Source organism: Podarcis melisellensis, assembly GCF_964234715.1.
Source record: "Podarcis melisellensis genome assembly, chromosome: 1".
Classification (NCBI taxonomy): Eukaryota; Metazoa; Chordata; class Lepidosauria; order Squamata; family Lacertidae; genus Podarcis; species Podarcis melisellensis.
This window is the reverse complement of record NC_138528.1, coordinates 95,753,759-96,907,191: the sequence shown is the minus strand read 5'-3', so window position 1 is coordinate 96,907,191 and position 1,153,433 is coordinate 95,753,759. Positions and strand designations below refer to the sequence as shown.

At 41.6% G+C, this 1,153,433-nt stretch overlaps 11 protein-coding genes and 3 long non-coding RNA genes across 41 annotated transcripts; 8 read left to right on the top strand and 6 right to left on the bottom strand.

The window, feature by feature from the left end:
• The first annotated feature begins 4,099 nt into the window (after positions 1-4,099).
• NXPH2 (neurexophilin 2) lies at positions 4,100-29,094 on the top strand. The gene is made up of 2 exons (XM_081929995.1): positions 4,100-4,574; positions 27,187-29,094. The coding sequence occupies exons 1-2, from the start codon at positions 4,515-4,517 to the stop codon at positions 27,928-27,930; spliced, it is 804 nt and encodes a 267-aa protein (XP_081786121.1). The 5' UTR covers positions 4,100-4,514; the 3' UTR covers positions 27,931-29,094.
• Positions 29,095-47,078: 17,984 nt separating this feature from the next.
• SPOPL (speckle type BTB/POZ protein like) lies at positions 47,079-78,565 on the bottom strand. Its single transcript, XM_081929808.1, has 11 exons — positions 78,137-78,565; positions 64,317-64,454; positions 63,096-63,217; positions 62,042-62,193; positions 59,541-59,668; positions 55,043-55,220; positions 54,902-54,957; positions 53,958-54,080; positions 53,093-53,235; positions 52,944-52,997; positions 47,079-51,694 (listed from the first exon to the last, which is right to left on the bottom strand). The coding sequence occupies exons 2-11, from the start codon at positions 64,392-64,394 to the stop codon at positions 51,550-51,552; spliced, it is 1,179 nt and encodes a 392-aa protein (XP_081785934.1). The 5' UTR covers positions 64,395-64,454; positions 78,137-78,565; the 3' UTR covers positions 47,079-51,549.
• A 127,202-nt stretch (positions 78,566-205,767) lies between these two features.
• LOC309380327 lies at positions 205,768-313,519 on the top strand. Of its 2 annotated transcripts, XR_014172834.1 has the most exons (5): positions 205,768-205,871; positions 209,308-212,504; positions 217,674-217,792; positions 311,381-311,466; positions 313,446-313,519. It is a non-coding gene; the product is annotated as an uncharacterized lncRNA (long non-coding RNA). The 2 variants fall into 2 exon arrangements; XR_014172835.1 differs by lacking the exon at positions 205,768-205,871 and having other exon boundaries at positions 208,383-212,504.
• On the bottom strand, positions 205,857-230,121 carry LOC309380125 (histamine N-methyltransferase-like). Of its 2 annotated transcripts, none has more exons than XM_081929962.1 (7): positions 229,997-230,121; positions 227,075-227,219; positions 226,285-226,337; positions 223,004-223,111; positions 218,928-219,058; positions 216,717-216,810; positions 205,857-208,365 (listed from the first exon to the last, which is right to left on the bottom strand). In XM_081929962.1, the coding sequence occupies exons 2-7, from the start codon at positions 227,203-227,205 to the stop codon at positions 208,010-208,012; spliced, it is 873 nt and encodes a 290-aa protein (XP_081786088.1). In that variant the 5' UTR covers positions 227,206-227,219; positions 229,997-230,121; the 3' UTR covers positions 205,857-208,009. The 2 variants fall into 2 exon arrangements, with proteins under 2 accessions (XP_081786088.1, XP_081786087.1); XM_081929961.1 differs by lacking the exon at positions 229,997-230,121 and adding an exon at positions 227,409-227,442.
• LOC309380066 (carnosine N-methyltransferase 2-like) lies at positions 263,111-279,159 on the bottom strand. Of its 10 annotated transcripts, XM_081929831.1 has the most exons (12): positions 278,476-278,824; positions 278,093-278,170; positions 276,728-276,816; positions 272,741-272,960; positions 271,198-271,335; positions 271,015-271,073; positions 267,922-268,060; positions 266,931-266,983; positions 266,054-266,161; positions 265,834-265,964; positions 265,245-265,338; positions 263,111-264,129 (listed from the first exon to the last, which is right to left on the bottom strand). In XM_081929831.1, exons 4-12 carry the CDS (start codon positions 272,764-272,766, stop codon positions 263,774-263,776), a joined length of 1,104 nt encoding a protein of 367 aa, XP_081785957.1. In that variant the 5' UTR covers positions 272,767-272,960; positions 276,728-276,816; positions 278,093-278,170; positions 278,476-278,824; the 3' UTR covers positions 263,111-263,773. The 10 variants fall into 10 exon arrangements, with proteins under 10 accessions (XP_081785957.1, XP_081785953.1, XP_081785954.1 ...); XM_081929827.1 differs by lacking the exons at positions 276,728-276,816; positions 278,093-278,170 and adding an exon at positions 278,939-279,159 and having other exon boundaries at positions 278,476-278,782; XM_081929828.1 differs by lacking the exon at positions 276,728-276,816 and having other exon boundaries at positions 278,093-278,237.
• A 560-nt stretch (positions 313,520-314,079) lies between the features above and the next one.
• Positions 314,080-842,313, bottom strand: THSD7B (thrombospondin type 1 domain containing 7B). 10 transcript variants are annotated; one of them, XM_081928485.1, is made up of 34 exons: positions 748,394-748,467; positions 746,979-747,108; positions 736,734-736,834; positions 731,038-731,140; positions 690,616-690,737; positions 689,828-689,992; positions 687,836-687,887; positions 620,452-620,626; positions 541,356-542,193; positions 538,629-538,880; positions 532,181-532,347; positions 522,909-523,064; positions 520,274-520,471; positions 474,632-474,826; positions 471,365-471,599; positions 467,625-467,740; positions 461,789-461,921; positions 458,927-459,030; positions 421,290-421,484; positions 413,801-414,064; positions 402,237-402,415; positions 354,629-354,762; positions 353,949-354,102; positions 338,473-338,614; positions 336,585-336,700; positions 335,436-335,553; positions 326,878-327,023; positions 325,456-325,615; positions 323,662-323,835; positions 322,861-322,956; positions 321,191-321,273; positions 318,788-318,980; positions 317,836-317,923; positions 314,080-315,234 (listed from the first exon to the last, which is right to left on the bottom strand). In XM_081928485.1, the coding sequence occupies exons 8-34, from the start codon at positions 620,588-620,590 to the stop codon at positions 315,153-315,155; spliced, it is 4,857 nt and encodes a 1,618-aa protein (XP_081784611.1). In that variant the 5' UTR covers positions 620,591-620,626; positions 687,836-687,887; positions 689,828-689,992; positions 690,616-690,737; positions 731,038-731,140; positions 736,734-736,834; positions 746,979-747,108; positions 748,394-748,467; the 3' UTR covers positions 314,080-315,152. The 10 variants fall into 10 exon arrangements, with proteins under 10 accessions (XP_081784611.1, XP_081784607.1, XP_081784612.1 ...); XM_081928481.1 differs by having other exon boundaries at positions 746,979-747,046; positions 748,394-748,460; XM_081928486.1 differs by lacking the exons at positions 746,979-747,108; positions 748,394-748,467 and adding an exon at positions 765,159-765,214.
• A 14,335-nt stretch (positions 842,314-856,648) lies between these two features.
• On the top strand, positions 856,649-862,196 carry LOC309367751. The gene is made up of 3 exons (XR_014167319.1): positions 856,649-856,765; positions 860,386-860,525; positions 861,823-862,196. It is a non-coding gene; the product is annotated as an uncharacterized lncRNA (long non-coding RNA).
• A 52,653-nt stretch (positions 862,197-914,849) lies between these two features.
• On the top strand, positions 914,850-920,411 carry CXCR4 (C-X-C motif chemokine receptor 4). The gene is made up of 2 exons (XM_081923082.1): positions 914,850-915,066; positions 918,709-920,411. Exons 1-2 carry the CDS (start codon positions 915,049-915,051, stop codon positions 919,780-919,782), a joined length of 1,092 nt encoding a protein of 363 aa, XP_081779208.1. The 5' UTR covers positions 914,850-915,048; the 3' UTR covers positions 919,783-920,411.
• Positions 920,412-967,840: 47,429 nt separating this feature from the next.
• DARS1 (aspartyl-tRNA synthetase 1) lies at positions 967,841-1,017,345 on the top strand. The gene is made up of 16 exons (XM_081929209.1): positions 967,841-968,124; positions 971,570-971,627; positions 976,012-976,104; positions 983,196-983,298; positions 992,918-993,020; positions 995,301-995,381; positions 996,401-996,460; positions 1,005,282-1,005,393; positions 1,006,836-1,006,970; positions 1,008,304-1,008,451; positions 1,011,082-1,011,228; positions 1,012,843-1,012,885; positions 1,013,220-1,013,300; positions 1,013,762-1,013,873; positions 1,014,813-1,014,884; positions 1,016,791-1,017,345. The coding sequence occupies exons 1-16, from the start codon at positions 968,053-968,055 to the stop codon at positions 1,016,880-1,016,882; spliced, it is 1,512 nt and encodes a 503-aa protein (XP_081785335.1). The 5' UTR covers positions 967,841-968,052; the 3' UTR covers positions 1,016,883-1,017,345.
• A 3,217-nt stretch (positions 1,017,346-1,020,562) lies between these two features.
• MCM6 (minichromosome maintenance complex component 6) lies at positions 1,020,563-1,038,849 on the top strand. The gene is made up of 17 exons (XM_081921699.1): positions 1,020,563-1,020,747; positions 1,022,212-1,022,358; positions 1,022,891-1,023,001; positions 1,023,856-1,024,105; positions 1,026,466-1,026,631; positions 1,027,305-1,027,450; positions 1,028,191-1,028,341; positions 1,029,218-1,029,359; positions 1,030,405-1,030,546; positions 1,030,647-1,030,754; positions 1,031,758-1,031,913; positions 1,033,368-1,033,496; positions 1,034,307-1,034,468; positions 1,035,156-1,035,291; positions 1,036,696-1,036,860; positions 1,037,409-1,037,548; positions 1,038,358-1,038,849. Exons 1-17 carry the CDS (start codon positions 1,020,629-1,020,631, stop codon positions 1,038,472-1,038,474), a joined length of 2,487 nt encoding a protein of 828 aa, XP_081777825.1. The 5' UTR covers positions 1,020,563-1,020,628; the 3' UTR covers positions 1,038,475-1,038,849.
• A 130-nt stretch (positions 1,038,850-1,038,979) lies between these two features.
• Positions 1,038,980-1,059,970, top strand: LCT (lactase). The gene is made up of 17 exons (XM_081921557.1): positions 1,038,980-1,040,480; positions 1,041,434-1,041,510; positions 1,042,724-1,042,807; positions 1,042,944-1,043,049; positions 1,043,596-1,043,674; positions 1,044,899-1,045,607; positions 1,047,976-1,048,624; positions 1,050,225-1,051,787; positions 1,052,920-1,053,188; positions 1,054,018-1,054,308; positions 1,055,197-1,055,395; positions 1,055,672-1,055,874; positions 1,056,816-1,056,913; positions 1,057,536-1,057,670; positions 1,058,011-1,058,234; positions 1,058,846-1,059,082; positions 1,059,428-1,059,970. The coding sequence occupies exons 1-17, from the start codon at positions 1,039,823-1,039,825 to the stop codon at positions 1,059,637-1,059,639; spliced, it is 5,793 nt and encodes a 1,930-aa protein (XP_081777683.1). The 5' UTR covers positions 1,038,980-1,039,822; the 3' UTR covers positions 1,059,640-1,059,970.
• Positions 1,059,971-1,060,030: 60 nt separating this feature from the next.
• UBXN4 (UBX domain protein 4) lies at positions 1,060,031-1,078,616 on the bottom strand. Of its 3 annotated transcripts, none has more exons than XM_081921844.1 (13): positions 1,078,351-1,078,616; positions 1,071,599-1,071,722; positions 1,070,786-1,070,814; positions 1,068,741-1,068,859; positions 1,067,154-1,067,292; positions 1,066,419-1,066,506; positions 1,065,309-1,065,363; positions 1,064,478-1,064,639; positions 1,063,573-1,063,700; positions 1,063,083-1,063,185; positions 1,062,237-1,062,368; positions 1,061,868-1,062,073; positions 1,060,031-1,060,624 (listed from the first exon to the last, which is right to left on the bottom strand). In XM_081921844.1, exons 1-13 carry the CDS (start codon positions 1,078,430-1,078,432, stop codon positions 1,060,486-1,060,488), a joined length of 1,506 nt encoding a protein of 501 aa, XP_081777970.1. In that variant the 5' UTR covers positions 1,078,433-1,078,616; the 3' UTR covers positions 1,060,031-1,060,485. The 3 variants fall into 3 exon arrangements, with proteins under 3 accessions (XP_081777970.1, XP_081777969.1, XP_081777971.1); XM_081921843.1 differs by having other exon boundaries at positions 1,064,478-1,064,642; positions 1,078,351-1,078,613; XM_081921845.1 differs by having other exon boundaries at positions 1,064,478-1,064,642; positions 1,071,599-1,071,701; positions 1,078,351-1,078,611.
• Positions 1,078,617-1,081,151: 2,535 nt separating this feature from the next.
• On the bottom strand, positions 1,081,152-1,128,814 carry R3HDM1 (R3H domain containing 1). 6 transcript variants are annotated; one of them, XM_081921569.1, is made up of 26 exons: positions 1,128,676-1,128,814; positions 1,127,362-1,127,572; positions 1,120,111-1,120,152; positions 1,119,579-1,119,668; positions 1,113,603-1,113,717; positions 1,112,636-1,112,714; positions 1,111,537-1,111,596; positions 1,111,308-1,111,448; positions 1,108,404-1,108,512; positions 1,108,223-1,108,318; positions 1,107,152-1,107,189; positions 1,107,016-1,107,066; positions 1,106,669-1,106,895; positions 1,102,086-1,102,340; positions 1,101,075-1,101,229; positions 1,100,495-1,100,596; positions 1,098,635-1,098,910; positions 1,097,509-1,097,632; positions 1,091,178-1,091,332; positions 1,090,058-1,090,206; positions 1,086,895-1,086,998; positions 1,085,546-1,085,715; positions 1,084,792-1,084,942; positions 1,084,459-1,084,541; positions 1,083,737-1,083,821; positions 1,081,152-1,082,586 (listed from the first exon to the last, which is right to left on the bottom strand). In XM_081921569.1, the coding sequence occupies exons 2-26, from the start codon at positions 1,127,530-1,127,532 to the stop codon at positions 1,082,222-1,082,224; spliced, it is 3,393 nt and encodes a 1,130-aa protein (XP_081777695.1). In that variant the 5' UTR covers positions 1,127,533-1,127,572; positions 1,128,676-1,128,814; the 3' UTR covers positions 1,081,152-1,082,221. The 6 variants fall into 6 exon arrangements, with proteins under 6 accessions (XP_081777695.1, XP_081777697.1, XP_081777699.1 ...); XM_081921571.1 differs by lacking the exon at positions 1,100,495-1,100,596; XM_081921573.1 differs by lacking the exon at positions 1,102,086-1,102,340.
• LOC309376105 lies at positions 1,085,722-1,087,914 on the top strand. Its single transcript, XR_014171065.1, has 2 exons — positions 1,085,722-1,086,436; positions 1,087,178-1,087,914. It is a non-coding gene; the product is annotated as an uncharacterized lncRNA (long non-coding RNA).
• Positions 1,128,815-1,153,433: the final 24,619 nt, after the last annotated feature.

The window sequence follows — 1,153,433 nt, the reverse complement described above, 5'->3', positions numbered from 1 at the left end:
ACTGGCTACTAAGAAAGTGATCTTCTTAGCAGAGATGTACTGCGGAAAACATATACAGAGACTTGCCTAGTGCCTACTTTGATTTAATTTTTTTCGCCATGCAAAGAAATAATTCCCCCCCCCCATGCATTTTAACTTTTAATTTAGGCTGCAATCCAATGTATACTTACTTGGGAGTAAGCACCATTGATCAGAATGGGCATTTCTTCTAACTGAACAATCCTAAACATACGATTGCAATGTGAATTAATTTTCGCTCTGGTGATGATGTTATGCTTCTCTGTTACTTTTAGAATTGGATGCCTTTTATGTTTTGATTGCTGCTTTTTAAAATGTTGGTCTTGCATTATAAGCAGTAATGGAAATTATGTGAATAGTGGATTAAACATTCCTCTAGATAAATAAATTTCCCAGAAGCATCCAGCTGTCCAAAGTTGGGAAAAAATGCTGCCCTAGGTGGATTATGGTGCAATCTGGGAAGGGTATTAAATTTTAAGTGTGAAGCTTTATTTTCTGCACCAGTGCAACATCAGTAATATGTATTCTTTTGGACAATCTAAATTTATATATATATAAAATATAAAAATATATGTTTATATATAAAAAATATAAAATTTATATATATATATATATATCCCTGTTATATAAGGATTCCTACGGTCCATAAACATTCTAAATGAGGAAAAACTCATTGATGCTTTTATTACTAGTACTTAATAAATGCATTAATGGTTACAAGGTAAAGCAAGTAAACTAGGACTTAGGAGGAATAAATATGTACAATTGGTTTTAGGCAATGCAGCCACCAGACTAGACACAAGTAATTAAATTGGCAAGACGTAACATTGATCTATTTAAAGAAGGTCCTGTCCAAATGAATGTTCTGCACAGTTACATCAGACTCACTCATATTCTTTGCCCATCATTCCTTGTCTCTGATGTCCTGACAGGTGGCTGCACATCACAATGCAAACTTACAGATCCCATTTTTCTTGAAAGATTCTGTTCAGGGCTGTCTTCCCTTCTTGTTTTATTAATGTACTTGCACATACTTCTTAAGGCAAAACTAACTCCTGCTTAATCTAGTCCCATATTAATTCACTTGTCTTCTACTGAGGTAATACGTTTCCTTGCAGAAACAATTTGTGTATATGATTTCCCTCTGATTTTCTCCTTGTCTGCGCCAACACTGGAAAGGTATTTAAGTGTTCTTGAAAAAATGCTTTAGAGACCAAAAATACATTCTTGATTAGAGAGAACACAAATAATTTACCTTAGGTGTCAGCTATTTTTTTTTTGTTTAGGATACCTCCAGAGTCTAATTGAAGCAGGGCAACTTGTGGACTGCCCTGGTCTAGGAATATTCTTCATTCTACATAACAGACTTAAAATAAAGAAGGTATCTGTGAAAGCACATGATAAGATACTGGTCCAATTCACTTGCCCTATACATATATATATATATATATATATATGCTTTCGTAGATTTTCACGGGTACAGGAATGCAGGTTTTGGTGTCCTCGGGTGTCTTCCCGTGTAAAAGTTGGGGTGTCTAGGCGACGTTTCGACGAGGTCTCACTCGTCATCTTCAGGCTGGTGCTTTCGGCTTCTTGTTACTGGAACAGAGCAGGATCTCAGTGTTTGAGTTCCTATAAATACTGTTGAGGGGGTGTGGTGTATAGCCTCCAATGTTCTGGGCAGAGAGGAAGTTCCCAGGCTAGTGTGCCTTTTCTTCTTTTGTTCCTTAATTACTTGAGGGATATCTTGAGTGATTTCTTGGGTGATATCCTGAGTACCACTTAGGTGGGTCATTAGGTGTGGATTAGTTGCTAAAGTCTTTGTGTCTTGACCTCTTGAACTTTGTGAAGAGTTTTTCTGAGAAGATGGCTGTACTGCACTTAGTTGTGCTCTGGCTTGGCTTCGTGTATAGGGGCGAGCTGTGGTTTTGTGGCCTGTGTCAGCCAGATCTGTGTAGGGATTGCAGGGGGGTGCAGCATCCGGAGGTGCCACCATGGTTTGGCTACTGGATGGTGTCTGTAATTTATCTGTGGAGAGGGTCTGGGTTTGGGTCTGGTGTGGTTGATTGGTGATGGCAGAGGCACACAGAACGCCATCACCAATCAACCACACCAGACCCAAACCCAGACCCTCTCCACAGATAAATTACAGACACCATCCAGTAGCCAAACCATGGTGGCACCTCCGGATGCTGCACCCCCCTGCAATCCCTACACAGATCTGGCTGACACAGGCCACAAAACCACAGCTCGCCCCTATACACGAAGCCAAGCCAGAGCACAACTAAGTGCAGTACAGCCATCTTCTCAGAAAAACTCTTCACAAAGTTCAAGAGGTCAAGACACAAAGACTTTAGCAACTAATCCACACCTAATGACCCACCTAAGTGGTACTCAGGATATCACCCAAGAAATCACTCAAGATATCCCTCAAGTAATTAAGGAACAAAAGAAGAAAAGGCACACTAGCCTGGGAACTTCCTCTCTGCCCAGAACATTGGAGGCTATACACCACACCCCCTCAACAGTATTTATAGGAACTCAAACACTGAGATCCTGCTCTGTTCCAGTAACAAGAAGCCGAAAGCACCAGCCTGAAGATGACGAGTGAGACCTCGTCGAAACGTCGCCTAGACACCCCAACTTTTACACGGGAAGACACCCGAGGACACCAAAACCTGCATATATATATATATATATATATATATATATATATATATATATATATGATTCCTCTGAGAAACAGATGTAGAAAAGGTTAGATTCTAACTGAAAATCCACAAGGATGCTGAGCTTAGATATGAGTTGGCAAATATGCTGTTCATGAAACTTTTCTAGAAAATCTATGCAGATTCTGGATTGCACCCAACTCATTCATTCTCAGAGTAGACCCAATGAAATCAATAGATTGAAGTTAGTCATGCCCATTTATTCCAATGGGTTTGTCTCAAGCTCCACAGAGGAACTTAGCTTCTTCTGCAGAGCAACAGCAGTCGGACATGTCTCCGCTTTCTCACGGGCAAGTTCAGGATCAGAGGCAGACACCTCTCTTTCCGCCTTCCTCTGCCTCATTGGTTGGCATAGTGGGGAGAAGTGAAGCCGGCAAAGTTGCTCTACACAAGAGCTGTGACTTCCATCAGCTTGCCCTTCCTCTCGCCCTCTGGGCTCCACATGTGGAGAACTGGGTACCATGGCATTGCCTGGGCAGGCAGAGAGACAGAGGTTGAAAGATGCCTCTGTTCCCTTGGTGGTCATCCACCCCTTCTCATGATGGTACATTCAACTACCACCAGCACAGTGCCCAAAGGGGGGAAAGGAGGTGTATAAAGGGAAGCTGATACATCCTCTTGCTCACTAGCGCTGCCTCTGCATGGAAGGCACTGGGGTGAGAACTGCATCCAATTCTGCCTAACTTTCTTGCCCAAAGAGAGCCAGCAGGCAGACCATCGCAGAGCCAAAGAGGCTGGCAGGCTGGTGATGAGAAGAAGCAACACCTGAACACCGGAAGCTGCCTTATGCTGAGTCAGCACCATTGGTTCAATATTGCCTAGTACTGACCGAAAGCTCTGCAGGGTTTCAGGCAGGAACTCTTCCACTGAACTGCTGCCTTGCCCACTTCAGCTGACTCCCGCGCTCTCTCCCTCCCTGGGCTGGAAAACGGGCAGAGTTGGCTGCCCCCTTCTTTCTCCGGGCAGCGCCCTTCTGCTCCTTCCTGGGGGGAGACGAGGTGGGACCACCCACCTGGCACACCTCAGGCATCCCTCTGCCCCTTGCTGGGAAGGTTTTCTTCCGTCTGCAAGGGAGCTCGTCCAAAGGCGTGTTACCACAAGGGGTCCCCATAAGAACCAAAAACCGCCGCCCCTCCCCCCCCCGGCCGCCTCACACACTTCCCACCCTGCTCCCAACTGCGTTCATTAATACGCCCCGGGCTGAGCCACGCCCCTCCCCGCTCCGTCGCCTCAGAGCGCTTTCCCGCCAAGCGCGAACAAAGCGCCTTCCTCCTGTTCCCTCGCCCGCTCCGGGCAGCCGGGGAGGCGGCGCCGCGTTGCTTGACGCGCGCCGCCGCATCTCTTCGCGGGGCGTGTGTGAAAATGCCCTCACTCTCGCCCGCCCCTCCCACCTCTCCCAGGGACCCCTCGACGTTCCGCCGTTGATTCCGGCCACTTGCGCGGCTCTTTCCCGCCTCGCCGCCAGCCATGAGCGGCGCCCCCCGCGCGAAAGGGGACCCCAAGAGGCGCCTGCGCGAGTGAGCGCCGGAGGATTTGCCTCGGGGTCTTCGCGGGGGCTCTTCTTCTTCTTCTCTGCCCGTCCGCTCTGACGGGCGCGCGCGTGTATGTCTGTCGTGTGGCAGTTTCTGGAGGCAGAAGAAGACGGCGACGAAGCCGCCGCCGCCGCCGCCGCGCCGTGCTATGTCCCTGGACTCAGTCCTGCCCCCTAAAGTGGAGATGAGCCAGACCCGAGGAAAGGAGAGCATCTCTTAAGACTCCCCAGCCAGGATGGCGCACCTGCGGCAGCCCCTGCCTCTCCTGGTGGTGATGCACAGCTTCCTCCCGCTTGTAAGTCTCCCGCCTTGCCTGGGCGCAAACGGAGTGCGCTCTTCGGCTTTGCCTCCCTATTTCTCTGCAAGATTTAGGAACGCTGGAGAAGTTCGTAACGAACCGGGGTGGCTTTAGCATGAGGTCTTTCCTTTCTCTTTTTCGTCTTTTCTCCCCTCTTCTCCATCTCTTCTCCCACCCTTGCTCTCTTTTTTTGGGGGGGGGGAGTGGACCATCCATCTCAGCGATGCCAGGGAATGAATGGGGCGCGCACCTGCCTCCGCCGCCAACACTTCGCGCGGCTCGGTGGCGAGATCTCTCACTAGCTAGCCGCGCCTGGTGTGGCTTTGGTTTGCGAAGGAGGAGGGTGAGCGTTTCGATTCGATCGCTTGGGCTCGGATGCTGGGTGGAAACTTTTCCCTTTTCTAAGCAGCCAAAGAAACCTAAGGAGCTCCTGGGCGCACCTTGCGTCTCTTCCGATGCTGTCGTTTCGACGGGGAACACGCAACTGTTCGCTTTCGGAGGGGAAAGAATTCGATTGAGTTAGAACAGCCCATTAAAGCCCAAGGCGGGATTGCTTAACAATATCGTCTTGTTTTTTTCAGTTTTCAACTGGGATTCCCGTAAGGCCTGTGTCCAACATGTTGAATATTGTCGGCTTTGGACTGAGGTTTTCGGATCTTCCATTTATGTGCTGTTAGTGTAACCGAAGTAAGGCTGCAACTCTAAACACAGCTACGCAGGAGTAGGTGCCCCTGAACTCAGAGGGACTTTCCTCTGAGTAGACATGCCTAGGGTTGCACTGCAGTAAGCCCTTTGGAAATCTTGGATAATAAAGAACTGGCTTTTTACAATCATCTCCATATCTGGTGCCTCTAGAGAAAGTTAGTTACATTGTTGCTTCATACAGTTTTCTAATTTACAAGAAATCATGTGCCTGTTGAGCAGATTTGGTTTTTTGTTTCCTCAATAGTACGAACCTGAAGCGATGTTATTAAACAGGATGTTGTGTGGTGCAACTATGAAGCAACTTTTTACTTAAAAGTCTTGCATACTTATTTAATTTATTTAATTTAATCAGCATCACCTTGTGTAGCCTTGTGGTACATTGAAGACTAACAGTTGTGTTATGGCACAAGCTTTCGTGGACTAGAGTCCACTTTGGTTGATCCTAAGCAATTTGCAAATAAGTTTATTTTAATTTATAATTAATATTTTATTTTGTTTTATCTGAGAATATTTACCTGTAAATAAGAATCTTGTTTTATCTGAGAATCTTGTACTGTTGACAGCCACTCACTCAAACAATAAACTACTTATGCAATTATCTGGTGCTCATGCAGCTGGACTCTGTGCATGTTTACTACTCTGGAGCAAATGTTTTCAGTGGTACTTGATTTTCATGTAACTGCATAGGATTGCAGCTTAAATTAAATTTCTTTGCTTTTCGTAGTTTCAAAATTAGTTTTACATCTCCTATAGATGATGTAAAAGTACAATACTGCTGTCTATTCTCTTGTGGTATCTTATGGCTTTGGGGTGGACTACAGCTCAGTTGTAAATACCTTTACTGTACTTAGCCGTAAACTCTGCAGAATATAATGGGAGTAAACTGAAGATTGCAGTCAGAAGCAAATGGCAAAAGCTGGTTTGCTGAAGTTGTGGAGAACTCCAAGCGAGACACTGCTACTAATCAGAGTGTAGAGAATACTGTTGTAAATAGTTGTAACAAACTTACTTGAATAACTAACTTGGGGCATTAAATATATGGAGTAAGGCAGCAAAAGGAGCTAAATCAAACAAAAATAGCATTGCAATCGTATTTCATCATACTCCATTTCCGGAAGATGTTAATTGTTTGCACACAACAGGATACAAAGTTTTGTTTTTCTCCTCATGGCTGCATTCTGGCTGAAAGTTTGTGTGTGTGTGACTACAGTCAACAAGGGGATGTGTAATAAACCTTGAAGGGATTAGACAGCCTCCTTAAGAGCTGGATTCTAATATTACAGCATGAGTTGATTGATTAGTTTTTGAGGAAGCTTATGTCAAATTCTAATCCGGTTTTGGATTGTGCTTGTCTTGTAATGTTGTGGGGCTGTTTTCCTTTTCCCTTTTTTTTGCTGTGGCACTTTATCATAGCAGTGAAGTGCGGAGCTGCAGCTCTGCGATAAGACACTCATATTTGCTTTCACACTGCTTTGCTTTTTTGAACAATAAAAGGCTGTTTATATTCTTAGAGCAGAGTTTCCAGCTAAACACCACACAGGGGTTAGGAATGTGAATGGAAAGCAGTTAATGGATTACAAAGTTGCTGGTCAGGAAAGAGGTAAATTGAAATACCCCAACCCATTTTTATTTTTGTTATTTTAAATCAACCAGATAATCAAAGGAACCGATTAAAACTTCTGACGGACATTGGTTTTATTTCACATTTTATTGGATAGTGTCAACTTTTTTGCTGTGGCTTTACAACAATTGCTTTGTGTTGATTACTTTAAATGATCAAAAGCTGTTTTCTTGTAAGGGGGGGGGACACACACAAGGGAGTACCTGTTTTCAGCTGATAGCCTAACAGTTCCATGGGGAGTAGCTCGTTTTCTGTGCTTTTAGAGAAATCTCCATCAGTGGTGTAATGAAACACTTTTATCATATAATTCTTAAGAGGGAAGTAGTCCTAAAGTTAAAAAAATAATCCAAGTAACCCTGCAACCCTATAATTTTATTTATTTCGATTTCTATCACGCTCCCCCTTCCCATAGAAGCCCTTGGGATGGGAGTAAGCCCTATGGGACTCTATAACATATGCTAATTACAAATACAAAGCTGTGCTTAACATTTTGTTGCATATCATAGACACAGTATTACCATGTTGTCTACTATTTAGTTGTGTACATGTACTTTTAAATGACCAGTGCCTTCCAGGTGTACAATTTGTAGAGTCAGATGACATGGACAATCAAAGATAGACATGGACAATATCCGTAAACAGTAACAAGCATTTTTGCCAATGAGAGAAAGAAACATTTTTTAAAAATAAAATAACCAGAACTTATTTTTTTATGTGGTGAAATTTACTATAGAGTACAAAACTTTAAAAACACAAACATTGGGGGGGCAGTATCTTATGGCAACTATAATGAACTGGCAAGTCTCCCTGCGCAGAGAAATTCAAAAGGCCTATTTAATTTTGCTGTACTCATTTTGATTCCTTGTATTTTAAGTTGAAGTTTTACAAAATCACCCTCTTGTTAATGATTCAATGAGTTTCCCTTCACTACAAATAAATTAGTCTCTCTGTTGTTGAAAAAATTTACTGCAACTGATAGGATGTCCTTGGTATACCACCTTGTAGGTTATACCTATTTCCCCGCCCCCAAGCTGCAGCCCCCGCAAACACTTACTTAAAAGTAAGTCCCACTGTATTCAACTGGGCTCACTCTCAGGTAAGTGTATATATGACTGCAGCCTTAGTGTAGGCAAAAATTAATAACTAAACATTTAATTGTAGACATATCTACACAAAGGTAAGCTACACTGTGTTCAATGGGGCTTCCTTCCATTGTTTATTTATTTAGTTTATTTATTTATACACACATTTATAAGGCTGGGTTGTTAGTAAATACAGGTTATGTAGACAGTAAAAAGTGCTGTTGGTGGTAAAAAAAATTGCACACCATCCATTTCCCCTGCAAACTAGATAGTAGCTAATCAAAGATAATTAAACTCACCATAATTCACCATTCGTTTAACATTATGGTAGTCAATATATGTAAAACAATATTGCTGTTTCCAGTCAATAATAATCTGGGTAGTTATTGGCTAAATAGTAAAAAGGAAAAAAATGCTTTGTCCAGTACGTATTAAGGTCACAGCATACCATTTCTTTAAATCTAATGTTAATGGCCATTCAGCTGTTTTGTTGCTACAAATTATTCAGTGTCATGTTAATAATTAGCTTAGAGGAGCCGTGCAATCTTAGGCACTAGCAGTAGAAAAGTGCCTTGTATAAGAGGATTTTACAGCCCATTCCCTAAGGCACTGATGTTAACAATCAAGCCTATTTAACAGATTCCTGCAAACAAATCCTGGTATATTATTTTTGTCATATCTATTACAATTTTCATTGGTGGTGCTTGCAAATGAAAAATAAAACTAAGCCAAAGATGTCAAATATATATTTCAAAACAGTCTTTTAAGAATCAGCTCCCAAATGAACAAAATTTAAGGTTAAAAAAAAAACCAACGGAAATTTAAATAAAAATTGTATAGTGTTGCTGTCAAAACCTAGCTGCAGTGCTTTGCTGTTTTATACTCCACATTTTAAATCCATACAATAAATGAGTCACAGTGCAGGCTTATAATAAAAGGGAAGTCCTCAGACTATGAACTGGTTCTGCAAATGGTGCATTAAGCTTTGCATTGCCTATGGATACAGAAAAGGGTTTCAAAAGCACTTGATGATGTTTATAGCTAACAGAAGTGCTGATGTATCTTTAATGCTTATTTGTAACTTGATCAAATGTGCTGCTATTTTGTTTAAAAGTCTTTTCCATAGTATGAGGGAAGGGTTTTTCCTTAAATTCAAATGGTGTGATAAAACAAAAACAAAAAACCTCGTGCAATATAAGATTTCTTTTTAAGTTGTTAAGTATGCAGTTTGTTGCTCTCTATTATTTATATTTAATTTGATATCTTTTGGTTAAAACTTATCTGTGTTTTAGCTTTTGGGTGGGTGTGGGTGTGGGCGTATATTGCAGAGTTAGCTGCCTTGATGTTTTCTTTTTTAAAATAGAATTATTTTTCAGTATAGATTAAGAATAAACTTCTTGATGATTGAGGTGCTTCTCATACAAGCATGGACTATACAGTAAAACAGTATTATTATTATTATTATTATTTTAAAAGTAAATTAAGTGTCTTGCATAAGAGTTTTTTCCTATTGCCAACCAAAGTTGTGGGGTTTTTTAAGTGTGAGATTCATACTGCTCCCCTCCATCCTGGGATAGCCTACTTTAAATATGTGCAAAATTATGTCACAATGCTAGGCATCTTTGTGTGATGTACCATTTTTGGTAAAATGTTGAAGGTACGGGATGTGACTGTGTTTAAAGAGAAAATTGACCAGACTTCTACATAAAACCCAGATTGTGGTTATCTACCTCCAGCTCCTCCCTTCTGAGCCCACGCCCATCTCCCTGTTACCACACACTGCTCCTCTCCTCACAATTCACCTTTCACTACCATTCTACCCTGGTCTCCCAGATAACAAGAAGGAAACCAGGAGGGCAGAAGCCATCAGCATTGCACAGTGCTTTTCCCGCAGTGCTAGCAAACGTGGTTCTCTATCTTATATGCAAACATCGAAACATTTAAACAGGCTTCATTCTAGATACTCCACACGGAGCTTTTTTCTGTCATTCTTCCTTCAGGTTCTGGAATCTGAAGGAAGGAAAGAGAATACATTGTACAAAACACAGTCTCATGTTAAAACAGGGTTGCTTTCTGGAGGCATCACCTAGGGCTGCCTTTGTGTCTTACCTAAGCAAGGAGACAGGAGCTCTAGAAAGACAGAGATTCCCCCTTAAAAAAACAATCAACTAGAGTTGGGCATTGGACTAGGCAAGGCTTATCAAATAATGTTCCATTATTTAAAGCATGGATTGATTAGTACCAGAACAAAAAAGAGGGAGATATTACAAAAATAAACAAATGGCAATAAGTGAGGGCAGTGACATTAAATTTAGGTCAGCTGTATTATTTATTACTAATAATGAACTACGGTGTGTGGAAGGTGGCAACCAAGGAGCCCTTTCTCCCATGGATATCTCCTCAACACCTTGAGGCAATTAAAAAAAAGTTAGCTGCATTTTTGCCTTGCCTTTTATGACATGATGTCATCCGTTGTGGAAGTTTGGGCCATTTTTAGCACAGGCACATAATAGGCAGTCAATTGACCGATGTTACAACCCTGCACAATGGATTATTTTTATTTGCCATTGCCACTTACGAACAAGTGGATCACTGCAAGTCTGGTTAAAATGTGGAAGTAGATACAGCAAAAACATTCCTATGATTTCCAAGAGTTAAAGTGATGCTAGAAGCCTACAGTATGAGGAGAGTCATACACTTTAAATGTATGGTGTGTACATAAGAACATAATAAGAGCTGGCTGAATCAGGCTACTGGCCCATCCAGGCCAACATCCTGTTCTCTCGGTGGCTGACCAGATGCCTGTGAGAAAACTACAAGCAGGATTTGAGCACAAAAGCATTCTCCCCTCCTGTGGTTACAAGCAACTGGTATTCATGCAACCCTGAGCTGTTTAACATCTACATGAAACCATTCAATGGGGTTATCTGGAATTTTGGAGTCCATTGTCAGCAATATGCTGATGACACACAGCTCTACTTCTTCCCTACATCTGCAGGTATGGCAGTGGATATGCTGGGCCATTGTCTTGCCTTGGTAGTGGACTGGATGAGAGCCAACAAACTGAAGCTCCGTCTGGATAAGACTGAAGCACTGTTAGCTCCCTAGACTGAATGGATGGGAGATGGTCTGCTCTTGATGGAGTTATACTCCCTCTGAATGAGCAGGTACATAGTTTGGTGACACTGCTGGATCCTGGCTATCATTTGAGGCTTAGTAGCCTCAGTGGTGCTGAGTGTCCAGCTGCACCCCTATCTGGACAGGGATAGCCTAACTTCTGTTGTTTATTCTCTCGTAACCTCTAGGTTAGATTGCTGCAATGTATGCAGTGTTTTAGGACACTTGACAAGCATCGCTGATTTTATAAATACTTTCAGGATTTGGAGAGAGATTAATCCTTTGAATCTTGTGCAATAGTTAGTTGTGAGAAGTACATTTTAGTTCATAAGTGCTTCGGTTATTTATATCAGCCATTGCCTACTCTTTAAAGACTTTAGGCAGTTTGCAATCTGTATATAGTTTATTTAAAGCAGAAGTAGAATTGTTATGGAACATTTTCCTCCTACAGGAATCTCAGATTCTATATAAAATGCTTGTTTTAAAACTTTATATTTTCCCTTATGGTAAATTTATAGTCAGCTGTACTGATGTACTTTTACTGTAATTTTAGCATAAGACTGGGGTTTTGGTATTTTTTTTATAAAATATGTGATTGTATAATGAGAGGAATATGCTAAATTGTATGTGTATCAGGATTGCTATGTTAATTGAGGTGGGATGGATTGAGTTGCCTATAATTCAGCAAAGGGACTTGATTTTTAATTGGAGTTAATAAAGCTGATAAACGCTCATGCAATTTTTAAGCATGTAACCAGTGTCCACAAACTTGAATGTAGCTGTAGTGTTCAGTTTCTTTGTTGAAGGAGATCATATGTAATACAGCATAAGACTTAACTAGACTTCTGAGGTGTGATATAAGCTCTCTCTCTGTATATAGACAAAGTATAGTTAGTGTCACAGGAAATAATACTGGTAAAATAGCTACTGGTAATGCTCTAGTGGTGACAGGAATTTTTATATCTGGGTATAACAGTGATAAATGTCTAAGCTCATATCACTGGAAGACAGTCCAGAACACAAACGAGAATTGATATGCAGCATTTATAACTGAATTAACATACAGTGGTACCTCTAGTTATGAACTTCATTCATTCCGCAGGTCCGTTCTTAACCTTAAACTGTTCTTAACTAGAGGCGTGCTTTTGCTAATGGGGCCTTTCGCTGCCACTGTGCTGCCAGCACACGATTTCTGTTCTCATCCTGGGGCAAAGTTCTCAACTCGGGGTAACTCTTCTAGGTTAGCAGAGTTTGGCACCTGAAGCATTTGTAACCTGCGGTGTTTGTAACTCTGTATATACCACTGTATATGAATCTCCCCTCACTCTTAAAAGGCTTAGAATTTTACAGGTCCATAGGTGAGTGTAGCTCTAGGGACCCTACACCTAGATGGTGTTCAGATGAAAGCTACCAGAAAGGCTGAGGGGTTGGCTATCCAAGTCCTGTGCCTGGAGACGATTATAGGGAAGCATGGGAGCAGCTTTCAAATACCTGAAAGGCTGTCACAAAGAAGATAGGGTGGACCTGTTCTCTGTTACTTCAGAGGACAAGACTAGAACTGATGTGTAGAGATGGTAAAGAAACTCATTTCAGCTAAACATTAGGAAAAACTTCATAAAGAATCTTCTGGTCCAACAGTTTGTTACCCTGGGACTGTAGAACTAAAGGAAAGCATGTTCCGGCTCCACCCACCAGTCAACAGCTTGAAGCTGTGTGTGCATACAGAGGACAAGATGGTTGGATAGTGTTTTCGAGGCTACCAGCATGAGTTTGACCAAACTGCGGGAGGCAGTAGAGGACAGAGGTGCCTGGCGTTCTCTGGTCCATGGGGTCACGAAGAGTCGGACACGACCAAACGACTAAACAACAACAATAAATCTTTAAAATAAGTAAGTAAATAATATGGCACCACCCACATGCAAAAAAGCATTCTGGAGGAGCTGGCCACTGAAGCTGCACCACGCTCGGCCTCCTCAGCCCCCTCAAACGTTTAGGGGGGCAAAAATGCGTCAGCTCCATAGAGTTGGTGTGTCAGAATCTCACTTTTGCCATCAGAACAGGTTTCTTTAAAACCTAGATGTTCACTGCTGTGACTTATTAGCATTTTAATATACAATTATTATTATTTTCATTTCCTTCATTGCCCCCAGCCATACAGCAAACCATACTACACACAACATTTGATGAAGGCAGGTGAAGAGCAGGTAGGCTCTTCTGCAGTAAGAACCACCTAGATGAATGTAAATATTGTGGAATTATATAAATACTACCATTATGCAACCTCTAGATCCTTTTAGAGCTGGGATAATCAATGTGGTACCCTCCACATTGCTGGACTACAATTCCCATCAGCCCAAATCACCATGCCCAATGTTCAGGGATGATGGGAGTTGTAGTAGAGAAACTTCTGGAGAGCACTGTGTTGGCCTCCTCTGTTTTGGAGGACTGAAAAGTCCCAAGGCCCAGAAGTGTAAGAGATTCCAATTAATGCTTCTCTGTGGACTTACTGGAAGATCTAACTGCATCTTGCTCAGAGCATGCTTCAGAAACCTCATTACATTTGTGTCCTTTTACTTCTAAAAATAATGTTGCTTGATCCATAAAATTGCACTCTAAAAGAACAGTCCTGTGCTGTCAGTCTTTTGGGTGCAAGAGTTATTTACCATAATACTGAAAGCCCCAGATATATGCACATCTATGTGCTCCAAAACAGTCTGGCTGACTTCTGAAATCAGAAGTGGGGATGTTTGTGCATCCCCATTAAGTTGGTTACACAACTATCTAGCTTATATTACATTTTCCTACTTACTGTGTGACTTCTTGCTAGTTTTTAAGGACCCATGTTTTGACAGATGGTAGTTCTTCCCCAGTCTTGACATTCTGGTGCTTATTCAGGCAGAGGAGTCACAGCTGACAGAGAACGTTGCCCTCCCTCTAAACCAAAGTGCAATTACTATTTGTGCTGTGATATTCCAAGCCTAACAACTGCAAGCTCAGAAGTGAACCCTGTTCAGCTTGCAAGACCAACTTCTTCAGAATACTTTTGAATTCTAGTTTTTACTTCTGTGTTTTTTGGAGTGGAATTTATTGTGTCAGGTTTCTCTTAGCGCTCAGGCAGTGTTTGCTATAATAGTTTTATAGCATAAGAAGTCTTTAGGATGCAATCATGTGCATACGTTCCTGGGAGTAAGTTCCACAGAGCTAAATGGGCCTGACTTCTGATGAGACATTTACAGGACTGAGTTGTTAACATTGTGTGTGCATAATTATATATATAGTGATAATAAATCGACAGTGAACTGAGCGAGAGCGGGATATAGCTACTTTATTCTCTCTACTTTTCTTTTATGCATCTGAGTTACATTACATTGAAATAAGAATTAACTTATTTGGTTTTATTAAAAAAAACAATCACACATGAATGGGTTGTTTCTTTGAAATTTTTTTAGATGAAATAAATTAAAGCTTTTGCTTTGGAGCATCTGGCGGCCTTAGAACCTAGTACATGTAATTACTACTGTTTATTAGGAAAAAAATTATGTAACTGTATGGTTGATTTACTCTGATGTGACTGGCTTAGCAACTTAATTGGACTATACAACAAACCAGAGCAAACTAGAAAAAAATTAATTAGCAGATTCATTTGAGGATGACTACAAGCCCTTTGTGTTATGCTTCACTTCACTGAAGGTGTACAATTGCAGGGTTCTGCTATGCGAATTCACACTGAAATCACCAGATTTGGGGAACTGCCAACACCAGATGAAATGGAAACCTAGGAATAAACAGCTAAGGTTGCAATCCTATACATACTTACTTCAGACTTAATGGAACTCATTTCTGACTATATTTGTATAGCAGTACAGGCCTACCATGGATTTAAAATGCCTTGGCACCGGAGCAATCAAAACCCGGAAGTGAGTTTTCTGGTTTTTGAATGATTTTCAGAAGCCAAACGGCCGGCGTTTCCCATCCAGCTTCTGATTGGCTGAAGGACGCTTCTGCAGCCAATCAGAAGCCGCGCCTTGGTTTTTGAATGGTTCTGGGAGTCGAACAGATTCCCGGAACACATTCTGTTCAAGAACCAATGTATGACTGCACACTGTAAACCATGTTAGAGTTAAATGGAGATATATATTTATCAGTGGAATTAGTAAGTGAATCAAGTAGGGTTAACAGTACCTTTACTTCCATAGAAGAAAGAAGCTACAGTATCTTTAAAAGAAGGCACTCATATCTCAGTTGTTGTTCCATTAAAGGCTTGTTCATCACATTGTTTCAAACTTTGCCACAAAGACTCCACACCTTGAGTTGCAATAGGAATGGAGGGAGACATGGCTTCCCAGGTGAGGTAGAGCTAAGATTCTAGGTTCCTGGAAGGGAGAGTGGTGTGGTGGTTCAAATACACAAGCAGGAGTGTTGGATTGGCTCCACTGATATGTTTGCACACACCCCTGACCTCACCTCTCCCTGCCATTAAGCAACAGTGACGTACCTGCTGGAAAGCTAGCATAGCATCTCCACCCCACCTAGTGACCTATTTCAAATCCACCTTTTTAAGTGAATCAACCTAATTCACACTTCCTGGATTCATAAACAGATCAGGATTTTTTTGCAATTCTCTGAATGTTATGAAATAGGTCTCAGCTCAAAACACACACACATCAAAACACATTTTAACATGTGGGCAAAAGACATATTTTTAAAATAAACATTTTGCACTAAAATATGTATTTAAGCAGGGACGTGGGTGGCGCTGTGGGTTAAACCACGGAGCCTAGGACTTGCTGATCAGAAGGTCTGCGGTTTGAATCCCCACAACGGGGTGAGCTCCCGTTGCTCGGTCCCAGATCCTGCCAACCTAGCAGTTCGAAAACACGTCGAAGTGCAAGTAGATAAATAGGTACCACTCTGGCAGAAAGGTAAACGGCGTTTCCGTGTGCTGCTCTGGTTCGCCAGAAGCGGCTTAGTCATGCTGGCCACATGACCTGGAAGCTGTACGCCAGCTCCCTCAGCCAGTAAAGCGAGATGAGCGCCGCAACCCCAGAGTCGGCCACGACTGGACCTAATGGTCAGGGGTCCCTTTACCTTTATGTATTTAAGTAGATATTTAATACTGGATTCCCATACATTTTCTGGTGAGGGTAGAGAATTGCAGATTAATGCAGAATTAAAATGGAGTGTACTTTTGGTTATGGAGGAACACATGGATGGGAAATATCCTGATCCGTCTATTTGTAAACATCCCGGAGTGCATCGGGATGAAGAACTTTGTAAAGCAATGTTGAATCTTGATCTCTGTGTAGCTGGAACATTGAGAATATTATAACATTGGAGCTTTGACAAGCATTGCAGACTTGCTGATCCAATCTACCAAGAAGCCAGTTCATGGTGACTCTAGGACAAAACTAGGTGTCATGTCATTCCCAAAATTCACAATTTTAATCAAATAGCATGCATGGGGTGTAGGTTATCTGGATTGGGACTGTGGCCTGAAAGGGGCTTTAATCCTTTGCTGTCACTGCAGCTTTGATCTGAATTGCGTGTCTGTTTGTATAACAGCTTTCTAAAAAAAAAAATAAAAAAAAAATCTCAGTTGTATTTCTGTCAAGTTAACAGTGTTATCATCTTCACTTCCAAACTCTCTTCAGTTTTGTCAAATTGTTTCTTATTCGGTATATGTTTATTTTGTGTTTTCTGTGGTTCTAGTCATAGGACTCCAGTATTGCAAGCGTATACCTTCTGTATCATGTCCAGGGCAAAAACTGCTTCCATCAAACAGGATTTTCTTCTCTATAACCGCTATTGGTTATCCTTCATAGATCATGGGCAAGAGTTCAGAAGGACTAAACTGGACATGAGGGGCGGAATTCAGCTTGGTGCTATTATAGTCGTTCTGTCAATGCAAGCGTTTTTGCTTTTCAGATAGAAGGATCTCCTATTTCATTCCCCTGTATGCTGTTCTGGGGGTTCTCCTCACCCTCTAGAGTGGATTTGGGGAAGCACAGAGGAAATAGTTCTGCTTGTCCACCAGATAGCTGAATCCAGCCCTTAATATGCATGGTTTGGGGTTTTAAAAATAATGAACAGCAGGTAGAAAGGGAAATTAACTCTTTCCTTCCTTGCTGCAGTCCTGGGGAAAATCCATTGTCTCATAACAGCATTTGCATTGAGAGGAAATTCTCCACAAGAACCAGAGTATCTTTGGGCAGAATCATATTTTAAGAATAATTTCCAGTTCATCAACAGTTAGCCCGGACACTGAGGTCCAGCGCCGAGGGCCTTCTGGTGGTTCCCTCACTGTGAGCAGCAAAGTTACAGGGAACCAGGCAGAGGGCCTTCTTGGTAGTGGCACCTGCCCTGAAGGAACACCCTCCCGTCAGATGTCAAGGAAATAAACAACTATCTGACTTTTTGAAGAAATCTGAAGGCAGCCCTGTTTAGGGAAGTTTTTAATGACTGATGTTTTAATGTATTTTTAATATTAGATTTGAGGCCGCCCATAGATGCATATAAACACACTAGATCATACATCCACATAAAAAGCTGAGAAGAAACATGGCAGCAGAGACAACATTAAGTCTCTATTTCAGTATTAATGTCACTTCTAGTTGACCCTGAGTGATTTCTGAGAAGTGGAGATTACAGCATATACAGCATATTGTTTTACTGCATATTATATTGTGCCCCACCTCAGTATTTTATTTGAAGTGGCAAGTATACAAATACTTTTATAAATAATAAATAAAAGAAATGTTGCAAAGTTTGAAGGGGAGAGATATCTTAACTAATTTATATGAGGCCAAAGTTCTGTGGTTGGAGCTTCCAACATAATTTTGCTTTTTAAAGAAATTTATTGCTAAAAGAAATATGTAGGACAATATAAATACAGAAGCAAAAAGTGCAACAGCTAAAGCAAGCCCACGTTGCACCCAGTCAGGACAGTATTTCAGTATCCACTGGGATGTCATGGACACAGTACTCTGCATGGTGTCAGCATTGTCAGCCCGCCTGTCGTATCTGACATTGTCACTGACATGCCTGACCGAAAGGTTCCCTAGGTGCCACTTCTGCTACTTTTTGACAATCTCGCCCATCTCACTTGGCACATAAAGCATTGGAGTGAATGGGTTCTCAACACATCAGTCATTTTTAGCAATGTGTTATGAGATTGCCCCCCACCCATTTTTATTTTTATTTTTTTTACAAAGAAAATGAAATGACATATACCCTGTTTCAGTAATGATATTCATTGCATTTTAAAACAACTGCCCAACTTAAAACAGGCTTAATTAAAATGTGTATGGGAAATGAAGTGCACTTACTTCATGTATCCATAGCACCAGAAATGAAATTCAGTCTCTGTTTCCTCTGTGTGTGTGTGTGTGATAGTTTTACTGGGTTTTGTTTGGTTTTTTTTTGAACTGCCAAGTTTGATGCAAGTGCACCGATTGCTGGATTTCTTTCCCACTACCGTTTGTGCTTTGCAAACCAATTTGATCTGCATTCTAACAGAATCCAGGGAACCTAGAAGTAGACTGGTACAACACCTTTGTCTTTTAGAGGTCTTCTGGGGCTTGTTATTTTAATCCTAGTGTAGACTGATTTATCACTTCAAGCATCTGTCAGCTGCGCTTTGTCTAGAAATTGATAGTGATAGTGTTGCTGATTTTTCAGGAGCAGCTGTTAGAGGTTCATTAGTTACACTCTCAAAGGGTGCAGATAACTGTAATATTTTCCTTTGTTAATTATCTCTTATGTGTTACAATAATAGAGGTTCTGGAATTCACTCAGCTTCCTGCCTACCAGAGCTATAAGGTATACCTTTAGCTTTAATTAAATAGTTCTAAACTCTTATTCCCTAGTTTAAAAGATGAGAGGCAGACAAAAAAAAAGTAGGAAACAAAAGAGAACATTTGCTGTAAGAACTTTGTGCCTGCTATGGGAAGTAGTTTGTGACAAATTTGTGGTAGTAAGATCATGTCTTAGCCAGGACATTAATTATTATACTGGACTTGTCTCAAATTATTGGAAGTATTCGGTGAAGGAGGAGCAGAGCAGATATCAAACAACCCCATTTATTTATTTATTTATTTATTTATTTATTTATTCACACACTTGTTCTGTACACATATAAAGCAAAGATTGAAATTATTATTATTTTACATGAGTGCACAGGAGATGGGAGATGTAAATCTCCAGTGAAGAAGTGGTCCCAAACTAGAGTCACTGATATTTTAAATGCCTATTCCAGCAGAACTCTGGGAAACCCTGTAGGCTCTATGGGTAAAGGGCTCCCTCTGGACTTCAGTACTATACTGTCAGCTGTCTCCCACAGGCCAATCAGGACTCCCTAGGTCCTATAGTACCTGAGCCTCCTTTGGCTAGGCAATAGCTTAAGGTTCACTGACACCTCTGGCCATGCCACACTTTGACCCTCATTGTGTGCTTGCCCTGGAGCCACCAGCCCATCTTAGACAGTGCCATCTACCTCTCTCCCTTTGGACCCAACTGGCCCTAGCCCTGGATCCCGTGCCTCACATGAGTGAAATCTTCCCCTCTTCTCTGCCTTTGCTCTATAGCTCCAACCAATTTCCTCCCATCCTGGAACCAAGCCAGACAGGGAATTTTTTTTCAAACAAACAAACAAACACTGACACACAGCAAGGCAAAGAATTTGACTTCCCCTGCACATGCAAAATAAAATTAAAAATGGGGCTGTCACATATTGTTTGGATCTAAGAAAAAAATGTACTCTATTACTGTCTTTTCTTATCAGCCAGTATTAGATGTGGCAGCACACCCTGTGAAAAAAAAGATAAGGGGTTGGAGTTTCTTTTGGACCTTACTTTAAAAACACAAGAACAGACCTCTGTTGGATCAGGACAAGGGCCCATCTCATCCTGCGCTCTGTTCTCGCAATTGCCAGCCAGATTCCCATGAAAAGCCTGCAAAGCAGAACCTGTTTGCGATTCCAAGAAACTGCCTTCAGTGATGGAGGTGAATCAGGAGGACCCTTGTCCTCCATGATTTTGTATAGCTATCTTTTAAAGCCACCCAAACTGGTCGCCCCTTGCTGCCTTTTGTGGAAGTGAATTCTTTAATTTAGTTATGCACTTTGTGAAGAAGTTTTGGGATTTTTTTAAAAAAGCTGTCCTAAACTTAGACATAAAAATGCAAAGCACCCATCCCAGTATTTTGAACAGGTGAGTTATTACCTTTTTCTGCAAAGGAATTTGTCTCCCAAAATCCTGCTCACCAATGAAAACTAAAATCCTGCTCACCAATTAGTAATATTCTAACCTAATAAAATATATACCCTATTGTAACCTTTGGGTTGTTTCTAAGGAGCCAACACCAACTATAATGTCTTAGGTTTGAGTTTCTTTAAGCAGATGGAACTGGTGGGAGCTGGTAGGATAGAGGGGTGCTGATACCTTATTTGAAACTCATAAATGTTCTATTTTAACTCTCTGTAGCAACACATTGACCAAAGTGTTTAAGTTATCAACAGGGTCCTTTTTGATCAGTAGTGTTACCTGTTGTTTAGCCAGATGGTCAGGATTTATGAACCTCTCAAAGTCTTGAAGGAAATAGTTGCAAGGACAGTTTGTTCAGACTTTCTGCTTTTTTAAAAAATTAAAGGGTTTGTTGTGCATAAAGGAAAACCAGGTGGCATTTTCATAAGAGGTCAGTTTATTAAGATCGCACTGACTTTTGTTACTGTGTTTCTCCCACTGCCTACCCCTCTGACTCTTCCTGATATATTCATTTGGGGTGCAAATGCTTGACTCTTAAAAGCACATTTCCTAAATCTCTTTCAAGACTGTCTCTGAGCACAGTGGAGCCTCCTGGGGACTGGAACATCTGTGAACTTTTCTGCAGTTGGGAGTATATCAGCACTATAGCTTGTTCAACCAGCAGAGCTAACCAACAGATAATTACAGTTTGAAATTAGTATTTTAATGAACTGATTTTAGCAAAGGTAAAATGAAATCTCCCAGGCATTAAAAAAAGTATGCAGGAGGGAAGAATCATTAAACTCTAAAGTTCAGCAGATGGGTGGTCAGCAGGTGCTTGTTGAAAATGAGTGCTAGCTGTGCTTGTTTCAATCAGCAACCCACAAAAAACTAATTTGGGTGCTGTCCAGAGAGGTGTTGGAGCATCTGCATGCGCATTGTAATTTCTTGGGGAAATGGGAATCATTTATACTTCTTGGGGAGCAAGTATTTAAATGGTAAATTGAAAATGTCCTCTAACATGCAGTTAACTAAGGGTTGACGCACATCAAAAATGATGTTCCCATTTTTGGGGAACACAGGTATAATCATCCTCGATCACCATTTTTACCTATAGAGTAGAGTTGAGGAACCTCTGGCCCTCCAGATATTGCGGAACTACAGTTCCCATAATCCCTGACAATCGGCTGTGTTGATTAGGGCTGGCGGAAGCCATAACAGCTGGAGGGCACAGGTTCTCCAACCCTGCTGTAGAAGAATGAAGCAGATGCCCCAGTAATGTAAAGATAGGAAGCAGTAGCTAGGGAGCCCCTTTCCTAAATTGCATTGCATTTTTATCGCATCTGCCATCCTAGGAGTTCAGGGCAACATATAAGAGCATGGGTAGGCAAACTAAGGCCCGGGAGCCAGATCCGGCCCAATTGCCTTCTCAATCCAGCCCGTGGACAGTCTGGGAATCAGCATGTTTTTACATGAGTAGAATGTGTGCTTTTATTTAAAATGCATCTCTGGGTTATTTTGGGGGCATAGGAATTCATTCATTCCCCCTCCAAATATAGTTTGGCCCCCCACAAGGTCTGAGGGACAGTGGACTGGTCCCCTGCTGAAAAAGTTTGCTGACCCCTGTATAAGAGCAAGCTCTCCCCCAGTTTCCGTACACATAAATCTACTATGTATGAGTATATTTGCTTGTATTTAGCTTAAAAGTAACAAATCTTTGGCCATTGCTGGACTATTTATTGATTTCATAAAATTTATATACCCCTTGATTGCAAACAAACAAAGGGTTCCACAGCTCACATTATCACTAATCATTTGTCATGCTGGCTAGGGCTGATGGGAGTTCACACCACAAGTTAGCTACCCCTTGATTTAAGTTTTTTTAAAAAAAACAACAACAAAAAACTGAAAATAGATTCCCAAACTAAAACTTTCAATTGTGCTGGTCATGCATACACAGGTAGCGTTATGACACTATTTAGCCAGGTGGCTGCAGTATTAAGTAGCAGAATCTAGAATATGGAGACAGCAAGCTGGTGGATGATTGCTGCAGGGAAGACACGTAAAGCAACTAATCAGAGGTCCAGCATCCCTTCAGGAGCCTAGACAGTTTCAGACTACTGTACTGTACTTAAATTTCCCTCCTAAGTGAGGCTCTTTGTGCCTCACAGTTAGTTGATTCCATGCAGTGGCATTCCGCCTCCATCTCATGATAAACACACACACACACAGCTTTATTGCGGTGCATAAACCCAAAATACACAGTACAACAATAGTATATATCAACAGTTGTTAAGATCAGAGGAGCTTTAACCTGTACATACTGATTTCTGATAATGATAAACTGTCTGTTCCAAAAACAGGATGGCAGCAGTTACTGCTGCTTTCTTACCCAACATATTACTCTAGCATGAGTTGCTAGTTCATCACTATTTAGAATGTGGAGGTGTGAACTTAATATTTCCCCTATGTTTTCAGCTTTTCCCATTTTATCTGTTAGCCACCTTGAGTCTCAGTCTGGGGAGTAGGTGGGATATAAATGAATAAATATAATAACAACAACAAAATAAGATTATTCAAGCAGTGCTAGATAACAGGGACAAAACTACAACTGAGTTAAAATGGATGCAGTTGAATATAAACCATGCTCAGGCAAGACCAATTAGTTTCAAAGGTTCTACTCTTAAGTATGATTTAGTTGGATATCGCTCTTTGCAAGGCAAAGAGTTTCCTTGCTGAATGTGGCAAGTTTTTCCCCTCTTGTCAATTGAACAAGTTTTGGGTAGTATTTTCTAAAAAGTTTTTTAAAAAGAAAAAAGTTAAAGCTTTGGGCAAGCCAAGGAAAGTTTGCAATTATCTCCCTTCTTCCTTTGTCGAGTTTTGTTCCAGGCTTCTATTAGTATTTATCAGCACTAGCAGCTTTTCAGAAAATGATATATTACACGGGAAAATATTAATATCTTCAATTAGTATTCTGATATATAGTTCACTTCTGTCATTCCTCATCTACTTTCTGTCATTTTCCTATTATGCTTCTTTGACAATTCCCTAAAGATTCAGAAGAGATATGGCTTTGGGGGGAGTTGCACCACTAATCATGGATAGCCGTGTTTTGTGCAGCTGGATCTGCTTTCCAGTTTTGTCAGCAGAGACGTTGGTGTGCTTGTACCTCTACAGGGAGGATAGTTCTTTATAAGATTCATTTACAAGCAGAAAATTTAATGGGCTGCAAGATTTGATCATGAGAGGGTTTTTTTAAAAAAATAAAATCATTATTTCCTGCTGAAGCAGCTTGTCATTTTAGTTAACTACAGGAGACAGGACAGAATTGTAAAAGCAATCCAATTATATATGTTATTGAACAAGGGAATTCTGGCCACTTTTCATTAACATAGTAAAACTGTAATAACAGAAGGTGCTTTACCAGTTGCTTGGGTGGGAAGCAGAATTTGTACATTCCTAATGTGATAGCGACTCAACCTGATCTTCAATCCCACCCCAGAACTGTTTGTGAAAGTCTGTTTTCCTCTTAACCCTATGATATACTACTGGGGATTGGGACGGAGAGGGGATCAGACATTGTTCGGCCTTCAATAGCTTTCTTTGAAAGCTGCGTCTTTGCTGATTTGACTCAATGGATGGCTACGCAAATGATATTTTAAAACTGCAAACACAGAAATTCACTCTTCGATTATTACTTCTATGGTGGGGCTGGGGGTGGGATAGGTACAGTCACATATTGTGTGATGGCTATTTTAAAAGATCCAAGTGTAAAGATGAAATCCACAGTTAACATTGGACTACAATGTGGATACTTAAAAAACCCCAAACAAGTCTCCAAATACAGTGTGGGAGGAACCATTCTGCAGTGGAAGATGGCGATGGGGGGGTGGGATTTGTTTTAGTTTGCATTTAATGGCAAACCTATCTCGTTCACCCCTTCTGAAACAATATGCAAACCAAGGGCAGGATCCAGCTAATGAGTCCTACTAGCAGAAGCCTCAAGGCATATTTTCATCAGGATTTAACTCTGTTCCTATTCTGTAAAACAAATGAACTGTTCTGCTGCATAAGGTTGAATACAGTGGTGCCTCGGTTTAAGAACAGTCCGTTTTAAGAATGATTTGGTTTACAAACTCCGCAAAACTGTAAATAGTGTCCCGCTTTGAGAACTTTACCTCGGTCTAAGAACGGAATCCGAATGGTGGAAGGGCACTGGCTGCGGGAGGCCTCATTAGGGAAAGCGCACCTCGGATTAAGAACGGTTTTGGTTAAGAATGGGACTTCTGGAACGGATGAAGTTCGTAAACCGAGGTACCACTGTACTGCAGTTTCAAGACAGGGATAAGGGATTAGCACCACAAGAGTTCCACATGAAGGGGAGTTTTGGAGCCGCCACTCACAGCTCCTTGTGCCCATTTCCTCCTTCCTCATAGCATCAATGCAAATGTAACAGGAGCAAAATGCTTTAGCAACAGGGGGTGGGGGAATTAGGGGGGTATTAGAACTGTAGGTTAGTACCACAAGCATAGGTACAAAATACATTCCAGAAAATGAATATGGTATGGATTTTCAGTATAGTGTAGCTAATAAGTACATGCTACTTAAATCCTTAATGCCTTACAGCAATCACATATGCTGCTACAAAACCTATCACAGCCTTTGCCTTTAGGAAAAGCACATTTAATTATCAGTAAGGTCCAGGCTCTGCTTATTATGTTGAATTATTAGAGTCTGTTATAATTTTCTTACAATAGGAGAATTGTAATGGAATATAATGTGATCAGTTTAGGATTGCATTTTTTTAGTGTAATTGACGGCAGTTGGAGACTTCATTATTCTTGCCAGCCTTGAGTGTAAGATGCTGAAAACTTGTATGATATTGCATGACTCTAATGTGCATGCACTTGCAGAATTGGTAAGCTTTGTCAAGTCATGAGTTATGTAAACGTTTACTTTGTTCTAGCATTCAAGTTAGTTTGTATTGTTAAAGCAATATATGAGCAAAAAGAAAAGGAAAAGGAAAGAAGTCTAGACCATGGAGTAGTTAACCAATTTGAGGCTGCATATGAGATTTTCCTTTTGTTGTGATTTAAATGGTTTCTTCACAGCTCTTTCTTTCTTAACATTAATGCCTGAGATCCTATTTAAACCATTACCTGGGCCCTTCTGCATGTGAAGGCATGTGCCCTGCCACTAAGCAATAGCCATTTCCAGGGAATATATTGTTACTCACCACCACAGTCTCCATGAGCGGTGCGAGATTCCAAGGGTGCACCAGGGTCTGTGGAGACCATTAGCCAGAGCTCAGGGTGGGGGCACGTTCAAGCCCTGGATTCTTCATGTAGGATTGGGGAAAACCTGTGTCAGAAACCCTGGAGAGCCACTGCCTTTCATTGTAGACAATACCAAGCTAGATGATCAGGTGCCTTAGTATAAGGCAGATGAAAACCTTGAACTAGGATATATATCCCTGATATCCACATAACAGAGAAAGCAACGAATGTTCTGTGAAAGCTTCTGCCCCATATCTTGGATAACATTAGGGTTAATCTCTCCCTGCACCAATAATTTAGTATTAAGAAAATGCAATATTTGTTGTTGTTGTTACTCATGATTGTTGCACTGTTGTATTTGTGCAACCGTTATAATTATGTTTTATGTATGTAGCTGAACATTTTAAATGCTTTTTGTAAAGGCTTAGATTTCACACACCATTTGAGAAGATGTTTGTACTTTACATTGTGGGATTTTGTTGACCCCAATAACTTACGGACAACTATTTTGTTTTACTAGAAAGGAGGAGGTCTAAGTAAAGACATGTTTTGTTTTACATGCAAATGGTGTCATGCTTACTAACTTCTACCAGGTATTTTATTTGGATTGCTTTGTTGGGGTACATTTGCTGGTGGGGGTTAAGTAGAAGCCTATAGACTTCATATGTCATATATGATTTGTATAAAAATTAGATTTTCTAAAATACAGAAATAAATATCTTATAACGCTAAACCACTATCACAGAATGAGTTTTCTGCCCAAGGTCCAGTATGTATCAGTTTCTATTTTAAGCAAATACAATCTTCTGTAAAAAAAAAAGAGAGATAATTAAAGATGATTTTTCAAAGTGATTTATATTAAGAGGAAGATTAGCAAAGAACTGCAGTGCACTTTCCGCATAAAACTGGTATTTAAGAATAAGATTTTAATCTTTTTATATTCATGTGTGAATAATTCAAAAAGGTTACTGCTCATTAAGTACTTTCAACCTAGTTATTAACTAATTTTATTTTACCATTCTTTTAAGTACTTAGAATGTAGTGTGTTGTTGTTGTTGTTTTAAAAATACACATTTCTCTGTGGCTCCTTACAGATAAAAAGGGAGGGGAATGACCAAAAGAATCCATTGCCCTACTGAAACCATTTCTGTGAGAGAAAAGGATGAGACCTGCTGGTAGTGATTATTTTGAGGATCAGAGAGATGGGCAGAAGCATCTAGGAAGCTTCTCACTAACTGAGGATGGCAGGAGAAAGATGGCAGGGCTATGGCACTGGAGATTTTAGGAGGTTCAGAATCTTGTCCTACAGAGAAGTCTCCACTCTCTCTTCAGATGCAGTCAGGTGTGATCACCACTCATTCAGGCACATCTAAAAGGGCAGAGCATGTATCTAGAACCTAGCAGAACTGAGCCCAGTTAACAAAAGAGTCACTCAATATTGCAATACAGATATAAGCTGTCTTGAGTGTTTTCACAGTAAAGTCTGGGCAAGAATCTTTCAACTTAATTTAATATCACATGTTAGTTTTTAATATTTATCTTCTTCTCTCTCTCTCTCTTTTGAAACAGATCTTTTGTGATGCTAAGCAGATCATCCATGCCACAGACTTACTAAACTGGGAAGACAAAGATCCTGCAGACACACTAGTTGATAATGTAGTCAATTCGAGGATCATCAACCCTTTACGCCTCTTTGTTAAGCCATCCCCAGCACTGAAACATGGACAGATGTCATATTCAGACAGCATAGACAACTTTTGGGATTGGTTATCCAACATCACTGAGGTTCAGGAATCTCTTGCACGAACTAAACGCAGACCAATTGTAAAAACTGGGAAATTCAAGAAAATGTTTGGGTGGGGTGACTTCCATTCTAACATCAAAACTGTGAAGCTGAATCTTCTCATAACAGGGAAAATCGTTGACCATGGCAATGGAACCTTCAGTGTTTATTTCCGGCACAATTCCACAGGCCTTGGAAATGTTTCTGTGAGCTTGGTGCCACCTTCTAAGGTGGTGGAGTTTGAATCCTCACCACAGTCAACGCTAGAGACCAAGGAGTCCAAGTCTTTCAACTGTCGAATTGAATACGAGAAAACGGATAGGGCTAAGAAAACTGCATTGTGTAATTTTGACCCTTCGAAGATCTGCTACCAAGAGCAGACACAAAGCCATGTGTCCTGGCTGTGTTCTAAACCATTTAAAGTCATCTGTATTTACATTGCTTTTTACAGCGTTGATTACAAACTGGTGCAAAAAGTCTGTCCTGATTACAACTACCACAGTGAAACACCGTATTTGTCATCTGGATGATATAATCCATTCTCTCCCCACCCCCCCCAATGACTGATAAATCATTGTATTGATAAGCTGTCTAAAATTCCACTTTAAGCTTCTTTTGGACAGGGATTCCTAATCAGGTTATAGCAACAAAAATCTCTCTCCCAAGAGAAAATAATCCTCTCTCGGTGGGCTGGTTCACCTGTGCATGTTCTTCACTTGATGGCTACAACATCAAGTGGCAATTTGCATGTGTCAGTGAACACCCTCAAAGATCAAACACCATAAATGGCACTTTCATAGCACTTGGAAGTCTTTCATTTCTGCTGCAAGTTCAACATAATGTCTAAGCAAGTGATGTTCATGAGTATGTGAACTGGCCCTAAGTTTAAGCTGTTGCCATACATATTTAGGCATTCAGATACCAAAATGTCATTTCAAAAAATGAATAATCATTTGTTATTGTGTCTGTTCCCATCAGTTGTAGAGGAAACACCAGACACTGCCACTATATGGACAAGCAGAAACAACAGACCCCATGCAAACAATGTACACATTATCTGTCTTCTCTAGGAGTTGCTGCAATAGCAGATTAATATTTAGAATGGGGGGAGCACACTTCATTGGTGTTAGAGGAAAGTCATAACACAACTGCCAATAAACACGTCAGGGTAAACATTTAGGTTCAAGTAGAGATGCCATTAAGATGAGCATCTATAGAAATTTTGAGGGATGTCAGACATTTCCAAAAGATTTGGATGGGAGAACTATTATAGGGAGGGGCTTGCCCAACACTAGAGTTCCTATGAATTTTGCCTAAAGCTTTGGCAAATGTTCTCTAGGAATTGAATATTTTAAAGAATTTCTATGAGATTTGTATAAACTGTCTTCATGAATGAATCATTCACAAGAGCTGTCACTGACTTGCCATTGAGCTTGAATACAGCAGAACTGAGCCCAGTTAATGCAAGTGAGGGTGGGTCAGTTGCTCACCTCTGAAGCCATGCTTAAAAGCCATGTTTTAGAATGACACCTTCCATTTTCATAGTAGTTAGTGACTGAGAACCCACTAATGAGCAAAAAAAAAAAAAGTGTGTTCTGGATTTACTGCCCAGCTCTAGGCTGTGTCCTCCCTCTTCAGATGTGTGGCTAGTATCTTTTTGGTGCCAGATTAAAATTTATCTTTTAGCCCAGGCATTTTAAGGGTGTAGTGAGTTCATTGGTTTTAGTTCAGTCTGCCCTTGCTTTATCTGCTCCTGTTACCTGTTGACGTATTTTATGGGTTTATTTCATTGTACTGTACTGCTTGTTTCGTTTTTGCTCATTCTAAATGTGAGACCCCCCCCCAACATGTGTATAGACGAAGCTGTTTAAAAGTGCTTTTGACAAATGAATAAAATCAGCCAAGTACAGGAAACGGAGGGAGCTTGCCTCCCATGTCAGTGGTCAGAACATACAGAAGTATATTGATAGAGCCACATAATACAAAAAATATTTAAAATATGGTTGCTGTGCTTAAGCAGGCGAACACATACAGTCTGTCAATAGTACAATGCAATCACAGTTCTTCTAGGGCAGGGGTGGGGGGCCTCAGGGCAGGGCAAATATGACCCCTTTGGCCACTCTGTCTGGCCCTCAGGACTCTTCAGAGGCCACACTCATCATTCACTGTTCTGCCCTATTGGAATGTATCCCTGAACTCAGATAATGCTTCCTGGTTACCTGGGTAAAGGATAAAAAGGTGTGTGTAGAAAGTAGCCTACTGTACAAAGGTCAAATGTACATTTGCTGCTCCACCAACTTTTCTTATGGCCCCACCCAAAAATGGCATGAAACCCTCAGTATCAGACTACCTTCTGACCAGAATATGATCTGGGGGCTGTTAGCAGAGATGAGCCCTGCTGGTGTATTGCCTAATTTTCATGAATTTGGGAGACAGCAATGCATTCTTACTTCTTGTCTGGAAAGCAGGCAGGAGGGGATAAGCAGAGATAAGGAATGAGCAGGAGGGGCTGTCTCTGCTTTGTAAGAGAGAGTTACAGGAAAGTGGAAGGTTGTTGGGAAGACAAGTAGCTGCAAAAGCACAACAGAAGGAAAATTCCAGAAGCAATTCATTGATTTGTCAGAAGGAGCAATAGATAGTCCTCAACCCTGCCCTGGGATGAACTGGGGCTCCATGGTCAAAGAGCAAAGTGTGGTTCTGAGCCCTATCTTGTGATGTAAGATATGATCACACAGAGGTTCTAGTCTAGTGGAGAAAACACCCCCCCATGACTTTCAGTGAGAAACTCCAATTCAGATTAAATAATGGACAAGCAGCACATACACTGGATCTCCCAGTCATCTATACATCTGCTCATACATCTAAATCATATTGTCCATTCTCTTCTCCCGTGTAGTAAAATCTCCACCCCCAAATCCTTTTTATTAAAGAGAACTTATTAGAAGGTAGCAGCTTAGAAATGTGGGTTTTATTTGGCTGGTCATAAACCTGAGCAGTTCCCTGCTACTGCCCCCCCCCCCCGGTTGAAAACTGGTTTTTTGCATTAAGTTCCCTTTCAGTTGTTCCGTTCTACCAAGATAATGAACCACTAAAATTCTAGTTCACATTTGTGTTGTGTGTCCTAGATTTAGCTGTATATAAGCTAGGTTTTGTTGCTGAGATTTATGAGTTCAATTTCGGGTGCTTTTGTAATTTAGTCGTAAGCCATTATTTTTTGAACATGTATTTTTACCCAAGTTTAGGCGGTTTAAAATACAAGCTAAAAGTTATTTATTGTAGAGTATGTGGAAATTATACATGTATATATACTTAGAAATGTATGTGTACAAGTACAGAACACATGTGTACACATCTTTCTATGTAAATAAAGAGAGTTTGTTAAATCTGTCATTTGTTAGGTCAGATTTCCTTTTGAAATTTATTTTTCTCAGCGCAACAGCAAAATGTCATGTTTTATGATGACGCTTTATCAAAATTCATCAGGACTCCAACTTACCGGTACATCCACCTAGCTGGAATAATCCCCCATTAAACTCAATAAGGCATTTTACTGGCACAGTGCAATACTATGCATGCCTACTCTAAAGTAAATCCTATTAAGTTAAATGGGACTTACTCGCAGACAAAACAGCATAGTATCACAGCCTTTGTCTGTTAGGTTTATCCTGCTGTTAACTGGTGAGTCCACTAATTCATTCAATACTGTATTGTTGTATCTGTGAAGCACATCAAAAGTGATAACAGGGAAGTCTTGTTTTCACACTGGAATTTCCAACTTGGAACAGGAATGACAGCGGATACAAGAAAGGGAAATTTCAACACTGCAACATCTTCATGTTACCATGCTCCTTCATGGAACACACTCTAGTGTATGAAGTTGTGTGGAAATTCACATAAACATAACATACAGCATCTTACATGCGAGTTTTCAGCATGTGTACAGTGTCCAAATCACAGCTAGGTAATCTAAGTTGCAAATGTTCCACAACAAGAAGCCTCGTGATGAAGATCAGGGTTAAAGAAAATATCTTGGGAGGAATTCAACATAGCACTCTGACATCAATCAGTCCGCCATTGAAAGCATTTGCGCTTACCAGAAAGATTTCTCCTTCCTCTCTTCTACCTATGCACTTCTCTGGCAGTTCTCCCAAACCTGACACCCTTAGCCAATTTGAGGGAAACGGGGGAAACCCTGTTGCACTAGTAGAAGTTCTTGCACAGGCTTCTTCTAGTGGGACTCGGTTGAATCCAGCCCTTGAATATTAGAAAAATTATTTATTGCAATAAAACAATTTTCATATACAGTAACCCTGCAACTAACACTGGGGTTACTTTCCAGGGATAGCGCCTAAAGCCCAAATCATGTATGATCAAAACACATTGGGTGCAATGGTGGGTGGGCTTGCCAAAGTTTTTTTCCTGGACTCTCGTCCCATTTCCACCCCTTTTTATTTTTAAATTGCCAAGGACATAAAGTTGAATACACACAAGTTAAATGTGTATACAAATGTTGCAATAATGCATCATTAGTAGGCCAAATGGTGTGCAGTGTACCTCCATATATGCCAAACATATTTCAGCCCAAAGGTCTTAATTGGTATACTAATATAAGATGAAAACCATGAAAAAAAGTTAACTGTTAAGAACGTCCAGCACTTCTAGAATAATAATAAAATAGACACAAGTAAACAAGTGGGACTCGACAATAAGCTTTGATGCAAAGCTTCAGAGGAAGAGGGCCAAACAATTCATTTAAAACTTCCATTGTGAACTACTGTCCTGGATAAACAACCCATTTGCCATGATCCCCAATTCCAATCATATAAACGTCTGCGTTGACAAATCCCAAGTTTCAAAATTAACCTCAGGGCTTACTAAATAATTATTCATTTAAATGACTCTTAATACAAACTTTCCCAGGTTATTTTAATATAATCTTTGACTTATTAAGCGTTTACTACTGGAATGCTTCTATATAATAGTATAATTATTATTTTTGTAATAAAGATACTTTGTAAATATTTCCTCCTTAGCTAGAGTTTAGGTTGCGCAAAAAGCAGCTTTACCGCACATACGCAGTCAGCGAGAAACCTGGTTGTCCAATAGCCATTTCCATGTGCAAATAACTTGCAGAGTTCCTTAGTGCGTTACACGCCTATTATTATTGCCTTTATACTATTGGAGATTCATTCTATCTATTTAGTACTGTATTGATTTCTACAAAAATGTTGCATCTTATATACTAATAATATATGGTCTTAATTTTTCAAGGACATCAGTACGTAAGTCCTAGCACTGACTCTGAGATGCTTTATCTTGGGGGTGGGGAGTTACCAGCAACATCCCCAGCTTTTCACCAGGTAGCCACTGAACACCACTGTTTATACGTGTGATAAACAGTTAACAATCCTATCTATGGATTGGCTGGCATTCAGAAATGGTATTCTGCAAAGCGAAGGGCTCCAGCTGCTCATGAGAAAGTCCCATCGATCCAGTGTAGGCTTCCACTGCCACACTATTTCAGAGAGTCCTCCAAACCTGCAAAGGGGCTGCAAAGAAAAGGATGAAAATATCCGCAAAGAATTGCTAGATCCAGGCCTCAAAAATCTGCAAGCTGCTATTTGCTTTCTGTAAACGGTGCTTGAGAAATACCGTCTGCCTTCAATAACACTCTAGAAACTAATAATAATAATAATAATAAATAATGATTAATAATAAATTTTATTTATACCCCGCCCTCCCCAGCCAAAACCAGGCTCAGGGCGGCTAAGAACCAATAATAAAAAGAAGTTGATTAAAACACAACTTAAAAAACAAGATTAAAATACAACATTGAAACATTAAGATGCAGCCTCTAGTACGATGATACCTCTGGTTGAGGACAGGATCTTTTCCGGAGGTCTGGTCAGATCCTGAAGTTTTTGCAACCGGAGGACCACTTCTGCGCATGTGTGTGTGGCAAAACCCAGTAAAATACTTCCGGGTTTGACGCTTTCGCAACCCAAAGGTTACCCAAGGGTAACGTAAGCCAAGGTGCTACTGTACTCAGCTTAGCATCCATTTTTAACAGGAGTTGAAAAGCTGGCAACATTTAACTTTTTTAAGGGATATATTTTGTCCGCCTTTCTGCAAGCTCAGGGTGTATACAGTGAAGCAGTATAAAAACATAGTAACATCCCAGCAACAATATTAAAACAAGAAAGCAATCAACAGCTAATCCACCATTTAATCACCAAATGCCTGGGGCAAACTGCCATGTTTTCAGCTAGTGGCAAAAGAGTCAGTACCAACAAGGGCATGCTACAGATGGGCCCCTTCCTTTCAGAAGGGAGGCACTGCATACTAGATCACATTCAGCTGTGAAACAGATCTGAACTCACATGCATGTCAGTCTGGGAGGAGGTGCTCCATTACATCTAGCCCCAATTATATCATTAATTGGAAACAAAGAGTACTGTTTAATAATATGATGGTTGGAAAAAGATAACCCATGTTATTAACTAACTCATTCTTATGCTCTGTTATATTTTTGGACGCAGCCGCATTTATTTAGGTGAACTGCCAACGCCCACTCTCCCACACACAAAGCTGCACACAGGATCCCACAGATCATAAATCCACCACTGGTCCAGCAACAGTAACTTGGAGCGCCACAGATCAGCCACTCCTGGTCCAAACTGACCTTATCTGACCTGGCAAGGTAGTTACATCTTTTGGCACTGTGATGTTTTCCAAACTTCCTCATGAATACCTTTCCTTTTATGTCAGAATAAAAACATTGCCGTATCTCCATTATGAACCAGGTTGGCAGCACCAGAAGTTCCAAATCAATTTATGGTTGTGTCCTCAATTCAAGTCTCCTCATTTGTCCTTGTGGCTTTTACTCCCAATTTGATAACCTTAGATGCAAATCCAATTTATACTGCACACACATTCTCTCGCTTCGTTCCTAGCCACAAGACAGCACTCGTTCTTTCATCATAAGTAAAGGCAATTAAGCTTTGGTTACCTTATCTTAGCAATTCCACATAAGTCGGTGATCTCCCTGAAAGGTGATATGTTGTAATTGGTTTCAGATTGGAAATCAGGTATTTAGAACAGAAGAGATGGGGAGGGGGGGCTATTTGTAGTTCCTCTGAGATTTTATTTGAAGCAGGAAGTGTGGAGGAAGAGAAACATGTAAAGAAATTAACCGACAGCATGCTAAAATGAGAACTATTTAGCACAAAAATTGGTAGCCTGTGGCCTTCCTGATAATGTTGGACTACAATTCCCATCATACCTATTCGTTGGCCATGCTGGCTGGGGCTGATGGGAGTTGGAGTCTCACAACACTTACCGAGTGAGAGAATCCCCATCCTTGGCTTAGTTGCTTAGCGAGCACTCGGGGAAAACCCTCTTTGAGACTATGTTTGCTATAGTTGTCAGCGATTATGATCTGCAGAACCAGGGTATATTCGAGTGTTTACACAGCAAGCACTTTCTTTATCGCTTTCACTGCTGGATTTAAAACTTTCACAGCCACCTTCAGGGAAAGCACATTTCTGCATTTCATTTCTTCCTCCAGAAGGTTCTCAGATTTGGGTTTTGACTGGTCTTGGAAGAAAAGATGCTTCAGAGTTCATGGCCAGCTAAGAATATGTCATAACAAAAGACAAGTCCTGCTGGAACACACAGGGGCCACTGTGCACACCACCAAGACACACACAAGTGGGCATTCCCCCATTCTGCCTTTGCCACATTCTGCCCCCATCCTGCCCCCTTTTGACGTCGGACTGGAGGCCTATCTAGTTCAGCGGTTACCTGACACAAGGTGTTGAGCCGAGGGGACCCAAAATTGAGAAGATTCATGACCGAGAAATCCATTTTGGGGTGTCAAATTTTGACCTCGCACAGGGCGCCATATTACAAAAGATTGCCCAAGTCCTCCTTGCTCACAGCATCCATATGGGAAGCACACAAGCAGTAACTTTACCACTCATGATCTCCATACTGCCTCTTGATACTGGAGGCAATAACCTGGTAGCAATTGATAGCATTGTCCTCCCTGAATTTGCCTAATTCTCCAAGTTGGTGGCCAACGTCTTATGAGCATACCCTGCATGAACTACTTCCTTCTGTCCGTCCTGAACCTTCCAGCATTCAGCTTCATTGGAAGACCCCTGATTGTGAAAGGAGGAGGGCAAACATAGAATTACAGAATCATAGAATTGTAAGGTTGGAAGGGTCCCGAGGGTCATCCAGTCCAACCCCCTTCAATCCAGGAATCTCAACTAAAGTATCCATGACAGATGGCCATCCAACATCTGCTTAAAAATCTCCAAAGAAGGAGAGAGTAAAACCTTCCAAGGGAGCCCGTTCCACTGTCCAACAGCTACTACTGTGAGAAAGCTCTTCCTGGTGGTTGAACTCTCCTTTCTTAAAACTTGAATTCATTAATTTGGGTCCTAGCCTCTAGAGCAGGAGAAAAGAAGCTTGCTCCACCCTCTATGCACCAGCGCAGAATTTTCAATGCATTTTGTTTATGCATTTTCCCCCCATTGAACCTCACACTCAAAAGCAGCATTGGCATGTTTTTAGTAAGAACAATCCGAATGGTTTAACAGTCAATCCCTTTTCTCAGGGAACTCTGAGAATTGTAGGTCTGTTAGGGGAGTAGGGGTCTCCTAATTATTCTCAGCAGCCTTAATAAACTACGATTCCCATAAATCCTGGGGAGAAGTAACGACTTTTTAAAGTGCTGGTGCTTTAAGTGCATAGTGCAGATGGGAGCCTTTATTTTTTATTTTTAAAGTTGCTCCATATGCGGTTTGTCAATGTCTTTCCACACTGCTTTAAAAAGTAGCGTATTAAGACACAGTGAAGAACCTCATATAGATACCTGAGACTATTCATTGCCAGTGAATTACCATGAAATGTGGTAGCCAGCAAAATGTTGACAACTGTCAGGAAACATGCAAGCCAATGACTCTGTGTAAGAAAATGGTGACCAAAGCAAACTAATACTAAGTTGATATTTTAAATTATGGTTAAAACACTTGATATTTAACCAACACTCATCACATCCTGTTGCTAAATTTTGATTAACATTTATAGTTGGAAGAAATAACTCAGAATCTCATTTCACTTGGCTTTCTGTTCCCTCCTGCATTAAGTTTAACACCAATCACATTTAAATTTTATGACTTGGATTTGCATAGTTATCATTTACCAATGTACTATCTTTAATTACATAACACAGATCCTCTGCACTGCATTATTAACAAAAGTGGTTTAATTAAACAGCCCTTGGAATATTATTCTATCATTAATTCCGCCTGCTTTCGCCTCTGGATATTCAGATCCCTTTCTCATAGTCTGAGGCTTGCTTTCCCCCTGGTGGGGTGGCAGAATTCCGAAGTTGGAGTTTTAGCGAAGAGGGGGCAGGGAACCATTATGAGTGTTGAAATTGCCCTCACAGCAGCTGGCACTCAAGTCCCTCCTCCCTTTTACTTTGTATTATTACCCTTCAGCTGATTTGCCTTAATTTTTAGGATCATTGAATCTTTGGGATCAGGGCTTCAGAGGTTTGTCTCCCGTGAGGCAGGATGAAACCCAAACTCATCACGAGATGCGCTCACTCAACCTATTCAGAGCTTCCACTGTTGAAAGTCTAACAATTGCTGGTAGTATTCTGTAATCCTGTTTTCTCTTTCACCTAACCACAAGCACCATACTGTATCTATTCTTAGGGTCACTTCAAGCATTTAATTGTTCTGCATAAAAAGTAGTACTAATAATTATCACAATTCTCCAAGTGATATAAAGCAGCTCCACTTAAGAATGTCACAACCACAGAGAGTCACTATTACTGATACTGGGCATAATGGCCTGATTCAGACAGGGCATCTTCACATACTAAAAAATCCTTCTTAGCCTGGGATGGACCTAAAATATTTTTGAACCATTTCTGTAAGTGGTTTTATTTTTCTTTATTTGTAAGATTTTTACCCCACTCATCCCCCCTTAAGGACACAGGATGCCTTGCAACGATGTGATTGTGTACAACCTTTAAAATAGTTCAGATCATAACAATTATTTAATAGAACAAAGGTAAAAGTAAAGGTAAAGGACCCCTGGTCAGTTAAGTCCAGTCAAAGGTGACTATGGGATTGCTGCGCTCATCTTGCTTTCAGGCCAAGGGAGCTGGCATTTGTCCACAGACAGCTTTCCGGGTTATGTGGCCAGCATACTACCGGTAAACCGCTTCTGGCGCAACAGATCACTGTGATGGAAACCAGAGCGCACAGAAACGCCATTTACCTTCCTGCCGCAGCGGTACCTATTTATCTACTTTCACCGGTGTGCTTTCGAACTGCTAGGTTGGCAGGAGCTGGGACAGAGCAACAGGAGCTCGCTCCATCGCGGGGATTCGAACCGCTGACCTTACGATTGGCAAGCCCAAGAGGCTCAATGGTTTAGACCACAGCTCTAGTCTTCAAATGTCATTTCAATGACTCAGCTGTGGAGGCAAACCCACATGTTCCCTGAAAATGAGGTGCTGCCACAGAAAATGCTTGCTTTTGTGTCTCCTGCCTCCTCACCTCTGTCAAGGATGGGACAGCGATTTCCTGGAGCCTACAGTGGCTTTTTCAAACTCTCCTTGATCTCATCTATCAAAATAGGGCATACTTTAAACACGTCTCATTGTCTTTGTAGCAAGGTTACATGTGACAAACGCTTGCCCGTTTCATTTTTAAAGATAACTGTAGTACTTGTTTGTCACCATTTATCTCCGCAATCTTGCTTTGGCAACTACCGTAGGAGGTTCTTCCTGGGAATACTTATCCCAGCCCATTGAAGGCCATGTGCTGAATTTGCTATGCTACATTCCCAAGCTCAAGAATGAGTAGAAAAGTGTCCCTGTATTCGGTTTGCCTCATTATAAATGGATAAGTACCTTTGTCTCCTTTCGTCAGGGTTGAGAAAGTGAGAGAAATGGCAGCTGCCTCTTGCTGTAGGAACTGCCATATGGGAACAATCGCAAGAATGCCCGTGAAATGCATTCCGGACTTTTGAGTCTAAGGGGCGCTTCCAGTCTGTGACTGGTTTGGGGTGGTATTCACTCGTACTAGCAATTTCAGGTCGCACAATTATAGTTCAATGAGAGATCTTGAGCAACAAACTAGACTTTTTGAGACTAGATGGAGAAATGCGCACATTACTGTGCAGGTTAACACTTGCTTTGGCGCAATATCATCGAATGGTTCTACAAACAAATCAACAAACAGGTCATCTAGAAGCGCCCTGATTATGGGCTGTATTGATTATGGGCTGTATCAAGTGTCTGAAATACAGTTTGAGAGAGTTCCTTCTTGCCACAGATACCTAATCAGGCAGTGGTAGTTGGGCTAGGTCTTCCTTCTGAATGGAGAAAAAGCTCTTACTAGATTTAGTAAGCCTGTTGGTAAGCTTCATACTCCCTTAATTTTCATATACATATATATGAAAATTGTCCATTGTTGAACTGTTAGTGCTGCAACAGTTTTAATTGTCTATTGCGGCTATTGTATTTTTTTATTTAGACCGTTAGGTGTTGTAAACTGCTTTGAGCACAGATCTGTGGAAAATGGGGTATACAAATGATCTGACTATGACTAACTTTTAAAAATGCCACCAAATGCTGAAATCTGACAGTGCTGAGCATTATTGCAAAATGTGCCTCTTCACTTTCAGCCCAGCCCTCAGTTCGTCCCAGAAGAAAAATACCTTGTGCTTCTGTACAGCACAACTAATTACAATATGAGCTCCTACTCCAAGCCCTTAATGTCTACATAAAACATCAGGCCATAATGAAGATAATTGAAAGTATGACTTTCATCAATATTTAATTAGCATTTGGCGCTAACTCATTATTTCGGGACAAATTTGACATCTCGCTGTGCCGCCTCACACATATTTCATTCCACACGGCTCTTTTTATTGGTGGGGCAGAAACAAACCTAGACATGCGCGCCCCTTCCCTGAGGCTTAGAGGACACACTATATGAACTAGGGAAAAGATGATTGACATTTTAATCTGCTGCAGAATATGAAAGCACAATGTACGGAGTACTGGAAAAATACATTCCGTTTCACGACAGAAGGAACACATTAAATGAAAGAAATATCCTCCAAACACACATTTGCACCTTTGTGATTATCATGCTTGATTAGCTATTCAAACTACTGATTATTTATACAGGTTTGGATAACTTAGCAAATTGTGAGATAAAGACACTTGATAGGCACTGCAATCAATAAAAGGGACCATGTTCCCAGCCAAATTCAGCTTTAATGATGGCTGCCGGAAGAGCAGCAAAATTTTCCATGGTAGAAAAGGTATCACACAAAGTGGAATGGGAGAATATTGTTTGAATGGAGTTTATAAAAGCAATGGGGGGCAGAGAGAGAGGCGGGCTTAGACATATACTCGGGGTATGCAATGACCAAAACATTAATCTTGTATCCATTGGAAGCAGAGCAATCTGTTTTAGAGCCATTCTGTTATACCAATTAGATTGACATTGTGGTCCAGATATGATCTGTGTTAAATCTGAAGTTCTGCTTCGTACGCATTGATAATAATGTGAAGTCTAAAAATGGCCAACTTTTTTCACACGTGGATGAAATTTTCAGGCAAAGGAACCCCTGAAGTGGATTAAGACCACTAATTTTCAGGCTAATTTTTCCAATAAGAAATTCCTAACTTTTTTTATTTTCTGTCAGAATTGGATGCAAGTTGCTAGCTTGGTTGCCTCTTCTGAGGGGGCAAAATGTGACAATTTCCCAAAAGACAGGTACAACTGGTCTCTTGCAACAACATACTTTACTGCTTGAGGGTTGGAAAATAGAAATCACAACCCCTCTTTTTAGGGGCAATTAGTTTGAAAAATGGGAACATGAGTGAAGCCCCTGGGTAGCTTCCCTATTAAAAAGATAACTCAGTTACAAAAAACATTTTTTTCTCACCATCAACCTCCACCTTCATGAAAGTACCTTCTGTGAGGTAGGGGAAGAGGGCAATGTTTTTAAATTGTGTATTAGGACAAAGTATAGTTTGGGAAAGAAGCAGGCCACCCCAAGAGTCTAACTGCACTGCTTACACACTGCTCTCACAACCAAAACTCAGAAGAGAATGACAACTCATTTAAAGAGCAGCTCTGTTTATTTTTACTTCAACACCCCTCCCCCAAAATCACTGTGACTGGGAGTGTGCCAGGGAAATTGCAAAGATGCACCCCCCCGACCATCTCTCTACCCCCTTCCCCTCTTGAGTTCTGGGATTTCCCTTAGTTTGATTTACAGTGGTACCTCGGGTTACATACGCTTCAGGTTACATACGCTTCAGGTTACAGACTCTGCTAACCCAGAAATATTACTTTGGGTTAAGAACTTTGCTTCAGGATGAGAACAGAAATCATGCTCCGGTGGCACGGCAGCAGCAGGAGGCCCCATTAGCTAAAGTGGTGCTTCAGGTTAAGAACAGCTTCAGGTTAAGAACGGACCTCCAGAACGAATTAAGTACTTAACCCGAGGTACCATTGTAGTTTCTTAGAAAAGAAAAAATGTAGGAGGGGGGAGGCTTGTGAGGAGAGGAAAGAGGCATTTTTTGGGGGGGGGGGAATGAGGCAACTCAGAAGTTTGAGGACTCCCTACTCCATTTACAACCCCAAATAAAAAGGTTATAGCATTTGTAACACAACATGGCTTTCAGCCACATAACTGTAAACACAAATAGCTATAGACTAGGCACCCCCAAAATTGGCCCTCCAGCTGTTTTGGGACTACAACTCCCATCATCCCTAGCTAACAGGACCAGTGGCCAGGGATGATGGGAACTGTAGTCCCAAAACATCTAGAGGGCCGAGTTTGGGGGTGCCTGCTATAGATCAACTTTGGGATACAAAATTACGTGTGTGCATACATGGAACTTTCCACAGCATGATCCCTCCCACCAAAATAAAAATGCATGTCCATCAACCTGCAGTCTGTAAACCATGGACCTCACTCCATAGAAAAGGTGGTGACCGTATATCCCACTGAAACCAGTGAGATAACTTAGTCATTATTTAGTCCATTATTTAGTGCATTATTAGTCCATTATTTCAATAGGACTTAAGATCAATAAACTTTCTATGCTGAACACAGCTGGGGCATTTTTGTGCAAAAAGGACTTTCTACTTGATCTTTTCTCCTTGTTAAACTTACACCTCATTTCCTAATGCCTAGTCCAGTCACAGATTGTACTGTACCTAATTTTACATTCTCACAGCAAAACTCAGATTGCAAAAAGTGGGGGGAGGGATTGGGGGTAGAGTGTTGATTTTTTAGAATTACTGTGCAAAAGTGATTTCATGCTCTATTTACAGTTCACAAGTGATCAGTGGAGTGTTCCATTTGCATTCTCCCCAACACACATCACAAATAAATTTGATTATTGCTCTGTTTAGAAGCATGAAGTCAGGTAGCATTAGCAAAATTGCTCACATTGGCTCTCATAATTGCTCCCTTTGTCAGGTAATGGCAAAGTCTGCCCAAATAAAGCTGATAACACTCCTATTGTTGGCACAGATTCCTGAATCAAAGGCCACTTCGGGCAGATGGAAGTTATTACTTTCCCTGTCCACTCACAAGCCATATCCTCTTCTTCTTTTTTGGTCTTCCGTATAAAAAAGAAAATGTAACCAATCTATATTAAATAGGATGTGTTCTAAATGCAGTGCAAGAGTATAAAGCTCTCTCCAATATTTGTCTAGAATAAGTTTTTATTTTAAAAATTAGCTGCCTATCCATCTTCAAGCCAACATCTGGCATGAGAAGTTTTTTCTCCGTTCAAAAGACCTAGTCAAACTACCACGGGCCGATTAGATATCTGTGGCAAGAAGGAACTCTCTCAAACTGTTTCAAACACTTGAGAATATTTCAATACAGCCCAGAGTGAAAAGGTGTCAAGGGTGCAATGAGGAGAACCTGAAGCCCTCCAGATGTTGGATTCTCAATTCCTACCAACCTCAGCCACCTTAGCCAATGGTCAAGGTTGAAAGGAGTTCCCCACTCTAGGCCCTGCTAAACTGGGGCTTGTTTTGTGTGATATAGTCATGTGTTAATTCACCCTATACACTGACTATCACCATGTGATGGACTTTTCACATCCTGCAGCTGCACATCTAGAATGATGACATACACACACAAGTAAACAGCTTTTCACAGTGATGTGGAGTAAATTGCTTTGTGAAAGCCACAAACAAGGGATGCAGATTTTAAGCCTACTATATGTGGGAAGTGTGGGAGAAGCTTGTGTCACTGTTATTTATTATGAGCGAGACTGTTTTGAAGGGGAGTTTATTGTACCCACAATGCTTTTAAATTTAAGATAATATTTTTGTTTTACTGTTAACTGTGCTGCTTTAAATATGTCTTTTATATTTGACCTTTGTATGCAGTATTTGTTTTGTAAAGCCTTATTTGATGCTTTAAATTAGGTTGTGAACCACTTGCGAGTTAATAAATAAATAAATAAAGGAATTATTTAAATAATTAAATAAGTATTATGTATATACTGTACTGGCAAAATGCTACCATCGTGATAAGTTTCAGACTTTGATTGTTGAAGCTGGTAGGACCAGGCAGCAATATGTATCATAAACACCCAAGGAAAATAAATAAATAAATAACCCATCCATCCATCCATCCATCCAAAAAACACCCCTTAATAGTGACAACAACATAACTCTGTAATTGACAATGTTGCCTTTTAATCATACCTCTAAAATTGCTTGAACGTCACCTCAGCCTGGCTGAGGAAGTTTGGCTCTGCTTCTTGTCAAGAAACACTGCTCCCTTTAGGGATCCTACAAATTCTGCTACAGGCAGCGACCATTTCAGGCATGTCCAATTGATGTGTGACTGCCAACGTATGGGTCCTTTCGACCTGGAGGAATGGGGGCAGGGCAGGCTTATGCGTGTTCCCCCAATGTGTGTAGGGGCCAGGAACGGAAACCCTACCAAAAATGGTAACCTCCTGTACAGAATTACAGCTATGGAGTGGAAAGTTTAGGTTTCTACCATACTTCTTTGCCCGAAAAATAGTGGAAGTTACTTTTACCATCGGATTCAGAGGAGGACACGCCATTAAGATGGCTTTGAAACCTACAAGCTGGACCCACCCGCTTGATATGCAGAATTCTTAGTGATTACACTTGGGAATCCTGAAAGTACTGGCTTGGATAGCAAGATCTGGGTGCTGGTTTTTGGATTTGTAAGTTGGATAAATTGAAAAATACATATGGTAAAATAAAAGGAGAATTCCCTGGATGCCTAGATCTAGGTTTGGGGCAAGTACAGGCACACCCCGCCCCCCACTTATGAGCATTATATTTGTGCGCAAGTTCATCATGCGAGAGGTTGGGCTGGATGAATCCCAAGCAGGAATTAAGATTGCCGGAAGAAAAATCAACAACCTCAGATATGCAGATGACACAACCTTGATGGCAGAAAGTGAGGAGGAATTAAAGAACGTTTTAATGAGGGTGAAAAAGGATAGTGCAAAATATGGTCTGAAGCTCAACATTAAAAAAAAAACCTAAGATCATGGCCACTGGTCCCATCACCTCCTAGCAAATAGAAGGGGAAGAAATGGAGGCAGTGAGAGATTTTACTTTCTTGGGCGCCATGATCACTTGAGGGCAGAAGAAGAAGGGGATGACAGAGGACGAGATGGTTGGACAGTGTTCTTGAAGCTACCAGCATGAGTTTGACCAAACTGCGGGAGGCGGTGGAAGACAGAAGTGCCTGGTGTGCTCTGGTCCATGGGGTCACGAAGAGTCGGACACGACTAAACAACTAAACAACAACAACATTTATGCATGGTGCCGAGAAACAAACAAATAGAATCATATGAGGAAATGGTGGAAGAGAGCTGGAGAGTCCTTGTGGCTTGTGAGGAGACCCTCTCCGGAGCCCAAAGAGGATGTCAGTGTGGGCAGAGGAAGTCTTAAAGAAATCTGAGCTGCATCGGGACTGTGTTTAGGCTGCTCAGCTTCCCCACTTAACAACTGAAGTGCTGTGTAGCACAGCAGCAGCAGGTGCTTTCTGTTAGCTTCTAGATGGTCCCAGAGCCTCAACTCTAGATATTTTGGTCTGGATTGGAGAGCGGGAGAGAGCTGAAGAGCAGGGGAAAATAGGCATTTAGTGGTGTGTTTATTTTAACACAATTTCACTTACATGTGCAGCACCCGGAACATAAGCCCGCATAAGTGGGGGGATGCCTGTATAGAGAAATGGAGACTGCTGTCTAGCTCACTTAACAGGATCTAGTTAAAGTATGCTAATTAAGATTTTGTGCTTTAGGAAGGGGAAAAGGTTGTACTTTAAAATCTGGGGGGCTCATCCGTGTAGTGTGCATTTACGACGTTTCTTTACCTCTGCAGAAATTCTGACTTGCCCTCACAACAAATCTGCATGTTTTAGACATGCTCGAGCTTGAATATGCAAATTGAAAAGAATGTATTAATTATCATTAGACATTCCTTCACAAAAGACTAGAACTAATTGGAGAAATAATTTGGGGAAATTGAGCTACATGACAGAAAACATTAAGATTCATCAAGTTTCAATTCTCTAATTCTGTCAGCTTGTCAAAAGTAGGAGTCTGCTATTAATATCTAAATGACTGGAGAGCATTTTTTCTCTCCACACCCACCTCACCCTCCAACAAATAGTACAGTTTACGGCCTCTTAAATGTTTCCTTTCAAATTAACCAGACCTGACCAGAGTGCCCCCCCCCCCCCGGGTTGAAGGTTATTGACAAAGAAGTTTTAAGAAAAACTTTGGGGGTTATCCCAGTTATTGAAGTTTGTATTTCAGTATGTCTATTCAGCATGGCTAACATTACATATTACCCTTAAACTGGATACATAGCTTGATTTGTGACATAAGCCTTTGGTGAACTATGGCTAGAAATCCAAAGTTGTATAAAAATACATTTTCAAAAACTCACCTCCTAAACAATATGGCCTCCTAAACAATATGGGATGAAGTGCTGCTGGGAAGCGGAGGGACTCAGTCCCAAACTGGACATCAATCTTTGCATTACCTCACAACCCAGCCTGCTTTGGAAAGGGAGCAGTTTTATTTTTCAAGCCATTATTTCACAATACTCCCTTCCCTCCTCAGTCCTTTGCCTACACTTTGGGTGAAGCCATCTACCCCAGGATGACCGTCGCTGAAAAGTTTTGTGCTAAAATGCTGACTGGAATTCAAATTGCTAACCATCTGCTTCAAACCAATAGTTTGAAATGCAGATAGTTCTGTTATGAATATTTGCCTCTTAAACTATTGGTTCGGAGCAGATGCTTTTAATAATGAAGCAATTAAACAGCCAAGGCATCTCTTAAGTTGGAAGTCAGCAATCAAAGTACTTGTGTGGTGAAAATACCTAGAGATCCTGCAGAGTATGATATAAACAATACTTATAAATCATCACTCAACGTTTTGCATTTTTGTGAAACTAAAACAAGAATACTGAAAAAGTCTTAGTAATACAAGGACTAATATCCAGAGTGGCACAGAACAGAATTCCAATAACTCTTGCAAATACCGTGTTCCCCTTCCCAAAAAGAAAAATCTGCTTCAATGGGTTGGAAGGGGTCTGGCATATATCACTTCCCTGTCTACCTGAGGGGGCACCCAGTTCATGGGAGCTTCTGCTGGATTCAAGACATTTCTGTTAGCAGAAAGAGTCCTTCTATTTGTAGGATAACAGGTCTGGCCCCAACTCATTGCCAACAAATGTAAAAATGGCCAAAGTTAACAAATGTGATTTCTGCCAAAGACCTTCCAAAGTATTTTAAAGAAGGCAAGGAAAAGAAGGCAAAATATGATTTTCTAGGAAGAGAATTCTGTAGCTCAGGTGCCACAACAGAGAAAGCCCTGCTTTAGGTAGATCGAAAGTCAGGATTTGAAATCAGGCCCCAGACTGGCAACCTATGCTGGTGGCTTGAAAACATATTAATATATTCTCACCAGCTCATTCCGTTCCATAGATGGACAGCAACCTTTTGTACCACCTAAAGTTTCCAAGTCATCTTCAAGGGGATGTGCTTTGGAGCTCATTACATTCGTCTGATCTGGACCTCACGGATGACAAATAGCTGTTTTTATCTTCCAACATTTGCAAACTGGCAAATTAGTTAGTAAAAGGTATTCCAGACAGACCAGAGATATTGTTGTGGGCAGCACACATGCCACAACTCTCCCCTCCCCAACTGTAACCCCCAAAATGAGATTTGAAATAACCTTCTATTGGCTATGAAAGATTTCTTCAAATGAAAATTGAGTAGGAAGCGGTCAGTGCCCTAGCTCAGTCCAGATGTACCCATAGATGCCACTCCAAATTTTGAATATGTTTCTTTATGACACTTCCTATAATGTGGCAGCCTATGTGCTTCTCTAAAATCAGCATTGATATAGTGTGTGTGTGTGTGTGTGTGTGTGTGAAGTTGTAAAGCTGTGTTTAAAAGGGATCTGTTTTCTATTCATTTCTGAATAAAAAATTGTCAAGACGGTGAAGATCGTTGTGATCATCGTTGACGTTGCTGTATGTCAAGGGAAACGTAGCAAAGTCAGTGTCTCAAAGACAACACGGTACACAGAAGATTTCTGTATAAGTAACAACTTTATTGTAACTTGATGTCCTGAAATGCAAAAATATTTTCAGCAACAAGGTACAAAAAGTATTTCACTGTTAACATCAGGCGGATATAAAAGGCTGGATGGTTTGATGCAAGTGTTTAACATGATAGGTAATGTGAATAACTCCCAGCTAAGACCCAGATTTAAAGTCCTTCCAATGTTTAGATTCTAAAACAGAACTAAAGAGAAACCTTCATTCTGACATATCAAAATCCAGGATTAACTAGATTACAGAGTATGATTAACGCAAACCACAGCAAACACTGACAAAAATAATGAGTGTCCATTTCAGGGGAAGTCCATTTGCTGCAAGCAGGAAACAAGCAATTCAATGTACTTGTGTTGTAAAACAAACCAGTACCTAACAGTTTGTAGGAAGTGTTAAGAAAATCCAATCAACCCAGCCAATAAGAATTAAAACTTGGGACAAACATCAATTCGTTTAAAAAAATCATATGTTATAGCCTAAAAACAAAGCATCTCCCACTGTTTAACCTCGCAATTTCTATAGGAACTTTACTAGCACAATTATTTAGACTTGACCTTGAAGGAACAGCCTCTTCATAAGGGGACAAACACAGATACTGTATTCTGTGTTACTCTTAGAAGGCAGATGTCATCAAAAACTCATTGAAATTCCATACTTAAATAATGAAACCGTGCCAACAAAAAACACACACAACCCCAACACAAATCATCTTAAGCCTTTCTTCTATCAATAACCTCATTTTAGAATTCAGAGTTTACTAAGCACAGAGAAAATATGCATCTGAAAAATATTTTGCATCTGTAGCTTCTGAAGATAGACAAACTGTTGTACATATACCCACTCTATTCTGCATTCATGTATTCCTCATACATCAGTACTCCTCTATACCTTTTCCAAGAATTTTCAAAAACAAATTCATCCCATTATATTTCAAAAAGGCACTATGCATTCATACTTCAGCATGCAGTAAATGGACTGTCGAAATCTGGATGGGTTACTGAAGTACATTGTCACATACTTCAATTAAGTGAAACCTCTGCCACTTTTAACAGCAAACAGAGTCCTATTTTTCTGAAAAATAAATCTTTGTTAAAAACTCACACCCCATTACACAACACATGCAGGGTGCTCCCTTGGGGGGGCCGAGGTTGATGGTGATGGCCGGTGGGTATTGAAGGGACAGAGTTGGCAAGCCAAACATGGCACTTGGGTAACTGTGCTGAAAATCCCAATGAGTAGACTGTTACTATTCTCACCAAATGTCAAGTATTCAGCCATAAAAAGCATGTGCAAACAGACCTTTTCTCCTGCAGCACTAGGGGGAGGATTAAGGCTGAACCAAATCAATAGGGCCCTCCAGTGGAGAAAGGGGTGATTGCTACCAATTTCCCCCTGCTCCCTTAGCCCCATGCATCCCCCCCCCTCAAAGCTGCTCTATGGGGTCAGGTGGCCCTGCAGGACAGCTGGGAGATAGAGCGCTGGGGCTGAAGGAGGAAGGAAGTGAAATAAACCTTTCTCACCTTTTCCCACTGAGAACCTCTAATGGACTTTAGATCTCTTCTCTCTAGTTCCAATCAGGATTTTTTCATATGGAACAAGAGGAAATGTAATCAGACTGCAGCAAGACAGAGAAAATTGTTCTTGCCAGCACTATTGGAAGAGTGAGAACACTGCATGTGGTTCACTAAAGGGGGCAGGGGGTGGGATGTGCATTTGTTTAACCCTTTTTGTGTATTTTTAATAGCAAATGCATGGAACAATATACACACAGCTCCTGCTTTCAGAACACAATGCATTTCCAGGAAATCATTTGATAGGCAAGTGTTCACATAACAAGCTGATGGTTTCCAATGTTTCCTATGGGAATATTTCTAATCCATGATTTGTCTGATCTCCCTGTCTGGTTTCTGCCTGAAATGGCTGCTGCAGACCAGCAAACCACAAACATGTAAGGAAGTGGGTAAACACTGGCTATTCAGATATCTGAATCAGCCATTTGTGTAGTGAGGTTTGGGTATAATTCTTTGTGTACAGATAACTGAAATTCCAGATAAAAACAGTGTTCCATAGTGGGACCTGTGTGTATATCAGTTATCATGATTGGCTGCTAAGTGTACCATGTGACATACATTTTGTTAATTTGACAAGTGGACTTTTCATAGAGTTGTAAAAATTCTTACAGCACAGTGTTATAATTATTATTTTTTGGTACAAAGTGTGCTATTATGCTTTTAAAAAACTTGTAAACAAAATGCTTAAGATCTTCCATCTGATTGCTCTATCTAGCAGTTTCTGAATAAGCTGAAATGGACAATTATGGTATTAAATAGTCAAGTCACTCTGTATATTATAGCTGCAACTTTCACGTTGCGAGGCTGTTCATTATGATAATTTCTTACACTGCAGCAGAAGTTTCTCTGCAATGGAGGGACACAGCTTACCTGATAAAACACCTACAAGACCTTAGTTTGGATTAGGAGAAACTGCCAATAAATGTTATAAGCTATGATGCATCTCTGTATCGGTTTGGTTCACTGAGTAATATTGAGGCCCACTGAAACCACCAGGAGTGCAATTAAAATGGCCTTTAACTGTGCCTGAAGGATGATAATTCAAATACTGCATTCAAGTCACCCTAAAGAGTGAGTTTAGCCAGAAAGTGGGTAAGTTTCACATTTTAGCACTGTGCTGGCTTGGGAGCACTCTGCTTGCCCCAACTGATCTTTAATAAATGTTTACTCAAATTAATAAACATGCTCGAGAACTTTAAACATGTCAATGCTCCTCACTGAAAACAGAAAGGAGGCATGTTTTGAGAAGGTAAAAAAACCTTAATAGAGTAAGCATGTGAATCAAACGGGTCAATTAAAATATTTAGTTAAAAATTCAGAGCAATTCCCTTTTCCTATGGTTAAATACAACTTTTACCACGCAACAGATCTAGCACATCACCAGGTTTAAAGTAAAATTCACTGTCAATCATTCAAGAAGCGTTTACAAATGTGCACTGCTGCAGACAAATCCTCCCAACTGTAAACAAAGCTAGCAAAAACACTGGAAGTGGTGGCATTAAAGCGAAGGTTTGTATAGAAAAACTGGCCCTATACTGGCCCTTTACAAGCAGTTTACAGGTTGTTATATCCTTTTCACATTATGCAGAATTTCAATACCATCCACAATGCTAGTACAATAGCAAATGCTAAAAACAGCAAGTCAGTGCTTATAAATACTGACGTTTCAGACTCCTATTCTTCCTGTTAAGTGTGTGTCTGTGCAACTTCCACTAGTGTGAACAGGCTTGTGCATACACACACTAAAGGAACATAGCTAAGCCTGCCCAAAGTGTGAAAATAGAATGGATTCTAACATGAACACTTGAGATAGTCACTTTGAATCAACATCTCTAAAGTCATGCTTTCCTTGTTTGCAGTAACAAAACTAAATCCCATGTGGCTGTGGGCATCTTAATGTATTTCAAAAGTTAGGCCACAATTGCTGTACCATATTTATCAAAACCAAAATATATATGTACCACACAACATACAAAAGTTACACATTAAAAGTGCATACTGAGAATCCATAATTTGGCCCATTTCTGAAATTTACATTTGGTCATTCTTATGCATCCTTGACCTTCCATGTATCCCATGTGAGAAATAACCACTTCCTCCCCAGCATATATCACTTGTTCTCTCTCCATATTAGCTTTCGCTCTGGTTCAGTACAATGTAAATGTAAAATAGCAACGAATCGTAAAGGAACGCAGGCCAAAAAGGGTTACTGTGTGTTTCTTTTAACATCTGATGGAGACACTCACATTTTTAGAAATTCTATCAAAATACATTTCTGGGCCAAGACATTGCATATTTCTCTCACTCACCTGAACCAATGAAAAATAAATTATATTCAGAGTAGTATATTGCCACAGCATGCCTGGCAGCACCCTCTGAAGGTAGACAAATGCACCCTAAATACAGTACTTTGACTGGAGTGCTTGCTGCCCCTCAACTCAAGCGCTTTTAATAAGAGGCTAGTTGAAACCTTCCAGTTACCACAAGACCAAATTATACTCTTCATTTTGGGTTCTGTTTTGTTTTTTTAAAAAAGGAAGATCCCTTTCAAGAACGGTCTTCATTTATCAGCATTACTGCATTATGGAGCTAGTGCAATCCTACATAGCCGAGTCAAAAAGACGAGGCACAATTTAAAAAGAAAAAGGAAAAAGAAAACCACAAATGAACTAGAGTAACTGACGTTAAGGCCTTTCAGTGAACTGGAGAGTTATCAGTCTAAATTAAAGCTGATTATTAAACCATATATTATTATCCACTCTTAAAAGCTTTCTGTTCTGTGGACAGGGGGGTAGCAAATTCTGGCAGATGGTCTGTGGAAACCCCTCTGGACAGGGATGAGGAGTCTTATATTCTCTATAGTTCATGGAAGATTTCATGACTGTTTTAGTCGTTTGCGTGGAATGCCAAACTGTGGACACTGTGCAGATGCTAACGCTCGAAAGGCCTCAGCTACTAAGTGGGGGTGGGAGTGGATCATTGACTTCCAGCCGGCCGTTTCCATGATGTCCGTGGCTTGGCTGTCAATAAAAGAATTACAAGAATCAGGTTCAGGAGACAATGCAATCCTATGTATGTCCACTTTGAAGTTACTACAGTAAGTTCAATGGGACATGCTCCTGGGTAAATCAGCTTGCTAGTATATCTAAGCCATGGAGTAGAAGAGTGCCTGCGATCCTCTGCATACTTTTCTGGAAGCAAGCCCCATTAACTCAATGGGAGTTGCTTCTGAGTAAGCACGCATAGCATTGTACTATTAAGGAGAATTTTTTCAGCTGTTTTAGAAATTGTGCACTTGGCTGCAAAGGACAATCTAGCTTTTGGAGAATCTGCAGCAAACTTGTTTTTCAATTTTAAGCCAAATTTTTAATTATTTGTACCCCACCCATCCCGTTGGGTCACCCCAGCCACCCTGCTACCAAAGCAGAATTTAAAAACTTGCAGTCAGTACAACATTGCCTTCTCTGAATCACATGATTAAGTTTGACCATGACTACAAAAGCTGTCTTTCAGATCCTGGATCAACATGGGAAGCTTGTTTAAGGTTTCAGCACAGGCCCTATACTGTTTCAGATGGATAGTACAATAATATCTTCTGTGACTTAAGACGCTATACTTGTGGTATGAGAACAGTAGAAGATATTCTCTGTCAATTTCAGTACCCTATGCACAAGGAAAGAATTGCTAGCCCGGATTCAACTAACTCAAGTGTGCTAGCAGAAACCAGGGGGAAGGGCTCCCATTATTGAAACATGGTTTTCCCCCCCTCCCCCAAATTTGCTCTAGGGAATGAGGAAAACCCTGAGAAGAGCACATTTGGGGCGGGGGAAGGAGAAGAGGGACTGCTCCATCTGGCAAGCAGAAATGCTTGCGCTGATGGAACAATCAGAAGAGTGTGACCTGGAATTCCACCCATAGTCTCAGTTTCAACTCTGCTTAAGTCTACAGAAAATGGAGATACAGGAAAAAAGTGGTAACAGAAAGTGGCTTCATTTCTTTCGCAAGAGGAAGTTGGGAACAAATCTATATGGATACTGGTATTCTAATTATTTGTTTCTGGTATACATTGTTTATTCTGCTATGATAGAATTTAATATAAAGACTACAAAAACTGATTGGGTTGTAGTCAACCACGTTTTACTCAGAGTATAACCAATTAATGACCCTCAGTCACATCTATTAGCTTTGATAAGTCTACTCTTATTACAGGACTTGTGCCAAATACCACACACTGTTTAGAGACGGCTTTGAAGCGTAGCCAGTACGTACTTGCTGTTCCAGTTTTTTGCATCTTTACAACCAAGTTGCCTAAGAACACTGCACCTGTGGCATGAGAGAATATCCAGATATTAATTTTTCAGGAGATTTCACTTCACGGGATGCAAATTCTTTTTAAAGGAAGGAAGTCAAGTACATACCTGTTAATAAACTCTATTGCTTGTGCTTTCAACTGCTCCGCACTGTGCAAATCTGCGAGGATGAGGATGTCTGCAACATTTTCTACTGAGAGGTTACTACACAGAGCTTCTTCACACATGATCTTTAGCCGTTCCAGGGCATACTAAAGGAAGAGGGGGAAAGCCCGTTGTTGTTCACATTTGTTCTTTCCTACCTTAATCTAAAAAGCAGACATTTCTAATAGGTATATTCTTTCTAGTAACTGTGAAGTAATTGGCCCCTCAAAGAATTGCCAACTGTGTTAATGTAAGGAAATACACAGACTCCCTTCAAACACACATTCAGTAGCTGTGTGAGGTGGAATGGGACTGTGCTGGCTGGTTATGTTACCTGGCAGCTATATCTCTGGCAGAAGAAGACCTACGTATATATACAGCTTAAATACAATTTGTCCACCATTAGCTAGAAAAGCCTGCTGCTGTCATCTCAAGCTTTAAACAAATGTTAAGGGTTTTCATCTGAAGCTCACCCTCTGTATCAGTGACACTGTGATAATGTCTGGACACAGCGTAACGGGCAATAGGTCTGAATTAGTCCTCTATCAGTTGTCTTTGCATATTTACTCTTCGTAAACAAATCCATTCAATTCGCACAACAGCATACGAAGGCAGATGTTCCTCAAGTTCTCTCTAAAGACACCCGGAACACCTGAGAGGAAGCATTTAGCTAAACTACATAGGATCTTATGTCTTCTAATACATTTCTACTGCTAATAATCCAGTTCCTTACTGTGCTTTTCTTAACTATATAAAAATCTCCCAAAACAAACACTTTTTGGGTTTCATTCAAATGACCTATAAAGCCCTTATATAGGCAATTACTTACTTTGTCTGCTGCTGCCAACAAGCTGTCGGCCATTTTGTCAAGATTTGGAGCTTTCCCAGTATAAATGAACCTCATCATCTCTTTAAAAACGTCAGGGTCTACATCATTTATTTCTACACGATTCTGTTACGTGAAACAGAAAAAAAACTTGTCATGGTTCCAACTTAAAATATTACAATCCATCTACACTGAGTAATTCCTAATAGCTTACTATTTCATATCCAAAGTGTCCTGATTTAACGTGACAAGAGATGTTTAGCTCCTGCTGTAGTTGCTTAGAATCCTATTCTAAGTGGTGGGCACATTCAAATCCTATTCAAAAGTTAAAAATCGGAGACTCTTAACTCTTACCATCTTAGTTTCATGGGTCTCTACATACATTTCAGACAGGTTTCTAGAGCATAAGACTGCACTTGCTGAAATCTGTCTAGCTCTTCTAATCTTAAGGGCCAGGTATGTTAATTCTATGCTTCTCATACAATTACTCCCTCCATTTCCATTTCTGAGGGAAAGTTCCAATTTGAATGCAATGCCAGTTTTATTTGAATGCTCCTCAATATTAAATCCTTGCAACTATATCCTTTGCCCCTCAATTTGTTTGGTAACAAAGACTGTTACAGGAGCAACTAGGCCATATTGTGCCATGCATTAGTCTTGTTAAAAATGCAGCCCACCCCCTGACCCCGGGAGAGCATGAAGGCAAAATGCCCCATCTAATGTGGCACTACTGCCCATAGTTTTTCTGCACTATAAATAATTGCCATTTTAAACAATGTTCAATTCTCAATCACCTTTTAAGCTAATTGTAAGGTTTTTTAAAAAATCAGTTAACCTAATCCAGTTACCCAGCTACTGCATTCTTGATCTACACCAAAAGCTTACAGTTTTCTGTAAAAACAAACAAAACCTCCTTTACAAATCATATGACGATAACATTCACTCACCTTTTTGCTTTCCTCCATTTCGTGTTCAAACATTGCATTAAAAACAGGAGAACGAGCTGTCGCAAGAGATAAAAGCATTAGTACCATACCAAGGTCGAAATAATTTTATCAAACAAATTATAATACAGAAGGAGGAGGTACCTGCAAGAACAGATTTATGAGCTTTGAACTCTTCTCCACCTACATAAAAGCTACAATCTGTAAATCTTGTTGTTTCCCAGAGATTTCCTAGATCTTCTGCTAGCCGGCATTCAGGTACCTTTAATGTGTTTGTACTGGACTGTCCTGATATATTCACTGAGTCTTGGACCACGCTCACCTAGCAAAAAACAGTAATTTTATGCATTTCACAATGTTACAACTCCTATGGTTAACCTAGATTTAAGAATACAAACAAATAGATAGTTCTTCAGTCCTCAAGCAGTGACAATTCATTTTAGTTGGGATATCCCGATATCCCAATATAAGCTGGAAGAAGAAAATGAAGCACAGAAGCAGCTATCCCTAAAACCTCACACTCAACTGGAACAGTTCTTTATACAACCAGCACAGAAGAAATAAAAAAATAAGGGGTGGACATTTCTTTGAAATCCACCACCAACAAAATCAGCAACACACAGTACTACTGTTCCAACTTGCAACCCAAATAGATCCTACCCTGAAGGTGAGATTCAAGAATACAGCAGACTTGAAGAGAGTTTGCACTGCTAATATCTTTAGAAACTAAGCAGAAGAATATTAATTTTGTAACACTCAGGAATGCTTTCATAGGTCAGAAAAGGTTCTGCTAGCTAACATTTTATAGTACCATGTAGAGATAAAGCAAGTTTTTTAAAACAAACAAACAATCAATAAAACAACACAGAATGCAGGTGGCCCAACCAAGGTCAGAAGGAAGTGGCACTGATGTAGAAAATGACCTCTCCTGGCTGAAGTTCACATTGGAGAAGGACTGCAAAAGGGCCAGGGTTCAATCCCTGGAAATTCCAATTTATTTGCTTTTATTTTTAACATTTTTTTTAAAAAAAATCAGGTAGAAGAGAATGTGAAACCCATGCCCAACAAATAGCCTGATCTGGAATAAGACTGCATCATATAGATACTGTAGTATCCAACTTCTTGCGCTGGGAACAAAATTATGGCTTCACAAGGTGAAACTATTAGATCACATACTGTGTTCCTATGATAACTCTTGAGCAGCAAGCAAGATCAGCCTTAGCAAATTCATGGATGGGTAGCGTTCAAAGCCAATATGCAAAGCTAATGCTTCAAGACTTGCTTTGCTCTACAAAGCAGTAACTGAGCACTCCCTGAAAGAAGTTGTGAAAACAAGGGACAAGGTTTGATTCCCCCCCAAGTCAAACCACTGCAATGCAAAATATTTCATCTTTTACAGAAACCCCTGACCTCTTAGTCAATATTCACCTATAAAACTACTTTGATCTACAGCAAAAACTATTTGAACCAGAAATATTTTATGGAGTAAGGATCCTTTTCAGACCTAGACATGTGTTACATCCACTTACCAACTGAATAATTGTATTCATAACAAATTCATCACACAGCTAATTTAGCCTGTCTATCTAAATAAAATAAGATGCAGTATATTTGCACTATTTAGTCTCAGGGGCCACATTTCAATTATTCTTCCTACACAGCATAATGACACATAATTAAGTTGTAATCTTGCCAAGTTTTTTTTGTACACATTTCTTGTAAATACACAGATCAAAGCAAACTTATTAGCAGTTAGAGCATCTATCATCCTCCTAAGCCACTAATCAGTCCAGGGCAGTAGTGATAACCTGCCAATGTATATTTAACATTCAGTGCACTGGGATCATAACCTTCCATTTTTAAGTATCATAAGCAGTCTTACTGGATTTTACTAAGACTGTTTAGGTTTCCGGCATAATTTATAGCTATTTACATATATTCCTCCCTGAGGCTAAAGATCTATTCCACCAGAGAATCTATATCCACTGGATTTTTCAATTAATCTAAGTAAAATGCACTTGCTTAAACACTCATGTGTAGTAGGGGTTGCCAATATTTTGTAATGTTGTGTTAACAGGCTTAAGTCTGAAGGGTACCATAATAAATTTGCTTCTAAATATCTAATGCTATCAAGGGATCGTTGCTGTAGAAACCTTATCACTATATGGAAAGTTACAATCGCTTTTAAGAATCCCCAGTCCTGTTGTGTTGGATGTGTTTCAATCAGGAAGGCTCAAGGATGTGGACAAGATGCTTGGATCATTCAGGGTAACCGCTTGTACTCTGGAGCCCTGCCCCTCTTGACTGTAAAAAAAACCCAACTAGCAGGGAGGAGACAGCTGTTTGGGGCAGGGACTTGATCAATGCCCGCCTGCAAGGTGGTCCCTCAAAAAACTCTCCCTGAATTCAGAAAATCTAAGTAACTACCAGCAGTTGCTAGTCTCCCCTTCTTGGGCAAGGTTCTTGAGCAGGTAGTCACAGACTAAATCCAGGCGCTCTTGGAGGAAACTGACTTTCCAGATCCATTTTAATCGGGGTTTAGGCCCGGTTTTGGCACAGAAACTGCTTTGGTCGCCCTGTATGATGACCTCTGTCGGGAGAAAGAAAGGGGAAATGTGTCTCTGTTAATTCTCCTCAACCTCTCACTGGCTTTTGATACCATCAACCATGGTATACTTCTGGAGCAACTGTCTGAATCAGAGGTGGGTGACATTGCTTCCTTGGATGGACGTTTCCAGAGGGGGATGCTTGGAGAGTGCTCTTCAGCCCCATGGAACCTTCAATGTGGGGTTCTTCAGTGTTCGATTTTATCCCCTATGTATGCTATTTAAAATCTACATGACACCACTGAGTGGGGTTATCCAGAGGTTTGGAGTTCATTGTAATAATCTGCTAATGACACACAGCTCTGCAGGTGAGGCAGTGAATGTGATGGACCATTGTTTTACCTCAGTCATAGACTGGATGGGAGCCAACAAACTGAAGCTCAATCCAGATAAGACTGAGGCACTATTAGTGGGCAGTTCCCTAGACTGGAAGGCTGGGAGGTTGCCTGCCTTTGATGGAGTTAACCTCCCTCTGAAGGAGCAGGTATGTAGCTTGGGGGTACTTCTGGATCCTTTACTGTTGCTTGAGGCTCAGGTGGCCTCAGTGGCCTGAAGTGCCTTCCATCAGCTTCGGCTGGTAGCCCAGCTGCGCCCCTATCTGGACAGGGATAGCCTAACTACTGTTGAAATAAAAATAGATGATAGATGAGAGAGAGAGAGAGAGAGAGAGAGAGAGAGAGAGAGAGAGAGAGAGAAATGTCCAGTAGCACCTTAAAGACCAACTAAGTTTGTTCTGGGTAGAAGCTTTTGTGTGCATGCACATGAAAGCTTATACCCAGAACAAACTTAGTTGGTCTCTAAGGTGCTACTGGACATTTTTTAAAATTTTCCTATTTATTTAGACTGTGTCAGACCAACACGGCTACCTACCTGAATCTAACTACTGTTGTCCATGCTCTGGTAACCTCGAGGTTAGACATAGGGCTGGCGAACCAACTTCAGCTGGTGTAGAATTCGGCAGCCAGGTTCCTCACCAGGGCAAGATGGTTTGAGAATACTACACCAAACCTGGCTCAACTGCAGAGGCTGCCATTTACTTTTTGGGCCTAATTCAAAGTGCTGGTTTTGACCTATAAAGCCTTAAATGGCTTAGGACCGGAATACCTCAAGGACCCCCTCTTTCCATATGAACCTGGATCCTGAGGTCATCATCTGAGGCCGTTCTTCATGTGCCTTCTCAATAGGAGGTCCGAAGGGCAGTAACATGAGAACGGGTCTTTTCTGCAGTGACTCCCTGTTTGAGGAATGCTGTCCCAGGGAGCTTTGGCTGGCACCTTCATTATACACCTTTAGGAACAAGGCGAAAATGTTCCTTTTCAAAAACGCCTTTGGCTGATTAACACCCTATACCATTTTAAATGTGTTTGTGGTAGGAGGTGGGGGGGGTTATTGGTTTGTTTTTGTTTTTATTTTGTATTTTGTGTTCCCGTTTTATATTTCTATGTTGTGAACTTCCTTGCGATCTTTGGATTAAGAGTGGTATACTACTACTACTACTACTAATAATAATGTCCAGATGACTGAGATTTTACTAACACTTGTATGTTAAATTCAGCCCTACATTTGACAGTCAGGGGCATAAAAATCCTGTTCTTCACTTGTCACTGGCCAATTTAAATACAGACATAATATTAATTTAAATCATAGGAAGAGGGAGTTCACTTCCTCTCAAAGACAAACCAACTGTGGCTTCTCTGTAGCTCCACAATGACCATCATAGAGAACCAACCTAGGAAACCGATCCCACAACCCTGCCTTATGTTACACCTTTTTCCACCCCACAAGACTACTGCAGTTTTTATTTATTCTACAGCTTTCCTTTCACTACATGCCAAGCAGGAATTCTCCCAATGGCTCCCAATTATTTTTAGAAAAATCTTGCATCAAATACTTAAAAAACAACAACCATTATGCTAAAACATTTTATCAGGGCATTTCTGTAACACAGAGGGATAAACATAACATTTGAAAATATTCTTCATTCATAGCCATGGAAACCAATATTCTATTTTAAAAAGCACTGGTTGATTACCTACCTCACAAAATAACGTAAGCTTATCATCTGGTAAAAGACCATTAGCTTCATCAAGTAAGAAGTCTCTTCGAATGAATTTTTTAAAACCCCAATCTTTGCCTTGAACAAATCGATATGCTCTTTGGCTTTCTAAGTAAAATAGATTAAGTACGTTCAATTAAAACAGTTTTAATATACATACACAATAAGTGAAATCCAAGAGCCAAATCAAACCTAATAAGATAACAATTGTACTAAAGACTAATGCAAAATATGAGCTGTATCCAGATTAGCACCTTCATTGAGAGAAAGACTCATTTTGTTTACACCTGGGCATGGAAGCGGTGGTCCTCCAGGTGTTAATGGACTGCAGCTTCCATCATCCCTGGTCATGCTGGCTGGGGCTGATGGGAATTGGAATACACCACCAGCTGGACAGCCACAGGTTCCCCACCACTATGTTTGGAGATGGAATTAGTTCCAGTACAGGTTTCCCCCACATCCCCAGGTAGCACACCCCATGTCATTCTGTAGGGTCCTCCAGCCCTCCAGTGCAGTTTTCAGGGGCTGCAGTGGGAAGGAAGAATCAGTACAAATCACCTCCTAAGTGCAAATGAAATGTCACTGAATGCACATCTGGATTCAACTCTATATTTTAAAATTAAGCTTGGTGGTGTGGGGAAGGTTTGCATATGATGTTCACATTCAAAACCCAAAGCACTGTAGACATAACTTCAGAAAGTCAAAAGAGGTTTGAGACACAGCACAAGGACTTCATGTGGGCAAGAGCCCATGCATTTAACTCATGGGATTCTTTTTAATGTTTGATATGTTACTGTTTTATATACGCTGTAAGCCACCCAGAGTGGCTGGGGAAACCCAGCCAAATGGGTGGGATATAATAAATAAATAAATAAATAAATAAATAAATAAATAAATAAATAAATAATAATAATAATAATCTGACTACTGTGTTCACTTTCGTGGAATTACCACTTTCTTTTCTGAGATGCCTTTTAGTACAGGAGATTAGTGCAAGAGTAGAATTTCAGCCACACGTTTCAGCTGAAAGTACAAAAATCACCCCCAAAATCTCTCATAAGCTCAGATGAAGCAGAGGAACCACTGATGTCAGAGACACTGCAGATGGCTAAGTTCATATAATTCCATTTATTCCTCCCTCTCCCCCTTCCCCACATGATTCCAACCTCCAACTTCACCTCTACGCCCACTTACCACAAATTTTCTGGGAGCTACAGTGGGGATGTGAAATTCCCATAGCACTAAAGGCAGCACACGGTACCCCCCCCCCATTATTCTGGTTCTAAGTTAATGCAGTATTACTTTTTAAAAACAAATGCTAGCAGCAATTGGACCATTAAAGACAATGGATTTTTTTCTGCAATTAGCTGCTGATGTTACATTTTAGGAGCATTTTAGTGCTTTGCACAATTTACAAACCTTATCCCATTAAGGGCAGAATATATTTTTCCATAATTGAATGATACAGAGTTAAGCAAAAGCCGATTTCCTCACTTTCTTCAGTAAGTTTATAATGAAAAGGCTCTGAACCAGTCTATTATTGAATCATATACTCAAGGCCACATCATATACTAGAGGACACATGTTTAATTCCAGATGTGGTGACACACAAGACCAGCTCCAATACATACTCTTTTTCAGTATGGCTGAGAACACGCACACACGGACACACAGTGTCCAAATTGCACGGCAGGTCCTGTTTTCTTGCTATTATAATAGTTCGTTAGCAAGATATAATTTAGGACAAAATTAAACTTCAGAAAGTGGGATTCGAAAAACTGAAGTCAGTTTCATTCAGGATATGTAAAACAGAACAACTGGTTTTTAACGACAAAACACACTTGGTAGTCTCATTAACCCCTGCTGGCTAAAATGCAAACATGATTTGTAGATAAAAGGTAATATCCCACATTCCCCCCTTCTGAAAGAAAGTATCCACCAGCAGTACAGGGGAGGGAAGCATTCTGGATTATTCCTCCTCCCCTCTGTCTCCACCTCATGTGCTCCAGTTGCCCCCCCATCCCTATGGAGCAGGTTTTATTTTTAAAGAACTTGTCAAACAGTGAATAGTCCCTCTTTGTTCTGTTTTCCCCAGGCAACAGCTGGATATTTGTCATGGCAACTTGAAAAATTATATCATAAATAAATATACCACAAAACATTAGGAAAGCTTATGTAATCATGTTTGAATAGGAAATGCATACAAAAAAAAAGACAGTCAAATCTCATTTAGATTTAAATAACTGAATTGCCTCTGAATTGCCAACTATACCATTCTCCAAACTATACCATTGACCAAAACCAGAGGAAGCGATTACACTGTGACTGAACTTGTACAGACACAAAATAATAAATCTGAGTTTACAAGCAAATAAATAAATAAATAAATAAATAAATAAATAAATATCTCATTTGACAGACCTTTTACTCCTTAAACTGAAAACTACCTATTGTTCTTGAAGCATTTTAAAATCCACTTACCCATTGCTTTCGTTTCTTCTCTTTTTGCATTTAAAAGAGAAAATTTAAATTTTGCTCTCACTTCACTTTTTGGACAACTAACTAGAAGTAAATACAGTGAAAGGTAATCTTTGCTTTCATCATCCAGTCCTTTGGGGTTTACTCTCAGGCACCTGAAATAAAGAACATAAGAAGCAAGTCTTAGAAACATCAACTTGTTCTCCAATCCATAAAGGCCTAACTTGCTAAGATACTTAAAAATTGGAGTACTGTTGTGATATGATTTTTTACACATACACAATAAGTCCCCTGGGTTCCGGAGATCAGTTTTTTAAACTTACATATGTATTCAACACCCATGACCTCCAGTTGCTCATATCTATATATCCCTATTGCTCTTCTCCTGCTGTCACACCTTTCAATACTCCAAGGAGCGACCATATATACAGTGGTGTTCTCCTGAAATGCTTCTTCAGAAGGGTGGGGCCCTCTTGAACAAAATGAGATTATTATTATTATTTATTACATTTCTATACCACCCTTCATCCAAGGATCACCGGGCAGTTTACAAATAGGGAACCCTGCTAGTGCCACACGGATGTGAGCTGAGCCATAATTTGCTTCCTCCACACAAGTCCACAAGGCAGCAAGTCATTCAACTAACCTTGGCTCCCGTGGCTTTGCTCACAGCACTGTGGCAGGAGCTGCAATGAAAGACCAGCAAAGCTGCAGCAATCTTTCTTCCGCGAACTTGGCTTGGCAATTGCTCTCAGTAACCTCACAAATGGAGATTTGAACCCAATGTCTCTCTGGCCCTAATCCAACACATTACATCATCTTGCCTTATTTTGCCACAAACTATATAGTATTTCAAACCATTAGCTGTTCGGATCTCTGTAATGTAGCAGAAAATCAGTGATAGTTTGCCCCACTTTCAACAATAAAAACAGTTTTAAGACTGGAGGATAAACCACCATACATGTCATTTTATTTATGACATATTCACAGATTCTCAAGAGACCGTATGCTTAAAGAAAAGAAAGTGAGAAGCCACTGACAAGTGACTAATACCTACCATTTCATTTTGTCATTTGGCCCTGATGAAAAAGTAGAACTCTTTAAAACTTCCCCCATTTCTTCTCGGCAGAAGCTGAAGTTATTAATGGTCCACATATAAGAAAATTTTACAACTTTAACCTGAATAAGAGATGAAGACAATCACGTAAATTCACCAGATTCACTTTTCTTCAGCTTAATTTTTTTAAAAGCAGTTATTGAAGAAATAACCTCAACTGGTTTAAACTGGTTTTTTGGGGGGAGGAATATCTCATAGAATTAAGGAGTCACTGCAGCTTATACTGTGCACTTGTTAAAAAAGCCAGTTTCAGAATAGGATTCCATAAGCTACCAATGTATGACATTTGAGCAAGATTCATTCCTTAGGGGCCCCTTATTTGATCAGTTATCCACCAGCAACTGCAGGCTTTTTCAGAGCCACAGGTTGAATTATTGTGGACTTTAAGTGGTTAATTCATTTGTCCTACATCTCAGCAACCTTCGGTTGTATTCAATAGCTGCACAAATAGAAGGAAGCTTGCACAATGAATGTTTCTCAATGGATGTCCTCACCTCTGCAAATCCTCCCAATCACTGGATACAACCTTCAGTATTTGATTTCTTGCCTATTATATTGCTGATCTCACCCGTCACCATATTTTTATCATTATTTTTGCACATAGTATACATTTTCTTTTTGAATTATGGTGCTGGAGGTGACTCTTGAGAGTCCCATGGACTGCAAAAAGATCAAACCTATCCATTCTTAAGGAAATCAGCCCTGAATGCTCACTGGAAGGACAGATCCTGAAGCTGAGGCTCCAATACTTTGGCCACCTCATGAGAAAAGAAGACTCCCTGGAAAAGACCCTGATGTTGGGAAAGATTGAGGGCATAAGGAGAAGGGGACGACAGAGGACAAGATGGTTGGATTGTGTTCTCGAAGCTACCAGCGTGAGTTTGACCAAACTGTGGGAGGCAGTGGAAGACAGGAGTGCCTGGCATCCTCTGGTCCATGGGGTCAAGAAGAGTCAGACACGACTAAACAATAACAAATACATTTTCTGATTGGTTCTCTTTATTATATTACTTTTTTTGCCTTCTTATTCCATTTACTTGGAACCAGAATTCTGGGTATCACATTGCATTACTGCTGGAAGCTATATCTGAAAGTGTCCTACTATTAAACATGCCATTAACAAAACCTGGACACACACATACATACAGGTATGTGGCTTACCTGTGTGTAACACCAGCTTTCAGCTATAGGACCACTGGACATCTCTCCAGGTGGTGGAGGAGTGGAGACTCTTGACATCCCCACTTTATTGCAATTTTTTACAGTATAAAGGCAGCAATTCAATTGTCAGTATTCTTCCTACAGAAATTAAGATAAAACAATGCATTAGTATTTAGAAAAAGTACAGCCAAGTACTCACTATTAAGGTATTACTTTAACTACTTACGGTAGACGTTAGATAAATTACTGAAAAAATATCAAGGGTAATTGTAAGACAAGTCTATTGACCAGATATCAATGACCAACAAAAGTTTGTGTTCCACCCATGTAAATGAAAGATATATTGTGCTTTAGTACCCCAGGAAGGACATCCCTCAATTTTCAGATGGGACACAGTCAAAGTGCGATTGTCTAAACATCAGTAAACCTGCATTACTCTTGGGGATGTGTGAAATCAGTGGGAGGCTGATTAAGTTATATGTGTGCTATAGAAGAATAAATTCTTCTCAGCTAGAAATCTGTGAAGACTATCTTTTGAAAAGCAGGTGGCTTTTACAGCAGCTGAATCAGAGTAGATATTTCTATCTGAAGTCATTCATGCATTATGTCTATCCAAAAGTTCTTCTCTACTCTGTCCTTGACTGAAAAGTACCCTTTAGTTCAGAGGCTCTGGTATGTGCAATTGCCTTTACTTTTTATTATAGGATGGCTGCCATGTCTATACATGGCACAATCCCAAATTGAAAGCAAGGTAATTTGCTATTGTCTTAAAGCAAAAAAGCAAAATCTATACACTCCAACCAGTACTCCAATTCTTCATGAATAACCTTCCTGTCCCAATTTACAATAATAGTAAGAGCACACCAGTTGTTTTGATTATTTAAAAGCTGCCTCCTAGGACTTCACACCTTCCAAGAAGTTTTATAGAACACCACACTACATAATATGGAGAGTCTACCTCTTATTAAATTGCAAATGATTGGTTAGTTCAGGCTCCTGGGCACTCGTAACCTGGCTACTGTGATGCTCAACTGTGTTATTTATTCCTCCATTCTGCTAAACTAGTCTTGTATTTAACAACTTGCCTGGTAGTCATAAGAGACCAGAATTCCATGGGTATAAGGATATGAAATTCCATGAAGACAAGTGAGCAGACTGCCAGAGGAAGGAAAAATTGACTCAACCCTTTTCTGCCAATGTGCTTAGTAGAAGATCTTTTAAACAGCCTTCTAAGAGGCTAGTAGCTTGGAGGAGAGGGGTTGGCCTCCTCTGTGGCCAGGATGAAAACACAAAATACTAGCTTGTTTCCAAACTAGTAAAAAAAGGCTGGTAACTTTTGAGGGCATATTTACAAGTTGCCCTAAATTGTGTTACTGTTCAAAGATGTCTGCACATGCTCATTAAAAGCTAAGCTAAATGCGAAGAAAGGATACAATTTCCCTGAAGAGGTCATGACTCCTCTAGGGCTGGGGAGCAAGAAGCTTCCACTCCTGCTATTACTATCAAATAACCCCATAAAAAGATTTGGTGGCAATCATACAAGTGTGTTCTAGACTTCATTTAGTAGAAAACTGTTAGTTGATCAATCAAATAAGGCAAAAATGAAATGAACGGCATATCAGCCCTATAATTGCTTCTTCAAACACTATCCTCTGCTTACTACGTCTCTGCCATATTTCTGCATGCTGCCTTGTGATGATTACTGTTCCTATAAATGAATATTCCATGCGGAAAATGGGGTTGTAAGCCCACTCAGGATGACTTTTCAGTATAGAAGTTACACAAAAGTAGACCCACAAAGTAGTTTAATTTATTGTCAACTATATTGAAGTTTCAGCCACTTATCATTTATAGTTTTCTTTCTGTAAATAAAAAGCGGCTGAAGCAAAACACATCCCAAGAAGAGCAAATAAAACTTACAAATGGGCTATCCCCGTGAATTTTTTCAAACAAAACTCAACCAAATGTAGTGCTATTTTGGGACATTTTTTCACCCTTATATACAATCACCTTGGGATATAAAAATACTCCCTAATACTCTTAATTTTTGTTTATGAATTAACATCTTGGCTAAAAAAAGATGGCCATGTGATTTCTCAAGTGAAAATCAATCCAGGGAAGCTTAGGGGGAAAAATGTCCTTTTCCTGACGCAACACATAGCTTTGCTTGGGATACCCTACTCCAAAATACATTGGAAGAAAGTGTCAGTGTAGTGTAGTGTAGTGTAGTGTTTACGACTAGGACCTAGGAGACCAGGGTTCAAATCCCCACTCAGCCATAAAGCTCAATGGGTAACTTTGGGCCAGTCACCATCTCTTTTAAGGAAGGTCAATAATACTTATAACAATACACAGCAGCACATATTTTGACAACTTTTAAGAGTCAAATATTATCAAAATTTTGGCCATTCAATTTGGTAGTAATACAAATATCTGTGCTTTAAGAATCTGAGCCCATTGGCTCCTAGTTGTTTATATATTTTGGAAACCAATGATGCTGCAAACCATATAGCTTGTGTTACAAGCAAAATAGATACCATAACCTTTGCATTAATAATTATAGTTTTAAAATAATTTCTACTCTATCCTTGCCCATGAAGAAACAATAGTGCCATCTACTTCAGAAATATATTTTTTAAAAGCTTAATACAATAGGCACAACCCAGCCAAGTTAAACAATTTATAACATCCTCTTAAACATGTTTACTCAACAGAAAGTTCCACTGCATTCCATGAATCTCGCTCCTAATAAAGGATTGCAGCTTAAATCTCACTGATTTCTATAGAGCATTCAAGTACACATTGAGCATCTTCCATTTAAATAAATGGGATCTAAAAGTGCTTAACTTTGGCTGGATTGTGCCCAGTGTGGATTTATGACAGTGTGGATTATCAGAAAGAATGAGAGAGAACAGCTTTAAACTGAAGCTTTGGCAATATGTGTACGAACATCTAAAATCACTATGGGAATTCTGTTGGTAGTTACAGGCTATGCTTTTTAATGTTCTGCTTGCAGAAGTTATCAAAAAGTAATTGTAGATATGTAATCAGTGGAACTCCTAAAGCATAGGTTCAGTATGGGTTGCTCATTTCACAAAACAAAAATAAATCTAGCCACTTCTGTTTGCAGCAAACAGCCCAGAGCCTCAAAGATGAAGCTGAATTGTCCTCAAGTGGTCTCTTACCTTAATTCTTAAATTTGTGCTAGCATTATTAATGCTTCGCGGTCCCATTGTGCTATGTGTTGTACATGACTGACGTCTTCTCCACTCAAGATCAAAGACAATATACACCAGAAGTGCAAAACACATAGACAAGGTAACAGTAAGATTAAGATGAATAACTGTCAGAGCACTTCACAATTGTCTACTGTCAAGCTTTCTTTCATGGTTCACAGGACAGCACAGGGAAGCTGTTAAAGATAGATCTGATCTGAGGAGGTACATAACATCCGCTTTTTATATGTTTACAATGAAGTACTTCAATGCATTTGGTGCCCTGGGAACAGGAAGAAACTTCTTGTAAAGTTTGATCAAATGGGCATCCCTGGAAGCCCACAGCTGCAAACATCTCAGTGCTCAAGATAAAGCAGACAAATGCAGGTGGAAAGATGCAGAATTGCACATAAAACTCAACAGTATCATTAGGACAGCAGCTAGCATCTTACCACCAGATCCTGTTTCCTAAATTTCGCTAAACACCAATATAAAATATTGTGCTCTTCTTTTAACACATTTAATGGTTAAAAAAATTATAATGCTTTATTTAAAATATATTTAAAAAGAATAACAAATTAAGAATCAGCTTTATTGTTTTAGACCTCTGGCTAAAGATGCAGCATTTGCTGAATTATGTAATTAGTTGTATAATAAAGAAGACTCCTTAGTATTAAGGCCAAACTTTTGTTCTACAAGCAAAACCAAACTGGGATACAGTCACTCAGCAATGAAGTGATCTAGTCTTGTTAGCAAGAAAATAGTTTGCTCAAGATGACCAGCTGTAGCTGGAAAACCGAGGGGGTGCGTGCACACAGATTTCTCATATGATATTAATCACCAGGACTTCTACTAAAATTAGTTCCTTCTTACCTTTGCACTAATATTGTATTATGCTACCTTCCTTAAAAACAAACCTTTCTAATATACTCAACTCAACATTTTCTCCAGGTATCTCATGCCCACAAGGAACAATTTGAGAGGTTCAAGGAAGAATAAAAGCAATAGCACAATCTTAAACTTGGTTTACAAAATGTCAACTTTAGCCAAACATCTGTCTATAAGATATTCATCCATATTCTATCCTATTTCTGAAACCCAGGAACAAATGCACTAACCACTAGCACACTTCTAAAATTAGGAAACTGTAGGTATAGATATACAGTAGTAGAGTCTTCTGCATGCACAGAATTGGGAGGGAAGCACTTGGCTGTATCACTGTGCCTTGTAGCAGCTGTCAGAAGAACCCTTCCAAATTTCCAAGAGGGGAGAGAAGAGTCCAAGGGCATCTGCTCCCACCCCAGACCTATCACAAGGGCACATTTCCAGAACTAATCTAATTTAATAACCACAAGTAGCAACAGGTAAGAGTAATACTGATGGTGCAGCCACTTAACGCTCCCATTCTGCTAAACCAGATGATCAAGTACTTATTCTTGGATTTGGTGGGAGGCACTGGTTAACTGTTAGGCTAGCACACTACAAATAGAAATAATAATAAATGTTATCATTTAAAAGAAATATCATTTAAAAGTCCTAAATATTGATCACTGATCTCCACCTGCACCCTTTTATGTGCATACCTTGAGAAATATGATACCTGCTTCTAATGGTTAAGCTGTTCCAACAGGTTAACTGCAAGTTTATACATGCAAAATGGAACAGGCATGTTTATTTTAATTGAAAGAGTGAGAAGTACAAACTTCTGAACCTTATTTACGTTCTATTTCAATAGATCAATCTTTTAAATACAGATAAAGAGATCTAGCCAAGTCTACAAGCCTCATCTTACACAGTTAACTCCATGAACACTACAGCAAGTTACTGCACATAATTATACAGATCATGAAATCCAATTTAAAGGCATTATGAATTGCATATCAAACTAAAATATTTAGTCTGTTTCAGAAATGTATGAGCAAAAGATGTATTAATCACAAACAGCTCTACTTTATTAGCTTTAGGATTTTACCAAAGCCAAGAGGATCATAGTTGGATTGTTTTTAGTAAGTCAAGTTCAGATTTGTGCTGGGTTATGAACTCTAGAGACACAGACATATCTCTTGGTGTAAAAAACGTAAAGGTGCTAACTGACAAATGAAGTTAGTACAAATTCAAGTCAATTGTCAAAGAATGGGTCTACACTTTTGAGTCATATTTCTTTTCTTAGGATTTTTGCTTATGCCTCGTCGTCGTCATCATCATCATACCACAAAATAAATTGATAACCTGAGTTCATCTTGCTTTCTGAAACCACCCAGACAGTGGTTTATAATAATAATAATAATAATAATAATTTTTATTTATACCCTGCCCTCCCCAGCCAAGGCTGGGCTCAGAGCGGCCACCAAATATCATTACACAAGTTTATACTTACCAAAACCAAACAGCATTAGCAGCTGTCTTCCATAATTCTTATTGCCTTGGTGAGCGTACCACCACCTCAGGCAGGTGTGATGAGCCCCAGCTGTCTCAACTGGAAGCTACAGCAGTGGTTGGGAAGTAGCCTGGCAGCTGCAGAGCAATCCCTATCTCTTTCCCAGCTCTAAGGGTTATTTGGTCATGGCACTGTAAAGGGGGCCAGAGCCCCTTGGCCCTAGACAACCAAACCAAGCAGGCTTTACACCTCCTTTTACACATAATGCAAAACACTTGTTTGGCTGTTTGTGCTGGAACTTTGGGCATACACTTTGCACCCTCCTCATATCCTTCAATTCTCTCACTTTAGAATTTAAATATTCATGCCAAAGCCTTGAACTTATGCACTTCCCTGTCCCTTCTGTGGGCAAATTCCCTTTTTCACTTTCTGACTTGATGAGGCCACATTTTGCCTAATTTGGACACAACAGCCAACTATGTTTTGATCAAACCAGGAAATGAGAGCTGGAACAGGTGCATCCAGGGCAGGGAGAAGAAGCACAGGAGCCCAAGGTTGCACATGAATATTCAAACCATAGTTCCCCACTGCAGGTGAATGGATCCAGTATTGAAAAGCAACCGCTTTTATGCAGTTACATTTTGGCAATGAATTTTAGCTGGCCAATAAGAATTTATGGAGTGGTGTCAATGTAAGAAATAACTCTGTAGCATCATCAAGAACTTAGGATCCAGGAAGGCAAAGTAAGAAAGGCTGCTCCATTAGCCAGATGAATATGATATAATCATGCACCTTAATTGCAAATTTGCGTTTTGCCATCCATCATCCGAAGACAAAAATAATATGGTGTGCTTCCATGGTGTGCCAGTATCTAGAAAAAGCTTCACCCAACTTAGCACTTGCTAAATTACAGGTGCTTAGGAATTAACATACACAGCTTCTTACAGTCTTAACTCAGGGGCCTTCGTTGGGTAGTGGAGTGTGCTGTGCTTTTCCAACTCCTCATAACTGTAGGAGTGAACTAGGACTACACAACACAAATGAAGTACTAATAAGCAGATTCCCTCACCAAACTACAAAGGAATAACCTTGTAAGCAAAAAACCCCAAAAACAAATTACCTTGAGAAAACATTTATAACACTGAGCCCCGAGATCAATGAAGTGACACTGCCATACTGTTTTAGTCACATGACAGTACTTTTCCCCTCGTCCAATGTTTAAAGGTCTATATTACAATGCCACATAAGATCAACAATTAGTTGGAACCAAACTACCTGCAGGGGGGAGGAAGGGTATATTCATACCAATTTCTCATTCCCTCTGCATTTCCATAAAAGCAGTTCTCTGAGGGTCTGAGGGGCTTCCAAAACATTACAGGAAGTGGAGCCAGGGGCATCAGTTAAAATCATCCCCTCCTCTAGCAACAGCCTCTGCTGGATCTCAGCCTCTTCCATGAATGGAAGAAGTCCTTCCATTTGTGGATGGTGATGTCTAGATCTAACCCAATAAAAACTGTTGAGATTATCACAGAACAACACAGAACTCCTAGTGCTGCATGTAGCAAACAGAAAACTCACCTCAGCAGTTTGCATTCCCTTTTTTTTATCCATGCAATCATAATACACATACAGGAAAGGGAGAGCAAGTGGATTACTGCACTTCTAAATGTCTACCTCTTTCACAGAAATGCTGCCCTGGAGACCTTCTACAAAGAGTGGAGGGTTACAATCCAATCCCTACTCCTCTCTTTAATGAGTGTACAACAAACAGCTGTGTGCAGAATACATTGTCCTGAATGTTTCTTCAAGGCAGTCAAACCGCAGTTCGGTTTGTGCTCAGAACAAAGAGAAATGCTACGGTGCCAAAGCAACTGAGCAGATAACAGTACCAAGCTACCAAATTAGACAAGATTTATTTAAACTGGATTTTGTATATCATTCTCAGGTTATATATATATATGTGTGTGTGTGTGTGTGTGTGTGTGTGTCCTATCTTCCAAACACTGAAGGCAGCTTATATGGGTTTTTGTCATCTGACCTTTATACCAACTCCATGAGACCGAGAAGCAAATCAAGTTTTATTTTCATAGTAGCAGCTAATTCACATAATTATCTTCCTTCTTATAATTTTTAGATTATGTCAAGTATGAATAGGACAAACCTGTGTGTGCAGCATATACAGGTGCACTTCCCAAAATTATATGACTGAAGATGCTTGAAGTTTACCAAAAAGTAATCCTGAGTACAGAATTAATTTGGACAGATCAAGCATGAGAACCACCACTTAGTCTGAGGACAGGAGAAACCCTGCTTTGAATGCTGCTGTCTTCAAGGGAACTCAGTTTTTATCAGCAGCAGGTCTCTCCTTTGATGAGCTTTCTTTGCACCTTGCTTGGAATTCCAAACCATCAGCTGATTTTTGGCACTTCAAAGCACTGTCACCCAATTCCATTGGCACATCAGGTGACTGACAGGTGGATGGCCTTGTCTAGCTGTCAAATTTGGGGGCTAAGATAGATAAGAATCAAGCCCACTGGCCAGATCCAGTCCCCACCCTTCATGTAATAAATTCCGTTCAAATGATGCCTGCTATGCTCGATCCTTCCAGGTTTTGCGGTATACAGTTGTACCTTGGTTCTCAAACACCTTATGACTTGAACATTTTGGCTCCCAAATGCCACAAACCTGGAAGTGAGTGTTCCGGTTTGCAAACGTTTTCTGGAAGTTGAACCTCCAACGCAGCTTCCAATTGAGTGCAGGAAGCCGCATCTTGGTTTTCAAATGTTTTCGGAAGTCAAACAGACTTTCAGAACGGATTCTGTTTGAGAACCAAGGTATGATTGTATAGCAAAAACCTTTCAATAAATATATGAGCTGTAAATGGTTTTAGTCTAAAATTTTAGAGAAATACATGTCTATGCCTTTTTTTTACCAAATTTTGGATTTATTATAGTCCTGTAAATTTGTCTCTAAGCTGCTATGTGTGTCTTATTAAATGAAGAAGTTCATATTTATTGTTGTTGTTGTTGTTTTCTTATATGCCGTTCTTCCTTCTGAAAGTTCCCAGGGAGGCTAACATTTCTAATAAAACCATGCTAACAGAAAGTCTTAAAAATCACATTTAAAACTACAAATACACAATGAATATATTGCAACAGGTATAACACAGCAATTTAGGCAGGTGATGCAGGTAACATCCATTTCCCTTATAGATTAATACTTTACTCAGGATTTTTTCGTGTTAACTTCAAGTGTCTTCAATCTGTAGGACCTGTAGGAATAAACAAGTTTTTACCTGACACCTAAACAAAACTAGTGTAGGTGCCAACCTGATTTCTAAATGGACAAATTTCCATAAGCAGGGTACCATCACTGAGAATGCACTGCTTCATGTGATTGCCCCAAGAACACATCAATGGCACTAGTACCAAAGCCTCTCCCCACTTCACATCTTAAACTCTAGTTGGCTGGTACTGGGAGGCATGACCCTTTATATACTTAGAGCCTGAGCTGTTTAGGGCTTTATATGTTAGTACCAACCCCTTGAATTCGGCTTGGCATATCTCACTGACATTGCCCCTGACAACACACAGGTAGTGGCTTTCTATGTCAGTTGCAGCTTCCAAACCATCTTCAAGGTTAACATTGCTAATAAAGCAAACCTGTTAAGCAATCTACATTAGGAGGTGGCAATTGGCAATCCCTTCACAAACATAAAGCCAGATGCAGATGCACTAAGAATTTACATACTTACATACCAATTTTGGAGGGAGAATTTTATTTCCAAAATGACACAAACTTTCCCTTTATGTTGAGAGTACAAAGCAATGCAATGCAATCTGAAATACTTAGTGGATATAAAAAGCATTTATTAGAATAATCCACTGAGAGATCCAGGCCTCCATGCCAGAAAGGTAGAGACACATAATTTGTAGTAAACAATAGTGATTCATTTACTACAGCATGACTACAGTGGTGTAAGCAGCCAATAGCAATAGGAATTCATTTCCTGTGTAGGAGAGGAAGGTCAAAACAGATTAATTTGAGCCACACATTTTCCTTTGGGCTGGGCTCCATTGCAGGAAGGGCAAGATATAAATTTAATAAATAATAATGTTTCAAGCTCCAAACAAACTGCACTGAAGTTCCAGCTGAACAATGTAACTGGTTTCCTGAAAAATGCATTTAGGACTAGGGGTGCTTAAAGATAATTGCTAAAACTGACATTAGACTACTTCAAACTACTCAGTAACATAATCCAATGTCTGGTTAAATACATTCCAAATCCATACCCACAGTCAAAGCTGGCCCATCCATGAGGCAAGGTGGGCAACTGCCTCTGACAGCAGGACCCATAGGGGCAGCAGATCCCAATATAGATCTTTATCCCCACCCCACCCCCTGCTCATGATGTAGATCTGCATTTACTTCTTCCCTGGTGGGGAGGAAGTTACTATTGTGTGGTTTTCCTCAGTTGCCAAAATGTCTTGGGCCAGCCCTACCCACTCCACTCTCAAGGAGTTACATAGCAAACACAACAGTCCACTTCAAAGCAATGAAAAAGGAAAAGGGTCTGAAAATATTTTTAACAAAATGCAATCCATGTCTTGTGTGAGCAATGTGTATCTGAGCACTGTACAACTTTGTACTGTTAAACATAGACTCTGCAAATGAAGTTTGGGATTCCTGACATACAGCATCTCTCACATACAAACCAAGTCTCTCTAATAGTGCAAAATGAACTAAAATTGTTTGGTTGATATCTGGTGTTAGTCATACTCAAATTGTGCTCACTGAATTCACTAGACTACCAATTTCAATAGACTTATACCAATTTCAATAGGTGTACTCTAAGAAAAATTTAAGTTAGATATCACCCTTCATTTTTGTACCAGTTAGAGCTGAATTTTAATATAACTAGAAGATACACATTTCTTAAAATCAGATCAGTTTTGTATTCCTATATTATTCTGGGATCAAATTATCTTCAAAATTATTGTATTTACTTGGAGCACTGTAATATCCCACTTTCATTAGTAGCATCACAGTGGTAGGCGAGTGAAGGTGCACCAGTTTTACAGATAGAGAGCTGCAGTTTCAGGCTCATGCCTTTAATTCTGCTGAAATCACTGGAACCAAACTGATTTAAAGCCAAGCATTCATCTTAACCATTTTATGCATCATTTTAATTCTGACAGATTTAGTCAACAGTCCTCTGGAATAAAAGGCTATTTCAAATGTTGTTCTCAGTCTTTCATTTATTCTTAAATGCATGAGCCACAGAACTCAAAGCAGGCCTAATGTCAGAGAATGTCTCCTGATCACTGCTTAAAATGTTTGAAAGAATAAAAGACTTCTGTAAAAAATCAAGCATTTTTAAAAGAACGATAATGAGAAAAGGCAAGGATGCCAGTGAGGTGGAGAGGTATCCATGGGGGTTGGGGAATTTATTATAAAAAACAGTTTTAAAGTAACTAAATTATTACAACAATTTAGGAAGTTCAAAAGTTGCCATTAACATTTTTGTTGTTGACTGTCCTTCATGAAACAGATACAATGTACCATTCTTTAAGCATGCTAATAGTATTACATCTTCTGTTTATGTCTTCAAAACTTTCCATAAAATGTAAATAATTCCCAGATTTGTAAACACTGTGAAACCACAGCTTCAAATACAAATAAACTATAGGTTAACATGTATGAGTGCTTTTGCTTCCCTACTCCTGTCTTTGGGACAAAGGGAGAGAAATAAGCAAGAGTCAAACTTGTCTTGAGAGGTGTTTGTTTGTGCAAATGAGTGCTCATGGCTATTTCTCTCCAAACAAACACAAAGGTAGAAATGCCAGCTTTGCCCATTATGACAAGCCAGAATGAGGCTTGTTTCCTCGCTTACATGGGGACAGTCAGCAGAAAGGGAAGAGCTAAGTGTTCATACACTATGGTTAAGCACTGCATGCAAACAAGGCCAGAATAAGGGAAATATATTATTCCTAATCAAATATTTTAATTGATCTAATTTTAGTTACCGAGGGGGAAAACCTCAAGACATTTGTATAGCATGTGCAACATTAACATAATGGGTTTTGTTTACTAAATTACAAGTCATAGATTCTAAATTAGATTCTAACCAATAGAGCCACCAGAACATTGTTCAGAAAATCCATATTCCTGAGATATGCACAACGAAGAATTATGAGCTGAACTACCACAGACAATTTTTTATTTAAGTACTTTAAACAACTGGGCCCTGAAACTAAAACATATACAGATTGTCAGCTGGCTAACTGTAAAATTACTAGTACATACACAGAAAGCAGGAATGGGTGAGGAACTGGTCTTTCAGTTTCCCCCCTACATGTTCAAAGGAAGACCTGTTCAACTAACCACTTATTTACCAGGAAAATGTCATTACCAAACTGGAGGGGAAAGCGGGAGAGAAGGTGGAAGAGAGCGGGGTGGGGGTGGGAGAGAGAGAGAGAGAGAGAGCAACAGTGTATCTACCATATCATTGAGAAGAACATCAATAGTACTTTATGGAAGAATAAACTAGGCTGATGTGTGTAGTACTGTACTTTGAGACTGAAGATTTCTCCAAGGCCTCAAATGGGGAAAAAGTCTTCTTTGCCCACATACATTTTCAAGGGGAGCTTCCTTCAAAAATGGATGCATGCGCTCAAATTATGATAATGAAACTGTATCAGGCAATATTCTAAAGGACTTCTGCTTTAAAAACACATAGTCAAAACACAGTGACTAGTTAAATATGTCCATCTGAAATACAGGATGGTCAAGTGAAGGCTGGTCATCAAAAGAAACAAATACGAAAAGTTAACACCAGAGACCAATGTGAATTTAAATTTATAACAAGTCAGGATTTGAAATAATGTGCGGGTAAAAATTCACAGCAAAATACCTTGGTAAATCCAAGAATACCTGCCAATACTGTATTGTACCAAGAATGGAGAATGGCAAGATATAAAAGAACAAATAATCCTAAAGCACCTTCAAGACTGACATACTGTAGCGTATGCCTTCAAATAATATAAGAAAAAACCTTAAAAATCCACATTTGGGCAGTACCTTTTTTGAGACGAACCAAAATTTCACAGAAGCATGACACGTTTTTGAGTTCTACAGAACATCCTGCCTGATGACAAGCTCCAGAACACCTAAAAACTTGTTACACTTTTGTAACATTATGGTTGGTCCCAATAAAGGCATTGCCAAAGTGTGGATTTTGGGGGGAGTCATCTGTGAGATCTGTAGGCCTCAACTCCTTAACCAATGAGACTCTTGCAGCACCTGGGGTCTAGATTTTTCTGACACATGTTCTCAGACCACAAAAGATTATGCTAAGGCACATTTGTTAGCCTTTAAGGTGTCACAAGATCACCGGATATTTTTCACAACTACTCTTCTTCAACAGAATTAGGACTGTCCTGTAATTAAAACCGTGCGGAAGTTGGCCACAAAACACCTACAATGACATCTGGCCACGAAACACCTACAATGATATCTTGACCCTGCCTCTAAGGCTGCAATCTTACAGGGGGAGTAAGTCCTGCTGATATTTAGTTTCTGAACAAACATGAAGAGGAGAGCAAAACACCACAGGAAGAAGGTTGGTGGGGGGGGGTGAGAGAAAGAGAGATAAACAGAGGCAGAAATTGAGAGGAAGACTCATAGAGTAGCAAGTAGAGAAAGCCCTTGTCCAACGAATCACATTCCAAAGAGATTTGAATTAGACATAAAATGACAGCACTGCATCAAAAGGAAGCTTGTGTGTGTCTGTTTACCAGAAAGCATAGGATAAAAGAAAAGTGTATAAATATGCAAAGGCATCTGGGATTTCCTTCAAAAAAAAAAAAAGAGTATCCGGAAAACAAGGTGCAGAAACATCCCAGGCTGCCCCTGGGGTTAGCAAGGCGAGAGGCCCTGCTTAGAAGAGGGCTCCCCCCACCCGCGCACCCACCTCTCTTGGGCACCAACCTCTTTCTTTTGGGTGGGGGGGCCAGAATCATCAGTAACAATTTCATGGGGAGGAAGTAAGAGGAGCTTCCCGTGAGAAGTGCGTGTGTGCATATTGTGTGTATGTGAGAGAGCGAGAGCGAGGGCTGTGTGTGAAGTGTGTTACCCGAGTGCCAATGCAGCCCCCGCCCACAGAGAGGAGAGAAGGGCTGCCCCATAACCGACCCAGACTGAATCATCACCCCCCTGGATCCTTTTACCGGAGTTCGGCGCTGGCGGGGGGTCTCGGCCGGCCTCATACTGACGGGACTGGAAGAGGGGGCTCCGCTAGTCCGTGGCCCCCGCTGACGATGGCGTGAGGGGAAGAGGGCGAGGAGGGAGGAGGAGGAGGAGACGGCGGAGGAGGGGGCTGTGGCGGAAGCGTCGCGTCCGGGCAGAGCTGCTGGCGGCGGAGCCGCATTTCCCCCTCTCTCTCTCCTCCCGTCACAAGCCTCCTCGGCCACCCCTCAGGTGGGGAAGCGAGAGCGAGGAGCCCGGCCGGCCCACCTTCGCGCACGGGCGCGGGGCCCCTCTCGGCTCCCGTACACAGGGAAGAAAAAGAGGGGGGAGGGAAACGGGGGTGGGGGGGGGGAGAGAGCAAGCGAGAGAGAGAAACCCTCACAGAGGCGGCGGCGGCGGCCGTAGGCAGCTGCTTGTTGCTATTACTGCTGCCGCCGCCGCTTCCTCACTTCCGGGAGCGACGCGGCGTGTGTGTGACGTCATGACGCAGCCGGGGCACTGGCGCGTGTGGGGGATGGTTCCCCCCGCCAAAAAAAGAGCTGTGCCGGAGGGCTTATTTGAAGAGGAAGAAAAGTATAATATTTTTACTTTTTTAAAAAAACGACCCGAACGCCTCCATCCGGGTACTTGCAAGGGAAGCTCCGGTTCTGCTGAGGAAAGAACGTAGGTGCCTGTATGAGTCCGTGCCCAAGTCCATATTACTGTATAGGAACTTGCCTTTGGGCGCAAATACAGCCCTGTGTGTGTATCACATATATACATACATATATACATATATATGTGTGTGTGTGTTTAGATCTATCTATCTATATATATATACAAACACACACACAAATTAAGCGTTTACACATACACAGAGAATATATGTACAGTATATTATTATTATGCAAACCACCAAGTGAGAGTTATATTTCATCTGATGAACTGGGCTCTAGTTGACAAATGCTTTTAGGCCATGATAAAATTTAGTCTTTTAGGCTTCACAAACCTTTACTGTGGCTGATCACAGAATTTTCTTGCCCTGGGCAACATGAAGGGCAGATTTGGTCTCATGTGGCTCAACTGTCCATGACCACTCAGTGGGCAGAGGGAAGGAGGGTATACAATGCAAGTGTGTGCAACGCCATCTCTCGCTCTCTCTTTTTGGCACGGTAATGGACACTGAGCATAGCGGCAAGCACAGACTTGTAAAATCCGTTACCAACTAGCAGGTAGGGGAGGGGCTGAGCAGAGGGGACAGGCTTCCTTCCTCCACAGCCAATATGGAAATCAAACATGCTTCGTCTACCAACAGCCCACCCACCTAAATATAATTCCTATTGCTACCAGGCAACGAGTGTATTTGTAGACCACTCTTCATGATTGCCCATCGTGATCTTGGAGCAATTTCCGAGATAAATTACATTGAAATACGAAACTTAAAACAAGTCATTAATAAAATACAGCTGTGCAGAAATAAAACCGAAAAGTGTTAGGCAGGCTGCATGACTTCATTTCCTCCAAAGGCCCTATAGAACAGGTATGTTTTTACTTGGCGACAAGCCTTTCAGAATTGTTCCCATCCCTTGTTAAATACAAGCCTAGACAAGCCCAGTTCTGCACTTCACAGAGATTGGCAGAGCCCAGCCAAGTACAGGCAGTGGCAGCTTCTGCTCATTCTGGCTGGCCTGCTGGACCCAAAGAGAACAGGTAGAGCAGCCTTTGACAACCTGGTGCCCTTCAAATGTTTGGGAGTGCAACTCCCATTAGCAGCAGCCAGCAGAGGGAGGTAGCAAAAGGCAGAATAGTGGTTGCTCCTTGCAACTCACTGGTCCAGCCCTATCTACCATGCTACCTGGAGATGCACCTGCTGGATCATCACCTTGTCATGGTGAGTGGGCTTGCATGTTCCTATGACCCTTGTGAACAAAGCTGTCAGGAATCTCATACTCCCAGCAGGGTCACCCAAGGTGGTAAGGTCAAAGGGTTCCATCAACGGTGTCTCTGAAGAATTTTACACATCACTTGGGAAGACAGGCGAACTAATTCCAGTGTACTGGAAGAAGCAAAGATCACCAGTGTCAAAGCAATGATTCTTCAACATCTATTTTGGACTATTCATGTTGTTCAGATGGCTGATTATCATCTTCCAAAGCAACTACTCTATTCCGAACTTAAAAATGGAAAGCGTAATGCTGGTGGTCAACAAAAGAGGTTTAAAGACTCTCTCAAGGTAAATCTAAAAAAAGTAGGATAAACACCAACAATTGGAAAACATTGGCCTGCAGTTCTCCAACTGAAGAAAAACCTTTACTGAAGGACTTTGAAGATGCTTGAACTCAGGACGCAAGGAAGAAACACGCTAAGAGGAAGGCACGTTTAGCAAACCTTCACCTTGATCAACTCCTGCCCGGAAACCTATGTCCCCACTGTGGAAGGATGTGTGGCTCCAGAATTGGCCTCCACAGTCACGTACAGACTCACTGTTAAGACCGTGTTCATGGAAGACGATTTTACTCGGCTATGAGTGATCGCCAAAGATCTAGAAATAGAAGGTTAGAATCCTTTTTCCTTGAACAAATTATTTTCATATCTGGCATAAGTGTCTGCATAATAGGTTTTTTTAATCGGGGTGGAGTATCTTTATAATGGCAGTTGTATTGGGGGTAAGATGAAATATGGTATCAAAGGCAGTGAAAATCCAAAGTAGACCTTCTCATTCCTTTCCCCTCCTTTCATCTCCAGGGGGAAAAATGCAGTTTATAGAAACAACTAAAAAGTTGTTTTATTTTAGTTGAATATCTAAATATGCTTTTTGAAGACATTGTTATGAATTTGGGGCATGCAGCCTACTCCCCATCCCTATTCTAATTCCTAGATCAATTTCTGGAATAGCCAGGCCAGCCTGCTATGTATGGGTCTTTAAGGTAACAAAGGAAGTGGCTCTGTGCCAGATGTCAAATGTGTGGACCTCCCTCCTTCAACTGTCTCTCAGCTAGAAAGACAAAAGACCAGAGTGGAGAGTTGAGTTATGTGAGCCAGAAGCTGGAAGAAAAGCTGCAGGCTGGCCAGGCAAAGAGAGAGAGCAATGACTGATTTCTTTTTTAACCCAAGGCTGTGGCTATGGGAGAAACAAGACCCTTTGGGGGTGTTAATGGTGTGAACCCCTCCACTGCAGGCTCAAGTTATATATGTGTGTGTAAATAAACCGTATATTACATTCTCAAAGGAAACATGAACCCTGGGTGCCTGGAACACTGCTTGGAGATTGGAGTGGCATGCAACAATATCCTTCCAGAGTTATAGATGAGCTTTCCACTTTCCTAACTGAATGCCGTGTCTGATCACTTCTAGGGTGGGGGTTGCAGAAACATCCTTGCCATGTTCTTCCCTTTGTAGTCATTCAAAATGATAGGATACAGGAACTCAAGAGCTTCCAAGCTTTATACAGGCATTACTATTTTGTCTTGCAAGCACAAACAATTTTCCATGCTTTCGTAAGTTAATGATATTTTCTCCTTCCCCTGCATTTACATGAGTTTAAGGGTATTTGTTTGCATGGGACATGAAACGCTGGGTTGTGGAGCTGAATAATGTGTGAAATGGGGAGCCAGAGAAGGAGTTTGCTGTAAAATGCATAATTTACAAAAGAGAAATGTAAACTTTGTAAAAAGAAAACAGCAGCGAATAAGTTCCGTCTGGGTTCCTAACTTGTCATGAAAGCAAGAGAATTGTAGCACATCTTAGGCCTGAGCTTCATGGGCAGCAGCATGGGGTTCTTCTGCTTTGAACCACTGCTTCTGCAGCAAAGGGATTCTGACCCAAGGTAAGAGTTCACGTTTCGGCAGGCAGAGGAAGGCAGGACAAAGTAGGTCAAAGATGAGGCAAGGCAAGGATTTCAGGATTCAAGTGATACCACAGACACTACCTAGCTGATATCACCCCTTTAAGACTGGTTTATGGGAATGGGTTAGAACCTCAGAAATAAAGAGATTACATACGACAGTCTCCTGTTAAGACTTCAAGGCCAGTGTCACAGTGAAATTGGGTGGAAGGGGTGAACGCCCGTGGTCTAAGTTCCCATATAACCTGGATTGGTGGGAGCTCTCGGCAGCCAGCCAGCGTCTGAATGGGCTTTTGACAGCATCTTGTTCCGTTGCTCAGCCTACTCAGATTTAAGTGTAAGTTTTTGTGTTATTTAGCTGGATTAATTAGTGTTTGTTGCTTTCTTACCTTCTGAGTTATTTTAATCTGTGTAATTATTTGGAGTTTTTCAGTTTTGTAGAGTTTTTTTTAGTAAAGTCTGTGTATGATTTTATGAAATTTGGTCTGGTCTGGGTTCCTGAACCTTTTAATTTTGACCACACTTTGCTTTTCGGAGGAAGGGTCATCTGCCACAGGCACTCTCTGCAGCTGTCTTTTCTGCTGGTTAAATGGATTGTGGTGCAACTCTTCCTCTACTGCTGCTGTAGTCAAGGCTTGGCTACTGAAGCAGCAGTCCTTTCATGTGAGCATCCCAGCTTCCCTGGTCAATTTCAGGGGTTCTCTAAGTGCTCACTGTTCGCCATGTCTGGGCTCTCTGAAAATATGGCACAAACTCTGAAGGCTGTAATTGTAAACACAAACCAGGGAGTAAACCCCATTGCACACAGTGAGAGTTACTTATTACTTACAGCCACATTATCTAAACAATGGCCCACCAAGTAAGGAAGCAACACCAGTTAAAGAGAGGCAATCACTTAAGTAATCACTTAAGACACATTACTTACCCAATAAGTGTTCATGTGACTTCAGTTAAGGCTGCTCTGGCTGCTACTCCAACCACAATATAAGACCAGCAAAAAGAAGGTGAGCGGGGTGGGTTGGGGGAATTTCCCTGGCACTTTGTTTATGTCTGCAGTAACACCCTTGAGCTTTCCTTCTTCCCATTTTCTTTTGCTTTGGTTTGACTGTCAGTTTCCTCTTGATGCATTTCCTCTCTGCAGGTGCTTCCTCCTCTCAGGACTATGAGCTTTATTTCTTCTTTTTCTTTTTGAGCCGTATCGCATAGACACCTGTGCACCTTCACACTCCATTACCCCATAACAAATGCTAAACAGAAGAAGGAAGAAAACACCATATGCGTGAGATTCGAATGAAGTTAGGACTGTGCAGTGTTAGGGGGAAATGACCAAGACACAGGGTAGTAAGAACGGGTGAATCGTTGGTGGGGAAGTCTGGGAGAAGTGATGGTGGAGGAGGAATCCCAGGGAAATAGCTAAGGTGAAGGGCGCTGTAGGATAACCTGAGAGAAAAATACAAGGATTGCAGCACAAAACCTTAATTGTGATAGGGCCTGGGGTGAGGAACAGATCTCACAAACTGTCCAGTGTACATCCAGGTGCATATTTCTGTGAAAAGGACCCCCTTCAGTCTGAAATCTCAAGACAGGTTTATGCTGAAAGAAGTTGTACTTAACATCAAGAGGATGCATTTTAAATAATAATAAACACATTTCCATTCCACCTTTCTTCCAAGGAGTTCACAGTGGCATATATAATTCTCCCCTTTCCCCATTTTATCCTAATCATAACCTTGTGAGGTAGGATAGGCTGAGAGACAGCGACTGGCCCAAGGTCACCCAGTGAGCTTTCTGGCTGAGGAGATTTATTCCTGCTCCTCCCAAGCTCTAGTCCAGGACTCTAACCCCTACACTACATTGGCTCTCTATTAGAGCGAAGGGTGTCTAAGGTGAGTTTTCAGGGTGGGGTAGCTTATTTTCTAGAAGCAGAAGTATTTCACATTAATTATAAAAATATTTACATGCACCTGTATCATTAAAAATATATCACAGCGGTCTACAGCAATATATAAACATAAAAACATGCAGTAAAATAATAAAATTTAAAAGCAAATTAAAAGCAAAAGAATTGAAAACAAACACCATTAGGCCATTGTGTGTGGTATACTCTACGTAATTCCCTGCCCAGAATGGAAAAGGTGTGAGGTGGTGTTTAAAAGTTGGCACAGAAGGGGCCTGCTGAATCTCTCTTGGCCGGATGCCCCACAGGACTGGGTCGAGAACACTAAAAGCTCTGTTTCTCCTAGTCATCAAAGGAGTCTCCCCAACTGGAGAAAGACCAGAGACGCTCCTACAGGTTATCTCAAGGGTGATAGAGATGACATAGAAAGGTTCAGGTAATCCCTGAGTTTTCCTGGACCTAAGTTGCTCAGGGCTCTTGTAAATTAATGAAAGAACATTGAACCTGGCTTGGTAGTAGATGGGCAGCCCATGGAGATGCTTTGACAGTGATGTCACATGTTCTTGACCAGAAGCTTCCATCAGCAATCTGACTGCAGCATTCTGCACCAGCTGGAGCTTGTGAACCAGATCCAGGGGCCAAATCATGATTTGGAAAGTTCAGCAGGCTTATAAAGTCATACGTTGTGTTGCATCCACTTTTTGTTGCGTCTTTTCGCGTTATGGGTTACTTCCAGGTTTTGTCACTCGCACCTGCGCAGATGCAGCACTTCGAGTTGCGGATCCGGAACAGATCCGGTCCATAACACGAGGTGCCACTGTAATCACGCTTTCAGGCTCTAAAGAAAATATTGTACTTTTGGACTGTTGAAAGCAGGTGCCCATACACACTATACCCTTAAAACATATTTGAAGCACAATTTTCTCCTCAAATAATTCTGGGCACTGTAGTTTATCCCTCACAGAGTTAGAATTACCAGCAACCCTTCATATACTGGTGTGCCCAGAATTCTTTGAGGGCCAGAATGTGCTTTGAATGTGCTTTTATGGTGTAGTATATATAAACCCTAAAAACGGCACTGAAACAGACTGTATTGAATGCGATTTGCTGCATGTATCTTTCTCAGGTTGCAAGCTACTCTTGAAACACTTCTTCACTATTCTTGTTACACACTTACTTTAGGAATTCTATCTTCAGTGATTAACGTATGACTCATTCTTCCTTTCATTTATGGCTTCTTGTTTTTCGCACTTTTGGGAAACCACACAGTTTTTTTGACTGTTTCCCTCTGCTTGCTTCCTCAAATCAGTAACATGGTTTAACACTGTTCTTTTAATTTCTAATCCTTGAGGATTCTTTAACCAATTTCTAGATTCCTTTCCTCATCAAAATAAAGCTGAAGCAAAGACTCGTTATTTCAACAGCTCCACCAGCTTTCAAATAACAGATTTGTAACCCTTATCAACATAAGCAGTTTGCCGTTATTAGAGGAGGCATTTAGGACACTTCCAGGCTGTTGCTGTTTCAGAGTGGAATTCAGTGACATGCCGGCAAATTCATATTGCACAATCATTGTTGATTGGGATGTCTTGCAAAACATGCCCACTTCGCCAAAATATTGGATATTATTATTATTATTATTATTATTATTATTATTATTATTATTATTGCAATAAGGAAAGTGATGGGGAGATGCATTGGAAAGTTGCACGATAACATTCACTTTAACACAATGCCATTTAACCTCCCAGCAAACAAATCAGGACAAATGTTCAATAAACAGGTTATCTGGAATCACCTTTATTTTATTGTGGTGACCATGAAGACACTAGCTTCATCTACTATCTCAAAACCAATGAGAAACATGGGATTGCTGAACAGCAAACTCACAGTATGCAGTTTATGGGGTGCAATTATAAGACAAAGAAGTTCCGGGACACATTCGACACTATTGATTCCCTGAACCGCTGAAAAATTCAGCCCTAAGAGGCAGGGCCTGCAAATTGGGAGAGGAAGGGACTGTTACACAGGCCGCTTGCCATGTGGACTTGTATGGACTGGCCTGGTTTTCTTTTGGCAAGGAACAGATGCAATAAATTATCGTATCTGAGCTATGGGAGGTGGGGGGGAAGGAGGAACCCTGCCAAATGGATAAGGAATACATATAAACCACATTAAACTTGAAGGAGCTTCATCGGTTCGGTGCCTGTACAGGCTTTCATTTGTAACTGCTAACATCCCGTTTCCATTGTGGCACTTTCCACATCTGATTCAGCAGACCTTTTGTATAAGCTGTGTCTGCTAATGAGCATAACTTTTAGGAAAGTATCCCTTCAGATTCCAATTCCTTCGGTTCCCACTAAAAGTCGATGCTATTTCCTGTGAGAGAGGGGTTTTTTTTAAAAAAAAAATCATCATCATCATAATTTGAAACTATTCAAAGCTCAAGAGGAGGAAGGAGTAATTTAAAGTATTGATTATTCAATATAAAACTGAATAGTTTAATTTCCATGACTAACAATAAAGTTGGGATGAGCTGGAAACTTATAAGGAAAGCTTCCTTGAAATGATGTGACATAAAAAATATTCACCAAAGAATTTCTCACAGGGTTTTACTGAGCTCTGGAGGGGCTCTCTGCAGGCTGGTTTTGAATCTGGAATTACTAGAGCATATTTATTTCATTAGGCAGACTTGGGTGGAATCTACATATGTATAAATGTTCTGAAAATGCTTTTTTTTTAAAAGCGTTTTAAAAAATACATTGAATTTTCCTTAAGGCTCACCATCACGTCTAGTGTCACGTTGGATATTGCACTTAAAACACACTTAAAATGTTTTATTTGCAGCTGTATAGCTGAGTCCTTATACACATTTAAGCACTTTTATTTTATTCAGTTTTATTCTGTTTCATTCTGTATGAAAGACAAACATACAGTAAGAAGTAATAGCGACAAACACGTGTATCTGGCATAGTTCAATCTCTCCCGTTAACTACAATGGAAGGAGGCAGGGAAAGAAAGAAGGAAGAACAGAACTCGGCTCTCTTCCATCCTGGCCATAGTGAGCTGGCAGAGCTTCAGAAGTGATGTTAGCTCCATCACAGATTCACCACCACCACCCCAAGGCAGCTCTGCAAGAGTGTAACTAGATGAAGATTTCATTTTAGTTATTTTTCTCTCAAGTGTGTCACCAAACCTTCTGAATGCTCCTAATGCTAATTAGTTGGGGAAAATTTATACAGCATGCTTTCAATCTTGTAGTGCTCCAGTAATGTCAAGTGCGTTTTAATCACAGGCATAAATAATGAGAATATAATGTTTTGAAAGCTTCCATGAACAGTGCTGATGTGGAGGAAGGGAAGAAACCTGCAATAATAAAGCGCTAGATTTTCTTGAATGCGAGTCGGGGGGGGGGGAGTAGGGACGGCTTGTATGTATTCTTCTTAACAAGTAAGCCCACTTTATTTTGCATGTGCAGTAGCAGCTGGCAGGGTGGTTGTAGAGGGCAACATTGCTTACCTGGCTTCTCAAAGCCATGCATTGCTGCTACTCACCAAAAATGAGAGGGCAAAAGTGGCTGGAAGTCCTGGTTTGGGCCCCAGATCAGAGGGGACCACACACAACCCTAACATATACAGTATATATCTTTCTTTTTGGGAGAAAGTGTAACATCTGCCTAAAAGCAATAAAAAAATCTTATGCCATCTGCGCTTTTGGGCTTCAGTTTGTCAGAACTTAAAAATGTGAAGCATAGTTTGAGCCTAAGATGTGAATTGGAAGATGTGTAAACTTTTATAAAATAATAATAATAATATAGGACAATCAGGATTGCATATCTGGTCATTGGGTATGGATTCTTTTGTTGCAATTCCTGCATTTCAGGTGGTTGGACTAGATGACCCTTACAATCCCTTCTGACTCTACCAGCTGAAAACTGGTTTGCACACACATGCATTGTTGTTCTGTTACACACACACACACACACACACACACACACACACTTGAAAGATTGGGTATTTAATAAGTGAAACTGAATGAAGAAGCCCCCAAACAAATTACAGTAGAATTAACAAGGATGTTACAATGTTGAAAAATATGATGTTGTATAAGCTTTTTACAGGACCTTAGAATGTGAACCCATTCCAGTGACTTTTCCCAGGTTTCTATGTCCTTCACCAGATGTCAATAAAAACTATAGTTTTGGCCACCTTCTAAAGTTAAACTCACAGCTGGGCTCTTGAGGAGCTCTTGAGGCAGCAGTACTTGATAATTCTCCTATTGACTCAACAGAACTGTCTGATTCATATTCTGAATATATGAAAATTGCACCTGTAACGCAGCTCTAGCCTGGGCGGAGCAGGTGTAAATAGCCAGGCAGGAAATGCTACCAAACCACCAAAGATTGGCAAAATGTGTTCAACACTACACTGCTGTCTTTGTGCTTCGGCTAACAAAGTTGTACACAGATATGCACATACGTACAGCCCTGTTCTCACTGACTGACTGGGGTAGTAAGATTATGCTGGCTGGCCCTGCTTCACTCTCTGCATTCCCACTGCCTTGAACCCAGATCACTGAACCTCCAGACAAAGTGAGAATAGGCTCTTCACACATACAACCCATCCAGAGCCTCTGTGGCTCAAACCGGAAACTATTACACCTATACCTGCCCAATGAGGTGACGCACCGTACTGTGTATTGCATCAACTGTAAAGGCAGTTTAGTAGCCTCAGGGCCTGGGCTGAGCCCACCTACCCACAGTGGTCTTTATATCCTTCTGGAGAAGAAGGATAAGAGAGCTTCCTGTTCTAGTGAAGCCTGCCTTGATCAACAAGGCCTTCCTTAGCTCCTGGGTATCCCTGTATCCTTTGTTCCCAGCTTGCTTCTCAGTATCTCTTGATTTATGCTTTGTCCTCAAGTCCTGGCTTTATCCTAGTGCATCTGAAACTGTTGCCCATAGCCTAGCCCTCACAGCAGTTAGGTGTGAACTATGCGCATATTCAGGCAAGATTAAATTAAAAAATGTGCAAACCCCATCACCACAGACAAATTTCAGGAATAGGTCTAAGAGAATAGTGATAGTTTTAAGGGAGATGTGTGGATAAGGTGGTTTGAAGGATCCATATACAGGTTTAAGAGGGGTCATGGGCAAAGTGGTCTCTCGTGAACAACCCTTGTTCCCTGGAGGCTTACTGCCAGTCAGCTGGGCCTGGACACCATTTTCATTTAGCCCAATACCTCTTATGTAGCATTGTTTGGGGCCATTATGGAAAGTTAATGTGGAGCCCAGACCCAACCTCCAGATGCTTCTCAGGATACAAGGCTGGGGGAAAGCATTTTTAAGGGTTCAGGAGCTCAGTGGGTCAGTGCATCTGGCTGTTAACCTGAAGGTTGGTGGTTCAAGCCCACCCAGGGTCAGCTGTGGGCAGAATTCCTGCATTGCAAGGGGTTGGACTAGATGACCCTCTGGGTCCCTTCCAACTCTACAATTCCATGATTCTCAGTTCTCCAGGGATGCGAGGTGCTGATGACAGGCCTGTCTTTACAGTGCTGCTGCAATTACCTACACTTCAGTTGCAATGTATTTTGAGAAACATAACTGCCAGTGACACTTACAGAAATGAAACTAAAAACTGTTAACATGAAAGAAAGAAAATGTTTTGTTAATCCAAACTGTGCTTGATAGAAAACTTCTGATTTGATATGTAGGTTTCATCCAAGCAGTGATCAAAAGAAGAAATACCTCCATCCTGGAAAACAAATTAGGAGAACTAGTTTTAAAGCTTTTATAAGTAGTAGCTGAGTGCGCTTCTGAAATTAATATTTTTCTCTCTCTTAAAAAATTAAAATATTATTCCTTCGGTATGACTCCTCATTAATTGTGTTCATTACAAATGGGCTGGTTGTGAGAGTGCATCCATAAGGGTTGTTTGGAGCCACAAAAATATGGCTGGCTATCATTTCAATAGATCTGGAGCCATTCAAACAATTTCTACACAGGCAATGTAATCTTCCTCCAAGGTTTGGTCCCTGCCAAGTTTACTCTGATGTCAGACACAATCACATCTAGATAAGCAGCAACATCTTTGCATGTCCAGGCTCACTGAGACATAAGACCCAAGAAGCCATTCATTGCTGGCCAGTGCTAAAAAACCACTTGATCTGACAGTAGCCAGACGATATACCACATTAGGTTTATCCGTCTAATGCAGAGCCAGTGTGGTTTAGTGGTTAAGAGTGGTAGACTCGTAATCTGGTGAACCCTTGGGCTAGTCACACTTCTCTGAAGTCTCTCAGCCCTACTCACCTGTGTTTGTTGTCAGGGAGGAAGGGAAAGGAGAATGTTAGCCGCTTTGAGACTCCTTCGGATAGTGATAAAGCGGGATATCAAATCCAGACTCCTCCTTCTCCTCCTCCTCTTCTTCTTCTTCTTCTTCTTCTTCGGAAAGGCTTGTCGCAACCAGCTCTTCACTCATTCTTGTAGAGAAAGTGAACTAATCTATGTGGAAATTAAACTTGGTGGCAGATCTTGCTAGCCATTTTACATGACTAGCCAAATGGCAAATCTGTCCATTCACAAGATGCCATAATTGCTGATATCCCAGAAGCATGATGTGGTTTGGCCCAACCCTAGTAACTATGTGCCTGACTAAAATAAGGGTTATCTATAGTAGCACTGAATTGATTACAGGAGTATTAAAGTTATGCAGGCTTTAGTATTGCGTTGCTGTTCTGTTATGACATAGCTCACAGCTATGTAACAGAACGGGCAATTATAATCGTAGCTTGGCAAACATTAAAACTATATAAATAAAATGCTCTTAGCTTCACAGTGGGGGTAAAAAGGAAAAGCTAAGGCCGTGTTATTCGCTTTGTTTGAAAAATGTAAGCAGGCATCTTTCAGGGTCACATTCATAAGACAAATTGCACATGAGATTTTCAATATGTCATAGAAAAAGAATAGATCCCAATACCTTAAAGAGAAGCTTTTGAATGGATTGTATGATCTGAGAATTTATAACCCTGCTAATAGAATCTTCTCCACACAGTAATGGAAACACATTGCTCAAACAGGAAGAAGTATTTGTTTTCAAACTTTCTAAGCACGCCACCAAACCTGAAGTAGCATCACTTCTCATGCTTTCAAAGTAGGATATTAATACATGCAGCAAAAGATTTGTCCAGAAAAACCAGCGCCCATCCAGTCTGAATGCTCTTCTCCCTGCAATCCTTGGAGTGTAGGGACTTGGTAGTTAATAAGTGATAATGAAAATGCACTCTGCATCTCCTCAGGAGCACTCTTGTTTACTGTGCTCCATATCTGAGTCCTACAATAAGTTCTGCTCTACCAACGTGGAATTGCATCTATACTGTATATTTAAGGCAAGTGGCTTCCCCAAAGAATCCTGAGAGCTGCAGCTTGTAATGGGTGGTGGGAAATGTAGCTTTGTGAGCTGCAAACTAGAGTTCCCAAAATTCTTTAGGGGGAAACCATGTGCTTTTAATGCATGGTGTGGATGTGCTGAGAGTTGAAACGGATCTGAAAGAAACGCCAGTCCAACTCGCTCCCCTGGCTCAGTGCAGGACACAGTCCTTGACAGATGGCAGTCCCGCCTCTGTTTGAATGCCTCCAGTCATTAAACGCACCCTGTATCTGTAAGACTGATGAGACAGTATGCTGCTAGATACACACACTCACTTTTCCCATGCAGTTGAAATGTGCTTGAGATGGAGGGGGAAAGACTTATAAATGGCGGGCCAGGATGGGTGTGTAGCCACTTACTTTTGCATAAGTACATATGGCAGAAATGGGCTAATAATGATTATGCTAATATTAGTACATTTTATCTCATTTATGCATACACAGAAGCACCAGGGGAAAGTATCAGCCCCTATAAAATAGCCATGAAGAATTGAAGTTGCTTCTCTTAAATGCTTTAAAAAAAAAAACCCCAAACCCCCACTTCTTGTTCTCCGTAATATATTGGCACCGTTACAATTAATAGTCTGTTTGAATCTCCATTAAACCTTCCAGAGGTTTACAACTCAGGCATAAAATTTCACTCTGGGCTGAAACTTGTTATCTAAAGTCTCAGCCCAGAAGCTATGCTTTTTTAAAACAATTTGTTTCATTAAACAATTTGCCTTTAACTGGAAGCCTTTCATTTTCAATTAATTTCAAACCGTGTGATGTGTATTCCCTCAATCTGGCACAGCACACACACACACACACAAATCAATTTGAAAGCAAGTGGAATAGCACATATGGGTTGGGGGGGCAGTGTTGGGTGTTGGCTTGGAAAAGGCTATGGAAGGCAGCTCAAAGGAAATGGTGTATTAGCCATGTGCTGGAAGGAACCTCTTGTTGGATTGCCCTAAAAACCACAAGGATTCTCCGGCCAAAGTTCAACACTGTGGAATCCCCTTTATTTCAACATAAGCGAGTTAACGGATGCACCATTTGTTCACTGACGTCAGAAGGACAAGTGCCGAACTTTGGCTGGTTAATGTCCAGGAAAGCATGTTCTAGATGTCATACAGAAGTTGCCCAGAAACTGGCAACTAGAGTAACAAGCACAGAGGCTGCACATGTAAAAAAGGAAAGAGCTTCTGCTCTGGTGTCAGGGCTGGAGTGTTGGACTAGGACCAGTCAGGGACCAGTTTCTAATCCTTGCTCCATCACAAAACTTACCCTTGGATGACCACTCTCATCAGGGTGTTGTGAGGATGAAATTGGTGGGAGTGGGGAGAACCAGGTATACTGTCCTGAGCTCCTTGGAGGAAGGGTGGGGGAAATATGTAATCAATGCAATAACAGAAAAGATAATCCAGATGGGCAAAAGGGCCTTGCTGAGTTCAGTTCCAGCCCCTGTAAGTAGCTGATCACTGCCACATAGGCTCAGGAATGTGCTAGTTAGACTTTCCATCCATGTGAGCATCTGAAACCCCACCTGCTCCTTCCCATACCAGCATTTAGAATGGCACAATGGCCTCCCCATACGCTGTTCACCCCACCTCCATTACTGTTTTTCACATGAGATGTGATTGGTTTGCAAACCCAGCTTATCAGACACTTGATCCCCAATTCCAAGTTTTAAAAGAACTCAGCCCTGAATGTTTAATATCGTGTAACAAGAAGAGCAGCGAGACTTGGTGGTGTTTCACCAGTACTCTATTACAATTTTTAAAAATAAAATAAATGTTTTCTTTCCTTAATAAATCATCCCTTATTTCTTTTCTTTCAAGCAGTCGGAGGTGATGGGATTTATTGTGTCATTGGATATAGTAGCGTCAGTCTCTCATTTCACCACAGTAAATAGAATTTTTGATTACATCGCTGCAGGAGTTCATTCTTGTCATTGAACCTAAGTAGCAATATGTATAGGAGGCAGAAACAACAGGCAGTTCCCCACCTCCTCTCATTTTTAAGAGAGAGTGAGAAATTCTCTCTTGGGATAGGATATTCTACTTCTGCGGGGAACTTTCCACTAACCGCTTCTGAAATATGCATTTCAGTTTGTAGGTGTTCAGAAATCATCAATGCACAACAATATTATAACGATTACCGTAAATGCAAGCTGTACTGTATGTGCAAACATCATTTTTTGGTGCTTACCTGTGTTTTGCCTTCCACAATATTGCTCTCTGATAGAAATGCCCCATCTCTTGATTATCTCTAGTTGCTGGTGGTGGTGGCAGAGAAAATGAGAGATGGGTAGTAATTGAATAGAATGCTTGCATGAGATTTGACGGGTTAAAAGCAGGTAAGTAAAAAATGAAGGCAGCCTTTTAAGTGTGAAAGTGAAGAGCAGAGAAGGCTCTGCTTAACAGAATACAACAGCTGCCTTAACCCAGGTCAGGTTAGTCATCTATTCAGACCAGCACTGTCCAGCATTGTCTTTCAAGGTATTTAGGCAGAGTTTGTTTCCGTCAACTGTTATGTGATATTTTCAACTGGAGATCCCATGGATCGAATCAAGGACTTGTTCCATTTAACTTCTCCTCATTCATACTCAGGGGTGCCAACTTGAATAAAATATGGGGGGCGGGGAGGTGAGCTCTGCCCCGCACAGTCAGTCACATGATACAGTGTGCGCACACAGCTTGAATGGCAATGCTCATCAGCTTTAGGGCTCTAGCCCCCTCTAATGTTTTATGGGGTGGCGGTGAAGGGACTTTGGCCCCTAGGAGTTGGCTCCTATGTCCATACTACAATATGTACAGTAATAATTAGCTACCAGTAAGTGTAGCTTACTGTAAGTGTAAGTGCTAGTATTGGAACGCAACACCCTATACGGCTTGCCAGGATAGCTAAAAGACTGCTTCATCTTCTACTTATCATTGTCATTATCTCCTACTTATCCAACCAATCACTGCATTCTGCAAGAGAGGGAATCTTGCAGCTATCAGGCGGTCCATTCCACACAGTGCTGGAATCAGGCCTTTACTGTGGTGGCACCTCCCTTTTGAAACTCCTTCTCATTGCATATCAGACAGGTGTGTTCTCCATTGTCTTTTCAGCATCTGCTGAAGTCATTCCTCTTTCAGCAACTATAGTCTTTATCCCAGTTGGAAACTGTCCTGGGTCTGAATTTAATTTATGTATGTGCTGCTTTTTAAAACTGTTTTTAATAATTGTTTTATTTCATTCCATTGTTTTTATATGTGCAGTTGTTTTAGCCACTTTTATATATGTAATTGCTATTGTCAGTTGCTTCGGGATGCTGCATGGAAAGCGGATAATGAATGAAATAAATAAATAATAATCAATACAATGATATTTAATTTGTTAATATAAAGTCACCCAACATACAATTATAAAATACTGTTAAAACACAATATTATAAAATAACTACTTGCAGCTTGTATTTCGTTCTGGTTCAACAAGACAAGAGACCCTCTGGGATACACTTGCTTGCTTACTTGGAAGTAACTTTCCTGCCCCATGTTCAGTAAGGTTTCCTCCTTAGTAAGTATATTTCAGATTGCAGCCTTAGGTAGTGGATATTTTTCTCATCTACTTTCTCATCTATTCCATACAGATGGAGCAAATGGAAAATGCAAACAACATAAAGGTTAATAGAAACAGTGACAGCCCCTTAATTGTAGCAGAGTAAACACCTCTCTGCAATTATAGTTAATGCTTATCTTTGTTTTTCATGCAATGATCAACCAATGAGGCATGCCTCCAGCATGAGATGAAAAGTGGGCATCTGGATCTGTTTGTATAGTTATCAGACTAATGCAGAAATGATGCCCAGCTCATTTTCTGAACATACTCAGTTCAGTCTCTGCATAACTCACCTGGAAAATGCAAAAATCTAGGCTGCCAGCAAAACCCGCCCAAATAATACACATGCCTAATACAGCATTGTGGCTTATTTCTGACCTCCTAATTTGCACTGGAGAAGGCCTTGAGTACCTATCTCTGCTGTTACCATTTGGCAAATCACATACAGTGCTTACCTCATAATGGCATTAGCAATTTACTTTCAAATATATTTTTGCTACTTTGGGGGGGGTAAGCACTCCCCTTCGTTTTATCCATTGGACCAAATCTTCCTAGATGAAAGGTTTCCTTTAGGATTGCCAGGACACAATCTGGGGAATATTTAGATATCTTTACTTCCACCATAGGAGACATGATAGCCGCAGCTTTCCCTTGGGAGCAGAAGTGGCTAAATAAAGCAGGCTGAATCCAGAAAGGAAGGAGCTTGGCAAACTTTACTTGAGTTATAAACAGGTAGGCAGAACAAAACTGGAGCAGTGAAGCTGCTGCAAATAAGTGTACCAAACATAGTTAGCTAGTCAGACAGCGAGCTGAGCAAGGCTTCTAACTAGAGGTGTCGTCTTTTCTAGGTGAGGGTGCCTGATATGACTGTCCGGACGTTGTGCATGTGAAGACATGAGGAGCCAAGGGACAGAGCTGAACACCCTCTGAGCATTGAGGTGGCCTGGCCCCCTCACAAAAAGAACATTGGGGGAGGACTGAAACTGCCTCAGCCCCAAGGAGACAGTGCCTATGCATCTAACAGAATGAAAATAGTACTGCAGGTTAGCATATACAGTGGTGCCCCGCTAGACGAATGCCTCGCAAGACGAAAAACCCGCAAGACGAAAGGGTTTTTCGGTTTTTGCGACGCTTCGCTAGACGATTTTCCCTATGGGCTTACATCGCAAGACGAAAGCCCATAGGGAAATCTCGGGGACCTTTTTTTAAATGCTGGCGGTGGGGAGCAAAGCCTTCCCCCCCCTCCGGACTTCAGAAGAGGTCCAGGAAGGCCGGCGGGGGCAAAAGGCTTTGCTCCCCACCGCCAGCATTTTAAAAGCGGTCCGGGATAGCAGGGAAGCGCTTCCCGCTATCCCGGACGGCTTTTGAAGGCAGGCAGGGGGGGCAAAGACTTTTGCCCCCCCTGCCTGCCTAACCGGGGGCTTTTAAATCGCCCCGGGACTGTCCGGGGCGATTTAAAAGCCCCCGGACGGCTTTTGAAGCCTCCCCCCCCGCCCGGCTTCGGGGCATCATCCCGATGCCGGGCGGTGGGGCAGAAACGCCTCCCCCAGCCGCCCGGCTTCGGGGCATCGTCCCGATGCCGGGCGGTGGGGCAGGAACGCCTCCCCCAGCCGCCCGGCATCGGAACGATGTCCCGAAGCCGGGCGGCCGGGCGGGAAAGCCTCCCCCCCCGCCCGGCTTCGGGGCATCATCCCGATGCCGGGCGGTGGGGCAGGAAAGCCTCCCCCAGCCGCCCGGCATCGGAACGATGTCCCGATGCCGGGCGGTGGGGCAGGAAAGCCTCCCCCCCCGCCCGGCTTCGGGGCATCGTCCCGATGCCGGGCGGTGGGGCAGGAAAGCCTCCCCCAGCCGCCCGGCATCGGGGCATCGTCCCGATGCCGGGCGGTGGGGCAGGAACGCCTCCCCCAGCCGCCCGGCTTCGGGGCATCGTCCCGATGCCGGGCGGTGGGGCAGGAACGCCTCCCCCAGCCGCCCGGCATCGGGGCATCGTCCCGATGCCGGGCGGTGGGGCAGGAAAGCCTCCCCCAGCCGCCCGGCATCGGAACGATGTCCCGAAGCCGGGCGGCCGGGCGGGAAAGCCTTTGTCCCCCCTGCCTGCCTTCCCAGGGGCTTTTAAATCGCCCCGGACAGCGGAGAAGTCCTCCGCTGTTCCGGGTGATTTTAAAATGCCGCCCGCCAGAAGAGGTCGGGGGAAGGCTTTTTCCATAGGAACGCATTAATTGATTTTCAATGCATTCCTATGGAAAACCGTGCATCGCAAGACGAAAAACTCGCAAGACGAAGAGACTTGCGGAACGAATTAATTTCGTCTTGCGAGGCACCACTGTACTGAACATGCTAGCCTTGCTAAAAGCCCCAGGCTGAAGGAAACATCCTTGGCTCCACCCACTTGCCAAGCAATCCCTTCCTTTGTGAGCCCAGTTTGCAACCAGGTCTCTCTGGACAGGACCAAGGCAGCTCAAGTCACCCTGAGTGACCCTTGCTCCTGCACCTACTAGCAGTTTTTGAACTCTAAGAACAAATTAACCATTGGCTTGCACTTTTTTGATGCGGTCCCCTACCATTGCTATTCTGCTGTGCTCCTTTCTCAGGTTTGTTCCTGCCTCTCCCCCCCCCTTCCTCTGATGCAAGGTCATTTGCAAATCACAACAGATGGGTTTGGTGGCAAAGGATAGGCCCCATGCCTACTCAAATCTTTTTCCACCCCAAAGTGATATGATCATGTTCTGGCACCCCTAAATACATTTCATAGATTTCCTTTGGCTTACTTCCACCTCTGATTTACTTTGTATAATTTAGTAATGCATGTGTGCAGGGTGCTGCCCGATTGCAGGATCTGCTCACACTTTCACCCCCCCCCCCCATTGATGCACTCCTGGCTGCTGTGCACAGCACCACTGAGTGATGGTGCTTCACTTGTTCGATGGTGGTCATGCCATGATGCATGTACCCTTCCCCAGCCAACTGGCTGAGCCAAAAGGCTATTGGAGTGGGGTTTAGGTGAGGATCAGAAGGAAACCTCTCCTCTCTGGTGTATGTTGCCACATAGAGGCTCAGCCTGGATGCTGGTCAGCTCCTTCCTTTCCTGTCATATCCTGGAGGCTTAAGAGACCCCTTATTCACCTTTATCCAGCGATCAATTGCCTTTTTGTGTGCTATATATACTCATGTGCTGACAATAATTGCAGAAACATTATTAACATGGCAGCACAAAATTGCTTCTGGTTTATAATTTCACCGAAGAGGGAGAACGTACAGAGATCCTTATACAACTCAACTAAACTGGTCAATAATGTATTTAATGGTTCAGAAACCACAAATGAATGAGCCTACACATGGCCCACATTGCAGTTTCAGCATGTAGTGTAGCAGTGTGCTCATTTTAAGCTTTCTTCAATCCTTTTTTTTTATTGTACAGTTGGGAGGGACCCCAAGGGTCATCTAGTTCAACCCCTGCAATGTCTATATATAACAGAAACATATAAAAATACTATACAGTTGTAACTTGGTATTCAAATGCCTTGGGAGTCGAACGTTTTGGCTCCTGAATGATTGAAAACCGAAAGTGATTGTTCCAGTTTTCAAATGTTCTTTGGAACCCAAACGTCCAACACAACTTCTGTGGCTTCTGATTGGCTGCAGGAGCTTCCTGCAGCCAATCAGAAGCCACACCTTGGTTTTTGAACATTTTGGAAGTCAAATGGACTTCCAGAATGGATTTCGTTCGACTTCCAAGGTACCACAGTATATAGAAGTCATATTTAGTTTGGTTGGTTTGGTATACAATACTACCTTTTGTATTATTATTCTTATTTTCACACTACATAAAGAGAATGTGGGGAGCAATGCGTTGTTTCAGCTCAGCTTATGAAGCCTTTCCAGGAAAGCTGTAGCGAAGCTGCTGTTGAGCTCCCAGTTTCACTTGTTCTTCATCACAGAATGAACGTGTACCACTTTCTTGTTTCTTCCTATAACCTGCCTGCCTGCTACTATAGCATTGCTAACATCTCATTAGATGGTGCATCTGAATTTTGGTGAGCAAATATATTTAAAAGTGTCAGGGAAAATATCATTCCTGCTGTTGCCCTGTTGTTCTGAGCCCAATATGCATTGCTCCCTATGGGAGAAGGCAAGATGCATTGAGACTGATGGTCCTTTTCCTTGTGTCTATTTTTATTAATTCCATTTGTCCTTATCTACCTCTGAAGAACTTTTGATACAAATAATAAAATTATTATTACTACTTGTAACAGTAATAAAACACAAAAAGAAAATTAAATATATAGCAAACATATCAATTTAAAACAATGACTTGCATCCACTCTAGTGCTAAGCAACTGCCTCCTCTGCACAGTAAATTGGACAATGTACCCAGCACCCTCTCTAAATCTGCTCTGGAGGGTTGTGGGGACCCACAGAACAGATTTAGGGGAGGAGGGTGGGAAGTCTCGCTGTACACATGAAAATCCTTGCACAGATGGGATAGTTACTTAGCCCTACACTGGACATGAGAGAGTCCAACACTGTAAAAATGTTCATCCACAATCAATTACAAAAATATATTCCCCTTTCTAATAACAGGATGAAACCTAGATCCTATCAGAATGGCCACAAAATGCATTAATATTCAGTGCAATTTTTCTAGAAAAAGAGATGCCTGAACTCACCACGAACGCTTTCCTTGTTCTCTTACAATGGCAATTGGGCTCACCTGAGAGGTGCCGGAACTGAGTTCCAGGGAGTTCCAGCTGGGGGGAAAAGCCCTGATATTAAGTCCCAAATGCCTGGAAGAATAAAAGCATCCAAAAGGATGACAATAGTGGCACCAGGAGAACTTCCTAGCTGAATAGGCAGCAAGGAAGAGGACAAGCAAGGTCAGAGCCCTCCGAGGGTTTTCAGGGGACCTTCACAATGACAGTGTCACCCCCTGATTCTCTTGCATAGATAGTGATCGTTTATCTCTAGCATGAATGAATATATATAGAGAAAGAGAGAGAGAGAGATAGTGGGGCCCCTCCGACATAGCACCCTAAGTGTTGTGGATTTGGGGAGACCTCAAACATGGTGCCCTCAGTGAGCCCCTATAGCCCGGAAGAATCAGGACATGCCAATTGAGAATTCTGCTAGGCTGCAGCTGGTCTCCAGTACAGAATGGAAACGGTAGTGCTATTGAGCAGTAGCTCCTCTGCAGGTCTAGGGACCTTTGCAAATGCCCCATCTTACCACACTCTAGAGCTGGCCCTGCATGTAGAGAAAGATAGGATGCAAAGGTACCAAAATAATTGGCATCTATTGTGAATAAACAATCATTATTCATACTTGCCCAAATCTCTGAATAATTTACTTCCTTTGTGCTTTTTAGTTTTTAATGGCTTGTGCTGCAGGATGCTTCTAACAGATTTTAGCTAATAAGGGAGCTGTAATTGATATGACGCATCTTCACAGCCGCAAGCCACTCAAGAAAGGCAGTAAGGGAATGGGGTAGCTGTTGCAATTAAAAACGAAGGTAGTTTTTTTTTTAAAAAAATGACAACCTTCTCAGCAGATACTCAACACAAAAACTTACAAGGGAGCAATATCATTGCTAGCGGAACTAGTTTTTGAATTACTAACGGCAGCCCACACCAAAGAAAAGATGTTGTCATCTCTAGAAATAAGGATACCTTAAAAGAAAAAAAAAGACAGCAAACGTCTGCATTAAAGCAGTGGATTAGATGCTAACAGTATTGATGAGGGGGTGCTTAGGTTAACTTGAGGCAAAGTGTAACACGTTAGTCCTAAAGATGAGCTTTCATCGTCTGCAGATTTGCAGTGGATCTAGGTAGGTACACTTCATTCAGCAAAATCTTAGTACGATGAGAAGCAAGTGTGTATATTCCAGAAGGCTGGCCCTCCTTGATGATGCTAGCTGCCTCTGAACCTCAAAAAATACTCTAGTAAGATATTTCACTGTCTCATCTGATCAGCAATAGTCATTTTAGATGCTATCAGGCCTAGCTAATATGGACTAGAGCTGAATGGATTTAGGGAACAATATAAGTGTATGTTAATCTTCTCCTGGAATTTCCCCATCTCTCCCCAAATCCCCTCTCCATCTTTTAGATTTTTTTCATTTCTCACCACCACCCTCTTAATATTAGTAGTAAAATAATAAAATTATTTTTATCCTTTTCAAAACTGATTCTAATTCATTGAGAAACAATGACCGGAGAGGAGGGATCAGGGGAGAAGAGCCTCATAAACCAGACATTAACATGGATATCATTTTTTTGACTCTGTACCTTGTTCATTTAGCTGCTAATTTCAATAAACGCAACATATAAACCATCATTTATTGTTCTGAACTTGATAATGGTTAATCTTTGGTATCACGCTGAAAAGTCATTGCATGCCAGCAGTACTGAAGACCTGCCAAATTGTCCAACACTGCACAGCAGTGGGTCTAATTCTTCTTCTCTCCTCCTCTCAGGGCAAAATGTTCCCTCAGATGCCCCTGTGGTGGCAGTTGCAGGGTATGGAGGAAGTCGGGAGCCAGATGGTGACAGTTCTTCAAGCTTATTTCTCCTCTTCTCCCTAAGGGAATGGGGAGGAAGGGAATGGAAAGTTGTCTGGTAAGCAAGCAAACTTCTACTCATGCAACTCTCAGTCCAAGTCAGTGTAAATTCACAGGCAATATATCTATTTGTAGCTGTGGCTGCTAGCCATAGATACACGATAGCTGCAAAATAGCTTCTATGCTCAGACAGCACAGCTCCAGCTATAATATGCTAGGGATAAATAGCACGGAAATGGCATTTATATCCTGTTTTGTCTGCAAGGGGATTGGTTGGGATTTTTTAAGAAGAAAGAGTGGTGAACATGACCCACGATGGGAAATTTCGGGTGATTATTGTTGTATAATAACAATTTCAACATCTGTCATATTACTGATACAGCTATAACCACAACATGCTCAAGTGGTACAATTATTCTACCTTGCCCCAAAATGCATAGGGTATCAACACAACTTGTGGACAACATGGAAAAGGTACACAATATAACAGAAGAATGAAGAGCAAATATTGCAAGACATAGCTTTTCAGAACAAATGTCCCTATAAATCCCATTTAACTCCAGATTTGTATGTGCATGTAGTAGAAGCTACACTGAGTCATTCCCCCCATTCCCTTTTCTGCTCTCTTCCATGCTTCTTCCAGAAGTTTTTAAGTATCTGCCAACTGCAGTATGACCAAAGATGAGTTCAATGTCATCCAGCAAAGCTGACAGCTGGATGTTGTTCAGTGGGTCTTCCAAGGCTGTGTTCTCCAATATTATTTCTTGGGGGCTTTGTATCTTCCTTACTGTTGCCTCTCTTTTCCATGATCTGCCTTGTTCTGGAGTTATTAAGGCAGGGTAGGTCAATCGGCACTGCTGTGGAGCCTTTGCGTAATTGTTCACAATATTTCTTGGAACCATATGAAGAAATATTATTTTTTTGCCAGCATCTCCAGAATGAAACAATAGGCAACTGATGCCACATGTTGTGTTTGAAATATTCTATTCTCAGCTGAAATGTACGAGCAGGATAGCTTCCTCCTTTCTTTCTGGGATAATACTGGAAACCTTCAAAGAAGTAGTGAGTTGAGAGGAAATTTTGCTGACAGTGTTTAGCCAGCTTGCAGAAAGATCTGATCATTTTGACGGTGATTCTGATTGGGAGAGCCCACCCATGAGACAAGGTGAAGAGATTGCCTCAGGTGGCAGATTTCCCTAGAGAACTACATTATTCAGTAATATACTGTCATGACCTGGCAGGACAATGGGGAGGGGAAGAGGATCCTGGGAAGAGGTGTAGCTGGGACTGGGACACAACGAGGTAAGCTGGGGGTGGGGAAGGAGAAGTTAATGTAGGAAGTACTCACGGGATGACAGAATGACAAGGGGTTAAGGGTCAGGGCATAGGAACCAGAGCAGCAGGATCTATCATCACCAGAGGGGCCCCTATCTCCACGAACATGACAAACTCTGAGGTGTAGGGAGCGGTGGGAGTAGTGCTCCCAGAGGCTGAGGAAAGCAAGGGCCCATAGCCCAGCTCCCTAGCTGGCCAGGTGGGGCTCGCTATGTCTGGGAGGAGGTGTGTGATTCCTCAGCTGGAGTGGGCTTGGAGCAGGTGAGGGTCACATGCCTCATCAAGCCCAGATGCTGCAATCAGCAGGCAAGGTATAAAAGGGAAGCAGAGCTGATATGCTATGACTGCTCAGCTGTCCATGTTGATGGACCTTAGTTTGGATGCTCCAGGATCTCTGCGGGACTGTGCTTCGGTTTGGACTTTGGACATGTGGAGTGACCCTGCCCTGGGGACTTGACATACTGACTTGCCACCAGGTAGGCCATGGGTTCAAGTCATAAACATTTCCTGCACTGACCATACCATTCTAAAATAATTTTGTTTGGAAGTTCAGGCAACCACCCCAGTGTCAGGTACCTTGGTATGTGAAATCAACACCAAGGAAAGTAAGCTGCTTTAGTGTATGTCTCCTCTTAAACCATTCAAAGTAAAATGGATATAGTCGGGTTCATGTTTACATGTGTATGTGACAGAGAGGCAGCAAAAAGTTTCAAAGTATGTTTCTGCACTTCAATTGCTCTCTTGTTTGGTGGGTAAAAATGCAGACCTTTTAATCTAGAAGCTGAAAACAAATTATATTAGTCACTTCAGTCCACAAACAAACTGGCTATGAAAAGGATGAATAAGTTCCACATGCCGCAGTTGAGATAAGCAACCAAACCCACATTTATCTGGTTGTGGTATAACTCATGTACAACTTTAAATGTAATTGCTTTTACTTTTTGTGGCCAGCTGGATTCTTGTGCAGCAGCAGAAACAGCTGCACTGCTCAGAAAAAGTACTCCCTAAGCATATGAAATTTTCAGAATTCCATGATACCATTCATTCAGGATGAGCTTTGAAAATAGGGTATTATTTACACTCCAGCTAGATATAGGGGTGTGGGTGTGCTTGTGTGCACATACACTATATATCTATATATCTATATATCTATATATGCAGGTTTTGGTGTCCTCGGGTGTCTTCCCGTGTAAAAGTTGGGGTGTCTAGGCGACGTTTCGACGAGGTCTCACTCGTCATCTTCAGGCTGGTGCTTTCGGCTTCTTGTTACTGGAACAGAGCAGGATCTCAGTGTTTGAGTTCCTATAAATACTGTTGAGGGGGTGTGGTGTATAGCCTCCAATGTTCTGGGCAGAGAGGAAGTTCCCAGGCTAGTGTGCCTTTTCTTCTTTTGTTCCTTAATTACTTGAGGGATATCTTGAGTGATTTCTTGAGTGATATCCTGAGTACCACTTAGGTGGGTCATTAGGTGTGGATTAGTTGCTAAAGTCTTTGTGTCTTGACCTCTTGAACTTTGTGAAGAGTTTTTCTGAGAAGATGGCTGTACTGCACTTAGTTGTGCTCTGGCTTGGCTTCGTGTATAGGGGCGAGCTGTGGTTTTGTGGCCTGTGTCAGCCAGATCTGTGTAGGGATTGCAATCCCCCTGCAATCCCTACACAGATCTGGCTGACACAGGCCACAAAACCAAAGCTCGCCCCTATACACGAAGCCAAGCCAGAGCACAACTAAGTGCAGTACAGCCATCTTCTCAGAAAAACTCTTCACAAAGTTCAAGAGGTCAAGACACAAAGACTTTAGCAACTAATCCACACCTAATGACCCACCTAAGTGGTACTCAGGATATCACTCAAGAAATCACTCAAGATATCCCTCAAGTAATTAAGGAACAAAAGAAGAAAAGGCACACTAGCCTGGGAACTTCCTCTCTGCCCAGAACATTGGAGGCTATACACCACACCCCCTCAACAGTATTTATAGGAACTCAAACACTGAGATCCTGCTCTGTTCCAGTAACAAGAAGCCGAAAGCACCAGCCTGAAGATGACGAGTGAGACCTCGTCGAAACGTCGCCTAGACACCCCAACTTTTACACGGGAAGACACCCGAGGACACCAAAACCTGCATTCCTGTACCCGTGAAAATCTACGAAAGCAAATATCTATATATCTATATATCTATATATCTATATCTATATCTAGAGAGAGAAAGAGAGAGTGTCCTTTGATTTCATGCTTAGCAACACTGGAGAATGAATAGGGGCTCATTCTCTGCACTTTTATAAGGTGGAGAGTCGATCATCTTGAAGTCTATAATTAATCTGTTCAGAATTGTGTCCTTCTGTCTGGAGGTAACGAAGTGTGCAAATGCTCTGCCTAATTCAAGGATCTCGTGTCCCACTGCTGCAGGAAAAGGTGTTGCTACATATCTGCAAGCACCTGGTTACAAAAAGATGAGCGTTCTGCAAAATAACTGATAGGGAGGGAGCAAACTAGCCAGGGGAGTGGGAGGGGAGAGCAAATAAGTGTTTCAATTTAAATTGAGCTGCAAAAATCAGTGCTGAAAGCATTGATCAATTAAACTGTGTGATTAATGGACTAATGCTTGGTCTTGACCATAGATTAAAAAGAGAGCAATAATTAACTGGAGCCGGCTATCTGGACTATCCTACTAACTGTGCTTGAGACAGTTTCTCTGCAGCTCAATGATGGTGCTGTATTCTACTGCTGTATCTCCTTGCTGGATGACTTTGCTGTTACTAAATGCATCCTAGTCTGCAAACTGTCCAAGGCCAGAGATAGCCAATCTGCTGCCCTCCGGATGCTGTTGGACTCCAACTCCCATCAGCCCCAGTCAGCATGGCCAGTGGTAAGGGATGATGGTAGTTGTAATCCACAACATGTGGAGGAAAGTGGGTTGGCTACCCCTGGCCTAGACCTATCAACCTTCCTTTAGTACAAGGATGGTGAACAACTGACTCTCTAGATGCTCTTGGACAGCAATCTCCATAATTTCTGACAACGGGCTATGCTGTTTGAGGTTGGTGGGAGTCTAAACACATCTGGAGGTCATTGTGTTGGTGACCCCAAATCTAAGATCAACACTGAGTGGCTCTCAATAAGAATGAAAGCAAGGCTAGGGTGGTGTGAGAGAAGCTATGCTTAAGAACCAGCATTTCAGGTGATGTGGTAAATGGCATGTTGAACAGGTAATGTGGAGCTGTCTTACACCTGAAGGAAAGTGCAGAAAGGGAAATAAAGAAGAAAGGTTTGCATGGTGGCACAATGGACCTAAGATGATTAAGATGGAGGTAAAGAGAGGTCAGGTAAAATGAAGGGCAGATAAACTGTGTGTTATGTGTTTCATATTAGCTCATGCGCAGAAGCCAGTACTATTGTTTTGAAAACTCAGCTGCTGCTGAGATAGTTTATTGGACATAAAATGGTGCAGCATTTTTACAGACCAGTATAGACTTCACTTTGATGCAGAAGTGCTAATTTCAGTGAGTATCCCCCATTCTGCTCCTTCCTTTCCCTCTATAAAAACAGTTCATAACTCTGGTGGGGTGGGGTGGGGGTGGGGAACCCAGTTACTACCTTATTTCGGGTTTCAAACATATAGTAAAAATAAGTTCCCAGATGAATCTGTGACTGAGTTGAGTGAATCTACACATTTGCATAGAGAAATCTCTTTGCAGAGAGAAACTACTAGCACACTGTAGTATTGCGGAAATTATAAACAGGTAGAAGACAACAATTCATGAGTGACATTAATTGGGCAGGAAATCCAGTCATTACTTATTTCACTGTTCTTTTTATTAATATTAATCGTGTCTGTATTCAACACTTTAGGTCCTCAGCTCAAACCACTTTAAAAACAGTGTTCCATTGTCCCCCAAGAAGTGAATTCCATGCAAAGTGACAGAAAATAAAACTGCCAGCCTCATTTGTAAGAGAGGTCAAATGCAGCCCACAGGCCTCTGTGTCTGGCCCTTGGACTCTCCTCAACCAGGCCACTCCCCTTTCTCCCGGGCCACTCCCCTCACTGGCCTTGCTTCACACCCTCCTTGAGTGTTCTTGACCATGTATCTTGTGTGCCTGGGTAGAGAGGGGTGTTGGAGCATGTGCAGAAACTAGCCTCCTGCACAAAATTTCATATTCATTGGGCCAGTCACTATCTTAGCCTAACCTACCTCACAGGGCTGTTGCAAGGATAAAATAGGGAGAGGGAGAACCCTGGTTGCCACCTTGAGCTCCATTGAGGAAAGGTGGGATATAACTTTAACAAGAAATAAAAAACCAAGTGTTCATAAGGTGCTCCTTCAAGTAATCACCCCAAGCTGTATATGTATATTTTATGTAATCACTCAAAGACTTGCAGCTGAGTTGAATTGGATGAATGAAAAACAAAACAAAAACAAAGCAGTGATCTGAAGCTCGCAAACAGAAGCTGAGCACAGAAGCACTCACCCCATTTGCAATTCCCAGCAACTGGTATTCAGAGGCATATGGCCTTTGACAGTGGAGGTAAAAAGGTAAAGGGACCCCTCTCCATTAGGTCCAGTCGTGACCGACTCTGGGGTGGCGGCGCTCATCTCGCTTTATTGGCCAGTGGCGTAGTGTAGGGGGTGCAAGGAGGCTGGCCGCACCGGGCGCAACATCTGGGGGTTAGGGTTAGGGGGCGCAAATCCATGGGTTAGGGGGCGCAAATCCATGGGTTAGGGGGCGCAAATTACTTGCCTTGCCCCGGGTGCTGACAACCCACGCTACGCCACTGTTATTGGCCGAGGGAGCCGGCGTTTGTCTGCAGACAGCTTCCGGGTCATGTGGCCAGCATAACTAAGCCGCTTCTGGTGAACCAGAGCAGCGCATGGAAACGCCATTTACCTTCCCGCCATTTACCTTATCTACTTGTACTTTGAAGTGCTTTTGAACTGCTAGGTTGGCAGGAGCAGGGACCGAGCAATGGGATTCAAACCGCCGACCGTCTGATCAGCAGGTCCTAGGCTCTGTGGTTTAACCCACTGCGCCACTCGCGTCCCTTGACAGTGGAGGTAGAACATAGCATAATGTTTATCATGGAAAGGGGACTGGGAAGAAACTGTTGAGAATATCTACAAATTTACTGGGTGATTTGAGTTAGTGCTACTTGTTTATATGCATAGTGGCATCTGAATCATTAATATTCAAGCTCTTCTGATCTTGTAACGTATCTGACGCCTGAAGCCTCCAGGCTGAGCACAAAGCTGAAATACTGTAAAATCATTATGCTTTCACCTTTGATGTAAATACCTGCCATTGATGAGAAAAGGTATCGGAAAAGCCAACCCCAATCAGCAGCATTCAAGGGAAGGTTTAGAAAATCCCTTAACTACCCTGTGACTGATGGGTCCTCGAGAGAAAAAGGAAAATATATTTTTTGATGCATTTTGAAAAGATAGTGATTTTTTTTTTTTGGAGAGGTTTTTTTTGGGGGGGAGGGGGAGTTTTGAAATATAGTGTAGCAAAAAGGATTAACGAAGACCCAGTGCACATATTGTGGCTGCCTCATGGAAGCGATTTTTCAATGTTTCACTTGTAGAAAGGCGAGCAGGAGTTAGCAGGAGCTCCCTCCAAGTATTTCCTGCTATTCCATTTGCTTCCCAAGCTTTCAGTCACATATATAATGGCAGAACAAAATCGTTCTACGTCATAATATTGGTCCTTAACATCCTTTTTGTCCCTGCAAAGGGGGCGATGGGAAAATACGCGAACTGAAGCACAACCATCTTTTGAAATTTGTGCTTCTCCAAATTTTGCAGTACCATGTTTAAAAAGGGCCTATATTAGTGGAAATCACAAAAATGCATTATATTAGGGGAAGTTGCTTTGCAAAATTGTGTGCACCAGAAAACATTACATACAAAAATGTATTTATTGGGAATTTACACTAAAATGCTGATTTATTTATTTTTTAAATCAAACTGATGCAAAAATGTGGAGAACTGAATTCGAGATTGGAAAAATGAGAAATTGAAAGAAATCAAAATTGATGCCCCCCCATCCCTAAATGGCTATTATGTCATGGGTTGATATTCTTTGGCCTCACTTTTTGACCTCGTCATGATGAGCTCCTGCACTTCAACATTTACTCTATACCACTGCAGTCAGAGTTTCATTTGTGTGTGATGGTGGTTCATGTAAATCGTGAAGCATTTGCTGCAAATGACTGAAAAGAGACTGAGGACTCAGCTAGATTGGTAAAGAAAAAGTGTTTTATATACGTTGTATATGTGATATAACACTGTGACACCAGATGGCGGTGTGGAGTCCCGTCTTTCCCTTTGAGTTTGCTACGCGTTTAACTGAATTGCTTCTTTGATCCAGGCTGAGTTAGTGTGGAGAAAACTTTCCTTTCTGTGTAGTATTTAATGGTACAATACCACATTGTGACAACTATTAAGTTTAGTAATTTAAAATACTCTCCATGTATACACAAACCTTGGTCGCTTTCTTTGCCCTACAGAATAAAAAGCAACGAGTAAGTGAAGCCATGACTTTGGTACCTCATTATTTAGAAGATAGAAAAATGTCTAGTCATTTAGTTTTATATTTCAAAGCTGATTCCCCTTTCTGCTAATTGTTAATTTCCCACTACCTTTTTTTAGCAGAGTCAGTTTGCAATCTATTTAACACAGGCCACATTCACATGGTACACTTAAAGCACTATGATACCACTTTAAACCCTCAAGGCTTCCCCCAAAAGATCCAAGAGGCTACAGTTTAAGAGTGCTGATAGTTATTTGGAGACCCTTAGGGCCGGATTTGGATTTGATGAGGCCCTAAGCTACTGATTGTAATGGGGCCCTTTATATGTCCAGCTGTCCTTTGTCAGCAACAAATTCTCGCTGTTTTTTGTGTGTTGAAAATATGCTATATGGTAATTTATGGACCTAATAGGTATCTAAAGCCATTTGCACATGACAAAATATGTGTTTTATCAAAGTAATTGTTGAACTGAAATACAATTAAGTATATTAATAGTGAAATGCAATCTTTTAGGGGTTGTTTTTCAAAGTCTGGAACGGATTAATCCATTTTGTATGACTTCATGTGGGAAAGCGCACCTTGGTTTTGGAACAGACTTCCAGAACAGATTAAGTTTGAGAACCAAGGTACCACTGGATATAGAAATGAGCAAACCAGTGATATTTTAGGGAGCAGGCTAGCAGGCAGGGTCCATTACTTACATCATAGGTGCCTACAGAGCACAAAACACTGTTGCTGTATGTAGTTTTTTTATTTGTTTTTTTTCTTATATTTTGGAAGTGTACATCCAGTTGGTTTTTTAATTTAATTTTTTGGGGGGGCCCCAAGAGAGGGGGGCCCTAAGCTATAGGAGACCCTCTATTCCCATCCAAGAGCTGCAATTCTCAGAGTGGTTTAGCAATCAACCCCTCCCTGGGAACTCTGGGAATTGCTGCTCAGGGTGGGAAGTTAGGGAATCTTCTGAAAACTCCATAGTTCCGGGATTCTTTGTGGGCAGAAATGCATGATTAAAATGGCATCATGCTGCTTTAAATATATGATGTGAATGTGGCCATAGGTAAAGATAAAGGGACCCCTGACCATTAGGTGCAGTCGTGACCGACTCTGGGGTTGTGGCGCTCATCTCGCTTTATTGGCCGAGGGAGCCTGCGTACAGCTGCTGGGTCATGTGGCCAGCATGACTAAGCCACTTCTGGCGAACTAGAGCAGCGCACGGAAACGCTGTTTACCTTACCTTACCTTACCTATTGATCTACCTGCACTTGACATGCTTTCGAACTGCTAGGTTGGCAGGAGCAGGGACCGAGCAACGGGAGCTCACCCCGTCGTGGGGATTCAAACTGCCAACCTTCTGATCGGCAAGTCCTAGGCTCTGTGGTTTAACCCACAGCGCCACCCGCATCCCGAATGTGACCATAGTCTCATTTAAAACCTTCCTGCTTGTTGAAATTTTATTCCAAATACTATACAACTTTACAGTATGAACATTTGTTGGGCATATTTTTCTCATATTTTTGAAAATGCTAAAAAAAGGGGGGGAGGACACAACAGCCCTGAAATGGATGAAGGAATGTAGAGCTTATTTCTGCCCTGCCAGCATAAGCCTGCCTTAGAATGCAAGCCTGTTCAAGAATCTGGAAGCAAGTTCCCATTAAATGCACAGGGGCTTACTTCTGAGTAGACATGTGTAGGGTGGTTCTGTGTACGTATTGGACAGCTGTGTATAGCTCAAATTGTGGCTTTGGATTTTTAAAACAGTAGTCTATTGCTAGATAAGTCATCACTTTCACAGGATCAACAATTACTCTTGTGGCACTGAGGCAAACATATGATTTTTGAAACATAAAAAAACTGCTGCTCTTGACAGTTTTTTGCAGCAAAATAAAATTGCAGCCTGCTCATATCCTGTCATCGTTTAATGCTTTAGTTTTAATGAGCTGCAAAAACTAGGTTTATCTAAAGCTGCAAAAACTAGGTTTATCTAAATCTATCAAGAGATTTAATTGAATGGCAAATTTACCACAAATAATGGGTTTTTCTTTTCTTTTAAAAAATGTTGAAGGCAGAGAAATTAACCATGGACATTAGAAAGAAAAGCAAAAACTTTTATGGTTATGATCCAGTGGTTCAAAAAGCAGTGTCTTGAATCAATGGCAGCGACTGGGCACTAGATGGGGCTGAGTAGGCTTGCTCTGAACATGGTTGCTGTAACTTTGTTCTCATTATAATGCTCATTGTCCACTCCCATATGCTAAAGCCTGAAATAAGGACCTTAGGAATATATCTCTGTGCATCACTGGTGTAATGAAGTATTAAAATAACTCAAATTATAAAACCACAATACTGAAGAACCTAGAGAATCTCAAGAGGTGTTTCATGCAACCCTGTATGTACCCTCCATTCTTTGCAGAAAACCTATTTTGTTGAAAGAATTCAGAAAATGAGTTTAGTATAATTGGCATGTAAAGTGAGAGCACTCTTCTATAGACAGACAGGGAAGAGATTTCATAGCATAGTTAAATTCGTTCCTTAAACCATTTCACAGGAGAAAAATGTATAAGGTGAGCGTATTTCCTGGTATTCTCAGATTTAGTTGGTGGGCCTTATGGAAAGGCCTGCCTGTCAATTGAGGGAAAGGAAGAACCCAAGGAGAGAGAGTAAATATGTTTAATGTGAAATGGTTTTGTTTTATTAAATATGTTTTGGTCAATGAGCCTGATTGCCTTCCTCCAACTCCTGTGGCTTTATGGAGTGATATTCTAGGCTGACTGAGTTAATTTCTTCTTCTCTTTATGCTTGACTAGTTCATTACTTATATGATGGTTCCCTGATTGCTTCACTTGGTTTTTATTTGTTTGTGTGTTATGGATTGATATTTGTGGGAGATTTTCTGCTGTATACTAGTTTTGCCCTTGCCTAAAATATAGGTGTATTATATGCTCCAAGTAATTCTTTCTTTACTTTTTTCTCTTTGATATGGGAAGTCTCAATAAACTTTTTTTTAAAAAAAAATGTGTGGGCTACCAAAGTTGGCAACCAATATACTGTTGATATGCCTGAGCTCCTTTGTCCCCTTCCTCCCTCTCTTTTCTTTAACAAGAATAGTCTGTCTTCTCTCAAATTATAAAATAGGAAGGTCCCCCTATGGTCAGGCCAAAGGTATGTCCAGTCCAACAACCTATTTCCCACAGTGCTCAACCAGATGCCTATAAGAAACCTACAAGCAGGGCATGAGGGCAATAACCAGGGCTTTTTTTCCCGGCTGAAACTCACTGGAGCTCAGTTCCAGCACCTCTCAGGTGGGTGCCATTGCCAATATAAAAGAACAAGGGAGGCGTTCAAGGTGAATTCTGTCACCTCTTTCTCTAGAAAAATAGCACTGGCAATAAATGGGATCCTCTTAACAGAGGGTCCCGATTGCGCTTGGGACCCAAAAGCTCACCTGACAGGGTTAAAATGGGGGGGGGGAGGAGGAGGAAATCCTGGCCATTCCCCTGGGATCATGCCAGGCTGTTTTAGCCAATAGCCAGTAGGTGGTGTGATGCAAGTTGGGCACTTGCATTTGCACGGCTGAACACCCGCCCACCCTCCCTGGTTTAGGTAGAGTCGCTTGCCTTGCTTTGGTTTGGGTCGCCTGTTTTGGAACAGGGGCTGGGTAGGAATTTTTTCCATTTGGCAAATTGGCTTTTAGCAATTTGGTTTTCGCCTACCCCCTTAGCAAATCATCACAACTTGTAAGGTGGTGGTTAGGCATTGGCTCAGTTGGATTGTGGGAAGGGGAGGTGTGACCATCACCTGCCCCTCCATGAATAAGGGTATTCCAGTAAAGGAATCTGGGGTCCTGGATCTCGTCCGAAGTCCGCTTGAGGGGCTAGGGCCATGCCAGGACCACAGGAACCCCGGGGTGAGCTTAGGTTGGTCCTCATCGATCTAGCTCCCTCATTTGGTTTACCCCATTGAACGATCACCCTGAGAGGTGGAGTCAGTTATAGTGGGGAGTCAATGCCTAAGACAATATCGCACACATGATAAAGTTGTGGCCAAAATTTGCCCCAAAACTTAAACTAATATAAGTGTCTGTGTGTATTTATTTTGGGGGTGGGTCTTGGGGCCTTGAGACGCAACCTTCTTGTGTTGTTGCTCCCCAGTGGCTGTATTCAAATACATGGTGCATCTGATCCTAGAAGCAGCCATTGGTAGCCTTATCCTCCCTGAATTTGTCTAATCTCCTTTTTGCAACCTAACCTACCTTCACAGGGTTGTTGTAGGGATTAAATGAAGATGGGAAAACCATGTATGCATCTTGAGCTTCTTGGAGGAAAAAGGTGGGATATAAGTGCAGCAAATAAATGCAATAACTAAATATTGAAATAATTAGCATAGCACCAGACTGGTGACTGGGAGCAGTCGCCGAGACCACATAATACCAGTCTTGAAAGACCTACATTGCCTCCCAGTACGTTTCCAAGCACAATTCAAAGTGTTGGTGCTGACATTTAAAGCCCTAAGTGGCCTCGGTCCAGTAGACCTGAAGGAGCATCTCCACCCCCATCGTTCTGAGATCCAGCGCTGAGGGCCTTCTGGTGGTTCCCTCACTGCGAGAAGCCAAGTTACAGGGAACCAGGCAGAGGGCCTTCTTAGCAGTGGCACCCGCCCTGTGGAACGCCCTCCCACCAGATGTCAAAGAGAAAAACTACTACCAGACTTTTAGAAGACATCTGAAGGCAGCCCTGTTTAGGGAAGCTTTTAATGTTTAACAGACTATTGTATTTTAATATTTTGTTGGAAGCTGCCCAGAGTGTCTGGGGAAACACAGCCAGATGGGTGGGGTATAAATAATAAATTATTATTATATTTATTTATTTCTACCCATCCTGATCCCTTGGCATGGAGTGGGCTGCATCCATTCAACCATGCCTATTTTGTTATATACAGCGGGGCTTAAATATCAGTGTTTTGTTCTTTTCTCCTGTTTTCTTAAAGTGACAGCTCAGTGAGTCATACCAGTGACAAGGTAGTTTCTGCTGTGTTCCTGTTGCGGTCTTTTGGGTGGGATGTTCCCGGGGTGGGGGGAATAAATACTCTTGGAAGCTACTATAAGATGCAACACAGTTTTCTATATGAAAAATGTAAAAAATTCTGCTGACCATGCCTTGTCTATTTTGGCTATGGAAAAGAAAAAGGTGCCACAGATCGATCTAATTCGAGCTTCCCATTTGTGCATAGATTAGGCTTATTTGTTGAGGAATAAGAACTCTGCAGTATCAGGAATTGATAGACTACCTAAGCATCTGATTATGTATGAGTTCATTCGAATGGGTAACAACAACAACACACACACACATTCTCACTTGATTACACTACAAAAGATTACATTTCAGTTTTTTAACAGTTCAAATAAATATACGGGTCTGGAGACTGTAACAGTATCTTCTCACAGGTATAGCAGAAGCACAAAAACTGAAGACAAAAATCAAGAGACAGAGAATGCTATCTGCTTGTCAGATTTATTTGCACCCATAACTTAAAAAAAATCCCAGACCTGTCGATAATCATAACATTAATGTTTCCTACAAGAACCTTAGCATGTCCAAGTCTTGTTTTCCGTTGATCTCACAAGCACTATAAATTAGGCAGGAAGACTGAATATAAGTGCTGCCTGTTGGATAGCAGTCTCTGTTAGTGAGAAAAGAAAGAAGGTGAGCAGATAGCATTCTGGGAATTCCACACTGACTCATAAAACAGGGAGCATTGCAAACTGAAAATACTGAGGGATTGTTACATAAGAAAGACCAGAGCTATAAAAGAGTGACAATAGGGTCTTCCAGATGTGATTGATTTAGCAGTACAAAGTCATTGCAGATCTGCATTAAGCTGAACATGGAATAGTGCTGTTGATCAACCCTAGGCAGGTGCTTCAAGATAGGTGTTCATTGTGGGATCGATGCATGTTTTTTGCAGCACCCACATGATGTCATTGACATTAAGATGCTTGTCTGTATCCTTCCCCTTTAACCCACATTTACCATTTCCAAGTGACATCCCCCTCTACCCCCCTCTATTGCCACTCAATTAAATATTTGTACAGTTCTGTATAGTTCTGTACGCAGTGTTGACAAATATACACATTTTTGCAATCCTAATACAATTCACTTTGCATGCAGTTTCCCAGCAACATATGTCTTTAATATGCACACTTGATCCTAGTTCATGCATTTTTGTACACATTACTTGGTTGGAAAACAGCACCTCAAAATTAATAGCAATGTGAGTTTTGAAGAATGGTTCTGTTTTTGTTCATTTATTGCTTCGGAAAGTATGGATTAGGTGAGTTTGTCTTTACATATTAAGTGAATCAGATTTCTCCTCCACCCTTACCTTAGTGACCTGCATTGTGACATGTGCTATAGCGGTGTTCACTGTGGAATAAGCTAGACTCTAGCTGCTAGAGGATGCTTAACAACTGGCAGCACGATAGGGATAGTGCCTTGCAGATATCAGACATCTTTTGCAAGTCAAGCAGAATGTCACCATAACACCTATTCCTGCTCGGGACTGGATCATACTTTTAAAACAATGCACAGTGATAGAGGTTAAATGGGGGAAATTGTTTTATTTCTGTTCTTTAAAGTTTTCTGCTGCAAACCGCATATGAAAAGTTGCAGATATATTGTTCCCTTGCTTCTTTTGGTTTGTTATCAAACTACAGGATAATTTTCTCTCTGAGTGTGTGTGTTTAGATACAAACATTGTAATTTATTAATGTTGAGCAACTATGGCTTTTTAAACTTGACTTTGAAAGTCTGCCCTTTCCAGGTGTTTTCTTTTTTTAAAAAAGGAGTGGGCACTGGTTTATTGATCTGTATCTACAAGATGTTTTGGCAGTTGAAGGAGATTAATGATTTAGGCACAGATCATAGTGACTTTTTAAAAACCGGAGGAAATAGCTATACATGTAATATTTATGAGAAAAGGGGGGGGGGTGTTGGCATTTGGGTTGGGAAACCATTCATAAAATTTCAGTGCAGCACAATATAAAGCAAGGTGGAGAATTACCAGAAGGATAAGCAGTAAAACAGGCAGGTACTTGGATCACAGAATTTTAGGCAAATGAGGATTTCTAAGTCAATGGTGGTGAAGTTCCCTAGCAATAATTATGAGCAAGCACATAATTTTCTCAACTTTGTAAAAAGAAAGTGCCTTTGGGCTGCTTGACATTTCTGAGTCTGGTTCTAAATCCCTTGTCATAGGGTCTACCAAGAAGGAAACTGAAATAAAATGATCAGTCTTTGATTCCTATCTGGCATATATAGCAACAGAATTAGATATGAAACTAGTGTTCTTATTAAGCTACTGAAAATCCCAAATAAATGGAAATGAAATACACTGGATTAGTGTTAAGGAACAGGCAAACCTGTGCAAAATCCAGACACATTTTCATTCTCTAGATGAATGCATCAAATGAAGGGTAGCTATAGAAATAACCAGAAACCTATCCCCAAATTAGCCATAAAAATAAACGGGGACTTCAATTACAAATGTTTGTTCTAGAAAAGGAGTTTTTAAGTTTATACTTTAAAACAGCAGTAGGGAATGTTTGGCCCACTTGTTGCTGGACTACAACTCCCATCAACCCCACCCAGCATGATGGGAGTTGTAGTCCAGCAAGGTTTGTTTTTGTTACGTATTTTGTATTTGTATGTTGTGAACCGCCCTGTGATCTTTGGATGAAAGGTCCTGTATAAATTTATTTTGGTTATTTTAAAGCATTTGTAAGGTGCTTAATATGTTTGTTAAAATAATCTCTAAGCAATGTAGAAAAACAGCATAACCCAACAAGAGTATAATAAAACCAGTATAGATATGTATAAGGGATATGGGGGTGGGGAACCCACCAGAACAGAATTCAGAAATAACAGAATCCAATCTTCTGGGTTAAAAAAACCTGGACAAAATAGTGTGTGCATCACAAGACATCTGAAGTTATTAATATGTTTTCTGTTTGGCAGAGGGAAGGGCATTCCACTGTGCAGGGCAATGGCAGAAAATGCCAATTTTCAGGTTATCCCTGTGATATTCTGTAGGGTCTGGTTCTATCTAGATGATCTAAGTGATGTTACTGGCTTGTACAGGGACATGCAGTCTTCTGGGCAAACTATATATTTTTTTGAGAATTGGTAATGTCCTTGGCCCAAGACCTCTGAGTGGCTTTCAGTTCTAGCTCAGTGATGTGTGTGGTACGTGCATCTTGCATTTTAGTATGATGATGAATGATGACTTCCCACTTCACATGTCCAATTTCACTTAAAGCTTATTTCATGAATATTTGAGGATTACTTTTAAAGAAGCTTATTTTAATCTGGTTTGTATAATGAGTGCCTTATAGGCATCTAAATATCAAAGTAGTTATTTTTAGTGCTGATGTTGTATTTCATGTCATGAGAAATGAAATGGACATATGAATGTATGTATGTTTGCAGCATTTCTGTGCTTGATGGGAAGTGGCTGAATTAATATAATATTAAATGAATGTCAAAGCTATGTTTTCTTCCACACATGATTCATGGAGGAAGACATTAAATTGCTCACTGGTCCAATTTCAAATTTAAATATAAATTAGCTTAATTTTCTTTGCAATCAGGTAAATTAATGAGAGAGGATAAAAACAATATGCAGTAATTGCATTTTTGAAATTATTCCTTCCTTCCTTAAGACCGTTCTCTTCATTTAAGATGTTGAAATTTGGTATCTAAATATAAAGTGCGGTAACATCTGGTTCTAATTGCTGGTTTAAATAATATAGACAGACCTTAGAGTTCTTCATCCTTTTGAAAGGAGGCTTTTAGTGGGAGGTTCTGAGTCAGAGGTTGTGGAAATCTCATGCCACTAAAAATAGCTAACATTTCTAGTACATTTTATGTCTCTATAAATATATATATATATTCTGAATAAGATGCTGAAATAAAAGACTGGATTTATTTATTTATTTTTATTAAAGAGTTTCTTGATTTACAAAAGTGTGTGCAATGTCCCTCTCTCGTATCCCCCCCCCCCATGTAACATTTTTACAAATCAGTTTCATTTGTTGAGACATTAGGAAGAAAAGGGGGAATGAGGTGGTGGGGGTGGGGTCGGATGGCGATGTTTCTATTTTACTTAATATGTGTAGGGTTTGGTGTCAGCGTTGCTTGTGCAGGCTCTCTGCTGTTCACTTGTGTTTCTTTGGTGGTGAGAGAGGTTGGGATTGGCCTAGGGTGTGGTTGGCTGTGGTGGTCTTTGTTTTCATGTGTGAGTGGGGGTGGGTGGGTGTTTTGGATCAGGTGAGCCATATTGATTTGTATTCTGCTGGTGGATTTTTGTCATTGTCTGGTTGGGCTGTGTGTGTGATAAAGGGGAGCCATACCGGGGTGAAGGCATCTTCTATTTGTCCCCGTGTCAGTTTCAGTTTATTGAAAAGACTGGATTTTTGAAGCCGTTTGATTCAATGGTATTCATGGAACTTATTAGCCAAGATGTATAAGATAAGCATCTAGTTACAGAACAAATGTTTGATAATTGCCAAGTTTCAAGGATTTGATTACAAAATCTTTTTCTTCAACAACAACAAATGCCAAAAATTTGGTATTTAGTAATTCCCTTTCAGGCAAAATATATTCCAAAAACCATTGGTTCAAAATATTAATAAGACATTTTATGCATATGTATTAAGATGTGCGGGGGAGGGGGATCAGAAATAAGATTATCCTTTTGGTGTCAAAGAACTACACATGAACTATAAATAAACAGGGAGGAATAACCTTTTCATCTCACAGGTGCTGCACTCACCAATCTCCTTAGCTGTCAGTATGGCTGAGGCATTTCCTCAGTGGGGGCTCTCCCCCACACACACTTCAAAAAGTGTGTCATACTTCAAACCTTTTCTTTTCTGCTCTTGCATGTTGTTACTCTAGTACACAGAGACTCAAAAAAAAAAAAGTTAAGCATAATACATAAAATCTCCCTTCCCTTCTCCATTTATTACATGGAAATCAACTGGAGGCCATGTGAAAAGGGGTAGCAAAACACAAAGCAATGAACTTAAAGATGCTTCAATTCCATTCATCCAAATTTCTCCCAGGGTTATGGAGTTCAGAATCTAATGATGTTGGATCTAGACTTGCCCTTCTCTGAACAGAAGGGACCTTTCCATTTGTGGAAGAGCTCAAGGTGAGTAAAGGGCGAGGGCTGGGCAATATTAATGCATGGGATGGGAAAAGTACATAGAGGTTTTCCTCCCTCAAAACACTGGAGCCTGGGTTCCTCCAATTAAGGTTAATGTGGAAAGTTTCAAGGCTGATAAAGAGAAGCATTTTTCACACAAAACATTGTAGAATTTGCTACAACAAGATGTGCTGATGGCCACCATCTTAAAACACATTTAAAGGGAGATGATTCATGGAGGATAAGACTGTGGCTAGATGCGGGTGGCACTGTGGTCTAAACCACAGAGCCTAGGACTTGCCGATCAGAATTTCGGCGGTTTGAATCCCCATGACGCGGTGAGCTCCCATTGCTCGGTCCTGCTCCTGCAAACCTAGCAGTTCGAAAGCATGCCAAAAGCACGCCAAAAGTGCAAAAGAGCGGTAAATAGGTACCGCTCCAGCGGGAAGGTAAATGGCGTTTCCGTGCGCTGCTCTGGTTTGCCAGAAGTGGCTTAGTCATGCTGGCCACATGACCCGGAAGCTGTACACTGGCTCCCTCGGCCAGTAAAGCCAGATGAGCACCGCAACCCCAGAGTCGTTTGCGACTGGACCTAACGGTCAGGGGTCCCTTTACCTTTTTACTAGTCGAAATTACTCTATATCAGCTCCTGTATCAGGTAGTATGCCTCTGAATACCAATTGCTGAGGAACATGAAATGGGGAAGAGGAGTGCTGTTGCACTCATGCCTTGTTTGTGGGCTTCCCATAGGCATCCAGTTGACCATATTTGGGGCACAGGATGCTGAACTAGGTAGGCCTTTGTTCTGTTCCAGCAGGGGGGTTCGTAAGTTCATGCATGGAATGCAACCTTTGGACATACCAGATGAATGACGGGTGAAAACACATGCAGCATGACCTTGTAAAGCATAGAAATTAAATAATTATAATGCATATAAAAGCATGCAGATGGAGCAGAAAACATTGCAGAAAGCATTGCTTTCTTTATTCCTTTATCTAATTTCTGATCAGATATTCTGAAAAAAGCAGGAGTGAACATTAGTCTCTGGCAGAGGCAACTGCTGCTGTAAAAGGAAAACCCTCCCTTGTCTGGGAGGGGGTTGGTGAGAGAGAGTTCTTCCACACTGTGGTTTGGGTCCCAGGGCTGAACTACCAAGTCCCATCACACTGGTGAGGGTTGGAAGTTGGAGTCCCACAATAGTTGGAGCACCACAGGTCCCCAATTCCTGATTTACCCAGACTTCCAAAGTTGCTTCAAATCATCCCAGCACATGGCAATATCAGTCAATCATTCATACACACACACACACACACACACACACACAACACATTCAGTTTTATTTTGAAATAAAGCTGAATTGCTTCTAAGGAAGTCATGCTAATTAGAAAGTAATGATTGCTCCTCCTCATTTTAAACCGTTCCTAATGGATCAAAGTTTCCTGTTTTGTTTGTTTAACTTTTTCATTTAATCTGATTTTTAAAAAACCCAACAAAACTTGTTTTGTAACTGCCATAAGAACTTTGTATCCGGCACTCACAACAGCAGTGCAAATATAGATTCTGAATGCTGATTCTGAACTCCACTAGAATTCACAAATGCTTGATTTGCCTAGAACGGCCAACTGAGCTCCATTTTTTAATCCCTATTTGTTGTCTTATTTGAAGTGTAAAGTAGACTTTTTCAGAGCTAATAAAGAATAGGATTATATATCCCCTGTTGCTGATCTTGTATGATAGGCCAAGAGTTCATTTGGCATCTAGAAAGATAAGAGGGCTATTTTAATTAGAAGCTACTAATTTGGTGTGGGTTTTTTGTTTTGTTTTGTTTAAAAAAGAGAAGCTTAAAAAGCATGTCATTTCAAATGGATCAAACACGCCTATTTATTGTTTTTATGCCTACTTTTGCATAAGCAGGATTACTCCATACTATTTCTATGTGTCATTAATTATCTCGCCATCATTCATGCTGAATGCATTAGTTTACTTTTCCCATTTTTATTTTTAATGCCTCATGTGCTGCTCCAACACTGTAGGATTTCAATAATTGGATTTTTCCCCTACCTCTATTTGATCCCAGGGAATACAGATTATTGTGTTGCTCTGTTGGATGCTAGATGGGTCTATCTTTTATGATTACTCCAAACCTATGTTCAGGGTGAGAAATGGCAATATATATTTCATGATAGTAACTTTATTCAGGCTGTTGTAATGATTTTGGCTTTGAATGGTCTGATGAATGTGATAATTTCACTGCTGCAACAAAAACAAATCACAGAACATTCAAAAACAGCAACTGAAGAAGACAACCTTGTATTTTACAGGATAAGGGCACACAAAGGTTGTTTCCAAAGTTGTTAATGTGGGTTTCTATTACGAAGTCACTGATTGCGTGCTGTTTTGTTCAATTGAGCAGGGATGGAATGATGTTTTAGCCATCCTTTCCTGGTTATTATTTTGTTTGTGAGCAGGTCACCGCTAGATGTTTTCTGTGGCCTCTTTTCCTCTCTGCCTACTTAAGGTGCTTTTGTTTTGTTTCTTTTCTTACTAATACATTGAGGTGAAAACAGAGGCAAGGAAAGAACTCCTGATTAATCAGGACAGTGTTCATTTCTCTCACTTCAGATTTACGCCTCCTCAAAGTAAGCAAATCCATGATTGAAGCAACTGTGGAAAAAGCGATTATGAACATGCTACTAAGAAAGGGTTCTATACTTTAGGAACATAGCAGTGGACATGATCGGGCTTCCCCTTCCATGCCTCCTTTGTCCCCTATCTGACCCCATTTGCTCTAGGCAGCACCCTTCAGGGGGTGCATAGGAAGCTTCAGAGAGAAGGGGACATTTTGTTTGAGCAAATGGAAATCCATTGAATTATGGGGACACAAGTGTACAATGTTATTATTTCTAGAACTGTATCTAGTGCCATTACATGATACATTTGGCTTGTTCCTGTTTGGACTTCCAAAATTAGGGTTACTGTGTGCCATTTCTGTCTACACGAGGATCTTTTTTCTTCTTTTGAAAATATCACCAGGAGGAAGACATGTAGGTTGCCTTTTGAACTAAGGTCACGTTCAAAATATTCAAGTCACAATAACAGAGTATTGTGGCACCTGAAAGGCGAACAAATTTATGATGGCACGATGCATGATAAAGTCACATTATAGGTCTTTTGCTTCCTGCTGAACACTGCAAGGACTCAAGGAACAATTCCCTGAAGTTAAAGTGTTATAGTATGTGTGAACAGAGATTAGATTCTCACCGTTGATGAGAGATGGGATGAGGAAATCAGAGCATGAATCTCATTTCTTAGTCTCATCATCTGCATTTGTGTTGCTTTTATTTATTTGTGTACTTCACACCAAAGTACACATTTGAAAGAATCAGATTACCTTGAAAGCTGATTAGAAATATGGGTCAAATGGCAAATGGTATTCCCTTAATTAAAGGAATCCAGTGGTCTAAGTCTTAGTCACTATTGTGGGGACTGTTATTTTAAAGAAACAAGTTATTGGTTCTGATGCACACTATGTTCATTTTAGATGCAGGCTGGTTACAATGCATTATGTTGAATGTTTTCTCTCTCAGATCAACAAAATGTCGGGTCTCATAATAACATGTAGTTTTATCCAAACTAGCTTCACAGGAAGATAGACCACTTGCAGCATTTAGTCGGCCCTTGCAGACTATGGATGTTTCTGCAGTAGGTTATCACAATACATGGGCTGAGTTTATTTAGCGTTCGTTCCATGAAGGGTGATTTATCTTTTCTTGTCTGGAATCACGTGGTGCTTTTTACCTGTAGTCACATGACAATGGCCATTGTGTACACTGTTGCAGCTTAGTTTTGAAGCTGGTTTCCTGAGTGTCAGCCATATTAGCTTAATACCACCCGCCTTCTCTCAGTATTATCAAAGCATTGTGAAGCTTTTCTACTGTATTTAGAGTGATTTTATTTTTTTATAAAGCATTTATCATCTTCAGACTAATGTGTGTATTGAGACTGAACGACATCTATGAGTTGAATCCAAACCAAGTTTAACTTTCTTCCTACTGAAATCAGTGGGACTTAAGTCTTAACTAATTTGTTCACTGATTTCAGTGGAGCCTAATTCAAATGATTTAGGCTGCAATCCCAGCCTCACTTACTTGGGAATAAGTCTCATCGAATTCAGTAGAAATTATTTCTGAATAGATAGGATTGTTCTGCTGGTCTGGCTCCAACACTAAATAATCAGGGACCTTCAGTGCTTTTGGTTACTTCAAATAGTAATTGAGGCAGTGGCACTGACGCAGTGCCAATATTAGGTTCAAATATTTTATTGTAAACTACCCAGCTTGAAGACTGGGTATAAATCTTAGTGATAGAAATATATAGCCAAAACTGAAGATTGACAGATTGAAGTGGCCATAATTGAGGAGTGACACAACTGTAAACACTATTTAAACTCAGTTATTGTAGAACATTACCATTTTGTTTCAATTCTATTATAGTTTGTGTGTTAAAGTTCCCAAACTGCCCTTGAAATAATTCACAATAGACACGGAATTATGGTTTAAGGTTTTTGGCATAATTTTGACCACAACTTTATTGATTATAGCATGTGAATGGTGGCTCAGGTGTTGGTTCTCGACTAGCTGCACCTGACCTTGGCAGGGCAGCACTGACGCCTGGACTCCAGCAGACGTCAGTAAGGGAAAACAATCTGGGGGAAGTCTGAACTGAACACCAGTCTCTAACCTCACCCCCAAATTCTCCCAGGGGCTCTGACGTGGCCCTAGCCCCTCGACAGGGGTTCGGACAACAGCAAAGCGAGCCCCTGGATTCCTTTAATGGAATACCGTTGCAGCAGCAACTTGAAGGGGCAGGCACAGCCAACCACATCCCCTCGACCAGCCAACTGAACCAATGCCTTAACAGCCAACCTTACAAAGTTGTGATGATTTGCTACGCAGTAGGCAAAAACCAAAAGGCACCAGCCAATCAGCCTATGACAAAATTCCTACCAGGCCTTCTCCAAAGCAGATGACCCCATGACAGGCATAGCAAGGTCAATAAAGCCCCTAAATATAGGGAGGAAGGGTGGGTGATCCTGTGCACACAGCGAAAAGAGGAAGGTCAATGACACATGCAGGGTTATAAATAGCCCCTCGGTTGCCAATCACGAGCTCCCTAAGCCAAATTCCCTCCGCAGCAACCAAGGGGTGACCAATCGGGAGTTGAGGCCATCCAATCGTACCCGCCCCAGCAGCAGCAGGGCAGTTGGGTTGACCTCACCGCAACACATGCTTTCTGTGATGGAGGACACGGTATTCAGTTTTGAGGCAAGGTAATGATCTGCTTGTTTAAAAAGCACAAACTGCATGTCAAAGGCATCTACCTCTATACTTCTAACACAAAAAAGGTGGGTGGTGGGTTTTGGTATGATTAGCTCTTGTTGACACATTGTCAGAAATGTGATTTCAAGGCCTTGTCTGTCAACTTAATGGGAATTAGGGGGAGAGATGCCTCCAGTTGCCTTTGTTCATTAAACCATGCCTCTGCAGATGTCCATGTTTTCTTATTTTCTTCATTTCAAAGCATCCATATTTTCCATTACTAATTAGCAATACACAACTTTTTTAAAAAAATCAAATGCAAAGGAGTCTACAGACTGATGTCTTATGCAAAAAAATACATATCTTTTTGGCCAAGTGATATAAGGCCTTTGGTTTAATTTAAGTTCCAAAGTTTTTGTTGTAAATGCATTCTGTCTCTTGAACATTAAGTTGTAACTATGGAGATTAGTCTACTTGTTTTGGAATAATTGTGCCTTTAAAGTTTTAAAACTGGCCATATCCCTCTACCCATGTGCAGCTGCTCCAGAGTTTCTTTTCATTTCTTACCCCACTCCTTTTGTCTTTTTGCAGTCATGTCTATTTGATTTTGTGTCTGTGGCCCTGTTTTTTCTTTTCATAGGTGCACACCTTGCATTTAATGAATGAAATTGTGAGCAGTGACCAAATAAACATTGTTATGTACTGAAGTTTATCCACTATTTTATTGGTTGGGAACTTAAGTTTATAACAATAGGTGGCACCACAGAGGGTAGTACACAATAAAACATCAGCAAATAATAATTAAACAGAAATTCACTCTTAGCAATTACAATACATAATTACTAAACTAGGATAAATAAAAAAGTAACTGCAAGTCACAGTGCATAAAATACCACAATACATACAAAACCATGCAATGGAGCAAGCTTGTTTCTTCCTGCTCTGGAGGGTAGGACCTGAACCAATGGCTTCAAGTTACAAGAAAGGAGATTCTAGCTAAACCTCAGGGAGAGCATTCTGATAAGAGCTGTTGAACAGGTGAACAGACTCCATCAAAAGGTGGTGGACTCTCCTTTCTTGGAGGTTTTTAAGTAGAGGTTGGATGGTCATCTGTCATGAATGCTTTAGCTGAGATTTCTGCATTGCAGGGGGGTTGGATTAGATGGCCCTTGGGGTCCCTTCAAATTCTATGATTTTAATATTCTATTATTCTTCATCAAGCAATTGTTATCGCACAATTTTCAGTGCATCCCCCCCCCTTACCTTAAAATTATGATTCTATGATTACTATACTGAGAAGAAGAGCTATGGTGACAAGTCCTGTGTACACTAAGGAGCTATTTAGGGTTGTCATGGACTGAGGCTATAATTGCATTTCTGTAAAACATGAAAATTTCCTGAGAGACTGCATCTGTTCTTGGCAGCTTGAAAAAAATGCCTTAAAGGATGAGAAGTGTTAAGACTATAAGGTCTTGGATCAATGATTTCTCTGATTAATGAATCTAAAGCTCTGTGAGGGGCTGAAAATGTTTGTTGCCCTCTGGGCAAATTTAGAATTTTGAGAAAGTGTCATGGGTTCAAGTCACAAAATGGGAGTGTGGCGTAGTACAAAATGGTTGCCGGGCAGTGAGTGAATGACATAATACAAAATGGCTGCAACTTCTAAAAATGTGTAAAAAGATAACGGACCACAAAATCCTGTGGCCCACCTACCCCATCAGCCACCGGCACTCTCTCTCAGAGAGAAGCTTCTCACACTTTTCTCTTCAGAATGGAAGAGAGGGAGGGTGAGTGTCCAATACTGGCATTCAAAGAAAGGTGGGTATGTTTAAGGAGTTTTTTCCTAATCCGATTAAGGCTGCCCCGATTTGAATAGGAACTGAGCAGGAAGAGCAAACTGCCACTTGTGCACTGTGGATTTTTGAAAGAATATCTACTAATACATTTTGGAGGCACCACTGAAGGCACTGGAAAGCACATTGGCACCTGTGGGCACCATGTTGAAGGCCACACTAAATAATAGCAAGTGTAACTCTCTGTACTAAGAAATATATGGAGTTTCCTCCTCTAATAGTTAACTCAAGATGGTTGGGTACTGATTACTTTGGTAGCACAAAACAAAGGCAGTGGTTTCTACATACTGAGGGATCTTTCTATATATTCAGAAATATTTGTTTGCATATAACTGTTAGCGGTCCAGCTGTAGGGAATACTGTGGTGCCAGTTAAGTGGTGGTGGTGGTGGGGGGACAACTGGGAAAGATGAAGAATTGGCTTCTAGTGCCGCTAAAAGCTTGTGCATGAGTGGATTAGGGTTGGGAAAGTATGTGCCATGAGGTTATGAAATTTCCCTCATTGTGCAAGGATGTTTCAGGGAGAACAAAAAGGTAACATGGCACCTTTTCCTCATCAGACCAAGCCCACCCATCCACCTTCCAGGCTGGGCTATATCTATAAAACGACCACATCCAAGGCTATTAACACCAATCCTGAGCCTTACCAGCACAGGAGCACTGAAAGATGCCTTATATCATACCAGACTAATTATCCATCTAGGACAGCATTGTCCACGCCAACTGGCAGCAGCTTTGCAGGATATCAGGCATATAAGCGTCATTCACATCGCCTGGTACATGATCCTTTTAGCACAGAAGGAGATGGCCTCAGGTTAAGGGAAGTGGGTGGGCGAAGTATCATTTTCCTATTCTTTTTCCTGATATCCACAGCCCACCCCACACACCTAACTTTTGCAGATCCAAAATCAGGATGTGCATCTTCCAGGACATGCTCTTGGGCAAGTTACATGACCCACATAGTGATCTTGCCCAAGAAAAAGTGGTTTTTTCCAGGGCGGAAGCACAGCACCAGATGTCGCTTTTTACTGGGACACTTGGTGGGTATGACTCCATGAGGCCAGATAAGGACCACAAGACTCCTGTTCGAGGTTGGCTGGACAGGAGTATGGATTTATTTGGGGCTGGGAATACACGACACCATTTTGTTGTAGATCACAAATCTCAAGTATATTGGCATCGAAGACTTTGCCATGCAAATCTGTAATTCCAAGCCATGCCTATATATCAAATATATTAAGGCTAGCTTACAGAGTGAAGAAAGTGAAATATCTTAAGACTGGTGGATAGAATGTTGGGGTAGGACATTTATCATGGGTCTCTTGAAATTCCCTCCTCAGAATCCTTACCAGGACAGTATCAGCATAACAACTTAGAAATCTTGTAAAAAACTTTGCCTGCTTGCCAAGTCTTTGGGGGCTGATGTAACAGTTGACTTTTCACAGCTCCATTGCTGTCCACTTCTTTTTGTTCACTGTTTTTATGGGTTTTATAGTGTGAGGGAGAGAACACATGCACACATTTGCTATTTTTAAGTTACATTTTTGTGGGTTTGCGTTGTGAACTGCATTGACAGCCTTAGTGGCCAGGAAATACATAATTTAAATTACACATATCAGAAGAATATGTAATTTAAATAACATATGTCACTGGAACATAAATAAAATCGGCCTGGCCTGCTGTTAAATGCAGCTGTGCATTGCAATTTCTTGAGTGCTTCTGTGTATTGAACCAAATGTTTCCTAATCAGCTGCACTGATACAGAGGGGAAATGTATTTTACCTGTGTGAGACTCAGAGCAATTTTCACAGGAATTCTGCCAAACTACATTAACAGCAGAAAGCTTCCTGAAACCAAGGGCTTCTAAGGACCTTTCCACATGATTTCCCCCTCACATAATAAATGCAAAATTATGACTCATTTGTTGTGTAAGATAAGGCTTCCCCCCTCAAAGTACAGCTTGTGGGGGTATCACAAACAGCGGCTGATGTCCAATGTTAGTCATACTCATTAAGCCCACTGACACTATTAGCATGGAGTATAAAATAATTTGATATCGCCTACTTGCTCTTTAAATCTCTTGTGTGGAATGTTTGTTTATGAATATCATTGAATAATGCTGCTAAACATTACCTAGTGACAAGGGGTGGGAGGAAACAATATAGTGTTGCATGCCACCCCAGTCTCCAAGTGGTGTGAGATTCCAGAAGTTCTAGGTGCATACTCAGGTTCAGTTTCCTTGGAATGAAGGACAGAGGAGACTGGGGTGTCTTTCTAATCTATGATTTATTTACACATATATAGAACCTATGGTGGAAGGTCTCACAGCATTAACACCCTAGAAGGTCTAGCTTCTCCCATGGTCACAGCCTGAGATTCCAGCAGAATTCAGGCATGACTCTCTCTCAGGCTTCTGCCTCCTCCTAGAGCATCTCTCTCACACTACTCTGCGTATTGTCCTTCTCACTACCAGTCTTAGGGTATAACAAAGGCCCTTTCAACAACTGAATCCTCCATTAGATTCTAACCCTTGCTGGATCCAGGGGATTAGAAGAGACTTGTTCCTCATACAGCCTAATGCCCTACAGTTCACAATACAGTGGTACCTCGGGTTACATACGCTTCAGGTTACAGACTCCGCTAACCCAGAAATAGTGCTTCAGGTTAAGAACTTTGCTTCAGGATGAGAACAGAAATCGTGCTCCTGCGGTGCAGCGGCAGCAGGAAGCCCCATTAGTTAAAGTGGTGCTTCAGGTTAAGAACAGTTTCAGGTTAAGTACGGACCTCTGGAATGAATTAAGTACTTAACCTGAGGTACTACTGTACCATTTTATAAGGGCTTTGTTAGGTGTATATATGTGAGCTACCTGGAACTGACTGCCCTATTTAGATATGTCTGGAAATAAAACACTTGAAATTACTTCCTCAAAAAGTGGTGGGATATTAAATGCTGATACTTTAAAATTCAAGACTTTTTAAACTGGAACATTTTGATGTTGAACTCGGGACATGAAGTTCACCTCACAGTACAGGCCCATATTCCAGTATGTTGGGCTATGGGGATCCTGCTGTTTCTTCACTATATGGAATCAAGCTGAAGGTGAAGGTCCAGTTATTAATATTATTAATAAGAAAATTTTCATTTTTCATTTTTTAGTAAAATAGTTCAATGAAGTAAGCTTGGTGAATATGTCAACCCAGTGTGTGGCATCTATGAAAAAAGCCAATTTCCTACTAGGGATCATTAGGAAAGTGATTGAAAATAAAACGGTTGTGATCATAATGCCATTATTAAAAAAAAAAAAGACCATGGTACAATCACAATTGGAATTCTGGGTTCAGTTCTGGTCACCTCACTTAAAAAACGATATTGTAACTCTAGAAAAGGGTGACTAAAATGATCAAGGGAATTGAGTAGCTTACCTATGAGGAAACATTTGGGGCGTTTTTATAACATTTGGAGCTTTTTAATGTTGAGAAAAAGCAAGTAAGTTGGGCCCATCTAATGAAGCTCAATGTTGGAAGGTTAAAAATAGAGGGGGGGGATGTCCTTTTCCACAAAGCAAGTAGTTAAACTATGGAGTGCTCCCACAAGAAGTAATGAAAATTCTGAAAATGAAATATTTTTACATCTGGCATTTCCAGTACTTATTTCTGAAAGATAGTTACCCAAATATTTTTTTGTCTATGTGATGGAAACATGGTGTGGATTAAGACTAGGCAGGAACAATTTTTTACACATGCAGACATCTGCTAGTGATAACATTTTTGTAATATGTTTCCTGGACGCAACAGGCGGGTTAGGAAGCTAGCAAGCAATATTATTTCAGTGTGTGTTTCGCTAATCTAAACCAAATTATACACCCCAACATCAAGGGTGTTAGGCACTTCAATTTGACTTTCATATGACTTAATTAAGTTGGTTTCCATGTTACTAGAAATGTCATGCAATATTGTACCAACCATTCATTATGGGAATTCTGAAGTTTCAGCATAACAAGTAATGAGCAGCTGTGTATATTAATTATAATAGGCTTTTAGTAAAAGATTGTAAATTCAATATGGAAGAAGGAGACTATATTAAATATAAGTGAAGAACATTGAACTAATTCAGATAGTTGGTACTGTAATATCGTTCCTCAATTAAATGCTCGCTCCAATTGTATTATATTAATGCTAATTATTATTTGAAAACATTGTACTTGCTAGAAGAGAGTCAGGAAATACACGTCTGAAGAAGCAATAGCATGTCAGCCAGCTGAGAAAGGTCATTTTTAAACATCCATACCTTTCAAAAAAAAATCTTTTATTGGGATATTTTTTTTAATTGATTTCAGCATTTTCTTTCAATTTTTTTTTGATGTGTTGCATAGTACACAATATAGGATACAAAAACAACAGAAACACCAGGTAACAGTGCACATCAATTGTTCAAAGAAGTGTAAGGAATCGCACCCACAGGATCACATCCATATATAAAGCCCATGAGAATAATTTAATCATGAAGATGTATAGGTAATATGTCCAGCCAAAAGGCTTTTTAAAGTAGTTGCGGGGAATTATAATGCCTCCCTGGACAGATATGTATTGTAAATATCTGCAGATTAATCACATTTACTTTCACCCCTCAAAACATGTTATTTTGAGGTCAATTCCCCCCCCCCCCTGTAAGGGCAATAGACCACCGTCCTTGAATATTTAAGTGCATTGAGTATTTCCATTGATGGACAATTTCCATTCTAGCTGTTGTGAAGAGACAAATGATCAGGTCCTTATATATGAAGCCATTCACTGACTCTGGAAAAACGAATACAGGGGCCAGTCCTGGACCCATAACGATTTGATTAAGACTGCCACCACATGTGAAACATCATGTCGATCTGAATTCATCCCCTCCAACAGTTCATGATAATGCTCCAACTTTGGGTATGTGACAAAATTCTTTGCAATTAACATGTTATAGACGGTTAAGCCTAACATTGTTATGGGGTGTGGGTGTGGAAGTGCCACAAAAGTTGCTATAGGATAATTTAGGTTGGAAAGTTTGGGATAATTCTGGTGTACTGATGGAGCAGGTGAAAGTATAGTTTGGCATTCCAGCATAAGAACATAGATGGAATGAACCTTCTAGTCCAGCATCCTGTTCTCATAGTGGCTGAACAGTTGACTGTGGGAAACCAGCAAGCAGGACCTGAGCACAAGAACAGTGCACAGACACTTTGAATTGAACTTGTAAATGGAGAGGAAGCCTTTGTAAAAAATAAAAAAAGCCTTATAGCATATCAAGACATGTTGGCTACAGTAAGCGCTGTAAATATTATTGTGACATGGTGCAGCATGGAAGAAAAGAAATCTGTGAAGTTCCTAGCTGTGGGCTTTGATAGTCTGTTAAATCACCTCTGGTGTTCATCATTTCTTTTAATGTCCTCACTTTCCCCACCCTCTTTCTGCAATTATGAATTGGCTCTTGTCAGCAGTGGCAAAGACTATGCTATATGACTTGATATGGGTTTTATGAACCACATACTTTATTTCATTTTCACTTTGCTCAATAATTCCCTAAACCCAATCTTTTTATTTTATTTTATTTTCACGAGTTTGAAATGTCCTCCTGCCACCATTTTATAGCACAGCCCTAACCATATTTATTCAGAAGTATCATTGAATACAGGAAGCGGGTGGCGCTATGGGTTAAACCACAGAGCCTAGGGCTTGCCGATCAGAAGGTCGGCGGTTTGAATCCCTGCGACGGCGTGAGCTCCTGTTGCTCAGTCCCTGCTCCTGCCAATCTAGCACGTCAAAAGCATGTCAAAGTGCAAGTAGATAAATAGGTACTGCTCCGGCGGGAAGGTAAATGGTGTTTCCGTGTGCTGCTCTGGTTCTCTAGAAGCGGCTTAGTCATGCTGGCCACATGACCCGGAAGCTGTATGCCAGCTCCCTCGGCCAATAAAGCGAGATGAGCACCGCAACCCCAGAGTCGGTCATGACTGGACCTAATGGTCAGGGGTCCCTTTACCTTTATCATTTAATACAGTGGTGCTTACTCCTAGGTAAGTGGGGTAAGGATTCCAGCTACAGTTAACTTTCAGGAAAAAGGGTATTTGGAATTGTAAAGGATGGTACTACTGATATCACAGTATTGATACCAAATAATTATTATTGATTATCAGACTACCACCAGCATTTCCCCCCCACTTTTCTATAAGAAGGGCAAATCTATGTACATAGATATTTTTCCTTTCTGTTCAATACAAGAAAATGTGCCCCCAGTAAAATTCACGATAATCACTGTACTTTGTTACTATTACTGAAGAGCAAAATAATCAACACTATTGATGATAAAACCTTCCACTTGAGAAAGTTGTGCACAGCTGAGTCCAGTGTGGGACACAGGTAACTTTAAACTTGTTGGGGTTGTGTGGTTGGAGAGGCTCACAAAGTGTGCTACAAAGGATTTCTTCTTTTAAAGAAAAGAAATGAGCTCCATCTTGGTAAGGAATGATAAAACTCCTTATCTCTTAATTAACAGAGTCCCTTTTCCTTTAGCCTTCCTCTTTTTACTTCACACACTCATTGGGGGTTTATTTTTTATCTGTTCTCGGCTTTCGGGAACAAGGAAGAATTGCATCTAAAATGCGTTGTGTAACTTTCCTGGTTATAATATTTATTATTTTAATGATAACTAAAACTAGAGGCTTCCCAAAGATAACGTAAAGAACCATGGAGTTGAAAAGATCAAAAGGCCATCTACGCTTGACAAAGCCAGCGGCATCTATTGTTAGTACCTTGTAACTTATTTTACTATGTAGTTGTTCTGTAAATCAAAATATGCAGAACAGAGAACTTCCAAATGACATTTCAGGTAAACTCTAAGTGACAGACAGGATGTGCGTCGCCACTCCAGATGGTTGCTCGATGGATACTTGCTCCTGACAGTATGTTCTGGAACTTAGCCCCTATGTACAGCAGATAGGCACCCTTGTGTTATCAATCTCTCTTAATGTTGCCTGCCAGTGGTGCTGAATGACATCTACTGTAGATAGCACTGAGGTGAGACTGTAAGTCTGTGGGAAGTTTTATTGGTTGTCAGATGCAATTTGTTGTATCTATAATATCAGAGGGTAAAATACAAACACTGGAGCCTATTAAAAAGTAGTTGACAGCGATCTAAAACTTCAGCAAATAAAAAATGGCCGATGAGAGGCCATCCACAATGAAAACTTGCCAAACTAATAAACTTGGGGAAGAAAGAGAGGGGGGGAAAACAGATTTACTATGTGCAAGGGAGAACTCAAAACTCAAGGTTTTCTGTTAGACTGCTGAGTCAAAACACTGTAGCTTTTTACCCTCTGCATTTGTTAACTATGCATTGGATTCTGAGTAAATAACAAGCTGAGCTGCCTCCCATTAGATCAAGTGACCATTGATCTATGCAGTGCTGCTGTCTTTGAACAGAACAGCGTATCTTTTAATGGGCAGATACTTTCAGGTTTACCAAAAAAAAGGCTGCTTCCCTGCTGCACACCATTAAATTAAAAAAGAGGTAACACTGGTTATTCAAAAATTTCTCCAGACTATTCAGGCATTCTGCTTTTCTCATGGGATGCAGGAGAGCTGAGACAAAAACATTAGCTCTGCTCTACTGTCCCCATGCCATCATTCCCCTTGCATTGGAGGAGTAACTTTTGAAGCAGGCAGCCTGCTGTATTTATGTGTGCACATTTTTGAATCCTAGGAAATTTGGGTTCTAAATAATTTCAGGGAATCTGCATGAGTAGATTCTTCCTGCTGCTGAGGAAGATGAAGTGGTGCGGATCTGGTAAGCTGTATGTCCTCGCTGTCCCTCCTCACGTGAAGGATTTAGGGCTACAGCTGACAAATAAAAATGATTAAAAACTAATCAAAGGGTATAGTTCAGACCATTAGTCCAGCCATAATATGGTTTGATGTCATGCTAATTGCAAAAGATACCAACCCTGTTTGGGGCTTTTTAATTATCACAGGCAATATGTGATATCAAACATTTATAATATGTGATATCAAACATTTATAAACTTGGGGGGTTATAGTGTAGAGTGATGGGTGAATAATCTGAGGGCTCCTCACTCTGCCACAACCCCCACCTTAATTGCAAAATAAAAACAATGAAACACACACATATACAGTGATTAAATATTTAAAAAATGACAAGTGGTGTAATAACTTTCTTGATCTTTTGTTAGAATTCAAGTAGTTAAAAGGACAAGTATGTGATTATATGCAATGGCCAGCCCTAAACAGAACTGTTCACTTAATATTATAATGGTTCAAAAGAAGGAAAAGCGAGGAGAAGAAATATGAATGTGTAAGAAGCAGAAAAGAGGTGGGAATGATGTATTCTTCACTTTTTTTCAAGATTGTGCTCATAATGGCCAGTCAAGGAATGAATGTTATCCATTCCACTGGTAAAAAAAATCTGACTCATGATCTACTTATCACAATTTCTTTGTTACCCAGGACATTACTCAAATGTATATGTTCTTCTTTTAATCAAGAGCTAAGCAAGAAAGACTACACTCTTGGAATAACCTTCCCTTTTTCTTTTTTCTTTTTAAAAACCTGTCACAGAAACAGCATGTCGAATCTGGTCTTTGTGCAGGCAAAATGTAAGTCGGTGCATGACTGTTAAGGATGTGGGATGGTAGGCAGCTGCAATGCCATTTAAATTTGACAAACAAGACAGAAATCTAGTAATAGGGTATATGCTGATGATATAAAAACTTCTCAGGTAGAATTGCAGCAGCTGAAGAGCTCTTAAAAGAAACTTCATTGCACACATGGAGTTACATTTACTGTACTGTATTGGAATTCTTTGACTTTCACTTGATAATGACAGCACATTGATATAATTGGCTGTGCAAAGGAAACACTCCTGGCAAAATGACCACCTCACACAGAAGTAATCTTCTATATATAATAAAGCCATTCTGGGGGAAACTGTCAGCATTTAAGTTTCACAGAACTGGCAGAGAACACAATAATACTCATTCGAGGGGGAAGGGTAAAAGGGTTACATGGCCACATGAAGTGAGTATTGAGTTGGTATTGGAATAATAATAGTATAAAAACATAAAATTCAAGGGTCTTCAACTTTCAAGATCTAAGCTCTATAATGCCAAATGTTCCATTTTTAAAATAAAAAATGATATGAGACCACTTTTAATATTTTTGAATGTTTTGTCATTAGACACACTCTTTCAGTTTCTTATTTCTGATCTTTCCATTTCTTCCTCTGTTTGCCTTTCTCAGTCCTTTCTTTTCTCTCTCTCTCCAAAAGGCAGTGCTCAAAGTAGAGTAGGTTTGGGCAAACAGCTACTTGTGCTTGTTTCCTTTTGGTGTGTGAAAGATTCCTGATTGGATAAGACTGCTCAAAAGCATCTTCAGCACCTCTGCAAAACCTGAGAGAGCTGAGGATGCGTACACACAATACAACCTTACAGTTAAAGCACTTTTAGAACACTTTTGAAGCACATTACTTTCCCACGAAGAATCCTGGGAACTGTATTTTCGTAAGGGTGCTGGGAGATGTAGCTGCATGAGGAAAAGCTATACAGCTGCAAATAAAACGTTTTAAGTGCAATATGCAATGTGACACTAGATGGTGGTGGAGAGCCTTATGGAAAATTCAATGTATTTTTAAAAATAATAATAATAAGCATTTCCAGAACGGTTTTCATATGTGTCTAGGTTCCATCATTGTAGGCTGTCAGTAAGGGGTGTTCATGTGAACGTTTTGAAATAAAGTTGAAGGTGGCCCTATCCTCACTTTCCTCCATCATACTCCACTTACACCCGCACATAGAAACTCTTAGAATGAGCTGGAGGCATGTACAGTAATATGTGAGTAGAACATATTCTAACATAGGTGGGGCAGCATGTTCATGCTGGGTGTTTCCCACATGGCCTGGTTCATGCCTTTCAATATGTGGAGGGAGTCTTCTGAATGAATCCCTTTCGTTTCAGTTGAGGGGTGGGTGTGAGGGGCTCATTCACCCTCACTTCCCATATCCAGCTGCCATGCTGTGGGTTTCCCTTCCCAGAGTAAGTTTGGGAAAGGAGAAGAGCCGGTGAATAGGGCAGGATGTGAGCTTCCTAAACGTGGTCCCTCTTAGTTTCTCAAAAAGACCTTGAAAAGACCTCAAGTTTTGGTTTTTGGAGAAATCTCAACCATCACTACCCCTCCCAAACCCCAAATCAATAATGAGGAAAGACGAGAGTAGCTCATCCAGCACTAAAGCAAACTCACATGCACTATAATCCTCACTTCTGCATTGCTCTACTAGTTTCTGTCCAGTTACTCTGCTGTTTAAATAGATTTGTTAGTACTTTTTTGCCCCTTGTAATGTATTTCAAGATGTACTTGTGTGTTTTAAGATTAGGCTGCAAATTTACACCCACTTACCTGAAAGCAGTAGTAGCTGGGGAGGTTATTGATGCAGAGAGAGAGAGAGAGAGAGGAGTAGCTTGGCATGTGTGATGCATGGCAATGGAGCCAGTCCAAACCCCCTGCCATGCTAAGCTCCTTGTGCCATGCCTTGCCCTTCCCCTCTTCCTCTTGGTAGGTGCCAGTGGCCAACTGTGTCGGCAAACTGGGATATCACTGTTACCCCATCTGTCTCGACAAACCAGCTCTTGCTGCTTGAAAGCAGGAAGCACAATGAGTTGTAAGCAACTTGCATTCAGAATTGGCTCCAGGGGCGGGTGGTCAGTGGCTAGGGGGGACTAGGCTAGTTCTTTAAATGTTGCTGATAAATTAAAGTATTAAAGCTTGGTGCCTCCTTCCCAAAGCCAGGGAAGCTTCTGTCTGGCTTAGGGAGGCGTGGTGCTCAAGCACATGATGTCACCCACCCCATTGCCCTTGCAAGCTGGTGCCTCTGGCCCTAACTGTTCCCCTATGAAAAATGTCATCGCCCACCACTGATTGGCTGATTGAAATGAACAGAGCTCATTCATACCCATCAATTCTGATGTACAGAATAGGAACACCATTGGCTAGAGCCCATTGAATTGAATTGGATTTACTTCTGAATAGGCATGCATGGGATTGCACTGCTACTGCAGCAGTAGTGGATGGTTGCTATTCTTGTTCACACACCATTGCCTGTAGAGGAGCTGGCCAAGGAAAGTCTCTGCAGAAATGTTGCTTCTTTTGCTTTTAAAGGTCAGCTTCTTCTTGGCTGAGTGTCAAGCTGAATTCACTGTTTCATGGCTTACTTCTCTCGAGGCAGCAATGTTATTTCACTGTAGAAATCCATGGCACAGATTCAGGATCAGTGCTGTATTCCCCCCCCCCCCGAGGCATAAAATGATGCAGCACCCTGTATTTCACTTTTCAATATACCGAATTCAGCGAAGCAACCATTTGTCATTCCATTTCCAGTGTACTATAATCTGTCACTTGGGGAGATTTTCTATATACTTATGAGTAGTTGTTGCTGTTGTAAATTTTGTATCATTTCAATTTACGTTTTCCTCAAAAAAGGCTGGTAGGTGGACAGAGGCCTGCATTTCTGGCCTGATATTGTGTGTTATGCTAGATGTGGGAAGGGTACACCAGAATGTAGATGTATATTTGGCCCAAATCTTTAAATTGTATAGATTTTTTGTAGTCCCATGAATGAAAGCAGTTGCACTGATGAATGGTATATCTAGAGTTGTTTTAGCATCATTATCAGATCAGTTTCTGGCCACAGATATGTGCAGTGCAGCAAATGCTCTAGTAAGGGTACATTGGAGCTGATGCCGTCTCTAGGTACATATGAAGGCATTTGGGCCAATTCCAGGGTTAGGACCTGTGAGAGGGAATTGTTTTGACTGTTTTAAATACACAAGATCTCCTTAAAATGTTCTCCTTGCACCTGTTATCTCATAGGAAGCTATTTGCTTGCAACACTTCATACCATGGTTGGAGTACTTTTATCTATGTCAGAACAAACTTTTCCTTTTCAATGTTTGCCTGGGGTGAAGAAAGCTTCCTGATCTTTACAGTGAGCCTCAGCAAACAAATGGATCATCGTGCAATGACAGCCACCATGTGGACAGAGTTAAAAGCAGCCCCCAGGTGGTGACTGACTTAAATTAATACAAGGTACTAATCTGCATTAGCCCACCTTCGTTATCCAACGCTTCTAATTATTCAGGCTCACTATGTGCTCTCCACATAATGATTTAATGCTAAACGAATTGCTGAGCCTATCATTTCTAATTGTATGATGCTCTGAATGATCGCTGTCTGCACTGTCACCTGTGCAAATGACGCTCCACTTGAATTTGGCTGCTCATGGTAACAATCCATTGTTTGACGAATTTGAAAGTTTCCTGTGAATATCCATTTCTCCGATTTCTCCTAAGATGATTTGTTTCCTAACCTAGAAGAAAACTGACTTGGACCTACACAATAATCTGGGGCAGGCCAACGTCAGGGAAGGCTGTAGCTCAGTGGTAGGTCATCTGCTTTGCATGCAGAAGGTTCAATCTTTGGCATCTCCTCGTAGGGAAAAGATCCTGGTCTGAATTCCTGGGTAGGTTCTGCCAATGTGGTCAACACTGAGCCAGATGGACCAATTGTCTGACTCAGTGGAAGGCAGCTCCCTTTGTTCCTATGATGCTGGAGCACAGCCCTTATCACCCCTAAGTACAGTATTGGTCATGCTCGCTGGGGCTGATGAGAGTTGCAGTCCCACAGCATTTGAAGGGCACTACCTGGACGTTGGCAGTCCTTGGTATGTAGACAGCTCCTTGCTATGCATATGGCCTGTCTACCCCCAAAAAGAACAGACAAGAAAGCCAACAAGCTACTATAAATATTCTTATTTCAGAGCTGGCCTTGTAATCTTTTTTTATATGGTACATCTAAACCATTCATGAGCCAGGCTGACACGCACTATAAGGGGAAGACATATTAGCTACTTGTCATGATGCATATCTTAATATTTAGTGTTGATTGTAACATTGAGTCTGACATTGAAAACAAAACACCAGGAGCTCCTTTGCTCGTTTAACCTTGTAAGTTATGTGGTGCTTTAAAAAGAGCCCTTTACGTTTTGCCTCAAATGGTCATGTCACATTTATATTAATCCTATTAATTATGTTTTTAATCTTTCTTGCATTAGCTTGGCCACTGGTGATTATCAGAGACGGCAACATGTATCATGCAATTAATTTTAAAGTTATTTCCCCTTTCTTTTTGTTTAATAACAACTTCCATGACATTGTTTCTTTAGGCCTTGCTAAAGGCATCCTTTTATCTTTGCAAGTGAAAATATGAATACCATACTTCCAATATATAAAAGAATACAGCAGTATCTGATGTAACTTACACCAGTCTGTTTTCCCCCAGTGCCTTTGAATTACAAATAATTAACGCACTTCCCTTTTAAACAAAAGCAGAGGATAAATGATCACATTTCTTCTCTTTCTTCTGAAAGGACTGGATAGATGTAAGATACCTCTTGCTACAGCAAAGTGCCAGAGGTATGATTAATGGCATCATCATTGCAGTGTAATTTACTTAGAAGGACTTACACAACTGATAAAAGTGTCATGTGCTTTTACTAAACGGCAGCCTAAGTGAACTGTATTTCAGGTTTTTATATCCTCATTTTGGTCTTACCGTAAGACCCACAGAGGTTGCCTTCCTAGACATGCAGGATGGCTGATGCAAGTTAAATTAGCTCTCTTTTTTGCATGAAAAATAGCTTCTGTCTGCATTTAAAAAAAAAAAAAACCATGGCGAAGAGGAAGAAATTAGGTCACAAAATAAAATGTATTTACAGACTAATGCACATTTCATGTGGTTGGAGGAAAGTTTGATTCTTAAAAAGAAGAAGCTTGCCCTTGAAAAAGGCAATGAGGAACTAAGCAAGAGGACAAACAGGCTTCCTGCCTCCCAGCACCCCACCTCCTAACAAAGCCCTTCAGTCTCTGGAATAAGAGCCACTTTACACATCAGCCCATTCCTACATAGAGGTTCAATAGCTGCACTGTTTTGTTTTTGCCAAAAAGTGGGATATGATAGATAAAGTAGCAGTCAAGTGCAACATTCCTTGTTTTCCTAGAGTGGACATGCAGGGGAATGTTTGGTCCAGCCAGTCAAAAACTTCCTGTTTCATCCTGGCTAGGATATACTTCCTTTGCACGTGACTAGAGGTGGGCGTGACCTTACCTGTCCAGGTAACACAAAAGGACAAGGCATGCTGCCACACTCTCTTCCATCTTTCTTTCATCATGTGAACTGCAGTGATTGCTAGCTAGCAGTCACTGGGATTATTCCCCCATATGGGGTAGATCCACATGCATATATTACTTGTAACTAAGTCTGCCTTCAGGGATCCAACTGTGAACTGATGATGGGAATAAACTTCTTTTATTGACTTTAAATAAGGTTGCCGTGTGTTTATTCTTGTAAGAGGGATATAAGGGAACTTACCAGGAACCTAATAGCGAGAGGCTTACACAAGCCTGCAACCAGTTATCCGCTGTGTGTTCAAAAGGGGAATGTGAAACTCTGCTAAGGAAAAGGAACTTGCTAGCACAAGTTAGGAAGGATATTAATAAACAATATATCCTCTCCTGCCTCCCTAAACATTCCCACAAAAATGCTGTTTGGGCAGCCACTGCCAACAGCTCCGTGAAGAAGAAATAACAGCACCCATGTTATACTTCAAATCGAATGGAACAGTTTGGTCTTTCCCCTACATTAAGATTTTAAAATCAAAATGCTATGAGCCCCTTATTCTGTCAGAATAAACTTTTTTTTTTAAAAAAAAAAAAAAGGACAGGCAGGATTGCCTCTTTTGTTTCTTGTTTGTCCACTCCCACCCCACACTTTCCTTCTAAATATGACTGTAATGCGACTGTTCTGAGAATTCAGCAAGGCCCACTAGTCATGATGGTGATTTATTACCCCCAGTTTCAAAGGCAGCATGCTTGTGAATACTAACCAGTTGGTGGGAAACAAAGGGTAGGAGGGCGCTGCTGCATTGCTGCCCTGCTTGTGGGCTCCCTATAGTCATCTTGGCTGGCCAATGTGTGACTAGCTTGCTTGACTAGATGGGCCTCTCTTGCTTGGTTCAGGAGGGCTCCCCTTGATGTTCCTTGAGATGGCACTGTTGCAAGTTCTGATTGTCCTCTGGCTGCCAAGCACAAGATGTTGTGTAACACATTTACATAGTCTTTCTTGTGGACCCAGGAGAAGCTGTATGGAATATGGAAAGTAACATGAGGTGAAAATTAAAGACATTACATGGTGGGAGTATTAATGAAGGCTATAGCTCATAAATTATCATCACCAAGTTATCTCAGTAGGAAAGGTGACTTGACGTTTCCCAGACTGCGAAGGATTTTACATTCACATTTGGAAATAATGATGGAGAGTTTAATCATCAACTTACATTAGGTCTGTAATTCACAAGGGGGCGGTTCCATTCTTCTTGATATGGATCATTGGCCTCTAGCCCAACATCTCCTCTGACTTTTATCTTGAGTTCCTACATTTTTCTAATACTCTTTCTTGTTAGGGAGATAATTTAAAATCAGTTGGGCGTAAAAAACAACCAGTGTTCTTATTTCCTTTCAGATTTTTGAGGGTAGGACAATCAGTGTGGCTTTCCCTGAGGCAATGCCGGATTAGCATCTCTGATCTGACAAGAGTATGGATAGCCCCTTATGTTCTGGTGATGTGTCTCCATGGGAGGTAAGAAGTGATGATCAGAAGAGTTGACCCCTTTTGAATTCTCCTCCTAGACAGGTGTAGGGGACAAGGTGTCTTCACCTGAAAAGGACTATAGGTTGAAGTTTGAGCAAGGAAGAGTAAGAGTACTGAGTTTGGGCTCTGCAAGCATCTTATTTGGGCTGTTTCTACAGTGAGAGATGTCTGTTGGCTGCTCAACTTGTGCCTCCACCTGTGTATGTTTGTTAATAAAGACATGTATTACAAAATACCAAGAATCCCTCAGTGACATCCTTTCAAATGGAACAAAGTCTATACAACCGCTAAGCCCCTGGAACTTCTCACTGCCCAGAGAACTAGGGGGGAAATTGGGGAAAAAACTTAGGGGAACACATCTTTAAGCAGGACTGGGGGGTGAGGTGGAAAGATACGTGATTTATCTTATGGTTTAAAATTATTAAGATAATTAATTTTATTTTGAGATAGGCATGCAGCTAACATGGATTTCAGAAAGCATACTGACCACAAGTGATTTAGACCACCAAGGAAAAGTGTTTAGCTCTCCTACCGTGGTTCAGCTGAAATTATTGTTCAGGCAACCTTACATTGTTGTGTTGATCTTTGCTACTGAGGACAAATCCCATTATTGGTGTTTTCCACATTGATTTCCCAAGAATATATCCAGCAGTTTCTTTTGAGATTACTGAAGAAGGAGCTACATATTTTGGCTGTGTAATTGGTTGGAAGACCAGAAATAGAAGCAAGTGGTAAAAATGAGTTAAAGTATCCCATGAGGGAAAATGGACCAACAGTTATTTCAGTGTAACAGAGGAAACAGCAAAGAACAGGGAAAAAAATGCTGTTATTAGATAACTGTTATTAGATAAAGTGGAGACAAAAGATTAGTGAAATATACTCAAGGTGAGTAAAAGTAACAAAACCAAACAATTAAAGTAAAACATGATTAAATTACAATAAAACTTAAAATATTGCAGTACTGTATAATGAAAAGCAGAATTAAAAAGTAGCAGTAATAGGCAGTACCTAAACAAGCTTGCTAGAAAATATGGCCTTTCAGTACAGTCCTAGGCATGTCTACTTGAAGGTAAACACTTATTGAGTTCAGTGAGTCTTCCTTCCAGGAAAGTGTCTGTAGACTTGCAACCTTAGTTGCCCTCTGAAAGGTGAGCAGTGATGGGACCAGGACAACATTTGGGGGGGGCAATAGCTGCATCTGCAGTAGTGATTTTTCTGTGAAGCTACGAAGACTCTATTCAGAAGGAGGAAGTGATCTGCTTAGAGACAGAGAGCTCAGGAACTGTCTACTTGCTGTCTGAACAATTTTTGATTTGCCAGCTGTCTGCCACTGCACTTGGAAGTGTAATGTCTATAATTGAGCAGATTATGAAGTCATTCATTATCTATCATGGTGCAAGTTCTGAGTTTATGTGTTTCATGCGCATAATCCTCTCTCACAGTCTATCTTGAAATCAGTCACACTCCAGCATGATGACCAAGTTACAAATCAAAACGGGTTTGTGCAGAAGAAGAGTTCAGGCTTGGTTTTCAACAGATCAAACTGTTAGAGGAAAGGAATATGTTTGCATCCCAATGACTTCCCCAAGTGCAACCTATCACATAAATGGCTAATACCCATTCATTTATAAAGGGAAAGAGAAAGGACACTTGTAGCGGGGGCAAAAGGTGCCTTCCATCCACCATTGCCATTGGATGGTTTGGCATTCATTGGCTAAGATTCCATAAATAAATCCATAGGACTCCACGATTCCATAAAGAGGGGCAATGTGTCTCTTTGAGCAGAGCATGCAGAGATACTGCACACCCTTTAGAGCCCTTGCAATACGCCCAGCCCAGCCTCATGCCTGTCATAATTATGGTCATTTTGCTACTGAATGCATAAAAACCAAAGAGATGCATAAAAATGTAATATGAAGTTTTCTTCTGGTTTGCTGCTTCCTTGCCCTTCTTGGTATCAGGATCACTGTCTGCCTTTGTATTTAAAAAGGGACTTGTGCTTTTTGATAGTAATACAGCAGAAATCCAGGAAACAATAATGGCAATAATAACAGCATAGTAATGCAGACAGTAAACCTGAAACAGTAACCACTGCTGGAAGAGTGGTAGTGAGTGATGGCCGTGTTTAGGCAGACTGCTGATGCAGGAATATAGAAACTGGAAAGATATCAACCAGCCTGATTTAAGACCAGAGGAGAGAGAACAGCACGGAGAGATTGATCATCCTTTTGGTTGAGGTCCACGGCCCGCATCAGAGCTTTTGGGATTGATGTCACGCAGTGCCATCAATCTCCAAGAGGCAAATGGGACTACTATTCTATATGAAGAATGGGTCATATTAAATACCTTGACACTGACTAGATTGAGAACTGCAAAATGACTATGGAAGAGTATATGTTTGTAGAGATAAATACAGTACTGATTCTCTATACAGTTTGTTGAACAACGACAGTAATAACATAAAAGAGAGAGTCTGTTTCCTAGCTGAACTTCAGGAATGGGCAGGTCAGAAAGAAAGGAGGAATATGAGCCATGCAATATATCGCTAAAAGAATCTTTAAACACTTCATTCATTACAGCGTATTTTTCACAGACAAAAATACGCAGCCTCCCGCTTGAACTTATAGATAATAGGTAGAGGTAAAAGTTAGAATGGAAAATGAATGTAGGTAGCTGCAGTTTTGCATACTCAAGATTTAGTTATGCTAAACAATGAAGACAGACAAAAGAAGGCATTTGAAGGGAGGGACAGGCAGGGTTGACATCCAGGGTCATCATGCTCAGTTATCTTCCAAGGGCCTGCACTCCAGCAGGTGACCTACTTGACAAGAATTCCCTGGGCTTGTTCCCATTGCAACTTGGTGGTTCACTTGCCTCTGGCCTCTGGTCCAGACAACAGTGGTGGTGAGAAGGAGGAGCAGTAGGTGCAATTCTTGTAGACTTCAGGGAGATACATGAAGAGGTTGTGGCCAAGGGACCAGCAAAACCTAGACTCTGCACCAGGAAGAGAGATCCACATGTCCAGAGGGGGGTTTCCATGCATAGGGGGCAGCAAAGGAAAATGGGAGGTAAAACCTGTGCCTCTCTAGATCTTGTTAGAACTCTCATCAGTTCCAGCCAGTATGGCCATAATCTGGGATTATGGATGTTGTAGTCTAGCAGTGGGGCTCACAGCTACCCTATTCCTCCTGGACATGCTCAGACAGTTTTTTTTAAAAAAAATATTATTTCACATATTTCAAGCCTCAGCCCTGATACTGAAAACACCTCCTAGGTGTGAAAATGTATTAAGCCTTGCTAGACATTTAAAGGGTCTATGTGAAAATATGTTGATGGTTTAAGAAGAAATGGATAAGAAGTAGATCTCAGCAACTGTCTCCCTAAAAAGATTAAGCACATAGTCTTATTGCTGCTTTTTATCAGCCCCAGCTCAATAGAGAAGTAAATTTGTACATTTTATTGGACGATTTATTTTGATTTATTTTTTCCACTAAATTTTTCCACTGCAGAATATTTTCTAGATTAAAGTCAATCACCTACTTTGCATCTTGACCATGAAAATAAAATAGCAGCTGTGAACTCCAGATCATAGGATGGTCAGCTCCAAACTCTGCTCAGTGCTCACATTCCTCTTCTAAATCAGTTTGTACATTAAGCAGCTGAGCCAAATAGGGAATGTTCAGAGCTCTAAATGAAGTGTCCACTTATTGCTTTAGACCAATGAATGGACCCTCTTCCATGTGCACTATAGACTAACAAACTCAAAAGGGAAAATGATGATCCTAAGGTCTTCATAGCAGAGTGTCCCTAACAATAGGAAAACAATTCTAATGGATAAGTCCTTTTCGGGTGACATGCATCACGGGGCTGTGCCATTAGACTAAGCACAGGACAAAAAGCACACAAATAATACTTATTTATACTGGTAACACAGCTAGCTGCCCATAAGCAGCCAGCTAAGCAACTAACTGACTGTAAATACACTTCAGCCAAAATGAAGCACTTTTAATAAATTGTTGACAGCTATCTGCCTTGAAAGACAGTGTGCTTCTGGGGGTGACGTCAAACCAATGGAGAATAACAGCATCCACTGTGACTGCAGAGACCTGTAACTCCTAACTGCTGCCTCCTGCATTGTTTTTGCTGCCTTAGCAGCACTGAAGTGACCTCTCTGGGGTGCAAGCTGGGGCAGTGTGTATGGAGGTCCTGGGCTACCCAGATGACAATGCTCCTCTCTCAGCCTCACTGATGTGGTCCAAAGGGAAGCAGAACAAGTTCTTTGGCACCAGCTTAGCTGCAGGAGTTGAAGGAAGGAGGTGTACAAGGCGCTACCCAACCATCCTAGGGAGTCCACTCTGGATTAGCCTTTTCTTCTCCCAAAGATACCTTGCAAGGTAATGGAGGTTTAGGTTCAGAGTTTTCCTTCTCCTAGATGGGTGACGTTCCCAGCTTGATGGGCCCCATCTGCTCCTCATTCCCCTCTACAGAACGTGCAGAAACTGTCTTCGTGACCATTGGATCCACTATTGTTCTTGTTCCCTCAATCCCCCAGAGCCTGGTTTTTTGGGGGATGGATTTTATGTGTGCCTAAATAGATTTTCCTTAATAAATAATAATATAATGCTGATACATTTAGAAACATGTAGAAATTATTATCAGCTGCAGCAGCAACTGTAGGAGAGGATGTTGAGTTGGGTTGAAGCAACGTAAGAAGTGAAAGCAACAGAAACCTCAGAGTACGTTACTGCTTGCCTGTCAGGTTTTGCTGCCATCTTTAAATCTTGCTATCCGGCTTTGGCATTTTAAAAGAATGGGGTTCATTGCTGTCCGTTGTCAGCAGTTTCATTTTGGAGACAGGATTTTTTTTTCCAAATTGAAATTGCCTTTGCTGTCTGGTTCATTCACAATGATTGAGGCAAATGGCACTGAGGAGCTCATAGAAGTAAGCTCAGAATAGCGCCAGAACACAAAGATGCTTGGTGCTTTATGAGAGGCATTTGAAGGAGAAGTTATAATTAACAAAGCTGGACCAGAAAGCATCAGCAGTGGTGTTCTTATTGTACTTTTTATTGTATACCCCTTAGAAATTTTAAATTCTATTAAGTGGTATATTTTAAATAAATACAGGAGCCATCCTGCCAACTAGGTTTAAGTAGAAAGAACTTAATGGGGTGGTTTAGGAGGGATAGCAAAAGCACTGCCATCTGAATTCCACCTTAGAATTTTTGGTCTGTCTTAGCCATGAATAGCAATGGAGAGTTTTGTTCCTTTCCCAAGGACATACGGTACTTGACTAACTAGCGCCCACCCCTAAGGAATTCAGTTCTACTTCCTTGTTGAGCTACAATCTTGCAATTATTCAGCAAATAGCTGCCAGAAACCTGACTGTACCAGTGGAATCATACTACATGGAATCTGCCTAAAAGACATTTGTCCAGATGTGGAAAACTGCAAATGCAGCAATGCTGTCAGCTCTGCAGTAATGGCTACCTATGATTGTGGTTGGGAAGCTCCTAAAACACAGCAGCCTACATTCGCTCAGCTCAGGAACGCACAACTCTTCAGATACATGTTATGAAAGGAGAGGAACCATGGAGCAAGCCTCACAAACCACTGACATTCATCATCTTCTTTTCCAATGCAGACAAGTTCCCTTTCAGCATACCACAATGATGAAGATATTTATTTCATAAAATTCATACACTGCTTGATTGTAAAATAAAAACACAAAGCGGTTTGTATTGATCACATGGTATTATATCAACATTGTTAGTAAAAAAAAAATCCCTTAACGAGGAAGAGGTATTTTGTTAAAGGATATCATGAAACAGGCTGCACAGATCAGAGTACTGATATAAGTACCTATCGACTTTGATAGATTACTGATGCAGGTTGAATTTCTTGGGGAGACCAGGGAAATTGGCTCAATAAAACACCGAGTGGCATTTAAAATGTCAGTCTAATAGCAAGAACCAGTAAGGCTTTTAATTACCTTCTGTGCAAGCTTCTTAATTGCTTTGATGGTTACAGCGCTTAGCGAGTTCCTGACAGAGTTGTAGCTACTGACTTAATTTAAAAACTGTTTATGAAACTTAAACTAGACGTGGTGGTAGAAGATCCCTGTAATTAAACACGGATTCTCTATCACGTAAGAAAGCAATGGGTGGGGGCATAATTTTGATAGTCGAGGGAGGAATACAGAGGCTTCTGCTTACCTGCTCATTAATCCCCAGGCTCCCCCCCCCAAAGTTGAGATCACTTCTGAGATTGTAGTATGGCTAGGAAGTCAAGCTTTTTCATTCAGTTAATTAGTACTTGTGGCAATATTTAAGATTACATGGATAATCAACACACATACAGTGGTACCTCAGGTTACATACGCTTCAGGTTACATACTCCGTTAACCCAGAAATAGTGCTTCAGGTTAAGAACTTTGCTTCAGGTTGAGAACAGAAATCGTGCTCTGGCGGCGCGGCAGCAGCAGGAGGCCTCATTAACTAAAGTGGTGCTTCAGGTTAAGAACAGTTTCAGGTTAAGTATGGACCTCCAGAACGAATTAAGTACTTAACTTGAGTTACCACTGTATACCATACTACTTCTTGTTTGTTCTCCACTGTTCCTAAAATAATTAGAGGATTGTTTGCTTGCTGATTTGTAAAGTAGTCACCTTGGGCAGACATACAATTCATGTAACAAATGAGTACATAGCAGGGAGAGGGGGTCGAGGTTGTGTCCAGTGATTTTCCGCCACTTTGTGTTCCAAGTCGCCATTCATACAAACGCCTAAACATGTACCTTGAAATGTATATAGGTTTTCTACAGACAGACTCCTGAGTGACGTGTTACTAGCTACATAAGCATTGTGTCACTAGGCAGGGTTAAAATTTTAAAAAAGATGTTTTACAGATGGTGTTTAACACCAAGCAAAATATTCAAAATGTATAAAACAAAATAAAAAATGTGTTGGAGGTGGAACCAAGTAGAGGGGACACTACTACATATGTGGTGGACCTGTGACAAAATTAAGGGCTTCTGGGATATGATATATGAAGAGCTAAAGAAAATATTTAAACACACTTTTGTTTAAAAAAAGAAGAAGCTTTTTTTATTGGGTATACTAGATTCAGATATCGCTAGGGAAAACAAGAAAATATTCCTTTACACAACAGTGGCAGTGAAAACCCTAATTGGAAAAAATTGGAAAAATGAGACAGCACCAACAAAAAAAGAATGGCAAGAAAAATTATTTGATTACATTGAATTGGCTAGAATGACAGATGCAATTAGGGATCAGTCTAAACAAAAATTTCAAAAAGAATGGGGAAAATACAAAGATTACCTTAAAAAGCAGTGCCCTCAAATTAATACCTGGACTTGTTTTGATTAATTTTTGCAAAACAAATTATGGTGTAAAAGCTTAAAATAGAAAGAAAAGGGGGGGGGGAACGACGACGTGAGAAGGAAACAGTTTACTAAATATGAAAGCAGAACCGTGTTGAGGACGAAGGAAGTCAACCAGAAGAAAAGAAGAATTGAAATATGGTTACATATTCATTGTTCATTATTTGTTTCGTATTGGTTTTTGTATTTTAGGTTTTCTTTTTCTTTTCTTTTTTATTAGTGTTATGTGTGTTTGTGTTGCAAAATAAAATAAATATGATTAAAGTTATTTTTAAAATTATATATCCATATTTTTGCCCCACACTTCAGCTAAAAAGGCTCCCAGAGCGGCTTACAGATCAATTGTAGAAGAGTCTCTGTCCATAGGTTTACAATATAAAAGACATGGCAGAAAAAGGGAAAGTGATGGCGATGGAGGAGGCAAAACAAACAAAGTCAGGCACCAGTTCTTAAGTTACAGAGTTTTTATAATGGCTAGCTGAGATGAAAAAAGTACAGGGGAAAGAGAGTCAAAAGGTGCCAGTCTCTTAGCTGAGGTGACAAAACTGCCCTGCTTGCCATCTGCTTCTTTCCATCAGGCTGCAGCACAGAGAGAGCATGACTGCTGCAAGGTGACAGCTGAAGGAGAGGAAGAGCCAAAGGCGTCTGGCTTCTCATTAGGGCCTGCTTCTATTCTGTGTGTTCGCTCTGTAGCCTGATGGAATGGTACTTTTCCCTTCTGCTCAGCAACCTGCTGGAATCGTTGCTGCTTGGTGATAGCTGAGGAAGGGCCAAATACCTCTTCAGCAGAGCTGATGGAATAGCTCGAGTTTCCTTTCCTCCCCTTTGCTGTGCAATCTTACAATTTAAAAACTAGTTTCATTTTTACCTCAGCATGGTGTCCAGACTTCCTTCATAGTAACTCAAAGTAGGGACTAAATGGAGCCGCAATAAGATACAGAAAACCTGACAAGACAAGACAGGAAGATGCCTGGAAACACCAGGAGCACTTTGAGGCTTAACTGCTGCAGCCACAGTGAGAGAGGCCTAGACTTGGGGGAACTTAGGTTTCAGGAAACAGAGACCTTAGGTCCAGCACCAGGCTCAGGAACCCTGACCCACATAGGAAGCTTCCTTATACCAAGCCATACCAGTGGTCCATCTAGTTCAGTATTGCCTATACTGACTTGCAGCAGCTGGGTCATTCCCAGTCCTACCAGCAGATGGCAGGGATTCAAATTGGGACTTTCTGTATTCAAAGAAGATGTTCTATAACTGAGCTATGGTCCTTCTGAAGGACTGGGCTGCCTGTATGCACAGGCCAAATAGCTAGCTTAGGCTTCCTCAACCTTGGCCCTCCAGATGTTTTGGGACTACAATTCCCATCATCCCTGACCACTGGTCCTGTTAGCTAGGGATCATGGGAGGCCAAAAAACATCTGGAGGGCTGAGGTTGAGGAAGCCTGGGCTAGTTTATATCATCAGGTGGGTAGACAGCACCCTCTGTCCAGTTGTGAAGGTCCTGGAAACAGTTGTGAAGTTGTGAAAACAGACCTGGAAATCACAAAGCATTCCTGAAGCTTACTTAGAAGACACCTGCTGAGCTGGAGCTGTTCTGGAGTCTAGGGCACCCTATGACCAATCTCATTTTTGATGCATCTTGAAATGGCCTAAAATGAAGGATCGTGTCACTTTATCTGGGCAAGAGAGGAATGCTTCTGCCTAACTAATCTCATAGTGTGCAAAATATTAAGCTATTGTTCTTTTATTCCTCTTTGTAGTAATTCACTACATATTCTAAGAAGAACATAAGTTTGCCACCATGCTAACAAGGCTACCCAGATAATTTTGTTGCATGTTTCCTCAAAAGTTCATAAAGCCCAGAATGCCAAGAGGAATTTAAATCATTGGCAGGGGCAAACAGGATGGTGTCAGGCCATGAGGCCATTATTGTATTTGGAGTTTGAAATGTCCAAATTGTGAAGACTCTGGTGACAGTACAGCAATTATGGCAGATCAAACACTGCACAGGTTTGTATCGAGAGTGTTATTCTTATGCAAATGAAACAGAGAGCTTAAAACACTACAAAGGGGGTAAGAAGCCCTTCACTGAGAGAGTCAAAGATTTTATTTGATTTCTCCCACTAGTGATATTTTCAAGTCCATATCGTGTATGTGTTTTCATGTGACTTCCTACCCTTAGGACTCTCTGGAGTTGCTAGATATTGACAGGAATGCAATAAATTCAGAAAACATTTTAATTAAGAAACAAAAACCTATGAGGTAGTTAATTTTAATTGTGAAACACCCCCAAACTGTTAAGAGCCACAGCTTCACTGTTTGGATGGAAATGTAAAGTTATAAGCTCATTTGCTGATGTGTAATGTAATTTGTGATTAAGGTTATCTGTAATATCTACCCTTTTGGTAAATGTCAGCCACATAATGACTGCTAGCTTTATCTTCGCAGATCTCACATGGCACAAGGTTCTGTCTGACCACAAGAATCTAGTTAATAAGCCTCTAATGGGAAATGACCAACATTGGAATAGGACAGATTAAAAGTGACAATGCTAATTGACTGCAAAGGTATCTACATGAAGAGGGACCAGAAAAATAATTTAAGTCTAAATGAAATTGGACTGATTTGATATTTGAAAAAGCGTTCCTTTTCCCTTGTGTTTGGCAGGGTGAATTAATTGCTTCATGTTTCACAGAGAATAGGCTCCTAGGTGACAACGGCAATGGTGGCTGGGGGTGGAAGGGAGGGGTGAGGATGATGAACTTCTGGAGGTTTTTGCAGCTGGAATAAATTTCCTGCAAATGCAGATTGTTTTAAAGATAGTAAAAATACACATAGAATTCTGTAACAATACCTGTGAGCATTTTATGTGTTATGAAGACAAATTGTGACCCATTTTAAGCATGCATACACTGAAGAGTGGGAATATCTTAATGTCAGAGAGTATGATCTGGGGGACATGACATGCCTGCAATAGTAGCTAGTGGCAAACAGCAAATTGCTTTATATACCCCCACAACAAAATCTGCTTTAATAATGTTGCTAGTTGGTGCTGTAAATGATTAGCACAAAAACCAAGAAAAAAGGAAGTACACAGATGAGTTCTGTGATCTGTTCAGAAGCAAATTGATAATAGGCTGATTGTGGTTCAAGGACCCGATCTCCGCATAGTGGAATGAAAACACACGGACACGTGATATAAGGTTAATGGGCAAGAAAAAGGCCACAATTTTATTGATTACAGCAAGTGAAAAGGTATTGGCTTAGGCATTGGATTACGTCAGCTGACTCCACCCACTCGGAGAGGGGTGAGTCTAAAACAGGGGGGTTTGTTCACCAGTAGGTGGAGCCTGTTGATGCTAATCCAACTATAAGCTCTCCCCTGATGTCACCGAGGGTCGTGCCATGGACTCCCGCCACGCAGGCATCGGACAGAATACACAACCACCAGATTCCTTTAACGGAATACCCCAAAATTGAAGGCGTAGGTGATGGCCACACCTAGCCCTTCCACACGCCACAACACACTATTCCAATGCCTAACCTACCCACCAATACCACAAAAGTTGTGACGATTGCTACGAGGTAGGCGAAAAAACCAAAAAGCCTAATGCCAAATGGAAAAATTCCTACCAGCCCCCCCCCCCCGAACAACCAGGGTGACCAACCTAAGGTCCATAGCAAGGCCAAAAGAAAACTGAGACCCTGAGCTCTAAGAGTGGAGAGTGGGTGACTCGCGACGGGACGACGCAGAGTGAGGCCGGGAGGCTGGCACCGCAGCAATTTAGGCTGCTGTACACGCCCCCTCGAAGGCACCTGGTTGGGTGCCTGTCAGTGGGCGTGGGCACCAGCCAGGTGAGTGGGAGGCAGGGGGCTAACGCCCCCTGCTTGAGGTGGAAACCGACTCCCGCCCATAACCACTCCCCTCTTTTGCCAGAGGAGAGTCTTTCTCACACACTTGCACTTATCTTCACGGTGTGCAGGTGAACACTGACCTCTTCCTCAGATGTAATGCATGGTGATCACTGGGGAAGTAGCAGCAGTTACCAGAACATCCTCAGACAGGACCTTGGACAGCTCCCAGTGGTCCCTGCTGGCTGAGCTATTAAAGATGTTGTCCCAGCAAAGAACTAGTGTCACCTGAAGGTTTAAGACTGACTGTGCCTTCCCAGGGAGTTTGCTCCCCAAGTAAGGTGTCTACATTCCTGAAAGGGCTTGTAGCCGATTCTGCAATCACAATCTCCTGTGGGGCTATTGAGGAGGAGAAGCTATAGGGCAGTCAACCCAGAGTCTGGTAATGGGAGAGCCACATCCTTAGACTGGGATGGCATAGAAGGGGGAGATGTTTCCACACATCACCTCTTAAATTACGAAGCTTTCTGATGGTTGCTGCATTTTGTTTATTTTTAAAGACACTCTTACTACAAAACATGTTTTTAGGAAAATGGTAATTGCAATCATATCATTCAAAAAAGAGGAAAAGGAGTGTGACATTCCTAAATGAATTATTCAGTGTGGAATTATAAAATGCAAGACCCGTCACAACAGAAAGTCAATGAGGCCCTTTGTGTTCAGTAGACTGCATTTAAAAAATAATCTGCCATATACAGTCACTGAAGTATTTTTGGAGCTGATACATACTTGTTTTCCTCTGCCTACAAAGTAAAATTTTGCTTTCAAAGTGCTGGGAGATCCGCAAGGAATCAGGCCATGGGAGGACCCAATATGTATTCAGCAAATGCAGTTTGGTCAAAACACTCTGGTGCCACTCATATAAGAATATTGTACCTATATAACCCTGTTCTTACTAGTGGCTACAGCTAAATGGGTGTATTTCAGGTGGGCCAAAGGCAATTATCTACAATATGTTGGAAAAGAACAGGATTTCAAAATACATAAATAATCTGGAAATTTAAAACAGTCCTTCCCGTACTAAATCAATTGTTGATGTGCTGTTGTCAATTCTGCTTAGTAATCTAAAGCAAGAATTGCCATCGTTGTGCTTTCCATATGTTGTTGGACTTCAACAACTGGAGGGTACTGCATTGTCTATCCTTGATCTAATGTAGTAATCTATCTAAGCTTATCTACTATAGCAGCATGAAAAAAATATTTTAGATAGACTATTCAAATAGTATCACAGTATTCAGTTTTACACTATGCAATATATATACAAAGTCTAAAGGCAGGATATCAATAACCCTCCCTTTAATATCACACATCAAAACCAGTAAAAATAGTAATTCCATTAAAACTCATCCGTATTTCACCCATCTCTATTTTTATATATGAAAAATGCATTTATCCATTGAAAATGTTGTTTACTTTCCACTTTTTAAAAAATGCCAATAACATGCCAAATCATTTTTAACCTCACTGCAGAATCCATCACTGTCCCTAGATGTAAAAAACGGTCTTAGTTTTTTCCCCTCCCCACCGACTTACCATTTTGACATGTAAAGAAGAGTCATTTTGTAAAATTCTAAACTTTTACAAAGGTAAGAAATGGCAAAATAATAACAACATTTGTCTTCTGTCAAAAAATATTGACATGGTATTACCACAGCAAAATTGGTTTGTGTTGTGAAGTGTGTCTCATAGATAAATCAGATTTCAGACTTTTAAAAACACACAGACCTAAATACATGGTTCTTTAGAGCTAATATCTATAAAAATGTATACAGAAACATAAGTGGGGTCTTAAATTTCATTACAGTATTTTATACAAGAATGTTCGGTGTAGAATAGAGTTTTCTTCTACTCTTATCTGCCTTTGATATTATTCAGATCTCTGTGCAAGCCAATAAGCTATATCACAGAGAGACACTGTATATAGACGCTAAACAGACACAGGATAATTTCAAATTCCTTTTGCATACATATCTGTACTAAAATACAAATGCTATCTTCAATACAAGCCCAAGGAACCACATGATACCTAAAGGAAATGAATGAAGAATAATTTTGCATGAAAGAAGAACCATTTTTACATGCTGATGATGTGGGAGCTGGCAGCTCCTTTGGCACAGTGACTGATATTTTCAATGCTGCAACATGTGTTCTCTTTGAAAAACCTACCTATCAGTATAGTTCTGAGAAACTGACAGAAAGGACTAAGGGTTTGGGGCAGTGGCAGATCGGTATATTCTGAAGTGCAGCCAGTCTTCATGACAACCTCCATAGCCATGCTGCTACGGCTACATCGTTTCTAAGGTAATACAACAAAAATGAACTTTTGACCAGGGCAGACATTGCAGCTTCTTTACCAAGACAGCTTTGCCTAGTATCCAACCAAATGAAAAGTTCAGTTGGGCTCGAAATCTTGCTTGCTCTTTTGGTTGGTCATGTTAAAGGAATTGGGGGGGGGGGGAGGGATTTACCCCCAAAAGAAAAATGATATTTTAACCCATAGACATGCAGCCAAAACTCTTCTTCTGCTTAACTTATTTAATGGACGTCTCTCTGAGAACAGCTTATCTGATTGTCCTATGGAATATTGGCAAATAGCAATGCCAGAGATAATTTGTTTGCTTGTTTACTGCATTTATAGCAAGGAGCTCAAGTACATGGTTCTCTTTCTCTCCATTTTATCCTCATTACAACCCTGTCAAGTAGGTTAGGCTGGGAGACTGTGATTGGCCCAGGGTTATCCACTGAGTTTCATGGCTGAACAGAGATTTGAATCCAACACTAACCATTACACCATGCTGGCTCTCAAAGTGTCACCTCACTGACATCATAAACAACCCAGCTGTGAGTAGAAAAGCAAGTGTGTGAAGCAAGGAGTTATTGATTTTTTATGTGATTTGGGTGGGTAGGTATAGAGGGTCCTGAAGGCTGCTTGGAGATGAATTCTGCTGAGAAACCAGTGTCTTTTGTTTTTTTTTTTAATATAATTTTTATTAGGTTTGTAATATTCAAAATTCAAATTGCAAATACATGTTTCCATAAATCTAATGGACTCCCCCCATCTTCCGATCACTGCATTCTCTGTAAATCCAAAACCTCAGCAATTTGTTGACTTATTTTAAACATAGTAATATATCTTCCATTTTATCGTGATATCTGGTCTCTAAACATTTCAATCCAAATCCATTAATTTTTAGTTTCAACACAATAAAATTATTTCATTACACCACTTCTGTCTTGTTGTGCCTTATTTACCAATTCAAAAATTTACCGATACTGAAGCTGTACTTTCCTAGAAAGGAGCATTTTTTAACATTCATACAACTTATAATGCTTTTTCAAATAGTCCTTAAATTTTTCCCAAACTTCCTCCGTTTCTTCTTCTCCCGAGTCTCGAATTCTGCCAGTCATTTCAGCCAGTTCCATATAGTCCATCAGCTGCGTCTGCCATTCTTCCAATGTGGGTAGATTTTGTGTCTTCCAGTGCTTTGCCATCAAGATCCTTGCTGCTGTAGTAGCGTACATAAAGAAAGTTCTATCTTTCTTGGCCACCCTCTGGTCTACCATGCCCAGGAGGAAGGCCTCCGGTTTCTTGGGTACGGTAAATCTAAGCACCTTTTTTAGTTCATTATGTATCATCTCCCAGAAGGCCTTTACCTTCGGGCAGGTCCACCAGAGGTGTAGAAATGTCCCTTCCTCTTCTTTACATTTCCAACATTTATTATCAGACAGGTGATATATCTTTGCAAGCTTGACTGGGGTCATGTACCACCGGTATGTCATTTTCATAATATTTTCCTTCAAGGCACTACATGCCGTAAATTTCAGTGTCTTTTGGCTCCTCTTCTCCATGGACAATTTCCATCATAGTTAGTTACTCTGAGGACCTTGTAACTTTAGTAACTGGTACCTGCATTTGCTTGTTTTCCTCTTCCCTCCGCATTCTCATTTCCTTTTGTGTCATGTATTTTGGATTGTTTTATTCTTATTAATCTGTAAGCCATTCTGACTGAAGAACAGAGTAAAAATGCTACAAACAAACAAATATTTGAGGTCCTGAATGCTTTAGCAAATGCTAGTTCAGGGCAGCTGTGTGAGTCCCTTGATCCAGCTTGCAAATGGTGGGTTTGCTGCATACAGAATTCTGTGTATTTTCACACAGTTTTTTAAGACCGCCTGGCTAAACCAGCTGGAATATTTCATATACCCATTCTATTTGTGTAAGGAAACGATCATTTGAAAGTCCTGGCAGAGAACAGGACACAAACGGAGATCTTGGAAATGAAACAAAAAGTCATGCTTTACTAGCATCTGTTAAAATAGCATCTGTGTATTTTGGTTTCCTTTCTGTTTGTTTATTTGAAAGGCCTTTTACATTTTCGCATGAGACACTCAGCTGCCATTCTCAATGCACAGTTTCAGTTGCTTTCCCATGGCCTAACCCTGTAATACACCAAAGTTGTTTTTCCCTCCATGAATGGGAAAGAAGCATCTGCAAACAAGCAGCCCTTTCTTTAATAGTGCCTGATAATTCATCTGCCACTGCAGCAAATTTGTCATCCTATATTAGCTGTGCCATCAGCAAGCGGCCTTTTCCAAGAAAGTTCGGTTTACACAATATTTATTCATTTATTTATAACAGTATTGGTGTACCTGCCTCTTGTAAAACATCAGGGCAGTGTACAGCAATGTAGGGGGGGGGGACTTTAAAAGCAGTACAGAACAATCATTAAAATGACTACTCATAAAAATTTCAAACAACTGCATAGGGTTGTCAGCATAAAAAGTGCTCAAAAGACACCTGAAAGTCAAAAGTGAGATAAATTGTCTGCAAATATAGGACCTAATGCAGTGTAAAGGCAGGCACAGAACGCCTGAACACAGAGTATTCACACAGAGCTCAACTAAAGCATAAGAGGGGTTCACAATGTTTCCCCACCACCTGCATAACCAAGGTGTGGAAGGGGAGCTCACCTGCCCCATGGGGGGAAGTACAGCCTAGTCACATACAGCTCAAAGTGCATTCAGAATGTTCTGAATTCCAAACTGGCTGACTCTTGGGTTATTTTATTATGAATAATAATAATTTGCATTTGTCTCCTACCCTTCTTCCGCATAGGAGCCCAGAGGAGTTATGCAACACCAGCTCAGTTGGTTAGATCGTGGTGCTCATAACTCCAAGGTTGTTACAGGTTTGATTCCCATATGGGGTAGCTGCATATTCCTGCATTACAGGGGGTTGGACTAGATGGCCCCTGGGGTACCTTCTAGCCCTATATATTTATGATTCTATTACAGTGCTACCTTGGGTTACATACACTTCAGGTTACAGACTCCGCTAACCCAGAAATAGTGCTTCAGGTTAAGAACTTTGCTTCAGGATGGGAACAGAAATCGTGCTCCAGCGGCACAGCAGCAGCAGCAAACCCCATTAGCTAAAGTGGTGCTTCAGGTTAAGAACAGTTTCAGGTTAAGAATGGACCTCCAGAACGAATTAATTACTTAACCCAAGGTACAACTGGCCAGAGCACGATTTCTGTTTCATCCTGAAGCAAGCTTCTTAACCCGAGGTACTATTTCTGGGTTAGTGTAGTCTGTAACCTGAAGCGTATGTAACCCGAGGTACCACTGTATATCTCTAAAATATAACAACATTACCAACAACAACAAGCTCCACTCTTAAGTCTCAGGGTTATGGGTTGAAGCCCATTGTTGGGCAAAAGATTCTGTTTTGCAGGGACTAGTTGACACCCCCCATGGTCCCTTCCAACTCTACAGTTCTATGATTCTTTGGTGTCTTTAGTTTAAGTCTAAATAATATGCCGATATACCTTTTCTAAAACAAGCCGTGGCATTTTGATTATTTACTCCATGCTGTCCCAATAGACTCAATGTTGGAAAATAGTCTGACCAAACCATATCCATCCACAAGGAAATCTTAGCCTGATATCAAAGAAAGGATGAAAACCTCCTCACCCCTAAGGCATGTTTACCTCACCTGTCTCCTTTTCCGTTGGAAGTTAGGAGGGCAAAAGGAGACACATCAGAGGAGCAGCCACACTTTCTGGGGCGCGGCTCCATCTCCTCTGCTCCCATCACACTGGTTTTGCAACTAGCCTTCTTTTCTTGCTTCTTTCCAGGGTGCAGAAAGTACCAGGGAATTGCTTTCATTGTGTAGACTCCTCTTCCATATATTTCATCACAGTGGATGTTGGCTAAACGCAGTAAGACTGAAATCTTATGCTTACTTACCTAAACTCAGTGAGACATACCTCCAAAACTACCCACAGTGATAATTTTCATTTGTCTTTCAGATGGGGTACATTTCCAGGCATACCTGGTGATGCTAGGGGCTAACCTAGAATCATAGAATCATAGAGTTGGAAGAGACCACAAGGGCCATCGAGTCCAACCCCCTGCCAAGCAGGAAACACCATGAGAGCATTCCTGACATATGGTTGTCAAGCCTCTGCTTAAAGACCTCCAAAGAAGGAGACTCCACTACACTCCTGGGCAGCAAATTCCACTGTCGAACAGCTCTTACCTAGCTCCACCACTGAGCAATGACCCTTCCCCCTGAAGCTTAGATGATTAAAGCCATGGTATATTAACAATATTTAACAGTAGAATTCCACAGAAACAGTCCTGATTCCCAAAGGAATGGTACTAGAGGTGTTTCCATAAGTGCTATTCACTTTTCTAGATGGCCGTAAACTTAGTATATAGTATATAACTATTAATGGAGATTATTTTTCACCAATTAAAAAAGTTATAAACCAATGTCTCTCTGTCTGTCCACCCCCCCCCCAACAAAACTGACTATTCACTATAAGGTGGCTAAATGCCAGTTTCCTACATCATCTGCTGTGAACAAAGCTGGGTTTCGGAGGGCTTCCATTTCAATTCGATAACCTGGCAGCTCTCCAATTAAGCAAAATATTCAAAGCATCAAGCCTGCATGTGGTTGCTGGCCAGTGTGCTCATAGGAAGGCTTGTCGTGCTCTAAAAACACTTCTAGGTTGGGCTGACCCTGTGTGGATTCCACCCTTCCTGCCAATTTCGTGTGAATCTTGAACCATGAATATTTTAAGTCAGCAACACTGCTGGCCCTGTTAGGCTCCTTCACTGTTCTATAAGGGCACTTATAGCTGATCTATTTTAGGTATCTTATATTAAGTGATGACCTTTATTTCCACAGCCACCTTTTCTCTGAATGAGAATGAGCCCCACCAATTAATTTCTGCTTCAAACGTGTATGGGCCAATATTGACATCCATTACATATGCCATGCGAGCGTGTGAATCTCTGGAGACAAGATTGTTACTGCCTTGCTTCTTGTCCAGTACTCCAACTGCTCTGATCCTGGGCTCGTGATTTGTCTCGCTTCAGACAAGCCACAAGTTGTAACCAAGGATTGTTCTTTGTTTACAGCTTGTGGCTTTTCCAGGGACGACAAGCCATTAAGTCAAACCATGGCTTAGCTCATAGCAGTGCAAGAGCAGCAAAACTGGAGGATAAGCAATACAGCCATGATATCCTCTCCAGGAATGTGCCTGCTTGCTCATTTGAGTTGCTAAGCCACTGTTTGGCTTAGCATTATACGCAAATGGAGCCAGAGTGTGAACAAAATCCAAGTTTTGTAGAGAAAATTACCTGTCTCAATAATTTCTCAAATTTATACATTATAAAATTATCTACTCTCACATTTCTCCATGGTGTCACCCTGTGTGTGGAATGCCTGCTTCTTACACCAGGTGCCCCCGTTTTTCTCATTTTGGTACCAAATGAAGATTTACCTATTTACTCAGACTTTTGTTCTAAAGGAGTGACTGCTGTTCTGTTTAGCTGTTTTTAGAAACTTACTTTATTGGTGTTTTTAAGAATTGGGTTTTTCCTGTTCTTGTAATTTTATTGTGTATTCTGTATCCTTCTCTGGTATCAGTGGATAAAAGGTAGACCATGAATCTATGAAATAATACATTTCCTTTTTTTACAGATATTGAACACCTCGTGTATATTGTTTTGCAAAATATGAGCTAGAATTAAGTTACCTGTTTAATTGATTCCCATTTTGCATTTACTAAAGAGTAAATGTTAAAAGAAGCACTTTCTTAGACTAGCAAGGAAACCTTGATACATTTTGCCAGGCTATGAATTATAATGTATTGTCATCATCAATGTAAGCTGTTATAATTTACCTCTGACATTCAGATTTGGCTGTTGGGCATATTGTTGGAAATGTATCCTATTCACTTCCCTGCCTTCTAAATGCCCTTCATGTTTCGGTAAAACAATCCAATCAAAACTAAAGACCAAAAGCACTGTAAAACAAATCAAGCATACAAACCGTTCCTAAGCATTCCTGTTATACTCTTTCCTTTTTTGGCCTGAGGCTTTTAATTTTCTTAAGCTGTGCACTAGTATAACTAAACTTTCCACAGAAAATATCTGTACATGGTATTATTTTCCCCTGTGATTTGGGCCAGGCTTTTTAAGAAACAAAACACAAAAAGCACACACATAGAAAGCTCTACCAGGGACTTGAGAGACCTTCATATTTGAATTACGAGGACCTGCATATCTTTTGGCTTTCTAAAACAATATTGTATTGGAACAGATTGATGAAACTGTTTCAGAGTTTAAGATGAAACAGACTGATAGGTATTCCTGCTTTTGTATGTATGATATTATTGCATATTATGATATGATTATGTATATCTATGCTTCTCTTCTACCTTTTGTTGTCCTTTCTCTGAAGCCTGATTTTCCCCTTGGTCAAGTGACAGTGCTGAAAAAATTCATAAAACATTTCTGACTGCATTCTACCATGCTCCAAGAATTATTCAGCTGCAAGTTACAATTCAGTTACCTAATGTAACGTATTGTGTGTGTGAATATCTGAATTGTTTCAGGACTCGCCCCTTAACCTTAGTGAAACACAGAAGTTTTCCTATTGCAATTTTGGGGGCCCAAATAATAGAATTTTAGAGTTGGAAGGGACCGTGAGGGTCATCTAGGAAGTCCACCACCTTCCAAGGGAGTTTCGTTCCACTGTTGAGCAGCTCTTACTGTCAGAAAGTTCTTCCTGATATTTAGTCAGAATCTCTTTTCTTGTCAGTTGAATCCATTGGTTCAGCTCCCGGCTTCTGAAGCAGGAGAAAACAGGCTTGCTCCACCCTCCATGTGGCAGCGCTTCAGCTATTTGAAGATGGCTGTCATATCTCCTCTCAGGCTCCTCTTTACCAGGCTAAACATACCCAGCTCCCTCAACCATTCCTTATAAGGCTTGGTTTCCAGACCTAACTATATGGAGAGAATTATAAAAGCATCAAACACATGGCTGGCCTACCTATGAACTGTAGTGAGGCAGTCACCTCAGGCGGCAGATCCAGGTCAGAGGAGCATGATGCTCGCTGCAGTCACTGCTGTGCTGCTTATTTTGCCATTATTATGGCTGTGTGCTGTAACTGGAGGCTTCCCTGGGTAGACTCCAGGCAGTATCAGCAGTGGAGGAGGTGTGTGTGCTTTGTGCGGATGCCAAAGGGTTGTTCATTGTATCCCACCAAATATCAGAATATGTTTTCACTTACGATAGTTTTACGTATATTTACTTTTAATTGGTCTGTGGATTTTAGCTGTGTTTTATCTATCATTTTATTTGTACGGGCATTGGAGAGTTTTTTGATCACATGGTTAATAAATTTTCTACATAGATAAATAAAATGTTACTCCACATGGTACTTTTCAGGGACTGCCACTATAAGATGATAGACAAATCATTCTATATACAAAGCACATATTTATCTATGGCTACCTAACTTGACTAAAACTCTGAGAAACTGATATGAGTATCTGTCAGTTTAGCTTCAAGTAAAGGGCTAGCATAAATAATTCACTATAAAACACTTTAATATTGGCCTCTTCAAATTGAAGACACTCACATTTCTCTTACCTTATGCTAATAACTCTTGACATGATTAGATTCATATTTAAAGCTGAATTCAGAAATTAAGGACTGAATGAATTTGATAAAACAGACAAGACTTTATAGCAGGCCAAATGAAAGTTTCAGTTCACTGTACATACAGAACCAAAATTGCATTTAAATAATGTGCAAAGTAGAATGTAAAATTAAACTGAAACTTATCATAAAGGTCCTTTGCTGAACCATGGCTTCTTCTATGACTTAAAGTAGATTAGAAGAGAAGACTGAAATGCCAGTCTTACATTTTGGAATTTGTTAATCAAGTATCTTCAATGAAACTTCATATGACTGTCATAACTGCAGACATTTCCAAGCAGACAACGGTTTTGTCTTATTATTGCTATAGGAGCTGACATACGAAATCAATGCTACAACACTTTAAAATAATTTACACATGGAATTTGCTACTTTCCCCCAATTAGAAGAATTTATTTCCTGGATTAGATGAAAAACTTCTTTGGTCCAGCACATTTTTACCTCTAGGATGCTCACAAAGCATGATGACTATCTTCCCAAGTCTGCCCCTTGTCTTAGCTATCTGACTTTCTATATATCTGCCCTAATGGTCTTCACATTATGCTGTTGCAGCAAATTCTAGAATGCTCAAATTACAGGGGCGGAGATATAAGTGGCATTAATTGGCACCAATTTCACCCAAATCAAGCTCCCCATAGCCTTCTAAACACACTAGCTAAAGGGACCAAGTTAAGGGGGCATGCATCTTCCAGTGTCCCCCCCACCCCCCGCTAATATCCACCATCTAAGTCAGGTGCAAAATAGTGTCTCAAGTGGTCAGAAATAAGCTAAGAATTAAAAGATTAATCCTTTTAATTTTATATAATCTTACCTTGGATAAATTTCTTGATACGAAATGCATTGACTTTTATAATGTTTAGAAATCAAGGATAATCTACTCTCTTGCCATAACTAAGTGTTCCAAAGCAAAATAAATTATTTTTCCGCTTTCTCATGACCCGGGTCATTTTGGCTGCAGTTGAAGTCAAATCATTGTGATTACTGTTTCTACATATGCTATCCAACTACTTTATTTTTCCATTTCAAGATCCCTGTCAGAATTTGTTCAGGTGGTCAGCTATATATTTGTATCACTGCTTTTTCCTTTCCTTTCCTTTTCACCTGAAATTTCTATGTTATTATTATTATTATTTCTTCATTTATTAAATTTGTATAACTATATATTGCATAGTAGTATCGTTTTTTGTATGTCATATTTGGCCCTGCCCACCACTGGAATGTGGCCCTTAGAAGGTTCACCATGAAGAAATGTGGCCCTCAGGCTGAAAGAGACCTCGTCCAGAATGTTTATTAGAACAACACTTTATCACAAACTTTATGCTCCATAGCATTCTCCCAGAAATGCATTTAAAAACAATGACAGTGCACTGTCTGTGTGAGACTTGAGAAGAATATGGTGGGTTAAGTCTTTATGGAGCACAGCCTGCATTGGATTTCTATAGCAAAATCCAATGTTGTTTTTGTAAAACCTCAAAATAGTTTAGATTGAACATACCTGCAAAATTATTTATTCCTCTGGGTTCCACCATATGATTTTTATTGCTTATAATGGCTTCTTGGTTTTTGCATCCATCATCAAAATCAATAGGTGAATATCATGAAGAAAGATATTCTTGGTGATCACTCCCTAAGCTTTGGATCTTCTTTTCTCCAGATGTTTAAAACAAACAGAACAAGACCAACCTTGATTATTTTTCAAGATCAGTGTAATGAATGATGAGAGAAGGGGAAAGGGCTTAATTGTGTTCTTTTAAGGACTCTTAATTTAAAGTCTATTTATTTAATGTGGCTTCACTTTCTGTTCCTAGATAGCACTTTCTTTCAGCTGGATAAAGCAGAGCTTGCTAAAAAAATAATAATAAGTGTATATAAATGCACCTTGTAATGCCATCTTGCTATTTCTGTTTGATTTCACCTTCTCTGCCCATATACTCATATGCATGCTACTAGATCTCTAACTTCCTCAGTACTGGAATATTTTGCTTGATAGTGTATTACTCCCATCTCAGGGGTGGACTTTAGTCAGATTTCGGTGGTGTCCTGTGTGAGGCCCAAATGTGGCACCTCCTGCCTCTTGCCTTCCATTCTGCTCAATTCAGTGCAGTGGTTTTCAGCCAGTGTGCCGTGGCACCCTGGGGTGCCTTGAATGACAGTTAGGGGTGCCACAGGCAACACTGGCCTCTGTCCCTCTTTCCTTCCCTCCCTCCTCTGATACTCTCTCACATCTCTGTCTCCCAAGGACTTGCACTGCTGTTCATTGCAGCAGCCAAGGTTACAAGATCCCCCGGTGAATGGTGTCACGGCTAAAATGGCCGCTGTTTCTTTAATGCGAATAAAGCTGGGTCAGCATGACTCAGCGGCTTGCAGCAAGTTGTATATATAAGTGAGAAATGTTAGTTTGTTGCTGAGGCTGGTGTTTGGGTTGGTTGGTTGGTTAGTGCTGGTGTGTATAGTTATTCAGTCATGTTTTGCACAAAGACTTTGCTTTTTACAAATACTGACAAATGGTGCCTCTGGGCTGGCCAGGGGGTGCTGGTTGCCAGGAGCTGAAGCAGCCTCAGAGTAAGCAAGCAAGTGGGTGAGGAAGCCCAGCCAGCCAATCCGCCAACCCTTGCTGTTGGGAATGGACAGGCAAGTCCCAGGCCCCTGTGAGAGGAGGCATCTCTCTTTGGGACAGGGAGGCAGGTCAGAGACAAGGGGCAGTGGCAGCGACTGCCCAGAGGACTCCCAAGGAGAGGGGAGAGGAGGCTGAGGGAACCCTCCACAACGGAGGGTATTCAAGAAAGCGTGAGAAGCTGCCAGCTCTGCAGGAAAGGGGTGACATAGCTGGGCTCCTGAGCCCCTCAGGGGTGCTACAGAAAGAATGTGGCTGATCAAGGGAGCCATGGACTCAAAAAGGTTGAAAACCTCTGCACTGTGTCATCATTGCCGTGCCCTACGTCGCACCCTAGGCTTCGCGCCCAGTGCAGCAGGACTCGTTGCACTGCCCTGAATCTGCCTCTGCCCATCTCATTAGCATAACTTGATTATCTACATTTTCTTTTCTCTCTTCTCCTGCCCCAAGTCAAAAAACCATAAAAAGAGTGTCCACTACAGTATCATTCCACAAGGAGACGGGGGGGGGAGATTAAAGATTCACCTCACATTCTCTTTTCTTTCTTCTGTAATCACAATGCAGGCACTATCAGTGAACATAGAATCTTTGTATTATTTCCAAGTTTCCCCTATTGTCAGTCATTGTGACAAAGAGCAGGACAACCTGACACAATGATGAATCACTTCAGACATTGAGTTTTCACATGGCTGTCAAACGATCTCAGTAGGCTGTGGCACCTGAAAAAGCCACAGGTCTGAAGCACTGTTTTGCTTTAGAACGCAGCCCAAGTTTCCTATTAAGCAGGCAGGCCGTTTTATCACATAGGAGAAATACAATTATGGAAACTTCTGGAGGCTGATGCTGATCTATTTTGCATTTAGTGAAATGACATCAGCAGGATCACACCAACTGGCACCAAATATTTAATAAATGTCAAATATATACAACGAAAACTCCCACTATCAAATCTCATAATCCTTGGCCTTCAATAGAAATTAAATTTCTTTGATATTTCCTTTGAGGCAAAGGGATGTAGGTCTTTTTAACACCATGTGGGCTTGCCAGAAGTAGATTATGTGTTGGACTTGGTGGCATCCATCTGTCTTCTTTGGGAGTGAAGTCAAACTGTTGGGGAGTTACAGCGCCTGCTGTGGCTGTAGAGGCCTATATGGGAGAGGCGTGTTTTGTTGCAGCTGGGGCAGATGAAGGCATCCAGTTCTGCTGGTGAAGATGTACCATGGTATTTCTTCTTTCTGTGTTCCTCCCTGCAGTCATTCTTCCTCCGGTCACTGTTGTGAATACACAGCCTGTTTTTCTGTCTCCATGCACTGCCATCCTCTGCAAGGAATTCCCAAGCAACAGGGTTAATGGTGCCAGCCTACATGTCACATTTGCAGGCATCTTTGTAACACAGAGTTGGTCTGCCAACAGGCCTGGTGCCTGAAACCAGCTCCTTGTAGAGCACGTCCTTAGGAATTTTTTCCATTCTGTGGACATGACCAAGCCAGCATAGACATTGCTGAGACAGGAATGTGGGACATGTTGAGAACGTGGGCTTGGGAGAGCATATCTTCATTTGAGACTCTGTCCTGCCATGTGATGCCCAGAATCTTCCTGACCCAGCACATGTGGAAGGCATTGAGGCATCACTCCTGGTGGTTGTAAGCTGCCCATGACTGACTTTCATAAAGCAGTGTGCTCAACATGCAAGCCTGGAAGAACCTCATCTTGATATTGGACGTTAGCACCACATTCTCCCATACCCTTTTGGAGAGGCCGTTGCTGTAGCTGCCTTGCCAATATGCTCGTCCAGCTTAACGTGAATGGAGAGGTTGCTGGTTATGGTGGAGCTCAGGTAGACAAAATGGTCTACCACCTGCTGGTATTTTTCAGGCTTATGGTGAGGCCAAACTATCTGCAGGCTTGGGCAAAATGGTTCAAAAAGCTCTGTAGAGCATTCTTGGAGTGTGATGTGAAGGCTGCATCACCTGCAAACAACAAGTATTGGACTTAAGCACAATTAATACAGCTGGCTAGAAGGCTGAATTGTGGCTACAAATTCTAGTGACACGAGCAGGCCAATGATGTCTTTAAGAGCCTCAGACTCTGGCCAGACTCCGAAGACCTCATTGCATTTATGGAAATCCAGCTACTCTCAGACTGGCCGTTCCCCCATGTCCTAAATCCATGACCGTATGTGATGCTTCTTTGGTTGTATCCAATGCTAGTCATACTCAGACTTATTGAAATTGATGGGCATGACTAACTTAGACTGATTTATTTAAACAGAACTCCTCTGAGTAGAACGTAGTTGGATGCAATCAGGGTTTTTTAGTCAAAAAACTATAGATAGAGTCCCCATTGTAATACCACTTCACAAGAAGGCAAAAGATTTAGATTCACCTCACATTCACATGTTCATCCCAGAGCAGAGATAAACAGAAAAAAAAGCTTGTGGGCTGCAAAATGGAACTATTGCAATACAGATGTTTGGTACCAATTTAGAAGTAGGCACTCAAGACTGGCCGCTAGGTGAGCTCATGGCCAGCAGCTTGCAAACTCGGTGGCTGCAGCTCAGCATCTCCCATGGTTTGACCTAGGATTCTGGCACAATACCGACAGTCTGTGGTTTAATCCTAGGAATAGCACCGGAGCTTCTGGCATTGCCAGCAATAATAATTCATTCCTTTGTTTATGCACTTCAGATAATGCTTGTGGTCCTTTGCACTTCATCTTTTACCATTGTAGCACTCGACAATGGTATCATGCACATTTTTGTTACATTCCCCCATTTTCAGTTCAGTAATCAAAAATACCCTTGAAGGCAGACCACCCTAGTGGTTGAAATACATAGGAAAACCATATATACAATTAATGGAGAAACATACTAGAGCACCACTGTTCTGCTATGTAGTACCTGTGCAGACCAGCTTGCTTTCTCAATTTATGACATCTACATTTAGTCTCACATCATATTGAATCTCTCCGTTTTCAAGAAGTCTGCATGTTTTGGATATTCTCCCAAATACCCCAACACAGAGACATGCTTCACTGTGTCTTATATGTTCACACACACACACACACACACACAATCAAAAGCTTTTCTTCTAGCATTTGTTCCTTCATATGCTAAAATGCCAACAACTGCTCCCATCCTGCCCCTTAAGATGATGTGTTACTAGTAATATTATCATTTCCCCAATGGAAAAGCAAGGAAACAGAAATAACACCAGGTCACCACTTATTAAAATGTAGCAATGCTTGTTTCGGTGCATTCATTTAGATTTCCCTTTCCACACAACTCTGTCTTCAGTCTATTTTCTTCACAAAAAAAGTGCTCCCCTGGATTGTTATTCGCAAAGGCAGCTTTCTGAGTTATTTCTCTTCCTGCACAATATTCATGATAGCAATTTGATACCTTAGCAGTTTCAAGGTTATCAAGTGATTGAAAATCCTACTGCTTACTTCAAGGTGTAGCATATAAAACTCAGTTGCCATCCATTATAGTACTATAATAGTTTTTCTTAATGCCTTTCATGAAGTGCTGATTTAAAAGTGTAAGCTAACTTCAGAAAGGGCTTATCTGTTACGGACTTTGTAGACTCTGCTTCGCAGGAGAACGCAGAATCTTGGTATAGTATCACTGGCTGTGCCATTTAAGAAAGCACACTTTAATCTGTTTCATATCTCTTGGTAAATCAAAGGATAGAATAGAGACAATAAGATATCTATAATGAAAACCAATGTATCACTTTGGAACATACTCCCTCTGGAAATCAGGATGGTGCCAACAATTTGTTCCCTTTGGCTCCTCAATTCTTTTTTATTCAGCCAGGCTTTTTCAGGGTAGCATTGCTGGATATTGTTCCTTTTGGTTTTACATATGAATTTCATGTATTTTTGTATTGTTTGACTAATTATTCTGCTCTTTGTTTTTATTTATTTGAGTTTTGAATGAATATTTTTGAATGGTGAGTGGTTTATAAATTCTATAGCTTACTAACTAAATCATCTTCTTCTGGGTCTGTCTCCATCCAAGAAGTGCAAGCTACATACAGGCTTATAGCTGCCATGTGATCACGTTTGGAAGTATGTAGAGCTGTGGCTTAGGGTTAACTGGGAGGATGTGGTGACATCATGCATTTGACCTGGCACTACTACATGGGAAATGGATTTATGGCCACTTCAACTCATGTGATGGCAGAAGCATTTTTTTCAGTTGCTATGATGTTGGTACTTGCAAAGGTGCTTTTTCATATTAATTTTAGATCATACAACATTGCGAATACTCTATACAATATTTTACAGAAAGCTGAAACATAAATTTAGATATTTTTTCCTATAAGATTTTATCAAGGTGTTTTCATAATACAATAAGATAGAAAAAACTAATCTAAATAAAAACAGAAACAGAGAAGGAAAGAGAAAAGAAAACACAGAGTCCTCTCTCAAAGGTCTCTCTTAACTCGTCTCACAGAGAAAGTGGTGAACCTCCCAGCTCTCACCTGTAGGCTTTCCTTTCTTCCCCCAGCCTTACTCCGGGAGGTCTTCCCTTCTTTGCCTTTCATTCAGGGTCCTTCCACCAACCAACCACCACCTTCATGTATGTGTAATCCTTAGACTCCAATAACAGCCCAAAGCAGAGGACATCAAAGAGGAATAAGAAGAAAAAAATATAAAAAGAAGGGGATAACAGAAGAAAAGCAAGGAAGAAAGAGAAGAAAAGGGACTTCTGATTTTCTGTCAGTCAGTTACATAAAGACATTATTCAAAACACTCACTCTTGGATGACATCCAATGATTCTACTTTCTGTTAAGCAATATTTTCCCAGTCTCTCAGCTGTGATCATATATTGAGATATTATTCCATAGTTCTTGTTATATATCCATTAATTCACACGCAGTTCAGTTCACATTTCCTGTTATGATTCTTGTGGTTTTCCATGATCTGAAAATACAAAATCCCTTCCATTTACACTTCTTCCATTCTTCTTCCAAGAAAAGCACCGGGGATTTGCTAGTTCTTTCCTCTGATTTCAAGTGAGAGCCCTTTCCCTATAGAGGCCATCTCTCCATCCATGGCTTCATTCCACTCTTCCAGCATCACAATTCCACCATGAAGCCATGGAGCCAATGTCTTGCTAAAGCTAAGCTGGTCTGGATTTGGCCCTTGTTTGGATGGGAGACTTGGGAACCACACACATGCTATCTTGGGCTTCATGATGGAAGGAAGGTGGAATAGGAATGTTAGACAAGAAGATATGAATGTTACTTTTACCAAGTGCTGCTGGGGATATGAGACAGTTATTACTATGCACCATCCATTAAAGCTACAGTCCTAAAGGGGAGTACAATCTCCTCCTGGGCATGAACTGGCAGGGTGGCAGTGAAGGCCAAGGAATGGCTTTTCTGTTTCTGGCAAGATATAATTTGAATTAGGGAGGGAGGAGAGAAATGGGGAATGGTAATAAGATGCAACACTAGCCTTTCATGTTGATTCCAAGAGTTTGCCAAGTTGGAAAAGGCAACTGTTAAAACTGGATAATGAAACTTTGAAGGGAAGTCTATCATCTCTCAAGCTCTTTTCAGGACTCCCAGTCACCTATTGGATGTAGTTTCAGAGGCCATTTGGGTAGTCTCTGATTGGTGAATAGTCTTGCTTGACTGAGTTTACATGGTGGCATCTGCTAAAGTAACAGATGTCTGTGCCACTAAGGTGCTATGTTCTCACTTTTTATAGAAGGCGAAATGGCTTCTGCAAGGGTTTTTATTGTCTTTATGCAAATGGAAATGCACTATTCTGATCCTTTAAGGAGTTTCATTATAACCAAAATCTTAAACAATCATAAATACATATGCAGCTTCATAAAACTCTTTGCTGCTTTGGATATCAGGGAAGATCTTATGCACTGTCAATTGAGCGTGAAATTAGATCTTATTTTAATTACCAATATAAAGGTACTTACAGTTATTCAGTGAGGGCCCATTCATTTTCTAAATAAAGAGCACATAATAGCACTGTGTGTTACAGCATTTCTAGTAAGAACTTCATTTTCAACTTATTACAGAGCATTAATGGTGAAAAGCAGCTGCCTAGTATTCTCAGAAAATTCTGTGTCTATGGTTTTGTTTCCTATGCAGCTGAAACTAATAATCCAGGAAAACTTAAAATTCAGTTTGCCAAAGTTAAGTTGCACAGTCCTGTTCAGCATTGGCCATATCAATCAAAGCCTGTTATTTAAATGACAGGGATCTTGGGAGCCATAGTCTAGCTGTGGTCTTGAGATCAGAATGTTAGCCATACCGATATAAAATCTTTTTCCCCCCCAAAAAAACCACACACCACTTTCCACCTTAGAATTTACATGTTTCACATTAATGGAGGTTCCCTGAGTTCCATAAATAATCTGTTTCTATAAAGCAACAACAATGTTCTGGTCCATCTGTGATATTCTGTGTGGTTCTGCTAGTTTGGTTTGAGGTAACAGAAGCTGTGAGTCAATGAGTAAGAGGGAGCTTTCAAAATATCTCTGTGAAACTTGTTCAGTATATACAAAAAAACACTGAGTTGTCACTGGGAATAAAAGGGAATAAATTAAAATAATCACCTGGGAACTGAAAATGAGAAGTCCAGGCTACAGCAATTAAAGCAATTTCAAGCTTAAATTATAACAGCAGAAGTGTGAAAATCCCCAAACACGTTCATCGTATACGTTCTGCCATGAGAGCGGGAATCAATAAACATGTTCAAGAAAATACAAAACTAGAAGATCTGGTTAATATAAAAAGGTCCTTGTAAAAAAGAGCTGGATTTTGAATGCCAGAGCCTACACTGGTTCAAGACGGGGGGGGGGGGGGGAGAGGACTTTCAAGACTGAAATTGTGAGCCCTTTGGGGCCTAGAAGCCTACCATAAGCCCACAATATTTATATCTGAGTAAACATTCATTGTTCTCAGTTCTACACCACTACAGACAATGCCAATCTTCCATAGCAGTCTCCAGTTTTGGAGCAGTGGTGTATTCCAATCCCTATGAAAATGGCAGGGAATAAAGAATTAAATGTCTCCTCTCATTGTGTCACCCCCTTCCCCACAACCAGGGGTAAGGAATTTCTGGCCTGTAGGCCAGTCTTGGCCTGACAGGGGGTGCAATGTGACCTGTGAGGCTGTTTTCCACAACTCTCTCCCACCCACCTATCTGCTGACATCATGACATCAACTGATGGGCAAGAGGACAAGGTTTAACTCTGCATTGGATGTGTGACCCTGATCCAGCTGAGCAAGGATGAAAGCCCTGTGCAAATGCACCCTTTGAAGCAGTTCTCATATGCCAGCTACTTCAAAGGGGCTTTTGCAAAGGCTTTAAGGAAGCTCCTGCTCAAACTTTGCTCCAGTGGGAGCGCAGGACTGTCTTGAAGCAAATCTTCCCTTCCCCCTTTAAGTCCCCTATCTTGGAAATTTATAAAAGAAGTGTGGGAAAACACGGAAGAGGCATTGTGAGTTTCGTCTTGCGTCCCTGTTAAGTCTTCAAGACTGTGGACTTAAAGGGGAAAGGGAGTGGAGATTCACAAAACCTTTTGCAAGCCTCCTTCCACTTCCTTTTCAGTTCTTTAAGATTGGGGACTTAAAGTGGGAAGGGGAGAGCCTCACACAGCCTGTCAGTGCCTAAAGGAATTCAAGCATGTGTACCATTTGCTATGGGGCACATTTATCCGGTCACAGGTTGCGAAGGGAAGCATGCCTTATGCAAAGAACTAACAGCTGGCAGTCACATAGTTTAGCTCCAGGTAGCATAATCAACTCAATATCTGCTTCTCCTCATTTGCATGATTAATTGACATCTTGTTAACTGCTCTTCTGGGACAACGAAAATCATTGCATTACAAAACAAACACATTCTGGCTGAAGGGAGAGCTCTTATTGCAAATTAGGTTTCGAACACACACTTCAAGAAGCCATGTTTATTGCACATGAGGAAAATTAATCCCCTTGTCTCCAATGGGGTCAAAGAGAAAGAGTTAGGTTTATGCCATGGACATGAGGGAAGGAAGGTGTGCAGCAGCCCATTATCACTAAGAGCACCTTCTGCAACCCAGCTAGTCTGTAACTCACACAGTGCCAACCTTGTCATAAACCATTGTTATATGGCCACTCCTAGAGGGTGCCTTGAGGGTGCTTTCAGCAAGACTAGCCATTGCCTGCTGTGGTGAAGCTTGAAGGAAATATATATTGTGCTCTCATGGTTCCTGGAGGGCATGTTGCTGTCTCCCTGTTGTTAGTGTCAGCCCAAGACGGTGCTATTTAATGTTGAGCCCCAAATACCCCCTCCCCCAATTTAAGGCCAACACGTGTGTTTTTTTACTCCCAGTATAATACAGCCACCATTTCTCACCTCCTCTTGTCTGCCTGCATTCTGTTGCCTGAAGCAACCTGCTCCACCTTATTAACTGGAAAGGCAGAGGTACTTATTTTCAACTTGCCCCCTGTGCTGCTTAATTTAGATCTTCTGAGCGAGGTGACACCAACAGTCAATTCCTGGGCATATGTGGAAACAGAAGAGTTAAATAAATGGCCAGTGTGACTCACTCAGAGCTGTTTTGGCATTGGTATGTCCAAATCATAAAAAAGGGCAAAAATATCTGCTGCCTGTAGCCTCAGGGAAATTAGCTGATCTCTTGCTAAATCTTACTTCTCCACTGGTGTGATGGAGATAATAGTATTCCCTACATCCCAAAACTATATTGCCTGCAAGGATAAAAACAGGGGAGGTTCTGGTGAGGATAGATACTGCAGGAATGATAGATGTATATCCTTCCTTGCAGAGAAATCAGCGTGAATACAAAGGACACATTTTGCTTCCAAATGCAGCATAACGGTATGAAAGATATCCTACAATACAATTTATTTTCTTTATGTTACCCTCAGCAGCAGTGACATTGCTGATTCCCCCCCCCTTCTTGTTGCAAACTGGCAATTTTAACGGAAACTCTGGGCTAAAATGGCATTTTCATTCCATGCATCGGAGAGTAATGTAATTTGTTTTCACTCCTGCTTCCATAGCATCACTGCAATGGGACAGGTGACATCTGAGAAGGAATGATCAAGGTGGGGAGGGGTAAAAGAAAAAGAGTGGCCACACAAGTAATTCCCCCCTCCCTCTTTATTTATGATGATTCCCTGTAGCAAAATACAAAAATAGATTTTGGCAGATGACAGTTTTGTTGCTTTTGGATCTCAAGATGGCACTTCAGAGTTCACTTCACTCGCATCCGTGAGGCACTATGCTTCAGTAGCCAGAGATCACACAGAGGACAGGATTCATCGAACAGGCCGAATCTAAAGAAAACAAAAGCTACAGACATAATCCCCGCTTTATTTCACTTGAAGGAAATAGGGAGGGCAAATCCTCTCTTTCTACATGGAAGTCAAAAGGACAACACTTGTGAGTGATGAGAGGGTTAGCTAGAGACTAAGGTGTATATCCCCAAAGCAGGCAATGTAGATGTTTGTCTCACACAGCAAAGCCTACAAGATAAGGTCATGTGCGTGAAGGCAGGGTAGTGTGAATTTTTATTATGTATTTATTAATGCAAAATAACAACATGCTCCAAACCTTTGAATTTACAATCACTAATGTATCTTATTGGAAATCCCCCACCTATAACCAAACATTGAAAAAGATTAATATATCCATCTCTCCCCTATCTGGATTACCAATTCAACAAAGTAGTTAGGGGACATTAAAGCTGCTATCCTATACTCACTTACCCGGAAGTAAACCCCACTGAATTCAGTGGGACTTCCTTCTGAATAGACATGTTGAGGATTACACTGTAATAGATTAATTTATCAGTGTTTAGTGATCTTGAATAAAGACACTCGATTTTCAGTCCCAAACGTAGACCAAGGCTGATTGGAGGCAATAGAATTAACTTTCAAGTGAACAAACATAGGATTATGCTGTCAGCAAGATAAATGCTAATTTCCAACTATTAAAGGTTAGGGAAAGTTTGGATGAGCAAGAAAACGTGAGAGTTCAGGCTTTACTTACACCTTCCTTGAGGACATTTGGCCAGTGAAACTTTGAATGGAGCTGCACAATGCCTTGTGGTGTAGTGGTTAAGAGCGGTAGTCTCGTAATCTGGTGAACCGGGTTCGCATCTCCGCTCCTCCACATGCAGCTGCTGGGTGACCTTGGGCTAGTCACACTTCTTTGAAGTCTCTCAGCCTCACTCACCTCACAGAGTGTTTGTTGTGGGGGAGGAAGGGAAAGGAGAATGTTAGCCGCTTTGAGACTCCTTAGGGCAGTGATAAAGCGGGATATCAAATCCAAACTACTACTACTCTTCTTCTTCTTCTTCTTCTTCTTCTTCTTCTTCTTCTTCTTCTTCTTCTTCTTCCAGTGTGGACACTGCTGTGCATAAGCACTGCTACCCCAAATGGCAAATAAGGTTCAGAACATTACAACAATGTCCTGCTTGCCATAGATCTGCAATAAAACAATCCATGCAGTATTCACATCACAGAGCCGCCAGCGAGGTGGAGGCAGGAAGCAGTTGCATGCAAGAGGTTGTTGCAAGAGAGTCAGAGCCAATATAATAAGATGAATGGGTCCAATCACTATGAGTGACGTGGTGCGGCTCACAGATGGATGAATCACACAGTGAGGCCATGTCTGAACCACGTGATTGCCATACACCCACTGCATGGTTTGTCAGAGATGCAGAATGGGAATGAAGAAACTTATAACAAATCTGCTTCAATAACACTTTTGACTGCTTCCAAAAGTGTGGACACTGAAAAGGTAACAGAGAAGGCCTGTTAGGTAATGGGAAGGAGTTCCAAAGCGTAGGTGAAATCACACTAAAAGCCCAAGTCTGACATAAATTGGGATGGATTGCCAGATAAGAGGGTATCTGCAGGATGCCCTCTCCTGCAGATTGCAGTGATTGGTTGGGGAGATAATGGATGAGATGAACTGTGAGGTACCCTGAACCCAGTCTCTGCAGGACTGTGTATTCCAATACCAACACAATGAATTTAGCCTGGTAGCTAGAAGCAGCAAACAGGGCAATTCTTTCAACAGCAGCACAACATCATGGTAATATTCTGCCCCAGTGAGCAGTCAAGTGGTCACATTTTGCACTAGCTGCAGCTTCCAGGTCAACCTCAACAGCAGCCCCACATAGAGAATATTGCAGTAATCCAATCTGGAAGTTTCCAGCAGACTATGGCCAGTGTTTTCTGCAGGCAACTGTGCCCCACATGGCTGTTGTGGGATGGAGTTGTGATGTCAGAGATTGGTTAATGCACATTCCTGCTCTACGGTCAACATAGCTATGCCCTACACGTGAGTAATGTGTGAATAAGGCTATAGAACGCAATTAAATAGCAATCACTTGCTATTCACTAACTAGCATAGTTACAAGTTAGCAAATAATAATAATAATAATAATAATAATAATAATAATAATAATAAATAAAGTGTGTGAATATGTCTTGTTCACACTGCTGTTGGGACTTCCTTAAATCCCTGTTTTCTTTTAACACAGCAGGCACAACAGAAAGATTGCCAAGCTTGGCTAAACTTCTGATATTCTCTGGGGAAGGCTAAGGAAGTGACTTTGATGGATCACAGTCACATTTGAAACAGAGCCAGGGAAGATTAGTGTGTTTCGGGAAAAGAGAGTTGACATACCTGATTTTTTTCAAAATATTTTTTTTTTTGGTTGTTTCAATGAGATAATTTTTCTAATTAACCTTGATAACATGTCTCAAATACACAGGCTTTATCTGCATATCAATGGAAATATACTTTCCAGAGCGGTGTTCTAAATCTTTACTGAGAATACCAAGTACTGGATATTAACGCCTTGTGTGCCAGTTGTATGTACCAGGGAACTGAATATATGAATACACAGCCCAGTGGGTCCCAACATTCAAGTTCTCTGGGTGTGCATTCATCTTATATAGCCACTGCCACTGATCGTGCAAAAGCGGTGATCCAGAGCCCAAGGCCTGCACATTAGGTTTCCATTGCTACTTGTGGGTGACTGAAAGCATGCTGTCCTGAAAGCACACTGCCATAGCCAAAAGTGAGAAAGCATCCCACAGCACTCTAGGTCACACCCAATCTGTTGGGGAACAAATTACATTTGGGAAGGAAATAAGCATTAACCTTCACAGAAACTACTATATCCTTGTTCTCTCAAAAAGGCTTAAAGAAAAATCTTTTTAAGATCTACACTGGTACCTCGGGTTAAGAACTTAATTCGTTCTGGAGGTCGTTCTTAACCTGAAACTGTTCTTAACCTGAAGCACCACTTTAGCTAATGGGGCCACTTTTGCTAATTGCCGCCGTGCAATTTCTGTTCTCATCCTGAAGCAAAGTTCTTAACCTGAGGTACTATTTCTGGGTTAGCGGAGTCTGTAACCTGAAGTGTCTTTAACCTGAAGTGTCTGTAACCCGAGGTACCACTGTACTTCTGAATTGAAATGCATGCTTAAGTTTCAGGTAATGAGAAATAAATTTCTAGTGCAGGAGTAGATCCTGGGAGAAGACCTAATTTCTTGGTCAGGTCCATTCCCAGGGCATAAGAGAAACCCCTGGCTTTATTATTTATTATTATTATTATCTCTCCACCTTTGAAATGAAGACTAGAATGCCTTTCAAAAGAACAGATCTGTTCAGGGTTTCTTATAACATGGACTTAAAGGATGCAAGAAATGAAAGATGGGGATTTATCATTTAAATTAATTGCATCATTGGGTAGCACTTGCTGAGAAATGTTTGCTAGCTGAGTCAGCTTAAAAACCATGCTAGCAAACTATAGTCCATAAGAGAAATGATAAAAATGATGCCTATCAAAGAGAGATGCAAAAAGTTTGTATAAGCAGCTATCTTCAACCTGCTTCATCAGAACTCATCTTCTTTCTTTCAGTGCTATTAACTCCATACAGCACTTTGAAATGCAAACTGTCAGTTTCCAATATCCCATGGGAAAGATTCATATTGACCTCAATAGCTTCTGGATCAGGCAGATATTGACTGGCTTCAGTTACCTTTATTTGGAAGGGATTTCATGCAATTATGGCTGCAAAACATCAAGTGGTATTGAAATATTGTCTGTAAGGAGATAATGAAATAAAATACGTTTCATGTCTGACCATGGTTAAAAACAACTAAATCAATTATGTAGAATCCTTGTTAATTCTAAATGTCAATATCTGATGGATGATGAGTATTTTGCTGAAAACCAGAACAATGAAATAGGCAATTTCAAAGAGCCTGCCAAGCATCTTACTAAGGGGAACCATTAACAATTTTGTTATCTTTGTTCTAGATCCATCTGTTCGTCCTGCCTTTGATCTTGGAATCGTCCTGCCCTAGCTCCATGTGTGCTCATGTCAGATTTCATCAAATATGTCAGTCTTGCATGTATTGAATCCAAGTCAAAACCCATGCCAAACCATCCACTGGGATGTGTACAAACAAAGGAATGTCAGATGCTGATGATGAAATCGGTAAGAGGAAGAGAGCTTTACATAAAAGAACCAAGAATGGCTGTTTTGCATTATTATGAACATTATATTCTTTATCAAAAGCCCACTTTTCCTTCAAAGAGTTCAGAGTGGGATACATGCCCCACATGCCCCCAAAAATATTTCCCTCCATGACAACAACTCTGTGTAGACTGAGAGATAGTGATTGGCCCATGTCACCTAGTGGCCTTCATGGCCAAGTATGGATTTGAACTTGAGTCTCCCCCATCCTAGCATGGCAATCCAATCACTACCACCAACTTCCATTTCTGTTTGCTTATGGAAATAAACATGTCTCAACAGACAACCCAACACAGGTCTCCAAGCTACAAAGAGGCTTGATGGACTTTCTCTCTTCCCACAACTTGCCATCCTAAAGTCTCCAGGGGTAACCACTGTGGTCACCTGCAGATACTGATGGACTCCATCAGCCTCAGTTAGCATTGCCAATGAGGTTGTAGTCCAACAACATCTAGGGGGCACTATGTTGCCTGTCTCTGCTGTAGGCAATTGCTCCAACCACCTTCTCCCTTTCTGACTTCAATATGAAGTGAATCTGGAAGGGAGAAAAGTGACGGGAGCAGGTGTTACTTTAGAAAAGTAAAGATCCTCCAGCCCCTTCTTTATGGACACTGGCAGATGACCTGCTTATTGAGCATACATTCTAATTTGCTTGCAGAGATGTTTGATGACATTGCATCCGGTGTTATCCCACACTTGCCAGGGAATCTCCACCTCACCTTCCTTATTGCAAAAACTGTGGGTGGCATTCACCTATCATGCACTGTGCACTGTTGACAGAGACCCTGTGCAAGGACTTCTGCTTGCACATCAGGACTTTCCCTCTCCCACTTCCACACATCTTCTGAAATTCGCTTGGGAAGATGGGGAAAACCCCTGAACAGCAAATGGGCAGAGGAGAGGCGGAGTCCTTCCATCTGGCAAGCTGCAATGAAAGTTCCTAATAGCATGGGTTTGTTGTGCAAGATCTCCCAGTCAAGTATAACTGTGTGGCCTGAATTTGCCAGGATATCATTGAATTGCACCCCAAATACTGACAGTCTGGAAGTGCCCTATATGTGAGAATGGGACAGAGATGTGAAAAGTAATAATGATGGTGGTGGTCGTGGGGATGTTGTTGATGATAATAATTTATTTATACCCTGCCCATCTGGCTGGGTTCCCCGAGCCACCTTGGGCGGCTCCCAAAGAATACCAACAACAATAAAAAAGTGATAAAATATCCAATGTTAAAAACTTCCCTAAACAGTCAGATAGTTGTTTATTTCCTTGACATCTGATGGGAGGGCATTCCACAGGGCGGGTGCCACTACCGAGAAGGCCCTCTGCCTGGTAACACCCATCAACATCATGTCTGGCCTTAAAGCACAGGTGAAAGGTATGTGTTGCCTTTCCCATCCCCCATACTTTTCAAAAGAAAGCTTATAGCAGATTATCTGTTGCTTTTGACCATGAGATATACCAGTTCATGGAACAGGAGTAAAGAACACAGAGGGTTAAGAAAAATGCAATGATTCAAGCTACAGAGAGAGATTAGATTTGGGGTCTAGAGGTTTCAGGGGAAAAGAAAAATGAAAACAGGAATAATAAATAGGGCACAGATGAAATATCTGTCTTGTTTAACTTGTCTTTTTGAATCACAATTATAATACGTCTATTGGTGTAATTTCCTGGAATCACATTTGGAATGGAGGCAAAGCAAGGCTTTACTGTAAGTCTGAATTGCATTTGTTAGACATGAATTGGGTGATCTGATCCTCTGCCTGTTTTCCCAGAAGTAAGAAACCAAAAGTTCAGTGGGTCGTTCTCCCAAGTAAGCATGCAGAAGATTGGATAAGTTAGGAAGCGCCTGAGGACGCTCACAAGACCTGTTAAAATGAACAATGAAACATGCTGGGGAAACAGGGCTAAAGAACATGAAAAGCACATCTCCCAAAATGATCCTTCTGATAGGATTTAAACTGCCTATGGGATTCAGAAAGCTTAATCGGCAAAAGCAGCTTATATTGTCACTGTGGTAAACAGGGATGGAAAAGGAAGTGCCAGAGAAAAGCATATTAGAAAACAATTTCTCCCAAAGAAAATCTCAAGTTGTCGGCTCCATCTGTGTAAAATTTAAGAACACAAAATTACTTCTCAGGATGGACTGAGGGAATCAACTTTGGTGGCGGGGTGTGTGCATTTGTGGAATAATTCATAGCTTCAAATACCATTTTGAAAACTGATGTCAAGATAAGTTCCACTATTCTTGCAGTCTGGGCCAGCGAAAGGGAATAGACCTGACCTGGGCCATAATCGCCATTGCCTTCTGTCCAACAGCTCTGAGCAGCCAATGGCTATACTTTGATACATATCATGTAGCTATTGCAAGTCCTCGATTATGGCCTGCTATGTGTATGTGTGTTATACATTAAACCATTATTGACTGTCTCCCTGTAATATCACTGTAATATCAAATTTGTAACTAAGATGCTGCTGATAAACCACCAATGTTGAGATTTCTTGTCTTGTCCCCCTGTTTCCCCCTTTCCAATATACTCACCACTGGATAGTGGGTAGTGGCACTAGGCACACAGAAATAAGTACAGGAAAAAGTGGAGAGAGGGTAGAACTGGAAAAGGCTACAAATAGCCAAGGTATAAGCTGATAATGTTCCAGATCACTCTGAGGACAGCTCCGGGTATCTTTACAAAATCTACACGTCCTAATGGCTCTGCCTAGCCAGATGGTGTTCTCTTCATTGCTCAAAAGGTTGAGGACGTTGAAATCCACAGCTCTTCATACAAGTGACTGACTCTCTGATCAACCAGAACCTCATTTGGCTCCAGTTTATTTTGAGCTATCCAAGACTCTGAAATGAGCATTTTTAATTATTTTTTTTACTTTAAAAGGGATAGTTGTCAGAAATAATCTAACCAGGCAGAAATGACTGTTAGCATCTGAGTTCTTTTGTTTGCTGTTATACTTTCATTTTAGTGGCATTTGCTGTTTTTGTGTGTGTATGTTTATATATGTAACTGATTATTCTGAAACTTACCAATGTGCCACCCAATCAATAAATTGCATATTACCCTGATCTACTTTAGAAAGTGGGAAGATTTTTTTCCTGACCACTATAAAATAAGTCCAGTATAAAATATAACTCCACAGATGTATGTAATGTATACATATATATACCTCTAAAGCAATTTGTTGTTCTCAAGGAATGTTGGAAACAACATAACCAACGTCAGTATTTGCCCCCACTGATTTCAGTGGGAGAATTAAGCATGCAGTTGGATCTTATTCATTGTATCAATAGAACCTGATGAGTGTGGACCTTGAAATCAAGGGAACAAAGTGCTTTATTTTGTCTGAATCATGCCTGATCTTATTGTGGCAACAAGGTTGCCCTCAATCTTCAATTGATTCAGTTACTATGGAGAATCCGACACTGTAGTTTTCTATGCTATCCTCTCATCTTTTTCACAATCCTACTGATGACAATTTTTTAATCCACAGCCTGTGTGGATTAGCAAAGCTTTGTTGATACCCCTGGTACACTGGAACATAGGGTGTTGCCTCATACTGAGCAAGATCATTGGTTCATCTAGCTCCAGAATGTCTACACTGGCAGGGGATCATTTTCAGTCAGAGGGGCACATTCCCCTCAGAGCCCATGGTTGCAAAAGTAGGCAGAGCAACAGATGTAAATTTTACCTTCGTACAGACAATCACACCCCACTCTCCTTCTCCATTCAGACAGACATGAGGCATTGATGGATTTAAAGGGCATATTCCAACGAGTCCAAACGACTTAGGTTGCGAAACAGAGTCAGTGTGGAGTTTGTAGACTTGGCGGGCTACATTTGGACCCTGGTCCTGAGGCTCCAAATGAGGCTTCGAAACCCTGGTCTGCAATAACTGACAGGAGCTTTCCAGGGTTTCAGACAAACAACATTCCCAGCCCTATCTGAAGATGCCAGTTATTGAATTTGGTTCTTTCTGCTTGCAGAAAGGGCTTGCTTTTCCAGTTTAACTTGTCAGGTACAGATTGAGCCACTCATTGTCTTTCAAACCATCTGCTTGACCATTAGCCTAGACAGCAGGTTGAAAGACACTTTACTGTGACATCATAAAAAGAGGACAATGATTCTCTCTCCCCCCCCTTTCCCCCCTCTCTCTTCAAAAGAGTTCAACAGCAAACATATATTTCAGCATTTTTAGCATTCTCATAAAAGCCTTCCCACTATTGTAAAACTGGCACACAAATTAACTCCATACCTATATTTCAGACGTTGTGAGACAGATTAATGGATAATCTTGTTTGCTGGATCTCAGACAAATGTGTCCAAATTGATCTGGCATAGTTCCACCAAAGGAGAAAATAGAATGCTAATACAATTAAATAGCATTTGGCACAATATTTTATTCAACACAACCTTCATTCATCTCAACTGGGCTTGGGATAAGGTACTGAACGTGACTTGTACATTTTTGCCATAACAGTACTTGATGGATAGAGATGCAGGATTCACTCTAACCCCATGGAACTATTTACCTTTGACTTTAGGGAGCAATTAATTGCAGGAATGCCACTTAGAGCAAGGGGACAATGCATATAGGTAAGCAGATGTGGTTACAGGGTTAGCCCAAGACATTTTGCCATCTGAGGCAAACTCTCACTCCTTCCGAAAACTGGATGAATGCCACGTTGTCACATGCACCCAAGCACACAGAGAGAAAAGCCAGTGGTGCATGTGCTTACTTGGTTTATTTATTTGCAGTTTAGGAGAATGCACCACCAGCTCCACACACAGGTCCAGATTTAGGTTTGATGCGCTAAGCTACAAGGTAATGGGGGCCTTTCTATGTCCAGCTGTCCTTTGTCAACAACAGATTGTCGCTGCTTTTTGTGTTGAATATATGCTGTATGGTTATTTATGGACCTAATAGGTATCTAAAGCCATTTGCACATAACAAAATTTGTATTTTATCAAAGTAATTGTTGAACTGAAATACAATTAAGAAGAAGTCTATTAATAGTGAAATAATTATTAAGCACTAACTTAAAATGATTTTTTATTCACAGCAAACTTAATAATGCAAACACTTTTTTCCTTTACATTTTTTGGGGGGTGGGGCAAGAGAGTGGGACCCTAAGCTATAGCTTGTTTAGCTTATACGTAAATCCGGCACAGTCCACACACACACTCCAAGCCAGAAATGCTCTTTCGGTTGACTGACATTTATGGCATGGCTGTCAGGAAGATCTGGATCTGTAGATACCACATAGTGCACATGGTACATATGCATGCAATGTCATCTGGCAGGACTTGCAACCTGGGCAAGCTGGGTTTCCCACTTCCTGATCCCATGCCTTAGTTGGAGAGGAATGAAACAAGACCATGTGTAGGCTGTAGGCTCAAATGCCTTGATAGTACAGCTTGGGGGAAATGATCTGGGTCAACTAAAGTGGCTAGACCTGACCTTGGCCATAATCAAGGACTTGCGAAAGCTACATAATATGTATCCAAGTATGGCCATTGGCTGGTTGGAACTGCTGGAGAGAAGGCATTTGTGAGATATCCCCCACTTGGTGGGACTAAACCACGCCCAGAAAAAAGTTAGCAGAGCTGTGGGGCGGAAGGTATATCTTCTTCATGGTTGGATGAATCGGAACACCTCAGTAACCTTTGATCAAGATGCATCATTTAGGCCTGATGGTGTGCATTTATCGGCAGATGGAAATGACATTTGGTTGGAAGATCTCCTCGAGGGCTTGAAGTGCTGGCTGCAGATGTGAGGGGTTTGTCGGTGAACTTTGGTTAGCTGAGTTGGCGGTTTAGGCATTGGGCAAGCCCTTGGTCTTAGATGGAGGGGATGTTGTAGCTCTGTCTGCAAGGGATCCAGAAGAGAGGGATGGGGCAGTCTTGTTTGTAGATCTGCTTCAGGAGACAGTGCACAGTAAATTCATCACAACTCTGCTTACAATAATAGAAAACATGGAAAGGTGGAGAGTTGCTACTGGGAAGTGCTTCTAGAAAAAGTGACAGACTTCTGGAGAGTTTGCCAGTTTTTTTCAAGCAGCTTTGGTGTGGCGAAACTTTGGTGGTCTTCTTAGTGCTCCAAGAAATGGGCAAAGATAGGGGCTCACCACACCTTTTTATATCTACATTTTTATATTGAAATATAGGGTTGTCCCCACCCAGTGCTTTTTTTCCAGGGGTGCTCAAGGGTATGCAGTACTGACACCTCTTTTTGTGTTAAAAAATGTGGCATGAAGTTCTTACAGTAACTTCATGGTGAGTACTGGCACCTCTTTTTCCTAGAAAAAAAAGCACTGGTTGTCCCCTTTAAGGATTCCTTAGCCTGCTAAAAGTCTCATGCTCCATTACAGAGAACCATTCATGGCAGATATGCCCCACTCTTTTCCCTTTAATCCACAGGATCTGTCTAGTTCCAGCATAAGGGAAGCAGCACCCTGATTCTCAATTCTGGGTAAGCACCCACAGTTGCCCTGGGCAGGTAAGGTAGCCAGATGAAAAAGAGGACAAGGTTTCTGAAGCTTGAACTGTTCCATGGCACAGTCATGCTTTTCAAGGTTCCCAAGAAATAGTGAGTACAAAATAAAATGGTAATAATTTGGTGGGTAAGACTCTGGCTTATTCTTGCTACTTTATATGCCACTGCAGGGGAGAACAAGATTGCTTCAAAGAGATGTATAGGCAGGAAGACGTGATTCAAAACACTACGCTGCCGTTGTTTAATTCCAATCCATGTTGAGTTTAAAAACTTCTCCAGGATGAACACATGATGTATACTTAACATCCAGTACCATTAATTTCCTATCCTATTTGCTACATTGGCAGGTATTGCAAACACTTTCGAGGGCTGGCTATGATTCAGGGCAATCTCACGAACTAGGCAGACAGCTACTGACTGAAAGTCAAGGAGGATAAATGTTAAGTGTTAAGCATGGTGACGGGGGGCAAAGGCACAAATTATGAGATGGAGGATAAATGGCTACAGAGCAACACTTCCCCCAAAAGATTTACAGGCTGTGGAGAATAGCATTTAAAAAAACAACAACACAGGGCTGTGTGGCACCAGTGACCAGTGTGCCATTTTAGGCTGCATTCAGAGGAGCACAAGCTTGAATTACTGGCGGGATCCACTGATCCACTTTCTCCCATGGAGAACCATCATTTATAGCACCCTTAACAAACTACAGTTCTGAGGATTCTTTGAGGGACATCATGCCTTACATGTGCATCGAATATGCTTTAAATGTCTAGTGTTACACTTTTATCATTTGTTTGTTTGTTGAATTATATACCGTCCCATACCCGGAGGTCTCAGGGCAGTTCACAGAACACAGGTAAGTCCTCCTTTGGTCTGCTTTCTTAAGTTGCATGGATCACTGTTCAAAAAGATTTGTTAGCAAGTTGGAATCATATTCAGAAGATTTAAACAAAACTAATTAAGGTTCCAGAAACCCCACTGATATAAAATACATCAGAATGTGGTAAGAATGCCTTGTCTAAAACAAAGCTCAAGGAGATACATATACTGAAAGTTTTCACATTTTGCAAGAGTTGTCCTGGAAAACAACGGCATATTTTGTTTGTTTTTTTCCTGGCACTTACAAAAAGGAAATGTGAAGTAGGCCTCAGATGGGGTGCTGAAGGCAGAGTCAGACCCTCCAAGTGTCCCTATTTTCCAGGGACACTTCCAGATTTACAGAAGCCATCCTGGTTTCTGATTTGATTCTAGAATGTCCCACTTTTCCTTAGGATGTCCCTATTTTCATTGGAGAAATGTCAGAGTGTATGCTAGGACATCCCTATTTTCATCAGAGAAGTGTTGGAGGCAATGGAATTATGTGCCACCCAAGCCAATCAATCAATCAAATATTTTTCTTTAAATTGCAAGCAGGATTCTTGAGCAGGAAACAATGCATAGTTCACATGATGAATCTAGCTCAGCCAGTCCTACCATTAGGCAGAATGAGGCAGCTGCCTTAGATGGCAGTTGCTGAGGAGCAAGGAGCAGTGACAAGGTGTTGGAGGACAGAGCTTTGGGTACCACATGGCCTGGTTTTCACTCCAAATTTAGCCTACTGCCCTCAGGTTCCCTGAAGGGTGCTATCTTGCTGCTACTTTTGAAATAAAGACTCAGCAGCTGATCTAGTTGGCTTCTGTTCATGGAATGGCAGGGGATGCCATCTTGCTCTTTGTCTCAGGCAGCAAAATGCCTTGAGCTGGCCCTGAAGAAAGTATAGCAAAAATCCCAGGAATACAGAAAAGCTTTTGCAACTTCAGAATGTGGGAAGGTCTGCAAATAATGCAGTTCTCTGGCATTTCACTTCTCTGATAAGTAATCTCGCCTTTCAACAGTGATAAATAAGCTTGAGAGGGGACAATGGCAGAATATGCCGTGCTTGGAAAATAAGTGGTGAAAACAACATTATTTTTGCCCACATTTTTTCCCTAGCACCCATAGCTCCAAAACCAATAAAGCGAGCTTTTTGTCACAAGGCTGTATTTATTTTTCTCTCCTCATCCCAAAGTGCTTTGTGTGTGAGATTAAAAAGCTTCAAGTCTCGGGCCATCTGGCAAGCCAAATGGATTTAGTGCACAGGATCATTGCCAGATGTAAGCCAGTTGTAAGTTGGATTTTTGAACATTGAAAGTGCCTGGAGCTCTCTGTCAGTTATTTCGAGAAGACCAAGTTCCAGCTTTCCAAATTAATGTAAATATTATTTGAACCTACTGGCCTCCTTCACATGGTTTAAGGGCATTTCTTTAGCCAGTTTGAATGTGGAAGCAAGGCACCTGTATAAATTTTGTGTCAAATTTGAGAACATTGATCAGACTGGGTGCAGAAGTAGATTCTACAGTACTCACTTCAGTTTCTTGAAATTGCTTAAATTAGGAGACTGTATTTCTGTATTTGATATAGCATTCCCCAGGTAAGTTTTCATCTACATTAAAGACATGAACCAGTATTTTTATATTTATCTTAAATGGACCCACAGGGTATTTTGCTAGTTTGCATACTCTTGATCAAGAATCTTAAGTGATGGTACAATCCTATACATCTGTACACAGAAGTGCATCCTGTTGAGCTCAATGGGGCTAACTCCTGGCGGGGTACAATACTGCAGTCTCAGTTTGTATGTACTGAAGGTATAGACCATGAAGATCAGATTCTCTGCAAAGCCTATTCTTATAGGAGCGAGCAAGGAGACATGAGGCACTTCAAAGTAGATTTTTCTGGGTCTTCATAGCAGGAATTCATTAATGAGGTGAAGAAGAGTAGAGAGCAAAATATAAGTGGCAAATTATACTTTGATGATTAAGGCAAAATGAATTAAATCTTGGACGTTAGTCAGCTCCGGAATGAAAACAACAAGGAATTTTAACATTTTGTTAGGTAAAGGTCAGGTAAAGGACCCCTGGATGGTTAAGTCCAGTCAAAGGCGATTATGGGGTTGTGGCGTTCATCTTCCTTTCAGGCTGAGGAAGCTGGCATTTGTCCACAGACAGCTTTCCGGGTCATGTGGCCAGCAGGACTGAACCGCTTCTGGTGCAACAGGACACTGTGACAGAAGCCAGAGTGCACAGAGTGCCGTTTACCCTCCTGCCACAGCGGCACCTATTTATCTACTTGCACTGGTGTGCTTACGAACTGCTAGGTTGGCAGGAGCTGGGACAGAACAATGGGAGCTCACTCCATTGCAGGAATTTGAACCGCCGACCTTCCAATCAGCAAGCCCAAGAGGATCAGTGGTTTAGACCACAGCGCCACCCACATCCCTTTTAACTTTTGTTAGTCCAGTATTGAATCAGTGCAGTGGACTTAATGGTGGCTGCTGCAGTCCCCACTGACCGCCTCCTTTCCTACAGACACTCTCAGGTTACTTCCTAACCACAACTCCACACTGGCTTCACCATATTGGTTAAGAAACTGGGATTCCCATATTTGAAGGAACATTTTTTATATAACCAATTGCTTGATAGCAATTTTGTCTTATAAAATAGTTCTCCATAATAATGGATATAGCAGATACAGCTTCGGTGCAAGTAATGAACACAAAGGTGTAAGGCTTCATTTGCATACTGACCTCAGTGAGGGTGTTAGGACTGCCTAACCTGTGCCCCAGTCCACAAATCCAAATGCTATTCTCAAACTGCTTTGCAATCCAGAAAATGGGGATGCAACACTCAAAGAGCCAGCTCTGTCTGTACAAGCTGTGGCTTTCGGGATGAGCTTGGAGTGCATTTTATGGCAAAATGCACATTTATTGTGCATATTTAAAATATAATTGAAAGGGCTGGCAGACTTCATTCTCATTCAAACTAGGTTTAATTATCATATGCTTTTTTGTTAGCAAAAATGCACAATAACAGCACTTCAGTGCAATGAAGGCAATAAGAGCACAGCAAGAGAATGCAAGATTACACACTGGAAAAAGAAGAAGAAGAGAGAATTAGATGTATTTTGCCTGCCATGCTCCAAGAAGAAACCTTGTGAGAGAGGAGGGTGGCTCTGGCAGTGGCGGGGGGGGGGGGAGGGGGGGAAGGCTATAGTCCTTGAAATTCATTTGTCTGAAGATATTAGCAATTTGCTTCTTATGCAAACCCATTTGGGGGGGAATATGCAGAGGGAATTACACAAATACAAGATCTGAAATAAATGAGGAGCAGCAAATTGAGCAAAAGGTGGATTAGAACTAAATCTTTTGTTCAAAGAGTGATTAAAAAGCATTATGTCGGATGAAGTCAATCGAGAGCTTAGCTGGATGAACTTCCTGCTCAGCCTTCCTTCCACTTGTTTTGTCACAAATGAGGGAAGAGCAGGCAGAGGGTTTTGGCATCTTGGTTCTGATAAGGGGAGGGATGGAGGCTGAATAGCTAAGGTGGCAACACATTTTTTTAGCCCATTCTCCGCATTCTTCCACATGTCCCCTTGCTGTTGCTGCTTTGTCTGTTCCCACACCCTGCCTTCTGAAAAAAAGAAATCTACACCCATCACCCCAACCAAAACTGCAGTAATATGCAAAGGGACAAACTTGAAAATGCAACCAAGAGCAAAATAATAGTGATGCCAAATAATAAGGGCCGTAGCTCATTGGTAGTGCATCTATCTTGCAGGTGGAAGGTCTCAGGTTCCACCCTCAATATATCCTGGCGGAGTTGAGAAGAACCACTGCCTTAAACCTCTTAGTCAGTGTGGACAGTCTTGAGCTAAATCGGGGGGGGGGGGGGGAGGAATTTCCAGGTATTGCTGAACTACAACTCCCATCAGCCCCAACAAGCATGGCCACATCTGCAAGTCCACTGGTTTCTCCCAACCCCGCAGGCTGGATGGAGCAATGTTCTGAGTTGGTTTAAGGTCGATCCCCATCTTCTTGTCCTATGCTTTGCACACCAACTTGTGCTGCTGCTACTTGTTTTTTAAGGTCTGGCCTTGTTTTATGTTCTTTATTGCTTTCAGGGTTTTGTGAAAACGTCGTTTTGAATGTTTGCATTTTTTAAGCCACCTCAAATGCTTTACTAGTTTCCCAGCAGGAAGCATGCCCACACTTTACAAACAAAGCACCAATGTGTCATGGAAGAATGATGCAGGCAGTGCTTTTCTTGGCAGTGGGATAAGGTAATGGGAAAAGATTCAGAAGCAAGATATATTTGCTTATCGGGCTGCTAGCAAAGGTGCACAAGGAGCCAGGGAAAAGGTTGTTTAACTTACTGAGCAATCAGATACATGCCTACTTGGATGCAAATCCCATAAAGTTCAGGTGGACTTACCCCCAGATAAGTGACTGCAGGGTTGCAGCCAAGTTAGTAATGAAGATTTACTGGTGTTGAATACTTTTCCCTCCATACCCTCCAACATTTCTCCAGTGAAAATAGGAAAGTCCCGTTCCAGAATGATAATTTTACTATTTATACCCCACACATCTTACTGGGTTCCCCCACCCCGTTTAATAAAAAATTAAACCTTTTTTTTTTTTAACTGCCCTATACAAGATTAACTTCAGATGGCTAGGGGGCTGGATAACTCTGTACACTTTCTCTGATGAAAATAGGGACATCCTAAGGAAAAATTGGGACATTCTGGAATCAAATCAGAAACCAGAACGGCTTCTCTAAATCAGGGGCATTCCTGGAAAATGGGGACACTTGGAGGGTCTGTTTCTCCTTTGTGCCACAGAGTCCTTTGCCACCTTCTCCTTTCCCAAAGTAAGGCTTTTCTTTCCATAGGGGAAGGGGAAGTGGTACCAGGCTACAAAGAGCTGCATTTTTGTGCTACACTTATAGGAAATTGCCCATTTGAAATGGACACAGTGGCATAAAAGTGCTTTAGGATTTGGAGCAAACTTGGAACAAAGGCCACACATTTCTTACTACAGTGTATTCTCTTGACTGTTAGAAAAGAAGGAAGGCAGTTAGGCAGGATATAAGGGAAAACAAAGATAATATATCTACTTAAACATTTTCTAAATTTAATTATAATTTAACCTGTTGTCTGTGACAGTGTCCTATTAAATAATAATAATTCTAGAATAGTTCCTCATGTTTTTGCAGTTTAATTGGAATTTGTATATAAGCTGTGCTTGTCCATCTATGATTAAACCAATATCAGAAATGGCATTTAGATGAAACTGCCCCTTTAACAAATAAAAATAAAAAAATGCCTAAGGCTTTCTCCCGAATAAGACAGAATAAGGCAAGCAAAAATCATTTAAGCACTGGACATTTCTAAAATATTGCATAAATTGTCTGGCAAAGTGTACACAAGGAATTAAAGAAGGCAGATGCCAGAAACAAGCTTAGAGTCTATTTCCCCAGGGGCAGGGGAAATATTGAAGGAAATCATAATAATTCAGAACATGTGATTAAGAAATTAGATTTTATTTTTTTAAGGCCTTAAGCACCCCAAGGAGTTTATAGAATCCACCTGAGAAATCTGCAAGAAACAGAAGCTGAGATAAAGCTGTCTAGTCAATATATCTAAAGCATAGCTTAGCCTCTTTTTCAACACAGTGTTTTCTATTTTATTTTTATTTATTTTAGCATAATTTGTTTTTATTATGGAAAGACTCAGGATTACAGTATTTAGTATTTTATATAAAACTTCTTATTAAAATAGAGTCACCCTCTTTTTCGCTTTTCATTTTTGCAGAGAAATTGGCATCTCTTTGGAGTCTTAACTTCACCTCTGTCTATGGGCTTGTGCATACTGCATGTGCACTCAATGCTGGATGCAGGCACCTTTCTGGGGTGTTGTACACAAGACATCATACCCACGTTGTCCCTGTCTCACACTATTTGCAAGTCTAATGCATATCTTGCTGGAAAGGCTAGAATCTGTTTTTTGCTGAGAATGCACCTATCAAGTGCTTGCTGCATAAACAGAGCACCTTCTCAGGTCGCCTCCTATATTGGGGCAGGCCTACGGACACTGCAGAGCTGTACAACACCCGCTCTCCAAGTTTAATTTGTCTGTGAACGAAACAGGCAAAATAGGAAGCAGTACAGTAACTTAGCGCCTGATGAATATCCTCTGTATATCAGTATATCAACATACCAGTTTCCAGCCCACCCCTTTCAAAAGACTTCTTTTATTTTAAAGCTAAGTCTGCGGAATCGCTAATTGAGAGGAGGGGAATAGAGAACAGCATACATGCTAGCTTGAGAATATGCCCACTTGTGTGTGCTGACCACACAAATAGTAGCTTTTGCTTCAGATGACATCCTTGCACAAAGGTGTGTACAATTGCAAACTGCTGTGGACAAAGGCCCACGGTGGAAAAATGAGCCCAATGTATTTCAAAGGATTCATGCGTACACAGCCTACACTCACATATCCAAAATCTGCATTATCTACTCCACATGGAACTATTCCATATGGGTGACCATAAGCTCAATACAGTGGTACCTCGGGTTAAGTACTTAATTCGTTCCGGAGGTCCGTTCTTAACCTGAAACTGTTCTTAACTTGAAGCACCACTTTAGCTAATGGGGCCTTCTGCTGCCGACGCGCCACCGGAGCACGATTTCTGTTCTCATCCTGAAGCAAAGTTCTTAAACTGAAGCATTATTTCTGGGTTAGCGGAGTCTGTAACCTGAAGCGTATTTAACCTGAAGCATATGTAACCCGAGGTGCCACTGTACATTGCCAGAGGTACTCACTAACCATTAGATAACAAGCTAAAATGCTGCCTGAGGCCAAGGGGCTGCTTCAGGCACCCCTTCTACAAAAATCTGGGCCATTCACCAACCATCAGGCCATGTTTGTCACATCAATTGTGATTTAAAATAATAATAATAACAATATGACATCAATTGTGGAGGCATCCTTGTTTTCAGTACTCCTACCTTTGAGATAGCAATAAGTAAAAAATCTGTCCCAGAGTCTGTCTCTAAAGCCCAGGAATGTTATCACTGATATTCAGCTTCATGTTGCTGAACTACAATTACCACCGTCCCATTGGCCATGCTTGCTTGGGCTGATGGGAACTGTAGTTCAACAACACCTAGGGGACCAAAGGTTGCCCACACCTGACTTCAAAGGAGCAAGTGAAGCTATGTGGTTGCAGGGATATATTGCAACCCACCAGTGGATGCAGGGCTAGCCTAAGACATTTTGCTGCCTGAGGCAGAGAGTCAAATGACATCTACCTACCCATGTGATGGTGCCAAGTACCCAAGGCCAGCCAAGTTACTTTTGGACCTGAGGCAGCCTCTCCCTGGCAATAAGAACAATAAGTTAAACAAATAAGCATTTGCTGCCCTTTCATGATGATCAAAACCAGCGGCCTGAGACAGCTAGCTCACTCTGCCCAAGGGTAGCACTCGCTCATAGCCAACCTGAAAACAGCAAGATGAGATTACCTAGTCTTTAAAAGCATCAGTGGGTCAGTATGGTGTAATGGTTAAAGTTTTGGACTAGGACCTGGGAGGCTTGAGTTCAAATCCCTACTCAGTCATGAAATTCACTTGGTGACACAGAGATTTTGTTACCCCCTGCATTATTTTAAAGGTTACTGGTGTGTGTGTGTGTGTGTGTGTGTGTGTGTGTATGATATTTGTATTGTGTTTTCAAAATGTTGTTAGCTGTCCTGGGCTCTGGCAAGAGAAAGGGCAAAGTATAAGAACAATCAATAAGTCAACAGTAAGTAGTTCATCTTTACAAGCTGAGTGCCTCAGGCCTACGGGACACAACAACACAGCAAATTCTTAAGTAGACAACTGTCATGTTTGTCATTGGCATAGCTGTCAACGTTTCCCTTTTTTTTAAAGGGAAATTCCCTTATTCTGAATAGGATTCCTCACAAGAAAGGGGGAAGGTTGACAGCTATGGTTATTGGACGTGTAAAGTATATGGCTGTCAATGGTGCTGCTAGGCTTTAGTACTACCAGTGCAGCCGGACAAGGTTACTTTTTGAAACCAGTCCAAGGCTTTATTTTGGAAGCCCCCAAAGCAGCACAATCCCCTTCATTGAAGCAACTAAGTCAAAATAAGGGGAGCAGAAAAAAGGGGAAAGCCATTTTCTTTAGCATGAGAAGAATCTAAAGCTGTCTCTCTCCACCCCCACCCCCGCCAAATTAACTGCCCCCCTTCTACACATGTGCACACAGCTGGGGAGAATGGTTCATTTCTTCCAAGCTCTGATGGATATACCATTAAAACACAGAAATTCCTCACCTATCACGAAAATGTTTCCCAGCAAGTAGCTGCCATGTATCAGATAACTACTGAGCACCTGGGACTATTAAACAGCAACCTGTCTAACTAGGGAACAGCCACTTAGCAGCCACCCTAAGAGGCCTGTTCACTGGGCAGAGGTTTAAACTGTCACTACACACATGCAAGTGTTTGCGTGAAAGAGTGTACATGTGTTCATTTGTACATCTAAACTATTGTGTGTAAGCAGTCTGCATACTTGTCAAATGTTACATGGGTATAACTGTACAAGTGTACAGCTCAACTGTTAGCATACACAGGAAGGCAGATTATAAACCTGAATGTAGTCTCTGAGCACCTCTAAATTCTTCCTCTATTGCTTTATAGGATCTCCTTTTGATTTGCCCATTCACTGAAAATGATGCAAGCTGCAAAGAAACTCCCAAGGTACAGTCTGTACCTTTCACTTATCTCCTTCCCTTGGCTTTCCCTCCCCATTTTAAACTTTTGCTTTCATAAATGGACATCTGCAATTTCCACATTGGCTCCCTTCCTAATGACTGTATTATTAGCTCTATTTTCATCTGTTCTCAGCTGTTTAGCTTGTATGGACTTGTTTTGGCCGCTCTGCATATAGCAAATAAGGCAGCCGAAATGAGTTCACTGGGGCCAAAAAGGAGAGTGCGTCCAACAGCAAATGGTCGGAGTAACAGTGTTAACTCCTTCCCGTCCTGCATCCCTCTGCAGAGATTGTGCCACTGACTTTGAACCTTCCTGCAGATTTACATATGTGCAGCAGGGCAACACTTTAAAAACTGGCCATATGGCTGATAGCAGCTGGGCCATAAGAGAAACCTCTATTAGCAAAAACTAGACACAGAAGGTGTTTACCAAGTAATGTACGGTCCATTCCAGTCTTAATTAAAAGGATACAATGGCAGCCTAAAAGTTATTTGACCGGGTGTCCTTACCATTTGCCATTTTGCAAAAGAATAGGCATACATTTCTACACTTTATTACTATAGGTATTACAGTATCTTTAATATGCCTGTATTGTATTGTACCGATCAGCTGATTTAATTCCAAGGCAGCATGAAAGGCTTCAAAGCAGAAACAAACAAACAACATTACATCATCAGATAGAAAAATGAGCAGGTAAAACAAAATAGCAGTCTCAGCAGAGAAATAGGGTTAGGGTAAATAGACAGTTGTTTATTGTATCAGCTACAGGTAAGTCACTACGTTTAGTACTGGGCAAGCCTTTCTAAGGACGGCATTCTATTGATGAGATGCCACCATCAGAAAGATTTCTTTCCTGGCGATCTCCACCTTCCAGACCTCTTTGTCTTGGCCTCAGGATTATCCCCATTCCACATCCATCCAGGGCCACACCCTTTCTCACCAAGCCACACCCCTCACTGACCCTTTAACTCCTACAATGGTTTTTACTTGGCTGGCTGGAAAACAGAGAGGGATTTGTTTATAGAAGGAAGCCTACTGTGCAAACCTTTCTTGTCCACCCACTTTTGCTTCTGACTCTGTGTGATCAGTGGCCCCGGGAAGGTTGCCTAGAAAAGCATGTAGCCCTCAAACTTGAAAAGGTTCCCCACTGCAGATCTAGAGTTTCTTGTCATCAGTATAATCAGCATCTCCCTGATGCTTGTACAACATTTGACATGCCAAGCCCAGATTTCTTATTCTTGTTTATTCCTTTCTTCTTTCTTTTTTGTAAAGAGGCTTTTAAAGCACTTGGTAAAGTCAATATGCCTAACTTTTGTGGGCCACTAGTAAGCTTGATTTACCTAGAATTAAATGTAGTTTGGATCCTGGTTGTCAAAAAGAAAATATTCAATGGGGCTAATCAGTCTTCCTGATTGCTTTCTTTATATACCTATTGCCAACCATATATTAATTAAGCCCTGTCATCAAAACTAATTATAATTTCCTTGTGACTCATCTATTTTGAGCAAGATGAAAGGAAAGAGAAAACAAAGGGTAGACTCAGAGAACACTGACAAAATGATAAGCTTACCCTGCAAAACTTTTTCTCCCTCTTGACATTAGACAAAGGCCTCTAATGGGCAAAAGCCAATAAGGGATGTGAATTTCAAAAAAGGCTGTTGGGTAATAATAGCAATTACCAGAATGAAGAGAAATTTGTCTAAAATTCACTCGAAAAGGAGGAGCAATTAAAAGTCTGGGGATTATCAGTTTATATGCGTCATCATACTTCAGAGCAAACACCTACCACAAAAATTGAACAAGGGACTGTTCCTTGGAGCACATCTAAACTAAATATAAATTTATATATTGTGATGCTCTAGATCTTATGAAAAAGTAAGGTTTCCGAAATCTCCTTCTGAAATAACTCTCATAGAAGGACTGCTTATTCAAAATATTATGTTTGTAGTGGAAATCCATACGGATCTTGCAGTGAAGAACCAGAAGAATGCTATATCCTGTCCTCCAGTGGCTAGTCATGACAGCTGACCTGAACCCAAGCTCAATGTTTAGAGGCAGTATATCTTTGAGGTCCAAATGCTGCAGACAAAAGTAAAGAAAAAAGGCCAAAACAATCATCCCTTGCTTGTGAGCTTTCAGAAGTATCTAGTTAGAAGCTGATACACCAAGTGTGGAGGACTTCTGGCCTTCCAACTTTTGCTCAACAACTCTCATCACCCTTGACAATTGGCTATGCTAGCTGGGGTTGATGGGCGTTGGATTCCAACAGTCACATGCTCATAGACCTTAGCTGAACCATCAAAGTAACCAATGAATTCTTATGCCCCCAACATGGGTAAGGAAGAAACAGAAATCTGTTGGTTTTTCATTATTAAGAAAACCCCAAACATCATGGAGACGTGATCACCTTATATCATTTCACAGCCCCTGCAATAAGTGCAGGAGGATTGATTTTCTTTTAAAGGGGAAAAAACACCCCACAATAAACCTTCAAGCACATTGATTTGTTCTCAGGAAATACTCCTACAGAATGAAGGTAACCTAACTGAGATTATAGTTACATCTGAGGTTTATATGCTGAGAGGGGCTGCTCTCTTTTAATAACCAGCAATTGAATCGGTTAATGCATTTTCTTTTTAGAGTGCATCAATGTATTTATAGATTTTTTTCTGGAGTACTGTAACTGGCTCAACAGTGCAGAGTAGAGTAATTAGCCAATATTGGAAGGCTTGGTATGTGCAGATGGGATCTCAATGGATTGTAGTTGGTTTGATGTGAGCTTTTATGCTAGTTGGCCTGGAAATCCAAAGTGACCTCACACATCAATAAGACGTTTGAACAGTGAGCCATCGCATCTGTGTCCCTTTGTTTCGTATTTCACTCTCTCCTGAAGTGTCTGACAATGGGTAGGCAAATTTGTCTTAGGGCTGAGGTATTTATGGGAGCACTGTCTAAAATAGAAGTCCAATAGAGGCAATATGGGATATTCCTTTCTGGGTTGTGCAAAACATGACTTGGTTTGCCTCATCTGGTTTCTACATAAGTCCTTCATTGTTTGTGTCGACTCTCGTCATCTCACTGTAAAGTTTTCAGGGAGACCACTGGCACCCAGAGAATGCAGTCTCATGATAAATTTGTCTGCAGCTGGTTAGACAATGCAGGAGAGAGTGAAATAAACGTCAGTTTAGCCAGACAGCCTGAAAAGGCAACTATCCAGAGAAACCCATGCAAAACAGGAAGTACTATCTACATCACCCATCCCCAACCTTGTGCCCTCCATGTGTTATGGATCACAACCCCCAACAGCCCCAGTGAGCCCATGCAGAGGTGTTGTCAAGCTATTGGAGGTGAAGACTGATCTTTGTTGTGCTGTGATAGGTGACAGACTATGTGGGAGTCAAGTCCAGGAATATATGAACAAAACAATACATCAGCAGAGCAGTGGGGTGCAAATGATTTCTGTTTAATGTCAATGTTAGTTATTCACTTGACTTGAGCAATAGCATTTTTCAGATAAGGTTGGACTTGGCTGAGATGGCAAAGTTAACATGTTTAATTAGAGAAAAATCATTATTGGCATTTATTCAGGACTGGAAACTTCTTGTGGACTTTTTGCATGAAAGCAAAAATGAACTTGTAATATTGGGATTTGAAGGCTGAAAAAATACTGGCTTAAATAAGATAGAATTGTTGGATGTTAAAGACTGAATACTATACTGAGCTGCGTGACAGAACCAGAAGTCTTTTAATCTTTCTTTCTTTCTTTCTTTCTTTCTTTCTTTCTTTCTTTCTTTCTTTCTTTCTTTCTTTCTTTCTTTCTTTCTTTCTTTCTCTTTCTCTTCTTTTGCTTTTTCTTCCCTCCTTCCTTCTATTCCTTTTGTGTTTGTTCTTTTTTAGTTTAAGTATTTCAGTGTATTATAGAAAGATACTTTGTGTGTGTATGAATTTTTGTATATCTTCAGGCAAGTACAAATAAAAATACTATTTTTAAAAACGGGGGGGGGGGACATTTTCCAGATAAATCTCATTTCAGTATCCACACAAAATAAACAATAAACTAGGTTGCATAGCCTCCAGCTTGTCTTTCAAGGTAAAGGCCTTCAAAGGTGACTGGTAGAATCTCAGATGAGGGTGATAGATCACTGCCACAATGGACACAAATTCTATTGGGAGTCAGTGTGCTACTGTCTCCACCAAAAAGGTTTCTCAACATTCATCCAAACCAGCCTATATACACATTGAAAGCCAGACCATTAGTCCCTCTAGCTCAGTATTGTCTACACTGACTGCCAGTGGCTCTTCAAGGTTTCAGACAGGAGTCTCTTCTGCAGCCCTACCTGGAGAAGCCAGGGATTGGACTCGTACCTTCTGCATGCAGAATGGAAGCTCTGCCTCCAAGCTATGGCTATTTCACAGTCTGGTGTAGGGCAAGTTTTAGTAGGCTAGTCTAAAAGATACAAAAGCAGCTATGAGGGTGAACAGGATTGAATAAACAATAAAGGATTTCAATCTTCTTACCAAGCAGAGTTGGTAAAAAGCATTCCTGGCCATGCTCCAGCACGGAATGTGATTGTGAATCACTTCCTTCGCTTATTCATAGGCAACGTTCCAGAATATTCCAATGTTGAGTAGGGTGAGCTTCATTTATTTCTTTTGATGGTCCACATAAAGCACCAGGCACACCAGATGTACAGTTATTTCCTGGATTTCTCAGTCAAAAACATGAAGCGCAGAATCGTTTTCATTTTTAAAAAATACTGGCGTTGTGCATGAGTGAAAGATGTGTGAAGAGATCATGCTTATCCACAAACCTTTTCAATTAAAATCTTATTAGGGAGGCTCTCTCATACTGGACATGCCCACGGCAATCATGTTTTAATACATTTCAGCTGTTCTATTTACAATGGCATGCTCTAAACAAATAATACTTGTTCTCCTAATCACTTACTATAAATAGGGTGATTTGTGTAGTTGCTCAGGACCCACACATATGCCTCCTCTCTTGTTTACCCTTCTCCTTCTTTCCAGTTTAGCATTTCCTGGGTCCCACATGTGTGGCAGCACCCTCATGTAAAGTGGTAGCAGAATATCACAGCTGACACCACCACAGCCCTCAGTCCCTTCCTTAGTCTATTTGTCTGTTTTCCTGCAAGCTAGAGTTGTAGTCCAAAAAAAGCTGGAGACCCTAGTTTGGGAAACACTGGCTTAATTGGATGAGTTGTGTTTGTGAACACTGACTGAACTATCTTAGACCTTCAGTAATAGTAGAATTGACACCCGCTGAAGTTCCCCTTCCAGCAGAGTTACTGAAAAGCAGAAAGTCTGCCATTTTGATCTTCTGCTCACCTGCACACAGTATAAGGCTTTTTGCCAAAGTGCAAGACAGAAAATGATCCTGGAGATGTTGTCCATGGTACCACGAGATACCTCAGCCAACAGGAACTCCTCCAGAGAGATAGATAAGCATTTTGTTTCCAGAGTATATGTTCCGAGCAGCAAAGCTTGAGTTTCTAAATAATTACAGTTGCTTTTGCTAATTTTTTTCATTTTCAGCTACCGTTTTCTGTTCTACTTCCTGCCATAAATTGTTAGGTAATGGCGCTGGGGGCCATTAAACAGGTGTTAGATGGCCCTCCTGAGATTTCAGCACCTCAGTAGAAAGTGAAGCAGTTTTCACATTAAAAGACTGCAAAGTGTTCAGGGACAATTGGAGATGAGAAATGCTACATATATTCAAGATTCTTATATTACAAGCTGGAAAAAATATATTATGCAACTAGTGAAAACATCTGCTGTATTTTGAGAGTCAATGCACTTTATAGACATAAGCTCAAGAAATAATTCCGTTTTAGCCAGTGAGGAAATTTCTTACAACACACACACACACACACACACACACTTCTAGTTTTCAATCAGGATTGAAAATGAATGGCTGAGGAAATATTAATTTTGTTATTTAAATGGCTTCCTAGAAATGGGCAAGAAAATTAAAATAATATTTTTTAAAAAAATTCAAAATTGTCAAGAATAAACAAAATTACCAACATAGCTTTAGAGAAACAAGTTTGTGCCAGTCCACACTAATAGCTGTTCCACAATGAGAAAAATAAAGGAAGCAAATACATACGGAAATATCTCCTGCCCCTCACAACAGATTCAAAACTCTTTGAGTCTTGTTAAATGTCACATCAGAACCAGCTTCATGAGTTCAGAATTGCCTAAGAATCTTGTATTTATGAAACTATCTTGGCTCACCTTATCCAGTTGTTTTACACTTGTATTCTTGTATTGGATAATGTATTATTATTATTATCTTCATAATGTACGTGGCAGGGAGAGAGAGAGAGAGAGAGAGAGAGAGAGAGAGAGAGAGAGAGGAAAATTATACTGGTTGTTGTCAGACTACAACCTGGAGACCAGGGTTCAAACACCCATTCAACCATGAAGCTTACTGGATGACCTTGGGCCAGTCACAACCTACTTCACAGGGTTGCTGTGAGATAATATGAAGAATGCCAGGAGAATCACGTATGCCACCTTGAGTTCTTTGGTAGTAAAGTGGCATATATACCTAATAATGAATAAATAAGCTTGCATAAGACTACACATTAAGCTGATAGCAACGGTGATATTCAAACCAGCGACTTTCTGATGCATTGTACAGACTTCATAGTGTTCCAGCATCGCACGGCCCCTGCAATCTGCCTAAGAACCCTGCAAAGTAGGTCAGCATTGCTATCTCGTATCACAGGTAGGCAGTGGTGGTGCAGGGGCTGAGAGGTGGTATAATTCATCATGAAGACAAGATCTGAACTGGATTATTTCAGGCTCCTACTGCTATAACGTTCCTAATCTCTGATCCAAACCTATTGGTTGTCAAGGGGAAAGGTGAAGAAGTGCCTAAAAGGAGTGCAACATTGTGTTCTTCCTGCTCTTTGTTGTCCCCCCTCCCCCCATTACAACCATAGCAATTTGAGCTAAGGGTTACGTTTACACCAATCCTAACCACAATTAATGCTAACCAGAGTTCTGAATTTGAAATGAACCTGTAAACCCTGGTTAACATGGAAACACTTTAGCATTAACTATTGCTTAGGGCAGTACAAACTTAAGACTGTGTGTGTGTGTGTGTGTGTTTATACTGGAAGAAAACTTGGAAAAGAGGGACATAGGGAACCGCAGTCACATACTGAGACAATCTATTGGTCCATCTAGCTCAGTAAAGTATTGCCTGCACTGGCTAGCAGAGAATCTCCAGGTTTTTAGAAAGTGATCTCTCCCAGCCCACCCCAGAGATGTTGAGGATTGAACCTGTTCACAAAGCCGACTGAGCTACAGGCCTTTTCCTATAAATTGCACCATTTCATGGCCAGTTACCAATCTCCTAACTGTTGCTAAAGGACCGGGAGTATTACATTTGTTCTGGCCCTTAGCCATTACATTGCAATAGTGGCACTTAGCTACTAATCAAATACTCTGTTTTAAAAGAGAATAAATTAGGAGGGTAAGCAAATACAAAAGAAACAGCTTCCCATTTGATTACTAGGCTTCCATTTGTATATAATTTGACTGGGAGTGAACCCAGCCTTTCAATTTTTATTCTTATTTTTAGCCTCTTGGGCCAAGGACCTTGTAAGCCAAATTTTTCGCAGGCTGCAGATTTTTACGGCCGAGTTATAACTCACTGAAAAACAGGGGGCTTAAAATGGAAGGGCTGACAAAACTTTAAACTACAGCGTTGCAAATGGCACCACAATAATTTATAATCTGCAGGCAGCTCTTGGGTTTATTATCACAATGACAAATGCACTGTCATTGTTAATAGGATATTTCCCAGCAAGGACTTCTTGTTATGCAAGCCAGGTTCAGTATGTCATGCAGCATGATAGCAATAAAGCCTACAAGAATTGGTAATGAACTTCAATTACTAATAGATTATGGTTAATGGGAAATATGTGCAGTAAAGATATGGGTTTTTATATGCGCCTTCTGCTACTCTACAAGGCAAAGATTTATGCTACAATTTATGTTAACATTCTCCAGACTGGGAGGGGGGCAGGAGACTAAATTGGTGGAAAGCTGTTTCATCCATAACAAATATTTAAGATAATTTTGGCACATCATGCAAATGAAGATGTAAAATTAGATATTAATCCTTTTCATTTGAACATTTATACTTTTATTAAAAATGAAGATTCTGCCCAACAACTTATTATTTTTTCCCTGGAAAAAGAAAAGAAAAACCCTGTTCCCCACCTGCCAGCATAAAAGAGGTGCTGCTGTTAAAATGAAAGAAATGTGGAGGGAACGATGATAGCTTCTGAGAGGTCAATTAATTTGTTCAATTTACTGGTAGTCATTATACAGTCAATAATAATAACAACAACAATAATAATAATAGACATGACACATCAACGTTTAGCCTGACCACCTGAAGGGTTCTCAACAGAGCCAGTATGGAGAGAAAGCTATTGGACACAACTGGGGACCCTGGGACCAGTTAAATAGCTTGGTAGCTAACAGAAGGTGGTCAGAAGTTTGCAGTTCATGGACCTTGGACACAGATACATTTCAGATATCATGACATCTTAGTTAACTGAAGTCCAAGAGGGACATGGATGATAGGACTTTGCCTTGCCTTGATTATTTTGAGTGGGTCTGTCACTGAGAATTTGCTCTCAAGGGATGCCTCATTGGTGGCTTAGGTCTGATTATAGGCTTGTAATATTGTGTTGTAGTGGTTAGAATGTCGGACAAGGACCTGGGAGACCAGGGCTCAAATCCCCATGCAGCCATGAAGCTCACCGGGTGACCTTGGGCCAGCTACTGCCTCTCAGCCTAACCTACCTCCCAGGGTTATTGCAGGGACTAAATGATATGGGGCAGAACCAGGTAGAATGCCTTGAGCTCCCAGGATAATAAATACTACTGTATAAATAAATAACTGCTCTGGATCGTTCCCTAAATTGGTAGGATGCAGTCAGAGGAAAAATGCTGGTGAGAGTAACTCCTTTCAGGTTTTCAGAGAACACATGGGGAAATAAAATGAGGAGTCTGTGCAGGGCCATGCATCCGAAGCTCATACCCAGTGTCCCCATTGGGAATTCTTCACAAGCTCCAAATACATTGACAATCTCCTGTGTGTGGAAGAGTTAAGACATGCTTACATCAATAGGTACCAGGAGCTCCTTCCAATACTAGCCAAATATGCAGGTGGTGGGGACAGGATTAGCCCACAGAGCCCTGAAACCCACCCAGCGAGGAATTGCCCTGCAGTTCCATGTTAAGCCTAAACTTGATTTATTCATACTGATTGTGCATTACTATCAGTGCCAAAGGGAGATGTCTATCCCTGTCCGCATTAGATGCACCCAGCAAGCTCAAATGAGTTTTGCAATGCATACCATGTTGTGCATTAGCATCAACTATGGAGTAGGAAATCTCCCTTTCAGCTTTAAATTAAGTACTGTACAACAATATGGTCTTTCAACTGTGAACCCAATTCTGTAGAGGTACCAAAATTCCTTTGAAAATATTGTTCCTTTTGGACGATACATTCATCTTTGCTGGTAACCATAAAAAATATAGCAAAATAAGTGTGTCAACTACAAATGTAAATACCTTCTGTGTAGATTTTTTAGGGATGAACCACACAAGCACTGAGTCTCCATTCTGCGCCTCTGGACAGACCTTGCAGAATCCCAAGCAGTTCATAACCTTCTCTTCTCTTTTCAAAAATCCTTACTGATAAATCTGTGCTAGAGTTAGGGTTGGCCTCATCCATCAGTGTGTAACACAGAAGAATGAACAGTAAAGAACATTTAAAAACAGGTATTTTATTTATTTTATTTGAGCACAGACTTGTGGAATTGTATCCATGTTGTAACCATCAATACAAAAAGCAACATATCTAAGGCATAAATGCAGAGCGCACCTTAAAAAAACCACAGATTGTTCAGAAACACGTATATGTTGGCTCATACATTAATCCGCTCCTTCCGACATTTGGGAAGCTGACATGAAGCGCTAATGTCATTTTGCCTGTGCGAAAACTGTGAATGTCACTGCTAAGGGATCATCTTAAATCACATCCTTTTGCTACAGTGATCTAAGCAACGTATGTTTCATTTTGAGGAATGGAATAGATGAGCCGTAGCTTTTAACTACCCTACATTAGTCAATCAGGTGACTACAGAGAAGGCACCAGCCTGCCTAAAAATCCCTTTTAGGAGGATTTTAAAGTTGCTGGGAAAATAATGCATGCAAATCTTGATCAGGCACAAGATGAGGCTGTGAGACAGCAAAACAGGAGGCGTCTGCCTTTCTCTGTTTCTATACTCCCCACTTGAGCACAGGGTTACATGGAAAGATGGGGGACAACCACATGGCTGAGTCTTCTGTAATAACTTGCAGGGGAAATGCCAGGAATGAAGCCTTTCCAGAACATGAATGCTCCAGCTTTGAAGCCATATCCCTAGTCCTCAATGCATGGGGACAGACTGGGGTGATTCTGTGGCAAAAGTAGCTTCACATTTCTTTGGGAGCTTTACATTGGGGCAACATTCAACTAGATGCCCATGAGTTCTGGTGTTATGAGAGGGTCAGAAACACTTTTCTCTATTCACTTCTCTCCATGCCATGCATGATTTTATCAACTTCCACCATATCACCTCTTACTCACACTTTTTTTTCTAAACTAAAAACGCTGCAACAATTCCTCATTGGGGAGTTCCTCCATCCCTTACCAAGGAACATAGGAAGCTGCCCTAATCTAGCTGCACATATTTATCAATATAGCCCAACATCAGAAAGAGGGGCTTTGCCATTCACCTGCTACATGATCCTTTTGTGAAGTTGATATGGCAGGGATCTTCTACATGCAAGGCAGGTGCTCAACACTGAGGTTGTAATCTGCCTCCAGCCCTGCTTCAGCTCTTCTTCTTTCTTCAAGCTTCTTCACACTCGTAATCCCCCTGATGACGTATCTGAACGATAAGGGAAGAAGCCTAGGACAGGCATCCACCATTGTTGTTCTTCCATGGCTCAGTGCCAGTGGGAATTCATAGGTGCTTGGTGCCTGGTCTGAAATGCCTGTGAAGCTCAAACATGTTCACCTCTCAAAAAGGCCACTTCACACTGCTAGCAAGCTCTAAATGTTCTGAGTGATGGGACAGTAGGTGTGTGCAGGCATGCTCATGTATCCTATAATGTATGCAGTAGCAGATATATGCACAGGGCCACTGATTCACCAAACACAAGATATTCCTGATATCAGTAACAGAGCTGTATACAATGACCTTGACTGGAGGTCCCCTTTCACTTAGATTTTTCCACTTCCACCAGAACCATTAAACACGCGCAAATGCCCAGCCATTCTGTTCTTCCCATCTCTAAACCTGCATCTTAAGGTTCTTCTCCTCTTCTCCCCAGCCTATCACTACATATTACTTTTTAAACAGTGTTAAACCAAAGAGAAAAACATTAAAGAGCTAAGAGCAGAACTGACTGTGGGCTCTAAAATTTAAAGGTTTGAAATATGTGCTGCAATAACTGTAAAGGCAGCGATAAAGTTCTATTTAAAAATGTTTTTCCTTTTTCTGTTTTCTTCATAAAGGATTCATCTTTTCAAGGTCATTACAACACCTTTTCCATCAATCAAGAGGCACACAGGCCTGCAATTTTTCAAGTTTTGATTAATGATCTCAGCACACGATAGCCAACAACAGAACCACTGCGCAAGGATAATGATGTACAACTCTGCAAGCTATGTTTTAATCTGTTAGCAAAGTCTTAATATGTAGCATTGTAAACACCTAACAATATTGTTATGCAGCTGTAACAGTGGCAAAAAAGTTAGATCCTGTGGATATATGTGCATTTAACTCAAGCATCACATACTTACCAAACTAATAAAGTATTTAACAAATAATAAATATTCAACTGAGTGGCTGCTTCACAGCTAAACACTTTTAGGGCTCAATCACTATTGCACTCAGATTGTTATTAAAAAAATACTTGTCACCCCTCTTTTCACTGTATTCAGGCTTTTTAAGGTCTCTGATAACTTCATTTTTTAATTCAGTGGGGGCAGTTTTACTAAAATTACAGGTTTCGGTCAAAAAATCAAGCAGCAACTCCCCATTTCTGTTTCCATCAGTGAAGCAATCAGTTATGTCCATATGAGATGGAAGCTCATAGGACTTGTACTTTAGACCAGCCCCATCAAGTATCTCTTCAATGTGAGCAGATGAAACATACAAGCAGAGATCATTCAGAGGCAGGCGAGAACCATATTTCTCCCAGAGCCTGGCCCAGCCACTGGTTCCTGCCAAATAAATCATATTGCAGTTTTATTTTCATCATTACTATTATTGCTGATTTATTAATCACCTTGTAAAGTACTTTCTCTCGAGGCAATTTACACATACAATAATTATAAACAGTTAAAAACAGAAAAACAACAAATACATTTAAAACAATACTAAAACCCTTAACAAGCAGACACTTCTGGCAAAGGCCTATTTATGCAGCTTGGGAAAGCCTGACAGAACAAAAATGTCTTCTATTGTTTCTGGAAAGTCCAAATAGTGGTCACCTGTTGTTTCTTGTCACGAATGGTACTCCACAGGGCAGGGGCAGCCACACTAAAAGTCTTGGTCTAGGTTAATGTGGAGGGGGCTTCTGAGCTCCCTGGAACTTGCAGTTTGGAAAGCTCCGTTCTACGGCCTTTTATATGTGTTTGTGGGAGGGGGCTTATTGCTTTGTTTTTATTCTTGTTTTCATTAGGTATTATGGGTTCTTGTTTTGTATTTTTATGTTCTGAACCACTCTGTGATCTTTGGATGAAGGGTGGTATATATATTTATTAAAACATAATAATAGCCAATCGCTGATTATAGAGGGAGCTGCATGGAAGTCTGTGCTAAGCCCTTCCTTTGGCCCATCATGGCAAATTAGACCAAGGCTGATAACTTTCCTAAACATCCAGAGAGAGGGAAAGAGGCTTAATAGTGGTCATAGACCAGAGCCACTTTTGATGTTCTTGAACAGCAGAGATGGATTATTGTCTTGTCACATGGTGCTGCAAGAGTAAACAATGAAACTACCATAGCTTCCCTACACATCACTGAAGGGACAGAACTTTCATAGGGTGGGATAGAGGTGGAGAGGAGAAAGCATTTAGAATGTCCTCTCATTATCTCATCTCTAGTCAGAAAGCAAGTCTTTGATTTTAGCAGGTTATTGACTTTCGTTTAACTCTTTTCAGCTTTTGATTCATCCTCTGAATCTGCAATCAAATCAGAAGTTGAAGTAAGGAGGCGTTATTCAAGCTTAACTGATTATGTAAACAAGCCCTTAGATTTTTGCCTCTTCCTCGATATCTCATCAAGATATGTATGGTTGTCCATATGAGGAGAGGAATTTTTACAAATGTCAGCCATTTAGGGGTCCAGTATGAATAAGTGAGTGCATGAACAAATTCAGGAGAGGACACACTGGATGCCAAGCTTGCAATCCTATGAAAATGTACTTCACAAAAATCCTCATTAAATACTACAGGGTTTGTTTCTGAGTAAACATAACTGCTGGTAGTAGCTTTTACCCGCTAAGGCAAAGCTGGGACCTCCACCATGGAGAAGCTCCCATCCCCCATCTGCACTTCTCTCTGCCAGCAGAAGTGCCATCCTAACAGCACCTGAAACCATCAGTGGTGCTGATAGGATTGTTTTCAAGTACAAACCATGGTTATACATTACAAGATAACTTTTCCCAAATTCTTGATCTTAATGAGGATATGGTTTGCTTGAACTACTGGTTAGTACAGGCATAGGCAAACTAGGCCCTCTGGATGTTTTGGGACTACAGTTCCCAGCATCCCTGACCACTGGTCCTATTAGCTAGGGATCATGGGAGTTGTAGTCCCAAAACATCCAGAGGACCAAGTTTGGGGATGCCTGCGTTAGTGGATTCCAAAGTCACTGTAATATACCTACGGTAATAGCACTGTGTGAATTCCTCCCCCCTATAATGCCAACAGAGATGAACTATTGAGAAATTATTAGACATTAGACTCTAATGTCTAATTAGAGGCAAAGCTAAAGTGGCTGATACATGAGTAGAACTCACTCATCAGTTTCAGCATTGACGATTATCTGCTCTGTTCTGGTTGCAAATTTAATCCTGATATGATACTAGGCTAGCTCCCAGATGATCTGTTTATGAAGCATTCATCCTAATATAGTTGAACAAAGTTTGTGGAGAGGCGATACATCATATGTTTATTGAGCAATTGTACTGGTTTGTTTGTGGGGAATTTATATGGCATCATGTCACAGGGAAGGAGTTAGCAGCCAGCAGCAGTTCTGTTTAGCTTTTTGCAGCCTCTGGGAGCCCATGACCAGGAGCTCATTAATAGGACTTGTAAACAGGGGTGTTTTTGAGGGCATCTAGCAGGGGAGTTGGAAAGAGAGGCCCAGAGTGATGTCTCATGGTGTGCCTAGGGCCAAGAGACATGGACGGCGAGGGAACTGCTGCAGTGACTGCAACACCTGTGCCATGTTTCTCTTCCTGCCTGTGAACATGCAGAACTACACCTCTAGCAAGTGCAAGCTGGTTGCCTTGCTGGAAGACAAGGTACAGCCACTTGAGGCCCGCCTGTCCACACTTTGAGCTACTGGGCAAGAAGAGGAATTTCTCAGTAGAGAAGAGAGGACTATCCCGGCACAGCAATGCAGGTGGGGTGCCCTTATGGAAGAGGGAAATCACCCATTGCTGGAGACAAACTCCTGGAGGAACATGGCACAAAGAAGGAGGACTGTCAGGAGCCATACTGTGTCACTGGAGTTGCAAAATGGATTCCATGCCCTCACCTCAGACACTGGTTCCAGGCCAGAGGAGCAAGAGGTGTCTTGAGTGAGTGTCTTGACAAGAGTGCCAAATCTACCTTAATTGTGCAACCTGCTTGGATCTCATCTGCAAAACAGTAAGAGCCTAGAAGCTCCCTGCTTTTTGATGAATTGTTTTATTATCATTTAGAAATACTTTCTGGGGGCTTGAAGAGTGGGGTAGAAATGTTATAAACAAACCAACAAACTTTTTATGTCACAGCTCTCAAATTACTCATGCATTAAGCCTATTTAAAGTAAAGAAATAGAACATTCCGCCAGATCCCATGCCTGCTTAATAGGAAATAAATCTCACCTGTGCAAGTCCATGCAGGATTATTATCTGAGTCATGCTGACCAATTAAAACCCCATTCATTTTCATGGGATTTTGTCAAGACTCAGAGAACTTGCCCAATGTATGCACATTTAAAAGAAGCCACTGCCTAGTGTTGAGGCTAAGCTGCAAGGAAATGCCAGACCACTGACAAACAATTACACCGATTTAAAGCAGGCCAAAGAGAAGCAAGCAGCCCAAGACATCAAAGAGCTTTGGTGTCTATTCCAAGAAGTATGAAATGACAAGATTCTCTGATAAGGGACATCCATTATGTTCTGCTCATCTGTGAAGTTCTGGAATAGGGGATATCTCAAAATATAAAGAACATTTGGCAACCTTAGGCCAGTCAGATTGCATCCTACTGTGACAAGGGAGCTATTATTATAGAAATCTACTAAAAACTAGCATAAGGGACACAGATAAGATCCTGCGGATGGATATATATATATATATCCACATGCAGGAACAGTGGGAAGTGAATTCAGGCTAATCCATTTATTTGGTACCCTTGGTGGCATGATTCAGCATTTCTGATGTGAATCATTTATAAAAGGCCAAAGCCACCAGCCCCATTGGGTAGGAAAGCAATAAATTCAAGACTAATGAGGGCTTGCTGAGAGGTATGACTGCAAATCCCCATTGCTAATAAAGCCATTTGCCAGCCTTTTTGGAAAGCAGTATATCTTTAAACAGTTTCTTTCTGAAACATAAACACTCTGGCGGTTTAGAATCGATGCCGCACAACAAATTTGTGTATATTTCCCCCCACCTCCCTTCTCCACCTGGCGGAAAATGAATGCAGAGCACTAATTGCAGGAAATGTGCTGGTGTCAGTGTTCTGTGACTCAACACCATTTCTGAACGGAGCAATTATACACTACCTGACTGGCACATTAAAATAATCACTCCCTGTAGATGCAACATATGGCACTAGTTTTGTTTTTCAATACTTTGTTGAGAACTGAATGTGTAGGGAGACTATTATCTTAAAAACAACACTACATAACTCTTCAGAGCTGCCTCGGTCTTGTTGACAAGCAGAATGTAGGAGGATCTGAAGCCTTCAAACCGTGTCCTTACCATTTTGCTCTTTTTAGCCTCTACTCCCAGTTTCTCATGAATATCCCCTATTACTTCTGTAGGGGAAAGTTTACACCGAGAAGAATCTGCTAAGAACTCCTACATGGACAAGCTCCGCTGAAAAGCACAGGAGTTGCCAAAGAACAGCAAGTCTTTCACAGGTGTCACATTGGTGAACTGCAGAAATTGCTTTTATGTATTATTTAAGTGGGAGTATTATTTCAAAGATGGTTTCTTCTGTTGCTGTTTTTCCTATTTCACCTGGTCTAGTGCTTTTATTCCCTTGCCTCTCTTCCACTTAACCCCATGGTTTCCTTGATAGCCTTCCCCCTTCCCCATTGCACCTATCTTACCATTCATGTCTATCCATATCTCCTCTCCTGATTATTACTAGTATCTGGGCCACAAACCTACCCTGCTGCCCTTCTATATCTCCTTTGCCAAACTTACCCTAGGCAAAGGGACCTGGTGGGTTTACAGCCCAAACTGAGACTTGGGCGTTCTCTGGCACCAGTGGACACTGACTCAAGCATACTTTTTTTATCAGTAAACCACAGAGCCTAGGACTTGCTGATCAGAAGGTTGGCGGTTCGAATCCCCGCAACGGGGTGAGCTCCCGTTGCTCGGTCCCTGCTCCTGCCAACCAAGCAGTTCAAAAGCATGTCAAAGTGCAAGTAGATAAATAGGTACCACTCCAGCGGGAAGGTAAACAGCACTTCCGTGCACTGCTCTGCTTTGCCAGAAGCATCTTAGTCATGCTGGCCACATGACCGGGAAGCTGTACGTCGGCTCCCTCAGCCAATAAAGCGAGATGAGCGCCGCAACCCCAGAGGTGGCCACGACTGGACCTAATGGTCAGGGGTCCCTTTACCTTTACCTAAGCTTCATTAGGGCTTATTGTTTCACTGGAGGTTGTCACAAGCCCTCCCTGTTACCCCCTCCCTTGCTTCAGCATCCTGTACCAACATGACCCTTGAGGTCTTCCCTTGGTGCTCGGAAATCCCCTGAATGCTTTGGGACTGATTTTAGGGACAGAAGAAAGGGGGTGCGACTATTATGCGGTGGTGAGACCATTATGCAGTGAAATACAGTACCTCAGCCTCTTCCAGAATGTAGATTAAACTTTTCAAATTTCTCTTGGAGTTGATTTTAAGTTTACTTTTGTATCTGGGTACATAGAGACAATTACTTTTGAAATACAGAACTGCAACATCTCTTGATTTTGAAATGGCTGTGGGAATTGGTTTGCTAGGTGGGGCTTCTCCCTGGCATGCTCGTATTCTACGTGTGAGGATTTAGGGGAGACAACATGCAAACATGTCATCTTTGATGTGCCATCAGGAAAAAATGCAGTCTGGGAACAGTTTAACCATGCTCAATGTAATGAGATGTATGTATGACTCTTAGTTACATTTCCCTGTAATTCACACAACTGTGTGCTGCTGTGTTCCTGGTTTGTTTGTTTGTTTGTTTTGTTTTTGTATTCCAATGATAGAAAGGCAGCCATTTATATAAACGCTACCCAATTTATTATTTTATTCACACAGTGAGCTTTATGGAGGAGAAGCAGCCCCCAGTTTAGAGGCCCAGTTTTAAGAGCAAAGTGCGGCCACAGCTGCACCAAACATTTGTGAAGAATTCTATCCTCCCCTTTTTAAAATTTGTACTATTAAACAGATACACATTATCAAAATGAGAGATAAAATTAGGCATGCATTTGAAGAACTCATAACAAAATCATATCTGTTATGCCTAGTAAAAAATATGCCACTGTTGTAACTGAATAGGACACTTCAGGCACAAACTAGGCTATTCAATCACTTGCTAGGTCCATTGAATTTAATGGAAGAGTTTTTCATACATGTTTAACTCGCCCATTGAAATCAGTGGAACTTGAAAACAGTTAACTTTGGCTGGTTGTACTCATAAGATGCCCATTAGGCACTGAAACCTGCTGTGTGTAATCTGTTCAATTTGCTCTGCTGCCTCAGTACTATATCCACATGAACATATAAATGCCACTTCCTCTGGTATTCTATTTTGCAATTGACTTGATCACAACTTTCTTATTCAGGTGTCAAATATAACCAGCTGAAGATGGGATTCTTTTTCTTTCTTTTTTTACACTGTATCGCAATATTAAACAAAATGGGCAGTAAACATGGGCAATGAGCCAGCCAAATAGCACAACAGAGCTCCATTGTAGAGATTTACTTAATGCCACTTGCAGTCAGGTGTTACGACATGTGCTATTCTGAAAAATCTGCAGCAGATTAATGGATTCATTAAGAACAATTGGGTTTCTTGCATGAGTTGAGATTTCAGACTTAGTGCCTATTCTGTTTGCAACATTTGTTGTGACATTTGTGTGCAGTTAGGGGAGGGGAAACGGGGACATTCTGCAATTAATGGAACATTTTGGGCTGTTGTTGTCTGCTATGAACTTTATAAAGCTATTTTATAACTCTGTGCATTCTTCTAATGTTTATATAATTAACTCGTATCTCTGTGATAGACAACTCCATTACATTCCATGACATCCAAAGAATCAGGGACCTTCTAATGAGGGCAACACACAAACCAGTGCATGTTTACTCAGAATAAACATCCACTGCATTGAATGGGCCTTACTTCCTCTGTAGTGCTTAAGCGACAGTCTTAATTAACTCAATGGCTCGGTGCAATTCAGGGATAAAAAGTAAGCTCTTCCTTCCCCATTCCTAGCTGAATAAACTGATAATTCCCCATCACTCTTCTAGATTGTAACTGACTCATACACAATGCAACAGTTTTGCAGAGGTTCAACATGTGTAGCTTCTGTGCCTGGAATCTAGAAATCCTGCTTTGAGTTCCATTCTTGAAAAAAGGGTTATCTTACCTCAGTTTTATATTATAACGTATTATCGATGCTTTTTTCTTGGGGGGGGGATGCAGGGGTATGCATACCCCTAAACATTTTGTGAATCTACGTTTGGCCTCATTGAGGGGCAGAATTTCAATATGATTAGGAAAAGGAGAGTACCCCTAAACATTTTTTTTTAGAAAAAAAGCACTGCATATTATAACTGTAATAAATAAATAAATGTGTTTGTAAGAGATACGCCTTGTTTAGAAGATAGAAAAAGACACACCTCCCCCACATCATGAGAATAGGTATCTCCCCACAAAGGAGATTAACTTCCACTTTAGCTGCTAATTAAGTGGTACCAATACCAGAAGAAATATTGCATAGATTTCTCAAACTCATTGCATATCATTAATCTATGAAGCTGTTCATGATGCTACAGAATAGACATGCTAATTCTATGCACCATTAAACTCCAAGTAAGCTCCATTAAGCTCAGTGGGACTTATATCCAAGAAAACATGCACAGGAGGAGGCTGAAAGGGCAGATTAACACAAGTATTTTAAAATCCTTTTTTAAAAAAGTAGAGTTTGGGTGTGTACAATTGATACACATGTATAATAGTCTATTTATATGGTCAAAAGTGTGTTGAAGACTGGGACAGGGGTGCATAAATAGATAAGATTGTTTAAATCAGAATGTTTTTATGGTGCATTTAATATGAGAATTTTTTATATAACTTGTATGCTAATTTAATTTTTGTATTTTTTAATCTCTGAGAAATAGATTTGTATAAGCAGCTGGGTCTTGGTGTTCCATTATGAAAACAGACACATTCATAGGAAATCACATAGAAGTCTAAATTACAACCTTGAAGTGTGTAAGAAATGTACTTGGCAGTATTTATTTATTTAACAAAATTTATACACCACTTGATTGTAATAATACACCCAAGCAGTTTACAAGTAATATTGACATTCAACAAAAAACACTTAAAGCATTTAAAGATAATTAACAGTAAAAGGGGGGTGGGAGGGAATGTAAGCATCTAAATGTCTGGATAGCCATGCCTAAATGAAAATGTTTTAAGCAGTTGCCAAAAAGACTGCAGTGAAGGCAACTGCCTGATATCAATAGGTAGTGAGTTCTAAAGTGTAGGCACTGCCGCACTAAAAGGTTGATTTCTTAAAACTGCAGAATGAGTATTATGTGGAACAGCGCCAGTTTTGCAGATCAAAGCGGTCGGGTATGGGATAAGGTGATCCCACAAGTAAACTGGTTCCAAGCCTTTAGAGCTTTATATACCTGTACTTACGCCTTGAACTTGGCCTGGTAAGAAAATGGCAATCAGTGTGTATCTCTGAGCGTGTTATAGGCTGAGTGGGCCTCACTCCTGTCAGCAACCGCACTGCAGCATTCTGTGCTAACTGCACTTTCTGGAAGCAGAAAGTAAGCTCTGCATAGAGCGCATTGCAGAAATTCAATCTTGAGATAAGCAGTGCCTGAACTACTGAGATCAGTACTTACCTGAAACAAGAATAATAAGGAGCTTGGCCCCAGGTTCCAAGAGGCTGTGGAAAAACCTGATAGTAGCTGGGATGTCTTTTACATAATACAGCATCTAGAAAATATAAGAATCACTTTAATGTAGAATGAGCTCACTGAAACTTTTCCATGAATCCTCCCATTTTTGTGTGAAATGACTCAAATATACCCAAACCAAAAATGTATTTGTGATGTGTGTCTAAATGATACTGCGTACACATTAGAGCAACTACAGTAAAGTAGTATATGGTAGTATGTATTGTGCTAAATGTGTAGGCAAGTAGCATCATGAACCGGCAGGACAATGGAGAAGAGGGAGGGGATCCTGGCGAGGGGTGTAGCCAGAACTGGAACACACTGGGACAAAGTGGGGAGGGGCAAGGAGAAGTAGGTGTAGGAAGTATTCACAGGGTTACAGAGGATGGGGTTGGGATGGGGGTCAGTGCACAGGAACCAGAGCAGCAGGACCTATCACCACAGCCAGAGGAGCCCCTGTCTCCATGAACACAGCAGGCTCTAAGGCAGTGATGGGTAAACTCGGCGCTGCACCTGTTTTGGGACTACAACTCCCATCATCCCTAGCTAACAGGACGAGTGGTCAGGCATGATGGGAATTTTAGTCCCAAAACAGCTGGAGGGCCGAGTTTGGCCATCAGTGCTCTAAGGTATAGAGAGCTGCAGGAGGCTGAGGCAGGCAAGGGCCCATAGCTGGCCAGGTGGAGCTCATTAGCTCTGGGATGTGTGATTCCTCAGTTGGAGTGGGCTTGGAACAGGTGAGGGTCACATGCCTCATCAAGCCCAGATGCTGCAATCAGCAGGCAAGGTAGAAAAGGGAAGCTGAGGCATTGTTTCTGCTCAACTCCCCATGTTGCTGGGTCTTGACTTGCATGTTCCTGCACTGTGATTTGGGTGTGACTCTGAACTGTATTCTGACTACAGCACTTCAGACTTGGCTACTTGGATTGGCACTGGACTGCATTTCCTGAGCTTTCAAATTTGCTTGTGTGGCTCGGTCCCTGGACTTGGACTTTGGACTTGACATACTGACTTGCTGCCAGGTAGGCCGGGGGTTCAGGACAGTACATGGATTCGGGTCAGTGTTGCATTGGGAGGGGAATGGGGTGTGCTTGTAATATTGGAAGTGAGTAGTGTTCAGGTGGGACTTCAAATACTGGTGGGAGAAGGTTGTAGATTTAATAGCAATAATAATAATCTGTTACTTATACCCTAGCCTTTTGCCTGGGTTGCCCCGGCCACCCTGGGTGACTTCCAGCATAATAAAAGCACAGCAAAACATCAAACATTAAAAATTTCCCAATACATGGCTGCCTTCATATGTCTCCAGAAAGTTTGTGTTTGGCATATGATGAGAGGGTGTTGCACAGGGCAGGTTCCACTACCAAGAAGGCCCTTCGCCTGGTTCCTTGCAACTTCTCTTCTTACCCTGAGGTCCCTCAGAAGGTCCTCAGAACTGGATGGATAGTGTTGGGTAGATTGTGATGGATTTAGCAATTAGGGACAGCATTTGGGATAGATGGGGAGGGTGGATTTTGCTTAGGTACATTTAGAAGCATGGAGTTAAGTAGAGGTGTTTCTATGGATTAAAGCAGCATCTAAGAAAGTATGTAACTGAAACCGCATGCTTCTGAGCACTGAATAATTCTGCAATATTTTATTCTGTTATTGATGATATTGTTGTATCATACACACTTGCCTCTTGACTGGCTATGCTAGAGCTGGCAATTATTCTCGTACCTGGTGGTGGCAGCAAAAATAAAGAGGGTTTAAAATATCTAGCAGAAATCCAGCCCAGGGTGGTAGACCTCAGAGAGAGGTGAAGCAGGGAAGCTGGGGGTGGAACGGAGTTTTGTGCCAGAGAACCGCATAGCTGAGGGGAAAGGGGTGCAGCAATATTAAGCTCTACTCACTTTTTATTCAGATGCGCTAGCTAATGCAAAGCAGAGTTTTGTCCTAATTATTCTACAGCAAGTTTTGCATGCATTCTTTGTTTTCTTTGGGCTTGATTGTTTGGAACAAATATATTATTGCTTGTGAACAGAACAAACTTATAGAATACAAGGGACTGGAGCACTGCTTTGACATTCAAGTGGTATTATCGCACACAAAAGGTAGCATGAGGAAAATGGTTGTCCCAGCAACCACAACTGCCCCACAATTGAGGCCTCCCTTTACCTGGATCATGTGGATGAAGTTCCATTTCTTCACCTCTTTGCTTGCCTTCATTCGACTTTCATATTCCAGCGAAGTCTCCTTGTGCCAAGAAAACTTTATGTTCTCAAGGTTTTCTGTCTTTGCTACTCGTTCTAAAATATGATAGCTCCACAGTTTATCTCAATTGCAAATACAGAATAAATTTCCATTTCAAATTTTAAAGCGGCTGAAAGCCATATATTTTAAAAAACACAACGCGCCTGGTGTCACCAGTCTTGAGGTGCCAAGTGCCACCTTCCATTCACTCACTTCCACAGAGCAAAGCAAAGTGGAAGGAACACTTTGGAGCAGCATAAATCATACGGCTGTTTCAGAATCTGTCCCCAGTTCCATCCTCTCAAGTAGTTTGATGAATCCAATCAGGAGGAAAATATGTTCTTATATATACTTGCTATTTTATATCTAGAACTCAGATTCCAGGGTCACTTTTTAGATTTACAGGACAATGTAGAAGAAATATCTTAAGGCAGGGGCTGGATTGTAGAGTAAAGCTATCTGGACAAAGTGAAACAGCATAAAATGTTACTTGGTTCCGTGGGAGAAATTGAAGCAGATAAGCCCAATGGCAGCTACTTTTGATATCCACTGATAACATTGGCTAGATTGTGTATAAGGTATTTTCACATATTATGCAATTGGCTTTTGATCCCCCAGAATCCATAGGAAACTTAACCCCATTGTGCCTCATTTTAACTCCTCATGAAATCAGTTCTGAATTAAGCATAGTTGTGAGCACTGAATGACAGAGGTGGTTGCTGTGCTTTCCTGATTTGCAGAAAATACTTGCTATTTCTCTAGCATCCCAGGCTGAAAGCATGACATATTGCATGCTCCTTTCTTGGTGCCCCAAAAGTTATCAGAAATAAAGAAAACCAGGAACCTGTTTCACAGCTACTTGAACCCTGTTCCAAGATTTGATTCCACTGTTTCGTGGCAGAAAGTCCCCCAATAGCTCTAAGGGCCATTTCCATTTATAGTAGTATAGTGGCTTTGTTTTCTGGACTTTTTCTTTTTTGCATACTCTCTGTCACATGATGTCATCATTATTCAGTTAGCATGCCAGAATACTGTACTTAAAAAAAGAAAATCTACCACAAGAAATCTGACTTTTGTGAAAAAACTGGAATGGATCCTCAATATATCCATTTGTGTGACTAATAATAATAATAGCATGTGTGCAAGAATTGCCCTGGTTTCTATGTAGAGGGGATGGCTGCTGAGTGGTTTGGGAGATGTTTGTTTCATGCTGCTTCCCTCTGGCCAGTGCAAACTGTGAATTTGTGAGCTATTCAGAGGAGAGAGATGGCAGATAGGAATGATGGTGCTGAGTCAAAGTACTGCCTGTGAAAGCAATCATTAGCTTCAGACAAAATTTCATCACAATAACCAGGTTCACCATAGCTCAGGTTGACCCATAGTTCGTCTTCTAATTTCCTGTACTCCCACAATAATAGAATTCAGGAATACTAGACACTAAACACACACAAAAAAAAGCTACAAAATTGCTATCCCCATTTTCAGCTCTGACATTTAATGGCTGGAGGAGCACAAGGATGCACAAGGGGTGTGACTACAGCCAAAAAACCTTTCACACAGAAACAACCATTAGTGTGCATAGGAAAGCCCCACCCTCACTCTCTAATGTGACCAAAGGTGCAAACAATCAGCTACAAATTCAGTTTTTACATTGGATCAAACAGCAACTATAGCAGCACTATAAACAGAGTGTGGAAAGGCCCTTGTGTTCAGGGAGATTAGGTGGCATTGGTTATTTGTTGGAGAGATTATTTGGCATCAAAGCAAGTGTTATTCCCTCACTTTCTAATGCAATTCCCTGTCACTTTCCTTATAGCAAAAAGTCCAATGGGGGGGGGAGCAGGGTTTGCTGCACAAGACCTCCCAATCAGCTGTAATTATACAACCTGAATTTGCCAGAATATAATTGAATCCCACCTGAAAAAAATGACAGTCTGGAGGTGCTCTAAGGGCTTTGTATACACATAGCATTCAAACACATTGTGCTTTGGTACAGCTTTAACTTAGCACATCAAATCAAAGTCTTACATTTTTCGGGGCTCCGATTAGGATACATCCCTGTGAAATAGATGAGAAATGTTCCACCTGCACTTATCTCTCTTCCTTTGCATTCCTTCTTGGACATGGGCTACCACTTCTGAATGCTGCGGCTGTTGCTCAGTCCTCTCTTCCATTTATCAGTCTCTAGCCTATACGACCACAGTTCAAATCTAATTTGCTATTTTAAACTCGGAGATCATTGAGCAGTAATCCATATCAGCACTGAAAATAATCTGACTCAGTCTGCTTCTATTTAATCACTAGACAGTCTGTGAGGAGACATCAGGAAATGAAGAGTAGGGAAAGAAAGCTAATGCCTGTCAATGTGGCTTCCCTATGCCAAAAATCAGAATTGGGCTAATGACCAAATACGTTTAGAAAGTCCACAAGACAATGGCCCTTTTCAGGTGTTCAGCCTGACCATGGGAGGGCAAAAACATGTAGCTTCTTCCACTAGTGGTATAGTAGGGAGTGGAGGGCTGCAGGGGCAGTTGTCCCAGGTGCAAAAATGTTAGGGGGCACAAAATTTCAACACCCGGCGCTGCCTCAATACAGCTGTGCACTTCCATCACTGGGCTGCATTGAAAAAAGCTTCTCTAGGAAGGTGACCTCTCCAGACTATGGAACAAGTCTTCTTTTCTTATCTCTGTGGCTGCGATCTCCTGGGTGACATGGATACTGTTAGGCAGTTGAATGTACTCCATCCATTTCTATCCGCACCCCACCCCTCTGCACAGCCCCGGGCACTTGGCAACCCAGGCTATGCCACTGACACCCGCAGCCCTGTCTCCAGCTTTCCCTTGAGTGCTGGTTCTGTCCCACTCCTCCAAAAGTCAGGAGTAGAAGTGGGGCTAGCACACACAGGGACACTGGGGGTCAGGGATGGCCTGCATGCTCCCATCCCACAACTCTCCTTTGGCGCTTATGTGGTCAGGCTGAACATCTGAAGAGAGCTAGTATCTCTCAGGTCCACTTCACATGGAATGGAATTACGGCTACTTTGCCAAGTATACAACAAATTAGCTTCCCATTATGAACACACGTGTCAAAACAGACATGTGCTTTCATCAGAACTGGCAACATACATATTGTGTGCGTTTATATCCATCTAGGAAAATAATATGAAGTAGCCCTTCGGAGTGAGTTCAAACCTAACTTTTCAGGCAGTTGCAGTCTATTCCTCTTAGTTTCAGCAGCAAGTGTCTTCGCTTGTACTGTTTCCACTTCTGCTTCAGAAGGGATTAAGCTATTGTTGCTCTCCTCTGGATCACCGCCATGCTATCAAACGATAGCTATCCCATTCCCTTGCGAGAGAATTGTGATGAATGAATGCTCCCTGGAAGTGTTACTTCTCGGGATGAGAATGATACAACAGATAGGACAAATTACCGTATTTTTTGCACCATAACACTCACTTTTTTCCTCCTAAAAAGTAAGGGGAAATGTCTGTGCGTGTTATGGAGGGAATGCCTACGGGTGGCATGCCTACGGATTTTCCTCCTCTAAAAACTATGTGTGTGTTATGGTCGGGTGCGTGTTATAGAGCGAAAAATGCGGTATCTGCCAAATTATTTTGTACTCTGCTTTTTAAGAAATGAAACCTGTCCTGATCATCCCTCCAAGGTTATATTTATATTTATAATCTTTCAATTTGGCTGGTCTATTCACTTAACTGACCTGGAACAATCTATTAGAGAAAAGGCCGCCGCCCATGGGACAGAGGGTCATGGATGAATGATAATCCAGCTTCTACCTAGGGTTTTAATAGGTCATAAGATTTTAGGGTAACTATATTCGTAATGTATTTTTGTCGGTGTTTGTCCTTTGATGCTATGGCCTGTCGGCTACGCAAATAAAGTCTATTCGTTCGTTCAAAATGAAACCAAGAAAGCATAAAAGGTAAAGGGACAACTGACCATTAGGTCCAGTCATGACCGACTCTGGGGTTGCGGCGCTCATACCTTTGTAGGCGCTTATTTGTTCATCACTTGGTTCTACCACATCGTTACAAATGACGACTCCAGGATATTTAGCCCGTACTTCTACAAGAATCTGAAGGTCAACTTCTCCTAGGACACAAGAAAGAAAAGGGGGGGGAGAAGAATGAGAGGGAGAGCTGCCAGTATTTGTAACAGGACTCAACATATATTACTTGGTTTAGCAATGTAGATGGGTTGGCAGAAGGCTGATCTGGTAGATCTCAGGGTGATTTGTGGCATATTGACCAGTGTATCTGACTCCCAATGGTTTAACAATAACAGCAACAAAAGGCTCCCCCCCCCAAAAAAAAAGATTGTTGAAATGAATATTTGGGGGTAGAGGGGAAACCAGGAGCGGGGGGGTGTGTGTATTAACAATGAGAACATTTCTGATCTTGGTGCTCAGAAGCACACTGGTCCTTAATTCTAAGCATACAGAAGTTCCTGTGCCTTCTGTACAAATACTATTCTTTCCTTTAAAAAAAATCAAACTCTGTACTGATATAAAAACCCGTTCCTCCAAATTTTAAAAAGTCACATTTCTATTGTATCGTTCCCCATTCACAAGTAATCAAATCACCACCCCTACCAGGTTATTATAAACCACCCCTTCCCCCAACCCCTTTGATTTGTAGCTTAATCTACGACCTTAATTGAGTTCAGTTAGTTGTTTATATGCAAACAAGTGCTTTGGGGGATTCAAGAGCTGAATATGCGGCAGCCTGCGCTATCAACAACTTTCAAATTAAGCTATAGGAATTATTTAAGCTCTCCAATACAATTACCTTAAAAAGGCTATCACTATGTTCACCATTAAGATTCCAATTAAACTTTTCAAGGAAATGGATTGTTTATGGCACATTTGCTGTTTTATAGCACAGCAAATGCCTTTTGTGATTGGAGGGTGTGAGTTGGCAACATTAATAAGATAAAGGGTGAAAACAAGGCGTACTTTCTTTATGGACTGGCATAACACATTCTCACTATTAGTTATTGCCACTTATAGTGAGACTGTCTAAAAGACGCTGCTTTTACGCATTTTACTATTGGGTGCTTCTCATACCAAGAGTCGGTGATAACGCTGCACTAAGACGGATGAATAGCTGCCTTTTGGTAGCACACCTGAGTTTGTTTGTTTTTTAAGATTAGTTATAATAATGGAGAACGAGCCTATCTATGGCTAACAGTCATGGCAGACAGATACAGGACTCCATAGAACCTGCTGCCACACTGTGGTGAGTAGAGCTGTTTCCCAGAACAAGTGGGGCTCTCTGTCAGGGTTGTTCAGTCACTAAACTAGTGACTGTGTAGTAGCAAAAACCTTGATATGTGCAGATATCCATGTACTTTTTAATTATGGCTCTGTAGCATGGGTATTAATAGCAGGGTGACAAAAGTGGATTTTGTGAGCCTTCCCTCACCAATACATTTCTACTTCAAGCCTGTAAGGACGATCACCCACCTTCTGTTTCACAGTGGTCTGAGGACCTTGCTGCCCCTGCTAAATTTGAGCACATTTCTTATAAACACTAACTTTGTGTGAATACCTGTTAGGACATTTGGATGTTCTGTACTAATTTATGTGTTTAATAGGTAAAGTAAAGGTAAAGGTACCCCTGCCCGTACAGGCCAGTCTTGACAGATTCTAGGGTTGTGCGCTCATCTCACTCTAGAGGCCGGGAGCCAGTGCTGTCCGCAGACACTTCCGGGTCACGTGGCCAGTGTGACGAAGCTGCTCTGGCGAACCACCAGAGCAGCACACGGAAACGCCGTTTACCTTCCCGCTGTAAAGCGGTCCCTATTTATCTACTTGCACTTAAGGGTGCTTTCGAACTGCTAGGTGGGCAGGAGCTGGGACCGAATGACAGGAGCTCACCCCGCCGCGGGGATTCGAACCGCCGACCATGCGATCGGCAAGTCCTAGACGCTGAGGTTTTACCCACAACGCCACCCATGTGTTTAATGCTCCACCTCAATCACTGAGATCCTCTGATGTGGCACTTCTTGTGGTTCCTCGTGCCCCCAGAGGTTTTGGTTGGCCTTTACTAGGGAGTGAGTCTTTACTACTATGCCCTACTAGCAGAGGTTCAGCAGGAATCATTCCTGCCTTCTTACAAATCCACCTTATAATTGTGTTTAGACTGGCCTCTAAAATGCACACTTTCTTTTGGCCAACCTGTATTTATCGATGGTTTTTAAAAAATGATTTTTTGTATCATTTTAACTTTCATATGGTGTACGCTACCTCATATTTTTAAAAAACAAAAGTGCAGTTTATAAATATTTAGATAAAATAAAGATGGATGTATTAATAGTAATTGTATTTTTAATGTGAGCTGGTGGGTTTTTTTTTCTTTCCCCTCTAGTTTTCTTTCTTTTTCTTCTTTGCTAAATTCAGTATTTTTTTTAAAAAAAAACAACCATTGAAAAAAGCTTGCACAGTCCTGCAGCAAATGAGTATGACCACCATGAAGGATAGTGTGATCTGATATCTTGTTGGTTATCACCAGAAAACAAAATAGTGTATTAAACGGTTCACTTATCTGTCTCTTCCCCATGTTTGCTTATTCTCTTTGCCCTCGCCACTCACACTACTTATAAGACAATAATGGCACAAGTTGATTAATTTACAAAGTAAGCTGTTTTAAGATCGTAGTCACAGTGCGACAAACAACAATTTTTAGTGGAGGATGCTCAGTCGGTCCTTTTCATATCCCCTCTGTGTTCTGGACATTTGGTCAACTAGTATAATATTTGGTAATGGAAAAGAAGATTGAATCCAAAGTCAGATATGATGTACACCATCATGGTTCCTACCTATCGCCCCAATCCAATGCAGAATTAGGTACATCAAACCCATTGATTTCAGTGGATTCAACAATGCCCAGCTCTTACTAATATTATATATATATATATATATATATATATATATATATATATATGTGTGTGTGTGTGTGTATATACATATATACATATATATATACATATATACATACATCTATATATCCCACTTTTCACCATCTAGGTCTCAACATACAAAATGTAAAACCTCAAAACTGTAAATATACAAAGGATTAGACTGGATGTCATTCTGTGTCTTTTTCCTCCATACAACATATTGTAGAGATAATCCTATTGCTTCTGGTTTTATTGACAGCTACCTGGGAAACTAAACTGTAAATTAAATGAATTATAATCTGTTATATACATAATATAAACCTGTAGTTCAAATAATTAAATGCATGTCTTCATACTTTACTTACCTGCCCCGCCACCAACACTTAGAATATTGATTGTAGATTTCCCACTGCCTATACTGAGGAGGTAAAGAGTGCATCTTTTTAAAACAGTAAGAGATCAGTAGGTATTCAAAAAGTTCAATGACATTCATTTTCAGAAATTTTCAATCAGCTCAGTTTGGCAGAACCCAGAAATGGTCTTGGTCTAGTTTAGCAGAACCCAGGATGGGCCTATATAAATGAAAAGGTGGAGTTATGAAGACAGGAGCAGGTTTGGGTCTCAGTGGTTTGTTCCAAAGTGCACACTTTTATGGGGCTTCCATATACTAGAATCCTATGCTTAGACAAACTCTTGTGGTTAGAGCATTCAGGTCCCCTAAGCCAATATGCCACATGTGTTTATTTAGCTTCCACACATGAATCATCAATGAGGTTAATTTTTTTTATTAGGGTTTTTGGTTTTGTTTTGCAAAGGAAAGTACATCCTGATAAATCGTGATTGCTGTTCATTATTGTATGTGCACACGTGGAAGTTGAGCTATATTTACATGAGAGCAAACAATGAAATCTCTGTCTTCTGCTAGGCAAACCCTATCACAAAGAAAAGCTTTCTACTGGGATGTCTGAAGTAAAACATTATTAAAGATCTAGAGAAGGAGGGGGAGGGAGGAAAGGACAGGAAGGACAGAAACAGCAGTCTGATACTCTCCAGCAGTTCTTGCAAACCTGGCTCTGTTGCACACACAAACATCCATCATGTATGCCAGAGCGTGTCAATAGTTTGTCCTTCTGATAAGATGCCTGATGCTTTTACCTTGATAATATGCCTGGCAGCTTCTTCTGAATGAATTCCAGCATGCATTGATGCTCCGTCGAATTCTCAAGGAACAGACGAAAGGATTCAACATAGTGGCTATGGTCAGAAAGCAAGCTTCTCATAGCCATGGCAGAATACCAACCTAATTTTTTAAAAAAGAAGATATATACAGCAAAAGCAGAGTTATTTAGCTGCAATCTGAGTAGGGTGAGGCACAAAGAAAAGCAAAAGCAAGGCTACAGAGCAGAGTCGGCAGTTCTCCCACGTCAAGGACTGCTTAGAAATGTATAGCTGCCAAGTATTACGCAAGTAAGTAGACGAAAGCACTTACTAAAGCAGCATATCGGCATTTTTATCGGACTTTGAACAGAGACCTTGACCGCAGCAAATAGCTATTTTTCCCCTAGCCTGTACAGAGCTGTGCAGTACAGCTCCTTTGTAAACGTAGCCACTGCTGTAAGTCTGAGCAATAAGTGATTTCTATCAGGAATCATTTCCGTGGCTTGGTTTGCTGAATCTCCAAGGTGACATCTAAGAATTGGTGGGTTTTGTTTTGATTTTTTTTGTTTACTGCCTAGCTAGAAAATATGTTTTATTTTAAAATTGAATTAAAGTCTTTCCCCTAAAGATCTGGAACCTATTAAAATAATGCCTAGGTAAGCATTTACTCTGAGTTTTAATTATGCTCACACAGCCATAAAACACTCAGCATTTGGTATGTTTTCAGCAAATGATAAAAGACCTGTAACCAAACACTGGTTGATTAGTTGAAATCAATGCAACAAATTGCACTCTAGTTGCTCTTGCTTAGATTCCCTGGCACCCTCCACTGCTACAGTCATCCCCTTTCCCTCTACTCTCTACCACACACAGTCCCTTTTATTCAAGAAACTTCTCTAAGCCCTCTTTTGATTGCCTTCATCACATCAAGTTCATGTCTCCTATATCCCCCATTCTCAATTTTCTAGTCATTATTTCCCCCTGTGCTGTTCCATGCTACAACCTTCTTTCTTGACCATACAGTGTTACCTTGGGTTACAGATGCTTCAGGTTACAGACTCTGCTAACCCAGGAATAGTACCTCAGGTTAAGAACTTTGCTTCAGGATGAGAACAGAAATCGTGTGGCGGCAGTGCAGCAGCAGCAGCGGGAGGCCCCATTAGCTAAAGTGGTACCTCAGGTTAAGAACGGACCTCCAGAACGAATTAAGTTCTTAACCCGAGGTACCACTGTACTTTGACTTGGCTTCCCAGCTTCATGCAAATGAACTAAGGCAGGGGTAGTCAACCTTTTTATACCTACTGCCCCTAATGCATCTTTCTTGAGCCCACCAGTGCTCAGTGGAAGGAGGATTCAGCTTGTGCTGTAGAACCCCCTACCGCCCACCTTGAATCATGAAGTGACCACTAGTGGGTGGTAGGGACCAGGTTGACAACCCCTGAACTAAGGGATGGTTGGGGAACCAAGTGGGGTTCAGGAAAGTATTAACTTACTACCAAACGATCCACTTGCTGTGTATTTTGTGTGTTCAAAATGACATTTTCCACTGCTATTTTTCTAGCCCTGGAAAGAGGTGCCAGAACTCACCATGAATGCCTCCCTTGTTCCCTTATAATGGCAATTGTTCCCACCTAAGTGGTGCTGGAACTGAGTTCTGGTGAGTTCCAGCTGAAGAAAAGCACTGACATTTACAGTGTACAAATGTATATACACAGCTGGCCCACATAGCTAATCTTTCCTCCCTGTGTTCGGCCCCAACATACGATGAGGCAAACCAAGAAATACACAGACACAATAGCACTAGTTCCCATTACCCATTGGAAAAAGTACTGTTCCCACAACAGAAATCTACTGTGAAAAAATTCTCGGTACCACTAATTCATATGGTATTCTGTGTAGGGGCAGGCCTGTACAGATTGCAGCCTACCAAGCCAAACACAAACTGAGAGCAAAATTTTAGAGTTTTTTTTTGCCAAGCATATAAAGCTGAATATACACAAGTTCAATGTGGGCTTACTGTACATGACACATTGCCCTGCGTTATCAAAGAGCAATTCTGCCCATGTTTATGCAGTCTTATGCTAACCAGCCTCTTCTGTCTTTTAGAGGAAGTTGGGAAGAACTACGTGGCATTTCAAATGTTTTACAACTACTGTATGTGCTTTAATTTCCACAAAATAATAAAAAAAAACTTCACTCTTTCGAAAATTCACATATTAAAGGTTGGTCTGTATCCTCCCTTAGATTACACTCCTATGTATATTTACTGTGGAGTAACTTGAGTAAATTATTTCTGGATTCCGCCTGCACATATAGCAGCAGTTGTAATTTTATTTATAGGTTTGATTAAGTTGGCTCTAACTACAATGAAACATGCAAAATTGGTTCCTGTGTGAAATCATGTATTGGAGTTCTTCACCAGCATTCATTATGACAAGGATGGTGATTTAATTTGTTATTCTTCAAAATGCATATGCTGTGACGTTTTGCACAGCCTTCTCCTATACAAATTTGCTCAGAAGAAAGCCTCTCTGAGTTCAGTAAGATTTACTTCAAAGTAAGCATGCACAAAATTGCAGCATTTTTGTTGTTTTTTGCCACACTCTCTCATAAATCAGAGGCCTGGTTTAAAGCAGTTTTGCATCAGTAGTTATAAAGCGGAACTGTTTACATTTCCCCATTCCAGAATTTAGACTGTCAAATAGTCAAACAGCAAAACCCCATAAACACTGCGGATTAAAAAAAAAAATCTGATTTCAAAACAAGCCCTACTTGAGGAACTTTAGAACAATTGCAACAGGAAAAAAAAAGTTTTAAGATAATGTTCTTTTGGTTTTGAGTAGAAAAACACAGTTTCTTTCAGCTTTTACTTTCAAGGACATTAAGGACGGTGTTTGAAAATATCAATACAGTACTTACATGTAAAAGTCTCTGCCTTAAGGAAGTGCTAGTTTCTATTTGTGGGTGTGTTGCAATATTGTAGTTAGCAGGAAATGGATTCTGTTACAGAGCAAGCATATTTTACAAGCTGACTCTATCTCCACCCACAAAATCAGTGTCTTGGCAAGCAGGGTATTCCTGCTGAGGAAAGAAGCAGGAGCAGTTCTGAGTAGGACTGAAAACTCAAGTGCTTTCATTTTCACTAATGTAAATTTGAAAATATCACATTTTTATATTACTGTATGAAGAGAATTCAGCTGCAGGCATTTAATTTTAAAAAAACAAAATGTGCTTACTTTCATAACAGAATATGATTCCCCACCACCTTGTAAAATTCTGCTGCCCAGGCAGAATTTTTTGAACACATCAGAATATTTAAGCAGTTATAGGAACTTTACAGAAATCTCCAAGGATCCAGCTAGAAAGAGACTTTGTTTACATTTAGCAAAATTCCCCACCAGCAGTTACCCGAGGAACTAAATTGCGGACACACTCATGTGGATGCCACTTCATATGAGTTGCTCCTCATGTGGTGCGTTTTCACAGTTTTGAATCACCATCTTTACTATGCTCCTTCCCGAAGTTGATGGCAACATGCTGAGGACAACTTTGTGGGTCCCATGCCCATTCAAGAATTGCAGGAATGTTCAAAATGACGGTTTTAAAAACCGTTTCCTGAATTTGCCAGATCCGTTGCTATTCTTTAAATCAGGGATGTGGAACCTCAGGCCTGAGGAGGCACCAGCTTCTGGAAGTATGGTGACAGCCATGGTGGCAGCAGCAAAGGCCGTGGCCACAGTGGTGTCGAGGCAGAGGCCACAGTGGCAGCAGAGGGGGGACAGTGTTGCCATTGAGATTAGCCATGCAGGTAGGCCTCAGGTTGCCATGGCCCGATGAAGTGAAGGCCCAAGACAGGTGTTGATCATCATGTGAGCTGCGCACAGGTGGGCTGAAGCGAGCTGCTGCCATTCCTGTGGAGCCTCTTTTTATTGAGACAAATATGCAAGCTAGGCAGATACATTTTGGGCTGTGACCTTTACACATCTTCCGTCCTGAGATCGTGGGGTGGTACAAAGCTATTTTGGCACCTGTTTCCACAGCGATATCCCTACATCCCGAGCCACAGAAACTAAGGCTGTGGGGGACAGGGCAGGGCGCATGGTGCAGGGTGTGTGCGCCCTGATTTACCCTCCCGAAAAGTTGGAGGGTATGCTGTTACAGTAAGTAGATTGTGACCTCACATCAAAATCTTCTAATCTATGCTGACTCTGACATGGATGTGTTCTTCTCTTTGTGTCAGAGGGTCACTAATGCAGCTGCTGATAAAAATGGGAGCTTAAACACACAGATTCCTCCCCCCCCCCCCCAGGAGTCCTGTTGAAGTAGACATCTAGTTTGGTCCTTGGAATGGTTCAAATGTTAGATGTGAGAAGCAGAAGCACAAAGAGTCACGTGCTTGCTTGTTTGCTTGCTTCCACTTGTAAATGTGAAGCGAGATTTGTAAGCACCACTTCATATGTTACTGTAGAAACAGGGGAAGCAAAAGTACAAGGCACTCAACCTTTTCTTTCAGTTTCTTGAATCAGCTCTGAGAGAAAAGCAGCAGACAGAAGTAGAAGAGGGCGCAATTTTATGGAAAGTAAGAGTCAGGTCTCTCTCTCCACAACCCCAGTAACTATAGTAGAGGTTTTCATTTGGCCATAGATGCTTGTGTAATATTGGTCAATAGAGCAAGTAAAGCCATCCATTTTCAGAACCTCCATCCAACTGAATGGGGTGTAAAACTGGGAAGCTGGCATAAATTCTTGCCACATTTGAGCTCCATCACCACTTGTTTCTTGACCAATTCATTTGGTCTCTCAACTCTGAGGACTCACAGTGGAAACTGCTTCCATTAAAAAAAAAATCATGATTTTTTAAACACACTCATTTCAGCTGTGCATGTCTATCAACATACAAAATGTATTTATAGATGGTGTGCTACTTCAGGGTACGAAATATGTGCTTGCATTGTCTCCCAGGGCTACCAAAATTCTCATGCCCTGGGCGCTCTAGCAGTCTGTTGCCCATCTGCACTGTCTTTTCCCCCTTTATCTTCTATTTCTCAGAAGTGAGTAAGCATCAGTGACTTTTACAAGCAAGGCTTTATAGGCCAAATGTGAAGGGGGTAAAGTAAAAACAAATGAAAGTCGCAAACAAAAATAAATAAGCTTCATAAAATCATAACCACTAAAATTGTATTAAAATGATTTTTTAAAAACCATACACGGAGCACATAGGGCAGGATCCACCTAGGGAGCCCTACAAGCACCTCTGCTTGTACAACAGGGCATCCTCCCTCTTCCCTCCCAGTGCCCCACAAAATTGGCTTGGAGGGTTGGGAAGAGCACTCACACACCTCCTGCCAAGCAGTGCACAGGGACAGAGCGTGATCATTCCATCTGGAAAGCTGCACATTTGCACAAGTAGAACATTTGTAATAGGGTGACACCCAATTTCATGTTTTTATCATATCCTATTATGTTATGTTGGAAACCCAAGCATTTCAGCATTTTCTTAAGAACGTAAGAATAGGCCTGCTAGACTGACCAGTGACCCATCTAGTCCAGCATCCTGTTCTTTTGGTGGCCAATGAGATGCTTATGTAGGGTTCCCATACGTCCGAAACTTCACAGACATAGCCAGAATTTGGCCATCAGAAACAGTGTATGGGTAGAAATCGCTGAAATGTCTGGGGAAATCCAGACATATGGCAACCCATGTTGGCAGTGTGGATTTGGGTGCATTCCATTTTTTAAAAGAGCTCAAAAAGCTCTTTTTTAAAGATTTGGCAAAAAAAAGCTCAACTTTTGTGTTCAGATTTCCCCTTTTTTCAAATATGGCAACCCTAGCTTATGAGAAGCCCATAAGCAGGACATGCCGCAACAACACATTTTCCATTACTGCAGCTTCCAAAAATTCAGGGTGTTTACATGCTACAGCAGTGGTAACCAATATGGTGTCCTTCAGACATCATTGGACAGCAACTCCCATCATCCTTGAACATTATCCACGTTTGTTGGGGCTGATGGGAGTTGGAGTTTAGCTTATTTCATGTTTCTGCATGTTTCTGTGTACCACCCTGAGATCTTATGATGAATGGTGCTATATAAATCTAACAAATAGATAAAATAAATAAATACATTGAGAACAAGTGTAAATTAAATAGCAGGCATCAAAGGCAGTATCCTCATGAGAATAGAACCCTCATGTATGAAAGTCAGTTATACAGTATACTCTTATATATCTTGACTTTAACTCCCCTTCCACTCTTTCCCTGGTTCCCTATCTGATATCTTTTCAAACTGTGTTTTCTTACTCTACTAAATTGTTTTCCATACCATACACTATCCCACTTTGTCATGTCAACTGCTAATTATTTTTTCAGTCTGTTACTTGTTTTTTTGTTATAGTATTTTTCCATATAACCTATATATAATGTCCAGTCTTCTTTTAGTTTATCGTCTTTATTTCTTAATCTGTTTGTCATGCTGGCAAGTTCTACATACTCTAATATTTTAAGATGCCATTCTTCTTGTAATGGTACTGTGTCTGTTCTCCACTTTTGTGCTACCAGAGTTTGGGCTGCTGTAGTCACATCCATCCCTAATGCAGAATGATTTTTTGGGATTTCCATTGTTATTATTCCCAGAAGGAAAGCTTCTGGGTTTTTAGGAAACGTTCTCTTAAACACTTTCTTAAGTTCGTTATGAACCATCTCCCATAATCCTTTAATTATTCTGCAAGACCACTATGAATGATAAAATGTGCCAATTGTTTCTTTACTTTTCCAGCATAGGTCACTTTTAGATCTAAACATTTTAGCTAGTTCATTTGGAGTCAAGTACCACCTGTGGATCATTTTTCAACAGTTCTCTTTTAATGTGTAATCTGCTCTTATTAACATGTGAACAATGTCTGTAGCATCCATTATCAGCAGGTGCTGAAATGACCAATTAAAGCTTCAGTCTAATAAGAAAAAGTTACTTGGCACTGAAACAAAGTAATTTCAGGTATTGAATAGTACTTAATTATCACACCATTTTTGTAAAATGTTCAGTTTGCATTGTGAGATCTTCGGCTTCTCTTACACATTTGTTTTTCACTCTTACGCCAAAGTCAAGACATATGGACATGTGTTTCTTTCTATACTGTTGCCTGTTAGGATATGAACTTGAATAAAAGTGAAAAATCTGATGGGAAAAAGATGATTGAGAAAGTATTGCCAGAAAATGCAGCACAAATAAAATAAAGCTGCCTTGACATGGAATGATAAGGGGTTGAATATTAAATATAAGACCTTAGACACACTCCCAAATCAATACTCCCCCCCCCCCGATTTATATTCCATCTTTCCTGGTTTTCCTCTTCACAATTTTATCCTCATAACAGTCCTGTGATGTAGGTCAGGCTGAGAGAAGGTGACTGGCCCAGGATCATGAGGTGAGCTTCATGGGTGAGTGGCAATTTGAACATGGATTCACAATTGCCATCTAGTAGATTGTGTTGCTTCCAGATGACCTCCTTATTGAGTATTCATTGTGATTTGTCTGTGTAAAGCTTGCAGAGAGGTTATACAATGTCATGTCAAGCAATGGTTACCCCATACTTTCTCGTGTATTTTCTAGTGTATCACTTTCCTTACTAGAAAAAGCCCATTAGTTTTGGAAGGGGGCTGGTTGTGCAAGAGTTCCAAATCTGGATTAATTGTGTGACCTGAATTTGCTTTTATAGAAACCAATGCATGAAATAGTGGCAGTCTGGGAGCACCCCCAGTTTGTTCTGTCTTATGATTGCATGGTTTGGTTAATGTGCCAGAAATATTTATTTGCAAAGCTTGCGCTTCATCCATAGTGTTATGTACTGAGCTTGGATCCTAGAACAATAGGCAAGTAGGATCCTAGAAGATAGCATCCTTACTGGTCTGCAGGAGCCGCCCAATCTGGCTCCAGGAGGAAGTGAATCAGCAACCTGATTGGCCTGCAGCAGCAGCCCAATCCGGCTCCAGGAGGGGAGTTGAATCAGCTGATCATGTGGGACCCATTGTGTAAATAATGTATATATAGCCAGAGGTTTTTGGGAAGGCTCTCTCCCTGTTTGCCATGAGCTGAAATAAAGAGCATGAAATCAACACTCAACTCCGAGTATATTTCACATAGAGATAAGAGATTCCAAGGAAAGAGCAAGAGTGATGAATGAACTTGCTTAGGCACCTCCTTAGAAAAACAAAAAGGCTATGCTTACCACCACAACACTAGTTCTATACAGGTGGCGGCCATTTTAGATGTGTCCAATTGATGTGCAATCACTGACATACGGGTCCTTTTGGGCCTGGAAGGGGACAGAATGGAGGCGAAAAGGGAAGTGCCTGTATTTAGGAATACTAAAGCCTCTCTCTTCCAAATTTTCTGTTTATTAAGCATCCCAATTTGCTTGCAGAGAGGCTCGACAATGTGGTACCAAAGCATGGGTTATCCCACACTTTCCACTGCATTTTCCTATGACTTTCCTTATTGCAAAAAGTCTGATCTTTTGAGAAAGTGGGTTTGTTGCATAAGAGCTCCATATCTTTTCTTTCTTTTCTTTTTTGCCAGTATGTTATTAAATCCCATCCCAAAATGATGACTGTCTGGAAGCACCCTAAAGATTAAGGAGTTATTCCTTGATAGGAGGAATAGGTGGTAAGTCAATTGAAAGCCGCCTACTCTTTCTGCCCCACACTGGAGACCCACAAGTGCTACTAATATGGTTTTCCTCATAACCTTTATGTTACTCATTTCAATCTACTTCTGTGCCACTGTGGGCACTCTCCATGTATCATTACTTAATTCAAGCGCCATAGCCTCCTCTAAGAAATACCTGAACTATTTCATCTGTTGAAGCACTCCTTTGGGTCACCTTGGAATTGCAAAAAACAAGCTGCTGTTTGTTTGTTTGTTCATTTTATTAAATAAACCATAGACTAGTGACTTCAAAGTTACAACTGTCCACTGTTGTTTGCCTCCTCAGCTTCCTATTCATCCTGAATTTTAATTGAAGCATCTATGTTTGTGCCTTCTTTTAATGAGATGCAGTAATCTTCACTATCCTTGTGTTCAGATATATTTTTCTCTTTTTGACCATGACCTTTCTTTAACACGGAAAGTCTGAAAGAGGCAAACATTTAGGGTGTTTGTTCTTTTAACCTATTAGCACACCTATACAAGGGTAGAAGCTAAATTTAAAGACTTTATTAATTATGAGTTAATAGTTCTAGCACTTTAAAATAGAGAACAACTACAAAAGAGGTTCCAGGGAAGAACCATGCATCAGATTAATTGCATTCAATTTGCATCCTTTTATTTGTGTTGTAGTCTGTGTGAAACATTTTTATATTCGCTTTTAACAGAGTTATTACTCGGGGGCAACAAAGGTGGTATTTGCACTGTCCTAGCCTCTTATGAAAGTGGATGGATATTTATTAAATCAGTTTTTAAAAATGAAAAGAATGAAAAGAAATGCAGGATGGAAAACAGTGCCATGACGATTCCTTTCCAGAGATGATGAATGCACATTTCCTCAGTTCAAGACTACTCAGATATAGATCCATTGGGAGAATTCCATACAAGTACAGGATTTTATAAAATGGTTTGAAAAGGAATAATTTTACAGAAAGGTTCAATTTGATCACATCAAGGAGTGAATTCAAAGGAGATCCCTGGAGGGTCTGACTATCTCATTAGCATCCTCTTCTCCCCAGTTCTCTTTATGGTATATATTACCTGTTGTCAATGGTATTTTATTCCTTGCTGGAGGGAAATGCCTCCATTCTGTCATGCTCTTGTTTGAATTGGAGATGTGCTGAACACTTGCAATCATGAAAAATGGAAGGGAATCCCAAAATGATCGGGGGGGGGGGATGCATGGTTCCTGATCTTCATTGGCTTCACTGCTTTGCCAGCTATGAATGTAAGAAATGCCATGCAAGATCCTTCTAGTTCAGCATTCTTTCTCCAACAGCTCCCAGTAAGATGTGCCTCAGAAACTCTCAATCAACGTGTGGTGGAGAGAGAAGTCTCCTGCTGTTCACCCCCAAGTTGATCTGTGAGCCAAAAGCTGCACTGCATCTGAATATGGGTGTTCTAGTTTAGGTGTCATGGCTAATTGGAGAAAAAGTAAATTTTCCATATTTGTAGCTTTGTGTGCATGCCTAGATGAATTTAGGTGTTCAACTAACCATGCCAAAAGTTATTAGCCCAAATCGTATTATTCCCAGTTGTTTGTTTCATAATTAATAATCCTTCTGCAAAGAACTGCCCTCCCCCCAATTCCTCTTGGCAGTGTAGAACACCTTTCAAACACCCCTCCCACTTTCTCACTCAGCCTTCTCTTAAAGCAGATGTTAGGCCAAGGAATCTCATTTTGCTGCTATCCTCCAAGCTCAAAGATTTGTGCATTGCTACTAAAACACTTTCCACATAAATATAATAAGCTACCAAATATACCGATGACTTTGTATCTTAATCCAATAAAAATATCTCAAGATGTATCGCAATGATGCGGTTTTAAGTCTCCTTTAAATGGTCCAGTAACCATGGAGGCGAGGACTAACATTTGGAGAAATAGGGCTATCAGCGGCTACTAGCCATGATGCTTCTGCTCTACTTGTACAATCAAAGGCAGCAAAGCTTCCAAAATACCCGTGATGCTGAAAACCACAGGAGAGAGTGCTGTCTGCTCATGTCTGCTCCCTGGTTTCCCACAGACATTTGGTTGGCCGCTGTAAGAAAAAGGATGCTAAGCTAGATGGGCCATTGACCTGATCCAGCAGGCTATTTTCCTTATGTTAAAGGTAAAGGGACCCCTGACCATTAGGTCCAGTCATGACCGACTCTGGGGTTGCGGCACTCATCTCGCTTTATTGGCCGAGGGAGCCGGCGTACAGCTTCCGGGTCATGTGGCCAGCATGACTAAGCCCCTTCTGGCAAACCAGAGCAGCACACGGAAAAGTCGTTTACCTTCCCACCGGAGCGGTACCTATTTATCTACTTGTACTTTGAGTTGGTTTCAAACTGCTAGGTTGGCAGGAGCAGGGACCGAGCAACGGGAGCTCACCCTGTCGCGGGGATTCGAACCGCCGACCTTCTGATTGGCAAGTCCTAGGCTCTGTGGTTTAACCCACAGCACCACCTGCGTCCCTCATTCCTTATGTAAACCTATCTTAATCCATAGAAATCGTATTTCTCAAGCATTTGTATTCAAAAGAGCATAAAAAGAGCTCTTTGGCTGCAGTCCTAAGCAAGAGAAGAAATACTATTGAAAAAAGCATGGCTTCCTTCTGAGTATGCAAGCAGTTTATGAGATGGCATGACCTAAGCAGGCAACAGTATCATCCTCTTGTCCATTGTGTACCATCATGCCAAATCACTGCATAATTGAAAACTGAATATAATTGATCTGTACAAAGGTTAAGGAAGTACAAGTCAAAAGTCTGGTATAAGTGTCAAAAAACTGAAGGCAGCAGTTTTGGTATTGGTGAAAGAATACCAATTCTTGTCTGCTTGGGGATATTCTAGATAATCCTCTTATAATTTTGCCATAGATACTGCACTGTAGAAGAAAGGCTAAGATTCTTGGAGGAGACTAGGTTTGGAGGAGGAGGAGGGGTATGGCTGTATGCAAATTGCAAACACTATTGCATGTCTGCAGGGTAAGAATTATCTCAAGAAATCCCTAAAAGGGGTTATTACATTGTGCTCTAGTGGTGTAAAACATAGTGATTTGTGTATGTGCCTAGCCACGCATTTCCTTTTCACAGTATTTCCCACTGTGCATTCTGCACAGAACAGCTTTGGATACTGTCCAGGCGCGGGAAAACTGGCCTGACATATGTTGCTGGACTACAACTGCCGGGGCTGATGGGAACTGGGACACAAGAAGCATTTCAAGGGCTACAGGTTCTCCACCTTTAACATAGACTAGTAGTGGCGCTGTGGGTTAAACCACAGAGCCTAGGACTTGCTGATCAGAAGGTCGGCGGTTCAAATCCCCATGATGGGGTGAGCTCCTGTTGTTTGGTCCCACCTCCTGCCAACCTAGCAGTTCAAAAGCACGTCAAAGTGCAAGTAGATAAATAGGTACCGCTCCAGCGGGAAGGTAAACAGCATTTCTGTGTGCTGCTCTGGCTTGCCAGAAGCAGCTTAGTCATGCTGGCCGCATGACCCGGAAGCTGTACACTGGCTCCCTTGGCCAATAAAGCGAGATGAGTGCCGCAACCCCAGTGTCGGCCACAACTGGACCTAATGGTCAGGGGTCCCTTTACCTTTAAGTGTGTGTCTTATCAAACATGGCTTCACTTGGTGGATCCCAAAAGTCTGAAGTCTGCTAGCCCATGTCATAGAGATTTTAAAACCAGTGTCCAAAACCACTGTAAGAGAGCAGTAGAATTTTTTCTCTTGGTTGCTGCCTACTGCACAACAGTGTCTTTTGTAGCAGATGATCCTCATAGGTTAACTCCCCTGCACAAGCCATGACAAAGATGTTGACAGGAGAAACAAAACCATAAAGTAAATATTTCCCAGGTAGACAGCCAAGCTCTCTTGATACAATCCTGATCCATAAAAATTAATGGGAGTTTTACTCCCTGTCTTCAATAGGATGCACACGGTATTGTTAGGTTTGTTGAAAAAGTGAAGGTAGCAGTTAGAAGATTAAGCGAAATTGCCTTTTCTCTGCCTCTGATCTCTGGCTCCGTCTTGTATTTGTGTAGGATGTGCCAGAACTATTGAAAGAAGCAGCCTGTCAAGTGTCATAATGTTAGATGTTTAATTTTCCTAAAAATGAACCTTGAAAATGTCTATAATTACATGTCTCCTTCTTTAGCTTTCCAGCTTTCATGATGGAGTGAGAGACAGACGCCTGGTACTTATGGGTATTGATTATTTAAAGTAATGGGCTGAGACTGATTTAATCTAGCCCTGCTAGGATGGGACTTCTAAATGGTATTTCTCTTCAGTGTGGAAAGAAATTCAAAGTAGAGCTCTATCCCCTAGGTACCCTGCATGCCACTGTGTACCCACAATGTCACACAGACTCTGAGCTATTTGTAACCCTTTGCATACAGAACAACAGCCATACCTTTGAAAAAGACTCATTGTTTCCCTAACATCATAATCGAAATCACTTAAGGTGGCATATTTGCAATGGCTTCAGTAGCCACATTCCATCAAAAGTTTTCATTGAAAGTAATGAGATGATAAGGTTACGGTTCCTAACCCTGTCTACATTGCACCCTGTTAAATTCAGTAGGACTTACTTCTGAGTAGACATGGATAGGATTGCCTTGCACACCACTGTTCTTCCACTCATTAAGACACATTGGCCTCTTTCCAGTGAAAGTTAGTCATGGCTAACATTCCATTAAACATCAATGGCACAAGTTAATTATATCTTAACAGTGCAATCCAACCTCAGTTGTATTACTTCTGGAATCACACCAAGATGCTATCAAGTAGTGAGTAGATAAATTTTCAAAGCTGGGGAACAATCGCCAAAGCTGCTTCTTCAAACAAACACCCTTTCCATTTGTTCTTGAGAACTACAGGGAATTCAACAAAAGTATAGCATAAGTAAATAGACATTGGGTATGTAATCTTTATATGGTTTGTAGATTGCACCCTAAAATTCTTAGTATCTTACTACCTGATGTTACAAGGCACTATTAATAGATGTAAGTGTATGAAGCAAGAAAATTATTTCTTAAGGAAGTTCAAATGGACTTACTTTGCTTTCATAATCACAGGCTAAGGCCCCATCAGCACTATGCATTTAAAGCTGCCCATTTCTCAGTCTACATCCCAATCCCAAAGAAGGGCAGTGCCAAAGAATGCTCCAACTACCGCACAATTGCACTCATTTCACACGCTAGCAAGGTTATGCTTAAAATTCTACAAGGAAGGCTCAAGCAGTATGTGGACCAAGAACTCCCAGAAGTGCAAGCTGGATTTAGAAGAGGCAGAGGAACCAGAGACCAAATTGCAAACATGCGCTGGATTATGGAGAAAGCTAGAGAGTTCCAGAAAGACATCTACTTCTGCTTCATTGACTATGCAAAAGCCTTTGACTGTGTCGACCACGGCAAACTATGGCAAGTTCTTAAAGAAATGGGAGTGCCAGATCACCTCATCTGTCTCCTGAGAAATCTCTATGTGGGACAAGAAGCTACAGTTAGAACTGGATATGGAACAACTGATTGGTTCAAAATTGGGAAAGGAGTACGACAAGGCTGTATTTTGTCTCCCTGCTTATTTAACTTATATGCAGAATTCATCATGCGAAAGGCTGGGCTGGATGAATCCCTAGCCGGAATTAAGATTGCCGGAAGAAATATCAACAACCTCAGATATGCAGATGACACAACCTTGATGGCAGAAAGTGAGGAGGAATGAAAGAACCTTTTAATGAGGGTGAAAGAGGAGAGCGCAAAATATGGTCTGAAGCTCAACATCAAAAAAACGAAGATCATGGCCACTGGTCCCATCACCTCCTGGCAAATAGAAGGGGAAGAAATGGAGGTAGTGAGAGATTTTACTTTCTTGGGCTCAATGATCACTGCAGATGGTGACAGCAGCCACGAAATTAAAAGACGCCTGCTTCTTGGCAGAAGGGCAATGACAGGCCTAGACAGCATCTTGAGAAGTAGAGACATCACCTTGCCAACAAAGGTTCGTATAGTTAAAGCTATGGTTTTCCCAGTAGTGATGTATGGAAGTGAGAGCTGGACCATAAAGAAGGCTGATCGCCGAAGAATTGATGCTTTTGAATTATGGTGCTGGAGGAGACTCTTGAGAGTCCCATGGACTGCAAGAAGATCAAACCTCTCCATACTGAAGGAAATCAACCCTGAGTGCTCACTGGAAGGACAGATTGTGAAGCTGAGGCTCCAGTACTTTGGCCACCTCATGAGAAGAGAAGACTCCCTGGAGAAGACCCTGATGTTGGGAAAGATGGAGGGCACAAGGAGAAGGGGGCGACAAAGGACGAGATGGTTGGATAGTGTTTTCGAGGCTACCAGCATGAGTTTGACCAAACTGCGGGAGGCAGTAGAGGACAGAGGTGCCTGGCGTTCTCTGGTCCATGGGGTCACGAAGAGTCGGACACGACTAAACGACTAAACAACAACAACAACAAATTTCTATATTTGTATTAGGAGCTGGTTATGCTTATGGATAAGTACTTATGGGTGTGGGTTGCCTTTGCGAATTGTAACAATGAAGCATCTTGCTAGTTTCTATTTGTGCACAGGTGCTTCAGTCTGGAGAAGTAATTTCACTTGCTGTCTGGTGCTTGCTAAGTCCCCCAAATAAGCAAGGCCATATATGTATTTATAGAGTAATTGTGTCTATTGTATTGATGTCTGTGGCACACAATTGTCTCCAGTAAACATCCCCCTGGTAATTCTGTGGATTCTTATCTAAGACATAAGTTCATGTGTATGGATACATGCGCAGATCTGAAAACATTGATCAGATTTTTTTGCTTACCTTAGTTCTTGTAAGGTGTAGGCAACAGACATGGTGATTAATATCCTTTCTCTACTATAGTCAGTGCTTTTTGGTGATGGTACTCAACTGCTCAAGATATAAGCAGTGCTATTTCTAGAAAAAGAGGTGCCGGAGCTCACCATAAACTTCTCCCTGGTTCTCTTAGAATGGCAATGGCGCCCACCTGAGAGGTGCCTGAGTTGAGCTCTGGATGAAAAAAGCTCTGGATATGAGTACTTTTATCTCCCCCCCCCCCCGGCTGAGTATAATGTGGACACACAACCCTCTGGCTGCAGAGACACCATACATTTAAACCACATGAATTTCCCTAAAGACTCCTGTGAACGGTTTAAGTTTGCCAGGAATAGTTGTTCTGTGAGGGGAAAACTACCAGGATTGGGGGGGGGGGGTGTCAGTTGCTTTAAATGTGTTTTAAATGTACAGTGTACATGCAGCCTCAGTTGTGGGTTCAGAGAGTATACGTTCCCTGTGTCATGAATCACAAAAGCACTTGAGAGCCCTGTGAAGACAAACTAGCTTTATAATAAGGCAGTTTAGCCTTGCTGACAGGTGAAGAGCAAAGGAAGGGCTTGGCCAGGAAGAGGAAGTGGGCGATGGCATTCTCTCCTGAAGCCACTGGCACACACACCTCAACCCTGTGCCCATCTTTGCTCTGCTGCATTACGTATCTGAATAGCTTGTGGAAGTAGTTCAAAGCGGAGTGAGATTTTAAACCTGTCTACATAGGACTGCCTGCACAAGAAAGTTCAAACCTCAGAGGAGAAAATCACTGTGTAATTATTCCTGCCTGTCAGAAATGGTTATGAAAACTCACCCCAGGGACTTCACTCGCTCCCTGCCACAGTGAAGCGGCAGCTGCGGGAAGTGCAAAAAGAGCTTTTCATGTCCTGTCTTGCCTTCACCCCTTATTATGTCTGCCTGCCTGTATCCACAGTGACCTGGGAGTATTGCCTTATTTACTTGGGACTTCTAAAGAGGCATCATTTTCTCCTTTGAAACCCTGCCCTTTTCGAAGGCTGCAGTTAGTGTGTTCTGCCAAGCCAGGTTTGGGAGACTTCTGTACATTCTGGTCCTCATTTGTCTTTGGCCAGATGGACTTTTAACAGTCGCCAGCCATGCACACTCAATTTCAGTGCTAATTAAACAAAGTCTCTCATTTGTTTGCAGTCCTTTCCATTAACGTACGCCAGGAAGGCACACTTCTCTAACGCACAGTTTGAACAAGCCGTACCGTTTTTGGAACATTTAAATAAAAATGTGACAAATAATTGCTTCCTTTTTGCAGTTTGCAGTTTCACGTCAGCAAGATATACTTTCCCAGCTCCGCTACAACTAAATTCAAATGCTACTTTTGTTAAGCGGTATCTAAAGGAAAGGTTTGGCTGTGCACAGCTAAGATACAAGAACAAGATAGAAATGATTGTATTTTATTAGTTGGTTTATACTGGAACTGCCTTGAATGCTCTTTGAAAAGATAAGTTGTTGGGTTCTTGTTTTTGTTTAAAATCTAAATTAAAACAAGATTGTGATATAAGCAGCAGTGTTTCTGCATGAACAGACTTTGTAAAGGTATGCTGGGAGACCTGAATGGAGACCTCCACTGATTCATGGAGTTGTTACCAGGCCTACCTGGAAATGCATGGGTTTGAATCTGGGACCTTCAACACAGATCCCTGCTTGGAAGGCAGTGGGTTCTCTATCATTAGAGGTTTTCAAGCAGTGGCGGCATGGCTGCCTATTTGGGATGCTGTCATGATAGCATTTCTGCATTGGTTGGGAGTGGACAATATGGCCTGTACAGTCACCTCCAACTCTTTGGTTCTATGTGAGCAGGACCCAGATATGTAGAGATGTGTCCTAGGCACTGGCGGAGGAAGAGGAGTGTGGGGGGAGCGCACCGCCCCCTGCAGCGCAATCCCAGTGGGGTGCCATCATAGCTGTCTCCAAACCCGCACTGGGTGCCCCGCCCCCAGGACGCATGCCAGCCCCTCCCTGCCTGCTCTCCACCCCCTGGTGCCGGAGCATGAAGCTCCGCCACTGGTCCTAGGTCTATAAGCATAATATACAGGAACTGCCTATCGAACAGATATATATTTTTAAAATGCCCATCTTGCTTTGAAAATTGTCTGCTGGTTTTCTCTCTGTGTTCACTGATCATCAACACCGAAAGTGCTGCAATAAACAGGCTTATGAAGTGCTGTGTCAATATCGGTGAACCCCCTCCCTCCCCCCAAAAAGTTGAGGGTAAGTGAAAAGTGAAATAAACAGAAGTATCATTTAGTGGCAAGACTGGGTTCTTAAATGCATGGCCACCCTCTGGAGATGTGACTAGAATATTTACAGCGGTGCCTTCAGCAAACATGCTTCCCTAGTGAGCATCATTGATTAAAAATCCACATTTGTAATCTGCATTTAAAGAATTAATCCATATAATCGCATTAGTTAATCTTATAGCTTTCTGCCTTTGCTTCTTTGTGGCTTGTTTTTTTATATATATAGCAGTAAACAGAAATGTGCCTTTGTTGGCCAGAATATAACTTTTACTGCTGACGATACTATGTAGTTTCATGCCAGAATGGTGCGTCTGAAAAGCATGAAGACTGAAAAGAGCTGAAGTGAAAAGCATCTTAAGGCGCCTTCATGCAGGTTTCCCTGAGATTTGGGGGTCACACCAGAGTGTCAGGGCTGGAGTCAGGCAGTAGGCTAGCACAACACAATGAATCACTCGATTCAGTTAACTCTTTATTCAAGGAAATCTACAGCACTGGCCTAGTGGCCTCAGTGACTCTTTAAAGGAGGACCAGTTGCGAAGACTGAAGGTCTCCCAGTGTCCTTCACAGTGACATGAAGATGAAACTTTCCCAGCGTCCACCAGGATTCCTCATCTCCAGGGTCTTTCCCACGCAGTGTCAGGCTGCATCTGTGCACAACCTCCCTCTTCTCTGTCCTCCTTATTTATCAGCATGTTCTAGGAGACCAGGGGAGGAGGGGAGCCAGTCACAGCAGGAAGGAGAGATTCCCTGGCTTCTTCCACAGCCAGCCCCTCTGCCTCTTTGCCCCACTCCTCCCCAGCCCCTGCTTCTGCCTTGGACTCTGCCATAACCTCTTCCTGTTCACTACTTCTGCTTCTGCCATCTCCTCCTCCCGGTCTAGTCCTTCTCCCTTTGACCACTTATCGTCATCCCACCACCCTCTCCTGGCTTCAAGCCTTTTTCCTTTGGGAACAAGAGATTGGTACCACCAGAAGTCAGGTTCCAAGGCTTCAGGCAGCACAAGTAAGCACCCCTCCTACTGCATGATTTAGCTAAAATGCTGTATGCATGGCCAGCTCCTGGTGGGAGTTTTACCCCAAACCCCTCGAATGCACCATACTGGTTAATGGTGCATTAAACTTCACACTTACAGCTTCCTTTCAGGAATTTTTGTCTGAGTGTTGTCAGAAATTTCTAGAAATAACCTCATTTCATGGGTGGCACCTGTATATGTGGCCAAGCTGGGAGAGAAATATCGACACTTTTGCTATTTTTCTCATTATCCTCAAGGCATATGTGAATTCACCCTGAGCTTCCCTCTGAAGAGGGTGAACTTCTTTTAAAAATGGATTATCCATTTCAAGTTTTATATAAGTACCAAGCCAGCTGATTATGGATCTTCAGCAGATTGCACTCATCTTGTGTACTAAGCTAGTGAGATGGATCAGAAAATGATACTTCCTATTTCTCCATCTGAAAGAACCCAGACTATATTGTAGGTTGTTTGTTTGTTTTAATGAACAGAACAAGGCTGACCTCTGGTGTCTAACAGTGAAACTGCTATGTGGTCCATTTGGAGGGAAAGAATACCGGCATGTAACAATTGGCTCAGTGGGTCAGCAATTCAGTGAAAAAGTTTAAGAGCATGAAAAGACATCAGTAAGACCTGTTACTCACATAGCATGATTTTAAAGCGGTAGCAAATGCCAAGGTTATATATAGAAAAAGAAGCAGACTTCTGAGTTCCCAATATCTATTATTTCAGGCAAGCAAACTTAGTTCTACTTCAAGAATTCCAAATTTGAAAAGCAATAGCAAAGCAATGCTCAGATTATGGGGAAAATATTGGGTCTCAATGAAAGGTGAAAGGTCTGTCTCCTGACCCTCACCAATTTGAGCCATATCATTGCCTTCCCTTATGTAGTTTTATTGAATTAATAATATCACTCAATCACTTACAGCAAAAAGAAATCTCAAAGCAGTTTCCAACAATAAAAATACAAATTAAAACAGAAAAACAAAATAATGGATGATAGAATAGAAGGACACAGTGCTAAGTGTAAGAATGAACAAATAATTCATTACTGGTTCATCACGGGTTTCATTTTCCCAACCTTAGATTGGTTCTTCACATTTATACATCAGTTTGCAAAAATAAAGTTCTCACAAAATAATATACATTTTTTGTATGCCATTTTCTGTGTTATATTTTTGCCAAATTAATTTCCTCTAACAGAATTATGGATTATTTTCAAATATCTGGACATTTTTCCTACATGTTATTTGGCCGGATAACTGAAATGCAAAGTTCAAAGAAGTGCAATTTTCAAAGAATGGCCGCGTTTCAGTTCTCATATTGTTTCTGAAATTGTGAATTCGGTATACTCACCTTTAGATGCTTATTGAATCAAATTTCTCTCCCTAGCTATAGGTCAGGGAACAGCCAAGCAAACAGACAGGTTTTTATACTCAGCAGGCCATGTCTGCCAAATAAGGGGGAGGGGCGATTCCAGAGGGTAAGGACCACCATGGAAAGCCTCCTCTGGTTATCTTAATGATCCAATGGGCCTCTGTCAGTATATGCCTGTTTTCAGTGTCCTCTGCTCTGGTTAGCCAACCATTATCTGAAAAGGTTTTCCTTTAGCCTTCTTAAAACCATAGCTAAGGAGACCATCTAAAAACATTAGGCAGTCACCTTGTGAAATCCAAGTACTGTTGCACAGCCACTAAAGAGAACATGAGGACAGGGGTCCAATTTTAAAATGGGCATCAAGAAAATTGGGCATGGCAAGCATAGCAATAGATGGTGGAGGGCTGTATGAATCAGAAATAGAACACTGTTTCCTTAACGCAGAGGAAGTATGGAACACATGGCGACTTAGTAGATCTCTTTAATTTTCTCACGATACTCCTATAAGCATTCTAGAAGCAGTAGAGATGGGCAAGGCTGTTTGGAAGAATCAGGGGGTTTGATTGCTCTGCCCATCTCTCCCTCTCTGCCTTGTTTCCAGTGGGGGAAAACTAAATATAATTTAAGCAGAAACAGAAGAATGCAAAAGCATTCCTTTACTCTCTCTCTCACCCTGAGGGCCTGAGTCTGGCATGCTGTAGGGTGGGAAGGTCAAACACATACTTTAACAGTGCAAACCTGAAAGGTGATTGCTTTTGTTTGGATATTGCCCTAACTTTAGGACTTAAGAGTTAAATACAGTGGTACCTCTGGTTGCGAACGGGATCCATTCTGGATACCTGTTTGCAACATGAAAAGAGCGCAACCTGAAGCGCTGTATCTGCGCAGGTGTGCGGTGCGATTTGGCACTCATGCACGAAGCAAGATTTAGCGCTTCTGTGCATGTGCGAGTGGCGAAACCTGGAAGTAACCCTTTCCAGTACTTCCGGCTCGCTGTGGGACGTAACCTGAAAGAACGTAACATGAAGCAAACGTAACATGAGGTATGACTGTAAATGCTTGAAATTACGGTACTGGTAGTGATTCTGACAGCAATAGCCACTAGACAAACACTTATATAAATTATTCTTGTTCCAGGGAGGCTCACCTGACACCTTCACTGAATATTTTTAGGCACCAGGCAAAAACATTCCTCTTCACTCAAACCTCGGGCTGTTTAAACAATCTGGTTTTAAAAATGTTTCAGTTGGCAGGGGGCAGGTTATTGGTGTTGTTATGTTATGTATTTTGTGTTTTTATACTGTGAACCACCCTGGGATCTTCGGATGAAGGGCAGTATATAAATTCAATAAAGGATAATAAGGCTATGGTCCTAAACAGTTACTAAATCCCATTGATTTCAGTTACTTCTGTGTAAACTGAGCATTCATTGCTTAGACTGAACTGCAGCTAAGTAAAGTGAACAGACCCAAAATATAAAGTAAGTTTAACCCACTGTTCAATCAAATCTCATCTCCAACTGCATGGTTTGTTGTTTGTCCTCCATTAGATGAAGAATTAATTAGATGAATCTTCACGTAGTCAGTGATCAGAAACAACGTTGCGGCTGACTGGGATGAAAGCAGTCTGTTGTGGGATGTTTATTTCTTCCTACCACACCAGCTAATTCATCTGCAGTAATTGGCTTGTGCTCGTCAGAGCAGTGAGGCATAAGCCAGCGTTTTCACACCGATCTGTAGCAATGCTTCCCATGATAACAAAAAATTAATGGTCTCTGCTATTGGCTGCTTTTATTTACATCCAGAGTCTGATAATTAGTGGACTCATTCAGTCATCATCAGTCTCATTTCAAGCCAAACAGGAGAACCTGGTGGTTATAAAATGAGATCAAGGAGGTCACCAAACTGCTGTTGATTACGAAGAAAAAATGAAACACGTTTTTTCTCTCCTAAACTTGCAGCCATAGGAATCCTGCCCTGTACTTGAGCTACTATGTACCCCTAACTATCGTCTCTATTTTAAGTTGTTTTAAACTGATTTTAATATTGTGTTTTAATGTTGCAGTCCACCCAGAAAATCTAGGGTGAAGGGCAGATAATAAATTAATAATAATAATAATAATAATAATAATAAGAAGAAGAAGAAGAAGAAGAAGAAGAAGAAGAAGAAGAAGAAGAAGAAGAGGAGGAGTTTGGATTTGATATCCCGCCTTTCACTCCCTTTAAGGAGTCTCAAAGCGGCTAACATTCTCCTTTTCCCTTCCTCCCCCACAACAAACACTCTTGCCACTTTAAAAACTATATTTCTCATCAGTCTTGCATTATAAAATTGAAATAAATGAAGCTATTATTTATTCTTAACCACCCATTTTCTTGGGAGGTGTTTTTTTAACTGATAGCAGTTCCAAAGTTCTTGCTTGTGCATTGGAATTTCAAATCATTTTCCTCTAATAAGTCATTAATATTTAACATTAAAAGCAAATTGTTTTGTTCTTTTACATATCCACACACCACCTACCACTAACACAAAATTCTAATAAGTTAGTTAATGCCAGAACTCTTTTAGGCAGATAGTCAAATTGTGTTCAAGGTGTGTGGATTTTCAGTCGATACGAAGCATGCTGCATTACTTTTTTTAAAATAAGATATGCCATTTTAACATATTACTATTCCAGTTGTTAACTACTATAGTCAAGATGTTTCAGTTCATGCTTCTTGCTTTCATCTATGGGAGAGTTCCTGAAACTAACTTTCCCCTCAAAACTTGTTTTTATGCTTGAGTGTCAATTTAAGCAGAGTTTGTCTTTTCTAAGAGTTTTGAAAATAATAACCACTTCCCATCAGGGTTCCTCTAAAATACCTGAAATAGAGAAAACGGGCTTTGATTTGGCTGCGTTACAAGAGGTGTTGCAAATCAAGAAGTTAGGAAGTGCAGACCACTTCATCAAGCTCACAGAAGCATGTTTACCCAAGGAAGGGGCTGGTATCAAGTAATCAGGCAGATTTGTGGAGGGCAAGGCTGCCCATGGTTACAAGCCACAAATGCAACATGCTTCCTCTAAGGTCAAGTCAGTGTGCCTCTGAACAGTGTGCATTGGCAGCAAAGGCCTATTGTCTCCCTGACCTGCTATTAGGCTTCTCATATGCATCTGGATGGCCACTAGGAGAACAGGGTGGGCCATTGGCCTGATCCAGCCAGGCTCTTCTTGTGTTTTAGTGCAGACACGCACCAAAGCAGAGGACTTTGATGGATCTTTTGCAGTGATGCAGGGTAAGAGAGCATGGTTGCAGCTGCTCTATTTTGATACTATTGTTTAGTGTAGTCTTTGTGGTGTGCAAGGTGTCATGTAAACCCTGCAAGAGAGTTGGTTTCTGGACTCACAACGCAGCTGTAACATGGACAGAGCAGAGGAGTGGACAAAACTAGTTGGCAGCAGATTATGGCCAAGAGGTGAATTTATAACAATTGAGAAGTGTTCATAGCTAAGCTGAGATTTGTAGACTTTAAGTTCATGTATTTTGACTCATGGCTGTACAAGCTAAAACCCACTAAGTTTCTTTGACCATGCAGATATTTGACTAAACATAAATTCAGATGAATGGAAACCCATAGGATTGAGTTGCCATATGTCTAGAATTTCCCAGACACATGTGGAATACGGGTGCCCCTAGCAGTGTCCAGGTGGAAATCGGTTTAAAATATCTGGATGTATGGCAGCCTATGTTTGCAGTGCTGTTTTTGCTGATTTTCCATAAAAATAGCTCAAAAATGGTGGTGGTTGCAATTTTGCCAAAGAAAGGCCAACAACTTTTCTATCTGAATTTTTATTGTCTGAAATATGACAAACCCTACTGCCAGGTATAATTTGAAAGGGGGCAGCAATTAAATGAAGTACCGAAATTATGGAAACCAGACATTTCAGATAAAAGCCAGTGATCATATAAACACACACCCATACATTTTATAACCAAGATTTCAAAATATGATTTATGAAAAAAATGGTATGATATAAAATCAAAGATGTCTCATTCAACAATGACTTTACCTGGAATATTCCAGTTAAAGCGTTTTTCACAGTCTAAGAGCACAATTCAATCACAAAAGCAGTTAATGGCACAAAGCCACTAAGGCTATACAAGGGATAGCACAAAGTCTCCAATATGCACCGTCATTTCACAATTCAATGGCATGGTGATTGCTACTTTAAAAGGTGGCTGAAGCTTCTTTTCCCCACGCAAAAGAGATGAAAGGCAACATATGGGGCGGGGGAGGAAAAAGAGGCCCTACTTCTGTTGAGGTACAATAATGACCACAGTAGGGTGTGTATGCTTGAAGAGAGCATTTAAGATAACTAGATATATCTCCTTTCTTTTAAATCAAAGGGCACCTATCCTTAGAGATCAAGCTTCTTCTGAAGTTATTCCTTCCATCACCACCAAAATCGTGGCAACTGCATAAAAATGCCTGCCTTCTCTTTGTTCCCCTGGCTAGCACTCATTCATGATTTGTATGGATTGTGTACATTTGGAGAAAGAGTCCTCGTTAGATTAATGCTATGAGTTGTAGCTCCGCCCAAAGAACAGAATCCCAATGGAACCCAATGGTTCTGTATTCTAAAATATTAGAACTGTAGAGTTGGATGGACCCCAAGGGTCATCTAGTCCAACCCCCTGCAATGCAGGGATGAATCACAGGAAAAGCATCCTGAGGTTATGGAGCTTACACTCTTCAGAACATATGCCTTTAAAAATTAAGTGTCGGTGTTTAAGCAATACTAGGGAAAAGCAAAGCTATTCACAGGGGTTTTCTTGCATATATATTCAGCAGTGCTGAAAACCACCGTCCCTTTTCCATGCTTTTCTGGGGCAAAAGTGTTCCCCTCATCGTTTACATCATCCCCATTTGCTATCACTTCCACTTGCATTCCCTTGCACTTGGTGATTGCTTTTGGTACCAAACAGGAACTTAAATTGTTCAATAACATTTTCTGCAATTGTCGACCTCAAAATCAAGAGAATGCTCAGCACACCCCTAAAGAAGACGCTAACATCTCCATTCTAACAGTTCAGTAATTACTGTATCTGTTTTTACAGTGACTAAGTCAAGAATGAAATTAAAGAGCCTTTCTAGTCTAGTTTTATCTTGACAGTCAGAAGCAGAGAATTCTAAGAGCTAGATTAGCAGCCCACCTTCAACTGGCATGTGGCATTTCTCTGAATGGTTCCAAAAGGGCCATTCTGCATGCCTCTACAAGGGGCACACCATAGTCTGGTGGTGCAGCAGCGCCCAGGATGTCAGGTAGCCAGGGATTAGCCTTTCTGCTGTGCTCCTGTGAGATCCCACAAAAGGCTGAGGCAAAAGTGCCAACTTGAACAAAATATTGGGGGACCCAGGTGAGCCCAGCCCCACATAACTGATCACATGACATGGCACACATCGACCATTTGAATGGCAATGCCCTTCAATTTGGGGGGAGGTAGCCATATAGTTAAAGCTATGGTTTTCCCAGTAGTGATGTATGGAAGTGAGAGCTGGACCCTAAAGAAGGCTGATCACTGAAGAATTGATGCTTTTGAATTATAGTGCTGGAGGAGACACTTGAGAGTCCCATGGACTGCAAGAAGATCAATCCTTTCCATTCTTAAGGAAATCAGCCCTGAGTGCTCACTGGAAGGACAGATCGTGAAGCTGAGGCTCCAGTACTTTGGCCACCTCATGAGAAGAGAAGACTCCCTGGAAAAGACCCTGATGCTGGGAAAGATTGAGGGCACAAGGAGAAGGGGACGACAGAGGATGAGATGGTTGGACAGTGTTCTTGAAGCTACCAGCATGAGTTTGGCCAACTGCGGGAGGCAGTGGAAGACAGGAGTGCCTGGCGTGCTCTGGTCCAGGGGGTCACGAAGAGTCGGACACGGCTAAACGACTAAACAAAAAAAGCCCCCTCAAAAAATTTGTTGCAGAGACAAAGGGACCTCAGCCACTAGGAATTGGCTCCTTTGGCTGACGGATCTTGTGGGGATCCTATGAGGAAACAGGTGGCCAAGGGCCATTTTGCCCCACGAGCTTCGCCACCTACCTTTCCTCAGTGCTAGTGCCTCACTGGGTTGCTTGGGTCACTGGGAAACGGAACCTGAAAAGGAATTTTATTCCCAACCTCTGGGTTGCAAGTCTCTTGCCTTTCCCTTTGTGTGTGCATCTATATTGTCAAGTGCTCTCATGCTCTTGTCACAGCTATGCGCAGAAATAGCATGAGGCAGGATCAAAAAAGGAGGGCCCTGGGAGAAGCTATGATGCAGGCATGCCCCTAGCTTAATTGAGGCCCAACCTTGTCTAAAACCTTCCCTGTTTTGCCAGCAGGATCTTGGATATTTGATCTGCACCATGGAGGGACCCAACACTGGTCAACTCCCATGGGTGGCTGAGGTGTATCCCAACCAACAGGAGGAATGGCACTCCAACAAGGCCTGGTTGAAATGAAGGCATGATTCCCACCCTACTGCCATGCCAACCCCACTTACCTGCGGCATAATGAATAAAATTGTGGCAAGTTTTCACCCAAGACAGTTGCCTGGTGTGCATCATTCCCACTATACCCACGAGCTGCAAATCTGTGATTATCCCACGTTTGGAAAAAGGGACATAGCATCAAAATAAAATGGGTGAAAGCCTAGCTTCATTTGGTGAGCATATGCACCAGTGGGTTAAAAGTTCCCTGGAGAATCAAGCCAGCCCTCAATTCAGGTATTTTTAAATATAACTTCCAGTACAGCGTGGGGCTGCTTATTCTACTCTGTGCAGAGCGACACCAACTGCGGCAGCTTCTAAAGAATTCTCAATCCACTCATAAAATTAAAATGTAAATTAGAATACGAACACTATAAATAACAGTCCTGCAATGGTGGAAAATGCAAACAAACAGATTTGCCAGATGTTAGCGAGAAACATTTTCAATGTCATATTGAAGAGATTGGATTTGCCTTCCCTACAGAATTAAAACTTGCCGTAAAATGAACTCTGGATGACTTTTCCCTAGCTTTGTACATATCCCCAAGCAGCGCAAACTCGAAGTCTATGTGGAAATAGAATGGTGATTAATCTAGTGTTCTTTATTCTGCATGAAGAGTTACTTAGAAATACATTTGAAATACTTGGAAATCAGTCCTTCCAGAGGCTGTCAGGATTCTAGGAGGACAAAAAGTGTGTGTGCTGATGAAAACAATGATGAAAATATCCCAAAGGTGGAGACAAGCCCCACCATCTGTCAATTATCTAACATCATAATGACATCAAGTGATTGACAGCTGTCACTGGTGGCCCACGGGAGAGGGGGAGGTAGTTCGAAAGGCTTGCTCAGTTCTGTAGGAAGCATTGCACACAGGGCAGAGCAAGCTTTGCAAGCCCTGTGAATGATACTTGGGGAAAGACTAAGCACAGTGGTTGCCAAGCCTTTTCTGCAGTACTTTGCATGAACCCATTAATCCATTGCCAGGAGCCTGGGAATCACTGCAAACGCCTTTCAGCCAAGCCCTGCCTTTGCCTTCTCCACAACTTGGCCTACCTGACTGCTTTGTTATGTGGAACAGGCAGTGTTACAGGTGCCAAACAATATTCATGCTGCACTGTAAGAAATCAATGTTTTCATGCAACAGCACCTAACACTTTGGAACTCGTTGCCAATCAACATCAGGCAATTGCCTTTGCTGCAATCTTTTTGGTCCTGCTTAAAACATGTTTGCTTAGGCAAGCCATAGAAGTTGGTGCGTTTTAACCTCTTTTTAGTTTACTGCTGATATGAATGGCTTTTAATGAACTGTTTTTACTGGTAATTTCAGTATTTCATATAAACCTCTTAGCAGTTTCATTACAACCAAGAGTTATATAAATTTTGTTAAATAAAATTTAACAATTCCCTCAGGTGGGCATGGCTTGAATGAAATGGCCTCAAGGACCAAAGCTGGCCTGCAGGCCGGTGGTTCCACATCCCTGCTTTTAGCCCTCTTCAGGGGCTAATATTTGGCAGACAAATCAACACACGAGAAAGTGGACTGGAGGCCACCAGTTTCTCCACCTCACCCCTTTCATGACTTGGACAGCAATTGACTGCAGTCGGGAACCATTCTGTACAGATGGAGGCTCCCTCCATGTTTTAGGAACCTGATGAAACCTGTAACTGCCCATGTGTACACACTGACCAAAACTGGGAAAGAACTCATTGCCAATGTCTTCTTGACAAATAGTGACAATCTTACCATAAGATATGGACCCTCACTGGTAAATAGGAACAGTTGAGGGTGTATACTAATATTCCCTTAAAGGATGGATAAAGAACCTGCAGCCCCCTCACAGGCTGTTGGACTCCAACTCCCATCAGCCCTAAGCAGCAGAACCAATGGCCAGGGATGACTGGAGTTGTAGTCCAGCAACTACTGGAGCACCAAAGCTTCCCCATTTGGAATATGTGATAGAAAATATGAGGGAGCCCTTTCCTCCCTGTTCTGCTCTCCCACTTCTTTCCCCCTAACTTGTGACTTTATTATTGAACACGTATGAAAAACCATTGTAAAATATACACATATTAAAAGGGAGCAGCTGGGACTGTTCGCAATATATTGGCAGAGGAACTAGTGTGATGGAATAAGTATTGTTGACATACAAATGGCCTCATTTATATTTGGCACTTCTTGGCGACTGTTTTCCAGGCCTCTGAGTTTTGTTCTAAACAACTGAACCAGAAGTGGGAAATTCCTCTGCAAATGCGTTCTAAGCAAATAATATGCACAATTTAGTCACAGCTGAGCACTCTGTGGTTTTATTGTTTCCAGGGATGCAGCACTTAATTCTGTTGGTGAGCAACACACACACACCTTGCGCAAGACTTGTATTTTATTGCAGGTATATTTGGCAACATGTTGTTGACACAATATCAGGGCATTAGTGGTGGATTTATTCTGCATTAGTTAGTTCTGATGTCATTGCCCCAGTGCTACCACATTATTGCTGTCCGAAGGGAAGCAACAAAGGTGGAAGAAAAATAAACCAAAATGTCTGAGGTATAAAAAGTTCCAGGATTTCAACAGGAAGTTACAGGATATGCACTGATGGGAAATGAAGCAGAGTGACTGCCCCAAAACATTTGCAGGTGCAAATGTTTTTGAAAATGGGATTGCTGTGAATGATAGTTTGTGCTCACGATGCTATCAGGGCTATCACAAGTGTGCAATAAAAAGGATGTCTGGAGAGGTGTCCTTTTTATGGAATAAATACATATCTGATAACAATATGCAGTTCTGGTAAAAAAAAACCAACAACCCCAAAAAACATGTAGCTTGGCCCCTGTCAGGAGTTCAGCCTACACTCGAGTAGGACCCTGGCAGAGACACATGCCCGACTGGCATTTTCTCTCCCTCCTGGTCTTTCATTCAGGAGCTTCAAAAGGTTTCTTCAACCAAACATCACAGTGACTGATGCCAACCGACACCAGCACACTTAGGGATCCGCAGAGTCTTCGCAGCTCATGCGTGGCAGACCTCAGCAACTCAGCATTTTGGTTAATCTACTTTATTTACATATAAACACACTCGGAGCACTGCAACATGGCTCCTTCTCTCTCTAGCATCAGACATCAAAGAGAAAAAGGACAATAGTCCCACTTCACAGAACACAGTAACACAAACATCCTGTCCCCGTCACTTCCCACTCTGTGGAGTCATAACATATACTGTCAGGTGAAATAAAACAATCCCATGACTGCAATCGTGGATCAGGAATTCTAACACACAAACACCCCTTTGAATGTTTCACAAAGCAAAACAAAAATCCTTTTTAGGTGTTTAGGTTGTTTAACACATAAAAGGTGCCTCATGGGGAAAAGTGCATGAGCTCCACCACCATCTTCATCTCCATCAACATTTCTCTGGCAGGGAAGTGGGAGGCTGGCTCTACTCTTGCAGGTTCCTCAGACGTTGATTTTTCCAGGATTCTAAAAGGAATGGAGAGCATCTGCCTCTTGTACTTTTCTAAAAAACCATTTTAGCTAAAGGCTCAACAAAAAATGTACATAAGAGTAAACACCAAAATTAATAAATGCATATTAATTCCTCATTTTTCACACTGAGTAGGTTCCCCCCAAAAAGCCCCACTCTCCTGTTTCCAATATATTTTTGGTGTGGGGTTGGTTTTTGTTTTTGGAGAAAAAACTCTAATTAAGATGTGAATAACTTGTCACCTTAATTTCATTGGGACTTAGCAATGTGATTAGGAGTTGGATGCTAACTAAACCTGAACAAACCTGTTGGGAGTTAAGGCAGGCTATGTTGGCACTTTAAATATAAGTGAAACCAGCACCAGCATCTTTTACAAAGATGACAAAACATATGCTTCTTCCCTGAAGTTGTTCATGAGTCATACTGAAGTTTATATCAGGCTATCGAGAACCAAATAGAGGAGATGAAAATCCCATTACAACGTGTTCTGTCACTTCTCAAAGATTGTTTTAAAAAAATGTTCCACAGGGATCCAACTATCTCTCTCTCATATATATATATATATATATATATATATATATATATATATATCCATTAACTTCAGAAGCATGCCCGTAGCTTAGTCGTGCTTTTTAACCGAGATTGTCTTTGCTGCCTAAGACGAAAGGGGAATAGGAGCGGCAGGATCTGGACAAGAAAATTGTATCAGCTGCTGTCTTATATTTGCCAGTGACCTTGGCTAATGAATGGTGGCATGGATGACTTGGTATCTCCTCCTTCTGGAATTGCCATTATATAAGACAGTGCTGTTATCCCCAGATTCCTTTGCAGAGTTCCATAAATACTTTAAGTTCAGTGAGCTGAGCTAGCCCTTGAATCAATTTTGTATCGCTGAGTCTTTTAAGGTCCAGGTAGAAAAAGCCATTGAAGCAAATAAACAGATTGATTTGGTAGCCCTTAGAAAACAGGAGTTTAATGCGGGCAGACTGGTGGGGAGGGATAGGAGAAGGGTTGCTTTGTCTTTCGAAATGGAGTCTACAGATAAGTAGCTGTCTCAGCAAAAAACAAAAAACAAAGCCCATTTCTCCTTTCTGCTGGCTGATCAGATTGACCCTACTGTTAGGCAAATGGAGGTGACTGCCTCAGATAGCAGATGCTAGGGGGCAGTGGTGGTGGCAGCTGCCCAACCATTCCTCCTGAGCCCAGTGTGAGAGGTCTCCCTAGGCTTGCAGATAGCAGGCTGTTCTCGGGGCTGGGGTCAGGGGAAGCTCGGGCTTCCCCCGCGCCAGCCCCGCGCCTGGGGGGGAAATAAATTTTTTTTCTTTATTCCCCCCCCCAAAAAAAAACCTAGGTGTGTCCTATGGGACGGTGCGCCCTATGGGGTGAAAAATACAGTAACTAACATACATTTAAAATCCAACATTGGCACGCATCCAGCCTATACATTTAAAGCACTCTTATACCATACTAATCTCTTGAGGACATTGTGTTACGGAGACTCCTAGTAAAGCAGTATACTGGAAGTTCAAGTTGTTTCACAAACTTCCAAATGGCTATAAGCAAAACAAATAAAGTGTAAAACCTAAGGTGTGATTTTGCAGCATGCCAAGTGGAAGCTATAAAGAAGATAAAACATAAATAGCACTGTAACTCACTTCCAGTCCAAGAAAGATTGAAGTATATGATGCCTTTCCCCCCTTACTTATTTACTCTTCTTAAAAATCATAAACATTCAATTTGTGTACAGCATCTACTTTGGGACGGTGCCTTGGGCACGGCTTCTTTTAAGTACAGCTACAAATCTGTCTATAACAATGGCTATATGTATCCTTTTTTAAAGTGTACCTTGCAACACTGCAGATAAAAGTAGCATTTAGGATGCAATCCTATCTACACTTGCAGTAAATCCCTTTCAACCCTGGTGGGACTTTGCTTCTAAGTAACATGCAAAGGATTGTGGCTGCGGGTGAGTTACAGCAGGCACTGCCAGCTGACCAGGGAAGGGGAGAAGAATGCATGGATCATGCCATGCATCTACACTTTGCAAGCTGCCTTGAACATTTCCTGATGGAAATGCAGAGGGAGGCTTTTAATAGTTTATTAAATAACATTAGCTGAATATGAAACAATATTAATGCAATTGCCTTTCAGTTATAACAGCAAAGGCAACAGGATATTTCCCTGCTCCTTGGAGAGGTTGTGGGATCCCCTCCCCCCAAAGGCCACACTGGAAAGAATTCGGCTACTTCCCCCTTCCTCACCCAGATAAACCAGTGAGGCCAAGGCTCCTACCCACCTGTCACTACCCTATCTTCCCCCTCTTTCTCCCACCCCCAGGTACTTTCTCTTCCTTACAGAACAGTAAGCATCAGGTTGGAGAGACATCTCTGGCCCTACCACATATGGGTTTCAATTTCTGGATCGGTTTGACATATGATCCCATTCTAATACCTGCCTTCGTATTCCCCTCCCTTTAAATTGAGGGTGGGTTGTGTGGGTGGGAATGCCTTATTAAAATCATGAGGATCTGCACCTTGGATCAATGTTTTTAGTGCCATGGTGGCACTGACAACTGCTAGGTATGCGATTTCCCCTCCGCACAGTTCATGGATTCAAGATTTCTACAAGGCAGGTCCTCCAAAGCACATATCACATTTGGGGCCCCATATCTGTTATGTGGTTTTGGAGGAGGGGAAATTCTGTGCAAAAACCATTATGATCCCTTGCGCACAGGAAGGAAGACCTCTTTTAAGCTGCATGCATAACATACGTACATTGAGAACACATTTAAGGCACCCTCTTCCCAAAAAGAACCCTGGGAGCTACAGTTTGTTAAGGGAATTGAAGCCTTGTGAAGGTAAACTACAGTTCTCTGGATTCTTGGGGTGGGGCTGAATGTGTTTTAAATGTACATATGTACACAGACTAAGATTAGGACTTCCCCACCACACAGCTGCGTCCTGTGTCCTGTTCCCAGTTGATTAACAATTGGGCTTTGTTTTGTTTTGTTTTGTTTGTAGTATTTATATCCCGCCTTCCTCCCAAGGAGCTCTAAGTGGCATTCATAGTTCTCTTCCACCCTATTTTATTCTCACAACAACCCTGTGAGGTAGGTTAGGCTGAGAGACAGTGACTGGCCCAAGTTTGCCCAGTGAACTTCACTGCTTAATGTGGATTTGAACCCAGGTGTCCCAGGTCCTTTTTCAACCCTCTAAACACTACACCATACTGGACTTAGTATACAATAACTGATCAGTAGCATGCAGCTCATTTATTTCTCTACGGTTTCTTTAAATAGATGACACCCTTGCCTCCCAATGATTCCCTGGCATCGAAAGATTCCAGTTTGAATTTTAGCTCCCAGTTCCTGGCAGACAAACAAAGGGAACATCCGCATAGTGGTCTGACAGCCTGCGGTAAGAATGATCAAGGCAACAACCGGACTTTGAAATAGGTCAGATTCCCCCCCCCGCCCCCCCGCCACCGCTCTTCTGAGCGGCAGATGCCACAGTGCCCTGATCCAGCAAAACGAAGCCCAGAGCAAACCCTTGCAGCAAGCTTCATGTTTCTGTTAAAACTTAACACAGCTTTGAAATGGAGATGATCAAAAGTGTTGAGTTACATAGCCCTCTAGTGGCCACACTAATTCCACTGTGCTTGAGCAGTGTGTGTGTTGATATTGATTTGATGGTGGGGGGGGGGGGCAGGGGAAGCAAGCTATATGAAGGCTAGATACTGAAGGAAAGTTTATGTTACTGGCAAAGACACAATAAGAAGAGGAGTTTGGATTTGATATCCTGCTTTATCACTACTCTAAGGAGTCTCAAAGCAGCTAACATTCTCCTTTCCCCTCCTCCCCCACAACAAACACTCTGTGAGGTGAGTGAGGCTGAGAGGCTTGAGAGAAGTGCGACTAGCCCAAGGTCACCCAGCAGCTGCATGTGGAGGAGCGGGGATGCGAACCCGGTTCACCAGATTACGAGTCCACTGCTCTTAACGATAGCAAAATAAAGGGCACGATGCAAGGTTTCTCATAATTAAACAATATGCAGGAATCACATTTTATGTAAATGATGTGTACATGACTTGGAGTATGGAAGACCAATTGAGAAGATATGGGGGGAATTCTAGGAGAGGGAAACAACAGTGACCTTACTGTGGGTGTCTGTTATAGACATCCAAACCAGACTGAAGACTGGGATGATGTCTCCCTAGAACAGATTACCAAACATTCAAAAAGGAGAACTGTACAGTGCTACCTCGGGTTACATACACTTCAGTTTACACACTCCGCTAACCCAGAAATAGTGCTTCAGGTTAAGAACTTTGCTTCAGGATCAGAACAGAAATCAGGCTCCAGCGGCACGGCAGCAGCAGGAGGCCCCATTAGCTAAAGTGGTCTTCAGGTTAAGAACAGTTTCAGGTTAAGAACGGACCTCCAGAACGAATTAAGTACTTAACCTGAGGTACCACTGCAGTTGTAGTCATGGGAGATTTCAACTTCCTCAAACTCTGCCAAGAATTTAAGGTCCAACAAAATTCTCCATTACCTCACTGATAATTTGATTTCCCAGAAGGCAGAAGCAGGAACTGGGGGTCATCTAGTCCTCATTCGGGAGGACTTGTAGACCCTCCTTCACTGGAGTTTTTTAAGCAGAGGTTGGATGGCCTTCTGTCGTGTATGATTTATCTGAGATTCCTGCATTTCAGGGGTTGGACTTGATGATCCCTAGGGGTGCCTTCCAACTCTACCATTCTGTAATTCTGACAAATTTCCTTTTTTGTTAAATGATCGTTAAAACATGTGAAGAAAAAAAAAAGTGTACAGTATTCACATTTTGGGTTTCAGCTTAGAGTTTCCTAACCGATTTTAATTGCTTTGCCTCCTTGGAGAATTACCTGTTAATTAATGGTAGATATTTAATTTTCTCCCCACAACCATAATTTAACTGCTTCTTTTCTTGAATCCTCTGTGACCTCTTCCTTACCAACAGAAGTCCTAAAATAACTGGTGATTGGTAACAGGCAAACTGATCCTACACACCAGTTATAGATGGGACAGAGATGCACCATCACTGTGCTAGTGGAGCAGGTTATATACCATATCCATCTGGGAGGCAACGGGAACAGTACAGAACCAACAAAGACAGGGATATAGCAGTTCAGGGTTGGAGGGGGAGGGGGTTGTTGACCCATTACTATTTCTTCAGCAGGTTCCCTGTCTCCAGTGTTTTAGAACCATCCAGTCAGCACAAAAGGGAAGCATTTTAGCCAGTGTTGCTAAACGCTCCAAAGGCAAGCGTTTAGGAACAATGAAAACATAAGGCAAGTCCATTTCAAGAGAATGGGGTGCAAATTCTGGTACATCCATCAAACTCCCTGCCTGCTCCTCCTCCTCCCCTCTCCCTCCCTCCCCCCCCCTCTCTCTCTCTCTCTCTCTATATATATATATATATTACTGTGGTACCTTGAGTTACAGACACTTCAGGTTACAGACGCTTCAGGTTACAGACTCCACTAACCCAAAAATAGTACCTTGGGTTAAGAACTTTGCTTCAAGATAAGAACAGAAATTGTACTGTGGTGGCGCGACAGCAGTGGGGGCCCCATTATCTAAACTGGTGCCTCAGGTTAAGAAAAGTTTCAGGTTAAGAATGGACCTCCGGAATGAATTAAGTTCTTAACCCGAGGTACCAGTGTGTGTGTGTGTGTGTGTGTGTGTGAGAGAGAGAGAGAGAGAGATGTATGTTTTCTCAACTCCAGCTAGATGCTTTTTCCTTTGGAGAAACTATACCATGTGTCTGATGACAGAAGAAAACATTAACTCTCTGTGTGAAACAATTTATTTTAAAAAGGAAGGACACAGTATGAAAGTACAAAAATTACAGCGGCAGGCTTGCCATATTACTTTGGGGCTGATGTACATAAACATACTCATGCTGATGGTGTGCCAGTGTTGAATACAGTACTTCTCAAATCTTAAAGGTACTAAAGTCCTCAGGGCCTCTAACTGTTGATTGTAAGGAGCTCCTATTATCCAAAATTCATATTACGATGCAAAGTAATAAAGAGAGAAATGCACCACAGGACAGAATATTTGCTGGGCTAAATACCTAAGGATCATGTAATGTGTACACAATTAGGCTACTGAGCTTTCTTAAATATATACAATACATTAAATATTAGTCCCCCGTACCTGTTTTCTGCTATGTGAACATAATTTAAAGTTTGCTGATATACTCAAATTATCACGCTCTATGTTGCAACACTTTCCTGCGCCTCAGAGGCAGTGTGTATCCATGAAAACTAACGTCAATCTCCTGCTATGATAAACAAGATATATACCATTTTAATCACAAAAGATCCACTAATACGTTCGCTTCCAGTTCTTAATGTTTATAAGTTTCCCCCATTTGTGCCCCTCTCTTCTCCAGTATTGAGCAAGTTCTCTTCACAACAGAGAACTGATTCTGCTTGCTCAGTACCTAACCAAACACAAACTAAAATGGTGTCTACTATTTTGACTGGCATTAGGAATTTATGACAAACATACTCAAATCATTTCCAAACATAACCCTTCCATCCTTCTTGGTGCTGCATTCTGGCTGGCCCAAAGCCTGTAGAAGACTCTGCTTCAGATCCTGAGGTGCTGAATTCATAAAGTCTTTAGTTCCTGTCAGAAAGTCCATTGTTTGACCTCCAGTGGCATCTCCTTCAATGAAGCATTCAGTTATATCCCAATAAGAAGGGAAATTGTATACTTGGTATGTAACTCCCATTCCTTCCAAGACAACTTTGATGTCATCAGCTGTGATGTAGTGGCCGCTGTCGGTTGGGGGAAGACAGTGTCTGTAATTTTTCCATATGGAGGCCCACCCACTCTTACCTATGGGAAGGGAATTGTGAGTTTCACTGAGCCATTGTGCAGAATTAAGGCGACATAAACCAAAGCTAATATTGTAGGCACACTTACTACATAAAAATCACACCCACACACCCTGTATATGAGTATACTGCAGTTAATAAATAGTAATTTTCCTTGATAGGTTGTAGAATCTCTTGATCAAGAGCCTCCAAAACCACACCTACTGTCTAAATAAATAAATAAATGGGCAAGCCCCCATTTCACGCATTAGACCTGAGGTCTGATCTTACGTGGGTGGACAAAGCCTGAAAGAGAGAGGAGGCAAAGCTGAAATGAGAAATAAAACTAAGAGATAGAGGAGTGGAAGATGGGTTAGGAAGCCCTCTGCAAGCAAACAATTCAGATATCTCACAACAGCTATCTGCTCCTTCCCTGGCAAGGAAGGGAAAGGGAGGCAGATACATATAAAGGTAAAGGTAAAGGGTCCCCTGACCATTAGGTCCAGTCGTGACCGACTCTGGGGTTGTGGCGCTCATCTCGCTTTATTGGCTGAGGGAGCTGGTGTACAGCTTCCGGGTCATGTGGCCAGCATGACTAAGCTGCTTCTGGGGAACCAGAGCAGCACATGGAAACGCCGTTTACCTTCCCGCCGGAGTGGTACCTATTTATCTACTTGCATTCTGACGTGCTTTCAAACTGCTAGGTTGGCAGGAGCAGGGACCGAGCAACGGGAGCTCACCCCGTCGTGGGGATTCAAACTGCTGACCTTCTGATCAGCAAGTCCTAGGCTCTGTGGTTTAACCCACAGCGCCACCCACGTCCCTTATATACAGAACAGAGGATGGCAAATAAGGAGAAGTCTGACTGTATAGGGCACTTGCCTAGGTTTCTATGAACATGCTTAGAAACCCCCTTCTGCCCATCTTGCTCAATGTGGAAAGGTCAAGGGTGAACATAGAGTGCACAGGAATGGGCGCATTGAAGGCAGGCAAGCAGGCTGGCACACATCCACACAGCACTGTTCACATTGGCAGTCCCTGGCTGGTGCCTGAACTGGGCCCCCATTAATTCCAGGAGAATCTTACTCAAGTTGGGGAATCAGTACTTCAAAAACAAAAACAAAAAAACCAACTCACCTGATAAGATTATAATCAGAAGCTTAGCATAACAATCTAGGCAGCTGTGAAAAAATCGGATAGTGCTTGCAATATCCTCCACACGGTACAGCATCTAAAAGGTATAATGCCAGAAACATTTTGTTGTTAATATATCATTATAAACTTTATAGAGGGCTTCTGCACATGGAAACTAATAAATGCCCCATAGCTTTTATTCTCCATTAAAAAAACACACATTAATTCTAATTTTACAGATTGGGACAATACAAGGTTGTATCTGTATGGGCAGTCCCATGGGAAGAAGAGTGCTCCCCTTCCTTCCTTAACCCTCGCTTTTTTGTCAGATTTTACGTGCACAAAATATGGCTTTAGTCTGCATCCCAGACATGTATTGCTGCTCACACAAAACTAAGCAAATCCTATGTAAAGGCTAAAGTATAATTTGTCAGGAAATATCAACATCACATCCATTTCCTTTCCATTCCGATGAACTGGTGAAATATGGCCTGTCATATACCAGGACACCGAAGTGTTGTTGATTATATTGAAGAAAGAATGTGAGCTAACACAAAAACAGAGAATGTCATATGATCGGTCCTTAATTTACCTGGATCAGGTGTATGAAGTCGTATTTCTTTTGAATGTTCTGCTCTTTTGCCTGCTTCTCATATTCCATGGATGTCAACTGGTGCCAGCTGAATGAGACATTCTTTAGGTCAGTTGAATTTCTTACAGCCTCTGTTTATGAAATAATCGATAAAGTGAACTTCATGTGGATCACAACATAAGCTCAGTTATCCTGATAGAGAAAGAATGCAATGCTGTACCTTTATACGCCAAAATGTGTTGAGGGTTGGGCTCTATGACTTCATTTTTGATAAAGATTCCTGGATGCACAGCCTGAATTATCCTAATCATTTTCAAGTCTTGCTCACCTATAAGATAAGTTCAAAGCAAATTCATTCATTAAAATCAGTCGGTCCTTAAGGTTGAAATCATGTGCATATTTATCTAGAATTTATTTCCATTGAACTCAGTGTGGCTGATCTCAAAGTAAACATGCTGAGGATCATGCTGTATTTCAGGCATACCTCAGAGAAGCTTCAGATGCTTTAAACAAGTGCTACTAGCAATTTCCCCAGCATTGGCATAGGACGCTGCCTGATTGGGACTCAGACTGGTTGTCCATTTAGCCCAGTATTGTTGACATTGATGGACAATGGCCCTTCAACGATCCTTCCTAGCCCTACCCAGAGATGCCAGGAATCAATTGTGGGCCCTTCTGCTTGGAAAACAGGGGCTTTAACTAGTGAGCTACACCCATTCCTTCTATAGTCTATGCAAAAAAAAAAAAAAATCCTACAAAAAAATCCTCTCAGACATTATACAGAAACAGTACCAGACACTGAAGCCTTATGACACTTGGAACTGTACTCCAAGTGAAATAATGGACACTGAAAGAAAATAATCCAACTTCATTGCACTTATATAAATCCAGATTCAGGAAAATGTGCACAGGGAATGAGCCACATATTATTTATAATTTTGACCAATGGATGCCTTAGCCTGAAAGCAAAATAGGCTCTGTGTCTATATTAAAAGAAAGGAAAAATCAACAACAAAGCATTGGCAGCTGCCACCATGAGTGTCCCCCTCAAAGCAGATACATAACTGAATAATTATTTTTAGATTTTTGTTCCTTACCTGTGCCACTTCCCACACCTAGCACATTGATAGTAGATTTTCCATTTCCAAGGCTAAAAGGATAAGCATACATTATACAGCATTAAAATACAGGAGTTTTGATATTTATTTAGGGTTGTTATATTTCAAACAGTAAAAACTGGGACACCCCAAAAGATTACAAAAACGCAAAAAACCCCATTATTTTTCTATTGACTTGCCTAAGATCCAGGGCAAAGCGCCACCTTTCAGAAATTCCCCCACATGTCAATTCCAGCTTTGAAATCCCAGTTTCAACTGGGAAAATCGGACGTATGGCAGCCCTACGTTTATTTTGCTAAACCGTATGCTACTGTCACTAATGCATTGCCAAAACTTTCTCACAGCAAGATGTGGTTTGAGCAATATATATCACAATATATGCTTCCCCCCGCTTCCATAGATATTTCTAGAAGATTTTTGTTCCAGTCATTTTTGTCCAATAAATTTATGTGTTCACACCAATGACCATAATGAACTCAGGCTAGCATTTCTGTGTCATATAACAGTGCAGTTCTTGAGCACTAGAGTCACTAGTTCAAACTGCCCTGAATTAAGCAACATCAGTGATGCTCTGTGAAGCTGTAACTGTTTAAATTAAGATTGATTGCCTTGAATTAAGAGTTTTCCATCCAAATAATGTAGCTTGGGGAAGCCAAATGGGCAAATAATGCACAAAACAAAGGAGTTCCCATCTAGAGTTCCCATATGGAGTTTCACCAAGAGTTGGATCACAGTCCTTTGCACTTAAGTAAGAGTAAACCCTACTGACCTCAGGATTGGTTGCAAGGCATCCCATGAGATTTGATTGCACGTTGCACGTCCATTATCATAGAATGGACATAAATGAAAAATAAATAAATATTCCTTGAGACCTTTAGAGAAGGATGAGCATTAGAGTGCAGGAAGCTATGGACATTTGACCATTTCCCAAAATTCATATTTTTAAGCATTCTGATTTTTTTCTTCTTACCTGGCTATTATACCTGGCAGCTCCTCCTTATTGAACTGGCCCATGCATTGGTGCTCAGTTGAATGGTCTAAGAATGACTTAAAGGCTTTTGCGTATTCATCCACTGTAAGGCTTCTCATGGGCTGGGTCACACAAAGCTCTTTGGAATGTAAAGCCAAATTGGTGTTAAGAGCTAGAAATAAATGCCACTGTACCTCATAGAAAACTTCAGAGGTGCATTGAATAGCAATAGTAAATAACTTCATTGCACCAAAGATTAGTTTATGACAGATTCCGCTGAAAGCAATAAGACTAGGCTGTGCACACACACTACGGTATAGTGTATAGTGGCTATACATTTAACATACATGACTCATCCTCAAAGAATGCGAGAGGTATGACACAAGTAGGGGGGAGAATTAAGGCCACTATATATATATCTTTTGATATGCCTTTTATGAAGCTTGCCAACCATAATCTTGATCCAGAGCACATTCAGAGCACTTGGACAACTGTCCCATTCACTTCACTGGAGCCAGCAGAGTGGGGTACACAAAGGAACACTCATATAAGCATCTTGCTTCCATTGATATGAATGGAGAAACCCTTGCAGTTACAGGAGTGTCAATAAAATGCTAGATAAGGACCTCCATCTTTGGCAGACTGCTAACACATGTGATTTTCCATGTCTTACCACCTGCCCCTGTTAGACCAAGACTTGGGTGTCTTTAAAGATGTACATCTGACAGCAAATGTATACTCAGCTGACATTTCATAGAGCATGTAGCTTTATTTAGCCAATGGTGCCTAGCAACTGACAAATTCTGAATGCTTTACTTGGGAGTTATACTGGTTGGATGGGTAGAGGAGTGCTCCCAATTCCCCCTACCAAACACAATTCTAGTTGGGGCCAATGGCCAACGTAATGGCATTCTTACACTAGCATAAATTTTAGCAGGAAATTTGCTGTCATAAAAAAGGGCAGAGATGGGGGCACAGTATGTAAGCAGCAGGGACTTGGCTAATACGGCCTTACCTAAAGTTATGCAGCAGAATAGCTGCTGTAACTAAATATGTAGCTGTTGATGAACTCGAGATTGCTGCCAAACATATAATCCACCCAGCCTCCTGGGCATGTAGATAGTCAGGATTCTGTCTCTGTAGCTAATCATGACACAGCATTAGGACTGTACAATTGTGACTCCTCTGAAGACATCCATGATTAGACAGGAATATAGGGGATTAAGTGGTCCTTGAGGTATCCTGCACTCAGATTGCTATGGGTCTTTTAAATTAATCCAAGAGCCTTGAACCTGGCTAAGTAGTGCATTGAAGCCACTGCAACTCATAATAATAATAATAGTAATAATAATAATAATAATAATAATAATAATAATAATAATAATAATTTTTATTTATACCCCGCCCTCCCCAGCCAAGGCCAGTCTCAGGGTGTCTAACAAGCAATAATAAAAACAAGTTGAATGAATACAACTTAAAAACAACATTAAAAAACAACATTAAAATATTGAAACATTAAAATCTTAAAATGCAGCCTCATCACAGGAGGAGAAAGAAAAAAGAGAGAGGGGGAGGGAATTAAATTGGCTTCAAGCCAAAGGCCAGGAGGAACAACTCTGTCTTACAGGCCCTGCGGAATGAAATCAGATCTGCAGGGCCCTGGTCTCATGAGGCAGAGTGTTCCACCAGGCCGGAGCCAGTGTTGAAAAGGCCCTGGCTCTGGTTGAGGCTAATCTAACTAATCTAACTTCCTTAGGGCCCGGGACCACTAGGGTGTTTATGGATCTTGAGGCTCTCTGTGGGGCATACCAGGAGAGGCGGTCCCATAGGTACGAGGGTCCTAGGCCGTGAAGGGCCTTGAGCACCAAAGCTATGTACCGGCAATAATCTGTCTCCAACAAAAGTCATAGTGTTTTGCACCAGATGGAGCCCCAAGACCAGGCACAAGGGAAGCGCCACATAAAGTGTATTGCATTGATAGAGTCTTGAGGTTGGGGAGGAGACAGGAATTGCTAGATGGGATTAAAAGGACTGGGCTAATGAAAAACATCCTGTATGAATGAGTCAGATACTGTTTCTATCTGATCATTCTGCCTATTATATGCCATTGTCTCAAGAATGTGCATGTATTTTAAGCTCTTCCAAATCTCATGCTCTCAAGGCAAGGAATGGGGAACTGGTGGCCTTCCAGATGTTGCTGGACTACAACTCCCATCATCCCCAAAGATTGGCCTTACCATCTGGAACTGAGAAGAGTTGTAGCTGGAGACAACAGCATCTGGAGGGTCACAAGTACCCATTCCTCTTCAATACCATAGTTAGGGATCAAACTTCTTGTGTAGGAAGCTTGTGCTGTTCCACTGAAGGCCCTTTTTGCTACTGGTCTAGTCTAGATGACTGTCATGTTATGGTGTAGATCCCATCATTAACCTCTTTTCTGTTTGATCTTCTGGTTAGATGCTAGAAGTCCTGTCCTCTGAAATCAGAGGACCAGAACCCAGATTTCTGCCTTTTCTATCTAAAATAATTGTTGCTAGCAGAATCCACAAAGATGTTCTGTGGATACACACCTATATTCAGTAGGATGCAAACACACACACACACACCCTACACCTTCCTACTGAACTACCAACTAATGACCTACTCTTGTAGTATCCACTCTTCTTTGTCTCTGTGGCTGCTCCAGTGCCCTCTTTCAAAATAACATGGTCTCCTCACACAGACACAACTATGTCCAGCTCCAGTCACATTGCCAGTAAATAATCCATGGTGTGACAGTGGGACATGTACCCTTCTCCAGGTAGCAGATGGGCATGGAGCTGCTGTTGCTTATGGCTTCTCATGCAGGATTTAATTTTATCATCTTCGTCTTATTATCGCATGTTGAGAACACCTCCCATTCTTGCCTTTTTCACTGCTTTTGATTCTGCAACTGAGGCAAGGTAAGATTCCAACTTAGGCTGGTGTGAGCTCAGATGTAGAAGCAGTGGGCTTAATTGGACTCTAGGTTTTCCTGCCTTGCCATGGCACCATTTTGCCAAGTAGCCACAATAATATATATCTGTCTTGCAACTTGCTAAGCTTCAAAATTACCTGAATTGTTTGCAGATGTCACCAATATCTCTTTCTCAAAATTGGCATCTTGTGTTTTCCTGCAGCAAAGAAAATATGGTATTTATTTAGCAATTTGAGCAATCCCTCACGTGTCAGCTGGGCAGTAATTTCACAGTTACTCTCCCAACCCCGAGACATGGGCTTTGGTGCTCCCTGGCGTACCTTTTTCCATACTCTTCTTCATCATCTATGGCTCTAACCACAGGCAGCTTGGCACCATTCATGGAGCAAAATCCATTGGAAAACACGCCATTTTGGAAGCAGCCATCTGCACTTTTGCTTTGCTTTGTTTTGGAGACTCTGCATTGGTGATGATAAAAAATATTGCTTATGGCTAACTGCACCAGAATGACCCAGCCCCTTCCTGGCCTAAGTAGCACAGCCATACATGCCTACCCCCTGGAAGTAACTGATAGCCAATCAGGTTCAAGGAGTCATCACTACAGCACAGCATTGTGGGAGTGCATATTTGTGATGTGTGTCTGTTCCATTCTAGGCCACAATCTTGAAATGCCACACCTCTCTGGCGATATATGTTTATATGTGTATGTGTGTTTGCAACACGCAGGCTTAGTGAGACATAAAAAATGTACACAGGGAGAACTTGCAGAAGCATTTGGAATTTATTTCAGCAAAAAAAGATTTTAGGTTGAATACAAATGCAGAACTATCTTATGCCAGCTTCATGTTTTATTGCTTAAGAGCAAAGCTTGGAAATTATGGACTTATCCTTAGTGGTCTGCATACAGAGCAGCATTATGCTGAGTTAGACCATCATATTAATTAGTTCCCTATTTCTGTGATGCAGTCTATCAAAACACCCACTGAGCTCCACTATTTAATTTCTAAGCATCACTAAACTTATGTATCTGGGTGAAGTCAAGCCTTTCCTACACCTTATTTGTTTGTTTGTTTTGTCTACCACCCTTCATCCTTGCATCTCAGGGCAGTTCACAGCATCTGTGGCGTTCTTGCTGGAGACGGACAACAAAGTTCTTGTCAAGGTCCCTGACTGATGTGACCTCTAAGGCTAGGCTTCTACCCCACATACTATATCTACACAAACTCACAGCGCCACCCCCACACCAGTTTGGACTTCATTTGCTTCTCTTGCAGAGGGACACAGAAGTCTTTAGGACACTGAATCCCTGCCCCATGGTGGCACAAAATCCTACACAGTCTTGGGCTAGTTTTTGCTTCTTATCATTATCATTTATAAAAATTGCATACCGCCTTTCATCTATACATCCCAGGGTGGTTCACAACACAAAAACATAAGATAAAAAAAAACCATTTCATGAACTGCTCTCCACATTTTAAAACCATAAGGACTAGTAACTAAATTAAATATTTTAAACACTGGGTTTTTATTTGTGGGTGGGGCATATTCAGTGTTGTGTCCCAAACATATGATAGAGAGGGGGTTTTGGGGGGGAACCTTGAAGGTCATCTAATCCAAACATGAGCATAAATATTTAAGTTCCTCTGCTCTGATTGAATGGTACTGGAAAAATCACTGTCTCTAAACCTCAGTCTGCAATAACGGTCCTGATCCTGATAACTTCTCAACATTACAGTAAACTGTAAGAATGGGTGTAAATATATATTATACTGTAAAAATGGATGTATATATAATATAAAATCCTTCTGAATAGAGATGTCTATCTTCTTATACAGTCAGAGTGGCTCTTCACATCATTCTTACCTTTTCACCTTGGCTTTTGGCTCCATGTCTTCTATAGGCCTTCTCCAGTCTCTCTCTTCTTTAAGGACCCGTTCTTGCTCTCTTTTGGCTTATATACTCCAGATGGACTCCAGTGTGTTGAAGTACAGAAGGCAGGCACAGCTGGTCTTCAGTCTCTACTGGTACTTTCCTATACCCCCCTCATCCATTTCAAAGTGATATGCATTTTGGCTCAGCAGTGCTAAAGGTTAGAGACAGATTTGACTCTTAGTTGATATTTCCATCTGTTACTGTCACTGTATGTCAGTCTCCTGGCCCACTGAGGAGCTTTCTATGACCTGTAGTATCTCAGAATGTCCTTCCTCACACCTGTTATCACCCTCCCCCCAGTCGCTTGAATTAGTATGCTCTAAGAAGATACCTTATCCTGAAGACCATAGATAACATATGAAGTCATAATGTTACCCCTTTAGGGAGTGCACAAGAAACTTGGCATACAAAGTGTATGGGAAAAGGGTGATATTTAAATAGGTCAAGAAGCATGCCCCTTCTCAGTTCAGCAGCTAGCATTGTATAGCTATGAAACATACAATTTGCCATACTAAATTTTACAATATACTCAATATTTATTGACCTCGTTCACACATAGCATTCACCCATAGTTTATTAAACTCTGATTTATCGAACCATGGTTTAGCATCAAGTCTAAAACCTGCTCAATCTATGGCTTGTTTATTGCCAACAAACCATGATCTAAGTCATGGTTGATTGTTAGCTTATGAGCCTTGGTTTGTTTTAACAATAGTTTGGTGTTGCATGTGAACTCAGTGCCCTTCCTTAAAAACAGTTTGCTGGACCACAACATACTACCCCAAACATTCACCAAGTCACAAAGTATGAGACAAAAAGTAGCAAGTATTATTGACCAAGTACTTGGTTCCAAAGCTTAGCCAAGCCAAGAGGCAGTTTCTTTCTGGACAAGGTGACTTTAGAATCTCACTTCTCCTACCCTGTATAAAGGTTCTGCTCATTTGTCCTTGCTCTCTACTGTATGAACACATGTAACAAAACACAGAAACATTTTCAAATAAAAGCAGCTTTGAGGGCTGGGAATCCGGAACACAGAAACAGTGATGGGATGGGTGCTTTTTCTGCCTGCAGCTTCAGGCAGAACTCCAAATCCCTTTTCCGTGATGTGTTTCCCATTGAAGAATTGCAAACATGTGAGACAAACCTTATGCTAGCAATTTCTCCCCAAGCAGGTAAAACTGTTTTATTCACTGACATAAGTGTTAGACAGCAGTTGGATGGCTGCAGGTTCTGGTATCATGAGGGCTGTAGGGAATTTCTCTCTATCCACTTTCTTTACACGATGCGTAAGTTTACAATCTCCATCTTGTAACCTTTCTTGGTAAGGAAGTTGTTCCAATCATCTGATCATGTTTAATATCCTTTCATTTTCTAGCTTGACAACGTTCTTTTCAAGTTGTGCCAACTGGAACTATACCCCGTATTCCAAGTGTGGCTTCACAGCAGACTTATAAAGAGATTTAGTTTTGAACATTTCCCTACAGATTCCTAACTCAATTTGCTTTTTCCCAGAGCTGCTAGATTCTGGGTCATGTTTTCACCATGCTTGGCCAGTCACTCGTGACACTCCTGGAAAAAGCCCAGGAGTGAAACTTTGGGAGTCTGAAAGTTGTTGTCTCAGGGTTAAATGGCCCTCTTGTATAAGACTTTCCTGTGAAGTAGCCACAAAAGTCACTTCACAATGTAAGAAATATATGTTTAAAGGCACCCTTTCTGCCTGAATTGTCTTAAGTCAGTGAAAATATTTACAGTCATGGTTGTTATCAGTCATTCTTGTTGACATTTCCCTCTTTATATTTATATTTCCTTAGCAGGAACGATAAAGGCTTTCCCCTCTTTATATTGCTCAAGAACAAGGTCTATTGTTCCCTCTGCTGGCCAAATGTATACCAACCAAATGTACACCAACCATCAATAAAACTTTATATAACTTTAGTTCAAGACAGATGACTGCTTGGCATTATCCAGCTACAAAACTAGGCACACTGTGAACACCGTGAAAGCATCTTTCAACTAAACATGCATAGGGCTGTGCTGCAAGGCTGCATAGTTAGCAAAGTAAGTGAAAATTAGTGCTGCGCTGAATTTTCATGAGCTTAGGGTCCCCCCCTTCTTTTTAAATAATCTTTATTAGTTTCAGTTAAAAAAAGAAGTCTGTCTATACAACAGTATCCCATACAAAAGGTGGAACAAAGAAGAAGAAAAATAAGGAAAAAGAAGTACATAATTTTATACAAATCTTCTGTACGAATATAATAAATTGACCTTTATGTTCATACAAATACAATTTCATAAAAAGAAGGGGGAAAGGGGGGAAAGATTTCAATAAATAAACTTTAAAAAGACTTCCAAAATTTTCGTTTACTGTGTCTATTCTTTCCTGTACTGTATAACGCGCAGCCTCATATTACATTCAATTATCTTCATATGTCCTAACCTAACATAATATTATTTACACTTTTTGTTTTACAAGAATCAGTCTAGTTCTGCCAAGAGAATTTCACTCTTATAATGATTTTTTAAGTATTCTTTAAATATTCTCCATTCCTTATAGACACTCTGTTTCATGTCATTTCTTACTCTTCCTGATAACTTTGCCAACTGAAGGTATTCTATCATTAGAGCTTGGTTTTCAGTGTGAAAGTTGCTGTTTCATGAAGTATGAAAATGTTTGTGGAAACTGCTGCTTTATACTCTTTTATAGCTTTTTCATGCCTATTTGCGACCATTGTTACCTTGATTTTGGACAGTTTTAAATGATTTGGAAAAGCTTCTTAACTGAGTCACTATAGCCAACGAATCAGTGAACATGCTAACATCACTGCTGCCATTTAAATGATCCGAAAGAGCTTCTTTCTTGCAAGATTCTAGCCAATCATAGGATCATAGATAACTTAGGGAACATTAGCATAAGTGTTGCCATTGAACTAATCAGATTTGGCTACATGACAACATTGTTAAGGGCAAACTATACCTTCTCGATTATCTTCAGTGGGAACCAGAGAGAAGAAGTAGTACTACTGTTCAGGAAACTTTGTGGATGCTACCAGCGTTGCCACTCTGCTGCAGTTTCAGTACTCCATAGCAAGAGTTATGCTCCATTGCAGTTCTAAAAAAGAGCAGTTATGCATTCCAAGTTGGGGCAGAACATGGATGGGGGAGCCCGCTCAGATGGGCTTCAAAATACACATCTCATTGAGAAAAGAGAGCTGCAGGTGGGTAGCACCTGAATTCAGTTGTCCCCCATATGCAAATGTCACCTACTCTTGCTGCGCTACTTCCAAATGGGTGTGCATTTCCAAATGCAACTCTAAATGCACATATCCATTACTTTTCCTTCTTTATTGAGGAGTTACAGAAGTACTCACTCACACCCTGCTCTGTCTATCCAGTGATATCTCATCTGCAACGTTAAGAAAGGAGGGTAGCCTTACCTTTGGTGGAAGCAAGGATTTAAAACATGTAAATTCTAGGAGTGCTTCCAACAGTCTTTTCATCAATCTTTTTACAGTAGTACCCCTGGTTAAGAACTTAATTCATTCCAGAGGTCCATTCTTAACCTGAAACTGTTCTTAACTTGAGGTACCACTTTAACTAATGGGGCCTCCTGCTGCCACCGCCGCCGTGCGATTTCTGTTCTCATCCTGAAGCACAGTAACCTGAGGTACTATTTCTAGGTTAGTGGAGTCTGTAACCTGAAGCATCTGTAACCTGAAGCGTCTGTTACCCGAGGTACCCCTGTATTATGGTCAATGGTCAGAATTCAGGGTATTATCAGCTGATCTTCTCCATGAATCTTGGAATGCCAAATTACCTGGTCTTGTTTCAGATACTAAACCTGATATGTTAGGAAGCCTTTACCACTCATTTGTTTTATTACTGCGTTTTCCATCCATATAGTTAGATCTTTTACTTAACCTCATGCCCTTGGGGAAAATCAGATAGAGATGTCTTTGGCTTGGCACTCCTGGGGCAGCAGAGGGCAGCAGGATCTCTCAGCAGGTTTTCTGAATGGGAAGGGAATAGGGGAGGAAACAGGCTGTCATCCCATTATGAGGACAGTTGCTCAGGAACTGACCTGGGAAGAATGTTTCAGTTGAGAGAATTTGCCCGAGGGCAATTAAGGACCAGCAACTGGTAAAATATATCCTGCGTTTTTGTAAGCACAAGTTACCAGTGACCCTGTGGACTAAGGACAACCATTGGAAATATAATGATAGGCTGGAGAATTTCAGACGGCAGATTAAATTTGCTCAACTTGGCTGGGCCACCTAAACAAAACCAGCAGCCATGGTACCCTCAGATTAGGTTTTCAGCTGCAGTGCTATATTACACTTACTTACTTGGAAGTAAGCCCAATAGAGCGCAGCAGGGATAGCCTTCTAAGTATACATACATAAAGTCCAAACCAAGTGCAAGCCTTTTGAAACACACCACAATTGAATATCATGCTTACGGTTTAAAATAAAACTTAAGAATTTGGTGGAAGCATTTCTAAGCAAAATAATTTAGATGTTAGGCAGAAGGTGTCCAGGATTTCAGACCGCTGTGTTTTTACTTAAACATGGCATGAACTAGTAAATACGAGTCCTGCGTTTAACATTGCCAGTATGTCAGTGTCAACAATAATGAGCTGGATGCAGCAGTAGTCTGACTCTGTATGGTTCCTGGGTTCGATAGAAGGTTAATGGAAAGGAAGCAGAAAGACTGGCTGAGCCCAATTCTCCCAGAGGTGGTAAATCTATGCCTGAGCTATATGACTTCAGACTGCAGGAAGAGGCTCACACGCCCGAGTATTACGAATACAAAACCCTCCATGTTGACAATGGGTGGAATATCCTGACCTAGTCTTTCCCTTACATGCTCATTTTCATCGCATAAGCCTCCATTTCCATTCCGAAGCCATACAGACCAGAGATTTACCACCTCTGGATGGATGAGGCTAACGGAAGTCTATAAAGCTGTACTAACCGATGCCCTGATACAAATGTGGGGAAAGTTTGACCCACAAGATGTTGCTGAACTACAACTCCCATCACCTCCAGCAAGTGTAGCCAATGAATTGTAGGCATGACAGGATTTGTAGTGCAGCACAGGTTCTCCACACCTGCCTTACTGAGACCTTACAAAATGTATTAGATTCTCCTAGCGCAAAATAATTTTAAGAAAAGAGTGGTGGACTAAACTATTCGGCCCAGCCTTTTCAGCATTTCATGAAGTTAGGGCAAACCTGCTCCTTAAGATCAATTGGGGGAGGGAAGTTATTTGGGGTGGAGTTCTTACCTTTTAAATAGAAACAGCTAAGGTTTTCTTTAGCTTGTTTACCTTCACAAAAACTTTTCTGCCCCTTCTAGATGTTTCCTGAACAGAATGACCCATAGGAAAGAATAGAGTAACGCCAGGGAAAGACTCAGAACCCTGTTATACCCTGAATATCAAAGTAATGGGATACCCACAGAATATTTTAGAATTTTGCCACACACACCCTCAGGAAAGTTGTCTAACGTATACTTTCTCTGGGGACAAATGATCCCTTAAAGGAGGATGCGGCTATTGGTCCCCAACCCCCTTCTCTAAATGGTCACATTTAGTGGGACTAAATGGTGGAAAAGCAAGCCTCAAAGGGGTAGGTTTGCAATATTTATTTATATTTCTAGGTGGCTTACCTCCTTTATTTTAAGGTCTCTCGTTTCGCTCTCCATTGGACTAAGTCTTTCAATTCACTGAGTTTAATCAGCTGAAAAGCAGGTTGCAAACAGCGAGGTGGTGGCAGTAGCAGTTGTGCATGAGAAGGTGCCAATTCCTTTCCTCCGGTTTTAAGGAGGCAGAAGCAAGATCCCCAATGCAAGTTCCTGGTATAACTATTCCTGCACAAGTGGTATGCCCAAGCAAGTCTGTTTGGCCTCCCGTGGGAGGTGAACTGTCTCTTTAATGAGCTCAGTTATTGGACCACTTGCCGCATTCTCTGCCTGCCTACAAAGGGAGCAATGATGCATGAGTCATATTCGTGACAGTTTTATCCTGTTTATAACAACAGCTGACTGTATATTGGGCTCTAGCACAAAGCTGCTTCTACAAAAGTTGCTGGATTTATGTCATCAATCCCATTGTGATGAATTTGCTACTTACTTTGCACACAAAGAAACTTGTATTCGGTGCCTTTGGGGAAATGCAAGTTCAAGCGCAGGGGCAGGATCTCAGGTACACGTGGACCAGATGGGTGAAAAGCAGCCAAGCTCTGGAGAAAGTCCGTTAATTGCTGGATAGGGTCTTACCAGTTGCGTCAGAAATGCAAGATGGCCTCACATCCCTGGTCAACTATTTAAAATCTAATCTAGACACTCCATCCAAGCAGAAATTATCGTTTCTTAGGGTCAAAATGACCAAGTAGCTCTGGGGTTGGGAGTTTCTTATCGTGTGTCTTTGCCTATCTGCCAATAGAGAAAAGTGAGAGGAAATGGTGTCCATGTGGTCAGGTGGTTTCCAAACTGTTCTAGGTTTGCACTAGCAGCATCATGCAACAGGTCTGCAACATTGACCAATAGGAGGAGGAGGCACAAAACAGCCAATGTTTAGTGCACATGTTGCCATCATGACCCCTATGGTCACACATGTTCCCCCAGAGGCATTCCTTGATGCCACTTCTTTTCCTGGAAAGCTCAGCTGACCAGCTATTCAGCTTTGTTGAAGGTGAATTGGGGATAAGCAGAAACATGATCCATCTTGGCCATTTGAATCAGCCTTCATTAGCATAAAGAACTGAAACATATTTTATTGTATGTTTATTTTCCTGGTTGGCTCTCCACAAGCCCTACTGATTATAACACTCTAATCGGTCCGTATAAGCAGAGAATGAGCCTTATTTTCCCCAGTCCTGATGGGTTTAGATTTTAAGGGGTGGGGGCAGACACAAGTATCTCTTGCTTTCCTTCTTTTCAAGGTTTGAATATATATATATACACATGGCACAACTGGAGCTGCTCCAGAGCCTGGAAACCATGTGGATGAAGGAATACTGGACATTTTGAAAGGGCTTAAAAACAAAGGGCACCTGGAAACTGTATGCTGTTGGGTTCTGCATGATACCTAAGACCTTAGCCAAGGCGGGGGGAGGGGGTAGACTGCCTTAAGGAGTTTGAATTTTGCTTTCTTTTAATTCAAACTTCACTAAATCATGTGTAGATTTACACCTTTTCTCCCTACCTATGCTTAAAGAGTGTCTTGTACAACATGCTACAGTTAAGTGGATATTTTTGTTTTATTGAGAAACTGAACACCCCTAAGAAAAGGATTAATTATGAAGGAACAATTATCAAAAGCTTGTTTGGGCAGCTGGTAATTATCATTCTATTTTTTAGGACCCACCTTCTTTTGTAATCCTAAAGTCATTTTAAACTGTTTTTAATATTGTGTAGTATTGTTTCAATATTATCATTGTGTCCACACTGGGACCTTAGGGTGAAGGACTGGTAGTAAGTTGTAATAGTCATAATTTGAGGGGGCGGGTTTGGAAATAAACCAGGGAATTAACTGAGATTGTAAGTCTCATAGGATTGTGAAAACCTCTGCTTGACTACAGGTCTTTCACACCTACTTTAATTTTTAAGTATATTTACATATTTTGTTCCAATACTTTACAGCTTTGGGTACCTTCAGGGTTTCTCGTGGTTTCCCAAGGGTCCTTCAATCTGGGATACGGCTGTTTCAGCATCTCTGGCCAGCAAAATAAGTATAGAAATGTCACAGAATACCAGTTCTGGTCTGACCGTCAAGCTGGTTCAGCCACTGGAGTTTCCTGGAACTTGGGAAGTGGGGTTGGTCAAGATTCACTTGGTAAATTGGTAACGATACAAGAGACTTCACTGTACTATCACTGAAATTGTTATTGAGTGGGGGAAATGGCCATCCTTTCTTCAGTAGCATAGTGGCAAATTCTAAGATTATACGTTAATCTTAAAACTATTCAATAATAATAATAATTTGGGTTGTACTACAACAATCACTGCAGACATCTCTGGGTAGCCTTTCAGCTAGATCTACTCTCTTCAGTGTACATACATGGGCAAATGATCTGGCACGATCCAATATCATCTTTCAGAGTGACTTAAGTTGTGTTTTCCATGAAGTTCCATTGTATGGAACAGAACCGGTATATCTTTCTTTTCAAACTGAAGCACCTTATGATTTTAGTTGTCCCAAATGCTTCAGAGCATACAAAAAGCTCTCCTTTCATGCTAATTGGAAGGACCTTGCTGCAGAAATAGTAATAGGTCTTTGACACCCCCAATGACCCCAGACCACCACCCCATGGCCTTTCTGCACTGATATTATTACCCAGGTATTTCTGACTTGGTACACAGCGTAGATCTGATTAGCTTCATCATTTATGCAGCTCTACTGGGAATTATTTTATACTATGTTCCTGTGATTAGACAGGTTAAGCATAAACTAACCAATACTCCTCACCTTTTTAGTTAATGCAGATCTAGTTTCCTTATTAAGGGCCAACTTAGATGTGACATTAAATGTATATTTGTGTTTAATATGCAGATTGCTCCTGGAAGTGAGAGGGTGATAATTATGGGGATTGTAACAGGTGATCCTCTGTTGTGATGCTGACAAACATGGCTTCTTTGCAGCTCAGATATACACTGGAAATAAATGCCCCCAATGGCACCCTTAAGCCACTTCTAAAAATAGCATTTGCAATGCTGCCAATCATGTGCTAGAGTATGCTTTAAGGAAAGGGAGGCTGTCTGGGCTGCAGGAAGGGTATATCTAATGCACATTAAAGAAGAAAGGGGGTTAAGAAAAGAAAAACTACAATACAGGGAATAAATAATCTTAACCATACAAAAATTAGATGGTAGCTTTACAATGTAGCATCTACAGTTTCAGGTATAACTGTGCACTGTGGTTTCTTGGATGCCTGCACCCTGGTCTGGCTTCTTCCTGAATTGCTCCCTCTCACACAATAAGAACATAAGAAAAGATTGCTCGTCTAGTCTGGCATCCTGCTTTCACAGTGGCAACCCAGATGCCTATGGGAAAACCACAAGAAGGACTTCGTCACAAGGGCATTCTCTCCTCTTGTGGATCCCATGACTGCCCCTGATCATGGAGGCAGGGCATAGCCGTCATGGCTAGTAGCTGCCATTAGCTTTTTATCATCCAAGCATTTATCCAACCTTCTTCTAAAGCTGTCCATGTCGGTGTGGTCACTACTGCCTCCTCCTCCTCCACTACCGAGCAAGTTCCAAAGTTTAACTATTCAGTGTGTGAAGAAGTACTTCCTCCTCCTCCTCCTTCTTATCTCCCCTGAATCTTCCAGCATTTGGCTTCATTGTATGGCCACAAGTTTTAGCATTATGAAAGAAAAACTTTTCTCCATCCAACTTTCTCCATTCAGTGCATGATTTTATAAACTTCTGTCATGCCACTTCTTGTGCACCTCTTTTCTAAGTAAAGAATCCCAAACAACTGCAAAATTTCCTCACCGGATCTGTATATATTTCCTCATAAAATCTATCCGATTTGCCTATTCCATCTTAGCATCAAATCCAGTGTCCCTCAAGAGCATGCAGTGAGGGAGTCTAAATGACTGCTTCTCTTTCCCCAAAGTGTGAGCAGCTTCTCTTTGGATTGACTTTTGGTGGCTAGGCTGACTTGGGTTCATTTTAATTTCATATAGGCACTTAAAATATTACATTTTAAAGTCTCGTTACATGTTTGAAGACCCTAGTTTGGTGTCTTGGGGATGAGATTTGGAAACCTAAATAAATATCAAGGACTACGTGGCTGAGGCCTAACTCACCCTTGTTGGCCTGGTCTTGCCCTGTGGAGCATCGTTCTCCCAAGATCAGAAACAAGCAATAATACAAGGTTGGGAGGAAGACCTCATATAGCTGAGGAAAATGTGGCCTCCAGCACCACAGGATCATGGCAGAAGGAGGCTAATTCTACAGCTGCAGCCAATGGGGCTTTAAAATGAGTCCTGGGTGGAGCTGTGAGGGCAGGGAGAACAGATCAACAGCTCAATGGCATAGCAGTGGCTCTGCGTGCAGAAGGTGTCAGGTTCAAGCCCAAATAAGGCTGTGTGAAATCCTAGAGAGCAGCTGCCACTCACAGAAGACAATGCCAATGGCCTGACTTGATGAAAGACAACTTCCTGTGTTCCTCAAATGGGAATAGGCTGCCAAGCAACAGGGAGATAACTAGACTAAGGCCCCTCGTTCCTGGAAGTTTGGCAGCTAGGGTTCAGACTGGGAAGCCAGCCAGAAATCCCTTGGTCTTCTGACCAAGGCAAGGCTCTGCTGAGTGAGCTAACCAGTACTTAAGTGGGGAGGTAGTAGCAACATGGATGGGTTAGCATGGGGAAGGCCTTGAAGAGAGCATAAAGCCAGTGCTACAAACTAGCCTTGGGGAAAATATTCTCCAGAGAAGCGACTGGTTACTGACAAGGCAGGACTTTGGGGCCAATGTCCAGATCCCCACTGAGCAGGAAGAGTAGGAGCATCCCCAAGTGCAGCTAGACTGGCTTGCCACATTTTGCCATCTGTAACACTAGTAGGTCCAAAGTCTAAAATCACGCAATTGCATCACTGCTCTGCTTGGGCTTTTCTATGCCTACAAGGGTTGCCATCATGGTGCCCCCTAGATGCTGTGGACTCCAACTCTCAACAGCCCCAGCCGGTATGGCCAATGATCAGAGATGAAGGGAATTGTAGTCTGAAAAATCTGGAGGTCACCACAATGACTACCCCATGACAGGTGAGCATGGCAGGACAAGGAGCTGGCAGGACAGAGTAGACCTGTCATGAACTGGCAGGACAACAGAAAAGAGGAAGAGGATCCTGGCGAGGGCTGTAGCCAGGAGTGGGACACACCACGTGAGATAGGGGTGGGGAGGGAGAGGTTGGTGCAGGAAGTACTCATGAGGTGATGGAGGATTGGATGGGGGTGGGGGTTAGTGCAGCAAGACCCATCACCAGAGCAAGAGGGGCTCCTGTCTCCTTGAACACAGTGGGCTCTGGGGTGTAGGGAGCAATGGAAGTAGCACTCTGGGAGGCTGAGGCAGGCAAGGGTCCACAGCTGGCCAGGTGGGGCTCACTGGCTCCAGGAGGAGGTGTGTGATTCCTCAGCTGGAGTAGGCTTGGAGCAGGTGAGAGTCGCATGCCTCATCAAGCCCAGATGCTGCAATCAGCAGGCAAGGGAAAGCAGAGCTGAGGTGCTATGACTGCTCAACTACCCATGATGATGGATCTCAGCTTGGGTGCTCCAGGATCTCCATGGGACTGTGCTTTGGTTTGGACTTTGGACACATAGATTGATCCTGGAGTGGGGACTTGACATGCTGACTTGCTGCCAGGTAGGCCGGGGTTCAGGGCGAGACCTGTGTCATGAAATCTGAAGATGGGCAGAAGGGAAAGAGCAGAGCACATAGGTCTTCATCATCCTCTGCTCTGAATTTATTATATTTTGTCTGCATCTTTTTGAATTGTGGTGCCCAGGATGAACCCAGTATTTTCTATGTTGATTAGAACCATTCTATTAATTCCTAAGTTTAGGACATGTATGTTCCAGAGGTTTTTTTGGACATTAGGTTACAATGTGGTACTCTCCAGATCTTGTTAGACTATATCTTGCACCATCTGTGAACATTGGCTATTCTGGCTGGGCTGATGAGAATTGGAGGTCACCATGTTGACTGTCTCTGTTCTGGGAACACCTAACATGGTGTATCACAGTGTGCCATTAGTGACTCTTCGTTATCTTGCTATGTGCTAGAGCAGCCGTACCCAACCTGGTGCCCTCCAGATGTTGTTGGACTACAACTCTAATCATCCCCAACTATGGGGCTGCTGGGATTTGTAGTTGAACATCATCTGGGCATACCAGCTGCTCAGGGAAGGCTGCTCTACAGCCTCCAAGTCTTTCATGGCATTTCTGCTGCCTAGCTATGCTGGCACACAGACTCGTTTCTATCCCTCTAGTCCTCTAGAGTATTAAGATGCCTGAACTCTTTACAGTCCAATCCTAGCCTGGTTTATTCAGAAATAAATCTACCGAATTGAAATGGGGCTTTGTTCAATAAATATGCTCAAGACTGCCCTGTTAAGCACAGCCGATACGATACCTTGGGGACTGCGGCTTCCAAAAACACATTTGTGCATAGCCGAGGTCCCAGATTGTCGCCATAACCCTTCAGATATGCATACTCTCTGTTTTCTGCATTACGTCGGTCAAATAAGCAAATCAGAGTACCTTCCACGGTAGGCTGAAGGTGAAAAAGGAAACCCAGACACAGTTTGTTCCTCCAGCAGAGGGAGTCTGGGTGAATTCCCAGCCAAGGTTGGATAAGGTTATTAAGATGCCACATTCTCTCAGACAAGCACGATCTTCTCCCTCCCACCCTTGCCCTAATGCCAGCACGTAGCCTAACTGTACTGTTGACGTAAGGCCTATTGAAGTCCTACCTCCCCTAAGCTGGATCAGTTGCCAAATCATGCAGCTGACCAAACACTGACCGGAACAGATATAGGTTGTGTGTGTTGCCCTTGAATTTTGCAGTGGTTTCGGTACAGAACTTACCACCCCAGCACCACAATTCTTAGATGAAACACTGATATAGTCATTGGCCGTCGTCATTGAAACACAGTCCTATACCTGGGAAGCCAGACCAAAGAAACCTCCCCCCCATCTCTTCCCTCATTTTCAAGTGAGACAGGAGTACTTTTGCATCAGCCTCTGTAGCTCCTAATTGCTTAGATTTCCCACAAATTCCTCTACAGCCTCAGAATACTAACTACTTTCCTAACTCTAAATTTTAGCATAACTTCTCTTTTGTTCGTCTTCCTTTTTTTTTTTTTTGCTGTGGATTAGCATTTTTCTTTGCAAGTCTGCTTGAATTATAGTTCATATTCACTTTCAAAGGAGTACAGAGTACAGCCTCCAGAATCTGAAATGGTTCACTGAGAGGTAAAAGGGTTAGAACAAGAGAGGATTTAGATAATGAAATGAGAAGTGCAGTGGGATAATTACAGCAAAGTGGTGGAATAAGTAACACACACCGGGATGGCTAAGATTTTTAGGAAAGGGTTTCCAGTGCAAATGGTGCAGATTAGCAGGCCCATATCTCACAGGAGAGTCAATGAATCTTTTTCTTGCCTGGACGTGTGCTTGTGTTTCAGGAACAAGTTCGGGTCAAAGCCTGTTTTTGTATGCACTAAGTAGGTCCTTCCTTTTCATCTGTTAATGCCTTGCTAAGCTATGCAGTAATATACGCCTTGTTTTCTACAGTAATCTATCCCCCTTCTCTGGGGGATGGATTTGTGGGTGGCCATCTGGGACCTCACTGTGACCTGACAGGGGCAGAGTGATGCCACCCACATAATTGGGACTCCGAGCCACATCACGCCCCCCAGCTGACCAATCGGGTTAGGGGGGGCGCTGCTGCCATTTAAATCACAGCATGGCTGGGGGCGACCTCCTTTCAAGGTGTCCGAGACTGCTAATCCATTGTGCTCTGCACGCATGGGTTTGGATCACTGGTCACGAGGTGTGGCATGAAGTGGGAGGAGTTATGGCAATTGTGATGGCCAGGCTGCCTTGCATGGCCCCCCTGATGCTTTGATTGTTCAACCAGGAGAGAACAACTTGGTTCTAAGGAAGGGTATTGACCTGACTGGGAACATCAAAGAGGACTTTGATAGGCTGCTGGCCTTGTATCCGGACTTGACGTTAATCTGGTCCCAACTGTTGGAGAGGCGTTGTTGGCAAGATTGCCCCTACCCTGTGGCTATCAACAGGGCCAGGAAAATTGCTAACTGTGCAATTCTTGAATGGTCAGGTGATACAGCACCCCAGCATTACTTTTGACCAGGAGGCCTTTTTTCGTACTGATGGTGTTCATCTTTCCAAAATGGGAAATGATATTTGGCTGGCTGATATCGTTGAGGGCATTATGTGTTGGTTGCAGGTGTGAAGGTGTTGGTGGTGAGTCATTTGGCTCAAGTGGCAGTTAGGCATTGGGTAAGCCTCGTTCATGGGAGGGGAGGTGGTTGCCTTTGCCTTAACGAGATCCCTCTCGTTAAAGGGATCTGGGGGCATGGTTCCTGTCCGAAGACTGGGCATGGGCTAGGGCCATGACACGACCCCATCTGGAACCCTGGACGTGCTCTTAATTGATGTCTATCATAGGGTTCCACCTACCAGTGGTTGACCCTTCAGAGACTTCCTGCAGACAGGCAGGAGTCATGACATAGCCGGTTTCACCCAATGCTTAAGCCAAACCACTCACATCTGTAACCAATAAAGTTGTGGTCTTATTTATCCCATTAATTCAAAATATTTGTGCCCATGTGTTTATTCCCAAAGGGGAACTTTGGGCCCCAGGGCCTCGCTACACAATTATGTTACAGCTAATGTGCAAGCAAATAAACATTTCAATCAAGTTAGTTAAAACAAACACTTCCAAGAACAGCACCATCACTCTGCAGACGCAGAATGAAAATAGACTGTCAGTTACTTTGTTTTTAAATATACAGTGGTTTAAATAATGGGATATTAATTAGCTACTTAGTAATCTTTTATAATAGCCCCTTTACTTGCGGTGGAATACTATGAGGGTGTTCTTGATGGGAAAGGGAACAGGACTCTTGCACTTTAATAGTTGTGAATATGAGGTCATTTCAGCAGTTGTAGCTTGCATGATCATGAATATAGGTGGAAGAGTCCTCTCCCCTTTTTTCACCATCACACTGCTATACCTATGGCGGGAAGGAAAGCGGCCTCTCTGTGCACTCTGGCTTCTGTCACGATGTCCCATTGTGTCAGAAGTGGTTCGGTCATGCTGGCCACATGACCTGGAGAACTGCTCGTGGGCAAACGTCAGCTCCCTCGGCCTGAAGCAAGATGAGCGTCGCACCCCATAATCGCCTTTGACTCGACTTAACCATCCAGGGGTCCTTTACCATTTACCTTTTTACCTTATAGCTGGGGTACCAGAGTCTGTTATGGAATGGTGGGAATCAATAAGCAGCAGTACAGTATTTAGATAACATTTGGAGTACAGAATGGAAGATTTCAGGCCAGTGGAAAACTACAGGCTAAGCTAGGCCCTTACCTGGAATAGAGGCTGTTTACATGACAAAATGTGTTGATGGCCCATCAAAGAGAAATCCTTGGGGGTGTGCAAAACAGAATTGCCATAGTTACCAGGGTGGAGAAAGGTTTAGGATTGAAAAGAAGAGAGGGGGCAGGGTGTGCTCAGAGGAAAAATGTGCCTTTTAAAAACTGGGCTGGAATAACAGCTGGGTGGGGAGGGGTTGCTTGGAGCAGGGTTTTTTGGGAGCAATAAAGGAAGTAGGTAATAAACCATGTGGTGGGGCTGAAGGCAGAGACCATTAGAGCTGCCTGGGAAGCCAGGAACAAAGGGATGGTGTTTAGGATGGCTCTTGAGATGACAATGATGTAAGATCTGCACCCCTTTCACCTAAACTCAGGTGTAAATATGTGTAGTTAAACCATATTAGAGCCTCTGCTGCATCTTGCTTCTCAGTGGGAACATGACTCTGGGTGAGTGCCTGGAATCTTGAGCACAGACTAGGGGTAGAACACAACCTTTGTAACAACGCATTCTACCTGGTCATGTGAAATGGCTTCTTTTCTAATATCCCAGCAACATAACTGAGGATTATGGCAGGGTGGGCATGTTTTCTAGCAAACAATGAAAGAAACCATAATAGCCAGCAGATGGTCTGTGGCTGACAATTCCAACCTGCTTCCATTGACTGTCGACAGGCCCTGTGCAAAACACTTCTGTGAGAATCGGCCCCGAATTCCATGTAAAACAGCGGGGAAGGTTGTGAAGTCTGTTCAACAAAGGAAAGCGCAGTTGTTGCACCCTGGCCCTAAGGAATGTGCAGTCTTTGGCTGCTTAATACAAGGGATTAACTTCCTTCAGTAGCTTGAATAGCTGCGAGGCTGTTTGTGCCTTTGTGATTTTGTTCATAATCCTCTCACACTAAATTGCTTTCCCCGCATAAGCAGATAGATCTGAGTGCAGGGGTCCGTGGAATGGCTTTAGTTACCTCAGGATACATCTTTTTACACACACGCGGCAAAGGAAAATGGCCAGAAATTGGCATCTGTTATGCAGGTCATGTGATGTTGCCAAGGAAACTTGGCAGAAGAGGGGGAAAGAGGCACAAAGGAACTTAATCATTTCATAACTGGGAGGGGGGGTTGTACCAGAGAGAAAAAGCAGGGCCTCCAACATTACACAAGCGACAGGTGACACTCCTACCTTCATATTAAAGATCTATAACCTGGACCCATGATCAGTGCCTGGCATTTTCAAGCAACTGCTAGGGCCTCAGGAGTCCCACCACTAGGACTTTCCACACTGGACAGCTGGGCCTGCCTCCATTTTAATTTTCCCAGTGGCCTGGAGTCAGTACTGGATGGGCTGGTGGAGCAGTGCTATTCACCTGACCTCTGGTTAGCTACATTGCTGCTGCTTAACAGGAGATAGATGGGGGAAGGTGCAAGATGGCAGCAAGGTCAGCGGGGTACAAACACAGTGGCTGAGCCAAACCAGTGGCATTGCTGGTGTGTTTGCACCAAGCCAACTTATCCAAAACATGGTACTTCCCCCTCTGCCTTCCAGTAAAAAGCTGCAACACAACTGGGCAATGATCAGAGGAGTATCTAACCCTCCTTCTTCAGTCAGTGGAGTTAAAGCTTATTCGCTCCGCTATTGTATCAGGCAATTCAGTAGATGCGATTATGGAACACTTTAAATTACTTTTGGAAAGATTGAAACCCCATTTAACAACAGTGATACATAGCTCCGCTACAAAGAGGGCAAAGGACGGAGCTAGCTGGTTTGACCTGGAGTGCAGGCAAACAAGGAGACAAACGAGAACAGCCTACCAGAGATACAGGAAATCAGGGACTGCCCTCCTACTTAATGCTTATATTTATCTGAGACGGTCTTACAAACAATTACTAAGGAGAAAGAAACTGGAAGCTGAAAGAGCCGCATGGCACAGTTTGGTTAAGGCATCGCACGAGAAAGATACTACTTGCTTTTGGCGAACCATATCTGGTCTACTGGACCAGGAGCGTACTAATTCCATCTGTACAGTGGAACCAATGGAGTGGTTGCGCCATTTTCAATCTTTGTTCTATGACCAGGAAGCCCAACATTACAAACTATGCATTCAATTGGAGGACCTACCTCATTGGCCACCAGTAACTGCAAAGGAAGTTGAGAACTTAATCGCACAATTAAAGAACAACAAGGCCCCAGGGAATGATTACATCCCTGCCGAACTTCTGAAGTCCAACATTGGCTGGTGGGCCCCCCTGCTGGCGTCTTTTTTTTCTTGGATCGACTCAACGGGTTTACTCCCAGATGGTTGGACTGAGGCAATAATTATCCCAATCTATAAAAAAGGACCCATGACAGACCCGGCGAGTTATAGACCAATCAGCCTTCTGCCTATACCCAGCAAACTATATGCCAAACATCTTTATATCAAGCTAACTAGCTGGCTGGAAACTGAAGCTATTCTAGCGGAAGAGCAAGCGGGTTTCAGGCAAGGCAGATCCACCATAGACCATTGCTTCACCCTAGCCTATTTAATTGACAAATATGCCAAAAAATCCCGTGGGGTGTTATATGCAGCCTTTATCGATCTAAAGGCTGCTTTCGATTCAATTCCACGTGTAAGACTCTGGGATAAATTGAGCACATCAAGTATAGACAAAAGACTATTATTTCTGATCAGCTGTTTATATAAAGACACGGTGCTGCATGTAAGAACTTCGTTAAATGGCCATCTTATAGGACCAGTTCCTGTCAGTAAGGGGGTCAAGCAAGGTTGCATCCTGGCCCCAGTTCTATTCAACATCTACATCAATGATATGGTTAACTGTTTGTCATCTCCGGACTTCCACGCCCCCAAACTGGCTGACAAATCAATATCAGTGCTTTTGTATGCTGATGATGCGATACTCCTATCTCGAACAAGAATAGGCTTAAATAGGCTCATAGGTGAATTTTCAGCATACTGTAGGAGAGAGCAACTTGCAATAAACTATCAGAAAACCAAAATTATGGTTTTTGCAAGGAAACACAGACAGTACAGCTGGAGGATGGATAACCAGACAATTGAACAGGTTAAAGCCTTCAAATATCTGGGTATCGTTTTCCAGTCGACCGGGTCCTGGGATGTCCATCAAAAATGTGCCAAAGAAAAAGCAGCTCAAAGTATCAAGATGCTGTCCCGCTTCTTTTACACGAAGGGGGGCAGATACATCCCAGCAGCCCTTGAAGTTTTTCAAGCAAAACCTCTGGCGCAGTTACTGTACGGGGCACAAATCTGGACGGGGAACCACTGCTCCAGTCTTGAAACTGTGCAGTCTAAATTTCTAAGGCAGATATTCGGCGTCCCCTCCTGTGTTCCAAACGCAGCATTACGACTCGAGGCCTGCCTTCCATCTGTGGAAACTCGGACCTGGCAGAGAACATTCAACTATTGGCTTCGTCTTAATCTGAATCCACCTGGTCTACTGCCTCTAGTAATGCAAGACCCTCACAAAAGCAAGTGGTTCAAAACTGTGCATCAAAAACTCCTTACATGCGGTCTGCATTCACAGTCCCTACTATCAATGGGCCTCATTAAAGCAAAGAGTCTAATAGGCCAGCGCCTGAAAGACATTGAACGACAAAACAACCTGATTATCTTAAAGAAACTGTGCCCATGGTATACCTACTTTCCCCCTTCTCATTTTGACTCTCCAGCTTCATATTTGATTAAACTAACCATCCCAAAATACAGACGTGCCTTTACATTGGCTAGATGGGATGTTCTTCCCTCTGCTGTACTCGAAGGTCGTTACCAAAAGACTCCATTTGAAAAACGACTTTGCCCATGTGGAGATGGTAACACGGAAACAGTGTCCCACGTCCTTCTATCTTGCCCCCTTTACAAAGACCTAAGGAATGAGATTATTACTCCACTCATTCTCTCCAACCCCGTCCGTTCACCAGACATTACACTGTATTTTCTATTATCTGATACGGATAGTCAGATAACAGAGAAGGTCGCGAGGTACATCGAGAGAGCTGCGAAATTGAGGGCCACCATCTGAGTGACAGACTTGTTCATCTGACGGACCTCCTTTTGCTTGTTCTTTTCTTCCTTTTATCCCTATTTTCACTTTTAACTCTTGTATAGCTGTGGCCTGTTGGCTTTGCTAATAAAGTTTTGATTTGATTGAGTAGCACCTGTCTGCTACTAGAATGACACCACAGTGAGTGCTCAGGTGCACTGTGAGAAATTTAAACAGTATGTACCAACTACACTGAGATGAAAGTCCAGGGAAACTCATCAACATTTCACCTAGACCCTGTCTCAAGAGTTTGTGGCCCTCTTTCTGCAAACCTCTCTTTTGTACCTGGTTCTGATTTCTGGATCCTTGGGTTCTGCAGAAAAAGAAAACCCCACAAGCCTGAAGTTTGCTCTCCCCTTCTGTGAAATATCAGTATGATGCAGCAGCAAGAAAAAGCTATTGCTATTCTAGGCTTCAGATCATGGGAAGTAATAGCAGCACTCTATTCTGCCTTGGTCAGACCACACCTACAGTAGAATACTATGTCCAGTTCTGGGCATCACAATTTAAGGAGGACATTGACAAGCTGGGATGTGTGCAGAGGAGGGCAACCAAGAAGGGTCTGGAAAGCAAGCCTTATGAGGAACAGTTGAGGGAGTTGGGTATGTTTAGCCTGAGGAGACTGAAAGGAGATATGATAAAGGTAAAGGGACCCCTGACAGTTAAGTCCAGTTGCAAATGACTCTGGGGTTGCGGTGTTCATCTCGCTTTACAGGCCAAGGGAGCCGGTGTTTGTCCGCTGTGCAGACAGTTTTTCTGGGTCATGTGGCCAGCATGACTAATGATAGCCGTCTTCAAATATCTTAAGGGCTGCCACATGGAAGATGTAACAAGCTTGTTTCCTCCTGCTCAGGAAGGTAGAACTTGGACCAATGGCTTCAAGTTACAAGAAAAGATATTCCGACTAAACATCAGAATAACTTTCTGACAGTAAGAGCTGTTAGACAGTGGAACAGACTCGCTCGGGAGGTTGTGGACTCTACTTCATCAGAGTTTGCAAACAGAGCTTGGATGGTCATCTGTCATGGATGCTTTAGCTGAGATTCCTGCATTGCAGGGGGTTGGACTAGATGACCTTTGGATCCATTTCCAACTCTACAATTCTATGATTATTAAAAACAAATGATACAATGGGTTAAGATATGGGAATTTTTAGATATTCTGGAGCCTGAAACGTGACTAATATGCAATAGTGAACAATGCTCACAACGTCCCCAGTAGAGTGCCAGATTCCATACCCGGGACAGCCCAAAGATAGTTTGCTGCCTGTGGTGGAAGAGAAGGTAGCACTCCATTTGTTTCCATGCACAGAAACTGTACAGGTAAGGTAAAGGGACCCCTGACCATTAGGTCCAGTCGTGGCCGACTCTGGGGTTGCGGCGCTCATCTCGCTTTACTGGCCAAGGGAGCCGGCGTACAGCTTCCGGGTCATGTGGCCGGCATGACTAAGCCGCTTCTGGTGAACCAGAGCAGCGCACGGAAACACTGTTTACCTTCCCGCCAGAGAGGTACCTATTTATCTACTTGCACTTTTATGTGCTTTCGAACTGCTAGGTTGGTAGGAGCAGGGACTGAGCAACGGGAGCTCACCCCGTCGCGGGGATTCAAACCGCCATCCTTCTGATTGGCAAGCCCTAGGCTCTGTGGTATAACCCACAGCGCCACCTTCGAAAGTGTACAGACTTCCAGCTAAATCTTACTTTTACATAGGCTGCCTTGGCTGCACCTGAGGGCATCAGGCTAGCTTAGGGAGGCTGCATAGCAAACACACAGCTCTTCCCCGCCTCTCTGCCCCTCCCTGCCCTCAAGCATCGGCTGCCTGAGGCGCCAGATCTCATCCTGCCTACACCAAACCCCAATTCAATGCAGTTAAAATAAAAGTCCCACTTGGCGAGCCTCTGCTTGAAGGCGTTTAACAACATTTCTCCACCAGATGGCGCTACAAGGCAAAAGTTTTGAGGTTGATAACTTTATCTCTCTCTCTCTCTCTCTCTCTCTCTCTCTCTCTCTCTCTCTCTCTCTCCTGTTATTATTCTGCTTATGAAATGCTCTCCCTCTCACCCCACCTCCAGCTTACCCTAAACAACCCGAAAAGCTGGGATTCTGGATTAGCCTCTAATTCTCTGTTGTTTTTGTTTCCTAATAAGACAGAGTTCAGAGCTGGGGTAAAACTGCGCAGGCAGGGAGCTTTTGCTGAATTAGTTGGGAAAGGGCCATAACATAGCGATCGAGCATCTGCTTTGCATGCAAGGTCTCAGGGACCCCCCAGGGTTATCTAGTCCAACCCCCTGCAATGCAGGAATAGGGCCGTGAATATCCCCTGCCTGAAACCCTGGAGAGCTGCTGCCAGTCAGTGTAGACAATACTGAGTGAGATGGAGCAATGATCTGCCTTGCTCTTACGCTGCTTCCCAGGTTCCTATGAATTACCTAATCTAAGGGCAGATAGAAGGGCAAGTCCCATGTCTCCCACCACTCTGTGTATCTCTCCTTAAAGCTCACAAATTCCACACTGATAAACCCAGGCTAAATAGATGGAGTCCCTTCTCATCTTCCTTGTCCAGCTCAGGCAGCACAACATAGAATGGGACAGGCTGCAACTACTGGGGAACGTTGGTTAGGATCATAGACGGGATCCCTCATAAGCAGTGGGATTTTTCATACATTTGTGTTCTCCAGGGACCCAAAAGGCCTCCCCAACCTTTCAGCCTCACAAAAGCTTTCCATTTATGGTAAGCTGTGAGGTAGTGCCGTGCTCATGGCTGAGTAGGTATTTGGACCCAGGTCTCCCACACTCAAACAAACAGAATGTGCTGTGTTTCTGTAGGACTTGGGAGGGCGGGTGTGGGGAGCCAGTGGCCCTCTGGACGTTGTTGGGCTTCCTTCAGCCCCAGCCAGGATGGTGCATGGTCATGGATGCTGAGAACTGCAGTCCAGCAAAACCTGATTATCAAATTTTGATTGGCTTCCTAATCTCATTCAGCAATTGGTAACAAGGAGCTGTCACCTCATTGGATGCCTGATCTCCCTCCCCCCCCAAAAAAAATTATATTTCTTTTTCCATTCCATGATTCTTATGAGAATTGCTAAGACAGAAGGCAGCCCCCAAACCATATCGTTTCACAGACTGAAACAGACAGTTTTCCAAATTTGGAAAATCAATACCAATTGGCAAAAATTAATAAAAAAAGAGAGAATTGTAATAAGAAGCCCGCTGCTCTCGATATGGTATTTGTCTGGAGTTGAAACACAACCAATTCATTTCATGTTACTAGCAATAGCAAATCTCCATTATTCTAATTGATGCAAGTTGTGACTCCCAGTCAGTGTGACCTATGATTGCTTGTCTCGGCATGGGAAGTTGATTTTGTGGTCCTGCTGCAAAAATTATGGGTATATGTCAAGTTGATAACTGCTTTCAGAGAGCTGCTGAGACTACCTGAGGTACAGCTTGCCCACAGCAAGAGCTGTGTCCCTACATTCACACCATAGAGCAGCCAAATAGATGTTTCCTGGGAGGTGGAACATTAAAGGCAAGCCAGCATGGTGTAGTGGTTGAAGTAGAAGCTGGTTGCTCAGGGTTCAAATCCCCACTCAGCCATGAAGCTTGCTAGGTGACCTTGGATTAGTTACTATCGCTAATATGAAAACAGGAAACTGCCTTATACAGATTCAGACCATTGGTCCACCCCACTCAATGACTGGAAGATGCTATCCAGTGTTTCAGACATAGTACAGGAGCCATGCTACCAAAAATGGTGAATTTCATGGATGGGGTTCACCTAACCAGTGCCATCAGGGGAAGCCCATACAAGGATTTGCCCTTGTGCAATGAGGTTTTCCCCATTCTTCTTCCCCCGCATGCCCCCAAAAAACTGACTTGGGGGCATAATTTTGTCTGGCTTACGAAGATGGAACAACTGGAAGATGTTGAATTCCAACCCACACATTCAAAGCACATTATTTTCCCCCAGAGAATTCTGGGAATTGTAGTTTACCTGCCACAGAGCTGCCATTCCCAGCACCCTAAGACACCCACAGTTCCCAGGATTCTTTGGGAGAAGTCATGCACTTTAAATGCAGGGGGTGGAATTCAATGTAGTGTAGGCAACTACTCGGGTATATGAGCTAACACTTGTTCATGAAATGACTTGTTGGATAGTCCATTGCTCTGCGTCATGAACAAACAATCTTCCTAGCAAAGGAATGGCTGGCCAGTAGCTGTAACAAAGTCAATATTTTTAAAAAGATGGCGGCAAGGGTGCCAGTCACATTTTCTTGCTGTGCAGTCCTCCTAAGCGTTTTTATTCCTTGTTTATTACATTTATACTCCAAGCCGCTCAAGGTGGCGTAAATGGTTCCTCCCTCTCCAGTTTGTCTCACTGCAAACCCCACAAGGTATATTAGGCTTAACAGAATATCTGCTTTGCAGTCCCAGATTCAGTTCTTGGGGAAATGGAGCAAACTGCTGTTTGCCTGCTGCCATCATGTGGTGGGAGGTTCTAATGTTTGCTGTAAATCATCTAAATGAGCAGAGGCGATCCCTTGCTGTTTGCATCCCCTCCCTACTTCCACCTGCATCTGCCGACTCTGGGGGGTGGCCTCTCTTTCATGCTGATGCCATCCATTATTTTCTGCTCCCTGCCAGCATCTCACTCCACACCTGAACAAGTTACCTGTTCCGAATACCAAGTGGCAAAGATCATTGCAGGTGCTGCCACCTCTCCCCCCAAACTGTTGTTTGACTGCACCGTGTTACTTCACACAGAAGGTGGGGGGGTCCTGGCGTTGGCAGCAAGAGGAGTCAACTTCACCACTGGAGTTGGCTCCTTGCAGTGCAACTTTCACACTGCTGCCAAAGTATCTCCAAAGGGAAAGAGCTCAGACAACGAGTTCCCTTCTGCCAGGAAAGCAGAATCGGGAACTGCCACATCAGATGAGTGCTGTTGCGGCTGTTCTTCCCAAAATGATTGAAAACAATTAAAGCTCGCAGCCTTCCTCTGCAGTTCACAGCTGCTGCAGGTGATCAAATACCACTAGGAACATAAGTGCTGCCTCTCTGCTGATGTGAAAAGTAGAAGTGCGCATGAGAGTCTCATTGAAAGCAGCAGAAATCAAGGGTTCCTCAGCGTGTGCGGGACCTCACTGCGGAGCGGTGCTCAGAGTGAGACGCATGGTGCGGCATCTAATTACAAGGCAACCGTGCTTCATCCAGAGCTGAACAGCTAATCTTGCGAGCTCTGTTTGCTGGCAGGAGGAAATGTCACAAGAAGAAGTTAGGGTGACTTTCCTTGAACAGAAAGGTTTGCTAACACAGGAACCGCTTTGTTCTCCAAGCAGTGAGAGACTTCAGGGGTGCCATTGCATACCTCGAATTTGCTTTCCTTAAGATGAAGGTCACTGGACACTGCAGTGTTTTTGTGATATAGGGTGGAATTCAACTTAGCACTGTGATGTCTTAGCGCTGATGGCTAATGATGTTTGTTCACGGAGGACATTCTCCTTGATGTTTGGGAATCAATCTCTCTCTTTCCCTTTCTCTCTTCTGCTTTTGGAAGAGGGAGTGGGAGTTCAGAGAAACAGTTTTAGAGGCACTCTCACAGTTTTGAGTTTGGAGATTATAAATAGAGAAGCACATAGAGAAGTTCTGCCTGGAGTTATTTAGAGATGTAGTACAGCCTTCGTGTCAGCTGAAACAATTGTTTTTCTGGTAACCTGATGCAGGATCAGCTGTTTTGCTACCTGCTGCAAGAATGGTTGTTTTTCATCTTGCATGTTGTAAATAAAACACATATGGGAGGGGAAATCCTTAAAAGCAAAATCCTAATTCCTCCACCCTGATGCTGGTGACTGAGAAGGTTGTGGGCATGCTCCTCCCTCCACTGGCCCACTAGTGGGAACAGGGCAAAAAGACCTACCACTGGCAGTTCTCATGCCTGTAGTAGAAATAAGAAAGCCCTGAAATGGAGGGTTGGGAGCAGGGTGCTGGGGTTTTGGATCTGCTGGATCCATAGCCTCATGGATCCCAGAAGGGCCCAACCCTTAGACCCTTAGCTGTGAAAAATTGTGAAGAGCCTACCCACAGACACACACAACACAAGGACTTGGAATGCGAAAGTAGATCCACAGTGTTGCTTGCCCTGAGTTTGCTTTGTATGGCTCCAGTACTTCCTGTCTCTATTGAATATATTAAACTGTTTCTATTGAATATATTAAACTGCTTGTGGGCTTTTCTCCACTCAGAGAAGTGGGGCGTCTGTAGCAATATGTTGCAGGAGGGTAGGGAACCTCAAGCCTGGGGGCCAAATGCTGCCCTTGAGGCCTCTCTCCGTGTCCTTTCAGACTCTCCTCCGGCCACATCCCTCAACAGCCCTGCTTCACACTCCCCCCCCCCCGCGGTGTTTTTGCCTGGCTGGAATGTGCCCTTGAAACCTGATAACACTTCTTGCTTCCGTGGACAGAGGGGTAAGTGTCTGTAGAAATTAGCCTACTGTACAAAGCTAAAATTCCTTGCTCCACACACATTGCCTCCCAATGGCATGTGGCTCCACAGAAGATTAAAGAGAAGGAAATGTGGCCCTCAGACTGCAGAAAGGTTCCCATCACTGTCTTTGCAGGACTGATTTAGTGATGGTCAGCCATGCCACATGGATAAGTTGAGGGTAGAACTGGTGCTCGTTTTTATCATGTTGGAAAAGTTTTTGTGTGTTGTGTTATATTTAGGGGGTTTTTTTGCTAGTTGTGTCTTATTGTGGTTTTAGTGTAGTACGGTTCTGTTGTTGTTGTTGTTCTCATTTTATTTGTACAGTGTCTGGGAGATTTATTTTATGAGGCATATTATAATCATAATAAATAAAAGACAGGTGACCAGACAACAGGGAGCGAAGGCAAGGCATGTGTATATCTGCTATTTGGCAGATCTGTTTCAATGGAACTGGGATGCAGCAGCGCTTAAAAAATTAGCATCTGCTAACTTGTACCATATGTTTTTGCTATGCAAACCTCCTGTCCTAAGTATACCGGAGCTGAATGTCATTGACATCAATATGTCTGAGGAAGTGCTGACATTTTATTGGCAAACACCGCAGTTATGAAAATGCTGTTCTCTTTGGCAATGAACCACAGGCTATTTCCTAACAATACTGTCGGCTTGATGTATTAAAAACAAACAGTGTTTGGGGATGATGGACAGTGTTTGGATCCACGGCCCCCATTTGAAACTCGCCTATAAGCAGATGGGCTAAACAGACTTTTGCTGTCACATGACATAAAGAGCAGTCTGTTGATACTATGCAAGGAATTTTTTTTTGCAGCATTTCCGTGACTTTTAAAAACAAAAACAAAGCAGCATTTTCAAACTGTTTCATTCCCAAGCGGCTGATAAAAAAGATCTGTTAGTAGCAGACGCCTTCCTGAAGCTTGGAAGCAAGAGTTGGCATCAGATCAGATAGACCCAGACTGTCCTATAAAACTGGTGAACAATCTAGCTTATTTTTGCACTGATCTAACAGGCAAGACAACCATGCCTTACTGACTGAGTGGGATGCGTGTTTTGAGTCAGACAGGAATGGTGAAGTCTACTCACCGACCAAGAATATGATGATGATGATGATGATGATCTTCCTGCCCCTAAATCGAGGAGTGAAGGCATCTTGCAGAACCTTCTTTTATCCAGGAAGAACAGGCACACATTAAAAACAAAGCAAAACAAACACACCCACACCCAAAACCGAGCACCTTGAACAAGACAGGTATAAGAAGGATTTGTCAGCCCAAACAATTGCCTTCACTTCTCAGCAACCTTCCCATAGCCCCATGCCAGGGGTGGGCAGAGACAAAAGTGGGCAGAGCAATGCACAGAGTTTTTACTATTATACAGTAGATTGCTTTCGACACACACACACACACACACACACACACACACACTCCTCTCTGTCCTTCCTCCAGAAAAAGCAAGCGTAATCATGCACTCAGTTTGCAAAACAGGACCAACGGGGAGTGTGGTCTGGGGAGACTTCTGAGGACCAGAGACAGAGGCCAGGAGTGGTTGTGCCTAAGGTTCTCCACGCCAGGAGACTAACTAGCCAGAAGTGGATAAAGGAAGAAGCCACACGCATGTAAGGAGGAAGGAGAACTGCTCTTACAATCCAAGCCTGCTCTTAAAGAGCATACCCTCCAACATTTCTCCGATTAAAAGGGGGATGTCCTATTCAGTAATAATAATAATATTTATACCCCACCCATCTGACTGCTTTGCCCCAGCCACTCTGGGCAGCTTCCAAGATATATAAAAGCATAATAGTGCATTAAATATTTAAAAATATTTTTTAAATTTCCGAAGGTTCACGTATCACCTTGGCTCAGGGGTTGCATAACTCCATACCCTCCAACAGTTCTCCAATGAAAACATGGCCTAAGGAAAAACAGGGCATTCCAAGATCAAATCAGAAACCAGGATGGCTTCTGGAAATCTGGGACTGTCCCTGGAAAATAGGGGCACTTGGAGGGTCTGAAAGAGAGACCTCAAACATGTGAAGCTTTTCACGTAGGGCAGCATAAGAACATAAGACCCCTGCTGGATCAGGCCAGTGCTCCATCTAGTCCAGCATCCTGTTCTCACAGTGACCAACCAGATTTATGGGGGAAGCTCCCAAGCAGGGTCTGAGTGTGCTGGGACACTCTCCCCACTCGTGATGCCCAGAATCTGGTATTCTGAGGGATACTTTCTACAACAGTGGAAAGGGACCATATGGCTAGTAAGGTAAAGGTAAAGGTACCCCTGCCCGTACGGGCCAGTCTTGACAGACTCTAGGGTTGTGCGCTCATCTCACTGGGAGCCAGCGCTGTCCTCAGACACTTCCGGGTCACGCTGCCAGAGTGACAAGCTGCATCTGGCGAGCCAGCGCAGCACACGGAACGCCGTTTACCTTCCCGCTGGTAAGCGGTCCCTATTTATCTACTTGCACCTGGAGGTGTTTTCGAACTGCTAGGTTGGCAGGCGCTGGGACCGAACGACGGGAGCGAACCGCCGACCATGCGATTGGCAAGTCCTGGGCGCTGAGGTTTTACCCACAGCGCCACCCGCGTCCCTCTCATGGCTAGTAGACATGGTGAAAGGTGCTGAAAATCCCTCTTCGACCAGGTTTTAAAGGCCCTGTCATCTTTTCCATCCCATCCCCCTAGATAATGTACAAAGTGGGGCCTTAAGCCATCTCTTCCTTCAGGGCAAAAGGACACCCAGAAACTCTGCTTCTTCTTGGGAGAAGAAGACAAGAGTTCTTCCTCTGCCTCTTTGTCTTGCAGCACAGAAGCATCCGCTGCTGGCAACATGCTTGGTGGCTCATATTATTAAGTAACTCTGTTGCTCCCAAAGGGCGACGAGTACAAAACAGGACACACACATTCCTATTTCTAGCAGTCAGTACATTGCTTCAGAACCAGTTGAGCAGAAACAGCCGCACCACACATTCATGGGTGATTAGTTGCCGCAACAGAAGTCATTGTTCAGAGTGGTGTGGGGGATTGCATTCAATACTGGACAAATTGAACCTGCTAGGGAAGGTGCCGCTATAATTGCCCAAGGGACCCCAGCACTTCTCTAAGCAGTTAATTCATTATTTTTTGCAATATATAAAACAGCTTTGGCAGGGCGGATGGATTACAGTTCCTTTGCCCCAGGGAACAGCGTATCTCAGGTTCTGATAAACATTTTGCACCATCTGTGTAGTGAGATTGTCACAAAGCATTTCAGATCATTAGTATTGTTCCCACTACAGAGGCAGGTGTGTGTGTGTGTGTGTGTGTGTGTGTGTGTGTGTGTGTGAGAGAGAGAGAGAGAGAGAGAGAGAGAGAGAGAGAGAGACCACATCTCATAGCAGAATCAAAATCTCGTGTGTGGATTCATTATTCTGAACATTGCCACCACCCATGAATTCATGATAGTCTACTTCATCCTGTTCAGAAACCGCTGGGCAGTTTTGAGGTGTGCAGTCTAGTGTCAACTGCATCCCTGCTGCTCTGTCCATTTGCAAATCAGGGTTGTGCTCTTTTCTCAAGCGGCCAGGCGTGAGGGTATGCTCACAAACAAATGCCAACATCTCTTGCTTCCCTTCATCATTTTATTCGAAAGGCTAGGTCTTGGGAGACTTCTCTGGTTGTTGCATTGTCCTGGATAGGTTCCCACTGTCTATTCCACTGTATCTAATGAGAGTGATAGTTCAGTTGATAAAGCACGACACTGATAATCTCAGAGTCGTGGGTTCAAGCCTGACATTGGGCAAGAGGGTTGCATTGCAGGGGGTTGGACTAGATGACCCTTGTGGTCCCTTCCAACTCTACAATTCTATGATTCTGTGATTACTAGGGTATGGTCTAGAGTTTGTTCCCAAGATAGCTGAAAAGCAGGATACTAATGTAAGAAAATTAATAAATATGTTTAATCCATTGCAATAAAATTACAAAACCTGTGGCAATTTCAAGGTTATCAGATACTTTGTTCTGGGTTTTCTATTGATTTTCTGTCGACTGGACTATCAGTCTGGGTTATGTCCTATGGGTGATACCTGATCAGAGTCTTGGGCTTGACGAAGGAGGGATATACTGGAATATTCAAGTGGTCTGTGTCCAGGGATAGGGAGCATATATTTTTCCCCGGCTGAGTGTGATGACATCTACCTCTGTGCGTGTCTCTGTCACTCCCCATGAGTTGGAGAGCAAACTTCTGGAGTGGGGAATACCCATGGAGGCTCCCCATGTGATTTAGAACCCTGACCTTCTGGGGTTTCGAATCAGGCATGGAGCCTCCAGTTGTACAGTAAACATTGGAAACTAGCTAGATGCATAGAGAAGGTTAAATGAGGATGTATTAATCCTCACACACACAGCGCACAATAACTTTCTGGTTGATCGTTACCATTGTAGTGCACTAGATGGTGCTACAGCTCTCATTTAGAGAGAATAATCAAGGGTGACTCTTTGAGGTGAACTCAAAGGTAAGGGAGTCCAGGACCGCTTGGGATTAAATCTGATGCAAAGTTTAATATATGATGCCAATTGTTTTCTGGTGGGTAGTTGCTTGTGGAAATATGTTTCCCCACCAGCTTTTTCTGCTTGGTTCATCTTTTACGATTTAGATTGCTTTGACTTGTGCATTCAATCTATATCTTATTGTTAAACCCCTTCGAGCTTGACTTCCCGCAGACTCAAAGGCATTATTTGGGTCTATATCTAAAGTATTTAAATGTGTTTAGGAACAGCATATTTAAACTTTCCAAGCTTCTTTGATCAGCAGGAACAGAAGCAGAAGCCTAAGATACAGTACGTAACAGCATGTACACCTCTGTGGCACCTCACACTTATCACAACAGCTACAAGGGGGAGACCTGGGACAGAATAACACAGGAACAAAGCCCCTTCTGCAGCTGAAAGGAGGAGGAAGTGATGATCATAGAATCATAGAGTTGTAGCGCTGGAAGGAACCCCTGAGGGTCATCAAGCCCAACACCCCTGCAGTGCAGGAATTTCAACCAAAGCACCCATGGTAGTTCTCCTCTTGCTAGTGATGGGGGCAATGTCAAAAGTGCACAGATGAACATTTGTAGTGCAAAAAGGAAGTTTTCAGGGGCTGAAACATTCCTTCAAACACACACACACACTTCACTGCATTTTGGTCCCTGATTTGCGCCACCTTGCCTCCAATCTGCCCATATAAAACAAGTTGTTGTCAATAATTATGTTCCTAGTCAACTGGGCATTATGTTGTGGATGTCATGGTGTGAGATCACATAGCTAAGTAGCTAAATGATGCCATCTCAAAGCCAGTTCAGAGTGAGGGAAATGCTTCCTGCTCTCACTCTGAATAGGCATACTCTCCCCCGCATTTGGAAGCTGCTTTTTCAGCATAGAAATGGGACACTATTTTGATTGCTTGTTTGTTTTTTGAACACACACTCCCACAGATTTATTAGAGACTATGGGAGAGAAAGACAATATAGACAAATATAAAGGGCCAGCTACTATAAGACCATTGCTTGACGGTGCTTTGCAGTTTCCTTAAACACGTTATTTAAATCCCCCAGAAAGCAATTTTCCTGCAGTCCTACAAAGCCCTCAAATGGAAGTTGAGATATACATTCAGTGCTTTTTTCTTAAAAAAAAAAAAAAAAGTTTAGTGGTACTCTCATTTTGACTCAAGAAAATCATCATTTTATAGTTCAGATGGGGGGGGGAAATATAGTAAATGGACAAAAGTACAAAGATTCACAAAATGTTTAGTAGTATGCGTACTCCTGTGCCCCCCTAGAAAAAAGCACTGTATACATATATACATATACAATTTTATTTGTATGATGTCTTTCCACAATTCAAACCATGCTCAAGGTGGCTTACAATATGAAAAAATACAACATAACCAAAGTAGCTATAAAACCATAAACAAAAGGTTAAAAAGACACAAGCAAACTTAGCAATTTCCCTGTAAATCACAAGAGCTAAAATAAAGATACAAAAACCCAACAGCAGCAACCCTCTCTCCAACAAAAACTCCCTCCAAACAATGCCCCAGCCCAGGAGTCAGTTCAGCAGCTTAAGCTTTTGTAGCTGGAGTCAGTCAGGGCCCTTCCCAGGCCATAGGTGATATGTGGTAAGGTCTTCCAGGACTCACAATTTTTTTTAAAAAAAAAACCCCCACACATTTCTGACTTTATACGAGTACTTAGATCAGCGCTTTCCAAACTGTGGGTCGCAACATGTTAGTGTGTCGGCTGCAGTGTGTCACGCAAACCCTCCCCACACTCCTCCCGGGGCTGGAAAGGTGTTAGTTTAACCTCCGGTTTTGCTAGTAAAACTGAATTACCATGTTGCAAAATGATGCATGTCTAAGAAGTGTGTCACCAACATGACAAGTTTGGAAAGCTCTTACTTAGATTAATTTGCTCCCTCTGGCCGTGCTGTGCTGTGACAGTGAATAACATCGTGGCCAGCCAGGGAGGAAGACGGGGCATTGCAGTGGTAGGCATGTGTTCACACACTGGTGTCTGCATGTGTGGAGCTTTGTGTGGCTGTGTAATTTATAAAATCATACCATGCCTACAGAGGACTCTTCAGCTTTTCTGCATCTTCTTAGTCCATTCTCTGTTCAAGTGCAGGCTTTGGAACTAAGTTTGTTGTTGTAGTTGTTGTTGCTGTTGTTTCTACTTTGCTTTCCCCATTCTGCTTGGCCCACTCTGTACTGGATGCAGAAGGTGGTACGTCTCTTGGGATGGGTACAGTTAACTAGATGAGTTTGGTCACATTGTCTAGCAGGAAGGTGAGGGGGAAATTTGTTACATAAGGGAAAAGTTTATGTTAGATAAGGGAACATAAGCACCTTCGGAGTTGAAAGATGTTTCTGGAGGCCAGCTGCTCTGAGTTTGGGGGCCCATAGCTTGGATATGGAATGTTTTTGAGGCTACCCTGCCACACCTAGCCAGAGTTGTGGGGCTTCATGGGGGTTTGTGGGGCTGCATGAGGAAGGCCTTCCGACTCGCTTTAAGGTGGGGCCCTGGCTTTGGGGCTATGCCTAATGCTCTTGGGTGTGGTCAGAATTCAGCTCACCTAAGGTTGAGGTTGCAGTTAGCTTCTCACAATTCTCATTCCCCCTGCTGATGCCATTAATAAAATGTGACCCTAGTTCATGTGTCGGCCTTGTTCCTGCATTTTGACAAAAATCTGGTTATGGTACACAACCTGTAAAAGATAAAACTTGGTGAATGATCTTATCTCTTTGAAAGACAAAAAAGACCAATCTTATCCCTGTAACTGTGTCAGTGTTGATTACAAACAGCTAAGCTACAGTCCCATTCTTTTAAAATAGTTGTGGGGGCTTGGTAATAAGTTATAGGAAGGCTTTTCCTCTCTCTCTCTCTCTCTCTCTCTCTCTCTCTCTCTCTCTCTCTCTCTCTCTCTCTCTGTGTGTGTGTGTGTGTGTGTGTGTGTGTAAGAGAGACAGAAAGGCACACAGAGAGTGTGTGTCAGTCAATCAGTCAGCCAGCCAGCCATCCAGCCAGACATATGCAATATTTACAAGTTTAAAAGCGGAGATCCTGAGCCTGTTGTGTGTTTCTTTAAACTGTATTAAGAGTCAAACAATCTTCTGACAACATCCCAGTTACAAAGGGATGCAATGTTCAGTCCTACACTTGAAATTGCTGTCAACAATTCATAGGCGAGTGGACTTCTGTAGTTAAGAAGAAGTCCCAAACACACACACACACACACACACACTTTATGGAGGCGTGTTATAGCAGAAAGTTGCATATAAAAACCTTATAGGGTCAAGAGAGAATAAAGGAAAAGTAACTTATTGAGTATTTTTTTAAGAAATCAACTATAAAAGTTTTTAACCTTGTCTGAGGCCAATGAAAAGGAAGGCTTTGATTCTTTGAAATAGGAGGGTTCTGCATTGTGTGTGGATTCAGTGTTTCCACCCCTTTCCACATCACAAAGAGGCCAGTTGAAGACCAAGATTTGTCCAGTGGAATATTGTCTGCTGATGCGGTTTCTAGGTGTGATGAATGAAGGTGCCTGTGGAAGTGTAAAAGAAGGAAGTCCTTTCTATATATTTCTTTTGTATCCATGGATCTAAGAGAGGAATGAATTTCTTAGAATTCCTTTTAAACACAAAAAAGAAACACATTTTTGCCTTCCGTGATTTTTACATTTCTAACCAGAGCCTACCCTTTTCTCTTTCTTGTAAAGGAATACATATAATTCATGTTATTCCCAGGGGAGGAGTGCACTGACCCTCCCAACATCCACCTTATTTCTTTACAGTGGTACCTCGGGTTACATACGCTTCAGGTTATAGACTCCGCTAACCCAGAAATAGTGCTTCAGGTTAAGAACTTTGCTTCAGGATGAGAACAGAAATTGTGCTCTGGCGGCATGGCGGCAGCAGGAGGCCCCATTAGTTAAAGTGGTGGTTCAGGTTAAGAACAGTTTCAGGTTAAGAACGGACCTCTGGAACGAATTAAGTACTTAACCCGAGGTACCACTGTATCTGTGTTTTTTTGAAAAAAACCTTACTTGTTTCTGATTTGCTACATACACTCTCCACTTTTATCACTAATTTGTGTTCTCAGCCACTCTGTATACAGTGGTACCTCGGGTTAAGAACTTAATTCGTTCTGGAGGTCTGTTCTTAACCTGAGGTACCACTTTAGCTAATAGGGTCTCCCGCTGCTTCCGTGCCACCGGCGTGCAATTTCTGTTCTCATCCTGAAACAAAGTTCCTAACCCGAGGTACTATTTCTGGGTTAGCGGAGTCTATAACCTGAAGCGTCTGTAACCCAAGGTGGCACTGTAATATGAAGCTCTGTGTCCCTCCATTCACTATAATTAGGAATCTAAAAATGACTATAACTCTAACCCTTTTCGCCAAAGTGGATGAAATGTACAGGCCTTGGAGAGCCCTCCAGAGTGCATTAAGCCTCCCAAATTGCAGACAAATGGGTCCAGGTCACTTTTGCAGGGGAAGTTCCATAATCCATCGCAGGCATGTCCAACAGGTAGATCGTGATCTGCTGGTAGATCACGGAGTGCTCCTGGTAGATCCTGGTTGGCCTCTGGCCCCTCAGCGAGCTCCTTACAAAAAAGCAAAAAAAAGCAAAAAAAAAAAAAAGCAAAAAAGGAACCCCCCCCCCAACTGTGGCTTTCTAAAAAAAGCTCAAGCGCCACAACTTTGGTTTCCTAAAAAAAGCTCCACAACTTTGGGTAGATCACTGCCAGTTTTTTTATACTGTGAGTAGATCGCAGTCTATTGAGAGTTGGACGTCCCTGCATTACAGCAAAGGGAGAGCAGGGGTTTGTCTCTCTCCCTCCTTAAAATAATTAAGAGGTGGCTAAATGGTGTGTATTATTGGCTGTACATTTTTTTAAAACCTTGCAGCTTCACAGTGTTTTTTCCAGTGCTTGTTTCTGTCCTACAACAGGCCTTACAATATGATGATGTTTAGAACACAGAGTGGAGTTCTGAAGAGCTCTGGGTTTTGTTGTCAAAGCAGAGAGATGTAGGATTTTAAAAAGAAGCTTTTAACTTCTTCTTTTTTAAAACATCCACAACTGTGCTTTAACAGATAAATAAATCTAGTCTTTTTCAGTCGTCCACAGGCAACTTTTGGATGACCTCACTGCTTGAAAAGCCCATGGACCCGAAGGAACATAGAGATATAGAAAAGCATGCAAAGCTTTCTATAAGGTACAGAAAAGTACTGAAAGGACAAAGCAACACAAGGCTTTGTAGCAGCCCTGATCCAACTGGGGGGAAGTTATTGACATTGTGCTTTGACACAGAAGAGGAAGACCCACACCCTCAAAAATAAACCACCCCACCTCAATACACCTCACTATTCATGTGCATAACCAATGCACACCCCTCGTTGTTGCATTCTAGCATTGCTTACATGCCTAATGTTAATAATATAGGGTGTTGCACAATCTACATATGCTGAAAATCCCTCTTTATGACTGTTAAAGGGAGTTCTGATGTACAGCAATGGCCCCCTTGTCTGCATTGTAGGGAAGCCTAGGAGAACTTGGGACATCAGACTAAGATTGGAGATTTGGGAGAAAGAGTTGGAGTAGTCAAAAAGGTATATATCTGATATATACTTTCATTTGCTTCTTCAGGAGCAACAACAAATCAATAGACATTCTCGCATCTAGCCATCATAGAACTGTCAATATAATCTCTCTCCAGTCCAGGTGCATAGACTATGCCATTTTTGAAAGGCATTGACAAAAATAAAACTTTCAGCTCTTCATTGAATGGAAGAAGTCACAACGAAGTTACTCTTTATCCCAGCTCCCAAATTTCAGCAACGTTCTGATCTTTAAACACATAGTTTGATGGTTAAGAAACAGCATTTCAGTACAGTGGTACCTCGGGTTAAGTACTTAATTCGTTCCGGAGGTCCGTACTTAACCTGAAACTGTTCTTAACCTGAAGCACCACTTTAGCTAATGGGGACTCCTGCTGCTGCTGCGCCGCCGGAGAATGATTTCTGTTCTCATCATGAAGCAAAGTTCTTAATCTGAAGCACTATTTCTGGGTTAGCAGAGTCTGTAACCTGAAGCGTATGTAAACCGAGGTACCACTGTAATGCAAATTATCTCCAAATCTCCTGCATTTCATATACACATGCCAATGTCTGTGGGTTAACATGGTGGGAAGGCTTTGCAGGGCATGCAGTATGAATGCCTGGTTGAGGATTTTCAATCTTTAGTTCCCTTGAACTCACTCTGCATTCCTTTCTGAGCACTCCATTGTGGAGCTGGCTGTGTGTGGTCTGATGCAGGAATCTGAAATGAAGGCTTGGTTCCATGGTCAGTCTCAGATCTAAATTTACAAGGCCCACTTCCACATCCCTCTTGGGTATCTGCAAATATGTCTCCCTGCCTCCCCCCAGCTTTGCTTTTGTGTGGAAATCTGCCCTGGCACTTTCCCCTACAGTTGGCGTTTTTGCTCTCCCAGGGATCTATAAGTCATCCATCATCGCTTGTCTTAACTGATTCAGCCACCTCTTAAACAAAGAAAGGTGGAAAATGGCAAATCCAAATTACTTAATTATTTAAGTTGTATTACTTACCGACTGCGCAGAGGTGTTTGGAGGATTGATTAGCTAACACGGCTGCGAGGAGCTCTGAAGACAAAAAACTGCAACTGAGCAATAAATTGCAGGTCACCAAGCCCTGAGTCAGCTCTTCTGAAATCAATGGAAGCCATTTAATGGCTTGAGCGAACAGAGGCTCAAAATGCCAAATGAACACATTGGCCTTTGCTGTTAGTGTGCTGGCTGCCAATAGGCATTAGCTACACACGTGTAAACTCCCCTTGGTGTAGATTCAAACTTCTTTGAACTCCTGTGACACGCATTAAGAAAACACTGTGGCTATTTTACTAATAGAATGCAGGGGCTGGGTTGAAATGGAAGATCTTTCCTATAAATTGGGCTCTTTAGGAGATGTGCCTACAAACCATCGATTGCACATCGCACACAAGTGGGATGGAATGCCAGTATCCTAGCAGTGCCTTTAAGAGCAATTTGAAAAAGTGAAAAGCATTCCCTTTCTACTATCCTTTGGACATCCCATCTGCCTGAACTAATGGCTGATTAAAGCATAATGAATTTGTATTAAATGGTTCTCCCCTCACAAGTGAAATGCCTGCATTAGGAATAAACTTTAAAGAATTCTCTCTCACTCACGTTCAGAGGAAAATTATTACTCTACTGGGATAAGTAGGAGTTTTGCCATTGTATTAAATTCAGAAATAATTGTACCTCTTTGCTTGAAGTTATTGTATTTACCAGGAGGGGGAAAAACAGTAACATTGATTTTTGCTTCCTAGTCCGTGCAAATAGCTTTTCCAAATGGATAGTCATCCTGTAAACTTTTAACCCACATTTTTGCCCAAGCCAGTTTTGCATTCTTCTGTAACTGAGTGTGTTAACTGGAAAAACTAAGTACATTTATCAAAGTGGAAATATTTGCTTGTAGCCATTTCTTCAGTGGAATTCATTATTCAAGATACAGGAGCAGCCGTATTTTTTAAACGAGAGTATAATGCATTTGGCTGAAATATAATTGTAGGCATTAAAATACATAGGAAAACTAAATAAGAACTGTGATAATCACTAATAACTACTCAAAACTGAGATTTCATATATGCCATTTCTTATCCACATTCAAGAGGCCATTAGTAACAAGGGGTGGTTACAGGACTTGTCTACACATGCAACAGAATGAGCTGAGGTGATGGAGGTGGACCACTCTATTTCATACCCATTTTTGAATGTTTCCCTATTTTAAAAACTGGAATTTTTTTTAAAGCACAGGCCTGGACTTGGGCTATAATCTTCCCCCCTTTCTACTTGCAGGGACATTATTTATTCTTATTGTGGTGATATTACTAGATGTTTTACATTTCGTGCGTGCATGGTATCAAATATGTACATGTGCAATGAAATCTTTAGCTTAGAGTCTTGTTTGCCTTGGGGATATTATACTGCATACTAGGAAATGAGTATTTAGAGGACAAACCAAGGTTCAGAATCAAGACAGACAGACAGAAAGACAGACAGGTTGATTGATTTTGGATTAATAGGAGGCTTGTTACAGAATGAAAGAGGGCAAATGGAGGTAGGAAATCTCACATGCCAAATATGGAGAAAAATGTATGGCGAGAGATGCCAGACAGACAAGTGGGCACCCAATTGTTAAAAATGAGAGGAGTTGGAGAAGAGCGGGTCACTGGAACCAGTGTAGCTAAGCTTAGAAACAGAAAAGTTAGAGAGAGAATTGAGGCTTAGTTGTACGAGGCTGGGCATCACATAGTGATGTGTTTGTTCCCTAGGCTCCTCAATGGAACTGAGTTCAGAACAGCAGCAAAAATGGGGAAAGGAAATGAGTACCAGGAGGCAGGAGAGGAATGGAGCCCAGGTAACTAACTACATGCCATAGAAAAGCAGGGTTTTGATGGGCAACGAAAAATTGCATGGGCTGGAAGGTTCCTATATTAAAGGCTGCCAAGGAGCTGGTTGGCGGTGGTGGTGGCACTTCCATACAACAAGGCTCTAAGAAGGAGCAAATTTGGGGTGTGCTCTTGAATGGTTGGATAGCCCAGTTGGTTAGAGTGTGGTGCTGATAATGCCAAGGTTGCAGGTTCGTTCCCTGTATGGACCCAGCTGCATATTCCTGCATTGCAGGGGGTTGTAGTAGAATACTAGATGATTCTCAGGGTCCCTTCCAACTCTGTGATTCTGTGCTTAAGTTATGAACTGAGTGAGAGAGAGCCATTTGCACAAGAAGTCTTCTTAAGCAGATATACCTAATACATAATGAGACAATATCATTAATTGCTACAAATTAAGGTCAGCCAATACAATTATTGCCCCAACTGTCCATAAGCCCAACCAAAGTTGCTGACCTTTTTTTTTTAGGATTTCCCCCCCAAAGTTGCGGAGCTATTTTTAGGGTTGTTGTTGGGCTTATTTTAGGTTTGTAATTTGTGAGGTTTTTTGATGTTTTTAACCAAGAAATAAACTGCCACAGGGGCTGGATTAAACCGACCGGTGGGCTGGATTGGGCCTCCAAAATGGACTTTGGACATGCCTGGCTTAGATGGAAGCCCTAGCACCTTGGCTCAGCAAGACAAAGCAGCTTGAGAGCAGTGGGAACAAACAAAAGTGGCATTTCTCCCAATTTGAAGTTGCCTGTTCTACACTACCACCTTGAGAAATTATAATACTCACCTGCAGTGTAAAGTTGAGCACTCTGTTCTACCACTTCAATATTCTCCCATCTTATTCTGCCTGCAGGTGTAGACCCAATGTAATAAGCATGCACTTTTTTATTGAATGCATGAAGATTAGAATGGTATTATAATTTAGGTGGCTGGGAAGAAGGTTGAGTTCATGGTAATGATTTCATTGGAATAAGTGCTAAAGAAAAGTCAAATACCACTCCACTGAAAGACTGTATTCAAAAGTGATCACTTAGACTCTCAACTGACTTGGAACAAAAATTGTCCACATTGTGCGGAAGCTTAATCCATTCTGATGGGTAACAACTTTAATACATCCAAAAAGTCGGGTTGTGAATATCTGATATACTGCCTTGCCGTTTAGAATAGAATGACATTGCTTTTAAAATAATCTGCCCCTTCACTCACATATGGTAATAAAATTACGTTCCGGGGAAATTAACGTCAGTCTTGTAGAACTTGGTTAAATATTTAGCAAAGCTTGCACTAACTATAAATGGGCCAATCTTTCCTTTCTTTCAGAACAATAGAGATGTCAATTTAGCTAATGGTAATTGTCTTCCCACGAGCCCGTTATGGACAAAAGGAAATTCTTTGCTATCTTTTAAGGATTATATTATGATGAATTTCATTCTGCCTTTGTCAGAGCAGTCACTGTGGCATGGGTTGAAGCTCAAGAGTGGAATAAAACCTAAGATGAGGGCAGCCATGCCATTTACTCCCCATCTAGTTGTGTGGGGCTGGTCGCTTCTGCTCTGGTGAGAAGCCAGGCAGCAAACTGACCTTTCAACCATCTTAGTGCTAAATTAGGTGTCACTGTAGGCAGGGACCTTGTCAGAATGTGGCCAACAGGCTTTTGAGATGGGTATGAGATCTCCTGCCCTTTCTCTTCCCCTACCCATTAAAAAAAGAAAAGGAGGGGGGGATTCAACAAACTAATCCTAGTCACAGAAGCCTACATAAGGACTTCTGCTAGCACAGTGGGGCTTTTGTCCCTGCACTCCCCTACATACCCTTTAAATTGGCTTGAGCGGGGACAGGAGAATTCCCAGAACAGCTTGCTGGTGAGGTCATTTTAACCACCTAACAACATCCCTGCTTGTAGTGCTCTGGCCTTAAGGGAGAAAATTCATATCTATCTATGGCTTCTTTTCAGATGGAAATCACCAAAACTCAGAACTCTCAGATGGGCACCATTACCATTATAAGAGAACAAGAGAGGCATTCATGGTGAGTTCTGACACCTCTTTTTCCAGAGAAATGGCACCAAAATCTCCAAAACTATTCAGGATGGTGGCTGGACTATTTTTAACTTAGTTAGTAATGACAGCTAGATTATTTTCTGTTGGCTGCTTATTTATTTATTGGCCAATGCCCTAGCTGTCAACTTTTCCCTTTTCTTGTGAGGAATCCTATTCAGAATAAGGGAATTTCCCATTAAAAAAAGGGAAAAGTTGACAGGTATGGCCAATGCAGGGGGAAGAGTAGCTTTCAATTGTGGATATACCTGCTATAGTAGAGAGATACATGCAGCTCTTTTGAGAACATCTAAAGACAAGTTCTTCATTCAGAGAAACAGACCTGTAATGGAGAACATCTTCACCTCTTGAGACTTACTGAATCTGGTTTTTCATACATAATTGCAACATGACCCCATTTTGAATCCCTCTCTCATACATTTGGCTCATGAATGTGGTATGATTAGGCTATCGGGAGATTTTCATTCTGTTGGACCAAAAAGAAAACCTTTTACTGACAGAGATTGCAGTGTGTCTGGATCAACATTCCCACACTCTTTAGCTTTTTATTTGCTTATAAATACATGTCAATACCACAAGATGGCACTTCCTTACTTGCAACATATACTATTACAAACACGTATCTTCTTCAGGATGTTCAGAATGTAGACTTGGAAACCTTTTTAAAACGCAAGGCCTTCTACAAACAGTACTTTTTGTGTGTGTTAAGATGTATAATAAATAAGGTCAAGAATAAACTTTAAAAAAAAAGAATTTACAAATATTCCAGATAATAAAGTTTAAAATACAAAAGCAGAATTCATATTAAACAAACTGAATTACAGTTTTCAATGGTTAAAAATGTATCTAAATGGCTTAATACTAATTTAAAATATATATTTGAGCACTTTCATTTTCCTAGTCATCAAAACATCTGCCAGTTTGTTTTTTCTTCTTCTTCCTCTTCAAAAAAACCAGGTTTATAAAGCGATCTGGGTCTTGTGCTGCGAAATTTTTCCCAGTGCTTGTTATCCTGCTCCTCTGATCTCAATCTGAAGGGAAATCAGATTGTTTTCCCATCTAAGAAATTCAAGAACTTAGAAAACGAAGGGAATTCCAGACATTTTTGAGAAACGTATGAATCAGTTTCACAGTCCAAATGTAACTCAAATGTAAACACTAGAAAACTCATTGCTGAAAGAGGTGAAGAATAAAGAAGCTTGCACTAATATAGTGCGTAATGATGCCATGTCGAACTTGTCCTTTACAGTAAATGTCACCTTTCCTCCCCCCAGGATTGTCATGCTTTTAAAGGTAAAAATCAGTAGTAGCCTGCAGATTGACTTGTCCATCCTTATTCCCATTGATAAACAGGAAAGATGCATTTCTCAGGTCCCCCTTGGGAAAAGTGTTGCCAAGTTATAGAAGGTCCTTGAGTGCCATGTTCTTCAGATAAACCAAAAGGCAAAACTGCTACATTTGCAAACTGTATTCTGCCCATGTGTATCAGCAATTGAGAGATGCTTCCAAAAAACATAAATAAGATCCAAACCGAGAAAGGGAAAAAATGGTGGGCGGGGAAGCAGTTAAGGCAGTTGATGTCTACATTTGGATTTCGGTCCACGTCACATGTCAACATCTCCATCGTAGGCTAGGGTCAGACACTTCGGTTGTGGAGGAGCATGTTGCTGCTGCTTTGGCTTTTTGCTAAAAGGGGGGAGAAAACATCTCTTTAGAAAACTTAAAATATGAATTAAATATAATGCAGTGGGTTTCCAGGTCAGCTCTGCCTTAATGGAGGCAGCCCCTATGACAGCGGGAGATAGTTGGTGAAGGAAGAACAAGGATAATTGAGGGTAATCATCCTTGTAAATTCCCCCCAGGGACCAGAGAAACGGGCTTCACTCGCAGTTCATCTTGGTACCTAGTTCTTGCTCTGGCATGCAATATGGGAGCTGGGCAAGGAGGCGCTGAGTGCAAAAGCACTTAGCCTGCCGAAAACCCTCCAACGCCGCCATTAAGAAGTAGAGGTTCTCTTGTTAATTAGAGCTTAATTGGACTAAAGTAAAATAATACAATGGGCATGATCCAGCCAAAGTTAAACACTATTGATTGTGATGGGTGATTTAAGCACATGGCTAAAGCTTTTTGCACTGAAATCAATTGGACTTAAAAGTGGCTGGGTCATGCAAAACTGGAATGCTATATTGCAGCTATAGCTAGCTGTTTCCCCCATGCAGTTAAAATATGGAAAATCTGACAACTCTACAAGTGTGTCTGCAAATTCCAGAGCAAAGAATGTTCAGCTGTTAGTTGACAGAAAATATAAATTCTAAGGACACAATCTAAAGTTGCATTAAAAAGCTTTAAATTTGTTTGTTAAATGACAATTCAAAATGTAAATTAGGAAATTTGTGAGATCTTATGCACTCTACAAGATCTCATCAAATCTCGCCAGAACTCACCATTGCTGCTGCACAACCCAGGTAAGGGAGGGGCAGGGGGAGGGAGGCTCTGACAGTGGAGGCAAAACATGGCTGACTCTACCATTAGGCAGCAGCCTCAGGTGGCAGATTCTGAGAGCCAGGGAATGAACAGAACTATGTGTTCCTGCTCTATACCCCCTAAGCTAGTCTGCTGTCTTCAAGTGCAGTGGAAGGCACTCTCTATTTGTCAGCAATGAATTAACACCAACTACCAGTCTTTTGTAGGGATGCGGGTGGCACTGTGGGTTAAACCACAGAGTCTAAGGCTTGCCGATCAGAAGGTCAACAGTTCGAATCCCCACGACAGGGTGAGCTCCCATTGCTCGGTCCCTGCTCCTGCCAACCTAGCAGTTCGAAAGCACGCAGTGCAAGTAGATAAATAGGTACTGCTCCGGCGGGAAGGTAAACGACATTTTTGTGTGCTGCTCTGGTTGGCCAGAAGCAGCTTAGTCATGATGGCCACATGACCCAGAAGCTGTACGCCGGCTCCCTTGGCCAATAAAGTGAGATGAGCCCCGCAACCCCAGAGGCGGCCACGACCTAATGGTCAGGGGTCCCTTTATCTTTACCTTACCAGTCTTTTGTACTGTGAGGAGATGCCATTTTACCCTCTGCCTCAGGCAGCAAAATGTCTTGGGGCTTCCCTGAGACAGAGCATAGGTATTCTGGCTAGTAGGCACTGCTAACCTTTCCTCCATGAATCTCCTCCATGCTTTAAAGTTTAAGCCATTTCCTTCCACTTTTCTTAACAACTAGTCTGTTGGGCTCAAAAGCTCGCTCACAATTTTGTGGCATTTCAGTGGGTCATCACCAACAGGGACTGCAAAAAATACCAGCTATAAAAGTGACTGTTGAACCCCTCTCAATATGCATGAGGTCATATCCTACCTCTTCTGCTTTGCTTATTTTGTGAAATTCTTTCTGGGGTTGGGCAGAAGTGTATTAATTTGGCATGCAGAGGACTGGCAAACAGCACTCCATTGTGTTCCCTGCTATGGGATAAGTGACAGCACTTTGCTCCTGCCTGCTCTGCTCCTCCACTGGTGCTCATCCTCGGCAATCCACCTTCTGTTTCTTACACTATCCCCTTTTTATTTTCAGCTCATCCTGCTTTTTAAAAGTGCCTTCCATTTTTCCTTTCTGTTCGGAATTGTATGTGATTAAACCTCCCAGTAACAGTTTTGGTAAGAGCTACTCAATATCGGGACAGACTCCCTCAGAAGGCGGTGGGCTCTTGAGGTTTTTCAACAAGGGATGGATGGCCATCTGTTGGGGATTCTTAGCTGTGATTCCTGCAAAGTCTAGATTCCTAAAAGACTAGATGACTTCCAGCTCCGTTCCTGTGGGTGTAGTGACAACATAAAATGAAGCTCTGAAAGTACACATGGTTCTCTCTTGTACATACATATTATTTTGTGCTTCATCCTAAGAAAAAGTGACAATGTTCTCAAATACCACATTGTTTCCTAATTACATCCAGCAGAAAACAATGTGACATTGGAGTGTTGTCCTTGCAAGTTATTTATCATTTTGATTTATATTAACTTGATTTGAGTTCATCCATCCTGGTTCTAGTGAAGTGTCTGAAATTGAGATAAAAACCTATAAAATAAGGAGCCAGTGTGGTCTAGTGGCTAGAATGTCATGAAGCTCCCTGGGTGACATTAGGCCGGTCCCTGCCTCCTAGCCTAACCTACCTCACAAGGTTGTTGTGGGGAAAGCCTGAGAAAAGGGGGGAGGCATTTATACCACCTTGGGATATAAATGCAATAAGTACAATAAAAATAAAACAAAGAAAAGAATAAGTAGACAGAATACTTACCAAACAAGGTATGAGGTGAATATTAGGGAAACTATCATGAGAAACCCACCCGCTGATACTCCATAGACCCATATTTTAAGTTTTCCATCTGGATCAGAAAAGGGAAGAAAACAAAACGAGGCAAATTGTAACTTTTAAACATTGAAATGAAGTGATTATCTAGCTATGAATATAGTAAAAGGAAGCATATACACAGAAATCCATGTAGCATGCAATGGTGAGATAACAAATGCTGATCAGTTGCTCCTATGAGAGATGTCAATCTAGATACAAAAATAAGCTTCTCTATGCACATCAACTTCACCAAATTCTGGTCTGTGGGTGTGAGACTGCATTCAGCACCATGGGTGGACCTGTACCTAACACATAATCAATGCTGCCCGAATCATCTACTTCTTAAGTAAATAAGAGCAGAAGACTATGCTGAATCCTCCTGTTTGCCTGGCAGGTGATCAGCACTGTCAGCGCTCACAGTGACAAGCAATCTTGGGATAAAGGGCATCTTCATCAGCCCAGCAGCAGGTGTGCAGCCGTCTGCTTGATTCCCAGTTCCCTGGATTGGGACCACTGTGATTAGAGCCCAAAGCAACATGGAGGTGACTGACAGATGCAATTAAGAGTTTTGCAGAAAATTTTAATCTAGGAATTAGACTAGTTTTTTTCCTCATTGTATGGCAGCCTCATCTACTAAAGACAACTGTACCTTTCTTGGTTAATTATGTAAGAATTATAAAAATGGCATTGGCTGTAACACTGCAAATATTGCAGTGATGTTTTGGCACAATTTTACAATGTAATGTAAATGGAATTCAATGCATTTAATTAACTTGCAAATGAGAGTTTGCATATCCTGCAGCAAGGTTTCTAATTGCATGATCCACTGCACTAATTTTATTTTTATAGTGTGTGGATTAAAAAAAATATCTCTCACCATATTTTATCTTTTTTTTACCTGGATTAAAAGGCTGAATGGACCATCCTTTGAAAATATCATGCATTTTTGAGTTGATGGGTTTATGTTTTGCAGCATTCGTTTTGACATCAGCTTTCTTATCTTCTAAACCAGGTATCTTCATGCAGTAATCCAGGAAGCCATTTGATCTCATTATTTCTGTATAGCCTCTCTCGCAACCGCAGGTTCCACTCTAGGTAATAAGAACGTATTCAGCACTGAAATCAGCCCATAGAAACTCAACCACAAAAGATGTTTCTGCTGAGAGGTTGCTGGCTTTTCACAGGTTAACCTGATGCCAAATGGTTTATGTATTTGTTTAAGTTTAAAGCCCAACCTATCCCAAAGGCTTAGGACAGATTGCCAGTATTGTACAAACTGATAAAAGGGTTTCTTTTATCATAGTAAAGCAATGGGGGATCTGCCCCTTTTTTGCTTGGTTTGGATAAAAGCATTGTAACAGAAACACGGATCACAAAATCTATCTTTGTAAAAAAAAAGTTCACGCCAGTGAAAATCCTGCAACGTTAGACAGGCTAAGTTAGTAAAAAATACCTAAGGCTAGGCAGACTGACATGGGAGCAACCCCCTTTGCATTCAATTGGACTTATTTCAGATAGGCATGCATGAACTCACACATATGCAGTGCTGCTGTTGCTTGTCTATATCATTTCATATTGTAGCTGGAAGATCAAAGATACAAATGCTAACCTTCCCAACCTGCGGGGTTTGTAAGTGTAGGGATGTACAAACATACCCCGCTGCATGTGGAGTCTGAAAAAAACTCAGCCAAACAGCAGGTACATCATGGCTCCCAGTCATGGTTGCTATCACTCTATAGGCATTGATATTCAACATGTTAACTTTTCAAGGTGTAACATCTACCTGACTACTTGTACCAGACCTATCCTACATTTTCATTACACTTTAAAGGTAAAGGTAAAGGTACCCCTGACCGTTAGGTCCAGTTGCAGACGACTCTGGCGTTGCGCGCTCATCTCGCACTATAGGCCGAGGTAGCTGGCATACAGCTTCCGGGTCATGTGGCCAGCATGACTAAACTGCTTCTGGCAAACCAGAGCAGCACACGGAAACACCACCGGAGCGGTACCTATTTATCTACTTGCACTTTGACGTGCTTTCAAACTGCTAGGTTGGCAGGAGCAGGGACCAAGCAACGGGAGCTCACCTCGTCCTGGGGATTCAAACCACTTTCTGATTGGCAAGCCCTAGGCTCTGTGGTTTAGACCACAGCGCCACCCCACAAATAACCCACTGCCTGGTATTCCTTGTGGAATATATAAATGGGTCCAAATGTGTGGCAAAATTCTCCTCGCCATATGAGTGAATGTCATGGACTGGTTCTAGCTGGCATCCCTCCTGTGAGAGAAGGCTGACTGATCTAGGGGAGGCTTCCATCAGCAAAATGGAAACGCAATTTTCAGTGATTCCTCCTTCCACTGTAGATTTGAGGAAGGGGCTGAGGGTGTGAGAGAAAATTGCCAAAGGTTGCAGTGCATTGTCACACACCTTGCAAGCTTCCAACAGGTGAACAGGAAGCTGGATGAGACTGACCATTGGCCTGATTCAGCAGGTTTGTCTTATGTTCTTAACCCAGAGCCTTCTGCCAGCAGGGGGACACCGCCTGAATATAAGCCATGGTTACCGCCCTGTGGTGGAATGCCACTCGGTCACCTGTATGCACTTTTCTTTGGTGGAGAAAATCACAACCATTAGGCACAATGACCTGGCTTACACATTGTGTTAAACCAAACTATGGCTTAGCACAAAGGAGCAAACCTGTGGGTTCCTGGAGCAAAGACTGCAGCTGTGCCACCCAGAGCAAAGTCATGATTTGGCTTAGCAGTCGATACAATCCTGTCCTGATCCAGAGACACCATTAGCTGTGTTGAAGTTTTGTTTTTGGCTTACTCCTCATAGGTTGTTGTGGATGTTATTATCTGTGCTAAGTAACTGGGCAAATAATTCTGGAGGAGGAGGAAGAATAACACAGCTTCTGAACAGAGAGGGGACCAGGCTGCTGATGGCACATGAACTGAATATTCTTTCTGGTGGACAGGGATAATTTTTTTTTAGGGGGGGCTCACAGCCTTATATTTAAAATTACAATCAACTTTCCCTGGACATGTGAATGAAAATAAGAAGAAACAAAGTTAACTAGGCTTGGCAAACCACAATAAACCACCATGCATATACATTCTGCATTATTTTTCCACGTGCCTATATATCTAATTAAATTATTGGATTATCTCACTAGGTGGTGTCCTACACATACTAAACAATGCCTCTAGGCTGTGGGTGGGTGTTGCAAAGTCTAAGCACAATGTATTAGCTGTAAACAAATGTTAATTTTGACTATGTAAAGTACACAATCTGGATTACCTGCGTGCAGTAAGAAAAGGGCTTCCGACAGGCTGGGCTGCAATGCCTGGTTGTAGCTGGCTGCATCTGAACGGAACAACCCCCTGTAAGAGCAAATGTCAAGAGGTACATTTCAAAAAGAGTTAGTGATATCTGTGGGGGAAACTTTACTTTGCTGCAACACTGCCTTTGGCAAAGAAAGAAACAAATGCCAGTGTGTTCATTTTTCTGTAATTCCTAGAAGATCTGCTCCCTGCACTGCAGGCCTTTTCCCACCTGGCCTGGGAGGGCAGGGCCCTGACTGACTCCAGCTACAAAAGCCAAGGCTGCTGAACGGACTCTTGGGTGCAGTGTTATTTCGGGGGCGTTGTTGGGTGAGGGCTGTTGCTGTTGTTGAGGTTACTTTTTTTGGTATCTTGTTATTTATGTGTAATTTGTTCAGTACGCCTGTGTACTTTGTAGTTGCGTACTTTTGTATACGTTGTAAGCTTTCACTTTGGAAAGGCAGCATACAAATAAAATGAGTTATTGTTTGATATTACTCCTGAGATGCATTAGCCTTTAAATGAAATGAACTGAAGTGACTTTATCCCCCATTGCTCACTAATGGCATTCCCACTTGGTTATAAAGAGATCATGTTGAGTCTGCCGGCAAATGTGATTCAGCCCTTCGTGAATTTGGTGATAATTCAAACCAATTCACTATCCATACTGAATCTGAATGCCCCAAGCATTTCTAAGAGGAACAAGGGGGAAGGCTCTAGGGAATGAAGGAATGAATGATACAGAGATGAAGAAATGGAGAATTAGCTATTCCTACTTGTAGATTCTCATTTTGTCTCTGACATTCATTGTGTTGTCAGTGTAAATGGATATTCCAACTTAAGCGCTTATCCTTCAGTTCTGTTGCAATGATTATTATTTGAAACCTGATCTCTGTACAATATTTGTTAAATGCACATTCCATTAACAGGGAAATCAAGTGGGCAGATTAATGGCAGAGTCAGCCAGAGCTAATTGCTTGCTGGCAACTTTCTGCCATGTATGTACCTGCTCTCAAATCATTCTTTATTTGGATGGGCTGATCCCTCCATGTCGTAGTCATTGTGTGTGCATATTCCTGCCTGCACTAGGTGGCTGAACTATTATTTTATGTAAGATATTTATAATCTGATTCAATCAACAGGGATTCATGAAGCGGCTGAAAATAAAAAGTGAATCACAATCAAACAATAGGAACAACAGCAACTAAAATAAAAATATGACAACTGCCTTATCAGCTCAGTCTTGTATATACTGAATTGAAGTGGCTCTTAAGGGTTCCAAACTGAACCTGGAATCGCTGGTATTGAAAATACTTGCTCTACCGCTGAGCTATGGCCTGTCAGCAACAATGAGTCCTATTTTTAAAAAGCTGAAGTAAATGGCCATTGTTTTAATCTATTTCTAAAATACAGCAGGGGTGAAACTAGGTGAACAAATGAGAGAAGGACATTTCAGGTTAAATAGATACTGTGTTCCTCCAAATTCTGGTTCTCAAGAGACCACTAAAATAGCCCTCAAAGAGAATCCCACGCACAGGAACATTTCCCTTTCCTCTTAAACAACATCGTCATCATTATCATCACTGTATAAGTCATAGTTCTGGAACATTTCTAGACTGTGTGCAGTAGACTCGAGGATGTCCCTACCTGTGACATTCATCCCATCAGAACGCTGGCACCACACTGTGCGTTCATTATCTCGCCAAAGACTCGTTTTCCATACATAATTATAGCACTTCCCTCCTATAGTCCAAACAACAGGGCAACATTAATCAGTTTGCAAGGTAGCATGTATGCACGCATTTACAATGTATCCTGTTTTTCTTTCAGATGAAATTCAAAATTTCCTAATAGGCAAACAGTTAAGGCTGTAATTCTATATACACTTAGCTGGGAGTAAGCCCCACAATTGGCTTATTTCAAAACAGAGGTTTATGGGATTGCACTGTAAATAAATTATACCAAAACATGCAAAGAGGACACTCATGAGGGCATTTGGCTGTGCTCATTGTTTCCCCATTTTGTCCACCCCATTCCCCCCTCTGCCATTCACCTGCTATGGCCCTTGAAATTTTTTGGTCATTTTGGGGTGAGAAAAAAGAATGTTTAAAGTCTAATTTCAAGGCATGATTAAACACCAAATACGCAAGAATAAGGAGATGGTCTCTTTTTAGGCTGAGTGAGGTGGTCACCTAAGGCAGCTAATTCTGGGTCTCATGAAAGGGCAGGGAATTTTTATTTTTCTTGTCAAGGAGGGTGAGATATTCTGCCTCATGTGTAAACAACCTGACTGGCATTGAGTATTATGCACCTTGACTTGGGGAGGTGTCATTTTCTGTTCTGCCTCAGGCAGCAAAGCGTCTTGGGCTGGCCTTGACAGCAATAACAAAGTAGTGCGAACGCTTCTGTAAAATACAGCGAAAAGGCTGAGCAAGAAACATTCCCTACCGGAGCATGGCCGTGTCTCCAATTCTTGTTCAGGGCAGCTGTCTTGGTTTTCAAAAGACTGAATTATAAACGTTCTTGACCGAGACTGACGACCCATAGTCTCAAAGCTCCTGCCATCTATACACGTTAATTCACAAGAGCTCCACTCTGACCATTCTGTCAAATGACAATCACCTGTGTGTAAGAAGAAGGGGGAAAGAGGGAACTTCTATAGCTCTATTACTTATGTCTCTGAAGGTTTGAACTTGAAATCACGGCAATGCCAGTTGAAACTTAATAAGTAACACTACTTGTTCTGCTATCTCTTATCATTCAAAATCAGATTCTTAAAAGGTTTAGACCATTCATGGTAATGACTTTTTTAAGGTCCAGAGAGACATTTTTCCAATTAATACATGTTAGGCTGACATCTTGACTATTTTTCTTCTTCTTCTTCTTTCCTGATAGAGGATAATATAACTTGCTTGCTTGAATTCATCTACATGGTGTTTTAGTTAACATTTTACTGCATAGATCTGATATTTGCATCTAGCAAAGTGGCATGAGCATTAAAATTATTAAAGTGCCAGGGTCATTGCTGTTGCAGGATGATAGAGAAAGGTTCTGTTTGGATGCTTAGATCTGGGCTTTACCCAATGTGTTCATCCCTGCCACTGCATTCCCTTATTGGCCTCGCCACCATCTATTCCTTTGGGTTGGGTTGAAGATGGTTCAGTCCCCCATGACTGATGACTCTCATATTCAACTGTTGAGGAACATGCCCTCCTCACAGAAGTGAAAATCACAACGCCAAGCAGCAAGTATTGGATTGGGAAGCCCCTCTAGACCCAGGATTGTGGAAAACTACGTCTGATTTGCAATGCAGCTATCAGGAAGGAAGGGCAATTTGTCACTGAAGCAGAGTAAGAGCTTAATCAAATTCTAAGCATGTGCTAAAACCCTCACATGTGAAAAGTTGTAACATCAGCTTGAAATAAGTCTCATTAGACATAAGTGCAGGGTCACAGTTTGGGAGTATGTACACACAACTTGTTATGAAAACAATGTGTAGTGATAATTCATATGATGTATCCATTATTTATAAATCTTATCATCACTACTAGTGATAGAATCATAGAATTGTAAAGCTGGAAGGGATCCCAAGGGTCATCTAGTCCAAGCCCCTGCAATGCAGGAATCTCTGCTAAAGCATACCATGGCAGAAGACCATCCAACCTAGTCATTCTAGATATGTATGCCCATATGGCTCACTTGTATGCTATGCACACATTCAGTAAAGCTGAACCATGTAGAACGAAGGTGTGCATGTTCCTAATAGAAGCCTGGGAAGAATCACAGAGAGAACTACAATATTGCTCTAGCTTTGCATAGAATTCTTAAGAACTGCAGGATTGTGAATGCCTTTCTTAATGTGATGGGACTCTAATTAGAAGAGGTTTTACAGTATATTATAAATGGGAGAGCATCAATTATGAAAGGGCAATATGTGAAATCAAGAATATTTACTTTGGCTTAAAGGCCAGTCTCTTAAGGGACTAAGACTGCAATCTTATGCACACTTAACTGGGAACAATCCCCATTGAACACAATGAGATTGTCTTGGAAGTCAAAATGGACTCTGTGTGACTTGCTCCAGAGGAGTCTTGTTTAGGATTGGAGATCAAGGAAGGCTGCAGATAACCATATTATTAGGCTGCAAATGTGAATCAAATTATAGTGTCATATTGTCTTGCAGAATATGACTGTGTGCGCGCAATGTCACAAGGGCAAAACAAAGTCCTCCACAGAGTTTACCTGGGCAAGGCACAGAACACGGAAGCTGCAATGCACCATCTTTAGATGGAAGCTCTCCACACAACGAACTTTCCGCTTGTTTAGATGTTGCCGATAAAGAGCCATCATGTATCATACATGTGAGGTCCCGTACTTGGAATCCGTCCCCGCACTGTCCACCCTAAGAGAAAAAATGGAAGTTTATGGTACTAAAATAGCTCTTACTACATTAATAATGAATGCTAAGTATACTGTATAGATCCTGTCTCCTGGAAGCTTCCCAGAGCATTTGTAAAGTGAGCAGATTATGTCCAGATGGAAGATGTGGCCTTTCCTATTTCCAGCATTTGCCTGCAGTCCGCACAACTGAGAGAAATTTGTTAGGTTACCAAAGAATGCGTATCCAGTGCACTCTGAGCATCAGATCTTCAGAAAGTGTCACTTCACTGGAGGCAAAAACAAAGACAAGTACTCTTTGAACTTCTGGAAGACCTAGATGAACTAAAAACCTAGCTCCATACATTGCTCTATGAGCTAATAAAATTATATGCGAGAGGAAGGGGCTTTGTTCATTTCTCAGAAGAGATGTTAATGGTGACAATTTTATACGTGTCTTTTAAGCATATATCACAACTTTCTCTCTGCCATAGTTTTCCCCTGTGCATCATCCAATTATTTTGACATGAAGAAAGCAAAGCAGACCCCATCCTCTCCCACATGAAAAAAGTTGAGTGTGGAAAATCAGTTTAAAGTTAAGGCAATATATTGGATCAAATGTTTCAGAAGAAGCAGGATCTAAGAGGTATAAATGGGGAGAGGGGTGGAGAAACACATGAGGCAAGTCAGTGGAAGCTGAATGTGGCATGAAGGCAGAGAGGGCATGCAGGCTGCTGGTGCTGACAAAGCAGAGGTATATATTTTTGAGGCTCTACAACTCACGTCAGCGTTTACATTTTCAGACCATTAAAAAAAAAATAATCACCCCAAGGAGAAAAGTCACACTCAGCACTTCATGCAATGGCTTTAAACTATACTGTTTCAAGGCCTTTTGAGGTACTGAGACAGACTACATAGTGTTCTTAGTGCAAAAGTCAATTTCCTTCGTGGCAGAATTCACTGAAATTAAATCATGCTTTGATCTAGGGTTGCTGCTATAAAAAAGATCTATGACACTCATCCCAGTGCTATTAGAAATGTATGTTCCTTTGGCATTTGCTATTAAATTAGTTTTTAATCAGCTGCTTACTAGCATTTATGATGAATTCGCCACAATTTGATAGGAATTTCCTCCTGTTTTCAGGAATATTAAAATGGCATAGCTCTCTAACCTTAAAAGCATATATTCAGTTGTCTTATAGTTTTGCAGTATGTGGAGAACAGCTATGCACTTTTTCTACCGGCAATGCTAGGAGATCTTCCTATAAGCCAGCACGCAACAGATACCTTGACTTTGCACGGGGACCACTCGCCAATAACCCAGCTGTAGCAGGGCTTTACAACACAGCTTCTGTACTGGGTGAGCTCAGTTGGGCAGGGTCTTCCTTCTCCTTGTGCTTGTAGAATTATATATCTGGTACGTAGCATCTGACCTAAACAAGAAGAGAGGGTTATTCTTAAACTGATCATACACTGTATTAGAGAAGTTCTCAGAGTTGCCTGCAGTGGCTCAAATCACATAGGAACTCTGTCCCTTGCAACCTCTGTTGCTGGGAGAATTACTGGGGAAGCAAAGGGGCTTACAAAATTCTCTCCCCGACTCACCACTCCTAAGAGGTTCCAGCTGCCACTCTGCCTATGAATCACCATGTAAGGGCTGGCTTTTTCATCCTCTAACAGAGAATAAGAAGCCTTACTGCACATCAAGCTATGGATCATGCATGTCCCAATGTCATACTCGAGAGTATTTAGCACAACACACACACACACACACACACACACACACACACAATTCCTTATGCACTTTAATGGAAGTGAAACCTCTGCATTTGGACTAGATGATCCTTGTGGTCCGTTCCAACTCTACAGTTCTATTTTCTATGGGCATTTCCTTTGGGGCAGAAGGATGGAAGAGCCCCCCCTCCCTCCAAGCTAATGGGGAACCACTGCAAGAAGGCAAAGTCCTGGGCCTGCAGAACATTGCTGGAGCTATAATACCAATGGTGTTGTTATACTAATGAGAGCATATGAACATTCAGTGTCTGAAGACTGTAATAGGATGTTTCTTGCATACGTCTCTGGCAGTTCTGCCCTCTCCTTCCCTTAATGAGAGCCTCTGTTGGTTACTCAACTTGATAAAGACAGAAAGCCTGCCAGTTTAACACAGCCTTCTGAATTACACGGCTACCATTCAGGAAACTCTTTCCATTTCAATAACAAGCTGTCTTCTAATTGGAATAGTGTAAGAGAAAACATTTCTTCTCTGGGTCGTCTTCTGTGCCTGGGCAGCAGAGGATTAAAAAATGAGATAGCTGATACTTTAATGAATGGCATTCAGCACTATTATTCCAGAAATGGTAACCTAATTTCTTTTTCTATTCACCGAGTTAGGGATATTTCGCTGAAAATAAATAGGTTCTTAATGGAAATTGTAAAAGTGGTTATGGACAGTAATGGCCATTACAATGCTTGCAATTTTTCAGCAACAATAAATGTAATTTGGTCGTAAAACTCAAACTTCATCTGGAGGAGGGAAAGAGGCAGTGGAAACATATGGCAATTGTTACTGTGAAACTCAGCACTGCCATAATTATTAATTTTGGGGAATATTCCCCTCTACATCATGATTTTGAGATTTAATGAAGTCTATCACATATACAAAGAAATATTCACCAGAAAGTATGTTAAGATATGTTTTAAAATAAATATATGATTAACCTAAAATATAAACAAGGGGGTGACTAAACAACAGCACTACTTTATATTCTGCATTTATATACTTTGCAAGCCATCGTTTTCATTAAGGTTAATTATGAAAGGGGAAATGAGCTTAATAATAAGGATTTTTTGCTTCTGCAATACTTCATTATGATCCACCTTATCTTTATTGATTAACTTGCCATAGAAGAACATGAAAGCAGCACAATATGCTAGTTTGTCATCAGTTCTATTAAGCCTTTGCCTAAAGAGATGGAACTTAAAAATGAGTTTAATTAAGGAAACAGCGAAGCATTTCTATCAGCTGCTACTAATTAACAACACATAGCAGGCATGCTTGGGTGAAGAAAACATGTATCTACCACTATTAAAAACAGATTCATTTATATTGCAAACTGCCCTGTGATCCTCGAATGAAGGGTGGTATATAGAAATCTAATAATTAGCAGCAGCAGCAACTGCATAGGTAATAACTCAGACAACAGACAACCACTGGCAGTCATCCTTGAGAATTCCTGGAGAACAGGCGAAGTCCCGGCAGACTGGAGGAGGGCAAATGTTGTCCCTATTTTCAAAAAGGGGAAAAGAGAGGACCCAAATAATTACTGCCCAGTCAGTCTGACATCAATACCAGGGAAGATTCTGGAGCAGATCATTAAGCAAACAGTCTGTGAGCACCTAGAAAGGAATGCTGTGATCACCTCACCAATAGTCAGCATGGATTTCTGAAAAATAAGTCATGTCAGACTAACCTGATCTCATTTTTTGACAGAATTACAAGCCTGGTAGATTAAGGGAACGCAGTGGATGTAGCCTACCTTGATTTCAGCAAGGCATTTGACAAGGTGCCCCATGATATTCTTGTAAAGAAGCTGGTAAAATGCGGTCTTGACTATGCTACCACTCAGTGGATTTGTAACTGGCTGACTGACCGAACCCAAATGGTGCTCATCAATGGTTCCTCTTCATCCTGGAGAAGAGTGACTAGTGGGGTGCCACAGGGTTCTGTCTTGGGCCCGGTCTTATTCAACATCTTTATCAACGACTTGGATGATGGACTCAAGGGCATCAAACTGGGAGAGGTGGCTAACACCCCAGAGGACAGGATCACACTTCAAAACGACTTTGACAGATTAGAGAACTGGGCCAAAACAAACAAGATGAATTTTAACAGGGAGAAATGTAAAGTATTGCACTTGGGCAAAAAAAATGAGAGGCACAAATACAAGATGGGTGACACCTGGCTTGAGAGCAGTTCATGTGAAAAGGATCTAGGAGTCTTGGTTGACCACAAACTTGACATGAGCCAACAGTGTGACGCGGCAGCTAAAAAAGCCAATGCAATTCTGGGCTGCATCAATAGGAGTATAGCATCTAGATCAAGGGAAGTAATAGTGCCACTGTATTCTGCTCTGGTCAGACCTCACCTGGAGTACTGTGTCCAGTTCTGGGCACCACAGTTCAAGAAGGACACTGACAAACTGGAACGTGTCCAGAGGAGGGCAACCAAAATGGTCAAAGGCCTGGAAACGATGCCTTATGAGGAACGGCTAAGGGAGCTGGGCATGTTTAGCCAGGAGAAGAGGAGGTTAAGGGGTGATATGATAGCCATGCTCAAATATATAAAAGGATGTCACATAGAGGAGGGAGAAAGGTTGTTTTCTGCTGCTCCAGAGAAGCGGTCACGGAGCAATGGATCCAAACTACAAGAAAGAAGATTCCACCTAAACATTAGGAAGAACTTCCTGACAGTAAGAGCTGTTCGACAGTGGAATTTGCTGCCAAGACTCCTGGTGGAGTCTCCTTCTTTGGAGGTCTTTAAGCAGAGGCTTGACAACCATATGTCAGGAGTGCTCTGATGGTGTTTCCTGCTTGGCAGGGGGTTGGACTCAATGGCCCTTGTGGTCTATTCCAACTCTATGATTCTAAAATTCTATGAACAGGGCATTTCATTATGTGCATTCTGATATAGCTTGAAGTCCATGGTTTCCCATTTCCATTTCTTTTCCCTTTTATTAGTGTGATTTCACGACTCATTCTTTTAAAAGTCTGCAAATTATTTTTATTTAAAAAGTCATTTTAATTGGATTCTTCTGGGAAATTGCATGTGGAGTTTGAATGGAAATGCTGCCACAGAACTCAACAAGTTAAGTGGCAGTTTTCAATCTTTGGTAAAGGATTCTTTCTAATGATGGTTACAATTTTGCATATTACTTGGCTTCAGTGGAATTTATGCAGCCTAACCATACATGGGATAAAAGCCAATATTATTATTTTACTCATAGGTTTAGAGTTTTCTCAGGGGCCTTGGTGTTCCACCAGTTTCCTTAGAAATTGACAAAGAACCCCAGCATTTTATACTCAGAACTGTCTTTTAAGTTAAGTCTATTGAGGCAAGATATTGAAAAACTGTTTGAAAGTAATGAAGTCCTTTGCTTTTATCCACACTGTTATTTGCATATCCTATTGGCAAATTGGGAAAAAATACATAGTTCTTAAATTGTAAATGTTCACTTCCGGGGGGGGGAAAACACTCTTCTAACAACAGCTGCAACCATCCTATTTGCTAATATGCTAGGGACGCCCTTCTGTCAATCATATTCAAAGTCCATCTTGCCTAGTATTCTGCCTACAGTAGTGGAGAGCTGGCTGTCCTGGGAAGATCATATTTGGAACATTAAGAATCAATTTGTAGCTACCATGGAAAATAGACAATGACTGATCAGCCGTCCCACATGAACTTGCCTTATCCATTACTAAAACCATTTAAACTACTTGACGTCACCACATCTTGTAAATATGAATTCTACAACTTAAGTTATGTGTTGAGTAAAACATTCCTCATCGCAGTAATTTGGTTCCATCTGCAAACACCTCTGATTTTGCATAAGTTGTGAATGAGCAAGTTAAACAGCACAAGCAGCATCCTTCAAGCAGGAAAACAATAACTCCACTGCCCAAATGCCTTTTGGGATGGTGGTGACCCCTCATTCCCATTGCACGGTCAGAAGTAAAAGACACAGTAGTAGAATTCTGCCATTCCATCAACAGGAACTACTGCCAGTGGCTGAACACCAACAGCCCAAGAAGGAAAAATGGGTTCAAGGAATGGTGGGGAAGACTGGTTCTTAGCTGGAACTCTATTCTTGCACGGAGATCAGATTTGCTACTGATGTTGCCATAACGTTACACTTGCAAAAGAGGTAGCATTTTAGAACACCTTCAGTGAGATCAATAGAGTGCCCCAAATAAATGCCCCACCACCATTGCCTTCACTGTCCCCTCCAAAAGGATTCTGGCCACCACAGTATACAATCAAGGTACAGAATGTGGAGTATAGAAATACTGAAATAAGGAAGTTAGATCTCATATATCAATATATGTGTCACTGGGTTGTATCCAATGCATAGGGGCTCATCCATACTTCTGCTTGTCCCATGCCTAGAAAGCACATCCAAGTGGTTTCCTGCTCTTTAGCTCTAAATCAGAACAAACAGCAATTTGCAGGGGGGGGGGATGAATTGCTGTTTGTTCCAACTGAGCACTAAAGAGTGGTTTTCTCCAGGGGAAAACAGTGGGACAAGGGAAGTTGTCACTTAATTAAAGTTATTGAGGGGCATTCCTGCACTGGCAGAATATTGTTGCGCAATACAGTGGTACCTTGGGCTAAGAACTTAATTCGTTCTGAAGGTCCATTCTTAACCTGAAACTGTTCTTAACCTGAGGTACCACTTTAGTTAATGGGGCATTCCGCTGCTGCCATGCTGCGCTGCACGATTTCTGTTCTCATCCTGAAGCAAAGTTCTTAACCCAAGGTACTATTTCTGGGTTAGCGGAATCTGTAACCTGTAACTTGAAGTGTCTGTAACCCGAGGTACCACTGTACAACAAGAACCAGCATCTGCTGGTGTAACTGTTGCACTGGATTTCTTTGTTGTGGGATTCTTAAACTCTGCCAGCACAAGGCCTCTTGCCCTGTGATGCCATGTCTGTGATGGCATAGTGGGCCCATGCGATCACCTTGTGTGCCAAAGGCTTTTGGGATACCTAGCTGCACCACCACCTGAAATATTTCCCTAAGAGCTATTTTTGATCAGGAAAAAAACTCACAGGTTCACCCTGTTCTTCTTGGGTTTGTCTCTTCTCTGCCATCATCTTTCTGTACATACCATAAATAAATCATTACACAATGAAAGCAGTGAGTGACTCAGGTTTAAAAGGAGTTTTCTGAAAGAGACAGCCTCCCATGGGATTATCTGTGTATGTGGAATCTTTAAGTTCAGTTTATGTTCACCACTACTCTGCTGCTCTTCCTATATTCTAGTAACATCTAGTGGCAGCAAGAATGGGGGGGGGGGGATGTTTTCCTTCTTTCTGACTATTGCCAGCACTGAAATCTGTTGCCTCAACCTTGGTTTGAAATAAAGGCTCTCTTTGGACCCATCACCAGCACTAGAAATGTGGAGCAATTGTAAATACTCTAAACTACTATGTCCTAAATACTGAACTTTGAAAATTGTAGTTTTGTGTTGGAGGGAGAAATTGCAAATAATTTTTTTAAAAAGAATCACAATATGTGGAGGTGGGGAGCCCTAATATTTGAACTGGTTTAAGTGCCCAGTGTAGCTGCACTTCCTGCTTTTATATTAGATAAGCAAACTATACCAAAAACATGGGCACATTTGGGACATTATATCAGGGCATTATCGACCTGCAAGATTTAGATTCAGATGCATCAAGAATCTGGAGGATGTTTTCATATATTCAAACATAGAAACTAGTAATATTGATATGGGCAAGTATTTTTCTTCCTGTGCCCAAGAAGCAAATTAGGCTTCTTGCTACCAGTAGTATGGTGTATATTATTGTATGCCTCAAGAAATTGCCACATACAGGAATGAAAAGACCATCATGCCATTGAGAATTATTTATAGTTTGTTTATTGCATTTATATCCCATCTTATCTCCAAGGAGATCAAGGTGGTGTGCATGGTCCTCTTCCTTCTCCTATAAAACCACAACAACCCTGTGAGGTAGGTGATGCTGAGAGGCAGTGACTGGCCCAAAGTCAGCCAGTGAGCTTCATGGCTGAGTGGGGGTTTGAATCTTGGTCTCCCAGGCCCTAGTCCAACAATCTGTTGCAGAACAAAATAATATGATTGCTGAAGTTCTACATGTAAACTCCTAACTATGCATAGAAATTAATCTCCTCGGAAACCCACATGGAACTATAATGCTTGTCTGTGGTTAAAAAATGCCAATCCAGAACAACCTGCATTTACACCTAGAAAGTCTACATCTCTTATCTTCCACAGCTGAAGTCAAAAAGTTTTTGGTGTTTTAAAGGCAGCAGTAGTTTGAGGGTCTTGCTGATTTCTCCTCAAATGGAACAATTGAGCATCCCTCAGTATTCCTGTGGAATTCCTGTGGACCTTTTCAACAATGTTTTAATTTTGAGTTAATTACCTTATAGTCATTTGAAATATGCACATTTTGCATTTGCATTGTTAAAACATTGGGCTACATGTAGTGCTAAGGAGATTGTTCCATCAGCACAAGCTGTTTTGCATTCCCAGTGAATGATTCCCCCCTTCTATTCTGAGGGTTCTCCCAACCCTCCAAAGCAGATTTTGGGGGTGAGCTATGAAGGAGAGGACAGGAGGAAGTCACATTGCACCATAGCTGCCAACTTTTCCCATTTTTAAGGGAAATTCCCTTATTCCAAATAGGATTCCTGACAAGAAAAGGGAAAAGTTGACAGCTACGCATTGCGCAGTGTGAATTGCTGAACTGCCTTTTACATCAATGCTTATATAAATAAATATTCACTGAGAGCTAATGGTATCCACAGAACAATGTACAGCTACAGAAACACCTCATATTTTACTTTAAATGGGCTGCATAGAACTGGGCTGGATACACACACACACACACACACACACACACACACAATTCTGTTGATCGAAAGCTATAGAAAGAAATCAAAACGTTTTACCACCAGTCACGGAAAACACCTCCCACCTGTAGTGCAGCAACAGCAGCAAACCATATTTTGTGTACTGTTCCACAACATAAAGCCTGAACTGAAAACAACTGGAGCAGTCCCATGGGCCACTAAAATATATCACCATGATATAAACTTTATACCATAGTTTGTGAAATGATGTATATGGCAGAGGTGCTGTGGGCATTGGTATTGATAACAGAAACTGAATATGGCTATCTTTCATTTTCCAAAAGTGCTTATTCCAATTTATTTCCATTGTGCTTCTTGAAGAGGAACAAAAAAGTCTCACACCAAGTCTGATTTGGGCAACAGACTTGCAGATGTAATGAAAAATCCCAGCTTCACATCTGCAGCAAGACTCAATTATATATTGCCCCCGCTTAAAGAGGGGACACATGATATCAAATGCATCACTGCCTATATTACAGTGGTACCTCGGGTTAAGTACTTAATTTGTTCCGGAGGTCCGTTCTTAACCTGAAACTGTTCTTAACCTGAAGTACCACTTTAGCTAATGGGGCCTCCCGCTGCCGCCGCACCACCAGAGCATGATTTCTGTTCTCATCCTGAAGCAAAGTTCTTAACCCAAGGTACTATTTCTGGGTTAGTGGAGTCTGTAACCTGAAGCGTATGTAACCTGAAACGTATGTAACCCGAGGTACCACTGTATTATGCACAAGATATGGGAGCTCTTCCTTTCTGTATTGGCAGCATCTGAATATCCTTATGACTTTTGGACAGAAGATGAGGAAGTCTGTCCATTGTCTGCCTCAGAGTAACGTCCACCTGGATGAGTGAGGCTACTGCTAAGGTCATCTAACTTTGTAGCTGGCATGCTGTATTCCGGGAATCACCCTCCAGTAAGCTCTAGAGACCTCACCACAGATAAGGTCTGCAGTCCCTTACTTCACACCCTCTGCAGGAAAAGGGCTGTCACTAAGAGAGTACATGTGGAGGAAAATCACCTTCCCTTCAGCCCCTTCTTCCAGCCTGTCTCTGGATCTAAGCCTATGTAATTTCATAACCTTGTGATCAGAAACGGAGCATTTATTATTGATGGTGTGCTTTATACTATATTTCTATTCTAAGAAACGTAGATAGAACATTGACGGATGGTTACCTGCAAGGCCACACGTATGTGAACATTCTGACCAGGCAGACCACTCAGAGAACTGGCAGCTGACGACGCATTCCACAAGGCAGTCAACAACCATTTGTGCAGGGGTTTCCAAATTTAGCTGTAAGCAAACAGAGAATGAGTTACTCGTCACCGGTGGCTGGGAAGGAATGAAAAATGCTTCTAGCTTTTAGCAAGCCAACACCCATCTAAATGAATTAAGGTGGGCTTGCTTGGGTACGCCACCTCCCTCATAGGTGTTCCAGTTATGCCACTAACTGCACCTGGACTGTGTGGTCACAATGTAGAAACACGCTTGCTGTGCAATCCTATACATGTCTACTCAGAAGTAAGCCCCATGGCCTTCTAATGGGGCCATTCCCAGGTGGTCACAGCAGGATTATAGAATTGTAGATTTGGAAAGGGGCCACCAGGGTCATCTAGCCCCTCCCCCCAGGACAGGAAACGTTCCCAACATGGGGCTCAAACCCTGAGATTAAGAGTCTCATGCTCTATCGACTGAGCTACTAGGAGTGGGAAAAATGTGGCCTTCCAGATGCTGTTGGGCTTTGGTTCTCATCTATCCCAGCCAATATGGTTAATGAACAGTGATGAGGAGAGTTGCAGTCGAGCAACATCCCCTATCCTGGCTTTATAGCCTTGTACTGTATAACTCATGTGTGTGTTGCATCCACCTTGCACATTGCTTTCAAAGACAAGGACAAAAACAGTGGGAAAACCTTTGAAAGACCACCTGCTAGTTACTCCTGCATCCAAAGAAAAGAAAAAGAAAAAAAGCCAATTGTGTAACACGGGTGTAGGCCTAAAAAAATTTCAGGTTTTGCCCTAAATGTGTCTTTCTTGGGTTTTGGATCCTGAATTCTTCATTGCAACACAGGCTGCAAATGAAGATCCTAGGACTGCAATGAAACCATATCTAGAAGATTCAGAATACCAAGCTGCATGGTAACCAGACAGCAGCAAGAGGAATAAATAATTACAAAGAAATTTTCAACTCATTTAATGAGACAGATGAGATTTTTTAAAAACCAAGCTTTGCTGGAAAGCCAGATTCTGTCCTACATGGCACAAGTCCTACATGGCACATCCTACTGATGCACACCTGCACTAGTGGTATACATGAAACCTCACCTGCTCACAGTAGGTCATAGCCACGACTTTCCCATCACTCCGAACACAGTTCAGAAGGCGATTCCTAATCCCTTGTCCACAGGTTGCATTTTCATTTAGCTGGCATGTGCTCCAGTCTATAAGAAACATCAGCATTTAGTTATGCCATCAACTGTTAATTTCTAAGCTTGATGAAACTATATTTGCTTGATAGGAGCATATAGAAGTCAAGGAAAGATGTTATTATTATTATTATTAAATTATGCCTAGTCACCTATGGGCAATCTGAAGTGCCCCTGAAAAATAACATTCCCCCTGAGTATACTGCAAATTGTCCAGTGGTGATAAAATGTAGGATTTAAAAGCAGTCCATGCATTATCAAGTTCTAGACTGTCCCCTGGATAATAAAGTTATAACCATTTTCTGAAGTGTTACTGCTTCAAAGCAAAGCTTGTCACAACCTCCAATTGAATTTTGTCTGACAAAGCAAGCCATGTTTCATTCTAAAAAATAAAGTGCTTTTGAAACATTAATGTCTTCTTCAAGCCAGTGTAAACAATTTAAAGAGGCTGTTGATCTTCACTGTATCATTCTGCAAAGGTAATGTTGAAAATGACTATAAATCATAAGTAATTGGAAGTCTCTTCCATCTTCAAAGTGTAAGTAAAAAGATTATTCACCAAGGTGTTGTGCTTTTGCCTCTCAATGCTCTTTAAAATGTTCAGTTTGTATGGATGGATGTGTTTTCCATGCTGGTTACCAGAATATGAAAATCAAGACATATTCTTTCCTATTGACTTTTGAAGAATTTTCTAAACATACACACAACTTCATAGCTAACTTCATACCAAATTAGATGTAAAACTCTTGCATATGTGGCGTTCCCCATTCATTTCAATGGAGGAAAGTTGTCTATATACACCTTATTTTGCATGCACAGAGATTACCCAATGTTACAATGAATGGAAAAAATCTAGTACTGGCTTTTGATTCTGCACTCTATGCATGGGAGTGGGTTTTGCACTAGGACATCAAGTTTTGCTTCTGCTGAATTTATCAAGAGGTGATGGTTTCATTTGCTTCTATGCTGTTACATGCCTATCTCTATGGAGAGAGTGCACCAAAATGATACACAGCAATGATCCTAAGGTAAATGCTACTGAAATATAATGTTTTGTAAAAGCCCTAATGGAACACTTACCCCATTTTTTTTTAATCACCAGCAACATCCTTATTTAATGGTCAAAGTTGGACATTTGAATTTTGCCTCTGCATGAACCTTTACAACCCACTTAGGACTCCCCCCCCCCCCAAGAAAGAAAACTTAACAAAAATACTCCTATTTTATTTTGTCTGCAGTTCTTACTTCAGGACAAAAACTTGACAAGCTTTGTGGGGACTTAGCTTGCTATTTCCACCCATACCATGGTCTTGAACCACATCAATGCCCTTGACAGTTGCACATACAAATATACATAATATGTTAACATAATATGTTATTTTGAACTCAGTAGGACTTATCTTTAAGTAAACATGCATGACATTGGGCTGTAAGGAGACAGTAACTGAAAACACAGGTAATAACAGAATTGTAGCTAACGACTTTTAAATGCAGGCAAGCTTCTAAATGTTTCCTGGACACATGCATATATTTTTAATTGGGTTTTTTTCCCCCATAAAGTGTGTGTCAGGGTCCAAAGTACTTTGTTTTCCCAAAGCTTCAAAAAACTAACATCTAAATAAAGATGGTAGACAATCTATATGCCTCATCAAAAGGCAAGGACTTGGCCTAAGTCACCTAACAAGCCTTAGGGTCTCTAATGCTCAACCACTTTGCCATCACCTCTCTCCACTTCACATACAGGCATAGCACTAAATTCTGTTCCAGCAAAAGTGAAGGGTTCTTACCTGTTAAATTGTAGTGAAACTGAAAACAATTTTGATTCAGGACACACGGTCGCATTTGTGAACCATCAGGGCAGGTCTTGGGATTTAAAGGAGACCTCAGTACATGCCGAGTCCGTGTTTGCATTATATTGGGGTCACATGGCTGGGGGGGGAAGAGTTAAGATAAAGATTACCTATATGTTAAAAGATGTGTATTTGATTTTTTGTTAGCAGATCTTGAGTGATATCCTAAGTAGAGGGAAAGGACTGTGTTATACCTGCTTGTGAACAGAAATAGTCAATGGGATATTCTCTTGTATTCCCCATCAAATCTGCTCATCAAATTCTCTAGCAATGGGGGAAAATGCTACATCTGTTCTCTTTCATCAACTTTCCATGCTATACTAGAGAAGGACTGGGATTCCTGATGGTATTAGATCAGGCACCCCCAATCTTGACCCTCCACATGTTTTGGGGGCTACAACTCCCATCATCCCTAGCTAACAGGACCATAGGTCAGAGATTATGGAAATTGTAGTCCCAAAACATCTGGAGGGCCAAGTTTGGGGATGCCTGTATTAGATGGTGTCTGCCTCAGAAAACATCTCCCATCATTCTCAAAAATCAGTAAGAAGTCACATTTCTATAAAAGTCAGACAGCAATAGAACACACACATTTTTTTAAAAAAGAAGTAACAGCCTTTTAGTGTAAAAGAAAATTGGATGTAGATTTATTGAAAAGTAATGTGTGTTAGAAGTTGCAAATATGTTCCAACCCAATCAGCAGGAAGACGATAGACTCAAATCAAGTTCCATTGACCACTGACCCTGTTAAACAAATCAAATTCATTCTCTCAGTGCATGTGTCTACTTTTTCTAGTAATGAATAAATGTAAGCAAAGAACCATTAGATTGGAAGGAGCCAGAACTCTAGCTATTACAACCATTACCATTAAAATGATACAATTTTCCTACTAAGTAAATGAGGAACTAGTAAACCTCCCCAGTTAAGGCTTTCTTCAGGAGATGAACCAAGAAAGAGAAACTGAGACATGAAAGTTTCACATGGCTGTGGGTTGGGGGAAGGCTGGCAGACTGAACATGTCATACTGTTACTGATTTAATGTACATAAAGTTCAATTAATATTTTCTTAAACTCATAAATAGATGAATATTGCAAGCAGTATTGGGTGTCAGACCATATGTGGCACCCTTGGGATTGTGGCTTGGATGAAATAGGAATAATCCAGTTCTTTTCGTCACCTTGTGGGGAAGGTGTAAATGCTACAAATGTTTCTTAGCCAGCCACATCGGAGGAAGGCCAGCTAAAGTTCCCTGATGTGGTTTAACGACCAGCTACTTTGCAGATTCAGAACAGGTGTAGTGCACCTACCTAAGACTAACCTATCTCATTATATGGCACTCTCTTCAACAAAAGCAGCAACCCTAACACACTGAAAAGGAAGTTAAGATGCATCAAACACAGTCAGAATTGCTTCCAAGCAACCTGTACAGAATTGCTGCTTCCTGCTGCTGCTATTGTAATCAAACATGCCAAGAAATGGAGAATTATTCAACTTCGTTATTCTTGTATACAAAATATTAAGCTGATTGTCCTGTTAAACATGGTTATGCCTCAGAGTACCTTGTTGTAGGATGAGACATTTTGCAGATGACGCCTTGACTGGCCATGAGAGATCCTGCCCGTCGGCTGGGGTAAGAAGATGAGGAATGCAACATGTCCCTGTCTGCCCCAGGACACAATTGCATGGGGACCTCTGAGCAACGGCCAAGTGAATAGGCAGCAACTCCAGCAGTTCAATAGCTTTTCGGAAGCTCATAAAGGGCAATTATGTCAGCATACACTTGTAAGTGTCTTAACCCACTACACTCCATCATGATGGTAGTGACACTGGGGCTAATGGGGGTTACTTAAGTGATTAAGAATGGCAGAATTATGCCATAAAATAGTGGCAAATTCTAGACCGTTTGACATCAGTAGCAGCACAGTTATTGATTCCAAGTGAAGTGAAATGAGACAAGCGATGAAGAGTAGAGCAGGGGAGAGATGCTTCTAAATACTGAAATAAAATCCACATAAAAAGTTTAGTTAGATAGCCTTGATTATATTTAACTGATGGTAATGAGCTTGTGCCTACTCACTGGGTGAGGAGAAAAGAAATCAAAGGACTTTTTTTTTTAAGTGCCATGAGCTGGGCAAGTACTGTAACAAGAACAACACAAATCCTCTCTCCCCCACCCCCCAAATATTGAGGATTCTTTCAGCAACGTCCTTCCATAAATCACATTGAGGGTTCTATTTTTCCTATTTAAAAGCTCATTAACTACAGAGGCAGAAGTGTTATTTTTATTTTTTTAAAAGAGAGCGCATGCTTTTATTGCCTTGTAGCTGTCATCGAAGGCAGAACTTGAGAAGAGACAGGCAGAGTCAGAGGATGAGAACAGACTCATTTTTCCTCCTGAATATTCAGCTGAAGGCTTGAGCCATTACAGCTCAGAAGTTAAATTCTGCTGTGGCTTTAGCCCAATATTCTTCTGGCACACCTCCAGCTGACTGCAGTGCATATATTTCTGCACCCTACCCTATAAGAAAAGCGAGACAGACAACAGAGGCTGGTTCCAAGTGTTGGATAGCTCTTGGAGAGCTGCCAGGGGAGATACAGCCCCCCCCCCCCGTTCTCCCAGTTAAGCAAATGCCATCAGGCGCTTACAGTTATCTATCACCTTGTGGTATAATTTCACACAGAAAGTAACCTTATTGAAACCCCTGCTGCTACCTGGGGTATGGTCACCCAGATACATCTAAGGTAAGCCATTACTCTTAATTACCTGAAAACTAATCCCATTGCAAAGTGTTTACGAATCGTTTATTACCTTTCATGCAATTAATCTGATTGTTTGTCCTTGCAGGCAAGAACTGTAGCATAAATGATTTGCCAATAAAAATCAAAGAGAAGTATCTCGCTAGGTGCTCCCAATTAAAGCTCTACTGCATTTGCTTTGCTTTGTTAAAATCAATCATCGTGCTGCAGGAAGGAGAGAGGGCCCAGCTGCTGAATGACCACTTCTGACTTCTATAGCATGAAAACATGCACTGACAACCGTTCCATGGAGAAATACAAAATTCAATGAAAAAGAGCAAATCAGAAAAAATGGAGACAACAAAATCTCAACATTTAAAACTGAAAAATAGAAAGACTAAAAGCCCAATACATCCATGTTCCTGACAGAAGGCAAAGGGCACTCCCCACAAAAGTGTGTTTGAGTGTGTGTGAGAGAGAAAACATACATAGGGAACAGCTGCTCCTTCTGAAGACCCCAAGGTGGGGCAGGACAGGTGAAAAACACCTTGACAGTGAGGCATAGTCACTAATGGTTTGCAAGGTGAGTGCCGCCTTTGAACAAAGTTGCTTTCCTGCTCTTTAGGTGTGTTTGGTGGTAGCTTATTACCATCAGACACCGGAAGTGGGGGGAAATTAAAACACAGTAACAATGCAACACTTTTGAATACCATCACTAAAATAAACAACACTGGCATTCTTACTAGGCCTGTTACTGGGGTTGCAGGAAGAATTATGGAACCTCAAAAAAATTCACCTGCACACCTGCATTTATGCTAGAGAGCCAAACATCTTGAAGTAACCTTCAAAGAAGTGAGAGAGCTTGTGGGAAATCTCCAAGTGCTACTTCAAATGTGGATTTTGATATACATTTGGATCGCATGCTTGAGCATACAGTGACTAGTTTTAATATCCCAGTTTGTTTTGGGGTGCAAGTAACTGAGCAGAAAGATTGGGGGGAAGCCCTATTCATTCAAACATGGAACATGCCATGTTTGTTTAACTGTAGGGTGGTAGTGGTCACAGGGCTATGTGAGTGAGTCTCATCACCAATGTGCTTAACAGGTGTGCTCCCACCACCTGTGCATTCGGCACATGTCTAAAGGGACTCTCTGTGCGTGCCAATGCATTGTTTGTTGTTACCTTACATTCATATCCCACTTTTATTCTATCATAGAGAGGCACAGTACGTGTGACTCACAGGTGCTCACTCATCCAGACACTGACCAGATCCAGACCTGTTTACTCATGAGTTTTGAGACCACACACTGGAGCCACATGCATTGCAGCTCCTCTGCAGAAGAGGACTTCCCTGGCCCTATCAAAGCCACCATATTGAGTAGCTCCACATTGGTACATGCAATGATCACCTTTTCATGCATGAACATGATGTGTTGCCAGCTGCCCCAATTATTTAGTCATGTTTTACCACACACACACTGCAAGATTTAACACAGAAATATGTTTGGGGACCAAATAGAGAAAACACCAGAAGTACATTTGTGAGGAAAGAGATCTACCTAAAAATGCTCTTTAGGTACTGATGTGTTGTGTACAGTACTATCTAAATACCTTCTCTGTGAGCAATCTGTAATTCTTCTCTGTCTAGTTTTTCACAAAGCCCTCTCAACTGCTGGCTACAAAGGTTGTAGAACGCTCACTGTCCCTGCAATTTATTGGAATGCTTGCATATGGAACCAGGAACATGATGTTTAACAAGCTATTCATAATGAAATGTGCAAGTCAAGGCTTGTGCTGCAGAAAATGCTTTTGCAGAGAAGGGATTTGACCACTTCTAACTGCTTAATGAACCATACAAAACAATCTGCATGCAGATGTGAACACCCAGTGTAACAATTTCATAAGCTATTTACAACATGAGCTCTGGTTTTTAACAAACAAATAAATAAATAAAAATAGATCCACAGTCAAATCTATAATGGCATTTTGAACTTTCCCGGGTCCCAGCAAAAAGCAAATCTTACCCAAAGGACAGGTATATATGTGTGAGACAGAAAATCTATTCATATTCAAGCTTTTCAGTGTTACTATATAACATTTATTAATATTGTGTTTGGCCAAGAGTGGACTAATATTAATACTTTTGCAATCTTCATGACAAAAATTGTGCTTTATTACATGTCAATTGCAGTTACAGTCACTTACACGGAAGTAGCTTCCACTGAAATGAATGAAACATATTTCTATTCAATTGCCCAAATCCACAGAGCTCTGCCTGGGTGGAGATCACCCAATATTTTTCTGTTGTAAGAAAGGCTCCACCATTAGGAATGGGACCAATGTGAAGCACTTTGGGTATACTGAAATTGCATGGAGCTTTGGATAGTGTCTGTTTTGCTTGCTTATTGTTGTTCTTTCAATTTGTATATTTGCACACCAGAAATTATTCCCTGGGGAGCTTACAAAAATGTAGTAACAAAAATGCAATATATCATGATTAAAATAAAATAAAAAAACACGTAGAATTCAATACCAAACTCTCCCAATTGTTCTTTCTGCACAGACATTGCAACTTGCTAGATCAAACAACCCTATCCCTGCTTCCTCCACACACTGTTCTGGGGGTTCTCCTGACCCTCCCCTGGGACCAATTTCAGGGGCTGTTTGGAATAAGTTGGGGAAAGCCCCACTATTAAGATTTAGGTAGGTATACATATGACAGGAGGCGATCTTTCATGTAATCTGGTCCCAGGATGTCAGGGAACTGACATCTAAAGCGCCGCAGGTGCAAAGGCTCCCTGAGGTTGAGAGAGCAGTAGCAGCGGAAGAGGGAACCAGTAGAGGGCGAGCAAGAACTCCAAGGGAAAGTGAGTCGGAGGGATGGCTCAGAGACGCTTCAAGCGAAACCAGTGGGGAGGTCTCAGGACCTCCTATAGGGACACCCACACCTCGACGGAAACTGTCACGCCGAGAGGCCAGACGACGTGTTTCCGTTAAGGAGCTTTTATGTTGGAAACGTTTCCGAAAGCAGCCACTTTCGGATTCTACTAGTGATTGACGCAGCCATGCTGGAGGGGCTCCGTCACAGGCAGAGGTTTGAAAACCTGATCAAACTCTGAGGGACTTGCATTTTACGCACAAGCAGCTCATCGTCCCATCACAGCAATCCGAAAGTCACCGAAAGCCAGCTTGTGCAGAGAGAAGCATCATGAGCAACCCAGCCGGAACCGGGGGTGCAGGAGCAGCTGGAGGGGGTCCAAGCCTGGAAGAAAGGTACAGAGCGTTGGAGATCCAGTTGGCGCTGCAAACGGCGAGGCTTGAGGAGAGGAGGGCTCAGGATGCAGAAAAGGGAAAGGAGAAAACCACCCCGCTCGCCAGAAAGGTACCAGGATTGGTGCAGAAATTCGGGGGGGATCCCAGGAACTATCATGCCTTTAGAACAGAGATGCAATACGCTCTAAACTTGCAGTTTGATGACTTCCCCGACGAGGAATCGCGAGTGGCGTATGTGATTGGCCATCTCGAATCCGGGGCGAAAGATTGGGTTAGACCCCTGATGGCAGCGAATAATGAGATCTTAAAGGACACGAGGAAGTTTTTTCGTGCCATGGACCTGATGTTTTCCAGCGATATTGAGCAGGGGGTGGTGCGAAGGCAGTTAATGGCTTGCCAGCAAGGAAGCAGATCTGTCCGTGAGTACTGGACTGAATTTACTATGCTGATTCATAAATTGGGGTGGGACCTATCGGCGGAGCCCATCCAAATGCTTTTCGAAGAGGGGCTTTCTTCAGCCGTCAAAGATGAGCTTTCCCGGGGGCCCAGGGCGGAGTCTATGGACCAATTAACCAAATCTGCGCTGGCCATAGGAGCGCGCCAGGAGGCGAGGGCTTTGGAAAGGCGGGAAGGGAAAGGAGACCGTTGGAGGGAGTTCCGCATTCCAGACATTCCAGAGCCATCTTTCCCGCCGGCAGAGCCGATGGAAGTTGGAACAGCGCGGGCGCGCGCAGTTTCAAATCCCAGTGAAGGGCGGAAGAAGGAGGGAAAGAGCGCCAAGAGATGTTATCTCTGCCAACAGCCAGGGCACTTTGCCAGAGTCTGCCCACAAAGAAAGGAATGGCAAGGGATGGCAGGAGCTGTTGGGGGAAAGGAAGAGGAAAGCAAGGAGCAAGTAAAAGCCAACGCCTGGCTGCCACCGTCGGGGCACAGCAGCCAGGCCAAAGAGCAATGAAAGTGCCCATGCCAGAACCTCCCAGACCTGCTTTAGTGATAGAGGTGTTACTAGAACTGCCAAACGGACACCCACTAAAGGTCAAGGCGCTTTTGGATTCAGGCAGCTCCTGTAATTTCATGAGTAAGGAGTTTGCAGCTGAGCACCAGATACAGACCATCCCTTTAAGTAACCCCTTGCAGGTGACTACGATTGACGGCAGAGAGCTGTTGGGGGGAGAAGTTAGCCAACAGACTGTCCCGATGATAATGAGAGTGGCAAGGCACACCGAACAGATAGCGTTTAATGTGGCCATCCTGGGAGGAGCGCCCATCATTTTGGGGATGAGCTGGCTGGCGCTACACGATCCGCTAGTGGGCTGGCATCAGAGGGTGGTCTCCTTTGGGTCAGCGCATTGCCTAGAACACTGCAAGGAGGGGAAGGTCTCGGGAGGAGACAGAGTCACCCTAGCGGGGATGGAAGTGATGGGCAAAGGGAAGGTGCCCCCGCAATACGCAGATCTGAGCAACGTATTCAGCGAAAGGGAAGCAGACAAACTGCCACCGCATAGACCCTTTGACTGTCAAATCAACCTACTCCCAGGGGCCCAACTCCCAGTAGGCAAGCTGTACGCCATGTCAGACAGGGAGATGCAGGAGCTGAGGGAGTTCATTGACAAAAACTTGAAGCGAGGTTTCATCAGAGAGTCCCGAGCGGTGGGGGGCAGCCCAGTGTTTTTTGTGGACAAAAAGAACACAGACAAACCGAGACTGGTGTGTGACTTTAGGGCCCTCAATGCAGTGTCGGAGCCCCTGGCTTTCCCTATGCCCCGAATTGACGACATTTTGACCAGAGTAAGGAAGGGAAAGATTTTTACAAAACTGGACCTGCGGGGGGCGTACAATCTGATACGCATAAGGAAGGGAGATGAATGGAAGACCACCATGTTTACCCCTTTGGGAGCCTTTGAATACCTCGTTATGCCCTTCGGTCTACAAGGGGGCTCCGCCTGTTTTCAAGCTTTTATAAACCACGTTCTGGGACCTTTGCTCTACAAGAACTGTGTGGCCTTTTTAGACGACGTGTTGGTGTATTCGGAAGATGAGGAACAGCATGTGAGGGACGTTCGAGAAGTGTTGGGCAGGCTGCAAGCCAACCAGCTGTGGGTGAAACTGGAGAAGTGCCAGTTTCATACCAAGGAGGTGGAATTCCTGGGGTACCGCTTGTCAGACAAGGGATTGGCCATGGATCCAGGCAAGGTTCAAGCGGTACTGGAATGGAAGACACCGAAGACCAAGAAGGACGTGCAAAGATTCTTGGGGTTTGGGAACTTTTATCGGAAGTTCATCAAGAACTTTGCCCACTTGACGGCGCCCATCACCGACTGCCTCAGCAGCAAGAAGAAATTTGTTTGGACGGTGGAGGCGGATCGAGCCTTTGAAGAACTGAAAAGGGCTTTCGCCTCGGAAGAACAACTTCTGCATGTGGATTTACAAAAACCCATGAGAGTGGAAACAGATGCATCCGACCGGGCTATAGGGGCGGTCCTTCTTCAACCGGGGAGGAGTGCGTCGGAGTGGAGACCGTGTGCATTCTTCTCGCGGAAACTGAATAAGTCCGAGAGGAATTACACGGTGTATGACAGGGAACTACTTGCCATTCACGAAGCATTCCGGAGGTGGAGACATTTATTAATTGGGGCACAACACAAGGTGCAAGTGTGCACCGACCACAAAAATTTAGAGTATTGGAGAACAGCTCGAGTGCTCAACCAACGACAAGTGAGATGGGCACAGGAATTCTCCAAATTTAACTTTGAGATTTGTTATGTGCCAGGCCCAGAAAACGTCAGGGCGGATGCGCTCTCACGCAAACCAGAATATTGGGAAGGGGAGGAGGTGATCGAAGAGAGACATGTCATCCCGGAGGACCGCTGGGTGTGTGGGGCAGCGCTGGTGGGGCAACGGGAACTGGTGGAGGAAACGGAAAATGATGAATATGCCCAGGATAAGCTCAGAGGTCTCAGGGGGGAGGGCGAGAGCCCCGGAGGTTTTGAGGAAAGAAATGGGGCATTGTATTACAAAGGGGCACTGTATATACCCGAAGGTGAATTGAGGGGGAGAGTACTCAAGCAGTTGCATGATAGCCCCACGGCGGGACATTTTGGGCAACACAAAACCATGTGGTTGGTTACCAGGGAATTTTGGTGGCCTAAGGTGAGGGAAGATGTAAGGGAGTATGTAAGAGGGTGTGACCAATGTCAGCGAGCCAAAGGGGAAAGAAGGGCGCCGGCAGGGTTATTAGAACCTTTACCCACACCAGAACGGCCTTGGGAAGCGATATCAATAGATTTTATGACGGATCTGCCAAGGTCCAAGGGGAAAACAGCCATCATGGTAGTAGTAGACCTGTTAACTAAGATGTGCCATTTTGTAGCATGCTCACATGCAGTCACAGCGGAAGAAACGGCGAAGTTGTTTGTGGAACATATCTTTAGGTTGCACGGGGCTCCCTCGAGGGTGATCTCAGATCGAGGCAAACAATTTACTTCCAGGTTCTGGAGGAAGCTCATGAGCTTGCTACACGTGGAAGTTAATTTTTCAACTGCCCGGCACCCTGAAACCAACGGGCAGGCGGAAAGGGCAAATGGCATTCTTCAACAATATCTTAGGTGTTATGTCAATGACAGAGAGAACGATTGGGTCGAAAAGTTGGCGTTGGCAGAATTTGCCTACAATAATGCGGAGAATGTGTCCACAGGGATGAGTCCCTTTTTGGCTAATTACGGGTGTCACCCCAGGGCATTTCCAGGGGAAGGAGGGGAGAGATGGAGCGTTCCAGCGGCTGAACATTTTGTAGAAGAGATGGAAGCCATCCATCAGCAGCTCCAGCTCAACTTAGAAAGGGCCAAGGCACAATATAAGAAGCAGGCAGACAAGAACAGAAGGGAAGGTGAAACCATAAGGGTGGGGGATCAAGTGTGGTTGTCAACCCAAGGGTTGCCGTTCAAAGGAGGTTGTAAGAAACTGAGGCCCAGAAGATTGGGACCCTTTGAGGTGATTCAGCAGGTCAACCCGGTAGCTTTCAAACTCCGATTACCCAACCACATGAAATTGCACCCAGTGTTCCACAGGTCGTTACTGTCACCATACAGGGGGGGACGTGAAGGGGAGCACGTCAGGGGACCAGCCTTGGAAGAGAGGGAACGCCGCAACCATGTAGCGGAAATCCTCGATTCCAGGTGGAAGGGTAATCAGGTGGAGTATTTGGTGGCGTGGGAAGGGGAACCGGAGTCAGAAAACACCTGGGTAAGTGCAGAGGAAGTCAATGACGAGGTTTTAACAGAAACGTTCCACCAAAGGTTCCCGAGGAAACCTCAGCCTATAGCAAGGTTTAGGAGGGAGTATTTCGGCACCACCGATGAGGAAGAGGAAATGGAAGGGTTCACGGAGTCGGAGTTGGAAGATGGAGTGGACTCTGATGACGAAGAGTACCTAGAGAGTAGGAACAGCAACAAGTGGAAGGAAGTGTTCGCGACGTCGGAAGATGAGGGAGGTTCTTTCAGGGGTTTTACCTCCTCACCGCCAGTAGGAGAGGAGACGGGAGGGGGTGAAGGGGGCCCTGGAGGGGAGGTGGATGTCAGGGAACTGACATCTAAAGCGCCGCAGGTGCAAAGGCTCCCTGAGGTTGAGAGAGCAGTAGCAGCGGAAGAGGGAACCAGTAGAGGGCGAGCAAGAACTCCAAGGGAAAGTGAGTCGGAGGGATGGCTCAGAGACGCTTCAAGCGAAACCAGTGGGGAGGTCTCAGGACCTCCTATAGGGACACCCACACCTCGACGGAAACTGTCACGCCGAGAGGCCAGACGACGTGTTTCCGTTAAGGAGCTTTTATGTTGGAAACGTTTCCGAAAGCAGCCACTTTCGGATTCTACTAGTGATTGACGCAGCCATGCTGGAGGGGCTCCGTCACAGGCAGAGGTTTGAAAACCTGATCAAACTCTGAGGGACTTGCATTTTACGCACAAGCAGCTCATCGTCCCATCACACAGGACAATCACATTTTATAGGATTGTGGCACATGCATATGCAGCTTGTGTTGAAGAAGTACCTAGATGTGTGGTAAATGTCTTACAAAATACTTCTAATAGTACACACAAACATACACACACACACACACATACACACACAGCCCTCTGAGGCAGTGAAAGAACTCTAGAAATACATTACAGCAATCTTTCCTTTTGGATCAATGCTAGGTTTTATCCTCAGTGCAAGAACCCCAAAGCTATTGGTTAGCATGATGCTGCATTTTCTTCAGGGAAAGAGAAAAGGCTGGAATAATAGATCTTTGGGGATTATAAGAGCCATAGAGACCATGCTGCAGCCTTTCCCAAGCTGGCTGGGGTTGATGGGAGCTGTAGTCCCAAATCTCTGCAGGCCACCAACCTAGGGAAGGCTGCCATAAGGTGTGACTGCCATAACTGAGCATGAGAGAGGCATAGAGGTTTCCTGGGAAATGTTTCCAAGAACAGGATCATATTGCAGCATAAGTGTCGCATCAGTTCCTGCAGCAAACCTAGAATCACAGAATTTTAAAGTTGGATGTACCTCGAGGGTCATCTTGTGCAACCCTTTGCAGTGCAGGAATATTTTGCCCAAGGTGGGGTTTGAACCCATGACCTTGAGATTAAGAGTCTTATGCCCTCCTGAGTACAGTGGTACCTCAGGTTAAGTACTTAATTCGTTCTGGAGGTTTGTACTTAACCTGAAACTGTTCTTAACCTGAAGCACCACTTTAGCTAATGGGGCCTCATGCTGCTGCTGCTGCGCTGCCGGAGCACGATTTCTGTTCTCATCCTGAAGCAAAGTTCTAACCTGAAGCACTATTTCTGGGTTAGCGGAGTGTGTAACCTGAAGCGTATGTAACCCGAGGTACCACTGTATACTATTTTTGCTGTTTGTTTGTCAGTTCCAGTGCTACAGCCATTCAAGTGGCTCTGTAAAAGTGATATTTAAGAAAACGAATTAAGCTACTAATCTCATTTCAGTTTGGAAAAATTCAGATTTATGACCCAAAATACCCAGGGGATGCAGTAAAAAAACCAAAATCAAACCACTGACATGTGAACCTGTGTCTTTCTTCTGTTTTCAGAGTCATCCATCAAATAATTCAGGAACTTATATCTGATTTATGAAAATCTAAACCTACTTGATATGCATATAAGTCCACGAAGCTGCGGCTGATCCACAAGGAACAGTAGCATTTCTTCTTTCATTCTGTTCCTTGTGCTATAAATTTACATAATTAAATGAACTGTTATCAAACCCTCCTGAATTAACTACTGTAAATGTTAACAGTTGCTGAGAACAAGGAGGCCACTCAGATCTGCTATTGGGGTTATCAATTGTTGCAAGCAAGAAAGCTGACAGTTGATGCAATATATCTGAGATAATTATTTCAGGGACTTGTAGCGCAACTTGCATATTAAGCTCAGTTTAAGAATGCTTTGACGAATTCAACTGAAGTCAATTAATTACATTTCCAAGTCAGATGAAGACGGAGTCAGGACACGACAGGTACTGCTATGTTACTTCAATGGTGAATATTTAAGGGGAGATGATAGCCTTTCAGTTGTTTGTGAAGAAGAAGCAATCAAGTGATGATGTGTGAGCACACCGTTGTCACTGGAATTAATATGAAGCCTCTGAAGAAAAAGGTTCTTCGCTTTAATTTGCCAATGTTTATTGAAACAGACAAGATGTGCATCCAGTCTGGATAGAAGAATTCCCCAGCTGATCCTTTGGTAGGAAGAAGGAAATGGAATATTTGACTTGATTATAAATAATACAAGAAACAACTATACTAATGTGGCATAGGTAGGGCCAAGATGGATGATATGTTAAATGTGTGTATGAATTTGATGCATCTGATTTTTATTATTTAAATAGCAAGAGTGTAAGGCCCTGATAGGGCTGTAATTGGTCACATGAGGAAAGGGAAGTTATCCCTTTCTCCACATGACCCAATCTTTAACCATCAGAGTCCCAGACCTTCCGCACCACCCTAAATACTAAAATTCTGCAACTGAGCAGTTGTAGAGAAGAAAAGCTGCAACCTGATTAGCAGATTGTACATGTAGCACCACATAGCAAATCTCATATACTGTCAGCTTTAACAAACTCAGCCAATTTATTGCTGGCACATTCAAAACATTTTTGTTTAAAACAGTTTTTCCCCAGACCAATACATGGCTATTTTTGCCTTTGCTGAAGTATGTTTATATCAACAATGTGTTTTTTTTCCTCATTAGACTTGCACAATGTCATATCCATGATATTGGTACTACACAGAGATTTACAATGATTGGTTTCCCTCACCCTCCCAGTCATTGAAAAAAAGACCATTCTGGGGTGGAGGAAGCCAAAAAAATAAAATAATGCCCAATACAGTGAGAAAGAGAGCTTGCCAAGTACATACTTATTATAGTTCACAGGCCCACGAGGGGGCAGAATTCCACTCAAGTTGAAATGATTGCCTTGGGTGGTCCTGGCTAGAGATAATAAAAAGGCCAGGGTCTGGTCAAAAGATAGGGAGTTACTGACAGAGGCTGCCTCTCATCTGGTAGCTGGACTCATACGGTGGAAATAGAAGGACTTAAAGAAGTGGCTCAGAGAGGCTTATTGAAGCCTGAGAGGAGATGAGAGCAGACATCACTGGCTAGAGCTGAAGGAGGTTTGTTCAACTCCAAGGGCAGCCTTCAGAAGAGTTCTGCAGCTAAGTGCCAGTGGGATTGCTGAAAACCTGGGGCAGAGGGAAGACTGCAGCAGATGTCCTAAGAGAGGCCTGAGAGACTACGGAGGGAAGAAGTTGTGGACCTGACTGAAGACTGCAAGCATAGTCCGCAGTGACTGGTTGCTGAGTGTTAACTGAGGTGGGTTGATACAGGGAAATTGGATAGAGGAAGGAATGGAAACTCACATAACTATTGTCTTAAGGACCCCTTGATTGTATTTACTATAGTGACAGTAACCATGCAGTGTAAACATTCTTATTTAAAGCAACTATAACAAAAAGGAGTTAGTAATCTAATTATGAAGCACCTGTGCATACAAACAGTATATATTTATATTCATAACTGTTATAAATAAAATAAATCTACTTTGTATTTCATATTCAGATCTTTGCACTGTTTTGTCCTATGCTTATCCATAAGTACTGGTGGTTAAACTGAAATAGAAAACAGACGGTAATAGTACGTGGTGGCAGCTGTAACAAAGGAATAAGAAAAAAATAAGAAATAGGTTATAGATAAGGAGGGGAAACTAATTTGCAAAACACCTCTCCATAATAATTAATAAAGGAGTAGCTACTGAACCTACCAAATGCTAGCTAATTCCTAAATGTTCTTTATGACAATCCTCATCAAATTGTCAATATGTGTGTCTTCACACTTTAATCCTTTGGCCAATGAGTATGCCACAGGAGAGTACCTGCATCACTAATTAGTACTTCTACCAATTTACCCTTTAGAGATGCCTGGATTCTCAGCTCATTCATTAGCTTGGGCTCTGAGGAAATATGATTATTATATTCATCAAACAAGACTGGTGGAACAGCTGAAAACTCATTTCCAAACAAAGGTTGCATTTATGATAATGTTTTTATATGTGTGGCAGTGCTCATGCGTAAACCAAATCACTGTTGTAGATATCTGCCTTCACATTGTTTCCAGATGACTACATTATATTTAACAGCAGCATACAAAACTCTTCCAGGTGGGAGATTTCAAAATACTTCAGTGGGCCAAGTTTAATGGCAAGAACATAACAACCACTGGGTATATTAATTGTACTGTACGCGGTGGCGCTGCGCTCTAAACCACAGAGCCTAGGGCTTGCTGATCAGAAGGTCGGCGGTTCAAATCCCCGCGATGGGGTGAGCTCCCTTTGCTCAGTCCCAGCTCCTGCCAACCTAGCAGTTCAAAAGCATGCCAAAGTGCAAGTAGATAAATAGGTACCACTGTGGCGGGAAGGTAAGGGGTCCCTTTACCTTTACCCTCAAATGGTAACATGGAGAGAGTTTGTTCTCTTGTTCAATTTGCAACACACATTCTGTCTCAGCTGCAACAACCTCTTTGTATTTCTTTGCACCAAGCTTTGTATCCACCTAGCCATCTTGTCACACACATTAAGTGACAATCTTTTTCTCTTTTTTTTAAGCAAAACAAAAATCTCCAAAGCAGCATCTTTGCTTCTAGGCTTTAATGAGTATCCTATAATGACATTTTTATCAGAGAAAATAAGTAATCAGTGTTTTTCTCCTAGAAGATCTCCTTGTATCTTTCCACTTAGTATTATTTCAGCAGGTTTCCTGTCTGAACAGCAAAAGGTAAGTTCCTAATACTTTATCCTGACATACATGTAATTTAGAAAATAGCCAAGAGTTTGAAATACAGAGAACTAATTTACCTTTGGGCACTGGCTCCAGCGACCCCACTCAGACACAACACACTCACTGGGACAGTAGAGGGTACACTTTTGTCTTTCAAGGGGGATTTCGGACTGATTACAGAGCATGTTGGCTACAGACTCGCCACTGCCGTCTTCGGTGGTATTTATACATCTACAGAGGGGAAAAATGTGAAGTGAGCATCCCGTCAAGAACAAAGAGATTAAATCAGTCTTTTTTAAAAAACCAAACAAACTATTTTATGTAGTGCTGTAAGTGGTCTGTGTATACATTTATATTCATTACACAGAATTTCTGACTGCTTTATCATTTCATTACCTCTCAGAATATTTGTTTTTTGCCATATGCCTCTTGTACAGAAGCAGAAAAGGTGAAAGGCAATATTAAGCACACTGTGTAGAAATGCTGCAATTAATTGAATAAAGTCCTGCTACTGAAAGTAGAGATGTGTTCACCCCATTTGGGACAGGGTTCTCGCCCTACAGACCAGCATTATTTCATGCATCTCTTCTACAATATGGACCAGAAAGGCTATTCCAGAACTCTAGAGATGGCTGTAGAAAGATGGAAGGCACGTTTCTTGTCACATAGAAAAGCATTACAAAGGCTGGTTGTGGGTCTATAGTGTTCAGTTTCTTAATGTTTCTGTTCAAAACCTACTGTTTTTATATCTACTCACCTTATTTTTCTAGTTTGCATTCCTTCACCACAGTGCAGGGAGTTTAGCTCACTGTTGATTTCGCAAGGAGACCATGGTTCTGCTATCCAGGAATACTGATTGCATTCACTGTAACATGGGACTGCCTCATACACCTTCCAGGGAAAACATGCAAAATTATACATAATCAATCATCCAAGTGAACAGCTCTGCAGAAATACTTCAGTAAAACAACAATTTTTTCCAAAAAAGCAAAAATCAAAGCACACACACATATTACTAAGGAACATGCTGGATTTCATCCACTGTTCTGAGAGTATTGTAGTGTTTAAATTCATTGATTCATTACGGACTTGCCAAAAGATGTGCAGAAAATGTAATATGTATGCAGCTACACAAGAATTCCATTACAGTGTCATTTCCTCCAATACCTCACATAACATCTATCAAATCCTCCCTCCTAAAATTATACAACACATTGTGGTTTTTTCCTAAAACCATGCATATTTTTCTAAAACTTATTTATGGCAAAAAAAATCTTCTATTTTGTGTGCTCCTAAGGCTAAAGCAAAGGAAATAACCTTTATGGGGAAAATGTATTTAATAGGCATATAAAAAGCCATTGTTGTTGTTAATGATGATGATAGTTCCTTACGTTTAATAAGTCTCAAGGGCACAAATTGTGCTTTCACTTCAACTATATTTTCCAATATATGAAATAAAGAATGCAGCAGAAACCGTCAGTTCACAGCCCATTTGTCTCAAAAACATATTTAAAATTGCATTATTCTGCTTGAAAATCATGAATGTGTAAAGTTGTATTCTCTAGGAAGGATTTAAAAAAATCAGTCTATTTATTTAACTTATATTGAATATCAGAATGAGGATAATAAATTAAGGCTGCCTGCTTGCTTAAAGCTGAGCTCCAGAGACCATCCTCTGTCGCTCAATGTAAAACATGTACTGTGTGAAGAGAACATAATTTTAAGACAACTATGTTATTGGACAAATAACTGGAAATGTTTAAAATTATGAGGTCTGCTGGGTTATTGCTTTACCAAATATTGAACAGCCTGAGTTTTCTCAGCTTGTAGCTTTTTTTTGATGTGGCATGCTTTGGTTTGGATTTCTTGTATTAGTCTCTATGGGCTTGCCAACACATGTGGCACAAAGTGGGGTGGACGAATGTTGAAGTAGCAGAACAGACGACACTACGTACTTGAGGATACAGTTAGGGCAGGGTTAGCCAATGTGGTGCACTTCAGATGTTACAGCTCCCTTCAGCCCCAGCTACAATGGCTAATGGTCAGGGATGGTGGGAGTCGCAACCCAGCAACTTCTAGAAGACACCACATTGGCTATCCGTGAGGTAGGGGGTTACATTTTTGGAATGCTCTTCCACATAAATATTCCCCACTGAAACGAAGCAAAACCAGTGCATCAGAAGAAAACATTCCATCTTAGCCTGCATGTAACTGTACCAGTTTTCTATCTGCTGAGAGAGTTTTTTTTCCCCTAGAGAAGCATTCAAAATGTGGTCCTTCACCTGCACTCTGAAATCATACCATCCATTCTACCAGCATAGGCCTCTACACTTCATTCTGTTGCATCTGTGGAGTTAGAAAAAAGTAGGAGGCTCCTAAAGAGGAAGGCCCGTTAGACTGAATGATTCTAACCCTAATTCTTTCCAGCTCCATCATTCTGTGAAAATCTCATTGCAAGGACTGGGGATTTTCACACACACTGCACATATAACTAGTTTGTTGCTAAATCCATGAGAATTTACCAGCAGAACACCTCTGGCTAATATTTTGAGAGTATGTATAAGGGGAAAGGAATTGGTATAATATTTACTCCTTCATCAATTTAACTGGAACTATGGCCATCTTGGTAGTGCTGAGGAAGTTAGTATTCTTCTTCAGTCTCCTTACACCCCTTATGCCAATGTGGCAACCTCTTCCACATTGGCTAGACAGAAGTTTGAACATGCTAATCCCAGATCGCATGCAGACAGGGATATACTGAAACAGATGTCGGAGATGCTATTTAGCATTTCATAGATGAAAAATTAACACTTCACTTTGCATCACTTAGTGTGCTCTGCCACTTTCAGTATGACATACCAATGAAGGCTCTAACATACATTGCTTATATGCTGTATTTGTTTACTGTGCAATAGAAGAGTGATTCTTTATTTGGATAAATATATAAAAGAAAAACATAGTTGTCCCTATACCTTAACCTGAGTCAGACCATTGGTTCATATAGCTCCCTGTTAGGTAAAGGTAAAGGTACCCCTGCCCATACGGGCCAGTCTTGACAGACTCTGGGGTTGTGCGCCCATCTCACTTAAGAGGCCAGGGGCCAGCGCTGTCCGGAGACACTTCCGGGTCACGTGGCCAGCGTGACATCGCTGCTCTGGCGAGCCAGAGCCGCACACGGAAACGCCGTTTACCTTCCCGCTGGTAAGCGGTCCCTATTTATCTATTTATATTTCATATAATGGTGCTCTTCTATGCTAAGGGTATCTGTGTTGGGAGGAGGAGTGAATCACACATGCATTGGTTTCCCCAGGTTCAAACATGCTCGCTGGAGTGCATTAAATGGGTCATCTAAAAGTGATCTTGCTACTGAACTCAGTATTTTGCACAGTGCATACAGGGAAATAAGATTCAGATGGAAAGAATCGGGTGAAATTTAAAATGAGATGGCACCTGGAAGATAGAATTGGAGAGGGAGAAAAGAAGAATTAACTAATAATGAGAGATTCAGAGTTTTATTGTACCAATAAAACTGAAATGAAGGAGAATAAATGCAAAGCAGCCAATTGTCCTTTAACAGTTAGAGCTATGGAGTCAAAATTATTCGAGCTTGTGAACATGCTGCTTTTCCTTACACTAAATTATTCAGTTCTAAATATTTCAAGGGAAACATGGTGTTAGGTGTTCCTTCTTCCCACTTGCTGATTTACTCATTCAAGTCTTCCTCCCCACTAACACCGCCCACCTGCCCCCATACAACTGCTTTTTTAAAAAAAGATATTTATTAAAATTTTCAAGAAAATCCAGAAAAAAGAAAAAGAAAAAAAGAATTAAAAAGACTCAACGTTTACAATCCTTATTTTCAATAACCTGTTTCCACGACTTCCCCGCGCCTCCCCTTCTTGTATTCCATTTCCAACTGTTAGTTCAACAAGTTCTTATCCCCAATTTTAACCTTATTATATTTAATTCATTATTAAATTTAATTCATTTTATATATCCAATTTTAACTTATATACATTAATCTTTGTACGTCAGTACTCCTTCTTAAAACCTTTTTCTAAGGTCGACCCAAATTCCCTTCCACGAATTCCCCATTTTTATTCTAATAACAAAACAAAATAAGAAAAATCAGAATATAATTGTACACCCTTTGGATTCCCAAACCCCACCCTCCCTTTCCCGGTTTCGATCCCCAAACCAATGTCCATCAGTCCATCTGCTATCAGCCTGGAGACCTCACGTCCGAGGCTCTTAATTCTCTCTCAATTCCTCTCTGCCAGTTTTTTTTATAGTCCTTTGTATTAAACACCAAATCTTGGAGAAGCTCTGTCCCAGTAATGTCCATATTTCTTCCAGCCAGACCTCCGTATTTAAAAGTGGAGCTCAAATCTTGTTTCTTAATCCTTTTAAGTCCAAATGTCCCGAAGGCTCCAACTTCCACCTTGATCAAATTTATAATCCATAGATCTTCAGATCTCCACAAAAGGAGATCTTTCCATTCTTCATTCTTCAATTCAAACCAGATTTTCATCATCCAGTCCTTATTTTCCTTTGTATCCATCTTGACAGGCCTCTGGGTCTCCTTTGCCATCTGCAGCATTGCAGCCCCTCCTTCCTGTTCCTCCTGATCAGCATATAACTCTTTCTCCACTTCCTCAAATTTCTCAGATTTCTTTTCTTGTTCAGTTGCCTGGACTTTTTGAGTCAAGTCCTTATCCAACTCAGTAAGTTTATTTACTGTTGACTTCAAAGTTGTGACACTTGTAGCCAAAACATCACTTTGCTCTTGCAACTTTCCCAAGAGAAAAAAAGCCTTGTCCAGTTCATGCCCCCATACAACTGTTGTGGGGCAAATGTGGGGTTGAAAATCCAGGTTTGCCAAGAAAGAAGGCTTATTTCCATACAAAGTTAGAATCAGTCTTCTTTGGCCTTCCAGACAGTATCCTGATCCTTATCACTGTGGCTTATAGGAGAACACCAAAGGAGTAAAAGTGCAGCTGAACATATTTTGTTTTATAATAATGTTTTTATTTGCTTTTTTCCAAGGTCAGATACATCGTCAGTTATTCAACAAAGGCAGTTTTACAGAAAGAAAAGGAAAAAGGTTATAAGCAAAAAAGAGATCTTACTTTACAAAACAATTTTTCATGATCTACTGGACTTCCCCACATCTTCCATCCCCTGCATCTTTTTCAATAAAATAAAGTTACAGCAAATTAATACCTTGTTTCCTGTGTTTTGTACTTTCCTCAATTGTATATTAGGTTTAGGGGAAATATTGTTAGTTCACAATTCCAACAGTCCTCAATATAGAAACTTTACCCTAGACTTTAGTCATTTCATCATCAGAACTTAAATTCAGCAATATCAAAAATTTGAGATCTGAAGCTTGTTGTCTAAAAACTTAACAAATTCTCAACATTCACATAACTTATAATGTTTTTGTAAATAGTCCTTAACAGCTGAACATATTTTGGAAGCAAGTGTGGTGAACTGGTTAAGAATGTGAGCTGTAATTTCTGTGGTGGTTCCCTGCTTGTGGAGTGCTCTCCTCAGGGAGGCTCACTTGGCACCTTCATTGCATATTTTTAGGTGCCAGGCCTCTTTTCCTAGGGGTCTGGCTAATTAAGCAATCTTTGGAACTATAAACTAACTCTCTCTCTCTCTCTCTCTCTCTCTCTCTCTCTCTCTCTCTCTGTGTGTGTGTGTGTGTGTGTGCGCAATTGTTTGTTACTGTGTTATGTATTTTTGTGATTTTATATTGTAATCCACCCTGTGGTCCTCAGATGAAGGGTGATATAGAAATTTAATAAATAATAAATAATAATAAGCCAGGCCCTGATCAATCAAATATAACAATGGGGATCACCACATAGACTTAGGTAAGACATCATTTGTCATCCTCAAATCTACAACACTGCAGCCATAACAATGATTTTAAAAGGATTACAGAGATACTGTATGTGAAGCACCTTGAACACCAATAAAAAACACTGCGAAGATGCTAAGCTTCCTTGAAGCAATAATTGCATACTGCATACTCTCCGAACACACAAGGTCCCCCTCCCCCAAGATATGCCCCCAAAACTTGCAACTATTGAGCCAATGGCCAAATCGTTCTAGAAACCTTCTGGAGACTTTTTGGAGCTGGTGGCAAAAGCGATTAAAGTGAAGGTAACATACTGAGCATCATCAGCGCCTGCCACTGAAGTCCTTATGATATTGCTTATCGTCTGAGGTCAGGCAGCTGATGGCTGGATAAATGGTATCCAATTATTGAATGCTTTTCCCAGGGCTGCTCACCTGGCATGGTTTCTGTTAAGTTTTAGGCACCAAGTTAACAATTTTTTTTTTTATGCCCTGGCTTTCAATTGAGCATTTTTAGTGCTATTTTAGTCTGCAGTGCTAAGATTTTTACATAAGAAACCTACAAGATATATTCAGTGGAAGCAAGTTATGAGACATACAGAAGCAGCCAGATGGAAATTCAGTTAAGTAGTATTTTTATAAACTGGGCCAGATCCCAGAGTTCATACTCATTCCGATCCTCTGGGGACACATCTGCATTGCAGTTTCCCGTGCTCATAGCTCAGTGCTTTAGCACTAAATCTGACGAGTGGGAAGTGAAGAAGGCAGGCTCCGGTGAGTTGCAGAGGCTAGGTGTCCATTAGGTAACCTATCAAATATGGCCAAGCAGATGCACCACTAGACTGCTCGATTTGTACATATTTCATTTATAACCCAGTCAGTACTTTTACAGCACATCATTAATACTAAGACCTAGATGATAATCCCTTGGGCTGGAAGTACATTTACATTAGTAGAGTGTGGTGTCTTTCTGACTGCCTGGAAACGTATTTTTACACAACCACAGCTCATTCCTGTTTGTTTCTTCTTCTGTTGCCAAGGTGAGAAAAGGAGATACAGATCAGACACAAAATCTGGAAAGATTTTATCAGCTAAGCACTGCACTGACAAGAGCATCTTTCTCCTTAGATATCTGTCTGTATCATGGGAAAGAACCAGGGCTTTTGTTCAGCCGGAACTCAGTGGAACTTTCTGGTGGCCTCTCTGGTGGGCCCCATTGCCATTATAAGAGAACAAGGGAGGCATTCATGGTGAGTTCTGGCACCTCTTTTTCTAGAAAAATAGCACTGGAAAGAACTAAATCTCTTTCTGGATGGAAAGGTTCACATTATCCCTGTTAAGTATTTTCTGTGACTGAAGTTTATTCCCATCACAGTTCAGTTTCCCCCCTGGTTTAAGGTGTTACAGCTGCTTGTGGTTGTAAATGCTGATTTCTCTGCTGCCTGTCTTAGAGTCAGCAAGCTCAGGTGCATCTCTTGCTGACATTCTTTGCTTTTCTAAGTCACCTTTTTTTTGTTTTCCTTCTCAGGTTCTTCTACCATCACCGTTAAGGTCCTAGTCCAGCTCTCTGGCTACTACACCACACTGCCTAGTTCTTTCTCTGTGTAATCTAAAACAGAGTTCATGTCCTGCTGAACTCTCACCTGCACTAGAGCAGCTGCCTTCATGGGGCTCTTCTTCAATTCAGTAACTCCAGAATGACCAGGCAACTTATTTGTTCTCTCTTATTCATTCTCACCCACTCACCCACCCTCTCTCTCACACACTCACAAATTTTCCTTCTGCAGTTTCAATGCCTACTTATTACCACTGTGATCTCTACCCACTCTTTCAGCCCATTTTATTGAGCAAGCAGCTGTTTCAGACTAAGTTATGAGGACACTTTGGTCTGGGAAACCAAAGTTTCCAAAGTTAAAAAGGTCCTAGGTCTCTCACACACATATTTATATTTTTAGCTCCCAGCTAAAGGAAATTACAGTGCTAAACAGTGCAGAAATAAGGAAGGACACCCACCAAAATGAAAATTCATCACTACCTCTCAAGTGCCTTATAAGGGCACTACATAGGAACATTATCAATTGAAGTCAATTGAGCAATTTACATCTCTAAGCTATAAAACACTGATTATGAGATGCAGTTTGAAGATCTGTCTGTAATTTTGCATCATCTGATAAGAAATCGATGACAGTCATCAATCTTCAAGTTCCTTCTCCCATCTTCACCCCTCCCACCACAAGCAGGATCCAAAAGCACTGGACTGCTTTTGCCTGCAACCATGGACACTGTTTAGCACGTATCAGTCAGCATGGATAATGCCAGACCCTCAAAGGATTTAGGAATGTCAGCTATTTGTTTCGAGGGAAAATCTTCCCCCCACACCATGGCCTCACATAACATAATGCAATATAGCTGGAGCTATATCTACCTGAAAACAAATAAACCTGCATGTGGATGGAATAGCTTTCTGACTGACAAAGTAAAGGGCTCTGATTTTCAGGCTTGGCATAGTAGCACTGGAAGGTAGCCTGAACAAAGCGAATTCTAAGACAGAACAATGAAGAATGGCAAATACTACAGTCAAAATATGTTCCTTCCACCCTAAACTGTTACACTGTTATTTATCTGTTCAGCTATATAGTTCTTACTATTCACTATCATGTGGTAGCATGATGTTAAGAAGATGATGACAGAAGAATAACTTAGCAGCTTGTACAGAACAAAATGTCAATGTGAAACAGAAACAGAATGGTGAAATCAAACGCTCTTTGACACTTTTGCTGAATCCTGATTAAAACCTCTGTGTGAGGAAATTAGTAGAGCAAGCAACAGCAGTGGCGTAGCGTGGGTTGTCAGCACCCGGGGCAAGGCAAGTAATTTGTGCCCCCTAACCCATGGATTTGCGCCCCCTAACCTGTGGATTTGTGCCCCCTAACCCTAACCCCTAGATGTTGCGCCCGGTGCGGCCGGCCCCCCCCTGCACCCCCACGCTACGCCACTGAGCAACAGATCAATGTTCAAAGGTATTTACAATGTTCATGGGTATGCTTTGAAAGCTACAGTTGTTAGTTACAACATACCCTTAATGGCTGCCAAAACTGGTTCACACAAGAAAATGTTTGCTCAATGGTGCAACTAAATGCAGCGCTTGAGACACAGCTATCACACCGTGAAATCAGCACACGCCACAGGAATAACAGAGATTTTGTAAAGAACAGGACCTCAAGGAAGGGCCCCTCCAGATGTCCTTTTTCACTGCACATTCATGACGATTCATGCTAATGAAGCTATTGGGGCAGTCATATGTAATCTCAGATTCAATACTGTTTCACGCAGCTTTATTTACTGTTTGCATCTGTTATAACGGCCTGTTGAAAGCCCACAACTTATACTACTACTAATGTCCTGATTTAGTTTTGCTTGGCTTTAGTTGTGCTATAAGCCCTCTAGACAGCAACACAGTGGTAGCATTGGAGAAGCATTGCAGAGCAAATTAATGCAGAAAATATCCACCAGCGATGTGTCAAAAACATGTTGCCAAATAAAGCACCATTCTGGAAGGGCCCTAAATAAGGCTAGAACCCACCAGGAAATTTCAGCTCAGTATCAATTTTCATATCTGTGTTCTGGAGAAGATGGAATGTTTTAACTAGGGGATCAGCCATTGCAGAATGTAAGAAGTTCCTAACTTAAATACAATTTGCACAATGGTGTCTTCATATGGTTACTTGCACCTGCATATAAGTATCATTCTGATTAAGAATCATCATGTGCTGATTGAGATGGGTGAATATGGGAATTACAGGGAAGTTCGAAAATTACTGAATCTCAAAGTACTAGATAAGTATGCATAGAGGGGAACCTACTCAGCTGTGTGAGCTGAGAGGTTTTTGAGGATTTCCGCCTTAGAAAGATCATGCTCAGAATAGTTGGTGCTTATGACTAATTAAGGCTAGTTGGAGCAGATGAGTATTAGCTGCAAACTTAAGAGCCCTCTGGTAATGCTCTTTAAGATGGAGGTTGGGGTTTAAACTGATACCTGAAAGCTAGCAGGACCCCCAACCCCATGCAAACCAACTCTAAAGATTTGCATCTTTGTTTTTATGACAGTGCGCACACATATTTGCCATCCAGAAATGAAAGGATTGGCCAATTTCAATTCTCCAGCTTTCTCATTTTTCCAACCTTAAATTCAGTTCTCGATGTTTCTGCAAGAATTTGCAATTAAAAAAAAATGAAAATTCTTGAACACTTTGATGCAAATTTCTCCCAATAAAACCAAATTTTAATGTAGTTTTGACTAATGTGGACATTTTTACAAGCATTTTATCCTGATATAATGCATTATGTACTTTATTTTCATGATCTGGGATAGCTCAGTTGGTAGAGCATGATACTCTTAATCTCAGGGTCATGGGTTCAAGAAAAGATTCCAGCATAGCAGAGGGTTGGACTAGATGACCCTCATGGTACCTTTCAACTGTACAGTTTTATGATTTTATGAATATATTCATTTTAATGCGCACTTTCCTCTGATATATGTGTCTTCGTAAGCATCGTTTGGTTGGACAGCCGCATCACAAAATTCAGATAAATATGAATGCTGAAGAATGGCTGGTTTGGGTTCTCATATTGTTTCAGAAAGTGTGGATTTGATATATTTGGCTTTAAATGCAAACCAAACTGAATTTCTCCTATTGCCATCTGTAAGTTAACATTGTGAGGTTTGTATGGACCTTTGCTACTCTGTTCTATGGTGGCCATTTCAATCATCTATAAATTTATATGTGCATGTGCTTACACAATTAACACTAAAGCTACTTGAAAAGTTTCTGCCACTTAACAGGTTGGTTATCAGTAAGCTTCTGATTGAAGTTGAGTAAGTAGTCTGTGATCCTCTGACCTGTTTCTTCCTTGAATCTAAGTTATTTTACCCAGGCACCATCCCAGCATTCCAAATATTAGATGCTTTCAGCTCTCGTCAGTTGGAATTGGTGTTGCTCAGCACTTCTGAAAATCACACAATGGCTCGATATACCAGTGACTATCAGGACTTATTGTCCCTTGAGTAAAATATTGACTCCAATTTCCCCTCAGCAAATACCTCAGTCTCCAAGTCAGTAAATCTTGATATCCCCCTCAAGAAAAGTCAATATCTTCTTATTATATTAGAAGTAACCGATGACTGAATCAGATGGTTAGCAATGGAACACTGAAGAAAGCTTTTAGACCATTCCTTTCAAAATGGGGATGAATTTAATACTTGACCATTCCTTCTAAGATGATTGTGGCCATATGTGTTAAAGTACCAGGAGAAAAGAAATATAGAGACTAAAGGGAAACCCCACTATAAAATACAGCCATTGCTAAATAATCAAGTTCTTTAGAAGAGCTGGCTGACACACTTTGATTTACTGAAGCACTAGGTCGGGTGGCAAGAAAGTTTAGATATTAAACGCTACTACCAAGACTCTCCAACTGAGGTTTTCACTTTGTAAGATTTGTTATATCCACTTTACTCTTTTCCCCAAGTGTTCAGAGTTCACAATCAGGCAGCTGTTAGCATGAAGTGATTCTGTAATGTCTCTCTTCTTTTGTTACACCAGGGTCCATGTGGAGCTCAGGTGATTTTTTAAAAGAATCTGAACTTGGGTCAGCACAGCTCTCACAGTCAAACTCATACAGCTCAGGCTGCACAGAATTAATAGAGACAGCTGTTTTGATATTTCATGACTTGGGCAGGTGCTGGCTCCCCTTTAGCAAGGAGAGGGGAAGCAAGCTATAAAAATGAAATCCAGACTCATGACTGCAAGGCCACTTCTGTAAAGACTTAGCCAATGATCCTGTACAAGTTAGTTGCCAAGCCTTTGAGGGTGCTACTTCCCCATAGATCAGTGGTGGCCAAACTTGGCCCCACAGCTGTTTTGGGACTATAGTTCCCATCATCCCTGGCCAATGGTCCTGCTAGCTATGAATGATGGGAGTTGTAGTCCAAAAACAGCTGGAGGACCAAGTTTTGCCACCACTGCCCTAGATCCTATCCTTTTAAATAGCTAGATGGACAATGTAGAAAACTTTCTTTCCTAACTAGCACACATCCTGCATTATTAAGCCATATATATATATATATATATATATATATATATATATATATATATATATATATATATATATATATATATATATGCTTTCGTAGATTTTCACGGGTACAGGAATGCAGGTTTTGGTGTCCTCGGGTGTCTTCCCGTGTAAAAGTTGGGGTGTCTAGGCGACGTTTCGACGAGGTCTCACTCGTCATCTTCAGGCTGGTGCTTTCGGCTTCTTGTTGCTGGAACAGAGCAGGATCTCAGTGTTTGAGTTCCTATAAATACTGTTGAGGGGGTGTGGTGTATAGCCTCCAATGTTCTGGGCAGAGAGGAAGTTCCCAGGCTAGTGTGCCTTTTCTTCTTTTGTTCCTTAATTACTTGAGGGATATCTTGAGTGATTTCTTGAGTGATATCCTGAGTACCACTTAGGTGGGTCATTAGGTGTGGATTAGTTGCTAAAGTCAACTAAAGCCAGAGCACAACTAAGTGCAGTACAGCCATCTTCTCAGAAAAACTCTTCACAAAGTTCAAGAGGTCAAGACACAAAGACTTTAGCAACTAATCCACACCTAATGACCCACCTAAGTGGTACTCAGGATATCACTCAAGAAATCACTCAAGATATCCCTCAAGTAATTAAGGAACAAAAGAAGAAAAGGCACACTAGCCTGGGAACTTCCTCTCTGCCCAGAACATTGGAGGCTATACACCACACCCCCTCAACAGTATTTATAGGAACTCAAACACTGAGATCCTGCTCTGTTCCAGCAACAAGAAGCCGAAAGCACCAGCCTGAAGATGACGAGTGAGACCTCGTCGAAACGTCGCCTAGACACCCCAACTTTTACACGGGAAGACACCCGAGGACACCAAAACCTGCATTCCTGTACCCGTGAAAATCTACGAAAGCAAATATATATATATATATATATATGATTTTATATATACATCAATACAAGCAAACCATGCAAACACAAATACAAAAGAGTAATGCAAAAAGTGAGTGTGTTATATTAATGTAAAAAAGGGTTGCCAATTTTGTCAGGCACCCCAATACATTTCAAATAATTTCCACTCAGTTTCAAACCTATTAATACACTCCAGGCTTACACTAATCCAAATAAAACTTGTTAATTGTATTTTCATTTATTTTCAGCATCTGTTCTTGCAGAATGTCTTGGGCTTAATTCACCAAAGCATCACATCCAGAACAAATCCTTAGATTGCAATCCTCTGCATACCTAACTGGGAATAAATTCCATTGACCTCAATCTGGTTTACATGTGAGTTATCAAATGTATAATCAACAGTTAGAAAAGCCCCCCTGCAATATAATACAGGGTTTGGCTTTTTCATGCACTTTCATGAAGCTGAGCTCAGATAACTACAGCATCCCTCCTTGTGAGAAATGACATGGTTTTTAAGCTGACCACTCACTCTCCCCATCCCTTATTATGTTTGTAAAGTTACCAGTCCACATTATGCATTCTTGTTTGGAAGGATTTGCTGTGCCTAATGCATCAGTCACCAAGCTAACAGCAAAGGAGTCAATGCTCAGACACTTTCCCCACTCACAAACCTACCTATCTTTTTATAATATGTACCACAACTGTAAATTAAAATGTACCTCATTTCAGAGCATCTCCGTTTCATCAAACTTACATCTTTGGTTTCCTAAAGCTCCCATTTTGGGCAGTTTATCATTAGGAAAGTGCTGGTTGAAGCATTTACAAAGGCTGTTTCACCTGGGCTGGCTCCAAGCATATTGTGTGAACAGATAACAGAGGTCAGCACAAGTAACTGGGAATATAGCTCTCTGCAAAACATTGCCACAAAGTCCTACACACTTTCAGGTCTTAAAGAAATTTGCAGCTCTCTGTACAGAGTTTTGCTTTATTTCCCTGTCTGAACATCTCACCATTTCTTTAATTTCAAAGTGTTTTGCTCTTGTTTATTCCCCGGCTGAGGGCCTGACCAGCCATAACTTTCCTGCCTAGAAAGTCAACACATTACAGAGGGGCTCAGTGTTAGATTCACACAAACTATCTCCCAACCCTCCTCCCTATGCATAAAGGGGGGGGGGTAGTGACATATCAAGTTTATCTGTATCTCATGATCACCAGGATCCAAGATTCATTCCCTCCCTCTACCCAGACTATCTGATGCATACATTTGCCTACACCTCGAGATGGATTAGGCTGCCAATCAACTTGAATCATGCCCATGTTTACCCTTCCATACATTATAGGCTAGAGCACAGGTGAGCCCTAGATAACTTTAAGCATTTAGATACTTCAAATTTAGGAGATATAATGTATATCCACCAATGAGGGCTATAATGCATTCATTTTCTCTAAGTGGGTGACAGGCTAACGTTGACTAGATGGCGAGAGATGCTAAAATCAAAAGATTAATAATTCTTAGGGGCTTTTTTGTGGGGATGGATTGGTTAGATGTTTTCTAACTTTCTCATGACTACTTATTGTTCCCCAAACCACACAATCCTGGGGAAACTCACCTTCCCCACAAAACATTTTTGCAGCTGGAAACATGCATGATTAATGTGTGGGGTTTTTTTTTTTTTTTTTTTTAAATCTCTTTTCACAGCTCAATAGGTACAAAACACAGAAAGGCACTCAGAAGTATTAATAAGGTCTGTTAAGTTTCTGTAACTGAATCATCAAACATTTAGGTAGGTAGGAGAAACCCTTACAAATTGCTATAGAAGAGAAGTTTATTCTAACTTGTAAGTCCAAAGGCAGAGACCAAACACTAAAGAACCCTATTGTATGAGGCTGCTTGCCAGTCATCTTTCTAGCCTAGTACCGTTTACTATGGCAGTGAATTCTGAGCTCAGAGACAGGTGGAGGTCCTTCCCAGAACCCAGAGCCAAGATGTTTAAATGAGATTGAATCTCAGACTTTCTGCATGCAAGGAAGTTGCTGTCCCTTGGAGCTCCTTCCTTATCCTTTCGGGAGAAGTGTCCTTGGGCAAGTCACAGTCACAATTTCCCTTTGTAAAATGGCTTGAAGATGCCTTGAAGATGCTATAGAAATAATTACATTAAATGAACTCTTATAGTTCTGCTTTTCTTGTTTTCTCTTCCAGCTCATCTGATTTTCTAAATTCTCTTAAGCGACTTGTCTCTAGATATGGTCCAAAGGGCTGTTAAATATTCAGAGATAGGTACCTCTGTTCAAATTGGGAGGTGCAACAAAAAGAAAATGATTTCTTAAAAACATCAAAACACACTGAAACGAGCTCTCTCTCAGTCCCGCCATTCCACTCCAAAGTGAAACCTTCATGACTACAATTCATTCATATTTATAATACTAAACGGTTTTATTTCTTGTAACTCTCATGGTTGTTCTTTTTTTTTTTAATCATCTGCTTACAATGTGTTAAAGCACTGGCATCCTTCCACAGAGTTTAAAATGAGCTGGTGTAATTAAATGTGAAAATATGGGATAAAATATTCTCTGAGTGATTGTTCATTTCAATAAACTCCAGGTCTCTAATTAGTAGCAGCAGGAGTTATGAGACCCTAAAGCTTTGTGTGAACAACAGGCTCCCAGCCTGTAAACCACACTGCTGCTCCAATCTGGTGCAGTGCTAAATGTTTTCAAAGGGTAAATGGTATGAGTGTGTGCGTGTGGGGAGAAAATATGCCTCCCATTAAAGTGCTAGAAAGTAAGCAGCTCACTTCTCGCTGCCACTGAGCAACAATGTTATAGCTGCTGGCACCTTTCTTCCTACTCGGAAGGCAAGAGACACAACCTTTTCCATCACACTCCGTTCCGAGCTTCACTTTCAACACAGCAGAATCTTCCTGAAGGATTCCCTTGGAGACCACACTGCAGACTTCAGCTGCACTTATCAGTTGACTCCAGAGGCTGAATATGAATAGGTTTTTTTTCTAAAATATTGACAGATCACTTATGATTTCTTGTATCTATTATGCGACTGCGAATACTTCCAACAGGAACCAAGGCAAAAAATAGCACTAGAGATTTACTGTAACTAGTGGTTGCATGCTATTTGGTGCTGAGTGAAAGGCACAAAGCATTCTGCACCTTCCAGAGTGGAAGACAGGATCATATCCTGTGTGCAGGCTGATTGCCCTATGTAGAAGAATTAATCTTTGATTATATGGAAGATCTCAAGGCAGCAATGTGGTGTACTTTATACATGCTTTTAAAATGACAAATGACCAACTCTCTAAAACCTTTTTATTTATTTATTTTAAAAAAGAAAGCTAGGTACCTCAGTTTTATTATCAGGAAAAATATTTCATCCAAAGTGGTTTGGGCCTTTGAAATGCACACAGGGGAATGCTATTCTCATCAACGTTTCAGACCCAAAACAAAGTGTTTTGCTGTGCTGCTGCAATTCCTAATCTAAGAAGCAGACTTATTAGTGGGAAATCTGTCAAACATTTATGCATTTCCTGCTGGTTCAAGAATCTTTAGATGCTATCGTTTCTGCTTCCTCACCCACCCCCATCATAAAGGAAGGCAACCATGACAAATTTAAAAGGAGATAAAAAGTTAAAGAGAGATAGATAAAGCTATACTCTGTGATTTTGTACATTTGGCTAAACTTTAAGGATGTGTTCAGCAACAGAAAGTGAAGGAAATAGTGATGATGGTAGAGTTTGGACATCTCTAAGTTATGCAGTAATACGTTTTTGGATTTAAAGAGGGACAACTGGGACATATATAACTATATTCACACTTTCTGATATGAGGCAGCCAGGCAGGCAGCCAGACAACCACATACCCCTTCATTCTGTACCCTCCTACAAGTTTCCTTATTTTCTTTTCCAACTTACACTCAACATTATTCACCTACTGAGCATGCTCAGTCCTCCCTCTCTATATATTAATGTTTCCTTCCCCTGAGAAGGCTTCCCTCTTGTTCCTGGTTTTGGCTACAATCCTGTCAACACTCTCAGCTAAGAGATTACTGTCACGGGTGGGGAGATTGTTTGTGTGAGCGAGGGGTGCTTTGTGGTGAAGAACAACATCAGAGAGACCCTCCTCAACTAAACAATAAATATCAATACAGATTGCATCACCAACCTGAGCCTTTGTAGATGTCCATGTTAGCAAGTCGTGACAAGCAAAAAGGAGAGAAAATTATATATTCATTAGTTTTGTTGTTGCAGGAGAATACTGAAAGAGCACAAACCCCGTTTAAAACTATAGTGTCTATAACACAAGGTTTGTATTTGATTCCTGAAATGCCCTATCTTTGTTCTTTTCTTAAAAAAAAAATATTCTAGATACATATCCAGTGTAAACTATTGTGAATGAAATGACTAAGTAAATGAATGAATTGCATTATTAACCTTTATTATTACAGCATAATAGATAGGTACTGAAAATCAAAGATGCTTTATGGGCAGGACGATGCAGAATACCCTGAAATTGAGGGTTATCAATTACTTCAGATACTGATCCTTGCAGAAACATAAATTTAATCTGGGTATCAGTTCGTGACTGGCATAAATGCATATTTGTGTGCTTGGGTGGCATACATACATACATACTCACACAGCCAGATACATTATGTGTTGGCAACCTCCATCACATGGTACTGAATCTCTATAAATTGCTAAGCAATCATTATAAAGGTAAATTTATGAGGGGGAAATTACTTTAAAATGCTTGTTAAACAACACAAGTGCACGGACACCCATTCTCCAAAGTAGTACAATTACAAGGATTTAATATTTCAAGTATTCTTGAAAGATCATCTTGAACTACATTTGTAAGTCTTCTCAAACTTCTACCACTTGAAGAAAATGTTGGAACAGTGTACAAACATAAACAATGTTTTATTTTTCACTTATTAAGCACATGCAAAGCATTAAATCCCTATTCCAGTTGTCCAAAGCAGTTTCCCAGTGCTTTGTTTCTACAAGACCCTGGGTGTTTCTGAACATCACACCAGCTTTCTGAAGAGCATCCCGAGAAGCACTTTGTGATGTGCTCTAAAGCACATAAACCTCTTTGTAATATTTCTGCACATTAGGAACTTCCTTGACAGAATAGAAGTGGAAGCAGAGGAAGTAAGGAGCTATGAAGGACGCCAAGGACTCAGGAGATAATAGATCTCTAGGAAACGATGGAAGAGGATAGTAGGGAAAGGCAGATGGAGAGCAGGATGAAAAACATGTGAAGCTGGTCAACTCAAGAGTGGCTGAATAAGCGAGGAGGAGAAATGGTGTGAAGGAAAAGCAACGTGAACAAAATATCAGCGATAGAAAGAGGATTTTAAGGCAGAACTAGTGCAATAAAGCTACTGAGGTAAATGCTCAGTGAGAGCTTTCAATTTGAGAGCCATGTTGAAATCTAAGGAAGTGCTACTACAGGAAAGAACACAAGAACAGGAGAGAGGAAAAGGCAGAGCACAGTACCATCCTATTTTAGCATCTTAGGCACATCTTCATGGGGCTTTCTTTGGGAAGCAGATGGGTTTATTCTGTACATCTCTTTCCTGAAGCCCACATATGTTGATTCATTGTTTGTTGGTTAAGCCAACAGGATTGGTAGCACTGTGTTTTCCAAGTACAGGTGTACAGCAGTACTATGGGCTGCCATATTTTTGGGCTGTTGGTGGACTTTTCTTAAATCCTACTTTACTTTTCAATTACTTAATAGGAAACAAGAGTTCCATGCATAGGTGTCCCTGAAAGAGAAAAGCTGCTCTCTTGGAGCCAATTGCTACTGGAGTCCCCTCAATGAACACTCACAATTAATATGTTCCTGTGTTTGTCAGCGACATGCTAAATATCCATTCTCTGGATGCTTAATGCACAGTTTCAGCACATACCCTGGTATCTTACCCACTGGCCAGCTGCTGTTAAGCACCAGCAGTCAAGTAGAAGCACTTTCCTTCCTTCCTAATCTCAAGTGGGGATGGGACAAATGTGCAAGGTTCTTTGTTGTGTAATTACTATGATTAGCTGGTCCATTACCCCAGCTCCTTTAGGTCAAAGGCTCTAACTCCAGAGAAGTACTAAATGCTGTTGATAGTCAGCTTGGGGGATGTTAAAGCAAGAGTGCTTACAAATAGAGGAGTTTGACAAGTTTCAAAGAAAATAGTTTAGTAGTAATCAAATAAAAACATTGTGGGTTAGATAAACCATGGAAGGGTATTATCACAACATTGTGTCAATGTAGCTTGAAGAAATTAGCTCCTTTTTAAACCCACAATTAGATTTGGGGTGCTCCTCCCCCAAGAAGAGTACAGCAAAGTCCCAGTGACATCCATAGGTTGGGATCCAGTGTTTTGGGATGACAAAATAACAACTCTGCATGGTCATGTAGCCAGAATGATAGAATATAAGTACACAAAAATTTTGAAGGGCAATGAATGCCCATCCAAGAGAAAACAAAGCTGATTAGGCCACATATGCCGGTGACTTCAACACATGATGACGCCTCAAACAATAGGTCAAGTAAAATGCTACCTTGGTAATTTCACCAGTACAGCACTTTCTACCCAGGTATTATTAAGAGCATCCTCCTCTCCCCCACCACAGGCCTATAATTGTTAGGAGGAAATACTGCTTCTTTATACTAATAGATTGGTATATCAACCTATATTACTTTCAAGCTAGCAGAATAAAGAATAATTCCAAAAGCTTTAATAGCAGTCTGGTAGCCACAGCATCACATATTCAAGCTGTATTCTGAGGTTGCTGCAATCTGACAAATAATGGGTTCTCTTGGACAGTTCCATTGTTAAGAGAACTCAATGGCACCTGAATGAGAATTAAGCACAAAGAGAGCTTCATTCTACCAACTGTGCTAAGTAGAAGCTGGTTGTGCTTCCTATCTTAAGCCGCTCTGCACAGAACATATTAAACAAAATTTCCCGAAAGAAGGGGGGAGGGCAGAAAAACATCTCCACGTCTTGCAATGCCTATGATTGTAGCATTTTACACATTAAGCTGCGTGTAAGGTTAAGGTTAACAGAGTGTTGGTAGCATTTAGCCCTTGTCTCCTCCAAATTACACCCTCCCTTTTCAGCTGTTCAATAGTGAATGGGGTTTTGAAGCTTGAGTGCAGCCAGCAACACAGGAAGCAGCCTTAGACGAGGCCAGACTATCCGCCTAATCCAGTTTTATCTGCTCCGATTGGCAGCAACTCTCTGGAGTCTTGGGCAAGCATTCCCCCCCCCCCATAACCTCTAGGTACACCTGACATCTGAGATAAAGCAAGTGATATTTGAGATCAGTGGCAGGTAGAGAGAAAATCTCTTCAGTGGTGATACTCAATTTTTATTTATTTTTTTGAATTCTATATGCAGGGAGCCTCACTGGGTGCCAACATTGTGATCAGCCAAATACGTTTGTGTTCTCCCAGTTTAAACACTTTAAAAATGTTGTTATTGTGTTTTTAAAACAACACACTGTTATCTTGTGTATTTTTATCTTGTTTTTAAATTATTCATCTACTGCAAATGTATATTTAAGAAAAAGGAAGTGAAACAACAACAGCAGCAGCAGCAAAAATAAAAAGTGGGGGTTGTAAACAGTCTTGGAAGCTTTGCTGAAGTTCTGTATATGAATCGGAGTTGGATACCATTTTGGGGGAAAGGGCTGCATAACCTGGTGGAGAGCTGCTGGGCCGGGCATATTCCAAAAGTGGGTAAGTGAAACCCACACCCAATGACACATCCTTTATGCACACACTCACCCCCCCCCGCCACTTATAAACAGTTTTTTCCCATGGAAACTGAAGCATATAGTTAATTTTCACCTTTTATTTTCTCCACAAACTTTTTCCTACAAAGTTTGTAGGAGGAAATGGGAGGGGTCACTCTCCAAGCATGCAAACAAAACAAAACCCCACCCTTCTATAATCCCAACAGAAGATTGCTAACAGCACCAGTGGACAGCTAAACTGGAATCCCTGCCTTGAAACGAGTCAAACCCTCAAACGTCAAAGAACCGCACACAAGCAACTGCAAAATGCAGGCACACTTTCTGCACATTTACAAGCACTACGAACCTACCACCCTACTGAGGCATTTTCCTTTTGTATTGATCTGCTTTTCAGAAGATCTTGCACTTTGCACAACGTCAAAGCCCTTTCTCTTCTCAGCTGCTTCCTGCTGAACTGCTAGTGGGTGGGAAAGGACCTCTGGGGTGAATGAAACCCAACGATGGGCCGTGTCTGACCCACAGGCTGAGGGCTCTTCACCCCTCACATAAATATTAGGGGGGCGGACTTTAGACAGATAAAGAAAGTATGGCATTCATAGTGCCTACATCACTGCCCCAGGATTATCTGTATCATACAACTGTCAGGTATTTCAATTTGTCTGTGTCTAAAATACAGATGAAACATTCTGGTCACCCAGGTAAGTAACCCAGATAAGGCTGGAAAGTATATCTTGAGAATTAACTTTGCTAAGAATGATAATTGATATTATGTGCATTCTCCACTACGTGAAGAACCAGATATTGATTTATCATTTCCTCTTTCATTGTTTAATGGCAACAAGCAACCAGAAACACATTAAAGCCAATTTGTTCTTACTATCACAATGTATTTTTTTGTTCAGCTGTAGAGGATGGAGTCAAGCCTCATCAGATTTACATCAAAGCATTTTAGCCTGCAGCTGTACCCATGCAAATTCCATAAACAGGCATATTTTTTTACCGGGTGCTCCAAGACTGAAAAAGTGAATATGATTCATGACAAATGAAACAATCTGTTTCAATATAGACTGCAATAAGAGGGGTTGTACAGGATTTCAAATTTTTTTTATTCATTTACACTGATAAAAGTAGCACAGAGAATTGACTTTTTAACTGGCCATTTAAAATCACGCTCTCGGAAGAAAGACTCTTTAAGTAGTAACAGAAGTTCATTCGCAACACTTTTCATATACTGCTAGGCATAGTTTGTCAATATTTTCCCCCAGATGGATATAGATCAGATGGATATAGAGCTGTGACTGATCCTGCACTGAAGCTGCTGAGCATGCTCAGTGGTATCTAGGATTGCCTGCTCCTGTAGCCCTGAAACATCTGCACTGAAACAAGAGAAAATGGAAATACAGGGGTTCCACTGGGCAGTCTCTCTGCAATCAAGACCACACTGAAAAATATCTGTTTAAAATAAGTTGGGTCCTTAAAGTGGCCCAACTGAACTAAGGGGTGTTTTATTGTATGATTAGGCCACTTGAAATCTAACAATTCATCCAACTGTTGGCCTTGCCCTCACTAGCCAGCCGATCCTGGTCCTCAAAGAATGAAACTTTTTTGGGATTCTGTTTTGAAAGAAGAATATGGGGAAAGCAGGGAGGTCCTCTTGCATCCAAGGAAGAGCTGCTGTGCTGCCATCTCTTGCTTCCCTGTCCTGAACCCCATGGGAAGCTTTTCTCTCCTGGGGACCAGGATGAGCTGGTGGGTGCGGATATAGGACAAGAATCGCTTGTACTCGGGTCCTACACTTTTGTGCTTCCAGCAGCTATCTAGTTGGCCACTATAAGAACATGATGTTGGGCTAGATGGGTGTTTAGTCTGTTGCAGGACTCTTATGTTCTTAATGGGGTATGGACTGTGCTATCCACTGCTTGCAGAAATTGAGCTGGAGAGTGACTTATCTGAACCGGTCAATAGTTTATAGGCAGGCGCATGACTGCTTGGAAGAAATCTGATTATAAGATATTCAAGTGTGTTTGTTTGAACTTATGGTATGAATGGCCTATTAATATTTTTTATATTACAGTGGTACCTTGGTTCTTGAACTTAATCCATTCCGGGAGTCCATTCGACTCCTGGAACCATTCAAAAACCAAGGCGTGGCTTCCGGTTGTCTGCAGGAGCTTCCTGCACTCAAGCAGAAGCTGTATTGGATGTTCGGCTTCCAAGAAACATTCGCAAACCAGAACACTTACTTCCGAGTTTGCAGCATTCAGGAGCCGAGTTGTTCGACAACTAAGCTGTTTGAGAACCAAGGTACCACTGTATAAGCATTTAATGTATAAGCATTAAACAAAGTTGTGGCCAGAACTGGCTCTTACTACTAGGTTATTTCTACCGTTCTGGTAATAAAGGACAATCTCTATTTGAAGACTTCAAATAATGTTGCAACAAAGCAGCTTGGAATTATAGAATGGATGAAACTCTTCAAAAAATTGTTGTTAACATAAAACATTAGCAATTCTTTCATCGCTTGGAAAACTTCCACTACATTTGCACATTCCCAGGGAGCTTCTCTGTACTCTGCAGCACAGGAAAAAGCTTTGGGTACATTTGAATAACTTTCAATCAGACATAAAATAGTGACGAGCAGCTAAAAAAAGTGATGAGCAACTAATGAAGTGCTGCTTACTGTACCAAAAAGGGGTGGGGGGAATTTTCCTGCTTTACATAAAACTGACAGGATAAGAGGGCTTTAACTTTCACTGTGCAACAAAGGAGTAGTAAATAGATAAAGTGAAAGGATCACGGGTAAACACACTGACTGCATTATAGCTGACTTGCAGGGGTGGCTCTACCAGATGCCTTAGGCCAGATGTTTTCAACCCACGACTGAGCCCACGATTCCCTTGATCAACTCCCTTCTTTCTGCAGCACCCCTGTGGGGCTTAGGAGCCCAGTTATGTCACCTGTTGCCTGCAGAGCTGGCAGCCCCTCACCCCTTTCTGAATACCGTTCCTTGTGGAGGGTTCCCTCAGCCTCCTCTTCCCTCTCCTGGGGAGTCTCCTTGGGTGCTGCCTCCTCACACTGCCCCACAGGGGACTGGGAAGCACCCTCAGACCAGCCCCAGACTGGGGAACCATTTGACTGAAGAACTTGCAGCCAGGGCTGCTGCAACAAACAGCTATGCAAACCTTTGGTAGGCAGAGACATGAGAAGGCATCTGAGGAGGGAGGGAAGGAAGGAGGGACAGAGGCCAGTGTTGCCTGTGGCACCCCGCAAGGCACCCCAGGGTGCCTAGCAGGGATTGAAAACCACTGCCTTGGACAGTTGATGCTGGAAGGAGGGAGTGGCAGAGAGATGTTGGAGGGCAGAGCTATATGGGCCGAGTAGTACATAACCTGGGTTCCATAAGCCAGACCGAGGCCATCAGGTGCAGTGGAGGTAGCCCACATTGAAGTAAGACTCACCTGGCAGTCTGACCACCTTCTGTACATGGAATGACAGGAGGTGCCATCTTGTCCTTTGCCTAAGGTAGCAAAATGTCTTGGAGCAGCCTTGATGATTCAGAATCTGATGCAGAGTAAGTATCGCAAAGCCATACTTGCCACTGAAGTTTGTAAAGACAGAGGTAAATCTGAGCTCTTCTGGCAGCCCTTAGAATATCACATTTTAGACATATCTTCTTCTTATGCCTCTTTAGTAGCCATGCCAATAATCTTTGTGGTACATCTGAACTGCAGACAGGGGCATCAATGTTTGTGTGTGCGTGCACGCATGCACACACGCACACACACATTTTTAAAAATTAATGCCAAGGTTGCATTTGGGTAACCTTATGCTACAAATGGGGATATTACCTCAGAGCATTATAAACAACTTCCCCCAGTTTAAGAGGGCGTTGTCATAACTGAACCCTTTGATACTCTAAAAAGATACCTTGGAAGAAGATACCTTGGAAACAGGGCATTTCTTCAGATTGCCAAAGTTATAATCTGAAGGAGCCTACATAGGGCTGTTGAGAACTGTGAACTAATCTAGGGTAGATTGATTTGCTTGCTTTATTTTTTACAATAACTTGTTTGTTAAAACAATGCTGTTACACATCTGAATATATGAGGCCTTGGGTTAAGGATGTTCAGTTATGGAAGTTCATGGGCCTTAGCTATTTGAGGAAATGGACAGATCTCTATTGTAACTCCATAACCACATCTCTTGCATGTGAAATTTGGACCCCCCCCTCCCTGTCACCATATGAACCCCACAACATCTTTCTCCTTTGCAAGTCCTTGTCTAAGATGGAAGGGAGCATTCCTAGGGCCATTAAAAAATGATGTTCTTATAACTTATCACGATCTTCAGGTTACCATGTCAAATGATCTAAGCAACTGCAACAAATGAAGAAGAGACATCAGTCCTTGATTTTATGACAACAGTGTTTTCCAAGTCTGACTGGATTGACAGAACGTCATTTAGCCATTTGCAATCAAATCACCATGTCATCCAATAACTCAGCAATATAATGGGCTCAAAGAAACCAATGAGCACATAAATAAATTTGTGTCTTAAAAAATTTATTCCAATTATTGTCCAGTTGAGCACAGCCTGTTTGGACATGCTGTCTGCTGCATTCAACAAACACAGCACTAGATTAAAGATTAGTAATAAAAAAATTAAATAAATTACTACATTGTGTTCTGAAGAAACAGATGCTAAAAGAGATCAATCATTACCAGGAGAGCAAATCTTATCCAATTTTCATGGTACAAAAACAAAAATCAATTGGTTTCAGATTTATCAGAGTTGACATTTCTTCACAAATCACAAGATTATGCAGTAGGCATTCTGTTCCTAACAGAATTTGGAAATGTTAAAAACCCAGTTTCCTAAATCCAATGGTCCTATTATTTGCTAATCTGGAGCCTGCAGAACCACTGACCACAGAAACTGTTAAGTACACAGTATGGATGGATCAAAAGTTCAACACTGCACCACTTAAGTGCAAGCTGCTTGAAACTTTGTGCTAGATTTCACTGATTGCTATGTGAGAACTTGCCATCTTGAATGAAAATATGATTAGGAGGAAACACCATGATGACAATGTGTGGATGGTGGGTGGTGTGGGTGTGTATGGTAAGGCCAGAGGGGGGACATAACTGCGGAGTCAGGGCCAGTGGGCTCAGCCTTCCCTCTTCTTCCATGCAATGTATATTGCCTGGAGAATTGTTTCCAAGCATGACTAAAAACCAAACCCCTTTCAAGCAAAATGCTATCCATTGATTGCTTATGATAATGCTAGCTCGAGATATTTTGCTATCTGAAGCAGAACCCTAATGGTGCCTTCCAGCAAGGGCAACACTTTTAAAAGTCTCATGGCACCACTCAGGAACCAAATCCTACCATTAACTATATCCAGTAGCTGACCCCCCTCTGAAGTACATCACTTTGCCTTGAGGCAAGGCAGCACTGATCCTTTGTAGAAGTCAACCCTGTTGTCCTGAAACCTTCTTTGGATGGACCTGCCTGTTGCATAACTGCATGCCCTTAACATTTTTCATCCATATGTCTATTTTGTCTATCTGTAACTTTGCTCTTCCATTGTATTTCCCTCTTTTAAAGTTTTTTTTTAAAACTCTTATTTTAAGAATTTTGCAGACTTCTAATAAAAATATATATATATTAAGTGACAGATGCTTTAAAAAAGGGAAAAAAGAAAGGGATTGCTGTAGCTGTCCCTAATCCCTAATTCTGTACCATTAAAAACTGCTCTGAAATGTTTGTCAGTGATTTGATGGGAACTGGTGGTCTCAACCCTAAGAACTCACTTTCTTCTCCAACTTAATTTTTGTCATCTCCAAGCAATCAGAACTGATGAGCAACAATCTACAGAAGGCCACACCAACTAAATCAGAGTAGCAGAGCTACTTTTTTTTGTATTTTCATCATACGCCGGATAAAATCCTAGAAGCAGATCCTTTTCTCTTCTTTAACCTGTTGCTATAGAAACTTTTTATTCATCAAATATCTTGATTGGAAAGAAAACATGCATGGGTGTTGTCAGTCAAAACCAATTTTTAGAAGCCAGGATTTTTTTGCGCCTGTGAGCATAAATATCATCAGGCTGAGAAAAACAAGGCACCAAGCCAATTTGCTGCTTATTGTGAGGCTGAGAAAGACCTCCTCCCTTCAAGAAGTAACTATGAAACTGTAAGGCATTCCTTCACAATTGCTAGGAGCAACTGTTGTGTTTGTAATCATTGCTGATGCTATAGTACCATCCTGCATGGAAAACGCACGTTCTTTTTTCCCCCACAAGAAGTGGATTTAAAGAAAACCAAAACCACAGGCAAGAACACCAACTTCCATCATCCTTGACCATTATCCATGCTGGTTGGGGCTGATTGAATTTGGAACTGTACATTTGGAAGTCCAGTTTCACCATCACTGAATAAAGGGGAAATAAAATTCACTTATAATAGTCCTTAGTTTACAGTGTAGGGCAGTTAGAATAGTGGCAAAATAGAAGTAAAACAGTCTGAGGAGTTGTTCACAAAATATTGAGAGTGTTTAGATGGGTAGATTATGCAGCCCAACTTAGATAGCACATATTTTTGGATACTACCATATCACCAAGGAATAAGGAACATACTATACTAGCACACATTTTAATAAAAAATAAGTTAAAATAAGTGTCTTTGTGTGCTTGAGCTCAGGCACAGATTATCTCAGCAAAAAGATGACTGAAGACCCGGTTCTTTGCCATGCGAGTTTGCTGTGTGCTAGACCTGGCTTTTAAAATGCCATTTGTCCAGTTAGAAGTGATGAACAAGAACTGATCCAAAGCACAAATGTCTAACAATGGCAGTCTAGACTCTAGACATACAAGTGACCTATATTGCCTGGGGGTTAACGGCATGGATTCTGTAGCCAGAACCTACAAAGACTGGCTCCTGACTACATGGCTCAGTCATTTAAAAAAATGTCAGGGAAAATAGGCAGCGCCACCTCAAAACAAATGAAAACTCTCAAAGAAGTGAACCTCACAAGTGCCCAAAAAATTGTGTAGCTTATTCATAGATTGTTCTCCCAAAGGGCAAAGAAACTCCTTCACAGGCGACAATAAATAACTACTGTCCTTCATGAAGACTTGTACTTGAAACACATCCAGCATAATAACAGAAAGTTGCAGCGCTTTTGTAAATAAAATACACTATTTCGATGCTACTTTTGCCTGCCTCTTTTTCAGTTTCTTTTAAATATTATCCCAGCTGTATAGATGTAGTGCTTGGGGGTGAAAGCAGCTCCCATCTGGCAAGGATAACATTTGAATAGCCCCTGATTGTTAGGAGTTCTCCAGGAGCAATGATTGTAATTAGTGTGTTAGATTCAAGAGAGAATCCTAGTCATAGGCTGCAGGTAGTTTGTTTTCCCTCATATTATATCAGCATCCCCAGGTGAGACTAAGGCTTGAAGATGCAGGACTGACCAGCTTCTGCACTTGCTGCTTTCTACACTTGATGCAATATGGATTGCAGCCACTCAGAGAATCCACCTTGAGTTTTATAGTAGCCATCAAAGCTTTTCTGCACTTGGAGAAGTTACTGGAGAGCTCATTAAAACTATAAAGAGGTTAAGAAACTATAAAGAGGTTAGACAAGTAAGATCTGTCTCAGATGTTACAGAAAAGTAAAGAAAAAAGACATACATGTCACCAAGAGCACCCATGTAATGGCAACAGGTTATGCCTTTTATTCTCTGGAAGATGACTTCCTTCTTCAGATGTGGCAGATGAAGCATGAAAAGCAGATGTCCTAAGTCCTAAGTCTTTCTGCAAATGGCTTAGGTAAACACATGAAGAGGGGAGAGACTGCACAACCACACAAAAATCATTTCCCTGTTACTAAACAGCACCTCACCTACAATGCAGGCATGGTGTTTACACCTGGCTGTTCCTCTGGTTTACTAGCAACAGGAAAACTGCACCTCCTCATTTAACCACCCAGCATTTAATATCAGCTTGCAAGTGCCATGCCTTTGTATTTTCATGCCTTGTGTTATACTTGCTTTATCTCCTTGTTTGCCACTTTCCCATTGTTTTGTTGACAACTATTTTGGTAAATAATACATGCTCTTATCCCAAATGCATTATCATCTGACATATTGCCATGAATGTCTCAAAATGCACTGTTTGCATGCTTACTACTGAATAAGAGCAGAGTAAGAGCAGTATGCATAGTGTTGCAGCCCTGTGTATTAACAGAGAGTCATCCTTTCAAAAACAAAGAAAGAAAGAAACCACTGACATCAACAGGCTTAAGTTAACCATGATTTCAATGGGATTTTCCCTCTGAGTGTGACTTAGCCTGATGCAACCCAAAGAGAGCTGTTGCAGAGTAGTGGTTAAGAGAAATTCTCTGGTTCAAACTTCACTTCTGCCATGAAATCACTAGGCTGACCTAAGCAAGCCATGTGCGCGCTCTCTCTCTCTCTCTCTCTCTCTCTCTGTCTCTCTCTCTCTCTCTGTCTCTCCCCAACCTCCAACCTTTAACAAGTTAGGCAGTAGTACTAACTTGGTTTTTTGTTAGGATTGCACTTTGAACATGTGGTCTAAGGGCCAGTGTATCTCCTGGGGAATTTTCTGGGTGCTGCATTTCAATGGTGGGTGGAGCCAGAGGGGAGAGTGGGTGGCCTAGGGAGAGTTTTGAGAGCGAGAGAGGGAGCTAGTCCCGAAGGGCTACATTTGGAACCCGGACCTGATGTTCCTTACTCCTAATTTAAATGTCAGATAAATGTTAATTATCATTATTTACTTAGAAATAAACTCCACTTAATGTGTTGGGATGTAGCTCCAAGTAAGCATGGGCAAGATCACAAATGCAAGTTCTTTGTCTACATTATGTCTATACAATACACATATATAGGCAGGGTTATAGGCAGTGGTACTTATAACTGCAAACAAAATCTTTTAAAGCATATGTGCATTATCTACAACTATTTAACTGCAAAACAATATGTGAGTCTTCAGCAGGTAGTGTGAGTCCTGAGCTTCATTTTTAGCATAGAAAGACCCTAGGGTGAATACACTTAATAACTGTGAAGAAGCCCTTATTTTGTGATTTGTATTATAGTAGTGCCCAAAGGACCTTCCTGCATTGGTTCATCATGCACAGGCACACAATCTGTTCCCCCAAAGAATACCCTGGCTAAATTAAAACAAGCAGGGATGTGTGACAATTTATCATAATAAGAACTATGCCAGAGTAATTTAATCATGCATTTTCATAAGCTAACGCCACAGACAATACATTACTTCCAAATGACTTTAAATGTATCAGCAACTTTCATGTGCCAGACAACCCGACTGTCATGATAGGCAGCTTAAAAAGTAAAATAAAAAGTTTGGTAGAACGAAGTTTGAAGTAGTTCCATTTTATGTATATAGGTTGGTAGCACTGGTTTGGAAGCCACAGTCTGCACCAACTTCCTAATACAACCATCAGTGGTAAAACTGCATGATTTTCATATGTGTACATGGGTGTACACCTCACCCCTGATACCTCTGCGTACTTGCAGAGGGGCAACGGCATGTGTAAAGGAACCCATAATACATTAGAACAGACTTAGCACAGGCTTCCCCCTTGAGTGCTCAGAGACCAAGCAAGGTCCTTCAACTGCTGCATGAGTTCCTCCTTCATCTGCTCAAGCACACGCCTGTGTAATGTACAGAGCTCTTCCAATGGTCAGCATAATCTCAAGGATTATTTTTCAACTACCTAATCTCTCTGCTCTCAGTTCAGTGGTAAAGAAAGTATGTAGGAAGTGATGGGAAAGACCCTTGCACAAGACTCTTGGAGTGCAGGTGATAGTCAAAGAAAGCAATACTTGGCTGGAAAACAATGGTCTGACTTGGGATAAGACCGCTTAGTAATTGCCGCCAAGATTTGGGATCAAACCTGGAATAGGGCTGTAGGGGCAGCAAAATTAGATAGGTTAACAATGAAGTGTTGGGAGCCAGCTCTATTTGTGGTGGCTGCTCTGATACAACTAGAATTCTACTTCAGAAACACATTAGTAGGGCTTATATTGTTTGTAACCTCCATGCGATCTTCAGGTGAAGGGTAGTATACAGATTTAATAAGTAAATAATAATGATGATGATAAGGCCTGATGAGGACCTTTCCTACTTGCTCAAGTAGCAACTGACTGATATCTGAAGGCAGAGGCCTTGTGATGAGGCCCAGAAAGCGGGACTAGGACAGAAGCATTGCATCCCATTGTCAATGTTAAGCTGCTCTTGATCTGCTCAGTGCCAATATAGCAACACTTTTATTAGTCTCTCCCTGGCACCACACAAACTGGTCCCTGCACCTGCTCCACTCACCCCTCTGTGATGGACCCATAGATGAGAAGCCTGTGCTTGAATTTTACTCAGAGTGTAGTTAGGAGCTCAGATGATTGAATGTTTGTCTCCACATAAATGTTAGGGAAAAGGATAAGCCAGCACACCTTTCCTTGACATCTAGTTTTACATATAAAATATAAAAACTCAGCATAATGCATCCAAGATTTACATCTCCATCTGCTGTTTAAGTACTAGTCCACCCACAGTGATTAAGGAACTGCAGCAGACACCCTTGCCCAGACAGTGACTCTGTGTCAGAGCTGAAGCAGGAATTCTGCAGTCTTCTGCATCATCCATAATTATCACCTACCCACATTGGCCTGGATCATTAACCAGTGGTGAAGAGTCTAAGGTGAAATAGCCTAAGATAGAAAAACTTATAAGTGGCTACCCCTGCAAGGAGTGATTAGAGTGAAACCCTCAAACTAAGTGACAGGAGCAGTTTTAAGGTCTTCACTTACATTTGGATGGCAAAAATTAGTATGCGATACAAGTGGCATGCACTGCACCACACTTCACGGCTGATTTTCAATTGTAGAAGGGATCTCAAGTTTTGTTTCTTTAAATCTGAGCTAATATTTATCAACAGTATGGTTTCCAGATTTTCAGAAAACAATTCCTGGGGGGGGGGGTAAATATCCGCAGTGAAGAAAATTACTTGAGTGATATATGTGCCCCTTTTTATATCAATCATTAAAAAGGTGACAATAATATGCCATTGGTGCAACACACAATTTTATAATCACATGGAGCAATGACATCTTTTGTGCCTCTCACCCTCCCTCTAGAAACTCTACCTGTGATCACTTCTATAGGGGCATAATCAACCTTCTCCCCTCTCAAGCACATCCTGACTCATTCACATGGACACCAAAATATCAGAATTTTGAATAAAATGTTCCTGACACAACACACATATTACATTACCACAAATCATGCATCCTGCATAGGTGCCCTTGAATGGTTTTCATGCCCTCATTACCATACCCTGCAAGTATCCCAGAAAAACCAGGACATCCTGTTTTTTCTCATGATAGGATGGCGGCCATTTTGGGCACCATGATCTCGTACGATTTCGCACCACAACCCTCCCTCCCCCAAAAAACTATTTTTTTTCAGGGTGTGAAATGGTGTGAGATCACAATGCCCAAAATGGCTGCCATCCTCTTGTAAGAAAAAAATGGAAAATGGCATCCCAGTTTTTGTCTTTGATGTGTTGGAGGATATGTACTAGGTCATAATTCCCCAGCAATTCTCTCTGTTACCAAAAGGCTTGGTCAGACACATACACACACACTTCCGGTTGCTCCTGCCTCTCACCAAGAATTCAGCCCAATCAGGGAGTCAGAATTACTAAGGGGTGCTGTCCTCGCCCTAGTGTCTCTCAAAGAGACTTCTTAAGGACAAATTCCTTTGGTGTCAACCTATTTGTGGTGACCCTGGCAGTAGCAGGCCTGCCACCTTAGGCAACATTCCTTTTAAGCCCCTGTGGGGCTGATGGTAAAGTCAGACACAGTGTCTGCCATTGGCAATCAGTCTTGGCTGGCTCTTCCTGAAAACAAAGCAAATGAACCACTAATAGAGTGTGCTACTCACTTTTTGCCTGGGTAGATAGTTATAGGCTGTTACAGCAGGGTATGGAATCTAGGGGGCTATCAGTTAAACATTATAGCTCACAAATTCATGATGGAACTCAAGCACAACTACCTTTGATAGTTTAATGGGTCAGATGAAATACATTTCGAGCACCTGTGTATATTTAGCACACAAGCATATTAAACTGTCCCATAAAAAATAGCTTCCATTAAATTTATAATAAGTACCATTTTGCAGAATTAATTAAACATCCAGGTTTGAAAATAAGAAACTAAGTTCCTTGATATTGTCAAAACGGTAAAGGCTGCTCTCCCATCTTCGTGTTTTGCCAGAAATCAGCTCTTTAAAACGTTCAAGGAATAATCCACAAAGCACTAGGGAGTTATGAAATGAATGGTGGTGACAGAGCAAGCTATGTGATTGATGCTGCCCAGAGGGTGCTATCTAGTGCACAATTAGATCCGTTTAAATCTCATCAATGGAACCTTAAATATGCTAGATTGTACTCTTAGGGTTTCAGTCATGTTCAGAGTTATGTGTCCCTAGTTCCCATTGTAATCACTAGGACATTTGTGGCCGCAAGTAGCTGCAGGATGGCAGCTTCTTGCTGCAGTCCTTAACATACTGAGGGAAGACCAGCTGATCTCAGGTGAACATACTTGAATTCTGTGGAACTCTGTGGAATGCAAATATTCAGCAGAACTGAGGACTCTTTCCCCTAATGTGCTTGCATTGCTCACACAAGGAGACTTTGAAGTGGGGCGGCATTCAGGGACATGATTACACACCTACATAATAGCTCAGGTGGTAGAGCCTGAGACTTTTAACCTCAGGGTTGTGGGTTCATGCCCCACATTGGGCAAAAGATACCTACATTGTAGGGGGTGGTCCCTTGCAATGCTACAATTCTATGATGAGTGGTATAGGTAGCAGAGGGCATACTATGTGTCTTGCAGCAATTTTAGATTGGCTCCCAATTTACGAATGTTTAGGTTTTAGAAGTCAAATCCAACAGCAATAATATAAACAGGAAGGGGATGTAGATTAAAAGCTATGAAACCAGAAAAGCATATTTAATGTCAAACTGTATCAATGTCAGAAATAAAAATTATTATATGGCAAATGAATTGAAGTAATTCACAGTTTGAGAACAACCATTGCATATATAAAATATTAGATTCCTGATTCTAAAAATATAGAGTTGATTGCCCTCTTTACTGTCTGCAATGAAAACAGAAATAATGTGGGGGGTTTTGGTGTTGGTATAAAGGCAATTACTCATGTTGACCAACTTAGGTTCATTAGAAATCACTGGCATATATATCACCAGTGGATTTTATAAAACGCATTAAGTAGCATCTTGCAGAAGGCGCATTGTGAACTCAACCCCCCTCAGCTCACCCTATGCTGTGATGACATTGCAGCCGATTGTATCATGAAAAAGATAACAATATTCCAGTGTGAATCTGTAAGCTGTCAAAGTGTCAAAAGGTGTGTGTGTGGGGGGGTGCCCTAAAACCTTTCACTGAAAAGGGAAAAGAATTCCCAAGGTACTAGTAGGAACAAAGATGCATGCCAGTCACTGGAATGCTAGGGAAGCATTTGATGCTTTCCAATTTGTGCAATAAATTATTTTATACGGAAATAGTCACTTAAATAAGTGGCATTCTAATCTGTTGTGCTTTTTTTCCTGGCAACCAGCTTTTGTTGCATTCTTATATTAGCACAGCAGTACTAAACCTACTAATGAGGGAGGAAGTTCTACTGAACTTCATGGCACTTACTTCTGAGTAAGCAGACAAAGGCTCAGAAGGTGCCGGTATGAGTTAACAAGACAACCATTCTATTTCTCACATGTGGGAGATGAAGTGCTAAACAGGAATCTTGACTGCACAACTTCAGGTTATAGGTGGATGACTCACATGGCTGAATGCTTCTCGCTACAAATAAAGATTTCTGGAGAGAATTTTAGACTGAAGTGTGACAGTCTAGGTACAGGTTATACAATAATATAAAGTCAAGTGAGAGGAGCTAACAAAACGACCCCTTTCCATGCCAGCATTGCCTCAGCCATTGGGAAACTGGTGTGGGAAGTAATCACTTTGGCACTGGGATTAGGCAAGCAGGAAACTAGGATGCCCATATGTACAACTTTACAGAGGACAACCCTTGATTTGAATTTCTGCCAGAAGGAATCCAGGCTAAGTCCAGTATTAGACTTCACCCCAGAATTGGCCCTACTAAACATCTTCCAAGACAACAATGCCCATTTACACCACAAAGAACTCATAACCCACCTACTTTCAGCAGCCAGAAACACCATAACCAGACACTGGAGAGACCTGTCAGGAGTAAGCATGGACCAATGGTACCAAATAGTATGGGAAACAGCCCTACTAGAAAAATTAACTAATAAACTGAAACTGACACGGGGACAAACAGAAGAAGACACCTTCACCCCGGTATGGCTCCCCTTTATCACATACACAGCCCAACAGGACAATGACAATAATCCACTAACAGCATACAAATCAATATGGCTAACCTGATCCAAAACACCCACCCACCTCACTCACACACGAAAACAAAGATCACCACAGCCAATCACAAACAAACAATCACACCCTAGGCCAACCCCAACCTCTCTCACCACCAAAGGAACACAAGTGAACAACGCAAGCATGCTGACACCAAACTCTACATACATTAAGCATAATAGAAACACCGCTACCCGACCCCACCCCCATCCATCTCCCCTCCCTCCACCCCCTTTCTTTTTTTCCCTTTTCTTTTTTTCTTTTCTTCTCCCCCAATGCCTCAACAAATGAAACAGATTTGTAAAAATGTTACAGGGGGGGGGGGAAATACGAGGCATTACACTTACCTCTGTAAAACAAGAAAACCCTTAATAAAATATTTTTTAAAAAAATAAAGGCAAAGAAGCATGAGAAAGGTAGAGCAGGGGTTTTGAAGTTGTCCATCAACTATTAGTACTTAGACAGCAGACAGAGCAGGCACACAGGTGCTGTGGTCAATTTGTGGCTCTCGATAGGAATGCACTTCAGCAATAGCACCCAAACGGTTCAATAGGCCTGAACAAAGATGTTCAGATCCACATGCACATTGGCTATCTGGGCAAAGCCCAATTTTCATATGGTAATCTCCCTTGCTGGATCAGGATGCTGATGGTTTCATGCAGCTATGGCATTTCCCAAATAACAATGTCCAATGTCCAAATTTTGCATTATAAAATGCAGGTGAGGGACTTGTGGCCCTCCAGATACTTTTGGATTACAGCTCCCATCAGCCATGTTGGCTTGGGTTGATGGCAAATGAGTCCTATACCAGTTCCCCATCCTGGTTATAGGGCAGCCCTAGGTAACTACTGGGAGGAGGAATCAGTCCTCTTTATAGTCTATATAACAAATATGTCAACGTAATACATGGGTTATCCTTCACTTGTTCTGCCTGTTTGTTCTCTCACTCAATCACAATTAAAGAGGTAGGTTCATAGATGACTTTTTTGGGGGTAAATCCTGCAAAGGAAAGGTGCTCTTTTTGATAAGAAGGATACAGTGAAGTGTAACAATTTGTTTCTTGCTTTTGCCTTTAGCAAAATTAACCAAAACTGTTGTGATTTAGGCAAAGCAGTGCAAGGAGTTTTAAGACAATCTGAAAAAATGTAAATAAATTAGATAATGAAATGGAAATAGTGTACATTGGGAGAAAAGGTATAGCAATTCCTTTAAAAGGGAAAGGGGGAAAGGGGAATCTCCTGCCTCCATCACACATTGCACTATATTGGAAACTGTATAGGAATGAACTGATGGTCTATGGCAACACTGTCAATTTCACATGCCTAAATAAATTATGTGCATCAATAGAGACATCTCAAAGGTGTGTCTTCCTCTGGGACATCGTAGATACCAATAAATGACAATTCAAACATTGAAAGAGCAAGTCTATACACTTTTGTTAAAGTGACATACAAAAAATAACAAAATACTGTTTAATTGTTTAAGGGTCCTGTACTCCTTCATAATAATATCATTTCTTACACCTCATGTAACATCCAGTTTTGTGTCTTCGAGCTATGGTGCTAACCTCTTTTGTGTGAGGATTACTAAAAGTTTTAATTAACTGAATTTAATATGAGGTTGATTGGAAGTGTTAATTGAAGAAACGGTTTTCACCGACTTTAGACCATGTAATTGCAAAAGAACTTTTACTTGTTATTCCCATTAATACCATCTGCCCAAATCTCTATTTTGTTATCTACTCAAGCTCATTTAACAGTTTATTACAAAATCCACATAGGTTATTGATTATAGCATTACGGCCAAGGTATTTCAAGCTAATGCAGCACCTGCTGGGTGAATACAATTATGTTTCAGGAGGCCATAACAGTGGCCTCCTTGGTCCTCCATCAGTATAGCTATCTGGGACAGAACAGAAGAGATTTCAGAAGATTTGGGATTTGCTTAATTATGAAATGGTTTAAGGCTCGTGTTTTCTCATTAAAATAAGCACACTAAGGGAAAACATTTTAAGATACTCTGCTACAATGATTTACACTTGAGTCCAATATGACATTAAATTAGATAACTAGCATAATGTGAATTAATAGGTGCTAATCTAGGTCAGTGGCAGTGTGCATGCATGTGCCACTAGCTTCAGACCCTGCCATCTCCACTGAAATGACTGCAACTTGTGAAAGGTCTTAGCCAGAGAGATTGGAGAGCTGCACTAGTGAACCAACCATTTGATTCATTATAAGGCAGCTTCTTGAGAGTCCCATGGTTTGCAAGAAGATCAAATCTATCCATTCTTAAGGAAATCAGCCCTGAGTGCTCACTGGAAGGACAGATCCTGAAGCTGAGGCTCGAATGCTTTGGCCACCTTATGAGAAGAGAAGACTCCCTGGAAAAGACCCTGATGTTGGGAAAGATGAAGGGCACAAGGAGAAGGGGACAACAGGGGATGAGATGGTTGGACAGTGTTCTCAAAGCTACCAGCATAAGTTTGACCAAACTGCAGAAGGCAGTGGAAGACAGGAGTGCCTGGCGTGCTCTGGTCCATGAGGTCTCAAAGAGTTGGACACGACTAAACAACTAAACAACAACAACAACAAGGCAGCTTCCCGTGTACATATAGCTAAATCAAGTCTGTGTGGCTAAGAGACCCATTAAGTTGAATGCAGCCCATTGACAGCATATGGCAGCCTACCTGGCATCTCATTAAGGCTCTTGATTTTGCTGCCTGCCCTAGTATTACTCCAGAGACTGTGGGGCTTACTGAGAACCTGAGAGGCTGCATGACTGATTGAGCTACATGGTCACAAGCTGTGCAAAGTCTGATCAAAATAGTTACGCCAGCCTCAAGAATTACAATGTTATATTGTTATTTATTGCACTATGAAAGTACGTATCTGCACAGACAGGCCGCTTGGCAGAATCTCAAGGAGGTAAGCATCTACAGCCCGCTGTGTGCATATTATCCTACAATACATTTGAGAGATCTAGGCCATGTTCCAAATGCAAGAGCCTGCAAGAGACTGAGTGTGTGCAGTGGGGCTTAGCTCTCTTTTGATGGTGGAGATGCTTCCAAAGTGTTCATGGTTGAATGGAGTCCCAGAAACCCTGCAGTGGAACACCTTCCACAATGAATTGTCCTGGAGATATCTGCAAACAGCAGCCTATTTCTTTTGAAATTTTGAAGCAGGGTGGTCAGTTATGCATCAGCCAAAAATAAGATGTTAACATTTAAAATATAGAGAAAAACGAAAGGGAAAAAAATAGCATCAAACTTGAATATGGTAACATATGCATGGTCACAATTTGAGCAATAACTACTAAGATACTCAAGGCAACTAACAATCTTCAACATTCTGCATGAAAATCTCTCTCTCTCTCTCTCTCTCTCACACACACACACACATACACACACTATGTAATATATTCGTAAACACAAAAAAAGACTTGCAATTGCCTGCCTAGCTGTGTGATCTAATATTTGGCAAGACAAAATATTACAGTTCACACAAGCATCATAACTAAGCTTTTCAGTTAAGCCAAGCAAGCTAACCCTGCTGCTTTGGGAAAAGCCTTATACAAACTACAATACTGATGGGTTAGATCACAGGTAATAAGAACTTACCTTCTGACACATCAGAGACTGATGTTACTTGACCTAACCTAGTTATGTGCTCAGATTTCAATGGATCTACTCTGTCTAAAACTTAGTTGAAAACCACTCAAAGCCTGAAAGTCATAAAAGCATTTATTTGGGGGGGGGGGAACTAGTATGCCTGTGGTCCACCTTATCAGGGACCTTCTGTTTTTGCCATCTCTCTGGGACTGCAAACAGAACAGTGTGCAAGTCCTGGTGGACCACAAAAATAAATGGTTGGTGGGCTGCATTTGGCTTGATGTCACAATTTGCTCTGGCATGGTAAGAAGTCACTCTGATTAGTAAGATTTTACTCAGGACTGCCAATGTTTTTTTCCAGATCTTCCAACCTTGCTTTGTCATTAAAATGAAGCCAAGAATCTCAGGATTCTAGGCAAAACTATGCTATGTTTGCACTGTTGATTGTCTATCACATCTCCTTCTGTACCTATATATACACACAATGAAACAAACAGAGATGCACATACACTCACACACCAATCCTTAACTGTTGTGTTTATTCTTTTGAAATGGCATAATATTTTCTAGTAAATTCATTTTCTTCAAAATTACACGCAATACAGTCTTATGAAGTGAATTTTCTTTGGCATATTTGCAGACTGGTTGTCTTAATACCTGCTTTTGTATACACAGTTTTTAGACTTTCCCACTGAGATGCTCTGAATTATAGCTAATTCTTCCATTAGGTTTTTCTAATGAATGTCTATTGGTCTTCTTGCTGTTGAAGTAACCATTATCCGATGTTTACTTCCTCTAGGTACATGTTCCAAATTATATAAATCCTCTGTTTGCTGTCCAGATTTAGTAACTGTTATTAGCTGATGGGAAACCATCAAATAAAACAAATAAAACAAATAAAAAACTAATCTGCCTGTGAATAGCATCCCAAAGTAATAATGACTGAGGAGGCATTTGTCAGGTGCTGTATTTACCGCAATCTAGGCCTAGAAACAATAGCAAGTGACATATCCTTTGGAGAGGACTTATGAGATCAAATTATAACATAATTTTATGCCTTTATGTGTGTGTCTGTACAATGTTTGAAATCCATTAAGGCTGGAATCCTCAAGACACTTACCTGGGACTCATTGAACTTTGGAATCGGCATGCATAGGACTGCACCGTAAGTATGTTATAGTGTTATGGATAGGGATGAGATATGTTTCACAGCTATTTGCACTGTGTGGGCAACCTTGATAAGAATGAATATATTCTGGGGAGCTATGACATAAACAGGGACACAACTCTGATCGGCTGCCCAATTTCTAACCTTCGATTTTATGAAAAATGTGTGACGTTTAGTTTTAGTGTTTATACTATTTTTGTAAGTCACTGTGGGCCACTTTAGTAAGGAAAGCAGTTAATAAACAAATTGTCAATCAGATGATTTTTTAAAACCTATTATAGTCTAGATTCTGGCGAGAAAAGGGTTAAGGTCCCCCACACCCTCTCAGTTACGGACAGCCATCCCTGTAGTATCACAGTGTCACACCAAGGTAAGCAGACCTTGAACAGTTCCCTTACACTTAGAAATAGGATGTGTGGGCCCCAATCCAGAAGGGCTTCTTTGTCCCTTCTGGGCATTAAAATGTTCAAGGCACACTGCAGCATATGCAGGCTTTCCCCCTCCTGTTTGAGAAAATACAAAGGCCCTGCATTTTCAAGACAGTGGACAATAGATGTCTTATGCATGTCATCACCTGTCCTTAATTGTAGTCAGAAGAATGCTGGAGAAATAAATGAGGATTCTTCTCTCACCTTGCCACACCCACAAATGATTTTAACTAAAGAGAAAGTTCAGTGCACTGAAAACCTTTAGTGACATTCCATAAGCTCAGGTATGCAGAACAAGAAAAGGCAGTGAAAGGTCTCAATATTATTGAGTGCAATGAATTCCTGGCCATTATGACACCAAATTACCTCTTCTCTTATAGAGAAATTATTTCCTGGACACCTCAGACATGGCTATGACATTTGACAACTACTCTGAGCTATAATTGGGATTGGGCTCTAAACTTTTAATGAGATCCTCTGTCTATTGCTGACAACTTAGAAATATGTCACATTCATATACTCGGCTGCTTGAGGAGCCATGCCTGTTAGTTCTCACTCATCATAGTGTGAGATCTCAAGACAAGGCATAAAGACCACTTAAACTCTGACTTTTATTAGACCATCACCAAAGTGGATTAAGATAAATATATTGGACAGATTGACATGCATGATGCTCCACCTATACATGATTGCTATTGGGTGGGGTTCAGATGCACTCACAGAAGGGCTTTTAGCTCAGCAGAGGCATCCACTAATGCAGGAAAAGGGAAGGACATTCTTGCCAAATCCCCCCTTGCAGCCTTCTAAATCTGCAAAATATGCATTGGCTCCCCTTCCATTGCTGGATATTTTCTATAAGGGCACCAAGTGGATTCACAGAACAGATTTAGCAGTGCCTTAGTGCTGCACTGAATACAGCCCAAAATTTTCTTGTTGATGTCTCCATCATTAAATTGTTATGTCCCCTCCCACCCCCTTTATGCCAGGGATAGCCTACTTCAGCGTACTTTATTTATGGAGAGAAAACATTGCAATGCAGTTTTCACAAAGATGATGGGACACCAGAGTATAGTTATGGATTCCCCACTAATGTTGCCATATGCTCAAAGAGAAAGGAGCTCAGTGTAAAATCACATGGCAGCAGAATCCAAAGCTGGAATTTATTATTATAGATAACACGGCAGAATCTTCAGCAGCACGGCCATGCGTGTCACTATTACCTGCCACATAATAGTGCCTGAGTTTCTCTCCTTCTCTGTTACCTCCCTCCCAGTAAAAGCAAATTAAGTGAAGTTGTGTCTGTACGGAATATCAATACATCACACAAGACTTCAGCAGCAAGACACAAGGCTTAAAGCAAGGCTACCAGTGACTATTTTGAGACATCATATAATGAGCTGAAATACACAGTCCTGTGCACACTCTATATGTGAGTGAGTTCTGCTGAGCACGGTGGGACTTCCTTCCACATACGATCGTCCTTTCAATAAGCATTGACCAAGCTTCTTCATAGCTTCTTCTAATAGCATCAAGATCCATCTCTTAATCAAGCTATACGGGTCTTTTATTTACTCCCACCCCTATCTAGTTCTAACTCTGGGATTGTCTACATTTCCCCTTGTCCTGTGCCTAAAAAGCTTGAGTATGAGCAGTTTTCTGCTTGTCCCATATTTTCTAGGCATGGGCCTCAGTGGTTTTCTGTTTGCCCCATCACTTTTCCCTGGAAAACCACTCTTTAGTGCAAACACCAATCTGAGAAAAACCTGGTTGACATTTGCTCCAATTCAGCAGTAAAGATTGGGTTTTCCTGGGGGAAAGCAGTGGGATAAAACTGGATGAGCTCATGGAGGAGATGTTCCATGGCATTGCTGCCTCTGGCCTCATAAGTGGAAAAGAGCAGGAAGACAGTGAATGGCCATGTGGTAAATGTTTTATGGTAGCAAGTGGACTCCTCACTCTCCCCTTCAGCCTATATACACCATGGCACTGCAATGGCCTGAGGGATGCTGCTTGGCTTGGACAACCTAATGAAGATTGTCTCACTTCCTGAATGTTGTTAGTTTCAGGTGGGATTCAACTGCACACCAGCAAATTCAGGCTGCATAATTATAGCTAAGTAAGTGGCTTGCACAACAGAGCTGCTTCCACACAAAAATTGAAGTTTTTGCCTTGGGAAAGTGTGGGATAGCAATTGCTTTGATGTAACATCATCCAGCCTCCATTAAATGGCCAATGCTGTCTAATCTCTTTGCAAACAAATCAGTATTGATGCTCAATAAGCAAGTCATCTGAAAGTGCCCTAAGCCTGCTCTAGGGATATTTATAGAGGAGAAAAGAGGAAAAGAAGGCATGGAACTTGGGCAACCTGATCCAGCTCAGCTTGTACATCTCACCTCCCCTGTTCCATCATGGGGACAAAGGTGCCTGCATAACAGAGAACTCTGATTAACTCAATGAAATTATAGGACTGGAGTAGCTAATATGGCTTCTGTATGTTATCAGACAACTCCTGTCAGCACTGGACAGCATGATCAATAAGAGTTGTAGCCCAACAACATCTGGAAGTCACTATACTGGCGACCTGTTTATTAGACACTGGGCTGCAGATTTGGGCAGCAGGTCCCCTCCAGTCTCTTCCAGAGAGATTAATTTATGTGAATAAAGACAACCTATTAAAACTTCCCTGGTGGTTCCTCTTTCTCACCTTGAGGGGGGGGGGGGAAGCATGCTGGCACTGCATCGCAAGTGACAATGTAACACCCGGGGAAGCCAGCAAGTACAGCAACGTGAATATTTACAATGGACATGTGGATAATTTAAGAAGTTTCTTAGTATAGTTTGGAAAAGTTAAGGTGGGGGGGAGGGAAGGTTCTAAACCTGCTGCCAAAGGGCAACAAAGGCATCAATCCTACTGTGCTCCTTTGTTCCCTAGACAAAGACGTTAGAATAAGTTCAACCTCAGTGTTAGCTGTTGTCATGCTGATTTATGACACCCAAGCTATGCAAGTCTAGCAACATGCCACACTGTCCACTAGAGATTTGGCAGGGACCAAACTTGTTTATTAAAAATACTGCTCCAAACTAATTGAACTTCAGTGGCTGAGGTGAAATGATTTTTTTTCCCCTTTCAGGCAGTTTGACCCTCTCTAGTTGCCTTTCTAATTTTGTAGAAATTTATTAAAAAATAGAAGAAAATTTCATCCATTATGGAACTGCTTTTTTTTTAAGTGCTGCAGTGCAGAGGGGGAGAAGCAAGTAAGCAACAGACATGGGGATAATTGAATATAGTTGCAGAACCCACAACTAGCACCCAAGAGACTGCTGTTTGTGGAAAGGAGGTGAAGAAGAGAGAGAGAAGGTAAGAGGAGAGACTTCAGTCCTCTCACCACCTACAGCTTCCTTCTCCCTCCTGCTAGCTTTGCACCTGCTGAGCCTTTCACCATCAGGCAAGCCAGCCCTAGCAGCTGAGGGAGGCTGTAGTCTTGTGACATCTGCATCTACAGTCAATCTACAGTAAGCCTTCAGAAAATAAGCTTAAGGGCAGGCTGCATTACAAGTTTTTCTTCTGAATCATGTGGCGATAGCCTCCATGCCAATATAGGCACTACTAGGAATTTGCAACACTATTGCACAAACTCTTCATAAGGGCACATGTTTTAATTAGCGAATGCCAAGTCTACAGTATCCCAAAAAGGAAACATATTTCACTTTTCAAACCTTTAAAAGACATAAAGGGGTTAAATACCGGTAATTGTTTGCTTTCTCTGTTGAGGACAGTAAAGGTAAAGGGACCTCTGACCATTAGTTCCAGTCATGGACGACTCTGGGGTTGCAGTGCTCATCTCGCTTTACTGGCCAAGGGAGCCGGCGTACAGCTTCCGGGTCATGTGGCTAGCATGACTAAGCTGCTTCTGGCGAACCAGAGCAGCGCACAGGAACACAGTTTACCTTCCCTCCGGAGCGGTACCTATTTGACTACTTGCACTATGACGTGCTTTAGAACTGCTAGGTGGGCAGGAGCAGGGACCGAGCAACGGCAGCTCACCCCATCGCAGGGATTCGAACCGCCGACCTTCTGATTGGCAAGCCCTAGGCTCTGTGGTTTAGACCACAGCACCACCCGCGTCCTTGTTGAGGATAGTACTAGAATTAATAAAGTATAGTAGAATACTCTATCTATGTATACATTCTTGATGAATGTGAATGGATTAGGATGCGGTAGCCAATGTGCTGCCTTCCAAAGGGATTCCAACTCCCATCAGCCCCAGCCTGCCCAGCCAGTGGCCAAGACTGATGGGAGCTGCCCAGCCAGTGGCCAAGACTGATGGGTGTCCAACAACACCTGCACAACCTGGCTTTAGCTACCCTGGTCTAAAAGTACCCATCTCTGAAGGAAAGGTGAAGCTAAGGAAGTGTGGAGATCACTAGCATCTTCATATAAGCTGCTCTCAGCTTTCTAAAGGGGTACACAATATAAGTATCAACTCAATTTATAAAATCCAGTTGTCAACATTATTCCTCTGTTGCACTTCAAAGCCAATATGTGCATCCCGACAGAACATAAGAAATGGTATTCATTATGCTATTATGTTTCCTACTCTTAGGGTAGCAATAGAATCTAATGGCAATCTGGAAGATATCAGAATTTGCTATCAATAGGCACGATTCCAAAACAGAAATAAATCTTCATGTGTCTCATTGGTCTAGATGAAGACATACAGAACACTATTGTGTCTGTCTCATAGTTTCCCATGAAGTTTATCTACCATTAAATTTAAGAATTCCATTCAAAGAGGTGCTAAACCAATTTTGAAATTAGAAAGCTGACAAAAAATGTGTTTGAATTTTGACATAAATATTCTGCCATGTTTGTGGATGATGTGCCTTACTATATCTTCCTCAAGCTTATCATCTGTGCATTATTTACAGTGGAGTTTCATTTTACCTGTTAGGTGATCTCCCAGATTTATGAGGGAAAGTACTGAGATATGGGCATTATTTATCTTATTGAGCATCATCATATTTCCTTGGGCTCTGTTTCTATTATACTATTGCTTATGTATGTTAATATGTAAGAAAGCAATAAGAAACTTCAAAACTTTGTCTAAACCTAGCTGTAGAAAATGGAAAGATTGCAGATAACATTAAGGCCAATTTGAATCCAGCTTTTCAAAGCAGAGTTTGAATAACATGTGATGACCGTACCTCACATTATATTCACTTGCAGAGGTGGCCCAATCACAAAGCAATTTCACGCCATTGTTTCAGGCAGCAAGCATGTGTGTTTTGGAGGGATTGGTATCCTATGGGACACTGCTCTCTTGTCTTGCTGCCAGTCAAGGTGGACCTACAGAATCTTTGCATGGATGAGAGGTGTCTGCAGGACTACCACCATTCTCCCCTCCCCATCCTGGTATGCTCTGAGAAAGGATGTGAGCAGCAGGTTAGGCAAAACATTAAAGTTACTTTCAAGTAACTTTACAAGTTTATCTAACTTTAAACAAAGCTTCTAGGTGCTGTGCCCAAGAAGAGGTCACCTAGCCACCTTGCCAGGAATGTCTGCTGTTAGGAATGGCCTTCTCCTTTAGTCCTTTCTCAAAGTGAACCAAGAAAGAATAGAGGAGAAAACCTCATTGGCATTGTGGCCACTGCAGAGGCAAAACCAAACAAATATAAGTGGGCCATGATGTGGGTTGAGGTGCAGCAGTGACAGAAGCAGCAGCTGGGAGGGAAAGAAGAGGGAGACCAGACATGGCAAAGGGAAGGGAGAAAGAAAAGGTGGAGGTGTGACAATGTCTCTCCCCTCACTTTAGGTGGCAGAGAGTTGTGTTCCTGTTCTATTCGCTTGCCACTGAGACAGAAAACTAGTTTTCTAGCTTGGCTGATCATTTAGCTCAGCATTTAGACTGCTAGAGTTGCCTGGACAATTGCCTAAACTGTGCTTCGCTGAGGGTTGGTATTGTACTACCAACTTTACTGTATGCTAGCTATTGTACTACCAATCTTACTATATGCTTGTGAAACATGGCCCACGTGTAAACACCATCTCCATCTCCTCAAAAGATTCCATCAATGGTGCCTCCGAAAAATTTTACATATCACTTGGGAAGACAGGCGAACTTATGTCAGCGTATTAGAAGAAGCAAAGATCACCAGTGTTGAAGCAATAATTCTTCAACATCAACTTCGTTGGACTGCTCATGTTGTTCGGATGCCTGATTATTGTCTTCCAAAGCAACAACTCTATTTCGAACTTAAAAATGGAAAGCGTAATGCTGGTGGTCAACAAAAGAGGTTTAAATACTGTCTCAAGGTAAATCTATAAAAAAATGTAGTATAAACACCAACAATTGGAAAACATTGGCCTGCGAGCACTCCAACTGGAGAATAGAATGAAAGGGAGATATGTGCTAAGAGGAAGGCGCGTTTGGCAAACCCTCACCATGATTAACTCCTGCCCGGAAACCTATGTCCCCACTGTGGAAGGACATGTGGCTCCAGAATTGGCCTCCGCGGTCACCTATGGACACTGTTAAGACTGTGTTCATGGAAGACAATCTTATTTGGGTATGAGTGATCGCCAAAGAAGAAGAAGAAGACATGTTAAAACTAACGAACCTAAATTAGTTAGGGCCATTAACGTCAATGGGTCTGCTCTGAATAGGAGAAGCATTGGATATAACCCTGAATGCAAAAGTGAGCCTCAAATTTGACATACCTTCCCCCAAATTTCTGTGATGAACCAGGGTTCAAAGTATGTTTGTGCATAAAGAACAAGGCCTTGCTTTTATGATCTGCCTGCACCTCTTCCACAATGGACAAATTGTGTGACCAGAACGTATGTGCATAATTCACACCAACAGTTCTCTGCATGGTGGGGGGAGGTCACAAGCGTCAGGTTCACTGTATACAAACTACTGTGGGAAAAATATCAGAATTAAAGCCCCTAACCCAGGGTATTCAGCTTGAATTCCAATAAGTAAGATTCTTCATCATAACTACCTGCCAGGGTGCAGCATGAACCAAGCCTAAGAAATAAAGGCTATTTGAATTGCACCTTGCTTTTAAATAGGTTGTGTAAAAGTGCATCCCATGCAAGCAGCTCTTATTTTGTGCAAAGCATTACCAAAGCGAAACCATGACCAGAGGCAGAATGAACACAGTGCAGTAGTAAGTCACAATGTGTTCCATGTTGCTTATTTCCAGCATCTGTAGGACTGTAATATTAGATCACTTTTCATACTTTCTTTGCTTTCTTAATGTTAAGATAACCTGCACGCTACAGTCAAAGTTCTGCAAGTGACATTCCTGAGTATGCTTGTATTAGAAACAGAAAAGATGAAATGAAGGAAATACTAACACATCTTCTTTAGAAATAACCAGCACAAAGAGTAGGATACTGAGTTTCTTTCAATAGACTTTAAAAGCATTAAACATTTTTAATTGTATGAGTCCATACATTCTCCTGCCTGCATTAACTGCCAAGTTCCTTTATTACATTAAATTGCAACATTAATTGAAAAATATTTTACTCCTAATTTTCCATCTGAATATTCTCATTTATATCTGTGTCTTCTCCTAATAAGAGTATACACTAGAAAATTACCTTGTAATTGTCAGATAGAAACTTATTAGAACAGAGTGGAATTGAATTTGTTGGGGGGAGGGAAATAATGAAGAATAGGTTCAAAGAATCAATCTTCACAGACTATTTTAAGTGAGTCTCGCTGATTGCACTCTGTTATTAGTGATTTGTGAGATACAGCGGAAACATGATATAAATATTTACTCACAGTGCCAAAGAGACTGGAGTATTTTTGAGAATAAGGAAGGAACTCTGAAATAAACATGAAAGGCTGTATCAATATGTATTCCTAGGAAAAAGTATGACCAGGTGAGGGAGTATATTTACTAAAGGGAAGCTGTCTTGTTTATATCATCCAGAGAATGCCCTAAATGTATCTGATACCCTGTAAAAGTGTCCTACTGGTTTCTTGATATACCTCACCTGATTCTTAGGATCCAGTTTTGGACATGGACGTCCTCCATTGTAAGGCTTCTCCTTAAGCCACTTGGACCGGATTTTCACTCCTGTTCCACAAGACGAACTGCAAGGGGCCCAACTAGACCAGTCACTTAATTTGCAATCAAATGGACAAGGTACCATACAAGGCTGTTCAACATAACCTAAAATAAAAATGTAGGAAAGACAGAAAAGTGAAAATTATCTTAACACTGAGATATTTATCTAATTAATAGTCTGAAGGTCATCTGTCTTGGAATGGTGTATTTGGAAAGTTACATGGGAACTAGGAGGGTTAGGCATTTCAAGCAAGTGATTGTTGCTTAGGAGTCCTATATTTCTGTCAACTCATTGGTTCTTCACATTGGTCTGGTCCGTACATAACACTAAACTATGGTTTAAATAAACCTTAAGTTGATAAACTATGGTTTCACATTATGTGCATACTAGGCCTACTGATTTGTTAGTAAAAATAAGCCGTAGCTTACTGACCTTAACTATGATTTAGCATTACGTTTGAACCTGGTAAGTTTTTAAAATCACAGTTTAAGTGTGGTTTATTTGTTTGTCCTTCAAGCCTGAGATGCTAGAGAACAGTGACTGAAAAGTTGAACTACTCTCCATGCTCAACTGCTACCACTAGACATGTCACTGAAGATGACACCACTGCTAAGTCTGTCTGGAGACAGGTACCTTTCCCCACCGTGACTTGCCTTCCTTACACAGCCAGGGCACAGAGTGGAGATGAACATCTGGAGGAAAGTTAAAGAGGCTGTTCTCCACGAGGACTAGCTTTCACTTTAGTTATTTTTAAAATAAAATAAAAGTTTAAAAGCCTGTTGTTAACATTTTACAAGTCATGCCTGTGTACGTGAGCATGGGGCTCCTAAAAATGTTTTAAGAGCAAGACAAATACCTCCACTGAACAGCCAACTTGATAAGTTATTTAAGGTATATGCTGATCCCCCTATCGACAAATTTATCTTAGGTTTCTTCCCCATAAGCAGCCATTTGAGGGATTCTCTCCTCCCTGCCGTGGCTTCAAAGCACCATTTCTGTTGTCTTCACTACTTCCCTCCCCTATCCATATTACATCACAATCCAGTGCATGTTTACTCTGAAGTAAATTCCATTAAGCTTAGTGGGCCCTGTGGCCAGGCTGAATTCTAAGCATGCCAGAAAGCCCCAAAGCTGAATTCTAAACAGTAGAAGGGGAGGGAGAGTTCAAATCATATTGGAAGCCCCAGCTCACGAAAGACAGATAGGAGATGGGGTGAAATAGGTGGTGATGTGATGTTAGCTGGAGCAGCAGCACCTCTACAATAATTTCCCTTGGGACATTCCCTAAACCTATATATATGCACACACACTGTAGTTCAACCCTTCATCTCTTTCCCTCAGGAGACAAGTGTCAAGTTGTGGGGCACAGAATCTCGCCTGTGAAAGAAAACGAGTCTCTCCCCTCTCCATGTTTTTGTTTTTTGCAGTTTGCAATGAAGTTAGATTGTGACTCCCTCCTCCCCGAGATACATTCACATAGGAAGCCTTCACGAAGAAGGGGGGGGGGTGATGTGGGTGCTATAAAACGGGGAAGAAATTATGTTACAGTGCAATGTTAAGAGTGATTGGAGGATAAAGATGAGCAGTGGAAGGAAAGGTTCAAGAAATGCCAAGATCTTGTAGCAACAGCCAGCTGTTGGCAAGAGCTGGCACAGAATGCCAGGAAGATTTCCATACCCTTGATTTTGCAGCTAGTCAATGGGAAGGAGATATGGTGATGCAGTGATGCAGTGATGCAGTGCCAGTGGTAGGATACTGCAAAGGTTTTCATGAAATATGAAAAAGGCAGGAAGTAGACAGGGGGGGGGGGGACACAAGCCAAACTCTCACAAAACAAGCCAGAATGTTTTTTATCGTCTGTGAAATGACCTGTGGTTTAAGTGTGATTTTTAAATAATAATAATAATAATAATAATAATAATAATAATAATAATAATAATCCTGGTTTAATTTTGGCTTGATGCCTGAACTAGCTCACTGAATGACTATTGCTAACAACAATTAGAGGAGGCCTATGCGGTATGCAAGTATGGCAAAGGGACAAACCCCTTCTCACAATAAAAGCTGATAGTTTAGCCCAGCTTTCCCAACTGACATTTTGGATTAGAACTCCCATCATCATCAGCCAGCATAGGCATTGGCTAGGAATGTAGTCTAAAGCATCTGTAGAGTATCTAGGTTTGGTAAGGCTGGTTTAGCCTGCATTGACACAGTTGAGATTATAATAAGAGCTGAAAAGGGAACCCAAATAAACGCTTTTAAAATTCAGTGTATTATTTCAATAAAGTCTTGCACTGAAAGGAACTGCAATCAGCTTCAAGATAAATTCCAGACTGGGTTATTGGGCCAATTAAATGGGCCAATGAAGCTTGATGTATAAGTTTAAAGTGATGCTCACTGGGGTAAGAAAAATAAAATACAAAACCCGAACTTCCAGAATCAGAGGCAATAAGTCTCAGAATACCAGTTGCTGGAGAATCACAGCAGAAGAGGGTTATTGACCTCATGTCATGCCAGTAGGCTTTCCATAGGCCACTGTGAGAAACAGAATGCTGGACTATATGGGCCTTTGGTGTGATCCTGCTGAACTCGTCTTGTGTCCTTAAGTGAGAACCTTTCAACTTTGGTAAGAATCATCCCCATGCTGAAATTTAAGATTTCTGTTTCATCTGGTTATGCTGCTGCTGAGACAAGCTTCTTTCTAGCTCATGACAAAAAGAAAAAGAAAAGTTCCAGGAAAATCCTGACTAACACTGTGCTCATTGTAGGACCACCTGCAAGTAAACTGTTTTCAATCACTGAATCACCATTTTAAAAATATGCTTGAAATCACTTGCTATTTCTCTTGCTGCCAAGACCTGCTTGATTGCCTCGGCTTTATCACTTGATCTGGACGCTGCAACAATTCTGTCTCATGTCACCACTCAAGTTCTTGAGTGCCCCCAATCTCTCAAAATTAAGGGGGGAACCCACAAGCTTCCAAGGTCAACTGAACTAGATTCATCCCCAAATGACAAAATTGATCACACGGCTCTATTAAATCGAATGTAAGAGGCTGAGATCCAGGCTTAAGCTATAAAACCATTTGGCAGTATGATTTGTTGGCTTTTGCATTAAAATTGCTTATAGCAAAGCCAACTTTTCTTATCACAGAACTATATTAGTAAAATACCCACAGCCAGTTGAAACTGCCTGAATAGCTAAGCTGCAATGAAATCAATTTTGCAGACATGGGTAAAAACAATAAATACAAAGATTAGTAGTATCGTTTCCTTTCCTCTTTTTTTGTTTCAAATCTGCATTTTGTTAACCTTTTGCACTGCAGTTTGACAACAGACTGATAGCTTTAACATTTTTTCCATAATAGCTCTTTATTGCAGCTCTTCCCCTAAGCTGTATAATGGTTTAATTTAAAATGTACACTAATTTGGTTTGTTACTTTGCAGACAAATGCTTCATCATAGCCACTTACGTCTCCAAATCCATTTAGATTAGGCAGTATCACTGCTCTCTATTATTTATCAGCAGTTCCCTTACACCCACCATCAGTAGATTCAATCGGATTTCATGTGCACTTTGTGATTATGCATTATAAATAACAGAAGGTCAAAAAAATATCTTGTGTGATTGTCTGCTTTTCAGCTTTCACTGAAGAAAAGTAAGTTAGAATAAATTAAAAGGAAAAAAAGTTTGTTAGGGCCAGCCCTACCATTAGGCAAACTAAGACAGCTGCCTCGGGTGGTAGGTGCTTGGGGGAAGACAGTGCCTGGTGCGCCATGCAGCCTACATTGCTCTGAGCTAGCTTTCTGCCCTCAGGTGTAGTGGAGGGACCTGTTGTATCACTGGTGTTCGAAGTAAGAGTCAACTTCCAGTCTGCATGGAAATGCACCATCTTATCCTTCCCCTCAGGGAGGAACATGTCTTGAGTTAGCAATGGAGCTCTTTATATAAACTCTGGTGCAATATGATTCTTTGGTTTCTTACTGTTTGTGAGCCTGGATAATAGTGGACTTTCCATAGAAATGTAAAATGCCTTCTCTGGGCAGATTAATGGAGGCAAAATCAATTAAGCTTCAGGAAGGATTTAGAAGCTTAGGGTCTTATGGACAACCTACATACAGTGGTACCTCTGGTGACGTACTTAATTCATTCTGGAGGTCCGTTCTTAACCTGAAACTGTTCTTAACCTGAAGCACCACTTTAGCTAATGGGGCCTCCTGCTGCCGCTGCGCCGCCGGATCACGATTTCTGTTCTTATCCTGAAGCAAAGTTCTTAACCTGAAGCACTATTTCTGGGTTAGCGGAGTCTGTAACCTGAAGCATATGTAACCCAAGGTACCACTGTATTGGACAATATGAGAGTTGAGCCAAAAAAATTTCAGAAGACAATTTCTGGGAATGTTTGAGCTTTTTGTTTTCATCCCCCCAGTATAAGGCCACTTTGCAGAATTTTCTTTATACACTCTCTACCATTTGGGGAGGGGGGCAAGTTGGCAGCTGCCATTTTCCACCAGAAAGCTCTGGAGCAGTGGTAGGTCCTGGGCATTGTGGACAGTGCCAACGGCGATCACCCACCCAGGGACTGGCCAACTCAGACCTGCTTAACTCCAAAGGGGCTGCATCATGTACCACCAGACTATGTTCTTGGGACCCTTACTGCCATTTTAAAAAAAATTGCCTATGTCCTTTATTAATGGCATTTGTAGGATGCCCCATAACTGGAAGAGGGCTTTTATCTCTGTAAGTTAAGTAACTATGAAATGTAACTATTTGGATGGTTTCTAGTGCTTCAGTCTGTTCAACTGCAACAGCATTTAGCACACACACTCCATAATATTAGTAGCTCTGTTTGCACCAACTACTTATAATGCAGCAAAGCTAATGTTGGTTCAGGGTCCACAGTGAATCATTGTGTTGATTATTATTTTTTGGGGGGGGGATAGATTTCATAGTTAAGTACTCTCAACCACACACTTATGTTTTGCAGGCAATAAGGTTACTCCCCCCCCAAAAAAAAATTCCTATCTAGGCTTGCATGTTACTCTGTCATCAGTTACTGTGTAGGAATACATCTGTTATCAGCAGATGCACCTAGGCAGATGTACTCTTAAGAGTACAAGTATGTATTGAAAAATCTGAAGAGATTTAGCAGATTTTTTTACATTGCCTTTTATTGATTTTTAGCTGCATTTTATTGTATTTGCATGATTGTTGTTAGCACTGTTGGGTAGAAAAGTAGAGTACAAATTTAGTGGGTGCAAGGAGGGAAAGAAACAACAAGAATGGGGTGAGATTATGTACATAGGACCCAAACTGAGTCAGTCTGTGGTTTTGTGTTTGCATATAAGAGAGGACTGGTTGGGTGCATAGGGTTGTCTCCAACACTATTTTACCCAGAGTCTTTATTAGCTGCTTTTTAAAAGCATTAGCTGCTCAAGTTTATAAAGTAAATGTCTTGTTCAGTATATGAGTAGATAGTTTTCCTACCCATCAGTGCTTTCATTGGACTGTGAAGCCCAAGGCAGAAGAGCAATCAAATACATTAAAAACAAGCACAAACATTTATACTGAACACAGTGAGGGGCTGATGAGTGGCGCAATAGTGCACATGGACACATTATTTCTCCTTTTCAGATACATAAGCCAAAAATAAAGTAAAATCTATGGTTCCAGGCCTAAGAAAAAGATTGAGAAAAACAGCTTTTTGAAGTCAAAGGTGGACTTCTAAGAATGTAATGAATAAAGGTATACAATCTGCATTTTATAGAAACCAGTGGCATTTCTGGAACTGTTTCTTGGCTCATCTTAACTTTGCTTGGTGCATTATATTTGCACAGAATATATGAATCTTAATGCAACTGCGTGAAGGTAGGAGATGGTTTAGGAAACAAAACCTTCTATGCAGGCTGCTTTTGAAGCAGATGCACGTCAAATCTAATTAGTTTTAATCTCATTTGCATCTACTCCTAACATATTTCACCATTTTAATTAACAAACTTTTAACAGCTGTAGTACTTGGAAAGAAAGCCTAAAGGTGCCTCACAGAATTCAAGGTCTTTTGACTGGATTTCTTGTGTCACTCCAGGTGTCAGTGACAATGACAAGGATGATTTCCCTGGAAGCAGACCAAATAAAAACACTGTTTTCTTGAAACAAAACATGAAAGGTGTATAACAATGGAGGCTAGAAAACCCCACCAGATTCATTGGTTTTGCATATGCAAATAATATTTATGTTAATAGGCAACAGAGGCCTTCTGCCCTCAGGACACCAGGGCATGGTTGCAATACAAGAGCTATGGCTATGTGCCAGAATCGTATGAAATTCCCTCTGTCTCAGTGCTTTTCATTTGAACGATATCATGAGACCTGGAATAGCCTTTCTCCAACACGTTATCAAGGCATACATGCAGGATCACTTCTTTTTTCTATCTTGCACTTAGCTTATTGTGATGTGGGAGAAACGCTTGAAGTATAAATAAATAATCAGCACTGATTAATTAACTGATGACACTTTAAAACAGCATTGCACATATGTCAAGTGTATTGACAGTTCTAGTTGACACTGATAGGACAAATACAGCAGCATCTTCTGTGACGTGGTGAATTGGGATTAGGGGTCCCTTTACCTTTACCTTTTTATCAGCAAGATTCCCAAACCTAACAGTGGCAAAGAGGCAATTTGCTAACCACTGAAAGGATCCTTTTTTGAGCGCTGGATTTAGAGGAAGTGCACGACAGGCTCTGCATCCTTCTGGCCAAAGTGTCACTGAATACTAACCCCAGATTCCCAATGACACTAGACACTTTGTATCTGTGACATAATGATGGAGGCAAAGACAAAAGGTGAGCTGCATGCCTGACTGCTGCAGCCACAGAGGACTGCCTAGCTCTCAGTTCCTCTCCCGGCCAGTCACAAAGTGGCTGGAAGGGAGTGGGCGAAGGTTGACCTGGAATGGCTGGTAGGCATACGCTTGCTTATTAGGTGGGGTGGTCCACTCATTAAGTATGCAAGGGTAGGCCTTCCAAAGGCACAAGCATTGTGTTTCTTGCCTATTCAGACCTACCTACCATTTCACATGGTGCTAACTAAGTCTTAAGCTACTATTGTGACTGCTATGGACCCAGATTAGCTCCTGCTTGTCAAGGTAAGGAAGGAATCTTAATCAGGATATAACTGGTCAACTCATTCCTGGGTTGTTGTTTTTACCTTTTCCATAATAATTCTGTTTGGTATGTATGTATACTTATTCTGTTGCATTTGTAGGGCTGTTTATTTATTTGTCACAACCGTTTGACGCACCTTACAACTGGTGCTGGGGCATCTGGCAAGTTTCTTAGTCACATGGGATGGGTCCCCTGAAGGGACTGTGAGGGAAAGGGCCTGGGCCAGCACACCTCAGTGGACAGCGCTATTGCTATGCCCCTGGGTGAAAAATCCTGGAAACAGCACAAGCTGTCAGCATTTGTAGCCTCTGCCTATGTTCTCAGTGTATGCTTCATGCACCTGTACTTAAGCTAGTTTCCAAGGTTAAAAGGGATGAAGCTTGTATTTTGAGGACGTGACCTTGAGGAGGCCTGCATTTCACTGCTTCAGTCCTAAGCAATGTCCCAAGAAATGGATAATTTCTTTAAACCAGAATTACCCAGAGAGCTTGTTTCCAAGCATAAGTCTTCATTCTCTCTGTGTGATGCAGCTGTGTTTAGACACATATCAACAATGCCAGTTATTTCAGTGGCTCAGCAGAGGCCAATTTGTGACATTTTCATTCTGCAGGAGGCAAATTCCCACAATTACAGCAAAAGAAGAAAAGATCTAGAGAAGGGTCCAGAGCAGGGGGCAGGGGAGCACTGCCGGTGTTAATTAAAGTTAATCCTCAAGCAAACAAGCAAGTCGAGAATTTTCTTGGTGAACTTCCTTTTTCCTTTCAAAGTCTCAGTTGGGGACCAACTGTGTTCCTTTATATCTAGACTGACACGTTTCCACCTGTACCTATCTATGGATTGCTTTAACAATGTGATTTGTAACAGCTCAAACAGCTGCTCTGCAGATGTGTGTTCCAGGCAGCTGCATCCCATTGACTGCAACAGCACTTTGCAGGTATGACAAAATGATTGCCATTTCAGAACCTGACACTAACGGGTGGTTATCTCATAGCTTTTTAGGGAAGAATATGCAATTCCAAAATCAAAACCCATGTGGCCAAGCTACATGTGTCCAAAAGCAGAGGTCTCAACTCGCCGCGGAGCGCAACCCAAAAACACTCAGACTGAAGCAACTTTAACCCGAGGTATGACTGTACATATTTAATTTCGATAATGGTGCTGATTTGAGGTGGAATGTAAGGAGAAACTCTTTAGTTAGCTCCTAAGAGCCCAGATGAAAGTCTGCACAACTTGCAATCTGCCAAGTTGAAAACAGACAGCTAAGGGCTCAATAACCCCCCACCCACATGTTGCTGTCTGCTTAGGACTGCAAACCCAGGTGGACTGTCAAGTTTCTGAGAGGCACAGTACACGGCTAGTGGGGTACATTTGAGGTGGTCCAGCGTGTGGGCAACTGTATTTTATTCAAGAGCACCCAAGTTCAAAAATCTCACTTCAGCTAAAGACTCGCCATCTCTCAGACTCATGTCTCTATTTGTCAACCAAAAAATAGCCATGGTGAAATTGTGACAAAGAAGGAGATGGTGAGTGACATAGCACTCTGCACACTGAGATAGTTGCAGCATATATGATTATTGTATAAAGCAGTATTTTCAAGTGTATAAGGGCTAAATAATAATTTCACAAGCAATACTGCTTTTTACTTATTTTTTAATTTGGTTTTTTCAATGAGGCATACTAACAAGAAATCAAAATACGCCATAATTGCCAAAGAGTTTTTACCTGATTAAGATTGTTGCCCATAGGCAAGGAAAGAATGGGGGAAACCCTCCCTGTTAATGAAATAGTTTGCTTGTGCTGCCTTTACTGATAAAAAGTTTGAGAAAGCAAAATCTGGAAAGTGTGCAATGACTCATAAGAAGCTGCCTTCCCTGAATTTACTGTCAGCGCTAGAATGAAACTGTTATACTCCAATGAACTCCTCCATTACAGAATATCTTCATATTGTCTGCTCCTGTTTGGTTTCCCTCCTTGGATTCTCATTACAACCAAATTGATCGGCACAACACCAGCTCTGCTAACAACCCTTTCTCCCCACTGGGGATAGTGGGAGGCAGCGCATGACAAAGCCCAAAATGAGAAAAGCAGAGCAAACTGGGATATGTGCAGAGTATACGGGAAGGAAATGACCAAAACAAAAAGAGTGACAGAAAGTGACAGCAGGCAAAGGGAAGAACTAAAGCAAAAGGCAGCAGCTTGATGGGAGAATAAACTCTTTAGCAGGATAGGGTAACAAATAGTCTGTATCTCCAGCTCATGTTTGCAGGCAAAAGACTACGAGTCCTTTGGCCTGTGTTCAATGTTTTGCTGTACTGACTCCCACCCTTCCCTAAGTCTCCTGCTTCTTTCTCTTTCCATAAATCCTGCCACCTCTGCGCTGTTATTTTTAGGTCATACCTATTGGGTGGGATGCCACACTCAATACCATTGTTTCTCTATAACAAAGTAATTAGAAGACAATTAACCAGCTGTCAGATCTGCAGGGGGGGGGGGAGATATACTGGCTACCATCAAGGGCTTGGCTGCTTCCACTTGTTTTATCCCAGCCCTCAGCTCAAGGAGAATTCAAAATGAAGATGTAAGACATGGAAGGCGGGCTGCCATTAAACTATGTGAAAGGGTATCATCTCACCCTTAGCCCTGCCAAAGGAAGGGAACTCATTCAGAATGCCCCTAGAGTGCATGGGCAGCATGGAGTGTAAGATTGCCACAGGGGGCAGATGGGGCAGGCAACCTTAATGAGATGTGGGTTGCCATTAAAGCGAGATGAGCGCCACAACCCCAGAGTCGTCCGCGCCTGGACCTAATGGTCAGGGGTCCCTTCACCCTTTACCTTTATTGCAGTTTGTTTATGCTTCGTTGATTATAATTGCCTTGGACACAATTTGCTTTGTAGAAAGGCAGCATATAAATTTAAGTTTCTAATCTACAAACCATGGTAATAGCAGTCTACAATTGAAGACTGACACTACACTTATAGAGCAGTGAGGCCGTTCAAGTGCAATCCCTGATATGTCGTATACTTGCCAAATGAATTACGTAATGCATTCTTGTGCATGTTTACAGAATTGTCAGCTCCATTGAACCCTGACTAAATGTGTATAGCCTTGCAGACTTCAGTCTAAAAATACATTTCCACACCTTGGGTTTAGGCAGGGAAAGGGTTCTGTAAATTTGCAGTAGGAACTGATTGTGAACATTGGTAATTAGCTAGCACTTGTGACATCTCCCCACAAATTATAAAAACAACAACTGTGCAACATTTTAAAATTGGCTCGTTTCTTTTTAAACTTAAGGAAATGATAGATGTTATGAATGGATAAGCATTGATATGGCACCTTGACAAACAAATAAAAAGGCAGCTCATCTGAAACGTGGCTGAGAGAGGAGTACGACCAATGACTAAACCAACATTTGATTTGCTGGCACACAGCAAATCCAAAAGAAAGCCATACTGATCTCACAGTCAAAGAACAGGATCAAACAGTGCTATCCAAACTCCAGCAATGGAGTGCAGATGGTAGGGCTGAGACTACACTGCTTCCCCTCCACAGGAGAGATTATTTATTTATTTATTTATTTATTTATTTATTTATTTACACCCTGTCCATCTGGCTGGGCTTCCCCAGCCACTCTGGGCAGCTTCCAACAAAATATTAAAATACAGTAATCCATCAAACATTAAAAGCTTCCCTAAACAGGGTTGCCTTCAGATGTCTTCTAAAAGTCTGGTAGTTGTTCTCTTTGATATCTGGTGGGAGGGCATTCCATAGGGTGGGTGCCACTACCAAGAAGGCCCTTTGCCTGGTTTCCTGTAACTTGGCTTCTCGCAGTGAGGGAACCACCGGAAGGCCCTCAGTGTTGGACCTCAGTGTCGGGGTAGAATTGTGGGGGTGCCGCCCAGGTACAAAGGAGGAAAGGTGTGCAGAAGAAGGAATTTCAGCAGATGTCATTTGTCAGGAAAGGTATTCCTGCTGAAATCCTCCCTTCTGGATAACAAATAAAGAAGCCTCCTACCTCCATCATGAACTAAAGATTGTACCCAGGAGATCAGGACGCTGTTGCTACCACCAGCTTCAACTAAGGGTGTGCATTCAATTCAAACAAATTCCAAACTGAAATGAGTCACTTCAAAGAGGCGGACCTCTTTATAAGCCCACTGACATATTAAGCTTGATTAATGCAACGTTACTTAAATTTTCCTGTCTTCTTTTATCTGGGATTCAGCTAATGTTTGACACAGGAAATAGAAAGGTATCAAACGCTGCATGACCAGTGGTAGACTCTGGGCCTCCATTGTTTATACAGGGCACTCCAACTTACCTGAATGGTTGCAATGAGACGGTTCCACAAGTCTGCCGGTCTTATCGTAGCAGGCCAGGGCTCTGAAGCGCACCCCTTCTCCACATTCCTTGGCATGCCCGTGAAATCTCTGTTCTAGCTGCAGCTCTGTTTTCCCTACGGAAATTATGCATTCCGACCAATTTCCATGGGGCCGGCTGGTAAATATTGTGCAAGGGCATGGTTCCGCTTCAACAAGGGGATACACTTCTGTATTCTGGCACTTGTCTCGCTTTCTGCTTCTCCCTGTTCCGACCGGGAAAATATGCTTGTTAGTGTAGCATCTGCTGCTTTTGATAACAATATGTCGTATTATTTACACTTGAAGGGGTTTGATACAGTTAGAACCAACACAATCCGAAATGTAAATACAGAAGAGCTGGTTCAAAGACATCTGTTAGTTGTTGTTGCCCGTGCTCCAGAGGGCCGAGAAAATGTCGCTGTCTCCAGGGCAACCAGAGAACCTAAAGGAACTTGTGGAGGAGGGGGAATTGTTTGGGATGAAGCACAGAATGATAGAAAGAGAACAACTGTCTGCCTACTCTTATTAGGAAAACACACACCTGAAAAAGCTCTTAATTTGCCCCATAATTATCTTAAGAAAGTAAATTTATTATCTCCCTTCTCTCCCCTCACTTTAAGCCCTGCAACATCACTGGTTGCTTAGGGAAACCCACTAGGTAGATTTAGCTAGCTGCGGCTCTTCCTTCGTAGTTATTTTGCAAATTAGCTGAATACACAACAGGGATATGTACTGGAGGTTCATAAGATCAGGGATAACTTTATGAGTAGACAAGAAATGCTTAAGGCCTGGCAGGGTATTTTGGTCAAGAATGTTTAACACTGTAACACCGCCCATGTTCAACTTGTATATTTGTAAATAAACACAAAGAAATTACACAATGCCAACAAACTTCCAGTGACATCATTCTAAAGGAGCCCAAGTCCAGCCCAGGTAAGCACTACACCACTGAAACTTCTCATCACCTGGAGATTTTGAAGCTCAAAAACTGTTATTTCTTTTAAGGTTTTTCAATGTGTTGTATCACACTTTCAGTTTACCACAAGGTTCTCTACTGAGAGAAGCAAGTACAATTCTTCCCCCCCTTCCCTCTTTCCTGACTTCAGCAAATCTACCAATCTATTCCAGAAGTGGACTTGCCCTGAGAGGACAATCTTTAAACATAACTTTTCTTTATCCCATTGTATCTCGGCATCAAGGGCTTAATTTCACTTTGCATTAACAGGTGACACAATAAGTATGCACACTCAGCAGCTGTCAAGTAATACTTTTGAAAGTGAAAAGTTGCACGTAAGCCAACCATGAGTTCTCTCCACAGATATTGAGATATTAACACAATTTAACTGGATTGCTTGCATCAAAGAATATTCATTCCACTCTATTGTCCAAATGGTTTTTAATTAGCACGTTAACATTCTCAGAGCTGGTTTTAAAAATCATGATCAGAAATTATTTTTAATCAAGACCCAGCAGTCTTAAAGACTTTTTCTAGTTAAATAAAAATGTTTTTTGAACATTAACAAAAAAGTGTTCAGTTTTTTGGGGGCCGGGGCCGGGGAGGACGTCACCCAACAATATTTTGCAATATTTCTCCTTCACACAAAACAGTCAGTTTCAATGCCTGCACATTTGACTGAGTTAATGATTAAAGAAGATAAATATGCCTTTCTCGAACATAAAGCTTTTTTTCAAAAATGTTAGCTGCATAATACAGATTTCAAAGTAGTGTAACCTCAAATTACCTTCTAACCAGCATTTGCTTGGGGATGCTTCTGTAACGAATAATGCTAAATGTAAAGCCCACACATGTATTTAAGCATAAAATAAATCATGCTATTAAATACAAAGTAAGAAGGAAGCTAATCCACGTGCACATTAACATACTCTAAGCAGCAGGATGATTTTCAATAAAAGCCATAAAATTGACCAATTTTCATGATGAATCAGATACATTTATTTGAGAAAAATATTAATACCAGCTACCTCACTTTCCTTTTTAATAAATCTACCAAGGCAGCACTTCTCATAGCCTCAAAATTTAAACTGTTTCCTTCTTTGCTTACTTTCACTTTTTGTGATTTGCTTAAAATGGAGTGTTTGGTGTGTAACTATGCTTTGATTATGGAGGGATGTGGGTATTCTAGAGCAGGCATAGGCAAACTCAGCCCTCCATATGTTTTAGGACTACAGTTCCCATCATCTTTGACCACTGGTTCTGTTAGCTAGGGATCATGGGAGTTGTAGGCCAAAAACATATGGAGGGCCCAGTTTGCCTATGCCTATTCTAGAGGAAATAAGGTCCAGCTGATTCATATATTACAAGAGTGGCGTGGGAACCACCCTTCTGGACGAGTCCCAGGAATAAAGGAATAACACATGAAAGTGGGGGTCATGTGGGATTGGAAAGCTGCCATGTCAACAGCACAGCTTTACAGGCTATGTTGTGGTTGCACCACGTAAGTCGGAGCTAAGCATATAACCTGCTACTGAACTTCTGCAGCGTTGTAGTCTCTCCAACCTTATTCTGCTCAAAATAAAGCAAGAAGACTTGTCAGGCTCCTTTGCTGTATTAAGACTTTAGCGGTCTCTGTTTAGTCCCATGTGTCATGCATTAGGAAATGGGGAGGCCCACACCTGTACTGTGCAGTCCACAGTCTTCAGCTACTCCAATACATGAGACCTAGATGACTTCCATAGGAACAGCAAGGATGGTAAGATGAAGAAGAGTTTGGATTTGATATCCCGCTTTTTCACTACCCTAAGGAGTATCAAAGCGGCTAACAATCTCCTTTACCTTCCTCCCCCACAACAAGCACTCTGTGAGGTGAGTGAGGCTGAGAGACTTCAAAGAAGTGTGATTAGCCCAAGGTCACCGAGCAGCTGCATGCGGAGGAGCGGGGACGCGAACTCGGTTCACCAGATTACGAGTCCACTGTTCTTAACCACTACACCACACCGGCTGTAGGAGTAACATCTCTTATGACCCTGAGCCAAACTCTGTGTCTACTGTCCTATGCTATGATATACCAAATCTGAATGAATAAGAATAAAACACATGAGAAACATTTTGCTGTCACGCTTTGCACTTATAACATTGAATATTTTCGATTTCCACTTAAAAGGAGAATCGGGACACTCTATTAGCCGAGGTGATACATCAAAGGCTTCAACAACAAAGTGGGGAAAGAAATAAACATGACAACTTTAGTAAACATTTCCAGCATAAAGAGGTTCCAGGACTGAATATCAAAAATGCACAGTAGCTATTGCCTTTTTGTTTGTTTGTTTTAAAGTAACATGCAACCAATTAAAGGGTGCTTTGCTACTGTAAGCAAGGCATCATGCAGCTTTTCAATAACATTATTGCATTATCTGTTCACATGAGAATTCATGAGCATGGCTCATTAAAGAACAAGAGTTACTCAGGCATGGGTATTATTATACCATTTTCTGATTATTCTTGCCTGTGTGTGTGTAGAGTTTACACTATAATGGCTTTCACTGTGATGCCTGTATTTAAAAACCAACAGGAATTCTCAGTCTCCCTGAAGCCATGGTTTACCAATATATATAGTTAAATTCTTATCATAAAACACTGAACGGCCATTTTGCAGTAGAGTAACATTTATGGTTCAGCTTTTTTTTACACCTGGTATTATATCCTAAAGTAATTCTCTTGTGAGTTATAACAGTGATATGCTAGAGGCGGCATTTCCACCTTTAATAATATAAAAGCCAAGGTTATATTATTCCTTCAAAAAACCAAAAACATTTTGCCATATAATAGAGAGGGTAAGTGGATTCTCTTTTGCAATTGTTTGATCTTGCTGTATTTACTAGAGCAAAGCAATAAACACTTTAATGTCAAATGGAGAGTCAGATCTGGTAACTGCTGCCTAAGGTTGAAGTGGCAATGGTGCCCAGGCAAAGGATTTAATATTAGCCTGATGCTCTTGAAAGCTCAGGTTTGGTCCTTGACCTGTGTGTGTTTCTACCATGCTCAGAGTAATGTTCTGTGCAAATGCATAGAGGACTGAACTGCATCTTCCTCTTCCTCTTCAGAGAACACCTCCCACACACTATTTGGGTCTCTGTGCATGCATGCATTCACATCAAGTGGTCACTGTAAATAGCTATACTGTACATTGACTAAATGCACAAAGTGAATCTGAGGATTGGCACCAGCATGGAAATATAGGTAACTGAGAGCAATAGACTAAAAGCTCACTCTGAAAATGAACTGGGGCCGCTCAACCAGACCCATCAAAAACTGAAACTCATTGAGCATGGGGTTGTTGTTTAACTAGACTGCTAATGGGCCCCTGGTTTCCCCAAATCTCAGACCTTTGCATCCTTTCTTCCAACTGCTCATGTGATTATATTCCCTCCCCCCCCAAGCTCTTCTAAAAAAGGTAAAGGACCCTGACAGTTAAGTCCAGTCGCAAATGACTCTAGGGTTGCGGCACTCATCTCACTTTACTGGCTGAGGGAGCCGTCGTTTGTCCGCAGAAAGTTTTTCCAGGTCATGTGGCCAGCCTGACTAAGCTGCTTCTGCAAAACCAGAGCAGCACACAAAAATGCTGTTTACCTTCCCACTGGAGTGGTACCTATTTATCTACTTGCACTTTGATGTGCTTTCAAATTGCTAGGTTGGCAGGAGCTGGGACCGAGCAACAGGAGCTCACCCCGTCACGGGGATTCAAACTGCCGACTTTCCGTTTGGCAAGCCCTATGCTCAGTAGTTTAGACCACAGCACCACTCGCGTCCTCCTACCAAGGGTAAAATCTGGCCTTGTGAGATAGCCAGCATGGTGGCTCATCCCTGAGAGCTTCTCCAGACTTCCACCTGTCCCAAGTTTTATATTTCCCCACAGCTTTCTCCTGAAAAACACTCTCTTTACCACTGAATTGGGCAATCAGCAATCCAGAGAAAACCCAATTGCTGTTTGGTCCAATTCAGTGGTAAACTGCGGGTTTCCCTGGGGAAGCTGTGGACAATCCCTGAATGGGATAGGCCTCTCTGGTAGACCTCTCCCATTCAAAAAGTAACTGGCAACAGCCCACAATGTACGCCCCCCCCTTTGAGCAAGGGCTGTGCACAAGCAAAATCCAGGTGGGCAATCCACTCAAGGTGGACTGAATTGACCACTTTGGAGAAAGAAAGAAAGAAAGAAAGAAAGAAAGAAAGAAAGAAAGAAAGAAAGAAAGAAAGAAAGAAAGAAAGAAAGAAAGAAAGAAAGAAAGAAAGAAAGAAAGAGAGAGAACCGACTGGGAAATTTACCTACATGAGTGCCCATATTCAATTTCTCATGACACCCCTAATTGAGAGTCCTGAGATGACTGATGATTCATTTCTCTGTGGAGCTAAACAGAATAGATTCCAATCCTTCCTGGAATATACTCACTTAGAGACCTTGTCAGCCATCTGGGTGAACTACTTAAGCAGTACATTAGACAAGAGGAGTTCAAATGGTGCTACACTTACACCTTCTCTCACTAATTAAAGCAATGATTTTTTCCTTTTTATTAATCAATACTTTAGAGCATTCAGCGGGATGGGACTGCCCACAACAACACAGTAGGGTATGTCAGTATAGTCCTCTTGAGGCATTTAGCCTGAACACACAATGGCAACAAGTATGTGGGGGACTGGAAGTATGTGCGCTGCCCATGTTCCCAACATCTCTGTGTGCCAGCCTAGTCCTCTCCACTCCCTTATGACTTTTAGCATGAGGGACTCAAGGGAACTTGCAAGTATGCTCAGCATGCTGAGTTTTCTAGGTGTGGTCATCTGAATGCACTCGGAAGCCCACTTCAGACCCTCACACTCAACATGGGCTTGGAACAGGGACATCAGGGGAAGGGTGTCGTCAATCCCCTATGTCCCCAGGAGGCACACCTAAAGGATGATGAGGATCCTCACATCAAAATTGGGAAGCTGGGGAAATGGTAGCTAGCCTACAATCCCTCAGTGCCAAATCCACTTTACATGTCTCTTAGGTCTTTGCTTTCTTAATTACAGCCATGCAACAGGGCAGCGTGTAGGAAGGGAAGGCTTATCTCTTCCCTCCCAAATTCAACTGGAACTAAAATACTGCACAACTAGAACACATGGGGGGGACTTGTCATTGGAACTAATGGGCATATTTTTTCCTTTCTTCCTAGGAATGGGGCAGGGCAGATTTTCTTTCTGAGCAAAGAAATAACCCTCCCCCTTCTGACACACTGAATTTTTTGGTAAGGATGCCCTCATACACCTGTAATGAATAAAAGTAGGAAGGGGGAGAGAGAGCGCTACATGCTGCACATTAAAGTTTATGTTTAGTCTGGCCATTAGTGAGTTCATAGCTGTCATGGTATTTGAACTGAGCACTTCCTGTGTCAGGGTGCAGTTAGATATAAACAGATTTCCTGTTCCATTGATTAGCCTTATAATCACTCTAATACCCTAGTTCTCAACAGAGAGCACATTGCAACGACAACAGCTCAATGCTACACTAGCTGTCAAAAAAAGAGTGCATCACAGCAACATAGAAGTGCTGTTCTCCACTGACAAGCTGTTTGTGAAGTGCTGTCCAGCGGATCTTTGCTAAGCGGCCTCTAGGCTGTTTTCTCTGAGAGACAAATATGTTTTAGTTCTGTGCCAGGTATGTCACTTTCCAGACAATCCTTCATATCCCCAAATGATTCATGGAGTCTGACAACAGAGGAATAGTTCAGGCAAGAGGTGTTGCCTATGAATGGACACAGAGAATATGCTTGGAGAGAGAACAGTGACTGGTTGTGACCAGTTAGGCTAGCTGAAGGGTTTGTGCATGAAAAAAAGCAATAAAAGTTGGGGCTACCTGTGGACTGATGGGACATAAGAATATAATAAGAGTGTGGCTGGATCAAACCAAGGGCTTGTTCACTGTTTCCTACAACTAAGATGTGAGGGCAACAGCACACACTTTTCTTGTGTTTTCCAGCAACTGGTATTTGGAGTGATGCTGCCACTCATCCATTTGGCCACATGACTAGTAGCCAGTCATAGTCTGGCTACTATGAAACCTTGTTGATGGGCTACCATTATAAAAAAATGATGATGACTAGAATCCCATTTGGTCTGTCAGTAACAGCCAAGTTTTGTATTTTGCTGTCATTTTGTAACCAAAACCACTGCTTTGATTGTATTAGTTTAAGGGAGCCCGTTCCTGTGTTGACTTTGAAACTGTGGTGGTTGAGATACTCAGTGGCCACTTCTATGTCTCTCCTGGCCAAACTCCTGCAGTGGCACAGTGGTGGAGCACGAATTTCAGTAATCATAACTGTATTGTGCTACTTCAACATAAATGTAAAGCACCTTCTATGAACAATGCCCTAACTGTATCTGACAAATTTTCAAAGTCTACACCAAAGTCATTTTGAAACAAAAGGACTAAAGGATGAAGTATAAAATATTGATACTACCTGTGAGGGTTCGTCTTCTACTTCGCATTGATTCACAGTCTGAAGCACATGCGGAAAATTTAGACCAAGGGGTGAATGTGCAGTCATCTTTGCATGGAATCAGGCAGTCCTGAACAAGGGATGGCATAGGTTCTGCCCACTTCAAGCACTCACTGACATCTACTGAATGGTTGCTTTCCAAAACACATGTAACAACTGGACAAAATAAATGCAGAAAAGAAAACAGTGAGTGCTGCAGAGACATAGGAAAAGTTAAGAAGCAAGTATCTATAGTGTTTTCCTTCCAATCAGTATCTCAAAAGCACTGAACTAATGAAGTCAATAACATTTTTTAAATCTGTATACAGGTTATTTAGAAAGATGCTTGTTTGTTTTTCAGAATTGAAACTACATAGGTCCCTGGAACAAAGAATGCATAGCTTAATGTAGTGATGAAATGATTAATACACATTCTGATGTACTCTGTCCCATGACTCCAGCGACAGAACTTTTGGGGGACACTGGTGTTTCAGTGCAATTATAGAGCACTGCTTCCCATAACAGGTTGTCTTTTCTGAACTGCACAAACACAGTAGAAAGATCTTGGCATTTAAATTATCTGCAACAAGGAAGGAGTCTCAAAGTCTCCATGTGCTTAAAGGACACAGAAACACGAGCATGGCCTATTGGCACTATAAACTCCATATATATATATATATATATATATATATATATATATATATATATATACGCACACACATATAACAACATTTATTTATGTGCATAGAATGCTGTGGATCTGCCTGCAGCAACTAAACTTGCAAGCTACATTACACACCAGTTTTCCTCAGTTGCCTATTAATAATAGCTTCTTGTCCACCAGTTTGTTAGCCAGTTCTATGGCAAAGTAGTACGAAAGGTATATTAAGAATAATTTCCCCCTTATTTCCACGGGCTGTTACTGCTGACAATTTACAGTGCACTCTCACAGAGGTTGCAGTGATATTTGACCCAGTTCACTTTGACCCAAAAATTTTACAGAATTGGGGATTTGGAAGGGACTGCTGGAATTCAAAATGATTTCCAGGTATAAGTGTGCTCCATATGATCATGGACCCAGCTAAAGTGTGTGGTTTTGGTTACTCAAATTTCAACCTGAGTGAATTGATTTTAGGCAATGAAAATTGGGGTTGTTTTTTTAAAAAAAATATTGTAAGCTGATATGTTTTGATTAAAGTAATACTTTAAAAAAATGAGGCTAGATCTTAAGATGGCAAGATTCCTCCAAAGAACGCTGTCCCATATTAATGGCTGGTTCTTTTCTCACACATTACAATTCAGCTCCAGCAATCTAGTTAAGCTCTATGATTTCATGTTAGGCTGATATTTTGTCCTATAAAGCTGTGGAATGATGCAATAATTGGACTGAGATTCTATTACATCTTCAACAAGCTGGCTGCATCATTACGAAGATTACTGATTAATCTACACTTTAATGGCTATCTGTGTTGTTTTCATTGCCTCTGAAGTGGATTGGAATTGCAAAATGAGAAGAAAAGGGAATAAAGTTAAACGCATGTTTATATACACACTTTTTTTATTAAATAAATAAAAAAAGCTGGAATATATTTATTTGGATGAAAGTTATATCAGTGAAGAAAAATAACAACTTGAAAACATTGGTGATTCCGCCCCCCCCCCATGTCAAGACAATACTTTAATCAGTTTGCACAGACCCAGCAGAACCTTAAATCAATATTTTAATAATGACTCCTAAAATGCTAATAGTTAAATTGTGATTGCTTTGTCTCTTAAATTCTCTCTTAACTGGCAGCTCATCCAGCAGTCGACATAAAGGTTACCCTTGTCAGTGAAGAGGGATATCCTCTCTAGAAGATTAAATGTTATAAATGAAGGTACTCATTATCTCTGGGAGTACTAGACCCATATATGCATGCCTTTTCTCTTTTATATGGTCTAAAAATTATGTACTACACATCTGTGTGTTCTGAACAGAGGACAGCAACCCCACCTATTTCTTGTATGTAGAAAGAAGCCACCACATCAGCTCCTGTAGTAAACTAACTCTTCCCCATATATAATACTGATTGTAAGAAGGAATGCCACTTCTAAAAAATCTAGGTAGTTGTATCTCTGGGCTGTATTCAACAATGTCACTACATTAGTGGAACAATTTCCACTCTCACAATGGAACTGCAGTTCTCTTTCCTCACACCATGTACCACTAGTAACCCCCTCCCTCAAAAAATAAAATAAAAATGGATGCACAGAGGGAGGAGAGGGAAAGGAAATCCCACTGTGTGGGCAGAGGTCATTCTGCTCATGGAATGGCTTTGTTGGATCCAGCCCTCTGTATTTATATATTTCATGCTTCTCTCTGAAATCCAGTATTAGTTTACATTAGAAGAATACAAAAGGTCTATATAAATTTTCACAGTCCTGCAACCTGACCATAGATGTGAGCTGTTATTACACTCAACAGAAATTAAAAGAAAAGTAGTGACTGGACCAGCAAACACTTGCTGTCTTAAAGTCACATTTGAAAAAATACACCTAAGCAGTAGGAAACGCATTATGAACCTCATAATGGAATGATTATACCAAATGAATGACAAAGACAGATAAGCACGGAAACGGACTTTCATTAATCTTTCACCCCTTAGCAGCCATCCTCTCAAACCGAACATATTAATCTTAGAACATTTTGCCCCACCAGACACTGCAGAAAAGTAGGAAGCTGCTATTCTTGTGAATTTCTAGGTGTGATTTGAATAGTACAGAATGCTGGATCATTGCAAGGGACTAGGAATTTCAGCAAGCAAGTTAGTGTTTGTGGCCCAGAGTTTTATTTGCATAGCTGTCTCTTTCTCAACATGCGTACCAGACTTGGAATACAGCATCTGTAAGCTCTAAAGTTTAATTACAATTCGTTCTCATCAAATGTAGATTTCAGAGATTTTGCTATAAAACTTTTTATGGTAGAATCGAATGGATTTTATGTATTTGGTATTCTAAAATGCTGAGCAAATCTTTAAACAAGCTTTATTGTAACTTCTAGCTATTGAAATAGTAGGCATTTTTCACACTTTGCATTCATTGCTCCCACAAATTGAACTGAATAAAAATATCCCGTGGATTTTCGTAGTGTTGAGTACATTGCATTCATTGGCCTACATTCTGAATATAATTGAATATCTGAATAGTGCTGAAGAAAGCAACCCTCAAGATTGAGCAAATCTATGTATGCATGCTTTGCTGGTAAAGAATAAGCCAACTATAAGCTTTGGATGTCCACTCCCCCTTCGAAAATCATTTGCAATTTTCAGAAGGCAGAAGGTCATTCCTACAGCTCCCATAGAAATGAATGATTTGGCCTTCACTGAAAACATTTACCAATATCTGTTCAAGGTGCAAGAAGGACACTGAGGCAACTTTGCCTTCAAACTGATGACACAGAAATTTCTATGATTTTGCTATTTTATTTGCACTGGTTTTCCAAGTCCGAGCTACAAAGAGGAAAGTATTGGAGAATTTCCTTTTTTAAGACAGAGCAAACCAAGTCTTGACTGATTTATAGTGCTATAGGTATGGAGAATACACTAGTATTAAAATGTGCAGTAAATCTGCATTAAACCCTTTCATTAGCAGAGCTGCAGTAGCTGGCTCTTATTGATATTATAACAATCTCACAGAATGAAAGGACATTAAAAATGAGCATGCAGAGAGAAATATGTAGAGTGTCATTGGCACAAACAGAATATTTTTCAAAATATTCTGGAGTTCTGAATGCATCGCTATCTGAATACCAAACCAGGTGCAGAGATCGGTTTGAAGAGAATGATTCCTGCAATTCAAAGGACCTTGCGCTGGAAGAATTTCATATTTCCTTCTAAAGTCACACACAAGGTTAGCAGGAGTGCCAGCTTTAGAAAAACCAAGCAAAAAAACAGAATGCGGCCAGATGAAAAGAAACAAACTGGCTTACAGTCACAACCTTCAGCAGCTATAGCTAACAGAAAAATGTTTGACAAATGTGGGGAACGAAAAATTCAGCACAGTATATCTAAGAGGGCTTTACGATCTCCAGAAGACTTCTGATAATTTATCAAAGGAACACTAACACTCACAGACAGACAGATAGATGGAAAAAAGGGGAAAGGGAAAAATAAGTATACTCCATCAGGCAGCCTTTTTACAATACTGACTCTGCATTTAAAAAGGCTAGTGAGAGAAAAGGGGATTGACTGATCGATTGACTGGTAAAGTGAGATGGTAAGAAGTAAATTAAAACATGACGAGTTGGGATAGAAACCAGTAAGTGTTCCTTACTATTTGACATCATTACTAGAACTAGGGGGCATTCAATAAAAACACCAGGGAGCAACTTTGAAATATATGAAAGGAAGAGATTTCTTTCCATACATCTTACAATTTGGCGCAAGGTGTCCTAATGGCAAGTAATAACTGAGTAAAAAAGATAAGAGAGAAAACCGATGGGCATGAAGATATTCAATGGCTATTAACTAAAGCTCACAACCCTTTTGTTGGAGTTGTCTTAAAATGCTGGTATAATGGGGCCACTGAAAGCTTTCACAGTATTAACATGCCTCCAGTTTAAAAAAGACATGCCACTGTTACTGCTGGTGCTTGTATTAGTAGATGGAAATGTCACCTCCAGGGTTATCTGCAGTATGGTACATTTGCAATTTGATGCTGGAGAATGTTACAACAGCTGTTTGTTCCCAATGCAAAGTTTAATGAACTGCAAGAAGAAATTAGACCACCTTTTAACATCTGGTTCTTACAATCACTTTACCATTACAGAAACATGAGAAGCCATCAACTCTGAGGCAGACGTAATTCCCTGCTCCCTGCCTGGTCACTTGCAGAGAGACAGTGCACTGTAGCAGTGGCAGGTCTCGAGGTCTCAAATTTCAGCAGCACCCCATGCAATGCCAAAATTCCAAAAATCAATGCCCCCCAACCTTTCAGTCTATATAATAGTTGTGGCGCCCTCTAGGCTCTGCGCCCAGTGCAACTGAACCAGTTGTGTTGCCCTAAATATGTCTCTGATTGTAATGGTTAGACCATTTCATGAGGACTGTGGAGACTCAGGTTCAAATCCTTACTCAGTGCCAAAGTTCCCTAGGTGACCTTGGAACAGGCCCTATCCCTCAGTCTAGCTTACCTCACTGGATTGTGAAAATAAAACTAGGAGTACAATAAAACCATGTATGCCACTTTGAATGTGCTGGAGGAAAGATGGGACATATATTAAAAACATAACAAAATGTTTTGTTGGATCAGATCAGATACAGAAATAGCTTGCAAGTTAATTATGTTATTTCCTTTAATCAAAGTTTGCTTTTTTTAGAATATGGAATACTCCTAACTGCGAACTGGATTATTCTGATTTGAAGCTGTCACTGGTGAGTAATTATTATTATTATTATTATTATTATTATTATTATTATTATTTATTTGTATCCCGCCCTCCCCTGTTGGAGCTGGGCTCGGAGCGGCTAACATCATATAAAAACACAATATACATGAAAACAAACAAACAATTGATTAAAATGCATCCCAAAATTAATTCAAATAAATTAAAATTAGGCTGGACAAATGGCCATCCTCAAGTTAAAATTGAAAGCAGTTAATACTCACCAGGACCAACTAGTTCCACTGATATTATAAGGACCTGTGAGTGGGCTACATATTATTTCAGGGCAAGTAAAAACCAATGAGCTTTAGTTTTCTCTAGGGACCAACATTTCTCTCAAGCCCCCTGCCACAAATGGTTTAAAGGCAGAGCGAAGACAGCAAACACTTCCCTGCCTGATTTGCACTTCACTGGCAGACCTGAGAGACAGTCACTCAAAACGACTTCAGCTGCATTACTGGAGTATACTTACACGGCCATAATGGATGCCTTTGAAAGTGATGGACAGTTAGCAGCAGATAATTGAGACCTTGTGTTCCAAAAGGTTATTGATTCAAAAAGGCTTCTACTCCTTGATATTATCCACCACTGCTTTAATGCCTAAAGCTTTAAGTAAGCCCCTAAGAAAAAAGTTAAGTTAAAAAAAAAGGAAAAGGCTTTTTGTTCTAATAATAAAAAGTAATAATTTTCTAATGGTATTGAAGGAACAAATAAGCCATGGTATTTTTGTTCAGTTGTTTCATGGTCACAACAATTCCTATAAAATTAGTATCGCACGGATATCAGGCAATTTTCAACTATCCATCACATTGTGCATGCTAACACACAACAAGCTTTCCCATGACAGCATGTCAAGTGAGTTGACTATACTGCTCTTACCTACTCAACCAGAAGAAGTGTGCATGCACACGAAAGCTCATACCAAGAACTAACTTAGTGTATCTGAAGAAGTGTGCATGCACACGAAAGCTCATACCAAGAACTAACTTAGTTGGTCTTTAAGGTGCTACTGGAAGGAATTTTTTTTGTTTTGACTATGGCAGACCAACACGGCTACCTATCTGTAACCCTACTCAACCATTTCATTCTACGTGACAACTTTGAGTGATATCACAGTGCTGTGTTTCATAATAGTGGCTTCAAATCTAGTGCGCTACTACAAGCCATGTTGGCTCACACCAGCAGCGCAAAGGCTGTATTCCTTATTGTCTGGTGCAAAGTTTGTCGCACCAGGTTATATGAATGCAATGACATAAGCCAAATGACTTCATTGTAAAGAAATGTTGGACTTCAAGCTGTTTGATGTCAGGCTTTAAGAGTGTCGCCTAAGCAACCTGAGGCAACAATTCCTGTTTTGTCTGATTCCCAAAACAAAGCCCCCAAAAGACATTTCTCCTTTCTTCTGCCCACGGTAAACTGTTTATCAAGGGAGAACAAAGAAACTTTATAGAATAGGACAATTTCCTAGGGCAGAATATGGGGCAAGTTGTGAGGAAGAGTCCTTGGTCTTGCTGCCATACACTGCACTTCTATATCATTCCAGCAACTATCCCAGGTAACAGATGAACTGTTCCACTCCACAGATGCTAACGATTCCAGAAGGGTGGGTCATGGCTCCCCAGCAGGTCCCAGTAGTCTTGGGTCATCCAGGAATAGTTATGAGAGTCAACATGGCTTGAGGTACCAGATTTCAAGGCTGAAGCTCTGGTTCCTGAATCTTTTATTATTCTTCAGTCCTGACTTTTGGCCTGTTACTTGCTTTGATCTCCTGGCTTGTCCTTTGCTGCTGACTTGCTCCTTGGCAGTGGTGTAGTGAAGAGGAAACACAAGGAAGCACAACTCCAGGACTTTCTTCTTCTTCTTAGCAGGAGCAATGATGTCATGCTATGACAGCCTCTCCTTGTTTTGGAAAGGGAACAAGGTGATAATAAGGCTGGTCTGTCGCAGCACAGATTCAAGTGTTGAAAGGTCAGTAGACTGCTAATCACAGTTCAGGATCCAGTAAGCAAAAGTCAGGTCAAATGGCGGTCAGGTTCCAACAGGTCAAAGTCACATAATTCAGAGGATAGGGCCAGATAAGAAGCATCAGGCAAAACAGATGTAAAGGCAAGTGGGTAAAACAGCTAGCACTCTGGATAGCTCCAAGTGATGCATGGGCTCAAGTTAGACAAGGAAGGCTTGAATGTTACTCTAGCAACCAGAAAGTCCTTATGGAGCCTTAAGCAGGATTCCATCTTGCCCCAACCTTAATGAGTGGAGACTTTTCTCTTAAGAGGCCCAGCTTATTTTAAGAGCCATTGACTCTTAAACATGGCGGGCGGAGAGGTTCTATTATAACCTCTGAGCTGGAGTTGTCAGAGTTTGAAGAAAGTAATCCAGTTCTTCAGAGCAGAGAGAAACTGGTTCCTCGGGTGATGGAGCTTCAGAGAAGGTGGGTACATCAAAGACTGGTTCTGAGGTCCATACCTTTTCCCAGTACAGTATATATCCTCTGCATCCACAGCCTCTTTCCTTGAAGACGGGAAGTTAGAACCCTGGGGAAATCAGACAAACCACTGCACTGCAGAAAAAATGTACACTAGATTTTACCTGACCAGCATCATTTTGGAACCAACTCTTTTTCCGGATTTATGTGAAAATGAAAGCAGGGTGAGGCCACTGACGTGGCAGCAGAAGCTCCTGATGCAGCACACCTCTGTGCACCCTGCCTGTCCTCTGCCAGCGACAGAGAAGCACCACATCCATTGGCACCAATTTTGAGCAAGATCACATCCCACATCTATTTGGGGCAAGATCTCATCCCAAATCAGCACAATCCTGCCCGAGACGGGTGCCAATAGTGGCACCACTTCTCCGCCAATGGAAGATGTGACAGGCAGCAGGCAGGAGTGGCAGCAGCAGGTGTGGTGGTGGTGGTGGCAGCGGTGGCAGGGCAGCACTTGCCATTCCACCTCAAGCAGCAAAATGAGTTGTGCCACCCATGAAAAATGTTATACAGTTGCTTGAGTTGGTTGAAGACAATTTAAAACTAGTTAAATACTGACAGCTACAGTATTTAAAGACATGCTTTGTGTACAAATGAATGGATACATGGGTTTAATCCTATGTTAGTCTGATCTCAGATTACCTTCTGACATACACATCTCAAACTGGTAAACAGCTAAATCTACTCCAAGGAGTAGTAATAAAAATATATTTTATCTTCCATTACATAAAAAAATCAAATACCTTTCTCAGCCATTACAGAACGTTGCCCAGTGTTTGTGAAATGAAAACAAATACTGTGTTGTAAATGGAAGGTCACTCTTAAATGGAAATGTGGGGAAAGAAAGTAAGTGAGGGAAGGAAGGTGATGGTTAAAAGCTTCTGATATAGAACCTTGAAAATATAATGTATACAGAGCTTTGAATATTATTAACAACAAAATCTAGTTGTGATGTGTGGAAGTTTTCTTTTTTTCTTTTTTTAAGGGAATAATACAAGGCTGCATGTGCAAATCTCCATGTTTTAACACATCTGCTTAAGTATTCTTTATCATGGAGCAATGAAATCCTTTACAGAACTGCTGTCTTGAGAGGAAAATAAATCTCCATCACATACAGGCTGGCAAGGGGAAGATGCTGAAAGATCCATTTCCTATATTGTGTTCTAAAACTTTGATCTCCGCCACAAATAAGGAGAGGCATTCTGCTTATCTGTCATGTAAGAATGATCAAGTCCTATAATGCCAGCAGAGGAGTATTGAAAGTGTTATGTCCTAAGGAGAGATGAGCCTGCAATTAGATTTACTGATCCTATGGTAATGTTTGTTGCTGAGGTCATTATCAGTCAAAACACTTTCTTTTCTGTAGTTGTTAGCAGATATGCCACTGTGGCTTCCTTCTTCCATTTCTGTTGCTTTAAAATGAAAAGGAAAGAAGAATGGGAAAATGAATATTACGAAGACTCCATCTGCAGTATGTCACTTGCTCTTTATACTTAGGTTTTCTTCCTTTATATTAGCAAAAAGAAGAAAGAAAGAAAGAAAGAAAGAAAATGAGGGGAAAAGGAGACATCTTAATTATATCTGCAACTCAGGTAGTGTTTGTACTATATTATTAAAACTTAGCAGATATGCGGGTTCTTACTCTGATCGTGTTAAGTTTAATGGCATGTAGATAATGCACATCTCATTACAAAGAACAGCTTAATTCGTTCTTTTAAAGTACAGTAGCTGCTGAAACAAAGATCACTTCATATATGTAGGTTCCAGAAGCAGCACTGGAAGTACCCCAATGATCACCCAACACAACACAATCATCTCTGGTACAGCAAAATGCTACCATCAGGAGTATGTTCACTTTACAGCATATCCTGCCTACTTTTCTTTTAACAACTCCCAGGGAAGATTATTGTGCTATTTGTAGACAGCTGGTAACAACATTTTTATATTTATTTCCCTTGGTTGGAACACAACTAGCTGCATTTCCAGGGAAGATCTGCACTTGTGCTTTTCAAACAGGAGCTGTCCATGTCTTGTGGTGTGTTGCCTTTGAAACAGAAGGAAGCAAAAGCAGGTTCTGAAATGAGATGCACTATTATTTTATCTGGTGTCCAAAGGGGGAAAAAATCAAAAATCTTCTGTGATAACTTTGGTGCACCTAAAGTAGATCTTTGGATCCCTGTATATTTAGGAGAATTATGAAGATGCTACTTGCTAATCCATTGTTTATCCTGACTTCTAAGCTCATGTCTGCAACATCCATTTAAAGCACAATACCTCCCCTCAAAAGATCCTGCTTTCAATGTGTGGTGTGCATTCCTTCATTCTACCGTCCTTATTTCCAGGTAAGAATGTCCAGGACTATAGTCTTCTGTCAACATATCTGACATTTGTTTTTTGTTTCTTTAGACTAAACCCAGGACAGTGTCTTCTGGTTTTCCTCGTAACTTCAGTTGTCGTGTCCTCATTTAAGAAACAGTATTAAGATGTTTTAATATGGAGCATAGCCCTTGCTACATTCGATAAATACCAGCTTTGTTTAGTTGTCTACTCAGGCACTGGATGGCAAAAATTTGATCTGTATGTATAATCTAAGAAAGATGTGCAGATTGCATAGCTAATGTGAGCTGACAGGCCTTTCTCTCTCTCTTCCTTTAGTTAATCTGCATTAAAATGTAAAACTAAAAAATGAAACATGGCCAAGTCACCATGATGCAACCACCTCCTTCTCCTCATGTTGAGGCCAAATGGTCCCCAAGGCACTTGGTGACATAGTGAGCATTGCATTGTTGGCTCTACTTTACCTTTATTTTTTGTGTTACTTGCACTTGACCTTTTACTTTCCTTCTCTTTGCAGCCAAAACAATTGCTTGTTCACATTCTCCAGAATGTGGCCAATCACTTCCTTTGGGGTTTTTTTTTTAAGCATTGGGTTTTTATTTTGAAATTAAGCTTGAAACAAGCAAAACAAAGCACATGATACAACAAGATCACTAATCAAGGGATATGGACAACCTACTGATTACAGTCCTTAGTTTGTGGAATAACTGCAGCATTACAGCCTAAGGAGAGGATTACTCACTAATGGGGGATTTTGGCTGTGTAAATTACATAGCCAATGCACAGTTGGAAACCTGTGGGTGTGTATCCTGGACTACTGACCATGTATTGGTTAATGTGTATAAGCAATTGCTACGGCTGTAAACACAGAATTAGTAAAGGATCAGAAAAGATTGATTACCCTCTTTTGGTGGGCGATTGTTGTAGCTCTGCATGGCTCCTGGGGACAAGGAAGGGAGAGATCAGGCCCCTCTCCTTCATGGCTGCCAGTAGTCCTTGCACCCGGCTAGCTATTGGGGACAACGTGATAGCCTGCCAAGATTTCAAATTTCAAATGAACTGCTGCATCACCCCCCCTCCCAGGTGTGGTATCTCAGGGTATCCCTTTAAAGAGGTCTGGGTGGGAATTCCTGTCCTGAAGAAAAAGAGGTGAGCAGACAGGTCATAAGACTTCTGATTGTGGTCCATGGAGCCAGCTTAGTTGACCTATGTCATCAGGTGCTCCTTAACCTGGGCACAACCCCTTTAAACTTCAGTCATCAGGTGGGAGGTTGATTCAGGATGCATACCCAGTGCCGAGGCCAAAGCCTACCTACATCTGTAATCAATAAAGTTGTGGCCAGTTTTAATTCCAGAACATTGTTGCATCAGTTCTTTCACCTGTTCACCACCTTGCCCCTTCCCATCCCTGGGTACACTGCCCATGGGTCCACAACCAACCATGCCCCCACCAACACCACAATAAAGCGAGGAAGTGTATCACCAACCACCTCACCAACTGCTTCATGGACCATTCTTACAGCTGAATGCACCAATAGCTCTTTGCCAGTCTACACTAGATAGGTTAGTATTGCAACTTTATTCAAAGTCAGAAAAAATCCATCAACCAGATCTCAAAAACAGGAGCACAACTACAAAAATAAATCAGGGTAGTGTAGTGGTTTGACCTTGATATGATGGCAATTCTTTAGAAAACAGCTAGTAGAATTAATCTTGGCCTGAAGAGGGGCAGCTGGTAGCAGATGGCACCCTGAAGCAGAAATGCTTATCTAACCTCCTGACAAGTGCATTGCTGCTGCTTACTAGAGGGGTGAGGGGGTGGCGAGGTCAGCATGGGATAAATGCACCACTGGAGGCAATCTGGTGCTCCTGATGGTATGTTTGCACCACCCCACCCTCCCTTGGTAAGCAATAGCAATTCATCATCCAACAGGTCAGATAAGCATCTCTAGCCCACCATCCCACCCACTACTGGGAGCAGCTCCTATGATCAGCATATTTTTGTCTAACTTATAAAATGCCAATGATACAACGTATTGGTTCTGCTATCATGACCAGTCAATCCTATTGTAGAAGGGTCATTCCTACAGTAGAACCATCAAAAGGATACATGCATCTGCAAGGCATTCTAAAATATGCAAGAGCAAATATCTGGACAGTCCTCATTTCACTGAAAATCAAGTAAATATGTATAAAAAGTATAATTATCTGTTTCATTCTTAAATGGGTTACTTAGGAAATAAAATGTAATAAGAAAACAATTCAAAGCTTTGAGCAGCCATTAGAATTCCTCAAGCATATTCCTCGCTTAAGAGAGCACTGAAGTTTGAAATGTTTAGTGTCAGAGATACAGTAAATAGCAGCTGTTTCCCCAGAAGCATGCACAAAAACAGACTAAAACAAAATACAAATATGCAACATTTGGCAGTTTTATAAATTCTCACTATTTCCCCGATAAAAATATAAATATGTGTTATGGTATTCATTTTTTTGCTTTCATATTTACATGGGAGTCAGAATCAAAGTAAAAAGCTAATCAGTGTTGTTAATTTGCAGGTGTGATTTAGGACTCTTTATGAATGGTAGTTGCCTTCTTCTGGAACACATTCTTTACCATGTCTTCTGTAATTGGTGGGGGGCTAAGGATCCTAAAACCCACTCTTTCAGAGTTTCACAGTCACCCCAAGTTGTTCTCATCCTCCCCATCCCAACCTCAGCATCCTATTTATTTGAACTAACATGCACTTCCCTTTTGCTGTATCATCTGGTACTTTTCTTCTGGTATACTAAAAAGAAGAAGAAAATTTTGAAGCAATGTCTGTGACTCAATGAGCCAATGACTAAATTCAGAAAACAGCACCACAGTATCCCCTTAAGTGCTTACTGCAGAAGTGGAGAACCCATCACCCCCCTCAAGATGTTTTTGGATTGCAACTCCCATCAGCTCCAGCCTCGATGGCCAATGGTCAGGGATAATGGGAGCTGTAGTCTAGCAACATCTGGTGAATGACAATTCCTCATTCCCCTTTGAGTGAGGGTAGCTTTGTAGTTGCTGAAGACACATTAAGCCCATCATTACCACATCTGCAGTCAGGATATAGCTGCTATATTCCAGTCCCCGAAATCCAGGTGGCCTAATTTGCACATTATGCATCTTTTGTTAATTATGCAAATCAAGTGGTAGGGTGGGGAAGCCTTAAGCAACCCAACCCCACTGTTTTCCTACTCCTCTTCGCAGTGTTGCTTTGCAGCAAGGAAACAGCCTTTTCCCTTCTACAAACAAGGGCATGTAATGCATAGCTGAACCCTCTAAGGCTAAATACATAGTCAGCTAATGGCATTGAACAGCAGCCAGAATCAGGGCAAAACCATGAAAAGTAGCCATGAGGCAACTCTGGTTCAGCAACATGGACTGGAATTACTGGAATGATGTGCTCTTTCACTGCATATTCAAAGGCTGAGATGACTGCCCACCATTTACAGACAGAGAGCTGAATCTTAATTGGAAAGAAGGTGGCACATATAATGTGACAAGGGAGAAAGGTAGAAGCCTAGAGTCTTGTGTAGCACCATTTTAGTTCCACATTACTGGCTATTTGTTTCCAATGGTAAAAGCAAAGAGAAAGAGTGTGATTCAGAAAAGTAGGGGGGGGGGGATTTCCAGAGGGTAAGGAAGATTAACAGAGCATTCCTATTCCTCTACCTCTCCTCCCTCTCTTATTCCACCTACTTTTGTCTATTTGTTTTGCTTATTCATTATTGGTGGCAGTGCTAGTGGCATAATCAGGTTGAGAATGGGTAGTGTACTGCTTGACTCTAGTGACAAACTACTCCAGAAATTAAAAATCTTAATTAGGTTTCAGAGAGGTAAAATTGAATCCTCAAAAAGGTGGATAGAGCTACAAAGTTGTTTGCCATCACAGAACTTCTCTCTGACAAATGTCTATGCTTCTCAGGGAAACATGAATGATCTGTGGTTTTTACATTTATGTGAAGTCTGTATGATCAGAGGCAAGGTGCAGCTCACTAATCACACAGAGAAAAAGCAAAGCTAGAGTAAAGTGGGCAAGGATCTGGCAGAGAAGATCAGAAAGATAACCAAAGAGAAATTTCACTGAGCACTTTCTTAGAAACCTAACATTTTAAATGCAAGGTGATCAATTAATGAAGGTCAAGGGCTCTTCTCTCTGTTCTGGATTTTTCAGACAAGCATAACAGCAGCTAAGTGTATGTAGTAGGCCAGTGGACAGGGAGGGGGAGAAAACAGGCAAGAAAACTACTGTGTCATCAAAACACTACACTACAGAAGAATTGCCTCTTTATGGGGCTCAATAAAAGATAATGCATTCTGCAGGTAAAATGTTTTCTAAGGAACTCTCGGCAAATTTATGAACCATGCTTGCTAGATGATTATTGAGGGCAAGTTAAGATTGGGTAGATAATTAAGGTTGAAAACGTGTCTCTGGATCATAAAAACCCACAGAAAATGCCATGAGAAAAGTTTACACAAACACTTGAGGGCACTGTGGGGCTTGGAATATACAAGGTCATGAAGCTGTGGAAGGGATTAACAAATAAAAATCTAGCCACAAGGAACAATTACTGAACAAGTTGAGAGAAAGGTGATGTTTCATCTCATTATTGTTTAGGATTACTTATCTTCAGATGGTTTGCCATTTTTGTTACACAGTGTAAGTAGCCATTATCCCTTTATGATGCCTGAAGCCAAGAAAAACACTAGCTGCTTCAAAAAATGTATTTGTAAATGTACAGCACATCTGAACATAAGTACAGGAGATAAGAGGTTGTGGGTCTGCGTTGGTGGAAGCAGGTGGCCAATGCACTGAAGGGGCGAAAACTCTTCTGCAAGCAAGCAATATAGCTGATGAAACTGCAAGAGTTAATTATATTACCTTGTTGTATATTGGAATGGTTGATCCATAGTGAACTACAGTTCCTACTAGGTAGCCACTTGAGCTATAAATATAACTTTAACTCATCACTTCTAATAAATGGGAATATTGCCATTAAGTTTCAGATGTGACTTGTAGCCTTAGGCCACAATCCAATGGACAATGAAGTCACAGAAGTTCAATAGGCATGTTCAAACTGCTGTTGGACTGTGGCCATAGTGCTTAAAGCATTTTATGCCACTCTAGAAAGGGATCATCAATAAAAAAAAATGTTTTAAATAGTTTCAGCACGCTATAAAAACTAGATTGCTCCCATCAATCAATCCAGAGACATTCTGTAAGTAGAAACAGAAAACCTTTTTAACATGATAAATGCCAACAACATTAGACTATTGGCAAATTATACCTTAAAGCAAAGATTAGCAGAACACACAGGCTTTGCCTACTGGCAACATTTTAGAAAGCAATTATAAAACTTATGAATTAAAGATTTCTGTCCTTAATGTACTGAAACTTATCTAGTCATATCAAATATTTCATTAGTTGCAATGGATTTATTCATGGAAAACATCTTGCAAGTGTTAGGTATGATATCTATAAACAGCAACATCTCTTTGCAAGTCTTTTTTATTCAGATGAAACAAAACACCATCAATTCTTGCCTTTTCAATTTCCATGAAAATTTGTTCTACAGCAAAATGAAAGGCTGGATGGGGGGAACCAACTGATAAATTCAAACTGCAAAGGCAGTAATCAACCAAAAAGGCAAGTTAGATTTTGTGATGGGATAATGAGCTGCTTGTGCGTAAAAGCTTGATCCCTCTGGTGTTTGGCTGGTCAGCCAAACCGAGGCACTAACGGAGCCTCCCAAGGCATGACTCCGTTAGTCGCTGGTAGAATCTGACAGTGGGCGTCTACGAAATTTACGCCAACATAAAAGTTGTTTCACGGACATGCGCCTTCGTGACTCTCTACGTGACAGCTTCCGGCGAAGGGTGGGAGTTGCCAACGGGGGTCTTGTTACCTCTGCACTATTCTCACTAGAAGTATCCCAGAGCCCTCCCTCCTCCGACTCCCCTTTTGCCGGAGCTTCTGCTCTCCCCCTGCTGGTTCCCTCCTCCGCTGCAGAATCTCTCCGAGTCTGCTGGAGCCTCTGCACCAACTCTCTTTCCGATGACAGTTCCCTGACATCCACCTCCCCCTCAGGGCCCCCTTCACCCCCCGCGTCCTCTCCCACTGGCGGTGAGGGCGGAAAGCCCCTAAAGGAACTCTCCTCGTCGTCCAAGGATTCAAACACTTCTAACCATGGCGTACCGTCTCTCTCCCCGTCTTCCTCTTCTTCGTCGGAGTCGGCTTCCTCACCCACCCCTGACTCTGGGAACCCTCCAAACTCTCCTTCCTCATCAGTGGTCCCAAAGTGTTCCCTTCTAAATCGTGCCACGGGTTGCGGTTTTTTTGGGAAACGCCGATGAAATGTTTCTATTAAAATCTCGTCATTGACTACCTCAGCGGGTACCCAAGTGTTTTCCGACTCTACTTCCCCCTCCCATTCTACCAGATATTCCACCTGATCCCCTTTCCACCTGGAATCAATGATTCCTGCCACGTTCATGTCGCGTTCTCTCTCTTCTATCACGGGCGTTCGGGAGACCTCTCTCTCACGCTCCCCCCCCCATTCACGTCCCTCTCGGTACGGCGACAGTAATGACCTGTGAAATACTGGATACAATTTCATGTGACTGGGCAGTCTGAGTTTGAATGCTACTGGGTTCACCTGCTGTATGACCTCAAAGGGTCCCAATCTTTTGGGTTTCAGTTTCTTACAACCCCCCTTGAAAGGTAGTCCCTGGGTGGATAGCCACACCCGGTCTCCCACCCTTATAGTTTCACCTTCCCTCCTATTTTTGTCTGCTTGCTTTTTATATTCTTCCTTGGCTCTCTCTAAGTTAAGTTGTAGCTGACGGTGGATGGCTTCCATCTCTTCAACAAAATGTTCCGCCGCCGGCACACTCCACCTCTCCCCTCCTTCCCCTGGAAATGCCCTGGGATGACACCCATAATTTGCCAGAAAGGGACTCAGCCCTGTGGACACGTTCTCAGCGTTGTTGTAGGCAAATTCTGCCAGAGGTAACTTATCTACCCAATCATTTTCTCGGTCCTTTACATAACACCTCAGGTATTGTTGTAAAATCCCGTTTGCCCTTTCCGCTTGCCCATTTGTTTCCGGGTGCCGGGCAGTGGAGAAATTGATTTCCACGTGCAGTAAGCTCATAAGTTTCCTCCAGAACCTGGAAGTAAACTGTTTCCCTCCGTCGCTGACCACCCTCAAGGGGGCGCCATGCAACCGGAAAATATGCTCTACGAACAACTTGGCGGTTTCCTCCGCTGTGACCGCATGAGAACAGGCTATAAAATGACACATCTTAGTTAATAGATCTACCACTACCATGACCGCCGTTTTGCCCTTGGATTTTGGCAGGTCCGTCATAAAATCTATGGAGACTGCCTCCCATGGCCTTTCTGGTGTGGGTAAGGGTTGTAAGAGCCCCGCTGGCGCCACCCTCTCCCCTTTCGCTCGCTGGCACCTGTCGCAACCCCTGACATATTCCCGTACATCCTCCCTCACCTTGGGCCACCAAAACTCCCTGGTAACCAACCACATGGTTTTGTGCTGTCCAAAATGCCCCGCTGTGGGGCTATCATGCAACTGCTTGAGTACTCTGCCCCTCCAAAGCCGCCCCACACACCCAGCGGTCTTCAGGGATTACGTGCCTTGCTTCCGGCGCCCCCTCCCCCTCTAAATACTCAGGCTTTCTGGAAAGAGCGTCCGCCCTTACATTCTCGGACCCTGGCACGTAACGAATCTCAAAATTGAATTTGGAGAACTCCTGGGCCCATCTCACTTGTCTCTGGTTCAGCACTCGGGCTGTTCTCCAGTACTCCAGATTTTTGTGGTCAGTCCGGACTTGAACCTTGTGCTGCGCCCCAATCAGCAAGTGCCGCCATCTCCGGAATGCTTCATGAATGGCGAGCAGTTCTCGGTCGTATACTGTGTAGTTCCTCTCGGATTTGTTCAACTTCCGCGAGAAGAATGCACACGGTCTCCATTCAGACGCACCTTTCCCCGGCTGGAGAAGCACGGCCCCTACCGCTTGGTCTGACGCGTCCGTCTCCACTCGCATTGGTTGCCGTAGATCCACGTGCAAAAGTTGCTCCTCCGACGCAAACACTGCCTTTAAGCGTTCGAATGCCCCTTGCGCTTCTTCCGTCCAAGCAAATCTTTTCTTGCTGCTAAGACAATCCGTGATGGGCGCTGTTAAATGGGCAAAGTTCTTGATGAACTTCCTATAGAAGTTTCCGAAGCCCAGGAACCTTTGCACGTCCTTCTTGGTCTTTGGTGTTTTCCATTCCAGTACCGCTTGAACCTTGCCGGGATCCATAGCCAACCCCTTGTCAGACAACCGGTACCCCAGGAATTCCACCTCCCTGCTATGAAACTGGCATTTCTCCAGTTTCACCCACAGCCGATTTTCTCGCAGTTTGCTCAGTACTTCTCTAACATCTCGCACATGCTGCTCCTCATTCTCTGAGTACACCAGGACGTCATCTAAGAACGCCACGCAGTTCTTGTAAAGCAATGGCCCCAGGACGTGATTCATGAATGATTGAAAGCAGGCGGAGCCCGCTTGTAATCCAAAAGGCATAACTAGGTACTCAAACGCCCCCAAGGGGGTGAACATAGTGGTTTTCCACTCATCCCCCTTCCTCACACGTATCAAGTTATATGCCCCCCTAAGGTCCAGCTTGGTAAAAATCTTCCCTTTTCTCACCCGTGTCAGAATGTCATCAATTCTGGGCATAGGGAAAGTCACTGGTTCTGACACAGCATTTAGGGCCCTGAAATCGCACACAAGCCTGGGTTTGCCCGTGTTTTTTTTGTCCACAAAGAACACTGGGCTGCCCCCCACCGCTCGTGACTCTCTGATGAAACCTCGCTTGAGGTTCTTGTCAATGAACTCCCTTAACTCCTGCATCTCACGGTCTGACATGGCATACAGCTTGCCCACAGGCAATTGTGCTCCTGGGAGTAAGGTGATTTGACAGTCAAAGGGTCTGTGCGGGGGCAGTTTATCTGCTTCCTTTTCACTGAAGACGTCAACCAAATCAGCGTATTGTGGTGGCACCTTCCCCTTGTCAGTCACTTCCATCCCTGCTAGAGTGGCTCTGGCCCCTGCCTGACCCTCTCCCTCCTTGCAGTGTTCTAGGCAATGTGCTGAACCAAAGGAAACAACCCTCTGATGCCAGCCTACTAGCGGATCGTGTAGTGCCAGCCAGCTCATTCCCAGAATGATGGGAGCTCCTCCCAAGGTGGCTACATGAAACGCTATCAGTTCTGTGTGTCTTGCCACCCTCATAATCATTGGTACAGTTTGTTGGCTCACTTCTCCCCCCAACAGTTCCCTCCCATCAATCGTGGTTACTTGCAAAGGCTTACTTAATGGGAGAGTTTGTATCTGGTGTTCAGCAGCAAACTCCTTACTCATGAAATTACAGGAGCTGCCTGAATCCAATAGCGCTTTTATCTTTAGTGGGTGTCCGTTTGCCAGTTCCAGCAACACCTCTATCACAAGCGCTGGTCTTGGAGGTTCCGGCGTGGGCACATTCACTACTCCCTGGCCTGGCTGCTGTGCCCTGATGTTGGCAACCAGGCGTTGGCTTTTACTTGCTCCTCTATTTCTCCTTCCTCCTTTCCCCCAACAGTTCCCGCCATGCCCTGCCATTCCTTCCTTTGCGGACAAACTCTGGCAAAGTGCCCTGGCTGTTGGCAGAGATAACATCTCTTGGCACTCTTTCCCTCCTTCTTCCGCCCTTCACTGGTGTTTGAAACTGCGCGCGCGCGCGCTGTTCCCAGTTCCATCGGCTCTGCGGGCGGGAAAGACTGCTCCGGAATCTCTGGAATGCGGAAGTCCTTCCAACGTTCCCCCTTTCCTTCCCGCTTTTCCAAAGCTCTTGCTTCTAGGCGCGCTCCTATGGACAGTGCAGATTTAGTCAGCTGGTCCATAGACTCCGCCCTGGGCACCCGGGAAAGTTCACCTTTCACGGTCGGAGAGAGCCCTTCTTCAAATAACATTTGAATAGGTTCACTTGCTAGATCCCACCCCAGTCTATGAATAAGCATAGTGAACTCAGTCCAGTACTCACGTACAGATCGGCTCCCCTGTTTGCACCCCATCAACTGCCTCCGCACCACCCCCTGCTCAATCTCGCTGGAAAACATCAAGTCCATGGCGCGGAAAAACTTCCTCGTGTCCTTTAAGATATCATTATTGGCTGCCATCAGGGGTCGAACCCAGTCCCTCGCCCCTCCCTCTAGATGGCTAATTACGTACGCCACTCTAGAGTTCTCATCGGTGAAGTCATCAAACAGTAGATTGAGAGCATATTGCATCTCCGTTCTAAAGGCTTGATAGTTCCTGGGATCCCCCCCAAATCTCTGCACCAATCCAGGCACCTTTCTGGCAAGTGGGGCGGTTTTCCCCTTATCCGCATCTTGAGCCCTCCTCTCCTCAAGCCTCGCCGTTTGCAGCGCGAGCTGGACCTCCATCGCCCTGTACCTTTCCTCCAGGCTTGGACCTGCGCCCGCTCCCGCTCCTGTGGTTCCGGCTGGTTCGCTCATGATGCCCTCTGCTTGCACAGGCAGCTTACAAAGACTGTCAGATTGCTGTGATGGGATAATGAGCTGCTTGTGCGTAAAAGCTTGATCCCTCTGGTGTTTGGCTGGTCAGCCAAACCGAGGCACTAACGGAGCCTCCCAAGGCATGACTCCGTTAGTCGCTGGTAGAATCTGACAGTGGGCGTCTACGAAATTTACGCCAACATAAAAGTTGTTTCACGGACATGCGCCTTCGTGACTCTCTACGTGACAGCTTCCGGCGAAGGGTGGGAGTTGCCAACGGGGGTCTTGTTACCTCTGCACTATTCTCACTAGAAGTATCCCAGAGCCCTCCCTCCTCCGACTCCCCTTTTGCCGGAGCTTCTGCTCTCCCCCTGCTGGTTCCCTCCTCCGCTGCAGAATCTCTCCGAGTCTGCTGGAGCCTCTGCACCAACTCTCTTTCCGATGACAGTTCCCTGACAGATTTATTTGAGAATGTCTATGATATCCCACTAGAAATAGCAATGCACATTTCCCAAAATGTGGGAAAGTGTTTCCTCATTTCAGTCACATATATCAACCACCTCCCCCCACTATAACAATGGGTTTAGCTCTAGTAGAAAACTTTCTGTAGAAAGACTCGCCAAGGAGGATAGAGTTATAAAAAGGTGCAGTACAAATTCTTCTCAACTGGATTCAAATAAAACACAAGCCAAGGAGCTGTAGACTTAGATATCCTATCAGCACATTTGATTTACTTGTATTCTCCATAGCAAGGAAGGTAATTCCCATATAAAACTTTATTCTCAAGCTGCTACGACCTTGACTTTTACTGCAAGTTCAACTGAAGGGATATTGTTTCAGAGAAGAAGGGAGTTCTCACAGATAAGATAATGAAGTGTCAAATATACCTTATGAAATACAACTATTGTTTCAAAACAAGAGGTTCTGATTTAGTGTTTGTTAACAGACAATTCAAAAATTATGACTTGGTCCGTATATGGAACATACCCGATGACAAACGCTGAATTACTCATTTGTTTATCTCATAAAGTATAGGCTTGTATCACAGAGACACCTTCTGCTTTCTATAAGAGGGAGGAAATCGGGGGGGGGGGGTAGAGTGAAGCTAGAATGTGAATTAAATGCCAAATGGGTAGAAATCCTTTCTGATTTTATATATATATATATATATATATATGCAGGTTTTGGTGTCCTCGGGTGTCTTCCCGTGTAAAAGTTGGGGTGTCTAGGCGACGTTTCGACGAGGTCTCACTCGTCATCTTCAGGCTGGTGCTTTCGGCTTCTTGTTACTGGAACAGAGCAGGATCTCAGTGTTTGAGTTCCTATAAATACTGTTGAGGGGGTGTGGTGTATAGCCTCCAATGTTCTGGGCAGAGAGGAAGTTCCCAGGCTAGTGTGCCTTTTCTTCTTTTGTTCCTTAATTACTTGAGGGATATCTTGAGTGATTTCTTGAGTGATATCCTGAGTACCACTTAGGTGGGTCATTAGGTGTGGATTAGTTGCTAAAGTCTTTGTGTCTTGACCTCTTGAACTTTGTGAAGAGTTTTTCTGAGAAGATGGCTGTACTGCACTTAGTTGTGCTCTGGCTTGGCTTCGTGTATAGGGGCGAGCTGTGGTTTTGTGGCCAAGCGGGATGTGTTAATTGCCAATGGATACCAGCAAAACAGGGTTACGAAGCTAATCCAAAAAGAAACACCCCCCAAAAACCAAGACACAGAAGAAAACAATGGCATGGCCCTCCTTCCTTATATCAAGGGCACTACAGATAAAATTAGCAAAATCCTCCATAAACACAATATCAAAACAGCCTTTTGCACCAACCAAAAAATAGCCAATATCCTCAGAAACCCCAAGGATAAAATCCAGTTGGAAAACCAAGGGGTCTATGAAATACCCTGCAAAGTCTGCCCAGCCACGTACATTGGACAAACAAACAGACGAATAAATGCACGTATCGCAGAACACAAGAATGCCGTCAAAAAAGAAGAAAAAACTTCCTCTCTTTTCCAACACATGAAAGAAACAGGACACGAAATTAATTTTGCAGATTCCAAATTGCTCTTTAACATGGAACATCACCACAAGAGAATAATCATGGAAGCCATCGAGATAGAGAAACACCCTCACAACATGAACAAGCGTGACGACACATCCCGCTTGCCAGACATCTGGAAATTAGCCCTCCCCACAAAAACTGACACCAGATCCAGAGGCACACAGAACGCTATCACCAATCAACCACACCAGACCCAAACCCAGACCCTCTCCACAGATAAATTACAGACACCATCCAGTAGCCAAACCATGGTGGCACCTCCGGATGCTGCACCCCCCTGCAATCCCTACACAGATCTGGCCGACACAGGCCACAAAACCACAGCTCGCCCCTATACACGAAGCCAAGCCAGAGCACAACTAAGTGCAGTACAGCCATCTTCTCAGAAAAACTCTTCACAAAGTTCAAGAGGTCAAGACACAAAGACTTTAGCAACTAATCCACACCTAATGACCCACCTAAGTGGTACTCAGGATATCACTCAAGAAATCACTCAAGATATCCCTCAAGTAATTAAGGAACAAAAGAAGAAAAGGCACACTAGCCTGGGAACTTCCTCTCTGCCCAGAACATTGGAGGCTATACACCACACCCCCTCAACAGTATTTATAGGAACTCAAACACTGAGATCCTGCTCTGTTCCAGTAACAAGAAGCCGAAAGCACCAGCCTGAAGATGACGAGTGAGACCTCGTCGAAACGTCGCCTAGACACCCCAACTTTTACACGGGAAGACACCCGAGGACACCAAAACCTGCATTCCTGTACCCGTGAAAATCTACGAAAGCATATATATATATATATATATATATATATATATATATATATATATATATATATATGGAACTCCTTGTTTCTACCACTGAAAATATGAAGGAACATAATTGCATCAAAGTTTCCGATTCATTCCTAAGTTACTTAAAATGTCTCAAATGGTTACATTTGCGGAGTTGTTTTCCTCATTAAAAACCAGAACCCCCCTGTTAAGCCTGTAATTTTCAAAATATATTTTCCTGGCGGTTTAAAAGGGTATTCAGTGGCAAGGAAAATATTAAGCATCTTTCCCCAGTGGTGTTTGTGACACAAACCAAACAAATGGGGCACTTAACACTCACCTTTCCATTTGCCACTGTTGAGACCCATCTAGCTATATAAAGTACTTTTCATATTTAATTCTGCAGCCAAATAGGATTATTACCTGTCACAGCTGAAACTGTATCGCAAATCATTTGCTAATAGAAGGAAACCAGAATAATGGGATGGAGAGAAGATATATACCTATTTTAAATAACATGCATCCTATGTGTTTTATATTCACGCTGGGCAAAGCCAACAGCTAAGCAAGTGGGTATAGAAGGTTATTTGATTCCCTCAGGGATCACTCTCTTCTCAACTCTGCCTGATATTAAAATAACCATCCTAATCAGAAATCTCAACACATAGTAGCATTTTGCAATACTCCCAGGGAAAGTATATATATATATATATATATATATATATATATGAAAAGTATACACTACTATAAGGTGTAAGATAACATTTTAAGCTAGGTTTGACAACGGCAGGACATGCCCGCTGTTAGGCTTTGCTCATCAGTGCAGATAATCTAAATCTCTTTGCTCTTCTTTTTGTACCGGATGAAGCTATGTACTATTTGAATAAGCTATCAGCCGTTGCAAGCGAGAGATGAAATAGACAACAAAAGCATTTTAAAAGCTGTTTTTATGTGGATACGGTAATTAATCATTCTGAAAATAAATATAAAACCCACCGTTCCACAAAGCCAATGTCATTTTTCTAATCACCTACCACATGAGTTAATTATGATGCACCAAATGTGCTTAGAATAAATCAAATTTTATTTTTTCATGAAACTGAATACTCACTCACAGTACACATTTATAATATAATCATGGATTTTTCTTGGTGGTGGTGGGAAATATAGCTGTTAAGGCATTAACCTGAGCAGGTGAAGGGTTAAACTGGAAGTGGGAAAGAGGCTTGTATGAAAGCCCCACCTCCCAACATCCCCAGGTATGCATGATCATGCAGATCTTTGCATGATTAGGTCTGAAGTCAGTTGTTAAGTGCATTCACTTATAAATTGTCCCTGCAATCAAAAACCTTGATAAGCCAGGGGCTTGCAAGCACTTTTAATTGAACACACTTCAAAAGCTTCTTTGGAACTTCACAGTACTTGCAGAAAGTTCTGAAGAGCAGACCAGGGACACTGGAGAAGTGTTGCATGTGCACTCCATACCCCAGTTTAACCCTTTGAACATTCAGGAAAATACCTGAACACAGCTTAACCCTTTTCTGTATGGAAGAAAGGTCCATGCACAGGGGATGGGCAGATAGTAGAGTGAAGTGTAAGGGCAAAGAAGAAAAAATGGCCTTTACCACCTCAGAATGCAAATTGCATGCATATGTGTGTGCATGTCTTGGAGAGAACCCTCATGCCAATCACTTCTGCATATGAAAAGCTGGCAGATCAGAGAAACATGGCAAAAATATGTTAAGTCTTCCACATAAAAAAGGCTAGGAAAAGAAGGACTGCATTTAAGAATACATTGAAGTGTGCTGTGGAAGAAATCATTTGGGGAAGAGGGCAGAAACCATAGGAGGTTCATGCACTCATAGAATAATTCAAATCAACATCACACTGTCTTAAAATCATGTGAGGAGGGCATTGAACCTAAGGATCTCCTACTTGCAAGAGAAGATATATGTACCCTAGATTGAACCCAAGGAAGTATACACCATAAAGCTTCACCTCTGAAGCCATTTCAGTTTCAGGCCTAGCCTTGAACTTACATGTCACCATGAGCAACTGAAAGGGAAGTTCTTCACTCCCCCTTTCTCTGAAGAAGGGAATATTCGCATTACAACTTTTCTACTTCAGTCGCTTGCTTTATCTCCCTAATTACATGCCCTCTTAAGGGCAGATTTACCCAGCCCTATTTACATCCCAAGCTTGCCTTGCTGCATCTAAGCATCCATGACAGCCTGCCAAATCCCCAGTGCCGTCCTTTCTCCTTATATGGCAAAAGTAGTCTTCCCACCACCCTTGCCTTTGCCTCTCTCCCTCTTCCTCCTTCACAGAAAAAAAAAAAGAATCCAATTAGCTACCAGTCAAGCCATGCTTTTTCTGGTGTGGCCTACTCCTGTATGTTTGCAACTTGTGTTCCCCTACCCCCTGGGATTTCTCTCCCTTTCACTCAATATTTCCAGTCTACAAAATACAATGTCCCCCATGGCATGGCATGTCTTTAAACTTAAATTTAGAAGCCATACTTCTGTTGTTGACACGTGTCATTCATAAAAAGGGTACATATACCAATATCCAGATTTATGGGATACATCTTGATCCTGCCTCTTGGTTTGGACTTTGGTTCTTACTATTGGCTTTAATCCATGGCTTGTGATTCTTCATGTCTCGTTCTCCTCAGAATGCTACCCACAGGCCACAGCTGAATACCAAATACCATACCAAATTCAAATAAGAAGGAGCCAAATTCTGTTCTGACAAAATAATCCTTGTGAAAAGTCTCAACCAGGCCACTGGAATGATACAACCCTTAAACAGAGGAATAGCAGTTTCACTATGAAATAGTGTAAAGTGAATAACAACTAGAAGAAACTCACTTCAGTGTTCAAGAGAGATTGCTGTTCATTTCCTCTCTCATTATGTCTTTCATCCTCTTGAGCAAGTCCCTGAACAGTTTGGATCTCTAAAGACATCTTTCATCTACTATATACTCTTGCTTAGTGCTCTGTTGTCACTTAAAAAAAAAAACAGAAAGAAAAAGAAGGGAGGAATACACTGCCTAAGATGGTCGCTTGAATCAAAGGCACTGCACAGTAGATAAAAGAAATCTAAGGAGGACCAAACTTAATGAAGGAATGATATTTAAAAGGATCCCTGCACTCTCTCATCACCCCTTCACCATTTTCCACATTAAAGTAGGAGCACCTTAAACAAAAGTGGCCTTTATTTTCCCTAAACTATTAAATAAAGCTTCCACACAACCAGCTGTCTGATGATGAGTGAGAAATGCTAATATCGCTTCTGAACTGTGTACATTTAGACCTGACTTTAACAGGCGCATTTATCATTGATCTGGTGGTGGGTCTCTCATCCCTTCCCATTAACGGAGAAAGCCATAGTGTGAAAAGCTTTGATGTCCCTTCAAGTCTTTTGCTCTCATTATTTTTGATTTTGTTAATGTTTCTTGCATAAGGCATTTATCTTGTAATTCAAGTCTTCTGTATTATGCTAGGAGAAAATACCCAGTTTGGATAGAAGTCTGGTGCTCTAAACTTCGGCCTCCCTCGTGGCTTACTTTTCATGTGCAAGTAATATATATAAAAAGCCATCAGAGGGGGAACATTGCCTATTTTTGCACTGAAGTCACGTGTATAATTTTGCCTGACACAATGTTTATCATCTTCCTTTTACTGAAACTCGGCACATTACTAAATTGCCTTTGGTTAAAATGTAACACTGCACATATCACTGTCAGGTCAGATTGCTATAAAGACTTTCCTTGGTTTTCAGAGTGTTGATAGAATGATTTTGGGCTAGAATGCACTTAATTTTAAAGTGAAATTTAGCATTGCAAGAATGAACCACAGTGAGCCTCAGGCCTCTGCACTCGCCACCCCCTGTTCTAGTGCGGTTGTGAGGAGGAGTTCAAACACTTTTGCTTCTAGTTGAGAGGCAGCTTGCAATGTTGGAGTCACCTTTAATATTCCACATGAAAGTCCTAGTGAGACTTACTCCCAACTATACATGTTTAGAATGGGGCTGATAGCATTGACAAGAAAATAAACAAGATGGCTTTGGAAAAGCTCTGCTTCGTCCTTGAATTAGGGGCATGACATGAAACAGGGATCCATCTTCTTAGGAATGTTTTTAAAACAGAGGGACTCTTTGGTCTGCAGGATATAAAAGACACCTTTGAAGAAAGCATTTAATTTGACTCAACATGCACAAGCTGTTATTTTGATGGTTACAAAAAAGGCAATACAGTGGTATCTCGGGTTAAGAACTTAATTCGTTCTGGAGGTCCGTTCGTAACCTGCAACTATTCTTAACCTGAGGTACCACTTTAGCTAATGGGGCCTCCCGCTGCCACTACACGATTTCTGTTCTCATCCTGAAGCAAAGTTCTTAACCTGAAGCACTTAACCTGAAGTTCTTAACCCAAGGTACTATTTCTGGTTTAGCGGAGTTTGTAACCTGAAGCGTCTGTAACCCGAGGTACCACTGTATTTTTACATTTGAGTGCAGATTAATAACATAAAAACAATACTTAACTGGTGTACATGTAATAGGAACTGAAAGCAAAAAAAGATACTAGATAGATATATCCCTTTCCCCAGCCTTCTGACCATATAACCATCCAATTATTTAAATTGCTGTTCTATCTTAAGAACATGAATGAATTTATTATGATAAAAACCCTAGATGAAAAAGTGGATGTGACATAAGACTATAGCAAGCAGTGAATTAGCAAGGTGAAATAAAATTGTGCTGTAATTCAAGCACTTGTCTAATGGATAGTATGCCAATGGCAATCCTTTACAGATTTCCCCAAGGTTAATGTGTACCCAGGACTTCTGCAAAAATAATAATAATCAGGTCATCAATGATAGTTTTGTATGCAGTCATTTAAAGTTAACTGATTAATTTATTGTATACTGGCATGGCCAATTATTTATCCCCCCAGGAGGTTCTCAGATGCAGAAGAAGGTAGAAAAGGGTTCTTTCAGAGACTCTGAGATCTGGAGAGTCTGTCCTGAATTGCTCTGAGAACTCATTTGTTCCCAGTGGATCATTTCCAGAGCTCTACTGTCAAAATTTGTGGCTGCAGATGATGTTGGGGTGACTACAGTTAAGGGGGAGGGAGCCTATGCAGTGGTAACCAGAGCGCTGCTACTAAAATTGCAACTGACACATAAGGAGCTCCAGTTCTCTAACATTCAATAAGGAGAGGATTTAAGCTACCGGTATATACACATGGTCCAACTCTGGGTATAGTCAGGAGGTTTGAGACTGCACCAGGCCATTTTCTTCTCTCCCTAAGTGCATGTATTAGAGACAATGGGTTGCATCCAATGTTGCAAGTGCATAGTTCCACTTGTGCAGTGGGACTTCCTCTCCTCTCTGTGTGCATCCACAGAATCTACTCTAGAGGGTCTACCAACTCTATGAAGCACATTTTGAGAGTGCCTGGGGGTGGAGGCTGCAGGAAATAGGAGAGGAGAGGAAGGTCCATTGCACAAGCAGAATGGCAACCCAGTGTTTGCACAGGAACAGCCAAAATGCAATAATAATAATAATAATAATAATAATAATAATAATAATAATAATAATAAAAAATAATGGCTAGATTCCATTCATACCACTACAAAATCAAGTGCAAATGCCACAAAATAGAGCACCAGGCTTTGTAAGTGTAGGCAGCTACATAAACATGTAACCTAAGAAAAAAATTCCAGGCAGGCTGGTACATTGAGGGGAGTGGGAAAGGGCAGCTCGGCCCCCAATGCTACTGCATGGAGTTTGCACATCAGTACATGAGTCTAGTGTGTCCAACAAAGGACAGGAGCTCTTTCTTTTGGAGTGCTAGTTTCAGAAGCACCACAACTACCGTATATTCTGAATCAGAAAATTGTCTATAAAATCCCCCCCCCCCCGGAATTTCTTACACACACAAAAGTATTTTACGTTAGGGTGCCCCTTTACATGCAAGTCATTCTTTAGAACCCTTAAATAACAGGACAGTGAATCATTTTTTGCCACAAGGTTGCTATAGCGAAACCTTAAATGACTGCTCTACCACTTATCGCCAATCATAAATGTAACCTTAGATGTACATGCTCAATTTTGAAATATTATTTTCAGGAAATGACTCATAATTAGTAAATAAGTTCATGTAACTACCAAGCAAGGATATGTCAAGGATGTTTTAACCTCAAAAGAATTATAATATTGGTAGATAGTGATAATTTCTGCTTACATTAAGTACCTAGTTTATTATCTTGTTGTTTTAGAGTTATTTGTTGGCCATGCACTGGGATGACTGAAAAATATATATCTATATTTATATTTACAGTATATACTGTTGTTGATAAGCAGTGTCCAGTGCACAGCGGAATGATGAGAAGTATGAGCCAACATGCTCTATACTACTTTATTTACAGTTCAAAGCTGGTAAGTTACAGAAAAACATCTTCCCTCTGCCAGAGCAGAGAAAGCGTCATCTCTCCTCTAAGGCACGGAGAGAATCACAAACTGAAACTGCAAAGAGCAGGGAAAAACAGGAAACCAGTATACGTCACATCCAGTCTCCCGTTCCCGTGGGAAAACCTCCAACAGTACAGACTGTGTGGAATGTAAACACCTGTCTTGTGCCAAGCACTTCTGCTGCTCAGTGAGGGAAGCAGAAACCAACATCCTCCCCCTTTCTGTGAACATCACTGGGCAGCGTGTTCGTACAATATTAGTACAAACCCAACTTCTGCACATAGGTACAGTGTTGATCCCTTGATACAATCTTGGACAATACATCAGCAGGAATTTCATTACTTGGCATATAGGACACCGTTACGAGTCCCTTCTGAATACGTTCCCTAGCATGTTGCAACTTCAATTGCAAGTGCTTCGTGCTTTGCTTACAACCTTCAGAATTCAGCAAAGCCAAACATGCTTTGTTGTCCTGGTAAACCTGGATTGGACATTTGACAGGAATTTTCATGTCTTTGCACAATTGTAACAACCATTCACAATCTTTAAGTGAATAAGACAGTGCATTCAGTTCAGCTTCACAAGTACTTAAGCTAACTGTTGTTTGCTTCTTGCATGACCAATCAAATAGACCCTGATTGTACTTATAGCAAACTCCAGACGTACTTTTCCTGTCTGTAGTGTCACTTCCAAAACTTGCATCTGCAAATATCTCAAGACCACCAGACTTCTGATTGTTAAATCTCAGTCTGTAATGCATAGTGCCTTTCAAATACCGCGCTATGCGTTTCAGAGCTTTCCAATCCTTAACAGTAGGATTGTTGACTTGTCTGCTTAGCAAATTACAGCTAACAGCAATGTCTGGTCTTGAACATCTGGCAATGAAGTTTAGCTTGCCTAGCACACTTCTGTACAGTGTAGTGTCAGAAAATGCTTCTTCAGTGTCATCTACCTGATAACCTGTTGTCATCGGTGTGTCTACAGGGTTAGCATCCATCAGGTTTAGCTTGCTTAACACATCAGCAATTTTCCGTGACTGGTGTACTAGAATGTTACCATCTTGATCTCTCTCTATTTCCAGAGATAGGTAGTTGTTTACCTCACCAAGATCTTTCATGTCAAAGTGCTCTTTCAGTTGAGCTAGGGCGTTATTGTACATTGTGACATCTTTCCAAAAGAATAAAAGATCATCAACATAAAACAAACAATACAGTTTCTTTTGCCCCTCCTCTTTGACAAATACACATGGATCAGCTTTCCCTTGCTTAAAACCTAGAGAAAACAATACTTCAGTGAGTTTTGTGTGCCAACACCGTGCACTTTGTTTGAGACCATAAAGGGACTTTTTCAGAGCACAAACAAATCCCTGTTTTACCTGTACGCCATCAGGTGGAAGCATATAAAGTGATTCATTTAGAGATCCGTACAGAAAAGCTGTATTGACATCATGGTGACTAATGTGTAGATTCTCCTCTGCAGCTAGCTTGAGCATAAGCCTAATGCTCTCATACCTCACTGTGGGTGAGTAGGTCTCGTGATAGTCTTCACCTGGTACCTGAGCAAATCCTCTGGCTACCAATCTGGCTTTGTGTCTGACTATCTTGCCATTTTGATCAGTCTTGGCTTTGAAGACCCATTTGCTTCCAAGCAGTTTCATTCCTGGAACTACTGGAACAAGCTCCCATGTTTTGTTCCTTTCCAAGGAATCAAGCTCAGCCTTCATGGCATTTAACCATGGCTCAGCTTCCTTTGAATCCAAATCCTGGATTTCTTGGAAACTTGAAGGTTCAAAAACCTTCTTGGAGCTTTTAACAGCTGTTACTGCTATCTTAGCAAACTCATCAGCAAATCTCTTTGGAGGTCTGCCTTTTGTGGCTCTCTGTGACCTACGAATTAGCCTTAGGTCTTCAACACTCTCCTCTTCCTTCTTAGGAGAAAAGTGACCTATTGTGAACAATGGTTCCTCCAATTCTTGATCAGAGCTTTCAGAGGGTCGCATAGAGGCTTTCGCACTCTTGAAATCCTCTGAATCATCTGATTCAGTTTCAGACTCAGAATCAGAACCTTCATCAGTGGGTGTGGGTTGTTGTGGTTGCTTTTGACTATCCTCAGTCTCATCACTGTCATCAGGATAACATTGGAAAATTCCCACATTCTCCCCCCACTTGGCATTGTACTCAACACTTCTTGTGAGCTTAATTTCCTTAGAGTCAGTCATCATTATTCTGTAAGACCCTTTCTGATAACCTAGAAAGATACCATGCAATCCACGCTTGTCTAACTTGGAGTGTTGTGGTGAGTGAACCCACATGTCCGAACCAAAAATTTTCATGTGTTTGATGTATGGCTTCTTGCCAAACATCTTCTCATAGGGGGTACAACCAATCGCTGAAGATAACCTGCGATTATAACTGTAAGTGAAACATGAGAGAGCTTCGGCCCAATAACTCTCTGGAAGATTTGCATCATGCAGCAAGGTTTTTAACCCTTGAAGCAATGTTTGATTTGCTCGTTCCGCAAGCCCATTCTGCCATGGCGAGCGAGGACTAGACAAATCGTGTTGAATTCCTTTCTCAGCCAGAAAAGCTTCAAACTGCTGAGAAGTGAACTCTCCCCCCCGGTCGGTGAAAAGAATCTTAATCTTCTTACCATGCACATTTCCTAACCAAGCACAGAATTCCTTGAACCTAGGAAAAGCCTCTGATTTCTGCTTGAGATTATACACAAAAATATACCTGGAAAATGCATCAATAAGAACCATGAAGTACCTATTCCCACCCAAAGAGGGCGCTAGTGGTCCGACCAAATCAGCATGAATAATTTGGTATGGTTCTGTAGCTTGCCTACCAGACACCTTACCTTTCGCAGCCATTTTCACCTTGTTTGCTGCGCATGCCTTGCACTTCATGTGGTACCTGCAGGGTTTAATAGTCATACCTTCAACCAAGGCAGGCATTTTAGATACTGCCTCAAAATGCAAATGTCCAAATTTCCTGTGAAAAGCATGAATACAATCTGCATGCAAACTTTTGTTAGAACCTGCAATGCAACAAGTGTCATCCTGCACAACATCATCATAATACAAAACAAACAAACGATCAACAAATTCAGCATACAATTGATAATCATTTTTCTTTGTGATGATGCACTTATTGTTCTTAAAGGAAACGTCTATTTTCCGCTCCATCAGCTGTCCAACGCTAAGCAGATTATGTTTCGCGTCCGGCACATAAAGCACGTCCTGTATCGATAAGTCCAAACTGTGAAGAACAACAGTTCCGTAGCCTTTACTGGGGATCGTGTGGCCATCTGCCTGGTGAATCGCACCTTCCTGCGGTGTAAAAGACACGAACAGTCGCTTATCGTTGCACATGTGATGCGTTGCAGCTGAATCAACAACGAAGAAAGATCTAGACGTCTTCTGGACCTCTGCAACCTCTGCAACCTTTGTAACCTTTGGAGCGAAGCGTGAGACCATTGCCTTGTGCTGCGTTGTCCTGGACACCGGACCTTTGCCTTTGCTCTGGCCTTTTCCACGCGATGAGCTTCCGCTGCGCTGCTCTGTCTTGGCCCTGGGATATTTGCATTCCCTCTTCATATGGCCTAGACGTCCACACGAGTAGCATTTCACTGCCTTCAAAGCTTTGGCGCCATCTGGTGGTTCCACTGCACTATGGGATGACGTCTGTGAAGACTCCCCCTTTCCCATGCAGCTATCACCCCGCCGATCTGCTACATTCTGAATCATGGCAGTATCACAAGCTACTGTGAGTTGAGCATTTGGCTGATGAGTGGTATCAAATTCCCCACTTGCCCCATCCAGCCTTCTGCAGCTAGCCATCATGACTTTGGCATTTGCCTCTTGCGTCATCTATGCTGCTTTAAATCAAGCTGCTGTATACATGCTGCTTCTGTGTACAGCTGCTTCAATCCAAAGGCAATCTCAAAACAGCCTCTGCATGTGAGCCTGTGCCGCTCTTCTGTTTATATGCTTTGTTTATCTGCAGCTGCTTCAAACTGCATTCCAAAAGCAAGTTCAAAAGTGAAAGTCCCCAAGTGCCTTCTCTATGTCCTAATTCCTGCTGCGTCACTGAATTCTGCAGCTGCTTTGAAACAACAGCACTTCTAAAAGTTACTTTCACTTTCCCAGCATAGCGTCCCTTTGAGCCAATTGCCTGTGCCGCGGCAAAACCGGCTATTAAAAGTTCAAAGTCCAGCCATAAAGCCATTAATTAGAAGCTGGCAGGCTGCCCGGAGCAGTAGCACATACCTTCATCAATCATTTTGACGCGCAGAGCAGATACCTTGCGTTCCGTCTCTCTGCTGCTTTCCGATCCTCTGCCGGCACTTCGTCTCTTGCTCCTTTGTTCCTCTGCCAGGAGCCCGACTTCTGAAGCCCATTCTCAAAACACTGCATTTTTCTGGGCCCGAAACCAAATGTTGTTGATAAGCAGTGTCCAGTGCACAGCGGAATGATGAGAAGTATGAGCCAACATGCTCTATACTACTTTATTTACAGTTCAAAGCTGGTAAGTTACAGAAAAACATCTTCCCTCTGCCAGAGCAGAGAAAGCGTCATCTCTCCTCTAAGGCACGGAGAGAATCACAAACTGAAACTGCAAAGAGCAGGGAAAAACAGGAAACCAGTATACGTCACATCCAGTCTCCCGTTCCCGTGGGAAAACCTCCAACAGTACAGACTGTGTGGAATGTAAACACCTGTCTTGTGCCAAGCACTTCTGCTGCTCAGTGAGGGAAGCAGAAACCAACATATACGCCATGCTTCTCACTTCTCTTCCCCCACCTTGCTTACCCAGCAGCCCCTCTGCCATCATTTCTCCCACATCTGGCCAAACCCTCATCTCTTTGCACCTAACCATCTCCTCCTCTCTTTATACCTCACTGACCCCCTTGCACCTATCTCCTCACAGCTTGCTCAGACCTCCACCCTCATCTCACAGCTTGCCCCACCCACAGAGCACCACAACATTTAATGTATTTTGCTTAACTGGTGAGAGTCACATTTATTAGATTTGAGCACCACCCTTCACCCGACAATCCCAGCGCAGTTCACAACATAAAAATACAAGATAAAAAACACGAAATACATAATTAAAAAACCCAAAACAAACAAATAGATATTCTACAAGCAGAGTTCTTAGGTCTCTTGGTTCCAGGAACAATGTAAAATGTGGCCAAGATGAGGAAACTGTACTATTGAGCTACCCATGTTAAATGGACAACGATATCTAATCCCACATCCTAGTACCTTGTCTCTCACATTTCTTATTCTTATCCCTCTGCTGCCCACCTATGAGAATTGTTTTAATTCAATTTGTCTCCCTAATGTGCTGCAGAACCCAAAAGCAATTTGGAAGTTCTTTGTAGTCCATATAATCCGACTCTTTGCATGTTTTCAACTGACTTAAAATGGAGGAGATAATTGGGAACTGTTTGTTTGGTTTTAAAAAAAAAGGTTTCTATAGAACTTGTCCTAATAAATATCCATGACTATTATTTCACAAACATAAACTCAGATTTGCAGAGGGAGATGTTGAACATCAACTTGGAAAGTGTAAGAGTTTTTGTTTTGGAATCTTTTTATCTTTAAAAAACCCCAACAACAAAAACCAACCTAAGTCTTACAAAAGGATTTAAAGTTTTGACAATGAATCCAGACAGCTCACATATCTACTGGGAAAAGAAACCAAGAACAACAAATCATAAAGCAAATAGAAAGAGAAATAAATCTGGAATGGTATTCCAATAGAAGCAACTGCCTTCATACCTCTGAAATGAAAATCCGTGCAGCCAAACCTCCCAGGTAACTTTATTCTCTATTTTTCTAAAACATTTACTTACTTCAATTCCCTGCACAGACTTTTTTTTATTGCTCCCAAATTACAGCTCATCACTAAAAACTGAAATTCTAAACTTTCTAACATATGGTACTGTACATGTGATCATCTTCTACTGGGATAACCTTCCATTAAAGTGTTTTGTTTGTTTTTCCAGCAGGAATGACTAACAACAAGATACCTCAGCCACTGTACTAAAACTGTTATCAAAGGGTGTGCTTAACCTCTCAATAGCACCAGTCTGTTTCAGGTTCCCACATTAGTGCTCTCAAAGTTGCACTTTTATAATTTAATTATCATGCTCCAGGAACTAATACTCATAGAGCCAACAAGTCATACTAAAATATGCAATAACATGCTTTTTTGAAGACAAGTTCTCCTACAGTTTTTGTCATTCCTCAGAAAGCATGGAGTTAATTATTGACAACCATTTCCATTTCCATTGTATCCATTCTTGAGTCAGCAATGGAATACGGTATTTTAGGAAGCGCCTTGACCGACACCTTTGTTGCATGCACTTCTCTTGCATCGTGTATAGACACTTCAGCATCTATATTCCTCTTCCTGCCCGTGTCAATTATTTGTGACTGGATTGTGCATTAAAAATTCTGCATAAATTACTAAATTACTTTACAAACCAGAAGTTCAATAAAATCACCACTCAAAACAAAACAGCAGTCATTAGGTGATTAACATACAAGTTAAAAAGAAACCAACTGATTTATCAGTGGCCAACAAAGGCCTCATAAAATAAATCTTAAATAAAGAGAAGGTAGAAGGATCTTAAATCTCTGATCTTTGCAGTAATCATCACACCACTAAGATTACAAAAGCCCCTTTAAAAAAAAATACATTTTATTATTAAGACTTGAAACAGGAAACAACACTAGTAAATTATAATACAGTAACAGTAACAATACTAAAGAAAAACCAAAACAGTCACTAGAATGGCTTCATAAAAACCCAAGGAAAGTAAAAAGCAGAGTGGGAGGCAATAAATGAGAAGTATAGGTACTCTAGTATAAGCAGCGGGCTTTATCTCCCATCTTAGTGCTGTGCTGATTAGAACTAAGACTGGATCTTTTCTCTCCAACTTTAGCGCTTAGCACCACAGTGGTGCGGTTGGAAATAACCCCATTATTCTCTGAGTAGAAGGCAGCATTCCACCCATATCCCAGCACTGGTACAAGTGGCAGGGGGAAAGATTGCATTTTACTATGCACATAACTTTCCAGCTCTCTCCATCCCAGGGCTGTGATGCTGATTGTGTATACCTCTGAGTGTTTGTGTGTGTGTTTGTGTGTGTGCGCGTGGAATGTTGTATGTGAGAAAGACTGTGTGTGTGCTAAATGTGCATGAATGTGTATGGGTGGTGTGTGAGGGTGTGTGCATGTGTGTGTGTTGTCTGCATGTGCATATGTCTGCTGTTTCTATAGCTTGTATCCATACACACACATATACAATAAGCTATGCCTACTTCTGGCCTTTGGAGGAATGGCTGAATGCCAAAAAAGGTAGCTTCCCACTCCAATGTAAGCCCAAGTGTTAGATGGCATAAGGTGCAGCCGGCTAACAAAAAAAATATTCTGGAAACCAGCATTTCAAAATGTGCATTCTTACCTCTTGACTGCAAACCGTGACCACATGCTTCATTGACTCCTAGCACACCTTGTCTTACAGAATCTGGCACCAACATACACCAGCTCCACTTGTGGATCTTCCAGCTGGAATTGCAACAAAAGAAGAGCTATGATTATATACTCTGATTTACTTATTTGTTTCAGAAAAGAACAATCCATTAATTACAGCTTCTGATTCAGTCTCATTCTCCTGACCCTTTAAACACCAAGTCTCTCCTTCCCTGGACATTGGCTGTGATGATTTGGGACGCAATGCAAAACATTTGGAACGTACCAAGGCTCCTCTGATTGAAGCCTATATTTGCAATAAATGACACCTTATTTATCCCGATACAGTAACCCATCCATCACCCTGCACCTCCAGCCATGCTCACCACTGGCATGCAGACCCTGGAAAAGGGTTCATGATAAAACGTGTCCCTCAGGCTGGAGAAGACTTCTCACTCCTGCTATAGAAGGAGTGAAGGCATTCTCTCATTCACTTAGGTGAAGAACAACATATATTTCTACTGGTTAAATGGGCAGGTTTGGACATGAAAAAGTATGGCTTCATCTGCAGCAAGCCTCCTGCTCATGAAATCCACCTCCTCTCTCCTCATCTGCTGCTGCCATGACCAGATCTGAAGCTTTTGATTAGCTACAGCTCATTCTTTCTTCCAAACCTGACAAAATGCCGTTAATCTTAGCAATTGTGTTTGGTTTTTTATGCCAACTTCAGAACGCGAGTCTGCTTCAGCAAACCACAGTTTAGCTAAACATAAGTATGCTCAGAAAAAAAGCAAAAGCTTCAGATATTCTTATTGTGGCTGCTCTGGAAGAGGAGAGGGGGAGCATGAATCAGCCTTAGGCTCACTGCAACATGTTCTCATCATGATAAACCATGAACCAGCTCAGGGTCATTTATCCATTTGAGCTTCAATCCAACAAAAGCATCCTTATTTGCAAAAGTATACAGATGAATGCACACAGATGAGTGCAAAATTGTGCTTTGGGTTTTAAAGCTCTTGGCACATGCCTAAATTTACACCAGGCTTAACTTAAACAATCATACTTTTACAGATAGGTAGCCGCGTTGGTCTGCCATAGTCAAAACAAAAAAAAATCCTTCCAGTAGCACCTTAAAGACCAACTAAGTTAGTTCTTGGTATGAGCTTTCGTGTGCATGCACACGAAAATGTGTATCTGAAGAAGTGTGCATGCACATGAAAGCTCATACCAAGAACTAACTTAGTTGGTCTTTAAGGTGCTACTGGAAGAAATTTTTTTTGTTTTAATCATACTTTTAAGAGTTATGTGAATCACTTATTAAAATAAACATTTATTTGGAGTGTTCAAACAGGCAATACACATTTTTTCAATGATAAGATAGCTATGATGTCTCAGTAGGTTAAGCAATGTGTCGGTATTTCAAAGCGTGTTCTTTTTTTAAAAAAAACTAATTACATAGTTTGAATTATACTTTAATTATTATTGTGGGGTGGAGCAAGTGGTCACATTGGATAAATTAATGACTATGGCTTTAATCCAGAAATTCTGTGAATGGAGTTTCATCAATGGGACACTCCCACCGCCAGAAAGCAGAGGGGAGGGGAAGAGGTAATTTTGCCAAATCATACTCCTACTGTAGTACCAGTGCCCGTCAAAAGCCTGCTATGGAGGGTTAGGGAATCCCCCAGGACATAAGAATAGGAATGTACCCGGTGCACACCATAGCACAAAGATCATGGGGCCAAACACAGTCTCCCAGTGTAACTCTCTAGACTTGACAATGTAGAACCACTGTAGAACAGTAACCCCAATACCCAACCCATGATCAATGTTATCAAAAACCAGTGAGACATCAAGAAGCAGAATCATAATCCTTTCATCCCTGTATCAATTTAGGTCAGCCATCAGGACAACCACGGCTGATTCAGTCCTGAACTCTGGTACAGTGGTACCTCTGGTTGCGAATGGGATCCGTTCCGGAGCCCTGTTCACAACATGAACAGAACGCAACCTGCGCCTGTGTGTGCGCAGGTCGCAATTTGCCGCTTCTGCGCATGTGCGTGATGTCATTTTGAGCGTCTGCGCATATGCGAGCGGCAATACCCGGAAGTAACCCTTTCCAGTACTTCCGGGTTGCCGCAGGATGCAACCTGAAGAAAACGCTCAACCTGAAGAAAACGCAACACGAGGTATGAATGCAGATGATTTATATCTTCAAGGAACTCCTGCAACTCTCTCCTGTACTACTCTCTCCACCACTTTACCCCAGAAATGTGTATTTGCAGTCAGATGCTAATTGTTATAAACAATAGGATCCAGGTTGGGCTTCTCCAGGAGTGAACACGGTACCACGTGTTTAAGGGTAGCAGACACCACACCACCGCACAAAGTCAGAGGATTGATGTTGGATTCTAGTGCTGGTGCACGCTTTCCAAACTCAACATCAATGCGGTGATTTGCAGAAACCAGGTTAAACTGAACTACTGCCTTGTATCTGAAGATAAAAAGTATACAGAACAAGAATATCTGCCTTTGCAATGGAACCTGCCCCCATCTCCTCCTGTTGACCCCATACGCCCCCTAAAGCTATTATGGGTTTCACCCCAGCCCTCTGGAGCAGATTTGGGAAGGGAAGGAGCACATGGAGGAGTTTCTTGCGCAAGTAGAAATTCCATGTGCTGACAAAAAAGAGTTAGCTGGATACCATCCTATATTTCCAAAAAGATATTAGCCTATTTTCAATGTCCCAATGAAAATCAACAAACATGGATTAAATTTACTGGCCATTTTGTGAATACAGTACTACTACTCTCATATTTAGACATTCTTATATACACACATATATATAAAATACCTGTACACAGCACAAAGAGGGATGTCTTCACATTCCCTTTCTTCAAACAAGGTGTCTGGACATTCCTGTCCTCCATTAACAGCATCATGAATAATAATCCTGTAGCGGGATTGTTTCATTGCAGGAGCATTACCTGAGAACATATTTTAAAATGGTGCAAAATGTTGGTTTTTCTGTCTTTCTTTCACAGTTAGGTAATTTCATGCATTAGTGATTTTGCCTTTGATTTGAAAAGTGTCAAACTTCAAATCCTGCCTTTGGTTACACTGAATCTAGTAAAACATATGACTTTATTTCCATTTGTTACCAAGTTGAAAATTCTAGGTAGAAGAGAGAGTAGAAGAGGGTTAGAGATTAACAAACATGTGGCATCTAAAGCATCATATTCTTACACCAATCCAACAATCTTCTTACATGTGTGGGACCTTGCTCCTGTGGAGGGTTCAAGGAAAGATTCAAAACAAAACAAAACCAGAACTGTGTTTTTTATACATGTGGATAGTAGCTGGTTGTTGTGGATTGCAAGAAACAGAAGGCACTTGCTAGGATAGGGCAGCAGGTCTCCTTGGCCACTGTAATCCCAAAAGTGTTAACCTTGTTATCCTTTTATAGGCAATGATGATGAACCATCACATGATGTCAATGTATATTCATATCTAACATCTGTGCCACTAAGCATGGTGTTCTATACATGCTATTGCTAAACAATGCCATGCTACTTGATATATTTTCTAGACCTAATGAATTAGGATATAATGAACTCATTCTGCATATCCAGGGATTGTGCGATTCAACTGTATGTAGAGGGCCTTCTCGGTAGTGACACCCTCCCTGTGGAAAACCCTCCCTTCAGATGTCAAGGAAATAAACAACAATCAGACTTTTAGAAGACATTTGAAGGCAGCCCTGTATCGGGAAGTTTTTAATGTTTCATGTTTTATTATGTTTTGATATATGCTGTGAACCGCCCAGAGTGGATGGGGAAACCCAGTCAGATGGGTGGGGTATAATAATAATAATAATAATAATAATAATAATAATAATAATAATTCCTGTATGTTCCCATATGGATGGAAAATAGCAGGCAGTCCCTCCTAGTGGCAGGCACCCCCTTCCCATAACTATGACCTCCATGGTCAACTCTAATCCTCTAATTATGTAGATTGTTCCACAACTTGGTGTCCTCCAGATGTTTTCGGTTGCAACTCCTTTCAGCCCCAGGCAATATGGTAAATACTCATAGATAATGGGATTTGTAGCTGAAAATATCTGGAGGGCATCAGGTTTGGGAAGGCTGATCTAGATCATGCCATTTCTTAAAATAAGTTTTTATTATTTATATGGATGTTTACAGAACCTGACATGTCAAAACATTGCAAAAAATTGTACACAACTTTAACCATTTCAGCAATGTCATCAATTCAATCCAATACGAAGAACACTCCAAATTCATATTTTTAAAAAACTCAGTTATATGCGATCTAAACAACTTCAACCACTCACTGAGATCCACTCCAATTATTCTTGCAGATATGGGGAAAATATGTTAAAATTGAAGAATAATTGTCTGACTTCTTTCCCAAATTTTCCAAACATCACTTTATTTAGAATGATGTTATCTATCTTATTCCCAAAATAAGGCAGCATTTATTTATTTTTTGTTGAAGCTCTTTCAAGTTTACTAAGACAAAACAGCAGGTGTTGTGAATCTATGCTTGCATGCATTATTGGGTCCAGCAGGGACCTTAACTTGGCTCATGAGGACATTTTCCTCAAGCGATGCCCAGCTGCCCCATACCTGATGTCATATATGGTGCTTGATTATAATGTTTATGAGAAATATATCTAACAGGAATCTCTGTAGGCTGCTTTCCAATTTAACTTCTGAAGAAGACCTTTAAATACAAGTTGGCCAAAACATGTCAGGCTGCTTTGGAAATAAAATCCATATCCACCCCACCCCACCCCCAGCATCTTGAGGCACATCACTTTGTTTACCATACCTGAAGGAGCGTCTCCACCCTCATCGTTCAGCCCGGACACTGAGATCCAGCGCCAAGGGCCTTCTGGTGGGTCCCTCATTGCGAGAAGCAAAGCTACATGGAACCAGGCAGAGGGCCTTCTCGGTAGTGGCGCCCGCCCTGTGGAACACCCTCCCATCAGATGTCAAGGAAATAAGCAGCTATCTTATTTTTAAAAGACATCTGAAGGCAGCCCTGTTTAGGGACGTTTTAAATATTTAATGCTGTATTGTTTTTAACACTCGATTGGGAGCCGCCCAGAGTGGCTGGGGAAACTCAGCCAGATGGGTGGGGTATAAATAAATTATTATTATTATTATTATTATTATTATTATTATTATTATTATTCCCATTGAGTCAATCACCCACCTCCTACTACGCATCTGAGAAAAATCCCACCACACCCTCCCACTATATATAAGGGTCTGGTGACTTCTGTTTCAGTGTATCTGAAGAAGTGTGCATGCACACAAAAGCTTATACCCAGCACAAACTTAGTTGGTCTCTAATGTGCTGCTGAACAATTTTTTATTTATATCGCTTTGAATGTTCTTCTGTTTTTGTACTTTCCTTCCATTCCCTAGTGATGTCTTGTCCAGACTACAGCAATGCATGTCATGTGAAACTGTCCTTGAAGATGGTCTGGCAGCTAGTGTAGACTGCTGCTGCCAAGTTGGTCAGTAGGCAGCCAAGCGGGGCGATGTGTCACTGCTCCTCAGAGCACTGCGCAGGCTGCCAGTGAACTACTGCACCCAATACAAGGTGGTTGAACTAGCATGAGAAGTTCCAAATGACTTGGGACCCAAGGACCTAATATCAACCACCTTGGGCCTTAGGACTGGAAGAGGAAGCCCTGCTGGTGGTGGTGCCACTGTGTGCTGTGCTGTTGGCAGGACCTCTGCGTTTTGCTCCAAATTCTTGTTGTAAATTATTAGTTTCCACCTCTTTACAGTGGTACCTCAGGTTAAGTACTTAATTCCTTCTGGAGGTTCGTACTTAATCTGAAACTGTCCTTAACCTGAAGCACCACTTTAGCTAATGAGGCCTCCTGCTGCTGCCGCGCCACTAGAGCCCGATTTCTGTTCTCATCCTGAAGCAAAGTTCTTAACCTGAAGCACTATTTCTGGGTTAGCGGAGTCTGTAACCTGAAGCATATGTAACCTGAGGTACTGTACCACTGTATTTCCTTAAGCAAAATATCATCTACGCGCATTCGTGGTGTATGACAACTCTTTGCAGAAAACAGTCTGATGACATTTAGCTGAAGAACAAGCAATAGGTGGGAAAGCTGGACACCAATTCCCCAGTTCAGCTTTTTATATTTTATCTGAGGCAAAGGATTTGCTCCAGTGCCAATATCTGTTCTGTTTGTTTGTTTGTTTGTTTGTTTGAAAGTTGCTTGCCTAGCTGCTTGTTATTTTGGCAGATATTTAATTTAATATCTGATATGCAAAACTGCCTCCTGCTTTGTCTGTGGCTTAGGCATTTAGTTACATATTGTCTTTGTTAAATAATCTCTCCTATTTAATTCATATGCATAGAACATGAACTGATTTCTAAACTTCCAATCATGTTGCATTTTTCATTGTGCAGCACAAATGAAAGAACTTCCAGTATAGCCATCTCAATAGCAAACCAAGTGAGCAACAAAATTCCCACAACTCACTTTTAATTTAGAATCATATTAGAATGATAACTCTGCCAATGAGGTTAAATAATTAATTTGGAGGAGGTTTTTTTATTGTACAGGATTATTTAATAAACAGAGTAATTTAGTAGTTAATTTATTCTCCTTATTCATATACAGTTTGTTGAGAGTACAAAAAGCAAACAACTAATTAAAGCACTATTCATGACAGGAAAAATCTATTGAGAAATACTTACTGTGTGTATTGCAATTTTTGTAGAGGCAGAGAACACAAGAGCAAAGATGATGGGAACAATTATAACTTTCAACAGAATTAGGCATTACTGTACAAAAATCAGGAGAACTTTCTGCATAAAGCATGTATAAGTCTACTTATCTGGAAAAAAATATTATCTGATGTGCAAATCACATTTTAATTTGAGATGGAATGACTTGTATTTTTAAGAAAGGTGATGGTGGAGGGGAGAACAATATTGACACTACCTTTTCCCGAGAGTTGTATCTGACTAAGTCATACTGAGAGTAAACCCACTGAAATCAATTATGATCATCTTAAGTCCATTGATTTCAGTGGCTTTGCTCTGAGTATGACTTAGCTGGACTAAGTATTTCCTGTGCTTTCAGTGCTCACTGAAAACCACATTTCTGATGGCAGTTTTGCTTTGAAATCTCAAGGGGGATGAAATGGCTATGGATTGTTCGATACTCAATACATTACATTTCTAGAATGTTTTGCCACCACCAACTCCACTTAGAATTGAGCTTCTGAGAAAGCCACTGGACACATGGGAAAACTTCCACTAGCCAATGATTTAGCTCAAAGCACAGTTCTGTACTTTAGGAGATGGGAGGGGGAACCTGAATATCCTATCAAATTAGAACAAACAACAAATAGCCCTGTGCTGAAAATGAGCCCATATCTTCAAGGTATACCTGAAGGAACGTCTCCACCCCTATCGTTCTGCCCGGACGCTGAGGTCCAGCGCCGAGGGCCTTCTTGTGGTTCCCTCATTGCGAGAAGCAAAGCTACAGGGAACCAGGCAGAGGGCTTTCTTGGTAGTGGCCCCCGCCCTGTGGAACGCCCTCCCACCAGATGTCAAAGAGATAAGCAACTATCTGACATTCAGAAGACATCTGAAAGCTGAAGGCAGAAGGCATCTGAAGTTGAGGGAAGTTTTTAATGCATGACATCTTATTTTTGGTCTTTGTGGAAGCTGCCCAGAGTGGCTGGGGAAACTCAGCCAGATGGGCGGGGTACAAATAATAATTATTATCATCATCATTATTATTATTATTATTCAAGGTCTTCAAACAGAATTTTCCAACTTTTCCAGATTATTGCTCCATAACATGCACATGACATTGAAGTCTGTGCAAAAGAGTGATGTGTGGCTATGCTGGATTTGGATTGAGCCACAGCCCAATTCAGATTAGGGCAATGGTTATACTACCTTTGCAAGCTGAAAACATTGAAGATTTAATCCAAAGCAGTCCAGCTCTGTCTATCTTATACTTGCCTACTTTTTTGTGTCCTTTGCATTTCAAGGAAAGTCTCCACTACCACAAATGAAAACAGCAGCTTCAGAAAGGCTGTTTTCCATGGGAGGGAGAAAAGAGAGAGTTAGAGTCATTTCTCCACCAGGGATGCAACTTACCATCAGAAGGACAGAAATAGTTCCAAGGCTGCTCTGCTTCTCTGTAGCTATTTACATGTCGGGTTTGTTTGTTTGTTTGTTTAATTAAATCACATGCATGTTAATTTGACCCATAAATTAATATGTCTAGTTTGGCTCTAAACTGTGCATCTGTAGACAGGTCCTTGTGTTCTTAACACATTTTGTGAAGGGTTTAGTAGATTGCAAGTACTGCGGAACTAATGATGAAAATGTAATATTAACAAATCAGAGGCTGGGTTGAGGTTTCTGGCAAGCGGTACAGACCTATGGAGCTCCTATCGGCTTGCAATGCTTTAGCTACAGTAGTGCGCATCAGTACTGCTGCACAAAAGGCCAATTCATAGGATTAAGGTGCTTGGTACATAGTATTGCTCACTACCTGAATCCAAACGAAAACAAAAGCTTATCACTTTATCTTCTGTGTTGATATGATAGGGATTGTTTATTTGTTCTGACCAGAACTTCTTTATCCCTCTTTTAAAGCAGCTTACCACGTTGGCAGGTGGTAGGGCAGTGTGTCCATTCGCTGAAAGGGGTCACCACACAATCCATCTTGCATGGCAGCAAACATGGGCGGACTGTGTCTGGCCGGGTGGATTCTGGGCACCTGAGAACACAATTTTAAGTGTAACGTATGAGAACTGCCTTTAAGAAAGCCCCAAAATTCTTTGGGGGGGGGGAATCTCTGCTGTGCAATAAAACAGAAAACTCTGATAAAGAACTCCACACTATACACACGCACTATACACAAGCCCTTACGTCTAAGTAGACATGTATAGGTTTTCATAGATAATACTAGAAATACATAAGCACAAGACAAGAGAAGCTGGAAAACAAAACACATTTTTTATTTTTTAGAAATAATCTGGAATTTGTTTAGCTGTGTCATACTTGGTGACTTGTTGAACAGATCATGTTTAAAACAAGCCATCACTTAACTTGTCTTAAAGGCAGCATAATCAAATCCAAATCCTCCTGAAAGTGTTCACATTGAATTTAATGCCCCCCTCCTTTTTTGTGTCCCAGCTTTTAACATGAAATCCAGAAAACAGCCATCTCTTGCCGGTTCTTTTATAAAGAGAGGCTTCCAATAGCTGCTAATTTTTTTGATCCCATTCCTCCCATTTATACATCTTTGCCCTAATCTTTATTGCCTAGTAATCCTGGATGGATGGTTTCCTTCCCCCAGCTCTCAATATAAAATACGAATAAAATTCATATGTCAGCAATCCCTAATTTGAATTATGAGAGGGAGGTAAAAGGGGCAGTTCTATATGCTGTGGAAGATCAGCTGTTCTAAATGGGACAGTAAAACAAAGGAGAGGAAAGAATAAGCTTTTCACAGTCTTAATTTCCATGCAGACAGATTGCTTGAGAAACACCCACAAGTGAAATACAACTTCCAAACCAATCAGTACCTTAATCACTGACAGTTTTCAAAGTATGGTAGGAGTTAAACGTAGGCCACAAAGCTGCTATTGTGAAATATTTAATAATATCAAACAAAAAGTTTTTAAAATTAATCCAAGTGAAACAGTGAAATGCATTGTTTTAATAAGTGTGTATATTGTTCTCAAATGAATTCTTGGTATATAATGCATTTTTGTTTCCATTATCTCTTTGAAATTTATTTCTAGGAACTGTTCATTTTTCTATCCACTTGGAGGTCTGTAAAATGGAAAATGAATTTAGCTCCCACCTCCTTCAAAGTAATAGGAGCGAAAATCCACATTTCATAACTTCAGCAAAACCTAAATTGAATATTTATGCAGATACATAAATCTTCTTCTCAAAGTTACCCTGCGGTTAAGCACTTCCCATAGCTTTTAGAGAATCACTGGAAGCTCAAATTTTCATAAATAGTCAAATGCAATATAATAAGCAGGTCTAGTCACAAACAATTTTCCTGCTCATTATTATGATTAAATTCAGAAACCTATACTTTGAAACCACAAGTCTCAGGCAGCCTAATCTTTCAATGAGTTAAGGAGGATAAAGGACATCGAGTTTACTGATGGAGCAAGGGCTAAAAGCCTTATCCTGCAAAGATGTAGATATTTGATATGCAAAAGTCAGCAAATGAACTAGCTAAAGAATCGGTATTTTGTTTGTCAATAAACTTTGCAATTTTCTGTTATAAGTTCTGGGGTATCTCCACTGCGGTCACCCTTCTCTTGTACATGTGTGCACACACATCCCTAACTGTGATCATACAGGGTTGCCCCATCAGCTATGATTCCACTATGTTCTGCTAATACTATTAGTCAAACTGGCTCATGGTGTGACCAGTATAAACCATTTCCCCCCACTGAAGCCATAATAGGTTAAATTTCCAATTTCAGAAATCTCAGTACTTGCAGTAACTTTGTGCTACCTCTTCATTACAAAGCAGATTTGCATTCCTTTAACACTTTCTCTTTTCGAATAAACACTGTTCCGACTTTCAAGACCTACCTGAACACTTCAAAGCAGGGGCAGCCAACAAGATGCCCTCCAGATGCTGTTGGACTCCAATTCCCATCGGTCCAAAGCAAGTATGGTAAACCCAGCAGGAATGATGGGAGTTGTAGTCCATCAACATCTGCAGCGTATCTCCTTGGGCCATCACTGTTTTAGAGTGCCACTGAAGATCACTGTCCCTCACTTAGACTTCTACATAAGGGATGCAGAACAAAATATGCTTGAAAGAGTATATGACAAAGCAAATGGCAAAAAAACCTCATGCTGACAATTTTCCTGGTTATCAACGGGCACTAGACATTTCTTTCCTCAATTAATCTCATTAATCTAAAGAATTTTAATTAACTTTCAACGTACCCTGCTCATTTTTAGCAGAATTGTTCCGAGAGATACAAGGATTAAAACTAGGCTGTCATTCTCCAGACTAATTAACGGTGCAGAAAGTAATTAGCAATGTCTTGATTGTATGTATATATGTATGTATGTATAGGGAAACAAATGTGCTTCTGACTTTTCTGAGCTTCTAAAGCAAAGCAGAAGGTTAAGTCATACACGGGGATCAATATTGTTTAGAATACTATATATATATATATATATTACTATGCTATAAATCAACATAGCAATGAACATTTCACACATACCTTTCTTTTATGGGAGTCAACATATGCTAAATGATTCTCCACCTTTTTGTGTTTGCTGGGATAATTCTGCTAGCAGGGTGTAATCTAGACTAGTATCCAAATGTGCACACATTCTAAAGCTAAGAAAAATGTTTGTTTGTTTTCGGGGGGGGGGATCTCTCTCAGCAGTTGAGCTTAAAGATCCCATCAAACCAAAACAAAAAGAGGTTTGGTACAAGACCTCCTAAAAGGATAACTCTGAAAAAATACCCCATTTAGAGTGGAAGCCATTTCCCTTTCATCAATTCTTCCATCAGAATTTAAAAGGTTTTATTTATTTTTTTAAACCAGTAACTATGGAAGTTACAGCAGTAGATCTGCATTCCTTATAACACCCTCTGACTGCATCTTCCCATATGAAGTGATTTGGGCACTGCAATGATCATCTGAAGCCCTTCTTTGTGTACCGCCTCCACAAGGGGTCCCGAGGGTGGCAAAAATGGCAACAGCCCATTTCTGCGGTGGCTCCCCATCTGTTGATTGCTGTCCCCAGAAAAGACTCGCCTTCGTTACATATATTTAGGCACCAGGAGAAAACATTTCTCTTCAATCAGATGTTTGGCTGATTAACATTCTACGTCTTTTGTGGGACGGGGGTTATTGGTTTGTATTGGTTTTTACCTTATTATGCATTTCCCTTTCTCAATTTGTGTGTTGTAAACCACCCTGGGATCTTTGGACAAAGGGCAGTATACAAATTTAAGAAATAATGGTAATTTATTGTTCTTGAATTATCTATGTGTTTTTCTCAGTAGGAAGGCATTTGAATCTCCCTCCATTTTTAAAAAAGTGCCAGAAAAGGGAACAGATTACATTAGATCAGCAGCCTCTTTAAGTGAAAGAAGTGGATAGAGAGCTCTGTCTGTTTCACCTCTTGCAGCCTAGCTAAGTATTACCTTGTTCACCAAACCCCAGAAGCACCCAACCAGCACAGAAAGAAGGAAGAGTCATGTGGTGGTGGTCTTCATACCATCTTAGCAAGACACTTCTATAATGACATTCTTAGGTCTGAAGGAAATTAAGTTAGAAGAAGACAAACCAAAGACTATGGATATGGTGTGTCTCCAGTGCCATGCATTTCTGAACAATACCTTTTGGCTGGGACCTGGCCAGAATTATTCTTCACACAGAAGACCTTCCTTGTCTGCATGCCCACTCCACAGGTGGGCTCACCATTCCAGTTAATGGTAGCATTCAGAGCTGTTACCAAGATGTTTTCTGAACAGGGACTCCATGTTGATATTTCCCAGTAGATCTGGTTGCAAGCGTGCTCGTTGCATGTACGATATTCTTCTAGTGCATGATTAGGAGGGCATGACTTTCCACCTGTATAGAATAAAAGCAACAGTGTGTAGCAGTCTCTCTCTCTCTCTCTCTCTCTCTCTCTCTGTGTGTGTGTGTGTGTGTGTGTGTGTGTAAAACACTGGTTGCATTCCTGCTGCAATAAAGGATCTTCCAAGAACTAGTACAGGTAACTCCCCATTTGCATGGGGATTGTGTTCTGGGTTACAGTGTGCATTGGTGGGGTGCGTGTAAGCCCGCCCTATTCTGGTGCAAAAAGTGGTGTGCATGTCATCCATCACGTGTGCCTTGAATGTGAACAAAATGAAAGTTGCCTGTATTGCACAATGCTGTGTTCAGTCACACACAAAAGGACAATTTCCCCAACGTATGATACTAGTTTCACGATCCTATGACTTATAATCAAGTATTGCTCAAATAACATAATTGCCCTTTATTTGAGCCATACATTATTATAAGTCTTAAGCATCCACTCTGGAAACCTATGCACATTGACTTAAGCTTCAGAGAAACGTGGCAGTGCTTTCAGTATTCCATGTACAGAGACCCAAAACTGGCTGTCCAACACAGTTTCAGCATACAAGGTAGCAATGAGTAGCAATTAGAACAGTCATGATGCAGCTAAGACTGGGATCTGAACATGTTATCACTACAGTGAGCTGCTGCCCTCAAGTAGCAGCCCTGGGATACAGGACCCGATGCACACTCTGTGGAATACTCACAGGATCTGTTGTTGGTTTTTTTAATCTGTATGCTAAGTTACAAAGAAGCAGAAAGTAGCAGAAAATGGAGCCACACAGATCCAACTCTGAATTTGGTATGAGTTGATAAAACTGAATTCCCTAGCTGGTGATTAATTATAGTTCTATGAAATACCAAACATCAAAGAAACTTGGAGAAAACTATAGATGCACAAGCTTATCTTTATTGCCATTGCTTTCCTGAGGCTGCAGTGTTCAAATGACCATATAAACAATACCACCACCACCACTTACAAAGTGGGGGGGATAGTGAGGCAGAGACAAGCACCAAGTAAATTAAGCGCCTACTGAAACACAACCATCCTTTGTTCTGCATACTTATTGAAAAAAATAGTGATATAATTCCCATTGGAAAACTGTAATTTCCAAGTTCTTAAGCTGTTCTTATGGAGGAGAAAAAAAGTTCAAATTGTTAAATTTCATTCCCTAAGCTGCCCAGCTGATGCCATTTTGCACCAACAAAGCGCAAACTGCATATCTTGTAGACGTGAAGGTACTATGTATGGCCTTTTGCATGAAAATTAGGAAAAAGATGGTCCAGAATGCCACCCAGAAGGCGTTTCCATCCCTAAGAGAAATGCCATAATCCAAAATGATGATAGGCATTCACCTAGGGGTTGTATAAATTTGTAGTCCAGGGTTTAAGAAGCTAGCACCCTCCAGGTGTGGAATTCCAAGTCTCATCAGCCCCAGCCAAGATAGTCAATGACCAGAGAAATGATAATTTCATTTATGGATCACTTCCCATGAGGCATCCTGAAGCAACTCACAATATAAAAACATATAGTTCAGTTGATTAGAGTGTGGTGCTGATAATGCAGGTTCAATCCCCATATGGGACATTTGCATATTCCTGCAATGCAGCGGGTTGGACTAGATGTTCCTCAGGATCCCTTCCAACTCTATAATTCTATGATTCAATCATATAAAATAGTTTCTAGTTTCACATTTTTTAAAAAAAAACAACCAATAAAAGCCCCTGATCTAACTAGCATTGTTCTGTTGGTCCACTTTGTCAATACTTGGCAACACTGCATAAACTGCTTTTCATTGCCTCTTCTAAACCTTCAAAGTCACTGTACTGTTTTCAGACATATTTGGGGCCATTAAAAGCTAGCAAATTCCCCTCCCTAAATCCATAAGTTGGGTAAAGTAGAACAAACAGGTCACCACTGAAGTCAAATGGAATGATCTTGAAATTACATATTCCAGACTTTAATTATCCCATGCCCCTGCAAAGGAATTAACCTATGAAATATTTAATGTGTAATTCAATATTTAAGTATTCCAATATGTGCATTCATTTTTTTAATGATACACTTAAGTTTTCACAGAAAAATATTTGGCCCTAGCTAAACACTGTTTCCTCCACTGTGTCTTTAGCTTGCTTTCTCGGATTTATGGCTCTACAGTTACCATCAATATTATTAGGAACATGCATCATCATTTAATTAATTTTTCTATGTAAATTTATCTGTTTAAAAATCAAATATTCTGATATATTAAAAAGCTTCATTAACTCATGACTTCAATGTTATCAGATACAATTTGGAAACAGAATGGATTAATGAATATTTGTACAGAGCTTTGTAGGTGAAAATTCTTTTCAAGTGATAAAGATTATTAATTACTCTTATTTTACTGGGGCTGGGGACTAATCCAAACAGTTCTCTAGGAAAATGTGGAATTATACATGACCTTGAGGAGGCACAACTCACAATCACTCCTCACCACACCGAAATATACATAATATTTGAATGCTATATTTTTTCTCTTTAAAAAATGTTAATCTAATAATCCTAGGCATGTGCATTCATAACTTTGCTCTTTCCCAATTGCATTTTTGGGGTGTTTTTAACTGATCACAGGGGGCCACTATTCAACTGCCAATGCAGCACCCATCCGCTGCTAAGTTTTGAAGATTTTGATGCTGGTGAGAGAACACGCTATGGTTATATTAAAAATAACACATTTCAACACATACAGCCATGAGGAAAGCTAAAGTATAAGGCAGAGTTTCCAGAACAGCTCTTCAAGTTTTTAACATCCATTCTGGGCCATATCTTAAGCAATGTCATAAAAAAGTAATGTTATTCATTTGCAGTCTGTTACTGGTTCAAGGACTCAAAATAGTTTGAAAGCATATCATTCAAGAGGGAAAGTCTTATCCTCAATGAATAAGGAAGTACCAAAAGAGACTCCCATGGTTCTGGTATATACAGTTCCTAATCTTGCCATGACACAGGAAGTCTGTAAAGAAAACAAAGAAATAGCCATAAGAGATGTGCTGTTCACCTTCTCCTGGTAATGCCAGTATTGACCTCGTTCTGCTTTGCCTGCCTTCAGCATTTTTACTGGTGCATGAGTGAGAACAAGATGACCACTGCGACCATTCAGTCACAACACAGTCCATTCCACATGGTACTTCGCATGTTATGGTCTTGGAAGGCGAAGGGGAGTCTGCACAGAGATCACCTGACACATCCTCACCTAAAATCAACACAAAATGGGAAGAGAAAAAGAAGAAGGCGGTGTTAAGAATATGACCATTTTAAAAAATATGAGTAGTTGTAGCAATATGAAAGCATGGCAGGGAGAAGACTTTGATTGGTTCACAGAAGTACTGCAGAAGGGATGCCAAGGTATGTTTCACGTGTGCACTTCATACCCTCTTCAATTACCAAACCTCATGGGCTTCTTTTGTTCTTTATGATCAGACTTCTGGGATTTGTCCTTATGGAAACACTACCAGTGGGAGTCCTCTGCTGCCTGTTCTAGATTGGAGGACTCTGGGAGAATGTGTGAGAACACATTCTTGTTCACCTTGCATCACATTCACAATAATTAAAACTTTATTATTTTTCATGTGACATTTGGAAAATGAAAAACAGGCCACAGGCAGCCCTATGTCTTAGACCAATCACTCTTCATGATATCTAATGAAACTAACCCTACATTCCAAACATCATTATGCTGCATGATCCTGTGTCATCACTGCACCTAACTTGCTGCTACTGGCATTTCAAGAAAATATACAGCATGTTAAGAAATGTCTTAACCTGCACTAGTTGTTATGAAAGAAGGGAGAAAGTAACTGTTAGGTAGATTTGTAGCTGGTTGACAGGCTGAACTCAAAAGGTGCTCATGAATCGTTCGTCGTGGACCATTCACTGGGGGGAAAGTGACCAGGGTTCTATCCTGGACCTGTTGCTGTTCAACATCTTTATAAACAACTTAGATGAAGGAATGGAGGGGATAATCTTCAAATTTTCAGATGACACCAAACTGGGAGGGGTAGCTAATGCCACAGAAGATGAAATCAAGATTCAGGATGACCTTAACAGATTGGAGAACTGGGCTCAAAGTAACAAAATAGATTTCAATAGGGAGAGGAGATATCAGACATTCAAAGGAGGCCATTTCAGGCTGCACCTGGGCCTCATGGGAAAATAAGAATCTCATAATGACTGAGGCCCTGTCTCTGGAAATGCAACAGCTGTTACTCAGTTCCGCCTCCATCCTGGGGTGAAACAAACAGGGTGCTTTTGTAGGGGGAATAAATACAAACTGGCCATTGTCCTAATTAACAAGTACTATACTTCAGAATTTTTCTCATGGGCAAACATGGCTAACATTACTTCATATATTTCTCCTAATGTTTAGTTCCACCCCAGATGCCCTCTTATTCTCAAACTTCTGTGTTTGCCCTCAGCTCTCCTATGCACACCAGCAGATGGCCTCCTCAGTTTCTTTCCTTCTGTTTTGTATACTTTAGAAAAGATGCTGAAGAATTTCTTCAACATTTTCATAAAAGCTGGATATTCAGTATATAACTGATATTTATGAAGTGTTGAGAAAATCATGTCTAGTGAGCTGCAAGCCTTAAGCAGATATTCAATAAATTCTTTCCTTTTTTAAAAAAATATGTGCTTCAACACTAATAGAAATGCACATATTAATCTGGAAGGGTGACGGAAATACTTGTGGTTTGTCAAACATAACCCTTGCTACACTCTGACACAACAGTACACATTAAGACATGTGCAAATATATAAAAAGGGCAGGGAAAGAGACTTGATCATGGGCTATGGAATCTTGGATGATTCTCATGTTTGAATTCTTTAAAAGCTCAAATCTATAACCCCTTATGAACAACATTCCCACTCTGAATGCTCCTCCTTTTAGGACACCTGCAAAGTGTTCATTATCTTTAATGAACCCAAGACCAAACCAACAAGATCAATCATTTAAACATGGAGGGGGGGCAATAAAACTTAGAACTGCAACTGCAGAAGAAAACCATCTCTTCACTGGAAACTAGAGTTGTGATTATCATGAACCTGCCTGGCAAAGAATTATAAAGTTGAGGGTAAAGGTTTCTATTGCTTTTGTGGGGCAACATGCATATACCAGCTTGCAAATGAGTGGAAGTGGAAGTCAGTGGAAGTGCTTAAAGCTGTCAATTGTGCAGCAGTAATTTCTGCATTCATATTCCTAAATGAGGACAGCCTCTTAGTCCCCGAAGTATGAATATCAAGCACATTATGGGGAGTAATAGAGAGAATTGAGCAGGCAATCCAACTACAAGATATGTTCTATATATATATGCATGCCTCTGCTGATCAGACAAAATTTGACTTGCCTAATCGCTATACTATTATTCTAGCCTGCTGAAAGATGAATTAAGTTTGAAAATCCCTCTCCTACAGGAACGCATCTCATCATGAATGAGTATCAATCTTTTCTGTGACGTGTTTGGAAAGATTCTCTCACTGCATCTACCTCTATTCAATCATTCTCTCTGAATGGCCCATTTCAGTAGCAGCACTCTGTGTGTTCAACACTGAGCTGACAGCTGAGCAAGCTAAGGGTTTGGGGTTGGGGAGAGAAGAGGAACTCTTAAACTGTGCACCAATTATGTGCTTGCCTCTACAAGTCATGCTAGCATTATAGTCCTTGCAAGCATTTTGACATCCTGCCTGTATGGCAGTTGCTACCACATCTCAGAGAACTGGGGTCAAGGTGGAAGCTGTGAGGAGTCCTTCAAGGAAAAGGTAGGATGGGGAGACAGCAATACTTTAAAATAGCTGAACTGTGAAAATCTGTTCTGTTTCACCATCTCTGTTTACAAGTAGTATACAAAATAGTCAGTTCCTGTCAGGTTTATGGTCTACAGCAGACAGAAGACTTACTTCCATCTCTTCTTTTTCACTCATAGTAGAATGAGTTGCCCATATTTAACACTTGGCTCAATCTGTGTGGGTGGTACCTACAAGACAGCGGATAGCTTCTGGCAGAAGAACCTAAGTTGGCCTTGGGGAAAATATATGCTTTTGTTTTTATGTAGGAGAAAGAGATGTGATTGAAAATCTATCACTCTTGAAAACATTTTGAATATTTTGGTATGGAAAAAGGGAAGAAAGACTCTCATCCACAAGGTATATTTAAAACCACCCGAGTGAGACAGGATCCTACTGAAAAAAATATAAGTGGATCTTGGGACTCAAGTGATTTCAAGCAATTCTATTCGTGTGGTGGGAAATAAGTTTCCAGATGTGTAACAAGTGCAGAATGCAAAATTTTCTCAAAAGTTTTGTAAGTCTGGGCCATTCTCCCAATGAATTACAGAAATCTTTTGTTTAAAAAGACTAGAAATACAGTAAGCCTGCAACTTGCACAGGGGCTATATTATGAGGATCATGCCTAAAGTCAAAAGATAGATGGGGGAATTGGGACTCCCACCCCCACCCCATTCTAACAAATGGGTATCCCATAGAAGGGTCCAGTGGTGTGCTTCCCAGATGGGGCTTGGTAAGCCAGGACTCCCCCCCCCCATGGTGATCTGAGAGGGACTGCCCTGATTTGATGTACGTTACGGGATTAACCCTACTCAATAATCAACCAGCAGTCGGGCTGTGTGATTCAGGGTACACACCCAGTGCCTACGCCAAGACCAACTTAAAACTGTAATCAACAACATTGTGGCCTATTTTATCCCAAAATAACTGTCCTGCGATTATTTCATCTTCATGATAGTTCTTGGCCGTTCGCGGCCTTATTACATCCGGCAGCAGTGGTTGCAGCCTGGCATGTGAGGAGGCAGCACTGGGGCAGGGGGTGTGCACCTGTTTCCCACACAGCCTTGGAGGGCATCATTTCCTTCCCCAGCAGTCACATAGGCTTCCAGTGGTTTGTCCGTGATTTTGTCCAATCAGCTTCCCCACCCACCCTTTTTGTTATGCTAAGGTTCTGCTTGAGAGTGAGCAGAACGCCATTAAGACCTTGCTATAGAAGCATCCCCCCTTCATGGATCACTGCCTTGTCATGGTGAAGGGGCTTGAATAACTCAGAGAAGCTATGAGCTATGCTGTGCAGGGCCACCCTAGACAAACAGGTCATAGCTGAGAGTTTAGACTAAATGTGATCCACCTGGAGAAGGAACTGGCAAACCACTTCAGTATTTTGCCAAGAAAACTCAATGGACATAAAAAAGGAGAAGCTTTGAGAAGAAAGTGAGAGTTTCCAAGGCATGCTCTGTTTTCATGATGTCATAGAGTGTTGAACACGACTAAGACGACTAAACAACAAAAATGGAAGCATCGACTTGCCATACTTGGGGTCAAGGTTGAATTTGTCTTCCAGACAAATTGGGCCCATCTGGAGGTTTTGCCTTCCTCATAACAATTGTCATAACTTTGGCAAGTAAGGTATTGGGGTTGTATCCTTAGTCAAGGCGGATGTGTGTGTGGGGGGGGGTTGTGTATAGCCAAAGCACATCATTCAATTGTGGGTAGGATTGCGAAAGTATTTTTTCTTAGACACCTGTCCCTGGTTATTTCTTTGTTGGTTTCTTTGTTTTTCCCCAAGCACATAAAGCTGAATACACATAAATTAAATGTGTCAAAGTTGCAGGCTTACTGTTCCAGTGAGAGGTTTATTGGGTAGTCTTCATTCTCACTTATCATAACATGGTCCTCACCCATTTTCCTATTAATGGGTCATGTAAAAAGACATTACATTATGCCAAACATGTCCAAAGTCTGTTTCAGGGTGCCTGATCCAGCCTGGTCGATTTAATCTGGCCCCCGTGGCAGTATATGTCCTGGGGTAAAATCCTTAAAAAAGTTCAGCAACTGCATGATTATGCCACATTGCTACATACAACACTAATAAGGCATTCATTACTTGCATTTGCTAGTACAGAATCTATTGTCACTTTTAGTCCTGTCTGAAGACAGTCTACATTTTGACAAACAAAGAGACTGAAAGGATAGTAGAAGAAGCAAGGGTAAAAAGGTAAATGTAAAGGGACCCCTGACCATTAAGTCCAGTCGCGGACGACTCTGGGGTTGCGGTGCTCATCTCGCTTTACTGGCCTAGGGAGCCGATGTTTGTTCGCAGACAGCTTCCGGGTCATGTGGCCATCATGACTAAGCTGCTTCTAGCAAACCAGAGCAGCGCACGGAAACGCCATTTACCTTGCCGCCAGAGCAGCACCTATTTATCTACTTGCACTTGAAGTGCTTTCAAATTGCTAGGTGGCAGGAGCAGGGACAGAGCAATGGGTGCTTACTCTGTCATGGGAATTCAAACCGCTGACCTTCTGATCAGCAAGCCCAAGGCTCTGTGGTTTAGACCACAGTGCAATCCCGCATCCAGGGTGTGTAACAGGGGGCAAATGTGCACACAAATTCAGCTACACATACTTAAAACCTCATTACAGTTGTGGACAGGGTCTAGATGGATCAGTCAATTGACAGCCCATTCAAATATGCATTTTATTTAATGTAAATATATTTTATCCAAACAGTTTTTTAAACAATTTTTGAGCTGAGAATTCACAAAATTCAGAGAACTGTGAAATATGAATAATATAATTATGTCCTGATTTGTGTACAAGTCCAAGAGGTGCGAAATAGGTCAGCCCACTTAAAAATGTCGACATGACAAAATCCTCCTTCATTCATAGTTGGGGATGAAGATTTAAGGTTGAACCAAAGGCTTTTTAGCAGAAGCAGGCTTTGAGGAATGTACTGAAGGAAGGAAGATATGGAGGGACCTGCCACTTCCCAGGTGTTCCTAAAGGGCACTCCAAGTATAAAGGGCAGTAAGAGCAAGAGCCTAGCAGCACTTGGATCATTGATAATAAAAGCATATGATATACTTCCTGATCCAGCAGATGAGTCAAGTTATGCTAAGCATATCAAAATATATCTTCTCCAGGATATATATGGCACGTAGATTCTCCTTTGCCCTGTTACACTAGGAAATATTGGACTATATATAATTCTGCAACTAAGCCCTCAAACACAAAAGACCCTAATTTGCACATAAATGACTCACAGAACTTTTTTTTTTGTATCTTCTAATGACATGCTGTCCATCAATATTACTCCTTCTATTCATTCATGTCCTCCATGTAAAATAATGAAACAGTCATTAAAATACTATGCTGCTATAAAATTTTATATCTCATTTAAATCTCTGGAAACAATGCCAATAAACCTTGAGTAACTGCTTGTCTATAACAAAGATGTCAGTAGATAGTAGTAAATTTTAAGAGTGGGGAGGAGATGGGGAAATCAAAGTTGCCATTTGCCTGCTTACTAATAGCAATTTCAAATCTTTCAGCATAAATAGGCTTAACAGGGTAAAAGTATTTCCCCAGACATCTAATTAGCTAATGGAACTGTTACATTTAAACATTTCACAACAACGCCAGAACTGAGGAGTGTAAGATTGATTTGATACAGCCATCTATAAATGTACTCAGCTCTCCGTAATCTCGCCATTGACTTTTTTTCCATGTTGAGACACCAAATCAAACACTAATAAGTCTGAGTACAGATTTATTCCTCTGACTGCACTGCACGGCCAACGGGAAGGTCTATGTCACACTTCACAGAAAATTTCTACCTGGGCGCTGACTTTTGCTAATGCCAATCCATAGTTAAGAACTTCTGTGAGAAGCATTGTCAGTTTGTCAGTGTAACCAGCAGGGTGAGAAGTAAATCTAATTGCTTTGGCCCCATCACTATTCCAGCAACAGAAAGGGAGAATAAAAAAACAATAATAATAGAAAAGCCAAGAAAAGAACAGCCAAGGCAGGAAATGACAAAGCAGAAAACAAGTAGTAAAGACTTAATATGCGACAAAGGGAGAAATAAAACTGCATGCCTGTTTCAGAACACACAGAGAAGAATCGAGGGAACAGGTGATAAACACATGGGATGGAGGAACAGGAACATGGAAGACACCTCTTTCCTCCCCGAAAAGGGCCATGTGAGGAGAGAAGGTGAAGGAATAACCAAAGCCTTTTCCCCTTCCCTCTCCACAGGGCCATATACCACCAGCTGCCTGTTGGAAGGGAACTTTATGACCTGTGACATGTTAATGGAGGTGTGTGTTAAAATGTGCAGCGATGCTAGTTGTAAACTGCCTTGGAAGCATTTGTATCCTGAAAGGTGGCATATAAAGAACGGTGATAAATAAATGGATAAATACCAAAGTAGACTGAGTGCATAGTGTGCAGGTGCCTCCCCCCCCCCCCCGTTTCTCGTTAATTACAGGTACACCCTCTTGCTCTGACTCCAGATTGCTGTTGGGATTACTGCACCAAACGGAAGGTTTATCCCTGTTGTACCATATATACATATATATATATATATATATATGCAGGTTTTGGTGTCCTCGGGTGTCTTCCCGTGTAAAAGTTGGGGTGTCTAGGCGACGTTTCGACGAGGTCTCACTCGTCATCTTCAGGCTGGTGCTTTCGGCTTCTTGTTACTGGAACAGAGCAGGATCTCAGTGTTTGAGTTCCTATAACTCAACACTGAGATCCTGCTCTGTTCCAGTAACAAGAAGCCGAAAGCACCAGCCTGAAGATGACGAGTGAGACCTCGTCGAAACGTCGCCTAGACACCCCAACTTTTACACGGGAAGACACCCGAGGACACCAAAACCTGCATTCCTGTACCCGTGAAAATCTACGAAAGCATATATATATATATATATATATATATATATATATATATATATATATATATATTTCCTGTGGGCCTACAAACTTTGGGGGAAAGTTCCCATTAGTGCCAATAGATTGCCCATCACCACCACCACCACCTCCCGCAGCCTTATACCTTATGTGAAAGGGGGAATAAAGATCTTTCCCCACACACTGCAATCCTGATAACAATCCTTCCTGAGCCTGTAATTAATTAAAGCAAAACGAGAGATGCATTTGCATGCTATTCATTAGGCGCAACATTTACGTCTGGCCCAAAATCAATTTTTGAAAATTGTCAGGGCTTTGTCATTCCACACAATGCAAAATTAATTTTAAAAAACCTGCAGCTGTAATATGTAGTTATGGCCACTAGCTTACATAGTTCCAAAAGGGGGTTATACAAATTTCACGGAGAATATATCTATCAGTGGCTGTTAGCAAAGGTGGCTAGACGGAATCCCAAGTTTAGAGGCATTATACCACCAACTAATTTCTAGAGACATCAGTAGTGCTGGTGGTAGCAATTGTCCTTATGCCTGCCTGGCAATCTTCCCAGAATAATCTAGCAGGGTCCCCGTGGAAAGCTAGATGGGAGTTTTGGTCTACCCAAAGGGCTTGTCTGCTAACTATTAGAACATAAAGCATTTCAATCAAAATCACACAAAACAAAATATAAAGGAAGGAAATAGCTTTCCTAAGTTTTGTTTGTATCAGACCCACTGTATTACTCACTGAACTCCTGCCCAAAGCATATTCTTCATCTTCAGCTGAACAATCTGTGCAAGAGCCTATGAGAGATTTCTATGAAGATGATTTATAGCTACAACATCCACACAAGGGGAATCTCCCCCCAAACGTGTCCAGACACTTGAAAGCCCTTAGAATCTGGTGTGGCAATTGACAAGACACAAAAGGGGGATATTAGCTATACATTGCATCTTGGGATCTTTTTTTTAAAAAAGGGAAAAATAGAGGCTGCCCTGGAAAATCAGCCACAGGAGGAGAAGAGTGAAAACTGGAGACATGCCTTTTTTAAACAAAAAAGACTGGCTCTCCATTTCACTGAATCCACTTTTAACTTAGCTAAGTTTAAATACCTGCACAGAAGTTCCCTCTGTTCCTTTGCCATTCAGTGTATCTTCTGTCCTCATTTGTCATAAATTAGGTGCTTCCATTTTTTGGCACCAATTTGTCACTCACTGATTTTCTGCTTTTTTAGCTCCTATGTTTTATGCTGATTTCAGTTGTTGGCATTTTGCTGGGCTTTTTTGTTTTGTTTTGTGAGTTGTGTATGTGTTTATTGTGAATCGTATCTGCATTTTATTGTTTATGCAAATTACAAAGAGAACTTTGTTGGATGGTGGTATGCAAGTGAAATACCCAATAATAAATAAATTCTCTCCTCTGATCTCTTTCTGTTTTTTGAGGGAGGGTTAGCTTTGGCTTGGTTTAATTCTTCTGTCTCTCATTTTTTCTTTCAAATTCTCCTCAACAGTTCTCTTTATATATATTATCCCTCATGGTTGGTATTTTCAAGATGTCAGTACTTTGCTCTATTTCCCTCCCCAGCTCCTGGTCTTTCACAGTGTAATGCTATGTACATCTACTCAGAAGTAAATCCTGTTGAATTGAATAGGGCTTGCCCCCAGATCAATAAAGTTAGGATGGCAGTCTTAGTCTGTCTTTTTATTAAAAAAAAATTAATTGATGATCTGTCACTTTAACTCTGAATTCCTGCTCTTTAAGCATTGGTGGCTACAGTGGCTAATTGTCTTTTGGCTATTATCACTTCATGGATGTCTGCTCATTTTCTTAAATTAACCTTGATAAAACTGAATTTCTTGTAATTCATCAGCAATAAATCTCTGCCTATCCAACAGTTTCTGAACCTTAATTATCTTATAATCCACCATTCTTTCCAGGCATGTAACCTTGGTGTAAAATTTAGTTCTCTTCATTTTTCACTCCTCAGTTCCAGTCCATGGCTGGATCACATAACATACTAAAACCTTGAAGAAAAAAATCCATTACTAAGGTCTCTCTGCCCTTTATGATCCCCATGAAGCTTTTAGTTAATGTTCATCTGCTTCTATCGTCACAGATAACATCTCTCTTCTGTCCTTGATCCTTTCCACCTTGCAAATTGTACTCAATGTTCAGACAACCCAGCTAACACTGACTGGTTTATACACATAGCATAATGAGGAGGCATAATGGACAGAGCCACTGCAGGCTGCAGCTGGAAGGTGACACTTTTGTATGGGTCCCAAGTTAAGTACACACAAACACATGTGACTACCAGGAAAAGAAAAACCACCGCCAAGCAGCACGTCATGCAGAAAGGCTTTCAGCCCAGCCTGCTCCCTGAAGAGAGAGTTTTCTACCTACAGCCAGTTTTATATTATTTGATTGTGTTTGTGTGTTGCACATCGGAGCATAAAAAATGCAATTCTCTACATGCCTGAAGTGGCACAGCTCACTCTGCCAACTCATTCTGATGCATATGAAAACTAAGATTATTTCCTCAGAGAATTGTTATATATATATATATATTGTGGATTTTGTTGCCAAATGTCTATTGCTTTGATGCAGGATAGTTCTTATTATTTGATGATGCAGATGGTGATAACTGGGCTGAATATTCCCCGACACTTTTGTGGAAACTTGCTCTTTCAGTTGCACTCTTAGGACAAAGTGCACCTGCTACATCACAACATACAAATGACATTCAAGATTGGAAAGTGTGTGTCCTCACTGGCCATGGAGTGGCGGAGCACCTCTAGTCCTGGCATGGTAGTATAGGATTGCTCTGCCCATGTACATAAAATAATTTACCTACTTACAAGGGAGGGAGCAAATCTAATAGGCTTGCAAATATGATTTGAATTGGTAAAGTGTCTGTTTTCCAAAACACTGGATGATAATGATAATGAATGATTATAAACGCATTGTGGATTTTTCAAGGGAATCAACAACCTTTTTCCAAAACACCTGGGAATCTCCAAAATTAAAGGATAAATGGTTGTGGGAACGACAGGAGCTTTTCTACATTGAAAGAACCAGTATATCTAATACTCAGATTTGGCCCAATCCTGCAACTAATCTGGGTCTGGTATGTACTACTTAACCTGGAATAGTTACTCCTTGGCACCTTTTAACAACACATGCTTTACTTATAAGCACAGTGATTAAAAATGGATTAGAAGATTCTAATCCAGATCAGTGGGCGCAGGAAGAGAAAAGAACAGCAACAACCACCATGATGCTCATTGTGTTCAGTGCAGTTTTATTTCAGGTAAGAATGCATAAGGACTACAGCCATAGCCATGCAATTTGAAGGCTATTTGGGGTGAAGCAAGAAGCAACACCCAGCATTGAGATAGTAGCATTAAGATCAAGAAGCATTCTGGGCAGAAAACAGAAATCACCTTAAGTATCCCCAATTTTGCCAGCTATAGGCAGAAGAATGTTCTCATCAATATTCAGAATTTAACCAGAAGTTTCATCTTTGCTTAGTCATGCTGGCCACATGACCCGGAAAAACTGTCTGCAGAGCAGACAAACGCCGGCTCCCTCAGCCTGTAAAGTAAGATGAGCGCCGCAACCCCAGAGTCGTTCGCGACTGGACCTAACGGTCAGGAGTCCCTTTACCTTTTAATGCCTGGCATGGAATCTCTATTCCATAAAATACATGAACCCAAAGTCTACAGTGATGTCAGAAACAAAATTGTATGAAGGCCTTGGCATGCAGAAATTTAAGAATAATTCAAAAAAATAAATTTTAAAATGGAAAAAAATATAGGTGCTTAGTCACCATCTACTGTGAGTAGAAAACCAAGAAAGCAATTTCAGCTAAAGGAATTAACAAGCAGAAACGTGTGACTGGAGTGTACATATGAGATCAATTTGTGCCACTTTTGACAAATTGGGAATGGCTGGCACCCCACGCACAAAGATTTGAATGACAGTGACATTATGTAAAGTAGTTTGCACCTATGCAGGTAAGTTTAATCATGTGCAATACAAACACAGCAACTTGATCCCAGTGTGATGAGAGGCAGCTGCTATCCCATACTATCATCTCCCTGACAAGTACATTACAGGAGGTTTTAGTAAATACTTATAGCTCGCTCACCGGTGTTCACAATTCCTCTGAGATGATTAAATTGTCTAACCCAGATTATCACTGTTATTTAGCAACTCCTCAGCTTGCATTCAATGCTTTGCTTGTTCCACTGAAATAGAAGAAGGAGCCAATTTATGCAGCAGCTCCGTGTGTGTTTCAAAACGCACTGCAACAATTGCTATGCTAACACTGGCCCCACCCATTCCTGTCCTGCCCACCAGTGTTGCTGGGGCAATAAAACCAGTTCAGAGCAATGGCACAAGTGTGTTTCAGTTATGCTTACTTTTGTGCTTCAAGCTTATTTGTAGGATAGGTGATAGGTCCAAAAGTATTTAAATTTAATACTGTCCTCTTTTTCTCACTGAGATCCTTCCTTAGATATATAAAGTGTTTCACTTTTAGCTGAAGACACGCAGACAACACACACACACACACAATTGAGCCACTATACCACAACATAAATGTTATCTTTCTAGTGTGCTTCTATTTTGCCTCTGAGCCTCAAATTTTAATTACATCATTAATAATTATGCCATCATTTACAGCCCATAGCACATGATTCCTAAGGAGGCATTTAAAGAGTATTAAATATCAAAGCAGCTCCATCTTCTATAACCGGTCTACCGGTTATCTTATAACAACTGTCTAATCCTACACACAATTCAGTTATGATGGCATCTATAAAACCATTCATAAGGATAGATCATTTATGATACTATAAAAAGGAAACAGTCCACCTGGGGAAAAATATTGTTTTTCTTTTCCAAACTTAATGATGATAAGGATTCTCAAATTCATTCAAGTCTGCCACTGGCACGAACACTTGCTCCTCTTTCAAAAGATGGAATCATTAGACAATTGAAGTGTCCATTAAAACAATACATTCCAGACCTCTGCAATGAAGAAAAATATATGTCCTAACTCCTCCCCATGGCCAGCAGAGGGGACCAGCGGCAGACATGGCAGCTAGAAAGGAGATCACCCTCAGCATGAAGAGACAGTACTGTCTATACAGGGCCATCTCTTTCCTCTTTGAAGGGGCCCTGCCAGTTCTCCTGCTGTATGAGGGCCACCACTTCACCACCACTGTCTACTGGGCTGCTCTCCTGCGACTAGCTCCATTTCAGGGACATTCTATTGGTTTATTAGGGAAAGCACATGGTAAATACATTACATATTCTTTTGATATTTATTTTTCTATTCTCCCTTTCCAATTTCCAGTATGTGATTTCCCCCACCCCCACCACTCACCATCACCCATCATTTCCATGGATGCCCTCATGGTTGCCATTTGTCCACCATTATCCCTCTTTCCCTTCCTATGCTCGCTTCCTTCCTTAACATGCCACTATGCCACCTGTTCTCAAAAAGCCATGGCTTGACCCATCTTCCTCCCCCCCCCCACCTCACTTCCCTTTTATCCTTCTCTCGCTGCACTCCTGACATCATGCAATTTGGCTTCCACTCTCAGCACTCCACTGAAATTGCCATTTCCAAGATGGTCATTTATCTCCACAAGTCTCTACTCAATTCTCATCCTCTTAGATCTCCTCAGTGCAGTTTGTTACTTTTTTTTTTGCTTGAATCCATTTATTCCTGAGATCTCTGTTATCACCTGGTTTTACTGCAGTGTTTCTATAGGTGGAAAGCTCTTTCTCTAATTTTTTGTCTATCTGTTAGGGTCCCTCACAAATCTGTGCTCTCATCTATTCTTATTCTGCACAACCCATTCAGGCAAATATTTCACCCTTGGGAAAACATCTAAGAGATTCCAAGGAGAGTAAAGTTTAGTAAATCGCTGAATTGCCTACAGCATGGCAAACCAGGACATTTTAAGGAAAGTTCAAGAGTTGGATTTTCAATATGATTCTGCATATTTCTGCAGATGCAGTGTATGTAGTGTATGCAATCCTACATAAACTTACCAGGGAGTAAGCCCCATTGATGGGACTTACCATACTTTTCTGTCTATAAGACGCCCCCTTGTATAAGACTCCTCCACACCATTTTGGGGACTAAATTTTAAGAAAATGAGGGGAGATGGCCCAAAGTTGTTGAGCCTCTCCCCTCACGCAGCTGTGGGCAGGAAACACTCCCTAGATCATTTCCTGTGTGCAGGGGCACCAGCCATCTGGTTTGCAGGAGCGCAACTTCCCCCAATGCCGCCACTCACGGGAAACGATCCCGGGAGTGCTTCCCATGCGCAGTGGCATTGGGTGAATTTGCGCTCCTGCCAAAGAGCTGGCTGGTGGCATGCAGCTTCTCCCCCCAGTGCAGCTGTGGGCAGGAAACACACACACCCCAGATCGTTCCCCGCTTGCTGTGGCATCTGGGGAAGCTACGCTCCCACCAACCGAATGGCTGGCGGCACGCCGCTTCTCCCCCCGCCATTCTACTATCAGTGTATTGGACGACCCCAGTTATTTGACGTGATTTTTGAGTCAAAAAACCTCATTCAATACACGGGAAAATATGGTACTTCTGTGTAGACATGAAAAGACTATGTTGTAACACAGCAAAGTGAAAGAACTGCATGCCCAATAGGACTTTGGGCTTATGTTCTGCAGCCCTCCTCCACCCTCAATTCATGCAAAGAATGGCATACTATTTATTTTTGTATTCCAGCCACATCACATAACAGGTCCTTAGGACTAAAAAAACCCAAACCCAAACCCAAATAAGTTGCAAAGCAACTAACATTTACAAAAAAAAAAACTCTGCCACATTAATGATTAAAACCCATCTAAAAGCCACAAGAACTTGAAGGAATTCCAAAAGGTATGGGTGATATCACATGGAAGGAATGGAATAAACGGGGGCGGGGGTGGGGGAGTCAAAACCAGACATGAAAGAAAATGCTATGGGTATGTCTAAATGACCTCTTTTTAGGTTGTGGACTATGTATTATTACGATATGTATTGTATCCGGGGCGTTCATATTCATTTAGAGACACGTGTTGTGGTACTATAGGAATCTATTAGGGGGCAGTTTGGCAGCCATATTCCTGTCAGGGAATGAGTTAGCAACTCACTGACATAACTAAGTTTCAAAAGATAGGCATAATATCCGAGGCAACACGAGTCACAATCACATGTTTGCATCTTAAATGGTGCCCTTCCATTGGCAGAAAGCTGTTTGATCTAGCAGAGTCTTCCATTCATGGGAAAGTGGTGCGATTTCTTTCTGGCTAATCTGAATGCCCCTGTGCCCCCTGCCATCAGCTTAAGGGGGCTAGGAGATCCTTTGGAGCAGCATGGTAGGTAGACCAGGGGACTGAAGAAGAAGGGTTTTGAGAGAAACAGCTCCGGCTCTCCAATTTTCCTCTGTCTGCATTTGAGCCTTTGGTGCTGTCCCAGAGAGCTTAGGTTTTGGATTATACAAACATTTTCAGTGCTTTTTAAACTTGTCCACACATGTGCTACAGCTGTTTCTAAAAAGTAACCATGTTCCATGGTTATATACTGTGGCACATTAGACCAAGAGGTTTGCTTTGCTTTGAACATGAGTACCGTATTGGCCCGAATATAAGCCGCACCCAAATATAAACCACACCTTTAAAATTCCGCAGGCAGTCACACCCCTTCCGTTTTACCGTGTGTCTGCTTCAGCAGCGATATCATAAAAGCCAATTTTTGTAAGGTTGCAAATTTAAGCTGCACTTAAATTTTCAGTCAGAATTTGGGGGGGAAAGGTGAGGCTTATATTCAGGCCAATACGGTAAATGTGAGAACTTGTGACTGACTATCACAGTACTGAAGAAAACCAATGTTTGGTCAAAGCATGCATGGTGTTGTTGTTTTTTACATCGTTGTTTATCATATACCAGCATTTGTCTGTCTATTTTTCATGTATCGAGGCATTTGTTTTTAATTACTGTAGTTATAAAATGTGATACAATTTAGTTGTATAATATTTGAGGGGGTTTTCTTTAATTGTACTGATTGCATTCACCAATTTGTTTGCTCTTTTGGTCCAGCATCCTGAACAAGGCACACTATTCAAATGTTGCAGTTCCACATGTTATTCTGAGTTAAAACAAACACATAAAATCAATAAAATCAAATAAAAATCAAATGAGTTCTACCATTTTAAGCTCACCATAGTGCTGGTGGTAGAAATTGTGTTGGTTTTCCACAATGGAAGGGGGACATTAAAGGGTGTCTTAAAATGTACCCTAGCCCGCCCCCCACAACACACTAATGAAAAAAGTAATAATCTTTCTATAACTTAAGGGGAGGGAAAAGCCACTTCCACTCATTCAGATATTAAAATGGAGAAGTGTTATTTGATGGCAACTGCTTTCTACAGGATATATTTCCCACTTGCATGTTCAAGAAATGAGAACGTGGGCAGGGAAAAATATTAAAACCTTCAGTATTAATAAATATTTCCCAAGCTAAGTATTTTGTGACAAACCTCCTAATAGATGGTGTTCAAAATTCAGAGCACATCGGCGAGCATGATTACATTACTGTCTCCAATTTATTTCTCTCCTCTCATGCATGACAATAAAATACTACCTTTGAACTTTTATGTAGCATAGCTGAGTGAATTGAGTCCATGCAGGCACAAAAAATATAATAAAGCTTTTACTAATTCTATAAATTATTGAAGCCCTCACACAGCAAATAGAATCTTGCTGTCTTCATGCATTCTTAAACTCTGACTTGGCAATATATATTTATATAGTGTATGTTGTTTGTGCTTCTCTGGGTGTGTTTTTTAACAGGTAGCTCAGATGTGTAGCATTGGAGTCCCAGCTTCTCTCCTAACTCTGAAGCTGGGGGGGGGGTGGCGCGGACGGGGACAAGTCACAAGGCCCAGAGCACCACAAAATTTAGCTTGGCCTTTACTCTGTAAAACAGGGTAACCTCATGTATGAAACCTGACACTTTGGAATAAATTTAGCATAGTATGAGCTCTGGAATCATGCAGATTTGGGTATTTCCCCCAGCCATTGGACTGTTCTATCATACTGTATCACTACTACATTATACATAAGAAACTACAGTCACTACAGGACTGGATTTGTCCTCTCATAGTACAGGGGCGTTTTTTAATATACCTTTCTCATTGCTAAGTTTACTCTTCCTTTGTCGCATCAAGCTAGATTGTTAAGTAATAGGAGCTATGCAGTAATTGGGCGTAAAAACTAATAAACTGACTAGGGAGCTGATGCATATGTACAGAAGAATATAAAATGACTGGACCACATCATGTAGTAGTTAATACAGTCAAAGCAACCATAAATGCAACGTAACAGGAAATGCAGTACTAAACTGCAGATAAGATTACTGGCACAGTCTCCTTTTCCATCCGAAAGGTCACGTAGCACATGAGATTTAGTCTTACTGATTTGGAATGCAAAATAACTCCTACTCTGAGGAACCTCAAAATCATTTACAGAGATGGGTAAGTTAACACAACCATTAGGTTGTGTTCTGATGTTTTGTTTTGTTTGTTTTCTTGTTTGCACTCTGAACACATCACTTAATTTAAAAGAAAAGGTAAGGAACAACTATTTGATTTTGCAAAAATGTTTGATTTCTTATTATACTTAGGACAAATTGCCTCTTCCATGGATCAGGATTAATCTGCATTGAGGATCAAATGGCACTAGCTCTGGGTACATTTTTTTTAAATAAAAAAAAAATCATAGTTGCTATCATGGATTCTCTGAGCACACACTGAATTCATCTAGAACTGTAACATAACCATCCTTCAATGAAGACTGTTAGATGTAAGAGGCTGAATTGACATTGCTGCCCCTTCCTTTCCAAGTGTATATTGGTTAGCAAGTGCAAAACATCTGTATTCTTTCCCAATTTCATTTACTTTTATACTTATTTAAATTGTTCCTTTTGCTTCCTCTTTTGCCTATGCTAATTGTTGTCATTGTTTTCCATTGTGGCACATTCGCCTGCAATTTCCCCTTACCTACTGTCAAGAAATGCATGGCTGATTGGTTGAAAACGCCACACACCATTTTTACACCCTGGCATTATAACGACACCTTCCATCCCACCACAGTTTGAACTGAAGTTCCACAGCAAGAGGCTGCTGGAGGGGGAAATGTACATGTTTTTGTAGATGAGCTCATCGTGGAGGGCTGGGAGTGGCTGTCTCAAGGCCAGACACCATACCCCTGAAGAAGCTGAACTACATATTAGTCACAGAAAAGCCTGCCAACAGCCAATTTCCTGATGAGGTTCCACAAGCAAAGTCCCAGCAGCAGAATCAAAACTATCTGCTCAGGCCCCTTTCCCATTCAGATATCTGTACTTAGAATCGGGCATCAGTGCCTGTATTGCACCTAGCCAAACAGAGCTGATCAATGTAGAAGTTGAAAGGGAGTTCTCTGTTGAACAAAACATATCTGCAGAACTGGCACTAGTTCTAGTTCAAGCTGCATAAATGAGAAGGACTTTAGAGCTGAGAGGAAAACTTCCTTGCTGGGCTCCTATTGTAATGAGAACTCTGCCTTTGTGAATCCAGAATAAATCCTCTCTTAGAAAAGATTTTCAATGATGCCGAAATATGTAATTTAAGACATACTGAAGAACACTAGCTCTCGTGGGCAGCCTTTTATCTGCAGCTCACCTTCATTTGAAGCTTACAGAGGGGATTAAATTAATCAGATGATTATACGGAGCGTTTCACCAACATCACTTTTCATTTCGCTTTCAACCAGCTTTACAATGCACTCATGTATCTTGGAAAAAAAAAAAGTATGGAGACATAAATGTGGAAGCAGAAGGAAAAACAGAGCAGGTTACTGAAAGTTTCAACATACTGACTCAATCCAGTGAATTTGCTTTGGCAAATAGATCTTGAGGAGAGGATTATGTTATGATAGTAGAATCTGTTCAGCACTTGATAGGGTTATTATGAAGCTGGAGGGAAATGCCAATTTGAGTTCCTATGAGAAGGGGTGAGATACAAATGTAATAAAATAATAATCCTCTTTTATCTCCTTCTTTGTATGCCTCATACTGATCGGAGAAATGCTAATCAGCTGAACAGTACTGGGAACTTTAGGTGTCATCAATCCAAGTATACGTAACTTCATGAATGGATAGGCACTGAGTTCAGGTGGGTGTGTTAAGCAGCTGAAATGGATTGTCAAATTGTCTAGGAACTAGATCTTAGGGAGGACCACAGCTCAGAGGCAGAGAACATGGGTATGCATACAAACAGTCCCAGACTCAGTTCATGACACAGAATCATAGAGTTGTAGAGTTGGAAGGGACCCCGAAAATCAACTAGCCCAACCTCTAGCAATAGCAGAAATATGTAGCTGTCCCATACGGGGATCAAACCTGCAAGCTTGGCATTATCAGCACCATGCACTAACCAACTAATTTATCCTGATACAGAACAACTCCAAGCAGGGCTGGCAAAGACTCCTGTCTGAAACCTCAGAGATCTTCTGCCAGCCAGTACAGCCCAGAGGCAGACAAAGTTGTGCCCTTCCAATAGCAGTAACTTATACTCCCATCAGCCTAAGCCAGCATGGCCAATGGTCAGCACTGATGCACGTTATATAGTCCAATATTGTCTAGAGGCCACCATGTTGGCCACCATTGGTCTACACACAATGATAAGCTAGATGGATCAATGGTCTGATTCAGCCTATCCCAATGTTCCTAACTAGAGGAGGCATCATCAGAAACTAGTCCCTCCACTGAAACTCAACGTGATAAAAAAAAAAGTGAGTACTGCAATCCTGAATTAAACTTATATCATTGTAGCCTGAACTGGTCTCTTTGTATTTTATTATTGTAGTATTGCTTTTGTTTACTTGACACAACACAAATTGCAACATATTTCAAAGGAGAGCAGTGCACAAGCACAATCCCCACTTGCCTGCTACCTTGAACATCTGTAGGTTGAGGAAAGACACAGCAACAAAGCCTGCGCAAAACAGGGGAAGGGCTGCCCTCCAGCAAGCACTTAGACCATTTAAATTTCACTGGCTTCAATGGTAGCCTAACTGTGCAGGATGGTTGCCTTTGATTACATGGTATAACCCATACTTAACATGAACACCAGCTTCACATTAAACTCAGCAGCATTTATTTATTTATTTTTAAAAAGTAGGCTGTCAGATGCCAAAGCAGTGCAAGTCTAGTATCTCAACCCTGCACAAGTCTAAACTTCAGACTTACATGCACTACTGGGACATGAAGCCTACAGCCTCCAATGTCAAGGCTCTTCATTATTGCCTACTAAGTTAACTTAGTAAAATACCATGAAACTAAGAAAAGGTATTATACAGACTTAATCACATACCATACTACAAGAGTAAGAAAGTTTTACTTCATCTGTATTGCTAAAATTACTGTTACATGACCTGAGTCAATGAAATGGATCAATAATCATACCTAATACTAACTAGGGATATTAAAAACTGCCTGTCTCATAACTGTAGATTTAGCTGTTTACTAAGCAAGGAAATTAAAGAGATAGTAGTTAGTCCAGCCATTATCCACTACTTTCTTGGGCGGAAGATACTTAATAAAATAAGCAAAATATTCTACTACATATTCCTTTGTGTACTGACTATTACTTTATTTATTTCAAAAAACTTAAATACTGCTTGATCATAAGAGAAAACTCCCAATCAATTTTCCACTTTGATATTATCTGCCTTTCTCTTTCCATTGACTTAGCTTGGTGCTACAGCACAAGCTTTGCAAGCAGAGCAGCTCTAGGGGTTGTAGAAATGCAATCTGTTTTCTCTTCCACTGACACTTTGTGACATTTTCAGATTTAGAAACTGAGATATGTATGCTAGGAGCTAAATGGCACCTTCAACCTAGGTTGTGGGCACAGCAACAGAATGTCTAGGTGCACATTTTTATAAGAAAAATACAAAGCTGAAAACGAATGAGTCCAGTCTTCAGAGAGTAGCTGGAAGTGGAGAGGCAGAAAAAGGTCCTCCTTTCCTTTCCTTCCACTCTGCAGTTTTAATCTGAAATATTAGGCACAGTACTGCACCCAGTGCTCAGAAACTGCTTGTACTAATGAAATTCCCTGTTGCAAAATGAGCCCAGAACAATAGGGTTTTCGAACACTGGTTATTTTATGTATGTATAGCAACACCAAGGAAGTGAGTAGTGGCTGCTAAGGACTTTTTGTGAATGTCAGCACCATTGTGGGAGTCATGGGTTACACATACAGCTGTTGTGCTTTGCACAACTGTAGTGGCCCAAAAGGGGGCAGCTCTGATTGTGTGACTCAGGCTCAACGCATAAGGAAGCAACTGGTTCTCGCAAACAGCATTTCTGTGTGAATGCTGCCTGATTCTGAGCCTAGATCAGTGACTAGATCACAGAGACTTTGGGCTCTCAAATTTCAGTAGCAACCTGTGCGGTGCTAAAATTAGGTGCTATGTTCTACAGCATGGGTAGGCAAACTAAGGCCAGGGGCCGGATCCAGTCCAATCGCCTTCTAAATCCGGCCCGTGGATGGTCCATTCTACATGACTAGAATGTGTCCTTTTATTTAAAATGCATCTCTGGTTATTTGTGGGGCATAGGAATTCGTTCATCCCCCCCCCCCCAAAAAAATATATATAGTCCGGCTCCCCACAAGGTCTGAGGGACAGTGAACCGACCATCTACTTAAAAAGTTTGCTGACCCCTGTTCTACAGTGTTGTTTTAGTGCCCTGCTAGGCGTCAACCAGTATGAACTGCACAGTTCACACCACCCTAAAACCACCTCTGATGTCCAAAACATTCACAATGGGATGGTTGGAAGTGTGGAAGTCTAACAACGCTAATAAAATGAGCTTAAATAAAGCACACAATCCCCATCTTATCCAAGAAGATAAATTTATTACAAGACAACAGACTGCCAGAGAAAGGAACCTCTTACACACCTTAAGGAGCCTTGCCCATCTATCTCAATGTTCCAGACCATGACAAATGCTAGGATAACAACTTTCCCGTCCCCTGTTGTCATCCATCTTTCTGCTGGTCTTATTTTCTCAAATTCCAATGATGAACCTCTGTAGTCACTCATCTGAGCAGCCAGAATGTATTACCTCTACCTGAAAATAAAATTATTCCCTGAGGGAATTGGAATGGACACAAAGGCTAAAGCCAGGTCTGAAAATAAGAGGGAACAAGTCCAGGTCCTTTTATCAGGAATGAATAGCAACCACACATTATAAAATCCCAACACAAAGCTTGCTTTCATGCATATGAATACTCTGATGACTACTAGAAGTTTTATCCTGGAAAGAAGAGTTGCTTTTTTAAAAAGAGAGACTCTCAGCTTCTCCCTTTTCCAAAATAAATAAACGTTGAGATCCCCTGAAAATTCTGAAGAAAAAGCCTACAGTTTGTGTTTTAAGCCAGCCATGTAAATAGGCTCACAAAACCTACTGATTTGCACAAATAAAGTAGAAAAGTTACTAGCCTGTAGAAGAAGGATAAAGAGTTCTATCCATCCAACATAAGTTCACCACATTTCTTTCCTGGGCAAGCAGGAAGTGACTTCCTTCCTTTGGCAGCCCAAATGGTTTCTATGTTGGGTTCAGAATAGAGATGAAGCACTCCCTCCACCTCATCCCTCCTTTGCTAGCCCACTCACTTGCCTGCATGGGATGAGTGCTTAACCCCAAGGCTGCTTTAAGCACCTTGAGCTGCACACAAAGTAACATACTCCAAGAAGACTCACTGAAATCAATGGGCATGGCTTACTTAATGACTAACAATGGGTGTGCAATGAGTAGAACTTAGCTGGCCACAGGCCCCCTTTTTCAAATGCTATAAATGCTCTTATGTGCAACAACAACAATTATTCAAAAGAATTTCAAGCTGCCAAGCTTGTGATGTTCTGTACTGCAAGGAAGAGCCACACATGCTGTCAAGGGACCAAAGCAAAATGGTTTACTGGAACTGAAGTAAAAGAATAAGAAGGGAGCTGGGATGTATCCAGAAGACACAAAAAGAAATGTAAGAAGAGGAAATGGAGCCATGATGTGCCAACACTTTGAATAAGCACTGGCAGATAGGCAATTAGCTTATGTAAAGGCAAGAAGAGTAAGATCATGACCCAGAGAGTCATAGAAGCAAAGAATTGTAAAATTGGAAGGTACCCCAGGGGCCATCTAGTCCAACCCCCGGCAATGCAGGAATATGCAGCTGTCACATATGGGGATTGAACTTGAAACCTTGGCATTATCAGCACCATGCTCTAACCAATTGAGCTGTTCAGGCTGACAATGTGGTTCAGTTCATATCTGATAATAAATGTAGGTTCCTATACCATTTTTAGCAGTGCAGAAGAAGTTACCATCCTATCTGCATGGAGCATGTAACGCAACGCAGCCAGTGTACGGTGAATCAACATGGGAACCTATTTCAAAATAGCAGGTCGTAGTGGGAGCAGGCCATAAAGAAGGCTGATTGCCGAAGAATTAATGCTTTTGAATTATGGTGTTGGAGGAGACTCTTGAGAGTCCCATGGACTGCAAGAAGATCAAATCTATCCATTCTTAAGGAAATCAGCCCTGAGTGCTCACTGGAAGGACAGATCCTGAAGCTGAGGCTCCAATACTTTGGCCACCTCATGAGAAGAGAAGACTCCCTGGAAAAGACCCTGATGTTGGGAAAGATTGAGGGCACAAGGAGAAGGGGATGACAGAGGACAAGATGGTTGGACAGTGTTCTTGAAGCTACCAGCATGAGTTTGACCAAACTGCGGGAGGCAGTGGAAGACAGAAGTGCCTGGAGTGCTCTGGTCCATGGGGTCACGAAGAGTTGGACATGACTAAATGACTAAACAACAACAAAGTGTGAGCAGGTGGGGCTTCTGCTTTTTCTCTTCTTTCCTGAAGCCCCTGATAACCTACCAAGTCTGCTCCTTGGGCATGCAGCAATTGAGTGAGGCACAGGGAGAGAAATCAGAAGTGGATTTCGGTTGCATACATGGGTGGAGTTCGCTGCAAGTCACCCATCACGTGGATCCTTAGAACACATATGAATAGCTTCGCGTAAGAATTTCATTTTAAAACAGGAAGAAATGAGTATCAATAGGGGTCACAAATATAAGCACCCCATTTCAGTTACTGCTTTGAGTGATCTCATATGCCTCCTCTGACATATTCTGTAGTGACTCCTTTGTGTCCATTACAGCAGAGACAAAAAACAGACTCTGTTATGCAGGACCCATCTAGCTGCTGAGGCTACACTACACCCCTCCCCTTTATACCCAAGTGAACAGGGCTTGAGGGAAGCCACAAACAATCAGTAACAGGCTGATGGAGGTCTATGCAAACCTTAGTTACCAGCCGATTATCCACATGAGACCTCACTTCAAAATATTTTATCAATTAAAGTTGATAAACGTTATGTTTTGTAGACATGTCCAGACAGTTCACCCTTAATCGCATGAAGCAAAAAGACACCATCTAAGCAATCTTTTTTATTTTAAGCAGAATGCAATAGCACTAAATTGCATAGCATGGAAAGAACATAAAACACAAAGAAAAGGACAGTCAAAAGAAAATTAATGTTGATTGCTTTTTTAGCCTTTGATTCTTTACTCTTGTCTACTTAAACATAGTTTAAATGTATTACTTCCCATGGACTTTATATTAAAAGAAAACAAGTCTGGTAATATCAGATTTAAAAATTCGTCTTTCTATCCTCTGGCATTTAAGACGATGGTCCGGGGAAAAATTGTAGGCTGTATTATTGTATGAATAAGTTATAGAAGCTATAAAATGTAAAGTAGATGATCTTGCAAAACAAATATATAAAAAACAACAGCAAAGAAATGTATATAATTTTAAGGGTCAACAACGGCCTAAAATTTCAACGTGCTGCTCAATATGCATATGGAATATTTTTGTTAACAAATATGTTGATTTTGGCTGCAATCCTACTCTCTGCAGTTGCTGCTTGGGAGTGGTGCTTGGGTAGCTGGGAGTGGGAGACTGCACTGCAGCTAAGGGTGCATCTGTGGCCATGCAGTCAAGTGCAAATTCCATACACAGGACATTTCAAGGGAGGGACAAGGCATCATACATACATTTTCTACCAACCCGGTTATGGGTTCCATGGTAATGTACCATATTGGGAACAAATTCTTAATGGAATGGGCACTGCCAGCATGGAATGTAAACTCTGACCTTGTGAACAGAAGATATAAGCATAGACCAGAGCAGCATGAGGAGAAGTGTGGAAGAGGTGAAAGCACAGATAATGTACCCAAAATTCAAGATATGCACTCAAGTTCTAACAGAAAATCAGAGTTAGATTCTGATGTATACATTACTTTTTCAGGTAATTTGGCATTATGCAGCTTGGCTTTTGTTAAACAAATACCAGTTATTTTAGGGGTGCGCTGTTGCAGTCCCAATTGGATCTGGGGGCCCAGTGCCTAGTATTTGCAATGGGAGGAAGCAATGGTGTTTAGAAATGTCATATTCTGCAACTGGAATGGATAATTCTATGATTTTGGCAAAAATCTACAAATACTGTAAGAATATTTCATTTCAATGTGCGATGGTGATGATGGTTTTTAATGTCGGGTTTTAGAGCCTGGCTATACATTCAGAGGTGGCACACCAATGAGGTGGGGTGAAACACCTGCCTCAGGTGGGAGTAGTGCAAGTGGTGGCCAGTGATGTGAAAAGTGCCAGGTTCCGATTCTGAAGGTGACTTCCTGACAGCTGAGGCTGCAGGCAAGCTTGGAGGCATTTTTCAGAACATCAGGCTGAGAGAGAAGCAGCCATAGCTGGATGATGGGCTTTTATCTCCAACCAGCTTGCTCAGCTAATTTCCCCTAGCAACTGAGAATCAAGGGAAATTAGCTGAGCAAAAGAACAAGAGATAAAAACTCATGTCAACAGTGCTTCTTCCTCTCTTCTAGGATGACGTCAAAACAAATGCCTTCAAGCTTTTCTCAGGTGTCAACCAGAGAGCATCATCAGAATTTTCAGCAAGCAACGCCTGGTACCTTTTTATTTATTTAATGTAAGATTGTGTGGATTGCCAGAATAAGGCTTGGAAATCTCTGGTCACTGATGGGAAATGATGTTTAGAGGTAGAAGTGTGGAGACAACTGGAACAGTGGTGAAAGAAGGTGCACCATCCCCCAGAAGTCCCATATCTCCTCTACCACTTAATAAACCCTCTGCACAATCTAACTCCAACTCCCATCAGATCCGTCAGTGTGACCATTGGGTTAGGGGTGATGGAAGCTGTAGTCTAGCAACATAAGGAGACTTACAGGTTCCCCATCTCTGTCCTATGTCTGCTATACAATCACAAACAAATGTCAGTGGATGCAGGCGTCAAAGAAGCTACAGAGTGCCAAATAATGTGCTGGATGGATGGGGATATTACTTCAGACACACATAACCCCAAACCATGGTTTGATGCTTTGTAGACATGCTCTGAGATTGCATGCTGCCTTCCACATCTGTGCACGCTGATCCTCTCCCTCGCCTCTGCCTTGGTGGCAACCTATGCTTTGCTTAACATCTGCCGTGGCCAACCTATGGTTTGCCACTAACCTGAAAGTAAAGCAGTGAATAAGAGCAAACAGAGACAAAATAGAAGGTGAAGGGGAGAGGGGACTATGTAAGCACAAGGCTCATTCCAGTAGTGATGAACTTGTGTTATGACTAAACTAACTCAATCTGTCCCCTATTATCTCCCAGAAATTAAAATGTGCTTTAGCTGAAGCAACTTCTCTTACTGTAAATGGCTGGAACACTGAGAGGTTGGAGCCACTGCTGCCAAGTGACCTAGTCATTATTGTACTTGGATCTCTACCACCTTCTCCCTTTTTTGTTGTTGTTGCTGTCAATCAAAGCTGTCATTTGATTTATGATTGGCATTTATCTTTCCAGGATGCTTATCTGGTAGGTTCTGGGGTTAACATGCCACCCGTTTCAGAGTATCAATTGCAACAATAAATCTAACACCCAAACAGGTGGTAAAAATAGACTACAGTTCACAAGAAAGAATCTAACAATTCAACAATAATTCAACACTTGTAGCCCAACTGCCAATCCTTAGCAAGAATCTGATAAAAAGGATAGGAGGAAATGCATGGATATTGAGGGGAATGATGGAGAAAAGATCTACAAAACTGTCACAATGGAGAAATTTGTTCTAACAAAAGAGTAGAGAAAAATGAAATCTGAACACTACATGAATGGCTCAATTTATACAGCAATTTCTCACATGTGTATGCTATATTACAAATGTTTTGTGCAGCCATTTAGAGACTGCCTAAAAATAAATTTTGAAAGGGAGCTGCTAATCTTATCTCCTCGCTTAAATCAATTAAACAAAGGAGCTATCTAGTTTCAGATAATCAGACATCTTCAGACAGACAGAATGAAAAGAAAACATGAAAATAATAGGATTTTAAATTACCTACTATTGTCTTTCTTAAGCTCCAGCTCTGCATGAAAGGTTTAAATGATGCTGAGTTTTAAGCATGAAATTGCATTTTGTTTTAAGATAAAATTATAACTTATGCTTAAAATTGCAATTACGTTTGAAAATTGTTTTACATCACCACACCATCTTCTTCATGCTCAATTAGGATACTAAAATAGATCTCGTAACCTTCGTGACTTAGGCTGCGTCTGACAAAGCGGGAGCAAGCCCACAAAAGGATATGCAATCTTCAGCATACTTGAGTTTTCCTTAACTCAACGGATATATTCCCAAGTGAATTTGCTTATGATTTCAGCCTTTAGGGTTTCTTCTTCTTCCAAGTTATATAGGATTATTTTATTTTTGTTGTGACAGATACAGATAGTTATCTTTCTCAAATATCATCTATAGGACAACCTGACATACCTGCTGTAAGTAAGGACACATAGGTCACTCACATAAAGATTTGTAAAGGGTAAGTTTATATGATGCTCTGTTTCCTTAACCTATTGTATATATTCCCAGGTAAATTTGCATAAACTGTTTCATTGGCAAACAGCTTTTGTTAGCACTCTCCTCCCAGTACCCCTTTGGCTCTGCATCCACCCTCCAGGGATCAAGTGGTAGTGATGGCTTTAAATAGCTTAGGCAAATTCATATAAGACATCCATCAATGGCTACTACCCACAATAGCTACATTCTCCCACTGCCAGAGACAGCATTCCTTTGAACACCAGTTTCTGAGAGTCACAGGTCAATGATGCACCCAGGATCTCCTGGTGGGCTTGCCATCGAATTGACCACTGTGAGATCAGGATGCTGGACTAATGGGGCCTTTGGCCTAATACACCTGTCTTCCCAACACCAAGTGCCGGTGCTGGTTCCTCTCGGGAACTGGCAGTAACACTTGGCATTGGGAAGACAGCTGAATTGCACCACCCTGCCTGCACTGCTTTGCTGCCCACTACCACTGTAGCCTGGAACTGGTTGTGTGTGGACTGCAACTAATTTAGTGCTGAACGAGACACAGTTGTGGGCAGCCTGAGGAAGGTCCACCAGCTTTGGTGTTTGCCCATGAAAGCAAGCCTAGGGAAAGAGACTAGGGTGATGCCAAAAGGTTCTAGGAACTCTCTTCGTAGTGAGATTTCGGGTGTGATCTGTGAGTTTATTTGAGAGAGAGCTCTCAGTGAGAGATGAAGTTGAGAGGTGTTGAATGAGGTGGTATGTCAGAAGGAGAAGAATTTGAGATCAGTACATATGTATTTGTAATTTACCTAAAAAAAAGGTTTATTGTGCTTTTGTAGCATTTGTTTAAATTGATATTTTTATATATATTAAGCAGTACAGAAATTGTCTAAATAAATTAATCTAGATAATTTAATGATTGCAGGTGTATTTTTGTTTGTCAATAGCATCAAAGAAAATAACTGTGAACAGTACAAGGCTTTTATGCTTGAATTAGACAGTGTAATGCTGTTTAAACTTTGGTATAGCTGTAGTAATTTAAAGGGTAGATGGGAAAACAGCCACTGTGTAATATTAGACCAGTGCCTCCTTCAGAGGGAGTGTAACCCCATCAAGAGCATGCAACCTCCTATGCGTCCAGTCACAATCTCCCTGCAACCCTACCTTGATATTTGGATGGGAATCCCCCAACTATTCTTAACTAAGTATCAAAAAATATGTGGAGCATGCTGTCATCTAGTTGTTCTTGTTTCCATTCAGATATCTAGGGAGACTGATGACATGCAGCAACCTGGAAACTAAGCTATATCAAACATCAATAGATTTATATGCTTCTCCCTTTAAATGGGATACATGAAGTTTACCCGAAAATGCTTAAGTTATCATAGACAGCTGAAACCTCATAATAGCTTACATGCTTCCTCATGGTAATGTAAGGCACCAGCTGCCTGGAACTGAGACTTAAATTCTCAGATAGGGAGCAAGGATTAGTAGTGGTGCATAAGGACATTCTCCCTCAGCAGGCAGAAAGGAACTTTGATGTCAGTGGAGAAGATGAATGTATCAGGTGATGCTCTCTTAATAGAGGCCAGCATAGGAAGGAATGCTGAGCTGTGGAAGGTTCAGCTCCCATTTTCACACACTTGAATTAGCCTTGGCACTGTCAGCCAAGAATATGTATGAAGATGCCAGTATGCTTTATTAAAAGAATCTGTGAAGGTCTCACAGATCAGTGGTGGAAGAGTACATGCTTTGTAGCCATAAAATCTTATGGAAACCCCTGACATTTCTAGTTAAAATGATATCAGATGGCAGGGCTGGGGGAATCCTTCTACTTTAGACCTTTGAAAGCTCCTCCCGGTTAGGGCAGAGGTAGATTTGAGGAAGAAGGAATTGCTAATCCCATCATTGCCTCCTAACCTTAATGTGACAAGAGTGGGTCCTTAGCTCTTCTTTCATTCAATTGTCCCTCCAAACTATTTCTTGGCTGGTCCCCCCATCCTTCACTGCTTACAACACCCACCCACACACCCTGCCAGTTCCAAGACCAGAACATAAGGTCAACAGAAGAAAAGAAATTTTGGTGAGAATCAACAGGCAAGGAAAGGGATCTGTGTCTCTTGCAAACACCTCTCTGCCCACATGTTACTATTAACTAGCTACCCATGTGTTTGGGAATTTCCCAGTGAAGAGAATATATGTAGTCAGTGCTGGGCAAGCTTCACCAGTGATCTGACTCGGCAGCTTTATATATCAATAAATACTATTAGTTTAATCTAGGGTAGAGGGTTTTTGTGGATATATATATATATATAGAAACTGCATAAGAAACTGGGGTGCCATTAATCTATTGTTGGATTCCAACCAACACCACCTCCAGCATAGTCAATGGTCACAAATGATGGGAGTTGTCATCCATCAACATGCAGAGCACAATGTTAGCTATTTCTGCTGTACACAGATAAAGGCTCAGTTCCTCTTTGTGCATGTGTGTGCAGCTGCTCCCTCCCGATTCTGTACCTGCACACACATAGCTGGAATAATAAAAAAAAATGGTAATAGCAACCAGCTGTTTGAAAAGGTGGCATGATTTAGTACTGCCACTTTCCACTCTCCCTGAACAACTGACTGGTACTATAGGTAATTATTTGACCTTAGATAGGGGGTATCATGCCATTTATCTCCTTCATATCACTCGTAAGCATCAACCAAAGACCTAATCAGAAAATAAACTGTGTGGAAATACAGATGTGGTGCAGTCTTCAGTTTTTTTGTGTGTTGCATGCTTTACTTCATTGAATGAAACAATAATTACTATTGACATTTACAGATATTACTATCTTCTGATCGGTACTAAGTAAACATGTGAATAACAGGATCTGTAATCTATTTGAAAGTGACAGAAGATCTATTTAATATTGAGTTATTTTTGAACTTTGAATGCTAAAGCTTTTGTAGATTGACCGAGTATCTTCATTCGCCTGGCTTGGAAACTTGGATGATTTTTTTCCTGAATTGGCTTGGAAGCACTCTACTTTTAATAAATGCTAAAGTTGTTCTACATGTGAATTCTACTAAACATATCCACTTCAATGCCATAATGAACACAGTGTTAAGGTGACCTTTATCACCAATACTAAGCTTCCTGGGTCAAGCACTTTTCAGAGAATTTTCAGAGAACACTGCAAAAGGTTATGTCTGACTTCCTGATCTTTGTTAGTTTCATAATGATCAAGCTTTCATCATTTCAAAACACGTTCAAGGAAAAAAGTAAGGGTGGGGAGGAAAAGAAAGGATTTTTCCTGTACTGAAGCAATGTTCTAAAGTGTTTGGCTTTGCAAGTGAGTACCTTCATATTAGGACTATAGGACTATATTTGGAAGCTAACATTTGCAGTGCAGTTTCAGTAGATCCTGTTTTCAATTAAAACAAACAAACAGCATTTTGTTGGTGGATAGGCTCTATCTATGACCTCAGCTAGCCAATCAGGGTGCATGTCATGTAACTGCATCATGCAGGAAGACAAGCACATCACTCTGTATGAATAGACCTTTCAAGGAAAACAAGAGTATCACGCAGAAGACAAAAATATATATTTCCCTATGAAGAAGAGTTACGTTATGCATTGAATGCATCAGGCATGATAAACAATAAATATTTGAGGTTCTCCTCACTTTCTTCATTGACCTTATGAGTCAATGTCTATACCAATGCCACACATCCCCAGTGGCAGCTGTGGCATGACTATCACTGCAAATATAACAGAAATCATATATCCTGCTGTGAAAAGGACTGGGTTAAAGTCTTTTATAGGAGCTATTCATATTTGTGTTGGACTGATGTGCTTGAACACATCAAGCCCAAGATTACGCACCTGACTTTACATTTACAGTGAGGGAAAAAAGTATTTGACCCCCTGCTAAATTTGCCCATTTGCCCTCTGAACGAAGAAATGACCAGTCCATAATTTTAATGGTAGGTTTACTGTAGCTGTGAGAGACAGAATAACAAAAGGAAGGAGGAGGAGGAGGAGGAGGAGGAGGGTTTGGATTTGATATCCTGCTTTATCACTACCCTAAGGAGTCTCAAAGCGGCTAACAATCTCATTTCCCTACCTCCCCTACAAGAAACACTCTGTGAGGTGAGTGAGGCTGAGAGACTTCAAGGAAATGTGACTAGCCCAAGGTCACCCAGCAGCTGCATGTGGAGGAGTGGAGACGCGAACCCGGTTCACCAGATTACGAGACTACCACTCTTAACCACTACACCAGAAACCCAGAAGACAAAAGTCAGAGATTGATGTGCATTATAATGAGTGAAATAAGTATTTGATCCCTTTGCAAAATATGACTTAGTACTTGGTGGCAAAACCCTTGTTGGCAATTACAGAGGTCAGACGTTTCTTGAAGGTAGCCACCAGGTTTGCACACATCTCAGGAGGTATTTTGTCCCACTCCTCTTTGCAGAACCTCTCCAATTCAGTAAGATTTCGAGGCTGATGTGTAGTTACTCGAACCTTCAGCTCCGTCCACAGATTTTCAATGGGATTAAGTTCTGGAGACTGGCTAGGCCACTCCAGGACCTTAATGTGCTTCTTCTTGAACCACTCCTTTGTTGCATTGGCCATGTGTTTTGGGTCATACCCATCCTTGACCCATTTTCAATGCCCTGGCTGAGGGATGGAGGTGCTTACCCAAGATTTGATGATCATGGTCCTATCCATCGATGCGGTGAAGGTGTCCTGTTCCCTTAGAAGAAAAACACCCTCAAAGCATAATATGTCCCCTCTCCATGTTTGACGGTGGGGATGGTATTCTTGGGGTTGTAGGCAGCATTCCTTCTCCAAACACGGTGAGTTGAGTTGATGCCAAAGAGCTCGATTTTGGTCTCATCTGACCACAACTCTTTCACCCAGTTCTCCTCTGAGTCATTCAGATGTGCATTGGCAAACTGCAGACCGGCCTGTACATGTACTGTCTTGAGCAAGAGGACCTTGTGGGCTCTGCGAGATCTCAGTCCTTCACAGCGTAGTGTGTTACCAACTGTTTTCATGGTGACTGTGGTTCCAGTTGCCCTGAGATTATTGACAAGTTCCCTCTGTGTAGTTCTGGGCTGCTTCATCACCGTTCTCCTGATCATTGCAACTCCACGAGATGAGATCTTGCATGGAGCCGCAGACCAAGGGAGGTTGACAGTTAATTTGTGTTTCTTCCATTTGCTAATTATTGCACCAACTGTTGTCCCCTTCTTCCAAGCTGTTTGTAGCCCAGTCCAGCCTTGTGCAGGTCTACAATCTTGTCCCTGACATCCTTGGACAGCTCTTTGGTCTTGATCATGGCAGCTACTTTGGAATCTGCTGGATTGATTGCTTCTGTTGACAGGTGTCTTTTGTACAGGTACTGTAACGAGCAGGGATTACAGGTAAGACCTCTCCCTTACAGCAGGTGCTTCTAATCTCAGCTCGTTACATACAGTGAAGATACCAGGGAGCCTGACATCTGGTTGGTTGATAGGGGATCAAATCCTTATTTCACTCATTATAATGCACATCAATCTCTGACTTTTGTCTTCTGGGTTTCTGGGGAGTTTCCTGTTATTCTGTCTCTCACAGCTACAATAAACCTACCATTAAAATTATGGACCGGTCATTTCTTCGTCAGAGGGCAAACAGACAAATTAAGCAGGGGATCAAATACATTTTCCCCTCACTGTAAATTACCTATTTCTAAGAGATCCCTATCTTATCTTCCAGTGTCACCCACTCAGCCATGAGGCTTACTGGGTGACTTGGCCCCTCCTCCTGTCCCTTTCCTCACAGGAGGATGGTAAAACGGACAGGAAGAAAGAACCCTTAATGTGACTCCAAGCTCCTCAAAGGAAAGGTGGAACAAAGATGCAGTCTATAGAAATACATTTGTGCCATTCCATCACTTTTAGTCGCATGCATGTTAAAAGAGATTGATCTGCTGCTGAAGGGGAGGGGTGAGAGAGACTAGCAAGATCCTTCATGTATTCAAGGCAGTAATATGTGTACACCAGTAAGAAAAAGATGGTGATGCTAATAATTAAAAAGACTGAAAGAACTGACAATATATGTCTTAGAAAAGCTGGATCCTCTAAATCTGATCAGCAGCTTCGAGTCCTAGCAGCAACAACCATTTGACCTAGGAATAAAACTTTCATACTGCTGATGATAACAGACTCAGAAGGTGAGGGATTAATTTTATGTCATGGTGATATTAAGAATGTCAATTATAAACCATCATTCAGTTGTGAGCCATATATTTAATATATTCCTACTGTTGTTAAAAAATTCATGAGCTCATTTCGATCTAAGCTAGGAAGCCACTGGTTCCAATAAATGCAAAGCACCTGTAGAAAGGTTACCAATCAACAATCTATTAGGGAAAGGAATTTGATTATTATTTTTAACAGCACATTTTAAGGGAATTGTTTTGTTGTCGTGTTATGTCTTTTGTGTTTTTATACTGTAAACTGTCCTGTGATATATGTGTGTAAAGAAGAATAAGAATAGTAATAATAATAATAATTTTTGTCCATCTTTGAAAAATGTCAAAATATGGATTTTTCACCTCTAACAGCAAAATGTATGACTTATGTAAACTTCTGATTACAAGAACCCAGCTGGTGTCAATGACAATTTGCAACACAGAGAACACACCTGTCTATCTGTGTGAGAACTATAGTCCCCAAAGAATAAAGGTACAAGACAAAAGAAAACAAAGTCATACAGTTAAACAGCTAAATACATCACAATTAGTATCTGACTGCTAAGGGTCCCCAGCCATCCTGTGATATAAAGCCTCTCTTTCTACTACTGGCAGATCACAGCATCAGACCTTAACAGGATATCACCTTGTTGACTGTGCTTTCCTTCACTTTGTGTTAGAATTGCAACAGGATGCTGAGTGACTGGTCTCTGCAGAACATAAGGCTAACAGCATCCTGAAATTCTTTTCTTTCAGACAGCAAAAAGTCTTAACCTCTGACTAAAGCAGTTTATGAGATTTATTGGCTGCAAAAATCACCTCACAGAATGGGGGGGGGAGAGAGAGAAAGAAAGAGAGAGAGAAAGAAAGAAAGAAAGAAAGAAAGAAAGAAAGAAAGAAAGAAAGAAAGAAAGAAAGAAAGAAAGAAAGAAAGAAAACAATCCAGAGTCAGGTTAAGACATGGGCATTCTATATGGATTCTTGTTGTCTCACTGCTTGTAGCTGCCTAATAGTTACATTAAAATTTCAGGTTTAGGTGCTTGTTTTTAGAATTGGGGGGGGGGGGAGAGACTGTCTCTCGCATAAGAAGCTAGGATGCTGCCTTGTACTATCTAGCTTAGTAGTGTCCATCCAGCTCTGTATATCCTACTACACTGACTGATAGTGACTCTCCAGGATTTCGGACAGGAGTTTTCTATGATATGCAAAGGATGGGACTTGGCCCCTTGTGTTCTAAGTGCACTATGGCCTTCCCTATTACACAGATGTGACAAAAGCTTACAGATCAGCCAAGCAGTCTCTAACTGAATCCAAACGCCTTTAAAAACTAGCTTCAAAAGGTAAAGAAAAGAATCACATAGCCCAAAGTGTCTGAGTTCTCCAAGGTTTAGTTTTAGGCTTTCAGTGGCATTTCCCCTTCCGCAGGGGTGGGGGGAACTATTAGAGAATGTTCTGCCCTCAGAGAGTGATGAATCCAATTGGTTTTGAGATGGTTCGGGGAGATTTTCTGGCTGATATATGGCCGGGGGCCCCCTGGTTGATCTGTGGAATACATGGGTGACCAGGGCCACTGATGCAATCATCCCTGAGTGCCCTCTTGCACTTGATAACAGAGCTCTCAACTGGCTGGGAGGTATGGAGGGGGTGGCCACAAGAGAATGGTGGTAGCTTTCTGGTGGTAGCTCCCTGTCTGTCGAATGCTCTTTGTGGGGATTTTAGGTGTCAAGCTAAGACGTTTCTTTTTAGCCCAGGCAACTGGTTAGTTAATGTTGCTTCCTATGGTGGTGCTCATCTTTTAGTGGGCTGGATAGGACTTGCTCTGGATGAGCACTTTATGTATTTTGGATCCCCACTGCTTTCTCTTTTCCTCGTTTTAAATTGTTTTCATATGTTGTGTTTTCATTTTTGGCAAGCCACTCAGGAATCCTTTACTGTCAAAAGCAACTGTAAAATATTTCTAATAGTAATAATAATGTATACACAGAGACAAAAAAGTTTCAATGAATTCTACCCCAGTAGAGTAATGTTAGAAACGGTCTATCCTACACCAGATTTATTATAGCCTCTCTCAAGGGCCAGATTCAGTAATCCATTTCCTGCAGCAGCACAGCAAACACAGGTGTTCCTCTATGGACTTAAAGTATGTCATATGTGTTTTTCATGCAGTGACTCAGTTTCTGCAATTCTTTCCTCTTCCATTGTCAGTGAGTTCAGGGAGAGGAAGCATTGTACAAACAGAAGTCCTTGCACAGCTTCCACTGAAAGGACTCATTAGTGAATCTTGCCCATCATTTTTAACCTGTTCTAAATGGGACAGAAAACTAGGAAGTAACTTCAGCAGTTGATCAATGTGCTGTAATCTTTTAAATAAAACAAAAACAAAAAGCTAGCATGAAGCCTTAAAAAAAAGGATTAAACTGCAACATTTTTTGTTTGTTTTTGGCTGAGTATGCTTTCTGAATCCATAAGCCTGTCTGAAAACTCCCAACTCTGCCTTTAAACTATTTCTTTTCTTCTCATAATGCCAGTATTTTAATCAGATCAAAGTGAGTCTCTGTTAAAAGGATAATAATGGTTCATTTTTCACACAGCAAGAAACTGGTTTTCATAAATGTTCATTCCTCTTAATACATACCAGTGAGTATCACAGCAGAGGCTCTTTTTGTTGACCTTAAATATAATCACAGCAAAATTTAGGCATTCTGCTTCTTTTATGTAAGCTATTACTGCAATGGGAAGACATTCATAAGCTTGAACTTGTACTTGGCAAAGAGTCATACTCTTACCATCCTTTATTACTAGCTAAGGCACTCATTTGCATTGGCTTCTATGGCTTGTATGAATCTGAAAGAACGTCAAACAAAGAGGCTACAGCGAGGCGTCTCCTTTCTTGCCCTCAATAAACCTACATAGTAATGATGCCATGACAAGGACAGAGCAGAAGTGACAGCACAGACTGCTGTTTAGAGCTGAGAAGCAGAATTGGAATGGGGACCATGGTCTGGCACTAAGGCACCAGATACGGGAAACTATTTTTGGATCCCACAAGTCACAAAACTGCACAATGGCTTATACATTCAAGTGGTTAATAGTTCAGCTATTGTAGTAGAAGTCTCATTATTATAACAAAGCAGATGTTCTCTCACCCTCTCCCCACTCTCTCAAGCACCCCAAGCAGTTCTGCTCTGAAAGTTTTGGTAGAGCTAGAAATTGTTCCATTCCATTTCATCCTAATCCTAAAATGAATTGTGGAATGCAGAATGGGTTCTACAGTAGACTATAAGGATTCTCAGAGAAAGAGACTCACGGCTGCTCTCAAATGTATTGACCACCTGTTCCCTATCCTGACATTTCTCCAAATGTTTTGAAGACTTCAGTTAGCCACAGCTAGCATGGTCCATAGTAAGGGATGATGGAAGTTTTTATTCAAATCATAAGGAGGGTGCCATGTTGGGAAAGGCTGGCCTAGACTGATTGGTTTCAGAATGTCTTCAGAGCCTACTGTTGTTGGCCTGAGAGTTTCATGAGCAAAGGCGCACTGGAAGTCTTCAGAAAGAGACATACATTAGTGAAAACTATTTTAGCATTCTCAACCACTTTTCACAGTCTTGCAATTTTCTTCTAATTTATGCCACAGGACTTATTTTGTCTGATTAGTCATTTAGATTTTTATTGAAGCTGTTTATTATCCCCAAGTAATCTTCTTTGTTCTTAATTTTATTTCTTGCTAGGTAGCACAATATCAAAAAAGCAAATTAGCAAAGGACTGTGAGGGAATTGCAACAAAGCAAAATGCTGACTACAAGGGGCATTGATAGATAAGGCTCTCATTTTTTTAATAAAAAAATCATCACATATAATCAGCTTATGGACACTGTCATTATCTGATTCACTCTAAGGAAACAGTGGGATGGATAAATTATTATTTTTCCCCAAACAATATGTAAGTGTGTAATGAATTGATTGGAATATTTCATGCCTGCTGTATAGTATAATTTTTTTCTAATCTTAAGAAATACGGCAAAACAAAATTAAGATAAACAGTGGTGTGATTTGTAGCATTACCAATTTATCTATGATCCTATTTAGTCTTTGCACAGCGTAACCTAGTACTTTCAAGAGAGGAAAATATCTCTGCTTTGATGACATAATTAACTATGGTTTTATTGTTATGGGAACCTACCAGAGCCATGCATTGATGTGCTGCTTGCTGCTTCCTCCCTCCCATCCTCTGATGAGGATCTGAAACTTTGACTTCTGATTTGAATTAACCACTGTTGAACATTACCTTTGAACCACAGACTATGGTTATTGTTAAATATAGTTTGTTGAAACAAGGGAGCTTCATAATCCATGGTTTGAAGATTATTTGTTTCAAACAAACCATAGTTAAGATTAAGATGAAAACTTTTTAAAAAAACAAACAACCTAGAAACAATTAGAAATAATCACATCAACATGCAAATAGAAAAAATAATCTGTTTTATATTATATAAAACAATACAAATAAACTTACCTAATTTAATTAATTTAATAGATTAAACTAAGCTAAAGAGAGTGGGATGTTACTATGTATTTTGTGCTTTCATCTTGAATTTTTATGTTGTGAACCACCCTGAGATCTGTGAATGTTGGAATGATAATGATAAATAAACAAGAGAGAATAATATAAAATCAAAAGTAGAACAGCTGTATAAGAAACATCACCATGTTCAAGGCAATGCACCCGCATCCCAAAGGTTTGGATCCAAGACTCAAGTCTTCAAATATCCAAGAACATCATCCCATCTCTCATTTGGGATGGGATTCTCCCCTGGCTTTTACCCAGAGATGGCTTATGCCCACCATTACCCTTAGCTCTTACCCCACATGGAAACCAATAACTTTCTGTCTATGCTATCTCACCAAGCAGCATACATTCATTCAGGCTGTGGACCTTCAACAAGGTCTTAGGGGATTAACACCCTTGCCCTTTTGGTGACCCACAAAAAGTTTATCTTCCTTTGGTCTTTCCCCTTCCACGTTGGCTCACCATGCCAGCACAGTATATGCCTTTTAGGATGTTTCACTGAAGGGATACTCCCCACCAAGCCACCCACTGTCTCTGCTGTCCAGCTGGAGCATATTGCAAGAAGCAGTCTCACCAAGCATCAAGAAGGTCCCTCAAAAATGAAAGCATTCCTGCCAGAGAAGGATAGGGGAGGCGATGCACAACTCAGACCACCTGCATGTTTCCTAGCTTGCCACTAGACCACCAGTTCAACACACCCACAGAACAAGAAAGGCTCAAAAGTGAGTTCAGTCTCATGTCAGCAAAATACCCCACAGAAATGGCTTGTTCCATTTGCTACTACAACAACTTATATGCCACATTGGTTCTGTTTCATGTGAAATTATTACTAATCCAGCAATGAGCATTTGAGAAAGAATTGGTTATAAATCTAACTTAATATGCAAAGCTTTTACAACCACGGCTACTTTTCATTTGATCCCTGTGGTAACATATATAGTTTCAATGATAACCCAACAACAACAGGAGAATCCTATTAAAGGCCTATCTAGCCAAATACAATTAGATCAATCTTACTTAAATAATATAGCTAATGTGTAAATTTCTCTTCTCTGCCGAGTATTCTCCTAAATTAGGTTAATCAGGTCCAATTCACTGGATATCTGTAGGCGGCTGGCACATCATTCATTCTCTCTCAATCAATTGCTTCAGTTCTGTTTCATGAGCAGAGCAGATCATTCTTCCAAAGACAATCCACTAGCAAAACTTACACAATGTCTTTAAGGAAAGGTACATCAGTCTTTGAAGCAAAATTAAAACCTCAATATGTATCTCTGAAACAATCCCTCACTACAGCTTGTGTACTAAAATGTATAACCACTTAATGCAGCTATAATAGGATTCAAAGTTTCATTTGACCTGGCAGAGCCAGAGTGCTTTAGAAGAATGCAAGAAAATGCAAAACCACTGCAAATTAAACCACACAGTTGACAATGAATTCTGGAATCAGAAAGTTAAATAACGCTTTGCTATTATTTCCTGACAGAGAAACCATAAGACACAAATGAAGTGCAGGTTAGATAAGCAGACACATCTGGCACTCAGGCAAATATTAGTTCAAGCTTTTGTGGCTTTACCAACATTATCCACTTAAGAGAGTAGCTTTTTAATGTAGCTCAGTATGCATTACTAAAGGAGATTTATTGAGTGATTTTATTTGATAATTTTGAACTAGTACTTTTTATGCTATTGTTAGCCACCATGAACATTCTTGTGAGTGAGATGCAGGGCAGAAAGATACAAACACTATAAATCAATGATACTTCCCTTCAAAATACCTGCACGCAACAGTCTAGAAAGAGGGCAGGTACCCATTTCTCCCATGGGTGGCAGAATAAAAAGAACCAGTCCTTTATTTTAAAGGACCAGCAAATACATGTATCATTCGTATTTCAAATGCTCATGCACATGTGCAAATTGATAATCAAAGATTAATTACCACCAAGAGAGCTTCCATAGCTACTTTGGTCAGCTCACACACGTTTTTCAATTCTTCATACATTTGGCTGTCAATTCCAAAATGTCAGGTGATAAACATGTATGCATTTACCAGCCCTTATTCTCTGCAATTCACAAATGGCTAACCTGCAGCCATCCATATATTGTTGGACTCCAACTCACACCACACCCAGATAGCATGGCCTTAGCAAGAATGATGGGAGTTGCAGTCCTGCACATCTGGAGGACCGCAGGTTCCCCCACCTCTGTTCTAATGTATAAGGAAACCCTCCAGCTCCTTTGAAAAGAGTTGCCACTTCCTGATACTAGCAAGTCCTGCTTCGTAATTCCTAGGGGCCTCCTTTTGGAATGTTTTCAGAATCTCAGAACAGGGATAAGGACTAATTGTAGCTGGGATCAGGACACCCTCCTAGTTACCCATATGCCTAGCTGCTCTTGCTAGCCATAAAGTCTGTAAGCACAGAGGGAGAGAGAGGGAGAGAGAGGCAAGCAGAGCACCCATAATAGTCCCCTTTTTTTAACACTGTTGCTCAAGAAGCATTACATTCACCATGGGATAAGATACTTGCATACAGGCCAGCTAATTTGTTGGGCATATCTTTACTTTATTGGAACTCCTTTATTGGAATTCCTGCATTGCAGGGGGTTGGACTAGACGGCCCTTGGGGTCCCTTCCAACTCTAAGATTCTTGACATAGTCTGTAGTATGTGCTCATAGGCATTTGATGGAAATATGTGACATTTGACGCAACAGAATCGAACAAGGACTCACTGCAGAATACTGTGGCGTGCTCCACACCAGTAGCAAAGATATCAGCCAAGGGCTGTGTCTACCTGGAAGATTTACAGCTGCCTGTGCTAATTATCTTTACATTGCTCTGAAAGAGAGGGAAAGATTATGTTCTCACTCTCTTACATCCACTGTGCACTGAGATTAGTCAGAGGACTAGTAGAGCCAACATCACTGTTGCACAATTAGGATGATAAATTCTGCAATCTTCATCTGCCCTGCTGGTTTCAGCAGGAGCAAGCTGTGTGTGGATTGCCAGGAATGGTCAGAAGTAATTGCTGGTTTTTAAGCATGTCAGCATCTAAGATAAATAAAATCTGAAGAAAGGTCTATCAATTCTAGTAAATTTACTTTTTTAAAAAAGGGGGAAAATCCTTTTCAAGGAGTACCCCAGACTTACATAATAGTTAGCCATGCTGCTGTTTTTAATGAGTCAGTTGAGCTGAGCATGTCCCGAGAAATCTTTCCAAATTTAAACAGGATACACTTAGAAAACAAATGTCCAGCTGCAAAGGAAATGCCAAATTGAATTCAATAGGTCCTTTCCCACAACACTTGGTGCAAAGGAAAAATGGTTTCAATCACAAACTTCTTACTTCCACCATACATTTCTAGCTTTTTGTATCCATTATGCAAAAGAACTATAACATCTTTCTCCCCTCAATGACAGAACTAAGGGAGAAACTGGCAGCATCTTTCACAATTTGTAATGTCAATTAAAGCACAGACTCAGCAGTGAAACTACTTGTTTGAGAGCAGGGATATCAAGCAAACATTGACTACTCAGTCTGCCTTAATAAAGTTTGACTATTCCACAACAGAATATTATGATGAGATAGAGCTTGGCTTTCTAAGTGTTTCAACTCTGAAGAAACTAATTATCACAAGGTGTACAGACCACTATAAAAGTGGGGTCATGCAAAGAGCTGTGTCCAGTGGTTGTGTAAGTGGAACGCAGCTTGTACAACCAATATTTTCCCTTCATTTCCAGTTCCTACACCCACTGAAAATCTTCTACATGTGGTTGGGGGGCACTAATGAAGAATGTGGATCATGCTGCATGGGGCTGCAGTTGAAGAGGGCAGAAAGATTTTACAAGGACTGGAGTAAGGAGATCATTTTCAGGGGATGCAAAGGATTAAGAAAAAGATCAGTTGTGTGTCCTGCCTTCCATTAGTGTAACCAATGGAGGCTGATGGGGGAATACACATTGCTGGATTTGGGGAAATGTTTACATTTCAGCAGAGCTCCCAGGGATCTGAACACTCATCCCCCAACAGCACTTTTGGGACACGGCCCAGGAGGAAGGAGCAGAACCACTGTATAACAGTGCCCACAGCTCCCAGCCCCTCAAGACGGTCCAGAAGGATGTCATGGTCGATGGTATGGAAGGCCACTGACAGATCCAGCAGAACTAGGAAACAGCTCTCACCTTTGGCCCTAGCCCGCTGGAGATCATTGACCAGCACGGCCAAGTCAGTTTCAGTCCCATGATGAGGCCTAATCATGTTCTATCATGCTATTGCTATTTATCGCTTGTAAGCTGCTTTGGGATTCATTTGAATGAAAAGCACCATGGATATATAAAACAAATCAAACTTAATTGCAATCATGTCTAAGTGGTTCCTCCTGCTCTGTCCCTGACCTTTTCCATGCTACACAGAGAATGTCTCCCTAGGGATCCTGCATTCTGGTTGCATTTGCTTGAACCCAAGAATGCTCTGTATGCTTTATCAGGGTCCCTGACTGTGGGAAGAGTTCAGCGATACTTTGAACAACTTGGGGAGGGAGGTTACACAGTAACTGAGCCCAGTCGATAATTAACCTCATTTGTTTCTTCTCAACAGCATTTCTGCTGTGGTATTAACTCCATGTCGTTAACGGCGCTCCTATATTTCAAATATTTGGCAGTTTCTAAAATTATGACACTATTCTATATGTTTAAAGACTGAAGGATAATCTATAATACAATCCTGTGATGGGACTACATTGACCTCATCAGAAAATATGATGCTTTTGGATGCATTTCAACCTGCCAGTAGGAAAACACCACCCACTGTTTGTTTGCACATTTCATATAAAAATGTATGCTTACTAATTATTAACAAGCTGTAAACTGAACACATTCCAGACTTGAAATGTTGCTAAGTAAACACCATATTACTCAACACAATGTTTTCATTTACATATCATCAGAATCATGTAGCATAAATCAGCTGTTGCAAGGCAACAACATATTCCTCAACTACACTTTTTGAAAAGCTGTAGTAAGGGGGGCAGGAAGAGACACAGAGTTCAAAGTTTTCAGAAATGCAAATTCCGTAATTCATATTAAATAGTACTGTTTATTTAAAAAAATTCTACTATACCATTCCACCAACAGGATAACATGAGCAATGGATATAATAGCCCAAGGATGGTTTTTTGCACAGGGAATGCAGTGCATGCTCATTCACTGCCTCCTCCTCTTGCATGGCTGGATTAATATCAAATCACAGTTTGCCATAACTATGGTTTGAGCTCTCATTATAAACCAGGATTGCAAGCAATGCCTTGCTGGCATTCAAGAATGTTCCCTACTTACAGCTTAGTAATTGTGAAACACCCCTTAGGAGCAGAGTACGGTAGTTCCTTTAGTTGTTTTACTTTGCTTGCTGTTTTTTGTAGTTATGTCCAAGCCGGAATGAGAAGTCTATCTTTGGTTCTAATATAGGGCTGTATTTAAATTTGCTTGTCTGACTGAATGATCTCTCTCCTTGTGCATGGTTCTAGCAACTCGTCTAACCCTCTCTGGAGCAGATGTGAGGAAAGTGCTGGGGAGAAGGGTTGGGGGTGGGGAGTCCTGTTGTGTAACTGGAACTCATTCTGCTTGTGCAACTACTTAGTTTAATATAGTGCAAAATTCCAAGCCCTGTTTGGCTGACTAGCTGTGAAATTATTGCAAGAGCATAGTTTGCAATCCTGGTATGTAGGGAACAATCAGTCCATAGTTTCCTTGGTTCAGAGTTTCCAGCAAGCCACAGTTTGACAAACCAGAAAGTACTGTATTAAGCTGGGCATGCAAGGTGAAGGAACATGCCTGCTATTTGGTGTCAAGGAGCCTAAGTGTTGTGTAGTCATTTACTCTGATGAACAAGTATGTACTTTCGGGGGTGGGGACCACTCCACTTTGTAGGACAGGAGCTTGGAACCTATGGCTCACCAGATGATGTTCCCATCATCCCTGATCATTGGCCATTCTGATTGGGCCTAAAGGGACTTGGGAGTGCAAAAACATCTGGAGGGCCACAAGTTCCATCCCTGTTCAGTCAGGAAACAATCCCCTTCTTTAGGCGCACCCTCAAGAGTCTCACTCTCAGACCTAACTATTGGTCATTTTCTGGACTGCAGAACTATGAGCTGACCACATAGCCTAAAGATGCTCATTTGACCTCCCAAACTGATGGAGAGGCACCAGGCCCTCTCTTCTAGGTTAATCCAACAATGCACTGCGTCAAGTAACAACACAGGCTGTCTCCATCCTTGCCTCATCTCTACTCATACCAGCCCTGCTTCATTTCCCCCCATCTCATCTTTTCAAAATGATATCTAAACTACATATCTTTGGCCCTAAGTTTCTGTTTGCCTAATCAAGTATCTGATTTGCAAGAATGCATCCTGCCTCTGGTCTACAGGACAAGTGCTCTGCCTGTGCTGAATTCAGACTCTGTGGCCTATTGCAAGCTAGGCCTCAGGCTGACACTGTGGGGAATAAGACACGGTTTCATAAAATTTTCCACAAGCCCTATTCAGACATTCAATGCAAAATATGGGACACATAAATCATGTTGGGGATGCAGAGCCATATGCAGTTATTCCACACCTATTGTCTCTGACATACGTCATCCCTACTTCTTCTTCTTCCATCACCACATTTCTGGAAGGGGGATCTTAAATGCATTCTAAGGAACATGTTGAAGAGGTTCCCTGTAACAAGAGTTCTCGAATGCAGGGAGAATTCTAAGCACAATGATCCAGAGATAGGATCTCCATTCAGACCTTCTACTGAACGTGTGAGGAACGTTTGAAGCTGTAGTTGATGGAACCATGACATTGGAGGTAGAGCTAGTGTGCACTGCCTCCCTGCCCCCTTAACATGCTTTCAGGGTAGGATGCCCTGTTATGGAAAGTGACTGGAAGCATGAAGTATTTATTTTAAGATCACAGATCTCATTTAAGACCTAAAGCCAGAGTATGATAAAGCCATAAGCTCTGGGGAAATTCATATCTTATTATAAAACTGGAAGCCTTGCATCATGGAGTTTTGCTTAATGCGCAGTTCTGAAATCTCTTAGAATATGCAAAATATATTTAAATAAAGTGCAGTTTGTACCACATACCCTTGTAGTTCTTGCATACAGCATGCTGCACACGATTCCCTTGTCCACATATTCCGTTATAAGGTAAACAGACTCCTTCTGAAATGATCCACTTGTAACACACTGGGTTTTCACATGGAATAGATTCTATCAAGTGCGGGCAATTGCCAGAAGTGCCCGTGGGTTCCACAATGATGTGTCTTTGCCTCATTTTGAAACCTAAGGGGGGGGGAACAAAGGTGATAGCTAGATTTCACCTGATAAGGAAAGAAATTCCGTAAACTGATTGCATATTACAGTCTGCCCAAAGAAAAAACAAATACCCATTTTAAAGTACTATTTATCGTTGTGCTGTTGTGGTTTTCAACATGCGCCAAGCTGCGTCATGAATGCAGCATAACGCCCATGCTTTGGGATTACATGAACGAGCCTTAGGCTCACGCACACCCTCCATCCCTCACATGCTCCGATTCCTGTCACAATTTCTGATCCTAAAACAAGTTTAAGGTATAGGAACGTGAGCTCCCATGTATTCAACAAATTTGGAAGAGGCGTGGGAGTGGATCCACTGCCTACCACTCCCTGTGTGCCGGTGTCACCCCACCCAATGCCAATTCCCTGCTAGTTTCATTTCCAAACTTCATGCTGGGTGTGAAAGTCTATTCAGTGGTACAGTGGTACCTCGGGTTAAGTACTTAATTAATTCCGGTGGTCCATTCTTAACCTAAAACTGTTTTTAACCTGAAGCACCACTTTAGCTAATGGGGCCTCCTGCTGCTGCCATGCCACCGGAGCACGATTTCTGTTCTCATTCTGAAGCAAAGTTCTTAACCCAAGGTACTATTCCTGGGTTAGCGGAGTCTGTAACCTGAAGCGTATGTAACCCGAGGTACCACTGTCGTCTTTCTGAACCAGGAACCCTCTGCAATCTGGGTTCTGCAGAGAGACTTTTGAATATGTTCAGCTGACCATAGATTTAAAAAACAAAAACAAAAAACCATTCAGACCTTCACACTCAACACATGAAGGTCAGCAGTGAAGAGGGAAAGATGAGTCCATTAAGTAGAAGAGAGCATATGCAGTTCTGTGGCCCCTACGTGAGCTTTAGCTCAGGTTCTAAGGAGACCTAAAAGCTTGCCCATGGAAATAATGAATTATTCTGCATTATGAAGCAATGAGGAGCTGATATTCCGCAGTCTTCATATCCGGCCAAACATATTGCTCTGCTTTCCTTTTGAACTGCATCAGCATCTGGACAGCCCAGGACCTCCAAACACAACTGCCTGGGCTTACGTCTCAGGGAGGCCTCTTCAGTGCTGCCAACACAGCAGCTTGACTTCACCCCTGGAGGGGCATTCCATTGTCTCTCAAGACAGATGGGTGCCAGCAATTAAAGCCTGTTGGATGAGGTCAATGGCCCATCTGATCCAGCATCCTGTGGGAAGCCTACAAGCAAGATTTTATTGCAACGGCGCTCTCGTCTCCTGCTGTTTCCAGTAACTGGTTTTCAGAAGCATACTGTCTCCAACAATGGAAGTAAAGCATAGCCATCATGGTGAGCAACCACTGAGCAGCCTTATCCTCCATGAATGGGTCTAATTCTCTTTTAAAGCCATCCAATTGGTGGCCACCACTGACTCTCATTGGAGCAAGTAGCATAGTCTTGAAAGACCTACATTGGCTCCCAGTACATTTCCGAGCACAATTCAAAGTGTTGGTGTTGACCTTTAAAGCCCTAAACGGCCTCGGCCCAGTATACCTGAAGGAGCATCTCCACCCCCATTGTTCTGCCCGGATGCTGAGGTCCAGTGCCAAGGGCCTTCTGGCGGTTCCCTCATTGCGAGAAGCAAAGCTACAGGGAACCAGGCAGAGGGCCTTCTCGGTAGTGGCGCCCTCCCTGTGGAATGCCCTCCCACCAGATGTCAAAGAGAACAACAACTACCTGACATTCAGAAGACATCTTAAGGCAGCCCTATTCAGGGAAGTTTTTAATGTGTCACATCTTAGTGTATTTTTGGTCTTTGTGGAAGCCGCCCAGAGTGGCTGGGGAAACCCAGCCAGATGTGCAGGGTACAAATAATAAATTATGATGATGATGCAGTGTGTTCATTTATTCATCTAGTACAGTATTGTCTATGCCACCAATCACTAGCCTCTCCAGGGTTTCAAACAGGGGATGTTCTCAAACTTGCCTGGAGATGCCATGGTTCTATTAATTTATGTATTTATGTATTTATTTATTTAACAGAGTTTATATACTGCTTTGTTGTGAATAGAACCTGCAAGCAGTTTACAAAAATATTTTTTTTAAAAAAACAGGTATTTAAAAATATTTTTCCCACACAATGCTATGCCACTGAATTACAGTCCTTTGCCTTATGCAGTTTTACATCTTAATATAATGACCCAAATAGTTATAAAATTATTTACATAGTAAAAAAAAAAAATCATGTTACACATTTTGGGCTGAGATGTCCATTGGAATCAATAAGCTGTGGAGAAACTAGCAGTCCCCACCCCACAGGTCTTTAAAAACAGACTAAAAGTGATTAATTATAAATATAAAGTCAGCTTTTATACATTAGATTCATCCAGTTTTGTAATGTAGCAAGGCCCCACTCCTACAAAAGCTGTTAGAAAGTGGTTCAGAACGCACCTTTTTTCCCTTGATTATCTTGGCAGTTTTCATGAATGCAAGGCCCCCATCCCAGCCAGGAAGAAACCAGGCATTCAGGAGGGCATGGGATATTGCACAGTTGGGAAGCTGGGGGAGCAGGAGCCAGACAGAGCTTTTTTTCAACAGGTCTAGCCACTTGAGGAAGAAAAAAGGAAACAAGAGGGAGCAAAAAACACAGAGATTATTCCTTCAAATCGTGGAGTGTTTTGCAATGCAGAACAAATATATTCTCAAGCAACCATCAAAATTATTTCAGAATCCAAGCTAACAACAGTGTAATCAGCACAATAATTAGTGTCCCTGGTGCAGTTTAGCACTGCAGCTAAGAACAATTTGTTTAAAACGGATATAGCGTTCTTTACTTTTTTAAAAGGATCACAGCGAGCTCTGTCTAATCTGGGGGCGTGGAGTGCATTTAGAAGCCCTTACTATATATGTAATCTCTAAAGCAGAAGCTCCTTCTCCTTACTTGTGTGACATTATTAGGCTGGATCTAGACACATCAAAGAAGCGCTTCAGTTTAAAATGTTGTAAATTTAAAGAGGGAAAACGGGTAGAGAAAAGCGGGACTCCATGTTGCCATCTGGTGGCACAATGTTATATCACACATACAATGTGTATAATCACTGTTTCTTTACCAGTCTAGCTGAGTCCCAAGAGTAAAGAGCTTGATAAGGAAATATGATATGGAGTGAGATTGTTTGTTGGTTTTTTTAAAAAGAGCCTCAGTGACTGATGGAGAGAATCAAAATGGACAGAAACTAAAACAAGGCACTCACATAGTCTGAAATGCCCTAATTACTTTAAATACTTATTCACAAACATTGAGATACAAAAAGATATTGGTAGAAATGAATGCAATTAATTTCTAAACTTTGCATCCAGTTATTGCACAATATGGAAAACACTTCTGATTGCATCAGAGACCTGATTTTTTTGCCAAATTTCTCTACCTACTGCAGTCCACCATGCAGCATTCCCCAACCCATAGGAGCACCATTTCAGAGGAAATTAGTGGAAATAAGCTAATTTGCCTTCCAGCAGTCTCCGGTATGGTTTCAAATTGTATAGTGGGCCACATGCTGAGATTCCTGCATTGCAGGGGTTGGACTAGGTGACTCTGGGGCTCCCTTCCAATTCTATGGTCTTTCATGTTACATATTGGGAACATAATGAAACCTATAATTCAATATGAAATCTGGTTTCCAAAGAAATCAAAATCTGACTTCCATGCATGTGAAAAGATAGAGCTGTGTCAAAGCACAATAGTTCAGTTCTTCTGAAAAAAGTTACACATTGCTATAAATGTATGTAATTTTTTTCCTGGTATTTATCAGTCAATTTCAATATTAGTTTTTATTTACCGTGTTAGGGTAAGTTGGGTTTGTAATATTTTTTTATCCTACATTTTTATGTGCTGAGAATTCCATTGCATAGAATTATATGGGGGAAGCTGAAATGCAGAAATGACAAGAATTAACAGGAGTTTTAAAAACTCACAGGAATCGCTCCCCCCCCCCCACCATAAATATCTTGTTCCTCAGGCACTTGCAAGATATTACTTCATAATCAAATGGTAATTACCCAAATTTAATTCAAAAAACTAATGAAAAGTTCTGCTTAAATGAAAAGACTGCTTTCGGAATTATTATTATTATTTTAGAGACAATATTGCCTTTGACATATTCATTTAGGGACTACACCAAGATGGCAGAAATCCAATTCACCTTGCTTCTAAAGCAAATAGCCCTTTTCTACAGGTTCTAAAAGTCAACTGGCAGAAAGTGCAAGATAAATATTAGTCAGTTTTAACCATCAAGCTATTCCCTTTCAAAGAGTCTCATGCATTTCTTAATATGCCTTTCAGCATTAGGCTTTGCAAAATAATTTATCATTTCTGGCATACAAGCCAGCAAATCGGGCTTACTGCATTTTGTCATCAAAAACGGATTCCGTTTCATCTATAAGAAAGCAATACTAGCCATGTTGTTGAAGCCATGTCACTTGTTTTGACACTGTTTTCCAATGCCTTTTGGCAGCAATCCATTTATTTTGGAGCACACCAGCAATATAGACCACACACTATAATAAATAATGCAAGTTATTGGAGTAAGAAAAGTAGGTGAACACTTCACCTTGTGAAAAAAAATTTGCAGAAATGAAATCAAAATGAAAAAAAGAATGAAACACAACAGGTAAGTAATAAACTTTTATTGTAATAATACTGGAGAAATGTTCTTAGTATGAGATGCAAGCATGAGCCAGATCATATCTGTTACTGGCTTGAAGTTTTCAACCATTATCAATTCCAACCACTTGCTGAAAAATACACTGTCCCAGGATGAGTACAGCCTTTCGTGGACACCGGGAAGCTACAGAATGGAAAGAAACACTACAGTAAGGGGTTCTTTGCTTCCCCAAAAGGCCACAATAGAAAAACTCATATTGTGTCTGGGACCAGCTATGTGGGATTACTACCACTAAACCTTATAGTAATCTTTGGATGAACAGGAGTTTCAATATGCTCATAGAATTCAACTGTCTGCAAACATTTATTCAAGAGAAGCAGTGTGGTTTTGTGGGGGGCAGGGTTGGTGGGTTTGTTGTTGTTGTTGTTTTGAAGTGAATGAAGGGACTGGTCTCAGTGAGCAACCTTGGCACAGAGAACACACAAAACCTCTGATTCAGGGGCATGACCAAAACACAACGCGCACAACACTTTAAACATTCCAAATGGGTCAGTCTCAGTGTACCCATTCCTCCTTATCTGTCCTTCAAAGATAGTCATCTTCTGAAACGTCCAAGTATGAATGTATGCTCAACCAATTAATGAACAAGAACGAACATTCCTTTTGCACATGGTCTTAATACCTATCAGATTCTCTGATGAGCAGGCATTTAAGAGTCTGCAAGATGAATGCAAACACAACCATAAGCTTGCTATCAAAATCCTATTATTATTTCCTAGTCTTTGGTGCTCATCTCTCTCTATATATGGGAATATCTAAATATTATAAGGATGGAGTTTCTTCCAGGAGTGCATGGATCTGATCTGCAACCACCCGCTTAAGCACTTTGCCCAAGGAAGAGAGATTAGCAGCTGGCTGGTAGTTACTTAGATCTTCCAAATCTAGGGAGGGTTTTTTGTGGAGTGATTTTACAAGGAGCTTCTTCAAGCATGCAGGACCCCCCACTCAGAAGAAGGCATTAATCACCTCCCTGGTCCAGACAGGGAGTGATATGAAAAAAGCTTTTTCACTCATGGATGAGCAGATCTGTATCCAATCCAATAAACTTTCTTTCCTTCAGGTCACCTGAGTTAATTACCAGCTATTCCTAAACTCAGTAGTTTTTTTTTTAAGTCATTTTTACTTTAATAAACATAACACTGCTGTTAAATGCAATCTGTCATGCCTCTCAGAACATTACACATTGTAGCTTTTATATTCAATCCATCCATTTGTTACATTTACTTTACCCCACAATACTAGTGTTGTGATTGAAAATTCTACAGCACTCTACCTAAGATGATAAATTCAATTAGGGAAAAAAGAGCTGATTTTCTGTAGGCTTGCACTTGAATGCTTGATACAAGAGGAATGAACTCAACAATACTGAACACCAGGTTTTACAAAAAGCAGCTACTTAGTAAAATTAACTGAACTGCCATGCTGGGTCAGTAGGCTTTAACTACTTACATCTTCACACTCTCATGTCGATGGATACAACAACATTAAGCAATTACAGGCCATGCACAAATGGATGCATTCTTTACTGGCAGTAATTAAGTTCTCTCACAGCCATTTGTCACTCTCCTAGGAAATGGATTACCGTATATTTTCTCATGGATCTTTAGCTTTATGCTCCCTACAGACTAAGAAGAAAACAAGCATTTTGAAGAATTCAGAGCTAGGTTGGAGAGCTTTCCAAACACCTACAAATAAATTTGAATGGATGTAAGAAAATGGGAACTTCAGGACAGATTGTCCTTCAAGATGGCTATTGGATTTGACTTCCCTACAGCCAATATTAAACTCTCAGGGCAATGCATCTTGATATCTACCAAAAGTTAAGCCTAATATCCAGCAGAAGCCTATGGAATTGTTACCTGAGTTCAAGATAGGAATAGTGTCTCTTTATTATTATTTTTAAATCTCTTTGTGCATAGGTTACAATCTACAAACAACTTACGCTAATGTCCTTTAGCCATCAATATACCTACTTGTGAATCACATTATTGTGTCCTTTCAGCACTGTTATAAACTGGCTGGGGGAAAATGATGGATCTCGAATTATAATATGAAATATTGTCTCTCAGACAACAAGCACAAATTAGTAAAGAGCTGGCAAATCATGTTTGGCTTAACTGGTATAAATGAACTGATCATTTAAAACAAATGATGGTCCCAATTACAGATGCAAGATTGCAATATTTATTCACCTTTAGCAAGGCAGTGGCATTGATCTTCCAAGAAGATAAGACAAATTAGCATCCCTTTGGACCATTCACCAAGTTTGTAAATGAAAAAAAAATTCCTTACAATATAATCTCAATCAATAGAGCAAGTGCATTCAGGAAAATAAGCTTGGAAAATACCACTGGAGTCTGATAATGAAAGATATGGTATCTCCAAGACCCACTGACTGGAACCATGCATGAAGATACTTCTATGGTTACAGTAATGAATATATCCTAACTACCAATTTGTGGGAGCATGAAATGTTGTGTCAGAAGCAGCTGCAGTTGGCTGCTCAGAGAATGGAGGGGCCTGGGAATTGACTACAATGCAGAGGTGTAAATGTTTAAATAAACATGGTCAAGTTCACCCAACCTTTTCCATCTTGCCTCTTTATTTCTCTGTGTGGTTGCAAAACTTGCAACCTTGGCCCAATTAAGTTGCTATGGGAGGCTTGCAAAAGAAAAATGATGCAGTGAGTGGGAAGTGCCACAGTAGGGTTTGTACAAAGCTGAGCACCAACAAGAGACTACTGCAAATGTTACCATTATTGTAAAGGGCAGTGATGGCCGAACTTGGCCCTCCAGCTGTTTTGGGACTCCCATCATCCCTAGCTAACAGGACCAGTGGTCAGGGATGATGGGAACTGTAGTCCCAAAACAGCTGGAGAGCCAAGTTTGGCCATCACTGGCATAGGGTATTCATTGTAGATAAAGGTGCTTTTGGCTTGTTTCTCATGATAGCTCTAAAAGACTTGCCAGTCCCAAAGGGTAAAGTAAGGAAGGCTCTAGAATCGCTAGAAGAAGCCACATGGGAGCCAGCAATGAGCCACAGAAAAATATTGTGTTTATGATAGAACCAGAAATAATAGACTACAGAAGGAAAGTCAGAAAATGCAGCAAAATGAAGATGGTTATTTGCTCTAAAAACATGCTTATTCAGAGTGGTGCTTTTGGGGGGGTGGGGGGCTTGTTCCTTCTACTTTAAGAAGATCCATAATGATTGAAAACCACTTGTGTGATTACCAATATTTTTCATCCTTTCATGAATTTAAACCCTTCTATTTCTGAATGTGAAGCATTGCAGCTGTACACCCCAAAGATCTGAGAAGAATCCTTTTCTGTCTTGTTTCAAAGGGTCTCCACCAAAGAAGTCAGCTGTTACATATTTATCATCCCATTATGTGGCTTTGATCTTACCAATTTGACTCACAGAAATGTTTGGTGGAGAAGCTACAGATCAATAGATGAACATCTCAACAATGTAAATTTCACACCACCAGGTTAAAATATATTTATTCCCTGCTGTGAAGGTATGTCCTTTATCAAGTAAATTAGGTCATTCAGGAGAAATATTTATTTTGTACCAACCCTTTCCTTTGGGCGGGGGGGGGGGATCAATACAATACAGATCAGTAGCTCTGTATGTTATCCTGTGACAGGCCTGCTCCCTCTCTCTGAGCAAACAAAGGTCTAAAATCTTATTTACTGTATCACCATCTTAAGATTTCTTGAAGTGCCCTTTAGATATACCTCCAGCTGTGTGAAAGCTGCTGTTTTTTGAATCAATCCCATGCGACTATGGGCTGTATCTGAATCACACAGCCACATGTCCAGGGTCCAGTCATGTGGGTCTTTCTCACAGAATCAATATCATACATATGACTCTCATGAAACCAGCTCTGCTGGCATGGTTGCAGCTGTGAGACATAGCCCCAGTCCCATGTGATAAATTCATGAAAGAGCTGCTGCCACACAGCTGGAAATTCACTTCAAGGACACTTGGCTAATTAATACAGTGGACTTGGGTCACACTTTAGCCTACACTGGCTTGTAGCAGTTAAAGTGATCACTGTTTTCTTCTGCTTCTTACATTTGAAAAGAGAGAGAGAGAGAGAGAGAGAGAGAGAGAGAGAGAGAGAGAGAGAGAATATATGAAAAAGAGAAATATACAAAGGAAAGACAGAAAGCCATTTAGTTCAAAATTAAAGGTGGGTCTCTAGCAGATGTCAGCAATGGAACCCACATCTGAAATCACTGAAGGTCCAAAGTAGACATTATAGTTCTAATTTGAGTGTCACTCCTAGAAACTAAACTTATATTTGATCCAGGCAAATTAAGCCCAAAGCCTACAAATTTAAATTGGATAATTAAATAAACATTTAAGCCTCTCTCACCAGAATCAGTAGAATTCAAAAGGGTTTACACAGCTGGTGACAACTTGCCTTCTAAATGAACTAAATTTTAGAAACTTTCCGTACGTTCTTTGTACTCAGCAAGTTACCTGGATCACACGTTAGGTCTTAACTTTTATCCAGGTATGAAAAGCACTCAAAGGAATAGTCCTGCCTTTGGAGAATACAGCCAGTGAGACTGCCCTAACAGAGATGATAAGACTACAACTGTGCAAATGAGAATCAAGTGCTTGCGTTACGCCCCACCCCACACGCTGCTGATGGTCGGTTTTGTTCTGTTACTGTAGTCAAATATTCATACAGCTAATATATGCCAATGTATTGTTTCTATATAATTTGATCAACAGAACAGACAGGTGAGAGTTAAAATCAGAGTTAAGGCTATATCATGGAGGGCTGCAGTGTCTGTTGGGCAGGGTCAGATATACTTGCACAGGTTTCTGTGATTCCAAAAAGCTTAGTGAACCCCATGCTTAACCTCTGCACCTTTTGTATCCCTTAATTAAAGAAATAGGCTTTACACAGAGAATTTGGTATGTGGTTCCCTCTACAGATACTTCAGCACTGGTAGGACCTTGGGCTTTATTTTTCAATCTGGCCGTGCTCTGCACTATCTGCTAGTTCTTTGTTCTCCACAGACTTCCATGAGGCAGGAAAACTCTATTAACTTTTGAACCCTTACTCATGACTTTGCCAAAGCAATGCAGGATTGCGCTCCACAATACACCCGAACAAAGTACATTACAAAAATTGGAAATAAATACAGTATATGATATGCTTTCTTGGGGGGGGGTGAAGGAAGATGTCGATTTTTAGCACCTTTAAATTTGTTGTACCTGTGGCATCTTTTTATATCAGATTGGTTGGAAATATGGCACTCTCATGGAATTAATCAGGAAGATCGTGTACACCAACCTTCAAGCTTCAAATAGCTCAACTGCTGCCATTTTTATAAACCTTTAGAATCTTGAGTCTTGTAATGGTGGAAAGTTGTTTTCCCTGCTTGCCTTGACTACAGGACCACTCTTGTACGCCTGTAATTTTAATATAGTGAAGTGGATGGGTGAACTAGTCTTTATAGTTGCAGGACTCTTAAGTGAAATGGCTATCCAGTATTTCCAATTTAAAAAGAATAAACATTTGATTAAAGTTATTTACCCAGATAAATGCATGGAAATTAACAAATGCCAATACGCCAGGGTTTCATAATTAATTTCCAGCATTCCAGAAGCTGGCTGTTTTGGAACACTTTTAATAGCTTAAAACTGGAAAATACCAAAGCCTTACTTTATGCCTTTGATAAAGCAAATACACCTGGTTTTCCTAGTTTCTTTGTGTCAATCCATCCCCCCCTTACTTTCAAGTGGGTAGTAAGTTTCTGAAAATTTAGGGAAAACAAATAATGTGTCACAAGGGCAGCTATATGTAGAAAAGAAATTGAGGCAAGGGCAATCCAGACAACCCCAAAAGCCATAGAAAGCAACTGATGTTACAGAGAAAGTAACATCACTTAATGAAGATTCCTCTTGCAAATGATCTGCTGTATTTGTGGGAGGCTCAAACAGGTGACAAAAACAAATCCTACTACATAGTGACAGAATGGATATCCTCCTTCAAACTGACGGCTTAGATAATCAGCTTGCAGCAGGTGGACTGCTCAAGAGGGATGATGAGGGCAAACCATCTGCCCTAAAATAGACTTGCTTTGCCTTTGTAAACAAGTCAGTCCTCAGCTGTGATGCCACGCTCTTGCTATCTTACATCTCTGTACAAAGCCATATTTTGCAGGAGCAGTAGGTATAGTGAAGAAAATAGACAAAGATAAATTATTCATCAGGCATCTGTCTATCCACTTGCTTTTCTTCTGAATATAGAAAAATATTTGATTCTTGGACCTACTGCAGAGAGAGAAAGGAAAAGGAAAGGGGATAGGAGAAACAAACCTTTCTGACAATTGTCTATTGTGAGAACTGTTTGAAAGTGGGGTCTCCAATTTTCCCTTTACAATTTATCTATCTATCTGTTATGAAAACCAGGGTATACACATCTTTATAAATTGGAACTTCACCAGAAATGTTTATGGGCTTCCCCATATTCTAGTCTGACTCTTCCACTGCAGTGAATGGTAAAGCCTTTGAGTACGCCATTAGCTTCTCATTTGTGCATGAAAAGGACAGCCAAATCGTCATCCATTCTGGATTCTTTAGAATCGACAGCATAGATCAGGGGTTGTCAACCTATTTGGTCCATGAGCACATTTGCAAAACAGAAAATAGTTGCAAGCATCACACACACACACCCCAACCAATTCTATTGGCAATAAGAGAATGCCTCTTTCAAGCCTAATTTCAGCAAGGGGAGGAGACCCCCTAGGCACCATGGGCAGCTCCTACAGGCGCATGTGTGCCCATGTGCACCACCTTGGAAACCCCTGACATTAAATGTGCAAGCAAATAATGCTACCTCCAAGGCTCTAAACTTCTAATTGTAGAATCCGGAACCCTATACCCAGCATTTCACTGCAGTACAACCTCAACCTTCTTTTCATCATTTCATACCAATTATTTATTTATAGGTAATACAAGTAATTTCTAGCATACCTTCCTTTAACTTGTGTGTTTCCTCCAGTGTGATCTGGGCACAGTATACTTCCCGGACCTGTACCCCACCTCCACAAAGGGCTGAGTGTTTATGGTGTCGGGGGTCCTGCTGTTCTAGGAGGAGAGTGACATCACATCCTTTCCATTCAGATGTTCTCCATGAATATCTTGCAGAAAATCACAAACATTAATTCATGTAAAAACGTGTTTGTTATAAGTAGCTAACAAATTATTGAGGCTGCAATCCTAAAGACACTTGTTCGGAATAAATCCCATCAAACACAAAAGGACTTACTTTGGATTCCTCTGCACGTCTCGGTATTCCCCAAATCAAAACGCAACTGCCAGAAAAATTGCTAAGGGAATAAAATTCCCACAATACTTATAGTTTATCTGTAAATAAGAAAAGCTATACATTTTTCTTTCTTTTTAAAAATAACTCTGAAGCCTGACGAAAACACTTTAAAGGACTGAATAGAATCCAGCTGGTGCCTTTGTGCTCAAGAAAGGGGCTTTTGATCCAGTGGTTGCTGTCATTAATAGATGAGGGACAATATTTGTCCCTTCGTTCTCCCCTCCGCAGTCTTCAGTACCACCCAAAACAGTTTCATGATATTAGGATACACATTCAGGCATGCTCCATTTCAGGCATGCTCCATTTCAGTGTGAATTAAACAATTATACTTAACATGAATAACATGGGGGACTTTGTCAAAAGCCTTGAAATCAAGAGACACTACGTCCACAGCATTCCCCTGGATCCACTAAGCTTGTAACGCTATCAAAAAAAGAAATGAGATTTGTCTGGCGTGACTTATTTTTGAGAAACCCATGATGGGTTTTAATAATAACAGCAGCCTTTTTTAAGTGCTCACTGATCAACTGTTTAATTATCTGTTCTAGGATCTTTCCTGGTATCAATGTTCACTGGTCAATCAAACTCACTGGTCAGTAGTTACCTAGATCTTCTTTGTTTGCCCACTTTCAGTCCTCAGGGACCTCACCTGTTCTCCAAAAATTCTCAAAGATTATAGGCTCTGAGATTGCACCTGCAAGCTCCTTTAGTACCCCTGGGTGCAGCTCATCTGGCCCTGGAGATCTGAATTCATTTAAAATAGCTAGGTGTTCCCTTACCACCAACAGGCAACCAAAAGCACCAACTCAATTCCACACACTTTCTTCATATCCCAATAAACAGGAAACTACTAGTGCTGCCATTGGTTTCATTTTGCTTCTTCAAAATATTTGCATTCCATAATTTAACTACGGTGGCCTTTATGGCACTTGACAAAGTCAATTTAAAACACTATAATATACCATCAATAAATGGGCTAAAGAGGCAGGGAGTAAGTAATAAGGTACACAGCAATTAAAAAGCAGCAAAATTACCATTAAAAGCTGAGGAAAACAATGCAAACTTAGCCTGAGATTTAAGCAGTAATAGTGTAATAAAATATAACATAAATCTCAGGCTACATAAATATATGTGTGTAAAATGCACACACGCCCTTTTAACAGCCCTGGGTAGTACTAGGTGGACTCAATTCGACCCAGGGTGATCTGAGATTCTTTCAACCAAATCCAGGTAAATTCCAGGTCAACCAGAATCGGTTTGGGATCTGGCTCAATCTGGTGCACACCATTGGTGCTACTATTGATTAATTATTATGAGCACCAGTGTTTCAGACTGTCTTTCATAAAGTAAAATATTCCAACCAATTATTCCAGACTCAAATTATTTACAAAAAAATAATAATGGAAAATAAAGTTGATGCTTACACTTCTCAGCATCAGCTTAAATTATCCAAACTATCAGTGTCTATTTTGAAAGGCCTTTAGAATTCTGTTCTGCATGGAGATGCTTACAAAAATACTGATTGCTTCTAATTCACAGTACTTTTTAGATGAACTGTCATTCTCTCATTTAAATACACACTGTTTTGTGTGCAGTTGGGAAGACAGACAAAATTTATTATTAGGAAAAAGAAAAGAACAAACAAAGGAACAGAATCTCTGCAAGACAGCCTTCTTACATGACAAATATGACATTGTCCTCCCACAATGCATAAAATCAGAATAGGAGGTGTAACTTTTCGTAGGTGTAACTTAAAAAAAAACACCACCCTTCCTTAATGTGGCTTATCTTTTCTTCCATACAGACAATTTCAATTCTGAAGTAGTTAGCTGAACAGCAACAAGGCAAAGTGCTGTGTTTTGTTTCCCATCACATTAATGTCACATTTCTCAGGGCTAAATGGAAACCGATTTATAACACCAAATGCTTAAGGGGAGGTACACACTCTCATTTAGTCACTAACAACTCTTGCTTTAAGTAGATGTGTGTTGATTTAAATTAGTGTTTAGGCAAATAAGCAAAGAATCACTGCAGGTGTGAACCCCATTGAAAATGTTTAGCATTGCTGAAGCACAGACGGAAAGGAGAATCAGGGCTGTGTAGAACATGTCTAAACTAGAAAGAGAAAAACATTAAAATGGTACAACAAAGTTTAGACTGAAATCCTATGGGCCACGGGAGAACATCTCAAGGGGCCTTAAGAGTATGGAGAGTGAACTTTGTGGGTGAAGAAGAAGGTATGCCCACAGAAGCATCCTCTTTTCAGCTGTGGAAACATCTGCAGATGTTTCCTCTCCTCCACTGCCAGTGCTCTGATGAAGGAGACAGTAAAAGGGAGGTGTTCTAGGGACCTGTCTCAAGGTGGATCCATGGAGGCTTCAGATTTGCTGGATGTAAAGCCCTCCCTCTCCTGCAATGTGCTGAAACTCAGGTAGGAGCCATTGCCATTATAAGAAAACAGGGGAGGCATTCATGGTGAGTTCCAACACCTCTTTTTTTAGAAAAATAGCACTGCTGGTGCTGACCAGCAAAGCACAAACAAGGAAGGAAGTCTGGGCATGATTCTTTATGTTTGGTTAGCTGAATTTTCACATAACAAGTGGGTGGATAGTGGGACCTGTGTGTATATGACAAAACTAAGCAGAGAAGCACTTTCTAGTTAACCCACAAGTGCGGAATGTTGATGTAGATCTGTTTCAATTTCTCCATGCCCTTCAACTGGAAAGCAAAAAAAAAAAAAAAAATGCCAGACAAAAAAACCATAGATAGGAGGTTGGAGTGACATATAGAGTGGTTCTGTGTCATACAGAGGATAGTCTTCTGAAGTCATCCTCTAGCTGAAGTGCTGTCTGGCCCAAATATGATGGTGATCATGATTATTCTCTGCTCATCTGACTGGGTTCTTTTTAAAGACTAAATAGCATAAGAAGGGAGAGCAGGTTAGCACTTGGACAGCAGGCTTGGCACCTAATCACAGTCTTGTTTACTCCAGGGCATTTCTATTTATCATAATTATTTATAAAGTGGCATCTACACATATGCACCTTTATGCCAATCTGTACCCTTCTTTTTTAGTGATGTGTTTCATCTTTGGGGTGATGTGCAAGTGGCCACCCATGCAACACATCAGACACAACAAAATACTTCAGCCTTGGACCATTGTTCATGCCTCATATTTTATGTCTCCTGGTATTGATAAAAATTGTAGGAAGATGCGTCAGATACAAATCTCTTTCCTCACTCCTTGGCTGGCGGCTGGAATATTTCAGTCACATGACTGTCATGCGTAACAACGCATTGTGCACAGAGAACAAAATCAGTCATGCAATCTACCCTTTTGTCTTACTGATTGACATGAATTGGGGATGGAAAAGTAAAAATCAGCATACAAGAGCTCCCCCTCACCCTGCAAGATCTAATCAAGCAACAAATGTAAGTGCCCTCTCTCTTCTACTGATAGCAAGACATACATGGATGATGAGCAGGTTGCTGATTTTGAAGTAACACAATTGTATAGTGCACACCACACTCACGATCTCTGCACTGTTTTTCCCCCTCAGAAATATTTCATAAGTATTACACCACCTGCTTCAGAAGAGCCAGGAGCAGATAGCAAAATTCAGGGCTCTTTTCAATACAACAATAATCTAAGTATATGAAACTTTTAAAAGGCACTTGAAACTACAACCACTCAAGAAAAACTTCTACCATTATGATAGAATGAAGACTCTTGAAGCTAAATCACCAGATAGAAATTAAAGAAATGAACTAAATACGAGCACCAAGCTCAACAATCCTAAGGAAATATATCTATGATAGGGTAGCCATACATAGCCAGAATAGGGTAGTGTGAAACAATGTCCGGGCAGAAATTCCCAAAATGTTTGGGAAAATCCAGATGTCTTGCAAAATTAAGAAAAGCCCAACAACTTTGTCCAAAGAAAACCAAAACTAAACTTAATGTGTCTGGATTTTCACTTTTTGAAATATGGCAACCACTAATCTATGATAAGAGCAGAAGTCACTTCTATGACTTCTATGACAAGCTACAAACTTGTCTGCAAAGGATCCAACCCCTTGCCTGCATACAAGACAGTATATGCACAGATGTGCATATTAGAAACTGCAGGGTGGGGTGAGGTGGGGGTGGCAGTATAGAAATCATTTTGAGCATGCTCCTCTCTGCATTTGGCTGTGTAGCTTGGAAAATGACCACACTGTCTTCCTTATACACCTTTGCAAAGCATAGATGCCCAGCATGCTGCTGTAGCAGCTTCCATTCTGTAAACATGAATCTGCATGGCTTCTAAACCCATAAATCTAACATTACTGTCTGAAAACAGTGCAGCTGAACCATCCTGCTACATGACCAGCTGCTATAGGTGACTGCTGTTTGTTTGTTTGTTTGTTTGTTTGTTTGTTTGTTTGTTTGTTTGTTTAACCATGTCAAACTGCATAGCAGGTTTCAATTACCGTAAATACCCCTTTCTGTTTTCCCACTTTCTGCAAACGAGTAGCTAGATTTCTAGCCTACTACACAAACCTTCAATTACATTCAAATCTTAACGTGACTTTCATCTGGACAATCTTCACATTTCCCTGGGGGCACTTTCAGACATAGCAACAAACCATAGTTTGTCATAACAAGAAGGCAATGCAGTCAGTCAAGACTGCACACACCTTCCTGTACACATGGAATATAAAGTTCCTGGTCAACTTCACACCAGGTACCCTGCAGATCTGGAGCTGGATTTTACATGGCCACAACCTCCCCTTTGATGCCTCTGTCCCTTCTGCCCACCTTCTGTGTCACCAATAGGGCTGTCAGGACTGATGCTGCTGGGAACGGGAATAAGAATAAAAGAGGCAGACTGCAGAGAGCAGCTCACCAAAAGCTGTTGACTTCCTGTCCCTATAACACAGGAGCAATGATGTCAGGTGACCTGTTTTTGCCTGCACAGCTTGCTCAGTGTTCTCCTAGATTGACAAGCAGCTAACAGTTGGTTCTTGGTAAGCACTGAGCAAGACGCTTTGCGGGCACCGCCAATCAGCTGACCAATCAGCAAAGCATCTTTCATCCAAAACCCACCTTAACCTGCCATACACCTAATGATTAGGTCTGTGGGCTGGCAGTCCCACCCAGGACCATCTAAGATGGTCTAAGACAAGCAATTTATGTGGCTGTATTTCAAGTCACTCTTGCTCTCGGCGTTGACAGAGGGAATGGAGAGAGTAAAAATAGGGTTCTCTTTAAAAGATACCACAGAGGAAGTCAGAGAGAGTGCACTGTGATGTTAACATATGAGAGTGCTGGAGGTGAAATAGTTAAACAGGTTACCCAATCAGAACCTGGGGGGGGGGGAGTTGGAGGGACTATAAAACCAGCTCTGGGAGAGGCGAAGGGAGGAGTTCGTTGAGAGGTTGGTTGAAGTGGGAATGATTTGGGATAGAGTCTGTGGGTAGGTTGAGTTAGTGTAGTGAAACAAGCTGAGTCAGGAACAGTTAGGAGCTAGGAAGACCAACTGAGAGGTGGTTTAGTGAGTGAGAACAGGTAGCGGAAGTTATAGGTCTGGATAGGCACCCCATGATTGTAATTGACCAATACCGTTTATGAAACCACACGCTTGTTAAACTGCAATAAATAAACAGAAGTTTATGTTCCAATTTAACCCTGACTAGATTCAGTATTGTACCAGGGTGGTGGCAGCGAGAAATAAAGTGGTGGCACAGGGATCAATAGACAGTGAAACGTCCGGGGACCCTGTGTGATTGCCACATGCACATGCATGCACATGTACAGACCTACACACAAATGTACAGACAAATCTGCACTGAGGCATGCCCTCACTCTGCGCTCACTGGGCCACAGGCCAAGCAAGTGGTACCACATGAACAAATGTTACTAAACCATCCAATGTATTTGAGGTTCAGACTCTCTTTGAATAAAGGAAAAAGGAAGGCAATGATGTTTAACAGACCACTGTATTTTAATATTTTGTTGGAAGCCATCAAGAGTGGCTGGGGAAACCCAGCCAGATGGGCGGGGTATAAATAAATTATTATTATTATTATTATTATTATTATGGAATCTACCTTGGGCATGGATGAGCACGATCACCTCCTCCAACATTGCAGGCTTCCCTTTCTTCTGTTTCAGGACATTCTCGGCCGGCTCCTACAGCAACATGCTTTATACTCCGAGTTCTAATTCGGTATCCTGGTGAGAGATCCCCTGAGTGACAAGTCTTTGAACAGGAGCTCCATGAAGACCAATCTGATGTTTCACAGTCTTTAGGCATAACACAGGACTGAAAGGTCAAAGGGATGGTTTCTTGCACACAAAGGCTGTGATAAGAAAGTATTTTGTTAACAACACCACAACAACCCTGAAGCATTCTCTCTTATACCTGGTCTGTGATTAAACAGAAGCAGGAAGACTATGAAGCATTCCGTAATAGCCAGATCTGCAAGTTACATTTTACCAAGCCTCCATTGGGAAGAGAGAAACCCAAGAAATTCCAGGGTCATGGCAAAAGCAACAACTCCATGTCTGGTTAAAATTCACGTTTCTTTAAAATTATGTAAGTCCACAGCTAGCTTGCAAGGGTGCTAGCATTCCCCTTCCACTCTCAACTTCAGGGACACTATTTGCAACTGTTTGCATGGCAAAGCCAAGGCACTGCTTGGAAACTTTAAACAACCTAGGCAAAAGCTGCATGCAAATGCCATATAGAAGACACCTCCACTAATGTGTTTATTCCCCAAATAAATAAATAAAAATCTAAATCATAAATTTCATGAAATGAAAGACAAGCTGAAACGCCCCCTTTCTTCATAATGTCTCATGACGCTACATTTTTAAAACAGGATCATGGTGTTTAATTACCCATAATGTGAGGTTAATTACACTAAATGTAGCATAAAATTGCAAAGGTACTAAAGGGTTGTTTCTGCTTTGCAGATGGAAAACTAATTTAATTGATATTTGGTCCGTGTGAAAATCTGAATAGGATATTTCAGGTATATTATTTGGATACATTATTAGGAGGGGTGCTATTACTAGGTGGTATGAACATGCCAACAGAGGTGACCACAAAAGTGATTGCCCCTGTTTGAGTGCTTGCAGCTTAGTATCAAGGCAAATGGGATGGACAGGTCCCAGCTGAGCTCAGTATAGCAAATCTCACCACTGCTGCTACCTCCCATTCCATTGCTTCAAGGCCTGGTAACTGACCCTGGATCACGCAAAGGAGGCAGAATCAGGGATGGACATGGACAGAACCCAAGTGGAGTGTCTTTTTCTACCAGGGACTGCACTGGGAATGCCAATCCCCAGTAGAAAAATGACACTACTACCATCCATATCTGATCCAAAGAAATAACTTTCCACATTCCTGCTCCCAATGTGGTAAAGGAAAATGGTGTCATTAGCACTTCTCGCCAATTTAAAAAATGTAAACTGGTGAAGCTATTTTAACAGTTTCTCTTCCATCTGTGAACCATGTTGCAAGTTTAACTGGTATATATTGAAGCCAACTACCGAAACTCTTGGTGCAACTGGTGCAAACAAGATTAAGACAAGCTATAGCTTTGAACCCAAGTACTCTTTCTCTAACCAATAAAAAATATCAACTTTTCGCCTAACCAATGCCCCCTTAAAAGATATAGCATAATAAACAGCAGGTCCTTAAAAGGCTATTTCGGTGGTTGAACAAGATGTTCAGCAACATTAATAAAATACATGCACCTCACATGCAATGACCAACCCATTGAGAACTACAGATTATGAGAAAACACTGGGAACAGCCTGAGAAACTTATGAGCACAATTACTTCAAAAACTTTTAATGTTTTTCATATCATAGGCACACACACCAACTTAAGCCAAATATCAGTGCTAATATATTTTACATTTAACTGTTCCAGAAGAACATGGATTTTTTTTTTTCTTCCTCAGGATTTCCTGTTGAGGCATACTCTGCCAAAAATACAGCAGTGTTGCTCCACTCACTCACCATGATGGGAGGATTAATGTGGCCTGTATGGTAATAATGGAAGTACAGTAATGAACCAGAATAATATTTTAGTTAGCTCAGCAAACTACAAATTATTCTCATGGATTGGTCTGACCAGAGATTCAGTAGCATGAAAGGAAGAGTGCCGAACACAGAACATCTCAGAAAGTAGCAGTTTATTCCCAGCAGTATGTATGAGTACAACAGCATGTGTTCCAGCTATTCTGCGTCTGTGAATTGCCACTGAAAGTGGGAGTCATTAACTAGGTTTAAGATGTGCCAACTTGAATAAAATATGTGTGGGGGGGGGGGTTGGTAAGCCCTGCCCTGTATAGTCGATCACATGACGTGATGTTCGCACACCATATGAATGGCAAGCCCTCTCAAATATTTTATTGGAGGTGGTGAAGACCCCTCAGCCCCTAGGCGTTAGCTCCTATGCTGGGCTGCAATTATTTCATCCACAAAGATGTTTCTTCCAGGCTTTGGATGACTTACATATGTCTGAACTGGCTCTCAATAGCCATGGAAGCTCTGGAAACAAATAACTATCTGCTCCCTTTGATGGAAGAAAACTTGAATGCTGGTTGAAAATCAGCAAAACAAAACCTCATTTAAATTGTAGTTTATATGTATACATCACTACCAAAACTGTCTCTTCAACATATGAAAGTTTAGTGCTAAACGAGACTACATGTGAATGAAACCAAAACACTGTACATGGCAAAATGCACATTCAAAACTAGAGAAGTAGATATGTTTAGCAGCCTTTAGCAGCCTTTAAAGAAATGAAGTTGATCTCTTACCTCAGCATAGCATTCTTCCCATCACTTCTCGTACACCTCACCTGCCTTGTTTGATAACCAATTTCTATATCCCAAGGCTTGGAACTGTAGTGTGACCTAGATCTATGAAAATTCTGGAAATTCTCCACCACTTGAAGTTTGAAGGTGCTTCGTTCTGTTGATTCGGAACCAAAATCCAGCATAGTTCTCCCAATCATATTCATTTCCTTAAGGTGAGGCATCCGGCACTTACTCCAGGGTCCAACTTTAAGACTGTACGTATATTCCTCTTCCCCATGAGGACAAGACATCCAAACATCGCAAACCCTCGATTCAGTTAGATTTGGGCATTTGGCTCCGCCATAGAGTGGCGGCGCAATAACAGAACGGGTTCTGTGTTGTAAACTCTTTCCACAGTGTCTGCCACATACGGACCAGGAGGAAAACTCAGACACTACACAATCCCGTGGGCAAGGTATTAGGCAAGCTTGTTCCATAGGTGGCTGAGGGGTAAAATATTCACATATCTCATTCGCAACTACTGTTCTGTTCAACTTCTGTATACATTGTACTTTTCTGTGTTGTAATCCATGCTGGGCTGTTACACATGCCGAAGTTCTTGGTCTGACTTCACCAAGGGCAAAAGGAACAAGAACACACAGGTGCCATTCTGAAACTTCCCACTCAAAGAGTTCAAGATGCCAGTCACATATTTTAAAACAGCTCCTCTGGCTTTCAGGTCTGTCACTTTGTTCACAATTTGAATGATGGGTTGTCCACCCCTCAGAATGAACACACCAGACTACTCGGCTCTGAACACCGCCCGAACCACAATCACCTATACATCGTCCCCAATGTCCTAAAAAAAGGAAAGGAAAGGAAATCTTAAAGAATTTGTTAAAGTTTGCATCTATGAAGGGAATAACTGGCTTGATGTGTAAAATGATTTCTGTCTCTTTAGAAACCCCCGTTTCTCAAATTCACCATCCTTCACTAACAGAAGATGGGGAAACACAATGCAACTACAGACCAGAACAAACAGCTGCAAGCAATGAATTATGCCCAGCAAGACACACCCAATCCAGCCTTCTTGCATTTCAGCGCTGTCTTCTGCACAGTTTTCACAATTTGTGGGAAAAACTTCTTTTTATAAAACCCTATATACCTATTTATTTTTAAATACACACACCTGTAGAATGGGGTGTGGTGGGGGTTGTGTCTGAACCTTGCAATTGATAGATCCTGTTTCTACCAGTTTTGCACTAAATATTAAGACATCGCTCAGTTGGCAGAGCATGAGACTCTTTAATTTCAGGGTTGTAGGTTCAAGCCCCACCTTGAGCATTGCAGGGGGTTGGACTAGATGCCCCTCATGGTCCCTTCAAGCTCTATGATTCTATAAAACCACTATCTGTTTATTTCAGCCCACATTTAAAATACAGTATCTTAAGAGCTTAGACTGGAATTCTGCTGGCTTTGACTCAGCTTTTATTCAAGTCTGTCCAAGTTTCCCCCTGATGTGCATCTACTGAAGTAGGTAGGTCATCCATCTTTGCTGAATAATTATCTCTTGGCAGCTCTTTCATGGAGGCCTGGTCACATTTACTAATAAGGAAGAGGGAAGAAATGCAGAATAGTCATGAGCGCAAAGTGAGAGGGATCCAGGACAAAATGTGAAAGCAAAAGGGAAAGGGGCATTGTTTTGCTTTTGTCATCACTGAGGATTAGTTCTCAATTGGATGCAGAGTGAGCCCAGTGGATTGATTAAACCTATATTCATGCAATACACCCACCTAGGTAATATTTCCACCAGGTTAGATATAAAACTGCCGTCTGTTAGCATACAAAGCCCAAAAGTAAACCCATGAGAAATCTAGAAAACGGTTGAAGACTCTCTTACATTCCAGCAGAATAAATTATCTGTGCACTGTCTTCTTAAACACTTTTGGACTTTGACTCTCTTCCTTTGACCCAGGAGGGTCAGGGTAGGAAATATGAGGCCTAGGGGGTCAAATATGCCCCTTCTGACCTCTCTATCTGGCCTTGAGCTGAGCATTAACACCCATGCCAAAGAGCTGTACAGACCCATTAAAACCATTTAAGTAGCCAACACCTGCATTACGTCAGAAGACACAAACTATCAAATTCTTTTCCCCAAGTGACACGTGGCTGTCTTCCACAAAACACATATCAAAACTCTTTAGCCTTCCTCAAGTTTTGCCCAGATTCTTTTCAGATTTCACTTATGCCAAAATTTCAGGAAAACTCTGCCTACCGGGCAGAGAATGTGTGCATACTTTGGTTGGAAAGTGGTCCTCAGCCAAAGAACATCTATACCACAGCTTTCATGGCTTCTCTTAAAGAATGCTGGGAAATTTTGTCTGATTAACATGATAGCCACACATACATACACACAGTTCCTAGGGTTTTCAGGACTTTGTTAAACCGTCTGAAGTCTCCATTGTAGGTATATCCTCACAGTACATTTTCTAGATGTCCAAGTATTTGAACTGTATAAGCTTCTGATAACAGATTGATCAAAAGATCCGATATACAGAGACTCTGAAGGAAATAATTTGCATAACCTCAAGATGCAATCCTATACTGAGTTGCCTGGGAGTAAGCACCAATGGACTCAAAGGGATAGTTCTCCACTGTCAGTATGTCAGAACAGGATAGCATCAAATTGAGAAGATAAGAAACCCTTGCCGCCCACAACTTTGATTGTGATTCGCTGTTTTTTAGCATTAGAGATATTTGAGGTGAGTTAAACACTAAAAATAAAAGAAATGCAGGCACACATAGAAGTGATGAAAGGTACATTTACTTATTATTCTACCATGAAAAGAAGTTGCATTTAGTACTTCTGCATACAAAAAGAAAATTATCCTCTCTTAAAGGCTAACATATATTAATCAAATTTTCTCTCAGCTTCTTCATATATACCTTCTAGCATCTTCAATTATAAGCAGGAAAATGGGAAATATATACAAAAACTCATTTGAAAAGTAAAAATGGCCTAGAGGCACATGCAGAATTAATATCAATTTATACATAAAAAAGTTTTTTTAATGTGTTGAATGAATTAGAACAAAATTTATAAAGAAATGATATAGTCACAATGTAAAACTCATTTCTGAAAGGTTTAAGAAAACAATTTTTAAACAGGAATAACAAATAAAATGAATAGCTAAAATTGCTGCATCATCAAGACCTCACTTTCTAATCCTTTCAAAGTCAGCTCTTTCCACTTTTGTGAAGCAAAATTCACCAAGCATTGGATTGTTTAACCACTAACAGACCATCATGAGATAGATTTAAGATAGAGACCAGCATGAGATGGCGTTTTAAGGCTTTACAGGTAAAAAAAAAAAAGCACTTTGAATTGGGCCCGGGAACTAATTGACAACCAGAGCATCACCCTCTGCAAATGACCATCCAAGTGGTACAGGAACCAACGCAAAGTGGGACTGCCCACTCCCAGCTTGGACAGCCCTTCCAGAAGGATACCATGGTCAATGGTATTGAAAGCCACCAAGAGGTTGAGGAGAATTATTAAGGACACATTTCCTCTGTCTCTCTCCTGACAGAGCAACATCCGGGCCAAAACCCAGACTGAAATGGATCCGGAAAATCAGTTTCCTTCAACAGAGCCTGATCTGGTCTGCGGACACCCACTCCAAAACCTTGACCAAGAAGGAGACATTGGCAACCGGCCAGTAATTATTTAAAATTTCCAAATCCAGGTTTTCTTGAGGAGTGGTTTTTCCACCGCCTCCTTCAAGGAGGCATTAATCACCTCCCTACTGAACATCTCCTACTGAATATGTACCACAGCAGTTACATAGTGTGTGAATCTGCATTTCTACTTATTGAAGACTGTGGAAGTCAACCGAACTGTTCTATACTATGGATAGCTCAGTTGGTTAGAACTTGGTGATCATATGCCAAGATTGCAGGTTCAATCAATGAGAGGGCCACATGTTCCTGTATTGCAGGGGATTGGACTAGATGCTCCTTAGGGTCCCTTCCAACTCTGCCACTCTATTATTCTATTATTAACTTTTTTATTTCACGGTTGGCTTTGCCTGAGAGGCCTCCTTTGTCCTCGCTCTTTTTGTTTCAGAGGCAAGATTTGTGATTATAATTAGCACACATGTAAACAATGTATATGGGCAGCCACAGTAATTTGCAGAGAAGGGTTGCTGTGACTACACAAGTCTTCATAATCCACATGTCTAGCCCCCTTACAGATGCTCACTTTCTCACATTTCTCCTTTCAGTGGGAGTACAGCACAATCACAAAGGAAGAACTCCTACATATCATTCCCCACCCCAATATGCCATAGTGAACATAAAAATAAGACTCATCAAAGAAGAATTTATAATATAAAAATAGCCAAAATCTGGTTGTGTGTGTCCACGTCACACAGACATCGTATCATGGACTCCAACTCCTGACACATGGACAGGCTGATAGCGCTGAAGCCAAAATGCAAAATGCATACATATGTTCAACTTATTCCTTCTCGCCCCCCCAAAAAACCCTAATCTTTTCTATTCTGTTTTTAAAAGAAACTATAACAAACATATAGAATTTATTCTGATGGGTTCTCAATGCCTCTTGACATTCGCTGTTAAACACAGCAGCAAACTAATCTATGATGCCTCATTGCGCCACCAAATTTCCACTTCCGTAGTTTAAACAGAGTAGAAAGCTCCAGATCTTCCCACTAAATAGTGCTTGGTAATTAGCAATTAATTAGATCCTTTAAAAGGCTGTAATGAGCAGTTTTTCTCCATAAATCCATGATCCATTACCAGAAATAGCTGCAGAGAGTGAACAAGAATGTGCTTACATTTATTAAAAACCAAAAGAAACAGTGGCTTCAAAAAGCCATAATTATGGGCTGGCATTGAAGTGATTCACAAAGACATATAGGCCTTCAGCTCCCAAGTCTGCAACCTGTCCTAATCTAAAAACTCCTGTCAATCACCAGTCTGCATGCTTTCCCTTGGTTTCTTCACAATATAAATACAGCCTCTCATTTTCAACTAATAGAAACATCCAGGATCAGTTTTCTCGTAGGAAGAAATTACTGGAGAGCCATGGTGCCTTTGTAGTCTCTGTATATTCAGAAGCATTGAGGTGTAGCAAGAGGGAAGTAAACACACCCTGCACACACTGGCTGTGTACACACCATTACTTTTAAAGTAGATTTCACCAATGCCACCCCCCAAAATCCTGGGACCTGTAATTTCTGGTCTGCATCACTTATGCATGTGTTTGCTTATTATGTCATTTCTAAAAGAAAGAAAGAAAGAAAGAAAGAAAGAAAGAAAGAAAGAAAGAAAGAAAGAAAGAAAGAAAGAAAGAAAGAAAGAAAGAAAGAAAGAAAGAAAGAATCTGCACAAAAATCTGCATCCATGCTCCAGGATTTGTATTTGCATGGTTACCCAATGGGGGAACACACATTTTTTGAACTACAACGTTCAAACACACGTTGCCTCTGTGTCAACACGTTCGTTCCTTCATTTCAAGCAAACAACTAATGGAGCAAACCACCAGGGTGCTTACAGCATTCAAATAATAGGTTTCCTGGTTATATAGCCTGCTGTTGGGAAAAGATACTGTACATCTGCACCGCTGGATTGATGTCATGTGCTACTGCACGTGAGGCTTCTCATGAGGGCGATTTGTAAACAGTTTGCCCAGAATGTAACAGCCAGACTGCTGATAGCAATAAGCAATAGTCACAAAGAGTGTATAACATCAGTATTGCAGGAATGCCTCCAGTTGGTTTCAGTGCTGTTTTCAAGATGCTGATTCTTCTTGCTTAAAGCGCTATTTAACCTGGGCCCAGTATGTCCGAGGGAGCACTTGCTCCCAGTATGGATGTTTGAGGGATTCCGTCTTTGCAAATTGTGATATGAACTAGCCTGATCCACATTCCCCATCTTAATCTGTGGATCAGGACACAGCTATCCACCAGCTCTTGCATTTCCAAAATGCTCTGGCATAGTCCTCAGGCTCAAAACAGTTACAAAATATTTTATCTCAAAATGTGCTTTTAATGCAGAAGTTTAGGCATGTGCACTTTGAGATAAAATGCATTAAATATACATATTTAAATGCAGATGACTTGCTTTTTATTCAAGAAAAGGCTTCCCCCCCCCCCAAGTCTTCCACAAACTCAGATATTTTGATGCAACTCGCCTGTCTCGGTCTTTGCAGTTTATATACATAATGAAATCTCTCCATTCACCATAGGAAGTGTCTTGTTTGCTTTGCCCTCTAGCTAGTCAGACTTTTTGTGTTATTATTTCAGAGATTATGAGAACCTAGAGTTTATCATACTACATTTCAGTGGTGTATTGGTGCACATTGAGCCTGGTGGGGTGGAATGGGGCCAGAGGCTGACTTGTCAGTAAGAGAGCAGAAAGTGGTGGAGTGGGAAGGCTGAAGTTGATGGCACAGTGCCCTAACTGCCCTAATGCAAAAGTCGCCAACATTTTTGAGATCGTGGGCACATTTTGAACTTTGAGGGAGTCCTGGGGATGCCAATCATAAAATAGCTGCTATCAGGAGAGCCGACTTGGTCCCCAGGTTATGGGTGTCTAGTGCATGTGACATCATGATGTCATGCACACCCACACCCATGCATGTTTGACTGATGATGATGAAGAAGAAGAAGAGTTTGGATTTGATATCCCGCTTTATCACTACCCTAAGGAGTCTCAAATCGACTAACAATCTCCTTTTCCCTTCCTCCCCCACAACAAACACTCTGTGAGGTGAGTGAGGATGAGAGACTTCAAAGAAGTGTGACTAGCCCTAGGTCACCCAGCACTTGCATGTGGAGCGAACCCGGTTCACCATATTACGAGTCCACTGCTCTTAACCACTACACCACACTGATGCACAACCATGTATACACACGGCACTGGGAAATACCGGTAATTAAGTACAATTGATTTAAACTGCAAAAAGATGCAAAAACGGACAGAAAAGAGTGGGGAAATGGCAACTGCAATCTCAAGAGCCTTTGCACTTACCTTTAAGGCCTGTAGAGAGTTGGAGTTTGGGAATGGCGGTTTCAACAGTTTCCAAAGGTTTAGAAGGTGTTTACAGGCTTTTAAGATGGTGCTTCCCACTATACGCAATTCATGTATACTCGTGGTACCTGGGAATGTAACCCTCCCGTGAATGAGGAGGCTCCTGTACTTTAAGACCACCCATCATGAAAAATTCCTTCTCGTCTGGATTACGTTTCAGCCGAAACTGATCCGAAACACCCATTCAAAGGTAAAACCACCATACCTTATTCAGATGGAAAGAAGAAATAGAGTCAAGTGACAATGGCAAGCTGCCAGCAACCCACTTGAAAACACTGGATGAATTCTTCCAGTAGTCTTGTGTATAAGAGAGAGAGCATTGCACATAAAAGCTCAGTGAGGGGGGAAAAACAGGCTACCAGCACCACCTTTGTGGAGAGAAATATAGCACACACAAGGCCCCCAATTCAATCGTTTGTGTCTCGGCAAACAAGCAAGAGAAAGCCCCCTGCCAGAGCCACGAGGCATAATAACTCATTAATCTCTAAGCATCTTTGAGTACCATCAATATCTTTGCATCAATCGTGGGGTTTTTCTTTTGCTTTGATAGCTTTTTATTGTCAGAAAATTAGGAAATATAGCATCATCACAATGCGGAGTAACACTATTCTCTATCTTTTGTTAAAGCTATAATGGCAAATATGAGTGTCTGGCAAACAAACCATCAAACACTTAACAAATGTAGAGGGCTAGAGGCATTAGGTAGAGGTTAGAAGCAGTAGGTATTCATTTAGGGATAATGCAAGGGGAAGAATGCAAACAGTAAGCACGAGCAGAGGAGTAGTAGAAATGTCCCTGACCACAAGAGATACTTGAAACAACAACAAATGATTCTTTTATGCCGGGAAAATCCACAGAAGGGAGCATTCAGCAGCTGTCAGAAATGGTAAATGCTCATGTGAGATTCATTTCTAAAAAGTAAAACAAAACATGAAGCAAAGCCCTCTGGAATTTAACCTGCTGACAAATGAGCCATTTCTAGTGAGAAACTGTGTCTTTGTAACATTAAACCAACAGTCTCTAAACCCTCAGTTTGATCTGTACTGCAGGGAAGCACAAATACCCAGTGATACAAGAATCCTTCTTTCTCCACCTGAAGTGCTAACATAAATCCTTGTGCATTTAAGCATGAGAAGATTAAAAGGCATGATCACAAACCTCACACCCATCAGTGAAGAAGCAACATTATGGGTTGTGGTCAAAACAATTTAAAAAAATGTGGAAGCATTGCACAGAGAGGGCCTTCTGTTAGATGACCTAGGTTTTGAACAATCGTCCCGAAGTAGTCTTGTTTGGGATATTTGACAGTGAATTGAAATGGATTCACACCGTGTTTGAACGCCATGCTTCACAAATCCTTAGGGTTTCTCATTCTCAGGTCAACGGCAGTAGGGCACTTTGAGCAGGACTTTGGGGCAGGCACCCACAATGTTGGCATTGAAAGGTCTAAACAATTTGGGTTGTGCACATGCAAAGGAAAACCTGCTTTGACACAGACATGCCCATTTCTTGAGACTGATTTTGCCGCTGTTGGCTGAGGTGCATTATGCACCAACCTAGGGAAGGTCTTTTCTGTAGTGGTGCTCAACTTGTGGAACTCCCTCCCCTCTGAAATAATCCAGGCTCAAGTTCCAATGAATGAGGGACTTACAGTCATATTCTATACAGTGGTACCTCAGGTTAAAGTACTGAATTCATTCCGGAGGTCCGTTCTTAACCTGAAACTGTTCTTAACCTGAAGCACCACTTTAGCTCATGGGGCCTCCTGCTGCTGCTAGACCACCAGAGCCCAATTTCTGTTCTCATCCTGAAGCAAAGTTCTTAACCTGAAGCACTATTTCTGGGTTAGCGGAGGTTTAACCTGAAGCGTATGTAACCTGAAGCGTATGTAACCCGAGGTACCACTGTACTTGTAGAAGCTTCCAAGACATCTTTGCAGGTAGCCCCATGTGTAATGCATTGCAGTAATCCAACTGGGAAAATATCAGGATGAGATCCCTGTAGGAATTTCCAGTACTTGAGGCTTCTCTCATACCTGCATGATAAACTGTACCTCCAGAAAGTACCTGCTGTATACAACCACTAAAAGACAGAGTAGCCCTGCCCTCCACAGGAACCATTTAAAATGGTTGTTAAGTAACAGCTGCTCCTGAATCCTAATTTGTGCCCAGTCATCATTAGTTTTCCTTCCTATGTTCCCTAGGTAAGGAACTACACCCCATCCATTTCAGAACAGCTTCACATTGCTGATTCATGTGCAGTTTACGCTCTTGCAGCCCCGCCATTTGCCATTATTAGTCAGTAAATTAAAGTAGCTAAAGATCTTCTCAGGTGAAAAGGTGGATGAGATAGGATTTACAAGCCTGTTAACAGAGCACCTTGTAAAAGGAGGGATCAGAGAGGGATCAGAGATTGATTAAGTCACAATAGTATAGGGAAAATAATTCATCACCATAGTATACAGCCCAAAACAAAGGGGTGATGCAGTAAAATGGCAGACTTGGGAAAGAAAGAAAGAAAGAAAGAAAGAAAGAAAGAAAGAAAGAAAGAAAGAAAGAAAGAAAGAAAGAAAGAAAGAAAGAAAGAAAGAAATTGAAATTTTAAAATCGCAAACTAACGTAAGTTTGGCAACATAATAAATAATAAAATCATAGTGTGCCTGGAAAGCTATCATCAGTAGTCCTGAGTTAAAAAGAAATGTGAATGCAGCTATATTTTAAAGCAGTCAATATTTTAATTTGTAAGCTTTTCATTTGATGGGAAAAGTACTATGATGTCAGCCCATATTCCTATCTAATTCAGTTAACCAGCACATAATAGTAGTTACAACTTGCTTTATGTGGTGTAGGCCGAATTGCTTTTCATGCCCGCAGAGTAAAAAAATTATACAATAATTACGCTCACAAGGGCACAATGACATTTGCGCACACTTTTGACATGCAGGGCACATGTACATTGGAAAACAAGCTGTTTGGATAATGATCATATATTAGGGGACAAAATGGCATCATCAGCCCTAAAAATATGTAGTTTAATAAGGATGGCAATTATAATCATGTTTGCAGTTTGACATTTTGTCAACAGCTCACCATTCCACAGTTCATTCAAGTTTGGAAGCCAGTCCCCCCCCCCTCTCTCTGTGTGTGTGTTACTGTATACACACAGTGGTTTGCATCCAATAGGTTTCACTTAGTTTCCACTGAAATCAATGAGATTTAAGTTACACATTACGAACTTAAGTCCCATTCATTTCTGTGGGATACAGATTAAATTATTAATTCAATACCCGGATTCATTTTAGGCAGGTACTGTCTAAGCTGCAACATGCAATTCATACTAGAGACAGAACCCCGGGGGCAAAGGAATGAATACATTGCTTTTGCTGCTAGTTACTAACTGCACTCGTTAGCATTTTATTAAAAGAAATATCTGTTTCTTCACTTCCATCCACCAAAGATGGATCATCCACAAAAAGTAAAAATGCATTACACAGCTCTTGTATGGGATTCAAGTGATATGCCTTTTAAAAGCATGGATTAATTCTTGGAATAGACAGCAACTACCAGACATAATAGCAGCAAATCATGATTTCATTACCGCCAGTCTGGAGAATTACTTTAGGCAGCTGCTATTACTGTTCTTCAAGATCATCCCAGTTCACTTTGGCTGAATATTTGTAGTTGACGTCTAGCATAAGTACTGTTGGCACAACTCCAGCCTCTCTCCATATGATCACGTTCTAGCCTGACAGTCTGACACTTAGAAGAAAGCTCTGAGTTGTTGTGCTTTTATCGTCATGGACAGATGCTGCTGACTCAAAATAAAAAGTCCGTTCTATTTCCAATTTGTCTGGAGGGTATTTTTTAATCAGTAGTTAATGGATAATCAATTCTGAGATGGCTACATAGAACACTGCATTATGAACTTGCTTATAAAATCCCATTAGCTTGTCTAACAATACGAAGGAAGAAACCATAAAATCAAGCCCTCCATTAACTTAAATAATAGCTGAATACATATTAGGATGTTTTGCAAAACACTATTTATAAACATGGGGGGAGGGTTGGATAAAATGGAAACACAGAGCTAATCACTTTCCGTTCACAGGTCCAACCTGCTCATTTTTATCCATTATAAAGATTCTCTCTCTCCCCCTCTCACACAAACCTCTTCTCTAAACTATTTAGATGATGGTTAGGTAACCACAGATAGCAAGAAAGAAAGAACAAAGGAAGTGTTTGCTGGATGTGTCCAAAGACCCATCTAGTCAAGCAATCTGTTCTCACAGTGACCAAGAGCTCTCTCCCCATCTGCAGCTTCTAGCAAGTGGCATTCAGAAGGATTTTCCCTCTAACAGTGGAGTTAAAACCTAGTTATTATGTGGCAATAGAACCTAGCCAGATGCTGAGCACTATCATCATCATCATATTATGGGGGTGGAGAGGTGGTGCCGAAAGCTGACCTTGTTCTCAAGATCTTGGAAACTAATGCTCAGATTACTAGAGCTAACCATATTTGTTTGGATTGGCATGGCCCACAAAACCAAAATCCCATTATGCTCTCAAGCAAGAAGCTTTGCAGGAAATTCAGATTAGGCACAAGATACATGAACCAGTCCCATAAACAAAATTACATGGGATTTACTTTCTACTAAGTGAGGAAACCTGGCCCTTCCCTGTAATAGGTAACATCCTGTTCTCAAACCCAAGTTGACATCATTTTGAGTGAGAGACCTGGAAGCCCTGCTCCCTGGCGTGCAGGGCTTTTTCCACCTGGCCTGGGAGAGCAGGGCCCTCACTGACTCCAACTGCAAAAGCTGAGGGCGCTGAAGATGCCAAAGACTATCTTGGCTGTCTTTGAATGCAGACCCAGGTCACTGAGCCTGAGCTTCTATAGCCACCGCCCACCATGCACCACCATTGGCAGGACTGGCAGCAACAGAAGCTTACATGTTCTGTACATATAATATCTTATTCTTTTCCTACTTATGCTGTTTTAAATGCACATTTAGTATCGAACTTAATTTAGCAATATTTTTATCTGAAACGTTTAAAATAGTTTTTGTTAGTGTTGTTAACTTTGCTGCATTAAATGTTTATGCTGTAGCTGACCTTGTAATGTTTTATTTTGAAATCTTGAAGCTAATATTTTAGTTTCCTGTTAATCATGTTGCTTTGAATGTATACTTTATATTTGACTTTCTTCTCTTAATGTTTTGTTCTGGAGTGTTTCATTTGATGTTTTAATGTGTTGTAAACTTCTTGGAGATTCCACCCCTCTTAAAATTATAAAAGAGGCAACAAAATGAATAAATAATAATAATAGTAATTGTTTACATTAAAATATTTGTAGTAATATTTGGAGCAGTTGTTGCTGATTGAACAAAAACATTCCCCTGTTAAAGGTTTCAAAGCAGTGGGGTCTGGTCAATGCCTGGACGCATTTGTGGCTAGTGTCCATTTGGACTGGCAGGGCAGAAAGCAGAGAGGCCAACAGTAGTCAGAGGCCAAGCTGATAACAGGCAGTGCCAACTAATTCTCATTTTCTCCACCATCCTCCTCCTAAAATGCTACACTAATGGAAAAGTGGAGAAAGCTGACAACCATGGCCACCCTGACCCCCTGGACTGGCTGTAAGTAAGAAGACTGGCTGATGAGGGCTGGCTGAGGACAGACTTGAAACTGGTGAGGTCGTGCTCTTTGCACCCTAATGGTTCAGCCTCCAGTGCATGAGAGAGCCCTTGGGAACCCCATGGAAGCTGCCTTGGGTTCCATGATGGAAGAAAGATGGGGTGTAAATATTAACTGAATACAAATATTAATTCTTCATCTGGTCATGTCACTTGTCTTAATTTTTATTCCAGCCAAGTACTTACAGACTTTGTGGTTTTTGGACCATCACGCACATTCATCAACCTCCTTGGCTCCTTTGGCAATATGGCAGCAACTCAAAATGAGCAAGTGGGCAGTGGTGAGCAAGTGGGCAGTGGTCATGGACACAAGATGCCTTTTGGTATCAAATTTATCGTGTTCCTTCAAATGGTATTAATTTGCTTGCAATTGATAATTTAGCAGGTAGGCTTGCACTCCCTCCATTTCACGGGCTATTCTTCAGCAGCTGTCATATGGTTAACCTTAAGAACTTTTTCAGCAAACATTTTATAATGTCATTACAACAGTAGATAGTAGAACAATGTTGAACTAATAAATTAACCTTGGCTATACACTGTGTTGTTAACTGGTATCTCTATTCACAGCTGTACAAAAGATAATTTTAATCCATACAATGTGAACCCTGATTGTGTTCTATATAATACCTCCTTTTAATTGAGGGTATAATATTACATCACAAATGCCTTTATCAAGCAGACTGTTAATCTCGCCACAAAGGAATAACAGGATGTTTAGCAAAAGCATTTTCAATTAAACCATGTTGACTCACATCAGTTATTTTATTTCTCAGCTAAATGCCCTGGCCAGGATTAGCATCAGGCAGAAAGGTCCCTTGTTCATCTCTTTTAGTACTTTTAATATATTGAGAATGTGAAGCACCATTTTTCACTTCTTCTAAGATTGATTAAGTCAGCAACGCTTTACAGTTACCAGTGCAGAACTCCCATTGATCTCAACAGGGCTTGTAAATTTAGATGCAGCAAGAAAAACCCAAACTGTATTAGCAATTCAATGAATTTACCTATTATAGCCACATGCAAAGGAAGGCAGAGCTCCTATACTTTTAACTGCTATATGGAAGAGGAAATTGTAACAGCTTCCCCTACAAGACAAAACTTGACTGCAAAGTTCCTTCTTCCATTGATTTAATTTCTCTCTCTCTCTCTCTCTCTCTGAGCAACTGTTAAAGGGACAGGAGCCCTTGCCTCTGTGCATCTTGTCACTCTCTCTGCTACTTCCTTTAACAAAGATGTGAAAACCAGAGACTAATGAACTGTGTGTATTCAACCTTACCCCTTTCTTCAATAAGAATGCCATACTCTCATACCTACATACTGCAAAATGGACAATGCTTCCAACTCCACTCCAAATAATGAACAGAAATATCCACTGAACACATCCATATCTAGGAAGCTTTAAACAGGTTTATTCCCTTACAATACCTTTACAGAGCACACACAGAGAAAAAATTATTTATTATATTTATATGCCACTCTTCCACCAAAGAGCAAAGGGGTGCATACATTAATCTATCCTGTCTTATCTTCATAATAATTCTGTAAGGTATGTTAGGCTGTGAGGTACTGACTGGCCCAAGATCACCCAATAAGCTTTCCTTATCTGAACCTGAGTTTCCTGGTCCTTGTCCAACAACCATGCCACACTGACTTTCAATAGTACCACTTACCCACTGAAATAGCTTATTGTAGGATTTGATGGCTAAAATAGCTTGAGGATTTAGATATGAATCCTCTTCCTACTATCAACAAGGGGATGTGTAGCCACAACTCCCTCCAATTATAGGATCCTACAAATATCATTATGAATGAAGGTTGAGAAATATAACAACCCTGGAAGGAACAGATTAAGTCGCATGTAATTTTTCATTCATCCCTGTTCTATTTCAAGAGGAAAACCTCAGGCCCCCAAAGAATCAGCAGGAGTTTTTCAAAAAGATGTTTTCCTTGGTTATACTAGAAGCTGCCTCTGTACTGGAAGCTGCCTTCTGTGTGCTGGAAGCAGCTGTAGATTAAGTTTTGGGAAGCTGCTGTTTGAATGGAATGACAGCCCCTGCTGTGCAAGCCAAAGTGGGAGGGAGCCACTGATGCAAGCATATTGCTCCTACAAGCTGGCTGGCCTACAAAAGGTATTCCCGTCATTCTGTTTAATATCAGCAAATGGGATAACAGCCATGCATGGTGGAGTCCTGTCATTAGTCTTCTAATGCACTTGTATAGCTCTGATGAGGGGTACTGACAGATTTATTAGCACATACCCTTGATGTTCACATTGCTACTAATTAATATTCAATCCATATACAAAGTACACCCAGTCTTGAGGGTCAGCTGCATTAAATCTCATGGGTAGGCATTTCTGAACACTGCATATTATTGGTAGTGTGTACGAAGGCACATTTGTTCTGTTTCTGAGAAATAGAAATAACACATCTATTGCTTACAGAGACATGGGAAGCCTGTCCCTTTGTTTCTACAGTTTTCTGCTTTGTCTCCCTGCTCTTACATATCACCTACAGAAAAGCTGTGGAATGTCTCAGATATCCTTCCTTCGTCAAACTACTTCTGTGGCTGCAGGGTTCTTCAATGTTCTCCATTCCACCCTCCCCCCCCCCCAAAAAACACACACAATTGTACAAAACAATACAGTGAATTTTGTTCCAACTTTAACAAATTGGCATAGTCCAATCAATTAAGTGTTGCAACCTCACCTGTGATCGTTTACAATGAAGGGCAAGATAGAAAATTTGCCAATAAACATGCTATTCATTACAGTGCTAGAACAGATATCTAGATTTATTAACAATGTATCTGATAGATGTCTGCATTTAGATGTGCTTTATCCTGTCCAAGCACAACTTGTAAAATATAATAAATAAAAAATAAAATAAAATAAAAAATAATAGTTTTATTTATATCCCACCCATCTGGCTGGGTTGCCCCAGCCACTCTGGGCAGCTTCCAACACATATAAAAACATAATAAAACATCAAACATTGAAAACCTCCCAATACAGGGCTCCCTTCATATATCTTCTAAAAGTTGTATAGTTATTTATCTCCTTCCCCTAAAGGGAGGGCATTCCACAGGGAGGGCGGCCCTACAGAGAAGGCCCTCTGCCTGGTTCTCTGTAACATGACACTGGTGTCTTCCAGAACCTCACACCAGGTAATTTACAAAGCCAATTCACTCTCCACTATCAAGTACCCAGTACTGTTACACTCCTTGTTTATTAAATGTCCTTCATCTGAGGTTCATAGGTTGACAGTGATAGAGGGCACCAAGCTATGCAACTCCAGACTGATATGCCAGCTATTCAATATACTAACCAGCCCTTGTATCTGAGTGGCTAACAAGAGACTTGCTGAGTAATATATAGAGTTCTTTTAAGATGTCTGTTTCAGATCCTTTATAGTGAAAGAGTTGGTTGAAGTCAGGAGAGTTGTTTTATGACACCATTTACAAACATTTGGAATAAATTCAGAAGTCAAAATCCTATACCGATTTTGCCGTGCTTCAAACACATTGATTCTAATGAGTTCAGGCAAGCCTAATCTGGGTCATGTTGCGGCTGTGACATTTAAAAACCTGTTACCTGCCAGTTGATTCCATGTGCTATTGATGTAATCTTTAACCCAAAAAAATGTTATGGGAAGGTTTTTTTTCAAGATGGGAAATGCACTATTCAGCAAGATTAAAATATTTTTTCCTGCTTCCACAATGATAAATTGATTTCCTATAGAAGTATGCATTTAGACAATCAAAGAACAGCACAATTATTATTTCAGTTATTTCAGATGGGGCAGTCCCCAGCCCCAACCCCAGATGCATGCCTTCAATGGTAGCAGCGTTTTGGGGGGTGGGGTGGGGAGTAGGGAGAACGCTTCATATAGGAATCTTGCATATTTATCTCCTGAAATGCATTCTTTAAGTTGGACAACAGGAATTTGACTTTAACATTATTTTGAATGGCGTGGATGGATTTGTATTATATGTGGATTGGTGATGGCAACAACCCATATGACTTTGAGGCAATCACACTCTACTATTTTATTCACATGGTACCTGACACTTTGGGAGGTTAAAAAGATTTACAGAATAATCTGAAGAGTCAAGCTGGGAAAGATCTGGTCATTTGGGTAATTTTTTTTAGAAACTTTAAACATAGGCGGCAATAAATGGCCCAGAACAACATTTCCCTCTACATGTTCCCAATTAATATGTCTGGTTATGTCTTGCCAGAAGCTCCTGAACTGGTAGTCTCAGCAAAGAGTCACAGAAGAGCAAGTCAACCTTTGCTTCTGCAGTAGAACTTTTTTGGTTCCGTCACCTGCTATATAGCCCACTGTGTCCCCAGAAGCTTCTTCTGATGGTAAGTGGACCCTCCAGAACAGCATTAGATGGGATGCGGGTGGGCTGTAGTGGAGAGAGAAATCAACCAGGTTGCCTTTAACAAGTGGTAGTGCTCTTCTACTCACAAAAGTCACCTTTGAATCCAGTCCTGGAGAAGCAAGTAATGAACAGCAAAAGGAAATTGATGCATTTATCTGTTAAATGGGAATGTGAGGCAAGGAGGAATGCTAGCTAGAACTGAAGAAAAAGAGATGGCTCCCATAGTGATCCACAGGGTCAGCGCATGTTGACAAGGGAGAACATGGGCAAGATTCCTACCCATACCCCCCCCCAACAATTGCAGACGATGGAGATGCAAGGTTAGGGTTTATCACCAAGCAGCAGCTTGAATTTGTAAAGAACTTTCGCAGGGGCCCAAATGAAAACACAAGCGATGTAAATAACAAAGAGCACAGGTACTAGTTGTCATAGGTTAGAGCAATTGAATTCCCCACCACAGAGGTGCAGCATGGTCACAAAGTGTTCTACTAATCTGTGTGTTTGCAAAGGGAACTAGGTTCTTGCTGAAAGAAACTGGTTTGTATTTCTCAGAAAATGCAAACAAGAGTAATTACTTCAATTAAGGCAAAGGTATGCTTGCTGAAGGGAATCTGTTCCTTCTAAGACATAAATCAATAGCAGAATAAGAGCTGTTACCTGCATCAGATATGACCATCAGATACGACACTGATTCCAGAGGATTAATTAGGAATGCATTAATGTGACTCATTTGTCCCTGAGGGGGAATCCTCTGTTCTGCAGTCACTCTGAGATCTATCTTTGGTGGGAACCACTGGGGATTCTCCTGAATAAATGATAGTGGGCTTGTGCTTCCTCCAGTTAAATATGCTAGCACTGTAGCACATTTCACTCAAAGTCTCAGGGTATTGCAGAGTTTCAGTCAACTCAAGCTTTACTGATGACTGCAGAATCAAGTGGTGGTTTGCATGGGAGCCAACTCAGAGAAATCTACCATATTTTTTGCTCTATAAGACGCATCAGACTATAAGACGCACCAAGTTTTTGCAGGAGGAAAACAAGAAAAAAAATATTCTGAATCCCAGAAGCCAGAACAGCAAGAGGGATCTGGCTTCTGATATAGCCTCTTGCTGTTCTGGCTTATGGGACAGCCGCGCTCAGCCTCTCGCGGGCAGCGGGATGAAGGCTCCCCCTGCCTGGAAGAGGCTGCACGCAGCTAAGCCAGAAACCAGGGCAGCAAGCGGGATCGCAGCGCAGGGAGTCCTGAGCAGAGCCTCCAGCCTGCATTCACTCCATAAGACTCACACACATTTCCCCTTACTTTTTAGGAGGGGGAAAGTGCGTCTTATAGAGCGACAAATACGGTAATATCAGCATATCAGCACACGCAATACTTTACAGAAAAGCTCATTCAACAGTCAGCACCAAATGATGAGAAATCAAGTTCATAGAATTGCAGAGTTGGAAGGGATCCCGAGGATCATCTAGTCCAACCCCCCTGCGATGCAGAAATATGCAGCTGTCCCTTACAGGGATCAAACCTGCAACCTTGGCATTATCAGTACCTCGCTCTAACCAACTGAGCTATCTATCCAAAGAACTTGGGTGGTGAAGGTTTACTCAGAGAAGACAAACTGAAATTAATGAACATGACTAAGTCAGCATACAATTCCTGTTTTCACTCTGGGTGGGGTGAAGGCAAGAAAGGGACAAATTCAAAGTTCTACTGCTAAAATGTCTTTCTTCTTTTGGGGGATGGTATGTTTTCTCCTTCAGCCAAGAATTCTCTGTGTGTGTGTAAAGGGCAAAGAGAAGTTGAGAAATGAGGGAAGGCAGGGGGGAAAGGAAAAAGAAAAAGAAAAACTAGGGAGCTGAGACTTCAGGCTCAGTCATAAATTTGTGGCTGTAAATCTCTAAGAGCACAAGAGCAGCAGCTACTGTGGTGGGCAGAATGTTAACTGACAGTTCTCTTCCAGGAGCAGACATGCCTTTCTCTTGGGTTTGCGCAGTACAGCATTTGAACAAAAGGGGAAAAGACTCACTATTGACTTGTCTGCACTTTCAGTTGAAGAACCAAGAGGTCAGTTCACTCATTTACACACCAGGCGATTAAAAACAGTTTAAAAACACACACACAAAAACAGCAAATGCATTTGATACAAGACGAAAACTAGGCATTTGTGACAAAGGCACATTTATCCAGCTGAGAAAGCCTGTTGAAACAAAAACGTCTTCAGGTTTGCCCCCCGGAAAGAGCTGATAGTGGGTGCCTGTCGTAATGCTGTTCCACAGAACAGAGGCAGCCACACTAAAAGTACTGCTCCAAGTTACTGTGGCTTCTGAGATCTCTGCAACTTGTAGGAGAAACTCTCTCTCAAACCACAGCAGGAAGTTAGCATCTGTATTAACTTCAAACACTGAAGTTACAGTTATGCTTTTTAAAAAAAAATTCTCCTTTGATTTATTTGCACATTCTATTGAATTTTTACAGTTGAATTTTTTGAAAAGAACACTGACATAAAACAAAAAATCCCAGCTGACATCCGTGGTACTAAAAAGGGTCAAAAAATGTAGAAGAGTCATTCTGAATTAAGAGAGAGGCACTGTTTTCAATTCTAAGGTTAGTGGTATAAACAGGGGACAACCTTGCGCTGCGAGAATCCCCACCCAGCCATGAAGCCCGCTTGTAGAGCTCACCTATGGCTAGTCTCTTAACCTAACCTACCTCACAGGGCTGTGGCAAGGATGAAATTGAGAGGGAAGAACAAGGTACACCACCTCTAGCTGAGGCAAAACATGGCATATAGATGTGATAAACAAAAATGAGTAACTACAACTGGAAAATGCATTGATGCACTAGTGCTACTTTTAATCCTAGAACACACTTTGCATCAACAGACTGGTGCAGACCTACAAGAGACACAAAAAGACATTGGAACTCCCGTTTCCATGTTCTTATTTTATCTGTAAGCCACCTTGAGCCCCTGTCAGGGTATAAATTATTTAGTGGGGTGTGAATAAATATGTAATAATTATAACAATTCTCAAGGCTGGCTGCTACAAGAGTTTCCAGACCTTTCTTGGCATTTGACAAGTAAGTACAATGATCCTGAAGACAAGGGATGCACAGAATTACTAGAGCCAGGAGACTTGTTAAATCCCTGCCACCCATTCAACTGATGAGCTTATTTAACTGTCAAAAGAAGTTGAAGGATATTCTGTGTTGCCAGTGGCAATTAGATTGGTTCAGAAAACACATGATAAAGAGCTCAGCCCTGTTTGGGTGTTCATGGCTTACATGCAAAGCAAATCATTTAAGAGAGAGAGGGGAGCACAGCCAGGTTCCATGAGCTTGGGCGCATCACCTTTGTCTTGTTTGCATAGCCCCGCCACCTAAGTAGGGTTCCAGTAGGAGAATCCCTGCTTCAGAAATTTGCTTTCCCATTCATAGAGTTGCCAAAAAAAGATTAAGGTTATCAGCACATTTTAATCACATTTAGTTGGTGAATGCCCAGATTCACCCTACAGTTGAGAGGCTAGGCTGGTTTAGTTCTGGTAGTTGCCTGAATAGGACCTGGTGGCGGCTGGTGTGCACTGGGACTGGTAAAGCAGAAGGCAGGGAGATCAACAGTAACTGGAGCCAGAGCCAATGGTAGACAAGGAGAACCATTTCTAGTTTTTGTCCCTGTCCTCCTTTCTGATGCTACGCATAAGGGCAACACTTGACAGATGGCCAGGGCCAACCCCTGGACTGGTTGTAAGCAAGACCAGTCTCCACTGGAAAACACTCCTTGGAAATGCTGGAGGAGCCACTCTGAGCTCTATGGAGGAAAACTGCTACGTAAGTTTTAACTCTATTGTGCGATAGATGGATGATCAATATATATAGAGAGAGAGAGATCCCTCCACCTTTCCTCTCCTTCCTTACTGTTCCATGACCTATCACCTCAGTTTATTGAATAATTATAAAAATGCCCCACTTTCTCAAACACACATGCAATCACCTAGCAGCGTGGGAGCCAATTCACAAACCCTGGACAACAGGGATGTGGTTTTGATAAGTGACAGAAGTGTTTAATGGGAGTCCTGTATATACCAACCCAAGTGCAGACCTTCTATTCTGCACAGGTGAATACCATACAGATCACCCCAGATGCTATCATGTTTGAGGGGAAACAGAGGACACCAGGAATTTACTGTGCTTGTGCAGTCCTCTGTTGGAGATGGTCTCTGGTTGTTTCTCATTTTATCGTCTTAGATGATGCCTTCCTAAAGACAAAACTATGAAGATAACTTCTGCATGTGTTTACAATGCATCATCATCACCTTCTTCTTCTTCTTTCCCCTAATGCACATACTTTTGTCCCCAGAGCCATTCATCTGCTTCCTTTGGCACCACAAAGCCGCAGATGCATTTTCTGCACAGAGCTATCATTTTACACAAGCTGAACAAAAATATTCAAAGGTGGTTTCCTTCATCTCTCGCACACTACAAATACAGGTATTTGCATAAAATTTCAATCGGAAAGAGCTTACTACTGCAGACCCATGTGGTTTTATTGAATAGCTTAATATGAGCACTAATTCCACATATCCATTTCTAAGCAAACCTAAACCTTGCAGAATTGTCATGGCTGCCTCTGAAAGCAACACAAACCACACCTGCATTTCAACAGCATTCCTTTGATAAGAAAGGAACATGCATAAATCTGTAGGCAGTTGTGAATTGAACATCAGCAGCAGTAATCTTTCCATTGCATCTTTGTTCTTCCACGTCACCAACAAATCAAATCAAATGTTTTCAAATACCATTTGGGGAATATGTTCATTTATCATTTTCTGTTGTTGGGCTTTTGGGGTGTGTTTTTTTTTAAACTGGTAAATGATAGATAACTAGCTCTGAATAATAGAGCTCCCACATTATCTTGAACAGTACTGTCAAGAAAATGTAATGGCTATTAACTACACTTCAAGGAACACGGGCAACTTTTCAGATGTTATTTCAAAGAGATTTTTAGAAAGCACGGCATCCTTGTCAGAAGCTGGCATCGGTTTAAACACAATCATTTTCAGGTTCATGCCACAGGACATAATGCACTTCAATCTGCTAAATGCATATAGCGTAACAGTGTGATAGATGCCCAAACACCAGTTTATCTTACATTTAATGCTTAGTGCTCACAGGGGGAGAAGAGAGTAAATCTCAAACTGACATGCATCAGAATGGAGATAGGGTGGATCACGTGACTAGATGTTCCTCCTATCTTCCAATATCTAAAGGGCTGTCACATGGAAGATGGCGCAAGCTTTTTTCTTCTGCTCTGGAGGGTAGGACCCCAACCAATGGCTTCAAGTGCCAAAGAAGGAGACTCAGACTAAACATCAGGAAGAACTTTCTGACTGTAAGATCTGTTCAACAGTGGAATGAACTTCCATGGGAGATGGTGGACTCTCCTTCATTGGAGGTTTTTAAGCAGAGGTTGGTGGTCATTTGTCATGGAGATTCCTTCACTGTGGGGATTTGGACCAGATGACCTTCAGGGTCCCTTCCAACTCTACCATTCTATGATTATATGTCATGGATTAGGCTCAACTAGAGCCCTTCTCTAATATGCTAATGCAGACATCCCCAACCTGCGGCCCTCCAGATGTTTTAGCCTACAACAGGACCAGTGGTCAGGGATGATGGGAATTGTAATTCAAAACATCTGGAGGGCCAAAGTTTGGGGATGCCTATGCTAGGGACCCAGGAACAAAGGGAGCTGCCTTAAACCAAGTCAAACTGTTGGGTCAAGCAACTCAGTAATCTGTACTCTTCTCACTTGTGGCTTGGAAGTTTACTTGAATTTACAGCAATCCCTTTGTTTAATACCTTTTCCCACTTCAACTTGCCCTAAACTGCTGCTAGCCCTACTAACAGCTTCAGGGGCAATTTAGACTAGAGGGAAATAACGTATTAGGAGAGAGATCTAAACAACCCTGTCCCAAAGTCATAGCTCTGATCAAATCTGGAGTTACCACCAAAAACACTGAGAGATCCAATAAGAAATCTTTGTGTCCTAATCCACTTTTGCATGATTCTGCTCTGGCTCACACACGGACCGACAGACTAGACACACAAGCCACTCTTATTATTTTGCTTCTGTAAAGACTCACTTTTCCAAACATCATTTAAAATATATTTACTACTGCATAAATAATGTGAAAGCATTACGAAGTTATAATCTTAAGCATGCTAAAATGTAAGAATCTTTCAAATCCATGATGCTTACTTCTGGGGAAAGATGCTCAGGACCACACAGATAATTTACAGATCAAAATGTTAAATGTGCACCTAACTTTATTCCCTTGTGGTTTTCCAAAGATAAATTGCTGCCACCCTGTATAAATTTCTCTCAATAATCACCGCAGGATAGGGTCTTCTTACTCTAAATATCCTGATTCTAATTCAAACCCATAAAAATAATCTTGGCAGCTCAAAATGAATGACTTCATGCTTTCTTACTTTAATCCTTATCTATGCAAGTGCACGGCATTAATGATTACCTATTCAATCTTTTCATTTATCAAATTTTATATGAAAGTACATAATGGAAGTTGCCCGTGGATGGAGAGAAATGAGTGATTGTCTGGTGCATGCAGTCCTTTTTACAGGAGCTCAAAGCACACTTAGGAATAGAAGACATTGGATTTGAACCAGGAGCTCATGTAAAGACAGAGGGTGTCTGAATAATTATGCCATCAATTGTTAGAAAGTGGCCATGTTCAGCCTTGTTTGGATGCAGACAACAGGAATGGCCCTATCCTTAGGCAGAGTGAGGAGCCTGCCTCAGACAATCAGGTGTGGGAAGGGGGCAGTGGAAACCAACCCCCAGGGTGTTTCTGCTGAGCCCATGATAGAGCTGTGAGTGCCACAGGGCTTGTACTGCACTCTCTAGTCTTCTGCCCTCAAGTGTGCTGCAGCATGCCAACCTACTGCCGGTATTGAAGTGTGGTTTAACTTCCATTCCAGCCAACTTCCATACAAAAAACAGAAGGTGGGGGAGAGACCAACTTGCCTTTGCTTCAGGCAGCAAAATGCCTCAGGCTGGCCCTCAGGGGCAGGGTGCTTGTTTTCTTTTCTCCAGAGAGTGCTGAACACAGAAGGACAGCAGTGCTCTTGCCGGTGATAAACATACTCATCCCACTATCGTTTCTTGTGAACATATTTTGCAGGGATTTGTACTGCTTTGAAAACCGTTTTGGCCACAAAACACGTGGAACAAAATTAATGAATGAACACCATGGGCAGCAAGGACTCTGTTAAAGTACCTTCTACTCTCCCCTAATAACTATTTCCTACAGTCATGAATAATTCTTTCTGGTTTTCTCTCTTGATTTTCTCACCCTCCAGACTTGTTCATACTGTAGTTGGTCTGCTCAGTTTGTGCATTCTTTTCTTTCCATTACACCAGCTCTTGACCCAACACTGCTTCCTAATAAGGCCAGTGTAAATTTCACTAGTTTTTCACTTGCAGAAAGGGTTATTGTTTTCAGCTAGGATGAGCAACCCTTTTGGCTCTCAGGGCCACATGTAGTGGTGGTTGGTGGTCATAGTCAGACATGCCCATGCACAATCATGGATACAAACAAGTATCTCCTATCCCCCCCTCTCTCTCTCACACACACACTGCCTTCCCTCTGCCTCAACACTTCCAGTGAAGCCCAGACTGATGTCTGCAGCAATCTTGGCTGGCTTAGGACTGCTGGAGCCAGCTTCAAGTTTCCCCTGCCAGCACCATGGACTTCCCAAATATTAGGTAGGGGCAAGGATCCCAATGCAATGAGGAAGATATGCAAGTCTCTTGTAGGATTACTGAAAACCTACCCAAGGCCAACACTATATCTCCTCTCAATAATGAAACACTCCTCTCTTCTGCGTAGCCAAGGTAAAGGTCTTCTTAGGCGGGAACCAGGAGGAGGCATGCCCAGGGACAACCTTGCTTTTTATCCCATGAATGCTTTATCCACTGGATTACCAAAGCTCATTTAGGGGTTCTTGGGGCAAATGAAGAAGACTCCATGGTCTTTATGACATTTGCCAGTTACAGGACACTGCTTTAATTCAGAGATGAGGATACTTTTCCCTGTGAAGTGTAAGTGACAGCAACCATAAGGTGAGTGGAGCCAGAGCTGATAGTGGGTGGAGTTTTCAACATTATTGAACTGTATTCCTTCTCTCTCTCCACACACACCTCATCCCCTCCTTTCTCTGTGCTACCCCACTGCATCTTTCTCTCTGCTCTATACCATCTCTGCAAACCACATGAAATTATGGCTGCGTGAAATTAGTCTTAGGGGCACAGATTCCCCACCCTGACTTGTATTTGGATGGAATCCAACTGCTGAGGCAGATGCAGCAACTTCCCAGACATCACAAAACCTGTAGACAAGGCTGAAAGCAAGCAGCAATAGTAAAAGGGAAAGGTGGTTAGGCAAGCACAGCACCACAGCATGCTGGTTTTTATCCCTTAGACCAGGCACCCCCAAACTCGGCCCTCCAGATGTTTTGGGACTACAATTCCCATCATCCCTGACCACTGGTCCTGTTAGCTAGGGATGATGGGAGTTGTAGTCCCCAAACATCTGGAGGGCCGAGTTTGGGGGTGCCTGCTTTAGACAACTTCAGCTATCAACGATTTCCTCAACTTTGAGAATCAAGGGTTGGAAAGAGTTGAGCTAGCAGGCCTCTTTCCAGCTGGCTAGCACCAGGCTTTGTCAGAAAATAGAAGACTGCCCACCAAAGGTTTCTGAGCCATTTCCTGAGAGAAGGTGAGCCTGCCTTATGCATGGCTGATTCTAGCAACACAGTTATCCATACCAATGTAGAAAGGTGCGCTGTACGTGGGTGCCCATCCAGTTGGGTAATCTGATAATCTAATGTTTAGGATAAGCCATACCAGAAACCTATGCACTTTTCCCCCCAGTGCCAGGGCCACATTTCCTGGGGGCTACTTTCTTGAGACATATGGAAGTGGTGGGTGCAGCCAGAAGCAAAGGGCGGCAGAAAAAAAGATGATAACTAATTCTACCTTTATACTGTAGGCTAGTTTCCATGCACAGCCCTCTCTATCCTCCATCAAGGCAAGCAAGAAGCATTTTAGAATGCAAGGACATATTTGAACCAGGCAAAAACATCCATGGAGGGTGCAAAACAGGGCTGGTGGGGTATGGACTGGGACTGGGGTGTGGACCTGAAGGGCTGCATTTTGCCTTCAGCTCTGAGGTTCCACTGCACCTGCTCTATAGGTAATACAAACAGCCTGTACCCCCTGCATTGCAGGGAGTTGGGCTACATAACTCTTGGTATCCCTTTCAACACTATTTATAGTTTTAATGCAATATGAGTAATCCTTTCTTCTGAAAACAATCGTCGTTCAGAAAGCGGAGAGCTACTCTAGACCTGCCAGGAAGCCCATTCCCTTTTCTTTTAAAGACTCTGGAATCTGCTGTCCTTGTAAGACAAAATGCCAGGTACGTTTTCTAATATGCATTCAGTGCCTTGCTTATTCAGGTGGCTCCGTTCCTCAAAGCAGTAAGGCCAGCATATGTAATGCAGCTCGACCTGACAAAAATGACAAGTGTCTTAACACTTGGATTGATATGACAAGTCAGTACGTGTCAATCAAACAAGGTTTAAGGTAAGCATTTCGTCTGATCAGGATTTATGCCTCTTGCCCTTAGAAGGATAGTGGACAGGTGTCATTTCCTGTAGGGCCCTCTGTGTTGCACTTCTTTGGGGAATACAAACTCCAAGCAACTGAATTAGTTTGGCAGCGCTACAGAGCATTTTTACATAAACGCTTCCTGGCTGAAGAACAACAAAAAATGCATTCTGTAAGATTCATACATTACAATCCCTCTCCCCTGACATACACACCTGTCCCTGTCTATTTTGACAAGAAAATTTGACAAGAAAATTCTGCTTTCGCTTACCTTGCTATCACTTACTTCACCGGTGTTAATGGAGTTATTTCTCATTAACACAAATAAAGCTGAAAATACAGTTGGGCTTGGTCTGCGACAAACACATGTAAGCATTTTGCTTTCAGTTGCCTGAGGGCTATTGTTGCTATATGCAGAACATGCACCAGCTAACAAAAATAACTTTTCTTGTACAGTAACTTAAAACGGAAAAATACTACAGGGGCAATAAACCAAGGAACACTTTCTTTCTTTTAAAAAAGTAAGTTGTTTACAATCATTCATATTCATTTTTCCAAGATAAGAGTTTATAGCCTCCTCACAGCAATTACCAGGGGGAAAGAGTTTCCTCTGGAAAGACTAAACAAAGCCAAATCAACTTCCATCCATTCCCTACAATTACACAGGCTACTATTTTAATGTATATAAAGAGGCCCATATGTATATAAAGAAGCCTACAGTCTCTTATCCTTCTCATATACAATCCTGACTGCACATGCAGAGCCCATATCAGTACAGTACATAATACATCAGGCTATAGTATAACAACATGGCGCCAACAAGTTCTGATATTAGAAGACCCAGTGACTCAAGTTAAAAACTTCGATTACATTTCAAAACATGGATTCATGATTCTCTAAGGAAGGTACACTCAGGAAAGCAGGGGGAGCCTCAGGCATCTATCCAAAGTGTGAGAGGGCCAAGCTTGGCGCCCAGTGCCAATGCAACTGCTGGAATGGTTTGGTGTGTGGGTGTGTGAAGGACACACCTGAATGCCATTCATGTTTAGATGTACTTAGGGTGGCAAAATTCCAGACACAAAAAGATGTAGAGCATTTTTAGGGCAATTGCCCGATAGCCCTTCTGCCACCATCGTGCCCAGGGCACCAGAGCCTAGCACACCAAAGCCAGAGCCTGAACCAGAACTGCCCATGCACACATTTTTTTTAAAAAAAAACAACCACCCAAAATCCAGAACATTTGCTTTCAAATATAACACACACACACACCCGCCCCCGGATAGGCATGTAGGAACCCCAAAAGAGGACATGCCCAGGAATTCCCGGACGTATGGCAACCCTACATGCACAGAGCTTTTCCATGCAACTGAGGAACCTAACTGGGGCAGGATCCCCCACAACCCCCTCTCCTTTGTTTCTGTGAGTGAGGGGGTTCAAGGAAAGCATTCTAACTAGGTGCTATTACCATGACATAATAGGACTTGTGATAATGTGGTAAATTATGAATACTTCTCCCTGTCAGGCAAATGGCATGTGCATTTTGAATATAATTGACCTAGTAAAAAGAATTTCAGATCACAGCGGCTTCAAAGGGACAGAGTTAGGCTTGTGCTTCACTTTCCCACAGAAATTGATGTGGAATTAAACAGGCTTAACTTTTATGCTGAAGGCATTTTGCAGCCTAAGGCAGAATAGCCAACTTGCCAGAGTGAAGGTGCGTAATAACCCAACCCAGCCAATTCATTTTGGCACCTGAGGTAGAAAATCCCACACACGTGCTGCTCCTTAGGAGTAAAAATATAATAGTACTAAATTAAATAACCAACAATCTTCTGCACTTTCAATATACTCAAAAGCCACTGCCTAATCACCAGGTCTGTTTATACCATTACCTCCCATCACATGGAGAGAGGGCAGAATTAGCTCCTCCCTGGCATAACTGGCTGACAGCTCGGGGGGGGGGGAGAGAAAAGAATGGCATACATAAGTGACCTGTGTCTTGCAAACAAGAGCACAGCCAGGTTTATGGAAGAAAAGAAAGGAGGAAAAGGGGATTAAACCGAAAGAAGCAATTATCTGGGTGGAAAATACTGAGGATTAAACACAGAACAAGCTATAGCTGCAACTATATGATTGCAGGTGGAATAAAGAGACCCAACCATGAGAGCAATCTAGTGAAATATTTGAATAATAATAATGGCAGAGATAGAGTCGCAAGGTTCTTATAACAGTAGATATGCATTCATTGACTAAAATAGAGTTGAACTCCTATTGTACTTGGCATGAAAATTATCTTGAACTTTCAAAACACTTAATATCTTCACTGTCTTTCAGTAGATCTGGCATAAAAGGCACCACGGGATGAACTTCACCCTCCCTCTAGCATGTCAAATATTTCATATCCTTGCAAATGAAGACTCCAGACAAAGCTTTTATCCACTACTACTTGCTTGCTCCATAAATGCTGACAGCATGCAATTAATTACTTTACCAATGATGTTATTTACCCTAATCATAGCTACAAACAGGAAGCTGCCTTAAGCTATGTCGGAATATCTGTCTAATATAATATGATCTACTCCGCCTGGCAACAACTTTCTGGGGTTTCCATCTGAAGTATTTCCCATCACCTGCTAATTCTTTTTAACTGGACATGTCAGCGATTGAACCTTCTACATAGACAAGAAGGCATCCATGGGAAGCCTGTGCAATCCAAGGTTCCAGGTTGTGTGGATGTCTTCATGTGGGGAACATTTTCCCTTCACTTCTGGCTGTTGATTGTGAACCACCTTGGCATTTTGTTTAGAAACAAAAGGAGGCATATACAGTCTCTTAATAAATGAACTGCTGTGTCTCAAAAAAGAACCTTTCACACAGGCTTGGGTGCAACCATCCAAGGTTGACCATGGGCTCCTCCTGGACGGAAAGACATATAAAGGAACTTCCTGTTACAGACAAGTCTCACTCAAGCACCAAGGTCTACCTGAGCTCTAGCATGTCTGGCTTAAAATCACATCCCCTTCTAATTTGAACCATGGGGCCAATGCACTGCTTTTGGTTTCGAATTTGCATTATTTGCTGCTATCCTTTATTTTTTTGGTAGTGGAGAGGGGCATTTAACATACTGATGTCCAATGCTGGATTTCTCTTGGATTTCTCTCTTCCTCTCTACGGGCAGTTTTTCCTTTTGCCCCTGGAGGTGTTTAACAATACCTTCCCAGTTCGAACCGGGAAATTACCTCTCCAGAAAATGAGAATGTTTCTCTCCATCCTTTTTATATCTCTGTATCTCTTCTGCATCCTCTTGGACAAGGAAGCAGAAGGAGAGAATTGGAGCCAAGAACAACAGCGGAAAAGACGCACAGATTTACCTGCTTACCTACTGGTCTCCTCTGGACCTCTCATCTACCCTTGCCTTCTTTCCCAGCTAACTTTTCCTGCCAGCTGATCCGCCACAAGCTGACATCTCTTGGGCAGCTGCAGCCATGCCTTCCTTTTCTCTCTGACCACTTCCAGGTGATGCCATGTTTCTCTGCACCCTACAGAGATGCAACAGTCTGTGGCTACTGAGTGTGCTCAGTCCTCAGTAGGGTGTCAGAGGCATCCATCCCTCCTTCAGCAGTGGTATCTCACTTCTCAAAACCCTGGAATCCCCTCAGGCCTGCTGACATCTACATCTCGTGCATGAATGCTGTGAGCAGTTTTGACTACAGAAGGCTCATCACTCACATCTGAACTTCAGAAATAGGGGGAATGGTGTTAAATAATACTGCACGGGGTACTGTACACAGGATACTTGTACCTAGCATAAACATCATTAAAACCAAGTATCATGGGATATACAGTACAGCATCTGGGACAGCCCATGTGTGTGTGTGTGCAAGAGTGTGAGAGAGACAGCACTTCTGTGTGTGGTGTAGAGTTGGTGATTTTAACCAAGTACACCTAGGCTTGTAACAGATCAGGGATGGATGACCTATGGCTCTTTTGATCATCATCCTGGCTATGGGGGCAGGGGCTGATGGAAGTAGGAGCTTCTGGAGGATAGCCACCCCAGCAGCAGATTAACACTTCAACATGCTCAGACATATGTAAACACATTACCATAAACATACACTGCAGGAAATCGACCACATAAAGGCTTCAAAATTATTGCTGCTGCCAAGATACCCATTTAGGTATACCATGATTACTGTGACCAGATTTAATTCTGTTATACAAAACGACAAACATCTGCAGCGTTGCTTTTGATGGTTTACTAATTAATGATCAAATATGCATTTGCTTCAATGTAATTGTATGCTTTTATGAGGCTGCTTTACTTGATAATTATCATAGACTGTGGAATTAATTAGAGCCAGTCCTTTGCTAATGCATTTAGAATCCCCAAGCAACAGCATTAAAATGTCTTTCCCCTTCAAATAATTAAATATAATAAAACACATCCAACTATTCTGTTCAGAAATACAAAATTAAAAATGAAGTCTACCAGTCCTGTTATGAGTATTAGCCTGATATATCTTTCTCTGCATAACAGAAAACCTCACTGGCTGTTAAGTTAGCACACAGAAATGTCACCCATGCTGACCACATGAATGAAGCTCACAGACCTCTGGTGGTCGCTTTGGGAACCCCTGTGCTAGATTATAGCAAAGCAGAATTGTACTCAACACATATTTTTACTCCCATGACTGAATACCCAAGTTTGGAGATGTAAATCTGTAGGAAAACGCCTATGAGGCAGCAGAGTATGACCGAAAAAAGTGTCATGTTTTCCTCAATGTCAAAGGGGCAAAGATATTATTGATGCAGAACAAAACCCAGCCAGAGAAGGAATGAGAAGAAAGTATTGACCCACATCCCAACGTTATAGCCCTAAGACATGTTCAGAGTTGTATAAGCTAGTTTAAATTTGTGTGTGGAATTGTTCATCACTTAAAATACATTTAAGGTTAACGCACAAACAATTTCTAATGAATTTTAGCATTAGGTTGTTTTGGATTTTGACACCACCTTCTTGTAGCCCTGTACTAATAAGTAAGAAATGGAATCGTAACAAAACGAACCACAAAAGTGTAACTAAAATCACTAAAATCGGGTTACAGACCCTTCAGGTTACAGACTCCGCTAACCCAGAAATAGTACCTCGGGTTAAGAACTTTGCTTCAGAATGAGAACAGAAATCGTGTAGTGGCAGCGGGAGGCCCCATTAGCTAAAGTGGTACCTCAGGTTAAGAACAGTTTCAGGTTAAGAACGGACCACCATAACGAATTAAGTTCTTATCCTGAGGTACCACTGTATATGGTGTTAAGAACTGCAAGGCATTATGAACCAAATCTAGACCCAAATCAATCGGGGTTCAGGCCAGAATTAGGAACAGGTAAGATTCCCACCACCACCACCATAAAATCCAAGGGCTGAAATTGCCTGTGGGCTGCTATTTTAAAACCAGTTAATGGTCAGATTAATCACAAGACTATTCTACTTTGCCAGTCTCATGTGATGCGTATTTCTTGCCAATACTCCCCCATGTGGTAAAAGATGGTATTTACCATGCCAGGGATGTGACAAGGTCTTACCATGAGCAAGGCCCTTTATCAAACGGAATAAGCAAAAGACATTTTGGCTTTACTAAATTAAATGTGGGCAGGAGATTCAGCTCTCAAGTTACCTAAGTTACAGGGAAAGTGATAAAGAGTATACTCCTTCAAGCTCAGCCACCAACTGAAACCCACTGGTGTTCTGATTACAGTGGTGCCTCGCAAGACGAAATTAATTCGTTCCGCAAGTCTCTTCGTCTTGCGAGTTTTTCGTCTTGCGATGCACGGTTTTCCATAGGAATGCATTGAAAATCAATTAATGCGTTCCTATGGAAAAAGCCTTCCCCCGACCTCTTCTGGCGGGCGGCATTTTAAAATCGCCCGGGACAGCGGAGGACTTCTCCGCTGTCCGGGGCGATTTAAAAGCCCCTGGGAAGGCAGGCAGGGGGGACAAAGGCTTTCCCGCCCGGCCGCCCGGCTTCGGGACATCGTTCCGATGCCGGGCGGCTGGGGGAGGCTTTCCTGCCCCACCGCCCGGCATCGGGACGATGCCCCGATGCCGGGCGGCTGGGGGAGGCGTTCCTGCCCCACCGCCCGGCATAGGGACGATGCCCCGATGCCGGGCGGCTGGGGGAGGCGTTCCTGCCCCACCGCCCGGCATCGGGACGATGCCCCGAAGCCGGGCGGGGGGGGAGGCTTTCCCGCCCGGCCGCCCGGCTTCGGGACATCGTTCCGATGCCGGGCGGCTGGGGGAGGCGTTCCTGCCCCACCGCCCGGCATCGGGACGATGCCCCGAAGCCGGGCGGGGGGGGAGGCTTTCCCGCCCGGCCGCCCGGCTTCGGGACATCGTTCCGATGCCGGGCGGCTGGGGGAGGCTTTCCTGCCCCACCGCCCGGCATCGGGACGATGCCCCGAAGCCGGGCGGCTGGGGGAGGCGTTCCTGCCCCACCGCCCGGCATCGGGATGATGCCCCGAAGCCGGGCGGGGGGGGAGGCTTTCCCGCCCGGCCGCCCGGCTTCGGGACATCGTTCCAAAGCCGGGCGGCTGGGGGAGGCGTTCCTGCCCCACCGCCCGGCATCGGGATGATGCCCCGAAGCCGGGCGGGGGGGAGGCTTCAAAAGCCGTCCGGGGGCTTTTAAATCGCCCCGGACAGTCCCGGGGCGATTTAAAAGCCCCCGGTTAGGCAGGCAGGGGGGGCAAAAGTCTTTGCCCCCCCTGCCTGCCTTCAAAAGCCGTCCGGGATAGCGGGAAGCGCTTCCCTGCTATCCCGGACCGCTTTTAAAATGCTGGCGGTGGGGAGCAAAGCCTTTCGCCCCCGCCGGCCTTCCTGGACCTCTTCTGAAGTCCGGAGGGGGGGGAAGGCTTTCCTCCCCACCGCCAGCATTTAAAAAAAGGTCCCCGAGATTTCCCTATGGGCTTTCGTCTTGCGATGCAAGCCCATAGGGAAAATCGTCTAGCGAAGTGTCGCAAAAACCGAAAAACCCTTTCGTCTTGCGGGTTTTTCGTCTTGCGAGGCATTCGTCTAGCGGGGCACCACTGTATTAAAGATATTTTCTTGCAGGGTGGGTGGAGAGATCACTGATTTGCACCACCTTTTCCCTTCAAATCACTGTCCTCTTACTGTGTCTCACAGATGACAGGGTATCATCGAAGCTGAGTAGATTTCAACCGTATCATTTTCTTCAAGGGAAGGGAGGAGATTTCACAATTGCTATTTCACTTTTCCTTTGCCTACGCAATGCAACACCACACTGATATACTTTTGAAACAGACGCAACTGCCCCTTTCACACACAAAGCCTCTTCCCACACAGGTTACTGTTTTGAATTAAGCACAAAGCTGTGGCTGGATGGTGCACAGCAGGATCTGCCCTTTAATGAGTTCATTCGGGTGCTAGAGGTCTTCTTCCATTGTGATAAGACACTGAGATACTTAAAATTGACTTCCTAAGGATGTCTTGCAAGAGTTTGTATAAAATGCTCAAATATGACAGAGAGCAACATAACCTGCAGTACCATCCAACGGTATGTTCTGTGGCTCAGTATCACAGAATGTCACACCCCTCCCTCCAACACGCCCCAAACTAATGTGCATTACAGCAGCTGCGCACTCAGGGAAGAAAACTGCATCTATCAGGTCTCCATTATCAGGTGCCAGCAGTCAGTCAGGTTGGGCATTGGCTGGGGCCCTGAGGAGTAAGAAGGGTTCCTCACTGCACTGCCAGTCACTGCCCTCCCAGCAGACCCTCGGGTGCCAATTGTAGTTACAGGCACGCAGTGGGGCTGCTTCCATCCACAGGGGAAATGTGCCGTTTTCACTCACCCAAAATGGAACGGTCTGGCCCACAGATCTATGGAATCTATAGATTTCGTACAGCTATAGACTGGTGCTATCTATTTGTGCTGAGACACCGTTCAGCAGCAAGTGCATTGCTGCTGCCACCAATCAGAGCCCTTGGCCAATACATGGCTTCCCACACAAGCCATTACTCAGTGTTAAGCACCATGGGCAAGGTGCAATTTTTTTTCTAAATAATAAAAAGTTACCTTTGTGGCCAAATAGCACTCTCCTAAGCCTCCTCTCCCAGAATGTCTTGCTCTGAGGAAAGCCCACCTTTGCATCCTCAGAGCAAGGTAGAGGGGACAGGGCAAAGAGAGGGTGGCACAATCCCTCCAAGTTAACAGGAGGAAAACATTTAGAAGTAAACAGGGAGCGAGAAGGGGGAGCCATGGCGGAGAAGAGGGAGAGTGGTGACTCCCCTTGGCTCAAACATCGACATGTCTTGCGCTGGCCCTATTATGCATTGCTGTTGAATCATTTTGAAACATTTATGGTTACTACCTGCTGGTTTTGGTTTGTTTTCCAGCCCTTATCATACAAAATGTTATCGCTTTAAATTCTATGAATTGATATTCCCATGCTGAAAACAATCTCTCATCTGCTGTAAGGTTGTCAGGTATCCTGTTTTTTTCCTCCCTACTGAGCCCTTGTCTTTTTTTTCCTTTAAAAAAAGGGGGGGAGATGAAATCATGTGAAGAAGATTCGTATTTGACAAAGACTGTTTAGCAAAGCTTTTTATCTTGGCTGCTAGTAAATGTATTTTTATTGCTATATCAATCAACTAAATGAGTTTTAGATGATGCAAAACTGTGCAACGGCAAGCAGAGCAAGAAAGGCAGTAGGTAACATTTGCTTAATTCTTGGACCCTGCTAGGATTCATGAGACAGTTGAGGCAATTACTGTAATTTTCTATGCAAAAGCTGAGGTGTGGGGTGTGGATTCATGGGCCGAAGGGTGCAGGGCAAGCTGCTTTTCATGCACGGATTTAAACAGAAGCCAAGCTACAATCTGAAGAACATCTGGGCCCTCACTGCGTGAGGGTTCTGAGGCCAGGTAGAGAAGACTGCAGGTTTGGCTCCTGGGCCTGGAGTTCTCCACCCCAATATAACAGAAAAGCTCTGGGGGTTTTTCAGATGGAAATATAGCAACTATTCCCTTAGTTATTCCCCATGACGGGAGTCAAAATCGCCTCCAGCAAACAGATTTCTTTACATAATATTTTAAAAATTGCTCTCAGAAGCAACTATTGATCTTTCCTTACACCTTGCAGTCTGAGGAAGCAATCCAAATCCGAGGTCCACTGGGATGAGCAAATTAAGACCCAGCAGCTCTCTGGCTCAGCAGGCTGCTTGAAAAAAACAAAAAAACCCCCACATCCCAGCTCAGCCAGAGAAATGCCAGTGTAACTCCCTCCCCTGGGCTTAGCCTGGATTTAGCCAGCTGAGCTGAGTCCACTGGATCTTACGCTGGCGTAAGCTCTGAAAAATGGGTGTTCTAGGGGAGCGGAAGGGGCAGGCAGCAACCTGGCAGAACTCACACCAGCAAAAAGGGTAAACCAATTGCTGTTTTAACAGCTTGTTTTCCCTCTGCTGCGCTTAGGCTGGCTAAGCTAGCAGGAACCCTGCTCCTGAAAGGAGTTTGGAACAGGGCTAATTTATGATGTTGGAAATTAAGCTGGCATAAATTGCGCAGGCTTCGTATACTTGGGATTGCTCCATGCCAGAGCCCACCCCATTCAGCAGTGACCTACAGACTGCTGGAGAGAGTTTGGGGGCCACTGGGGGGGGTGAAAGGGAGAAGAAGGGTGGGGGAGCCCATTTCTAACAGGACTTTCCTTTTGACCCAACCAGAAACACAGCACTAAATGTCAAATCAAACTAAGCTGTTTATGGGCATGAGGGACAGTAGGAAGGAATGCTAAGAAGTCGCAATTTTTCTAGACTTCTTTTTTTAAAAGAAACAGACAAAAAAAGACACAAGCAGATAAGATAAATGAGAGGGAAATGAACAAACCCGAGACGTGAAAGATACACATATACAGGAGGAGGGAGAGGGCCTTAGTGATGATTTATGGCTTGCCATAAAACTACTGAGTTGTATAGATTGCTTCTCTCTCTCTCTGATCCTGTGCTAGTGTTTTCTCCCCCTATACATCTGACTGTTCAGTCATATTTAATAGAGGTTTGTGAACAACTACTAAATTAAACTGCAAAGAAATGATGATTTTAAGTTAATCATCCCTGACATTTATTTTGCCCAACTCTCAAGATGTGACATTCCCAAGAGGTGGACTTTTCAGCCTTTGATTTCAACTCAAGAAAAAGGTTGCCTTTAAAATAAATCGTGTGTGATTTGTTTTTTTAATCATTTACATGATATGGAAATACAATTAGGTCTTCATGATTCTATACAGCCACTGTCATTCCCAAATATTATTTTGAAAAATGACTCAAGCTAAGGAAAACAAAAAGCAGCACACACAGCCTAAACAGGACTTTGGTGTGTATGTGTTTTCTGCAAACCATTCCTATTAACATAGACTCACTGAAATGTTGCAGTTCAGAAAAACAGTTTAAAAATGGAAACTCAGGTGCATTTCTTTAATAAACATAATTATGCAAAGCAATGAATTCATGAATGTGCTAACGAAATCACCATTTTCAAGCAGATGGGTCATTATTTACAACTGTTTGATACAGATGGGATGCCAATGCAAAGTATTCACCACATTAGGTAGTGATCAAAACATGCCAGACATAAAACATCTCTCATTTTCCACTATTTTCAATATGCTGCTTTTAGAAAAAGTCAAACATTTCTGCATTTGTGCATTCCTGAACTTAAGAAAGTTGACTGAATTTTTTAGAGAGAGTTAATTCCATAATGCTACTATTTATAATTTCACCTCCCACAGATGCTCACGGCACTTCACGTATAGTAATCCTGGAAAGTAAACCAGTGTCATTAGTCTCACAAGTGATGCCATCAAACTCGTACTTCCAGGCTTGGAATGAGTTAAGTTTCAAGAACCTGAAACATTCTCCTCCACTACAAAGTGAATATTTCAGCCCTCAAATTCTTCCCGGGGTAGAATTTTAATCTGAGCCAGAGTTGCAATACCCATCTCACTGGCCAAACAACACCCTCAGTTCCATTCAATTCTACCTATCATTCATGCTCTGGTTGCCTGGGAAAACAACAAAGAGAGGAGATGAAGATCTCTCTCCCCCCCCTTCCCATATCTAGTGCACCATATATTAGTGTACTAGGCTGCTCATAACTCCTGGGAAATGTAGCTTTTGCAAGGAATACAGACACTGGAATTTGAGGACTGACCAGTTATGTATGGTGTCAGAGTGCTTAAGGAGACAGATTTCCTTCTGCTCCCTACAGTTTGCGAGTACTGATGATTCCATCAGAGCACCCTAGTAAAGTAAGACGGTAGGTAGAAAAGAAAGAGAGATTTGGAGATTTGGGGGTAAAAGTATGAGCTTATTTTGGAGCCAATCCAACATGAGCCAAAGGAGCTCACCCATCACAAATGGTCATATTACAATATGTCGCTTATAAATACTGACTTTCCTCAGGACCTTAATGAATGAGATCATGGCTAAGCTGAGATTCAAAATGCAGACTTGCAGCTCTTACTCTTAAACACTATGCTATATCTGTTCTCTTCTGCGGTTCCACAGACCTCAGTTCTCTAAACCTTTCCCAACTCACCCATAACTTGGTACCTACAAACAACTGCAGGTATGTATTGCTGTTGGGATCCCTTGAGGTCAATAGGAACAACTGTGGTGCGGTATGGGACCAATTCTGGAATATTTCAAACGCAGATCCAGGGTGGGCCAAGAAATTTAACAGGTGTAGAAGAGAGACCCCTGAATGCTAGGTGTGTATTCTGCAGGTGTGTATATGGCCATGCATGCTAGAAATGTAATGATTTTAATTTGTTCTTGCTTTTGTCCAGACACACGCTGTGATCAAGGGAACCTGACAGCTGACAGAAGGAGTGTGGCCACCCCCCACATTAACAGATCAAAATCAAAACCGCCCCCAAGGCTCAAAGCTGTGGGACAGGGGAGAGAGACAAAGTCAAACCCACTGTTTTTGGCAGCTTTTCAGTTTATCAATTTATGAATCCCATCACAGAGCGGAAAGTCCTAAAGTGATTCACAAGGATAAAATGCAGTGATGCAGTATATAAAAAACATATTAAAAACATAATCGGAGTAGAGTACTAACAACTAATCAGTGATGCTCCCTAAGTGCTTCCCAAAATGAAAAAACGTTTTCGTATGGTATCAAAACAATGACAAAGTTGGCATCTAATGGGTCTCCCTGGAAAAAGTATTCCATAGATGGTTCTCAAGAGGGTTATCAAGCACCTGGCAAGTCACAATACAGGGACTGTAGGTAGTGTTCAGCCAGGATGGTCAGGCACCTAGACCTGCATCAATTTTTTACAAAGTGTATCACTCCTTGTTTACAGCACTGCAATGGAATGATGGGTTTGTGTTAACTGAGCAAAGTCAGTTGAAACTGTAACTTGAGCAAAGTTTGCTTTCTTTTTAAAAGTTCTGTAAAATTAATGTATTGCTAGCAACACTTTCTTGGCTGCAGTTCAATAGTAACAGCCACAGAGGGATCAACTGATTGCATCCAACTGATTACATTCGTGCAAGGGTGTGCCCCACCCCCCAACAACAGAACAGATTTGGAGGGCGCATAAGAGGAGGATGGGAAAGGGAAGTCGCATAATCCAAATAGAAGCCCTTGAGTGGAAAGGACAACTTCATTGAATACACAGCCCAATACATTTTTTAAAAAAGCAAACATTGTCCAAAATCCATGTAAAGTCACAACTTAAAATATAGTGTAATTATTCTCAAGTTGGTGGCTCCATGTTTCAACTGAAGTTAGCAATGTAATCCTCTACATGCCTATTCAGCAGTAAGTCCCATTGAGTTTACTGGGGCTCAATCCCAGTAGGGGATCTCAGCCTTACCACAGCATGCTACACACTAACATTGATTTATACTGTGGACAATATAAAATTGATGCCTTCCCCATGCTATGATGGAGAAAATTAGTCAGCTGAAGTCAAACTGCAGACAAGAATATTTGGGCTATTCCAAATATTTAACTAGATAGACTATTTTTTTTATAAAAAAAAGAGTATTCAAAATGATTAATCAGGATTAAGCTGTCCTTTTAAAGCACACACAGAAAGGGACTGAAATAGGAATCAGCATGTAAAATATAGCAGCTAGATAATCCTCTCCCTTTTGCAGGGAGGCTATAATTTACTTGGACAACTCCATCCAACACCAGCCCATCTCATTTGTACTAATCTGTATGCAGGAAGAATAAAGTGCCTGAAATATTTCCTTCCAACGTCTAAAATTTTCCTTCTAATGGTTCTCAAAACTGCTACGAGCCGTTTCTAGAGCTTCCCGTCTAACTCCAGGAGTGTGTCTTACGAAGTTAACTTGAGGGCCTCTTCACGTAAGAGCACAATTTTAGGACTACATCGATTGTTATTGCAAATGCATGCCCCCCCCCAAAAAAAACAGTCTCTGCGATGCCAGCTCTACACTGCAGACACAATTGCCACAGATTCATTAGCATTTCAGTTATGTTCTCCCTATCAAAGTATGGTTCACACACTCACATCTTTAAACACCTGCATAGTATAGATGCACGTCACCCATACTGTGTGCTGCCTGCAGGAAACATCCATGTAACATTACTGTACCTGCAGAGTCATACCTGGCACATGAAGATGGAATTGTTCTGGAGCTGCTAGGTGGGAGTTTGGAAACATATATCATATGTATGTCCTTTAGAAGGCTGGTACTAGTGGCTTTTTGAGGGTACTAAATGCATGAATGAGCTGGCAAGGATAAGCTGGCTAGGCATTCTCACCCCTACAGAGATCCCTATGTGAGTACGTATGGCATCTTCAGACTGAGACTGACAAGACATTGGCCAGAGGGTACAGTCAGAGCACACATTGGCATCTAGAAGGGCAGGCCCCCACATTCACGCTGCTACTTAATTTTTGAACAGGGTTCCTGCTGAAAGAAAAATTGGTAGCAAGGCCAGATGTGCTGCTGCGCATTACTCAATGTGAGCTATAGAAAAGAACGAGTATTTCTACTAGCTTCGAAGATTGTTATTTTTTTTAAATCAGAAATCTCTGGAATAAGCTATAAAAAATTGCTTAAGCTTTGCCACACAGACAGGTACTTGCAAACTTCCTGGCACAATTGGAATAATTTGTTTATGCAGTTATAAAGATGTGAAGTTATCCATGTTCAAATTTGAAACAACGTAAGCAATAAATTTGATGCCTACTAGCAAATGAAAGCCTGTTCTATTATTCTGCACACTCCATTAGCCGCTATACCTAAATAAAAGTCTTGATAATGGTGTGTCTCTCATTCTATGAATTTTTATAGTTGTTGTATATTTCAGCCAATAATAATGTGGTGATTATAAAAGCATTCAATACAAATAAGTGCCAGTGTTGCAAAATACAAGTTAATGAATTTACAAGCAGCTAGCTAACAATTTTAGGTCACAATTCTTGATCACCAGTTTTTGCAAGTGTTCATATCAATTGTCATGCAATTTGTGGAAGCCCTTTCTCAAATATACTCTTACTAAGTTCAAATAGGAGTTTCTGCAAGTTTCCTTCCTGATTTAATAATTTCTTTTCAAATGCATTATTAGACATTTCTTTTCAAACTGTATTTCATCAGGAATGTGCACCCTTCAGTTCTGAAATTATCAGTCTTCACCTTTTTCTGTTTTTTTACAATGAAATTTAAACTTCTATCTTAAAGTAAAACTTGGAAAAATAAGACATGCTCCAGGAAATGCTCCACATTTATAAACTACAATTCAATCTTCATCATCCTAACCTCATGCCTTGGAAGGCAAATGACTTTGAATAACCATGTTCCATGTTGACCCCTTGCTGGTAAAATAATAGCTTCCCATTCATGACATTCCCAGTGCATGAGGAACACAGAAAGTTAGACTAGGCAGGGCATAGGGAATCTTCAAAATTCAAACTAGGGTTTCAAAGAAGCTCATTACCATTTAAACAAGACTGGCAAGATTATATGTGTCATGAACTGGCAGGACAGTGGGGAGGAGGAAGAGGGGTGCAGCCATGACTGGGACAAAAAGGCAGGCTGGGCACTGAGTAGAAGTTGATGTAGAAAATACTCACGGGACAACAGAGGATGATGGTCAGTGCACAGGAACCAGAACAGCAGGACCCATCACCATAGCCAGAGAAGCCCCTGTCTCCTCAAACACAAAGGGCTCTGAGGTGTAAGGGAGTGACACTCTGGGAAGCAAGAGTCCACAGCTGGCCAGGTGGGACTCGTTAGCTCTAGGAGGAGATGTGTGATTCCTCAGCTGGAGTTGGCTTGGAGCAGGTGAGAGTCACATGCCTCATCAAGCCCAGATGCCGCAATCAGCAGGCAAGGGAAAGCAGAGCCGAGGTGCTGTGTTTGCTCAACTGCCCCCGTTAGTTGAAACACAGCTCAGGTGTTCTAGAGAGCTCTTTGGGACTGTGTTTGTGTGAGAATGACCTTCAGGTGCCTTGACCCCTGGATCAACTGCAGAGCCAGGAACCTGAGTTCATGAGGTCTTATGCCCAGGTGTAGTGGTCAGCTCTGGACTTTTATACTAAGTGTAGCTTACTGAGTTTCATTTAAAATGACGGGCACAACCTATGGAGCTGTCAAAACGCACACAACATAGCAGTGGCATATGGCTTTCATCGCTGAGTGGTTTTCAGATGTGGATGGTGACTTCCTTTAATATAGTTAGTGACAGCAATGTCACAGATAGCAATAGTTGAACAGGGCACAATGCCACCTGCGATGGAGACACAGGTTTTATAGCCATCATGAGATATTCAGGCTGCAATGCTATGCACACCCACTGGAGAGTAGATCCCACTGAAATCAATTGGGCATACCTCTAAGTAGACAAGACGTATGGTTGCAGTACTTGCTTTCTGTTTTAAACTCCATTAGTATTTCAGTATGCTAAATAGTCAGATACAAACACCTACTGACCTTTCAGAGTTTAATGTTTCAGAGATTTTACAACTGTGAACCAGTAGTGACAGAACTGGATGGAGTAGCTGGAGAGGGATCTGGGCAATTGGGAGGAATGGAACATTTACTGATTTAAAGAGATCTGTGCCTTTCAGACAAACCAAATAAAACAGAGAAACCATCTGTTTTGCAGACTTAAATGATTAATTTTTGGGTAGTCTTCTAAAAAAAACTATGTTATTTTGGCATACATTTTATTTATAAGATGCTATAACTGGCAGCCCAGCATTTTTCATAACAGGGTTATAACTACATTATCCTGTTATCCATCTGGGCCTTTTTCAATTCAGTGCTTTAATTAAAACTCAATGGTATTATCAATCTGTTGCATTTTTCATTTTGATGGTTATTACATTTGTAGTACAGCAGGAGTGCAAATTAAAAGAAATACCATGATAAATGTACTTCTAAAAAATCATTTCTGTATTTTCAGAAATGTACACTGCTGTTATATTTTCAAAACTTGTTTGGGTTTATATTATTATTTTTCTGCTCTTTCATACTGAAATAAAACAAAGCAAAAAAAAAATAGCTGTGTTCATTATAACTGTATTTTTAATCATTGACTCCATCAATACAACCACTGGTCATGTGCCAAAAGAAAGAGCAAATTTAAAACCATTATTCTCTCTATTTACTCACCCCCCCAAAAAAAGTCTTTCTGGAGACAGTAGAATAATAAGATGAAACACTCCTTGCAGAGAAGGAAGCGTACAAGTATACAGTGGTACCTCAGGTTAAGTACTTAATTCATTCCGGAGGTCTGTTCTTAACCTGAAACCGTTCTTAACCTGAAGCACCACTTTAGCTAATAGGGCCTCCTGCTGCCGCCACAGCGCCAGAGTACGATTTCTGTTCTTATCCTGAAGCAAAGTTCTTAACCTGAAGCACTATTTCTGGGTTAGCGGAGTCTGTAAGCTGAAGCGTATGTAACCTGAAGCGTATGTAACCCAAGGTACCACTGTATTGCATATTGATACAATCAAATAATTGAATGAATTGTGTTAGCTGCAATTGCAACATTTGCTCGGCAAGAATTAAACCCAGCTGAAGAGCCTAAAGAGGGTATAAATAATTTCAAAATGCTGGAGAACTTTTTAAGTGAATGAAAAGGTCAAGAAACTTGCCCAGAGCATTTGGCATGGGACATACAATTTTTACCGGAGCTATGAAATGCCTGTAATCACATAACCAAACAGTAGAGCTCCCGTCTCCATTTGAAACATATGAGGAAGCCTCCACACTGAGGAGATCCATGGGCACATGGTGTTCTGAGTCAAAATGAGTGCCTGGGAGTTAATTTACTCAGTTAGTTAAAACAGAAACAAAAGCAGTTTTACGAAGAGCCTGCATCATTATTAGAAAAATTCAGTAACTACCCAGCTGTAAATAGCTGACAGGCTTCATTTTCTTATTTTAGTTGGATTTCTTTTCCTATATTAACATCCACAGAGTGCAGCAGAATCAGCTTTTACGTGGGGAGTAGGTTCTAAATTCAGCGAATAAAGCGAAAAACACAAATAGTAAAAATCACAGTATGCTTGAAAATTCATCAAAGTACACTCCGCTTATGAATGCCCTGTGCTTGGGGAGGGGACCCTGGGCTATAAGGAGTCTTTTGGTTCACTCTCACTTCCCTGTCTATCCTGAGGGCACCAACTGTTTGTTTACACAGAGGCCATGCCTCCACCTATTCCTCCCTCAGTCACTGTGGCTTCCTGAGGCCAGCAAGCAAGAGCTAGGTGAACTGGTGGACCGGGAGACGGCTCAGGAGCTGGTGGGGCCATGACAGGCAGTGGCTACCACTTGGCAAGCTGGGGGGAAGCCCTGCAGGGATGCCTAAAGGCTGACCTAACCACCACCATATTCTATGGGCAACTGCTGGACCTTCCAGCACTTGGGGGGGGGGGATGTGAATCCTAAAATTGGAGGGTGGGATGCTAGTTAGAGGGAAGGAGAAACAAGGAAAACAAAAGATTCCTAGATGCCTTTGCAGGAACTGTTGCAGTAGGCTTCCTATTGCAGAGCACTTTTTTGCCAAGTACTGTACATATACCTGAATTTGCCTGAGTTAACTGCACGTATGAAGCGACTCTATACACAGCGGAGATTGTGGGTAGTATCTAATTAACACATCATGCCAGCACAAGGATTTGTACTCGTGCAACAGAACATTTCCCCCTCTTCTCTTCCTGTGCACCCCCATACCCTCCCCAAATCTGCTCCAGAAGGTTGGGATAACCTCTAGAACAGGTTTAGGAATCGTGGAGGGCAGAGCAGTGATTTTTTTGCACAAGCACAAATCTTTGCACTTATGGAATGTGTTAGTTGGATGCCTCATGTCAGGGGCTGGCAAGATGCTGATTAGTGTGCACCAGGGGGAAGGGAGGCTAGAGTCTGAATCAAGAGAGGGGGTCAGTGATTTGTAGGGAATGGTACCAGCCAGGAGGCAAGAGTGAGAGGCAAGGGAAGCTTCAGAGCTGGAGGTAGGAGCACAGAACAGGGTCAAAAGATGAGAAAGAGACAGGCCAGGCAAGTGAAGGGTTATATGCTTCCACACCACTGCAGGAGGAGATTGAAGAAAGATGGGTAGAGGGAGCTGTGTGCAAACAGCCCATGTGGGGGGGGGGTACATAAACTGATGGAGGGGAGTGTGGCCCCCCTGTTGCTGCAACTCTTCCATAGAGTGCAGACCTGAGAATAGTTGCCTAGATGCTAGCCTGGGTGAGTATTCAGAGCCATAGAAACTACTGTGTCAGTTTTGACAATAAAGAGTTAACTGTGTGTGCATTCCTTTGGCTGGGAAATGCCCCCGACACTGCCATGGGTATATGCCGCAGCCCAAAAGCATTGATCTGGCACCTGGTTGATTTTATTTCAATCCTAAATATCAAGTGAACTATCTTACAGGCCCAAACAAGTTTTGAAAGTATTACAACACGGCAAATTATGTATCCCACAGCTCATCCTTCAACCTCATTATGGCTAGGAGTTGTGGGAATAACTAACCCTCCTTTTCTTGCCTGCTTAGAGGTAATCGGTTTACAACAGAAAACTACTTCTTGCGGGTTATATGCTCACCCAGGGGCTTGCACACACACTGTGGATTTATTATCCCACCACATTCGAAAGTAGATTGCAAAGCAGCACAGAAGAATTATACCGAGGACTGCCTGGAAATTTGCCTTCACACTTCTCTGATTGTTTATTGAGGAAGGAGAAGGAGACAAAGGGAAGAAAAGGGAGTATGTACTAGAAGCTTCTTAATGTGCCACAGGCCAAGTGGTCTGCTGACTAGATAACAAAGTTGTCAACAATGCATTGCATCTCAACATACTGCTTCCCCCACCCACAAAAAAAAAGTATGGATCTATACAGTGGTACCTCGGGTTAAGTACTTAATTCGTTCCGGAGGTCCGTACTTAACCTGAAACTGTTCTTAACCTGAGGTGCCACTTTAGCTAATGGGGCCTCCTGATGCCGCCATGCCGCCGTAGCACAATTTCTGTTCTCATCCTGAAGCAATGTTCTTAACCTGAAGCACTATTTCTGGGTTAGCAGAGTCTGTAACCTGAAGCGTATGTAACCTGAAGCGTATGTAACCCAAGGTACCACTGTATTTGTTTTTTGATGATATTGGGGAAAATTAAATGTTGAAAGCATAGCTGGTTGCTTTACCAGATGAGATTTGCCAGTGACCTTTTGAGCATCCAGATAAATGCCTGTTCTTAGGTCTGATTCTCTACCCTCTCCATCTCCAGGACAGCACTTGTGTGGAACATTAGAATGACATATATTACTACCTGATTATTTTACTTATGAGAAATTGAAAATGAGACGTTTTGAATTTATCCATTCATTTAAGGAATTCACACACCCCACTTTTCACTATGTCTCAAAATGACTTACAGAAGGGAAGCAACAAAACCACACAATGTGCAAGGTTCAAAACATATGCTAAAACATCAGAAAATAGAAACATTAGAGCAATGTTCAAAATGCAAAGGCCTACTGAAATAAAAACTTCTATACCTGAAACTCAGCAGCCTGATTTCTGATGGGAGGGGATTCAACAGAGTTAGGCCCACTATACACGGAAGTCCGAACTCCTTGTTGATATGAGGTGCGCTTCTGGTTCACTTGTGGTGCTAAAGAATGGGACAAACCTCTGTATCTCTTTGAAATACCACAAAATATTTAAACATTTACAATTGCTATCATTTCAATTTTTCTGTTTCAGTCATTCCATTGTGGAAGAATCTGGCACTATGATTTGAAGACTCAACAATAGCCAAAAGAACATCCCCCCACATCTCAAAAATGCTGCACACACACAAAAACAAACAATTCCAACTTTAATCAAACTACAGCATAAACATGAACTAGATATATCCTCTCTTTTAAATTTTGAAGGTGGAGCGGAATAAGACCATGTACTTGTAAGTGTTCAGCATAGGGAAGGACAAATGCATTTTGCAATTTGCACTTTATGTGTTCAGAAAATGAGCAATCTGTAGTTTATTAAATGTATGATAGCGTAATTATACAGACATCACAGCATTATTGCCTAGGGACTTAATAGAGCTCTTAGAGTATAGTAATGGCCTTGGAAACAAAGATTTTGGTCCAAGACAAAAGAATGAAACTTATAGTGACCAAAAAAAAAAATCGTATGAGAACACGGTGTTCTTAGCAATTAACTGGTTTACTGTGGCATGAATATATTTATGGCCAGAACCCATGTCGCCAGTCGCATCTGATGAAGGTGGCTCTTACTCAAAAGAGCTCATTACACAGAAATGGGAAATGGTACTGAATGCCTTTAAACAACCACTGATTACACCTGTCAGATTTATCAGATCTGGACAATTTCGTGTATAATAACTTAGTACCAAAGAAGAGTGAAAGTTGATTTAATTAATCTGTGTTACTTATTTATTGTCTTAGTTCCAGCCAATTTCCAAAGGCAGAAAGAAATCATCTACTGGAATCACAGGCTCCATGAAGAAGACCAGAATGTACAAGTCACAACTAAAAGAAACCTTGTGGAGGTGACTCGCTGAGTAGTTGAACTGACCCAGTTGAAGTGAATGCAGGAGAAGTAGCAGATTTGCACTCCCAACATCCATTGACTCTCCAAGGCAAAACTGAGGCTGAAAGCCAGATGGGAATGAATGTTAATAATCAGTGTGCTCCAAGAATAAGTAAATGTTTGACCACAATCACATTGGCAGACCTCATTTCCTGCTGGAAATTCATGCAAGCCAGGCAGGGAAAGGCCATAGCTCTGTGGTAGAGCACATGCTGTGCATGCAAAAGGTCCAGGTTCAATCCCTGACATTTCCAGGTACAGCTGGGAAAGGTTCCTGTCAGAAACCCTGGAGAGCCAACTGCCAGTCAATACAGACAATGCCAATATAGATGTGCCAAAGGTCTGATTAGGTCTAGGGCACCTTTACATGTTCCTAATGGTCCCTTGAGCCCATGCCTTTGACAACACACAAATTGGCCCCAGCTGCAGTTAAGGTTTTTCTAGCTATCTCCCAAGTGTACTTTTAAATATATCAAATATCAGAGATTCTGCCATCTCCTTTGGGAAAATGCTCTTCAGCCTAATAGATCTCACTGAAATAAGCCTTTGGCTCTGAAAATGCCAGGTCACAAGGGGATATTCCATGTAATTAAGATTCACTAAGCCAAAGTCAAGAGGGGTTTTTCCTTTCACTTATTTCCCAGCTTTAACTCTACACTATACAGTCAGAATCACATGGAAAACTTCTGTGAAAAAAGCAGAAAAAAGCAGAGCACGATTGCTTCAGGAGACATATACACCACCCACCCAAAAGGGTCTGTTGTTTAAATACAACCACAGCTATTTCCTTACTGAAAGAAGATCCAGATAATCAGTGTTAGGGGTGGCCTGCACAAGAAAGGTATGCCAGAACGCCATCTCTTTAAAAACCTACAAAAGATACTGTCAGGGCCGGCAGAGGCTTGGAGCCAGAGAAATCTCCAATACTGCTATTGGGGAAATGCTGGATCACAGGCTACGCTACTGGGCTTGAGGAATTGAGACTGGATTTGCTGGAACACTCTGGCTCATTTTTCTTTCTTTTTTTCTGGTAAAAAAGCAGTCTCCTTAAAGCCATGGAGGCAGGTAGAAGTGAGTTCTGTGGTATCCCAAGAAGGAATTGCCAGGCACAGTGGGACCTCTTTGCCTGAAGCCTCTGTCTATAACTACACTTCCTCCCATGTTTATCCCATTATCCAATATGAACTATAACTATTCCTGGACAGGAATAGCTTTGACATGGTGATCAATATATCTATAACCTCACAGTTAGACTACTGTCATGTGCTACCCTTGTGCCTGCTTCAGAAGCTTCATAACCCAGTTATTACGATGCTTTGTGGGACACCATACATATATTACACCATGTTGGAAGATTTCACAATCTGCCTATTAGCTACCGACCAGGTTAAACACATCACACAATAGTAACAGAATGTATGGGCAATTGGCTTATCTGAGAAACTGACAAAGAGGGTGCCTGCCTTGAACAACATGTATGATGTAGATGGTTTTATCAAAATATTTATAAAATATCCAAAGGAACACTGTGATGACTGGCAACTACCAACGTTGCAAGTGGGCTTATGGCAAAATCTGGCAGGTTCAACTTCTGTTCCAGAAACAGGGGGATGAAACTGGAAGAAACTTAATGCTCTGTTCATATTTTGTTGAAAAATCAATAAAATCTTTTATTAGAAAGAAAACAACCACCATTGACTGGCAGCACGTCAGGAGTTCTTCCCAACACTACGTGAAGACACAGAGGATAGAAAACAACAATAAAAATAATAACTTGGGGCCTTCTGTATGGAGAGAATGTGCTTTGCTGCTGAGCTACAGCCCTTTCCAGTATAGTTCATTCATAAACACATCTATATTTTGCTTTAACTAAAGGAAAATCTGTTGGAAGCAAGCAGTCATTTAAAATATGCAATACACAATACACAGATGTAAAAATAACAGGATATTTGTATGCCTAGACTCTTCAGGTGGCATTTCCCAACTTATTTACGGTTTAACCTTTAACTCAGTATTTTCTCCAGGTTCTTATTCACTGAAGCTAATCACTTTATAAGAACTATTGATCCATTGGCTTTATTGTTGTACGAGCCAACAGTTGAATGGATTCCAAAAATTATTGTACATGACCAAACCATGTATCACCCAACAATTTTTTTGCTATAATAATTCAGCAGGACCGTTGGGCTGTTTAGGTCAAACTGGCTCCTGATCAACGTGCAAAAAAATTAAAAATACATGTGAATGCTAGATAGCATAAAGGAAATGCTTTTTCATAGCTTGACACTTAGGAAAAAAAGAGAAAATGAGTGGGGGAGGAGTAAAAGCGCAGCAGAATTGGTCCAAAAGAGGATCCTTGACATGTCAGTAACTCAAGCTTCTGAAAGACCTTGCACAACTGCTTGTGCAACTAAAAGAACATATTTGGATTGGGGTTCACTTGTCTCACACAGCTTTCTAGTGCAGGTGTAAACAGCCCTTCAATGTGCAAAAACACCCCCTTCATGTGAATGAGCATTTTTATATCCATCCTCTTGTGTTTAGAAAAACTGGCTTCTGCACATGGGATAAATGTCTCTCTGATAACCTGCACCGGAGATAGTGGGTGGGTGGGGGTGCTCCAGAACATTATGAGAAGTGGTGCTGGAGGCTTGCAGGAAGAAGGTGAACTCAGCAAAAAAATATCATCCCTCCACACAGACACTTTCACCATTGGGAACTGCTGTTGGATCCAACCCTTTCACTTAACAGAGATGGCTTGCTTGCATTCATGGAACAGGACAATTCACAGTATTGTGCTCCGCACTACACAGACCCACAGAAGTTATACATCCCCTGCTCAGTAGCTTTTCAAAAAGGAAGATTATTTTCCATGACCTACTGCCAAACTGAAGTACTCAAACACTGGAGAAAAAACACTTACGAGAAGCAAAAAATAGGAAATAAAATGTAGTGAGAATTGGGATCATGAACTGAACCATAAAACTGCACGTATGTTTTCCAGTAGGGACAGTGTGGTGTGAACAGTGTAAAAGTTAGTGAGGTTTTTTAAAATAAATAAATAAAGGGGCAGAAGGATGAAACACACACACACACACACACAAAAAAAAATATCTTGCTTGTTTCTACCTAAATGAAGGTTTCTGTGGCCAGGATATCTCTGCAGATACAGAATACATTACCTTGTAGAGCTATGGCATCAGTGACACAAATATCAAAGGGAGCAACTACTCAAAGAAGGAAAATCCTTGACAAATAAATCAGTACCTTTAAATGATTCTGTCTTTGACTTTTGGTCTAATATTTAAAGAACTAGTAAAGCGTTATAGACATCTATGGCTTGGATGCGGAGAAGCGCCAGCACAAGGGGGTTGGTGGAATGTCATCTTCTCTCACCATCCCACCCCTGACTGTCCCCCTACCCCTCCAAAAAAGAAACAAACACCCTCTACCTCTACTGTGGATGGAGGGGAGAAGGAAGAAACACCCTCTACCTCTACTGTGGATGGAGGGGAGAAGGAAGAAGCTTCTTTTCCTTAAAGTGCAATCCCACCTTCAAAGTGTGCCTGGCCATAGAAGGAAGCTTGGGGGCTTCTAGAGGGGAAATAATTTTTACCACCCTTCTTCCACCAACATTTCTCTGGCTCTAAGGCTATATGACTTCCTTTAACTAAGGCTACTACAGAATGAGCTTTTGGATTCTAACATTTTAACTATATATTAGTTCCCAATAGCAGTTCCTTCCTAAATTTTAATATCTCTGATTATTTTTGTTCTTATTCTTATGCCCACCTGATGCCACCTGGCACTGACTTTGTCATCTTTTTGATGCCAGATCAAGACGTTTTAGGGATTTGAAGCAATGTTTGCTTTTGTGGCTTTTTAAACTGATCGTCCCTGTTTTGTTTTGTTGTTTGTTTGTTTGCTGGGGTGAGGTGATATTATTATTATTATTATTATTATTATTATTATTATTATTATTAAATTTATTATCTATGTCCCATCCATCTGGGAAATATTGTTAATACTGCTTTGTATCATTTTGTTTCAATTTTGTATACTATAATCTTCTGCAAGACACCTTGGTCTTTTAAAGAAATAGCTGTTTAAGGAATCTAATAAAACAAAATTATGCATGAAAAACATACATACAACCTCAGTATAGTTTTAAGATTGGATGTAACACAGAATGAAGGACAGATGGGGCATCTAAACTTAATTTGTACTTTAATTATATTGCAACTTAATTGGCAGAAAGTCGTGCGAGCCTAGTCACTGACAACACAGATTCTAAGCCAGACACAATTTGAGCATTCACCTGGGAATTATTTGATAAAATAAGGACAGCATCTTCTGCTGAGGTACATATACCTGCCTCATTTGCGGCTCTGGCTGTGTATGCATTCTGGTTTCAGTATCTTTTCCAAGCACCAGAATCAGCAAATGCTACATTTGAGGATACACTTAGTGTACACATTTTCCTTTTCTTTCACGGAATCATAGAACAGCAAGGGAACTTGGATTTCAACTAGCTCACCCCCTGCTCAGTGCAGAATCTGCAATACAGGGTGCAGCTATGGCATCCCTGATGGATGTTGATTTAGTCTCTGCAGAATTGCCTCCAATGCAGGAAAGCCTATCACCTCCCAAGGTGCCCTGTTCTATTACTGGACAACACTCACCACTACTACGTTTGGCTGAAAACTACTTCCCTGCAATTTACACCCATTGGTTCTTGTCTTCCCCTCTGCAGCAAGAGAATAAATCTGTTCAGATCTATAAAGATGGCTACCACACCTCCCCTTAATCTTCTGTTCTTCAAGCTAAACATGCCCAGCTCTTTCAAGCATTTCTCCCAGGCCTTGGTTTTCATACTCCTCACCATTCTGGCCACCCTCCTCTGGATACTTTCCTTTCTTAAAATGTGGAACCCAGAACTGGACACAATACTCCAGATACAGTCTGACACAACAGAATATTAATTTGGGCACTTACTATTGTGATTAAAAGGAACTCCTTCACAGCTATTCCCAGTTGTTAACAGCAAAGAAATTATACAGAAGGTTGGACTGGGTGACTTTGTGGTCTATTCTTACTTTTGGTGACTGGGCAAGAAACCATTGCTGAGAGCACTGGTATACAACTTAATGAATTTTCTGCCTGTTGTAGCAATTGTAATGTGCTGGGCATTGCTGGGGGTTGGACTAGATGAACCTTGGGGTCCCTTCCAACTCTACAATTTCTACAATTCAGCCCCCCTGAATGAACCCCATGAACCACTGGTGGTCTGTGGACCACAATTTGAGAACACCTGCTATAATGAATTCACAGAAGTAAGTGGTTCCCTCCACATGCAGCATATGCCCAACCAAATCTTGTATTTCACTTTTCCTCTTGAAATGACATGGGCATTGCCTAGAGTTACTAAGATTAATAGACTACTCTGTAGGCTTGGCCAGAAAATTAGTATTACAAAAATCCAAAGAAGGTGAAAGAACAAGAAGGGACATTGACAGTTACTTTACTGGCATCTTGAAAGAGGTGTAAAGGACAGTGAATCCTCTTCTTTTATAAGAGTGTAAGGAAACCAGGAATAAGCATAATATACATGTGCACATGTTTAGAAATAATTCTTGTTTTTTCCCAGGTCTTCCGTATGTCACTGGATGACCATGAAAGTTATATGCTAAACAAAGTAAATTTTACTTCTTTGTTTTCACCCCAATAGGTAAATCTGATTTCCTGTTTTTCACCCCAGTAAATTATCTTGACCCGTATCAGAAAAATGGTGTGCTCTTCATACTATTCTCACACAGGTCAATAACTCACTACCATGAGCTAACATCTTCAGTTATTTCTTTACAACCAGCAACTGAAATTACTTCTTTCACAGTACTAAATGAATTGCTGAAAAGGAACATGATGTTTCTCACAACCATTTCCTCCCCATGGCTATTTAGCATCAGAGGGTAATAAGTAAGCCCTATGAGAGTCTTATTCTGAAGGAGGAAAAAAAATCCCTAGGAAGTATCACCTACATGGAACTGAGTCCTTGGGCTATTCTTTGATTATAAACATGAATTACTCGCAGCAGTGCAGCATCATACATCAAAGGCTTGCTAAAGAGCACTTTGTGATCCAGACATTTCATCCAAAAGCTACCCAACTGCACATGTTACCCAGGACAGAAATTACGTGATACGGCCCTCCTTGCCAATTTATTAATTAATATCAATAATTGAGATATCAATATTAAAAAAACAAGCACATCTTTAACGTAACTCTGTCACTGATGAGTACACCAGGAAACACTGTGCAAAAAAGCTCAAGGGTGATACCCAACACCAACAGGATAGAAGCTGTTTGAGGGTCCCCCTTCTTCTCTGGCCAAAGTGCAATTCCAAATTGTCTCCAGAGATTTCGGGATCCTGCAGAGCAGATGGAGGGCAGCTGAAGGAAGGAAAAGGAGAGGAAGTCCTGTCACACAAGGGGACATTCATTTTCATGACATTGGATATCACCCCAAGGGACTTAAAAGCAATAATTAGCAAGTCCTAACAAAGTGATTTCTTGAGCCCGAAAGCGCTGAAAATAAGCTTAGACAGTTTAAGTTATATTAGCCTTAGACTTTTCAGCACATTCAATATTCATGACCAGAAAGCTTCACTTGAGAACGCAGTCAGAGTTACTTGGGAAACGAAGAGGTCACTTTGAGGCATCGTAGTTCACTGCACTTATTTGATCCCCTCCCCAGCTGCTTCTCAGAAGCCCCATCCCCAAAAGACGACAAATCTAATGTGCCTTTTGGAACACCTGGTCTGTAAAACATATTTACAGCTGCAACTGGAATACTCAGCTCCAGCATATGCCTGGAAACTGCAGGCAACAGATTTGCCAAGAGATGGCTTCTGTATTTGGCATTTCTCCAAATCTTGGAAATTGTGGTGTGGAAGGTGGAGAAAGGCCACTTCACAGTGAAAGCACAACACACAGAAAGGCTGGGTATCTTCAGAACTACGTAACCTGAGATCATGTTGTTAGAAGCAGAAATTCTACTGAAAAACATAAATCCGACAGAAGGTTTACATGAGCCTTCCAGCAACAATCAGCCAATGGGACTGCTATGGGGAAATGTATGTCTGATTGTTGAGCTTTCATGCTTTTGTACTTTCTACATTTCTGTGCAGGCAAATCATAGTAATAATGGCACAGAAGTGAAACCTTGTGAAGCCAGAATAAATACTATATAAAGAGGGGTTGGGGGGATTACATTTCTGTATTCTTTCTCAGTTGGACAAATCCTTGATGCTAGCATGCTATTCCAAGGACTAGGCTGAGCACTGTGCACCACTGCATGATAAACAAGCTATAGACATAGGACAGCTGAAATAATTCAATCACTAATTAAGCTGTGCCTACAGGTGCTCCTGAAGGGTGTGGGGGTGCACATATTCCTTTCTGTGGGCTGAAAAATTCACTTCATTCACGATTCTGAAATTGTCTGGAAAAAAGCCAGCACAGAACACTCCAAACTTTTGGTCTTATGAAGAATTTATGGAGAAATCTCCAAATGACCAAAAGGTGGTGACCCCAAAGTACAAATGAATTAATGTGCCTTCAGGCAGGAATGAGAGGGATGCGGGTGGTGCTGTGGGTTAAACCACAGAGCCTAGGACTTGCCGATCAGAAGGTCAGTGGTTCGAATCCCCGTGATGGGGTGAGCTCCCATTGCTCGGTCCCTGCTCCTGCCAACCTAGCAGTTCGAAAGCACGTCAAAGTGCAAGTAGATAAATAGGTACCGCTCCGGCGGGAAGGTAAACGACGTTTCCGTGTGCTGCTCTGGTTTGCCAGAAGTGGCTTAGTCCTGCTGGCCACATGACCCGGAAGCTGTACGCCGGCTCCCTCGGCCAATAAAGCGAGATGAGTGCCACAACCCCAGAGTCGGTCACAACTGGACCTAATGGTCAGGGGTCCCTTTACCTTTACCTTTAAGGCAAGAATGGGGAACAGATGTTGCTAGACTGGAACAACTTCTAGCAGGTCCAGCCAGCATGGCCATTGTTCAGGGATGAAGGGATTTGTACCCCAACAATATCTGGAGGTCCACAAGTTCCCCATCCCTGTCTTAAAGGAATAAATTCTGAAGAGTACAGAGAGTTGCAAATGCTAGGAAGTATACTGTTGTGTTTCTGAAGCCTTGAAGCTGGGATTAAGTCTGCAATTCCATATTCCCTGAGCGGAAGCCTCTTGAATTTACTTGTACTTCTTTCCAAGTAAGTATGCATGGGATTCTGTCATAGGACTGCCAACTTAAAAACACTTATCCAGGAATAAGCCACACTGAACACAATGGAACACAGAAGACTATACCCTGGAACAATCTTGTAAGACTTTGGGGGGGGGCAGAGACACAGAAAAATAAAACAATTACGTTGGTCTTTAGAAAGGATATTTCTTTTCTTAAATTTTTGCTTTGGTATGTGGTGATAAAGAGTTCCATTTAGTCTACAGGACTTGTGAGGCAGCATCAGCTGGTCAGGCAACATTTTTACAGTCTCAAATAGGCTGCTGTCCACTGCAAGTGAGAATGGTTAGCTGCTGGCTTAGCAGCAAGAACCAAGCATAAACTATGTGCTACAAGTGCTAGATGGGCATATCATCCAACTGACCTTCATCCTCTTGAGTCCTCTCACTTTTTCAAGGAAACTCAGCTGCCCAGTGCTTCCCCACAGCTTCCCTGTGTTTGGATATACTTCTACCGTGAGGAGTCTTTTCTGCTCATGGAGCTTCTCTGTGTGATTTGGAGTCCTTGGGGTTCTTCAGATTCAACACAGGATGCTGCCTTCTACCAAGTCAGATCACTGGTCCATATAGCTTGGCATTGTATGCAATGCTCGGGAGCAGCTCTCCTGGGTTTCAGGAGAAGAATACCATATGGAAGCAGAAGAATGACACCAGACGAGAACAAATCCCCACAAACCCTTGAGCAGTGTTTTGATATGTTGCCCTTGTTACATTAAGTACTCCTGAAGAGTGATCATAAATAAGTCGACAGCATCGCATCTCTTGTAAATGGCTCACTAAGAAGGAATATATGAATGCAAATGCACATGCACACAAAAGAAATGCCCATCAAAACTCCCAAGTCTCTCCCACTTTTATTCCAAATCAGAGTGAATTAATGTACTCAGTGACAACCCTTTGGCTTTGCTATTAGCTACTGAGGCAAACTAAAGACTGACAAATCTGTGTTAACACATTTCTAGGCTTGAGGATAAGGGGTACTTATTTAGCAGAGTTTTCTATTCTTCCTGATAGGCAATTACGGAATGTGGTCCTGGGTGATTTACGGTTGAGGCTTCAGCCTTTAGTGTTGCACAGGATTGCACCTCACCCTTATTACATGCTGCTTAACATTTGCATGCACCTGTAGGAAGCTATCAGATTGAGAGATGGTGTTTTGCTGTCATCAGCATGCGTATGTTATGCAACACTGGTTCTCTTTCCCAACGCTATTTAGGGAAAGTTATGAACTGCTGTCTGAGAATGGTAATGGACCAAATGTGGGCTAGCAATCCAAACTCAATCTGGATGACACAGTTCTCTTGGCCAGTATGCATGCTGATAGAAACTTTACCTGTTTGGGACAGGACTGCATTCCCTTTCAAGGGTCAAGTTTACAGGTCAGGGGTGCTCCTACACTTGGCCTTGCTCCTACATTCTCAAATGGTGGCAGTGTTGACCAGGGGTGCTTCTCCCACTTAAAATGGAGCACACAATTCCACCAACTGATGACTTCAGGCTGATTTCCTCTTGTACTGGTATTCTAATTCATGCTGCCTCTTCTTTTATGAATTGTTTTGAAATGAATGTTGGTCACTACTTTGAGGATTCTTCAGGGAGTGAATTGGCTAGTTGATTAAATTAAAAACTAGGTCACATGAACACTGCATATATTTCCCCTTGGGTTTTTCAATGGAAGCTTTCATGCGCTGGTTTCTTGCTTATACACCATATACCAGTGCAAAATTCACCATCTCTGGAAGTCTAAAGCATCTGGTTTAAATTTCAACTGGAGACTGCTAACTGCTGTGCCCAAAGTATCCCTGGAGGAATTCTAGTGAAATGAATGGCAGTTATGGGAGACTCCCACGTTGATGTTAGATGGTCCTTAAATGTGCAGCAACAGCTTGAGGCATACTGGACGTTTCCACACTCTAAACAGACGAGCCCATAGCCATTACCTGTGGCTCCAGTTACACATATCCTGTATCTTCAATAATTGATATGATGTGAGCATTTCAATTCAAAGAACAGACTGCGCTGAAATGAGATCTGTCTCACTCTGTACGCTAATTGGTATTCTAAGACTAGGAAAGGTGGACAGAGCCCATTAGTCAGGAAAAGGTCTCCCAGGGACTTGAAACTTAAGCACTGAACAGCTGTTTGGCCCTATTAAAAATATCTTATACAACAAAGTGTAAGTTGAAGAAGAACCACAAAGATCTCTTCAGCTAATTGACTTTAAAAAAAAACCCAGAACAAATCTACAACCCATGAAAAACTAAGTTGACTAACTGCTGTACTGTATAATTAGCTCAGTACGCAGAGTATACATTAACCAAAGCTTTGTGTACAACTCTGCTAAGACAGGGGCTAAGTCAGTTTTGAGGATTTGTCTCTTGATCACTTGCCATGGTCTTGAACAATTTTTGTAAAAGACTTGCACAGCATCTGTGCACGATTGGTTTAAAATCACATCCATATATAAAAATACAGTTTGTGTTTACACCAATACCTAGCTATGTTATGCAAGGAAACCTTTCCTGAGGGTTAACTGGCATCATTTCTACTCTCCCAGTTGGGGATTTTGCTTGTTTCTTTTATGACATCTAAAGGCAGCCCTGTTTAGGGAAGCTTCTAATGTTTAATAGGTTATTGTATTTTAGTGTTTTGTTGGGAGTTTTGTTGGGTGGGGTATAAATAATAAATTATTATTATTATTATTATTATTATTATTATTATTTTATTATTTATTATTATTATTATTAGACTTCTCATTTGCACACACACACACACACACACACTGTATTTACATTTTAATTGTTTCATTCTTTTTGTAAATTGCCATGTGAATATGATTGAAGGATTGTATAAAGGAAAACTTAGAACAGGTAAATAAAATCTATTTTGCTGATTATTCTAAGATCTGACCTCACATTGTTAGGTAGGATATAACTCATGATTATACCATACAATACACCAGTACAATTTAGAAAACAAAACACCCACAATCGTGAGGAATCGATCATAGCCAAATTTAGAGATTATCAGTTAAAATCATGATGCAAATTTTTCTCCTATCATGCTTTTAGTCTTCAATGCCCATAAAGCTTCAAACTTCCAAAATGCCCTTGTGTATCCATTTTTCTTTCCATTCAGCAGTCCACAGCACATTTTATACTTATTGTGATTTTTCTACAGGCCCTCTTTCCACCCAGACTCCCTTTGTGTGGCAAATTGCTGTCTCCACCAATTGCAGCTTCACTTCTCAGTTTTTCACTCTACACCCCAAGTCTGCACTGTATCTTTCAGTCAAGTCTGATCTGTATTCTTCCCACTCACCTTGCAAAACCTGTCAACCTTGCACTCTACACAATGTTCTGAATCGTCATGCAAATCTAAACCATCATGGATCACACAGGAACACAACTGGATGTGAACACATGTGAGCAAGTATGAATAGACTAAACACTGTGTTGTGTTCCCTCCCTGCCTACTGGAAAACACATTTATAAGACGTAGCATTCTCTTTCCTATCCCACCGTGAAGACCTGATATGAATGTCTTTTGCACTAACATCAACATCCGTCGGCAATCTAGTCCAGGATCAACAGCAAACCAATACATTCAAGGCTTCCATAGATAAAGTTAAGCTACTAAACCATTAAGCATGATATATCATCATACTGCCATTATACTGCTCTTCCCAACTTTCTATATCTGGATCCATGATTGTTTGTACAGATGAAAACATATAGCAACTTAGATTCTCAATAGTGTAAGTAAGTGAATGCCTTAGAGTTATCACATAAAGACAAATAAAATGCTGATTATATGAACAAGGAAGGCACCACACAATACAAAAAGTATCTCAGTAAAACTGCTTTGGATTGAAAGAGGTAAACCAGTTTAGCAATAGAATTGTAATTTTTCCACTCTATCGGCAGGCCACATCACAAACCATTTTAAAAAGTGTCCTAAGTCTCTAAATCATTTTTCCATGTAGCATGAATTAGTATGCTATTCAAGAATAACAAGTCAAAAGTTGCCTTTGCTTCATTGTGAAACTGGCTGTGTAAGATGTTGTTTTCTACTCCTGATCTATAAATCTGAACAGCCACAAAGCTGAAACACAGCCATCACAGAAAGGTTGAGGGATTAAAACCTGTAAAAATACTGTGTCTTAACAGGAAGGTTATTCTCCTGGGTAGATATGTATTTGGATACCCAAGTAAATTGTCCATTCCACAGCATAATCCTAAAAACCAAGCAGCCCTGAAAAGACTCAAACAATACAGCTATGAAATAGGCTCATTCTCATGCTCACTTGTGCTCTCCTTTCAGTTTTTATGCTAAAATTAAAAAGCCAGAGAGAAAGCCATGCAGGCTTTTGCAAATAAATCTTGCTGCTGACCAAAATAATCAGTCCTAAGTACATTTTAATGGGTTGGTCATTACATTTTCCAGAATGGGAGTGTATAATGGGAACACTAAACAGGCCTATAACTGCCATATGCATTGACAGCATTTGTCTCAATGTGTTATTATCACCAAGGCATAATAATACAAAGCTAAAATGGCATCAAAAAGTATAGGATAGATGTAAAACTGAAAGACATACATTCTCTAAATATACACAAATTGTGAGTTTATATTCTGCGCTTTAAGACAATTTCAGATTGTAACCAATATCTGCGTGCAGTGGATGAATGGACGTGGTATACAACAAACCTTATTCTGGCAAAGGAAATTCTGATTACCATTAAATGCTACCTATATAATGGCAGATGCTGCACATGTGAAAGGCATTCTCTTTCTTGTTCTCCACATTCCAAGTTGGCAATGTTCTTGATCTTACAGCTCAATTGCAGAAGGTAGTCTAGCATCTGTCCTTTGATGCCAACATTTCAGCTTTCTATTTGAGGCACCAATAGACAATGGGAGGTTCCCTATTTCTGCTGTGACGGCAATTCAGCTTTTACATGAATAGCAAAAGGCTTTTAAGGATCTGAATGCAATTAATGAGTGCCCACAAATTTACGAAAATGCAGGAGCTTCCTAAGAAGGCTGGAGAATGACTCCCAAACAGAAGATTGATCTGACTCAATAAAACTGAGACCGTGTTTTAAAGGGACTATTTGAACACGTACATATTAAATTCTTAACTTTTTCTTCAAGTTCACTGTTTTCTACTAGTAGAGGTCTCACTTTAGTAGATCAGTAAGGACCCAAGAAGATCACTCCTCAAGCAGAGCAAAGTTTTATCTTGTCCAGCATCCATTTTCACAGAAGGTAGAGAGAGAAAACAACCTCAGGTGCTACTTCTTATAGTAACAAACTTCTTCTAAGGACCAGCTGGGATGGAACACAGCCAAAGGAGAGGAGGAGCCAAAAGTTGCTAACAGTTTGGCCAGTGGAGTGGCCGTTCACTTTCTCCCTTTGATTTCCCTGGAAATAGAGGGACCTGGTGTGGCTGGTTTTTCAGTTAAGTAGTTGAGAAGGGCAAGTCGGGAAGAATTTTTAAATGGCAGCAGGCAAATATAAACTTGATTATAAAACCTAAATAATATTTCTAATCAGCAGCAGAAGTGGAAACATCAATGCTTTTGGATATTATTGCACTGCCATGATCACTGCAATTTGGGCTGGAGTCTAGAGTACATTTGTTTTCTTTGCCTGTTTTGGTAAAGCCAGTGGCATTGACCCGCTCATGATGCCTTTACCTTTCTACCTTTATGGCATCGAGCGATTGCCAGAGTTCCATTTTCATTACTCCCATCTTTCCATGATTGATACTGATGTCAGCAGGAGGTATAGAAGCCCTTAGGGAGGAGAAGGAAAGCATTAAGTCTGGCCTGCTACAAAAGACCTTTAAATAGCACTGGTTATCCCATGCCATCTGCTTTTGTGACATCTGAACAGGACCTGGGATTAATATGCCGTACATGATAGTGTTCTCTGTTTTGTTCACCGCATACGATACGAGACATTTTACAACCCAAATGTGCACAGATAAATCTCAGCTACAGAACTCTGAAATGCTCTGGCAGCTGCAGGGCTGGCTAAGTCTAATGCCTCAAAAAGACAAAACACCTTGCATACAGCAAGGACATGTGGAACTGTTATCAAGCAATAAGTGGATTTTGCGGTTTACAGGCACTTTATAATCTTGCAAACAATGAGACACGTTCCTTCTTCTCCGCCAACTTGGGGGCATCCCAAACCCTGGCTGTTGCCTGTCAAGGCTTTACAGAGTAGCAGGGCCTCAAACAAGTCCAATGCCATCACACAACAGCAGCGGATCCAGCTTGAGATCCAACAGATCCTAGACTACGCAGCCCCTCCTTAGCTCCAGAGCACTATGCTTGGAGTCTTCCAGTGACTGCTGCCAACAGGGATTCCACCCGTGGCACTTCCACCTGCCCTCATCCTAACCTCCCTCATCCCAGCATAGAGGAAAATGAACATTAAACATTCATGGCACACACACAAAAGGCCTGGTCAAAAGACTCAAAATGTGATATATTTGCACAACAGGTGGTCCCCCCACATTTTTATGGAGTCCATAAACTATGTAGTCTGGTTTTCTAGTTGCTTTCATTTTATTTATACAATCCCAGGCAAGCCAACAAGAAAGACTGTTACCAAGCCAAAAGACATGCTTGGTGGCTCACATATAGCATGGAGGCTACAGATTGTGTAAACCTATTATATATGAAAATAGATTTAAGCTGCCTCAAACTTACCCCCCCCACACACACACACCCCGAGGAGCCCAGGAGGCAAACGACATGTGATAAAACAATAAAATCCATCTTAAAAACTATTATAATACCGATAGAGACTAGGAAATGTCCTAACTTAAAAGACAACCAAGATGACAGCTAATATTCAAGGGGAGGGGAATCCCAAAGTTGCTACAACATTAAAGGCCCAATTCCTACACTGTGTGGAACTAGCTACTTGATACGTTGATAGCTGCAGAAGGCCTTCACCTACAGAGTGTGGAGGTTGGTTGGGTATACAGTGGTACCTCGGGTTACATACGCTTCAGGTTACAGACCCCGCTAATCCAGAAATAGTGCTTCAGGTTAAGAACTTTGCTTCAGGATGAGAACAGAAATCGTGCTCCGGCGGCACGGCAGCAGCAGGAGGCCCCATTAACTAAAGTAGTGCTTCAGGTTAGGAACAGTTTCAGGTTAAGAACAGACCTCCGGAATGAATTAAGTACTTAACCCGAGGTACCACTGTATAAGGAGTGAAACCGTCTTTCAGGCACCTTGGTCCCAAGTTGTATAAGGCTTTAAACACCAAAATCAGCACTTTGAAAATAGCCTAGTAGCTAACTGGCACTGCAAATCTTTCAAGAGTGAGGTGATGCATTGGCAATATCCTGCCCCAGTGAGCAGTCCAGCTGCCGCATTTTGCACCAGCTACAGCTTCTGCACCAACCTCAAGGGCAACCCAAAATGCAGCACACCCAAATACAGATGGATGTTACCAAAGCATGGATGACAGCGGTCCAGCTACCCTGGTGCAGATATGGTGGTAGCTGTCTTCCCACCTGTAGCTGGCAGAAGGCTCTCCTAGCCACTGAGGTCATCTGGGTCTCTAGTGATAAAGATGGATCCAGGAGAAGCCCTGGATTATGAACCTGCTCTTTCAAGGGAAGGATGACCCCCTTCCAAAGCAGGAAATTGACCAATTACCTGGACTAGGGAACCACCCACAATCCCACCATTTTGCCAAGATTCAGAGTCAGTTTATTGTCCCCCATCCAGCTCACTGCTGAATTCAGGCACCAGTCCAGAGCTTGCACAGCCTCTCCTGATTCAGATGTTACAGGAAAGCAGAACTGGATATCATCAGCAATTGAGAGCACCTCACCCCATGTTCTTCTACATAGCAAGATTTCTTAATCTGCCTTTTCTACTTTGGATGGCTGTTTCAGGACAGTCGTACAGGCTTGAAAATCCTCCCAATCAGTGCTGTGTGGTGTAACTAATTTCTTAGGATACAACAGAGCAAAATGATCTGTGATTGTCCCCTTTCTTTTCTTTTTTTCATAAAAAGGAAAAAGAAAAGCATGTCTAAACTTCCCATCCTTCTTTTCCTTAATGAAACTGTTATTGATTTTTCATCCCGGCAAATCAGTGCCTTAGAGCAATTTCTTTTAGCTGCAGGTTCTCACATTTAATTTGTAATGTATGCCTTAAAGGAGAGGACATCAATAGCATCTCCAGGGAAGCAATGGAAGGGTGTTTCTTGTATTATTAGAAGTGGATGAAATTGTACATGAAATTTCAGCCATCAGAGTAAAAAAAAAAACCAGATCAAAACAAGTAATTAATTAAAGTAATATTTTCCACATAACCCCCCCACGAATTTGAAGAGAGAATTGGGTCAGATACACACCACACTTTGAAATGCATAGAAATGTTAAAGCAAGCAGAGCATCAAATGATTTCCTCCATCTACATTTTTTGTATAAGATGTCAGTGTATGAAACTGCACAAATGATCAGCATCAAGAATTTAGCAACATACACCAAGAGGGGGAAAACATTCTCTTCCCAAGTTTCTAAGAGCTGCAATCCTAACCCCATTTATTAGGGGGTAGGTCCCCACTTAATTCAATAGGACTTACTTCTGAGTAGACACGGTTAGGCGTGAGCTGTTGCACACTAAAGAAAAAATCCTGTTGACGATTTTTTATGTTCATGTGACAGCTCATCGATAAGGACATGAGATTTATTTAGCCCATGGGACACTGTGAGCCATTTTGCATGAATCAGGAATGGTGAAAAGACAGGGGACTCAGCTAGACTGGTAAAGAAAAAGCGATTTATATGTGTTGTATATGCGATATAACCTTGTGCCACCAGATGGCGATGTGGAGTCCTGCTTTTCTCTACTTGGTTTCCTGTTTAAATTTACAACACTTTAAACTGAAATGCTTCTTTCCAGCCAGGGTTAAAAAAAACAACCACAAAACAAGTTTCTCCATGCTATTACATAGTGGCAGATGAAATTGACTTATTATGTTTCAATTAGAATGTTCTGCTGAGGCTCACATAGTTAACCATGGGTCACTGGTGTTAATACTGAAACTGTCGCTTAAGTTAAAAGTGCTTTTATTTAATTATTCTGTTACTAGTTCTAAATAGAGAGTGCAGTCACTTAGTTCAGCTGACCAGAGAACAAGCTAAGATTTAGGACTTTCAAAAAAAAAAGCAGTACAGGACACAGTGGAGTTCCAACAACCTTGTTGTGAAGGCAAAGGTCAACTGGAAAAAGAAGCATTTTTTAATAATCCTTCCTCTGCCTAGGAGGAGGCAATCTGGATGAGGGGAACCATGCCAGATCTGGAAGGCTCTTCCCTGAGAAGCTGTAGTTACACAGTTCCCCAAAGGGAAAGAAGTCAGTAGATCTTGAGAGCAGTCCTTTTATTTTATTTTCTACCAAGAGGCTTAAGTTATGCAGCTCAAAGCATGGGACATTGAAGAGCTTCTCCTGATACATACATATACACGTGCACAAATAATGTGTAACACAAGTACAAAGAAAATGATTTAGTATTATTGTTTTCATAAAAGATGAAAAGGAAAAGGGGATTGTTTTCTAGTGTCTATGAGTATTTAATTATTGCTATGATACAGCAACGTTTTCATTTTGTAGTATATATTTGCATATGTTTGCATATATTCATATATATACATTCTTATATTGTAGTATATATCTGCATATGTTTGCAGATACAGATACACACACACACACAGAGGTGTATTGCATATATTCTTATATGCAAAACCATGGTTTAGGAAGAAGAAGAAGAAGAAGAAAAAGCCTCGGTGAATCTTCATCTTGCACATGGCACTGTAAGCATATAGCACCTGTGTGCATACAGGTATCTGTGAATAAAGCCCCAGATATTTTGCAGATGAAATAGTGCTTTTACTTTCATTCCTATGATCTTTCAGAGAAGGCCTAGAGGGAATCCCATTAGTAACAGGCCAGTTGGGTGCTATCAGTTATCAGCCACCTCATATGCGCTGCAGCTGTTCACTAGTCCCCCCCCCCCCCGCACACTTATAAATGTACCTCAAATCTGATTTGGGACCTTGTGTGCTGTAATGATTAAATCATTGTGAGGGCTCCAAAAGCTGGTCTACCCCTCCCAGAATCAATCAAGGACAAACTAATGAGAATATCAGCAAAGGTGAAGATATTCACCTGGCAACTTTTTAATTTGCGGTACATACATCCTTTTGCTGTTTCCACAGCAAGTATGAGGATAAATGCTGATGGAGATGACATTAAAAGTAGAAAAATCCCAAGATTAGCTTTTATTATTTATGGTAATAGTGCAAAATTCATGTACAGGTGTGGCAACACCATCCCTTGAGACTTTAAGAAGTACGTACAGATGCTGTTTTTCAGAAAGATCCATTTGCAGGGGACAGCTTTAATCCCTTATCTTCCTCAAAAGCCCAATTTATTCCAGTGTCATAGGCTTGTTATCCTCAAATATCATTCATCCACCGTCTGTGCATTTTCAGAAGGTATTCTAGTAAAGGTCAGCAGTCAAACGCCCATCAATACACACTAAAGAGGTGAAAATGTTAAGTACTGGAGCTACCCTAGTACACCTTCATTGCTAAACTTCCTAAATTGTATTCTGATTTCACATAACTTTCTAGGAGGGCAAAAACTAGGCCCCGCTTGAGAGCCAGCAGGCCAAACATAGGGCACCAACTATTTAGGGTACTAAATAGTTGCATTGGAGGGAGCAAACACAATGAGCCCCACTAGTGCAATGGGATTTCTCTCATCTCCTCCCCTGGTGTGTGTCCCGCCCCTTCCAAATCAGCTGGGGGGGGGGTTCTGAAGAACCCCCAGAGTAGCATGCAGGGTGAGGAGACAGGGACTATCATTCTGTCTGGCGAGCAGAAATGCTTGTGCTGATGGAGCAATCATAACAGCATTATGTTGGATTACACTCCATATATCATCGTCTGACAGATAACCCCCATTTCACTAGTCCCAGGCAGACATTAAAATGGGAGGAAGCCTAAATTTCTGGTGAGACTCATTTCATGGATAGTGGGTTGAAATATGATTGCTGGCTGATTAGTTATGCAGACCTGCAATACAGCAGTGGTAAATGTGGAAAGAACAGAAGTAATCCTGAAGATGCTGACATAATTTGACTAGCTGGGAACCATAGGGGTATATTAAAGCAAGCTCCTCATATTTTTCCCCCCCTCTTCTCTCCCATCACCATGTCCCCCTTTCTGCCCAACCTCTCTCTTTCGCCTACAGTCCAATATCATTACCTCTCTGGCTACATTCTTCCTGCTTTGCTCAATTGTTCACACTCATGCAGTTTTAATCTCCTATTGTGTCTTGGCTGAACCAAAGGTTGTTGTTTTTCCTACTTTTATGGCCTACATTTAGATGCCAAGGGTTTCTCCAGCTGCCATGTCTAAAATTTTTGTTTTGTACCTTCATTCATCCTGCTAATCTACATGAAGCATTTTCTTTTTCTGTTGCAGGTTGAAAGACAGCAGGGTGTGGGATTTTTCTAGTATACTGCCAAGACTGTCACAAGTATGACTCTCTGCCTACTGGACAGAAATTGTAAATTTGTATTCAGTGCAATGAGCTCTTGGGTCATTCCCTCATGGTCAAGGTGGCTGAGAGAGGCAGAGAGGCTGGCAGACAAGACCTCTGGGGGTGTGATAACTGCATTCCAATACAAGGATGATAGTTCCCCTCTTGCCATGAAGTATGAGGGTCTAGAGGGAGGTAGACAGACAGAAGACAAAGAAAGACAGAAATAATCCCTTAGAAGGGGCCCACTACTTGGGAGATGAACAGTTATCCCTTTGCACCTAGAATACTCCTCCTGAGGAAAGGGAAGATCCTTGTAGTGGGTGATTCAATCATTAGCGACTTTGATAGCTAGGTGTGTGGTGGGTGTGCAGCTTGCAGAAGGTCCTGGAGAGCCAGCTAAGTAGGATGTTGAAAGCTAAGATCTTCAACATGACTTTCTCTGAAATGCTACAGTTTCCATGCACAGGGCCACCTAGACAGGTTCCCTGCACAATGCCAACTAGAAAGACTCAGCTGTGTAGTCTGAATGATATAGTAGTGTCGGGAGAAGGGTTTGACTTTGTTAAGACACAGTGGGATGTGGTTAGGCGCTGGGTCTGTACAAAAGGAATGGGCTCCACTTGAGCCAGATGGAACTAGACTGCTTGCCCTTAAAATAAAAAGGTGGAGAGTCAAGCTTCTAAAGAGCCAGCAGGCGATCAGGAGCATGCTGTTCAGAACAATTCAACTCCCAGGGATAAGCAGGGAGATGTTAATGATTGTTCAAAGGAGGGGAGGTAGAATTAAGCACTGAGAGTGCAGGGACATATGTTCGTATTTCAAGGACACCAAAGCACCGTAGGCTAGTCCAGGAATACTGAAGACATTTGAAGAGAGAGATACCATACGTGTTTGTTGGTTAGAGCTAGAAGCCTCAAAGCCAGACTTTCTCAACCTGTGGGTCCCCAGATGTTGTTGAATTACAACTCCCATCACCCCTAGCTAGCAAGACCAGAGCTCAGGGATGATGGGAGTTAGTACAGTCATACCTTGGTTCTTGAACGTAATCTGTTCCAGAAGTCTGTTCAACTTCCAAAAACGTTCAGAAACCAAGGCACAGCTTCCGATTGGCTGCAGGAGCTTCCTGCACTCAATTGGAAGCCATGGAAGTCACGTCGGACATTCAGCTTCCAAAAAAAGTTTGCAAACCGGAACACTCACTTCCAGGTTTGTGGCATTTGAGAGCCAAAACGTTTGAGTCACAAAGTGTTTGAGAACCAAGGTACGGCTGTAGAATAGAAATAACCAGTGTGGCATGTTTCTCTCTACAGGAAGGACAGGGAAGGCTGGAGGTGGCCTTGCTCTGTACATCAAAAGGAGAAACACAGAAATACCCAAGGGAAAAGACTCCCCCTACCTCCCACTGGAAAGTTATTCATGAGGAAATGCAGCCCTAAGGCTGAAAAAGGTTCCCTATCCTTGTTCTAGAAAAAGAAGTCTAAAGCCCCACCAGGGCTTGTTTCATGATTGCATAGGTCCTTTCCCAACCGTGTAGAAGCACTGTTTCACTTTCCCAAGTAGGGTTGAAAACAGTGATAGTGTCTTTTCCCTATTGTGGACTTTAATAATACATTTGTTATAAGATTAAACCCAAATGTTGTTTGTAAAAATGTGGTGCAAAATACTGCGTATCTGACCCTTGAGTTAGGAAATAGACGTAAGATGGATTCAAACCAGTAAGGTGCCTATTACATGTATGCTCTCAAGCCAACAAGGTGCCCCCAATTTTAAGCGCAATCCAACCTTTGTTGCCTTTGGTAGGGCAAATTATACAGTAACCTGGTGAAAATTGCAGCCTGAATAATTTTCTTTTGTTATTTAATTAAGAGCATCTTATATTTAACATTCCCAAAATGTCCCCTTTAGAATAATATATTATATACCTTGACAGATTAATTAGTTAAAAGCAAGACAGTTAATTGATAAAAAATAAACCTTAATCAGTCCCACTGAAAATCAATTTGTGCTCCATCAGCTGCTGCTAAGCGACTGTGGAGAATACAAAGATCCAGAAAAAACCCCACATCTTATCTATGAACCACAGTAGCCCTGCCGCTCAGGCCTCAAATCATATCAATGGAGTTGGAACAGAACAGTTTGAAAATTGACTGGACGGTGTCAAGAACATGAGCTGCTTGGATTTGGAAATGGTACAAATAACAACATGCATTTCGTCATGAGTTCAGAAATTATACACAGGAAAAAAACACCTAAAATGCATTGCTTACCAATTTCTGTGTAATACCACACACCCCAGTAAAGCTTAACAGATGGAAAGCTGGTTAGAATAGTTTTTAAAGATTTTAATTACCTCTATATATTTTTAAATTTTCTGATGGTATTCTGCCATTTTCTAATAGAGCCAACTACTATGGAAAGAAATGTATAATTAATGCACATTACTAATTTAATTATGGAATCTTCCATACGCATAAAATGTCATAACTAAAGACAGTGATGTCTCAGGGCTTCCAAGGGACTAGAAGCAAAAATGATTTGCCCTATTAAGAAGGCATATAAAATGACACATAGAACCATTTCTGAAGGATCAAAAGAGAATGGACTTTAACCTTGTTACTGGTCTGGAATTTAATGTTGCCTGACATTAACTTCACACTGAGGAAAGTTGAGAATGTTTCTTGACTAGGCTAAACTTGGGGAAAATAATAATGGATTTTGGAAACTTATGTGAGGATTATAGTTCCATAATGTATTCCATATAAATGAAATTGTCAGGCAAAATATAGATTAGATTAATAGTAATATATGATAAGCTATCGTGGGAAGATGCAGTTTAACGGCAAGATTATCACCAGCCACTGCTATCTAGATGCCTTAGCTTGCTGAAACTAATCAATTTTTTTCTCATTATGCAAAAATATGACTAATAAAATCTAAAAAGGAAATATGAAAACATACTATTTGAGATGATAATCTAAGACTGTGTGTTATTGTGGTGAGGCAGAAGGGCACAGATGAAGGCAAAGAGCAAAGGCAGTCCAAAGACAGAGAGGGGTCTACTGGTAAGCTCCCAATTTGCTACCTGGTTAGGTTCAAGGTTCCTGTGCTTAATTCTAAACAACTTGGGCCCAAAGTACATTAGCCTGATTGCTTATCATCTATCCTTGATAACTGACATGTCCTTACGGGGCACTTTCAGTGATTCCCCCATGATGTTGAATTGCAGCTGGCCTTCACCAAGAACCAAGCTTTTGGTGTGGCAGGCCCTGCCCTGTGGGGCTCCTTGCCAACAGAAGTCCTTCAGGATTTACTTTCTGCCTCCTTTCAGATACCTTTAAAAATCTGTGCCATTCAGGCAGGCCTTTGGGATGGTTTTTTTTTTAAAGCAATCAGTCTTTATTGATGTCATAGTAGGGGTTTTTTTTAATATGTTGTATACCGCTTGTTTATGAAAGCGCAGTAAATATATACTTAAATACAAAAAGTAATAGGCCATTGAATGATTTGCAAGGGTTTCTTTTTTAAACCAGAAATTTTAAAAAAAATACCGAAAAAAGCAAAAGTGGGTTGTGGAAGAATCTGCAATAACTAAAGCTGAGGTGAGTATCCCTGGCCCCTTTCACAGAACCCGTTTGTTGCCCACAGAAGTTGGCAGGATATTGAGTAAAATTACTGGGCATGGGGACAAATTCTAAGCATTTAGAGGTGGGGCTTACCATTCCAGACCACATAGCTAAGGATTTCTCTTTTAACCCATACACACAAAGCTTAGTTGCTGTGTGAACAGTCCAGCACGTTCCTTCCTACTTCCTACTTCAGGGGTAGTGAACCTTTTTTTACTTCAAGGGCCACATTCCTCCTGGGCAATATTCCAAGGACCATTTGGCAGTGGTGGTGGGAAGGACCAGAGGCAAAAGTGAACAGAGTGACAAATGTTGTTGTTGTTTTTATCTTTGTCCAGTAGCCTATTTTTTTATTCACCCTCACATGCCCCCCCCCTCTGTTCTCCACCCAGATAAGCAAGCAATATCAGAATTCAAGGACACATTCTAGTCATTCAAAAAAGCTGGGTTGCAAAGCAGGACCAACGAAGGAGGTTTCCAAGGGCCAGACAGCTGTTTGAAGGACCATATTTGGGTGGCCCAGGCCTAAGGGGTCCCCCATCTGATTTATTGTACTGTTAAAACTAGAATTTGTGGGAGAAGGTACTGGAGAAAAGCTAGGCTTTACTCTGCCTGGTTCAATGGTACAAGCTGACACAACTAAACTGTAGCACAGGCTGATGCTGGGCTGCCTCCCTCCCTCCAAAACATCATCCTTACAAGAATGCTGATTCACAGGCATTTCAACTGATCTTCAGACACAGCAATATTATTGAGCAATTAGCCTTGGGTTATCCATATAAATCATTCAACAAATATACTTCAATGCTTAGGTCAGCTCTGAAGGCACTCACTCTAGTTTCGCTGGCAGTTTCCAGTACAGCAGAACCTCTATTGTGTTGTGTTGTGTTGTGTGTGTGTGTTTTAGAATGATTCAGCATAAACTCACGAAAAAACTACCATCCAGAAATGAAACCTCTCTCATTGTTGAGTAGGCAAAAGCTAAACGTTTCATATGTTGACTTGATGAATAATATTTGTGTGCGGATCCTTTTCCCGAAAAACAGTCGGGGAGCAAGTTGTGTTAAGCTTTCTTGCTGCAAGGATGTCAGCACCCTTTTCGTGGTGTTCCGATTGGATTCTCTTTGAACATATGCCCTTTCAAGTGAAATTAATCAATCTCTTTATCGCTCCCGCAGCATCTGGAGCTATAATCATTACCCAACTGCTGAGAAAGAAATGAAACCACTAATCGCATAGGGAGTAGGGCTTACTGTTCGGAGCAGGAAAGTTTTTTATTAAGTTCTAATTTGAAAAGTGATTTTTCATGACCAGCCTTCCAAGACACAGGGCATAAAAGGAAACTCTGCTTCAGCAAAGCCTGCGAGTTTCTGCCCAGTATACATATTCCAAACTGTGATAAAGTGAAACACTTTTAATTATGCTTTTTAAAAAAGAAAAAAAATGTACATTTGAATGTAATAATCATACATTATAATCCAGTGAAAGTGAATCATCTTTCTTTCTTTCTTTCTTTCTTTCTTTCTTTCTTTCTTTCTTTCTTGCATCCCATTGAATTCAGTGGGAGAGATTTCAGGGCATTCTTACAAATCAGTTCTATTAAAGTCACAAAGCTTAACTTTGGTTGAATCGCACTGCAGTGGCACACAGAGGGATGCTGAGGAAAATTAGCCCTACTAAAATCACCCATCACTGTTGCTATCTATAATTTTGTTTAAAATGCTAAGCAGGGGTATTTTGAATTGTGGGGTGGGGGGAATGTGTATATGGATCTGTTCAGTTGCAATCAATCTGGACATATTAAGATATTAAGCCATTAATGAATGTCTGTCAGGTGCTGTGCTCTGAATATCTATAACTGTGGAAATATTAAACACACACACACAGTAAAATAAATATCTCAGAGGGTTTTTTTAAAACAACCTCATAAAACCTCACAGTGAAGAATATATTAAGAAGTGCAAAGATGTACCGTTAAGAGCCATGGTGGCTAATGCAGAAGGCTGGAAGACCACCAGTAGGTGGAGACAGGACCAATGACTGACAAAGCTCACACTGTGAGTAGCTGAATGGAAGGCAGCAGCCAGGTGAGGACTAAGTACAGACTGAAGTTGGTGGGACATTGCCTCCATTTGCCCTAATGGACCAGTTTCCAGTGGGTAAGAACATGTTAAGAGCTAGGTAATAGGGTGGGTACAGAATTTCTGTTAGCTGGTGACTTTAGAGGTATGGCAGGAGTGGGTGAGGAACCCGTGGCCTTTCAGATTTTGCCAGACTACAACCCATGGTGGCTGGGGTTGGTGAGATTTGGGGTCCAACAACACCACGTGTTACCCTATCCCTGATGAATGCAATACATTTCGGATGACCAAAACTTGTTGTTGATGTTGTTTTTCTTTTAAGACCATGACCAGATGGTGTTTTGCCCTTTGGAAACTGTATGAATTATAAGACATAATTAACACCAAATGTTGGGTCACAGATAGAAGGGAGAGGACAGCAGTTTCAAGATGTGGCAGATGTGATCATACTAGAAGGAACAAAGGCATGTAACATAAAAGAAAACTATAAACATTGACAATGCTACTTTTATTAATTGATATAACTTTTTTTTTTACCAAAACGATATAACCACACGATCCCATAGTCACTGCAGTAAAACATTATGCTAAATGCTGGGAGAGCATTTCTCACATCAGCTTTGGTGGAAAAACGGAGTAAGTAAATATTTGGTTTAATTTGGCTACCTATATTAGAATTAAATGAGGAAGGCAAGTCATAGCCACACAAAAATGGATAAACAAGGCTCACTCACCATAAATTAATGCATTTATTTAATGATCAGCAAGAAAAATAACACTTCTGTGAGATTTCTAATATTAAATTGATTTTTTTCAACTTTTGGAAATGATGGATTTTAATGTTGACAAAAAAGTGGGAAAATCTGACTAATAAAGCCACATAAGCAATGGATGTAAAAACTATTTAAAAATTGCAATGAAAGTTGCAACAGTATAGACTAAATCAGGTTTTAAAAGCTCCAGAAAATAAAAATTTTGCTGGTATTGTTGTTTTTCCTATTCTTATTTGTATTGTTGTTATTACTGCCTGCTCTTTGACAGGACTTCCACTGGCGGGGCTCATTAGGTGAATCCTTCCCAAAGTATTTATTTTGGCATCGCTCTAAGCAACATGGTGAAGCGCTTGTAATCAGAGACAGCTCCAGCATTATTCAGAGGAAGCTTAACCCCAGTATCATTTATCTAAGGAAAGCCCCAGTGGTTCACACCGAAGATCATCCCCAGAGTGGCTGCTGCATAAGGTAATTTCTCACAATAACTGATATGCATAATGGATCATGTAACTGCAAGTCTAATCAGTCCCTGGAATATGTGCTACATCTACTGCAAGTAGATGTCCTTCTTTCACAGAAATTAAGGCGCAGCCTCCAGCAAACATGTTCTCCTGTAATTGGATTAAGTCTAAATTTATAGTTTCTAGGATAGAACCACTACCTTTCCTGCAGTGGACACTGACTGGCTCAGAGATCTCTTGTGATCCCCCAGCGAAAAAATCCTATTGTGGTGTTTCATGGCAGTTCACTGCCTCTGCCCTTTGCCATGTATTGTCCCTCAACCGGGCCTGTCCTGAATGAGATTACTCTGTGTGTCAGATCCCATGTTCATCAGGAAGCTCTGTGGTCCTCATATGCTGATCCACACCACTCTTTTTATGAATGGCTTCGGGAAAAATATTTCTTTTCCTTAGCTAGATTCCTCACCCTTACCCTGCTTTCACCCTTTCCCTGCTTCTAAACTATATCTAGCTGGGATCCTTGCAGAAAAATGCAAACCATTATCTCCCCAAAATAAAAGCATTTAGTACTCTCAAACTTTATTGGCGATTTCTGAGAAACATATTGGGTGGGTGTGTTTATTATGTATTTTGTGTTTTATTTTGTGTTTTTATGTTGTGAAGTGTGGTATACAAATTTAATACACAATAAAAAATAACAATAACAAAATAACAATTTAAAAAAACCCATGTCACTCTTTGTTGAGCATTTTGTGTAAATAAATATTCAAAGCATAGGAAAATCCTCCAAGCAAGCTTCTGTTAATTTATCCTAAAATAAGGATAGTACTTACAAAATAATTATGTCCAGTACAATAACATTTGTTGCATGCAACCATATCCATTAAAGACCTGCAAAATAATGTCTGTCCTTATTATCTATAATTCAATTATCAGTGAGGAAAAGGAACCAAATGCTATATTCTGTTTTGTTTCCCTTAACATACTTTTCCATGTTTACCCCAATACTTCTTCTATTTAGAAATCAGAAACCGGTATGTTCCTCACAAGTGTTTTGATCACAAATACCACCAACAGAAATAGAGATTAGCTCATTTTCAATGGCATTTTAAGAATCTTTAAAACTTCTGAGGTATTTCATATAATCAATGAAGGCATACCTGCAAAGGTCAAAATATTTCCAGGAGAAGCACCCAAAGAGGGTGTTCACTTTCTTATGAACAACAATGCACATCTCTAAACACTTTCAGTTCACAATAGAAATGTAACAATGAACATGAGAAACTTCACTTACTCTGAAATTATATCTTGAAACATTCCCCCCCAAGCTACTTCATGAGATCAGCACTCCATATCTCTGCTGAATGTGCTATGCTCTGAGAAAAATATGTAACACAGCTATTTTTCTTTCTTAAAATTTTCACTAAGTGAATATAAGTGACAATAATATCTATTTTTAGAATGCTCCAAATTGCATTAGGTGATTTCTTATGTAATCTAATTTCAACATCTTCCAAGTTTTAAAATTTATCACAATGTGCTTACAATGCTTCTGTTTAACTGTGATATAAAGTCAAGGCTACAAACCTAAGCATGCTTACTTATTGCTTGTTGCATTCCAGTGTGCTCATTACAGCCTGAGTCCAAGAAAGCAGCTGCAGAGCCTGAATCTTTGCATTTTCCACAGGGAAAAGGAAACTACCAATTCAAAACCGAGCATGGAAATCAGGAGCCAAATAATAACAATCATGTTAATAATTGTCTCATTCACATGACTGAAAGTGACATTAAGGAAAACAGGCAGATGATTCCTATTTTCTACTGCATATTGCTATATGTATATATTAGAATTGAATCAATTGGCCCACAAGATAGTTAAACTTTGGCCCCATGCATTCTCCTTTCTGTGCAATAAAAATACACGGAGTAAACCTGATTAGGTGGAACTGACCACTCTTCTCAACATAAAAAGGTGATGGTTTGGACTTTCAGCTATGATGCTGCCAAAATGAACTCTGTGATGGGCTTCCCTTGAAGATGTTCTGGAAACTGCAACTGGTGCAGAATATGCAGCCTTTAGAAAATTGACCTGTGTGCACTGGCGGAGGAAGAGGAGTGCGGGGGGGAGTGCACCGCCCCTGGCAGTGCGATCCCGGTGCGGTGCCATCGTGGCTGCTCCCCCCCGCCCGTGCTGGGTGCCACTCCCCTGCAAGCAGCATGTCATGCCCCAGGACATGCGCAATGCCCCCAAGACGCACGCCAGCCCCGCCCTCGCCTGCTCTCCACCCCCTGCCCCCCTGGTGCAGCTCCGCCACTGCCTGTGTGTCTACACAGTCATGTAACGTCTAGTTTGTGGAGCCTGCACTGGCTGTTTCTATGCCACCAGGACAAATTTATGGTGTTGGTATTGACCTCATTGTCTTGAACCCTGGTATTTGACAGAACACTTTCCCCATATCAGCTGACCTGGGCTCTGCGGTCAGAAGAGGGATCTTTCTCACTCTCTGGGTTGCCCCCCCCCCCAGGTAGGGACATGGGGTCAGGAATCCTATGTAATTTGCAGTGTGGAATTCTCCCCCACTCGAGGCAACCAGTGCTCCAAATCTGCAAAGGTTTGGACTCTGGATTAAAACATGCTTGTTGGAATTTCACTTAAGCTAGTCAAGTTTTTTGGGGAGGGTGTTATGTAGGAACTGCTACTATTTGTTGTGATTGTTCTATCATATTTTTATGATTTTAGTGGTATTTTATTCTTGTGTTATTGAGCTGTATCTGATTATGTCATACTCAGAGAAGACATAATTATATATAAACATACCCTTGGGGAAGGCTCAGGCAAAGTTTTCTTCTTCTTCTAAACCAACAAGTGATGAACTTATTGTTTAAACTGTCAGAGGTAAGCAAAGAAAGGTGGCCTTGAGAAATCCCAATAAGACTGCTTTTGCATTTGCTACTTGTTGGACAAGACAGGCAAGGTTAGTGAAATATACGTTATGCCTTTTTTGAATGAAAAAAGAATGAGATGCATAGTCTGTTACACATATTTATCTTTAAGGCATCTTTTAGGTGTGATATAATTTGGGACATCAAGTTAAGATACTACAGTAAAAAAGAATAGTGGTCAGTCTTACATCTCTTTAAGATTTTGTTGGATATATTTGTTCCCCTTGCCTCCAGTCCCTTGAAATTTTTTGAATGAAGTCCCAGGGATGGTGAACATGTGGCACTCCAGATATAACAAGGCATTTGAACCTACAGAAACCCAAACTTGTGGGGTGGAGGGAGAAAGAAACCACCACTTTGTCTTGGCATAAACCCAGAATGACTTTGAAGAGCTATGCTTGATTAACTACTAAAACTCAAATTATGGGCTGATTGCTTCAGGGAATGACCACTTCCCCTTGTACAACTTGCAGATGTAGACTAATTCCTGCTCTGTTCATGTGCAAAAATCGGTCACTCTGCCAAAGAAATGCATGAATTTAAATTTGTCCAAACCTCTCTCCTCTGGTCTTCCTTCAAGTTGTACATAGTAGTCCTTAACTACTGTAGGCCCACCTAGCAGGTTAAATTTGAAAGTTTTTTTATTTTTATCTTATGCATCTTTGAAACTATTCATCTTTTTTCCTCTACAGCTTCAAGTAAAATGTGCAGTACGGCCCCCTGGAATTATACCAGAATACAGGTGGGGAAAATGTGTAGGGGTATCTTCATACTCCCATGCCAATTTTTTTTTAAAAAAAAATGCATGTGGAAAGCTAGTCTATCAAGAAGATGGCATCTAGCCCCACACTTACTAATTTGTTTTTACATGAAGAAAGATTTATACTCAGAGGAGTCAACTTCATCTATGTTCTGAAGAGCTTGAACCACCTGATATTCTGAAAAGGCAGTTTGGCTCAATGTATCTAAGTTAGGGATTCCCAAATCATGATCCACAAGCTTCATTCAGGTGCTCTGCTGCACACCTGTGAAGAACAGCAGGAGCATTGTCACCTGGAAGGTGAAGAGGACAAATTGGAAGTGACAAGAGGAAGAGGTACTTGAAAGCGGAGGAAAGGAGTAGCACCAAAGTTAACCAGGAGCTAAAATTAAGATGTTTGATATTTAAAAAAAACATACAGTACATTATAATTGCTACAACAGATAGGTAAAATCATTAAGTGGACCTCCAACACCCGCAACAATTTTCCAGTGGACCATGGAGGTAAATGTTTGGGGACCACTGGCCTAAACTCACACAGAATCACAGTCACAGTAAGGAAGAATATGCACATCCCTACCTGTTTTCCAGACAAATGGATGCGATTTCCTGCCTTCCAAATCAGATGTGTGTAATAATAAGAGAGCAAGCACAACCAAGCACCTTCTTGTGCTCTGCCATGCCCAGTGAGCGCAAAGCCAGCTATCCCTTAGAACCATACTTCATGAAGTTCAATCCAGATCACTTCACTATTCCTAAAATAAAGAGAAGGGAGGTGGGAAATAGAGAAAGAGTTAGTTAAAGAGGAGCAGAGTCACCGGCTAACCCTTTAAATATGCCACTTGTACAGATTTTATGAAGGAATGTAGCAATCTTGTAGCCTATGGTATGGGTCAGCATAATACTATGTTCATAAGAACATTCACCTCTAAGTGGTGTCTCATATTTTCATACACATATTGCCACTTACACGTCAAAAACAAACATGTGTAGTGGTACCTCAGGTTAAAGACGCTTCAGGTTACAGACGCCGCTAACCCAGAAATGGTACCTCGGGTTAAGAACTTTGCTTCAGGATGAGAACAAAAATCATGCTCCGGCGGCGTGGCAGCAGCAGGAGGCCCCATTAGCTAAAGTGGTGCTTCAGGTTAGGAACAGTTTTCAGGTTAAGAACAGACCTCCAAAACGAATTAAGTACTTAACCCGAGGTACCACTGTATAAGGAGTGAAACCATCTTTCAGGCACCTTGGTCCCAAGTTGTATAAGGCTTTAAACACCAAAATCAGCACTTTGAAAATAGCCTAGTAGCTAACTGGCACTGCAAATCTTTCAACAGTGAGGTGATGCATTGGCAATATCCTGCCCCAGTGAGCAGTCCAGCTGCCGCATTTTGCACCAGCTACAGCTTCTGCACCAACCTCAAGGGCAACCCAAAATGCAGCACACCCAAATACAGATGGATGTTACCAGAGCATGGATGACAGTGGTTATCAGGTTAAGAATGGACCTCCGGAACAAATTAAGTACTTACCGTAACCCGAGGTGCCACTGTATATGATAAGAAGCTGGGATTGTCCGTATATACAACAAGACAAACATGGGTGGCACTCACTGCAGCAGAAAATGTATGTGGTTTCCCCTATGCAGAAGTGACAGCCAACTTGAAGCAGGCCCCAATATTTCACTAAGGTATTTTATACAGAAATAAGTCTTACACTACATGGTTGAACTACTTATTACACACACAAAAGCACATATATCACTGGACCCTGGTAGCCCTTTTCCCTTCAAAGAAAGAGTGTTTTACCGAGGAAGCGACTGGAGAAATGGAAGAGATTCTTATTCCCTGTCTGCTTGCCACTGCCACTCTCCACTTTCACAGAATTTCTGCAAAGGCCCTTTGAGATTTGATACTCTTATTTCTTATTTACCTTACTAGGATATTTAATTTAATCCATCGCTCTAGTGGAGATATACCACTTTGCAATAGCAAAATTAATATGACTTGGGATATGAGGTGGCATCAAATGTCACTTACAGTGACATTTTGAGGAGAATATGAAGATCTCTGCAAAGCAGAAGTGATCCAGGTTGCTAGCAGGGTTTTCTGGGTCCAGTACACTACATGTGCACTTGACCCTCTACCACGTCTACAAAAGAAGACACACACAAACTTACATGACAGCTGTGTATGCTTTGTGCCATTCTCAAAGTTAGGTAAATTTGGGGCAGAGAGCACCAAAATAAATCAGGGTGATGCTTGATAGACAGAATGTCAACAAGTGCAGCTTTCCCCAGATTTACATTTCCTTACAAGATATAGCTAAATCTGTTGAATTTCTGCCTGCCACACAGCTGATAAAGGCACAAGATTCTTCCAGTAGTCTTGTGCCATCCCTAAACCATGTAAAATTTGAGTTTCATGAGCTGCAAACCAGTTGTTTTGCTTTATTTATATTTGCCTAGAAAAGATAACAAAGGAGTATACAACACTAAAAAAATACTATGAGGATAATCTTGCATAGGGATACAGTGGCCATATCCACTAGAGCAATAGCAGCATATCTTCTCTCCCTGTGACAGAATAATTATAGAGTACAGGATTGCTATGTCGGTATGTTAGGACCCATATTTGTAATAGGAAAGCATACTGCCAACTTGCAGGATGTTTCACAAAGCTGAAATACAAATGGTAGCATCTCAAACACCAAAATAAATGCATCAACAAAAGTCAATTGCTTTGTTACCAAGAACAAATTTATAAAACATTGAACTCCCTTTCCCATTCCATGCATTTATTCTGCCTGCCAGGCATTTATCTCAGATTCTAACATTTTACATTTGCTACTGGTCATTTCCCTCATGTTTTGTAGCGTGAAGCTTCATATCTCATAATACGAAGAGTCAAATATTAGGAACAGGTTTCGTTCCACAAAAGGTTAGTTGCATCATTTTTGGTGCTTTTCTTTATAGTTATCAGTTATTAAAAGCTTCTTTCCAAACTATTACATTTGTAACCTTATAAAATGAACTATTATTACTATACACAATACATGGTGTGCAGATAAGGCAAAGATAAGCCTGAAAATACCACACAAAGTAGATGTACATAATATAAAAAAAAACCTTTTTTAAAAAAAGATAGTTTTATTTAAATTACTCTGAAACAGTCTCTATCATGATAAACGTATGCAATTATATTTATCAGATAGAGGCTACCCAAAATGGAAGTGAAATGACATTTTTATCTAACTTCATTCACATATATAGCTTAGCCAATAGCAAATGGCAATAATTTAGAAGCTATAGAGATGGTCTTGCTGGAAAAGAAGCAGCAACGTAAGTTAGTTTAGCTATTCAATGGAGCTTCTCTGTGAAAACAGTAAACACTCATTCAGCTTGAATTAGGGTCCGGGGCCTGTGCTAGGGCAGGGAAATAATTGCTACTATTATTTAAAATCTCTCCTGCACCTCCTGAAGCGGCTACATCACTGGATGGATCATTGAGAACTTTGGAATACTAACGCATTCAGAATTTCCCAGCTAATTACAATCTGAGCCCCAGCCTTACTGCAATTCAGACTCAGCCCGTACTTAGCTCAGCCCTAGTCACCCTCTCCCTTTTCTTACAGATGGTGACAGCTGCAAGTGAAAATGTATCCCAGTGCCCATGATTCTGCTGGAGATGAATATACTACTAAACTGTTCTTCCCTGAGTTGAGCAGGTTCATAAACTGAAAATCCCAGATTTTACTGCAGAACCCAAATCCAGTAAGAACATTTGTATATTGCTTTGTTCTCGTTTCTGCATGTTATTGAAAAACCACACTCATGCTACAATACTGGCATGCCTACTGAACACAGGGGAGGTGGCTTATGAGTAAACTTCCAACAAGCATAAAACACACACACCCGTAGCGCCACAAATCCAACTCAATAGTGTAACATTGGAAAGTGTTGATCGCTTCTCATACCCGGGCGGTTACCTTTCCACAAGGGCCGACATTGATGCCCAAATCCTGAGCTCAGTGAGTGCAGCTTTCTCCCAATTGAAGTGCAATGTTTGGGAAACCAAAATGCTTGTTTGCAAAGCATTTTGTAAAGTACTTCCAACCTTACAGTATGCTTGTGAAACATGGACCACTTATAAACGCCATCTCCAACTCCTCGAAATATTCCATAAATGATGTCTCCGAAAAATTTTACGCATCACTTGGGAATACAGGCGAACTACTGCCAGTGTACTGGAAGAAGCAAAGATCACTAGTGTTGAAGCAATGATTCTCTCAAGGTAAATCTAAAAAAATGTAGTATAAACACCAACAATTGGGAAACACTGGCTTGTGAGTACTCCAATTGTAGAACAACCTTTACCAAAGGTGTCGTGGACTTTGAAGACACTCGAAGTTGGGATGAAAGGGAGAAACGTCCTAAGAGAAAGGCACACTTGGCAAACCCTCACCATGATCAACTACCACCCAGAAACCTATGTCCCCACTGTGGAAAGATGTGGGGATCCAGAATTGGCCTCCACAGTCACTTACAGACTCACTGTTAAGACCGTGTTCATGGAAGACAATGGCTGGAAGGAAATTTGTGTATATTATGAGGCTGTTGCTTCTAAGTCTCAGCATATTGTAATTTCTTAAGAAAGGCAGCAAAAACAGGCTGGCGCTTTCTCTGACATGAATGTAGAGATTATATCAAGTCAGGGAAAACAGGAATAAATTACACCAGGCTGAGCCAGATTCTCATCTCTCATATGCCAGGTTAACTACTTGGTTCCAATAATTTGCACCCAAGTAAAATAGCAAGATCAGAATCACATGCAAGGTTTCCATAACACAATCTGACACACTAAATTTTTTGTCAAGGTGATAAAATAAAAACGTACAGACACCATATGCCAATCCACAGCACCATGAATAAATTGCATTAGGGGGCCTCCAATTTTCAGATTAAAATTAAGTTACTGTGTATCTCAGCTTCCACATGCAGTAGTCTGGCTGATGAAGCAGGGAATGCTTGTGTATTTTCCATTCAGCATTCTGCAGGGGATATATATGACTTAAATGCAAACAGGTAGTATACCCTGCCATTTCAAATTCCTTTCATGCATTCTGCCAATTGATTCACTCCTTTTGCAGATGAAAATCATTAAGAATAAATGAAAATTTTAAGCTGAAACTGTGCTATGGAAACAAATTATTATTAATTATTATTATTATTATTATTACTATTATTATTTCTACTTAACATTTCTTAACTGCAGACTGATTACAGAACAAAAAGAGGCTGGTTTGTGAAGGGCTGAGCTGCTGCAGGAAGGGGGAAAATCAGAAGGGGAAAGGCAAAGATTGCTTCTCTTTTTCTAAAGCCTGTGGATCAGTGGTAGAGCATCTACTTTGCATGCAAAAGGTCCTAGGTTCCATCTCCAGCTAGGACTGGGACAGTCCCTTCCTGAAACCCCAGAGCCCTGCTGCCAGTCAGTGTAGGTAATCCAGAGCTAGGTGGAGCAATGATCTGACTTACTATAAGGCAATTTCCTGTGTTTAGTAGGAAATGCTTGCGAGTTTATGTTGTATCACAAATGGAAGTCCTTTTGGGTACAAAGAGATCACCTAAGGCAAGGGAGTTAAGAGGGCATTTTGACTGTGTAGAGAGTAGGAGCATGCATTTGCTCAGATACTGAAGTGATGCAGCAAACTTTGAAGATATTCAGATGATAGATATAGATAGAGATATAGATAAAGATATATAGTATGTGCTCACAAATAACTGTAGTTCAACATCCATCCCTGGCTTGTATTCCAGCATCTAGGAATACCAACACATTGTGCATCATTCCTCATTATGCAAGAACTATCAGTGTGTGCAGAAAACCTTAAAACAACCATTCCACAATGTGTGTCTGCAATGGATAGTATTAGGTAGATACCATAGCAGGGGTGGGGAGGTCATTTAATGTTGAGATAAATTGCTTTGCAGTCAAAGACCTGACTCATTAAAATCTAGCAAGCAGGTTTTTGAGTCTCTTTCTTTTAGTTTTTAGTAAGATTGTGCCCCCACCTTACATCATTAGTTGACACCACCCCGGCAGAGTTATGAAGAACTCTTTAGCAATGTGATCCTCTACATTTACTTTCAGAAGAAAACCCCAAGGAGTACAAGAAGCCTTGTCTCCAGGTATATAGGGTTGCAACGTACAGAGGAGTGAAGGCTGTTGTAATAAATATATATCTTTCATTCTGTTGATATAATTAGGAAGAGAAAAGAAACCCACACATTTCCTACTTTAGTACCACAAACCTTGATTTTCAGTGTACGACCTGGAAATTTAATGAAGGAAGCTTTGCATTTAGAAGTTTAATTATGAACTCGGTTAAGTGGATTATAATGAAAGATATCTCTAGCAAGGGAGTCCAAACAGATGCATTACGAATACATTAAGGAAAACACCAGAGAATGAACTTTCCATCAGCAAAAAGGTTTTTAATTAAAAGAATCATAGAACAGAACTCTTCTGTGAAGTGATATTACTCTTATACTCCATTCTATCATTAGGTACTTCCAGCACATGCAAAGAAATGACTCCCAAGTTTGGATACTTTCTGAAAGCACTGCATTGTTTTTTCCATATTTCCTGATAGTGTAGATTGAGCAGGTCATTCAGAAAGATGCAAGTGAAGCCAGGCTTGTTTCATCTGTATGCAAATATATCACATTACAGCGCTGCCCATATGCCTGCACTTACATAATAAAACCGTAATCAAAAGATTGGGACAGATTCCTTACACTACAGAAAATTGAAAGGCAGCACGCATAAGTGAAAATATTTGGGGAAGCGTAAATATGATACAAACAATGCTCAGAAATAATGCCTAAATAGCGCTGGAAGTGAAACTGTTCTGCATCTTGTACCTGCTATGCAAATGAGCAGAGAACAGGGAGTAACAAGGAGACAGTGGGAGAAGCATCAATAACATTGTTCGCAATATTATTTATTTTGCGTGTTTAGAGAGTACCCCACCGCTCGACACAAGTGATTGTGTGTCACACTAGCAAAAAAAATACAAGCAGTAAAATAACACTGAAAATAAAATGCAAGTTAAAATTATGGGGAAATGGAAGTAAATGGTTAATAAGTGGCTAAAATAAAAAGCATACACACATACACAAACACATGTCCAATATATAAAAATTAATTTGCAGATTACAAAAGGTTTTTTTTTTCAATTTAATTATCACCAGTGTTTCTATAAAAATACAATCATGTTTAAAATAAAATCTTACGCTTGTATTTAGAGTACGATTGTGGCCTAATCTCTTAAACCTCAGCAACAGATTGGTCTGCTTCAGATGTAATATCAGACTATGGTTCACTGTTCCATGAACGAGCCTCACAGGATCTCCTGGCCAAGCATTTCCAACTTCCAGCAAGCATCACAATGTCTTGCTTCCCTCCTTCATTTAAGGCAAACCACAAATGGCCACATTATCTGAGCTAGCAAGCTCTGACCTTTGAGTCCCCAGCAAACCAAATTCAAAACGACTTCCACACAGTGGTGGAGCTTCATGCTCTGGCTCCGGGGGGGGGGCAGAGAGCAGGCGGGGGCAGGGCTGGCACGCATCCCGGGGGTGTGGTCACGTCCTGGGGGCGTGGTGTGCCGCCCATAGTGGTGTGGTGCCCAGCGCGAGCAGGGGGGCAGCCACAATGGCACTGGCCGGGATCACGCTGTCGGGCGCGGTGCGCTCCCCCTGCATGCCTCTTCCTCTGCCAGTGCTTCCACAATGTGTCTAGTTCTCAAATTATGAATCTTTATGACTGTCAGTCAAACAGCATGGCTACAGTATTTGCTTTCTGTTTTCAGGAACACTACTTTGCCAAGTAACCCTGTTGCTTCTAGACAATTCTAGAAGCATGGATAGGAAGTGTACATCCCAAGTATTTGTTGTTTTTGCTGAAACAGAGTCTTGCAGCACCATAAAGGCAAACAGATTTACTGTGACATAAGCTTTCGTGTAAGCTCTCTAGTCCACGAAATATTTATGCCACCATCAATCTGTTAGTCTTTAACATGCCACAGTACTTTTTGCTGCTTAGCCTTACAGCCTTAGCTTTCACTATGTATCCTTGCTTAGAATCCTTGCATGCAGAGAGAAAGTGTCAAGTGGAAATCAGTCTCTGGGTCTCTAAATAAAGACAGCGTATGAGGGCTGTATGACCAAAGGACAATATGAATTATTTAAATTGCCTTGCTTTAAAAATCAATCCACCACACACACACACACTTCCAAAAGCCAATCTCCCATGTTGTTGGCTCTGTGGTTAGTACTTAAACAAAAAAATGCATTAAGATGGCTTGGAAGAGGTAGGCACCTTTAACCCTTGGATATTAGTAGCAGAGCAATGCCCATCTGTCAGGATATAGCTGGCCACTGATGCCAATGTGGGCATTCAGGTGCATCATCAGGTCTCACAACAGTAACACAAAGCACCGATACAGAGCATTCCTGTTTTAGGGATTTCCATCTCTGAAAGAGAAATATGCTCCCAAAATATTGTTGCCCAGAACAACCAAATGGCTTCCATGTGCAATCAAGTTGGCACCAGATACTCCCATATTATTATTCTTTCATTTGTAAGCAAAATAAAAAATAAAAATGGCTACTTCTGGAAAGCCCCATCCTTTTAAACATGTTTATTGTTTGCTAAATATTCTTGCTTGAAAAGAACTGCTTATTTACCAACAACATGCCTTGTTCTCAAACAATTCAATAATTACTACTGCAAATGAGAAAACAGATCCTATAGTTGTATTGTGCTCACTTACGGTAACAAGCCTTGAAAACAATTGGGTTGTCCTTAAATTCAAGCCCGTGACCACTGCTTTTTGCAACACTTTTACCTTTCACCCTCTACAATGACCGTTTCGGTAGCTTCAGAGTAAAAGCTACCAGCCCATGTGCAAGGCTGACCTTGTTCTTACCAAGATGACTAGTATAACTATGGCACACAAAGAGGAACACTGCAGATTCTCCAAAGAAAACTTTTGCAGAACCATACCCTGGCAAGGGCAATTATCTCTTCACTTTGTAGGAGACCAGAGTTCACGTTATATCATCACTGGTCCTATCATTTTTGACCTTCCCTGCTGTCATACCCATTATAGTTCAATTAACAGAGGAGCCCTGCAGTGGCTTGATGAGCATCTGCTGGCAATACCTGGCAATAATTCAATAAGAACGCACCATAGGAAGAAATAATGAGAAGTCAACTCGGTTGTTTCTTTTCCCCTTGAGAATGCAGAGCAGCTTGGCTTATGGGAAGGAGCACGACCTACAGAAAATGATCCACTCATTTCACATTTCGGATTTTAAACATGCTATTACCACCTGAAAAGATGAAGGCTTTTGTTTATTCTACCTGTACTGAAGTCAAGATGTTCCTTAGTCCTGTGACAAAAAAATCCTGTGACATAAGCATTGCTAGTATATGCTTTGTAAAATGGAAAGCTTAATTCTTAAGAATTTTGCAAGCCTAGCTATACCCATTAAATGACTAGCAGCAGAACTTCTCACTGCAGATAAAATGACCAGGCTCCCTTCACTCAATACACATATGCAGAGCAAAGAGAGCATGTGTATGGATTCCTCATTAGACTTCCATACTCAATGGGTGGATGTCACAGGCAGATTTAGGCTGGGCAAGTGACATGAGGGTAAGGCACAGTCCTGTTCCTTCCTCTATGTGCAGACCTACTTCATGTGTGTCTGATTTTCACTCAATCCCATGAACTGCTCAGGAAAATACAGAGTTAGGTATGAGTGCCTCTACTGGTTGGAACGCAGCAAGATTTGCTAAGCAGACAGGAGACTGCTCCGCCTTTCTTGCTAAGGATAGGTGTTCAACAGCAGTGGCAAAGCTATTATGTAGTGTGTGGAGTCCTAACACAGTAGTAATAGCACTACCTGGAACAGCTTCCATGGCTGTATAGCTGCTTCTTTGGTGATTACTTGTAGCCAAGTAAGATTGTCTTCCATTAACATGGGTTTAACAGTGAGTTTATGACTGTGGAGGCCAATTCTGGATCCACACGTCTTTCCACAGTGGGGACATAGGTTTCCGGGTGGGAGTTGATCATGGTGAGGGTTTGCCAAGCGTGCCTTTTTCTTAGCACATTTCTCCCTGAGTTTGAGCGTCTTCAAAGTCCATGACACCTTTGGTAAAGGTTGTCCTACAACTGGAGTGCTCACAAGCCAGTATTTCCCAATTGCTGGTGTTTATACTACATTTTTTAAGATTTGCCTTGAGAGAGTCTTTAAACCTCTTTTGTTGATCAGCAGCATTACACTTTCCATTTTTAAGTTCAGAATAGAGTAGTTGCTTTGGAAGACAATAATCAGGCATCCAAAAAAGATGACCAGTCCAATGAAGTTGATGTTGAAGAATCTTCACTTCTTCTAGTACACTGGGCATTAGTTCGCCCATCTTCCCAAGTGATATGTAGAATTTTTTGGAGACACTATTGATGGAATCTTTTGAGGAGTTTATAAATGGCTGTATAGCACATCTGACCTCAGCCCACTCACACCCCTCTGCTGCCACAGCCATTCACTTCCCCCATCACTCCGCCCACATGAAACCTCTCCTAAAATCCCTACACTGGTTTCCTCTTCTCATTAGGATGCAACACAGATTCCTTGTCCATTATCTCCAATGCCCTCCACTCTTAGTCCACACTTAAATCCCAGTATACCAATGACTCCTGCTTCTCTAGCTCCATGCCATTCTCAGTTGCCTGAAGGCCTGCTGCTCATGCAGAACAATTCCATCCTTTCTCTCTTGCCATCCCCTCTGCCTGGAAGTGCTATGCAGTTCTTTCCCAGTTGAGCACCATTTCCATTACCCTTTCCCGTTTCTTCCACTATTTTGTCTCTCACATATTAAAATGTTGATTGTAGACTCCTGGCAGCAGCAAGTGGTCATCTTGTGCTTCACAAAATGAATATAGATTGATGGCAATGATTATGAGTCAAAACTCTCCTTCCTTGGAGGTTTCTAAGCAGAGGGTGGATGGCCATCTGTCATTGATGCTTAAGCTGAGTTTCCTACTTACAGGAGGTTTCACTAGAAAGATGGCCCTTGGGTCCCTTCCAGCTCCATGATTCTATGTTTTTCTGCTTCAACAATATTTCATTATGTTCCTATTATTTTATGTAATTGTATTTTGTATAAATTATAAAAATAAAATAAAACATGTTCTATTTTCATGGTTTACATTTAAACAAAACATTTAAATAGCTACCTTTCTACTGGTAGGGTGGGGGGCATGGGCATAGCCAGGATTTTTGTTAGGGGGCAGGCTTTTGTTAGGGTAGCAGAACCTCAGATTTGTATTGATTTCTACTTATTTGGGGGCCCCCTTGGCTATGCCTCTCGAGGACCACAGGAAGGAAACAAGGTTGGAAGGGGACCACGGTCAGGAAAAGTTTGAGAAACACATGATTCTCCCACTCCCCAATTCATTCTCACAGCAACCGTGTGAGGTAAGTCAGCCTGAGAGCTGGTGGCTGGCCCAAGGTCACCCAGTGAGCTTCATGGCTGAGTGGGGACTAGAACCCAAGTTTTCCAGGTCTTAGTCTAACACAGACGAGAAGAAGAAAGATGGCTGTGAAGAATAACTATATGAATTGCCAACACTGCACAGAACTGAAAAATAAGTCCAATAGCCATATAACATTCCAAACACTTTTCTGGTATGATTATTCAACTTGGCCAGTTACTGTTTAATCATTATGTACATTGATACATCGTTGGTGGCGTACTTATTATATTGTCATAATTTAGTGAGATGCTAAAATAATAATTGAAGATGGGAGTTTAGATTTCATTAAATTCACTGGAACAGGGAGTGCATTCTTTAGTTTAATTTGATTTAAATGTATGGCAAATTAATTTCCAATCAATTCTGTAATAGCATTTTAATATTTATAAGAAATGTTCATTCTTGTTTTAAAGGCCAGTTTGATTTTGTCTTATTTAATTTGGCCTATCATCGGAACAAGACATTCAGTTTCCTGCTCCAACGTAAAACCTAGAGTTGATGCAATATGAAGCAATAACAGCACCTGTCATTTACACCATGTTCTAACACAGCTTTTCATCAGCAGGATCCAAAAGTGAACTCATTACAATGAACCTGCAGAACAAAAATCACACAAAACCACAATAGAGAGAAGGATTAAACCTTTCCTTTCCTGCTTTATCAGCCTTCCCATCTGCTCAGAATATCAGACTTCCTTCATCTTCCGACAACATGTGCCCTTTTTTAAAAAGTTCTGCGAGGCTTTTCTACAGCCTGTTTCCATTTGCAAATAGGTTGGTGGAGTTCAGAATTTGTAAGAATTCTCACTTTGAAAATCCCTGCTTGTTGACATTGGCCAGAAACTTTCACTATACTCTTTCCAGCACCTCTTTAAAGCATTTTTGTTTCAGTTAGTCTACCAAGATGCACAGGTGCAGATGTGTTTTTATTTTTTATTCTTAATTTTAATTACCTTTTAAAATGTTTTTAATTATTTCTTTTTAACTGCTTTATATTGATAATTTTTATTATTTCTTGCAAACCACCTAGAGGTTTTATTACTATCAAGCAGTATAGAAGTTTTGCTAAATAAATAAAATAAAAAGACTTCTCCAACTCAGCAAAGCAGCAGCAGGGTCTTCTGCATCCTCCTCCTAATAAAGTGAGGGCCATGTTCATTTTTGAATGCATCCGACTGGGAAACAATGTGTGTGAGTGCACAGCCAGTTCGGAAAGGATAGTAGCAATCTTACATCTGTTAAAGACATTTTTGTTCAAAGCCTCAAAATAGTACGGAATCATATGCTATTGAATGAGTTAGAGCTATATTTGTTACATGATTTTTCTTCAATACATGAACCTCAAAGAGCATTTTAGAAGTGGGCTGCAATTGCTCAGGGTTGAAGGGAGAGAGATTGATTCTTAAGAAATGGCAAATCTATCGCGTCCCACTTTTAAAAGATGAGGATGTCGCCATGCCAGAAATTGCTTCATGTGAGCACCTTATTTGTAAGATTAATGTCCAAACGGAAGATTTTCTCTTACATACAGAGAAGCAGACATGCTGAAGAGGTTTCGCTTGCTTGCCATTCTTCACCTTTCTCCTTTAACAGGAGTCCTTGTGTTCTGTTGCCTTTTCAAAGATTGGGGTTTATACAGAAGTATCAGGTGAAGAAAGAATACTCTTTCTACAGATTCAGATGTTAAACAGTGATGCTTTCCTAACTAGCAGTTTTGAGAGTCTTTGACAGCCAACCATTCCCATCTTCATCTCTTGCCATTAGAGATAGTGGGAAATAGTGTCTATGGGAATGAGCCTCAGCTCAGTGACAGAACTAATGAAGCATCTCTCTCCAAGACCTGGAAAGCCAGTGCCATTCTGAATCACTAATAATGGTCTAAATGGACACAAGGCAAATTTCTGCACTCCCTAAATCAACTAACCTAATTAAATTAAGAGAACTATGTTTTTATAAACACGTTTATAAAACTGTTTTAGCTATGTCTTAGATCAGGGATAGCTAACCCTCCATCCAGATGGACAATGATGCAGATTGCAATCCAATAATATCTGGAGGTTGCCTACAAGCCAGAACAGCAAAAGCACAGTGAAAGCAGCAATCCCTCTTGCTGTTCTGGCTTTGGGATAGCTGCGCAGCCTGCATTTGCACCATAAGATGCACACACATTTCCCTTTACTTTTTAGGAGGGATAAAGTGAGTCTTATAGAGCAAAAAATACGGTAGTTATATGGGGTTTTTTTTTTTAAAAAAAAGTTCAAAATGGTGCTTAAACCTGTTTCATAAGAAATAGAAATGGGGGTTATCTAAAGGTGTTAATGGTATGTACATATGGACCCTTTTTGCCTGGCACTTTGTCCCCCAGGTTTTTTAGACTCATCTACCAATGTATTTGAAACCAAAGGGGCACATTGGTTCCCAGGTGTGAATTTTTTTCAGCTCTCTTACCCCACTACAGCTGCAGTGAAACAGGGGTGGGGAACCTGTGGAATTTCAGTTGTTGTTAGATTCCAACCTCTGTTCCAGCTAGGATGATAATGGGAACAGTCTTCAAAATCATGAATCAGGGATGATGGGACTCCAATAGCATCCAGAGAGCCACAGTTCAGTATGCCTGCAATAGGAGGATACTATCTCATTGCCAGGGTTGGAATAAGATTCAACTGCCACTTGTGTTGGCTTCTGTACAAAGTGTGGAAATCCTGCCTTGACCTTCATCTCAGGCAGCAAAATGTCTTGGGCCAGCCCTGATACTACAGCTACTAACTTTTTATTCACCCCATTTCTGATATGTTATGCAAACCACAATACATTGTGTAACTGCACTGCAAGAAGTCTTCAGCAAGAGTTCACAGATCAGTACAAATATATGCATTTTCTCCTCCTGCTTTCAGTTCTTTAGATCCAAACCATTGTTCCCAGTGCTGCCAACCAAGTGTTGAGGAAGATGTAAGGGCGGGAGATGCCAAAAAAATAGTCTGCTCTATTCTTTCACAGCAGTCTGATCTGCAGAAGTCATCAAGTGAAGGTTTTCAGGGCAAATGAAGGTTTCCATAGCATGGAGATCAGTATTGTTACCTAGAGTCCATAGAATAAGGAACTTTTAAAGACCAAAAAGTGGAATAAGTGAAAAAGGCAGCCCTAACTGTTCCTACTTAAAATGCTTCATGAACAAAGTTGCATTTAGCCAAAGCAAAGCAAGCAACAGAACTCATTATCTGCTCATTAAGTTTGAAGAAGTTGTTCAATTGTTAACTTTCTGAAAAACCAGGCAATACTTACTCATACTAGAATCATTCCTGTACCCACTATTAACTTTGGTGCGTATAACATCAAAAGGGGGGGAAGGTGGGAAACATTTCAGAGAATTGTGTTGCTTTTATTTTATAGCACTTTAAACCTATTCTTTTAATTCTGCTATATTAGATTTTGTTTTTTCATTTTATACCTGAATATTGTTTTTATTCATTTTACATGATGCCTCAAGGCTTGGAGAAGAAAGAATATATAAATAAAAATACACAGCATATCCATTCAGAAAGGTGCATCTGTTAAGCACTGCACATAGGATGGTAAAGCTGCAGAGAGCATTCATATTTTTGCCAAGACCTCCGACTCACAACAGTCAACTTGCTAACATATGAAACTGCTGCACACTCGGTCTATCAAGACTGTTTGGCCTATCAGGTCCTGTACTGCTGCCTAGCTAAAGCTCTCCAAAATCTCGAGAGAGATTTTAATTGGAAGATTTAAACTGAGACCTTCTGCAGTGGTTGCATGTGCTCTACCACTAAGCAATGACCCTAATTTTCCAAGGGTTCACCATGGAGGCACCATGGAGATTTGATGCAACTCAAAAAGCATAAAGCTTCCCTACACATTGTTGGACTAGTTGCATGCAACTAGTGGCCGCAGATGGGGATAGGTCTTGAACTCTGCACTGGGTTCATCAATTACATTCACAGGAGATGGTATAAGCATCACAATGCATATCTACATCAGGAGCACGCATGGATATATTGGTGGATTAGGGTAATAGTCTTTGAAATCATGACGCTTTCAGTGATACAATGAGTGACAGGGGCAGAGAATAAGATTTAAGAGAAGAGCTTCCTTTTCACATTATGTCTCCAATCCATGCACAATATGCATACCCAACAGCCATGCCTGCATACATAGAGCCCTCTTAGAACAATGTTCAGTGACAAAGAGGGGAAAGGGTGTAACCCCATCCTATCTCAACGTCTCTCCTGAATGTCTGTTCAGCATAATTGCTGCTTTTTCTAAGGGAAATTCAGGAACACAGCCCCAGCAGCTAGATTGGAAAGATGAACTTTAAACACTGCCTCTATCCAGCTAGTGTTTTTTTTTTTTAAAAAAAAAGATTACATTTAATAGCCAGTCAGCCCATCTGTCACTATAGTCCAGACAACATATATAAGGCTTCAGCTGGAGTTATGTTCTTGCAGAGCTAAGCAGTTGTAAAGCTAACTCACCAAGACGCTTGGAGCTCTCCAAGGTCCTGCAGTGCTCTGGACGCTCTGAACTCCTGATGGGCTTCTGACTGGCTTCCACTGTAAGCCTAGGATTCTCACAGAACAGGACACCAAGACAACATATCTAGAGTTCCTAGATGATCTCCTATCCATGGCCAAACATCCTTCACTTCAACACGGTTGCTGCATCATATGCTATCAGACCAAGCTACAGGATACATACACAAAAACCCTTCTCCCAAATATTTATCAAGTAAAAACCTATATCTGTATAACAGTTGCTTAAAAACTAACTGACTCCTGGGTTTAAAAAGAAAGAAAAGCACTCTTGCCACAAATGTAAAATAAAAATCTAAAGACACAGCCAGCCACACATAATCTATTATTTAATTATAAACTCGGATAATTACTGGGCAACAACCCTTAAGAATCACTTGATATCCTTTCATGTTTTACAGCAAACATTCTTTTCTCCATCCCAATTTAAGTTCCAAGGCAACTCACACTAGAAGCTTCATCAAATCATTCTGGGACACAAAGCAGCTTTTTCTTCTCCTAGCAGCAACATATCCTGGTAGATATGTTGAGGTTGAAGCACCAGGATTATTAACCCTCAAACAATGGACATATCACATGGGTTTTGTAGGAAAACTCAGCAAGCATTTTTAAAAGTCATGGAGCTCACATTCTACCTTAACCCTTATAAAATGTACTACTATCTCATCAGTGCTTGTGGCAAGATTTTAAGGGGCCCTCAGTGTATCCTTTTAAGCCAGGGGTGAGAAACCTGTTGCCTTCCAAACATTGGTGGACTACATCTCCCATGATTCCTGATGATTGGGCATGGTGGCTGGGGCAGATGGGAGGTGGGACCGAACAACAGAGGGGCCACAGGGGCTCCCCAGCCTTGTTTTAAGCTGAAAGAACTATTCAAAGAAAGAATACTCCCTGGTCTTCTAGGGCGATGCATGCAGTAAAGGAGGCCCTACTGGGGTGGTGCAGGAGCTCATCCAATGGACACCTAATCCCCACCCACCCACCCTGATGAATCCAATCCTTAAGTGCCATGTTTACATTCTAATTTAGATCCTTCCCTCTTCCATGCATGAAGCAGCAAACACTAGTTGCTTCAGACACCTTGTGAAGACTTATCTTTTTGCTCTGGCTCTTCCTAATCCCTGGGATTGGACCATTTTTGCATCTTCTGGATTTCTGTTTGATCTGCCTTCATAACCATTTTATGTGCTTTGTTTTACTGGTTTTAGGTTGTGCTTTTGTTTTAGTGTTTTATGATAGATACCTGCTTGGAGATTTTTGAAATATTAAGTGGCATATAAATGTAAATAAATAAATAACTTCTATATATATTTTTAAAAGAGTAAAGACCATCAAGGTTACCCTCTTGACTCAAGAAAGGACTGGCCTTACATGAACCCATAGCATATCCGATCATCAGTGAGTTGGCATCACCAGTCATGTATTATGGCCTGCCAGTTACTTTTCTCATCTACCCACCCAACCTGTTTTTGCCATCCCAGGCAGGCAACAAAGCAAAACAACAACAACAACAACAACCCTCAAGGCTTGCTAAGCACCTGATAAGACAGAGTATATACGGGGCTTGGTGGATCACTAACTCTTAACAGTTCTAGTTAGAGCAGATTTTGTTGGACTCCCATCAGCCTCCATCAAGCATGCTCGAGTGTCATGGAAGATGGGACTTGTAGTCCAGCAACATCACTCCTGTCAGCCCCAGCTAATGGTCAGGGATGATGGAACTTGGTCCAGCAACATCTGGAGTGCCACAAGCTCCCCATCGCTGTGTTATAGTTACAAAGAGAGAGATGAACTGCAGAGGTGGGTTCTGCAGATGTCTTGAGAAAGCAAACCCAACCACATGCCACAGAGGAGGCTTGGCTTAGCTATAGAGCCACTGCTTTTGATTGTGCATATAAGAGATCAAAATAAAACTCTCAATTCATTTTGTTCCACTTATTTTCAGGAATCTCTGCTGCTTTTGCTGCAAAACAGAACTCTGGGCAGCATTCTGACAGGGCTGACAAGTGGAGTACTCCACTCCGGTGGCGCTCAACCTCCCACCCAGGCTCATGGGGACATAAATCACCTCTTTCCACTGCAGTCCCAGTGGGACTGTACATATGCATCTTTTTCATGTATTTATTATCAGGATGCTGGGGTTATTTATCACTTCAGCCTGAAGACCTGCCCTGAATTGCAGAACTGCTACACATGCCATAAGGTAAGCCATAATGCTGAAAAATGACTGTTAATATTATGGATGGTTCTAGAGCTCTCCCAGTTTTCAGTTTTAATTTCAGTAACACATTTAAGAGGATTCTACTTAAGGGACACAAGTTCTCAAGCTGACACACAAGCCAAAACAAATAAGAGGAAAAAGTTCTCTAGCAGCTCAATTGTTTCCCTTTGAATGGACAGCTGCAAGGGGATGGGGGAATGACTAAGGCAGAAATGCCAATTCCATCCACAACTACATACCATTTGGGGGGGGGGCAAACCCCACACATTTTTTTTTAGCTATTCCAATCAACTGCAGAATTTCGTCCTGGGCATTCTGAAATGCTTGTCCAGGGGAAGGGAAAAATTTATGTGCGCATATATTTCCTTCAGTTCTCCTGATAAGAGCTTGATTGATCCAATGCAGACGGAGGGAGCTTTATTGACAACCTCAGGTCTGGAACTTGCCATGCCATTCATACTGCCATGGAACAGAAGGAGGGAAGAAATCTGACTGATCATCAAGCAAGCCTTCTTAAAAAAAAAAAAATGACACAGAGCAGGCAGCTGACTCAGACAGGTGACTTGAATTATTCTAGCAGATGATGTGGGATGTCAGAAAAGGACAACAAATTGGTCAGCTATTTGATTTATTATTGATGCACTTTGAGGGCAGATTTTCTACTGCTGGTTTCAAAATAATTTGACTTTAGATAGTATGTATCTTGATTGGGGGGGGGCATTTGCTGTTCTGCCAGTCAGCCATGAATTTTTAAAAAGCAAAACAGAAATGTTACCAATGAAAAAATAATCTGCAGGAAACCACTTCCCATTGACTAGCACATCATCAGGGTACAGTCCAAGAGATGATCCTGTAATGATCACCATCTCTCAGACAACAGTTTACAGTTTGCTTAGTTTATTGTCTTGACCATAGGTCGCAGCCTCCCTTCGACGGGGGGAAACACATAAAAACATTTAAAACCACACCACCAGCTATCCATGGCAACCTACGGTATATGCCTTATTGCTGGTTTAATCTGTTAAGTGCAGGAGTTCAACATGACAGCCCTCAGAGCCACATTCCCAGGGAGAGTTCAAAAATGAAGGCCACAGTGTTGATCCATTATTACACTTACACACACACACACACACAGAGAGAGAGAGAGAGAGAGAGAGAGAGAGAGAGAGAGAGTGCAAACAGCAACAGTACATAGCATAATACTCAGTTTATTAATACTGCATGACTACAAGCTTGTGCAGTTATTTGAGGTTAAGCATTACTGAACTCAGTGGTGCTTACTTCTGACTGCATAGGATTAATTTATAAACACACCAAAATTTAGCAAAAGATTAGCTTTTAACTAGAAGTGCAAATAAACTGGTGAATAAGTGTCATACTTAAATTGCCAGCATGAAGTAAGAACCCCATCAAAGGAAAGGAGAGACGTATCCAGCTACTGTTTGAATATTTACCTCCTAGGTCCAGTTTGCACATATCAGTAAGCCAAACTGTGGCTTAGCACGAGCAAACGTGTGGGCTCTAAGGGAGAAGGCCGTTGCTGCTTTGCTCCTCCTGCAGCGCTGCTGGTGTTGAACTGATGTGAGCTAAGCCATGGTTTTGACAGTGTTATGTCCAACCTGGGCTCCTGGTTTATATTCCCCAGACAAGCCATGAGTAGTGAGCCACAGAAGAAACTCTGGCTACAGCTCATTGTTTGGCTGGAGTGAGAAAAACCAAGACCCCAGGTTCAGATGTAATGCAAAGTCAAGCAATACTTACAGTAGTGTGACAGCCAGGATTCTGAGGAGGAGCAAAGACACTCTCAGAGATCTGAGAATAAAAAGAAAACCTACAAAGTTATCCAGTTACAAGCTTTGGGTCAATCCCTTCATTCCCTCCATATCTGCTCAATTCAAGAAGACATATTTAAGACTGTGCTTTGCTGGCCCTACACACTGGTGCAACTGAAACAACTCCCCCTGTTTGTTGCTCACAATTTTGATCACAGTGAGCATGCAAAAGACACACACACACACACACAGCCAAGATGACAAAACAGAAGCTCTACCTGTCCAATTAACCAATGGTCAAGAGAGTTAAAGGGTTGAAACTAATGGTATGCTAGACTTTGATTGCAATCTATTGTCTGGCACATGCTTACTGAGTAACATGTGCAAGTCCTTCAGCCCTCAATTATCCCCTTTGCCGAGAGCATGTATGGGGAAAAAATCTCCCCACAGGATTGCTAAGAGCATGAATGATACACAGCGGAGACTCACCTTTCTCATTAAAGAGTGTGCATCCTTGTGCATCTTATACTTTTGTCAGCTCCCTTTTCTTCTGAGCTTCAGCCCTAACTCAGAACCACTTCCATCCAAAGAGATGCGTATTAAATGTGTTCTAACGATGCATGCAAATGTTACTTGGGAAGGATGTATCACAGCATGTATATTATTATACACATGTATCACAGCAAAGGTACACACATTATATATTGTGGGTGAATTTTACTGAATAAACTTCCGCTGGCTAATTAGAGGCTATGCCCCACCACCTTCTTACTGGGACCAAGCCCAAAGCAGAAAAGTCTTAGAGGATGAAAACCCCTGGGCCTATATGGATTAAAATGAGTACCTCTTGGCTGGCTTATGAGCCACTCAAACCTTTGGAACAGTCCAGAATATGCCACAGAGGACTGCAGTTGTGAAAATTGGGACCTATGCCTTGCACATGCAAAACCACTTTTTGCTAGAGCTAATTTCCCATAAGATACAAGCCAAAGAAACAAAAAGGTAAGCCTAACACCATAACATATTTGAGAAGAGGGATTAGTTGTATTCAGGGTGGAATTTTCCAAAGCCTACAGCTGATACCAAGTTAGACCTCCATAACATTCTGCCATTCAAATCCATTAAGAGGCTAACATTATGTTGCTAGCTTGTATAAAAGCAGAACTTCTCATAAACTTGCAAATGGTCATACAACATTAACTCCAGCAGATGCAACCATATGTTCTGCTGATAAAACAGAACACTACCAACAACCAAATGAAAGAATGCCACCCATTAATTTTATTTTGAGTCACTGGATATTTTCCTGATAAGATTAAACTTCATTTCATAGACTTAGTAGCAAACATCAGCAGTGGATTAAGACAGAGTTCGATATTCTTTCTAATTTATTTATAAAAAACCCTCCCAAAGAGAAGTAGGACATTAAATGTTCTTGTAAAATATATGGGAAAAGGATACTAATCCTTTTGAAAATTGATACAAAGTTAGTTTATTTTTAGTTTCTATTTTTTATAAAGGAAATAATACCGGCGTCAATTCATCTTTCTATCCAGTTATGTTATACAGCACAGTCACTCTTCATATAAAATTATTATAATCCTCCACTAGACACCATGGATTTTTTATTTTTTTTAGATATATAGAAATAATATTGCTGTATATTACAGCATTCTCCAGGATCAAAGATTTTTCTATAAATACATATTGGTTTAATCCTACTTAAACTCTACAGAATCTCTCCCTGTGGATTTGGTCTAGCAATTATATGTGGGAACCGGGTTCATTTTCAGTGGACTCCATTTGCCTCTACAGCAATACACTTAATGGTTTCAATTAAATAAGATCAAAATAGGGTGGTAGCTAGCTAGCAAAGTTTTATTATTTAATGATTTTCCCTTTATATCTTTGAATCTTGGTTGCTATGGAAAGATAATATCTCAAAGTATGATGCAATTTCTTTGTAAACAGGCTACCAAGTATGCAGCAGATGACCTGAAAACCAATAAAAGATTCACCTCTATCACTGAAATCTTCTGATGGGATATTATTGGTGCTTGCATGTGCCCCTTGAGGCATTGCCCTTTAGAGGGGCGAACCCTGTCCTGCTGAACCCCTTGCCAAGAGAGATTTGGCATGAGCCATTCCTGCTTTTTTATTATTTTTTAGGTTGGCCTCATCAGATGATCGAGTTGGATCCACTACAGCAGGCATTCCCAACCTTCAGCCCTCCAGATGTTTTGGACTACAGTTCCCATCATCCCTGACCACTGCTCCTGTTAGCTAGGGATCATGGAAGTTGTAGACTGAAACATCTGGAGGACTGCAGGTTGGGGGTGCCTGCACTACAGCTCAACCATAAAAGTTAATAGTGGATGTGGGGGGGAATGGTGAGCTAAGGGCATTTTAAGACAGTCTGAAAGAAAGGTTACATGATTCCTTCACAACATATCACTTTGAGAGATCATCTAAGGCTTCTGCTCAGCTTTTACTGATTTCCAAAACCAGAATTGTTCAGGTGTACAACAAATTTTTTGCTCAACCATAATTCTTTCATATTTCTGGAGTTGTGCCTTCTTAAAATAAGAAACAAATTGCATACAGCAAAAATCACCAGCAAAAGCATACATCTGCATAAGCTGATTTCCATTCTCCTATTAAAATTAACCTGCATTTGACCCTCCTAATGGGACCAGGTTGATATGGCTAAGATTAATGAGTCAATTATTTTTGGACAAGGTACAAGGCACACAAACTGCTTTACTATTTAATATATAGTAAGTATGCACCTTTTACAGCATTTGACACCCATAAAATAATCTGAGGCTATTTTTCAATAAGACATCATAAGTGGAAGGCTTATCCTGAAAATACAGAAACCACTGAGATGAAAAGGCTAAAGGATAATGGTATAGTTTGAGCAATCCTTAAAATGATTGCTTTTAAAGGTTTTTCCCTGGCAAACTCCAGCATACACTAGTTTATGTGCAACAAGGTATAATAAAAATATTCATGGTGCCATGAGACATGGGGCTCACCTACATGTCTTAATGGCTCTGAGGGACACTCACGATGGCCATAGCCTATAATTTAAAGGAGGGGTGGAATTAAGAAACAACTCCTTAACCAAAACAGATAACATTTCAGAATGCACAGATATTTCAGCGTTGCTCGCCAAGTATTTTTAGCTGCAGCAAAAGAACAGGGCTCTTGTACAGTTCTGGGTCTCAGCAGGCATCCCTCTGAGAGCTCTTAGATCTATCACTGAGCCAGCTGATATAGACAAATAACTGCCTGTGCAAGTTGTCTACTCATATAAACAGTGTGGCAGAGGAGATACTTACATTGCCCATAGCTGTTTCACAGTGATGGTGCCTTGCGATCCCTTTTCAGGAAAGTAGGCAAAAGGGAACATCTGTACTTCTGCTAATGGGGAAGGTGGGGAACCTCAAGCCTAGAAGCCAAATGCTCTCTTTATCCTCCCTAGGCCACAACTGGAACCATCCACATTTGTGCTGTGCTACGCACTCCTCAAATGTCTTTGCCTCATTGGAATGTGTCCTTGAATTGTCATCTTGCCTGGACAGAGAGACAGACACCCCTGACTTTTGCATGGTATAAAGGTAAGAGGCCCATCTGTTGCTCCTCTGATCTTTGCATCTGGTCCCACACACCAGACAGCACCTCCATGATGGGATGCAGTGCTCAGGCTGAAAATGTGCCCCTCCTCAACTGTAATACCACACCATCTGGCAACTTGATTGCGTATTGTTAAGCACCAGGATACATGAAAGGGAATTCAGGCAGCTTGGCCCAAGAAGCTTGCACACCAAAGGCATTACTTTATCTTTCCTACATTGCACTACAAGTCATATAAAGGACAGAGAGCATGCTGCTTCTGATCAGCCCAGCAAGGCCAGGTAACCTAAGAAACCAAGAGGGTAGTGGTGGCTAATATGTGGATCTCCAGTTACTGCAGGACTGCAAGTTCCATAATCCCTGACCAAGTGCCATACTATCTAGGGCTGATAGGAGTTAGAAATCCAATAACATCTGGAGAGTCACAAGTTCCCCACCACAATAGGGGCATGGCTGTCTCCATTGACACAGCTGCTCCAGGACTGGTTCCTCATCTTGTCCCATGGAATATGCCCCCATCTCACCTCACCCTTCTTGCCTACTAGATACAAAACCTGACAGCCTTTATTTGACTGTACTATGTGTCTCTGGCCCTTGATCTGCATGTACGAGAACCAAAGCCCCAATCAGATCAAGGCCTAAGTCTCCCCCTAAGAATCCCGGGAGATGTAGTCTGTTAAGGATACTGAGAGTTGTCAGCAGACCCTTATTCCTCATCAATATTCCCCCAATATTCCAAATCAGCAGCTCTGCATTTACTTACTATAACTGGTTATTGCCATTAAACTTATACAAAATCACAAGCTATCAGATATTTTAAAGCAAATAGTCAAATCAAAAGATTCCCGATACCATTTTTAAAAATATACATATAAGAACATCACTCTTGCTGAACTGGAATAGAAAATAAAAAGCTGGTCTGTAGTGAGTAAGTCTTGCAATAGTGAGTCTTGCAAGCCCCAGGTGTTTTTCCTATTTTTTAATTATTATATTAGGTATACACATAGTCTGTGCTCACTCACCATGTAAATCCAGAATCCCCAAAGGGCAAAGCTCTAATCATTCTCAATCGTCCCAGGAATTCACAGCGCAGACACAACATTTCTATTTTAGCCACTCTTACAACAGGTTTGTTTTAATTAGCTGCTTCTTAAAGAAGAAAAATAAGGTGTTAAAAGTCTGGCAAAATTATTCTGTGAAGCCTTCAACACATTCTGGAAGACAATAAAACAATCTTTCTGCATTTCCAGACTTGTCTTAGATCAGCAGTTTTTAAAAATACACATTTGAGTATGGAAATGGAAAATAAAAAAAATATTACAAACAAAGACCCTGTTAAGCCCTTTTGAACCACTTAACCTATGCTTGAACCTCAATAAATTCACACAGCATAGACTTACTTCAAGAATTCCCTTAATCCTGTTTAAAAAAGAACTAAGCAATGAATCACATAGAAAGAACCAACTTTAACAATAAATAGTGTGATCCTAAGACTTGCTGTGCCAACAGAACATAACAAATTATGTTGGAACTACAGACATGATGCATTAGCATCACAAACCAACACACCAAATACTATGCGTGGGGTCCTTCAGTACACTAGCAGTTCAGGTTGTATTTGTGCATTTATAAATGGTGCCTGCCCTCACTTGGCAAACAAAGAGAATTCGAAACATAACAGTTGTGTGCTTCTTGACTACTGATTTAATCTCTCTGCACCCACTGGTGATATAACAGGTTGCTCTGATAAAGCTCTGGAAGAGAGGCCTGCAGCAAGTGTTTCTCCTGATTCAAGCAAAGAGGGCTGGGGGGGCTGGAGGCTGGCCTGAAGTTAAGGAGAGAGTGCACATTTAATTCATTGTGACACATGACACAATAAGTTCTTTTTCTGCAGGCGATAAGTGTTTGGGGCAAGATCTAAAGGCCCACTTTGAAGATAAGCAAGGTTCGGTCAGCTCACACATGAGAGACTGCTTGGGAACCCTCCACAAACTGACCTGCCCCCAGGAAGATCAATATATTAAATTAAGTCCTCCCTTTGGCATGCAACAAACATGGAACCTTTTGATTTCAACCATTTCCAAAACAACCTTGGTTGCCTCTCCAATTATGTAGCCGGTGTCACATATAAACAGCATAAGCAATAGGTATTCATATGGTTTGGACATTTATGCCACAATAAAACAGATTTTATTAACACTTTTATTGCAGGCTTTTTTAAATTGAACAGATCAGTTTTACAACCTTTACATGCCCCTACAGAACTGGCAGTACTTACTAACGCTTCAAGTATCTTTCGTAATCAGTTACCCTCCAGGTCTACCACATCCAGTTGTTTGACAACATATCCCACAACATGCCCTCGCTGATCCCAAGGCAGAGGTATGGAACTGGCTAGTGAACTTACACACCAGTTCCCTGACAGCTCAAAGCTAAGCAGGCTTGCCTGGATGTAAGCTCTGCTGACTTCAATGTTATTTCTGAATGCATAGGATGATGGTGTTTTTGGCTATCACACGGTTCCAAGAAATCACTGAGCTTGGGTTTTCCTTGTTTTGTGAATTATACTCTATAACCCTTTGAAAGCTGGCGTCAGGAGAGATGGGGCCATCTAGCTCAGTAAAGGCTACCTTGACTGGCAGTGACCCTTCAGGGTTTCACTTAGGAAGTCTCTCCCACCCCTACTTGAAGATGCTAGGGACTGAGCAGGAGACCTTGGCCTGTAAGGCTGATGCTCCACTCTTGAGCTACAGCCCCTCTCTGAGTGCTGACCAGTGTCCAAATGCAACATGACTGTTTGTATGGATTTACTTGACCGTCATTATTTTAATTTATTTTAAATGCTTACCTTGAAGCTTGACATAGCTGTCATTTAACTGAATCTGCACCAACTGGTTTACATACCAAATCTAATTTATCAAATAATAGCATCTGCACAGCCCTTCTCCTCATTTCCAATTTTGTAAGATACCAGATGTTGCTCTTTTTTCTGGGTTTATTAACTTAATATACTGGAAGAGATTGCTGTGCTGTTCCTCTTTGCTTTTTAAACAAAGCTCTGGAAAACTGCAGAGCTTTTGGGAAAACCCACAGTCAGAAACCATTAGGAATAATAACTATCAATGTAATGCTTCAGCAGAAGAACCATTTTCTTCATTTCAATCATCCTTGAGCACTCTTCAGAATATGCAAATTAATGTATGCTGTTATTCTTGCATTTTATGAACTCTCAAATCACTTGCAACACGTCTAAGAAAGCAGGAGCAGAAAACCCCTGAAGAGCACTACACTGGCTTGAATAAACAAAGCTAAACACTTAGAGCTGATTCACATGACAAAGTGGCCACTTGAAATCAGTGTATAGGTTACCTCCTTGTTCATAGCAAACTGGCAAATCCACAAGTGCCACTGTGCATAGGATAGATCTTTTAGCGTAAAGCCTTCCTGTAATGTATGGTGGTGCCCAAGCACAACTGTCACCACACATGGAACCAATGTTTGAGATTATATCAAACTGCCTCCAAGTTCAAGGTGAAACTGGTCACAGAGCTGAAACACTTGAGCAGGAAGATCTCCAATGGTAAGTGCAGCAGTGCCCAAGTATGAAACCTGCTGAAAACCCTAGCTTACAGAAATGGTGTTTTGCCAGTATTGAGGATCCAGAACCATTCTAAAGGCCCTCAGGATTCCACACATCCCCACTCTACTCTGAAAAAAGCATTTGACATAGTACATCCAAAGGTTTCTGCTCTAGGGATGCCAGCGAAAGAACTGTCATCTAGCACAACCTGTAGGGCTGAACAAATGTCTTTGGACCTTCAACGCTAACTACCAGGCCAGAGTACTTAAACATGCAGGGAATTAAACTTGTACATGACCTGACCCAAGGTGTTTTGGTGAAGCAATTCCTGACCAAGGGACAAAATAATACAATCTGTAGATCTCTCAACATCATTTAGAGCCTTGCACCTTCCCTCCACTCCTTCTCTCATATTTGATACCCTCATATTTTTTCTCTTGAAATTTTAACTAGATCAGTCCTAGTACGAAAGGAGAATTTTGACTTATCATGTTCCCAGCTGCAGATGAGCAAAGCCATTTATCTCCTCCATGTTCCTTATACCTAATTTTAAAATTCTCAAGAGTGGCATACTATTTAAAGTGCTTGGGAACAGCAAAACATAAAGATTTACATTGTCTTAACCATAAGCCCTGGAAAAGAGACTTTGAAATATGTTGCCGAAGAAAAAATGTACATCCAATATTAATGTGACAATTTTTTAAGCCGCTGCTGTTGTTTCTGGTTATGATCAAATTTGCATACTGAAAAGCTGATCGTCACTCTCCCTTTGTAACATTGCATTTCAGGAGTCAATCAATCAGAAATAAATGTAAATTCCCCATATCTATTACCGTCATGAAAGATATGGTTAAACAGACACAATCTTCACATTAGGTGAACATAAAACTAGCTACAAGATATACTGACATGCATATCTTGTCAGCGCTTTAGTAAATGGAAGTTTACCATCACCAATAATTCATAGCTGCCTGTTACAGGCAGTCTGTGTGCCTATCACTAAACGTATGGGAAGTTAATGAGATGCTGCATCAAGGATTTAACATGCATCCTACAGCACTGATTTTGCATATGAATCGTGACTGATCCTCATCTCATCTCCTTATCCATTTCGACAGAAATATCTTATCAGAGAAAACAGAAGGGGGACGTATATTAAATATCTTTTTTCCCCCCAATGACTTTTTGCTATCAGCAACGAGACAGGAGGCACTATATTAGAAGTTCCCAAACATAATAAAATAGGTGGCAGGTACCATATGTAATAAGGTGAAAAAATGACTGTTTGGTGCAGCCAGAAGGCTGCTTCATCAGTGCCTTACTGTGCATTAATCAATCTTGATTTTACCTGTGGCATCTTAAATAGGCACAGCTGGGAAATAGGAAAGTCCCTGAGTTATTGTACAAAAACTAGTTTGGTCCAAAATGGGATTTCTTATGTGCTTCAATTTACAGCACAGTTAGAAGTCCCACAGAAACAACCCCCTTGGATGTGATGTCTGAACCATGTGAGCTAGTGATGTCCTCATGACCTCTATTGCTTCCACACTGACTCCATTCATCTATTTCTCCCAGCCCCACATAAACTCATACCTACCCAATTTTGAACTTGGCTCAATCATATAACCCCAACCAAAATATACTAAGGGTGTTTGGGGGAACGGGATATGAGAAAAACCTGGGCCATGTAATGCTGCATAATCTCACTCCAACAGGTATATCACAAAAAAGAAAATGGCTACAACAAGAACCAAGGACTAAACAAATGGTCTTCTAAGGCAAATGTAGTATGGGAAATGTACCGTATTTTTCGCTCTATAACACGTACCCGACCATAACACGCACGTAGTTTTTAGAGGAGGAAAATCCGTAGGCATGCCACCCGTAGGCATTCCCTCCATAACACACACAGACATTTCCCTTTACTTTCTAGGAGGAAAAAAGTGAGTGTTATGGTGCAAAAAATACGGTAATTCAAAGCCACCCAAAAATGGCACCATAAAATTCTTGCAGACAACAATTTACAAAATGATTCCGGTACACAAAGTTGTCAATCACAGAGGAAGAAATTTTCAGAATGAATATTTTTAATCCTCTTTTCCTTTACCAACTAAAATATTGCCTGTTTTTAAAAAAATGTCTATAGTTGGTTGCTTAGCAGATATGGAAAGGTAAGAAGAAAAGGAACAAATAGCTGGATTTGGTCATCCGCCTTTCCCCAAACTGGATAATCAAAATAACTTCTGCAAAATTTGTGTGACTCTTATACAATTAGGGTGTATGTGAGAGACAACATTTAACCTTTTGTTTTAGCTATACTGCCACCTTACTGACTAGTACATCTTCAGGGAAAAAAGGCTACCGTTCCTTAAACTTCATGATCATTATAACCATCCTTTGCTAAAGAAAAACACATGTCCACACCTCTGAGTTTTAATTATTCCTAATTCAGCACCATAGACAGGCTACCACTTCAGTTGTAGGGACGTTTTTCTCTGTGTTGTGTTCTTTATTGTCCCCAATGCCGTTGCCAAACGATGCAAGAAAAGACATACAAGTAGATCTTGTATTTATGTTAGTGTTGTATGTGTAATGCAGTCATCCTTTAAATACATCTATATTCTGAAGCCAAAGATCTTATCAATGCTTGCCATAACTTTCTCAATCTGCCAATACTCTCCTGCCTTAATCGTATAGCAGCTTCTCCATTTTCTTTGCATACACATTAAGAAAACCACAGGGAATTTTGGTGCATGGTGTTAATAATGCAGCTTCTTTGAGGACTTCATTTGAAGTAGTGAGTCTAAAATGAGTAAAGAATGTCTTTTTCCCATTCATTAAACTTTTCTCCATTGATGCATAAACTGAATTCTCCTCTGTACTTTCTTAGAATATATGAAGCTCATCAGAAAAGACACAATACTTTCAACTTACTTTTAAATCCTGCAATTTGCATTTGCCACTGAAGACCTCACCATTTATATTGCAGCATACTAAAGACTTCTGTGATAATTGTCTGGCAACAAGCACATCATGGAATATTCACAAATGTTCAAACAGCTCAGAGAAGGAAGGTGTCAACAACAGGATTATCTTAATCCTTACACTGAGGGAAGGGTAAGTTCCTAGTTTGGCTGAGATGTTAAAAATGGAGAGGGGGGCACTGTGCAGAAAAAGACTAAAGGCCGGAAGTATCTCATAACGTAGGGAAGGTTGGGAACAAAGCATGTAGAGGAAAAAGTCATAGCGGGCAGCATGAGAACTCTGCAATTCTGTGAAAATTGTATGAAACCTGATGGAAATACATGGAAAAAGAGACTCCAGGGAAAAGGCAGCAGGGGGAGGAGAGCAGCAGAGAAAGACCATACATTGGTTAGGAAAATAAGAGGTGATGTGCTGCTGTCAGGAAAGGAGATGAAATGTGTGGGTGGCAGGAATGGCTGGCTGGGATTCAGTGTGGCTGAAGGAAGCAGAAGAATGCAAAAATCCTGTTGACGTGCAAGATCCAAAGGAAGCAATGGTGAAAGCTAGATGGACCCAGCAAACTGCTGTGGTTTCAAATGGGAAATTAAAAGGGAAGAGATTTTCAGCATCACATGCATCTGGTCTTAAATAGAGTAGATCAATTGTTTCCCCCCTCTTGAGGGTTGCATTACACTTCCCACTAAAAGCTCAGCATTCTCCTGACATGGCTAACATGCAGGTGATTCCAGCAGTATTTTAGTCTGACACTAAACAATGGTTGTTTTTTATTTCTAAGTGGGACAGATTGTTTAGATCAGTTTGGCCACTTGACATGCATTTTAAAAATTCTCAGTTTACCATTTAAATAATGGACAGGTAAGAATAATCCTTTAGCATTTCTAAAGTGCATGTCAAGTGTTCAAAGCACTCTGCACAGAGCATTAATTCAATAGAACCATAATTTAAGCTAATCACAACAAAATTACTTAAACGATCTGAAACAGGAAAAAGTAGATTCTGAACTGTTGTGATCAGCTATTATTCACAGATGACAATTTAGGTAAATGAATTAAGTTGCATCAGTGTTACCTGTTGTTCCTGGCTTTTATTTGAAAAAAAATAAGCAGTTACAAAATATAACATGAAAAACTGTTTTAGGCTCAGTCAAATCCTATGTGAATACAGCATGCACATACAAAATGATTCCCTTTTGATTTAAGAAATATTTCTGCCTCTTCTCCTGTAATAAAAAATAATAAGGTAAAGGACTGGTGACTGGTGAGCAACATTCGTCTCACTTCAGGCCGAGGGAGCTGGCATTTGTCCACAGACATCTTTCAGGGTCATGTGGCCAGCATGACTAAACCACTTCTGGTGCAATGGGACACTGTGACGGAAGGTGGAGTGCATGGAAATGCCTTTTACCTTCCCACCACAGTGGTACCTATTTATCTACTTACGCTGGTATGCCTTCGAGCTGCTAGGTTGGCAGAAGCTGAGACAAAGCAACAGGAGCTCACCCCATCATGCAGATTCGAACTGCTGACCTTACGATTGGCAAGCCCAAGAGGCTCAGTGGTTTAGACCACAGTACCTCCCTTCTCCTGTGGCAAACTGGCATATATGGCTACTCAGCACCACAAGATGACTACAGGGTATGAGAAGCTTCTGCAGCATAGAATCTGCACATCTGCCTCATCATTATCGAGCCTCTCTCCTTGATTGTGTTCAAAGGAAATGGGCTTACACCCACACAGTGTGCTTAAAACAAAAAAAAATTCCTTCCAGTAGCACCTTAAAGACCAACTAAGTTAGTTCTTGGTATGAGCTTTCGTGTGCATGCACACTTCTTGTGTATCTGAAGAAGTGTGCATGCACACGAAAGCTCATACCAAGAACTAACTTAGTTGGTCTTTAAGGTGCTACTAGAAGGAATTTTTTTTTGTTTTGACTATGGCAGACCAACACGGCTACCTATCTGTAACAGTGTGCTTAGTTATTCTCTAACAGACCTACATATGGGCATCTGAATACAGGTGCCTCAAATGTAGGGCTGCCATATTTCAAGAGGTAAAAATCCAGACACAAAAAGTTGTTGAGCTCTTTTAGGGCAATCGCCCGACATCTCCTCTGCCACCGCCAAGCCTGAGCAGCCTACACCAGAGCCAGTGCCACCTGCACACAATTATTTTTAAAACAACAACAACCCCAAATCTATGACACTTGCTTTAAAATGTAAAAATCCCCCCGGATGGGCATGTAGGACCCCCAAAAGAGGACATGTCCAGGAATTACTGGAAGTATGGCAACTGTACTCAAATGTAGATATTGGCTCCTATGAAGCCTACACAACTTTGTGCCACTGGCTTATCCGCATGACAAGTAGCTCTTCTTTCTTCCTGCAATAATTGTTTGGAAACCTGTTGCTACATCTGAGGCACTTATCTGCAGCTGCCAATATGCAATTTTCATTCACTGAAATATAAATCACTGATGCATGTTGTACCATTAACAGAATTAATGGACACCTCCCCATGCTTCCACAAGTTTAACATTCCCTAGCTAGCATGGGGGGAAGGAAGGGACAACAGTCCTGAGAACTCTGGGATCAAGAGCAGATATGGATGAGCACCATTTTAATATTTTGATGGGATGCTAAGTGTCATAAGCCTGCACAAATCTCCGTTTTATGTCAAACTGTGGCAATATAAATAATGGCAATGTAAATAACTAAAGTTTTAGAAAGTGACAGAATTTTTATGCATGTATTCTGCTAAGCCCAATTTCCAGCATAATCCACAAAGCTGATGTACACAAAAAGCTAACCACAATAAACATGAATGCAATAATGAAAGCAGCGGTACATGCAAATAAAAAAAAAGTCCCCAAAAGGTACTGGAAAAATTACTGCATATGTCAAAGAGTTTCCTCACCTCCAATTGACATTCAGAACTTAGAAGCTAAAAACCAGAACAGCAGAAATATTAAATGTCAGGAATCAGGTGTACTGGCAGAATCACAGTATGTCAGGAAATTGGCAAAGCACCCTGGAGCAGTCTACTAGCTATTTTCTAAGTTTTAATCCTTTGCATTTATGGACACGGAATCCATACAATTTTTAACAATGCGCTTCTGCTGCATTTCCAGTAAAAGCTGGTCTGTCGCTAAACCCATTTACAAAACAAAATTAACCCCAATAGTACAAAGAAAGGATTTGGTTGGGTTTTTTAAGAACATTTGGACATTTTGAAAACATTTCAGTTCTTCTCTAGAAACATCTCAATGAATAAAGATTCATTTTTATAAGCATGCAGAGTTAGCCATTATTTCCCACCTCCTTTCACTGGTTTCACTGAAAGGCATGGTGAAAATATGAAGCTATTTCAGTAATCAGAAGACAAAAGGCTATTCAAGGAGGGGATGGCTGACCTATGAACTAGTGGCCATTACCAAATTTGCAGCACAATCCTATGCATGTAAGTCTTACTGTGCCAAACCAGCCTAAGTCTCTTAATATAAAAAGGAATATATTAGAAGATGAAATGTGTAAAAAAAATCCGGAAATGTGCCTGTAACAACAGAGGGAACAAATAGTTTCACTGAATTTGAACCAGAATTGGATACATTCACAGATGATACATTGCTATGTTTGTTCTGGTATCTTAATCAAAATTCAGGAAATTCTAAAAGTTAGAATTTTTGCAGTATAATTTTAAGGTCCCATCTCCTCAGTGGTTTTGAGGACTGCAACAATTAGAGACAATGTTGGGCCCAGTGCTGGCTCAAGCTTGCTACTGAGCTCAACTGTCAGAGGCAAATCTGTGTGCATGGTGAAGGTGATCACCCCAGAAACTATGGAAAGAAATGAAACAAACTTTGGTCAATGAGACTTTAGCTAATGGCTTAAGGAGACCTGAATATTTGTCTTAGGGGAAGAACTGTCTCTGCCTGCCTGGACCTTGCTGGGGCATGAGAAATAGAAGGATATGCAATGCTTTAGTCAAGCTACAACCATGCACCAGAGTGAAGAATATACAAGAGTCTTTAGCAGCTCTGAGTGACCTTCATCAGACCTCCTATACCACATTGACCCCTAATACAATGGAAAACTGTTTCTGCAGGTGTTTACCCTTGGACCTATATGGGAAAAAATTAATATGTGAGCAAAGAGGGAATTAATGGAGCCATTCAATGAGCAGGAACAATTTCTGGGATGTGTGGGTTGCTTGACTGAGGCAACTGGGGCTGTTTTCTTGCTACTTGTAATCTGGAATATACTAAGGTATCAGAACAGATATAATAATATATCCTTTGTAACTTTGCTTCTATAGGAATCCTGTAGATAGATATCCTTGCTTGATGGCTAGAGGTAGAACAGGTCAATTGATTAGAATGCAAATCTCTGAAGTATGAAATCTGCTCATTCTACTGCTTAAGCCAAGTTTTCCTTGATATTGTGTCTGGATGGAAACTACCCAAGAACCATGTGGTTTAAGGTCATTTGAGGAGGTGTAACATAATAAAAAATCTAATTGTACTCTGAAACTACCCATGGAAAATTACTGAGCAAGGAGAGTGCCTATACTTGTCTTTCTATACTCTGTTTATTGAAACAGAAGTACTGCTATTCTTTCTGCATTATTTAAGATGTGGAATGGCAATTAATGGAAATTTCCAAGTACATTAAAGAATGCGGAAAACTTACTACTTTTTGGAATGGGAAGCATCTCCAAGAGAATATTTGTATGGCAGGCTCAATCTGTAGCATAGTTTCCAAATTAGTCCTTGGAGAATAACCTATTTGTACATTTAACACTGCCAACATAATGATCAACTATGCCTTGATTGATTTTTCTTATTTTCTTTTTTTCCATGAACTCATTTCCAACTGAGCCTTATAGTTTTTTAAAAAGATCCATTTGTCTTTTATAGGCTGATGTATTAGCAATTTGTATATCGGGAAATATGAATACATTTTTCAATTAAAATAAAGAAAATCTTTAATCCCTCCCCTGCCAACAAATCTTTGAAATGGAAAAGAGAGATCTGAACATAGGTCATGTAATTCTAGATACAGCAGCTTTATAAAAGTCAATTCATGCTGCATGGTGCAAGAGAAGTGAACTGCATTATTATAGTATTTTTAGGCATTTAACTACTGCTTGGTGAAATTAAACTGTTTAGACAAGCTAACACAAACAGAAGCTAAAGACGAATATTATATATTTCATCATTACTCATAATATACCTGGCCAATTAAATATTTATCACACAAAAACCTTTAATATTTAATGAGAGACAACAGAAATTAGTTTTGTCCTTCCTTGGGAGAAAACATGTGTCAGCTGTACATGAATACTAACCAGTACATCCTGGTTGCAATTTAAAATACTAAGAGTATTTATTATTATTTAGTGTCATGACACCTGACCCTAGGGTCTTAAAGGGCACAGGGAGGAAGATGAGGTTCAGAGAGCTGTACCCAATGGGGATCACTGAGGACCCTACTTTATGTCCTCCTGGTCAGAAGGTATAGTAGTGCTAGCCTCATCCTCAGACTCAAAGGATAGGCCAGCAGCTGCACAGACGTCTCCTCAGCTCTGCAGAAGCTTGGAACAAGAAAACAGACCAGGCCCTTCAAACAGTATAGCCAGCTCTTTTCAGAGGGTGAGTCCTGAAACAAAACAGGCTCCAAATCTTCACAGTGGCAACTTCACCCTATGTCCTATTATGAGGGGAAAGTTCCAGGCAGGCCCATTCCAACAGGAGCTTTCCAAGGTGCTGAACAATTTATCTGACCTTGTAAACTCTGTGATTATCCTTGATGAAACTATACCTAAGCAGTAAGGATCCTGAGCAAGAGGATCTAGCCACCTACCTATCATTCAGCTATGATTTGAAATTACTGGACTTCAAAGGAATTATTGAACTTCAAAGGAAATGTAAGTGCCCTTTCCGTTATTCCTTTCTTCCATTGTAGCCCAGCTTGAGTTAAAGACATTTCTACAAAGGAATGCTCTTCCCATGTTCTCCATGTCTCACTCCCACCATCCATTTATACAGCCCAACAGCCCATCCACCCACATACACACAAATAAACCAATTCCATTAACCCTTACAGCAGGATGCTGTGCTGCTCTAGTTGCCATGCTCCATGTTTCACCATATGAATTTGCAGGGTGCACCTGCCAGTCTATCTTCTTGCAGCAGAGCCTGGACCACTGCAGGCTAGATGAGCAAAAAGGAAGCAGGTAATAATAATATAAAATTTATTATTTGTACCCATACCATCTGACTAGGGACGCGGGTGGCGCTGTGGGTTAAACCACAGAGCCTAGGGCTTGCTGATCAGAAGGTCGGCAGTTTGAATACCCCACAACGCGGTGAGCTCCCATTGCTCAGTCTCTTCTCCTGCCAACCTAGCAGTTTGAAAGCATGCCAAGTGCAAGTAGATAAATAGGTACCGCTCAGGCTGGAAGGTAAACGGCGTTTACGTGCACTGCTCCGGTTCACCAGAAGCGGCTTAGTCATGCTGGCCACATGACCCGGAAGCTGTACACCGGGTCCCTCGGCCAATAAAGCAAGATGAGCGCCGCAACCCCAGAGTCGGTCACGACTGGACCTAATGGTCAGGGGTACCTTTAGCTTTACCATCTGACTGGGTTGCCCCAGCCACTGTGGGCAGCTTTCAACATGTTTAAAAACATTTTTTTTTAATTAAACATTTAAAAATTTCCCTATACAGGGCTGCCTTCAGATGTTTTCTAAAGGTTGTATAGTTACTGATCTCCTTGACATCTGATGGGAGGGTGTTTCATGGGGTGAACACCACTACTGAGAAGGCCCTCGTGCCTGGTTCCCTGTAAGCTCATACATGAGCTTAGAGGCTCAGCCATGGAGCGTGGTGGCTAGATTGCCTTTCTGAAGAATACTTTATATCACACTCAATGGATGGACCTCCAAGCTTTTGTGTATGTCTGCCTGTCTGCTTCTGTCTCTCTCTGCCTCACTAAAATGCATAAAATGGGAAGGGACAAGAGGTAACAGGGCCATATCTGACAAGGCAAATAGTCACACACAGGCTACATGCTGACACAACTCTATCTGCCCCAACTCACTGAACAGGATTTACAATTTAAGGATTTACATCAGGCAATTCTCAGATTATAAAACCAACCGAATGCAGTGAAAAATCTCTGTTCATGTTTACAAAAGTCTCTGTTTTTTATCTACTTGCTCCATTGCAAAAATAGTGCAATCACAACAGGTCGTGGCAAACGCACACAGCCATGGCCCTCAGGTCCAGACTAGTAGTCACTGGTGGACTAGAAATCCACTAATCCTGCCTCTGTGGGTAAGTCCCCCATATATTTAAAGGTAAAATTCTAATCATGTCACTAGCAAATTGAACGTTCACTTCTGCTCCTCACAATATGACCCTGTTGTAGGATCTAAAATGACCTATCAGCAATCATCCCTCCAATTAGTAGGTTCTCCCAAGCCTTTACCCTAAAGGGAACCTGGCACAGATATGTTGGGGACTCAGTTGTATTCTGGTACAAATGATCTAACTCCAGTCCAACTTGCATGTGACTAGATATATATATGTAATTTTCTGATGCCTTTAAAAACCATATCCTCTAGTTCAATGAACTTTCTAACAGAGTTAGATATGCACATCTGCATCAAATACATGCTGCTTCTACAAGAAGATCTTAGTCTATTGTTTTTATCTGCAACCAGCATAAAATCGCTGCAATGTAGGTAAAATTCTGCATTTTGCCACCCTGTGGATATGTAAGCTGTTTGTATTCAAGATCTTAAATCATTTTAGCAACAGTGCACTATCACATATTTATAACAATCCTCAAAGATCTTTTCTCTCTCCAAATAATCCTATTTAGAAGGAGGAGACACTGAAGTGTCCACCATTTTGTAATATTTGAAAGACATTTTTCCGCTTTCATCATTTGTCTGCCCTACTTAGAAACCAGAATGCAAGTCTGATCTGCAGCAGCCCAAATTATTCTAAAGGAAAGGATGAAACCACTGTTTAAGATAAAGGACCCTTTACTTCTTTATTTTCCAGGTTTTACAGCATAAATTTAGATGTTGACTCAAACCAGCTGTTAAATTTTATTTTTAATGATGAGAAGCATGGTGTCATGTAAGTTAAGATGCTCAATGCTAAAACTCAGTTCATTTTTTTCTGTTCTATCTAAACATCTTAATAAATAGATACAATAAATATCATACTGAGCCACACAAATGATCTATTTAGCCCAGCTTTAATCTCCAACCGTGGCCAGTAATTAATGTTTCAGAAAGCACAACCATACAATTAGGAAAACATTCAAGTCTAGTTATTCACTCTCAGGAGTGATTAGGGGGCAATATGGCATAACATCATATCCCCTGGTCATCCACAACAGCCTTGCTCTTTGTAATAGCCACCGACAGGCCATTCCTGACTGAATGTCCAAGCTTATTTGTTTTGTTGTAAGATTTAAAGAACAGAGAGCATGTGTCCATACAGTTTTACAGGTACAAATGCCCCTATAAAATGCACACTTCCATGTGTTTTTTTAAAGGGCTATCCTATAAAATCTTTCAAGAATTGCCTCATAAAACATTAAGATGCTTTAAAGTAAAGGGCAGAGGACTTTAAAACACACTTTAATAGTCATTTAATTTTTATAGGATATTTCATTCACAAAAGAGCTGGAAAGATACAACCCCAGTGAAAGCAGAAATAAAGGAAAGGTGATTAGTCCTGGCCACTAAAACCCCTTCTTCTTAAAACATGCAAGAACGGTATATATCAGCTAGATCAAGCGAGAAGATGGGTGACTGCCTCGCTATTCATCTGGCCTGTATTTCAGGTACTGAATGACAGAGGTACTGAAGATGCACTTTAAGTAGCATACAAACCAGCAGTAAAAATGTCTATAGCCTTATGATGATGGCGGTGGCGGCGATGCAAATACAGTATGTGACCATCCCTAATTAAGTGTTTCCATATGGCAACCTCCACAGTACGCAATGTATGGGGCAGCCACATGGTAAGTTCCCATACAACCACCACAGTTGCTGAAAGTTGTATTGCAGGAGTCAACAACTGTTTTGGACACATTTTGGAATTTGAGAGAGCGCTGGGGGTTCTAGTCACAAAATGGCTGCCACAGAGAAGTTGAAGCATAACACAAAATTAAGAGACCCCCCTGACCACCTTATGCTTAGCATGGGAGATCAACTATGTCCTGCTGGTCCCAATTATGGAGATCAAACATGCATGCACACACTGGTGCTATCTAATAACAAAAGCATTCCTCAGTACAAGGAAAAAATATAAAAGGTAGTCACGCCACTCTCACTTCACAGAAATCTCATAGAAGATACCTGCACTTCCAGATCCAGAAGTAACCCCAGAACTATGTACCTGCCAGTGTTAGAAACTGAGATATGAAAGCTAGGAGCTAAATGGCACCTTAAACCTAGGTTATAGGTGCAACAACAGAATGTCTAGGCACACATGCAGCTGAAAATGCAGCTAAAATATTATGTTCATTTTTCACATGGTCTCGTCCTTCCCCTGCCCACCCTCCCAATATTCTTAAGAGGGTCTCTTCTCCAGTCTATGGAGAGTAGCTGGAAGTGGGGAGGCAGAAAAAGGTCCTCCTTTCCTTCCACTCTGCAGTTTTAATCTGAAATCTTAGGTGCAGTACTGCGCCCAGAGCTCAGAAACTGCTTGCGCTAATGAAATTCCCTGTCGCAAAATGCACCTAGAACAATGGGAGTTTCAAACACTGGTACCTGCTTCTTAGAAGGGAATGTAAGAGCAGGCAACCTCCCAACCATCCGGTCTAAGGAACAAAATAAATAAAATAAAATAAAATAAATAAAATAAATAAAATAAATAAAATAAATAATAAAATAAAATAAAATAAAATAATAAAATAAAATAAAATAAATACTGTATTATTTAGTAAACCAGTCCTTCCTGTGTTCTTTCCTTATTTTATTTCCAGTTGGAAGCTACAATTGGAAATACAGTCGTCACACATAAACAGAAACTGTCTGTAATGATAATTCATTCTCCACCCGCAGTAGCCAAAAAAGAAAAAAAAAGTCAACTGAAATGGAGGCACTTTCAAAACAAAAAGAAATCATAGGCCAAGAGGAAGCAAAAAAGATGGGATGAAAGTCTTAGCTTGCATTTGATTTATAATAAGTATCCTTTTAGTGCCATCTGCCTCAAGAAAAAATATTTTTTATCATGCTACAATTATGTTTAATTCCAATCTAACTTTTACAGTTGGACTTTTTTAAAAAAATTAAAAGGTGCTAGCTCTTTAATTTTTTCCTTTTTTATCAAAGTATTATGTTGAAAGGTCTAGTAGCTTCAGAGTCTGGGAATTTACTGTAGCTGCAATCATTTTAATAAACTAGAAACTGTGTAATATGCCAAAATATTGAATATATTAACAGTACATTCTAAATACCTGTGAACTGCATAAACATTTTTTCCACACTCTTTCTAGTATAGAGTTTGGGGGGGGGGGGAGGAATGGACCAATCATTTTTTAAAAGTCCAAATTTAATCCATTGATGACTAGTACTATTTTGCTCATGCAAACCACTCAAACACCTTTTCAATGAAGCCATCATCTGTGCATGGACTGTCATCTGCATATGTGCAGTGGGTCTCTCAAAACCACATATCTCACCTTAACTGCAGCATACATTTTCAAAATGGATAGGAGTTGGTTTGAGGGAAAACTCATCAAACAGCAGTATTTCTTGAGAAACTATAGAATGCGGATGAATTAGTGCCTAACATCATTTGTACTTAGCTTCAAACAACAGCTGTGGGACTGCACTAGAACCAGAATAAGCGATAATGCTTATGCAGCATATATCCAGAGCATGAAGCAGGTTGAGGTTTCTCTAAAACACAGTATCTCTCAGCCCTCTAGAGTGGAAAAAGAGGTACAGAAACGGTAATTTACTTTTTCTTCTGCAAGGTTAATGGCAGATTTTGGAAGATTAAACACAACCTGCTCCAGCACAATTCCGACAATGAAATTAAGTGTCCCCTGTGCCAGTTATAAAAACTGGAAGAGTCATTCATAGATCTCATTCAGTACATGTGCTTTGGCCCCTAGACATTCCCACCCCAAACTAACAGAGCTAGGGGGAGGGTGGGAATTGAGCTAAGGTTAGAAAACAGAAGAAAGTCACAAATGGGCCAGACATGTACAAGTGAGCATGCAGCTGTGTGTTCAATCCACCAGACAACGCTACCTCACATTTAACAAGGAAAGGAAGTTTCAGAATGCTAAAGAACAGAACTGGCCATTGATTGACTGGTGGAGGAAGTAATGATTTATAATGTGTCTCAACCAACCCACAGTAAGTGACAGTCTTGATTGGAACTCAGGAATAAAGGTCAGTGAATCTAAAGATTAAGCTGTGCTTCGAGTACTAGCAGAAGAGAGGTGTTTTCCATAAACAAGAAGGAATTTCTGAAGAAGCTGCAACTCTAGGTCACAGCAGCCAAAAACAAAGAAGAATGACAGAAGAAGCAGTGCATATGGAAACTGATAAACAGCTTTTCAGACATGATTTCTCAAGGGAAAGTTCAGACAAGTCCAGCAAAAATAGTGAAACTTGCTGCAAAATAAGAACCCTCCATTTTCCCCCCTTGTCTAAACCTTGATTTCCAGTCACTGCTGCTTTTAAAAAGTTGGTGGTCATCAGTGGCTTTAAAACTTTCTGAAATCACAAACCTATATTTCTAAAAAGAATCTGAAAACCTTATAAGAGCTTTCGTACAAGAGGAATTTCACTCTCCATTTCAACAGCTTATATATCTACAGCTCTAGGAACAGAATGATCTGTAAAATGATTAATGTGACCTGGGGATAGGAGAGCTTTAACCAAACAAGAATGATGGGCTTGCCTGGTGAGGGCACAGGACCCATTAAAGGGAGGAGGTGTCCCTACAGTTTTCAGCAGTAACCCAATCAGAATCGTATCTCAAGAGCTGTACCTTCTGACCAAAGAGCATGCCAGATACACTTTCTGATCTCCATGACAAAGCTTGGCGAATTTATTAACAGTTATTTTGCATGCAATTTGGCGTTAAAAGAATTTAATTACTGTGAAACAGCCATGCGTCTAACCTCTTGGGGCTATGGAGGAAAGCTTTTTTAAAAAAAAAATGAGAGAGACTTCTAGAGTTTGTTTTGTGTGTGTAATTAAAGATGGAGGGAAGTCTTCCTGTAGGAATCTTCATACCGTTTCGTGATTTACGTATTTGTTCTTGGGGACTTTAAACCCCTGCCTGTATGGTCCACCACTTCCTTCCAAAAAGCAGCCAAGATTGTTATAATAGTACAGTACATATGATTTCGCATTATAAGGAATTCAAGCAAAGTACACAGAGACAAAGGTTGTGGCTTCAGGGAGTGTGGGGCCTGCTGGGAATCAAAGCTTATAATGGTCAGGAGGTGGGTCTCTATATCCCATGTGTATCTTTCTTCCCCACAAAATTTTATTAGGCCCCAGACCTCATTCTGGAATTTCATATCCAATTTAAAGCTGCAATTCTTAGCACCGAATGCAGCAGCATTTACCTTGATGCTAAACAAGACTGCTCTAACGCCAGGCAGGGGAACCAAGTGTTGCCTTCTAAGCCCTCCAGTCCTCTCTACCAGGTCTTCAGGACTGTTGCCACCACCTCTGGCCATGCCCTTCACTGGCCCTGCTTCACAACTGCCTCAAGTGCTTTTGCCTGGCTGTGAAAGTGTTCATGAGCTGCGGTGATGCCTCTTTCTTGCCTAGATGGTGAAGGGAGAGGTAGGTGTGGGTGTGCAGAAAACTCTTGACTTTTGTGAGGCCAGAATGCATGTGAACGGGACAAAAGGTAATAGGCACATCCATTACTTTGTCCACTTTTGCCTCTGGCTTCACCCACTTATCTGAAAATGATTCTCCACCCGCTGCTCCAAATCATCAGGTTGCCTTCTCAAAGGCAGCCATAACCTTTTCACAAAGAGGGATATTGAAGATTGAGCTGCTATTTGACTGGGTTCATCTGTACACCAGGAAGCTGAACCCACGGTGATCTTCCTAGTTTGTGAGTGAATTTTTTGGCTTAGTTTTCCACACCTGCAAAAGTTATTGCTAGCAGATATCTGTCTGATTGCTGCCCATCTTCAACCGTCTTTTGACTCGGCACACTTCTTTCCGTTGTTCGTGCTCCTTGCCTCTGTGTTTGCACCTCTGCCATTTATTTGTGTTATAATAGACGGTTTGAAATTCTAGCTTTGCAGTATAATATTGATTCATTGCTTTACATGTCTGTCATAGCCTTTGACTGAATAACAACAGTTTACCTGGTGAGATTAGCACTCCATCTATTTCCAGTGATCAGGAGGGACTGCCATTGCTGATGTAGACAAACAGAACCACCCATGCACAAGATGGCAATATCAGTAGGTTGCTGGGTGGGGCACAGGGGTCTGAGGTTTTCAGAATACAAAAGTTTTTCAAAGGAGAAAAAAAAACATAAGGAGGAATCACCAAAATTAGACCCAGAGAATGCTGGCTAGCAGATGGAGCGGACAAAGAAGCAGAGAGAAATAATGGAAAGCTGAGAGAGATGGGAAACGGTACTGAGTATTCTGAACTGGAGCACTCCCTTTGTTGCATGTCCCACTTGCAGCTTCTGACTGGTTGTTCTTTCATTAATAGTATATAATAATCTTCTGATGGCAGCTAATGCCTGGGATATCATTGGCACTCTCTCAGTGTTTGAATGAAAGAATAATTGGACTGGTCTCTCTCACACAGAGACACACAGTTAAAGGGTGAGGCTGATGAAACTCTTTTTGTGTGACTTCATAACAGCAATTTTGGCTCAAAGTGAGACAAATGCATAGAAAACTGTGAGTTAACAGTTTGGGGGTACAGGGCCTATTTCTTGTGCTTTGGTGTGGGGCCAACCTGATGTCTTCTAGGGTTGAATCCTTGTGCTAGGGTTTAATGCTTGCAACTTGTATAGTTGCAAGTATATTACAAAAAAGTCTCCAGTGTTCTGTATACAGGAAGGAAACCACTCTCTTCCCAGCAAGCAGGTACCACTCAAAACATCTCATGACTTGGAACACCCTTTAAATACACTTAAATTATTACTCTTTAGCATCCTATGCATCCTCTTTAACATTTTATTTAAGATAATCATTTGACTTCTCAAAAGTCTTCCTGCCATTCTATCATTTCTTTCTTTTATTTCGAGGAGGAGATGCATTTGAATTAGCACCTAGTGAAGGCTCCTAAACATAATCTCAATTAACTTGTGAAAAAATATGTACACGAACTATTCATTTATAGTAATCTGTTTTATAACTTCTGGGCTTCATTATAAGAGCTTATGTAGTTGCCAAGTAACCAGGCTTCCGTTTGAATTGTAAAAACAGCATTCCAAACAGAGGGGGGCAAGATCTGCATGTGCTTGCAGGTCTATTTTTGCCAATTAAAAGTTGATCTAAAAGGCTGGGTTTCAATTAGCAGTTAGAGAACCAAATCTCTCTTTTCCAGTTGCAAGCACTGATAAATGTACTCAAGCCTCCTTCCATGTGAAACATGGTGGCCGCAGGAGCAGATAGGTTTCCAGTACATAAAAAAATATTTAATCCAGGTAAAGCTTGAAATACTAAGCATCTAATTTATTCATCTGTATACAGTATGACCGAATCCTGCTACTGAAGGCTTAGAGGGCAGGCCAGTCAGGAAGCAAACAGTAACTTTCCTGTCTCTTAAAACAAGAAAGACAAGCACACCATGGCACACCTGACTCCACCCAGATATAACTAAGCCCCGTGCCACTGGGGACTCAGCTATACATCTGCAAATAAAATGTTTTAAGTGTATGGTAGAGTGCATTATACAAATGTGACGCTAGTTGGTGATGGTGAGCTATGCCAAATTCAATATTTTTCAAAACTTTTAAAAAAACATTTTCACAGCATTTTTAATATGTGTCTAGATTCCACCCTAGCGTCTGAACTATATGATGGCACTATTCACATAGGCTCAAAGCCAAAATAAACTCTCTCCAGCTAGCATATGTTTCCATTTGCTAAGTTTACTGAAGGGTGAATGCATTCTGTCTTCAGAACATGCACTCATCTGTTCTTAAAACAATAAGCAAAAAGCTAAACAATGCTTTCTAACATTAAGTAACAGGCAATGTGTCATTTTGCAATTCATATGCATGACATCATCGGGTGTGTTTTTTCGCAACACTGATGCAGAAACTCAAACAGCCTCCTCAAAGCACCCAGTTGAAAAATATCAGACAATAGATCTAATTATAGACAATAGTCAATAGGTATAATTACCACCAAGGCCAAGTTAACAACACTGAAGAACCAGATCACTTCTACAGACAGAAAGGCATAACATTCAAGGATTATAGCTATCGTAATCATACATAGAACAAAGGCAGCTCCAACCAATGTCAATACAAAAGGTCAAATTTCTTCTTTTTGATCAAAGAATATGTATGAAATTAACATCTCTACTAGGAAAAATAAGAGATGCTAAGTAATTGACATGGATCAAGGAAATATGCATCATAATTCCAAGCTTTTTGTGAACATCTGAGGCATCAATAAAATGAAGATTATCTAATAAAAATAAGAGGTCATGAGGGATACATGTCTGTGCTGCTCATCAACCCTGACATCTACGTTAGCATACCCTCCAACTGCCTCGAAAATGCTGAGACAGTCGTGAAAACCCTTATCACAGCTTCTCACTTGGCCATGCAGAATCCCAAATTCCCTTGGCCAGCGGACAGGCGCCACAGAAGCAGCTCCTAAGGCGGCAAGGGAGACACTGGAAGGAGACATGAGGGCTCCTGCCCAAAACCTAGTTAGTGCTTACTGGGCTTTGGGAAGAAGGCAAGTGGACTCCGGGACCCTGTCAAAGCCCTCACATCTCCTTCCAGAAGCCAGACCTTTGGCATCCATCACAAGTTCTTCCTCAGGGCTTGCTTTTTGGTTTCATTGCCAGTGTTGGCTGGAAGGCAGCAGAGAACTCTGCCCATTGAGGTTCTTCCACATGGGGCTCCCTCTCAGCCAGGGAAGGAAGGGTGGTTGCCCTCCTTCAGTCCTTTCACCCGGCAAGGCAGGCAGCCTTTGTTCAATGGACTCTGTCCCTCCCAGGGATCCACCCACATTCTCATTCTCTGCTTTGGTGGCACTGTGGGTTAAACCACAGAGCCTAGGACTTGCCGATCAGAAGGTCGGCGGTTTGAATCTCCACGACAGTGAGCTCCCATTGCTTGGTCCCTGCTCCTGCCCACCTAGCAGTTCGAAAGCACATCTAAGTGCAAGTAGATAAATAGGTACCACTCTGGCAGGAAGGTAAACGGCGTTTCCGTGCGCTGCTCTGGTTCGCCAAAAGCGGCTTAGTCATGCTGGCCACATGACCTGGAAACTGTACGCCAGCTCCCTCGGCCAATAAAGCGAGATGAGCGCCGCAACCCCAGAGTCGGTCACGACTGGACCTAATGGTCAGGGGTCCCTTTACCTTTACCCTCATGCAGAAGCATACCGAGGCTCCCTTGGCAAGGAGCTGTATTGACTCCCTTCATCCCATGCCTTTACCCAAGAGAAAATTTCACTAAACGAGGCAGAGCTTACTTATGAGCAGGCATGTATAAGAGTAATGTTATTCGTGGGTTAGGGTTGTGCAGGGCTAGGGAGGTGAAGTAATTACTCCCACCATGCTCACTGAAATCTTATTCAGAGTAATTGTGTGAAGGGTCCTATTGCACCCAAACACCGACATGGGATCAAGTGGCCTTACTTCTGAGGCACTAGGATGCAATCTTCCACATACATGTCATGAGGGCAAGCACTTCTAAACATAATGGGACCTACACTTGAGTAAGTATGCGCTGAATCAGGTTCCTAGCCTGTGACCCACAGAACAGGAACCGCAACTCCATTTGCGCTGACCTAGTCTGGTCAAAATGCAGTGCAATCTTTACATTTGCGTACTCATAAGCAAAAGCCATTAAGTTCATTGATACTCCCAGGGAAATGTATAAAGTACAGGGCTTCAGCCTGAAATATATACGTGGAGGTATCCTGTTTTCCAATACCAGTGGGAGAAATAACTCTCTCACATTAATACATTATTATTTTGCTACGATTATTTTGTTGCTGGGTATATATACACAGAGCAGCACTGGAATAATTAGGTCCCTGCCTGCAGGAATTTACAATCTACTGCACACACCACACATTCAAAAAGTACGTCACAACTGAAGGTGCGATCCTACACATGAGCAATATCCTTAGCACTCTGTGGGGTTTAATTCCAAGGAGATAAACATCCAGGCTTGCACCATGAGAGTAAAAAAAGAGGAGGAGCAATATATGTAGAATGAATGTATGAATTACACACACACACACACACATTATTTAGGCCCCATACACATCTAATGCACAAATCCTGGGTTTCAAGAATAGAAACAGATTTATTGCAACAAAATTAATTTATTGCAACAAAATAAATTGTGCGGAATATTTTGATGCTGTGGGATGAGCTGTAACAATAACAAGGTGGGATGTTTCACCTCCACAGCCTCCTATCATTTGAGCGCTCCAGCTCCCTTTTGCTGTCTTGTAGCAGTGTGGGAAGAAGGGGGGGACCCACTCTTTTCCTTTGGCAGGCATGCAGATGGAAGTACCAGGGGTAACCACACACCCATCTCCTCCCTGCTCACAGCATGCTGGAGGGGTGGGTGGGAGGATGCTGGAGAAGGAGACAGAGGAGAGAATTGGGGACAGAGGGGGTGCCTATTACTTTAAAGTAGTGGTGCCAATGTAGAATAGAATGTCCCAGTTTTCATCTGAAGAATGTTGGAGGCCATAGGTTAGACTATAGATCAGGGGTCAGCAAACTTTTTCAGCAGGGGGCCGGTCCATTGTCCCTCAGACCTTGTGGGGGGCCAGACTATATTTGGAGGGGGAATGAATGAATTCCTATGTCCCACAAATAACCCAGAGATGCATTTTAAATAAAAGCACACATTCTACTCATGTAAAAAAAATGCTGATTCCCATCTGTAGGCCGGATTTAGAAGGCGATTGGGCGGAATCCGGGCCCTGGACCTTAGTTTGCCTACCCATGCTATAGATAATGGCATCTCTAGTAGTCTACATGTGCGGATCCCAACATGATCACTACTTGGACAAGCTCAATAATAGACCTGCCTTTGCTTTACCCCAAAACCAAGACTCAGTGATCAGCAATTTTTTAATGTTGTAGAATAACTTGACTTCAGTGTGGCAATAACCACTGCATTATTAGCTACTGCCTGTGGTTATAGGTATCTAAAGTTCAAAAAGCCTTCTGTTTCCACACCATTAAGTCCTCATTTAAGGAGTGTATTACATTTGGTAGCAAAGAATGGATTGGAATTGCTTATTACCCTTAGTGGTGGGGGGGGGGAGGAAAACAACTCTCTCAGTACCTTCCTGATCATCCAACCAACCCAGCAACTGCAATTAGTGGCATTTATCTTGGGTAGAAGCCACTCTGAAATAATCAAATACTTAACATTATTCCTGGGTTCAAAGTGGAGACAATCACCTGTATTTCTGCCCTGGAATAAACCTAAGGCATTGTTGGTGATATCATTAGAGCATCAAAATATTTTCTCTTCAATGAAATTACCAAACAAATGAAACAGGAGGACTTATGAGATGCCTAACATTGCTGTTATTATACTACTGAAGCTGCAATCCGGTGCATGCTTACCTCTAAGTAAACCTCATTATGTTCAGTGGGGCTTATGGTACTTCTTTTTCTTTTTCCTTTTTTTTAGTGGGGCTTACTTCTGAGTAAATAGACAGGACTCGCTGTAACTTAGGTATTTAATTTTAAGGAAGCATTTGTTATATTGCAATGAGCCTGCTTTCTTTGTTTTTGTTTTTTTCCCTTTAAAAAATTGATGTTTGGAACTCAGTATTCAACATCAACATGTTAACTACATCTCCAATGACTGCACTTTAACTACAGGTAATCTGTTAAACAGCACATTCCCAACTGGGGAGTTTAATTAGGGTGCAAACTGCTATACAATCCGCTTGCCAGATTGATGAAGGAAACCTCTTGCAAGGTGATCCAGAAGGCAGTGTTGGTGCTATTAATCATGTATCTTTTAGAGGGAATAACCTACTCCACCCCCACAAAAAAACCCTTTCATTAAAAGCATTCCTCTATCAAATATTTTTGTGAAAATGCTTTTTCTCCATCCTTCCACAACAACAACAGATAATTAAAAATCAGAATGAATCTGTGATGTTGTTGTTTAATCTAGTTGAGGAAGAATGACTCCTATGTTTAGAGGAAATCCTGTGTAGTACCTTCCACAATGGGTGTCTCATTATAGTTGCCCTAGTCCAGAAAGGCATTTAGCTGAGAAAGAAAGTGCAGCACTCAATTGACTTCAGGGATCAAACAGGTGAACAGCTGCCAGACAGATTCTGTATTGCTTTTTGCCAGGTTGCCACCCTAAAGATCAAATCAACGCATGTCAAAGCTAAACACAGGGGGCTTTATAGTCCAATCTAAAGGTACACACAATCTCGATTATGTCTACAACACTTCCAATACTCTCAGTGTTACTCCATGTAGCATTTCCATGGAGGATAAGGAGTGAGAAACACTAATCATAGAGTCACAGTACCAAGGTGCTGAAAACTTGAAGCAGCTTTCAGTAATAGGGATGGGGAACCTATCTGGGATGGGGAACCTATGACCGTTCAAATCATGAAACCATAGAGTTGGAAAGGGATCCAAGAGTCATCTAGTCCAGCCCCCTGCAATGCAGGAATCTTAGCTAAAGCATCCATGACAGATGGACATCCAACCTCTACTTAAAAACCTCCAAGGATCACACTGTTGACTCATGTTACACTTGTAGTCCAGACCTAGATGAACTAGTCCACCAGGTCCGTCCTCCCCCCCCCCCCAATCTTTATTTGTGCATCTGCTTCTTCCTGCCTAAGTGCAGATCCTTACTTTTTGTTTCTGGACTACAACTCCCTGCACTCCATCCCTGTCCAGCGGCCATTCTGGCTGAAGCTGATGGGAGTTGGAACCCAGCTACACCTGGAAGGCCACAATCTCAATATCCCTGCCCTAGTGTAGACTGGTATTATGCACTTTTCTTCTTTTTCGTGAGCAACACTGATCTGGATTCTTGGTAAGCTAATATGCCAGACAATGCTGTGTTTGAAGATGTTGTGGATTAGTACATAATAAACCCTTCTTGCCTTAGGTCCCAGATTTCAACGCTCTGGTACTTTCCAAAAGGCTTGTTTTAGTCCATCCGATAACCCAAGGCCCTTCACTCATGCTCCCTTTCCTAGTATGAAGTGGTTGCAAAGGAAAGACTCTGCTGTAGTCTTGCTGGACTTTCATTCTCTAAATAAGATGTGCATTGTGGGTAGTGAGGATCCCCTCCCCGCCGAGTGTGGCCTTGCACTTCTCACATTCCAACAGGGTCAAGATAACATAACAGTAATGCGAGCACAACTATAGTTCATATTTAGCTCAGAAGAAAACACCTGAAACATGTGTACAGTATGTTAGTACTATAATGCATTCAAATGACAAGACTCTGGAGGAATAAAATTCATACCAGTGCTCAGCAAGCACTTGGTATAATTCACTTGCTACATTTATTAAGTTCGACCTATTGAGAACAGCTCAGTGTCAGAGCAGATGCACAAGTATAGAGATGCACAAGTTGCTAAATCTTTTTTAATGATTAATAAAGGCATCTTGAGCAGAAATGGTGTCCAGTGGAAGAATTACATGTTTGCCTATCAATGGAAGGCATTTGCAGGAGATAATTAGAAATATTTAATCCAAACATCTCATACATTTAATGTGGGTTTTTAATAATAATAAATAATAATAATAATAGGTTACATGCAAATCTGTCAAATGGGTTAACAAAGTTCTGCATCCTCCAGGGAGACTCAGTAGGTAGCCTTCATTAGCCACAGATTACAAACTGCCTCAGTCTGTCAGTTCACCTCTGACTGTGTAGAAACAGTCCTGTTATGACTTGTGCCCGTATAGGCAGATATCCTCACATCAGGGATTACTTCTTTATGATTCGCCATCACAACATTAAATCATTTGCTGTTTTAAAATTATTCCCATGAGAGCTGTATTTCTGACTTCAGGAAATTCATCTCAAGGGGGCCACTCTGCTTTTACATTGCAAGTTTAGCAGGAAACAGAAAAAGAACATGTCCTTATTAAAAAAAGTAAAATGAAGACCAATCACCCCAATTCTCATATAAATCTACTTGGCACAGAAGTGGTTGCTTGGACCCAGAAACAAACACATATTCTGTACCCTACCAGTCCTCCTCTCTTGCGCTGCCACTTGTGTTTCTGAACATGCAGAGTTTTCCCAAAGCAACAAGAAATATTGTGAAGCAACCACTGGAGGATACTTCCAGCCTCTTGAAGGTAGAGCTTTTCTCCGACAGTGCTTTATTTACCCAAGAAATCGTGGCTAGCTTGATTCTGTTATTTTAGTAAAGCAAAGAAGTTGAAGCAAAGTCTGTAACATGATGCAAGCACCAAGTATGTTTGATGAAGCAGCAGGTGCTCCTGGCCACAAGCCAAGAGGGAGTTAGGATGCTTAAAACCACTGAAATCAAAAGCCTTAAAGCACAGCTATCTCCATGCTGGACTGGGTTGGAGACTTACTGGTTTCTGCTATCCAGCCTATCCTCACTTCCACCTGCCATAACTACACCAAACCTGTAGTTGTTTGCAGATGTAGGAAATCAGGTTGGCATAAAAGGGGTTCCCACATCCACAAAAGGTCAACCCATTCAGATGAATAGAGGCGGTTCTGCACAAAATGAATGGGAGTTTTTGCTGGGGCTCCATGTGCTCCTCAGTGCTCTAGAAAAGAGGCAGCACATTTACATGAATGTGTTCATATTCAGAATCTTTCTTTCTGTTCCAAACTGGCAGCTCATGCCATAGTCTTGCTAACGTCGTATCATAATAAATGTTTCTACTACTTTGTACCTTTTCTGCATGTGCTCTCGATTAAGCTGCCTTACTCATGTTAAAGGTTTGAATACAGAAGAACTGGGTGCACCCAGTAACTTTTTCATTTGCCAAAAGTCACTGCCCCCATTATTTTTCCCTGGGGCGGGTGGGGAAGTGCATTCCAAATCACTCCAGGGGTACAACTGCTGTGTAGGAAGGATTCCTACTGTTACTTGCAAGTCACACACTGACAAGCTGTGCTGAGTCTTATGCATGCAGCAAACTAGCTCCTAACGAAATTCTGTAATGAAACAGAGCCCTCAAACTCTTCAACCTACAGGACCATCTAACCCACAGGTGCTAGGGGTGCAGGGCACCTGGGCACCAGGCTCTCAGATGCGCCAGGCCGAGAGTTTGGGGCCCAAGAGTTGAGTCCAGGGAAGAGCCTGTCCGTTGTTGAAGTGCTGCAGCAGGCTCTTCTGCTGTGGGTGGCTCTGCGCTGCAAGTTCAGGGGCGACTGAGCCAGTGAGATGCTGAGGTGGCCAGCCGGCTCCGCCCTCCTGCGCACCTGGGACTGGGCAACCTGGGGGAGGGGGCACCGGGCAGATCTTTGTACCCCGGCACCGCATATGCTTAAGACAGCCCTGTTTGTAGGAATCCTCCCATCGCAAAAGCCAAACTGTCTGCCATGCCATTTCCTTCCACACCTTCCTTGCAAATTCACACTCCTTTCCTCTCTCTTTCTCCTTATCTCCTATTCAAGTCATGATCCGATTGGCATACACACTCATCTCCCCCCCCCCTCCGCTCATTCTGCTTCAACATCACTTAATACCATGTCTTTTTCTGTGCCTTTTCTTCCACCCTCCTCGTTCATGCATTCACTGTCCCAATCAGTTTGATATTACCTTGCCTCTTTGTTCCACCCCACCCCCCACCGCCTCTCCTGCCTCCCACAACTTCTATTTTCATTCAGCAGAACTCTTTCTTGTCACATATCATTTCTGTTCAGGGTGGCCAGCACCTTTTCCTTTGTCACTCATGCATCTCAGTCTTTGTTCACATACCATACTTCCAATCATCTTTCCCAAGCCTCCCTTCACACATGTGGTTTTTGTTAACTCTCTTAAACGCAGCTCCTTCTTTCTGCTGGACCCATTTCCCTTACAGCTGCTGACCTACAAAAGAGACTCCCCCTCTTTTCTCTACCTGTCTAAGAAGCCTGTTTGGACCCTTTTGCTACAAACCATTCAACAGAAAGGGTTCTGTCAACAGTTTGGCTCGCAAAAACTAAATAGTTTATTAATGTGATCTGATTATCTTTCTCTGCCAGGTTTTTATTATTATTTATTATTATTACATATATACTCTCCTCCCCCCCCCCCCCAGGATCTCAAGGTGGAGAACATGGTTCTCCCTGCACTCCCTCTCAATTTCATTTTAACAACGACCCAGTAAGGTAGGTTAGGCAGACAGACTGCAACTGGCATAGTGAGTTTCCATCACATACCAGAAATGTGGGTTGCACAAATATAGTGGATGGGGAGGTTTTGCATGACAACCCCACTTCCCTCCAAAATTCAGACCTGATGCTGCCTGAATTAATATTACTCATTAGTGTGTCACCCGCACCAATGCCTCTAGGTGATGTGTAATATCTTAAATGGAAAATGCAATTAAAAATCCATAAATACAATTATTTATATTGGGCAATGATGTAACTATCAATAAAGCAATATATAAAAAGCTTCTCCACCCTAAGTACCACCTGGACTCTAATGCAATACAATTTTGGGGTCTTCCTAAAAAAAAAACACCTGAACAACTTTCAGGGTTTCCTGTTTTTTACTTTTTGAAATATGGCAACCCTAGACAACAGTAGCAGGGGGTATATGAATACTATAGTATATATTGAAATACACAGCAACATAAGACTGTTTTGATACTACTGAACTAACCCATTTAAATAATTTTTCCTTAGAAAACCAGATGGCAACAATGTTGGAGGCCACTTAGCTGAAAATAATTACCCAGAAGATTTCATGACCTCATTCTTAGAATAATTTCTCAGGTTATCCAACTAATTATGCTACTGGTCTGCTGGATATCAACTGGGAAACTCGTCTCTCACCACTTCTCAGAACATCTGCCAGTTACAAAGCATTTATAAAACTCTTTCCCACACATGCCCTTCCTTTTTCCCAGTTTACCCTTGTTCTGAAAGAGCTACCCAGGTTTTCTCACTATAGTTATTGCAGTTGATTGCCATTCTTGTTTGCATCTTTCAATAGACCTTACTAAGAAGTGTGAAGATGAGAATCCTCAAATGTGGAAATAGAGAAGATATGCAAATATGAATGCCTAAGGAAGTGCTATGTAAACAGTAAATACATGCAGACACTAGGATATGCAGTTGCTCCTGAAGGAGAAGTGTGAGTGCTTGAATATTTGCAATCACATGCAATGGAATACATGCATACTAATTCATATATATATATTTCTTGCAGAAGATCAGAGGCATATCTGAGTCTCATCATTTGGCCTGGGTTGCCTATGCACAAATCTCTGAGGTGTGTGGCATGCCTGGTCCACAACCTTGTCACAGGATGAGAAGGGCTATGGCTGCAATCTGCCATGCAGAGAAGGAAAACAAATCCTGGCTATGTTTAAGTAGCATGCAAAGAAGGAAAAGGAAGCTGAAATGACAGTTATTATGTAACACTGGCTGGTTCATGAGGAAGCTATATTCCCTACCCCTACTTTAGTGCAGGGGAGGTGAACCTTTTTCAGACTGAAGGCCACATTCACTCCTGGACATGTCAGTGCTAGGTGGGGCCAGAGTGGGTGCAGCAATGAATGTAAATTTTACCTTTGAACAGGAGGCAGGTTTCTACACACACTCACCCAGCCCTCCCTATCCTCCATCCAGGCAAGGAAGGGGCATCATCAGAGTTCAAGGGCACATTCCAACCAGGCAAACACCCTGTGGTCTGGGGAACAAGAGTGTGGCCAAGAAGAATCTCAAGAGCTTCCCACCTGTGCTCTAAAGGGAGATATCATTATTACATCTGTTGCTGCCGATACCTCCAATACTCACCCACCTTCACATCACAAGCTAAACATTAGTCTAATATTTATTTTACACTTTCTAAAATTCTGTCAGTTTCTAAGAACCCTTAAGGAGCATGGGTTGTTCCGTATCATACAATACTTCATGAACTACCATTATCCTTTAGGACAGGGTGGGATAGCCCCAAAGATTAGGCAAAAAGAAGCCCAGACAGTCCTTGAAAAACAACGTAAGTAAAGGACTCCTACATATGCCTCATACAAAGTAGCACGTTGATCAAGAAATCTAGGAAAAAAGTTTCCAGATTTCATATAGCATAACCCAGCACTTCGTATAAGCTGAAGTTGCCAACACAGAAAATATGCTTCACAATGATCTAGGCAGCCTATTGGAAAAAGAAATGCAGCTCAGAAGCCAGAATTAAAAACCAGCCATATAACTTCTTGGAAACAATAGCTACAAGACACAGAGCTTGTTTGAATGTCCTTGCTCAAACAGAAGTAATGAAGTAGGAAGGAACATGACCCTAGGGCACAAGTCAACAGCCTACCATAATGCATACATATGGAGCACAGCAGCTAGCATCTGTCTAGTCCTCTATGTACAGCACAGTGAAAGATGAGCACTAAAATGATATGCCAGAAATACAAACTGAGGTTGCAATCCTGTGCACAACTAAGCCTCTTAAATCCTAGCAGCCCCGATAGGGATTTTAATCAGCCTACAAGCAACACTGCAGCCTGAGTCTACAATCTTAAGGTACTTCGAAAAGGTATTCTTGAATTATCAACACAGTTCCACTTAGGAAGACCCATTTGTCAAAGTTTGCAGTCATACTGCGATGTTTATACACACTTATGTACTTCTGCAATCCTTTACTTGCTTACCTACTTCTGAGCTGACATGTATATATAGGATGGCATTGTCGGAGTACTTTGTTGCACACTGAGAGTATTACAATGCAAACTCTGAAACAAAATTACATAGATGCTCATATTATAACTTCCTTCTTACGTCTTGCACATCCTTCGGTATCAAGGATAAAAGAGAAACTGCAATCAAGTAGAGCACAGTGTCAGCTCCAAAGCCTCCCTGTTTCTGATCAATCTATTATACTTTATTGATTGGGAGCTGCTCTGAGAGTTTTTACTCAAGGGCACGGTATAAATTTTCTAAATAAATAAATAAAAATAGCAACCAGGCTTGAAGACATGTAACAACCTGTCCTAAGAACTTGTGTGTTGCAAACCAGTTCTTCAGCTGGTCGATTACCTCTCCCACTATCATTCAGATGTGGACATTACAGTCTCCACACCACCTGACACACTTCTTCTGTGCAAATATATGGCATATTTCCCATAAGGAGAGTTTATTTTCCCCCTCTTTTTAATGGGGACAGGTGAAATTCAAAAACAGCCAGGACAGAAAGTTCAGCATCCTGAATGCTATCTGCATTCCATATAAAGTCTCCTATATGCAAGTCACACACAAAAATTGTCCTGCTGAGTTGTGTACAGACTAATCAATTAAGAAGTGACCACAACACAACTGACTTGAACAAGTGATGCTAATTTGAACAAAGCATCGCATATTTTATAAAGTGAGCCTAAACTATTTTTAAAGCAGAAATATTGGCATCCTGTTTAACAGATGACTGGAGGTTTCTGAGATTTAGTAATATTCAGTAGTTTCTCATATAGGTTAAAGTCAGTGCGGTATGACTGCCTTTCTCCCACTTTACCAGCAATTTCTATAAAACATCTCATTTAGTATAATCCTAAACACATTTATATGGAAGCATACCTCAATCACTCCAGTTGAAAGTGTCTTCTAAGTAACTTTGGTTGGGTGTGCAGAATTCACATGTAAAATGAACTCATTTCCTGACACCAGCAGAAGCACAGCACAGGCTAACTGAATGCTATACTATTAATTACCATGGTACTTCATGAACACTTTGATATTAAAATCTATTAATATTAGAGGAAGACTCATGTTTGTGCTGGTTTCATCTTTGCAGTGCAATTCTATAGATGTCCACTCAGAAGTAAGCCTCACAGAGTTCAGCTAAGCTTAGTGACTACAAGATGACCGTATTCTTAATTGTGTTAATTGGTTTTATTATTTTTAGGAACATCCAACTTTTTCAAATAGCGTCTACACAATAAGAGAATGATCCTACAGCAAGGGCGGGATTACTCCTGGAGTTTTGAAGTATAAAGGGGGGAAGGGAGACTTGGAATCAAAAAGCTATTGCTGCCAATTGCTCTTTATCAAAGAACAAATTTCTACATGGCTTGACCTTGGTGCATTTATCAGAACACTGGGGGAAGAAACTGAAATGTGAAGATGACCTGATCGACCCCAAGAGTAATGGCTTTTCAATAGCTGACCCAAACCAAAAGGTTATGCAGGTAAGAAGAACAGTGAAATCCATTGACTCAAAGGGTCAATTTCAGTCTTTCAAAGAAAGCAGAAAAGGCAAATAAAAAGGGTTATGATGCAGGTTTAATGTGCAGGAAACAACTTCAGGGGTGAGTGTATTTTACTGGGAGAGAGAAGTGTAGCATTACACAAATAGTATGAAAAATATTTTTTAAAAATGACAGCTCAATAAGAATAAAGTGATAGCTACTTTAAAAAGAGAGAGAAACCTTCAATTTATGCAGAGGGTTTTTTTCTTCCCAAGACTGTATATTTTTTTTGCTACACATGAAAAAATTAATCATATTCACAATGAAGAGCTTGCAGTCTTAATAAAAGGCTTTGCCTTTATTAGAAAGGGGAAAAGTTTCCTACCCCCCTCTTCCATGGAACAACCTTAAAGCAGCTATTAGATTCACGTACCAGAAAGCACAAAAGGGATGTCCCTGAAGATTAGCTGCCTTCTAGTTACCCAACAAACCTGTGCTATCCTTGACACTACATCTGAAACATAAATTCATCATCTTGACATTCAGCAACTGCCTGGAAACACACATACACACACACACCAGGAAACGTTTTACCACACGCCTTGTACCAGGCATGGTTAATAAAACACAGTGAAAATATTGAGGCACACTTAAAGGAAGGAGGGAGGGGGGAAACTACTTGGATTCCCCTCCCCGAAGATTTTAATCATACACAGTATCAAAAAATATAGCATGCATTCAGAAATGCCATGACAGCATCTATCACTTTCCCAATAAAATACATCTCTCTCCCCCCCCCCCCATGAAATACAACCAAGACACATACTAAAGAACAAACCTGCAAGGCATTTTAACCACGTTGATAAGAGACTATCTGTTCCAAGGAAATGATAAGCAACTGATCCCATTCTTAAGATCTCTAGAAAAGTGTTACAAGGAAAATGAATATACTTGAAGCTGTAGCAAGATAGTTGATGGGGTTGTGTGTGTTTTTTAGGTGAGTGTGTTTATAATTCCCAAGATACTGAAACTCCTTTTATACAGCGACATGCTTGAAATTAAGATAGGGAGACAGAATGACTGAACTAAGCAGTTTCACTTTAAAGGCACATTCACACCCAACCTAATCGCGTTACCCAAGAATAAGCCTCACGGAGTTCAGCGGTGATTTACTGCCTAGCAAGCGTGTTTGGGATCAAAGCCCTTCAAACACCCTGGCCAAAAGGTGTGCAACCAAATCCTATGTCTGTCTACTAAGAGTTAAATCCCACTGAATTAAAGGAGGACTTGGTTTCCAATTAATACCTCGGATTGTTCTGTTGCAATCTTGCGCTGGTTTACTGAGCAGTTCCGTGTCATTGGACTCTAGGAACTGCTTCTGGCCAAAACATACCTAAGGACCGCGCTGCCAGTTTCTCCTGATGCTGCAGCGACTCCTTTGCAACTCCCGTTCGCTGTCGTTTTTTCCTGGCCAAAGTGAAGACTACGGAACAGACTACATGATCTCATGTAGGGATCAGCTGCTATCACGTTCCCTTCCGCAGACGCCCGCAAACTTCTTTTCTGTATTGAGGGCTGCAGATCTAAACAATCGCAATGCAGATTGACGGCCGCCCCCGCCCCCCAAAAAAGAGTCAGAAAGCGAAAATGAACGGTCCTGGGAGCTGGCTGGATCACTCCCGAGAGCGCAGCCCTTTGGATCAATTGTGCACGGACAGTTCACTACAAAGGCAATACAGATTTTACACCTTCCCTGAATATTCCGAGGACGCGCGCTGAAAACAAAGCAAAAGAAATGAAAGCAATGATATACCACCCCCCACCCCCTCCAAAAAAGTCAGCAGTACGGGGAGCGCAACCCTCCTCGCAGTTATTAGCATGCAGACGAATAGCGCGATCCTATCTGCCTGCCTACTCCGAAGTAAGTCCTGCCGAGTTCAATGGAGCCTACGCGCAGGTAAGCGAACCCGGACTGCAGCCTCCGGAGGTCCAAGGGCTTGCCCCGCCCGATCCCTTCGCGAACCTAAAGAAAAGGCGGCCGGGAAACTAACAGGTCGAGGGGGAGAGCCCGCGCCCTCCTGCTCCCAAGTTGGCATCCTGCACGGGCGCAGCGAGAGGAGGCGGCGCCGAAGAGGAGGCTGCTGCGGCTGCCTCCCCGCTCGTGGCTGCGAAGCAGCTCCGCACTTACCGGGCTCGCCTGGGTCTGGCCAAGTGGGCGTCGGCGGCGCACTTCCCCGGGCAGAGGAAGATGGTGGCTCGGCAGCAGCGCACCCATAGCCCGGCGCCCGTGTGCAACAGCCGCCCGGCGCTCGGCCGCTTCGCAGGGAACAGCGAGGAGCGAAAGGCGCGCCGGCCCAACGCGCCAGCTGCTCCACGGCGCCGCCACCCGATTGGCTGCGCAGAGGCTCCCGCCGGCAACCAGCCAGCCAACCCAGCCCAGCCCAGCCCGTCCACCTGCCTCCGCCGAGGAAGGGCGAGAGGAATCAATGGCAGGGGGGACGCTCAGCTCAGGAGGAGGGGCGGAGGGAGAGCGGGAAGGCGGGGGCCCCGCAGACAGGGAGGCTGCTGCTGCTGCTGCCCAAGGGAGCTCTTTGGTTTAGCCCCAGAACACAGGCCAAGGGAAGAAAGGGCAAGTTCTGGAACTTTAAGAAAGACTCTCGGGGAGAGGGGGGCCATTTGCCCCGCCCCCCGCAGCGTCACCCCAATGCTCCTCACCTGGAGCTCCGTGAGGGGGGGAGGGGAGCAAATTAGTGGGCTGAGGTAATAAGTTGGGCCCCGGCAGTGCAGTCCCACAGGTGCCACTTGCTCGCCCGCAGCTGCAGAGGCAGCCTTGGGAGCGAGGAGCAACAGCGACCCTTCCTTGAAACCTTTATTTATTTGTTGGTTTATTAAAAAAGAGAGAGAGAAACATTTGTATGCCCCTGTGCATCGAATCCAAAGCAGCAATAAAAAGAAATGAAACCATGCAATGGAAAGCATTAAAAAGCTTAAAGCCATCCTTTTGCCAAAGGAGTCCAAGGAAGACCGGTCCATTAAGGCAAAGGGGCCCTGCCCTACCGACCCTCGGCCAACCTGGGTTCTGACTTACTTCCAAACCAGTTCTGACTTACTTCCAAACCCTGGCTGCCAGCTTTCTCCTCAGTATCCAGGAGGGAGATGAAGCTAGAATGTGCTGGCTCGACCTGTCATTGGCTCTGCAGATTGCTGGCCTCCCTGCCTATGCCCTGCACTACCAGGGGACGAGATATTGTTGCTGGGCACAGCATAGACCAGGTCCCCATCCACCCAACAAGACTGGCTAGCAGTTACTCCAGGGTGTCACTTCCTGACGCCTGCCTGCCTGTATAAAGTCATAATGAGGAGGAAAATAGGGTCTCTGTGCTTGCATATGGCGCACCTGTACTCAGGATGGACCTACACAACAGGGTAAATGAAGTGGTAGAGCTTAGAGGTATGGATTGTACCACAGCAATACTGTAAGTGAGGGGTACCACTTTTTACTTCCCATTGTTTTTTGTTTGTTTGTTTTTTAAAAAATCCTGTTGGAATAAAAGCAACAACACAATAGCATACAAGAATGTTGTAACCCAACTCTTTTCCTGCTGTGCTTTTTTCTATTTAGAAGGAGTACAAACTGTGTCTGAAATGGTATAGTCCATTGTGCCACCTCATTTGTTTGTGTACTCCCAGCTCTGAATAAACCTAGTACCATTAGTTTTCCTCTGTAGCTAATAGAGGCGCTGAATCAGAGAAGTTTTCTGCAATTAAGGGGGGCAATTTTTCAGTCAGCCCCCATGTCAAATTTCTTGATACTTATGTGGGTGATGTGTGGTGATAGACAGGCAGCTGTTTCTTTACTGATATCCACACTTATTATATTTAGGTGGGGGGGTTATGTGTAACGCTGGAACTTGCATAACAGACATTGTTTCTTTTGTTGTCACTTATAGTGAATACAAAAAGAAATTACAGCTGATACTACTGCTTCTAGCTTTTTGCCAAAGCTTGATTCCGGCAATTAGGTGCCTGCTTTGCCGACCTCCATATCTACTTGTGAAAACCTTTTCTCTGCTAATTTATACAGACTGTGCCACTGTTTAAGACACAGCTACATATGCCAGTTGAAAAATTGGCACCCCAACTATCCACTGCAGTTGCTTGCCAGAGATCAACCCAACCAGTTATACCCACATTGTACAACAAAGAGACAGTAGGAGCAGTAGTCAGGTAACATATTTCAGCAGCCCTGAAAAATCTTGGAAAGGATGTCCAGATACACATCCAAAGCATCACAAATGACCAAACAGCTGCAAGCTTGTTGCCCACATGACTTCTCCAATTTGCCTTCTTACAAATGAAACCTTTCCAGTTCAGTCAATAACAGCCCTTCTCTTTCCAAATTTAGTGTTAATGGTGGTTAACAACAGTGTAAAACATCGTGATGATGAGCTTTGTAAAAGCATATGTTTATTAAGATCTTGGAAGGGGAGGAAATGGCCCATACACAGGTACAGTAATAGCAAGCCACACGGTTTGTAAGCAGGAAATGGCAATCTTTATCCCATTGCTTCTATAGATTTCTAACCTCAGCTGTTGCATGCAGTCTTGAGTTGCATCTGTCCATTGGCCAGAAGTACTAATGGCAGAAGTGTCTTGGTGTGCTCTGAAGGGAAGGGTTGACTGATTGTCTGCCTTAGGAGGCATTCTAAAGGAGGGAAGCTGTAGAACACACAGCAAGAGATTCTCACTGTCTTGGCTGTTTGGTTAAGCAAAAAGGAAGACAAATAACCTGCCTTGAGATAAGGAACCTTTGCAAAAGGCCTACCTCTTGTTACTGAGAATTAAGGTCATGTCTTAAGAATAAGAAAAGGTCTTGCTTAAGAGTGCTAAAAACTAAGAAACTATGTGTTCTGACAATACCATGGGTGTACAATCAACTAGATCAGTCGCTTTCCATAGTGATCCTGTTTAAGGGACAGCAGATGATTTATGTATCATATTCAGGAAGATAAACTAGTTGCGTGAATGATGTCATAACTGAGTGTGTCAACACTACACAGGTTAAAGAGTGTTATTACCCACCACCAAGTACGCCTAGCCATATTCATGCAAAACAAACGCATGAGGGTTAAAATCGGGAAAGAGGAGTGGGGGTGCCTCTCCAGGCCAATAAAGGAGGCTTAGAATCATAGAGCTGGAAGGAACCCTGAAGATCATCTAGTTTAAACCCCTGCAATGCAGGAATATGCAGCTGTCTCATATGGGGATCAAACCTGCAACCTGCAATGCAGGAATATGCAGCTGTCTCATATGGGGATCAAACCTGCAACCTTGGTGTTATCAGCACCATGCTCTAACCAACTGAGCTACCCTGGCTTATAAGCACATCCAGCATTATTGGAGTCCTGATCACAAGGAGACTTTGTAAGCACATTTGGCTGAAACTCTTTCAAGTCCCTTTCTGCTCAAACACCCTGTGTACACAAGAACATTAGGAGCAATCAACTCCCATATTCCAGTAGATGCTTGCGGAAGACTGTGACCAGATCCATGCATACAGATTTAATGTCCTATATAACACAGATAAAGCATCCAAGAAGATAATGCATTAAAGTTGTGAAACAGGCAACAGTAGCCATTAAAAACAACACAAAGTACACAAAAGTTTTCAGCTTTTCAATACCTTGCTTTTTATGGCTTTTCCCTTTTTCACAACTTTGATGCATGATTTTCTTGGATGATTTATCCATGTCGTATGTCAGTGCATGGATCTGGTCACAGCCTCTCACATGCATGTCACTCACTGAATGGGCACTGGTGTTGTGCATCCCTCCCCCCATTAAATTAAAAACAAAAGCAATAATTAATACAGCGATGGCCACGTGATGACCAGTATCACCAGCTTTACACCTGAAAATGAACTGTTTTGTACTTTTTGTTCCAGCTGTTAAGAGAACACTCAAGTAGATTATTCATGACAGACACCCTCCCGAAACCAAGCACATACACACACTCGGGTGGCTCCCCCTAAATTTAAGCATGCCTGCCGATTTGCACAGATTATGTTGCTGTTGAAAGACAAGACTGTATTTTTGTTTGTCTGTTTTGTTTTATTCTGAACGGTTGAGAACCCTACTTGGAGAATGTTCAGGTCTCAGGTATTCAGTTATTAAGATAAGTAAGTCACTGATATATCAAGTTGAATATGGTTTGAATTTTATACATTACTCTCTTCCTTTGAAGAATTCTGTTGGCTTCCCCCCACCCTGCTTTTAAAAAATATTTTCTGCTTTCCCATTGTTTGCCTTGTTTTGTACTTTGATTTTGAAGAAGTCATGTTTTCCCCTCAGGTTCCACTTTGTAGTAATTTATGATTATTGTGTTCCAGATGGAGTCAAAACACTTTTTGTTTTTGAAGTCAATGAAGCAAGCAATTTTTCCTTCTCCACTTTTGAATCTTACAGATTGTTAATTGGTGTCTACAAGGTAAAGATGTGGTTGTTCTTTTTTCGTTCTTTTTTTCCTAAGAAGGAAACCAATTTATCTTTCATGGATTATTTTGCGGTTTGTTAAATAATGTAGAAAGAGCTTTGTTGACAGTGGATGTACAACAGTTTATGGAGGCTACTGTCACATTTGCCTCTGAAGTTGTCGGGGTGGAAAGGGCAAGGAGGGTAGTTTGGTGATCACTGTCCCTTTCAGTGTGAATCATCCAAAAGGGACTGTCAACTTTTGAACTGCCCCTGCAGCTTTAATGGCAGGTTGATGTGTAGACATCAGAAGGTGACAATAGAGTTATGATGAATGCCGCTGTCTATTATCTCTTGTTAAGCAAATTACTAGGATGGCTGTTCATGTTTCCTCTGTAGCAGCAAAGGTTGGAGGACCTTACAGAGATAATTGCTGAAATGTGAAACCCTTTTGAACATAGGTAGGCAAACTAAGGCCCGGGGCTGGATCCGGCCCAATCGCCTTCTAAATCTGGCCCACGGACAGTCCAGGAATCAGCATGTTTTTACATGAGTATTTAAAATGCATCTCTGGGTTATTTGTGGGGCATAGATATTCATTCTTTTTTTTTTTTCAAAATATAGTCCGGCCCCCCACAAGGTCTGAGGGACAGTAGACTGGCCCCCTGCTGAAAAAGCTTGCTGACCCCTGACTCATCCTTTCTCACCCATCCTCACTAGCTGCTGTTCCTAGAATTTAATGGTCTGTGCATGGATAAGGGCTGTAGCTAACTAGTAAAGCACCTTATTTGCAAACAGAAGGTCCCTAATTTAATCCCCAGCATCTTGAGGTACGGCTGGGTGAGAACCCACCCAAAATCTCATAGAAAACTACTGCCTGTCAGTGTAGACAATATTGAGCTATATGGAACAAGGATCTGACTCAACATAAGGCAGATTTATATGTTCTTAAGAAACTAGTTTGGAGAAAAGAACAAAGAGGCAAAGAGATAGCTATAGCTCAAAGCATCTGAGGCAAAGGGGTGGCTTGCTGTGGAGAGCTGCATTATGGGCCAGCTTCATAATTGTAACTAACCCAAATATTGAGGGGGGGGAATAATAACGGCTTGATTTTTTTAAAATTCCAGCTGTTGGTATAAATGTTTTGTTAAATAATATAAAATCAGTAAATAAGCCTCTAGTGATCTCTTTTATGAACGAAGACTGGGTAGAGCAGATATTTATGGTTTTAGAAACTTCACCAGCTGCAGATTAAGCTGCTATTAAGAACATCAGAAGCTGCCTTATTCAAGGCCAGTCTGTTTGTTTGTTTATCCACACCAGTAGCGACTACAAGGACTAGCAGCAGCAGCAACATTCCAGTATTTCAGGAAGAAGGTTTTCACATTGCCTACTACCTAACTTGGGGTATGTGTTTTTTTGTAACTAGAGATGCCAGGCAAGATGAAACTAAGCTGCAGTGTGCAACATATTAAAGGAAGGGGTGGTAAGTCAGTGGTAGAGCTCATGGTTTACATGCAAAAGGTGCAATATTCTATTGTCATCACCTCTGGGTGGGAGGCTGGGAAAGAGGCTTGGAAAGCTCTTACCAGTCTGACAATCTAGATGGACCAATTGTCTGACTTGGTTTAAAGGCTTCCTTTATTCCTATGCCTGTCCTACTACAGGCAGCGACAACATCTTTCTTTTGAAAAGCCACTTCACATTTATACCCTTTTGATATGCAAGTTTATACACAAGTGAAATCCAGTCACTATTTATTTCCAAGCAAGTGTGGCTAAGGGTGCACCTAAATGAAGCTATTCCATGTAAATTGTGGGCACCATAGGAGTGGGCTTGGATTGATTAGGGTGATCGCTTTGCAATGTGTTTTGGTGTTCAGCTTCTTTATCTGTATTTGGGGTAGCAGAGATTGACTTGGGGCAATGAATCAACACATCCGCTGAGCACCAGGAACAGTTGGACTGCAGCATCTCCATTTCTTAGCACTGCAGAAGGATCTGTTTGTAAAGCTCTTTGGGGGTTTTTGTTATTGCTGCTTTGCTTTTCCCTTCTCTCCAATGGGATCTCCACAAAGGAGGGTGGGGTGGAACAAGACTCTTAAGAGATATTTTAAAGTATACTACTATTGGAAGATATTGACCTAGGAAATTATTTATTTCTCTTGATACTGACTCCCAAAATAATTTTAAAACTTGGCCATTCTGAAATTATGTAATAAATGTTTGTGTTTGGACTTTTCTGAATCTTGAGCATTGATCATTTATTGTTGGATATATTTTAGTCAGTCTAGCTGGAGTCAGATACCAACAAGTCATGATTTTACAGAAATTTTACTTTAAGATCCTACAAAGTTTGAAAACATTTTTTCCCAGATCTATGTCCATATTTCACTGAGATATGTTGCTAGACATATCTGCATCCCATTTTGATCAATAGATTTGTTGTGATGATTCCAGTTCTGTAATTATTTTATAGATTTCTCCTAAATTTACTTTGGACCTGTCACTTTTTGAAATTAATACTTCAGATCTTATGCTTTTCTGAGGGAACACACTCCTATGTACAAGAAGCTGGCATAAAGTTACATGAGATACAAATGCCATACAGCAGCAGCAGCCCACCAAACCCAAAGCCCAGCAGAAGAAAAGCAAGCATTTAAAACAGCGTTGTACGCTTGGTTGCCAGGTCATATGACTGAGCTGAACAGGATTAAAATCTAGCCCAAGTCCTGCCTCTCTTGTTCCCTGCCACATCCCACTTCCAGTATACCCTGGTTGGGGGACATACACTGCTTGAGCTCTCACTAAACTGGGATGAGCAAGTGACATTGGTGTCTCTTGGAAGATCTGTTGCATCTTAAACTGCTCATCCTGGCAGACTGTACCATTGGATTGCTTTCTTAGTACAGCAAATAATCTTAATAAATCTGTTATGATGTGCTGTATTTGTAAATACTAGTTAATGGGTGCCTGCTCCAGTGGCGAAGCTGCATGCTCCGCTACTGGGGGCAGTGAGCAGGCGGGGGGTGGCTGGCGCCCTCTTGGGGCATGGCGTACATCCTGGGGGTGTGGTATGGCGCCCGCGAGGGCATGGCGCACCACCCGTAGTCCAGGGGGGGCCGCTGCGATGGCACCCTACTGGAATAGGGTGCCGGGGGCAGACCGCTCCCTCTGCACTCCCGTTCCTCCGCCAATGACTGGCTCCTGCCCCATTTCCTACATTACTGTCTTCAAAGACAGCAGTGAATTCAGAAGTTAGTAGCCAGGCCACCTCTGGAGAAGTCACAGCTGGTGCAGCAGTCTAAGCTGATGAGAGGCACACCTTATGAAGCAGGCCTCCTAAACCACAAGTGACAAAGCTGGAGCTAGGATTTTGGGAGGGGGCAACCCCAGATAGAGCAGGACAACCACCATTTTATAAACAAAGCTTTGTTGATCATGATATGCCCTCTTTTGGAAACAGTCTGTTTACCCAGGAAGAGGAAAGGGACCTACTTTCATTCACATTCTGAAGTGGCAGCAATACCTCTGAAGAATGACTCTTTCTTTGAGCTTACCAGCTAGAAGTGACATTAAACCCCGGTGAGCTATGTCTTCCAGAAGAAGAATCTACAAACAAAAAGACAAAAGATTATTCCCTAGCTTTCCTTCTGTGGGCCATCATTTTTCCTTGCTTATTTTTCAGTGGAAAAGCAGCCGAAAGAGGAAGCACTAATTCCCCTAGAAAGCAGTGCTTAACACCTATGTGGTAGGTGATAAATGCTGCAGTCCTGAAGGGATTAGCACACAAGCTCTTGTAAAACTGTAGCAACACAGAAATCTCCAAGGCTGTCACTTCTCTAAAGCCAAATCTAGGCTAATAGGTGTTCCCCTCCTGCTTCTAGCCCACTGTAGACTTCAAACTACATTGCACTTTCAGATTCTCCAAGTAGAGTGAATGACCTGAGTGTCAACTATGCACAAAAAACGAGGCAAGAACAAAGTGAAAAGGTCTAAAAATGTGAACAGCTGCAGCCCCCAGGAGCCGCAATTGAACCCAAATAGTGCCTTGGCTGGGATTCAGAGGATACCTTTCATGAATGGAAGAGCTCCTTCCATTTGCCAAAAGCCTCGTAATCGCACAGAGACTGTTACTGGCAGAGAGAGGAAAGGACATTTTTACCAATGACTGCTTTCCACTGCAGATTCCCATACCATTTCTCCATAAGTCCTCTATCTCTCAGCAAGTTCTGAGTGGCAACTTGCTGATGACTTCCTCCCCTCTCCTTCCAAGGCTAGGAGTTTCCATGAGCACAACTTCACTCACAAGATTCCTGGATTCAACCCAGGTAGTGTGCTGTCCTAAAGCATGCCTGCTTGAGATTTCATTCCTTTAAACTGAACTAACAGGTTTAGGGATCAGACGGCAAACAGGTAAAGTTACCACATGTTACTGGAATAACTTCTGGCAAGAATTTGCCAGGCCAAAGTTTGTGACTTCTTGCCAACCAAAGCTTATCTGATGAAGCTTATCAGTTCTATTTAGCTGATTGCAGCCTCTGGGAGCTTGTGACCAGACTTGTAAACAGGAGCCTTTGTGACAGCATTTTGAAGGGGAGGCCAAGAGTGCTGTCTCACAGCGTACATAGAACCAAGAAACATGGATGGCAAGTGACCTCCAGCACTTGTGCCACATTTGCCTTCCTGCCTGAGAATGTGCAAAACTACACCTGCAGCAAGTAGAAGAGAAGGTACAGTAACTTGAGGCCCGCCTGTACACACTTTGAGCTACTGGGCAAGAGAAGGAAGTTCTAAATACAGCAGAATGGACTGCCCTGGAACAACAACACAGGTGGGGTGCCCCTAAGGAAAGGGAGATTGCCCACTGCAGAAGACGAACCCCTGGAGGAACATGACACTCAGAAGCAGGACTGTCAGAAGTAATGTTGTGTCACTGCAGCTGCAAAATCGATTCCATGCCTCACCTCAGACACCGATTTTGGGCCAGAAGAGCAAGAACAGCAGTTGCAGATCTCAGAATACATTGAGGTGGATGTGGAAGGTACATTGTATAGAACTATCTATTCCTGCCACTGCCCAGAGGAGAAAGACACATGTGGTGGTGGTGGTAGGTGACTCCCTACACAAAACGTCCACCATGTTTACCTAAACTGAGCCATCTGAATAGGCAGACAAGTTTAACAAATTTCCATTTTTTGTACACAATGCCTATGCAACATAAAAACCTGTTGTGTGCATCAGGAAAACCCAGCAAACTCTTTTCACCCAGGAAAAGAGTTTATATGGAATGGTTGTTGTGCAGATTGGATGCCACAAGATGGCAGTGAGAATCTGTATGGATTTGGGGGACGGGGAGGAGCTTGATGGACCACATACTGTTATTGCATCTTCCTGTTCTATGCTATATAATCTACTGATCTACTGTATTTTAAAGATATACTCCTTGAGTAAATATTTAAGATGCGCATTCCTTCCAAAGTTCATCAAAGGCATTTGGGGGATTAGAATTGCAAAGCAGAGTATCAGTGAAAGAAAAAGGAATGTCTAACCTGGTGCAAGCAGTGAGAAGCAGGAGTTTGAACCCACAGGATTCCTCCAGCTATCCTCCTGCCTCATCTAGCATTCAGATGCTTCTTCTTTTCATCGCTGTCCCTGTTGCTTAAATGGATCTTGCAAGTCCTCCTATGTGATGCTCAGGTAAAGGAGGATGGCACCTGGAAGTGAGAATGGAAATGCTAAAAGACGATTCCCTTTCATGGATGAGTAGTGCAAACCTGTATGGGAATAACAAAGCAACGTGAATGACAGCTTGGATCAAATTCATAATGACCTGGTTTGTATAGGCCAGGTGTTATGTAGATTGGAGCTTGTTATTGTGCATCATTTTGGCAACCCTGCTGCTCAACTGATAGTTCCAAGAAAGCTGGGCACAAAGCCATTTGCTCAAGCAAGTCCTATACTAAACCAGGCAGACAAGGGGTGCTCCCTTTTTTTTGCTTGTGTCCCATGGGCATAGAAAGCCTGCTGCTGTATCTTCGGTTCTTTTGAAGAGCCTCTAGGAGAGCACACAAGCTGAATCTCAAAAGGCAAAGGAAGTCTGAATTTAGCACCGTGTATTTAACAAATGTATCACTGTGATGATTCTTCTCACAAAACCCCCTTGGATTATAACAAGCAATATGGAAAGCTCCCATTTTATAACTAATACATAGGGTCACTGTCTTCTTCCTTTTCCTGTCTTAGAAGCAGTCAGCCTGACTCATTACAAATACCAGCTCATTTTGAAAGAAATACTCCTGGTTCATTTCTGGTTGGAAATAATTATTTGCTGACATACCTGGAAAAGTTTGAACAAGCACCTCTTGAGCATGCGGCTGGTTCCTGAAATATTTGCTTTAATTATTTCCTGCTGCATGTTTATTTTGTGGAGTTCATCACCCTAGGCGTACAGAATGGTTTCTGGAGGAGGTCCAATAAATAATAACACATAAACATAGCATTACTGGGATAAGTCTACAATCAAATTTAAAATTAAATCTTTTCCATAAAATTTTAGTACTTGTCTATAGTCTCTTAGGTGGTGATGGGGAGATAACTCTAGAAATGAACAGAAGCTGGTGACACAAAATCCCTCCCCCCAAAAAAATTGTTGAAGGAAGGATCCTTGTCTGCAGTGTATGTTCACTTCATGATTGCCTCTGTTTACAGACTTTGCAGACATTTTGACTACCAGAAAATCCCGCAAAAACATATGGTCAGACACAAGAGTGAGCAAAATAAATATATTTGCATATTCCAGAGGGAACACGTCTCTTTTATGCCATTTCAATTTGCTCCAGAACTGTTGGGTGTGATCCAGTAAACATTATGGACTTTAAAGTCTCATTGATTTCAATACAAGTGGTTTGCTTAATTTTCCCACTGCAATCCATTGGACTTCAAGGTGATTAACTTGATCTGCAAATGCTGCTTTGTTGTTCTCTGGCTGTAGACAATTGCAAAACACTTGGGACTGTGTTTTATGGCAAGAAGACAGGAAGGAACACAACTGACTCTCCTATCTGAAACACATCTAATTAGAAGCAAAATCTTGTTATTCCCATCAGACCTCTGTCTGGATAGGAATGGTTAAGACAATCCTTGAGCCTAAGAGAACACACACCATTATTTATACCGGCATATCTCAACCACAGAAACTCTGTACTCTTTTATTACCTAATTTCTCTTGTGTTAACTATTCTAGTAGTGGAAGCAAACAGCCAAGCAATAATAGGTCTAAAATCCCAAAGGACTATGCAATATAATGGCCCAGATGGTGGTACATGCTACAGAGGGGTCAGCAAGAATGGAGAGGTATCAGCTGGGGGCATGAAACTACTCAAGGAGAGCTGTTGTGCTGGGCATGAAAATACCTACAGAAAGGCCTTGTTTTAAAAGTATTGTTGTGTATTGGTCAACCAGCTGTTTTCTTAGTTATCATAGATATATTTTTAGATCGGAGCTCCTGTGCTGGTTTAGGAGGCCTAGAAAAGGAAAGGAATAAAGAACTCCCCATCTCATCCCTAGGGATGGTTGCTCAGCAGCATCAATGCTAATGAACAGAGAGTAGCAAGGGGAAGCTGGTGTCTCCTCTGCTCTGTCAGTGCCAGAGATTCACAGGGGCCCCTCTGAGTGTTGTCATGTGCAATTAGAAGAGCAGAGGAGATAGGCAGGAAGTCATTCATCCATGGTTTACACAGGGTATTATCTCCTTGCCTGGCAGCTTGAGCACAGATTGATTAACAAAACATTCCATTTAATAATATTCCTGTGTAGTGGGGGAGGAGGAGAGACGCAGAGAGAAACCCCAGCAAAAACAGAATGAAATAATGAAGAAGCAAGAAAGAAAAGAAAGCACCTCATTTTGTGGCAACAACAACTTTTCAAGATAGGATAGGTCAGCAGATCCCCAGAGAATATGAAAAAATGCAGATAGACAGAATATTTAGCTAGACTATTACTAGTGGTGGTGGATCAGATAATGACTGAATGCGGATGCTATGGAGATGTTTCCCAGTCCAATCAGGCTCCTCATTATCTGCAGGTACCACACTGGTTACCAAATAGGTTCTATCGCACCCAAAATATCAGGCAAAGCAAGATTAGGGCATAAAGCTGCTGCTTTTTTTCCACTTCTGTGCAAGTAAACAGAACATTTATTTCACAAGCCAATCGCAGCTACTTTATTTGGGGATGGAAAGACAGAGATACTGAGAGGCAAGTGGTTGTGGAGGTGAATCCCAATGCTATTTCTATTAGGAAGTTTGTTAGAGGAGAAAACTGCAGCCCAAACTTCTGCAAGTGTTATATTACTATACTTCACCGCATATTTGTGTAGGGAGAGAAAATACATTATTTCATAATGATTTCTCTGGCTTAGGAAGATAAAGGCCTCCCCTCCACACACACACACACACTTTTACATGCACTTGGATGAAAACCTAGCTACAGTGCACACAAAGGAACTTCTAAGTAATCTTCCACTATGCCGGTGCTTTGAATACTACCTTGCTCCTCCTATAGCTGATGTAGTAGCTGACTTGCAAAGAATAATGTTAGACGTGGTTGGAAGCAAAGTTGGCCCAAGACTTTTGGTGCCTGAGGCAGCATGGCATCCTTCCCAACTCCATTCTATGAAGAGAAGCTGACTGGACTGGCAGTTAAATCTTAGTTCAGCACTGGTGATGGGACAGTGTCCTCCACCTGGCACACGTTGCTCCAACACCTTGCCACCACTCACTGCATCTGTCACTCAAGGGGGTATCTTTACTCTGCTTCATGTAAGGGCCAGTCCTCATAGAAAGCTAAGTATACATGTTTTCTTGGCTATATATTTAAAGCACAGAAGTATTCTGCCAACTAAACATTATTTACCCATGATATCACACTGGCTTGTCCTTCTACCAGTGGAGGTTGATCCAAATCAGACACAGCCCCACCAGCCTCAGCCAGCTGCCTGCCTGCCTTCCTATCTATGTCCATTCCAAAAGGATGGCATTGTCAGCTTGCTTCTCCTTGGTCTCAGTGTTGCCCTTGCAGAATTCACCAAGGAGGATGACAAGAGCAAAGCTGGATTTAATTGGCTCTGCCTCTCATTGTCTCTGGCTCTGTCTACCATCGACTCTGGCTCCACCTGTTGTTGGCTTTCCACCCTACCATACCACACCTTTACTGGTGGGTGATTTGCCAGTAAAGAGTGTTGACGTAACAAAAAAGGTTGTATTACAAGGTTATGAGTCAAAACTTGAGTTATCAGTGACAAGAGAAGAGAGATAAATATTTGGGAAGCCTATTGCTATGAGTTTGTTTGTTTTTAATATATAGCAAGTATTACAACACTTGAAAAGGACAATTAGAAAGTACAGTGGTCAACACTGTCTCCCTGATGGGCTATGTATCAAAGATGCTGGGGAATGGAGGAAATGAAATATTAGTAAAGTGCAGCCTAAAGCAATGTATTTCCCCTCCCCAATTATTCAACCATTTTAAGAGGGCAGGAATTGTACCTGCCATGCAAAACAAGAGAAGCCTGGCAAAGAAATTCACAAGCTATTAACCTTTCCTGATTGGAGTCTTGAACATACAGCTAGAGAGGGTGGCTGCATGCTACCTGTTGTCAAGCTCAGATTTACTTCTCAAGTATATTCTTCCTCTGATTTATTACTGTTCTGATAAAATGGAATAATATTGCATCATGTAAGCTGCTCCAGGACATTGGTATCCATTGTCAGAAGGGCCAACCACATTCCTGGCCTCTCTCACCAAAGCAATCATTGCTACAGCTTCTTCTGGCTTTTGCAGTTCCACTTCCTCTCCTCATGCTTTCTTATCAATATTGTGCATAAACATGGATGCCTGCAAGTACCACCAGATTTATTTACATCCAGTGATTCATAGTTCATACCATATTTAAGGATGCATGAAGAAGCATTATAAAGTTTGACCACAGTGGTGCTGGCGGTAGGCAAGGGAAGGAAGAGCAATTGGAAGAAAAATTGGAAGTTCCCCGGAGAAGTTCCCTGGAGAAGTTGAACCAGCTTCACATGACCCACAGCTCACCTATTTCAAAGCAGGGCTCCATTATGAATGGAGACAAAATTAAAAATCATTATCAACCTCAGAAACTAGTTTTTGAACCTGACATTGTGCATGGTGCATGATGGAACATTAATGATGTAACTGAAGATCTCTGGAAACTGCTTTATTTTCACCTGCTCTGCATCCACTTTTAGTAGCATCATGCATGGTGGTTTGCTGTTTGGAAAGTCAACTCTGACCCCATAAAAATGTTCCCAGGAATGAAAGAGTTTATTGATTTAACCAAATATAGAGTTGCCATATTTCAAAAAGTGGATGTCTGGACACAAAAGTTGTTGAGCTTTTTTTAGTTTTGCTTCAGGTTTTCCATCCAGACACTGCTTACAACTATGTCCTAGAAATTCTGGATGTATGGCAGCCCAAATAGTCAGGATACTCACCCAACAAAAAGCTGCTTATCTGAGTGATCCTGACATGTATTCACAGCAATTACTGAAAGCTTACTGAAGGCTTAATTGAGAATAAGTGGTTAACATTAAAGAGTATCACCACTCTAATTCTCTTGGTCTAAATGCACATAATCTGTTTTAATATCAGAGAAGATGTGTCTGGGAACATAATAGCTGAGCGTTACGAGCCAAATAAATTAAATTATACATACCAAGCTAATTATGGGTACTGGCAACACCACTAGGGAAAATGAGTTTTGCCATTTGCCAATTCAATGGGAAACTTTGTGGTATAAAATTCAGAATGAGGGGTGCCTGTGATGTTTTGAATCTATGCTCCCAGCCCAGAGAACTTTTTCCAAAGTTTTTAAAAAGATGTTTGAGAGGGTTTGTTTTTCAAAATAACTTTCATTTGCATAAACATGCAAGTGGTGCTTTTAATCAAAAAGAAAAGGCAGGAAACCTCCTTCCTCACAAGCATGGTGGAGTGGCACAACTGAGGATTAGATCAACATTTCAATCAGTGGCAACAGAGTCTGTTGATTGCAGTGCAAAGACAAAGAGGGAAATGAGGTCAACCCTACTTCTTCAAACTGAAAGGGAAAAGGACAGGTGTTTTACAGCCACTCCCTGTGCTGTAAGGGAATCATTGGGATTCCCTGTCTCATCCTTGATGCCTTATGCCTGTTCTGACAAGACTGTCCCTGAAAAGCAAGTTATGGTTCAGGAGAATTTTTTAATTTTTTTTTTACTTCCAAGACATTAGCAGACTTTAAAACCTTCTCCATAAACCAGAAGGTCTAGAAACTTGTTTTCTTTTTCAAAGGCAGTGCAAGATTCCTATATGCATGTACATAAACTTGGTTTCTGGTCACTTGAGTACTCAGCCCTTGATGATTCAACTGGTGTGTCTGAATTAACTAAACAGAAAAAGGTGGGATTCTCATGATGTGAGCTTATATTGAAAATAGAGCTTAATCTGATAGCTCATCCACACATGCCAATCATGTGTATGTGTGAACCAACCCTAAAATTCTAATATAATTCTTCCAAAGAGTTTTCTGCATAGCATTTCATGACCCTGATTATGCAGACTTCTTGACAGCAGTGCAATTTAATCTTTTCTAGTTTTGAAGGCCTTTTGGAGTCTAATACTGAAATTGCCAGCAATTGTATAATTGTAAACCAGGCTCCCTACATGTGCCTTTGTGTGACAATTTTAGATAGAGCAGTCAGAATAACCTTGCATTGAAAACTCAAATCTGTTATGGAAAGAGGGAATGGCTGATATAAGAGGGTAGGCACAGCTGACTTTGGAATTATATGGATCATATAAGAAAATGGTATTTAAAATATTTACATCAGACCTGCACAGTCTGAAACCCATGAAGTCAAGCACAGCACACCAGCCATGCATGACAGCTTCATAAACACCATGTTTCTCCTGCTAGTCTGGGCAGTTCTACTGCTGTTGAACTATATTTATTTGGCTTGATGTCTTGCAGATTGGGCAGGCTTGCCTTTGCATGAATATCTGAGCACTAATACAATAATTTAATAAATAGGGATGCCCAATGCTTCAAAAAGGTTGTTTTTATTTTTTAAAAAAATTAACTAGTATTTCTTAAAAATAGAATCATACACCCATAGAATCGTAGAATTGTAGGGGGGATCCTGAGGGTCATCTAGTCCAGCCACTTGCAATACGGGAATCTCACCACTAATTTAATAACATGTAGAATAAAGCTTTTAGGTTGGGATTCAATGATCGCCTCCTAAGTACATGGATTAAGAGAAAGAACACAGAACGTGTGTTTGGGAGCTGTCCATGGTACTGTGAAGACAAGCATTAATTGTTAGGAAGTCAGGATGATCTTTATGAGGGAAATATGCAAGAGTGGAATTCAAACATCTTTGGATCATTACAGCCAGTGATACTCAAACTGGGGTCTATAGGAGACCTAATGGAGGGCACAAATTACATGGGGAGGGGGAATAAGGTTCTACAGCATGTGGGGACTTGCTTCCCATATCCATCTGACAGAGGACCCTTCCTGATTTCCTTTGAATTAGTGGAGATGACTGCACCTCCAGTGCCCTTATGAACCCAAACTGATTTTGGGTTAAATAATCTCAGGAAGAGCTTTTTTTTTATTCTGCTGATGATTCCTTCCTGATTTGCTATTTTAATAAAGAATCAGATGTGTCCTGTGATCTCTCTCTTCTAATACTCCTCTTGCTGTTTACCTCCAATTTATATGATGCTTGCATGCAGTAGCAGGCTGGATGCAACTGAAGATGAGTATCTCCACATGCTTATTTATGCAGCAGATTACTAATATTAGGTTAGGAGGAGATAAAAAAGGAGCCAAATTCAGAAAGTCTGACCAACGTTGTATAGAAGCCTCAAGGTGCTATGCAAGCCCTCTCCTCTTCTGGCTCTGTGGGGATTAACAGTGCTCAACTTCTCACAAAGGAGTGGTAATTAATAAAGCATTGTTCCTGTGATTAGTAAGACTAAAATCCACTAAAGAATATACACAAAGCTCCACAAATCCTTTTACCAGCTCTTAGATAGCAAGAGACCTCCTCCTTGGATGAACACCTTTTCTTTGAATTCTCTAAGAATTAGAGAATAGGAGTGATCAGACTGCTATCTTACATGATTGCCTTCAGGTTTTAGCTAGAATCCCAAGATCATCAGCCAGGTTTTAGTGAAGCATAGTGGTTCATGGAGCAGGCATAAACTTAGAATTAAGAAATGGATAACTCTGAGCAATGCTTAGCCCAGGGAGTTTGGTTTCAGTAACAGAACACAGCTTGCATTTCTGTCACCCACAAACCCAGACTGGGTTCATCTTCCTAAGCATCCTTAATTTCAACAGCAAAATTTGAGTCGGAGCCCTTTTTCATTTATTGCTATTGTCAAATCATTGGGAGTCAGAAATCTTTGTAAACCTACTGCAAATCACCCAGAGATCTGCCAGTAGAATCTGTTCTACTTTCTGCCCACCTCTGTTATAGATAATATGAGGAAGCACAAGGGTCTGATCTGTCTCTTTACAAATGGAGTCCAAGAAGATCCATGAACCTTCTGCTTGTATTGTGGAAATTAAATGGTGACCAGTCCCTCATCCCACATGATGGCATGGGCACAGTCCTCTGAGAAGGGGCAGGGTTTTTATTCAGCTGCTGTGGTTATTTGAATAAAGCAAGACATGGATAAGTCTCTTTCCCAACTTCGATTCTTGAAAAACCTCCACAGGCATTTAGATCTAAGCAACCAGTTCCTTTCTTACATTCTTGATTTTCTAAGTACTAGAGACCAATCATCTGATATATTTACTAAGCAAATTATACTTCAGTTTTGAATCTGAAGCAAGTGAAATTATTTTAGGCAAAAAATAAAATAAATCACTTTTCCCCCTTGAGGATATAACCAACTGCTGGCAGAGCTCTCTGTTCTTATTAGTCTGTGTTGAAGTGCTGCAGGATTACTTATAATTAACTGTCATTGTGTCATTTCCCCCCTAACTACTCAGATTAATAATTTTATATACATATACATATAAAGATCAGCAGCAAGCATGATTAAAACATCTCTATTCTGTTCTCGTACAGTTCTATTACCTTGGTCTAAAACATTCCCCATCTTGGCTTATTTTTACTTCACAATATACATAACAGTGTTTCTGACAATAACAAACTGTGCAGGGGGATGGGCTATGTTTGAAGATTAACATTCAGAATAAAAATGGCAGCTTCTTTATCTAGTCCTTGAACTTACAGGCTCTCGGTATGTAGTAGCCTAAGGCTTAGCCACTTATTTTTAGAACTGCTAAAGTAGTCAATTGATTAGCTATCTATTTTTTCAAGGTAGCCACTGTCGATTGTATATACAAAAATAATGAAATCCACATTTGTGATGTCACTTATGAAGCTGTAATTCACTAGTTGCGCAAAACCAATTGTACAAAACTCCCTCAGGGTGTTTCATGTGAATCAAGAACGCCTAGGTTTATATAGTGCCGAAGTAGAGCTAATCTTGATCCTATGCCAGAAGTGCAATGTTTTGTTCCCAAACAATGGAAAGAGTTAGGCTTGCAACAAAGAAATTGCATGATAGCTGCTTTTTAACAAGAAGAAGAAGAAGAAGAAGAAGAAGAAGAAGAAGAAGAAGAAGAAGAAGAAGAAGAAGAAGAAGAAGAAGTGTGCATTTACTGCATTTATCTAGTTTTTGCATTTTGCTTCTCTAGATTGTGCATTCAGTTGCACACATTGCACGGGGCTCTATAGTTCTAGAGTCTACAATTACAGAAAGTTGTTCATGCGGGGCTGCATAGCCTGACCCACAAAGGCTAAATGCAGGTAATCAACCATATACTGAGACTTACCAAGAGCTAGATAACCCAGGCAGACAGCAAGGGAGTATGTCAAACCCTGCTAGTCACCACCAGTAGCAGATGGTGTGGTGGTGCAGAGGCAATTACCTGACCATGCAGAAGGTGAGTTACTGCTGCTTAGGCAGTGAGGGTGATACAGTGCAAACACATTGGCAGGAGTGCCAGATTGGTTCTGCTGATACATTTCCACTGCCTCTGCCCCACCATGCCATCTGCAACTGGTGACCATACAAGGTTAATGGGCTGCATTTAGTTTTGTGAGATCTTGTACAATAAAACATTGTGAAAAGATAGCAGACTTGGATGAGCTCATCAGCTTTCTAAAAACCATCTTTAGGTTGCAGTCCTGTTCACACTTGCATAGGAATAGGCCCCAGTGAACACAGCAGTACATATGCATAGGGTTAGACGACCTGCCCACCATCCTGTCGGTTATTTATATATCGCGCCTCACAAACAGATGTATTGTGAAGGGCTTCAAATATTATCCTGCCTCAAACTCAGCTGTGGGTGGAGAAAGTGTTGACTCCCTCTTCCTGCTGCTGCTGTGAGGCAGCCCAGAAGGGCAGCAAAAAACAGCCCTGGCCTCAGCAGAGCCCTGCGCCCAGCCCTAGGCTGCAGCCCCCACCCCATGTACAAGGGATGGAGCACAAAGGCTTTGCTGGAGCAGCGAACCCAGAATGCAGGGGTGCAAAGCTGGGGAAGAGATCCAGAGACCTTCGGGGGAGAAGGACCAAAGAGGCCGTCAAGGAGGGGAGATGACCCCCATCAAAGAGGGGAGATTTCCATCCCCAGAACCCAGAGAGAGAGAGGTGCTCTCTCCCTGCCGAATGCTTTGCCTCACCCATGCCTGCGTTCATCCATCACTCTCTCTTGCCTCCAAAGGCAGTGGCAATATGGTGGGTGGAGCCAGAGCAGTGGGCCAAGCAGACGTGCCAGGAGGCAGAGGACAGGGCCAAAAGGGAAGCAGATAGTGGCTGAAGCAAGACAGAAAGCTTTGGTGGCACACACATACACACAAACAGAAAACCAAAAAATACCTGGGTTTCCATACATGCAGGAAATTCCGGACATCTCTTAAAATTCAAAAATTTCCTGCCAGCCACCATTTTAGACATCTGATTTCCATACATGTCCAGAATTTTTCAGATGTATGGCAAGCCTATGGACTGCAGAACTGAGCAAAATGTTCTTGCTCTTATTTCTTGCTTGTTTCCGCCGCCCCCCAGTGAATTTGTAAAATGAAAAGTTTGGGCTCTATGCCTGTCTGGGTGTCACTCTGATTGATTCTACATCCTTCATCAAACCTTGAAGATATTCTTCCTAATCTCAGACAAAAGAGGTTGATTATGATTACTTCAGTGTGATATACTCTGCACACGAACATATATTATTACATCACATTTTCATGACTGAGCCATGCACTGTAAATACATTCTGATGCGCTCTGATGTGCCCTGGCTCAAATGAAGCAATCATTGTTTACTCTGTTGGTTGGAATACTTGATTCAAATTTAAAGGGTGGAAAATGTTTTGGAAAATGAAAAGTTACATTTACTTTAGGGGCAAGGAAAACTGCAAGCACCTGGAAGCAAGTGTTACTTACTTCTTCTATTTTTAAAGCATTTTGTGCTTGTTTAGCTTTTTTGGCAATGGATGTTAGGTGTAATCAATACAGAAATTGAAAAACATATGCCATATGATATGGCTTGATTTCTAAATAAGAGCTATGGAGTCTGAATATCATACTTGGATCTTCTTAAGCAAAATCTCCTCCTCTGTCCATAGATGTGCAGAGAATGATTGATATTTTGTTTAGTGAGAGGACAATAGAATTCTGCATATGTTTAATGGCACATTTTCCTAAATAAGTGGTGTGCAAGTCCTGGTTTTAATTTTTTGAATGTTTAATGGTTCTTGCTCATAATTGTATTGTTTCATTCCTTTTGTAAACCACTTTGAGCAGTGCATAAATTTCATGGGCTGAAAAAATAAATAAATATTGTAAAGTTAAAACTTGCAGCCCTACCAAGTAAAAATCTTACCAGCCACCACAATCAACTGACGTAGAGTAAGGGAGCTGTTTCGCTTTTGTCCTAACTTAGCAAAGTTGGTGCTGAGGAGACATTTGTGGGGAAGGATTTCCACTCACTAAACAGAAAAAGATTCTGTGTGTTCCATTCCTGCTCCCCATCCATTTCACCTCCAAAACACATCTCCAAGGGAGGGATTCCCCCCCCCCCATTTTGTGTGATAAGGTTTTTATTCTCTGAAGTTATAGTCAGGGCAGAACACTCTGAAATTTTGTTGGAGTCAGACTAGAACCCTGCTTCCCAACCCTTTTTAGGAATCCATGTGCTAATTGCTAATCACTTATTGTTTGCCACCCTGGGCTCCTTTTGGACAAACAGCAGGAAATACAGTAAATTCAATAAATAACATACTGTCTTCTAGGCTATGTATGACCCAACCTGATTCATTAAACATGATGGCTGAAACAGAGACAACAAAAGGAACTTTTTTAAAGTATGCAAAGTATCACCATTCCATTTTTTTGATTTTTTTAAAAGAGTTTTATCACTGTGCTCCATTTGGAAAGATTGGGTGTTCATGCCCCTCAGTTTTCCAGTCCATAATATTTCCAAGTCACTGGACAGATTTCTAGTCTTTTATTAACTATTTGAGCAGCCAGCAAAAAGGTGCGTTAACACCAGGTTAACCTAGCTATATAACTCAGATTTCAGGTGTCTACATAGATAACGTTTCTGTAAGCTTTAGGAGTGATTAAAAAAACAATCACTTCTGTGATATGTTGTATAACAGCAGCTAGTTTACAAAAGAATCAGCAACAATTATTTTAACAGCTAGGCAACATAGTACTAAATTGTTCAAAGTCTCCCCCATTTTCATTTCATTCTTGATGTACATTTTGCTACACAAACAGTCCCCTATTATTAAAGGTAATGTGAGGCTCCGCTCTGCAAACCCGTAAGAAAATATGCAGCATGTACTGGAAAAACAAAACTGAAAAAGATGACTAGTATCCTAAGAGGAAACAAATGCACAAGCCAAGCGCTTGATGAAGTGACCTTGACTGGTTGCATTTCTATTGGGAGAAGGTTTTGATTTAAGAGCTGTTTATGTGAAGCATAAATGGTTGCAACCTGAGCAAAGTTGTTACTGATGGTTCATATTTCAGAAGCTCCATCCATAAGAAGTGGAGAACTTTTTAGGGAGTTTGCTCCTATGCTTTGTGAGGGCAGAGCTGTGCATCTGAACAAACTTACGAGCATCTTTGTAAGTCTGCATTAAGCCTTAGGCCAGGGACTGTCTTTTCATTTTCATTTGTAAGCTGCTCCAGGTCCCTGTTTTTGGCTGAAGAACAGGATAAAAATGTGTTAAATAAATCAATACAATGTTAGGGAAGGCGACAGCAGAAAACATCAGAAAGTGTGTTTCAAAAAGAAAGGAAAGGATGATGGTTAGTTGTTATATAGAATAATTATCAGCCATAATATTTGTATTTTCGTTATTTTAAACATGTTACACATACTCAAATGGTTTTAGCAGATAATGAGAGAATATAGTAGTGTTTTGCAAAATCTGTATCTAGGAATGAGCACAGCAGTCTGGAAATGACCTACCACATGTGGAAGGTGTCTTCCACTCCCATGAGGGCAACTTTACACGCTGGCAACAGGATAGGGCAAGAAGACCAAAACTCTGATGTGCATCTGCTTGTTCAACATAGGTAGTGTGATATATTACACAATCTCTTGCACAAGTAGATGTATGAACTGCTAATATAGCACTGTGTGAACTCTAGCACAGGAATCTATGTGTCATCCACTAATAATTCACTCAGAGAAGGACCATAGCTCAGGAGAACATCTGTTTTGCAAGCAAAAAGTCTTGGTTTCAATCCCGAGGGCCTCTGGGTAGCCTTGGGAGAGACCCCATCACTTCTGCCGGTCAGTATAGACAATACTGAGCCATTTGGACTTGTTATAAGGCAATTTCTATGTTTCATAGAAATACTTCAAGGGTGATTCATAAGAAACTCTTCTGTAGGGCTCAGAGCTCATTTCCAGGCCTGTTCCACAGGTGAAAACTGATAGCATTTTCTTTTTATACCTATTGATATCTGACCTAATTTAGAATGCCTGGTGGTCAGATCAGCAGTAAGGCTTTTCAGTCTGTCTCAGTTCCTTGTACAGGACCATGTTGTCTGGGTTGGTCATAATCACAGCATCAAATGGTATATTCACATATGAGGTTGCAGTAGTCTGGAGCCTCTTGCATCCACCAGCAGTAAAATAATCCACAACAAAGACGTGTAAACCTGCTGGAAGATAGATGTCTACTGGCAGATTTCTGGATCATTTGATCATCTTTCAGCGACACATTGCATCCTGGACCTTTTGCCAAAAATTGCTTTTTGCATAAGACTTTGTAAACACAAACATAATACTTTCAGCAAGTTCATGCCCACAGTTGTCCATAGATTTCTACATGATGGATGAGATCTTGGATGCCAGGACAAAGAGTTTTAGTGTTGATGAGCTTTAGAAGATTGCTTTTATAGCTCCATTCATAATCAAAATCTAAAATCAAATGAAAGGAGCACAGAGGGAGAGCAGAGGAGACTCTTGATGAACAATGTATATACCCTCAGAAATTGACCATAAATAAACTGCTGTCTGTTTCAAATCATGCTGATGAGAGAACCCAATTTTTTCGCCACAAATGATTTATTAGGAATGCAATAACATGGAAATAGGAATTCATGCAATCTTAGCCTATCTTCCATTTTATGTAAAGTTGCTGTCTTAAGCTGCCAAACAAAATCAAATGCAAAAATGTAATAAAGGGAATGGAAACTTCCCTTGGACTAAAAGTTACTGCTTGCCTTTAAAATACACTTAAGAAATAAGTGCCGAGGCTCATTAATCTTGTTACCTATACTGCACAGGACTCATTTTCTATTTGACAGAGGGTAAAATACATTTTCCATTGGGAAACGGAATGGAAAATGTATTATACATGCAATTCATTTTTAAAAATCAGCTTTTGGGGAGGGGATGGATCTGGTAGATTTCAAAAGCAGATGGGAAGTTTAGAAAAAGGCTACTTAGCACAGCCCACATTTTGCAAGGCTGAGATTGCTTGCAAATCCCCAAGACTGGAGATGGCAGACAGCTATAGTTGTAGCTGATGTGCAATAATTTCGTACCGACAAGCCAAGAAGTAATGCAATATTCATATGAAATGAGGTGAAGCTAGCTCCTGTAGCACAGAGGCGTGACACAATAAATATTCTAATTGGTTAAGTTGAGAAGCACTCTGAAGTCACATTGACATCAGTGGGATTATTTGCTTAAGAGAGTGCCACTCATGCAAAATGAGAATTGCTGTGTTATATTCCATCCATAATTGGCATCTTTCTGAAGCAGTTGGTGGGGGGGAAGCTGTTTTTCCCCATGATAACCATGGCATCTCCTTTCTGTTCCTATCAGGAGGCATCCCATGTTCTCCCCATTCTGGCACACTGTGAGCCCACACTAGGGACGACCCAGGTTCAAACTGGCTGCACCTTCCAAACACAGAGCTCCATTTGTTCACATTCCCTGACTGTTTCCCATGTTTCTTTTCCACCTCTTCTTCAGTTGTCAGCCCCACTGTCTACATACTGACTGCAGAGAAACCTGGAGCAAAGTTCTGCTTTTTTGCTTATGTTACTCTGTAAAATGCTGCACAGTGCAAGTCTTTTAGTATGTATGTATGTATGTATGTATGTATGTATGTATGTATGTATGTATGTATAAATAATATCACCATAATACCATATAAACATCTATCCTATTTTTTGGTATAGAGCAATGGAAAATGCATCATTTTCACCCAGTCCAATTGTTGGCAGAAGTCTTCCATAGTTTTCATGCCTCATTCATGCTGCCAAACAGAATATTAAAAAGTGCCTTGGACTTTAAAACAATGTACAAAGTACTTTATGATCTTCATCTAATCAATATTTACAACAGACCTGAAAGTTATTGTGGGTTTTAAAAATAAAAAGAAAGAAAGAAAGAAAGAAAGAAAGAAAGAAAGAAAGAAAGAAAGAAAGAAAGAAAGAAAGTGTCAATTATTAATCTGAGTGTGGCAACATTCATAGAAAGGCTCAAAGGCCCGTTATTGAATACACTGAAGGTTATTTTACTACTACTACTACTACTATACTATGTGTGAAAGCATAGCTACCATCCTTTGTTGGATCAGAAATTAACTGACCAACATTTCATCAGTAAGTGCAAATGACAGCTATTATTCTGGAATCTCTAAAGGCATTAAACAGACAGTTACCAAACAGTCTTCCATCCAGAAACCAGCCAAGTCCAAACCTGTTTCACTTCAACATCATTTCTTGTTCACTTATCTTGCTACAGCGCTAACACCTTTTGTGGAGGGTCACACTATATTTGTAGTCTCATACGGATTTTTCCTACCTAAACCAATTCTCAACTGCATTGCAGTGTACAGGGAGGGAGGTTTTCCCCCCGTCCCTCCCTGGCCACGAACCAGACAAAAGAACCACCCCACCACCCCACTCTAAAAGGGTGTAGCACAATGGGTGGCCAAAATTGACCTGAGTGTAACATTTTAGATTACTTTTATCCTTGTCTTTAATGACAATGTTAGTTTAACAGGAGGCTATCTTAGTGTTCCACTTTGCAAATGAGTGGTTTTCTCAGCACTTTTCCTGGGACTGAGTCACAGAATTGTATAGAAATGTTGTATCGGAAGCAGTCAGCTTTGTGTAATCCAGTTCCATTATTATTCAACTTTAAAAACAAGCCTTTCTTTAATTTTAATGTAGTCTGCTAAGTGCCTGCACTCATCTGCAGCTGTCAAAACAGAGGATATCCAAGCATAATATTTATCTCATTAGTGTAAGTAAAGAGGTTGTAATTAGGTGGATGTGATTCAAAATTATCTTGCAATTTGTCACCAGAATTCTTGACATAAAGCAGATAATGTGACTTTTTATTGGACTAATTTCTCTTAGTAGAAGAGAAGGCAAGAGTCTGAGCATCCTTCTGCAGGAGAACTTTCAAAAACTGCAGATACAGATTCTTTGTGAGGCAGAAAAAAATTAATTTCTTGGCTAGTCTCCCTCTCCACACCAAACTGGCAATGGTCCCCCAAATAATTGAGCTATTTAATGTGACTTGCGATGAGAAGGAAGGGAAAAACCCATTTACTTGTCATTTACAAAGAATGATGTTAATTTGCAATTAGATAACTGAAAGCATTAACCTCTCAACGTATCTCTTTCTTCAAGCTGTGCAGTATGCTAGAATTATGATCATCAGCCCTCAGAACTGCTAACTTAGCACAGTCAATAAAATCAATGTGTTTTGGGTGCAAAAAGTCAGCAAAGAAAACTCTTTAGAATGGTGCAACAGTCTTTGGTGATGGAAATCTTTCTAAATATCTGCACCTAAGACCCAAAATAAGTGGTCTAGAATATTAATAATTATCTACTAATGCACTTATAATCAAGTGAAATCATATGTGCATACAAAGAACTGAGCTCATTCACACATGCCCAGAAATCCTTTGATGATGGGTAGAAGTGGACCATTCAAAGCAGGGGTGACTAACCTGTGGCAGACCTGGTGTTGTTGGGCTCAAACTCCCATCAGTCCCAGCCAGCATGTCCAGTGGTCAGGGATGATGAGAGTTGGAGTCCAACAACAACCAGAGTGTCACAGACTCCAGAAGTAAACATGTTGCCAGGAACATCCACATATTTAAGGCTGAAGCCATTTAATCACAGCTCTCAGCACATCTGGAAGGACGCAGGTGGTGCTGTGGGTTAAAGCCTCAGCGCCTAGGACTTGCCGATTGAAAGGTCGGCGGTTCGAATCCCTGCGGCGGGATGCGCTCCCGCTGCTCGGTCCCAGCGCCTGCCAACCTAGCAGTTCGAAAGCACCTCCGGGTGCAAGTAGATAAATAGGGACCGCTTACTAGCGGGAAGGTAAACGGCGTTTCCGTGTGCGGCTCTGGCTCGCCAGAGCAGCGATGTCACGCTAGCCACGTGACCCGGAAGTGTCTTCGGACAGCGCTGGCCCCTGTCTGTCAAGACTGGCCCGTACGGGCAGGGGTACCTTTACCTTTACTTTTACTCAGCACATCTGATTTACTGCATTGTGAAGAAACCTTCACAGTGATGGTGACAACTGATGTCTGATAAAAATGAACATATGATTCTCAGATCTTGTTTGAGAGGCTCCTTCCATGTGGGAACAGTGCACTCTGTTAAGAAAAAACCTTGCACTACTCTTGGGAAGATGAGGCTGCCGTATCTGTTTCGGTTTTGAATTGTTTTTATATATGTTATTGTTTTAACTGTTTAGATATAGGGAATTGTTCTTGCAGGGAGAATTGTTGATGTTTTTAGTGTGAAATCTCTTGATATCCTATAGATATATATATTATGGGAAGCAATTTTTAAATGGAATCAAATAAATAAATATGCATTTTACATTGGACATTGTGTGTATGAGCAGGTATGTGTATGTGTACATAAAAGTGAAGCCAAAGAGGCACAGGGGATCTTAACGTGCCATTTGATCATGGCTGTTGATCATTAGGTTTAGTGTCAAGAGTCAGGTTTTTTTTATTGTGAATCCTGTGTCAGGTTGAAGACATCCTTTTCATATCCCCTTAGCAATGTAGAAGGGTGGAATCATTTCTCTGCATTCTGATATTATACATGCTGGCTTAGAAGTAAATATTAGTTTATGTGGCCTCAAAAGTTCAGATCCTCAGGCATTTAAGAGAAATGTGTGTTCTATCACCTTTTGGCCAGTGAGAGATTATGTTTTTCATTGGCAAAGGAAGATGTGTAGAAGCAGGTCAAGTAGTCCCTTGAAAAGCTGAACTTGCAAATGGTGGGCTCCTGTTTTCCTTCTCAGTTTCTCTGGTGAATTTCTAATGGCAGGTACTTCATGTGTCTGGAGGATTCCTTTCCGGAGATTGCTCCAAGGGTTTTCTCACCTCAGCACACATTTGGATACAGTATCTTTACTGGCCACCTATGACAGCCTTGAGGTTAAGGACAAGTTTGCCTTGAAAGGTTAACAAACAATTGCACGTCAATGAAAAGTCATATAAGAAAGACGATGAGCGCTGACCATCAAGACAGCTCAGAGTTCAATTCTGTAGATGCCTACTCAGAAGTAAGTTGTTCATTTGCCCCTCCCCTGAGCAAAGTGTGTATAAGGACTGCAGCATTACAGTCAAATAAACCTATTAACAATCAAAGAGTAATATGAAAAACCAAAGCAGTAAGAAAAAGTAAGTGAAATAAAAGCTAAAAGCAATAATTTAAGAAGGCTTGGAAAAATAAAAAGGTGTTCTTGCCAGTTACCAGAAAGACATCAGAATGGGTTCCAGATGTGAATTCAGAGCAGGGCCTCCCAAGTTTATCTTAATGGACTGGGCAAGCTGATGTGGCAGAAAGCTTAAATATATATTTAAGTACTATAGATTTAAGTATTTCTCATGGCCTTTAAAATTTGAGCCTAGATGAATAGATTATTCTCACCTCTTATTGGCGTCTGTATAAGTAAGTCACATCTTATGTGAGGGTTCACTTTGGGGGCCCACATGTAAACACAAAACCCAATAAAGCCCGGAACCCCAGGAACCAGTCCCCGCCACATAAGGTGGAGGGCTGCTTATTGAGCTCTGGGAAGGCTTCACGAGGGCTCTAGGATGCTGCCAGAGCCCTTCCACCTTTCCCCAAAGCCTGGCAAGCCCACAACTGCAGTTAGCACAAAGGGTGGGAAATAAATAAATAGAGAGTAGAAAATGGTGGGGTTCCTCTGCTCTCTATTTATTTATTACCCACCAACCCATGTAAAGCTATGATCACATAAATATAACAAGTGTGAGCCGTGAGTTACCTGTATTTATTTATTTATAAAAGGGCTGACATACTGGTCCTTCATACAGCTACGAGTTCCCCAGGAAGTGTTATTGTTAAACAACTCTAAAAATTGTAGGTCTCTGATCGAACATATATTTAATACTTGCTAATTTTTATTTTTATGTATCTCCCCCACTTTATTTGCCAGATAGGGAATAAATAGCAAAAGCACATTGGGCAAATATCCAATAGGTGGGTAATAAAAATGCTGTGCTCCATATTTTTGGTACAGATTTAGCCCTTCTGAGATAATACCTAAAGAGTGTTTTGTTGCCTAAATGATGCAGACCTTGGCAGTTTGATGGTGACCTGTGTGACTTGATACATCTTGATTAGCATAGTTATTTGCTAGTCTTTTTTCAAAAGGTGAGGTAATCAATTTTAGGTCAAAACAAAAATGCCACATATTACACTGACTGTCCAACAGTGGTGACATCTGTCATCAAGAGTTACTGCAGCAGATGGCACTATGCCCTGATTGTTTGTGCCAGGCTACTCTGGGGGATAATTGTTCCAAGACCTGTCCATCAGCCGAGCTTGACACCACTAAGACTGCAATCCTGTGAACACTTTCTTTGGAGTCAGCTCCACTGAGTTCAGTGGGACTTCCTCTCGCGTAAGTATGCCTAGGATTGCAGCCTAAGCCTTCTTTAGTGCAACAATAGCAATGGCAACTAACCCGGGGGCCATTTGGGGTATACAACAACTTCAAAGACAAATTTCAACTTACATACCACAACATAATGGGCAGGTTCTGAAACTATTTTCACAAATGAAATTGTTTTTATATGTGGATTTTTTATATATGGAATTGTTATTTTATATATGGAATTGTTATTTTATATATGGAATTGTTTTTGAAATCACTTTCTGATATTATATTAATCAAATAAATATGTTTAGTGTCTATGGATACATATTTTTGTTACCACAACACCATTGTGTATGTTATCCATGTGTTGACCCTTGATGTGGTACACTGCTGTCTTTTACTATGCAATTCTATTTATGTCAACTCAGAAGTAACCCCTATTGAGTTAAACAGGACTTGCGTCCCTGAAAAAATATGGCAAATAGAAGGGTGTTTTGCACCCTTACTATTTGCTGTGCTGGAGAATGCTCTTTGCCCCTTGAAATTGCAAGGAGAAGGAAGGGTTAAACCTCCCTTCCCTCTCTATTGTGATCCCCATCTGGATCTCTGTCCAGGCACTTACTTTCATTTTTTTTAAAAAAAAATCGTTTCAAGCTACACATTTAAAGTTGCATGAAATTAGGCCCTAAGATATGCATCTCTGTTCTAAAGCCTTAAAAATACGAGTTGCTCCTTATGTGTTGATGACTAGGGGAGCCAAGCATGGCAAGAGATTTCTGGGCTTTTGGATCATACCACATGGCAAGAAAACTGCTTCTGAGAATCTGCCCTGCAAGGGAGATCTTGATTGATCATGACTGGTTGCTACCGAGTGCTTTTGGAAAGGTAAGTTTTGTTCTGACCTGAAAATAAAACTGTGCCTATAAACTCCAGTTACTTTCCCTGAATGTTGACACCCAGGCTACATAAAAGTGGATGAGCAATACGACAGCTGCCAAGGTCAATAAGAGTTATGGTGACTTGCTGAGTAAGTCCTGGTTGCATAAATTAAAGCAGCTTAAGGGCAGCCTCAACATGCACAAATATGCAGCTTATCCAAAATGCTTTTGAACTTTCAAGAATTAACCTGTGGGTGATTTATCTCTTGCTACCTGTAGATAAGTTATGTGAAGCAAATGTTATTAAATCAAAGGCGACTCACTGAACCCTACGGTTATGCCTCACATGCCACCTTACTGAGAAGAGGATAGGATAGAAATACTGTTTGTTTATTTATTTATTTATTTATTTCCTGCCTCAGGAAAAGCCATGGGATGGGTGGTGGAATTGAAATGAATCAAAACTACCCGGGTGGTTTAATGCACTTGTACAAAGGAGACAAGGAGTCTTCTTGATGGGCTCACAAAACGGTCGCTTCCAATGCATTTGCAATGTCCCAAATAGGAGTTTTGATAGGGATTGCTGTGTACATCAGAGATAGTCGCTGCTTCCAGACTGTCAGTATTTTTGGTAAGGGATTTGATGGTATCCCTTTGGGACAATTAAAGTGGATTAAAGGGCCTGTCACCCTGGTGCAACAAAGCTCCCCCCCCAAAAAAAAAACACTTAAAAAAAAATCCCGGTTGCACTTTTTTCAATTTGGAGAGTGCTCTGAAAAACGTGGGGTGAATGGATGGTTAACAAGAAGAAATATAAACAAATCAGAATGAATACTCAATAAAGGAAGAGACACATAGAAATAGGAAAGAGGACCATCTAATTGTCAATAAAGTCATGGCTTCCCCTGAACAATCCTAGGAGTTGTTGAGAGTTGTTAAGAGATGCCTACTCCCCTCACATTAGAGTTCCCAGAGGGATTGATTGTTAAACCACTCTGAGAAGTGTAGCTCTAGGAGGGGGAATAGAGGTACCCTTGCAACTCTTAAACTGAAGCTCCTAGGATTGCTTTAAATGTGTGGTGTGCAAATGCAGCCCCAGTCTAACTTTGCACAAGCAAATGAAGATGAATTCTCAATAAACAGATCATCTGGAAAAGTCCAATGGCTGGGATACACCATAGCTCCTCAGATTCTGATGAGCCCAACCTCTCCTTCTTCCACAAATCCACAGTCTACCTAAGGTTGAACTTGGAATTGATCTGGCCTCAGTTCATTCTTGAGCAAAAGTCAGTGGTAACTCTCTTATTAATAGTATCTTTTTCAAAGAGTTAGCTCCAGACCTGCTCATTCGCAGAAGCGAGAGCAGATTTTAGGGGACACTGGGGGCTGGCAAGGGAGAGGGGTTGTCTCTTCCCTTCCTCCCTTGGGAGCATGCAGTTGGAAGAATTCTGTTCCATACAACTCTGGAGCCAAGCCAATGTTTTAAAACGCTTGACTCAAGTTGTCATCCCCCTGCTCCCATACTGCAGCCTACCTAATTAAGGGCAGCAATGAATGACACCAGGTAGCATGAATCGTATTTCACATCCAATCTCTTCATTTCAGTCCTGTAGGGGAAGCTTATTCCACAAGCCAGTTAAACAAGACCTCTCAGATTTAAGCTGATTAATGGCCACTTCACACAGCTTGAGTTAACAGCATGCCTCGCCAGTATGCCGTTTGTTCATAGTAAATGGGATTATGGGATGATGACTTTACAGCCACAGCCACACCATACATTTCAAGCTGTTTAAAGCACATGGCTTCCCCAAAAGAATCCTGGGAACTGTAGTTTACCCCATTGCAGAGCTACAGTTCCCAGCACCATTAACAAACTAGTGCCCAGGAATCTTCAGGAACTTTAAATGTGCTTCAAACATTTGCTGTTGATGTGACCTACCACATACTTTGTTATTGTACTGTGTCACTTAGCCACCTGTTTTCAGAACTTCCTCCAAGTTCAGAAACTGTGTATGTCAGGGCACAAAAGAAATCAGATGGCCATACCTGCTCATTGGCTGCATGAATCAGACCTGACGAGGGTGCTATGGCTTAACAGATATATGTTCAGCTTGCCTCGTTTCCTTCTCTCTTTTTAAGTGATATTCATGTAATTTAGATAAACAGTCTCTCTCTCACACACACAAATGTTTCACAATACAAGGTTGTTCACAGTCTCCTCCTGAGCCAAATTCTTAGGCCCTGTAAATAGATCTTTCATAATGAAAGTGCTGACACACTCTTAACTGAGGTGCTGGGAGCAGTAACAGTAGAATAATTACGGTGAAATAAGTGTTACGGATGGTGAGGTGGGGGGAAATGAGTAGACAGATATCTCTCGTCCTCCTTCAGATATTAGCTTACACTGCACAGGTTTAGAATTGCCAAAGAAATATTGCAAGGAGCTGTGCTCTGTGGTGGGTTCCCCCCTCCACATTCCAAAAATTGGTAATTGACCCTCTGAGGAGAGGGATAGCCCTTTTAAATGTGCTATTGACACTAATGAAGCCTCCAGAAAGCCCTGGCAATATCTTACATGTACTGAACGGCTCATAATCATTTTGCTGCCTGAGGCAGAGGAGAAAATGGCTGCCCAACTCAAGCCAAGGTGCTGAGCACCAGAGACGGATTTAGGGCAGTGTAGTTTGTTCCACCACACTGGGCATTGAACAGAAGGCAAGAGGCGTGTACCTGCCAATGAGGCCCAGAGGAAAACTGGAATGCGTGTCTCTGGGGACCGTGATCTCGCAGGAGCCTGGTGACTCGCACAAGAGCACAGCACCACAAAACACACGTCTTTCAGAGCTGTGATTTTGCAAGAACCAGATGACTCGTGAAAGCATGGTCCCCCAAAACAAGATGCCATGCTTAAATCAGGACAGCTGAGGGGTATGGCTCTGCCTGCCACTGCCTCTGGCTCCATTTCCTGTCTGGGCTCCCTGCCTTCCACTGCATCAGTCCCCACGGGCACCAGGTATGATGGCCCATCTCTGTGAACAAGAGAGATCAGAGTCTTTACAGAGCTAGGAGAGCTTATGCAGTAGAGGCCTTGTAAAGATTTCTAAGGAAGCCTAATTGAGCATAACCCTGACAGACAAAGCTGCAAATCCAGAATCCCCCAGGACAGAAACATATATTGGGAGTGGAGCTGCCATCTAATTCTACTGCTTCCCAGTGGTGAAGCCTAATCTGCAAGGATTTGAGGAACAGAAGACCCGCTACTATTAAGTTGTTTGTGGGCTTCTAAGTATTTGATAGCCTGCTGAACAATCTAAACCTTCCTTGATTTCTCATCTCTTTCCAAAAGTTATAAATAAACCAAAGTCACTTTTTACTTCTTCTGGATTAAAATCTTATTTCTTCCCCTGGTTGGTGGTGAGCCACACTATTGAGGCTGTTGCTCAGCCTGAAGGTACCTCAGCAATAGATGCCGTACATTTATACTTGCTTGGGATCATATTTATGATCCAGCTCACTGTGCAGAAATCATAGGGAAGAAGGAGACATCTGCAAAGAAACCACCATCAAATCCCAGTGGTGATTTGATGAGAATCAAAACCTACAGAAAATTTGCCTACTCGATAGAGGTTCTAATATAAAGTTGACATAGTTATTTTACATTAGGAGATTACCTTGCTATACGATATACTTTGATTCATGCTAATGGAAACCTATGGGCACTACTGTGAGGTTTGAATACAGATAAAGCAGGACATCATTTTTAAGTGAACTAATGAACAGTTAGTATGTTGAGATTCGTAAGATATGAGACCTTAGCCTCCATTGCCCATTGTAACTAACAGCACAACCATAATCACATCCACTCAGAAGTCAGTCCTATTGAATTCAGTGGGACTTACTCACAGGCAAATGGGTCTAGGATTGGCGTCCAAGTCTCTAATTCAGCCTTTCTCAACTCTGGGTCCCCAGATGTTGTCGGCATCAAAGCAGTACAAAGTGGATGTGAGTTACGTTTTCTAGTCAGATCAGACTGAAGGTGCTTTGAGGAAATAAAACACGTCAAAAAGCAATATTTGTCAAGAAACTACAGAATCAACATGCAATGTGGCTAAAGTTATGTGAATAAAAATTATGGGTGCCTTTGCATCCCCAAACTCCATTACCCGAGATCTGTAACAATACCCAGAAATTGTAGGGGCACTAGAGGTTGCCATAGCATTAATATTGAAATAAGCCATAAACAGTCAGCAAGGAAAGCGCGCCAATTTATCACAGACCACAGCACCGTGGTATTGCAAAACAGATGCATAAAATCCATCTTTGTTTTGATCATACCAGATAGTAAGATATCTTAAAACAGCAGAGATCCTAAAACAGTAAACCCGTAAATTATACATCATGCTGGCAGCCTCCTCACTGACTAATGTGCTATTTTTATTGAGAGGCCATAACCAGCAGCAGGCAATCATTTTGTTAAAAATAATTTTAACAAACATCAGCCATCTCAAAATTTAAAAGCAATGCAACTGGCTAAACAAGTAAAATAGACAAATGTTTCAATTTATTTTGGAGTCCCCACACCAACATTTAGGTGAGATCGAAAGCACTGTTATCTCAAAGTACATTTTCATCGCTCACTAGGACATAGATGGTTATCCTACAAGTATTCTGCTTAAATGCAGTGAAAAGAATATTTTATATGTTCCATAAATGGCCCACAGAGCTTCATTGATTTCTTTTAATGTTATATGTACCTAAACCTAGTGATGAAATGGTAGGCCAAAAAAGCTTGGAATAGGGTGGTAGTCAACTAAGTTTTACTCAGAGTAAACCCAATTAAAGTAATGGACCTACCTTAGTCATGTTCATTCATTTCAGGGAGTCAGTTCTGAGTAAAATGTAGTTGAATGCCACCCATGAAAAGTCAACAACCCTAATTGCACTGCCTTTTTCACCATATTGTAGAAACCTTATGGGTTTGGTGGAACGTGGGTTAAGATGATATCACAAATTCATTTACAAATAGGCTCTTCAATACTCCTAATTGGCTTGAGCTTAATGCATCAAGAAAGCTGCCTCCTCCTTTATACTATCTTACGTTTTGTGATGGATGGGACTGTGCCCCCCTCTGGCATCGCTTATGATGCACTTACTTGTAAGCAGCCATTGCCACCAGCCTGCAGCTCTCCTGTCCTCACTGTTGCCCTTCCCCAGCAAATGTAGCACCTCTGCTGCTGGGAGGGCACTCTCACTGCACCACTGCCACAGCAGCAGTCAAGCCACAATGATACACAGCAGCTGCAGCTTCTAGGCCAACCTTAAGGGCAGCCTCTAACAAAGCACATTGCAATAAACTAATCTTGAAGGCACCAATATAGCTCAGTCAGTGGACCATGAGATTCTTAATCTCAGGGTTATGTGTTGGAGCACCACATTGGGCAAAAGAGTCCTCCATTGCAGAGGGTTGGACTAGATTACTCTCGTGGTATCTTCCAACTCTTTAATTCTATTATTCTAATGCATCGACAACTGAGGTCATGCTGTTTCTGTTCAGGAATGGCCGTAGCTGCCCTACTAACCAGACACTGCTAAAAGGTATTCCTGGGTACTTCTCTTGCTTGCTTGCTTTATTTTGCCTAGCTTTCCTCCTGGACATTAGTTGTTGGAAATAGTTTTCCCCCTTACCTCCCTACTTTGTATTGATTTGTCCTTATTTAATTCTGTTGCCTTATCGTTGTAAGACAGTGAAGGAAAGTTCTTGCTTATAGCAGAGCAAACGGCTTTAAAACGTAAAACCATCCCATTGGAAAATAGAAATATTGGCAAAATTCTTGCTTCCGGAGTGCTAAAAATTTAGCTTTTGTAGATGCTTCCATTTAGTAGCAATGAAAGCAGAACAAATAGCAGCACTGGCACCCTCCGCATTTTATTTAGATTGGCACATAGTTAAAGAGATCTGATAGCTGCAATGCTTTTCCTTTATCCCACATGCCCCTCACCCAGGAGATGAATGCCCTTGCAGTGAGAGAACACCAGTTTTGGTAGACTTATTTGGCTGAGGCAAGAGTTATTAGCTTGGGGCTTCAGTGCTGCCCAAGGCCATATGAATGCCTGTGTTTTTCAAGCTTCAGCTGGTTTATTCAGGAGTGAACAGGCTAGTTTATTTTGAAATCAATAAAATAAGCAATCTTTTATTAAGGCATAAAATTGTTCTCTTTTACCTTTACCAAAGCCAAGCTTTTTTGCTCAGCCTTACATTTTGTTTTCCTTTGGGTTCTTATTTCTCCCTCTCCTCTCTCTAACTGCCACTTGATCAGTCTACAATATCCCCCTGCTGTGTTATACCTCAAAACATATTCTAGTTCTTTAGGGTTTTGCTTTTCCATCTCTCTCTCCTTTTTATGTTGCTCTGTCAGTTCTTAAAAGGCCATAAAAGTGAATTTAGCATTAAAAGGAAGCTTCGGTTTAGCAGATTCAGGTTTCTTTGTCCTTTGTCCGAAACAGCAAGATTTAGCAAACAAGAACCAGCCAAATAAAATACATGAGTTCCATTATGGGGTCTGATGTGGACTTGTGTTGTAACCTGGAAGATTGCCCTATTTTCTGTTACAGCTTTTAATGTGTTAATACTGTGCTCTTCTGTTACCCTTCAAAGGCTACATTTGAAAAGTACTGCTGTGAGTTTGGTGAGGGGTGGGAGGGGTATGTTGTATGCCCGAGTTCCTTCTAATACTTTTAACAAGAACCCAGTAGCTGGAATAGCCAGACAAGTGTCTTGATAATGCCCCTCCATAGTATGAGTTGTTAAGGCTGCAATGCCAACTTGGCCCCACAACCATGGGTGCCTGGGGCCATGGGTGCCAGGCAGTGTGCATGGCCCTGACACTGAAATTTGTGGGTGCCCGACCCCTTCATGCAGAATTTTGTGGCTGCTCGGGCACCCAGGGCTACAATGAGTTGGAACCTATGTGTTAAGGTAACAAAGTAAGTGGCTGTGTGCCAGATGACAAATGGAAGCAACCCTTCCCCCTCAGCTGCCTGCTAGTTAGAAAGATGAAAGCCAGAGTTGAGGTGTGTGAACTAGAAGCTAGAGGCTAGGAGCAGGCAAAAGCTTGAGAGAGAAAGAAAGAGAGAGCCATGCCTGATGACCACTAGAATACAAAGCTGGGGCTCTGTGAAAAGCAAGACCCTCTTGAGGTCTCAGTGCTGTGAGTCTCTCAGTTGCAGGCGCAGGCTGTATATATGTGTAAATAAACCATATATCCTAAGGGCACCACAGTCTTCACTGTACCTCATTCTGAAGGAAACTGAACCCTGGTTAAGCACCTGGAACCCCTGGAATCTCACACGGCTTGGAGACTGAGGTGGTGTGAACCGTTTTACTGTATATCTCAAGCACACACACGATTTTCTTTCTTTCCTTCTTTCTCTTTTGGTAGAATTAACAATCATTCCTTGTACCAGCCAAATGAGCAAGCCATTTCTATGAGATCCAGAGAAATGCTCTTCCTAATACAGTGGTAGCTCTGGTTACGTACTTAATTCGTTCCGGAGGTCTGTTCTTAACCCGAAACTGTTCTTAACCTGAAGCAACACTTTAGCTAATGGGGCCTCCCGCTGCTGCTGCGCCACCGCCGTGTGATTTCTGTTCTCATCCTGAAGCAAAGTTCTTAACCCGAGGTACTATTTCTGGGTTAGCGGAGTCTGTAACCTGCAGAGTCTGTAACCTGAAGCATATGTAACCCGAGGTACCACTGTACTGGAATGGTAAAATTCCAAGAACCTTGGCCTTCAGCAGGTGCCATGTGAGAGAGGTAACGATTGTTGAAAATGTGGGATATTCTGACAAATTTTTAAAATGTTGTCATAATAAGGAAAACAAAAGCCCAGGAAACAAAAGAGTATGACTCTACTCAGAGTAGACCCACTACTCAGAGTAGGCTCATTATTTCAATGAGTCTATTCAGATTACTAGCATTGGATACAGCCAAATAGGTTTTAAACATGCCCTCTTAAGGTTTATTGTGGTTGTTAATGCCAACTGCATTTAGAAAAAGTTTTCCTTCTTCAGAGGAACATGCAAAACCACCAAATAATACATTAAAAAGAATTTGGAACATATCTAAAGAACAAAACCCTTTGAAAACATCCTAAGAAATTCACTTTAGAACAACCCACTAATTGGGAAACACATGCTTAAGGGTATCTTGTGTATGCAGCCTGATCCTGGATGAATTACTATAGGCCCACTAGCCCTGTCCAAACTTAGCCATTCCACAGCCATTTCTACCATGGATACAGTTTCGGGGGGGGGGGTGTCACTGCAACAATAAACCAGTGGGCCTTTAAGGCTCCACAGAACACACACACACACATATAGTTGCTTTCTCTCTCATTCGTTTAGGGAAGACATGCTCTCTTCAACTTTTGCTTTTCTGGGATATCACATTTCCCACACACATTTGCATTTTTTGAAAAAGCAAGGTCACCAAGGTAATTCAAAAGATTTTCTTCTTGTGATGCTTTATCTCAGTGACTTACAGAAGTATCATGTCACATGAAGGCTAAAGAAAGATAAAGGATTGCATGCTGTTTCAAAGAGCTTCAAAGTGCTTTGCATGAAATAAGATGAGATTGCCACATTTTGTGCAGATTTTTCCATACATATATTCTTATTTTCCTTCCCTCAACAACTCCTGAAAAGTCTGACAGAGCAAGCGATTGGGACTCCCCATTCTGCCTACATCTAGATGATATCACCCTGACTTTGCTTCTTCCAAGTGAAATGAAAACTGTTATGGTTATATCATCATCATCATCATCATCTAGATTATCATCTTCATATTCTGGATACAGATGCACCAAATTTGGATTGTCAGGCATTCCTTGATGCCTAGCTTGCACTTGGCTCATTTCCCCCAAATGTAGTCATGGCTAAACCTTGTAGCACCACTGTATTTGGACACTGCACCTTCTACCTTCTGGAGGCTGTGTGCATTTTGTCATGCTAGAGTCGTCACCTTAATGTGGCAGAACCTACCAATCATTATTCAGTTCCTGGTAGCATTCAAGAAAGACTGGTTTTAACAGCTCACTCCAGATTTCAGCAAGAAAAAAGCAAATATACTCAATGAGATTGAAAAGCATGCTCTAGTCTAGTGTATTTTATGGGCACATACTGTGGCAAATTATACCTCATAATAAGATATATTATCATAGACCTCCATGTCCTCTGCCTTCTGAAGCAAGGTGGGTGGTCTTTTCCATTGCACAGTTCTGCAACTGAATTCCATCAGGTAAAAACCATTTAATTTAGTCAAACATTCTTTGATATTTTAACATATAGATATTTTATGATGTGATCTGTTTCATTATGAGGGGGTGCAAACCCTCCAAGAGTCCTTATTTTCCAGGGAAGTCCCTGATTTAGAGAAGCTGTCCCGCTTTCTGACTTTATCCTGAAATGTCCCACGTTCCCTTAAGACATCCCTATTTTCATTGGAGAAATGTTGGAGGGTATGAGGTTATCCAACCCCTGAGTCAACTGAAGGCAACTCATGTATAAGGAATTTTTCTTTCTTTCTAATGTTTTATTGAGGGATGCGGGTGGCGCTGTGGGTTAAACCACAGAGCCTAGGACTTGCCGATCAGAAGGTCGGTGGTTCGAATCCCCACAACGGGGTGAGCTCCCATTGCTTAGTCCCTGCTCCTGCCAAACTAGTAGTTCAAAAGCACGTCAAAGTGCAAGTAGATAAATAGGTACCACTCTGGTGGGAAGGTAAACAGTGTTTCCATGCACTGCTCTGGTTCACCAGAAGCGAATTAGTCATGCTGGCCACATGACCCGGAAGCTGTATGCAGGCTCCCTCTGCCAATAAAGCGAGATGAGCGCCGCAACCCCAGAGTCGGCCACGACTGGACCAAATGGTCAGGGGTCCCTTTACCTAATGTTTTATTATGTTTTTTATATATGTTGGAAGCTATTCAGAGTGGCTGGGGCAACCCAGTAAGATGTGTTGGGTATAAATAGTAAAATTATCACTATGGAATGGGACGTTACTATTTTCATCAGAGAAATGTTGGAGGCTTTGTGGGGTGGGGAAGCTGTGGCCCTCCATACTTCAATGGCCAACAGTCAGCATGGCCAATGAAAAGTAAGGGATGAGAGGAGCTGTATCAACAGCTAGAGAAGAGCAGCTGGAGAATCACAGCTTCTCCAGCCCAGCAGTAAGGTTTTATTTGATTAAAAAAATGGGGGGAAAGTTTAATGCTTTGATTTTGTAAGCTGCTTTGAAGCATGCAATTAGCATTGAAAATAACAAACTATACTACCAGAATTAATTACCACAGGTCAAATTGTCTCTCAATCTCCCCCCCACACAAACACTTTGATTAGTACCTTTGTTGTGTAGCACAGTTATTTTTAATACCTTTGACACTGTACAAGGTGGTAGCAACTGGAGACCTTGGAAGAAATATGGCCCCTTGAAAAGGCTACCTTTCTCCCCAGTAGAGTATGTTGGAAGTGTATATGTGGCAAAAAGGGGGGGGGGAGAGCCTTGCTGGTAGATTTCTTTAGGAGATGTAGATACAGCACTTGCCCCTTTCTTAGAGTGGTTCTTCAAAGGTCATAAGGCCATTTCAATGTTTATAACAATACTTACTCATTACACAAAATCAGTGAATTAGCGGGGGGGGGGGGAGGTGCTCCTGACCAGCAATTGTAGGTAGCACATCTCCTACATGAATAGCTTTGTAGCTGCAGTGGTTCAATTGGGTCATTCTGGATTCTGAACTTACAGTGATAATGTACATATTACTTCACTTAGTTCAAAGTGTGATAAGCCAGCTTCTGCTGGATGGGGCCTGAAGGTTTTTTTGGAAAAGCGATTCTGAAGGCCAGAAACAAGCCATGAAAACATGGGTAGAATCAACTAGTGGGCTCTACAGACCCTGATCATAAGAATTATTTTGGGTTTCCATAGCATCTGCAGTTAATAGCAATAAAACAATTTAGTTCTTGTGTGCACTGCAAGCAGCAATCCATAGAGATGGATGGTGGCAGGAAGTTCTGACAGAAAACCAAAGTCTGCTCCTCCAAATTCTCAAAGGGAACCTAACCGTTTTATTGCGCCATTGCTGCCTCTGTCTGTATTAGTCCATAAAAACAATCTAATAAAATTCTACTTAGACACATAGCCCTGGCATTTAAAGTGAACGGATAAAAAAAAATTACTTCATCACACTCGCATATCATGGCATGGAGTAGGAAACTAGATGTGTTTGGTGTGAGTATGAGTGTGCTTCCTCCTAGCACTAGTAAGCTCATGTGATTTCTCAAAGCTGTTATGATGGATACAGGGAGACCTTGAACTGTGGTTCTCATGATATCACTTAATTCACACCAGGAATTAACAGGCTTGTCAATTGTGCTATGTAAAATATGAAAGAATCTCTAGATGTGTGCTTGAATATATAGCAGGGGATCTAAATTAATGTTGTAAAAGCAGTACACAAGAAAAGGGGGTTTATCTCTTCAGTACTCAACCAGGATTGGAATGGAAGTGTCTATCATGGTCTCAATGCTAAGCCGCAATGTGCAGAGCTTAGTGGAGCCAACCCAAAGAGTGTCTGAGGTGTACTTGCTTGGAGACAGAGTCAGTGTCCAAAGTTAGGTCCGGTCCAAGGGTCGGGTGAAGAGCAATCCACATTGTCAGACAGTCCAGGACTCAGGGAATCCGATGAACAGGGGGTCAAGGGTCAAGATGAGCAGGAAGCAACAAGACAGGGGCCAGGAACAATAAGCATTGTTATCAGCACCTGACTGCAGCTGGAAGCTCTGCTTAAGAAGGCTAAAGCTAGCTGGTTCTCATCAGTGCCTTCTCCTCTGTGTCCTTGAAGGCTGATCAGCTGCAGGTGGAGTCACTCTGCCCTATCCCCTCTTCAGGCTGATGTTCAGCAGGTGAAGATGACTCCTGGCCTATGACAGCGTCCGCAAACCACACCATCCACTGTTGGGCTAGAAGTTTTAGGAGAGAAGTCCCATTGGGGACCTTCTTTTAAGGCTTCCCCATGGGAAGTGAACAATGACAAGGGACATGTTTGTTCCAGGCTCAGTGTGGGAGTGAATAGATAAGCCCTTCCTTCCCACATGCTGCCTTCGCAGTGAGAATCAGACTTCCCCACTTGTTCTGTAGTTGCCTGCTACGTGTTTATCCCTTGTTCAGTTTGACCCACAGAATTCAGCCTACCAGATCAAACGTTTGGCTTTTTTTGCCAGGATTCTCTACTTTGTCTCTAGTCCTTCCCATCACCTATCTGAGATACTTCCTAATCAGAGATACTGGGGGTTGAACCTGTGATGTTCTGCATGCAAAAACCTCAGCTATGGTCTCCTCCCAAGCTCTGCTTAAGTGGCTGGTCCAGCTGTGAGAAGGGGGTTCTGTTTGGCTCCTAGAAGAGCACACTGGAGAATGGATAGGAAAAGAAAAATCTCGCTGGAAATGATGAACAGAATTATATTAGCGATTTCCTTTGCTAAACTAATCTGTCTTTGCACATTTTGAAATGTCGTCATGAATGTTTTTCCTAAATAAACATTGATGCAGCCTCCGGGGCATATTTTAGATGCCAGAGAAGGAATGGATGGAGAAGTTAAAAGGCCCAGGGTAAGCTTGTCATTCACTGTTTTGTTAAAAAAAGAAAGAAAGAAACAACGCCAGAAAATCCACTATGACTGTTCAAAATTATATTAGGAATGATGGTGTGATTTTTTAAAAACCTGCTGAAATATAAAAGATTTATAAGCACATTAATACATCTCTACAGCCACTGTGAAGTTATAATGCAGACCACAGTGTGAAACATCAGTTATATTCTATTAAGACAGGAGAAGGAAGGAGGGGAAGAGCGGGGTGGGAAACCGCAAATGGATTATAACAGTTATTTGCTATGGTTCGTAATTTAGAGTTCAGCCGCTTCTCTGTTCTTTATCTGTCAGATAATTCCCAGTTTTCTTTCTAACCTGTAATAAAATAGTTCGTAGTAAATATTAAAAGAAAATATATTGTAGAGATAAAGGGGGAAGCACAAAAGTTTATTGGTGCTTATAGACTCTGTGGATTCAGTTTATGATAAAACAGTCAACAAAATCAGAAGATTCCTTCCTTGGCAAAGCCCAGTGGAAAGATTCATTTATAATCAGGGCTTAATATGAGCTAGGGCTTAGGCTGGAACTGACAAAAATCAGACAAAGAAGAATGTGTCTAAGCATGTGCAAAGTGTTTGTCGCTTGGCACTAAAAGAAGTGTCTCTCATTGTGGATTTCGGCTTCCCGGGAAAATGTGATATGCCCAGGCAGGCTTTAAGGACTTTTCATTTTAGATATTAATGTAGTTTATAACAAATGCTCACTTAATAAAACCTGGACATGTAGAAAAGTTCTGTGAATATACAGTGGAGGCTTCCCATCAATGGCTTCATTTGTGTGCAGGCAATGTTTCTCTAATTAGCTGACTGGTCACACACACTTCACTCCCAATTGGCCACCATGGTCTACAGAAGATGTCAGCAGGAAGCCGTTAGTGTCTGTTCAGAGTGACAGCTACCAGCTTGTACTCCAGATCACAGTGCAAGGCTGCAACTTGGCTTCTGGGTCCTTGGCATTCAATATCCAGTCCAAGGTCTGGGCAAAGGCCCAGCTGCAAGGTGACAATTCTAAACAGCGACTGCTGGAAATCTATCCCAGCTGTCAACTACAAGGGCACCACTCCTTCACCTTGGAATCAGCGTATCAGTGCCCAGGAAACACAGCCAAGACCATCCAATTAAAGCAGGAATCCTGCCAGTTTTGAATTAGATAATGAGACCCAGAGGAGGAGAGAGAAAGGAAGATGTCATTACGGTGAAAATGGATAAATGCACAATGACAGCCATGAAAGGAAGTTACAATAAATAACATTTTGATCAACATATCTAGTCTGAAACAATTCAAAGGAGTGATTCCCAGATGACATCCCCAAACCAACGACTCTTGAGTAAGCTGAGCAGTCATGAAATAAGAGGAGAAGCTCCTCTTGTAGACTAGGAAACAGTAAGAATAAAGGGATGGTTCCCTGAATGGATGGACAGAGGGATATGTTGCTTTTTAACTAGTTCATAAATGATCTAGAGTTGTGGGTGAGCAGCGAGGTGGCCCAATTTTCTGATGATACTAAACTGTTCAGGATAGTTAAAAAGAGATTCTGAAATGCTCTAAAGAGACTAAGTGCATAGGCGGTAAAATGGCAAAGGCAATTCAGTGTAAACAAGTGTACAGTAATGCAGTAATCATCATTTCACTTGTGAAAAGGGCAAATTCCATGCAAGGGATCATTAGGAAAGGAAAACAAACTTGTCAATGTAAATGCCGTGTAGCCGCATTTGGAATCCTGTGTACCTGTCTGGTCTTCTCACTTCAAAATGGATGTTGGAGTTGGAAGAGGTTTGGAAAAGGGCAACCAAAATGATATGGGGACAGAGCAACTCCTCTATGAGAAAGGTTTGTAGGATTTTTTTTTTAGTTTAGAGAAAAATCGAGTAAAAGGTGACATGATAGAACTGCAATATATAACAAGAAGCCGAAAGCACCAGCCTGAAGATGACGAGTGAGACCTCGTCGAAACGTCGCCTAGACACCCCAACTTTTACACGGGAAGACACCCGAGGACACCAAAACCTGCATATATATATATATATGCAGGTTTTGGTGTCCTCGGGTGTCTTCCCGTGTAAAAGTTGGGGTGTCTAGGCGACGTTTCGACGAGGTCTCACTCGTCATCTTCAGGCTGGTGCTTTCGGCTTCTTGTTACTGGAACAGAGCAGGATCTCAGTGTTTGAGTTCCTATAAATACTGTTGAGGGGGTGTGGTGTATAGCCTCCAATGTTCTGGGCAGAGAGGAAGTTCCCAGGCTAGTGTGCCTTTTCTTCTTTTGTTCCTTAATTACTTGAGGGATATCTTGAGTGATTTCTTGAGTGATATCCTGAGTACCACTTAGGTGGGTCATTAGGTGTGGATTAGTTGCTAAAGTCTTTGTGTCTTGACCTCTTGAACTTTGTGAAGAGTTTTTCTGAGAAGATGGCTGTACTGCACTTAGTTGTGCTCTGGCTTGGCTTCATGTATAGGGGCGAGCTGTGGTTTTGTGGCCTGTGTCAGCCAGATCTGTGTAGGGATTGCAGGGGGGTGCAGCATCCGGAGGTGCCACCATGGTTTGGCTACTGGATGGTGTCTGTAATTTATCTGTGGAGAGGGTCTGGGTTTGGGTCTGGTGTGGTTGATTGGTGATGGCGTTCTGTGTGCCTCTGGATCTGGTGTCAGTTTTTGTGGGGAGGGCTAATTTCCAGATGTCTGGCAAGCGGGATGTGTCGTCACGCTTGTTCATGTTGTGAGGGTGTTTCTCTATCTCGATGGCTTCCATGATTATTCTCTTGTGGTGATGTTCCATGTTAAAGAGCAATTTGGAATCTGCAAAATTAATTTCGTGTCCTGTTTCTTTCATGTGTTGGAAAAGAGAGGAAGTTTTTTCTTCTTTTTTGAAATTTTGCAGATTCCAAATTGCTCTTTAACATGGAACATCACCACAAGAGAATAATCATGGAAGCCATCGAGATAGAGAAACACCCTCACAACATGAACAAGCGTGACGACACATCCCGCTTGCCAGACATCTGGAAATTAGCCCTCCCCACAAAAACTGACACCAGATCCAGAGGCACACAGAACGCCATCACCAATCAACCACACCAGACCCAAACCCAGACCCTCTCCACAGATAAATTACAGACACCATCCAGTAGCCAAACCATGGTGGCACCTCCGGATGCTGCACCCCCCTGCAATCCCTACACAGATCTGGCTGACACAGGCCACAAAACCACAGCTCGCCCCTATACACGAAGCCAAGCCAGAGCACAACTAAGTGCAGTACAGCCATCTTCTCAGAAAAACTCTTCACAAAGTTCAAGAGGTCAAGACACAAAGACTTTAGCAACTAATCCACACCTAATGACCCACCTAAGTGGTACTCAGGATATCACTCAAGAAATCACTCAAGATATCCCTCAAGTAATTAAGGAACAAAAGAAGAAAAGGCACACTAGCCTGGGAACTTCCTCTCTGCCCAGAACATTGGAGGCTATACACCACACCCCCTCAACAGTATTTATAGGAACTCAAACACTGAGATCCTGCTCTGTTCCAGTAACAAGAAGCCGAAAGCACCAGCCTGAAGATGACGAGTGAGACCTCGTCGAAACGTCGCCTAGACACCCCAACTTTTACACGGGAAGACACCCGAGGACACCAAAACCTGCATTCCTGTACCCGTGAAAATCTACGAAAGCATATATATATATATATATATATATATGCATGGCATGGAGAAAGCTCTAGTTTCTCATAAAACTAGAAATTGAGGACATCCAATGAAGCTGCGTGTTGGAAGAATCCAGACAGGTGATAGAAAGCCAAATTGGATAGCTTTAAAAGAGGATTAGGCAGATTCATGGAAGATAAGGCTATCGATGGCTACCAGCCATGGTGGCTGTGCTCTGCCTCCATAGGAAGGCAGCATGCTTCTGAATAGCAGATTCTGTAAACCACAGGAGGGGAGACTGCTTGCTTGCATACCAATTGCAGGTTTTCCACAGACATTTGTTCAGCCACGGTGGGGATGCTGAACTAAATGGGCCATTGGCCAGATCCAACAGGCTCTTTTTATGTCATGGAGTCATTGAAGCCCTGTGAATATGTTGTTATGCTGCCTACAGCAAGGTACTGGAATACTATTCTGGGGGATGAGTATGTTGTGTTTGTGTGTGTGTGTGCGAGAGAGAGAGAGAGAGAGAGAGAGAGAGAGAGAGAGAGAGAGAGAGTCACATATGGGTAAAAAAAAGAGCTTCTATGGCCCTTCTGCCCCATGCTTGGCTTCAGGACAGAAGCTTTCATTCAGACCGCTTTACTAGGGTACCCTGAGAACACACCTGCCTGAGGTCAGGCCAATGCCCCAAATCACCCTGGACCCAGAAACCAGACTAAGGATTACCCAATGCTTTATTTGCCAAAAGATGTGACAATATCTGTGAGGAAGGCAGAAACCCCAAACAAGTCCAATGTGTTTGCAGGCAAATTCCTTCCTGGCTCCAAATATGGCAACCATTTTTAAACCATAGCAAGGTCATTATACTAATCAACTAAAAGCAACATGTGAGGCAGGCAGGTTGCTTTCCCACCAACTGTGTTGACAGTCCTCACCACAGCAGGCTTTTATTCTCCAACAGCGAGCTGGAATGAAGTGGACCTGGGTGACCCCAGAATCCATTGTGTCCTGTTGTGGAGACGTCCAATGGCTAGTTGTGAGGGGAAAGATTTTCTGCTCCTGGGGTGGGGGGTGAAACCAGCACCCACCCCAAATCAGATAAGAGTCACTTACCATGAGCTCAGCTAAGAAAACACATGTTGAACAGCCGTGGTTTTACAATGAAGTATTGGTTTTATTATAGTGACACATATTTCGGAAAGCACACTGGGATATTTAAATAACAGATTAGATTTCAACACTATATCTAAATCCTTTCTGTTTAAGTGGTTATTCATTGTTGTTGCCCCTGTAAATATATTTGGGATTCTTTCTGTATGAAGTGATATAAGAAACTGAAAAAAACTAATTCAGATGGGTTGGAATCAATATTGGGTTCTGCCCCCAACATATCTGTGAAGCTTTTACAAAAAGTTTGTAGTTTATCTGAAAGCTTTGTTTAAGAACAAAATTATTTTGGGCTGTGGGTGCTTCTTTAAAGCAGAATAGGAACAAAAAAATTGTTGTTACGCTTAAGGTTCAGTCCATAGCTTTGTATAGCAGCATGTTGCAGTCTAGGGTCTAAAATCAACCTGCCACTACTATTCAATTGTTCCACACTGCAGGACTCCCTCCCAAAGAGAACAAAAGTGCCCCCCAAATCACAATCATTTGTCAAAGAATGACAATGATCAAAAACATTTCATAGATGCTACTTAAAGTCCTATCTCTGAGTTCGTATCGAGAGACCAAAAAAAGCTCGCAGGAAAAAGCTCAGAATAGTTGACTTAGGGCAACACTACGGCTTTAATGGTTTACTTGACTTTCTTCCCCCGTCGCTACCCCCCCAACTTAATTAGCAAGAACTGCAGTATAATGGAGACTTGTATTTCATGTTCACAGGTTAAAGGCAGAAACTGTCATTATAATCTAAACCCTATTTTTAGACCCCTGTAATTTTGGCCAGGGGGAAAAAATGACACAAATTGGTTTGGCCTGAAAATTGCCAGGTTTGCTGTGAAGTCAAACGAGATTTGCCTGCAAAATTTGAAGAAAATTGCTCTTGCTATTGTCTGAGTTTCTGGCCACTAAAATTATTCTAATTTGAAGCCCTGACTTCTCTAGCTCAATCAAAGAGTACGAGGGCTTGGCTGCTTCTTCTGTACCCTGCTTTTTAATGCAGAGTGTTAAAAAAGAAAACAAATTTAAACAAAGATTCAGAATGTTATTGTTAAGTAAGAGAACTTTTTGCGACTAAGGCTCATTTACGCAGGTTAACCAAAAGGGGATATTGTGCAGCTATTCTGGCTTTGGGACAGCTAATCACGCTGTATTACCTTGAAATTCCTGCCAGCACTAGACTTCTGTAGCACATTCTTAGAGTTGATTGTAACAAACCAGTCACAGGGTGTCCACCCCTTTGCCAGCCCTCTTTGAATTTTGCTCAGCGGTACTCTCTCACACACACCTCACATAGAAAAGGCAGTGTAGGAACAGTTGGTTGCTTCTGGGCCAAATATGGGTGGTGATAGTTTTGTTTGTTTGTTTGTTTGTTTGTTTGGCCAGTTAACAAAATTGATCAAGAGAAGCAGGTTTTTTCACTTCCCCAACACTGTTCCTACAATAATAGAAGCTTTTCTCTTGGGTTGGGTTACATTTTATAATTAAGTAGGGCAGGGCAGATGAGGAAAGTAATTCACTGGCAGTCACTGGGAAGCATTCTAGAGTGCAGAGGGATGGGTTTGCTCAGTTTGCATCATAATGGGAACCTACCGAACCGATATTGAGGAACTTTCCTAGCTATGAGGAGTCAGGGGAGAGAGAGAGATGAAACAAGAACTTGCAATTTGGAACAGACAGACAGAGAGTCAGAGAGAGAGGACTTCTGGCTGTTATGGTTGTCTTGGAGGGGTGTATGTTGCTTGCCTAGGCTTTGCATATTTGTAGGTAACTACTGAAATGCTACAAAAAATGTAATGAACCAGACTAGTGTGCATGCTCTCTCTCTCTCTCTCTCTCTCTCTCTCTCTCCTTCAAAGGAAGCCAAACCCAGGTAGTACTTATGTTGGAACCACTCATCACTCAAGGAAGTGGGTAGCATACAGCAGTTTATTAGGAGACAAGTCTTTCTTGTACCTTTCATAGTACAGGCCTAGACACAAAGAAGTGTTGCAGTATCTCTCACAATCCCCTTGATGAATGGAGGTATTTCACAGAAGCATTCCAGAAATGTGCATGGAGCTAGTTCTTCTGCATTGCCTACTAAGGGAGTCACAGGTGCAAAGCAATCAAGGCCCAATAAGGAACTCTGCGGCATTTCTGCTAAAATAAAATGTAGTATAGTGATCGTTGTAATTTACAGTGACTGGGGAGTTACATGCCAATTCCATTCCCATCATCCAGCCCAGAAGATTATGCAATAACCTTCACTTTTTACACAAATTTTTGGGAATGATTTAGTGGGCACTCAACACTCCAGTTTCATTATTATTTTTAATTTTCATCTCCATGCCATTTTCCTCTTGAGCTACATTTTTGTTCCACTCTAACGGATTTCAAATCATTTCTATATTATGTGAACACTTTCCCTCTCCTTATTTCCATTTTGGAGAATAACTCTACTATATCAAAATGAGTACTAATAGGATCAGACATAAAGAAAGCCCTAGTGCAAACTCACTCTGATCTTGGGTGCTGCATTGACAAGAAAGGAAGCAGAGAGAGGAATCACCAAGGTAATGTAGCTGACAAATTGGGCATGTCATGCTTTCATTGAACTGATTTTCATTGAACTGTATCAGATAATCTAAGCACAATAAACACAAAAAGGAGAAGCAGGATTACCAATTAGAGTATGGATAAAATCCCACAAGTTTCTCAAAAGCCGCCCCTGGGAGCAGATCATGAGTCAATTTACACCCATATAGAAAGCATCATGGGAGCAAAAATGAAGACATAACACCTCCATTTCCAGGCGTATAAAGGCATATATTCTCTATTTTGAAGAGAGTATTAGAAGCACTCTCACATTACCTTTGTGAGTATGGCTTGGAATCACACACAGAAGAGCCTTCAGTGATATCATGAGTTCCAAAACAGTAGCCACGTTCTCATGCAGCAAAAATAGTAACAGCATCTAACAGACAAAGAGAGAAGTCCTAAACGTTCAGACCCACTAAGTTCAATGAAAGTCATTTCCCAGCCTATGGATTCAATGAACATGTAAAGGGATAGAAGGATCTCATCCATGGATGATGCAGCCTAATGGCCACATATTCAGTGGTAGCCTGTAGGGGGCTGCCATATAAACAGATGCATGAAGGCCACCTCCAATGAAATGGAAACCATAGCATCTATATGCATATTGGCCACCTTCACCCAACTGTGAACATGGAGCATGAGTAGTGAGTAAAATCTCACTACCATTCCCATACATTCACTGAAATGATTGGAGGAGTTCTGAAGGCGCCTTAAGAGGGGTTATTTTTGTTGCCTATCATAAGAACCTAAGAAAAACCTGCTGGATCAGGCCAATGGTCCACCTAGTCCAGCATCCTGTTCTGGTAGAGGCCAGAAAGATGCTTGTGGGAAGGATGCAAGCAGGACCCAAGGACAAGAGCACGCTGTCCTGCCATGGTTCTCTGCAACTGGCATTCAGAAACACTACTGCCTCTGACTGTGGAGCCATCATGGCTCTGACTGTGGAGCCATCATGGCCTGTAGCCACTGATGGAACTCTCCTTGAATTTGTCATTAAAGCCATCTAGATTGCTGGCCATGACTGTGTCCTGTGAGAGCCAACTCTGTAGTTAAACTATGCACTGTGTAAAGACGTACTTTTATTTATATGTCCTAAAACTTCCAACGTTCAGCTTCATTGGATGTCCCCGAGTCCTAGCATTATGAGAGGGAGGAGAAGAATCTTTCTCTAGCCACTTTCTCCATGGCATGCATAACTTTATAAACTTCTGTCATGTCACCTTTTACTCACCTTTTCTCTAAACTAAAAAGTCCCAAATGCTGCAACCTTTCCTCAAAGGGAAGATGCACACAGTACATTTCGAATGTTCTATGGCACAAACTGTTGTGCACACTAAAGCCTACTTTGTCAAGTACATGATAAAACTGATTATGTTGAAGCTTATTATGCACATCAGGGCACACACCATCCCTTCACGTGCATGCATAATGAAAACAGTTTCATTTCTGAAACAATATTTAAATTGTACAATGTTTGAATTGTACCATTTCATTTCATTTTTTAAAAAATTAGAGCACAGTGCTTTCATTAGCCACTCTTCTCCCCAGTGCTAGGTCCTCAGGATACATTTTTACATTTAACTTGATACCAAATCAAAGCAAATGAAGGGGCAGAACACTAAGAAAGGGATTTCATTATCTAGGCACCACTCAGAGCCTGGCCACATGCCCTTGCAGGTTAAAGTTCAGTAGAGGAGCAGAGGGCAACCTCTAACCATGCAAACCTAAGAGAGCCCACAAGTTTCCCCAATCAATGCCCACCTGCTCCACACCCAATAGCTGCGGAGTAGACTCAGTACAGCAAGGCAAAATGCATAGATCTTAAAAATCCAGAAGGACCAGGCATGGGGATGCAGTCCCTGTGATGATCATAACTCAAGTTGTCTAGGTGATTTAAATTAAGTTCTGTTGTATATTAAATAGGGATAGACAGATACTATTTGCAGTACTGGTCATTTTCACACATTTGCACCATGAACCCATTCCCATCTCCACTTGGATCTGCATTGGGATTTTAAATTAAATATACAGTGGTACCTCAGGTTACATACACTTCAGGTTACAGACTCCGCTAACTCAGAAATAGTGCTTCAGGTTAAGAACTTTGCTTAGGATAAGAACAGAAATCGGGCTCCGGCGGCGCGGCAGCAGTGGGAGACCCCATTAGCTAAAGTGGTGCTTCAGGTTAAGAACAGTTTCAGGTTAAGAACGGAAAAAATTAAATTAAATACTTAACCTGAGGTACCATTGTATCTGCATTGGATTATTTAAATATCTATCTTTTATTTCTAAGAATCATGTTGCAACATTCAGAAAAAGTGCAGAATCTCATGGAGAGCTGTGACCTGATCCACACATGACTCTGGGAAGTGCAAATCGGGCCATTTCATTTCAGAAATCACAATAGGTCCAATTCCCAATGCATCTCTTCTCTTGGGGGCAGAGAGCAAGAAGGCAAAAGAATCCAGAAGAAATGAATAAATAATTGCAACAGGGGGAGAATTACTCCTGTGCATCTGTATGCAGAGAAGTGGTGCCATCTATTGTGGATGTATTGGCAGCAGGACAGGACACATTATGTTCACAATGCATCAGAGGGGAAAAAGAGAGGGATGCTCATCCATGAGGAATAGCCAAACCTATCCAGACTGTCATGCAAGCTTCCCATTCTATAAGAAACTGTGCGTGACTAAGAAGTACTACAGTTGATCAGATGTTCAGAGACATGGACCTGGGTGTTGTACAAAAGCCAGGAGTGAAGGGAACAGAGAACAGAGGAAAACAACATGCCACAGAAATAACAGCAAATTCCTATGCTGTTGTGACATGTCCCTGACTCCTAGCTGTGAACAGAGTCAATTTTTGCAAAGGGTTTTATAAAGATATCATGACTCTTATGTGCAGGATGTTTATCTATCTGTCTTTACAGATGCTATGGACCATGAATACTCTCTGGCTATAGTCAGAAGCATCTTTTCTTAGAAGTGTCACATAACTCAGTGGAGGTTGTTTGTTTTTTTAGTAAAAGACAGATAGGATTCCGCTGTCCAAGTGCAGATAATTTAAGTCACACAAGGGCATTATGGCAAAGGGAGATGGTGACCAAAGGACCCTAACCTAAACAGAAAAAGAAAAAGAGTCCTGAGCAACTATGACAGACTACTTTTCATTTGTTATATTTTTAAAATGCCCTTCAACTAAAGCGATAAAAGAGATATATTGGAGGTATGCAAGGGATACAATAAATACAACATAAGATTGACACTAAAAATAATAAAAATCATCCAATTTACAGTTTGGAAATAAGCTACAAATTGCATGCTGTAGTTAAGGAGTCTTTCCCAGTGCAATCATAGATGCATAGTGTTGGAAGGAGCTTCAAAAGTCATCTAGTCCAGCACCCACCTAGGCAGAAAAGCCACCGCTACTAAATCACCGAGAGGCGGTCATCAGTGGTCTGCTTAAAAAGCTCCATCTCCTTTTGACACAAATTGCTTCACTGTTAAAAAGCTCATACCATCCTAATATTTAGCTGAAATCTCCTTTCTTATCATTTGAACTTGTTGGAATGGGTCCTACTCTGCACAAACAGAAAGCAAATATGCTCCGCCACCACATGTGCATCTTCAAAATGAATAAGCATGTAGGGGAGTGGGCAGCAATCATCTGTACACGAACCAGTAAGTCATACTATATAAACAGGCATTGCTTCCAGTTTGTCCAGTCCGCTGTCTCTCCACAGCTGCCATAATGATCAAAACTAGTTTCATATTCAGGAAGCATTGCCCTCAGTCTGAATGCACTTTGTTTGCCTTCAGTGACATTGCAAACAGTTGTGGCACCATCCTACTACGTGTATGATTTCCTGTTGGCTGCATAGGACTAATCCAGGAAGCACTGCAATCATTCATGGTGGACTTTATTTGCCACCAGTCTCATCACACAACCAAATCTGGCTAGCCAGCTACATGGCACTGTGTTGTTATCTTATTTACAATGTTGTCATTAATGAGCTAGAATAGTGCTAAAGCAGATACAGGAGACAATGTGCACAGCACAGGATTGGACATAGGTGAAATCTCTCTCCATTTAAGCTTCTCTCTCCTCTCTCCCCCTCCCCGGGAAATAACTTCTGTCCCCTTGAAAGCAAGACTTTTGATCCAAATATCAAAGTGCTATCTAGCTGGCCAGAGAACAGTGGGCACATCTCTTCTTCACAAGTGCTCTGTTGCTCCGTTGTCTTAGTGAGTGAGCAAAGGGGAAACAAAGACATTAGCTTCTACTGGACCACAGGGACAAACTGGCATGGAACAAATCAGGAGCAACCTTTGTTGACCTTTCATCTCTTCTCTCACAGCCTTAATTCAAGGTGCTGCTTGCATCAAAGAAGAAGCCACATTGAACAGGGTCTATTAGTTATTATTGAGAAAACTGGGTCAGTGAACCTGAAGGCACCTGGGAAAGAATTTGGTGTAACAAAACACAGATGAAGGAGACAACAGAAGAGTCTTAACATGCTATGAGTAATAGTTACAAGCCAAAACATGTTGGGACTGGTTTACTTTGCTGGCTCTATCAGTAGCTTATTTGATTGATTATTGTTATGAGTTTGGGTAGTGGGAGTAGGCTGTAGGCTGTAGGCCAAGACCCTTCTAATGCCCCCTCTTCTAATTCTTGGAATAGCCAGGCTAGCTTCCTGTTGAGGTGATGGCCTGGGTGGTGGGCCATTAAGGGAACAAAGGAAGTGGATCTGGGTGAGACAGCTGGTACCACCATCACCTTCAACTGGCTGGTAGTTAGAAAAAGAGAAAGGTGAGAGTTGAGTGTTTACAGTGATGTGACCTAGAGGTAAAGCAGCAATCTGGAGAGAGAGTCAAAGCAACATTTGAGAGCAATGTTTGATTTCCATTTGAATCCAAAGCTGTAGCCATGGGAGAAGCAAGACCCTCTTGGGGTGTTAATGCTGTGAATCCCGCCATTGCAGACTCAGGTTGTATATATGTGTAAGCCATATATCATTAAGACACCACAGTCTCTGCTCTGCCTCATTCTCAAAGGAAACGTAAACCCTGGGTATGTCCCTGAAACATCGCGTCATTCTGAGATTGGTGTGATGTGCAGCATTAACTGACACAGTTTACCTATTCACTTCATGTTGTATGAGTTATTTAATAACTTAACTCAATGTTTGGTACTAGGTAGACTGCTTGATTAAAATAAAAAGTGCCACGATTTCCAGCCTTATTAAAAACATTGGGTGATAGTCAATGTATTACTTACTCGGATATTACCGTATTTTTCGCCCCATAGGGCGCACCACCCCATAGGATGCACCTAGGTTTTTTTGGGGGGGAAATAAAGAAAAAAAATTATTTTCCCCCCAGGCCCGAGCTTCCCCCGACCCCAGCCTCCAGAACAGTCTGCTATCCACAAGCCTAGGGAGCCCGGCGCGAAGTCGCACCAGTCTCCCCAGGCTTGCGGAGAGGTGCGCGAAGCCCAGGCGCACTCTTCAGCGTGTCCCAGGCTTCGGAATGCAGGCATCTCCGCGCAGCCATCGGGAGCCTGGTGCGACTTCGCGCTGGGCTCCGGAGGGCTGCGCGGAGCTGGGCAAAGCCTGGGGCTGCAGGCACCTCTGCGCAGCCGTCAGGAGCCCAGTGCGACTTCGCGCTGGGCTCCGGAGGGCTGCGCGGAGCTTCCTGAAGCCTGGAGAGCAAGAGGGGTCAGTGCGCACCGACCCCTCTCACTCTCCAGGCCTCAGCGAAAGCCTGCATTCCCCCCATAGGACACACACACATTTCCCTTTCATTTTTGGAGGGGGGAAAGTGCGTCCTATAGGGAGAAAAATACGGTACCTATTCTATTGGAACCAGACATCACCATGCTTAAGGTAGACCCACTGAAATCAATGGGACCTAATCATTATAGGGATAGGGAAAATACAATTCAGTTCACATTGAAAGAGAGCCTACCTTATTTGCACAACCTGAAATAATACGGGAACCAAAACACAGCCACCCTTTGAAAAATTTGCACTTCTTCAAATTATGCAGTCCAGTTCTCCAGAGATTTCCTGTGTGCAAAAATGTATACATTAGGACAAAGTTTGAATAAGAATGCATATATTGGAGAAAATAACATTTAAAAGATGTATTGTATAGGGGGGAATTTCTTTGAAAATTTATGTTTGTTGGGCAAAACTGCATACAAAAATGTGAATATTAGGAGGAATTCACAGTAAAACACAAGAATTTTTATGAGAAAGCATTTCAAACTGATGAGGAAATGTGGAGGAATGAACTGAAGATTGGGGCGGGGGGACGAGAAGTTCAAAGAACTAACATATTTGCCCATTCCTAATCATTACTTGCCCAGTTCATTTCAATGTGTCTACCCTAAGCATGACTAAAGCTGGATTCCTAACAACATAAACTCAGAAGTAAGTTCCACTGATTTCAGAGGGGTTTACTCCCAGGTAACTGAGAATACAATTGCAACCTAAGTCTGGATCCAGCCTGCTAGCTCTGCCTCTTCTCTGAGCAAAAAGCTGTTAGCTGCCTCATTTGGTCTTTGACACAGTATACACCACAAGCCCCTGGGGCAGGTTCATGGCAATTCTGGATTCACCAGCTATAGTTTTTGGGCCATGAATAATGTGGCCATTTGAGCTTTGCTTCCAAGAAACCTCTTGCTGTATTCTCAAGGCAATTCATCTGTCTTTCAGTTTAAAATATAATGAAGCTGGCAGCAGCTAAAAATAGTTTCTAAGATTCCTTCCCTTTTAAAGGTACAGTTGTGAAACTGGTCTGTAAACATCCATTGTGCATCCCTCCCACCCTATAGCCTCATAATAAGCAATACTAGGCTGCATGGAAGGCCATTCTCACACTGCCTGAAAAACTGCCTATTGTACCTTTTCTATGCTTACAGCATTTCAGCACTTTGCTCAACAGAGCATTTGCAAGATCCATTCTGTCCCTGAAATATCATAGCAAAGTATTCTGTAATTCTAGCATGGACCAAAGGCATCTGCAATATGGTTTTCCTCTCACATCAAACAATAATAGTAACATACGTGAAGCAGGACAGCTTCCTCAGGACATCAGTTTTGTCAAGTCCAGCCCCACCGTTTAGGCAGAATGAGGCAGCTGCCTCAGGCCGCAAATTCTGTGATGTCAGAAGCAGTAGTAAAGATAGAGTAGTGTCTGCTGTGAGATCGCATGAGCTAGCCTCCTGCCCACAAGTTCTGAAGAGGTCATGTCCCATCACCAGTTCTGATGTAATATGTAGCAGCCAGGTCAGCTTCTGTACCTGCCCAGCTAAACAATCTTCAGCCACCCCCAGAATTTTATGAGATCAAGTTATTAAACCCCTTTAGGTCCATTAAAAAGAAAATGGAGATACACAAAGCTAGGAAGCCAACAAAATCCACTGGGATGCAGTTCTTCTTAAATCTTTTAAGACAGGCTGTAATCAAGCATTCAGAACCAAACATAAGATGTCCTTGCACATTCCTTCTCCTTTCACCCAATTAAACCTCAGATGCCCTTTCCCTTATGTATAGATCAGGTGGGGGTCTAATAAGCAAGAGCTTATGTTAAGAGCTACCAATTAACTTCTTATACTCCCACATCCCAGACCTTCAGTTAGCATCATATCCGTTAGAATGGCACTATAATCTCCCCCCTCTCTCTCTCTCTCTCTCTCTCTCTCCCAACCTTCAATTTGAGCAAATTAAACACATTTAGGCTGTAAGCACACTATGGCTGTTGTGGACTGAGCTTGGGGCATGTGGAAGATAAGAAGCTATCTATATTTCAGGACTTCTACACTGTGTAGTATGAAGTGTGCTGCCTCTTACCAATTTGAAACTCAGCCTAGATTTTTATTGCAATCATGATCTTCTGTCAGATCCAGGTCTTAAAAAATGAAATAAATGTCTGCAATGATGAAGGGTGGAACAAAGCTAAAATGCCATGCATCCAAAGCAAGAGATGAATTTCTATTCAAACCTGAGTAATTTATACCCAGACCTGTGGAACTCCTGAGACTTGATGATATGCTACTGAGACTTGATGATACATACTATCCTATGTATTGCTATTTAAATTTCATGTACAATGTTAAATTTTGTAAACTATTTGCTCTGACAACTTTGTTCTGATTTTTTGCTAGCTTTCCCATTAGGATTCACATATTAGATGTTTATAGCTGCTGTTTCATTTGCAAGAAACTGGCAACATAATGATAGAGAGAATGTTGCACACACACACACACACACACACACACACACACACACACCGTAACTGCCACCTTGGAAACAGCAACATTTTAATCAGAGCAACTGATGAAGGCAGAAGCAAAAATGTTTTGCTGCAAGAATTTAAAAGTTCTGCTATGTTAGTCACTGAAATATATATTTCTTCGATAATGTAGATCCTGTATGTCTGCATACAGTCATCTTATAGATTTACACTTATGCCCCATGTTGTGTTTCTATTGCTTTAAATAAAAATATGGAAGCCCTCTAGTGGTCAAAAAACTTAATTCCCGTGAATATTCAGCAGAGGTCTATGACACCTTGTTGAGCACAATGGTCCAGCGTGAACAAATCACGGTTACTTGCATGTTGCATTTGAAATGAATTGGAATTGCTTTGAATTATTATGCTGCTCTCACCTTTCTTCCCAGCATAGAAAAATGCTTATGCAGCTGCGATCTTTAATATTCCATTACATAAACAGTGTGATTTCATAACACAGGGGTAGGGAATCTGTGCCCCTCCAGGTGCTATTGATTTACAGCACCTATCAGTCCCAGTCATCACTGCCAATGATCAGGAATGATGGGAAGTGTAGTCCAAAAATGGCCAGAATAACCATAACAGCGACTATATTGCTGTCTTCATGTGGCAAACCTTGTTTCAGATCTTGAGTGGAGTCTATCCTTATCACGTGCTCTGACTGAAAATGAGTGCACATGAATACCTAACCAGATGGAAACATTCACCACAGCAGGGAACTAAAATAGCCTCCCTTTGTTGGGTATTTTGTGCACAATAATAATATGAAGTGATGAGGTCAGTCTGGAACCTGGTTTCCTTTTTGCAGCTCTGAGACCATTTGGATGGCCATCTCTGAGGCTGGATGGCCATCTGACATGGATGCTTTAGTTTAGATTCCCGCATTGCAGGGGGTTGGGCCAGATGACCCTTCAGGTCACTCCCAACTCTACATTTCTACAATTCTATGAGTTTGCCTTGGTCCCTTCAAAACAACGACATCTCTGACAAAGGGGGGGGGACATAGACAATAATTATAAGAAAGAAAATAACAAATCAAGAAAAATAGGGAGCAAAAATTTCAAAACATTTTTATTATGCTCACTCCTTTAACTTGATGTTTTTATTGTGGTAGTCTTAAAAAAATTTAATCCTGAGAACTACTTTTAACTTCCCTTCTCTTAAAAATCTGTAAACAGAGAGACAAAAAAGGTTGGTATGAATGGTATGACTTTACATTACAATGTGATTCAGTTGTGGAATATGGCTCATCTATTGAAGACCAGGTGTTTATTGTATAATTTTGTATCTCACGTCACCATACTTTCCCATTTGCTCTTCACAAGCACCCAACAGATTATCTCTCTTTGCTTTGTATCTTTTCATTGTCCCATTTGGTATCAATCCCCCCTCTTTTCTTTTCTTATGTTTTTGAATACCCCTCCCCTCCCCAAAAAAACCCTGTTCTGCTTTCAATTCCTTGAACTCTCTCAAGGTAAGCTCTTTTATCATAGGCTGAAAGATTTAGTCGAAAATGAAGCCATTGTGTGCACAAAAATGATCTTTAACTGACCTCACAGACACTCAGCACTCATTACTCATTACCACCCTTTTGTACCACCCTCATTAATTAAGCACACCCACCCCAAAAGGAAGGCTGAGCTAAATTACCGTACATACTTGTCCATTTGTTCAGCTGCTGGGCCTTGTCAGCTGTGTTTTGTGCTGCTGCTTTATTCAGGCTCTTTCTGTAAAGGGCAGCTGACGTCCAGGCCAAACACTGTGATACTGGCAGCAAATGAGTCTTTTCTAGACTCCCCCTCCTTTTGCTGGCCTTCTACTGGCAAAGACAACTGCAACTTCATGGGCCTTGCTGAGGATCCACCAATTACTTTGCATTATGGGGAAAACTCTTTAAATACTTTGTTTGCCCAGCAATGTGCAACTAGTACATTGATTTGAAATGAGAATTTAATGATGGCACTTAAAAGCTGGGAGCGCAGTCTGAACTGTAGAAGCGCATTAAGAAATTAAGCAAATTATTGTGTCAAAGCTGGACAAAACAATTTACCAGCAAAGTGAAATGGCCATTTCTGTCTCCCCATTTAATCAAGTATGGAGATGCCCCACAGCTTAATGTCTTCAATAAGAGCGTGCTAAAAGAGTTTCTGCTTAGGTTGTGATAGGCAAAGCAATGAGGCATTCCTTTCAAAGTATATACAGGTAATATATACATGCTATCTGAAGCAAATAGTGTAGCAGTGGAAAACCTGTGCTGCCCCCCAATGTTGTTGGAATCAAAAAAAAACCCAGCCCTAGCTAGCATGGCCAATGGTCAGACATTATGGGAGTTGAGGTCCAATAACATCTGGAAGGCCACAGGTTTCCCACCACTGACACCATGGGTGTAGCCAAGGGAGGCAGGGAGGGACAGCTGCCCCCCAATAAATAAATAAATACAAAGCTGACTGAGGTTCTGGCCCCACAATAAAAGGCATGCCCCCCACAAAAATCCTGGCTACACCCATGACAGACACAGCAATGCTTTCTGGTCAGAAATGGCAAATAATAGATACTTGCCACCAATTGTTACTGCTTCCATTTGTTTTGAAGCTGCTTCAGTGTTTCTTCCATATTCTAACACAGATTTAAGAGCACCATTCTAGTATGTCTACTCAGAGGTGTGGTGTCCCACTGAATTCAGTAGGACATACTCCCGGAAAAGTCAGGAGGGTCAAATCTCACCAGAATGCTTAGGGCTTATTAAAACCACAACAGAAAAAGAGAACAGATACAACAGAGCAGAAAGGTCTAACAGGATGTCATTAAGGAGCAGAATCAAGGAAGCATCTGGAGGCAAGAAGGCTTTTTTCGGAAAATGGAAATCTTGTCCAAATGTGGAGGACAAAAAGGAACACGAAAGAAATGCAAGTGGACGAAAGAAATGCAAGTGGACAATGAGGGATCAGTGAGGGGGGTAATTCAAGACAAGGAACATATTGCTAAAAGCATTAAGACCAATTACAATAATAACAAAAAGTATTTAAATAAACCAGAAGCAGAAAACTGACTAGGAAGTAGGTTGAACCTTTAGATGACAAGGGACTGAAAGGAAAGGTGTGCTAAAGGAGGAAAAGGAGATTGCAGAGAAACTAATTTAGTTTTTTGTGTCTGTCTGTAGCTCTAGGTGTTGGATAGGCAGGCTATAATGCAGGGGTAGCCACCCGGATACCCTCCAGATATTGCTGGAATCTGCTTCCTATTATTTTTCACTATTTGCTATGCTGGGGCTAATGGAAATTGTAGTTCAGAAACACTTGGAATGTTCCAAGTCCAGACAGAAGTACTAGCAATATAACCAGAAAAACTAATGCAACAAACCCCATGCCTGAGTGCCACCAATTTGGTAGCATTGGGAAAGCATCATAGAACAAACTAAAGCAGAAGAAATCCATCACTAATGCACCATTAGGGTGTCAAGGAGCAGACACCTGTAATAAAACACCCATCTGGAGGGCCCCAGGGTAATTTCACCCTGGTTCTCTGTTCACTACCACTCTATAGTGGTAAAAAGGTAAAAATAATAATTAAAATGCAACTTTCTTCCACCGTCTTTTTAACTGCCATGATTGTGTATTCAGAATGGTTACTGTATATTAAGTGATAAACAGTCCTTGTTAAATGATCCTTAAGAATTCATTTTTAGAGACTATCAGAGCACAGCGATACTGCGCGAAGGCTGTGACTTTTTACACTGATTGATCCTTTCCTGTGGATTGCTTTAAGGAGTGTTTGCACTCTGGTGTTAATGTTCCATCGGCTGTGCCTGACTGTAAGCTTCATTAGAAGTTGGATGAAATAACTACGTTATAATTACTGTTCTGAAACCCAATAATAAACTCATCCTTAGCCTAGTTCATGTAAATATACAAAGCAAACACAATGGGGGTATATAGTATAATTTGAAAGTATAATTGCATCAAATTACATTTGTAATAATTCAGCTGAAGATATAATGCTTCCTAAGAGGTGATCTTTTTCTGAACAGAGATTCAGTAAACATGCTGTTTTGGGGGTCCAATGCATTACTTGTTAAAGCCATAAGCAGAACACTGCTGGAACAGCCCTCTGGAACAGCTATTTGTGTACAATAATCACGATTTTTTAAAAAAGAAAATATTTGTTTCACACAATTGATACCAAGTGAGTAACCCTTGAAGAGATTGCCAAAGAGTTACCTGTAGATCCCTTTCTTTATACCACTCTCCCACTGACAACTGATAGTGTGGCAGGAGTTGGTATAATGGTGCTGGAAGAACAGGAGAGATGGTTTGGCTGGGGGAGACAAACGCATGGCCTGCATTGTCCAATAGGGAAGAGGCAGAGAGCAGGCTACTTAAGCCAGCTCTGCCCTGCCCCCACTTTCCTTTGGTTGGCACCCGCCATCCCACCCTTTGCAGGGTGGGCATTGCTATTCACCCTTTTGGAGGGGGGCTGAGTAGGAATTTGGAGGAGAGCTCCTCATTGGCCCTGGGTCTCCTCTTTTTCACCTGTGCTCCACACTGTTTGGTGTCATCTTTGTGACCAGAGGGATGTTCTTTAATTTGGCCCAAATAGCATTTTGTCTGGGCAGGTGAGGGAATTTAAATAGGATTTGCAATAATTCCTATGGTTTGGGAAGGCTACAGGGTGAACATGGTGCATGTCAGATTCATACGTAAGGGGCAAGGAGGGACGAGTGTAACAAACCTTGCTGTGTGGCCATAGCATGTGGCTTTAATTTGTGCAGCAGATGAGAGGGATGGAATTCTGCCCTCCCCCCCCCCCAGTTATTCCTATTTACCAGAAACCTCAACCACATAATCAAAAGCATGAAACCATCTTGGGTAGTTCTGAGCATGCTTCCACCATCTTGTTTGGGTCAATGCCTCCTGAATATATAAATTGTTAGGGATCAGGACAAATAATTAGTTCACCTGGTCCTCTCTTTCCAAGCAGATACGTTGTAAATGATCCATGGGTGCCAACCAACACCCATCTATAGCAAATAGGGAGATCACTATGGGTGCTGGTTGGTACCTATGAAGTAGCTTGAATCACCCTTTGATTTTTCTGTGATTGACACCTATATTAGGGCCAACGTTTTTTTAAAAAAACCTCATATCCTGCTTTTTTTTTTGCTTTTTTTTTTGAGAATTCAAGGCACCATAAAATACCAAACAACCCAATACAAAACCACAAAATGCATCAAACCACCATCATAATAAAACAGCAATAAACATAGGAAGCAAGAATCCCAGCAAGGGACGCTCTAAAAAACCAAAAACTAAATGGAGGTAAACAAAAACAGCACTGATATGCCCATACAAGAAAGATTATTTAACATGGTGTGTTAGAAAACCAAGCTCATTACTGACATCTCCTCCAATAGAGTACAAATTATGTCACTCATGATCCAGCCTCAGAGCTCCTAAAAGCAGTCACCCTGGGTTAGAACGTAGATTTTTAAATAGCTATCTTACAACTTCCATCCCTATTAATAACTGTCACAAGCATGACATCCCAAACTACAAGGTACTTTTGAGAGTTCTATTTAGTCTCAAGCACAGCAGCCTGTCATGCTCCTATCCCCAAACTGCTCAACCCTTATTACCAACTGTTCAGAAGAACTCCTCCAGAAGGTGACCTTTCTGTCCCTTGTTCCTACACTCAGTGAAATCTCTATTACGTGTGGGCACTTAAGTGAAACCAGCAGAAAAGACAAAGACCAACATCCACCGCCCCCTGAACACCCATGGTATCTTGCAGAGCCACTTGGACCTTACAGCTCAACTGAACTGAAAGAAGCTTTCATAAGTCTTGTTAAATGGTGACCCATTTCAGATTAGGCCTTTGTGGTAGCATATGGAAAAGTTTCTAACACAGCTATATTTAAAAACTGTTTTAAAGTTCCCCCCTTGAAGTTAATTTAGATGTGTGATACGTGTTACTGAGGCCGTTAATATATGATAGTTTGGTATGTCAATATTTTACTTTTTGATTATGTTACGTTTGAAAATCTAAAGATTTATTTTTTTTAAAAAATGGAAATTTGACACCCATACAAATTGCAAACCTTATCGTGCTTAAAATAAAGTGTTACTTTTTAAAAAAATCATTCAATTGCAAACTTTTTCCTGCTTAAAAGAAAGTAAGTACTTTTTTTAAAAAAAATATCCATTTGCATACTAGAATTCAATATACAGTATGGAAGGTCAGTTTAAAAAAATAGGATGAAGGGAAAAAATAGCAATATCCCACTGTCTCCACCAAAAGTGCTTATCATCTTTGTCACTCTGCAGCATCCCAACTGAGAGAAGAAACACTAAAGTTCAGCCTGCTTGGCAGGATGAAATAGCATCACAGCTCTGATATTCATTTATACTACATGGATTCATAGCCCACTTGAAGGAAAAGCTAGTAAAATAATTTATGTCACCATTAAATGACCTCCATGCTGGATGCATTGCAGTCTCAGCACATTAACTGTATTTACCACTGGGAGATACAGAAATGAGCCTGACCTTTTTGACAAGGAAGAAATAAAATCATACTGAAATTGAAGTAAATCACAGGTTGCTTTAAAAAAATATTGCATGACCACAATTTCCTAGCCTATGTTCCTATCACATTTTATGCACATTTGATATATTTCTCGTTTAGCAGGCTAAATAAATTTTGGTGTGTCGATCAATAGAATTTATCAGATAGCTCACAGGTTTGTTAAATGCTCTAAATATTCAATTTTTAAAGGCAACAATGTGGTTCTGAGGATGTCTGTGCTCAAATGCATGCCTTTTCACTTTGCTAGGAGGAGAAAAGTATAGATGTGAGAAATAAATGACCTGCTTTTAATCTTCTCTAGCAGTGATGAAGTGGATGGTACTTGTTGAAAAGCTAACTGGATATGTAGTGGAAGCACTTTGTGCTTCAGGCTGAACAAAACAGAATGAGAAGTTGTAAAACTGACTTAGGTTGCAGTGCTAGACACCAGGGTTGGGGAACCTGTGGCCCCCTGAAGGACATTGAACTCCAACTCCCATCAACCCCAGCCAACATAATCAAGGCTCATGTACAGTATTATAATAGTTGTAGTACAATGGCACAGGTGCCCCATCCCACTGTGCACATTTCCTTTGTGTATATCTCACTGAACACAGTGTGGTTTACTTCAAAAGAGGAATGCTTCTTATTGTTTCAATACCTTTGAAACAGGATTATTTAGGCAAAAAAAATTATCTGATGATAGCTTCAGAGGTGTCCAAATCAGTGCAGTTTGGAATAGTTTGGTACCCCATCATGATTCAAAATGGCAGCTGACAGTGTCTAAACCAAAGCCTGTTCCTTCATATCAGGAACTGGATGATGATATCTCCAGAGGCATCCCAATCGGTGCAGTTTGGAATATTTTGGCCTGCCATCATGATTGAAAATGGCACCCAATAGTCTCCAGATTATAGATTAAAATATCTTTCTCAATCTCAGGAACAACCACGCTAAATTGTGTGACGATACCATCTGAAGTGTCCAAATCAGTGCAGTTTGGAATAGTTTGGATCAACATCTTGACTCAAAATGGTGCCCAATGGTATCCAAACACAGATGAAAACCAGCTCCTCTATCTCAGGAACCATCATGCCAAGTTTGGTGATGATATCTCAATAGGCATTTGGTCACATAGAGAACAGATGGACAATGGACTTTCCAAAACATAACAGTAGATCAGTGCTATTATGCCCACTTCTTCATTTTTTACAGTGCAGTACAGTTATTCCTTGATGGGTCACAGGAATACAGGAAGTTTTCTTATACCAGGTAAGACTATTGGCTCATCTAGCTACTGACTAGCAGAGGCTGTTCAGCCAGGATTGTAGATTAAAGAGTTTCCCAATCCTACCTTGAGGTGCGAGAAATTGTGTCTGGGAACTTTTGCATGCATCTATGGGGGACTGCCCAAGTCCTAGCCTAGAAGAGAGCAGAGGAAGTGGACATTTCTCTAGGAGATTTAAATTGCTAGAGATAAAAATCTGTAAAAGAGAGCAGAGGAGGACATTTCTCTTGGAGATGTAAATTGCTACAGGGAATAAAAAAAAGAAACACCCACATATTTCCATCCCTCAAGTCTTTTCAGTCAAGAATGAGATCTACTTTCTAGCCCAGGTAGCTGACTTACACAGATATCCAGTCAGCAGTGACCCATCTCTATTAATACCCAGCCGACTTATGTCTACCATGGCTAGAAAGGCCTTGTAATGTTGACTGAGTGCTCAGTCATAGGAGACAAACTTGTAATATATTGCTAGTCTTCATGCTTTGTCACAATACAGTTGTACCTTGGATCCCGAAGGCCCTGGAACACGGACGTTTTGGTTCCCGAACGCCGCAAACCCAGAAGTGATTGTTCCGGTTTGTGAATGTTCTTTTGGAACCCAAATGTCCAATGGGGCTTCCTAGGCTTCTGATTTGCTGCAGTGGCTTCAAACATTTTGGAAGTCGAACAGATTTCTGGAACGGATTCCATTCAACTTCCAAGGTACAACTGTACATTATTAGAAGATTATTCCTTCGTTGGTTCCACTCAAGATTCAGGCTCCATCTGCAGTATACATTTAAAGCATCATCATACCACTTTGAAAAGTCATGGCTTCTCCCAAAGAATCCTGGAAACAGTAGTTTGTTAAGAGTGCTGAGAATTGTGCCCTCACAGAGTAACTATTCTCAGAATCTTTTAACAGTAAATCCGTCTTCCTAGGGAACTCTGGGAATTATAGTTCTGAAAAGGAAATGAAGGTCTCCCAACAACCCTCAGCACACTTAAGAAACTACAGTTCCCAAGATTCTTTGGGGGAACCCATGGCTGTACAAAGTGCTGTGATACTGCTATAAATGTATAGTGCAGATGGGCCTCAGGGCTCAGCAGGCCTGGTGAGGTAGCGCTTGAGAATTACCTGGGTCAGTTTTATGATGAGAACAACAAATCCTTGTCATTCAATCTGAGATCTTCACGTGTGCTTTAATGCTTGTGCATTCACTTTACAGAATGGGGGGGGGCAGCTCTGTGCATATTTCTTAGCATGGGAAAGCTCTTAAGGACTGGGATGTGGCTCCTACACTCCCAGTGAAATTCCCAAATTGAGTGTGTTAGGGGCACATATGCTTGCTCTGCTTACTGACCCCACATACCTTCCCCATGCCTGATCAACCCCTGCTCTCTTTACACCTCACCCATCCCTTTACATCTTGTCCAAACCTTCTGTCTCAGCTTACCTAACCTTCCTTCCCTCTCAGCTTACCTCTTCCCTCACCACTCACCTCAACCCACAACCCCTTTTAAAGGAGTGTCAGGTGCTTCAGAGAGAGGTAAGCCAAACTGCTCTCTGTTGTACCTCCCAACCTCCATTAAATAGCCTCCCTGGGCCACTGGGCCACCTGCCACCTGCCACCTGCACTGCTTGATTTCTCATCTGCCTGTTTTGTCGTCACCTTGGAGTTGCTATGGGTGACTGTGTGAACTGCAGTGTGATGGCAGCTTTCTCATTTTACAGCCTTGGAAACCACATTTGACCTTCCCTGTCTAGCTATTCACATAAAGTCAAGAACTAGAAGGACCAATGAGCAAAGAATTCTTAAACATTGTAGAAACGTGCTCCTGTGTGATACTGACACAGGATGATCAAAAAGAGCAATTCCTCCTTGGTTTTCTTAGTCCACCCTTTTCTTTTCCCCCTCCCTTCCTGCAGTATATATGAAAAAAACATAAATAACAAACAAGGAAATAAACTCATCTGCTTAACAGTATTGCTTTAAAATCCATCTTTGATCTGTTTATATATTTCTACACAGGATGAATAACAGGAATCAGTAAAAATTGCATCACTGGGACATAAAAGATAACAAAACGCGATCAAACATTCTCTGGATGCAATCCACTTTCTGGCAGCTAAGCTAAGCATCATTGTTACTCAGCCTGACAGTAATAGGCAGGTTACATTCCCCCACTTCCTCATAATTACTTGTCTACTAGCATACAAAATATTCTTCACTAATCTTCACAAGACTTAAATAAGCTTCTTTGCTTCCTATTGAGACAGCTAGGCGTTAGCCTCTTATTTTGGGCCCATGATTACAACTCAATGCACACCGCATAGACTTCTGAATTCATCGGTCTATGACATTAATTCTCCCCTCACGTAGACATTCATAAGGATGTTGCCATATTGCAACCAGAACAGTTATGCTGGACTCAAGGGAAAGCAGTTGTGGATATAAGCTCTTGTGTAACTCTTTTTCAAATACTGGTTCTTAATCTATAAATCATCAAACATAATTATGGAGGGGAAAGTTTATTTTCTCATAAATTGGACCCCAATGAAGAAATAACTGGACAGTGGGGAGAGAAAAAAGGCAAACAAATAAATGGATGGAAGAGGTGAACAGAGATGACAAATACACACTGTCTGGATGCTTCCGCAGTATCAGGATCAGGTGTTTTTATTGTTCCTCCAAGAGTGTCGGTGTGCCTGCGTGTAAGGAAAGGAACCCTAACTTCTTATTGTTGATTTCTCCCATTCATCATCATCTTAGCTTTCCTTTTTCCAATTTACCCTTTCACCCAGTATGTCTGGTGAATTGTGAAGCAGGGAACTCCCATAACATGCATCTGACTCCAGACCCTTCATGTTCCCCCTGTTTTCCAGGGACAGTCATGGATTTACAGAAGCCGCCCTGGTTTCTGATTTGATTCTGGAATGCTTTTCCTCAGAACGTCCCTATTTTCACTGGAGGAATGCTGGAGGGTATGGAGGACATCCCTATTTTCATTGGGAAAATTCTGGAGGGTATTCCAAGATCCAAATAACTTTATTGTACTAGCCATTGGCCATGACAAATCTGAATCAAAAATAAATCCACAGGAGGGTATATGAATCTCCCCCAAAGAACCCACTACCATCTTCCCGACACCCTGAGGGTTTGTTCTAGGCCTTCTGCAGTGTCTGGGACATAAAACATTGGAGAGGGGCAGGGAAGCAACTGAGCTTGAGGCCGTTATGAACTGCAAATGTTGCTTACTCACCCAGTGCTGAGTTATGACACACAAATCCCCAAGCTTCCTTTGTTTTTACTTGCCGCATTAAATGCTGATCAGTCAGTTTTCTTCAATAGAGTAACTGCTGACCTTTGTCTAAGCAAGGTCTACAGTGTACACAGGAGCTGGGAACAATTTGTTCAACTCATTGCATTCCCCCATTGGAATACAATCACGTAAAACTGAACCCTAAATCAGCTGGAGAAAGAATAGGAAACACGTTGACATGAAGCAAAGCTGGCTCTCCTTTTGTGAAATGCGCCTCTTTTCAGCAAGAAAGAACCATGTCTTTCGGAGTCCGTGATACCAGATGATGCACCCAGCTAAGGTACACAGCAGGAACTAAGCCTGGCGCAGCGATCCATTTGTTCATGGTTCCACAAATACATTGTCTCCCGGAGAGAAGGGGCCAATACAGAAAACATCACACAAGTGTGTTTTCTTATCTCCACCCGTCTCTTGCCAAAGAAACCAAGGAAAGGAATATTTTTAACAGTCAGAATGTTCTCCCTGCCCATCACAAGCAGACTGTCATACACTGTTATTTAGATTACTGTTATTTAGATGACTGGCTTCCTTTTGAAATTCTCCACTGTTTTGAAATGTCCCCCCCCCCAATTTTACTCTGAAAAGGGAAGGGGAGATTGCTGTTTAGAAATGAACACTACTGTACTGCACACTTACATATTTGATTTAATTTAATATCAGGGTTCCTTACCTTTTACACCCCAGTCCTTAGCATATTGGCATGGCAATAAGGCCCACTGATTTAAAAGGGACTTATTTCCAAGTCAGTATATGTCTAGTTGATTGAAGTGTTGTGCTTTTGTTTGAATAGTGAACTCATTTAAATTACTACTGTAGTTACTAAATACAGATAATTTCTTTGGATATTTAATTAATAGCATTTTTTATTTTTAAAAAAACCAGTAACACAGCAGTTGAGGAAAAATTACCTATGGTGAATTGTTGCCATGACATGAGTTACATAGATTTTAACAATAATGGAATGATCACCATGCATTTTCATGGGTGACAGCTCCGCTTACAATCATATTAAGATCCGGTTTTGTAATCTATAATTAATTTTTGAGTTCTTCATTATTCTCAATTAATGCTTTCAGCTCTGCTTGGGATATTACAGTACAGAAAGGAAAATGTGCAGGCACACAAGAGGGGGGAAATATGTGTAGGCATAAAATACTTAATAGGGGGTTAGTGGTGACAAATATTGGACCAAAAAATGCCAGGGTCTTTGTGTGCATGTGTGTGTAGTTTTTTTACAGCCGGTTCCTTTTATATTAGACTCCTGAAAGTAGTTGCAATAGCAGTCCATGTTCAATAACTCTCCAGCTGAAAGATTGCCTTTATGTTTACATATCATTATCATAAATGAATATATGTTGCATCATCCAGCCAATTTAGTCAAAGTGAGCCTGGCCATTCATTTCAACAGGAGCAGGGCAAGGCTCTTAATTTTTAAAAAGCTGCTCCCTCGTAATTCCTCCAGTAATTGCTACTTAGCTCATTCATAATGGAAAAGCTTCCAAAACTGGCAGCGGGAACATACATAATAGTGATTTGCACTTTGGCAGTACTTCCAGCTATTCCCTATTTTGAGGCATATAGTAATAAAAAGATATGCTTTCTCATTAAGTGATTATTTTTTAATAAATTATGGTGCATTATTTATTTTTTTAGTCCTTAATAATAATAAAAAGCACAGAGAAGTACACATCAAAAAGAGCGAAAATACAATATGAGGCCAAGGAACATAAAGGTACTATCCAGTGCTGGTCCCACTCAGAGTAGACCCATTGAAATTAACACCGATGACTAATTTAGGTCCATGAATTTCAATAGGTCTACAACCTTAAATGTGTTCATGGCTTTAATGGCTCCCGTTCTAATTTAATTAAGCTTAATGCCACAACTTGTTGGAAGTCCATCAAGTGATGTGAAAGCTTATATGAGGAATCAGGTTATGAGGTCAACAGGAGTTGGACTTACTGACCTTTGAGGTCTCTTGTTAGAACTATGATTTTGAGTTGCTGCATCTCTAGAGAAAAATATTGTGGGAGCCCAAAGGGTCGATTCAGTTTTATATACCACAACAGGTGCCTCCTCCGTGACCCTTTGTCCTGCTTGTACTTCATCCATTCAATGAGTGAGGTCTGTTCTGGAATGGGAAGAATGGGGAAGAGGAAACAATGGACCTGAACGGATGTCTTTTAAACAAAATGCACATACATTTGTACCATATCATTTCTCCAAGTTGTTCAGGCCACATCTAGTTATCATATTTTATATTCATGGCAACGCAGAGTCACTGAACCAGATTGCATACTGGCTGTACATGCCTTCAGAGCAAGAGGTCAAAGTGACCTTCTGCAGACACTGGCTTCCAACTTCTGTCCAATCTCCATTCCTGGCTTAAGAAAGAGACTGCTGTCATAGCTACCATAGAAGTGAGATAGAGGAGAGAGAAGACATGAATAACCTGTGCTCATTCCAAAGTAACCGTCCAATCCTCAACCACTTACACAGGCCGGCATCCAACTTGGTCCCCTCCAGTTGTTGGAGGACTACAATTCCCATCATCCCTGAAGGGTACCAGCTCGGCCACCCTGCAGCACTCAGCTCCACTGCTACTTCCTAGCACCTAAAGGAAACATTGGGAAGGGTCCTCCAACATCAGTCACAATGCTGTGGCCACCTGAGAACCACCTCACCCACTGGCACTGTACTGTATCATTTTCCTGAAGCAATGATACACAAGGACCCATTTGGCTCTGGGTGGATCAAAGGGAGGCTTGCCCTTCAACATTTCTCCAATTAAAATAGGGTTGTCCTGTTCAATGATGATGATGATTTTCCCCCACCCATCTGACTGGGTTACCCCAGCCACTGTAGGTGGCTTCCAACATATATGAAAACATAATAAAAGTGTACATATGTCTTATAAAGGTTGCAAAGTTACTTATCTCCTTGATTTGGGGGTCACATAACTCCACACCCTGCAACATTTCTCCAGTGAAAACAGGAACGTTCTAAAGAAAGGGAGACATCTGGGATCAACTGGGATGGCTTCTGTAAATCCAGGACTGTCCGTAGAAAATAGGGACACTTGGAGGGTCTGGGAAGGTGGTAGCCTCTGGTACTGGGTACTAAGAACACTAGAACACTCCTGGATGAACTGGGCAGGTGGCGTCATGTACCACTTCTTTTTTAAAAAGAAACAGATAAGCAATCTTCAAAGCACTCCCCACTTGCTTTAGGCTCTCTGTTTTGGTGATTCCCTTTGGACCACTAGAGCTAAAGTGGTTTCTTAGGCCTGGATGACTCACCGGGTTATGAATCTGATGGACAAGCTTTGCCAAATGTCCTCCTGTGGACTCACAGACTTTGCAGCATGTTTCCCCTTCAGACCAATCCCTCACAGGAGTACAAAACAAGAACTCTTATTATGGAGAGCTTCTGAGCCAAGTGTATAAAAATAGGTCCTTTGTGTGTTTCTTTGCAGATAACTAGCAGTTTGAATGTGTCAGGGGAGAAAAAAAAATTACACCTTCCTACACGAGCTGTCAAATTACCTGTCATCTGTTAAAAATAAATAAATAAATAAATAACCCAAACTATAAGGGACAGATAACCCACAAAGCGCTAATTATTTCAGCTTTGTAAGTAAGATGTGAAAAATGATTTCTAATGGCCATTCAATTTATTTTTCCAGCTCCTTTGCTTCAGTACCACTATTTCCCCCTTTATTTTCAGAGTAGCATCCTACTTTCAAACAGAACACTTCTCATATATCAAACTTGCCATAATCTCATATTCTCTCTTGTCATACATCTATTGGAAATCAAGCTGATTCTGTGGTACTACCTAAGCAAATCTCTCTTCTTCTTCTTTTTTGCTGGGGGGAAGACTATGCATTTTCACAGTCAGATGGCATCATTTGAGCATTTTCAGTTCTGTACATACATGGGCTGAATTTCATATTACATGCAAATAAACACATCAAGCTGTCCTCAACTGTCAGCCCAGTATTGTCCAGCACAGACATAGCCATTGTGGTGACTGTGGACTACAGCTCCCATCATCCTTGACCATTGGCCACGCTGCCTAGGGCGGATGGGGATTGTTGTCTGAAACATCTGAAAGGCACCACATTGCCTACCTCTGCGCTAGCAGCAATTCGCCAAGGAGCCAGATAGAGGCTGTGTACACACTATACATTTAAAGTATGCAACCTCCCCACCAAGAATCCTGAGAACTGTCATTTGTTAAGGGCACTGGGAACTGTAGCTCTGTGAGGGGTAAGCTACAGTTCCTAGGGTTCTTTGAGGGAAGCAGTGTGCTTTAAATGTATGGTATGTATGCAGGCAGAGTTCATTTTGCTATCTAAGATATTTTCAGATGGAGATGCAAGGCACTTAGCTACTGGAACTTGACCACTGCTTGTCATAATGCAGGCCTTGATGTCAAAGGTGAAGCTGGCTTGAGCTTGGGGAACTGGACCAGTCTCCTGATGCTGAGGCTGGAGGGAAGGAGCCTGCAGAGCTGAATCCAGGATCCTTACTCAGCCTAACTCAGGAGGAATTGCATGGCCCCCACATGCCAGGTGCGAAGCCCAAGAAAGCCAAGTAACACTTATCCTCAGGCAGTAGAGTTGTGGAAAGGATGGGCTGAAATAAATTACTTTTTTAATAAAAAAAAAGCCCTCAGTTTATCTCTAACATTTACAGGGCAAGTTGCTCACTCAGAATTGTTCAAAATGCTGCCACCTGAGTATGTTCAAATCAGAACATTATTTTGCTTTGCCTTACTAAAAGCTGGATTTTAACTTCCACTACTTGACCTTGTCTTGCTTTGCTTGCTAGAACCTGAACTTTCCAGATTCCATTAAGGCAAACAAAAAAACAGGCAAAGCAGCATTCTGACTTGTACACATCAGGTGATGGGGGAAAGGTGGGCTATAAATCTAATTTATAATTATGATTATGACAATGACAACGATGATGATGTCTACCTTGGAAAAACAGTACAATCATTGCAACAATACTTGCTACTGAAGGAAGCTGCGCTGGAATTTTCTTAAGTTTGTCTCCAGCCTGCTCTATGAGTTATCCTGTTGGATGGAATAGATTGTCCTCCAAACCCAGGTATGCTCCCATTATATATCACCAAAAGCCATTGGGAGTCCTGGCTCCATATGAGTCCTAGCTCCCTTTCCACAAAGCACATGAGATACAAGAACATGGCCAGCTCTAGCAATTACTAGGGCAGAAAGCCTGGTGTTCATTACAATAACTGTCTGTGCTCCCAATTGCTTTTATTGATAAACAGTGGGAGCCTCCCTGGGGTTGGAGGAAAAATCTCTCCCACCCAGCAGGGTATCTCTTGGACACGACAGGATCACTCTGTTTAGTATGCATTTAAGTTTGCACAGTTTTATTTTAGCGTAATTTATGAGTCAATTATTTTTTTTTAAGAAACAATGGTTTCCTGGCCACAAGCTTTTCAGATGGGGAAATGGAAAGCAAAATAAAAAATACCAGTATAATACCTGTACCCCATGCATTGTGTGGTGAGTTCCTGTCCCCCCGGTGGAAATAAAGACACATGACACAATTATTAAGGTTAATGGGCTAAATAAGACCACAACTTTATTGGTTACAGGTGATGAGTGGTATTGGCTTAGGCATTGGTCCTAACCGACTATATACGGCTCCAGCCCGTCCGCTTGAAGTCCGGGAAGGGTTAACCACCAGTAGGGGGAGTCCTGCTGATGCACATCAACTAGGAACTCCCCCGGGGTCACTGCTCGAGGCGTGCCTTAGGCCCTCACCTCCATAGGCTTCAGACAGGGCCACACACCCCGGAATCCTTTATTGGACTACCCTTCAATATGCGGGGCAGGTGATGGCGCTTCCTCCCCTCTTCCATCTACAAAACAATACCAATACCAATGCCTAACCACCAATACCAAGAAAGTTGTGATGATTTGCTATGAGGTAGGCTAAAACTAAGTGGCTGGTGCCAATTTGCCAAGTGGAAAAATTCCTACCAGGCCCCTCAACAGCGACCAACCAAGGTCCATAGCAAGGTCAAGGAACGAAAACCTTAAAGGGCAGGGAGGTGGGAAACAGGAACAGCTGATAGGTGGGAAAAGAGGGAGATCTCCAGCCGCACCTGCGTTAAATAGGCCACGCCCCCAGAGCCAGCAGATTGGCTGGCCAGCGGGTGAAGTGGTTGGGGATTCCAGCCACTGCACGCGTGGTGGGGCTGTGACGCCCGCAATCCCACCTCCTCTGCAGGGCGGAAGTGGCTTTATCTTAGCAAAGGAAAATATATTTGCAGTGAAAGCTTAAGCTTGTTTACTCATAAAAACATATGAAGAGCCTGCTGGTCAGACCAATAGCCCATTTAGTCCAGCATCCTGTTCTCAGCTACATGCCTATGGGAAACCCACAAGCAGGATTTGAGCACAAGAGCCATCTCCTCTCCTGAGGTTTCTAGCAACAGAAGCATTCAGAAGCATTCCTGTGTAGGCAAAGTATAGCCATCATGGCTAGTAGCCATAGGTAGCCCTCTCATCTTAGTCAGATGTAAGACCCAGTATGCTCAGTAGGGCTTACTCCCAGGAGAGTAAAGGATTGCAGCTTTAATTGATTACCTCAACAGAGACTAGCATGTTTTTTCAAGTCAGACTTTTGCAGACCCATTACCGGCCTACCAAAGTCAGGGTGTGGGGGGAGGCAAGAAAATTTGTCAGGTTTGCCAGAATTATTGATTTTGTCTCTTTCAAAACTAGCAGATTCAATTCCACAAAGGCTTGCTGTTTTAATAGAGTTTACTTGGGAAATGCATATGCAAGGAACTTCCATCCATCATCGTTCTGACATCCAAGCTAAAGTCACTTTTAATCTGTATATAATGCTTGGGATTACATATTCATTTAATATAATCTTGCCTCCCTGGTTCACAGTAGGAGGCTAATATACAAAGCTGTCGTGATCAGCAGCCTGTTTGCTCATTCTTCCAGCAAAATGCACTGTATTTGGCTAACCTTTTGTTATATGACTGGCTTAGAAGTTTGACTGGCAGTAGTCAACATGGCAGAAATCTTCTCTTTTGAGGCTCATGATTGATCATTGCTGAGCAATCTTTTGGGCATTAACTGATATAGTGAGGGAAGAGAGCAAGGAAGCTGGAGGATGTCGAGAAAATTCATAAGGTTTAAAGAAGCTGTCAGAAAGGAATGAAGGCCACCAAATGAAACCGTGAGGTACCTTTCTGTGTCATGAAAATCATTAAAATGGCTTCTGCTACAGCTGCCCCTCCACATGTATTTAGAATTAACATTTGCTGAATGCTAGGCAGAATGTATAAGGAGAGCTTTTGCCCACATAAACTGCCCTATGTATTAATATATTCAAAAGCAGCTGCATTCTGCCTCAGAAGCGTGCCTTCATTTTGCAATGTTTGAAAATATTAACTGAAAGGGGGCATTGGGTTCCGTTTTCATTCATTCTGAAGAGAATGCCATGAGTAATGAAAGCATACATTGCTCACATTTCACGCCTGTTCATACCCATTTTGGAAGGGTAGGTCTAACCTGGTGCTCCCTGGTGGCAGCAATGGGGCTGATGTTGGCAGCCATTTAATTTTCCAAGAAAGTTGTATCGTTTGGGGGCCATTTGAGGCACAAAAAGGATGCACACTAATCCAAGTTCCCCTTTTCGGTGGGTGAAGCCACTGTTTCCCTTTCACTCATGCCCAGGAAGAATGCAATGTCTAGGAACATTCTGGGAATGTAAGATGGTAGCCAATAGGAATGCCCACTAGTATCAGTTCCCCTGCCGCTCAGAATGGTCCCCCCCCCAAAAAAAAAGTTAAGGTAAGAAAACATACAATGAAAATGATGATAGGTGCATGACTAATGAATGAATAATGAAAGAAATATGGTTTTAACAAATGAGTACCAAAATGTTTTATAATGAAAGTGAACAGTATATTGAAATGATAACAAATGTGTGCCTTTATTCTGCAAAGCTGATGGCTACAAGAAAGGTCTTTGAAGAATTCCCTCCCTAAAAAGGCCCATCCCTTCTTTTCTCGTGTGTGTGTGTGTGTGTGTGTGTGTGTATGAACAACTACTGCCTAGTCTGTTTTTTAAGACCTGCTGGGGACGCCCTACTTCTTAATCTAACCTTAGCTTTAGCTGGGTGGGTGACAGCATGAGGCAGGATGTTCTTGGGGGGAGGGCTGATTCTGGGATCCCCAAATAATTTGGTTGACCTACACATTGGCTTTATTTAAGCAAAAGGTGAAATGGAATGTAACTAACCTTCTTGCTGACACTACTACTTTCTATAGTTTGCTATGATGTTGAGTTAATGCTGTTATTTTTTATTGTACAATTTGTTATACTGCATTGTAAACCACTCCGTGCTCTCATTAGGAAGAAGGGTGGGATATAAGTATGAGGAAGGAAGCAAACAAACCAGCAGTTAATGACAATATGCTCCAACAGATGCTTTGGAATGAATAATGGAAAGAAAAGTTCACCTGGCAAATATTTACACTACAGTGGTACCTCGGGTTACATACGTTTCAGGTTACATATGCTTCAGGTTACAGACTCCGCTAACCCAGAAATAGTACCTATGGTTAAGAACTTTGCTTCAGGATGAGAACAGAAATCGTGCTCTGGCAGCGCAGCGGCAGCGGGAGGCCCCATTAGCTAAAGTGGTGCTTCAGGTTAAGAACAGTTTCAGGTTAAGAACAGACCTCCAGAACGAATTAAGTACGTAACCAGAGGTACTACTGTACTTACAATTTTTTATTTGTTTTTTAAAAATCTTGAATTTTCTGGGAGGCACAGGGAGGTATGTAAACAGGAGAGATTTATTTCAAAATTCAAGAATGGGGGCATGAACATTGAGGGTGGGGTGAATCCTCACTGCTCCCCCCTCTCTCTTTCCTACCCAACATTGCCTCTCTCCTTCCATCCCTGTTCCCTTTTCATGAGGCACAGGACCAGTTCTCTGGAAGGAAAGGTAGACAAAAAAAGACAACATTAATAGTAATGCTGCATGCCGACCATTCTAATTTTTTATTAAAAAAACAAACAAACATAAGATCCTGATATGGTAAGCAATATTATTTATTCCTGTCCTAGTAAATGGGAGAAGACACTTAGTATGATCTATAATCATGTATTTGAGGTAAGGAGGTGTCACAAGGGGGTAAATATTAGATTTTTAAATACAATGCTAGTTACACCTAAGCATCACTCATTCGATTGAGACACTTCCCTATTTACTCAGTTGGCTCCAACAAATAAATTACATGTCTCTGCTTCTTCAATTTGTTTCAATAACACAGGCATATGCTGAAAGCACAGTAAATCATTACTTAGCAGATTTCATCCGAGGTTCACACACCACATACACACAAACGATGGAGCTAGCCGCTCTATAGCAACGTTAGGTCTGGCAAAAGTCAATAGCAAGGATTGCAGGCTATGATGTTGCCTCTTTGTGATGTTAGAGGCATCATCTAAAAATCTTGTGCAAGAGAGGTTATTTTTTTCTAATTAGGTAGCCATGATAAGTTATGGAAACTCTTGAGCATTCCTTTGCCTTGAAGTTACAGTGGGTGAATAATTTCAAGACAAAACGAAAGGACCATTCTCCTGTGATTCTAAGCATGGAAAGAGATCAAAGACCTAACATCTATTTTGTTTGATTTTTCTCTAGGTTTGTAGGTTTCAAAAGAAAAAGTGACATTTTTTTTCTTCCTCTGATATGTTCAATATGGGAATGGTATTTTGATCCCCTGCAGTACCTTTAATACCAGGATGTATACAATTTATTCAAAACAGATTAGTGACAAGTTCTTGTTCTTTAATTTAAAAGTAATAATAAAATAAAATCCAAGGTAAGTATAGCAAAAAAATGTATAAATAAAGTTTCCAGCATGCAATCTATGAACATTACCTTTTTAAAAAAAAGCATGTAAAGCAGACTTGAACATTCTCAGTAGTGAAATTATGTTAGCAGAGGCAGTGTTTAAAAGGAGAAGCTTAGGGAAGCTTACTAAATATGTCATATCCTAATCGCCAGAGATCTGCTGAATCTTTGGGGCAGAATCAGCTATCTACACAACTTCCAGCAGAAATGATGGCATTCTTGTGCCACTTTGGGCATGTTCACATCAGTTTAATTTGTAACGACATTTTACATAATTTCATCTCCCTTTCATCAATCACCAGGGCCACTGTTACCGGGAAGAGCAGGGAGCTTCAGACTGTCCAGCTATCTGGACAAAGAGAACCCAGAAGACTGCAAATATCCAGTGCTAGTTGACCTTAGTATCTAAATAGTCCACTTCTAGTAGAGGGAACTATTTCCTCCATGGCTGATGCAGACTTGTTAAAGAATAGCAATAGCAACTTCTAAGGGCAGGGGGAGCTCATTTTATATCGTCATTTCCTGTCCTCACTCCTAATGCCTTTGTTAATCAACACAGAAAGAGATGGTGTGGTGTTTAGCTCTGCAGGCAAGGAGAAAACCTATGAACTAGAGATGGGATAATCCAGTGCTATTAGAAGCATCCTGGTAGAAGCACACTTCTCAAGTGCCATTTCTCATTTGCCTAGAACTGGCAGGCCACCTCCAAAGGGTTAATCCCTTTGAGGTCATCGCTTCAGGTTTGAGACTAAAGCAGTGTTGTCACCTTTCCTATTTAACTATGGTTAGTGGGGAATTCATAGACTGGGTATGCTTCTCTCGTTGAAACCTGATACCGGTTGTACATTGGGTAGGGTCTTCTTTCTAATTTCTGTTGTGTTATTATCATTGAATTCATTTGCTGTTTGCATATCTCATGCTTTGGTGGGGCACTTTAGCATCTCCTCTAATAAGCATTGCTTACATTTATTGTGTTTTAATTTTATCTTATTTTTATACCATGGAAGCCTATTGTCAAGCAGAAGGCTAGCACATACACATATAAATACACAATTGTAATAAATAAAATTTCACACGGTGAAGATTTTGGCAAGCATTATTCCCATGAAGAAAAAAGAGGGAAGATGGAGTGCTCATTGTTTGACTTTTGGTTTAATATAAATGATCATTTGATATATATTTTGTAACTGTTTGGATCCTTTTTGTTTTAGATCACTAAAGGGACATGAGGGGGAAAGCTAAAAATTGATCATATCTTGTGGGACCTGCACCACATTACCCTCACAATAACCCTGTTATTTTTATTCTTATTCAGCAATTGGGCAGAATGATGCCAGTCTGTGGCTGACTGGATCATGGCTGATTCTTCCTTTCTCCTAGGGATGAAGAATGTGTGAACCTTCAGAAGATGATGCAGTACAGCTACTGTCATCCATGACCACTGGTCATGTTGGCTGAGGCTGATGAGAGCTGAAGCATAACAACATCTGAAGGGCTTTATGAATGTTTCTCATCCCTGGTAATACTGTGAAGTCTGGGAGCTGAGGCTTAGGAATGTGGATGGCATGAAGTCATTTGAAAACACCAACCTGGATAAATGAAGAACAGCCCAATCTTTTAAAAGGAGCTAAGGTCTAGGAATGCAGGTACCTTGAATTCATTTGAAAACTCCAACCTAAATAAATGTGGAGCAGCCTGATCTTTTTTTAAAGTAAAACTGCTTGATAAAAGAGGAAGTAGAGGTGAGGCATCTTGAGGCTAGTAGCATATTTTTAATGAACAATGGATTCAAAATAGAGGAATGATCAAATGGCCTACAGAAACGCCACAGGCTTACTTTGAAAAACCAACCTTAAATTTCTCAACATGTGAATACATTCCTGTGCCCCCTGAAAGCAAATGTTTCTGAATCCACCTATTTCTTCAGCATGTCCTCTTGACATAAAGCAACAATAACAAACAAACAAAAACGTTCTGTGCCTTGTTGTGAGATCACTCCTTAGTTATAATCCCCAGAGGTTTCCCAAGATTTGAAACCCAGATGGACATGTTGCTGCAGTCAGAATCACCATGCACAGAGCCAGAAAGCATAGATACATTGGTACAGTTGAATAATTTTAGGCTCTGAACATAATAGTCTTCTGGGGCCGTTCTTTAGATGATGATGTGTATCTGTGCCCTGAAGGTTTCATAATAACGGCCTTCATAAAGTCTGGCCTGGCTAAGGGGAAGCAGCAGCTGTTCCTCTTGAGTTCCCCACTATTCTGCCCTGTTGCCACATGGTCTCTCCTGGGCTGCTTCTCCTGCCCTGCCACCTCATGTGTGGAAGTAAGAGTCAGTTGCCAGTACATTCAGCATTTGTGCATTGGACAAAGAATGGTCATCATCTTGTCCCTCTCAGGCAGCATAATGATTTGGGATGACACCTGCGGACATCCATTATTAACATCCCTTTTACAATGATTTGGCAAAATCTAATTGGGCTGCTATGGCTTTAGTCACACACTGGGGATTCTATTTTACAAAGCTTGCATGTCTGCATGCACAGCTGTATACCTTACATCTGCCTATAATACAGAAGTGGACTTCTGATCTTGCATATTTACAATATGGTACAGAGGTCAAAAACTTTGGGCGGTATACAACTAATGTATCCTATCAGCACAAAGATTTACATTTGTGCAATGGAACTTTCTTCCCTCTCCTGCCCCTATGCGTGCACCCCACCCACCCACAATCCAGAGGGTCGGGGAACCCCCTGGAACAGATTTAGGGGGTGCATAGGGGATTGATTATGTGGGGTAGGCCGTACTTGCCTCCCCCTAATATTTTATTCAAGTTGACATCCCTGGTCCTGTTGATCTAGTGATAATACTTGTCCTGACGGAGGTTAATAATGGGGCATGGTAGTACTGAAAATTGCTAAAATCCTCAAATGTCATTTAAAACAATCACATATCTATCAACCGCAAGAGCTTGAATTGTCTTCTTTAATGCTGATGAAACTAGTTATATCACCAGCGTAACAGACTTTTGGAATGTGTGGTCCTTATTTTAATGGATGTTGCGTGCTGCCAGAGATTCCTGTGGGGTGATTGTGTATGTTTCTGCTCATGTGTGTATTTTGTATACACACACACTAATGAATAGTAGGTGTTTTGTATGATATTTTTCAAAGGTATAATGCATTTATGTCTACATTTTTACATGCATTTAAGTTGCTTGGAGGTCTTTGGGTAGCAATGGCTAACAAGTCTAATAAACAACAACAATAACAGTGCAATATGATCTGCTGCCCCCAGTAGTCCACCTTGACAGTTCTTTGCTAGTCTGTAAGGGTTACTGGAACTTTTGTTGCTATCTTGCGGCAAAAGGGATGTCATGAGAGGAATTACCATTTCACTGTATTCCTTTGCTCTTTCTGTACTATGTAATTATGCTGTATATAATGTGATGCTTCCCAAGAAGATGGGACGCATCTATATTATATGTAAGAGTGGAGCAGGGGGAGGAGGTGGTCTAGCTTCAGTCTGCTGCATTTCATAAATGACACTGGAGAATTAAAATGCACAAATCCAAAAGAGAAATGGAGTTGTGCAGCTGGAATCCTTTGTGCAGCTGGAATCCTTTGTGTGTGTTATAATTATTTGAAGGTTGTTCGAGAAGTTTTAGAATTGCCCGTGTGGGGAGGGATGTTTGTGAAATGGCATCATTCCCATTGCAAGCAAAGACTTTATTTTCTGGCCAAGCTGGCTCCGAATATTTTGTTGCCTGCAGTGGAACAAGGCTTCTAAAAGCTTTGCCGCACTATTCAGAGACCAAATCCATGTCCCTATCTATTTCTCCCTACCGCCTACCCAGTGAAGCCATTTGCTTCACTGTGCTGGATGGTAAAACCAGCCCTGTTTCTAAGTGACTGGGGTGGGGGCGACTCCAAACCAAGAATTGCCAATTTTTCAATTGGCCTATATAGATTGATACTCAAGCAAGGTAGCAGGCAAAGCTTTTCAATGCACAGAGATCCTTTTCACCACCTCTAATTGCTGCTGGCAATTCCACAACTACGGAGGCAAACTGAAAAGACTCATCAGTCATACGGAAAAATGACTTGCAAATGCAGGCTCTTGCTCTTGCAAGGGACTTTTAACCGTTATATGCTTAGCCATAATTGGGCAAACATAAATCATTCCTGGGATTAAGATTATGATTAAGCTGCTTTTACTTAACACAAGCTGGTATGATTAGGTGGCATATAGGATGGCTGGGCTTTGGCATCAGATTGTCTTGGATAGCTGCCCCAAACCAGCCCAAAAGATAGATATTCAGACGCAGGCTTCTAGACATGTAAAACTGTCTTGTGGCATAAATCAGATGCTGTCATCTATATGTCTGTTGGAATGTTCATCTGAACATGGTTGCTGCTTGCTCTCTCCGCTGCATTGTTTTCAATGAGATGTGCATTTTAATGCACGTTACAAAGTGTGCCTCTTGGCCATGGAAAAACTAATGGTGCCAAAAGAAAAACAAAATAATTACTAAGCACAGCTAGGGTGGGATGATCACTGGCTGCTCATATGCTACCAGGCTCATTTCCACGTATTAATTCACAAGGCCCTTAACAACATGGGTCTGGGATACAACACGGACCTAATCCCTTATGTCCCTGCTCAATCGCTGAGGTCTTCAGGGGAGTCACTGTTAGTGGTCCCCCATTGCACAGGCATATGCCTCATATCTAGCAGGAGCTGTGCATTAAGTATTGTGGACCCAATTCTGTGGAACTCCCTCCCAGCTGAGATCTGACATGTCCCATCTCTGTTGAACTTCAGGCATCTGGTGCAGACTTTGTTATATATATAAAAAATCAGTCAGCATTTTACATAGATTTTCTGATTTTATAGTTCATCCTAACTGATTTTATCTCTGTTACATACACTCTATTAGTAAATCTTCCTCTTTTTCTTCCTCTTCTTCTTTGCTAAACTCTAAACAATAGAAACATGGCTCTTACCTGCTCAATTTCAGCAAGTAATGCTTATTTTACACAATCTTCTACCTGTTTGTCCCATGCACATCTGCTCTGGTGTGGCCTAAAAGCAGTCCAAAAAGTACTTTCTAACTGGAACAGCTGAGTACCCATTTAAATCCGCATTTACATGAGATCAAAAGTTAAGGTAGGCAGGATAGAGCAGTAAGAGAGTATGCTGTACTCTTTGTGGTTTAGAATTTCCTTTGAAACTACTATCTCTTGTCAGAGACTGCACTGAGAACATAATTGTCATGTGCAAAATTGTCCTATTTTCCATTGTAGGTGGGCCACGTTAGTCAGCAGTGTGATTTCCATTAAACAGAAGAGGCTCTTCTCATGCATGAGTTTGTCGCCAGGTTTGTACAAGCATAAAGAGTGAGTCACTATTTTGGTACTTGTGACTTACTCATTAGCTTTTATTCAGAGACTTATTCCTTGCTGTTGGAGAGAATTAAATTATTCATGGACAAAGTCTAGAGGTGTGTGGTGTGTGATAAGCTGAGGAAAGGGTCAACAATCTCTCCTGCTGTTTCTTCACTCCAGATTGCCTCCCACCCAAAATGACTATTCCTGATCTAAATGGCCCTTCAGATTATCATTGCATACATCTGAGGCCATGTCTGAGACAAAGGTGTTTGAAAACATGTGGCATCATTCTCCCTGTTGACCATTTACTCAAGCCCTATTAAGGAATTCATATGTGACTTAAATGAACTCACAATGTGGTTAGAGCAAAAAAAAAAAAACCTTGGTGGGTAGCTCCTACAGAGGCGATGTCAATCAAGAGAATAAATATGGAGGCCAACTTATTGATAAAAAGAGAAGGGAAATTAAAATTAAAAGAGTATGATGAAATCAAGGATGAGGATAGTGATTGGCTGGAACATCAACAATTAAATGAGATTTTTAAGGAAGATAATAAGAAAGGATTTAGTTATACTGTTTCTAGATTTCAAAAATAAATAATAGAAGAGAATAATAAGCTGTTAAAGAAAACTTACAGCTTATTATTAGAATGGGAGACAAAAGATGAAGAGGTGAAATCAGTCATGATTAAATGGGCATAAGACCTAGGACATAATATACATTTGGATGAATGGGAAAAGCTATGGAAGAGCAATTTGAAATTCACAAACTGTATACTGCTGAAAGAGAATTATATGAAAATGATGTATAGATGGTATATTACACCAGTGAAAATGGCAAAAATGTACAAAATGAGCTCTAATAAGTGTTGGAAATGCAAAGAAAACAAGGGTACTTTTTATCATATGTGGTGGAATTGCAAACTAATTAAAAATTATTGGGACATGATTTATAATGAAATGAAAAAAATGTTTAAGATAACCTTTGTTAAAAATCCAGAAGCTTTTTTATTAGGTATTATAGGTCAAGATATACCAAAAGACAAGAATTTATTTATGTATGTGACAACAGCAGCGAGAATGCTATTAGCTCAAAGATGGAAAAGCGATGAAATACCAATGAAAGAACAATGATAAGAAAAGTTAATGGAATACATGGAAATGGCAAAGCTAACTGAGAGACTTAAAGATAAAGACAATAATGACTTCAAAAGGGATTGGGAACCTTTTAAGATATATATACAGAAACAATACATTGAAATGAACTCACTTGCAGGATTTGAGTAATACACTTACAATTGACAAATACAAATAGTAAATACAAATAAGGACTAAGAGACTAAGTACAGATTAAGAAATAAGTTTATTTTATCATAGAAGGGATACAAAACTATATGCAGAACAAAAATAATACACTCTAAAGCAGAAAGGGAAGTTGGGGGAAGTCATGGGGGGGTATATTGAGTATGTAATATGTAATTTGAGTTTCTTGAATATGTTAAAAGTTGTTTTAAAAACTTTAATAAATTTTTTTTTTAAAAAAATGAACTCACAATGTGGGGAGAGTAGGCATTTGCACATTAGCTCGTCGCCAGTTGCTGTTCTAGTTATCTACCATGAATTGGAGTGTGACTGTCTGAAGCAGGAATTCACAGAGAATGCTGGAAAAACAGGGTCTTAAATATGTATTGCATTCCATTTGTACCAGAAGCTTCCCCTCCTCAACTCATGGAGGGCAACTACCAGGGGAAAGGGCAGAACCAGTGCATTCCCACCTCCTTGCATGTTCACTGAAGCCACTTATGAGCACCTGACTAGGATTGCAGTTGCAAACCAGGGCTTGTTATTGTGTCATGTGAAATGGCCCCAGGAAGCAGCACTTGTGATACTAACTCACGGGGGGGGGGGGAGGAAAGTGGGAAGACAACTGCAGAAAAGGCCATAGGTTTTCACAACGAACAAACTTCCCTTCAATAGTTTTTTGAAGCTTGTAATGATCACCTGGAAATTGATTAAATTTTGCTGAGAATAACCAAACACTTGCCAAGATGATGCTTAGAATGAGACTAGCCCTGCAAAGGGATGAAAGAAGTACATTGACCTTTGCTTTACCATTGGAATGTGTTCTTTTTCATCTCTAATTAATTTCTGGATACATTTTATATTGAAAAAATACAAATAGGTGGAAATTGTATTAAGACAAACACATTTTTTAAAAAACACACACACAATTTAAATCAAATACTCAGAAACGTCATTATGAAACTGATATAGAAGCATTAAATGTATTAGTCCAAAAACAGTTTCCTGATCTAGAAATTCTTGTGTTAAAGGGTCAAGCCAGCTGTGATAATTATCACACCATTTGCAAGCTTTTTCTTTATCGGCACTGGGTGGGGTACTGTCCTCTGACTGCTTCCCACATCATGCCTGCGATTGGCATTGAAGGAAAGCTCCCACTGCCTCCAATGGTAGTTCCCCCCCCCCCAATGCAAATTGCAGCCACTGGAGGGCGTGGATACCTCAAAGCATCAAAATATTCCTTCCGAACCCCCAGGTTAAAGTGCATAGCAGAAAACCTCACAAGCACCATTCCCCCTACCTGGCAGAAAAAAACAAAACAATACATTGAGTTACAATGATTTGCTGGCTTTTCATGATAGTTTAAATCTAAGGCCTGCGGTAGCTTCCTCACTCTCCCTAGTAGGAAAGACAGTCCTGTAGCCTATGTTGGGGCTACAGTGGGAGGCTATGGTTAAAGTCTTCTTACCCTCATATACATCAGGGTGCTAATGTAGATTGACCTCCTACCACCACCACACAGGCAATCTATGAAAGAATCACCTGTAGCCTGTTCTGCGAGCACTAGGGTAAAACCAGACAGATCAAGATGCAAGTTGAGAGAAAACCAAGTAGTTCAGATGAAAAACTTGGGAGATAGCAAAAGGCTTCTGTGTGTGCATGTAAGGGTTTGTTCAGTTCAAGATTCCCAGTGCGTTTCCAACTCAAAAGAGTTCATCTTCAGGGCAACAGCTATTAGATGTAAGAAAGGTCTTTCTTGTGTTCTGAAAGGTTCAGTTAGCCAAACATGTTCAAAGGGTTTTCTTACACACCAGGAACATTGGACTGAAGAGACTTAGAAAACACTCAAAGAAATTTTCTTGCTGTTTTCTGTTGTGCCATTGTAGTTCTTTTTTCCTTCAAAAAATAAAATAAAACAAATATAGGCTCATATGCATGTAAGAATTTCCAGTTGGAATCTAGATGAGAAAGATGGTAAGGACTATCTGAGCCAGCTGCAAGGCAAAGGGTCATAATGTGATCCCAACTGAAGAATAAGAGCAGAGCATGACTACAGACTACAAACAAGAGGAAGGTAGGGAGGTAGCTTAAGACTGAATCCATGTGGGAGCTGCCCTTGAGGAGCTGTTTGAGTACAGTCATTCACTAAGGGCTTACCCAATCTTACCATTTGCCCCACTCCAGCCAGAGATCTGCACTTTAATACTCCATATCTGAGCATCGTTGTTGGGGGTTTTGGTTTTGTTTTTGCCCTGGATCTTTCCCCGCAAACCCTCATTCTTTAAAGCTGAATCCGAGCATACACCAATTTGGGTTTTCCGCAGATTGATATTTGCTCCAATTGAGCTTTAAAGAATGCATTTCCATGGAGAAAGTTCTGGAGCAAAAGAAGAGGGGTGTTCAGACCCAAAGCTTTAAATTGTGGACTGTGTCTGGAAAGAGCGGAGGAAAGTAAGCGTGGATAAGCCCATAGCTGCTATTTCAGTTCTGCCAATGATATTTTGGGAATGGAGGGCTGATTGATCTAGTCTGTTCCATTGATAAGAAATGACACATGCTGAAGTAGGAAAGAAGTTTACTCTCCCCAAGAAACTGGAGAATTATGGCGGTGACTCATTTTCACTGCCAACATAGTGGAGAGTTTGAACAGATTGTAAAGGTTTGCACTACCGAATTGGAACATCCTTGAGACCTTGGTGACACCAAATAAACTTGTTACAGGACTGGGGGGGGGGATCTAGGAAGTGAAAGAGGATAATCTTGGCACTTCTAGGAGTTACAGCACATTCATCCTGAAGGCAATAACCACCAGCTTGGGAGTGTTTACTATCAAAAGGGTATCTGAAATCCTCTCTGCTTAAAGTTACTCTTAAAACTGCTTTACTCATCTCATTTTTAGTGCTTTATTTTTATAGAAAGCCATTTTCTACTCAACTTTTACCACTGTTGAGCAAGTTCCTTCCCCAAGGATTTTATCTCTTTTGAGAAAGTGGTATAAAACTTACAAGGGTGCCAGTTCTTAACATTTTTATGGGTTGCAGTTGTACCCCAGATGCATAAGGACACGGGAATGGCAACTGTTCCTTTAATATATATTTAGTCGTAAAAAGAGGGGGAAAGGAGAAATATGAGGTCAAAGGAAAAGAATTAAGCTAATAAAAAGAAGGAATCAAACTGTCAGAAAGAGAGAGTCAAAACCTATTATAACAAACAGGAAACAATCCAAAAGGGTACTATTGATAGTCAGAGTAATATTGACTTTATTGCCTAAGACAAAAGTTAAACATGCAGTAAAGGTAATTAAGTCTCAGGCATTACACAAATAATAAAACATTTAAAAGCTGCATTTGAATATGTGCAGAATGATAGAGTGACATTCTCAGCACCAATCAGCTGATTTGCCATGATAGCATGCATTCACTACAATTGCCAATCAGCTGATTGGCAGTGATCTCCTTTGAAGTTGTCACTTGAGGTCATAATGATGTGAGATGATTGGCAGATGCATGCTGTCACCAGGAGTGGGGAAGGTAAGGATGTGGCCAGATCTAGTTGTCCACCCCAATATACAGTCCATGCACACTGCAAGGAGCTACTGTGTGAAGTTTCTTCATATTTTTAGAGAGATGTCTACATTTTAATGCAGTAATTTATTCAACCTGTCTATTTATAGTATTCTTCTGTGTAATGATGACCTATAGATTTAGAAAGAAGCTGAGCCTAAGGTAACTTTCTAGACATCTGGCAATCGTTGCCCTTTGCCCAAGGCCAATCCAGTACATGATTAGTTCATAAGTTTGCACACTCAGACAATCTTGTTGTGCCTTTTCCACTGCAGTTTTTAGAAAGAAGGAACATCTGCTGGACTTTCTCCCTTCTGAAAGGTATGAAGTTTCTCAAACATAGCTTATTATCTTACCTTTATGTTTCCCAGCATTAACTTTCCTGCCTATGTCGGCAAAACAGTTTGGAATCTAACATGCAGGCAGACTTATGAATATTAAATATTAGAGAGATCACAATTCAAAGCAAGAAATGTGACATGCATACCTCATTTTGCACATTTTTTTCATTACTGAAAGACTGCAGCAAGAAATCATACGTTGCATGTGCAGAAAGATCACAACTGAAAATCAGATCTTACATATCACATAACAGCACTTTTCAGTAGACACAGATTGCCTTACATAGGCAGCTATTATGTCATTAAGTGATAAGCTCTGGAAGGATTCACATCTGCAGACAGCATCAGTCCATGAAATCAGTAATGATCCACAATCCCTAAGACACCATTCAATGTCTTCTCACTAATCTTGAAGATAACTGGGTGAGCAGCTCCAACTGAAAACTGGTGATTTTTGAGATGTTGAGAGGTAATATGAATGCTCTGCCTGTGATAACTGATCTGTCATAGTTACATTATTCATGTTTTAGGCTTGTAAGTAATATGTAAATATAAAATGCTTTCATAATTTTTATTTTTCCAAGAGCCTGAGGCCTGATATAAGCAAGCTTGACCTACCATGTACTCTGGATCCACTCTGGAGTGGCTTGCGTACTTAGTAATATTTGCCACTGAAGAAAGCTATATGGTTGAAATCTGTTTGGCACCTGGAAGTGTTGTTTACCCTCATGTGTTAAATTCTCTTCTGTCTCTCAGCCCACATTGAATTTTAGTATTTTATTGTGTTCAAAGGCTCTATAATGATTTGCATACAATAATATATTGAGTGAAACTTTGATGGTCCTGGCTTTTACATTCTGTCTCAGAAGTTGGGTTCAAATCATAATTCATATCTCTGGTTTTTATCCACTATCCTATGCAAGTGTCACAGTTCTACTTGCGTAGAACATCCAAGGCAAACTGTTCACCATGTTGACCTTTTTGCACAATGAGTCACAAATTTAACAATGAAAATGATCTCAGCACAATGGCTTCTGTTTAAGGAATGTTCTCCCCAAAGAGACTCATGTGCAGGTCGCATTAACATCTTCTCAGTGCCATGCAAGGACTCTCCTTTTCCACCACCTCTATGATTTTTAATTCCCAGTCACCCACCCCTATGTTCTGTAGGCCATTTGGTAGCTAGTTAGTTTTACTGGTGATAATGTTTTCAGAGAAGGGGTTTCATTATTGTATTGAGAAGTAGCATATGATCGTGTGTTTTTCATCTTCCATGTAATTTTTGTCCATTGCCTTCTACTGAACACTGAGCCTTTTTGAATCAGGCAATGAATAAATGAAATAGATAAATAACAGGACTGGCTTTGAGTTTGTTCTGGTCCAGCAAAGACAGAAGCCAGTGGCATCATCCAGAGAAGACATTGGGTTAAGTCCAAAAGCAGCCACTCAAAAATCTGAAGGCTGGTGATATGAACAATGAAAGAATGATTATTAAATTCCACAGCAGTCAAACAGAAGTGAAAGATGCAGGTGATATGATTAGATGATGTCCGGATTCTGGTCAGAGGCAGGTGATATGGTCCAAGACAGACAGGTGGTTGGGTTGCAGGAAGCAGCAGAAGCTAGACACAGGTATCAATATGATGCCTCTGTCAATATGTTGTTCAGATTGGGGAGCCAGGCCTAGGGCAGAAGGGCCCTGATGGAAGCATTCACTTGAACTTTGGAGAAATATCCCTTGGAGCTCTCCTAGGTCCTGAAAAACCTTAGCCTCAAACTGCTTTCTAGGTTGCTTTCTGCCTGTCCCTTGCAATTAGTGCTGGTCACTCTTCCAGCCAGGTAATTTCCTCTGGGATCTTACCCAGCACACCATAGGCCTTCAGCCAGTTGGAACAGGAAGCTTCCTACAGAATCAATAAAAATGTTGCTACATAAAGAAACACAATGAATTTATAAAACTATGACAGTTGAGATTCTCATTGGGAATTGTTCTTTTCTCCGTTTAAAAAATGGAAATAATTACAGACTGAGAATCTACAAGAGAAGGAAATGAGATCGACAAAAAAATCAAAACAATATTTACAAGAAATTTTACAAAGAAAGCACCTCATTTTCTAAAAATAAATAAATGCATTTGCTCATTAGAGAAATGGGGACATTAATGTGCTGCTGAGGTAAGTAACAGCATAGATGATGCTCCTATGCCAGTAACAAGAGAATGATAATCCTTTCCCGTTTCAATTCCTTCACCTTATTACTTTTCCTTTTTCAGTGAAACATGCAGACCTTTCCTTTCCCCCCCAGGATGGTAGGCCATTCGCAAAATGCATGACTAGAATTAACAGATGATTTAGGGCATAAACTCCTTGCAGACTTCAAGGAACATGTCCTCAAAAGAGATTTAAGTAGCATATGCATATATTAACTGACCTGATCCTCCTCATGAGCGTAAAAATGTCAAGCATCAAAGAATATGTCTATGCCGTAATAAACTTTGCCTTGCTGCAATTCCTTTTCACAGAAAACTGACAATCCCACAGGTAACAGACAAAAATGACTCTGTCCATGTAACATCCCAATTGCTTTAAAATAGCACATTTTATGGGTTATGCAGGGTTGAGAGCCATATCACAGCAGGACACAAGATGACCATGCTTACCCTTGTCACAGTCAAGAGAAAAACTAAAATGGAAAAAGAAAAAGGTAAGATGAGAGATGGAAAAGTTGGTTGCCACTATGTTCACAATCGCTTATATAGTCATATAAGTAAAAGTATTTATTCCCATAATGCCTAATTAACTCAATGAACTCACACAGCATGTGGCGATCACCACTCTTTTATATGACTACGGATTAGATAAAGTCACAGAGGGTAATCTGTCAATGGCTATTAAGCACAAGGATCCGAAAGAGGCAGTCTACCCCAGATTACCAAATGTTAGGCCTGAACAATAGGGAACAGTTATCTCCATCATTATCCTATAAGTTTTCCAGGACACATCACACCACTGCTTGATTCAATGAACCTTGCTTCTCATGCTCCTATGCTTTCAGTAGGAATAAGGCACACTGACCTTTATCTGGAAACTGTAATCCAACATAGAGTTAATCATGCTTAAATCCATTAAAGCCAAAGAGAGGAAGTGTGTAGGACTGTACAGGGTTGCAGCCATAGTCTTTGTAAGGATCAAGTGATAATGTATTTGTAAGATTGAGAACAATACACTTTATCTGAGAACAAGAAGGAGAATTTCTATAGTGCCTCAACAATGAAAAATACTTTCCCCTCCCATAAACTACATGTTGCTGTGCAGGGTGCTCCCATATGCACAGGGTACTTCCAGCCAGCCATGCCACTGATGGCATTCTACTCCTTCTCCCATCCAGTTTTACATTCCCCTCTGCCCAACAGTTAATCAGCATTCAACTGCCTCTTAGGACACCAGGGCTCATAGGGTTGGTTGGAGAGTTTGCCCCTTAAAGATTTTCTTTGTAGTTCTGGAAACCTCAGAGCCCAAATACCTCCCTCTTCTCCATTTAGTCTATATAAGCATTAGCATTCGCACATCAGCATAAAAAGGCTTATCATACATCCGTTTGCCCTGTTGCTTTCCTCAGGGGAAACCCAATCTTTAGCTCTGCATCAGAACAAACAGCAACTGGGGTTTCCACAGATTGCCACTTTTTTGATCTATTGGGTTTTCTGGAGGAAAGCCATAGGTGAAAGACAAAAAAACAAAACACTTGGATCTGTGCCTCAAAAGCGTGGGACAAGAGGAAAACCACTTGAACCTGAGCTTTCCAGGTGCAGGATAAAAGGAAGTGTGAATGAACCCAAATAAGGGGCAATTTGATCACATGGCTTTCTCCTGTTGAGTTTCCATTTAGTGAATGAACTTAAACCAGCATGTAAACCAGCCCTGCTCTTGTTTCTGTTGGGGAACAGAATCCTCAGCTCTCAGACAACTTCCGAGCAACAAAACACAACACACCATTTCTTTAGTCCATTGAAGAGAGCAGATACCAGCTGGTTTGTTTCAATATGGCTTGTTTCAATTCACAGAGAGAGAGAGAGAGAGCCAGATTTTATGATTGGCTTTCTGGGACTGTGGTTGTCAGACATCCACAACCTCATTAGGAGATTTCTCATTTACTCTGATATGATCATGCCCTCCCCAGGAAGGCTCACTGAGCCCCAACATTTTAGTCTTGCACTTAATATGGCTCTTTAGGAAGACTGAGGTTTGAGTGATTAGTGTTTCTGCTTTCCTTCCTTTTTTGCTTTGCAATGATCCCTCTTCTCCCCTGCAGTCCCTAAACCCACCTCCCATTCTGTTCTGAAGGGGCCACCCTTTAGCTTTTTAGGAAGCACAGGGGGTAGCAGGTGGAAGGAAGAAATTACTCTCCAGCCCTGGCCACTTCCAAAGAAAGTATCCCAAGTGGAGTTCTGCTTACAGAACTTCCAGACCCAAACCAATGTCTTCCAAACATGCAACAGCATTGATGTCTCAGTGTATCTTCAAAGTGCCATTATTTACTTGTCCCTGTGATGATGTTGACAGGGAAGGAGGAGAGACTACATAGTTCATTTCCTGACGTGTTCTTTTCTCTCTCTTTTTTTCCCTTTCTGACAGATGGCTGGAAACATTCATGACAGATAATGAACCACATTTCATATTTGAGAAACGGTGTCTGAAGAGGGGAGGGAGAAATGGAACAGTGACATTCATTAGATCTGCTTTGTTGCAACCTCACAGCATGGCAGAGAGAGAGGAAGATTTCCCTCCTCGTTGCTTCTATTTGTTTTCAACACTTCCCTTTTGCCTTTGCCACCCACCAGCCTCCCTCTGGGCTGACCTCATTACTGGACACTCCTTTGGAGGCCTATCCTCATCCTAGATTGCCCATGTTTATTTAAAGTTATTTTCTCTCCCGCTTCCCAAATAATCACCCTGCTTCCCTCTCATATTATGACCTCTGGAAAGGGAGAATATCTAGTTGGTCTACACTTTTCATAACCAGAGTGATTAGAATGAGAATTTGTGAGTTTTACAGCCAAAGATATGAAACTGTATCCACAAAGGCAGTGTATGCAGGTGAGCTGTATTTTATCAAACAAAATAACACCCTTTCTGGTTTTCTTTGCCTGCATCAACTCCTTGCTTATGGGAAAGCAGAACAAACATATCCTGGCAAGCATTTAGTAGGATAATTTCACTTCATTCTGTTTGTCTTGTCTCGGAAAGAGCTTGCTTTTATCCCCCGTTTCCTTGCTTTCTTACTTAATTCCATTCCTCATGGAGCCATAGATTAGCATGGGAGATGTGCTCACTTCAGAGAAGTAAAATTATGTGATACTAAGAGATGCTAAATTATTGGGATGCTCACTCTCACAGACAGCTGCTCACGTGAGTGGCATACTTTGAAGTTAGTGGCATTTTATTTCCCCTGGTGTAGAATAAAGTAAGGGGATTCAGAGCTGAAGACCAGTTACATGGAGCACCTGAGTGTGGTGTAGGGCAATTTTGAAAGCAAGCAATTCCCGCTTATGCACTTCTGAAATGGTAAAAATAAAGCCATGCAGAATGTCTCCCCCCTCCCTCCCTCCCCCCTCTCTTTTGTTTTTGCATTTATATCCCACTTTTCTTCCATCATGGAAGCCAAGGTGGCTCCCAGGAGGGCTTCCATCCAAACACTGACCATCCCCATATCTGCTTAGCTTCAGAAAAGTGGTGGTCTCATATTACTTCTGACCTATCCTCCCTGTGGATTTGTATCAGCTCCAAAACCTAAATATGTCATTGATTCAGTGACAGAATTATATGACGCCATAAGGGGACTTCCCTCTCCCCTTACCATTTGTGCTCTGCCATCTTGAGCTACTGCTTTTAGATAGAGAATGGGAAGAACTTAGCTAAAACTGATGAGAATCAGGTGGAGGGGCTTGTTGATTTCTTGGAGGGACCCCTTATCTTTCCCCCATATTTCAGGCCCTTTGCTGATTGTTCCAAATCAGTGGGCTTCTAACAAGAGCCTGTGGGGGTAGCAGGATAGTCCTAACGCATGCAGAATAAGAAATGAGCCCTTCTTCTATGGCTGGGGTGAAGAACCCATGGCCCTCCAGATGTTGTTGGAATCCCAACTCCCACCGGCCCCAGCTAGCATGGTCAGTGGTTAGAAATTATGAGAGATGTTTTATGTTAAGGGGGAAACTTGCCAAAGAAGGGATCGCACAATGTTTCACTTCCAGCATTCACATCTGCAGAGAACTTCCTCTTCTACTGGCAAGCAGGGTCAAGGCAACTTGTTATCAGGAACATTTAGAACTATCCTTCTGTTTTCAGGGAGAATAGGTTACGATTAATTCTTCCTGCACTTTTCTTAAGCAAATTATTATATAATCATGCCATTTTTCATTCTCCAAACAACCTTGTGAAATGAATAGAAAAGCAGTGACCTGTCACACACGTGGGAGACCGAGGCTGAGGAATGTATTCAGTGCTGCTCAGCAAGTTCATAGCTCAAATCCAGTTTGCTCCCAGGTCAGAGACTGACACCCATTCTCTCATGGTTAGTTGGCCATACAGATCAGATTTTACATTAATTATATACTTCTCTTCCCTGTTCTGTTCTTCAAATTGAAAGTGCTTTAAAGACCCCCCCTCCCCATAAAAAGACTGATTGGCCTAAGTATACTGAAGTTACTTATTCTGCTTTCTCCAGCAAATTTGATCCAGTCCTGTGAGATTCTTTCCCCCCAAGAAGAAAGAGAGATCATCCAAAATTGAGGCACATGGGTATCATTTCTGCACGGAGAGCCTCTTAGGAACAAACACATTTAAAGAGAAGAATGAAACCTTTCTTTTTTTTTTCTAGAGAAGCAATTCAAATAATCCTTTTCAAACATTAGTTTGGTAATTGCTAGACTTCATGCTGAACAGTCAATTGTTATAAATCCAGGGATGGGAACCCGTGACTCTATGGGTGTTGCTGGACTCTAACTCCCATCAGCCCTATTCAACCCCACTCAGCATGGCCAATGTTTATGAATTATGGGAACTGTAGTCCAACAGCATCTGCAGGACCACAGGGTCCCCATCTCTGCTCTACAACCTGATGAAGCTGAGAGAGGAAGAAAAAGCAGCTTACTGCGATGCAAATTTGCACATTTCTCTTTCTGATCCATTATTGATATAATTTATTATCATGACTAATTAGCAGAGGGAGAAGACCACCCCTGCCCTGCCCCCCATCTTTGACTTTTGTATTTAAACCCAAGAAATGCTACAGAAGCAAATTGGTTCACTCTGAAATTGATTATATTTCGTATCATGTACAGCTCCAGCAATTTACCCCCAAACAAAAACAGAAGCTTTAAATAATACCGCTTTCTTCTTTTAGATTTGCATTAAGCTGTTTCTCCCTTCTGTGATATAACTAGACAGTTTACACTCTGGAATGGGATGCCTGACACATAGATGGACAGGCACCAACTCAGAGTCTATTATTTATTCAGTGACTGCTTCATTTATTCCTCATCTCCTTCTACAATTTACATTTCAGAGACATTTCATAACTTAAATGCTTTTGCTGAGAAGTGCAATTGAGAAACATGTGCTGAAGTGGGATGCTATGTGTCAGAACCAAGGTATGTGTGGCGTGATGTGGGGGGGGGTGTAATGGAGAAGGCTGGAAGGGAGGGCAGAATGTTGAAAAGGCAGAGGTTTAATCAGAAGCCAAGGAGGTCACCTACTTCAAGAGTCAGGCTATCCAATACCAGCCACAATACAATTCACCATAATTGGAGGCAAGTCAAAAAATGCCAAGGTAAGGAAAAGGATGAACAACAACAGTAAGGCTAAGAATAAGAATAAAGTGCCAAGCAAAAACAGACACTAAAGACTGATAGATCAATCTATTTCCACTCTATGTAAGTTTCACATGTGTTGGCTCATATTTCCATACCAATCTGCATTTTAAAAAAACACCCACCATACAGACAAAAATTCACATTGATTTTAACATTTTGGGAGCAAAATATACATCATTGTATGCATTATTCTAAAATATGTACTTTCGTACCTATTTTAACCAACAAACATGCAGTTTTAGGAGAAATCTATCACATAATTTGGAGAAGTGCAAAAATGAAGGATAATTGCATTCAAATCTGCATATTAATTCAGGAAGTGGAAATGGAGCATCCTTACTGGACTGAGTGGAACAAGGTGTTGTTGTTGTTGTTTAAAATGTATTGATACTGTATATATCATTTTTGCCTGTAGAACTCAGCTCTTGAATTATAAAAAAGCCCTTAGAAAATGGGGCAGGAACTGAAGAAAACCTACTCAAACTTCCATGGTGGAGACATATCTTCCCAAGAATATAAGGTGAACCTGCTGACTCAGGCCAACAACCCACCTAGTCCAGTTTTCTGATCTCACTGTGGCCAACCAAATATCTGTGGGAAACCCACAAGCAGGACCCAAGCCCAAGAGCAACTCTCCTCTCTCACGGTTTCCCAGCAACAGGCATTCAGAAGAATTACTGCCTCCAATCATGGCAGTATTATAACTATAGTTTTGATGGCTGAAGTCTAAGCTGCACTTCCTGAAGGGTGGCCATCTCGGTTCTGCCTGATTTATGAAGTGTCTTCACATAATTTCTTCGTAAAAATGGAGAGATCTACCCCAAGTTTGTTTTCACATGAACATTGCAGTTTTCACTTAGGAAGCAGCCATATACCAGGTCAGGCTATTTAAATCATCTATCCCATTAGTCTTCTCTGGAAGGCAGCATCTCTCCAGAGTCTCAGGCTGAGGCCATTCTTATCACCTGTTACCTGATTCTGTCAACCAGCAATGCCTGGGATTGGACCTAGGACCCTCTGCATGCAAAGCATATACTCTGTTGTGCTATGACTCCCTTTCACCTAATGCCTTTACCCCAGCCTAAATCATCCTGATTTGGGATCTGATGTTCAGATCATCAGACTGGCTCCTACTGCTGCAATCAGTGCCAATCTCAGTGCCAAACCAGCTGGCTGTAGTCATCCCTGTAGAAGCCACACATTAGCACAAGCAAAAGGTATTATTTATAAGCTGCCTTTAGTTTACCGTAAAAGAATAAATAGATTATACGCACGCCTATCTCTTCCTCGCTATTTGATCGCTTGCCATGCGGAGACACTGGCATTAAGTAGCTCAAACAGATTTCCAGTTTTCAGGCTCTTTTCAAACTCCATTACTCTCTCCCACATAAACTTTATCTACGTCATGGTTGCTGCTACTGCTGCCACAGTGGTATCTTAAGAAATGTATTTCATGCCTAGCCTCAAAATAAAAAAGTGATACAACAAAATGCTGCTGGCGCTAGAAGCAATTTGAATCCACTGATGGAAAATATAGCCCTGGCAGGCACAGTAATATAGTCCTGCTAGGATGTTTTTTTTTAAATTTTACAAGAGTTCTCATGCCACATTTTTAACACACACACACTAATAATAAATCAGTAATTTTGCCTGCATGCACACTGCCATCAGGGTGGATTGTAAATGTTTTATGGTTTTATACTGATTTGTTTTCTTTGCTGTGCTTTATAATGTTATTTTGTTCACTGCTATATATATATCGCTTTATATTACTATGTAAAAAAAGAAGTAAATAACTATTGTGCTCTCATTACAGACAAAAGTGTGGCTAGAAACAGAAGCTGTGACACCATTTGCTAACCAGTGGACCAGGGTGAGGGCATGGGCAGCAGGCACCATGATGGACAGACCATGGGTTATTGTCCTAGAGACCTTGCAGACAACCATGGGAGGGTGGAGAAACAAACCATCAAGCAGGAGTGGACATTTTTTTAAAAAAGTAGAATTTGAAAGTTTAACTGCCAGAAAAGGCCTGGCTAGAGAAGTTAGGAGTTTGTTAGGCAAGAGAAACTGGTTTAATTTCCTGAGGGAAAGGAAGAGATACTAGAAAGGGGCTAGAGGCATTTTACAGGCAGGGTAAAACAGATTCTGGGAGGAATTGGATTTATTAGAAACAGACTTATGGGTGAAAGTTATAAGTAAAGTTCTTAATTACATCTGTAAAAGAAGTTTTGATTGAAGTACTGTGTATTTACTAGAGAAACCACAAAGCTTTATCTCACACTGAATGCTTGTTAATAAAATTCTAGTCTTTTCCCCATCGTGCCTCATCTTTAATTTATTCCCAGTTCAAGAAATAAGTGGTCACAGGACCTCCACAACAACAGTAAGAGTCCTTGTTTGCTGAATTATAGTATTATACACACTCTGCCACAAACATAGAACCTCTGGATTCATAGTTGTTTCTGACAGGGCAAGTCTAAGTTTAATTCACCTTCACTACTTTGCTCCCATCTTTTCTGAGGGAGTTTGCCACAGACAGTTTTGCTCCCTCCCCCCCCCCCCACCCCATACATTCACTGAGCACACTCATTCTGGGAATAGTTTTCTTTCCTAAAAAGATGAATTGGCTGAGGAAGAGTCCTCCAGAGTTCCAGGCAGGATCTGGTCTAGCAACAGCACCATCCTTCGGGTGTGGGATAAAGCACTCAATCGTTGGTTCTACATCTTTGCTTCCTTCACATTTGGTGGTGACTTACATATTTCAAAGAGCAATCACAGATCAAACACCACAGAGTGCTTTTGTTTCATCTGACATGATCATGAACACAATATTCCTCAGCAAAGGCAGTTCACATCACCAACTGTGAGACATCAAGTACCAAGTACTTGAAGGATAAGTCATCAAGCAAGGCACAAGTGTCAGTCAGCCCTATGATTTCCCCAGTCATTTACACAAAGAAAGAAAGTGAGCAAATATTGGCAAAATAGTATAAAATAGATCCATTCTGCTATTAGTACCCCACAATCCTGTGCATATTAACTCTGAAGTCCCATCATATTTATGGGTATTCCTCTCAGGTAAGTGTGTTTAAGACTGAAGCCTGTGAATCTTTCTATATCTTCAAGTGCAGCAGAAGCCAAACCACCTCTTATCTTAAAAATGAAGGCTGTGAAAATTTTCTAGATATCACAATCTCTTTCGTTAAAAGCGTTCTCACACTGGCACAATGGAACATAGGAAATTGTCTTACACCAAGTCAGATCATTGGTCCATCTGTTTCAGTGCTGTCTAAATGGACCAGCAGCTGCTCCCCAGGTTTTCAGACATTTCTCCCAGTCCAACCTAGAGTTGTCAGAGATTGACCTGCAACTTTCTTTATGCAAACCAGCTCAACCCTACCGCTGAGCTACGGCCCTTCCCCTCAAATGCTCAGTCAGAGTACTAAAAACAAACTGATTACTGCTTCCCACTGCAGAGAAGGATAAATTTTCTCCCTACTGCTGCTGAACATAACAAAGCAAGAAAGTACCCCAGGGGTCTATAGAAACGTAGGCTATTATTTCTGTGTAATTTCCATTTAATATATAGCTAACTTTAATGTGCTACAATGCTACTGTTCTGCCAGCCTAATCACCCCAGCATTCCGGGTGGGGGAGGAGATTATTCATGTTATGGTTTGAGGGCACCCCGACTATTTTGATTTCCAATTGTTCCCAACCAATTGTTGCTACATCGGAAAAAGGCATCACAAGCGAGACATTTTAAAACAAAGAATTAAAATGTAATAAGTGGAAATTAGTTTTCCTGCATCTGGGTTTATTTCTGCGAGCATGTTGTGAGCCACAGGGAACGTGTAGCAGGAGCGCCATAGGAGAAGAGCTGTGAGCTTACATAATCAGCTATTAATGGAAACGTAATGCTCATAGTAGGCAAGCCTGAAGATCTGTGAGCCTGTTCCATCATGGGTATTTGCTCTCTTTAACAGGGGCTTTGCATCCCTACTGAGCAATGACTAATTCATTCCAGGAGTTGGTGGTGTGGTTTAGAAGAATAGAAGAGCAGTAGATGCCTTAATGCATTCATGGTTTTGATGTTGACTGCTCTCAATAGAGTTCACAACTCTTGGCCTGAGCTATCTCTAATATAGGGATGGGGACTCCCGAGGTTGCTGGACTATAATATTATGTAGTTTGCTAAAAAAATTCTGGGGATCACAGCTCTGTGAGGGTTAATCATCAGTTCCCAGGATTCTTTTGGGGAAGCCACATGCTTTCAATATGCATTAGATGTGCTTTAAATGTATGTTGTAGCTCTACAGTTATTTATGCATACTTGTTTGGAAAGTGTTGCAGGCACTCTCTGTGTTCAACTGACAATTGCTCTATATCTTTTAATGGTTTATAGCAGTTAAAAAGAATGGAAGCTGTAGTTTTGCAGTCCCACCAGCAGCAGCCTTTTTCTGTCTCATTGACAAGGATGGCTTCAGATTCTAAGCCTACATGGTGCAGGGTGGTTTCTCATGGCTGCTTCATTCAGGAGAGAGAGAGACAGACAGACAGAGATGAAAAGAATGGTGTGGAGCTTGGGAGTTTGGCAGGAAACCACAAAGTGTACATTTCCCCTGCCTGTTAGCTTCAACCCTTCCCCTGCTGACTGGAGGCATGCAAAATTTCTTATACTCAACACCATGCAGACTTCTGGTTTTTTAAAAAAATAGTTTCTACTGATTTTAACTGTGTTTTGTTTTACAATGTATTTACGTTCTCCTATTCCCTGATGGGCTCATCTTCCAGCGTCATAACTTTTATATGCCTGGTAAGGACCTAACAGAAGCAGAAGACATCAAGAAGAGGTGGCAAGAATACACAGAGGAATTATACCAGAAAGGTATGGATGGCTCATACACCCCAGGTAGTATGGTTTCTGACCTTGAGCCAGACATCCTGGAGAGGGAAGTCAAATGGGCCTTAGAAAGCACTGCTAATAACAAGGCCAATGGAAGTGATGGTATTCCAGCTGAACTATTTAAATTTTTTAAAGATGATGCTGTTAAGGTGCTACACTCAATATGCCAGCAAGTTTGGAAATCTCAGCAGTGGCCAGAGGATTGGAGAAGATCAGTCTACATCCCAATCCCAAAGAAGGGCAGTGCCAAAAAATGTGCCAACTACCGCACAATTGCACTCATTTCACACACTAGCAAGGTTATGCTTAAAATTCTACAAGGCAGGCTTAAGCAGTATGTGGACCGAGAACTCCCAGAAGTGCAAACTGGATTTTGAAGGGGCAGAGGAACCAGACAACAAATTGCAAACATGCGCTGGATTATGGAGAAAGCTAGAGAGTTCCAAAAATACTTCTGCGTCATTGACTATGCAAAAGCCTTTGACTGTGTCGACCACAGCAAACTATGGCAAGTTCTTAAAGAAATAGGAGTGCCTGATCACCTCATCTGTCACCTGAGAAATCTCTATGTGGGGCAAGAAGCAACAGTTAGAACTGGATATGGAAAAACTGATTGGTTCAAAATTGGGAAAGGAGTATGACAAGGCTGTATATTGTCTCCCTGCTTATTTAACTTATATGCAGAATTCATCATGCAAAAGGCTGGGCTGGATGAATCGCAAGCCGGAATTAAGATCGCCGGAAGAAATATCCACAACCTCAGATATGCAGATGACACAACCTTGATGGCAGAAAGTGAGGAGGAATTAAAGAACCTTTTATTGAGGGTGAAAGAGGAGAGCGCAAAATATGGTCTGAAGCGCAACATCAAAAAAACGAAGATCATGGCCACTGGGCCCATCACCTCCTGGCAAATAGAAGGGGAAGAAATGGAGGCAGTGAGAGATTTTACTTTCTTGGGCTCCATGATCACTGCAGATGGTGACAGCAGCCTTTCTCCTTGGGAGAAAGGCGATGACAAACCTAGACAACATCTTAAAAAGCAGAGACATCACCTTGCCAGCAAAGGTCCATATAGTTAAAGCCATGGTTTTCCCAGTAGTGATGTACAGAAGTGAGAGCTGAACCATAAAGAAGGCTGATTGCCAAAGAATTGATGCTTTTGAATTATGGTGCTGGAAGAGACTCTTGAGAATCCTATGGACTACAAGAAGATCAAACATATCCATTCTTAAGGAAATCAGCCCTGAGTGCTCACTGGAAGGACAGATCGTGAAGCTGAGGCTCCAATACTTTGGCCACCTCATGAGAAGAGAAGACTCCCTGGAAAAGACCCTGATGTTGGGAAAGATTAAGGGCACAAGAAGAAGGCGACGACAGAGGATGAGATGGTTGGACAGTGTTCTCGAAGCTACCAGCATGAGTTTGACCAAACTGCGGGAGGTAGTGGAAGACAGGAGTGCCTGGCGTGCTCTGGTCCATGGGATCACAAAGAGTAGGACACGACTAAATGACTAAACAACAACAACAACAAATTCCCTGATGAGCCAGATAGGTCTACAAATAAAATGTTGATGTCCCAGGAGTGTCAAGCAATTCCCAGCCATTTCTAGTAGGGCATTTTCAAGAACTTTCCACTATGTCATTTTACATGATGAGACTAGAATTCAGCCCCACAATTCAGCACACTATTTGTTTAAGTCATTTCTCACATTATGTGAAGAAAGAACTCAGTGTAATTCCTTGAGGCAGCTGTAAAACCGTCTGTGGTTCAATAACTTCTTGGCTGTCGTGGCCAACTCTTTTTATTTCCACGGGCTGTGTTGCAGTTAATTCTGAACTCATCAAGATGTATGATTAGAGCAAATTATTCTTTCAGGGTGCATTACCTTCCAGACTGAGAACATAATGGCAACTAGCCCAGCTTGGTTGTAGCTTGCTTCAAACCCACAGTCTTCTCTTCAACCGCCTACCAAAGATAGTTAGCAAACTGCGGGTCTCTACCATTATCCCTAGTATTTTCCAGAGCATTAATACTTTTCAAAATATAGGCCTTTCAGTCTAGAAGCTATTCTCCTTATTCCATATTTATTGATTTCTTTAAACAGCTCCTAGTCTATTAAGAAAAATCTAATACACTGGCAAAACACTATGTTCTGCTGTTATAATTGTTTGGTCAGCAGCTGTTTGAATACTTGGGTAAATAGATTGCCACGTCGTTTCAAATTCCCTGCAAGTTGCCATAATTATTTTTATGTCACCTGCATTGCACAGTCTCTTGTTTATTCACTGAAGTTAGAACTGCATAATAATCTCATGATCTCTCTTCAGTGTTATATAAATTAACAATGTATATCACCTCTCTCTCTCTCTCTCTCTCCTCTCCTCTCTTCTCTTCTCCTCCTCTCCCTACCTCATAGAAAGAAAAGGAAGGAAGGAAGGAAGGAAGGAAGGAAGGAAGGAAGGAAGGAAGGAAGGAAGGAAGGAAGGAAGGAAGACAGACTTCCATAACAACTCTTATTTTCTCTCTTTCTCCTAAGCAAAATCTTCTTTGCTAAGCTAATAATATGAGCTCTCCCAGACCAGACTGTCACTGCTGCCAGTGCCACATGGAGTGCAATCGCAAACCAGCAATTCAGGCTGAGCAATTAAAGTTTATTGGAAGACATTGTGCAATAAACCTGCTTCCACAAAACATAGTCCCTTTTCTGATAAGGAAAGTGACAGGAAAATGCAATGGAAAGTGTGAAATAACACCAGGGCCAGCCCAAGACATTTTGGCACCTGAAGTGAACCAGAAAATGCACACACACAAACCTGGCTAGGAAAGTAGGGTTGAATGAAGATCTACATTGGGAACAAGCATGGGAGGAGACCAGCGCACCTCCTATTCATTGGCTGCAGAGGTAGCACCGGGGGACAGAGCTGCCAAGGAGGAGGCAGATGTGGCATCCAAGGAGTGTCCTGCTACCATGGTGGCAGCAGGAGCAGGGAATGCATTCCTTGGAGGCTGGGTCTATTGCCCCTGTGAATCCTAAGGTGGTCACCTCACCTTGCCTCATGGGTGGGCCAGTCCTGGATAACACTTGCTTGACACAGTATCATTTAGCCTCGCTGCAAGCAACTCAGGACGAACGCTATGTGTCTCATGCAACCCAATAAGTTCTGAAAGCCTAGCACAGCAAAGTCTTGAAGCACTCAGTTTACAGTGGTACCTCAGGTTAAGTACTTAATTTGTTCCCGAGGTTGGTTCTTAACCTGAAACTGTTCTTAACCTGAAGCACCACTTTAGCTAATGGGGCCTCCTGCTGCCGCTGTGCCGCCGAAGCACAATTTCTGTTCTCATCCTGAAGCAAAGTTCTTAACTTGAAGCACTATTTCTGGGTTAGCGGAGTCTGTAACCTGAAGCGTATGTAACCTGAAGCGTATGTAACCCGAGGTACGACTGTAATGTTAGTCACCACCATGGCCATGTTCATGACAGCTCTCTTGTTCAACAGGTTATGTGTTGAAAGGTTTGTAATGGACCAGCTGGCCACAGTATCAGAAGCAATCCTAGCTTGCAGGAGAAGACTTGTGCATTGATTCCATCTTGCGCCTGCCACCTCTCTGCTTTGCTACCATTCACATTAACTCTTCCCTCACATATCACTTGTATCCAATCTGTTTTCAATAGCTTTATATAAAGGGTACTTCTAGCCAGCCACGGTTTAACTATGCTCCGTTATTAATTAGGCCCCTGGGCTAATGTGAAAGCTAGTGCCACTTGACAGAAATGCAATAGATGTGAAGCCAATTCTGGGCAGCTGCTTTTGAAAAATGTGGAACAGTTTCCTAGATGGGCTCATTTGGATGCAGCATAGCTGTGAAGGAGCAATAGCTTTCAGCTAGCTATGCAGCCAGTGCATTTAAAACTGACCCATACATAAGTACCTCTTGGTGAAGGACTTGTTTCCATGTTGGCAGTTTTCACGGGAGGGAGGGAACTTCTAGATGATACTGCAAAAGATACTAACTAAATCTGTTACAGTAAAGTCACTTAGCAATTCAATTGGATGGTTCCACCTTTTGGCATTTCTTTATGTCAGTACAATGCTTCTGTTCTGATGCAAGGTCAAGCAAAGAAGGAATGGTCATATAGATGACCACAGATGCCGCAAACTGATTTTGTATGCACTGAAAGAATATTTAAACTGGCCTTTGAGGCTAAGTTGTAAAACAGTGGGGACACCTCAAAGACCTAGATAGTGGGGAACCTGAGACCCAAGGGGCCATATAGGCTCTCAGCCAAATTTCATGCCGCCTAACTTCACACAGCTGAGAGGAGTTGGGAAGGAGAGTGGGGGGAAACCAAGGAAGCCAGAATGATGGAGGAAGGGACGGGGAAGCTCTCTACAAGTGTTCTTCTTCCAACCAGGGCTGTACCTGGGAAACTAGATATAACATTGTTGTATGGAGAGTGGATAGAGAAAAGTTTTTCTCCCTGTCTCATAACACTAGACCTTGTGGACATACAATGAAGCAGAATGATGGGAGATACAGGACTGATAAAAGAAAGCACTACTTCATGCAGTACATAAACTATGAAAGTTGCTCCCTCAGGAGGCAGTGATGGCAACCAACACTCCCCTCTAGATGCTTCTGGATTCCAGCTCCCATCATCCCTAGCCATTGGCCAGGCTCCATGCTGGAGCTGATAGGAGTTGACCTCCAACAACATCTGGAAAGCCACAGATTCTCATCCCTGAAATAGGTAGGTAAATCTGTCCTCTGGGACTGCAGGTAGTAAAATTCCTTCTTGTTAGTAAATATAACTGAGATTTTTAGAGCAGTTCCTGATTTTAGGGCACTTGCTCACGAGAACATACCTGCAAGTCTCAGCCAGGATGAAAATTAAAACATCAGAAGGATTTATACTGACCCACTCCTTGGACTCTCCTTGTACCTGTGTTGGACTCAAGAGTAAGCACAGTTATAAGTCCTTGTGATGGACTTATTTTACGGACTTACCGTTTTCATCACTGGAGAGCCATCGATAACTCAAAGAGCATTAGGCTTTGCTTCCGGCCATGCAGGCAAACCAGAGTGCATATGAACACCGTCTCTTAGAAACATGCCGCTGTGGCTATAAAGAAAAATATCTGCCTGACAGCAACAATTGTAAGAATGCTTCATGAAACAGAAAAACCTTTTAAGGTTTGTGAATGTGAGAAGTATACCAAAAAAAAAATCTGTTAAGCAGTGACACTTGTGAGTTTTATTGGCTAATCTACTCCCTGGCTCAGGGTTAAGATGAATTGGTTTCCTTTGTACCATTCTTATGGAACACAGCACTTTCCTGTTGTATACATTTTGCTTTTGGCTATTCTTGGGAAAACAATAGCGATCAAGCAGAGACAAAATAAAGTCAGATAAAATTAAAGTACCGCACTGCAGGATATTGGGAGTCATCCAGCAGGTAAAATTGTTAGCCTATAAGGATAGGCTTCAAACTATCACTTTCTGGGGTGGGAAAATCAATTTAAAACAAATATAAGTGAAAGCATAACTACACCTTATAGTTGATACCAATTGTCTAGATGACATGGCACTTTCATTGTCAGAGACTCTCTTTCATTCTTAGGTGCAGTTTCTGTCACTGCCTCATGCCCTTCTCAGATATAAAGATTTATATATATTTCCAGGAAATGCTAAAATCCATGAATTCCGCAGTTAGCAAATGTTCCAGTCATAAAAAGCAATTGCTCTGTACTTGTTAACAAATGATTCCTTTCTGAGATGTTTTGCAACAGTTTCAATTCACAAGTTGAAACCCAAGTTTTGCCCCAAGTTTTGTCAGCCCAAAAATGGAGAGGGAGGTCCCAGGCAAAGAGGACTGGCAACTTGAGATGGTAGAATATGCAGGTTTAACATATAGAATAAGAGAGCAAGAAGAACACACATTCAGAGCAGAGTGGAAAATATTTAGTGAGTATATGGAAAATAACTGTACACAACTGAAAATGCTGGCAGCATTAAGATAAAATCAACAGTGTAATTAATGTTCGAATGATGTAAAAGTGGAGAACTGATTAATATGGTCAAAGTAAAATATGCAGGAATGAAAGATTAATAAAATGAACCAAGGAAAGAGAGGAGGGAAGTCGTTGGATATTTAACAGTATATAAAATGTTTATTTTAAGATGTAAAAGTGAAAACTTAATAAAAATTATTTAATAAAAGAGGGGGGAAAGAAACCCAAGTTTTGCTGCAATCTTGCAATAAGAAGGCTACATTCCTCTGCATATTTACTGGGGAACAAGTACCATTTCAACAATTCCAAGTAAACATAGATGCATACAGCAAGATGTATACAGGGTAGTACCTACAGGGTGACCTGTAGGCTTCCCAGGGCTATGCATATTAGGGGAAAGCAGGATCAAATAGCTTGCTGCTGATAACAGTTGAGTGAGCACTGACTTTCCCACCATCTTTGATGCTGATCTCATTATGCACATAAGAGGATTAAAAATGTCCTACATTGAGATACATGAATGGTGAGGATTGGAAGAGAAGGATCAGTGAGTTGCAAAGTAGGATAGCTGCTGGGCAATGTAGTTCAATCAAGTTATGGTATGGTTGAAGTGACAAACATTACATTCCTATGCATATTTACTTAGAAATCAGCTTCACTCTGTTAGTGAGTGTTACTAGGATGAGCCCCAAAACATTTGAAGACCGGCCGTATCAGACTGGGATAAGGGAAGGCTGTTTCTATAGTTAACATAGCCTGTCCTGACATTTAATGATATTGGAAGCACCATAGCTCAGCAGGAAAACAGCTGCTTTGCATGCAGAAAGTTCCAAGTTCGATTCCTGGTAATTCCAGGTAGGGCAGGGAGAGGCCTCTGTCAGAAACCTCTGTCAGAAACCTTCTCTGTTAGTCGGTGCAGACAATGCTAAGTTAGATAGACCAGTAGTCTTGACTTTCTAATGCATATTCCACTGCTCCTGTGACCATAGGTAAAGGTAAAGGGACCCCTGACCATTAGGTCCAGTCACGGATGACTTTGGGGTTGCTGCACTCATCTCGCTTTATTGCCCGAGGAAGCCGGCGTACAGCTTCCAGGTCATGTGGCCAGCATCACTAAGCCACTTCTGGCAAACCAGAGCAGCGCACGGAAACGCCGTTTACCTTCCTGCTGGGAAGGTACTTTGACGTGCTTTCAAACTGCTAGGTTGGCAGGAGCAGGGACCGAGCAACGGGAGCTCACCCCATTGCGGAGATTCTAACTGCCAACCTTCTGATCAGCAAGTCCTAGGCTCTGTGGTTTAACCCACTGTGCCACCCATGTTCTGTGACCATAGCCTGGGTTAAATTGGGCACTGGTGGAAAGCTCCAGGGGCTCAGAAGGTCTCCTTACCAGCCTCACTCAGCTGCATTGCCACTCTCCACATTTCCATCCAGGCCCCTGGATGACTATTTTAGTAGCAGATGGCTATGGCACCTTTGAATGTATTTTAGGAGAAGGCTACCCTGGCTCTTAGTCACTGAAGAATGTCTACTCGGATGTCATCCCCCCCCCCCCCAAAAAATGCTTTAATGCTCAAATCAGTGCAATACAGATGCAAAACGCAATTCAAAGACACAGCAGGCAATACACATATCTACTCAAAGGCACAGTTACACTTCTTTCTCTACTTTCTCCCCAGTCTCTCCCCACCTCTCTTTCCCTCTCAACCCCACATTGTCTACAAGAAATGTCTCAAACTGACTGTAATTGATTTGTATGAAGGATGCTATGATTTAAAAACAGAGACACTGAATGCACTTTTGTTACTTATGAAAAATCTTTCAGCAGAAACATAATTTAAAAAAAATTAAAGGCACCACAGGTGATGATGCTACTCAAGCAAAGATGTTGATCCAAAACTGACACGCACACCCTTGCAATCCCATTATAAAGGAATGGACTGAGCACAACTGAGCATGGCAAGTGGTTGTGTTAGATGGCAAGCAATCTAACACTCCACCAGGGAGGGGGCTGAACCTGCTCCATCTGTTCATGCCTCCTAGTCTCTAGGACCTAGGCGATGGGGAAGGTGTCGCTGCTTCCTGCAAGACACACAGGGCAGGCTGAACATCTGCCTCCTGGGCTATTGGAGCAATGGTTAAAATTCCCATAATCCCTCAAATGTTATCAGAACAAATATCAACATTTAACATCACACAATTGCCACAACAAGGTGGACAAATAACCCATTTTAGTTGAAGACCACTAACCATAGCCTCCAATTAGTGCATAGGCAGATGGGATTTGGTAATCAAACAAGAGGAAGAACATGCAAGCATGTGACTAGGAATGCCAACAGCCAGACATACCTCTGCAGGGAGGAAATTCCACAGCAAATGCCCTCTCCCAGGCAAATTTGACCAAGGACTTAGAACATTGGTTTCCCAGATCAAATAGTCTAGTCCCCACTGTCTAAGTAAACATAAGAAATTTGATAGAAGCAGCTGAAAAACATATGCAAAGTCCACATGTTAAGAAAAGTTTGCTTGCTACCCATTCAGGACAGTTTGTGTAAGAAGCTGTCCCACTTATTAATTATAGAGATGTTGCACATAAGCTATTCTATTAATTCATTGATTTAGAAGCAGTACACAATGCACAGCTTGGCTCAAAGATACAGCGATGGTTACATAAAACACATGTTCAATTACTCTGGCTGCTTATTTTCCTTGAAGGTTCCCCATTGTTGTTGTCTGTAAGAAACCTCCTCTTCTCCAGGCTTAACTGGGATCTAGTAGTGCAATCACTCAACTGGACAGCTCCCTCATACAATGCAACCTAACAAAAGGTACCTCCTGGTGCCAGAAGTTGTTTGCTTCAGGAAAACAGCATTTTCCTTTCATACGTTTTAAAGCATTTTATATGACTTTGTGCTAACACTATGCCATGGCACTGCTGTGTAAATGAATAGGCTTAGCCATTTTCCCATCTTCCTTTCTTCCTAACCTATTATGTATTAACCATTTCCTGTTTGCTTTCAGGTAGCCCAGTTCCCTAATCTGTTTGTGTCACGGCACATTTTAAATCTGATGAAATCTATGTTAGAAGTTTTGTGGTGGTGGTGGGCTCTACTTGAACTCAACTGTATATTAGCACAACAGAGCCCCCACCCCGCCCCACCACAAACTACCAGGGATTTGTGTCTGAGTGTGTATGAAGGATAAAATAACTTTGAACAATAGGCCGAAGTGCAGTTTAAAATGGCCACAAAATTTATTGGTTACAGAAAGTTTGATATGCCCAACGGAAAGTCATCTGGCAGCCCAGTGTCTGGCTGACACCACCTTCCCAGCCCGAATGCTGGGATAAATTTGATGGAGGTTCCATGAATCTCAGCCCCATCATGCAACAAATAAATAACATGGGCTTATTATTATGCAATTTGGGAGTGTGGCAGCCTTATTAACCTGAAACTGTTCTTAACCTGAAGCACCACTTTAGCTAATGGGGCCTCCCGCTGCTGCTGCGCTGCCGGAGCACGATTTCTGTTCTCATCCTGAAGCAAAGTTCTTAACCCAAGGTACGATTTCTGGGTTAGTGGAATCTGTAACCTGAAGCGTCTGTAACCCGAGGTACCACTGTATAATGTAAGCAATGTTACTATGAGGAAGTGGGGAAACCCCACAAATCTAAGCCCAATTACTCAAGTAGACTTGAGTAAGTTTTCTTCTCAGGCCCCAACTGGTGCCATCTGCAGTTTTAAACAGGCATCAGATTATCCCCTTCAACCAGTGACAAAATATTCTTTGCAATTATAATAACAGTGAAAGTGCAGTAGACATCTGCATTGCATGCTCCAATATCCTGTCTTAAGCAATGTACAAAATTAATGTGTGCATCACCTATTCAAGGGATATATGAATATCGGTCCAAGCAACAGGAAAATGAGTTCTTACTTGCCAGTTATGACAGATGGCTAACAGGAAAAATGACCTCTTTTTTGCCTTTCTGACAGTAAAATGGCATCAAAGTTATTTTGATATATCTGTAAGATTACAATCAGCATAATTGAATTTCTACTGTTATTTTTATTAATAAAAATCCATTTTATAGCCATGATAGACTGACATGAATACAATTGGCCATAATTTTGTGCGTATTTCATTTTTTAAAGATTCAGAGACTGCATTAAAAAAAATACTTTTGATGTATTTGCTATTGTCAAGACTAATTAAAATGTGGTGAAGCTGATGATTAAGTGCGAATTTGATGGTGAAATTTGACAAGCTAGAGCAGGTGTTGCCAACATGGTTACCTCCAGATATTGCTAGATTCCAGCTACCATTGTCCATGATGGTGGGGCTGATGAGAGTTGTAATCCAACAAAATTCGGAAGGCACCATATTCATTGTATCTCAAGAATTTCTTGATCTGTGTCCAAGCTTCACCATTTAGCAAAGTTTATACTTTACCCAGGCCTGCATTTTCAGTGCAAGTCAACTCTTATGTAGCAGTTAAAAACTGTTCACAAATTATGCATAACATCTTCTGATGACCAACAGGGAAAACCTGGAACTGATCCACTGTTAGATATTAGGGCTGTGCCCGAGCCAAATCAAGCTTATTCAGAGGAATTTGGGCATCGGCCAAGTCAAGCTGAGACAGCCACATATTGTCATGGGTCATGTTGATGGCCCAGAGCTGTCAAGGAACGGGATATCAGGAAAGAAGGAGAGGCAAGCATTGCGTAGAAAAACCATGTAAAAAGGCCAAGACCTACCTGACTATGTCTTTCCGGGGGAAGGTAAGAGCCCTATGCTAGCTGACTCTCCTTCCAGCCAAATACCCCATCCTTAAAGCAGCAACCCACAGGACTGATGCCTCCATGCATCATCTGTTGCATGGAGTCATCAATCCTGTGGGTTGCAGAGTGCTTCTTCCCAAACGGCTTTCCTACAGGAAAGCTGCTTGCAGCACAGCATCCCACAGGTGCTTCCACTTAACAGCTGCTCAGAAGAGGCACAGAATCAGCACGGTGCAGGGTACTCCTTTGCAAGTTGCTTCCCAGCTGAGAAGCTGCTTGCAAAGGAGAACACCATGGTCGTGAATCCTCTGCTCTTGGTTTCATTTGGGTTTTTAAAAACCTTAACATTAGCCCATCTCCTGGAACTAATTCAGGACTAACAGCTGGTTCCCAGGTTGGCCCTGGATCACTTGATTCTTCTGTGCTTGATTTATTCCTCCCCGTTTAATGACTGCAAACTGAATGCATCAACTGAACAGCATTAGCCCCATTCATGCCTTTGATGGGTATACACTATGAACTTGTTGGGAGGAAGTGTGACTTAAGGGAAGATGCCTAACACCGACTCATGCTCATACATTTGAAGATACAAACATAGTTTATGTGCATATGCTCTTCTGTGTGATTGGGAATCTGAAAAGTAGGTATCCTGATTGTATGGAGGGAACTGTAAATACACAAGTTAACACCTTCAAAATTACCTAGGTTAGGGATGGGGCTTGCAACCAGGAACCTCTTCATTCCCATTATCCCAATTCAGATGGATATCTGAAAAAGGCTTATATGCCTGTGAGCCTACAGTAAAATGAAAGTTCTCTTGGATATAGAGCTGCAAAGACCCCGTCACAGACAAAAGACATTAATGGATGTTGCAGTCCCCAAGTGATGAAAACATGCACATGTGAGTTTCACAGGCTTTGAGGATCAACTCTAGAAATCAAGATGGAACTAGCCATATATCCAGTAATTTTTGACATCTCTAATCAAATGACTGTGGCACAACCATCTTTGAAATAATGGCCCACTTGAGACTGGAAGGATGTTTGCCCTTAACACAGCTGATCCTCAGTACCCATAGAAACCAAATAATTGCTGCGGCATTTTGGGATTTCTTCAGAATCAGACACAAATTAAAAGACACATTGCCCTCAATTATTCTGCTTCACATTATTTTCTACTCCTCCTGTCTTTGTCAGCTACGTAAGAAAGGCATATTCAAAATGTGTGAATGACAAATTTCTTAAAGAGTGTGCCCTGAAGGGAGAAAAAAATCTTAATTTCTGGATTCAATGTATGATTTCTGTCGTAGCAAAACAAGAGCTAATTTAGCAAACTCCAACATAAAGGGAGGGAATTAAAATATGTTAGCTGGAAGCCAGTCAAAGATGATACCTGGGTGCCACCAGAAGACACAGTATTTGGCTCTCACAGTAGCATGTCAGCTATTCAATTCATTGCAAGCCATTCATCCTGTGAAAGTCTGCTTAATCATTTTTTTGAAGCTTTACTTTATTTTTCTCCTCTGCTTTGATGTGCCATGCAAACGTCTGTTGGAATGATCTTAACAGTGGCCCTTGCTATGTTTGTAAAGGTAGTGCTTTTTGAGAGCTCAGAAGAGCATCAGCAGTTAGGTCTGCATATTGGAGGTGAGGTGGGGAGAGGGTTGAAAGCTGCAAAGCTTTTACTCTCTCCCAGGATTCAGTTGGTTAAGCCAGAACAGATTGACAACAAGAGATGAGCATTTAAATGATTGCCACAGCCAAATCATGGATTGTGTTAGTAGCCTGACTGAAGCTTAAAGAGCCCCCTTGGTTGCAGCCAGCTGACAACGCTGTAGAATTAGCTCTCTGCAGCCAACTCAATGGTTTCTATTCAAACACCTTTTCCACTGTCTGCCTCCCTCTACTCTTGCCAAGTCCCTCAGCCATCAAGTACATGAACGGATTTGGCTAGGACTGAATTAACAGGTTCCAAATAAGCAGTCATGGTTAGACTAATGACTGGGGGAAATGACAGCTCTCCACCCTTACCAGTATGTGTTTACATGTGAAACCTCTACTAGCAGATCGCTTAAAGTCTTTTACCAAAAAGCAGTGGTGTCGTTTTTGTCAAGAAAACTCTATTTAGCATTAGGATTACATTTAATTAACAGCTAATGCTCAGATCATGTGGTAGCGAAGATCAGCTTTAACGGTTTGTGGGAGGAGCACATTATCTCAACTCTTTTCAGTTCAAATCTATATGGGCTCAACCCTCACCCCAGAAAGTATGACTCTATTAGTTATTATGGATGACTGGCAGTTTTGATTCTCCCATTTAATTGAGTTACCTAGAAAATTCAATCCATAGGCACAAATGGGGTTGTATCCAGTGGGTCTCCTGGTTTTTGCCAATTCCCCCTTCTGCAATGCACATGAGTCTCTGGAAAGCTGCTCTTGACTGGTAGGGCACACCATGGCACAGTGTGGGATACGGCAACAAGGACTGCAAAAGGCAAGAGGAGACAATCTAGTGTGAGTTGTGAGGTTTCTTCATACATTGACAGCTGGGACAGCTCAGTCAATAGATCGTGAGGCTTTTAATTTCAGGGTTGAGGGCTTGAGCCCCGCATTGGGCAAAAGATTCCTGTATTGGGTTTGACTGGACTAGATGATCCTGGTCCCTTACAACTTGTATGTTCCATGCAAGTTCTCATCTGCAGCCTTGCAGTTTTGTAACATGCAGTTGCATAAACCTATGACTCATAGGTTCCAATAGAATTGTTTTCCTATTGGACCCCTGTTAGAAAGCTATGTGTTGTATAATGCAAGCATTTCCTATACCAACATGTCTTACACTATAATGTACCACATGTCCAGCTTGTGGACTTACTATAGGCATCTGGTTGGCCACTGCAGAAAAACAGAATACAGGACTAGATAAGCCCTGGTCTAATCTAGTACGGCTCTTATTATTTCCTTACATCAATCCCTTTTCCTAGAAAGGATTAGCTTGGACAGCAGGAAGCGAGATGGGAAAGCACTTGTAGTGAGCATAGGCCTAATGAGAGGATAGGAAACATTTAAATATGCCTTTAATTATCACAGAATTGTTTAACTCGTGAAACACACCCCTTTACACAATGAATAAACATTGAAAATTTGGAATATGCTGTGCAGCAAAATCCATTTTCTTCTGGGCACTTTCCCAAGCAGCCTTCCCCAGTGGTGGACAAGGAAATAAGCTTTCATTTTACATATTTATATAATTTAAAAGCAACTTGCAAGGAATTGTCATGCTAAGTCAGCTCATTAACGAGCTGAAACAACCTCTGCGGGACACCCTTTCCTGCCTTTTAAGAATTCCCAGGAGGCTCTCTCTAGTGCGTGTACTTTGGCTTCATTTATATGTCTCTCAAACCCTATGAAACATTGTTCACATGCCAAGATAGATCGGTGTATGTTTGCCTGTGTATTATTACCTGAATTTTCATACCGTCTTCAAGCCTGTAGCTTGTGAAAGTAATTAGTAAACTTCAAAATAATGCAGTAGAGCCTGTTTAGCTGGTGTATAGTTCTGCAAGATCTAATTAGGTTTTGTAAGTTGCATTAATAAAGCCAGCTTGTCAAAAAAAAAAGGTCATCTGTATATGGTGTTTAGAAATGGCTGATGGGTGGAGGGGAAAAATAAACAGTTTCAGTGAAAAGTACTACATTTAATGAAAATGTTCCACATGGCAGCTTCGAGATGTTTCATAGGAAGCAATTTATAAACAAAGAAGGAAAAGAATGCCATTAAAGGCAGTGGGATGACCAGGTATAAAATTATCCCAGGGCAATTTCATATGTGTAGATCTCACTCATCTCATCATGATTTGCTTCCATGGAAAATTCTTCCATTCAGTAATGTCAGGTGACATGACTACTCCAGCAGCGCAATTTGATCTCTGATGGCTGTTTTACACATTCAGGTCAACATTTCATGTTTCAATCATATATGAACTCGCCCTCATTCTGATAATAGAATCATAAGTGCTGGATTGCTCACATGCAGAGGGCAGACATGTTGAAAGGAACTCACAGTAGTGCATTTATGTCTGTTCTGAAAGTCACACTACTTCTCCTGCCCCCACCATTGTCATCATTGCATTGAAGATCATGTCTGAAATAGGCAGCCTTGACTGTGTATGAGATCCCCTGCCTGATTTAAAATCTGATTAGAACAGATTTGTTTGCCAATTTGGCACATAAAATATAGTAGTGCCAGCACCCACCTTACTTCTAAGATAAAGGTAAAAGGTAAAGGACCCCTGGATGGTTAAGTCCAGTCAAAGGCGACTATGGGGTGCTCCACTCATCTCACTTTTCAGGCCGAGAGAGCCGGCGTTTGTCCACAGACAGCTTTCCGGGTCATGTGGCCAGCATGACTAAATTGCTTCTGGCACAACGGAACACTGTGATGGAAACCAGAGTGCACCTGGAAACACTGTTTACCTTACCTATTTATTTAATTGTGCTGGTATGCTTTTGAACTGCTAGGTTGGCAGAAATTGCGACAGCAATGGGAGCTCACCCTATCACACAGACTCGAACAGCCAACTTTCTGATCGGTAAGCCCAAGAAGCTCCGTAGTTTAGACCACAGTACCACCTGCGTCCCCACTTGTAAGATACGAGCAGTCCACAAACAGGTATGACTACCTTAAATTGATCCTCCCAGTAGGAGAGCAAAGGGAAATAAGCAGCATTTTTTTCAAGGAAAACACTTTCTTGCCTAGAATTCCATCAAGGGGAAATTGTGGATACGGCATACTGGATGCCTTAGAAACCCGTTGGATAGTTAGAAAAGCTGTGGGTCAGAAGTGCAGCTAGTTCATTGTCAACACAGTCCATAGTAAGAGAGCATGAGTGAAAAGAATGGATAAATAGAGCTATCATACCATTTAAAAATATTTAATAAGCAACTGAGAGAAAATAAGCTGGAATATAGCTGGGACACCAAAAGATAATGAGGTGAGAAGATCTGGAGCCCTGTGTTCCTTTCAATGAATGCTTGAATGAATCACTGCTATTTGGTTCTGCTTCTGTGCCTGAACTATATAGATCTTTGTCTATATATAAAGATCTGTGATACAGGAACAGGGTAACAATACAAAGCTCTGAGAAGAGAAGGGGCAAATGCCAGCCAAGGAGCCAAAGAGAGATCTCCAACCCAAACAGAAACTCACAGAAATCTGGAGATTTCAAAAAATATCAAAACAGGGTTATATAAGTCAAGTCCAGGAGAGAGAGGTCTGGATAAAAGCTATCTTATTGTGCATATTACTGGAATGATTATTGCCATGATTTAGGATTGTAGTTGTAGAAAAATCCCATCAACCAGGAAGACTATGGAATATGCAGGCCTGTAATAAGGTTTATATAAGGAATGGAGAATCTGTGTCCCTTCAGATGTTGTTGGACTCCAACTCCCATGAACCCAAGCTAGCTATCAGGAATGAAGAGAGTTACAGTCTTAACAACATTCAGAAGGCCACAGGTTACAATGTCTGGAGCAATGATTGAAGAGTACAGAATTATGCATGGGGTGGATGGGCAGATATTTTAATAATACTAGAATCTGGAGTCATCCAATGAAGTTGATTATTGGAATATTCAGGACAGACAAAAGTATTTCTTCATACCAAGCATTGTTATTTAACTATGGAATTTGCTACTACAAGATGCAGTTATGGCCACCAAAGCAGATGGCCTTAAAAGGAGACTGAACAAACCCATGGAGGATAAGACTATCAATGATTACCTCTGAACACTAGTTGCCAGAGAATATGAGCACAAGAGGGCTCTTGCCCCCATTTGTTTCTTGTGGGCTTCCCAAAGGCATGTGATTGGTCACTGTAGGACCATTCTTCTTCTTCGGTGATCACTTGTAGCTGAGTAAGATTGTCTTCCATTAAAACGGTCTTAACAGTGAGTCCGTAAGTGATTGTGGAGGCCAATTCTGGGTCCACACGTCCTTCCATAGTGGGGACATAGGCTTCTGGGCAGGAATTGATCATGGTGAGGGTTTGCCAAACATGCCTTCCTCTTAGCATGTTTCTCCCTTTCATCCTGAGTTTGAGCATCTTCAAAGTCCATGACACCTTTAGTAAAGGTTGTTCTCCAATTGGAACACTCACAGGCCAGTGTTTCCCAATTGTCAGGACCAAATCTGACCATAGTCTTTGGTCTGATTCAGCAGGGCTATTTGTGTTTTGTCCCTGGTTTATATGGAGTGAGAACAAGGGAAGCAAATGGGAAGATGTGGTCTCTGCTCTGGTGACAAATGCCACAGAATGAACATTTTGTAAAATAGGAAGGACAGAGGAGAGAGGAGAAAAGTACCGTAGCAGGCTTCTTTCTTTCAAATGCTTCATGATATCAAGGCAGATGGCATGAAGTTAGCTATACGTTTTTGCCCCCCAGGCTGGTAAGTGCCAGGAGCTGGCCTTTAAGAATGACAAATGGAGAAGTTGACTGATCTGTGAGGAAGATATCATGTCAAGGGGTGGGACTTTGAGCATTGCCTACTGTCAACCAAAATGCTCATTAGCGACCATCAGCCAGAATGACTGACATAAGAGCAACAGCCTTAGCCCTCGAGATGCTCATGACTTGGCTGATTTACCAGATACACCTGCTATTGCTTTCCACTTCAAGAACTCTGTTCATATACAGACTGGATGTTCACGTGCATTTTTGCAAAACAGTGGGTAGGAAGTGGCTTCTTCTGTTCCTATGAGGTGCCCTTGTCACAAGGATGGGGCAGGAGGACATAGGGAATATCTATATAGGGGGAAAGGCAGTAGAAGTCAAATAGCCAAGGTGGCAAATGCCACATCATAGCAATCATGGAACAATTAGTTGGCAGCCCTTTAAAATCCAGGGTAAGAAGAGTGCGTGCTGTTTAAATGTAATTAAAGGGCACTTAAATTCACAATAGATGACCTACTTGGAGTGTCTCCGACTGAGGCCATGAAATAATTCATGCTTCTTGGAAAAAAGGAAACCCATTGTTTCCTCTGCTGCCATTGTAAAATGCATGCACATGGGAAAGACTGCTACAGGAGTGTGGGGGATCCAGCATTTTGTTAGACAAATTAATGGAACCTTTCCTACCCCATACATCAGGGATGAGGCCGCTCCAGCCCCCTAAACACTGTTGGCCATGGTGTCTGGGGCTGATGGGAGCTGGGAAGAATATCTGGGGAACCAATAGTTCCTGATCCATGTCCTAAAATAATAATGGATTCATGCTGCATTGGACCAATGGTAATACAGTGACAGAACTAGAAGAGGTGAGAGCTCATACCCCAGTCTCCTGCTCAAAGAGCTACCCGTCCCTTTGTAAACATGCAGAGTTGTCTGAGCAAGTGTGGTGCAGTTGGTAGAGTAGTAGACACCAACTAGCATAGTGGTATGTGCATTTAGCAGGTGGTAGTTATTAAGTATGTTAATTGGCCAGGTGGAGGACGTTATGAGCTTGTTAAGGTTTAGTAAGCACCCTTAGGACCCTTTAAAGGAGGGTGTAGTCCTGAGACCTGCCTTCAGAGCTGTAGGATCCCATGGCATGATTAGGGAGCACCTTTGGGGACAACTTGTTACACCTGCCCAGAATTGTGGGGCTCAGGGAGGGAGTGGAACAGGAAGTTCTCCCTGCTCACCCAAAAGGGTGGGGCTTAAGGGAAAGGGGTAGAAAATGGGCTACCCCTGGCCCTTGGCAGGGTTAACTCACCCAGAGTTTGGCTTCTGGTTAATCCCACACCTTTTTTCCCCTATGCAAATCAGTTTGGGGTTTAAATATTTAATTAAATGTGGCCCAGTTCACCCGACCTTTTGCAGCTTGCCTCTTTAGTTCCTTGTGTGGTCACACCACTTATGCAGAAAGTATCTTCCCTTTCTACTACCTCACAGGTACAAATCAAGCAAGTATTATTTGTTTATTGAATGAATTTCTATTCTGATTTTTGTTTTCCAAAAATAAATCCCAAAGCAGTTTACACTATAAAGCACAACAAAATGCAATTTAAAAACAACCAATGGTCAGAAGGAGCCTGAGGAAACAGTTAAAACTTTCCTCTTCTCTAAGATATTTGGTGGCATGTTATGGGCTGCTTTGATAATTAATATTCCATTTATTTTTAGCTAATTCTATATACTACCAGTTTTTGTTTTATTAATTGTACAGAGTGCATAAAATAGTCTATGGATTCATTGTTTCATTGTTTGGGTCATATTGAGAAAAGTGATTAAGAAATTTAACAACAACAACAGTTTAATATTATTTAGTTGATTATGGAAACACCTCAATGCTGGTGTCCCTATTCTCAACAGAGAACAAAATTCCACAAGGGAAAATATCCCAGTCAAATGGGTCCTCACCAAATGGACATTCACAGGTTCAAGTACAGTCTGCAGGGCCCCATCCACAGACCATAGTTATTGAGGGGTATTGGCAGTTGTGCAGGGAATGCTAATCCCAAAGCAATGCTCAGTTCTGGCTATGCTACGCACTTCACCAGTTAAAAGCAAAATACCCTAGCAATACTCTAACAAACACACCAAAGAAGACACCCTGAAGCTGAATGTGTGTGTGTACTGCAATTGTTTTATCACAAAGCAAACTGAGTAACTCTGCTTATGAAAAGGCCCCTTTTGAAGTAGGTCCAAGAATGGATATAGTCTGTTCCCAACACAGCATCCATGAGAAGGAATTTTGAAAGGTACTCTACACCAGCCTGATATAGATAAAGAACACATTGAAGTCCCTCAGTTAAATAAAATGGATCTCTCTTGAAAACAAAAGATTGACTGGTTGGTCACTTTTTAGGAAAGCCTTATAGAGAACATGTTCTGGATCTACCTTTACACACACACACACACACACACACACACACACACACACACACACATATATATATTCATACATTCTGACATGGATACTGAGGCTGTCATAATTTGCAACTGAAATTATTTAATGCAAGCAGCACCAAGCATCCCAAGGTATAAACTAAGCTCTCTTTTATACCCACTGAAAGAAAGGCTCCTGCAATAATAGCTATAATTTACAGAAAACATTTTTAGTAAATTACCATAGACAATGGCACAATTTCCCACATTCCACGCACTGGCTGCCAACATTAATTTGTTTGTGTTTGAGAAACATCCTTTCTTGCGCTCATTCTTCCCATTCCAGTACTGGCATGAGAGACCCATCAGCTTGATTGACACCTTCTTTCAAATAGCTGCCACCTGCTTTTTTTATTTTTAAAAAAAACCAAGCAAAGGCCAGATGTCCAATTTCCTCTCTCACTGTGCCACTGAAAGCTTTATAAATGCAACTAATTTTTGTAAAGTGTTAAAGCTGCCATACTACTTTGGGCTATTGTAGGAGATCTCCCTTAAGGGAGATATACTAAAGCCAGGTCATATGTCTGATAGTTGTTTATGTGTGGGTGTAGGTGGGTGTGGGTTGAGAGAGGGGGGGACTGGCTATACAGTAGTACCTCGGGTTACATACACTTCAGGTTACATACGCTTCAGGTTACAGACTCCGCTAACCCAGAAATATTACCTCGGGTTAAGAACTCTGCTTCAGGATGAGAACAGAAATCGTGCTCCGGTGGTGCGGCGGCAGTGGGAGGCCCCAGTAGCTAAAGTGGTGCTTCAGGTTAAGAACAGCTTCAGGTTAAGAACGGACCTCCAGAACGAATTAAGTACTTAACCCGAGGTACCACTGTATGAGGAAGAGCAGTGGGTGCTGCACTCCCAAAAGCCCCCCAGAAGAAAAATTTGACCCCAGATCGAGGTGGTAGGATACTGGGAAGCAGTCTGGGTGAAAGGACCAGCTGAGAAGTGCTAGAAGCAGAGGTTTGAGCAATCAAGGGGAGTCAGGAAAAGCAGTGCTTCCAGGACAGGTCTGGAGGCTGAGTCTCAGTGTGAGTGCAGACTCAGACAGAAGGGAGTCAGAGGTTGCCCCTAATACCCAGCAGCATGACAGCCCCAGTCCTGCTGGCTCTCTTCCCCCCTGACACCCCACTTGAAGAGAGTCCTGCATATTGCTGAGCAATGGGCCATACAGGCCAAGAGGAGGATCTTCTCCCCCTCCATGTTCATAGCAGAGGTGGGTCTTCAATCCAGGTCCCTCAAATTCAAATTCAGTTCACTGATCACGCTTGTTCTGTGCTAAGACCATTGGTCCAATTTGCACACTCCTCCAGCCTCAAGAAGAAAACCAAACCCCCACAAGCCTTCTCTGGATCCAAGTCCCCAAATCACCCTTTTTTTTAGTATGGATTGACCAGCACTTGGGCAGCACAAATTAGCTCCCCTTTAGTATTCCATGCTCCCCTTATCCACGCATTTAATCCAGTAGCAGCAAGCAGGTCTGATCACTCCCTTTGAAAGTTGTGTTCTTCACAAAAGCCTTAGAGAAGACAGCGGAGATCAGAGAGGATGTGCCAAAGAAGCATCTCAAAAGTCCTTTGAAGGAAAAGTCAAATGGTAAACGCTTTACTGCATTGTAATGAACCTGACTCTTCATATGTGGTATATTCGCCAGGTCGAGCCTTAAATTGTATAATGTCGTTCAGAAACAGAATGATTTGATCAGCCGGTGCTTTCAAGCACTATAAAAAGATTTGCATCCTCTATTCATTTTGCACTATTGCTGTTCTTCCTGCCCTTTAGTCACAAGGTGAACCAGTCCTTTAAAAAAAAACCAAGGCCACTTCTGAACTTTCTTTGGCTCAGTTCACAAAATCTTAGTTACTGATGTCAATAGAATTAGGGCTTAAAGGTAAGTAAAGATACCCCTGCCCGTACAGGCCAGTCGTGTCCGACTCTAGGGTTGTGCGCCCATCTCACTTAAGAGGCCAGGGGCCAGCGCTGTCCGGAGACACTTCCGGGTCACGTGGCCAGCGTGACGAAGCTGCTCTGGCGAGCCGGCACCAGCACAGCACAAGGAAACGCCGTTTACCTTCCCGCTATAAAGCGGTACCTATTTATCTACTTGCACTTTGACGTGCTTTCGAACTGCTAGGGGGGCAGGAGCTGGGACCGAACGACGGGAGCTCACCCCGCCGCGGGGATTCAAACCGCCGACCATACGATCAGCAAGTCCTTAGGCACTGAGGTTTTACCCACAGCGCCACCTGCGTCCCTAATGAATTAGGGCTTATCTCTTAGTAAATAACATGACTGGGTCAGGGAAGAATGAAATCAAAGCAACCCCTGATGAATTAGAGAAAGATATGGAATAAGTGGCTGGCCCCATTAACCCACTTTTTCTGTATGCTTTTCTTGGTTTTTTTTCTTTTTTTATGTTGCTGCACACCATCCTGATGTTTTGTGAAAGGTTAAGTATACATACGTTCATAAATAAATTCATTTTTAAAACTGTTATCAATAAACAACTCTATTGATACAAGAGCAGCATAGACAATATAAAATAAACAATCCATGCAATACGCTACCGTGTAGCAGTAATAAAATACATTACTCTCCCCCCCCCCCAAAAAATAAAGACACTTAAAGCAATGGATCAAATTGATCCGACAACAAACTTAACACCCTTGAAATGCAATCTCTTGTCAACAAATGTTCCTCCCGTACTTTGACTCCCCACCTCCCGACACATTGTCGATAGACTGTAATAATAAAATTTAAGTTCTTATATATATAATAAATGTTCATAAATGTACCAACCAAGCATATAGACTGTAATAATAAAATTTAAGTTCTTATATATATAAAATAAATGTTCATAAATGTACCAACTAAGAACGAACATAGATCAGCACAGGAAGACCGACCTGAAACCATTTTGCCTCCCAAACTGACCAAATGTTTTCTCTGCAAGGAGGGAGGGGGTCAGGGAGCCTTCTCATTGTTACAGGAATTTAGTAATCACCATTTCAAAGTGTGACAGACTACCAGGAAAGGCAATCAGAGAAGGCATTATCAGATAACCTGGCAGACAGGAAAAACAACAACATTCAAATTTCTGTTTTAGACCACTTTTTCTGTGATGTAGGTATGATGTTTGTGGGGGGTGGTCTTGGGTTACACCCCTTCTGTGATGTATGTATAATGTATGGAGGGGTGGTCTTGAGCTCCAGGGCAGGGAATTTAAATCTATATAAGGGCAGGCACACCTTGGTTCTGGGTCCTCCTCTTTTCCTGCGTGTGAGGAGAGCACCCTGTTGCAACAGATCAGTAAAGATCAGGCTTACTAGCCGCTTTGCTTCTCAATATTCTCTTGGTTGGCCTCTGTTATTTTCTCCTACCAATAGGGAACCCATGTAAGGACTCTATACGGGCTCTTGGATACCCCATAAGGGAAAAAGGGCAGATTTATTTTGTTTACAACATGACAAAGTGAAAAAAGCAAAGGAAATGTTGATGGCAATGTTACTCTCCAGCTCAAAATAAAGGATTTGGGATCCCCACCTACCCGCACTCCCATGGAGTAAAATAAAGTAATCACCTTGAGTGCCATTTGGTGGAAAGACAGGATACAGATATATCATGCATACAAATTACTGCAGTGGAGATCTCCCCACCACCAACACACACCCCTTCATTGGTGCAGAATGCAAAAAAAGACAACATGAGGAGAAATTTCAGCTTTCTTTGGCTAAAATTAAGGTCTACAGCATATAGAGAGATGGGCACCTATTTAGGGTGAGCAGCACCAAGGCAGCAATTCGGTCAAATCTTATAAGTGGCCTTCTCCCAAAGGCCAGCTTTTGCTCACGTCTTGCAGATGCGACTTGATCACTACAGCTAAAGTGCCATCTGATTCCTGGCAAGACAAGCAAAGACAACCAAGTCTTCTGGCCATGATCCTCGTCCTACAGCTGTACCTCTTAAAGCCTGCTGCAGGACTACTTGTGTTTAGCACCAACTGCGCACCACTGGGTAAATCAACAGCTCTTTTCTTAGGGCTGACATGGGCTACCTTTTTCATACCAGGGACTCAGCGACATTGGCAAAGGAAAAAAGTGCTTTATACACGTTGGTTGTTTATGCATTCTAACATGGTGATACCAGATGGTGCTGTGGAGTTCTGTTTTTGCCAAGCCAATTTCTCATACAAAGTTTAAAACGTGTTTAACTGAAACACATCTTTGATGTGTCCAGATCCAGCCCAGTGTTCAAGTTACTTAGGTCTCATCCTGCATGTTGCTTTGCCTGCATGGTATTTGGCAAAATTGGCCTCTTTGTTTTAGTGAGACTAGTAAAAGAATGAGCCAGCAAACATTAGGCCTTTTAAGACCCATTAAATGCAATGGCAGATATTTAAGCAAGTGCTTGTTGGACGCAGGTGGCGCTGTGGGTTAAAGCCTCAGCGCCTAGGACTTGCCGATCGAAAGGTCGGCGGTTCGAATCCCTGCGGCGGGGTGCGCTCCCGCTGCTCGGTCCCAGCGCCTGCCAACCTAGCAATTCGAAAGCACCTCCGGGTGCAAGTAGATAAATAGGGACCGCTTACCAGCGGGAAGGTAAACGGCGTTTCCGTGTGCGGCTCTGGCTCGCCAGAGCAGCGATGTCACGCTGGCCACGTGACCCGGAAGTGTCTCCGGACAGCGCTGGCCCCTGGCCTCTTAAGTGAGATGGGCGCACAACTCCAGAGTCTGTCAAGACTGGCCCGTACGGGCAGGGGTACCTTTACCTTTACCTTGTTGTGGGAATGAAGGAAGCTGCCTTATCCTGACTCAGACCATCGATCCATTGACACTGACTGGCAGCAGCTCTCCAAGGTTTCAGGCAGGGAGTCTCTCCCAACCCTACTTGGAGACGCTGGGCATTGAATCTGGAACCCCCCACATCAAAGCAGATGCTCTACCACAGAATTATGCCCCTTCCCCTAATCTCTTCTGTTGGAATCAGTGGCACTTTAAGGTGCTTTCTTTTATCCAATAACTCTGCCCATAACTCACCAGATACAACAGCTTAATGAGTTTGCACATCACCACCAGAGAAGCTGATAGTATAAATAATTTGTTAATGAAAGGATTAATTAATGCATAAATTTCACGAAAGGCAATAGCCTTGTGGCACTCAGTTCATTCAGTCAGAATCCATTAATTCGCATCACAGGGTGGGGGGAACCCCTTAATAATGAGTATAATTAGGTAGCTAGGGGCACAGCAAAACCTAAGCCGCATTGCCACTCACTCATGCCCAGCCCAATTAGAAATCATGAGCAACAATGGGCCGTAACCAGACATCGTGCTGAGGGGGGACTAGATTGACTTTTTCAGAAGATCATGGATCTTAAAAAGGAACTGCGTGAAAGCTCAAACATCAATGTTTCTAACCTTGCCTATGAATACAGATAGATTAAGAGAGCAATAGATCATCAAAAAGTGCAAGGATGCTTTAATTCGAAAAGCAGCCATCCTTATGACTCAAGGTAAGGCAATACAGCAATCAAGAAGAGTTTGGAGGCAACCATAGGAAGCAGTCGCTCTACCCTTTCCTTCTGTATAGTTCTTTTCTTTGAGAGAACACACTGCTTTTCTGCCAGAAATTTTCAATGGCAGGTTTCATCCTTTCAGCTGTGAGCTCGGTTGGGATGTGATTGTTCGCTCAGGAAAGTGCTGTTATTATAGACTATCGGGATAACAGAATCTCAGTAATAATTCACTATTATTTGGAGAAAGTGACAGTTTTAGAGATTTACATTTTGTTTCCTGAAGTGAGATGGGCATGGTATAGAATAAACCCATAAAGGAAGAAAAATAAGATATCTCAGCTTGTTATGCTCACGGTGGGGGCTGGCTGCAGTTTTATTCTGGTATTGTAAGATGTGGAAACCTAAAACCTCTAGTTTTGGAGTGCTTCGGGAACAGGGGTGGCCCATAATTATGAATGCTCAGTCTTCTGAAAGCCTAGCCCTCCTTCCTGCCAAGCTGTAAAGCACCTTGCTAGGTGTCTACAGCCTCCAAAACCACCCCCACTGCCACTTTCCCAGAGATCCATCTGATCTACCCAACGTTATTTGGTCACTTTCAGATGCCCTGTTTATTGAGCATTCATTCTGTCTGGTTGGCATGGAGATTAGGTGAAGTTGGCTATTAAAAACTATTCATTTTTATTTGTTTGCAGGGAGGTTAGACAATATTGTGCCAAGCAAATGTTATCCCACACTTTCCAGGCTATTTTCTAATGACAAAATGTCTGATTTGGGCACCAGTTTGTGTGTGTTGAACAAGAGCTTGAAATCAATTCTCATAGTGCAACCTGAAATTGACAGTATGTGATTGAATCCAACCAAAAATTAATAGCAGTCTGGAAGTGTTCCATGACTCCCTCCAAAGCACTGGCTGACTGAACCATACTTTCTCACTGCCTCCATACAACTCTAGCAACTTGTCCAAGCTAACTCATTTATTCATTATTTATAACAGGGAATGATGAACATGTCTGTGGGTTGTTGGGGGGTTTTTTTTTGGTGGGGGTTGCAAGAAATTCCCCCAAATACAATGTTTTGTATTTTTATATGTCACTTTCACCAGCATATGCATTTTTGTGCACGTTCATTTCGTTGGACATTGCAAGATTTGGAGAAGTGAGAATTTTGAATCAGTTTGGGAATACCAGTTTGGGAATTGCAAATAAATGTCAACTGAACAAATTACTTTCCAAACTATAAACTTCAGTACCAGGTGTGCAGCAAATTCAATGTACTGGATATACAGGAAACCAGTTGCTTGCAATCTTTGCATTTTTGATAGAAACAGGAACCGACTATTAGGCTACTGGTACTGTAGAAGAGAGTAATTAGATGTCCTCTTTGCCATTCTTAAGTGGCCAATAACATGTATTATACTTCTCACATCAATGGTGGACCTTGGTATCTCAAATTTCAGTGGGGTCCTGTACAATGCCAAAATTCTGTGTACACCCCCACCTCTCATCTTCCATTCTACATCATGGTAGATGGCCCCCTATGGTGCCCCCACAAGGCTCTACGCACAGTGTGACTGAACCAGTCCCCCCCACCATCCACCTCTACTCAGATCCATACACAGCCTCATAGAATGACAAATTAGCCCATAATACTCCCCTTCACATATCTACACCTAATGACTGAGCAAACAATGATCTAACCAACGTACCAAGACATTCTCTGTTATTTGCTAATGAACTGAATGTTGCAACGCATCACTGTATGCTGAGATCTATAAGTGTAACTCTCAAATATCCTTTCCTCTGAAGGGGAATTTTCTTTACTTCAGAAAACAAAACTATAATCCCATTCCCAGTGCTTTTTGGGGGGGCACAAGGGGACGCATACCCCTAAACATTTTGTGAATCTTTGTACTTTTGTCCATTTACTGTATCTATTTTCCGCGATTTGAACAAAAAAATTGTGGTTTTCTTGAGTCAAAATGAGAGTACCCCTAAACTTTTTCTTTTTTAAGGAAAACAACATCATTCCTATGGCATTACAGAATTTTGCCTTTGACTACCTTTCAGTTCCTAGGCTATGTATGCATGGCAGGTGAAGATGCTACCACCTGAGGAGCCGGTGCTTCCCTATTGCTTACAGTGCTCTTGAATATGGACATCTCCTTCTCATGTTCTCACATATTAGCAATCTGGACATATTCTTAAGAAACCAAGTTGTCCCTAGCGATACACAGGAGCTGGGTTTTGTCGTCATCACTGTTCCTCCAAAGCATGGAGGAAAGCTATCAGCCACAATATGTTCTGCTTCCACTGTCAGAGGCAGTATGCCTCTAAATACCTATTGCTGAGAATCCTAGTTGGATGGAGTTGTTACAGAGCACTGCTTATGAGCTTCCCACGGGCATCTGGTAGGCCACTGTGAGAACAAGATGCTGGATTAGATGGGCCATTGGCCTGATTCAGAAGTCTTTTCTTATGTTCAGCGTTGACAAACTACCCACATGCTCCGCTTCTTCCAGGGTTCCTATTATGGCTGCATGTAAACACAGAGAGACACCTTATTTTTGATCCTCTCACTTCTCAGGGGGACTATCTGGGCTAATCTAGGAAATCTGTGCAGTTGCTCAAGGACAATTGATATTCTCACACACCGCAAAGCTTATCTTTTGAACTAGGGAAGAGGCAAAGGAAGATGAGAAGTCCATAATCAGGCTCCATAGTCACGGTAACTAAAGCCAGTTTGGTCATGTGGAGACCATTGTGGTTTTAATCTGGGTTCAAAACATGTTTATAACAACCCCACCCTGTCAGATGTTTATCAATGAGGTTGGAGACCTGAGTGTGATGTTGTGTTTTTCATCTTAGGGTATCTGGAACTCAATCCCTTTGCCTAGCCAAAAGGTAATTTTGGTGGTGTCAGAGTCAGTAAATGCATATCTTCCTGGCAATAATGAAATTATCCTGTCCAGTCATCAGTGAGAGTTCACTTATATATCTTATAATAGACTCTGGATTGGAAGATAATAGAAAATGAGTTTAGTGGTTTGGCATCATTTTCCATTTGAATGCATCACTCAGAAAATTCAACTTGACTAACAATCTGAGCTCAAGGGCAGCCTAGACTTACATAGAACATAGATGGAGCAAAGTTAACTTTGGAGCAAAGTTTAAACATTAAAATTGTTCTACAAAAAATAATAATCAATAGGGCACTTGTGTATTGTTCTCGGCATACCATTAAAAAAAAATCACTCAAGGCACATCGTGATCCATCCAGTTTTTCATCTCTTTGCTCCTGGTTTATGTGACTATTTCTTGTAAATAAAACTGTTGGTGTGTTTTGAGAAGGTGCGTTTTAAATCAGTCATCGTGGCAACTTCGGAGTGGGGCTTCCAAAAGTGTGACAAATGCCATGATCTCTAAAACACTGAGACATTGGGCGTGGCTTCTACCAGCAGCTCTCCAAATGCAATATAATAGACCCTGATGTACACTGTCCACCTCCTGTTCCAAATGCAAGTGTATAGCCTGCCACCTAGTGCAAGCTATAAGTAAAGCTTGCTGAGTTGGGAGACTATTAAGAGCCTATTCAAATCTTAAATTCTTGTCACAATTGCTTGTCTCCACCTGGAAGGAAACAGACTGGCACATACAAGCACATGGCACAAGTGAGCATAAAGGCTAAGCAATGCCCCTACCAATATCAGAAAGGGCAAAGTGTAAGCTCCTAAGGGCAGGGACCTCTCCTTTCTGCTTGCTTCTGTTTCCATCAAACATGCTCACGTTACATGATGCACATTGATGGAACTCTATAAAATATGCAGTCCTGTTATATGTATGTTTACTCAGAGGTTCGTTGGGGCTAGCACTCAGGTAAGAACACACAGGAGTGAAGCCTTAGTCCAGGGCAAAGGGTACCTGTGACCTTCCAGGTGTTGCTGGACTCCAGCTCCTATCAGCACAGCCAGTGGTCAGGGATGATGGGAGTTGGAGGAACACAGGTGCCCCACCGTGTCTGAGTCAGTTGCAGATGTTATACTAAAACTGGTGCATTGTCTCAGAAATCAGTTGACTCCTTATATCAATAACTTTTGTAATTAGCAACTAATTATTAGACAGGATTGATATGTGATGGGTATATTTCTATATTTGGGGGGGGGAATAGTAAGGGAGAAAAACCTTTTTTAAAAAGAGAAGTGGAACCAAAGGACTGCCTCTCCCCATATGAACCAACCCAGATCCTGCAATAATCATCTGAGGCCTTTCTTCATTTGCCTCCCTCGTGAGAGGTCTGGAAGGCAACAACACAAGAAGGGGCCTTCTCTGTGGTGGCTCCCCATTTGTGGAATGCTCTCCTCAGGGAGGCTCACCTGGCACTTATGCTACATATATTTAGGTGACAAGCAAAAACATCCCAGGCCTTTGGCTAATTCAACAGTCTATGGCCTTTTAAACTTGGGGCGGGGCACGGAATATTGTCTTTGTTTGTTACTATGGTATGTGTTTTTGTTTTTTTACATTGTAAAATACCCTGTGATCCTTGGATGAAGGGTGGTATAGAATTTAATTAACAACAACAGTCAACAGGATAATAAACTATATTCTGGCTGGCAGAACAATAAACAGTAACCCACTGGGCTTTTATAGCACCCTATATACTTGCCAAAATGGATAATAATTATTTTTCCTATAACTTACTTGCTTGCTTGCTTACTTACTTACTTAAAAAATCCACCTTCCACCATATTGGCCTTCAAGGTCTACAAATCTGATTCAAATCAATATAGTTAAAAAGTAAAGCAGCATAAATAAGTGAGCAGTTTAAAGCAGAAATGTATTCATTGGCCATCAGTAGCTCGGGTGAACAGGACAGTTTTAGCCTAAACATTTAAAGGTGCACATGTCAATGTCAGGCCAATGTACCAGGGATGGTAGTTCAAGAATGGGTCACTGCTATGGAGAAAGACCTGTCTCAGGTACCAGGCTGCCTCCTCTCGGAAGACAGGAACATTCTTCCTGACGGAAGCCTCAGATGAAGCACTCTTCTGTCAGGCAGGTTCATATGGAAGACATTAATGCTTCTTCAAAGCCTGAGGCAGGCAGTTAATGCCTTTCTAGCATGTTAACTCTTCTATAATGTGATGGGTTTCCAAAGTCTTCATTGCTAATGAACGTCAAAAAAACAGTCAATGGTGAGTATTAGACTCAAAATGGAAACGTCAATAAACTCCTAAGTGAAGTTATATTACAGCTGTCTAATCCTGCCTGCAGATGTCAAAGCTGCCTATCATGTCTTGTGATTGATACTTAAGATTAAGATGTTGATCCAGAAATACACATTGAAAGAAGATGCCAAGGCTGAGGCAGCAGTCTTTGAACTATTGTCTTATCAATGCTGCTGTTATAATATTATTTATGGTTGCTATTATTAGTATTATTACTCTACATAGCAATATTGTTTAATAACCTGGAACATACCAGTAGCTAAAAGCACCTGAAATCCATCATCTCAATGATGGAGAACAGTAAACTTCAAGTACTCCTACATTGCAATGGAGGCATGAGAGTTTCTAAAACATTGTGCTTGACACAACACCTACAAGGTCACAGATAACTATGAAAATGCCTGCAATGGACATTGTACTGTCCAAATCAGTGACTCCAACACTGCAAGCACGACTTGGTCCATCTCCCTTGAAGGGGACACAGAGATACACGGCTTCTGTCTGGTAACTCATTTTTCACCTCATGGAGATATTTGAGGAATACTCTAGCTCTGGTTTATTCTGGGGCCATGAGACACTCTAGACAGATTACCCTGATTGAAGGTCATTATCAGAAATGTCACAATCATATATTAGTACATCCATCTAATTGCTTGCTTTAATCTTCAGTTTGACATCATCATATCTCTTGAACCTACAGCAGGATACTGTCACACATCTTGGGCTTAATTATTTCTGCTGCTCTGCTGCCAAGTGACTTTTTAATTGGTCATGTTTGGGGCTTTATGGCATTTTATATGCCATAAATTTATATTTTAATGGAAGCTGCTTTGAAATTCCAGGAAATGCTAATAATGGAAAATAAAAGTTAAAATGAATGGAGGGGTGGATGGATGAATACCAATCCTTTCATATCACTGGACTTTGAAATCAGTACTCACCCAGTCAGAATAATCTCTGGATTTTTTTAAAAAAGAAAAACTTGCTGTGGGGCGCATCTTCATTTTAAAAAATATGAAGGAATTGGGGATTTGGTCACTTTGCCTCTTCTCCACTGCCATTTTTCAAAGCAGGAGAGAGGAAGTACTGGGAATAAACAGCTAGAAGAATGTGGAAAGAAATCAGGAAAACTGCCAGTAAACAGTATAGAAATAGAATCCTGCAATATTCTATTGTACTCAACAATTTTGTATTTTAAGTGCTCATCTTCCCTAAGAAAAAATAGGCATCAGAAATATCAGAGTAAGGATAATATATTCTTTGTCATGTCTCATATTCAATTGCCATCCATTTCAAATGCACCTGAAATCAAAGACTGCATTGTAGAAAGACAGCTTGCAGGTGTACATGAATCTATCATTTTAGCTCAACATGGTTTATACCTAGGAAAATTGTACAAAAATCCAAATTTTTGTGCAAGTTGCTGCCATTGTCTTTAGTTCCATCTGTCTGATTTGTTAAAGGGATCATCCTAGGCTGGTTGGTTAGCTTTCAGAAGGAAAGGAATAGCTGTTTTTCAATAATGCCATGTTCAAAAAATATGGGTAAAACCAATCCTTACATACTCCAAGCCAAAAAGCAGTGGTGTGTCTCTGCCCCACATTATATGGGGTGCTGGTGCTTTGATAACTTAAGAGCATCCCTTAGGCTTTGAAGTGGTGCCTAAGGCTGGTTTGGAGCTTGCAGGCACGAAGATGGCTACTGTCTCATCACGGACTCCAAGGTAGTGTCACCCTCTTCAAAGCTTTTGAGATCATGGCCAGGTAAACCTATGACTCAGGAACAAAGCTGCTACTGTAACTCCCCTGTCATGTAAAGTCCCATCCACTGCCATGATCCTCAGCAAACAAGCAAGCAACCTGTAGGCCATTTTTTAATAAAAGAATAGTAGGGATAATGATGGTAAGGGATCACTAAGTCTGGAGACAGACCAGTTTCTTTTCTCCCTCAGACAAAGTGGTATGAACACCCACACAACTTGCCGTACATGAAGGTAATCTTCAGAGACCCTTCTCCAGATGTCCCACTGCCTGAGGTGAGTCAAGCAGCAACTGGAGAGAGGCCGTTTGTTTTGGACATTGTGCCCTTCTTTAGAATGCTTTCTCTAGGGAGAACCACCTGGTGCCTCTTCTTAAAGTCCTCCACAGTGGCTGAACTTCTGCAAGGGAGCAGCTGCCCTATCCTGCATTGTTTAGAACCCTGCAAGATCAGAGTGTTCTAAAACTGTGCAGGGAAACATGTGTAGAGAAAGCTCCACTGAGCGAGTTCAGAACCCCCAACACATAGAGGGAGAGCAGCAATGACAAATGAGGAAGGGAGTGGGGTGCGGGAAACACACACACACCATTCTGTCCTCTCATTCATGGCTGAAGAGGGCTAGAGAGAATGTGGGAGACCCACAATCTTTATATTAGGGAGTAGTGAAGGACAAAACCTACCCTAATTCCCAAGTCTAGGATGGTTATAGGCCATCTTTCCACAACCTGATGACCTCCAGATATTTTGAACTACAACTCCCATCATTCCTGCCTATTGGCTATGCAGGCTGGAGCAGTTCAAAGAGAGCCAGGTTGTGGAAGGCTGTCCTAGGCTGTTGCAAGAGTGTCTCCGCTACATATGCCTGCCACTCTCTCCTATGGGCAGCTGTCCCGCTGGTATCTGGAATAGGAAACCAGGATTCCCAGTTCCAACAGGGTTGTTGGTTTATGCCCTGCGAGGGCTGACCGATGTCTAAGAGTAAAACAAATTGTTGTTTATAATAGAACATACTGCTTCAGGATATAAATCAAGTATCTTTAGTTTTTATTATCTGCGTGCCCTTCACACAATGTGAAATGTGAGGCCTCGCTTCTGTTCCCTTCTGGAAAACTACAGGCAGTGATTTTAGTTTTGAAGTGGTTTTGCAGTTGTCAGCATGGTTTACGTAATTCTTGTGGGCAATGTCTTAATGAGGCACTGAAAGCTTTTGAAGAGGCCACAGCCCTCATCACAGACACCTTGGATGACCCTGCAGGCATCCTATAATGACCTAAGCTCAAGGTATTACTTACACAATCAAAGCATTTAGAAACCCTGGGTTTGCAATTTCAACCGCACCATCCTAAACATTTAAGTGCCTCTCTAGATGAATTAACAAAATAACACTCAGCCTTGTATTCTTTTCTGCCTGAAGATGCTGATTTGAACATTTTCTTCTCCCATTCTATGTTGTTTAGCGCAGTAGTGCCCAAGCAATGTGCCTCAGCTAAGCTGTCACCTTTGCCCTCTAGTAAAATTGTAATTAATTTCATATTGTCCTTCCAGGACATTTCTTTGCTACCTATCAAGCATTGGATGTTTCAGTAGTAAGCAGAACAGAAGCTTTCTTTAGCTCTATTCCTACCTTTTATTTATTCATCTCTGAAAGCTAGCGCACCCACCCACCCCAACTCAACACTCATTATCACATCTCTTTATCACTGACAATTCCTTCAGTCAGGGATGGTCACCTTGCAGCCCATGTTGGTTTCATCTGGCCAGTACTGGCTCCCTTTTCATATCTCTTCTTTTCTAGCTCCAGAAGCTGGGCCAGCCCTACCATTGGACAGAGTGAGGCAGCTGCTTCAGGGGGCAGATACCAGAAAATGGATGGCCTCCTCACCACCACCATTCCCCATGAGTCCCCTAAGTTAGCTCGTTCTGCACTTCCTAACCTAGCAAGCTGTCCTCTAGTTCAGTGGAGGAGCCAATCTGATTCTCACACTGCTGCACCGATACTGTGTTAACCTCCCCACTCACCCTCCAATGTTGCCCCATTGCCACTGCTGTAGAAAGATTTAACTGATAAATCTGGTCAAATTCTGTATGTAGAATCTGGGGGCATCATTGGGTCCTTTGCCTGTAAATGTAAAGGTAAAGGGACCCCTGACCATTAGGTCCAGTTGTGACCGACTCTGGGGTTGCGGCGCTCACCTCGCTTTACTGGCCGAGGGAACCAGCATACAGCTTCTGGGTCATGTGGCCAGCATGACTAAGCTGCTTCTGGCAAACCAGAACAGCACACAAAAATGCCGTTTACCTTCCCACAGGAGTGGTACCTATTTATCTACTTGCACTTTGATGTGTTTTCGAACTGCTGAGTTGGCAGGAGCAGGGACCAAGCAACGGGAGCTCACTCCATCGTGGGGATTCAAACCACCGACCTTCTGATCGGCAAGTCCTAGGCTCTGTGGTTTAACCCACAGCACTACCTGTGTCCCTTTGCCTGAGTCTTAGCCTAAACCTACTTCTCCTGAGCATCTGGGAAAGACATCCATCCTTTTCCTCTCTGCTGCCACCTTCTTCTTCAGCTCAAGAGCTCTTCTGTTTGCTACATTCCCATTTAACAGCTTCAGCAACCAAAGTACTGAGCACCTCCTTCAGCCTGTGTGTGTCAGTGTCTGCTTTGCCAGCTGCAGCAAACTGAATGGGCGCAGATGCTCAACACCTAGCTTCTGGCACTGCAGATCTCTCCCTAGATCAGCCTACTGAAGCTGGCAGATGCAGCCACAAACGGCAGGTTGAAGGAGATGCTCAGAACTGCTACGGGGAATGCAGTAAAGCAGAACAGATTGAACAGAGGGAGTCTGAGGGGAAGACTGCAAAACGCAAGAACCAGAGGTGTGAAAGAGATTGCTCTTTCAGGGCAAACTCAAAGGGAAGGAAGGAAAGAAATAAAGAAGGCCTTAGACAGAGATGAAGATGTTGGCCACATGGCTGCAGAGTAAAAAGGAAAACAGGAGGTCATTTCCTGCTATCTGTTCATGAATCAGATGAGCATAGGTGTTGCTCCCAATATGAGATTTTGTCTCCCTTCAAAGATCATCGAAACCTCCTCAGTGGAACATCTCCAGGCCCTATGTTCCCCTCTGCAGATATAGTTTCCTATTTCCCCTACCTTCTCTAAACCAGGGCTTTTCAAGCTGTTTTGTATTTTATGAATTTATACGTCACTTTGAGATATTTTCTTGTGGGAAGCAATTAAAAAAAAATGTAATGAATACAAAATAAATCATATCTAACCAGTCCCCATTCTAAAAACAGCAGACAAAATAGCACTAGAAAGAAAAGTGGCAAGGGTGGGGGGAATTGAGCCACCAGTTTATCTAAATTACATAATGCCTTCTGATATTTCTTATGGGTAATGTCAGGGAACTGCCATCAGGGCCGGAGGGAGAGAGAGGGCTCCAGAGAGCACCCCGGGAGGGGGAGAGGCAGCCCACCTTCTGGGGAAGAGAATCAGCGTAGCACCAGTGGAGAAGGGGGGCAGATGGGGGAGCGGCGAGGCGGTCCCATGACTCCTGGCCGGGAACCAGCGGGGAGAGTAGGGGTCCGCCACTGCCCACACCCTCCTTGTGCAGAAGGCTTCCGCGCAGGGAGAGTAGGCGGAGACTAGGTGTCAAAGAGCTTCTTTGCTGGAAGAAGTTCAAGAATTGCCCACTGCCAGCGATTGAGACAGCCACGGGCGAGTGGCTGTTCAGACAGAAAAGGTTCACTCAGGCAACCCAGCCAGGTGTGGCGCCGGTTTACGCACGAGCAACCCCTAGAACCATTACAGGTAACTTTCCACGTTACATTTAGATGCTGCTCTTTATTCCCACAGCTATCTTTATTTTAGTTAGATATAGATATATCATGCATCCTGAAGTTACAGAACCATGTGACAAGATAGTTAACTAGCCTATCACTCTACCTGCTGCCTCCTGAATGAGGTTGAAATAAGCAAAGACCCTTCTCATTTTCTTTATTTCTCTCTGTCTGTCTTTGTCACACTCTCGTTCAGTCTCCTGCTGTCTCCCAAGAAGAAGGCTGGCATAAAATGAGGAGGAGAAGAAGAACATGCACACAAATTCATGCATATGAACACCTCTCTTGGATGGACCACAGATATCTGTCTCTCCATTGTTTGAATGACAAGATGACTACCAGCTGATGACACTGTCCTCCTCAAACATCTCTCCAGTGGTACCTCTGCTTATGAACTTAATTTGTTCCGGAGGTCTGTTCTTAACCTGAAACCATTCTTAACCAGAGGCACGCTTTTGCTAATGGGGCCTCCTGCTGCCAGCACACTGCTGGCGCACAACTTCCGCTTGCATCTTGGGGCAAAGTTCGCTCCTGGGAGCACCTGCTTCCGGGTTAGCGGAGCTCATAACCCAAAGCGTTCACAAGGAGGATGGTATGTAACCAGAGGTTCCACTGTATTACATAGTTTGCTTCATGATTTTCTCCAAATAGATATAGAATGTTGGCCCAAAATAATCTACCACCTGAAGGACAAGATGATACAAAGCCAAAATGGTGCTTCCCCCTTTCATTCCATGTGCATAGCCAACAGCTCTGTCTTCTAACACCTTGATGTTCCCTGCTGCTCTGCATCTGCAGGCCAGTGATGTTCTGCTACCTGAGGCAGCCACCCTACTCTGCCTAATGGTAGGGCCAGTGGCATTGTGAAGCCATTTCATATCAAGACATTCACAAACCAGACCATTTACCTGCCTCACAGCCACAGTCAGCTAGCATCCAAGATGATTGTGCTTGGTACGGGTCAGTTCTAAACAGATCTCTAGCTATGAGGCCAAATATGGGGAAAGAGGTGCACAGTCTTCCTTTTTATGATTTTATTTATTTATTTATTTATTTATTTATTTATTTAGTCAGTCAGTCAGCCAATCAGTCAGCCAACCAGCAAGTTTTTATGCTGCCCCTTGCCCTCTGCTGGCAACTGAATTCCTACAGCAGGGATGCCAAGCCAATGTGGTGCTTTCCCAATTATGTATCATTATGTATCATTTACAGACTGAAAACAACCACAGCAAATACCGATTGCATTCCCTAGATTGATTTCTGTTCTGGACATGGGAGGAATGAGTGAACATCAGCCGTCTCCAGTCCTGTTTCTGTGTCCTTTGGAAATCTCCAGCTACCCTTGCCTCAGAGCCAACAGCCAATGGCCACCACAAGCCATTTGCACAGAGTGAGTCACTTAGAGCCAGAGCTCTAACTATGAAGAAAAACATACAACCTGGCTTAGCTATTGTGAAGTCCTAATAACATTCACTGTGTATTTCACAGGGGGGGGAATCTTCCCTCGCTGACTGTACTGTAGAGCGTGTCTGGCTAGCTCTTTGTAGTGCAGAAGAAAATAACACTTTATGAATGTGCACTCTGTGAGGGAAAGCATTCTTGTCCAATACTGAAATCTTAGCGTTCACAAAATGTTCCTAAAAGAAGCATCGTGTGCACATTTTATTTTTATTCAATATGTAAAAAAAAAAGCAGTGCCGTGTGTGAATTTTAAAAATCAATATCAACCCTATGAAGAAGAAGAAAAAAACTGATGAAAAAATAATCTATTTCTCTTTCGAAATTACTACCAAGCATGCTGATACTCTGCCAGATATTGGTAAAGCCTTTCAGAGCAGTAAATATTGTTGACATACTTTCTCTGACTTATGAATGCAGGAGAATACAGCTAGTTCATAGCCCATTTGCTTGAAATACACCACAGCATGAAGAGCCCTCGGAAGCTGGAAATAAAACAAGAGCTTATCAAACTCCTCACCTGAACCTCTAGATCAGTAGAAGAAGAAAGTGACTGAAACTGTGGTAAATTGTTTTAAAGCATGGGGGGAAGGCCTGCCATCTCTTAACATGAGGTCAAATGTATAAAAGGGAAAGAGAAAAGTTGCTTCTCCTGTGAACAAGGCAGGCATAAATATTGATTGCATGTCATAAAAAAGGCCTGACAATGAAATTATTTTAAAATTAGAAGGCTACATTATTTATTTAATGTGTTGTGCAGCCTCCAGAATATTAAGATGGCCAAGGGGTAGCACAGTGAAGATGGTACAAAAATGGAAGACTGCAGGAAGCCTGTGCAGTTTTGCAGTTTTATATAATTTTATCAAGTTTTGCTCCCCACAGCAGTGATTTCCACATTTTATGGAGTGAGTCAACACATTTGATCCAACAGGAGGCAGGACCAAACGCTATCTCTCTGAGCAGTACCTAATCCACTTGTTCTGTTATACTTGGTTACTGAAGAGAACCTTCCAGCCTTTCCTTCCACCCACCCCCTGCCCTGAGACCTCCACAAATCAGCTTTAGGGGATTGGGGGAACTCCTAGAACAGATTTAGGGAGTGTACAGGGGGCCAAGAGATGCCATTCCATTATGCAAGCAGAAATCCTTGTGATGATGGAATGAGTCTCTTAATTCTACTTTGGGTATATACCTAAGTGCCCTGTTTGTGGCCCACTTGAATCAGCTGACACCCACAGAACATCAGATAATATTTGTGCATGAAAAGACTTCAGTGATGATTGGCTGTTATGTTTCTTTTGCTTGCCTGTTGGTGTGTTATTGTACTATAACTCTTCTTGAAGACCTCTTGCCAAAGAGAAAGATAGGCTATACAGTCATGCCTCGGGTCGAAGTAGCTTCGGGTTGAGCATTTTCAGGTTGTGCTCTGTGGTGACCCGGAAGTAACGGAATGCGTTACTTCCGGGTTTTGCCTCTCGCGCACGCACAGACACTCAAAATGATGTCACGCGCATGCGCAGAAGCGGCAAATCGCGATCCGCGCAGACACGGAATGTGTTCACTTCAGGATGTGAATGGGGCTTTGGAGCGGATCCTGTTCGCATCCAGAGGTACCACTGTAATTCCAGCTATGTCTGGTTTGCCATTTACGGTTGTTCCTAGATGGAGAAAGTGTGGCTACAGTAGTCCATGCTCTAAATCCTCCCATTTAAAGTACTCAAGTTCACTCAGTTTTGGGCTTGAAGACAATTTGGAAATTGCTGCTAGTGAAAATTCAACCATCAGGATTTTGATGGGTCTGATGGCTCACGATCATGTAACAGCAGTCCTCCAAAATCTGTACTGGCTGATTTGTCATCCAGCCTCATTCAAGGTTTCACCTTATAAAGCCCTGAATGCTGCCAGCGACTCCCATGGCCAGTTGCCCAGGAACATACAAAGACAAGGAATGTTCTTACCATTTACTTTTTATTTTGCATTTATAGAGAGAGGCTTTAGAACCCAGCCTCTTGGATAATGGTGTTGTCCCGAGTGAATCTCCACACACCCATCTCTTCCACTTCCTCATTTGTCAATCTCAACGTCTCTCCCACGGGTGCTGAGCAGTGCCCTCTGTCTTTGAGCTCTTTGATCTCCTACTTTCAAGGCTCATCAGGTTCTGGGAGAGGGGGATCTGGAATGCTTTCTAAAGACACTGTGTCCATTAGCTGTCACCCCCCTGCTGCTGCTGCTTCCTCCGCCGCTGCCTCCTCTCCCATTATTTCCCAACTTTTCCCCTCATCTGCCTCTGAGCTGTGATCTCCCTCAAACCCCTGTTGTAAATTTAAACTGTCTCCCTCTTCTCTGGACGGGTCAGGCTGGGGAGGCCGTTTCCACCATTCCTCCTCTGCCCAGTCCCTGACACTGAATATTTTTGGACCTGGCTACGTGAAGGAGAGCCTCTCTCAATATTCTCTTGCCTGTGGCCTAAGATCTTCTAGGGAGGCCCTTTAAGTAGTTCTATCACTCAATGGAATAAAGGGAGGGGGTGTCTAGGACCTGCCGGAGGGCCTTCTCGGCAATAATGCCACTGTTATGGAACATGTTCCCCACAGAGCTCCATCGGGCTGCTTTATTGCTTTATGATTAATTCATATTCTAATATTGAAACCTGTCCTGAGGTCATGTGACCAAGGGTAGGATATAAAATGTAAAAGATAAAATAAAAACAGACAAATCAAATATAAATATTTTAAACCAACAGAAAGTACCTGGTACCGCGCAGGAATTCTTAACAAACAAAATATACTGAGGTTTATAAATACAGCAGGTAATGCAATTTGTTAGTTCCTAGGGATGAACATGCACACACATGCACCACGGCCCAGGAAACATCTTATTTGATCCTTCCCCAGGGGCTGGGCTAATGCTAAACTGGGATTTTTAAAGGAGATGTTGTGCTCCTTTCTTGCTCTCCCACCCACACTGCACAGAGTGGAAGGGTCCAGTCCTGCTGGGTGCTGCTTTAACTCTGCTTCCTGCTGGTGTCCATTATTTTTTGGAAAAGGGAGATCTATTTTATAATGAAATAAGCATCTCTCATCATGTGCATGCCTGGCCAGCTGCCCTCTGACTAAAAATGCCGTGGTTTTTTGTTTCCTATTTTCCAAATAGGAAAAAATGTGGGATGCTGCAAAACCAGCAGCAGCTCTGGTGAAGCCTGGCATGCCTGTGCTGGCCCTGATACTGACATGGTGCCTGTTTACTGCTGCCTCCATCTTCTTCCAGTCTCTGGGTAGTCATTTGGGCTGTAGGGCCCTGGACGGCTGTACCGTTGGCTCCTGTCACTCTACTGCCACAGTGTGGCACCCTGAGGGAAAGGCACTAGACCTTCCCCTTTGCTGTGCAGTAGGGCTCGGGAGTGGCCTCCAATGAGCTGTTCCACAAGCAGATCCTGCCTGCCACTCTAGTGGAAAATGATCCTGCTTTCTTCCAGGGCACTTCTGCTTCGTTCTGTATATTAGCTACTAAAGACCAAGCCATGACTTGAGCGACCCATAAGTCAGTTACAGCTCATTTCTGAATGCACTATATATAAGAGTATAAGTAAAGATAAAATCTTGCCCTCGCACATATGCACTCATACAGAGCTTTCCAAACTGCTGACAGTGCCTCATCTCTCATTTTATCCATTTCCCCCTCCAAAATGCATCTCTCTTCCAGACCCTTTCCTGTAAATAGGCGGTCTGGTATATCAAATGTTTGTTTGTTGTATCCAGTGATGTAGCTGTGAGACTGGTATCTGCGGTCCTGAAACTCCCCAGAGCGTTCAGCACAAGGAAACTTTGAGACCTCCCCGGAAGATTATTTGTTATGTTTACATTTAAATATATTGTTGGCATCCGTATGTCTCGAAAGACAATGGAGTGTGCCTCCGGGGGTGAAGTCAAACCGCTGTGTTAGCAGCACCAAAGTGACCTTCCTGGGGCACAAGCCTGGGTTGTCTGTATGCAGGTCCTGGGCTGCCCAGACAACAAGACTCTGCTCTCAGCCTTGCTGATGTGGTTCAAAGGAAAGCAGAGCATTATGTTTGGCTGCAGGCGTTGCTGGAAGGAGTTGTACGAGGCACCATCCAACCATCTTAGGGATTCCACTCCTGATTTGTGTAGGGTTTACTCCTTAGTCTTTTATTTTCCCAGAGATATCTCACAAGGCAGCAGAGGTTTAGGTTCAGAGTTTTCCTTCTGCTAGATGGGCTCCCTTCCCAGGTTGATGAGCCCCATCTGCTCCTCGTTCCCCTCTACAGAACGTGCAGAAACCGCCTTCTTGACCTTTGAGTCTTTTCTGCTCCAGAGCCTGACATTGCATGTAGTCTCTAACTCACCAAGGTTTTGAGACCTATCAGCTACCCTCACCTGATTTACCCAGCCAATCAAAGCCTTTCCTGGGGTTTGGCTGACAGCTTCTACAAGCCACAGGTGAGAGCTGAGTTCAGGTAGAGACCAAAGGTGGGGGGAAACTACCCCACAAGGAGCGTGATGTATCCCCCACCAGAAGTACTATCCCTCCTCTAATATACATATATATTTTAATATGTATGTACAGGTATATGCATATGTTTTATATGTATAAAGTTTTGATTATATTAATGTTTGTTTTTAATTATTATTTTTCCATGTTTTTAGTGTTTTTATTTTATACGTAAGCTGCCTTGAGTCCTGTCAGGGAAATGTGAGGGGTATAAATGAATTTAGTTGTAGTAGCAGCAGCAGCAGTAGTAGTTGTTGAGGTCATCTGATTAGTGCAAGCAGGCTTATTCCTCTGTTTTGTCCAAAGTGGACATGAGAGATTTGCCACAAACAAACATGAATGCTCTGTAATGGCTGTAGATGTTTCCCATATAGGCAACTCCTGCAGGGATGAGGACTAGACAGAGGAGGGCAGGGGAGTGTACTCTGTTTAAAACAAACGTCTGCATCCTGATGCCCAACAGATGTTGGGCACTGCCACTAGCCCCAGCCAGCAAATCCAATGGTGAAGAAGGCTAATCCATTGGGACAACTGGGGAACTGCTCCCTCAACCTCAGTCTACCCTTAGCCAGCCTCCACCTGTCTGCCTTCTTACTTACCTGCAGTCCAGGAGATGGTCCTGGCTGTTGGCTCCTTCCTCCTTAGCCTCAGTACTGTCATTGGCTCTAGCCCCGTTCACCGTTGGCCTCTCTGCCTCTCTAGCCCTACCAAGTCCCACTTGGCAATAGTCAAGGCTATAAGACCTGCAGTCTAGCAATATCTGGAAGGGCACAGTTTGGGAAGGCTGGTTTCAGATAAGGAAACTCTGTGGTGAATGTGACCAGCAAGAAAGAAACAGCGAGCCTGATAGCACAAGCTAAAGCACCTTTAAAGCCCTGCTGAAGTCAATTATTTATTGGGGATTGCAGTCCTAAGGAACTGTTATATCCATGTAAACAAGTATGTGTTAGTGGTGGTGCTGCTGCTGCTGCTGCTGCTGTTGTTCTGGTTGGTGATTTATCTGCCACTTTTTGGCCCAAAGGCCTCCGGAAGCAGTGAACAGCATATTAATATGACAAAACAGACAATAAAAGCACAACGATAGAATAAATCAATAAATCAGAGCAACAATAAAAGACAGAAAAGTAGCAACATAGAGGTACAAAAAGAAGATACCCTTCCCAAACTAAAGGTTTGAAGAGGGGTATGTAAAAGGATCATCCTTTTGTTGGTTGGTTGGTTTTTTATTTGTGGGGTATAAAGCGAGATGAGCGCTGCAACCCCAGAGTCGGTCACGACTGGACCTAATGGTCAGGGGTCCCTTTACCTTTTTACTGTCCTCAAAGCAATTTACACAGTACATTTTCAAACAATGTTTCATTGACGTTGACTACTATTTTGGCAGTCAACGTGCAAATGTTCCACCCTTAAATGACAGGAGCAGACTCACAGACTCACTCGCTTCTAGGCCTGATGTCTTCCCAGGTTCTGTCTGCCTTGGCAATGGGCCAAAGCACAACCTATCACCACAAGCATTCACCCAGTGAATATCAATGCCAGGTCAGGAGATCATCAATTCTCCTCCCACGTAGTTTTTCTCACAATCAGCTAGTTTCCTTTGGAACTAGAGATACACAGAGCTATGAGTTGGCTGAAAACACCTTAATGGTGCAGGATCCCTCTCTGGGAACCTGGCAGTTTTTCTGCTTTGCTCTTTGCCACCAGTTATGGTCTGCTGGTATAATTGTAAATAAAGGAAATATATAAAAAAAAAATACTGTAACTCTCCAATATTTTCTCTCTCATCATCATCATCACCCCAAGGAAATTAAGCTCTTTAGTGTTACCCCTGGAATCTCTTACCACTCAGGGAAATGGGAAAACATGGAACCATTTTAACAATTTTTAAGGTCTTATCAGTAGGGCAGGAGAATGAGAAATAATACATTGCCTAAATATGCTTTCCCACTTTCCCACTGGCAATACTAGAGAAGTTTAGCTTGGGAAAGAAAATTAGGCAGAAAAATATAAATGCAAACTTGCAAGAAGCTTGTCTGACTCTGTTCCTATAGTTAGAAAGGTGAAGAAATTGAGAGTTGAAAGGGACCCTGTTGATGGAGAAAATCCTGCATCCCTGGCCATCTGAGCCTCTGCTTAAAAACCTATAATGAAGGTGAATCCACCATCTTCCAAGGCAGCATGTTTCCCTACTGAATACCTCGTACTATTTGGTCATTCTTCCTAATGCTTTGTTTAAAAGAAACCCTTTCTTGTCCTTTGATTCTGCTGGTTTGGATCCTACCCTTTAGAGAAGCTTCTCCCAACCTGGTGCCCTCTGCAACTCTCATCAGGCCCAGACAGCATGGTCAGTGGTCACAGATGATGATAGCTGTAATGCAACAATATCTGGAGAGCACCCAGTTGAGAAAGGAGCTTCAGAGCAACAGAAAACAAAGTTGTTCCATGTGGTAGCCAAACATTTGAAGATGCCCATCATCCTGCCTCCTCAGTTGTCTCTGCTCCAGGCCAAAAAACCCCACTTCCTTCAACCATATCACATAGAACTTGGTCTACAGGCTCCCTATCATTTTTGTCACCTTCTCTAGACATAGTCCAGCTGTTTAATATCATTCTTGAACTGTGCTGCCCAGAAGTGGACAGAGTACTCCTGCTGAGGTCTGAACAAAGAAGAACAGAGTGGTGCCATTGCTTTTTTGTGATCTGGGTGTTATAGCAGCCTAGAACTGAATTAGCTTTTAAACTGCCACACCACACTGCTGAGTTGCGTTTAGCTCATGGTCTACTAAAGCCTCTAGGTCCTTTTGACATGTGCTGCTGTCAGGCCAGAAAGTCACCCGCTCCGCTATGGACTTCACAATTAAAAGCAAGCACATTACACCCTCAATAATAAGGTCTCTTGCCTCCTGTGAGTAGTAGGGACTTCAGCAAAGTTAGGTATACCCATCTGTTTTGACATTTGCTGCTTCGTAAACCTTGATTTATTTGCCATTAATATGTTTGGTGAGAGCATCTACCCCCCCAACCTTAAAAACAGTTTTAATCATCAAGCCAGATGAACCCAGCAGCAAATCAAACTGAATTTGTCATTACAATCGCCATGCATGGAGCTCAGTGAGGTAACCACAGATTAGAATATTAATGCTTGTTTATTTCAAGCTTCACATAAACATAACAATTGAAAAGGAATGCCAGCATTTGCAGTCATTAATCATGAGTGATTTTCCGCTGTCTTGAACCTTTGCGAATAACTTACTCTTAAGATTATTACTGGTGGGCGGGGGGTGCAGTAGATTAAGGTATTGTTGAAGTCTGGCCACATAGCAAGTCTACTGGTGGCATTTTCCTCCCTTTCAGTTACCAGACATCCAGAAAGGGTGATCTTCCTTGTGGCTGTTGTGATGCTGTGGTCAGTTTTCAGCCCTTCCTCCTCTGAGTGAAGGGAGAAAGAACATACGGACATAAATGGAGGCTGCGTGCCTAAAGTGATCAAATGCAAGGAGGACAGGGTTCTTATTCCTTCAACCGTTACACAAAAGGAGGCATTTTGGCAGGTGCAGCTTGTCAAGCAGAGATGAAAATCTGCAACAGTCAAAACGGTCTCTTCTGCACAGTTGGCAAAGGTACAAGTCCACCGTCTTGCTCCACAACAGATCACCTCACTCATGCATAAAGCTTCTTGGGTTGAAGAGCTCTTTAGGAAACAGGAGATCTGTCTGAATAAGCCCTGTAAATTCTAGGGTCCCCACCCTCATTCTGCATCAAAGGCATTTTCCAAAGTGCAACTTGCTGTGAGTGCAGTAATAGAATCTTCACAGGCACCTGCTGTCAGCATGTGGGGCAGGCTTCTCTAGGGAGAAAACTGTCAGGTGCATGGGTCACAAAATCTTGATTCCTCCATAGGGATGGGTGTGAAATACAATCCTGTTTGCATTTAAAGGCATACATACCTAATTTGCATTTGCCAAAACATTATGCGAACCAAAGGCAGCCACCTTTTGAAATCTACACTTCTCCAAATTTTCCAGTGCAGCTCTCCAGCCAAGTGACGTGTACAGAAATATGTGTACTAGGGTAAGGTCTGCATATTCGTGCATACGTTAGCACAGGGAAATCGCTTTGCAAAAAAATGGGCATATTAGGAAAATTTGCATACAACAGTGCGCATATTGAGAGAAATTCACGCTATAATGCTGATGAGGACCTTAACAAACGAGAAAATGGTATGAAAATGTCGTGACCTGAATTCAAGATTTGGGAAAATGAGAAAAATCAAAATTGGCACATTTCCCCATCCTTCATCCTCAATGTCTCAGTATTAGTTACATTAAGCTCAAATAAACCCTATGTGTTAAAAACAACAACATTCCCTTTTCCTACAGCTCAGTTTTTTTGCTATCCTGAAAGCACTGATTAATTCATGGAATGTTGATAATATCTGAAGGCTATCTTAGCAGAATTCGGCAAGCCTGAGGATCAAATTCTTGCCCTCTGTTCATGCCAGCCACGGTTTTTGACAGCTTATCTATGTTGCCAATCAAAAATATTTTCTGGTTAGCCCCTTAGAATGAACATTTACACCGAAGCCAGCTATAATGCCACACCAACTTTCAAATATAATGGATAGTTTTGCAAATATGACAAGGATTTCATCTCTCCCTGCAAGAAAACAAGGGAAATGTGAGCTTCTCAGGTCTGGTATTACCCACTAACTTGTCTACATCATGTATAATTTGCATGACCAAGAGGTGGCAGCACTTCATCAGTCTTAAGTGTAATAATCACTACACTAGCTCACCATGCAGAGCAGCTCTCTCCAACCTGATGCCACCCAGATGGATTAGACTACAACGTCCATCAGTTCTGACCCATTGGCCATGCTGGCTGGGGCTGATGGGAGTTGTAGTCCAAAGCATATGCAGGATACCTGTTTGGTGAAGGCTGACAGTTCATTGGGAGTGCTAAATAAAGAATGGAACTATGAGAATTTTTATTAAAAATGTATCCGCAACAGTAACAATTTATTACTCTGTTGTGCCCAAATGGCTATCTAAAGCTTAGTTCAAGCAAACATGTTCCATTATACATTCTTCAAGAGTCAGTTAACTGACCTTAAAGTGAGCATACTAGAACAAAGGAATTTCAAAGGCAGTCTGCCGTGGGAAACCACTGAACTGCAGTTCATCAAATGGTTGAGTGCTATTGCTTGTGGATCAAATCGGGACAACGGACTTCTATTGCACTACATGAGTTCTTGGTTTTCTAATGCCAGGATGCCAGTGTTATCAAGACCTTGTGTATGTGTGCATGGCCACTGTTAAGAATGTAATTATCACCATCTGCAGTTTTCTGCGTTTTGTCTCCTTCTGACCTCAGTGTTTACAATTCTGCACTCATCCAGCAAAATGAACTGCAATGAGCTGTAAACGTTCTAATAAGTACATTTATTAAATAACACATTTGCAAAACTTCTTATCTTTACGGCAATGGACTTAGAATCATAGAGTTGGAAGGGAATCCCAAGGGTTATCGAGTCCAACCCCCTGCAATGCAGGAATTAAGTACACGGCTACTGAATCTGGAAATCATGATGTATCTGTTCACCTTACCATCCAGTTGATAAAAAGTTAGCGTAAGTTGAGGAGAAATTATAACTCAGAGACAGAGCACATGGTTTGTAAGCAGAAGGTACTAGGTTCATTCTCTGGCATCTCCAGTTAGGACGGTTAGGTATTGAGACTGACCTCCCTTAGATGGCTGACAAGAGTGACACCACGGATTGAAACAACTTTTGCATTACACAACCACACTCAGAAGAACTGAGTTTGGGATCTTAGTGGTCGAAAGCATAATACCAACTTTATTTTGGTCTGAGCTAAACTATGTTTCTCATGTGAAAGTTGTCACTGGAAATCATTGTGTTGCGGAATCAGAGTTGTGATTGGGTTTACCACATCTTTCAGCCACAAGCTTGAGATGGTTTGCAAGTAAGCCTTATCTAGGAGCCAAGTTATCTCCAGCTAGTTGATACCCGAAACCAGAAATTCTGCTGCAGAAACTGATGGGAAAACAAACTCATATTCTCTGAATTTTGTCTGTGCTCATGTGAAGGGGTAGGGGGAGAAAACTGAAAATGAAATACAGAAATAGCATGAAACAAAAACAAAGTTTCCCACGATGAACTAAGCTGAATAAAGACTTATTACTGATCTAATCCTAAAGCAATACACTGTAAGCCAATACACTTGACATTTGAGACCTTGAACTTTGTCTGGTATCATATCTACTTTCCGTGTTGTTTCAGAATTGAGAAATATTCCTGTGGCTATATGCAGAAAAAGCCTGCAGCCCCTGAAAGATACCCAGCATCATAATTAATTTCCAGGCAATGACATTTAACTGCCATCTCTGCTTTTTTGGCTCCACTGCTTAGCTGGCGAGGGAATATAAATCTGCCTTTGGGCTTTGGGAAATGGGCTGTTACATGAATGCAGCATTATGCTCATCCCACAATATTTGTCTTCGCTTCCACAGGTTTATCCTGTTGTAGTCTGTCCTATTATGATCTTCTATAGACCTTATTACAGGACCAAATTGAGCACTTCCCAGAAGTGTCTGGGTGACAAGACTTGGAAATTATGGCATATGGTTCTTTCTCAGCTCTGTCCCTTTCTCCCACAGAAGACATCATTTGGGGATTGTTTCTGTTTTGTTTTTTTAATCACTGTATATTTTAAAATGATTTTCATCCATTGCAACAACAGTAGGCAGACACACATTGGTCTCTGAGCCTGTTGCATTATACTGCTGCAAGAGCAGCTGTATAGTTAAGGCAACTGGGTTTTTCAGTGTTGTACCAGTCTAGTGGCTGAAAATTCATAAAATCAAGACAATTTGTTCTGCCGGTTTAACATTTGCCAAGGAGGCAAGTCTGCATGACAAGGAAATGATCTGGCCAACTGCCAGGAAATAACTGAAAAAGAACTGCCAAGTTCACTTCCAATATTTTGCACCAAAGGCAATTTTTCTTTATTTACAAACCATGTTCTGCCCGCCTTTACTTTTCTCTTTTTGCTGGTTAAGATTACATCAAAACTTCAAGAGTATCGCAAGGGTCTCCGTTTTACTGGTTTGCGAGAAATCTACTGTGGATACCAACATTTTTCAATGCTAAGTGATCTACTGGAAAATACTAGAAGGCCAGTCAAGTGGGATTTTGAGAGGAAATGCTGACAAGAAGTAGCACCGCTCCAGCGGCATAGCTAGCCGCTCGGGTGCCTAGTGCGGGGGCATGTCCTGCAGCCGGGGGCGGGGCAAGCCTCTCTGACGCTTGGAGCCTCTCTGCCGCCTCCCCCTCAGCTGTAGGGCAACTGAGGGAGGGGCAGTAGGCAGACGCAAGTCCCACGCTGCCGTTTCAGGCAGCACAGAACCTGCAGGCACCTAAGCCACCACATCACTCCTATAAAGTTTTGAGAGCCCAATTTTTTTTAAAAAACCTCATTTTGTCACCCACCCTCAGTGATGACACCCAGGGTGAGGTGCACCCCCCGCACCCCCTTCCTCCACCATTGCACAGCTCTGATTGGCAAGCTGTGGAGATAATGACAAAAACCAGAGCTAATAACCTACTAAACAGCCTACTTTGCAAAATTGATGTAAAGATTACCACTTAAGAGATTTTTAAAATATTACATGGTTTATGGGTTGTATCCAGCTAAGTTTTACTCAAAAGAAACCCAATGAAATTAATAGGTGTAAGTTAGTCATGCTCATTAACTTTAATGCGTCTACTCTCAGTAGGATCAGTAATGGGTACAACCCTATAAATGCTTTTAATTATATACATACTATGGGATAAGATATGTAAAAGATAAACTAGCGCATTAGCAGCATAATCCTATGCATGTTTACTCAGAAGTGCCTATGTGCTCAATGGGCTTACTCCCAGGAAAGTGTGTGACAGAGTATAGCTTAACCTGCAGCATGCATTCTAAAAACTATACAGCAGCAATTGCCCCTGTGCCACACAACCCCACTACAAGAGAACTCATGTAATGCACTGAATTCTCTTTTCAAAAGAAACCCAAGAAATTGAACTGAAAGTTCAAGCAGAAGTTACACCTACCAAAGGCAGTGCATTTTCCCAGCACTGCTAGATTAGAATCTAAACAACAACCACAACTGGAGATGCCAGGGATTTTGCTAGGGGCTATTTGCATGTATTCTGCCATAAAGCCTGGTCCTTTCCTATGATATTCTCAGCCCCCAGCCAAAATAGTTCTGAGAAGCATTTACATTGCAAACTGCAACACTGGTAAGGTAAAGGGACCCTTGACCGTTAAGTCTAGTCATGGCTGACTCTGGGGTTGCAGTGCTCATCTCGCTTTATTGGCCGAGGGAGCCGGCGTACAACTTCCAGGTCATGTGGCCAGCATGACTAAGCCGCTTCTGGCGAACTAGAGCAGCACACGGAAACGGAGTTTACCTTCCCACCAGAGTGGTACCTATTTATCTACTTGCACTTTGACGTGTTTCGAACTGCTAGGTTGGCAGGAGCAGGGACCGAGCAACGGGAGCTCACCCCATCGCGGGAATTCGAACCGCCAACCTTCTGATTGGCAAGTCCTAGGCTCTGTGGTTTAACCCACAGCACCACCCGCGTCCCAATGTTATTTGACAGTCCACTCTTTTCCCCAAAGCTCTGGAAAGTTACTGCCAAGCACTTCTCGAACATTGCAATCCCAAGATGCTATTGGACTCAAACTCCCATCATCCCTGACCACTGGCCATTCTGGCCAGGGCTGATGGGAATTATAGATGGTACCACATTAGGGTAGGCTTGTGTTGCCAATGCTCAACCAGGTGGACCAATGGTTTAATTTGGTATAAGGCAGCTTCCTATGTCCTTATGTTCCTAAATATTATAGCCTTAGCTTTAGCCATTCTGTACAACAGGAATAAACTATCATCCTCTACTTCACAGGAAGGGGCAGATGATGTGGTGGGGCTGCCCCACTCACTTGACCTCCCTTCAGGGTATGGACCCAACTGGGTGTGTCTGCACTGTGTTGACCTCGACCTTGCCACTCTCCGTCACAAAATGCAGCTATGCAACAGAAGAGACACAGAAGGAAGGAGGTTATGTACATGGCACAGCCTCCCTGCACAGTCTGCTACTGCTCATGGGGCTACTGTGAAGGCAAATTAAATGAGGCACTAAATGCCCAGTGCTATAGAGAAATGATAATAATAGCATATGGGGGGGGAGGCATACATTTTAGAGTAAAGCCACAAGAAGTGACTTCAAAACAGTGTGTATGTGTTCACACAGTTTGTCTGCAAGATGAAATAGACATGCACACCCCACTCAAGTCGCAACCTACACACACACCCCAGAAGCAAACACAGCAGGTTGTAGCTTTGTGAACAACTACACAATGCACTTATTGTTGCTCATAATGAAAAAAATCTCTCGTGGCTAACAAAACACACACACTGTGCTATGTTGGTTTACTGCAAGATTTAGGATATCCCAGGTAAACTAGACATCCGTCATGAGCCCTGAGAGGTGACTCAGTGCCTACTATTTTCTTTGTTGAATTTTGTTTACTGCAGTGCATGGTGTTTCACAGGAGAGGAGAAGAACGGCTCTCATTTTGTTCTTTCTCTCCCTCGCCCTTTCTTCAGCGAGCAAACTAAACTTTAAACCAATCTTCTTTATTGTTCTTTACTTACATAAACAAAATTAAGCTGCAGGGAGTCGATTAATAAAATTCCTGCTTAACACACACACACGCTTTCAGGAAAGCTTCCCCCGCTGCCCAACACACATACTGCCAATCTTCAAGGCAAGTTTTAATCTCCCAGGAAAATCAATGTTACTTTGAATAAAATACCCGAGAACAGAGATTACTTAAGGGAATCAGGCTCCAAAGTATGATTGAAAAATATAGATTTCCCTCCCCCTCCTTACTGCAGGAGTACTATGCTGCAGTGCATATAAAAATGTGGTGTAATAATTATATGAACACATAGAGAAACTCCAGGTGTTATCCCCTGAAGGTTTCTTCCATATAAACATTTGAAAAGGAGGCAAAAATAAATAACAAAATGAGAGAGACCCTATAAGCTGCAGGAGGCAAAGAGAAGGAACAGGCAGGCATCTAAGCTTTGCACTTACATATGCCAGGTCTATTCTGCTGCAAGTTTTCTTATCATCAGGTCAGACTCACTTTACACCAAGGACTGCCATTACAGTAGTCTATGTCGTGGTTTCTTTGCCTGGATTTTAATTTTTTTTGGGGGGGTGGCAGGATTATGGTGATGAGGGTGATTAATACATTGTTGGTAATTATTTTGGCACCACCAGCATCATGACACTTTTCAGAGCTATACAGGCAACATTTACAGGTCCTAGCTAGGGCCACGTTATGTATATATACATGTAACAGTTTGAAGTAGATGTGTGCATGCTTTTTGAGTCATCCACACAAAGTCATCCAAAGGGAAGCTTGCACTTTCTTCCCATTTATTTGGATTGTTGGAGAAATCCAGCATAAAACTGCATATGACCTTAGTGTGGATGAACTGAAGAACAACGTGTGTGTTGGGTGGTTGTGGTTTTGCATATGTGGTGGCACTTTGCTGGCTGCCAACTATTGCACCACACCACCTACATTCATTTGCTCAGCGCCAGAGCAAAACCTTGCCATTTTACTCTATCAGCCCAAAGGAAAGAATGTGGTGTGCCTGTTTCCACTGGTTGTTGCTGAAGGCACATTCACAACATTTAATATATATATATATATATAGCTGTTTTGTGCAGAACTGCTCTTGTGCAAAACAACTGCATTATATTGCTCTCCACACCCCAACTTGGCTGTCTGTGCTTGTACGTGAAATGCTGGGTGCTTCTCTAGACAACCATTTGTTCTGATTGTTTGAGAGGAGGCTAGACAGCATTGGCTATTTAATGAGCATTCATTCTGATATGTTTGTTGTGACACTGCATCAAAGCAACTGTTATTCTATCCAGTGCATTTTCATGCCACTTTCCTTATTGCAATAAATACGATCTTTTGGGAAGCAGGTTTGTTGCTCAAGATCTCCCCATCCACTATAATTGGAGACACTCCTGAATTAGCCAGTATGTGACTGAGTCCCAACCAAAAACAGAAAAGTCAGGAAGCATCCAGTGTGCTTATGTTTTTCTCTAAGTCTGGAGATCCGAGGAGCTCATACCTCCACCTGCCTTGCCCCGGTGAGTGCTCCTTAGGAGACTGCTGGCTTTCCACCTGGCAAGGCCAGGCACAGCACAAAATTTATTTATTTATTTTTAAACTGTTGTTTTGCACAAATCTGGTAAATCAAAAGCATTTATTTCCACATCCTTTTTAAGATGTGTGCATTTTTCCATACACAATGTACTACACATCTTATTCAATCCATCCTTCATTCTTCACTGTGCTCTCTTCCATTCAGAAGCCACTTCTATTCTATCTATTTCTTGTCTCCTTTTAGGGACCAAACCTTCAAATGTTGGTGTTGTTGTTAACTCACATATAGTCCTTCTCCAAGGGCAGGATTCACCTAATCAACCTCGTCAGATGAAGCCCTGCACAAGGCCTTCCACTTGCGCAGTGGGGCTTTCCCTCTCCTCTCCTCAACCTGTATACCCCTGCACACACACCCCCAAAAAATAGCTCTGGGGAGAACCCCAGAACACCATACAGTGAAGAGAGGTGATTGTTCCATCTGGCAAGTTGACATGCTTACACAGAGAGATTATTTGTAATAGGGCAACATTGAATTCCACCCAGTTTCAATAGTCTCTCTCCAAAACCACTGAATATGTGAAAATCATTTCCTCTTGATGCAGCACATCTCCAGCAGGCATGATATCCTGCGTTATTTATTTTACTTAATTTTAATGGATTGTACAATCAGTTACAGGTTTCTTTGTTCTAACTGGTCCAGTTGCGGTGGTACTTCTACTAAGTAGATTTTTCTTATTTAGAATACGAACAGATTGCATCTGGGGAAGCAAGAATTGGCTGGAAAACCTATTTTAATAGAATTGGCTGGTGCTTTCCTTCATACCCCTGAAGCTGAGCAAAAGGTTCTTATGCCACGATGATGCCAAAGCCTCATGGCTGTTCCATTCTGCTTCCCTTTGCCAGCCGACAGGTTCTGCTGCAGGAAATAACAACAGAAGCAACAGCAGTGCCTCTGCTCCTTCTTGGTAAATACTCTTTGCTCGCATCTGCTACAATCACAATGATATAAGTTGTGCAGTCTGCTCAGATGGAAATGCAATAGGGACATTTGCATATTGGCTAGGAAAAACAACAACAAGCAAGAGAAGGAACACATAATGTACCTGTGCCTTTCTCTGAACAAAATTCTTATGGATACTTCTCCCAGGAAACCACATTATGTTATTAGGTGAAAAGTTATTTAGAAATGTATACCCAGCTCTTCTTGATAAGAGAAATTCAAAGCATCTTACCAAAAAAAGCTCATAAATATACACAGCACAGTAATCTGTGGAATAGATGTTCGCATGACTCAGGCAGCGGAATGACACAGCAATAATGCATATTTCTACACAGAAGTAGTCCCATGAAGTACAGCTAGGTTTTCTTCAAGGTGGGTTGGCCAATGTGATGCCTTCCAAATGTTGTCTGAGTGCAGATCCCATCACCCCAGGCTATTGGCCACGCGGGCTGGGACTGAGAAGCATTCCAACAGTATCTGAATATTGGTTACTCCTAAATTTAGGATTGCAACCGTACAGTGCAATCATATAAAGCGCATTCTCCAATTAAATGAGAGTGTGTGTTGCGGTGTGGGCCACCAGGTCAGCCCTGTGTTGCCGGGCAGGTTTATGGCTACTGCATGGGACATTGATTGGATGACCGGGTTGCTGGGGCAAATTGCATGTTGCAAGTTGGTGGGTGGGACCATTAGACTTTAAATACAGGGCTCTTTGGTTTCCCTTTCTCTTTTGCAGAGTGCATCGGATCACCCACCCGCCTGCCCTGTTTTTCGGTTGACCTTGCTTTGCCTGTCATGGGGTCGTCTGCCTTGGTGCAGGGGCCTAGTAGGAATTTTGCCATTTGGCTGATTGGCTGGTGCCATTTGGTTTTTGCCTACTACTTAGCAATTTGTCACAACTTGTAAGGTTGCGGTTAGGCATTGGTTATAAATTGCTGGTGGTGGAGGGGTCAGGTTAGGCTGTGCCTGCCCCTCCAATTGTGCTGAAGGGAATTCCATTAAAGGAATCCTGGGGCTTGCCACGATTTCGTCCAATCCCTGTCATGGGACCAGGGCTGGCAAGCCTTGGGGAGTTGGTTGGGTGAGCGGTGTGGTCTGAAGCTCAACTGATTCCCAACATTGACTTTCCCTTCTATTGGCTTCCAATCGGGGCTCGGATGTCAGTTCTGTCCCTGGTGGGGGGACAGATAGTCATAACCAATGTCTATACAACCACTCACTGATTTTGTATTTTAATAAAGTTGTGGCCAAAATAGTGCCCAAAAACCAAAACTAAAATTACGTGTGATGTGTGAAATTATTTGAGGGGTGGTCTGGGGACCTACACACAAAAATCCCATTGCAGGCAAAAGGTTCCAGGTTCGATCCCAGGTGTCTCCAGGTAGGGATGGCAGAGATTCCTGTCTGAAACCCTGCAGAGCTGCTGCCAGTGAGTGTTCACAATGCTGAGCTAAAAGGGAGCATGGCCTGACTTGGTAAAAGGCAGCCTCCAATGTCCCTATTATTAAGCTATCAGCATGACTTGGCACATGACCAAAGTGTCGGCTTATAGTGTGACATGCAAAATTCTTAATCCACTGCATGGTGGTCTTTGTCTGAAACTCTGGATATCCACTGCCAGTTAATATACACAATACTGAGTTAGATGAACCAATGGGCAGACATGAAAGAAGACAGCTTCCTAGGTTCCTGTGTCACAGAATATCACATATCTGGCTACAACTAAGTAGCTGACATGTGCAGAACTTTCAAACTGCTACTATGAACCTTATAGGCATAGGGTCGTGCACATACTCTGACACAGTTGCCAGTGTACTCACTGTTTCTTAAGTGGAATCTACACACATATAAAAAACGCTGTGAAAATGCTTTTTTAAAAAACATTTCGAAAAATATATTGAATTTGCCATAGCTCACTGTCACCATCTAGTGTCACATTGTATATTGCACTTTACAACACACTTAAAACGGTTTATCTGCAGCTGTGCATCTGAGTCCTTAATATCAAGCAACTTTTCTTTATTCATTTAAATACCAAAGTGTAACTATTTTGACAGTGCTGGAATCAAAGCCCAACAGAGCTCACTAAAGAAGATGTAGGAAAACTGAGCTTAAATTGGGCAATGATAGAATCTTGTATTTCAGAAGTTAACAAAGTGTGTTCTCCCTCATGGAGAGCACAGGTTGCGGGCGGGGCTGTCAAGACACCTCACTGTTACTAGGCAAATGGTTTGGCCATCCTGTAAGCAGGGGCGGACTGTTACTGGGGAAATTTAGATGTTGCCAATTAGTGATTGACAGCCCTATTTGTTAAATACAAGGCATGCAGCAACGGACGTCTTCTTTCGCTGCGTGCTTCGGATCACCCGCCCTCCCTTCCCTAATGTTAAGCTGTTTGCTTGACCTTGCTATTGCCTGTCATGGGGTCGTCTGCTTTGGGGCAGGGGCCCAGTAGGAATTTTGCCATTTGGCTGATTAGTGTGTGCCACTTGGTTTTCGCCTACCGCGTAGCAAATCGTCACAACTTGTAAGGTTTGCAGTTAGGCATTGGTCTGGAATTGGTTGCTGGGGGGGTATGGATTTGGCTATGCCTGCCCCCCAGAATGCTGCTGCTGGTGGAGGGGTATGGATTTGGCTGTGCTTGCCCCTCCAAAATGCTGCTGCTGCTGCTGCTGCTGCTGCTGCTGCTGAAGGGTTTTACCGTTAAAGGAACCCAGGGGCTCCCCCATGCTTTTGTCCGAAACCCCCTTGCAAGGGCCTAGGGCCACGCAAGCCCCTGGGAGCATGCTGGGGAGAGGTGAGGCATGGTTCCCAGTCCTGTCTCTCTCCCTAGGTGACTTACCTTTCCTGACTTCGCGGGGGGTGCGAATGTCAGAGCTGTCCCCGTGCGGCGGCAGTTAGTGCTACCAATGCCTAAGCAACCACTCACATTGCTGTATTTGAATAAAGTTGTGGCCAAAATTATGCCAAAAACCTTAAACAAAAATTGTCAATTGTGTTTTTCTTGGGGACCTTGACGCGCAAAACCCTTGTTTCCAAACACTGAATTGGATGAGGAAATGCCACTCATCTTGCCCATCAGTCTTTGCTGTGCTTTGTATGTGTTTTATAACTGCTGTCTAAATGGTACTTGTTCTGGCCAAGCTGTTTTTCTGCTTTGAGGTGTTTTTATATTGTTGAGTATTCTAAGTTGCTTTGAAGACCCCTGCAGTTCAAAAAGCAGCAGCAGTTTCCTAAACAAATAATAGTTCTTTTCTTGCATTGCAAAATGACCCCCCCCCCCTTCAGCCAACTTTTCAGCAAGGAACAACAATCCTCAAGAAGTAAAATAGGCTGAGTTCAAATTTGTTTTATCCCCAGTTCAGGTTTTTAAATCTTTCTGGTTCAGAACATGAAGAATAGAGCCTGGGGGTTGCAAGGGGGGGTGCGTTATTGCAGTGTAATTGATTCCTCTTGCCATCATTCACACTAACTAGTAAATAGAACAGATCTAAAGATCTTAGCAATTTCCTTGCCAAATGGCTAGGTGGAAATGAAGATGCCTGGAGAGTCCCATCAAAAACAAGCTGGAAGCTTTTTTTGTTTGTTTTAACAATGGAACCTGAAACTGGGTTGTTGGGGCATTGGAGTCCAAGAGAAATACAGCACAATGTTCCCTTCCATTAGGGACTGACATTGATGGAAAATGTCATTTCGTTCTGATGGTGCTGATAGTTGATATGATCCTAATGACCAACACAAAGGAGGCAATCAACTTCCTATTGAAACCGCTGGCGCTAACAGCACTTCACCACATCCAAAGCCGTCAACCAGAAACTTTCCTTCTCTCAACTGAGTCATCCAACCTTTCTCTTCACTTCCTACAAAAATTGTTCATTGTGAACAATCAGCAGTGGTTGGCTGGGCAAAGTGAGGCCATAAGTTTAACTCAACTATGCAATTGTTTTTCATAAGCAATAGCATCATTTGAAGCCAAGATATCCAAAGGAAATTAGAAACACACATTTTGGGAAGGACTGACATTGTTGGGTAATCTCCTGGGCCCCACACACCCTGGAACCCACGGTTAACTCCCAGATCTCTCTGGTCCTCCTCATTCTTTTCCCTGCTGCTGTTGGTTGACCACCCTGCGTGAGCAGCAGCAATGAGAGCACAGAAAAGGACAGCAACCTCCATTTGCCTTGACCTCTGCCAACCAGCCTAGAGGAGGAAGGCAAGTGAATGGGCAACAGTGGCAGCTGGTGTCCCCCCAAAGCTGAGATGATGGACTGTGGCCACTTGTTCTGTTTTCCTCCCCATCCTCCTCCATTGCAAAGATAATGTGGACACTTAAACACTGCAGTTGGACAAATACTTAGCACCTAACTAAATGGGGGTGGGGTCTTACTTTGGTTCAGATGAAGTCCCTGCTGTCGCAGTTGCTTCTCTGTTCAGAGAAAAGTCGCATAGCCTCCACCTGTTCTGGTTCTCTCCATATCTTCATCCTTTTCAAAGAAACAGTGGACACTTTCACTTTGCGCTTGTATAAATACTTAACGCCTAACTGTCTTATATTGGTTAAGAACTGCTGTCACAATTTCCAGTGTGGGTCAATGCATTACTGAGAAGTAAACCCCCACTGAATTCCATGTGGAATTCTCTCTGAGCCCTGGTTGCTCTGAATAGACCAGCTTCAGAGCACAATTCTGTGTTTCAAATTAAGTGACAGATGAACTCCTATCTCCATTTGTCAAAGGGGGGAGAAAAATGTACCATGTGACATTAAAATAACCAACGTCTCCCTCCAAGATAGAAATCATCAGGAAAAAAATGTTGGACAATCTCCTGCATATCAGGTACAAGCCCCAGACTGACATTCGTACCCAGTTTCAAGAGGTCTAGGAGTGACTGAGGTCTGCTTTGTATTTGTCTAGCAGTGCTGCAACAAACAGAGATAGAAGACTTTACATGCAGCAGTGTCACATCAGCAGAAAATCAATTCTGTTTGCTTACATGACACATTCGGCAGACCCTTCTCCATCCTATGATGAAGAGAGTGTTTGGTACAGATAGGACAGATAACCTTAGACACCCTTGCTTTTCAAGCACCCAGCTTACACAAACTGTTGCTTCTTCTTTTCTTTGTAATTTATTCTTGAACCACACAGATCCTGACATTTTAGTGTCTCAGATCAGTCTCCATACACACTGTGCATACCTTTCAGATCTTTCGAGATATTTATTCATTGCTATGGATTTCTGCTGATAAAGCCAGAAACCTAAGACTACGGTGGTGAATATAAAAAAATACTATATGCGATTTTTAACACTTTATGTTCTGTGCTTATGTTCTTCCTATTGCATTTACCATTAATATTTGATATTTTACTCAACCAAAATTTAAAGTCGTCACTGTACTGAAATATAAGGTGGGGTGGGGGGAAGGAAACCAGACTTTTATCTGATCATGGTAATGCTCCTGTATTCTTACCTGCAAAAATTCAAAGGCAAAGGATTTGTTTATTTTGTCTGCCAATGGAGGGACTTCACTCAGATACAGTGTTTGGCATTTACCGTACCTCTGCACCTCTGCACCCATAAGAAACAGATTCCAGCAATGCTCAGAGGGCTTTAGTCATAACCTCCCGTCACACTCACAACATATTTATACCACCACTTTCTTCACTCTGCTCCACTCTTTCGCCTCAGATACTGGATGCTGCTTAGAACAAACTTCTTAAAAGCCAAACGCATAATTAACAGAACAGAACACCCAAGTTGACTCTCTGTCCTATAGCCATCCCTTGCAAGCATCCCTCACGGCAGGCAGCAATATTCCCAAACAATGTTGGGCACTGGAGTCTAACCACATTTTAATATCTCACAGTGCCTTGGAGCAACAGTGTTGGTAGCTAGACCCAACTCTCAGGGGATGTTTGGAGTACAATACTATGCTGGATTTTAAAAGGAGGTGGTAATGCAGGTGGGTCCTGATGGAGTGTAGGGCCAGGTATTTATGCCAGCCCCACACAAATATATGCAAGCCAGGTAGATCCTAAACACACATATAAGCCTTGCCTTTAAAAGAAAAAGGATGGAAATTTATAAATAATTTTATAAATTCTTACCCAATGTAGCATGTTATGAATACTACTGTAGGTATGTAGCCTAACAGATTGCTAATTGACTATTATCTTACTAGGGTCTTGCAACTGTATTGTGATTTAATCTGGGGGTGGTTAATCTGTGGCCCTCCAAATAGTTTGGAATCCAGCTCCCATCAGCATTGCCAATAATCGTGGATGATGGGAGTTGTAGTCCAACAACATCTGGAGGGCCATAAGTCAGCAACCCCAATTCAGAGCTAACCAAAAACGAGGATCAAAAACCACTGTGTTCTTAGGACCCCTCTGTCCTGTTTGGTGGTCCGGAAGGATATTTTGTAACATAATCTAATGGTGCCATTTAGCAACAAGGATGTAGGCACAGCATTTAATAATAATAATAAAATGCACAGCATTTAATAATAATAATAATAGTAATAATTTATTATTTATACCCCGCCCACCTGGCTGAGTTTCCCCAGCCACTCAGGGTGGCTCCCAATCGAATATTAAAAACAATACAGCATTAAACATTAAAAACTTCTCTAAACAGGGCTGCCTTCAGAAATATTTATACTCCCTAAACATGTCACAGATGAAAATAGGGCCATACTTGTATACTTGGCCTGGGAATGTGTTTCCAATGTTGTTCGGTCCCTGCTCCTGCTAACCTAGCAGTTCAAAAGCACGTCAAAGTGCAAGTAGATAAATAGGTACCGCTCTGGTGGAAAGGTAAACAGTGTTTCCGTTCGCTGCTCTGGTTTTGCCAGAAGCGGCTTAGTCATACTGGCCACATGACCCAGAAGCTGTCTGCGGACAAACGCCGGCTCCCCAGCCAATAAAGCGAGATGAGCGCTGCAACCCCAGAGTCGTCTGCGACTGGACTTAACGGTCAGGGGTCCCTTTACCTTTTAAGTCTGTACAAGCTTTAATATCTGCATCAGAGACCCTGTTTTCTAGCCCACCACTGACTGATGGTAGATTATAACCAGTGTAGCAGGGACTTTTTGGTGGTGACTTTTAGAAGTCTCTGCCTAGGAAAATATGCAAGGGTCCATCAACACTGGTCATCAAGAAGTCCATAAAGGCTTTCCCCCCCCATTCCAATCAGTGTCTGACTGACTACTATTTCATGCTCTTAAGACATGTTATTGCTACTCCTTCTAAATTAGTGGGACTGATGAGGTACTTTATTAGTGTGTGTAATTAAAACATTTTGTAAACCACTTTGTGAGGCCAGTATGCCCTGAATGGTGGGTCAGAACTATTTCAAATAATTAAGAAAATGGTTTAGCGAGGGCAGATGCCAGAAGATTGGGGCTATGCCTGGTCAATATGGAATCATTTGAATATGTGCTTTTACCTAAAGCACTCTTTCTGATTTTGCATGTAATAAAGTGGATTCCACCCCACCCCCACCGCTTAAACCTTGAAGGTAGGTTTTTCCCCCCTTTAGGAATGAAACTATGGACAATCTTTTTACCATACCTCTATTAACATTTTGGAGGGGCTGCCAGGAAGGAACCAGAAATAATTACTGCAGAGGCGGCAGAGGCAGGGTGCTGGGGTGGGGGGAAGATCTACTAAAGCTGCCTTCACTTGTCCGCAAATGCCTTTGGATACAATTAATAGGCCCACTTATAAATAAGTGGTTTTGAGACGCTGCTTCATGCACATCCTGACTTCCAGGTCCGACAAGTCAATCCTATTAGCTCTCTGGATTGCCCCAAGGTACCGTCGTTGCTAAACAAAATATTGTGTCCAACTAGAAATAAGACTTCTGCTTTATTCCACAACTCCACATTTATGCTTAGCCACTCAAATATACACAATAGTATTTGCAGCAGATGTAACGAAAAGTAAATTCGATTTCTTCTAAGAATACTTCAGCATGAACTTACAGATGAGAGTGGGCGGCAGAATAAACCTTGGTGGTTATATTCTACTACCACTTTTGGTGGCAATACGCTTCTGAATACCAGCTGCTGGAAACCACAGAAAGGGGAGAGTGTTGTGGTCAGATTCTGTCTGTAATTTTCCCAGAGGCATGTGGGTGGCCACTGTGGGAGCAGGTTGGTGGACTAAACAGGCTACTGCCCCAATCCAGCAGGCTATTCTTATTTTTATGGTTCTGTCTAGATGTTTCAGGGGGCTTGTGGTAGCTAAGCCTTCTTGACTGGATCTCCAGGGAAAGCAGTTGAAATTTCAGAACAAGAACCTGGAAGTCTTCTACTTCCTGCCTCCACAAGCATCACATTTGAGTTACAAACTCACACCCCAAGTGGTCATCCCAAAGTTTCAACAAGAGGCCAAGCATTGCAAAAGATATTGGTTTAAATAAGCATTTAAAGTCTGTATATCAGAACCGCTGCAAGCAGAAGCTAGCAAGGCTAGAGACAATTTGGTGAATGGAGAATTTTATAACTAGACAGTAAGAATGCAAAAACACAAATATTCCATGGGAGAGTTCTGTCCCAGCTTTGGTTGTGCTATAGTGTAAGAGTGTCTCTCCAGACAGCAATAATGCAGTAATGTTGAGGAAGCATTGCAAAACACTCAATAAGGCAGAATAATGTTTGGATGGTCCAGAATGAACCCACCAGTAATGCATTATGCATCAGTGTCATGCTGCAGAATTTTTAAAAAGCCAGTCTGGAAAGATATCCAATTCCTATGGTCATTCAGTCCTTGATATTGTCTTCTGAGAATAACTGTTATTTAAAACAGTAACATAATAATTAAAATCAGCCACATTGGCAGCTGAAAACACATAATCCTTTGTATACTTCACAATTAAAACAGAATTCACTGCCGTAAGATATAGCAAGGGCTAGTAGGCTAGATGGCTTTTTAAAAGGATGAGATGCATTTGTGTTGCTCAGGTTTATAAGTTGCTATTAGCCATCATGGTTAAATGGAACTTGCACGTCCAGAGGCAGTTAAAGGAGATGCAGGAGAAGAACTGGGGTGTCTCATTCCCCTTAGCTACTTTGCTTTCTTGCCAGCTACCACTGTTCCTGCCTCAGTAACTAAAACAGCCTCCACAGGACTGGGACTGCTTGATCTATATTACGGCTCGAAAAAGCTTTGTGAAAACAAGAAATATAACTGCTATCTGGGCAGAGGCCCAGAAGCTGGCCTTGCTCCCAGAGAGCTGCTGTCAATGGGGTGTGAGAAGTCATATGGCTTTGAAATTAGGACTCCACTAACACCTTTCTTTACACTTCAATTATTTCCATTTCCTCTTCCGCTCTTGTTTTCTCTCAGGCGGTGGCACTGCTGCGCCACATCTCAGAGCCTTTCTGTGAGGCATCCAAGCCTTTTCTTCACTATTAGAAGCACTATTAGAAACACCTTCCACCAGCCACCTTACCTGCTTCTTAGCCTTCTGACAGAAAAGTGTTGTCTTTTTGAGTCTGACTCATTTGCTGTCGCTTCTTTACAATAATAAAAATATGAGGGAGATATTTAACTATATTTTCTTATTGGTAATATCTCTTGGCTCTGGGAATCCCATTCTCATTCAAGCAGCATCACTTCATCATTTCTATCCCCAGCACCACCACACACTAGGGAACATTAATCTCTTGCGAGGAAAGGGGAAAAACCAATTTAGCCCACTGGAGTTTGTAAGACAAGGCCAGGGCATTTGAATCTTTTTTTTCCTTTTCCCAATCAAGCAAAGAAGTCACAGGTTAGCTGATACAAAACACTTGTCTTAGCACTTGATGGACTCCTTATTTGAGGGAAACTCCCCATGGGCCTCTCAGCCTGTCAGGCTTCTGGAACGGACTCACTAAAACGTGTGTCCTGTGCCTTGTATTTAGCTTGACAACAGGGATCGAGCTTATGGGCTACTTCAGGTGCCTGAAATGCCAAAGGGAAACCTTATGATGCCCACTTTTTAATTAATTTGAAATGTTATAGAAGTCCATTGTCAATCAGCATTTATTAATTTGTTTAAATGTCAGTAATTTTAAAGCTGAGTTAATTTGTTTGCGTTTTAGTAACCTAAAAAAAAGAAGTGTTCGCTGCCAAGCCCTGAGTAAAGTTGAAGGGAAAAAACATATGTCAGATGGCCCCCTGAAGCAGTTGACCAAATGGTTTTGAGGTTGCATTTCATTCTCTTAGTTATTCATTTGTCCCCTTTCAGACTATTGTTCTGATATGGTGAAAGCATTTACTGATTAAATAATAAGTGCATCTCCCAGCCCATTAAAGGATAAGTGCTTTCCAAACCCAGTGATAGACTCAGATAGAGGACACCGGGTCTATGTCAGCAGCTTTTTGAAGGTGTGATGGTAACTCAAGTGAAATACTGTTACTGGGTGGACCATCAGATTTTGATTAGGGGGTGCAGCCTGTCCTGGGTGGGACTGCACTCTCCCTAAAAGATCAAGTCTTTAGTTTGAGGACGTTCCAGTTGGCACTACTGTTGGGTGGACAAGTGTTATAGTTAGTGAGAAGCATATTTTTCCAGCTGGTACGTCAGCTATGACCTTACTTGAATGAAAGATGACCTCATCACAGGCATCCATACCCTTATTACCTCTAGATTAGACTACTGTAATGAATAGTGGAGTTGCTCTTGAAAAGTGATCAGAAACTGCAACTAGTACAACATACTGCTATGAGGATATTGACTGGAATGAGGCTATCAGAACACATTACATTCATTTTGTTTGATCTACATTGGTTGCCAGTTTATTTCCAAGCTCGATTCAAGGTGGTTATTAAGATTTAAACAGCTTGGATCCCTTAAGGAATTTCTTTTCCCCTACGTTCCCCTTTGTTTGCTCTGTTCATCATCAGAGGACCTTCTCCAGATTCCAGGTAGCAGTGGCGGCATCTAGGAAATGGAATGCCTCAGCACTTTATGACTTTAGGCATTTGGCCAAAGGTTTTATTATTATTTATTAAATTTGTATGCCACCCTTTATCCGTAGGTCTCAGGGAAGTTCGCAGCATAAAATACAAGATAAAAACATTAAATACATAATAAAAGCAAGGACAAAACAAAACAATAAGCCCCCTCCCCACACCCTCTCCCACAAACACATTTAAAAGGGTATTGAATGTTAATCAGCCAAAGGCCTGGTTAAGAACGACGTTTTTGCCGGGTGCCTAATGGGGTATAATGAAGGCACTAACATCCCTGGGGGGAGCATTCCACAAATAGGGAGCTACTGCAGAAAAGGCCCGTTCTCATGTAGCCACCCTCTGGACCTCTCATGGAGGAGGCACACAAAGAAGGCCCTCAGATGATGATCTCAGGGTCCAGGTAGTTTCATATGGAGAGAGGCAGTCCTTGAGGTATTGCAGTCCTATGCCGTTTAAGGCTTTATACGTCAAACCCAGTGCTTTGCGTTGGGCCCGGAACTAATTGGCACACCTGCAGATGTAGAGGAGAAGTAGAGCTGTGTGTCATCCGCTGTCAACAGCTTCCACAGGAGCACCTGTATCCGGAAGCCTTGATATTGCAGCACTGCCCTGCCAGAAGTCTTCCACTAGTTCTTAAGCAAAAATTCACAGTAGAAGTGCATGTTCTCTTCCACTTCTTGTCCTTTGGAAGCAAGAGAACCTAAGTCTCATTGATGTTGTTCACAGGGACTGTCCAATAGGTACTCATAATTTTCACACAATAGCAGAGCCATCTCTTGTCATCACCAGATTCCTATAGGTCCTAAGGGAAGTGTCAGATTTTAGCAGGTTCCTCCCTTCCACATATGCTCAGAAATCAAAGGGAAACAGGACAGTATGCATGTGAAAGAAATGAAACAAAAAACATTAGTGTGTGTGTTATTATCACGTGCTGCAAGAATTTCTGTGCCTCAGAAAATGAGTCATCTGTCTGTGTCCTTTAAACTCTATTTGGAAAGTGATAAGCAGTATTTTACAAATAGGACTACACACCCAGCAGATTACTGACTAAACTGCTATTACCAGCAATACTCTGAATTTACATAGTGTTTTGCATCTTCAAAGAACTGTGCAAATATTACCTAATTGATCTAGCCTGGAAAACAAGTCCTGGAAATCTAATATCAATCTTATATGTAGAAGAGAACAAATCATTAACTGAAAGGAGCACATTCTGTGGAATCCTATTACCATAAATTACACACAGCTTTCCCCCTCCTCCTCAAAGTTATTCCCTTAGCCATCTGATTAATGACTGGATTGAAGCAGATTAATTTACTTGTGGTTTCTGGAAACTTAATAGGTGGAAACGTAATAGAAGCTTGATAGAATTGTCAGAGATAATTGATGCTTTAAGGGGCATGAAATCAGAAAAAGCATCCAGTCAAGATGGATTCACAATGGGATTTTTTTAAAAAAGAAAGAAAGAAAAAAGCATGAGAGGTGAGATTCTCTGGTTTTGATTTGTTTTTAAGTGAGGTTAAGAAATGATGTTTTTATGGGGAAATGCATGTTCTCTTCACCTATGAGACAACATCAATCCAGTGTCAATAGATTGCTGCTTATGTTAAGCTTTGTTATGCGTACATATTAATGGGTATTTTAACTGATTGGATAACAAATAATTCTGCTTCAAAGGAACAATACCAAAAGGAGCTATGTAAAATATTATGAATTATTGCACCATGCAACAAACAGCACATCAGTAAAGGAATATAAGGACAGTATGGGAAGGATCCGACCCCTTACAACTTCTTTCTTTCTGTCCTCCCCGCATATATACCAAACATGTGATGTAATGGGTGGGATTCCCCAGATAATGAACCCAATTTCCCCAGTTCCCCAATGCATGAACTACTGTGCTAAGCATGAGGGCTGTGCACATCTGCTGCTGACAGCCACTGGACATAAGTGGAATCACACTTCTGACTCAATAACACCAATACAGTCATACCTCGGGTTGTGAACGTGACCCTTGCGGGAGGCATGTTCACAACCCGCAGCATTCCCAACCTGAAATGCCGTGTTTGTGCATGCGCGTGATGCGATTCAGTGCTTCTTCGCATGCACCAAAACCCAGAAGTAACCCATTCCGGTACTTCCGGGTTCGGCACGGTCTGCAACCTGAAAACGCGCAACCCACAGCGTTCATAACCCAAGGTATAACTGTAATACATTATTCAAAGCATAATTGTATCACAACTTGAGAAGGAACCTAAACGGTTGTCCTTCAGTGTTCATTCACTGATCGTAGTAGGCATTTATATGGCATGTGTCACTGCTGGGCTGGAGTGGGGGACCTGTGACCCTCCAGGTATTGTTGTACTCTAACTCTCATCAGCACTAACCAGCATGTTCAGTAGTCGGGGATGCTGGGTCTTGTAGTCCAGCAACATCTGGAGCACCAGAGGTTCCCTATCCTAGGTACTGTGCCTTAGTATATTCACTTCCAAACAGAATCATACGGAAAGGCTGTACTCATATTACATCAGGGGTGCCCAAACTTTTTTCAAAGAGGGCCAGATTTGATGAAGTCAACATGCGTGAGGGCCGACCAAAGTTGTTGAGTTTTCTTTAGAATTGAACTTGTTGAGGGTTTTTTGGGGATTTGACCCCTATAAATAAACTGCCACAGGGGCCGGATTAGGCCCCCCAAGACAGACTTTGGACATACTTGTATTACGTATACTGTAAACATGTGTAATTTTCTTGTGTGTGTGTTGAGTGCCATAGTCAACCAGTGAAAGAGACACATGTGCAATTTTCATACATTTTTTCATGCTTTCCATGTTAGAAAATGGTCACATCTGAAGCATCACTTTGTGACTTTATATCAGAAAGAGAGAGTGGGTGGAAGTGTGAAGTCTACTAAAACAGACTTCATCAGCTTCCTCTGTAAAATGCCCAGCCAGATCCATGAGAGAAGCGGCATATTTTCTTTGAGAGTCCAATCTGCTCTCCATCATCGCTTTCTCTTAATACCGAGAAGTTCTGGCTGCAGTACTCGCTCCCCCGCCCATCTCCCCAGGAACTTGTTCACAAGCCAATAAGTAGAAGCCATTATAATGCTGCCTGGTTTGTAAATGCATTGAACAATGATGGCGTGCTTGAGCCTGACAGCCAGCCGTCCATGGCGATTATGAAGAAAAGGAGCTGGGTTTTGTTGTGTCCCTTATTGCTGTTATTGTTATTCAGAGAAAGGCCATCCATCAAGACATGACATGCTCGCAGAGGTCAGTCAGTCATGCCCAGCAACAATAGGAAAATCCCTGGAAATTCATACCTTTAAAAATCTCTGGAATGCTCCTTTTAATCTTTCGCTACCTTATGCTGCACATATATTCTGGGGCTAGAGATCAACAAATTCAGCAACTTTTAAACACTGCAGTCATTTTAAAGTGATCTGCCACTTGCATGAAATGTTAGAGCTCAATCCCTAACCAGGGATTAGAGCGATTACTGTCTAATTTACTTCATAATGCTGAGGACTAAAATATAGTGTCCCTCCCTGATCCCATGAATCTCAAAACATTTAAAAAGAAGCAGTTATGTTAATTGCAATGGACCACCTAGTGATATATGCTTTGAAAAATGAAATTTGAACAGCAGAGTTTAAGGTCTGGTGCAGACATTAACAACTGGCTTATCTCCCAACCTTGTCTAACTGTGTTCCTGGCATCTCCAGGTAGGTCTGGGAGAGTTTTGACCAGTCAAGTCTAGCCATAGTAAGCTAGATGGGCCAATGGCAGCTTCCTACACAATCAAGACAGCCTTGTGGACTCACATGTTCCCTATCCTTCCCTTCCATCATCCATTCCCTTCTACAACTATTTGTAGTTTAGCCCTGAGTGCTACAGTTAACTCTGTTTGGCTAACACAGAAATAATCCTCCTCCTTCTCTGTTGAGCCAAGTCTGACCAGATGCAATATAAACCTGACAAGCCATGGATCTGTGCTGATGGATAAATGCATAAATATACGAGGTGCAGGTCAATATTCCAGCTCACCCAAGCCAAATGCCTGACAGCTTCAGGCTTCAGCCACTGGGCTGCTCAATATGAATTAGCACTTAACCAGAAGCACATATCTCATTGGAATTTCTGACAACAAATAAAGGCAATTCATGCCGTCCAGTGGCGGCTGTGCTACTTGCGTATTGGTATGTATTGGATAGCTCTAATAATTTCTAGTCAATTTAGCGCATCCCATTTGGTAAAGGTTATTTCACAGACCACAAATTTCATTGGCGTGCTTGATTCGTTCATGAGAAAGCTATTGATCACTGAGGTGCCAAGTGGTTTGCAGAGAAAGGAATGGAAATTACATGGTTAAGTAATTATGGTGTAAACAGATAGTTCTGTCTCCTGTATTGTACACAGCCCACGCACTCAGTTACTGATAGGGATATCAAATGTGTGAGACAGCTTGCTGATGAGCCCTGAAATTTGGCACCTGCATAGTCCAGTAACTAGAAAAATATTTGAAAACAGGCAATATTTACCCTTCTCTCTCAAGGTGGATACCCCAATATGGTTAAGGCATTCCCAGGGAACGCAGAAGGCTTTAAACTGACACTTGGGTGGGGCAAAAATGAGTCATTTTTACATCAAGTAGTAAAAATCTGGGGCGGCATAACGTTTAACACAGCAGAAGCAGTGCACATCCTGGAGCCAAACAGTTACTCCTGCTGCCACTTGGCTTCCTACATATTAAAGAAATCCAGAGAGGTGTGTGAATGCTACTTAGGGAAGAAGTCACATTCTTCACGTAGAGATGTTCCACTGCAAACTGATTCCTAGGGATTTGAAATAAGTGTTCTGACATTGGGTTGTCAAGAATATGCATGAATCAGAATTTGCTCCTAGTGACTTCTAATTGACAACAGTTCAAATAGCCAGAGAGACTTATAGGGCAAAGCATGATTTTACTTGTTACTTAATGAATAATTGAACTCTTAAATAAAAGCAAATGCCTGAAGGGGCCCCAAATGAACTTATTGACCAGATATTAAAACTGTGAGCATGCACACACAAACACATGTGCAACGACTGCTTTGGAGTATGTGTATTCCCAATTGATCTCCTGGCCAAGATTGCAATTGAAGTGCACATTTACATACACAATGTCAAAAGAACGTTGTTGTATGCCATATTTTGAGATTTATTAGAAAGCACCTTGGAATATAATTGAATAAATGAATATTCAGTTATGTCTCCTGGGCTGCAGTATGATGTTTGGATAATATGAACCAGGGTTAGGAAGAACATGGGCAACACAAGACATATCCCAGAATGAATGTCTTCTGCCAGGGGATATGTTAGTGACCTCATTTGCAGATATTTCTCTGGGTTGTCATTGCAGGTGAGGTATTTCATTTCCAATTTTAAATTCCCTGCACAAAGAAAACTTGATGTCAATTAGGGTTAAAAATAAAATTGCCAATATTATACAAATCTATGGTGTGACCACCTTTGAAATACCATGTACAGTTCTGATTCCTTCATCTCAAAAAGGATATTGTAGAGCCAGAAAAGGTGCCCTAAAGGCCAACCAAAATAATCAAGGGACTGGAGCAACTCCCTTTTGACGAAAGGTTACCCCTCTCGGGAATGAAAAAAGCCAAGTAAGGAGGGAGACATGATAGAGCTGCATTAAAATTATGCATGAGTGGGCGGAGAGACAGAGACATTTTATCCATCTCTCATTATACTACAGCCATGGGCCATCTAATGAAGCTGAATCGAAGCAAAATTCAGGAAATACAAAAGGAAATACTTATTTATACAGTGTATAGGTAACCTATAGAATCTGCTTCTACTAGGTGTGGTGATGGCCACCAGATTCGGCAGCTTCAAAAGACGATTAGACAAATTCATGGAAGACAGAGCTATCAATGACTAATAGTCCTACTTCCAGTGTACTGGAGGCAGTATGATTCCAAATAACAGTTACTAGAGTTCACAAGCAGGAGAGCGGTACTGTGCTCATACCTTCCTTGCATACCTTCCTTCCCATAGTCCTTTGGTCAACTGCTGTGTGAATAGGATGCTGGACTAAATATGGTTTTGGTCTGATCCAGCAAGGGCCATCTTATGTTCTTACAATGACTATTCCCCTAAAACAAAAGGCGTTCCACTTAATAGGGAGCAAAAGAGCCCGCCACAGCTAACAAGGAGTAGACATTGCAACCAATCAAAAAACCTTTCGCCTTGTAAGCACACAACACACTCAGTACCTGCAATGTGCAACCCCAGCACCTACTCCTCAAAATAAAAGTCTGTATGTGGGGCTTGGTCTGGTGAAGTAACGAGTTTCTGTATTGCAGTCCTTGGTCCTTCCCTTGTAATAAGAAGCCGCTCTGTGACAATCAGGACAAATGCAAACCCAGTTTGCCATTTAAAAGAAGGACTGTCAATAACACTCCACAGCTGTCACTTTTATTGCCCGTCTCCCTCCCCCACCCCTCTCTCAATGCATTATTGCACTGGTAACCATGGCAAGAGGCCAAATTGCTTTGCCTCCAAAGTGTATGGCTACACGAGAAAAGAAAAAACACCCACCGTGTATGATACCTTTCACTGTGCTTAGACTTGTTTATGTTGCTGGAGCACGCACAGATTCTCTTGGCCATTTTGCACAGCACCTCCTTTTACAGAAAGCGAATGCTCTCCAGGTCTATATATCAAAGTTATGGCATTCCGTTTTTCAGCGAAATAAATAAATAAACCTGTAAATAAGGTCAACAGGATGGGGATGTTCTGGGTGACAGAACCCTTAATGGTTTTTGAGGAACAGCTTGTTTCTCTCTTCAAAAAAACTCACTTCAATTTACTTTGAGCCTGTGCCTCTTAAACACATTTTGCCTAAGCACAGGGAAAGCACAAATCCAGCCATTTTCATGGCCTTAGTTAAACACCACAAGGCCACCATAAGCAGCTCAACGTCAACATAGCCACCCAGTTATAAAAATGAAGTCTGTGGGTGATTGTAGAGAGGTATAGTACAAAGTTTGCTCTTTTAAAAAATAGAACATTAAGCCCAATGAAATATGTTTCATGCACAATAAGGAACATTCCATATTCTGGGTATTCGTAAATTACTTTAATCGATGTCATATATTTTGCATAAAATTAGAGTTGAAGATAAACTTCTTTCATTCTTACAGACGTATAGGGATTCCCCTGGGTTTGTCCAGCTTCATGGAGACAGAGTGAACCTTTTGTTTTTACAGCCAAAAGATTTACAGTTCTATTCTTCTGCCTTTCTATATGTCAGGTGCAAAACAAAGCTCATCACAGAGAAAATGATTGTCAAAGGCTGGAAGTCTCTCCAGGTCCTGAGACTGAAAACCATGGCCACCTGACTCCTGTGAGGTGACTTGTGAAAAACAGAGCAGTAAGCAGGACCTAATACATGCTAGACAACTGTCCTGATTCACAGATAATTCACCACAATAAGGGAAGAGATTGCTATGGGGGGTTATAGACAAGGAGAGCTGAGGAAGCAAAACTGAGGTGAATGCAAACATAAAGGGGAGGGCAGGGAAGAAGAATTTGAATGGAGGGCATTAAAAAGCTAAATTATCTCAAATTCTGCAGCTGCAGGATTCAATTTTGTGACAAGAATAAAACCATGGAAGGTTCATGAATATACAGTTAGACTGAGTCAAATTGCAGGTCCATTTAATGCTGTGCTGCATACAGTGAGGAGCAGTAATTCTCAAAGGTCTCAGCTAGGCAAGCTTCACCTGGTGGCACTGGATTGGAACTTCTGCACACATTCTATGTTGTGTCAGCTTGCTTATTTCCCAGCCTTTGTGCACTCGAATGAACCTGGCAACAGCACTCCCAACCAAAAATGGTGTTAGGTTCTTACGCTTTGGAAAAGTCAATGTGCAGGAATTTGAGAAGCAGTGGTGCTTGCACTGGGAGAGAGGTGAGCAGCCAGCTGACATCTATAAATAATTGTAATCCGCTTTTACACAGAAGTGTGTGGTTTGGGAAGGACAGCTTTGAACCACACGCCATGTTAACAATAAAAACAGCAGGTTGTCAGCCAGCCTCTTTAGATGGCTCTTGGCTTTCCTTTCTTCCAGATGGGTTCACAACCCTCCTCCTTTTAAATCGCCACATAAATTTATCTCTTCTGTTTGCAACTCCCAAGTAAAACACTGACAATTCCCTTTGTTCTTCTAGTCGGCCTTATGTTCTCAGAGATCACTCTGATAAGACACCCACCAGATGAGATCTTGGAAGAAGATCAAGGCAATCACTTTGTCATTTCAACAGCACCCTCCTTGCTCCTAAAAGAACCTTTTCCACTTAAGAGACTCTCACATGCCCAGGCAATGCAGCATCCTCCGTATCTTGTGGGACCACAAATCCCATCAGACCCACTCAGTATGGCCAATACACAGGGATGATGGGATGGCAGGGGAAGCACTGTGTTGTCTATCCCTGGCTGAATGGGTCAGTGGCCATCCCAAGAAGCAGAGGTGTTGCTAGGTTCTTAAGACACTTAATGCATAGGCTTATGTCTCAAATTTGCAGGTGCCAATTTATGTCTGTGAGGAAATTGAGGTGGTGGGTGGGCTCCCACTGACACACTGCATTTTGCAGCATGCCCAGCATATGTGTAAACAATTTTTTTGAAAGTATTTCTAAAGCAAAGAAGGGGAAAGAGATCTGGGCTCAAGGTCCGTGGGCTGCTCCTTAATAACATCCATGGGCAGGGGCATCATAGGGGGGCAGGAGACTGAGGGCTCCCCCAAAATTTTCAATTGTGGGGGCAAGCCGTTGCCCTTGCCCCGGGAGGAAGGGTTTGCAGTGGGTGTAGCATTCTGTTCAATATGTGAAATAAGATGTTGTCCATTTATGCTTTGCCTTTCGCACTGGACCACTAATAAACATTACCACTAGTTATTCTGGCACAGATTAGAAGCAGATATGCAGGCATATCTTGATGCGCTTCTGGATGAAAAGAATCCATTGCAGAGTCTGAATCGGGTGCAGCTTTCCCCACCATTTTATAATACATATGTACCTCCATTGTCTGCCTCAAACCACTAGTCTGGTGCACGGATATAACGAGATTGGTGTCGAGTTTGTAAAGAACATTGGAGCTGTACAGATGAGGAATGATGAGGAATGATAAGGGATGCTTCATTCTGAAAATGGCCTGCTTAATCCATCCCCTCTTTAAATCATTCTGTGAAAGGAGCAAGTAAAGTGAAAATGAACCCCTAAAAATGTCTAATATTTAACTGAGACAGAATTCTGAAATGAACTCCATCTACATCTCAGTACATAGGGCAGGGAGTCCCACTTCTGTTGTACAGCTTGGACCGCTAAAGACAGAAGAGACAATGTTTTTCATGATCTTATCTCCGTCCTAGACAGCAATTCACATGCTATATATTACAAACTAGTAATGTATCCCTTAGCCTTTTCAATTAAAACAGCAAAAGTGTGCCTATTACTCTTTTAACACTGCTCTCTGAAGTCACACATGATGAGTTTAAATCAGCTTTTAGACTGAAATATTATAAGGAGCCAAATGGTCTAGAGATTCTGCCCCCATCTGCCATGGCCATCTTCTCAAAAAACCTCACCAGAAAAGTGATATACTTTTAAAATTAAAAGTAAACTCCTCAAACCCAGCAGGGTCTCTGCTTAGCAAGCAACCAAACAGAAACTGCTAAACTGAGCATTTATTCTGAGGTTTGCGGAGGGGGGGAGCATAGCTGGGTACATGGACGCAACACCAAAATCCACCACACTGCTACTTGCCTTCTGTTGGATTTCATTTTTGCGGCAGCACCCCAGAAGCCTGGTCGTCCTCCCTAGATCAGCCTTTGCTATGCATTGAATTGTTATGTTGCAAGTGTAGGGTCCCTAAACAGTTCATTATAGGGGATGGGCAGAACTGGCCACTGGATCCTAAGTTGCTCCATTCCCCTGAGAGGAGGTTGATCTGGGCTAGAGTTTGCATTGCTAACCTTGCTTTCAATTATTCCCCACCTTGCTTTCAATTATTATTATTTGTATTTATACACTGCTTCATGCCAAAAATAGGCTTCTAAGCCAAATGCAAGTATATAAACTAATTTCACAAGCATTAAAATCTAAGCATCTTTTATTAAACATGCAATAAATCTCTGAAATAGATTTTCATAGCAAATAAAAAATGTAGAGATCTTCTGGGCTGAAGCAGCTCCTCACAAATGTGATGTAGAGCTCTGTTGGTAGTGCATGAGACTCTTAATCTCAGGATAGTGAGTTCCAACCTCATACTGGGTGAATGTTTCCTGCATTGCAGAGGGTTGGACTAGATAAGCCTTGTGGTCCCGTCCAACTCTACAATTCTCTGATTCTACACCTTGCATCCTGTCCGGCACATAATATATGATGTGCCAGAAGGGATAGGGCTTGGCTGCACTCTCTCTTCATCAAATATCCTTTCCAGCATTACAATGGCAGCTTTGCATAGTTAATAAACCAAGAGAAAGAGAAATCACGAGGAAACATAAGCACAGATTTAAGATCTGCCTGGGTGAAGAGAGCTGCTGTCATTTCTTCTATTTCCTGATCATGACTGCTTTAGGCAGGATTGGCAATTTCATCAATGACAGTCTAACTAATTTGTTAGTTCTCTGATCTTGATCCTTCTTGAAGTGTGGACAGCAGTGGAAATGGATTTTGTCACTGCACTGGGTTTGGAGACAGAATGGGACCAACATTCCTTTATTTTCTGCATCTGTTGGGAGCAAAGGATTGGGACAGCAACTAGGCTCAACATGCATCAGCAGTCAGCATGGCCAGGCATGAAGTGGCCCATGGGCTGGCATGGGCCTCCTCCAATCAATAATACCTGTCTCTTGTATGTGAAAAGTGTCATTGTGGCTACATAAAGATAGCTAAAGGGAAACTACTCATAGATTTGAGACTACAAGCAGTATGAAGGGTAAAATTATTCTATACAATAGGATGATTGCTAGAAATACAAAAAAAAAAGCCCATTAAGAATACCGTGGTACCTCAGGTTAAGTACTTAATTCATTCCGGAGGTCCATACTTAACCTGAAACTGTTCTTAACCTGAAGAACCACTTTAGCTAATGGGGCCTCCTGCTGCTGCTCCTGCTGTTCTCATCCTGAAGCAAAGTTCTTAACCTGAAGCTCTATTTCTGGGTTAGCGGAGTCTGTAACCTGAAGCGTATGTAACCCGAGGTACCACTGTACATCTTTTCATTGTTAAAAAAAAATGCAAACAAACCAGTACCATTGCCAATTCTGCAAAAGTTGTTTATGAATCTTACGGTAATACCTTAAGAGTACAAAGTTTGCAACTGATTCAGGTACATGTGACTTTGTATCCATGAAGAGGAAGGAATTATAACAGAAAGAGAAGTATTATTCCTGTGCAGCTTTTAGCAATATATCACACACACATTACAATGATGAAAGAAACCATCGGAAACTGATCTGCAATGCAAAATTTATGTTTTAAATACCAGATTTTTACATTCTGAAAATGGTTGCATCTTCTAACCAACAGATGAACTAATCCGTGGCTTTCTTTGAGAGGCATCCCTGGAAAACGTGTCTAAAGGGTGGTATTTATATCACAGGCTATCCCATTTGCAGAGAAGAAAAGGATTACCTTTGAAGTGTAAAGATCAAAAGCTATTTTTGCAGGTAATAAGATCTCTCTCAGATGGATTTCAGTAATAGAAACTGGCTCATCTAGAGCAAAGTAATAAAAATGTAAGCAAAGTGTAATAAAAGAAAAATGGAAAGTAACTCACTCACCCTGAAATGCACCACACAGCATCCCACAAAACAATGTTTACCAGAACTAATGTGGTACTTAACACATAATGGAAATTCTGTAATATACTGGTTTTCTGAGGTTTGAAACAATTTGGTTGTGGTAACACTATCATAAACAAACTATTTCAAGTAAACGGTGATAGCAGTCAGAGTGAAGGATGAATGAGTGAACCTTTACCCAATAGATGCATTCAGACGAAACACTAAACCACAAGCCTCACCTTCTCTGGCACAGTTGTGAGGACGAACCACATGTCATTACATTGTCCAGACCCTTCAAACTGTGGTTAAACTTAACTATGCTTTGCTTGAAATCACAACTTTGAACCATAGTTTAAGAAACTGACTTATTTTCACGGACTGTAGTTCAGATTAGCCACAGTTTAGGGTTTGAACGTAATGCTAAACTACAGCTAGTCAGATCAGAAGCAAAAGCTTCTGATCTCCTCCTCAGCTTGGCTGGAGAAGAAAGGAAACAGGAGAGATAACCCATGAGACTCACTGTTGCTCGTTCTAATTCTCACTATGCTAAGCTAGGACTTAGTGCAAGGGTCACGAACCTGAGGCCCATGGGTCCCAGTGTGCCTGCCAGTACATAATATGGCAGCCATGAAAGGTCTTAGCAAATAACTGCTCAGAAAGCCACAGTGCACGAGATTATGGATGAGCATGTCTACACCATTTTGTATTACTTTCTCTTTTTCTGCTCTGTTATATGTGGCAGCCATTTTGTATTATGCCACACCCCTGCAGCTGCCATTTTGTGACCTGCATTGGTACTTCCTCAGAATTCCAAATGTGCTCACTACCCAAAAAGGTTTGTGATTCCTTTTTTAGTGTCTTATCCAAAGGTAGCTAAAATCCCTTTTTCAATACAAAGGTCACTTTATATTTTACAAAATAAACATGCACAGAGTTAAATGTGAGCCCACAATGTGAACAGTGAATTTCTCCAACAGAAGAAGAAAAAACACTTTAGGAACTATCAGGAAAGCCAATGAGTTATTTATCAAGAGCTCCCAGCATGCAGTGTTTCTTTTGCAGGGCTGAATTGGTCTTCTTGTGTCTTAACCATTCCTGTTCAAACTGTGTTTATTGCTGACTGGTTTCTTGAACTGCTGCCTACTTAATTGTTGCTTATCTGTCTGGCCCTTTCTTCCAGGAACACAGCAGTAAACAAACCAACAAAAGGTTATTTGGGTCACAGTTGTTGTAACCCTCCTGCATTTAAGGAGCACCTTTGAGCTAGCCTTCCAGAGTCTTGAAAAGCCTTGCAAAAAGAAAGACTTCAAAACAAATCAGTTTTTTAATAAGGTAGTCATGGGTGATTTGACTCGTGGAAAATGACGGCAAACAACATGTGGCCTTCCAGCAGCTGAATGGGAAGGCAGATGTGCCTCAACAATGGCTGAGTCAAGCTGTTGTTCTGTGAGAGAAATACATTGGCATCTACTGGGGGTGGGGGAGAGAAGGAACCAGTTCCCCTCACCCCAATGAACTATATTCTCTGGGTTCCCAACTTCATTTAAAAAAAAAAAACAACACAAACCTCTAGCACTTGTAAAACCCAATAAAGGAGGCAAAACGTACAAGTACTATTATATTCGTTGGTTTGTAAGAAATGAGCCTCTTCCCATCCTTCAGTGCTTCTAATCTATGAATTAAGTCATATTAATTATTAGCATTCAGGAAAGTAGATCTATCCTGGACTCTGACTGCTAATTTTTAATTTTTCCTCTGTTCACTGTTGAGTTTCATTCATGGTATACAGTTGCATTTGTTCGACTGTGCACACACTTTCACCTTTTCTGCACCCCCGGTGCACCCCCAATGCTGATTTGGAGAGCAATGGAGTCACAATGTTAGTCACAATCCATATTTATCTAGTCATTTCTTGTGAAACATTGCATTTTGCTGCATTCTGCTGCATTTCCCCACAAACCAGCTCCAATATGAATTGGGTTGGGGGAGAATGACCTTGCTGCATTTTAAGCTGGCGACATGTACACAACCTTGATCGAAACCAAATTAAAATGTATCAGTCTAGAGAATTAGTTCAATGAGGTGTTTTGAAATCTCCACTTTCAGATAGCCCTAGGCCTAACCATCAGTAGTGCAACTTTGGGAGTAATATTAGGGGGAAATGAATGTTCAAGGCCTTAAGCCACAAATACTCTTCTGTGCCATTTATCAAGGATGCTAGCTTTAAAGCTTCCCTCGCAGCTTCCACTTTGCACTTTTTGTTAAGAGACCAAGTGAAAAGTGGAGCTGTGATGAGCCATGTGCTTCTCACAGCTGGGCTGGCAAGGGTGATCTATAGAATGCAAGGGGAAAACCTATAACTGATTTATGTAATATCACACCTGTGATGAGATCCATGGTGGTACCATTTCTCACACAGACCCCAACCAACCATTTTAAACTACTCTTATTTATTACGGTAGTAACAGGTTCATTCCACTGTAAATCTTCCAGAGAATTATAAAGTGATCCAATAATATAAGCCCAGAAGGTATTGCAGCAGCGGCAACTAGCACACAAAAAACACCCAAACCCTTGGGTTCATCCAGCTCTATGATGGGTAAGGGGACCTCTGTTACAAACTTTGTCTAGGCAACCAGTTAGAAAAAAATAAACACACACACATGTATGCAAAACAAATTGAAATACTGTACTGTAAACCTTGGTGTCCTGTAGAGGAGGGAGGGAGGGGAGAGCGAGAGGGAGAGGGAGGGGGGAGAGACTTCCCTGTGTTTTGACTCTGATCTAACTTCTCTTTTTGTATTTCTCCTGTGAGTGGTCATGAGGCTGCTTGATTTGGTTTCATCTGGAACAGAATAATAATTAAATTTTGCATTATTGTTCCTGAGATCTAGAAGCAGTTTTTCTCTTTGTTTGGATGCCTATTTTGAATGAAGATGATGCAAAACTGCACTGGTTTTAACAAAATTTGGAAGGAAACTAACAAATTACATTATCCATTTATAAATCTAAGTTTTTATTGGTTACTTGGAATTCCAAAGTAACTCCAGGTACAAGGCTGCGTGTAATATAGGATTTCATACCTGCCCTTCACCATAAAGGTCCCAGGCTGGATGACAACAATCCAATGAAACCGTTACAATTAGCAGAACTCTTGAGCTTGCTGGAAGCCACCGCGGCTAGTTCTCATTGTTTCTTCAGTGGTGGCAGCAGGAACGGGGCACTTGTGGGAAATGCCACCCCATGGGATTCTACCACCCGAGGCAGCTGCCTCAGTATGCCTCATGGTCGGACTGGCTCTGTACATGGGTTTCCCCCCTCCTCCCAAATAGTAGCAAAAGACAGTAGTTTCAGGCAGCTGGCTGAGGACTTTGCCTACAGTCCTCAAGTTCCCGCCTGCCTCTTCTGCTCTTGGGTCACACTGCAGTGACAAGGTGGGGTCCAAGGTCCAGCTTAGAGTTCAGGCAACCTTTGTGGGGTCATCTGATGCTACCATTGGCATGTTCAGGTCCTAAGGCTCTTCAGGAAAAGATTTATTCAGGATAGCCAGCAATGTGGGGAGCCTACTAGGAGGATCCTACTCTCCCTGCGCCTCCTCATCCAAAGATCTTTGGTTCCAGGTCTTGGCACTTCTGAGAAATGTGGGGTTCCCCTATAGTCTCCTGTTCAGGAACCAATTGTCATTAGCAAGAGACTCACAAGGATTAATCCAGTCCATATCCTCTACTTACTTACTTACTCTTTCTTTCTTTCTTTCTTTCTTTCTTTCTTTCTTTCTTTATATTTTTATTGCAAAGTAAATACATCAGTACCAAACTATGCATAACGAATATAAAGAAAGAAAAAATAGAGAAGAAAAAGAAGAAAAATGCAAAGAAAAGTAGTCAGTAAAAGAATAAGGAAAAGTATAATATTTCAATACAATAAACACTATTTTACAAAATAGTGTTATACTATTATTACAAAATAATAGTAATAATAGACTTCCATCACTCTCACAACACTTCTTTCACTTTTCATATTTTATCTGTATTTCAGTATTATTTTCATCTTAATATATAGATATGTATATACAGTGATACCTCAGATTACAAACACTTTGGGTTACGTGTTTTCAGGTTGCGGACAATGGGAAATCTGGAAGTACCAGAAAGGGTTACTTCTGGGTTTTGCCGCTCATGCATGCACAGAAGCACTAAATCACGCTTTGCACATGTGCAGAAGTGCCAAATCACGGCAGATGCAGCGCTGCAGGTTACGAACACTGCGGGTTGCGGATGTGCCTCCGTCAAGGATTATGTCCGCAACCGAGGTTGAACTGTATGTATATTTCCCCATTTCCATTCACGAGGTCATTCTAGACACAGCCAAATTTTTACATTAGAACCTTGTCTTTCTAAACCCAAGGCACTTCCATTCCTTCTTGACTGTATTCATTGGCTTTAGTCATATTATATCTGTCAATTTGGCCAGTTCCAAATATTCACATAATTTATATAACCATTCCTCTTTGGTCGGTACCTCGTTACCCTTCCAGTATTTGGCCACCAGGATTCTCACCGCTGATGTCACGTACAGAAAGAATTTCGTATTTTCTCTCGGAATATCACTGTTCAATATTCTCAAAATATGTTTCTGGTCTTTTGCTATGTGAATTTCTTAGTAACTTTTTTATTTCAACATGGATCATGTCCCAGAACTTTCTGATCTCTGGACATGTCCATCACATATCACAGAAGGTTCCAATCAGCTTTGTGCATCTCCAACACTTATTACTAGGTGACTTGTTAATTTTAGCCAATCTCTCCACTGTTAAGTACACCTATGGTGCATTTTCAGGTAGTTTTCTCTTATTTAAATAACATGCTGTAAAATTTAAAATTTTTGTCCACAGTTTTTTCCACTCTTTATATTCAATTACATAACCTAAATCCTGCTCCCATCTTATTACGGCCTTTCCCTTTTCCTCTTTTTCTATTTGAGCATTCTGTAACAGCTTATACGTTTTGGAGAGAGTCTTTCGGTTGTTCTGTAAAACCGCCTTCTCTAAGGTTGATGCTTTATTATCAAACCCTTTTAACGTCTTATCTTTTTCAAAGGTCAACCTAAGCTGGTAGTATTCTAGCTAGCCAACTTACCGCTAGTTGTTTGAGTTCTTCAAACCTTTTCAGTGAAAAGGCATAGCCTCTGCTTTCATAAAAGCAAAAGCACTGAGTGTCTCCTTATCATTTAATCATGGACCCATTTGGTAGGTGCAGGTTCCCAATATCCCTTGATGGTTAAGGCTGTCTTTGATGTTTAATGGTAATTAGCAGGATATCAACTCAGATCAAACCACTTTACCAGTTTGGGGGGGGGGGACACAAAGAGTCTCTCCTTTTTACTTACATGTTCTGGTCAACAAGATGACTCAGGCCAAAGAGGTGCAAGTGACTTGTGTCATGCCCCAGAATGAATCAGTGTCTCATGGTCCAAGGTCATTTGCTTTTTCCAACTCTCTGACTGACTGACTGACAGGCTGTCTGCTTCATTTGTTTTTAACTTTAAGGAAGTTTGGTCCAGAAATTGGCCTAAGTACAATTTCCATCTCACCACAAGTTCCCTGTGGTCAGTTCTGGAATTATATTTAAAACTTTCAGAAATCACACTGTACCATCTCAAGTCTGAGGCATGTGCACTTTGACAAGTTATCTGTCTCATTTCGCATCTTTGGTTCCCCATGAAATGTCAAGAGATCATCTCTAGTTCCTTTATTTCTGAACTGAAAACCATGACGTGGGGGAGGCATAATATAGTGTTATGAGTTCGTGAGTGCTAGACACCCTAAACTGCCAGGTACAGTAGGTGTTATAATTTAATCAAGGCTTAGTGTGATAAAATTGTGCTAGACCAGTGTGTGTATTAGTGTAAACCTGTGTATTAGACGTTCCTAAATCCAGCATGTGTTAAGGGCTAATTAAGATAGACTAAGCTTCCTAGGTTTAGGTAGTCACCTGAGGGATGGGCCAATAGGAGTACAAAGTACCTCTGTTAGAGGTGGCAAAGAAGCGGGGCCCTGTTCACTCGAGAGAGAAAACCAATAGATTAGAGAAGGAAGGGGAAAACAATGTGGACCAGAAGCTTAGAGAGTAGGAGTTATGTGACAAGCAGAAAGCAGGAAGAAGATAAATGGCTGAGGACTGTTCAGATCTAGAACTGCAGCTATGGAAGAAGCAGGACTATTCTGGGGTGCTGATGCTGTGAACCCCTCCATCGTAGGATCAGGATGTAGAAATGTGTAAATAAAACATATATCATAAAAGCACCACAGTCTCCACTGTGCCTCATTTACAAAAGGAAACACAAACACTGGGTAAGCACACCTGGAACCCCTGAATTCTTGCACTGAGTAGGGATTGGGGGTGACATGAAATAATAGCTATAAAGTATAATCTAAACTGCAGAGCCTAGGGCTTGCCGATTAGAAGGTTGGCAGTTCGAATCCCCACAACGGGGTGAGCTCCCGTTGCTTGGTCCCTGCTCCTGCCAACCTAGCAGTTTGAAATCATGTCAAAGTGCAAGTAGATAAATAGGTACCACTCTGGCGGGAAGGTAAATGGCATTTCCATGTGCTGCTCTGGTTCACCAGAAGCGGCTTAGTCATGCTGGCCACATGACCCAGAAGCTGTATGCCGGCTCCCTCAGCCAGTAAAGCGAGATGAGCACCGCAACCCCAGAGTCGGCCACGACTGGACCTAAACGGTTAGGGGTCCCTTTATCTTTATCTACTTCATCAGCAAACAGCAGGAAGAACTTCCTGACACTAAGAGCTGGAACAGACTCCCATTAGAGGTAGTGGATTCTCCTTCCTTGGGGGTTTTTAAGCAGAGGTTGCATGGCCATCTGTCATGGATGCTTTAGCTGAGATCCCTGCATTGCAAAGGGGTTGGACTAGATGACCATCAGTGCCCCTTCCAACTCTACACTTCAACGTTTTTGTGACACTTTCACAAACTGACCAAGACTTGAATTCTAGGCCACATATGAGAAAAGCTCTGTTATGTGAATGGACTGCTTAATATATTTTTACAGTGAGTTTAATCTAGTGTCTGCTCACTCTAAATGACCACAACCAGAGTGATACGGAAGATGATATTTGTTATGATAACAAAATGGGTCCAGCACACTAAACTGGGGAAGAGCTACATTTAGATCAAACACTTTGAAACCTCAGGGTTCTTTCTTTGGGAGGGGGAAAGAACCCCTTTCATTCCCTTTTTTCAACAGAAATTTGATAAAAATAGATTATCTTATTTTGTCTGCCACCAACACAGCAATAGCTCTTTCTGACAAGCTAATCATATTTGATAGACATCACAAAAATTGCAAAATTGGTCATAGATTGGCCCAGCCGAGGCCATCCTACAATGAGGAATTGTGTGACATTTAAAATGACTAAATGTAATACAGGATACAGATTGCATCGTTTGAACAAGTAGTTCAGTTTGCTCTTGACAGTTTCATTGTGAGCTTAGCTATTTGCTATGTTTCCTTATACTGATAATTTAGACATCTGAATATTTTTTTTGGGGGGGGGGAGCAGAGAAGCAGAGTTTGTTTTCACCTCAATCTGTGGCTGCAGCCCCGGGTTTCAGAAAGCCTGAAATGAGTTGTAGTGCTGGTGAAACAATCGTGTGCATGTTGTCACCAGATGCTGAACTCCATATCTTTTCAAGGCAGACCAACATAAACTGTCAAAAACAATAACACTTAAAACCTTCTCTCCCTTTTTAGCTGATCCACTGTTTTAACACCTTAACATATGCACTGTAACAGATCCACTGCAAAAACATTCAATGAAACATGTTAAAAACTGGGCAAACATTATATGTTGCAGGAAATCTCTGGACCATGGGCCCAGTGTGAGCCAGCCCAGGTCCCATTTTAGCCCAGAAGGCCATTTCCTCCATGCCATGCCTACCTGCCCCTCTCCTGGTGTCATGTACTATGTCAGGTATGGGGCAGGTAAAAGCGCAGCTGTAAAGTACAATCAGGAGCCTTAAAATGCATTCCTGAGTGTTCCTTGGCAAGTGTGGCTTGTGTGACCTTTTAAATTTGGCTGTGTTCACTTCCACTATGGGAGTCCAGGTGAAAGGAAAATGTCATCCAGGAGGTAGATGAACAGCACTCCCCCACTGCATATCCTCTTTTGGTCATTAAATACACCCCTCAACTCCACTTTCTATATCACCAGGGCAAATCTGAGTTTCAACATATGGGACTACCATTGTTAAATGTAGCCTGAGCCTAAGAGCCATACTAGATGGGGCAGAGGAGGTGCATTCATGTCTAATTTGGCTCTTAATCAAGAGGTCTAGGGGTATTCCCTAGTGATTTGTTAAAGCCCGACTAGAGTGTCTAGAGAAATACAAAGTTGACCTTTGAACATGCAGAACAACAACAGAATAATATTGCATGGTGATTCAAAGGTCAGGAAATGTATAATTCATATTAATTTGGAATAAACCTTAATTAGCCTTATTACTTTTAAGTGGCAACAGCCTACCAGTCTTTGAACCTGCAATAAATAATGTGCCACCCTTTACGATATTGCTATAGTTGCCTGGAGGTAATGAAAAATGAGAGCGAGAGAACTATTTAAATGTTGAGGAAATATGGTGCTGTGCAATTAGGCCCTTCGCTTTCTAGTGAGAATGCTGTGTTATATCTGGAGGGTTGGGATGCACACAAACCCGATTCAGCTAAAGGGGAGAAAGGGGGGAAATCTTTGTGAATGCCAGCAATTAGTCAAAAACCTGTCTGATGAGTTAGTACTCCTTACACTATGGGATTCTCGTTGAAATTCTCCCCTCGTTTGGTTCTGTGTAAATGCCATTTGTCCTCTTGGTACTTAAAGGCCAAACTACTTTTCAGTTGAGAAAACTTGTATGCAGGGAAAGTATGGTTCAGGCTCCCAGTGCCCTGGAACTTGCAACACAAAAAAGGCTCCAATAGTACATGCCTACGCATGTCTACTCAGAAGTAAGACTCCTTGAATTAAATGGGGTTTATTCACAGGTAAGTAGATCTAAGATTGCAGTCTTCATCTATGCAAAGCCTACTTCCTAAACCTAAGCATGTGTTGGCAGGCACTCTTCAGGATTAATTCACATACCCAGGACTAAGCCCTAATATTCCCTGGTTCCATTGTCTTGTTTTGGAAATATTCACTTTCTGATCAGACTGCAGTAGAAGTGTAGCTTCTAGCTTCAGAAGTATGCTTATAGTGCCAGAACACAGTATGGCTGTACTTCACAAAGCAGCTTTGCTGGAATTAAGTAGAGTTGGGTTGGCTCTATGTTTGCACAAGAATCCACTTTGGAACCCTGAGTATCCCACCTTGCATTCTATCCAGTGCCCCAGCCACTCTGTGTTCTATCATGGAATAAAAATAGGATGAAAATTATTATTATTATTATTATTATTATTATTATTATTATTATTATTATTTAAAAAAGGATCACAACTGATGCTAAGAGCACAATTTGAATATAAACTTATAAAATGTATCTGAAAATGCTGTGTGGGTGCACCTAAAAGCAGTAGTGGATGGTGTAGGAAGAGACCACCACTCACCACTCACCTGCTCACATTGCTGTTGCTTACTAGGAAGTACAGGGGGAGGCAGTGGTGAGGTCACTATGGTGCAAACGCACCACCAGGAGCACCAGATTGGTTTCCACCAGTGAATATGCACCATGCCTGCCTTGTTCCTTCTCTACTTCCTGGTCAGCAGCAGCAATCCAACTGACAGGAGTGTGTAGCAAATGGAAATTGAATGTATAGAATCACAACTCCACCACCATGGAATTGCCATATGCAACCACCTTAAAAAGAAAAAAATTAATCTGCGTCCACCTGATGGTGGACAAGCACTGCCTCAGTAACACCCAGAGCTGAAGCAAACATCATTATCCAGTAGAAACATAAACTGGGCTGTGAGTCTAATACGAATCACTTCCCTGCATTCTGTGAATTTCTTTGTTTTTCAAAGCAGGCAGATAAGACATTCATCTTGCACATTACGGCGGTCAGCACACTATTTTTGCTTGTTTCCTTAAGCTTGATAAGTCCACTTTATACTGATTTGCCTCAAGGTCATCTATAGCCCTGTAATTTCCACTAGTGTCACACAAATTCTGAGGACAACATTCTCCTTGACAGCCTGAATTCATCAAAATCTATGTTGCAGGCTATGGCACATTCTGATTTATACTGTTCTGGATTGTAAAGGGCTGGAACACTGAAAACGGGAGCTTTACTACCCCCTAGTCTCAATTAATTGCAAAGTGTTTTCATTAGTTCAGTAATCTTCAGCATTTTGAAAACTGGTAAAGGGTTTCACTCCAAACTTGCAGCACAATGCCCTTTTCTTCTTCTTCTACCACAGATATATTCAGATGTCATAATAAACCATAGTTTATTGGGACAGCAATGAGACTAACCTCCCTACTCCTCCTTCAGTGCAGTGCAGAAGTGGACAGTGCAGTGAGGCAGGATCTCTTCGGCCACACTATTGTTGAGGGGTTGGGGGAGGTCAGCATAGTACAAACAAGCTGGTGGGAGCATCAGATTGGTTCCACCAGCATGTTTCCACCACACCAACACCAACAGAATCTCACCTTTAATCTGACAAACTCTGGATAATCTTAACTATGGTTTGTTTGAACCAAACCAGCTTCAAACTATGAGTTATGAGTCTGACTTGTATCAACAAGCCATAGTTAAGAGTAAACACCATTTAGGATTTTCAATTCCTCACAGTTCATGACATTATTTAAAAGTGACTACTAAATATTTTATTTTGAAATAAAGGATGTGCAGATAATTAAGAACCATTTAAATTATAATAGTAAAAAGAAAGAAGAAACTCTGTTGTCTTCCGCTGCTTACACAGAAACTCACTGCAAACTGATCTAACAGTCATTCGTGATGAGGTCTGGGAAACTGCTGGGGTTGTAAAAATTTTCCTAGCCACACCTCCAAGCCAACTCTCCAGGAGCTGGCCTCCTGTGTCATAGCTGCTCCTATTAAAGGAGTCACATGCCAGATATTTAGTTGATAATGCATACACTACAGAAATAATAATGTCATGTTTATCTTAGTCATTTACAGACTTAAGATTTCCATAAAATTAACCCAGTGCTATCTATATAAAAAAAACAAAAACAGGACCCCCATGGAAATTCCCATTTGTGAGAACAGATTAGTAATTTCACTTTCAGCTCCTCTGGGACAGCTTGAATCCTGTCTGACAAATTTAGCAAACATTGCAGTGTGTACCAACATTCCTGATCTTAATAAATATGGAAGAATATTTACTTGTATGTGTAGATAAATAAACACACACACACACACACACACACACACACACACACACTGCTTTGAATCAAGAATCCATAAGGCAAATTGCAGCATTAAAATCACAAAACATTAAAAGCAATAATCCAAATAGCAACTAAAACTAACAGATCACCAGCACCAAAATGATCCATCAGGAGCAAAAGGCAGTCACAGCTTAATACCATTAGGAAATCCCAAGAACACTCCAGAACAGTACCGGTTTGGAGTGATGATGAAAGGTCAAAAGGGAAGGAGCAAGATTAATTACATAATGGAGAAAAATCCAAAGATTTGGCACCATTGAGAAAGCACCATTCCCAGGAGTCATCAGCCATATGTCTGGTTGGGCCTCCCACAACCAGGGACCTCAAAGAAAAATTTATGTGCTACCTGGGATATTAAGATGGGAGAAGGAACTCCTACAAAATATGCCAGAGCCAGACTGTTTAGGACCTTTAAGGTTAAAAGCTGGCACTTTGAATTCGGACCAGAAACCAACTCACAGTCAAAACAGTTGTTGGAGAATTGACATTATGTTCTCCAAGCTACATGCCCCAGTTAATACATTGGCAGCTACATCCAGCACCAGTTCTATTTTCGAGACAGCCCTCGAAGGCAGTCCCACATATTATTATAGTTTTATGAGTTTGGGGGTGCATATATTTACATTTTCACATGGTTTTTATTGTGTAGAGATAATTGTTAACTGCTTTAGTCATTTTTAAAGAAATTGGGGGAGGGGGTGTATGTGTGTGTAATAAATATTCTCCACCGTAGCAGATATTCCACCCCTGCTTCCAGGGGTAACTTTTGTGCCAATAGTTTTTCTTGCCTCTCAGCCATCACTTATAGGATTGCAACTGCTTTGTCACTCTTTGGACTTGGAGTCTCAGAACAATTTATTTCCCCATGGCACACATACAGTTTGGAGGAGGATAATTGTTAGGGGTGCCATACATCTCGAATTTCACGGACATATCCGGAATACTGTAGTCGAAAGCAGTGTCCACACAGAAATTGGCCAAATGTCCAGGAAAATTTGAACGTATGGCAACTAAAATAAAAAAAATTAAGGTCTTCTGAATAAGGGCAGATTTTCATTTATTACACAACACATGTTGGCGTTTTTGCCAATTTCCCATAAAAATAGCTCAAAATGTCAAGTTTAACGTGCAAACCAACCTTCTCCCCACCCCCCACCCTGCCCAACCACTCTCACCTCACCATGGCCTCAGCTTCCTCATGGGGCTTCTCCTGCCCATAACGCAGCTAGTGGCTGTGCTGCTGCTGCTGCCAGTGGTGGCTCATTCCCCGTGGGGCGCCCTGTCAAAGCCCGGCTCTTCATGCTCAGCAGACGTGCAGCCAAAAGAGGCTGAGAGCCAAAAGAGGCTGAGGTTTGGTTGGCCACAAAGGCACTTCTAGGTTCCAGCCTAACAACCGCCTCCTCTATTTTGCCGGACACACTTGGTGGTGATACCATCGGGCAGAAAGCTTCGGAGAAAGGCTTCAGTGGGGTGTGTGAAGGGCTGGATAAGAGGGAAGGAGGGAAAGGAGGCGTGCAGGGAAAGGGGCATGCAGAGCCATATGTTTAAAAAACCCAAAAAACTCAAGAACCTTTGTGTCCGGATTTTTACTTTGGGAAATATGGCAACCCAACTCATTGCAAAATGTTTAGAATCCATGCTCTGTAGGCAGCTAAGAAAATTCCCCACTGAGATGCAAACTTGTAAATAAGGACTTGCTTGACAAATTGGGTGCATACAGCTGATAAGTCATCTGGCATCCTACATTAAGGAAGCCTCCTCTTCAGGCACCCTCTGGAGAAAGCAGCTCTCTTATATCACTTATAGAAGAGTCTGGCAGAACTCTTCCCCAGGACTCTTAAGGCCAACAGAAATATGTATCATTGTTGACCAGTTTCCATGCTTGATTAGTATCAGATTTCAAAACAGGAAGCTCCAGCTGTTACACCAAATGACCCAGGCGGCTACAGACAACTAAGCTGAAAGATAGGAAACCAAAGTTCATGCCTCAGACACAAACAACATAATGGTCATAATGTTTGCCCACATGACTCACGTATCAGTGTCAAAAGTCACTGAGGGATCAACTCTAGAAGAGCTGAACTCTGAATAAACAAAGGTGGTTGGACAGATTCTGTTGATATGCTCATCACTAATCAAAACAGTTCTTAAATTTGCTGTTACTTTTTAAAGGGTTTAAAAAGAATGAAACTAGGTGAGATTATCATCAGAACCAGACCTACCAATAGACAGTGTGAGGCAGTTGCCTTGGACAGCGGACAATGGAGGGCAGGGAGTGGCAGTGCAGTGCTGGGAGGCCTGCCTTGTGCCCCCTAAGCAAGGCTGCTGTCCTCAGAAGGATGCTGTGCTGTCAGTAGGCTGGGGGGGGGGGGGACTGCCACTCTGATCAGTTTCTATAGGTGAGATCAGTGGACACCATTTCCCTGAGGCAACAAAATGTATTGAGCCTAGACCTGATGATCAGACAAGTGTTACCTTTTGACCCCTCACAAGGAATCTGAATGAGCAGGTAATGCTTAGGCACAGACTGGTCACCTTCTTTGATAGCGTTGCTGGGAAATGGCAAAAACTCAGCAAGTGTGCAAACACAACACACTGGGGTTTCCTTTTGCTTTGAGAGACAGTTTCCTCTCAGCCTTTTTTCCAGTTGTGAATGAATGCACACAAATCAGATTTTTAAAAATATTGAAATATACACAGGCTTCCCCCAACTTGTGCAGAGGTTGTGTTTCAGGTCAGCACACACGATGGTGGAGGGCTCATAAGACCACTCTGCCTCATTATGTCCACTCCCCATTTTGCCCTTTTCTGGTCACTTCCAGGTCGCTGTGACGTGTGCATGTGCAGTCGTGCATGAATTGGACATGTGTAAATCAGTAATTTCATTCTCTCTAGATCAGTGGTAGCCAAACTCGGCCCTCTAGCTGTTTTGGGACTACAACTCCCACCATCCCTAGCTAACAGGACCAGTAGTCAAGGATGATGGGAAATGTAGTCCCAAAACAGCTGGAGAGCCGAGTTTGGCCACCACTGCCCTAGATATTTTATCTTTTGCCTTAAACTTTTTTTTGTAATAACACAAAAATGTGCTCCATCTGGCATTAGATAATAATTAAGTCTTTAATACACTGACAAATGCAAAGCATATGCTGCTTCCTTGTCTCACAACATTTATCATGACATGCTATTTGCACTTCTGTTATCTTCGGGACTTCTGACATTAAGGTGTTGTTTTCCCTCTGCTCCTTCTCAACCAGGATGTGTTTATAGCTACAGAGTTCAATATCCACAATCCTTCTTAGTCTACCTTCATTCATCAGATGAACCAGTTCTTGCCTACTTTGTCTTTAAGTAACACAAGACAAATTAATACTTTGGCTGCATCCTGACATTATACAAAGACTAACCTCTCTGTGCACTTGCAAGTTCCCACCTCACCTTTTCTGGCATTCAGAAATTTCTCCTTCCATTTTAGATTAACCAGTTTACTGTGCCATGGTTTACTGTGGTTAATCTGAACTATGGTTTACAAAAACAAGCCAACTTCATACACCATGTTTTGAAGGTGGATTGTTTCCATTAACAAGCAGTTAAATAAACCAGAGTTGGCTGCTTACACATGACACTATATTCTAGAGTCAATGGAATCTGAGTACTTGTGTTTTCTCCCCACCCAATCTAGATCTATCGCTTATTTTTTTGCCACTGAAAAGCACTTCTTGAGAAATTGTGTTCATTGGAAATAAAAGCTCATTGCAGATTTATTCTGCACTTCCCCACAGTGTGTCCATTTGAAAATAGATGTAGGCGGTCTCCTCAAGGGGCCAAGTCATCATTTCCACTTCTTTTGAGTCTAAGGACAATAACCCCAATCTACTGCCTCACTTCACTTAGACAATGTGTATTACAATATGATCTTACAATTAGGCTTAATTAACTACAAACTGCTCTGTAAAGTTCAGCGGAGCTGGTTTGAGAAAACAACTGCCTGATTATTTCAGAGCTGCAAACCTCTTGTTCAAACATGTACGTAGCTTAATTTATTGGTGTCATTTCAGAGGTGCATATTGAACAAGGGGAAGTTTGATATCCAGAGGAAGGGGAAGAAAATAAAAAGAATATTTGAAGACAATTCAAGCAAGATAAAGCTAGGCAGGGAGGTGAATTGTTAGTCTAATTGACCGCATTACAAAAGCTGCTTTGCATCATCAAAGGAACTAGCTTTATAGCATTTAGGGGCCAAACTCATTGGACAGGGTTCACTTAATGTACCCCTTGATTTCTGTGATACTACATGGAATAAACTCAACCACCATTTCCCCACTGTTTTGTGCAATCACCCTGCAGAAGGAGCTTACATGGAGGTGATTTGTCTGAATGGATCTGTTGTGTGATGGATGACCCCAATACTTTCATCAAGGAAAATGTTGTGAGGCTGTCGGACATATGGCAGTGGCCCTGGAGGCTATTACAAACAAGGGCTTAACCAACCACATTTCCAATCCTGAAATGTGTGGTGTGCTGCCTGCATGTGAGAACAAATTCCAATGAAATGTACAGTATTTCAGCTAGTATGTATTTTTTTTCTACAGCATTTGCAAATGACTTTTATGCACACACATCATCAGTCTCCACCACCACCACCCCGCCCCAGAAAAAAACAACAACAACTTGTGTGTGTTTTGCAGCCTTGGGCTTAGTCTACATAGGCAACAGAGAATGAAGTGTACCATTTCAAACCACAGGTGGCAGGAATATCACTTTCATATATTCCTCACACTAAAAACAAATAAAATGTAAAAAGAAAACTTAACACACAAAAGAATGAGGTTCTAGCCTGGGCCTTTGTCTGCGGTGATGGCTTTCTTTTGCAGTGCAGGTTTAATGTAGGAGATTTCCTATATCACTGGTGCAGCCTTGGGTCAGCAGGTGAAAGTGGTTGAATCCTGAAGTGATAAAACAGACTGTACCACTTCAGGCAACATGTAGGGGTGTCACATTTTAACATGTTTCTCTGCATTGAAGAAATCCCTGTAAGTAGAAAATGCACTCAGCAGACAGCAGGCAAAACACTTGTCAGAGGTGTGGAATTGCAGGTTTTCCTCGTAGGGTAACAATAAATTAGGATGTTCCTAACCTGCAGACCTGAGTGAAAAAGTCAGCTTTGTCATCTGAAGGACCCTACATATCGTTGTCCTGCATCATGCATGTGTAGATCTGGCCTTGATCATTTCACATTTGTTGACTAGAAACTCAAGATGAGAAATGGCTCCACTAAAATGTCTTTCGTTTGTTTTTGTAGCATTGTCATGCATCCAACTAAGCAATAAGACTAGATCCATTGAAATTAATGGACCCAAGTTAATCATACACATTAATTTTAACATTGGACCAACATTAGACACAACCCAGCATGTTATATTTGTTATCCGTGAACAGGATATGGATTTTCTTATTGTTTTATTTGATATTTATGTTTGATGTTTTATTATGTCCTGTATATGATGGAAGCCGCCTAGAGTGGCTGGGACAACCCAGTCAAATGGGTAAAAGGTAAAGGTAAAGGTACCCCTGCCCGTATGGGCCAGTCGTGTCCGACTCTAGGGTTGTGTGCCCATCTCACTTAAGAGGCCGGGGGCCAGTGCTGTCCGGAGACACTTCCAGGTCATGTGGCCAGCGTGACGAAGCTGCTCTGGCGAGCCAGCACCAGCGCAGCACACGGAAACGCCGTTTACCTTTCCGCTATAAAGCGGTACCTATTTATCTACTTGCACTTAAGGGTGCTTTCGAACTGCTAGATGGGCAGGAGCTGGGACCGAAAGACGGGAGCTCACCCCGCCGTGGGGATTCGAACTGCCGACCATGCGATCGGCAAGCCCTAGGCACTGAGGTTTTACCCACAGCGCCACCCGCGTCCCACAGTCAAATGGGTACAGTACAAATAATAAAACTGTTGTTATTATTATATTTATGCAATCAGTTAAAATTATCTTTGCATTTTGCTGTCTGAAACCCATGCTCCTTTCAGGAGAAGACAGCCGAAGCAGGTGAAATAGGCTGTATTTTTTAAACTGCACACTTTTTAATTTCCAAGTAAAAGTAAAATCAAAATACATAGATATGTCCAGGCTGATGGATTCTATTCAGGCAGAATCCACTGTTATTTTGAATAAAAAGAGGTCACAGCAGGCCACATTCATTAGTTTGCAGACCGATAAGTCTTGTTCAGGGCAATGGCTGAGGGGTCTGATTTCTCAAGCTTTAAGAGGAGCAGATTTAAAAAATGAGCAGTAAGTGAAAATATAATGATCAGACACCAGTGCCCCTCTCCATCTCCATCTTGATCTCTATATGTCCTTGATAAAGCAGAATGCAGTAATTTACAGGAGCAAATCATACAACTAATATAGGAAACACTCGAGACAAACAGAACCTAATTGTATTACCGAATGTCTGGCAACATACCAATCATATTACAAAACAACCTACTGAAAATGTACAGGACAGGTCTTCCTGCACTTTAATTGCCTCCATATTAACAAGAGGGGTCCAGCCTCGTAGGCTAGAACTAAAATGGTGAGAAGATGGTACTGGCCAGTGTCAAATTCCTGGAGGGTTCCTGTTGTTCACGCATAGAAAAGATACCTGATCACACTAACTATCACTTCCAGTTGTTTTGCTTACTTCCTCCTTAACATCACCTCCCCTGTGACACAATCCTGTAGCACAAATGTCAGATGACAGGATAGCAGTACCAACTGCCTATCAGAAAAGCCCATCAAACTTCTAAAGCAGAAAGGCATTTGGCAGACTTTCCCAATCAATGGTTGGCAGTGAACAGTGGCTGATCTAATGCTTCACGTTACAGCATAGAAGGCTGTTGTTTTCCACAGAATGTGTCTCAGAGGGTTTCCTCCCCAAGTCTCTCTTTTACCCTCATTAATTTCTTCTGGTTTCTAATGTATTAAGCTCGCTGTTTGGACCCATCTTGTCTTTTCAGAGCTCCTCATATTTTTAGTCAGGATGTACAAAACATCATATATATATGGGAAGCCATTCACAACAGCGTAAATGCCATTTTCTAGTCAAGTAAAATGTTAGCTCTTTAGTTCTCCAGAATTCCTCTTTGATTTGAATAACAGCAAAGCAACGAAGGTGGAGGAGAGAAAAGGCTTGGAATGCTGATGAAGGTTTTTAATGCTCCAAAATTGGGGTACAAGAGATGCAATCCAGATTTAATTGGATTAGGTTCTCCTAGATGCAAAACAGATTTCATGTTGCCCCAAAGGCTTCTGGGACAAATAAATAGGAATGGCTATTCCCCCCCTTTTTTTTTTTGAAAATACAAAACCCAGCAGTTACTCAGAATAAGATTTCATTCTTTTTGGTATTTTGATATTTTCATTCTGATGACTGCTTTGTAATTATGATTGTGGTCTTGGGTTTTGTTTTGTTTTTGCTAATATTTTGGTTTATGAAATGGTTGAATTTTATACATTGTTGATGTTTTTGTTTTTTATTGTTAGCCACCTTGAATTTCTTCTGAAAAAATAGGTAGGATATGAGATTTTAAAATAATTCATAAGCAAAACTGGGATAGCTTAGTCAGTAGAGCATAAGACTCTTAATCTCAAGGTCATGGGTTCAAGCCTCATATTGGGCAAAAGATTCCTGCATTGCAGGGGGTTGGATTAGATGACCCTCATGGTCCCTTCCAACTCTACCATTCTATGATTATATGAAACAGAAACTGAACAAACAGGTCCCTTCTGAGACCGTACAGTAAAAAAAAGAAAATGGTAGTACTCACATTAGCAAAGCTGGAGAATAATTTTAGGTAGCGCATCAGGTGAAAAGTAAAAAAAAGCCAAGCTGGGTAGCATTACATAGTTGCTAGAGAGCATGTAACCCTCAAGTCTTATCTTCAGGTACTAAAAAGTCATTTTCTATTATTGCATTCCTTGGCTGATCAATTTTGTATTCTCCAAATATAGGTAGCTCTTGTTGATTTATTATGGGGGAAAACCCAAAACCACAATACAGAATAATGCCTCCATTAGAACCCTCTAAAATATCAGAATAAACCTTCTTGATGTCAGAGCAAGGTAACTGAGCTCTCCAAGTAATATTACAATATAAATATTGCATTATATTTCCCTCTTTCCTGAGCTATGAAATATTCACCCCAATCCTTGCAATGTCCATTTAGGAAAAGAAAGTGCTAAAGTTTTTCCATGTCTGTTAAAGATTATTTTTATTTGCAAAGTTACAGGTTGCATAGATATCATACAGATGGGCCAATGGGAGCATTGCTCAATCCACAGTAATATCATATCAGCCCTACAAAAGCACAATTAGCTTTTGGTCTCTGTCAGTTCCCAGACTGAAGCCTTGGGTCAGGCACACTAAATCAGGTGTGAAATCTGCACAGAAAACTGCAGATCCCCATGCTGCTCACAGCTTCTTCAAAGGAACTTTTAGGATCAAAGTGACACCATGACATGAACGCCTCTGTCCTTAGTGTCAGACTACCCCCCTACTCCCCACAGATCTATAGCATTACTGCTGCATTTATCAGGGATAGCAACTTTCTGGACACTTTACAGGCTGTGTGCCTTGCACAACTTCACAGTTACCTACAGAAAACGCTCACACGCTAGAGCCCCATTTGGATATTCAGATAACACATGGGAGCCACGCATGCAAACCCAGCCCCCAACTTTCCTTCTGGCTCCATCCCATATCTTCCCACATTGACCAGGAAATTCTGAAGAAGGAGAAGAAGGCATGTTCAGCTACGGTAAACCCACTTTAAGCCCCCTTTCAGATCTTCCACCCAATGTACAAATATCTGGGCCTGCAGTTGGAAGGGACTGGGGTGTTGGGAGCAAACCCAGCATTCTCAGCTTCCTCCCCACCCCCTAAACACAGTTTCAGACAAACACCTGGTTAGGACTAAGATGTCTACCTCATTCAGATCAATGGAGGGAGCAGTGCATTGGATCCTTGCTTTCATAGCAGCATTTTCAGTGAATTCTGAATACAGTGGTACTTCTAGTTACGAATTTAATTTGTTCCGGAGGTCCATTCTTATCCTGAAACTGATCTTAACTAGAGGCATGCTTTCGCTAATGGGGCCTCTTGATGCCACTGTGCCACTGGCACACGATTTCCTGGGGCAAAGTTCTCAACTCGAGGTAACTCTTCCAGGTTAGCGGAGTTTGTAACCTGAAGCATTTGTAACCTGAGGAATTTGTAACTCGAGGTACCACTGTATGTATATCAATTTTTTGTCAGATTAAATTGATAGTAACTCCCACATCTAATATGTTAATTTTTTTCCCCTCTGAGCCATCCCTAGATTAAGTATCAAAGCATCTTTTGCTTTTATCTCCGAGGGAAGTTAGCCAATCTCTGAGACCTGGTTTCCTTCACCCACCCACCTCTCACCCTGCTGTAACGATCATCTTATTAAAAACAACCCAAAGGGAAGTTCTCCTCTGTGCCAGTTGAATGACAACACGTTCACTTTGTGCTTTTTGCCAAGGGATTTCCACAATTCCTTGGATTACATTTCATTTTGCTAAGGCCAAAACATAAATCTGAAAGTGAATGAGCTTCATGCAAGACAATACGTTACCTCTTGTCTTCATTTTTTTGCTCCTTCATTTGCTTTCCCAACCCCTTTTTATTTTATCTCACAGCCTGAATGGCGACACAGTGCCAGCTTCCTTCCACACTTGCAATATTCAAGCAGAACTGCTGTTTCCCAACATCACAGTTTTAATTAGTTGCTTCTTCCCTTGCTCCCCTCATCTGCAGTCTTTCGCTTTCTTGCACTCAAGAGGCAGTTACGAAATCTTTCAGATATGCTTGTCAAAGCGTCTCGGATAATATCAGTGAAAACTCATACACTGCTTTCTGCCATAAGTCAATTGAAAGAAGCAGGTTAGAAAAAGTTTGGTCCAACAAAAAATATTTTCCCCCTATGGTGTACTGGATATTCTTAATAATGCAGTATGATAAGGCACTATAGAAAATATGTGTAATATTCTACCACAATTACTCCCATCACCCCGATCACTGATCCTGCTAGCTAGGAATGATGGGAGTTGTAGTCCAACAACATCTAAAGACCCAAGATTCAGAAAGACTGGCCTAGAGGGTCACAGGTCATATACATTAGCTTGGATCCTAAGTTAAAAGTTCATGGAAGGAGATTGTCCGCCCCCCCCCCCCCGTGCCCCACAAGAGGCCTCTCTGGAGGACCTCCTGAACAAAGTGGGATGAGGTGCAAGGGGCTACAGTCTGGGGTGATTCTCTCCTCTCTCAACAGCTTCCCCATGAGACATCCCACATTAGGAGCCTAGGTGGCTGCCATATACTAAGTCAGGCCATTGGTGCATCTAGCTCAGTAGCAGAATTTGAGCTGCAGACTGTGCTCCTTTGGCAGATTTACAGCCCAAAGCACACTTCACAAGTGCGCTTGAATTTCTGTGTGCAATAACTGTGAAAGTGGACAAATTGGTTTGTGTGAAAACTGCATTCAAGAGAACCTAAAGAAGAGTAGCATAAGTGTGTCAACTCCTTTTCGGTTGTCGTTGTGAGACAAACATTGGGAGGAGTTTGACACTGGCGCTTCTGGCAGCCATTCCGTGGCCTGTTAAAATCTGAAGATGCAACCAAGGCCTAACAAGAGGAGAAGATTGTCAAGGGTGTTTGACAACTCTCTTCCTTTCACACCCACAACCATCACAGGAAGAAGGTTCCCTTCATGAGAGGGACAAATGCTTCATATTGAGTAACAGGATCCGCCACATCTTGCAAAGGTGTCAGATAAACCAAAGGAGTAGGTGAGAGAGGTGACAAGCAGGGAGTTGTTGCTTATATTTGAAAGGTGAAAGTGAGAGAGGTGAGGATAAAATGAATTCATTTCTCTCAGGGTCCATTCTCATGACACATTCTGCTGCTCATGTTTTGAGGGAAACAAGCAAAGAAGTTTTTCCAGAAGAGGCGCCATGCCAGTATCTTGCAGCAAAAACAAAAAATTGTTTTGTAGCACTTTGAAGACTAACAAATTGATTATGGAAGAAGTAAGGAAGTAGTGAAAGACTCAGTGACAGGCTTGTGGGCTTCAGCTTGTGCAACCATGTCAGCGCTCAAAACTCTTGCGCCAATGTTGCTTCTCGCTCTTTGTATATTTCAATGTCAGCCCACAGGAAGGCTCTGCTGTCTTTGGTCCTATGTTTTATATTGGACAGAGCCTTGTTTTTTACATATCTAGGAAATAATAATATAATCAGTAATAACCAAAGTTTCCTGGGTTATTCCCCCCGCCCATTTGTTTTTCTGATGGTGATTGAAGCATGTGTAGAACAATATGTGAAAAACCCACAGGTAGTTTGCAATGTATGATCTCACACACGTTTTTATGTCATGTGTGCATGGTGTATGAATATTGGGAAGCTGTGTTCAACCACAGAACTATGAATGTATGGCATTTTCATGTATTTTCCCAGGCATAAGTGCTTTTCATGTAGGAATACAGTAACAGGCAAAGGAAGACTCAAAGATAGGTGCGTATTTCTCTCTAGCCAAACCCAACAAGTAACAGGCCATGTTGTGATACATCCCTTCAGCATCCTGATTCCACATGAGCCCTGCTGTTCCCCAAATCACCACAATCATCTCCTTTTCCACACTCCCAGGCATCAAATACCTTCAACCTCAACTCTTCAAATCCTGTATACCTGCATAGCCTTTGCTATGGGAATTCATAGCACTACACTGCCTACTCCAAACCCAGTGTGCTCCAGAGTGTATGAAAGGAATTAAAATTGAATTCCTGCATTTCCTTCCAAACATTTTCTCATTGCGATGGGATAAACTAGATGTTTCAGACAAAGGTGTGTATTTCTACAGTCACATCTGCTTCTCATAGTGAAAAACAGCTTTAGACGCCTTCTCTTCTGGCTTCAAATTTGTCCCACCCAGTAGCCACTTTTCTCCACCCAAAGTTCTAGATACAAGTTAATATCAGTGGTGCAGATAATGCTAAGGTTGCAGGTTCCATCCCAGGACAGTGGCATGTTTCTGTATTGAAGGGTTTGGACTAGATGATCTTTGGGGTCCCTTCCAACTCTACAGTTCTATGGTTGAGTTTTCAGGGGCAAACATACATCTGGACCTTCAGTTCTCCAATGAAATTCACCCCAGTGGCAGAGCTTCATGCTCCGGCACCGGGGGGCGGGAGCAGGCGGAGGCGGGGCTGGCACGGATCCCGGGGGGGTGGCAGGGCGTGTCACACGTCCCGGGGGCGTGGCACCCAGCACGGGAGGGGGAGCAGCTGTGACGGCACCCCACTGGGATTGCGCTGCCAGGGGCGGTGCACTCTCCCCGCAGTCCTCTTCCTCTGTCACTGATTCATCCTCCCTTGAAACTATTTTTCATTTCAAGAAGCAGCCACCAAGTTTTAAATACATATTTGAATAATGTGAGAAGGATCAAAGAAACGTGTGAGAGTTCACAGGACCTTCTTTGCTATCACAGATTTGTGTATGCCTGTTCCCGCATTACAACATGTAGCCAGTTTTCTAGGCACGATTCTTCATTTGGAAACAAATGCAATAAAATATAGCAGGAAAAGTGGTCCTCGGAACAAAGGACATGCATTTTTTTTTGGCAGTGGTCCTATAACTAATTACCTAGGAGTAAGTCCCATTAAAATCAACAGGACTTACTTTATGTAGACATGTATGGGATTGCTCTGTATCTCTTATAAATTGTACTTTCTCCACAACTAAGAAACCTAAGCTAAGAACAGATAGTACGTTTCAAACTCTGGGATTTTAAAATGCAAGAACGGAGGCCTCAGTAACAAGATTTCAATAATTTAATTAAACACACTAGACCAAAAGGATTATTCATTTATCAGCTTCATTCCACCCCTAGCTCGTCAGGCACCAGCTCACTATTGATCACCCCAGAAAACCCTTTTTTCTGGGCTTTTTTATTGAATAGAATGAAATATGCAACTAATTTTATGCAAAAATAATTACAAAAAGCAGACAGCTATAGCAGGAGTATGGAATGATGAAACACTGAACCCAGGGATAGCTGGGAGAGTAATAAAATGGGATAGTGATCCATATTGATCTGAAGAATGCTTTTTGAATGAATGGAACCTATAGGTTGCTCGCCCTTGAGCATTTATAATTATTTTCAGGAACTGAGCCTTTAAACAGATTAACAATAGCAGGCTCATCATTCTGCTTACTTATGTGGAAAGAATTCAGAATTCAAAGATGTCCAATAAAATAGCTGTTCTGAGCAATATAAAATGCAGAATATATGTGCACCTGTCACATGGACATGTAATTTTCTAGGGCAATAATTCCCAAATGATAGGACTCATTGGGACATTTCAGAAGGCTTACAGGGGCTTTGCCAATGCTGGGTTAGCACTAGGTGCTGGGGATAATACAACAGAATAGCTCAGCAAGAATAGCTTTTGAGCCAGAAGTAGAGTGGGCAGAAAAGCGATAGGTAGGCAACTACTTTATAATACGATCATGGGCCATCCAGAAAGTATAAAACAATGAAGATACATAAGAACATAAATCATTCCCAAAATATAATTACAAACAAGCCTACAAACTCAATGAGAGGTGTGAGTTTGCTGAGTATCTAATTCATATTTAGTCTAATTTGAGACAAACTCTCATCTCCTCATCAACACAAAGAAGCCCTTCTCTTTTTCTGATCTTTCATATTTGTCAGAGTTGAAAATTCCTGTTCACAATATTATGTTGTGGAGAACTGTAGAATAGCCAATAGTTTTGAAGAGAGGCATGGATACTGTTTCTGGTTGTATATCCATGCACTGGCTTCCAGAGTTCTTGGCCCTCAACCAGGATCTGTGCCCCTTTTGGAGAATTAAAGATGCGGTAGACGCTGTCATAGCTTTAAGAAATCTGATTTATTTACACCTTCAGTCTGCATGGAGGGAGTGCAGATCTTACAGCATGGTCACCTCAAGAGAGGCTAGTTCCCCACAGAAGTAACCAAGCTCGAGCCCAAGGGATCTCTCCCAGCCTGCCTATAATGGATCTCTGTTGTTTTTCTCCCCCTTCTTCTTCCCAGCACACTTTGCTAAAGACACCTAGTTACCCTGGCAACCATCCAAATCTGCAGTCTCTGTTCACATCTTAGGGCAGGGGTGAGGAGTGGGGGAGGACAGTTCTCCTGCACTGCCAATGGCCCTATATTGTTTCTTAAGGGTCCTAGCTTAGCCAGGTCATTGGCCAGGTTATTGGTTGTAAAATAATTAATATTTATTGAAATACCTTTAGCCAAAAATCATGTGCAACTGGGCATAGCCATCACATATGAGAATAACTCCCTCATCAGTGGCAACCACACCAGCACTTTGTTGAAAGCAACGCATCAATGTGTTGATGCATACACAGTGTACCTGTGTAGCATACACAGTGGTACCTCGGGTTAAGTACTTAATTCGTTCCGGAAGTCCGTTCTTAACCTGAAACTGTTTTTAACCTGAAGCACCACTTTAGCTAATGGGGCTTCCTGCTGCCGCCGTGCCGCCGGAGCACGATTTCTGTTCTCATCCTGAAGCAAAGTTCTTAACCCGAGGTACTATTTCTGGGTTAGCGGAGTCTGTAACCTGAAGCGTATGTAACCTGAAGCGTATGTACCACTGTAATATCATATACATACTAATGTAATCATTGTTTATCTTACCCTAGAAGATATATTCTTCAGAAGGAGTTTAGACCAAATTGAGCTCCAAACATTCTCTACAAAGGTGTTTTCAGGATCCAGAAGACTTTTTGAAAGCAGTCAGCATACCCCATGAGTTCAATGTAAGGAGTTGAAACGACTCCTTTTAAAGTGCATTTACTTTTAGAATACACCAGCCTTTGACAACCCTCCAGATATTTTAGAGTAGAGGTCCAATCAGCACCAGCCAGCATGACTGGGGTTGATGGGAGTTGTACTCCCAAAACATATGAAGAGCTGGGTGGAGAAAGGTGACAGACACAGAAGCAGCAGACAAGTGGGCAGTGGGTCCTTGCTTCTAAGTACAGGAAATGGCTGGTTGAAGCATGTCCAACTGGCGTGCAACCATGCGCAAGTGGATGGCGCAGACCCCAAAAATGGCTGGAAAAGGGGGCATAACAGGGTGAGGTGGGCTTAGTGAGGTGGGCTTACATGCACTCCACCAACACACACGGTAGTCAGGAACACAATGCCTATGCAAAACAGTCACTGCCTGTATTTAAAGGAGCAGGGATTGAATGTGCATATGTGTTGAATTTGGGTAATGCTACAGGAGTACAAAAGATAAAGTTGACTCAGCCTTAAAAACTGTTGTTTTGAAATAACTTACAGCATAAGCAAGGGGATTTACCTTTCCAACTTCTGATAACAACCATGTTCCTATTTTGGCATGCACAGTATGAATGAGGGCAGAATGTAGTTTCTGTGTTATCTGTTTTAAAAATACAAGATTAGGGAGGCAGTAGATTGGTTTGCACAATAAAAAAAAATCTACAGGAAAATATTGTCCACAATAACTGAACTACCCATTCCTTGTGGTTAAGGGTGTTGCTACTTTTAAACTCATTGGGCAAACCACACTACTAAAGCTAAAGATCATGAATATTGACAGTATATGGTTATCAGAACAGCAAAAAATTGTATTCTGTGTTTCAGTTTTTAAGTTTGTATTTTTAATGAAAATTTTAGTTGTTAATTTAAAAAAAGAAGTTTAGTTAAGTTTTAGTTTCTTTAGTTTGCTTGATGACTAAAATAATATTCTTGTGATTGCGTTCAATAACTGGCATTCTGTGTTTCTTTTCCATCCATAGTTCACATCACTGGCCACAACATGGAACAACAATATTTGGAGCTCAAGGCAGAATAAATATTTTTATTTTACCCTAACAAGAACCCTTTGAGGTAGGTTACGCTGGAAAGAAAGAAAGAAAGAAAGAAAGAAAGAAAGAAAGAAAGAAAGAAAGAAAGAAAGAAATCTAAAGTAACGAAGTAAGCTTCATGACTGAGTGGGGAACCTCTTCAGACACAAGACACATAACACATTCTCTGATATCATTGACTGTTCTTAAACTCTTTATGATGCACTTTAAATCTGTCCATAGGGATTTTCAACTGTCAGGAATAAAGGAAGGCTATCTCTCCTCTCCTCACTCAGGCCTAGATTATTTTGCTACTCGCTATTTAGACATTATCCTAACAAGCAACTCCTATGTAATGTTTGCACCAAAGATAACAGTAATCTCCTCTGGGGTTTCCAGACTTTAAATAAGATGCTGTTGTAACTATAAGAGGTGCATGTTTGATGACAGCTAGAGATATTGCAGGATGATAGTACTGATGAGACAGTGTTAATTGGAACAGAGTGGGGAAGTGTCTGAAAAGAATAAACCACTAATTAACTTTTAATCATTAAGAAGTGCTGTGTGTGTGTGTGTGTGTGTGTGTGTGTGTGTGTGAGAGAGAGAGAGAGAGAGAGAGAGAGAGAGAGAGAGAGAGAGAGAGAGAAGGAAGGAAGGAAGGAAGGAAGGAAGGAAGGAAGGAAGGAAGGAAGGAAGGAAGGGTATCCTTCTATATTTTCTCCAAGGTAATATGATTATGGCACTGGCAAATAGCTGTTGCAGGGGGGGAAACTAACAAAGAACTCGTGTATGTTGAGAATACCTCAATAATTTCCTCAAGACTTAATATGCATGGGGCCTACTCCATTCCCAAATATACAGTCACCAGAAACACACACACACACACACCCCTTCTCTCATGCACACATATATTTAGATTCAGGTAGGTAGCCATGTTGGTCTGACGCAGTCGAAATATATTAGAAAATACAAAATACTGTCTAGTAGCACCTTAGAGACCAACTAAGTTTGTTCGTGGTATAAGCTTCCGTGTGCATGCACACTTCTAAAGATATATTTCCATATATTTGTTTAACTATTTTGTGGATCTAATTATATACATTGCTTAGAGAGCTTTTTGATTAAGCAGTTTATAAATCTTCCTAAATACATAAATGGCATAAGAAGCATACTGTATCCAATATTCACCAACACTTTCAACAATGCACATACACAGCAGACACAAGGAACAAAGGATGTTCCTCAAACCACACGGTTGGCAGTGGGGGAGCAGGGGTTGTACCTGTTTGACCAGATGGGTTGTGCTAGAGCCCCTTCATACATATGGGGATGCTGGGACAAGCAGCCTTTCCCGTCATGTGAAAATTCACTATGCCCATACACATGAGGCCACTTCACAAGCTGACTGAGTGGTCGGCAGCACCATGGCTGACATGTGCACTGGCAGCAGGAGGGTATAACTGCTTAGGTGCAACCTCAAAACAACATAGCAATACCACTAATAATGCATACATACCCATGGCAGCCCCACACATGCAAGGGACAAGATCCAGAAGCATGTTTTCAGACCCCACCCAAATACATACACACAATGGTCCCAAGTGGTAGCATCAGAAAAGAATAGGCAGCCATCAAATCCAAGTGGGAAGAGAAGGCTGAAGAAGGTAACACCATGTATAGCTTGTGTGAGGAGGAAGGAAGCTGCCAAGAGACCACCAAGCAGACATCTAATCACCCTAAACATTATGCAGCTTGAGGTGAAGGACAAGATGGTGCCACTGTTCCATTGTGTGTAAAGAAGATGACTAGGCTGGAAGTTGAATCTTACTTCCACACCTTGCAGAGTACAGGGAAGGTTATGTGGCACACATAGCTTTGCCTTTCAACACAGGGGAATGGCTCGTGGTTGCTGCTGCTACTTGAGGAGGGTCACCGCACTCTGCCTAAGTGTAGGACTGGGCTCGCCATGCCCCTTGCAAGGTGGTGGCTGGGGGGCACCATTGCGGAACTGCACTTTCCAGCTTTGTGTACATGCAGAATAATGCCATATCACATCACTTTTCAGAATTTGTTCCTCAGGAAAAGAGCTGGATGTGATAGGTTTCCAAGGTCTCTGCCCAAGAGAAACAGAATGGAAGTGCCGCACAATAGCATTTTCCAAGCTGGAGACAGCATCCCCCCCAGTGACACAAACATGTACTCGATTCCAGGCCATGCCTGGCAATTTTGATAATGGCACAGTGGCAGGGGTTTATTGCCACATCGTATGTGTGCATCATATTAGTGCATGGGCTGTGTGATCAGGTGAACAAAGTGAAGCCTATACTGCAAGAGAACAATAGGTGATAGATGATAGATAGATACATCTCCATTTCATGTACTAATACAGCATTTCACATTCTAGAAACTTGTCCTATTTCAAATGAATACAGCCTTTCTGTGAGATTAATGCCAACATTAGAATTCAGACCTGTACCTCTTTTTGGTCTGATCTTGCTGGGCAATGTAATTGCTATAATAAAATCACGTCTTTTTCTTTTTTTGGCAGTTTACTGTTAGCTTTCTTTCTTCACAGAATCACAGAATTGTTGCAAGGGACCCAGAGAGTCATCTAGTTCAGCCCCCTGCAATGCAGGAATACTGCCCACTGCTATCCTGGGGTGAGCTTGAATCACCAACCTTCTGGTTAACACCAAGACACAATGACCCATTGCAATACAGTGGCTACTATCCACTATTCTTCCTTCCTAGCTAGTATGTTTACAGCAGCAAAGTGTGGATAATTTTGTCTTATAACAAAGCACAAAGCAGGTGATATAAAATACCTTCTCTGCCCAAGACCTTAGAGAGTGGCTGCCAGGCAGAATAGACAATACTGAAATATATGGATAAATGGTCCAGCTTAATTTAAGACAGCTTCCTGTGTGTATCTATGATGATTCAGATTTTGTCATCCATTCTATTGGTTATGTGGAGAAGGAAGAGGAGCACAGTTGCTTAAAGGGAAAAAAAGGCTGCTTGAATAAGGGGCAACCATTTTGTTCTCTGGGGACTACATAAACCCTTGAACATCTGCAATCCCAACTGAAAATAAGGAATGGAGAAACACCATTTTGGACACAGGGATACTTAACAAGTAAGTAGAAATTCTTGCCTTATATCCCTGAGATTATCTCTTTGGTTGTGAAACCCTACAGTGTAAATATGATCATGGAACGTGCTTTTGTAACTCTGGTTCTGCAACATTTGCAGTCAGCAAGACTGGAGATTTCGGAGTTCCTAAGCATCTAACACTCCAGTTGCTTGCTGACTAATTATTATTCCAATTATGCAGTTGCTCCAGTGGTTTCCTATTAGGTCATGTTTTCATTTTAATAATTCCGAGGCCTCATTACTATATCACTTACTATGGAGGCCCTTAGTTCAGCAGTAATCCTAGGGGTCCTAGCAGCAAAGATGATAATGTAGATGAAGTACCTTGAGCACTTAAGAAAAGCTTCACAGAAACACCAAATGCATTATTATAAATCATATTTGTATCCCACCCTCCCTCCAAGGAATTCCGGCCTATCATTGTGTATATGGCAAATATCCCAGTTTCTCTAATGTTCTGTGTTGCTATTTTTTTGTTCCGTTCCTAGAATGACTGAAAGACCTTAAGCTGCCAGTGCTTTTCTTCAAGCTGGTTTTCCCAGAGTCACATGGCAATTTTTTCACTATGGACACAGCATTTTCTGGAGAAGTATTTTTAGCAATAGTTGGCTTTTCTTCTCCTTACTTAAAAGAAAACCTGTGGCTGCCAGCCAGGGGTTCTCCAAGCTACTTTTATTCCGGTCGTCTTATCTTGCTGTCCTACTCTAATTCCACTAGAAAACAGACTGAACATTTCTGAAGTCTGTCGACAGTTTGAGCCAAAATAGAAAGTCAAAAAAGACTTCTAATTATTACCCCCAAAATGTACTTTTTCAGAAATGATCTGTCCACGGTGATGATGATGATGATGATAATCATCATCATCCTTCTCAAAGATGGTCCCTTTATAGCTAACATGAGAAGAGAGGACTTCCTGGAAAAGACCCTGATGTTGGGAAAGATTGAGGACACAAGGAGAAGGGGACAACAGAGGACGAGATGGTTGAACAGTGTTCTTGAAGCTACCAACATGAGTTTGACCAGGCTGCGGGAGGCAGTGGAAGATAGGAGTGCCTGGCGTGCTCTGGTCTATAGGGTCACGAAGAGTCGGACACAACTAAACAACAACAGCTAACCAGAGAACTGCTTTTCTTCTTCATTTATATTTATGCCAAGGTAAATTCAAACAAACATGTTTATTGCTCAATCCCTGCAACATTCAATGGCCAATTGCATGTGTAAGACAGTTATTATGAAACAGAAAAAGACTACACAGAGACCTTACACATCGCTTCAAAAGTAATGCTTTCCTATTTAGAGGTTGATTATATAGTGAGGGCTGGTCTACATATGCCACATCTGGGAGCATGTTGCCCTTCAAATATTGTTGGACTCCAGCTCCCATCAATCCCAGTCAGCATGACCAATGGTTAGGGTTGATAGAAGTTGCAGTCCAAGGGTGAAAAGTGCATTGCATTGGCTTTCTGCATTGCACTGCATTGGCTTTCTGTTCAATGAACCAAGTACCAGGTGAGGTCCCTGAATCACACAGTTTTCTCCAGCTGCAGACAGATAATATGTTACATTTCTGTATCTTTAAAAAATAAACTGGATTCCAACTTCCCCTCTGTCTATGTAACTTGGCCATTTCTTTATTTAAACACGCGGAATTGCCAGCAGTGGAGCTAGTTAAACAAAAAAACCAAAATCAGTGTTTGCGTTACTCTCGTGAAATTACAACAATAGTAATTTCATGAGGAACAAATTTCTTAGCACTTACTTGGCAAGTAATAAAAACATGTATACTCAGAAATCTCACTGGTTGGGCCATTGCCTCTTAGCGAGCCCAGCCCAGCCATGTATGTTTCCTTCCCTTGTCAGTAGGGTTCACTTCCTGGACCTTCATTCAGCATAATTTACTTCATACAAACTTATGCCAGAGCTAATGGAATTAATCTATGCTTTGCATATAAGACCATGGGAAGTTATTGATGACACAATGCATTTATATCAGTATATTTGTCAAGAGCATACCATGGGATTGTATCCAAAGCAGTACCAGCTGCAGTTGCTCTTCCATTTCCTCTCCTTTCCTCAAAATCTTCTCCAGTGTCCCGCAATCCTTCAGAGCTTATTCTGAGGGTGCACAGGGGGTTGCAAAGGGAGAGTTCCATTCCACTACTACAAGCCACTTGCACTAGTAGAACAGGAACACTGAATGCCACCCGATATAAAAACATGACTTGATACATTCTCAACATGGCCTTAGGACATGTACACATACAGCCATAAAGTTTCTTAGCTGCCTTCCGCAGACACATTGTATTTAGGTTGATAACACAAATTAAGATATCTTAAGAAAAAAGAAAAAAAGAAAGAATTTCAAATTAGTTTGGTCAGTCTAAGCAGAAACAAGTCCAGGGAAAATATTGCTGTGGCAGAGTGAAAGGAAATGTGGTTCTGCTTCCTTGCTATAAAGAAGGTTAGGATCAACTCACCCCCTCCCCTTCTTATTTTCACCCAAACCTCACAACATGCCTGGCAAAATATCAGGCACAATAAGATAGAACCATGATGTAAAGCCCCGAGGGAACAGTGGACCTTTTGTACTGAATTTGCTTGGGAAAAACTTGGGAAACAAAGCCTCATTTCGGAGCTCTTACAAGTTAAACTCGCAGCACACCATTTTAAAAATACCTTTGCAATCTATCCCAACGCTTTCTGTTTGGGTTTTAATCCAACAGCTAACTGCTTAGCCTCATGCCTTAATGAAAATAAAAGCCTGTGCGAGTCTCATTAGCCATACTGTCCTTTGAGAACTAACAGCTCATATAATAATAACTTAGAGAGTGTGGTAAATCCTTCAAAAAAGAGCAATAATCTGAAAAATGAGTCATGCTTCTACATATGTATTATAAAGTAAGGCTTGCCAAGGTCTCTGCCCCCTCCATCAGAAAATGCTTTTCTCCAGTTTTCTTCTGAAATAGTCAGCCTGTTACAATCATTGCATAGAATGAGAAAGTTGCAAACCTATCAAGTTCAACCTCCTTCTAATTGTAGAAAACCCATCTCTGCAGCATCGCATATGGCAGCACATGGGCAAGAGGCATAGCCTTGGCAATCCAGATTAGCTCACAGGCCTGATTGCCTAACCCAGTGCAGTCACCAATCCCCTACCCTATACAGTACATGTAAGTGCAATACAAATAACAGTTGTAGCACTTATGCAATCCGAAATACATTTATTTGGCAGTTAAACCCAACTGAACTTGACTTCTTAGTAAATACGCATATGATTGCATCTGCATCTTCACTTTCATCTGCCCCAGCTGCAACAAAGCATGCCTCTCCCATATCGGTCTCTACAACCACAGCAGGCACTGTAATTCTCCAACAGTTTGACTTCACCCCCAAAGGGTGAAGGGTGCACATTTCCATTGTCTCCCAAGACAGACGAGGGCAACCATACTCTGGACAAGTATGCACTCTAAGCCAGAAAAAAAATATTTATTATTATTATTATTTATGAATTTATATACCACTAAATGTCTGGTTTTCTGCAGGGTAAACATGTGTGTTTGTGTGTGTGTGTGTGTGTGTGTGTGTGTGAGAGAGAGAGAGAGAGAGAGAGAGAGAGAGAGAGAGAGAGGGGGGGGGAGGGAGTTCCCTGTTTTTTTTAAGTGGGTAAAAAAGTTTCACTGCATTGCAGAGTTTGAAAAAATATGAACTACATTACTTTTTAATGAACACAAAGGAAAAAGTGGAGTACAGTGGTACCTCTGGTTAAGAACTTAAGTCGTTCTGGCGGTCTGTTCTTAACCTGAAGCACTACTTTAGCTAATGGGGCCTCCTGCTGCCGCCGCGCAGCCAGAGCACAATTTCTGTTCTCATCCGGAAGCAAAGTTATTAACCCGAGGTAATATTTCTGAGTTAGCAGAGTCTGTAACCTGAAGCATATGTAACCCGAGGTACCACTGTATTCTAATACGACCACAACAAACCTTTCCTATGACGGATACTTCTTGAATCATTTGTAGATGTTACTGTCGAAAGGACAATTTGGTGTGCTTTACCATGAAGTCATTTAGGCGGGAGCTTATTTTGGGCTGGTTGGGTGTTGGGTTTGATTCAGCCAGATCTAACAGCAGCATCTATGTTGCTTTGTAAAGTTTCTTGCAAGTTAAAGCACCAGAAAGGGAGTTACCCACACCCATTACTTCATTTTCATTACATAACAGTTGTTAAAGAATCCCAGCAGTGGACTGTAGCTTTTTGAGATGTTTTAAAGAAAAGTTAAGAACAATTCCAGCTGGTAACAGATAAAAGCTTTCAGTTGAAGGCACAGATATATTGTAATGTGTTTAGAAAAGAAAAGAAAAGAAAAGAAAAGAAAAGGTTAAAACAGCCCTCCAAATTAACCCTCTTCAAAGCCTGGGGCTATAAAGATCTTGATTGGGCCAGCAAAGTTTCAAAGCCTGCATCCTGTTCCTCTTTCCTACCCTGGGGATCCTTTGTATGAAATTCATTGTTAAGCAATGCAGCTACTCCAGCAAAGGAACCATTTTAACAATTTGAACATTATACAGAAAGATTAAGGGGAGGGGATGTTGAATTTTATTTGAAAGTTACCTAGATGATGATCATCGTATTCACTTACATTCTTTGGAACTCCTTTCATACATGCCAAGGTGTTTTACACTGAATTACATATTGGACACTCACCTGAATGTGTTTCATTCGGGTCCTGTCCCTGCCTCTCACCACCTGGCCCAGGGCGGGGCCTGCCCAGGAGAACGCAGAACAGCGCAGAGTTCTTTCTAAAATGTTTTAAAATTTTCTTTTTTATCTTTCTTTAATTCTTTTTGGTGTGGGGGGTGGGATGGATGTTTAGTCGGGTTTGGGAATTTGTTTAATTTTGGTACGTTTGTAATTTTTACTGTTTTTGGTTTTTATTGTTTTATTATTGTGTTGTTTTGTTTTTATATAGGTTTTATCGCCCAGTCTCAAATCTTCCATTCTTGGGCAAGGTTATTGAGCGAGTGGTTGCTGAACAACTCCTGGCACACTTGGAAGAAGTGGACCATTTGGATCCCTTCCAGTCGGGATTCAGGCCTCATCATGTGACTAAAACTGCCTTGGTCACACTGGTCGGTGATCTCCGGTGGGCGAGGGACAAAGGTGAGAGCTGCTTCCTAGTTCTGCTGGATCTCTCAGTGGCTTTTGATACCATCAACCATAACATCCTTCTGGACCATCTGGGGGCTGGGAGCTGGGGGCACTGTTATACAGTGGTTCTGCTCCTTCGTCCTGAGCCGTGTTCAGAAAGTGGGGAGGGTGAGTGTTCAGACCCCTGGGCTCTCACTTGTGGGGTGCCTCTGGGTTCTGTCCTCTCCCCCATGCTTTTCAACATCTACATGAAGCCACTGGGAGAGATCATCAGGGGGTTTGGGTTGGGTGTTCATCAATATGCGGATGATACCCAGCTCTACCTCTCTTTCAAATCAGAACCAGTGAAGGCGGTGAAGGTCCTGTGTCTGGATGTGGTTGGAGGATAGATGGCAGCTAACAGATTGAGGTTGAATCCTGACAAGACAGAAGTACTGTTTTGAGGGGACAGGAGGTAGGCAGGTGTGGAGGATTCCCTGGTCCTGAATGGGGTAACTGTGCCCCTGAAGGACCAGGTGCGCAGCCTGAGAGTCATTTTGGACTCACAGCTGTCCATGGAGGCACAGGTCAATTCTGTGTCCAGGGCAGCTGTTTACCAGCTCCATCTGGTATGCAGGCTGAGACCCTATCTGCCCACGGACTGTCTCACCAGAGTGGTGCATGCTCTAGTTATCTCTCACTTGGATTACTGCAATGCGCTCTATGTGGGGCTACCTTTGAAAGTGACCCGGAAACTACAACTAATCTAGAATGCGGCAGCTAGACTGGTGACTGGGAGCGGCCGCCGAGACCACATAACACCAGTCTTGAAAGATCTAAATTGGCTCCCAGTACATTTCCGAGCAAAATTCAAAGTGTTGGTGCTGACCTTTAAAGCCCTAAACGGCCTCGGTCCAGTATTCCTGAAGGAGCGTCTCCACCCCCATCGTTCTGCCCGGACACTGATGTCCAACACTGAGGCCTTCTGGAGGTTCTCTCACTGCAAGAAGCTAAGTTACAGGGAACCAGGCAGAGGGCCTTCTCGGTAGTGGCACCCACCCTGTGGAACGCCCTCCCACCAGATGTCAAAGAGAAGAACAGCTACCAGACTTTTAGAAGACATCTGAAGACAGCCCTGTTTAGGGAAGCTTTTAATGTTTACCAGACCACTGTATTTTAATATTTTGTTGGAAGCCGCCCAGAGTGGGTGGGGTATAAATAATATTTTTTTATTTTATTTATTATTATTATTATTATTATTATTATTATTATTATTATTATTACAGTTATCAGTAAACTCTGCATTTGATCACTAAGCACTGGGGTACGCATATATGTCCATCAGCTAAGACTCACAGCTGAGCTTGGCAACTGCCTCCCTCCAAAGCACTGTGTCTGAGGTGTTTTCAATAGACAGACAAGCTCTGTGGTGTTAAATAGATTAGAAGGGACTTTACACCAGCTACTCCAATGAAGGATCTACAATGCATGATACAGCTATCCACAGCATCCCTGACAGATAGCTATCCAACCTCAAGCAGGAATGGGAAGCCTTCCATTCTCCCTGATCATTGGCCATGCTAACAGCATCTTGAGACACACAGGTTCTCCTACAATGGCTTGAATACATCAAGCAGAGAAAGCCCACCGCTTACTTTCCAGGGAAGAATGTTCCACTCTCAAACAGCTCGTACTCTGGAACTGGTTTAGCTAAAATCTGCTTTCTTACCATTTCCACCCACAGGTTCGAGTCCTGTGTGGACACAAGTGTATCTTGACTCCGATGCCTGAGACATCTGGCTTATCCTGTTCTATATTTAGGACAGGGATGAGGAACCTCACCCCAGGGGCCCAAGTCTGGATGGAAGTCTCTATGAAGTCTGGATGGAAGATACAGAAGGTTGTGAAAGAGTATGTAGAAAGTAGCCTACTGCACAGTGGTAAAAGTCAATTTTGTTGCTCTTCCTACCCACCACTGGCATGTAGCCCCTGGAAGATTGTCCAGAAGGGAATGTAGCCCTTGGGCTGAGAAAAGTTCCACATCCCTAACCTAGATGATGCAAAATGGTTATAGAAGCTTTAAGATGTTTCATGCTGTTGCGTTCATTCAGACCAAACACGCAGGACTGATAAGATAGTAAAATTTAGTTGCTGGCAACAAACATTCAAATTAATTGAATTAATTTTATAATGAATGATTTTAGAGTGTTGTTTGTGTTGTACTTTTGTACTGTTTTATTGTTGTTAGCCGCCCTGAGCCCGGCTTCGGCTGGGGAGGGCGGGATATAAATAAAATTTATTATTATTATTATTAAACTACAAAGTAGTAGGCTCAATAATACATGACAATACTGTAATAAGTCTTTTCTTTATCTCAATTGCCCTTCTTTGGATAACTAAAATGGAAGAGGATGATGGGCTATTTTCACTTGCCAATTGAGTATGCTACCAGCAGGAAATTGGCTCAATGACATCAAGAAGGGCAGACACTGTTCAGGCAGAGTACAGTTTGGACTCGGTGTTTCAGTGGCTTATGTACTACATCAGTCCCAAATTCTTAAATGGGCATGCAGATGTTAAAATCATTGGGTTTGCCTCTAACCACAAACCCCACAGACTTTCACAACACCACTGCAATCAGCCAGTTGGGGACATTTTTAAGGCTTGTTCAATGCAAGGGAGAACCAGAGAGGGCCAGAAAGGCAGCAGAAACAAAGTCAGGGAGAGCCCAGAAGACAATCGCTTCAATCAAAAGGCCACTGAGATAGTTATGGCCACAAGTGTCTTTGTAGGTTTTGCTGTAATAACTGGCTTTCCAGAAGATGTTGTGACTTCATGGAACGGATTATGGCTCATTGCAGAAAAAGTTGGAGGTTCCTGAACCTCTAGACATTGTGATATATCCAAGAAACTGCAATGTGTTTGTGTGTGTCCCTCCCCCACAAATTTTACATTTTACCATCAGTCTAGGGATGTAAGGGCTGGAATCAAAATTGCATTCAAACATAGACTGCACTGATTTCATCACAAAGCAATTCCATTTTATTTTTCTTATTTCAATTTCCTTTTCATTTTGACTCAGAGGCTGGGGATTGGTTGTGAGTACATTTGGCTTGCTCCCTTTCTCCTAATTATATGAAGTGCAGAATAGCCGTGGAAGACCATTTACCCATAGTTTATAAATGTATAGTATGAGAAGGAACAACTAAAGCTCCTCTTAACTATTTGCTTCAAGTGTTCAGTGAGTACACAAGGGGTGCAGGGACAAGCACACTAGCTCTGATCCCCATCATTGGCATTCTCATCACCCCTCAGAAAAACTACCCTATTCAGATAGGGTGCCTATCTGTAGTCAGCAGTACTCATGGAGTCTTCCCATGTTGGAGGAACTCCATCGCAGTTCTAAAATTCACAGAGCCTCCAGAGTACAAAAGAGGCTCCCAACTTCAGCTACTCTCCAATTTATACAGATTGACTTGAAAGGTAACATGGGGTGGAGCTACCACATTCTTCCTCACGGCTCCCCCACCCACATATTTCTGAACATTTAAAGTGAACAGCTGAAGAGGGCCAAAGCAGGCAAGACCAGAGTGCAACATTCTCAGAACACATTGGGATGCTCTCTTCTAAGCCTCTCCCATCCAACATCCAATAGAGAAGATCAACAGGCAACCAGAACTGTGAATAATCTGCTCTTGAAACAAAACAGAAATGTGTACCGAGGCGACCAATGTATGTGTAAAGGAAGCTGAATGGCGTGATCAGTAGATATTTATACAAACTGAGCAAATCGATTGTGCTATATATATGTAGTATTATTTTCTCTGCTTTGACAAGTAATGGCAATGCAATGAATTTTGTGGGATCGTGAAGCTCAGTCTTGCTGACATAATAAATCTTTCTTCAACACTACAAGCATTTGAACTGGGGAAATCTGGAGTCACACACTAGTGTAGTCTTTATTGGAATTCCAGTCTAAAACTTTGCTTGTTTTGGCCCCTAATACCCAGTGGCGTAGCGTGGGTTGTCAGCACCTGGGGCAAGGCAAGTAATTTGCACCCCCTAACCCGCGGATTTGCGCCCCCTAACCCGTGGATTTGTGCCTAACTCCCAGATGTTGCGCCCAGTGCGGCCGGCCCCCCCTGCACTCCCCACGCTACGCCACTGCTAATACCCAATGAAAAATATAGGGTTTTCACAACCGGCCAAGGGATAGAGCAACATTTACCAGACATTCAGGCTATGTATCACTCTATCTGCTTTCAGTCTCTATGCTTGGTGCCTCCCACAGCCTAATCTAGCGCAACATCAACTACACTATATTGAACTTCATTAGCTTTCAAAGCTTACCTAGCTGCAACTGACTGACTTTCTGTGACTGGTACCCCTTTTTTCCTAGTCTTTTGCTGTCACTGTGCTGCAAAAGTTCATGTTTTGTGAATGATGCTCTATGAAGCCCTTGATTTGTACACAGAACTCCCTTGGAGATCAATAGTTGCTCAAGGCCCTAGATTAAGGGCATGGCAGAATAATAGAAAATAACTTGGAACATTTTTGTCATCTTTCATTTGAGGATTTCCAATGTGTGGTATCAGTTCCAAAATTAAGTCCTGAAGCACCTCTGTGAGGCAGATATCATTATCTGCTTTTTACAGGTGGATACACTAATGTAGAGGATGGTTTAATGACTTGCCTAAAGCCGCACAGGCTGCAATTGCAAAAAGCAAGTCTTACACCCTACAGCTTTGGCTGATAAATCCAACCTCCTAACCACTCGGTCATAGCCTTACCTTTGTCAGAATAACTATAGTGTGTCACCTACCCCACAAAGCACTTTCTGAAATTTCATAAACACTGTACTTATTGATGTTGTTCACTTTAAAATTCCAAAACAAGGCATACAGAAACTCAGTATACTTGCAACCTTTTACATTTGCATGGCTTATCCATACTCTCCTGCAAAGTGTGGCCTACTGCATTTTCTTTTCCTTTAATGCAATCCTTCCAAAAGTTCCTCTCACAGCATTTTATCAATATAAATGAGGGGTAATCTTGCTTTGGAGTTTTGTCAAGTTTACCAAGTTGGGTTGCAAGGCTCTTTTGATCAACAGTGTGCTAGAAAGGGAGGTAAACTTGGCAAAACTGGCATGAAGAAAATGACTTGCTTTGTAATAACTTTGTCAGAATTCCAAGGAAGACAGTTGAAACTGACAAAACTCTAGCTCTTAAAAGATTCAAGGAGGATGAGGGCCAAAGTACACGTACACCTATAGAAGCATAGAATTGTTTAAACCTGGATCTGTCCCAAAATAAAGAGGGAGGAGTGGGAAGGGGCTCCAGTTTTCAAGAGTAAAATGCCAATTCCTTCTCTGTACCTTGTACCCCACCTAAGGACATTTTCCGGTACAGCTGGAAATCCTGGTATGAGAACTCCAGTTAAATATATATGCTAAATATATATTAGTAGTACAGGATTTAAGTTCATTGATTTCAATAGGTCTACACCATGTATGACTAACGTTAGATATCACTCTATGTGCCTCCTGTTTTATTTGTGTTGTAAGCTATACATTTTATTGGTTGTGTACCTGCAGTGTTTGACTATTTGTTGACTAACATCTGCCTGCCAAGTCAGTCAGCTAGTTTCCTTGGTTCACTGGACTCAGCTAAATTGGTAAAGAAAAAGCGATTTATATGCGTTGTATATGCGATATAACATTGTGCCACCAGATGGTGCTGTGGAGTCCGGTTTTTCTCTACCTGTTTTCCCTGTTGAAATTTACAACGCCTTTAACTGAAACACTTCTTTTATGTGTCTAGATCCAGCCCGTTTCACCAAATTCAACAGTACTGAGCAAAACCTTCATAAGAGTGCATGTTATGTTCTTGACCATGTTCATAAAATGCTCCCAGTTGTCATGCCTGCTGCTAGCTTTTTGTGGAATTATCCCTACCCCTTGTAGTAAAACCCTCCTGTGTCCCTACTGATAGCTGATAGTCCCAATAGGTCCAAAATTCAGTGAGCTGCTAAATAGCCTATATAAGAGAATTCCAGTGTCTTCATTTATCCTCTGCTAACTTAATGCTTAGGGATTCTCTCTCTTTCTGTCTCTCTAGGCTAAGTAAGAAGCATACAACGCGATTCACAGTCGAAATAAATAAAAAAAAAATCCACCTTAGAGACCAACTAAGTTTGTTCTGGGTATAAGATTTCGTGTGCATGCACACTCTTCTGATACACTGAAACAGTTCTGGATCGTTGGTTCAAGTGTTGAAAAAGTCAGTTGGTGCTGAAAATGCTTAGCATACAGACAGATGTTTTGTTCCAATTCCTGACAGACAGTTGTCCATATCCGATGACTCCCATTTGATTGACAGTCTAACAAAGGACTCATGTTTCAATGATACTAAAGTGCTATTCTCTTCTGGCCAGATCATTTTATGAAAGTAAGGGACTGGGTGGACTGGTAATGAATCTGTCAGGGGGTTTTCAAAAATTCTAGCAAAACAAAAGGGGAAGCATGCCACAGCACATCATGTCTTCATCAAGAAGCTACAGTTTGTTTACATGTTTAATGCTCTCCCCAAAATGTTCTTACCTCTAGCTATCTTTACTCATGCCCACATCAGCCCAGGTGCTTGACAATGGCAACCCCTCCTGTTTTTGAAGTCCCGGGCAGGCAGCAAAACAGGAAGTTCACTGAACCCTTGATGGCCCTCCATACACACAACTGCAGAGCAGCATCCAGCTGGATAGATCTCAACATATGCAGCCCTGACATTCAGTTCTTTTTGTCATGAGCTTTTGGGGGAAGGTGTTTGGGATTTTCCAGCAGGGAAAACCACAACCCCCTCACTCTGTCGGGATTTGCTCCAAGATGTGTGTGCTGTAGCTGTGGTGCGCTTCACATGGGCAAGCATCAGAAGGGCTAAACTAGAAGCAACTGGCATGTTTAGAAACAGACTGGAATCAGGTAACAAGGCAAGGTACCAAGACTCTGCTGTTGCTACTGAGTTATACAGTCTGAAAAGCTGGGGCTTTATATGTTCTGATTGACATGTAGAATCAGCTGGAAGTACAAAAGCTGCAGAGGGCAAGGTCAACTAGCTGATTATGGGACTCTGCAAACAGAGGATGCCCTTTTACACAAGGCAAGAGTTGAGAACCTATGACTCTCGCAATGTTGTTGGACTCCCAGTCCCACCAGTGGGCCAAGCTGCATAGCCAATGATCAGGGATGATGAGTGCTGAAGTCCAACAGCATCTGGAGGGCCGCAGGTTCCCCACCATTGCCCAAAGGCTGAGTATACCTTCCAAGGAAACAGGATGGTAGGGGTCCAGGAAGAAAGGTTCTGGAGGCTGGTTCCTGGAGATCCAGGTTCGAGACCCTCTTTAGCACATTACACTCAAACCCAACACGAGTAACTTAGCTGGTAGAAACAAGAAGGTAGAATTACCTGATGAAGAACTATCGGAGCATGTTTGGCTGAAGATGCTGAATTAAAGCAGATTGCTGTTGTTGGCATCCGCCTGTCTCAGGAAACAATGCAGGAGTGCACCTTTAGAGGTGAAGTCAAACTGTTGGAAGGTTACAGCACCCATTGTGGCTGAAGAGACCAATACGGGAGCAGCATGTCTTTTCAGAGCTGGGGCAGATGAAGCATCTGGTTGTGCTGATGCAGATGCACCATAGCATTTCTTCTCTCTGCGCTCAATGGCATTAGGAAATAATAGCCATAACGTATGTGCATTCATGTCCAACATGTCTGGAAGTAAAAAGGTAAAAAAATGAGAATGCATAACATACTTTTCAAGGTTCATCTGAAAGGGGGTATATTTACATGCTTAAGATGTTCTCTGTCAGTTCAGAATATCATCCATGATGTTATAGCTAGGACAAGACCCCGCCCGGTTCAAACTAAGAATTAGAATCCCTATATGTGCATCGCTCTTCGTTTGATTTAGAAAGAGACTGTGATGTGTCCTGCTCAACAGCAGGAAAATCTGATGTGTCTAAATGATGACACGAAAAAGCTAAGTTCACTTACTATGTACATATCTCAAAGTGGTTTACAATAAAGAAAAATCAAAATAATCTAGATATATACACAGACAATAAGCATGATTTCAAATGAGTTAAGAAAAATCCAAATAACATATTATCCATATCCACAATATCAGAGAATATCACTACACAGCACGATACAAATTCCCAACCAACATAAAAACCCACTATTCACACAGAATCTCATTCATTATCTATTCTGTGAACTGGAATCAAAACCGCTGCCGTCCCCCCAAAAAAGTCCTTGACACTTCTTGATGCTAATAGAAACCTTCCATATTCCGTATCTTTGAATCAGTCATTTTAGCTACAGTGGTACCTCGGGTTAAGTACTTAATTCGTTCCGGAGGTCTGTTCTTAACCCGAAGCACCACTTTAGCTAATGGGGCCTCCTGCTGCCGCCGGAGCACGATTTATCCTGTTCTCATCCTGAAGCCAAGTTCTTAACCCACGGTAATATTTCTGGGTTAATGGAGTCTGTAACCTGAAGCGTATGTAACCTGAAGTGTATGTAACCTGAAGTGTATGTAACCCGAAGTATCATTGTACTCTTAAAGGCAGGCTGATTCAAAAAGAAGCGCAGCCTAATGTAAGCTTCCCCCTTGGTATTTCTCATGGTCGTGCAAGCCTACTCACAACATGATAAAGTTGTAAATAACACATCCAGAAAAAAGGTTTTTTCTATAACATATTCCAGGGTGAGACATGCCTTGCCATTTTATCATGTTGGGAGCCCTTTTTGCAGCTCACCATGTGAATATTTTAAGAGAAAGTCACCTTGAGACTTGCATAAAACAGCCCTGCAACAGTATTTCATAAATGGGACGGATATGCTACAGCAATGCCATCTTCCCCTTTATTGCACCTTGCAGATGAGGACCTTCCTAATCCTTAAGGTCATCTTTCCTTTTCTCTGTCCGTTGCCCTTCAGTGGCCTGGGCTCCTGCCTCTCTCCCTACCCGCAACTCCTGTTTTCTTCTTATGGGCTTATTTTTACTTTGTCTTTCTTGACTGTACTTGGTTCTCCTCATTTTTTTTCCTATTTTGCCTCAAAACACACACATCCTCTCACACAACCCTTTTTATTTCAATTCCTACATTCAGAACAATGACAGGAGGCGCAGTCTCTTTATGCCCTTTAAAACTCTTCAGTATTTCTTAAAACTCCCTTTGGACAAAGCAGACACATACGTCAGATGAGTTCTCTGAGATATCTTTTCTGCACAGCTATCACTTTACATACAGATAATTGAGTAACACTGACCTTTTATTCGCACTGTATGTGAGATGTTTTTAACGAGAGATGCCAGTTCATCATATTCTCTGTAAATTATTAAAGGAGCTAACATGGAAGGCTGCCTTAGACAAGGTTGGACTATTTGTACACCTAGCCCAGTACTGATGGACCATCTCTCGCCAGAGGCTCTGGCAGAAGTCTTTGGCATTGTGAGATCCTTTTAACAGAAGCCACGGATGCAAAGCATGTGCTCTACCCCTAAGCTACAGTCCCTCCTGAAATATACTGAATAACAGAAGGCAGCCCTGTATAGCAAAGCTTTTTAAGGTTTAACGTTTTCCTGTGTTTTTATATAAGCTGGAAGCCGCCCGGAGTGGCTGGGGCAGTCATATAGGCGGGGTACAAATATTATTAATTGTGATTTCTTCTCTTCCTCTCTTCTCTTCCCTTTCCTTCTTGATGTGCTTTTTCCTTAGGCAACATTGGACAATTACCCACATCAGAGTATAATGGGCTGGCCTTTGGTCCCATCTGCACTATACAATCAAAGCAATATTATACCACTTTAAATACCTGTGGCCGCTCCGAAAGAATCTTAGGAATTGTGGTTTATTAAAGATGCTGAAAGTTGCTAGGAGACCCCTATTCGCCTCACAGAGCTACGATTCACTGAGTTCCCTAGGAAGAGGGATCAATCGTTTAACAACTCTAAGAACTGTAGCTTTGGAAGGGGGATACGGAGTCTCCTAACAATTTCCAGCATCCTTAACAAACCACAATTCCCAGGATTCTTTGGGAGCAGCCAAGACTCTTTAAAGTGATATGGTGCTGCTTTGAAATTATAGTGCAAATGGGGCTTTTATCTGCCGACATAAATCTGCATTTCTCAACATTACATGTCAGAACTTTTTAAAATTAAGCAGCTACTATGTACTACCTATAATCCTTTTTTTAAAGTGTTGTAAAGTGCTTTCCTGATCTATCTTCCCCTGTATTTGACTATTTGCACTATTTGTACTTTTGCAGCATTGCATGGGGAAGCACTTCACACACCATATTTGTTAGGTATATTACCCCAGTGTGGGATACCACTTAGAAGTACTGAATGAGGAACGCTGAGAGCCAGATCTAAATCCTTGGTCAGTCATAAAACTTGGGACAATCACTATACCATACATTACATGTGAAGGGGGTCCATGTGTCCAAAGGGGCAGTGGGGCCGTGCTGCTGGTTCTGCCCCCATGCTGCATGGTGTCCTCAGGCATGGGACCTGAGTGTGGGTGCCTCAGCAGGAGAAGCCTATACATATGAGCTTCCATGAGAGCTAGAATCCCAGTGGTACAGGGTTCCAGCACCCATGGAAGTCTACATGCAGAGGCTTCCTCCTCTGCTCAAATGCCCATGTTCCATTCATGGATGCCAAAGGAGGGAGCCAGGAAAGATGTGTGGCATCAAGGGCAGGACCATCAGCCCCCATTTTAATGCATGGGCCCCATTCATGTGAATAACACTTTAGGGGGACTCATGTCTCAGTCTAAACTGACTCACTGGGTTGTTTTGAGTATCAAATGGAAATCAGGGAAAGAACATATGTTTACAGCATTGCATTGTAGCCCGTCTGGGCATCACTGCTGCTTACCTGGATAGGGATGGGGTAAGAGCAGGGCAATAGGAAGGGCAGGTCTGTGCAGACACAGCAACATAACCATTCCTGCAGAGGATCCCATGCAACCCCAATAAAGGAAGCTGTTCCACCACATGGGCCACTGCTTAGCATTGTCCTAAGCACCTTAAAGCAAGGGCAGGATTTAAACACAAAAATCAATATTTTTAGCAATATTTGTATTTCCGTAGAATGCAAATCAACACTAAGTCAATGCTGTTACCTCAGTCACCACCTTCTCTCTTCTTCAGTTTTGCTTTCCCCACTGTCAGAAGGAGATATATCTCTTTTGTTTATGTGCCTGTGACATAAAAGGGCCAGATATACTGGTGGTGCTAAATATATCACCTGGTTGCATCCAAGGAAATGTGAGAGGTTCTTCCATTGGTTCAGCTGGGACCAACTACCCCAGGGCAATTCTCACCACATGACTGACCCCATCAAGAGCCAATCCACTTTAAATACATCAGATGGAGAAGGAGAGAGAGAAAAGCCCCTTCATCCAGCTGCCTGAGACCAATTGCCATTTGCTTACACACACAATTTGCTGGCGCCTGAATTTGCTTCTTTCTCTTTTTGTATTATACCTCCTAGACTATAAGCCCCCCCCCCCGAACGATTTGCCAGAAAGACAGTATATTATCATGCATGCAATTTATATATCTCTATAACCAGTTTATAAGAAAAAGTACAGAGATATTTTTTTAAAAAAATAACAGCTTAAATCTAAGAAATACATGGTATCAAAATACAATAAAATACTGAATCACAACACTAAGCAGATACTGAGAGAGAGAGAGTGGGGGAAATAAAACATTGGGGGAAGCCTGATTATACAAACAAGTTTTTAAAAGGTGTTTGAAACAAGCTATGGTTGATTTGCCCTGAATCACAAGAGGGAGTGGTGGGAGGATGTGGAGAAAGCTTATTTCCATGATGTAATCACCAATATCTAAATGCTCTCATTAATATAATAAATACATTTTAAAATTGTCACCATGAACATATCCATCATAAAAAGACCAGGTGGCATTGTATCTTTTGGACCAACTGGTTGTTTACAGCTTTTACAAGCTTTTGCTAGGCGCAGGTCCATTCCATCGTGCACAGGTGTTCAGCAGCAAAACTGAAATAGATTTTGTTACAGCTCCAGATTGCCAGGGGTGTTCAGATCAGAGAACAAAGAGGACTAAAGTTCTTCAGAAGTCCCTTGGCTGCTATATACCACATGTTTTCAAACATACATTTATATGCCAAATTGTTCAGCGCTTCTTAACTGTACAATAAGTGGTTTCTTGGTTTGATTTCAGATTTTGGCCATGCCAGAGTTAATCCCTCCCTAGGGTTATTCTTCTTGATGGCATAATAGTTATCTGAGCAAATTTGTCTGTGCCATGCCTTTGACCACAAAAAAACGGTTAAAAACATTACGCCCATATGATTACCTAATACCTAAAGACCAATGTGGTTTTGAACTGGGAGTTGCGCCAATTTTTAGACAGCGGAACTCAAAGCAACAAATGAGTGAGCGTGTCCATGGTTACGTTGCCCTAAGCGACAGCAGGGGACCTTTCTAGAAGCAATGAGGCAGGTAGTCGACTTATCCTCAGGGTCCCTCAGATGTACCAGTATTTCTTCCTGTTTTGAAACGGGTATCAAAGTATCTGATAGCACACAACGTCCTGAACAGACTGTACCCAAGATATTTTTAGCATACCAACTCTACTGTTCAGTGTACTATTTTTCTAACCTTGTGTTTAGTTCTGAACAAACCACTTCAGAGATACCTCCTAGACATAACACAGATTTGACGTTTGTCAAGTCCTGGGGGACACAAGAATCAAATTCTTCCATGCTATAGGCTCAGCTTAATTTCTCCTTAATTTCCAAACCATGGAACGGTTGGTGACCCACCAAACTCAACATAGCTTACCAACCATTGTATGGCAACCACCCAAAGCTTGCTAGACCTCTCTGGCTATTTGGGATTACAAAAAAAAGGAAGGGGGAGTTAAGGATCTCAATGGCTACTAGCCACAATGGCTATGTTCTAACTCCACTATCAGTGGCAATATGTCTCTGAATACCAGTTGCTGGAAATCACAGGGAGGAAGAGTGCTGTTGTATTCAGGTCCTGCTTGTAGGCTTCCCATAGGCATCTGGTTGGCCACTGTGATAACAGGATGCTATATTAGACGGGCCTCTAGCCTGATTCAGCAGGGCTCTTCTTATGTTCATATGATAGCCATGGAAATTAAACTTGGTCTCCATCTACAGAGGCAGCATACTACTGAACACCATTTGATGAAGGTATAGGATGAGGTGAAAGCTTTGTGAATGGGCTTTGTGAAAGCATCTAGTACATTGTTGGAAGTACAGAATTCTTGACCTAATCCAGCAGGGCTCCTCTTATGGGATCTTCTAAATACAGTAGGTCATAATAACCATTCTTCAGTACAGGCAAAATCAAATTGTGCTTAGCACTAAATAAAGGCCCAAAATTAGATTTCAAAACAAGCCTATTCAACTTGTAACTTGCCATTCACATTGACCAACACCTTGAAGAGTTTTCATGGAACTTTCACATCAGGAGGAAAGCCAGAGTCACGTCTGGTTAAGCAAGTCTGAGCCAAGAGGACCTGTTGCTCAAGGTGAAGCAATGACACAAGTCAGGTAATAATGCCTATCATTTTGACTGTCTTCCTAATCCTGATCTGATGTCAGATCTGGAAACGTCCTGGAAATGCATCCTGCATTGCCCTGCTATGTAATCCTCAGAGATAAAACTGTCAGCTTGTGCTGGCACACAAATGGAGACGTGTTTGCTAGAAAGATTAACTGAGTTGCTCAAAAGCATTTTGTCAGGGTCAGTTCAGTCTTAGCAAGCAGTAAACTGTCCCACAGGAGAGCAGATTTTTCTTCCTCTTGAACATAACACCCTACCCAATGGAAGAAAATAAGACCACGGCCTTCTTTGGGGTTCCCTTCCGAGTTCTGTTTGGGACTCTGAAATACAGCTCTGTCCATTTACGAGGTGATTTCCAGGCATCAAATTAGCTCACACAATACCCCTCTGAGGCACTTAAAACACAGCATTATCCCATTTTACAGATGGATGAGTTAAGGCATAGGGGTTAAGTGCTTTGCTGGAGGCCACAAAGGGAGCCATAGAGAAAATAGTCTTGCTTCTGCTACACAGCACACAGCATGCCTTCATTGCACAGGCCATTAGACAGTAGTCACTCAATAACAAGCACGTGGTTTGGATGAGCAAAATGGAAGAATCACAATCAAAAGTAGGAATAGTCGGCTGACAATAGTGGTGCATACCTCCCTTGGTACAGTGTCATGGTTGGAATGGGGCAGACACAGGCAAACTCAACCCTCCAGATATTTTGGGACTACAACTCCCATCATCCCTGACCACTGGTCGTTAGCTAGAGATGATGGGAGTTGTAGTCCCAAAACATCTGGACGGCCGAGTTTGCCTATGTCTGGAATAGGGGATACCTTTTCCATTCCATTTGTCTGCCGCAGAAAGAGAGGTGTAACAGAACATTTGTTTTTCATTATCCCAGGGCCCACTCCCAGCAGTGAAAACAGGCCCCTTTGGCTCCTCCTTCCTCTCTGTTGCCAGCTATTAGTAACCATTCCATCTGGCTGCAGCAACAGAGGTGACACAGCTGCAACATATAGGACCATAGGATGCTGCTTGATGCCTCCACTGTGAGTGGAAGTGCTCTTTCTGTTCATGGCAAGGACACAGATGCAACAAAGACTCCTGCTGCCATAAGCTTGACTCTTATATCTATAGAATAATGTGACTAAAGACGCTTTTAGTTCATCTTTTCAAAAGCTAGTCAACCATTTCAGCAGTTACATTTAAGTGTCACACTTCGTTCATCAGCGAATGTCATAAACATTTTGTAATCATTCAACAAGTGTGTGCTAATGATTCACAGATGCCTGATATGCTATTATTGTAAAGGCACTTAAGGTTCCACACTGTAAATTGCACGTTTTCAAAAACTTCTAACAAGTAGACTTGATTCTAATTTTCACAACCTATTCCATGGTAGCAGAGCATTTAATGCAATCAACAAATGAGGAAAAGTGCTGGTTTTTTCAGAAAAGATTTGTTGCACACACAGAGAATGAGATGCTTTTGCTGACATAGCCACCTCTTTTATTGCTTTGGAAATCATTAATCACAGACTTCTACTACTTTTCAAAAGAAGCTTTTCAGACAATTCCCCCCCATCCCTTAAATATAGTTTGAGTAACAACAGGGACTATACATTTTTTAAAAGCCAACTCCAAAAGACCATAATCCCAAAACTACTAACTGTGGAGGAATTCCAGTGAAATTAATGCCAGACAAATGAGTTGTGGACTCCACTCCAAGGCTGCAGTACTAAGCCATTGACTGGTAAGTAAGGTTTGCTTCAAACAGGACATGTTTTCTACACAGAAGCAAACACATTGATATCATAAAAAGCATGGAACTCATGCATGGATTTGACTTCTTATGAGAAGCCACAACCAATCACCTTTTCCCCACATGTGCACACTCAGTGAAATGGTTGTATGTTGTTATCTGCATGTTGGTTTGGGAGGGGAGGGAGGTGGTTCCCCTGTTCTGTCCTCGAAGAAAACGCCTAATACTTCAAGCAACCCTAAGTTTCATCAAAAGCGGCAGAGCACGGTTCCGATTCCCAAATAAATGAATGATCGATCTTATAGTCATTGACATTTGAAAACTCCGTTCTTGAAGACCCTTGCCTTCAAGGGAGTTTTTCATCGAACCAATAAAGTCACCTTTGACCTTCTTTTGACTGCTGAATGAGCTTAATTTGTGAACCAGCGAAGTAGAATAGGAGGGGACAACCAGCCTCTGTGCCAATTCAGTGTAGCAAACCTTGACTTTATTGCTGGACCTGTAAGTAAATACTCTAGTCTAGAGTAAATAGTAGTTGAGAGAAAAGTCTGTAAACCAGGCATAGGCAAACTCCGGCCCCTCCAGATGTTTGGGACTACAATTTCCATCAATTGTAGTCCCAAATATCTGGAGGGCTGGAGTTTGCCTATGCCGGCTGTAGACAGTTGCCTCTGGCCCACCTGCCAAAGGGTGAGCTTCAAGGCTAGGAGATCCAGGTTGTGTCCCAACATGCCCATTTGCTGTGAAGCAAGTTCTTTGGTTTCCATTTCCAGTTATAAACATAGGATGGGGTGGGAGAGACAGGAATACTGATTATTATGATGCTGGTTTTAGGATGGGGAAAGTTTTTTTCAGCCTGACAGACCATTCATTCCCTCACAGGGAACTTTCCAAGAGCTGCATGCATGCCAGTGCTGGATGAGGCCCAAAAGCAAGAAGTGAGCAAAGTTGGAAAGAAACTGGGAGAAACAAGAGATTTGTGTATTTATTTATCTATCCCTCATACAGTCATACCTCAGGTTATAGATGCTTCACGTTGCGTTTTTTCAGGTTATGGACCGCCAAAACCCGGAAGTACTGAACAGGGTACTTCCGGGTTTCGGTGGTCGCTCATGCGCAGAAGTGCTAAATCATGCTTTGCACATGCACAGAAGTGCCGAACCGCAACCCGCGTGGATCACGTTGGCAACCCGAGCGTCCACTGTATATTGTTCTTTGTTGAGAACGCCCCAGGATGGTTTAGCGCAATAAACATATCAAAACAATACAGTAAAATACTGTCAGGTGGAACTGAGGCTCCCCACACCTGTTTTAGAGTGGTTTGTACGTCCTACAGAAAAATCTGTAAATGAAGTCATCTGTCATTCGATCAGATCAGTAGACTTCTATCAAAGATGTCCTTATCACTGAAATTCATAAGACAGGTTCAAATTGGATGGTGAAACATTTCTGCTTCAGTCCTTGGGCTCTCCAAAACATTTAGCTAAACCAGCAGTGTAGGACCCAATTTAATGATTTGACTTCTATGTCCCTCTTTTCACGTTGTCACCTTTCCCCATCCTTACCTACACTGCTAACAGTCCTGCCTAGAAAACCTTCAGTATTGCAGTATGGGAACTGCAATTCCCAAGAGCTGGGGAGGCCTGTGTAAAACTTCCTTCTCCATATTTTTCCACTTCTATTTAAAAAAAAAGGAAATGAAATGCCACGTGCAACCCACCTTAAGTCACTTGTGCAACCTACTTATTGGCCCAGTCAACAATCATGTAGATCAGTGTAGATCTGTGCTCCTGAAGCAGCGACGCACCAAGATCCTATAGAGCTATGCCCCCCACCGAAGAACTGCAGGTTATACAGAAAGCAACAAAAATTATCAGAAGTCCAGAAGTTCATATGAAAAAAGGCTTACGAGGTTAGGTTCAAGGAGAAAAAAAACAATGTCTAAAGGAAGGCGAGTGTGGCAATTGTTTCTCTCTGAAAACACTGGAAAGGCAGTAACAACAGCTAAACGACTTTTTCCACACAGCTCATAGTAGTTAATGTGTGAAATTCTTTGCCACAAGGTATAGTGATGGTTGCAAAAAAATTGCACAACAAATTGTGGCAGCAATAACAAACTTATGCATGGAAAGTGCTGCAAACAAGTGCAGAGACACCAGTGATTCTGCATTAGTTTCCAACTGTTAAGCAGTGTGTGTGTGTGTGTGTGTGTGTGTGTAACACACCAAACTAGCAGTACACACCGGGATTATGACCACAGTTGTGACAAAGACTTCTTTGCTAGAATTGTACAAATGAAAAGCATACATGATCCTTGCCTGTTCAAGGCAAACAAAGGCTTCACCAGTGCTAGTTAATGCGGTATTTTACATCTCTCCGGTATTGTGGGTGTTGATAAATAGTTTTCTAGTTGGATCTTCCTTAATTTGGCACTATGTTTATTATTATTACTATTATTATTATTATTATGTTTTTATTATCAACATCATTATCCTTGCTTACTCTTCTTGCAACCCATTCTTATGTATGCAACTGTCATTTGAGTTCAACAAACTAATCGAAAATAAACATGTACAGGACTGCAGTTTGGGCAACTTTTATAGATTACAAATCAAGTTTAGATGGTGTGTGTGTGTTTGTATACACACACACACACACACATATATATATATATATATGGAACGGAACAACACCTCCATGTTCACTGAGTACCAAACAACGGACAAAGAGCAAACTGACTATGTGAATTTGGCCTGTCGCTTTCGGAGACCTCTCCTTAAAACGAACATGATCTGCATCTTCTAAGGCTGGTTTTCTCTTCTCGTTGCTAACCATGTTTCTCTGGGGTCTGATTTGGGTTGCTTCCCTCTTTTAGTATACGTGGAATCCCTGGCGATACAGAGGACACGAACTCAGTCCTCAGCCTTGGATTCTGGAAAACGAAGCCCTCTTAAGCGGAGCTGTAGACTCAGTGGGCAAACGTAAGTGAAAGGATTTGCATCCCTTGCAAATCCATTAGGCACTTCCCTCCCCCCAGGCGTGTAGTCCGCGGCGACGACCTCATGCAAGAAAAGCTCGGCGGTGTCCCTCGGCGCATGCTCAGGCACCACGCGGGGTACCTCCTTTGCACGCTCTGCCGATCGCTCGCTTGCTCGCCCTCCTACTCTTAACCGCGATCCCCACCCTACCCCTCCCTTACGGACTTGGGAGGAGGCGCCTGCTGCCTTGCGGGCTGGCTCCGAGGGGAGGGCGCCTTTATAAGGAGCGCGGGTGGCGCCGGCGCGAGAACTTTAGTTTGTTTGTGTTTGGTTCGGCAGCTGCAAGTGGCGAGGCGAGGCTGTGCCGAGAGAGCACGGGAGCCATGGATCGGAGCGCGGGTGTAAGTGTGGCGCGACGACGGAGGGGTGGAATGACTGAATGAATGAGAAAGAGTGTTGGGACTGGAGGGCTGCGGAGATGCCGCTTTCCAGTGGCGCGCGTTGCCTAACTAAGCGGCATCTCGCGGGAAATGAGGGAGAGCCCACGCACAGCCATGCGACTGTTTCGGCGGTAATTAATCATAATAGTAATCGTGTTGGACGTGGATGACGCCTCCGCTTCTCCAAGAGGCGAAGAGATGGGAGCGCGCTCATTTCTCTTTGCAAGCAAATCTGCTTCTGAACTAAGGCTCCTCGCTCGCCCGCTCGCTCGCTCCTAGGGACTCTTACAATAAAGCAGATTCTCGCCCTTTGGCAGTAGATCGGGACTGCACCTTGCACTAATAGCCGGCACAATAGCCGTGCAAGAGACTGTAGAAAAGTCGCCCCCCGGACTTTGCCCTCTTTTTTTAAGGCTGGGGGTCGAGGCGGCCGTGGAGCGCGTGCTCGTGCACCCTTCCGTGCGTCCTTTTTTCAGTTTCCCTTAGGGAGAAATTCCATGGACAGGATCGCGACTTGCTTGCACGTAAATGTGCGCGAGTTGGGGTTGGCGGTTTGAGATCTTCCCCACAACGCAATAATAAGTAGAATCGTAGATGGACCTCTGGCGCGTGGTTTGCAAGCCCGAGGAACCTGTTGCGGGGGGAAGGGCATGAATCACTTAACTAAAACGGCAGCTTGCCCTTAAAAAAAGTCTCATATTGCCCCAAAAAAAACAAAACTTTTTTTTTTTTTGGCATGCCTTCTGTCTCTGTTAGGCTTGAGAGCCAGTTACGGGAGAAAGCAGCTCACCACCACCCCTTTGCTTGTTTATAGCTGCATCCTATTGAATTCCGAAGGATTGTTCTGCGGCGAAACTTTGGCGGTGGCTCTCCCGTCTTCCCTGCGCGCGGTTAGAAACGCGGGGACTTCGCTTTGGCTGCACAAAGCGAGGAAAAGTTAGAAGGTGGATCGAGCGCGTTTGAGCACTCTTGAAGCCGCCTTGCCTTTCCAGTTCTCTTCAGTCATAAGCTTGCGTTGCTACAAAACCAGAGGAATGGTGCAGAACTCGCTGAAGACAGTGGGAACTCATATCTAGAAATGGGCTATGTCTACTCAGAAGTGAGCCCTGCCTTAATTCAGTGGAGTTCACTCCCAGATTAGAGGGTTTAGGACTGCAGCCTTTCGTCATTATGAGCAGTAACGATTTCTTCTTAAGTTGACCTGTCCCAAGTTAAACACGCAGCGGGATCTGTATGATGGATCCGTTTAAGACTGGGGAGGTGGAGCCAAAGGGTGGCGGAGGTTAGCTAGAGGAATATTGTGATTTGTGTAAGTTTGCTTGGAGGGTGTATCACACCAGGTGGCCAATGGCTGTTTAGAATCATCAAATTGTAGAGTTGGAAGGGACCCCAAGGGTCATCTAGTCCAACCCCCTGCAATGCAGGAATCTCAACTAAAGCATCCATGACAGAATAATACCAACTTTGATTAGCTAAATGGGTAACAGATTTGGTTCAAAAGATTACTTAACATTCAGCAAAGGATTTCTAGACCTCAACAAAAAATCCTGAATTTGAGCCCTTGCATGCTTGGAGATGTTAAGATCTAAAGGGTCCTAGTTCATTTGCAGTTTGAACATCTGTTCTGCTTGGGGAAGAGATTTCTCTGTTGGAAAGCAATGTTGGCGCTTCTGGTTTGATCCAGGATGGCCTCCTTTTTAAAAGTTGTTAAAAATAAATAAATCTGTGGCCCAAATAAAAATAGATGTGCTTTGAATTGGCCTACAAAGTTGCTTGAGTTCTGTTGAAGGGTGAGAGCAAAGATTGTGCAAGAGATGCAGAGGGTGGAGGGAATCTCAAAGTCTTGGGTAGCAGCAGCTGCGCCCAGGTAGCCACTCCCTCCCTTGGCTGTTATTCGCTGTCTGAGTGTTCAAACGGCTGGTGGTTTCCTGAGATGCCCTTCTCATGTCACAAGCTTGTGCAAGAGATTGGGGAAAAAACCTCAATGCCTGAGAGGGCAGGGGCTGTACCTAGATGGCCACGCCCTCCCCTTGCTTTTCTTTCCCTGTCTGCTTGGCTGGTGGTTTCCTAAGATGCCCTTTCTCTTGCTACTTCTCTTTTTTTTTTTTTCTTCTGTTGGCGGGTAAAATTGAAAAATGTCCTTTCCCTCCTACTGACACACAGTCCTATGCAACAGCCACGGGGGAACAGTAATCGCATGAGGACTTAGGCTTGTCCATTTTGCCCAACATCCTCATTATTTCCTCTCTGCCCCCTTCTTTCTTTCTCTCTCTCTCTCTCTCTCTCTCTCTCTCTCTCTCTCTCTCTCTCTGTTTTGCTCAACATCCAACCCAGTGAGTTTCCATTAAGTCACAGGTTTCCCCACTTCATTGTAACTTGTTGGTAGGCCCTAATAAAGGTCCTTTGAGTTGGCCCTATGGATGTTCTTGGATTTTCCTCTTAATGGACCAGTAATCCATTATCCCTTTCCTAGACTCCTCCAGGTCATATTATGTGAAACTGTATAGCACAGTGCTCTGCATGGCTAATGAAAACTTTGTATAAAAACATTGCATCAGGTTCATAAACAAATTTTCTGACCAGCATTTTATTCCATAGAGGAAATACTGAAGGTAGTCTGGATATTTGCTTTTATATCCCAAGTTGAAGCTCCATTGGGCGGCTTTTGTAAATCCATTATAATGCCTACTTCTGTTTTAAAATTAGTTTCTTCTTGTCATTAAGATAAATAGGGAACTAATGTTCATTTTTCTACTGTACATCTGGGAATCACTTCAGTCATGATGACTTGACTTCATAGATAGCACTTCCATCTACAAAAACCCTGCAGACCACATGTGATCCCCACTGTGTACTATTTTGTTCATAGCCTACACATAGAAGCAATGGAAAGCAGTGATTGACAGTATTGCAAGTATATCACATGTGCTCTGATCTAACTTGCCTGTAACAGTTGTCACCTGTTGCACTATGTGCACATGATTTGCAAGATTTTATCTAGTGATCCATGAAGGAAATTCCTTGTGTTTGAAGAACAGCGGGGAAAGAAATTGAAAAATTCCAAATTAGTCTGGAACTAATTTGCGCAGCTAGTTTCCATTTCTTGTCTTGAAAGATTCATGTTTTCTTCCTAGTTTTTGGTTAGGTCACTGACCATTCTTGGAAACTAAAATATGTATAGTCTATATGTTAAGAAAAATTGAAAGTTTACAAAAAGGAACTAGGCTGTTATTGTTTATAGTTGCAGAATTAGGAGCTTTAAAGGCAGAATGACAGAACCCTTGGGTACACTACCGTAGCAAAGCATAAACAATTAAAAGAGAACCTTCCCTGTCTGTTGCAACTAATAAAAGTATAATAAATGTTCTCAAAAGCACTGCTTCCATCACTCTAATTTCCCTAAAAGTCATAGAAGAAAAGACTGACAGTTAGTGGCTTAAGGTCACCTCGAGGTACTCTTGAGGATTTGAATCCTGGTTATCAAATCTAAGGTGCTATCTGCTATACAACATTGACGCTTGCTGCTAGTGAGTGTACACTAACTCTAAGCTCTTTCGCTGTCATCTAACTACTGTTTTTTTTTTTCTTTTAATTCTTCCACAGCTGTCTTCTGCGTACTTTTTTGACCTTTCTGACAATAGTACTGATGAGACCGGCTCTGGTGACGATGGCAACTACCAAGGAGAAGCATGTTTTGGACAGGAGAACGCCGATTTCAACCGGATCTTCTTGCCCACAATCTTCTCCATCATTTTCTTGACGGGAATCATTGGCAATGGCTTGGTTATTGTTGTCATGGGCTATCAGAAGAAGCTGAAGAGCATGACTGACAAGTATCGAGTACATCTCTCAGTGGCTGACCTCCTGTTTGTAATCACTTTGCCCTTCTGGTCTGTGGATGCCGTGATCGGCTGGTACTTCGGCAACTTCTTGTGCAAAGTAGTCCATTGCATTTATACGGTCAACCTCTATAGCAGTGTCCTGATCTTGGCCTTCATAAGCTTAGATCGATACTTGGCAATTGTGCATGCAACCAACAGCCAGAGACCCAGGAAGTTGCTGGCGGAAAGGATCGTCTACATTGGTGTCTGGCTACCAGCTCTGCTTCTGACTGTGCCTGATATCATCTTTGCTAGCACAAAGGTCACTGGTGAGCCAGGTGTAAAATACGTATGCCAGCGATTTTACCCTCACGAAACCTGGACAATTTCCTTCAGGTTTCAGCATATTATAGTAGGCCTCATCCTGCCTGGTCTTATAATCCTGACTTGCTACTGCATTATCATTTCCAAGTTGTCACAGTCAAAAGGCCAACAGAAGCGCAAAGCTTTGAAGACCACAGTCATCCTCATTGTTGCCTTCTTTGCCTGCTGGCTACCATACTACATTGGCATCAGCATAGACACCTTTGTCTTCCTTGGAGTCATCCAGAACGGCTGTTACTTTGAGGAGGTTGTGCACAAATGGATCGCCATTACTGAAGCCCTGGCATATTTCCATTGTTGCCTGAATCCCATCCTTTATGCTTTCCTGGGTGCCAAATTCAAGACATCTGCCCAAAATGCTTTGACCTCTGTTAGCAGAGGCTCAAGCCTTAAGATTCTCTCCAAAGGCAAGCGAGGGGGACATTCTTCTGTTTCGACAGAGTCGGAGTCTTCGAGTTTCCATTCCAGCTAACAATATATTTTATTTTCTCTCAATATTTGTAAAATTGGGACACTCTCTCTATATATATTTGTTCTACGTGATTTTGGAGTATTTTGGAGGTTGAACTCCTTCAAGATAATGTACAAGTTTATTCCCAGACGGAATGTTGTATTTGCTTTTAGTTTTCTGTGGGATTTAATGGACTTATTTATAAAATAAACTGTACATCTTGGTGAGTGTGTGTGTCTAGGAGGCAGGGCCTGAATATGTGGCTAGGAGATACAAGTTTTACTGCTTGTCTGTCTAGTTGTGCAGATGTTGAATAACAGTTGTGTTTGAGTTTTTTGTATATAAAAGAAGTATTTTCATTGTACTGGTTGAAAAAAGGCATAATCTTTTATACGGATATTTAGGCCTCTGGTCCAGATTGCATAAGCTGTTTTGGTTTACACTAGTTTTATTTCATTGCAGAAAGTGGGTGCAATCCACATCCTACAGAAGGCAAATATCAAAATGCAAAAAATTGAATGCAGCTGGATTGCACCCAGTGACACTTACAACCAAAGTATCTTCTTGTCAAGTGCTCTTTTGATAGCAAATTGGTTTGTAAATCTTTTGCCATTGTAAAGTTGTAAATAAAAGTTTGTGATAAAATAAAACTACTTGGGATCTTGTTTTCATTTTGGAGCTCCTTATTTATTTCCCTTTGTCTTGCTTGGAATTTCAGTTAGTAATTATTATTTTTTTCTGCCCTTGAAAATTTTGGATGAATAGGGTATTTTAAATTCTAGACAACCTGGTGCCCTCCAGAAGTTAAACTACAGGTACATTTATCCCTGACCATACTGTCTGGGGCTGATGGAGGTTGTATTCTATTAACATCTGGAGGGTACAACATGGTTCTAGACAAAACTCTCATTCCTGAGTATTGCTGGGGATGGGGGATACCTGTGATGCCGTATTATATGTCCATTCCTTAATATTGAGTAAAACAGTCCAAACTTTGTTTTTCTGACTTGCACCAGAACATTTTGCATGTATACACAAGCCACTCTGCCCTGTACTATGAAATAGCCCCTAGTCTTTGAAATCAACGATTGTTCTTCCTTCCCAAGGTTAGATTCTGATTTGCGGTCTTGAGTTTTGGGGTCATTGACACCAAACCCAATTTCTCTGTGTGTGTTTTTTCCCTAGGATGCTGGTGATTTGTTTATTGTTTACACAGCCTTGCAGCAGCAGTAGTAAAAAAAACCTACTTTCCCCTTGTCCTGTTTGCTCTCTCCCATCCATTGCCTCTTTCTGTTTATGTTGGGGGTGGTAAATGTAGTTCAGATTCAGTTGGACTGCCAACTTCCATTACTCCCAGCCAGCAAGTCCAATGGTTGGGAATTATGGGAGTTGTAAACCAACAAAGTTGGGAGAGCTACAGGCTCAAGAGTCACATTGATGTCTCAAAACCACCTCTTTCTAACCAAAGTTCCTTATTTCTGATTGCACAGAGCCAGAAAGAATACAACGATTTCTTTTTTTTCAGAGAATGCTATTCTGGCACAATTTCAAAGTTATTGAATTATTTTCCTCACCCTTGAAAGGCATTGCAAAAGTCAAGAGGAATTAAGTGCTCCCATAATTTCAGGACAGCAAGTAGCTGACTAATATCACCTCTTACATTAAGGCTAGAATTTTAATTTTTTTAACCATATCCTGTATGTGTAAACTTGTCTCTGCCTCCATTAAATCAATTTGAAACTAAATGGAGAAGAAACTTGTCTGTATTTGTAATAGGCCTACACTCAGGAAGCGGGACGGGGACACCCTTTAAGCCCCCCTGGCCTATACAGTGATCTTTTGGGGATGAGACATTAATGGCTTTGGGTGAACTTGCATTCTCCACTGAGCACTTTTGCAGGTGTTGTTTCATAGAGCACAACAAATGTAACTGTCAAGTAGGGCTTTTTTGACAGGAAACTGCAGACAATATGATTGTACTGTACAAGATGTGGATGCAGGCACATGTTTCTCCCTCATAATTCTAGAACACAGACTTGTTCAATGAAGCAAGACTTGCTTGTAGTTTCCAGAAAAAGGGAGTTGGTAGCTAACTTAAGGAATTCGCTGAACAAAGGATTGGGGATGTGGTTCACTTTAAGTGACTATAGGAAGGGACTAAGCAAATAAGCAGGAATAGGAAACCTGTGGCTCCACATAAGGAATTATGGGAGTTTGTGAGTCCAACAGCTGAAGCCCCACAACGTCCCCATTTTTCACAGGATGTATGTTAGCTGTGAAAACTGCAGAGATTGTATACCTCTGAATGCCAGTTCTGTGGACAAAGAAGGGAGACCCTGGTGCCTTCATGCCCTACTTACGAACTTTCTGGAACTACTGTTGAAAGCTGCATGCTGGACTGGATATTATTTTGATCCATACCAGCAGTGCTTGCTTACTGACATTGTTATTTTTTGCATTTATTGGCTATCCATATAACTTGGTTTTCTGGGCAGCTGACCAACCTTTTCAGAATTCCAAGAGCAATGCAAAGTTTAAACAGTAAAAACTAGTCATAAATGCTACAAAATCGTAACAAACAACAGCAACGTAGGCACAGCAGCTAACTACAAAATCATAACAAGGGGAACAATTTGGTAGAAGAACCTAGAATCATAAGATAACTATACAACACTGCAATTAAAAGGACTCTGGGAACAAAAAGGCATTTACCTGGTACCTAAAATGATAATAAATTAAACCCACTGCTTCAATGAGGATATGTGACTGAAATGACATGGGGTCAAAGCAAGAGGAAGCATGATCATGAAAAGGGAGAGATGTCAATTATTTAGACAGCCTTTCACAGCAAGAGCACCCTTACATTCACTAAAAGTATGCACCATATAACTGGCACAATGACACCATTTGACATGGTTGCAATGTTTTTTTCAGGAAATCTCAGCCTTCATGCACAACCTTAAGGTTGAGAGAGACCCCCACACACACGTAGTTTCTTCCTGAGATGAGAAACTTGGAGTGTGCTGAGATTTCTTTAGAAGAAACTGACATACAAGATTCGGGAAAAATATGGCTGGGAGAGTTATCAAACATAGTGTGGGTCTGTGCACATAATGACATAACTCATGTACTTGGGGTGGTAAGGAAAATTGGAAGCTGTCTTGTGCTGAGCCAAACCACTGATCCATCTAGCTCAGTATTAGCTGTGCTGACTGGCACAGCTCCAATGTTTTAGACACATCTATCCTTAACACTACCTAGAGATGCCAAGGATTAAACCTTTGACCATCTGAACATAAAGCTAATGCTCTACCTCTAAGCCTGAACCCTGTTCACAAGGGAAATTGGCCCACTGAAAGTTGCTGAACGTTTGGAAGGGTAATTTCTCACAGCACAGCTGGCTGGGTGGCTCTGCACCCAAACAGAGATTGCCTCTGGAAATGTAGTGTAATGGAAAAGAGAAGTTTGCTGCATGCTTTCTGTTTGCACAGAAGAAAGAGAGATTAAACTTGCATGATGCTGGTGGCATAGCAGACATGCCTTCAGTTGTGCCACCAGAAGCAACTGCACAGCCTGCCGTGGTAGAGTATACGCTGGGCAGTCAGGAACGGAGCTTTAAAAAGCAACTCTGGATCCTGACTATTTAGTTTAACTCATGCACTGAAGAAGGTTCTGCTAAGCAAAGCTCTATTCATTACAATGATGCATCAAAGTAAGACAACATGAGTGAGCAAGCTTTCTCACACTGGCCTTGTGGTGTACAGTGGTACCTCAGGTTACGTACGCTTCAAGTTACATACGCTTCAGGTTACAGACTCCGCTAACCCAGAAATAGTGCTTCAGGTTAAGAACTTTGTTTCAGGATGGGAACAGAAATCATACTCTGGCGGCGTGGCAGCAACAGGAGGCCCCAGTAGCTAAAGTGGTGCTTCAGGTTAAGAACAGTTCCAGGTTAAGTATGGACCTCCAGAACGAATTAAGTACTTAACCTGAGGTACCACTGTATGTTGTTCTCATTATCTGGAGCTGCACTATCTCTTCCCTTAGTCCATGGCTGGGGAGCATTTTTCAAGAGCTGTATTATCTGAGCAACCTTTCCAGGGCAACATGTCAGTGTTGGGTGGAGCCAGAGGTGAAAGTGGGTGGAGCAATAGATGGCATCCTTCCCTTTATCCTCCCTTTGCCCTATATCCTCCATCCAGGCAAGCAATAGACATAATCAGTTCAAAGACATGTTCCATCCAGGCAAGAGCACTCATAGAGAGAGTGAAGCAAGGCTGATGAAGAGTGTAGCCTGGAAAGAATCACGTCGGTCCAATGAGAGAAGCTTGGAAGGCCACTTTTTGCCTCTGGAGCCAAGGGTCCCCATTCCGGCTTTACTTTTAAGAGACATGTTTTTCCCAGGGAATACAATAGTGCATTGCTATTTCCTCTGTGAATGGAGTAGCTTGGCTCCCACAACCCTTCTTTTTAGAGCATCTCAGATCTTTGAAACAATTCAAATTTACTAAGAAAAATCTAAACACTGTGCTGGTGCTGAAATGGTTTATTGTTTCCGCACTCATGTTTAAACCATTTTGCTGAAGCGGGGTTCCTTAGAAGGTCAGCACTCTGGTTCTATTTGCATAGAGTCCAATGCAAGTCACTCAAATTAAATCACATGCACCGCTTCTAATAAACCAGAGTGTAATATATTCCAAAAGCTGAGTGAACACAACACACTCATAGTTCCATTATATTAGAATGACAAAAGCAAGAGTCTCATTTTCAGTCATTTATACTGGAGGGTGGTATGCATGGTTTGCTAGTGTGGCCTCTTTTAACAAATGCTTTTTCTCATGCTTGCAACGTATGCATTTTTAGCAATATATGCTCAACCCTAAAAAAAGTAACCAAATGCAGGGAGAGTGGTGTTTTCGCACATGTATGTAAAAGGACAAAAGATCTCCCTAAGAATGCAGACTCCATTTCAAGAGCTTCTGTACACGAGAAATCAACTTGCAAATTAGACAAGATGGGCCAGTGCAGGATGTGTACAGACCACAAAGTATGAGATCCAGCACTGATTTCAGTACAGTGAGAATAGTTATGTGACACCCACCCACACCCATGCCAAGGAGATAAGTATAAAACCTTTAGAAGACATCTGAAGGCAGCCCTATATAGGGAAAATTTTCAATGTTTAATGTTTTCTTATGTTTTTATATATCTTGGAAGCCATGCAGAGTGGCTGGGGCAACCCAGTCAGATGGGTGGGGTATGTATTATTATTACTATTATTAAATAGGATGTCCCTATTTTCATCAGAGAAATTTTGGAGGGTATTCTGTAGCAGGATATAAAGGGTTAATCCAGCCCAGCCCTAATCAAGGGGTCTCACAGTTACTGCTTAGAGCGGGGAAAAGTTTAATACAGCTCCAAGTACCTTGTGGTTTAGCTGACATTGGAAGGAATGAGGAAATCACAGTGTGAAAATCACAAATGTGAAAATCAAACAAATAATGTAGTGGTCTAACAAAGCATGTCTTTTCTAGAGTAAATTGAACATCACAAGGATGTGTGTGAATGTAATTTCACATAAAGGAACAAAACTGCTGTGCTTTTTTGTTGTTGCTCTTATTTAAAATGCAAGCCTGATGTTTCCTCCTTCAGTTCTGACCTCATCTTTCTCTCCCATCTGATGTCATGTAATCCTCAATTAAATTCCCTGGGGAATTAATAGCAATAACAAAACAAACTCCCAAAAGAAAATATAGTCTGAAGTGGTCCTATTGAAGATAAAACAACAGTACCAGATAATTAATTGGTTCAATATTGCAACCAGTCTAGAAATAAGATACCTGCCCACCGCCAGGTCTTCTTGTTGAGATGCTATCGGCTCATTTTAATTCCACCCCTAACAATGGATTCTGTGTGGTTTGTCTAATTTATATAGAGCAAACAGCTAGCAAATGCTCACAAGACTCCAGTATTAACTTCGGCCACTCCTTTACACTTTGCAGTCAGCCAGCCTTTATATTTCACATGAAACTAATGCAAGAGACTGTATAACAGAATAAAAAACAACAGACCTTTACCAGCAAGAGAACCTATGAAAAGGAAACCTCAGGAAGAGTTTGCATGCCTGGTGATTTAAACGTCCGGAGGCCAGATCCAAAAGTCCTTGAAGACCAGCTTGCCATTTGTTAGAACACAAAAAACGCATTGATCCACCCGGATGATTTATGGAAGTAAAGTATTCAGGATTAGTGACATTTGTAATCAGTGGGAATTTTATAGAGCCTAGACTTTCTTTCAGGAAAGAAAAACAAAACCTGTCAACGGTCAGGCAACTGCATTCTGCACTGACTGAAGCTTCTCCTGTCAGACTGGAAATATCCCCTCACTCACCCAAGTTTAGGAAATTCATTATTCTTCAGCAGAGCTTCTTTTCTTTCAGCAAAGTAAGCAGCTCACGTATATGCCAAACAAAGCTTTAAGTAAACAGTAACACAATAACATACAGACTGAGGGAAACTAAAAAAAACAACAACACCATGAGCAAGAAGCAAGAATGACAGTAGGCCTCTCTGACTGACCATCCAAAGGGAGAGGCCAATTCCTGAGCACAACACAAAGCCCACCAGGTGCCAGGTATTCTGCTAATCGAACTAGGCCCCAGTGTTTTCCTTACATTCTGCACTAATTGAAGCTTCTAAGCCATTTTCAAAGACAGCCCCGTTCTGAACCCTTGGCCTACCTGGTGGCAAGTCAGTATGTCAAGTCCAAAGTTCAAAAGCCATGCGTCCAAAGGTCAGGAAACACAGTCCAGGATCCAGCCAAGTCTAAAGTCCAGCAGTCAGGATATAGTCCAGAGTCAAACCCAAAGCAGAGTCCAAAAGAGGTCCAGGAGCATCCAAGCCAAGGTCCATCAACATGGGCAGTTGAGCAGAAACAGCACCTCAGCTCTGCTTTCCTTTTAGATTCCCTTTTATGCAAGCTGGTTACAGCACCTGGGCTTGATGAGCCATGTGACCCTCACTTGTTCTGAGCCCGCTCCAGCTGAGGAATCACCTCCTCCCACAGCTTGCAGGCCCCACCTGGCCAGCTAGGGAGTTGGGCTATGGGCCCTTACCTGTCTCAGCCTCCCTAGAGCAGACATAGGCAAACTCCGGCCCTCCAGATGTTTGGGACTACAATTCCCATCATCCCTGACCACTGGTCCTTTTAGCTATGGATGATGGGAATTGTAGTCCCAAATATCTGGAGGGCCGGGGTTTGCCTATGCCTGCCCTAGAGCGTTCCTTCCTCTGTTACCTACGCCTCGGAGCCCACTGTGTTTGTGAGGACAGAGGCTCCTTTGTCTCTGGTGATGAGTCCTGCTGGTCTGGTTCCTGTACACTGACCCCCATACCTTCGCCATCCTCCATCACCCTATGAGTACCTTCCTTCCCATTCCCCAACTTGCCCCGGTGTGTCCCAGTCCCAGCTACACTCCTCACCGGGAGCCTGGGACCAATCCTTCTTGAACTGAGACATTGTTTATCTCCATGGCTATCCCCTCCTTCCAGATGTCATGATAGGCAAGGATCCAAGGCAAAAGTGGTTGCACAAACCCAGCCAAGTACATGGTCCATGACCTCAGGCTCACACAAACAGTATATTGGGAAGCCTGCTAGACTCTTACAAACACAATTTACATGCACACACCCCTATGCAAATATTCTACTGTATGGTTGGATATCAGGGATGCAGAAGAGGTAACACCTGTGCTATGAACACTATCCCCTTTTCCATGACTAGAGAAAAATGTCACTGAATGCCTATCCAGCACTAATGTATATGCAATGTACTTATTTAGGAAGATTTTGGCTAACCCATTCTCCAAGGAGTTCAGGGTTGCACACATAGTTATCACCTCCTCCCTCATTTTTATTCTACTCTAGGTTAAATTAAGAGAGAGTATCTGAGCAAAAGATCCCCATTGTGCTTCATAGTTCAATACAGATTTGAACCTGGGTCTCCCTGCTGCAACTCTTGACACCCTAACCATTACACAACACTGCTGGTGTGCAAGGTATGTGTTTTAATGGTGTAAACACAGAGATAGGCAAATGCTACTGTCTCTCAGGGGCCAAAGATCCAAACATCAACATATGTCACAAAATACATGATTTGTCCTGCACAAAAGAATAATCATTCTGCGGGAGAAATAGCATATATGATGAAGCCATTAAATAATTGCATCTGTATTATCTGTATTGTACTTCAATGGTAGTGCTGGTGTTTGTTAATTAAATGAATGAGCCCTTCACATTCATTCAAAAGCAGCATTAAAAAAAATGTTTGGGAAAGGAAGTACCATAAGGATGAAAGGAAGGATTTCCTCAAACCAGATGTATTGCTGTAGCAACACAACAATGGTACATTCTCTCACAGAACCAAGAATTAAAACTTAGGAAACGGTTGAGCTTAAGTCTCTTAAAGGATGCCACTCCTTCAGTTATGCATTCAATGGGCCTTTGGCACCAAAACAGAAATGCAGCTGTAAGGTACTTGTTGACGGAAAAGTCAATCTCCTTTGAAATAACACCCATCATTATGTGACTTAGCAGTGCTTCTTCTTCTTCTTGCATAATGAATTTTCTAGATTAATGTCAGCTCTGTTGGAAACTATATCCAATGCACATGCATAGGAACTCAAGATTTATAAACAGAGCCAGCTCTTCCATTAGGAGTCTGGGGTGGTTGCCTCAGGCAACAGATTTTGGGTGGCACTGAAGTGCAGCCAAAAGTTCATTATTTCATTCATTATTGTTGTATTTTTACTGCTAGAGGAAGAAACAGTGTTTGTGGTATTTTCTGCTCCAGGGGCTAAAACAACTTGGTTGACCTTGGGTACCATACACACTGATTTGGCTAGGGTGTGTGTTGGGGGGGGGGTCCATTTACTGTTCCACCTCAGGCAGCAAAATGTATTGGGCCAGACCTGTGCAGAAACATCAGCAATGCCAAATGCCGGTGAGTACGGTAAGTCAGGCATGCTTCAATGTTGTCAGTGGCAGCGGCACTGGCAGGGGAAATAGGGACATTTCAGGATCAAATCATTCCCGTACTGTTCCTGGAAAATCTGGACACTTGGAGGGTATGAAAACTGTGTAGCACCTAGGAGAGACCAGCTAGCTCTCCTAAGGAGTTTCGATTGCAGCTCAAAATCAAACCAAGTGCATCCATTCTCCCTGGCTAGCATTCTTCCCCACATGCTGCTGTTTCCTTTTAAACTCAATTTTCAAACAGGATTACACAGCAATGTGTAAGAAAGAGGCAAGTAAAAGTATGACAAGAAATATTCTACCTCTCGTGATGTGATGCTTTCACAGTGTGCACAGCTATATTTGCCTAAAAACAGCTAAATGTGTCATGTGAAAGGCTTCTATGATGTGACACCACTTTTGCTCTTCTGATTTTTATTTTCATCCCTCCAGGGAGCAAACGTTATCCAGGCTTGTTTGATTTGGAAACTGTTATCTAATGCTCCATAAACCAGTCAGATCTTCCTGTGATTACTCTGATTGGTCTAAGTGAGAGAGGAGTTCTTCTGATGAAGGCCTTTATCTCTGTGTCAGTTCCATCAGTGACATCACTGAAGACAAAGAGCTGCCCGTTTGCTTCTGTTCCTATTTACTCCCTGAATGGCTTTACCAGAGAAGGAGAAACAGCATGGTGCAATGTCTGAAATCGCCCTGCTGCCAAGAACTCAGTTGGTTAAGCGAGCCATCCTGCTTCAGCCTTACCTGCAATGTTGGCAAATAAATTATGACCTGCCTTAAGAGGTCATTGCTATTGCTTAAAATAAATGACAAATGGGAAGTGCTTTGAACATAAGAGTAGGAATATAAAGGTAAAGGTAAAGGTACCCCTGCCCGTACGGGCCAGTCTTGACAGACTCTGGGGTTGTGCGCCCATCTCACTTAAGAGGCCAGGGGCCAGCGCTGTCCGGAGACACTTCCGGGTCACGTGGCCAGCGTGACAAAGCTGCATCTGGCGAGCCAGAGCTGCACACGGAAATGCCGTTTACCTTCCCGCTGGTAAGCGGTCCCTATTTATCTACTTGCACCCGGAGGTGCTTTCGAACTGCTAGGTTGGCAGGCGCTGGGACCGAGCAGCGGGAGCGCACCCCGCCGCAGGGATTCGAACCGCTGACCTTTCGATCGGCAAGTTCTAGGCGCTGAGGCTTTAACCCACAGCGCCACCTGCGTCCCCAAGAGTAGGAATATAGGAATCTATTTATAAAGAGTTGGGCTCTTCGTCCATGTAGCTTAGTACTGCTGACACTGACTGGCAACAGCAATCCCGGATTTCAGGCAGCCCTGCCTGGAGATGCCAGGGATTGAACCTGGGACTTTCTGTATGCAAAGCAGGAGCCCATTTACTCAAGAGAAATTCTCACTGAGATCAATTGGACTTGCTCCCCAATTAGTAAGTGTGCTTAGGATTGCAGCCTAGGATCTTACTGCTAAACATTACTACTACTACTAATAATACTCTCTATACGTATGACTGTACAGCCATCTATTCCAGCAACAAAATCATCAAGTTTGCTGATGACACTACGGTGGTGGGGCTCATTTCAGGAGGGGATGAGTCCGCCTATCAGGACGAGGTGGAGCGGCTCTGTGTTTGGTGTGGAGAGAACAATCTGGCTCTTAATACGGCTAAGACCAAGGAATTGGTGGTGGATTACAGGGGAAAAAAGGCGGACATTCAGCCCTTGTATATCAACGGGGAACGGGTGGAGAGGGTGGCGGAATTCAGGTTTTTGGGAGTGACTATCGATCAGGGCATGACTTGGAGCGCAAATACCACTGCTCTGGTGAAGAAGGCCCAGCAGAGAATTTATTTCCTCAGACTTTTAAAGAAGAACAATCTGAGTGAGAGACTGCTGGTGTCCTTCTATCGAGGCTCCCTAGAGAGCATTCTCACATACTGTATTTGTGCTTGGTTCTCCAGTTGTACAGCTAGGGAGAGGAAGGTGCTCCAGAAGGTCATAACCACAGCCCAAAGGATTATTGGTCATCCTCTCCCATCTTTGGAAGAACTGTACGGTTCCCGTTGTCTTAGGAAAGCAAACAACATCCTGCAGGATTCATCTCACCCGGGATACAGTCTGTTTGCACTACTGCCTTCTGGCAGGAGATATAGAAACATCAAGTCAAGGACAAATAGACTGAAAAATAGTTTCTATCCAAGAGCTGTGGCCTTTTTGAATGCTGTAACTCGATAGTGTGACCTGGGAGTTTGATGGGTGTGGGTGTGGGTGTGGCTGGAATGTGGTTTGTTTGGTTGTTGTTGTTGTTTTGCTTTTGTTGTTTTTTAAGGGATGGCATCCAATTTCGTTGCACTTGTGCAATGTTGCACTTGTGTAATGACAATAAAGAATCTATCTATCTATCTATCTATAATACAAATTTGTAATTTGTATTCATTGTGCCTCTAAGGTTGTTTCTTGAATTCCTTCAATATACAGAATGCATTTTTAAAAATCACAATACAGCGTAAGACTAAAACAGGCAACAGCAAAGATGAAATACATTGCAGTGTGATGGGATCACTGGTCTTATTTTTAAACAGTGGGCGCCCATGACGTGTGCAGCACACCCACAAAGAGAAAGAACATGCTTACAAGCTGTTCTGCCTCTGCTGTTCACTGACTTTCCCCTGCCTTTGAAGCCTGTTCCCACGGTTGTCTTTGCCCATCTTCTTCCATGCTGTTCTATACACTGGGATTCCTTTTCCCTCTCCTAGAGCACCAAAGATCACTTCAGTCATTTCCCTTTTGAAAAGACACTCCTTCTGGCAAGCATGTCACCATTAATCCACTACAGAAAGAAGTCTTGTTGCGACCAGTAACACCAAGCCAAATTGTGTCCCACTATTAATTACTCTGGTCTGGTATGATTCCTGTATTAAAGGCTCTGGATACAGTACCATGGAAACTACAAGCAGGATTTTGCTTATATTTGTTTCGACACTAGGTGAATGCATCCTGTTTTGGAATATACTATTTAAATGGTACGCACTCTGGGGACACAACCGCTTTGCTATGGTCTGACCAACAAAGCTTTGCATATTTAAGAAAAGAGTAGGGAAGGGTATTGTTATGACCAAGGGTATTGTTATGACCAAGAGATTTTCAGTGAAACCACAAAGAGGTTCCAAAATAAGTGATTTTTACTAGAAACTTTTCATTTTACAACATAGAGGAGAAGAAGGAAAGTATAATCAGGGGAACCACACCACACAAATTTCATTTTGCAAAAGAAAGTTTTAAAACATGTTGAATGCGCACAACACCTAAGTACAAAAGCCACCTGAACAGAAGGTCACTGGTCAAAACATAGTGAACATCAAAAGCAGCATTTCCAAATTTCTGGCTGGCTGTTCCAAGTTAAACTTGTCAAATCCTTAAAAAGCAACTTGTCTAGAGGGACCTAAGACTACACAATTTAAATTGCCCCAAAGTAAATTTGGGTTGTCGTTAAGGTTCATTTTAAACATGTTTAGAAGAATGAATTACCAAATTATTATAAGCTGGTTCTTGGTTCCCAGATTCTTATTCAGCACAGACCAACCAAAAATTGGTAACTACATCTCTACATCTAAAAATAATTCCTGCATCGCTCAAAAATGCTGGGTCATCTTGAAGGAAGCAGACTTCTTGTCAAGAAGGGAGTGGGTTAGCCGAAAGCTTTGTTTATTCATTTGATTTTTGTTTATTACATTTATATCCCACCTTTCCTCCAGGGGTCCAAGATGGTGTACATAGTTCTACTCCTCCCCATTTTATCCTCCCAACAACCTTGTGAGGTAGGCTAGGCTGTGAGACAGTGACTGGCTCAAGGTCACCCAGTGAGCTTCATGGTTGAGTGGGGATTTGACTCTTGGTCTCTCAGGTCCTAGTGCAACATTCTTCTAATAACTGCACCACCATACTGACTCTCTTATGTTGTAGCAGTGTATAAATGTCACTACCTTATCAAGGCCACTCATGCAGCTTTCTATTGAATATGAAACTGGGAACTAGAACCAATTTCAGCCTTGTGCCTGGCTCTGTTCCTGTGCCTTATCAGCAGTTCACACACACAAATTTAGCACAGGAAGCTAACTTCCCCTGGAAATTTTCTCTAAATTTCCATATTAAATTAATTAATATGAAATGATTCCTCTGCTAAATTTGTGTGTATGAGTCAGCTGTAAAAAGCACAAGAGTTGCACTAAAAACAACTAGTAATCCGAAAGGCAGAGTCTGCTGCTTGACAACTGGGTTGTAGCCCATGGTTGTTTCATCTTAGCAAAAATCACTTCTGCTAGGGCAAGCTGGGCAGCACCATTTTTGCCAAACTCCCCCCATTCCCTGCAAAAATGAGACACCCCAACTTCTGCCAGTGCTTTCCCTTAAAGCAGGCTTCCTCAGCCTCGGCCCTCCAGACGTTTTTGGCCTACAACTCCCATGATCCCTAGCTAGAAGGACCAGGGGTCAGGGATGATGGGAATTGTAGTCTCAAATCATCTGGAGAGCCGAGGTTGAGGAAGCCTGCCTTAAACCAAAGTTACCTTCAGAAGCAATCCACCATCTCTCATTTAACTTGTAAGAGTTTCCAGATTGGGGAAAACCAACACTTATTTGCCAGCTTCTTTTTTCATACACTGATGAACACCCACAATTCCACGCATACTCTTCTAAGGCTCTTTGTGCCCACCTCAATCAGGACATGTGCCCAAGGCAGCAAAAGGTACGTGATTGCTACCAGCATGCCCCCAAATGCCAAATACAGCACTTTTTGCCATTCTTAAATAAAGTATTTTAGGAGCAAAGCTCATTGGACGGTTGACATTAACAAGCTCTACAACCACAGTGACATTGTAAACCTGAATCAGCAAACCCTGAAAAAGGCATCTCAGCTGCTGCAAATGAAATTATCCACTAAAGAGTGGAGTTAATCTAACCAAAGGTCAGTCAGCTCGGGACATTAATAATGGGACCCTACCTTCATTCTGCCATTACATCTACAGCTGCCTAGGAGGTCATGTCATGGCTAATGCCTCCCAGTTGTATGAAGGCAACCACAAGTCCCTTTTAAATCAAATTAGTGCTGATTATTACATCACTAAATCATGGACAAGACTCTCCAAGCACTCTCATTCGAAAGGCTAATTTCATTTGAACTGTGCTTCTATCAAAAGGTAATGGTTCTATTTTTCTTGGGGTATGGTTGCCAATAAATATTCAGAGATTCTATCCAGTGTGATGGCAGAGAAACTCCTAATCATTTATCACTTAAAATAGGTAGATACGTTTCATCTAGTATTTGGTAGTGGCTGTTACGGTTTATGATGCATTTTATTTGCTACACAGTTATATATAGGATTCCTTCCATATGTAAAGGAATTCTTCGGAAGCTGTGAGGATCATGCAGGAGCAAGGTGATAATGTTTGCCCAACAGAAGCAGCTATGGATTTTCTGCCGGCTTCGTTATAATCCTTTTACAAATAGTGAGCTGGAGAAAAAACCTAACTAAAAGTAAAAGCTACATTCTGATTCTATGCAGGTTTACACTGAAGTAAAAAAATAATAATTGTAATTCCCAGGTCCGCTAGCAAGGAGAGGTTAGGGTGGGGCAGGTTCCTTTTCATCAGCTGGAGGGGCATGTCTGCCCCAGAGATCTTATTACACCCACTGAAAGCTTCACAGGCACAGATTTACAGTCGACTGTACTATTGTGTGCTTTTGTTTAAAATGCATCTCTGGGTTATTTGTGGGGCCTGCCTGGTGTTTTTACATGAGTAGAATGTGTGCTTTTATTTAAAATGCATCTCTGGGTTATTTGTGGGGCATAGGAATTCATTCATATTATTATTTTTTTTCAAAATACAGTCCGGCCCCCCACAAGGTCTGAGGGGCCGTGGACCGGCCCCCCGCTGAAAAAGTTTGCTGACCCCTGGTTTAGGGTCAGCACAACCACTGCAGCATTTTTAACAACTATATTTGAACTTCCTCCAAGTAGTGGAGCACACATACATAGGTAGATGAGCCTGAGAGACAGTAACTGCCCAAAACCACCTACTGAGTTCATTACCAAGGAGGCATTTGAACTCAGGTTGAAATACTCTTATCACCCTAATTCCATGCGCATTTAGTCAGAATTTAACAGCACTTGTTTAAAGGAACTTACTTCCAAGTAAGTGTTGCACAGAATTGTAGCTAACCATGGCATCACACTGCCTGCCTGCCCTCCCTCTCAGAAAGCAGCAAGGGCAAAGCACAACCACTGAAGGCATATGACAGAAGAGAAAGCCAAACAATTTTCTTGCCTATTAAGATAATTCATTGGGCAGCAGTGGCCTTGGAGCAGCTACACACATTGTGCTGCAAGGTGTCGCAGTGCAGGACTGGTGTTTGCTGGTAAATACAAAGTCTGAAAGACACACACCTTTAAAGTTTAATATATGCAACCCTGATTAGAGAAGGACCAATTTGTCAATTTTCGTTTCTCTCATTTTTCCAGTCTTAAATTATTATTCCCAAATTGATACCCACTTGGGGTTTTTTAAAAAAATCCATCTGAAAATTCACATGCATTTTTTCTGTGCATTTTACCTAAAATACACATTGTGTTTGCATTTTTTGGCCTAATATATGCATTTTTGCAAGCAATTTCCCCTCACATAATGTATTTTTGCACATTATTTCACTAATATTAGCCTTTTCGTGTGCAATTCTCCCCAACATTTTTTGATACACACTTTTTTTTTTTGTTAGAGAACTACATTACAAAATTCTCAGAAGCATGAATGTCAAAGGATGGCTGCATGTTGCTGCTTTTTAGTGTATTGGTCCAGAAAGTGTGGGTTAGCTAGGTTCACATTATAATATGAACCAAACAGTTTCTCCCCCTTCACTATCCCTAATTGGGCCTAGGTACACACACAACTGAACTCAAAATGAATATTCCATATTCTAGTAAACAACAAGAATAGCTAGATAGATAACAGCCCATCACTTACTAGGAAACCTTTAAACTCATTTTCCTCCATGAGCAGAGTTCCATTTCAGTTTTAAATTATATAGAAATAAGTATAGATGTCTATGAAGAAAACACACAGATCAAGACTCCCTGGAGGCTCGTTCATTTTAAACTGAACAGATGTCTTCAATGAACAATCAGCAAGGGACAATCAAATGACAAGGGCTGAAAACATCTTCAGGAGTCAGTGCCCACCCATCTGAACATGAGATACAGATGGCCCTTAAGCAACCTGCAGAACAATAAGTGTGAATAAGGATGTCTTTCAGCCATAAAACTAGCGAAATATTTATTTAGGCTTCAAAGGTGTTAAATATAAAGCAAATAGTCATCAGTGTGAACATTTCAGCTAAATACTCGTGCAACAATGCATTCATTAAGGCTAATGCTTGAGTAATTAGTCTTCCAAACCTTGTCCACACAATCGGAATAGGGAGGGGTATTAGTAAGAAACTCTACATTGATGCTGTCCAAAACTATACCATTTTCTAAACTGCATTTTCTCATCCTGGGTTGACTTAGGCCTTCCAAAAAATAATTTCATCACACAATTGATATGTACAGTTGCTCTTCATTTGTTAGAATTGATATATAGACATCTATCTTCAAGGCTGGGTTTCAGTTGAGCACCTAGGTAAAAATGACACCTGGTTCACTGAAGGTCACTGTTGCTTCTTGTCCTGACAGGTAGTGAAATCCTATATGTAATTCATATTCCTGCAACCAAGGGTTTTGTTTTGTTTTAAAATCCTGCTTGACCAGAGCGACAAAGAAGGAATGTGCTATATACCATGAGTGTGTAAAGCCTCTCTCAAACCATTACTTAAGATATGACATCCTGCAAGAACAGGAACATAGGCATCCATGGCACATTTAATTAGGGTTTGCACCCAGGCATTGTTTACGGTATTTATTTAAATGAAGAAGGGAGGGGGGCAGCAGGGGAAACAAATATAGACAAGGAAGAGGTAAGAAGCTAACAAAACAACTACATCAAAAATGGTCAAGAAGCCAAAACAGCAATTTTTTCCTGCAGATGAAAAGGTCTGTGCCAAGTTGCCCAGAGACAGGGCAGATCCGGAGAACCACGGGTGGGACAGCTCCTCCTTGCTTGCTTGTTTGCTTGCTTGCATGCATGCCACAAAAGATTCCCTGACATAGAGGTAGAAGAAGTGCAGGAATGAACTACAACCACAGCATTCTTGTTTAAGGGATTGTTAGACTTGCCCTGCCCCCACCCCCATCTGAACAGTTTTCCCACCCATGACACAAAATGCTCTTGTGCCTGAAAACCTGTAAGAAAGCAGAGAAAGAGGCACAGACCAGTCACATGAGTGTCTGTCTATGGTGACACGCAGGCTGTGGTACCACAGAAAACCTGGCTTGCTTTGAATCAGCCTGAAAGCGCCTATTGCTTGAGAGAAAGGCCTTTCAGAGCAGCCTGCACGTTTGCAAACATCTTTTGATAATGGCTGGTGTGATTCTCACTTCCTAGTTATTCACTGGCTCCTGTAAATGGGACTCTTTCATGCTCTGTAGTTTAGCCTAAGGAAATCCTGAGAGAACAATGTGTGAATCAAAGGCTTGTAGTTTCCCAACTGGTCTCAAGACCTATCAATGCGGCTGGTGCCAACAGAAAAGCCCTATCTTTAAGGCACTGGTCACAATCCAGTGCAGAGTCGGGCAAACTTGAGCCTGATAAAATCAATCGTCTTTAAGTGTGCTTTATTCTCTGCTGGAGATCCCCTGGGTTTCCTTGCTTCTTCCTTTTCGTTTCTCTCTATCTCTTTAGGAACCAAAGGAGATGCAGCCCTGTACAACTTTGTGCTTTATTCTGTTTTGCTTCTGCTTTCAAAGGATTTCAGTTCCAGCATCCCTTCTGGACATATACCCCCAAAAGAGATTCAATTATCTCGCCCAGAGCTTGATCAAAAGTTAATAGGAGTCAGTGGAAAGATTGTCCTTGGCTTGGATCAGACTTCTAAAACAGAGCCAGTTCAATAGCCTTCCAGTTTCCTTTAGCCCCAATGCAGCTACCTGACGGATTTTGATTTGTGTTGATTTCCCGAATACTGGGTCTTTTCAGAAGACACCCTTTGCCCTGCACACTGATCAGATCTGAAGTATCTGCCTAGGAAAACCCCAAACAGTGAGTTATTCAGGAAACCACTGCTGTAAACCAGTCTACATCTGTTCTTCTGCACAGAGGCTTCTGAATGTGATCGCTCAACATTTAAAATATTATTTAGCCAGCCATCAGGATTTCAGAATCAACACATCTCCTGCTAGCCCCATTTGGCCAATATTTGTACACAAATCGGGCTTTTCTGAGCAAATCTTTGTCTTTATCTAATAGCCAAGCTATTTGTCTGAATTTCTTAAAAATGACATCTGTATGTAACCTCCATGCTAACTTGGCACCACCACCACCTTTTGATGACAGAGTACACTGTTTCCCATTCCCCCTTCTACTGTCCCCAGCTGCAGGACCCAGATGTCACCTCAGAAATGCGGGTCTCCCCTGGCAGCAATGCCTGGCTTGCTGTTGGCACCTTTAGGCTAACAGGGAGGTTGCCCGTGACAGAGCGAACGAAGCAGTGGACTGAAGGCAAGCATTCTTCTCTTGATTTGAAATTCCTTTTCCATTTACACAAGGAACACAACTAAACTACACATTGAACAGACCCATGTTATAGTCAACCCTTTTGCTTCTTGCAGTTCCGTTACCTTTCTCATTGGCATCTAAGAGCAGAAATCATCTTATGGCTGGCAGTGCAGATCAGCTTTAGCTGTAGCAGCAAATAGAATTTGTTTGCTACAGTTCAATCCAAAGTATGAGAAATGGGGCGCAACCAGTCAGCTCTTCCATGCAGGTTGAGCAATGTCTACTTGCACTGTTCCGAACACGCTGCATGTCAGCATGAGCATGTTTCCTAGAACAGCCTGATCTTTCAGAAGGAGAGGACAAGCATCGGATAGCATGACTGATAGTCGTTGCTGCCTCACCAGTGGTGCAGGGGGCACTCTGTGGCATCAGAATGAAGCTCCTGAACTGAACGGCAAAGTGACATTTTGCAGAAGGTGAGGTCAAAATGTGATGGAAGTAAGCAGTGTCCAGCTGAGGGTTGGAGTGCATGTTCTGTTCACCACAGGGATACTATGAAAAAGCAGCATTCCTGTGGAGAGAGAGAGAGAGAGAGAGAGAGAGAGAGAGAGAGAGAGAGAGAGAGAGATGTTTACATGTGCTCTAAATACTTGATGGTGGAGGCAAATGAAGGGAGAAGGCCGTCGCCTGTATGTCCTGATTGTGTGTGCCTGGATGCAATTGGCTTCAGAAACAGATGTAGGACCAGGGCTTTCTTTCAGCTGGAACTCAGTTCTGGTACCTCTCAGGTGGGCACCATTGCCATGATAACAGAACAAAAGAGACGTTCATGGTGAGTTCTGGCACCTATTTTTCAAAAAAAAAAAAAAGCACTGTGTAGGACTAGCTGCATAACAACACTTAAGAGATTTTTTTAAAAATAAGCTGTTTACAAATAATAAATGGATGGGCCTGTTAGGGCACATCCACACTGTTAAATTGACAGTGCTCTTATATCACTTCAACAGTCATGGCTTCCCCCAGAGAATTCTGGGAACTTAGTTTGTTAAGGATGCTGGGAAACTATAGCTCTGTGAGGGGATCTCCAAACAGAATACAGTTCCCGCAATTCTTGGGGGGAAGGCATGGCTGTTAAAATGCAAAACGTTTTAAAAGTAGAATGTGAACATGATTCTAATAAAGTTATAAGCTATAACATTCAATCAGATGTACGTACGAATAAAGAAAAAATGAAATCTATGAACCAGCAATTAATCACAGTAAAAATTATGGGAACAATTAGAGACATCAATCATCTTTGACTACAACAGCATTTTTTTAAACCTAATCCTCCCGGGAGAAGGAGTAGACTCCTGGCCACTCTAATGGAGGATTCCACAATTCACTTGGGCCCTGTGTGAAAAAGTATTTCCTTTCATCTGCTCTGAATCTGAATCTTCTGCCAATCTTCCTAGGATGATCCAAATACGCCCCTCCCAAGATATAGGACTTACAGTAGAGTAGTAGTAGTAGGATCAAAGTCTTTTTAGCTGTCTTTACTGTCATAGAACGTAAAGTTGGAAGGGACCCCAAGGGTCATGTACCCCAACCCTCTTGCAATGCAGGAATCTCAGCTAAAGCATCCATGACAGATGACCATCTAACCTCTGCTTAAAAATGTCAATGTGTAGCTTTGTCTAAAAGCCCATTTTACATGGTTTGTAGGCATCCTGACTTGCGAATTATACCCTACCCTACAATTCTAATAAGATGAAATGAGCCAGCTAAAAATATGCCAAATAAATGAGAGGCAGAAAAACATTTCTCTATCCACTTTATCTGCACAGTGCATGTTTTCATAAACCTCTAGCACATCCCCTCATACTTGCCTTGTTCCTAAACTAAAAAGCCCCAAATCTTTTTCTCGTAGGGGAGGTGCTTTTTGTCCACTAAAGAAATAAAATAAATATTTAGCCCTCCTAGTTCCTTTGTGGTTTATGTAATTTTCTCTTAGATGCACCAGTGAGGACAGATGTCATAGTAACTCAGTGTAATATAACTTCCTTTATTTCACGAGATAGCTGTTTTAATAGTTGTTTTCACTGGGGCCTGTAGTTGTATTAGCCGCCTCTGCCAGGCTGTGACTCCATGCCTTCCCCACTTACTGAAAGTCAGGGGTTTCCCTCCAAAATATGACAGTCCCCTTAAAGAGATACCACCACAAGTTGAACTTGTTGACAAACTGTTGGTTGGCTCAACGGCTATGAGCAAACTATAAACTTACTCATCGGTCACAGGATGTCTGGGAGGTCTAAGTTAGCCAGACAGTTGACATCTGCTCTCAAACCACAAAGCCAACACCTGCATGCAGAGTCTTAGAAAACCGAGTGTCTTCCTGCAAGGCTACCATGAGGACCACATTTCCCTCACCTCCTGAATGGCCATGCAAACAAAAGTGCTGCATTTTCAGATAGCATTCACTCAGGCCAGAATTGTTACGGTGGGAAGGGGAGCTATGGATATACTGGCATAGACATTATAAATCAGTGTGAAATATTGAAAAGATACTAGGTAAATAAAAATAGCCTGATATGGTTAAAATTTGGCCACCATCCTGCTGCCTTTCCCTGCAGGAAAGCTATCCAATTTTTGCCTCTTTCATCATCCCACAGTTTGATTAATTAATGAAAGGGGAAACACACAGATAAAAGAATTAAACTTTGAAATACTGTATTTTGCCCTAGCTTTTCTTAATGAGACTTATTTGTAAAAAAATCAAGAGAGGGCATAAACTAGTGACACATGCTAGGTGAGGGCCTGTGTGTTCTTACAGAGTGGGAATAAAAGGATTGATACTGCACTCCTCTCCATATCTGTTCAGAAATATGTACCATTAAGTTCAGTGGCACATCTTCCCAGGTTAAGTAGGTATGAGATTGCACTGCAGCCAACCTAGAAGAAAACCCTTTTGAACTCAATGGGACTTACTTTTGAGTAGATATGTATAGGGCTGTGCTGTAGAAGGCTGATAACTGCAACTGGATCATCAGGAATGTTTTATACATATAGGAAATCTTCTGTAAATAACAGGATTCTTCTTTGGTAATATGAAGTTGTGGGGGCTTAGAGCCCTTTAAAATTATGAGAGGCTCTGTAACTAGCTTAGAAATAATGAAATTCAAGGGCTGGGGGAATCTGAGAGAATTACCATTTATCAGTATTCAAAAGAAAACTGTTGCCAGCACTAACAAGGAGATTGCAGACTTTGGGGGTGTACATTGATTCAGGAGGAAACACTTTCCTGGCACAGGATCCATCAAAATCTGTTTTTCTGAAGCTCCTTGCGCACGATAAGTTCCTTTGGGATTCTTGCTTCAGATGCAGTTGTTATGAAAGAGAGAGAGAAAGTGGTAGATGTTGCCCAACATGTTCTTGAAAGGATTAGATAATGGCATCTTCAAAAACTTCTGTAAAGGGTAAGAGACGTGACTATCAAGTTCTTGGACACCACCAAATCAGAACTTTTGGCACAAAGCTGTAAACAACATATGCAAAGTGTCTTCTTTGCTCTGCAATGGGAACAGAATCAGAGAGATGGGGACACTCCAAACTACAAAGCAGCAAACGCCATTTGTTTTCAGTGGAACTACTGCTGGGATTCGCAGTTTAAATGAAGCCTGTTTATCACTTGTCACTTGATTAGAGACAATGCTTTGCAAACTCTTTCAGTGTGCCCTGGTCTCTTATCAACAAAAACAAAACAAGCTTGAGAAAACACTGAAACAAAGCAGAACTAATGAAGTTGCTTTTGCATGTAAATATGAAGAGGAAGTCATTAGAGGACAGTCACAGCTCCTGGCTGTTTAAAGAAGCTCCATCTCAGAATGGAAATAAACTGTGCTGTGTATCAGTTAGTCATATCCCCTAAAATTAAAAACTAAATTGTGCCTGATCCTTGCTCACTACAAATCTGCAAAATTCCCCATTGACCAGCACTGATAGCGATTAAAAAACTGCAGAATTGTGATAGGAGGAACCCAGTCAAAATGTATTTAAAGGGCTCAATTTACCTATGAATCAGGACATGTATACCCAGCTCTTCTGGTGTAACAAGGCATGAACAGCATTTGCAGGGTCAGGGTATCAGCACCTGGCAGCGGCTTAATAATCATAATTTCTTTATACCCCGCCACACACTCCAGGAAGCCACCCACCAATGCTACATTTCCCAAAGTGCCTGTAGCACCTGGCAGAGTGTCACAGCAGGGTATTGTGATAAATAAATATGATGAGAGGCTTTCCAGACCCAGCTGCTGACACCAGGTAAACCCACGGGAAACATGAGGCCTTCTCAAACCTTGTGCCTATCCTGAATGTGTTTTATTAGGCTTCTGGGATTCCCATACACCTGTCAGGTATAGCCTGGAATGCATCAGCATCACCACCATACACATTTGCTTGGGGTGATATCACTGCCCATATACAGTGGTACCTCAGGTTACAAACACTTTGGGTTACAAACTCCGCTAAGCTGGAAGTAGTACCTCGGGATGAGAACTTTGCCCCAGGATGAGAATGGAAATCATGCGCCGGCGACATGGCAACAGCAGGAGGCCCCATTAGTGAAAGCACACCTCAGGTTAAGAACGGTTTCGGGTTAAGAACGGACCTCCAGAACGAATTAAGTTCGTAACCCAAGGTACCACTGTACTGGTATGGCGAGAAAGGGTGCAACGCCACAGGGGGCTTCCTTACTCCAAGGAGCAAGTCCAAAGTGGCGGCTTAATTTTTGAAGGTACGTTCTCCTTTCTCATTGCACCCTACTATGTCCATAGTTTGGGAATAGTTTGGGCTTAAAAGGTATCATCATTCCTGATCGATATTTTCATGTGTTTCAGGGTGGGGAGAGGATTTTGTAGAAAGATGTACTAGTTAAATCTGCTAAAAGACAAAACCCCAGAAAGTAGTATTTACTTTTCAAAACACCCATCTGATCTGATAAATATAGCGATAATGCACACAGACCAGTGTTTTAAGGTAAGATTGCAAAAAGTTGGGCAATTAAGCTTTGAATGATACAAAATATGTTCTTTCGCCCAAGTCTGCCAAACTTTAATGTGCTTCTCTGCAGCAGCATATGGTATAGCCATTATTTAAAGACTGCTTGTAAGCGGTACACATCTTTCACATCTAAGCCAGAGCAGGGATTAGATTGGGGACCCATCTGCTTGACTCTGCTGACTCCTCCACAGAGTCTCCGACTCTTTGATAACTGCTGACATTCTAAATATCACAGGTGCTTTTGTTTGCCTATCTCGTGGCACACAACAGGAAGATGATTTCACTTTGCCCAAATCAATCTTAAAATTCTTGTCAGTAAGAAGAATCAAAGGAATAAACAGCTGTGGTCCGGCATCATTCACAACGCAATGATGTTGATGCAGTGTAATGCAGGATTTTCCGTAAAGGGCTTTCTTTCTTTATATTTTATTTAGAGCAGCACTTCTATTCATCCCACGGGGGGGGGGGGTAATTTAAAAAGCCCAGGTCATCAGCATGTGTAGATGATATTAGCCTACACTACCACCTTGCTCCTGATCACTGCTTTCTCTCCCCCCAATACAAATAATGAGGATTCTTTGAGGGGTTTTTTAATTTTTTTAAAATAGCTTTATCTGACCGTATAAGCTGTAAAGGGAGAAATCAAAGGGTTGCCCTGTGTGGTGCCTCTTGGTAAAATAATCAGCTTTGATGTTCCTCTTTTGATAGGCCACAGCGCTTTAGGCAGCTCCTTAGGATTTGCTGCCATTTGACATGGGCCACTCAACAATTATCGACCTATATCTTTGTTGCATAACGATTATAAACTTTTTGCAGATATATTAGCAAATAGGCTGAAAACAGCATTAAAAGAGGTAATCCATTATGACCAGGCCAGATTCTTGCCAAGAAGAGAAATGAAGGGCAATATTAGGGATATAATTGATATAACAGAATATTTACAAGTGAGAAATGAAAAGCAAACGGCTTTAATGTTTTTAGACGCAGAGAAAGCATTTGACAATGTTTCCTGGGATTCTGTGTTTAAAGTTTTGGAATATATGAGCTGTGGAGACACAGAGTCAGGGCAATATATACTAAACAGTTAGCTAAACTGATAGTAAATAATGTCATGACTGAGAATCACAAAATAATTAAAGGAATGAGACAAGGCTGCCTGTTGTCACCCTTGTTGTTTATATTAGTTTTAGAAGTATTGGTACAAACAATAATATGTAATCAAGAAATTAAAGGTGTAAGAGTGGGAAAGAGACAATATAAATTAAAAGCATTCACAGATGACGTGGTGATATCCTTAAAAGAACCAATAGAGTCAATCCGGAAAGTATTACAAGAGATACAGAATAATGGAGATGTAGCAGGTCTTAAGATTAATAAAGACAAACCAAACTCTTGGTAAAAAATATGAATGATGAGAGTAAAAATAAATTACAAGATGTATCAGGTCTAAAGATTGAAAGGAAGATCAAGTATCTAGATATATGGTTAACAGCAAATAATATAATTCTCTATAAAGATAATTTTTTAAAAACCTGAGAAGATATTAAAAGAAATGGGTAAATTCGGGCAGAATGAAACTTTCACTGTTAGGTAGAATGTTGACTATAAAAATGAATGTATTACCAAGAGTGTTATTTTTGTTTCAATCAATAATATATCTGTCAAGGGGAAAAACAGAGAATATTGATAGATGCAAAAGAGAGAGGAGGTACCCTGCTGGAGATTATATTATGAGATTATATTATGAAGCATCTTGTCTTTGTTGGTTGAAGGAATGGATGACATTGGAGAGTCCACATATCTGTAAACAAATGCTGGCTCCCTCAGTCTTAAAGCGGAGATGAGTGCTGCACCTCGTAATAGAATTCAACTGGACTTAACCATTCAGGGGTCCTGTACCTTTACTTTTCATTGAGTATTCATTCTGATTTGTTTGCGGGGACATTTTATGACAATAAGCATTTGGCCTGATCAATCAACTGTTTATCCCACACGGCATGCTTTCCTACCCCCCCCCATCCTTTAACTGAGCAGATCTGGTTTCAGTTGATGCCTGGATGGTGGCCTGGGTTGAAAGGTAGGGTGTAAATGTAAAAAAGAAAACAGAAAACATGATTTTCCCAGTTTGCAATGCAACACAATTTAAGAATCACTGGTGGCAATTAGTTTCTATATTAAGAACTCTACATTCTAACTCCCTTCAGCTGAGCAACATCCAGCACAATACTAGCTATAGCTTTTGTACTAGGATTATCCATGTTTGTTTTAACTTGTGAGCCACCTTGCATCCTGGTTCTGGGGGGAAAGGCGGAATATAAGTAATTAAATAACCAAGTATTATGAAGCAAGCCACTGGGCAAACGAATCTTGCTGAGCACTTGCGAAAATATTGGCAAAAATTATTTTGTCACTTCCACACAATAGGATGACTGTACTTTGGGAAGAGACTCGGCTTAGTGCAACTCCAGCTGCAAATCTATGCACGGTTACCTATGAGTTGGCCATGCTGAACTATGTGGGGCTTTGGGGAACTGAATGTAGCCCTTGCAAAGCTACGATTCCCTGGATTCTTTGGGGGAATCTGTGTACTCTAAATTTCCTTTTAATGTATGGTGAGGGTGTGACTCATCTAAGCATGCCTGGTACTGAGCTGTAAGCTCCCCGATTCCTCGCTAACTAGCACACCACCCAGCTGGCCTGAAAAGCATGAGTGAAAACCTTTAATTCAGAATTTCCTTCTTTTGTGAATGCTTGCCTTCATCTTATAGTTATTCCAACATTGTTGTTTTGTGTGAGTGGCATGCCTGGCAAAGCTGATAAGAAAACTGTAAAGGTCAAGCCTAGATTAAGAAAGTGAAATGCATTTTCTCAGGCGTAAGAATTGCTGGTGTGTTCCTATATCCTGGAAATATTTGATTGCTGTGGTCATCTCTCTCTCTCTCTCTTAAAAGGAAAAATCCACCAGATATATAGATATAGATATATATAGATATAGATGTAGATATATATAGATATATATTCATGAGACGCAGAATGCTGACCTTCATGTGTGTTCTCCCCAATGGGCAACTTGTGTGGCTCATTTTCTGGGCATTGCAAGGAAACTAGGGGCAGGTGGGGGTGGGGAGAGGGACAAGCCACTGAACTGCAGAGAATTGAAATGATATGCCGGGTGAATGCATCCACAAATAGCTAAAAAAAATTAATCCAGTTTTGAATTAACCTACACTATGTCATACATTCGGAGGTTCATTTAAGCCCCAAATGATTTGGTTCTCTAACCTGCCAAATAGATTACCGTATATTTGTAATGGTTGCATTCTTCAAAAAGCTCCATTTTGTCCAGCAGTTCTGAATCTGGTCTTCTCCTGGGGTTTATACAAAAAAAAAAGCCATTGTGGTGCAGTGGTTAGAGGGCTGGACTAGCTAGAACCTGGGAGACCTGGGTTCAAATCCCCACTCAGCCATTAGTTTCACCAGTCACCGTCGCTTAGCCAAACCTACAGGGTTATTGTGTGGATCAAATTTGGGCAGTACCATGTTCCCTCAATTGAAGCCCTTGGAGGAGCAGTAGAATATACTGTAAACGTCGCTGTTGATAATGATGATGCTAACAATTTCCAAACATGCAGCACATTTAACCTTAGGCTACTCTTATTGTTACAATGCACTGAGATTGCCGTGCTGTGTATGTGGTCCTGTGATCATCTGAATCAACTACAATACAAACCACGATGGCTATGCTCTGCTGCCACAGATTGAGGCAGCAATGCTTCAGAATACTCTTTGCTGGAAACCACAGGAGAGAGTGCTTGAATCCTGATTGCAGGTTTCCCACTGGTTGGCCACTCTGAGAACTGGATGCTGGACTAGATGGGTCACTGGCCAATCCAGCAGGCTTTTCTTACATTCTTATGACCTTCATTCAGATTATGATTGTTCACATTTCTATTATGCCAAATGTGCAAACTGAGTAATAGTTGTCTCTGGCACCACTATAACTAAGTCCCGCTGTGCTCCGTAGTCTCTCAGATAAAGGTGGATAGAACTGCAGTCTAATAACACACGCTGTGCATTTGCCTGGAAGAAATTCCTACTGTGTTCAATGGGGTTAACTGCCTAATAAGTGTGTTTATGACTGGAGCTGTTGTGTATTAAAGGGACAAGAATTTCTTACACTATTTCCTGTCTTCTAGAAATTACACGCAGCGCTTGTCCCCGGTGGCTTCTTTACATGCACACAAAGTTTTCCCATTATGACTGACAAGAAAGACAACACAGTGTTTTGATATTTGAAGCCTCAGGGCAGGTAACAATGAGAAACAAAAATCCTCATCAAGGCACTGTTCATTGCCTGCCCTATCCCTAAATCTGCCCTCCCTCCAAGCCCACGATGCCACTTTGATGACTTAACTAATTTCCATTCCTCAAGCTCTCATGTTCAAAAGTACCTATCGCCCACTAAATAAGGCATATTGTCATTCTCAAGTCACCCAGCTCTCTCTTAGCAGGAGCCAATCTCCCCACTGAGGCCATTTCCTCCTTTATTCTCAAGGTGGGGGGGGGGGGATGGTAGTGGACTGACATAGCTGTTCCCAGCTTCTTATATCTATCCTCCCTTCTCTAGGTCTTCCTGTCTTCTTAAACATGGAGGGCAGGCCCTCGTCTCAGTCTTCTAAAGCACAATGCAGCCATCGGATTGACAGCCGTGTACATCTACTATGACACATGTGAGAATGAGAGCCTATGTCTGCATAGCTGCATTGCTAATTATTTACCCTTCCATTCAGCTTTCCCCGTTTTTAAAATGCCTGCCAACCCAGTCTGAATAGGTGAGCTCATTTTCTCCCTCCCTCCTCTTTTCTTTGCCTCTGTTCCTCTCTTTCCCCCCTCTGATATTTTCAATGGGCTTCTGCAGTTGCTCAGGCGGACAGCATTCCGTTGCCAGGCAACTCTCCAAAAAGGGGAGCAAAATGCTGCTGGCATGGACAGAGCAGGCCAGTCTGCTCCAGGGATGCTGAGGTGCCTTGGGCTAATTTTTGCCTCTCTGAATTTGGGTACGAAAGGGGACCCTTCTTCAGTATGGCTGGTGAGGAATGCGGAATTATCGGGAACATTATTTTGTTGTTTGGCTTGGGCTTGCCCTCCGTCCTCCTGTTGATCGGTACTTCTCATTCCACCCCTAGGCCCCTTGAAGTCACGCACACCCAATCCACTTGCCAGAGTTTGGAATAGCTCACTGTCTTATGAATTACTGCCAATTTTGTAGCAGCATTTGGCTGAAGGCGCCAGTCAGTGTAAGCTTGTCGACAATACCGAGCTGGATTGCGCACCAGTGGTCTGACTCCATGTAAAAGGCAACTTCCCATGAAGTGATGAGATCCATCCTTAAACTTTCTTGTAACCCTTCATAAGGAGAGATCTATTTGTGAATTATAGTTTTGTTAGAAAAGAAAAGTAAGTAAGTAAGAAAAGAAAACACTACCTGCTGCTTCTGTTTTCTGTTACAGTAATATCAGAATGTTCTAAAGTAAACCCTCTTCCATGAAACCACTGCTGCAGAATCTTCTTAGGATCTTTTCCCAGTCTTTCACCGTCTATTTAAGAACATAAGCCCTTATGGATAAAACCTAAGGCCTATCTGTTCTACTAGCCTGTACTTCACAATGGCCAACCAGTTGACTTTGGGAAGCCCATGAGCAAGACTTGAGCACAACAGCCCTCTCCTGCTGCTTGTCTCCAGTGACTGGTATTTAGAGACGCGCTATAGGATCCTGAGGGCCAGAGTTGGATCCAAATTTTGAAAAAGGTAGGGATGAATTGCTATTAGTTTTCTGCTTTTAGCACCATAGCTGTGGAGGCTGTGATTGATTACCCATAGTCTGATTTCCTGCTTCTTCTAATATAGATAGATTTAAAAGCATCTCCATGTGCTCTCAATTTGGAATCAGACCTCTGTGCTGGAAGAAGGCTAACTCTTCTCCTCCCCCTATGAGGTACCCAATGTGATGTCCCCCACATCTGGAGGTCACAGCTGTGGCTCTCTCTCCTTCTCTCTCTGCCAAGGTTGGGGAACCGGTAGCCCTCAAGATGTCCCTGAACTGTAGCTCCAATCATGCCTGACTACTGGCCAGGTTGGCTGGGGCTGATGTGACTTGAAGTCCAACAACTTCTGGAGCACCACAGATTCCTCATCTCTGCCCTGTGTCTTTATCTCACCTAAACGGCTTTGCCCCAGCAACCAGCGGAGAGGAGGGCAGGGGGGGCAGCTGCCCCCCTTTGGTCAAGTAAAACAATAGAAATACTTAACTAACTGACCAATCCAATCATGTTGGTTCTACCCTCCCTAACAACAGTCCTCCACCCCCTAACAAAAATCCTGGCTACGCCCATGCCAGCAGCTATTTGCCTCCATGCAGCCTATATAAAAAGCTAGTGGAGATTCTTGAGACTTGGAAAACAGCACAAACGGAAGGTCCCTTCCTCCATGGTGCCATGGGTCCCAAAATCCATACACACTCATACTCATCCCATTGACTTTTTAAACAAAGAGACAGGGGATCCCATCAGAACATCGTATCTGGTTTGGCTCTAATTCCCGATAACAATGAAGCACATAGAGGCAGGAAAGAGATTCAGTTACATTTTACAATCCCAAAATGGGCAACCCACTCACCACCACCACCACACCCCGTCCATAGTTGCAGCTGGTGCTGTTGCAAGATTATTCCGGTGCTTCTCTATTTAACAGTTTCATGTTAAGCTTTGCTCACAAAAACAGGAAAAAAGAGAGAGAGGCCACCGGAGCAGCCCTCTGGGCAGATGCCGCAACAGGACGTTGGTTCCACCCCCAGTTAAAGATGACATTGCAAGTTGAGGCTGCTGCCAGCCAGCAAGGAACAAAATAATACTCCAGTTCTGTGCGCTGTGTACACACAGCTGTCTTCAAAGGGAAATGGGCTAATCCTACTGCATTTCCTTTCTTCAGCTGGTGTGCAAAGAAGGGCCTCAGGGCTTAGAGGGAAAGACTGACTGGCGTTTGTTCATTTCCCTCCATCTCCAGGCTCATTGCTACTGGAAAAGGAAGAGGACTAAGAGGGCAGGATTCCTGTCCATTTCCTTTTGCCCAACAGACCGGCTAGAGGCTATGTTGAGTCCTCTGCCACACCTGTGCCCATTCTTAAAGGACATGGGTTTCTGTGTAAACAAAAACATCACCCTACTTGTTGTGGCTCACAGACGTTTGTGTGCATGAGAATTCAGGTGGGAAATGTTGTCATTTGACAGGACTTACAGCACCTCCTGTTGGTTCCCTGCAAGTTATCAAAAGTAACATAGGAAAAATTGCAGAAAGGCAATACAAGGACATTATGGGTGGCAGCAAAAACCAAAGTTAAGTTCAAGTTCTGGTGTATGCCATCTGGGTGGAAACAGGCACAGAAGCTACATAGGTGAAGGCCAGAACCTGACATGACCTCAGCAAATGCATGGACCAAATGGCACAACTACCAATATACTGGGCATACAGAGGCAGGGTGAGTTTGCAGGGAAGAATTTGTGGCCAGGAGAAAGAGGAGGTACACACCCACACCCAACCTCTTGAGCATGCCCCTTCTTGCTTGCAAGTACTTGCTTGTTTTGCCCCATTCTTACTCACTTCTGGTCTCACAGTCTAGCAGGAAGGGGGGAAATATGCTACAGGATTATGCCCCATTCTATCTTATGTTCATGCCCCTACCTGACTATCATGATGTTGAGAACTCTGCATTTTCTTCCTTACTATATTGTTCTGTCTTGATGCCACGGGGAGAATGGTTTGATTACTGAATCACCATCATGACTCTTTGCTGCCTCTAAGATATGATGGGCGAATCCAAAAGCAAGTAGTGTAAATCCCTGAAGAATCTGAAGCCCTTAACTCTGTATTTATGTTTAAGTGAGCCAAAGCATACTTTCCTTAGGCTTTTCCACCAATGAAGGCAACCCGTAGTGCTCACACCTTATGCCAATCAGGTTGCACTTATAACTCGTAACTGCTGCCTCCCTTGTTGCTTTTGCTGTAACTTCTCTGGGGTGCAAGCCCGGGCAGTATGTCTGGAGGTCCTGGGCTGGCAAATGACAAGACCCAGTTCTTGGCCTTGCTGACGTGGTCCAAGGTAAAGCAGTTTCCTAAGCAGTTGAAATATGAGCCACACACAAACCTCCCCCTTGTTTGGCTTAATATTAATTATTATGACGACTTTTTCTTGTACCATAAAACACAGATCTTCATATTCCAACAACAACAACAACAATTATTTATTTCCCCAGCCACTCTGGGCGGCTTCCAACAGAATATTAAAAAAACAATAACCTATTAAATATTAAAAGCTTCCCTAAACAGGGCTGCATTCAGATGTCTTCTAAAAGTCTGGTAGTTGTTTTTCTCTTAGACATCTGGTGGGAGGTCGTTCCAAAGGGCAGGTGTGACTACCGAGAAGGCCCTTTGCCTGGTTCCCTGTAACTTGGCTTCTCGCAGCGAGGGAACCGCCAGAAGGCCCTTAGCACTGGACCTCATGGGAGTGGAGACGCTCCTTCGGGTATACTGGACCGAGGCCAACAGTTTGGACAATGCAATAAAGTGGTTCCTATGCTGAAAAGGCAGGGTAGCACAGTGAGCGTTAAGGGGGAAGCAGGCCATCATGTTTTTTTCTACACCCACAGCAGAAGCATAAAAGTGCAAAGGTGAAAAAAAGGGGGGGAGCCAAACGTAGCCACAAAAGTGCAGGCATTCCACCCAAATTACAGAAAGCTAGCATATTTTAAGATTTTATTTTATTTTAAAAACCTTCTATATTCTTTTCTTCTCCTTTCTGGGTGTATGTTATCAGGTATGGCTAGATCCCTCAGATAGTCAGTAACGTTACCAGGTTTTTTTCAATGAATCCGGGGACACTTTTCAACTTCAATGGATTTTGTATGGGGACTGATTTGTAAATACGGGGACTGTCCCCGGGAAACGGGGATGTCTGGTGACCTCAAGTTATGGCTCACATTATGGTGAGAACCAAAGCCCAGACTCCCATGTCAAAACCTGGTATCTTGCAAGCTGATTGGTATCCAAGAATATTCTCTGTCTTAGGTAGACACATGCATTGAGACATTTCTGGCTGGACTATAAAGCCATTCAGTCTGCTACAGAAGCCCATGTCCCTGAATAGGCAGGAGAGATAAGGAAGGCAAGGAAAGGGCAGGGAGCAATCCATGCCCTTTGCATTTTGGAATAAAACCGTCAAAAGGCTCTCAGGTCCCAGCCTTTCCTTTTGCTGCAGTAAATGTGGGCCCTACAGGAAGAAATCGCTCAACACTCATAGATAGTATCAAAAAACAAATAAGCACAAGAAACAAAGGCATCTTACAATGCAGACTTCCATGGCTATAGCAGGGTTAGTAAAGGTCACCAATAGCATGCAGGGGTTTAAGTTATTTTAGCTTGCCACATACATAGGGTTGGATCCAGACTAACACCATGACACCAACCATGTTTACTTACAACTAAGCCGTACTGAATTCATTGGGCTTTACACCCAAATACATGGAGTTGGTACTGCAGCCCTAGTTAGTAAAGATTAGCTGCGACAAGTTAGTTGAGCTCATCTGAGCTTAGGTGGGACAAATTAGGTCACATCTGTACCATACATTTGAAGTACAGTGGTACCTCAGGTTAAGTACTTAATTCGTTCCGGAGCTCCGTTCTTAACCTGAAACTGTTCTTAACCTGAAGCACCACTTTAGCTAATGGGGCCTCCTGCTGCTGCCGTGCGGCTGGAGCACGATTTCTGTTCTTATCCTGAAGCAAAGTTCTTAGCCTGAGGCACTATTTCTGGGTTAGCGGAGTCTGTAACCTGAAACGTATGTAACCCAAGGTACCACTGTACTCATGTGCTTTAAATGTAAAGTGAGGATGCAACCTTAGTCATGTATTAATTTAAATTCCCATTGGTTTCAATGGGAACAAAGTTTCTGGCATTTTGACACTTTGGTCAAGCGCTGTGGTCATTTTTTCCCTGTTAACTGGGAAGGGACTTCCAACAACCCAGTGATCCATGGGACCAAAACAACCACAACTCTAGCACAGCAATGTCTCTCTCACATACATGTATTCATTTTACCTCACGTCACCATCCTGAGGAAGCAGCCTTCCTCAGCCATGCTGGCACCAAATCTGGAAAGTCTGGGTTAAAGTGTTAAACAAGATGAGCAGGGGCGTGAGAGAAGACTTGGCTTGAGTTTGCTCAAAAGCAGTGGCATAGTGGTAAAATTTGAAGCACAGAAACTCACCATGATAGCGCCCCCCCTCGAAAGATTAAAAAAAGGAAGGGAACTGTGTTAATTACAGATAAATAATCGGGGACAGTCGTTGAATAGGAAGCTAGCCTCATTGTCTTACTTCCTCTATGCTAATATGTCACAAATAATAGTAAAACTTGAAAGCCTCGTTATCATCTCCTTTGCAACAGCAAGGAGAGCCATTACTTACTCTCCTAAATGTGACACCATTGCTCCTCTAGAGTTATACTCCCTGGCATTCCCTCTGTGCAACACCACTGCTCAAGAGGGAAATCATTTGCCCTGTGAACTTTTCACCACATGTGCAAGAACATAGGAACATAAGAAGAACCTGTTGGATCAGGCCAATGGCCCATCTAGTCCAGCGTCCTGTTCTCAACAGTGGCCAGCCAGTTGCCTACGGGAAGCCCAGAAGCAGTATACCTGAGCACAAGAGCACTTTCCCCACTTGTGATTCCCAGCAACTGGTTGTTAATAATAATAATAATAATAATAATAATAATAATAATAATAATAAAATAAAATAAAAAATTATTTATACCCTGCCCTCCCCAGCCAAGACCGGGTTCAGGGCGGCTAACACCAGGTAAAAACAATTGATTAAAATACAACTTAAAAACAAGATTAAGTACAGCATTAAAATGCAGCCTCATTTCAGTAGAAACTCAAATCAAAAACTTTTGGGGGATGAAAACGTCAAATCTTCACGAAGGCCAACTATCCAGACTGGTCCTACGTGGGCCAGAAAAAAGCCAGGGAAGTCCCCAAATAGGAGTTCCATCACAGACGGAGAAAGGAAAAAGGAAAGAGGGGAAGGGATCAAGTTGATTCCAAGCCAAAGGCCAGAAGGAAAGAAATCAGATCCTGCAGGGCCCTGGTCTCATGAGACAGAGCATTCCACCAGGCTGGAGCCAGTGTTGAAAAGGCTCTGGCTCTGGTTGAGGCTAATCTGACTCCTTAGGGCCCGGGACCTCTAGGGTATTGCTATTTATGGCCCTTAAGGTCCTTCGCATGGCATACCAGGAGAGGCGGTCCTGTAGGTACGAGGGTCCTAGGCATACTGCCTGCTACAGTGGAGGTCGAGCATAGCCATTGTGGCTAGTACTCCCACTGAACTCAAGTGGGAGAATTTCTACTCAAGCTGATAATCATGAATGAAGAGTCAAGTCCCTGCTTTTCCCTAAAGTATGCATTCGCCTCTCTCCTTTCATTACTGTTAGTACATCAGGTTGGTCAAAGGATTACTGGACCATGGTAAGTGATGTAAAGTATTTGGCCCTGGACATGTGAACTTCAGGCTTAAAAGAAAGAGGGTTTCGCAGGCGAGGAAGGGCTAACTGAAGATGTGATCAGTCACCAACAGAACCTTATAAAAAGAGTTAATAACAAAGCAGCAGCCAGTGCGTTAAGAAACTTAAGTGCCAATGGCATGAATCAGATTCCCGATTCTCAGTCCTGTATAACAAATGCAGCAATTGTAAGAAGTGACTGAATGGCAGGAGGGAAGATGAGAACAACCATGAGGAGCATCTCTTTTAATGCATCCCTTCCTCCGTCACACATTTTTAGAGACATAGTGAGCTAAAGGTCACCCTTAAAAAAACAACAAAAAACCTTGAATCCTTTCCAAAGGGTAAGGTGCTAAAGAGGCCTTTCAAATGACATTTCGCCAGCCTTTGCCATTTGGGAAAACAAAACGAGCCAATGCTGTTCATGTAGCTCAGTGAATTACTGAACTTTATAAATCTGGTTTGTATTTGATGCTTCTTTCAGGAACTGCAAGATAATGTGGTTCCTTTAAATACTACACACCCTCACACAAAGCAGTGCTTGACTGACACAGCAGGGCAAAAAGAACCTGATACCCTATTGTGGTATCCTTTTGTGATGACCCCCTCCACAGAAGTTTACAGGGACTGCCACAATCAGACAAAACTGGGAGGAGGTGGGTAAGGCTCACAGATTTTATGAAAGGCTGGCCCTACCGTTAGGCAAAGTGAGGCAACCACCCATGACAGAGGATGCAGGGGAACAGGGAGTGAGTGGTGGCAAGGTACTGGAGTGTGTGTTTTACATGGCCTTCCCTGTGCCCCCTAAACCAGCCTGCTGTCCTTGGGTGCAGCGGAAGATGTTGTCCCGTGGCCAGCATTGAAATAGATTCACCTGTCAGTCTGGGAACCTCATGGAAATCAATAGGATTGAATTCTATAGGGAAATGCATGCTGAATTAGGCTTTGTTTGTTTGTTTGTTTCATTAGGGTGTATCACTCTTTTTAAAAAACCTTCTGTTGTCACAACGTTGAGCCTTACACGCAGCATTTACACCTCCAATGTGTTTTATGTTGTGCTTAAAGCACAGGAATACAGACAATCTAGCTGCTTCCTCTTTAAAAAAACAAAGCCAGCCTTTTGGACGTCACTTCAAAATACACTTGCTGGACAATGTGGGATTCTCAGTGAACCCTTTTGGCCAACTTCTGTCCTTTCTTAAGAGCTTCTGCAGCTTCCTTGTGTTTGTGTGGTTTTTTTTAGTTTTCTTTGACGATGCCTGTTTATAATGTTACAGGGAGGAAGAAACAAAGCAATTGTGAAGCTTGTTGAGAAGTAATTTGTGTGCTATTAAAAGTGACCTTGGCACTTCCAGTTCTATTTATTCCGTTTCCTTCCCATAGTGAGCCAAACCACGTCAAGTAAAGTGTAATCTCTCCTGAGGAGCAACAAGGCTAGTATCAAAGTGCAGGTGTCCCAGAATCCAGTACAGGCTAAAAGCCCATCATCATGTAAGATAAAGAAAGGGCTCCCTTATGACTATAAAATCTTACAGTGACTTTGAGTTCATGAGTTAGCTTCTCCAAGAAAACCATATCCCTCGTGTTTTCTGTGCATTCACAGCACTTCAGGTAGATTCTACTCACACGATGGCTTCTCTCATTACAGCCCAGTATGATTTTGTTTGGGGAAATTATTGAACTTATTTGGCGCTTTGTCTCCTCCTCATGCCCTTCAAACGTTTTTTCCCCTGTCCCACTGGTGTTAGTTGTAGGTATGCCCTTATAGTAATTTTGCTTCTTACTCATTTTGTGTTCTGTTTTTGTATGGTTCTTCTTCAGGGTGTACTTTTTTTGTCCTGTTGTCCTTTTTTTACACACATGCACACACATGCGTATGTTAAATGTAAGGTATGATTTTAGCAGTTCCTGACCTGTAACAAGCTAATTCAAAATGCATATGCAAATAGTACTCTGCCGTTCAATAGACCCTAGGGAGCATGATATTCAGAAGTAGACATTTGTGCAGCATGTACTTTTTACATCAAGTCTCCTGGACCATTTCCCCCCACCTGTTTTTCTAATTTTTGTCCCATCTTCCACAAACTTCATCAAGCTGTTCGGGTAATGAGGCTGGAATGATCATTTATCCTGGGCATATGCGTTTCATAATTGTGTGAACTGAGGAGATGGAACTCTTCCCCTTGCCAAAAGCTACAGAAATACTTCCAAAATCCTAATGGCTCAGGGAGCTATGAACCCAACACCACCAGAGGAAGTGCTGACATCTCACAGGAAGAAGTCAAGCTCCTTCATAAGCACAAAGCGCTTCAAGCACTTAGAATGGAAAGTGTTTTGATGACTGCACAGTGACCTTTGCAATACAGTAGAATTTAAGTTCAATGAATTAAATCCTTCCTGAGATCACAGAGGACTACCATAGTTTTGCAGATCTGAATAATTCTACATCTCTCTGGTTCACGTTTCTCTGGTTCAGTCGCACTGGTCTTCCGGTCTGTGAACAAATTATATGAATAATAAGCATTACTAGCTAATAGTTAAGTTTCCTTAATAGGTTTTTAAGCCTAATGTACTCTTGGGATCAGTTCCACTTATGCTTTTCTAGATGCTTTGGGCAACGTCAGAAAGCTAATTCAAATTCAGTATTCAAAATACTTTGGAAAAAAATCTGCATTCAGCCTGCTTTAAATAGCAAAGAAATGTGAATATCTCAATACTGCAGAGACTGACAGCCTAATACTAAATATACTTTACTACTGATAAGCATAAGTACAAACTGCCCCTTAGCATGTACACCTAAAAATGCAATGTCTGAATGCAACCAGTGTATATTTTGCAAACACTTTTAACATATGTGGGCGCTTTCCCTGTTGATTGCGTAGTCATTGGCAACTTTTAACCATACCCTCGAACATTTCTCTGATGAAAATAGGGACGTCCTATTCCATAATAATAAAAAATACTATTTATACCCCACCCATCTGACTGAGTTGCCCCAGCCACTCTGGGCAGCTTCCAACATATACAAAAACATTTTTTTAAAAAAACAGTAAACATAAAAAACCTTTCCCTATACAGGGCTTCAGATGGCTCGGGAGTCGGATAACTCCATACCCTCCAATACTTCTCTGAGGAAAATAGGGGCATCCTAAGGAAAATTTGGACATCCCAGGATCAAATCAGAAACTGGGATGGCCTCTGTATATCTGGAACTGTCCCTGGAAAATAGGGACACTTGGAAGGTCCACTTTAACCCAGCTCATTATCCACACCATACATTTAAAGCACATTTTTGTTGTTTTTGTTGTTTAGTCGTATGTTCGAGGGTATGGTTAAAAGTTGCCACTGACTATGCAATCAACAGGGAACTGTCCCAACTCGCTGTTGGAAAGCGTCCACATATGTTAAAAGTGTTTGCAATATATACACTGGTTGCATTCAGACTTTGCATGGACCAGAGCACGCCAGGCATTCCTGACTTCCACTGCCTCCCGCAGTTTGGTCAAACTCATGTTAGTAGCTTCTCTCCAACCATCTCATCCTCTGTCGTCCCCTTCTCCTTGTGCCCTCAATCTTTCCCAACATGAGGTGGCCAAAGTATTGGAGCCTCAGCTTTAGGATCTGTCCTTCCAGTGAGCACTCAGGGCTGATTTCCTTAAGAATGGATAGGTTTGGGACTCTCAAGAGTCTCCTCCAGCACCATAATTCAAAGCATCAATTCTTTGGCGATCAGCCTTCTTTATGGTCCAGCTCTCACTTCCATACATCACTACAGTGGTACCTCGGGTTACATACGCTTCAGGTTACATACGCTTCAGGTTACATACGCTTCAGGTTACAGACTCCGCTAACCCAGAAATAGTACTTCGGGTTAAGAACTTTGCTTCAGGATGAGAACAGAAATTGAGCGGCGGCAGCAGGAGGCCCCATTAGCTAAAGTGGTGCTTCAGGTTAAGAACAGTTTCAGGTTAAGAACAGACCTCCAGAACGAATTAAGTACGTAACCAGAGGTACCACTGTACTGGGAAAACCACAGCTTTAACTATATGGACCTTTGTCAGCAAGATGATGTCTCTGCTTTTTATAGTTTCTGCCAAAGAATTCTGGGCATTGCAGTTTACCTCTCACAGTACCTTTAACAAATCACAGTGCTGGTGTTGGCATGGGGAGAAATGCTGCCTTTTACTGTCAAAGAGCAGGCAGACAGAGGGCTGGTGCCTCTGCGTGTCTCCATAGCGGTGACCAGAGGAGGAATGACCACTGAGAGGAGCGAAAAGAGAAGAAATGCCATGGTGCATCTGCATTAGCACAACTAGATGCCTTCTATTGCCCCAGCTGCAACAAAACATGTCTGTCCCATATTGGTCTCTACAGCCACAGTTTGACTTCACACACCCCTGAAGGTGTACTCCATGCCAACAACAGTAGGTGCTTAGCATTAAGATCAGAGATAAAAGATTCCTCTGCCACCTTTTACTATCATAGAGGGCTTATTGTCTGTCCTAATGCTTAGTTCAGAAATACAAGATCCCTTTAATTATCTCCTAACATTGTATAACATCAGGTGATTGGCAGGTGGGTGTAGTTTGCCTCAAGCAGGGCTAATTTAGATGGTTCTTTTCACTTTATTTTGGCTAATGCCTGACAATGACAGTGTGGGTAATTACAGTGGGTAATGGCATGGCCAGCAAAGTGCACATCAAAGTACAAGTAGATAAATAGGTACCACTCCAGTGGGAAGGTAAACGACGTTTCCGTATGCTAATCTGGTGCGCCAGAAGCTGCTTAGTCATGCTGGCCACACGACCCGGAAGCAGTCTGAGGACAAACGCCAGCTCCCTCGGCCTATAGAGCAAGATGAGCGCGCAACCCCAGAGTCGTCCGCGACTGGACCTAACAGGGGGACCCTTTACCTTTAATGGCATGGCCAGCACTGGCCAAAGTGTTACATGAAGTTACAACCTTGGATCTGAGGGAAAACAGGGACAAATACTTCTCAAGCACTGACAAGATATTGGCAACGGGGGAGGGGGGGCTTTTAAGAAGAAGTTTAAGAAGAAAATTGTATTGTTTAATAAACTCATTTGGTATGGCAGCCCAGATTATGCTTTAAATCATATCATCCTTTCATGTTGCTGTTTATTGGTCTAGGGAGTTGTGGCAAATTAAAATGGGACCTGGGCCCAACTGCTGGATCATTGCTCAAACCACTGAGTAGTGTGGGTTTTTTTAAGTGGGGCCCAAGGCATCGGCTCCTGATGGGGTGCTGTGGCCCCAGCACCTTCCCAAAGATGCTAGGTGATGAGGCCAGACAGTCCTGAGAAAGTGGGTAAAACAATTTTATTCCTCAGCCAAAGTAGAAACAAAAAAGAAAGTGTACCCTGATCTATAGTTGCACTGGAGAGAGAAAAGGCATACCCAAATTTAAAATAACAACTTTTAAAACATCCTAAATTTGCCCTAAAATTATTCAGATATTGAGCTCAGAATTAAATAGCCCTTGTTATAGTTTTGCCTGTCCTGAACACTGGGATTAATTTTCTGGTGCTCATGATCGTGAAAGAAATTGCTCATTATATCCCTCAATTTGACACTAACAACTTCTGGCTCCAACATTACTTTTGCACTAAGACAGAATGTAAAATTAGGGAAACTGCCTATTGGCTAATTCTAGACATTTATCGTCTCCCGAATGCAGGGGTGGCTTTTCTTATTAATACAAACCATAGTTTTTATGTATGGATCATGCCAAACTCAACCCCTTAAAAAGAAAGCAGCCTATAGCAGGTGCACAGAGCTGTCAGACCTTGAAATTTGTTTTGAAACCAGCCACCTGTTAGTGTAATTGTGTAGCTGTTTTTCCTGGCTTATGGGATTTTGGTTCAGCTGTTGTTCTCAGGATAACGTTTATTTCCTCCAGGAATCGCTCAGTTCTCTTGCTGTGAGACTTTTGTGTGCGACTGTCATCCCATAGTCTAATACAATGTGCGCACACACAAAAAGACCTCTTAGGTTTGCTTTGGTAACAGCAGCAGCCCCCTTCTTTTTGCACAATTATTCCAGTATATTGTAAATGTGATAACCTACCGGTGCATCTTAGATATTGCTTCTTAGCTCTCTGCATCACCACTTTTAGTGTTTATCGTTCTGTGCTTGAGCACCTGCTTTGCATGCAAAAGCTCCCTAGTTTAACCACTAGCATCTTCAGATAGGGCTGGGATGTCTCTTCTCTGAAAGGGCCACCAACATGATTTATTTTTTTATTTTTTTATTATTAGTTGATGCATACACTTCCAAAGAATTTGTGCATACATAGGATTAAGGAACAGGGTGGTATCACTATGAACCCTTCCAGACTGCTGGGTGGTTTTGTTTTGGTAATGTCATTGATGCAATAATAGTAGGGCTGTTAGGGGAGGGGTAGTACCTTTGTTGGGGGACACATTATGCTCCTTCTGGGGTAGTTTGTCCACCTTTGGTCCTCATTCTGTGGCTCCTGGAAGCCGTCAGCATGCAATATCGGCAACATCCCAGGAAACAGCTTCGGCTGGCCAGTTAAACCAGGTAAGGGTAGCCAATGAATCTCAACCTGCTCCCCCCGTGAGTTAGGGACTTCCCCTGCATGTGAAGACAGGCTCCAGCAGATTGAATGGATGAGACCAATAGTGGGCTCAAAGGTCAAGAAGGTGGTTTCTGCATGTAAAGGAAAGTGAGGGGCAGATGTGGCTCTTCAAACTGGGAAGGTAGTACATCCAGGAGAAGTAAAACTCCGAACCTAAATCTCCGCTGCTTTGTGGGGTATCTTCAGAAGAAGAAAACGCTAAGGAGTAAATCCCACACAAATCTGGAGTGGAGTCCCTAAGACGGTTGGATGGCGACTTGTATGCCTCCTTCTGGCAATTCCTTCAGCCAAGCTGATGCTAGATGTATTGCTCTGCTTCCCTCTGGACCACATCAGCAAGGCTGAGAGAAGGGTCTTGTTGTCTTGGCAGCCCAAGATCTCCCTACACACTGCCCAGGCTTGGGCTTCAGGAAAGTCTCTCAAGGCAAATGGAGGCCAACAACAATATAACCACCTTGCCACCATCATTAATGCAAAACAAAAAGACATATGGAGTAGTTGTAATTGTTGCTGGCTTCCATCTGCCTTGAAAGGCAATGGAGTATGCCTCCAGGGGTGAAGTCAGACTGCTGCATTAGCAGTGCCAAAGTGATGCAGAAATGAAATTAGGAGCAAGGATGCAGACCACTATCAGGCTTCAGAAGCATCCAGGATCTCAGTTCCTTCAAGAAGATGCAATCTCTCCTTGAATATTCCAGCATTCAGCTTCATTGCATGCCCATGAGGTTTAGTGTTATAAAAGAATGAAATGATTTTTTTTCTATCCATTTTGTTCATGCCATGCATAATTTTATAACTTGCCTTTTCTCCAAGCTGAAAAGTCCCAAAGGCTGCAACCTTTCTTCACAGGAAAGTTGCTCCATCCCCTTTATCATTTTAGTTGCCCTTTTTTTGAACCTTTTCCAACTCTACAATATCCTTTTTGAGGTGAGGCAACCAGAACTATACACATGTTCACATATGATTGATCACAAGTAAGGGAAACTTTGGGGGATGTGTTGTAAGTGAAACTGAAGAACACATACAGTATTACATTTTCTTGGAGATTAAGATGAATTGGTAAATTTATTAGTAGGATAAATTATTTCCAACATTTTACAAAAGGGAAACAGCCTGGTATTATAGAAAGAATATGGGGAACATTTTCAAAACATCTCAAGCTGTACATATTTCTGACACACACACACAGTGTGTGTGTGTGTGTGTGTGTGTGTGTGTGTGTGTATTCAAGCAATGATTGCTAGATTTAACTCTGCTCTTCCAAATATAAGATTGGAGTCCCCCACTCCCAATTCTGTTAAAAAGACCTTGAGATTCATAGCAACCCAAAGTGTTGATGAGATTGGTTCTCTCCAATTTAAATGCACCGCTCATCTCAGCTTAGCACAAAATGTGGTTTGCTTCTTATCAGAATAGCCCTTCAGAACCCTGATTTTTAAACCTCCGTTGTTATCAACCTTTTAATTGAAAAAGGATGCCTCTTTGTGTGAAGTCCTTTTGGAAAAGAAATACTCTTTGCCTCTTATCACAGGCATGCACTTCCTCAAAGTTCCTGTTTTAGAAGTGTATTAATTGAAAACGCTGTTTGTCAGAGGAAAAGACTTCTGACTGAAGTTGTAAAACAAAGAGAATAGCCATCTCATTTAATCCTTTGAATAAGGTTTTGTTTCCCATTGAAGGAGGGGGAAAAACATCCGGAGGGTAGCAACTTCCTAAACGAAAATCCAGGATGGATTTGGATTTTCCTGCAAATTCTATTCCTACACCATTTTGGAAGGATTCATTATTTGCTTTATTTTGATGGAAGTTTTAGTCAAAAATTGATAAATTTGTTACATACCTGCCAATAGCTGCGTTTTCCCTCATAGTTACAGGATTTAATTAAATTAATCCTCTTCATTCCCCCTGTTATGCTGTTATATGCAAAACAGAAAAAAACTTCCTTTTCCCCCATCAAAGGGCAACAGAATAATAACAATGAAGTATTTCTTTTACTACAGGTAGCACTACCAATTTATCAATCACTTCCTTTTTTGTCTACAAAGCATTTCATGATTTGAAGGTGAAAAACCGACGTGATGGAAATTAGGAGATGCACATGCTTAAGCATGAAAAATTGCGTCGATTTGTAGAACAATGAGTAGGCAGTGCAGAAGCACCCATAGCTGAATTCAAAAATAAGAGTTCAAAAGAGCACAGCTATAATAGTTTTATTAAAATATAGCATAGGCCTTATTTTGGCACAACTTGTCAAGCATTTATTGGACTTATACCCAAAGAGACTCTAACCTCTAAATTCATCCACTTAGTTTATTTTTTTTTTTTTTTTGCACTGCACTTGCCTGCTTTCTCTCCCCCTCTTTTTTTTTGGGGGGGGGGAGGGAGAATAGAATTAGTTTTGTTTTAAATCCCAAGCTGCCAAAATGTCTTCAGTTTGGCTTTGTGGTATACTGTACATAGCCTGAAGTATAAATTATTTAGCACTCACACATGGTCTGTCATGTCTTGTTACTTAAGTGCAATACAGCTTTCATCTGTGTATACCCAAGGGGGCCGTCCAATTGACAGCTGGTGATGTCACCCCCATTTGGCAATCCCCTTATGAATGGAGAGGGAGGGTGTTAAAGCTTTTTCAACAGGGCTTAGCGTGCTCCTCCGCCTAGTTTAACTCTGTGTAACAGATTTATTTGGACTCATCACTGTTAAGTTCACGGCAGGTAGCACCCCTATTAATTGGGTTTTTAAACAAAATATGGCTCAAAGGGCAACTGTTTCCACTTAACAGAAGGCACAGCAGATGAACTCTGCTGCCTCCATCCATTTCCATTCCAGATTGAGCTAGTTTGAGTAAAGATCCTTGCCAGTCCCATTACTAGAAAGACTGGAGATGTTGCTTACATCATTGATTAGCTATTAAAAATGGGAAATAATGGGTGATATCCTACCAGGTTGCACTCAGACTAAGCCCATTGAAATGAATGGACTTAAATGACTTAACCTTGCGGATTTCACTTCACCCAATCAAAATAATAGTGTGTGTGTGTGTGTGTGTGTGTGTGTGTATACCAATTCCCGAAGGTTGAAGTTAATATTTTGTGGTTTGGTTTTCAGGGTGTTGGCTGTAGAATCATATTGCAATTAACACCAAAATGCAAGTCTATTTGGACAGTGGGGGGAGAGAGAAATCAAAAACTCATCAATAGGAGATATCGTGGAGGTGTAGTATTGGCACTGTGAAGGTCTATGGAAAGAAAAATGTGTTGTGTCCTATGGAGTTACGTTGTTCTAGAAACAAAGATTGTTCCATTCAAATACAGGACATCTGGGAATCGTAAACATGTTTTGTTTTTTGTCAAATGAGTAAGGAACAATTAAAACAGTGGCTCCTGGGAAAAACCTGAGGCATTATTTATAGCCATGGGGGGGGGGGAGAACGTATTTTGCAGATGTGCGTTTTCAGGACTAAAAAAAGGGGTTTCGGTACACAGCACACATGTGCAGAATCTCACAAAACTAAGCAGAGTTCTGGTTTCCTTATTTCCTTTCCAATGAGTGCAAAGGTGGGATACTACAGTGAATGGCAGCAGGGAAAGCAAGTACTTGTGCTGGTGGAAGGCAGTCTTAGCTCTGTGGGACTCCATGCATGGGCACTTTGTCTGCCATTGTTTGACAAGATCGAGCCCCAGATGTTCAGTTTTAATTTAATTTACCCTTCACTGAGGTTCTATTTGACTCAAGTTTTTATGCAATTACCAAGGATTGGGAAAAAGAGTCCCCACAGCAGGAGATAATGGCAAATTATTTAACAACCGAATCTTGTGCTGCTGCTTTTGCTAGAATCAAGATTGTGTGTCAGCCGCAAAAGGCAATAATATCCCCTTATCCCAGGCAAGTGGAGCGAAGTCATTCATTCAAAGCTATATTAAATAGTTAGTTATTCAAAGCAGTAATATTAGAGAAAAGTGGCCTCTTCAAAAGCTCTTAGGATGAGGTGGCTATCATCCCTTATCGCCACCAGCAGCTCATTTGGTAGCAGACACTCTTAAGTAAGGTTTCCTCCACAGAACTGGTGTCTGCTTCTTGCGTGAGTCTGAGGGGCTGAGCTATACCAGATCCTATGGCCCATTGCTGCCCTGCAGGCCCACGACTAAGTCTGTTGATTTAGTAGGTCTACTCTACATACAACTAATGTTGGATCTAACCCTTGGGTTTTATGAAATGGGTAGGGAACCTCCAGCCCAGGAGTGGATGGGGAGAGGCTCTGCCCCTGCCTCGCTTGTATTCATTGGCATCTCTCCTTGCATACAAATATACATGGATAGGCACACTGTAGAGTTGTTATTGTCTGTTTATCCAGCTGGAGGTGAAGCCTGCCCTTGTGATGTTGCCCCCCTTGCCCTCACTTAGTCCAAATTAATGGAACATAGGAGCAGCCCAAACATTAAAAAAGGACTGGCAGATTACCAAACTACGCTAGGGGCTGAACCCTTACCTCAGGCTGATTCAGTAATCTATATATCATCCTGCTAAGGAGGGTTTTACCACAATGGCAGGTGCGTAAGTGTTGCTGAAATTAATGGGCATTCATATCCATCTTTTAGTTTCACTTTTAAATATATATATATACCCACATGTTTGCGTTGTTGTTGCATGTTTAATTTATTCCCATCTTGCAGCTCTTTCAGATTCACAGCTCAATCCTACCCCTAACCCAATTCAGTAGGTTATTGAATTCAGTAGGTCTTACTCCAAGGTAAGTGGGGTTATGATTGCATAGTGGTATCAGATATTACTCTTAGAGCAGACCTGTTAAAATAAATGGACCTCAGTGGGTCTACTCTGAGTATGACTATCAGTGCAGGTTATACTGTATATGCCTATTCACTGCAAATATACGCATGCCAACTCAGAAGAAAGTCATGTTGAATTCTAGGCTCCAATCCTGTAGTTACCTTTTACTTGGGAACAAGACTCATTGAAAAAGTGGCATTTACTTCTGGGTGGGTACGTTTATCTTAGTTCACAAAATTTATATACTGTTTTGATTGCAAAACAAAAAATAAATACGGTAAATAAAGCAGTTTACAGTAAGAATAACGTATACGGCATTGTAAGTCGTTTGTGGCGGCATACTGTATGTTTTTGTGGAGAAATAAAAAAGGTAAAGGACCCTGGACGGTTAAGTCCAGTCAAACGCGACTCTGGGGTTGCGGCGCTCATCTTCCTTTCAGGCATTTGTCCACAGACAGCTTTCTGGGTCATGTGGCCAGAAGGACTGAACCGCTTCTGGAGCAACGGGAACACAGTGACAGAATTGCATGGAAACGGCGTTTACCTTCCCGCCGTAGTGGTACCTATTTATCTAGTTGCGCTGCCATACTTTTGAACTGCTAGGTTGGCAGGAGCTGGGACAGAGCCAACAGGATAGCGGGGATTTGAACCACTGACCTTCTGATTGGCAGCCCAAAAAGCTCAGTGGTTTAGACCACAGCGCTACCCGCGACTGCTTTCCATTGTTGGATCAGGCCAACAGCCCAGCATCCTGTTTTCAAAGCAGCCAACTGCATAGGTCATGCATAGCAAGAGACTCTTAAATCCCAGCGTCGTGGGTTCGAGCCACACGTTGGGTAGAAAGATTCCTGCATTGCAGGGGGCTGGACTGGATGACCCTCGTGACCCCTTCCAACTCTTCCGATTTGTAGGAGTCTGACAAGAAGCCAAGCACAAGCGCTCCTTTAATTCCTGACGGCGGAGGGAATGCGGCTGAAAACAAATCAATAGCCGGCTTATCCTGCACTGATCTGCACAGCCCTCTTTTAAAAGCCACCCAGGTTTGCTGCCTTCGCTGCCTCCCGTGGGAGAGAGAGAGAAATGCAACCCCCTCCCCTCCCCCCCCCCGTTTTATCTGGGCTCCCTTTATCTTATTTTTCCTGAATTTCCCGCGCCTGCCTTTCCCCTGCGACAGGCGACTATTTCTAAGACAAGGGAGAAACGGGAGGACACATTGAGCGGAGGAACTCGGGAAAGCTCGCGAGAACGAGGCCGCTTCGCGCGATACGTCTCCCTGAGCGAGGAGGGAGGGGTTGAGTTAGCAAAGAACGGCCGGGAGCGCTGTCGCGTGACGTAGCCGCCGTGTCCTCCTGTGCGTGCATTACGTGCCCGGAAGCAGCGTGAACGGACACGCGGAGGGACTCTGGGGAGAGCAAGTATCGGAAAGGAAAAAAAAGCGGGGTCGGGGGGCTAGAAAAAGAGAGAAAGAGAAAGGGTGGTACGGAAGCCTGTAGGGGACAAAGAAAAGAAATAAAGCGGCTCTGGTCAACTTTATTGCCGGAGGTGGCAAAATGCCCGGCGTTGCCGCCCGTAAGAACCAGGAACGGAACCGAGACAGCGCCATGGAGCAGCCGCCGGCTGATGTGGGTCTCCGAAGCGGGCGGGGTGGGGTGGGGTCTCCTACTGCTTTATTGGGAGGGGTGGGCACTGAGGGGGGGTTCAAGGGGGCGGACTGCAAACTTCAAAGGCCCACTGCCTGGTCAGAAGTCTCCCCCCCCGTTTCCGTTTTCTCTCCGCCCTCCCCCCAATCCCATTTCCTCACGCGAAACTCCACTGGGAAGGGCTTGGAAGGTGCCATGTTATACCTATGCACGTAACCCCCCCCCCGCCTGCCCCATGAAGACGCTGTCAGGTAACACAGGTCTTCATAGCTCCCTGTTACGCGTTTCAATCAAACTCTCCCCCCCCCACTCATTGTGCTGTGCAAGATTAGAGCAGCAACTTTTTTGGGGGGGGGGGTTGGAGTTTCCTCACACACACAGTGGGAGGGAACTTACTAAAAAAATAGCACTCGTCCAGGCATTTTTTAAACACTGCAGAAAGACTTGTTTGCTAGAAGCAACAGCACAATGAGTTTGTGTGTGAGCGCTGTGTCGCCAAACCTTAAATGAAACTGCTGTCAGTGGGGTGTGCATGTGCGTGGCTATTATTGTCCGTCTTCAGGTTAAGGGGTGTCTTACGGAAAGGTGAATGGAGGGGCTGTGCAATTGTTGGCACGTTCCTCAGGGTTAGGGGTGAATAGATTTCAGCTGATGAGCCGGGAGGACATCCTGCTAGGAACAGGGTTGGACAGCGGATGCAGGATTCAACCCTGCCCTCCTGCCCACCACCACCAGTGATGTCAGTTGATGGGCGGGTGGTGTGTGTTACGATATTTCTGATTGACTGATACTGTTCCGATGGGAGTCTGGAGTTCGTCCAGTGATGACGTGGACGGCTGCCTGATGCCTCTGACTCCCTGGCAGTATCCCAATAACAGGTTATGGTCCTCATAGGCCAAGGTGCAGCCCCTGGGAGGCCAGGGTTGGCCCGTAGGCCAGAGCTTCTCCACCCGTGCCCTGTGGTGTCAAAACCTCTATTCTGCTCACTGAACAGGCATATGGGCCTGTTACAGGAGGCTTGCATCATAGAACAGGGTGGATACGTACACTGTACTAATGTCCTAACAAACTGAAACATGATTAGCTTCTTGAATTCTTTATCAAGGGTGATCTGTTCTGAGCACCTATATTTATTATGACTATATAATTTTTATTAAGAAGACCTTTGAACATGAGTCCTCTAGCAGAAAATATGCATTATATAATTTGTGTTATGTGCAAACTATCTTCAGTGTCTTCTGCTTTCATAAATATCTATCATTTATATTTGTTTTCATTGTAATTATTAATTCTTGGAGCAGGCAACTGTCTCCACAGTTGATTTAACAGCACAGTCCTAACTGTGTTTACTGAGAAGTGTCCTGTTGAATTCAGTGGGTAAGTGGGATTAGTCTTGCTGCCTAAACTACTTAGTTCAAGATCATCTGCTCAAAAATTATTCCCAATAATGATGAGCAGCCCCTGAGAATCAGCTGCTGCATTACCTCTGTTCATGCAAATAGACTTTGAGTATCACAGCCATAAAAGGCAGCTGTACATTGCAGCTTGAATCAGCTCTTTGGTTTGTGGAAGGGTTGGCGATCCAGTGGATGCGACACTCATGAAAGAGGGAGGAAATGTTTGTTGATTCCCTTTGCAATTTGATGTTCCACCTCCCATGCTGTTCCAGAGGGTCCTCCAGTGATCTGGAGCAGGTTTTTGGGCTGTACAGGACAAAAATCAACGCCTTTCCTTCTGTTAGTAGAAAATTCCTTGCACATGATCTCTGGAGCAATTGCAGCTTGAGAAAGTAAAATATATTCCATTCTTGAGTCAACTTAGCTGATAGAGCGATTGGGTAGCATTTGTAATTACATTTTATGTTCATGTCAGTGTTAGGAAAATTGGACTTGCCTAAAGCAATAACTAGTTCTATCTATATATTTCCCAAGATGAGGCCATCCTAATATTTCTCTAGTGGAACTATCTTAGGTTCCCCCCCCCCCCAATTGTTATTCTGGCTTGCCTATTATTGCCCACTGCGGCTGGCAGTAGAAACAACAAAGAGACTTGTGGCTTCCTAAAGATTAACAAATGTTTTTAATTCATTCATATTGTACAAATTTATAAACAGGTTCACAATCTGAGACCATCAAAGTGATGTACAACAGGGCAAAAATAAGATTAAATATAAATTCTAATAAACCATTCCTACAGATGCACAGTTAATGTTTCATAGTCAATTAGGTCACACCTTAGGGAAAACATCTTAAACAGAAATGTTTTCAGTAGATGCCTGGACATCATGATGTTGGTTGTCTTAACTAATTTCAGCTGGGAATTGATTCCAGAGGGCTGGAACTGCAACACTAAAAGTCCAGTTTCTAATGTAACCAGAGCATACCTCTGGGGCATGCAGTACTCTCAGCAGCAGCTCATTTGAGAAGCGCAGTTGCTGGGCAGGGGCATATGGGGGGGTTGATCCTTTAGGTAACCTTTCTTAGCATAACCTTTTATGGACTGGAGTCTTGTTTCCTGAGATACCAAGGATAGAAATTAGGATCATTTATTTATTACACAGGCGGAGCCTCAAATAGTATATTGAAACATAATGAGGTTGCAGCTTTAATATTTAGTTACTGGAGTGTTTTCTTAGTCTCACATTATTAATCTGAAACTCCACTAGAGTAAATGGGATGAAAAAGTTTGGAAATATAGTCTAAATTCTGGGAACACTGCATTCCTTGTATTCCCATTTGTGCACCTGTTAGACACAAGCCTGAGTAAATAATGAACTCTGTTCCATGACTTGAAGTCTGGGTCTGGCAGATCAACTGGGATATTGAATGCCATAGTCCAATTCCTCCCCGAAAAGCAATCTATTCCCATAGGTTTATAGCTGGTGGTTGCAGCTGAGTTATTTGAGCTTATATCTGTTATGGCGATGATGCATGGGAAGCATGGTGATTTCACAGTTGTCAAGGCTCAACTCATTCTGTGATAAAAGCGTAGTTTGAGAAAGTTGATCCCTAGGCTGATGTCACTCACATGATGTTTTCCCGTGTGTGTGTGTGTGTGTGTGTGTGTGTGTGTGTGGAATGATCAGTACTAAAGGCAATGTCATGTAGCATATAGTGCTGAATTTAGCTTGTGGTGTACATTTTAAAGTAACTTGATAAAAGATGAATGCAAACTTGATGAGATGTACATATTCTAAACTACCAAAAGCAAAGTGAAAATTGGCTCTTATTTGGAGTCTGTGTTTAGCACTTGACTTCTTATATAGAACATTGCCATCCGTTAAGAGCTAGCAATGCTCAAATGAAGCGTGTCATTTCAGATTTGTGCACACAACATGCAGGGTTTTGGTTTGTTTTTTTTTGTCTTATTTGGACTCTGGCTTGGTGTAAAAGCTTTTAGCATAACACACTGTTCTTCCCCTTTATAGGATTATGCCAAGGAAAGGTATGGAGTATTGCCGCTGATCCAGTCTCGGGAGAAACCAGGTCAGTTTCAACATTCTGGAAAGCAGACAAAAACCTATTGGGTTGTAAATACCACAATCTGCAAGATAGTGCTGATAGTTGTGTCAGGTCCAATATACAGATAACCATTTCTAGCTGCAGTGGAGCCAGTCTGTCTGAGGGAAAAAAGGTAAGAGGTTGTTTCACTTAATGCTTGCAGTTAACCAAATACTGTGGAACTTCAGCTAAATTTAACACATGGCAAAAAAAAAAAACCCCAGTCACACTTGCTATGTGCTAAAAATCTGAGAGAACAATTGCCACGTATTAAGACAGAAATTATAGAGGCCCCTTTCTCTTTGTGAGCAGAATGCCTGTGCAAGGACTTCTATTTGCGCAGATGGGGTTCACCCCTTCTCCCTCCCTCCTTGCACCCCCCAAAATTTCCTTTGAGGGGATCAGGAGAAGCCCTGGAACAGCACACAGGAGGAGGAGAGGTGGGATTGCTGAGTCTAGCAAGCCAGAATGCTTGCCATGACGGAACAATTGCCTTAGCACAACATTAGATTCCTTCTTGAAACTTTGCTGACAGATGTAAATTTCAATGAATACAATTGGATTGACTTCTAGGCATTCATAGGATTGCAGCCATGGTTTCTTGTAATCATACATCAAGTATGGGGAAGCCATCCAAAAGTTGTTTAACTCCCCTTGGCCATAGTGGCCAACGGTCATGGATGACGGGATTTGAAGTCCATCAACTTCTGGAGGGCTACACCTCTACTTGTTGGCATTTGTCTATCTCGAGAGACAGTGCTGTGTGCCTCTGGCACCAAACTGACACCCTGAGACACAAGGCTGGGCAGTGTATATGGAGGTCCTTTGCTGCCCATACGACAAGACTTCCCTCTCAGCCTTGTAGATATGGTCGAAAGGAAAGCAGAGCAATATGTTGGGCACCATTTTAACTACAAGAGTTGCCGGAAGGAGGTGTACAAGGCCCCATCCAACCATCTTAGGGAATCCATTCTGGATTTGTGTAGGGTTTACTCCCTAGCCTTTTCTTCTGAATATATCTCACAAGGTATCAGAGGTTTAGGTTCAGAGGTTTCCTTCTCCTAGATGGGCTACCTTCCCAGCTTGACGAGCCCAATCTGCCCCTCACTTCCCTCTACAGCTCATGCAGAAGCCACTTTCTTGACCATTGGACCTACTATTGGTCTCATCCGCTCAATCCGCTGGAGCCTGTCTTCACATGCAGGGGAAGTCCATAACTCACTGAGGGTTTGAGAGCCATCAAATACCCTCACCTGGTTTAGCTGGCCAGTCGAAGCTGTTTCCTGAGGTTTGAGCGGTGTCACATGCTGATGGCTTCTAGAGGCCACAGGAGAGAGATGAGTGCAGGGTGGGGACCAAAGGTGGGACAAACTTGTTCGGATATATATCGATCCCCCTGATCGATAGGGCCGCGATCTCAGACAGCTTTACGATCCGCATCAATCACTTACAGCGGTCCGGCAGGCTTCCTCCCAAGCTGCGCAATAACTCCTGCTGTCTTCTCTCAGTCACGGCTTTTAGCAGAGTAGAACACAGCGTGTAAAGCAGACTTGCTCCTTGTAAGCACACATAGACAGATTTGTCTATTTACAGCTCTTTATTAAAACATTACAGCATCAAAGACCAGGGCTTCTTTCAGCCATGTCTCTCTCACAGATACAGAGAGAAGTGAAAGTACAGGAAAAAAACTCCTCCTTCTTAGCTTCTAAAAGCTTCTGTCTCCGCCCAGCTTCTGTAAGCTGACGTCAGCAGGTGACACACACCAGGGAATTTTACCCCTCGCCTAACACTCCACACTCCTCCTCATAAGTAATTATTAAGGGAGAATTAGATATGCACAAAACTAAGCTAATAATGGCCTTTTTTCACTTGTTGGGTGTGGCCCAGCAACTTACGTGGGCTAATAAGACAGTTTATGTGTATGTCTACAAATACATCAAGCCACTCCTGCATACTTGCCAGTTTCCCGGGTAGGCATGCTTATGGCTTCAGTTCAGCCTTGCAGATAAGTCCATAATAGATATTACACTACATTAATTTGTATTTGGACATAATCCTGGCCTTTGAGAAGTCATGTTCTGTGTGCGAGCTGGGAGTAATCCAAGCACATATGGGTTGGGATGTATATTGTGCTGCTTTTGCAAAATGCAGCTTTGAATAAGTAACAAATTGAGAGGCTTGGTTCTCATTTTTGAGAGAGAGAGAGAGAGAGAGAGAGAGAGAGAGAGAGAGAGAGAGAGAGAAACATGACATTGGGGGGAAATTGGGCAGTGGTTCACTGTATCATGTAAAGAAGGAGTTGGAAGGAATAGAAAGTTGGATAGTGCTTTTAAAAAGTTGATTAAGTTGACATTGTGGATTGGAGAAAAGGAAAGCATTCAGATTCAATGTTTAAAGAAACAAGTTATTAGAACTTTCTTCTTTAAAAAAAAAAACACCATTAAGGAAAAGCAACAGATTACTTCACCTACTTGTGCAAAAATAGTTTTCTGCAGTATGTTTCTCTTTAGCAGTTGCTTTCTGATTTTTTTTATAGAAGCAGTGCAATAGTTGAAAATAATTATTTGGACCTTGTCAGAACATGTAGTCAAATGTGTGTGCCATCTGGTTTTAATGAAAGTTGGGCCATTATGTCTACAGTAATTTTTTAAAAAGTTAATCTAATGCACATTTTGGGTGATGCCTTGAACATTAGGGACTTATGAAAAGGGTGATACCTCATTTTGTCCTTTTTATTCATGTCTGGAAAATGTTGCAGCTTTGTAATAATTTTATATTGTTGATGTAATTCTGTCTGACTAAGGCTTAGCAGATCTGTTTCAGTTTTCGTTAGCATTGGTGAAACTTGAAATTGGATTAGAATTTGTTACTCCGTTTCATCGTTTTTCTATTTTTCCGCCTCAAGCACATCAACAGTGTAGTGGTGTATCCCTTTTACCACAGATCCCTGTTTCAGAGTAATTTGTTTTCAACAGCTTAATCCAATGCATGTTAGCTAGAAAGTAAGTCACAATGTGTTCAGTGAGGCTGACACTATCTGTTAAGTGTGTTTAGGTTTTTCTGTCCAAACTACTTAGAGAAGACAACATCTCTCCTTCATGGAAGAGCAGTGGTTACCTCTAACCATTCCCAAATTTATTCATATCAACAGAATTACCTCTGAGATTCATGGTAATCTTCACATATAACTTCCTTAGAGTCATCTTATCCTTTTAAAAGCTTAAATGAATCTGCAGAACCTAAAAGAATTATTCCGAAGAGAATCCAACCTCATCGTATAATATAGTAGTTGTATAGCTGTGAAGATATTCAGAAAGTGAAAAATTAACAAAACAGACACAGCCTGGAATAGGAAGACACTAAAGCCAGAAGTTGGAAGGAGAGAGAGAGAGAGAGAGAGAGAGAGAGAGAGAGAGAGAAACCTTAATGTGAAAAGAGCAGACATCTATGGTACTACACAAGGTAGTTGTGCTTCCAGACAGAAAGAACCAACTCCAGTACCTGAAGCAGTGGTTTTCAACCAACACAGATATTAATAGTTTACAAGAGTGCTTGCCTTATTAAAAAAGCAACATTATTTATTATTTATAAAATGTGCATACCACTTAGCATGAAGAGAAATCTCTAAGCGGCTATCATAAAATGTAATTTAAAAAGTCAATATAAATTCATATAAAATGCAGGAATCAAATAAAATCTTAAAAGCTAAGTAAAAATGGAATAAAACTGAGCAGCATGGACCTTGGCATGGGGGATGAGTTGGGTTTCCGTTGTAAAACGGAGCAGCATTCACAAACGGCATCCTTAGGGCAGAGAGTGGAATGGCTTGTAGCCATCTGGGTTTCCCCACCACTCCGATGGATATCACCTCCTCTCATTTTCTGACCACGACATGCAATCTTTGTATACACAGTACTTCATATTCCCTCTATCCCCCTCCACAGACTCCTTATCTTGCGTACCTTATATAAAACAACAGAGTACTCAACTCACCATTCATTCATGCTGCTCCACCTATTCCATTCCCTCCTCTAAAGCACTTGGTCAGATTATTCAAAGGGGTAGAACTATGTGTGTGAAATAATAAACCCTCATACCCAGGGAGAGGTACTGCTGTCATCCAAATGGGAGGTTAAGAAAACATGCGCCCAGACTTCATATCCAGTACCAAGTCAGAGATGGTGAACTGACTGAAGCTGGGAAAAGGCATCCCTTGCCACCAAGGTTTCATTTCTGCCACAAATGCATTGTAAATAGCTTTCCTTGTAAATGTACATAAAATCTACAGGGTAGCTTTGTTGCATCAAAATGGCTATTGTTCCCCCTTTCCATGAATATAATAGCTAACCAAGTAATGCATTGCCTGCAGATCGTGTGTTGGTTCGAATAAAGGACTTGACAGCAGAGAAAGCCGATGACGTCGTCTGGGTTCGTGGGAGGATTCATACCAGCAGAGCAAAAGGTAAGCTTAGCTCTTCCAAGGTTGCCTTTCTCAACCTGGTGCCATCCAGATGTTGCTGGACCACAACTCCATCAACCCTGATCATTGGCCACAGTGGCTGGGATTGATGGGAGTTGTGGTTCAAAATTATATTGAGGGCACCAAGTTGGGGAAGGCTGTCCTAGTCTGTTTATGCACCATTTATTTATTTAGATGGTTTATGTACTGCCCACAGCTTACAACAAATCAAACTATCTGTAGATCTGTCCTTTATTAAAGGTCCATTAAAATAACACAGTTCTTTAAAAACATTTTATTATGGGTCAGTAAGGGTCAAGTTTTCTCCCCTTGTCCTGATGCTTTCTAGAACTACAGTGGTACCTCGGGTTACATACGCTTCAGGTTACAGACTCCGCTAACCCAGAAATATTGCCTTGGGTTAAGAACTTTGCTTCAGGATGAGAACAGAAATTGTGCTCCGGCGGCATGGCAGCAGCAGGAGGCCCCATTAGCTAAAGTGGTGCTTCAGGTTAAGAACAGACCCCTGCAACGAATTAAGTATGTAACCAGAGGTACCACTGTACTCTGAATAGCAGCTTAGGGGTTTTTAAAGAAAATATTCCAGCCTGCTGTGTCAAGGATATCTAGATATCTCCCTGGCAGGAAAATGGGGTGGAAGGGTACCCAGCAATAAGCTGAAGGCCTTCACCTAGTTCCCTCAGTTTGCAGCTTGAAATAATAACTAGGTTGTTTACTCAGGAGTAGATTGCTAGGAGATGGCCCCAGACTGCTTGCTTGGAAATAGTTGCATGTGTTTAAAGGTGCTCTAGATTCTTGCTTTCTGTGTCTTTCCCTCCTGGATTTTTATGGAATGTTACACTCTTGAGAACGGTTTGCCACAAATGCAGTAGCCAAAACTTTTTATTTCTCTTTTCCATATTGCAAAATACATGTGCCTGTCTTTCTGCGTTAGTTCTTTTTCTATAGTTAAACATGGTAGAAAAAGACCTACAGGTAAATACGGTGCTTTAAAGAAGGCTGTATAATGAAATACTTACTTTTAAATGCCTCTAAAGTTATAAAGTACTATTCTGAAGTAAAATTTAAAACCATTGCTGAAGTATCAGCCATCAGGCATACTAGAATTTCTCTTTTCAAGTTGGATAATCGGAATAAAGCTAGTTTGTGTTACTTCCTAAGTTTTAAAGGAAATAGGAAACCCTGGAACGAATTGGCCTTTCATGTAGTCCCAAACAAAATATGCCAGCTCATTATTATTATTTTTTTTAAAAATTGTTCTTACAGTGGCCTCAAAGAAATCCTTATCTAAGCTTGAGCTCCATGGCATGGCTTGTTCAGACAGAACCACCTGCCTGTCATTTTTCTTCACTGTGGGAGCACTACTTCTCTTGGGGGATCACTTTCCATTGCACAAGTTTAAATATGCTTTGACCTCTTCAGGTGACATACAAGTCTGACAGATGTTCCATTTGTTTGAACTTCACTTACCTCATGGTTGAGAAACCGTACATTTAAAGAAAAAAGGCTTTCTGGAACAAAATATGACAATAGCTTGAGGAACTGGAGTTGAACTCTGCTCCCCAAAATCTTTGACTTGCTTGATAGAAATGCTTCTTGTATTGGGCATAAATAGGGAGAAAAGAAAGGTTAGTTACTAAATCTGGTCAGTTACCTATTTCACTATAGTTTCATACTTGTTCTGGGGGCATAAATGTTAACAGTAAATGTTAATCATTTATTTTAAAGATCCCAGGGATTTGTGTGTGTGTGTGAGAGAGAGAGAGAGAGAGAGAGAGAGATTTTCATAATAATAATAATAATAATAATACAGTCATACCTTGGTTTTCGAACAGTTTGGTTCTCGAACGTTTTGGCTCCCAAACACCGCTAACCCGGAAGTGAGTGTTCCGGTTTGCGAATTATTTTTGGAAGCTGAATGTCCGAAGGGGCTTCCGTGGTTTCCTATTGGCTACAGGAGCTTCCTGCAGCCAATCAGAAGCTGCACTTTGGTTTCCGAACGTTTTGGAAGCCGAACGGACTTCCGGAACAGATACCGTTTGACTTCCAAGGTACGACTGTACTAGCAAATGTTGATAATGGCCTGAATGGGTGTGCCAGCTTTAACTTGCATATATGTGTTTTAAAAATGGAAAAATATGTAATCTTACGCAGCCATGAAGCTCATCTGGGATGGTTGGCATGCACACATGAGTGCCAACATTCACTCAGAGTTAGATAGTTGAAAGAGCGGCACTGGCTAGTTTATGGTTTTAGTATACAAAGCCCTAAGCAGCTCAGGACCAAGTTATCCAAGGGAGCATACAGACCAGCCTTTCTCCTGTACAGACCAGCCTAGTTGCTGTGATCTGCGGAGGAGGTCTGTTAACAGTACCATGGCCTGTAGAAGTGCACCTTATACTGGTGCAGGGGAGATCTTTCTTCAGCAGGACACCTCCTTTGTGGAATGACCTGCCCATAGAGATCAGGTGGGCTTCAACTCTGTGATTTTTTTGCTGACAAATGAAAACATACCTGTTCATCTGGGTAATTCCCTGACCATTAATTCCTGTTGCTCAACATTCCTGGCCACTGTGATTTATACTTTTAAGTTTACAGTGGTACCTTGGGTTACATACGCTTCAGGTTACAGACTCCGCTAACCAAGAAATAGTACCTCGGGTTAAGAATTTTGCTTCAGGATGAGAACAGAAATCGGGTGGCGGCAGCACGGCAGCAGCGGTATGCCCCATTAGCTAAAGTGGTGCTTCAGGTTAAGAACAGTTTCAGGTTAAGAACGGACCTCCGGAACGAATTAAGTACGTAACCAGAGGTACCACTGTATTTTATTGATCTGGTTTTAGTGCTGCATCTTGCTGTTTCACTTGTTTGCGAACCAGTGGCGTAGCGTGGGGGGTGCAGGGGGGGCCGGCCGCACCGGGCGCAACATCTGGGGGTTAGGGTTAGGGGGCGCAAATCCACAGGTTAGGGGGCGCAAATTACTTGCCTTGCCCCGGGTGCTGACAACCCACGCTACGCCACTGTTGCGAACCACCTTGATAATTCTCAAAATGAAGGTTGGTATAGAAGAAAGGAATAAATATATTTCTTTAAAAGGTGACCTTATTTTATTTCAGAATTACCCCCCCCCCTTTCTACTTCAAAATGAGATTCCTGCATTGCTGGCGGTTGGACTATATGATCCTCATGGTCCCTCCCAACTATGATTCTATAATTCTCAGTAGAATTAAGAACAAGCGAACAACTTGGACAGTGACCCGTGTTCATATGCTGGGCTAAACCCAGGAGTGGGTAGCCTCCCCAGCCCCACTTGAGGGACCATAATCCCACACCAGTGGTAGGCAGAGCCAGAGCAGATGATGGGTGGAGCTAGGGACAAGTTTCTAGATTAACTAATCCAGAGTATTGAAGTCCATCCTGCTTCAATTTTCACCGTGGTTACCTTACATTAGAATTCTTGCTCTTGTGTGGTTAACTTGGAAGTAAAGCCTACTGAGTTTGATTCAGTTGCACTCAAATATACAGAGCATTTTATCTTTAGAACAACAGACCAATAAACCCCCTGTTGTGGAAAGCAAGTGAAAGTAACCCCTTTCTGACTTTAGTGTGCTGCACACACGTGCATATATGACAGAAGCACACAAATTTGATCTTGGGAAGTTGAGGGGAAAAGTTCCATAGGGAAGAAGCAGGGAGAGGGAGTTTATTTTTTATAAAATGAACTACTTCCAATTATACTAAAACTGCATGAAGGAAGGGGAAACACAGTAAGTAGCCAGGAAAAAATAAGTAGGAAACAAACACAAATGAAGGAACTCTATGGGGATGGAAGGATGGGGGCAGCACAAGGCAGCTTCAGGAGGCTATAGGGGCTGCCTAAAATGAGACGGGATTCAGATTTCCCTCCTGTGCACTGATGTGAAAAGTTTAGTTTCATATGAATGAGACCAGGCAAGCCTCAGGTTTGTGATCTTCGCCACTTTTGCGTCATGATTGCAAGGAGGGAGTTTTCAGAAGCTTTCGCTTCTACTTTTGTCTAACCACAGCCTGCCACGTTATCCAAACCGTGGTTAATTTTAATTTGTTTCAGACAAATTAACTTTTGCGCAGTTGTGGAAATGCATAATACCACATGGTGCGTTCAGATTCTCCTAAAAAGCCAGAGATCTTTCTGAGAATTCTCCCAAAGTTTGGAAAGACCCAACCTAGGGACATTACTGCCCCAGCCCCTTTGTATTTGTTTCCCTCTTGCACCCCTCCCTCGCCAGATTTGCAAATTGTGACAGGAAGGATTCAAAATGTACAACACCAATGCTGCCTAAATTTCCAGATCATTTTGGGGCCTGCCTGAAACCACCATTGTCCAGAGGAGCACTGGTAAATGCATTGTTAATTTTTTTAAAAAAAAACCTCCAGATAAATGCATCCAAGTGAATAACGTTCTACACTTCACAGTGTCACATGCTCTGAGCACAGTCTGGAGTTATTGGTATGGCTCAGAAGGAACAGTTCCCCCCTTAACTATGCAAATGAGGGTCCCCTCCCACAGGTCAGTGAATTACACGCACACACACACACACACACACACTTCTCCAAAATTCACATCTGTAGCGGGAAATTAGAATGCTGGAACAGTTTAACCAGCCTTCAGCTTTAGGCTAGACTACTGGTCTCACTTATTTCCATCCTCTTTCAGATTTATATGTTTGTAAAAGGGTGGGAAATGGGCAGGTGAGAAGACTGGTGCTGAGGGCTTGTCTTGGGATGGGTAGAAAACTTCTGAATGGGCAAGTTGGTTTCCTTATGCCCCTTTCTGAAAATCTTTCTATCCCTTGTACCGCGTCATGATAAAAGAATCACTCAAGAGTCTGAAAATGTATTAACATACACAGCTGAGAACCTTTCTGCAAGCTTGAGCATAACAAGATATCATACTGTGCAATAATAATACTTGTTGGAGGGCCATGGGTTAGTTGCTATCTCTCAGGTTAACTGTGAGAAAATATGGAGATAAACTCATTTGTACTTCTCCGAGGTGCTTGGTATAAGGATGGGATTAGAAAGTAACACGTCTGATTAGGAGTTGTACTGTGTAAGGCAGAGAGATGACGAATTTCCCTGTCTGCCTTATGTTAGCCGCAATATTTGGCCCAAACCGCTAACTGGTAGGAATCCAAGCTGTCGAGCTAAAAGTGAGATGTGTGATTCAGGTTCCGTTGGTGGCAAGCTTTGGAGGAACTGATATGAGTCTCGGTAGAAGCCCACTCGCCAGTTCATTGCAACATTAATGTTATGAGTCAGAAAGCTGTTTCAAAAGGTGTTGAGTTGCATATGGAAAATTCATCTTGTCTGTTTCGCAGAATCGCAAAAGAGTGAGAGTGTGTTTTAAACAATAGTCATTTTAATCAGAAATGGCCATGATCTCTGACACAGATACTTGGCAGAACACCACATATATATTTCTGAGTTAAATAAACAGAGGTATTAACCAGGTTTCATAATAGGTTTCCTTCCATCCCCCCCCCCTACTGAAAAGAGAAAATGTGAACAATCCTGAGAGACAGAAAAAGAACACATTCTCAGCTAGTGGAGGAGTGGAGCATACAGGCAAGGACTAATTTCTCCTGAAAAAGGAGTTAGTGGATCCTGGAAGGGGAGGTAAAGGTAAAGGGACCCTTGACCATTAGGTCCAGTCGTGGCCAACTCTGGGGTTGCGGCATTCGTCTCGCTTTATTGGCCGAGGGAGCCGGCGTACAGCTTCCGGGTCATGTGGCCAGCATGACTAAGCTGCTTCTGGCGAACCAGAGCAGCGCACGGAAACACCGTTTACCTTCCCGTCGGAGCAGTACCTATTTATCTACTTGCACTTTGATGTGCTTTTGAACTGCTAGGTGCGCAGGAGCAGGGACCGAGCAACAGGAGCTCACCCTGTCATGGGGATTCGAACCGCCGACCTTCTGATCAGCAAGTCCTAGGCTCTGTGGTTTAACCCACAGCGCCACCCGCGTCCCATAAGGAGAGGTAGCCTCCTTATAAGGGGAGTCAAACCTCCAGGCTTGACTCTAGCAAGCAAGCCTAAGACCCTCTAGTCTGTATCTTACACAGGGGCTAGAGTGCATCCTCCTTCTCCTAGTAGGCTCTAATATCCGAGGAGGAAGCACCACATTCAGAGGGCAAGCGACTGATCCCATTCTTCCTGGAATCACTCAGATTGCATCTGCAGCAGTGAGACACAGAAGGGACCAGAGATGTAGCTCCCAACTACCTCTGTGTCACAGTGCCTTCAGGCCCTATTGCTCTTTCTTTCTCTCCCATTCCCCCCACTAGTCACTGACAGGCAGGAGCAATCAGAGAAAAAGGCTGAATAAGACCTTCCAGGGGAAGATAACAGGAGAAAGGTGGTGAGGATGAAAGCAAGTTTTGCAATACGGATGCTGGAGGCATCCTGAGAAGGATGAAAGCAAGTTTTGCAATAAGTCCTCTCAATCTTTTTATCCATCTGTTGCAGAGAGTGGGGGGAACCCCCAGAGCAGATTTGGGAGTGGGGTGGGAGGAAGTGAGGAAGCAGAGTCCTGTTGCTGTGAGCAAAAGCCATTCCGCCAGTGCAGTTACCCTTTAATTTACAGCGCAATCCTTTGCATGTCTACTCAAAAGGAAATACCATTGAGTTAAGTGGCATTTACGTCTTGGGTATATGTGTATAGGATTGCAGACATAGAGATGCCCACAAAATTTTATTTATATTTGCACCCACTTCACAAAGACAACTGTTATAAAATAAGGATAAGTTGTTTGATCATTTCAAGTGTCCTAAATACATAGGCTGCAATCCAAAGAGGTTATTTGGCTTTTTTTATTATTAAAAAAATTATTTGGAACTATGAAAAGGTTATTGTGAGTAAAAAAATCTGTGCCAAAGGATGCACATGTCTGCCTGTAGGCTTTGCTTTGTGAGCATTTAAAAGTCTGGCTTAATTTTAAAGTAGTAGAACATATTTTTGTATTCATTCAGAAAGATCCCAAGTAACTTGCCCTGAATACACCTGCATTGTTCCTTCCTCTTTCTTTTTCAGGAAAACAGTGTTTCTTAGTCCTACGTCAGCAGCAGTTTAATGTCCAGGCTCTGGTGGCTGTGGGAGACCATGCAAGTAAGCAGATGGTAAAGTTTGCTGCCAAGTAAGTAAGCAATTATATCCTGTTGTCACAGTAAACAATGGTGGGAACTCAGGCTCCCAGTGGTTGGGACCATTTTCGCACATTAACATCAATGCCACGTTTGTTTTTAAAATGTAGTTATTTAAATTGTCAGCTCACTATAGTGTTGAATGCATTACACTTACAAAGACAAAATGGAACACAGCCTTGAAATTCATTCTGAACTGCTGGGGGAGCATTCTGTCTCTGCAGACAGCTCCTATTTACTTTCAAGCTGGCTAACAAAAAGGTTGGCAGGCTGAACTTGGACACATTATTTTGTCGGATGTTTGTGTGTGCATGTGAACACAGGCTCAATCTTTTTTATTTTATTTTACTTAAGCATGAGATCTTTGCTGTGTAATGTATTCTGCCTCATTTAAATGCAAAGTGCAAATTGAAGGTATTTAGAAGTTCAGCAGTGCATTTTTTTTCCTCTCCAAAAGACAGAAAGGGTTAGGAACCTAATTTGCACTCTTGTAATCTTCATTACTGGAACTAAAACTTGTTCTGTGTAGCATTCCCGCCCCCCTTCCTCCCCCGATTGTAATTGGCTCTGTTTCTATTTTAGCAAGAAGCATTATGGTCAAGGCAAGGGTTTGCCTTCTCTCCACAGGCGCCTTTAAGATTGTGGTCTGAGTTGATGGGTGCCTGGGTTACCAAAGCAATTTGGGAATGAGGGCAGAAAGCAAGGTACCCTGGAAACAAGCTAGGCAACAGAACTAGATTGTGGCACCAGAGCAGGCTTCCAGTTCTGATCTTAGAACTCTCTCTACGTCCGGGCCTTGCATTGTGTGTAAAGTTACACTACTGAGAGTGGGTTGGTTATCCTTTACACCTTTTTGTTTTGAAACCACCGATTGGTTTGATCCCTTACATGCCTATGTGTCAAAGTGGCCTTTACAAGAACAGAACATGTTTCTGTGTCCAGCTTTTGACCTGGTACATCCAGGCTTTAAATTACGAGTCTACCTTAGTATGGAGAACTCAAGATACTTCTGTTCTGTTTCTCGACATAGCTTTCGTGGCTCAGGGGTGGGCCCTAAATGCATGCCAGAAGGTGTAGACAGTTCTGATGGGGTGGAGAGGAAAGTGATGCATTGTTCTCCTTAGAAAAGTTTTTAAAAGGGCCAAACAGTTCTGGAAATTAAGTTCAAGGCCATAGGGAGCAGCACACTCAGTATCACATTAGCTTACTAGTATTTAGAGCACGCGTAACATGTTCTGTTAATTCTTTTAGTGTCTTTGATTCAATTTTTTTCCTTGTTCCTGGAGAACATAATTAGAGAAATGTGGGTTTTCTCTTTATTTGGTCTTCCTAAATGGTGCCCTCGCTTTGGCTCCAACTGTGTCATGAGTCCTTGATTGACCTTCCTAATGGTTTCAGCTCTGCTCTGCACCAGGCATTTCCTATTGTATCCTCTGTTCATGCCTTCATACTGAAGGTTTTTTCCCCTAACAAAGCCATGCATTTTGTCTCTAATTGTCAATTTGTCATCTCCGTCTCCCTTAGACAACTGCTCCCTAGGCAACTGCTTGCGCTCCCCAGTTCTTTTTTGGCCTTAATTTGGAGTGTTCCCCACTTAACACTATACACTTTGAATTAGCCAGTGTAAAGAATCAAATCAAATCAAAATCCTACTGACTTGTAGTGATTACCAAAAAAAGTTGATGCCAATCTCGATTGCTCACTCTAACCTCTCACCACCTTTTGTAAAAGAAAAAGAAGCTTGAATCAAAAGGAGTCTGTCCAAAGAGGAAGGCATGCTAATGAACCCAAACCCCCTTCACATCACATCTGGCTGCTTCATCCTTTTATTTCTTTACAGCTTTCTATAAAATAGAGGAGAAAATAATAATGCATTTGGAGTGGACTTAAGCATTTATCACTGTTCGAATGCTGTCAATATTTCTTATGTGTATATGAATGAATGACCTTTCCTTCATTTCACATGAACTGGCTCTCCTACCCATTTCATGGGATCTATCCAAACACAGTTTTGAACATCTGGCTGTATATGAGAGGCATCTGCAGTTTTCGAGCATCTTAGGTTCACACTGCTTCTGCTGCTTCTTGTACATAGCCAAACAAGTATAGTTCTCCTTTTCTCAGTGTTGGCACAGAGCTGAGAACTTTCGTAATGGGGGGGAACTATTGATATGAAATGTTTAGCTGAAAATACTCCAGCTTTCATGCCAGAAGCTCTTGCTCTGAGCGATGCTTTTCTGCTACTTAGTCATTAGAAGAAATGTTTTCTTGCTCAAGCTGAAAACATTTAAAATGCTACTGTTGACTTTGAAGTGCCAGCAGAGTGACACTGCTTAACTCAGTGATGGCCAAACTTGGCCCTCCAACTGTTTTGGGACTACAATTCCCATCATCCCTGACCACTGGTCCTGTTAGCTAAGGATGATGGGAGTTGTAGTCCCAATACAGCTGGAGGGCCAAGTTTGGCCATCACTGGAATGTGATGTGTAAGGAACAGTGCAGAACCTAGCCATGCTTAAACCCAAGCCACTGAGATCTAGTGAGCATGTGGCAAAGCATGTTACATTTGTTTTTCCACCAAACCTGTGCAAGAAGGGAAGATTTCATTTCAGAATAATATCCCCTCTCCTCCCACCACATGCTGTTCTGTGCATAACATCCCATATAGTTTAGCAAGCTGAGAAATGAGACTGGGGTTGGTGCCTCCCCAAGCCTCTTTCCCCTTTTCATTCCTGCTTCAGTGAGCTGGTCCTGGTTAGTGTAAACTACAGCTCATTTTAACCCTGAAAAGATTTTGAACCTGTTTTGAATGCACTACATGATCCTGGCTAGTAAACCAACATTAAAACGGCAATGCTTTATTATGGACATAGCAGGGAATTGTAGTTTAAACCACCAGAGACTGATGTGCCGAAGCAGACGCACATGGTTGTGAATGCTACGTATGAAAGGGCCCACTAGACCTATCCAGTTGTTTAGAGGAAAGCTTCCTGCACAGCTCCACTTTCTTGCCAGTCAAGCTGAGCTCTTGTGTATCAGTGACCATGGAGCAGTCATGTCAAAGCCACTCCCCGCCCGCCCCCCGCAACCTTCACTGAATTTACTGGCACAGTTAAAATGTTGAAGGTTTAGTGCTACCTTTCTTAAGAGGTGACATCAATCGATTGCTCTCTTTGTTAGCCTTGCTACTGCTGAGTTACAGTAAATAGGATATTGGAGAAGGGAGCAAAGGATTGCCAATTGTAGCTCAATATATAAGGTAGCAGGAACTGATCTCAGGTAGCAAAAGTTGACATGTTCATTTAGCATGGATTAGTTTCCTAGAGTTTTTACTGTTAACCAGCCTATTGGGTTGGATAGTAAATAACATTCAGCATAGCCTAATAGAACTGTCCTTCCAATAACTGCAAAATAAACATTTGTTGTATATTTTCAAATAGTAGGCAAGTTAACATGTAGCGAAATGGGTCACCAGTACTACTGTTTCTTTATACATATATTAGTATTTTTTTTCATTGTTTGTTGCAAATGAAACTTTAAGCTCAAACAACAATTTTGGAACTTGAGTCATGTAAAGTATGTTCAGCTTCAGCAAACAGAGCTCAAATTCATGAATACCAAGGTGTTTTATGAGACTTGACTCAAGCAATGAGTACTTTTGAACAAAAGGATTGAGGGGAAAACCCAAGAAAACTATTGTTGTAAAAGTCTTTGGCCATAAGCAGTTAAAGTGTTACCTGGCATAAACTAGCCATTGATTTAAATTACTGACCCATGAAACTTGTTTGATAGGCCTGCATGAGCTCACTTAGAAGTGGTAAGTACCCATTTCTGTTCTTGTCATGATTGAAGAGGTCCTCCCTGGAGCATCAATAATAGATCTTAGTGTCTCGTTTTGAAAAGAATATATGCTCATCAGTTTGCAATTATGTCGTATTTCAGAGCCCGAAATAAGTTAATGTCAGATTTTGGATAGAATGTAGCCCAGAACCAAATCTTTAAATGAAAATGGACAGATGAGGACAAACTGAAATTAATATGGTGGTGCACTTTAGGTCAAAAATTGGTAACCTACATATGACTATAGCCCAATTATGGGATGCCACATCTTGCATGTGCCCTTGGAGTTGACCGCATTTGAGAGAGCAAAAGGAGGCAATATGGTCAGAACAGATCTTTTTGTTGAATCAGGCTCAGGTTCAGGGATGCTGTTATTGTTTAATTCAAAACAACTAAAAAAGCACTTAGGTGTCAGCTAAAGAAAAATAACCTCCGTGAACTTTCTGCAGTATGGAAAGCTTTCTATCAAGAAACCTGATTGAAAGTGATTCATTACTAAGCGGTGGCTGTGGGTTTGATCTTGCAATACAAAGTTGTTGAAAGAAGTTTGCTCAAATGCAACCAGACTGCACAATCAATGTGGTTAAAGCAGAAAGTCTTGACTAATACTTGGATAGCTGAGCTTGAACGTTGCCATGTGCAGAAACAGAGTGTTGTTGGCTTTGATGACATAAAACATTTAACGGTGGAAATGTAGGTTATCCAGTTTAAGTTCCTGAAAGGGATGTAATGCAAGCACACTTGCGTATTTATTGAGCCTCATGACCTAAATGATTTGACCATTTGGAATAGCGTGCCTTCGTGGTCTAGTTTGAAATCAAGTGATAGATTGTTCCTCATAACTTCTTCTTTTTTAAAAGAATCCGATTTGGACACATCCCACATTGAAGCAGGATTCTTTGGGCAGATTTGGGGCTTGTTTTAGATAAAGTACCCAAAGCAAGAACCTCCAGTGGGACTGGGCTGCTTCAGCAATGTTAAAAGCATATTGCAGACCATGTGCCTGCAAAAATTGAATCCCCCATCTCGCTCCACATGCCATATACGAAAAACACCAAGTTGGGGAGAAGGGAGAAAGGGAGCTTGTGTGACTGGCGTGTCTAACTTCTCTTGGATGGAATGATATTCCCAGGAATCTCCAATCACAGCGCTTAGGGGTATTACTATATATTTTTTAATTCCACATTAATTGTAAATGGAGGAGATGCAAAGCTTTATTTTTCTGAGTTGGAATTTAACTTTGGACCCTGATAAGCCTCTAAATTGTTTCAGTCCAGTCTAGGGGTCTGCACAACCACTTGATTTGGTTCAGAACCCAATTTGGAGTGTTGGAGAAGAGCCCGTTTGAAATGGGCTCTTCTCCAAAACACCAAATTATGTTCTGAACCAAATCATGTGGTTGTGCAGGCCCCTAGTACCTACAGACAGTGATAGAGTGGGATAAAAATGCATTCTCTGTTTTGAGTGGAGTAGATTAAATAGGTATGAACCAAGGGACGCATTGCATGTAAACCTTTTCCTATGACACTATAGGTGACTGTATAGAATAGCCATACATGCAGATTTTATACTCTTTTCTTCTTCAAAAGATATTTCTGAGGTAGGAAAAATACATGGTGCGATTGCTTCCCACACTAAATTATTATTATTATTATTATTATTATTATTATTATTATGCCCATCTGGCTGGGTTTTCCCCAGCCTCTCTGGGCGGCTGCCAACAAAATACTAAAATACAATAATTCACTAGACACTTGTATGTTGTTGACATATAGTTTTTGAGCAGTCAGCTGGAAACAATGATATTAATGTCTTTCCCTGGGTGCAAAGATGCCCATATGTATTTACTTGGAAGTAAGCTGCGTTCAGCAAAAGTTCTACTTTTCTTCGCTACTGACCTTTGTAGTTCCTCTTTGCTTCTTTCTCTGAATTGTTTTCTGTTTGCTCAGGGGCATTCCTAAACTGACTCTTAAATCATTAGTTCCTGTACACAATCGTTCCTAATTTCCTTTGAGTCCAGAACAGTTATTTCTTGGAGTTTTAAAAAAAGGGGGGGAAAGATCACAGTTGTGATCTTGCTTTTCTGACTGCCCTGATTCTTGGGCAGGTTTGGGTTGACTTTAGTTTTATGTTGTCTACTTTTATGTTTATTAATTTTCCCACAGCCCACCAGTGTGTCTTAAACTTACAAAGCACAAGTGCATTCTTAGGATCTCTTTAGGGTAGGCATAATAGTTATTTGTTAAGTGATCCTAAGTATATACTGTTGCTTAGAATATATAGAAGAAGTGCCATGCTATACTGTATATGCTAGCCAAGTTAAAACACATTGATGTGTTGCCACTGTATAAGGTTGAGGTTTACGTGCTCCACCATTCTTTGAAGGAGTTTAGGCAGCCCGTCGGAAACTGAGAAGTGACCTGCGGTTCACTTTCTACTTACCTCTATTCTTTCCTATCCCTGCATGGAGACACAGACTCTGACTTCTTAATTCTGACCCTAGGTGGGAGTTGGTTGACACTGGATTTTTTATACTTGTTTTTGTAATCCTGGCTATCCTGTTTTGACTTTTCATTGACACATTACTAAGTGCTACAAAGTATGCATGGGAGAATACACAAATTCAACCAAGGCCCTCGTGTACCATAGGTTTGAAGCAAATGATAAGATGTAGCTAATCATTTTGTTAGTATTACTATACCTATTCTGGCATGTTCATGACCATGAGCTGCTAGAAGTGCCCTGTTCAAATCTTCCCACAGTCCTAAATTCCCCAGGAAGATTTAGAGCAAACCACACAGTCTCCTAAGCCTTTAACAAAGGTTTAATTTCCCAGAATTAGGGAAGATCCTATGTTCAAACAAGCATGGAATCTCCCAGTATGGAAGCTGACTTCTACCTGTGGTAAAGGAAGAAAGCTTTCGCTTGGTAATTTCCCATTGAGAATCATGGGTGGGTAAATAGCAGCAGGGCAGACCCTCAAGACCCCCCAGATTCTGAGATTATGAGAGACTACCTATTAGCTCTAAAATACTTTTCATTGATTTATACAGCTCTGCTTTTAAAAACCAGTCAAGTGTGCTTTTTCTGACTACTGGAGAAGCAGAATTTTATACTTTTTGTTCATCTATATAGCACTTACAAACTATTAACTCCTGTGCAATAAGACCCTGGCCTCTGTTGATACTCTGATCTGTGTTCTCAGGCTTCTTGTTAAGAGTTGTAGTCTGCCCATTAGTGCTCTTTTACGTTCTCTCATTCTTGCAAGATCATTACTGGGGTTGGACAAGCCAACAGCTGGCAACGCTGTACAGTTCAACCTTTCTCTCCCTCTTCCTCACGACCTCTGTCTATCTCGACAATGGTTGGGCCTATACAACCATTAACTCCCATGAAACCTATCAGCCACCACTATTTTCAGCCATAGGCTTGTTGGTATGAAACATTGAAGACAACAGCTGGAGTAGATGGTATGAGGAGTAGGGAAAGGGAACTTCACCAGGATTGGATTTTTCTGTTGATGCTCCTGATAAGTACCTTCTTAAGGTTTCTGTTGCTTCAGTTTGGCAACTACTGGGCTTGGAAAAACTACTGAACCTCTGCTGAGAAATCATCACCTTATAATATAAGCGGTTTGAGAGAAACCTTGACCTTTCCAAAAATCAATGTTTTTGATATTAGTATGCCAACACCTACCATCACGAATGGGAAACAGAGGATCAGTGAGTCACTTGTAGGGACTGCTTGAATGAGTAAAGGAGAGGAGGGTGGAATTATAATCAACAGACTCTATTATTTCAAATCCTTTCGATGTCCTTATTAAGAGCAGGCATTGATGGCTTTGACAGAAACCTTCTGTTTCAGTGAGGCTTGGCAGATCAAGAAATGACAATGATCTTTAACAGTCTTCATGGGAACTTTTAATTTGCATAGTGTGATTTAATGGTTGACCAGAGAACTCAGATTTAAACATCTCATTCTCGTTTCCTGATGTTGCTGGCATACCACAGGGTCGAGTGTTTGCCTTTTAAAGTAGGTGGGATTAAAGAATTTGGAACCTCATCAAGGCTTATTTACTTGAATATTGTGCGGTGTCTGTTTCCTCTTAATCTGTTATTTGAGTCTCTGCAGTCTTGGGTTTTCTTCTACACCCTCCCTGGCTCCTGGACAAACAGCTAGCTATTATAGCCAGATGTGTGTTAATGTCAGGTCCATCTGACACCATGGCTGTGTCCCTTCCTGATCTTATTAAAGTCATCCCATTGCAAACTTGAAGAACAGCTATGTGGTATGGATCTGTCTGTGAAAACTGTTTGGAAGCTTTGTCTGGTTCAGGATACTATCTCCTACCCCTGTAGAGAAATAGTGAGGTGGGCGCATAGTAGATTGATGTGGTTAGCATGCAATCTACCTACATTGCCTCTCTCCAATTTCCACTGATCCCCCCTGGCCCTCAGGAGAAGCATTTCAGTGAGCACCGGATGTTGCAGTTCAGAATCTACCTACATAAATGTTGGAGACAAGCCAGTAGGTTGGTCTGAGCATCACAGTTAAGTTTCAGATAAACCATAGTCTGGCATAACAGGAATGAGCATGCCATACTCCAGGTTCGTGCACTCCCCTCTACTCTGGTGCAGGCATGAGGATTTGTTTGGAAACCTTTGCTTTTCTAGATAAATTGATCTAGAAAAACAAGCTGAGCATAGTTAATATTAACCACAGCATATATTTTTTGGATGACACATTAATGTGTTTTTACTAAAAATTCAAAGCAGAAACTTCCAATCTCATGCCAGAGGAGAAGGGAAATGTGTGTGAAGCAGCGGCCAGGGGGTGGGGGAGAAAAGGGTAGGATATTTCTTGTAACACTAAACCAAACATAGCCCAAAGAGGCGCCTGGTTCAGAAGCACAAACATCTACCAGTGCAGTGTATTGGGCTTTGAGTTTGATCATGGAAGGGTCAAATCCTTACTCGGCCATGATGTTCACAAAGAACTTGAGTAAATCTGTCCACTGGATTTTTTCAGCCAATAGTGGTTAAAGCAAAATAAATATAAATACACCCCTTTTCATTGGAAAAGTGCTGTCAGAATGAAATGCATCTAAAAATATGAGATGCTAGGGTAAAAGATATTAATGCGCTGGTAATTTTATCTTTCAATCCCCCTTTTAAAATGAAGCTTCTGACTTTTTTGACTGAAGACAAGCCTTCTGTCTCCACCCTACAGATAATTTTAGATTTTTTTTTGTTACTAAGAAGAAAAGCAGCCTTAGCATTTTTCTACTATTGCTTTTCCATGCTTGAGTTTACCAACAAAATCAATATATTCCACTTTTAAGTTTATCCTTTGTCCCGTCTTTATCTGCATCTTCCTTTAAAGTGCATGCTTTAAAAATACACCTGACAATCTGGAAGAACTGTAGCCTTGCTCATTTGCACTTAGAGTATTATTTCTGCTTAATGCTTCCCAGACAGATGATGTAATGATTGGATCTGAAATGCTGACAAAAAATCTCTTTAGGGCTATCCTCCATTTCAGCCATCAACCCTGTTGTTAATTTATCACAGCTGAGAAATAATTTCACTAATATCCCCTGCTTCCTGATGATGTGTTCTAAATCACTTTCTAAATCTCTTTACAGTGGTACAACATGTAATTTAAAAATAAGAATAAGAATAATAATTCCACATTGTGGCCATCAAAAATGCAAATGAATACTCCCAACTGTGACGCAATTATCATACCGACTTTTTTTTTTTTAATTGGCAGCATCAACAAAGAGAGCATTGTTGACATCGAAGGTGTTGTGAGGAAAGTACCGCATAAAATTGGAGGCTGCACTCAGCAAGATATTGAACTGCATGTTCAGAGGGTAATATTTTTAGAAGGAAACTAAAAAATGCTATTGTGTGATGTTGTTTTAAGATTTCTGGTGATACTCTTAAGTACTGTTCTTCTTGGTGGAGAGTTAGGCAAGCAAATAGCAAAAAGAAGAAATAAAATGATTTATCCAGCATATGCAATTAAAATAGCAACATGAGGTAACTATAAAGCCATTTTATTTGTATATTAAAGGAAATATTCATTTCCATGTGTTCCTTAAATGGTATCTTCTAGATTGTGTTTAAAAATCTGTTTTTCTCAAAAGAAAAATATGCAGACAGACCTGGGGTTTTTTTGTAGGAATGACCAGTTCACATTTCCCCCAGAAACCTATTCAGAAATAGATGGATAACCCAGCGTACATAAACATCTGCTTCTAAAGTGTAACACAGCACAAGACACTTAAATCGTATGTGTCTTCCAGGCAATCCTGAAAGGTGGAACCACTTACCATTTCTGTATTAGTAGTGGAAGTGGAGAAAATTCAGGACCCCCAAACTTTTAAATGTTAATCCCCATGTTGTGGGGAGGGTTGCTTGAAAGGCAGTAAACATTATTGAACACACTAGAGTGTTGGCCATATTTTTTGCCCCTCTTTTCTGGGAGGCTGATGACCTGCAGACCTGTTTCATAGATTGAGTACGACTTCAAACCGTGCTGCAAATGTTTGTCACAACTTAAATTCAGTCACCTGCAGCTGGAGGACAAAAGTCGATTTTGAGAACATGGAATGCGAGTTACAGAAGGAGGTGTTTAAGCCAAAGATAGCAGACTCCAGGCTCAGCTTTCCATGAATTGCTGATCATGGAAGGCTTTTGATCCAGGAGTAGCGGTGGGGAGAAGTCATTTGCTTATTTCACCCTTCCCCTGCACCCACCTGCTCCCAGCTCTCCAAAGCAGAGTTTAGGAAGGTGCAAATGTTTGCAGGAAGAAGGGGCAGCTGGCCAGAATCCCCCTGCCCAGCTTCAGTCCCACCGTTGGAAGTTTGGATCCAGTCAACTGAAACAGCTCCCTTAGAAATCACATGTTTACTCACACTGTTGATAAAACACCTATTTCCCCCCTCTAAAAGATCTCTCAGGTATTATGGATGTTCTGTTGGAGTGCTAATTTTGGGGGTACTTTTTCACCTTTTCAAAATACAAACATTAAGTTGCAATCCTGTTTTGAACATCGGCTGCCTCCTTACCCCTGTTACTGCAGTGATATATGCCTTTAGACTTCTGTCAGTGTACCCGCGAAGAATATTGGGAATTAATATACTTTCTCTAGCATCAGAATGTGAGTTTTCAGAAAGATCAGCTATTTCAGGCCTAATAGCTAGATCATTAAATCGGCTTTGAGATGGTGGTTGGTTTATATGTCTCGCTACACCAAACTGTGGCTTAGTGTGAATGTACGAGTGTGTGGATTTTGGGAGAAGAGATCATGACCACTTTGTTCCTCCTTGGTCTTTCTGTTGCACTGAGCTAAGCCATTGTTTGGTGTGTAATCTGAACCTGTGTTTGTGGTTTAGCTCTCTCCAGCCTAACCATGAGTTTGTCTATGGCAGGGGTCAGCAACCTTTTTCAGCTGTGGGCCAGTCCACCATCCCTCAGACCATGTGGTGGGACGGACTATATTTTTTGGGGGGGAGGGATAAAAATGAACAAATTCCTATGCCCCACAAATAACCCAGAGTCTAAAGAAATGCATTTTAAATAAAAGCACACATTCTACTCATGTAAAAACACCAGGCGGGCCCCACAAATAACCCAGGGATGCATTTTAAATAAAAGGACACATTCTATTCATGTAAAAACATGCTGATTCCAGGACCGTCCACAAGCCGGATTGAGAAGGCGATTGGGCCACATCCGGCCCCCGGGCCTTAGGTTGCCTACCCCTGGTCTATGGTTTAGGGTGCATGGTTTGACCAGGAGAAACAGACCGTGATCCTGGGTTCAAACAACATGCTTCGTGCTTGGCCTAGTGCAGTGTATCAGCAGAATGACCTGGGAGGAGGAATGTGCAAACCAAATCAGTATCACTGTAATCAACTTTCATAGAATGCAATTTAACAAAGTTGTTATTAAGGGTCTTTGATATTGCACTGAAAGTAAAACCAAACAAATGTCTCTCTTTACTTTTCCCCCTTGACTTATTCTATATTCTTCCAGAAAATCATTATGCAAAGCTTGTTTCATATTTCTGCCAAAAATATACTTCTGTAAATCACACTGTTTCTCAGTACTTTTATGCTTCTTTTTTTAAAAAATGTTTCTTTCAGATCTATGTGATCAGTTTGGCTGAACCTCGACTGCCCTTGCAGCTGGATGATGCTATTCGGCCAGAGGTGGAAGGAGAAGAGGTGAAAATAACTTTTTTAAAAGTTAATGATAAAACAAGGGCTTGAAATCTCAGTAGCTACTATTCATAATTTATTTTTTAAAGCCTTGAATTTTGTTATCATCCAGCATTAATGTTGTTGTTAGTATTATTGTTGTTGTTATTTACACCCCACCCATCTGGGTTTCCCCAGCCACTCTGGGCAGCTCCCAACAGAATATTAAAAGCAAAACAAAACATCAAACATTAAAAACTTCCCTAAACAGGGCTTAACTGCTCTTTTACTCAAGAGAACAAGGTTGGTACCTATAGTAATTACTCCTATTTCAACATTTTGTACACAGATACTTAACAAGCAGATAGATAGACCTGAAGTTTTGTATGAAGAAATTATTTCGCAAGCATAGCAGGTTTTGGATAAGATGCCCTGCATTCATTGTCAGCCTGTCTAGATTTCCCTCTCCAAAGATAGTCATCCTGAAGGAAAATCATTCTTTAAAAGTCACTAGGAAAACTTGTCACAGGCCAAACATGTCAGATGTTCCAAAACTTTATTTGGTCCTTTGAGAACAGTCTCTGAAAAGGACTTCTCCAGGTAGCCTGCTGACAGAATCAGCCAGATGCGATGGCCTGTCCTGATCTCCCTTCTGTAGCCAAGGATGGTGATGGAACCAGCATACACCTGCTATTTGAATTATGTTCACCTTACACGTCTGGCTTTGTACTTAAGCATCATGCCAGGAGCACAGGAAGCTCCCGTTCGGAAACATCCTTAGTGAAGGCAATATGATACATGCAGACCACACAGCTGCTCCCTCTTGGTGCAGAAGTGGTTCACTCAAGCTGTGCTAGACACTTGGCAGGTGTCTTTATCTCAGGCACTGAAAATCTTAGGTGTGAGCAGCTTACGGAGTTTCCCTCTGAATGTGCAACGAACCAAAAGATTTCTTATGTTACAAAACATGCATTGTTTCTCTCTCTCTTCCCCCCCCCCTTCTGCACGTGTGGTTTTCAGTGTGTTTTTCTTTTGCAACTCTTCAGGAAGGAAGAGCTACTGTAAACCAGGATACAAGATTGGACAACAGAGTGATTGACTTAAGGGTAAGAACCCCTTGTGTTGTCCTTGAAACTAAGCAAATGGTTTAGAAGGTGGGAAGATTATTTCTCAAGACTCAGAAATCTGGGGGTTTGTATGACCCATTTGCTGTAAACTTGTTTCACTCCAGCAAAAGTCAGTGATAATGGTGGTGCTAAAAGTGACCACTTACCGTATTTTTCGCTCCATAAGATGCACCAGACCACAAGACGCACCTAGTTTTTGGAGGAGGAAAACAAGAAAAAAAATATTCTGAATCTCAGAAGCCAGAACAGCAAGAGAGATCACTGCGCAGTGAAAGCAGCAATCCCTCTTGCTGTTCTGGTTCTGTGATAGCTGCGCAGCTCACATTCACTCCATAAGACGTACACACATTTCCCCTTACTTTTTAGGAGGGAAAAAATGAGTCTTATAGAGCAAAAAATATGGTACTTGTATTCCTGGGATGTGTAACATGAAAAAACTGCCAATGGAAAGATGCTTCAAATGCCTTTGAGTTTGTTACATCAGTGGCAAACACATACACCTGCATTATACACAGTGGCCTCTTTAGCCCAGTTTTTTAAGAGTCGCAGTGAATTTTTGCCATCAAAACATTTCTGAGGAGAAAACTGATTTTTCAAGGGGTGTGAGAAGCCCTCCAGGAAAAAATGGTATCAACTTTCTCATGCTTCTTTGCAACCACTGTTCCGGTAATCTGCTGCTGCCTAGATACCATTTCTATCAGGCTGCCGTTTTGGTACTTTGCTATGCGATCCTGGTTGCCCAACTGAATTGCATAGTAATGTGATGACATTGGGGATGTTTGGAGCCAGCTAACAGCCGGCTGCATGACGACACCTGAGAGTTGCATTGCCCTTCCCTTGAAGCTCTGTTTATAGTAGAACATGGATACCTTTTGAGAGAAATAAAACATGCCATGTCACTAGTCACTCTACGAGTCACATTCTCCTGTGCACCAAATGCTCACCTGGGTCAACACCATGTGCTTCAACTAGGGAGTGTTAGCCCAGAACACAGAAAACATACATGAAACTTGTCCCTGCTGTTGGGAGTTCAACTTGGCCATTCTTTGCTCGTTGTTATTTGAGTCTTAGTGACTAGTTGCCTACCAAGACTTGAGGTGAAGGAATGATTCAAATGTAAAATGTATTCCAATCCCATGCATGTTTTCTCAGAAGCAAGATCCATCAAATTCCATGCGTTTTGTTCCAAGTTAGCATGCCTGTCTGTGATTACAGACTTTGTTATGCTAAGGCAGCAGTTCCTAAGCATGCTTACCAGTGAATATTACAGGAGTGTCACAACTAAAAATCTGCAGTGAGGCATTTCATGGTACACAGAGATAAATACCTGACTGTGGCCTGTAAATTACTGCATAATCCTAAATCACATTTAATATAAAGCAAATATTCTTGTCCTGGGTGGGAGGTGGGTGGAGAAGTTGCTTTAGCACCTTCAAGACAAAACACTTGTTCGTTTTTTTCTTTTCAGTTATATAATTTTTATTGATGCCTATAGCTTTAATAATGTTATGTGAACTGTTTTATCATGTTCACTTGAAAAAGGGTATAGGAATACCTTTAACAATGCCAGAAGAAGGACTAAATATACATATATTACATTTCACTAGTCTGGGCATTTCCGTCCCATGGCTGAGAACACCTCCCCCCGCCCCAACATTTGATGGACAGATTGCTTCCTTCCTTATTTAAAACATCTGGTACAGTTTATTTTGCTGGTGCTTTTCCATGATGTGTTTGCTCCCTGTGACACACCCTTGGGAAACCGGGTGATATGATGTCTGGTAGGTTGATAGATTTTGTCTTTTGGCAAGGATGGACTCTTCGCATGTTCTTGCTCTGAACCACTCACTTTGCAAATACACATTGTGTGTGTGTGTGTGTGTGTGTTTATATGGATACTGTTGCAGAACCCTCTTTTCTTCATGAATAATTATCATTAGTTTTTAGTCTAAAGTGCATGATCCTGCACATAATAATGGTTATCGTACTACATGGTTAGAAACTAGGCAAACAGCTGGCTGGCCATGTAAATTTGATCAACCACCGTGTTTGAATCCACTCCACATTGTAATACAGTAAGGGACAGGGCGGCTTCTGCCGTTGTTTGCACATTAAATAGTGTATGGAAAACTTTTAGTACAAATAATTGCCCCAGAGTTGTTGTCTTCCTGTGTTTTTGTAGCAGGATCAGCCTAACTTTCTCAGTCCACCTCTGATTCCATTAGCAATACCATCATGAGGGACATAAGTAAAGGCTGCAGCTTGAAGTGATTTGCCTGCCCACAAATAATGAGCCCAAGCATCCAGTGCCAAATAAATGGAACATTTGTAGGCTGTAGCTCTTCCTGCTGCAAAAGTATATATGTTAGAGAGGATAAAAATGCATCTTAAACCACCTGTCAGAGCAACCTTATCCATGATTGCTCTTGATATTTCTGGAAGTGTCATCTCTCTTAAAAATCATTGTGTGCATTCTGTGAAGAAATACAGGAGGGGGAAAAACCTGCTGATGCTGGTGGTTCTGCTTCATTGCTCCCCTCAAATATCTGTGTTCTTAAGAAGCATTGAGCTCTTTTTAATGAAAGAAATACAATTTTGGGGAAAGGCCACTGGAAGATGAGTTGGGCAGCGTGGATTGCTGGCTTCAGCATAGTGGAAGCTGCTTATTCAGTTTTAGATCTCATAATGTTGAAAACTTCTGCCTAAGCTTGAATGTCCGCAGCAATCCCAGATAGACGCAGGAGGGGATATTTTATTTTCTCACATTGCCAGTCAGCTGTACATACTTTGTTTTAAGTGACTTCTGTCAGGCATGGGGCTTTTGCTCGTTTCATTTCTTGCTTGAATTTATAAAATTAGAGGTGACTGTGCCCAGGTTTGTGCTGAAATTATGTACATAATCTTGAAAGCCCCTTCTCAGATATCCTTGCAGGCGGGCAGCATTGCTCTGTGTAGAGTCAGAGAGCATTCTGAACAACCCCAGAGGTACTTTTTTACCTTTTTGGTACTTCAGGTTTGAATTCTAGATCTCTAGGTACTGGGCCTAAAGCTTTGACTCAGATTAAGACCTGGAAAAAGCTTCAGTACATAAAGTATTTGGTGTCATTATTAGCTGTGCAGTAGGTGACAGGTTGTTGTTTTAAAGCTGTTCTCAGCTTTTAAAAAGAAGGTTGGTTTTTTTAAAAAAGTAGACCTGGTTTTAATTGTATTCTGTTATTGACCCATCTCATTTGGGAGAAGGAGCAGACTGTAGATCTAAGAAATAAACAAATCCCCATATTTCTAGACCGATCCCTGATGTTTTAAAATAGGACTCACAACTAAGCCTTAGCGATCCCTCGCTTGGGGTGGATGAAGATGGGACCACCTGAAAAGTGAAATGTAAACAGAACGGTTAGATATAGATAAAACATGTAACTGGGAGAAGAAGAAAATAGCAAAGAAATACTTCTGTATCTTACAGGTGGGGAAGGATATGCCCAGTCTTAAAATAGCTAATGAATCCTGTCCAAATAAAAAACAAGAAAGGAGTAGGTGGAATGAAGTGAGGACAGGAGAGAATGGGGAAAATGTGTAACTCCACCACCCTCAGTTGTTAAGCTAGGAGGCTTGAGCAGGCCGAATTGTGGCTCCTCTGTGCATTTCACTGTTCCTTCAATGTGGTGTTAGTGCTCACACTTGTCACAGCTTTGAACTTCAGCTTGAATGAGTAGACAACTCCGGGCTTCGAAGTGTGTTGCAGGATCGCCTCCTAACTTGCACCCCCCCCCCCTTTTTAAGCATGCCTCTTTCAAGTGGGCCTAGTTCTTACTGAGATGGTATGTCTTTGTCTGGACTGTACAATTTCAGACTGCAGGTAGACCTAGTTGTCTACATGCAGGGAAATCTTGGTATTTAAGGGTGCTATGTCATGGGAGAGCACCCTACCTGCCATCTTAAGTGGTACAGCCAAGACACAGGCATACCACTTTGGTGAGAACAAGAGTTTAGCCTTAATGCATGTATCTACAATCTGACAGCACAAGAAGGTTGTGGTATTTTTCCTTAAGCTTAAACAAAGCATTTGTCTCCGCATGGATATGTGTGTTCACATACAACAGAGATGTATGTGAACAGAAATGTAAAATATTGCCTCTGGCATCCCAAAAGCAATATTCATTTTCACATTTTATGAGCAATAGTATATAACATTGACACTAGAGTCTCGCACATTATTTAAGACTTGTTTTTGAAGCTTAAACTTCAGGAATGTGTTTAAGATATTCTTTATTGCTTTAGCACAGTCTCCAGTTCCTTATTGTACTACTGTACATAGACTGTGGAAGAATTTAAGACTTTCAGAATAAGATAAGTTTTCTCCTTCTCCCTTCAATCCGTTAATCCTTACACTTCTTTGATTGCAGAGTCAGTTAACTGCATGAGGAAGAAAGAGTAAATGCACAGGAATGACTTTTGTCAAATATGGTTTCCTGGTGTCGCGTTTTCCTTGTTTGAAAGTCAGGTGGTTGAAATGGAAATTATATGTAATCCCATATCCAGTCTATAGCTCTCTTCTTTAGATTCAGAGTAACTGACAGAAGCTTTGCAGAATGATATCAATAAAATCACTCAGATTTAAAATGAAAATCCCAAGTCCTGCTGTGACAATTGATTCTAGAGGACTGATAGGAATACACATGGATACATGTGCAATTTTGTAGATGGGTTTTTGTTTAATTTCCCAGTGTTGACACCTCATTTGTCCTCACATTTGCCTCTACTGACATACAGGCATATCTTCTGTCAAACTCTTGACCTCAACACTTCCATCTGGTCCAGGCATCTCCCCACCCCCATCTCCGCTTTTTAAAGTAACATTCCAATTTCTCAGAAGTTTAATCATCCAATAAAACAGCAGCAGCTGTGTTAGTCAGTTAGCTCTCCTTTCAGTTGGACATGAGCCTACACTTATAAATTAGGTGGCCTTACTTTGTTTCTGATTTCTTTGTATTTGTTATCTTTTATAGCTTACATTGACAGCGTCTACTGTTGTTGTTGCTGCAGCAGCAGCAGCAGCAGCAGTTGAATTCTATGCAAGCATTCAATAAACACAGTTGTATATACATATAGCCAGATCTCTTAAATCCAATTGTTAGAAAGGTTTCGGAGACTACATCCTGTGTTTTGTCTGAGGAAGTTGAATGGAGGCTCTCGTATTGTATTTATCAGATTGGGGTTGGGGGGCTGGCAAAATCCCCATTGGCCTGCTGCACTACATTTGCTGTGCTTTAATACAATACTTTAGACCCAGTGTGGTTTAGTGAATAGAGTGCTGGACCTGTGGTTGACATCCTCACTCAGTCATGAAGCTCACTGGCTGATCTCAATGTGGTGTATACAGGTATCCTTCATTTTATCCACACAGTAACTGTGAGGTAGGTTAGCCTGAGAGCAAGTGACTGGCCAAAGATGGAGAGAAGGTAGGATATGAATGTAGTACATTTTAAAATAAAAATAGATGTCTCTGTGCAATCATAAGCACATTTGTATACCATGTAAACTTGGCTTTAAGTCCATAAATAGGTAGCTATGCCTGTTATAGCTAATTAGAAAGTTTAAGGTAAGCTGATCCAGGTGACTTGGAAGCATGGTTCTCATCAAGCTAGTAAGATTTGAATCCTTCTGCAGATAGAAAAGAGCATTACATTTGATATGTTTCATTTTTAATGCGCTTGCTACTATTGTAGATTTTATACAAATTCAACACTTGTAGTAAACATCGTAGAGCTTCAGCCTGAATAACTGGCCACTGTCAACACAAGTAAAAATAATTTTATTTTAAAAAGTGACTTTGTAATTCCAAGAAACAGTAAACTTAAAGAGATTCCTGTATCTAGATGAAAGAAATGAAGTGAAATTTTTCTAGTTTCTGACATGCCGTAAGTAGTGGACAATGGAATGAAAAGGCAAATTGATATCAGAGTCTTGTAGCCTGTGATTCAGAGATTCCTATGCTATTTCTTTAAAGTGGACTTCTGTTAGCCACCTTCGACAAGGGAGAACCAAAATTGTTCCCATTTTTTATTATTATCTAAGGCTTCATTGTGACACTTTGAAACAAACAAACAAAAAGGATTTGCCCTAGTTGAGTTGACGTAAATGTTTTGGTTACATATCTAATCTAATCTGGGAATTACTCAGTAATAAATTAGGTAACAGAAACAAGTCCAGCCTTTATTGTCTGTTCCCTAATCTGCATCTTCACTTCAAGGTCAAAACCTGCTTAAGGTTCAACTTCCAGTCTTGGGGATCTTGCAGTATATTTTCTTGAGCAGTGATCATTTGTCTCCATCAAATTGCTTTTCCACAGCTTTTGTTGTAGGGTCCCATATCAATAATTTTAGTTTTAGGGCCTGTGGCAGCACATTGTGCTACTTTGCTAGATATGTCAGCTGAATTTGAGGATTAGATAGTAACTCAAGATTTCTTTTCTTTCCTAGTTAAAGATAGCGCTCCTCTGTACTAAAACTTAGCCCCTGGATTAGAATTCATTGGCCAGGGTTTGGTCGATAGAGGTTATTTGCTATTTAGGGGTCTCATTGTTAGAAGTCACCTAAAAATATATATTTAACATGATTTGCTTTCCTTAAACTTCGAGTAAGGAGGTAGAAATAAAAGAGCATCCAAATGCTGCTTATTGGCAGAAATCTGTTAGTTCTCTGGGTTTGGCCTTATATAGGGACAGACCATTCATGCATCTAACCTAATATGGTTGACATTGGTCTTGTTCACATGTGACAGTGAGCCAAACTATGGCTTAATGAGATATGAGAATGTGAGGGCTCATGTGCCCCTCGCTTTTCTCCACCGGGTCTGCGAGAGAGAGATTGAAAGCATCTGCTTCTGTTTTTAGCCCTAGAAATTTGCCAAAGCCTAGTTGCTTGTGAAGATGTTAATTTTTTAAAAAATGGTTAATTTTTTTTTACAGCAGAACTATTTTTGATGGTAAACTAAAATGCAGTGTAGATCTGGCAGCACTTAGTAATAATAATAATAATAATAATAATAATTTCACTATTTATACCCTGCCCATCTGGCTGGGTTTCCCCATATACTGTACTATACTGTACTGTACTAACCATATACTGTACTAGCCTAGTTAACAGAATAGCTCATCAGATTGTATAATACATTCCAGCTGTTGTAATGAACCCAAAAGCCAAACTCTATATTCAGTCCATTGCTCTTATTATTTAGCAAGGCAGCAAATCAAGTGCTCTCCAACAAACATGTTGTGCAAGCATTTGTATATATTTTTAAATGTAGGCTAAATATATTATGGGGTGGTTGTGGTGAGACTAAGCCGCTGGTGGTTGCTTAGTTTTCACTCTCTTCTACGAGTCTTTTTGTTTTGTTTGTGCAGAACACAGTCGTGTGTGCGTCACATAAAGCACATCTCATGCTGTGCTTCCTTGCAGCTATGCCTCCTGTACTTTGCACAGCTTTGTTAGAGATGAGCCTGTATGTTTGTTAGAGATGAGCCTCTGCACTTCAAGCCAGACTTTATTTCCACCAATCAGCTGAAAACAAAGTCAGGTTGCGCTGAACCCTCTACTTTAGGAACGCAGTGTGACTGTGGTTAAGATCTCACGTGGCTAAAAACAAAACAGAGGGGGGTGGGAAACCAAACCAGAAAGATGGTACCAGCCACTTTCTCGCACTATTTTAATTAACTAGAATCTGTAACTTTCCAGTGAAGAAATGAAAGCAAGCTTTGGTTTAAAAAATGCAGTCCATTGTGTTTAAAACAAAAACGAAAAAGCAACTTTATTTGAAAACAAAAAAAACCCTGACAGTTGTATCACATTTGTATTCGTTTCTGCACATCTGTGGCTTGGCGTCATGTCATGTGAAAAACCACATATCTCAACCTAACTGAAAAGGTAGGCATCTTGAAAAAGTTGCAGTAAACAGAACAGTGACGCACATCCTTATTTAGGAGGCACGGATGGTGGGGGAAGGGGAGGATTAAAAATGCCATTACTGTATAGACACATGCAGCTGTATGTTGCCAACGCAGTTGTGGGTTTGCTTTGAACTATTCTTTATTTTTTCTTCACAATAAACCTCAGGGTTCTTGGTTTGCATAGCATGCTGGTATGTTAACTGTTTTGCAAGCAAGCAATCTCTGTGATCTCTGAGGAGTATCAAGCTTGTCTCTGTTTTGGAAGAAGAACTATTGTATTGGAGGGGAGAAATGGCAGAAGGTTTCCCCCCCCACACACACACCCATCACTGCATTAGATTTTACCTTCAACTCTGTATTTAGCTGACTTTTCTTTGCTGTGTGTGGGTGACGGGAGTGGGTGACTTTGTATAGCCTCTCAATATATTTTATCAATTTGGTTTTTTCATCTAGTTTACATTAAGCATTATTTTTACTTTTATATATTCAATATGGATGAGTGCAACGACTACTGTAGAGCGGATTCAGCTATTGATAGCAGAATGCTATAATGTCGTTCTATAGAAGACAGTTGTACCTTTGTAACTTTTGTCTAAACGCCTTACCTGTATATCTATATATGATGAATAAAAGTTAATCAACCCCTTTGTCTCAACTGTTGGTACAGATTTTTAGCAGTTTCTCTTGCTCTTTTTGTGCAAACCTCTCAGAAAGTTTCCTCTGCAGGCCTTTGGGTAATAAAAATTTCTCTTGAGAGAACTGTTTAATGATATCCGTTGTCCTGATAAAATTCAAACAGTGTCCAGCAGCTGAAATAAAGCTAGAAATCTTAGTGTAATATCTTCTCTTTAACAGACCTCCACTAGCCAAGCTGTCTTTCGCCTGCAGTCTGGCATTTGCCAGCTTTTTCGAGAAACACTCATTCACAAGGGGTTTGTGGAAATTCAGACTCCAAAGATTATTTCTGGTATGTACTGGTTATTTGTAATGGATTCAAATAAATTCGCAATTTTGGAGGCAGTACACCATTGTGCAGGCGGGGGGAGGGGGGAATATATCATTGAACCAGAAAGTATTAATTGATTTTTAAGTAATCAATTGCACATTGAAACCTTTTCTTTTAAAAAAATAAATGCTGCTATATCCTTTGGAAAAACAGAAGTTGGTGCACTCCCCAGTAATCTCAGGGTAGAGAAACAGGCTTATTCCTTAGCATTTTGTGTAGTTTTCCCATCTGTTTAACCAGTCTTGAAGCCCAGAAAAATGAGCTAGCCTGCAGAAAGGCTTCCTAGGCTGCTTGGGGCTGGCAGAAGAGAGACAGATCTATCTTTCCCACAGCAGCTAACTTTTGCGTTTATGTATTTGGTTCATATGGCGGGGGGGGGGGGCTTCTCCTGTTCCTTTCTTGGTTAGTTTGCTGGACACAGGGTGGATATACTGCTTCATTTCTCCTTTGCCAGCCTGTTCACTCCTCTACACAGAGCTCCTTGTCACCGGTGGCCACTAGGCTACTGCTTAAATGCAAGGCTGCTTTAAACCAAAGGCTATATAACAAGCATAGAAAACAAACCATCTTGTGTAGTGGCTGGCAACAGCCAATTCATGTGCTCACTGGGACCTACAGACAAGCCACCCACCTGCCCCCTCTCACTGCCATTGGCTGTGTGAAGCCAAAATCCATAGTCTGGAAAGGAATGGATATAGTAAAATATGGATTGCAACGCCATATTCTTACTGCAGTTCCTCCCTTTCCCTATAAAACCCCACCTGAATGCCTCATGCCACATTCCTCCTCTTCTGGAGCAGGCATTTTAGCTTGCCTTGGTTTTAAGTCCACTTTAGCGCCATAGAAAGGGAAAGAAGGTGAGAATTGGGGTTGGAAGGTTGCAGAAGGCTTGGGCCTGTCAACCCTAACAACACGGACCTAGGTGATACCAAATGTGACAGGCATTATTACTATGGCCAGCCCTTTTTTTAGGTAGTGTGTTGCAGTTGCTTCAGGTGCTGGGGCGGTGGCAGCAGTCCCTACAGCCATTCCTCCTGAACTCTGAGGCCATTCACCTTTGCTGGGCATTAGAGCTCTGTATACCCTCCCTAGAACAATGCCGTTGCGTCTGTCTAATGCTATCCTATTGACGGTGTCGAAGTAAGATTCATTTGCAAGGCAGCTTCTATATGTGGAGCGGTGGTAGTGTTGGAGGGGAAGTGCCTTCTTGTAATTTACCTCAGTCAGTAAAATGGCGCTGGCTGGTGTCTTCTGACCCTTGGAGAAAGTGTTTAAACATTCCATTTCCATCTCTGAAAGTGTACTTGCTGAATTGTCAGCTGCATGCAATAATTGAAGAAATCAAGAAAAACACATCACTTAAGTTTGCTCCTGCTTTATAGATAAATGCATTTATTTTTCAGCTGCCAGCGAAGGTGGTGCCAATGTGTTTACTGTTTCTTACTTCAAAAGCAGTGCCTACCTTGCACAGTCCCCACAGCTTTATAAGCAAATGTGTATCTGTGCTGACTTTGACAAGGTTTTCTGCATTGGGCCAGGTGAGGAAAGCTCTTTTGTTTTTCCCCTTTCTTACTAATGCAACAGTCATGTCTCTGGAGCCAGCGTGCACTAAATGTTCAGGTTATGCACGTACTGAGCACTGCGAGGCCTTTTCCTTTCTAATCTGCAAACCAAACAAAAGTTTCATGCAAAGGCTGCTAATCCATATGGCAGTTTGACAGGGTTTGCAGGCGGAACAAATGTAATATTTTCAGCTGACGTGAGAACAGTGAACAGAGCAATGGTGTTCTCTAGTGGTTGTTGGAAGTATCATACAGCTGTTTCCTGGCAGAGAAAAAGATGACTGCAACTGTAATGGTTAATCTCTCGATGAACTTAATAGAAGCCTACAAGCTTGGCAGCCCTAGAGGTTTTATTAATGTGGGCTTGCTGAAAATCAATACATCCTAAATTAGACGGTGCAAAATATTTTCATGTTCTGGTTTTTCACAATATATCAGTTTGGATTATCATCATAGATAGCATGTGCTTATCTTCCCTCTCCCCTTCCCTGAGCTATAAATTACAGGGGAGTACTGTACTCATTTTTGTATTGTAGAGCAATCCGTGCACCTCATATCCCCAAACATATTCTTGAATATAAGAACCAAGTGCTGCACACCAACGCTGCACTACTTTAGCTCCTGCCCCCTCCTATTTCTTTTTGATGGAGAGAAATTGCACAAAGTATTGGTTGACACAGAGACCCTGGATCATAGGTACCATAATATAAAATGTGGGTGGAGATAGAGATAAAAGCTACTTTTCCATGGCAGGAGAAATACCACCCTGTGTAATATATGAACTGGGGAAATATTCTGAGATAATACAAAAATATTTGTAAGTCTCACTGACTTCATTGTTGGCTTAAATTGTGTCTTGATGGTGTTCAAAGGACCTACATGCACACTGGTGTGTGTTACTGTTCTAAATCTTCACAAGTTTGGGAATAGCACAGACTGCGGTTTTCAGATAGGAGCTGCACTCTCAAGTCACAAAAAGAGCCCTGTATTTGTCCTGATCTAGTGGTTTAGCTCCCAACTCAGAGCATGGACAGCTGTTGTTGAGCTGTTATCTCCCAGGGGAGCCAACAGCACCTCCTTGCCAGGATTCAGAGTCACTTGCAGAAATTTTACTACCACAATGACCATTTAGGTGTTTAACAGGGGTCTCTCTGGCAGGAGATTAGAGTCCTGTTTCAGATAAGAGCTATTGTTCTGTCTATTTAAACTGGTGATTTGGTGCTAGAGTGTCTGTCTGAAGCTAGTCTCTACTGAGACCCATTTGTTCGGGATCTTAAAGTAATTTAAAACGTTCTCCCCCTTTGTATAGTGTTTAGGGCAGAAGACTCTAATACTCATAGACACCTGACAGAGTTTGTTGGTCTGGATATTGAAATGGCCTTTAATTACCATTATCATGAGGTGGTGGATGAGATCGCAGACACCATGGTGCAGATATTCAAAGGACTCCAAGAAAGGTAAGAAGTAAATTACAAGCTATAGAAACCATAGAAAATGAGAGGCTATTTAATGTTGTCTGGAGTGCCAAAGCTAATGTGAGAAAGAGAGTTTGTATCATGTCTTACAGGCAACAGTCATAAAAGTACCCTGTTGCCAGATGGATCTGTAATCAGGATAACTTTTGACTACCTCTACACCAAATCTCAGCTTTTTCTATCTTGCAAGAAGTACAGTTTTTGATACTGAAGTCTGCTAGCAGGGCACAAGCATGATCTTGCATACGAGGAACCACATGAGTAGAGAGAAATCTCTTTTTCTTTCTACTGATGGACCATAAGTCAGTGAAATAATAGAATGGCAGCAGGTTAAAGACGAGCATAAAAGCATTTCATGTTTCTCTAATGCAGTATGAACTGCTGGAATTCATTGCCTTGATGGCTTCTTAAAAGGATTAAATAGATTTATGAATAGGCCTTTCTTGGTTATAATAGCTAAGAAGGAGCCCCTGTGTTCATAGGTGTTATGCCGCTGAACAACATAGGTGACTCTCTCAATTCATTGCCCTGTTTGTGAGCATCAAACTAGTCAGTGTTGGATACAGAGTGCTGGGTTGTGTGGTCCTTTAGTCTGATACAGCTTGTGAATACTTGTTCTTGCCCTGCTGAACTGCCTTTCAGATTTCTTCTCATACCTACACGTATCATCCTTTTTGGCCCCTAATATTCTTTTTTTTATAGACCAGGGGTGGGCAGAGAATACGCTTACAATTAAGGAACAAGTGCATCTTCGTCCAGGAATCTGTTTTCAGGGCCAAAACTGAGCACTCAGCTCTTTCACACACAAACCCATTCTAGACCAGGGGTGGGCAGAGAATAGATCTACTGGGAGATCTCTGGAATATTTGAAGTACATTTGATATTTGATTCTGAGTTGTGTAACAATAGCAGCAACTTTTGTTTCCAAGCTAGGCTGCTGAAACAAATATAATTGGGGCTGGGGGGGGCAGTTTTGCAGGAATGGGTTGGGGTGAAAGAACTGAGTGCTCAAGTTTTGGCCCTGAAAATAAATTCCGCTGTCCCGGGGCGATTTTAAAGCCCCCGGGAAGGCAGGCGGGGGGGAGCAAAGACTTTCGCCCCCCGCCAGCCTTCAGAAGAGGTCCAGGACCTCTTCTGAAGGCCGGCGGGGGGCGAAAGTCTTTGCTCCCCCCCGCCTGCCTTCAAAAGCCGTCCGGGATAGCGGAGAAACGCGCTGCGTTTCTCCGCTCTCCCGGGAAGGCAGGCAGGGGGGAGCAAAGACTTTTGCCCCCCGCCGGCCTTCAGAAGAGGTCCAGGACCTCTTCTGAAGGCGGGCGGGGGGCAAAAGTTTTTGCTCCCCACCGCCAGCATTTTAAAAGCGGTCCGGGATAGCGGGAAGCGCTTCCCTGCTATCCCGGACCGCTTTTAAAATGCTGGCGGTGGGGAGCAAAGCCTTTCGGCCCCCGCCGGCCTTCCTGGACCTCTTCTGAAGGCCGGAGGGGGGGGGAAAGGCTTTGCTCCCCACCGCCAGCATTTAAAAGAGGTCCCCGGAGATTTCCCTATGGGCTTTCTTCTTGCGAAGCAAGCCCATAGGGAAATTCGTCTTGCGAAGCAACTCGCAAACGGAAAATCCTTTCATCTTGCGGGTTTTCCGTCTTGCGAGGCATTCGTCTTGCGGGGCACCACTGTAATTCAGATTTCTGGGGAAAAGCCAAACAGATCCGTTTGGCATGAAATCCATTCGCTCCCTATTGTAGACTACAAAACGGTAAGGATATATATGCCTTGGGAATGATGTACAGCCCCTTGGCCCATTTTAGGATTAGGTTGTAGGCCATGAACTGTTTCCTTTTGCTGTCTTCCTCCCGACAACAGCTTTCTGGGCTGCGTCGAAGGGCAACCCACAGGTTTTGTGGATGGAATGGTAAGGCCATAAGGCTGCTCTCGGATGTAAGGGCTGCCACATAGCCATGTACATTACAGTTAGTATTGTTGTTACAAAGGCTTAGCATGCTTTCCCACTTTGGCATCACACCTCATACAGGACAGTTTCATAACATTCTGGGGGATACTTAGGCTTGCAGCTGCAGAATTCTCTTGGACCACAGTCCCCTTCTATATGCCCAGCTTGAAACTGTGACCAGGAGCAGCAACAACTTTTTGCAGCTTTTTGTGGAAAATAGCAATATGAATACAGTAGCACATTTACTGATAACCCCTACAGTTGGCTACCATAATGCCCTCAAGACAGGGTGTGGCTGCCTGGAAACAGCAACTGGTTCAGAATACAGCAGCCAAATTGATTTTCCATTATAACCTGTTTTATATGAGATTCGTGGTTACAGGTTGTTTCCAGGCTAAATTCAATGCCAATGCTTGCCTTTAGGGCCCTTCATAGTTTAGGCCCATAATACCTGAGGGTCTTGCATGTGCTCCTTCTTACTCCCTGAGATCTGATGATGAAAATCTCCTCGCATTTCATCCAATCTTTTTTGTTGTTGAAGGAAGTCAGAAAAACATAGATCATAAATGTTGCATGGTGTCAGAGTGAGCTCTTGTGGTGAAGAAGGGTAGTGCCTTTTCTCTTCTGTGTTTTTGCTTTTGTTGAAAATGGCAATCTTTTTTACGTGAAGGTTTCAAACGGAGATCCAGACTGTGAGCAAACAATTTCCATGTGAACCATTCAAGTTCTTGGAGCCGACGTTGAGGCTGGAGTACCGAGAAGCTCTGGCCATGCTTCGGGAAGCTGGAGTAGAGATGGGGGATGAAGATGATCTCAGGTACACTCATGTTGATGGGAAAGATTAGTGCCATATCTATTGGTATTGCAGATATAACCATTTTGGGACTACATTTGGATTGCATGTCGCTGTGAAAACAGTTCATACATTTGCTGGAATGCCAACACAAGCCTGTCACACTTTTCCAGCTATAGGAATTGCCACCATTATGCACTCATGTACAAAATAGAGAGACACCCCATTAAAATAAATCTCCTTGTTAAGAATGTGATGTGTGAAGAGCACCTTAAATGTTGGTATCTCACCATTCCAAGTAGTATAAAACATCTGTTCCAGAATCCAAGCTCTTAAGTGGAGGGAACAAACCTGGTGGTGCAGTATAGCCGGGAGCTGTCTATAAACAGGTCAGCCCAAATCTGTGTGGCCCTGAAGTCTCTCTCTTGTCCCTTAATTCATCCTAGACCACCCAGAGCAGTGTAACAGCTTCTTCTTTCTGTAAACAGTGGTCTGTTTAAAAACAAACAAACTGAAAATCCTCGGTCCTGGGATTACAATAGTTCATTCTGGAACATAAAATTACTTTAATGGAGAAAAGTTGATGTGATTGTTTACCAAAACAAATAGTTGACCTGTCCAGTTAATCAACAGATGATGCAAAGCCTTCTGATTAAATTTGTCTTCTGCACAAAATAAGTCTGGCTTCCATGTTTGTGAACTACGTTCCTTATAGAGGCTTGAACATCCTAATGGTTTGGTTGTATGCATGCTTATTCAGAAATGCATCCATTGGAGTCAGTGGCTCTTATACCCATATAAGCTTCCCTAGGAAATATTACTTAGACTTAACATAGTTTCTGTATAATGAAGACACACAATTCTGTAAAGCAGTGACAGCTTACTTTCTGTCTGCTGCTCCAGATGGTTATGTGTCTCTTTATAGGCTCACAATATCTCAGGAGTAAACAAATGTCCTGACCACCCTACTGCAAAAGAAAAACGTGTAGCGTTGGGCCTTTTGCTATAAGTATTATAGTAGTTTCATTTTTTTAAAAAAAAAAATCTCTGTGGCACTTTGAATTGCCTGAAGCTAGCAACCAGTGATCCTAGGTGGAGTGTGCCTAAAGATGCCAGTTGTGTACTGGAGAATGGAAAGCATACAGGGAGGGCACTCCCACTGCCGGAAACGAAGTGTACTATACCAGTGCCAATCTTGGTTCTCACAGAAACATTTAGCGAAACAATTAATTGTGTAGGCACTATTATAAATGCAGTATATGGAAGTGGAGTATGCAAATAGTGACTGCATAGCCACCTCTGCATAACATACTGCAGAGTCTGGTCTGGTCCCTGTTAGTCATGTGGCCAAGCAGAGACAAGCAGGGAATAAAGCCCACTGCAGGCTTAGGTGGTAAGCAATAAAACCAGCCACTCCTGATCCAACATTTGGAGTTTGTCTGGCTCCCATGACCAATAATACAGTATCACATTCATCCAGGGTTGGCCTAAAACAATTGAATGGCAGGAGTGGATCTACACACGTATTTTCTCATTTGTGGGATTTGTACAGCTTTTCAAAGATCAGTGCATAAAGACTCAGAAACACGAACTATTAAAAAGCTGCTTTAACCTGAACCTTAAAATTTTTGCTTTCAGTACACCAAGTGAAAAGCTCTTGGGTCGACTGGTGAAGGAAAAGGTAAACCTTTTAAAAATTACTTTGAGTCGTTAATATAGCAGTAAAGTGTATTTTTGGAACAAATTTGAACAGGTATGCTTGACACAGGAAAATGTTAACATTTGTAGCAGGTCATTCATATAGAATTTTATAGTGTTTTTAATCTGCTGTCTTAGAACCTGCATGATACTATCAAATTTAAATTCTTTAAACTTGTTGGAATTAACTGATTAGCAAAATCATGTGTTGTGAAACTCCTCAGATTTTTAGATATGTATTATTTAGTTGTTGTTTTTTAAAACCTCTTTCCTTAAAAAAAATTATCTTAATTTTATTTATTCCTGGTCTTTTGCAGTATGACACAGACTTCTATATTCTTGACAAATACCCTCTGGCTGTGAGACCTTTCTACACAATGCCAGATCCAGCAAATCCTGTAAGTAAATTGTTGCATGCTTATCCGTGTTTTGATTGCTGTGAAACATGATGGAACATTGCAGGCCACTTTCAGGTGCCAATAGGGGACTGGCCTGGCATGGAGTTTCTGCCACAATTATACCATATTCATGTAGTAAGTTTAAAGTCAGGTGTTGAGTAGGTATGGGTCTCATAATCTGAACTGATCATTGTCCTTTGCACAGGTTCCTTCAGGAACTAAAACCAATGCTAGGAGCAGGTGTTTGTTTGTTTTTCTTACTACAAGTCCCATGATCTCCAATGGAAAAAGATGATGCTATTGTACTGACAGTTTCAGCAGTTTTGAAAGCAGTGGACACAAGGGAAGGAGAGGCCTGCCTTCTCTGTTGGAAGTGGGATGGGCATAACCTGCGCTTAACAACGGCCAAATTTTGCATACCGTTTAACTGCTAGTTACTAAAATGCAATCTTTTTTTAAAGAAAACATCCAACTCCTATGATATGTTCATGAGGGGAGAAGAAATTTTGTCTGGGGCTCAGCGAGTTCATGATCCTCAGCTGCTGACTGAGAGAGCTTTGCATCACGGCATTGGTAATATTTCAGATATATATATTCCTGTCTTTCACTTTCAAATCAATGCATGCAACAAGGATATGAAGAGGAGAGATTAGAGCAGGAAACGGAAGCCTTATTCTTTGTATATAAATATAATGGCTAGATCCAAATTTAAGTTACTTCCCATTGAAATTAAGCGGTATCTAACCTACTATGTTGATTTTGATGGGCCCTAAGTGTAGGATCTTAGTCTGAATACAGCCAAGTGTCTTAGCAACATATAACAAATGTGTCCAACAAATTTTCAGCCACAAACAACTTTTCTAAGGGTACCTGTTCCAGGGAACTTCCCCCAGGTCACGAGTTTCTATTCTGTACAATATTTGTCAGTCTCGCTACAATTATATTTCAGTTCCATCCATCCAAAAGCTCAGGGGACCATCAAATGTGTTGAATTGTCAGGTGGACTTAAATGCAGGGGATGCACAAAAGTGGATTTGGATACCTGCAGGTGTTTCAGGGTAATCATTTTATCATTTGGTAAACGTGCAGCTGTTAGTTGCTGAAGGGAAATCAAAGAATATTGTCCCCAGGTAGGATGTCAGTTACAGAAAGGACAGGTGGGCCTGGGGGCTAGTGGACCTGGTGCCTTTCCCTGTGCTATATTAAAGCCGAAAGCAATATCCTGCTGTTCTGTGGATTTACTTTTTTGGGTGGGGGTGTAGCCCCTTAAACAGAGCTGCTGCTCATATCTTCTGTTCAATTTTTAAACAGCAACAACAGGATCAACACAGCTTTGGCTACTAAGCACACTGGATTTGTGCAAAACAATAATAGTGGGTTGGCGGGGAGAGAGCTGTCCAGAAACTGAACTACTTTGTTTTAATGTGTGTTATTTATATTTATGCTGCATGCTTTTGCTGTGCTGCTAAGGAGAATTGGACGTGAAGCAAAATAATCTTATTTCTTTTACAGATTTAGAGAAAATTAAGTCTTACATTGATTCCTTCCGTTTTGGTGCACCTCCCCATGCTGGTGGTGGCATAGGTAACGTAGCTTATTTTATTTTCATTGTATTCTGGCCCTGGATTATCATCATATGGAAGGACAGTTTTACAACAAAGATGATCATAGCATTTGATCTTAATTCGGAAAGCTAACCTGGATTTACCGGGGATGTGTATGTTTGAGAAACATCCTAAGCTTCTTATCTCTGAGATTTATAAAACAATCCATGCTTTAAGCTTTGCTTTCCTTTTTACAAGACAACTATCAAAGGAAATGATCGGACAAGATTCAAAAGCCCACAATCAAAGGAGAAAATCCTACTGCTTGTTAGCAGTGGTGTTTCCTTCCTAGCCCCCCTTCCCACTAGTGGGGCATCGAATGATGAAGAAAGAAAGCAGTTGTTTATTTGATGGAGATTTATCCCTACTGTTAATAGAGGTAATGGTATAAAGTCTAGAATACTCAGTGCATTTTAATGAAGCTCATTTAATTCTCCCCCGCCTCCACTGGTTGTATTTGGACCAAACTTGAACATTTTTTTCCCCCAAGTACAAAGTTGGTGATTTATTTAACACTTTTTCATTTACAGGTTATGCAACTTGCTTTATATGGCAAAACTTTGCTGATTTTACAAGAACAATTTTGCAGGCAGTAATTAGCACATGACAAACACGGAATAGTACAGTCATAACCCAGGTTACAGACGCTTCGGGTTGTGTGATTTTGGGTTGCGCACCGCGCCAAACCCGGAAGTACCAGAACGGTTACTTCCAGGTTTCGGCGCATATACAGAAGTGCTCAATCGCACTTTGCACTTATGCAGAAGCGCCAAATTGTGACCCGCGCATGCGCAGGTTGTGAACGCTGCGGGTTGCGAACATGCCTCCCGCAAAGATCATGTTCACAACCCAAGCATCCACTGTACAACCATGTTACGCTATTCAAATACAGCAAGCAATGGGATACTATTCCATTGCTAACTCTTCTGGTGTGGCTTCAGCTGAGAAGGAAAATTGTTCCGGGCTCTAGCCCCACCAGCCTCACAGACTTTCACATTTTGAATGGAAATGCAGGTTTCCCAAACCCATCTTTCCCTCATATTGCTTAATTGAGGGGACGACCACGGAAGCATTTGCAGAATAAGAGAAGGTGGGATTAACCTACCTCACCTCTGCTTCCTATCCTCTTTTTATCTCAGCCAAGCTCTGAAACCAGGCTAAAGGCAAAACAGCTAGGGGTAGATTTACAGAGAAGAATCCGTGAATCTGGGAAAGGTTAATCAGTATATCCTGTAAAAACGGGGCTGGATCCTGTCTTTGCCAAACTAAAAAACAAAAAAACTTCGGCTATCAGGCTTTCAGATTGGTGGTACTTTTTGCATAAGGCTGCTTTAAATATTAATAGAAATAGAAATTACATATTTTGAAGAATTTGTAGCACTGATCCACACAGTGGATTTTGAGCTTAGCCTGCTACGATGCAATCGTTTGTGCTGCAGATCTAATGAGCATGTGGTAGTGTTTAAGGGATGAGAGTGCTCTCAGGAGAAGCTAATGGGGCAGCCTGCTGTGCATATGAGGCTTTGGAGTGTGGTGATGCCCTCCAACAAAATTCTTCTTAGCAAGTGTGGCAGCTCAAACTGTGTTTGCTTCTGTTTGTGATGAACTGCAAGCTTGGTGTTCCATCCAAACGCAACAAGCTGCCTACTAGCCATGAGTTGGTTTGTTTCAATTAACCACGGATTAGGGTTTGGATGACCTGTTAAATTGCATTGAATTAAAAACTAAAGTGAAAACTTTCTATCCTCTCATGGCTGTACAGCAGAGGAGCACATTGAGTACAAAGCTTGATGCGACTCATGAACCACGCTGTTGGTTCATGTATATCTGTATATGTATTACACCACTTGGTCTTCTAGCTGATGAGACTGGATTTAATTTTACAGGGTTGGAAAGAGTCACCATGCTGTTCCTTGGACTGAGCAATGTCAGGCAAACGTCCATGTTCCCTCGTGATCCTAAACGTCTAACGCCTTAAGGAGACCAGAGCGAGTTTGAAAGTTTGCTCCCTGCTCTGAACAATATAGCATAAATGCAGTATGCAACGGATGTACATCTAACCTACTAAAGTGCCACAATAACAAATGTTCCACTAATTTATTACTAATAATGAAGCCAACCATTTTAACAGATCTGGGTCGTGTTGCAGAAAACGTAATCTTTTTATGAAACATTTGAAGTTAAGGGTACTGTTATCATCTTGTACTTTACAGCTTTCTATACACTTGAATTTTTAAAAAATTCATAGTTGTGTAATAAGGGGAGGACATTTGTTTTTTTAAAAAATATGGCAGCAGAGTAGAATTTGATCAACAGTAGTAAGAGAAATTGACAAAATAGCGAGTTGGAAGCGGATTCTTTTGAGAATTAACATGGGAAATACTGAACTCTGATCTTACATACTTATAAATGCAGGTTGCAATAAAATTCCCTAACTATTTTGTGTGCGTCTCTTGTTTTCTACGTTGCAGAATTTGTTTGTATTTTTTTGTCTGTGCTGTCTTGCTTTTAAGCAGGGCATAATTATCTTGATCCCTGCTGAACAATGAACTATCCTGGGAGCCTTAATAACTGGCTTGCCTCTCAACCTCCGTATCTCACAGGACTATTGAGGATAAAAAGAGATGTTCATGTATGTAAGCCTTAAGAGAATGTGCTTAAAACAGGCGCGAGGAACCTCAGGGCCACAGCATGGCAGGGGCACTCTTGCTGAACTACAGCTCCTATAATATTTGACCATTGGGCTTGGTGGCTGAAGCCGGTGGGAACTAGAGTTCAGTGACATTACCCATACTTTCTGAGATTGTTAGTCCTGGAACCTGCTCTCTTGTAAAGTGCCATGCACACTGATGCTGCTGTAAAATACAATAATTTGGTCTTGTGTTTTGAAATTGCAACTAAAAGAGCTAATAGTTACAGTTCTGTGATGTTTTTATTTATTCAGGAGTGAGATATAATAATAATAATAATAATAATAATAATAATAATAATAATAATAATTATTTAATTGCTGGCCAGATTTTTAAGTGTTTCCAAGCAATTAAGCCGCGGTGTGAGATTTAACGGTGGGTGGTACCAATGTACCTATATACAGAATTATGGTATCCTAATTTTCAGGGGCATTACCATTAATTAAAGGTCCTGATGCAGGAATCAGTGTGTGCAAGTTGCAGACACTTAAATAGACTCGGTCAAATGACACACTAATATTTTGTTTCATACCTTTTTTTGAGGATTATCACTCAAAACAAAGGGCAAAAAAATGGAAAGTGCAGAAAATGAGGACTATGAAGTCACCTGGTTGAGAAACCAGGTTAGGCAGCTTAGCTAATGGGCCAGCTCTGAGTACTAAGCACTGGCATGTTCCCAGAAACATTTTTTAAAATGGGTTTGCCTGCGTGTGCACGTTCCCAGCTGTATTTGTTTGCTAAGTGGATTATAAATAACTACTTATTACCACAATTTTATTGCTGTTAAATCTGGTTCCAGAAAGAGTTGTTTGTTCAGCTAATCCAACTGGAATCGATCAAATTCAATTACCTTTTCCCATGCAGAGCTAGTAGTATCTCTGGATAATAGGCTTTATTGGATGCTTCATCCTAATAAATAACAGAGTCGCTCACTGATTCATGCTGAAAGGTTTGGAAAATGATGTTTTAGGACAAATGAATTTATTGCAGATTTCTGTTTGTTTTCTCTCAGATCATCCCTTATGCCTTCATCCCATGTGTGTGGAAATGTCTTTGCTCCATATTGCTTTGCTTAATATGTTCATTTGAGTAACTCACACAGACGACAGTAGTTCTTAAACAGTGGTACCTGGTGCCCTGACAGTAGACAACCTATGAATTGGAGCACATTACACCCATTAAGGGGGATACTGCAAAAAATGACATCCCTGTATCAAGGTCTTCACTCCCACTTTACTGAATAGATTAGCCTGCTGTAAGGATGGCTGCCATATGTTGTTTGTCTTAGTGGTCCTAGTTAACATTCCTAGTAACTGTATGCAAATACTTCTGCAGAAATAAACTCTAAACATGACACTTGGAGCAATTCCACTTCCATCCTCATGGTGAATGTCATGTGCCATCATAGAATCATATTCAGTGGTACCTCGGGTTACAGACACTTCAGGTTACATACACTTCAGGTTACAGACTCCGCTAACCCAGAAATAGTACCTCGGGTTAAGAACTTTGCTTCAGGATGAGAACAGAAATCATGCTCCGGCGGCAGCAGGAGGTCCCATTAGCTAAAGTGCTGCTTCAGGTTAAGAACAGTTTCAGGTTAAGAACGGACCTCCGGAACGAATTAAGTACTTAACCCAAGGTACCATTGTAACATGAAAAAATACATAACTACAACGTAACAAAAGTAGTCATAGACAATAAACATTAAAAATACACAACCAAACCAATTTCCACATCAAGCACAACAAAATCTAAAATAAACTAACAGATTAGGGATTTCATTGAAGCATACAATTGATAGGTACTACGGTAATTCTATATGTACCTATTCGTGACATTAATATAATACATTAGTTTCTACTTAAATTCATTTGGGGATTACTTCAAATGTTTCCACTTTGAAATAAATAAATTTGTATTTACTTCAGTTTGATTAGTAGGGTTGTTGACCATTGGGTATTCTGAGGAAATAATGCATTTACAAATCTTTCATACCTTTTTGAATTGGCTAATTGGGTTGATCAATGTGTTTGTTGTGGAAATACGGTAAATGAATTTAGATTCATGAAGGAATAAAATTATATTTAATATGCTTTGCAACTGGATTGTTGGGTGCTGGGTATATTGGGAATATATGTAAATAAATGAATTTTGCTGCTTTTTTTGACTGAGGTAGGCTGGGGCAAAGGGCCTCGTACTTTTAAAGGCAGATAACAAGTAGTCCATAGGAAAGCCTTAGCCTCATGTTGGCTAGATACCTCCAAGCTGACGCGAGACACAAAAACGAAAGGAAACCAGCAGGTGGCTGAAAACAACTGCATTGCAGATTTGAAGGGGGCGGCTGTGTGGCGCTCACGTCCTGCTTTCGTGCCTCCCACAAGGCTTGAGCCTCTGCAAGAAGAGTAAGCCGGGTCAGATGCGCCACTGGTCCGATCCAGCGTGCACTTTTGTCTACGTTCCTACGCACAACTGCCTGGGAGTAAGCGTCCTTGGAAACAAGCAGCACTTACTTCTGAGTAGGCATGTTTAAGAATTCGAGTCCTTGCATACATAAGGGTTAGAAAGGGACCTCAAGGGTCATCTAGTCCAACCCCATACAATGCAGGAATCTCCGCTAAAGCCTCTGGCAGGTGGCCAGGAGATTCCCCTTCTGCCAATACCGACCAAAATTTCCTGCGGGAACAACTTCTGCCACTTCTCAGTGCAAGAAAACACACACCGGTATGTATATGTATATATACGCACACATATCTATATGTGTGTGTGTATGTGTGTTTTCTTGCACTGAGAAGTGGCAGAGGTTGTCCCCCGCCCACTTATTACGTATTCAGAACGCCCCCGCCGCTCGCTCTCCCCGTTTCCCGCGCCGTCAGGTTTGGCGCGAAAAGTTTTCCCGGGCGGACGTTCCGGTGGGGCGTGGCCTCGGCCTCCGAGCGCTTCTGATTGGCGGGCGCCGTCACGAGGGCGCCGCTAGTGGCGCGAATTCTCCCCTCTGTCCGAGCCGGAGAGAAAGAAAGAGAACTTGTCCGCCATGGATTTAGCCGCTGCGGGGGATGCTGGGCTGGCGGCAGCGGCGGCGGCGCCGCTCAAGCAAATCCGCGACGAGGTGGCCGAGAAGTGCCAGAAGCTGTTCCAGGACTTCCTCGAAGCGTGAGTCGTAGGAGCCGCAGGGCGAAACGGGGGGGGGGGTGGAGGGGGGCGCTAGGCGGTGGTCGTGCGCTGCGCTTTGCTGGGCTAGGAGGCCTTAGATAGCCACCCTCCACCTGGGAGCAAGTCCGGCGCTCATCCGCTTCCCCGTAGCTTTTGCATTTGTGCTTTCCCTTAGTGGGGGGGGCGGGGGGGGGAGTGTATAGTATTTATCCCCTCACACCGTGCTTCTCCTGGCCCTAAGACGCTGTTGTTTTTGTTTTGCTTTGTTTGGACAAGTGTGTTTGATTGCTGGGATTGCGCCTCATTCCCAAATGTCAACAGGTGTGCCCTATTTATTTGGGGGGGAGGGGCGTACGGGGGGGGCGCAGTTGCCCGCCCTAAATCAAACAAACATATAAAACTTAACTACATAAATCCTGGCCACGCCCATGGAGAGAGGGATAAATATTTTACTCTGCTTTAGTTTTGTGCCCGTTTTAATTGTACGTGTTATTTATTTACTGCTGTAAGTCGCCTTGAGTTAAGTTTTTTTTGGGGGGGAGGGACTAATAAGTTTAATAAACAAGAGTAGTAGTAGGGGTTTTCCTTTTGAAAATAACCTTAACCTTTTGAAGTGCTGTGAAACAGCTTGTTTTTGCTCAAACGTAAATCTGCCGCTGCAGCTTAAATACTTTTGAGGCTTACTTCCGAGGAAGCATACATAGGCTCAGTCAGCATACCTGCAATCCTATGCACACTTTTAATTATTTACGACTACATTTCTATTCTAGGATCTCAACGTGTCGCACATGGTTCTCTTCCTGCCCCATATCCTTACAAAAACCCAGTGGGGTTGGGTGTGCTGAGAGTCAATGACTGGCCCAAGGTCACCTAAATGAGTTTCATGTTTAAGTGGAGATTTGAACTCTAGTTTCTCAGGTCCTAGTCTAACACTAGACACTAACCACTACACTATTACAAATCAGTAAAATCCTATTGAGCTCAATGATTCTTGCATCTGAGTAAACTTGCATAGGACTACAAAGCTTATAATGGGCTGTACTGTGGGACTCCTTGATAAAAGGCAGCTATTTTTTTCCTCATTTTTTCACTGATTACATTAACCCTCCTAACTAATCATTATTTCTTGTAATCTGATGACCACACCACTGGGGTCTGTGTATTTTTTTCTCATATTTAGATGCTTCCTTCCTTTTCATGTGGCATAATTAGTGAAATGTCAGGGCTCTTCAGTATTGTGTGTGCAGCTTATACAAAATGAACATTTTTACTCGCAGCGATAACTCAGCTTTTCATTAGGGGTTCAGTAGCAGCAGGGGTTCCCTCCTGTCAAGTGATGGTTTCTCATTATTAGCTTTTAAGCCTTTCTCTTCATAGTCTTAGCACAGAGTGTAGCATATGCGGAGACTCACTATTTAGGAAACAATTCCTGCAAACTGTCCCTTAAAATACTGCTATTTTCAGATTTCAGAACAGTGATGGAGAAGTTAAATACTTGCGAGATGCAGAGGAATTGATTCGTCCAGAGAGAAACACGTTAATTGTGAGCTTTGAGGATCTGGAGCAGTTTAATCAGCAGCTTGCTACCACAATCCAAGAAGAGTTCTATAGGTAAGGAGGCTCCAGTAAACATGCTTTATTGAATAGTTGGCTCCATCATAACTATTTTACCCATCCTGAGTTTTATTAGAGGAGTTCTAAGTCAAGGCTGGGGAACCTGTGGACCTCTGGGTGATGTTGAGCTCCAGCTCATAGCCAGCATGGACTTTGGTTAGGGATGATGGAAGATGTAGTTCAAAAACATACAGATGGTCACAGGTGCCCCATTTCTGCTCTAAGTAACATTAAGAAAGAAGGGAATACGTTTTCACAGTTTAAGGTGCTTGTCATTCACAGCCCTCTGGTGGTGGTTTTTTAAAGTATAGCCAGGCATACTAAATAACGTTTGCAAAGATGTTACTTGAACAAAAAGCCAAACAGATTTTTCAGACCACAGTTTTATATTTTTCACTTGTTTTTGTATTTTACCATTGTACTTTTCAAGATACTTTACAGGATAGAAATTCATGATGTATGCTGCTACTTTGATCCAAAGGGTATAAAATATAGATTTGCATCACTAAAACTTGTTTTTCTATTTTAGAGTCTATCCTTTCTTGTGTCGAGCTGTAAAAACCTTTGCTAGAGACCATGGAAATGTCCCCCCCAATAAGGACTTCTATGTTGCTTTCCAGGACCTACCTACCAGACACAAGTAAGATACATTGATACTGTAAAGATGTAAGCATACAATTTAGAAAGGTAACTCCAAATAAGCTCCTTCTTTGTAGGATGTTGTTTACAATTCAGGAGCATTCAAATGGCCTCCATTAACTCGTGAGTCATAGGCTACCCATCCCGATTATACCATCATTTCAGCTATCAGAATATACTGATAGCCAACATGGTTTATCAAGAGGAGTGATGCTGATGTATACAACCGTACTTCCATCATTTTTTTTTCTTTTTTAGTGAGGAGAACAATACTTATGCCTTGTGTTCTATATAGTTAAATGAAAGAGTGCAGGAGATTGCTATGTGGCTATGCTTCAGACATATGGAGAGAAGTTTTTTCTTAGACTCCGATGATGTTTTGCGTGAAGACATGGATAGCGATTTTGCTGATATGAGGCCTACTACCTGTGCTTTAGACCCTTGCACGTCCTGACTAAGAATAGTTGCCCAATAAGAACTAGCTGTGTGGGTTAGTGTTGTGGCAAATGCTTCTTTTCATTAAAGTATGAAACCCATTGGGTCTCAAGGTGGCATCTTAGCTCCAGGTTTCCCTTAATGAAATGGGCCTAGAAAACCTAAACTTCTAAAGGTTTGATTACGTCCTCTGTTTAAATGTCAGGGAAATCATCCCACCATATTCAGTTGGCTTGCACCTAACTGCTGTGAGCAGAACAGGTACTTCTATGTTCTTAGCTACAGAACAGTTTGTACTTGTCAGTTCTGGTTCTCTTTGGACAACAATGGGCCATAATAGGCCATGCACTTGCTATCTGATTTTCCGAAATGTATTTTAAAACAGATGAGCTTTAGAATGTCACTTTGTTCTTTAAACAGAATTCGTGAAATGACGTCAGCTCGAATTGGATCGCTAATGCGTATTAGCGGGCAAGTGGTCCGCACCCACCCGGTTCACCCAGAGCTCGTAAGCGGAACATTCCTGTGCCTGGATTGCCAGACAGTGATAAAAGATGTTGAGCAGCAGTTCAAGTACACACAACCCAACATCTGCAGAAACCCAGTTTGTGCCAATAGGAAACGGTTCCTTCTGGACACCAACAAATCCAGATTCGTTGACTTTCAAAAGGTAATTCAGCAATTGTCAGAATTTCTGCTGGGTTTGAAAACATGATGTGATGTCAGGTTAGTCTTCTATACATGATTGGTTCAGCTGTAAAGTTAAATAAACCATGGTTTGGCACCACATGAACTGTAATTTCCTCCCTGCTTTCATGGGTTTGTGGCAAACCATTGTATGCCGTTTAGTCTAAATTGACAAACTACAGTTTATGCTTGCCTTGGAATCCAGAATCAAAACATGGTTTAAAGTCTTGGTTTTCAGGTCACACATCTTAGTTTGCTGGTTTTGGACAAAATAGTAAACTAAACTATAGTGAAAGGATGGGAGTCTTGACATGCAGGAAGGAGAAGGAACTCAGGTGCCTGCTGGTAAAGGCCTGTTGATGTAGCATTGAACAATGATTTAGCATTATGTCCTGTGTCTCTTAAGTGTAAAGTTTTGCTCTTACTACAGGTGGCGAACATTTTGCACAGGAGATCCATTCCTGGCTTATGTACACATAAGCGGAGCACACATAAGTCCACTGTGCCCTGTTCCACTCCTCTTTTGCCCTTTTCTGGGTCCGATCTGTGCATCAGCAGTCACATGTCAGTCGGATGTACAGAAAACGGTCACCACCTGTACTTGAATAAAATGTAGCAATTTTTGTGTTTTTCCTGTGTGTAAGTGAAAATCTGCCAACTGAGGATACAGTGGATGCATCTTACGAAATGCATTCTAGCTTATGCCATATTAAATGAGTTTGTCTTTAAGGTGCCACGAGGCTGCATTGGTTTCATTATAGCAGGATAACACAGCAGTCCCTCTGGAATATCTTATGGGCAGCTCTTGTAAATTACTGCCATTCGTCTTCCAGAATGCTGTATTCAGACCTGAAAGTTCTCTTGTCTTCATAATTGAAGTGACTGGAGTTCACTCATGTCATGCTCCCACTGGAAGGAGGGGATGAAGTCAGATTTCCCCAGTAACTTCTCCTTCCCTGCAATTGTCTGCATGAGAGGTCCGGCACATATACACACGCACACCTTGCACAAATGGAAGGGGCCTGGCCTTCCTTTCACGGGAGGAAAGCTCACAATACAAACTAAAGTGTGCATATATTCAACCTATTAAGAATCATTTTCTGTAGTGAAAAATGTATTTAATTATCAGGTGTTTTTCAGAACCCAAAGAGCAAGATGCACCTTGTAAATTTAGGAATCTGTCTCAGCTGCTGTAGAGATCAACAATGGCGCTGAGAAGTGATCTCATCGTGCAGCCTATAGGGATCACCTAGTCTCTCTAGATATTTTTTCACAATATTAGAAACATTCTTTACCATTTTGAACCACATGTATTTTGTTGCTGTACAGACCTGTCACATTTGTAAAGTGCTTTCCACTTGAGAAGAAGAAAGGTGTATCAGCAAAAATCTGCTTTGAATGCAGGCTTAGACATTTGTCATTGATGGAAGACTAAGAGTTATATTTGACAGAATCTTTTGCTGCTGGTGTATTGCTTCTTTGGTGGTTGTCTTCTGTTGCTTTGATTGGCACTTGCCCAGTCTCTATCCTAGCGGTTGTGGATTTGTGTCTCGTCTTCTCCGCCTTCATGTTGTTGGACTGTAGGTCCCATAACCCGTGAGCATTTACTATGCTGGCTGAGGCTTATGGGAGTCAGAGTCCAACAACATCTGTAAGCCCACTGGTTCCTCACTCTCTTCTTACCCTATCTCAATTTTTTCCACAGCCGTCAGCATGGTAGAAACAAGCTTGCACTTTGACAGTGTTCCCTGTGAGATTTGCCCTTTGTGTACTGAGGGTGTCTAGACATTTAAGGGAACCTGCTTAATAGCTGTGCTGTTAGTTTTGTTTTATGGTGATGCTCCATGATAGCTATCAGAAAGAGCCTGAAAATTAATCAGGTACAGTGGTACCTTGGGTTACATATGCTTCAGGTTACAGACTCCGCTAACCCAGAAATAGTACCTCGGGTTAAGAACTTTGCTTCAGGATGAGAACAGAAATCATGGCACGGTGGCTGCAGCAGGCCCCATTAGCTAAAGTGGTGCTTCAGGTTCAGAACAGTTTCAGGTTAAGAACGGACCTCCGGAACAAATTAAGTACTTAACCCGAGGTACCACTGTATTTGTAACCATTACCGGGGCTCCTAGAAACTTGATGCCGGTAATTAGAAATTTCATAAATTCTGGGTTTTAAAAAAAATGTAAGGCACTTCATTAGGAATGCAGCATCATTATCTCCCCCACCCCACCCCCGGTAGTCTTCAGGCTGGAAACATTTGGGTTCAGTTTTGTGACATTTTCAGGTAAACTACTAATGATAAGATAACTTCCTCTTGACAGCTTGCTTTTCCTATCTCATCAGGTCCGTATTCAGGAGACCCAAGCTGAGCTACCCCGGGGAAGCATTCCTCGCAGTGTTGAGGTGATTCTGCGGGCTGAAGCTGTGGAATCGGCCCAGGCTGGTGACAAGTGTGACTTCACAGGTTCCCTCATTGTTGTGCCTGATGTGTCCCAGCTGTCTACCCCAGGTTGGTTGACCCTGTGCAGAGCAGAGCAGAGCAGTGTGAGGGAATCTTTCCTTGTTCAGAAAGGGCATGGTTATAGCGAGTAGTTGGAAAAATGCAGAAGAGCTTGGGGTGAACCAATGGAGCAAAAAGCTGAATAATATAATTTTAGAATATCTAACTGTGAAGATATACAGAATGAAAGGGTTTAAGGTCAGTGAGAAAGAGGAGGATTGGTTTGAGGAGATACTGAATTATTTGGGTAGGTTTGAACAATTTGGGGCAATTAAAATGTTAAAAGTTAAATAAACCTTGTGGATGGAGGAGTGTTAACATATATAAAATTGTACATATGGTTGATTTGAATATGTTATTGATTTTGTATACCCAATGTACCAGCCGCCTGGGGGGTTTCACTGTTTGTGTTTTGGTTGTTATTGTAAAAATTTAATAATAAAAAAGAAAGGGCATGTGTAGGACAGCCTTCCTGAAATTCTGCAGCTTCAGTATACTTCAAGCAAAAGGCCAGGCTCGTATTACTTTCTCTGTGGTGTGGGAGCTTGTTCGGTGCAGGCATTGCTATTCCCACCTACATTCCAAAGTGAAGAGCTGTTCCTTTCTGCCTCGTTCAAATGTGTAGGCTGAAAATGACCACATGTTCCTGGAGCAGAACTTAAAACAGGTCTTGCTCTTATAGGTGTCCGAGCAGAAACTGGCTCTCGTGTGAGTGGGAAAGAAGGCTATGAAACTGAAGGTGTCAGAGGACTTCGTGCACTTGGAGTCAGAGAGTTATCCTATAAATTAGTCTTTCTAGCATGTTACGTTGCACCAACAAACCCAAGGGTAAGCCTTACTCAGGAAGAGGAGCTTCCAGAATATTTTTCTTGAAGATATTAATGATGGGATTTGGTTCTCTTGTCCCCAGGAAAGGTGAGCCCTTTCAGTGTATCATTACGCCAAGCAATAGAGCAGCCTTTCTCAACCTGTGGGTCCCCAGTTGTTGTTGAACTACAACTCCCATCACCCCTAGCTAGCAAGGCCAGAGCTCAGGGATGATGGGAGTTGTACTCCAACAACATCTGGAGACCCACAGGTTGAGAACCACTGCAATAGAGTAAAGTGGTAGATTGGACACTTTTTAGATACTCTTATTCAAGAACTAGAACAGCGGGGCAAATTCTGGGCTAGAACCTTCCAACCTCATCCGCTTGGGGGAGTATTCTCCCACCTGTAACCTGAAATACTTTATTGCATTCTGCTGCCACATGTTGAATGTTTAGATCCAGCCCTAAATGGTCTCATTTTGGAGATATTTAAATTGAAGTCCTCTTGTGACATACTTCCCACCTTTGCCTTAAGGCAGGGATAGAAAACCTGTGCCCATCCACCTGTGTTGCTTAATTACATTCCCCATCACCCGTGAACATTGGGCCATGGTGGTTGGGGCTGGTGGGGGTTAAGAGTTCAACAGCATCTGGAGCCCTCCCAGCGTCCCCTTGCCTGACTTAAGACTTAAGTTACTTTCTAGTCTCTGCAATATATTTGCATTTTTATATATTTTCCCTCAACCCTCTTTGTTTTAGTTTGGTGGCAAAGAGCTGCGAGATGAAGAACAGACTGCAGAAAGCATTAAAAACCAGATGTCAGTAAAGGAGTGGGAAAAAGTATTTGAAATGAGCCAGGATAAAAACCTTTATCACAACCTTTGTACCAGCCTCTTTCCAACCATACATGGTAAGATCTAATGTGGAGCCATAGTAATGATTGCTATCGTTGACTAATTTTCTAGGTCAGCTGGAAGCTTTCAAATTAAATTCCTATTGTCTAATATGTATTCATGTCTTTGTTTTGTTATCCCTTCTGAACAGGAGGTATCAAAACAGTGAATTTTGTTTTCTGTATGTCATTTGTGGTGTTGTACCCAAAGAGTAAGATAGGAATGCAGCAATTGAGAGTTACATGCAGTCCTTTTTAAGATTATTTGCCTGTTTTCTGGCCGTTTTTGCAAATACATAATGCTGTTTTTCTGTGCATTCTTTTTTCATGGGACCATGGAAAGAAGAGCCCCTAGTTATGTTTTACCTTTTACTTCAAACCTTGCTGTGAGAACATGATCCTGTAATTGTGGGTTTTAATCTGTACAGATAACTTCTCTGGCTTTTCCTTATTCAGTAACCTCTGTGCTCTAAAAGATGATTATAACCCTGGACTCTGATTTATAGACCGTTTAAGATAGCTTATTCCTATTGACTGCTGTGTTATCTTGGTAATCACTCTGTCCAACACAAATAAATTTGAACTGTAATATTTAAGTATGTTTAGCGATCACATCCCTTGTTTGCATTTTAATGCCATATCGGAGAGAGGTGATGAATCAGCTATGATTTTGAGACTTTCCTGTGGCTATCCACCAGGCTGGTGCTGCTCAATCAGAACAGTAGCTTGTCAGAGATTTAACCAGTCCCTGAAGAAACTTGTTTGAATTTTGAATTACTGTCTGAAGCCAGCCCATAACAACAACTAGAATCTAAGCTTTGCTCCTGCATTGTGTTCTTAGAATTGAGTCTAAATGTGAGCGTCCCCAAAACTAACTTAGTTATTGTGATGCAGGTAATGATGAAGTTAAGCGAGGGGTTTTACTCATGTTGTTTGGTGGCGTTCCTAAGACAACAGCAGAAAGCACTTCACTTCGTGGTGACATCAACGTTTGTATTGTTGGCGATCCGAGTACTGCCAAGAGTCAATTTCTTAAGTAAGTTTCTTGCGAACTAGCGTACGGTTAACTTGCATTGTCACTGTTTGTGTATGTTGTGTTCAGGAGAATTTAGTCTCTGGTAAGAGGAAATAGGATTGCTGCCTCTGTAAAACAGTGGCTTTATGCTGATTTCTGTGTTGGTCCTTTCTGTCTCTGTACCAGTTATTCTGTTTTTGGATTGTAGTTGTATTTTGTTGTCTTTTAAATTTGTGATGCACCAAGAAGATGTTGTTAATTGGATTGTAGAGACTTTCAAAAATAAAAAAAATGACTAGAATATATATATATAGAGAGAGAGAGAGATGAAAAATGTACATATCTATACAAACATTATGTGCTATCTCTTTACATATGAAGAAAAAGAAAATTAGGTAGTAAATAGAAAATTTATAAAGTACTGTAATAAAAAAAGAAAAGAAAAATAACAAAGATATGAAATAAAAAAATCAAAAGAAGAAAAGACAAGAGAAGACAACAGTATTTACACAATAAAAATGTTCATCGATGCAATCCTTCCCATCCTTCTCATTATACTGTAATATAAACATTCTTTTTTAACACAGATTTGTATTGTATAATATCATTTATTTCTGCTTTGTATATATTCCTCTAATCTTTTTCTTTACAAATATCACTCAATTTCTGCTAATATGACTAGAATATATTAAAACGCCTAGGTGAAAAAGACTGCTCTTAACCCGGCACTGAAATGATAACAGTTTTTATGCCAGGCAACCTGCTTGTGGGGAGAGTGCCCTCCATTATGACTGCTGAGAAAGCCCCCCACCCCCGGTAGATGCCCTCCATTCTCCTGATGGAAGGAATACAGGGAGAAGGGCCTCTGCAGGAGATCTTAAACACTGAGCAGGGTGCTGCTACTTGTTGGAACAAAAACATTGTAATTACTAAATAGGCTTGCTTTCAAATAATCAGCTACGTAATTTAGAGCCCTGCAGCCTGCAAACCTTTAAAGTCAACTGTAGTGTTTGTGTCACACTTTCTGATGCGAATTGCTGAGTAGCCTGCCAATTTAAACCAACAGGCACGTGGAGGAATTCAGCCCCCGAGCTGTATACACCAGTGGAAAGGCCTCTAGCGCTGCTGGCTTAACGGCTGCTGTTGTGAAAGACGAAGAGTCCTATGAATTTGTCATTGAAGCTGGAGCTCTGATGTTGGCAGATAATGTAAGTTATCCAGTGCATAGTATTTAGTAGCTCTGAAAGGAGGGGCCCCTTTTGTTTTCAAGTGCGGAAGTACAGTTGTTGAATCTGCACTCTCTTTTAGGGAGTCTGTTGCATTGATGAATTTGACAAAATGGATATGAGGGATCAAGTTGCCATTCACGAAGCTATGGAGCAACAGACTATATCCATTACTAAAGCAGGAGTTAAGGTAAGTGGCTGTGTGTTGCTTGAACTTTGTGTATCCTTTGCTCAGATGGTATTGGGGAGAGATTTCTTTGCTTCTCCAGTGACCTTTGGGCCATTTCCTGTCAAATAGTTTCATTCCATTAGAAGAACTAAGGAACTTTTCTTACAACTGAACGCTTCTAGAAGAGGGTGTCAGTCTGTAGTCTATATCCAGAACAGGATATCTTCCTCTTCCACAAGCCTACATCACAATTAAGCCCACCAGTCCCTGGCAGCAGCAGCAGTACTGCTGCTTACCAGTGCAGGGGCCCAGAGGGTGATGGGAAGTTAGTGGCTATGAGAGTCCTGCAATAGTCCCAACCTCATGGGTTTTCTGCCCCACCCCATCCAGGAAAGCAGCAGGAGCAGTACTGTTGCAAGACATCTGCACAACACCAACATTCCATGCTGGTCCCTCCTGTTAAACATTTCTTCCAGAAATCTGTCCCACTGTGAAAAACTGGGTAATTGGGCTATAATCCTTTGCAGGCTTTTGGGGGGAGAAAGCTCCATTGAACCCAGTAGGACATGCTTCTAAGCAAGAAAGTTAACAATTGTGCTGCAATATACATCAAGTTAGGTGTCCATAATTTCATGAAGTTAGTGGCTTAAGCACCTGATAATTATGGGCATGTTGATGGCCTTAAACAGCAATAGAATGTATTCCTTTGAAAAAGCCCATCCACATAAACAATGAAGAAAGTAGCCAGCAATGAAATATGCTGATTTTCACCTTTGTTATAAATGTTGCAGGGAAAATATAATAAATGCTTTACTATCGTTCTTACACAGTATTCCTGGAAATCATTTGATGTATTTTGGTAGGGTGGAGGATATTTTTTTACATGATTGATCAAACTGGCACCCAGGCACGATTGAAACTGCTGTGTTTTCTTCCCCAACACTTTTTATTTGTGTAATTTGTAATTTGTTAACAACTCTACACTGCTTAGGACAAGCAAACAAACATGTTCTTGTTTTAACAGGCTACTTTGAATGCCAGGACCTCTATTTTGGCCGCAGCTAACCCAGTTGGTGGACGTTATGATAGAGCAAAGTCTCTGAAACAGAACATAAACCTGTCAGCCCCCATCATGTCTCGATTTGATCTCTTCTTTATTCTTGTGGATGAATGCAATGAGGTAATGTGTAATCTACATACTGTATATTATGCATTTTAGATTCAGAAATATGCAGGCTATAAATGCAGTTGTCCATGAATTTTCTTTTTTTGCCCATTCATACTCATTGGTGCATTTTAATCCCTTCCATTGCCATATGTCTGTCTTTGCTCCCCCCACAACCATTGCTACATTTCTGTCTTAGTCTGCCCATTGCTTACACAGTGGCACATATGGGGTGGGAGTAGCATAACCTGAACATCTTACAACAATGTGGCAGATGCAATTTTATCTTGGGATCCAAGACATTAACCCATGGGTAGGCAACCTAAGGCCCAGGGGCCGGATGCGGCCCAATCGCCTTCTCAATCCGGCCCGCGGACGGTCCGGGAATCAGCGTGTTTTTACATGAGTAGAATATGTCCTTTTGTTTAAAACGCATCTCAGTTATTTGTGGGGCCTGCCTAGTGTTTTTACATGAGTAGAATGTGTGCTTTTATTTAAAATGCATTTCTGGGTTATTTGTGGAGCATAGGAATTCGTTCAATTTTTTTCCTTCCAAAATATAGTCCGGCCCCCCACATGGTCTGAGGGACAGTGAACCGGCCCCTGCTGAAAAAGTTTGCTAACCCCTGCTAACCCAATGACAGAGTTAACTGCAAGGGCACCCATGCCGTGCACGGGGGGGGGGGCTGCGGCGTCAGCGGTGGAGTGGGTGATCCCCTGAGCGCTTTGGTGGTAGGGCGGGCAATCCCCCGTGTGTGTGACGACATGCCTTTTTTTTACCCCCCCCCTCAAGGATGGCACCTGGGGCGAGCCGCCCCCACCACACACCCCCTTCCTATGCCCCTGCATCAACCTCAAGGAAGTTGTGGAAGGAAAGTTCCCCATCTCTCTTGTGTCCACCTGACTAAAAATCCTCTTTAGGGTGTTGGGGGGCATTATTGAATAATGTAGGATGATGTGCAGGAGATTGCTGGAGGAAGGGAGAAACATCCCAGTGTATTTTTATATATTCTCTCTTCTCACAAACACACGCCTCAGGGTAGCTGGCAGGTAGTGGGGGCGCTGGTGGCTGCGATGCAGCAGAGGGAAAACTTTCATAAAAATGAACTCTCTTAGGATCCAAGCTGATGGAATTATTTGGGAGCTTGTGCATAATAGAATATTTAGTCCTTTAAAAAATGTATAAAACAGATTGCTTCTACAACAGATGGTAGTTTGTTGTTTTTTCAAAATCCTGTTTTGGTTTCTCTTTTTACCCCTAAAGACTCAAATGAACTCACTGACTGGACTATCTATTCATGTATTGGACAGCTCAGTTTCATTTGAGCTGCTTGCATTACCTAAACGACCATCGAGATATCCTCAAACGTTTTGAAAGTTGCTGGGTGCATCATTTTTATTATGTTGTTTTGTTCATGATTTGTTATAACTTTAGTTCACGTATTCTGACCAAAACCTGCCCCCTTCAGGTTACAGATTATGCCATTGCAAGACGCATTGTGGATCTTCATTCTAGGATAGACGAATCGATTGATCGCCTGTATTCGCTAGATGACATCCGAAGGTATCTTCTCTTTGCCAGGCAGTTTAAACCCAAGGTAATGAGACAGACTTCAGTACTAGGTTGGGATAGCTCAGTCAATAGAGCGTGAGACACTGAATCTCAGGGTCATGGGGATTGGACTCAATGACTCTTCTGGTCCCTTCCAACTCTACGAGATCTGTGATTCCAGAGAGTTTGAGCGCAGCATGGCATGAGAAACCTGAACTGATACCGAATGTATAGTGGTTACTTTGACTTCGACATAGTTGTTGCTAATGCTCAGGCTCACGTACCTGGTTAATTAGGATGTAGTGTAAGTGGTATCTACTTCTGTGGCAGCGATTTGGAACCAGTTGGGTTTGCCTAAAGTTTAGTGTGTCGGCTGTTTGAAGCAGCAAGAAGTGTTCAGGTGAGCCATTGTTGTGCAGTGGTTGGAGTGTTGGGCAAGAAAGACCAGAGTAGGAATCCCCACTCAGCCATGAAACTCACAGGGTGACCTTGGGCCAGTCACTCACAAGGTTGCTGTGAAGATAAAAAGGGGATGGGGGGCAGATTGTGCATGCCACCTTGAGCCCCTTGGATGGCATATAAATACAATAAATAAATAATTTTGTACTGTATTTTTGTGCCGCTCTTGTCAATCACAGTAGACAGGCGCATTTTAATTACGCAATAATTTTTTTTAGACTGACTCTTTCTTGTTGTTCGTTGCAAATAAATGTCGAATCCATATCCAGCTGTTGATCTAGTTTGTAATAGAAGTTTGACTCTCCGGCCCCAATGAATATATGAAGTTTATAAATGGGAAGTGGTGCACAATTTCACTATAGCTTACCACATTTTCCTTTCATTCGTTCTCCAATAGATTTCTAAGGAGTCGGAGGATTTTATAGTTGAACAATATAAGCGCCTTCGCCAGAGGGATGGTTCCGGCATTACAAAATCGTCATGGAGAATCACAGTGCGGCAGCTGGAAAGCATGATTCGGCTGTCGGAAGCAATGGCACGGATGCATTGCTGCGACGAGGTAGCTAAACTTAATGGGGCAGCATGGAACAGGACAGAGCTTTGACCAATGCAGCTGTTCTTAACATTTTTATTCTGTTTAAACATATAGCTAAAAATGCCCATGGTTAATTCTCATCATTTTAAGCATAAATTTGGGGATTACTGTCGCTTGAAATGAAAACCTTTTATATGAATGGTACATGTTCAGTTTGTAACTAGTCCAGTGCTAGCTTATGTTTCTACATAGGGGTGGAAATGCTTATTACGCAGAAGTTTTTAGCTGAAATTTTAGACCAGCTGCAAGTTTTTGTGTGGCCCACAAGCCTTCAGTCTTTCAGAGAGAGAAAGTGAGTTAAGTAAAAGATAACAACTTTATAAACTGTATCTTTAGCTTTCTTCATTTGTAGAAGTTGGCCGTGTTTGGCTTTTGACTGTGAATCCAGTGTTACTGGAGCCTTCCTCCTTGGCACAGGGAAGGGGGACAAGTTGGAAAGTACTCTTGTTGCTTCTATGGCCAAGAGATGTTTTGGAGCCCATCAATTGTATTGTCTATAAATTGTTTCACGTGTATATTTTGTTGTACACGACCTTGGATTATTATATTTTATACGAGTTCATGGCATGGATTTTTTTTTAACAAATAAATAATGTGTGTTTGGACAGGTATTTCTTTATTCATCTTGACTCTTCTTAAATATTTGTAAAGGTCCATCCAAAACATGTGAAGGAAGCCTTCAGGTTACTGAACAAATCCATCATCAGAGTTGAAACTCCAGATATCAATTTAGACCAAGATGAAGAACAAGCCATTGATGAGCCTGAGGCCCAGGATGGAGTTCAGAGTGAGTAGTTTGCTAATGAACTATAGACTATATCAGACTTCCACAACCTGTGATGCCCTCTAGAATGTTTTATAATACAGCTCCTATTGTCACTGGTCATGTCGGATAAGGCTGTTGGAAGCTGTGATCCTGAACATTCAGAAGGCACCAGGTTGGGAAACACCTGACAAATGTTTTTACCTGATGGCCTCATTGAAAGCTGTTATGATAATGGTCGCAAAATAAATCTCTTAATAATAAAATAATTCTTGGAACATGCTTGTTTCTGGGTCCAGTTCAGGTTCTAGTTTTGTCCTTTGAAGCCTTGTACAGATATATATACACACACACACATGTACATATGCACATATATACACATACACACACATATATATATTATATATACACACACATATACATATTTATACACCAACACACACACATATATATGTACATATACACACACACACACACACACACACACACACACACACACACACACACATTTTTCCTGCAGTACTCTTGAAGCATAGTTAAAAACAAGCTATGGATTAAAGTGTAGAAAACCAAAGTTACTTCCTGGCTTTATTGCTCATGGTTTGTTTTGAAGGAGAAAAACTAAATGCCCAGGTTCAGACTTCATGACAAGTCAGGCTCTGGCTTGTTTTCTTGGCAGTGCAGCAGCAACAGGAGGCAGAGTGGAGCAGAGAATCTTTTAGCAGCGTGTGCCACCACACTGTGCATTTGCCTTAAGCCAGTAGGTTTAAGATCTCAAGTGGAACCTTTTTAGTGGTGGAGCTCTTGCTTGGCATTGCCTGCTTGGCATCTTCTCAACAAGTATTTAGTCCACCAAAAAGCTTTTAAATGAATTGGATTTTTATTTGAAACCTGTTTTGTTTAAAAAAAATAAAAATAGAAGGCATTTTGTTCTTTGTTCTTTATTTTATATGTGGTGGACTTAGTGTGGACTACTAAGAGAACCTTTCTGTGGACCCAGTATATAAGCTTTAAACCACAATCGTGTAATCTGTTACCAAGGAGTAACTCCCATTGAAGTCAGTAGGGCTTACCTCTGAGCAGATATGTGTCTTATGGAGCTGTAAATCAGTCAATAATGGCTTTGGTCTAATCAAGATAACAAGACATCATATCTTTCATATTTATTGTTTTGAAAATAAGAACTATGCCCTGAAATCCTTATGGCTACAGAACTGAAAATGATAAGGTATCTGTTTGGAAGACTCCATAAAATCTCAGTCACCTAGAAAATATAGATAACATCATTTGATATGAACTGCTACACTTTCAAAATGTTTGTTCTGGGTGGAGGGTGGGGAACAGGCAATTAAGTCATTTGTGATGTGCTTCTACTGCGGCTTCTGCCCCTACCTTGGCATAATGTGTACAAAAACTTTCTGTGCTCAGGAGATGGAGATACTGCAGTCGTTAATGGCTTGGTGAACGGCATCAATGGACATGCAGATGATCTGAGCAAGGATGTGGCACCAAAGGCTTCCCTAAGGCTTAGTTTCCCTGAATATCGCAGAATCTCAAACCTCATTGTAATGCATCTGAGAAAATCGGAAGAAGGTAATAAAGCAATGTCTTGGTGCATGCAGAATTAAGTACATGCTTAGTAATCACATTGCATGTTCTTTGAAATCCAAGTGCAAGCCACTGGGAAGGTCTCAGAATTGCAGTGTGTGGGGTTAAGTGGTTTAAGCCATCCCTCCCCAGCTACAGTCCCCATGAAATCATCTCCTTCTCCCACCCTCCGACTTACCATTACAAGATGATTTCCCCCTAGTGCTAACTGTAGCAAGAGTGGGGGGAGGAAGTAGGGTTGCTGACAGCCTGCCAAATTTGATTTGGGGCTCAATTCAGCAATTTGGATCAGCAAGTTCAATTCCCCTCTGCTCTTCCCCCCCCCCTCAAAAAATATAAATCCTGGATTGGAAGGTCTTAGCTGTAAATAATAAACAAAGTCCAGCTCCCCTTCTATGCTGCCAGCAAGCGTTTTCCATATATGGTGTCTTGACTTCCTGAATCATGTTTGAAACATTTTCGAGACAGTCAGTCTGGGATTTCAGAGTGTTTTATCATCATCATCATCACCTTCCTTTCTATTCTTCCTGCAGAAGATGATGACGCCTCCTTAAAAAAGAGTGAACTTATCAACTGGTATTTAAAAGAAATTGAATCAGAAATAGATTCTGAAGAAGAACTGATAAATAAGAAGATGATAATAGAAAAAGTGATCCATCGTCTTACACACTATGTACGTACACTTATACCTGAAATTGTAAGGTTTTTTTGAAGTAAAAACCCTACTTTAAATTCCTTAAAGGATGTGATGATAATAAATAAATAATGTGGTCTTTGATTAGCTCAGTGCTCCATCCTATATGCATGTTTACCTTGTGACACATGGCACTGTGTTAAATCGGTCTTGCTTCCAAGCAAGTATATACAGAATTGCATGTCCTGTTGTGTTTAGTGGAGTTTTGTTCCAGGTAGGTGTGCATATGATTGTAATCTAAGGTTGCAATACTGCACATACTTGGGTGCGAGTTCACTGAATCAGTAGTACATTCTTCCAAGTAGATATGCAAAAGAATGCACTTGATGAGCTGTTGGTGGTAGCCTTTAATTCTGGCGCACATAAGTTTGGTGAGAAATGGAGATGAAGAGGGCATGATATTAATTGCTCAATTGGAAGTACAGTGGTACCTCTGGTTACTTACTTAATTCGTTCTGGAGGTCCGTTCTTAACCTGAAACTGTTCTTAACCTGAAGCACCACTTTAGCTAATGGGGCCTCCTGCTGCTGCCGCGCCGCCACCGTGCGATTTCTGTTCTCATCCTTAAGCAAAGTTTTTAACCCGAGGTAATATTTCTGGGTTAGCGGAGTCTGTAACCTGAACCGTATGTAACCTGAAGTGCATGTAACCCGAGGTACCACTGTAAATCCTGCTTTAAAGCAGTGGCATTTTCCTTTGAAGTAAGTATGCTTGTGACTGGGGTGTCTTACAACGTGTGACCTAGGACTCTTCAGAACATGGCCTGACTGAGGCTCTCTGTATTTCAGGACCACATTCTAATTGAGCTCACACAAACAGGGCTGAAAGATTCCGTGGAAGGACAGAGCATTGATGAAGAAGACCCTTACCTTGTAGTTAATCCTAACTACTTGTTGGAAGACTAGGGATTATGAAACAATTCTACAGTCACAACGTATCCATTCCCTATTGGAGACCAGCACTCAACTGGCTAATTTTATATCTTATCTGTCTATCACTGTTGTACATAGTTGGCTACCCAAAAAAAGCTTTGTCACATAATTCACCCACCTTCTCTTTTTAATTCTCTTTTATTAAGGGAAAAGCTTCTCCATTCCTTTCCAGAAAAAGGGTCCTGCAACCTAACAGGGCAGCTGTTTAGAACAAAACTTCCATATCCTCATGCTCCTTTTATGCTTTTTACATATTTTTTCTGCATCTCTGTAGCATAATCTTATGTTGTAGGTCCCCTTGATGTCTATCTTAATTTGTGAAAAATAAAGTATTCCTTATATACAAAATGATTTCTTTTTCTTTTTCGCTACAGAAATAGCCCCAAACGCCACTTTAAATAGGATTCTATAAGGTTGTGGCTACAAACCGGATTTGTGATCTGTTGTTCAATGCTTGAATTATAGGCTTAAATGTTTTGGACTTGGTATGAGTATGATGATTTCACCCTCACATAGAAATACATTAAGACCATGAGTAGATGATACATTTGGCCCGTGAGGCTCTATCCCAGGCCTGCACTTGGTTTTATTAAAAGAAAGAGTAGCGATACAGGGATGGGAATGCAGGCCATGGCATGCAAGGGCAGGTCTGACTTCCCACACATGCTGTTTTCCTGACCACAATCCTCACCCCCGGCTATTTGCTCCCAAAGTATCTGGGTGGCAGTAACTTGGGGTGAGAAAAAGGCACAGGAGGAAGGGTCATTTGTCGTTGTTGTTGTCATCCCCGCCCCACCAGTGCCAGTTCCTGTTCTTAATGTAAAATGGAAGACAAGCCCACACAATAATCATAGTTGACATGCCGTCTATTCTGTGGTTAAGTCTTTCTGAATCCTGTTTTTTTATTTTTACTATTATTTTCTTATTCTGATCTCGGAGTAAACTTTGGGTAGAAAACAAGTTTTTCTTTTATCTAGGGGAACGTTAACTATTTTCCTTCCAATTCTCTGCACTTGTGTTAGCAGCTTAGATTTGGGAGCCCTGCATTTTAGTATCTTCTGGTTATCTAAATGGACTTTTCTGATATCTGCATTCAGGCCTGTATTGTTAAGCACAGCAACTGCATTTCTTCAATACTCTGCATATGATTCATTAATAATAGCACCTTCAGTGGGACTTAAACCTTTGATTGTCTTATCTTTGTGTACATTGAGGTTAGGGAACTTTGCATCTTCGTGATTGCGCAAGTTAAATGTTAATTATGTTATCTCTGATGTAGCATAAGAGTGGCACAAGTTCTTCCACCAATGTATTAGCAGATATGGCACTGGTGTACAAGGTGTGTTTGGTTTTTCTGTTTCCTTTGCCTTGCTTTGGAGTAGGCTGGGATCTTACTCAGAAATTTATTTTAGTCGCCGGCCCTCTTAGCGATGACTTAGTAAGTAATTTAAACTTCCAAAGTGGACTTCTAAGAGAACCTCTCAGTTCTGCAACGGGACAGTCAAACTACCTTTGCGATGGGTCTTCCTTACCTTCTCTGCCGCCGTACTTCGCTGAGCTCCATTCAAGTGGTGTGACCCATTTTAAAGTCTTCTTGCCTTGGACTCGCATCCTTCCAGAGGCAAATGCCCGAATCCCCAACCGGACGAACGTTGAATGCTACAGACAACTTCTGAGAACTCTCAAAGCAGCTGACATTGAACCGGTTTTAATTCTACATCAGAAACGTTTGCCGAAGTCTTTGGAGACCCGGCTTGCTTTGAGCAAATCTGTGACTTTCACCGACCTTTTTGTGGAATATGCAGAATTTTCCTTTGCATCTTTTGGCGACTTGGTGGACACCTGGCTCACTTTTGGCAGCCTGCCTGAGGACATGGAGCGCTTGCCTCGTGGAGATCCGCTGGCCCTCCCTTTGCAGGTGCTAGCCTCAGCACATGAGAAAGCTTATGAAATCTACCATGAAAAATACTCAGCAGAAGGTAAAGAAATTGGTGGGGAGGAGGGAACATGGGATGTGCCTCTGGATAATGTAACATGCACTATGCGTATGGGGTGTGCATGTGAATGAAGTGCGTAGGGAAGACGTGACTTCTTTGCACGTACTGATACTGCACAGGCCTTGGAAGTTCTGATCGCTATCTTGCTGGGAGGGACGTCTTTCATTTAAGAAAAAAAAAAATCCTTTGACTTCTTTTGTCTTGCCCACCAGGCCTCTTAGATGGGCCCAGCCATTGTCCTGCGCCATCTTTCTAAGACTCCTGCCAAAATTATTTCTTGTCTGCTGAACAAATGGGCCAAGAAGCCTTATAATATTTAAGAATGACGCGGAGAGAACACGGCTAAAATCAGAATGATCTCTTCATTCAAATCTCTCCTCAGCCCACACTTTTTCCATCAAGGCTTAAGTGCAAAGAACTTGTTGTCCTCCTCCTCCTCCTGATACTGAACAGAAGTTCATTCAGATGAACACACATTGCTTGAATATATTGAATATATTACATGCAGTATACTCCACCAAACTTAGAATTGGGGCAGAGATCAGTTTGTAAAGCACATGAATGTTGATGTCACTACCGTATTGGCCCAAATATAAGCCGCACCTTTAAAATTCAGGGGGGGGGGGAGAAAAAAAGACAATACCCAAACCCTTAAAATTCCGCAGGCACTCATGCCCATACAGCTTTACCGTATGTCTGTTTCAGCAGCGATATCATAAGAGCCCATTTTTGTAAGGTCGCGAATTTAAGCCGTGCTTTAACTTTTCACAGTAAGAATTTGGGGGGAAAGTGAGGCTTAAATTCAGGTCAATACAGTATATAATGAGAAAACTATAAAGGAGTTCCTGGAGATTGCTTCTAGTGAAAGTATTCCCTCTCCTTGCATTGAAATTTTGAAAATAAAATTGACAACATACTTTGTCTCTCATTTACAGATGGGAAAGTGTCCATTTCACTAGATGTTAGTGATGCTGGGCTGGTGTCAGCAAGATCTTTGTTGACTTCAATTCTGGTAACGCCTTTTATTTTCTTAGGACTCTTACAACAGCATATCCAGTAAAGCCAGAGGAAAGAAATTATTTCAATGTGTAATTCTTTTGTGAAACCCATTGCCACTTAGATGGTTATAAAAGAGGGTTAGACGAATGAAGGGTGGGTGTATCAGTGGCTTGTTTATTTGCTTGTTTTATAAGATATCTTAACTATTCTTCCCCATAAGCTCCCTGGGCAGGTTACAAGTTATTTGCCAAAGTAGAGTTGCCTCTTACTAGATAGATACATAGTTGTCACTTTCTCATAATTAGGGGATGTGGGTGGTGCTGTGGCCTAAACTACTAAGCCTCTTGGGTTTGCTAATCAGAAGGTCAGTGGCCCGAATCTGCCCAACAGGGTGAACTCCCATTGCTCTATCCCAGTTTTTTTGCCAACCCAGCAGTTTGAAAGCATACCAGTGCAAGTAGATAAATAGGTACCACTGCGGTGGGAAGGTAAATGGCATTTCCGTGCGCTCTGGTCTCCGCCACGGTGTTCCATTGCGCCAGGAGCAGTTTAGTCATGCTGGCCACATGACCCTGAAAGCTGTCTATGGACAAACGCTGGCTTCCTCAGCCTGAAAAGTGAGATGAGTGCTGCACCCCATAGTCGCCTTTGACATGACTTAACTGTCCAGCGATCCTTTATTTACCTTTTTACCTCATAACAACCAGAGGTATTCCCTGAAAATGTCAACCCACAGACCCATTTTTCATTTTCATATATAGTTAAAATTTTCTCTATCACTCTTAAAGATCATTTACCACCTTTTCATTATTTTTCAAAATGGCATTTTACATGTGAGGGGAAAAACCAGAAGCATGACATGCAAGATGATTCAGAATTTCTCTTATCCCTCACCCCCTGAAAATTTACTGCGCACTATGTCAATCATTCCGTTAGGGAGAGCATTTTGGCTATCCCCCCTACTCTTGTGTGCTTTTCTGGGTGTCCTGCAACACCCTCCCCTGAGCAGATTTTAGGGACTTGGGGAGAGGAGGGAGGAGCCCCATTGTGCTAGCCAAACTCTTGCCCAATTGAATCCCACCTAGAAAATAAGGAAGAATGTCAATAGAGGAACTCTGGTTCCAAGTATAAAGTAATAATAATAGATGGCTGATGCTGCCTAAAGTGTAACTTCAGTTATTATAAATGCTATATCTCTCTGTGACAATGCTCTGTTTTGATTCCAGGACTCTCTGGACTTTCTCTCTCTCAACCTTCAGTACAACTGTGAAAGGGAAGCAGCTTTCCAAAAGTTCCTGGATGAGCTACAGGTAATTCTTAGCAATTGTACCAAGTGTTCTATATGGATGCTATCTGTTATAGATGGACACGGGAGGTGATGTCACACAGTTTTGACAGTCCTCCTTGATACAACTCATGCATTTTGCTTTGCTTTTTCGTTTATAGCATATGGGGACGAACAATATGGGTATTTTGCTCTTTAGTCTCAAGTTCCACGAGTGTTCCTCCTTGCAAGAAAACCGATTTGCAACAGTGGCTTCCATTTTTAGTGGTAAGTGTCTTCTGTAGGAAGGAACTGTGGTCTTGTGGCTTGCCTGTGTGGTATTTTGGATGTGTGGGTGGAAGTGAAATACAATACAGGCTATGCTGTCGTCCGTATATGTATGTATTTATTTCAACCCTTTATATATCACCTAATAGCATGGTCTCCAAGTGGTATACAGTGAAGTTACAAAAGATTTACTGAGGATAGAATTGGTTAAAGTTAACAGTAAAATCAGAAAAGCTACTTTAAACGCCTGCTGAAATGAAAAATTTGCCTTCACCAATTTTGCTGGGGGGGGGGGACTCTCTGATCTCAGTTGTGAGAAAGTTCCACAGAATTGGGCCCACAATACTGAATGCACAGCTCCTGGTGGAGCCAAGTCTCTCCCCACTATTACTGTATGAGAGAGACCTTGGTACTATTTACAGGAAGTGGGGCTTCACTGAAAAAGAACTATAGCATAGGACTGGATGTTACTGGCCTAATGTCTGCCCTTTTCCATTGTGCTGATACACTTCTCTCCTCTTTCTCCCCCCCCCCCTCTATTTTCAGCCATTTCTGAAGTTCAAGCATGGGCAATAGGGTATGATGTGAATTGCGTCATGAACAGCTCGTCCGTTCAAGCAATTTGGTACAAAATGTTAATTTTTAATGTTAAATTAGTTTGGTTATGAAGCTGTGCTACTTGCACAATTAAGACTACAGTCCTTACACAGGCATATGTTTGTGTGTGTATGTGTGTGTTTCTGCATGCATATGTGTGTGCATGTGTATACAAGTATCTAATATAGAGATATATTCCAATGATGGTACTCTATGGTATGCAATACTGTTACCTTTTTTTGTTCTTGTTGTTGCTGACATTGGCAGCCATTTTGTGCTGGCACCAATGTCATTTTTATCAAGGTATGAGTCCTGCCAGCGCGCGCTCTCTCTCTCTCTCTTTTTTAACTACAAAAAGCACTGGGTATATGTATATTTAATCAGGATATAGCAAATAACGTTTCAACTGTGTAATATAAATATGGAACATAGACTAGCAGGCTTCATGAATCTTGGCTTGCTGCATGTTTAGCTGAATAGTTAAGAGTTTCTTTTATTCAGGGATAAGGGCCACATTCTGTCATGAGCAACCTTCTGGGAGCCACATGGCAATGGTGGTAGTGGGCGGGGACAGAGCTAAAATTGAGTGGAGGAATCAATGTGACTCTTACATTGCTGCATTCCAGCTACAGAAAGCCAGAGGTCCCACCTATTTCTCTATCCAAGAAGGCAAGAGACATTATCACAGTTCAAGGACACAGTCTAGCCATGTGAAAGCCATTGAGGAGGGTGCAGAGAGCAGGGCCAATGCTCTCTGCACCCTCCTCAGTGGCCTGGGGAGAATCCTGAGGGCCACATAGAGAGGTCCAGCAATTCACAATTAGTCCCAAAGCCTATGATTCCCCACCGCTAATCTATATGTAGATGATCATTGTTATACAGATTTAGGCTTGCCACATTAAAAAAAAACAACACAAAAAAACTGGATAAATTTCTGTAAGTTTGATACCCACGATATTTGAAATCTCTATTTTCAGCCTGATTTGAATGCTTATCCATCCTGAATAAAAAATTAATGACAATAAAAGTTTGATTTATTTATTTAACTTACTGCATTTCTGTTCTGCCCTTCCTCTGAAGATCACAGGGTAGTTTAAAATACAAAATACACAACATAGTAACAAATAAAACAATGACCCCCTCCCCTATTTTGAACGACCATAGATTGTTTAATTAGCCAGAGGCCTGGGAGAAGAGGAATGTTTATGCCTGGTGCCTAACTTGTTGACATATTCTCTCTTTCTTTTTTTAGCACATACACAGGAAATCTGGCCGGCCAACCAAAGGCAAAGGAAACCCTGATACCTACTATTGCTCCACTTTCATCCTATCAAGCAGTTTGGGAAAGATTTGCCAGCCAACCTGAGCTGGAGAGAGACTCCTTTTTGCTTGACCTTTTCCCTAGCGGTTTTCTCTGGGGCACATCGACAGGTTCCTTCAATGTGGAAGGAGCCTGGAGAGAGGCTGGGAAAGGGGAGAGCATTTGGGATCAATACGGGCACCAGGGCCATGCCCACATGAATCAAACAGCTGATGTTGCATGCGATAGCTACCACAAGCTGGATTATGACGTTTATCTCCTTAGAGGCCTTCGCCCAAATATTTATAAATTTTCTATATCCTGGCCTAGGGTTTTTGCCAATGGGAGTAAGAGCAGCTTGAACCCTCAAGGCGTAGATTACTACAACAAACTGATAGACAGCTTGCTGGATTCAAATATTGAGCCCGTGGTGACCTTGTTCCACTGGGACCTGCCACAAGCTCTGCAGGATGTTGGTGGCTGGCAAAACGAGAGCATCGTCACTGCCTTTGCAGAATATGCAGAGTTCTGCTTTGCCACTTTTGGGGATCGTGTTAAATTCTGGATTACCTTCCATGAACCCTGGGTCATTAGCTACGCTGGATATGGCACTGGGCAGCATCCTCCAGGAATTATTGATCCAGCTGTGGCATCCTATCAGGTACTGACAACAAGTGCAGCAGCTTGGGCCTAATTTTACGGGTTGTGTTGACTCCACAAATAGAAAAGGTGGACCATTGCCTCCTAATCTAGTTCTTCTCTCACCAGACTTTGCCCCATGTCTGATTCTACCAGAGGGCATGAATGGAGTCAATGTGCAGATGAGTCTTTTAAGTCTGGTCAAGCTACCGTGTTCTAATCTATAGTATCAGCAATCTTGCAGCAAGTGTGTGAGGATGCAGTTGACCCTTCAAGTTGGTCACTGTTCTTGTTCAGAGGATGGCTTTGAACCCCCAGATGTTTTGATTTAACCATCAGATAACATGAATGAAAAAAATCGAGATTGGCTGGATTTGTGCCGTTTTCATTCTGAAATGGCTCTCTGGCTTTCTTGTCTTCCTTAATGGTATTGACATGATACATTCCAGAGAAGGATCTCTGCCATTAGAACTGTGGTGGCACGGAAGCCGTTCTCTCATGGCTCTTACACCACTTGGCTTCTTCCTATGTCAGATTGTTGTCCCTCCCAGGGCTTGGAACAATACTGGCAGGGAAGGGTGTCACAGCATAGAACAAACTCCTTGCATGTTACTTCTGGCACTACAGAGTAGTATTGGAAGTGGCCGCAGTGTGGTTAGAGAGACACTGGCTGTGTAATGTTGGAAGGGACCCTCAGAAGGATTTTCATGCACTGTGAGAAACAACAACCCATTATCTTGCTCCTTATAGGGGCCACTGTATATTTGGCATCCTATATATTCAGAAGTGGTTGTCCAAATAAGCATATTTAAACCCGTATCTACAAATAGACTAGGAATCTCTTGGATCAGCAGAAGTAATTTTTCTCTGCTTCCACACCTGAGGGCATAGCGCAGTTGAGCAGTGTATCAAAACATTTGTGTACCACTTAGGTATAAGGAGGAAGAAGAGAGTTTTATTAGGGTATTGTGCTTCAAGGGGTTTTAAAGGTTTAAAAGGGGTTGGCAAAGATTTCCAAATATCGGGTATCTTATAATGAACTTCCAAAACAGGATGTATAAGCAGGTGGTACAATGAGAACTACTGGCACATTCCATATTTCCTGGCAGATTTGTGAGGATTTAGTAACCATACATCAAAACAGATAATTGAGTAGATGTCAGGACATCTTCAGGGAAGAATCCCAGGGATTTTTTTATTGCCTTACAAATACCGCACAGCTATCCATCATGTGACTGTCCTGCCATGAGACTGGCTGATGGACAGTTTCTGAATACTTGCAGCACATGTACCAGCCTGTAGGCAGACCTGGATTAGCTTGCTCTGGGAATAGTTTCTGCCACATGAGCGTATATTATGTTACCAGTTACTTGGAATATAGGCTAATTTAGATTTAGTTGTTGGAACGCTTTGGCTTCAAAAGAAAGGAGTTTGGGGAAGAAATGGAATCTTTAGCGGACTGGAGTTGAAACCAGTTTAGGACAGATACTTTTATTGATACTAGAATGCCATATAATACAGTCATGTTATCAGATGTTGGGGACTGGAAATGTTTCAGCAGCAAGCAAATGAATGAGAAGGTAGTTCTCTTGCTTTTGAAGGAACTGTTTCCTGCATTGCAAACTCTAGTAAGTGTTCTTTATGACGTGGTGCAAACTTGATTTTGAGCTCAGGTATGAGAAAAAGCTGCTATAATTATCTGATCTCTATAAGCCTTGAGGTGTGGGGGTTGGAGCCTGGGCCCCTCAAGTATAATTTGAATGCTATGAGGAAATCTACTGGGCTGTAAATATCCATGGTGTGTACGTATAAACCTGTCTTTCTACTTCGTCCAGCGAGCCCAAGCGTAGTCCAGTGTTGTACCTTCAGATGTTGTTGGGCTACAACTCCCCCCTCCCCATTCTTGACCTTTGGCCATGCTGACTGGGCCTAATGGGAATTCAACAACATCTGGAGGGAATCCATATTGGCTACCCTTCTCTGCTGCAGTTGAAACCAGTTCTCCAAAGTCTCAAGCAGAGGCCTTCCCTAGCATTTACAGTGGTACCTCGGGTTAAGTACTTAATTCGTTCCAGAGGTCCGTTCTTAACCTGAAACTGTACTTAACCTGAAGCACCACTTTTGCTAATGGGGCCTCCTGCTGCCACTGCGCCACCGGAGCATGCTTTCTGTTCTCATTCTGAAGCAAAGTTCTTAACCCAAGGTACTATTTCTGGGTTAGCAGAGTCTGTAACCTGAAGCGTATGTAACCTGAGGTACCACTGTATATGGATCATGTAAAGGATGAGATGTGGGGGCTGAACTTGGCACTTCCTTCGTGAAAATGATGTGTTCTACCAGTGAGTTGTACTCGGTGGAATAATACTTTTCCCTTCCTTCCCATAAAAAAGGTGGCTCATGTTATTCTCAAAGCTCATTCTCGAGCCTGGCACGTTTATCATACCCAGTACCGCCCTGAACAGCATGGGAAGGTGGGAATAGTATTGAATTCAGACTGGGCTGAACCCAAGACCCCAAGCAGTGCTGAGGATGTGAGAGCGGCAGAACGCTACTTGCACTTCATGTTGGGCTGGTTTGCTCACCCGATATTTGTCAACGGCGATTACCCAGAAGTCCTGAAATCCCAGATCCAGGAGAAGAACCAGCAGTGCTCAACTCCCATCGCCAAGCTCCCCACATTCACCGATGAGGAGAAGCAGCAAGTGAAGGGGACGGCTGACTTCTTTGGCCTTTCCCACTACACTTCCAGGCTCATCAGTGCTCCAGTGAATCATAGCTGCACTCCAACCTATGAGGATATCGGAGACTTTTCCCAACACGTGGATCCTTCTTGGCCGCAGACGGCAGCACCTTGGGTCTACGCTGTGCCTTGGGGGCTGAGGAGACTGCTGCTGTTTGTGTCCAAAGAATATACTGGGACAACAAGGGTTCCGATTTATATAGCAGACAATGGGGCGCCCACAGATGACGGAGGCGATCTTGTTAATGACACCGTGAGAGTGGATTACTACCGGCTTTATATCAACGAGGCTTTGAAAGGTACAAGGGGCTGTTAGGAATTGGGGCAGGGAACAGGCATGCAAAAGGGAATTGAAAGTCAACCTGTCAGGATGAAGTCAAGTTTATTGACTTAGCCCCCTGTTCCCTTTCAACACAATATCCTCCAAGATCTTATCACATTCCTGTCAATCTCCAGCATAACGGTAAATATCATGCCCCGTCCCAGTGGGGAAAGGAATGGAATGAGTAGATATGTTCACCATGTGAAAATGGCATGCAAACATCACTTTTTAAATGTGATGATTTTCGTTTAAAAATGGTTTGAGACACTGACCTAACTAATCAGAAGCAAATTTAATACTTTAATTAAATGTCCTCAAAAGAACAGTTTTGCCGGGTAATAGGCATACAGTGTTAGAAAAGCAGCTTAAATGCAGTGTATGAAATACACAGGTTGCTTACCTAGGTTGGCTTGAAGACTTACTTGCCTGAGACTTACTTGCTTAGCTATCAGATTTTGTCCTGCCTGCTTAGAGGATGCAGAACTGTTATGCTTTGCACCTCCAAACAGGTCTGGATGCTCTTTTGAGTTGAGCCTGGTGGAAAACGGTGTAATTAATGCATTCATCCCAGCCAGAGTATATTTTGTCACCCCATGATAATGAACATCAAGAAATGCCTAGTTTGTAACCCCTGAATGCCTGAACATGAGAACGCTAGTTCACACCTTGCATCTTCATTCCTTTTTGGTTATTCCTGTATCCTGTAGTGATTTACTCATAGGAGTGAACCATCAAAGATTACATGCCACAGACAGAATTTTCACATTGCTTCACTCACAAGGCTTTTCAAGAGTCAGGCTGCTTCAACCTTGGACATTTACTGTGGAATTTACATGTACTTATGTCATCTGCATGACATAGTGATCAATACATCCTCTTCCCACGTTTCCCATTACCTTCCTTTTTTTTGTTTTCAGAGCTCAGAAAATCTGACCAGTTGTTGTTTTTTAACGCACTTGAACAGTTGCACAATTTCCCCAAGATATAGATAGATGACCTATCGCGCAGCTGTTAGCAAATTGTTTGGCCAATTATGTGATATTTACATTGTTGTAGCCTCTGTGGTTCATCTCTTCCCCCTAGGAACCAGTTTTGTCACTTCAACCCTTTCCCCTCCAAAAAGAATTGTCTTATATCTGGTTCTTTTCTCTCTCTCACTCCTTTCCCTGCCATTAAATTGTGGGTGTGGTGGCTGGGAAAGAATACACAATATGCAGTGCAGTAAGTGAGGAGGGAATATATAAACATGATCCTAATGTAGAGCTGGGATGCGGGTGGCACTGTGGTCTAAACCACTGAGCCTTGGGTTTGCTGATCGGAAGGTCGGCAGTTCGAATCCCCGCTACAGGGTGAGCTCCTGTTGCTGGGTCCCTGCTCCTGCCCACCTAGTAGTTGGAAAGCACGTCAGAATGCAAGAATGCAAGTAGATAAATAGGTACTGCTCCAGTGGGAAGGTAAACGGTGTTTCCGGCCATGCTGTTGCTGCAATGCTGAGAGAAGAAGATAGTTGTGGTTGTGCTATGTATTTAAACAAATGATTAAAAATCTTAACTAAATTCTATCTCCTTCATTGACAGCTATAAAGCAAGATGAAGTTGATGTTCAAGCATACATTGCCCGATCATTGATTGATGGCTTTGAAGGCCCAGCAGGTTACAGTCAAAGGTTTGGCCTACACCAAGTGAATTTTGAAGATGCAAACAGACAAAGGACACCCAAAGAATCGGCCTATTTCTTCTCCACCATTATTGAAAATAATGGATTTCCTAGCACGGTCTCAAGAAAATTTCTCCAGCCGCTCAGAAAGGATGTTTCCATACCTCCATGGCTGCCTAGTTTATCAGCTTCTGAAGTTCCTTCCAAGGCAAAGGTGGTTTGGGAGAAATTTTCAAAACAGTCTGATTTGGAAAGAGACACATATTTTTATGGCACCTTCCCAGAAGATTTTCTGTGGGGTGTTTCTACTGCTGCCTACCAAACTGAAGGAGGTTGGGATGCAGATGGGAAGGGACCTAGCATCTGGGATAATTTTACCCACATCCCAGGGAATGTTAAGAACAATGATACAGGAGATATAGCTTGCGACAGCTACAATAAAGTAGATGAAGATCTTTATTTGCTGAGAGCCTTAAGGGTAAACACCTATCGCTTCTCCCTGGCGTGGCCTCGGATCTTTCCAAATGGAAGAAACCATTCTATAAATAACTATGGTGTCAGTTATTACAACCGGCTGATTGATGGTTTGCTGGCCCAGAACATCACACCAATGGTCACTCTCTACCACTGGGATCTGCCCCAAGCTCTACAAGACATTGGTGGCTGGGAAAACCCTGTGATGGTTGAACTGTTTGATAGTTTTGCAGACTTTTGTTTTCAGGCATTTGGGGACAGGGTCAAGTTCTGGATTACTTTCAACGAACCTATTGCCATCTCTGTGCTAGGCTACGATACGGGATTATTCCCACCAAATGTAAAAGATAACCCGGGCAATGCATCCTACAGTGTTACTCATGCAATACTAAAGGCCCATGCAAGAGTTTACCACACATATGACCAGAAATACAGAGAGAGTCAGAAAGGTGTGATCTCTCTGAGTCTCAACATGGATTGGGTTGAGCCAAAGACACTAAACGATCCTCGGGATGTAGAAGCTGCTGATCGCTACCTGCAGTTCATGGGAGGGTGGTTTGCACACCCAATTTTTAAAAACGGCGATTACCCAGATGCAATGAAGTGGAAAGTAGGGAACCGGAGTGAGCTACAGAAACTACCATCTTCCCGGCTTCCAGGTTTCACACAAGAAGAGAAAGACTATATCAGGGGCACAGCTGATGTCTTCTGCCTGAATTATTACACTGCCAGAATTATAAAGCACAGCACCACCAGACTGAAACCATATTCTTACGAGTATGATCAAGAACGAGTATTGGAGATTGATCCTTCTTGGCCTAGCTCAGCAATGGAAAATATGCGGGCAGTGCCCTGGGGACTGCGTAGGCTGCTAAACTGGATCAAAGAGGAATATAGCAATCCTCCCATTTACATTACTGAGAACGGGGTTGGGCTAAAAGCCAAGTCTGATGTTGACGACACCAGCAGGATCTTCTATTACAAAACACACATTGATGAAGTTTTGAAAGGTAAAGATATTGTAATAACGCAACAGGTTGAGGTTGTCTAGTTTTAAGATACTGGGTAAAAATAGAAGTTTGCTCAATGTAATCAGCTAAATAATCAGTTAGAGGTCTGTGTAGACTAGTTTTAGTTTTAGATTCTAGATCAGTTGTTCCCAAACTGTGCAGAGTCAGCACAAAATGCTTATACTCCACAAGGCATCATTAAAAGAACTCTGTGAGTGCCAAATTAGACAACACACTGGTCACACCATGACCAGTTATGTGATTGGATTTTTTAAAGTATATTGCTAGATCGAGGGTATTGATCCAGAGCACAAGAGAAGGTGGGTGGTTACAAGGGTAATAGCCTTCATGCTAGAGTCTGATTCAGTCAAGGTTGTGCTCCTCCTGAAATTTACTTTACACACCATGTTTTAACACTGAACCCAATTAAATAGCTTTAAACATATTAGGCTACTTGTATTTATATTCTGATTGCTCTGAAACTGTTCCGAACCCCTCAGGCCTCCCTCTTTTCTCTACAAAATGTCTACAGGCCTCAAACCGTGGATTATCCAAACAGCTACACGTGAGGGTTGTTTCTGCTACATGCATTAAATTAGTCTGGTCATCCTCAGCCTTTGTGTCACAGAGTGTAATGGTACAGTCAATAGCATTTTAATAAGTACAAAACATCATTAAAGTGCGCAGAGTTCCTTTTTTTCTTTCCTTTCTTGATAATGGTTTTTAATTATAGTTATAATAAATATAATTTTTGATCTTTCCTAAAGGTATGTAATTCATAAGGTTTTTAGTAAAGCCTGGTTTGGGGATTTGCAATCCTTGAAAATAATGCATGACTCTGAAGTAAGAGCTGAAACAAAATATTGTGTAAATTCCTTACCCTTTTTTTTGTGCTTGTCAGCACCCATCTCATCTTGTACTGGGAGAAAAAGGTGGTATGTAATTTAAATAAATAAATAATGCTTGTGGAAAGGAAAGGGAGTAAGTCGGTGGGACTTGTGAATTGGCAAGGATTGACTATTAATATGCATGTGAACATATAATGGGTAACTAGTGTATTTTTCCCCAATTCTACTTTCTTGCTCATCGTTACATTGATGGTCTATTAAGCAAGTGTTTCTTTCTCTTTCAGCCTACAAGCTGGACGGCGTGAACGTTCGTGGCTATGTTGCTTGGTCTTTCATGGATAGTTTTGAATGGTTAAATGGTTACGAGCCAAGATTCGGCCTTCACCAGGTTGATTTTGAAAATCCGAACAGGCCAAGAACTCCAAAACGTTCAGCGATATATTACGCTGGAATCATACGTCAAAATGGAATCCCTCTGGCAAAAGAGGAAGAATTCCTTTATGGAGAATTTCCGGAGAACTTTTATTGGAGTGTGGCATCAGCAGCATATCAGGTTAGGTCAGTTGGTCCCCACCCACCGGACCACTCAAAAAATTGCAGAGCAGCTTAATGATTTTTCTGCTTGTGGTGAAAATTGCAATGCACTGTGCTAGATGCTGTATGATACTTAATTGCTGTTTAATTGCTTCTTTTGTTCCTTACCTGTCATATTTTATTGTACTGAAATTTGAATTCCGTAATATATAAATATATAAGAAATAAAAGGAGCAACAAGAAGCAATAAAAATGCAAATAAGGATTTAATGGCATGGATGTGTGAGTCTTCAACCACAGATTTGCCGTCATGCTGCAGACCACATGAATGAAACTCTAGGTTTAGGTAATCTATTGGTAGACGGTTGCTTGTTTGGTGGAAGCTATCCTAAACCTTCATTTTGTGAATAATATGCCGACTAAGCAAGCTGAATGCTGTCAGGTTTGGGGACCTTGATGATGGTGAATCACTGGGGTGAGAGCCAGGGTGATGTAGTGGTTAGAGCTGCCTCCTCCCCCCCCCCAAGCTGTTGCCCTCCAGATATTTTGGTCTACAACTCCTAGCATCCCTGACCATTGGCCAGTCAGCTTGTGGCTGAGGAAGTTGTAGTCCAAAACATCTGGAGGGCACCGTGTTGGGGAAGCCTGGATTAAAATAGTGGGCTAAGGTTGGCGAGACCCTGGTTCAGATTCCTACTCAGCCGTGAAACTCACTGGGCAACCTTTGCCTAGTCGCTCTCAGCCCAACCTACTTCCACAAGGTTGTTGTGAGGATAAAAACCGAGGCTGGGGCATGTATGTTTCCTTGAGCTGGGATACAAATGTGAGAAATGTTTGTTTCCTTAAAGATCGAAGGGGCATGGAGAGCGGATGGGAAAGGTCTCAGCATTTGGGACCAGTTTGCACATACGCCTTTGAAAATCAGCAACGATGAAAATGGAGATGTAGCTTGCGACAGCTACCACAAGATGGAGGCAGACTTGGCTATTCTGAAGGACCTCCAGGTGACTCATTATCGCTTTTCCATCTCCTGGACTCGCATTCTCCCCGATGGGACCACCAAGTACATAAATGAAGCTGGCCTGAAATACTATGAAAGGCTTGTGGATGCTCTCCTTGCGGCCAATATCCAGCCTCAGGTAAATGATTGGAGCTCTGCACGCAGGGGAACAGGTGTAACATACGTTACCAGTCTGGTTTTTAATTAGATTATGTTTATCAGTGTTCACTGTAGAACCTGGCAATATCTTTAATTCTCAGACATCTTCAATTAGCTTGTGTTAAATGGTCAGAGGCCATTTCATAGAGGCTGACACAAATGCATGCTGCCATATTCTAATCAGAGAAGTCGCTTATAAGCTCTACCTATTTTAAAGTTGTGCAGAAGATAATGTGGGCTCAGGGTGTTTATATAGGACTTAACAGTTATGAAATCTGCCTTGGTTTTTAAGAGAGCAGAAGCTGCAGTGTCTTTGCTCCAGAAATCTAAGTTTCTGCATTGGATTTCTACCAAGTATCCACAAGGAAGTAGAATAAACTTTCATCAGGCATTCGTCTTCCGCTCCCAAATTGTAGCCTTTTTCTAGACACCATTAGGCATGGCAGGTCCCATCTGTGTTACACCTTCCAGGTCATGCCGCAAGAACTTCTGAAATACATCCCATATTGTACTCCTTTCTTGATTCTCGTTTTCCTTGACTGAATGAGGGTTCAGGGAAAGGGAGAACTGAAGATGCTACGTTCAAAGTCTTGATAGCCTTGTAAAAGGTATTGCTAATCCTCACGTGTTTTCTGGAACTAGTTTGCTTTCTAACCATTGCAATCCAGGAATTGTTGAAGTTACATGTGGTAGATCTGCATAAAATGGCTGACTGTGCCTAATAGTTAAATAATGGACAAGCTTCACATTTAGCTTTACTTTTGTATGTCCCCCCCCCCCCAATTGCCCCTGTTTCCTACTACAATTTGATGGTTGGTTATTTTGACAAAATGGCAGATGTTTGTGAATGTCTTGTCTCCATCTCTAGGTAACTATGTACCACTGGGACCTACCTCAGGCCCTTCAAGATGTTGGAGGGTGGGAAAATGAGACTATAATCCAGAAATTTAAAGATTACGCGGAGATCCTTTTCCAAAGATTTGGAGAGAAGGTGAAATTCTGGATAACCTTGAATGAGCCCTATGCCATTGCTAACATTGGTTACGGTTATGGAGTCTCAGCTCCAGGTAAGGTGTAGGTTCTGACTGGCAAGAGCAATGCTCTGCAGAACCAAAGGACACTGGTGATCTGAACTTATGTGGTTATTTGTGAGAACACAGCTTTGTGATAGATGCCCAGTGAAAGTGGGAGACAATCTGATGCCGTTCTTGAAGGTGTCTCCTGGTTGAAAGCCAAATTGCCTAGAACTATTGAGAAACGCTATCAAAATGCACCATTAATTGCTGCTTCAGCTGAGTCCAGTGCTGCAGAATAACGCACTTCCAATCATGTTGTCTTCTTAGGCATCTCTGCCAGACCAGGCCGAGCCCCTTACATAGTGGGCCACAACTTGATCAAGGCCCACGCAGAGGTCTGGCATCTTTACAATGAAACATACCGCCCAAAGCAAGGAGGATTGATCTCTCTTTCCATCAGCGTAGAGTGGGCTGAACCCAAGAACCCTGCCAAGCAGGAGGACCTCGACGCTGCCAGGAGATATGTCCAGGTAATGTGATGACTCCATAGCGACCCACATCTGTACATTTTAGCCACACACCCTGCTTTCACTTCCTTAGGGCAGTGTCTGCGGTATAGCACCTTTGCCAGCTTTGCAGTAGCCAGGACTACACTAATGGGTATGTGCTCTTCCAATTAGAGAAAGAGCAGACACAAAACCTCTGCTCAGACATTTGGTAGCTGTAGGTACCAAACACATGAAGAAGCTATCAAGAAGGTATGGACTAGCTCCTGAAGGTGTACCAGCCAGGCCCCCAGTCAATGAATAAATGATCAGTCTTGGCATGATTGGAGGTGTGTGTGTGTGTGTGTGTATCCCTCTCCCCCCCCCCCCCATCCACATAGGGCTCCCGCCTATGGTGCCCAGATTGACCTTGCTTCCACTTCCGTGCAGCTAAGCTGTGCATGCATACGTCCTGCCTTGCAGGCCTTTTTCCACCTGGAGCAACGCTGTATTGCAAAGGCCAGGTGTGACCTAACACACTTGTCTTACAGAACTCCTCCACTGTCAGAGGCAGTAAACCTCTGTGTACCAGTTGCTGGGAAGAGTGCTATTGCACTCAGGTTCTGCTCACAGGTTTCCCTTTGCGGCTTCTATGGGGACAGAGTGCTGGACTAGGGGGGCCTTTAGCCTCCTCTGGCAGGCTCTTGTATTAACTCTGCTTCAGAGACTCAGCAAAACAAGATGTCAATCCTTCTAAAGGACCCAAGGTGTTGATCCTTGGGCACCATATTTCATCTGACCAGTCAGCTGCCATTGTTTGGATACCTTGGGGGTGTTGCACTATCCTTTAAAAACAGACACTTGGAGACAGGGATGAGACTTTGCCTTTTGGGTCAGTCTGACGAACTGGTAATTATTGGTTCAGCCAAGAGACCTGTTGCCAAAGCGTTGCTTAATAAGCATCCCTTTTTATTTCCCTGTTGTAGTTCTTTGCTGGTTGGTTTGCTCACCCTATCTTCAGAAACGGTGACTATAGTGAGGTGATGAAAAGGAGGATACAAGAGAGAAGTGCCGGCCAATCGAGGTAAGTGTCTGGCAGGACTAACTGCAGCAGCTGGACCACAACCACGGGCAGTCCATACTGTTGGCTCATGTCACTTAGAAGCGATTCTTTCTAAACTGTTGAAATAAAAATAAACCACACATTTTGAAGGGCCACCCTGGCTGTGTCCAAGAACAAATCTACCCTCCCCAAAGTGGTTTTCCTCTACTGCTGCTTTCCTCCTGGTGTGCACTGCCCTCTTCGCTTAATGCCGCAGGCATTCAGCAGCTAAAGCACAGTTGTGGGTAAACTCCCCTTGAAACAGAACCACCCTATATTGAAAGTTCCTTCTCCTCCATCCAGGGTATGTTCAGAGCCTGTAATACTGTAGTACAGCAAGGGAGCAGGAAAGGGTAGTGATTGAGACAAAGCAGGGGACTAGTCTTTTAGAGTACCTGCGCTTTGAATAAGGTGAAGTACATGTGGTCATCATTACTGTTCATGTTAAAATTTCCAGCTACCAGCAGTTGCTTTTAAAAACAGTACTTTCATTCTGAATGACAGTGCCCTATTCTTTAAAAAAGTAAGTATGATGATAATTGAAGCTTTCCCTTTTGTTAAATGCATCTATGTGAGCCTCTCTTCCATTTTGTGTGTGTTGCAGACTCCCTGAATTTACTGAAAGTGAAAAGCAGAGGATTAAAGGCACCTTTGACTTCTTTGGTTTGAACCACTATACAACAGTATTGGCATCCAACTTAAACTATTCTTCTCTCTTTACATCCTACGATGCTGATAGGTAAGATGTGAGCATGACTTCATGCTGCATCAAAGCATGCATACTTTTCTGGAATCTGTGCTTTCACTCTGTGCCTAATAATCTTGGTTGGGCTGGCTGCAGCTGATGGAAATTGTATACCAAAACATTTGGAGGGCATCAAGTTGGTGATCTACTAGAAAGTTTTAAGGCCGAGCATCCATTTTCCTCTCTAAACCCAGTGCATTGCACACTGCATCACACTTAAGCCCCCAACAAAAGAGGTTACTGCTGACCAGTCTTCATGGTTGATGTCTAGCTGACTTTAACGGATCAATACAAAAAACCTTTTCCCACATTATTATCATGTTCTTTTTTGCAGGGGTGTTGCCTCTATAACAGACCGCAGCTGGCTGGGCTCTGGTTCCTTTTGGTTGAAGGTGACCCCTTTTGGCTTCAGGAGGCTCCTGAAGTGGATCAAGGAAGAATACAATGACCCACCTATTTATGTGACCGAGAATGGGATTTCAGAGCGTATAGATGGGGGTTTCAATGATACTTGGAGAATACACTACTTAAGGAGTTACATCAATGAAGCTTTAAAAGGTACGTGGTTTCCTCTCTGCATGGTTCCAAATCACCCTCCAAATGTTTGTGACACATGGATTAAAATTGATCTGTGATCCTCTGCCCTGCCCTGCATTCCTTGCAACAGAGTTGGTGGTAAGGCCCTTCTGTGGCTGTATCTGCATAGGGCTGGGCAGAAAGCAAGACTGGTTTCTAGTGTGGGAGCTAACATGTCTTCTGGAGCTGCCCCAGGACTTCCACTTTCTATTGACTTCAGGGGTGAAAGACTAGTCTGCAGAATCAAAACAGAATATGTTGCTTAATTCCCATTGACACAAGATCATACTCTTACTCCGGATTAAGTCCTCTAAAATGGTTACCACTATCTGGTTTCATTATTGTCATCACCAGTAAATATGAAGACGTGAGGGAAAAAATCCATTGACGACTTTTTGATCATCCAGATTGTGGATACAAAAGGAATTTGGGATTTTTAAGATGCAGCCAATCTCTGTTAGGAATGGATACTTATGTAAGGCACCTAGTGTTAATAAGGGGTCTTTGGTTTTCACTCCCTGTTGATCATTATAGTGTAAGCATGTATAGGGCTGCATTTTAAAACTCTTCTCCCCCGCCCCCCACCTTAACAGGAATTGTACTTGATGGTGTTGATCTGCGAGGCTACACTGTATGGAGCCTGATGGATAATTTTGAATGGGCAGTGGGCTTTGCTGAAAGATTTGGGTTGTATTACACCAACTTTACAGACCCAAATCTATCCAGAATTCCAAAGGAGTCTTCAAAATATTATTCATCTATCATCCGGTGTAATGGCTTTCCAGATCCAGCCACTGGGCCTCATTTGTGCCTTGAGTCACAATCTGGAGGTAAGTAAATTACTAATTGATGAGTTAGGAAAATCCATGAAGTGGTACAGTAAAAATAACCTAAATGTTTAAAACTTTTAACTTTGCTTTTATAGAAAACTTGCATATCGTTTTAATGACATCTGATTCTGGAAAGTAAGGTGGTATATGGTAACAGAAGTTGTAAAAAAAAATCTTTAGTGTAATGTCCTTAAATGATTTAGTCTAGATTTTTACAGAAAAGTTGCCCGAATGGCCTGATGTATTCTGGAAGGCTGGAGAAGCAAGTAAAAAAGATTTAAATGAGGGGTTATCAGAACTCCCTGCTCATAGTGTCATTCATGTGAATTTCACTTACATTTCTAGGTACTACTATGGCGCCAACAAGCAGCACTACTCGGCCTATCGACAATTCAGCCATGAAGGTGAAGTTTTTGGGACTGGACTTGACTTTGTCTAATGCAGAAGTAGGCCTTTATGTGCTCTTTTCCCTATTCTTAATGTCTGTGCTAGGCATTGCTCTTTTTTCATATCTATATAGAAAAAGGACCAAAAAAGCCAGCCAAAAAAGTTTTTAAATACTGCAGCTTGCGTTTAATTAGTTTATCATGCGATAGTTTTTTCTTCTGCCCATGTTTAGAACAGACACACAATTATTTTAATCAGTGCTTTTTTTCTAGAAAAAATAGGTGCCGGTACTCAGCATGAAGTTGTTACAGTAAGTGCTATACTTTTTAAACAACAAGAAGAGGTGCTGGTACTGCGTACCCTTGAATACTCCCTGAAAAAAAGCACTGATTTTAATACCTATTGTTGACGTTAATATTTTTATTGCTTGAATTGTTATGTGCAGTTCACCCTGGGAATAAGGGGTGGGGACAATTTTAAAATAAATGAACAAGTTGATAACATATTGCAAAGTGTCAAGTTGGTATCAGAGAACTTCTAAATAAGGAACATACAGACGACTTCTTTTTTTGAAAACCTTTATTTGAATGCTCTGAGATTAAAAACTACCAGTATAGTCTTGTAGTTGCAGAAGCACTAAATGGGGAAAAAATAAGTTATCCAATTTGCAAGGTATTATGCTTCTGCTAGTCAGACTCTCTTGTTTTAATCTGGGCTTCTGATTTGTTCCAAGATTTATATAGATTAAAAAGTGCCTTCAGAGGACAACAGGGCTTGTTAGTATGAAATTCTGAAAGCTGATGGAAGATGGGGATTTTTTTACATTCTTTGAGCTTTTGGCAGTAGTTACAGTTGCAGTATCCAGCTACACAATTAACACCTTATTCCATGTGCTATGACAGGAATATGGCATAATGCAGGCAGCATACTCATACAAGCCCACCTGTGCAGCAGAAGGATTAAACTAAATCAAAGGGAAAAATCAATGATTACTATGCACAGTTTACTCATAAAAACTACATCTGTTGGGTTGAATTTCCATTCCAAGTATTGTTATCATCTTCTCCATCATCCTGAGTTCTCAGTCTATAGATTTTGCCTTCTTTTTTGAATTCTTCACCCCGCTTTTCCAATACTCGTTTCCTGACTGCTTGTCTAAATAAAGAAATAATGCAGTTCAAGATTAAATCCCTACAGTGGCAATGTTTTCTAGACATCAGAAGGTACCATTCATTCAGCTCCTGATTCAATTCTAGCATCCCTCCACCCAGAAGTAACTGGACAATTTGATTCAGTTCACATTAATACCCCTTTCAATGTACAAAAGGTAATTTTTATTTCTTTCAAAATGCACCCTAGAGTGGATTCAGCTGAAGAACAGAGGGAACGTCACCTATGAATGACTATAGTGCACTGACATGTTTGCTGCCGGTTCCAGGCCATCACTTCCTGGCTCATGGTGATATTAATTTGGCACATCCACAAAATGTAATCTTAAATGCTTCTGGATGCATTTCAGAAACTACAGTGGTACCCCGCAAGACGAACGCCTCGGAAGACGAAAAACTCGCTAGACGAAGGAGTTTTTCGTTTTCTTAGCCGCTTCGCAAGACGCATTTCCCTATGGGCTTGCTTTGCAAAACGAAGCTTGCCCCGCAAGCTCCGGGGATTGCGGGGAAGCGGACCTCTTTTGAAGCAAGGGGTGACGGGGAGAAGATCGCTTCTCCCCGTTGCCAGCCCCGCAATCTCCGGGGACAGAGGGGAAGTGCCGCGCGCCTTCCCCTCTGTCCCCGGACCCCTTTTGAACCAAGGGAAGGAGCAGCGGGGAGAATCGCTTCTCCCCGCTGCCCCTTCCCTTGCTTTAAAACAAGTCCGGGGACAGAGGGGAAGGCGCGCGGCACTTCCCCTCTGTCCCCGGACGGTCTCCATAGGAACGCATTGATTGATTTTCAGTGCATTCCTATGGGAAACCGTGCTTCGCAAGACGAAAAACTCGCAAGAAGAAAAAACTTGCGGAACGAATTAATTTCGTCTTGCGAGGCACCACTGTATCTTTCTGGCAGCAGCTGTCATGGAAATCCAAACTGCTGTTTCAGAAAGAAACCCTACCAAGCGAAGATGGCCAGGGAGCATGCAACACATTGTGTATTCTTATTGCTTATCCCCTACACTGCGATTTGTAATTGCCCATCAAAAAGTAGATTTGGATTACAACATGGTATCCTGTCCATAGAAGCCAGTTTGAGCCACTGACATGTTAGTTATTCATGTGGAGTTTCTTTGTATCCCAGCCTAAACAAGGGAAAACCCTGTCTTTCTCCCAGCCCTTGCATCTACCAAAGGACTCCTGAGAAAAGGTAGTGAAAAACAATAATTTAAGAGCACTTGTCAGTCTTACCTGCTTGATTCTGCAGTGTTCGATGCTGAAGGGTTTGAGTGATCCTGCTGATGAGGTCTTGCAGTAGGCTGGGAAGGAGGAGGATTCGTAAACAGGAAGTTGCTAATAAATCGCCAAACAGCTATGAGTGGATAAAGGATAGTACCCAGGAATCTCCAAAAATCTCCACTGGAAGACTGGACAACTGCTGTTGCTGGCCTTCCTGCCTGTTTGAAGATACAAAACAAACAGGACTGAAAACTGGAAGAAGTTTCCATAAACTAGAAGAAACTCCATAAATACACGAGGTTATTCCAAGAAGTAATATTGAATTGTTGTAAAACAGTTCATGGCACAATTTGAATAATCTTTTCCATAAAGCACACTTACCGGCAACAATACTACGGAAGCACTTGGGGCAAGTTCCAGGTCCACTAATTTTTTCCCATAATCATCTTTGGTAAATTCCCTCCTGGGGAACATGGTCGCCAATGAGAAATTGCCATATGTGTTGCCAACTGTCTGTAGTAGAACAAATCAGGTAAGTACTTTGTATTCCCCTTAAAATTTAGAAATAAAAATGGGAAGGACCTTTAACCATGAAATGCAGAGCTTCATCTCAAAATAAGTTATTTCAAAGGGGGAAAACAACACTCTTAATTTACACATGGTATCTGTGCCCAACACCTACTATTTTTGTATTCTGAAGACACAGGACCCAAAAATTATGCAAGAGGTATGCCAGTTAGGGCAAGTTTGAGGACACCTGGAAGCATCCTATTTTGTGGCCAGACCAAAACGAGTAGTGACATGTAGGTTGTAAAACTTTCATTTAGTTTAACAAATATTCACAGAACAGTTTACAATTGTTCATATATTAGGTAGTTAGCTTGTGTACAAGATGCAAATTGGTGCACACAGAGTCCCCATTTCTCAACTGCCCTTACCACAGTGGGAAACAAACTGAAGACCAGCTCACTTAGCTGCTTGTGGTTTGTAGTTGTGTTAATGCAATTGACCCACGTTATTTATGGTCAATGTTTTGCACTAACAAGATCAATAACTGGTATCTTTAAAACCCTCCCAAGCATTGAGACAAAGGGCCAAAGCTGCCACCTGTTTTTTCCTCAAAACGTTCCATCTTTCTCTCAAAAATCCTGAAGAGATTATGGTAACTATACATACTATACATACATGCTCTTCTATAACTTAAAAATAAAACAAATCCTCATTTACCTGTGCAGCAAATTGTCTGGCTTCTTCCAATGGAGCATCCGAAGGGAAACTATTGGTAAAAGAGGATCCATCTGGAAGGCGAAACTGAATTCTTGCTATAGCACTAGGGAAAATATATCAGTTTAAGAATGAATTTTAAGAACAGCTTCCATCACTTAAGTTCCTTTAAATGCTTCACTCATATACCAGGGGATATTAGAGAGGAAGAGTTCATCAACTGCACTTATTTTTAAGTTAGATCAAATTATTATTTGACATGTCCTTAGCAGCAGTAGCACACTAAGAGAATATACAGAATACAGAAGAAACATGTTCTCAGCTGAGGGTTTATCGTTTTACAAGAGAGGGCCAAGAAGGTTGATTGTATGGACTGATAAAGGAGTGAGACAACAAAGCAAAAAATGCATGGTGCTACAATAAAGGAGGAAGGTGGTGTGTACAAGGTGAAGGGAATGGGAAGAGATGGATGAAGGCATGAAAAAGAATTCACCTTCTTTCCCTCTGTGATGCTTCCTTCCTGGCTTCCATTTCAGCCTGCTTAGCTTGGAGAGCAGCAGCTTTTGCAGCTTCTGCTTCTTCCTTGGACCTTGCAAAACGAGCTGCTCTTTCAACACGATCCTTCATAAGAGGACAAAGACATTCACTACATGTTACCATGGCCCAGTCAAGGCTATTTTAATCAGTGCAGTCTCATGGAAAGAAATTACTACCAACCAACTTGTATGTGGTGAGGGACATAATTTGTTCTCATTTATTATATTCAATGAACACTTAACCTTTACATGCCATCTTCATGCTAAACCACGCTTTACCATGCCATGAACGAGCCTAGGTGAGTCTTAGATTTGTCCTCTCCCTCCTCCCTGTGTGCAACTGGGAATAGGAGTTTGGAAGCCTTGCTTATCCATTGTGTTTGAATTGACAAACGATTGGTGGCTTTGGCGAGGTGTGCAGCGGCCAGGCAGATAAGCGATTGTCGGCAATCCCCCCAAAAAAGCTCAACAACTCTGAGCAATCTCCCCGTTTCCTTAATTTGAAGTCCCAAAGAATAGGGGTCGTCTTATACATGGGAGCGTTATACACGGGAAAATACAGTATATTGAAGGTCAATTTGCTAAGAATTTACTTTTTTCCAAGAAGCTCACCTAATAAATCATATATATTGTACTAATAGAGATTTCAGTTATTTGAGTGATGTTCCATATTCAACACACAAAGGAGCATCAGAAAAATGAGTGAGAGTGAAATGCTGACTGGCAAGCGGGGGTGGCGTGGGGATAGGAAACTGGAGAGAGGGGAAGATGGTGAACAGGAATTGAGTGGCTGACATCCTGAACAGAGAGCACTCTACTACGCAACACTTTGTTGAAGGCCCCCTTGTAACAGATGACTTACCATTTGAATCTGCTGTTTGATGCGCTCCCTAGCAGCTCTGTCTTCAGCCTTTTCCCTGTTCCTTTCTTCCAGTATTCGCTTTGTAAGTTCTTCTTCTTGTTTCCTTTTGTACTCCAACATATCTTTTCCACTTTTTCTTCTTTCTACTTCTTTCTTGATTTCCTTCTGAGTGAAAAGAGAATACACCTTTCCTAAGCTTTTAAAGGAATGCGGGTGGCGCTGTAGTCTAAACCACAGAGCCTAGGGCTTGCTGGTCAGAAGGTTGGCGGTTCGAATTCCCGCAACGGGGTGAACTCCCATTGTTCAGTCCCAGCTCCTGCCCACCTAGCAGTTTGAAAGCACGCCAAGTGCAAGTAGATAAATAGGTACCGCTCCGGCAGGAAGGTAAACAGTGTTTCTGTGTGCTGCTCTAGCTCGCCAGAAGTGGCTTAGTCATGCTGGCCACATGACCTGGAAGCTGTCTGCGGACAAACGCCAGCTCCCTCAGCCATAGAGCGAGATGAGCGCGCAACCTTGAGTCCGCGACTGGACCTAATAGTCAGGGGTCCTTTTACCTTTACCTATCATATAATACACAAATAATTTAAATTTTTCTGGAAATTAGTTTAATAGAAAATTCCCGGACATCAAAAGAGAATGAAATTGCTGCTTTAGCCACCTGATAATTGTTATTCCAGCAAGCCTATCCCTATAATTTAATTAAATATTATTTTTTGGGGGGGATATTATGTATTATTGATATTCATATTATTTTATGTACAGTATTTTATTAAGCAGCTTATACGTTTTTCAAAATAAATAAAATGCAACATAAATTCAGTTACACTCTACCTGTTCTTCTTCTTTCTTTTTCTCTTCTCTTCTTTCTTCAAGTTTTTTTGTCACTCTAAATTTAGAAGAATACAAACACAAGGTGAAACCTTATTTCTGTGTGGGGAAGTGCACATCAAAGTGCTATACATGACTCTGCCAAAAAACAAAACTACCCCAAACTGAAAGGCAGTATATTATAATACAGCAATTCTGCTTTCCAACAGCAGTTCTATTACCATTATTAATTTTATATTTATTAAATTTCTATACTGCCCTTTATCCAAAAACAACAGGACAGTTTACAATATAAAAACACAAAAATATGTATCATAATAACAAGCAAAAACAACTCAGTATTATCATTTATTAAATTGTCAGTTGCATAAAGTACTTCCTTGCCTGCACTGCCAAATACACAGGCCTGGCGAATTAACTTTAGTATGACAGAAAATGGATAAGAACTTTGCCATGAAGATGCACAGACTAGAAAACTGGGGGTAAAAAAAAAAACACCTTCAATTCTGTGCTGTTGCAAAGTTGGAGAAGGGTTGGCTGGCAGCAAATAACAAAACATGAGAGCCTGTCATAGACCCAGAAGACGTTCTGCCAAAGAACAGGTTTCAAAAGGCGCTTAAAAAGATCTGGACTGTTTCGATGGGCAATTTAAACTGCATTGTAGCTCTGCACTACAGTTGAGAAGTGCAATCCAGATGACAGATCAGTGTCATTTTGCCCTCTCCTGTGCTTTTCACATTCTCTTGAAATGGCTTCTTCTCACACTATCTGCCTTTTAAGCCTTGGCTTGATGATTTGGCCCTTAAGTCAGACTCTAGAAATAATAAGTAATGATAAATGGTGGCAATCTCCTCTTGAACTGATGCAGTCTGATAGATATGGATGACACAGTTATTACAGGGCAGTCTTGTGCTTGCCACACAGTCCCATCTTTTCTGTGTGTTTGTATGTTGGAAAAACGAATGAGAGTGCATGCATGTGTGTGGCTGGCTCTGACCATGAAAACTGCCAGACAATCCTCAACTGCTTTCCCACTGCTGCATGCAGCCCTCGGGGCTCAAGGTTGCCTAGCCCTGCTTTCTAGAATAACCAGAAAGTCTGCAAAAAACACACCTTTCTACTTTGGCTGTAAGGTCATCTGTAGTCTGCGATTCCCCCCTTCCGTCACTTTCCACATTTGTCTGGTCCAAATTTACTTCACCTTAAGTCATTCAGAAATAACAGGTAAGTGAAAAGAAGGAGATGGGAAAGGGAAAAGTATCAACATTTTACCATCATAAGCAATTGCTGTATGAACTCTTACAAAATACTGTTATCATGCCACTATGAGTATTAATGATCCAAACTAGCTCACTATTTAGAATCAAGACCATCTTCAGCTGCTTCTGCACAAAGTTGATATTCTGAATACTTCAACTCTGGATCCAGGTTCTTCACAACAGTTAAGCAATTAACATAGTTTCAGATATCCTTTGCCTAAATAATGCACTGAATTGCTTATTCTCAGCAAGGCCAGTAGTGTACCTGACAGCACTACAACCTCCACTTCACCTGTCTCTGTACCACTCTTTCCTTGTGTCAGAATAAGCAAGGCATGGCTGGCCCTGTCCTGTTCTTGATGCAGCCCTCAAGAAACAACTGCAGATGAGAAAGAGCGTGGCAGGGATGAGCAGCAGTTATGGGGGGGGGGGAATGAAAAAAGACTTAAAAGGTGGTAGCATAATGAGGCACACACAAAAATGGTAATTACTCAAAGGAGGTCTTTCCCACCCTTTACTTTTGAAAGACTACCATTTTAACTCCATATGTAAATACCAATCTTGAATGTAGGCAGCTACACATACTTACCAGCTGGGGATACACTTAGCCTTTCAGGCTGTGCTTCAGCAAGCTCAGCTGTTTGGGACTGAGAGTCCTCTGTGATGCCATTTAAAGATGAGGAACATGGCACAGAACTTTCCATTGCTTCATTTTTTAACGTGTGCATCTAAGGAAGAAAGAAGTGTAGATATCAGTAAATGGCTGTAATTCCAGAATATTTGATTTTTAAGCCATTTTCTAAATCGAAGTGAAAACAACTGCTAGGCTTCCAAGTACAAAACTGATGCTCATGTAGCCTAATCTACAAATAGTAAGCTTAAGAGGGCACTTTGTGTGATACTAACACATGGTGAAAAGAGCAGAACCATGGCTGCATGGCTGTCAAAGGCCCTGTTTGACTGCAGGAAGAAAAAGCATTATTTTATGGATGACTTCACTTTCAAGAGTAGTGTGTAGCTAAAGATCTCCTGAAATGAGTACAATAACCCTTCTATTGGCATATGGCAGAGGGAGAAGGAAGCAAAATATGTCATATATTACTATTTCTTAATGTGAGAACAAGTCGTTTTGTTTGCACTGTTTTTCTCTGATGTTGTTTTATATCTCCTGAAAATTGGTGTGTAGCACAGCTCTGTCCCCTCTTTTAGCAGTTGTAGAATGAGAAGAGAGTTCTATAACAAAATTCCAGACCACTTAACTATAGGTCACCAAGTCAAGGAGCCTTGAATATAACAATCAAATTAGTATATAATATTATCCCACAGGCAGAGACTACTGAACGCAAACTACTACCACAGGGGTTGATAAGGAAAGAGACAACATTTAGAAAAAGATGCTTGAATAGCACATGTCCTGGAACACACTTAAGAGGCAGCTAGGATTAAATAAAAAGCTTGGGTCGCCACCTGGCCTAATCTTATGGAAAACTTAATCCAGATTACCAGTTTGTCAGTTTGCAATAAAATAATCATCATAAAAGAGCCAGTGGGAGGTGTGAAGGGGACAATATTTCTATGCCATGTCTCAAGACTAATTACAGTAGCACCTCGGCTTACATTATCCTCGGGTAACGTAAACTTTGGGTTGCAAAAGCGGCAAACCCATGTTTCACCATGTGCAGATGTGCTCTACCATGCTGTGTGCATGCACAGAAGCAGTCCCTCCAGTTGTGGAAACCTTGGGATCCGACCAGAGCTCTGGAATGGATCCCACCCACAACCGGAGGTACCACTGTATAGCCTGATCTTAAAGGGGCAAATGAGGGGAAACACATGTGACCTGACCTTTCTTGCTGCATTAAAAAAAGGGTGAGAAACAAGTACATTTCAGGAGTGATTTTTGTTTTTCCAATGTTCAAGCCCATCAAGAAAAATGTCTTCTAGAAAAAGTCATTATTGCTCTATTAGTACATTTCCAACTTGGTACATAAAACTGGCTTAATTTAGCATAACTATAGTATGATGAAATATTCTTTGATCAAGCAAGAACATATAGAATTAACAATTCTATAGGCATACTGACACAGTGACATTTTCTGCCTGTAATCCATTCAACAGGAACAAGCTTTTAAACATTTATTTCACTATGCTGAAATAGTCTGTCACTATTTCTTACCTGCTTGACTTTATGAATTCTTGTAACAAGTTCCTCTGCAGAAACGCTGCCAGCAATCACTTCCAATGGGACTCCGTTGTCTCCTATAAAGAAACTGGATGGAACACACACTACAGGATCTATGCAGCAATAGTAAAGGACAACATCTCAATTGTAAGGAAGGCAAAAGTAAATTGGAAAAGAAATATATGCAAATGATTAGAAGTTACTGCAAACAGTTGAGCAAAGCATATAGAATGATAATGAACTAGTGCTCCTCAGTGAAATGGAGGAGACAATTTTTGGCAGTTTCCCCTTCTTTCCAAATATAAGGGCCTTCTGAAGTCAATTAGGGGTGTGTAGGGCTAAAGGAGGAAGATGAGTAACTGAAAAGTGCCTGCCTTCCTGATCTGCCGACAGACCTTTTATCCAGTGATGGGATACCAACTGGATGCCACCTATAGCAAACTGATGCTACCAGTACAGAAATATCTGAATTCCCCATGGAAAATTTAAGTGATACCAAGCCCATCACTTTTCTGCTGCCTCACCCCTCTTCTCCCAGCTCTAAAGAAATGTGTCAGATTATCATGGAGACAGTTTGCACAAAAAAACTTTTGAATGAAAACTGAACACAAATTAGAAGGATCACTTCTAACCTCAAAGCATACACCTCTTTTGTATGTGAGTCACATCTTGAGATTCAATTAAATCACACGGGCAGTAGTTCATGGTCAAATATTGCTTTGGTCCTACCCTCATGGATCAGCAAAGATTTGTTCAGCCCAGCTTAGTTTTCCTAACAGCAGCCAGTCAAATCCCTCTGGCACACTCATAAGCAGGACCATGAAGAAAACAGCTTTTCCCATGATTTGTCTATGTCATTGGTAACCCCTGACCATTAGGTCCAGTCGTGGCCGACTCATCTCACTTTATTGGCCGAGGGAGCCGGCATACAGCTTCTGGGTCATGTGGCCAGCATGACTAAGCCGCTTCTGGCAAACCAGAGCAGCACATGGAAACGCTGTTTACCTTCCCGCCGCAGCGGTACCTATTTATCTACTTGCACTTTGATGTGCTTTCGAACTGCTAGGTTGGCAGGAGCTGGGACCGAGCAGCGGGAGCTCACCCCGTCAAGGGGATTCAAACTGCCAACCTGCTGATTGGCAAGTCCTAGGCTCTGTGGTTTAACCCACAGCGTCACCCGCACTGTCATTGGTACTCAAAAGTAAATTGCCTCTGTACACCAAGGTTGTAGTAGATGTCTTATTCTACATGTCTTAAGTCTAATCGTTTTGGCATCAACTAACATTCCACACACATAACATGTTTTGGTAGTGAAGCTCAAAAGTCAATAGCATAGTGGGCTTTTATTTGTTTTTCATTACTCCTAAATTTACTGCAAATCAACTTGCTGTAATTAAAAATTGAAGAACTATCTTCAGTTTGGTCACACTGTTTTTCTGAAATGGTCTCATGCGAGATAGTTATTCAATAAACCTTAGCCAAGATGGTTACAAGTAGAACAACCATCCCAATCATGGTGCTGCTTCATGCCATCTGTTTTCTTCATGGAACAGCACCCTCAAAGTCCCAGTTTTTCAGTATGCACCATATCACTATATAAACAATTAAGAAAAGCACAGGATGAAAAACCAGAGATAAACCCCCAGTGAGGAGAGCCAGAAATGACTACGGTTTTGATGCCTCTCTGTTGAGAACAGTAATACTACATTATTACCTATTATTTTTATTTACAATATTAGGAAATGGGGGTGAGATATACAAGGGGTGTTTCACTTTCACATACTTAGGCTTAGTAACCAGTTACAGTAACCAGGAAACTCTGCCAAAGGCTTCAGGAAAAGGTTGGTTTGAAGATGGGAGTAAGAAAGGTGGCATCACACAGGTATTCCTGAAGGAAGTTCCAAGCATATGAAGCAGTAAAGGAGAACAGACAGAATCTCCTGAGGGAGGAGATCCTGTAGTTTGCACCATACAATAATGAAGCCCATAAATGAACATCTGAGTGTGAAATGATTCAATTATATTTTGTTCAAGGATACAGATTTGGGAGAACTGCAGGCAGGCTTCACTGTGTAAAAAAAAAGTATCAAGTTTAGACAATCACACTAATAATATGAAATGACATAAAATAATCAGTTACATTGTTATTGTATATCTCTGACTGTTTAAAAGCCTTGTAGGATCACAACAAATTAATTTTTATTTCTCTGAAACACTACACTGAAATTAATTTACATAAAACAGTATGCAGATTATACAATGGCTCAGTTCATATGTAATGTTATGCTAAACCATGGCTTAGCACAATTTATGGGCTCCAGGAAAGGAGATCATGGCTGCTTTATTCCTTCTCCAGTCCTGTGAGTTAAGCCAGGCATAGGCAAACTCGGCCCTCCAGATGTTTTGAAACTACAATTCCCATCATCCCTGACCACTGATCCTGTTAGCTAGGGATGATGGGAGTTTTAGTCCCAAAACATCTGGAGGGCCAAGTTTGCCTATGCCTGAGTTAAGCCATGGTTTGGTTTTGGTGTCATCTGAACACGGGTTCATGGTTTGTCTCCTCCAGACTTTAAAGTCCTCCTGAAAGTATTATGGCTTTTAATTTTCATAGTGAAAAGTATCAGTTGGATCTTATTTTAATGGAGAATGGAGGACTTTATAACAAGAATATAAGAAGAATAAAGTAAACTATTCTGTAAAATATACACTTAGTGTCTAGTTGGATAACAATATTCCACACACATACCAATTAAATTCCCTTCCAAAATAACTATATATTGATTATACAGGTCTCCTTAAAAGTAAATTACTACTAACAACAAAAACAACAGTAAAAGAAGTTGCCAAACCTTTGGGTATCTATTTTAATAGCTACAAAGCCATCTGTCGCTGCCTCAGTCACTTTCTCATTCTCCCAGCTGGCAGCCATCTCTATGGACTGTTCATCATCCCCTGCGAAAAACAAGAAGTCTTCTTCACAGATGCAAATATAGATTAATTACAGATTACAGCATACTAGAAATGCAATGTTTATAACTTTAGGGCAAGGATGATCACACAACTATAGAGTTGGGATAGACCCAAAGATAGTATAACCCACTTACCAGGTGCCAACGGCTCAGCTTTAAAAAAAGACTCTAGACCCAAAAGTGTCACAAACAGACAGCAGGTGCAAGATATGCACAACCAGCAGCTCCAGATGACCCAAACAAGAAAGACAAGTGGCATATAATTATGTAAAGGGGGTGCAACATCAACATGCAGTGCTCCACAAAACAAGGGTCTCTCACAGTTTGGTGATCATTTAAAACATTTTCAGATCACGTGATCAAAGGGATTGTGCTAGAAATATGACTGATAATTACATCACTATGTGCAATAGATCAACTTGTACTTGTTATTTTATTAATTTACATATTTAAAAATTATAACTATTCTGTTTGCAACTAACTCATTATGTTCCAGCAAATAAATCTTTCACCACTCTCTAAAAGGCAAATAGCTAGTATTTATTTTATAATCTGTCAATCCTATGATTTTTAAAGGACAACAAAGTGGCCAAACAATGCACCAGCTAGAAAATTGTAACATTTTAGAAGCAATTTAATGGATAATTTCTGCCTTTGAAACACTTATTCATATAGCAATATAAAAGCATACATATTCATGTGCAATTATTGTAAAAGCAAAGTAACAATTTTTAACAGAACAGAGCTATAACAACCCATATAGAAAGCCTGCTGACAATCTGCAATGTTCCCCCTAATGAAATTAGGCATGAAGTGTTCATTTATATTTTCATCTATGATAATTCACAATTTCAGCAACTGAAAGAGGGCAGAATTTGAAAGAGAATAATTATTGCCAGTTTAAAGGAGCAAGGGAACGATTAGCAGCTCTTCATAAGTGAAGTAATCAAATAAGTTAAGTGGTCTGGAAGAGTCTTCTATACCTTCATTCACCCACTATCTTAAATCTAAATCCATTTGTTACTGATGCAATGTTTCTCTCTGTCTGAGATCCTAATGCATCAGCCAAACTATAGCCTAAAAGTTCAAGCTACCAATGTTATACACAGCAGTTCCTCCTACTTCCAGAAATATGATCCATGCATGAGATTACTCCTGTACTTCAGATACACACACACACACACACACGTGTATATATTATATATATAAAAGCTTTCAGCCTGGGCTTTCCCTGGCCCATAAGATTAGACCCTATTTTTGTTTGTTTGAATTCCCTGAATTTGTGTTTTTATATATTTTACACAAATCTGGAGTGGATTCCCTAAGGCGGTTGGATGGCATTTTGTACGCCTCCTTCCAGCAACTCCTGCAGCTGAACTGGTGCCAAACCTATTGCTCTGCTTTCCTTTAGATCACATCAGCAAGGCCAAGAGGGGAGTCTTGTCATCTGGGCAGCCCAGGCCCCCCCCCCATACTTACTCCCAGGCTTGCGCCCCGGGGAGATCACTTTGGTGCTGCTAACATAGCAGTTTGACTTTACCCCTGGAGACGCACTCCATTGTCTCCCAGGACAGAGGGATGCCAACAACTTTACAGTAATGTGAATGTTTGAAGCAGCGCCTGCATCTGGGTGAAACATTACTTAACTCTTGCTCTCCCCTTCTATTTATAACTTAAGATACTATCAGTTTAAAAATGATAATTTCTGAGGGAAACCTTCTATTCACTTCAGGGCCCTTCTTCCTTTATTTTCATGGTGGGGGTTCTTTCCTGCACTGTTTAGCCATTAGCATACATGAGAAGTGGGGGGTATGCAGGCAGAGCCCAAGCTTCCCAGTTTCCAGGAGGACTGATGAGTAGGTGCAGTGTGGACCCTTCCCGTGGTATCTGCTGCTTTTCACTTCTGTAGTTGAAGAAGCAGGGTTTAAACTTTGAAAACTTATGATAGAAAGTGTGTCTGAATCCCTTATTCATACTTTTGATAGGAACACACTTCTCATTATGTTTCCCCAAGATGCTCTCCAAACTCAAGGACCAGAGTTTTCAGGAAAGAGTGCAAAGCTGAATACAAATACATAGAACAGAACAGAAGGGAAATGATCATAGGTATGTGATCTGATTTAATACTGTTGTTAGCCCACTTGCTATCCACTTGACTTCTGAGTAGCATACTGTATCTCATCACGATTTAATACCTAAAGAGTTTTACAACAGAAAAGTCCACCATATTTTCTGTCCAGATACTGATACTTAGTAAAGTACAGTAGTCTGAGAAAGGGAAGGTTACATTTTTTCAAATGATCTTGTCAATAGGTTAACTTGTATAATTAAACTATGCTTAAGAACAACTCTGCAGTATTGACAGAGGCAGGCATACATAGAAAATAGCTGAGCTGAGCCAATTGCTAGCACAGCTATAATCTGTGTACTCCAGAATCACTTCCCTAGAGAGAACATGGAAAGAAAAATAAAGAGCTCAAGTGTGCTGATTTCCCACAAGGATATTCATCATGCGATGTAAAATGCAGCGGATGTGCAAGAAACATACCATGCACAAACTGAGTAATGTTAATTTACAAAATGCTATATAACTGACTTTGCAAAATTTCAATGCTTTTAAGCAATCGTTCTATTGTGCCATGATCAATTCTAACAGTTCTGCACTCTTCTAGCTGTTCATGAGTTTTCATCAGTTTGATGATACTGTTTTTGCTTAAGACTGAGGGGCCTGACCATTCTAGTCATTTTCACTTCAAAGATGGCTGCAAAATTTCAGTATTTTAGCCCAGGGATGAGGGAAACTGCAGCCACAAAAATATTGCTGGACTACAGCATCCCTGACCACTGGCTATGCTCGGTGGGCTGATTGTTTTAGCCCAGGGATGTCCAACCAGTAGATTGCAACCTACCTGACTGATCCTGGGAGATCACAGGATCCTTATTGTGTACAAAAAGTTATGGGGGCAAAGCTAAAAAAAAACAACTCTGTGCAATCCTCCCACAAAAAGCTCAACAACTGGGCACTTCCCTCCTAAAGAAAGCTTAACAACACGCTCCTCCTCCAATAACAATCACTGCAAGTTTTTTTATACTGGGAGTAGTTCATAGTCTCTTGTTGGACATGCCTGTTTCAGCCTATACAGTGTTGTGTTAAAATTTGGAAATACTTCAGATCATTAAATTGACATGGATGACTTCAATTATTTTGAATTATTTACTATATTTACATCCTACCCTCTCTCTCAGCAGCTTTTTGGTGTATCCAAAAAAGCCAACTTTAGGCAGTAAATCAAAGTGTCACCATTTCCAGTTATGGACAATTTTCCAGAGCTGTAGAGCAACTTATATCAGTCTACCAACCACAATATACATACCATTACTATCACTATTCAGAACAAAACTGGATGCCACACATTTCCACATTCCTGAAAACCCACTTACTAGAAATGTATTGGTAATAATTTTGCTGCATAATGACCAGGAGCTGTCAACAATTGTTTCACAGATGCAGAAAAATATTTCATTCTCTCCTGTTGCCTTGTCAATTAAGATACATCAAATACACTAAAACAGTGAGATTTCAAAATATGTGTGCATATCCTGAAGCTCCACCATTCTATGAAACGCAGGCCATCTCTGTATCAATTTTTAGTGCAACATGAACAACATGACTTCCACCACCTATCTTGAAGGGTGCACCCAGAATACTTTCTAATCCTGTCACAAATGGAATGATTGCATACTATAGTGCAAATGAGGAAAGGATATAGGGTTGCATCCAGCTATGTAGCTGTAAGCATGGAACAACTTTCGCAAGCACAATGGAACTCTGCCTCCCTTTTCTGCCCTAGGGTTTCTCCAGTCCTCTAGATCAGATTTTGAGATGATATGAAGGGTGTGGAAATCATTCTGTGCATCCAGTAATTTAGTTGGATAAAACTCTTAGTGCTCTTACAATAAATAAAATTAATGCAGACTGCAAATTCTAGTGCATTCTATTTTAACATCTGTATATGGTACACTAAACCAGTGTTTCCCAACCTTGTGCCTCCAGATGTTTTTGGCCTACAACTCCCATCATCCCTGACCACTGGTCTTGCTAGCTAGGGATGATGGGAGTTGTAGGCCAAAAACATCTGGAGGCACAAGGTTGGGAAACACTGCACTAAACAGTTTAACAATCAATTATTTTGGATTCTAGAATAACAATGGCATGTGCAGACAGATATTTTGCACACTATAATAGAAGAAAATTAATTTTTTATCAGAAGTGTCAAATATACTGGAGGAAAAAAATCCTGGCATGGACAAATGTAACAAGTGAACACCTAACATCCTATCTTAGCTAACTTAGCTTCCTGTATGCTTGTTAGTAGATCTGAGGCTACTCTGTAAACTACCAATAAGCTCTCTAGTGTTACTTAACTAGCAGAATTATCCCAGATGATTGACACACTGGAGAGGATATTCTAAATTGAAGCACTTCCTTGTCCCTTCTATTTCAGTGGGAAATCTAAAAGTTCATGCACTCTGGCAATAAATCTGCAAGGCCTTAATAGTTATCTGTAGTCTAGTTACTGTAAGCATATGTATTTTAAATATTATTACTATTCATGTGGGAATATTAAGAAAACAGAACTGCATCCAGAATTCATAGCATACAGCTGAAAGGCAGAACAAATTAGGCACATTCTGAGGCATTTACATGATCAGATGCCAGATTTTTCCAGTTATGGTAAAAGTACTTTCAGAACTTATGACTACACATATATTTAGAAAGGATGGGAGTAAAGAGAGGTAACAAGAGAAATTAGATACATAAACGTATTTGTGGCAATTCCAAAAAAGGTGACAGCAGGAACGTAAGTGTAAGTTTGCATGGCACAGGCAAAAAATTACCCTTTATAATTTGCCCTGAGTCTTAAGAAAAAAGTGTCAATAGGGACATGGCAATGACAGTATCAAAGGTATTACGGGTAATTTTTGAGAAAATGTGAGGTAATTGTGGGAATGAGAGCCCATTATTGTCCTTTACTATCTTCCTGAAGACAGATCTCCAGTTGAAGAATCATGACAACTATTTACATTATGGGGAAGAAGTCATACCAGATTCTACAGAAAACCAGTTTAATGAAAAGTATAGTGTGACAATAATCTCCAGCGTTTGATGCACTGGTGCAGCACTTCTAATTCCCATAGCCTACATGCACTGGAGACAGGGCTTTTAAAGGTGGTGTCCTGGAAGAAATGTTATCTGACTTTCCCACAGGAACTTCTGGTTGTGTGCTACAGCACCAAACCAAAATGTGATGACCTGAACCCAACATATTCAAACATGGATAAACTTTAAACCAACAAGTCCTCCCAGAAACTATATGCAGGATTCATGGCACTAGCATAAGTCGTAAAGCACAATGGTGAAATTGTGACCCTCCAGATGCTGTCAGGCTACAACTCCCATCACACCAACTTCCAACAACATAGAAGTGCTACAGATACCCCTTTCCAGGGTGTAAAAATGCATGATACAGCCAGCTTGCTGAAGCTAATTATGTTTCGATTCGGTCAGTCCTTTCATACATATATGAGTTCCATGAAGGAATGCACATTAAAAATTCCTTCTTATCCTACGCAATGAAGGCATTTTATTTCCTGCTCAGCATGACACAGCAAGCACTGCCCCCATATAGGTCACAAGACAGGAGAGAGCACCAAATCAGTACCAAGCTCCAGGGCACACATATGGCTGCTATGGATACACTGGAATAAGAACAAGCAAGAAGCATTAGGCTGGGCGTACAAGAAATAAAGTGGGGAGGGGGGGAGAGAGAGAGAAGGAAGCACAAGACCTTACTGAAAAAAGCATATAACCATGGCTTTTTTTACAAGCACTGAGCTAGGGAGGCCTGTTCTGTAACAAGAACTGGAAGGAAGGGAGCCCACTGTGATTACAGGACACGGGGATGTTTCCACTAAATCGCCAGTCCCCTTCCATGCACCAGGACACCCGTAACAGAGAATTTGTAAGGTCAGAAGAGGCCACGGGGGTCATCTAGTCCAACCCCCCGCAATGCAGGAATCTTTTAGGCCAACGTGGGGCTCAAATCATAAATCCTGGGATTATGAGTCTCCACGCTCTGACGACTGAGTTATTTGCACACGAGTGCGCTCACGTAGGTGTGCTACCTTTCGGTATTTCCAGAGAAACGCGGGCGCTTCTCATAACAACAACAACAATTTATTATTTATACCCTGCCCATCTGGCTGGCTTTCCCATCTTCTCCGCTACCCCCCCCCCCCCAATCCTTCATGAAGACACCTCCCCCCCTTCCCCCCCCCTTTTATTTCGTTAAAGGGGAAAACCGGCTGAACTGGCGAGCTCGGGTGCTTCTAAGCAAAAGCCCCTCTCCTCTTCCCAAATTTGCTGGGCAGTCGGCGGGGCGTCGGACTCCAAGGCCCCGCCGAGGGTGGGATGAAGCCCCTCCGTACGTTCAAGAGGCCTCTTCATGGGCGGAGGGAGCTTCCCTGAGGCTGGGCGGGGAGGGAAAGCAGCCTGAGAAGAGAGGCACGGAGGCAGCCGAAACCTCCCCCGCCCATCCTCACGTTAGGGAAACACGGGGGTGGGCCCGTACCTCTCACAAACACCACGAAGACGGCACTGCGCTGTTTGGCGGCGGCAATGGCGGCCGGGATGGTGCCAGGGAACCACAGCATAATGGCGGCGGCGGCGGACCGTCGGGCCTGGGCTTATTATGCACAAGCGCTCGCCCCGCTGCCTGCCCCTCCGCGGCCTCCCCGCGGTCCGTTTGCCTGGACGCGGAGCGCGCATGCGCGTCACAAACGTCAGCCTCGCTTCGGACGCGATTGCGTCGCGCTTCGCTGCACCTACTACGACGTCTCTCTCTCTCTCTCTCCGCCCACTCAGATCCGCTTCCTGGATTCCTCCGCCCAAGGTAGGGGAAAAACATTGAAGGGCGCATGCGCCTTAATAATAAAAAAAATCCCACCCACCACCAATCATCACCCTCACACCAAAGAGGAAGCGTTTGTGGCAGTAGGGCACGCTTAGATTCGGGAGGTAAACTGGGCTGCGATTCGCGCCTGTAGATTCCGCGGCGGCTTTTTCTTGTTGTTTTTAGGTGGCGGCTCAGCAGCAGCCGATTCGCGAGGGAGTGACAAGGGGAGCAGCGCTTTGGGGTGGGGACAGCAGCAAAAATGAGGGCATGAACTGGAAAAATGCCAAAAATCTTGATTTTGTAGGCGAGGTACTCAAAACTGCACCGTAGTATTGGCTGAAAAGTGAACGTGTCAAATAAAAACCACTTGATTTTTATGCAACACTGAATGATTTTATTTGCTAATGCGAACCAAGCACAAATCAAGTGGCAGCTATTTAAACCTACTCCTAAGTCCTATGGGGGAAAGGCTCATCTCCAAGCCCATCTGTTGCAAGATGTAGGGTTTGTTTATACAGTATATCTATTTAAAAAAATAGAACTAAGATCTGGAAAGTTACAAACGTTTAAAACAAAGCACACTTTAAGTAATTTTATCTTGTGGGAAACAAAGCCTATAAACATTCCACTGATTTTCATGCAAGTGTGCTAGCCAAAAATGTTTCTACAAAGGCCTTTTGGTATCTAGAATTTAGCCGCTTTTTATGATTACAGCTGCCTTTTTATTGAAATTGTAAATGTATCTGGACAGGTAGGATAAAACTTCTAAACAATTAAGTACTCATCTCACCAACAAACGTATTAGCTTCCTAATATCAAAGGCTGCAACACTCTTGTTTTTGGGGTGTGAGAGGAAATTAGGCCTTACAGAGCTTAAGAGTATTTGCTTTTGAGTAAACATGTATAAAGATTGAGCTGCACTCATTGCTTTTTATGTAGCTGTTTTTTCCAGACACTAAAAACTCAAGTAAATGCAAATGGCAGTCTAATGAGATAGGTAGAGTGGCTTCTTGTGTCCTTGAGGCATTTTAGTAGTTATACTAATAGTGAAAACCAGGCACAAGACCAATCTTGGCTCTAATAAATGAGTTTGCCACTGTATTTGCGAGTGACAACTCAAACAAAAACATGCTATCGGCAGACCAGCTGTCTGGAAGATACAACCCACAATGCAACACCTGCACTTTTAAGTAGGCTAAAAATTCTGGCTGCCAATCTAAAAAATATAGCGTGTCAACTCTGTATTAAAATGCTTTGTTATACTTTGAGGAAATGGCATTAACAGGCAGTATGCACTAAGAACCTGCCTCAACAAATTAAGTCCTTAATGAGTTTAAGGACAACAATATCTCCTGATATTTTCTCAGTACTTAGCCACCTAATATAAATTTCTGCCAATCTATTATCTGAATTGCCGATCTGAACAATTTCCTCCTCATAACTCCACTTGTATGGGCTAATCTTGTGTAGCAGCAATGGCCGCTGGACTACAGCTCCCTTGATCAGACTATTGGTCATGCTGGCTGCAGCTAATAGGAGTTCTAAATACATCTGGAAGGCACTAATTTCACCACCCATTGTACAGAATAAAATGGCTAACTGATGCACTGTGGTTGCATTTGGCTGGGCATCTTATCATTTTACTGTTAACAATTAAATCCTACTTTCTATTTAGCAGCTTGTAACTCGTTCCTAATCAGTCTTCCATCCAGGCAGTTTCCCGGACCAAATCGACTGTAGCCAAGGTTGTACTACCATTATGTATGCCATAAAAGTGGATTTGACAACTTTTTTTGTTCAGCACCATATTCCACCCAGTTTATCTCCATGATTCATTTAATGCCACTGTGATTTCAGGAGGAGGAAGAGTAGTGTGGAACAGAGAAACTATCAGAAAGTGGAATTAGTCGAAGAGATGCTGATTACAACGAAGGTTTTTACATTAAAGCTATAAACCCACCATAGATTATTCCACTAAACTTAATGTACAGTCATACCTCATGTTACTTTTGCTTCATGTTATGTTCTTTCAGGTTACGTCCAGCGGTGACCCGGAAGTACCGGAAAGGGTTACTTCCGGGTTTTGTCACTTGCGCATGCGCAGAAGGGCTAAATCACGCTTCGCACATAAAACACCAAATCGTGCTGCGCACCTGCACAGACACAGCGCTTCAGGTTGCACTCTTTTCATGTTGCAAACGGGCCTCTGGAACAGATGCTGTTCACAAACAGAGGTACCACTGTAATTTAGTTCCAAGTAATTGTGCACAGAATGGGCATTGTATGACTTTGCTACTAAGATCTTACTTTCTCTATTTACGGCCAGAACTAATTCAATTTAATTGAAGTCTTACCTCATGCAGAAGTCCAATCCGGTACCCTCCAATGCTTAAGGATGCCTGCTATGACTATCTACAACTGCATTATGAAATATGTTCATTTCTTTCAAGCTCACAAAAAAAAGTACACCGGAAAACTTGTACTTGTAAACATTTATTTTTTTTCCAAACTGAAGAAAGGCTTGCATCAGCACACATTGTACAGCCTTGCAAATTATACAGAAATTGAAAAGGTGTCTCCTTTATATGTGCAATGAATCATTTGATGTCCAGTGATCCTCTACAAATGATGAAAAAACATATTTAAACCACTTAAGAAGTTTCCAGCACTTATCAAATGCGATTACTCTTACAGTAAAAAAAGAAAAGAAAACTATATCAATGGGAACACAATTAAAGTGCAAACTTTTTTTATATACTTTTTTGCCATTTGGGGGAGTCACATTTAATTTCCTCACTGTGTATTAAAAACTAATGGGCTCCAGTTAAAAATTTTCTGCAGTGCTCATTTGCCCCCTTTTAATACTTATCCTGATGGAACAGAAGCAAGCTGCTCAGGAATATAATTTATTGGCAGTTAAAGGTTCACATCTCTAAAGTAAATCTTGAAACGGCAGGACTGGAGAAGGTCTTCAGTAGTTATTGTTGGATTCCCTTACCCTTGGAAGAGGAACAGAGGGGAAGAGAAATATGCTACCTTCCTTGCCCTTTGGCATACTGGGCTAGAAACACAGTGAAATTCCTTAGGAGCGCTTCTCTTTCCCTCCCTCCCCCAGATCACTGCCCTTAAACTGATAGAAGTGTGCTGGCTGTGTGCAAAGGGATTACAAAATACACGTAAGAATATGGTTTTTCCTTATGAACAAAAGTTCGCTGTACAACAGAGCTTTGGATCTGATACAAGAATTCAGAAATATAAAACGAAACTACTACAAAAGGGGTGTTTTCAACAGCATTCTTCAGAGAAGGCTGCCTGTCCGTTTCACATCACAGCAGTATTTTACTTTGTTGTTGATGATTTAAATTGCGTGTTTATTTCTGCATCTTCTCCTGGATCACTGGGCTTATTTTCTTCAAAGGCTTTACTGTCACATGACATCCAAGGAGTCTTTTATGAAGACAACAAAAACCCATAAACATCAAGCCAATCAAGTAGAGGAGATAAGGACATGGAAGTGATAAAGGCTGAATGTTCAATGACGTAGCTGTTACTGAGAACTAGCCCTTTCCAGAATGTGAAAGTCGTAGTGCTTCTTGCTTGTTCTCAGCCTAAACTTGTTCAGTGAATTACTTTGTTTCTTCAATGCATTTTGGGCTGCAGACATGGTTGGAAACGTTGCTAGAACCGTGTACGTAGATGCCAAGTCACTAAGTTTGGAAGGTTCAGCGTTCACATTACTATCTCCACTACCACAGTAGTGATGGTGTTGCTGCTGTTGCACCTGTAGGAACTGGGGATCCCGTAGCCACCGAATCTTGGCACCAACTTTAAGAAGTTCCACAAATAATTTTTCAGCTTCTGCACGAGTTATTCCTTCTGGCAGTTCAGTAATTTCTAAGACTTTTCCTACAACTGAGGGGTGGAAAAAGACATGCAGGATTAAAAATGGCTTGCTTTGTAATGCCTATGGTATCCAGATCCAGACCCACCAACAAGTTTTTGTGCTTGGCTGGCAATCAACCCAGTTCCTTGAACTAACAATTCAATAATGCCCATTGTTATCAAGAAGAGACAAATGAGACATCAATAGCTGTGCAGCAGCTATTTAAAAAACTTACTGAATGGAAAGGTGCAGCATATGGACATGAAATGACAAGGGCCACCACACCCTCTCAATACCTAGAGAAAAGGTAATCTATTAACTGCCAAGTTTTCTACATGGCCTGAGGCTACTAATGTCAGGATCAGTGTATCCAGTGGTGATTATCCTTAGGCAGGAGGGAATTGATTAGTGGGACTCTCTGAAGCAGATTTAGGAGGGGTGCTGGGAGGATCACTGAAATGTCTCCTTCCCTTTTCAACTGACAGATTCCCTTCTGACAACCCAATGCCATAATTAGAGATTACCCAGTAAATTTTAAGTGGCTATGGGTTTCAGTAGGTAGTAGCAATAGTCACCAACTTCAAAAATACTGATGCTTCTAAATCTGCTATTTTGCAACAAACTGAATGTGAGAACCAGCATTTCCAGCAGGAACCCAAATTATAATATTTGGCTTTCCCCTCTCATGGCAGGAACCCTACAAATTAAAACACACACACACAAACACCCACCCACCCACCCAATCTGCTGGAACAGAAATGTCACTTTGTGATTCCTGCAAGAGTCTTTCACAAACACTGTCTCCGTTACAGGTACGTTAAAAAAAAAGCTCTCCAATGAGATTTATGCACATTCCAGATATGGCAGCAGTTTCAAAACCAAAAATGTACTCTGGCTCTTCATCACAGAGAGGGGCATGTGTACAAAGCATACTATGCAATATCAGCTTAAGATCATGAATGTGATCATGGTGATAGGGAAATAGCAGTAGCTGGCACAATCTGAGCACAGATGCAAAGCACTTTGGACAGGTAACCTATCACACCTCTTATTGCTGTGGCACTTTCTGAATCCATCTCCAGACGACATTTAGACCTAGAGAGTTGTGATAGAATGGTAACAGGCATAATATACCTTCCTAGTAGTTCAGCTGCATCAAAGTTACAATACGTCACATACCTGGTTCTCCTGCACCAAGGTCTGTTGAAGCAGCCTTTTTGGCTGGCTTTCTTCCTCGGTTCCCATGTCTGCTTCCAGGCTGACACTACCAGGGAGAGGGGTCAGATATACACAAAGAATGATCAGAGGTTGATTTTTACCTCCCACAAGGGATGCAGGGTGTGACACAATTCATCTAAGTGGAGCAAATGATAAACAACTGCTTCCTTTTCTTGAAAATGTTTTACTTGGCAATAGGTGCAGTGCTGTGCCATTTGAACCCATGAAGTGGCACATCTCTCACATTGACAAAAATTACTTGCACTCTTGAAGAACTCGAATAATTGCATTGGAGCAATTGGTCAATGAACCCTCTTTGAGATCCAAACAGCACAGTGCACCTCTACACTTTGCAAGATGGCAGTAGTTCTAGGTGAAGCCTAGATTCTTACTACCCCCAAACCTGTCTTTAACCTGGATTTCAACTTAAGACACAGAGGGCAAACATATACAGAAATCTGTAACAGTATGCAGTTTCATTTCATTTCAGTTTTCCCCACCCCAAACTGGAGCATCACTTATGCATGTTTTTTATTTCAAAATAGCTGCTCCTACTTTTTACTAACGTCAACAATTCCTTTTTTTTAGGAAAGCGGGTAATCTCTCTTTCCCATTTATAAAATGAACCTGGCTTACAAACAAGTGACATCCAAATTATTGGGCTGTTTCCTACTGTTCCCTACCTGTGGACCTGCTACATGCCCATGTAGCAGAGCTGGAGGATTGTACTGCAACGGCTGACCAAGTAAGGGATATCTGGCATCTCCTGAAGAAGACATAGAAATAAACTTAGGTTTCAGATTGCTCAATCAATTCTAAATAATTCAAAACAAATGCAATTAACTGTTTCTGTGCAATGGTATCGATATTCCAAGTCAATGAAGCTGCACTGACAGCAGTTAATTAGGATAGTGTCAATTCCAAATTCATGGGAAGTCAACATGCCTTAGGAGAAACATTAAAATTCGACTCTCCAAGTGAATTAAAAAAAGTAAAAAATGTAATCAAGTTCTTACCTTGTCCAGGAACAAAGGGTCTAGAGAATGGGGGTACAAGAGGAAGAGGTGTTAACGTGGGACGGATGTTCTTTATGTTTGACAGCTGACTTGGCGCTGGCGACTGGGCTGGAGAGGTGACAGGACTACCTATTTGTGGACTATGCTGCAACTTTAAAAGAAAACAAAAAAGAAAAGAGAACATTATGCCTGAGTTTACAAGAATAGATGAAAGCAACCCTTTCAAGTTTGTTTGGTGGGGGGCGGTGGCCCTTGTGAATATCAGTTTCATAGACTGCAAGTGAACTGAATTTGTGCATTTTGAAATCTTCTCATTTTCCATTTCATATAAAGAGATGATTCTCTGTTATGCAGCTATGATGCATAAAATCAGAAGCCCATTACAAAGTTACTACTTCTGTGACTGGCAAGATGCTTAAACGCAAGAAACAATACTCTGCCCCTCTTCCTAGACATGTAAGTCAGGAAACCTTTTGGGGATACCATTTGAAGGACAGACTGTGCCCCATACTAGTGTGCTGTTCCTTTTGCTGCAGCACTAGGCCATCCAATATTGTGGTGCGTGTGGGCGAAGACACAGGAACCACTGATTATACCAAAAAAGGGGCAATTTTATACTGGCGATCTGTACAACTTTCTTAGTCGTTTCCATAATATATAATATTTAGGTATATAAATATTTTTTAAAACCTGTTACACACTGAAAATGATGAAATGAATGCTCCCCCCTTTTTAAAACATCAAAATGGAATACCTGTGTAGAGCTGTCCAAAGCGCCAAAATCTGTTGACTTCTGCCCTCTTTGATGGTCACAATAATATTTATTTTGTTTCCACTGGGGAGGTGAATGGGGTCGAGGCTGAGGATTGTTGGGTATACTGAGTTGCATCATTACCATTCCTCCACCTGGTGGTGGTGCTACTGCTACAAAACAAAATTAGGAAAGAAGGGTGCTTAAGTTCCTAGTTACCCCAACCTTCCTAAAGATTGCTTCCAGCCACCTTAATCCATCCACCTGCTAAGGCCATCAGCAAATTCTCCACCAAGGTCAGAGATGAAAATGGGGTGAGACACAATTCAGGGCTTTTGTACATGTTGGAAGCAATTTTGCAGCCCTCCAACCTACTTTATATATATATACTCTGTCTACTGCAGAACAGTTTTCCTGAGAGGGGGGGAACTATAGCTCATAAAGAAACAGGTATTTGTGTATCTGAAAAAGTGTCCATGCACATGAAAGCTTATACCAAGAACAAATTTAGTTGGTCTCTAAGGTGCTACTGGACAATTTTTATTATTTTTTTATATATTTTCTAAAGAAACAAATCTCCAAAATCCCAACTAATAACATTTAGAAACCCAGAGCACATTGTTAAGCTATTATTCTTTTTCTTCCTCTTTTTACAGTTCCATTAAGAACACCAAGTACACAATGCAAAGCACCAATTGTTCTCTGATTATTATAAGGATTTACGAGAAACTTTTTGTGTGTGCTTTGAACACAAAAGCCAGACCTAGGATATGCTGAGCACCCACTGCTCTCCAGATCCTTATTTCATTCGTCTCCTTCCCTTCCCTTGAAGGAACTGAAGGTGGCACATACAGTCTCTCCTTCTCAAGTTCATTCTTTCCATAACCTTGTGAGGTAAGTTAGGCCAGAACAGCAAAAATATTTTAGGCCAGGAGAGCAGACAGTTGACATCATTGCCCCAATGCCCACTTAATTGGCGGCGGCGGCTGCTACCGCTGCCGCCGCCGCCAGGAAGAGGTCTGTCTAATTTTGGTGAGCTCCACTTCCCCAGCAGAAGGCCCACCCCTGCCTGATGCATGCCATCCCACACTGGTTGGAAGGGTGCCCCTGGCCTTCTTGATAGGGCTTCTCAGGGGTCACAGGGCCTGGAGGGGTATGGAGATAAGAAGGCAGGCAAGTCTCCATTCATGAACTTCAACAAATCTTAGAATCCAGTACATGCACTACTCACTGTATGCAATTTCACTGGACTAGGATTGATAAGCAAATAAGGTTGTTGTTTTTATTTTTAAAAAATTAGCCCCACGATCAGAGAGTGAAAGGGTCTAATGGTCACGGTTCTCTTTTCACACCTGCACACTGTTGTCCTTGGAGTTGCTGGGAGTTGCAGGGCGAGGTTGCCCTAGGGAACTGTATCTGCTCTGATCCAGGAGGCTGAAGATATGCTACTGATGAGCTGCAGAAAGCGGGCCGGGGGGGGGGCGGGGGGAGAGAGAGAGATGGAAGGAAGGAAAACACCGTGTATTAAATGCAAACTGTAGACCTCAGCCAGGATATCTGAAATTTGTGAAAGCCGCTTGTAGCATGCGATCTGATTTTGAACAGGAGAACCAATACATAATTTACTTGTTACAGAAAGTACAGCTGTGCAACCCTGCTAGTTCATACACCTGCCATCCTGGCAAAATAGGTAAAGAGGTAGCACAGGGCTGGCTAGCTGTAGCCCTCCTCCTTGGCCCCCGCCGGATGAAGAAAGCAGCCAAACCTGTGTAAGGTGGTTATCCTACAGACTGCTTGGGCACATTGTTATTCCTTCCCTTTTTGCCATTTTACAATTTGTTTGTCGTTTCATAATTTGAAAAGATTTATAAGCTCTAGGGGGGGAAATGAACCCTACTTACAATTTATACTAATAAAATTTAAGATGAGAGGGTGAAACAGTTGCCATAGGGGAAAAAATTAGTGACTGTTCTCATTTCTCTAATCTTCTTGTGAATTATTCATGGTGTGGCTTTTGGAAAGGTGACCAGGCTTTGAAGATTGCCATTAATGCAACACATTACTGCAAATTGCTGACATTAAAAAAATAAAAGCTGCTTTCAAAGCACAACGCTCAAAGATCAAAGGAACCCTAAATATCAAATAGAACTGATACAAAGATAACCTACAGGCGAGATTTTTTCGTTGTTTTGCAGGGAATATAAACCAAGTCAGAACTCTTCACCAAGGTGACCTCAAAATCTATTTCGCAGTACTTCTGCAGAATAACTGCAGATGACCAAAAAGCTGTGCAGGATACTATTGCTTTATCCTTGGAAACCCATCCATGTTACTTGATAAGGGAAAGAAATTGGCCTTAAGTGGGAAACTAATGTTGTGTTGATACTTTACTCTCTGCCCAGTGGCATATCCATGTTTGTGAAGTAAAACCATAGGATACAGTCATCTCTCGGTATCCATTTGCAGGTACTGCTTAAAACACTTCGTCTGTTTTGTCATTAGGGAGTAATTACAGGTTTATTCATTTGTCACAAATCGGATTAATTCATCCTAATGCAGAAATCCATTGGATGATATGTAGAAATAAGTTCTGCATTATGTCTTTCATCGCTATAGGAGAGGAAATGGTAGGGCGTGGGTTCCACAAACACAACAGGAGCTGGTAAGAGGCTAAAATATACCTTCTGGACCAATGGAAGAATACACCACACTACTTGGGCTATAATCCTATGCATACTTACCCTGGGAGTGAGCCCCTTTGAACTACATGGGGCTTTTACCTTCAAGTAGACACGTACAGGATTGCCCTTTTGAGACATCTTACTTTGCCTCTTAGCACTCAAATAAGAATCAGATCGTTTCATCCACCCATGTAGTACCGCTAGTAATAATAACTAAATGAATGCCATTAGAACAACTATGTATTTGTTAAATGCTTGAATAAATCCAATTGAACCACAAAGCGGCTTGCTGTCAGCTCCCACTGTTTAAATCACAACCTTCTTTGTGATGGTGCAAATGAAACGCCACAATTAGGAGTAAAATTTGAGCCTGGCACGATGTACTGCATATGTTACACAACCCCCTCACACATACACTTTGGCTGGATGCAAAGGTTCACTGGAATATGTCACATTTCCTGTGTATTTAGCCTTTTTCTGTTTTATCTATGTTTTTGTGTTTTTATCTGTTGGCTGCCTTGAGTCCTGGTCTGGGGAAAAGGTGGGCTGTAAATAAATATATTTATAATTTTACAAAAGCTAGAGCAGGTCACCTGCAGACTGACATAAGTGAAACAGATAGCATAGGTAATTCTCCTACTTGTCTGGGACTGCTGCCAAATTAACTCCTTCCAAGAAACCAGGATTGCACAGAGACCTAAGACAGCTTGAGCAGTCAAGACACTGAGGAAATGCACTCACTAGGCAATAGGCAAACTCGGCCCTCCAGATGTTTTGGGACTACAACTCCCATCATCCCTAGCTAACAGGACCAGTGGTTAGGGATGATGGGAGTTGCATTGCCAAAACATCTGGAGGGCTGAGTTTGCCCATGCCTGTTATATACAGATGTATCATTCCTTGTTGGGGGTCTAGGTCAGAGGTAACCAGCTCCACAGTAGAATCTGGCTATGCACAATGCTTATCAGTTCGAAACTGCAAACTCAGACCCACATCTTTGAAGCAGCTTTGCTGCTCATTTTAAGGGTTTGTTTTTAATGCTGTGTTTTCCTGCTCTCTCACCTTTTGAAAAGATGAACAGCACATCTTAAGACTAGGAGGAGGATGGGCAAGACAGACAGCCAAGAGCGGCATTTAAAATGCTGGTGATTAACTCCCAATTGTGTTGTGAAGCTGTGGGGAAAGCTGTGCTGTTTGTGTGCCGGAAAAAAGGGAGTAAGTACAGTTTGAAAATGTATTATATTTTTGCATCCTAAGTAAGCACAGTTGCAATTTTCCTGCAAGGAGGAGTGAGAACAAGGCACAGAGCATATTGCTGTAAAGTCTAAGATCCACTGAGCAAAATAAGAAATTTGAGAAAATAAATATATGCCCAGGAAGGCAGTTTATGGTTTTTGAAGTTTCAGCAGACATAGAATCATAACAGTTGGGAGGGACCCTGAAGATCTTCTAGTCTAACCCCCTGCAATGCAGGAATATGCAGCTGTCCCTTACAGGGATTGAAAATGCAACCTTGGCATTATCAGCACCACGCTCTAACCAACTGAGCTACATGCCCTGCACAATTACAGCACTTCTTGACTAAAATGACCACCAGACATTTCTCTTTTAATAATAAAAATAAAACAGCCTCTATGTAGGAAATTGTATTTCAGATCCTTGTAAATACATCAGCTCAGATTACTAAAGATCAATAAGTTTTTGAATGAACTGCTTTTCCTACTGCCTTTTTTTCTTGTGGATTCTGGCTACTTTGAGCACAACCATTTTGTGGGAAAGCAGCATACAAATAATATGACCCATTCTTAAAACAATAAATAAATGTTAAACTCACCTTAAATTATTCTGTTGTCCAGATGGAATGACACTGTAGTAAACTGGCATTCCCGATGTGGATAGTCCTTGGTTAGACTGACTGGGAATAACAACTGGCTGTTGATATGTCTGCTGAGACATTCCTTGGGAACCTTGAGCCATTGAAACCTGAGGATTAGAAGTACATTAGGATACCTAATGAAGTTTTTTAAAAAGAAAAAGAACCGACACATTTATTATGACAACCTGTTTAGTAAACAAGGGGCGGGGAACCAGTGACCCTCTAGAAGAAGCTGGACTGCACCTCTCATAATCCCAGCGCATTGACCATGCTAGCTGGGGCTGATAGAAGAAGGGAGTCCAATATCAAATGGAGGGCCACACATTCCCAAGTCCTGCTGTAAACCAAGGTCCATAAATACCCATCCTGACAACAGCTTCACGGGTCCAAGAGAGACAGCCTAGTACTTACCAAGGAGGCAAAAAACTATTGCTAGGATGAAATGCTTCAAATTATAGGTAGGGGTCCAAAATGAACGAGTTCTCATCCATACAAAGTAATTCCATTCACAAAAAAACTAGGTGTCAGGGCCTTCCAGAGCCTAATATTCTTCCTGGTTCTAGTTTTCCAGCAGCCCCTACATATAATTTGAAGTGGTTTAGCTCAGAGGAAGTCTTAGGTCTCACTCTTGACCAGAGCCTGTGGAATGGCAGAGAGGATTTTCCAGAGACTCTGGCTCTTCAAGATGCCTATGAAAACGATGTGGAACAGTGGTAGGTGAATGTCAGCTACACAAAACTAATATGCAGAAAGACAAGGTGACGCGCATTGTATTCGGCCACCTTGATTGTTCTGCAAATGGGCTTAGCTGATCTCTGGAAACAGAGTAAGCAAAATTTCTCCATTGCTTAAAATCCAAACTGAGTAACTGTGAAGCTTTAGTCTACAAATAAAATGCTTCACTTCAACAAACCATTTTGCGGCAGTTAAGAATGAAGTTTGCATACATTTGTGATAACCCTGTTCCAAAAGTGACCAACCACCCTTAGTCCTGACTAGGCAAAGCTTCAGTGTTTTAAAAAAGAATCAATTATATTTCATATTTGCAATAAGAAGACAACAACAGACAATAGCTTACTTGATAAGATGGCACAGGTGGGTACGGAACAAGTACACCTTGGATCTGATTTCCAATATTGTTTGGCTGGCCACTGACTAGATTTTGGTTCTGAGATTGCTGGACGCCAACTAAACCCTGGTAGTTTTGCTGCTGGTTAGGCATAACTTGGTAACCTGCAAATACAGAAATATTATTATTCATTTTGACATGTTATAACAAAACATATTTATACCCCAGTTCCCTTTAGATGCTACAGCTGTATTACAGGAATCTGTGGGTTTATTGCACAAATATGTTGTAATGTTTAAAGGATCAGCATGAGGTTGGCAGGGATAACTGCACAGGATCTGTAAACAACTGTGCAGTAAGACCCATGTCAATAGCCCTGCTCATATAATTGTGGGCCTTTTCAGATGTCACAGCAATAGCACTGACTGAACTCACAGGAAAATGAGCTCCCATGCCAGTGTTATAACATCTAAAGGGCACCATAGATACATGGGGCAGTTTTGTTTAACAACACATGCATATCAAGTTGAACAAGCCCACCGAACAACAATGCAAGACAGACAATTTATCTTACTTTTGAAGGCTGAGGTGTGTGTGTTATGTGTGTGTCTGTTTACCTGGTCACAGGTCTGACTTATTTCATGAGTTGGAACAGTCCTAAGTATAAAAAGAACATGGAATATTTTGCAACAAAAGGTTCCCCCTCCTATCACCTTTTCCATTTACTGACAAGATGGTAGTATGGAAGTCTCCCAAAGGGGTTCAAAGGACAGGAACAAGGGCTAAATTCTCACTGACCTTAAGCTAAGGTACCACCTTGCTACTTAAAGGCCAAGGTATTATCAGATCACCTTAAAAGTATATTACCAGATCTTCTTAAACCAAATGCCTTCCTACAGATTGACAGTACAGGCTCAAGTTTCTAAGTTACTTAAGAAATGAAGGCTGAGCATAGTCTTATCAACGCCAGATGCCTATTTTTCTTCTATTTTGAGAATAAGGTATATGGTCCCAGTAAAACTATGCATGGAGCTGGCAAGATTCGGCACTGCTCCTTTGCTGGGTGAACAGAGTAAGTTAATAGAAAAGGTTCTCTTTCCCATCCAATTACTGGAAAATAATTTGCATGTGGAATGTAAAAAAAAGGTACCATTCTTGTAAGCTTTTTTTTATACAGTGTAAAGCACTGGGTGCTGAGCACAGCTTTTAAAGGCATGGGATATTTCTCCAGTGAAAACCCAGCACTGTATCTGTAACATTCAAACATGTTTTATTTCAATAAACTGACACTGAGCCCTTAGAAACTCAAATTAAGACCTACATTCTGCAATCTATACCTTCATCTGTTAAAATATGATCAGCTGCCCCTTTCTCTTTTTTTCTGGCCACATAATGCTATCTTTTTGCTCTTCTTCCTAATTGCTCCTTTACAATTGTGCCTTCCTGTCTCCCTGGAAAATCATATAAATAAAGTAAAGCACCCAGGGCTTGAGAGGCCTCATTTCAGCTGTTGCATTATAATGTGTTTGGCATTTTTTTTCTCCTTTGAAAACATGAGGGGGGCCAAGCTGCTATTTGTACTTTGAAATGGTGAATGCTGTGCTGAACTTTCAGACACTGATTTCCCAGTCTTCAGTTTCAAGGGAAGTATCACATTCCATTACACTTTGCTGTCCTGCTTTTGAAAACAAGATGTATCACCTGTGCCAGTGCTTTGCTGTTTAATAATAATAATAACCGGTTCTGCCTAACTCTAAATAGAAGTGTTTCATCTGGACAGCCATGCTGCATTATTTACATGTGTGCATTCACAATCCCAGACAGACTGAATACAGTACTAAACCTTAGGGCTCTCCCAAAAATAATGAACCCATTCATGACACCTTGTTTTTGTTTTCCTACAAGTCTTTGCTGCAGCAAATTTATTTGATTAGTAATGAGCATGGCATAAGATGTTAAGTCTGATGAGTGGACTACACCTGTTTTCTAGGCACAGGCTATCAAATATCATGTTCATTACTAGATAAAGATTCAAAAGCTCGGAATGGAGAAGTGGATGATTTCACCCAACTTCTTGTCCTTAAGGCAGGTTTGCCTTGTACCTAAAATATTGGACGCACTATGCAAAACTACATCCTGTAGAAGCAGGATTTTTATTTCCTTATTAAGATCATATGTATGCATCAAGGAAATAAAGCATGCAATCTCTTTTAAAAGGTGAAATCAGTAATAATCTGAAGCAATTGAGTGGGACTGCAGCTAAAACACATGTTAACAATCTACTATTAAAACATAAACTTAAAAGATGTGTACAAGCCAGATTAAGTATGCATGGTTGCAAAATTACAGTTTACTTAGTATACCTCCCTCCCAATCTTGTTTAGAAAAGAGAGATCCTGAGGTTTTATCATGCTCTCCTCTCAAGAGTTCTATATTTTCATATAAAATAGATGCCTGAATATATTCAGCACCTAACAAATTGTGTCCAGCAGCACTAGAACCCAGGCTACGGCACCAATGATGGCATAGAAACCTGGAAATCTACAAAAGTGCTGCAACTTCAATTTTTAAAAAAATAAATATTTCTCAGGGACTGCAGTGTAGCTGTGAAAATTATTCAGTATCTTCTGGCACTTTCACACAGACAAAGCAAAAATCAATTTTCCATGCTGAGAGAGGAACTAGGGCAATATAAATTGCTGCTAACACACTGCCCCATGGGGTTTCAAGACACTTTCTATTTTTAGCTTCACTATTCTACCCCAGAATACCAAGTGGCATGAAAGAAATACAGCACTCAGGAGGAAAAAGAAAGGGAAGAAGCAACACCTGCTGAAATTTATTTTACAGCAGCGATAGCAAACTGTGGTTAAAAACCTCATGCTTCCCAAAATTCAAGAGCTCTGCAAAGAACGAGAAAATACATTCTGCAATACTATCTCTTCCTTAAATAACGAAATTGCTTATAGTACCATGATCTGCATCTCATGCAATTAGGAAGAGACATAATATTTCACTAAAGAAGTGCAAACCTCAAGCATAGTGAGAAAACACACAAAAAACACAGGACACACAAAACAGACCACAAAAAGGCAAAAAAGCCTGTCAAAGATATTCTTGCCCAATGTCTGTTTCTGAACATCACCTTCCTGGTGCTTCCTTCTAGTGCCACCTAGGTAAGGACAGATGTTGCTGACTTTTCTTTCTTTATTTTCTTAAAGGGAAGAACAGTGTTTGCTCCTTGATCAGAAAGCAACAATCCAAGACAGACACACCTGAGACCCCTTTAAAAAGGAAGCCAGGAAGCAGCTGAAAAAGAGACCGGTTCACTGTGAGAAATGTAACCCTCTCAGACAGTGTTACGGCCCCGAATCCAACAGCTCATGAATAAAGCCAATCTATTGCACAATCTATCACACATACCATGGCCTGGTTTGTCACAGAGACACACATAAAACCACACGTTTACTACAAAATACGTAGATATTCTGAAAGTTGTTTTCAGTAATTATCTAAAATATTTAAAATGATGCAAAGTAAAAAAAAACACAGGTCACTGAAGATAGTGGTGAACAACAGGGAGCATTCAAATGGGCTTATTTTTGCTTTCACTTAAAAAGAATGGGCTTAAACACTTCCGTCCTTTCACATTTTGCAGAGCACTTGTGCTTTTTTTGTACTTACATAGATACTATTTCCTATTACCCTAGAAATCTTTAAACTCCCATACACACAGCAGGAAACTTTCCAGGCCATTCTTCGAAAAACCTTAAACTAACTTGACATTTCCTCTAAGCTTCAGCAGTTTGGACCTAATTTTCCAGCAGAGCACTGGTGGTTCCAGAAGCTTCTAAATGTGTGTATAAACTGGCACAACTCCTCAGAAACAAACCTGCTCTGGCCCTTTGGCTAAATGTACAAAACCCCTTCTGCAGGAGCAAACTGATGAGCAATGTCTACATCCACAATGTATTGGTCATGGCAGTCTTGCCCAGCGTAAGTTGTAAAACAGGAAGTGAGAATTACTGTTCGAGATGGAAAATATTTAGGCTGGGACCCATGCAACCAAGTTCTACACTGCAAAGGAAGTTTCTGCTTGCGTTTCATCAACAGCAATCCTCAATATTGTAAGGCAAACTTGCATGAGAAAACAGAGGAGAATTTTAATAACTGTGTGACATGGTTGGCTAATGAGCCCTAAAATATCTCAAAGGCAGCCAAGTCAGAGACAGTATCCTTATGCAATTAAAGGAAGTATCTTGGATTAGAAGGTAAATTAAGGAATTTCTAGCCCTCTCCTTCCTTCCTATAGCCACCTGTGCCCTCCCCAAAAGTTTCTTGGGGCAGGGCTTCTAAAGAATGCAAGGTGGAATGCAGGACGTTTCTGGAAGCAGAAAGAATTAGGATCCAAGCCACTGCATACATCCAACCTCTATACTTAGAAGTTACTTGCAGTCCCATTGAAATTCAATAAATCAGTGTAAAAAGTTTGTACCTATTTTTTATATTGATTTCAATAGGTCCCAACTTCATATTGATTCAAGGCAACTTGTTCAGATCTAAAATAAAGATTAAAGTAATACCATGTGCACACAAAAAGAGGGAGGGTTCATTTTAAACCTTGCTAAGATGGGCAAAATCTAACTTTAACATGGCTGTATTCCTATGTACAATGGCAAATATAAGCAAATATGATCATACAATTCTCTCTCATTCAATGTTAGTAGCCCTAAACCTACCACAGAACTACACTTTATTAGTGCCAAAATCACTGCTGAAATATAATAGATTTGAAAGGTGGTTCTTTAAAAAAATAAAATATATTATTTTCTACTAGGATTTCTTTATCATCCTTGCCCTTGTAATATTGTGGTGCTCTGTAAATGTTTTTAAACACTGCTCAATAAGAATTAGTTATGTGATTTTAAATTTGTATTTTAAAGTGAGAAAATCTTAACTCCCCCCCCCCCCCGAATGCATGCTACCCTTCTGTCCCAAAGACATCCTCAACGTGACTTAAAATAGTTGATATATAAAGGAATGGGTAATATTTGACTTTTCGAATGCTCAAATGCTACTTCATCCCTTCACAATGAGTCAAGGTGGCTCCTACCAATATAATCAACACAGACTTTAAAACAGGTCTTCCTGGAGGCCTTTGTGTGGGATTTGGAAGAGAGCAGACACTCTGGGTATTCTGATAACCAGCCTGATCCTTTCCTATAAAAGATCTTTCCATGTGGGCCTACGCAGATACAGCATGCCTGTCCCAATGGTGTAAGAGGTATTCCTTTTCAAAGTTTTCAAAGGCGGCATTAAAAATTATTAAAACCCTTACCAACATGACTAGATCAAGGCCACAATCTCATTTTTGACAACCCTTGCACTTCTACAGCACATATTAAAAGAGAAGCCAATCCTATATTCCCTGCTATTTATTTAGCTGCTGTGGGAATGAAAACATGCTCATTGAGAACACAGGTGTTGCCAGTGGGACAAAAGCCGTAACTGTTCCTCTTCATATTCTAGAAAGCGTTTCTAAGAGGCTCTGGTGTAAAGCAAAATTTCAAAAAATAAAGCAAAGCATCTGAGTCCAATTGTCAATTCTCAAAGAAGAATCCCCTTTGTACTTCTTAACAATTAATGCATGCACAAACACTAAACCATACTGAAGTACAAAACTTCTTGACAATAGAGCTCAATCTGCAAAAAGTAAGGGTGTCATTGTATTAAAACTACCACCTATGACTAAACGAGGTTCAAGAAACAGCAGAAAACACACGGAAAAGACAAAGCCAAAATGTTATGGTTTTATGCGATTTTGAGGATGAAGACTCAGAGAAACATCAAAAGCCAAGGGCAATGGGAGATAAACTTGTTCGCCATAACTCAGGATCAGAGATATCTTATCTGAAGAATTTCTGAACAAGTTTAAGGTAAAAACCTATGGTGCAATGCTACAGTTACAGAATAAATTGCACAAACTTGAGAGTTGAAAATTGAGGAGAACATCAATCCATGTCAATTTGGACTTTTGTTAGAAGTTCTTCACATTGCCAAAAATGGATTGAAGAGAATGAGTGTTCAAGGTTATGTTTTCCAAACAAATTATTTACTTCCCACCCTCTTTTCTTCTGAATCCGGTCACTTAGGATTTATCAGCTTGAACAATTTAAAAGAATGCATTTTCACCAAATGGGAATTCTATCAGCACTTCAAAGCCAAAAAAGACCTTTCAGGCTTTCACAACAAAACCGCATTCCCTCCTGCATTACACAGCACCCTGAAAAAGTCCATGCATTTGGGCTATAGGGGGTGGGGAGGGGGAGAGACCACCAACCTGTCTGCTGTGCAGGCTGTGGCAGTGGCTGGTTTTGCTGTGTGTTGTAATGAACAGAAGTAACTGGCCGATACTGCTGACTGGAGTGTGGATACTGGCCTGGAGCGCAGTAACAGGCTGGCATCTAAAAAGGAAGCAACATGTTGAAAATTCATTTATATGCTTCTATAACTGAGTCAAGTCCAACAGCATAAAATGATGGCAGATAAATAAGAAAGCATATAAGCATACACATACACACACTCAGAAAAGCAAGTCTAGTGAAAAATAGGAGGAGTGGGGTTATTTAAATGTTTAGCTGCTGAACAGCATTATCTCTTGGTGAAATTTTAACATGCATTCATTGTATCCAGCTTTAGATCCAAAACAGCAAAAAGACACAATGTGGCTCCATGCTTTGTCAGCCGATGTGATAACCAAAGTATTGGGTTGTATCAGGCATGGTCAAACTTGGCTTTCCAGCTGTTTTGGGACTACAACTTCCATCATCCCTAGCTAACAGGAGCAGTGGTCAGGGATGATGGGAATTGTAGTCCCAAAACAGCTGGAGGGCCAAGTTTGGCCATGCCTGGGTGGACACAACGAGCATGATTAACCTAAGTACACTTATTTCAATAGGGGTTTTTTCTGAATATGACTTTGTTGGATACAATCCATTATCATAAACAGAGGAGGCTCTTGTGGAAGTCTCAACAATAACAAGATACAGGCTAAGGCATGCTATCACAGCTATAAAAAAAGGAGTACTGTAGTCTCACTTAAAGTACTTATTGTTTAGGTCAAAATACTGTATTACAAATATGTCAGTGGAACACCTATGAGGCTTTATTTTAACTATTGTAATGCACACATAGTCCTTTTAAAGAACAGAAGACTCGCATATGTAATAAATATGCATCAACTTCTAATTCTGCTAAAATTAAGCAAAAACAAAGTTAATACTTGTTGACAGCAAGGGTCCTCTAATTCTTTCTGTGATTGAAGTATGAAGTTCAGATTGCTTCCACATAAATTAAAGGAGTCGGAGGAAGAGGAAGCCCTACACAAAGCCAGATTCAGTTTAATCAGCAGTTAATATGAACTACACCTTTGACATTGTCTGGTAATAGTACAAAGCTCTCTCTACCTGTGGCATTGGTTGCTGCATATATCCCTGTTGCTGAAGAACTTGCTGGTTGACAGGGTGGCTGGATGCACTGTAATTAGGAGTAGGAACAGGTTGGCCAGGGGGTGGCGGTGGGGCTGGTGGAGGAGGTGGGGCCGTTGCTATGATGAAACCAGATTGCTGTGGGGGCTGAAGGACAACCGTGGACTGGAACATGGTGGCATGAGGATCAGCAGCTTCCCCAGATGGCTGTCGGGAGAGACTCATATGGCTAAATTGGGATCCTAGGTTGTCTTGCTGAAATAAGCAAAACAGTAAGAGTTATTCCTCTTTCGAATGCACGAGAGGAGATAGCACTGTTCGATTAAAACAACAACACACCACTAAACATGAAATAGTGAAGTAGCCTCACATCTAGTTATAGCAGCTTAAAAGTGAAAGCTTTAAGACAAAGGTAACATCTCCTTAGCAGCAATAAGTAGAAATATGGGAAATGACACACAAATTTTATACCTACAGCAAGAAACACAAACTTTAATGTTTGTAAAAGCTGTGCTCAGTGTACCTGGTAATACTTTCTGGTGCTATTGTACCATGGAAATATTTGCCAACAGATACAGATGCAACAAGCTGGGGAACCTTGGTGGGAGGGAGGCACAGAAATCTGGCTATTTTGTGTATAAGAAGTTCAATTACGCAAAGAGCAAATTTGAGTTTGTAACAAAAATGACATTTAGTAGCCAGGACAAATCACCTGTCCATTCATCAAACTTGGTTTTAAATATGTTGGGAGTGGTGTGTGTGTTTGTGTGTGTGTGTGTGTGCATATTATATATAGGGCAGGAGTCAGCTAACTAGTGCCACTAGCAGAAGTGCACACAAGGACTTCCACTAATGCAATGGGGCTTTCCCATTCATCTGATTTGATGTTAAAGCATAATTCTCCAAGTGGAAATGGACGAGAAATTCATCCAGTTTCTTTTTAATGCAAACATACCAAATTCACACTTCCTGAATCAATACACAAACCAAAGTGCAACTTATCCTTTGAAATTCACACTTCTCCAAATTTTGCAATGCGGTTATCCAACAAACAAATGAATTGCACACAAAAAATTATATACTGGGGGGAAATGAACGCAAGAATGAGAGTACTGGGAGAAATTAGCATGAAAATGCGTGCAAATATTCATGCGGTCCTTTAAAAAAACCACGAACTTACGCAGAATTGGGTGAACTGAACTTTGGGCAAAAAAAGCAAGAACCGACAGAATCTGAAATTTTCAGATTCATCCAAAAGACTGCAATGGACTCTGATATGTGGAGAATCTTACCTTGCATCAGGAAGCTGGATGTCTATAATTTTGAGGAATGCAGCTAAGTTGCAGCACTCAAAAGCAGGGGGGGGAGACAAACTCTGGTACCCATCAAACATTAAAGGGTGGCAGAAAGCTTTTTATTGCAGTGGGAGATGAGAGAAAGCAAAACATCTTAGGAGGTTAGTCAAAGAAATAGGCGGGCGGGGGAGGGAGAGAGAAGGAAGGGCCCTAACAAAATAAAAAATATTCAAGGGGTACAAACAAATACTGTTTGGCTGAGAAAAAGCAATGTCAAAGAAGGTTTTTTAAAAAAATCAAGAATGCAATTGTTTTTGTGCACACAGCTTGTTTTTAACTTGCAGGTAAACTTCCAACGAACTCAGGACAGGAATATTTTCTTCCTTGAACCCTTTTTTGTGCTCCCCGGCCCATGCTGAATTACTTTGGATGTCACAGCCAATCAGTATTTGTATTATTTATTATGCATGCACATCCCAACACATGAAGCTAAGTCTATAAAGATTCTGTCATGCACAGAAGAGGTGAGTAGAAGGTATTATACCACAGTGTATTGCTGGGTAGACGAGACGGGCAGGAGCGGGGGTGGATAAGTGACTGTGGAGAATTGAACAGGCTGTGAAGAAGGCTGAAGAGGTCGGATAGGCTGAAGAAGTAACAGTGGAACACACACCAGTTAACAACAGAGTAAGAAGAAATGGAAGTGGCAGTATTTCTCTTCTTTTGAGGGGGGGGGGATAAATTTATGCAAAATCAAGAACATCCTCCATATTAATTGTGCAACTAAAAGTAAATTTGACACAAGGCTCAGATTACCTACAGTAACCCTAAAGATAAGCATTCCTCTATCTATAGGTGTGACTTGCTTCATAAGGATGTCCCACACCACATTAAGCAAGACGGATTTGTAAGATTCTTAGCTCTTGAAATCTTAGGCACACACATTGCATATGTAACCACGACAGGTTGTCTCACTGCTTTAAGAAAATGCAGTCGCTTGGAACAAAAATTTGTCCCCCCAAGTCATAAATAGGACAGCACCACCTTTCCCCAACTAATAGCCACAACGATCGACCGTTTTCCAAGAGCACTCAGTCAAGCATTGCATATTTTGGCATGTGCACCTGTGAAAGGATGTGATTGGTTGCTGGCTGTTGCTGAGGTGGTAGGGGAGGAGGTGGCTGCTGAGGAGGTCCAGGCACTTGGTTTCTAACAGGCTGCTGAGGCATAGGAGGATTATACACAACTGGAGTGCCATCTGGATTAATGAATGGCTGACCTAGAGGACCGAGATGAAACACACACACATGATTCAGCAAAAGGCAATTTACTGGCAAAACAAAACATAGCATTACAACCACTGCCTATTTTCAAGAGACAGTGCTGCTTTATAGTTTACTCCTCAAGAGGACGAAAGGGTTTAATAGCAGGCGTCAAAGCAAGGCTTTTTTGTGGGAAGATTAAGTGGGAAAGCGAAGGCTTTGCAGATGGTCTCCCTTTCAGACACTGTTCAGCTTTAGCAGCAGAACCGTATCACACCCCTTCACTCTCAACTGAAGGTGGCCCAATAAAGGACTACTGTACATTTATTCCTATCTACAGACCAACCTAGGTATAGAAGGTATTAACAGAAAAAAGTAATTTAAGATAATAAACCAATTGCAGCATCTATACTTGTCAATTCCACATTATTATTATTATTATTATTATTATTATTCATGTGCCATTTGAAAATATTGTATGCACAAGAGCTCCTCATAAGGCAGAAGAGCATCATCTGACGAGAAATCTTCACTATTCCTCACTGTTTGTACATCAGGGTATATAACATTACAATTTTACAAAGTCCTCTGAGGAGGTGTTAAAATACATGTTGCTGCAAAATTAGGAGAAGGGGAAATCAGGCTGGGAGGGTGGGGAGGGAAAGGCAGAATGATCTTTGTGATCTTCAGACGAAGGGTGGGATATACATTTAATAAATAACGGATAATAATATTATTTATTTATTTATTTTCTTTTACACATTATTGCAAGTTAAATGTTATTGTTAAAAGGAAGGAAAGGGGAAGGAGAGAGAGAGACAGAGAGACAGAGAGACAGAGACAAGGCACAGACATCCACGGCTGGATACCAACCTGTTTGAGGGTTGATCAGAATACTTCCAGGTGGTATGCCTGCCGCTTCCAAGGGAAGCAAAAAGAAGCTACTGCTAGGAGGCGCCACTTGCCCACTTATGCCACCGTCAAAGGGAAGGGAACTACTAGTGCTGACAGTTGGATAGACGGCAGATGTGCCATGAGAAGGCTGGCTGAGAGCTGTGACTGGAAGAGGCTGCTGGGTGTGAGAAAGAGAACCCGTGGATGACCCTACACTACTAGAAGACTCTGAACCTAGGAGAGGAGTAACGAGAAATGAATTTCACCTAGAGACAGAATAACAGTCATGCACATTTAAATAGGCAGGTTGTTATTAAATGCTTAACGCTTTTAAATGCACAGCCTGGAACTACATTAGCTGCCCCGCCCCAACCCCTGCAGCTTCTCCTGATTGTGAGTTGCATCAGCTACAAGTGCACTCCAGGAGAGCAGAGGGGCCTGCCCTAAAGCTGCCCCAAACTTCTGCACAGGTTCGCTGCCCTCATGCCGGGCATGAGAAAAATAAAGCAGAATGGCAACACACCATGTCTTATTCCCTCCCACCCAACCACCCAAAAAAAGGTTCTAATCAATGGAGCAGTAGGCTGAGAAATCTGAGGCAACCAAATCATGCAGAAGCAATCTTCAAAAGAGACCATGTAATACCATTAGATCCCCCTCTATCACATACATAGCCTACAACACAGTTTATCTACAGCATTGGGAGGGGGGGACTCTGAGGCTCCTGAGCTCCAACACATCAGCCCCAACCAGCAAGGCCAACTGCCAGGGGAAATGGAAATTGTAGTGCAACAACAACTGGAAGGCCACAGGTTCCCCATCCTGATCTACCGCACCCTCGTATATCAGTCAGTGAATTAGGTATCAAGATGAAGCTAATCTTAAGGGGAAGTCAACACTAAGCCATGTTGATGTCAACAGGCAATATTAAGAACGTGTTTAACCTATTACCAAAATGGGACTTGGCATAGCTCAACTTTAGCTTTAATATTTCAGATTCTGTAATAAAAGTACATATATGAGATGCAAGAATAAGTCAGCAGCTTCTGTATAGTCTTTAAGGTGATAAATATCTGAGATGAAGCCAACATCTTTCATTTTAAATGGCTCTGGTGTGCCAAGATTTGTCTTTCTTTAATGAACAATTGCTCCTCACTGAGAAGAGCTCTCACTCTGATTGCACTTTTCCTCTTCACACAGCAGATCAAAATTTATGGTACTAATTTTGCTTTTCAGTTGTGGCTGAATCAGTATGCTGCAAGCATGTCTACAAGTGTACCTTGCAACATGATGCAGCACTGATGAAACTGTGGAAAGAATTTATACTGGCTTTCGTAGCATTCTAAATCAAGCTACATGCTAGGAAAACAATTAACCATTTATAAAATGGTATAATCTTCAAGATTTCAAATTTGATTGACATCAGCATAATTAAAGCTAAATCTGCATCCATATTAGAATCATTTTTCAGTATTTTAGAGGTTTATCGTTTGTGTGTTTGCTAGCTTGCACTCATTTGGGAGGAAGAGCAGGATAGTCTTCTTCTTCTTCTTCTTATTATTATTATTATTATTATTATTATTATTATTACTACTACTACTACTACCACCAGGAATCAATAGTCCAAAATGTCTGGATAGCACCAAGTTGGCTACTCCATATTTATACTATGGTTTGCCAGACTGAAATGGCCTCTGTACACTAGTATGTTACATATGAAATCTGAATACCTAAAGCTTTAATGCTTTCGTTTTGGTGCATCAGATCAATGTAGGCGTGGCCCACTGGTCTATTTCTGGAGGATCATTCACTGACTGTAGGCTGACTGCAAATAATGCTCGACTAGTTTATTCATTTATCTGATTTTTATGCTGCCGTTTTGCTCAACTGGGAGCCAAGTCAACATAATTAAACCATCAACTTAAAGTATATAATTAAAACCAAGCAACATAAAATTACATTCGTAACATCAATCAAATTATATTCAAACTGCCATTTAAAATCAAGCAACAACCTAAAAGACTACAATCTGATCCAGCAAGGCACTCGTTATGTTCCTAAGCAAGACTGCAGACTCAGGACCGCTTGACACAGATTGCTTGTACCTTAACTGTGAAGAGATCCTGTGTACGTACTCTTGCTTTGAAAATTTAACACACTGTGGGTGACCGCTGAGATTCCAGCAAAAAACAAAAGTGCTCCCGGGACTGAAGTTAGTGCTTTCCTAATGAATTACCCAACTTGTTTCTTATAGGGCCAACCTAACTATAGGATCTTCTAACATGCACAGATATGCACTCACTTCACAACAGTGAACATTTTGCACAAGTTTAAAAGTTTTATTTTATACCTGTGGATGCCTATTAGGAAGTTCAGAGAGGGAGAAAATGAGTGTATTCTAACAACTAACACAGCAAAGAACTGGAAGGACCAATCCTGGAGAACTATCAAGGAAAATATTACAGTACTGTAGCCTCAATACTATGGGAACATTGTTGTGAAATCCAAACATCAAACAGTGGCTGTTTTTCTTGCTAGACAGCAGTAATGGAAAGGGCTCTTGTACATTGCTGTGCCCTTAATTTTTTATGTGAAGAAACTCTCCACAAGAGACTGAGCACCATCACCAACAAATATCCCTATTCCTCCCACAACATGGCCTATAGATTGATATGTTGGGCTATGTCTAAACTCAGCGCTGAATTGTAAAGCAGAGATGAGATGGACCCTGTGAAATTAAGAGAAGGTTCTGAAAGAGCTAAGTAAATGCTGGAACATTGCAAGTTCTGCAAATGCCCTGCTGCCTTTCACAGTCATATCACAAACAAGCTCTTAACAGCCTCCATCGAGTGAGGCCACAAACCATGTTTCATTGACATGTTCTTCTATAAGACCCAGAGATCAACAGCTTTTGCTAACATCAGGAGGCTAAAAAAATAAAATAAAGATAACTAAGCAAGCTGACTTTCATGACTGGTACTTTGTGTTTCAGAAAGGACATGCACTACTACAGATTTAGGATAATTCAGCCTTCCAGAAACGAAAAGTTGATAACTGCTTAGCTGGCAAAGAACATAGCTCCCAGATCACCTGTATCCATAGGAAGATATATTTTAAAACTGGTTCCCATTAGCAGGACTGAGCCTCTCATGGCTCGCACCTTTTGTCAAATGAAGTTATTCCTTAAATTCATGCTTAACAAAAAATTATTTCATCTTATTTACTTATTTATTTAATTTCTATAAGCGAAGCAAAACTTGATACAGAAGATAATTGCCTTCAATAGGAGATAGCCTAAATGTAGACATAAAAAATAACAAACTGCTTTCGTCGTTGGGGAAGGGCTGTAGCTCAGTGGCAGGGCAACTGCTCTGAATGCAGAAGGTCCCATATTCAATCCCCAGTATTTCCAGGTAGGGCTGGGAAAGACCCTTATCTTAAATCCCAGAGACCTGCTGCCAGTCAGAGTAGACAATACTGAACTAGGCAGTTGCCCATGGGAGGCAACACTGGCAGGGTTGTTCACCTGGCTTCCCAACACTGAACATCACTACCAATTACCAAGAGGGAAAGGGGGAACAGTGAGACAGCAGGAAAGCTCAGCTTGTCCCAGCCCAGAAGTGCAGAAGGCTGTGCTGGGATTTGGGCATGGGTGGCCTGCACTCAAATTCCTGCTTTATAGACACTGGGTCACAACTGTCTCAATCTATCCCGGCTCACGTATTTGCTTCAAAGGAAAGTACTTGCATAAGTACTTGTGTACATTAAATCCAATGTGTGTTTTATCTTACATGAAGAGTACACTTGCCATTTGAAACCTTACACCAAGAAATTCTCAGCCATTCTTATGAAAATGGCTATTGTAGTTATTCCCCCCAATTTTTTGCTTATGTCTAGGACCCCACAGTGTTATTGAAATGAAAACTCTCCAATCTAAATACGTCAGGGACATGCTGTAATGTTAACTGAATTTCAATTCCTTGATTGGCACTGTATACTGTATGTCAGGCTTCATTATATTGCCCACAGTAATTAATCAGGACCAGTTGGGTTAATGCTGACCCAAATGCCTTGCCTAACCAGGTAGTTCCAAATATGTTGCATAATCAATGGCTTCTAACATGGTTTTTTTTTGGGGGGGGGGTAACTGACTCAGGTGGTAAAGGTGGGTAAAGCCATTGCCTTTATTCCAGCTGCAATGGGCTAACAGTGGGCCTTGCTTGTCTTTTTATAACAACACAAACTTAATCACTATATCAGGAATGGGGAACCTGTGGCCCTCCAGATGTTGCAGGACTCCCAAATCTCATCAGCCCCAGCAAGCAATGAATGACCAGTGGTAAGGTATAATTGGTGTTGTTGTCCAATGACATTTGGAAAGCCACAGATTCCTAACCACCACACTACAGACTTGTTTTGCAGCAAAATGCTATTGCAATTAGGCCAAAGCAACTCTCCTCAAAATAATCTCTGAAAGGGCGGAGGACCACTTTTTGCAAAAAGGGGGTATATTTTCTCCTTAGATATTTGACACATGTACACATTAGCAGATTGTTTGTTACCTGTCTTAGATAGTCTGCCTGTGCTTTTGCTGCTTCCAGTGCTATCGCCTCTTGTCAGAACAGAGATCCCACTGAAGCTGCTGGCTTTGGTCACAGCTGGCTTCAAATTGCGAAGGGAGCTATCAGAGTCGGTGCTGCTCCATGGACGGGATTCAGAATACTTTAGCTCATTGTCTGTACTGCTTTGAAGGCTGTTGGTTGACCTCCCTGAAGCATCCTTATTGACCCTGCAATTCACCAAATTGGCTTATAAAATACAGGGATTATTTGCAAAATCAGGGACAAGAAAAAGTGAAATACGTGCAAAATACTTTGGGATTTTTTTAAAAACCCAATTTATTCAATACCTAAAGATCTGCCGCCTTTGCTGGGTACTATTGGCTTCTTCCTCCTGGATTCTGTTGGCATGTTCAATAAAACAGTAGCTTAATATTTTATTAGAAAAAGCAAATAAGAACTTGTTTAAAAACTGATTTCTCTTACCTTTTGTCAATAATGTAATTCTCTTGGGAACACAGCGACTGAGGAAGAAACAGTGTAGAATGAAGATCACCATTGCTAACTACTGTATTATCAATCCCAATGTGACAAATAATATGACACACACGTTTAAATGTTTTTGGTCACCTGTAATAAATAGCCCATACTATCCAATAATGGTTCACAAGTTAATAGTAAGATTATAGCAAGCCATGTCACACACTAGCCTAGTCTACTCCTAATGCTAAGCTATGGTAAGGTGCTGGCTGCTTTTTTCATTATATTGTACTAAATTACAAAGAGTCAGAACGATTAAGAATCACCATATGTACAGGTGGATATCTGAACTCATTTTAAATAATGGTAAGATGATTTATGCTTAACGAACAGCAATACAGAGATCTTCACTCCCTCTGTAAGGGCAGATCAGGAATGTAAGGAGGTGGTAAGGGGGGGGCAAGGCTACCTTGACAAAAAGTAATGCAACTTACACCCTCCACATTGGCACATCCCTACTATCCCACACTCTTGTCACAGAAGTAGCATGTTATTAAAAAAAATCCACATCCCATATTATGTAAAAAGTGAACAAATGCCTCCCCACCTTCATGTCTCTACTGCAAGTTTCTCAGAAATACAAAATATTGATGAAAATCTTAAGATTCCAAGAAATTAATATGAACATAAGTTTTATTAGAAACAAGGGAAACTGGACAGCAAGTCTTAAAACATCCAGAATTTAACAAGTCCTCAGGGGACAGCTGGCCTGATTAGTTTTTATTCCTCAGTCTGTTATCCACCACTCCTTATTTGGCGTAAATTTTCCTTATCTAAAGGTCTAGAGGTGGAGAAGACTAGCAAGTTGCTTGCTAGTTTCCAAACCAACTGAACGCTCCCTCAACACACTGTTGAATGTTAATGTAGTCACAGCATTTTTATGAGCTTTACCCAATGCATATCAAAGTGATTTAAATATTCAAGTATTATAAACAAAGTACTGTATAACAATCTAAGGTCACAGTAGTCATACATAGTCAAAGATGCTATGAATGTTCCTTGTAATTTAATACCTACATCTTGTGCAAATATTCGTTCTCTAGCTCTCTGGTATTCTTCTTCTCGTTCTTCTATAGATTTGCTTCTTCTGTCATCTTTTAATCGTATTCGCATCTAAATTAAATAAGTTATTAATTGCCAATTTCTATTGCACAATGCAAGTGTGTAGTCAAGACAACTATATGAGTTCAACATTTACCTGGTTATCATCTTTGTCTAGACTAGAGTTCTCTCTTTTAAGGATGTACCGCTTTTGAAAATCTTCACTTTTTTCATCTTTTATATGTTCACAAAACTTCTGGTCAGGTCTTTAAAAAAAATGAGTAAGATAAAATAAATCATGACAGGTATGAAAATGTTTTAAAGTGTGTATACCTTTAAATCTGAAGAAGGTACAACTCTGAGAACACACTTGGGATACTGCCCTGGATACAGCTTCTGTCCTAACACCTTCATTTTCTTTGATCTATTTTTTTGCAACTAGTGAAGTTTATGCGCTTGTGAGAGCACTGATGTCCCTTCATTTCATACGTTTATTTGAATAAATTGTATTGAGGCATACAGATACTAAGTAAAGCTAACAGCAGAATAAACATTTAATTTGTAAATGGGAATTCTAAACCCATTCACAAATAAGAAATTTATTTGGGGCCTTGCTAACTACACACTGTGGTACACTAGCACACATGTTTTGCAATGTTTTTTCATTTATTTTCTACTCTAGAGATTTGCATGAAAGCAAGGATCAAGTTAATTCCTGAACTGTATTATAATTAAATGAAATACTTCCCAAACTACCTAAGAGTTACTGGATGCCCAAATGTAATTAGCAGGCACTTCAGAGAACCTTTAGACTGTCTTACCTCTTTTCTCTTAAAGGTCCCTGAATTTACTGCCCTGCAATCACCACTCCACTGAGTCGTCCCAGTGTGCACTGGGTTGATGATGTCATTAACAGCACTGATCGGCACTGGAGCGGGGAATCTGCCTATGAGGAAAAGGCAAGTTGGGTTTTATTCAATATGGAGCAGACCTCCAAGGTTTTCTTTTAAAATTCTTATTTTACATCCCAAATGATTTAAAATAAGAACATTGAAAACCTTTTAAAATAATTTACATAGTCTATAGGTTATATGAAATGCCTGCTAATTATTATTGGGGCTTCCAGAAAGCAGCCTATGTTTTTTGATATCAAAAGTTATTTTCACAATAAAAGGGCTCATCTGTTACTGTAGCTCATTCTCCAACTCACTAAAGTCTTCATTAACCAGGTGTCAAAGTCATTTTACAACAAGGAAGACAACAAAGAGTATAGCAAGCAAATATATGTAATTGTTGAGCACATCTTGCATAAGCACATCTTAAATATAGTTGTTTTTTTAATGTTGTATGTCTGTTTCATTTTAAAGACTGAAAAAATGGAGTTACAAAGATGAGATAATTATTTCCAAACACACAAAATAATTTTGGGAATGAAATGAAAACCCTCATAACAGCTAGTAAGTTCCACTTTTCTGCAATACCATTTTCTGAGCAAATATAGCTGCCACCCAAAGACAAAGAAAAAACTTATGGTATATCAGCAGACCACAAGGTGCTTGTGACTCTACTGTTATACAGATGACTAATTTGTGGGTGAGCAATGGAACTGCGTGCTCTCTAAACTAGCTCCTCTTCCCTAACAGGCAAGCTATACTTTAACTCAGTAGTAAGGTGTCCCTCATCCGGCATGAGAGATGCTTCCAGAAAACCTTCAGCAATACCCATGGCTCCCTTACTTCTGCATAAAATGACCTTTGTGGATATTACTTGTGACTTTCTGATCAGGCATCTACATGGTAAGTGAGGGTTAACCCTCCTGTATTCAAACTCTTACACAGCAGAAATATTTCTAGGGGTTTTCTACATGGGAGCAACTATATGAGAATCAACATCTCATTGAACACAATGGCTTGGTGTAAGGCTCCAAAAGGAAAAGAGGCCCACTGCCAGTTTCCCAATGAAATCAAATTATTACATATGAAGGTACTTTGTCTACTGTTCTTGCTGAACTCTTCTATTTATGCAAAACGTTGCATGCTGTCCTTTGACTTTGGCTGCCATACTTAACCCCCAATTTGACAAAGCATTTCAGCACCTTTAACGCTATTTTTAAAAGACCAGGAAAACAACAACAAATTAACACAAAAAGTGTTGCACCAAGACCAGAAGACTTTAATGTATGATGTGAATGTAGGGAAGAAAGTTGCTGAAATTATTAAGGACAATTACTGTGTGTGAGCTGCCACCAACACCATCAAAACTGAAGACTTGGTTCCCAGGGTTGGCATTAATTATTGTTTCCTCTAAATTACTACAGCTAGAAGAGAAATGTTTCATAAATGGGGGAATATGGAAATCCCAGAGGCAAATGACTGATTGAATGACGTTTGGCATACATTGTACATGGAAAAGCTTGTGCATTTTGTTTGATTTCAAGAAGGGAGATCAAGGTTGTCGGATGCAAGAAACTGTGTGTCAAGTTAGAACTAATCTGTTAAATATTACAATATTTGTTTTCAGGATAATACAGCAAAAGACCCTTTTGGTGGTGTAGATAGTTACTGAAGACTGTTATTTTATGAATAATGTGTGATTTGTGCATAACAATTACAGAATAACAAAGAAAAACAGGTAGTGCAACAAAAAGCTAGCTCTAACCCAAAAAGCTAGCTCTAACCTAATTGTCTTGCCTGCTGTAACCCTTCTACTTTCAAGATCCCAAATTTTTACAGTTCAGGAATAAGAATTATTCTCACAAGATGGAGGAACAGCAGCACTGGAGAGATTTCTAGATAGTCAGAGAATGAATAGTGACACCCTCACCCCAGACACTGAAAATAGCTTTCATTTATCATGATACCCACAAAATTAGTGATCCCTTTGATTTGAAATACAATCATGTTTTAGGGATCACCTCTAGGAAAAGAAGAATCCTTTTAAAAAAATGAAATAAAAATAAGATATTCACTAGATTCTACCTGGGTCAGTAGACTAAAACATTCCATCATCCAGACAACTGGACTGCTTGATTAATGAAGAATAAAAAAAATTCCTAACTTACATTCTGGTATTGCTGGTTTTATTTACTATAACCGACTTCCCACTCTGGTCCACATTGTGCTCCAGTCCAAAGTAAGCAGCCACTCTGTGCAATAACATTCTATGGTAAGAGGTCATGGGGGGGAATTTCTTTCGAGGGATTCTGAAAAGTAGCATCAAGTTTTAGTTTTACTTGAGTTACTACACCGTATATAATAAAAACTTCTTCAAAACCAGCATGTAGCACTTACTCGTTATTACCAATGAAATCTAAGATTTCCTGTTCCAATTTCAGCAGCATCATTCTGTCCCTAGAAACCAAAAAGCACAGGGGTGAGACAAAGGAGGTAGTCCAACAGAAGACAATAGTGCTTCCAGATGCTGTAATATAATAAGTGTATTAAGCAAGAATACTATTTGTTATATTAAAAAGGATTCTATGGTTCTAAATCACAAATGTATTAAAATATATTAACAAGCAGAGCTTAATAAAGCCATGGCGCTGCTCTGCCATGCACACTGGATAGGGGGGTAGGTGGGGTTCAGGCAAATTGTTGGCACAACAACTGAGCCCAATGATATTGCATGATAGTTTGTCTTTGGATCCAGTGGATCCTGGACTGGCTCAGCCTTGGAAAGCCTTATTTGGCAGGTAGAACAAGGAGCCCTGCACTAGTGGAGTAATGCTGGTGTTGTTCTACCCAGGCAGAGTCTCTCTGCTCCCAGGCCTCCCCTCCCAAAAAATGGTTTCTTGGTGTAAACAACAAAAGCCACATGAGTTGCAGCCGAGGCAATTGCTGTGGATAAAGGATCGCCAACATGTTTCCCTCCAGATGTTGTGGCACTACCGTTTCCATCAGCCCCCGCCAGCATGCTAGCTGTGGTCCAGCAACATCTGCCAGGGTCCACATTGGCTTCCCCTGCTATAGCCCCTGCTTTCCATCATATTAGCCATCACTTATGTAAGTTTCTGTACTGATTTCAGCAGATAATCATTCAGACAAAGCTATCTTAAGATATGAGTAAAGGGAATGGAAATAATCATTTGAAGAAGTAGGCTTTCATGCAACAGGATACAGAAATATAAATATTTTAAGGCTTTACACAAGGCATCCTAAAGCAGTGATTCCTAATTGGGGTCTGTGTAACCCACCCATGGCACCATTCCATACCCCTCAGGTCATGTGAAAAACTTATATTCAAAACTTATTTCCATAGTTATGAGCTAATTGGGAACCACTGTCCCAGAGCAATATTTGAGGCACTTACTAGTACCACAAACTAAAATGAGTAAGAAAATTTGAATTCAATAAATTTGAATTTAAAAACAACAAACTACCACCTCTTTACCTGGGATTATTTTTCAACGTATTTACTAAAAACTCATGTAGATCTATACCAGTTGAATCTGTATATTCTTGGCTAGAATCTAAAAAGAAAAAAGAAAGAAAAATCCAGGATTGGAGAAAATATATTAATTATTTTAGTAAAATATATTCCTTATATGTTAAGAGCTGTCCTTATTACATATTAATAAATAGAACACCACATTTGGAAGTATAGTTGCACACCAGCTAAGAAACGAAGGGGGGCACACTTTCTGCCAACTCCCCCCTCTATACCCCACACTATTCCCAAGGGTCACCCAAACTAAACCAGGGGTAATCCTCTTTGAAGACAGGGGGTTGGTTTGGCCAACCACATCTTGGTTTAATAGCCAATATATGAACATGTCTTGGGAGCAGACAAGAAACTCCTTTACTCCTTCCTTTGTGAAAGCCAACAAGCAAGAAAGGAAGTATTGAGCTAACTATAAATTTCCTTTTTTTGTCCAAACCAGGAAACTATGTTTAATAGTTCCAGAATAAGCCAGAAAATTAAGCCAGCTTTAAACCATGGTGTCATATCCCAGCTTGTTCCCAAGTTGAAAAACATTGTTTCCCAGTTGAGACAACTTCCTGGGTTGTTTGTTCTCTTGCTCATATAAAAGGGGGGGGGGAGAGAGAGACCACAAAGCTTGTTCATATCTTGGGTTATTAAGTAGTGATTATCCAAACATGGCCACTGAAATCTTACTTCTGAACAAACATGCGCAGAATCATACAATAAATTTGGCGACGGCCTAGTTTTTGTCCTTGGCCTTTCCCCACCTTCTGGCTTCTGAATGAAAGAGGGAGTAGATAAAAACGTTCTCAATCAGGTCCAGGCCACCATCCTATTCCAGCTATACTTCTCCACCCTCCCCTCCCCCCACTGCCACCTCACAGCATTCCTGCTAGATTATTGAGATTTTTAAAAAGAACGATAGATAGCAAACCTCTTGATAACATTTTCCTGGGCAATTTATCAATGGACTTTTCCTTTTCTGCTTCATCTTTCAAGGGTTTCTCCTCCTTTTCAAAAGACTGTGTTAGCTGGATCTGAATTTTCTCCTGTTGAAAAGTAAAATCCGTCATTTTTTCCCCTCCCACTATGAAAAATGTGTCATTTTAAGCAATCAACCAACTGCAGCGGAGAGCCTAGTATGTTGGTTGGAATCCAGAAAGGAATCACACAGCATTGTCTTAGAACCTCTCAATCCATTTAAAAGGAAAATTGATTTATTAGCATTATTTTATTTCCCACAAACCCACCATGTGTCTTTAGTGCACAACATAGATTTCAGTGGCTGGGGACCAAACATAACCCAAGCAGTGGTCCAGTTATAATGCTACAGCAAACATGGATTAGCATAGACAAGCAAATATATGGGCATTTGCTTTGGGTTTTGCATTGTCTCTCAGCCTGGGCTCATGCTTTATTTCGCTAGAGAGACAAACCATGTGTTTTAACCAAGATTTGTTCTCTGGCTTACCACTCAGGGGACATAACATGGCTTTGCTCACAGCAGCACAATAGCAGTAGGACCAGAAAAAGAGCAACGCAGCCATGATTTTCTCAATGGAAACCTGGACATTTGCTTGTTTACGCTAAAACATGGGTTTGGCTTAACATTACATGAAACTAGGTAATTATGGCTGACCATTCGTTTCAGCATTTAGATGGCAATTCTATCCCCACTTACTTGTGAGTTAACTCCACTGAACTCAGTAGGAGTTACAAAAAAACAAAGTTGATGGTGCAGATTCCCATTCCCTGGAACTAACAAAGGACACAGAACTGGGGGATGGGGAGAAGGAAAGATGCATTCTGTAAAGCTAACTCTTCCCTTGTAGCGATCTTTCCTTTAGTTTATTTATTAAAACAACAACAACCCATTTTAGTGCCTGGATTTGACAGAATTTACATTGATACAGATTTTTATTTTTATTTTGAACAATTTGTCACATACCTTTAACATATTGCTTTAGTCTTTTTTCGTTTATCTAAATCTTTCCAAAATGACATTTGCTACAGTGGACACAACTCTATAAATCTGATTTAAGGGACGTGAAATATAGTTGCAGCTAGTGGAACAGTGCTCATTTATGCCATTGAAGACAGAACAGCAGCAAAATAAATAAAGTATTCATTAAATTTTCAATTGTAACTCGTTTCAACATTCACCAGAGAATCTTCAAGAAACAGAAATGAATTCAAGTTGAGAACCTTGCCAGAGAATAACTACTATAGAGCACACAAAAACAGAAATTGTTGAATTATGTCATAAACTGCACAAAACACCACTGTTTCAAAAACTAGTTCAGTCTACCTTAAAAAGGAATATATACCAAACTTTCCCAAAGTATCAAAATAACACAGTTATAAATATGACGATGTGTAAACTAGTCATAAAACATTTATGGAAACATGACTTTTTGCATTCATTCATCTTTTAAAACGAGCTTCAGATTTTGGTCTTTTTACAACAATGTAGTCTTTCAGTCCAGTTCAAATTAAACCTTGCAGTAACTTTAATGTTCATGAAAGATGAATTTTTCAATGGACTCAAACACATGGGGAATGTCCCTGCTAGTGCATCACATATTGGTGGACCTAGCCTTTTCAAAAGCATTAATCACCACAGAAACACTGTGCCATATTATTGCTCTGACTTTTTAATATCATTTGGTTCCTCATGCTGGTCAATGTCCATCTATCCTGCCATAAAGGAAAGTCCAATATATTAAACTAAGAAAATAACAAGCTGCCAAACATCTTGAACACATCCCTGCTTTAATGTATACCATAGAAACTTTAAGTACAAACCATCCGATGGCATAACCAATTGAGGATTACAATGCAGGGGGTCAGATTTGATGACCTTCCCTTCCAACTCTACAATTCTATGACTGGACAATACTGAATTTAAGGACTGTTCAACTAAGCTTGAGAGGGGTGTCTCCTGCTTTGTGATTAGGCATTTCACTTTATATCCTTTTGGCCCCTTTCAACTGTTATGTATACCAACTAGGGATCACGAATAGGATTTCCTGAGCTACATACTGTATTGGCCCGAATATAAGCCGCACTCAAATATAAGCAGCAACTTTAAAATTGATGGGGGGGGGAGAAAAAAAGACAAAATATCCGAATATAAGCCACTCCATTTCTTGCTGCTCCTGGCTGCATACTGGGGGGTGGGGGGGAGCCACGCTGCGTTGCCAGAAGCCTTTCCCCTTCCTTGCTCTCTCCCTTCCTGGCCTTGGGGGAGAGGACGGGGGACTGCACACGGGGCGGACGCTGCTTTGCCCTGCTCCTGGCGCTGTTTGCCCTGCGCTCCTGGCTGCATACCGTAAGGTCAGGAATATAAGTCGCACTTTAACTTTTCACAGCTGGAATTTGGGGGAAAGGTGAGGCTTATATTCAGGCCAATACGGTATAAAGTATACAGATTAGGCCCTCTGCTGCTGTTCTCAAAGACTCAAATTTGCATAACATCTGTGAATATTTTTAGGTCATATTCAAATTTTTACCCTTGTCTTGCAGGTGGGGGTGGGCAGGCCTGAAATAAATCTGGAGTTACACACAGGTACAGTGGTGCCTCACAAGACAAAATTAATTTGTTCCGCAAGTTTTTTCTTCTTGCGAGTTTTTCGTCTTGCGAAGCACGGTTTCCTCCTTCGGAGGAGCCTTTCGAAGACTGGCGGGGGGAGAAGGGCTCTCCGCCCCACCGCCAGCCTTCGGAGCAGCCTTCCGAAGACTGGCGGGGGGAGAAGGGCTCTCCGCCCCACCGCCAGCCTTCGGAGGAGCCTTCCGAAGACTGGCAGGGGGAGAAGGGCTCTCCGCCCCACCGCCAGCCTTCGGAGCAGCCTTCCGAAGACTGGCGGGGGGAGAAGGGCTCTCCGCCCCACCGCCAGCCTTCGGAGGAGCCTTCCGAAGACTGGCGGGGGAGAAGGGCTCTCCGCCCCACCGCCAGCCTTCGGAGCAGCCTTCCGAAGACTGGCGGGGGGAGAAGGGCTCTCCGCCCCACCGCCAGCCTTCGGAGCAGCCTTCCGAAGGCTGCCGGTGGGGCGGAGAGACCTCCTCCTGCCGCCAGCCTTCGGAGCAGCCTTCCGAAGGCTGGCGGCGGGAGGAGGTCTCTCCGCCCCACCGCCAGCCTTCGGACAGGTACGGGAACAGAGGGGAAGGCGCGCAGCGCTTCTCCTCTGTTCCCGGGGCTTGCGGTGGGAGGAGGGTTTTTCCTCCCCACCGCCAACATTCAGAACAGCATTCTGAATGTTGGCGGTGGGAAGGAAAACCCTCCTCCCACCGCAAGTCTTCAGGACAGCCATCCGAAAGCTGGCGCGGGGAGGAGGTCTCTCCGCCCCACCACCAGCCTTCGGAAGAGGTCCGAGGACAGTGGGGAAGACGCGCTGCGCTTCCCCGCTGTCCCGGAGATTTCCCTATGGGCTTTCGTCTTGCGAAGCAAGCCCACAGGGAAATTCGTTTTGTGAAGCACCTCCAAAACGGAAAACCCTTTCGTCTAGCGGGTTTTCCGTCTTGCGAGGTGTTCGTCTTGCGGGGCACCACTGTAATAAGTTTGACAAACAGAATGCCAACAGGTGTTTACAGCAAAATATGAACAAATGCCAGTTAGCTAACCGTGTGAACAAAAATACTCTGAGAATATGTAGTTTCACACTTTAAACTAACTTGTGATTCTTTTTGCTCTGACCAGTCCACTAATTCTCAGCCTAAAGGGCTGGCTCCTCTAAGAATGGCAGCTCCATGAGCAGAATGAATGGGTCTCCTAACAACTCTCAGCTCCCTTAATAAACAATAGTACCCGGGGTTGGGGGGGAGCCATGACTGTATAAAGTGGTATGATACTGTTTTAAATGTATAGTGAAGATGGAGTGTAAGTTCGCTTTACAGTGAATTTCTTCTGGTTGCTAGGATGGAAGAAAACTATACCAAACAGGAAATAAAAGTGCAGTAAATCAGAGGGAGAAACAACAACAATTTAGGACAGCAGGTTTCAAATCTATTGCCCAGTGTCCAAACAGCTCACTTACCAAACACAGATCTCACTTCACTGATTAAAAACACAAAAAGGCAGGTGCAGGCTGGCTCATCTCAGAAAAGTCTCTGGGTGAGTGGCTCTACATAGCTTCAAAACTTTCCTTTCAGAGCATACAAAAATCTGTTTCGGAGGTGTGTGTTTTTTTACTGAAAGCTAGGAGTCCAGACCCTTGGTTGGCTCTGGGCCCAGTGCACAAAGCCTAGTCCCCTCTCAGTGGCCTTGATCTCCTTACTTACTCAGGGCTCAACAAAAATTAATCTAAGTTACTGTCAACACACCATACTTCCTGTAGTTTAGCAAATTGTGAAGATACAACAAAACAACTGTACTGCAAAATCTACCAATATAATTTTAGAGAATGAAAGAGAAATGCTTCTGCTTCGATGGAAACCTGACTCACCCTCACAGCTGAAGTTAAAAGAGAAATATGAGAAATCCGTTCATTTCAGAGAATAATTCAACCCTACATTACAATTCTGATTTGACTGATGGGTTTTTTTTTGTTTTTTGTTTACAAAAAAGTAACTCCTAACACCTCTCTTGCATTTGAGTGTAGGAATCTATTATCTTTTCCAACCCCTGCTTCCATTAAGCCACAGATGTCAAGGAGGCTCAGCCAACTATAGTGCTAGTATCACTTCTGAATATACACAAGACAATATGACTCTCAACTATGGAAGCAGAAATCAGATCCTCATACTACAATGGAATGTTGTAAGGTATGAGTCATGACCCCCCCCCAACCCAAGTAGTTAGCTAATTTCCCTGATGAGGATTTGCATTTAGTAAATAACTTAGTATAAGTTCATAGCAAATAACAGAATGCATACCCTTGCTATTAAAGAGAAATAATCTTATTACTGTTAACTGACAACTAAAATGATACATATGCCACACGCCAAAGAATGTACACCAGCACACTGAAAGGAACACCTATTTTAAAAGGTAGCAACTTTCTGACTTGTGAGTTCAAAAATAACAACAAAACAACAACTAAGCACTTATTTTACTTGCAAAAGGGAGGAGAAAACTATATTCCTGTCAGATATATATTTGCAGCAGGGGAGGGAACCCTGCTTTCATTTCTAATCCCTTTCACCTACGTCATAATACTGAGCACCACATCATCCAACTTCTCCCATTACTTTCTATTTCTTGACTCATTTAGACCTTTTCCAGTTGTACCTTGGGCTTGCTCATACAGCACTAAATCATGGATTAGTGTTCCATGCAAACCAGGCCAATGACTCTAATAAAGCCCTATGATACAACTGCATTTGCTCAGGAGTCCCCACACAGGGCAGACTTTTTAAAAGAGATTTACAAGACAATCCCACTATGCTGCTCTAGTAAGATGGACTCATAAGGCCACACTGGTGTCAAGGGAAGAAGTACCGTATTTCTACAGAACACGAAATTCAGGCACATTAAATATGACTGCTTCAACATCAGAAAACAAGTCTCTAAGTTACTAGTAGGTATACTGCAAATCACTTTATTGATTGCAGAGCTAAACCTTCTATAATGTATTAGTCACACAAAGATATTCTAGAGTTACCAAACATTCAAAAATCAAATGACTTTGTCAGCCAGAAAGCTGGGTATGAGCCACAGGAGACACAGAGCATGTGTGCAAACTATATTCACTCAACCTAAGTACTTTTATATTATTGATCAAGGGAATGATTTAGTGTTCTATCATGATGAAGTGTTCACACACCAACATGCATCCATATGCGTACACTTTTTCTAGCTGCTCACATATTCCCCAAAAGGGCTAACTGCAACCCTACTCCCACTCTCTTTCAAAACATTCTTTAAAGAGCAAAAAACCCAGGTTTCAGGTCTCATACTGAATTTTATTTTTACCTGGATGTCCTGTGAAATTTCAGCTGTGGGAGGTGGAGGAGATTCTTCACACACAGCCAGGCCCCGAACTAGCTTTAACTTTGTACTTGACTAAAGAAAAGTATTTATAAATTAAAAATCTACAGTTCACAGATAGTTTTCCTCAATTTAACTTACTGCCAAGCGCATAACAAAACTGCTCACATTCGTATGCTGACTATTTTCAATACACAATCATTCATTACGAGAAGGCAAAAGAACAAGCAGTTAAAGCTTTAAAGTCATCATGATTATCAGCAGAAAGCAACTTCAGTTACTGGAAAAAAAATTAAGCAAAGAGAAGCACTATTTCCTCTGTCTAGCAACAAGAAGCCACTAGAAATATACAGGCAAAGCAAAACAAAACAATTAGGCAAATCAAAAATCCAAAACAAAAATACTTTATTGCCAAAGAAAAGAACAAAACTGAAGTCAATACATATTTTCACAAAATAGCAAGGCTTCATCAAGCATGAAGACTTCCTTAGCATGCCAGCACACAAGTCTACTGTACCTTTGACCTTTTTCCTGTCTGTCCAAAAGACTGCACTGGCCGCTGAATGGTGAGCATAACAAAAGAGAGTTTGCATTAAAACTTTATGCACTGACTGTATAAAAGCATTAATCAATTCACCAGTGTGCACAGCAGAGAGAAAACAATTCCATGCTGACCATTATTTGCAGAATTATCCATCCTATGAGCAAATGCAAAAGGCATGGTCCCAAGATCTTTGGATGGAGAAACATCAACCTTCCTTTCTAGAACAATAATTCTGTTTATACGTTGAAAAGTCTGTCAAGTTTATAACTTGCTAATGAAAAGTTAACACACCCCAGGACAAGTGCAAAAAAAAATATGTCCTTGCCCGCTCTGCCCCCCACATCTGCTCAGCTCAGACTGGCAAAGGGGTTACACAACTGTCAGAAACTAAAGAAGATTATTGTTTCTAAAACAGCATTGTCGCCACTTAGCCAATACTCTTCTGCCTGGTTTAAGTTCTGGAAAGTAACTACTGTTCTTACCACCTTTTACTGTATTCCTCAGAGAAAATGCCATCTTCAGTAGGCACTAATACACATATAAGCAAAAACATCCTGCTGAAAGCAATCAAACTTTATATCAACAGTAATCTGATCAGCCACTAGGTACAGCCAATTTGCCACTGCCTGCCACAAGTTGAAAATGGTCTGGAAATAACCAGCATCAAAACTACTACTTCATCCAGTATAGAAACGACACATGACTAGGCCTGGGTGATATATCAATATACCGCCAAGGACCAGTATGAGGAACAGACTGTGGTCAGCTTCACTCAGCGGAATATCACTGGTGAAACCGCCACTATTTCTGAGTCCCTCTGCTAGTGACTTCCTCCAGCAAGCATTGCTGGCAGAGAGACTTAGGAGTATTAATGTATTTAAACCCAAGTGCCGCTCATCTTTCTAAAGGTGCTACATAGAAATAGTCCAAAGCAGCCCAATTTGGACAGTTGTTTTCAGCTGTGGATCTCCAGAATTGTGTAAAGGTAAAGTAAATATGCTTGGTGATACAATTCTAAATCTGGGATCCCAAATCCTCCTTCCTTTATCGGTATTTGCATTGTTTGCATATATATTCTTGGAACTGAAGAGACCCTAAGGCATTTTCTAAACAAAGATTTAATTTTGTGAAAGCATTTGCTTGCAAGTTCTGAGATAAAGCTGAAGGTTCACTAGCCCCTGGAGGTAAATTAATTGCTTGCAGAAATTCTGGATGCTTTTCTTCAAGTTAAAGATAGTAAGTGGTTACTGATTAGAATGTCTTAAGCTACATCAGGCATAGGCAAACTTGGCCCTTCAGATGTTTTGGGACTACAACTCCCATCATCCCTGACCACTGGTCTTCTTAGCTAGGGATGACGGGAGTTGTAGTCCCAAAACATCTGGAGGACCAAGTTTGCCTATGCCTGGGCTACATTTTAGAACTATTTAGTTTGAAAGCAATTCAGAAAGGGAGACATCTTAACAAATATAAAAATATACATGGTGGAGAGGAAGAGAGAGAGAGGAGAGAGAGAGAGAGAGAGAGAGAGAGAGAGAGAGAGAGAGAGAGAGAGAGAGAGAGACCTGGGGTTATCAAATCAGGAGAATCAGGACAAAGGCACTACTTTTTCCACACACTGCATGATTAAACTACAGTTTAGACAGTAGTCTTCTTCTCAATGAAAGCAACCAATCTCAGGTCAGCCAATGCTTTTAGTCACAATAGCAATATATTCCCCCCAGAATGAAAGCCTCTGATTATCAGTTGCTGGAGAACCACCGTGGGAGAGAGAAACTGTCCTCATATCCTCCTTACAGGCTTTCCACAGGCACCTGGCTGACCACTGTAAAGGAACAGGATGCCAGACTGAGTAGTCTGATACACCAAGCTCTTCTTATTACTACACAAAGGTAACGTTCCCTAGAAACATCCCTTGATGGTGGATAAAGCTACTGTAAACAACCTCTTCAGAAAAGATATAAATATATTTTGTTTGTTCATCTAACAGTGAGCTAGACCTTTAAATACATGTATAGTTGTTTTTCAAGTGTAAGTAAGAATCTAGGGGCAGGCATAGGCAACCTTGGCCCTCCAGATGTTTCGAGACTACAATTCCCATCATCCCTGACCACCGGTCCTGTTAGCTAGGGATCATGAGAGTTGTAGTCTCAAAACATCTGGGCCAAGGTTGCCTATGCCTGATCTAGGGTCCAAGATCCTTCTACTAGGCCTATTGTTAGAACTTGCCCAATTTCAAGTGTGCAAACTGTGAGATGGCAGTTTTTGGTAATACAGTGTGCACGTGTGAGATGCAGCTGCATTTGCACCAAATGAGAGATTAGGAGATCATGCAAAGAGTCCTAGTGGTGGAGCTGTATAATCCAAGGCTGACAAACAGTCAGATGCTTAGGATCACTGCTATAGGGGCAAGTTTTATAACTGATGCAGGCCTGAAAGGAACAAAGTTATTTACAACAGCATGCATAAGAAGAAGAAGAAGAGAAGAGTTTGGATTTGATATCCCGCCTTTCACTCCTTTTAAGGAGTCTCAAAGCGGCTAACATTCTCCTTTCCCTTCCTCCCCCACAACAAACACTCTGTGAGGTGAGTGGGGCTGAGAGACTTCAGAAGTGTGACTGGCCCAAGGTCACCCAGCAGCTGCATGTGGAGGAGCAGAGACTCGAACCCGGTTCCCCAGATTACGAGACTACCGCTCTTAACCACTACACCACACTGGCTCTCCCAGTGAGAGAGAAACAGTAAAACATAAAACAGTAAAACAGTAGCATGCATAAAACAGTTGGTGCTTTTATGCATAAATTATAAATGTTGACTTCTGATAATGTATGCGGTTTACGTTAAGGATAAAGTGCTGTTTTTGACAGATTTTGTCATAGATTTTTTTTGTCCTTTCCTATTTAGCATTGCTAGCCTTCTTGATGCATAACATCACCCTGATAAGGTAACTCTACAAAAGCACTGATGCCCCCAAACTGGAACAATGTAGGTGTGCATTGCCAGATGCAGTAGGTACCTGTAGAAGTTGTCAGCTTTAAATGTTTTCAGTCTTAGGCACCAATTCTAACCACACTTATCTGGGAGCAAGTCCCATTGAATATACAGTTAGGATTGCAGTCTTAAAATTAGAGCCTCTTGCATATATTACCATGAAAAAAAATTTAAGGAAAAATGATTTGGAGCCCAACTTGTGCAACAGAATCTCCCCTTTCTACCACCTGTAAGTCCCTAAACCTGTTATGGATTTTGGGGTCCTCCAAATCTTCTGGAACAGATCTGGGGAGGGTGCAAGGTGCATGCAGAGATGGGAGCAGAGCAGAGTGGAGGTAGAAGTTCCACAGTGTACAGTAAGTTAGTATCCGTAGGAAGCAAAAATAAAATATCTGAGGTTACCATAAAAAGCAAAATGGGGTAAAGGAGGAAAGGAGAACAACATAGAAGGAGAGAAAGAGCTCCACTGTGACTAATAGATCATGCTTATAACCAGAGGGAATGATTTCATATGGAAAGTGAACTCCTATAAACTTAAAGGGTGCCTAGCATTAGCACCCCTAGAGGCACTTGCTTGTAATTTGGCAGTATGCCTGCAAATTTCATCTGCTTCTGTTAAATGGAGTGTGGGAAAGGCTTTTTCTTTTCTTTTTATATTTCCTAATGGTGAATGAGGAGGAAACATGAATCACACTCTGATGGAAACAGCCTAATCTGGAAACCTATGTAGTGTCTCAGAGAAAGGTTCCAAAGTGCTAAATCATGGCCTAAACAAAATCCTGCCACCCATGCATGCCCCCTCATATATATAGATGCATTCATTCTTTACTTAAAATTGCTAAAATCATTACAATGAAAATCAAGGCCTGTTAAAGAGAAACTTACATGTAGCAGGCTTGCATCAATGCTTAATTTGAGTAAAAGAAATCATCAACAGCACAATTTGTATTAAGTAGGTGGCATTTGGAGGAAGGATTTTTCTATCTCATTCATTTTACAAGTATCTTTTCCTAGCAGATGGGCAAACCTTTTAACTGTAATCTAAAAACCAGGTCAAATCGCTTCTTTCAGTCTACTTGCAAATAACATGAGAACTGCCTATAAAGCACTTTTTCTGAATAAGAGTGTGCAATATGATCGCATTCTTCAAGAACTAAGATTAAGGGAATAGAGATGCCAAAACAACAGGTGATGGGAAGCGGCAAGGACTCAGGAGGTTAGTAGTACCTATAACACAGAGAGTTTCTGCATGACACTAATTTCCACATAGTAGTGTTAGAAACAGGTGTGAAAGCTAGGAGCTAAATGGCACTTTAAACCTAGGTTATGGGCGCAACAATGGAATATCTAGGCACGCTTTTTTATAACAAGAATACAAAGCTGGAAACGAATGAACTGCAGCTAATAATATATTTTCACGTGGTGTAGTCCTTCCCCATTCCACCCCCTAATATTCTTAAGAGGGTCTCTCCTCCACTCTTCAGAGAGTAGCTGGAAGTGGGGAGGCACGAAAAGGTCCTTATTTCCTACCACTCTGCAGTTTTAATCTGAAATATTAGACGCAGTACTGTGCCCAGAGCTCAGAAACTGCTTGTGCTAATGAAATTCCCTGTTACAAAATGCGCCTAGAACAATGGGAGTTTCGAACACTGCCACATAGCCTCAGTTTAAAAAATAATTTCCACATGGCTTATACTGAGAACACACTTCTGCTCACAGGCCTATTGCATGTACCTATTGGGGGGGGGAGACATTTCTCACAGTGTCACCAGACATTCATAGCAGGAAACTCCCCATTCACATACAAGCCATTCTGAATGTTATAGCTATCACGTGGAAGCTTCTTCAGGCATTATAATGCTGAAACCAGCATAAATTGTGTTAGATCTATTGTTCTTAATACTTGGGGGAACTGTATCACGGTCTATCCCAAATCATAAATGAGCAACTAAGCTATAATCAAATACAATCAAGTCACATATTGTTTATAATAAGCGCCAACTGTACTATTTCTACTTTATGTAAAACAAAAATCCGACAAATGCCAATGTCAAGGAATGCAAGGTATTCAAGAACTCAAAGACCAAAAGTAATGTAGCACTGAGTATCAAATAGGTTTGTCATTAAGACCCAGTGAGGCCAATGTCTTGTACAGCAAAGGCATGCAGGGGAAAGAATATGAGAGGTGTGTTCTTCCGCTTCATCACTGTGTTTGCCTTCTTTCAATTCCAAAACTAAAAAAAGGTCTACAATGACATGGTGTCAGTAACTTGCTTTGAGTCTAAACCACCTCCTCTTATTCACTTGCCCTCTTAGAACTGCATGTGGAGGCTGGCATTACATTAGTCTGAGCAGTGGAACGAACAACAGCAGCAGAAATGCTGAAGCCCTGCCTGGAGTACAGGCACTAGGTACTGGAAGCACTGTGAAGTTCCCTTATTTCCTTAGAAATATTCGCTAACAGGGCTTCTCTAATTTCCTGCAGCATTGCTTCATTCAGTTGTAAAGGCTGGTCTGTGGGGAAAAGGGTAGGCTACTCGCATGAGTTTGTATCAGTTGCTATAACCACAATACGGACCATTGACAAATCTATTGCTGGCTTTACTAAAACTACAGACCCCTGCTGACAAACTCTAGGGGATAGATTAAAACCATTATAGTCATTACTTGAGGAAGAGGAATTCACTACCTCTGTACTTAGCTTATGAGAAGCCCCTTCTTCCTCCAAAAGCAGCTCCATTGTGCCCCTACAAATCAATGCAAGGCAGGAGAGAGATATTTGTTGACCATTTTCTGAGCGCTTCACAACAACTCAGCAGCAGATGGCTGCACCATAGTTGCTACCTCTGTCACTTAGATAAGTGGCAAAACAATCTATGGCAGGGCTGAAGAGGTTGAGGAACCAGACATTCCCGCCAAAACTGATGCAGCAGTTGCACACACTATTTTGCCTGCCACCCCACCATCAATTCCCAACTGTGGGCAAAGTACTGAACTTGCATTTCGCAGGGACACCTGGCACTGTGGTGCAGTGGGGCTTCTTAAGCTTTCCCCTTTTGCCACCTTTACATGCTAACCGCAAACTTCAGCAGATTGTCTGCCTGCACATAAACACACACAGGAAGAGGAAGTGTGGGTGTAATTTAAGTGGATTAGGAGAACTGAGATGACAAAATATTGGCCAGAAGGTCCAAGTGGGTCAGTAAGGCCAGCGCAAGCCAACCTGATGAGCAGGTTTCAATCCTGTTGGGTGCTGCTTGACCAACATGATTGAATCCTCAGTCAGTAGAGCATGAAACCCTTAATCACAAGCCTGTGGGTTCGAGCCCAACATTGGGTGAAAGATTCCTGAATTGCAGGGGTTGGACTAGATGATCCTTGTGATCCCTTCCAACCCTACAAAATTATAATCCTATGATTCTCGTCAAGCTTGTGAGGAGAGGGTTAACCTGCTGGGTGTTGTTTCGTTAGGGAACATGTTGGTGAAGCAGATCCTTCTCCTGCAGGTCAACTTTGACAGGTGGGTAGCATTCAGGCAAAGGCATTTAACCCTTTTAAGGTGGCTAGACCCTCTAAGCCACCTTTAAGTTTACTATTTTTTAAAAAAAGATGGCTTTCCATTTTTGTTGAGTTAAGCAGAATATGAATGCTTAAGTAAGCAAAAAACTGCAGCACTTTTGAAATGAACCAATTTATATAATTTGGAAAGACAAAACACGACCACACATACAGAGTAAAAAGAGGAACCACCACACAGCAAAATTCATGTATTCCGTTCATGGAGCGTGTTGTTTGGGCCACTGAATGGAGACAAATTGCCTGACTTTGCAATCAGGTCAAAACAACAGATATTAATTTAGGCTCGATGTGTTTTATCAAGCAGCATGCAGTCACAATATTAATAGTGAGATAATAACTCTACAATTTGGTGCAACAAAACATGTACTGCTACCAAAATACCTCCATCTCCCTATCTGGCAAAACTGGCAAACGTACCTTCATATCTATTCAGGAATAACTGAAAGCAAACTAACAAGTAAACAATAAGGGAAGGGAAATGTAAAGAAAGAGAAAAATATACATGCAGTTTCTGTTATTAAAACATCATTGAAGTTGAATGGCATCTCACAGTAGGAAATTGTGGGGTGGAACCTAAAAAGTGCAGTAGCACTAAAGAATTCATTGCTCAATATGCATTATGAGGGTGAAAATAAGGTGAAAGAAATCTCTTACCTGCACATCATTTTTATTATCGATACACCTTTCATCCTTTTCCACTTGAATTCGCTCGTGGCTTTCTGATTTTATGAAGGGTTGCACTGCAGTGTTGTCTTTTACCTCTGTTTCTGAATCTTTCATTGTTTCACCTCCCTCCGTTACAGTAACAGTATCAGTCATCCTCATTAGAAAAGGTTATTTTAAAAATCTAAAGGAAATATGGAGCCTTAAAAAGAAGAGGAGGAGCCATTATAATTTGTGTTCTCCTAGTTCACATATTATAGAACATAACTGTAACAAGAACAATATCTAATCCATGCTTAAAAATAGTTTTCTCCATGAACATCCTTTCATCATGAACGACCACAATTACAGATCTCAGAACCAATTTAAGTATCAAAACTAAGTCTGAAAACCAAACAAGATTTATTAAGCTTTAAGAGTAAGAACTATGAAAGTCCATTTATTAAAACTCCAGTGTGATTCCCCAACTAGAACTTTGAGCTTGATCAAAGAAAATGTCATTTTCAGTAGAATATTCTCTACCTATTATTTGTACTAAACATATAGAGTGGAAGTCCAGTCATAAGATGCTCCTTTTCAGAACCCCCAAAAGCTGTTCCAGAGCACTGGATGAATTTGTGGAACAGAACAGGAGGTGATGAGGGATGCAAGTGGAAATTACCTCCCCCTTTATTCCAGTGGGAGCCTCTACTGGATCTCAAATTATTTTATAAAAAGAAGTCCTTTCATTCATGGAAGGGATACTTTGGATCCAATCCACAGTATTTAAAAATCAGACAATCTGTTAAGAAAATTTAAAATGAACAAAAGCAGGATACATGAAAAGTAAGGGAAGGCCAATGACAAATATTCAAAAAATGGAGTAGCCATTTATTAGGCCACGCAAAATGTCACAAGTAATGTAGTAAAAGCTTTTGTTTCCCAGAACTCCCTCTCCTCTGTCTTTGCCCTCCACTGCCATTCCCCTTGTCTTTTTAGTTTGTAAGCCTGATGGAAAGACTTCTGTCTCTCTCTTTATTTTATTTTGTTGACATCAGCCACCTTGGGAGACAATAAAAAGCAGGATAAAAATATACATAAATACACACATAGTCAACTGCTATGGGGTCCATTCTACATACTTAAGTCTTTAAGACTGTAACAACCCTAACAACGCAAACTATGAGCTAAGTTCCATTGGACACAGTGGGATTTTTTAGTAAACAGGCAAAGGATTTGCACTGTTAAGTAGAAAACTTAGACCTTTTTTAAAAAAAATCTTATTTAAAAGAGTTACATAATCAATAGTTGCTTGGCATTACTTGCCTGGTGTATCCTGTAGATCTGCGACTGCGGTCTCCCACGAAAATAAAATAAAATAATCCAAGGATCTTTTTCACAGTCGCCAACCAAGATGTCAGTTGTGATGAACCATCTGGAATCTGGCAGGAGTCCCATGTCCTTATCACCATTGGAGACCCCTGGATGGTATTATATTGTCGGGCATCAGAAATACCATCCCTTTTAGACACCTAAAACAATTTTTTATATATATATAAAAGTCAATCCAAAGTTTAGAATCTTTTAAAAACATGACATTAAGCCCATTCTCTATAATCCATTCAATAGTATCCTCCCAGATTGCCTTTGAAACGTGGGAAGTGTACAATCTTCAAGATACACTTAACAAATTATTCTTAATAATGACCATTAGTAAAACTAGCGGTAAGTGAAGAAAACTGGGTTGCAAGACATCACAGTATAATTTCAGCCATAATAAATTTGAGATTCATCAAATTAAGACAGAAACATGAATCTCATTGCTACAGAGGTTGTTGTTTCTTCAAAATGCTTGCTTTGGCAAAAACGTGCATACTGTATCCTAATGTGTTCTACCATCAGTATCAGACGCAGTATGATCAGCTCACAAAATCAGGCAGGATGGCATAAGCACTAGTGCAGGTACCCCCAAACTCAGCCCTCCAGATGTTCTGGGACTACAATTCCCATCATCCCTGACCACTGGTCCTGTTAGCTAGGGATGATGGGAGTTGTAGTCCCAAAACATCTGGAGGGCCAAGTTTAGGGATGCCTGCACTAGTGTAAGGCCACAGTTGTGCCATTGTACCATCATTACAATTTGAAGCTTGTACTATGGCTCAATTAGGTGGGTGGGGGAAGCAGCCCTATTGTGCTGGTTCCCACTAGTACAATGATTCAGTCGACTCTGGCCCACTGTCTGACCAAGTTTAAGATGTCTTCCCCTTGTTAGTGTGCCATATACCCAAGTATTTCTTTAGTACATTGTTGTTGTTTTAATTAGTTTCACGAGTCAATAACAGGCACAGACCCTGGCTATTATGCATTGACATTTCAAAAGGCCCTATGACTATGAGACAACATTATGTGCTTTCATACTGGAGATTTTCAGTGCATACTTTTTGATGAAAAAAGATGCATTCATTCTGTAAGCAGGGAACAAATCTGATCAATTCCTCATTTTTATTTTTATATATTTATTTAATTTCTATACTGCCCTTCGAGGGTTACAGGGTAGTTTAGAATATAGGAACATAAAAATACACAGCATAGTAAACAAAAAAACCCCTCCCCCAGTATTTTTCATTTCTTCCCCACCTTAAGACTGCTCTACACAAATTGCACAACGAAGTCATAGAGTGGTCTGCACCATTTTTAAATAAGCTCTCCAGTTAAAAGCTGCAAAAGTACAAAAACAGGCCAAAGCCTCGGCTCTCCCCTTGATAATTTAGTTTTTGGCAGGGTTGGGCAAGAACTTGAAGTATCTAGCCTGAGTTAGTGCCCCGTATTCTACCACCTTGTTCCAATGCATCTGTACATACAGTCATGGGTCCCATTTCACATGAAAGTATACCTGTGTTGGCCCATGAGAAAAAAGCCAACATTCATATTAGGGCAATTACCTCTATTTAAAATTGTGGCACTTTAATTATGCCTTATATGGATTTCCTGCATCCCATTCATGCACAGAAAGAAGCTGTGCACTTAAATAGGTCAAGGCCACTGGGAATTGTGATGTCTCCATGCAGTTGGAATGCAGTAAGATTTGAAAGCAGTACTCTGTAGCAGAATGCCAAAGTGCCAACGATCAGCCAATAAGTCTATTGTTAAACATCAGGAAATTGTACGCTAAACATTTGCTAAATAAACTAACTACTTGGCTTGATGAAAATAACATCATAGGTCCAGAGCAGACAGGTTTAGGCCAGGGAAATCCACTTTACGCAACTGCACGGTGTTATCTCACTTAGCAGCTAAGTACATGCGGCTTCATAAAGAATGTCTTTATGTGGCCTTCCTGGATATCAAGGCTGCTTTTGACACTGCTGACAGGGGACTGTTATGGACCCAATTGGAGACAATGGGCCTAGAACCTAGATTACTATACTTGATCAAAAAGCTTTATACAAAGAACACCTGTCCTATAAGAACAACACCAGGGAATGTAATGACAGATCCCGTCATTATAAACCGAGGAGTAAACCAGGGCTGTGTACTCTCTCTCTCTCTTTTTACTCTTTTTCTTAATGACCTCGCTTCTTCACTAAAACTGGTGGATACCCGTAGCCCAAAACTCAACACAACAAGCATTCTCACCCTCCTATACGCAGATGACATGATTTTGCTTTCACAGACAAAAATTGGCCTAAAACGATTGTTAAATTCCTGTACTGGACTATCTGTCCAGAATGAAATTGTGCATGAACTTTGATAAAAGCAAAATAATGTTTTTTGGGAATTCACGCAAGAACTATAGCTGGGTATTTGGTAGAAAACCCATTCAGCAGGTATTTGAATTTAACTAACTGGAAATTACATTCCATCATAGGCTTCTATGGTCTCTCGCACCGTGCAATGGCGGTGAATGCCAGTAAGATGTCTATGCAGGCCATAATGTGATTTTTCATAACAAGAGGTAATTCTGCCCTCAAGGTCTTTAACATGAAATAATAGCTCAATTGCTCTATGGAATTCCAGTCTGGCTGCCAGGGTTTACCCAGCTGGTAGAACGAGTGATGGCAGCTTTCTTTTTTAAGATTTTGCTGTCCCACATTTTGTACCCAATGCAGCCTTGTGTCTAGAGGGAGGTCAACACAAGGTAGAAACCATTGCCTGGGCGCGATTTCTTCTATGTTGGTTAAACATCTACCTCACATTAGACAAAGATCCTCCCCTTAGCAAAGTCTTGTCAGACCCCTTTATTTCCCCAGGGCTACAACAGTTTTAACATAAAGGTACAGCAACTTGAACTGTCAATGGAACTTTTGTGATTGATGCCCCCACCATCTGCCAAGGCTATAATAAAAACTAGGTTGTGGGACATTGAACACCAGGAACTAACAGCAGCAGCAGAGAAAACATGTTCCCCTCTTTACTTTCAACTTTCTTGGGCATACGAAACTAATCACAATTATCTTGAATTTCTGCTTATCCCCCAAGAAAGAAGGGCATTTTCGCTGGCCAGGTTTAATTCAGACCCATCAAACCTCCTTTGGGGTAGGTTCTCAGGAATGGTGGAAGGAGAAAGAATTTGCCCGTGTGAAGACCACCTGCTGGAAACTGTTACTCATATGGTTCTTAAATGTAAACTATATGCTGATCTCCACCAACAGTTTCTAGATCAACTCTGCAACCCCAAATGGAAACCAGAGTTGGAGGTCATACGTTTTCTATTACTGGGGAATGAGCAGGAGCTCACCAAGTTAGTGGCTAAATATCTTTATTTGGTTTTTTGTCGCAGAAACACATTGCAGACATCTGATCTCCCTGGAGACCTAGAGATGTAACGTTAGACTTTTTTTTGCCTCTTTTCATTTGACAAATGTTCTGTAACATTGGGGTGGCGGTAATTCTGTATTGATTTACTATGGATGTTTGTATGTGATGCCAATAAAAGGTTTGATTATAATGAAAGTGCCAACAAAATGGAAGAATACTTTCCGTTTGGAAATACAGAGCAACTTTATAATGTTATAATGAGATATAATGAAGGATCGATGTACAAAAACAGCTACAATTGCCATAAAAGGAAAAGCAGAGAAAAATACTGAAAGGGCAGCAGAGGGCAGTAAAACTCTTCAGCATCAATATATGGACTGACACTTGCTAATCTGAATGTTTAGGAAGCCAGAACCCTTATAATTATAAAACACCAGAACATCTACTCAATTCGAGTGTCTGACTTTCTCCTTTCAAAATAGGGATGCAGCATGATGGCAACATGATCGACTGCAGAGGGCCATGCAATTGCTTCAGACATAAATTATAGTTTTTCATATTGTAACACAAGGAGATAGAGAGATGTGAAGCCCAAACTGGTGTACACTTACTTGGGAATAAATTCCATTGAACAGTAAGATTTACTTCTCAACAAATATGCATGGGGTTGGGATTTCAATGATGCATGCATGCTGCACACACAATTGTGCCCATTTATTAGTTGCAAATTACTTCATGGCAGTGTAAGAAAAAAATATCACCAGGGTAGAGAAGACAATTTTGAACAATATTCCCTAAGAAATTGTAGACAGAACAGTGTCCCACTGTCAGCTTACAAACTATGTTAGTGAGCGAAGCAACAATTCTTAGCCAGTACTAAGGATGCTTATTTTTTTGAGGGTTTTTTAATATATTTTTTAATGCAATAAAAACAAAAAGGTCATTCTTCTGCAATGTATAAGAAACATACATGTTTTCTATAGATGAAGGAATTCATGAATGACATTTCATTTCTGCCAGATAACCGAATTCAATTATAAGTGATTTTTTTCAAAGATCAGCCAGAATACAAATGCTATGTGCAGTGCAATTCTACCCATCCTTATTTATTCAGAAACAAGCGTCACTGGGTTCAATGAGACTTGCTCCCAGATACTGTAAACATATATAAGACTGCAGCACAGTTATTCATATCATAAGAAGCAACAATCTTTTAAAAATACTTTTAAGAAGTGATAAGTGGACTTGATTGCATTTTAAACTCCTCCACCTGTTCTTACAAAAAGGCAGTGTTAAATGTCAATACCTCTTAACTGTAGATGACTCTCTACCATTTAAAATCTGCCAGGTTTGACTTCATTTATGGAAATATATTTATTTGGGCCAGTTGCAACCCCAACTCCTGCTTAACAGTTTGCTCCTAATCACCTTTACTCAGAATGCAAAAACTTATTTCATAGTTAAAATTACTGTATGAACCTATGCCACTTGAATCAGAAGTTTCACTTTATTCAATGGGACTTTCTACAAATAAAACATGCATGAGTATGTATCTAAAAGAGGGTCCAACCTCACAGCCAAATTGTGTAAATTTCCTTAGATTAGCTGACAGCCAAAATAAGGTGAAATTCCCTTTTGACTCAAGATTGTCCAGAGGGTCACAGTTCTTTCTTCCCCCTCTAGCTGCTTTACTGTCCCCATGACAGAGGTTGCTTTTATGGGCAGGCCCAAGGTAGATGTTACTTACTTAGGCTGCCCACAGCTGTGTCCCATCCAGCTGCACTCTCTACACACAGTGCCAAGTGCAACAGGTTTTTTTAGTGCCCACAAAGTCTGACAAAGGTGCACAAATTTAAAGATGACAGCAGCACACCAAATTGCCCATGAATAGGTGAGCTGCAACCCAATGCATAATTGAGATTCCCTCCATCGCAAATAATCCAGCAAGGGCCCTCAAGGGCCCCAAGGTTGTGTAGGAGTGTTTTACAAACATGATTCATTTTGCCTTCAATGCCTACGTAATAAACCATGGCATTCTGTGTACTGTATGTGCTCTTTAAAATAAATATCACGTAAGCCAGAAGAGGCTGAATCACTGCCCATTGCCTTAAGTGCCACACTATTTTCAATTTGATAATTGCAGTTTACCACAGCATTTAAGAAATTATATTTCAAAGCAATATAAGCATCTGTGAGCTGTGAGTCATAATGCCAAAGGTGGGGGGAGGGAACAGTGTGCTGTTGCTATCCCTGTTCTAGAATGCATCAGAAGCAGAATATATTACACTGGGAATTTTAAACTATCCAGACACATTAAGACAGAAAGGCACGCCAGCTTCCGCCAATAAGCCCTCTAACCTTAATGAAAAAGGCACACAGAGTACTAGCAGATCTTTGAAAACTCTTTTTGGGAACCACTGTCCTCTCTCTCAGGTCAGAAGCTAGGAAAGTTATGGATGAATAAGTGTTCCCTGCATCACTACTGTGTACAGAAGGGAAACACACAGAGGTCTCTGGCACTCTCCAGTTCAATCCACATTTTGTGGTCTGCAATTGCTTTGTTTTTTTTGCCACAAAAGCTAAATTTTGAAACAAACAAAAAAAAAAGGTTGTCCTAAGGTATGGGGGTATATACTGTGCCAACAGCAGTTGTTTGGCTGAATTGTTGTTAGGGAAAAACAAAAGGTCATCAAATCCATCAAGGATTTTTAGAACAGATCATATTTTCAAGTTTCAAAGTAGGATCTTCAACATTGATGCAGAAACCAAGTAATCTTCCTCTGAATACCTTCTAGTCACAATAGGATACAATTCTCCTGCAAAAAAAAACCCCAGCCATCTTGTTATTTCTCTCTACAGTGGTACCTCAGGTTACATACGCTTCAGGTTACAGACATTTCAGGTCACAAACTCTGCTAATCCAGAAATAGTACCTCGGGTTAAGAATTTTGCTTCAGCATGAACAGAAATCGTGCTCCGGTGGCACGGCGGCAGCAGGAGGCCCCATTAGCTAAAGTGGTGCTTCAGGTTAAGAACAGTTTCAGGTTAAGAACAGACCTCCGGAACAAATTAAGTACTTAACCCGAGGTACCACTGTATGTCCCTACACAGCAGGCAATTGGGCTGACGCACTTGCAAAGTTTGAATACAAAAATGCAGTTGTTAGTGTGTTCACCAAAAGATACAATTAGCATGACTACATAAAAGTCAAAAGGAAGGAAACAAGTAAAAACCAGCTCTTTCAGCAGTGAAAATGCTTTCATTTTGCTTACAGTTTGATTAGTAGGTCCTTAAATACCAGTAAGACCAATCTATTCCCTAATTAGCTAGCAAGGCTTAGGTAAGATTGTCTGCTGCTCGCTCAAATGCCATACCATAGTCCAAAGCAGTAACCATGGAAATGGGAACAGGAAAATGCTTTTTTTTAAAAAAAAATCTAATTATTCAGCACTATAAATAACATTTTCCAGAAAAAAGATCAAAGAGAAACATTAGTACTTAAGCATTTGTACTTGCTTTCACATAGCTATCAGCAGTCGTTCCCACCTACGGAGGTATATGGTTGAACACATATCAGTTTGAAAGCTAACAGGGCCAACCCAAAATATTATGTATACATCCTGCAAGGAATCCTGTCTACTTGAACCAGTAAAGGTTCTCCAGGATCTCAAGCGGAGGTCTTCCATATCACCAAGTATCCAATTATATGTTTCCATCTCCTCACTCCCACCACCAAGCTCCACCACCAACAAGCCTGGAGAGGACAATGAATCTTCTGTTTCGGGCTGACTGAAACCTTGAATAAAAGAAGACCTATTAGGGGCAGGGAAGACACCGCCAAGAGGTCACTGCAGGTCTCATTCGTTTCTCTTATTTTCTAACATTAACACCACCATCACCAACCTGATCTGACAAAAGAATAAGAACTGCAGTGACAACCTTTGAAAAAATGGATCCATCAGAACTAGTCAATATTTTTTTTCATCAGCCTCCAAAATAATTTAGCTGATAGCCACTTACATGAAGAAAACCAGTCAGAAGATTAAGAGTTAAAGATCTCATTTAGCATCTAGTCTGGCTATAGTTAAATATATCTACATCTATCTTTTAGAACAAAAAATAAAAGACATAGCTACATTAAATTGTTTTAGAAAATTAGTAAGCCCCTGGTGGGAATGCAAGGTCTTGTATTTTGCTCTGTAGTGCATGAAATGGGATCAATTCCAATATCACGGTCAAAACATATAAAGCATTCCTAATAATCTGATAGCCCTCTTATCTCCATGTTTTCCCCCCTCTATAATTACCATGTTCCAAGCATTTCATGAACTCTTATTTTATTTGTTGTAATGAGCATTAGATACTGAGATAAGAGGGAAACACTTGCTTAACGCTATTCAGCTAAGTCTGTAGCAGAGCAAGGTTGGTAACCTGTCTCTCAGGTACTTGAAAGTAACTACAGTGGTTCAGTTTTCAGCAGCTTCCCAACTCTGGAGAATTTTTCTCCACAGATTTTCTTAACTAGGGGTAGGGGGGGACTTTTGATCATGAATGAAAGTTACCACGGGGGGGGGGGGTGCTACCTAAGCTCCTAGCAAAACAACTTGATTTCTTGACTGAAGGTGTTATACAGGCTTCCTCAACCTCGGCCTTCCAGACTACAATTCCCATCATCCCTGACCAGTGGACCTGCTACCTAGGGATCATGGGAGTTGTAGGCCAAAAACATCTGGAGGGCCGAGGTTGAGGAAGCCTGGGGTTATACCTTAATTTACAGATTTCTGAATTACCTATTAAGACTTTTGGTGGGACACCAAACGCTTAAAGAAGCTTACACATCTTCCTTAGGCTCCAGTTAAAAAAAACAAATGGAAATTGACATATTCTACCCTATAAACCTATCTAATAAGGAATCTAAATCTAGCACTGTACAGTCACTTATTTGCCACAAGAACAACTTTTTAAAACCTAGTCTTTGTTACTAAGTGTATAAAACATATCTATCAAAATGCTACTTAATCAACTACCAATTTTACATAATAATGCATTACCGGTACTTTAACCAACTTCTTTATTAACTCACAGAACAATTAAAATAATTTAGGTAAAATTATTATGGACTACTGCTAGTATTCCAAGATTAAAAAAAAAAAATGAAGAGAGGCTGGACTGCATGTTATAAAAGAGTCTTTCCTATATACAGATAATTGTCTCACATTTATCATTCCATTATATAGCAACACATTTTAAGTTCAGATAATGTTGAGTGCAGTATTTAAAAGGTATTGCTGTAGTTATGTACATGATTTGATCTTAATATTGTTATCACGTTCCTTTAAACAACCCTGTATCAATTTAATTTGCCTATCCTAACATATAAACATGTTCCTCTCACACATTAAAATACATTTAATTTAGATATTACAGAAGTATTAAAAATGATACATGAAAATTTAGAGTGTAAACCTACTAGCAAAATGCTTTTTTGCAATCTAAATAGGCAACACTGAGGAACTTCGTTTAATCTTTCTGCAGCCTATGACGGAAGAATGTAGTGTTCTATCATATATGCCATCATCAGTGCTAATTACTTTAACAACATTTAAACTGCTTATTATGGTGACTGATCAAAATACTATTTTCAGTAGGGAAAAATGAAAACAAAGCTATAAATAGATTCCACCACCACCCCTTCCTTATATTCTGGGTACTTCCTATTATTTTTATTCCTAAAATACAACACAAAATACACCAAAAACAAAAGTTTTTAAACATACCTCTGACTCGACTTGAATTCTAATTTTAACTTAAATATTTTAATCTATCAGCTTCTTGTCTATCAGCTACTAAATCTGTACCAATTGTTGGAAACAAAATGGGGGGGGAGAGCTATATATTGTACCATTGACACAACAATCCTGTGCCTGTCTATTCAGAAGTGAGTCCCAAAGACATAACAGGTCCTTACTCAGAAGTAAGGATGTATGAGAATTTAAGCCTTAAAAAACATAATAATCCTAATCAGTTTTGGTCTACATAAAATGTACTATGCTGAACTCCCTTACTGATTCTCGTATAGAACAGCAACATTTTCTAACTGGACACAACCTATGCAGTTTCAACGTTCTTTTCTACCAGCAATCAATCACCTCTTCTAGACCTGCATTTGACATTTTTTATGGAATATCAGTGCATAACTGCAATCACTTGAAATAGTTAATGTATTATTATACTGCTTCTTTACTGGCCTGCCCCCACCTGTAACTTTGCTCTATTTTAACTAGTACAGTACAATGTTTACTAGTTAATTGCAGTATTAATTTTGAGCAAATCTCCAGTCCTAGATATCCCAAGGAAGATCACTTTCTCACTACGACTGTCTCTGCTGCACTATCATCAGAGCAAAAATTAGATGTAGGGATTTTTATGCTTAACAAAAACAGGCTTAATATTCCACGGCATGTCCAGATGGAATCTATTCAAAGTACAGGAGGTAGTTTTATTTTAAACTATATGTAAAAACTTTCCAAGGCAACCTAGTTCCTTTAAGAATTTCATTTTTTTAAAAAACTTAATAGATTTGTCCCTTTTTTTAGTTTGTATATTATTGTGGAGGGGGCATTTTATTCAGTTGTAGTACATTAACAATAATCCATTATAATGTCTCCAAACTTCAACACAGTAGAATATGTATGCACAGGACTAAAGAAATTATGCACATCCATATTCAATATGTTTCATCAAGATATAAATTTAGCATACTATGAAGAAATTTGCCCAAACACCAACCACTTCTCTAGATAGATGCAAGCTTTCACCATATTGAAACTAGATACTGAAGAATTAACATACCTGCATCATGCCGGCAATTTAGCATCATAATACAAAGCAGCTAATATCCGTTTTCTAAGATTCTGGAGGACTCCTTTGAAAAAGAGCCTAGCTTTTAAACATACCCACTGTTCATTTTTCAGGCATTTGGCAGGTAGCTGCTGAAGAAGTTGGTTAAGGCACTTGCTGAAGCATCAACCATAATAGAAAATCAACAGCTGTATTATGTTGTGATGTCAGCAACACCTTAGCCAGTCTCCACAGAGAAAAAACTGAAATGCATCAAAAGCTATATTGAGCTCTTCATTAGCAATTCAGCAGCAAGCAAGGCAAATGTCCTGTGAAACTGTGAGAATACTATGAAATGGCTGTAGGGATTTTTTAGTCACTTTCCACTTCACATTTAACTCACACTGTGAAACTATAACAATTATTCATCCCAAAATAACTGAGGTTACCCAAAGGTTCAACCTATTTAAGACCTAAAATTAAGGCTGTTCGACCTGCCCTCCTCCCAATAATGCATCAATAGAAAATATAAAACTAGCTTAATAAAGGTCTGTATTTGAAAAGTCATCTTTATGCCAACGGCTGACTTAATTCTGTCAGAAATCAATGTCTCATTTTGTATTTTGACTGTTTTAAATATAAAAAACAGAAAATGTATTTCACTTGGTTGGTCTTGTCAGATTTTTCTTAAAGATATATTACAATAAAAATTAGTCTTGCCTACTATAGATTTTGCGGGGGTACAACAGCATTCAACTAGTCCCCCATTTATCCCCCCCCCCACCTGCACAGCCTCTTTGTTTTCCTGTCTCCTGATATTTTTAGCTTATCTTTTTCACCAGCATACAATGATGCAGCAAATCTTATTGGCGTGCCATCGTTTAAGGTTTACACTTTTGCAGAAGCACAAGCCTTGAAAAATACTACAGCCAGCCATAACACTTGAGCAAATCAGCCTAAGTAATCAGCTAATGGCTGTTATGCTGATCCCATGGAAATGGCTTTTTGCAGTGGGGTCAAGCGTCCTGCAATCAAAACTGCAAAATACAGTGGGTGGGGGGATATTTGCACATGAAATCTTAGAAAAATACTTTCAAAAGAAAGCATTTATGTATTTAAGAGAAATTATGGACCGCTGCTTAAAGAACCATTGAAGCAATTCAGCCTTGGAACTGACTGTCAGTGCCAAGGCTCAGCCCTAGCCTCATCTGTACTTTGCCATACCTGGCACTCCTAAAGTACCCAAAGGTAACAGCAACCAGCAAGGTGGTAATGCCCTATCTCAGGTCTTGAATACTCAACATTTCCAGAAGCCATTCTATTAGATGTATCGGTAAATGTTTCAAATCTTGGCCATGGATACAAGAGCTAGCTACAAGTTTTTAAAAACAGTATTTGTTCAATTATAGAACACTGAGGAAAGCAACTTGGGGGAAAAGATTAAGCTGAATGCTTTAGAAGGTTTTGTTTCCTTCACCCCAAGGTTTATGAAATTGGAGATAAATTATCCTACTTTTCGAGTTTAAGGGTGGATTTCTTATTATTTTTAAATGTTTATTGAAACATAAGTCCACAACCAGTGTTCAGAGACACCTTCCTCAGGAGGCAGGTTGGGGGAGATACCATCTCATAGGAATCTGTTCCACCCGTTCGCTAACATTCAGAGGTGTATGATAGCTATTTCTAGATTATTGTCCTATTCTCTCAATCTTTCTCCCTGTGTCCTTGAATAGAAGAGACAGAGCTCCTTTTACCATACAACTCTTGCAGATGCCAGGTAAAAGTGTGAGATGTTATATCTGCAAATACTGAAACCAGGGGATAAAATTCTGATTAGTTTGAGCCTATAGATCAGCATCGGAGAGAAGCTTTTTGCTCTTCAAAATATCAGCAAATGTAAGCATCTTATATTCTTTCCATAACTGGAAAGTTAAGCAATGTTAGCTGGTTTGCAAATGGTGTCCAAAAAGTCTGTATTCAAGTGCATGTGAACCAGCTGCAGAATATTAGGGAAATACAAGGAACAGGAGTCTAGTATTTTTATAAATGCAGGATACATGTTTACAGGAACTTCTGTTCATACCTTTTGTGGAAACTGGATACAAATGAACTAGGTTCTCAAAGTCAACCTTCTGTTTTCTTGCAGAACTGTCCACTAAGATAGACTGAAAATTAGTATCCACTCTTGCACTCTGACTGCGGATGTATTTGAAATACATTGAATATTGAATTGAAATAATGTATTTAGATACTGAAGAAAATCATTAACTCAATTGGACCCAAGATTAATCTTGTTTCGTGCCTTTATGAAAGCTTTTGGGGGAGCCAAGATGCAGGAGTGAAAGCACAAACTGTTTTAGTTGTAAGAATGTGCAAGCAACATGGCAAGAAAAAAAATATTTCCATGTCTGTGGCACAGCAATTAAATCTAAAGGCACAAAGGCTACCCAACACCCAACACATTTCTATTTGCACTTTCAAATATGAAGCATGAAAAAACATTTTGAAACAAACTCTAAATATATAAGCAACATGCAGGGATTTCACTGAACCGTTTGTATCCAAGCTCTTCTCACCTATCACACCAAATTAATATGGGTTTTCAATTTGCGTCTAGGCTCAGTTTTAAGTGTATTAACCTTTTAAAGCTTTAAATGACTTAAGTTACCTAAAAGCCCACCAGGGCCTTAAGATAAGTGTCAGAAGCCTTGCTCTCTGGTTGGACAGTAGAGAAGATCAGATTGGTATCAGGGCGAAGGAAGTGTTCAAAACTCCCATTGTTCTAGGTGCATTTTGCAACAGGGAATTTCATTAGCTCAAGCAGTTTCTGAGCTCTGGGTGCAAATTAAAACTGCAGAGTGGAAGGAAAGGAGGACTTTTTTTCTGCCTCCCCACTTTCAGCTACTCTCTGAGGACTGGAGAAGAGACCCTCTTAATATTAGGAGGATGGGCAGGGGGAGGACTAGACCATATGAAAGATGAACATACTTTAGCTGCAGTTCATTCATTTTCAGCTTCATATTCTTGTTTTAACAAAAGTGCGCCTACACATTCCATTGCTGTGCCCATAACCTAGGTTTAAAGTGCCATTTAGCTCCTAGCTTTCATATCGTAATACCAGGGGAAGGGCCTTTTTTTGTGGAGGATCCACAGTTGTTGAACTTTTTCCTTCTGAATTTATGTCCATGTTTTTGATGGGCACGGAGGAAATCTACTTCTAAAAAATATTTCTGCTGACTTGTATGATTAACACTCAGAAATTTTTAAAATGCCTTCTTTTGTATTATTGTTTGTATTTTATATCATTGTATTGGAAAGACTATCTGTAAAGACAAAAGTGATTTGTAATAAGTAAGAATCATACATCTGATTCAAATGATTTGCTGCATAAAGGTTTAAAAATTAAGTGCTGCAACCATACACCCTTTTCCTTTTCAGTTTCCACTGGAGCATTTAGTCCATGGTTTTCCAAACTTGGGTCTCCAGCTGTTTTTGGAATACAGTTCCCATCATCCCTGACCACTGGTCCTCCAAAAACAGCTGGAGACCCAAGTTTGGGAAACCCTCATCTATGCCTTCTGGCCCACTGAAGACCCAAGTATAATGAGCTGGCAGGAACTGTTGTCTAGGACTGGCCACAAAGGCTGAGCTTGAAATGCAGAGTCCCAGGATCAGTATACAGGTTGATGGACTTCATTTTCAAGAAAATGGCACCCAAAGCAAAAGATCATATGGTCAGCACCCAGTCCCTGGTGTAGTGCAAGCACAGAAATTAAGCATGATTTACATATTTGGATTTGAGCATCCTGCATTAAATTTAAGCCATGTTCATCCATTCCTATCACTTCAATATCCATTAGTAGCTGAACAAAGCACAGATTACACAAAGGCAGTGTTTATAGAGGACTACAGACTACAACATTAGAACAGCAGATATGCTACATTTTCCTATTTATGATTACTGTACTGTGCTGTACTAATGCTAGCTAATGCTGTTCTAGTCTTTGTCCTGTGACTACAACTGCTAGTTGTGACTACAACTACTACAAATACTAGTGAAGATAGCTGCACTTAAAACTAAAGTAAAAAGCAGCAGTGAATAATGACCATGTGTTAATCATGCAGTAGTGCATCAGAATGCCTCATTAATTCTGCAACAGAGCAATCAGTCCAATTAAATCATATCAAATTGAGATGCAGAATATTCTAGCGTACTTTTAAGACCTGACAGGCACTTTAAATCACTTGGCGACTGTATCCAAGAACCAGAACTAACCTTCAACACAATATAGCCCTCTCCTATTGGCCCAATATCACCATTCCAGGGTGTGCTAAGGACCAATTCTCCATAAATTCTCCATAAATTCATTTTGTTCCAAAGGATTTGGACATTTTAATATTAATGTAGGATTAGTATACAATTAAATATTATCCCTATGTTTAAATACATTTAATGTTTGCCTCCTAAACCACAAAATTACAATTGACTCTTCAAAAAAGAAGGAACAGAAGTTAAATTAATGATGATATTCAACTCTACTAAGCCATACGCCAGTCCAGTGATTTAAAGAGGTCCACCCTAGGACTAACATGGGTTTTCAGCCAATGTTTTCTGTGATTTTAATTTTTTTAATATTAATGTTTAATATTAAACGTTTTCAATAAAGCAAATCAGAAACTGAATAATGTCGGTGGAAATTAAGAAGCAAACACACACATTTTATGCAGTGGTAGTTAAACTGGTGTTCTCCAGTTGTTGGTACTCTCAAGCCTCAGCACCAGCCAGAACGGCCAATGTCCAGGGTGATGGGAGCTGAAGTCCAACAATATCTGAAGATGACTAAGGTGACTAACCCAATCTAAAGACTTGCACAAAATCAGTATGACATGTACAGTTGAGACACAGAGAAGAATGTGTGAGAGATTATAGGAAAGATTACAAGAACCATTTAAATGCTTCAGAAGATAAAATGTTAATACATTTTACAGGATAAACACTATAGCTAGACCAGGGTTTCCCAAACTTGGGTCTCCAGTTGTTTTTGGACTATAATTCCCATAATCCCTGACCACTGGTCCCACTAGCTAGGTATTATGGGAGTTGTAGTCCCAAAAAAGCTGGAGAGCCAAGTTTGGCCATGCCTGATACAACCCAATACAGTACTTCGGTTATCACATCGGCTGACAAGCATGGAGCCACATTGTGTCTTTCTGCTGTTTTGGATCTAAAGCTGGATACAATGAATGCTGGAGAGTCAAGTTTGGGAAACCCTGAGTTAGGCATAATGCAGCTGACTTAAAGAATTTTGCAGCTCAAATCCTATACAGGCAAAAGTCTCAATGAGTTCAAATGGGCTTCCTTTCGGGTAAGTGTGTAAAGCAGAGCTTTCCAAACTTCTTATGTTGGTGACACACTTTTTAGACATGCATCATTTCACGACATGGCAATTCAGTTTTACTAGCAAACCAAAGGTTAAACTAACCCCTTTCCAGCCTCAGGAAAAGCACGGGGAGCATTCGGGTGACACACCTCTACACTGCAGCCCACACACTAATGTGTCGCGACACACAGTTTGGAAAGCTCTGATGTACAAGTTTGCATCTCCTAAAGAGGATACTTTGCCTTTGAAGGTCCTCTGCCTTTGAAGATGTGCTGTCTTTTGCAGAGAAATTTGCCAATTTCAATCAGAAAGCACATTTTATTGGAAACATTCTTCTTACATGTCTAATCAGAAGAACATTTGGCTTTTTTGAATTCTGTTATTATAGCACTCTCTTCTCAAACACCAACATGAGCCATTTTCAAAGGGATCAAAACAAAGTCTAGATCAGTGTTTTCAATAGCTCCCTGCCTGGTGATCAGCAACACCACCAAGAGAATAGCAGATTGAACAGTATAATTCACAAGGGAAAGGAAGCAGCAGTAAACAAGAATTATCTTTCTGTTTGTTAACTATTCTAGGTAACAAAATTAGCACCAACATTCCACGGCAATTGTGGCAATCTTCCCTCAGATGGCTCCTCCCAAAAGGTTCTTAACCTTTCCAAATTCAGACTCCTCTCCATCCCAGCTTTGTGGAAGAAGGTATTTCCTTCAACAAAAGAAACTGAAATGACATGTCCTCAAATGTAAAGTTCTGTAAATATATTTCTGTAACATACAAGTGTACAATGTGCTTCTTTTGAGCTCAGTCCCATGAAGTACATTATGCTCAGGCAAAGGAGACTTGTCCAATATCATGTATTGAGCTTCATAGCCAAGTGCCAATTCCCACTTCCTGCAAAGAACACAAACTTTAAAAGAGGAGACTCAGGCATCCAAAGACCTGCATACAGTTATTGGGGAGCAGTGACTGCTTGTGGGTCCCTGATATGTCTTCTCATGCATTTCTTTATGGTACTTTTCCCCTTAAGGCAACACTGGTTGAATGTCAGAAAGTATGACCTGGGATTCAGTTTCATTAACTAACTTATGCATAATGTTATATGATTGTTAGTAGATATAAAGCACACAGAGAAATAAACGAAAAACCCATCATTTTAAGCTGCTGTAAACCAATGATGCTAAAGGGCAAGTGTGCCTAGAAAAAGTAAGCAATTTTAAACAGTGTAAAATTTAAGCAATTAGCTTAAGCAACTGGGATTCCAAAAAGTTCAAGGGGAAGGGGGGGAATGCAACTGGCAACATATGCAAGACTCTGTACACACATCGTTAGTTGCCAAGAGAGCCACTGCTGCTTAATTAGCAGTATACACATTTTAGATGACAGGAGTCCACAGACATCATAAGCAAAAGAAGACTGCAATGCTATGCAATTATGAAAAATCCCATGGGGATTTATTGGTGAGGAAATGTAAAGCGCAGAATTTGAGACTCTTCAGAGATTTATGTTGCCAGTAACAAAGCCTTCCTGAAATTCAGTGGTAAAAAAATCAGAACCTTAATACTTTTCACATAATGACAAATTTGTATGATGCACTGCTCTATACAATCTTATGGTCTTTATCAAAAACTCTATGTGGTGTTAACTGTAGGTCACATAGCAAAGAATTCTATATACCAAGCATACCTTCAACTTCTTGAGAAGACTGAATGTAAACACAGTTTAATTAGGAATCCTGACCACAAGTTTTTCTTGTGGACCCAGTTCTTTATTCTAAAATTTGCTTCACTCAGTTTCAACACCAGCAAACATCAGGTACTGTGTGCATTGTTAAGTAAGAAACAATTACACTTGTTTCTATGTCTTAATACATTGGGTTGCATCCAACAAAGCTGTTTCGTTCACACAATGACTTTTGCTTGGTACTTTCCATTCCTCTCCTTGTGCCTACCCCCCACCCCAATGTGTTCCAAAGGATTGGGGGGAAACCCAGAATAGATTTGGGGAATGTGTAGTGGGGAAAAGAAGTTCTGTGACATAAGCGGAAGTCCTTGCACAAATGTGACAACTGTTGGATACATCCCATATACTTCCTCCCTCCAGAGAACAACATTCAGTGATGCTATATGGTGTGCATCTTCATTTTTTCCTTGTCACTGTTTCTTGGTTGTTGTGGCCATACAGAGGGAAACTCAGAATTAAAATGGATTCTACATATCCAACTCTCTCTACATCTCCAACTCTCTCACCCAATAGGAGTTAAGTATTCCCGTGCTTTAAAGAAGCCCTGGTGCACCTCTTTGTTCCACATTTTTGCTCGTCTTTCAATGTGAACACTACAAGAGTTCAGTACTTTCACCACAAACCACCTCCATGTATTTGGATATAACTTTCCTTCGACCAAAGAATAATTTGTTACCCAGTACTGAAAACTAAGAAAAGGAACATATAGTAAGTGTGTCTATTAAACAACGCTTTGATGTGGCACAAGAAAGAAAGAAAGAAAGAAAGAAAGAAAGAAAGAAAGAAAGAAAGAAAGAAAGAAAGAAAGAAAGAGCCAAAAGTACCGTTATTTAGTCTGCATACTTAAAAAATGCCAGGGTTCAGTTGTGATTTATCACAGAATTAAAAGTTCAGGGTGAAATTCAATGTAGCACTAAGGAGATTTCTACTTGTGCTGACAGAACAATCATCTCCTTCCTCCCACCGCATGCTTTTGGGGAGGTTTCCTTGACCCTTCGGAGCAGATCTGGGGAAGGCATGAGGGGTAAGGAGAGAGGGAAAGTCCCACGGTGCTAATGAGTGCTTGTGCTGGCATCCACTAGTGGGACTGGGCAGTTTAATCTGGTCTGTTGCATTCAATGTCCACTATGAAGAAGCAGTTGAATGTTTTAACAAGATAACTAATGTGCAACATGTGTATGGGGGGGTCATGTGGTGGAGGAGGGTCAGGTGCTGCTGTCCTTGTCCTAACATTAATGGTCAGAGCACAGATGTCTGAAAATAAACCTCTACTTGTGAGCAGCTGTTCATGTATATGGATCCATGTGACTGGGACAAACATTTTACCCAGATATCCTGATCAAGTGACACACCTTCCTAAATCCACACTCAAGTTGCAGCTGTTGAGAAGGGCTGGCCTGGAGATGAGACATCATGGTGAGCTGTGCCATGAGTGCCCTAGACTCCAATACAGTGTGAATACGCCAATGTCTCAACAAATCTATGCTCATTTCATGGGCCCTTTCTAACCATGACATTTAATGCGAAGTCCAGGGTGAACAAAGACTAAAATAATTTCAAATGTTTTCTCTAAAACTATCATTTTTCTTATCAGTTTTGAGATCAATAATGCTAGCAAGAAGAATGAATTTGTTGGCCAGCTTAGTGGAGAAAAAAGGTTTATGTCTGAAAAGTTACTTGTTGGCCTATTCTTCTTAATTATTTTATATATTCTTTTACAAACAGCTGAAAACTAACATCTATGTTCAGTTTTTCTGCCATCCCTATCACCTCAGGGTCAAAGAAATTGATGTTCACCCTTCTTTCTCAACACTTTGCCTCCATCTGTATCCTGTAGCAGTTTTTAATCAGCAAAGTAAAGAGTCTTCAGCCTAATAAAGAGAACAAGAGCTTATTTAGCATCCAAAGCTGAAAAGTTTTGTCTATCTACTACAAGGGGTGAGGCAAAGGAAAGAAGGCTCAGAGGAGCTAGGAACAACATCACTAATGATTCACCATTAAGACAAGGATAACTAACAGCAGTAATAACCTGCACAGAGCTACTGCATTTGATACTGTGGTGTTTTTTTAATTGAATTTTATTGTTTTAATTACTGGTGTAGGCTGCTTGTGGTGAAAGGAAGGACATTCTATAAATAAGTAAAAGTAACTTGCCATGGGCAAGCAAATTAATGCAAGGAAAACGCTCCAAGATTTATTCAGTGAATAAAACCACAGACTATGGAAACACAAGGTAGATTTCAATGGAAACTATGCTAGCACAAATTGGCCTTGGTTATACATAATATAGGTCTAACCATGGTTTGGTGTCTTAATCCTGGTTAAGATGTCAAATGTGGGCAATATTCACAAAAAAGGCAAAACAATGCTATGGCACCACCATTGTCCTTGAACTAGGCACTCTCTCCACCATTTGCACACAGTGGCTGAGTACTTCATTTCCTTATTTAATAGCAGGCCATATACAACCCATTTCATCCAACATGACAAAACTATGGTTTACACAAGCCATACATTATACACTAAGATGGGTTGTAATCGTAGCATATGACACTGCATTGCAATCCTGGTGCACAAAGCAATTATGATTAACCACAGGATAAGCTTACAGTAGTGCTATACAAAAAGGTTAGGCAAGCCATTTAGTGTTTGTTACAAAAATAAAGTTCATGCTTGTAACATTAAAATATAGTGTTGCATTTCATCTGAATAAACTAGTGTGGGGAAATTGTGTTTTAGATTGCAAAATGACAACGGCAGTGGGGCTAGATTGGCAAACAGAGGGGCAGAGAAACTGCTTTAACTGTGGTTTGCTCCATGCTGATGTAATATTTACCCACACAAACCACAATTTGCAGACTGACTTGATATAGATCTTGGTATGTGATCAGAACTTCATCACAGTTTAGCTGAAGAAAGGGAAACCTGTGACCCTCCAGACATTTTTGACACCACAAGAGGCCCAGAGGGTGGCAACATGAGAATAGGCCTTTCCTGCAGTGGCTCCCCATTTGTGAAATATTCTCCCCAGGGACACGTTTGGCACTCTCACTACATATCTTTAGGTGCCAGGCAAAAACTTTCCTCTGTAGCCAGGTCTTTTCCCCTCAGCCATCTGGCATTTTAGAAGTGGGCAGGATGTTGTATTTCTTTTTCCTCTTGGTTTTAATGTAGTTATGTTGGAGGGGGGTTCCCCCGTCTGTCACTCTGTTTGGTTGTAAGTCACTTTGGGTTGTCCTAGGCAAAATAAAGTGACTAACAAATTCAGTTGTTGTTGTTGTTGTTAAAAAACAACTCTTATTGGACAGAGACAGCCTATGGCCACAGATAATGATTCCAGCAATATATGTTAGGCCACAGGTTCCTCATGCCCAGTTTTACGTACTTAGATGATGTTTAATCATGTAGTATATTTGCATAAGGCTACTGCAGAGGATTATGGAATTGTGGCACTATAAATTACTATATAAATTACATACCAAAAAAATTGTATGTGTTGCTGTTCATAGGAACACAAGAAACTGTCTTGTACCAAGTTAGAGTCATAAGAGTTGTAGAGTTAGAAGGGACCCCTAAAGTCATTCTTGTCAAACTCCCTGCAATGCAGAAATCTCAATAAAGCATCCATGGCAGATGGCCATTCAACTCTGCTTAAAAATCATCAATGAAGGAGAGTCCACGATATTCTAAGGGAGCCTGTTCTACTGTGGAATGGTTTTTCCCAATATTTAGTCAGAATCTCCTGGTAACTTGAAGCCATTGGGCTCAGGACCCACCCTCCAGAGCAAGAGAAAACAAGCTTGCTCCATCTTCCATGTGACAGCCCTTTAGTTATTTGAAGATGGCTAGCATATCACCTCTCATTAGACATTAGATGTTAGACATTCGCTGCTACCAGCAGTGCCAGGAAAGCAAAAAGAAGCATGTGTACCTGAAAAACATCCAGTGCTTCCCCCATCCTGTCCCATCCTGATCTTGGCAAGGGGCAGCACCACAACAACCTGCAGTTGAGTGCAACAGCAACACCTCACTATACATGCTACAACAGCATGAGATCAAACCATGTAATGTTTCCACGCCAGATGCACTGCTGGAGTTCAAAACGCTAAGCACACAAGAAGCACTTCTTTCACATGCTTCAATACTTTGTGTGGCCAGAATTTGGGGGGCATTGCTCTGGTCTAAACCACAGAGCCTAGGGCTTGCCGATCGGAAGGTCGGTGGTTCGAATCCCCGCGATGGGGTGAGCTCCCGTTGTTCGGTCCCAGCTCTGCCAACCTAGCAGTTTGAAAGCACGTCAAGTGCAAGTAGATAAATAGGTACTGCTCTGGCGGGAAGGTAAATGGTGTTTCCGTGCACTACTCTGGTTCACCAGAAGTGGCTTAGTCATGCTGGCCACATGACCCGGAAAAACTGCCTGTGGACAAACGCCGGCTCCCTCGGCCAGTAAAGCGAGATGAGCGCCGCAACCCCAGAGTCACTGGCTCCCTCGGCCAGTAAAGCGAGATGAGCGCTGCAACCCGAGTCATCCGCAACTGGACTTAACAATCAGGGGTACCTTTACAGTTCGTTGCACGTAATGTCCTCTTGGATTCCCAGAGAGAACTCTCTAAAGGCCAAGCAAGACTCCAAAACAAAAGCATACAATTTCATCCAACAGAATCCTTCAGATACAGGAAAGAACTCACAGTACGAAAGCCAAGCATACCCTATTCACTCCTACAATCATATCTACTACTTAGATTGGTCCAATTTGGCTTAAGAAGCCTAATGTGATCATCCATACCTTGCCATTTGGCACTATAATGAGGAGTCCAACACACAGAGTTAAATTCTAGGGAAGCCTACTTATTGGTGCAGGAACATGCAATATGTTTTCTGTAACCTCATCAAAGAAAGCAGTATAGATAGATGCCACTTGATTTCTGGAAACCAACACATACTAAACAAGCATTCACATTTCCTTTTACTATGGTCACCTTAAAGCAAAATTCTGAGATCGTAAGAGGTCATGTAACAGTCCACTTTTGGTAATTTCCCCCAGATCTTAAAGCAAAAATTACCAGAACGTATACCCTGGGACAGCTGGCTTCCTCTTGTCCACCTAATTAAGTCAAATAACTGAACCGAAAACCACCCCCAATGGCCCCCCAAGCAAGGTTCAAACAACAAATATATATTTGTACACAAAAATAAGGGTCAAAACATTTGCCTCAGGGCATGTGGCAGGCATTCTCAGCAGGGTCACATATTCAAAACAAATTCAATTTGGCAGATTTCCACCTCACCTCCCGATGTCAAGGCCTGATGAAGAGTCCAACTGCTACTCTTCCCTCACACCAGAAGCGGGATTTCCCTCCCTTTCATACCCTGATTCATCTATTTCATTTTTACAAAACTTGAAGGAAAGGGCTTGGTGCTACTGCAGGGAGAACTAGTCAGAGATTGCTCATTTAAAATTACCACCTACAAGCATCATAGGATTTTGATCCATCATCTTTACTCCTCCACCTATATTCTGCAAACACAAAAGGAAAGGAAAAGGAACTCACAACAGCAAACTAAACTACATTTTCCACTGCACATTCTCCCAAATTATGACTAGTTTTATAAAACACTTGAAGCAGACTGGATACATCACACAAATCTGTCTGCCAGGCATAATTAGAACATGAACAAGAGAAACCCACAGGATGTACTGACCATCATCTTTCGCTGGCAAAATCCCACAACCCCCCCTGTAAGTCCTTACCATAGCTAAAAAGTTATTTGTTGCCTCCCCTCTCCACCCCCCGCGCAACACAATTCAAACGTTCTACATTGCTAGACATTACGCAGCTCCACTTTTAAGTTAAATGTCACATGAAGAGGCTGCTAAAAGCAGACAGTGATGTAGCTCATGTCCTGTTCCATCTGGACAGCCGCTCACATGGTGCCAGACACAACTAGGAACAGGAAGAACAACATTCCCACAAAGGCAAAACCATGCTGGCCAGCTGTTTTGCAATGATGCCACAACTGACAGAAGCCATTAAAAAAAAATTAGACCAACACACAGACGCACACAAGTAAAGCCCAAGCTAAACAAATACAGCACCTTTGTGCTGTTTCTAAATCTGATGTAAGCTCCTGCAGAATAACTTATTATGAACACTAAGCAACGACGGTACAATAATTCTATTTGAATATAGTATAGAGATAAAAATTGTAAAGACTGATTCAACCTTATACAGTGGTACCTCCGGTTAAGTACTTAATTCATTCTGGAGGTCCATTTGTAACCTGAAACTGTTCTTAACCTGAGGTACCGCTTTAGCTAATGGGACCTCCCGCTGCTGCCACAGCGTCGCCACCACACGATTTCTGTTCCCATCCTGAAGCAAAGTTCTTAACCCGAGGTACTATTTCTGGGTTAGTGGAGTCTGTAACCTGAAGCGTCTGTAACCTGAAGCTTCTCTAACCTGAGGTACCACTGTAATGCCACTTACCATAGGAAATTGCTCAGTTTCTTTAAAAATGAAACCAGAATTGCAAAGGCACTAAAAATATACTTAACTTACTAGAATACAGTCGCATTTTTGCAAATGCTACAGAGAATATTCCTATTCAAATCCAGTCCAGACAAAGTGTCAAGTTAACTACAAAAGTACTTAGTTTCAAATAAGATAAACGTAATGCAAATGTAGAATATGTACTAGGTTAGGAAACTTCTATAATACACATGGTACAATATACCAATAATTTAAAATGGCTTATGACGCCACAAATGCTCTTATCCTATCACTGTAATATCCAAGGTGGAGAAGATATGAATGCACCTTAACAATTCTACAAAGTCTCTCTCATACACAATGGGAAACCAGTGTATGCTGTATTATCTATTGCGGCTCTACCTTTGTTTCTCAATGCTTCATTTTTTACTGTTAACCACCCAAGACTCTCACAAGGAATGGGGGGATATATTAAATTAAATAATAAATAATATTTTGACTCCTTCTGCTTTTGAGTAAAGCAATTGAGACCAAACAGCATTACCAAATACCATTCCCTTTCTACCTCCAAAAAAGATCAAAGCATTCTAAGATACATCAACAGTTAAGCCACTTTGCAAACCTCCAATTTGCTTTCAGTATTAAAGTTTTTCCAACAGCCATGATGGTCCATACAACCTGTATGGAAGAAAGATTTCAAAATCATTTGGCTACAATCTCTAGAAGAGGAACACTGACTGCAGGCTGAAGGGGTTATTGACATCAGTCTCCTGGAAAATTTTGAATTGGAAAATTATCTGATACCCAAAAGCTATCCAATTTAACATATTATTTAAATTTAACTGATATAAATCAAAAAGGGCAAAAT

Excerpts from the sequence above, each read along its gene's own strand:
- DARS1 (XM_081929209.1), top strand. The coding sequence starts at position 968,053 with ATGCCCGGCGTTGCCGCCCGTAAGAACCAGGAACGGAACCGAGACAGC. Across the intron at positions 995,382-996,400 it reads CAGAGGTGGAAGGAGAAGAG|GAAGGAAGAGCTACTGTAAA; the intron begins GTGAAAATAACT and ends GCAACTCTTCAG. Across the intron at positions 1,005,394-1,006,835 it reads GACTCCAAAGATTATTTCTG|CTGCCAGCGAAGGTGGTGCC; the intron begins GTATGTACTGGT and ends TTTATTTTTCAG.
- LCT (XM_081921557.1), top strand. The coding sequence starts at position 1,039,823 with ATGGCACTGGTGTACAAGGTGTGTTTGGTTTTTCTGTTTCCTTTGCCT. Across the intron at positions 1,055,396-1,055,671 it reads TTATGGAGTCTCAGCTCCAG|GCATCTCTGCCAGACCAGGC; the intron begins GTAAGGTGTAGG and ends TTGTCTTCTTAG. Across the intron at positions 1,059,083-1,059,427 it reads CCTTGAGTCACAATCTGGAG|GTACTACTATGGCGCCAACA; the intron begins GTAAGTAAATTA and ends TTACATTTCTAG.
- R3HDM1 (XM_081921569.1), bottom strand. The coding sequence starts at position 1,127,532 with ATGAGGATGACTGATACTGTTACTGTAACGGAGGGAGGTGAAACAATG. Across the intron at positions 1,112,715-1,113,602 it reads CAGGAAAATGTTATCAAGAG|ATTCTAGCCAAGAATATACA; the intron begins GTTTGCTATCTA and ends TTTTCTTTTTAG. Across the intron at positions 1,084,943-1,085,545 it reads CTTTGGACAGCTCTACACAG|TTGCAGCATAGTCCACAAAT; the intron begins GTATTCCATTTT and ends TTTCTTTTAAAG.
- UBXN4 (XM_081921843.1), bottom strand. The coding sequence starts at position 1,078,432 with ATGCTGTGGTTCCCTGGCACCATCCCGGCCGCCATTGCCGCCGCCAAA. Across the intron at positions 1,068,860-1,070,785 it reads CCTGCAGTTCTCCCAAATCT|ATCCTGTAGTGTGTGTTCCA; the intron begins GTATCCTTGAAC and ends ATTGCTGCATAG. Across the intron at positions 1,064,643-1,065,308 it reads AAAAGAAAGAAGAAGAACAG|AAGGAAATCAAGAAAGAAGT; the intron begins GTAGAGTGTAAC and ends CTTTTCACTCAG.
- THSD7B (XM_081928487.1), bottom strand. The coding sequence starts at position 620,590 with ATGGTTCTAAGGGATAGCTGGCTTTGCGCTCACTGGGCATGGCAGAGC. Across the intron at positions 335,554-336,584 it reads CTATGACCTACTGTGAGCAG|CTAAATTTGGAAACCCCTGC; the intron begins GTGAGGTTTCAT and ends GTTTGCTTACAG. Across the intron at positions 317,924-318,787 it reads CATTCAGCCTTTTAATCCAG|ATGGAAAACTTAAAATATGG; the intron begins GTAAAAAAAAGA and ends TTTCTGATCCAG.
- NXPH2 (XM_081929995.1), top strand. The coding sequence starts at position 4,515 with ATGGCGCACCTGCGGCAGCCCCTGCCTCTCCTGGTGGTGATGCACAGC. Across the intron at positions 4,575-27,186 it reads TGCACAGCTTCCTCCCGCTT|ATCTTTTGTGATGCTAAGCA; the intron begins GTAAGTCTCCCG and ends CTTTTGAAACAG.
- MCM6 (XM_081921699.1), top strand. The coding sequence starts at position 1,020,629 with ATGGATTTAGCCGCTGCGGGGGATGCTGGGCTGGCGGCAGCGGCGGCG. Across the intron at positions 1,026,632-1,027,304 it reads GTCCCAGCTGTCTACCCCAG|GTGTCCGAGCAGAAACTGGC; the intron begins GTTGGTTGACCC and ends TTGCTCTTATAG. Across the intron at positions 1,030,755-1,031,757 it reads TTACTAAAGCAGGAGTTAAG|GCTACTTTGAATGCCAGGAC; the intron begins GTAAGTGGCTGT and ends TTGTTTTAACAG.
- LOC309380066 (XM_081929827.1), bottom strand. The coding sequence starts at position 272,766 with ATGGAGCCAAAAGCCAAGGTGAAAAG. Across the intron at positions 266,984-267,921 it reads CTGCCAGGTATAATAGCCAG|CCTTGGAAATGGAAAATCTA; the intron begins GTAAGAAGAAAA and ends TTATCCTTTTAG. Across the intron at positions 265,339-265,833 it reads ACTTCATACACCTGATCCAG|ATGCTGTACCGTGTGGAGGA; the intron begins GTAAATTAAGGA and ends TATACCTTTTAG.
- LOC309380125 (XM_081929961.1), bottom strand. Across the intron at positions 226,338-227,074 it reads CTGCCAGGCATATTATCAAG|TATAGGCAGTGGGAAATCTA; the intron begins GTAAAAGCATCA and ends TTACCTCCTCAG. Across the intron at positions 216,811-218,927 it reads ACTTCATCCACATGATCCAG|ATGCTGTATTATGTAAAAGA; the intron begins GTAAAGGGAGGC and ends TATATTTTCTAG.
- SPOPL (XM_081929808.1), bottom strand. The coding sequence starts at position 64,394 with ATGTCAAGAGTCTCCACTCCTCCACCACCTGGAGAGATGTCCAGTGGT. Across the intron at positions 55,221-59,540 it reads AGCTTACGTTATTTTGTGAG|GTGAGCGTGGTCCAAGACTC; the intron begins GTAGGTAATCAA and ends GTTTTTTGCTAG. Across the intron at positions 54,958-55,042 it reads TCATAAATCTGTTCTTGCAG|CTCGTTCTCCTGTTTTTAAT; the intron begins GTACCTCCTCCT and ends CTCTTGCGACAG.